Raw genomic sequence first — 1,153,433 nt, forward strand, 5'->3', positions numbered from 1 at the left:
ATGAACCTGCTTATCTTGGTTATATCTGTACCGATAGGTACTTCGTGAATATTTGTAACGAACACACACATAGAAACAGAAAAAAATTCATATCATTATAGTGTGAAATCCAATCATTTAGTCAATACACTCTATTGCGAACTTTACATATCTTTCATATTTTCTTGGAAATACATTTCTAGATGTAGAATTGAGTCAAAAGGTAACCATATTTTAATATTTCAGAATTGTCCCTTGGAAAAATTGTATCAGTGCTTCCCAACAGTGGAGGAGACTTTTTAATCCCTCTATTCTCTCATCAACCTTTGGATATTGTTAATTTTTTTTCTCAATTTGTGCTAATCTGAAAGGTGAAAAATGGAATTTCAATATTGTATAAATTTGCATTTTTTCATTAGCAGTTAATTTGAACATCATTTTGGAATTTAAATGCTGTTAACATTTCTTCTTTTCCAAATTCCGTTACACTATGGTTCCTGTTTTTTCTGTTTCCTTTTCCTATTGATAATGTGAGAGCCCTTATATGTGTTGCAAATAGTTTTAACCATTTAAAATTTTTATTTTACCCTTATTAACATTTTGGTGCTGTACAGAAGTTTTAATTTTTATATAGTGGCATTTATTAAGTTTTCTTTAGTTTCTTTCCTTAATGTTAGGTCTAGAAAGCTTTTCCCAATATTTTAAACATACCTACTAATATTTTGTTCTGTTTCTTTTAAAGCTATAGCTTTTATGTTTAGAATTTTTATTTGCCTGAAATTTATAAGGAAGTGAGATAGAGAACTGGCTTCTTTTTAAAAAAAATTAAATGTAAAGTCATTTTCTTCCCATCATCCTCTACTGACTAATCTTTCTCTGTTACATTTTTCACATTCTATATTCTCATATGCACTTGGATCTATCAGTAGAGTCCCCATTCCAGCCTATTCCATAGAGTGTTCTTTGGAAGATTATTTTAGGACTTCTCCCTAGAAGGATTTCTTGGTCATGTACATGTGGGAAATTTAGGTTATATTGATTTAAACAGGTTTCTCTAGAACAGTACTCCTCAGATTCTTTAATATGCTAAAACGGATTGTAAATCTCCAGAGGTGGATAAAGAAGGTAGTACTCTGATGAGTGCTTGTCCATGCAAACTTTTTTGAGAAGCATTTCAGTGTTAGATATTCTGGGAAACTTGACTTTTTCTTTGTATTGATTTGTCTGTGCATAGGCCAGTGCTACAGACTCTTAATTCATGTTCCTTTACGTTTCATCATTTTTATAAGGCATGTTTTTGCTCATTAGTGTCTTTATTCAGTATATGAGAGATTCCTTAAACAGTTTGCCTACCACGCATAGAGTGGACATACGACTGTCTTCAGTTATGGGGGGAAAATACATCATGAAAATTTTTATGCTTCTATAGGGTAGACCTTGTCTGACGTCTTCCTTCCTTCCTCTCTTTCTTTTCTTCCTCTTTTCCTCTCTCTCTCTTTCTTCCCCTTCCTTCCCTCTTTTCCATTTCCTTCTCTTTGTTTAAGTTTACAAAAAGCAAGATCTTGGAGAACAGTAAGATTTTCCAAAGGCTAACCATGGCTAATCTGAGATTAGACGAGGTAATTCTTACTACGAAGAAATAAAACCCCCGAGAGAGGGAGCAGCTAATCAGTAAGAGCTGAGCAGACTAGGGCAATTTGACAGTCACAGTCCTTAATATTGAGAATGAGCTAGCAGGGTTCAGAATTGGACAATAAGAAATTGTTAATAATAAGTGAGGCATGTGTCACAAATTGTATCTTAACCATTTTTCATTTTCCAAGGTGTTCTAAAATTATCTTTGAAATCATACTAAAGTTTAAATTTTTAAAGACAATTATAATCTTGGTTTAGAAAAAAGGTGGAAAGTTGATACTGAGACTAGAGAGCAGTGCTCTGCCCAGCTGAGTATATCTGATAGCTTAGGGAGACAATGCACCTGTCTTGTAAAATCTTAATTTATGCACTTGTATGACAATGGGAGAATTAAGACGCCTGAGGTCAATTTGCTATGACAGAACAATTCCTGAACTGGAATCAAGAAAACTTGGCATGTCACTAGCTGTATGACTGTGCAAAAGTCACTTAGGTTCTCTGGTCTTTCTATCACTGCGGCCATGGTGTGCTGGAGTCTGCTCTTAATTAAGGCAGAGCTGACTGTGAGCATCAACGCCGACTCCACATTCGGCGATTTTATGGTTATGGCAGCTGGAAATTGGCTATCGTGGGAGTTTGTACAACAAGGAAAGTGATACATGCCACACAGGGGTACTTTTGTTGTTGTTCTTGCTGTTCATGGAGAGGCTGTATGAACACACTGCTGTCTATAATCCATCGAATTTTAAAGATTCATTGGAAAAAATCATAAATATGAAATAGCATTGTTAATTAGTAACCTTACTCAACTGAAGGCATTATGTGTAACTTTATCTCTGAATACTTCTTTGAAAACTAAAAGTAAAAAGTTACAGATTTTTAAAAAGAAAAAAAATTACAGTACACAACTGTTAATCGTTCATTTTTGGCTAATTTTGGAAATGTTTTAAGAATTTTCACAAAGTAGGTATTTTACACATTTGCTTTTATACTGAAATGAAAAAAAAATTGAATTATTTTGTTCAGTGTATTTCTTGAAATTCCCCTAATTGTTGTGGTTTAAGCATAGTAAACTAATATAATAGTAAATCTGATGCTAAGAAAGATCACATAGTGCCTTCCCAAATTTGGTGCCAGTGTATTTGAGATTATTCACTCTAGTTGATTATTAGCTATGATGTTATTTCTATCATCCAGAAGACTTTGAGTCATACTCCCAACTTCTTTCTGTCTTTGACCACTCCAGATATATTGATGGAAAACCAAGTGACAGTTCCAGTCAGAGATGCTAAATATTTTATTATATAATGGAAAGAACATTGAATTCAGTGAGGAGAGCTAGGTTCTAGCCTTTACTATAGCCTGAATAAGAAAATGGGAGGGGAGGTAGCCATGAGGTGAGTTTTATTTCCACCTAAAGCAGAGTCCTGTCTCCAGTAATACTATGCAAAATATTTTTATTCCTTCTTTTCCTACCCCCTTCCAAACCAATTCATTGGCGTGCCAGTTCTCAAGAGTACAGGATGAACCTTGTACAGTATGAGTATTGGAAATGCTGTCTTATAATTAATGATACACTTGGCAGACATGTAAGGAAATCAGAAAAGAAATTTTGAGAGATACTTACAGTGAAAAGGTAGGAGCCACGATGACAGTAGTTGGTTTGGCAGTTGGGTCAAGGTACTGATGATATTGATCAATACAGAACTTGCTTTCAGAAAGTCCTTTCTTCAGTTGTTGCTTTGGGATTTGCTCTAACTTTACTCTTCTTAGATAGCATTTAAAATTCATCTTCTGTTTTTAATTCAACCTCATTCTCTAAAACAGAGAAATTGATAGCTATTGCATAAGAATTTTATGTAAATATGCTTGAAAATATAAGTATTTTCAGTGTGTTAGAGATGAGAAATTTAGCCTGATTGGGTCACCTGCTTAAGAAAAGTCTATTTCATTGCCCTCCAGTGGCATTTGATTGGTTAAGTATTTTCCTTAATGGGTTAGGTGGGCTTTTCAAGAATAGACCTTTTATTTACATTCTGAGATTCTTGAAACCATTGTTAGAATCAAAATCATTAACCACACATAATAAAAGTCAATTTTTTGAGTCTCTTTGGGTAAGTCTTTGCCCATGGTTCCTTTTTTTTTTTTTCTTTAAGAACTTAAATTTTAGCCAGATGAATTCTTTATGTTTTGGTATGAGTAGGAGACACTAGTCAAGGGGCCACTAGACTAATGAATGAGAGAGAAAGGACTCAGAAAGGACAACTGAAAAATGGCTGGAATTCCATAGTCAGCGAAAATGCAAATGCTAGTGATATTGACAAATCTCTAATCAGATGACAGATTGTTATGTAATTTTCAGCCACCTCTTACTTTGATGAAATATCATAGCATTTTAAATATTAAACACAAGTAGAATTTACTTTGATATTACAGTGGATAAAGAGCCAAGTTTTCAATTAAAATACATACTGTGTGAAAATGAAACTCAGTTTAGGAACCCTTATACTTAAAATAATTTTCTGGTTTTACAAAATTCTACCCATTTAAGCTAATTTAATTTGATACTCAAAATCAGTGTTAGTTTACTTTGGTAATTGAAGTCAATGTTAAAATCATATGAAAGATCTAATTACCTCTTTCCTTTGACAGCACTGTTAGAATACTCAGCACACATCCTACCAGGAAGCAGGAAGTACTGGGAATCCAATAGAGGGGCTGGTTTCTCTAAGATTGCAAGTTTTAATATTGTGTGTATCCTGATATTGAAAGAAGACTGGATTTCAGTCTCTCATTTAATGTGCTTTCCACAGAGAAATATTTTAAGTCATATAATGTCATATATAAATAAGTCTATTAATGTCATATGTAAATACATGTATATGACATACATTTATATATAAATAATAGCAGAAGGGGAGGTGTTTTAGTAGGTAAAATGGTAAAATTTCACTTCACATCTTCCCATGTCTACTGACCTTGCTGTTAAATTCCCATTTCAAACATTCCATATTCATTCCCCAGTGAGAACTTTTTGACTTATTGTCGCCTTTATTGGAAGAGTCTTTACTGCTTATCTATATCCTATCCATTTTTCAGAAATTTTCTCAGAGTCCCCTGAGACCTTTCATGACCATTCCAACGCATACTGCAATTTCCTGCCTCTCAATATCTTTAGGAGGTAGAGTCTGTCCCTTTCAGCTTTTCAAGAAATAATCATAAGTTTTTATAGTATTATTAAAATATTTTGCAACATTAACACAAAATGAAAAAATGTATATTCATAGCAAATTTACTATTCTTTTGCTTTAAACTTGTTTTAAAATCTAGTAATTCATTCATTTATTGACCATTTGACATACATTTGTGGATTATTTATCTTATACATCAGTCACTATTGTAGGTACTGAGAATATGGTGGCAAATGGAAGGACTTCTCCAAATTCTTGCTTATATGAAGAGATAAGTAAACAAATGAAAATCATTGCAGCTTATGCCTAGGGCTGTGAAAGGAAGGAGATAAGCAGAATAATCATAATCAGGCAGAGGATTATTTTTCTTTTTCTCCATTGTACAGATACGAACACTGCAGCAGAGGATAACCACGTGTAGGTGGCCCCTGGCCAGCTGGGATTAGCCCAGGGCTATTGGAGTCTGAAGCCCATGCATGCCCTCTATTATATGTTGCCACTAAAGAAAAGTCATTAAATACTTACTCTTGTGGCACTAAAATTGTGATCTGGGGAATTTGGGATAAACTTATTTTTTAACCTTCAAGTTATTATTTAAAAAAAATCAACATGCATGTTTTTAGCTCAGAGAGAGAAAGATGAATCGGTAACACAGAAAGCAGAGCCCAGGAACAAGGATATAATGAAATTTGGGCATATAGCAGAGACACTGTTACAAAGCAATGGCGAAAGGGCTAACTCTTCAGTAAACAGCGCTAGGGTGATTAGTTATCCTTACAGGGAAAAAAGCCTTAACACCTACCTGACATTATACACAGAAATAAATTCCAAAAGGAGTAAAGATTAAAAAAAAATTAGACTCTCTCTTTAATGTTAGGGTAGTAAGGGATTCTTAAGTCACAAAAAGAACAAATAAAATAATAATATGCCTACATCAAAATTTTTTAATAAAAAAATTCAAGCCACTGATTGGAAAAAATACTTGTAAAAAATACAGCTGTACAAAAAGGTAGATCAGGAATTGATAATTTACACAAACAACTAAGAAAAATAGAAACAACTCACTGAAATATGGGCCAAGGATATGAATGGGCAGTTCTGAGAAGAAACAAGAATGACTAGTTATCACACGTAATTACGCTCAGCCTAACCAGTGCTCAGGGAAATGTGCATTAAAACCACAGTGAGGTGTATTTTGACTCATCAGAATAGCAAATAAATAAGACTGACAGTATCAAGACTGGTAAGAACATTAAGAAACAGCAGGTCTACCCTGTATAGTATAGTCTATCCAAGAGAGTGTGAATTCTGCAATAATTTTAAAGAGCAGTTTGATAATTTTTTTGTAACAGTGATCAAGAACTAACAATGACTGAATTCCTATTTTAGGTGCAGACTTAGGAGAAGCTCTTGCATACAGACTGAGAAAGAAAAACCACGTACATGAATGCTTTTTACAGCATTACATGCAATGGTAAAGATTTAAAAACAAAATCCTTCAACAGAGGAATGAATGAATAGACAGTGAGTTATGTAGATCATGGGTAATTAGTTTACATGTATTGACTTAGATTAATTTTAAAACATAACTTTTATAGAAAAAGGCAAAGTACAATACAAAGCTATATATGTAAATAAAAGAACTCTACATGGTTACTAGGTATACACATTTGCAGAAAAATGTAAGATAGGAACAGATACACCTGAACTTGAAAAAGTACTTCCTTCTGGGAATGGGAGAGGGCTCCAAAGGGCATCCAGTTTATATCGGGAAAACTTAGTTTCTTAAAAAATCTAAGGTAAAGATGATAAAATACTAACACTTGTTAAAGCTGCATGGGGAGTAAATAGGAGTTCTATTTCTGTGCTTGTCGGTACATTTGAAATATTTTATAAAAAAATTTTATTCCATATTTCATGATTTCATAGTTTTCCTTAACATTGCAGTCATGAAATTATCCTTTAGCTTTTTATTTCTATACATGCTACTTGTTTTTTTTTCCACTCCATAATATACTGTAATGGTGCTATAAATGGAGTTTCTCACTTAAAAGTAAAATGAAATGTATATAGGTATAGATATATGTACACTAATATACTCAAACAGCTTTTGTTTAGTGAAGAAACACATAGTGCAATCTTTTTAGAGACTGTGGCTGCTCTTGTAGACCAGGGTTGTTTAAGACACAGTTGCAAGGCAACTATAAAAATTGATTATGACCGTGATTATTTTCCCTGCAGAGGCGTGAAAATACTAGATGAAAATCTCCCTTTTCTGTTCTCATGGGCAGTGCTGCCAACATAGAGGTTAAGGCTGCACAGGTCACACTCTGGCTCTGTAGTCACAACTAGTGTTGAGGAGGGTGACAGGTGGCCCGTGGAATCAGCTCCCCTGCCTTTGCCACGCCTCCTCCCCATTTATGGTCAGCCTGTTCCCCACCATGCGCGCCGTTCTTAAGGAACCTGATGCTCTGATACTAACCAAGTGTAAACCCCGTAGATGACTGTCAGGACTCCACCTGAGTTGGCTTTGCCTCATCCTTCATCTTCATCTCCTGCTGCTGCTTAACAGCTCCGCCCCGCACACCGCCCTGCGTTACTCCCCCATGCCTGCACGTGTGGTACTCCCTGTGCTGAGCGCCCCTTCTGCTCGCTGTCTCCTTCCTCCTTTGGCCAGTTCTCACTGTCTTTCAAGACCTGCCCCCAGACATTATCTTCTACATTCATTCTTTTTCTAAAAAAAACTATTTATTTACTTATTTTTGGTTTGTTTTTGTTTTGGGGGGAGGTAATTAGGTTTGTTTGTTTGTTCATTTTAAGGGAGGTACTGGGGATTGAACCCAGGACCTCGTGCATGTTAAGCATGTGCTCTACCACTGAGCTAGACCTTCCCCCTTATGTTCATTCTTAAACTCTGCATTGAGCCTGCTTTCCAGGTTGTTCTCAGGGCAGCAGCAAAACTAGAAGGAGGCACCAACCATGTGTTTTCATATCAGCTGACTAGACGCTACAGAGAAAATTGCACTGAAATCCCTGAGTTGAGGATGATATGGGAGGAACGAATGCATCTCATGCATTGATAAGTAGCAGAGAGAACCACAGAACCTGAAGGTGCTCTGTGGGTGGGAGTGAGAAATGTCTTAAGCAGTATTCACTTAGACAAAAGATAAAGAGGGCCGTGCCCCCTCCTCATTCCACCTCATATGCTGGTACCTCAAAAGCATCCAAGAAACTTGACAGGAGCCCAGAGAAAAGGGGCAAGAGAATCAACATGGAACGATCTCTACATTTGGTGTAATTGGGGCATAATAGAAAATAAGTATTAATAGAGCGGTTTGAAGAGTTTTGTGATAGTCTGCTTCCTCAGCTTCTGTTTGGACGTGGAGATGGAGGTGAGTGGTAACATCCTTGGAGCTGTATGTATGTTTCCTCCTTCACACTCTGCTCCCCACGACCCACGTGGTTCTTCCACCCCGTAATGCGGGAGGTAGCACTAGATTCTCCTGGACTTCTTTTAGTCTTTATTTTAATTTTCAGAGATGTAAGGGATGACTTTAATATTCTCACACAGGGTTCTTTGTCTGTATAACATTTCGTTTCTTCTCAGTTCTGCCTCCTCGTTGTGCACCCGGGCACTCATCTATGCCATAACAGATAGGAACCAGGAACTCCAAAGTGAGTAAATAGTCAACTGTATTTTCCTGGGCAGGCAGAGTTTCACATTATGCTGTCTTGCTCAGAATTCATGTTGTTCATATTATCAGGTAATTCAGACATTCAGTGTTCAAGTGGAACATTGAAACCGTGGAACTCAAGACAGATCCTAACCCCAGAATGAGAGGTCATTCCTTTGCCGCTCCTCACAGAGACCTAATTGGGTAAAACTCACCTCTTTTAAAAGATCCTACCAAGCATTTTGACACATGGCAACATGAATGAACGAATTAGACCAGAAAGCAATACTTTGTCTTCTGAGTGATTTCAAGTTCAAAATGTTAAGTACAAAATAGGAAATCATAAACACCTTTCAAGTGTCCCAGTTATTGACAATCATCCTGTTAGGATCCACTGAGCTCTATATATAGCAGACAAGCAAGAGATGAGAATGAGATTCATTCTCATCACATCACAAGGTACAAGGTGAAGATTGGTTTTTCTTGGATAAAATTGTAAAGAACCTGACTTGACCCCAAGTTATCTTTGAAGTAGTACAGTTCCATGAAAACATTACTGAAGTGTATTTGGGGCAATTTTGGATTTCACATAATATTGGGATTTTAACAGTATTTGAGATAAAAGATTTTTCCATTGCTGGTGAAGAGGTGGGTAAACGGTATGCTTAAAAATCTTTCGCATTTACAGCTCTAGGTCCCAGAGCTGCCTTGTAGCGTAACCCATTTCATTTGGAAATGGTGGTCTGGCAGAACAGTTGTATGTCAAGAACTGTGTAGTACCCCGACATCATCTTTCAAAAGCCAATGGCTCTTCCCGATTGTCCGTACCTGTACCTCTGACCACACCCGCTGCTGTTCAGTCAGGCTGCCTGCCTGCCAACACTTGTGAAAATGAGCGCTTCAGGAACTATTATCATTCAGTTTGCTTCTTTGGAAGAGTCACTTTTAATGACATTTATAAAATCTGGAAATACTTGCTGCCTTATGCTTCAATTTAGTATTTTGTGCTTCTGATCGCTCAGAGAAAACAGGTGTGTTAAATTATCTTCTTCTTATGGTAAGATTATAATAGTGATCTCTACATCTATGAAATTCCTTTTGTTTTCATTCTTTGAGTCTAAGCTAAATTAAAGGTACATGTGGATCTCTTGAGTACCTTTTGTTCAGTTAGGTAGAACTGTTAGTTTTACTGCGTCTGTGACATTGATCAGTACATACAGAATCTGGGTGTTCAGTCAAAATTATTCTGAGTGTCCTCTTTTTCGTTTGTATATCATATAGGGAATCTTTTATGAAGAACTGTTCCAAGGTAACTCTTACAGATTTTTTTAGGTTAAATTTGACACCAGGGATGAAATTACTGGTGTACTTTTTCCAGGAACCCCAGCAGAGTGTGTGCTCCTTTACATGTGCCGTCTTCCTTGTGAGGATGCACGAGGACTTCTGATTTACTCTGGGTTTACTCTGTAATTCATTTACACGTGTAGCTTAGCATTTCCTTGATTATACACGTAGAAAGGGACTATGCTGATTGTCGACGGGAGGAGTCAGAGAAACATATATTGTGTGAAAGGGTCATAGATTAAGTTGTCCAGAACTCCTGAGTGTCTCTGCCCAGTGCCCTAGAGTGCCTGCCTCTTCCCTGACATGGCCCTTAAATGATTAAGAACATAGAATCCTGATTGTCTTCTGCCTCTATTTTAATCAAGGCAGAGAGTCCTACAATTCACTAAGAAAAAGCAGTCTTAGAGCCCTCCCTTGACTGCTGAATTAAAGGGAAATAATATTCGAGCTAAGTATAAATGGCTTTCTTAAAGTTACCATCAAATAGGTTTCTATTTAGGATTTTAAAAAAAAAAAAACCTCACCCGTTCTTTTCTAGGTTGGAAATAGAAGGTGGTTAATGCAGTATTCTGGTTTACTTTTCTGATAAATAGGACAATCCCCAGAACTATTTATAATGGAAGAGACAAAGTATGGCAGTATATTGAAGATTGCTGCCACTTTTCAAGAGGCTATTTTTGTGAATTTAGAGGAGCCTGTCTGTACTTAAAAAGTAATATTCAAAGGAAAAGGCTATTATTCACGATAATACTATACTGCTCTTATGTCCCCGCATATTGGTGGGAAGCACATGTTGGAAAGTGAATGGACATCCAATTATTCAGTAGTGTAGAAAGACTACATCAGAAATGTACTGACTTTGGGAGTCATAGCCACCGGAGGTTAAATGATCATGACTCAGGCTACTTGATACCAGGTTGGAAGAAATCATTTTTGCCACTGAGAGTGGGGGAGAAAGTAAAATGCATTCAGGGTGGGATGTGAAAAAGATTCAATCACCTGAGTTAATATAAACAAACTGAGGGGTTAGAGGAGCTTAGCAGTCTCATGTGGTATCACATTAAAAAGGAATATTTACTGGGGAGTCACTGAATTAAATCCAGTGATGAACTGGGACAAGACTGGGGGAGTCTAGGGAGGGAGAAGCCACACAAGGTTCCCAGGGCCAAAGAAGAGAGAATAAAAATCTAACTCCAGAGTTCAGCACTAAAAGCAATGTCAGGTAGGAGAGGAAGTTTTCAGACTTTGTTTTGCATGAGAATCATCCAGAGCAAATGTTAAAAATTCAGAAGCCAAGAGCCTATATCTGATCCCCTAAATCTAAACCTCTGGGTTGTCATAGGTAACAATTGTAGGTGTTTTTTTTTAAAACCTCTGGATAATTCTGACAAATAGAAGAGCTTGTGAAAAGCTGAACTAGAACATCGAGAGCTCTCAGGTATATTAAGTGCCTTTTAAAGTGTCTCTCTGGAGAAGCAAGCAGTGCCTTTCATACGTATGTCCACAATCTTCCAGGTAATAAAATTTGGCTCGAAGGGTTGCTAGGAGTAGTGTGGATTGTACATTGTGGAGACCAAGCTACAGAGAAAAGAAAGGTAGAGATCAAAATGATTAACTGTCTTGCCTAGGCTTCCATTACTAAGTCCCCCACTGCTCCCAAGGTGTGGAAATACACTGAATTGGACTTAAAGGTCAGAAAATTATTTTGAATATTTTTTCTGCAGTAACTAGTTTGTTTGTGACCTAAGGCAAGTCATTTAAGCATTTAAGCCTCATTTTTGTCTCTTCTATTAGAGGGATAAAAATTCCTACCTTTCTCATTAAGTAGGAGAAATTACTTTGAAAATTCTAAATTTTAATCTAATGAAAGCTTAAGTGGATTAAAAATTTGCAGAAATCTAAAATATTAATGAATTTTATATAACTGACCTTGCCTTTGCCTGGAAGGCTCAAATCTTCCAAAAATAAATAACTTCTTTCAGTTTGATCTGCTTTTCATTCACAAATGTATATTATTATCTCAGGCACTGGATAGTTCAAAACATAGGCACTTTTGCGAAAATTCTTACCTGTCAAATATGTTCCCTTTCTATTTTTTTGTTTCTTTTCTAGGGATGTCTTGAACAAGAGAAGCTTCTGGAGCAGTGAGGACAATAGGCTAGGGGCTTTTCCCCTCTGAGTTATCTTTCATAGTATTGCTAGTTTCTGCCACAGTTGGGAAGATTCATTCCTGTATCTGCTGGTTTGGACAGATTTCTGTATCTGTCAAAGTGTGGCGAGGCACACCTTGTCATTTGGGCCATTATGCTGGCACGGGACACCTGTTGTGATGCACTGGCAAGACTCTCTGAGGCTGTGGACACATCGTCCCTCAGCCTTCTTTACTCTGCTGTGTTCATGCCTTGTTAGAGGCAGCAACACACTGAATACGAAGTGTTTTAAGACAGGGTCTCCAGAAACAGACCTTGAGCCAGGGACTTAAGTGCATATGAATTCTGAAGGAAGTGCTCTCAGAATAAGCTGATAAGCAAGGGAGGAAGCAGGATATGAAAGGGTAAAAAACAAGCAAAAGTCCAAAGTTAGGTAAAGTCCTACTATCAGCCTGATTTGGCAGGGGTTCTGGGGCATAAATGAGACCTGGTGCTTGTTTCATCTTGCACCAAAAAAGCTGGACTTTTTCACTCCTGTGTCAGTTACTCAATCAATTACATTGGCTACAAGGCTAGGGTGGGGAGTGGATGATTGGTCATAAACTCCCTGGTAGTTCCAGCAGTGTTGTTCTCATAACCTGAAGGCAATCCCCTGTAATCGATCATATACGTAAAGTTCTGACGGAACAGCGGAAGCTAAGGGGTGGATTCATGGAGTTGATGGGATCTGAGGGTGTTTGGGCAGGGGACCAGCTGTGTCTGCTACCATTCACCTTGTACTGCTTTACCAGTGAGTTCAAAGCTTTTTCAAAAATCTGTTTGGCTGTGATTTCTAAGGAAAGATTAACAAGATCTCCACTGCTATACTTGGTCTCAAGGCCAAAATTGACTCTCATAATCTCTTTCCTTTAACACCCATTTCAAACTCACTCTTAGCACCTCTGCTGTTTGAGTAGACGGCTTGGTGGGACAAACCAGACCATCATTTGAGGAGCCTGAGCTCGGGTTACCTGCATTTAAGATTGCCCTAATTGTTCAGTCATACTTAAAACTTGTTGGGAGAGTCACTGCCATGTACAGACAGTCGCTGGCTTACGATGATTAGATTTCGAATTTTTCGACTGTATGATGTTGTGAAAGTGATACGCATTCAGTAGAAACTGCAGCTCACGTTTTGACTTGTGGTCTTTTCCCAGCTAGTGATCGGCAGTGCAGTACTCTCTCGTGATGCTGGGCAGCAGCATGGAGCCTCAGCTTCAAGTCTGCTACTCAATCATGAGGGCGAACAACCCATACACCCTCGCTGCTTTTCACTTTCAGTACAGTAGTCAATAAACTGCATGAGATCTTCTAAGCTTTATTATACAACAGGGTTTGTGTTAGATGATTTTGCCAAACTGTAGCCTCATGTGGGTGTCCTGAGCACGTTTCAGGTAGGCTATGATGTTTGGTAGGTTAGCTATATTAAATGCATTTTTGACTTAAAATATCTTCAACTTGTAGGGGGTTTATCAGGATATAACACCATTTGTAAGTTGAGGAAGAGCTGTACTTCCTCTATGACAAGTAAAGCTGACCCTAGGTGACCGTCCCACCGATACCAAGTGTCTACTCTGGACAGAGCATAAAAGAACAAGTACTTGAAGGCATTGAAGGAAATTTGAAAAATGGAAGATTTTGGAGGAGAGTTGGCAGTTGGGTGAAGGGAATAGTATGGATGAAAGGGTTTTCCCATTTTCATACCTTCTAGCCTATGGACAGGCCTCTTTACGTACTGTACGGAGCATGTAAATCTGTCAGAGAGAAAAACTGTATTTTCTCTGGCTTGAAAAACCAGAGGACCAAGTTTGAGGCAATTACAACAGCTGGTGATGTAGGAGGAGTTACAGAAAAGAGGGAACCAGAGAGAGGAAACTCTAAATTCTCTGCAAATTTTGTGCATAAACTCTAAAAACTCTCTGGGTAACTCCTGAATCACGTAAGACTGGAGAAGGACAAGCTGCCATGTTTAGAGAAAAAAAAAATTGAACTAACATTTGAGCTGCAGCCCAGAAGACAATTGTCAGTTTTAGTTCAAGCAAGTTAATTACCTGATAAAACAAATAAGGAGCAAAGATGAACATTCTTTGGAACAGTATAACAGAATTCAGAGTGTCTACAACATAATAATTCAAAAAGTCCGTGATACAATTCAATATAACTTGAAATATGGCAAAAAAAGAAAATGGGTCCCATTTCCATGAGAAAACATAGTCAATGGAGACTGACCTGGGGATGAAACAGATTTTGGAATTAGCAGATAAAGATTTTACAAGAGTTATTATACTAGTGATAGGAAAATATGCCCCTGATGAATTAAAGAACAAGGAATCTCAGCAGACAGTTAGAAACTATAACAAAGAACCAAATGAAAATTATGAAATTAAAATACACAGTATCTAAAATTACATTGGTCATTGGAACACTAAAAGATCTGAGAACCAAATTTGAGCTCTAATGCATAATATTGACACTAAATCTTTATGATCAGCATCAGCTACCCCTGTCCAGGTGGTAATCCCTTCCTTTGCTTACTGGTCTGTTTGTGTGAAGAATCCACGAAACACAATGGCAACCAAAATTTTAGATTTAGTAGGGCTCTTACTGTCTTCCTTGGTGGAATTGTTCTCCTCTGGGAATTGGAACTTTCAGACCCACAGAGCTTAAAAATTCAGAGGTGGGAAGCAGAGATTCTCCAAATATGCTCGTGGGTGTAACAGTAAGGTAGGAAACTCTATCCACCCCTTGGTTCTGGAACCCAAGTATTACCCTGGTTGTGGACCCAGCACCATGTAATGGCTGTTGCTTTAAGGTTTATATTGTCTCTTGAGGGACAGTCCCCTCTCTCCCTTCAGAGGAAGGTCTCTGCTGTGCTTTTCAGAGGTTATTTCAGGTTATTTCCCTGCAAAAGCCAGTTCAACCCCTTCTACCTGTACCCTTTCCCAGCTGACCACAGACGCCTACAGAGTAACAACATAATGATGGCTTTCCACGGCTTATCACCATTCCACATATCATGATGTGATCCTCACTGATGTCTGGCTGACATGTGACCAAACTCCAGATTCCCATCCATAGACTCTGCTTTCTAAGGCCACTTCATGTACCAGCTGTTTTAGATTAGGTTTCTGTGAAGCAAGGATTTGGAATGCCAGTGATGTACTAAAACAAATTGTTCCCTGGAGAGAGCAGTAAGAGAGTGGGAGAAGCAGAAAAGACAGGTTGCCATTTTGGTTGAAGTTGTACGCTCAGCCTCATCCCCTGAGGCATGTGCATTTTACCCTGGAGTTTGTTTCACCTTGAGGCAAGAGAACCGGACTGTGGTACTTCTCCACTGGCTGTCGTCATTGGCTCCTAGCCACCCTGAAGGGATTGCAAACTTTCAGGCACTTCGGGCTCTCCAGTGGGGCAGCTCTCTGAAGCACAAATGGACACTGTCTGCAGCAGAGCTCTGGAGGATAGGTTTAGTGGTATCTGAGAGACTGGTGCACCAAGAATATTTACTGCAGATCCTGTGAAAGGTAGCCCAGGGGAGCAAGGTACCAGGACACAGTATTGTTAGATTTCTCCAAACCAATCTAGATGTTTCTAAGATTTCCCCACCCTTTGATGGTCAACCCTTAGTCTGGAGAGATGCAAGCGTCAGACAACATCATTCACATGAAACCGTTTGCCCTTCGTACTCTTCTCCAGTTCATTCCAGCACCGGAAGGGCTTTTCCATTTCTCTTTGGTAATTGTCCTTGTGTGGTCGCTTTCTCCTCTCTTGTTGTATAACTTACAGAAGAAACTTTATGGTCTTAAATCCCCTATGACCTGACAGCATACTTTCAAAAATCCTATCTCTGTATTTTTAAGAATGATTTTCTCTTCCAATGAAGTCTCTCTCCATTAAAATGAAAAATACTTACTTTGACAAGATGCCTCATATTGGCCTAAAAATTCTCTTTTGAAACTTCAAGCCAAGCCATGACTCTCCTGAACCTGGCTTAGGGTTACTGCCCCTGGAAGCAATGGACGCCACTGATTGAAAAGGTAATGTTGTCAAGGGGGCAGCGGTGCTGGATGAAGCCCTGGTTTCCCAGCTCAATAAAGTCGTCCCTGTCAAACAAATTATTATAATGTTATTGAACATTCACAGTTCTGCACTGTAACATTCTTGTAATTCTGCTTATGCTGTGTAAGTTTTCTTTTCTGTTCAGTCAGGCAAGCAGTATCACCTGTTTCTCTCTGTCCTTTATTTTCCTTTTCGCCTCCGCTCTCCCTCCTGAGTCACGTCACACCCCTTAGTTTATTTCTTCTAATTTGCTTAGTGCTGAGAAGCCAAATACACAAGCATGTTGGGACTGTCTACTTAAGAATTTCAAGTACTTAGATGACAGACGAAGACTTCTTCCATGGCATCATATTAATGGCTTATTTGTGAGTCCTTATGGCAGAAACTCTAGGTACTCAGAGCTGTGTGTGTGTATGCGTGTGCACATGTGCTTGGGTGTATATGTACAGGTACGCATGTACATGTGTGTGTATGTTAATTTCTTCCAGGTATTTTTTTAATGAATGATTGCATTAGAGGTCTAGAAATAACACCTTCCCTAAGTGGGAAGATTCCATTCTTAACAAAATGATTTACTTATTCATCAAGTCTGCTACATCTTTCATAAATTAGAGAAACGTAAACATGGAAAACCCTGAAACTTTTTGGGTCAGTCTTTAATCAGAGACCCAGCTTACTATAGATCCGACACATTTGCTTGCCCTTTGGGATGGAAAAAAATCTGCTTGAGTTGCTTTGGGAGAGGAAGTGTTGGAGTGGAGGAGAAGGGAATTTGCAAAGTTCCAGGAACATCAGTGGGCAAACCAATGTGACAATCAAATTAATAGGCCATGTGTGAGGCTGACTGTAGATGTGGGGTCTATGGCTTTCAATTAACTATACCACACTGAGCCATCTGGTGCTCGGAATGTATCACGTTGTTAAACACTGGTTTCCAAACTGGAGGGCTGTTCTATTTTCTCAAGTTCCTTTTTAAAAAAAACATTTTACCTTATTCGGTGGAAGCACCACTTCCAAGGCTATATCATGAGCTGACGGTTCTTTTCACATTTGCGTAAGTGAAACTGTTGACGTCACGTTGAATTTATTCCACTGATGTTGCATTCCTGATGCACGTATAGGTTCTGAGTGAAACAGAGTAAGTTTGTGTAATTCTGTGACTCTAAGAGCTGTTGTAGTAGGTACTGGTGGAAGGGAGGTCACTTTGAAGGTATGTGGGGAGGCAGGCAGGTGCCTGCTGCTCTGAGTTGGGGCTCATAAGACCTGACGCTACTTGTGCTTTACCGGTGGCAGGAATTATTTCAAGGGTATTCCTGAATGACAGACATCTTCCTCTGCATGAAACTTGCTGACGACGAGTTCCCCAAGTTGCTAATTTCACTCTTGGATGTATTCATCCAGCAGCGAATCATTTCATGTATTGATCATGGCTGTCAGAAGCATCTTTCCACGGTGAGCCTCAGTCACCCCCTTACCTCTCTCTGTCTTTTATTTCTCATCTTGGTTTCCAGTTCTGGGTTGGAGCAGTTGAGTATCAGTGTATTATCACCGTCCTTTGACTATGTAATAATGTCTACAGCGTCCTTGTTAGAGATATGAAAAAATTAAAAGTTCAGGGAGTCTAGCTTAATTTATTCCTTCTTAACTCCTGTAAGTGTGTTGCTCGGTTTTGCAATCTTGTGCTGTACTGAATCAGGGCCAGGGTAACCAGAGGAGAGTTTGTGCCATTGAATGCTGTTCATAAGAACCTACTTGGCTTTTGTCATTGACTTTTGACTTGACACCCCCTTCTCACCTTAATCTTCTTTGCAGATATGGACCCGAGGCCTTAGAAGGTGCAACTGGCCGCAAGCTTCCTCTTTCATTATTTACAGTTGGTTCCCCATACAGCTGAAAGCTACACAGGAAGATGAGAATATTGATGTTCCTAGAAAGTTTTTCACGGCTCAGCTCAGGACCTTGCAAAACAAAATCCGGGGGCTAGATACATTTTAACGGAAAAGCTGAGCATTCATCTAGGGCATATGGTTGAGACTGCTAGTCTGGAATGTTAATATGTGAACATTAGCCAAGGTACTCCTTCTGGTTGTATTTCAGAATGAAGGACTGCTTCGTGGTTATTTATTTAAAGGAGTGCGCAGTTAGGAAATACTTTATTTTCAGTGAAGGATTCATGCAGTGTCAAGTACCTTCCTATCAGATGACTGAGAGGAAGTACAGATGAATGGGATCCTGTTCCTTCATAATTTCTGTTTGTTTTAATGGATCAGAAAGAAAATGTACACGAGTCATGCAGACTACTACAGACACGCTGGGATCTGAAGGCATTAAATGTAGCTAGACAGTATGACATGAGTTTTGGGCGCACTTTTGACATGAAGCTGATTATCATGTCACAGACTTGGACCTGCTGATCATGGGCTGAGCTGGTGAGACTTGAATGGACAAGTGTACATGCTGTTAACGCAGGGACAGTTGGATCCATCTTGTGACTTGACTCGTGTAATGACATGGATGTGAATGCATATGACATTTTGTTCTCTTGAAGAGCCAGCCCTTATTCTGTTTCTTGACAGACTCATGCAGTTTAAAGCTAGTGAACAACTTCAAAGATCCTTAAGGATCACCAGTACAGTGGCTCCTCTTGGAAATAATTTTTCCTACATCTCCCCCCACTATAACCAACATTTTTTTCTGTCCCCTCCCCTCCCTTGTCTTCCCCTCTCCTTTTTTTAAAAATTAGTTTTGAGATTTTCCGTTTGGTAGGTCCTCACTCTTAACTATAGGAAGTCCTCTCTACACGGAGATACTCAGCCTCGTTTGCACAGCTGGTCCTTACAAGTCACAGAAGCCTCAAGATTTCTTCTATTTTTTTTGTCAGAAAAGATGCTTCTATTGGGTAGAAGGTGAAAGAAATTTCAGTTCTTCTAAGTGGAAGCTAATATATGTCCCTGATGAGCCCAGTCACAGGCATGCCTGCAGAGGAAACAAGCACCCAGATATGGATAACGCACACATGTGTAAATGGGATTACCCAGAAAACAAGTGTTTCAAGAGTCAGGACAGGAATTTTCTGTTGAGCTTTTCTCAAGTGCTGTTGAACAAAAGTCCCATTCATTCGTATCCACATTATTGGAAGAGTGAGTCAGGGAGTTTTCTCCAGCACGTGACTTGTCTCCAAATGGAGACAGTTTGTTGGGTGCTGTAGGATCTCCTCTCTGTTACGCAGCCACATGGGAAGACTTCCGTCCTTGCCTTTGGATTGCCTCCTCATTCCTCTGCTGTTAGTTTAGACTTTGTAGCTTCTTCTGAATAGAATGGCCTCCCATGTGCGCTCGGCTCTCTCCTTTGCATTACAGGTGTCTGAATCTCCAGGCTTCTGAGCTCATCTGCGTACATCAATGCTCTTCTTAGCCTGAAGGGAACAGTGCTGGGGCATATTAGAGCCATTTCAACCAGCAAGTAGAGAAAAGTAAGTAGCACGTAAGGAGTAGTATAAAAATTGGCTTTCAGTCTTTTTGGAGCTTTGTGTTGGAGGACAGGGGTTTATTATAGGGGTAATCAGGCATGGGGATGGGCCGTAGGCGGAGAAAGCAGTCAGCGGGCCTAGATGTGCTTACCCGACATCACTCAGAACATGAGGAAAACAAAGGAAGCTTTAAGTGGATGTGCTGATCTCTGGATAACATCTTGTTATTGAAAGAGGGATTTCCAGAATGCCAGCTTGTCGAAAATAACATTGCAGGGACGAGTTGGACCTAGGTTGTGAGTACTTTCTGGTCTTCACATCTGTAATCTGGACAGGTTCTCGCTTTGGCTCAGGAGGCAAAGGCAATGGAATTGAGCCTGCCAAGACAATAAAAGCTTTTTCAAGACCATGATCTGTTAGATAAACAATTTTCCTTCTGCTCCCCAACCCATAAATCCACTGCTGACTCTGACTTATTTTTGTGTGCATCTCAGAATATAAAATCTTTTATTAACCACAAAGTAATGGGACTTATTCATCTAATTGATCACCCCTCCACAGTGCAAATATCTAAAGCAGTGAAGTGATGGGAGGAATGCAGAGCTGAGAAAGATTAGCAGAGCTCTTGCATTTGTTGAAATCAGTCAGTGAATGGATAAGATATTTGCTTTTTAAAGCAATGTACATTTTTAAGTTAAAAAAAAAAACTGGTACAAGAGTTGCTATTACAGGTTTTCTTTAGGACAACTCATTGTTTTGTTGGTTTTTAGTTGTTGTTGACTTGAAGTCTGGATGGTACCATGTTTCTCTCCTCTTCGGACTTCTTGGCACACTTGCCTTTAACTCAGAAAGAACGAGAGAGGGGGAGAGGAGGAAGGAGAGAAAGTGTAAAACAAAGAAGTACAGTGCTTGGCATACAGCAACATGGAACCTTCTCCTTTGAGATTCGCCTTGAATTTGCATAGACATAGTTTATCATAGCTACTGGATAATTACGAGAACTCTGGTAAATAAAATCTTGGCATAAAGAATGTCTTGCACAACTTCTGGCTGGGATGCTCACTTCCCATCTCCCATTTCTTCTCACCCTCCCCAAATCAAGGAATACAATTGAACTACTTTAGTCCGTGAAGCACTTACGCTAGTATTGCTGCAGAAAAATGAATACTGAACACGAAAGAAGTTCACTTTAATCAGGGTCAGTTTGCTGCCTCAAATGAGTCAAAGAGCAAAAGAGGAGTTTAATTAACTTCATTTTAGGTTTCTGAATATCTTTTGTGACTATTTCAAAAATACAGAGCTTGTTTGTTTTGTCATACCTAAAAGATCTTGGGCTTTTTAAAGCTCCCTGTATACTTAAGTAGCATGGCATTCTCAAGGCCGACAGAAAGCCACTTTTAAGATCCCTGAAACCCTAGTCAACTATCAGTTGGTGGGCCATTTACTCATGTAGAGAATGAGTTAAAAGCCAGCTGTAAACAGTCTATCCAAACAGAGTGTACACTTACGAGGTTCATAATTAATCTAAATAAATCTTCATTTCCCTTCTTTTCTTCCAAAGGCATGACATATTTACGTTTTCTTCTTAAGGCCCATGATTTCTACTTTCATGAAAATTAGAGTGCCTCAAGGGAAAGAGAATGAGAATTCCTCCTTTATCAAAATACTAATGTGAGAATAAGACTCGGTTTTATAAGGAAGTGTTAAGGGGGAGAGGGAATACTTAGCTAAAATTTGAATGTATAATCATAGTATTTAAGCACAAGTTGACAAATGCCACAGAAATACTTGGAAAAGGGTTGGTGAAAACTTCTGCTAGAGAATTCTTGCCTACTCGGCACTTTGGATTTTTTCTGTCTTTACAGTCAATACCATTTCTCTAAGTCCTGCTCTTTAAGAATATATTGCTTGTTTCATCTCCTATGCAGTTCAACTCGAATCTCTGTATGCAATAGTTGTCATACTGTCCTCTGACTCCTCAAAGCCCGTTTTCTACATATTGTGCATTGTGTTAAACACCTTCATTAACCAAGTACTTAGTATGTGTTAGGCATTACTTCAGTCTGTCAGGTCCTCAGTCTTGCCTTGCAGAGAGCCAATTTAATTTAGAAAAAGGGGTTTTGGATTGAGGTTAGAGTCATCTCACTCATTTTCTCCCTTAATTCCACAGCCTGTCATCTTGTTCTCTCCTGTCAACCTAAGCGCTGGCCCCCAGTTGGTGCTCATGCTATTTGTATTCCAGAATTAAGCTAGTGACTAACAATTTCTATAAACAAAAAGATCATTTAGCTTGTTTTATCTATCTATCTATCTATCTATCTATCTATCTATCTATCTATCTATCTATCTCAACAGTGAAGAGTAAATCCAAAATTAATTTGGTAAGATACACATGTCCATTATTTATTTTAAGATGACCAGGTGACATTTGGTCCTGTTTTCCCTGTGTTCAATTCATCCCTTTATTATTAAACAGTATTTATTAACCTTACCATGTGCTTGGCACAGTCGTTGAAACAGTGGGACATCCCCTACAAACACACACACACACACACACACACACACACACACACACACACACATGCACACACACAGCATACATTATCCAGGTGCTTTGAGACTCCTTGGGTAAACAGTTACACACACAGAAACTCTTAAGTAATAAAGCAGTGAGATAATAAAAGTAAAAAAGCTTATTATTAAGAATTGCCTCAGTGCTACAGACAGTAAATGATTAGTTTATAACAGCAGGTGAACCTTGAGGTTGAATAGGCAGGAAAAGTTGTGTGAAAGTTCTGGAGCTTGAGGTGGGTCTTAAATGATACGTGGGATTTGGGGACCAATAACACTACCGCCTGTGTATAAAATTCTTTAAAATTTACAGGTGTTTTTGCAGGCAGTGTGTTTTAATTCTCTCCTGTGTGCTGTGAGGGAAGTACTCCCACCTCCACTTTACATATGAGAAAACTCTCACCAGAATGAATGTGACTTGCCCTGGGCCTCAGAGAGCCCTGGACCTGCAACCCCAGACTTCTGGCTGAGACTCTCTCCTCTCCATCAGAATTGCTTCCAGTAGAAGAATGGCATAAAGGAAAGCATAACTGACAAAAGTCTCAGGATTCATTCTCATGAATTCTTATTTAAGTCTAGGTGTGATGTAGAAAATAAGAACATTGCAGTAGACTTTTTGTATGAAAGAATTCTGTGATAAAAGACTCATTTACTCCTTAAAATAAAGATAATCCTTGAGAACACACTAGTACAGAACAAGGGCTTTGGAGGCAGACTGGCTTGGGTTAAAGCCTGGTTCTGCTGCTTAATTGTTAGTTGATTCCCCAAGTTCCATGGGAATGTCTCCTTTAAAAAAAAAAAATCTATCCTCCTTCAGCTTGAGCACAGATTGTCATATTCTGGATTTAATTGATTAATAATATGTATAATATACATACATATATGTGTGTATGTGTGTGTGTGTATATATATATACACACACACACATACATATTTATGGGTCTATATGGGTCTGTACATATATATAACCAAGTCTGTATCTATCCATGTGTATTTTATAGCACTTCCTATGCCAGACATTGTTCTAAGTGCTTTATAAATCATTCATTTAATTCTCCAATAATCTTCTAAGGTAGGTTGTTTTATACCGCTATTTTACTAATGAGGTTACTAAAACTCAGAAAAGGCTAGGTCACCTGCTGAAGATCACTCAGCGAAGTGGTACACAGACTCACATTCAGGTAATGTCATTCGGTACTCTGTTATGTGTTTAAATCACTACGCTGGGCTGCTTTTCAAACCGTCCTTTTATGATTATTTGATTTGGCAGTCCCAATTGTACTATGCACTCTTTTCATATTTGTATGCATAAAATATGGCGTAGTATGCGGAATGTGGAAAGGCTGTGATCACAGGGGTGTTGCGCTGTCTGGAGAAGGAGTTCTGTCCAATACGATCTCAGCAGGGACTTGCAGGGACGGTGGGGTTGGGCTGAGGCGAGGCAAAGGACACTAAGGCGGGGCAGGTAGATTGGTGCTGGGAAGGCTTCTTACCCTCTGGAGGTCTTTCTGTAGGAAGAGAAAATAATTGAAGCTTTTCAGTTGAAAGGTAACATTTTAGAAAAGAAGTTGAGTGTGCTACGATGTGCTTCTGAAAAAAGAAAAAGACTGGAGAGGGGGAATCCATGCGTATGTTCTCACAATATTTCCAGAAGGAGACGATGAGACTTAAAAAATTTGAGTGGAGACAGTGGAGATGGAGAAGAAGCAAAAGAATTGAGAGCCACTTAGGAGGTACAACCAGAAAAAGTTGTTGTGAAGTTGGAAGGAAAGGATTTAGATACCCCAGGGAATAGCTCATTCCTGTGCCCGGGCAGGAAGTATGGCAAGTTGGTAGAAAAGAACACAAGTTCTAATTTAGGCACTGGGTAGAGGCTTTTATATAGCATTAGGTATGGTGCTCTGGCATTTAGGAGAAAGATCTGGACTAAAGGTAAATTTTGAGAGACATAACTTATTAAATGACAAATGAAGTCAGAAATGGTTTAAAAGTGTATCCTTCCAAAACTAGGCCAAAGGACAAAATCCTTTGAAATATCAGATATCAGCATACATAGGGTAGAAGAAGGGGGAGAGACTGGTTGAGGAAGCTCCTGGAAAGAAGTTCATGCTTTTGCCCCCCCCAAAATAAAATAAAATAAAATAACCCTCCCCAAACCCAAACCTACTAACCAATAAAACAAACAAACAAAACCACACATAGAAAAATATCTGTTCTATTATATATTCGAGGCCAGAGGTTAGGAAACTATGGCTAGTGAGCTATATCTGGCCTGCCATCTGTTTTTGTAAGTACAGTTTTATTGGAGCAAGGCCACACCCGCTCATTTCTTTATTGTCTATAGGGCGGGTCTTGCGCTTAAAAAGGAGCGCTGAGGAGCTGAGACAGGGACCGTATGGCTGCAAAGCCAAAAATACTTACCATCTGGCCCTTTACAGAAAAATATGCCCACCTCTGTTCCAGATACAAATAAGAGGGAAACAAATACTAGATACCATGAACCTCCTACTTAAATTTCCAGAATAATTTTCTACAATACTTGTACAGGCAAAGACTTTAATAATTGAAAGACCACCACTTCCTGTGTGGTTGCCATCAACAAACACCACAAAGTATACAACACACATAAGTAATTACATACAATATATACACATACGTAATTATATGTATATATGTACACCTGTGTATATATAAGCGTGGATGTATATATATGCAATTCTGCAGCAGTGCCTCTGAAAATAGAAGGGTAAAGCATTTCCCATTCATCTTACAGGAAAGGTGTCCTGTATAAAGGAGGGTCTCCTGGTTCCTTCCACATTAAAAAGATGAGTTGTATCCATCCATGTCAGATCACTGCAATTTTCCACTGAGTCTTGGCTCCCTCCTTAGGAAGACAGTGCTTCATTCAGATTCATAACTCACGCTGGGAAAACACAGTCAAGAAAAAGGCTTGTGTTATGGGCTCATTCAATTAAATATTCTGCAGGGCATGATTGCTGTAGGCCTGGAAATGGAACAGCATCTCAGTAGAAATTAAAAACATAAAGGAATGTGTTCAGGTAATTGCTTATTAAATTTTCAAACCCCAATGACAATAACAAGTTGAAATTGATTGCTCAATATGTTAAAACTAGAGGATGCTGAACGTACAACCAAGCCACACCAGTGAGGCCTAAAAGTAAACCTTATTGAATAACTAAGTATGGCAGTACCTTTTTAGCCTCTGGGGGTTGGAGAGAATTCAATAAGGCTGGCTGAGATAGTCCAAATTAGTAGCAAGGGCTACTGTTTCTAGTGTATAGTGACCCTTAGCTCAGAAGCTTTCCAGTCAGCTGTAGGTATTAGCAATAGAAAGGCAAAGGCACTCATATTTCTGCCCCTGGAGTATACTTTCAGTGTTATTTATTGTTTTCCCCCAGGAATCTCTCCTGACTCGCCCCTCCTTTCCCTTGCCACTCACCCATATGTTGGAAATATGCAACAGTTTAATTATGGAATGTATTGTCTGGTCTTCCAAATGTCTAATCGGCATATTTGGTTCCTTTAGAAAGGGGTCTTGTTATGTCATTATTAGGAAGAGTTCCATGAATATTCTGATTAGCCTATATTTAGGGAATGCCTGTCTCAACATAATACAAGATAGCCTCACTTAACTGGAACTTTAAAAATTAAGACTCTTCTGAAGTCATATTTTTATTATGGATTTTATATATTCTGTAATTTGTAAATTACAAACAATAGCTATTTAATATCTGAATAGTTTTCTTTACTCTTCCAGGAATCTCATGAAATAAATATATAGTCAGACCATTTCTTACACTATTTTCAGCTCTAGCTGTAGTACCATACAATATTCAGGGAGGTGCTGTAGTGATCTGGAGAACTTTGTTCACATATGGGAACAGTGATTACATTATATTAATTGCAAAATGTAAGCTAAACCATGAACATAAAACAATATGTTTTCAACATAATTTGAAACCAGCGCAGGTCATCTTCATCCATGAGTGAGAAAACTCAGTTACCAAGAGCCTCCCATGCTCCTTGGTTATATTGGGCTGAGTGCTCTGTACTTTTTCTATCTTTGTTTTACAGGTGGGGAGATTGGAAATTCTACTGTGATAAATACAGAAGGCTGCTCTGGGTATAGTCTCTGATGAGAAAGTTTATTGTACACACTTGGAGACTCTTAAAAACTGAAGAGTGAAACATATCAAAGAAGGAAGAGTAAGAGAGTGGCCTGGAGAATAGTTGTTTGGATGAAAGGAAAATAGAAAAGTAACAGTTTCTCTAAATAGAAAAATTGTGATATATACAAAACTTCTAAAAAGAGTTTGAAATCAAAACTGGCCTTGCTGGAATCCAGCACCTGTCTGTGACCACATTTGAGCTGAAAATTCTTAAGGATCAAATTCTCATGGGTTAAAACTTCTTTGTTTTACCACCTTTCTTGCGGGTGGATTCTGCCTATCTTAAATGTAATTGGGGAGGTCTTCTGATTTTGCTTATACATGTGAGTCATCATCATGATCCTCCACAGATACCTGGAGTACTCTGTTACTATTCAAATAGATTTAGTTGTGCTGTGGTAACAAACAACTCCCCAAAAATCTAAGTGATAAAATCACAGAAGCTGGTTTTCTCTCAGACTTAGCCTAAGTCTGCTGGGTATTCTACTCTGTGTGGTCTTTATTTCAGGACCCAGGCTCTTAGCATGGCATTTACCTGGAGCTTCTTTGAAAGTCTCAGCAAAGGAAAAGAAATAACAGTGGTGAAATGCGCTCTTAAAGCATCCACCTGAGAAAAAATGTCACTTCTGCTCATATTTCATCGGCCACAACTAATCATGTGATCATTTCAACATACAAAGGAGTTGTGAGGTACAGTTGTCCTGTGTGCTCAAGGAAACTACAGCGATTTGATGGAGAATACAGTACAAGTAATTATCTCGCTTAATTATTATATATAAGACACTGAGAAGGGGTATCTGCCTTGAAAGGGCTTAGGGCTTGTACAAAGTGGTGGAAGTTATATGCATATCATGCAAAGGCAAGCTGGCCAAATGAGTGAACTAGGGGCATCTCAAAGAAGTCCTTTGGAGGACGTGCTACAATAATGTGATGAGGATTTGAACACTTCATAGCCATATACAAATAGACAAGTGACTTAATCATACAGATGACTCAGTTTCCTCACCCATACAGTGGGATGACTGAGAATGCTTTCCTCATAGGTGTTTTGTGAGAATCATACAAGATAAAGTATATACTGTGCTCAGATAACGTTATTGAGAATGAACAGGAGCAAGAGTCTTGGCTCATATACTTATCTCTGAGGCTCTGGAGTGATAGAGGGGGCTTTGCAGAACAAGATTGGTTAAGCTGATCCTTGAAGTAATGCTGCATTTACTTAGCTAAAAAGAATGAGGAGAAGGTGAGCAAAAAATCAGACCCAGGGTGTGATTGGAGTGTTTCAGGAGAGTAATTAGATCTGGTTGGTTGGATCAAGAAGTTTGAAGGGAATTTCTTTAGTGGCAAATTAGGGTCTCATGGAAAGTTTTTTTTTTAACTTTTTTATTGAAATGTAGTTGATTGACAATGTTAGTTTCAGGTGTACAGTGAAGCGACTCAGTTTATATGTATACATTCCTATGTATACTTATATTTTCAGATTCTTTTCCACTGTAGCTTATTACAAAAAATTGAATACAGTTCCCTGTGCTATACAGTAGGTCCTTGTTGTTTATCTGTTTTATATATAGTAGTGTCTGTCTGTTAATCCCAAACTCCTAATTTATCCCTCCCTCCCTTTTTCCTTTGGTAACCATAGTTTGTTTTCTACGTCCATGAGTCTATTTCTGGTTTATAAATAAAATTTATATCTTTTTTTTTTTAGATTCCACATATAAGTGATATCATATGACATTTGTCTTTTTCTGTCTGACTTACTTCACTTAGTATGGTAAGCACAGGATTTCAAAACAGAGTTTGAGGAAGTTCATTGGACAGAATTGCGTGGGGTAGATGGAGAAGCAACAACACAGGGAAGAAGCTGTTTGCGTAATGAGAAGGAAATGTAGGTAGAAAGGAGAACAGAAGATCTGTAAGATGCTTTGCCTCATAGGAAAACACAGAATCTAGTTAAACATGGTTAACTGACTAAAGGTAATGAGAAAAAAACATAAAGAGATAGTTGCAAGGACCAAAAAGGCTAGTATTTTATGCTTCAGTACCTAAGTACAACAAAGCATGTAAGAGCTGAATGATGGCCCTAACTTAATTTCCTGTCGTGAGGTGATGTGTCACAGCCCTAAATTCCACCCAGATCCTGGTATAGTGATACGATGCAGAAAGTCAAAAGGAGCCCATGAAATGATGTATGTTGACTTGCCGGTTCCCCCGAGAACATGCCAAATATGAGGCTGTCTAAGAAATGTAACAAAACCTTTGAAAGAAATAAACACAAGCACAGCCAAGTGAACCAATCAGCTTGAAGTGAAGATCCAAGGCGAGTTTGGTTGTTACAGCAGCGATAATTCCAAGGCTGTGAACACACCAATGACTGGATTCCTTGGCAGGCACTGTGAGCTATAGCCTGCTGCCAGCTGCTGTCTTTAAGGCTGCTTTAGATTAGAATGCAGATGTACAACATTTAAAGTTTATGGTTGAAACATGGACTCATGGATCACTTTACAGGCAGCCAGCCCAACCTGTAAAGTTATGGAATGGCTAGAGACTAAATTACAGATTAACCTGAGCTAATCAGCCTTGCTTGGGAGGGACTGGAGCCAAAACATCAGCACTTTGCTTCCAGGAAGGTTCTGACAGATTAAACTTGCAAGGGTTAGGGCAGATGTAAAGGAAGAAGATGATATTTTTTCCACATATCCAAAAAAAAAAGACTACAGGTCAGGTGTGAGGGTTATAGTCTAAGCATACCATTTAAAAGAACTCAGTAGATTTCTTCAGAGCAAGAAAAAGATTTACATCTTTTTAGGTACATTACTATACTTTGATAAGGAAGAGTTAGGAAGATCTCTGTTCAGCCTTGTGGCTTCATAGCTGACAGACCTAGGGAACAATTAACTCTTTTATTTTCGCTATGAATTTGCTTATTTTCACTGTGAAGATGCTATACAGATTTCTGGGATTACACATCTCATTCACAGATCCAAACTACTTCATACGTACCTGGTTAGTTTCTCTCCTTACTAGACATTTAGGTTAATTAAAAAAATTTTATGGATGGTTAGTCAGTTTACAATGTTGTGTCAATTTCTGGTGTACAGCAGAATGCTTCAGTCATACATGAACATATATATATTTGTTTTCATATTGTTTTTCACCGTAAGTTACCATAAGATATTGAATGTAGTTCCCTGTGCTATCCAGTATGAACTTGTTGTTTATCTATTTTATTTATATTAGTTAGTATCTGCAAATCTAGAACTCCCAATTTATCCCTTCCCACTCCTTTCCCACCCCAGTAACCATAAGGTTGTTCTCTATGTCAGCTTTGTAACTTCATAGCTGACAGGCCTAGGGAAGAGTTAACTCTTTTTATTAGTTGATATAAACTCACGTTTCTTTGGGAAAGAGGGAAAAAGAATCTACTGTGGAAATGAAAAGATTGAACACTTTTTTATAGGGCAGGAGAATTTAGATATGAATATTCATAATGAATGTGATTTAAAGAATAACTAAGATTGTTTGAAGGCACCAGCTCTTCAACTGTAGAATTGTTGGCACTTCCTTAGGATTTACTTTTTTCTGAAAGCTTTCCTTTCTAGAGTTTCCAGTCTTTTTGCTCATAAATTCAGTTCTGTCTTCTGCATTTAGCATCAGAATTTGCTTTACTTTCTCCTTCTCATACTGTGATGCATTACTCTAAAACAAAAAATCAGTGATGCTCTCTCATCTTACAGACCTCTGTGCCATTATGATGCTCTTTTGTACAAACAGCTCAATTCGTTTTCCCTGACCTACCTCTACCCGAGTTTCACTGTCCCATTGGTACGCATGTCAGAATCAGAGCCATCTTCCTGAACAACTTCCCGCTGCCTTTGGGGGCACGTACCTCATCTTCCATCCTTCTGCCGTAGGCTGTACTTCCTACCTTAAGTCTGTATTTGATGTGCTGAGTCACTGTGATATTTGCAAGCCTATAGGAATCTTACTCAGTCCGTTCTTGTCAAGGCATCAGAGGTAACATGCCTTGGCTACATGGGTACACTCTCTTGTATGCTGTCTTGCTGTTCACTTTTTAACTGCCTGATACCTTTTAAATGGTACGATACGCTCTAAGCCACGAAGACGTAAGCATAGATACCCACAGCACATAAGCATTCACAGGAAAGTGAATGAACAACGTTCCGGAATTGTTTAATGTATAGCAGTTCTGGGCAGGGATGTGAAGGAAGCCCTTATTTCTTTGTTGAAAGAGACAGCTTGTGGGTTCCTGGACACACTTTCATCAGAAGTGATATTGTTGTTATTGTTGAGCTTTGTGAATTGAAATTCCAAGCTCTGAGGCTGAGCACGTTCTCCAAGGGGTGGAACAGCCCTTACCAGCTGGCTTGCTTCACACATGTATGTCGCCTGCCTGTCTTCTAAAGGCATTTTTGTTTGTCCCTTGCTCTATAGGTCTCTGCATTGTTTGGACAGTCAACATTAAGACTGTAATTAAGAAAGTGCATGAGATAATAAGCCAAAAAATATGAACATAGGCATGATCACCAAGGGGAAGACCAGAAGGAGGTTTTCCAAGAGGCTGCACAGAATGACCACTTGGCTTAAATGACTTGGTTCTATCCTTGGAATCTTAGAGTCCCACTCTGTTTCCAGGAAACAGAGAGCAGATAGATCCCTCAGTGTTTTTATAATACTGTTTAGAGTACAGTGCATAACATAAGGCTAAAATGGTTAATATACAATGGGAGATTAAAACTATCAAAAGAACCAGAATAGTTCAGTTACAGGACAGCCCAACCTTTCCTTATAGATATGTGAGGAGCCATATCATAATACAAATGCCAACTTACTGCTTTATAATATGTAGCAACTGGCATGAAAATTGGGAAACCTGAAGTTTATATGGGAGGGTAATCTCTTGTCCTACCAAATTCCCTTCATTACCGCTGCGCCTCCACCACCCATGTGAGTAGGGCATCAGGTGAAAATGTATTCTTATTTAATAATGCAAATAATTATTTATTATTTATTTAATAATTAACTTAAAGTAATTTATTTAATTATCTTATTTAATAATACAAATAATTATTTATTCTTATTTAACAATGCAAACGCATTCTGGCTTAAAGTGAGTGTGTTTGTCCCTCTGAGGAAATCCACATAAAGCTTTGATCTTTCTATCCATTTGTGTGGCAGAGAATATGCATGTTATCTATTACTTTTCTCTTTTTTTTTTTTCTCCCTATGCTAAATCATTTCTTATTTCCCAAGAACACTTTTATCATAATTGGTCCCAATTTATGAGCAAGTTGCACAAACATTTTGATGTCCATCACTTCTCCAAGAGAAATAACTTGGCCAGTGGTAGAAGGTTAAATACAAATTAAAATAAAAATGGTGAACACTGTTACTTTGATATACATTCCTCCCCAAGAGGAGTTTTGTTCATTTATTTTGTTTTGTAGATTCTGCATATAAGTGAAATCATATAGCATTTATCTTTCTCTTTCTTACTTATTTTACTTAGCATAATTACCCTCTAGGACCATACGTGTTGTCACAAATGGCAAGATCTTTATTTTTAATGGCTGAGTAATATTCCTGTGTGTGTGTGTGTGTGTGTGTGTGTGTGTGTGTGTGTGTGTGTGTACACACCATTTCTTTACTCACTCATCAATTGATGAACAGTTCAGTTGCTACCATACCTAGGCTATTGTAAATAATACTGCAGTGAACATAGGGGTGCATTTATCTTTTTGAATTACTGTTTTCATTTTCTTTAGATAAATACCAAGAATGGAATTGCTGGATCATATGGCAGTCCTTTTCATTTTTTGAGGAAACTTTACACTGTTTTCTATGATAAGTTGCACCAGTTTAGGTTCCCACCAATAGTACCCGAGAGTTTCCTTTTCTTTTCATCCTCATCAGCAGTTGTTATTTCTTGTCCTTTTGTTTATAGTTATTCTGACAGGTGTCAGGTAATACTCATTTGGTTTTGGTTTGCATTTCCCTACTGATCAGTGATATTGAGCACCTTTTCATGTGCCTGTTGGCCGTCTGTATGCCTTCTTGGTAAAAATGTCCCTTTGGGTCCTCTGCCCATTTTTTAATTAGATTGTTTGTTTGCTTTTATATTAAGTGGTATGAGTTCCTTACATAGTGTGCATATTAACTCCTTATGAGATATGCGATTTGCAAATATCTACTTCCATTCAGTAGACAGTCTTTTTGTTCTCTTGCTAGTTTCCTTAGCTATGCAGCTTTTTAGGTTGACACACTTCCATTTGTTTATTTTTGCTTTTGTTGCCATTGCCTGAGCACATACATCTCAAAGATTGTCACTAAGACCAATGTCAAAGAGCTGGCTGCCTCTGCTTTCTTCTAGGAGTTTTGACGCTCAGTCTAAAGTTAGTCAGTGAAATCTCCTTCATGTACAGAGGGGATGTTCTGACCGTTGCCTCTGTGCTGAGACTCCAAGTGAGCGAGTTACTGCATGAGCCCTTTTAATAGCCATCCTCGGTTTCCTGTAGCCTGCCGGCCCTCCTGGGTGTAAGCCTTGCCTGCTGGGTTTCAAAGCCAGATGTAGTGAAGGTCACCTTCCCAGTGCAGGCTCCCCAGACTGGGGAGCCTGATGAGGGTCCTGTACTTCGCACTCCTTAGGGAGGACCTCTCCGTTTCTGATATTCCTTTTCACTTGTGGGTGGCCTTGCCAAGGGTGTGTGTCCTGACTAGACCACTTCTCTGCCTCTCCTGTGCATCTCACTGGAGTTTTCTCTTTATATCCATTGTTACGGAAGAGCTTTTGTGCTAGTCTTCAGGTTATTGTCCAGGAGAGTTGTGCTATCTGTGACTGTAGTGTTGGCGTGTCTATGGGAGGAGGTGAGCTCAGGGTCTTCCCACTCCGCCATGTTGAAAATCTCATTTTTTTCCTTATTTATTGTGAACAAAATTGTTCCATTAAAACAGGTATGAATTCTAAGACACGGGTCAAAAATACACAGTGCAAATGTCCTTTGAGTAAGGATCTTTTGTGTACTTGCCTTTTGCTTGCCCCCCTTTCTTTGTGGTAGAACAACAGAAACTTGTTCTCTGTAAAAGGCTGGGTTATTTGTGTTGTACCTAACAGTGCTGAAAGTTTAAGGGGTGGGCGGTGAAGGGACAGGGGGAAGGGAGAAGAAGGGAAGTAGGGTGCAAGTATCCCTGCCTCCAAAAGCCTTACCGACCATGGGTCTGACTGGCCTCTGTACTCTTCTCTCCAATATACTTACACGCGGCCCGATGTCCTTAAGACCCAGCTGCTTTCTTTAATATCTCTGACATGATCATCTCTCGGTCCTGATGGAAAGCCATCTGGGCTGGAGTGAAGGCCTTTTCTCTTGTGCATCTGTGCTCTATCCCGAATACCACCTTAGTCTATTTCTCTTGCCTGGGGATTAAAATACAGCCTTCAGAATTTGCACAGGGGGGTGGTTGGGGCTCCTAATGGGCATGGAAGGAATTTTATTCCTTAGCAGCCCTGGTGGCCTGCAATTTCAAGATGGCAACTTGTGGTTAAATTAGCCTTCACTAGGGTTAAAAACATAACAAGAAAACTTCACGCCAGAAGCCACAAAGATCTCATCTGCCATCGCAGGATCATTCGTCGTGAGTAGCGGCAGGAGGGGCACCACCCGCTGGTCCTTCTGAGAGGAGCCGGCAGTCAGGAGCAAGTGGAGAGAGATGGAAACTGCACCATTGTATGTGAGAGTTGCACAGACTTTTTGTTCCTTTTGAATCTGGACACACTGTTTACAAAGCTCAAAGAATCTGGTTGGTTTTTTTTTTTTTTTTCAAGTATTGCATTAAAAAAACACAAAAAAAACGATTTTCCTCTTAGGTTTACTGGAAAGGCTTCACATTTTAGGCTTCCATCCACAGTAAGCGCAGGGCTGGAAGTACCTGCTTGGTGCCCTATCTCTCCATGCTTGGCGAGCCTGCTGCTGCATTTCTGCTTGTATGCAAGGCTGGTAATCACACAACTGAAGGAGCTGGCGGCAAGAGCTGCAGATGGTGAGACGGCAGAGCGGGCCGTGCGGAGGTCTGCATTTGAGTTATGGGGACACTGCTTGTGTTTCTCTTTTTATTCTGCATGGTTGTTCTTGTCCGAGTCAAGCAAGGAGGAACTATTTCTAAAGTCTATTTAGGGCGGTTAGAATGTGAAATCAGACTCCCCTGAGGAGGACTCAGACATAGCAGACAGTGTGAACTGTAAGCCCTACCACAGGCTTAGACAGAAAAAGATCAAATATCTCTGACATATGGTGGGAGGATTTTCAGGTCCTGATATTAGAAGTGCGAGCAAGGGGGGTGCCCCTTACAGGAAAGGGGAGAAAGCTGTGGAAAATAGCTTTTGGGTGATAGGTAATTTGCCATACATGTTTCTGAGCTTCAGAAGCCTCCTTTGTCAAGCATGTGAGACAGAACACAGTATTTGATTTTGATCCACAGGAAAAGGGAAAAATAAAGTCAGAAGTCATATTAACAATTTTGCTGCACTTTCAAAAAATTCAAGGTAAAGTGCAAGTTAACATAAATGTAAATGAAATAAACATCATTCAGGGTAATGTACGTAATAAATGGCCATAGCTTGTTAAAGCCATGCACCTAAAGTTATTAGGAGATCGGCTGAAATGTCAGTCCTAATGCATAGATTTAAAGGTGCTTTAAAACCACACTATCCTCACATAATCCATTAAAGGACTCATTGGTCCCAATTAGGTGCACCAGAGAGTTGAAACTAATAAAAGTATGGCAGCATTAGGACTGAGAGCCTCCGCTGTTGGTTTATTCTATTAAACCAGCATCGTAGAGTTGTCAGGGAATATCAGCATTGTTTTTCTTAGAGATGTTTTCTAATAACCCAGGCATTTATCTTCACTTAGCTTTGGTTTTTCTTATTTTGTTTCTTGATTATTTACTGGGATGAAATGTACAAAATATAAAGATGTAGGATTTTTTGCAGCTTTTCTTAAAATTCTTGACATATTAGACACACTGAGTTAAAACTAGTAACCTGGAAAATCATTTTTTTAAAATAGATTGAACAAAAAGAAACACCAACCTAAAAAAATATTTAAAGCCTAGTCTTCAGCTTTAATTTATAGGAACTGATTATAGCAGCACACGTGGTGCATTGCAGTTACTTGTTTGTTAAGACAAGGCAAAGCCTTATAATGCTATGTGACTGATAAACTGTCATAATTTTTTTTTTTTAGCTAGGCCTCTGATTTATGTTGAGGACAGTGGAGCAAATGTTTCCTATTCTTTTCAGTTCTGTGGAATCTCTAATCTTTAATTAAATCAAGGTTTTTCCTCTTGTTCAACCTCTGTGTTCATGATGAACTTGCATAATGAATCATTATTTTTCCATTTTGTTAGATTTCCTTTTTATTCCAATTGATGTTTTTTTTTTTTCACCAAATTTGTCTATTATCTTGAGGCCCTGCTGATCTCGTGTTGTCTTTTATCAAAACTCACTTACGTTAGTGATGGAATAGATCACCTTTCAACCTAATGCAACGTCAGGACCACAATTCGACAGTGTTCTAGGTCTTCACCTGTCCAGGGGTCATATCTTGGCATAGTGCTCGAGAATGATATTTAAAAGACTGAATGGCCAATTCCATAAAGGCTCTGAGCAATCAGAAAGGAAGAAAAAAATCAGTGTTGAAGCAGAGTCCTGAAGGTTCCCTAATGTGACAGATATGAACACTTGAGTTGCTGGATTGGTGGTGACCCCCGGGGCTTCATGGGAGAAGGTCTAGGCTAGCTGGGTAGGGGAGCTCAAAGCCATTGCAATTTACCAGTCTGGAAAAAAGACTTCCATTACTTTAACAACTGACAGGGCCACGTAGGTGTGTGCCAGCTGTTGTAACCACTGAGGATGTCTCTCTAGAGGTCCATCCTTTTCCCAGCTGTTTGCGGAAGACCACAGTTCATGAGTTCATGACCACAGCTCCTGGGTGGTTTAGCACTTCTTACTCCAGGAGGTGGTGTGTGGACAGACAGCATCGACAGCATCACCTGGACCTTGTTTGCAAACTAGAACCTCAGGCCCTAGCCCAGAGCCACTGAGTCAGAATCTGCATTTTAACCGTGGATGCACTGAAGTCTGAGAAGCATCGGTTAGCACCTGCATCCTGGCTGGCCAGGAGGTGGGAATGAGATTCAGTATTTCTTAATCCAGACCCCAGATTATAAGCACTTGGGAAAGATTTAAAAACTACGTGTTGCCAAGCCCTATTTAGCGAGATTTAATTTGTCTCGGATGATGCTTGAGCAATGCTAGTATTCTTGGAAATGTCATTTGGTTATTATTTCGTGTAGCCTGGGTTAAGGAAAACTGACATCTCTATCTGATGTGACTCAAGTAGGTTTATTTTGTTTTTATCTCAGTCAGAGTTGGGTCTGACCACACAGATGTTTACTTAAGTTTGCCACTGGGTTTGAAAATCAAAGTTGACTTTATGCCCCTCTAATAAATGTTACATCAGGAAGATTAAGGAACCAGTGTGTGACTGCATTGAACAGAAACTTACTTATAAGAATTGTGGTTTTATGCCCAATTTCTTTATCACAAACAGCCAAGAATCTGCTTATTATTTTAGTTAGTCTGATAAAATCAGGAATTATGATTTCCTGGTACACAATGTATAACTGATCTCCTGTATGAAACTTCCCTCACAGACGCAGAGTTTATTGCTTTATTATTTGTTTTTTAATCTTTCCTTCAGTATATAAAAATGAATCTCCTATGTCATCAGTAGTGTAACTGACATAAGAAGTTGGGCCTCGCACCTGCTATCTACCTCTCTGAGTATGAAATTGTAACCATCTTCTTTCCCCTTCAAGATAGAAAACTAGACTTGGCTAAATAGGGACAAACTGAATTTTTTTCTTTAATTATATAGAGAAATTCTAGTAATATTAAAAGGCAGTTCTTCTTCACTCCCTTACATTTCTCTACCAGCTTCCTGAGTCATGGGTTACCAGACAGAACCAGCCCTCCACGTTGTTGGTCACACTTTACGGCTCAGTGGCTGGAAATGTGGGCTCCTGTTTTCTAGAGGTAGTTAGAAGGGGAAGGTGTTTTTGGCCAAGAAAGAGGCCAACAAAACAACTCACTGGAGATCACCCAGTAATCAGTGAGTTCCAGCCCTAGGCAGAACTTCTTGGACCGTTTATAGCCTGTGGTCCTGAAGCAGTGATCGACTAGGCACTGGTTCCACTGGTGCCCAAATCATTGCATTTCATGCATTTATGCATGTATTCATTCACACCCTTGCACTGAGTGTGGGCTGTCTGGGTTGCACTCTGTTGAGCTTTGAAGAGACCAAATGAAGAAATGCTCTCACATTGTTTCCAGATTGAGGGGTTGCTTGTATTTTAACTTCCATCAGGGGACTCAGGTTTGGGATCCATTCACAGAGAATTGATAGCTGAAGTTACGGGACTAGATGAGCTCACTCTTACTGAATGATTTACTAAGTGTTCACAAGGTAGGTAGGGAGCAGAGTCAGACTCTGTTAAAAACAGAAACAAAAATTCAAATGTATTATATTGCAATTAGCCATTTCCATATCTCTATTTAACCCACCAGGCTGGGAACTCTGTGATGGCAAAGATGATGTCTCATTCATTTGTGTACCTAAAAAGACTTTTAGCACCATTCTTGGTATATACATGCTCATTAAATATGGGAACATAAATTCATGAGTAAATCTTGAAATCCTGGATTCTGAATGATTTAAGAAAACTTAACATCATAGTTGAATACGTTGTTGCAGCCCCATACTTTCTAGACAGTAAAATGTAAGAGAGAGGTGGTAACTCCAGGTATTTATTGTATTTTGATTAATTACTTTCATCAATGACAGGATAGATTGTTGTGCCACCCCCTTCGAGATTAGTAATCACCACAAGTTTAGAAATGATAAAATTGTCTTGAGACTAAGTTGGTACAAAGAATTCTCTGAAATTCTGAAGGCCATTTCTCTTCCACACAGATACGGAAGGCTATGTTGACATTGTGGAGTTGTTTTTTTTTTAAAAAGTCAGACCTACCCGAGATGATCTCTTGATTGCTATGTGCTCTGTTCTGTTTAGAGGTTAATTTGCGGTGATAACATTCTCTTAGGTGGACCGGAGGTTCTGGCTCTGTGTCACCAGTGTAGCACTAATTAATAACACACGATGAAAGGAAGGGCTAATCAGTAACCCCGGTTCCCTCAGAAGTAGCTAGGCCTTTTCTCAGATTCGTACCTGACCCTGAACCCACCCAGATTCCTCTGAAATGACGGGATGGTGTGTTCAGCCTCCCTTTCTTTCTTTGTCCTTCATTCATGTGACACAGTTTTAGATTAATGACTGGTTCCCACAAAAGATACTGGCCTTCATTTTGGCTACCATTTATTGAGACCTCGGTCTTTGTGAGTCACTCAAACAAGTTGTACCTGTACAATCCAATTTAATCCTTAAAATGCCCTTAAAAGATTATGAGTATAGTTGTCATTTTTCAGATTAAAAAAAAAATAAAAAAGACATGACCAAGCTCCCAGTAAGTGGCATACTGGAATTAATGTGGATTTTTTCTGATTCCAGAATCTACTCTGTTCCTTCCTGCCCCTGTGGACATTTACCTTCCTTTCCTATGAAGGAAAGCGTGGGATAGTTCTCATTGAGAAAGCTGCCATTTCAGGGTGTTTACCTTGGAAGTTCTTCCTTTCTGAATTTTGCAGAAGGAAGGCAAGAATTATGATCTGGTGTCTCTCCTTGATAGCAGGAAATGTGGTGAATCTCAGGTAACATACACGTTCACTAAATACAACTCACTGAGTGGAAAGAAATGCCGAGGGTTTGTGGAAGAGAAGCTGATGGAGAAGTCGGCTGGTGATCTTGGAGGCGTTCAGATGGGGATGGATGTCAGCTGTGTGTAACAGGAATGCCCTGGACCAGGGGGTGGGAAATGTTGGCTCTCGTCCCAGTTCTCTAACATTCTAGCTTTGCCATCTAGAAATCAATCATCTGTCTAGCTCTCTTCTGCCTCAGTGAGAATGAAGTAAACAAGGACTAGGAACAGTTTTGTAAATGCTAAAGTACACGACAGATGAGTGTTTTAGGAGTCCTGTGTTCGCAGCAGTGTCTGAGCATAAAGTGTATTGGATTCCTCCTCAAGCACATCAGGCCTCCGTTGTGAGAATGTGGAACCTTGGGGGAGATGGTGGTTACCCTTGCCACCTCCTCCTTGACCCACTACAGCTCCACCACTGAAAGTCTGGTCAACTTGACATTCTAAATGCCTCCATTCACCCAATGCTCTCCATCTCTACATCCTGTCCCTAATTCAGTCCACTAGTACCTTACACCTGGACCCCTGTAATAGCCTCCTAATTAGTATCCTGGCAACTGTTTGTTGTTCTTTCCAACCCATTTTTCTAACTGTGGCCAGCATATACATTTCCTAAGGCAAAACTACTTACAGGACTTTGCTTAGGTCTTCCAAGGCTTTCTTGTCACACTTAAGATATTTAGAGCATACCGACATCACCTGTCAGCCCGGTAGGACCTCACCCCCGCTTTCTCAGTCCCCAGCCATACCACTCTCACCTTGGCCAGTGGCAGTCCCTTGTCCTTGAATCTGCTGTTTCCTCCTGCCACAAGGCCGTTAGCTATATGATTCTTTGGACCTGGAATGTCCTTCTTGCCCATCTTTGCTAGCTAACTCCTTTATCCTTTGGACCCCAGCTTCAAAGCTTCTTTTCTAAAAATTGGAAGTTTTAATTTAAAAAAAAATGACTACAGGTAACATTTATTTAGCATTTACTGAGTCTTGGGCATTTGGCTAGGCACTTTAGAGGTATCATCTTAATTCTTAGGACTAACCTTAGAGGCAGGTACTATTAATTTCCTAGTTTATGCGTGAAGATGGTTTGATGACTTGCTCAAGGTCACACAGCCAGACAGAGATGGGACCATGTTGGGTATTTATTGGTTAGATATGGAAATAGTCACAAAATTGATTGGAAGACTGGGGAAGGAAGCTGGAAGCATAGTTGAGTCATTCTAGGCATCAGAAAAACACAGCCAGGGTCTGGCTGTAGGATAATTGAAGTGCCACCCTTGACTTTGCTGCCCCAGGGCATTGTCTGTCCCCACGGCTGACTCTGTGGCCTTTGCTGTGAGTGATTTCTACATTAGCAGCATACTCTCAAAGTCCTAAGTTCCAAACGAGAGCACTGCATTGGTTGATTCTTATCAAAGGTCTGTGCTGTAGTGGCTAGGAATGAGTAGCAGTCAAGACCCTCCCTCCTGCCAAAACTCCAGAAATGAGTGATTCTCCCAAATCAGAAGGGAGTCTAAAATGGGCAGCTCAAGTCTCACATATAGCCAGTGCTTTAATAAGCCTCCTTGTCTCTTAACTTGTGCCAGGGGACTACAGACACACATACCAGTGCCAATGTGTAGCTGAATAGTACAATGTCCTGAGTGCACCCAACAAGCCACACCTCGCAGGGCTGCTTTTCTAGGGCATCAGAGAGCCGGCTGTAGGGATCTTCAAAGGCCTCTGGCAGTAGCAGAAACTGGGCAACCAAATTAAGAACCACCAGCGCCTGGGGTGAAGTGGCAAAGGCCCGTTCCTCAGCAGTGTGGCACCGTGGGAAAAATAATGACTCGGTGTCAGATGCTTTTAGCACGTTCCTACCTAAAGCTTACACCTGGTCTTCACGCAGCCCTCCCACGTGGAAGGTCACTGCAGGGAAATAGCCTACTGAGCCGGAGTCATCAAGGACGGACTTCATGGCAGAGCGGAGGCTTTGAAATAAGGCAGTGTACAAAAGCAAAGAGGAAGAAACCTAGGGGCAGTTGGGCCCAGGTTGTCTTAAGAGATTGATGCACTGGCCAATTGAGTCCTGGTGAAGGACAGAAATACTTTCCTGTGACGAGGGGTGTAGAGGAGATTGTGCCTCTGAGAACCTTCTGTGTCAGTGTGTTAAATTTTGAAATGAAGCAAGTTGCCTGAAAAATAGTAATCCGTGATGCTCAGAGCAGTACCAGTCTTTGCTAATCCAGACCATCTTGTAAATAAGATTCCCAGCTTGGAGATAAAATGAACTGGTTCTGTGCACAGGCTGTTTGCCCTTGCTTTCTCAGGTGGGAAAGATGGTGGCTTATCCCCCTTGCCCTACTCCCTCCCCGTCAAAGAAACAGCCTCTTGAGATCAAGAAAAAGGCAGGAATTGAAGTGGCTGTGACACACGACTCCCACTGTACTTTAAAAATCTCCTCAATTCCTTGCTTCTCTTTGACGACTTTTGAAGGGAAGGCTTTGGTCACACCGAGGCTGTGCTATCTAGGGGAAGCCTGGCATCTCATGAGCCTGGGCCTATTTGAACATATATGTTCTTCATTCTTACACTTCTGTCTCTTCCTTTCTTTAGCCAGCTCATCACCCTCCCTACTATACCCATGGTAGGTACAGAGTGTAATGTCTGAGAAGACACTAGAAAAAGAATATTTTTGATCTGTAATTATAGTTAAGTAATAATACTTCTTTAACACTTACACTGGTTTTTACCATCACACTAAGAGCCAATGCCACTGTCATATCTAATTTAGGGATGAGGAACTTGAGGAGTGGAGATGTAGGTAACTTGCTTTGTGTCATTTCTTGAAGAGGTTAGACCCGGGTGGTAGGTGTTCAGCATTCTGACAGCATCTCAATGGAAAGTGCGTGCTGTTTCTCTCCCACCAATTTCCCACGGGTTTTGAGCAACTTCTGGTTTAGAAAGAACCAGTGCTTAAATGGAGGACCAGCTATTCCCACTCCCAGCAACTCGCTCTCTCACTTTGCCTGTTAGGGTGTGAGTGACTGTGTGGGGTGAAAGGAGTTAGGAGATCTGGCCCTAGTCCCACCCCTTCTACTCACTATGGATGTGAGCTTCAGCAAATCAGATAATCAGCCTGGTTCACAACTGTCTTATCTTCAAGGAAGGGGTCAGGGAACTAACATTGGTCTGAGTAGTATTAACAACAGCAAACCCCCGGAAGCTGAAGACAAAGATGACGAGATCTAGAAATCAAATAACAAGATTATGGGTTAAAGAAATTAGGAAAGAGAATTTGAAAAGAAACAGGAGGGATACCTTCAAATATTTGAAAGCAGAAGAGGGATTAAAAGTTCTGCACGTTTACGAGGGAAAATGTGTATAATGGGCATAAAATATGCAAAAGCAGATTTCAACTCAGTAAAATAACTTTCCAGATGATTAGGGCTGTTCAGACATGAGATTGAATCCCTCAAAATGCAGACTTTTTTAATCTTTGATATGGCAGAAAGCAGAAAGGATGAATTCCTACAACGGATAAAACATTTAACTAGATCAGTGATTCTTAACCGGGGGTAGTTTTGTCCCATGGGACATTTGGCAGTGCTTAGAAACATTTTTAGATGTCACAACTTTGAAGTTGGGGAGGTTGCTTCTCTGACATTTGTGGGTGGAATCCCTGGGTGCTTCTGCTAAACATCCTCCACAACAAAGAATTCAAAGAATTATCCAGCCCCAAATATAAATACTACCAAGGCTGAGAAACTCTGTATTGGATGAACCCTAAAGTCACTTCCCAAAATTAAACTTGGCAATTTTACATTTTTCACGAGATTTTAATGATGAACATTTTAATATCATAATGTACAATTGTGTAATTGTTGACATAATAAACAATTTTTAAAGGAGCTTCCAACACATATTTTTAACTTTAGCTTATCCTTTGCCTACTGATGTAAGTTGCATCCACATCCAATAGTTTGTTTAAAATGATCCTTGGTAAAATCTTGATCCTTAATTGTATGTGGTATCTTAACGTATGAGTCTTGATCCGTTTGTGATTTCTTACTTAATTCCCATTTAGACTTTTTAATTTTTTAATTTTTATTTTCAACAGTCTATCTCCTTTTTTCCCAGCGTCTTCCATATTGACCGTGCTTATGTTTCCTCCTGGAACCCTTCCCATCACAGTCATTCTTTAATTTCATTATGATGTGGAGATGGTACCAGGCTCAGAGTGAGGAGACCTGGGTCTGTGGCTGACTAGTGTGACTGGTCTGACTCTGGGCAAGTTACCCAATCTTCTCGCCCATTTGTAAAGTAATCTGCATAAATCACTGATATCTCAAGATACTTACGATGCTAACATTTTACAGGGACCAGGAAGAAAAACATTTATTGAACATTGACAACATGCAGAGCACCTCATATGTTTAATCTTTTAATCCTCATAGCAAACCTGGGAGATTGATACTATTGCATCCAATTTTAATTAACGAGAAAGCATGCTCAAAGGGATTTTTGTGAGTTGCCCTATAGCTCAGAGTTAAATAGTGTTGAGCTTTGATCTAAAGAGAGTTCAAGTATTCTCTTCTAGGAAATCTTTCTTGATACCTTAGTCAGCCCCAGATTTCCATCCTGTTGCTGTTTGGGCACTTACCACATTAAACTGAAATTAACTGTATAAATTCCCATAATCCTGCGAGTACGATTTCCAGAGGGGTGGGTACCATGCATTAGTCTCTTTATCTCCAGCACCAAAAGTAGTGACCAGCGTTTAGTAGACATACTAACTTTTTTCAGCTGAACTGAACTCATTATTTTATCCTCCACATAGGCATTGGCAGAGATGAACATCTCAACTCAGTAAGCTGTGATGATCCTGTTAGTATAATATTTTCCACATTTCCTACTCTTGAGTTGATACTTGTCCCTTGCAAAATAGGTGCTTTTAGTTGTTTATCCTTCTCCTGTCTTAAATCAGCCTTTTCTCCACTCACTGCTTGTATTCTCGTCTTCATTTGGAATGTCACTGTCAGATGCCTCTAATTTCCTTTGCATCATTCCTTTTGTATCTGTTCCATGGACAAGCCACCTTGCTCCCCCGGGATGGGAAGGCACAGTTGGCTCACCGAAGCCCCTGCCCTACCAAGTTTTCTCTATCTGTGAGTAACTTTATCGCTGACCCTCTTGTCACCTTTCCTTCCTAGCTTTCTTCTTATGCTTAAAAATTTTCTACAAAAGAAGCAAAATGTGACATCTCAATACTCATTTTAAACCAGGGCTGGGTGGGTCCCCTGGTTAATTGCAGAGGTTGTCACTGTGGGTCAAAGCTTCAGCCCCTTTCCAGGTCTTTGTTCTCCATTTAAAGGCAGAATTTAACATAAAGAGAAGCTGATCTTCAGCCCCAAGAAGGTGACCCAGCTTTTGCCGCACACACAAAAGCCAAAGGATCATATTGCTCTTTTCCTGAGTTTCAGATGATAAAAGCACCGTTCTGGGGATTACCTTTCTAGATGGTATTTTAAGTAGCAGTAACTGAACAAGAAATCAAACTGATCGGCTTTTATAGCGGGGGAAAAAATAAAACCCAGGGCATCTATAATCCAGTCATTGGGAGGGTCTTAAATTCCCAAGACAGCTGCCTGCTAGGAAGTGTCTTTTTCAACCTTTCTAGGTGGTTACAATGATCCCAATTACTTTAAAAAACAAATGCTCCATCTCTGATCAGAAACAAGACAACCTCATAGGGGCTCCTCTCTTTTACTAATCTGAATTTTAATAAAGAAGAACAAGGGTTGTTTGCTTATATTAAAATGGAAGGGGGAAAATACACACCCACATAGGTAATGAATAATCACAGAGAATCTGGAGAACTTCTGACCTCAGGAAAAAGAGAGTAAGGAGATTTTGACACTACACCCTGTGTCTATTTAATTTACAGACAACTTGAGTTATAACTGACTGCTGTAAGGTGGCCTTAGAAGCTACTGAGTTCCCTGTTACTGAAGGCATTCAAAAGAATTCTGTAGTACGGAAGGCTAGGATAACAGAAAATGGAATAAATCTGACAATCTCAGCTAAAGCCAAACCAAACCTGGATGAGTATACAGTTACTTGTGCTGACTGTTACAGTTTCCCCTTGGGGTCCACAGTCTCTGCCTGAGTAACCACAGTAAGACACGGGCTCTCTGCCATTACAGGCAGCAACGTGGCCACTGGGTGTAAGTGAAAACATTCGAGCTGATCACCACGAATACTAAGGTTTGAGCTGTTAAAAAAATGTTGAGTCACCTGAAGTTACAATTGCTTTGGCTCATCTTAATAATTTGAAATACACTTAAAATAATATTCCAGTTTCCTTCATAAGTTACTCTCTTTCTTTTCATCCAAAGACCTTGGTTCTTCTGGAGAAAACAACTAATATTTTATTGTCCAATTTCTAATTCCCATTGATGGTGATAATGATTCCACACAATCATAGAAAATCCTTTCTTCAAAGAAAGTCACCCTAAATCCAACACTTTTTATGATGAGTTCATTTGTTCATTCAACAAGAACTTTTATGGGTGTTGATATGACTTGGGATTTTTTTAAATTACTTGGTTGGGTTGGTTTACTTGTTCAGAAAAGCCAGGAGTTCAGTTCTGCCCTCACCATGAATCATGTGAGCTTTCTTCCAACTTAAAAAAAAAAAATATGAGAGTGAAAAATTTATAGTAATTAATTGATATGTGAGAAATACATATACTTCAGTCCTCATTTGTTTAGCCTTAGTGTCAAACTGATCAAAAATGAAAAACAATGTGGTAAGGTGTATGGACCAGACCACACGTTTGACTGCTCCTGGAGACATGATGTCATTCTGAGGCCTCGTCCAGTTATAACATCCAGTTAGCACTGCCTCTCACCACTGCCCTGAAGCACCCTGGGCAGTGGAACACTACACAGCTGGGCCATTCATATCTGCGGAATCCTCTGTCCTAGAGAACCCACCTGCTGCTGCTCTATTTTAGCTTTCACTACACTATTGTTTTGAAATATTCAGCAACCTGATCACAGGCCATATGTGAAGTAGAGAAGGAATTTATAACTCAGTTTGTCAGTCCCTATATTTAAAGGGTTTATAGCATGTCGGGAATTCTGGCAACAGCCTCTTGTATAATTAGTTGACTCATTCTTCAGAGCTAATGGGCTGAGCTTGAGGCCAGAGTGAAGTTGTTTATGAGAAATACTTCCTCCCCGGTGCTCTGTCCGAATCTGTCCCTCTCATCTGGGTCATTGTCAGGGTAATTTTTGTTTGGTCTTTCAAAAAAAGGAAAAATATTAAGGGCAGTATGGAGGGTCCAGCAGATAGCTTAGGGTGTATTGACACACTCCTCTCATGTTTATTGTGGAGGAGAGGGAGATAGAAAGGAAACAAGTGAGGATGAGAAGAAAAATAGTTTTTTAAATCTAATTTCTTTTAAAATTGTGCAATGAATGGATGGCAGCATTATGATGATTGGGAGTTTTACAGAATTAAACTGAATTAGGACTTCACTAATCCCATCCTGTAAGACAAAATGCTATTTGAACATTCTTGCTTTCTTCCAAATCAGGCTCCTCTCCTTCCTAGAGGCCATTGTTTACAGTAAACGTGAAAGAATTTTAGAAGCTGATGACTTAAAAATTCAACTCAACCTCTTCCTTGGGCCTCTTTTGTGATTTCCCTTTGATAGTAAATATAATCAGAGCTTCAAAGGGTAGCCTAAGGAAGAGAGAAAATTATCTGGGAAAATGTGCAGTGTAAACTAGGGAAGTCATCAGACTTCAGTCAGTTAAATTTGAGATACAAAATTAAGGGTCAAAATTGCTTCCTCCTGTTATTGGTCCTAAACTAAACACACATCCCTCCCTAACCAAGTTACATGATTTGAAAATGCTATCGAAATGTTCATGTTGTGAGTTAAGGGTTTTACTGCCCGAGTTGAGCCTTTGTCCTACCCTTGCATTTTCTGTCTGCACGGGGCCCTGATCACCCGTCATCTTCCTCAGCCCCCACCAGCCCAAGTGCCTGGTATTTGTGGTTTCTTATAAACCTCCTCTGTCTTCCCTCTCTTGAGAGAAAATTCCACTTTCTTTCATAGTAAGTTCCTGGTTTCCTTGAAGCCTCCCCTCCATCTGGCTGTACCTTGGCTCTGGGGGCCGTTCTCACCCTGTCCCTTTGTGCCCTTTTGCCTTGGAATCACCTCCCATGGTGTGGACCACGGTTAGATCTCGTTTGTGAGTATACTGCTGCCTTCTGCTCCAGGGAGGGCACAGACAGGGTCTCGGGGCCCTCTCCATTGGCCCTGGGCTTCCCTGTTGAGCTGTGGCTCTCCTCATGGTAATAGTGCACTTGAAACCGCACCTAACAACCCTACTGACAATGCCTTGTTCTCGATGAAGTTCTTTTTCTGCTGCAAATGTTGACAGGTTTGGTAGAATCTGCCTCTTGGGGTCTTGGGGCCTCTTTGTGTGTGGCTATGTGTGTACCTGCCAGTAGTCATGTGTGTATAAGAGATTCTGTTTGTGTGTGTGCACATCGGTGTGCATCTGTGCCCGAAACAGACACTGAGAATCGCTGTCTTAGTCACCTTTCATCAGAGGGGTTGTGCCCTTCAGGGTTAAACGGCTCTATTTCTCTTTACTTGAGATTTATACTTGATGTCTTCAGGGATCCAAAGACAGGCACTAGCTTATTGCCTGCTGTGTGGAACAGGTGTTGTCCATACGTGGTGTCCTTCCTGATTCATAGGCTTTGTGAATTGCAGCTGCCAACCTAAATCACATGCATTCTGGGTTTTCTCTAGACCATTGCTACGAACAGTATGGTCCATGGACAGATTCGAGTCTGTTAATTGAGACTGCAGTTTACTAATGAGAGGAGGATCTTATACTGTGTAAACCAGTACACTTCTTCCTTCATTAAAAAAGTTTTACTCTGAAAAAGAAGGCTGGTTGAACTGAACAAAATGCTTTAGAAATACCGTTGACTTACATTCCAGCACGAGCTCCTTTGTAGTATCAGGGACTGGTAAGGAGTCCCAGGGCCAGCCCTTTGGGTAGCACTTCTCTAGGAGGAATGGTCTTTCAGCTCAAAATCACTCATCTGTTAAGGGAGGTTGAGCCAGTGCTCAGCCTTCACCTCCCTTCTTTAGTTGGCTTTTCTCAGCCAACAGCAGACCTTCTCAGCTGTCCAGACACACAGGAATTTTGGCCAGATCATAGCCTCTTCATTTTTGGATATCCTTACACGTTCCTCATATCGCCCTGAGGCAAGAACTCTTCTGAACTGGCAACTTAAGTTTTCGTATTTTTGACACCACTAAATCCCTTCAAAGAGTCAAAGGACACGAAAGATTTTATGTCTAGTGGAACAATTGGTTATACTGATAAATTTATATGTTCTCTTTTCTATTCAAAAATCTTACCAAGTAATTACTTCATTAGGAGTATCTTATGATTTCCATTTCTGTTTTATTTTGGTGGGGGTAATTAGGAGGTGGGAGGTAATTAGGTTGATTAATTTATTTTTAGAGGAGGTACTAGGGACTGAACCCAGGACCTCGTGCATGCTAAGCATGCGCTCTACCACTTGACTTTACCCTCCCCCCATTAGGAGTATCTTAAAGCCCAGGGTGGATTTCTTACCTCTGCTGGAGTTTATAAACTACTGAAATATATGACATTTATTATTTTTGTGAGCCTTGTATTATTATGGCAAAAAATAATAACACCAGAGTTAAGACTGTCTGTCATCTAAATTCATTAAAGAGAAAACAGGTTTGGGGACTATGAGTGTATTAAATATAAACTAAAACGTACATGGATATTTACAGTATTTGAAATCCCTGTCTCTGCTCCTTGTCTTTAATATCTTGCCATCTTGAATTTTGTAACAAGATGATAATATGACTAAAATTTATATATGTCCAGGCAGGCATTCAGCCACATAAAATTCATTATTCTGAGCTAGATAAATAAAAATGCAAAGCAAATTATTCTCTGGGCCATTTCTCTGTAAAATATGAAAGCCTGATAGTGTATTAAGCATAAAAACCCATTACTATGGGTTGTTATTAAATTTATCATTTTTAAGTGAGTCCATCTCTTTGTATTCGGGATGTTAGATCAGTGACTCTGCATTTCAATTTGCATCATTCTTTGGGAGAGATGGGAAGGGATTTATCACATGCTTGTTTCTTTCTGCTTAGTCTTTGTTTCTGCCTAGCTACTACAGAGCAAGCACCTTCAGAATAGGGTCCTTGAGACTAATTTGAGTTGCTAGCAGAAGTCGGTTTGTATAACCCTCAAACTATCGAGTTTTTGAACTGGAAACACCATGTCAAGTCTCTCTGACTTCAGGTGGGTGGAAATGATCTACTTTCCCTCACACTGACCTAGCCCAGTGTGTCTAATGCAGGTAATATTGACCATTGTGGCTGAAAGGCCACAGGGCTTCATAACTAGCTTTAAGTGAAAAACTTTCTGGTCCCCTCCATTCATGCTTATTTTCACAGCCTTCACGACTGTCAGGAACCTTGAAATTTCCCAAGCAGAACCCTGAAATATACATTCAAACCAGCAAGAGTACAAAATACAGTAATTTACTTTCTCACAGTACCAGCATTGTCAGAACTTTCCCATCTTTTAGGTATAGCTTACATGTCATTTTCTTGTCTCCAAATATTCCCTGCCTGACTCACCAATCTAGTCGCCCACCTTCTGCCTCCGTTCTCCTCTACCTGTGCTTAGCACAGTGTCTAGTGTAGATTAACTACTCTAATATACTTGAAAATTTGATGAGTACATTCTATATGTGTGAGGTTGTCCCTTTGATTACTTGATATTTTCAGAAACAGTGTCAACATATTTAAGGAGATGGCTGAAGAGGAATTGAAAATCCTGAGTTTGCTGTAATATTGAACTGCAAGTTAGCTTCCGATGTGTCCCTGAATCTTTAAATCCTATATATTTAGTTTTTTGGCATTTGTGAATTGGTCACTCCCTAAAGAGCAGCTGATCATCCAGAAGCTAAAAAGTGACACTCTCTCCACCTCCAATATGTGTAAGTCAGATAGTCCTAAGGCAATGTCTGTTTTCAAAATAGGTTGTTTTTTGTTTTTAGACTTCATAATAAAAAAGCTGAGTTTTTGTTCAGATATGTGGAGCAGTTCATACAGTAAGCTTTTTTATTTGAATTCAGTGAGAATGAACTCTTTTCTTTAAGTAAAATTGAACATTCAGTCAGTTTCACCTTCAGTAGTACAAATTGCAGTCTTCCTTAAAGATCATGCAGGGAAAAGCAATAACAATTAAGATCTCAGACAAGGAGAGCATCATCTTGTCAATTAGACAGTAAAAAATAAAATAGTAAACTTTTTTTTTTTAAGTGAATCTAGTCTCTTAAGGAATATGATCAAGATGCAGTGAACAATTTTGGGGGCGAGCATAGCCTTGGGTCTTTGGTTACTTCAAAATACTACCTGGAAACGTCAGTAATAAGCAGTCTAGGACTAGCCTGTCATTTGTTTTAGACTTGATTCACCTCCTGATACCATTTCCTGAAAAGCAATGCATGAGGGAGGCTATTCAGGGTGAGAAGAGTAGAGATGAAGATGAAATCCAGATTGGATCGAAGTGGCCTTGCAGCGGATACTGCCTGGGGCTTTGTGGTAATGGCATTTCAGGTGACTAACGGTGTTTCAAAAGTCTTTAAGTAAGCATGTTGGTGAAATGTTTATGACACTTTGCGATCTGACCTATACATTGGACACCATTCCAAACACACTCCAACCAGGGTTTTTCATAGAAATTGATGAGCTGATTCTAAAATTATATGAAAACACCAAGGAACTAGCATATGGAAAACAATTTTGACAAAGAAGAATGTAGTTTGAGGACTAATACTACTTTAATTCAAAATTCATCGTAAAGCCATGTTATCAAGAGGATGTGGTACCGACATAAGAAAGGACACAAATTCGAAAGGAATAGAGAGATCAGAAATAGACCAGCACTGATCTGGTCAGCTTGTAATGAAGACACCCCATAAATCTATGCAGAAAGAAAAATCTTCTTAACAAATGATGCTGTAACAACTGATTTGAATATGGAATAAATGAGCCTCAATGTCTACCTATCACTAAACAAAAAGTTAATTGGAGGTGGATCATAGACCTAAACAAAAATGTCAGAAGTATAAAATAGATGAGGAGACTATCTTTATGAATTATGTGTAAGTAAAGTTTATCTCAAACAAAACAAGAAGGCAATAACAATAAAAAGAAAATCTGATGTATTAGAGTTCATCAAAATTTAGAACTTCTCATTAAAATACACAATTGAGAACATGAATTGGCATCCCTCACAGGCTAGAAAAAATATTCATAAAACATACAGTGGTGAAAATGACTAGTGTTCAAAAGATATTAAAAGCACCTACAATTCAACAATAAAAGTGTAAAGGACCCAATTAAAAATGGGCAGATAAGTTGAATAGACACTTTACTACGGGTGTGTACAAATGGTCAATAAGCATGTGAAAAATTTATTTATTACTCTTAGCTAATTTTCAGGGAAATGCAAATTAAATCCATGGTGAACTACTGTTACATACCCACCAGACAGCTAAAATTAAAAAGACTGAGCACAACAAATATTGAAGAGGATGTAAAGCAAGTGGAATCTCTTTATGTGGTTGGTGAGAATGTAAAATGATACAACCACTTTGCCAAATGACCTGGCATTTACCTTAGAAAACTGAATACATGTCTACCTTATCACCTAACAATTCTACCCTTGAGTACTTTTCTAAAGGAGATGAGGGCGTGTACTCACAACACAGTTTCTACAAGAGTGTGGATAGCAGCTTTATTCATCACAGTCAAAATCTCTAAACAGCTCAGAGGTTCATCAGTGGGTGGTACAGTCATAGAATGGAACATGGCTCTGCGATAAAGAAGAGTGAATTAATAGAGAGAAAAACATGGCGTGTCTCAAAAACATTATGCTGAAAGAAAGCCTTACATAAAAGGACATACTGTATGTTCCCATTTATATGAAGTTCTATTATAGGCAAAACTCACCTTGGTGAAAAAAGAATTAGACTTGTGGTTGCCTCTGGTTAAGGGGCCGGGGGGTGAGGTGGGGAGTTACTTGGAAGGGGCCTGATGGAACCTTCTGGGTGATGATAATGTTCTATATCTTGGTAAGAGTTTGGGTTACTTAGGTATACGTACTTGTCAAAATTTATCATATGGTCTCTTTATAACTTATACTACCTGAAACAAACAAAAACTTAAAATGTACACAAGAGTCTAGCTTTCTGTAAAACAGTATATCTTCATCTGGACCCCACAGGAGACTTAGATGACTTTAAGGATCTCTCTAAACCCTTTGAAATTAAATGTAAACTTTGGAAGGGGGATTCAAAGTGTTTTAGAAGTTTTCAAGGGGAACTTTACCATTTGTGACTTCCCCACAAATTTAAAGAAACAGTTATAGAACTGTCTTTCAGATGAATAAAATGTTTATTCAGTTTATTTTGACTATAAAGTACTATTAAATATTGAGTTTATTCAGCAAAATTGTAGTGTCATATTTCAGTTTTATTTTTACATTCAGTATGTAGTGATAATTTACCCATCATTTAACAGATAAACAGTGATTCTGATAGATTCCCCAATATCAGTTCTAAAGGTGGTGCTATGATAGATACTCTCATATTTTGATGTCTGTTCTGCAAATCAGTGAAACAGAAATAATGCATATGTTTATAGTTAATCCTCAATGAATCAGAATTGAGTTGCTCAAGGTCAATATCAAAACAAAAATTAGACCCCCAGGCTAATGTTATTATTTATTGGAATATTTCTATCAGTCTATTATATTGCCCACCCACTGTCATTTTTAATTATCAATTTTATTTTTGAGCTCTGACTCTAATGATAATTGCTAAGTTTCTTTGTACATGGAAAATCAAGTATATGTATGCATTTCATGCATTCTGTGTTTGAGAAGCATCATTAAGGCTGCAGTTAGTATTTAGTAATGATTTCCAGAAATAGTTCCCAACTACTAAAACTTACTGAAAACTATGGTGTTTTATAATTAAGAAAGAATATTGAATTTGTGAGAACTTGTTGCTAACCTCTCTTGCCAATTTGCATCTAATTGTCAGTGGTCTTTTGAGACCTGTTAATATTCTAGTGTAACTACATTTAAAAATACATAGACATGTTATTTGGGTTTTAAAATGCAGGTGCCAAATGTATGCCCTCACATTAGCCAAAAAGAAAAAAGAAAAAAAAAATCACTTGAACAATGAAAGCAAAATAGGCTTAATAACTAATCAATTCATAAATACTTTCTATATTTCATAAACCATACACCATTTATGTATCAAGTGTAGTAAAATTGATCTGCTCGGAGAATGTAAAAAATGATAACTTCCTATTATTTGAAACGATTACTAGTGTGAAATACTTCATTCTAGTAAATTATATTTAATAATAGGATGTAACTGAATATCTTGTCTACAGTTCTGATCAATGTCCAAATGCTGTATTGTTTTTGATAAAGGACAAATTTAGGTAGAATTTCATATTCCATTTCACATCATATTAACACCATGACCATCAATTTCAGCAGAGTGCCATATTTGATCTTAATAGTAACATGATTTTAAAGGTCAGCTTTAACTATGCCCATAAAAATGTTACAGAACAAGGAATGGTTTGACTAAGTTAGAATTTCATTTGCTTTTTTAAAAGTAAAACTTTTAATTATGCAAAAATACATCACTCTGTTCCTCTTTTGTTTTATGCCTAGCTGAGTTTTTGCTCATGAAACTCCAATTGCCTCCAACAACTAGTCTACAGAGAAGTTGTTAAATGAGTAGCATAGGAGTGATTCATTAGTTGTCATCAATTGTGAAATACTGAGCACAGGACCTTTGCAAAATGGTGCAGGTACTGGAGGAAGAGTCTTCAGGAAATGAATCTAATATGGTCACTGATTTTCCGGTGGTGTTAGACTCCTTGATACTGTGTCTTCCCCATTTTCTCCAAAATTATGATTGGTCCATGGAAAAATTGGATTTTGACTGTCCTAATTGAGATTACAACTATCCTTCCTAATTAATCATGTGAGTTCAGCTAACCTGTTTGTCTATGACTTGAAATCTCTTTTTCCAGCATTTAAGGTCCCCCGTGGTATTTGCCATAGTTCTAGTGTCTAGAAATATGTTAAAAAAAATAATCTGCACAGTAGAAAAGCTAAATCCATTAGCCTATGGAGGTGATATGTGTATGGTTTAGACTCAGGCAAAGGAAACCGATGGACAGATTGTCACTGCTGCTTCTAATAGCAATGACAATTTTGATCCATAAAAGTTTAAGCAAGAATCACTCAAACTGATGTCTGTGGAGTGAGCCATCAACATGACTTACCATGAGAAAGACTATATTGTTTGGGTTTTTTTCTTGTATTTTTTAAGATGTATTGAGATGTCATGGCAACAGCTTGAACTGGCAACACAAACTTCTTCAAAATAAGTGGTTTTCAGAAGAAGCCAGTTTATTTCTATCTTTAGTTGTTTATTATATATTTTTAGTAAGGTCACATTAACACATTGTAAAAGTACTCTAGGCAGAAAGGAGACAGCTGGAATTCTTGAAGACTTTTTGTCATTTTTTTAATGTTTCTTTTTGTTTGAGATTAATAGGTATTTTAGGAGTTGATACAGAGCAATTTGAATAGCATCACTGGTATGCATACATTTCAGCAGCTGAGATATGGAAAAGGGAACATTTCCACATAGCATTCTATTGCTATAATAAAACTTAGAACTCCTCTCTAATCCAATTATCAGCCTAAAATTTTTCACTCTCATCGGCAAACTTGTTTCTTTAATTTTTTTCTTGTACCTGAAGATATTTTAATAAAATGGGCCTCTATATCTGCTGTAGTTATAGTAACACTGTGCCCAGATGCTGTCCGGAGAAAATGCCTAATTGTGTCTTACTCCTCCATTCCCGAATATTTTCTTCCTTTAAAGTTAGATTTGGAGTGCGGAGATAGCACAGACAATGTTTGTGTTCCATCTCTTCAAACACTTTGGGTAACTTTGTTGGCATGCGTTATTTCACCATGCTTTAATTTTGTGACGGCTAGACAGAGGTTAGCTCTATAAGGAGGGACAATGTGGTAAGTCAGTTTCAACGTCAGAGTAACTGGTCCATTTCAACTACTATTTGTCATGAGTAGAAAGGTCTGTGATACCAGCAGAGGAAGAAAAGCTTCAGAAAAGATGTTACAATTGAGATGTATTTGTTTTATGTCTTATGTGTGTATGTAATGGTAAAGGTATGGTGTGGCGTGAGTGGGCTACGGTTAGGCAGCTCAGCCTGAAGTTGTTAGCTAATAGCAAGGTCAGGGATGAAGAAGATATTCAGCAGTTGATTGTGGCATGGCTGGAAGTACAAATCATAGCCTTTGTTAATGATTCATATGTCATTATTTCAACCAATTTCTATTGAATATTTATCATGTGTCATCCATGTGCTAGTTATTTGTAATCAAAAGATGAATACATAATCTCTTATCTTTAAGACTTCTAATGGAGAAGGCAAGGATTTGACCTGTTGCATCTTAGGCGTTACATTCTGGTGTTGCTATCATATAAGCATGTATAGCATGCTTTTGGAGCACAAGCAATGTGTACCAGGCTTAAACTGGAGACTCGCATAGATCATTCTAAGAGTTGATTACAGTTGATCTTAAACCCAGAGGTAACGACACGTCGAAAGAGCGCATGTCACATTGATGACTTAGAAGTCATATAGCAGTTTGCAGAGCTGAGTGGTGGAGAGATGAATGAGAGATGGAGCTTGAGAGGAGTTCCGTGCGGGGCTGGATCACACGGGGCCTGGTATGTCCTACTGAGGCCTGATACCCTAAAGTTTAGGGCACTCGCTGAAGGAATTTATATAGCTAGGAACAGATTTGCCTTTTAGAATCATCTCTCTAGCTGAAAGTTGGAGAAAGGATTCGATAGGGATAGAAGTGGAAATTGGGGGCCAGTTAGAAAATTGCTTTCATAGTCTAAGCAAGGATTAAGTGAGCAGGGATGGTGATGGAGGTAACAGGGTTAGTACAAGAGAGAATAATGCAGTAGAATTGATAGTAGTTGCTAATTAATTGAATGTGAAGGGTAAGCTACAGAGGCAAGCAAAGGATAATGCTCAGATTTCTCCCTTGGGTGTGCTGCCAGTTACTGAGATGGGATACAGGAGGTTTGGCATGGGGTTGGGAAGGGACAGAGCTCTACTATAGTGGGACATTTTAGGATTCTCGGGAAACAGATGAACAAAAGCCAGTCAGTCTCTCAAAAATTGAAGTCTAGTTATTTAAAGAGATTCAATGAAGGGGATAAAAAGTTGTTTTGTTTTTTTTTTTTAAATACAAGAAAACATTTTACAAATGGGCCACGAGCTCATGTATATACTCTTTGCTTTCTACCCTTCATCCCTTTCTCTATTTTCATCACCAGGCAGAAATGTAGAAGGACGTAGAAAGGAAAAGATAGAAAGGAGGACAGGACAGGGCATAGATGGAGAATGCCAGCTGTCCAGTGAAGGTGCGATAGCAGTGGTTTGGCTCTCAAGAGAGCAGCCTTCTAATCCAAGTGTTGCTATTTACTTCATGGCTTTGGGGAATTTGACATTCCTGGGTTTGCTTTATCTCTAAGTTAGTGCTGTCCCACTTGAACTCTGTGGATCTTTGTAGTACCATTTTCTTACAATGGGAGGAAAAGTTGGAATAAGTGAAAAAGGCTAATGGAACCAGGGATCAGATGAAGACTCCCTGGGCAAGGCCTATGCTATGTGTTTTCAATAATTTAAAGTGAAAAACAAAATAGAACCACTGTTTAATGATGAATCTACTTCATAAGTGGGTTAAGGAGAAAGAGAATTTGGGGACCAGGGAATGGAGAACAGGGTGATGGTCTGGTGGAGGAAATGAGGATGATGCTAGGTAACAATTGTCAGTTCCATCATTTTGCCTACATAAGATACAGTCAGACAGTGAGGCTTTTGAATCATTAAATCTTTCAGATTGACTGTGCCAACTTTGTAGATGTTGGGAAAATACCTTACAATACATGTCTTAGGTATTTCCCATGATCTAAGATATAAAATTACTACAATTCAGATTTTTCCAAATGACTCATACCACCATAATTTTGTTTTAATGTTTTTTGTTGTTTTTTTTTGTTTGTTTGTTTTGTTTTTTAGGTTCCAAATAGAAAAATCAAAATGGTAGTAGCTTAAATAAGATAGAACGAGCCTGGGTGGCTGAGTACATTGTGGAGTAGAGTCAGTTCTCTGGCCCTGAGCTCTGTTTCTTTCGCACTAAGAGATCGGCAGTTGGGGTGTAATCTAACATCTAATGTTTTGCTCAGCTGTTCATAGGTGGCTTCACTTGCTGCGGCCCTTCTGTCACGGTCCAATTAACAGAATCAAGGGAGACGTGAGAAAATTATGCTTCCTCCCTCTCATGACTACCCAGAAGGTGCACTCAACTGCTTCTATGCTATTACTGCTTCCACCGTATTGGCCGAAACTTGGTCACGTGGCAACCCCAGGCTCCCAAGGAGACTGGACAGTGTGGTCTTCATTGGAGTGGTCTTATGCCTACTGAAGTTTGGGGATTCTGTTATTAAAGGAAAAGAAGAAAATTATATTAGAGACAACTGGTGATCTCTGCCATATGAGTTAAAACACAGTACTCCAAATACTCAGGAAGGGCAACATATCTTTAAGTTGTACTGGAACCAGTTGGTATATATAGCCAGTTAAGCACGAATGTTGGTTAAAGTTCTTTTGAAATTATTTTTCTAAAGTTATCAGTGCAATATGATTTTTAAGTCAAAATAAAGATTAACTTTTAAAGAAAGCAGCAGAGTATTTATTGAATGCAAACAGAAAAAAAAAATCCTATTGTTACCAAGTTTGTTCATCAAGATGTTTTTTAAAGTTTTATGGTATTATAGCTATAGACATAGGAGTTGATGTCAGTTAATTCCTGTATTTGACTCTCAGGTTTTATAAACCTTAAATTCTTTGTGCAAAGAGGGCTCAGGTTGGCCATCTACTTACTGTCAACTAACTCTCTTGTCCATAATAAAATTTTGGTAAAATACTAACTGCTTCTAAATAAAGCTGTTTATTTAATTCCTAGGTAATAATCAATCCTATCTCAATAAGTACACATTTATATCATTTGCACCTCCTACAAATGTTAGTTTTGGTTGTTTTTGCTTAATTTTCCTAACTAATTGTATATATATATATATATATATATATATATATATATATATATATATATGAGACTAAAAGTTGAGATGTAAACTAACACCTATTTCACAGAACAAACTGTTAGAATATGTGTTCAAGGAGAAAGATTTCCTGATTCTTTGTATCATTATAGTGTTGTTTTTAACTTCAATACCAGTTCCTTGACTAGAAAATGAAGATAGAGGATTGGAAGGTGATAAATTTGTCCTTCGTCTCTGAAATAAGTTTATGGCATTAAATTTTACTTGCAAAGAAATTGTTTTGCTTGAAAGGGGTTATTGAGAGGGTCCTGGCATGGATTAACTTTGTGTCTAATTTTTTCATCTGGGTTTTGGCAAGGAAAGTTTTGAGTCCAGCATTTCATGTTTTACAGCATCTGATCTAGCACTAGGTGTAAAACTGCTTAGAAGATATTTATCTTGATTTCCAAAGGTGCTGCCCAGATCCTGGTAAAATAACCTTCAACTGCAAAAAATTAAGAAAGCAGTCAAAGAAAGGACTAATGAGAAAACTAGGAGACATATGCACAAAGGTCCTCAGAAGATTTTCCAAAAATACTCTAGATTTGGAAAGAATATTCCACGACGGTTGTGTTGATGTTGGCTCTTTGTCCTGTTCCTTTTATTGGAAAACTTGATGATGCTCTCGGATGACCAGTCCTCTTTTATCTGAGCTAATACAGAGACTTCATTCTGGAAGATCATTTTCTTTTGATTGCAATCTGATGCCCAAGATTTTCCCAGCATGCTCGCAGTTCTAATCCCATAGCAAAGTGTGCTGCCCTGCTTAGGTCAGTTTATATCACAGATACCGTTACGGTACAATCCTCTCCAATCCGTTAAAGGACTAAGCCAATGTCAGAAAGATGGAACATGTAGCGTAAAAAAAAAAAAAAAAAGTTCATTCCCCAAGCTATTTATAGGCAAAGATAAGTCTAGAAGTAATTCATAGCACCCCTAAAAATGGACAGAAAAAGTGCTAGCAACATGGTCCATGTTGATCTCAGCTCTGATCTCAAATGGATTTACCTGATTCCAGTGAATGGAATGCAAAGAGCAAAACAGGAGTAGGGCCGTGAGCAAAAAATTCTTATCAGTTGTTGTAACTGTTCTAAGCAAGGAAATGCAATTTCCTGATTGCTGAGAAGGAGCCTGTGTAAATCTTGCTGAAGTGTTTTACATCCCTGCTAATGAAATGTGTTTTAGTAATCTAACTGCTGTTATCCTGGTCTTGGCCACAGTGCAGTGCTGGTATGTTTTAGAAGTCGGTGTTTGTTAAGAACATCAATTAGTTTTCAGAAGGGTAAACTTTATTGACTATTGTGTGTGTTCTGTGTTGAAAATATTTAAGTTACTAGGCTCTTCTGAGTGCTATCTTAATGGAGGGGAGTGAGCTGGGAAGGCAAGGGGATTGGCTCAATTGGCCATTGAATTAAGGAACAAAAATAATAAGGATTCAAAAGGAATTCAGTCAGTGTTGAAGTGATCAATCACAGGGCAGTGTAATGTGGTGGTGCCTCGTACCCACCATGGTTTAAAGGTTAGTTTTTCCAGTTTTTAGCTGTGTTACAATGGAAAACTACTCCGTCTCCTCAACCCTCATTTTTTTTCTTTAAATTATTTCTAATAGTAACTATTTTGTAGAATTATTAGGATTAAGTGAGATTGTAAACACGAGGGTCCTTTGTAGTAAGTACTAAGCAAAAGCTGGTTAATGTTCCCAGACACGGTGCGTGGCGTATATCGTGAGTATGAGTGGTGCTACGTGTTTTGTTCCTACAATTTCGTCTTTATAACTGGGATAATAAACTATAACCGAGCATAATTAGTGATTTGACACATAAAGCTAGTTGTTTCCTTTACAATTCTGGAAGAAAGAATGTCAAAGGATTTTTCTGAGAAATTAAGAGAATGTGTTTTCTACTTCTGATCTGATGTACCAAAATTTTTGGATTTAAGATTCCACTATTCTAAGATTCTGGAATCAAAGGAGCCACTGTTCCTCACATAAGGCATCAAAACATCTTTAGGCATTTGAATTAGGTTTGGATCATGGGATTCTGCAAAGCCACTTCATCCTGTATTAAACAGTTTACAATAACAACATAATCCATACATAAAGAAAAATGTTTTTGACTATTTGCCAAAGTAAACATAGTTTGAATTAATAAGACATTTGCTTACTCATAACTTATTATATACATAATAAATAATGTTTCTGTTCTTCTGAGCATGACATTAAATATTTTAGAGAATAATAAAAATATATTTTGTATATATTTCATTTTCTGTCCAATCCTATTGAAACATATTATGAACATTTTCCCCCTCAGTGACATCAAGATGTCTTGAGTTTTAATCAGTTGCAGTTGATTTAATCATAATTCTCAGCTCACTGCACTTCTTTTCATTAAATTTTATTATTTATTTCACCTCCCATCCTCACTTCCATTTCTTCCACATTCTATGTAGCCCTGAGAGACACCATCATGATTTATATATCTGTGTTTAATTTTCTTAAATGATACTGCAGTATAGATTTCATTCTTTTAATTCTTTAGTTAACAATTTTTTTGAAATGTATTCATGTTCATAAACATAACTGTGTCTTTACTTCTTACTGCTCCTTGATACTGTATATTGTACACATCCACGTCCTTTTCCTTGTCCAGTATCAGAGTTGAGTATCTAAACCTAGATTCCCTGCTATCATAGCAACCCTGAAGCAAAAACAATCCTTCGTGACCCCTTATGGAACTGTGAGCATTTCTCTCAGGTGTGCCTTCAGGAGTGGAACTGTTGAACAGAGGCTGTATATAGACACAGTTGACCTACGTTCTCCCACATTGCTCCCCAATGCAGTTCTACCGGTTTATATTCTCAACAGAAGTACATTAAGGTTCCCATTGGAAAGTCTTTTTTCTTTTTCATCTTGAGTAATTGATCATAAAAAGGAAGACCACTTTAATTTTAGAATGGATGTGGTCCTGACGATATTAGTGTAAGCTTTTTGTGGTTTCTGACAATTTATACATTTGATAGTAGCATGTGCTCAAAATAGAAAAACACTGAAACAACAGTGAATCTGAGGCTAAGTATTCAAATAAATACGTTTCCTCAATTTGTCTTTGAAAACCTGCAAGCCCTAATAGTATATCATTATATAATAGTAGTAGTATGTTTTAAGGAGAAATTTTTAAATAACTGACCCAAATGTAAGATGGTGTCTCTCTGCAACTTCTTAAGCAGGCCCAGGAATGGGTGTTGTTTTATAACTGCAACCACACTCTATTATGAATTCCCAAGGTAATTTGGGTCGGGGACAGGGAGGGAATTCACGTCTTCTTGCTCACTTATTTAAAAAATAATTAATGATATTTTGCTTTTGTATGCAGATGCGATTATACTGGTGTCTGAGTAAGACTTTTCTTTTTGATTGATTTTTACTGGAGATTTGGACTCTGAAATACCCTGATAGAATTACAGACAACGTAAGTTAGAGGACACAGCTTGAGTGAGAATATATGATGCCTCTAGCTACTGTTAGATTTTTCCGCCTCTCTCGGATTTCCATGTTGTGTGATTTCTGGGCTTTGCTCTGCTTCTTGGCTAACTTCTTCCTAACCCCCAAAATCGAACTCCCTCCCTAGCATGGTTCAAAAATTGCTTTCCTCAAGACCAAATCATTTTATTGCCAAATATAAAAGCCTTTCTTCAGCCTTCACATTAAAAAAAAAATCTTCTTTTACCTTTGATGTGCTTATACCTTCTTTGATTTTGCAGCTCGTTTCACTTAATTTTTTGATCCTTTACTATTCTGGCTCTTGATATTTTCTCTCCATCATCTTTCCATTTGCTTTGCTTGCTCTGCTCTTTCTGTGTCCTACTTCTCTTGCTGTCTAATGTCAGATGTTTTCAGGGTATAGTTCCTGGCCCTCAGCTCTGTGAAATGCTAGACTGAGGTCCTACAGTATGAATAGAGGGTTAGAGTGGGTTGGTGGGACTGGATTCATTTCCCCTCTGGAGACTGGTCTGAAGGTCTTAGGCATCAAAAATCATGGTGTTTCAAAATGGAAACAGTCCCACTGTACCCTACACTCGTCATAGTGTATCTTCCAATTTATGTTAATTTCTGAGCAACGTAGATTAGTGAACACTGTTAAACCTGGGTACAGCCAGAGAAGAAGACCTGGAAGGACAAAGGGCCTGGAATCTGTTTGGTGAGAGGATTGATTAAAGGAGCTAGGAATATTTACCTGGGGAACGAGATCAAGTATATGCTTGACAGTTCACTTCAGATATTTATACATGACAAGTATGTAGAAAAGAAGAAAGACTTTGGAGGTGCTCTAAGTTTCAGTGGTCATGCAAATGGTGAAGTTGTTAAAAGGGAGTATTTGAATAAGGAAGTACTGAATAAGAATTAAGCCTTTCTAAACCAACTATAAAACATACTACTTTGTCAAAAAATTTTTTTTCATGTCACTAAAGTTAGAAAATCATCTCCTGTGGATGTTGTATTAAATACATCTGTGAGTTAGATTACTTCTAGAATCTGTAGCTACCCCCAAGCTTCTCTTCATTTCCCCTAGTTCTTTCAATGGTATGGCCATTTCTCTATTCCACTAATTTCAAATGTAAGAAACATTTTCAATTAGCCTATTTTTACCTACATCTTAAATTAATTCAAAAATACTTTCTAATTTCCCAAATGGCTTTCACAGATTGCTCTGATACTTCATTTTTCTCAAGTTTGTTTTTCAAGGTTACTGCAGTAGGCTTCTGTTGGTCCACTCTCATCCCAGTCTTCCCTGCATTAATGTGCCTGGCTGTCAAGGCAAGCATCCTTCACCATTCTGCTCAGCATGTGGTCCTAGGTAAAAGCCCTGCAAAAACGTCTGCTTTGCTGCTTTTACCTAACTCAACACTCCCTCTTACTCAGATGCACTGTGATGGTTTTACCATATTTGACCCTTCTTTCCACTTGTTTAAACCCACTCATTGGCTCTCTTTTCCTGCAACAAATACCCCTGAGGTGCTGTTCCACGTGTTTCAGGGGCTCACTGGACCGAATGCTTTGGTGCATCTCGTCTCAAGACCTCAACTTCTGCGTCCAGTAGCCCATGGTGTGAAATACATTGTTCATCTCTCTTTATCCTTTTGGGAGAAAAACTGCAGCAGCAGCACCGCCAACTAGATCTCTGCAGTTCAATATGGTACCTACTCTCTTGCAATCATAAACTAGAATATCTCTTAATTTCTCATGAAGAACCTTTAGCTAAGGAAATAAAGCACAAGTTACTATTCAGTTATTTGCCCCTAACTCAATGCTGACTGGTCATCTGATGCACCAAAATTTCAAGTGAGACAGATACAGTCACATGTCTGCATAAGATGTATACTCTGTCCAGAAGTAACTACACTCAATCCTCATTCTTTGTGGCTTCTGTATTTGTAAAATCCACTTATTTGCTGAAATTTATTTGTAAGCCAAAATCAGTACCCATGCTGCTTGGGTGGTCATTCACGCACATGCATAGAGTGGCAAAAATAAGAATGTGACTCTCAGGTTCCTAGTTGAGGTTGAACAAAGTTTCTCGTTTCAGTTCTTTTACTGTAAAGCAATATCCTTTTCATAATCTATTTAGTGGTACATTTTTCACATTTTAGTGCTTTTTGTTGGTGATTTTGTTGTTTAAAATAGTGTATGCAGAGTACTGAAATGCTGTCTAGCGTTCCAGGAGGCTGTGAGATACCTTAGTGAGGAAACGTGGGTGTGAGATAAGCTTTGTTCGGTACAAAGTTGTAGTGCTGTTGGTCAGGGGTTCAATGCTAATGAATAAACAATAGATTAACACACATAAAACAATTGTGTGTGTTTATCTGATTATGTAGTGATCAGCTGATGAAAATACTGTGACCAGAGTCTTGCAAGAACCTAACTCTCTAATTCCTCTAGGAGCAATGTTTTGGTATGCCCTGATTCATCCTTCACAGTGACTTGATAACTATTGCAAATAAAAAAAAAATTAACTGTATACTCTCTCTTCTAATATGTTAAAATACATGATAATAATGAAAAGAGATACGCTGCATTCTCTGCCCCTTTAATTAGTAAAAAATGTTATTTGGAGCAAGGGAGTAGGAGAATGTAGACATAATTCTTTTGTCAGTCAAATGACAAGTCAAGATATAATTCAGAAAACAGCTGGAGCAACTTACCAAATATGAAGGATTATGTTAGAATCACCAAGAAGATGGAAGCAGAGGAGGAAGGGGTGGAGGAGGAGAAGGAAAAGAAGAAGGCGGAGAAAAAATAGAGCTAAGAAAATTCATTCTGTGTTAGTGCAAAGATACTGAAAGGAGTACAGTTACAACAGTTGTATTTAGAGGGAGGAAATTGTCTTAAATATTTTCAGATTACCATTTCAAGGTTGTGTTAGTTTCTGGTGTATAGCGTAGTGATTCAGCTATACCTATATATATTCTTTTTCATACTCTTTTTCATTATAGGTTATTACAAGGTATTGAATGTAGTTCCTTGTGCTGTACAGTAGGACCTTGTTTATTTTATATGTACTATTTTGTGCCTGCTAATCCCAAACTCTTAATTTGACTTTTACTTTAATCTCTAACATACGCTGACCCTCCCAATAATTGGCTTGAGAAGTGGGAACAAGAGGCAGAAGGAGAGGGGACTTGCTATCGGTGTACAGGGACAGACACACAGGGAGCTGTGTTGTAGCCACACTTTGGAGGGAGAAACCAGGCACAGGGAGAAGGGGCAGAGAAGGCACGTGGGAGACAATGAGGAAGGGACCAAGCAGTTCATGAAACTCCTGTGACAACACCTTCTTGGCATATGAATTCCACCTTTCATGCATTCTTTTCTAAACCTCCCCACCTACCTGGGAATAGAATCTGTAGACCCTTGTGAGCTCTGCTAAGTACAGGATCTGGAGGAAAATTAGAATTTTGTATTTAGTAGCATTTTGATTGTTAGGAACTGAAAAGTCCTGGATATAGCCACTTGCCTTCCTCCCTCCCACTTCTCCCCCACGGACCCTCCCTTTCAATCCAACTTTTGTCCTATTATATAATTTTGACTCTGAAACCATTAGAGTATAAAAGGGGCTGCTGTAAGGGTGGTCTCTGTTCATAACTCCAGAAACGTACCCCTGAGCTAGAATAGTTTCTATTAAATTACACATGTGATGTCTGCACCATCTGAAAGAAAGGGCCATTATAATTGCTCAGATGTGTGAGGCTCTTACTTAAAGAGTGATTGGCATAGTAACTTTTTCATTAATAGTAGAATGAATAGTAGAATGAATGTGGAAAAAGTATTTTATGTTCGGTGTATTTTAATGTAAAACGAAGAATTAAGAGGGAAAGTGCCTTGTGCATTTGCCCTCAAGAGAAGATAGAAAAAGGAGGATGGAGGGACTCATCTAGATTTTTACCTGTTTTAGATGTGATTAAAAAAACTTTTCTGTGGTTTGGAACAGCAGGCATTCAGAAGGTGCAGAGTATAGTGAGACTGAGAAATACCTGCCATCAAAACGAACCTAGAGGTTACAGTTTTAGTTAGGGGGTCAGACCTGGACAGTCTGTGATAGAGAGTTGGATGTTTTACCTGCTTTAACCTTTGCACTTGGGTTGTCTTGCCTTAGTTTGCTTTCCTTCCTGACTTGCTGTATGCCTGAGGCTTTATAGAAAGGGTTTACTCAAGTTCAGAGCCTTCACATGATTGATTGGTTGGTCTTTAAGACTTACTCCCCACCCCCTACCCCAGCCGTGAGACTCCTATGTCTGTCAGTATAGTGAAGTATTTATAAGCTTCTCATAGCTAGTTCCCATTTGGTTGGGATTGCAAATGACAATAGCAGATGTAAAACAAGTTCTTTTGCTCAACAAGCCAATGTTGTGTCACATGAGAAGAATGGACTTGGGCATTGATCATGATTGATTTTGCAATGACATTTAATTAATATGGACATTCATGGACATTAGTGTCTGGAACTCAATGTTGTGATCTCCATCACGTTCTGAAACCTGAGACAAAGATATCTGCTTTATACAGCTCATTTACTTTTGAATTCTCATGAGCCAACTAGTTTCTGTAAAGCAACATCAATACATAGAGTTGAAGGAATTATTTGAACATGTGTATCTGTTTTCCATTTATATCCTTTAGGAGGCAAAGCTATTGTATATGATTTCACTGAAGTAATCAACAGCCCATGAACTAACTGTAGCTAATGATATCACATTGTATATCAAGAACCTTATTGTCATTTTCTTTTCCAGATTTACTGGCTGAAATCATTCCTCACAGAGAAATTTTTCCTCAGTGACTAATTCACTGGGATTTCTCTCAATTTGGAATTCTGTCTTTATGACCAAAAGCTATTTTCCATATGAATCTAGTCGAGATGTCACTTTTTCCAAATTTGCTGCCCTGTCCTGGACAAAGAGTCATTTGATCAGTTCCTAAATATATCCACCAACAAATGGGTTCTATTAGAAGATGCTGTCATGTATTCACCTCATTTACAAATCTCTGTGGTGTCCCTGAAGAGAAAAAAAAGCTTATATTAGTGAAATAATTTCTCAGTGTGAATTCAAATGATATTTTAACTTGGTCCTCCAGTCTCTACCAGGAGTATTCCGGATGAATATAATAAGCATACTTTATTTGATGGTGGGGAACCTGTTACATATTTAATGATGTTGGTTCTGGCTAACACCATATGGCAATCATCATAGTAATAATGACAATGATGATGATGATGGTGATGGTGTTCATCCATCACTTACTGAGCACATGCCCTGCGCAGATTCTGTGCTCAGTTCTCTACATGAGTAATTTTGTTTTATCCTTACATTAGCCATACTAGGTGTTTTTTATTACCCCCATTTTCTAGACAGAAACACAAAGTTCACTGAGGCTATGTATAATATGACACAGTGCCTTAGTGTCAGTGTATGACCGATTTCAAAGCCTACTTTTGACCTTTACACATTTAAAGGGCATCAAAAAATGGTAATTTCTTGGGCCATTCAAGTAAATTAATGTGACTCAGGGTGGGTGTAACACAGTGGAAAACAATACACCCTCTGAGCAACTAGGTCGTTACTTCTCACATCGTAACGTGCACAGAGTTACGTGGGGATCTTGTTAAAATTTCTGATATGGATTCACTAGCTTTGAGATGGTGCCTGGGATTCTGCGTTTTTAACAAGTTCCCAAGTGTGGCCAATCCAATGGGGTAAGGACCACAATTTCAAAACAAAGGACTTGCAAGCACCTTTCCCTGGCCAAACAGAGCAAGTCAGCTTAGCCCTTCTAGGGATAACACTCTATATGAGCAGGCTGTAGGCTGGAGAAACATGCTGTTTTGGTTGCCAAGGGTCTTTGTGACCTCCCTCATTTTTTTAAGATGAAAATCTTCAGGTCTCAGAATTATTATTTGTTATTTACCTAAGTCTACTCACTTCATTAATGACAGAGTTCAGAGTAGAAAACAAGTGTCTAGGCTTTGAATCAAAGGATTTTCAACTATTGCACTTTGCTCCCTGACTTACCCTTAAAGTTGTGACAGTTTTTGGTTGACTTTTGGAATTGATTCAAACCAGGTATGTCTTTATGTCTTTCTCTTTCTGCTCAGATTGCAGAGAGAGAGAGAGAGAGAGAGAGAGAGAGAGAGAGAGAGAGAGAGAGTGAGTGAGTGTCTGTGTGTGTGTGTGAAGTCCTGATTAATTGGGTTTCATGTTACTTTGATTCTGATCTAACCGCTTTCTGTTCTTAGACCAAACTATCTTTCAAAATCTACCTTGACTATTCAGATACTGCAGCCAAGGCCAGTTTAGTAAGTGTTCTCTTTTGCTTCTAGAAATTAATTACAGAATTACTTTGCAGCATTTAGGAACATCTTGCCATTGCCTGTATATTCAGCAAGTCTTTATTGAGCATCTTCTGTATACGTATACCAGGCACTCTGCTAGGTGCTGAGGATAGAGCTTGAAATAAAAGTTTCTCCCCTCAAGATGCTTCTAGGAGGGGAGAAGGCTGTTATTTACGTGTATTTGTTTTCTAGCGCTGTGTAATGAATTACTGCGAACTCAGCAGCTTAAAATAATGTGCATTTATGATCACGTAGTTCTGTAGGTCAGAAGTCCAGGTGAGCTTGACTTCTTAGTGACAGGTAAACAAAAAGCCAGGGTTTCCTGTTTTAATAAATATTCTGGAAAATAATCATAAAATGAAAGCCTTACCACAAGCATCCTTCTCCCTTTTACAAAAGATAGTCTTGGATGCATTCCCGTGCCTCATTCTGTGTAACTTGCTGTAACAGGAATTCCGTTCTTTTTGATGTGAAAAAGATAGCCATGGTATGAAAAGTTCTTATCTACCACCCCTATGCTTTCTAATTTTTTTAAATAAAATAATGTCTTGAATAGAACAAACACTAAAAAAGGTTTATTTTAGATACAGGGTGTAAGATTTCACACCCATTCCCTGCTCCCATTCCTCCCTCTTCCTGTGCTAGTGTTATTTATTAATGCTATCTTTGTGAAGCAGGAGAGCGGGACACAAACGGCTTGTTGAAAAATGCTATTTTTGGTTTGCTAAATTCTATAGGAATATGGCCTGAGGGCACTCCACTAAAGAAAGACATCTGATGCAGCTCCATTTCTTACTTCTGCCTGGGTTCTGGGAAAAGAGGACCCACTAGAGACATCAACAAGGATGCGCTAGTGTTGAGAACACTATTGACCACAAGTGTCTTACCTTCTTCCTTTGTGTCCCTCTACAGGTAAATATAATGGGTGCATAGCAGTCCCATTTTAATTCTCACATCTCACAAATTATAATCCGATAGTCTGTATGGGTATCAAGCCACTCACAGGAAGACCTGAAAAATAACGAAAGATATTAACACATTTCCTTGTAGGGGCCACAGAGGGCAGAGTGTGTCTCAGCAACCTTTGGTTGGTCAACCAGCAATGGAAGAGCAGTCAGTAAGTTCCATTGTTCACGTGGCACTGTTAGAAGAATTACTCAGTTTGTGAAGGAGAACCCACATACAAGAGATTAAACAATACCAAGAAAACCAAGTATAGTGTCTAGCTAACAGCTTCATTGTTTTATGGAAAATAATAGGTTGTATTCAACTTTAACAAAACAGAATTCCAGACTCAAGGCTGGGTAGATAATGACATGCTATCCAGCCATGCATTGTGCAGGTGGTAGAAATTCTAATTCTCTCTTTCCTCTTGAGTATAATCTGCAAAAAACCTCTCATTCGTCTTGATTATCATCTGTGAAAATACAGTCATTTAAAATTAGCTATGCCTTTTCAATATCTTGAATGAAGGATTCATTTGAATTAAATTCTTGCTCAAATCTCAGGGTATTAAAAATATGAAGTCCAAAATTAGAAACTATCCCAAATCAAAAGCATATGTTCTCACATTTCCAGTGATGTCCATATTATCTTAAGTTAAGAGAAAAATCTGGGTAATGATTTTTAATGTGTTCTTATCACTCTCTAAGATATGTTCATAAGTTAAACAAAAAATTAAAAATAGAACATTGGTTGTGGATTCCTTTAAGCAAACACTTGACCTAGTCTAAATGGTTTGAGAGAAGCTTTTTGGATTCATTTATATCAAAACTGTTATATAAGAAGCAACTGTTTTATAAGAAGAAGCAATTATATTAATTCGTACCATCAATTCTGTGAAAGCCATAAATGACTGTGGGTTAGTTTGGACATTTGAGTATTAATATAAACTCTTTTGTATTATTAAAAAATACTAATCAAAACCAAAAAAACTACCAGCAAAATTACAAAAGCATTAGAAAGAGAACATAGTCACTCACAGCACCACCACCATTTTGAAATATTTCGAAACAATTTTTAATTCGTTATCTGTCATCTATTAATATATTTTAAATAGTTGGATTCATAGTGTACCTATATTTTTCTGAGTTTTTTTTTTTTTCATGTAACTTCAAATAATTAACATTGTTCCTTGCTGGCCCACAGGCTTCAGAATTACCATGTAAGTTTTGCATAGCAATCAATTTGCTTGATAGTGCTTCATTTAGTTAATAATTTCCTAATTATTGGGGAGTTCATTTGTTTTTAATAAGAAAATTATTGAAGAGGCCACAGTTAATGTACTTTCTATATTATTTAAAACTATAGTTAATGAATTTTGTTTTAGAATCATACTTTAAAAAATACTTGACTTTTATAAAGATATTAAGCAACTCAAAGTATACCGGAATATTCTTACAAAGTGTAAGAATAAAACAACTACATGCCAGCATTCATAACTTACCATTTTTTATGAGACCTTAATGACAGACATCATCTTGTTTGTATATGTGCATAATATAACTAGAAAGATAGGTAGATATATAAAGATTTTTAAAAACATTACTGGATTGTAACTTGATTATATTATAATCTAATATCTAATTCATAATAAAATCATTACATTATTATTTTTACTTAGTTTAAATATTATAACTAAGAGAACTCAAAGAATTACTCTAATTCCAAGAAGTATTTTACCACGAGATTTTTATTTTCTAAAAGATTGTTATAACTAAAAGAGACTGTGAGGGCAACTTTGAAATTAGAACTCCCATTTTTTCACTCCTGCACTTCGGGTAATTCTAAAGGATTATCTAAAGGATGATTTCTTACTATGCAAATGTAAATATTAGAGTTCCCAAATAGCTCCCCGCTTCATTCTTTCATCTTATTTTATTAGTTTTATTATGATTTTTACATAGTAAGTATTTATACTTTGCTGAGTAAACTGCAATTTATATAATACTTAGTATTTCTATTGCTTTCATATTTTAAATTATTCAAATTTCACCATTAAAACTTTTAATTCTTTTTATCTGAGTCGTTGATTGGATGTAGTTTTCAAATGGTCGTTCCACAAATGATTCAAGGTTACGTATACGTGATGTTTTCTTCATGGTGCTGCTCTACTTGAACAACATACCGTGTGGGTGTAATTATTGTGGGAGACAATTACCACTGTCTTCCGTCATTGATGGCTGCTGTGTAGAAATTTGAGAACTGTCCTAATTATTACCCTTTTTCAACGCTTTATACTCCCTATATTGATGCCTAGAAGTTTATCCCACATTTATACCTCTGTGTATAAGAATGTAAGATGCATTTCTGATTATTAATCATCCTGACTGTGATTGGAAAATGTTGAAAATATCCCAGGTGTTCACTGGTAAGGGCTGGTTAAATAATTAATACACTTGCATATATAATAGAATACTATGTGGCAAGAAAAATAATGAAGCAGTCATACAAGTACTGATGTGAAAAGATTTCTGAAAAAAAGTTTTTAAATGAAAAAAATGCAGAATGGGATGTAGTCTCTGTTTCCTTTTTATAAGGGGGAACTTTTTTAAATGTGTTTTTATCGGCTTATGTTTGAACACAGAAACCCTGAAAGAATTCTTAAAATACTAAGGAAAGAGATTACCTGAGATAGAGATGGTTATTGGGTGAAAATCAGATTTTTTATTATATACTATCTTATAATGTCTTGTTTAAGTCATGAAAACAAAATAATAAAAAATTAAGTTAAAAATACTAACATAACCATATTCATTAGACAGAAATCAGAACTTGATTTGATTCTCAATATTTACTGTTAGTCTTTTTAATTCAAGTATATTTGATTTATAGTGTTAGCTAGAAGTAGACCATATAGTGATTCAGTATTTTTATAGATTATACTCCATTTGAGATTTTATAAGATATTAGCTATATTCCCTGTGTTGTACAATATATCCTTGTAGCTTATTTATTTTATACATAGTAGTTTATACCTCTTAATCCTCAACCCTATCTGCCCATCTCACCTTCCTTCTCCTCTAACCACTAGTTTGTTCTCTATATCTGTGAGTCTGTTTCTGTTTTGTTATGTTTATGACTTTGTTTTCTCTTTCGGTTTCCACATAAAATGGTAACATACAGTATTTGCCTTTCTATATTTGACTTATTTCATTAAGCGTAATATCATACACGTCCATTTATGTTACAAGTTGAAATATTTCATTCTTATGGCAGATTAGTATTCCATTGTATGTATGTATGTGTATATGTATGTGTGTGTGTGTATATAAGACACACATACATGTAAATATCTCACACTTTCTTTATCAGTTCATCTGTTGATGGATATTTTTGTTGCGTCCATGTCATGGCTCTTCTAAATAACGCTGCTATAAACGTTGGGGTGTATGTATCTTTCAAATGAATGTTTCTGTTTTCTTTGGATATATATCCAGGAGAAAAATGGCTCCATCACATGGTAGTTCTCTTTTAGTTTTTTGAAGGATCTCCTCCGTACTGTTTTCCATGGTGGCTGCACCGATTTACCTTCCTACCAACAGTGAATCAGAGTTTGCTTTTATCCACATCCTTGCCGACATTTGTTACTTGTGGCCTTTTTGATGATAGCCATTCTGACATATGATAACTCATATGACAAGTGATAACTCATTGTGGGTTTGATTTGTATTTCTCTGATAATTAGTTAAGTTGAGCATCTTTTCTTATGCTTGTTGGCCATCCGTTTGTGTTCTTTGGAAAAATGTCTATTTAGCTTTTCGGCCCATTTTAAATTGAGCTGTTTGGTTTTTTGCTATTGAGTTGTATGAGCGTGTTATATATATGCCATATCAATCATATCACTTGCAAATATTTTCTTCCATTTTGTAGATTTTCTTTTCATTCTGTTTATGCTTTCCATTGCTGTGTAAATGCTGCCCAGTTTTCCTAGCACGACTGACTGAACTGACTGTCTTTTCTCTATAGTATATTGTTGCCTCCATTGTCATAGAATAATTGACCATAAATGTGCAGGTTTATTTCTTGGGTCCTTGTTCTGTTCCATTTATCTATGTGTCTGTTTTTGTGCCAGTGCAATACTGTTCTGTTAACTGTAGATTTGTAGTGTAGTCTGAAATCAGGGAGGGTGATACTCTGAGCTTTGTTCTTCTTTCTCAAGATTGCTTTGGCAATTTGGGGTCTTTTGTGACTCCACATAAATATTAGGATTATTTGTTTCAGTTCTGTGAAAAGTATAATGGGTATTTTGATAGGAATTGAATTAAATCTGTAGATTGCTTTGGATAGTGTGGATATTTTAACTATATTAATTCTTCCAATCCGTGAGCACAGGATATTATTCCATTTCTCTGTCTCATCTTCAGTTTTCTTCAGGTCTTTTACTTCAGTGGTTGGTTTATTCTTAAGTATTTTATTCTTTACAGTGCTACTTTAATGAGATTTTTTTCTTCCCTTCTCTTTCTGATAATTCATTATTAGTGTATAGAAAAGCAACAGATTTCTGTGTATTAATTTATTTCTTACAACTTCATTGAAATCATTTTTTTAATTAATGAAGTTACATGATTAGATACACAGGTTTATTTTTTGTGTTTTTTATTTTTTATACAATTCTAAAGGCACTTTCAATTGACAGTTATGACAAAATATTGGCTATATCCCCCATATTGTACAATACATCTCTGAGCCAATAGTTTGTGCCTCCCACACCTCCACCTCTATACTGTCCCTCCCCCTTCCCACTGGTAACAACTAGTTTGTTCTCTATATCTGTGAGTCTGCTTCTTTTTTGTTATATTCACTAATTTGTTATATTTTTGGGATTCCATGTATCAGCGATATCATACAGTGTTTGTCTTTCTCTGTCTGATTTATTTCACTTAGCATGATGACCTCCAAGTCCATCCATGTTGCTACCAACAGCAAAATTTTATCCATTTTTATGATTAAGTAGTATTCCATCATGTGTGTGTATGTGTGTGTACCACACTTTCTTCATCCATTCGTCTGTTGATAGACACTTAGGTTGCTTCCTTACTTTGGCAGTTGTAAATAATGCTGCTATAAAAATTGGGGTGCATGTATCTTTTTTAAATTAATGTTTTTGTTTTTGGATGTATACCCAAGAGTGGAATAAATGGTAGTTCTATTTTTAGTTGTTTTGAGAAACCTCCATACTGTTTTCCACAGTGGCTGCACCAATTTACATTCCTACTACCAGAATACTGAGGGTTCCCTTTTCTCCACATCCTTGCCAACATTTGTTATTTGTGGTCTTTTTGATGATAGCCATTCTGACACATGTGAGGTGATACTTCATTGTGGCTTTGTTTTTTCCTGATAGTTAAGGATGTTGAGCACGCCTGTTGGCCATCTGTATTTCCTCTTTGGAAAAATGTCCTTTCAGCTCTTCAGGCCATTTTTTATTGGGTTGTTCGCTTTTTTGATGTTGAGTTGTATGAGCTGTTTATATATGTTGGGTGTTAATCTCATATTGGCCATAATATTTGCAAATAATTTCTCCCATTCAGTAGGTTATCTTTTCATTTGGTCATTGGTTTCCTTTGCTGTGCAATTCATTCATTAGTTCTAATAGTTTCTTGGTGGAGACTTTAAGATTTTCTATATATAGTATCATGTCATCTGCAAATAGTGACAGTTTATTTTTCTTCTCTTCCAACTTAGATGTCTTTTATTTCTTTTATAATTACTGTGGCTTGACTTCCAGCACTACGTTAAATAAAAGTGGTGAGAGTGGGCATCCTTGCCTTGTTCCTTATTTTATCATTTTTTATTGATTTATAATCATTTTACAATGTTGTGTCAAATTCCAGTGTAGAGCAAATTTTTCAATTATACATGAACATATATATATTCATTGTCACATTTATTTCTCTGTGAGCTACCATAAGATCTTGTATATATTTCCCTGTGCTATACAGTATAATCTTGTTTATCTATTCTACAATTATGAAAACCCAGTCTCTCTCTTCCCACCCCCCGCCCCCTTGGCAACCACAAGTTTGTATTCTATGTCTATGAGTCTATTTCTGTTTTGTATTTGTTTTCTTGTTGAGTTTTTTTTTTTTTAGATTCCACATATGAGCGATCTCATATGGTATTTTTCTTTCTCTTTCTGGCTTACTTCACTTAGAATGACATTCTCCAGGAGCATCCATGTTGCTGCAAATGGCGTTATGTTGTCAGTTTTTATGGTTGAATAGTTATTCCATTATGTAAATATACCACAACTTCTTTATCCAGTCATCTGTTGATGGACATTTAGGCTGTTTCCATGTCTTGGCTGTTGTAAATAGTGCTGCTATGAACATTGGGGTGCAGGTGTCTTTTTGAAGTAGGGTCTCTTCTGGATATATGCCAAGGAGCGGGATTCTTGGGTCATACGGTAAGTCTATTCCTAGTCTTTTGAGGAATCTCCACACTGTTTTCCATAGTGGCTGCACCAAACTGCATTCCCACCAGCAGTGTAGGAGGGTTCCCCTTTCTCCACAGCCTCTCCAGCATTTGTCATTTGTAGATTTTTGAATGATGGCCATTCTGACTGGTGTGAGGTGATATATCACTGTAGTTTTGATTCGCATTTCTCTGATAATTAGTGATATTGAGCATTTTTTCATGTGCCTATTGATCATTTGTATATCTTCCTTGGAGAATTGCTTGTTTAGGTCTTCTGCCTATTTTTGGATTGGTTTGTTTATTTTTTTCTTATTAAGTCATATGAGCTGCTTATATATTCTGGAGATCAGGCTTTTGTTGGTTTCCTTTGCAAAAATTTTCTCCCATTCCGTAGGTTGTCTTTGCTGTGCAGGAGCTTGTACGTTTCATTAGGTCCCATTTGTTTATTCTTGCTTTTATTTCTTCTAGGAGAAAATTTTTGAGATGTATGTCAGATAATGTTTTGCCTATATTTTCCTCTAGGAGGTTTATTGTATATTGTCTTATGTTTAAGTCTTTGATCCATTTTGAGTTGATTTTTGTATATGGTGTAAGGGAGTGTTCTAGCTTCATTGCTTTACATGCTGCTGTCCAGTTTTCCCAACACCGTTTTCTGAAGGGACTGTCTTTATTCCATTGTATATTCTTGCCTCTTTGGCGAAGCTTAGTTGACCAAAAGTTTCTGGGTTCATTTCTGGGCTCTCTATTCTGTTCCATTGGTCTATATGTCTGTTTTTGTACCAATACCATGCTGTCTTGATGACTGTAGCTCTACAGTATTGTCTGAAGATTGGGAGAGTTATTCCTCCAGCCTCTTTCTTTCTCTTCAGTAATGGTTTGGCACTTCTAGGTCTTTGATGGTTCCATATAAGTTTTATTATGATTTGTTCTAGTTCTGTGAAATATGTCCTGGGTAATTTGATACGGATTGCGTTAAATCTATAGATTGCCTTGAGCAGTGTGACCATTTTAACAATATTGATTCTTCCAATCCAAGAGCATGGGATATCTTTCCATTTTTTAAAGTCGTCTTTAATTTCCTTCATCAATGGTTTATAGTTTTCTGTGTATAATTCTTTCACCTCCTTGGTTAGATTTATTCCTAGGTGTTTTATTACTTTGGGTGCTATTTTAAAGGAGATTGTTTCTTTACTTTCTTTTTCTGTTGATTCATCATTTGTGTAAAGAAATGCCACTGATTTTTGAACGTTAATCTTGTAACCTGCTACCTTGCTGAATTCTTTGATCAGCTCTAGTAGTTTTTGTGTGGACCTTTTAGGGTTTTCTATATAAAGTAACATGTCATCGGCATATAGTGACACTTTTACCTCTTCTTTTCCAATTTGGATCCCTTTTATGTCTCTCTCTTGCCTGATTGCTGTGGCTAGGACGTCCAAGACTATGTTGAATAGGAGTGGTGAGAGTTGGCATCCTTGTCTTGTCCCAGATTTTAATAGGAAGCTTTTGAGTTTTTCACGATTGAGTACTATGCTGGCTGTAGGTTTGTCATATATAGCTTTTATTATGTTGAGATATGTTCCCTCTATACCCACTTTGGCGAGAGTTTTTATCATAAATGGGTGTTGAATTTTATCAAATGCTTTTTCTGCATCGATTGAGATGATCATGTGGTTTTTGTCCTTTCTCTTGTTGATGTATTACATTGATTGATTTGCATATGTTGAACCACTCTTGTGTCCCTGGGATGAACCCCACTTGGTCATGATGTACAATTTTTTTATGTGTTGTTGGATTGTATTTGCTAATATTTTGGTGAGGATTTTGGTGTCTATGTTCATCAGTGATATTGGCCTATAATTTTCTTTTTTGGTAGTGTCTTTGCCTGGTTTTGGTATCAGGGTGATGGTGGCTTCATAGAATGAGTTTGGGAGTATTCCCTCCTTTTCAATCTTCTGAAAGAGTTTGAGAAGGACTGGTATGAGTTCTTCTTTGTATGTTTGGTAGAATTCCCCAGTGAAGCCGTCCAGTCCTGGACTTTTATTTGTAGGGAGGTTTTCTTATTGCTATTTTGATTTCATTTCTAGTGATTGGTTTGTTCAATTGGTCAGTTTCTTCTTGATTCAGTCTTGGTGGACAGTATGTTTCCAGAAACTTGTCCATCTCCTCTAGGTTATCCAGTTTGGTTCCATATAGTTTTTCATAATATTCTCTTATGATATTCTGTATTTCTATTTTATTTGTTGTAATTTCTCCATTTTCCTTTCTTATTTTGCTAACTTGTGCTCTCTCTTTTTTCTTCTTTGTGAGTTTGGCCAGAGGTTTGTCGATTTTATTTACTTTTTCAAAAAAAAAACAGCTTTTGGTTTGGTTGATTTTTTCTATGGTCTTGTTAATCTGTATTTTATTTATTTCCTCCCTAATCTTTATAATTTCCTTCCTTCTGCTGCCTTTTGGGGTTTTTTGTTCTTTTTCTAGTTCATTCAGCTGGTGGGTTAAATTGTTTATTTGAGATTGTTCTTTTTTGAGGAAGGCCTGTATTGCTGTAAACTTCCCTCTTAGCACTGCCTTTGCTGTGTCCCATAAATTTTGTGTGGTTGTGCTTTCATTCTCATTTGTCTCAAGGAATTTTTTAATTTCAGCTTTGATTTCCTCATTGACCCATTGTTTTTTTTAATAACATATTGTTTAATCTCCATGCTTTCCTTTTTTTCTCCTTTGTTTCTCTGTTGTTGACTTCCAGTTTCATGGCATTGTGGTCAGTAAAGATGCTTGAGATAATTTCTATCTTCTTAAAATTGTTGAGGTTTCTTTTGTGCCCAAGTACATGATCGATCCTGGAAAATGTTCCATGTGCACTTGAAAAATATGTGTATCTATTTTTTTGGGGGGTGTAATGCTCTGAAAATATCCACCAAATCTAATTTTTCTATTGTATTATTTAATTTCTCTGTTGCCTTATTTATTTTCTGTCTGGAAGATCTGGCTAGTGATGTTAATGTAGTGTTAAAATCTCCAACTATGATTGTATTCCCATCAATGTCCCCCTTTATCTCTGTTAGTAATTGTTCTATGTACTTACGTGCTCCTATATTGGGTGCATATATATTAACGAGTGTAATAGCCTCATCTTGTATCACTCCTTTAATCATTATAAAATGTCCTTCTTTAGCTTTATTTATGGCCTTTGTTTGAAATCAGTACTGCAACACCTGCTTTTTTGGCTTTTCCATTTGCATGGAATATCCTTTTCCATCCTTTCACTCTCAATCTATATGTGTCCTTCTCCCTAAAGTGGGTCTCTTGTATGCAGCATATTGAAGGTTCTTGCTTTATTATCCAGTCTGCCACTCTATGTCTTTTGACTGGAGCATTTAGTCCATTAACATTTACAGTAATTAATGATAGATCTGTGTTTATTGCCATTTTGAACTTACCTTTGCAGTTGATTTGGTATTTCTTCTTTGTTCCTTTCTTCTTCCTTTTGAGTTTGGTAATTTTCCTTTGTATTATCATGAATTTTATTTAGTTTTAGTGACTCCCTTGTAAGTTTTTGGCTTATGGTTACCCTTTTTCATAAATCTATTAGCCCGTTACTATAACTGTTTTTATTAAACTGATAGTAACGTGATCTAAAACCTATCCTACTGAGAACAAAAAATTGAAAAAAGAAAGAAAAAAAAACAACTCTATATTTTCTTGTTTCCCTCTCCCACTGTTAATGATTTAGATTTCTTCTTTTACAATTTCATGTTTATTTTATTTAATTCATGAGTTATCACCTTTCCAGTTATGAGTTTCTCATTTCTGTAGCATCCTGCTGCTTTTCTATTTAGAGTAGACCTTTCAATATTTCTTTTAGCATGGGTTTAATGTTGCTAAACTCTTTTAGTTTTTGCTTGTCTGTGAAATTCTTTATCTTTCCTTCTATCCTAAAGGATAGCCTTGTTGGATAAAGTATCCTAGGCTGCATCTTTTTTTCATTCAGGACTTTGAATATATCTTGCCACTTCCTTCTGGCCTGTAGTGTTTGTGTAGAGAAATCAGCTGAGAGCCTTATGGGGGTTCCCGTGTAACTCACTCTTTGCTTTTCTCTTGCTGCCTTTAGAATCATTTCTTTATCCTTGACTCTGGCCGTCTTGATTATGATATATTTTGGTGTGGGTCTGTTTGGGTTCTTCCTTTTTGGGACCCTTTGAAGTTCCTGTATTTGGCTATCTGATTTCTCCTTTAAGTTTGGGAAGTTTTCAATCATGATTTCTTCAAAAACCTTTTCAATCCCCTTTGATCTTTCTTCCCCTTCTGGGACCCCTATAATGCGAAGATTGGCACGCTTTATATTATCCCATAGGTCCCTTATGTTGCTTTCATTTGTTTTTATTTGTTTATCTTGCAGTTGTTCTGATTGGGTGCTTTCTGTTGTCCTATCTTCTAGGTCACTAATTCGTTCCTCTGCATTATCTAGTCAGCTTTGCACAGCCTTTAGATCTGTTCTCATCTCAGCCAATGAGTTTACCAATTCTACTTGGCTCTTCTTTATAGCTTTGATTTCATTTTTGATATATTTTATATCTCTAAACACTATCTCTTTTAGTTCCTTCAATAGTTTGATCACTCTTTTTTGAAATCTTGATCTAGTAGGCTATTGATGTCTGTTTCATTGATCGATCTTTCAGGGGATTTCTCTTGTTCTTTTAATTGGGAATGGTTTCTCTGCTGCTTCTTCTTGCTCATATCTCTCTGGCACTGTGGCTTATGGAGTATCTGTTATCTATTGTGGTCCTTAAAGGAGTTTATTTATCTAATGCCTATGTAGGACTAAAACTTAAAAAATAAAAAAAAGGAAAGAGAGAGAAAGAATTTTAAAAGAAGGGAGAAAAAAAGGTTTGAAAACAGTGCATAATCAATTATAGAAGTGCAATTTGAATCAGACTAGCATTCGAGTTGAGACGTCTTTTTAAAAAACCCTTAAAAAAAAAAAAAGGAAAAAAGATCCAAAAATGATATTTGAAACCTATTTATAATCAATAACAGGAGATCAAAACCAAAAGACCAAAAGAAATGAAAATGAAATCAGGTGGATTTTTTTAAAAAATAATGTAACTACTTTAAAAGAAAAATTTAAAAAGGAATTAAAGCTAAAAGCATACACAATTGTTTAGAAAGTAGAAATTAAAAAGGTAATAAAAAATAGAACAGGTAAAAAAAGATATAAAGAGAGAACTTTGAAAAAGGGGAGGAAAAAAGGTTTGAAAACAATGTATAATGAATTATTGAAGAGTAAGTTGAAGCAGAATAGCAATCGGGTTGAGACATCTCTTAAAAAGGTTTAAAGTAAGAGAAAAGAGGAAAAAATATATTTGAAACCTGTGTATAATCAATAACGGGATATCAAAACCAAGAGAGATGAAAATGACATGATGTGAATTTTTTAAAATAATATTATTTTAAAAGAAAAATTTAAAAGGGATTAAAACTGGGAGGATATATAATTGTTTAAAAGTAAAAATTAAAAAGGTAATAGAAAATACAACAGGTGAAAAAAGATTAAAAAAAAGGTTGGGGGGGGGTGTTCTCCTGGAGACTATGTGCTCTTAATGAGAAGTCTGTCTTTGCCCTGTTTCGCGAGCTCGGCTTGCTGTTTCCAGAGGCCCTCCGTTGGCGCCCTCGTCTGTGCTGCTCCCAGTGCCTGTTGGTGAGCAGATCGTGCCCCCTCCCAGCACAGCGTTCCTGCCAGAAAGGCGGGGGGCCACCCGCCATCTCCCGGCACCGGTCACTCCGCTGCTCTGCCCCAGGTCGGCGCTCCGCAGGCGGGTCCAGGAAGACTGCGGAACAGCCCCGCCCCTGCTCCGTGCCCCGAACTCAGCTCCTTGTTCTGGCGGCGCAGACTTTGCGAGGCACCCGGGCGGAAGGATCCTATCTGACTCGGGCTGCAAACTGTCTGGCCTTTGAGGCTGCCGAGCCCCCAGGCGCGGATTCAGGTTTCCCCCCGCCCCGGCCTGGGTGCCAAGCGTCGCAGGATATGGCCGCTGTGCCTGATCCCCGCCGCTCCTGGTGGAAAACCTTCGTTGGGTTTTCAGAGATGGAGGTATGCAGCCTTCTCCGCAGGGCACATCAGCCGTGTTGTTTCATGGAGGGCCCAGGTTGTTCTGCCCTGTGCACCCGCTCATCCGCGTTGTGTAGCCCCCTGCAGTCCCCCGGGGCTGCCTCAGTGCAGCCGTTCCCGTCTTCCGCCCGGCTCGAGCAGCCTGTCCCGGACCCCAGCTCCCGGCTGGGGTCTTGGGCTGGGTGTCGCAGGGACCCTCTGTGCCCTTTTAACTTAGTTCTATCCGTCAAGGGCTCAGAGGCTCCCCCTCTTTCGCACTGGCCACTCCGTCAGAGAGGGGAGACCCAGCGCTGGTCCTCCTTTGCTGCTCCCTCCCCACAGGACCCGTCCCGCATTGTTTTGCCTTTTCATCTTCCTTATTTTCCTTTCTCCTACCAGATTTTTGGCCTCTTTGTCTTTTGAAGAGGACAGTGTTCTGTTGGAGTTCCACAGGTGCTCTGGTTGGCTGAGTGGGTCCGTGGATGTGAGTCTTGGTGTGTCTGTGGGAGAGGGTGAGCCACGAGCGTCCTACTACTCCGCCATCTTGGCCTCTGTCCCTCACAATTCCTTTATCCAGTCATCTGTTGTTGGACATTTAGGTCGTTTCCATGTCTTGGCTCTTGTATATAGTGCTGCTATGAATATTGGGGTTCATGTATCTTTTTGAATTCATGTTCCCTCTGGATATATGCCCAGGAGTGGGATTGCTGGATCATGTGGTAAATCCATTTTTAGTTTTTTCAGTAATCTCCATACCTTTTCCCATAATGACTACACCGAACTGCATTCTCGCCAGCAGTGCAGTAGGGTTCCCTCAATTCTTTTAACAACTTCTCAAACAAATTTAGAAGAATTTACTTGATGCCACATACTGAACTAAGTGCTAGTAATGTAAAATATTTGAAGACACAATTCCTATTTTTGAACATCTGCTTGTCTGTTAGAGTGATAAGGATATAAGAAAATAATTACTATAAAATTAAAATAACACAAATGTCATAATAGAGAAATGGTAGTGCCATTCCCCCTCATTTTTCTTACAGTTCAGCATTTAGGTGCTAAATAAATGTTAGTAAATATGGAGTAATGTTTGCCATTTTCTCCTTAAGACCAGTGAATGTAGACCTTGCTAGATCTGACCCCCAAGAATGAGTTGATAAGATCTCAACTGTCCTGTATTGGTGAATGGCAAGGACATGGTGTGTCATTAGTGTTCAGATTAATGTGTATTCTTTTCTCCCTTCTGACTTGACGTCAAAAACATTGTTTAAAATCCCAAATCTTCTTCAAGTAAAAATCCATTATTCAAAATAATTCCTTGGTGGATGTACCTACTCTTTCTACAGCTGCAAGCTACCACTACCACTAACTAGGTATGAGTGTTTATCAAGTGTCCTATTCTCCTCTAATGTAAACCTGCTCTTAGAAGGCGCTTACCCCATAGACCTTGCTTGAAATAGGAGCATTTCTACAATCCCTGACTCCATCAGTGTATAAACACTAGAACAGGAGGCAAGGCAGTGCCTTTAACTTTTGCATTATACAGTGATGGTTAATAATATTGACCGTAAAATGATGTAGTCTGCTTGAAATCTAGCCCCTGAATCCTTGGCCTGTTGAAGCCAGCTATAATGGGTGACTGGAAAGCTATGTGAGTCTGTTACTTTTATTTGCTCTGAATTCTGGTTATTAGTTTTTCTGAACGACCTCCTGATGCCTGGGTATAGCAGAATTGAAATGGAAGAGTGCGAAAATTTCACTGCAAAGAATGCTTTTTTCCCTAAATGACAGCTATAAGAGAAGAAAGTATAGAGATTTTTTTTCCCCCTTTGTGGTAGAACTGGATGTGGAGAATGGTTCTTTGGGATGGATCTGCGATTAGGTCAGGGGGTAACTATGCTGCCCCCAGCTTCTTAATTGCTTGTTGCTTTCAGCTTTTAGGACCTGTTAGTGACCAGCAAGCTTCAAGCAGGATCAAGTCCCAGTGCATTAGTGTACTTCATTGATTTCTGGGACACCAGTCAAAGAATATTTGAGCTCTCCAGTGAGATATAGAGGATTTTACAGTTGGGCAGATGATGTGAAAGTCTATTTGAGATTCAACATCCTTCATAGTCTTATCAGAGACCTGAAAAGTAAGAGAGTCACAAGATTTTAGAACATTAAGTTTTAGCAGAAATTGACAGACCCTTTGGGGTTCATAACGCTAACAGAGGATCTGTGAAGCACTTTACTATTTCAAAAAGACTAATGTGAGAGCTGTATCTGAATTAAGAATAAACGTCTCCACACCAAAGTGTCAAGTTGCTTTGGTTTGGGTTAGCCTTGGTGAAGTGGCAGAGTTTCAGGCTTATCAGTGCTCTAATTAGCAGTTATGTTTTGAGTAAGAGTGGTAAACAGGTTTTCACTGAAGGGTGGTTGGCGTCTTCAAAGCATGGGTGAGGGTGCTCTGGGAGAAAATAATTAAGAAACTTTGTTTGATGGCAAAAGTTTTGGGAGCTACTTACTTGAGTTGCATTGACCAATATGATAGCCATGAGGCACATGTAGTCATTAAGTTTAATTAACTAAAATTCATGAGTTACATATTTTGCTCCTTGGTAACACTAGCCACATTTCAAGTCCTCAGTAGCCACATCTGGCTAGTGGTGATGGTATTGGACAGCCATAGAATGCTGAAGAAATTTTGTTGAACAGCACTAGAGATGAACACTTCTGCATAGACTAGAGTTTGTTAAAACATAGGAAATACATAATCTTTTTTCTCTGTCTACTTTGTTAATTATAGAAGTAATTGTAAACGAGATGAAGGAAAGTAAACCAGTACTAACTGGTGCTAAGAAACAAATCCCGTTGCTTCTTTCTTCAGTTGTCTTACCTCATTATTTGTTTGTGACACCTCTGGTGAGGCTTGCTACTTCCACATTCTAAATGAACCACTTGTACGTATTATTTCTTGATTTATGAAATTAGTTAAAGCCTCTCAAACATACCATATGATACATTTTTCTCACTCTTAACACCTTTCCCAAATTACTTCCATCAGATCCATTTTTACATCCTTTCTTCTACTAGTTATCATTGTGAACATATGTAAAATGAATGTTATGGTTATTCTTAGGAGCAGAACATTATATTCTAATGTAATAATAATTTTGATGACTCAAGATTATATCACCTTACTTACTACTGTTTATGTTGAGAAAATGCCTGTTCTCTGTTTCCCTCCACCTCTCTTCCTGTTAGTATCTTGTAAACTTGACATGCCATATTATTATTTTAGGCAATTTACATTTATAATATACACACAATTTAGTCTTCCAAACTTGGCTATATTTTGAAACTAAAATTGAGGCCAAGAATTAATATTTATTAAATTATGGTCATGTAAATATTATTAGATATAGAATCAGTAGTGTGAAGGATTTAAAGTGATAGATAAATATTTCTTTGCCACTGACCTGTTTCTATTAAGGAAAAATGTGATTTATGTAAATTTACAGGAATATCTAGCATCTTAACCATACTATATTTTATTCTATATAGTCTATGTCTTTCCATTCTAAATTGAGATAATATTTACTGGTGTGTTGTACAGCTCACCTTCTGAAGTAACTTTTCTTTTCATTCCTGAGGTGTTGATTTAATGTTTTAAACCCAGTCTTTGTCTTCTTCTTCTTCAGATTTCTTTGTTATTTTGCTTTAAAATATTCTCATGAAATTCTTTCAGAGAGGGTTTTTGAATAGTAAGTTTTCTGAGTCCTTGTATGTCTAATAATTTTTCCCTTATAGTTGATTAAATATTAGTATGAAGAGGAAAATTTAGATCTAAATCATTATTATTAGGATTTAATATGTTTTCTTCTGATATCCAGTCTTCCTGATACCTTGCCCTTCAGTTCTAGAACCCTCATGCATCTCTCTTCTTACAGCTTAGGTGAAGTCCAACTTTCAGTACTGTCTCATTTGACAAAACCTATCATTTGGCAATTAGCATCATTGTTGATGTGATAAGGACAGACCAAAGAGATGCTGTCCTTTTTATGCTCTTCTGGTGAATTATCTTGTTAAGTCAGTAATGGGTCCCAAAAGCAATGCAGGATATGTCAGTCACTTAACTCACTGAGAAACTCAGTTGGCTTCTTATAAGTGATTTGATATCATTGGTCGTTGTTTTGTATTTCCTAGATCCCTGTGCACAGAATTCCATGAAAATACACAGTACATAAAATATTTCAGCTTGTCAAAGAGAGAATACTTCCCCCCCAAATTCCCTACAATGAAAACTTACCTGTAATTGGGGAAGGATGGGCATTGATAAATGAACACTCTGGGAATGAATGTTAACAATAAACCCATCATGGTAATCAGAGTTACGTGATTTATGACATAAGAAATTCATCTGGTTTATTTGTAATGTTATCCCATAGCATTTTAGGAAGCTGTCTTTTGGATATACCTAAGGATTCTAAATGAAAGTCACCAAATGGTTTCTTTTGATAGGTCATTTCTTTTAGCTTAAACATTCTTCTTTTTTATACTTTAGCAGTCAGCATAAGGGAATGAATAATAAAAATCTAGGCAAATGGAACTTTTCCCAATTATATGCATTGAAACATTCACAGTTGGCCAGAGAAAATGAGCATTTAATATTTTTGTTGCTGGGAGTAATTTAAAAAGAGAAAGGCAATTAGATTCATTTTCAGTTGGTATGTGTGTGGGCTACTAAAGGGGAAAAAAAATGTAAGAAATACTGATGGCATTCAGTGAAAAAGAATGAAGTAGGAAGTTAGAAAGCCAAAACAGACTATGTAGAAATAAATGCTGATGGTTAGAATGATAAGCAGACTGTTATAAATTCTATACTCTTCATTCATGGAAGATTGAGAAAAATGAGAAACCCGACAACATTTATATATGACTGTGTACATATGTGGTGGTTATAGCTTATGGTAAAGGAATGGGCAGTAAGAGGTACTGATTAATGAAACGAATTGTTATTAGTACCTTACTTTGGGCCTAAATTTTTCAAGACCTTGTTTTTTTTTCCCTAGAGCAAGCTTGTTACTCCATCAGGGCAAGGTACGATGATGACTTTTAAAAGAGGTTAATTGATTTGCCCAGGGTTAAACAGCTCATTAGTGGAAACCTTGGTGCTAGCAACCGTATTATTTGCTCCCTAAATACTGTTTTATTTTCATTGTTTTTGGTGAATCCCAACCCCACCCTAGTAAAGAAAAAGAGAAAAGTGATGTCATACTCACATGAAATAATAACATGACAATTGTGCTTAACTTTTTGACAATGACAGTAGACTAAGAATTACAGCACTGAATTCTACAGTTGGAGCAAGGTTAGTGGAAATTGGAGATCAGTCCCCTGAGAACCCACTTACTCATCTTTATGAATTCTGAGGATGGAGCAAAGTATACCCCATATCTGAGCTGTTTGCAGAGATTGACTTAGAGGCTTTTTTGGGGGTGGCTTAAACATTTTTTTTCAATATGAAATTTTCAGAATGATGTTCCTCTTTACCAATGGCTGTATTACAGTATATATGTAGTAATACCGCGAAATAGTCAGAGCTACTCAATATATAGGAAGAGAGTTTAAGTGAGACACAGGCAAAGTATATATATCAAAATGAAAACAATTTATAAAATAGACTACATTTTAATTTGAACCTACTGTAAAATCAAGAGACAACATTAAAAGGGAAAAGAAGACTGATTCAAAAATATATTTGATATAGGTATAAATAACACACACATATCTATATATTTATGTGTATAAATTAGTATCATGAATTTCTACAAGTGAGTACAACAACAACCATTATATCAAATGTAGAAAAATGAGCAAAAGATTTAAACACAAATGGCTATAATTATGGTAAAATATGTTTATCCTCACTAATAATTCTGGAAATTAAAACATAAATTATATCATATTGTCATATATCATATTGGTAAAAAGTTACAATACAACATGTTGAAGAGGCCATTGGGAAACAAGAATGCTTAATTACTGGAAATTGTTTAAATCAGTACAGCTACTTAAGGAAACAATATGGATCAATAGACTGAAATTGAAAATACATATACCTCATGACCTAGCACTGTCATTTCTAAGGATATTTTCTAAAGAAATTTCTACATGTTCATACAAGGGGACATCTGCAGAGTTCTATGAGGTAGTAGTATATGTAATAGAAACCATACAAACTGGAAACCATACAAACATCCACTAGCAAACAAAATACTAATTATGATATATTCATTAAGTGAGATTCCACATACAGAGGTTGAAATAAGTGTTCTAGAATAGATCTACAACTGACCTTTGACTCACATGGGGGGCTATGGGCACCTACACTCCATGCAGTTAAAAAATTCAAGTTTAACTTATAGCCAGTTCTCCACATCTGCAGTTCCATATCTGCAATTCCACATCCAACGATTCAACAAACCGCTGACCGTGTACTACTGTAGTATTACTACTGAAAAAAATTCGTGCATAAGTCAACTTGCCCAGTTCAAACCCATGGTGAAGTTCCCCTGTATATTACTCAACCTAGATTTCCAAACCCTAAGTAGAATAAAACGACTCAGGTATATTTTATATACAGTGGGTGTCATTTGTAATTTTATAAAATATATGAAATAAATGTATATAATATTTCTGGATACATATTCAGGTAGTGAAAGTTAAAAATTGTAATAGTTATTTACTTATTTACATTACTTACAATGATGGTTGTCTCTGGAAAGAGAGGAGATCATTGGAGATTTCTGGTTTGTCCTTAATATCTTTTTTTTTTAAATTTTTAAAAATTTTTTATTGAAGTACAGTCAGTTACAATGTGTGAATTTCTGGTGTACAGCACAATGTCCCAGTCATGCATATACATATATATATTCATTTTCATGTTCTTTTTCATCAAAGGTTATTACAAGATACTGAGCATAGTTCCCTGTGCTATACAGAAGAAACTTTAAAAAAATCTATTTTTATATATAGTGGCTAACATTTGTAAATCTCAAATTCCCAAATTTATCCCTTCCTACCCCCTTTCCCTGGTAACCATAAGATTGTTTACTATGTCTGAAAGTCTGTTTCTGTTTTATAGATGAGTTCATAGTGTCATTTCTTTCTTTCTTTCTTTCTTTCTTTCTTTCTTTCTTTCTTTCTTTCTTTCTTTCTTTCTTTCTTTCTTTCTTTCTTTCTTTCTTTCTTTCTTTCTTTCTTTTCTTTTCTTTTCTTTTCTTTTCTTTTCTTCCTTTTCTTTCTTTCTTTTCTTTCTTCCATATATGAGTAATATCATATGATATTTTTCTTTCTCTTTCTGGCTTTCTTCATTTAGAATGATGATCTCCAGGTCCATCCATGTTGCTGCAAATGGCATTATTTTATTATTTATTATTTGTTATGGGAGAGTAGTATTCCATTGTGTAACTTCTTTATCCAGTTACCTGTTGATGGACATTTAGGTTGTTTCCATGTCTTGGTTATTGTAAATAATGCTGCTATAAACATTGGGGTGCATGTATCTTTTCGAATTAGAGTTCTCTCTGGATATACACCCAGTAGTGGGATTGCTGGATCATATGGTAGGTCTATTTTTTGTTTGTTTGTTTTTTGTTTTTTGAGGAATCTTCATACTGTTTTCCATAATGGCTACACTAAACTACATTCCCACCAGCAGTGTAGGAGGGCTCCCTTTTCTCCACACCCTCTCCAGCATTCATCATTCATAGACTTTGGAATGATGGCCATTCTGACTGGTGTGAGGTGATACCTCATCATAGTTTTGATTTACATTTCTCTGATAATTAGTGATATTGAGCATTTTTTCATGTGTCCTTAATATCTTACTCTTCACCTCATCCCCCTGAAAACCCTTCAAACAACTAGTGTTTTGCCTTAGTCTTACTTTGCTTTTGAGTATGAATACCTTAAGTGTTTTTAATTTAAAAAGTAGAGGAAGGGTCATTTTTACATTAGATGGGAGGGCAAGCCTCAGATTATAGGACAGTCAGCCCTCTCTAACCTCACAGAATCCCAGTGGATGATATTCCCTTGAGCAGCATCCAGCGGGCTACCTGGTCCTATTAGAAACGTTGCATGAGGAAAGGTGTATCTCTGAATCTGCGCCCTTGATCACACGTGGGTTGTTCCTAAAAGTACCTGTGCTTTGTAGGGAAACTCTTCTCGATCTTCTTATTTTAAGCCGGAAGCTACCATTCTCCTTCATCACAGTTTAGCACCCTATTAAAACCTACCATTTTCTTTTGTAAGTCCCTGAACTGCATCTAAGGGACTAATCAAGTGTATCAAGATTTACTTTACATTTTTTATCCATAGTCTGTGGTCATTTCTAATGCCAGACTCAAATCTAGGAATTGCTTAGCTTTCTGGGTACATTTGTACACTTAATATTAAAAATGACCCTGAGCTAAACCACCTGTGGTTTACAAAGAGTCAGTATTGCATGGGGATTACTTTGTAGGCTCTGGAGTTAGACTGTTTGGGTCAGTCTCTAACAAACTGTGACACTTGGAGAAAGTTCCTTAATCAGTTTAAACCTCAATTACCTCATCTATAAAATGGGGACCATAATAGTCAGTACCTCAAAGTGTTGTTGTGGGAATTAAATGAGTTGTTAAGCATTTACTGGTGGTTTTGTTCCGTGCCGTGCATTTAAGAGATGCTAATTATTATTTGTTTGAGGGCTTGGGGGACACTCACATGGTATGTGTGGTATTGACTGTATTCATGCTCTCGGTTCTCAGTTATTCGCTCATTCATTGCTACTCAATCACCAGAACACATTCACCCTATGCAACTCTAATACTGACAAACGAACTAGGAATACTTTTACACACTAGAGAGATGAATACCCAGGAATACATGACGTCGTACAATTAAAACAACAAATTCCATGCAAATAAGTTCCTTCACAAAAATTCAAAAGCCTAATCATTTTGATTATTATTTAATAGCAATGTGAAGTTCTGCATTTATCGCCTGATGGAACTCCTGAAATGCATTGTGCAACTCAAAAAGGAGTCCAGGTTTCTGAATAGGACACTATAAACCTGATTTCAACAGACTGAAAACAAGATGTGACAAGCAGTTTGACACCGGCCCTCCGCTAATTTCCGCTATTTATAAAGAGGCACATCTGAATGGAAATAGCTCTGCAGAATGGATTGGTATGGTTGGGGCCATGTCAGTCCACACATAAAACACAGTAGAGGGGAAAATAAGCAGCCATTGATTTCCTGTGAAAGCCCTCCGAGTCCGGGGAAAGTAGCCAGTACGGGGCACCCGCTGCTCTCTGCTGGAAATCCTTTGTGGATTTGAGGAGGGGTGTGAGGAGCGGGAGAAAGCTAGAGAAAGCTGCTGGATATGAAAAGGAAAAGAAAAGCCCACACAGCCGAGCCCAGGATAGAAGAGGTGGGGACAACTGCCTGAGCCACGCTTCTTTCCTCAAACTAAGCATGCTGCTTTTTCCCGCAGAAAATGGAGGGGGTGGGAGGGAAGCTTCAACAAACCCTACCTTTATTTATGCAACACGTTGGGAACGGTTCCAATGGGAGTTTCTCATGCTCTTTGACGTTCCCTGAGTTCTGTTGGTGGTGAGTCCTTGTTTTCTTTAAACTGCTGTGATCTAGTAAGTATTTGCCTCGAAACCGGAACAAATACTCAGTGTGATTGCAAGTCCTCATTTGCATAATTGCATTATGACAACAATCTCAGGCGGATAATAAATAAGGAATATTTTGATGTTTGTTGGCTGTGATGCAAAAAATACTCCCAGATTCCTTTCTGAGGCACCTCCATGGCAATGCTGCTGAGTAAATGTGTATAAAAATTTCTCTTTCAAGATTGGACAGTGGGCAGTCATTCTTTGTTTCCCGTTCAGACATTGCAAGCAGTTTGTCTTACAGTGGAATCAAGTGTTCATAAAAGTGTTTCAAGGAAACACTGAACAGTAAGTTTCAGATGTCCTCCGAAGTTTGCAATATTTGGCAGTGTTCCTCCTTTATGAATGGTAGTGGTGAGTACTGCTGTAGGGATAAATTGGCCGGGATTAAAAAGCATTTTTTTTCAAAGCAGTTTGGTCACCTACCTAGAAAGTCATTAGGAAAACATGGATTATTCCAGAGGTTGGAATCATCCTATGGCATGAATAACAAACCATTAGGGAATAATAGGTTTTTTTAAAACAAACAAAAAAAAGACATCTTACACAAGAATATCTCAGCCCTATTGAATTTTGTTATATTTTTATTTTTAAGAATATGCAAATAACTTAAGTAATTTGCCTACTAAATTTAAGGATGTTATTTACCTGTAGCTTAAACAGGATCTGTCATACACAGGGCTGTCTTCAAAGCAACTTTTAAATTATAGTATAAATTCATTTATGTATATCTCACTGATAATGAATATTATTTGTATTGAAAAAAGGATGGGCAAGAATTAAAAATTTTACTTACAGCATAAAAATAGTTTGGAGGCAACTTGCTAGTATAAACAGATTTACAGGAAAATATGCACTGTTCATTGTTTTTAGGACTTGGGATCAATAGCCATCTACATCTAACATGTTAATGACAAATTATTTTCTTCAAGAGAAGTACCACATATCTATAAGGCAACTTTTCATTACATGTTTGCTAAACAGTAAGGTCCTTTCCCAAGATATTTTGTGATTTAAATGTTTCACTAAATCATTTTGGTTTTTGTACTCATTGATACAAAGGGGTGAAATTTCACTGATGCTCCACATGCTTCTCTCTTTATTTCATGAGACTTCTATCCTCCTTCTGCAACTCCTTCCTTCAACTCTTGTCATCCTTACTACAGACATGCATGCCTGCAGGTGGTCCACAGCCAGGACTTGTCTTCTCTCACTCATCCTGCAGAGACTGAGCTAAGCCAGCTACATCATTGATGATGCAGGGAAAAACATTGATCGGCTTATGTGGTATGAATAAAGACAGCCTGTTCATAGGTCCTGAATCCAGAATGTGGATATTGACCAAAAAAGCAGATTTCAGAGGTCAGCTGGTGACTCTAAATCCTAGAGAACACAGGTTTTGGCATATAACCAGAGACCTCCTAAAACAAATTAGCTCCTGGCCTTTAGATAAAATTAAGTCACTGTTTTTATAGTCTTTGAATCAGCTGAGTAGGAATAGATGCTAATTCTTTTCATTCTCATGTTTCAGTTCTCTTAGTTTGCAATTAAGGATGCTTTTATCCTAGTATTCAAGCTGTTTGGAAGTCCTGATTCCAAGCTGCTCAAGGCCCTCCCATGGGTTGCAGAGAGCTGAACTGTGTGAGGTTTGGTTCCTGCATGCACAGCATGAAATTGAGCAGTTCCCACAGCAGAGTCACATGGACAATCAGGAAAGGTTCAAAGTGTTACAGTGACTAGTGAAGAACCAGCATCCTCCATAATAATCAGAAAAAATGATACACTTACCCTGGAAATGATTACTTATCCTAAAAGTAGTATTTTTCTTTCCACCAAAGAACTCATTTCAGAATCCATCTTTACCATTTTTTATTTCTTAATGCATCTCTAACTTTCCGTTTGTAACTTATTTTCATTCTGCTTGAAAATTATCCCCAAGTTTTCCTTAAATGCATGACTGCTACTCATGAATTCTTTTAAACAATCTCGTCTGAAAATATTGTTACTGCACCTTCATTGTCAAAGGACATTTTCTTGGGTGGAAGGAATTTAGATTAATAGTTATTTTCTTGCAGCAATTTAAGGATATCGTTACAGTGTCTTCTGGCTTCCATTGTTTCTTTTGAGAAATACACTATTTCTTGCCCCATTAAAGGTGTTCTAAAAATGTTTGTTTTTCTACTCTGGATAGTTTGCAGATTTTCTCTGTTAGGTTTTTAGCAGTTATTAAGTGATGAGCTTGGATGTTTGGGGTTCATGGGGCTTGTTAAATGTGTGGAGTGATGTCTAATCTCCAGTTTTGCAAAGTTTAATAAAGTTCACAGCCATTATCTTCTAAAGGAGAACTTTTGCTCTATACTTTATCTCCTGTTTTTCCAGAAGTTACAAATTTTAAACTTTCTCACTGTATTCTTTGTGTCCATTACTTTCTCATGCAGTTGCCATCATTTTAATTCTTCATTCTTCATTCTGAATAGTTTCTTTTGGCCGGTTTTCTAGTGCACCAGTTGTCTCTTCATCTGTGTTTAATCCACTGGTAAACTTATGTACTGAATTCTTAATTTAGGCTACTGCATTTTTCATTTCTAGTATATCTCTTTAAGAGAATTTTTTTGCAAAGAATTTTTAATATTGTCTTTCCTCTTTCTGCATAGAGCAAATAAACTATTTTAAATTCTGTCAGACAGTTCCTGTATCTGCATTCTCCTATAGGATTGTTTATATTGTCTATTTTTGCTGAGTTTTTCTTCCTTCATAGTTTCTCATATCATTTTGCTTCTTCAAATCTTTTTCTGAGCTTTGCATTGTGACCATATACACAAACATACATGGAGATAAAATGTCATGAAACAATATCATTACTCTTACTGTAATATTTAATGTTTTAATATTTTTGATTCAATCCTGTAACATTTTCATAAGATTTTTGTTATATACTAATAATTTGATTTCATATTCCATTAATGGTTCTCCAATCTCAGTTTGAATAACTCTGCACCAGAAAAACTTGTACTGAAAAACACTACATGTATAAAATACTATTAACACCCTTGGCTGGAGTATAAAAATATCCAAAAAATCCAAATGTCAGTCAATAATTGGATATATAAATAAATGATAGATATCTATACAATGGAATATTATAAATCAACCAAAATGATTAACCATTTCGTGATTAAAGCAGAATGCATCTTAAAACATAGTACTTGAGCTAAAAAAGAGTTATGAGAACATATATTTTATGATTCCGTTAACAGTAAGTGCAAAGCCAGACTAAATCAAGTAATGCATGGTACGAGAAACTTCTGTGAGTTCCCTAAAAATCTTTTTTCCTATTTACTTGTGGGTTTAAGATTTCAAAATGTCAAAACATAACTGATCCTGAGGGTGGCTGAATCACAATGCACACTGAATTCACATCCTTGCAGTATCTCTTATTTTAAAGTTAGGGTAGTGTAAGAAGGTGGAATCCAAAAAGTTGGGATGGAGATATTTCAACAGAATTCATGAAGATGAGGTTGTTATTTTAGTAACTTTTGTACCTTAATACTGAGCTAACTGACCCTTTTGGCTACTTCCTATGAAAATGTCATCAATATGAAGTCACTGAGAACATAATCATAATACTAGGACAATGAGAAAAAGACAACATAATCTTATATGGACTAAAATTCCTACAAGATTGCCGTGTCAATGTCATGTCCTTATTAGTCACCCATAAACAATTCAACTCATTTTTAACTTATAAAATAAGCTCCATCAAAACTACCATTAAACCAACCTCTCCATTTATTTGACATGTATTTAAATACCCACAGTGTGCTAGATATTATTCTATCACAAACCTTATATTACTCCAAAATAATTAAAAAGAACTTTTGCATTATAGAAACTACATCTCTTCATTAAATCTGAAATTATATTTCCATGGTTTCCCTCTGATGCATTTACTCACCACTGTGTAGCTAATTTGCTTGCTAATTTTACCATCATTGGCTATCTTCATCTCTCCCACATTATTTATGAATCTTTCAGTCTTCCATTAATTGTTTGCAGACGTCTCATAGCCAAGTTTTTATTACAAGTCATTTCACATCAGTTTTAGAGAGAGGGTATAACAAAATTATAATGGAAATGTTACTTAATGGTCATCATTTGCATCAAATTACTTGCACCTATTTATATAGTAGACTTCTTAACCTCTTTGAAGGTTTTTCTGAAAATTTCATTGAATATCTAAATGAATCATGATTAAAGAAATAAAGACAAAAAGCCCATAAAATATACAGCCTTATTAAGATGAACAAATTTAAGTTCACCTGCGTCTTGGAGAGTACTCACACCAATTCTTGCAGTGCAGAGAGAATGGTCTCAGGTTCAGAAGCAAGCTAATACACTGGAGGTCAGAAAAGAACTAGAAGGACAGGAGTTAGAATGTATGTTGCCCCTTAGACACGTTAAAGCCATTTAAAAGTATTTCAGATTTTTCTTTCTGAAAATAGACTGTTATACATAGCTTAATTGAACCATATCTTTTTTGTGTTTCCATATGAGTGAACATCAAAGTCAAGGTCCAAAGTGGATTAGGTCAGGCCAGATACAAGATGACTGGCTTGCTGTCACAGAAAAGAGTTAACTGGAAATAGCAACCTAAACATTGTTTCAAATAAATGAAATACAAATAAATTGTACATAAATGTCCACAATGCCATGCTCATCTCTGTGCTTCACCTTCACAGTGCAAAGAAAATTGGATATTCTGATTTAGCACTGTAGAAGAAATATATAAAATAATTATCGGGTAGAACAAAAGCCTCAGAGAACCACATAAAAAATTGATTTTTTCTCTCCTTGGTCAGACAGTGCTTTGAAATATGATCCCCTGGTGGAATATTGATGGATAGCTTCTCCAGTCAGGTGGTCCTTGAAGACAGTAATATCAGGAGTCATAAGAACCAAAGAGTAGGTTAAAGTTTGGTGCCTTTTTTTCTCTGCTCACAAATGCATAATAGGTTCCTTCAATTTATTTTTTTTATTATGGAGAATGTCTTCCTCTTCTTATCTTACAATGTCTCTCTGAATAATATATATATAATTTGTATCCTTATTCTTCCTACTCCTGTTTTTTGCTGCCAGATACATCAGCATGTAATTACACATTTGTGGGGACTTTTATTACAGTTATGTTTTCAGTGCCCAGCACAGTGCTTAGCATAAAACAGGTGTTTGATAAATGTCTATTTAATGTAAGGGTTGGGAAACATTTTTTTAAGGCCGGCTTTTTTTTTTTTTTTTTTTTTAAGGCCGGTGACTATTTTAGATTTGGTATAGTCTCTGTCACAACCACTCAACTCTGCCTTTGTAGTGAGAAAGCAGCTAAAGACAATATGTAAATGAATGGGAGTGACTACGTCCTAATAAAATTTTATTTACAGATAAAGGAGGTAGGCTGGATTGATGCATGAGCTATTGTTGCCAACTGCTGGTTTAATGAATAGTTGAATTAATTGTTAGTAGCCAAAAAAGCACCTCCCTAACTTTGAGAAAGAATGAGAGATTGTATTAATATTATTAAAAGGATCATTTACAGATAATTGAGGTTTAATTTAGGAAAACATAAGGCTGAGAGGTGGTCATGAAAAAATGTTTAGAGTTTTCCGGAATGACAGCCTCAAAATTCACTGAGGCAGATTTTGCTTACTTGGAGGTAGTTTGCCTAAGTCAGTGATAACTAGAAACTGAACAGATTCATAACTGAGGGTGGACTTCAATCCGTTTCTCAAGAAGAGAGAGGCTGTGTCCTGTTCAAGATTAAAAAAAAAAAAAAAAAAAAAAAAAAAAAGACACCCTGCTCTAACACTGGCAGAGAATGAACAAAGTGAACAATGAGAGAACAAGAAATTATTCTTAATGTAATTTTTATTGGGTTAATTTGTGGCCCACTCTTTGTAGAATTGCTCATAAAGAAGGTTGCCAAATTATGTCAAACATGCAGCGAAGACTTGCTCCATGACATTCCGGAGCACAGTGTGTAGCATCCATGGTGAATACAATCGTCAGTCATCCCCATACATCACATTCTTGGCAGTAATGACATTTTAACAGGTTCCAAAGGCCACACATTCTCTTCTAAGTTTTTATTGGGCATGAACAGGCCCAGTTTTAAAATGGCTTTAGTCAGATAGCCCACATTTTAGCAAAATATGTGCATACTTTGGAAAAGAACTACAGATGGACCTTTTTGGAAGTGATGGGCTATGCCAACAAAGAAAGTGTATCTTCCTGTCCTGTATCCCATTATTAACAGCAGATTATACACTATATAAGACGTAGTTTGGACGGTAGCACGACAATGCCCTGAGATGTTGTGGAGAGGCTTGTCACATCAGAAAGGTTCTAACCTTGGTACATGCCATAATTAGGACACATTTAGTTTTTCTTCTTTTGCAGGTGGTTGTAAGTAGAGTAGATATCTGGTCACTAGAGCAGAAGGCTGGGGCAGCAGAAGAGCATGCAATCTTTGATTAAATAGTCTTTAAGGGCAGAGTGACGTTTGTGCCACTGGAAGTAAAGAAAGATTACAGAGATTTCTCAGTTCAAAACAAATTGTTTACTTCAGAAATCATTTTTCAGGATAGTCTATACGGGCATCTAAAAATATATGTATGTAAATGAAACAGTTACTTGAGATGCTTCCAGCTTCAAATTAGCTACCATAACTCAAATTAACTACCACTGGGGGCATTTTAAGACAGGGCTTAAGTAGGGCTGTATGTGCTGAAGGACAGGAGAAAAATGGAGATAATCCAGAGGTGAGAGATTGAAAGGCAGATTAAGGGAAGTTGGGGCAGGGATATAAAACTGAATCCCTTTATTGAATGTGTTTAAAGGGCAACAAGGGTGACAACTGCAAAACAGGGGTCTGGGAAGCTTGTGTCCTTCTGCCTGTGCACATGGCGTGTGTGTGTGTATTTGTATGTGTGTACATGGGCTAGGGGAGTCAGATTCTCCGTGTTCTCACCCAGTCTAACTTCCCATTAAAAGTTGCCATTTCTCAACTCCACAGCCAGAAAGAGCTGAGTATCTCAAAAATGTCAACTGCCCAGATTCTGGAAGACAGGATTTTGGTTCTGCAAACTATTTTACATGCTGTAACTCCATCAGTACTTTAAGTAATACAGTATTTTATTTATCATTAGAGTCACAGTATACCTAGTTCATTAACTACTACTTTTATAATTAACATAGGATTAAATTTACAATCGGTGGCGTAGTTAATATACATGCCAACACTTCTTTCTTTTGTATGAAAATGACATTTTAAATAATAATCGTGTGATATTATTTAAAAATCTCTGGATTCACTTTAAATTTTTACAATTGAAATTATAAAAGAATAATAAATAACATGACACATATTTTTCAAATTAAATAAATATTTAATGTGTGAACTAAAATTTGTGCATCTCAGAGAAAAGCATTATGCTTCACTTTTCGTGTTCTAGTTCACTATTTTAAATCTGAAACACAAGTGAAAATTCTCTGTGGTGACAGAGAGAAAATTGACTTTGAAATTTTGTCTCTTTATCCGTATTCTAATCATTTTTATTTAGAATCAACTGTTTGAGCAGAGGAATATGTAATGTCCCCAGGTGAAGATATGAACTGTAGTCAACTCAAGGTTGAGCAATTTTGAGTCATCACAACAATTCTCCCCAGGGCTCGTGTGTACTTGGGTCCACATCTGTCATCCGTCTGAGTTGACAGCGTAAGAAGAGTTGTCCAAAGTCACTCTCATGCAGAACACACATTTCTCTATAGGGCAAGTAATAAAAACGTACCAGTTTGAAGGTTAAATAAATAGCATTAAAACTCAACAATAACCAAAGCAATTGTTTCAAACTTAGACCGATGAAAGATTTTTTTCAGGAAAAGTGTCTTATCACTGATGTTACTGTAAATGTCTGGTGCATGGTGATGATGGAAAGGAGACTGGCTTTTGGTTAAGCTGTAACGTGTGTAAATTCTCCAGACATGGTGCCCACTCTCTTATTTTCCTGCTCAGGTTGATTACCTGGGGAGGTGGTCATTATAAAATCTTATATTCTGTGGGGGTGTCTATTAAGCCAGAATTTATTAGCTCTCCATAGTAGAGTGTCAGATTTAAGTTAAAAAGAAGCATCTTTAGGAGTTGTGGGGTTTGATACCCGTAAACTGGAATTTTATCTCACCAGTTACTAGCTAAGTGATCAATATACCGATGGTTGTTTTAAACAACATTTCCAAGCTCACTTTCTTAAGTAGAGAGAATGTGAATACACATATATGAGTGACAGTTGGGTGACTACAAAAAATATTTGTCCAATGAACACCAAGAGGAAAAGCAAAAGAGCTGAGATGAAGCCCAGACACAGCTTTGGAAGACAAATCAGATGTGCGATATATCTAATCCATATACAGCCAAGAAATGGAAAATTTTGTGTCTTTGTCCAGGGAGAGGGTTCAATTCATAGGAATCTGTTCCTAGCATGCATCTGGTTTAACATGCATTTAATTTTTTCCCCACAAGTGTGTGTACCATAAGAAAGTCTAGCCTATTTCCCTATTTTCTTCTTGAGTGCTATTTAAGTAGCATGTTCATATTTTATGACCCCTCATCAGAAGGGAATTTAAGTTGCTTTGTCTATCCACAGTATTTTGGGACATTTTACACTCAGTGCTATAAATTGAATACTTAAAATATTTTATTGGAAAGGATGTCCTCCTTTGTTTATGAGTGCATTGACAATCATAGAAACAGGCAGCTCATCCCAAAAGGAGTGTGCTGACCAGGATGCAATAATTTGTCTCACATGCCCGGAACAGAGTCAAAACATTTGTAATCTGAATCTGAGTAGGTGGAGTTCTCCAACTGTTTTCCGTAACAGACCCTCAGAGAGAAGTTCTGAATATACTTCTATCAAATTCCATAACAACTTGAATGATGGATGACTCCAAGACCTTATTGCAGAGAATAAAAATTATAAATCTAGAAAGCTTTTAAAGCCAACCCACACATGTTTTCTTCATAAGGTACTGTCACAACAACAGGGCAAAAGTTTTTATTTTCCAGTGTTTTTTCTAGTTATATCAACCTTGATATAATTTGGGTCAAAAATACCCTCATGATTTATACTTGTACATCTCATTCCTCTTTAGATTTGATATTTTTGTCTTGAAAAAATTTTTGAACAATTTGAACCCAATTCTCCCATAGTATAAAAAACACATAAATCCAGGTCCAAGGGCAAAGGTGTTAGAAACATAAACATAAGGACACTTAGACTCCAATTTCCCTGCCCTTATTGAAAATTCAGTTTAAATTCTAAGTTGAATTAAGACAGGATTTACAGTTTAGGTTTGCAGAATGTTTTTCTGTCTGTTAACATTAAGAAGTAAAGCAAAACTAAAATCAACCTTGATTAGAAGGTGTTGATTCAGTGATCATTTCTTTACTCTCTGTGAGCAGGGCGAAACCAAGACCTCTTCATCCAGCAAACAGCCCCACAGTTAACTGGAGTTAGAATGGAGGTTTCCTTACCCTCCCCAAGTGAATTATCAAACTGTTGCTTCTAAACACAAACAGTACCTTTCACAGCTCCCTTTAGAAGTTCCCTGTCTCTCGGTCTGTTCTGGAACTGAGTAACAAACAGTGCCAAGCTTCCTTCAGTTGGAAGCTCTAAAGCATCTTGGGGTTCGCACATTCTGCAGAACTATGATTTTCAATCACGTTTAGAGAAAGGACCCCTCTGAATGTCTGATGAAAGCTATGTACATACACATGCAATGTTACATACCAACTCGGGAGGCGGTCTGTTGACCCCTAAAGTCCTCTGCTCTGGGGAATACATTATGAGTGCCTGGTTCACTCTCGCTGGGCACACAGTATCTCATTGCAATTCTTCTTAGATATTGTGACTGCCCCCAGCCTCATGCAGGTGATTTAATGTGTCCTTTTAAACTGAGAAAGAATATACCTGAGGAGGAGGTAAAAAGCAAAAAATACCATTGTGATTTTGAACATCTATCGGTATAAAATAAAACTCAGTATAAGGAGGCCATTTTTTTTTTCAGTCTTGCATCCTGCTGCTTCTGCAAAAAACAAAATGACTTTTATAAATATGGTGGATTATCAGGACATCACCTCCCTCAGGAGTGCAGTATCTCCCGGGGTCACAAAGCAAACACGCAAACAAGCAAGGGAACCCGCAGTGTGAAAACCAAACAGCCCTTATCTTGTCACTGAAATCTAGGTCATTCCTAGAGCAACTAATATGTTACCATGAATTAGTTATAAGGGAAAAGAATGACCCCAAGTTGAAATATGGGATGATGTTTATCTTTTATCTTTCTAACTGTTACTGGTTTTGTTCTCACATACTCTGAATCAAAAGTTAAAATATGTTTTACAGAGTTGAAGGAGGTCCAATATGTTGAAAATATGATCCATAATTTATCTCTAACATCATTTAAATGTGCATGTCTGTTCCACTTAAAATAATCATTTTGTCCCAAACCTGCAGCCAGCTACAATGAAATTTTTATGCATGAACCCTTGGACTTGTTCATGGTATCTGTTTCATTTATTATAGCTGATACAGTAAAAAAAATGGATATTGTGTATATTTCTAATATAAAATTTTTTATGACCAACATTTAAAAAATGCTGGCTGTCTCCCAGATCCTGTGCTCAGCACCTGCACCAGTTCACTTAATACTGAGAATAGTCCTACGAAGAGGCTTGTATATTTTCCCTGATTTAGGTGGAGAAATGGACATACAGAGAAGCCGAGTTGCTGCAGGCAGTACAGTGAGTCATAGTGGAGCTGGGATGTAAAGCCAGCGTCCCCTGACCCATAACTTGAGCTCTTATTCATCATCCCTTGAGTGATATGCAGTAAATTATTTACCTTGTATTATTGAAACATCCTTCCTCACCCAAGTGTTTTCCCACCTTGCTTTGCGGAGTTGTTAGAGTGAATGATGATAAAGGCAGCCTCTGAAAGATCAAGAATGTAAATTCCCCACAGGTGTTTGCTGTCATAGACCACCAAGTTCAGCATTACAAAATGAGTCTTTTCAAATTCTAAGACAAGTGTCCGGGCTGGTGATTATACTATTTTTATATCCTGCAGAGTTTTTTGTTCTTTGATTTATAAAAGTGACCTCTTAAACCGGACTTTTATGAGGAAGTTCTGTTTTCTCACTTAACTCCTCTCTGTCAATGAGAGGTTACCCGGAGAGACCCCCCCAGAGAACTATCGATTAGTTGGTGATGCCAAAACTTAAGGAGGAAAGTCAATCCAAGGATGAGTTCAGCTCAGGGGCTTGTAAATGAAAATGCTCGTTTATGCTGATGAGTCTGAAGAAGTACAGTAGGAAAAGCTTGTGTGTATGTGTCTGTATCTGTATGTCTGTGTATGTACATATGCGTGTGTTGTTTATTTTACAGTTTGTAAAACAGTTGATGGTAGAAGGCTAATTGTCTCATGCCTTTTTGAGTGGTTGGTCCTTAGCCTTCAGCACATACTTGCTTTGCTAGTGGGATTTTCCCTTCTTATGGCTATTCACTTCTTGTTAGAGCCTTTTCTTTTCCACTTAGAGAAGACTCTTGAGCATTTCTTTTAGGGTTGGTTTAGTATTGATCAACTCTTAAGTTTTTGCTTGTCTGAGAAGTTCTTTATCTCTCTTTCAATTCTAAACAATAGTCTTGCTGGGTAGAGCATCCTAAGTTGCAGCATTTTTTCTTTCATCACTGAATACATCATGCCACTCCCTTCTGATCTGTAAAATTTCTGCAAAAAAAAAAGCAAGTCAGCTGATAGCCTTATGGAGGTTTCCTTGTATGTGAGGTTTTTTTTTTTTTTTTTTTTTTTTTCCTCTTACTGCCTTTGGAATTCTAACTTTCGCTGTTTTAATTATGATACGTCTTGGTGTAGGTCTGCTTGGGTTTATTTTGTTTGGGATCATCTGTGTTTCCTTTACCTGGATATCTGTTTCTTTCTTTATGTTTTGGAGTTTTCAGCCATAATTACATCAAATATATTTTCAACCCCCTTCTCTCTTTTGTCTCCTTCTCGGACCCCTATAACGCAAATGTTTGTACTCTTGATGTTGTCCCAGAAGTCCCTTAAACTATTAACATTTTTAAAAAAATTTGTTCTGTTTGCTCTTGTGATTTGGTGGTTTCTGGTATTCTGCCTTCCAGATCACTAATGAGTTCTTCTGTATCACCTGGTCTGCTCTTTATCCCCTCCAGTGTGTTTTTCATTTCAGGTTTTGTATTCTTCAATTCTGACTTTTAAAAAACTACTTTCTAAAGTAGTTTTCTACTTTAGAAAGTAGTTTAGAAAGTACTACTTTAGAAAGTCTACTTTCTAAAAAACTACTTAGTTTCTTTTTAAAATTCTCACTTTGTTCACCTACTCTTTGCCCTAATTCAGTTAGCATCTTTACTACTAATGCTTTGAACTTTTTATCTGATAAATTATCTTCATTTCATTGTTGCTTTTTCAGGGTCCCCCTCTCCCCTTGTCCTTTTGTTTGTAACAAATTCTTCTGTCTTCCCGTTTTGCTTAACTTTCTCTTGTCTATGAAATTAGGTAAGACAGTTGCCTGTTGCTACCTTGAAGAGTTGTCCTTGGGTGGTAAAATCCCTGTACAGTCTGCATGTGCCCAGTGGCTTTTGTGGGAGAGCTGAGTCTGAGATAAACATAAATCACATCTTTCCCCAGGGTGTGCTGGCAGCTATCACCTTGGTAGGAAATGGGACTGGAAGTGGAGGGACTACAGCTAGAGACAGCTTAGAGCTGGGGCTTCTCCACTGCTCAGTGGCCTTCACCATCCTAAGCTGGTGGGGTTGGGTCCCACGATGCTGGAACAGAAGCCCTGAGGGTTGGATCCAAGCTGGCTCTGATCGCTTTAGATGTGTGCTCTTCGCACACTCAGCGTCAGCAGTGCTGGGGCAAGAGGGCTTGGTAGGGCTCTCGGCATGGGTCTGGGTGTGGGCTGTGGCATCCGGGCTGCAGGCAGAGCCCCCGACTGCACCTGATGCACTGCTTGCATAAGCACCAGTAATAAGTAATAAGCTACACGCCATGCTGTGTAGCTCCGGATCTGAACCACTTCTGTGTTTCACAGCTGAGTTTCCCCCTTGGCCTTGGCAGCCTCACCCCAGTGTGGAACTGTGTTGTGAAGCAAGTGGGGCTGGAGCGGTCACTGGGATCAGGCTGGGGTGAGCATCAGCATGGTCACAGAAATGGGCTGACGACCCATGCAGTTTCAGTCCAATCTCTCCATCCTGTTTGAGGAGTAAGCCAGCTTGCGTGCACCCCTCAGGAGCAGGGTCCAGGCTTCCTACAGCCTTCCTGTTAGTCCCACTGGCCCTCCAACCAGCTAAGGGGACTTGTCTTCCTGATGTCGAACCGCAGGGCTGGGGCTTGAACTGCTCACTCCCCAGGGTGTATCCCCACCAGTGTAATTCCCCTCCTCTTCTGGGTTTCCTTCCAGGGGCACAGATCCCAACCTGATCACTGCATTGCCTTTCTACCAGACTCTGTGTGGGTCTTTCCTAGAGCCTTGACTTGATTGTGCGGCCTGTACTTGCCCTGCGCAGGTTATGCAGGAGACTTGCTGCCGGACTCCAGTTTTCAGCAAGCATCCTTCCACCTGCAGATGTATTTTGGACGTGTTTGGGGGGGGGCGAGTTCCGAGTCCTCCTACTCCACAGTCTGGATCTCTTCCTTGTCTCATGCCTTTTTGAAACTATAAAATACCAGTGTTTTTAGCACAGAAAATTAAAATAAAAATCCCATAATCTTAACATTTGTATCATGCAAATTGGCGTGATACTTATGCGTGTTTTTACGTATATCTCTAAATACCTGTGTTTAGGTAAGCTGTACAGAAGGGCAGTGTGTGAAGAGAGAGCCTCATTTCTCACATCCCAAAGCCCGCTTATCAAACATACCCACTTTTAATCATTCCTTGTGATTACTTCCAGAAAAATATTTTCTTTGTGAATTTGTAAAAGAATTAAACATTTCACTCCTCTGCTCCTGAAAGTTGATAAAATCTCAAATATTTTCCATATTAATACACGGAAAAATACCTCCATCTTTTAACTGTCTGCTTCTTACTCCTTAATTCAGACGGCTCATAATTCAGTGAATTAATAGCATATGGGTGGACATTGAGGTTGTTTGTAGGTTTTTATTTTTTTCTCATCAAAAAATCCCGCAAAGAATATCCTTTCACATACATCTTGAAATAATTTTGTATGTAAATTCTTAGGTATGGCAGTGCTGTGTGCATTTAAAAATCTAATAGGTATCATCAAATCACTTTACAAAAAACAGTGCAATTTATTTTACACCAAGACTATGAGACATTGGCTATTTCCATACAACTTTCTGGTTTTGAACATTGTAACTGAATATGCCATCCTGATAGATGAAAAGACTAGAGTCTTGTCTTAGTTGTCATTAATTTAATGGCGCCACTAAGTTGTAACAGTTTTTTGGTGTATCTTCATTTTGTACCTCTTTGTTCTGTAAAGTGTCTTCTCACATCTTCACCATTTTTTCCTATCATGTTATCCATCTTTTTCTTACTCATTTTTGGGGGCCTTTTATAAATTAAAGAAAAGAAGCCTTTGGTATATATGTTGCTAATATTTTTTCCATTCTGTCATTAGTCTTTTGACTGTATTTTTCATACTACATGGAATATTTTGCTTTTCTAGATGTTAAAAAAAAAAACCTTTACTGAAGTATAATTTATATACTAGAAGACTATAGAACTTGCTGAGTTTAGAGATAGGCATAAACCCCTGAAACCATCACCACAATCAAAGTGATAAACACACTCGTATTCTGTTTAGGGAAAAAAAAAAAAACCTCTACTTGAAAATAGTAAATAAATTCAATTTTTACTAGAACTCCATATTAGTTTCCTGCTATTGTCATAACAAAATACCACAAATTTAGAGGCTTACGACAACAAATTTTTTTCTCTGTCACTTCTGAAGTCTAGACATCTGAAATTACGGAGTTGGCTGGTAGCATTCTTTCTTGCCTTTTTCTAGCTTCTGGTGGTCACCAGACAACCCTTGATGTTCTTTGCTGGTAGAAACACCACTCCAGTCTCTGCCTCCACCCTTCCATGGCACTCTCCCTGTGTCTGTCTGTGTCTTATTTTTCTCTACTTTAAGGGCACTGGTCATTGGATTAGGACCCACTCTAATCCAGTATCATCTTAATTTATCTGACATCAGCAAAGACCCTATTTCCATGTAAGTTCACATTTTGAGGTCTCCGTGGACATGAATTTTGGGGAGACACTTTTCAGTCTGATACAGACTCTTACAATTCTGCTTTTCTTATTTCAATCTTTAAACAATTTGAAAATTATTTAAGGCCATATTTTCCAAACCTTGGCATGCATTAGAATCACCTAGAGGATTTGTTCAAAAACAGGTAGTCAGACCACACTCCCAAATCCAATATTGGTTCAGAAAATTTGGCATTTAAACAGGATCATACTGACTTTCATGGGATTAATAATTCATACATTTTATTGCATTTGGGGCATTTCAGTAAGTCCGTTTATACTTAAATTTTCTGTGCAGTCAGTAAATTCTGTGGCTCTTAAAACCCATGACATAAAATATAGGTTTGAAAAACCATAACACTATCAATACATTAATATTTATATAGCTCTTTTCATGACAAACATTCTACAATGCTCTACAGCAAAATAAAATGAAATAAAGCATGAAGAGATGTGGATGATTACAAGTCAAAAGGTCACTTTAAAATACAAATCAAATGAATCTGCTTGGCAAAAGGATTGACCAGTTTACGCAGGAGATAGCAACTCCTCTTAGGTGACCTCAAGCTTGGGAAACTAGGGAATTAGAAGCAGCCTCTTAACAATGAGGAAAGTCAAATTGAGCAGTCTTTCTACTTACTCATTGCTATTATACTATAAGCCTCTAGGGGCTTCAGCCCATGGGCCATTTTCATAACTCTATTAATATGACTTTGCAGTTCTAAATGTAAATAAGGGTAAAGAAGCTGATAAAATGGAGTCGTAAAGGCATCTTTAATTTATTGTAGGGTATTATTTTCTTCACACATCACAGAAACAAATTATTGATATAAATTATGCTAATTTCTTTCTATGATGGGGTCATCCATGAGTGAAAGATAAATCTTGAGGACAAATACCCTTTAATGCATACCTACTGCTTCTCTAATTGTGTGTTGTCTCCACCTAATTTCCTTTAAAAATGAATGGTTCTACGGAAAGACGTTCTTCAATTTAAAATGTTTCGAGTTCTAATTTGAATAGAATTTTCATCTGATGATAAAAGAAGGGAGGAAATGGGTTGAAATAATACAGGATGCTACAAAATTACACAGTCACAGAGACCCAGGAATGGAGGGGGCTGGAAGATGGTATAATTCTGAAATGTTGCTGAAGAACTAAAATTCTCCCAATTATTATGAAACCTTCTTGGTTCCTAGGATTGTTCTCATCATCCTGCAAAAAAACAAAAACAAAAAAACAAAAAACAAAACAAAACAAAAAAAGCCTTAAATGATTGGTTGCTGATTTTTCCCCCCCTTGATCCAGGAAGCCCTAGAAAAAAGGTGACCAATAACCATTTATTATCTATATGTTCCTTTATCTCTAGAGTAAGGACTAGAATTGAGAACCAACAGTGATCATCATGTTTCATGATTCTGTCTTGCTCCAGTAAGGATGGTTTTTTTTTCTGATACAACTGCACATTTTAGCAATAAAACCTATTGGCTTAATTATCTCCCTCTCTTGGGAGCCAGCATTCCTAGATGAAAAGAGTATTCAAAATAGGTCATACTTCTGTAATTAAAATAGATTTCTAATACATTGTCTTTGCAATGATTCTCTGTTTTATTGGGAATTTTAATATCTGACTCTAAGACTTCAAAGGTTTATAAGCTAAAATACATCATGATATGGTTCCTTTAAGACTTTCCAGCCTCGTGTCTCATCACTCAGTTACTCTCTGTTATGATCCAACAACATAACATACTGATGTAATTCCTTGTATCTTCCATGCTATTCCTACCTCTGTTCATCTGTTCTCTGTCTGGAGTACCTTATGCTGTCTTCTCCAGCCCCTCCCGTCTAACTCCTATTCTGCCTTTAAGACTTAATTGAGGTATCACCTCTTCTAGAGATATTTTATGACATTTCTTTCATTTCTTTGAGCCTGAGATAGTGCCCCTCTGCATAGCTATTCTCACAATGCCTTATGTGTGTCTATAGCATGTTATTGTTATAAACTGAGTTGCAAGAGTGTCAGCTTTTAGAAGCAGGGACTTGAATTGATTCACATTTGCATTCAAAGCATCTACCAGAGTTTGTGACATTTAATAGAAGCTCAGAAATTATCTGAATGAATAAATGGTGTCATCAGTCATAGAGTTTAACTTCATATAATTGCTACACAGGAAAACTCATTGCATCAGAGTTGCCTTTCCAGAGACATCCACATTCTTCTTATAAATAGCCACCTATAGCTAATAGCACTGCCAGATCTTTGTATCTGGCCCCTAAAATTAAAGGAGTTCCAGTTTTTTCCCTGACAGTGTTTATATTAGAACCATGAGATAACCCCAGAGGTTACTTGAGAATTAAATTAAGTGCAAAACAAAACAAAATAAAATATTGGGAACAGTAAATCTATGCAAAAGACTTGAATTTGCCTAAAAGTTCTGATAATGATCTGAAATTTGTGGATCCCAGGCAGCCTTTTTGCTGTGTTATAATACTTGTTTATAAATCCAGAATGTAATTAAGCTTCCTTTTTAGATAGGTATACCCTTTATTTATCCCAAATTACAGACTTACTAGTTTAACATCTATTCCTTCTAAAATGCTTTGTTTGACAAATTTTAAGCCTGAGTTTTCCAGGCAAGTTTTTATAAAAGATTTTTGACACAGCGATAACATTATTGACCTCCATTTTATATTTTGCCTGTTTGAGGAGTAATTGTTAGTGTTAGCATGATCGTTCAAAGCTTTTATTGGCCCCTGTAGTCCTTTGATCATGAATAGAAACTGGGTATGGGCTGAAACCTTGGGTTGATAACGTCCTTGCAGAACCCATATTAACATCTACTGCAGTATTTTTTTAAACAATTGCTGGATCTCTTAAATCCGTATTACCTGGGATGACTGTAAAAAGGTAGGCGTTGGAACCCCACTACAAACTAAATCAATCACAGTTTCTACGTGTAAGCCAAGGAATATACATGTTTATCAATGGATTTTTTTAACCTGTACCATTAATCTAGAAAGGCAGGATCTGCCATGTAATAATAATTATTTTCAGTGGAGTAAATTATGACTGTCTTATTTGGACATACATTTATCATTCAGTAAGTATTTCTGACAATTTTCTATGTACCCACCTGTTTTAGTAGTAGGGAATATGAAGGTGAAAGAGGGAATTAAGAACCTTAGGGTTTGGGGAGTTGCCAGACAACATACAAATAAACAACTGAATACTTATATTGAAAATATTCTGCCACCCACACCCCCGCCCATCCCATACACTTTCCCTAAAAGAATGGAAGCTAAGCATTTTCTTACGTGCAGATAGATGGCAAGGTTTTAATACCAGACTAGAAACAGTCTTCACAGTGGGCGGGATCGCATAACAGCTCTTCTACAACTAAGATGTCATGTCTGTTTCAGCAGAACTCCAGTTCCAGTTCCAAACTGGTGTATAAATAATAATACTGGTCCATGACAGGCCGTCTCGTCTAGCTGATGCCTGGGAATACAGCTTGCAACAATCTCATCTTTCTAGGGCATATTGGAAGTTATATTGCGTGAAGCTCTAGGTTTAATGTGGATGCTTTCTGGAGATTTATAATTAATGGGCAAGGTAGAATGTTTGGGTTTTGTTGCTTTAAAATGTTCACAGACTTAAATTGAGGTTCTGTCTTCTGGTGTTGAATTTGGAACTCTTACCTGCCCTGTTGTTTGCTGTGATAAGTGCTTTCCCAAGGGGACCTTTTGCCCTGCCCATGGGGTCTCCTGTAAGTACCCTTAAAGCATGTGTGGGTCGGCTTTCCCTGCAGGCAATTTCTCCTGTTAAGCACCTCAGCTTTGGTAAAAGAACGGCAATTCTGCTCCTGGCTTGGCAAGTTGATTAAACTTGGCTGATCACTTAACTGGCAGCCTGCAATCTGGGTTCCCACTTGAGCACATCATCTTAAGTGCACTGCCACATCACAGCTATTGAAAACCTGGTTGAAAGACAAAATATTCACAATAATGTACGATCAACTTTTGCATTAAAGCAAGCCTACCACATTTTATCAACATCCCTGTATTACTGATTTTATTATATTGTCCCTTTAGCATGTCACTAGCTTCAGTTGAAGAATGTCATCAGAAATACCACCAGGGGCTCTGTGACATATGTATTTACTGTAAGAATTAAGTTGCTGGTTCACTACATGACAGAGTAGCCTTTTCATAGGGGTTTGGGAGAGAAATTGCTCTGTACTTCTCCAGAGCAATTGATACATCTTTATCTTGTGAACACTGCAAACTACACAACAAGTCACATTTTCCTTTTCCTCCTGACTGAGAGAAAGTGACACGTTTGAGATCTCCCTATACTATGTGCATAGAATTTTAGGGCATAAACATTAACTTACCTCCTGGCATCTTCACATTTATTACCCTTAGTTCTTTGTTATCGCAACTTTCTTCCCAACTGAAAACATATTTTATTTTTGTACTCTATGTGATTCTTCATGAGATGCCCAAAATTATTTCTGGAAAAACACAAAATATACAGTAGGATTTTGTGTGTTTGTTTAAAGAGAGGTCAGTAAAGATGAAATTAAAAGACTTCAAACTATAACAGCAAAGAATCCAGAGAAGTTTAGTAAGATAAGAAGATGGGAGGAATAGAAAATAAAGAGAACTGGGGAAACTTTGATAAAAGCATGGACTTGGGGAAGCACTTAAATTAGAGGCCCAGTTCAATAAGAGAGTCATACAGTCGGCTTTGACCCACCAATACCAGAAGGAAAGAAGACTTGTAGGAAATGGAAGTAGTTGCAGGAAACAGGCCAAGGCTGGGTATTACTGCAGGCATCCGAGATTCTTTTGCCCTGAGAAGTGGGGACAAGGGATATACTTACCACATTTACTTTTGCAGTGTTAGCTGTTCTGGTTTCATCCCAAATGTTGTCCCTACAATTGCAAGTATGAGGCTCAGGCACATAGGAATTTAGCAATCAACTCCAGCGTGTTTAACTTCAGCATGGACTGCTTTAGTTGTGGTGGCCGCTGTGCCTAGAATACGTGATAATGTTACGTTTGACTACTTACACCTTAATTTTAACAGGTCATGTTCATGGGGAGGTCATTTCATACTGCTGTTTGAATCACTGTTGGATATTACAGCTGGAAAATATCTCAGGGAACATCCAGTGTAATCTGTTCAGTAACAATTGCTGAAACTGGGGCGCAGACAAGTTACGTTATTTGCCCAAGGTCACGACCGATTAGCAGAAGAACCAGAAGTAGAATCAAAATCACTTGATTCATGGAACATCAGTAACTCAGAATGTCTGTTATTATAAGTCCCTCCCCCTACCTTAATGTGTCCCACCAGGACATGCTCTTGTCCATGGCCAACTTGATGAGGCTTAACCAAGCCCTTTCCCCACCAAACAAGAGGATGATAGAACCACTATATCAATGTGGATTTGATGACACCACCAAGTTTTTACTTTAAGTTAGTTTGAGCAGAGTGCTTGAAACTTTATAACACAAAACATATTTCAGACAGTTTTTGATGGAGGTTTCTAATTAAACCCTTTTTTGAAAAAAGCCTTTTAAAAAGGGCTTTTACCCTATTCTTTACAGAGACCAAGTCCTGTATTTATTAGATGCTAAAACCAAAGAGAAGCTGCTGGTATTACTGGCTGCTTGGAAATGCCGTTTATAATCTATGCTGTTTCCAGTGCCTGGAAGTGAGGTGGGATAAAAGTGAGATTTGAAAAGAGGGCATTAGGGGCAGTTTAATGATGGAGCTGTACCAGAATGGCCTAGTGACGTGAGGTAGATAATAGAGATAAATACAGGAAGATCTGTGCTTGCTTGTGAAGTGCACATTGAAGTAATTATCTCAGTAATCAAGGTAAAAGGCCATATTTTTGCTAAAATTAAGATGAATGGGATTTTAGGATTTTATTACCTAAGTAATTATCTCATATAAACAATTTTACTTTTGCTAGTGTAGACAAGCAAAGGTTATTACATTTCTGTAAGGTATCACTACAATGTTTTGTGCTTACGAAGCAAATTGTGATTGAGAGCTTAGAAGTTAGGAATGTGTTTGTTGTAAGCAATCTAGAGAGCTCATTTGAGAACGATTTTGTGCCTTCAACACAGGCCTTGTTTTGTTTTAACTAATGGAGTTTTAATCCTTAGATAATTGTCTCAATTGTACTTATTTTATTTCCCTAAGCAGACTGTATTGACATGAAGCCGAGCATAGGAACTGAAGGATTCTTCCTGGCGCTTGACTTGCAGCCTCGGTAAGTCTAGACGAGGTAACATGCAGTGCAAAAACAGTACTACTCCCCTTGCTCACAACCGCGGATAATAATAATGAGCTTTCATTTTCTACTAACATGTCTTTTGAGTCTTACGTCTAGACGAGGTAAGCGAGGCAGGTTCATTCATCTCATTTTACAGGCAGGAAATCTGAGACCCTGAGAAGTGATTTCACGTATCTGAGGTCAGAAAGTGAGTCAGCAGCAGAATATGGACAAGAGCCCAGGTCCCAGCACCTTTATCAATCCCATTGTCACGGCCAAGGTCCTGGATCCCGTGGCCTCTCACGTGAATCAGTTGCAAAGACGTGACCACGTACATCGCTTTTTCTGGTCCCTTCCTCCCAGCTCCATCTCTAACTCATTGTCACATTTCAGTAGAGTAAGCTCACTACAATTGAATTTAATGGTGAAGATAATCGCCTTGGGGCTTTGTTGTTGATACTACCGCAGGAACCTCTTGGGTATGGCCAACCTGAAAGGAAGTTGGGCCTATGAGGAAATAACCCCAGTGATGGAACTACTAGTTGTCTTTAGCAGCACCAGTTACAAAATACATCCTCATATAGGCTCTTTTCCTTTCCCTGCTTCTCTTCTCTTAATCCCTCACTCCTGTACTCTAGAGTAGTGTGCTCGAATAAAATAACATCCTGTGAGCTCTCAGTCTCAGTCTCTGATTTCTAGGGAAGCCAGGCTGAGACACCAGGTCCATCTCTGTCTTATCCTTTGGTTTACAGAGCTCTCCTCTCCCTCCCTCCTGGATCACTGCACTGCTTCTGTCTTTTGATCCAGATCCTACTCTTTGTTGCTCCTTCTTTCAGAATTGTTTTCCATGGTGTCCTTGGCCTCACATAATTTTTTTTTCCTCTCAGAAACCTCCATATTTACATTTAACAAAGAAAACCTACAATATGCCTGTGTCTCCCATGACAAATATTTGTAGATAACTTTGTATAAGCTGGCCTTCTTGGTAATTCATAAGCACCTTTAAGTCCTTGGTTTATTTATCTTGTATCTACAGCACCTGGAGTGATCTCTTTGATTACTGTCCAACTGCACAAAAAATGATCATTTTCCAGCTGCACGTAATACAAGGGAAGAGTGAATTTCTCATTCTGTTCAACTTCATCACCAGTCTAATTGACACAAGGTCGCTTTGGATGTAGCATGTCTGAAGGGGTGTGGCAGTGCTGTTCTGTGTAGTTGGGTTACTTGTTCTGTGTTGATGTGAGAATAATGGAAACTCATAAACTACTTCCTTCTTTTTGACATGTTGGCTTTATATGCACAGTTTTTGCCTAAAGCAAAGACTTTAGAAATCAAAGACAAGGAGAATATTTAAAGGTGCTAATAATGTTTATTCCTCAACCCACTTTAAATATAATTCACCTAAACTTTCATTTTATCGATGAAAAATTAGACACAAAATTATTGGCACAGTCTAAAAGAGACCCCATGGCCTTTGCACATGAGGAGATAAAGCATGGTAGCACAGCAGGCATTCTGGAGAGAAGGCTGTGTGTGAACAAAGCAAGTTTTGCTGTATTGTATTGGGGTGGAATATTTGGGATGGTTCATTTAAACATTAATGCATATACAACAGACTGAGCAGCCTAACACTGGTGTGTGTGTGTGTGTGTGTGTGTGTGTTGTTTTTTAGCTGAGAGTAAAATGATACCAACAGTATGAACATTTAAAAATCCTACACCAGTTCTTTTTATTACCATATAGATAAGGTGGATATCAAAGGATCTCTGCTACTAGAAACATGGCTTAATATTAGAAATTAATGAGCTAAGTTTTTTCAATATTTAAGTCACTTATTACTATTAAATTAAGAGCTTTCCAAGGCAAATAGTTTCAGACTGTTGCATTTCCATTTAGCACACTTTTTTCAGTAGCACATTGGGTGGAGAAAGGTGCTTGCATTGGGGTAGAGAGCTCTTTTCCCCTTGGCTTCCTGCTCTACTCTGGAAGGGGCTCAGGGCAGTAATATAGCTGGCCTTCGAGCCACTGATTTAACTCTCATAAGAAATGATTTATCTGATTGGAGACTCAGGGATAACTTGAACCTATTCTGTGCAGCCTCTCTTCCTCTTCTTTCTTTGGGAGCCAGCTGGTGTTAGGATGCACACATTTATCGCTGAGCCTCCGAGCTGTAGGTTCTAACTGGTTCTGTTTGGACTGATGACAAACCCTGCTCCTGTGACTGGGCCTGTGGACAGTCTGAACACTCAGGGCCTGGGATGGGTGAGTCTTTGCAACTCAAAGGTGAATTGCACTTGCCTCGTCAACCTAAAGAGTAGGAACCAACATCAGTTTAATTAAGAGTGAAGGTGATTTGCAAATTCCCCTCTCTGTGACTCTCATGACTCTCTATACTTGTTCTGAATACAGGCAGGGAAGAGAATAGGTACTTACTTAGACTGTATCAGCCCCCAGCAGAGCTGTCTCTACTTCCTCCGTGGTAGTCATACTCACATACATCAATGCCCAAGAAACCAGAAATGCTCACGGGGTAGAGGAGACCTGCACGGAACATCCCACAGATGATGGAGGACTAGAAGGCTCTCAACAAGAAACTGTAAATAGTAAATAATTGTACAAGTTCATATGCCAGTATGTTAATTCTAAAATTAGTTCTTTATCTGTGTGGGCAGTAGTGATAGATACTAAAAATGTGAAAGCTTCTCTCAAGAGAAACAAAAAATGTGTTCCCTTTCTAACTGGATTCAGCACGGTTATAAGGACAAGGTGGGTTGTACCGGAAAGCCTGATATCTCATGCTGTTAATTCTGTAATTTTATTCTGCAGAGGGATTTGAATCCATTTTTCAGACTAAACATTCGGCATTGCCCTCCCGCTAGCAACTCTGAAGATGAAAGGTATCATTTATAAACTGGTCCTTCTTGCCTTTGAAGGCTCAAATTCCCTCATCCATCCTTTCCCCCAACTCTCCTTGACATCGATTTGAAACGAAAAGATTGTTTGGCTTAAAAACAGGATCTTAGAAATATTAGAAATATTTTCTGGAATGATACACTTTGTCCTACACCATGCAAGTTTTCTTAATCAGTGGGGTTTTAGGAAGTGTTTCCACTCCAGACATTTGTGTTTTTGGAAAGCATTATTTATCAGGCCAAGGTTTTTGGTAAACTCTTTGCTGCAGTCCTTGGAAAAGTCTTTAAGATGTGTACCAGAACTGTATGTACAGTTTTATCAAAAAAAGGCAATGTTATATACTAGGTGCTTCAATTGAGCAAACACTGGGTATTTGCCAAAACAACCTGGAGTCTTAGAGTTTTGCTATTTAGTCAGGAACACGTGACACAGAAATTGTTTTTAATACCCCTTTTCTGCCCACTTCCCAAAACATACTTACACACTCAGGACTGAAAGCTCTTGAAAAGACATCATTTAAATAGCCATTAAATAGGTAGGATAAACTAGTACTGAACTTTTGAGTGTTTTTACCCCAAGTGAATACTATGTGCTTGGTTTTTCCATAAAAAAAAGTATAATTTGCAAATGTGTTAATTACTGACGCCTCTCACCTAAATCATTTTACATTAAAAAAAAAATTGTTGATTTGTATCTCTTGGCAATTTTCGTCTCATCCCTTTCCTCAAACCCCAGGGTTCAACTCTTTGACCTTTGTCTCAGACTTCCCAGAAGAGGAAGGAAGATGCTCTAGCGTCTAGCCATGTTTATGAGATGTCGTTAAAGATCTTGTTTCCTAAGCTATCTTGATTTGTGGGACTTTCAGATCACGGGGCTAGAAACGGGTTCTGCGTTCTCATTTTGAGAATACATTGTTCATGGACTACATCTACAACTTTCGGGTGGGGACAAAAGGAAAATTCACTGAGCTTACGAGTTGGACACATGAAAATGGTCAGGCATGAGTAAGCTTTGGTTGAACTAATCACTCTATCAGATATAAGGCTTTGAGACACGAAGAAAGCCCCACTTCTCTCTAGAAGATTTTCATGTGGTTGTGATGGCTGTGACCCTGTACATTCAGTCATGGATCTGGTGGATGTGAAATTCTTTTGGTAGGTCAGTCTGAAGTGCCTCCAGTGATTATGCTGGAGTTATTGAATGGAGGTCAGAGGCAGGGCAGTTGTGTCTCTCACCTTTTGAAAAAACGAGATGGGAGGAGAGCAAAGTTTCTGAGCAGGATAATTCAACAGAACGGGAAACGAGGAGGGTCTCTGGGTTGGAATATAGATGCTGCCAATCAAAGTGGGAGAGAACAGTTGAGAGAAGGGAGCGCAGGCTGCTCCACGCAGTGCTCTTTACTCAGCTCTCATCACTATTGAAATGCATTCCCAGGCATTTCTCTGTGCAAAGGTGATTTTAGTCCCATGCATTGAAAATATAATGGAATCAATAGAAGAAATACCAGTTATCTTCTTGTAGCTTTACTTGGATTTAGAATTTATTATTTTTAATGTTCGTATGTAAAATTCTCTTCGAAGGAGCCTCCTGCTTTTGGCATAACCTCTTTCTTAAGGAATGTCGCCTGAAGTTCAGTGTAACTGCGATGAAGATACAGCATGAAAACACAGTATAAATTAGAGTGGTTATTTTTCTGTATCACTTTGTGTGTTTCTATAGAAACACTTCCAATTTTTCCTGCCCTTATTGACCAGATATATTTTTAGTGACTGCTTACAGTGGAAGAAAAGATGAAGAAGAAAAAAAATCAGGGCAGGCTATGAGAATTACAGCCACCCTTTGTTCTTTTTCTATCACAAGTTAACTGGCGATAAATGTCCTCATGCCTCAAAATAAGTGTCGTGGATTTTTTCTTTTCTTGCATTAATACCCCGCTAAGGTTCTAGGTCCAGGAAGTCCACAGAAGTGATCAGGCCATATTCTTACCCAAAGTATTTGAATTCTTAAGACAAATGCAGGCCTACGCCCATGTGTGTTTGTCAAATGCAGGCTATATTTACCCAACCTCTGCTTGCAGCAACTGTCTGTCAAGAGAAATGTAAATATTGATGAAGGATGGTTCTCAGGAAAGGATGTTCAGTGAGTTCTCTTTATCTGTCAAAACTGACTCCATCAGTACACACTTTCTGGACAGAGTGAATGTTTATAGAGTTATAAATTGACACTTATCTGACAATTTTTGTATGCCTACCAAATGGCTTTCTTTATTATGCCTAGGCATTTCAGTATAGCATTGGTGAGGCTAAGATGAAATTAAACATCGTTTTTCAAATAAAGATAAGGATGAAGTGGGATATATAGCTGCTGGCCCTTTCAAGGGTTATTTGGATGTGAAATGTAAACCCTGGCTTAAATTAAAGCCTGGCATGGAGTTTCATCCTCGTCTGTGGAGATCTAAAACAATCCTATTATAAAAGGGCTCATTATTAAGTTAATTGTGATACAACATGATATAGATGCATGAATAGACGTGTTATATTAATGCTTGATGGGATTGCTACTTCTCTGCCTTTTCCCCCCTCAAAAAAAAAAAAACATACATATAAACATACCAGAAATACTTTGTTTTCCAAAAAAAGCCCACAGCTATTTTAGAAGCATAAAACTTGCATAATATATGCATACTCAAACACATTCACACACACACACACACACACACACACACACACACACACACACACATTCCAAATTAAATAATTCTCAAGAACAGGAGGAAAGGATATTTTATTGAGGTCTATCACGTGCCTGCTAAATGCCAATAAAAGCATATAACTTTAAGCTTACTACGTTTAGCCTTTCTAAACAAGATTTGTTATTGCCTCCCAACACCAAGCTTATTAAGCAATTTCAGTACACATTTACAATAGACAGGATAGTTCAAATCCTAAAACGTGTCACACAGTTTTTAAATGAATTTAAATATCACTTGGAAAATTTAGCAGCTGAAGCCCCAAAGAGCCAAAAGTGGCAAAGAAAGAGGCTTTGAGGAGACAGAGAAGAGAATGTATTCCTCTCTCTTTTCCAGAAACATCCAGAGGGCCAGGGAGAGCAAAGCCAATAAAAACACTGTGCCCTGAGAGACTATAGTTACGTTAATGGAGACCTTATGCCTGAACTCTCACATTTACTCAATCCCTGTTTGGTGTTGTTAAGACAATCCTGGAAGCAGAAATCAGGACCAGCCTTAGGAGTAGCCGGCTGCCAGCAATAGCCAATGGGGTCCCCACTAACAGTTCCTTTCCCTTTCTTCCAAACACCTCTCTCTTGTCAACATTCACAGTCTTACCAAGTAATTAATACTCTTCATGTATCTGATCACAGGATCAGCCATTTTAGCTTTAATTCTTCTCAAAATGTAATTAATCCAGAAAACTTTGTAATTTAAGTTGGCATGCATGGCACATATCTGAAAGCAAGCTTAACTGAAGGAATTAGATGAAACCTAGATGTCCTGGCTCACCCTTGTGTAACTTCCACACACATTACTCTCAGACTTGGCACATTGTATTTTGGTTTTCTACCTGTTTATCAGTCCATCAGTGGACTTGGACTCAGAAATTACTCAGTGCTCAGAAACATTTTGTGTTTTACTTTTTGTGTGTTTATTTATTTTTAAGGATTAAGTATGTCAGGGGATACCAAAAGGGTCAATCTCTCAGTCAGGGATTGCTTGATTTCCCAAACACAAAATAGAGGAATGTAATAGATATCTCTTACTTTCTTGGCTTCTTCAGTATCTTTTCCATTTAGAGTTTTTCCTTTGCCTGCATGATGAGGCTGCCAATTGCATAGCTCCACTGAAATGCTTGGCAATTCTGCTAGGCTGCCCAGAGAACCCTATCCCTCTGGAATCATTGATTGAGTCAAGAATGGCAAAAGGATTCAAGAAAAGCCAGTCAGAATTCTTTTTGAGGAATTGACATGGATATTGGAATTTAAAGTTCTTTCTCTAGAGATCAAGAAACTTGAAGATTGTTAAGGATTATCACTGTTGCCACTTTGCAGAGAATGCAGTGGAGGGAGTGAGGTCTCTGAGAGGTAAAGAGAGCAAGTGGTAAGATAAACTAGTTAGATTTCCTAAGGACATAATTAAATTTCTGAATCAAGCCATACCTGAAGATATACATTCATAGCAGCTATTCTAGACTTATGTTTCAGGATGCTATTTTTGTTTCTTTTTGTTTGCTTGTTTCAGTTGAGTCTGTGACTTATAACCTTAAAAATCTTGACTATTACATGAGGGCCCACGAAGTTTCCCCAAAATCCAAGCATAGGAAGCAAGATACCGTTGGGTGATAAAGAATAGAAGCCATGTTTACTTCTTCATCCCTGGTGGACTTGGTGGCCTCTTGCTTCTGCTTCTTACTGATAATTTGCTTCAGTTTTCTTCTTCTCTCTGGACCTGCTCTGGATACGTACACAGGACTCTCTCTGTTTCTGTGGCTTAAACCTCCCTGTAACCTAGAGTGAGGACCAGGGTTGTTTCCATTGCTCAGAGGGCTGTGTAGCTTATTGTCTTAGATTTCTCTCTGACTGTCAGTCTGAATAACTGCTGTTTTCTTCCATAATGGTCTAGATATACACCATCATCTTTTAAAATCACTGTTCTAGTTTAAAATTCCCAGAAAAGAGAATGTGGTTGGCTCCCCCAGGCAACGCCCTCTCCCACCCCGTTCCTTTATTAGCCGTTAATTGTGTGGGATCATACGGCACGCTGTCTTTTCTGGGCTCACTCCTAGAGTTGGGAGTGTGATACCTGTGGGATGGAGCATGATGAGAAAGCACTGATGAGCATCTCAGGTATGATGATAATGATGGCCTTCTCCAACAACCAGACGGATCCTAGGCTCTTTCTCAGATTCTCAATGCGTCATCTTTCTTCCTCTCCCACAAAAAATGTTTCTGCCTCAACTGTTGCCTCAAATTACCTGATCACTCCTTACTTGCTCTTTCCAAATGTGGATGAAACCCACACTGCAGGGCCTGAGATCTGATTTCTCAAGTGGCCACAAGTGTGGTCGATGATGTGAACTAAAGCTGGGGGAGGTAATGATTTTAGGGACCACATTTGACCAATGGAAGATAAGAGAGGAACATCCAGAAAAGGCATGCTTTCCATCTTCTCTCTGTTCAAGGTACAGCTTTTCCATACAGCCTATCAGGAGATTTTTGGTGCCTGGGGTTACCTGCCAAAAATCGGCTGTATCTCTGCAGCCTATTATGACGCAGCAGCCAGTGAGGTAATATATCATCTCTCAATCACTCCCCATCCTTTCTGGACTGGGTTTTCTTTCCTTCCTTGTGCCGAAGGGAATGGCTCCTCCCTAAATAAAGCATTAGCACTTAAGTCTTATCCCAGACTCTGTTCTCCAGAGAACACAGGACTTTAATTGATGACCTTGTACCATTAGTACTTGTCTATGTAATTCTCCTAACATCATGAGATATGTGTTAATACACATTTCCAATGAGGTTAAGCAGTTGAGATTCCAGCAGGAGACAGTGGCACTCTCCCACTGGGATAATTCAAAGTGTTTATTTACAAAGGGACCATTTATAATTGTGGAGGTGGGGGACCCACATTTAGTGTAGGAATTGGGATCTGATGACAGGAGAGAAAGTGTTACCTAGTCCAGGGGGTATGAGGGGAGCAGGCAGGTTCCAGAACTTGGAGAGAGGTGTGTCAAGAATGGCACCTTGAAATAGGTAAACAACAAGGTCCTACTGTACAGCACAAGGAACTACATTCAATATCTGGCAATAACATATAATGAACAATAATACATATATATATATATGTATATATATATGACTGAATCATATATATATGTGTTATACAGCAGAAACTATTACAACATTGTAAATCAACTAAACTTAGTTTAAAAAAAGAAGAAAGAGTGGTGCCTTGGGCAGGGCAGCCACCCGTGATGAGTGGACACAGACAGGGAAGTCAGGATCCCAACAGCGCTCTCCTGCTGCCCTCTGCTCTGCTCCCCCAGCTTCCTTTTCTCCCCACCCAGCCAGAGTCTGAAGGCTCTGGAAGGGCTCCTGTTAATGTAACCCACAGGAGTCAGCATTCCATGCCGAGGCAGGACAGCAGAGGTGTAATCCAAAAGTGAATCTGGAGCACAAGACTGCATTTATCTGATAGAATGAAGCAGTGGAAATTCTGGAAGAATGTAGAATTTGCCTAAGGTCATACAGCTAAGAGAAATGTTTTGCTTTTTGGTTTAAAATACTGCCTTGTGCAAGTCCTGTTGGAGAGGGTCTAATTGACATCTGGGAAGCAGTCTGCAGTGTTTGGCCTGATGCCCTCTTTCAGCTGAGAAGGATGCATGTTAGCAGCCAGTTCTCTGTTTAGTTCAAGTCTTGTACTGTAATTGCCACACATCTTTTTTTTTTTTTTAATTGAAGTATAGTTGATTTACAATGTTTCATTAGTTTCTGTTGTATGGCATAGTGATTGAGTTATGCATACCTATTCTTTTTCATTATAGGTTATTATAAACTATTGAATACAGTTCCCTGTGCTGTACATTAGGACCTTGTTGTTTATCTGTTCTGTATATGGTAGTTGTATCTACTAAGGCCATACTCCTAATTCACCCCTCCCCCTCCCTCTCCCCTTTGGTAACCTTAAGTTTGTTTTCTATGTCTGTGAGTCTGTTTCTGTTTTGTAAATATAGTCATTCATGTCATATTTTTTTAAGGTTCCACATATAAGTAATATCATATGATATTTGTCCCCACACCCTTGAATGAAGCCTTATTATGCTCTGGGTCACAAGGGTGGAAATTTCTAAAAACTGGATTATTGCTCACAAAATTTTGTTTTTCCTTCTAAAACTTAAATTCAGTAACTCCTGGAGATTATCAGAATAAAAACTTTAAAAATTAAATTTATTACATTTGTAATTATTGTCCAGAGACAGTGTATTTCAAAATTAATTTTAAAAATGGCAGTTTTATGAATCAGTGTAATTTTACATAATGTATTTTAATATCTATGCTTGCTGGAAATTCACTTCACCCCTTTCCTCTTAGAAAGAGTGCATTAAAATGTACTTGGCCTAATCTTTCACCTTTCAAGAGAATTAATTCTTTGCCACGGGCCGTTACCGCCCACACCATCTTTCCTTATCCCCTCACACAGATTTTGCCTGCAGTTAAATTAATTCCACCTAAGGTATTTTTTCCCCACATCTTCAGTCGTCTTCTACTTCAAGGAATATATTTTCACATTTTAGTTAAATCTCCTATTTCTCTAAAATAATCCCTGAAAGGGTTTTGATGCCTGGAGCAGGCATTAGCACAGCATTGCCCCGTAGCCCTTCACAATCCGGCTTTGAAATATTTGTACTCGGGGTGCCATTGCAATTAAATGACAAACCAGTAGTTTCCCCTAAGGGACTGGTCTGAGGTGGTTTTACGTTATAGAAGTGTTAGACTTTCCTGTAATTGTGCTGAGCTGTTATTTGCATTATTAACAATCTCCTTCAATTCAGAGAAACAGAAGTTTGCAAATGTAGATCATCCATAATCCCTTCACTTTCCAGTTTCAGAAACCAGTATCCAATCAAGTAAGATGACAGTTGAAAGGTCACATAGCTACTGATTGCCCTGTGACCTTTGCTTTTTTAGGGTTTTTGAAAATCAAAGAAAGGGTGTAATAGATGGCACAACATCCTCATATCCCAGACACCTGAGTCACAATGTGCTCAACGACTCAGGCCTGGGTGTCACCACAGAATTCCCTAGAATTCCTGAAGCCAACATTTTCAGGAATCGCTATGCCCAGACTGGATTTTGTTTCCCGCACATTCTTCTTCAAGGGCCCATCTAAAAGAAGTTGATGTATATGTCTTCTGGTAAAGAATAAATTACTAACAACATAGCAAGAATTTTTACTGCCTGCTTTTTTGATGATTCTTCTAATCTGCGTGTCAAAGGCAATCACGTGTAGGATAATTGACCTTGCTTCCATGTTCTTCAACAGCAGCAGCAAAGAAAGGTTTTGTATGAGGAGGGGGCTTATTGCAGGACACATACAAAGCCCCTCAGTGATGTTCTCCTGCAGTGCAATCTGGGCTTCTCCCAAGTCCCACCCCTCTTAGGCTGTAGCAGCAAGAGGTTGGATGGACTTAAACGTCAGACTTACTTCAAGACTTTTGTTATTTCTCTTCTATCTTTTTAGCATGGGATGAGGATTGATCTCTGTTTGGAAATATTGACAACAAATCAAAATATAATACAAATATAAAAGGGGAAAAATGAACGAACAAAACCCTTCAGCCTGACTAGTATTATTCCTTTGACTTCCTCTGTTTTCAAGATTTCATGTATTTTTTTTCCCTTTTCCATTGATTGCCCTCCCTCTTACATGTACCCCAGCCCTTTCAGTTTCAAGGCTCACCGTGTGCATTAAGTTCACCACACTGTATCTTTCTCAGGTTTGCCTTAACAATCTCTTCTTCTCTGGCTCTTTGGATAGGCTGAGTGAGTGGTGTATTTCCAAAGGCCCCCTAGATTTTGCTGCATCTCACTCTCTCTTTTCTCTGAACTAGGATAAGACTCTGTAACAGGCATAGCACTTTTCAAAGTACTACCTGAACACACCTGATGAAGTCTGATTATTTAATTCCCTGAACGTTTGTATTGTGTGCACTCACAGTTGCAATCCTCATGCCATTTACGATTTTTCAGGGGGAGTTTTTGTTTTGTTGTTTTTTTTTTTTTATATCTTCTACCTCATTATAAAAAGCTCAGTGTATGTCACTGATTTTTATACATTTTGTCAGTGATTTGTGTGAAACATACTCAACAGAGTTGTTGAGTTCTATCATGTCATATAATTGGCTCTGTAAGTTAACACAGTGTTGGATCTCCTAAGGAGTGACAAAAAAAAAAATTGTGTTTCTGTCATTCCTTTTGGGGGGGAGGATTTTTAATACTAATTATTTGGGGCAGAATTTGTATTTCTTTATAATTTGAATTTTTATATCTATTACATGTTAGTTCTTATCCTCTTCCAATCTTTAATTTAGTGTTCTCTATTTAGGCAGAGTAAAAAAGTATAGTATGAAAATAAAGAACTCTGGAGTCTATCTCTATGTTTAAATCAGTGTGTGACACTGAGTCAAAAACCCCTATTTTGTCTCTTACTAGTCAAAAAGATATTGAACAGTTTACTGAAATTCTCTAAATCTTAGTTTCTTCATCTGTAATATGGGGATAATATTAAGATTCTCTCAAATATTGAAAATTAAGTGAGGTGAGACATTTAAAATTCTAATTTCTATTAAGTATACAGTAAGCTAAAGTGTGTTATCAGGCAATAAGCAAAGTCTATGGCAACCATTAAGAGCATTGGTGAACTTTCTCTGTAATGGGGCAGATGATAATTTGGACTTTAGTGGCCATATCATTTCTGTTACAACTGCTCAACCCTGCTGTCATAGCATAAAAGTAGCCATAGACTGCAAACACACATATGTAAACTCACAAATATGACTGTGTGCTGCTAAAACTTAATTTTAAAAAATGAAGTGGTTGTCTGAGTTAGGCCTATGGGCTGCAGTTTGAAGACCTTTGATTTAGATTATTGCACCTACATTTTGCTACCACCTACTTCTGTACCTCATTCTTACTATTCCTAAGTAAATTCAGTAACTGCTTCATGAAGATTTTGTTTTTTCTTATTTCTATCTATTTATTTATCTTAACTGAAGTAGAGTTGATATACAATAGTGTATTAGTTTCAGGTATACAATATAGTGATTTAATATTTTTATAGATTATACTCCATTTAAAGTTATTATAAAATATTGGCTATATTTCTTATCTGTACAGTATATCCTCATAGCTTATTTATTTTATACATCCTAGTTTACACCTCTTAATTCTCTACCCCTATCTTACCCTCTCTTCCCTTCTCTCTCCCCATTGAAAAGCACTAGTAGTTTGTTCTCTGTATCTGTGAGGCTTTTTTTTTTGTTATAGTCATTCATTTGTTTTATTGTTTAGTTTCCACACATATGTAATAACATACATTATTTGTCTTTCTCTGTCTGACTTATTTCACTAAGCATGATACCCTCCATATCCATCCATGTTGTTGCAAAAGGCATAAATTCATTCTTTTTCATGGCCAAGTAATATTCCATTGTGTAAATGTATGTGTGTGTGCGTGTGTATACACAGATCCCCACATCTTCTTTATCCGTTCATCCATTGATGGACAGTTAGGTTGCCTTCATACCTTGGCAATTGTAAGTAATGCTGCTTTGAACATTGCAGTGCCTGTATCTTTTTCAATGAGTGTTGTGATTTTGTTTGGATATATATGCAGGAGTAGAACTGCTAGATCATATAGTAGTTCTATTTTTAAAATTTTGAGGAATCTCCATAGTGTTTTCCACAACTGGCTGCATCAATTTACATTCCCACCAATAGTGTAGTAGGGTGCCCTTGGCTCCACATTCTCACCAACACTTATTATTAGTGATCTTTTAGAAGATAGCCATTCTGACAAATACGAAGTGATATCTCATTGTGGTTTTGATTGGTGCTTCTCCGATGATTAGTGATGTTGAGCATCTTTTCATGTGCCTTTTGACATGTTCATGGGGGAATGTGAGCTTTGCGTCCTCCTACTCTACTGTCTTGATTTCCTCTCATAATATTTTTAAATGTGTTAAAATGTATAAGATTTGAAAATATACTCATAATGATGAATCAAACACGTATTAACAACCACTCAGAATAATATAAAATATTACAAACATGGGCTGAAGTGTCCTAAGTATCCTTTCCTAATTCCATTCCACTCCCTACCCTCAAAGAAAAATGGTCTCCTCATCATTCCTTTAGATAACATTATGCTTTTGTCAAATTTTTGTATATATTCTTAATAAATAATTTTGTTTCATTATTGTAAAATTATGTGTGTGTGTAATATCATACATACTACATATATCCTGTCTTTACTTTTTAACTAAATATTGAGTGTTTTAAGATCTATTTGGATGTAGGTAGATTGACTGTTAATTTACACTGCCATATAATATTCCAATAAATGTTTACACCGTAATGTATGTGTGTGTGTATATATATTATATATATATTATATATTAGTCTATAAAGATTTATGTTATTTCTCCCTTTTTTCTATTATAAATTGGCTATGCACATTCTTACCTACATATTGTATATTTGAGGGTTTATCTAGAATATGTACCTAGAATTAAATTGGCAAATCATCTTCTATTTTTTATTACTTTGCTAAATAGCCTTTCAAATTGACTATAACAGTCTGCACTCTACTAGTATCTATGAAAGTTTCAACTCATTGACATGCATTTTTTACTGATAGGTTTTTAAATCTGTTAGGCACCAAATGATACTTTATTGTGGTTTGAATATGTATTTCTTTGATAACTGGTGTACTTTTTAAAATACATCTATTGATTTTTATTCAAGTTAGAGTCTTACTCTGTGGAATGACCATATAAAACATTTGTCAGTTTTCCTGTTGAATTATTTGTCTTTTTCTTACAGATTTTAAAAAGTTCTTTATACATTGTAGGTCATAATCCCTTGGCATTTACTCAGTTTGAAAATAATCTTCCAGTGACTGATTGACATTTAACATTGTTTCAATGCCTTGTGATGCACAGAAGAATTAAAAATTTAATATATTACCTAATTTATCAATATTTTTCTCTGTGCTTATGATATATATGTCATTTTTAGAAATAGCTTCAATATTGATGCCATTGATGCCATTCCTTCTACGAGTTTTAAAGTTTTTCTTTAACTTGTACACTCAGACCTATTATTTATTTGGAATTGATTTTCTTTATTGGTTAAGGATAAAATTTCATTTTTTCTATGAATAAACAGTTTTCCTAGTAGGATTTATTCAATAATTAGTCTTCTCTGCCCATGATTTTCAGTGTTAATTTATATAAATTATATAATATAATTAATTATTATATAATTTATATAAATAATATAATTAATATTATATAATATATTTATATAATATACTTTTATAATATAAAATATGAATTTTCTGTTTCTTTGGTCAATTTCCTTATGTCTGGGCCAGTGCCATGTTGCCTAATTACTTTGGTTTCACAATTGCCTGATGTCTATAGGACGAATAGTTTGCTTCATGCCTATTCTTGGTTTTTGGCTTTTTCATATAAATTTTCTTGACATGTTTCTTGAAAAAATCCCTGGCTCTTTGCTTTTCTATGTACTTTTTTGTAGATTTCTTGAAAAAAAAATCCTGTGAGGATTTTGATTGGAACTGCATCTAATTTTACATTAATTTGGAGCATACTGGTAGTTTTTTGCTTTTGAATCATTTTTATCCAAGAACATTTATATGTTTCTAATGTTTAAATTTACTAAAGTAAGATTTTGTGATTTTTCTATTAATACTATTCACATTGTTTCTGTTTAATCTCATACTTTACACTTTTTTTTGCTATAGAACATGATATCTTTTATTTAATAAGATATTTTTACTTAATAAGATTTTACCACTCTATGTGGCTGCTTATAGGAATGCAGTTGCTCACTGTATTCTGTTTTATATGCAGCAGTCTCGCTAATTAGATTACTTGTAATGATTTCTGTGTAGAGGATGATGGGCTTTATATTCAGACAATTTTATTAAATACGAATAATGACAACTTTGTGTCTTTCTCTCCAATCCTTACAGTTTATACTATAGAGTTGGCATACTAGTTCCATTCATGCCTTTGGCCTTTTATGTGAGGGAGAAATAAATCTTGGACATACTTAATTATTGTCGTTATAGCAATGGAATATAATTCCTAAATTTTTTTAAACACATACACAAAGATTGTTTCTAAGATGGGGATGCTACAAGACCTTGCTTTGATTGGTCAGCCTTTAATTGTCAGACATTTTGGAGAAAGAAAATTTTGCCTTTTTGCTTGGATCGTTAAACTAATAGAATATAAATTTAGAGACGTAGTAACCCATGGCTGCCACTGGCCTAAGCTTGCCTATAAAAGAAGCCAACATAGAGGAAGGCAGAACCCAGAGGAAAGTGAGAGATTCATGTTCAGCTCATGAGCATGACCTTGCCTACACTTTTCACTTACGCAAGCCAATACGTATCTTAAGTCAATTCAAGTTGTATTATTGTCATGTATGCCAGAAGAATCTGCACAAAATCTTTTCCAGGGCTACTCATCTTTCTCAGCAATGTTCTGGCTGTTGCTTAACATTTCTCTCCTCTTTCTGAGCCTTCTAATACTATGTCTCTCTCACCTACCCACTGCACTACCTCCTCTGTGTAGTTCCTCAGTTAGCCTAATCCAACTACAAAATCAACTGCCCTGCTCTATTTTGGGAGGTGAACTCTTAGCCACAACTGCCCCAGAACACATCAGGTAGTCAGCATTACAATATTATCACCATCAGGGTTTATACACCTGTCTTCCAAATGAACACAGTGTCTTATTCAGAATGCCCATGGTAAAATATAAATTTTCATTTGTATGTTCTCCATGAATTTAATAGTTTGTTAATCTGTTTATCTCTTCTACTAAACCAAGAAGTCCTTAAGGTTGTCCATATTAACTTTGTAGTCTAAGGACCTAGTCAGTGCTAGGCACCCCAGTTATAGACAATGGTGACTGAGTTGAAATTACTGACCGTTCAGTATGATCCTATAAATATATCTAATTTTCTTATACAAATTCCACTTTTTAGACAAAAGAAAAAATGAATTTTGGAAGTCCTCTTTATATTGGCAAAAATTGGGCCCTTCCAAGTCAAAATTTTGAATAAATGTACTTGAGAATACATCAGTAATTTCAGTTTCCAAGGGAACATTTTGTCACAGCAGAATTTGGATACAGAATTCTCCTGTGCCTTTATGTATGTTTCTTTTCTAAGTGAGTGAAATAGTGGAGATTTAAACTCTGGCTGGAAATTGGAAGCATTTATTTGTGAACATGTTGTAAACACAAAAGCAAGAATAGAACAGGACTAAAAAGAAACCATATTTCCTTTCTAGTTTTACTTGGAAGATTTTTTTGTTTCCCTCCTGCAGCTTTTAGAGAAATAATAAATTGCTTACCATCCTGTTTCTTTCCTTTACTTCTTTGTGCAGGAAAGCTTGGATGATCAAGGAAGAATGAAAAACAGTGCTGGTGCTTATATCCATGACTGCAACTGCCTTTTAAAGGTAAGCCTTTCTGCAAACCAAAATACATTCAACTAGCAAATCACTGATTAATCAAAACATAACCCTTTTCATTTTGTCTTACACACTAATTTTGCTACTAATTACTCATACATGTGGACTGCGTCAGGTAGCATTTCTGCTAGTACCAAGTCTTCCTGCTGATCTCACATCACTGCACTCTACTGTGCAACATTCAACACATACTGGCGTAAGAAAAGAGAAAAGAAGCAAACAGTGACAACAAGAACAATAACACATGGGCCCCGATGCCTCTGGACTTCCTCATCCTTTTAGGTAGAATGCTAACTTGTCTCTTTGAATGTAGCTTGGTTGGTTGTTTTACAATTTTTGTTCCTTTAAGAGTGTGACAGCTGTGTTCTTTATTGTACATTTTTGGAGGGTTATTTATTTGAATATTTTTGAAGCTATAAATCTTTTAAAGACTTATAGACAGCAGAAATCAGTGAGGCATAAAGAGAAATTTATATTGGATACAAATATAATTTATACATGAATAAAATATAAAAAGCATAGATAAAAATATAATTGGACAACTCAGTATGTTATATTTTGCCATTTACAACATACTCAAGTAAAAAAATAAGTAAACAAAAGCAAGATGAATCCTGAATCCTGTAAGTGAGGAAAACATTGATTAAAGTTAAGGATTCTGGACTTTTTTTTTTTTTTTTTTAAATCAAGCATCATTTTGTTTTCCTTAGAAGGATACACTGTCGAACGTCTCTCCTTCCTCTGCAGTTGAGTAAATCTGTTTAAGAAGTGACTAAAACATCAATAAAATGAGATTTCAGCTGGGTTTTTCATATTTCCCATGGTAATTATTAGAGATATTAGGTGTTGATAAGGAGAAGCTATTGGGCTATTATTAGTGCTCAGCATTCTCTTTGTTTTCCACAAAGGTTCATCAAAATAAGTGACTGTTGTATTAGTCACTGTTACTGGAAGATGCTAGAGTCACTGAACACTTCATTGCCCATGTGTATGTATACAAGGTAAGAAAACATTTTCCTGTATCATAATATTAGTACAATTTTGTGATAATTAATTACTTAAATTTTGCCTTCTCGTTAAGCTGTGAATTCTAAGTGGGCAGGAATTAGTTCATTTTTGTTGCAGTATCATGTAATCTAGTACATATTGAATACCCAGTGAATATTTTTCAGTGAATGAATAAATTAATGAATCAAAGATAAATCATCAGGTAGGTCTGGCCAATAATATTTTTGTAATTCGTAGGAACACTTAGGATTGAGTATGTTTGTGTATAGATAGGCAGTATAAATTACTCTTTTATTTTTTTTTTACTAGGTAAACGTTTCAGGACCCACTACTATAATAGTAGAGTCTATTATGAAGCCTCCTTTATTACCGTAGAATATAAAGTATGCTATATACTTCATATAAAAATGTATAGAGTATGTTTAGGTTTTCTGCCTATTTTTGGATTGGGTTGTTTGTTTTTTTGGTTGTTGAGTTGTATGAGCTGTTTGAATATTCTAGAAATTAAGTCCTTGTCAGAGGCTTCATTTGCAAAAATTTTCTCCCATTCCTTAGGTTGTCTTTTTGTTTTATTTATGGTTTCTTTGCTGTGCAAAAGCTTGTATATTTAATTAGGTCCCATTTGTTTCTTTTTGCTTTTATTTCTGTTGCCTTGATAGACTATCCCGGGAAAACATTGCTTCAGTTTATATCATGGAATGTTTTGCCCATGTTTTCTTCTAGGGGGTTTTCAGTGTCTTGTCTTACATTTAAGTCTTTAAGCCATTTTGAGTTTATTTTTATGTGTGGTGTGAGGATGTGTTCTAACTTCATTGATTTACATGAGGTTGTTCAGCTTTCCCAACACCACTTGTTGAAAAGACTGTCTTTTCTCCATTGTATATTCTTGCCTCCTTTGTTGAAGATTAATTGACCATAGGTATATGGGTTTATTTCTGGGCTCTCTATTCTGTTGCATTGATCCATATGTCTGTTTCTGTGGCAATACCACACTGTCTTGATTTCTGTAGCTTTGTAGTATTGTCTGAATTCTGGTAGGGTTATTCCTCTAGCTCAGAATGGCCATCATTAAAAATCCCACAAACGATAACTGCTAGAGAGGCTGTGGAGAAAAGGGAACCCTCCTACACTGCTGGTGGGAATGCAGTTTGGTGCAGCCACTATGGAAAACAGTATGGAGATTCCTCAAAAAAACTAAAAATAGACATACTATATGATCCAGCAATCCCACTCCTGGACATATATCCAGAGGGAACTCAAATTTGAATAGATACATGCACCCTAGTGGACATAGCAGCACTATTTACAATAGCCAAAATACAGAAAAAACCTAAATACCCATTGACAGATGATTGGATGAAGAAGCTGTGGTATATTTATTGGAATACTACTTAGCCATAAAAAAGAATAAAATAATGCCATTTACAGCAACATGGATGGATCTCAAGATCATCGTTCTGTGAAGTAAGCCAGAAAGAGAAAGAAAAGTACCATATGATATCACTCATATGTGGAATCTTAAAAAAAAAAAAAAAGGAAAACTAAGACACTAATGAACTTATCTACAAAACAGAAACAGACTCACAGACATAGTAAACAAACTTGTGGTTACCAGTGGGGAAAGGGGGTGGGGGAGTGGGAAGGGATAAGTTGGAAATTTGAGATTTACAAATACTAACAACTATATATAAAATGCACAAAAAACAAATTTCTTCTATATAGCACAGGGAACTATATTTAATATCTTGTAGTAACCTATAATGAAAAAGAATATAAAAATGAATATATATATATGTCTGACTGAAACATTATGCTGTACACCAGTAACTGACTATACTTCAATTTAATTAAATATATAAATATAGAAAGAGAGTATAGTATAGCCTACATAGTATAATCTATTCTGTACTCTGTAGAAATATAAAATATTTTTGGATAACTTTTTCTAGAGGAGGTACCTGAGATTCAGAGAGATTATTCAACTTCCTTAATTCCTTGCTAAACCAGAATTGAACTGTACCCCAGAGACTTTTCCTTTTTCGGGAACCCTGTGCTAAATTGGGCAAGCTTTAGATTGGGATGTTACATGTTGTAGATGATATGGGAAAAGGAGCTCTAGTGTCGATGCTTTAGTCTCAAATTTTACAGAACATTCTAGAACCTGGGACTTCAGAGAGAGCACTTTCACTAGGCAGCAAAAACGTTTTCAAAGGCTAGATTTTATACATGTAGCTTTTTTCTTTGTTTTTACCATTAGAGAAAAATGCTCCTTCAGGGCAACCAGCTTTTTACCCATTATTTAAAAATACAATTAACCTCGATGTAAGCTTAATAATACTGTCTTTTTCCTTTTGCCATCTTAGCAATAGAAAACCAACTTTTCTTCAGAATACTTTTCCATATCTTCCAAGGCAGAAATATAGGAAAGAAATGCAAGATGAAATATTAAATTCCAGGCCAGGGATTATTTTTACAATAGATGCATAAAATTCTAAAGATAGATATTTATGATGGAAAACTTGACATATTTTGACTTCACAGACTCACAGAAAGTAGAACTATAATTCTATTCATTCATTTTTCCCCAAACTAATTTTTAGGATCAAATCCCAAAGGAAGATTACTTAGGTTGGAAAGTAGAAAAATGATCCACTGATTACTACATTACTGTAGATGAACAATACATAGTAATGAACAGAGAAGGACCATTTGTGCACCTAAGAGAAAGAACTTGCTGAAGTTGACCAGGTCTCAAGGCAAAACTGAGAGCACTTAATAAAACAAGAACTGCTTATTCGGAACACTTTTGCTTTACATCTCTTGTTCTGTAAAGCTGCGTGCTTAGGAAGGATGATAATGGCTCTATGCTAAATAAATATAAGATAGAACAAACAGTGAATATTCCATTTTGTTCAGAAAAGATCCCCTGCGAAGAGAATGATGGCTGTTAAAAGTGCCTCCTGCAACTTTTAGAGGTAGGAATGACTGCTAATGTATCAATTAGATGCCTTATTCCACTCTCTTTGTGCTACATAGTATTGAGCAATTAACTTGCATCAAACCATATCTGAAATACCTCTGGATAATAAATGGCACTTATCAGAGCCACCATTATTTCTGAAAATGTGGGCTTTTTTTTTTTTTTTTTAATTCCTAGTAAAACTTTTTCAGGATAGATATTTCTAGTGAAATAGGTATGTATAACTAAACAGAAACAAATGTCTATTTCAGAGAACTTTCTTTTCTTCATGCATCACAGTTGGCTTTTTAGAACTACTGGTAGTAAGTGTCCTTAATTTTCAAAACTTTGCTGGAAAATGTAGAAGTTACTTACCTATCTCTGAGACAGGACTTTCAAATATGAGTCTGAATTTAGGATTAAACAAAATCCTAAATGTAATACATATAAATTTAAAAATCTTTAAAAATTTTCTAAAGCTGCTACTATTGAATACAGTCTGATATTTTCCTGAAACATAGCATTGCCGTGTTGAACACAAATATATTTAAATTTTAAAATGATTTAATTCTTGTGATCATTATGCAATCACTTTTTTATTATTAACAATTACTGAAAAGCTCCTATATATAAGATACTGGATAAATAAACTGAGTTGATTCAGTGAGGTTCCCTCTTCACAAAATGCTTTTAGCCCTGCGTGATACAGAAAAAAATAATTAGGTTCATGTCAATTCAAAAATCTTTATAGCTATTCAGAGAAAGGAGAGATTCTTTAAATTTGGGGCGTGGATAAAGAGAATGGAATTAGAAAATGATAGTTGTATTTTTGGTAAAACTATTTCAAAAATGGTTTTCCTAGGTTTTTTCTTCTATATGTATATCACTAATAGGAAGCTTCATTTATTTTCTTTTCTACAAATACTCATCATGAAATCACCACAAAATCGGAAGGTTTTATGTTTCCTTAGAATTTCAAACTTGATGTAGCCCTCAGTAAGATGCAAATATTGTTTTTCTTAGGTTTTGATGAAAAACCATCCTTTCATGCAGATAACTTGGCTTAGGGCGTTTTTTTTTTTTTTTCACCCATGTGCTAAGTAGTCCTGATTGAAAAAATTCACTAAAACCATAACCACTATTGACAAATGGTGGCTTTTGTATTGCCTGAGACAGCAACAGATTCGTTTTATCTATTCAGTAGACATTTTATGAACTCCCATGAGTTTGAAATACTTCCTTCCACCACTTGCCTCCTTTCCTTACTTCTCTTCCCTTGCTCCCTTTCTCTTTAAATGAAATTCTGTACAAATTTTCTGCAGTTTAAATACTGGAAACTACAACATCACATTTCATTAAGGGTGTCAAATGCTGCTTCATTTTAAATTCATTTTGAATTCAGAGATACTGCCAAATATAATCACTAGTTCAATGCACAAGTACTTCCAAGTGTGACTATCTAATCCTTTTGGGGGGAGGGCTTAATCAGATATAGTGTTTGTAGTAAGTGGCTAATTTCTTTGTCCACAAATAATTCACCAAAACAGATATTCACCACGTGGGGATCTCTACTGACAGACTTTTATTATGACAACTAATTATTCAGGGCATTCTGTATATTTGGCTCATTATGGGACAAACATCTGAGAACAGGCAAAACAAAGTGCATACGGGATACATGTCTTAAGCAAACTACTAAAGGAATATGTCACTATATCTTGACTCAAGATTCTGTTTGGGCTCAACTATGCCAACAGAGGAAGATTTGGAGATGATGATTTGCATGATCTGTACATGGTATATCATACAGATTCTCATGAAAACAACTTGAAAGCATGAGCTAATCCAGAAATTAAGCTACTATGTATATTGTTTTATTCTAAAAATATATATATATAACTTCAGTAAGTTTTATTTTTACCAGGTCACTTGATATTAAGGGATCTACAGTGGACTTCATTTGTTTTCCTTGTTAATCCTAACTATTCCATTATGTACTGAAAAACAGTCACCACTACAATGATCTCTCTGCTTTTGTTTCTTTTCAGGCACTAGAGGAAGTTTTGCTTTGAGAAAATTCTCTATTTAAATTGCCTATGACTTTAGGATATCTCTTCGCCATGCAAAAATTTTTTTCCAGGGTGACAGTGTGCTTTCTTTTCTCTGAGTTATGTCCCACTTTTTATAAGATGTCTGATTAAAATTCAGCCTTGCCTCAAACCTGTCCAGGTTAACAATCTCACACCTAGGCCCCTTTGTTCTAGAATTCCTTCAGCACATAGGAATGGAGATCTATGTTTACGATTTCGTTTCTGTTTTTCATTCACATTTAAATTCCAAGATCATCTCTTCTACTATTACTGTATTTTCCCAGGGCACATGTCACACAGAAATGTGGAGATGGTGGACTATCATAAATGTTACCGGATGCACTGATGTAATGAACAGTTCACCATCGTCCCCTCTCTTTTAAGAATCCCCATATGTATGGCATTTTCCTGGACCACTTCTGGCCACAGAGCCACAGAAACGGTTTCGAATGTGATGATTGTTTTGGATTGACTTCTCTCTTCAGTAATTCATCTTGTAGTCATGGTCTCCTACATATGTACTTCCCTTTCTCCTGGGTGGCAGGGGTCAGAGGGCTCAGATCTCACAGAGTGAGAGTACTGTCTTTGTAAGATTCCCATCACTGACTAGAATAGTAAGAGGCTCTGATGCAGGATGTGTGACATCTAGTTAACATGGGATAGAGGATAAAGATGGAATTTCAGTTTAATTACCTCTGTATTTGTTTTCCTGGGCCTAAAGCTGGGTATAAGAGAGAGAGAACAATTGTATTTTTATCCAGATGGTTACTGTTAGTGTCTGATTATTACCCAAAACTCCTTGTCCGTGTTTCAGCAGAGAATAGTTGCTCCCGGTAGGCCAAGAGTTCCTTTCAGGCACTGAAATTCAATTGACTCCCCAACTAAAGCCCCAGTGGGAGCTGCCCAGGAGTGTCTGAGGGCAGGATTTGGACACTTGTGAGTTACAGCCTGTCAGTTTCAGGCCTCACATTTGTTGCTCTTGGTTCCCAAGTGGCACGTATTGCCTCTGTCCTACTGACCGCACTGTCTTATGGATGGAAGACAGATGGTTCCAGGTTCTCTATTAGCCAAGCAAAAACATTTTTAAAGTTCAGTTCTTGTCTGCCCATTTTGAGTATCACAGAACTATACTGACAAAATCTATAAATTCACCCTCTATAGGGCTTTAGTGGTAAGATAAAAATCTCCAGGTGCCAGTTGATTTTTTTTTCCAGCGTCCCATCCCTTTCCTTACCTGACACACACCATCCCTTACTACTCGAGTGCTCACATGATCCTCTATTGAAACATTTCTTAGCTGCAATTTTTATCATAATTCAAAATGTGTAATGATAAAGTTGTGTAACACTGTAATCTTAACTTGCAAGCTGTGAAAATGATCAAATGTAACATCTCCTACACTAAATATTGTCCTAAGTCCTAGTGATATTCATAGTTACTGTAAAGATTCAGGCTCTTGAGTTAGGACCATTTACTCATGGAAATTACACTTTGAGAACACCAGGTTATCTCAGAGCCTTTACAGTTAAATATGAGGAAAGCAATCAAAGGCAAAGTACTCCAAGTCTTCCGTCGCATGGGAGTTTTGACCTTCTTGCTTGCTTGCCTTGAGGTTGCCGCATTTGAGGTTTGACAGGAATCTGGCTCCAATCTCCTCCTACAGATAACATCACTTACTGGTGGAACTGCTACAACACATGCATTATTAGACAGGCAAAGAGCTAAGGACTTGGGATGGGACGCTGCAGCAGATCATAGGCTGGGATGTAATGAATACCTTTATTTTCTGACTCTTAAAATAATGGAAAAGGATCATATGCTACACTTCCCTCTGCAGAAAAGTCATGGTGCAACTTTTCTCAGCGTGAAGTCTGTATCTGTCTGTTGTGCAGAACAAACAGTTGTTGCTGGTTTCTGTCTGCTCTCTCTCTCCTTACCCATGGACATCATTAGGATAGGAGTCTGTATTGAACTTCTGCGGCTACCGTAACAGAGAAACACAGATTGGGTGACTTAAAGAGCAAACATTTATTTCTCACAATTTCAGAGACTCGAAGACTGAAATCAAGGTGTTAGAAGGCTTGATTTCTCCTGAGGCCTCTATCCGTGGCTTGTAGATGGCTGTCTTCTCTTCCTTGTGTCTTCATGGGTTATCTTCTTGGTGTGTCTATGTGCTAATTGCTTCTTCTTATAAGGATACAAGTTTTATCAGATTAGGGCTCACTCTGATGACCTCATTGTAACTGAAATCTTTAAAGCCTTGTCTCCAAGTACAGTCACATTCTGAGGTCCTAAGCATTAGGACTTCAACATACGATTTTGAGGGAATCTATTTTTTAGAACCATTTACAACACAATGACCCTGTTAAGTACTGTCAAAACATGCAATTATATGGATGATGCAGGCAAAACCAAGTATGGATTGTTTTTCTGAAATTCAGTTTTTAAGCTAATCATTAAGTATAAAATTCCTTTATTTTTCTGCTCTGTATCTGATTTAGTTCTTTTTCAAGAGACAGAAAAAGTCAAAGGAAATTTTTTAAATGTTGAGTAAGTTGCAAAAATAATTAATTGCCTATGACCCACACACCCAAATTAAAATGAAAAGGAATCAGTAAATACAGGATATTTTGTAAGTAATATAATTTCTCTAAAAAATGAGTAAATCCAGCTGTGCGAACTATGAATAGGAAAATATTCACACACACCCCAAAGTGGCCTAGATAATTAACAAAATTGTGAGAAAGTGGAAGAAGCACCAAGTCTTCCCCATGAAAAATAGCTTTCATTCACTAATTAAATTCCAGGAACAATGTGGAATTTATTTATTGCTTTTAGAAAAGGGAAATTAAAAAAAAAAAAAAAGCTCCTATATATGAATGTATTGTGTCAGCCATTACATTTGTCTGACAGCTCAAATCTTTATATTTACTCTTTTAAGGTATGTCCCTCATCACTTTTAAGAAAACTTTTTAAAGAAGTCATAGGAAAGTGGAAAAAATTCAACTAATTGGTTGGTAGATTGCTTCTTCCAATATTGAATGCTTTTCAGCTTCCTCCAATATTTAATCCTTTTCTTAAAGAAGGATTACTCATTCTTATGCGAGAAGATTACTCATTCTTACATACTCTTTTCTTCTTTGTTCTGCATTGCTTACTGACCATTTTCTTTTTTTTAATTGAATTACAGTCAGTATACAGTGTTCTGTCAATTACTGGTGTATAGCGTAGTAATTCAGTTATACATATACATACACATATTCCTTTTAATATTCTTTTCCATTATAGGTTACTATAAGATATTGAATATAGTTCCTTGTGCTATACAGTATAAATTTGTTTATCTATTCTGTACATAGTAGTTAGTATCTGCAAATCTTGAACTCCCATTTTATCCTTTTCCACCGCCTTCCTCACCAGTAACCATAAGTTTGTTTTCTGTGTCTGTGAGTCTGTTTCTGTCCTTTACAGCCAGTTAGTCCACTGATACTGTGAACTACTCAGGTGGCATTTCAGGTTTTTGCTAAGTGTCCCTTTTTAACTTGCTGTGTTCTTATCTAAAGTTGCAACATTTTTTTAAATTATAATTTCTCTACTGTTTCCTCTGCTGTGTATGTGTGCATATGTACATGGTTGGAGTGAGGAAACTAACTGCTGGAGAACCCACTGAAGATGTTTTCCTTTTGAAAATACTCAGTAATTTCTGAGACACTCACCTTAATTCATTAAAGAACTATAATTCAAAAGTATTATGTTAATCAGGGAACTACATTCAGTATCTTGTAATACCTATAATGAAAAAAAATATGAAAACAAATATATATATGTATACACATGACTGGGACATTGTGCTGTACACCAGAAATTGACACATTGTAACTGACTGTACTTCAATAATAAAAAGTATTACTTTAATCAGTAACACAGCTAATTAGACTATAAGACTGTCTTTCCTTGTCCCTGTGTGTTCTTGAATAGGGTTGAAAAGAATAATATCCCCTGAGCAGAATATGACAAATATTAGCACAGTCATTCCTTGTGTATGTGCCTGTGATTTGAGGTGAGACAGAAAAAGGAAGTTGAAAGAGAATGAATCAGATAGGAAAGAGGTTAGAATTTTCAGGGAATGGCATAGTTCCTACTTCATTTATTAACAATCTTTTCTTTCTTTTTATCTTTCTTTCTTCCTCATCCTCCTTTCCTTTCTCTATTCATTCATTAAAAAAATATATTTGTACTGTGTTCGCAGTGTGCCGGGCGAACTCTCAGCAGTGACCTTGATCCTTGGCTAAGTTGACTTAAGACCATTATCTTGTTTTTGTTTTCTGTCAAAATTCCAGCTCATCTCAAGTTTTAGTTAGGAATAACACTGCACCGAGGAAGAACCATTGAAGGTACTAGCTGACAAATTTTTTGTCCACTCTAGTAAGATTGTAGACTGCAGCGAAAGCGAGGGACTCGTGAAGACAAGAAATGCCAGCGGAGAGCGGAGGGTGTATTTTCAAAGGCCCACTTGGTAACCTCCTTACCATCAGGGTCACAGCGAAGGCCAGGAGTGTGAAGCAGTGTGGACTTTTGCTCTATTCTGCTTAGACTCTGCATCCCGAAGATCGGCACCTGAGTCGTCTTCTAATTGAACCTTGGTAATCTAAAAGGGGAAAGTAAGCTCCGATGACGAGCTTTCCTTAGAGAGAATCAACGATTTCACAAAACGGGTGTGGAGCAGAGGCTCAGCTGAGCAGGTAATGAGTGGTCTGAGAGGTCTACAGCCCGTAGCCTAGCTGCCCAAGGGGATGGACTTTGAATGTAAAGGTGAATTTTCTTAGATTTGGGGCTGGGGAAACAGATCCTGTGTTCTGAAGAATCTGTGTTATAAACAGCCCTGGAAGGGAATGATGCAAATAGATAACACTGACTGGCAAATGTGTGCGTGTTACCATGATAAGTGTTTCTTCCTCTGCAAATTGTTTCATATTGGCCCCATTTTATAGATGAAATAAATGAACCTTTCAGAGCCTAAGCAAAACATCAGGTCACACGGTGGAATCAGAATTGCAACCTCAGGTAATCTGACCACAGAGCCCAATATTTTAACACATACTCTAAGGAAAAATGCGTAACAAATGCTTGAACATGTGAGCTACGCTTTGATGCAGGGACAGAATGGACCCCATTTCCAAATTTGATTTATACCTGTAATCATCACCATCTTCCCTTACGTTGCTTAAGGATGTAGAATACTGGTGAAAACTACCCTTTAGGAGTTTCAGAGATGCTTTGATGGGGGGAAAAAAAGAGTACAAGTGGGTTGGTGAGGCAGACAGATAATTGAGATTCAGGTATCTTAGGTTTGCATACTGACTTTCTTGTGCACTGAAACCCATGTGACAGCTATGGCAGTGCAACCTGCACATCTCCAACTCCATGGGGCACAGCTGACAAAGGGCCACAGGAGGGCTGGCTCTCTTAACTGCCAGACCTGTTTCAAAATAAAAACATGAGGCCCATTGTTCGAAATGCAGTGTCAGGGAAGGTACTAAAATATAAATCTGTTTTCTTTTGTCTTCAATCTTTCTTTTGATCTTTCATGGTGTTTTTTAAATGTTAATGTGTTATTTCATGTTGTCTCAAGTAAAGAAATACTTAAAATTTTAAATTACTAGCTTGAATTTCACCATCCATCTTTGTTGTGTAATGCCAGTTTCAAATGCAAATATAAGAGCATTTAACTGCGTGCAGGATCACTGAATCATACGATTCGTGTTCTGTGACTTGTACACACGTGTGTAATTTATCTTATTAGAAAAATGGAAGCTACACAAAAGGCACTCAAGTGTTTTTATTTCACTTTTTGATACATACACATCCTACCACCATCCTCTGCCTTTAGCTGACTAATGAGTAAGGAAAGACTGCAAGGAAAAGGAACTATTGGGTTGCTCTATCTTTTCCTTGACTTTCTGTGCCATCATTTTCAGCATAAGTGATTGTTCAGCACAGAATAGTGGCATAAGCGATGATGTGTTCCTATGTTCATTTGTGTTTCTTATAACGTTCTGCCTTCTTTCTAATTTGAAGCAAGTTCTGGTGGCCTGTTGGCCTCTGTCACTCACCGTGGACATAACAAACTTACCTCAAACTAAGTTCAAGTCTGACTTAAACACATCATGGGTCTACCAGCATCCTGTGCTGTGGGACACCATGAGCCCTGTATGTAAATGGGCAGCAAGGTATGGTAGCCATGCATATTTCATGCATTGTCTCTGTTAGTGAACATGCTCCCTGGTCCCTTAAGATGCAGGTTCAAAGATAAAATTATTCAGAGTGTCAAAACAATAGCAGAGAGCTTCAAGAAATGCAGGTCTCTGCGTGACAGTACAAGCTGCATGCCCATGAAGTTGGCCCCAAACTCGGAAGCTGTACTCCAAAATCAATCCCCATGTTCTGACCATGGGTATGTTTCCCATGGGGTGCTCCGAGACGGGGATTGAGTGTGGCAGGGCAGAGAAAGGCCCATTCATGAGATTCAGTGGATTCTACTGATAGTTGACTTTGGCTTAAGGCCTCCTGAATGTTCTTACCAAACTTTCCTTAGACTGCTCAGCAATCTAGGTCTCTTTTACCCAAACCTCTCTCCTCTCCTGTCCTTAGAGTCAAACATCATGGTCTAATGGCTTTCCCCAGCTACCTGGCCACCATCTTTCATATAGATTAATATAAGTGGTACCAAGTGGTCTGAGAAAACAGGTAGTAAGATGGGATATGGAACTGGCTTACCTACCAACTGGCAGGTGAAGAGGATGCCACCCCACTCATTGGATGGGGCATGGGTAGATGGCATAACTCAATTAATAGGGATTTCCCAGTAATGACCTAGGAAAATGTCACACTGGAGGGAGATGCTATGGCAGGTATGTTGATGCATCTGAAAAACTGAAACTTGGAAAAATTGAAGCCGCAGAAGTCTTTTGCATATAAGGCAATAAGCTGCCTCCACCTTCTCTCCTGGTTCTGAAGCTGCTAATTAGGGTTAAATCCTGACATAGCTCAGCTAAGGATCTTCTGAGCTTTATAAGGAAGAAAAGAGTCTTTTCACCTAACAAGCTGCAAGAACTAGTCTGTATATGCCAGCAGGAGCCAGGAGAGCAATACTGGGATTAGATTTTGAGAATGCTTGATCAGGGGGCAGGAATGTAAGTCTGGATGAACAAGAATTACTGATTTAAGGTCACTCTCTGGAGACTTAGTATTTAATGTTCTAGTAAGAGTCCCAGGAATGGAGGTAAACTTAATAATGGGTTAGATCTTAGAGGCCTGGAATAAACAGTGGCTCACTCTGACTAAAATAGAAATGCCTGAGTTGCCCTTGACAAAGGCAGAGGAAGGAATAAAGATGCAGAGGAAAGAGGGCATGTTGGAATGGGTATATTACATAGGTCCAGGAGATCCATGAGAGAATGATGTTCCACAAGGGGACCCTGAGGACATATGATTCACCAAGGCTACTAGGAACGAGTGGTGGGAAGGGCACTAGCATCGCTGAGAAGTTTGATGATGGTCCTCCTCTGTATGCCAAGGCTGATGGTGGAAGATACGGTCACAGAATTTGGGCTTATTATTACTCATGGGTTGTTGTGGCCTTAAAGGAAGGATGGCCAGGTGACAGTGCTAGGAGGCACAGTTAATGTAATGGCTGGTAAGATACAAGGAACATACAAGGAACTTCACTAGCCAGGAGTTGTGAAATGGATGAGAGGTAATAGTATCTCAAGGGGTGTAATGTCTGAGGTGCGGCTCAACAAATGTGTATATATATTAAGGGCATGTATGTAGGCACAAAAGATGGAGAGTGGACACCTCAATAAAATGTTACGCTCAAGTTTTCAGATCTGAAATGATTTTTACACTGAAAACCCTTGAGGAGGAAGGACTTAGCCTTATTATGTCAAGTATATGTGCTAATGATTTCCCCAACTTTTTTCAGAGATCTACAGCCATTTACTCACATGAATACACCGTGGGGAAGGGGGATAAACCCAGACGTTTCTAAGACTGTTGAACACAGGTTGAGTTGGCGTTGACATCTACAGACTCAGTTGTCATCACAGTCCCCCTGTTGGAGCAGGGGCAGACAGGGGCTGGATAATCGATGGAGTTCTGGCTCATATTGAGTACACTGGGCCTACAGACCCATCCTGTGGTCATTTCTCCAATGCTCAAGAACATAATAAAAATTGATATATTGGACAGTTGGATTAACCCTCCTGTCCCTCACCTGTGAAGAAAGAGCTATCATTAGGAAGAAAGTCAGATAGAAACATCTGAAGCTGCCTTCCCTGGATAAGAGAGTCATTAGAAAACAGTATGAAACCCTAGAGAGGATGACAAAGATTAGCGCCTCAGCTGAAGACCTAAGCCGTGTGGAGTAGTGGTCCCTGTCACGTCTGTTTGATTAGCCAGTCTGATACCTTTGGTATCTGATGGACTCTGGAGAATGACTGTAGACCACCACAGACTTGAAACAAGTGTTAGATGCCACCACAGCTGCTGAGTCAAATGTGGTGGTATTTCTTGAACAGATTAATAATACCTTGGGTATATGCTCTGTCACTATTGATTTGGCATATGCTTTCTTTTCCCTTCCAATTAGAAGAGAATCAGAAACAGTTTGTATTCATGTTGAACAAATAGCAATATTCACTGACAGGTTTGCCTCAGAGCTATGTTAACTCTCGGGCTCTCTGTCATAGTCTGAAGAGATTCTAACTCTTGGTGGAATATATTCCACCAAAAATTACCCTAATCGATCATTACATTGATGACATCATTCTGATTGGACAGAATAAGCAAGAGGTTATGAGAAAGCTGGAAACACTGGTAAGACACACCAACGGGTCAAAGATAAATACGATGAAGATTCAGAGGAAGGTCACATCAGTGAAATTTATAGGAGTCCAGTGATCAAAATTATAGTTGGACATCCTCTACAAAGTGGAAGACAAATTGTTGCATCTTGCATCCGCTACCACAAAATTTAGCATCTTTTTTGGATTCTGGAGGCTGACATAACAGGTGATAGAGAAGGCGGGCAGCTTTGTATAGGGCCTGGAGCAGGAAAGAACTACAGTAATTTCCAGTTACAGTACAAGCAGCCCTGCTACTCAGCCTATGTGGTCTGCCAGGCACTACATTATTAGAAGTGTTGTTGGCAGTATAATTGGCAGTATGAACCTCTGTGGCAAGCTTCACTGGAGGAATCACAATGCAGACCTTGAAATTCTGGAATAAGACCATGCCATTCAAGCAAATAATCATATACCCTTCGAGAAACAGCTGTTTGCTTTACTGGTCCATGGTAGAGATGGAATGTTTAACCATGGGCACAGAGTAATCATGCATCCATAATTTTCTATTACGATCTAGGACCTATTGGACTCACTAAGCCACAAAGTTGGATGGGCCGAACGTAGGTCAGTCCATTGTAAGATCAAATTGGGTACATCTAGAATTAAGTCTCTGTAGGATCAGAGGTTATGAGCAGACCCACATGTTACCTCCTAACTGTATTCCTCTCCTTGCTTTTCACCTGTGACTTATGGGAGATTTTGTACAATCAACTGCAACAGGAGAGAAAACTATGAGATTAGTTTATGAATGGGTCAGCTGAGTTCTTGAGTGCTAGCCAAAAATGGATGTTGGCTACATTTCAGCCACATTCAGGGGTGATCCTGAAAGACAGTAAAGGGGAGAAAAAAAATCTTCCCGGTGAATAGTGCTGTGAGCAGTGCACTGGGATATATCCTTTGTGTAAAAGGAGAAGTGTCTTAGTGTGCGACTATTTATGATTCTTGGCAGTGGCCAATCACCTTGCCTTCTGGCAGTGGTCTAGAAGATGAAAAACTGGACGATCAGCAATAAGCAGGGCTGGGATGTGGGTGGACATACAGAAATCTTCATATTCTGTGCCCACTTCTGTATCACACATTATTGGCCACAAGAAAGCATCTACCGCGGTAGATGCATTGAACAGCTCAACCAGTTGACGTTAGCCAGCTTTTGCCATTGGCTACCCCAGAATTGCCAAGATGGGCACATGAGTAACAGACCTGTAGTAGCATAGACAAAAGGTCTATTAAGGCATTTTCTCCCATTTACAAAGGCAGATTTTGCAGTTGCTTTCTTGAAATATTAACTTGCCAATCATAGGGAAAAACACTGAGCCTACAATAAAACACTATTCCTTGAGGAGACCAACAAACTACTTGGTAGAATTGACCACATTGGGTCTCTTCCATCCTAAAAGGGCCAGTAGTTCATCCTTACAGAGGAAGGTATCTATTTTGGGTATGGAATTGCCTTCACTGTCTGCGTAACCTCAGCCAGCATCACTATTTGATAGTTGGTAATGCCTACCCCACACAGGCATGGGATACCACTCAGTGTAGCATCCAGCTCGGGGACCTGCTTAACACCGAGGGAGGGTAGGAATGGGCCATGACCATGGAATCCACTGAAGGCATCACATACTATATTTCCCAGAAGCAGCCAGGCTCACAGAATGCTGGAATGGCTTCATAAAGGTACAGTGGAAGTGCCAGGTCAGAGGAAAGACTGAAAAGATGAGGTAACATCTTTGAGGATGAAGTATACTGCTTAAATCAGGGGCAGCTCTAGTGTTGTATGTCCCCAAAGGAAGGATACTTGGATCCAGTATTCATGGTGAGAGGTAAACTCTAAATAGAATCTAGCCCTCTGTATTCACATGTCAGTCACCTGATTGAAATGCTTCTCCCACGCCTGGGCAGAGCTGCAGAAGGCCTGCATGGGAAATAAAATAAATTCCCAACTGAAAAGGGCCAACACTATCACAAGTAAACAAACTTTTTTTTTTTTTTTTGTCTTTCCTGATAACCCTTTGGCTACAGATTATGTAGGCTTTGTAAAGAAGCAGCTGCTCAAATAATAACCTTTGGCCACAGTGCAACCAGTTAATTACTGTGGCATCCCATAAAAGGCTCCACAGAGCCATGTTTTCTTTTGCATATTAGCTATCTCAAAATTATGGTAATATTCCAAAGAGCCAAACTCAAAGACAAATTGACAAATCACACTCTCTCCCACCTTCCCCCCAAAGGCCAATTATCTGTAAAGCATTTGATCAGTTTGCAGATGAAAGAGGCTGTGAAATTGCCAAACATTATTTGTGATTGTACAGTGTTTTAAAAGAGCACTGTGGTGGTTCACACCCACAGAAAGGATGAAAATATGTGTACAGAAGCACACACGCATATACACAATCTTCACGAAGACCCTTGGTAACTGGCATGATGAGGGCCATCATGTGTTAATACAAATATTTGAAACTTCCAGAATCCACATGGCTGGCCTGAGTTCTGAGAAGGAGATTTTTTACTCTGCAGTTCACACTGAGAACTCGAGTTCAAACTTTGTTCTATCATTGTGATTTTGCTCTTTTATAGGATGCTTTAGTAAGATGATACAATCAGGGTTGCCTATAGCAGGCATTATAGGGAAGACCTTTTCCAATTTTAATGTAAACACAAATCATATTTCCAAGCACAGAATTTTTTTCCAGCAGGTCTAGGGTGGGGCTTGGGATTCTGCATTTCTAGCCAAGCTCCCAAGTGCTGTAGATACTTTGAGAAGTAAGACTGTAAGGTCTACCACGTATCCTACTAATATCTTTTGACCTCTCTTCTTACTAACAGAAACGTTTTCTCTGTATCCATGCCTCCCCCATTTGAATCAAGGATAAGTCCTACTTGGTGGAATTCAGTCATGATAGTTGCATTCTTCTAGCCAGTGATGGGTTAGAGGTCATATCACCAATAAGATGTGAGGGGAGACCTGCTAGATCGGGGAAATAGTTCTCCCATGTAAGAATGAGGCTCCACAAGGGAAGCTCTCTGCTCCTGCATGCTCTTATTTCTGCACATGATGACTGGAATCAGTGCACTATCTTGCAACCAACAGGTGGATGAAGCCAGCACCTGGAGAAGGTCAGATTCCAGATAATGAGAGAAAACCCAAGCAGAAGAGCTATAGTTACTCTGTCTTTGAACTTCTCCTTATTTGAGGTACTTGCCTATTATTTAAGACAATTTAAATAGGGTTTGAAAATTATCTTGACTATGGAAGGAAATGTAGAAAACAATTTAGTTGAATTCTGTATCATATCTCCTAGATATGTGTCTTTAAATATGTTTAGGTTTCCTCATTTTATAAGTTTTATGACAGAGATGATTATAATAGTGACCACCATATAGAATTGTCAGGATTTTTTAAAAGGGTTTTGCTTGTTAACTGTTCATCAAAGCACCTGGCATATATTACATATTCTAAGAAAGTGATAAATGAGTGTCCAAATTCTACCTGTGTACTGCTAGTGCTGGAACTCACTAACTCAAATGATAGCCTGTTCCTTTGTTGAGCAGTCTCCATTGTTCAAAACTGATCTCTTTCTTTGAGCTAAAGATCTATGCCCCTTAATCCTTGCTCTGACCTCTCGTGGCACAGAAAATACATATAACTCCCTTGTTCATGACTGTCCTCAAAGGATTTACAAATCGTTTTCATGAGCCATTGCTGAATCTTCTCTTCCTTGGCTAAACCTCCCCAGGCCTTTCAAACACTTCTATCATGTCATGTTTCTTAGATTCTTTTCTATCCCAACCTCTTTTTCTGGGCCTTCTTGATTTTTGGTAAAGACTATGTGCTTAATGATACTTTTCTTTTTTTTTTAGACTAGAACTGTGGCTCAAAGTTCTGCTTCTAAAAAAACTAAATACACGTGTTGCATATATACAGTTTTATAATTATTGGATTTAAATTGTCCAGTATCCTCTTTTCAGGACCACTGTGTTTATTTCTTGAGTGGTCTGTCTTACACTGGGTATGCACTGAAGATAAAAATCATCTGTGATTAAAATGTACATTCCTGGTATGCCCATGAGAATCCTACTTTCTTCCTGCTGTCTCAGGGTAATTATTAACCTTTCCTTTTACTTTTAAAAATGTCTCTGTTTAGGTAATGAATTACCTGATCACCCTAGTTATAACCTATACCTGGAATTTTAATTCACCAAAAGACTATTCACATTTAATTAAGGACCTAAAAGCTTTCATCCGTGGAGGACATGTCACTGATGGAGCAAATAATGTGGATTGCTAGCTCTAACAGTCTCTAAAAAATATCTTGTGTCATGCTAACCACCGTTTCCAAACATCCTCACAATTTCTTCACCTTTCAACAAGTTCAATTTGACTTTTTCTCTGTTTGTGTCAGTAGTTAGTAAGTGGGATGCCCCCTGATCCTGACCTGTTTCTTTAGTGTACTGTCCTCACAGCACTCGCGACGTGCAGAGATGAATGTGGGAATCTTCATGACTCATTCCATTCACCTAGGGAATGGTTACGGCAGAGTGAAAAAAAAACCATTTGATGACTAATGAAGGATATTAGTCTGAAAGAGAAGTTTCTACTCTGTGTTAATTGCTAAATAAACCAGAAAGCGAGAAGAAAGCCCCATCTATTTCAGTGAAGCATTCCACTTAGTGTAATTGGGAGATTACCCAGGTGGCATTTAGGTCTCTCTTGGAACTCAGAGTTCCAGAAAGTTTTCCAACAGACTGAAACTGTCAATTTCATGGAAGTGAAAAGTGTCAAGTTGAATTCCATTCTGAGCTGTGCAGGAGGCTTAGTGATCAGTTTGAATGGATTAGGTAGCATTGTCCTTAGTCACCTGATTTTTGCTTCTAATGAACAAATCGGGACTATGTTAGAATGAGACCTCCATTCTTGAAAAGAATAAAAAGTTGCAATTTAAGTGGGTACCTGGCCTAAGCAATAAATATCCAGTAAATGGGAAATGATAAATCTTTAAGTTCACCTCAGCAAAAGATAGCACTGTTTTTTTTTTTTTTTTTTTTTTTTTTGGTCTTATTCTTATCCAGTATTCAAAATAGTGTAAGAGAATTGTGTTTTCTCCTTTGAGGCATGTAACAGAATGGAAATGGAGAATTTGAGAACCAAATTCTCATTAGCAACTGCAACACATATTGGATAGTGTTCCATGTAATTAGAGCTACCACACTGATTTCCACTTTGTATGATTAACCAAAAATTGGTAGGAAAACTGTGCTGATTAATTAGTTACTTTATCACAACTAAAATTTGCTTTTAAAAATGTGTTTATAACAGGTTTTATTTTTCTTTTTTGCTTGTTTTTAATAGGTGACCAAAATCCAAAATTTAGGCAGTAAATAGGACGTATTTTACTTTTATGTTTTGCAAAAATGTTTACATTAGATTATAAAACTTTGAGAATTCACCTCAGGGACTGATTTTGGTTTTTATATTACTGCTGTGTTTGCCACTGGGAGAGTTCAGCTGAAACGTATGAACTTTTGTCTGATATTAAGGAGAATTGGAGTGGAAATTAAAATTCTCTCTGACTCTGGGTAAATGCTCTGATCTCTGAAGTTTAGGTAGAATATGATTCAATGAAAGTGGGTTGCCACATCCTCAGATACTGTCAGTGGGCAGAAAAGATGCACAAATAAAAAGGCTGTGTGGTTGTCACCTGGCGTGCCTGGTGGTTCTGTGACGCTCTGGATCCAGCAATTCCAGGATTTGAAGAAAGCATTGCAAATTTTTGGGGGGGGGGAATTGGCTCATGGTACTTTATTATATTCTTTAAAAAATGTTAATGAGAGATAATCTGTTAATTTGCAGAGCATTAGGGTCTGGGAAATGGTCAGTCTGGGCTCCAGGAGGGGCAGGCATGATAGGGGGTTTTCTGTGGGAGGACAACCTCTGGTGACTGCTTACACTAAAAGGTTGGTCCCTAGGCTCCAAGCTATAGCGAGACACACCAACCAGAGCATGAGCATGGCAGTGGAGCTCTAGGGTGGGCAAACCAGGGCCTTAGAACAAGATTTGGGTCACAAGAATGGGTTTGAAATTACAGCCTTAGCTCTATCATCTACCAGGATATCACATTCCATAACATCTCTGAGCCAGAGTTTTCTCATTTAACATAGACCTGATAATATAATCTACTTTGAAAAGTGATTATATGGATTAATTGATTCTTATATGTAAAGCTCTAGGATCTTGCCTAGCTCAGTGCTTAATAAATGGCAATTTTCTTCAGCCCCCAAGGAAGGATGTTGGTGAGGTCATTCCAGATCATCAGATGTGAGTGAATTAATCTAAAAACCCAAGCCATTTGAATCTTTGGCATAGACTATTGCTGTGGCTAACTATATAATTTGTGAGGCTCAGTGCAAAATAAAAATACTGGACCCTTGTTGAATAATTATTTAGAATTTCATGACAGCTATAGCATAATTAAGCCAAGAGCAGTGCCCTTCTAAGTGTGAGGTCTGGTGCAATAGCATAGTTTGTGTGCCATGAAGCTGGCTTTGACTATGCACTTCATTTCTGTTTTCCCTGCATCCATTCTTCTTCCTCAATAATCCTTCCTTCCACAGCAGATGGTGTGAATTTTTCAATTAATTAAGTAGATCCTGTTACAACATGCTTTAGTGTTCAATGGAGAGACAGGAAAACATAGGAAGAAGCTACATAGCCTCGTGGTCAAGTGGGTGGGTTGTGAAGTTAAGATTCTTTGTTTGCTGTTTGCTTCCTGTCTGTCATCTTGGGCATATTACTTAAATTTAGTTGACTGTGTTATCAAATGGGCATGACAATGAATACCTACCATATAGAGTTATTATGAGGATTAAACAAAATCGCTCATGTAAAGCACTTGGAAACTGTTTGTTATATAGAAGCCACTTGATACACATTACTGTTCCGTGAAGTAGATGTATACCTGCAAAATGCCCTTACCGTGGCCCCCCAGCCTCTCCATCATCTGCCTGTGTCTCTCTCCAGGCTCATCTCCTGCAACTTTCCTCTCCTCTCATTACCCACTAGGCACATTTGGTTTTTGTTTGTTTTCCAGCTCTTTGGGTTGATCACAGTTTTTGGGTACTGTGAGGTCTTTGCTGTCCTCTCTACACAGAATGCTTTTGCTCAGGCTCCATCTTGCAGGTCTCAGTTCAAATATTCCTTTCTTACGTAATGCTCCCATAGATTGCAATCCTAATGACCTCCCTTTGTTATTATCCAGTACAATACCAGATTCTTCTAAGTTGTAGCACTTTTTATAATTCGGACTTAATTATTTAATTATATGTTTGTTTAATGTCTACTTTCCCATGAAAGTAGAAGGTTATATGTGATGTGTTTAATACTTTATCCCAAGCACTCAGGAAAGTGCTTGGCACATGGAAATCAGTTAGTAAGTATTTGTTGAATATGTAAATGAATAAAGAATAGCAGCAACTTAGAAAGCGGGATCATTTGAATAAATTAGGATTCTTGGCTGAGTGGTAGTAGTTGGGACTAATAAAATATTAGGAAGCCTAATTAAGAAGACATATTAGGTTGCTTCCATGTCTTGGCTATTGTATATAGTGCTGCTATGGACATTGAGGTGCATGTATTTTTTCAAATTAGAGTTCCTTCTGGATATATGCCCAGGAGTGGGATTGCTGGATCATGTGGCAAGTCTATTTTTAGTTTTTTGCTGTATCTCCATACTATTTCCATAGTGGCTGCACCAAACTACATTTCTACCAATAGCAGAGGAGTGTCCCCTTTTCTCCATATCCTCTCCAGGATTTATTGTTTGTGGACTTCTGAATGATGGCCATTGTGACTGGTGTGAGATGATACCTCATTGTAGTTTTGATTTTCAGTTCTCTGATAACTAGTGATACTGAGCTTTTTTTCATGTGCCTATTGGCCATTTGTATGTCTTCATTGGAGAATTGCTTGTTTAGATCTTCTGTCCATTTTTGAATTGAGTTGTTTGGGGTTTTTTTGTTATTAAATTATATAAGCTATTTATATATTCTGGAAATTAAACCTTTATCAGTCATATCATTTTCAAATATTTCCTCCCATTCCATTGGTGGTTGTTTTGTTTTGCTTACAGTTTCCTTTGCTGGGCAAAAGCTTATAAGTTTAATTAGGTCCTGTTTGTTTCTTTTTGCTCTTACTTCTGTTGCTTTGGTAGACTGCCCAAGGAGAATGTTGCTGAGGTTTTGTCGTAGAATGTTTTGCCTATGTTTTCTTCTAGGAAGTTTATCATGTCTTGTCTTAGATTTAAGTCTTTAAGCCATTTTGAGTTTATTTTTGTGTATGGTGTGAGGGAGTACTCTAAATTAATTGGTTTACATGCTGCTGTCCAGTTTTCCCAACACCACTTGCTGAAGAGACTGTCTTTTCTCCATTGTATATTCTTGCCTCCTTTATTGAAGATTAAATGACCATAGGTCTGCGGATTTATTTCTAGGCTCTCTGTTACGTTCCATTGATCCATATGTCTGTTTTTATGCTGATGCCACACTGTTCTAATTACTGTAGCTCTGTAGTATTGTCTGAAGCCTGGGAGGGTTATTCTTCCAGCCTCGTTCTTTTTCTTCAGTGTTGCTTTGGCAATTCTGGGTCTTTTGTGATTCCATATATATTTTAGAATTATTTCTTCTGATCCTGTGAAAAATGTCCTGGGTAATTTGATAGGGACCACATTAAATCTATAGATTGCCTTGGGTAGCATAGATATTTTAACAATATTGATTTTTCCAATCCAAGAGCGTGGGATATCTTTCAATTTCTTTAAGTCATCTTTAATTTCCTTAATCAATGTTTTATAGTTCTCCATGTATAAGTCTTCCATCTCCTTGATCACTTTTATTCCTAAGTATTTTATTGTTTTTTATGTGAATTTAATAGGGGTTGTTTCTCTATTTTCTTTTCGTGCTAATTCATTGTTAGTTAAAGAAATGCAACTGATTTCTGTATGTTAATCTTGCATCCTGAAACCTAAATGTCCATCGATAGACAACTAGATAAAGAAGTTACAGTATATTTATACAATGGAAAACTACTCAGCCATAAAAAAGAATAAAATAATGCCATTTGTAGCAACATGAATAGACCTAGAGATAATCATTCTAAATGAAGTAAGCCAGAAAGAGAAAGAAAAATACCATATGATATCACTCATATGTGGAATCTAAAAAAAAGGATAAAAGAGGACACTAATGAACTCATCTACAAAATAGAAACAGACTCCTAGACATAGAAAACAATCTTATGGTTACCAGGGGAAAGAAGGTAGGAAGGGATAAATTTGGGAGTTTGAGATTTGCAAATGTTACCCACTATGTATAAAAATAGATCGAACCCCCCAAATTTCTTCTGTGTAGCACAGGGAACTACATTCAATATTTTGTAGTAACCTTTAATGAAAAAAATATGAAAACAAATATATCTATGTATATGCATGACTAGGACATTGTGCTGTACACCGGATATTGACACATTGTAATCAACAAAAAAAGTAATTACACTACATAAAAAAAAAAAAAGCTATATTAATTCTATAAACTGCTTTTAAAGAATTTGCCTTGGTAGAAAATAGTTAAATTTTTGAGTTCTTGCTGTGTGTCAGTTATTCTGTTAAGTATGTCAAACATTGCATTTAAATTTTTTAGAAATCCTAAAAATTAGTTAAAATTACTATCCCCCTTTTGTATGGCTTGGTTGTGGTGGAACTGATGTTTTAACTTGTTTACTTTTGGCAGAAACTGTTCTTGGGAGCTAGTTGTGCACATGTTTGTTACTAGTTTTTTAACCTTATTTTCAGGACTGTCTGGTTTAGTCTATTATCTCCTTGATAGAAATTTACTGAACTTTAAAAATCAGCTTTATTGAAAAGCAGTTTGACACAATAAAATTGACCCAATTTAAGTATACAGCTAGATGATTTCTCATACATGTACAGAATGGTGTCATCATTGCAGTTAAGATATAAACATTTCCATCACCACAAAAATCTCCTTCCTGCCTCTTTGATCCCTCTTCATAACCCTGGTCCCTGGCAATCACTGGGCTGCTTTCTGTCACTCTAGCTTTCCTTTTCCTGAATTTAGTGTGAATGGAGTGATAGTATGCACTCATATGTAGCTGACTTCATTCACTGAGCAGAATGTTTTGGAATTCCTCTGTGTTATAGTGATATCATGGTCCATTCTTTTTACTGTCAAGCAGTATCCATTGCATAGGTACACCACATTTTTGTTATCCATCTAACAGTTGATAGGTATTTCGGTTGAAACTAGCTTTGAGTTAATGTAAATAAAGCTGTGTGAACATTGGTGTTCAGGCCTTTATTTAAACATGCAAATATTGAATTTTAAGTAGTGATGTAAATGTATTTGAAAATTGACACAAACGATGTATTTAATGAGATAATTTAAGGTGGACCTTTAAATAAGAACCATTAGCAGTTAATTTTTCAACCCTATGTGGTATCTCTTTTAAATGGAACTTTTTTGTTTACTGTTACTAAAAAGCATGATTTTAAAGCTATGAAAGTCAATATCAAAAAATCAGTATCTTTAATACCTTGGAAATTCCTTTTCCTTTGTACAAATCTCCTTTGCTCCTTTTTTTTTCACCTAAATAATGATGGTACACAGTAGTCATTTTTTTCATTTCCTTAATATTAGCAGAAAGCTTTATTTTAAATGAAGCTGGTCAGGATTTACAGTTTGACATTATTCCTACCTGTCCCTTCAAGAACAAAGGAATAAAATAATTTACAAGCTGAAGTTGTGTGTCTCATGAGCAGCTGCAAATGGGAATAGGGGAAGTGAGACTGTTACAGACCCAAACTTGGCTGCATTCACCCATGCACAGTGAAGCCAACCTACTGATACTGGACTGTGGTGAAGGAAAGTACAGCGTTTATTTCAAGGCACCAAGCAAGGAGAATGGGCAGCTCATGCTCAAAAGACCCCAACTCCTTGATGGCTTTCAGGAAAGGGGTTTCAAAGGGAGTGTGAGGGAGGGTGTTGCAGGGTGCATGATCAGTTGGCATAAAGTGAAGTTTCAAGCATCATCAATCTTCTAGTTTCAACTGGTCTAGAGTCTGTGTGATTGCAGTCAGCAGTTTTCATCTGCGGGGGGTGGGGATAGTCTGCATCCTATATAAACTATTTTGGAATGTGTGTCAGACCTTTATATCTTACAGGGAACTGGGAGTTCAATGATTCTGCTATGTGGCAGATTTATAGTAGAAATTATTACAAGTTTCCTCGCCCAACAGCTACTCTTTGTTTCTACATCTTCACATTTCCTAATCATTAACTCTTGAGACTTAGGGAAGGCCTGGGAGACTAAAGTAACATCCTTTTACTACAAAGGACTGGGACACAGGGGCTTTTATGTGATTTCAAACCCCCTTTTCTTTGATACTTCTCAGTCTTGAGGGAATCATGTTCAGGAAAAGAAAGAAAGTAAAGTTTAGAGTAGAGAAGGCAATCAAAAACTTGGTAGTGAAACTTGGTTTTAGGGAGACTCAGTTTGGAGATGATAGCTCTTATCCATAATATTCTCCATGGTACACTAGTACCTCCACCACAAAGAGCTTTGTCAAATTATAAAATAAGTAAAAAGGAATATCCAATAGGAAAATGAAAGATGCAGTCTAGTATATTTCAAACATTAATACCTATCAGGTATATTTCACATTCATCCTGTTTTATTCTGAGTCTCTTAGTAAAGAAACATCAATAGAGGTGATTCACCTCCAGATTCCAATGCAAGTTGCATCCTGTGTGACCTATGAAAGCTAAGAATGAACAAAAATGAAAGTTTTTTTTTATTGTCTGCATTTTTGTTTTCCAAAATATAGTACACGCTGTCATTTCTCTCTGGTTAAACAGAAAGGGAATCATTTAGGACTACCTCAGACTGATGGCACCCTGAAACTGACCAGTGCTCTTTGTGCATGCTTCTCCATTCTGGAATTGGGACTGTGAGGGGAAAGGTGCTGTGTTATTATTGAATCGTCACCAGACTCTTTGTGAAAGTAAGATTCTGTGACAAAGTGGGGCTTATCAGGGGATCAACCACAGAAGGGAGTTCAAAACATTAACTCCCAGATATAATGCTTGCTGTAAGACATTCCATAAAATTGCAGTGTAACTTCCAAATCCATGGATGTGTAATTTATATTAGGGAGAAGCTAATACCCAGGGCATTTTGATGCTGTTTAAAAACTACTTAAAGATATATTTAAGAAGATGACCTGGTCAAAAAAAGGTGGGGGGGCGGTGAATGATAAACTTTTTCAAAGTAAATATAGTATGATTAAAAAGATAAATTATGAATTTTTATTAGTGATAATATGATTTAAAGCTCAATCTCTGAGAGAAAATATGCTTTTGAGTAAGCTTTATACTCCTCAAAATTCATTTGTGTAGGTAATTTTTCCCACAAATAAATCAGCGTCATTTTCCATATTAATTGATGTTGTATGTCGTCTTTGCTTTTGACTGGCCAGGGGTTAAAAGCGAGGATTTCTGATGTATCAAATGGTATGCGTGTTGGAGAAGAGTTCTTGGATATTGGCTTCTTCCAGGAGAATAACAAAAGAACAAAAGTCAATTGTTAGTGTGTTTAAAATTAATCTCACAAGTCTATTTTTAAATCCACATGCATAATTATTTCTCTGGATTTTGACTGTAACATTTGAAGCCCTTTTTACACTAAATATATGAAAATACCTTTGTTTCCAAAGTAATCCCAGTTTTAGGTAAATAATATTGAGAGAGGCAGTATTTAAATTTTTCTTTTGTTCTGCTTGTCTAAAATTTTAAAATGGTGAATGTGATGCAGGAAAAAAACAAACAGAAGAAAAATTCACTCCACGCTAAATTTCAAGGCAGTTCCAGTAGGTATTTAATTAGAGAAGCAGAAGTATCAAGCTGTGAAGGAGGACTGCTCTTTTTCCAGCTCTTTTCTTTCTTTCCCTCTCTCAGTTTCTTAAAAGGAAAAAAAAAAAAAAAAAAGATGAATAGGAGACAAGGTCAGGCAAAGGAACAGTTCTTACTAGCAAGCATTTTAGCCAAACCCCATGCGGTCTTTTAGTCAGCAAGTAGGAGTATGTAAAAAAAAAATTGAGATTTACAACCATGTTAGTTGGAACACCCACTTTTAAATTCCTAGGTCAGGTTTTATGGCTTTGCTGGTAAAGAATGTTCTGTCTAGACTACATGAGGTAAAAACAAGTCAGTTTTCCTCTGTCTAGAAAGGGGCTTGAATAGATCACCCATGGTCCGCTCACTTTGCGAAAAAGGACTCAGGTCCAGCTTACCTCGTCAGTCACAGGAGAAGATGAGGAGCCAGAAGAAGGGAAGACAGAGGAACCCAGGTCTCTCACAGCACGCCATTTCTCCATTCGAAGGGCCAAGCAATTTCCTGCCCTTTCATACCCCTAAGACCCATGAAAGGAAATACATATTAAGAGAGAGAGAGAAGGGACATTTGCCACAGTACAGTTTCCTCTGCTCCCACTACATCCCATTCTCTCATTCATCCCAATAAATACTTGCCATTTTGATTGATCTAGAAACATTAGTCTTCCTTCATGCGGTGAAGTGAGGAAGGAGACATGTTTTGAACTGGCTGCACTAAGCCCAGCATATGTAAGTTGAGTTTTCTGAGCCTGCAGTGTAACGCCATCAATTATCTACTGCTGTGGTTATATCACGGGCTTTTTGTTTTGAGATAAATCACAGTTCTAGAAATATTTATTCGTCTGGAAGATACTGGTTCTGTTAATCATCTATAACTTTATTCCAGTGACTTAATAATGAAAAAGATAACTAAATACCATCCTTGGGTATTTACATTGGGGTGTCCATGATCCTGTCTTACCCGCCTGCGGAGGCAGCCTGGCAGAGCATCTAAACAGATTTTACCACTCATAGTTGAGCGTTGTAACACAATTTCAGATGTTAGTGCTCATCAGTAGCCTGAAGAGTAACTTGGATTTCTTTTAGGCAAGACATTTTTGGGTTTGCATTAATTTAGATGGCTGCCTATCAGTTGATGGAATATTCAGTTATTCCTAGCTAATGCATGGTTTCTTGGGTCTTTTGTGGTATTGGGAATCCATTTTAGTTGACATTGGCTTTAAATTTGCATTTAGTAAAATGTGTAGGTCTTTGGTGATGAGAAGAAAAAGGGACGCTAGAAGCAAATAAATAGGTATCGAGAAAGGAACTTCAAATTGTTTTCTTTCTATCAGAACTTCTACACAGCAGTGTGATATAATCAAATAATTATACACATTGAACCTCTTCTTTCTGTAAACATCCATTAAGCCAAAGCCATGAAGCTGATGACAAAGTGATGTTTTGTCTGTTCCTGTGTGTCAGTTGGGCTGCATGTAACTGCATCTCAGTCATTTCACCTTTTTAACTCTCTATAAAGAAAACTTCCGTTTTTTTCTTAATTCAGACTAAATTCTTGCAGTGTACCAAGGCATGTTTCTCCAAATACCTAGCTTTCAAGTACTTTCCAATTAAAGAATTGGGAAATGTTTTCTGGCAGTAATGAGGTTTTTTTTTAATACATGTCATTGAATCCACAGCCTCTCATTTCTGTTGCTGTTTATACAACTTCTTGGAGATTTTACTATTAGGTTTTTGTTTCTTTTTCTGGTCAGGTCTGCATCAAGTAACTTACGAAAATGAAACTTCCTTTTAAGTGATCTAATCCTATATTATTAGAGTAAGCAGAGTGCTGACTAAATTGAATAAATATTCTGCTGCCAGTATAAAAGAGGATGATTTTACAAAGTGCTTGTGAAATGGTGATTTCACAAGCTGTGTAGTAAGAAGAAGTCCTGGTTTCAGAGAAATACTAGAGGGATAATCTTAGGAGTTAAATATTACTTTGTTCAGAGGCACAGAGTGAATTGTTACTCTTCAATTACCAAAATATTTCAGCTTCTTACATTATCTGCTCAATCAAAGCAGTGAAATTCTTGTTAAGGAAATACTTCTTGGGAATCTGTGATTCGCCATCCAAACTTCGGTAGGTTTTCTCTTTTGATAGTTACATAGCTGTTATCCACGGCTTTATTTTCTTTGGTTTCTAGTGTTACTTCTTTCCTTTTCACACTGTGTGTTTTATTATCCTTGTTTTCTTCTGAAATAAGGAGGAATGCTTAGGAAATAATATTTCTGAGTCTTTTCATGGCTGGCAAAGTCCTTACTTCCCTACTTTGCCTTCACACTTAATGATATTTTGGCTGGGTCTAGAATTATAGGTCAGTAATTAGCTTTTTCTTCAGAGCTTTAATGAGTTCCATCATTGTATCTGGAAACCAGAATGGCAGATAAAATCACTGACGTTAAATCTGATTTGTTTTCTTGGTAGGTAACCATATTTCCTCCTTTCTCTGAAATGCTTTATGCCCTTCTCTTAAACTTGTGAATTCTGAAGTGCTGTATTTTAGGTGGTCATCTTTGTTTTTTTTTTCATTCATCCAACTCAGTCTTTTCAATCTGAGGTTGAGCATCTTTGGCTTTGGAAATTTTTTTGTCTATAAATTTTATGATTATTTTCTTACTCATATTTCATCTTTTTGGAGCATTTTTTCTAGACTGTGTAATAAATGAATATCTATAAACCTCTTTAATTGATCCTCAGTCTCTCTTACACTTTTATTTTTCATCTTTGTTTATCTCTCTCTAACATTATCTGTTCTGGCTGTTTAGATTTGTCTTTTTCTTTAAACAGAGTATTTTAATATACATTTTACAAACTTAAAAAATGAAAATGCAATGAATATACAATAAGACACAAAATATAAATATCTTTTCTTTTTGTCTCACACTCAAATACATCTTTTTTTTTTTTTTTTTACCCAAATGGAAGCTTACTATAGTTTCTCTGCCCAATGTATTTTTTTCCTCCCCTCTTAATATATTTTGGACATAATTCCATTATAGTCTAATCTATTACTCATTATACCATTGGATCTAATAAAAGTTGCTTTTATTTTGATGGCTATTTACATAGATTTGGCTTCCATAAACAATGATAAAATTTTTTATTGAACATCTTTGTTTATATAGTCTGTATCTCTATAAAATAAAATTTAGAAATAGAGGTAGTGAATAAAAAGATACTTGCATTTGAGTGTTTTGTTATATGTTTGTTTAATATTTTGTCAAGTTGTTCTCCAGAGTGGATGTACAAATTTATATTTCTATGAGTAATAAATGCATGTTTCCCCATATGTTGCCAATCCTGGGTATTGACTTACTTTTTGATATATGCTGCTCACATTGGTTAAAGAAAAGATGGCCTTTTCTTTTTGTTTTGATCTGTAGTTTTTCAATTGAGGAAATTTGAACATTTTCAAATACTTCAATGCCCTTTATGGTTTTGTTTTTCCTTCATGTTAAATAACTTTATGTCATCTGCCCAGTTTTTTCCCTAAAAATCTGTCATTTTTTTTCTTTAGTGATTTGGAGCCTGTTGATCTTGAGTAGAAATAATTATGAATATCATATGTGTTACTGTTCTTCTTCTGGTCTGTAATATGTTTTAGAATCTTGTTGGTAGCATTTTTTTCAGGTAGAACTTTGATTTTCTACAAAGTCAGGTACATCAATCTTGCCAATTATGGCTTTTGTAGCCTGCCCACATGCTAAGAATACTTAGATATGGATGTATAGATGGGTGTGTATAGAATATATCTATATGTACACATATACATGCAGATAATTATCCTTTTAAAGCTAAAGCTGAAAAGCAATATGGTCATCAATTTTTACTTAAGTTTGAAAGTAAGAAATCCTACTTGAAATTTTTAATGCATTATTTATCAGAAACAAATAGTTTGATAATAAAAAACATTTTTAATTTAAGGCAATTCTCTACAAATTTTGGTACCTATCCTATAATACAAACAGTTTATGTGCTTATAAATTAAGCAAGAGGCACATAATTATGTTTCTTTAAGATGAAGGCCTCCACTCTCTCCTCTCAAGGTTATATGCCTGAGAAACTTCTAAGTTTCTGAAAAACCAAGAGCTATGAACAGCCACGATTTATCCTCCCTAAATGTACCAGATATCGTTAACCGCCGTATGGGTAGTTCTTCTGCCTTATGTTGTTATTCAGAGATAAACACAGAAAGAGTTAGGTCAAACTTCTGTTAAATCTGAGCTACCTATAAGGCACTCTCCTGAGCTCTGGACATGCAGCCTCCTTTCTTATGCTGCACAGCAGCTTGCTTTGGTGGGTACTGTTGTTCACCCCATTTTAAAGGGGAGTAAACCAAGGCTGTGAGGCATTATGTAATTGCTCAACATCACACATCCAGCAGGCAGCGTGAAAAGAAGTGATGCTAAGTTTTTCAGGTGCCATAGCTCTGTGCACTTAATGCGGACCCAGCCTCTAATGTTTGTTACCGTGGCCGTGAACCTCCAAAATGGGGATTCAACAAAGAGGTAGCTGATTTACTGAGGTTAATTCTTTTTATCCTAATTAACTCCATATCTTTTTATATTTTAAAGACATGAAGATAAGGAGATCACTACCAGGTTGTGGTCACCTAGAATGTATGATCTAGTTGGATTTTATATTTAAATTGAGAATTCAAAGTCTAGATTCATGCAGACCTGGATTCAAAGCCTGTGAACTTAATCAGACAAATTAATTAACTTCTAAACCCCGTTATGCTATCTTCTAAGTAATGGGATTAATAATCGCACAGGCTTCAAGAGGTTCAAGGGGTGTTAAATAAAGGTGAGCTTTTCAAGAGCGAGGGTTTTTCGTTTGTTCATCTCCGTATCCCAAGTACCTAAAACTGCCTATACACAGTAACTGCTCAATAAATATTTGTTGAATAAGTATAAAAAGTTCTTAATGCACTGTCACCATGTTTGCGACTTTTAGACAATACAGTTAATAATGGTACACATTTAGAGTTCGCTTTAAAATAGAAGAATGATTTGAGATTCTTAGTTAAATAAAAATTCTTTAGTGAAAATGGGCATAGATAAGATTCTGTAAGATCTGGTTCATTATCAACCGCCAGCCTTTAGCTGCTTGTTTTGTATCTGAGAGTTGTGTACCCTTTCCTCATTGGCAAAAAAAAAAAAAAAGGACAATTAATTGGTGATGAAATTTACTTTAATTTTTAATGTTGTATACTGATACTTCTTTTCTTAAAGTAGTGCTTTGGAAATGCCACGATTTACTGAAGCAGGTTTTAAGGTCATATACCTCAGTATATTTCAAAGAGGTAGACAATGGGAGGGAGACAGTTTCCAAGAACTGAAAAGTGATGTTGGAATGCACTTTCCCATTTTACAAGTCAAATTGGGACTTGGGACTTTTACCATATTAATTCCAGAGGCAGGAGAACTGGTTTCACTGCCAGCCCCTTGAACACCCTTGCAGGCTGTGGGTGGCTGGGGAACTAACATTCAATTCATGCATCATGGTCCCCATGCAAGGACCCACATGGATGAATTCAGCCTGTGTAGGGTGGACAATCGACTGGGGTCAAGGCACTCTGTCTGTCTTGTTTATTACGATTTCTTCAACATTTAGAAGTGAGTTATCCATAAAATTTATTAAGTGAAGGATTGAAGTCAGTGACAGGCAACCTTTATGTTGCTGTTCTTTTTAAACCAATATTTGTAAATTGTACATTTATTTCTCCTTTCAAGGGAGAGACACAAGGAGAGCATAAATATTGTTGGGAATGTTGTAGGAAATAAAATGTTTGTTTATTTAATAAATTGAGAGAGATCAGTAGAACATTCTTGATATACTTAATTTTGAATTGAAGTTAAAAATGATAATTCTATAAGCATAGACACATAATAAATCATTAATACATATTATAAATGAAAATAATTTAAACCTCTGAAGACAAACGCCCTGTCATCTTATGTGATCTACAGCAGAGCTGGAACTCAGGGACTAGTCCTTAAGGTCAGTCTTTTTTCTTGAATGTCAATCAAATTCATTTCAAATAATAGAAAAATAGAAAATTTGTATTTTCTGAGTTACAGTGATTTGGATTTCTGATGATGGGTATTTCTTTCCTGTTATTTACCAATATGGTAATAAAACATAGCACATTCTCCAGCCTTAGAGGATATTTCTGATATATGCATACATGAGCCTTGAGTACGCATGTGTAACTACCTCACTGGGTGCAAGATGAGTTGCATTTGGGATTTAAATCACTGTTTTGTAACCTGTCAAGATGCTTTGACAGACTGTTAAGACTGAAGCTACTGTGAAAACTGTTCTCTCATTTACTTTCCTTTGCTCAATTATTTTGAGCCTTACCCAAAACAGGGATTCATCACCTCCAGAGAAACGTCAGAAGATGTCAAGATGTCGATTTGTCTTTTTTATCCTTTCCTTGCAAATGAGATTCAATTGTCAAAATGACAGAAGATTCTAGCTGGAGAGAAGCCCCCAGTAAAATGTCAGAATTTCATCACACTATGAGTTGCAACTGGCACATTAATAAGTATTCACTCATTTTGGGCTTGACCTCAAGCCAACCATTAGACTTCTGGACAGAAATTGCACAACAGCCAGTCAAACATATGGAACACATACATTATATAGGGATATAATTTAAAAGGTATGCAACAGGTTCGTTGCATCAGCTATTGATTTGTCCTCTTTTGAACTTCAAAGAACTTCTCTAGTGTGTAACTTTGTGACACGGAAGCCAATAAACACAAGAAAGAAGTTTGTTTGTAGTGACCTCATTATGCTCCGTGTTCAGATAATGATCTGGGTCTTGCCGAGAAGACTTTGATCTGGGAAATTGTGCTAGAAATCTTTCTGAGCCAGCTTTCCCTGTGGCATAAAAATCATTTTGTGCTGCTGTGTATACAGCAAAACAAGCTTCATTTGGCTAAGGGGACTCTTTATCAGGCTTTGTTTACTCTGAAGGTAAGAGCTTTTGATTCTTATTATCCAGGAAAGTGTGTGTCCTGGACCTGTGGTTGACTCTGCAGCTTTCAGGCCGGCTCAGACTATTAGTCTGAGTCAGCCGTGGGGCTTTCATTTCCATTGCCGGGAATAGGTTCACTTGGGGCATGTGACTCAATTCTCGCTAATAAGAAATCAGAGATCCAAGTTAAAAGAATCTGCACTCCTACGAAAAAGCCCCAGGTATCTGCTCTACATCTGAACACTGGCGGTGTGAAATGACCCTGGGGACAGCTGCACCTTCCTTGTTACCGGTGTGAGGAAGCCGCTGACAGCATGGTATGGCCTGGAGACAAGAGGGAACCTGGGCCCTTGTTTCCATCACCGAGCAGCTGGATCAATGAATCCCGGAAACCACTGCGCTTGTCTTCTTTCACAGGAGAGAAAACGTGTTCTTACTCCTTAATGGAATTGAAGGTGACATTTCTGTTACCACCAAAAACCTCCTAAAGAGGGTAAAGAGCCCATGCTATGAACTCTATGTTATAATTAGCATGTGGGTGTTCAAATTTAAGATTTTAGGGAAGACAGTACAGCTCAGTGGTAGAGAGTGTGCTTAGGTTGCACAAGGTCCTGGGCTCAATCCCCAGTACCTCTGTATGAATGAATGCGTGAATCTAATTACCCCCACAAATAAAAATTAAACATATTTAAGATTTTCAAAGGATAACAGCTTTAAGAGTAGTTTCTGAAAATAGATCTAAAGGACACTTGTATGCTTTTATATCTAACAAATTTATAAGAAATATTTGCAATCAGTTCATCGTCCCACTAGCCCATGTGGCTAAGGGAGCTATTCTGGTTCCATCTTCATGCCCTGGCAATGTGTCACAGTGACTTGTCCCACCCGACAGGTACTGGGATAGATGCTCCTGGGTTTAGGACGTTGATAAAGATGATGATGATGACACTGTAGCCCAGACTGCACCAATTGGTTTCTATCTAAGGGCTTGCTGTTCTAAGATCTGTCCCATCGTAAGCTTAGTAATAGCTGTGATTCTGCACTTGTAGCCTTCTCTTCTGAGTATACTGTGTCCTCTGTGTCTATATTTGTTGGTTATTTGGTGGCTGCATTTTCTGTATGAGACCAGAAGGGTCACTGGTTATTGAGACACCTGACAGTGAATTTTAATCCCATTTTCACAAGAAAACTTACTTCCTGCTTGAAAAAGGAGCTAAAAATGAACATCACTTTGTACTAAATGTGAAGGCCATATGCTTCCTGCCCTAATCTGGGTTTCTCTAGTGACAGAGTGACAGACAAGGGCTTGCCTCCAAGTGCTGCACTTGTGAGTCAATCCCAGAAAGCAGAAGTAAGAGACTGCAGAGAGTAAAACAGAGGAGGGAAAAATAATTTTTTAAAGGTGCACAGTTGAGTTGCTACCACTGTGAGTGACTGGGCTTGATCTTGTGACCTTCCAGTATACAGAATGAACTTCAGAACTGTCTGCTTAAGAAACAAAGGGAGGTGCATTTATCCATTAACTCTCATGCCTCATAGGTCAAGGGACACCTCTGAGTAGCTCTCTCACTCTTCGAGATTCCATCTATGTGACTGCTGCAAGAGTTTCCACAAGTGTCTCATGGATTGAGCTCACAGAAACCCAGAAAAGGAAGCAAGAGATACAGGATGCTCCAGAAGTGAGGTGCTGGCAGGGTACACATATGTGAGCTTGGCCATTGACCCAGTGATTAGGATGAAAGATGATTTGAGAGGACCCGAGTTGGAGAATAAGAGATGTACAATATACTTTCTTCTCAAAACTACAAAGTAATCTTATCTTCCTTCCACATGAGAGATAAATAGCTCAGAGATATTTCCGTTTCATTATCTTATGATTAATATTTCATGGGCAACACTGATTCTGGAATGCAAATAGCAAAAAGGAAGACTACAAAAAAAATTGGAGAAAGATGCAAAATGAATCTGAAGGCAGAAATGATAAATCATACACACCCGTGAAACACTGGGGAAATACACAGAATGTAAGAGGGCACAGAATGTTTCTCAAAGTTAAGATGCAGAAGGAGTGAGGAGGATTTGGAACCAAGTAAGCAAGGTATTACTGAACAGCCTGGCTAAGTTAAGAGATTGAAGTTTCTGTGGCAATACAATTGTATTCTATCTGAAATACACCACTTAGAGACTGTGGCTGATGCTTGGATGAGGAGATTTGTGGGGTTGTTAGAACATAAAGAAAAGTAGGTCTGAGTAGAAATAAATCTCCATCACTTCTCATGGGTGGCTTCTACATAAAGGAATGAGGATAGACAACAAAAGTCATCTGCATATGGAAGGGCCCAAAGGAAACAAAATTATTTAATTCAATGCCAATGGCTACCAGAATTCTAGAATCCTACTTACGGTGTCCATGTGTGTGTGTGTGTGTGTAAGTTTAAGTAATGCTCACATATAAGTGCTTGTGTTTATCTATATATATTTATCTCAGGCCATCAGTGATATATAAAATTACACCAAACTAACTGCAATTCATATTATATCAGAGGTTCCAGACTGAAGTTAATTGGCGAATCAGGTGTTGGGAAAGTACATTCTATATGACACCAGCCCTATGCATCTAATCCTAAAGCATCTTACATTCTTCTTAAAAAGGGAGTTCTCTGGCAAAGTACATCATAGCAATTATTCTATCTCTCACAGTCACAGTGGACACTAGCATTGTAAAGGGTTTGAAAATTTTTGTAGGACTGAAACCAAGTACATTTTTGTTAAATAATGATGACCAAAGTTTATTCTCAAGTGTAACAGAATTTTGGAAGTGCTGCAGGTAGACAGAATATTTCAGATTTCAGCAAGCTTTCTGACAAAGTCTTTTATGGTATTCTTGTACATAGGATGCTGATATATGGGTTGGGCTTTTGCAAAAATAGGTCAGCTTGTGGCTGGTAGAATTATTTTTCTCAGAGTATTGAGTAATGGGTTATTGCCAACACAAAAGAGAGTTCCCTGGTGGCATGCCACAGAGCTCTGTCCTTGGTACTGCCATGCTTAACTGGTTTATAAACAACTCAGATAATGATCTGAAAGGCATACTTTCCAAACTTTTAGAAAGAGTAATGTTGAGAGGAAGGGTTATTACTCTATCACACTCTGAGGCTCTGTAGTATTAGAGAAGAAAATGTTCTTTGACTCAGGTAGACGTGGATTCAGTCTCTAGCCTTGCTAATCTCCGGGTAGTCATTGTCACAATTTCTAGTCTCGTAGTATCTCTGTTTCCTAACAGATAAATAAGTATGGAGGTAAGTATATTAAAGATAATAAGTGAGGTGTTACAAGTAAAATCCTTTACTATTTGCTGGTTATAGTTTATATCTGTAAAGTTCATTTTTAAGATCAATTATATAGGTATATAAGAAAAGCCTTAGTTTACTGAAATTATATTTTATATGCTAGCCCAAGGAGATAAACTGATTACAAGCTTAATATAAGGCAGAAATACAGATGCAACTTCTCTGAGTTAATGTGGTCTGGGCAGCACTTGTAAAGATACAATGTCCAGACCAAGGCAAACAGTCAGTCTAGTATACTCTGGCTACTACTGTGTCTAAATCATTCTGTCTGGCTGAAGGGCAGCACTGACGATGTCTAGCATGTCTCTGAGAGGGTGACTTGGATAGAAAACATCGGAACATGTTTTATTAAGACATTGATGAAGGCTACAAAAGCGGTATTGAATGGAGTTATGCCAGGGGATACTTGGAGGATGACCTTCTGATATGGGGACTCTGTGCTCTTGCTCTTGTGCTTCCTGCCACAAGGCAGGAAGGTGGGTGAAAGGATTTGGAAACAAATCTGGCTCAATATATTAAGAAAAAAAAAGAATATTCTCAGTTTTAGAAAGTACAAGGAGAAAAAGAAGAAAACACAATCTAGCTCACAAAGGAATGAGTTTTACCATTAATGCAAGTCCAGGAGCATCTATCCAGGGTCCTGCTTTTTGGAAGGAGAAGAGTGGAGATGACTGCCCAAGCATTTTCCAACACGAAAATTCTCAGACGTAAGAAAGTAAATGAGGTGTGGAGGATAGATCAGTGAAGAAAAGAACAATGTCTAGAACTCTGCCCAGCAAATTTGCTTGAAAGGGGCAAGGCTTTGTTCGCCTTTGCTGTTGTTTTATTTTTATTCTTTTTCTCTCCTTCACTTTATCTTTGTCGTGTGTCTATCATTTTTGTGGTCACTCATTTCTATACTCAGCATTTTGCTTCTTAGGCTCTAGTTTTGTGGAAACTGGGAAATAAAAGCAGTCTGGATTTTATCTTGCTGACAGACTTCTACAGACCACCTGTTACTGTGTGAAGTGCTCTGTAGATGCTTACCCAAAGACTCAGTTCTCAAAACTCCTAAGTAGGGAGAGAGGGTATAGCTGGGTCCTGGGTTCAATCCCCAGTATCTGCATTAAAAATAAGTAAATAAAAACAAATCTAATTATGCCTTCCCCCAAGAAAAATCTCCTAAGCAGACTTTTACCTGGACACATAGATAGTGGTGACCTCTCTGTTGTTAACAAAAAGTCAAACACTGTGGCCCATGTTTCTGCTTCACTGAAACCAGCACACAGAGAACAATCTTTTATTATCCGCTTTTAGAAAAATAACTCTGTCTGGATTTTAATTGCTCATATTGTGGGAAAAGTATCTGGATCATGATAGATAATGTAAAAAAAAATAAAGGAGAAAACTAAAATCAATAATAACCCATAATTCTGCTTACATTTGTCATGGGATAGGACTTACTAATCAAGATGTAAATAAAAACCCTTCAGAATAGTAAAAAATAAAATAATAATGGCTAATAATTAATCCTCATTAAAACTTGATGTAACCAATATTATTATACATATTTTGAAAATAAGTAAACTTGAGGCCAAGAGAGTCAAGTAATTTGCACACAGTCACGCAAGCAGAAGTGGCAGAGCCAAGGTCTGACCACGTGAAACCTGACTCCAGAGAGCCCATGCTTAACCATTCATTGAAACAAGTTACTTCTAGAAAGTTGAAGAACAAGGAGTAGAATGGATAGCAGGCAAACACATAGCTCACTCTGTATATTATATGAAAAACATTCATATCTAAAATATATAAAGACCTTTAACAAAATGATAAAATATAGATACCCACTTACTAGAAAAAAGCAAATATGATTAGGTAATTAAAGAAGAAATACAAATATATTCAAGCATATCAATATCCTGATTAATCAGGAAAACATGATTTTTTTAAATGAAGTTTTATTTTGTTTATCAAAATGGCACAATTTAAAAGAAGATTAATAATGACTAGCATTGGCAAGTTTGTGAGATAAACATTCTCATACAACATAAGTGAAATGTTTACAGAGGAAAATTTAGCATTATTAAAACTTTAAAAATAAAATTCATATTTATTTCTAACACTGTTAAGGTACCATCTTACAGAAAAACATACACAAAAGACATATATTAATATCTTTGCAACATTGTTTTTAGTAGGAAAAACTTGGCAAGAATTCAGATGTCAAACACTGGAGTATATTCAAATTTTAATGCTAATAATAATGGTTGTTAATATTTAGGAATGCTTTTTTTGTGTCATACGCTCTACCAATCTTTTTATGGGCATTATTTCATCTAATTTCAATAAATATTAATCATCAGGTATTAATATATTCATTTATATATGTGGAAACTGAGTTATAGAAAAATTAAGTAGTTTGAGATCTCATAGTAAGAAAGGGAGGAGTTAGGATTTGGCTCTAGAGGTTAATGCTTTACGCAGTGTGACAGTCTTCACAGTAACTAAAAAGAACGATGTGGCTCTTGAAATGGAAATGCCTTCAGTAATGAAACTAAGTTGGTCTGTCTACTTTTGATTGTTCATGGTTTTCACTGAAGAACTAAACCTTGATCAGTTTTCCTCTTGGGATTCTTAATTTTCTTATTTGTTAGTATACAAGGGCCTAAACATATTTCACCTGCCTTTCTACTTTACCAATTTTCCCATCTTTTTCTTTGAAATACATGCTATTTGTAAATAATTCAGTTATTTATCTCATGGATCACTTCTGAGAGTATTTTTTTCAATAAATTAAAGATTTGAGTTTTAACACTTACCTGTTAAATGATTCATGTAATTGATCTGAATTCTACTTTCTTATGTTACTTATTTTGTTTTTTGAAGCTTCATTGATTTGATGTTCTTTCTTTGTAATATGAACTTACACTTTTTATGTTGTGTCTGTACATGATTGTCCACATAATTTTGAAAGTTTATTGCATGTTTTAAGTATTCTGGAGCCTCTTTTTCTACTTCAGGAAAAATTTTCACACTTTGTTTTTAATTTACTAACTTTAAATAGCTTCCTTTGACTTGAGTATCAGAAGATCCAGAAATTCGTATATTTTAACCTTCTCAACTTTTGCCTTCTCCCCTAGTTTCAGTCATTTCCTCATTTTTATTAGTTTTATTTTATAGATCTTCCTTACTGTGACACCTACTTCTACCCCACAGATCTACTTTTTTAAGTGTCTTTTCAAATGTTTTGCCCATTACTTGACAGATTTTTTAATTGAAATATAGTTAATGTATAATATTACATCAGTTTCGGTTGTACAATTTAGTGATTCAGTATTTTTATACATTATACTCCACTGAAAGTTATTAAAAACATATTCCCTATGCTATAGAATATATCCTTGTAGTTTAAGTATTTTATACATTGTAGTTTCCACTTTTTAAGCCCCTACCCCTATTTTGCCCCTCCCCTTTACTCTCCCCACTAGTAACCACTAGTTTGTTCTCTGTATTTGTGAGTCTGTTTCTGTATTGTTATGTTTATTAATTAATTTTTTAGATTACATAAGTAATAACATAGAGTATTTATCTTTCTCTGTCTGACTTATTTCACTAAGCATAATATTCTCTAGGTTCATCCATGTTAGTGCAAATGGCAGAATTTCATTCTTTTTTGTGGCTGAGTAATAGTCCGTTGTGTGTGTGTATTTATATACCACATGTTCTTTACTCATATTTCTATTTACAGACACTTAGATTGCTTCCATATCTTGGCTATTGTAAAAATGCTGCTATGAACATTAGGGTTCATGCATCTTTTCAAATTAATGTTTTCATTTTCTTTAGATACATACCCTAGAGTGGAATTGTTGGATCATATGATAGTTTTAGTTTTTAAGGAAAACTCCATATTGTTATTAATTAATGTGGTATAACACTTTGATTTGTGGATAATCAACCATCTTTCCAACTTTGGAATAAATCCCACTTGTTTGTGGTGTATGATCCTTTTTATGTATTATTGAATTTGGTTTACTATTATTATTTTGTTGAACATTTTTCATCAATGTTCATCAGAGATATTGGCCTGTAATATTTTTGGAGATCTTTGTCTGATTTTGATATCCATATAATAGTGGCCTTGTAGAATGGATTTAGGAATACTCCCTCCTCTCTAAATTTCTGAGAGTTTGAGAAGAATGAGATTCTCTTCTTATGTTTGGTGGAATTCTCCTGTGAAGTTGTATGGTCTTGGACTTTTGTTTGGTGGGAGCTTCTTGATTACTTGTTCAATTTAATTTCTAGTGATTTGTCTGTTCAGATTGTCTATGTCTTCCTGACGCAGTCTTGGAAGATTGTGGATTAATGTAAATCTACCCATTTCTTCTAGGTTATCCAGTTTGTTGACATATAACTGTTCGTAGTATTCTCACATGATTTTTTGTGTGTGTATCTTTGAAATATCTGTTATTTCTTCTCTCTCACATCTTATTTTATTTGGTGCTCTTTCTTTTTTTCTTTTATTCTTTTTTCCTTGCTGGGCCTGACTAAAAGCTTATCAGTTTGGTTTATCTTTTCAAAAACCCAGCCTTTGGTTTTATTGATCTTTTCTACTGTTTTTCTTTTTCTTTCCTTTCTTTCTTTTTTTGAACTCTATTTTGTTTATTTCCTGTCTGATCTTCATTATTTTCTTCCTTCTGCTGACTTTGATCTTTGTTTTGCTTTGTCTAACTTCTTTAGATAGCTTAGGTTGTTTATTTGAAATTGTTTTTTATTTCTTGAGGTATGCCTATAACACTATAAATTTTTCTCTTATAACTTTTTCCTGAGTCTCACAGATTTTGGAAAGTTGTGTTTTTATTTTCAGTTGTCTCAAAGTATTTACTGATTTCATCTTTACTCCTTCATTGACTCCTTGGCTTTTTAGAGGCATGCTGCTTATTCTCTATGCGTTTATGCTTTTACCACTTTTCTTTCTGTAGTTGATTTCTTATTTCATACCATTTTGGTCAGAGAAAAACACTTGATATGATTTCTTTTCTCTTAAATTTGAGACTTATTTTGTGGCTGAGCATGTGATCTATCCTGGAGATTACTCTGTGTGCACTTGTAAAGAATGTGTAATACACTGCTCTTGGGTGAATATCCTGAGATAACTGTTAAGCCCAACTGGTCTAATGTGCCATTTAAGACCACTGTTTCCTTATTAATTTTCTGTTTGGATGATCTGTCCATTGATTTAAGTGGGATGTTAAAGTTCCCTACTATTATTTTGTTATTGTCAATTTCTCCTTTTGTATCTGTTAGTATTTGCTTTATCTATTTAGGTGCTCCTACAATAGGTACATGTATGTTAAATACCTTCTTCTTGCATTAATACATTAATCATTATATAATGTCTTTCTTTGTCTTTTGTCATAGACTTTGTTTTAAAGTCTACTTTGTCTGATGTAAGCATAATTACCCCAGCCTTCTTATCATTTTTTCTTGTTCTAGCCTTTTCTTTTCCACTTAGAGAAGACCCTTTAACATTTCTTTACAGGTTGGATTAGTATTGATGAACTCTTTTGGTTTTTGTTTTTCTGAGATTTTTACCTGTCCATCACTTTTTAATGATAATGTTGCTGGGTAGAGTATCCTGGATTGTAGACCTTCCCTTTCAATACTTTAAGTGTACTATTCCACTCCCTTCTGTCCTGCAAAGTTTCTGCAGGAGATTCAGCCGACAGTGTGATGTGGATTCCCTTGTATATGACTCTGTTTTTCTCTTGGTGCCTTTAAAATTCTCTTATTATGGTTAAATTTTGCCATTTCAATTATCATATGTGTTGATGTGAGTCTCTCTGGATTCATCTTGTTTGGGACTCTCTGTACTTCCTGTATCTAGGTATCTGTTTTCTTCTGTGTGTCTGGGAATTTTTCAGCCTTAATTTGATCAAATATGCTTTGACCCTTTTCTCTCTCTCTTCTTCTGAAACCCTTATGATGTGAACATTACAGCTACAATATCTTGGTTATTGTAAATAATGCTGCATTGAATGTTGAAGTGCATATTTTTTTCAAATAAATGTTCTCATTTTCTTCATATAAATACCCAGGAGTGGAATTGCTAGATCATATGATAGTTCTGTTTTTAATTTTTTGAGGAACCTTCACTGTTTTCCATAGTGGTTGCACCAATTTGCATTCCTACCAGCAGTGTACTAATGCTCCCTTTCCTCCACATTCTCACCAACACTTGTTATTTCTTGTCAGACATGTGTGAAGTTGTATCTCACAGTGATTTTGATTCATGTTTCCCTGATGATTGGTAATATTGAGTATCTTTTTATGTTCCTATTGGCCATGTGTACATTATCTTTATATGGAGTTGTAAAATGTCTTTCTATATCTTACATACAAGTCTTTTATCATGTATGTATTTAAGAGATAAGTCATCCAATCTGTGGTTTGCCTTTTCATTTTGTGTCTTTTAATGAGCAAATTTTAAAAATCTTGATGAAGTCTAATATATCCTTTTTTTCCCTTTCATTATTAGTGCTTTTTGTGCCCTATGCAGGAAATCTGTTTATACCAATATTGTGAACATATTTTAAATTTTTCTTCTAGAAAATTTATGTTTTTTCTATTGCAAGTTGGTTTCTTATAATTTTTAAAACTTGGGGATGGATATTGAATTTTCTTCTAATACCTTTCTAAATCCATTCAGTAATGAATAATAATGAATTATTTTTAGAAGAAAGCTCTTCTTCCAAGTTTTGAATGGTATATTTTATGTGTACTGAGGCACTTTTACAGCCTTCTCCCAGTGTCTTTAGTTGTGTTTTCTAGATTTATTTATTCAAATAAATTCCTTGTACATATATTTTAACACAAGTAGATTTTCTATGTGTATAGATGTGTGTGTGTGTTTAATCCTTGTCCACCTGTTTCCTATTTGAACTCTGTCAAATGTTAAGTTGGAATCACTGTGTTGTATACCAGAAACTAACACAACATTTTAAATAGACCATACTTCAATTAAAAAAAAAAGTTAGCTGGAAGTTTTGGCTAGGTACCCATTAGCACATTCAGAAATTTTCCTTCTTTGGCTAGATGGCTTAGTGATTTTATTATAAATAATGCTGAATTTTGTCAAATTACTTTTTCTATACCTATTGAGATTATAAGACAATTTCTCCCCTTTATTCTAAAATGTGATAAATTACATTTATTGATATTTAACTATAAAATCAAGTTTGCCTTCCTGGATACACTCCACTGTCCATGATTTATTATCTTGTTTTTTTTATTTCTGAACTTAATTTGTTTAGACTTAGTAAGGAATTTTTTTCATGAGGAATATTGATTTATATTTTTTTTTCCCCTAAAGTGTCCTTGTCATGCTTTGGTTTTAGGATTATTCCAACTTCATAAAATTAGTTGAATAGTGTTTACATCCATCCTCTATTTTCTAAAGATGTTTGTGTAATACTGGCATTATTTTTAATTTGTATGTTTAACAGTAATCATGGGAAATACTATGCCCATCTGTCCATAATTATTTTTGTAAGACAGCTTTCAGTTCTACCTCTTATATGTTTATTTTATAAATTCTTTTTTCTTAAGGTCAACAAAAATTTCATGTCTTCTACATTGTTAATTTATGCTATGAAAGTATTGCTAATATTTATTTTTCTTTTAATGACTATAGGATCTGTAGTGATGAGCTATTTTTTTTATTCTTGATGTTGGTACTGTATATTTTCTCTCTTTATTTCTTAATAATTTTTGCTAGGTTTATCAATTACATTAAATATTCTAAAGAACTTATTATTGGCTTTTCTGGTTTTCTCAGTTGTCTGTTTCCTACTCTTATATTTACTTCTTTTCTTCTGCTTCCTGAGGGTTTGTTTTGCTCTTTTTTTTTTTTTTCCTAACATCTTTTTGTGGAAGCTTAGATCATGTTCCGCAAACTATAGTCCACAGGACAGATGTCTGTTTTTGTAAATAAACCTTTATTGGAACACAAATTTATGTATTGTTGATGGCTTCTTTTGTGTTACAGTGGTAGAGTTGAGTAGTTTTTATACAGACTATTGTCCATAAGACTCAAGCATTTATTCTCTAGCTCCTAAAGGAAAAAGTTTGCCAATCTCTGGCTTATATCACTATTTTAGATTTTTGTTTTCTAATATAAATCACTATAGCTACATTCTCTAAATTTTATGCTGTGCTTTCATTTTCCTTCACATCAAAGTATTTTCTAGTTTCTTTTGTCCCTTCTGTAACTATCAGAATATGTAGGCAATGTAGACCTAAGTTGCTTAATTTAAAATAAGTAAGGATTTTGTTAATATTTTGTTCTTGATTTCTAATTTTATGTTTTACTTAGATATGTTATGTTCTATGATTCCAATTCTTTGAAATATATTGAGACATTAAATGACATGTGACATGCCATAATGTCTATCTTGATGTTTATGCACTTTAATGTGTGTTCTGTAGCTGCTAAGTATAGTTGCTATACTTATAGTATAACTAGATTAAGTTGGTTGATATTATGATTTATATTTTCTATACGCTTACTTTTTGTCTTATTAGTCTACCAATTACTGAGAGGAGAGTTAAAATATGCAAATATAATTGTGCATTTGTCTTTTTTTCCATTTAGAGCTGTCAATTTTTGCTGTATGTACTTTCAAACTCTATAATTAGATCCATGCAGATTCAATATTTTCATGACTCCTTAGTAAATTTGTACTTTACTATTGTAAGTAGCTCTTTGCTATCTCTGGTAATATTCTCAGGTCTATTTTTTTCTGATGTAAATATAGCCACTTGCTTTCTTTTGATTGATGTTGTCATAATACACCTTATTCCAAACTTTATTTTTAGCTTATCTGTATCTTCCTGCCTATATATTAAGTGTATCTCTTTTAAACACAATGTAGATAGGTCTTTCTAGGTTGCTTGATCTTAATATTTCATTCTGAAAATTCTTGCTTTCTAATTAGAATATTTGACCCATTTACATTTAATGTTAAATATTGGTATAATTTGGTTTAAGTCTACCATCTGGCTCTTTGATTTTTATCTATCCCAGTTACTCTTTGTTCTTGAGATTCTCATTTTCTGCTTTCTTTTGCATTAATTGTGCATTTTTTAGTATTAGATTTTATATGTTTTTTTAGGTTCTATATATTCGTCTTTGTTTTATTTATCTATTTTTTAGTAGTTTGCTCTAGAGATCAGAATATGTATGCTTAAACAAGCATGATCTGTCATTCCACACAATGTAAAAACCTCTCACAGTATGATTTCATTCAGCACCCCATCTTCTTTCTATTTTTGTAATATATTTACAACTACATATACATAATGCTTTTATTACTTTTTAGCCTGGAGAACTTCCTTTATTATCTCATGTAAAGCAGCTCTTGCTCATCCTTTCACATCCTAATTGGATGCAGAACTTTATACTTTATTATCATAGAATAATGTTATCTTAGCTCAGCCTGATTCAGTTGTAGTCAACACTGAGCCCTTAGGGAAGTGATTGAGAAAACTCAGAACACAGAGCTAAAGCTAGAAGGATTTAGCAAGCTATAGTAGTAACTGAAATGACCTAATATCTAAGTTCAGACAGCTGTAGTATATATTTTAGCTATTGTTATTGACTAAGTGGGGTCAGTTGTACTGGTAAGGGCATGCTAGAGCTTATAGTAAGTGATTGTGCTTGGCAGCATAGGAAGGAAAGAACCAATGATTAGAGTATCTGCTATGTATAAATAAGTTGTATATACCTTATCTCACAAAATCTCATTTAGTTCTCCGAAAACCTATGCAGAGCAAGTTTTATCATTGTTATTTCACAAACAGAGGGGTCACTCACCTGGTGCTGAATTTATAATAGCTCATATGATTAGGGAGGACCCCACCTGGCAATTAGGAGTGGAAGAAATGTGATCCAGATCCTATGAGATGGAACAGAGTAGAATATCAAGACCCTCGTCAGGTAGACTAGACTGCAGGCCAATTAAGATATCCGGTGAGTCTCTACCCCACACCATCCCATACACTTGACACACGAACAGTGGGGCTGGAGTAAAGCCATGGCTCAGGAGTCACAGTGGTCCAGGGCTAGACTAGACATTGCAAGTTCATTTCCTTTGTGAGTGAAGATGAGACTCCTGATGTCTTGCTTTATTTTTTCAGATCTGTACTTGAAACTCATTGGCACTAATTGGAGACGTCAGAGCTTGTAACTTGTAGGATTGTGTAAAGCTGGGAATTGCCACAAAACAGATGGCTGAAGCCAAACACAGACCTTTCAGTTATTCTGTATTTTAGAAAAAAAAGTTTGCTGGGTAATTCTTCACTAATGAAACTCAAGTTTATTTTTTAAAGATATCCACCAAGTATTTGCAGAGTGTCCCTTTTTATAGTGCTTCTAATAGTACAAGTAGTTACAAACACTGAAAGCAGGAAGTATGTCTTTCTCTTCCTTACCAAAAGCTACTTTCCAGTTTTAGTTCTGCCTCCACCAGAAATGGAGTTAAAAAATGCTCCTTGTCTTCCTCTGGCCCCTCCTAACACCCTTTATTTAATGAAAAGCAAGTAATTTGCTATCAGTCTTATTGACCACAGTCTAAATAATTTCTATTTTTTCTAAACTTTTAACTGGAGGTTCTGTTTTCTCACCTATTAATAATTTTTAGATTCTCCCACAAGGAATATTTTTCTTTAATTACAAGTCATTCTAACTTATCCTATTGTAATGTACATTTTGACGAGATTTTTACATATTGAAAACAAATGTAAGCCAAAATAAGTATGTGAAATCAAATCACAGACTTTCTGAGGTTCTGTTCAAGGTGGAGGTAAAAGTCATGTCTAAGCATCAAGGCCAAGCTACTTGGGCAAAGAAACAGCACGATGCTGCAGTTGTCTTACCTGTTTATTAGTGTAATGAATCACATTTATGAAGGCATTACAAAGTTATAAACAGTTACAATATAACAGTGCGGAGTGGTCCATCCCAGCTACTCGATACATAACCATTTTATTACTGCAGTGGCCCAACATTACAATTAACTGAGGAAACAGAGTACATACAAGTTATTGAAGAGCAAAAAAAAAAAAAAAAAAAAAAAAAACTACAAAAGGTTAACTTTCTGGCCTAGTTTAAAGGTGCATTCTCATAAGCCACAAATAATTGTGCCACTATCAAAACAGGGTACATAAACTGGTAAAGAAACTCTTTCCACAACACTGTTTAAACCCCATAGAACAAATCTTTAATGGGATGAAGCATTTTGGTTTTAGCAATGCATAGTGAAGAAGCTCAAGTGTCAAAAGTACAAGAATAGTTTTATACATTTGGTAGTATATCTGTCAGAAAGATCTTGCTATTCTGTCCATGAATCATTTAACATCACACCCAAAAATCAGTCTTGGTCAGTTTTGCATGTCTACCCCTGGACTGGTTCTCCCAAGCTCCATTTCCTTCTGCCAGCATAAATCTTCACAGATGGATGGCAGCATGTTACCTTGTATCTTATCTGTTTTGCACATTTAAATGCCTTCTCTTGCCTTTAAGAGGAAAGCTATGATGACAGATTATAAGGCCATGGTATCATTTTGTAATTTAGCATCATTATTCCTAAGACTCTAACACTTGTCTGCACAGTGCTCTTTGAAGAGATTGCTTGCTGTTAGCCTTGACTCAATGATTTCTTCCAAGGAGTGGAGAAAATTCCCAGATTCATTAATTCAAACATATTTCTTAAAAGCTTTGTGTTCAGCAAAATCCAAATTATATTTTGAATCATTTTGTTCTTACCTTTGAAACCTTTTACTGTTTAAGAAAAATATAATCAATAGCTACTTTACCTACTTAAATTTTCAGTCAATAACATGTAATGTGGACAGTTGTACAAGACCCCATGTACTCAGTCCCTGCCCTTCCAGACAGGTGTCCTATGATGGCTAGACACCTCACTTTTCTCCTGAAGAGGTGATGGGGGCAGTACAGTGCTGAATGAAGAGGGGGTGTCTAGCTCAGTTCTCTGGTCCTCAGGCCAACAGAATGCTTAACTACCTGGCCCTCTTCTCTTTACTGATAGCTGCCTTGTTCCTCTAATGATAATTTAATTCTCAACTCTTACCAGTAGTGGAAGCCACTGGAGGTCATGTCTGGAGGTACCATAATTAGGGAATTAAAAATATTACTTAGTTCTCTGATAATAAGGTTCTTCTTTTTTGACATGAGTGTATGTTTCAACTTTCAGACCACTGTATGTATGTTCATAACACAATAGGCACTTGGCTTTTGCCAACTTGATATTCTGCAACCAACTTTTACATTTTATAAAGGCCAGATCAGTGTTTTATACAGTTTATACAGCCTCAAGGTATCTGATGTATTTCTTCCATTTTTTGCTGTGGGACAATGTTTTTTGTTCATTTGTTTGTTTGTTTTGTTTTGCTTCGTGAAAAAAACTCAAATACTAAATAGTTTTTCTATTATTGCTTACATACATATTTAACTTACATTCTTTAAACCTTGAGTGTTTTTTCCTACATTTAGAAGACATTCCTACCATCTGATTTAATAAACTTAGAGGTAAGAAAATCTCTGCATTGCTACAACTCCACTGCTTTATAAATGCAGTAATGGATCCTATCATTGGGTTCTTTAAAGTGATTGTTCTCCCTGTGTGTTTTGAGGAGAATAAAGCAGGGAGTTTTTTTAAACTACTTTTGGACAGGAAGAGCCAGTCCCTTCTTGAGTCCAAGCTGAAATCATTACCTCAAACCATGAAATTTTGAGCCATAACATTATAATACTATAATACTCTTAAATTTCTTTTCATGGCCACCACAGCCCAGTGTAGCCTACTCTCCTTAGCAACCCTGGAAAATATTATCAAACTCTTGTGTATCACAGATTAGGAACCCAAGAGTAGGAGCAGTTAAGGGACCTTTCCAAGGTTAATCAGCTGGTAAGAATTTCTGTGTTTGAGCTCAGAGCTTTTTCCTATAAAACTCTAGCTGATGTTGGTAATAGCAGCATTATGGTTTTGTATATGGAATATGATACTTTGGCTTGTAAGAAATGGAAAAGACCCGATCAAAGACTTACTTAACTAAAGTGCAGTTATCTCATTAGCAAATTTAGTCTCTTTTCTGTAATATAATAGTTATGTAAAAATAAACCAACCACCCAGGGGCAAGACATCTGCTCCTTAATCAGGTGTGTTCTTGTTTAAAAGAGAGAAATCAGTGCAGAGGTGACATAAGGGAGGAAAATAGACTGTTAAAGACTTGAAGCTCTAACAGAAATGGAAAGATAAATTATTCTGGCTAAATTACATAAATTTTATTGCTTAGTTCTTAGTAAAATTCAGAGAGAAATAAGACAAATTCTTTTGTAAAAATGCAAAGCCAACAATTGGAAAAGCTTCTTTTAACATTCCAGATTTCCACAGATGTCTCTTATCTGAGTAAGGCCATTCTATTTTGTTTTTCCACGTTTACACATTTCCTTATTGCTTTTTATATTAGCAGGCAAATGCATAAAGCTCCTAACAAACAAATTTCCCAATATTCAAACATATCAGTTTCTCTTTTTCTTTCCCTCTTTCTTCCTCTTTCTCTCCTCTGCACACGCATATACCTACCTACCCCACCACCACCATTTCGATGACTAATAAAAGAGACTGAACGAATGCAATTTGTGATCTTCTGTGTGCAGTTTGATCTTGACGTCAGGTTCACAGGTGCATACAAAATGCAAATTAAATAGTGCCAACATTGAGCGGAATCTTTGTTTCTAGGTGCCCTTAAATCTGCAGGAGAATCTCAGAAGTGGTCATGATGGTGATGGTGGGAGGGGTTTGGGAGGTTGTAGTCATATATATATGTATTTATATATATGCATACATATAACTTTTAAAGATATATTAAAAATATAATACACTAAAAGTAACATGTCTGTCCAACTTCTTAGTGTTTCAAATCTTGGAATTCTGGAAGAGTAATATTTTTTTTGTTGTTATTTATTATGCTTTGGGACAAAACTGGCATAAAGAATTAATTTTTGCTGCTCTGTAGCTCTGCACATTTCTGCTGACTATCATAGCTTCCTGAAAATTTCCTTGCTTGTTTGCTTCCTTCTTTCTTTCCTTAGTCCCTTCTGTTTTCCTCTCTTCCTCCCTCCATCCCTCCCTTTCCTATCTAATGCAAAGCACTCCTCTAGAGTGACTTATTATAGTCTGTCTGGTATGATTTCAGCTACAGGTAACATTATACGGAGAATTAGGGAGGAAACATTTAGATTTTTAGTTCATGAAAGAATGAAAATTTCCAAGGAGCCAATTCAATTTTGACAGGATTTAACTTTGATATTCCCTCATTTGTAGTGTCATGCTTCTAATCACATTGTATTTTGCTTAGCTGTCTCTAGATAATGGTTTATCAGATGACCCTTTCATCATTTATGTTCGTAGGTACATTTGGGAAAAAGATTAGTTTAAGAATGAATCAAAGCAACATAACAAGGCCCTAAAGGAAATTAAGAATAAGGTTGAGGTTTTAAAAAAATATTTTGGAACCCTGTGGCCATGATACAACATGCATTACAAATGAAAGTGTTCTGATTTTACACTTCTCCATGTTGGTATCAAGGTGAAAGTGTTGGCATAAATATATGTGCAACTGTGTTTACCATCCCCAGGAATCACACATACATATATATGTGAAAAAAATTGACAAAATTGGAGCTATTTTGACTGAATGCAAAGCAACAAACTCATTTTTTTTCCATCAAAATGTGCATAAAGAGCAGTAGAGAACACTTTGGAACCCGTTTTTCCCCATGGACTGTTGGAGTTATTGGATAACATGAAAGTTAAAGTAAAAACATGTCAGTGACTGAGGACAGAATGCCGGTAATATAAAAATAATAATTATAATAATAATAAAACTTGATTGTATTTAATGGCAAGAATGGGATGGTATGTACTCCCAAAGCAATATCAAATAATTTATGATTGTCTAATTTTAATAAGGCAGCCTAGAGTTCAAAATAGATAATGGGGAGTTTTTTTGGAATAATGGATATAACATATAAACAATACAATGTGATTAAGTTTTATGAATGTACAGTCCTCATGGACTTTTCACAAGAAACTCTGATTTCTTAAAGGACTCTTCTTATCATAGAAGTAAAAGTATTAGTTTTACAATCCAGCCTTAGTTTTGAAAATGAGGTTCACTCACTCACTGGGTGAATAATTCTATTCTTGATAAGGAACATCTTCTTTTTAACCTTTCCTTTTCATTGTACCTAAAATACCTATTATATCTAGCTTCATATATTTATGTCTGCTTTTGCTACTTAGGGATATATCTTTTTTATATCATGGTAAATTCTGGATGTGAACAGAAGAGTTTCTGCGGTGGGTAATTCACAACAATGAAACTCTTTGGCCTTATTTCTGTCAAGAGGGAAGACTTTTCATCTACTGCTGGTAACACCAAATTTAAACGTAATAGGGAGAAGTGGTTATGTACCATCCCCTGAGATTACCCTTTTTCCTTTTTTTTTTTTTTTTTTTTTTTTTTTTTTTTGTATAAAAGCAAATGGCTTGAGAACTCTTCAAGGCACATCTCATGACAGCATAACAGGGAAGAAGATTGTTCTTAATCCATGCTGGCTTTTCCTGATTTACTCTTTCTGCCGAGGTGGGAGTTGAGTTACCTGATGTGAATAGAGTTTATTTATTCCCAGGCTTTACCAGACATAGTTTTGGTACTTGTGTTCAGCTGAGGAAACAATTTCTCTCTCTCTCTTTTTTTTTTTTTAGTTATCCCTGTACCTCAAGTAGCTTAACTCAGCTTTTCCCCTTGCGAGTGTCAACAGACAAAATCCATTGACTTAAATCCACCCACATTCAACTCCAGGATGATGTTTCTGGGATTGTATCCATTCTGAGTCTCTATTTGCCCAAGTGAAGTGGAAGGAAAATGCAAGCATGATTTAATCCATTCATTGAAACAGTTGTTAAATAAATACTATGTGTCTCTTAGATTTTGCTGATTCAGAGTGGTAAAATCTGTTTTCAGAGATGTGAGCATGTCTAGTGGGAAAGGCAGGCAGATAAAGAAGATGAATTATATCAGTAAATACTATAGGGAAACTATAATTAAAGTGCTGTGGGAGCATGGCTCTGACTAAAGGAGTTGTGGAAGACTTACTTTGGAGACGATGGCTGTCATGAATTAAATGGAAGTTGTCCTTTATAGTTGAAATTCATAACTTAGTTGTATGTATATTTTCCTGAGGGCCTCATTGTGACTAGGCTCATGATGCCAATCACTTGGGGAGAAAAATCCCACTAATTTAAATAGAGTCTCTATATAAATAGATTGGCGGAAATCTAATTGTAGATTTCTATCTTTCATGTGTGTAAATCCTAAGTATTTCTTACATTATAAATTTCTTGGCAAAAATTACATTGTTTTCCAGTTATATTTTCCTTCTGTGTGCTCTAGGACAGTTAATTTAAGATGTCTCCAGCACTTAATAAAAAGTGTGAATTAACTCAGTGACTTTGAAATTGGGATGAGAGATGGAGAGAAATAATTACTTGGTTGAGAGTAAGAAATCCCATTTTCTGCTAGCAGCTCCAGTAGTTTCTGTGTTGTGATTTGGACAAAATCATGGAGTCCACTGTGCTCACATCTTTCTTTCTTTCTTTCTTTCTTTCTTTCTTTCTTTCTTTCTTTCTTTCTTTCTTTCTTTCTTTCTTTCTTTCTTTCTTTCTTTCCTTCTTTCCTTCTTTCCTTCTTTCCTTCTTTCCTTCCTTCTTTCCTTCCTTCTTTCCTTCCTTCTTTCCTTCTTTCTTTCCTTCTTTCTTTCCTTCTTTCTTTCTCTCTCTCTTTCTCTCTTTCTCTCTCTCTTTCTTTCTCTCTCTCTTTCTTTCTCTCTCTTTCTTTCTCTCTTTTTCTTTCTTTAATTTATTTATTTGTTTATTTATTTATATTTAAAAACTTCTTTTGTGCTCACATCTTTAAAATGTAAAGTTGGGTAGATAATTTAATGATCTCTACCATTTCTATATTTTTACAACTACTAAGGCTTTTTTTTTTTTTTTTTTTGCAACAAAGAGCACGCCCCACCCATGGAGATTCATGATGAGATTATAAACGATTTGAGACAAAAAGACCTTGCTTTTACTGATATTTGTATTCAAACCACAAAGCTAAGAACAGTTTAGTAGGCTCCCTATGAATATTTGAGTAAGGGAAGAAGAATTACATTGAACTAAAAGTAAAAATATATATATATATTCTCTAGACTGGTACACTCCAGAATAATGGAGTAAGGATTCCCCCAGATCCATTCCCCAATAAAAGAAATGATAAGAGTGACAAAGACTGTCAAAATTTACTCTTTTAGAATTCTGGAAAATAATCAAAGACTTGCAACAATCCAAAGAGTATGTATTCAAGAAAAGGAGTGGAATCTCAGTAAGACTATCAAACTTTCTGATGTTTTGATTTTCCCTTTTCCCAATTCCTCTTCTAAGATCTGCATTGATTTTGAAACCAAAAGGATTGCAGGCATGTAGCTGTGAAAACCAGTAGTCTGATAGCCACTGAAGGGGCAGAACAGGTTGGGAGCTTACTTAATGCCTCATCCCCGGAGAACCGTCACTATTTGACCCATCTGGCAGTTCCCTGAAAAGCTCCATTGTCAGGACTTTTCTCTGTTTAGCCTGATTCAGTACTTTCCATGTGTGCAAACAGTCTATTCTTTTTTCAGCCATTCTCATTAGGTGTTTTTCATAAACAATCAGCAGCAGCTAGTTGATATTGCAGTTGCCTACAGAGGTGACACCAGCTGGGATTAACAAGATGCTAACAACAACAACAAAAAACTTACTGGGAAAACTGGCAAAAAATTTTTTCATAGTTTTGGGGAAAGCTCTTCTGACGTATACCTGGGATACTGGAAGGACAATTACATAGGTAGAGCTGTGCTCATGCCCAGGAAAGACTTGGAAAGACACTAATCTTTCACCGCTGGCTCATATTGATGTCCTGTGCAAGCAGAAAGTGAAGGCTAAGGTGGAGTTGCAAACGGTCTGATGGGTGTTGAAGATGTGTTTCAATATGCACATATAAACCCTTTGGCAAAGGCTGAGAGACTTAATAGTTTACAGTACTTAAGGTAATTTTTATCCATTATTTGTTGATCACAAGTAAACATATTATAGCCAAACTGTTGAAATCCAAACACAAAGAGAATAAGTTGAGAACAACAAGAGGATGGGAATTTGTGGTTAGGCAGCAAATGGCATCTTTCAGTTGGATCTAATGACATGTATGCTAGTAATACTCAATGTGCATAGAGGAAACAGATTCTGATTCAACTCCACAAAAGTTATGGCTTGTGACAAAGGCAGTATTACTGATATATTTTGTATTAAATTACTCCTCTGTAAACTGTGCAAAACACTTTTAAATCAGTGAATTGTGACAAACTTATAGGCAGTGTATCCAAGAAGCTTAACAGGTACTTAGAGATTACAAATACCCATAAACTGTCACAAAAAATTCTTGCTCCAAAAGTGACACTTTATAGGAAAATGTTGATTAATCAAACTCATTTTGCTTCAAATTAGGTCATTAATCACAATTATTTTTTTCCAGCTATAATAAATGAGATGTGCAGGAGAGGAGATGCTGAAGAAAATAAACCCTGGTGGGAGAAATGAAAAACTCTGCCCTTTTCCATTTTTGCTAGTAAATTGACATCTATTTAAAAAGCAAAAATCAGTGAGAGTGAGGTCTCCATTAGGCTCTCTAGAAATTAAACATTCATGTACCTCCAAAATTGGTTAAAAAAATCGCTATTCATTCATTTCAAAGCACTGATTTCACTGAGGGTAGACATGAATGGCTTATTATTTAAGATATTCTGAGTTCTTGGTTAGACCTAAAATCATGAAGAAAAATGCATAGTTAACCATTGTTTCCACTCTACTACAAATAATGTGATAACTAGAAATTTATAGGTCATGCAAATAAATTTAACAGAACATTGGTAAAGTAAGTGAAGTTTAACAAAGGAAAAATTCCTTTTCCCTCTTTCTCACTGCATCTAATATTTCTCACTGGTCTCTATATTCCTTTAGAATTGATGAAAAATATCAGGGCTGTAAGTCTAAATTACCAAGAGCAGGATTAGAACAATGAAAATTTGTTGTTTAAAAGACTTCTCTCAAATGGCAAAATATCCTTTCTTATGGGTGAGTTGTTTTCATATACATATACACACATACATATATGCATTCATACTGCATCTTCATTATCTATTTAACTATTGATATGCACTTAGGATGCTTCCATGTCTTGGTAATTGAAAATAGCGTTGCTGCTAATAGCAGGGTGTATGTGTCTTTTTTAATTAATTCTTATTTTGTGGTTGGCTTTATTCCTTTGATAACTATGTAAGTTTAAAAAGCTAAAGCTCTAAACATCCTTAGAAACAGTGAACAGTACATATATGTAAATTTAAAATAGATGGGCAGGTTAAAAAAAAAAAAAAGAAAGAAAAGAAATGAGCTATCAAGCCATGAAAGACATGGAAGAAACTTAAAAGACATATTACCAAATGAGAGAAGCCAGTCTGAAAAGGCTACAAACTCTATGATTCCAACCAAATGACATTCTGGAAAAGGCACAGCTACAAAAACAATAAAAAGATCATGGTTTCCAGGGGTTTAGGGAGAGGGAGGGAGGGAGGAATGACTAGATGGAGCACAAGGGATTTTTAGGGCAATGAAATTATTCTGTATGGTACTATAGTGGTGGCTACATGTCATTATGCATTTGTCAAAACCCATAGAATGTACATCAAGAGTGAACCCTAATGTAAACTGTGGACTTTGGTTGATGAAAAAAAAAAAGTCTTCTCTCAAACTAAATCTAGGTATTAGTGGAAATATATTGGCAGTTAGGTGATAATAGGGATTCATGGATGTTTGTTTTTATTTTTTAAATTTTGTGGATGGGGACAAAAAGCACTGGAGTTTTCAGGACTTTTGAGCTACTTGGATAAAATCAGACTGTACTTTGAAATCTCATACTGTATTGGCATAATTCTGTGTCTTCTAAATTTTTGTTTTTTATCATTGATTTTAGAAAAATCAGAACCTAAATACTGTTTCAGTGAAGGACCTTTGGCCAAAGCTAACACTGAGAAATCTCCCTTACTAGTAAATAGGCTATTAAATTCTGATATAATTAGTAGAAAATATTCTTTTGTCTTTAAAAACTGACACTGTTAAAAATGTAAGTGAAAAATTGGCATTGTACATGAGCAGAAGTGAAAAGAAGCATGTTTTTTAGTATGTTCTGTGTTTTCATGCTAGTTGCAATGTCTATCTCAGTTTAAAAGCATGAAGTTGTGTCTCATGTTACAGATGCAGTTAAGAAAAAAGAAAGGACACTTAGTGGAGTTAATTAACTATCCTAGGTCATAGGTCTGACAAATACTGAAACTTAGAGCTATCTGATCCTCCAGCTCATCTTCTTGCCTCTGTTTTCCACAGTTTATATAGATAATGCAGTTCCAATCATTGTAATGATGAAAATAGGTACCTATATGCCAGCTTTCCTGCATGTGTTATTTCATTTATCTTCGTCACAGCCATATGACATATGTAAGTGCTGAAAAGTTAGATGCCAGCTGTTCTCTCAGTCCAGTGCCTGAACTCTTACTGTAACATCCAGTTTTCATAAAACCCTAAACTATATTGGAGTCTGATATTCTGCTTATCCAAATATTCTTTCCAATGTAATTCTATTAACTAATTATTTTAGAAATCCTTGTAAGCTACATGTGTAAAGCAGCTGCTGTGTGCATAGCACTGCAATGGTGCTCAGTTCTGTTTTTTCTTTCTCTGTCATAGAAGCCATGTAATTGGAATTTTTGTTTGTTTGTTTGTTTTTTGGTGCCTAATGAACTGGCACTATTCAGAGCGTGATAGAAAGAATATCTTACAAAGAAATGTATGCGCTTATAAAAGAAACTGGACATGTACTTACAACTCCTTACTCCTTAGAAAATACTCTCAGAAGATAATCTTTCTTTAGGTTACAGAAAAGGTCACAATTAAAATCTTATAGCACTTATTGGGCAGCTATGTGTCTGCAGCTTGTGGACCAGCAATCTGATAGTTTGACAAATTGACAGTAAAATGATATGTAAGCATAGTGGTCACTCTGTAAATTGCCAGTAGAGCCAAAAGTGGGTTTAGTTGTCACTTAGAGGAGTTACTAATTCAATGTGGGTGAGAGATCAGAGGAGAAGATGCTCTGTGTGCAATGAAAAATTTTCCAAGAGAACAGAGTTGAAGGTTTTCAGATATGGATAAATATCTGTAGTCATGGCTCCATATTGGAGATATATTTCCAGATAATATTCTGGAAATAGAAAGACACTAAGTGGTATGATGTCTGGAAAGAAAGACTGGAAAAGATAGAATGGGGTTTTGGATGTTATGCTATCAAATTTGGAACATGTTCTAGAGCTCTCAAAAAACTCATTATACTTCTGTAGCAGTGGAGTAACTTTATCAAACATGTTTTAAATTAGAGATTAAAGATAGGGAAAGTTGGAGGCAGAGAGGTTAAGTGAGAGGCTGCTATAAGGAGCGTGGGGAGAGAAAATAAAGACTAAAATTATTTGATTGCCTCAGAACAGAGGACATGGACGTTGGCTGTAGAAGGTTTGAGTTTGGGGGAAATGTAGGAATTCTGTTTTTGATGTAGATTTGATCCCCAAATATTGGGGATGGTCTATGAAACATCTGTTGACAACCGTCAGCCAAAGGTTCAAAAATAGAAAAGTAAATGTGGGGCCCATGTTTGTTTTACTAAGTGCGTATGTTCAATAGAGTTGAAACCAGTGATGAATAAGCAAAATCAGGGACAGTTTGTAGAGATGCTAAGAAAGGAAGAGGGTCAAGAAACAGATCAGTATTAGAAAGAAGCTTAAAGAGGTACTTCCACAACAGTTGCAAAAAATTCTTATTCTATAATAAGAATTCCTTAATTACGATCATCTTTGCCTTCATTTCTGTTTTTTAGGACTTTCCTTTAATGGACTTTTTAAAATCTAATTTTATTTTCCTCTCTTGTGTCTTAAAATACTGTTCCATCAAACCCCTTCCTTCATATTATGCCATCTCTGTGTCCCAGCGGACCTATTTGTGTCTTTATTATTCATTAAATTACTGACATCCCACGTCATTGCTCACTGTCTTGTCTTCCTGTAGTAATCTCCAAGCCAGATCAAAATGCACACCTGGAACAATTACATCCTTTACGTGAGATTGAAGGATAATTTTCTGAATGTTACTCAACTTAATCTTTGTTGTTTTACTGTGCAAACAACTGTTTATTGTAAGCATTTTTTATCATTAACCTAAGAATTGGCCATTCTAATTAGGTAGTTTTTACACTCGTTGCTTCCCTTCTTGAGAATGTGCTTTCCTTTTGTTTTTCTTGTTTAAATACACTCCTTCAAGTTTCAGTTCAAGTCCTACATCTTCCATTAGAATATTTCTTACTTCACATTGACCTGTCTCTTAACTCTGTCTAAACTACACAGTTTGCATTTTCCTTATATTGATTTTTCAGTTGTTTGACTACTTAAAATGTGCTTTTATTTCCGTAATATATTTCAAGTATTATCTACTTGATAATACTTTTTTTTTTAACAAGAAGCACCCCACTACTCAGTATTTCAGCACATAGTAGAGACTCATTAAATGATTGTTGAAATCATTTGCATTATAAAGGTGCTGTGACTTTTTTTGAGTTGAATATTTATTAAACTTCTATCAATCACTTTTGCCATACTTTCTAAAGACTGTTCTGTGGCATGATGTACACAGACTGTTCTGATCAGGTCCCTGCTGAGCCTAGAAGTGCAGACTGAAAAGCTCAATCAAGATCATGTGGTCTAAGAACCAAGTACATCTATTGAAAAACTAAGTAGTTGTGAAACATAGTTGTGAAATTACCACATTTCTTTTTTAAGTTTAGTACAAGTAGTTTGTCACCATATTTCTCCTTTTTCAGTGAGATGTGAGCCAGTGGAAATAGGCTTAAAGTCTGGATTTCGGTTGCCTATAGGAAAGTAATATTTCTGTACCAAAAGACATTAAACAGGACAGCTTTGAAGAAAGGGTGTATTTGGAGAACTTGAAAATCAATTTCCATCTGTCAGAGATGGCCTGCCTTTCAGAGCTATTCTGGGATTTCTGAGCTCTCTAAGTCCTTCCAACTCTAGGCTTGATCTCAGGGCCCCGATGTTAACCTTTAGTTCCTTGCCAGGATCTGCGATAATGAATCATAATTATACCATGGAAGGTTAATGACATAGCTGAGTTCAAATACATTTTGGAAGACTTTACTCCAAACTAAATTGGTAAAATGAATAAGCAGCTGACTTCCTTAGTCTGTTTGCCACCCAGAATGCCTTACAAGAATATCTTTTCTAATGGCAGTTTAGAATTTCCTGTTCTGTTCCTGGTGGGAAGTTTTACTGCTCACACCTTTCTGGAATGTTGTAAAGAAAAACTAACCAGTGGTTGTAAAACACTAGGAAATTTTAAAGTACTCTATAAACATCAAGTATTGGACAAGTTAATTGTAGAAATTCCAAAGAAGAAAAGAAATCACCCAAATAGTTTCGTATCTAAAGGAAAGTTTGACTCAAGTTGGTTTTGCTATAAAACATCTGAGTTTTCCTAATACTTCCTTTTTATCCATTATTTAAGTATACAGCATATTTTATGTTTCCAGTCAGCATCAGATAATTGAATAATTGCTAAAACATTCTATAGACAAGGGAAAATGTGATTATTTGCCTTGGAGTTACTCTTCTTGATATATTCATTTTTTTCCCTCTGTTTGGCTGATAAATAATGGTATTTGCCCAGAAATGTGAAGCTATGTTGTGAGAACAAATAAAGTAAATTAAAAAAAAAATATCACTCTAACAAAAACTGATGATGTAACAAATACATCAGACTGCATTAGTTAACATTATTGCGTTACTTCCCCAGTTACTGTATTTTGCACTTTGTTCTAAATAAGCAGAGGAGTGAATTGCTGGCAGACTGAATGACTTGTGATTTCATTTTCTCCCCTGTCAAACTACCTCTGTGCCCTGGGCTGTCTGTCATCAGTTTTATCTCAGTGATTCCTGGCCCTCTGGCAGATCAGAGAGGATGATCCTCTAGAGTTTGTGGAATAACCTGGTGCCCTGATCCCTTTGGCAGTCCCCACACATGCTCAACAAGCCCCATTTCCTCCACGAATCCTTGCTATGAGTGTACCTAGCGCTTGACTTCAACGGCTCCAGGGCTTGCGTCAATTTGAATGTGCCTCTTTCCCCATGGGAGCCCTCTGACTGATGTAATTGCTCAGCTTGCTCTTTGTTTGAGCCTAATTGGGGCATGTGGGCCCGCGATGGAGAGGGTGCCGCACGGCCTTGATTGGGACCCCTGGCCAGAGCTTTCCAGGCAGCTTCTAGCTCAGGATTCGGTCACACCTGCCTTGTTACCCTCTGCCTTATGGAAAACTGCCAGGAGTGCTCCTAGAGTCAAGCCAGGGAAGTTTTTGTTGCCCTCTGGCAACTTCAGTGATGGATTCGTTTTACAGTTGCAATCTCCCAGATGATCAGAAGTTACTGCAGGAGTTGCAGAGCGCCAGCATCTTGGAGCTGGAAACCCAAATCAGTCTCCCCTCTCTGGGCCTGCTCCTCAGTTAGGGGTAGACTTGGGTTGGACAGGTTAGGTTTTGTTATGCAGAGCAGCAGGGCCTGATGTAGATCTAAGAAGGGGACATAGCCAGGTAGACCATGTATAATTTTAATTGCCTCTGAGGGGCAGGGCTTGGCTGTTAGCACGGAGCAGAAATGGGAGCATTTACTACTAAATGGATTCTCAGAGTTCTGCTTTACTGTCCAGGCTGTTGTTCTTTTTACACCTACTGGCTTTTGCATTCTCTAGACATATTTTGCTTCTTGCCAAAGTCTCCCCCTTAGGCAAGAAACTTAGTTTTCTCAGTCTTTTAGGCTCTAAAGCCACTTACATGTAACAAATAAAAGAAATTCCTAAAAATTCGGTCAAGCAGTGCAGTTAATTGATGCCCATCCCTATCTTGAGAGGAGTGCACCGTTTTGCCTGTTGATTGATTCAATGAGATTTTTAATTTTTTTCTATTTTAAGTTTTGGAAAGACCGTGGAACCTAGGTACTCTTTGGTAGGTCCTAAACCAGGTCCTAAACCTTCAGCTCAGGTGGGTGCATTCTGATAATGTCTCCAGCCAGTAGTTGCTGACCATACAGAAAACTTACTGTGGCTTATTTCCCCTTTCTTTGCAGCTAAAACATTTTTTTTTAAAAAATTATGTATCAAATATAAGTGAAAAAAGTATTTTCTAGTTGAAGAATGTAATTCATCAAAAAGGATATGAGTTTGCGCTACTCAAGATCTCAGATACCTGTGAGGGCAGGCAGTAGAAATGAAAGAAGAAAAGTGACTCAGGTGGGAGTTGTTGGGAGATAAAGAGGCCTCTTTATTTGAAAGCTGGCGGAGGCAACTCAGCTGTAGCTGATTTGGCCCTATGACTGGTCGTCTTTTTGTTTTTTCAAAATTTTTTCCACATAAATGTTAATATTATAAAACTATTTTTTTTTTAAAAAGCTGGTGGCATATCAGATGGGTCAGACTTATTCATGAGCTGCCAGTTTATGACCTTTATCCTAAAGGCAGATGGGGAAAACAAGTTAGATTTTGAAATTATTATTTATAACCTAACTTCTAGGGTGAAAAATATGAGTTACTTCAAGTAACTCCTTTAGTATTTCCTCATTTGTTTTTGATATTAAAAAATAAAAAGTACTATGAAATACCCTTTTAGGGGAACTTAACTCTGGACTATAATTTCCTTTTGCCCTTATTAGAGAAAGGGCAGTGTATGTCTGCTGAACCTTCCCAAATGGCAATAAAAACTAAATTTCTTACTCAGCCTTCTCTGCAACATTCTCTTCAATACCATCCCCAGCATGCCTGCTCTGAATGGAGATAAATCTTTCCTTGCTCTAAGCAGCTTGGCAACGAGAAAAGGGTTTGGAGCTATGCAGCATGGATATTCATGGGATATAACCCCGTGCTTCAACCAGAAAAGGCTTCTCATTCAACTCTGCTGATGTCATTTCTACCCCCCCCCCCCTTTCAAGATGCATTTATTTCCTCTCTGAGTTCATTATTAACAGACTTTTCCCTGGACTGAATCCTAGTACGTTAAGCAATTACGATTTTTGGCCTCCTAAAATATTCTAAATACACTTGAACGCAGCTATTTTTGTCACCAAACCAAACTTGGGTCTGCTCACCCACGTGCAGTAAGGCCAGTATACTGACACTGGGTTGTGAAGGAAAGTTCAGTGTGTACGGTAGGGCGCTGTACCAGGAGTGCGGGACAGCTGGTGCTCCAAAAGCCTGAACTGCCAGATCAGTTTCAGGAAAGTGTTTTTAAAGGCCAGGTGAGGGAGACGGTGCACCTGGTAGGTGATCAGCTCGTGCACAGTTCTGTGCTTGGTTAATGGTGAGGTAACAGTGTGGTGTCATAGGAGTTAGGCCTCAGTAGGCCTGAGGGCTACCTGCACGTGGTCATCAAGTAGTTAATGACTTCCATTTGGTGGGGGTTTTAGCACCTTGAAAACAACTCAGGAAACCTGCATCAGATACTTGTTATCTGGGTACCTCAGACAGGAGCTTCAGCAGAGGAGATGGGGGGAGGGATCCATGCCAAGAAGGCCCGGTAACATCCTGTTTGGTTATGCTTTTTGAATTTAGAGGTTTGATTTGGTCCCATTTGCAGATAAGACAGGAGCCGTCAATTCCACTCCTAACTCTTGTTGATACATTTCACATGAGGGTCAGTATTTATCCTGATAAAGTATCCACACCTTTTTAGGGAGGAGTTTTCGTTCCTATGTATGCCTACAAATGTGCATGCTCCTTGCCTTCTTGCTACAAATGCGCATGCTCCTTGCCTTCTTGCTACAAATGCGCATGCTCTTTGCCTTCCTTCTCTTACCTTCATCGTTGTCACTACAGCGGGAGACTGACTGCGTCTTCTGTGGTGAGTTTGCATACTAACCTCTTTTTCCGAGGCTTTCGTATTAAAGGGGGGGTGGACATCACCCACGTGGACAACTTAGAGACTACATTTGTGGAAAAAAAAACATTCAGCCACATATTGACTTCAGTGTTTCTACAGTTCTAGTCACTTCATTTACCTTGATTTGATCGGCGTTTTTAGTTTGTCTTCTCTCAGCCAAGCTTACAGTTTCTATGAGGTGATAGTGTTCATTTTCAAGCCCATTTGAGTTAAATATTCGGTAACATGGGTTGAGGCAATGTATTAAAAACTTCAATCACTAAATCTGTTAGTTGCATTTTCTTCCCTAATTGAGACATTTGGCAACAGAATCAACATTGAGGAAATAAATTCTCCTTTCTCCATTTCCCTCTCTCTCTCTTTTTGCTTGGTTGCTTAGTTGTCTTCCAGGTGTTCCCAAACAAATCTTCCTGTATCTTTCTGATAATATGAATTTCCACAATTTATATCACAGTAATGATAGTGATTGTATCCTGGACTTCCAAATGTTTCTGAAAACTTTTCCTTCCCTTAACCTCCACAGATCAAAATGATCTATACCCAGTGCCAAATTTTGGGCCACATAATTTTACATTTTTTGAGATGGAAAATTCACGCTGGAAACAATTTTGGTTATCAGGACTTGGGCTTAAATTTCTCCGTACTCATAAATAACAACACATAGCATGGAAATCTGTGTGCATATAGCTAATGCAGAACCAAATATAACATATATCCCATATGAATTCAAATTACAGACTACCCCCAAAGTTTCAGTAGAATAAATTATTGTAAGAGCGGCTCATTTGGACGTGGAGATGCCTCCTTTCAAAAGCCCTAATTCAGAATCAGCTAGCGACTGCTGTGTTTCTCTTGAGTCCTTGTCACCAGCATATAGAAGCTTGTCCCATTTTTTCAACATGGTTTACAATTTTACACCTCTTCAACCATTACTAATTTTCACAGGGCTGAAAATTCTAGAAGTGAGATGACATCTGGTGAGGCACAGAAATTCAATTCGGTATGTTTCTATATCCCCTTAGGTTTCTTGCCCGTATTACCATATTTCAGCACTGAAATGCTGTATTTTAACCTTTTCCTTTTTTGAAGCAAGGAAACTTTGAACTTATCTGCTGGGATGCCTAATTTGAAGTGACTTGAAGTGGTAGATGTTAATGACATGTATAAAGTCTTAAGCCAGAATAGTTTTAAACCTCTTTTATTATGCAACTTGAGTCTCAGTTACTTCTGAAAGCCTTCTTTACTGTTTCATAAAGGCTCTGTTTTCCCTCCCAAAATTTCATTTCCCTTATTTAATAAGGAGATTTACATCTGATATGTCATACTGATTTTGAATGCAAAATTGTGTGTGTGTGTGCACACCGTGCATTTATTTGTCATTTCCTAGATAGGTAAATAAGTATAATTATCTTTAAAGAGTGGCTTTGCTAGTGAGGAAAAAGGTAAGATGGAATTTATTTTGCAAACCAGTTTAGACTTTCATCTTATTTGTACTACAAGTCTTAATTTTTTTTTTTTAAAGCAACGCATTACTAATTGTTTACAATGCTTCTGAAGAGACAGAAAGCCTATGCCCAATATGCTATGATGGCTTCACTCATGTGCAGCCCTTGCGCCGTCTCACTTGGTCTTTCAGCCTGGGCTTCTCCTAGCTGCTTGCCATCTACTAGTTTAATTCAATATTAGCTTAGAGGCAGCCTTGCCCTTTTTTTTTTTTTTTTTTTTATCTGTGTGCATTGCTATTCTTTATCTCCGTATCTGTGTGTCAAACAGATAGGAATGCGAGGTATGGTGGCACACATAGATCCCAGATGGTCTGTTACTGAAGGGCATTTTGTTGTTGCTGTTAAAGAAAATGAAATTAGTGTATTTAAAGAATCCAAGTTTGTGTATTTTAAAATGTTTTTGCTAAACTGCTCTTGGTTAGCTTTGAGAGAAATTTAGTCTGTTTTTTGATTTTGTTTACTCTTAATTGCCCGCACCAGCAGTTGAGAAGTGGTGCGTGTTTCCGTATGAAACTTCTTAAAATACTTCATTAGATAAATGTCTACCATATACAAAGCAGACAGAACAGTACAATGAGACGTGGGCATCTGTACCCCATTGCAAGCAGCCTTTAACTTCTGTCAGTCTGGCTTCATCCATAACTTACCTACTTCCCCTCTTTTACTCTTAATCTATAGCAAGTCCCTAACATACATTATCTCATCAATAGATATTTCAGTTTGCATTGCTATAGGAAAATTTTTTTTTTCTTTAATTGAAGTAGTCAGCTACAATGTGTCAATTTCTGGTGTACAGCACAATGTCAGTCAGGCATATACATACATATATTCATTTTCATATTCTTTTTCATTAGAGGTCATTGCAAGATACTGAAGATAGTTCCCTGTGCTATACAAAAGAAACTTTTTAAAATAAAATATTATCCAAAAATGAACATAGTACTTATTAACATTAAATAGCCAATCTATGTTCAAAATTCTAATTGCCTCATACATGTTACTGTTTTAAAATGATCAGAATCAAACTAAAATCCATACATTTTAATTGGCTGATATATTTTTGAATTCCTAAAAAAACTTAATTTTAGAATAGTTTTAGATTTATTGAAAATTGCCAAGATAATTACTGAGAGCTTCTGTGATGGTTAAATTTGTGTGTCAACTTGACTGGCTAAGAGATGCCCAGGTTAAAAGTTATTTCTGTGTGTGTCTGTGAGGGTGTCTAGAGGAGATTAGTGTTTCTATCAGTGGACTCAGTAGCTGACCCTGCCCAGTGAGGGTAGGAACCATCTAGTCCTTTGAGTGCCTTGAATAGAATAAAAAGCAGAGGAAGGAGGATTTCACTTTTTTTTTCCCTTTCTCGCTAGTGAAGCTGGGATATCTCATCTCTTGCCCTTAGACTGGGATTTACACCATCCTCCACTCCCTGCCCCCATCCTTTGGACTCAGACTGAGTTATAACACCAGCTTTCCTGGGTCTCTAGTTTGTAGATGGCAGATAGTGGGACCTCTCAGCCCCCATAATCATGTGAGCCAATTCCTCAGAACAATTTGTTTTCTATTTCTCTGGAAAACTAACACAATGCTCAAATGCTTTATATGCCATTTCCCCATTGATTAACATCTTACTTTAGTATGATAGTTTGTCAAAAATAAATGACCCAATATTGATGACATATTATTAACCAAAGAGTATACTTTATTCAGATTTTCTTAGTTTTATCTATTGTTCTTTTCCTGTTGCAAATCCCTTACAGAATACGACAATGTCATTATTACGTCCAATATTTATTCTGCTCTGTTCTCTCCTTCTTCTTCTGGAATTACAATGATATGCTTGTTATACCTACTGAAATTGCTTCCTGGTTCTTTGATACTGTGTTTTCGTTCATTCTTTGTTTCACGCATTTCAGATTGTGAAATTTCTCTTGGCCTATTTTTTTTTTTTTTCTTTTTTAGTGGAGGTACTGGGCATTGAACCCAGGACCTTAGGCATGCTAGGCATGCACTCTACCACTGAGCTATCTCTTGGCCTATTTCTAAGCTCACTAATTCTTTGCTTGGCCATGTTACATCTACTCATGAGCTTATTGAAGGCATTCCTCATTTTTTTGCTAGTTTTTTTTTCCCCCTAGAATTTCTTGTGCTTTATTCTTAGAGTTTCTTTTTGTGTATATTACTCATTTGATTTTGCATGCTGCCTACATTTTTATTACAGTTGTTAACATATTAATTATGGTTATTTCAAATTCCTTACCTGCTGTCTTTAGCATTTGTGTCATACCTGATTCTGGTTTTGATGCTTGTCGCTAGACTGTATTTCTTGTCCTTTGTCATGCCTTTTAGTTTTTTTGGTCGTCCATACATGATGTTTAGGATAATAGGAACTGAAGCACATAGACCTATAGTGTAAGCATTTATGGTGGCCTAGCTAGGAGTTGTAGCTACAGGTGCCAGAGGTTTCAAGTTCCTCTAGTATTCTTTTTATTTATTTTTTTAATTTATTTATTTTTATTGAAGTATAGTCAGTTTTCAATGTTGTGTCAATTTCTAGTGTACAGCATAATAGTTGTCATACATATACATTCATGTATTTGTTTTCATATTCTTTTTCATTATAGTTACTATAAGGTATTGATAAATATAGTTCCCTAAGCTGTACAGTATAAACTTACTGTTTATTTTATATATAGTAGTTAGTATCTTCAAATCTCAAACTCCCAAATGACCTGGTTCTTGCTTTTATTTCTCTTGACTGTGTTCTTCCCTAAGCATTCCTCCTCTGAGATAATCTGTCTTGAGCTCTTCCAGCTGTGATCCACTGTTACTATTCTGAAGTCTATCAGTGTTATTATACTAGAGTCTGAAGTGTGGGGCAGGGGGAAGTATTCTATGATTTTTGGGGTTCAGTCTCAGTCTGTTAGGGTAGTGGTGTCCCAGCACTGTGGCTTTCCAAAGGGATTTTCCTGTTTTTCTTTTTTCACACCACTTCCTACCTCCTTCCCTGACTGCAGCATTCTCAGTCTACTTTAATCAAACGGGCCCCCATTGGCTATTTTACAACAGAAAGAAAGGTTAGAACAGTATCAGTGTCATGGGAGTTTTGTTTGCTCAGGTGGGATTAGACTCTGGCAAAATCTTTTCCCCTGGAGAGTAGACCCTGTCATTAATCTCCCAGGAAACGATTTGTAGTAATAACCCTTTTCTCCCAGCTAATATGTAAAAGCTTTTTATTCTAATTTTTATGTATTCTTTTCATCCCCCCACCCCTTTTTGATAAATTACCTATATTGTCAGAACACACAGCTGCTACCTGTTATAATACATCTCTAAAAACCATAGTTTCTACAGTCCTACAGGTAAGTATATATTGAATGCTCGCCACCAGGTCTCTTGTTACAGTTCTCCATTTATTTTGTTGTCTAAAGCTCTTTCTCTAGTAATATTTTAATAAAGTGCTACTAGGAACAGAATGTCCTATCTAGTTGGTTGTCATAACAGTTAATCTGAAGACTTTATAGTTGAAAGTTTGGCTGGATCAGCTCCTAAGCTCACCTTTACTTAAGTATTAGGTATGTTACTCTCTTGTCTTCTGACCTAAAGGACTTTTAAAGAAAAGTCCGACAGTCTAATTTCCTTCCCCTTGTGTTGTCATTTTTGTTGAGTGTCTAGAGGACTTTTTGTTTTAATTTCAGTAGTTTTACCAGAGTATGTCTCGCTAATGGCAATTTTTGGTCTGTTTGTCTAGATCTGTGTTCTATTCCTTGAGTTTTTAGTTTCAAGTCTTTTTTTAATTTTTTTTTTAATTTCAGAGTCTTCTTGTATTTTAACTTTTAGTAGTTTTTTGTCTCTAATTTAGATTTCTTTTTCAGAGAATCACATAAGGTAGGTGTTTTGGATCATTTTTGTCCGTGTCCTACATCTGTTACCTTTTTAAAAAATTTTTTGTATGTCCTTTTTTACTTCTCTTTGATTTTTAAACATTTCTTTCTTTTTACCTTCTGTTTTTTAGAACATTATCTGTTGTGCTTATATGCCTATATGTGTTTTTTGTAGTTTTGTCTTCATTTCTAGAACATATTTTCTCATTCTTCCCTCAGTTCTAGTGTATGAATTGTTAATTTCTTTAATTACAGGGTTTTTTGTTTTTCATTTCTGGTTTATTTTGCTCTTTCAAGTAACTTGTTATTTAAAATATTTTTAGCTCATTTTGAAAGATGCAGCTACAGTGATCCTTTGATTTATCCATGTGTCTCAGCCTAGTCTAGATCAATATGAAGGACCTGAAAGAGGCCATTTCTACTGAGAGCCTGAGCCAAAGCAGATACTGAGCGTGTGCTATGGATATTAAACAAAGTACTTCAGTCCACCTACTACCTTCCTTATGATACCTACTTGATGGGTCTTACCAGGAAGTTCTTGGTCCGTCTTACAAGGTTCTGTCCCTACATGCCTGATCTGGTCTGTTCTTGCTTTTGCTATTTTTGGCAGCCCATTTCAGACAAATGACTTTTGAGTCTTAGTGTTCTCCTCAGTTAAATGGGGGTTATACGTATTTTAGAGAATTGTTTTAAAAAGTAAATGAATGTAAATGTCTAACACAGTGTCTCACTCTGTAAGTGATTGTTAACTTTTGTTATTATTTGACAAACTTGATATGAGAATAAATCTCCTCAGTAAAAATGCTCAACCACTGCTTTTCAGTAATGAGGAAATGCCATTTTCTTTTAACTCTGTAATTCCATATTTTCGCTGGTAATTCAGTTTGTATGTCTTTCATTATATATTCATATGTGTTCCTGCTTCTGTAACCCAAATTTATCTTCTCTTCTTATTATTTCCTACAATTTTATTTCTATCACTGTTGTGATTTTTTTCAATAAGGCAAAATTCCTTACATGCTAAACGGTTGCTCCTCTCTGAATTACTGCCAAAAATAAGAGGTATGCTTAAAAGTGTTCTTGAAAAGTACCAGTGCTGTACATGAGGACAAAATAAAGATTAAGACAACATGGGTGGAGGTTGAAAGTTCCACTTTTAGACAGCCTTTGTAAGATAACTGCACTTAATATGGGTCCTCTCCCTACTTTTGTTACTCTTATATTTCTCCCTCATATTTAGTTTTTTGTGTGTGTTTGTAATACATTCTGATTTCAAATGCATTTTCTTTTGTGCTCTTCTGTTGTTTTAGTGGCTCTGACTTGGAGACACAAGCATTTAAATGAGTAAATAGCGGAGAAATGCAGAAGTCTCAAAGGAGAGAAAGGGCTACTATCTGACTCTTCGCTAGAGTCCCACGCGTATCAGACTGAGCTTGAATAGACATATATGCATAAGCCTGCTGAGTTATGTAACCAGGGTCATTCACAGTGTTTACAGAAGTACTGATTTGGGTTCAGGGCCCAGATAATGAGGTGGATTTTTGTTTGGCTTCATTTTTGTTTTTTTAGCTATGTTTATTTTGGTGATGATTCAACTTCCCAAGGTGTTTGCAGGTATGTTTGTGGACACTGTAGGTATAAGGTAGTGATTGCTTATCCTGGTTGTGCATCAGGATATCCTTAAAAAGGTGGGCTCCACTTCCCAACAGTCTGATTCAGGAAACTGAATCGTAAAGTTACAGTTTTTAATATCCAGATTGATTCCTAGCTATGAAAATTGCTAGTTGGGTAGACGGAGGCAAGTTACTCAGTTTCTCTGAGACTTACTTTATTACCATCATTTCATTTTTTAAAATAAATCAAGTATCTGTAATAGTTTTGGAGAGCTACTTAGCAGAGTACTTAACTCAGAGAGTGTGCGTATTAATGGCAAATATTAATATTTCTTAAAGATATTCAGCTGTGAAAGTTGAGTGAACCTAAGTGATGATTTGTGATATTAGAACTAAAAAGACAAGTTTAGAACATATACCTTTTATGTTCCAGTTATTTTGGTCTCACTTGAGAATTCTGAGACAAAAAAATAGTTTAGACTATACTCTGTGGCTTTTAAAGGTAATTTTTCCTCTCCATCTCTCCATAAATATTTGATAGTAGACCAATGGCAAAAAGTTATAGATCTGAAATTAAACCTCAGACATTCTCCAGAAGGGATAATACCAGTACTTACTGTGACACACTGTTGCCCCAGCACGTTTGCTCTCAGTAACAACCAAGCCTCTCCTGAAAGAGGATAACGTCCTGGGTGTCCTCCCTTAAGAGCAGGAATGCTTAGAGTTCATCTGTGCAGGTTTCAGGAGCTAGTGGACTTCATGTACGTATCATCCACGCATCTTTATTCTTACAGCAATAATAAATACTTCATTTTTAAACTATTTCCTTTTTCAATTTCAATTTTACCAGCCAAAAAAAAAAAAAAAAGACTGTTGTAGAGGATATAAAGGCATATAAAACAAAGAAGCATGTAAAGATTCATATTGTTTTCATAACTTTATATACTCAATTATGCACAGAAATTGAATTTGGCCAACTCAAAAGAAGCCAGTTTTATAAGGGTATTCAGTGTTTTACTGTATTAACAATTCAGTAATGTCAAGAAGTAACTCCTTCAGCAGATGTTTGGCTTATCAAAATCATCCTAGCACCAATATATAAGTAGAAACCCCACTGTCATTTTTTGTACCTTACGTTAGATCCAGTTACAATATTTAACTTATTTTATTTAAAAAATTGTATATACATGTTCAATCATTATTGTCATGTTTTTCTCTTTTTGATTATGTCTAAGGTAATGCCAACTATACTCAATGCATTTCACTTTATATCTATTCTGTCTTTCCAGTGTCCACCTACAAATGTTTCCCATTGCTGCTTTTCTCCCTTCCTTTTGGCTTCCTCCTCCTATGTATGTATGTATGTATATATGTATTTATAAGAATGTTTATTGAAATAGAGTTGATTTATAGTATTTCAGGTATACAACATAGTGATTCAAAACTTTTATAGATTATATTCCATTTATAGTTATTACAAAATATTGATGTGTTCTCTATGCTGTACAATATATCCCTGTAGCTTATTTATTTTATGCACAGTAGTTGGTATCTCTTAATTCCACACCTCTTTCCCTTCCCCACTTCCTTCTCCCAACTGTAACCACTAGTTTGTTCTCCATATGTGCAAACCTGTTTCTTTTTTGTTATATTCACTAATTAGTTTTATTTTTTAGATTCCACATACAAGTGATAACATACAATATTTGTTTTTCTCTTTCTGACTTACTTCACTAAGCTTGATACCCTCCAAGTCCATATACGTTATTGCAAATGACAAGATTTCTTATTTTATGTATCTCTTAAAACATTAACTCTCTTGGCTTGCCATTCTATTTTTTCCCAACCCTTACCATTTTCCCTTTTCATTTCAGTAGGCTTGAGCTTTTATTTTGCTTTTTACTTTCAAGAAATGCTTATGTAAGAGTTGATTTCCCTTTTTACTTCTCAATTACCTTTTTTGTCTGTTTCCATTTCTGGTTAATCTCATTATGCTTCTCTGCTCACATTTATATATATATATATATTTTTTTTTTCTTGCATACTGTATCTTCTCTCTCTCTCTCTCTGTCTCCTCTCTTTCTCTGGCTTTAAACTTCCTAATTTAAATTATATAGCCTTTTACTTAATGTCCTTATACATTGATTATTTGTTTGATTTTTCTTATGTGTAATTTACAAATTTGAGTCAGAAAACAATTGGTGACAGAAGAAGAGAGGGTGCTAGAGCTCACTTACCTGACTTTTGACCTAGAACTATTGAGAACATGGGTGGTGGTTTTAGACAGACCTTGGTTTGGGTATGGATGGTCTGCTTACTAGGTGTTAGACTGTGGGCTGTGTAACATCTCTTAGTTTCACTCTTCTCATCTGTAAAAAATGAGGATAAAATATGTGGATCATATGACTGTAGCAAAGTCCTGCATGTTAACTGGCATATAGTAGGTGCCCAATAAATTGTAACCATTATGTTTTGATGGTTTTTCATAGTTGCACTTCACAGATTCAGCATTGAGATAGATATTAACTTGATGAATTAATTGTTAGATTTAGGTCTTAGATTCCCTTTTTATTCTTAAGGAGCGTGTTTAGTTTTGTAAGAAACCACCAAACTGTCTTCCAAAATAGCTGTACCATTTTGCATTGCCACCAGCAATGAATGAAAATTCCTGTTTCAAGTCCTCCTCAAATTTGGTGTCATCAGTGTTCCAGATTGTGGTCATTCCAGTAAGTGTGTAGTGCTGCCTCATTATTGTTTTAATTTCCATTTTCCTGATGACATAAGATGTGGACCATCTTTTCAAAATGCTTATTTGCCATTAGTCTATCTTCTTTGGTGAGATGTCTTTGAAGATCATTTTCCCTCTTTTAATCAGGTTGTTTTATTGTTGCATTTAAAAAGATCTTTGTATATTTTGGATAACAGTTCTTTATCATATCTGCCTTCTGCAAGTATTTTATTTTTTTCCAGTGTGGCTTGTCTTCTCATTCTCTTGATGGTGTCTTCTACAGAGCAGGATTTTTAAATTTTAATGAAGTGTAGATTTTCAGTTATTTTTGTCATGAGTCATGACTTTGGGTGTGCTGTATTTAAGAAGTCATAACTATACTATTGGTCATCTAGGTTTTCGCCTATGTTATCTTCTGTGTTCTATGTTATCTATCTTTGTATGTTTGTGTTTTACGTTTAGGCCAATGATCCATTTTGAGTTAATTGACGTGAAGGGTGTAAGGTCTGTGTCTAATTCATGGTTTTGCATGTAGATGTCCAGTTGTTGCATCACTATTTGTTGAAGGGACTGTCTTTGTTCCGTTGTATGGCCTTTGCTCCTTTGTCAGAGATCAATTGTACTCTTGTAGGTCTATTTCTGGATTCTTTATTTGGAACTATTGATCTATGCATCTGTCCTTTTGCCGGTACCACACTGTACTGATTACTCTAAGTCTGTAGTAATTCTTCTTTTTTTTTTTGCTTTTTTTTTTTTAAATAAGAGTCAATTGCAATGTGTCAATTTCTAGTGTTACAGCACAATGTCCCAGTCTTGCATATACATACATATATTTGTTTTCATATTTTTCCATTAAAGGTTATTACAAGATACTGAGCATAGTTTCCTGTGCTATACAAAAGAAACTTTTTAAAAAAAATCTGTTTTTATGTATAGTGGCTAACATTTGTAAGTATCAAACTCCCAAATTTATTCCCTCCTACCCTCTTTCCCCAGTAATTCTTAAAGTTGAGTAACAGCAGCCTTCTGGCTTCTTATTCTCCTTCAATATTGCATTAGCTATTCTGCATCTTTATCTCTTCATATAAACTTTAGAATCAATATTTCAATGTCCATGAAATAAATTGCAGGAAATTTGTTTGGAATTATTTTGAATCTGTAGATCAAGTTGGGAAGAACTGACATCTTGACAATACTGAGTCTTCCTAAACGTGAACACAGAATACCTGTCCTTGTACTTAGTTTTTTGATTTCATTCATTAGATTTTTGCAGTTCTCCTCGTGTATATCTTATACATTGTGTTAGAATTATACCCAAGTATTTTATTTTTTGATTGTTATTGTAAATGTGGTATCTTTAATTTCAAATTCCACTTGGTCATTGAAGTTACATAGAAAAGGTTTGACCTCTGTATGTTAACCTTGTATCTTTCAAGCTTTCTATAATCACTTATTCATTCTGGGAGTTTTTTGGTTGATTTTTTTGCAGGAGGCTTCTATACAGATGATCATGTCATCTGTGAACAAAGACAGTATTAGTTTTTCCTTCCCAATCTGTGTATTTTTATTTCCCTTTCTTATTGCATTAGCTTATACTTCCAGTAAAATGTTGAAAAGGAGTGGTGAGAAAGGACATCCTTGCCTTTTACCTGATCTTAGGAAATTTTTAGTTCCTCATTATTAATTATGATGTCAGTTTTAAGTTTCTCTAGAGATTCATTATTAAGTTGAGGTGGTTCCGCTCTGTTCCTAGTTTATTGAGAGTTTTTATCATGAATGGGTGTTGGATTTTGTCAAATGATTTTCTTGCATTTATGTTTGAAATCATGTGATTTTGATTTTTCAACCTATTGATATGATGGATTGCATTAATCAATTTTCTGATGTTGTACCAGTCTTGCATAAATTTCACTTGTTTAGGGTGTGTAATTCTTTTTATAATCCCTAATTTTTAATTACATCTTAATGCCTACTTGACCTGATGCTTTTTTGGATCTTTTAGGTTTAGGGTTTTTTTTGCTTTTATATTTGCTTTTACATTATGCAAAATAGAAGTTTGGGCTGCATGATTTTCAAGATTCCATGTGACTGTGAAACTCATTGGAAATCATTTAAATTCGTTTTTTGTCTTTACTATTGTCTTATTTTAATATACTATAGAGCACTGTAACATCTTCATGGTGGGGAAATACACTGTCTTTACTTTACCATTATCGTATATTTTGTATGATAATGCTATGTTTTAAGATCTTCTTGCTCACCCTCAGGAATCCATGAAACTGACTAAACTTTGTAATAGTTACTCATTTTTTCTGATAATCAAGTATGTGATATAAAATGCAAATGGATACATAATGTAAAATATATCTCCCCTTACCTCTAGAATGTGTGCTTCATGAAAGAAGTGATTTTTTTTCTGGTTTTCTTACTTTTCGTCCTAAGCATTTAGACTACTAGCGTATAGTAGATGTTCACTAAACATTTGTTAAGTAGAAAAAAAATTGTATTCAAATATATAATCATCAGTTACAGACTTATAATTTGACTATATATGTTGACTATGATATATCAATTGAAAATTTTCACTGAAATTAGCAATACTGCTATGACTTTCTCCTTTTTCTGCCTAACCTAATAGCATATTATTAAATGCAGAATTTATAGTTTAGTTTTAAAGATAAAAACAATTCATTAAGACTTACTTTAATTTGACTCCTAGCTAACGAGTAGGAAATGTTAACTTGCAAAGAGCTTTCTTAGAGCTTTCTCTACAAAATAATGCATCTTTAAAGTCTGAGACTGTGCCTTCTGAAAAAACATCAACCCCCCAAAATCCAAGTTTTTTTGAATGACTGTGGTTCAAATATCTTTTCACTTATAAAAGGATATTCTATTTGAGAGACTTTTTTTTTTTTTTCAGAAAGCTACTCTCTATTCATTCTTTCAATTCCTAAATTATTTCTATAATGTTACTTGGAATAAGAAGAGGTAGTGGTCAGAGGTAGGCAGAGGAATAGAGCAGAAATCCCTGATGCTCACTTGCTCACAGTAAACTCTTGCACTAGCCCTTTGATTATGATTATGTTGCATCATAAACCCCAGCCCTGCTTTTGCTCAAAATGTTCCATGTTTCTGAGTAAATCCTTCCATCTACTGGCATCACATCTCCTTACTGAAATCCCTGGAAACACTGTGAAGGCAGAATCTGTATCTCTGCTCTGCACATCACTAGTACTCAGTTACCTTAGTAACTCAGGTACTCAGGCCTTGTACTAAGCCTGACATGCGGGACAGGACACTGCTAAATGCCTAAGTGAATAAATGAAAGAATGAAGCCAGAAGCAAATGCAGATTCCTCTGCTCATCTTCCTGCCTTTGGACAGAACTATAAATAGTCATTTCCAAAGAGTGGGCTGGATCCTCTTCATAAGTTGTTAGTCCTTACATTCCTTTGTTAGCAATAGGCAGAAAGCCTCAGTACTTACAGAAGGTTGATGTCCTTCAGCCTAACAGTCACTTTAATGACTGTTTATTTTCTTGTTTTGACGTGTGTTCCACAAATTACAGTGTTCTGGCAATTATTGAGATAACTCAGGTAATAAACCAGCTTTTGCTAAAAGTGTCATTCCAGTGCAAATGGAAAGCTGTTGCTCACCGTTAGATAACATTTTTATAGGCATGACTGAATTCAACATTTAATCATTTAGGGGGGCAGTATGTAAACCCAAATAATTATTTCATTGCTAATAGATACATATCTCTTTTCATTCCATCTTATCATTTCAGCCTCCGGTTCCCTTCTGTAATATTCACAAGTTCCTTGAACATACGGAATCCCACATTAGAATCAGTGTTTTAAATGTTATCATTGTTAGTAAACGATAGTTATGTTTGTAGAGAACTTGAGCAATAATGGTCCGTTCTAAGCAATCCCAACTGTAAAGAAACAAAGAACACCCTCAATAGTACAACACTCCTTGAAGACTGGATGACCTTTCAAAGTTACATCCAGCTTCACCAATTTGCTTTGGTAAATATTTTCAAACTGTAGAGCTAGTAGTATTTTCATAAGAAAAAACCAACGATGATCTGTTTTTACATCCCACGCAGCACCTGCAAGGTTCATTCAGTGGCTGGCTGTGGTGTGAGCAGCTGTGAGGGCGGCCAGGGCTCAGGGAGGTGACGGGACATGCTGTATGGCAAAGCTTCTCCCTGAAGGCTCCCGAGTACTAGTGAGACGGCACAGTAGGTCTACACAGTGCTGACAGAGGCCCAGAAAAGATGAGTTTCAGCCTGAGATTGTCAGGCTTCAAGAAATCAGAAACCAGGGCAGTGCACTAAACTGATGCACACGGAAGCAGATAGTGCGCCTAAGGAGGATTTTGCCTACAGGCAGAGCTCACTCTGCCTTTATCCTGTGATTAGACAGATAGTAACAGTCAGTAATCAGAGTGTTGACAGACTTGTAATACTTTATAAACACAACGAGAAAACGTGGGATTTCAAAGAAATTATTTTCCCCACTCTGCTTTTTAACGTTTTATCAGAGTGAGAGGTGAAATCTTTCAAATCAGAACGATCTAGATGACCTACAGAAACAAGACCACCATCACGGGGTTCTGTCAAAGACCAGTGGCAGACGTGCAGTTGAGGAATTACTATTGCACAACAGACACGCTTTCCTGATGTTTTTCCTCCGCCTGTTTTCACTACTTGAGAGCCCAGTCCCTTTGTCAGCTAACTTCCAAGCTGTTTCTTTTTAAACCCATGAAAAACAGGAAGAGGATAAAAACCCAGACACTATATATAAATTCTCTATACACCAGTTAGCGATTAATGATTTAGGAATGGACTGCAGACTTAGGTCTCAGCTATTAACTCGTTGCTCCTGGCTACCATCTTACTTTCCAAAATATTTTATTCTGGAATATTTCCTGGAGAAAATGTTACCAATTTTTTTTATGAATATCAGTCAGGTCTTAGTAATTATGTGTATAAAACATCTTGAGGGTGTACACCTCAAGAAAAACATGTGGGTTTATTCTATAAAATCTTCTGAAAACTTCAGTGATAGTTAATAGGCATGGAAAATGGGTGCTTTTTATAAGGCTAAACATAGCTTAGTTCACAAAGTTGGAGAACTACTATTTTTCACTTTGAATTAGAATTAATTCCTTCCATTACAATGAATTCTGTGTATAAATTCCTGCGATTGGCATAAGATGCTCATGACAATTTTTTACAGAACTTGCAGCCCAGACATACCACAATGGGATGTCATCTACACTTGCCAAGTCATATTTGATTTAGCTCCAGCTGTGGAAAAAGAATGTAAGTGCCTGTTTTTCCTTGGTGAAGAATTTAACTAAAGTACCCGTCATCTTGGCCAGTCAGGCATACTGTACTCTGATCATGGGACTGCAGTTACTCAGTGTTCCACTTGCAGACAGCATTAAAAATCTTCTTGTCAGGAAACTCACATGGCTGGGAAGGAGGGTCCTGGATGTTGAATGGAAGGAAATTTTTTCTGACACAGTTTGAAAACCAAGTTAGAAATGACTGTGCAACCACAGTCTCAGTAAAAGTGCTGGGTAGGAGCAGTGTATACTTGGCATAGTTGCTCCTTGTTATCCTGAGAAGGAGAAGATGGGAACTGTGACTGAAACTAAAGTACTTTTGAAATCCTGTGCATCATTTCTTCTTTCAAGCTTGTTGGATTTTTAAGAAAATAATACTTTGTTGAGGAAATAGTTCTTCTGCCTCCTGCCACTCACTAAAAAGGGCAGAAGAATCTCCCAGTGTAACCAAAAACAAAACAGAGTGAATGAAAAGCAGAATAGTTAGAACTAAAGAACTTAAAGAGAAACTCTAAGTTATAATATCTGTCCAACACCTTCAGGTGAGGATATGCTACCAGAGAGTTGTGAGGATTTAGGATATTTCATGGGACCATAGTTCCAAAGAAGTAGGACTTTCTCTGTTCTGGAGGAAAGAGTTAATGATCAGAGCCCAAGGAAGATGTTTCTCTTTGTGGATAAGCACTACTTTTTATGAGATGTCCCTAAGGAGTTGTCCATGGAAATTGAGAACTCAGGTAATTAGGTCTAAATGGTTGATGAGTTGGTAATTGATTGAAGGCTTACATTTTAAGAGCTAAGAAAATAGAAGTATCTTTAACAATTATAATTTGATTAAAATTGTGAAAAAAGAAAATACTGGTTTCCATATACGGTATTTCAGGTGTGAAAATGATTTGATCATCGGTAGGTTCGTAAATAGTACATCCAAAGAGTTTGAATTTTCAGCTTGTGCTTATTAATCATGTTTTAAAACAACAATTTTTTGAGTAATATGGAAGTCATTAGTACTATTTAGCAAAAATATTCCCAGTTCTTTGCCTTCTAGGCATGTACTTCTTGGGTCTTTCATGACGGGGAGGGACATGTGGCCAATGAGTTTGTGAGCAGGAATGATATATGTTCCTTCTGGGCCACAATATTTGATGACTGATACAGAGGTTTCTTTTAACTTTCGATTCAGAGTTTCTTTCCTTTCTCACATCATACTTAATCATGACTGAGTCATCTGTTTGACTCTAGAATATGAGTGACGCACAATGGAATCCTCAGCCACCTAAGATAGACATGCAGCAGAAATTGAAAGTAAACCGTATCATTTGGCATCACTGAGATTTTGGAGTTTTTTGACCAATCAAAACCTAGGCTATCCTGAAATGCGTAAAAGAACAGTTTTTGTTGTTTGTTTTTAATTACAGATAAAGACACTGTGGTCCAAAATCAGTAAACTATGTAAGAATTTCAAAGTTGGGTGGAACCTCTGTGTTAAACAGCCCATTTATAAATTTAAGTGTTCTTAATGGAGTTAAGTCCAGAACATTGGCCACTGAGAAAAGAAACATTGACAGGGAACCAATGTTTTGAATAAAAACTGTTAAGTTCATGTTTGGACATGTTCACTCAGAATCACCTCTGAGACATCAAAGAGCAAATACCAAGATACTAATTCCATAGAAAAGTCTGGACTTCAGTGCTGAGGTCTGGATTTGCATATACACTTGTGAATTACCTGTATGTGCGATAATTGAAGTCATGTGCATGAATGAATTGGAGAGAGAAAGAAAGATGGTGGAGGATAGGCTTTAAGGTAAAAAGTTTAAAAATAGTAATGTTTATTGTACAAATAAAATGCTTACAAAGTAGATACTGAAGGAGTAATAGAGAAGACGTATAGAAGTAAAATTAAGGCAGTATTGCATACTAAAAGCCAAGGAAAGAGTCTGAAGATTTGTTCCATAATATTCATGGTGATAAAAGTTTAAGTAAAATGAGGACCATGAGATTTTGGAAAATTGAGATTTCTGTTGATTTCAGTAAGAGCTATTTTGGTAGAGCATAGAACTAGGACATCATTTAAAAGATTAATAATTTAAGTAGATTTTTCCTCTTCATTTCTAAGTAGTTTTTTGTTTTCCAAAAAAAAAAGTACAGAAAATAATCTGATAAAATACGGACAGTTCTTAACTAAAATCATAAAAGCCTTGTAGCAGTAATACAGCATATGTGGGCGAGGCACTTCCATGTGCATTAGTTCACAGGAACCCTGGGATCTTACCTATATGAATGTTTCTAAAATCTATAAACAAACACCTATTTTGTGGCCTTGAAGTAATCATTTACAGAGTAACAGTCTCAATATTTTGCTCAAAAAACAGAACAAATCTGAAGATAGCAGTTTAAATTATTTGTTTACATGTTGACTTTTATTCCAAAAGTTTATCTGATGGTGAAAGATTAAAATACACATACTTGTTGCTAATCAAAAGCTACTTTGGTAGTAATAGATAAATTCTATTGAGATAGTAATTTAAAACTGAGTCAGCGGTTCAGTGGGTCTTGCAGAAGGGCTAAAGCAAGCCCTTCGGGGAGAGATGCACCACCTGTAGCTTCATTTGCAAAGAGGGCAGGCAGGAAGGAGATCTGGCTGAGCTTCGTCTGTTTGGACATGAATTTTCTTAGAAATTCAGCGAGGGCAGTTGTGCATTTCTGCCTCACCAGATTAGACATCTACAATTGAATTCAGCACATGTGCTATTTTTTCACACATCCATTAAAATAGGTCTGGAACTAGAAGATTAAATGAGCAATAGGCTTTGAAGCTACTTTCTCTTCTTTTAATTAACACACATGCCATGCATAAAGTCATTTCATAAAATACTTTAAATCAGTGTATATGGTAATGCATTTATGGCATATGTGAATGAATAAAGAAAAGAATAACAAATGTGATCATTGATTAGTATATGATTTAATGTGATTTAAGTTCCACTATGATAACTTAGATGCTCAAATGAAAGAGCAGTACATACTAGATTGAAAAATGTTCAAAGGTCATCATCCATTCATTCCTCAGTGTATATTAAACATTTTTTTTTATTTGCCAAATATTTGCAGCAGTGAAGTAATCTCATTCATAGCTCCATTTGTTAAATATTATTTTGATTTGCACAAGTTGTCTCTTTCAAATAGTTATTAGCTTATTGCTAATTATTATCAATGAAACAAAAAATTCTGTCCCTCAAATCCAAATCTAATTTTGTTAAAACAAATCATCTTCTTATTTATGTGGGCACATATGCTAATTTTAGTTTTAGAGAGAAATTTTTATCGAACAGGAACTGCACAGGAATTAGCCTTCACATCTTAAAATAAATGTCCTGGAAAACAATTCAATCAGCCCATGTCATTTTTACATCAATACAACAGTCAGAGGATGTTTAATGATAGCAATCCAACAAAGGTTAGAAAACTAATATTTAGGCTGGAGTCAACTGGCTAATTAAAATCACATTAACAGGATCAGATATCTAAACTTCCAAGTATATTGTGGCCTTCTAAAACTCAGAAATCCAATGCGCATAGCCTTTTAAAAATGAAAGAATTCTCAGTATATAGATCAACCAGAGGAATGCATGTATGTAAGAAGTTTCTTTTAAAAAACATGGTTATTAACTTTTGGCATCTGGGCAAGCACATGGCATTCTCATATGGTGTATGATCCTGTGGATTTTCAGACTGAATGAATTTAGTATTTCTTCCAATCCTAGCATATTCTGATTCTGTTATTGCCAAGTAACTCCCCATTTCTACTCCAAGCCCATCAACACTAAATAAGAAAACAATGTACACTTGACTAATTTTAATTCAATTTTGATGTGATAAATAATTTCAAAATTCCATAACCCATTCTTGAAATCGTCAAGGAAAATACTTTTCTTGTCTAATTAATTTCAGTTTATCCTTGGTTTCATAGGCTTCATTGATTATCAAGCCTCAAATGGTTAGTAAAATCATCAGTTTCCATGAACAATGTCTATGATAACTTTATAGACAATTAAACCACAGGATTAAAAACATAGCCCCTTTAGGCAGATATGTCACTGTGATCGACACTGGATGAAAATGGTTGCAAGCAGTTTGCCTATTGTTTTCTAGGGCAATATTAAGTTGATTCTAGTTATATTCGTTTCAGTAAATACAAAGTCACACTAGATAATAGTGAGAAAAGCCCGTGTTGGATAATAGTATAATATTTGTCATTTTTGAATTTTTTTTTTTTTTTACCCAAAATGAATTAGCTTTATTCTGTGCACGGAACTGGGGTAATCCAGCCTTTGTATTTCTTGATACGTGGTTGTTTGGGGGTTCTGAAGGGGCTTCTTTCTGGGCTCACAATGGCTATTGCCCAGACTTCCCCGCCTACTTGTTAAGGCAGGAAGGATGTCACTCATGCTTTCCCTTCCACTGAGCAATTAAAGGACAGTTTGGAGAATTTGAGAGGCCTGCTCATCACTAATGAAATTTGATCAAAATGGGTTTGATGTTGACATCAGTAACTTGACGAAACTAAAATGAAAATTTTCGAAGAAAACTAAAATTATTCACCATTGAAATTAAGTTCTTTAAATAATTTAAGAAATCATTAAATAAAATTTAGCATGAATGGCAAAAAAGAAAGCAAAAAGGCAATGGCAAGTTAAGTATTTTTCTTTTCAAAACATAAAGCAAGAAGAATACTTAATACATTTGAATAAGCATAGTTCTCCAGTCATATCACAAAGTTTCAGTCAGATTCCTTGAGCAGATTTGAGAGGCTGGATAAACATCATAGAGCCTTGCAAGGAACTGTTTTCTGTTCATTGTGCAGAAAGAAAGAAGACCTTCTAAAAGTACATGCAACTTTAACTTTACTCTCTAGACTGGAGGCTTTTTCAAAAAAGTATCTTGAAGTCTTTCTCTTTCTTTAATATTAACAAATAAGCTGAGCCAATGGTTTTAGGTGTCACTTTAAGTACTGTCTTTGCAAGTAAAATGTATCAGTAATTTTATAAAAGTCAAACCACCCTTGATTTTGTATTGTTTTGCCTTTTATTGGTATAAGCCATGCATAATCTAAAATATTAAGGCAGAAGAAAGCTAGTAGTAAGTTTTAGAATAAACTAATACTTTTCAAATCAGCGAAGTGCTTTCCCTCCTTTTTTCTTTCTCCTTTTGCGGTCTAAAGTTTCTTCTTTTTCAATACCGTGCAGTTGAATATGCTAAGAATGAAACATGTATTTCCGGACTAGTGACTAGTGAGAGAAACTCATGGAGAGCTTTCCGATGGGTAAGCCCCAGGTCTTCTTTCCAAACCCTGCCTACTGTCTGTATTTTTCTTTCTTCCTTTGCCACAGACACTCAGTTTGATTTCTGCTTCTTCAGGAATTGCTGTCACTCACAATTGCCTTTCAGGGATTTTTCTGTTAAGTTTTGCCGCAACGACAGACAAAATCTACCCAGAAACCCACCCTCCAGCCCCACCAACATAGCTGCTCCTGAAGACAGTTAATCCAAGATTTTCCTTTAAAGTTTTTCACTGCTGATCATTATGGTAAAAGAAAGGCAAGGTGAAGATGACAGCCAGGGAAAGTTAGAAAATCTTGAGGTTCTTAAACTCCCTGTCTCAGAGTTCATGTTTACTTTTGTAATCCGACATATTTCCAATGGCATTTAATAGAATTTTGCCTGCTGCAAAAGAAGCTACTCTGAAAGGACCAAATAACTTTGCTAGTTATCTCTAGAATTTAACAATAAATATAAATTATTAATTGGCTAAATTATCATAGCAAAATTAATGAGTCCTGAGCAAAGTCTACTACAGAGCTTCCTTATCCAAAAGGAAAAGAGATTATTTATCATAATTGGATACTTTATTAATAGTCAAACACCATCATTTTAATAAGAAAAAATGAATAAATCTTGAAAGTTAACTATAATGGAAAACAAGACAACACATGAACATTTTATTTTATTTTTTTTGAGGGGGGTAGGTAACTAGGTTTATTCACTTACTTATTTTTAGACCTTATTTTTAAACCTCCTACATGCTAATCATGCTCTCTACCACTTGAGCTGTTTCCTCCCCTCACACATGAAAATTTAAAATCCCAGTACAGTTTTTTTTTTTTAAACATCTGAAATTTTGAAAGGTATTTAAAAAAATAATTCAGTGACTTCTGCTTTTGGTTAAGGTGGAATAATAACATTTGACAGTATTTACATGTCTCCCTATAGAGAATTCATGGGGCAGCTTGTTGAATTTTGAAAAAATAAATGATAACAGGAAAATTGGGAAAGAAAACCAGAATTTGAAGTGAGCTTCATCTGGTGGTGAATCTCTTGTTTTCTGTTCTGTTTGCTTTTGTTTTTGTTTTTTTACCATATCTCCCATCCTGGACTCAAAAGCAACCTGAGTCCTGGAACTGTGCACTGAGTACAGACAGAAGGAACTCCAAGAGAAGTCTTACCTTTCCGATCTGGAGATCCAGAGTGGTCTAAGTTGGTGTTATGTTTCATGTACACTTAAAAAGTATTCTGTGGGTGTTGAATATTGCGTTTTGATCTGTTAGATCAAAGTGATTGATGATGTGATTCAAATTGTATATACCCTTATTCCATTACTGAAATTTGCAGTGTGATGGTGATTTGTCTCTCTCTCATTTTAGTATTACCAAATTTTATTTTATGTACACTGAAGCTCTATTATTCAGTGTGTGTACATGAATGATTATGAGCTTCATGATAAATTTACCTTTTGGTCATTCCAAAAATTCACTGTTTATCTCTCGTAATATTGTTTGGTTTGAACCTTAATTTTTCTCTAATGGAAAGTCTCTTCACATGGGATTTCTTTTGTTTAGTGAGTATCTTTCCCTATCATTTTATTTGCTGTGTCTTTAAATTGAAAGTGTATATTTTTTAAAACAAATAGTTAGGTCTCATTCTTATGTCCAGTCTGACAATATCTCTCTTCTATTTGGATTACTTTTTTCCTGTAGTGTTTAATATTGTTATTGACATAGTTTCTGGGGGTCTACTATTTTGAGATTGTTTCATAATTGTCCGTTCTGGTCTTTTTCCTGTGTTGCTTCTTTCCAACCGCCATTTGTTTTGCTTGAATACTTTCTAGTATTTCATTTTAATTCCTCTTAGGATTTTTAGTTATCACTCTACATTTAATGATCCTCTAGGATTAACAGTACACATTAGTATCTTGTAACTCGTTACTTAGAATAAATATTGTTGCATTTCATTTAAAATGTAAGGAAGGTGTGAAAATATAAGGCATTTTCCCCTCATGTTTTCCCTCATGGGATCTTGTAAATCCCAAGCCACACAATAGAATTCTCGTTTTAGAGATTAAGTACTTTACAAAGTAGTTAAGATCATAATATCCACTTATTTACTATTTCTCATATTCTATATTTCCTCTTTTAAATCTTAGTTTTTGTCCAGTTTAATTTATTTTTGGCTTAAAGAATATCCTTTTCTTATAAAACGTTTTCTTTTTACAAATTATATCAGCTTTTATTTGTTTAAGTATGTCTTTATTTTGGTTTCACTTTTGAAAAATGATTTTACCTACCATGGAATTTTGGTAAACACTTTTATTAATTTTTCTTTCAGTATGTTAGAGATACCACTCCATTGCCCTTTGACCTCCATTGTATCAACTCACATTAGTTTAACATAGTTAAAGTAATTAAACTTTTATGGTTTCTAGGTTTTATATCAGATTTAGAAGATTGTCCATTCTCCAATAAGTATTTTTTTAAATTTTTAGTTCATATATAATTTTGTATACATATGAACACCATTTTTAATTTATTTCAGTGTTGGGAATTAAATAGTGGTTTGATGCATTTATTTTCCAAAGTGACAGTTGTCCTTGCAGCTATTGTAAAATGATGTATTGAAAAATCAATTTTTACCATTTATTTGCAAAATTGCTTTTAAATAGATACTACATTCATATACACATGTATATGCATATACACAGATAACCTCTTTTGTACTCTTTTTCTATTATATTCTATCCATGCGTTAGTAAATATTGCTTTAGGTTTTAAATCCAATAAAGTGCTTTCTTCTATTTTTGACATCTAGCTTTTCATATGAATTTAGATCTCTTTTTCTGCATCAAAGATCAAAGTCCTATTAGCATTTTTATTGTGACTTTATTAAGTAAAATGTGGTGTAAGAGTTGGCGTATTTATGATACTGACTGTTCCTTCAAGAATGGCCTATCAAGTGACTTAGCTTGTTCTTTAGTATATATTTTTTTACTTCATCATAATGAAGTTGACTGTTTAACACATACATAATCTGTTGTGTGACAGTTGTACTCCTATTCTTGAGAGCTTTTTGGAGGTTCTAGCAGGGGAGCGTAGCTACTCGTATACTCTTGACCGAGAAGAATGGTACTGCTCTGTCGGGGAAGGTTGTCCTCCTTGACCAAGTGTGCAGGTTTGGGAGGGATGCACATGGAGCGGTGAGGAAGGAAGGAGACACCAGCGTAGCCAGCCAGATCAGCCGAATCAACCCTGGAGATCAGTGGGGTGACAGATGTCGCAGCCAAATCGCCCTCACATCCTTGTACTCCTATTCTTGACCCTTGTGATTTACAATGAACTTCATCTGCCCTTCACTCTGAGCAGATGACCTGTCTCTCTACTTCACAGAGTAAATCAAACCCAATGAAATTTCTTTCAGTGTTCAATAGTATTCATACTTACTTGAATCTTGGCCAGATTTTGCCCCTTTCTTTCAGAAAACAAACAAAAAACAAACAAAAGGTTCTTTTCTCCTGAGGTATACATTATTTGTTATCTGCATCCATCTATTCTTGCTCTTCAGAGTGAACTGTCCATTGCCTTGAATAGCTAAATATTTTCTCTATGTATTTTCAGACATATCCTACACTACCATCATTATTGTATAGAATATTGACATCCTTTGTCCAGGAATATTTGGATCAACTTTCTCACCAATCTGCATGTCTCTTTTTGTGTCAGTTTCCCTAACTCTCCCCAAATCCATTGACCAATTTTCATTTACAGTGTTCTTGTTCAACTGCATATTTGATTGTTACACTGTCTTGCTAAAAATTCTTTGTTTGGTTCCCATTGCTTTTGGAATGAAGGTCAGACTCCTGGCTCTGGCTTACAAGAAGGAGCCTGTGCATTCTGGCTCATCTACCTTGCCAGCCTGATCTGGCTCTAATCCTAGTTACACTTTGTGGGCTCCCAAGGTATCCAGGTCACACACTGTGTGATCTTAGGCAATTTCTTAAGTAATCTGAGTCTCAGTTCCTTACTTAAATGAAAAGAGTGATAGGATCTACTTCTTTATAGAGTTGTGATAATTAAGGAGGTAAAACATACATGAAACTCGTTGGACATTGTCTGGCTGTAAATACATGGTTCATATTAATTTGTCCTCTTAGGTTCAGTCGTGACCCCTTTCTTCAGGCAATTTTCTACAAAACAGTGAGCTCTTCAAAGTAAAAATATGTGTAAATATCACCAAGGTTTATTCAGTATCTATCTAATAAAGAGCATATACCTTTCTTTCTGCATTCAGCACTTACTTGTTGAGAGCCTTTTATAAGCAAGTTACCGTGTGGAATAATGCTAAGATTGCAGTGAATTAAACACATGCAGTACACTACCTTAAAGAGTTTACATTCTGTTAGGGGAGACAGACCTGTCATTCATGTCTGACTCCCTTAAATTCTAAGGGAGGATCCTAGGGTGCTGTGGAACAGTGAAAACTGTACCTTAGACCCTCATGGTTTCAAGGCCCAGAACTAGATTCCTTAGGGAAGTTAAGTTTCAGCTGAGCCTCATAGTATGAATAGTAATTAGCAAGAAGGACTTGGGTGTCTTCAGTGAAAGGAGATTTGACTATCAGGTCTTTAATGCGGCTTACGAATCCTTTCATGATTTTCCCAAGTTGACCTCTCCAGCTCCTTCTATTGTTGCCCTTTCAAAAGCTTTGCTTAGGCCATAAAAATTATCTATATTTTCCCAAAGATACCAGATTCTTTTGACCCATTGCCTTTGCATATATTATTCTCTCCCCTTGGACTAATTTTTCTCATTCTCTTTCTTAGATAACTCCCCCTTTCTTCAGGACCCAGCTTGCATATTTCTTCTTCTGGCAATGCTTCCTAGACCTCCTGAAGTTGAACTAGGTTTTCTTTTGTAGATCTAGGTTTTTTAAATTAGATGTTTTGTTTTTGGTAGATAGTATCTCCCTTTTCATAAGTACATTGAACTATGATGGCCTCCTTAGTTTGTAAAGCTCTACTCTTTGTTTCCTTAGTTCTGAACACAGTCCCTGGTACATTGCAGGTGGTCAGTAAACATTAGTTGAATGGATAAGTGAATTTAAAATATAAAAATAAAATGCAAGTTGCATGTAAGAATCAGAGTGCAATGTTTTCTAGTACATCATTGTTGAGTAACAGAGTGTGTGCCGAGAACTTAGGAAAGACAATCCCACCTCTTCTCAATCTGAATGATAGAGCATCCCTCCTTCTAATAGAACACAATTAGGAAAAAAAAATGGTACAGAAATGACTTCATAGTGTGAACTGTCACTTTTAGTGAATACCACTTTTGGAAAAACTCTACTACTCTTAGAAATGATGGAATTGTTGATTTTTCATATCACAAGGGAATTTACATCATCTCCCACTTAAAATGGTTCTGGTAAGACTGAGAGAACCAGCAAAAACCTATGTCCCATGCACAGACTTAAATGAAAATGTACATAGGTATTTATTCATAATTGCAAAAAAGCTGCTGACAATCAAAATACCCATCAGCTGATGGAACAGGAAAGAAAATGCATCATGTTTACACAGTGGAATATTATTCAGCAGTAATAATGAAAAGACTACGGAGACATGCTATGACACAGATAAATCTAAAAACTGTTACAAAATTATGAAAGAGACCAGACACAAAAGACTACATAGTAGATGATTCCATTTATATGACATTGCTAAAAAAGAAACCAAAAAAAAACCAAAAACAAAAACAAAAAACAAATCTCTAAGAGACAGAAAGCAATGTTTGTCTGAGATTAGGGCTGGGAGCAGGGATTGACTGCAAATGGCCAGAAATGAATCTTTTAGGGTGATAGAAATGCTCTACTATTGTGGTGATGGTTGCACAAATGTATAAATCTACTAAAAGTCATTGAAATATAAATGTCAATGGGTGACTTTTATAGTATATAAATTACACCTCAGTAAAGCTCTTTACAACAAGATTGAAACAAACACATCTATCCGAGTGCATTTTCAATTGGAGTGTAAATTCATACAGGGTTTTGTAGGAAACGTTGGTAGTATGTATCACAGCTGGAAGATTACATTCTGTATGACACATCAATTGCATTTCTGAAATTTTGTCATCAGAAAATAATTAAGAAATTGATACACACAATAATTTAGCAAAATAGTTCCATTTCAGCATAGATTTTTTGGTTGTTGAAAACAAAAAAATTGTTTACTTGTAATCATTTAAAATATCCATTCGTGTTTGCATGTAATTAGTGCTTTAACCAAAGATAGAAATTCTGGTTTTAGGATGAGTATCAATAGTAAAAGAAATTAGGATTCACCTTAATGTTCCAAGGGAATGATGGAAGAGTTTAACACCCTTCCATTGTCAACTGTCGTCTTTTTAATTCAAACGATACGACCCCTTATTCTCCCTCCCGCATACCACTACTTTTAGCTGACTGTGTAGCCACAAAGAGAGAAATTGCTTTTCCTAGCTCACCTCACAGCAAGATGTGCCCATGTGATGAAATCGTGGCCAGTGGTATGTGACTAAAATGGACGTGTTCCATTTTTGGGACTTCGCACTTAAAATGAAATTGCTGGCACTCCACTTCCCTCTTTTCTATCCTGAGAGTGAGAGTGTAGATGTGATATTTGTGAGCCAGTTTAAATCATGTTGATGAGGGCACTGTGCTGTGGGTTATGGCAGAGTAACAAGATAGAAGGAGCCTGGGCCCTGAATGACCTCTTGCAGCCGGGACTGGCCAGACTGTTAGTGTAAAAGAGAAATATATTTAAAGTGTATTTGAACTGTTACAGTCTTGGTCCTCCTTATGGCAGCTTATATTAGCACCTTCTAATATAGAAGAGATCAAATAAAATAATGTTACGTGATACCATTAAGTGATACATATGTATATATGGCAATTGAGTAATATATAACATTAATTACATATTAGACTTGAACGTTTAAGGGTTTAGGGCATGGGGAATTGCATATTCTGTATTTCCAGATGGAAAAAACAGTATTATTCCACAGTTAACAGTATATAATGTCATTTTCTAGCAGTTAACACACCAAGTTGTAACAGGACTAAAAATTGACAATGCGTGGAAATCATTTGCCTAGTGATGATATTTGGGGTTTCTAAGGTACAAATATATTATGTGCAGGGTAATTAAATGATGCTAAGATATTTATTTATGCCCCACATAACATTCTATAGCATGGCAAGGTGGTATGTTCCATTCCCGTTTAATGCTTTGTCTTCAGGAACTCATTAATTCATAGGACTTCAAGTCCCACTACTGTATGTGATAGTCCCAGGTCTGCTTCTCTAAGCCCAACCTTTTCTCTGAGTCTAACACCTAAGGGACATACATGTTGAGGCAAATGTTTTGTCTGTTCATGAGGAAATGGATTAGACTTGGCTTCAAGGAATCTGTTCAGTGCCTATGACCGATAACCATGTGCCACAAAGGCAGATCCCAGATTGATGTTGTATATTGAACAGTGAAGGCTATTTCATTAAGAAGTAAGCTATCTTAGGAGATACTGGAGCCATCCTATTGCAGGCTAGTCGAGCGCTGTAGATAGTGAAGACGATATCAAAGTAATAAAATGTATATTTTGGCCTAAATGACCATTCAGACTCTTGATTCCTTCAGAGGTCACTGCTTTCTTTGTCACCCTGTGTGTCTAGACAATATATCATATCTTGAATGCTTGGTACAAGAAGACTTTTCTGTAAACTGATAATTTACCTCATTTTTGAAAATAATATTGCATATTAAGCCTCCAGGTCTATGCTAGCTATCTTTAGGCATGTCTTCATAATCAAAATTTAAGCTCTGTTTACTGGAAACTCACCAGTGTGGTGTGCTGTTATTGGCATTCGTTTTGTTTCACTGTTAGGGCGTCAAAGACTGACTTGGTGGGAAGATTTTGCAAAACCCACACACATTCCATAAAGAAAGACAAATAAGATAGTTTTTGGCATCTGGAAAGTTGACAGTACATTTCTAGCTTTATAGAGTTGGTCACCATTTATAAGTTTACTTATAATAGCAAGTGTGTTTTATGTTTTTAAAATATACATTTTACATGTCGGTATATAACAAAAGATGCAAAGAATGTTGACTAGAAAAATACACAGAAAAGTCTTTGTAAATTTTGATATTGTCCAAAATAGGTGGCTATTTTAAGTATCTGCTAAAATGATAAAGGTGCTTAACAAGTTATAAAACACTTATGATTAACTTTACCTTTTGAAAATCAAAATTAAGCTACTGATGTTCACCACCTCTTTTGATTTTCTGCCGACTAATTTAGTCATGAGAAAACAAAGGCTGATTTTTACCTTTGAAGAATTTAAGAAAGCCAGGTAGACCTACAGTTTTTGATTCAGAAATCCCACAGCTGAGAAAGCTCAAAAGTCAGAAAGGGCATATTTATTGCCAAGTGAAGACACCATATGGCTGAAGTTGACCCAAGAGCATATTCAAATGCACAGTGAAGATGCTAATCGCATAGGTGCCTTCAGGTATATTTCATCTCCCTAAATGGAGGAGCCCTGGAGAAAATCCTGGGCGTCAGAGGCAGTGGCTTGGATGTGACAGGCAGAAGTGATCTGATTCCATCCCCATATACACCCTCGCTACAAACCATGTAATAAACGTGCATATGCCAGTGCGAAGTGAAAAGATAAGCCATATACTGAAGAAAGATGCATTAGCTTATGGTCTTAACACACAGAAAATTAAAGGTCAGCCCACCATCTTCACTGTGAGGTGTCCTTTCCATTTGGTTACATTTCCTCAAAGATAGCCCTCATTTCTTGCCTTTGAAAGCTCTCCTCGCACTTTGATGGAACCAGTTAAGTAATTACTGGCTCTTTTATCCCCTCAGAATGAAAAAAACATGGTTTAAGTTCCAAAGGTGCTTGCTGCTACATGAATAAGGACAGCAGGCCCTTGTCTCAGCAAAACAAGAGCAGGTGAGACGTGGTGAAATGCATATATTTATAGATGACCCTGCAGAATTTATACTGCGAGTCTGGAGTCTCCAGTGGAGATCTGGCTCTGGGCGACTGCGCCGTTGAGGGCAGTGCAAGGCAGCTGACGGGTTTTCTATATATGGCCTGGGGAACAGCTGTTCAGTTTTGAGACTAGAACATTTAAAACAAGTCTTAGACTTCTTAAAGTCTAGTAATCAGAATAAAAATGGCAGGACTGGGGGTAGAAGATGCCATAGTCCTGACATTAGGGAAATATTTCCCAAATAAATGATTTTGTGTCAAGTTGCTGTTATTAAAATGAAAATATTTAATTATTTTTGTGGTCCGAGTACCAAGTAGAACAAAAAAAAAAATCAATGCAATAAAGTTTATAGTTTTGATTATGTGACTCTCTCATTGAGCAGGGCTTTAGCAGAAAAGCAGATGGGCTCTGATTAGGCTTATAAATATAGAAGTGTATTGATCATCCAAACAAAACTCCTTGAAGTGTTCCCTGCATGAGGTCAGTGCATCTTTCAGAAGAGGGAAAGAAGCTGTAGCCTGTCTTTCTAGGCTCCAGCTAAGTTTGTGGAGCTGACATCTCAATAAATTACAGAGCTGTATTGACATCTTTATGGACTATGCGCAAACAAAAAGGGATTACGTTGAGCAGCATTTAGAAAAATGTACAGAACCCTGTTTCGATTCCAGTATATGGATGTAAATTTTGTTAATGTTAAAGAGTCCAGAGTAGCAGAGGGAACTGTGGAATAGACATAATCTGCATGAAGGAAATGGGTATTTCAGCAAAGTTGTGAATATTTTGGCTGTGGCCAATTCTGGCCCATTAACCCCAGCTCTCCTCCTTTTTGTTTGCACGGTGAATGAGATATGTTTTCACCTCCTGAAATTCTTATCCACTCCTACTCTCCATGCCTCTGAATGATCTCCAAGCACACCCACTAAACCCAAACAAGAAAATGTTCCTGCTGAACATCATTGTGTCACTCTGGCTTCCCCTAGGAATTTTGGAATCTTGATGGAAACTCCCTAATAGGTCCCTGGAAGCTTTCCCTTCTCAGATGTATCCCTTTGGCCCAGTTGCCTCTTTTCCCAGGGCAAATAAGGAACTTTTATCATTCCTCTTGGTAACCAAAAACATACTTGTCATAAAATTATATTTATATGATCCTCATAGAATATAAATATAAAAGAAAACTGAGAACGTCCACATAAAGCAGCTCCTGTGGTCTATAAGGACATCTGTTAGAATATTAATTACGTGAAACATCTCATTTAGTTCTTCATGGCATGAAAATTCTAGAAAAACTTTCGAGACTAAAGTACTCAAAATCCGCTCAATAAGCTTTAAAGCTAAACCTGTCATTTATGTTTCTTAATTCTGTTCCCAAGTCACTCAAGCATTTTTAGGAACAAAGCTCATCCTACTCATCTTAGAGCAGGCATTTATCCTGGCCATTAGAAATCTAACTCAGCCCAAAATAAACCAGGCTAGATCTGAGGGGATTTAGACAGAGACATCTCTATTTTAAAATATGAGTATTGAAATGTTATCAACTCTAGCATCATGTTCCTAGAGACGCATGATACATTTTATACAATTTAGTATTTTATACTTATATGTCGTAGAAATGATTGAGAAACAATTGTGAAAAATAGGGGAAATCAAGACTATAGGATAATCAAACTGAAACATTGGGGATTTAAAAAAACAGAAGTGTCTTCTCAGTTAACGCAAGACAATTTTTTGAGGACTCACCATGTCCTAGGTAAATACCATGCTAAGGGTTTTATAATTATTTCAACCATCTTAAGAATCCTTCAGATTTGAGTCGATTAACCCAACACCAGTTTTGTGAATGAGAAAACTGACACCTAAATAAGTTAGGAAAATAACCCACAGCTTGTAAATGGTAGAACAGGGAGTTAGATCCCACTGTACGTCTGCCTCTTCAACATGATTATACTGCATTTCTACTGAGTGATGGAAAACAAAGAAGTCAATGTTAAAGAGTCAGAGTCACATCCAAGCATGCTAAGGTCACTGATCTGCCTAATGACCAAGCAAGAACTGAGACTAGAATCCCCTAACTCAATCATTGATACATTTTTACTACATGAAAAAAATATTAAATTTATTTGTCTGAATAAGATATGTTATACCATCTTATCACATGAATAGTATATTTGTAGCTCTCACATAGTTGATATCATTATATAGAAACAATAAAAAAATAAAGTTTTATTATTTCAGTGATCTACTTTGTAATTTTGCCCACTGTTGCTGAAAAGGGCACTCATAAACATTTCTCCCACATATTCTACCAAAAATCTATGGCAAGCCCTTGAGAGAATTACTCAGTGATAAATGAGTCATCTGCAACTTAGGATGGTTTATTTTAGCAGGATAATTCAATTATTCTCCTTTTAATATCTAGCTAGGTTTAATTGCGTGGAAAGCATAGAAATGTATCGGCCACTATTAATTGTGGAATCAATTAATTTTTGGATGGTGTAGTGGAGTGACTTAGGAAGAGAAAGACTTGATTTTAATACTCGAGGCAATTTGTATAGAATAAATCTGCATGAGCTTCTGGAAAAAAAAATGTAGGATGATACCCCAAGCTCAAGGAGACGGGGTAAATGCACCATCAGAAACTACAAAACCTTCTAAAAGGAATGGAAAAGACACTGTGTTTTTTTTCAGCTACGTGTTCATTTTTCCAAGGGACCTGGCACTGCATTCCATGTGGTACGAGGGACAGATGGGGAGCATCCCTAATAAATTACAAACCATTGGGACCCTGAGGAATAGTGAATGAGGAACAGAAATTACAACGTTGCCTTTCTCACGCTTTTTTCTCTTCCTGGGACATCCTTCCATCTTACTTCTATCTGTCAAATCCCACTCCCCACAGCCAGCCCTCACCAGAAAAACAGGGTTGTCAGCCTGGCACCAAACTTTCCAAAGGCAACTAATTTGTGGGTTCAAAAATGCAAATACCTTCAGGAAGCAGGCAGGTAACCTGGAAAGTTAAGCAGACAGTATTACTCTATGAAGACTGAAAGGGGGCGCCACTCCAGACACTGAATGTTCAACATCTACTGTAACAACTTGAATTGAGTTTTATTTATTCACAAATGAACTAATTATTATTTTGACTTCTTGAATATGTGTAAGCCCATTTGACTGTCCTCTATGATTGGATTGCTGCATTCTGTTGTTTCTTACTTTGTAGTTGGCTTTATTCCTTTGATAACTATGTAAGTTCAAAAGCTAAAGCTCTTATCTGTTCTTAGAAACAATGATTAGTACATATATATAAACTAAAAAAATGTGTAGTATACTGTTTAGATGTATTTATATGCAATATAATGTGTATATGCAGTCAAACTCTAATAATCTCACATAGTAAAACTGGGGAAAAAATTAAAAATTAATGAATTGATTGATTAATTAAAAAAAGATTTATTCTGAAATGTGCTGCATTCTCCTTTGCCAATTTAACAGTGCTTCTTGAGCATCGTGACTCCCGGTTGCCAAAGGAGAGTCAATTATTATACTGCGCAGCAGTGCTAAAACTGGGAGGGTGCTGGCCAGTTTCTTTGCAATATTAAAAAAACTCCAATGTTAAATGGCAATAACTTTGAGGCTCTTGAGTCTGTAGTGTATAAATTATTTAATTTGTCATTTACCATGTAGATACTGGTTCGTATCAGCCTCTTGGTCACTTTTTCTTCTTTCAGTCTGCTTCTTCTGATTGGTTGTGGCCGAGGACTCTGAATAAATGGTTTTTTTGGAACTTGGCATAACATTTTGCATAAAATCTAAAAATAGATTTAAGCAAGCTAACAGAACTATTTTTAAAGTGCAATGTACATTTTATATTAATGTAATATTTGATCTGTGGTTAAGTAGTATATGCTACATATAGGTAAATTTAAACATTTAATTATAAATATTAACTATAAGCTATCAAGGTTACGAGCTATTAAATACTAGTAAGATTGGTACTATTTGTTCTTTCCCAGTTTCATATTCTGATTTCCTTACCAGAACTACTGCTCTGAATTGTATGCATATCATTCCTTTGTTGTCTTTTTTTAAATACTAGTACTACATATTTAAGAGGTAGACAATATGTTGCTTAGTTTTGTTATTTTTTACATTTATAAAAGTAGCAAACATTATGTTATCCATTATGAACTGAATTTTTCCCTCATTATATTTCTCGGACTCATCCATGTTGTTTTATGTAATTGTAATTTTTCGCATTCTTCCCTAACATTCTGCTGTGACTATTGCAGAAAGTTACGCATACTCTTGTCAGTGCATTGTTTTTAGTTTTTTTGGTACCGTGAACAATACTGTTCTGAACATCTTTCCTGATGTACATAGGCAAGAATTTCTCTAAAATTCAGACTTTTTATTTGAGTCATATTAGAGGATAAATTTTAGATCATGGCTGGTAGATATTTAAAATAAGGAGCCTTCTAAGTCCATGAATATAGTATGTTTCTTCACTTATTTGTCTTTTACATATCTTTTTATAAAATTGATACTTCTCTCCACGGACACCATTAGCCTCATCCAGTCTCTCTATCCTTCCGTCCAGAGTTACAGTTGGAAGACAGACCTTGTCATTTATTCCTTACTTCTATTAATGTTTTTTTCATATTTTCTGTTAGCTGATATCTCTGAACTGTGATGTGGATCCTTCCTTCGGATCTTTCTTCTAATTCTCTAATAACCTTTTGATTATTTTGTTACCTATTCATTAATTGTACATTTTTATTCTAGAATTTTACTTGGTTATTTTCCAGATCAATCTCTTCACTGTGGTAGTTATTATTGATTATTCATTAAAAAAACACATTTTTCTTGAATATTTTACATTATTTTATAGTTTTTCTTATTCCATTATCCACTGTCCTTGGAGATATAAGTTGTTGTCTTTTACTTTCTACTGTCTCTCATGTTACTCTATAGATGTGTTTTTTGTAATTTAAAAAAAAATGGTTGTATTATGTTGAATTTAATTTGTGAGAACGCTGTGGCTCTGATGTAGGGATGTTTTCCTCCAGGGAGGATTTAATTTGCTTCTACTGTGGCCCAGAACCTGCGGTTACCCTGGTGGGGCCAATTAAACCTCCTCAGGGTTTCCATCATAATTCAAACAGTTCAGATCCAATCACATACCATTCAGAGCAATCATACACCCTTCGCAGCTGCCTTCTCTGGTTAAAGTTCATAGCTGTTGTTTTGGCTTAATTTTTAATCTTGATGATTTTCCTTAATTGTCATGAACCCATTAATACCTTTCAAACCATGTTTTGTTCAGGTTTTAGTCATTTTATAATAGGAAGGCTTTTCGAGTAGCTAGTGTACTACCTCCTTCACTGTCAGAAACTGAAGTCCAGGCACATGGTGTTTACCTCATGGCTCCTTCACTTCTGCTGACTGAATAATGCCCTTCCTTAACTAAATAGACAGCATAATCAGCAGACCAGCATTACAGCTGTGTGTGTGTACGTTGGGGAGTGTGTTTGTGTACACGTGTTTGACTTAGACAAATAACTGTGTATGTTACTTTGGAGAACTAAAGTTGATGAACTTCTTTGGGGACTATTCAAGTATTTAAAAAAAGAGCCTGAAATTTTTTATCCACTGGATATAATGTTGTGGGAATGTCAAGACCCAGATGCTAATTTCCACTAGTAAAACATCTCTGATGCTATGAGAAAGAGGTTTTTGTTGCATTGATGTCACAGTAAACTAGCAAGCATTAAAACTACTTTTACTCATATGTATGTATCTACATTAAAATGAGAGGGCAAGTTCTTGTTGGAAATACACAGGTAGCATTTCATTCTTCCAATTAGGTTGCACTTTAAAATTTTTATTTTATTAATAGACTTTAATTTTTGGAGCAGTTTCAGGTTCACCACAAAACTGAGCAGAAAATATAGAGTTCGCACAAGGCCCTCCCCACCCACACATATATACTCCCCTACCCTCGACATCCCTCATCTGTGTGGCATACTTGGTACAATCGATGACAGGTTGCACCTTTTTTTTTTTTTCCCTTTGACAACCACTTGCGAGACATAAAATGTAGCGAGGTAAATGCCAAATTTTTAGATCAAAAGGGATTTAATCGTGTCTGAGAAAAATTGTTTTCTGCTCATTGTTTTATGCCAAGAAAATACTGTAAATTATCCAATTAACCTTAAAATCCTATGGGCTTTCAGTGTTATGTTGTACGTATCACCTTTTGATAGACTATTTTACGCTCTTATAGTTTTGCTTTATTGTCTTGGCAAGTACTGTCAAGCTTCTGCTTGCATTGGAACGACTGAACAGGCATTTAGGGTGTCCCATGAGGTATGGCAGGGAACCTCCAGGATTGAGGAGGAGATAAGGGACACCTCTGAACACACTGCTATCAGGTTACCCCTGAACCCAGCTACAGTTAGGTTGGGAAAGACCACAACATTTTAACAACGATCTCAAAAAATGGTTTCTGTTGGACAGACCAAAGAATTAGGTTGGTGTAGGGAGGTACATAGCCTGTCACGTACAAAAGATAAAATACCTAACAAAATTCATCATAGTATATTGTTGTTGTGATTAGATTTGTGAATGTGAAATTAAAGGACACATTTCAAATGAGTTGTTAGAGTTAGTGACTTTAGAAGGATGAAATGTTGAATCCGATTCTTAGGATTTTACAGTTTGTTTTTCTCTCTTCTCTATTGGATTTTGTCGTTGCTACTCTCAGAAAATAAAACTCCCCAAATTATAGAGCTTGTTATTTTATGTTTGATTAAGTGATTCCCTGTTTGACCTGATACTTTCTGATCTCAGTTATGGATTGCTGCATAACAAACTGAGTGTCTTTAAAACTTAGGGCCTTTTAAAAAAAATAATGCTGGAGTGGAGGAGCGTCCAGCAGTTGTGAGGAGGAGGAGGTGTCCGAGTCACACGTGTGCCTAGAAGGCAGATTTTGAACAATCTATCAGGAATCTCCGCACAGTAAAGCTTGTCTGCCGGCTTGGTTTCTTTTTGTTGAATATGCGCTGGGTGGCTATTCTATGGATTGCTTTTCTTCTGCTTTTTGCAGATTTGGGATTATTGGGGACAAGTTTAGACAAGCAGGTTAAAGAACACATGGGCTTTAACCAAAGCTGAAAGAAACAGAAATGCTTATGCGTGCTAGCCAAATACTTGATTGTTTAATGTCTTCTGCACCTAATCAACTCTAGGGAAAGTAGGACTCTTGTGTTGTCCCAGGGTCAGAGGGAGGGAACTCAGCTCAAGTTATTCTATGATACTTGCTCAGAAATACACTAATATAAAATCAAGCCAAAAAAAGTAAAATTTTATTAAATTTATAATACTTAAAAAGGATAATGTAAGTTAAAAGATACACAAATTACTGAAGGTGCTTTTATTAATAAGACATTATTAGGTATTTGGAAGTAAATAAATTCCTCTCAAGTGCCTGAAAATAGGTTATTGTGTTAACTCCTTATACTCCAGTACTTCAGATTTTGATGATTACTCTTAATATTAATTATTGGAAATAGAATAATCATAAGAGTCTAATTCACACAAAACCATGTAAAACAAAGTTCGTAAAATGAATTAAGCTAGGTTTCTCTGTATTTACTTCATTACGGTGGAATGGAGAGTGCTGAAACTGTCTTCCCTTTTAATCATAAAAGTAGCTGTTGTATAGCATCTTCTCCATAAGCATTCCTAAATATGCCTAAGATTGTATGGCAAATATAAATACTGAAATTACTCTTGTGTTTAATTACAGAAAAGCAGAAGAATTTAATTCTATATTTGTGTTATGCAATGCAAGAAACTGAGCTCAAAATAAATATAGATTAAGCAGCTGGGAGAAAAAGATCATGATTCATTTGATAAACAACTTTGAGAAAGTCACCAAAGAATTGCCATAAATGTAAGGATTGTGGCATGTTGTAGATAATCTAAGTGCTTATGTAACTGTTAATTTTAAAAATTCAGTGTCTTTAGTTTTGCTCGTAGAATAATTTGAGCCTGAAACTCCCAACTGCATATTCAGATATATGTACACTGTACGTGTTAATCCTCCGATTAATCTTTCCAAATGTGACAAAGAAGAGGTTTAGGTTGGAAGTTGAGTGTATGAGTTTTTCAAGATAACTGATTGTTGAAATTCTGAGCAGTTAGGCTGGGTTTTGTTTTGTTATTTTCCCCCTCTGGAAATAAGAATCATGGATCAGAGTATATGTGAAAAATGTTGAAAGAAACTGGAATTTGAAAAGAGATCATTTCTCAGGCAGCAAGACTGAATGGAATAAGAGAGAAGAAATAAAATAATTTGAAGAAGAAGTTAGACTGCTATGAGGTACAATTTATTGCAGAAGGCCGGTTTCAGAAAGCATAATGTAGCTATGGGAAGATGATAAAAACAAAACAAACACAATGATTATGGGCCAAATGGACAGGCAAGTGAAATCAGAATAATCAGAAGTGAAAAAAGTCATTTGTAAAGACACTTGGGTAGCTTGTGAGGCTAAGGTCATGGATGTAACCTGGGACAGAGGCTGATGGTCTTCCATGAGTCTTTTTAATCTCCCTCATAGATAGAAGCACTAAAGACACATTGGTATAGTCCTTTGAGGGGGCAAACTGATCTTATTAAGGCACACTAATTGCATTCATCTTATGACTCAGTAATTCTGTTGCCAGGCATTTATTCCTTTTATGTTCCATAGAAGTTTTCATACACATGTATGAAGGTGATAATTACTGCAGTTTTTATGGTGGTCAGAAATTAGAGGCAATTTAGGGATCATCACTGGTAAAGTAAGTAAATGTGTAACCTGGTGAATCTGTCAGCAATTCAAAATAATGAGTTAGGGGTATATATAGCCACATGGATAAATCTTTGTTTAGTCAAGTTTATTGAGGAATAATTCACATACATTGAATTTTACCTTTTTAAGTATACAATTTGATGAGTTTTGATAAAGCTCTGTGGTCAGGTAAATAAAACCATAATCAAGATACACAAATATCCATCCACCCAAAAGTTTCCTTATGCTCCTTTGCAGTTAATTCCCTCTATCACGCTTATTCCTAAGCAACCAAAGATTTATTTTCTGTCCTTATAGTTTTGCCTACTCTAGAATATTAGGAAAATGGATTCATACTGTATGTAGGGTTTTTTTTTTTTGCCTGAATTCTTTCATTTAACATGTTTTTGAGATTCTTCTGGTATGAAAATAGCAGTTCTTTGTACTGACGAGTAATATTCTCTTATTGGGCTGTAACCCAAATGTGTTTATCCTTTCACAACTGATGGATATTTGGGTTGTTTCCAGGTCTGGGCAATTTTGAATTAGCTGCTATGAACATTTGCATACAGATATTTGTGTGAACATATGTTTTTATTTCTCTTGAGTAAATATCCAGAAATTGAATAGTTGGGTCATATGAAAAATGTATATTTAACTTTATAAGAAATTGCTAAACGGGTTTCCAACTGATCACACCATTTTGCATTCCTACTAGCAGTATATGAGTTCCAGTTCCACATTTACATTGTTTTCTAACATCAAGCTTTTTGGTTTTAGCCATTCTAGTAGATGTTTACTGATATGTTTCATGGATTCAATTTACATTTTCTTGGTAGCTAATGCATTTGAGCATCAGTTTCATGTGCTTTATGAGCCATTTGTTTGTCTGTGTTGAAGTCTCATAACCAGTTTTTTCCCTTTTTGTATTAAGTTGTATTTCTTTTTTTAACTTCTTTATTGAGATATGGTTCCTGTACTATAAACTACACGTTTCAAATGTACAATTTAATGAATTTTGATAGATGTAGACACCAATGAAATCACTACTACGATCAAGATAGCTAACATTTCTGTCACTCCTTGAGAGGTGTGATTTTCGAATTCCCAACTTATTCCTTCCCACTCCCTTTACCTGCTGGTAACCATAAATTTGTTCTCTATGTCTGTGAGTCTATTTCTGTTTTGTAGATATGTTCATTTGTGTCCTTTTTTTTTTTAGATTCCACATATAAGCAATATCATACTGCATTTTTCTTTCTCTTTCTGGCTTAACTTCACTTAGAATGATGGTCTCCAGTTTCCATCCATGTTGCTGCAAATGGCATTATGTTACTCTTTTTATGGCTGAGTAGTATTCCATTGTATATAAATGCCACATCTTTATCCAGTCATCTTTTGATGGGCTTTTGAATAGTTTCCATTTTTGGCTATTGTAAATAGTGCTCTTATGAACATTGGGGTGCATGTGTCTTTTTGAATTATATTTTTCTCTGGGTATAAGCCCAGGAGTAGAATTGCAATTGATTTTTATGTCTTGACTTGTATCCTATGTTTTTGATAAACTCACTTAGTAGTTCAAGTGAATTTTTTCTAGATTTCTTGGGATTTTTCTTTGTAGCAGATATTTTATCGACAAATAAGAACTGTGGTATTTTTCCTTTCCAATGTTTACTGTACATTTATTTTCTTTTCCAGTTGAATTTTCTTTCTTTTTCCTTTTTTAATAATAGGGAATGTTGCTCTAAATTGGTTTTCTTTGGAAATCTAGGCAATTTTAACATAATTAAAATTTAAATAAAATATATATCCATTCAAACCCGTGCAGTTTATTGTGTCTCAATTATACCTTTATAAATATGTTTATATATAAAATATCTTATAATGGCTTTATTAACTTCAGTCACTGTAGCTTGTTTGGCATTTTCTAGAGATTTATATAAATAAAATTGTAGCATATACTATTTTTATCTTTTTTCTTTCATTCGTAATTGTCTTGAGGTGAATTTTTGCTGTTGCATCTATCAATATCCCTTTCAGTTTGGTTGCTAATTAGTATTCCCGTGTATGGATATACCAAATTGTTTATTCATTTACCTGATGATGAACATTTGGGTCATTTCCAGTTTGGGGCTGTTAAAAATAAAGCTGCTATAAACATTCATGTAAAAGTCTTTGAATGGACATGTATTTCTTTTTACTTTAGGTAAACACCTAGGAGTGAAGCGGCGTGATCATATGGAAGGTGAGTACTTAACTTTTTAACCAACCACCAAACTTTTCCTAAGTGGTTGTCCCATTTAACACGGTGTATATGAGAGATTTAGTTGCTTCATGTACACGGCAATACTTGATTATTGTCTGCCTTTTTCATTGTAGTGATTCTATTGGGCGTGTAATGGTATTTCACTGTGTTACTTATTTGCATTTCTTAATGGTTGGAAATCGTTTCACATGCTTATTTGCTGTCTGTATATCCTTTTTGGTAAAACATCTTTTCATGTTTTTTGCCAGTTTTCTAACTGGATTGTTTTTGTTTTGTTTTTTACTGTTGGGTTTCTAGAGTTCTTTTTTTGAAATTGAAATATAATTGATAAAGTACATTAGTTTCAGGTATAAAACATAATGATTTGATATATGTGTACATTGTAAAATGATCACCACAAGGTCTAGTTAAGATGCATCATCGCACAGTTATGGTATTTTTTTCTTGTGATGAGGACTTTTAAGATCACTTTTCATAGAACTTTCAAATACACAATATAGTATTGTTAGCTATAGTCATTGTGCTATGCATTACTTTCCCATGACATTTTTTTGTATAATTGGAAATTTGTACATTTTGGCCACCTTCATCGATTTCCACCCCCTCCTCAAAAGTTTGAATTTTTTAGAGCCTCTGGTACAATTTCACTGAGAAGCAGTAAGATTGAATATCCTTGTCTCCCTCGCTCTGTTTTTTAATGATAAAATTTCCATCTTTCACCAATAAGTAAAATGTTTACTTTTGATGTATTGTTGGTGATCTTTGTTAGTTTGAGGTAGCTCCATATTTGCTGAGAATTTTTATCATGAATAGAATAGAATTTTAATTTTAGTTTTTGCAACTGCTGTTTTCTGCATCTTTTAACATTATCGTGTGATTTTATAGTTTGTTATAGTCTGTAGACGTTGGTTAATCATGCTGATTAATTTTCAGCTGTTGACGAGTTTGCATTCCTGGGTGAAGCCACTAATGTGCTGTTGTTTTATGTATTGTTGGACTTGATTTGATAATGTTTTGTTAAAGGTTTTGAGCCATCATTCATAAGGGATATTGGTCTGTGGTTTTCTTACACTGTCTTTACTTTTCATTATCAGGAATAGTCTGGTCTCTGAAAAAACGTGGTGGAAAGCATTACTTAGTCTTCTGTTTTATAGAAGAGTTTGCATATAATTGATAGTATTTATTCCTCAGTTGTGTCATAGGATTTACCATAAAAGTATCTGAGCTTGGAAGTTTATTTTTGAGAAATAGATATTTTATTTTTTGGCTAGGCGATTCAGGTTATAATTTTTTTAATGAGTTTTGGCAATTTTTATCTTTCAAGGAATTGTCCATTTCGTCTTGTTAACAATTGTATTGTCAAAAAGTTACTTGTATTATTTTCTTATTATTCTCCTAATGCCTGGAGATGTAGTTCTATACACTCTTTCCTTCATAAAATTGGTAAGATACGTTTTTCTTTATCTGTCTGCCTAGTATTTGATCAATTTTGTTAATCTTTAAAAAGTGTTGGTTTCATTGACTTTCTTTAGTTTTATCTTTCCTTTTTTGTTCATTTTTGTTTATCATTTCCTTTCTTCTGATTACTTTCACATTACTTATTTTTCTTTCTGGTTTATTATAGTAAAGCCAGTGTCATTTTTTGAGACCCTTCTTTTATAATTATAAGCATTTACTGCCACAGACTTGATTTTAAACATTGCTTTAGCTGTGTTCCATGAATTTTGACATTGTTTTCATTTCCATTCAATGCAAAATGTTGTCTAATTTGCTTTTGCAGTTTCTTTTAACCATAGGCCACATAGAAATGTGTTTACTTTGTGATTACTTAAAGATTTTCCATACATATTTTTATTTATACATAGAGTTCAATTTTTTATAGTCAGTTTATTTTGTATGATTTCAATTACTTTAAGTTTGTTAGGGTTTGGTCTATAAGATTACAGTCCTTTTTGTTGAATGTTTCATGTCCACTTGAAAATATTGTGCATTTTGCTATTGTTGAGTTGAATATTTTTAAAATGTCAATTAGTTGATTATACTCTCTGGTGAAATTCCTTGTTTTGAAGTATACTTTTTCTCTGATGTTTATATAGCCAGTACAGTTTTCTTTTCATTATTCTTGATGTGTCATTTTCCATTGTTTTACGTTTAAATAGCATGAAACTGGCTTTGTTATCAAAACTGATGATCTCTACCTATTAAGAGTGTTGAGGCAAATTGCATTTAAAGCAGTTACTGGTATGTTGGGATTTATATGTCATGTTGATATTATAGCAAATATTGATATATTTATGTCTATCTTCTTTTTGTTTTCCATTTATCCCACCTATTCTTACTTTCTCTTTTCATGCCTTCTTGGAATTAAATGTTTTCATTTTTCCATTTTATTGCCCTAATAGCTAATAGTTACACTTTAAAATTTAAAAAAAAATTTGTTTCCTGTAATTATTTTTTCCATTAGGTTTTGGACATTACGTGCATAAGAAGGATTTAGACTAAGGTACATAATATTCACTCTTAGAAAGCAGTATGCCCCTACTTCTGGCTGGTTTTGCAGGGAACTGCGACAATATAGTCATTCGTTCCTGTGACCTTGAACCCTAGGGAATACCAAGGGGCTTCATTTTCAGCATTTTTGTCCCTCCCCACCCAACAGTCAAACTGCCTTTATAGATGGGGAGTCTTGCTCAGGGGGTCTTGAACAAAAGCAAGTTTCTTGCTTCTCTTCTGCTGGCAGTAGCACCTTGTTTTGTATTTGTGTAGAATGCTCAAGAGACTCTCTCCCCCGACCAGCAGTAGCCAGCCTTCGCCTGGGACAGGAGGAAGGGTTGTTTCTCTCTTCTTCCCTAGAAGGCACATAGTTCTATCCTGTTTGATCCTTTCTCCAGTGACAGCTCACCTATTTCTGGGAAGGTGTCCTGTCCTATACTTAGAGGAAGAGAGCTTTTGCTTAATATGAGAGAAGAATGCGAGTCACTTGAGGGTTTCATACCTATTCCATTGCAGCAGCTGGTAAATCATCCCCTGCAGACTTTTGTTGCTAAGGAAGGCTTTCTCAGGTATCCTTTCTTGCCTCCTCCCTTTCTCATGGACACAGGTGAGGGCTTGTGGGAAAAACTGGACAACTGGCTGGGGACTACTTCTGTTTGTGGGAATCCCAGGAGTTTTAATGTATCATACCAGTTCATGCTCTGTTTTTGTTAATGTTTTGGTTCTTTTTTCTTACCCGTTTTAATGAGTACTACTTCTCTATCTTGTGCTTTGTCAGGGCAGAGCTGTTTGTATGTTCTACTTGAAATTCAATTTACCTCATTGCCTTGAGACCTCAGCTCATTGATGGACTCAAAAAAAAAAAAACCTTCTTGTTTTGTGTATGTTTTTTAGTTCTTATTGTTGGGTGAGAGCAAGGGTCTCATGTGGTTTTCTGCATTCCAAGCAGAGGCAAAACTCTGGATGGGTCTTTAAGCCTAATTCTTCAATTAAAAAAATGGAAAGTATAATGAGATACATAATATAATGTCATTTAAGTAAATTGAAATATTTGCACATTACACAAATCACATTTTGTAAAAACATATTCAAATAAACAGGAACACATTGAGTACATTAAAACTGTTGCCTGGGGATGAAAGAAGGAGAGTTAGGATACAGTGATATAAGTGAATGAATTAGAGACTGAATGCATAGAGCAAGAAAGGACAATTTCATTAAACAAGGTTGATTATGTGCAATAGACTGAGGAATTTCCTAAACTCAGCCCCATGTAGCTGAGACCCAAAAGGTATTAATAAACATAAAACAAATCAGGTAATTTCTCAGTGTCTTATTCTAGTTCTCTTGTAATAAGGTGCTACAGTGCATGTGTACAAGTGAGAGTATGCTGCCCAGAATGTGCTACTTGTTCATTTAATTTTATTAAATATCTTGTTAAGTGTAAAATTTGATTCATTGAATTACTGAAAAGATTTTTGTAGAATTTCTGAATATATGTATCTCACTGGGAGACAAAGTACAATGTCTAATGAACAAAATAGAACACAAGAATTATATTGGGAGGAAAAGAGTAAAACAATCATCATGGAGGAAATACTGTTTTTGTTGATATAATGATAAATGATTTTCTAGAAACATTTTAGCTGTTTGTCCATTTGCGATAAAGGCAGTAGACAAAGTGATTTCTCTAGGCTATGAACCATCTGGAGTGTGTTGGGTCAGCTGTTTTGCCAATTATGAACCTTAGTTTTTTTCATTAGACTCATGAAGTGATTAGATTTTCAGGTCATTCCTAAATAATACAATATGAAGACCTAGAAGGAGAATGACTGGCTGGATTTGAAGCAGTTTGATTAAGATACTAGAAAAGTACAGCTTAAGACAGGACACTTTGGTAAGGGGAAAAGAAACATCTGTAGACTGAGATTCACTGAGGTGGTTCAAAGAATCCAAAGCAAAGGCTATTAAGAGAATCAGGAGAAACATTCACTGATGGCTTCTACAGATAAAGCTTTGATAGCATTGAATAAAATCTGAATTCCACTCTCTTGTGCCTGGATGTATTCCTCTGTATGACTCTTGTTGATGCTGCAGATTTAGAGAACTGAGATCTACCACAGAATCACAATGAGTATTCTGAATAGGATTTCGATTCCCCTCTAGCTTAGCTTGGATTTCTACTGAAAGTAGAGGCTTAACTATGGATCTGTATTTGGGTGGTTTATTTGGAAAGTGTAGGGAGATGAATCTAGAGAGTATAGTGGATGCACACGTGAGAGTAAACAGGGAAAGATAGAGTCTACTCAGGAACATATGATCAGATTGCTCACTGGGTGTGGCTGTTGAAATTTGATCCCATGGAGACCTTCTGAGGAGTAAACAGAATATTTCTGAAATTGTCCACAAGAGATTTCCAAGAAAAAGTGCTAGTTGCCTCTTTCTTTTTTTGAGAGCTTCCCTGGATGGATGAGTAAGTTGTGTCTCATATTTCTCAGCTGTGCATGTACCCATGCCCCTCTGTCTCTTACCACTGCCCCATGTCGCGGTATTGGAAAAGTTACATGAGGCATGTTAGAGACAAGGCACTGTCAACAAAACCTAAATCAAATCCTGCAGGAACCTATCCACAGAATCAGGTGGCCCTGATAGGATGCAGGGTAGAGACCCAGTAGGTCTGACACACTCTCTGGCCTCCGGAAGCTTTGGCAGTGCAAGTAGGTGGTTGAATTCCCTCCATCTGGGACTTGAGAGACAGACAGCCCTCCTGTGTGATGTGTAGGGGAATTTACATCTTACTTTCTCCTGGCCAGACTCAAAGACTCTGCAGTTGAGTTTCAGACCCATTGGCCAAGTCCTCCTAATCTTTCAGTGTTCAAGGTTCTGTTTGGGGGTGTTGAGATGGGACATTTTTCTAACATATTTCTGTTTCATGGAAGAACTAATATAATTTTAAGTGTGGTGTTTAGCTAGGGCACCAATGATTCTTGGAGGTAAGCACTCTTTGAAATAAGAAACAATATTTTTATTCGTGCCTCCCTGCAATAATGTGAGGAAGAGGCTGCCGGTGAGAAGGAAGCCATCTGTCCTGGTAAACTCATAAAAAGTTGTAATCATCCAGTGAAAGGAGAGGCAAGAATGAGACATGGTGCTTAGAACAGGAAGATTAACTAAAAGCTCCACTGGCAATAATCTATGTAACCATTCTCCCAAAATGACTTGAAAAATGACTTTCCCCTGCTGTTTCCTTTGCTATCCTCAGTTTGTTGGCAGAGGTTTTCTGTGCCTTTGAATAGCTTTCCAAGTGCTGGAGTTGTGTCATTAAAGCTTGATTTCTCAACATTCCAATAAACCCAAAGCCACATTATCCTAATAGTAGAAACTCAGTGTATTGGTTTTCGACTATTCATAATAAAGATTTTTAAATTAGAGTTGAATTGTTTCCACCTCACAACACAAAAGCAAAGCAAAGCAGTAAAAACATTTATTTCCTCTGCAGTAATATCTCTTGTCAATACTATTTTAGTTGTCAAAAATACTTTCCACCTCCAGGTGAAAGGTAAATTGATGCAAGGAAAGAAAAAGACTGAAGTTTCCACCAATGTGCTTCTTAAAATTAATGTTTTATTTATTTTGGTGTGTGTAGAAAAGTGAAACAAGAAAGGTCATTTAGAAAGGATAATACAATGTAATCTTCAACCAAAGAAGGTTTAAGGACAAACTTTTAAGAGAAAAGTAATATCTTTGGCACCAATAAAAGAGATGTCAGTGGGTGATTATGAGGGGATTGGAGGTAAAACAGTGAAAGGAAAAGGTGGAGGAAGCCAGCTGAGAGGTTAGATTAGGGTCATAGAACTCAGAAAAATGGAAGAATCTTGGTGAAAACATCAAGTACATTTTGAATAGTAAAAGAAAAATCATTACAATTCCAAGTTCTGACTCAGGATTTTAAATACTTGAAACTTCTAATTCAGAATATTAAAAAATAGTAAATGCAGTGTCCTTTTAATAGAGTTTTATGTGTCTCATAGCCCTTATATTGCTATAAACATTTTTTCTTTCTTTCATAATTATTTACACAGTTTGCTCTCAATATGAAGTCAAATATCATTTCATTACTTTTTGTTAGACCTTTATGAAAAGATTACGCAATGAACTAATCAACAAAAGGTAAAGCTGACATTTAAATAGCCATGCACCTTTTGGCATAATCTAGTGTGAAATTCAAAGCAATAAAAGATTCAACCAGTGCCTGCCTCTCACTGTCCTTGCCCAGGCTCACAGGATACAAAAAAATCCACCTCAGAGGGTTGACACTTTCATGGTTGAATTCCATGTCCTTAGACTTCTTACACATGTAAGTGTCCAACATCCAAATGATCTTTTCCAACCCAAAGTATTTCTAGGTTACTCCTTTGAAAATCAGGAATGCATTTCCTTACTGGCACAGTATCATGAACTAAAAGAGTCCAAGGTGGACCCATCAAAGTGTATCTGTGTAGGTGTAGCATACACAGAATATTATTTGGAGACTGTCTTACTGAGTTTTGAGTTGGCTTTGGCAATGGCATGTGGAGAGACATGGAGTCCAGCAGAAAACAGAGAAAGAGCAGTTCTCCTTATTAGGGGTTCATTGTTAATCATGGGGAAATGTTGAAGTAAGAAATTTGAAATAAAGATAAAACTCTCATGACTTCTCCACTCCATGCTCATGGTCTGGTTTCCCTCTGTGGCATCTCCTCAGGTCCCACAAGGCCTTCAAATAGTTTTTAAGAAGGAAACCATCTAATTCTGTGTAACTGGTTTTGACTGCTCTGTTACATCTTTAATTTTCTCAAAGGATTAAAAAGGAATACGTATTAGTCCAAAGATCTGTGACTGAGAGAAGTGTAATAACAGAAGTGCAGACGTTCTGTCGGTGAAGGCAGACCCTGCATCAGGCACTGTGCTGATCACCATGTGTGACAGACAGGCCACATCAGTCCCCAGGTCAAATCCAGTTACTTCTTACTTGAGTGATTTTTCTCCCTGATAAACCCTCCTCCTCCTTGAGGGTGAAGTTCAAATGTCATGTCATCTAGCACAACATCACAGCCTCTGAGCACCCTAAGGACTTGGCTGTATTTTGATTAAACCAGAACTCTATATTAAACAGGAGGATGAGGAGAAAGGAAAGGGACGAGGTGGAGGAGAGAAAGGATGAGGAAGGAGAGACAGAGGGGAAAGATGAGAGGAAAAGAAAAGAAAAAGAAAAAAGTTTTCTCCTTTGCTCTCTGGTTTTGCACCCATGAGCACAAATTCATATCTAATAATATTAATATTTGGTGATTACTTATAATGAATTTAGCCTTTTAAAAAAATAACTAGATTTAACATTTAGAGTACAGAGTTTTAAATATTAACTTCAACCTGTGCATATTTTTAGAATTTCTTTTTTGTCAACCTTATTGAGACATAATTTACAAAGAATAAACTGATCTCATTTTAAGTACAAAGTTCAATCAGTTTTGGTGAAAGCATACGCCCCTGTAACCACCACAATCAAGATTTAGAATGTTTCCATCACCCAAAAATGTTCCCTTGTGTCCTTTGCACTCAGTGGCCCCACCCCTCCCAAACTCCTGGCCTCAGGCAACCATGGATCTGCTGTCACTGTAATTAATGCTTTTTTTCTAGAATTTCATAAAAATAGAATCATGTAGTTTGTACTATTTTGTGTCTGGCTTATTCTCTGAGCATAATATTTTAAGATTGATCTACTATGTTGCATTTACATTTGAATCATACCTTTTAATTGGTATGTAGTATTCCACTGTGTGGCTGTACCACAATTTGTTTATCCATCCACTTTTTGATACACATTTGGATTGTTATAGAGGTTTTTTTTTTTTATTAATCAAAGTATAGTCAGTTTACAATGTTGTATCAATTTCTGGTGTACAGCATGTTTCAATCATACATATACATACATATATTCCTTTTCATATTCTCTTTCTTGCTATAGGTTACTACAAGGTATTGAGTATAGTTCCCTGTGGTATACAGTAGAAACTTGTTGTTTACCTATTTTATATATAGTAGTGAGTATCTGCAAATCTCAAACTATCAATTTATCCTTTCCCACCCTCTTTCCTCACTGGTAACTATAAGTTTGTTTTCTATGTGCACTGTTTCTGTTTTGTAAATAAGTTCATTTGTGTCTTCTTTTTTTTTTTTTAGATTCCACATATGAGTGATATATGATATTTTTCTTTCTCTTTCTGGCTTACTTCACTTAGAATGATGATCTCCAGGTCCATCCAAGTTGCAACAAATGGCATTATTTTATTATTTTTTTATGGCTGAGTAGTATTCCATTGTGTATATATACCCCTGCTTCCTTATCCAGTCATCTGTTGATGGACATTTAGGTTGTCTCCTAGGTTGGCTGTTGTATATACTGCTGCTATGAACATTGGGGTGCATGTGTCTTTTGAATTAGCATTCCCTCTGGATGTATGCCCAGGAGTGGGATTGCTAGATCACATGGTAATTCTATTTTTAGTTTTTTAAGGAATATTTATACTGTTTTCAGTAATGGCTGCACCAAACTACATTCCCACCAGTCTATACATATCTTTGATTAGATAAAGAAACAAAACAGTTCCCTAAAAGAAAATCTCAAGGATCCTGTTCCTTTCATACTTTGCATACTATTTACCTCTTTTCTTACAGACAGTATCTGTGGCTTAATTTCTATTTTATGGAAGAAGGGCTAAGAAATAGTCTGGGCTTAACAGGCTTTCCAGAATTCCCATTCCTTGAATTACCCTGAACTATCAGACAGTTGATGAGAACAGGGGACTAGAATTACATTTATCAACATAGTCACATTTTTGACTTTTAAAAAATTTATTTCTTCCCTCTTGTCTGCCATTTTACATTTCCACAGTAATGTCAATGTTACATCAGACATGACACAGGCTGGACAAAGGTCAGTTTCCAGAAAGGTGGACAGAGAGGGTACAGTGATGATAAATCAGGTCTCATGAGTTATATTGTATGTGTGTATGTATACATAATGCATTATCATAAATGCATCTTATTTGATTTGAGCATTCAGCTTACTTTGTATATAGGGCTCACTTATGCCAGAAATGAACATTCTGGCTTACATAATACTGAAACAATGTTTCTTAAAGGAATGCCAGCATACTTGCCCCAAATTAAAAAAAAAATAATCCTTTGCACAAACTACGGTAATTATTTCTTTATCATCTCCCATAGTGGACCATGTATTTCTGGAGGACAGAAATATTTTCTGTTATCCTTGGACTTTGCAGTGCTTAGTGAAATTCTTAATGTAAGACAGATGTTCAATAAATACTGAATGACTGAACGGAAATTGTCCAAATGTTCTGCTTTCTTTAGAGTATTTTCATCCCTTACTTTTGGCTTTGCAGATTCTTGATTAGTGATGATTAAATCATTAATTCAGTTACACAGGAGCTCCCTTGGGGCTACTGGCAGGGGCTACTCTGCAGTGGCGAGGTCAGCAAGAGCCATCGCTTGTGAAGTCACTGTGATGGAACGTTCCTCTGTACCTCTGGACCTCATTTTTTATCTAGCAGACATGTACCTAAATGGATGATCTGTTGTGATTTTTGTGATACTTATCTTAGTCGCTTTAAGGGAGCTCAAAGAATGTTTAACAGATACTCCTTATAAAAAGCAACAAATCATCTCTGCATCCATCACCTGTTGTTTTACAATTTATCTGTGTTGTGGGGTCCTGTTTTTATATCAATTTAACTAGATACACTTACTGCTCAAGTAGTACCTTCATAAAATATTTCCCTACTGTTCTTAAAAGTCTAAATTATAAATATACAAGAATTTAAAGTGGACCTTATTAAACTGAAAGTAAACTTAAATCTTCTTGTTCATTTACCTTATTTTTCCCATCTTCTCGTAAAACGTAGTAGATTCTGTAGGTGAACAGAAAAGAAAGATAACCACGAAAAGGAAGTTTTTCTGGTTTAGGATTCAAGAGAGAAGTATGTTGGTCTTCCAGATTCTGTAGAACCCTCTGGACTGACCACAAGCAGCTCTCTCCCCTCGCTGGAGATGAACCTCACTGCCCCTGGGGCATTTTGATCGGGAAGTGGCATCTCCTCAGGGCCCTCCCCTACCTTCTTCATTGCCTCTAGGTGAATCACCAGTAAAGTATAGCCCGTGGCCTGGAGGAAATAGATTACACACAGAAGGAATCGCAGGAGTTGGTAACCAGACACCAACAGCACCTGAGGGGACGTGTGTAGGAGGGGTGCAATGGAATGTAGATGTATGCAGTGCTTCTCATGACTAGTCGGGGACCAGTAGCATTGGAATCACCTACAAAGTTGTTAGAAGTGAAAGTTACTGGCCCTACCCCAGACCTATGCATCAGAAACTCTGGGAGTGGCACCTCACAATCTGTGTTCTAACAAGCCCTCCAGGTACTTCTGATGCCAGCAAAAACGTGAGAACCACTCTTACTCTGTATCACGTCACATCCTTTTAGCCTCACTGTACCAGTCCCATCCGCAGCTGCTCTGCCTGGACTCGAGCAGGCTTCCCATGACTACATCCTGACAGTGCCTTGCCCTATGCCTGTGTCCTGCAACTCTTGCCTCCTGTCCCAGGGCTAAGGCTAACTTTTGGATCCCAAAGGTGCAAAAGTGTGGAATTCATCTTAGTGATTTTGCATATGCAATCTGAAAGCATGGGGAATTTCCAGCTTCACCAAGGACACATTTTTGACAAATGGGAGATAGATCCTGGGATATATTATTCTCACTTCCTCCCTCTGGATAGACTCTGTGAGATGAAGTTTGTGTGGTGTCTTCGAGACGTGTTCTATGAGATGAAGCAATCAGTAGCCATCAACTTGATAACATGTTCTTGTAAGGTACCCTGCTTCTTTCCTCACTCCCTTGTCCCTCAGGTCAGTGCTCTGGGATTGTGTTTTCCTAAAATAGCTATAGCACGGAAGCCTTTGCTCCAGGCACTAATTTCTGGGGGAACCAGGCTAAGACAGAAGTCACCCAGGACCTGAGACTCACTGTCGTATCATTGCTGCAGGTCTGATGTATACTTGCTATATATAAAATGATATGCAAAGTTAGTGTTTCTATAATAAAGTATTGTAACATTTTTATTACATTAAACATAGTCAAGGATAAAGCAAATGCCTGACAGAAAAATAATATCAAATATATGCACTTAATTTCCTATTTCTTACTGTTAGACTATTCTAGCAAATACTCAATGAGATGTTAACATGTTATTATCTCCTTTGGCTTTTCACCCCCACAAAACTAAACAGGGCTATGAATTCTTTAATAGAATTGTAAGCTTCTGTAGAGCATTCAGGATTAAAGAATATATTTCTTCTGCATTGGATTTACCCTTTTAAGCAGCCTGATTTTTATGCTTTTCTTTTTTCTTTTGGATTTCTTTTGTTAAGAGTTACTCACATTGTAGACAAGGTAATCAGAGTATACATTTCCATTTCCTCTTGGGACTTAGTAAATCTTGATAGAAGTTAAGTTCCATTGTGACCCAGTGCCCCACGAGGCAGAGATGCTCATAGAGAGACGTGTAATAATTATGGAGATCCACCTAAGTAAGGAGCAGGGATGCTCAGTCACTTCTTTGTTGTCTGAAAAAGCCACTGGGCTTCCTTAAGTGCCTGCATCTCTATAAGGGAATGGCCCAGCTCTGAGAAAGTATTTCTGACACCAGGTCATCTTTTGTATTACAACTTGGAAGATGATTTGAAAACGTCTCTGAAGTGACATACATCCTTAACTTGCTTTGCCAAAGTATTAAATTTCCTATTAGAAATTCTTTTTTTTTTAACTTTATAATTTTTAAATAATTTTTTGAGATATAATTGACATACAACATTGTGTAAGTTTAAGGTATATAATATGTTGATTTGATACACTTATGTATTGCAAAATGATTACCACCGTAGGTAACACCTTCAGTCAGGTCACATAATTACCATTTCTTTTCAGTGGTGAGAACATTTATCTTCTCTTAACAACTTTCAAGTAATAATATAGTATTAACTATCATCTCTATGATGTACATTAGATCCCCTAAATTTTTCATCTTAGAGCTGATAGTTTGTGTTCTTTGACCTACATCTTCTCCATCTCCTGGGCCCCAGGGAACCACCATTCTAGGCTCCATTTCCATGAGTTTTGCTTTTTTAGATCACATATAAAAGCGATACCATACAGCCTTGCTCTTTTTCTTCCTGACATACTTTACTTAGATGTCACAAATGCAAGGACTTTTTTCTTTCACATGATTTTATAGTATCCCATCGCATATGTATACACCACAGCATCTTTATTCATTCAGACATTGATAGATACTTAAGCAGATTCCACATCCTGGCTGTTGTGAATAACGCTGCAATAAACATGCTTGTACAGATGTGTCTTTAGATCCTGTTTTTATTTCCATTGGATAACCACCCAAAAGTGTGATTGCAGGATCATATGGAATCTCCATGCTGTTTTCCTTTAGTGGCTGTAACCAATTTTCATTTTCACTAATAGGGCATAAGAATAGTTGCTCCTTTCTTCAACACAAACTTTGGTTTCCTGGAGTATTAAAATTCTCATTATACTTAGGAAGAACAATGCAACTATATTATTATTTTGCTTATAAATTAATAGATACTCAAGACCTAAGGTTAGATAAATCTGGAAAGAGAGGAAGAAGAGAAAAATGTTTTAAATGACTTTCTCTGAATATTCAAAAAGGCTTTTTTTTTTTTTGTCAGTTTTTTCCCATTGAAACCACCCAAAAACTATTTAGCTCAATGTATGTTCTCTGAGGCCTCTATACCTAGGCCAGTATGGTGTATTGGCACGTGCATTGAAGTATTTTTCTTGCTTTCTTAGTCTGTCTCATAATTCAGTGTTCATGGCCTCAACCCCACCCTCTCTCTCCTTTCAGACAACTACCTGTTCTGCAATGAGCATTTCTCTGTTGTCAATTCCAGCTGCATCCTACAACTTATCTCTAGTTAACCCTCCATCTCTGACTTATCAGATCCTCATCAGATCTCTGCACAGATTTATGAAAAAGACTTACTCCAAATGATGATCAGTCAGTAATGATGTCCTCACTAACTCACAGCCATATCCCTAAAGTTCATGCAAACAAAGTGGGTAATTGAGTAACTGATAGAGCTGTGTATGGGAAAGGGGAGTGTGTAGGGAGCAAGTCTTTGGGATTTTATATCTTAGAAATGGGAAGGGATACAAAAGAGAAAAACCCATCAGTTGACTGTGCGAATAGGACAGACTAAAACAATACAAATGCCACATATTCTGTCTTTTTAAGAAATCCTACTGTATTATATACACATTTCCATGAGTTTCCATAGATCACTTTTAATAATAATTTTTAAAGTATTCATGCAATTTACATATACTGTACTTGTTTTAAGTCAGTCTCTATATGTGGCTCTCTTGATTTTCTCCAGTTTCTTAAAGCTAAATCTGGTTCTGCATAAAGTAGTCTTCTTGTAATTATTGTCTAGGATACATAGTCCCGAAGGTAGAATTGCTGAATCAAATTGAATTAACATATTGTCTTAAGCCATGTATTGTTTATTACAAAGCAAACATCTGTGTTCAGTTTTATTTCCTTCACCACAGTCTCACAAGCTTTGAATGGTTTTGTTTAAGCAAAAATTGTTTTCCCCATAGATGAAGAATATAATGATTTCCTGAGAAATGTATATTTTCTACCACTTTCATAACTGACAAAAGTGTACATTTCCCTTGTCTTTATACTTTTTGTTTATATAAATTATTTGTTCATAATTTTTGCCTTATTTAAAACAAAGAACAAGATCCTATTATTTTTAATAAACACATATAAGCACTTTGAAAATCATGTTTGATGCAAATATTTTCCAAAAATACTACTTCTACACTAATTGCTTTCATGTGTACAGAGTTTTTTATTATCTTGTATATATTAACCTACTAATTTTTTGTATCTTTTTCCTTTCCCATTTCTAGACGTTGGCTTACCATGGGATGAATTCTGTGTTCATTGTCTCTTCTCTGTCTATTCTCATTCACAAATGATGTCATTTGCCTCATATTCCTTTGGTTTTAAATAGCATTTACATGTAGGTGATTTCTAAATCTTTTTGCCCTAGTTCAACTCTCTCCCTGAGTTTCATATACATGTTCAACTGGGTTTAATACCCATCCATCCTTCAACTCTTGACCCCTAAAATATGCAGCCAGATGGCAGAGTCAAGCCTTTTCTTGGCATAGGTCAGATTACATGATGCACCTATGTAAAACCTTCCATTGTCTTCTTATCCCGCACAGACTGTAATCCAAACTTCTTGCCCCCACCATCAAGGCTGTAGATGGCTCTGCATTACAGGTCCACGTTTACCTCTTTGTTCATACCACTATAGTTCTCACTGGTTTTTCTGTATTGACATTACACATTATTCTATCCTCAAACAAGCTAAGGTTGTTTTTTCTCCTGCTGGCCTCTGGATGAAATGTTTGCTTGTTTTTTGAGGTACAGTTGATTTACAATATTATGTTAGTTTCAGGAGTACAACATAGTGACTCAGTAGTTTTATAGATTTTAATCAATGTAAGATTATTTCAAAACAATGGCCATAATGGCCATATTTCCACATTCTGCATAATATATCCTTGTTGCTTATCTATTTTTTACATAGTAGTTTGTATCTCTTAATCCCATACCCCTTTCTTGACCCTTGTCCCTTCCCTCTCCCTACTGGTAGCCACTAGTTTGTTCCATCTGTGAGGCTGTTTCAACTTTGCTATATCCATTTGTTTTATTTTTGGATTCCACGTATCAGTGATCATATAGAGTGTTTGTCTTTCTCTGACTTATCACACTAAGCATAATACTCTCTGGGCCTATCTATGTTGTTGCAAATGTCAGAGTTTCATTTTTATGGTGGAGTAATATTCCATTGTATATGTATATACATTTTCTTTATATGTTCATCTTTTGGCGGACACTTAGGCTGCTTCCCTATCCTGGTTATTTTAAATAGTGCTACTGTAAACATTGAGGTGCATTTATCTTTTCAAGTTAGTGTTTTCATTTTCTTCAGATATATACCCGAGAGTAGAATTGTTGCATCATGTAGTAATTCTATTTTTAATTTCTTGAGGAACTTCCATACTATTTTCCAAAGTGGCTGCTCCAATTATATTCCCACCAACAGAGTACAAGGATTCCCTTTTCTCTATGTTCTTGCCAACATTTGTTATTTATAGACTTTCTGATGATAGCCATGCTGACCAGTGGGAGATGATATCTTACTGTGATTTGAACTTGCATTCCCTGATGATTACTGATGGTGAGCATATTTTCATGTACCTATTGGCCATCTGAATGTCTTCTTTGGAAAAATATCTATTCAGGTCTTGTGCTCATTTTTAAATTATTTTTTATACTGAGTTGTATGAGCTGTGTATGTATCTTGAATTTTAACCCATTATTATTCATATCATTTGCAAATATTCTCTCATTCCTTAGGTTGCCTTTTCGTTTTGTGAATGGTTTCCTTTGCTGTGCAAAAGCTTCTAAGTCTAGTTAGACCCATTTGTTTAATTTTGCTTTTGTTTCTTTTGCCACAGGATGCAGATCCAAAAAAAAGATTGCTGTGATTTAAGTCAAAGCTTGTTCTGCCTATGTTCTGTTCTAGGAGCTCAGGTCAAACAACTTAGTTTAGTCTATTTTGAGTTTATATTTCTATATGGTATGAGTAATATTATCTGATTGTATTCCATGTAGCTGCCCAATTTCCTCAGCACAACTTATCGAAGAGATTGACTTTTCTTCACTCTTACATTCTTGCCTCTATTGTCATATATTAATTGATCATAATGTGTGGACTTATTTCTGGGCTCTCTGTTCTGTTCTGTTGATCTATGTGTCTGTTTTTGTGCCAGTATCAAGCTGTTTTGATGACAGTAGCTTTGTAGTATAGCCTGATGTCAGGGAGTGTGATACCTCCAACTTTGTTCTTTGTTTCTCAAGATTGCTTTGGCAATTTGGGGGTCTTCTGTGCTTCCATATAAATTTTAGGACTATTTGTTCTAGTTATGTGAAAAATGTCATGAGTATTTTGATAGGGAATGCATTAAATCTATAGATTGCTTTGGGCAGTATGGATGTTTCAACAATATTAATTCTTCCAGTCTGTAAACCCTGGATATATTTCTATTTTTTGGTCTCATCTTCAACTTCCATCATCAGTTTATTATAGTTTTCAGAGTTTAGATCTTTCACATTCTTGTTTAAGATTATTCCTAGGTATTTTATTATTTTTATGTGATTTTTAAATGGGATTGTTTTCCTGCTTTTATTTCTTGTTACTTCATTATTAGTGTGTAGAAAAGCAACAGATTCTGTATATTAATTTTGTTTCCTGCAACTTTTCTAAATTAATTTCCTAGTTCTAATCGTTTTTTGGTGGTGACTTCCGGCTTTTCTATATACAGTATCCTTTCATCTGCAAATATTGACAGTTTTATGTTGTTACTTCCAATCTGGATCCTTTTTACTTCTTTTTCTTACCTGGTTGCTGTGGCTAGGACTTACAATACTATGTTGTTTTTAGCTTCTTGTGAGTGCTTCTGGAGTTCTTTCAAATAATTACAAGTAAGTATTCTTTTTTTATCTACCTTTTTTAAGATACAAAAGGTGGCATAATATAAATACTGTCTTGACTTGTACTTTCTTCATTTAATCATATATCCTGAAGATGTTCGGGGAGTTCTGATTCTTTCTATAGATGTATCATATTCCCATTGAGTAAATACATTATAATCAGTTTAACCAGTCCTAGTCCCCTATCAGTGGAAACTTGATTTTTTTCCCATTCTTTCACCTTTAATAATGACAATACCATAAGCCGCCTTATCCATACCTCCTTATGCACATAAACAGGTCTCTAGTTCACTACGCAAACTGGAATTGCTGTCAAAAGGTATCTGCCTTTGTACTTTTGATAGCTATTACCAACTTGCTCTCCATCCAAATTACATGCCTATCAGCTATGTATGATAACAACTGTTTTTTCACAGCTTTGCCAACAGAAAGTTTTATCAAGTGTTTGGATTTTTGCCAATTTAATAGATGAAAATGAGATAATTTATCTTATTATGATTAGTGGCTGAACATTTTAAAATATGTGTAAAAGCTATTTTTATTCTCTTTTCTACAAACTATAGTCTTAGCCAAAATTTTTCTATTTAGTTCATGCATTCATTCTGCAGATACTTACTGTGTGACTTGCAGTGTTCCATATGTTTAGGATACAGCAAGTGTATTTATATAGATGATATATATTGCAGAAATACTTAGGTTTTTTGTTTTGACTTATGTTTTATTTCCCTTTTGTCCATGGATAGGTTTTAGTATGTAATTTAATTTTTATTTCTTAACTTTATCAAAGAAATTTCTGTACCAGCTTGCATACAAAGTATATAACTTTTGCACTACTGAATGAGATCCTCTCACCTTCAGGAAGTATTTTTGTTGCCTTCAAAGAACTGCCGCTGTAAGGTCTCTTTTCACTCTCTCCTCTGTTCTTCCTCTTGTGCACCTTCTGCCAAATCTCACCTACTTATGCTGTCAGTACATATGTATTTGTTAAATGTATAGTATATCTCTCGCCTAGTTTCATTGAACATGGAGTGTGTAGGAGAGACCTTTATTGCTTTTATATAATTTCCAGGAGGAATAGGTGTAGGAGTGGGGAGCTGATAGACAGCCACATTCATACCAGAAGTCTCTATACATTTATTTATTTTTATAAGATAGATGTAATTATACACCCCTAAATTGCCATGGTTATAAAAGCCAGAAAAACACAATTTTGGCTGCTCCCACAGAGGCTGGATAAGAGGATTCATGAAGGGAAGATTCATTCTTCAAGGGCACTGATATTGAAAGTGAATTCTCCTGTCATAAAATTACCTAGGGGGGATAAGACACAGAATTGCAAAGTACAAAATGTTAGAGAAATTCTGAGTTCTAAGACAATGTAATTCTATTTAAGATACCTCTCTAGTATCTTCACGAACAAGAGTAAAGATATAAAGATTTTTAAGATGCTTATACCTTCAGTAGAAATGAGAATCACATGAACTTTACAGCATTGATAATGATTAAATATAATATTTAGCTATGGCTTGGAAAAAAGTAAAGTGAAGTTTCTGTTTCTTAATTGATTTTTTTGTTTGAGAACTATTTGGGAGAGGCGTTAGATCTTGACACTCCCTATTTTGTGTAGCATATTTACCTAGGCAGGTTGAGAGAATTAGTGATGAAAATGAAGAGGAAAGGTTTAGATCACTATTCTTCCATCTAACTGAGGGCGCATTCTGACTGGTATTTCCTCCTCATGATGAAATGAATACAGTCAACATTTGACTTTTGAGGGGCATGTCCACCAGTTTACACATAGTGGTGGTTCAAAAACAAAAAGTAAGTAGGATGGTCTCTTTCTCAGCCAGCCTTACTTTAGGGTCTGGCAGTAGCCTTCTAGAGTGGGTCATTGCTCTCCTCTGACTGGAAGGCTGGTGGTCCTCAGTACAGTTGATGAAGACAAGAGGGGAACTGAGTTAGGACTCATATGGTTGATACCTTGAGAGCTTTAGTTTTAACCTACTAAAGTCCACCTAGCTCTACTTTCTATACATTTTTAATACATTTTTGATTTTATAATCCATTTATTCAAACAAAAAGTGAAAGTGAATTTGTTTTCTACCTTTGTAAAATGGGGACCTCATGGATAGAGTTCTGAAATGTGAGATTCCACTTAATCTAGTGCCCTCAGTAATAAGAGAATTAGACAGTGCTATCTTTACTTGATACTAGCAGAGTAAGGCTTGCAAGAAAAAGAAACCCTGTTGGCATTTGCCGGTTTGTCAGGCTGTAGGTTTTCACTGTGAGGTGATGGACATAAAAGTGCACAACTTATCTCTGCTATCTGAGGTCCAGAAATCCTAAATTCAGTAAATGTAAACTGGGTTTGTTTGTTTGTTTGTTTGATTATTCTTTAGAAAAGCCTTTAGTAGAAAATAGTGTAACTAAAATAATACATGACATAGTTTTAAGTTTATGGAACTGACTGTCATCTCTAAACCTAACAATGAGTAATGTCTTTTCAATTGCATATCCTTTTTCTTAATATTAAAGGTATTTTACCAAAGGATAGCATCCTCTGGTCTTCACTACAGTACTAACAGAATTTACTAATGGTCCAAACTCTTTATCTCTATAGCCAAATAAATGTTTTTGAGAATTAAGTTAAATCAGTGGGACACTGACACCCAGGTAATGAAATAACATAAAACATCTTTATGATTCTAATGGGCAAAATTTGATTACCTACTGTGCTCTCTGTCTCTTAAATGTAGGCGTTAGTGTTTTCAATGGTATTACACTCCCCAAAAGTAGATGGTCATGTACTGAATAATGATCAATAAAAAACTTTATTTTGCATGATACTACTGAAAATGATTTTTTCTATATCTGAGAAATATGCACTACATCTAAATTTATTGTACACACAACCTAGGAAATCAATTAATTAAAATAATCATTCTGAAAATTCAGAACAACACACCATCACTGACTAAGAATGAAATTTGAAAACAGAACACTTTGTGCCTAGGATAATAAGTGAGTGTTCCATGCTTTGAAATCAGCAGAGAGTTAGAAAATAAGTGATTTTAATTGTGTACATGTATTCTAATTGAATGTTCTAGACTTAGTGTGCTAATAATCACACTAAAAATTAAGTTATTATGTATATATATAATATAATAATTTTAGTCATATGTTCTTTATCACTTGAGAATTATGCATTTTTCTAGTGTTCCCATATTTTTCACAATAAATACTAGAATATTTTCTATTATACAATACTTAGATAATCAGTGACTTGATATTTACTCTTAAGTATGAATTCATGATATTCTAGGAATTCATCATTCTTTAAGAAGCATTAAAACTGCAATTAAAAGGTGGAAAAATTTAAACTACGCACTCTAAAATTCAGTTCAGGCACCCTGGAATTTCTGTCAAGGTGTGTTTCCTCTCAGATTAGTACCATAGACTTACCCTAAACTGGTCTCTGCTTCCTCTTTAAGTTTGTTGATGTATAATATATTTTAAAACTTTGATGGAATTTAAAAATATTTTTATTAGACTGTTCATATCAATTAGATATGGCTCCAAAAAAAGTTATCATATTTACTTTTAAAGCATATGATTGAAATTTTATCCTAGAAGCAAATACTTCATATCTCTACCCTCATATATAACCCTATATTATTTATTCCTAGTCTTTCATTTGTTCATGTTCTGCATACAAGTATAGCAAATCAGTGATCTCCAATCCTGAGGTTCATTGTTTCCCAAATGCGTAAAATCGAATTACCTCCTAAAATGGGCGATCTTTACTTCTTTTTTCACGTTAAGCATTAGAAGATCATTCACATTATCTCTAACAGTTTTTCACATCACTTTTTAAAAGTTAAAAAGAACACTTGACTACTTGAAAATCAAGGGCTTAAATATCTTTGACTTGTTGAAAACCTTAAATCTCCTATATTTCCTCTGAAAAGCATTGTCACCCAAAGCTGGCTTTAGGTGTGGGGGTATTTATCCAGTAGCAACATGACTGTATACATCTCTCACTGCCCTCCTTGCCAACTCCCTACCCCATTTATTGGTAAGAGTCACGGTTTTGCTATGAAATATTCATGTTTGGAATGTCAGGCTGCTTCATCCTGTCAAGTAGATGACAGTTAGCCCGGAAGGCAGCTGTGCATGTAAATTAACCAACCTTACTTTATCTGCCCAAGAACATCTTCTGTTTCGTTGGGACTGAAAAAAATCCAGCCATTTTCCAGTGCACTGTGCGGTGAATTTAGACCTGGGAGACTTTTGTAGATTTGTCTGTTTTCTCCAGTCTAACAGGACAGTTGATATTATTGTCTTGTTGAGCACTTTGTGGAGCCGTCTATGGATAGAGAAAAGTGCTGTAATTGGCTATTTTTTTACAAAAATTTTGGAAGGGTTTGTTAGATTGTTCAGGAACACACAAATACACAGAGAACTTTGTTGGCTCCCCATTGCCTTGTACTCTTGGTTTTCAAACTCTGATCCTTGAAAAGCTGCAGCAGAATCATCCTCCCAATTAGAATTCTGGGGTTGAGGCCAAGGAAACTATTTGGCGCATCAATTTTCATTGGCAGTTTAAAGTCCAAACACCTTACCTGACATCTTTACAGTCTGGTTCTAACTGATACTCTATTGCTCCTGTTGGATTACTTTACCTTCCAGACTCACTAAACTTTGCACATTCTTTGAAATGCCATCCTCTTTGTTTCCTCCATGCCTATGTGGTTTTCTCTGCCTAGCCTGCTCATCGGCTTCTGTGTTTGAAAAACTCATGTTCATTCTCTAAAACCCATTTCAAATATTCTATTTCTGAGTCTATAAATCTGATCTTCTATGCACCTACAGCTCTTTGTATTTCTAGCATCACATTTTTGTACATTAGGCAGCAATTAGGTATTTGCTAATCTGATTCACTGTTGGGTTTTGAATTCTCGAGGACAAGAATCATTTCTCTTTTTTAAATCCTTCTAATTACTGAATATATTTTTTAATAGCATTTATTCTATTTGTAACAGTCTGCCACACTCAAACTTTGAAAGTACTTCAAATATTATATGAAATATAGATGCTTTCCATAATATGTAATGTGACATTTGCAAATTTACTCCCTTAAATGTATCTTTTAATTTAGAGTACATTTTTAGAGCTTTCCAAAATTCACACTTAGCAAATCATGAGTTCATAAATTTCACCTTTATTCATTAAAGTATGTTGGACAAAAAATATCCCTTTGTAGTCTTGAGATACCTGTCAGTCTGAGATACCTGTCAGTCTCTTGTTATCACTCAGATTCAATTTGCAAATTATTTTGAAGAGATACATAATTTCTTCAAAAGCTGATGTAAGCTGTTGTCTTCTTTTAATGAACCATCAGAGATCAACTTTCATCACCACTTCTCCACGTTGAACCAAAACCATTTACTTTATATAAGCTTGCAAATAAGAAGTCTGTACCCTGAATCATTTCACTGTTGAACAATGCTCACTACCCAGATACCTTTGTATATTTTTAATATAACCGTTTCAGTGTAAGTTGATTTTCTTTGGTCCTATTCTCAGAAAAGATGGAGAACAGGAAGTGACCATTCTCTCCTTAACAATCTCCAGACTTAACAATCTCTGTTTCTTTAGCCTCTGCAATAGCTCCTATATTCCAACTGTTAAACATCTATGTAGCTCATCTCTCAACACTATCCTGACTGCAGTAACTTGTGGATTTCATAATACATTTCTAGGTAATTCAGTACTTCTTTTGGAATGCTTACAAACAAAACTGCATTTTTCTATGGGCAATGTAGTAGCACTTTAGAATCACATATGTTGCAGAACACTTTTCACTAAAAACTCTTCCATGTGCCTCAAAGGTGATTAATGTAAATAATTAAAAGTGAAAGAGGTTGTTTTATTTCCTTTTTTGGTAGTCCCTTGCTAGTGCAGAGAAATGCAACTGTTTTTACATGTAGATTTTTATCCTGCAATTTTACTGAGTTTGTTTATTCTAACTTTTTTTTTTTTTTTGGTATGTGGAATCTTGAGGATTTTGTACTTATGATATGTCATATGCAAACAGAGATAATTTTATTTCTTCCTCTCTGATTTGGATGACTTTTTTCTTTTTCCCATTTATAAAACAATAAAAAAGAGTAAGAGCATAAAATATCTATAGACAGAACTGTAAAACATTGAGGAAGAATTAAGGAAGACACAAATAATGGAAAGGCATTCCATTTTTATAGATTAGAAGACTTAATATTATTTTGAAAAAAACCCATATTATCCAATCTACAGATTCATTGCATTTCTCATCAAAATCCCATTGTCATTTTTTTTACAAAAAGAGTAAAAATAATTCTAAAATTCGTATGGAAATACAAAGGACCTCAAATAGCCAAAGCAATTTTGAGAAATACCATATGGTAAAACAGTATGGTACTGGCCTAAAAAGACAGACAAATGAAACAGAATAAAGAACCCAGAAATAAGCATAGGCATATATATTCAACTAATCTTTGAAAAGGGTGCCAAGAATACACAATAGGGAAAGGATAAATGGTGCTGGGAAAACTGGATATCCACGTCCAAAAGAAAAAAAAAAAGTAATTGAACCCTTTTCTTATATCATAGGCAAAAAATCAACTCAAAATGGAGTAAAGACTTAAATGGAAGATCTGAAACTGTAAAAGTCCTAGAAGAAAACACAGGGGAAAAGTTTTATTGCATTGATTTCAGCAGTGATTTCTTGGATATGATGTTAGAAGCAGAAGCATCAAAAGCAAAAATAGACAAGTGGCACTACACCAAACTAAAAAGCTGCATAGCAAAGGAAGCAACAGTGTGAAAAGGCAACCTGTAGAAAGAGAGGAAATATTAGCAAACTAAATATATGATAAAAAGTTAGTATCTAAAATGTGTGAGGAACTCATGCCCTTCAGTAGCAAAAAATAAAACAAAAACAAAAAAACCCCCTCAAATAACTGATTAAACATGAGCAAAGTGTTTGAATAGATAATTCTCCAAAGAAGCAATACAAATGGCTAACTGGTATGTGAAAAGATGCTCAGTATGACTAATTATTAGGGAAATACAAATCAGAACCACAATGAAATATCACCTCTTACCTGTTAGGATGGTCATTATTTTTTAAAAAAAGGGTACCAAGTGTTGGCAAGTATGTACAGAAATTGGAACCCCTGTATATAGTTGGCAGGAATATAAAATCGTGCAGATGCTATGGAAAACAGTATGAAGTTTCCTCAAAAAATTTAAAGAAGAATTGATGTATGATCTAACAGTCTCCTAGATATTTATCTGAAATAACTAAAATCAGGATGTGAAAGAGCTATTAGTATCCTTATCTTCACTACAGCAGCATTCGTAGTAACCAAGACTGGGAAACAACCTAAATGTCAACTGACAGATAAAGAGATAAATACACACACACATACATACTTAAACACTTACATATAATGAAATACTATTCAGCCTTAAAAAGGAAGGAAATCCTACCATCTGAGCCAACATGGAGGAGACTTGAGGACATCATGCTAAGTGAAATAAGCCAGTCACAGAAAGTAGCTTATATGAGATATCAAAAATAGTCAAGCTCGTAGAAGCAGAGAGTAGAATGGTGGTTTTCAGGGGCTGAAGGTGGGGAAATGAGGAGTTACTATTCAACAGATACAAAATTTTAGTTATGCAGAAGCAAGCTTTAGAGCTCTGATGTATAATGTTGTGCCTGTGGTTAACAATACTGTTTTGAATATGTAAAAATGTGTTAGGTAGATTTATTTCCTGTTAAATTGTCTTACTAAATTACAAAAGTGTATGAGAGCATATCCTATGGATACTTTTGTAATAATTTTGAGGGTGTAAATGTAGTTAATTAATTTTACTTGAAGGAACTTTTTGTAAATGGATCACTGTGCCAACTCCAACAACCGCAAATAATTAAAGTCTAGATCTACTGAGTTTAAATGGAATTTAAACAGTTCAAGTTGGTTCTGTAATCAACTTAAATTTACAAATCCATAGAAACTTGGTGTAAAAAGAGTACAAACTGGCCTTGAATAGATCACTACATTAAGAAAGGTGGTGGAATAATGTGGATACAAACACATTAATCCTGTTTTCTCATCAGCTGTGCCTGGTAACCAGACATCTATAAGCAGACAGCTGTGGCTCCATTGTGATCTTTGGCCACGAAGAGATTGTAACTATCCACATGGAAGGAAGTTTCAGGGCCTCCAATAGGACTGGGGATCATAACCCTTAGAAATCCCCCTTTAGATACAAAAGTGTGATCATTTCAGTTTTAACTTTTTCTTTCTACACACTCTGCTGGAGATCTTCAAAGGCGGATAAGTGGTAGACACTCATCCCAGTTCACTATCACTCAAGAGGTGTTGGAATAACAGTGATGTTTTAGAAATCGCAGTGTTCCCGAGGTGGCAGCTGCTTGGATTTTTTATATTCTTCCTTTATTCTTGACAGAACACTGGTATCCTAAGAAGTAGCTCCTTCTTTAATGGTGTACTCCAAATTGCATGGAAAATAGAAGGCCTCCTTTTCCCACTGTTCACGGCTTCTCCAAGAGCAGTGATAATATGTGCAGAGGTCAAGGGTATGTAGCTAAGGGTGAAAATTTAGATTTATAAGGAGATTTGAATTTGTATGTGTTGGCTTTAAAGTAATGTCTGTTCTTTGGTCTTTTTTTTTTATCAGTATATAGTATATTTTCTCTTATTGTCTCAGAATCTCATTAGCTAGACTTTTGTATTGCTATGAAGGAAACACTTGATGTGAACAGATGTGTTAAGAAACTGGGTAGAGAAGAGAGAGAGAAGCATTTTCTAGACCTCTGAGAAGTGCCTTGTCTGATGAAAAAATTGTCAGTATATCTGTCTATGGAGAAAGAGAGAGAGATGAAAAGGAATGGTTGGTTGTGAGGACTAGTGAAGTCTGAAATCCAGAGGGCAGAAAGTCGGGAGGAGAGAGTTATGAACAGACTTAAACCCTCATGAGCGCTGGATGAAGCCTTTTTCGTAAGTCATCAGGAAAGGAAGACTCTGTAAAGGGAAAACAAATCGTGATACAACAGTTTTGGGGGGAAGCCTGAGCCTTCTTCTAAAGGGCTTCCACTGACTAAGTCTGGTGCACCACTATAGTCTTACAGCCAACGACTGCTTCAAACTATAATCACTTCTGCGTATTCCCCTCACAGCAGTACCCGTGTTAGAGTTTCTTTGAACAACTAGAAGAAAACGTATGTTTTCTATTTTGTATGTTACAAAATGGCTGCTATGCCCCCTTCCATCCTTGTAGTAATCAATTGGACGCATCAAAAAAGCCATCACAGACAGATCTGTGTCTTTCTGGATTTTTCCACCGGACGTCTTCCTCCTTCAGGGTCCTCAGGTTGCTCTGGCTACTGCAGTTGTGAAAACAGAAATCAGAGGTCTGATCGTGACCACTTGCAGGCTAGCCTGTAGATCCAGCTGTGAAAACTAGACTCTTAAAAAGAAATAAAAAAGGATGGTGTAAAATTTGAGCTGAAAAGAATCTTAGATATCACTGTACTTCCTCATACATCATCAGTGAGCTTAAGTGCTTTTTCCATTGTCAAAGTGCTAGCTAGTAGTAAGAGTCATATCTCATGGCCTTATCATATTATATCGTATCATATGTGAGATTTAAGAACACAACTTTATGATATTTACATGTGGAAACCAAGGAAAAGAGAAGTGAAATAAGTTCCTCAGGTTCCCGTTAGTAAGAGAGAGAGAATTCAATGCCGGTGGCCTGATTTCAGATACCACGTTTTTAATCTCTGTGTTCTGCTACCTACCTCAGACTAGAATAGGCATCTTGTGACTAATGGTAAAGTAATGTTTTTTCCAGGAGTCTTGTATTTATCATGGAAAAATCATCCCAAATTACTTTTACCACATGGTAGTTATGGAAATCAATCATCAAATGCTTTGTTTCTTTAGTTCCATTTCTTTTTTTTCCCTTCTAATTCTATTCTTTCTATCCCAAGAAAAATACCTGAAATGTATTGCTGTGTATGATTTGTTCCCATTTATTATCTACCATTTCTTCTCTCTTTCTGTCTGGGACTTCATCAGGTAGGTTTTAGTGACAAGGTTTTTCAAATACTCTGGGATCCTCTCTTTACCTTCACTAGGATTCCTAAATATAAACCAGCAGATTTTCAACCTTACAATTGCTACCCTTTCTAAATACCTGAAGCCTATAATCTTAATTTAATATTCTTTCCTAAATCACACATATTTAAAATCTTTAGACATAAGAGATGCAAAAGAATTGGCATTTAATATGAATTTTATTATTTAAATTTACTATTTTCTAGCATGACATGGAATCCTCAAACTGATATTCCTTATAAAGTTGGAGTTTTTCCTGTAGATATGATTCTATTAAATTTTCCTAATACAAATTAATTTTCATCAACAGTTATTGGAAGGATTATTTCCACATGAAAAATAAAATTGTATTTAAAAAAGTAAGACAAAGTGATAAACACAAAATAAATGTAGTTAAGCAACCTAGGATATGGTTATGCAAATGCAGAAAGAAAAGGACACAGCTTTTTAACAGCTTTGGGATAATAATTTACGTATCATAAAATTTCACCTGTTGAAAGTATATAATTCTTTGGTTTTCAATATATTTAGAGTTATGTAACCATTAACATAATCTAGTTTTATAACATATTCATCACCTCAGAAAGAAATTATGAACCCATTAGCAGCCCTCCCCATTCACCTCTCTGCCTAGCATGAAGTACTCATCTACTTTCTTTGTCTATGTTTGTCCATTCTGGATATTTTACATTAGTAGAGTTAAATAGTGCATGGCCTTTTGTGAGTGGCTTCTTTCAATTAGTGTAGTAGGTTTATCCATGTTCTAGCATATCTCGCACTGCATTCCTTTTAATTGAGGGTAATTTTCCATTTTCTTGATATACTGTATGTTGATATCTGTTCAACGGTTGATAAGCATTTGGTGTATTTCCACTTCAGGGCTACTCTGAATAATGCTTCTCTGAATATTCATGCATACGTTTTTGTGTGAATGTGTCTTTTAATTTTATTTAGCGTATATACCTAGGAGTGGAATTATGGGTCATCTATGTTTGACATGTTGTGAAACCGCAAAACTGTTTCTTGTAAGAAATATGTACTCAAATCCTTTTACATTTTTAAATTGTGTGAATTGCCTTTTTTATTACTGAGTTGTAAGAGTTCCATGTGTGTTCTGAATACAAGTCCTTTATCAGACATGATTTGCACATTTTCTCCCATTTTGTGGGTATTCGTTTTACTTTTTTGATGATGTTCAAAACTAAGGATATATTTCTGATTTTTTAAAAATCCATCAATTTCTTTAAATACTGACATGACTCAAAATTAAATTAAGTAGTTAATTAACTGAGGAAGAAATAGTGATACTAATCCTAGGATTATTTATTGTAAATCAGAAGTGGGTAGAGAACATAGAATTTGACGGCTATGGCTTGGTCAAGGACCATTGAAATGAATGGCTTGGTATTCTAAAATATTCTGAATGAGGTTTGTATCTGCTTTTATGCATTAGGATTTTTGTTTCTTTTCAGCTAATACTCTCAGATAATGTATATAAGGATGTTTATGGTAAGACATCCGAACGTTATCCCAGTTTTAGTTTTTAGATGTAATAAGATTCTGCATACTGAATTTTTTGTTTTTCTAATGAGATTTGGTTAGCCCATTCGCTAGCAAACTAGGACAAATTTTTCTGTAATTAGTATCATAAATATTTATAAACGACTACAGTCGACACAATTTAGTTTTTCTGAATTTTGCATAAATGCTACCTTATTCACTGTGTCAAGCATTTCCCTTGCAAATGAATTTTTTCCTACTAGTGCATTCAGAATCAATAAGTCTCAGGAGATTTCCTACATCTATTAAACTAGAGGTGACAAAATGCTGTCAAAATAAAATACAAGCAGATTCCCAATGTCAACATTTGTCTGCATTTTATATATGTTCCTAGAAAAAGAGAGTCTTATCACAAAACTATCATAAATAATAGTGGTGCAGTCTACTACTTTATTTTATCCTGCTCTGGTTGACTTACTCATTCAATTAACTAAAAATGCCCACAACTTTAAACTTAGATATCTGAAATCATTCATGGTAATCTAGAGTTACTTAAAAGTCATCATTTCATCTGTGCTCTTTGTGTCAAGATGGTGAGGGGTTGCATTCTGCACAAATTTCGCAATGTGTTCAACTTTTTCAGAAGCTATTTACCAGTCAACAAACATTTATTTGAGGATGCAGTTGTAGTCACAATAAATGGACAAAAATTACAGGTTTGCCATTTTTCTTTACTCCATGGAAATTGTGTATGAATTCTCTCAATTTAAATAGTGGAGGTAATGGGAATAAAAAAGAATCAGGCCATTTTTCTACTTGGAAAAAGCAAGGCAAAATACATAACATTTAAATGATCCAGTTGCATACAATTCCTAATTGACCCCTTGAGTTACTTTATCCTTTTCTGTTTAACCAGATTGTCTCCCATGTAATTATTCATTGTGAAATGGATTATAAATTATGGTTTTAAAAATATTGATATACTCATCATGATTTGTTATCCTTCTGGCAACAATATTAAAGTGATTGATACCATTTAAGAGCTACAAAATAAGAAAATAAACTGTGAAAAGTGGAAGTTGTCATAGGTTGTAGCAGATACACCAAGATGAAGTTAGGGATGTCACTGACAAAAGACTTTGTAACAGAGTGATAAAGAAAGAAATTTCAGCCTCATTTAAAGATTATGTCCTTCTCAAGAGAAAGCCTGCTTATTTACATGAAGCCTCTAATTTAACATAATGTGATTTGAATCCTGGTCCACGGAGTGCTTTGTGCATTTCTCTTTTATTGTCCTGGGGCCAGCGCCTGCTGGGACAAGTCACCGTGGGAGATTGAAATTACCTCCTTCACTTCAGATGCAGCTGCCAAGACTCTGCCTCTCAGGCCTGTGTTCACCAAAACAATGATTATCTTGGACACTTATGAAATCATGGAAACCTCATTTGCACCTCAATACAGTCTACATACATGAATAATGATTGCTCATCTTTCGGGTAAAATTATATAAACATACAGAGGAGGCACAATCTTGGACATACTTATGGCAGCTTGACTAAAAGTTTTCAAAAATTATTACATCCAGCGAATTAATCTTTCAAATTTTGCACAAGGAGGTATGTCCATGTTAACCAGTGCCAACCTTTTCTTCTCATCTCCAACTGTTTCACACCTCAAAACAAACTGCCTTGTTCAGCCAAGTTCGTTGACCATTGTCTTAAGAGACAACATTTACTCAGTGTTTGACATGCCTGTGACCCTAGACGGAGGGCTTTACATGCACAAAGAATATTCTGTATAATCGTGGAGAAGTGGTCATGTCATAATAATGAAAAAGAGCATGAGGACTGTACTGTGATGTACCTGAGTTAAAGTCTTGGTTATATCTCTTGCTAGCCTGGACTTAAACTTTGTAAGCTTCGGTTTCTTCATCTTTGAGGTAAGAATGGTAATGATAACATAGAGATTGTAAGTGACTTGTCCAAGGAAACAGCCAGCAACACGATGAGTCAGTTTTCAAACCCAGGGCAGAAGACCATGTTCTTCACCTGTAAGTTTTACTGTTGCCATTATTCCTTGCAGCTTGTCTACTTTTCCAAGAGTGTTGAATCCCTTGCAGGGTATTGAAAAACAGTGTTTTATTCATTTACTGTTGTTTTCAAGAACATTTTCTATTCATCTGTAGTAGGGTTAGGGATAAACTGACATTATCTTGTATTTCTAGACCATTTTTGTCCCATGATGTGTTTTAAGTTTTGAAACTATTCTACAGTGTGTCTCACAGATTGTCCACTCCTATCTCTCCATTTTTTCCCCTTACCTCAGCTCCCCAAAAAAGAATTGTGTGCATTGTTACTCATGGGTGGCAGGGCAGGGTAAAGTGGCATATGCATAGGGAAAGAAGTGAGGATATTGAATATAAGTAGTGGGTTTAAAGAAATGACAAACTTCACTCTTCCCGACTTCAAGTCTTGTCATGGGTGCTCTTTGAATATGAGGACAAAGTGTTGTCAATATTGGTGACTGTCTTTAATGACCTGGAGGCTTTTGGTTCTAACTGTGCTTTTTAATACTAGCACAGAAATGGCAAAAAGCATGGAAATAATGTCTGTACGAAACCAAATGTTTGCTACTATAACTTTTACATCACAAAAATCAAACTGTTTTTTTAAAAACAGTCAACTTGATCCAAACCCACTTCATCAGAATCAATAGCTTCTTTGAAGCCACAGTTAAATATGGTTGAGACTCAAATGCAGAAATTTGGTTGGTTGGAAAGCTAATTAAACTTCCAGCTTGTTCAAATAGAATTAGAAAAAGGCAAAATTGTGTTTTTTACAGAGATACAGTCCACTGTGTTTTTTAATACTAGTACAGAAATGGCAAGAAGAGGTTAAGGAAGGGAATAAAGGAGAGAAGATAAAGGGTGATTTTTGATGTGACTTAAATCTAAGAAATAACTGTGAAGCGTTATCCAAATGAGTATAAATCTACAGGCCTTTAGAATGAACTTGCTTTGTGTTCTGCTTTGTGAAAAACTTAGGGTGAACTTTTGAGCTCATGTTGTATTTTACTTCACCCAAAACCATATGATGGATGAGATTAGAGGAAATACAATAGATATTAAAAATGGTATTTTAACTCTCTTTGCTGGCACTCTGTGTACACATACAGGATGAAACTTTACAGAGCCCCTGCATTGTCCATGAAAACCCGAAGCTGCTGAAGAAACAGATCTTTGGGTCTGATTGGACTGACACTTATTTTTATCCAGCGGAGTGCAGGTCAGAGGCACTCCATAAACTGAATTTGTAGCTCTAGGAAGCACTATTCTGAACCAGAAAACAGGAAAGAGTATTAATCAAAAGTGAAAAGGTTCTGCCGAAAGCCTTGAAAAATGATTTTAAAGATTCACTTGCCATGCACACAATTATTTTGTAGTTGCAGTTCATGCTACGTTTTTAAAGAAAACTGGTGGAAAATTTCATTATTCAAGTATGCCCTATGTTACCAATGTAATCCCTGTCACTCACCAGGGCAAGGCAGAAGTGACATAAAGACAGAATATTTAAAAAATCTAATTGTTTTGTGCTGTACAAAATGAGCTTTCATTGCAAATATTTATTTCCATTATGAGGTCTACAGAGGCATAATATTGTTAAAATGAGAATAATATCTGAACCATGTAGACTTTCATGGATATTTTAAAATATGTCTCTAAAGTGATGAATGACTGGCACTATTACTCATTTTTTTTTTTCTTGTGCTTTACCAGCTCAAGAAGGATCTAACTTAATAGAAATTCCCACTACAGTCTGTAACTTCCTTTCCATTTTCATAGTAGTAACCTGAGACCCTGTTTCAAACATGGTTAAGCCAGTTAAAGGTGTTGAAGACACAGTTTTGTCATTTGAAAAGACATACTCCTTAAAGAAGGGGCAAGGTTGATAGATTTATGAGGAAGTCTAAGATACTCTATCGCATGGAAAAATAAAATCAACCGAAAGAGATTGTTTCTTTCTCTCAAACACTAAACTGGCGAACCAGTTGTGTGACCCAGAGGTTTCTTTCTTTTTTTTTTTTTTTAATTGAGTTATAGTCAGTTTACAATATTGTGTCAATTTCTAGTGTATGACACAATTTTTCAGTCAGACATGAATATAGATATATTAATTTTCATATTCTTTTTCACCGTGAGCTACAAGATCTTGAATATATTTGCCTATGCTACACAGTATAAACTTGTTTATCAATTCTATATATATCTGTCAGCATCTATAAATCTTGACAGAGGTTTCTATATAAGGTCATGAGTATACATCCTGAAATATCTGTCTAATCAAAGAAACAACCAACCTTTTATTAAAAAGATGATAGTAGAATTAAGTGAAAACACTTAATACATTGAATGGATGTTGTTTTGTTGAAATAACTAGGTAAACTAAAATATTTCATCAGTGGATTTTTTTTCATTCTAACTCCAATCATAGATTTGATTCAGCTTGCCTGACAAAACAGGGCTGTTGTGGAGAATTAGAAAAGAAAATAGGTGTAAATCTTCAACGTTTTGTGAAATACACTTTGAAAAATGATGCTGTGGATGAAAGGGGCAGTGACTTTTGAGGCTCACCACTGTTCCAGTATTTGAATGTTGAACTTCGTGTATTCTGGTTTCATAGAACTGTGTTCCCAAAGCTTGTTCTGTGAACAGGAAGTGATTATATCAGTTCTGCAAGGTTTTTTCTTACTCACCCACACTGTCAATCCTTCAGAGGAATCTTTGCAAACTATGCATTAAACATAGTACACTGTACAATAAAGTCAGTACATACCTCGGATGCATTTTTAGCTAAGTGGCAGCCATGGTTACCTGATTATTTCTCTGGAAAATCATTTTCATTTCTGGAGATAATATACATTGTGTGTGTGTGTGTTATATATAAAATGCCCTGATATTAATGCGCAGAGCATTAACATGCATTGAATTCACAACAAAGTTGCTTTTTAATCCTCTTTCCCTGAGCTACTGAATTGCTTGGTACTTCTGTTTTCTACAATATATTCCTTTTTTTTAGATTGCAGTAAGTTGATTTACAGTATTATATTAGTTTTAGGTGTACAAAATAGTGATTCAATATTTTTATAGATCATACTTAATTCTACATTATTACAAAACAGTGGTGGTATCTCCCTATGCTGACAATATACACCTGTTGCTTATCTATTTTATATGTAGTGGTTTGTGTCTCTCAGTTCCATACACCTATTTTACCCCTCCCGTTTCTTCCTCATCAGTGTTTGTTCTCTATATGTGTGAGACTGATTCTGTTTTGTTACATATATTCATTTGTTTTATTATTTAGATATCATATACAAGTGGTACCATACAGTATTTGTCTTTGTCTCATTTCACTAAGCATAATCTCTCCAGGTCCATCCACATTGTTGCAAATGGCAGAATTTCATTCTTCTTTATGGCTGAATAATATTCGTTTGTATATATACACCATATTTTTTATCCATTCATCTGTTGAGGGACATTTAGGTTGCTCCATATCTTGGCTAAATTAAATAATGGTGCTATGAACAGTGAGGTGCATGTATCTTTTCAAATTAGTGTCTTTGTTTTCTTTGGATATATATTTAGTGGAGTAGAATTACTGGATCATATGGCAGTTATATTTTGAGTTCTTGAAGAATCTCCATACTGTTTTCCACAGTGCTTGCACAAATTTACATGTCTTACAGTAGTGTACAAGGATTACCTTTTCTCTGCATTCACTCCAACATTTAATTGTAGACTGTTTAATGATAGCCATTCTGGCTGGTGTGAGGTAATACTTCATTGTGCTTTTCATTTGCATTTCTCTGATGATTAGCAATATTAAGCATCTTTTTATGTGTCTGTTGGCCATCTGTATGTCTTCTTTGGAAAAATGTCTATTCAGGTTTTCTGCCCATTTTTAGTGGGAATTTTTTTTTTGATATTGAGTTACATGAGTTGTTTATATATTTTGGATATTAATTCCTTATCCATCATAGCATTTGCAAATTTTTCCTCCCATTCAGTGTGTTGTCTTTCCATTTTGTCAATGGTTTCCTTCACTGTGCAAAAACTCTCAAGCTTAATTAGGCCCCATTTATTTATTTTTGCTCTTATGTCTTTTACTATAGGAAGTGGATCCCCAAAAACATTGCTGTGATTTATGTCAAAGAATGTTCTGCCTATGTTTTTCTCTAGGAGTTTTATAGTATATGGTCTTACATTTAAGTCTTTAATCCATTTTGAGTTTATTTTTGTATATGGTGTCAGAGAATGTTCTAATTTCATTCTTCTACCTGTATCTGTCCAGTTTTCCCAGCACCACTTAATGAAGAGAGTATCTTTTCTCCATTGTATATTCTTGTCTCCTTTGGCATAGTTTAATTGACCATAGGTGTGTAGGGGTTATTTCTGAGCTCTCTATTCTGTTCTGTTAATATGTCTGTTTTGGGGCCAGTACCATACTGGTTTGATGACTGTAGCTTTGCAGGGTAGTCTGAGGCCAAGAAGTGTAATACCTCTAGCTTTGCTTTCCTTTCTCAAGATTGCTTTGGCAATTTGGAGTATCTTGTGGTTTCATACCTTTTAAGATTATTTGTTCTAATTCTGTGAAAAACTAATATATGAAATCAGTAAAGTTGCAGGATACAACTTAATACACAGATTAATATACAGAAATTTGTTGCTTTTCTATACACTAATAATAAACCATCAAGAAAAAACAGTGAAAGATTCCTATTAAATTGCATCAAAAATAATAAAATACCTAGGAATAAAGTTAACTGAGGTAAAAGACCTATACTCTGAAAATTATAAAAACACTGATGAAGGAAATTGAAAATAATACAAAGAGATGGAAAAATATACTGTGTTCTTGGATTGGAAGAGTTAATATTATAGACATTTCTCGAAAAAAGAAGGTATTGAAATGGCCAATAAGAACATGAAAAAAATTCTCGACTTCATTAATCATTAGGTAAATACAAATCAAAACTACCACGAGATACAACTTCAAACCTTCTGGCATGGCAGTGTTTATCATCATAAGAAAACAAGTACTTGTGAGGATATGGAGAAATTGGAACCCTTATACATTGGCTTGTGGGAGGGAAAATGGTAGACCCACTTGGGAAAACAATGCGGCAGTTCCTCAAAAAACTAAACAGAATTATCATATAACCCCAAATTCTACTACTAGATACATACTCACTAAAAGTGAAGAGCACCTCAGATACTTGTACACCGGTGTTCACTGTTGCATTATTGACAAGAGCCAAAAGATAGAAATAAGTGTTCATAAACAGATGAACAAAATGTAATTTATCCAGACATTGCAATAATATTCAACCATATAAAGAAATGAAGTTATACATACTAAAATATAGATTAATTTTGAAATTATGCTAAGCAAAATAAGACACAAAATGACAAATTTGGTGTGATCTCACTTATATGAAAGTGTCTAGGATAGGCAAATCTATGGAATGTCAAGGTGCATTTGAGGTTAACAGGAACTGGAAGTGGGAGTAAGGAGTTATTGCTTATTAGTTACAGAGTTTCTGTTTGGGGTGATGAAAACATTTTGGAAATAATGGTGATGGTTGACAACATTGTGAATGTAATTGATGGCACTAAATTATACAATAAATGGTTAAAAAATTATGTTATATACATCTTACCACAATACTATATTTAAAAATTTACTATATTTCATTTTAACTTATTTTGTCTATTTGCATAAATATAAGTTTATATGAACACAGATATATTATTTTTCAGGCAGTAATAAAAGACATTTTATTGAGTGCTAAAATGTTCCAGGCCCTGATTTAAGAACTTTATGATTATTAACTCATTTATGACTTGCTAAGAACCCTGTGAAGTAGAACTTACCATGTTAACTATTTTACAGATGAGGAAACTGAGGGGCAGAAAGTTAGGTAATCCATTCAAGGTGCTGTAGACAGTAAGTGGCCAAGATGAACAAGAGCCCCAGGCAGTCTGGTTACAGAGCTTCCGATCCTAACCACTAGGCTTGGCCATTTTGACATTTTGAACTGAATTTGGCTTTGACATTTTAGACTTAAATTACTCATCTTAAAATGAAGTGGAGTGATCAGGCCCAGGCCAGCGAATGCCGTGTACAAGTGAAGTGAATTCTTTTCACTTCTTTTATTTCAAAACAAGCTTATTACGCCGTCTACCTGTTCTCCCTGGAACTGATTTAATTGCTTCTACTACTGGTTATTATTAAAATGTGGCAAGTGGTTATCAGCCCTTTTGTATTCAGACTCTGCATGCCACGTCTCATTTTCAATCTGCCACTCGAAAATTGCTCTTTAGTCTGTTCAGCTGTGAGATGCTGAAAGGAAAGTTAGAATATGGGATGTGTTCCTGAAATCAGCCTTTTCCCACTTTTTTTGGATGAACTTTCTGTCACAGTGGTCTGTCATCTTCATAGTGATAGGAGGAGAGATTAAATTACTTTGTTGAAATGAGAGCCATACTGCATCTACTTCATCTTTGTGTCCCCAGCACAGGGCATCGTGCTTGGCAGATAGTAGGTATTTGTGACACTTTTATTGCATGAGTTGAATGACGGAATGGCACAAACACACCTGAGTAATTTTCTAAAGACTCTTTATAATATCCTCATCTATTGTGTGAGATCGCAGGAAGACAGAACTCAGTCTTGTCCTTTACGTGTGGGAACATGCCCTGCTTGAATGGGGGCGCGGCTGGATCTCTGCAGTGCCCGTGGTACTGCGATGGTATTTTAGATTGTTCTCTCTTTGGAGTTTATGCACCTTGAATGGTTTGATGATAGAAAATAAATAGATCATTGGATGTGAAAAGGAATGAGGAGCTAACCCTTTCCAGCCAGTATGGAAAAAATGGGTTTTTTTGTTTTTGGTTTTTTTTTTTTTTGTGAGCTGCTTCTTGAATGAATCTACACAAGGCTGAAACTCTGCTCAGGGTGAGGGATGGGAGGTGCCCGGGTGCACAGTGTAAGGAGACACTCAGTCTCAGGTTTGTGCAAGGGCAGGGCTGGCACTGACGGTAACGTGAGAGTGAGTGTCCCTAATGTTTGCTCCTTGTTGCCCCTCTTGTCTTGAAAGAAGATATAAACATGACAGCATGGGGGCTAAGAATAAATGAGTCTGAAAGTCTATAAATGGAAATAAAAGGTCGATTTTGAGATGTAAGGGGGGAGTGTGGGTGTGTTTAAAATGGAGAAATTCACGGGGGGACGACATCCTTCAGTGTGTTTTCAGCAGGCCTCTCCCAGGTGCTGGTGTAAATGGGCTGTCAATAAATTTAATTGCTTGGTTGGTAACTGATTTGTTTACCAGTGTGTTCAGGTATCCCATGATTCGTGGTATCCCATGGTTGTAGCTGAGGAAAGAACCTTACTCTTGAGGCAGAGGAAATGGGGACAGAATAATAAAAACTGGAGGGGACTAAGCTAATGTTAACTTTTAAGGAGACCTGCATTCTGAAGCTAGAGGTTTTATGGTTATCTGACCTTTTCAGCTTTGGTTAACTAATGACCATCTTGCTCTGTCTGTGCCAGACAGGTTTTGTGGAATAGAAGACTTAATATTAAATTTTAAATAATTTAAAAGCCTTGGTTATAGATAATTTTTTTTATAAATCAGTGCAAAATAATGTTTGCTTGTTAATGTGTATAGCTGTAATGACTAATACATATTTGCGTTTAGTGAGTACGGTGCACTGAACAGTGGCAGCATGTCCCTCAGATACCTTCAAATCCTTTTTGCTGTGATGTCACCATTGCTCACCACCCATCCCTCTTGCCAGCTTCCATATGCTTTCTGTGTGCTCTTATTTCCAGCAGCTAAGCCCCTGCCTCTCTTTGCAGAGGGTCAACCTTGGCTTCTGGGTTCTGCCATGACCTCCCACGCAGAAAGCTCAGAGGGCCGGGGGGTTTCTGCCCCCTCCTACCTCAAAACCAGGTGGAGTGAAGACCACACTCCTTCACATGCATTACATGGTGGTGATCTGCTTCCTACCTCTCTTGTGAGAAACCATCATCACGCTTGCCTCATAATTCCATCATCCCCACCCTCTCACACCCACTGGTCCCTGCACCTTTGGGTTCTTGTGCTGGAAGTAAGTCTTTTCCTATTCCTACTCCTCAGCTAGCTGTTTATCCTCAAGGTCTCAGCTGAAAATTAATTCCCTTATGGGAACTTTGCCTCATCTCCTAAATCTGGGGTGAAGAGTACCTCTGATGTAATCCCAGAATGCTGTATATTTCTCTGATCCATTTATTTTTTAATTTGCTATTTGTGCATGTTTAACTCATTTTTCCACCAGCTAGCCTATGGACTTTATGAAGGCAGGAGAAAGCTTTGGCTTGACTGGGGTAAGCCCAGGGACAGTGCCTGGCATATCCAAAATCCATAATCCATATACACTGAATATGTGAATAGATAAATTGATTCAATTAGTTATCAGTATACACTTTATAAATATAAATCACTTGACACTGTATCCTATTTTCTTTAGTCGCATGCTTATTTGCTAGGTTCCACACACTAACCCTGTTACTGTGAAGGATGTATGTATTAACATAATGTATTATACACTCCCTTCCCTAAAAGAGTGCAAAAAATCACTTTAGGAATTAGCACTTAAACACATAAACAATGAAAAATGTCAATATAAAATTTCCTATTGATCTTCCAAGAGCTGGGGACTCAAAAGGTAACGAAAACTTCATGTTTGTTCGTTACAGAATATATTTCCTAACTTGGGTCAATACCTGGCTGAAAATGAACATGTTGTCTTTCTACTCTCTCAGCTTCAGTGCACCTGTTTAAACATTTTAGAATTGGGATTGGGTGGGATCTTCTGCCACAAATACTCAATGTTTATTCTTTGTACATAAGATATCTTTCAGACAAAGAGGAATCTTTTGATTTTTTTCTAAAGAAGAATTTGTGAAATGATAGAGTCTTAGAAGCAGTCCTTCCAGAAAGCAGAGGCTAAGACAAAGGTTGTGTGCAGGTGGTTTATTTTGGTATTCTGTCCCGAGGTACAAAAGTGAGATGTGTTCTTGTCCTTTGTCTACCCTTGCGGTTTATTGCAGTCGAACTCTCTGAGGAGCCATGCATATAAGTCTTGGAATTTCAGCCAAGGGCAAGAAATAGGGGAGTGATTATCAACTAGCTTGGGTACCACATTGGTCAGTTTTCCCCACTTTGGTTTCTAATTACTCAGACTTGAGTACTGAGTATCGAGTGATTCCTACAACTGTAAACTGCTGGGGTGGGAGATGGTGGCTCAGAAAAGCCATGGAGAGGAAAGTGAAATCTATTCAGGACTTCTGAAAAAAGTATATTATGTTCCCCACAGTGGAGTTCTTTGCCTCATCCGTGCCTGGAGTGCAAGTGAGCCTAGAAGACATGACTAGGGGGATGCAGTTTTGTTGGATACAAGAGTTATCCAACATAGGTGGCCAGATACTTACACAGATGTCCTTTCTTTGGTTGTCACAAAATCTGATTTTTTAAAATAATTGCCTGTGTTTAAAAATCAGTAGAATTCACATGATCTGCTTCATTTCCAAAAAGTGAGATTAATAACTCTGACAGTTCTATTTTGTTTGGCCATCATGAGCTCTAATTTTTTCCCAACTAAATGCCAGTATTTAAAATTAAGAAGATTTTACATAATAATCCGAACTTTGTTACTTCTAAAAATCTACCTTCTAGCAGCGCTGGGTCTACGTTACCCCAAGGCTGGAAGGAGGTGGGATGGGTGGTGTCTATGCACTTTTAGGTGGGCACTTGCTCACTGGTCCATTATTGACTTGTTGCTCCCTCTTCCCATTTACATATCTCTCTGTCCCCTGTAGATAATTGCATTTGATGCCACTGTTCTGAAGACTGACCCACTTGTCACTTAACGAAGTAGATGGTTAATGTGTTTGCCCACTCAAAAATGTTGTACGCTTATCTCTGAGCAGCAGATCTGCAGAGATGGTATGGGTTTGGCTCCCTTTCCAGTGTAGCTTTGGGTTTGGTGCAGTCACTGGGGGCCTTGGCAAGAGATCAAGGGACAAGAGGAACACCAAGTTGGGGAACATTCTCCTCACTCCCTCCCAGCCTCAGCATCACAGTTCTGAAAGGGGCTGTATCCTGCCTAATCACAGCTCCCCCGAGCCATCACTGGTCCCTAGCAGCGCGATGTTTTCCCCTTGCACCTTTCAGGCTTCCTAACTGAATACCTCAATATTACTTTGGGGGTCCCTTAAATCTGCCCTCATTCCTGTAAGCTGTCCCCTCATTAAATTCTTTCCAGTGAACCCATCTGATCAGGACTCTATTTAATGCCAGGGTCCTGACAAAAATACAGTAAAGCACTCATTGTATCATTATCATCATCATCATCATCATCATCATCATTATAGTTATTGATAATGGAGCTACCCCCTCTCAGGGGTCCTTTGTCAAACCCCATCTCTCCTTCAGAGAAACTGAAGGTCATTCTATTCTGAGCCGCTGATCGTGGTCCACCCTGTTTTCCTACTTAGCTGACCATGTGCACCACTGGGGCCTAATCTGGTGCCTCGCTTTGGTCTGTGCTGTCTGCTTTGACCTGACAGCGGATTGATTGACTACTGGGCCGGGAGGCTCCTTGCTGGGCTCTCGGGTTACCCACTGTACCTGCCAAGGATTCAAGTGGCCATAATGAGTTTCCCATGCGCCAGCTGCAGCCCAGCCTGTCTTGTTTGCAATAAGCAAGGGTAGTCAAGCCTCTTATCTTTCCTGCCTCCTCCAGAGCAGGGTTTTTGATTTTGGATTGTTTACTTTCTTGGTAACAATCTGTGTGAGATGGCCTGTGGAGATCAAGTTTTGATCCTGGCCCAGTAGGGCAGAGCTTCCTGCGGAAGAAAAGACACTGGCAGGTTTATGGAGGCTGTGACTCCAAATTTTGCACAGCTTGGCATGACGGGTAAGCTTTGGTTCATGACTTGGTCCAGCTTGTGAGAGACCAGGGGGCCTTGTTCCCAGGCATGTGCAGAGTCTGAAGACCTTCTCAGCCTGCCCTGCCGCTCTAAGCAAGCTCCAGCAGCCCAGTTTCAGATTCAGTATTTCAGTCGCTCCCAAGTTGCTGCTTTCCCCACTGCATCACAAACTGGAATGAGACAGATGCCTGCTCTGCCAATTTGAACAATTTGCTTAACTCATCTGAACCTATTTTTCCCATCTTTAAAATGAGGAGTAACAGTTTTATGCAGAAGGATGGAAATTGATAAGCTAAGTCAATTGCTGGTCCAGTGTCTACCATATAACGATATTTGACAGATGTTAGTTTCCTTCATGAAATGGAATCCAAGTACTTCATCTCTACTAACTGTAGAATGTTTGCCAAGCATTGGCTTATTTTACTTAGCTCTCAACCACAGGATAGAAGAGTTCTTGGGACTATAATCTGTAAAATCAAAAAGATCTGGGCTAAACTGTGGCTCTACACCTTCCTACTGGGTGACAGTGATCTTCTGTATTATAGTGTTTTGTCTCTGGGATCACACTGCCTGAGTTCAGATTCCATCTTTACACCCTTATCAGCTGTGCAGCCTTTGGCAGTGAACTTTACCTCTCTGTGCCTCAGCTTTCTCATCTGTATTAAATCTTAATACTGGATATCATCTGCCTCTTTAGGTCACTGAAATAATTAAATGGGTTAATTCTTATTGAATGCTTAAAACCGTACCTACTCAACGAAAGTTGGCAAAGACTAGTATCTCCATCTATAAGGTGGGTGTGGTGATATTTATTCATAGCTATTATGAGTAATAAATTGTGCAGAACCAGATGAAATTCCTAGCATCTGTCTATATGGCAATCTAATATTTTAAAATAACACATAAAGCTGTTAGCATAATGGCTGATACATGTTAAGTGCTCAGTAGAGGTTGCTTGTCACTATTCCATCATCATGTCAAGATAAAAAGCCACAAATCACACTGACTTACTTGGATGTAAATGAGCCCATTAAGAGCCCACACCCTCTTCTCAGTAAAAACCCCAGTGCTGCCCAGCCTCAGTTGTTTTGGAAGGTGTAGAATAGTGGGTCTATCTAGTCTAAACTTGTGTAGACAGGAGGAATATGAGCTTTCTTTACTTATCCATTGCATTTCTTGAATCCAACTGCTGACTCAAAGAAAAATGAAAAAACAAAAACAAAAAAGACTCCCTTAATATAGCTTCACAGAGGACTGGCCAAGATCTTGTCTGAAAGACATAGTGGTATTATCCTCCGGCCCCCAAGATTCTGTGAAGCTCTGTCTTGACTGAAATTCCTTCTGGTTTGGGCCATTTCCAGCTGTGGCAGGTCAGGATTCCATGGCTAGTTTCAAGGTTGCAGTTAAAAAACCTTCTCCGTTCACTGGCCCTACTTGGCTCCTGACCAGTCATCCCCCTTGGAGTGATGGTTATTTCAATAAAGAATTTATGGCTTTGGGTTTAAAGCAAGAGAGCAGCTGGCAAAACAAAAACAAAACCCCTCTACAGCTCTTTTACTGAGCTCAGCTAAACATGGACCACTTCAGTCCCACATCGGAAAAATGGGCTAGCACCCTCCCTGGGGAACAAAGCAGCCTTTACCAGGGCCAAAGAGGAAGGTGGTGGGAGGGCAGAGGGAGGCTTTGGCAACAGCTCCAACTGTGGTAGTTTACCTGGATGGCTCTGAAATGTGCTGAAAGGGGCTTTTGATTAGATATTTTATTCGAGCGTTTATATAGATTCACACAAATGGTTAAGTTGTAGAACCATATTCTGAAGAGAACCCTCTCTTCAGGTCTCTCTCCCTGATTTTAGCATAACTGAATGAAAATCCCCACAGAGACTGTTTTAAAACCCATTTGAACAATTGTGGCTAAATTTGGTAATGGCCAGTTTAGTAAAAATGCGCTGGGGAGAGAACGAGGGAAAAATCCTTACCATGAAAATATTTTTATTTAATAATTGGAAAAACAGAATGAAACACCTGCAGTTTATAAATCAAAGTTAGCATATGGCATATAACATTTGCTAATAAATTCTTAAAAGCACAACCCTAGGAATGAAGCCTTTTTTAAAAGTTTTGCTGTTGTTGCAATATTGTTTTTATATTAGTTTACTGCATCTATGGGTTTTTTTTTTCTTCAAACTTTAAGTTAATAGATTGTAAAATTGTGCTTTAAAGTTTATTTTAGATCTGTACTAGTAATAAAGGTACACAGCCGAGCAACTTACTAGACATGAATGGCGATGATAAATTAATGGTTTAAGGCCTTAGAACAATCTTTGGATATCTTTTCCTCAACTTTCTCTTGATGCTCCGTTTACTCTTTGGGGCTGATGGAAGCAGTATTTTGTCAGTGGTAAGTTAGCCACAGCAAGTGTCTTCATTTTCAGACACTACATTGTAGACAGGTTAAGTATCAAATATTGATTTGCTAAAAAAATATTTTTCCCACCTTTCTTCTTTCTCTTGGGAAAGGAAGAGCGGTAACAATGTGGCATCGTGATTACTTCCTAAGCTGCTGTAATTACTCTTATTTTTGACATGTGAAAGACCAGTTTCTTTTTTAAAGACAGATAGCACATCACTGATTCTACATCATAAACACCTTCCTGGACACAGATGGTCATGGACCCAGGCGTCAAGTGTGCTAATCCCTATTTGTTTCCCCAGTATTTCACGCTGATTAATTTTCATGCCCTGACTTAAATACTGACTGCCATGAAGAGATGAAGCCATTAAAAATGTATTATATGCATGCATCTAAGACACATTGTTGCTTCCAGTAGAGTCTAAATAATGCTAATTTCTAAGATTTCTAAATTTGTTTTGAATTGCCATTGGTGTCTTGGTATATGCTTTCGAATATCGCTAACGATTCCAGCTCTTTGCCCTCTGATGGTGGATTTAATATTTTTAATTGTCCAAAGGACTCTCGAAGCCAAGCCCAGTGCAAGAAGAGCATGAACAAACTTTATTAGAAATAGCTGCACTTATAAAATATTAGGTCCATTTTTTCTGTCAGCAAACTCATGAGTCATTTACTGTTAAACAACTGCGTGTACTGACACTGTTTCAAACTAAAGGAAAACCTCTCCAGAGGGATTTGTGAAGCTTGGTGTGTACACACCAGACTTGGTGAAAAAGAATACATTCAAGATGACTGAAAGAGACGCTTCCAATATGCTGGATATCTGGTAGCAATTTTATTTTCTGTGAAAGTCCTACCCTAGAGAAAATATTGATAAAAATCCTTGGTAAAAAGTGAAAATTCAGTGCATAAAAGGCGATTTATATTAAACTATAAAAAAAAAACCTAACATTTCAAGCAAAACTATCCCCTATGCTACAAAACCTTCTCATCTCTAAAAATCACAATTTGACATCAGTTTAAATAAAGCCACATCAGTACACTGTAGTGAGCTGTTATTTTACACACACACCATTTGAATATGCTGCAGATAACTTACTATAAACAAAGTTTGGGTAGAATTAAATTTCTTTTAAAGAAAATATTTTAAAAATTAAAAGATAGGGTTTTACTTTTTTTTATATTGATTTTCTGTATCTTTTTATCTGCCTATTTAGCCAGATTGCACAAAGAATAACTATCAATTCATAATATATTTACTGTTTTAATGAAAATAAATCAGAATTCTACTTGGACTGTTGCTACAGTATATTATAAAGTATCCAATAACATTAAAATCAAAGTTTTTAAAAATATTCTTTGACCTTTCACATACTTACGTTGAAGAAAGTATATTCTTTGCGCTCCAAGCCAATAAGTATAATTGTATATACCTTAATTTTCTCCTAATTTTCTATTTCTCTTAATCTTTTGCTCTGAAGTAGGTTATGTAGAAATTCATGAATTTCTCATTTTTTAAAATTGATACTTATTTTGCATTCAGATAAGAGTAATGGAAACATTATTTAATAGTTTCTTTTTTCATGAAAAACCTCAAAATACTGGAGGCAATTTTCTTTTAACCACTTTTAAAATGTGTATAAGCCCCAAATTTAAAATGTAACTGGGGCTCTGAATGGCCACAGGAAATCATGGAAATTATGTTTGGTGTATTCAACTCCACTGAAGTGAATTTCAGTAGATCTCAGTCTGTTGATACCCTGATTCCAGCAGTGGTAGTTGTCACCTCCAAACCACCATACAATTTTCTGTTTCAAGAAAATGATGGAAAGATTTGAGTAAGTTCACTTTAATCTAAAACAAAATAGACAGACAAAAATACTCTGAATATCCTTGAAAAGTGGAAGAATGCTCTATAATATAAACCTTAAAAAGTAATACATTTTTTTTCTGAAGTACCCTGAGCTACTGTTTGATTCCTAACATATTTTAACTTCTTTTTAAAAATATCATAGAAAGAAATACAAGATTTGCTTTATTTTATTTTTAATGAAGAGAAAAGTTTATATAGAGCATATAAATGAGCTTAGCAAAGGGAAAGATAAATTTCAAAGAAGTAATTGGGTGAACATGTCTTGATGTTAAACCAAATACATAACCACAGTAATGACCCAACATTCTTAAATAAGCAGAATGGACTACCTCAGGTTTTTTTTTTTTTTTTTTAATCTCAGTAGTAAAGATAACATCTGTGTAGAATTATATGTCAAATTGAAGAAGCAAGACATCAATTATTAGACTGACTGCCCATTGAAAAATTTTATAGAAATGATCTTTGAGGGTGGGGGGAAAGCTCTGATTTACTTTTGTCATGATAAAGTAGAGAAGTTGAAAAATTCACTCTTCAGAAAGTGACTACAAAGCTGTACAGAACTCTCAAGAACAACTATTTAAATGCTAGTGAAACAGATAAGATATACACAAAAATCAGAGTGTTTATTCATGAAAACTACTAAACACTGACTAAGCCTAAGGTTTCAGTCCTTTTCAGGCAAGTAGATAACTGATAGCCAGGGAATTTCCAGGGAGTGCCAGAAAGTAAGCTGTAGGGGGCTTGATAAGCTCTCTGCCTACCCCATGTTGACCTAAGGCTGGGCTCAGGCACAAAAGAGACAGAAGTTGGTGGCGGAGAGGGAAGCCACCCATGCATCACTGGCCAAGGGATCTGTGCATACATGCAGAGGAGATATGAGAGGGCATGGCATAGAATAAGAGCCAGGGTAAACTTGAAAATGGTTTAAACTTTTAATATATTCCTTGAACCACACAGAGATCCATCAAAAGAGAGTGGAAGACTAGTAAGTAAGTCTGGGTATGTTTGAGCACAACTTCCAATCAATCTTTCATTTAATACCAAGTTGTGCAGACATAGGAGAAACCACTAGGGATCCAGGCTTAAAAATAGAAAATACAACAATTAAAAACAAAATCAAAAATTCACTTTGCTGAGAAAACAGATTTCAGAGATTTAATTCAGAGAAGTTACTAAGAAAACAAACAAATCAATGCAATTATAACCTTCAGTAAGAAAACACCCAAATCTAGAATGAATAAAATATATTGTAAAATGACCAATATTCTACAAAAATCTTACAAGACAAGCAAAGAAATTTTTAAAATATGATTCATATTCAGAAAAAATCAATAGCAACTGTCATTCATTATCTCATCTTACTGGATTTATTAGACAAAAGCTGCAAATTAGTAGTCATTTATATTTTCAAAGAACAGAAGGCAACTACATTTAAAGAGTTAAAGAAAAAAAGTGTGCTGACAGTGACTCAACAATGAATGAATATCAGCAGAGAGACAGGAATTAAGAACAAGCCAAATGAAAATGCTTACAAAATGTTTAAGAAGCTTAGAATAACCACTGAAATTTTTTCATTGTGAGAATTGAACCGTTTTCAGATGCTCTGGATGCTACAGCCTAAGCCCGTTGCAAAGACTTGTTCTTCTTATTGTGTGTATTGCTATGTATAATATTTTAAAGTACTCTATGTTTATTATGGCTGTAATTGGTACTTTTTTCCTAAGAAAACAAAATCTGGGATTTTCTGGTCTCTTTGTTCTTTGTCCTTCCATTCCACAAATAGTTGCTTAAGAGCAGTAAGAATCCACCTGGCACATTCTACAGGGGAAAAAAAAAACAGTAATAAACCTAACTATAACCACTTTTTATACAATGTAAGTAAAAGCAAAAAGCTAAAATCAGTATATTATGTATTTTTTTGAGGAAAGAAAGACTGAAAATTCATTGATAGATAGAGCTGCATATCAATCTGCTGCTAAAAGAACAGAATCCAACTGAAAATGGTTATTTGAAGATTTCACATGTTGCTGTTACCAGCTCTACCTTCAACAAACTTGTGCTTTAGTCATAAGGCAGAAACACAGTGGATTGGGTTTATTTTTAAGAAATTTTACAACAGAAAGCAATGAAAAATCAAGTTAAAGTAGATAGAATAATATTAAGTGTTAGTAAAGTTCAGAGATGGAAAAGAGCATCTACAGACTTTGTGATCAGAAAAGCTTCACAGAAAAAATGGGGCACATGAGGCTGCCCAATAGCTGCATTCCAGACTGTGAGTTAGCCACGTCTTACACAGTCAATATAGCTGAATTATATGTTTATTTTTGCAGAGAAATGGTAGTTGAAGCCCAGACTAAGAAATCAGGACCTCAAATTATTTTATTCATCTTCTCAAAGACCATCACTGGTTCCTCTTTGCTAAATGCAAAAAGACGGGCCTTGAAAAGTCAATATGGTGGTCTTGGAAAGGTGGATTTGTGAGACAGGATGTTGGAGGCAGGAAGAAGATTTCATAGAAAGGTATTTTCAGGACAGACATTTGGCATCAGAGGAGTCCTGTTGATCACTTCCAGGACCCCAAAGCAAACCAAATGTTAAGCTTCATTTTTGTGAACATGAAAGTCCCAAACTCTGACAAGCTTAACGCATAATTGAAAAGCCTGTGACCCCTGACTCAAACATTCTTCAGTGACTTTGCATTTTTTCTCATATCTTACAAGCTTTATGCATTATGTATTTTCAAGAAATTTTCTTTCATATATGTCTTCTAACAATGTAATTAAGTTGCAGCTCAGCTGTAATATGTATATTTCAAATATTATACACTAACATAAAAATGATATACATAGCACCATCTGTTGGCTAAGGTATCTTTAACTGCTGAAAAATATTTTATGCAAATTAGATTAGAATATCATTAAGAAGTTTGTACAGAGAAAGGGAAAACAGCTTGAATTTAAATTAGAAAAAGATGAACTCTGTATGTGGTCACTGACTAGGAATGAAGCCTGATAATTCAGATTATTTTGATCTCTGCTGATGGTAATAGCATCAATTATGACAAATTGGCCTAGTAATAATTTCTCTTAGTCAGAGATGATATAAATGACCAAAAAAAGATAGCCATACTCCATGTAAGTACACAGATCTTACCTAAAACAAATATGAACGGTGAATGGAGTCAGTTTGAAGATGAAACATAATGTACATTCTTATGAAATAACAACATCATTTAAGATACAGTTAGGTGAAATTAACCAAATAGTGTGTATGTTACATTTTTCTCTTTTCAGCTTGTGGGTATTCAATGATGTAATATATATAGACATGTAGTAAGTTGGGGAAAATTTTAGTTATATTTACTTGCATATTCTTGGGAATTCAGTAATAAAATTCATCTCTGTTCTTTTCTTAGTATTTATCTTTTTGTAGGTTTTTATAGCAAGGATATAGCTTTTTTTTTTCCTTGAGGTTTTTTTCTATTACCGTTAAATACTAAGAATGGAAAAAAAAAAGAAATTAAGTGTACTATTTTCAAATGTTGGGTTTTCACCATCTAATCTATCAACAAATCAACAAGTGTCAATTGGGTTTCATGGCCTAATGCTAGGCAGTCCTTGTCTTTAAGGAGCTTACATTTTAAATTATAAGAAATTCACATAAAGATATTATTGAAAGAAATTTCGTGCAAATTTAATATATAATATTCAAAGCAATAAATGATAATGTTCAAAGGAAAAAGAGTTCTTTTAGATCTAAAGTAGGGTAACACTTAATGCGTTCATCTCTAGCTTGTTTGAAACTTATTCAGTAACCACTTAACTCCAGCCCATGGGCCTAATTGCTTTTTGCTAAATAAGGCTTTCATAGTTGTATGTGTTTGTACAATGTAGCCTCACTTTCTAGAAATGCTCATTCTTTCTTTCTTTGGTAAACTCAGACTCACCCTTCAATAGTCATCTCAACATGGCTTTCCAAGTGCTGTACAATGTAGCCCCTGCTTATTTCCTCACCTTTTCTCATCTACTTCTCAAGTGTATACGCCCCATTTTTCTGAGCTACCTGAAGTTCCTCGAACCTGTTAAATTCTCTTTTCTACATATTTCAACATGTTGTTTGTCTGTCTGCAATACTTTTCTTTTTAGTCCATTTTACCATCACTTTATAATTGCAATTTATCCTTCGGTGTTCAGATTATAAATTGTCATTTTCCAAAGCCTTCCCTGATTTTCCAGTATGAGTTGAGTTCATATCAAGTACTCTGTGTACTTCTGCGTTTTAGTATTTACTGTGACCATAGTGTAAATTCTCTGTTCCTCCCTAGACTGTAATTTCCTTATCTTCTTTAAGACTATATATCAATCTTACCAGCTAGTACAGTTTCTAACATACAGGGTTGGCACAATAAATATTTAGAAGTACATGAATATATGAGTAAGTGATCTCTCATGAAAAGCACAGTTCTTCCTCTTTATGCTTTCAGAGAATTTTTGTTTAACTTTTGTCGTAACATTTACCATATTTGTCTTAAAGAGCTGTTGATTCCTTTTTAGGTGCAAGGGCAGGATCTGTCGCTGCAGTTCCAAACCTTAGCATAGTGAAATACAGGATATGCTTTAAGTAATGTTTATTAATATTGTTAATTGTGACTTTAGAAGGGAATCAAAATTGGTAGAAGATCTAGAAAACTGAGATACTCGTTTGTTTTTTATTCTGCTACAAGTCAACAGTAAACCTAACAAATGTTTCTTACCACACAACCAAAACACAAAACATTATTTCATCACATAATGTTTTACAGTTACTTGAGATATCAGTGAATATACTTGACATATGTGAAAAATTAAGAAAATCTCTTTATTGTGAGATTTGCTATCATTACTCATTATTTCTATGACTTTAAATTCACTGTGGTAATGAACATGAATACAGAGGACATGAACTCTTTGAACTGGTTTTATGCAGTAGAATAAAGATTTGTAGAAGTTTTACCAGAACCTTGAACATACAGATTTTTTTCTTTTACAATCTGGAGTCAGTCTGTACATCCTGGAAAAAAGAGCAAGTACTCTTGGAAGATTGTCTGTCTGTCTGTCCGTCCATCCATCCATCCATCCATCCATCCTGAAGGTGTCCCATTGGGCAGGAAGTAATATAATGGGAAGAAATAGCTTCATTACTGTGTCTTGAGGAATAAGAACTATTCTTTTAAGGAAGCAGCTTGCTGTCTCATGGGATATTGTTTGGACCTTTGTGAAGGAATGCATGACAGAGTGTGTGTGTGTATGTGTGTGTATATATATCAAATCTTTGGTAGATAGCAAATAGTTACTTAGCATCTCCTAGCAGTTTTCAAGATGCTGACACAGAGCAATGGAAAAAAAAAACACATAATGCCCCTGCTCTTAAGGGGTTTATAAAGTTATAAAGACTGTAACAAAAGGAAATGAAAGATAAAGAAAAAAATAAAATAATTGAACAAGATAATTTTACATAACTGTAACTTCCACTGGGAAAAATTAAATTAGACAGTGACAAGGTTAAAAGGAGTAGAACTTTAAATACACTGGCCAGGAAAAGACCTGAGACCTGAACTATGTGATAGAATTGGTGAATGAGCAAAAGAAGGGTGAAAATGCTGCAAAAGAAAAACATGAAAAATTGAGCAACCAAATGATCTGTTCCCTTTCACACAAGTTTGCGTTTTATCGAATGTGTAGCAAAATCACGTGCCTTGGACGCCACTCAAGTTGGGCAGCCTGGTGGGCTGAAGGAAGCGGCAGCAGTACAGCTTCTTTCCACTGGAGGTGGTAGCTCTTGGTAGAGCACGGCACATTGAATAGCTGCGTAGGAGCACCTGCGGGTCTGATCTGGGCATTTACTGGCATGTGTTGCTTTCTCTCTCTTAAAAATAGTTTTAAAATTAAAGACATTGCCTAAAATCAGTGCATGAAAACTATAGAGACCATTATTTATGACCATTTCTAAGCCCAACAAGCTTGAAGGTGTTCCTTTGAGGAGGAGGTAGTACCATGGGAAGAAATAGCTTCATTACTGTGTCTTTTCCTTAGGAATAAGAACCATCCTTTTAATGAAGCAGCCTGCTCTGCCTCATGGAATATCATTTGCGCCTTTGAGAAGAAATGTAGGACTATTGATCTGATTTGAAATGTTTGTTCATGGTCATCTAAATCCCTGAAGAAACTTTTAACTTTCTGGCCAAGGCTGCTGCTATTGAAAACAATAAATATATTTTCAGAAACTTAAAGCAATGGAGAATGAAATAATTCACCTGTCACCTTTTCAAAATTTTAGTTTCCTATGGGGAGACTGAATTTGGTCTTTTGCTTCATTTGACTATCAATTTTGAGTTGCTCCATTAAATGTTTCACTGGGTTAGGGCCAGGTTTCAGGGGAGAGGATAAAGTATAGAAAATTGAAAGGGTGTAGGCTGCTTTTAAGGTATGTTTTTCTCTACACATTCATGCATTTAAGGATTTGGAAAAGGAGTTGTATTACCCACATGGGATAAATTCCGCCATCTAAAACAACATAATTGATTTATAAATTAGTAGTAATGCATACAGAGAACACTTTATTTATATTTTTATTTACCACTATAATTATCAGGGTAAAGGGCTTGTTGGTATAAATGTTTACTTTCACAATCTCAGCTTTGCAAGTTGCACCTTTGCAACATAGCCTAGTTCAATTTTATTCATTCTGTAAAAGAAATTCAATTATGTAAATTTATTGGCAAACATGATCACATATTACATGTGGGAATTAAGACAATTTCAGCCTGCACACTTTACTTCAGGTATTGGCATATCAGTCATGATCCTCATTACATCATCACCATCATCAAGGTTCATATGAGAATATACGTATTCCAAAAACTATTCTGAGTACTTTATATGACTGATCTCATTGACTATTCATAGTAACATTATACCGTGAGTATTTTTATGGATTTATTTTATGGATAAGAAACAAGGAGGTTTAGAATGTTTCCGTAACAAGCCCAATGTAACTCTCCAAATTCCCAAGTTGTACACAAAATAATTTTCAGCACCCATTAAATAACCAATGGACAAATTCAAAGCAAAATGTGCATTAGGAGAATTTGATTTTCTTTTATGAATGCCCTCAATGCCCCCTTCATAATCTCAGTTCTTTTGTGTGAGCAAGAAACCAATTTGATGGTCAAATTAAAGACATATTCTCTAAAAGTACTAAACATTCATAATTCACAACTGCTTTTTTTAAAATTGAAGTATAGTCACAAATTTGTCAATTTCTGGTATATAACATAATGTTTCAGTCATATATGTACATACATATATTTGTTTTCATATTCTCCTTCATTATAGATTACTGTAAGATTGAATATAGTTCCCTGTGCTATACAGAAGAAATTTGTTTTTTACAATTTTTTCTTTTAATTAATAGACAGGTTCATTAGAGGAATCGCAGTTAGTGGGATGTGCACTATGGCACTCTTCCCTGTCAAGAGGTAACTGCAAGTGAGAAGTTCCTCTTTTCTCTTATGCACACAGCAGAATATCAGAGGCACTAAGTGTAGTCAGCAACGTCACTCCTGAAAACTTGTGCACTATAGTCCCAAAGTTAACAGATGGGATCTTTGTCAAGTCTGAAAGAAGACTGAGTCCAAGAGAGTGAAAAATCCCATTGGTTTTTCTGTTTTCCATTCTGAGAAGTACTGGGTTTGCACAGCTGAACTTGTAATTGTAAGACTGCTGGAAGAAGTGAGCCAAGTCATCTTTGTTCCCCTCAGAGAGTCTGTGTAAAGACTGAATCCCACACAGCTCCTTCTGCAAAGAGAATATTAGGGAGCCAGTGTGGCTCAGAGAACAACATTTGAGTCAGGAAGACTGGAGACCTCTGCCTTGACTGAGGCACACAACTTTATTACTTAAAAATGAGGGCTTTGAATCAGTCACTATTTAAGGTCTTCCCTAAATACTTAAAAAGCTATATATGCATTAATTATGTTCTTCACAACTTTCTCAATGGAACTTTCCAATGCAAAGCATTAAGTTTTAGTCACAAGAACCAGCCTCCTGTGGAATTCTGTACACAGTATCCTAGTTCGCCATTTATCTGTCTCTTCAGCATTTAATAGTGCAGATTAATTTGTTATTATAAAAATAAAATTCACAAGTAACATGTTAACTATGTATATCATAGCTAGATACCCTTATTACAAAATTTATAGTACTTTTTGGCAAAGCATACTGGATCATGAACCAACCAGAATTTTAAAGGCAGCTAAAAGTAATATCATTATAATGTAGTGTCTTGTAGTGAGGTGGATTGAAGCCAGGAACACTGATGTATTGTGAAGAAAAATACACAAATGGTTATAAAGAGAGGTCGTGACACAAGCTTATTCACATTTAAACATGCCAGAAATAAAAGAATTAGGTTATTTCTGAAAGTCTTTGTGAGTGAGATTGATTCTTCTAGTCTTAGGAAATCAATACTATGTCATTCCTATAGTACATCTTGATTTGTAATTCATACAGTGTTATGAAATGTTATAAATCTCAAGGAAGAAAAGGGGCTCATAGTTTAAGAGTTCATGCCAGAGAAACTAAAGATAGAGAAAAATGATGACTATCCCAGATACTACACTTGTTTCCTCTCTTTTACCCACTGAGTCTAACTTGATGCTAAAAAGCCGTGATATCTGTCAAAAGATATCATGGGAGGTCAACGCATCTTTGTTTCTCGGTTACTGAAAGTATAATTTCCAAGTCTGTCAATATGTGGAACTGAGAAAAGTTTATATTTTCTAAGACTTAGTTTAATAATGTGAGTAGACATTTTAAAAATTACTAAAATTCTCTAATTCTTTAATATTGTATTTCAGTTTATGACCTATGTGTTGAGCATGTAGGTATCATGAAGAAGACAAGGCTAAGACACAGTAGTTTCATTTAATAGATTAAATCTGATACAGTGTTTTAAACTTAAATGAAAACTACTTGACAAAACTCGTAGGAATGAGATTAGTTTCTGTGCTCTAATATATAAAAGTATTATCTATTTGTACTTTAAGAAGGAAGATACAAAATAGTCTTTTATTTTATTTTTTATTTTTGGCGTCTCAGTCCAAATTCTTGTTTGTACTTGATCGGTTTCTTGTTACCACACATTATGTAATAATTAAGATTCTAAGTTTTTAGAAGAACAGTTTATTATCCTATATGTTTATCCTGTACTGGTTAGAAGAATTTAGGCACATAGTAGGGTCACAGTAAATACATATAAAATAATAGCATAGCACGGCCTACTATAAAATAGAGTAGAATAGACTATTTAACTTCTCACTCAGTGAAATCTGTCTACATATAAGAGTAAAATATGGACCATCTTACATTTATTTTTTTGTAAGCTCCCTCCCCACAAAAAAAAGAAAGAAAGGAAAGGAAACAGGGGAGATATAAGTTCACAATATAGATGGCAGATCCTGATCAGTTTAGCTGCAAACCTAATATCAGACTGCTAAAATCCAGTCTATTGGTCAAATGATAGACATAATCCATTGTTGAGGCCTGTCTTTTGCAGCCTTCCATTTTGTTTTAGCGTACCATAACAGATTTCCTCATCACAATAACAGGAATGCTGCACCCCACAGCATTCCTTGTTACAGAATCAACAAAACCACAGCATACTTTATTACACAAATATGTCTAGCTACCTACTCAATCTGCTATCTGCCAGCCCGGGTTGGAAAAAATCTTGACCTTTAACAGGAGATTGTTGGCTCCACTCTCTGAGCAAATAGGATGTTTTTTTGGTAGTGTGTTGGAGCCAGAGCTCACGAGAGCAAATCTCCTTTCTCTACTGTGTGTTCATGGACATCACATTAATAGCATGAAATTGACCATACTGGGAGTATTTATACCATGGGAAATGGCAAACACAATGAATCAAGCCTTTTTTTTTCCCCCTTTTTTCTGATGGCCAGTTAAAAATTTACTAGCTTACCGCTGGGTTTCCTTTCTCTTTTCTTAAAGACTATTCTTTTTATCCTTGTCTTTCCTTTTAATTCTTAAAAAAAAATTTTTAAACTGGTAGCTTTTAACCACAGTTGATCCTTGAACAACACAGGTTTGAACTATGTGGATCCATTTAAACTTGGATTTTTTTTCAGTAGTAAATATACACTAATACATGATCCAGGTTGGTTGAATTCATGGATATGGAACTGCAGATACTGAGGAAGTAAGTACAAGGAGGAACCTTGAATATGGAGGGCTGACTGTAAGTTATCTGTGGATTTTCAACTGTGTAGATGCCCAGTGCTCCTAACCCCTGAGTTATTCAAGGGTCAGCTGTATATGCTTATTATAACCTAGTAACTACAAATGATCATGGCATCAGGCAAGCCTATCACAGTAGAAATTTATTTTGAAAAAGAAACATCTTAGTTTCCAATCATTTGCAGTAACTGTAAGCAAAAGGAAAATGCTACTTTTTAATATTACAGGTATATATTTTGATACATTGTGTTTCTATACTCAGTGTCTGATGAACCTTAAAAACCTTTGATAATTTAAAATTTAGAAAACATCCTTTCATATCTGGAACCATAATTTTGTGTCACTGGGGACTGAATTTTTCTTCCTTCTATTGCTGATCTGCTAATTTGCACTTTTTGAGTTGTCTTCAGACATTGGTGGGTTGCAAAATATCATTGATTATCTTTTAGGAGGAAAGTGTTACCAAAACCCCAAAATACTGTGAAATTATAATGAGTCTATTTAACCATTTATGCTCATTGCCTCTATTTAAATAGCATTTTTTTCTCTTTTTATGTGGACCTAGAAATTATATAGCATTTTTCTCTCATTTTAAATCTCAGTAGAACTGTAAAATAAGTATGGAATTCACATGGGATGCTTTCCATTTGTTCCATTATGTATGTCAGAGGACATATGATTTATACTTTTTTCCTTAAGTTAAACAACATTAGTTTTCTTTGACCATCTGGCTGGCATCTGGGAGATCTACTCCATGTACTATTAATCAGAATATCATTGTGAAGTTCGGGTAATGACCTATGTGAATAGCATATATTTATATGTAGCAAAGTTCACTTTATTGATTTAATACTACTCTGCATCCTGAAGTGCTTTGGTTTTCAACACAATTTAAATACATTGCCAAGGCTTCATTTATTTAGTAAATTTACACAATATTTTTCTTCCAAAGTGCTATATAGTAACAGCATTAAGGCAAAATTCAAAAGACATTTTGTTTTCCATCTTCAGTTATTTTCACTGAGCACTTTCCTAAGACGTAGCTCCAATATCCAGCAGCTGTCTGGTTTAAGATGCAATGCACTCTCCTCCTTTTTTCCCTTCTAGACTATCCTGTCTATATCTTGACATTTTAACTTGTGTGTTTTACCAGCAGTCTCCCTGCCCGACCCTCTTTCTCTTCATCTATCTCTGTATCTCTCTCTCTCCTTTCATTAGGAATCATTCTAACCTCCAATGAAGAAAAGTGAAACATAAAAAACAAATCACTTTTTAATGTCTTGCTATGTCTTCTCTTCATTTTTCATGCAACTTTCCTTTCTGCCCTATGTGATGTGTTTAGTTTTTTTTTGGTTTTGTTTTTGTATCTCTTCTCTAACCGTTTCCTATTCTCACACTAGTTTAAAGTCCGTATTAGTTTGGGCCATTTAATTTTGTTTAAATGTCAATATCTTACTATCTCAATTTAAGAATGAAGAATAAAATAAGACACAAAAATATTTAAAATGAATAAAAATTAACACAGAGCTAATAGCTTTTGGTGCTTAGAGTTTATTTAGTTTCCTTTAAACCCAAACTCCCAATTTAAAAGAATGAGCTCCATGTTTATCTCTTCTACTTTTGATTTTTATTGCTTTTGTATTTTTTTTTGAATATCCCTCTGTTCCTTAGTAGTTAACCCTCTAAGGGTAGGAACAGAGGGATAAAGAACATTGTGCCAAATAGACATGATGATGTGTAATAAAAATAATAATCAAATGCTAACTAGCTTTACTATTTTTTTCTTTGACTTACGGGGACCAATGCTCAGCACAGTAAGAGGCAAAGGACAGCATGGTCTCTGAAGTTCTTTTATCTTATGACATATCTCTAACAATGGGACATTTATATGTCTATAATTTTGAAATACTGATTCTGAAGCCAGAATTACAACCATGATGGCAGCAGAAGTACCTCTTGAACACATTTCTCTGGACAAATTACCTCCAATAGCCCAGAATCACTAGTGATCACTTCTCTCTTTCCATCGGATCTTCTTTGAGATACCAGAGATCAATTACTGATTCTCAGTTGCCTGGGAAATACGAGGGACACCAGCCCCAGTTTTAGACAGCAGTGCGTACTTCTAATTTCTATTAAAATATGAAATTTGATGTGTCTCTCTAGTTCCTACTCTAATTTCCTAATGACTTTGCTCTGTGATGATTATGTGCTATTAAAGATGAACTGAGGTCCCCCCCAGATGTGGCTGTATGAATCACTGGTTAAGGAATTCCTTTACAGTTGTTTGGAAAGTGTTCTGGGAGTTGGTGTGGTGGAGGGTGCTCACTTACATGCTGCCTCAGTAAATCAGAGACTGCTATTTCAAACACAGGAAGCCTAATAAGCCAATGGTGACTGCAGAAGGAAAGCAAACTGGGTGTTGATCGTCTCACACATAGCTATTAGGAAGAAGGCACACCAGCTGTAGATCACGCTGAGTCAGAGCAACAGAACAACCAATTTCACCATTTCCTACCGTTGTTTTAACATACGAGTTTAGCGCTTAAGAGGTCACAAAGCAGTTCTGTATCTAACAGCTGTCATGTATTTAAGTAATTTAGACGTCTCTCTCCTTTATGGGCAAAAATCAGATGTTTTGTGTAAAGGCACAAAGAAGGGAACCTCTGATTTCCTCTGTACCCTCAGAGCAACACCCTAAGCCCCTTAGTAGCTACTTTCTGGAGCTTATGCAGGTCATTTTGATGGCAGGGGGAGTGATAGGGGTTGGTTGTTTTAATTTCGTATTGTGAGGTGCATTTTCCTTGTACATATGCACTTACAAATACAGACACATACCCTTCTTTAATTATATGGTTGTCCTGGAAATTTCTACTTCTGAGATAAGAATATTAAGAGGAAGCTCTGGAATAGGAAAAGCAACATGAAATTTCAGAATCGAGGGGGAGTTTCTTCTTGCTATAGTCCAATGGTCTGAAACTCCAGTTCCTTTAGGGAAGAAAGGCTCATGCTGATAGAACTGACTAAATTTATAAGCAAATTGGTGAATTAGAGGTAAGAGCAGACCTACACAGGACAGGAGTAGGAAAGACACAGCTCAGCTCCAGTGACAATGCACCATGTGACTTTTTTAGAATTGGAAGAATGATGGAAAAGTGGGGAGAAATACAAATATTTGAGGGGAAATGAAACTATTCTATTAAATAAAACTGCGTTGAGCCCACACATCTGTCTTACAGATGCGCACACATGCATACACACAGACATGTATACCCCACTAGGGACTGTTAGTCACTTTTTTATGCTTTTATCTCAGTATCAAGAATCAAAACCATTGCTCTGAATAGGACCACAATGTCAAAATACTAGAGAAAAGCAGAAATAACTCTTTTGCCAAATTGTGCATTCTTGTTCCAGGTTTACTAGTCCACTTACAAATTCCCCCTAAGAGCCATGGATTTGAAACTCAGTTGGTGCGAGCAAAGGGGTGTACCTTTGCTGACCCATGTTGTTCTGAGCTTGTGGACAGTCATGAACTTTTCATTTTGTGTGATCTCATGGGTGAGAGAACTGCACACCTGCTTGGCTCATACAAAACTACATTTTTTAAAAAGTCTAAATACGTAACAGATGCACCAGAGGATTTCATTTGAGGAGGAATTTACTTAAAAATTCAGACAGAACACATCCCCCGCAGTTATAATCCTCCCCCTGTGCTGTAATTATGATGTAGATTGGGAAAGCTGGCATTGTGTGTTCCTCATGGAAATGAATCCAATATATTTTCCACATACTTGTTAGATATGCTCAATAAAACATACTGCACATACATTTAAAATACGAGGCAGTTTTATGCATTTTATTGGAAATATAACCTAGTTAAACATTTCAAATGACAGCAACAGTGGACAGGTAACATTCTATTTGCAAATCTTTCTAGAACACGTCGGGGTCACCAGATTTGTCTGAACACCTCCAAAACCTACTTCCTCAAGGAAACTTCCTTCAGTTAATTAGGGAGTGATGCTGAAGACGCTGACGTGGAAATTCCCATGATCCTCTGTCCTATCTGCCTCTCTGAATGCATTTGGCTCTACAGAGTCAGCACTTTATTTACACATCCTGGTTTTCCTCGGGGAAGGTATCCTGTGCCATCTCTTATTTAAGACAGTAGATTTCATGATCAGAGTTTCTCAAATTTTACTTATTAGTGTACTTCTAATAAAATGTTTAATATATACAAGTATATACACTACACTTAGATGTGAAATTCTATGAAATTGACTCATTTTTATACTTTCATTTATTTGAAAGGGGGTTTTATATCACTCCTATAGATGTGGAATTACTATTTCATGAATAGAAGATAAATATACAGGTAGATCAGTGAATACAAAGCAATGTAATTGAATTCCAGCTAGAGACAGGTGCCAACAGAAGGGAGTTTCAAGCCTGATTTCTCACTGTCAAAAGAAGAGAGAACCACAGTTTGAGAGATGCTAAGGACCTAAGAGTACCAGATGATGCTTGCCTCTGATGCAAGCAGAGAAAGTAACAAAGAATTAGATATTCTTAGAAAAAAATTAGGATTAAAAAGGAGTAACTTTCTCACCGCTATTTAATGATACATCAGTAGCACTAAAATCATCTTATGTCCCAGCACTGTGTGCATCACACACTTGGGAACACCCCGCCTTGATGTGTAGTATTAGTGATCCGTGAACTGTATAACGTGATGAAGAGTTTTGACATTAACTTTTTATGCATTAAAAACTATAATTCTATATGTGAAGTTCAAACCCCCTCTAAACGATGATGAGGAATCAAATTCCTGTTTACTTTTGTGGGTTTATGCACAAGAGAGGATATGTAAGAGGCTTCTGGGTTTAGTAATATTCTGTATCTCAATCTGAGTGGCAGTCAGTTACACGAGCGTGTTTACTTTGTGAAAATGCATTCAGCTTACACTTCATATATGTGCATGTTTCTGTTGTATGGCATGCTTCAATAAAACATTATTTAATAGAATAATGATAATAAGATGCACTTGCTTACTTAAGAGAGTCCATAGGAGGGGGGCTTCAGAATAACTAGATTCCAGTGTTGTGCTGGGTCTGGCTTGTACTAACTTACGAGAGCCAACAGCTAATTTTCAGGAGTTTCGTGGACTGCCTGTTAAACACAGCCATTGTTAAAGATCAGATTGTGTAAACTAAAACCTAAATGAAGTATATGAAAATAAAAGTGAAAAGTACTCAAAGCACATCACTTCCTAATTGTTTCACTGCTATCTGTCCTCAAGGTTGTTTCCATCTTTTGTATTAATGTGGTGGGTGTGCTCCACAGTGCTGTGTGGCTACAGCTCTTTGTATACTGACATCAGCTTGTTACCTTGAACCGGCCGTGGAGGGAGCATTTACACCGCAGAAGTCAGTAAACACTATAAACTGAGGCTTTCTTTACCCCTGAAGGCCCATTGTTAAACAGTTACAGCACAGAACTGCTAAATCCAGTGTTTCAACAATGACATCAAGGATCAAAGATGCTCATAGTACGTATAGTTGACAAAGGACTAATATCAAAAAATCTAAAGAAGCCCTACAAATCTCTAAGAAAAAGGTAGAAAGTTAAATAGTTAGAAAAACAGGCAGACGATTTGAACATTATAAAAGAGGGTATGTATGAATATATGAAATGGGTTCTCCCTCATGAGTCATCAGCAAATAGAAATTTAAATCATAATGAGTTACAAATACATAAAATATACAAAAATGTATTTGTAACTCATGATTTTAATTTCCATTTTCTAATGGTGGGCTAAAATAAAGTGACGGACAAATCCAAATGTTGGTGAGGATGTAGAGCAACTGGGACTTTGCTAATCTGTTAGTAGAAGCCTATGTTTGTAGAAACATTTTGAAAAACTGTGGCAGTATTTTAATGAAGCTGAACGTACCAATCTCCTGTGTTCTAACAGTTCTCTTCCTAGGTTTATATGCAACAAAAGTACTTACATAGGATCACAGGACGTTCACAGTAGCACTAGTCATAAGAACCTCAAACTGAAAAACAAATCCAGTGTCTGTCAACAGTAGCATTGATAAATAAATATAAGGGCATATTACATAAAAATGAAAAAAGATTGAACCATAGCTACATGCCAATCATGGCTGAATCTTACAAAAATTAAGTTGAGAAAAAGCAACCTCACACATAAGTGTACATAGAGTAGCATTATGCTTACAGGTAAATTAGTCTAAGAAGCTAGGAGACAGGATGGTGGTCACCTTTGGAGGACAGTCACTGGGAGAAGACACACAGGAGACTCCTGGGTGTTGGAAAGATTTTATTTCTTTATCTGGATTATGAGTACATGGGTGTGCTTACTTTGTGAATTACTATTGCCAGCTGAAGGGTCAAAGCTTGAGGGCTATGTTCTCTTTGTTAAAAAGGGAGATTTTATATATAGATATATATATATAAACTGCATCACTTTGCTGTATACCTGAAACTAACCAACATTGTAAATGAACTATACGTGGATTAAAATAAATTTTTAAAAAGGGAGATAAGAAGTGTTGAAAAGATGTTAAGGATATATGAGATTGTCTCCTTGAGACAATTAGAAGGAATGAGAGAAAATTGAAAATAGCTATACATCGAGACATGTGTATACTCCTATATATATACACTATATACATATACTGTACTTCAATAAGAAGTTAACTTTAAAATATAGAGAGAAATACTTGCACACCTAAGTGAAAAGCGTATGGGCTGTATATACGTCAGGATTGGCAGAAACATTAAGGTCAACAATGCCATTAGGGAATCAGCCTATTCTCTCTGATGGACAGAAGACTGGCTTTATCCTGGGGCCAATTCCCCTAGGAGTTGCCTGCATCAATGGGGATATTTTTTCTTTGTTTAAATCTGGCACATGTGAGAGGTTTCTCAATTCTTAATTAAAAAATAGGAAAGGACTTTCCCAGTAATCTACAGGAATTTTAACCTTATGTATCACTGGTTAGAAATTGCCTACATGCTTACTCTTGAATTGGTCACTCTTAAGGAAATGATATTCCCTTAATTCCAGTACAAGGAATAGGACTGACTGGTGTAAATTCTTTTGGCTAGTTCTTCAAACCTTGAGCTATTTGACAGTGCAGGCAACATAGAATAGATCTTGAAGAATCACTCCTAACACCCAAGCCACTCTGGTGCTTACTGATGGATACTTTTTAACTTGTGTTCCACATTTAAGCCAACTTTTTAAACCTGGAAATTTCTGAGCACAGACCATAACTAAATTTACATTGTGATGTAAATATTAAATCTCAACCCCTTACCACCCCATGATCCCTTTAATACCTCAAGTGAAATTCAGAATACTTTAACCCACCTTCCCATATCAGCTTACAGCATCAGTACAATGGCTTAATAATGTAGAGAAAATAATTTATAATAAAAGATGTTCATTATTAAGATATGAAGGATTAACTACACTAGTTGACATAATGATGTAGCCAGATGCTTGCAAATATTTCATAATAAGTAAAGTTGTATTTATGAGAAGGAAAATAATAGACAGTATTTTGACAATTTTTAGTACTTGATATTTTACTGTGAGGACCACATCAGCACATGACTGTGTCAGCAACAACTGCAGACTGATACAGGTCACCTAAGTGGTCTTGATAACTTAAACCATGAGCAGCGATGTCACAAGCGAAGAGATTTTTGAAATGTCATATAGCTCTTGGGAAATCTCCAAACAAATTTTAATCTTCTGCCTGAATTATCCAGAAGCTGCATTTCTGGAAAATTCAATATCTATTAAATTAAAAAGAAATCTTTCTGTTTATATGCAAAGCAGAGTTAGGCTCGAGTCTTGTGAAATTATAAATGGGTTGTTTTTTTCTATGGTAATCTCTAGGGAAACTTTCAAGTCACAGAACACACAAGTCATTTCTTTGTTGTGTAAGATTGTCTTAAAACTGCAGGCTATCTAGACACTGTCCTAGAACATCACTCACAAAATGTCATCAGTGACTTGTGATCCCGAAACATATTGACAACCTACATGCATCCTTACATTTCTAAAACACCTCTAGAAGCATTAGCAATGGGGTTATAAAATCGTCTTAAAATGGAATCAATGTGGATCCTTGAGTTAGAGAGATCTGCTTTTAACTCCTTAGCTTGTTCCTCATTGTGGAGTTGAGAATGCTAATTCAGACCCTTAGTTTTCTCTTCTGCAAAAAAGAAAAATAACATTGCAACCTTGTTTTTAGGATTGATGAAGTTACCAGGCACAAGATCGATGCTCTATAAGTTATTTTCTTTATATTTCCCTTCATTTCTCCTCCTATTTATTTCTCTATTACTCTAGAGTACCCTTTCTAGCCTCTTTATTTGCTAAGAGGCTTTTACCAAGAGAAGAAAGCATAAATCAAACCTAGACTCCAACCCAGTGTAGGGGACATTGGCAACCATATGGAAAAATATGAAAGGATATAACTGATGATATTTTATATCTTAAAAAGGAATAGTTGAAGGAGTCAATTTGGTCACCACTAAGGAGCTATACATAAACTCTTTTAGTTTTTAAAATTTGTATAATAAACTAAAACTTCATCTGTACTAGCTTGAATTTCATACTGTACTTGGATCAAAGGTCCAGACCATGTAAATATCTCCTCTTTTCAAGATGTAGATGGTATCATTACAGAAAAAAATTCAAAATGACAATGCCAAGAAAAATAGCTGAGATAAGTAACCATACAAAACCTGCAATGATTAATTTCAGTTGTTTTAATGTGTGTGTGTGTGTGTGTGTGTGTGAATAATGAATTAGAAAAAGGGCTTTTAAACCAATTTTCTTTTGCTAACAATTCACTGATTTTGAGGGAACAACCCTAAGTATACTAATGACAGTCCTTTTTCTCCATTAGTTGATTAGGAAGTTCTGATCGATTGCCTAAAAATTACTTAAGATTATTCTTTGGAAAAGTTTTTCCCATGTTCTCAAGTGGCAAGAAGGTCTTTTATTTCTCATAGTTGGGTAGATCTTTGACATGAAGGATATGAGTATAATGCACTTACTCAAAGGTCCCCAAAGCCCCCAAACTCCTGCTGCCCTAAATACCATCAGTATCCACATCAGAAATTATACCTCAATTGTTTCCTGCATTGTTTTTAATCAACTTGGACAGGATACTCTGTCAATAAATAACTTTCGGGAAATAAAATATAACAAACATATATAATAATAGTTGTATATAACATAACATATGTATGTGTGTTTTATATCACTCTGTCCTCACAGTGCAGCCATACTTTAGAAGGGATCACATTTCTAGGAACAACAGCATTAGCACTAGTACAATTGTTAAGTACAGTATTCAAACCTTTCTTGATCCTAATGAAGGTACTACAATTGAATACTAGTGTACTATTTCTCAGTAATTCAAATGCTCTCAATTTTGCCTCCATTTTTGGAATAAAATCCTTTTTTGGTTGAGCAGTGGGCAACGCAGTTTTCTTGCGCTTATGGTTTGTTCTGTGTGAAATACACAAATCTTAGCAAAGTAAAATCATGTTAATGAATATAAGGGGTGCTCAAATAATAAAAGGTATTGCAAACTGAGGCTCAGTGAGATACAACAGATTTACAGCTTCTAGAAGTAAATTTTTAAAAGAATTGTAAAAGCTTTATATGCAAAATAAAGATCTTATTGAAAGACATAATATATGTCCTAAATTAAAAAGAAGCGATAGTATTTTCATTGTTGGGAAAACTCACTGTCTTGGAATTATCACTATTCCAGTCAAAGTTCCAGCAAGCATTTATAGAAGTTAACAAATTGCTTATAGAATTTATAAAGAAGTATAAATGTCAAAAAAGCCAAGAAGATATTAAAAAAAACAAGCAAGGGAGAATTGGTATCCAGATATCAACTCTTTCTATAAAGTTAGATCATTAAAACTGTGACATTCTGAAGGAGAAAAAGATGAATGGATCAATGGTACAGAGAATTCAAAAACTTATTCTGTGTATCATGAAATCATGGAATAAAACAATGGTTGACAGTTCTTTTCTTTTGGAACTTGAAAAATGTTGTGCTACATCTTTCCAGCCTCTGTGGTTTCAGATGAGAAATCTGCTGTCATCCAAGTTGTCAACCCCCTATAAAAAAAGCAAGGTCTACTTTTTCTTTTAAGCATTCTAGCAGTTTAAATGAATGAACTAATTAGATCAATTTATCCATTTCAGTAGTTTTCAAAAACTCAGTGTTGACATGAAAAAAAAAGTCAATGGCAGAATAATATACACATTCTAGTAGAAGTTACATAACACTTTTAAACCAAATAATATTGAGCATAATTATTTGTGTGTCCAAAAAATGAAACAGTCTAGAAGTTTTCTTACACAATTTTCATTGCGGCTTCCTCTCAGAGGGTGAGAGAATGGGATAGAAGAAAGGAAGAAAAATAGTGGCTATGTGTGTCATGTTGTATTGTTTCTCTAAAATCAGATTCCATGAAAATCTGATAAAATATGTATTTTATTCTGAGCAGAACACATGGGCGTATTCATTATGTTTTTTAGGTAACTTTTTTAATATCTAAAAAGTAGAAGCTGCCATTTATAAGTACTCTTATTTCAAACTGTTATACCGATGGTGATGTTGATAATATAATACTAAATGTAATGCCACTTATAAAATACGCTGTAGAGAACCTGGTGAGGTTCGGTGGACATATTTGAGAAAGTCACACTGCCAATGATGGAGGAGCAGGAACGTAGACTCAATTATAGGTCACACTCTTGGTTAAAATATGGATATTCTGACTGAGAGCTGTAATTAGGCATAGCTCCCTCTGAACTATAATTCTGTCTTAGGTGTCTCGAGGAGGTATGCCTAGAATCAAATGGGGAAATCTTATATAGTAAGTCATTTATTCTCTTACTATAAATTGTAGACTTGACCTTCAAATCTGTTATTTCTCCACATAAACTATAGTAGGTGGTATTCTTTAAAAATTATATTCTGTGAAGCAGTAAATTATAGGGCTCCTAAAACTACTACCCATCATAATTTTTTAAAACATAAAACTCTCTTCACTAATGCAACTGCACTTACTCAATATATGTTTAGGTGTTGAAAAATTTATGTAAATGCTTCTATGCCAGACTGTAACCTTCATAAACCTATGTTAAAGTGTTGACATTTTGATTTAGGTATGTAAGAATTTCTCTTTATTAGATATTTCTAATAAAGTAAAGGGGAAAAAAATTCAACTTCCTGGAGGAGAAAGTTTCATTTTTGAGGCTTCTAGTTGTTGTAAATCTCAACAACCTTTATCTTGTAAATCTAGTATGCATATGAAATTTCATTTGTCAAATGTAGTAGCTTTAATAACCTCACAGCAAATGTATGATGCTCTGTACACATCAGATGGAAAGTTTGCTTTGTAAAGTGATACTGCCTTGTGACCTGTCAGGGACTTCTAAATTCCCACCTAAGCTTTTGTATGTCTTATTGGGAAGATTAGAGAAACATCTAGCAAGAGGAAGGAGGAGAAGGGGATTGAAGAAACCTTCCTTATGAGGATGACAAGCAACTAATTAACATTTAAAGAAAATATCTTACACACCTGCAGCCCTTAGATGAGGAGACACTATTCTAAGCACTTTAAAATTATTAACTTATTTAATTTTCACAATCATTCTTTGGGATCTGTATTATTAGTATTCCCATTTTACAAATGAGGAGATAGAGTCCCAGAGAAGTGTAGTAACACTCCCAAGATCGCACAGCTAGGAAACAGTGGTGCTGGGATTTGAATGCAGGTCTGTATTCTTGGTTGCTGTACCATATTGCTCCACAAAAATAAATACAAGGCTGCAAAAGGGTGGTGATAAAGAAGAACCACAAGGATGAAGTCTGTTAGCATGTCAATACTGTTTTAGTTAGAAGGGTTTGAAATATATTTTATAACATTATTTTTTCCTCACCAGAATTGTCTCTTTTTCTCATTGTCTATCTCAATAAATGTGACCAGGAGTCATCTGATAACGCAAGCTAGAAATCTTAGACTTCTCCAGGATCTCTACCGCCCTTATACTCCTGTATCTAATCATTGGCCAGATCTTTAATTGGCTTTATACAAAGAGCTTTAATTGGCTATATGCAAACCATGCAAGTTGATATATCTAATTCTACAGACAACGTATGTATTTTTATCCCTACCCGGAATTCATAAAGTTCCATTTGTTTGCTTAAATCACTTTTCTAATAAGTTTCTGAGCTGGGATTAAATCTATTTCCATATTCAAAGCCAAGTTCTTTCAACTATAACATATTAATTCTCAAATATCACTCCAGTATAAACTCTTTTCAACCCCAGTGCCATAACCCTACATCATAATCTTCTTATCTCATCTCCACTTCTATAAAATCTTAACAAGTTTTCCTTCCTTCAATGTTGTAAAAACTTGCCTACTCCCATCCACTCAAATCCTACTGAGAAATTATCATCTAAAAAACACATTTGATTACACCACACCTCGGTGAAAAATAATCCTCATTTTCTACAAGATAAAGTTTCTAAGTTCATAAGGCCCTTCCAAATAGCTGTCTTCTTTGTAAGCATCTTATTTACCCAGACCAGCCCGTCTTCCCCCTGTACACACACACACTCCATTCTCCAGTAGAACTGAGCTATAGGCAAGTCTTTGGAATACATTTAAGTACTTCATGTTGATAGACATTTGTTCATTCAAATCTGCTTTGTTTTAATTACCCTTGCTTTTTTCCCCTTGAACTATAAAGTCAATTCAAGTATTACTGCTTCATGAACTCTTTCACACTTTCTTCTCCCCTAATCTCAGTCTGACTTGTATGTATCTCTTCCCTGTACCTAATTTTATGATAAGACTTTCTTACAATTGTCAGTTTCATTCTTTTGAAATATCGTGGACAACATAGGAACTTTCAGGATAGAGTTTAAAGAAAACCATGACTTTATCAAATTTTTCAAATTTTAATGAAGAACAAATACCTACATTTCTGAAAGGCTTTACTTAAAGTCAGTATGCAAGCAGTAAGAAGGGTCATACTCTCCTAATTCCAATTTCATAGCATGTAGTTAACCTAATAAATATTTCCTAAGTAGGCCTGCAAATGAACACTCCTGTGAAAGAATTGTATAGTATCATTTATTTCCTTTTTAAAATCAACTCTTTTGACCATTTATAATAAACTCTTTTTAACCAATTGAAAATATGCATTAGAAGGCTGAAAAAAGGACAGTGTGGGTAAACAGTCATTTTAGCCCCATATGAAGAAATACTATATGTGGTTCAAAAAGAACACAAATGTATTCATGTACATTAGTCAGAATACCAAACTCATAAGGTTAAATTAGTTTGGTGTTCATGTTGATAGGGAAATTACATTCGGTCATTTTCTCAAATAGCTACTTACTGAATGTCCCAGATGGAGGAGGAGCGAGGACAGCACATTTATGGGCACACTGTGAGGTGTGTGATAAACATGGGATGCTGTACAGATCAGAGAACTGGGAGTACATCGTGGACCAACGTTAGCAGACAACAGGAAGTGTGTGAAACTGAAGGGCCATTGTGCTAACCTCAGGAGACCTGAAGTTATCCTGAAAGTATATATAATGCACTGGAGAGTTTTAAACAAGGAATATCATAAATGGATTGTAATTTTAGGAATATTACCATCATGAAGTTTAGATAGGAGACTAGGGAGGCAGGGATTGCTACAAGGTAAGCTGATGGTAAGAAGATGAGATTAGAGGCTAGTCAAGTACACCTGGAGATGAAGCCCATATAATCAATGACATTGCATGAGGAATGATAAGGAATGAACAGAATGAGGGCTGTGCTCCTTCTGGAGGCTGTAAGGGAGAATCTGTTTCCTGGTCTTTTCCTGTTTCCAGGTCTTCTCCTGCATTCGTCTGCCCACGGCCCCTTCCTCCACCATCAAAGCCAGCAGCATAGCATCTTCCAAACCCTCTCTCTCTGACCTCTGCTTTATGACCCTGCTTCCTCTTTATAAGGCCCGTTTGATCACATTGCACCCACCAGGATAACCCAGAATAATCTTCTCATCTCAAGATTCTTAACTAAATCACATCTTCAAAATCTCTTTTGCTATATAAAGTAACAATGTCACAGGTTCCAGGCATTAGTATATGGGCTTTTTTTGGGAGGCGGGAAGTGAGGGCACTATTTTGTCTACCACAATGATGAGTGACAGGTTGAATTTTAGATGATGTTCACCTGTTTGTCTTGGAAGTGTGGATAATTGGTGGTACTATTCTCTGATACAAAGAATAAAGGGAAAGAAGAAGGCTGAAGGGAGAGCAAAATAGTTTATTTATGAACTCAAATTGTGACTTTGAGCTAATTCAGTGTGGGACATTGTATAGTTAAGCTGTAGAAAGTTAGCCATATATTAAAAGGTTGAAAAAGGGGATTTGGCCAAACATTGATTGCAGAGCCATCAATATTTAAATGAATGGTGGGAATGCTACTTGAGGCCACTAAGGGGTAACTGGTTCTCAGCTACCTCTCCTTCTGTAAACAGCTATAAAACTTGACAAATAGAGAAGGCAGTGGTTTTTAGGCATTGGGCAAATATTGAAAAAGTACTTGAATATCCCCAGTTTAATAAAATGCATTAATTTTGAGATCCAAGAAAGTCATTGAACACTAAGCAAGGTGAACAGAAAGAAAAGCACGTCTAGATACAACTCAGAATATTTTGAAGAAATACTGTTTAAATTTTTGTTATCTATGTTAATTTTATCCTGATAAAAACCATTGGGATTTTGGATCAGAGAAAATACCTATTATTTACTTAGAAAGCATCTTAGTGTAGGTTCTCCACACCCCAACCGCAGAAGAAATGGTGCAGCGAGGGCAGATATCACCTGTATATGTGGAGGTCTCTATAACACAAGATAGGAGCTCAAAAAATACGAATTTGGAGCTTATGTTTGGTGCCACAGCTAACTCTGCTCCTTCTGGAAAGGCAGAATGACATTTGTTAAACAAATCCTGTTTGGTGGGAGGAGGGGACAGTCCCTAGCTTCAATACACTTTGGAATGCAAACAAATGGTTCAAGGGGAGATAAAGCTGTGAATGTCTCTGGAGCTCTCTATCATTCATAGATAGCTACCAAGGATTGTTTACCTTTCATGCATCTTTTAACCCAGGTTGCCAGTAGTTTTTGCTCAGAAAGCTCTGATCATGCCAAAACATGGAAAGAGAACTTGTTTCTCAACAACTTAATTGAAATTGGCAAATTTCTTGAAAACTGCAACTTAACATTTACACATAAAATAGAAATTTGAATAGATCTGTGCTTAAAATTAAATGCATAGTCATAATCATTTCTACAAAGAAAACTGGGATGTTTAAGTGGTGAACTCCAGCAACATTTAAGAAAAATATTATGCCCAACTTATATTAACTCAGAAAATAAAGGAGAGGAAAGAATTTTGGACTTATTTACTGAGACTGGCATAACCTAATACCAGAACCAGATAAAGGCATGATAAAAAGAATTGTAGGTCAGTATCTTTTGTGACTATAGAGGTAAAAATCTTCCTGAAAAATATCAGACAATTTAAACCAGCACCGTATGAAAAAACAGAAAAACTGTTACAGTATAAATGAACGCTTATCCCAAATGCAATTCTAAAATCAATGAAATTTACATTAACAAAAGAAAAATTAGAAATCTTGTTACCTCAATAGATGCAGAAAAAGTCACTCAACATAGTTCATATCTATTCCTGATGAAAGGTCTCAGGGTTAGAAGAAGACTGTTTAAACTTAATAAAAGATACATATGAAAAACTTGCATCTAGCATCATAGTTAATGTTGAAATACCACAAACTTTCTGCTTAAGACTGGGAATCAGACAAGGACATTCACTTTTCCCATTTGGATTTAATATTAGTCTTGCAGTAACATTTCTGTTTCTAAATCTGCATTAGTTCCTTATTGCATCTGAAACAAATTGTCACAAATTTAGTGACTTAAAAACAGTCAGAATTTCTTCTCTTAAGTTTTGAAAGTCTGAAGTCTAAAATCAAAGTGTCAGTGGGGCTACATCTTTTCTAGCTGCTTTTGAGAGGATCTTTTTGTCTTTCTCAGCTTCTAACAGCCACCTGCATTCCCTGGCTTGTGGTTCTTCCCTCCATTTTAAAAGTGCATCAATCCAACCTCTGGCTCTGTCCCCATACATTCATTTTCTGACTATGCACCTTCTGCTTTCCTCTTGTAAATGAGTTTATTACATTGGGCCCACCTGGATAATCCAGGATGATCTCCACATAACAAAATCTTTAATCACATTAGCAAAGTCTCTTTTAACATATAGATAATATATTTACAGGTCATAGGAATTAGGATTTGGTAATCTTTTGGGGTGGAGGAGCTATTATTCATTCAAACACAATAAACAACATATATGAAAAGCCTATATCTAGTATTACACTGTGGTGGAATACTGAACATTTTCCCCTGAGAGTGGGGATGAGATAAGGATGTCAAGTAGGCTGTCCCAAAGTGGTCATACATCTTAGGTGGAAGCTCAGGCTTCCGAATAGAATTCATGAGACTTGTGTGACCCAACAACAGAAGTCACACATCACTTCTTCCACATTCTGTTAGTTATGCCAGCTGAGACTAAAGGGAGAAGAATTTGAGTTTACCTCTCAGTGGGAGGGGTAGTAGAAACTTGGTGGCCATCTTTAATCTATCACACTGTCCTTTCTCAAATTGTTATTGTTACCACAATTTTAATCAGAATCACAGAAAGCTTTTCTTTTTCTTTTGTAGAAATCAAAAGGCTGATTTTAAAACTTAAATTAGAACAAAGGACCTAGAATAGCCCAGAGAATTCTGAAAGATAAGAACACATTTGGAGGATACATACTACTTTATCTTAATATTTATGTGAAAACTACAGTTCGAGGCAATATGTTCTTTCTGTAAAGACAGAAAATCCATATATAAGCTCACACATGTATGGCCAACTGATTTTCAGAAAAGGTGCTACCACGATGAAGGAAAATGGTGGTACTAACAAATAGTGCTTGAACCACTAGATATTTGTATGGAAAAATATGAACCATGAACTCACTTGAAACATGAAACATACCAAAATTTACTATGGACCTAAATGTAAATTCACACGTTTAAAACTTCAAGAAGGAAATGTACAAGGTATCTTTGTGACCTTGAGATGGTCAAAGACCATTGATGAAACACAGAAATCACTAAACATAAAAGAAAAAGTGATGTGTGACTCATCAAAATTTAAAATTTCTACTCTTCAAAAGACAACCGTAAGGAAATGGAATGTAAGCCATATCCAGGGAGATAATATTTGTAAGGAATGCATTTGAAAAATTGTCTATTTCTGGAATAGAACTCAATAATAAGAAAAAGAATACAATCAAAATTAACAGGCAAAATATTAGATTCGACATTCCATCATAAATGACTTATAGCATGGCCAATAAGTACATGAAATTGTTCTCAGCGTGATGTTCAACTGGGCTATACAAATTAAAACTACAGTGAGAACCTACTTCACAGACATTAAAGTGGTAAAAAATTTAAAAGTATCATTGAGTTGATGAGTAATTGCAAATTTCTGACATTGCTAGAGGAGATATAAAATATTGTAAACACTTTGGGAACCCTTGTGGTTGTTTTTTGTAAACATTTACTTACCATTTCACCCAACAATTCCCCTCATAGGAATTTACCCCCGAGAAATGTCAACTTAAATCCACCAGAAGACTTGTATGCAAATGTTCATAAAAGCTTTATTAATAATTACAAAAATTGGAAATAGATGAGATGTCCATCAACATGAGAATAAATAAACTGTAGAATATTCATACAATTGAATAATACTTCTGTAAAGGAAGAACCTGTAGATCCAACATGGATGAGTCTCAAAAAAATGCCCAGTGGAAAAAAATGCCTTACACAAAAGATAATTACTCTGTTATTTCATTTATGCAAAGTGCTAGAATAGGTAAAATGAATTAGATGAGTGTGTGTTTTTGGAAATGAGTAGAGGTGGAGGATGACTATGATAGGGCTTGGGGGAAATTCCTGGGTTTATAGAAATGTTCTGTAGTGTGAAAGCGGTTTTGGTTACATAGGTAACAAAATTGCACATTGCACCTATCACAATTTAGCAAATGAATATGTATCTTTATATACCTCACTGTATGTAAATTTTATTTAAAAACCTCTGTGTAAGTACTCAATGATGTGCATGCTGGAGTATTCAGGGAAAAGTGAACTGATGTCTGCAATATATTTTGATGTCTGCAATTTTCTTTGGATGAAAAAAAGGATGATACATGAATAAATCTGTAACAAAATAAGTATAGTAAAATGTTAAGAGTAGAATGTAGATGGTGTGTGTATGAGAGTTTGCTACCCAGTTCTTTCACCATGGGTGTATGTTTGAGATTTTTCACAATAAAATTGCAGGAAAAAAATAAAGGGTTCTAAATAAATGCACACTATTAACACATCAAAATATTATACATGTGATAGAATCCATTACTTCCTTGCCAAATATTCTATTCCCGTTCCTTACAGTGACCCTCCCTGATAAAAGATGATCTACTCCTGACCTGGTTTATGCATATATGGGTATTTGACTGGTAAATAGAGATAAGTGTCATTTCTAAGTTGATAGGTGGAAACCAGAATGTGGTTTGGTTTTTTGTTGTTGTTACTCTCCTGCTGCTGCAAATTTAGGGACCCTTCAGACAGACATTTCTGTGAGCCTGGCACTCCTGTAAAAATGATATGGGACAGAGTTGTCACTGATTCAAAATGTACATGCATGAGGAAAGATAAAAAGATATTTACTGGAAGCCCTGGGGTGGTATTTGTTGTCACAACATAATCTAATATAGTATATTCTGGTGTTTGAAGAAGAGAAGAGGTTATGAGATAGATGATTAATAGTAAAAATAGGTAGGTAGGTAGGTAAGTAGGTAGGTAGGTAGATAATGGACAGATAGGTACCGTTTGCTTTCACATTAAGTAACCAGCAGATTTGAGGGAAGTGTTTGAGTATCCAGGAAACATTAGCTTTGAAGTTCTCATGCTTCATCAGATAAACAACATTAATAACATGAGATAGCATCTCCTGCTACTCCTGAGTTAGCTAAGGGTAGTAAAAATATCTTCAGTAGTACAATGCAGTTTGACTGAAAAATATGCTTTTTCTTTATCTCTTTATGTCAATCACAAGACATAGCTGCCTGTCTGTGGCAGAATTTCTTTAAGAAGCTGTGTTTGGTTTTTTGATGATTGCATTAGCAGTTGTATTAAAAGATTGGGACTGGAGGTGCTAAATTTCTCTGATACAAAATCAAACCAGAGACAAAACCAGAAACCAATTAGAATAAATGGGACAATGTATCATGCAAGAATGCATTATCCTATGCCAAAAAGTCCTTTCCTAAATCTGCATTGCCTTAACTTTGAAACTTGGATTTCTTGACATTGAATTTTTTGGTAAATTCCATATATCCACCATAAATAGCATACATCTTCATCCAATCCAATAATATTTGTATTTATCAGGTCTTTTAGTGCTACATGTTTGTATCTTCAGATTTGATGACCTTCAGGGTGGAGTAGAGGAAGAAAGAGAAAGAAAAAGAAAGGGAGGGAAGGGAGGAAGGAAGGAAGGAAGGATAAATTTCTAAATCACATAGCACACCTAATTCTAATTCTACGGTTCTAATCCCAGGGTGCACCTAACATTTAAACATATTAAAATGTTCAAATCAATAATACTGCGTTACTAGAACTTTCTTCAACAATGATATTGTTTTCTTCAACAATGATATTGATCCTTTTCACTTTAACAACATAACGGATTCTATATCAGGTACTGAGACTTGTGAAAAGATAAAAATACAGAATGGCAGGATTGAGAAAAGGAAGAAAAAGTGGTCAGAGGGAAAATGAAGAATCACAGGGTGGAAAGAAACAATATATATGTAGATGTGGGGTGATGGAAAGCCTTAAAAATGAAGAAAATACTGACACAAGATAAAGTGCAGAGACACATTTCTTTGAAAGCTAAATTTCATGTGATTTGAGGGACAGTCATAATTATGGCAATACATAAAATAGTAATTAGGTTATTTTATTAACCTTTTCCTAGATCCAATATTTGGGAGATGCCAATTTCATGGTGTTCAAGCAGGGTCAAAATATTGATTCAACTTCAAAGATAATAGATTGCTGTATTGGGGAAAAGAAAGGGTTGTTGTAGTAAATGATTATGACTAGGAAGAGGTAATATAATGAAAAATGGCTTGAGCTCTTAAAATACATAAGAATGTGAGGGTGAGACACACTGTAATTTTCTAGTTGCTTTTCTAGGTTTCCACCTTAGAAAAATGTTTTTAAGGCAAGTATATGATCAGTCTTTGAAAACAGTCTAGATGTGAGACCAGGTAATCTCTGTGCTGTGACAATCTACTGATGTTGGTAGGTAAAAATTGAAGTGTGGTTTTTCTGACTTTAGCTCTTATTATTTAAATTATTATAAGACAAATAGGCAGTTTTTCTCTGTGGGGGCTCTGCCAAGTTTCTCTTTCTTTTGCTCCTCTTGAACTCATCCCTAGTTCTAACACGTAGTGTTTCTGTCTTTATCCTGGTCCACTTTTGGCTTTTTCATCTCTCTTTCTCATTTTTATGAGTTGGCACTAAAACAGAAAACACAACATATCACTTCTTGTGTACTGACTTGTGCATGTATGTGCTTGTGTCTGAGTGTATTTGTGTGGAGGAAACAGGAGGGCGACAAGAAAGGTTAAGGTTAAAAGGGGAAATGGCGTGACAACTCAAATTTTTCACTTGGAGAGAGAGAATAGTTACTGGCAATGAAACAAGAAAAAGAGCAAAGAATCGTAAGAGAAAATGTAATGGTTCTACTTCTTCATAGAAATTTTGGGTCAATACTCATACGAAAATAATACTTCTAGATGTTTGATTATAATTTAGAATAAGAACAGTTATTGCTATACAACACGTGTAGAAGAGACTCTAAGAAATATACTGAAATAAACATAGCAAATTCTGCCAATAGCTTTGCAGTAGAGGTGAGAATAATATGTTGGTAACAGTTGCTGAAGGATGAAGAAAGATGGGTGAACGTAGAAGTAGGATCCATATAAAGTAATGGGAGATTTGAGAAACTATGTTTAATCTTTGCTTCCATTTAAAAAAAAAAAGAGGGAATTCATATACATGGGAAGTTTAATCAAAGTAGGAGTCCTGTCAGAGAAGGAAATGAAAAAAATCTAGGAAACAGAGGAGATTGATTGAGAAAGCTTAGTGGGTGAATCTAGGGAGTATTTATCATCTCTCATTCTGATTGGATTTGAAGATAGGAGGAGAAAATAGGTGAAAAGGTTAGAGCAAATAGTTGATTATTGCCGCACTTTGTGCAGTCACGTAGTAGCCTGGCCTTAGGATGACCGTCCAAGGCTCGGAGAACCCTGAGAGAAGAGTTATACCAGGGGGAGCGGTAACATTAGGAGTTTAAAGCAGGCGTCACTGGCCTAAGGGTCAGCATGAGGGGCAGTTCTAGCGGTTTTCCAGGACTGTCACAGGAGCCCACAGCCTTGGTGATAGAGCGCTGTTCACGGTCCGCAAAAGAGAAGCAGGCACAGGCTCCAGGAATAAAGCAGAATCTGAGATGCGATGACTGACATTTCAGAGACAAACAATAAAGAGGATTTTTTTTTTCCTTTGTTAAACAAGGAAGGAAGATATTATTCTCAGAGTCTTCAGAGAGAGGAAGTCAGTTAAAACAGAACCTGATAGTTCAGGCAGGGAGGTCAGGAGGAAGTTGCAGGTATAAATAAGTGGGCATTGGTTCCTGCAAAGAATTGAGACAGTCATTTTAGATGCACTAAAAGCCGGGTCCACACCCCGCTTTTAGTGGCTTTAGTAACCTGTATATGATCTTAAAGATCTTTTATTCTGAACCGTTCACTTCTTTTGAGTAAACAGCATACTTTTCGAAGAGTATCTGCTTTGCTGAGAGTCATTAGTCCCTAGAAGGGGAAAGGTAAAAGCTGGTGTAGTTGGGAGGTGGCTCCATTGCAGATAAAGAGGAAGGGAAGGGAAACCCCAGCATCTAGTACTGAAGACAGTCATCCAGTGAAGCCCACGGACCCTGAAATAGTCCGTTATGGACAAAGAGAATGTCTGAGTCACATTCTCCTACTGTACATGTTATTCGATGATTGTGATAAATTATTACTATTTTTTTTTTGAAAACTGTAGTCATGAGTAGATGAGGACAAGATCATTTAATGAAACCTCTATAACAGTCTAACCTTCCCCCTAACCCCTAGGGCTTTATTTATGCACTTACGATCTTTTTTTTTTTTTTTTTTTTTCACCTGTGATCTTTTCACAAACACTTACGATTCACTCTTGCTTCATTAACATGAACAGCAATTTTTTGGGAGGCTACTAAATATTCTGTTTTAAACTAACATTATAACATAACACTTTATTCTATTTTGATTTTCTCCTTGTTGAGTAACAACACATTTCCCTCTATTCTTTACAAATTTCCAGACCCAGAAACAAAAAAAGTAAAATCACATCACTGTGTATGTGTATTTCCTGGGGCGAGAGATGAGGCCACACCAAGGAGTTCGGGGAAAAGAGATATGAGTTAAAATTAAAGAGAACAAGATCACCCCTCTATTCCAGCTGCAAAAAGTGAGGAGAGAAGCACCAGAATTCCAGGGCGATAAATTAGCCCTACTGTTCTTTTTTTTAAAAATAAACATTTTAAAATAATGCTTTCTTGATAAAATTGATGTAAAATAACTCTGTTCAAACTACAGATTAGGATGTCCAAGTGCCCAGATTCCCACAAGGTGAGGGTGATGAAATTGTCAAAAAATGCTCTGAGACTTGAGCAGAGTGTCTGGTCACACTGGGAGCAGTCATAAAGTTAGCTTCTCTATTCTGTTGTAGATCATTAGGATCTGAATTTCATATGACCACTGTAATTCTCAAAATTATGCAGTTAGGGTTTGTAATTAATTCAAAGCAGGTATATATACACACTCACCTTTTGCTCTTTCTCCTTTAAAACATTTGTTGTATTTATTTTTCAGCTTTGGGTCATTACATTTTAGAACTTGATAAAATGTACATATAGAAAACATATATGGTGTTCATAAATTCTTGAGATCTTCAAGTAACCTTATTTAAAATCCTCACTTTTAGGGATAGTTATTTTTTTAAGTATTCACCGTTTAAGAGATGCACCATGTATGGATTGGTTGAACTTTGATCACCAGTTCTGCTGCTTTTTAATTTTAATCTGTTAATAATTAAACAGGGTCACCCTGTATATAAAAAGTGGAAGTACAGGAGGAAGAGGAATAAGGGGTAGGAAAGAGGGGAGGAGAGGGGGAGAGATAGCAGAAGGTGTATATAGTTTAGAGTAAGAAATAAACCAGGAAACAAGCAAGAAATGCAAAGTAAGGAATTTTAAATTACCTTTTGGTTCAGAATATTGCGTCTCCGTAACATAATGCACAGAAATCAATTTTTATTCTATTCTGAAACCAGGATGTAACAGGTGGCCGAACCCCACCCTCCACTAAATCTTCAGCTTCAGTTATGGGTCGAGTTCCTGTCATTCTTCATATTTTTGTTTACTTTTCACAAGAACTAAAACAAATCAAGGATGACGTGAGAAGAAGGAATGCGTAGAGAATAGAGAAGAGGAAACACTATATTGACTATAGACGATTTCATACAGATTTCTTATTCCCTTAACAATCCTTGTCCTGCAACCTGACTTCGTATCTTCTTCATAATGCAGTTCCTTTGAGCTAGCTAGCTGAGACTCACACAGGAAGGAAGATGGTTATTCTAAGCTCATCTCTGTAATGTGCTGACTTGTGTATGTTAAGCCCATTTTGAGGCACACTCTGGGGTTCAAAGATCTTTGAGATCATGTAGCAGACTTCAAATATAGGGTGTGCTACATTTTTTGGATACCAACTTCTTTCCTAGATAGAATTATTTCTGGCCCTCAGAACAACTGTCAAGGGGTTAGAGCTTTCTAATGAGGTGGTTACTGGCCCAATGAAAATGCAGTCCCAAGGTAAATATGTCTGTCTCCTTCCAAATGTATAAGATATTGGTGAAAAATTTAGGTGTGCTTTCATTCACAGTGGCTCTTGAAATGCTGAGGTCTGTCAGTTCACCTTTGCCAAGACAGACTAACGATGGAGGTACACGTTTTCTTTTCCTTGGGCAGCAGACTGAAAACTGTGGTGTGAAGTGATGGCAGAGCTGTCCGTCTCTAACTTCATTCAAAAGAGATGCAGGCCTGGCTGAAAGGCAGAAACGCAAGTCCATAGAAGCAAGTCATCCAAACAGATTTAAACACCATAGTTGTCTTTATTTTTTTTTTTTTTAAGCTTGAAAACCTCTTAAAACCACAACTCATATTCAAAAACAGAAGCAGAGCTCAGTTTTCAGATAAGAAGGCAGTGGGGATCTTGTAAAAATTCCTTTGTATTCTTCGCAGTATCACACCTTACAATTTTTGCCTTCAAATTGTGTAGGCAGATAATCAAGCAAATGTAGAGCAGGAAGTGATTTCTTCAAGTCACAGAAAAGCTTAGGGGATTGGTGGTCTCAGTTGGGTGTGGAATTTTATGTGCTTCGGTGACCATTTTCTACTGAACTTTCTTTTAAAACCCTTAGAGAAATTGTTAATGGTGATTCTCTAATCTCCTCAGTGTTTGAACACATTTTGCCTACCATTTTGGCTCAAAATGGAAAAACCTGAATTGTTGAGTCATGTTTACATTGATAGGTAATTATTCTTTGGCCAAGACAGATTTCAATCGACAAGACAGACAACTGAACATTTCTTCAATTTTGGCATTCTTATCATTCCTCACAATTTCAACAGCACTGAGGTTCACAAGGTCAATAAATTTGAAAAGAAAAGTAAACAATTGTTTCCCCTAGTTACTTTTATAAACCTCCTCCTAACTCCTTTCTGAGCTGAGGTCAAGTGAAGGTTATAGATACAGATGGCTACTAGCATTCAAAGTTCCACATGGGAAAGGAACTCTATACAATGAGGTGAGACTTATTATACTGTTAGATTCTATTTCTCAGTAATAATATTAATAATAACATAGCTACAATATCACACAATATGTGTAAGAACGATTCAATTATATCTGACAATAATATTTCCAAATGTGTTACAAAACTTTATACTCAGTAAATAATAGTTAAACAGATGAATAAATTTTAAAATATATTAGTGAGTGATTTTTTATTCTTTTTGTAAACTCTTTAGCAAATATTAATATCCCTGTTTTACAGATGAGGCAAGTGATACCCAGATAATTTATATGATTGACTTAATTGCATATGGCTTAGTAAATGATAGAGGCAAACCAAAATCAGTTCTGTTTTCTTCTGTACTGATTTCTTTGGCCCATGCTGTATGGAAAATTAATTTCCAGTTGCCAGTTATTCCAAATCGAGTCTTCCCTCTGTAGAACTAAGGCCATAACCCCTATTTAGGCTGAGGATGTTACATCATTTTCCTGATACCCTTTATTTGATTGTCCTTCCTTCATATTTAAGCTGACTCTGGGTCCAGCGGAAGTGTCCATCCTTTGTCAGCAAAGATTCTTGTGGGCAGGAAGACAGGTCTACACTTAGGCAGGTCAACACGCAAGGTGGTGAGCATATTCACTTCATCTGTCCATATTTTAAGAAAGAGACCTCAAGGTGAAAGGTCAGATACATCTTCACATTCTAACCATGCTAATGAGATTAACTTCCATTTTTATGTCAGAGACAGTGCTAATAATCTACTAAAAAACAAATGGAGAGTTTCCACCTCCCTCTTAGAGAAATTCATTTGTTTATGTACTCAATGAAGTTTATTGAGTGTCTAGTGTGTGATAAGGGGGAACAGATGTGCCATCACATATTCTTTACATATGGGTTATGGATTATGTGTTTGGATGGGGGGAGAGCTCGGCATGCTTGAAATGACGATACTCTCCAAGCCAGTCGTGCATCATGCATCTCGTAGTAGCTGCCTTACAGTTTTACAGAATCACAGTGCCTTAAGCTTTGATCTTTGCTGGCATACCTCCTCTTGGATGGAATAGGTTACATCTCTTACATGCAAATGGAAGGGAAAAGTTAGTGCTTCGAGTTATTGGGAAAAGGGGGAACTGCAGAAACAAGATCCAACTTCTGTGCTACTGTGGAGCTGGGCATCTTCCCAGATAGAACCTGAGACTCCCTGATCAAGTCAGATCCTTAATGTCTTTTGCTAATAGGCTAATAGTTACAGGTGCAACTGTGATACGAGACTTGTCTGGAGGCCAAGTGCTGAGTGATAGCTTTTTCAGTCGCTTGTATTGGAAATTAAGATTAAAATTCAGAGACTAGAGCAGTCCTTACTTGTAAGTGGTATTCATAAATCTCCAGTTTGAGGAAGAGAAGAAGAGCTGGCACTGGCAAGCCAGCTGGCTTTGATTCTTCAGACATTCTAGGAATACTGGGCTGACTCTTCTGAAACTCACAACTGTCTCCCCTGGAAGAGGTAGGAAACTCCAGCTCTTGCCATGGTTGTTGTGCACGATGACAGTCTCCTAACACCATTACTGCCATCACATACTGTCGCTGAATGAACAGAGAAAATGTTCTGCCTGGGTGAACCAAAGCCTCAAATATATTAAAATGCCCAAGAGGCTGGTTATTACTGAAGATGAACAGATTACAGCTGATTCTATTGCTTTGAACTCCAAGACTTGATGGCTAAAGTCATCTATCTTCTGACCTTACGGTGACTATTGCTCTGTTCCAGTCCTGTGTGATTAACATAAAGTGGAACTTTACTTGCCCTCCTCCTATCCCTCATCAGTACAGAGTGTTCAGATGTTTTTAAGAGTAAGTCCTATGGCTTTTCTGAACTTTGTATGAATAACAGGTCAGTTTTTAAAGTGTATGATCTTTAGACATGTCTTCAGCAGAAGTCTCCTTACCTACTTCATAAGGTAAAGAGTCAATTTGCTGTCACACTAGTGCAAAAATCACTTAAGGATAGTCATCAAAAGGATAATATATTTTGTGGTAGGCTGATAAACTATCTCTGAGGGAAAAAGGCTCTTATATGTCCAACTTGCCAAGTTTTGTAGTGTGAATACTTCTATCGTGTCAGTTTAACAAATGGCTCTCACAATTCCTAGATATTGAATAGTGGGCTCTTGCACAGGCCTTGAAACTGCATATTTCCCACATGGGAAACAGATGGACCTTGATATAACTTAGTATACTTTTGGATCAGTTAAAAATAATTACCAAGAGATCAATTCTCCCTCTCCATGGGGATGGACAATGTGGAAGAATTGGGCCCTTCTGTTTAGGTTGCCAGGTCACTAAGGCATATCCCGAGGATTTGCTTACCCTTAACTGGGATACACTGTGCTGAGGTTACGGACTAGAAAGACATCAGAGTCAAATGCACAGACTGCAAGCCTAAATCAGGTTGCCAAGAAAGGAACCTGAAGAACTGATGATAATATGGGAAGTAAAAGCAAGAGGAAATTGAAAACTATTTTTTAAAAAAACCTAGAATGAGAGAAAGAGTTCATTTTGTATTTATTCATTTATTCAACACTAAGCAATGTTTTGCCCTTATGGACCATATGTTCCTTTAAGGGATGGAGAAATCAATACTCAAGTAAACCAAAAACACATAAAACAGTTAGAGATAACAATGTATGCAATAAAGAAATTCCATGAGCTAATAAAATAGAGTGACCCAGTTGAGGTTTAAGTAAGGAATTCAGAGAAGATCACTCTGAAAAAGCAACATGTGAACCAAGACCTGAGTGATAAGAAGGAGCCAGCAAAGATCCAGGACCAACCACCAGGTAGAAGGGACACAAAGTACAAGGTTCTCTGATGCAGGAAAATGCTCAGGAAGTTCAGGGAACAGTGTTGTGTCTGGAGCCTGTGGAATGAACATGGAGAAGATGGGTAGGAGATGAGGCGCAAGAAATAAGGAGGAGCAGGTCACGTGGGGTCCTGTATGCCATAAAAAGACTTAGTATTTCATTCCGATTTTGATGAGAAGTTTTCGGAGGGTTTAAAGCAATGAGTGGTATCTGATTTTTGTGTTTTATAAGGTCAATCCATTTTCTTACAGGCAGTGGAGGGGGAAGGGGGCAAAGAAATAAAGGAGTAGGTGAGTGTGAGCTAGCTAGGCTGGAAGGATCCACAGCCAGACAACTATGGTTGCTCATCACACAATCCTAGCACAGATTCACAGATGGACAGAGCTTGTAGGAGGCTAAATAGGACATACAGACTTGGCTTTTAAAGGAACCAGCCACTTAGGTATTAAAGGAACATAGAATTGCAAGTTTTTGTTAGCTTAACTGAATGCTACACCCAATGGTACAGCGTTTCCTACATAGCACAGTGCAATTCTAGCCTTTGAAATTAAATGCTTAAATGAAATAGAGCCTACCTCAACTTTTATATTGATGGTTGCTACTACAAGTGATTGGTGTAGTCAGCAAAACACGAGCAGAGAAATGAAACTTGGAAAGTTTCTGACAAATAATAGCTGAGGTACAAAAAATAAAATTTAGTGACTATCTCTTCCACAAAGAAATAAATCAAGAAGGGACAATTCAGTTTTCCATTCAGTTGGATAAAAAATGGACTTTGTGTGATGATTTTAATTGTGCATCCCATGTGTGCAGACAGACATTTCATGGATTCACCATGGATTAAAAGGTCACAGACAACAAAAGCATTTCTTCCATTATGTCTGCTTATGGAGCCTAAGTTTCAGTAATTAACCCAGAAATGGAGCAAACTGTTCTTAATTAACGTAAAGATAGATTTAAGAGGTTCATTTTTCTATAAAAATTTTAAATGAATCTCTATGAATTCATTTGAATTACACAAAAACAAAATTCTAGATTAGTATGTGCCTCAAAATTAATTAATATTCTTTACCATTAAAAGATACACTTGCAAGGTATTTGTGGTGAAATTTCAACCTTGTTATTGTAATTATAATCTAGTGGTGACAAAATACATAGGTACAGGAGTTATCATGTCTTTGAAGTATTTCTCTTTACAAATTTCTTAAACTTGTCTAGAAATTAGATACATGGTAATTTTCTTCGCAAGTAAGTTTATTACATTAAACTCTTTCAGACCTACTATCAAAGACCAAAGACTTGTAAAAAAAAATAATAAATCATTATTAATTCATTTCACTATCTTTATCATTAACATCCAGTAATTTGTTATTGACAGTATGCAAAAGGACATACATGAAACACACACATATACTTTATATGCAGTCAATTTTTCTGAATATTAAACATCCTGCAACAAATCTTGCATGTAAAATTTTGTTTACATCCCCATTTTCTAGATTAAATATTGGTGCAAATAGTAGCCTCAGATTCGTAACACACTAATGCTGATCACTTAAATTAGTGACTGGGGACATGGTAACAGCACTCTGATAAGTTAGAATCAGAAATGCACAGCGAGAGAGAAAGGACAGGGGATCATAAGTATCAGAAGAACTGGAAGAAGAGGGAGAGGAGGGGAAAGGAGTAAAGAAAGAAGCAGCAGGAGAGGAGATAGCAGGGCATTGGGAACTGCCGTCCTTGGTTCATGGGCTGAACCTGGAACGTGACAATCACCTTCCTGCTTCCCCAGTAAGACATCAAGATTGAGTAGTACCTTTCCAGCCATCCTGACAATAACATATCAGAACTTTGTTTAAAATGTTGTGATTTCCCATAATGTCTAACAGGTCATTTTTCACATGCGAGCTACAGAAATAATTATTTGAAGTCAAATAGAATGAGGTGGGGTGGTTTGTATTACTTGGGATTATACAGTGCTCCTTGTGAGGAACAGACCCATGCAAGTTATTCCTGCAATAGAAGGTTTATTATAAGAACACACCAGAGCCAGATGGGTCAGGCCTGTGAGAAACCTGGCAAAAGTCAAATGCCTATGCCTTCAAGAAAAAGCAGGAGCTGCAGGGTAACCATAACTCAAGGTAGGTTCCAAGTATCCTTGGAAGTTTTGCTGAAGGGGTTACTCTGTCAGCTTTTCAGCAGCAAATGTCATTGCTTTTCATCTGTTTCTGTCATGATTAATCTGTCTGTTAACGTTCCCATGTAAAATAAGTCATCCATTTCTTCTGAGTTTTGCATTTCACCACCGTCTTCCCAATTTGGTGTTTCACCATTACACCACAGTGAAGGCCCCTGGCAAACCTATACGTGAATGTCTTTTTGAGCTGTGTGGACCTCCTGTCCAATCAGCTGTGGTCAGGAGACTCGGTCAGTAGTGGCAGCAGAGTGCCTTCCAAGTGAATCATGGGAAGGGCTGCCCTTCTGATGTTTGGCTTTTGTAGTCACTGGATAGTTCAGAGGTGGTTCTGATTATGGCTCTGAAAGCCCCACCTTTTAGAATATTAATGTCTGAGTAATGCATTTAATGGAAATAAAAGGGAAAGGACAAGATCAAAGGGGAACAGTACCTGTATAAAATTCTCATGGAAAGTGAGATGTCTCTTCAAATAATGCAAGTCCTTAAATTTCTGAAAATAGCACATTCATTTAGTCATTCCATTATTTATTTATTTCACAAAGATTGATTTCCAACTATATTTCATGAACTAAACAAATAAGATCCCAGACTCTACTCCCCTATTCTCGGGGCTTTAATGAGTCTTAAATGATTTTAGGTAATGATATACAGTTAAACTGAATAAATGAAAATGGAACTATCAGGAATTTTATGTTTGAAATTAAATGGTGATATTAATTCTCTAAGATTAAGTAAGAGAAACCACATCAGAGAGTTTGAGAAGTTTGAGCTGAGACCCGAAAACGGAGAACGAACCAGCCAAGCGTCATGGCATGCAGCTTCAGTGTGCCATCTGTGGATTGCTGTGCTGTGTGAGGATTTATAGGACAAAGTAGATTTTTAACATCAACTTTTGATCTAGATCATTTAGTTCTTAGGGCAAAAATGGGTCCAATGGCAAAGGTACAGGGGAGCATTTTCTTCACTTTGGTTTTTTTAGTACCACAATGGTAATTTTATAATAAACTCTTCATTGGCTTGCTTGAAATATTACTGTAATTTGGGAATGAGAGAAGAAATTGCCACCTAGAAGAGAATATTTCTCAAGAACGGTAGGACAGCACACACCATGAAATTATAGTTAACAGCAGCCGAACACTGATCCATCTGGAAACTTTAAACAATGCATCTGGCAATTTACAGGTAATAACTTGCCACATTTGACAGAAAGGTCATAAATATTTCATATTATTACCAAACAAGACACCTGTGAGCTCAGAGCCAACGATTATAAATCTAGGGGCCATATTGGCTGGCTGTCCTGAAGTAAACATAAAGTCAGCTAATCTTTCAAACTGGGAACTGCCATCCACATACAAAGAAGTCATCAGGTTGGTGAATGAAAGTAAACTGACGGTAGGGTGTAGTTGGATTTTAAATGCGTGTCTCTGACAGGGTGGCCATAGTTCCCTGTTTTCCTGGGACTCTCCTGGTTTATGCCAGTTGCCCTGTTGAAAGGGGTCTCCATTCACTCTCAAATGTGTCCTTGTCCCAAGTTGAAAGGTTAATTATATCACCTCCTTAGTCTTAACACACCTGTGCTCCAGAGGACAAAAAAGCATAAGTGAGAAAGAACAGAAGAAATTAGACCTCCAACTGTTACAAAAACAGGTAATGAAAAAGATGTTAGCTTTACTTAGTGCATTTCTGCCTTAATGTTTCCTTCCGTGTTACGGTCCACTCTGAAGAGATAGGAATGGCTCTCAGGAAAAGCAGGCTAGCATTCTGATAGAGGATTAATTGATCAATAGATAGATCACACACAATGTGTGTATGATTGGCTAAACTCTATATGCAACTCCTCTAGTGTTCTCTCTGGAAAGTAATGCTGAGTTACTAGCATTTTCTTACTCCCCAATGATGCAACTCTTTTTTGTCAATCAGTAGATATGTTTTATCCATGCTCTAATAACCCAGACAAAGAAAGATATCATTCATAGAAAATTTCAACTCAAGCCTGCTTTTACGAAGATGAAGAATAACTATATTGAGAATAGAAATTCCAACTAACTAAAATAAATTGACTTAATATGATGAATTCAGATAGGATTCTTGTCACTTCATCAATAATTTGAAATATACAGGATTAAAAAAAAACTTTTCAACTAATTCAACTCCATTAATATCTCTTTTGCACAAATGAAATTTTATTGCAATGAGCAAGTTTCTTGTCTCCATTTTAATGGGCCAACTTTCCTAAGTTTTGAACTTCAACTTTTGCCTCAAATAACTTACTCAACAGGAATGACAAGCCTTTCTACATAATGAAAAATCAAGTCATTTAAATCTTAGGAATTAATGAGCACACTAAATGGAATTAAACCAACAAAGAAAAGCAGGTTAGAAATATGCAAATCATACTTTCCCTAAAGCAATCTCTACAAACATCCATGAAATCAGACCCAGGTTTAAACTGTGAAGGAAGCTGAACTACAATGTTTGCAGTTACATAATGTTTTTAAAACAACACCTCAAAGTCATGTTGCCTATAGGTGTATGTATCTTGGCTAAAATCCACCCAGATGTGCAAGAAGGAAAGAGGAATACTATTGCATTAATTATCCTCTTGTCCCAGTTAAAAATACATGTTAATTAAGATGGCCTATTTCATTATCACTCCCAAGACATTCATGTAATACCTGAATTTCACAAGTTCTTTTTTTAAATTTTACTTTCATTTATACCAAATTGAGCAACATATTAAGATGCTAATAATTAAAATATAGGTATAAAGTTTTGTAAGGTTTAAATGGCTATCCTCCAAAAGAGAAATATAAATAAGGACTTGATTAGTGAAATTGAAAACATTATTTTACCTTTAGCAACTAATTGCATCTATAGTTATATCTTTTTAAGACTGTCTTAGTCTCTGTATGTTTGCCTATATAACTATGCTGCTTTTATTGGTGATATGATTAGATACAGTTTCATTCATCCAACCTTACTCTGTAGGGCTGCTTGAAGGGCATCTTGCAGAAGCAGTGAGATAAAGAAACACTCACATGCTCCTGAGTTGATAGGGCTCTTAAAATCTTATCTTGGTTGGTGGCAGGATCAGAGCAGTACCAGTCTGCAATAATTCAAGTAATCTGTCCCTAGGCACCAGGATCCCTTCCGTCCCATGTCCCCAGAAAATGCCAGGTATGGGGATCACACCAGCCTGGTGGACCACTGTTTCAGACATGACCAGTGTAGGCAGGTGATCCCTGAAGGGTCTGACTCACATAAGTGTCTTCTGAAGACAAGTACCTGTCCTTTCTCACCAGGGAGTCTTTTGGCTCATATTGTAGACTTTCAGTGCTATGATCCTTTTCGTTTATTTCCATTTTTCTCCTTTTCTCTTTCTTATTCTCAGGAAAAGTGAAGGCTCCCATTTCCAGGGAGGTCAGGAAAGGGGATTAATGGTGCCAGTGTACCTAAAGATTTTTTGTTAGTTCAGTGAGGAGAATCTTTAATTGGTTCATTCTGACTCCCTGGAGAATATTTTATAATTGTATAATGTGGTGTCCTAAATATCTGTAAACCCTCATTTTTAGACTATATTCCTGCCTTGTACCACTTTTTTTAATCACTTAAAAAATTTGTATGCTGTCTTTTGTTGCCAAGTAATCAATCCTAAAAGTCAGGAGGCATTAGATTAAGAACGTACCCTTTGAGGCACCAGCTAGTATAATTAATTTGAACTGTATTTCAAATTTATTCCTCCCAGGAGAGAAGAGTGGTCCCAGATAAACCAAGCTACTTATGAATTAAAATATCTACTTTGATTGTGTATAATGTTGGTTATTTTATCTCAAAGTGTCAACAGTTAAAAAATTTGAAATCATAGTAACAAATACAATCCCAAGTTAGTACAAATATCCCTTTGTCATCACCTCTTTTCCCCATCACTTCCCCCATCCAAGATCTGGTAGTGCCAGTTCTCACCTTGCCCTTCAACTGATCATCTGTCCAGAATCCTCCTGCAGATCCCAACTGAAATTCCCTTCACAGGCATTCCCACCTGGAGAAAATGTGGATGGTGTGGAAAACACTTGAGTCAGACAGGCTTTAGTATGTCTCTTGTAATTAATGTTTTATACATGTAATCAACAATACTTACCTAGGAAACACTAAATTAAGATGAATTTCACAAATAATTCTCCCAGTATAGAAATTTTGTATTTATATGCATATTTACTCACTTATTTTCATCATTTTTCTGTTTTGTGGCCCCATTTTGATTAACCACAACATCTTCACTTTTATGTAAAAAGTATGGCATCTTTCTAGAGCCAGTTTTTTATTCAGAGTTTCAACTCATTGTGAACACACAAGGTTCTTTCCTGAAGTAATAAATTGCCAATTTAGGGCATGTTTCATTTCCTTGGTATCAGTGTCTGGGTTCAACCCTGTTAGGATATGTTTGACTTATCTCTCTTGATTTATATCACTTTCTTTTTCCTTCCTGCCTTCCAGCCTTTCACATTCATTTGAGGATATGAAGGTGTGATGCAGGTGAATTGGCCTCCCTGAAGACAAGGAGTTTGACACAGATTGCAGAAACTTTCCTATAAAGTTATACATCAGATGAAGAGTTGTTAAAAGAAATAGCTGCCTAGAGCATGTCATTTGACATTACCGGGAGAGGGAGGTTTTGTCGGAAGCCACACACTGAATATGTGAAAATACATTGCCCACCATATCCACCACCAACACGTTACACACATGACTCCCATGAATAACTGAAATTGTTTCCCCCAGAGTTTACATTATTAGCATTCATTTGAGCAACATGATAATAAATTCAGAGGAAGAACTCTCTCTGAATATTTAATAATAATATTTTGCATTTTTATGGTGTGTTATATTTTAGAAAGGAGGTTTAATGAGTTATAATGAACTAGTGAGTTCCACAGGATGTACCTGGGAGGCAAGTCAAGTTTATTATGCCCATTTTGCAGTTTGAAAAAAGGAGGACCTGAGAGATTAAGGGATTTGTTCAATGTATGTCCATGAGTTGTCATTAGAAGGAAATAATGTAAAACTGCAGATCCTTTTATTGAGGTCTGCAGTCAGAAGACATTTTAAAATTAAGATTAAAATGTAATATGTGGTGTTTCTTGATGAAATTTAAATATCCAAATAGCACGGATAATAATTTCTCACTCAAGATGGTAAGTGAAGCAAAAGATGCTGGCTTCTTGATTCTCTAAAACTCTTCAATAATAGAGATGCTTATAAGTAGGTATTAGGCACTTTAAGGGAACTGTAGAGTAATGAAAAAGTTTAGGTGAATTGTCCTCAAGATTCAGTTTATGAGCATTCTTCGAAGTCAAGAAGCAGTTCTGCAAACTAATGTGTGGGCTTGCTGAAATACATGAAATTAAGTATCTTCCTAAGGGCTCTTTTGGTCTGTATGCTAATTTCAAAGCATTTTGTAACTTGACATGAGAAATTCAGTGCCAAGTGGTAAGAAGTAGCCAGACTTTCATGGCAATTAAAAACAATTCCTAATTTCTAGAAAGTAACCAGATGAGTAAGACCATTTCCCAAATATTTCCAGTTTATTACTTGTAGTCACAGAAAAGCATCTCAAAGAAAAGGATTCTGAAGTCATTAAACATAGCACAGTTGACCTTTGAACAAGGGGCTGGGGGTTTGGGGCACCTACTTCCACGCAGTCAAAAATCTGTTTATAACTTTTGACCCCCAAAAACTCAAGTACCAATAGCCTGCTCTTGACTGGAAGCCTTACCAATAACATAAATAGTCAATTAACACATATTTTGTATGTTATATGTATTATATACTATATTCTTACAATAAGCCATTTCTCAAAGAAAATGTTATTAAGAAAATCATAAGGAAGAGAAAATACACTTACACTATCTATAGATATAGTACAGAAATGTAAGTTCATTTCATCTCTTTATAAGATGAACTGTCAGTACCTACATCAATCTTGTTTTATATGATACAAAACACTAGATGTTATATGTATTACTAACACTAGAAATCAAAAAAGAAAAGATACGGTGAAAGAGAAATTTGTATTTATTTGTAGGAATAAAAATTGGTGCATTGATAAAGAAGCTGCAGTATGGTTGCTTTTTGGTAGCCTACTGTAATGGATACAGTTGCTTCATGGTAGCTTAGCCTATACGTGAATGAATCATTATAAAATTTTTACGGCATACAGTATTACAGTCATATTCATAGTATGGTATTGGAAACATTATATTTTTAAACCACTTACCTGTGATCATAGGCTGATAGGCAGTTCCTCCAATTGCAAGAGAGAAAGAGACTTACTGTTTGGTAATATAATCACATGAAAACAAAGTTATAAAACAGAAAACTAACACTAACTTTAAACATCACTCATCTTATACCTATATAAGGACAGACCAATATCTACATACATTCTAGGCATTCATGACATACCTAACTTTTTCATGTGGTTTATCTGTGAATTTTTTCAAGTTGTCACAAATCTCCAAAAATTTGTCCAATATATCAATTGGAAAAAAAAATCCATGAACAGGTGGACCCATGCTATTCAAACCCATGCTGTTTAAGGGTCAACTGTGTGTGTGTGTGTGTACATGTACATACACATGTATTTACTTGGTTTTATTTTTTATCAAAAAGCTATAGTGAAAAATAGTCCTTTGTAAAATGTTCACAATACTACAAAACTATATTTGCATAAATGAATGCAAGTGAAGACATCAAATGCATATATGTATATATAGTTGTATAAATTTTTATTTTAAAGAGCCTCATGAAATTGCAACCCATTCAATGCTAAGTGTACTGTTTAAAATTATCTGACTGTAAGTGGAGATTTAAGGTGCATTGTTTAAAGTCAAAACTCCATCAGTCCTAACTGAATAGAGTGCAGAAATAAGGAGGCTGAAGTTCCCAGTTAACCTTGGCATATTTCAGAACTAGTCCCAGAATTTCTGCAGTCACTTTTGACAAATGTCAGAGTCAAAGCAAGATGTTTTCAGATAATGGACTAAGAATAATGATAGGATTTTGGAAATTGAATATATTATTGTTGAAAGAACCTAGGTCATCTTGTGCTTAATCCACTAATTTACAGAAGTTTATATTGGGGTCCATAGTAATTTTATTTAATGTCCTATAACTGAAGTTATATCTGAGTCCAGATCATTTGACTTTTAGTTGTTTTTGTTCTTTTTACTCTTTCATCTTGCCTTTTGATGGGAAATGGCAGCAAGCTGAGTTACCTTTAAAAAATAGTTTTCATATTTCATAACTAGATGTTACAATGTTAAAATACTCCCTTGCTTAAAATACAAACCTCATAGCAGTGGAAGCTTATTTATGTCACTCTCCATCTGTCCCCTACCCCCTAAATTTTAGTGGTTCTCTATTGACCACAGAATAAAATTCCACCTCTTTGATGTGAAAGACACAACCTTATTTGTCTGTAATTAAATATTTACCTTAATTCTATTACTCTTGATTCTCATGGCCAACCTGTGTTCTGGCCACACTGAATGATTTTTTTGGAGTTTCTTTCGTATTCTTCCTAACTTCCCTGGTCTTTCTCATGGTCCTCTTACTGCATCAGATTCTATTTATTCTCTCTCCTCACAGCCTGAATCTTGTCAACAGCAAAGATAATCTTAAATTCCATATCTTCCATGAAGTCGTCTTTGAACCCCAGAGCTGGGAGTGAGCTCTCTCGTCTCTGAACATCCTGAGGTTTCTATCTAGGGCACATCCATTTTTATCACATCCAGCCTGCCAGGCTGTAAACTCTGCAGGTTAGATTTCTGGCTGATCTTTGTATTGCCAATAGCACTCCCCAAGTAAAATGCTCTTTCTTTGTTCATTCATTTGTTCCCTCATTTACCGTTCCACTAATGTTGCTTTCAGACCCTTTATATGCTAGGTCCTGCTCAACTACCAGTGGGTACTCAATAGCTTTTTTTTTTTTTCTTTTTTCTTTTTGCATAAATTAGAATGAACTAAAAAGGGTCAGTTTGGAAGGACCTTAGGCTGAATAAGACTATCTGACAGCATAAATAAAATAGACTCTCATATATTAAAATTCCATGAAGATTAGTACTGTTGTTAAATAAATCTTATATGTAGTACTGTAATGACAGTCTGTAGCAGATGTAGCAATTGTGCTGGGAAGAAAAAAAATATGTAATGCAGATTTCTTCCTCCCTGTATTTGATACACCATGACTGGCTGAACTAGCTTTTGTGGTTTGAAAGTTAACATTTATCTGAGTTCTGAGGGGCTGATTTCCACTCCCTCCATTTAGTTACTTAACTCTTCTATATGTAAAATGGCTTCCTTTGAAGTTAATAAGAATTTACACGTGGTGGAGAGAAAAATATTAATAATAGTTTCTTAAAGCTCACATCAGACACTTAAGGACTTACGGAAATCTTTCTGCAAGGCTGAAAGAAACAAAAGAATAGCGTCTAAGAATATGTCAGTAAAAAGTCACATATCAAGATTTTTAAGGCTATATTTATAAATACTTATTTAAACTCCATTAATTAATTTCAGTATCTTAAAATATAACACATGGTTGTCTATATGGTAAATGCCCCTATATATGCAATTTTTGGCTTTTTGTAAAAAAAAGATATTTATTACAATTTTCTAAGAAGCATCGTTTCTCATATTAACTTTTTGCTTTGAAGAGATGGAAGTATACCTGAAATATAATATTTGATACCTTACAAAGCTTATTTACAGGTTGCTAAGAATTCTTCATGGTACACATCTTATTAGTAAAATGGAGCCCAAAATATGCAGTGTTAGGAAAAAAAGATAATCTCTTAGTAGGCAATTTATTCTTTACTGGGGAGAAGAACCTAGGGAATTGTACATTGGCAATGGAAATTAAAAAGGAATTAAAATATTATGTTAGTTATACACTTGCTGTCAGCCTAGATGTAAACAAAACCTACTCTGTGAAATAAAGTGTGTTTGTTCTTATCCAGTTCTTTCTGTGAACTGAATCATATTGATAGAAGTTACAGTCTGGCAGATAGAAGCTGGGCTATGGATTGTTTGTCCCCAGAGGGTTGATTGCAAGCTTTGATGATTTGGCTTAAATTGTTCGGCCCACTGGGGAATCGATGTTATCTAACCCTTTTAAAAGTTAAAAAAAAAAAAATATATATATACACACACACACATACATATATATATATATATATATACATATACACATACACACATACATATATATACATACATACACACATACATATATATACATACATACACACACACATATATATATGTACAGCAAATGAAGTCATCATGAATTTTCCTATCTTTAAAATTTTTTCTGTAACAGTAAATTTAACTCTAAATTTTAACTCTCAAAGTCTTTTCTGAAAATGCAGAAAGTTTTTCTGAAAATGTGCTGCTTAAAACTGAGTAAACTTGGTTATATCTTTACTTGGAGATTTCTTTTTATTTTGCATATTATTCTAGCAATAATATCTTGGTCATTTATTTCAGTATTGGTGAGACCAGAGGACCTCAGTAAGTGATTTTTTTAACTTTTTCTTTTCCATCTATTTCTGTATCACCTTCTTAGTCTGCATTCTTCTTTATCTACCAGATTGTGACATTTATTCTGGTATTTCCAAGTCTACTTGTAATCACTGTCAACTAACTGCAGCCTATAACCAGTTATTTAAATGATTCCACTTGTTTCAAATCAGATTATATTTTCTATCTATTCTTACTATTTAATGATTTTTTTCTGTTTGAAGTCAGCAGCAGCCAAACATTGCAAGCCTCATTTATACCACTTGCTAATTACATTCTTTTCTTGATCTATTTCACTATTTAAAAAACTCATGAAGGCAAATTATATTGACTTCTTTAGTGTAAGAGACTGTTGTGTTGTCTAAAATACGCCCCAGGATAAAATGAGACAATTGAGGAAGAAAAATTCTTGCTTGTCTCTTCTTTATCTTATATTCTATAAATGTTTTTAAAATGTCAAGATCCAAACATAGTAAGGAACCCTCAACTACTCATTAGCAGCAGAGCTACAACGGTTCAGTTGCCATTTCAGGAGCAGTGGAATTATGAAAAGAAAGAGAATATAAGTAGTTCTCTACAAAATCTGAGCATAAAAACAATCAAGAAAGAAAGTGGAGCTCTACTGAAAGGAGAAAGAAGAATACACTTCTTGTTGAAATTAAATTATTTAGAATCTCATATAAGTCTGACAAAATATAAAGATAAAAATACAACATAATTATTTATCATGTTAACCAAATTATAATATCCCTATAAAATCACTTAATTTATAAGTTTATATATCAGTAAATATTCACCAAGTGAATGCAACCATTAAACCATCACCCAGGTAAAGAAACAGAGCACCAGTCGTTCCCCGAACCCACGTTTGTATTGCCAGAATATGGTAACCCCACCAAAGTTTACTGTATTGTGATTTTTATCATCATTCAATTAGTTTGGTGGTTTTAAAATTTATGTGATTTTTTAAAATTCAGTATCATGTTTGTGATTCATCCATACTGATGCCTGTAAAAATGGTTAATTGTCATTGACATATAGACATACATATGTATATATTTTAATAGAGTTTATTTTTAGAATAGTTTTTGGTACACAGAAAAATTGAGAGGAAGGGTCAGAGATTTCTTGTACATCTCTGCCTCCACACATGCACAGCCTTCCCTGTTAGCAGCATCTTCCAGCAGAGTGGTACAGTTGTTACAACTGATGAACCTGCACCGATAGATCATAATCATCCAAGGTCCATTGTAGACATTGGGGTTCCCTGTTGGTGGCAGTAATTCTGTGAGTTTGGTGAAGTGGATAGTGGTGTATATCCACAATTATAGCATCATGCTGTATAGTTTCACTGCCCTAAAAATTCCCAGTATTCTACCTATTCATACTTCTGTTAAGCAAAATTTCGGAAATGGAGACCTGATTGAAATAAAAGGTTGTTTATTTGGAGTTTGTTAGGACTACAGCCCAGGAGAGGCAGATTCAAGAAGCACTTGAATTGTGTTCCACTGAATTACAAAATGGAGGCGGCTTACAAAGGCAAAAACATCAAGGTTATAGGTAGTTACATTGTTTTAACTTGAATTTTCCTTATAGAAGAATTATAATTTTAACTTGCAAGAAGCAAGTAAGGATTGTTAAGTAAGGATTGATTGGGGTCTGAAATGGTTGCGTAGTTACAAGGGGAGACTTCGAGACTGTAACGTTGCAGCTGGCACATGTTGTTATGTATAGGACTGGTGTATCCTTGGGTCTTGTCCAGCTCAAAGAAAGTTCAAGTTTTCAATTGCGCTGAGACGAGTTTGAGACCAGATCCTCAGTGGCCATCCAACTGCATTTTTGTATGTCTGAACCATAATTGTTTCATTGTAATTTCAATTTGTCATCACTTCCCTCCTTCCTAACCACTGGCAATCACTTGACTTTTCACTGATTACATATATTTGCCTTTCCAGAATGTCATACAGCTGGAATCATACAGTATGTAGCCTTTCAAGATTGTCTTTTTTTTTTTCATTTAATCATACACATTTAAGTTTCTTCCATGTCTTTACATAGCTTTCTATTTATTGCTGTAAAACACTCAGTTTTCTAGGTGAACTACAGTGTATTTATCCATTCACCTACTAAAAGACATCTTGGTTACTTCCAAGTTTGGGCAATTATGAAAAAAGGCTGCTGTAAATATCCATGTCTACAAGTTTTTGTGTAGACACCAGTTTTGACTCCTCTGGGTAAATACAAGGAGCATGATTGCTGAATTATAATGGTAAGGGTATGTTTTGTTTTGTTTGAAGTCAACAAACTGTCTTCCAAAGGGGCTATATCATTTTGTATTCTCACCAGCAAACAATGGGAGTTCCTGTTATTCTGCATCCTTGTCAGCACTTGGTGTTGTCAGTGTTCTGCTTTGCACCATTCTAATAGTTTTGTAAAGGTACCTCAGTGTTTTAACTCGCATTTTCCTTATGTCATAATGTGGAGTATATTTTTATATGCCTGTTTGCTATATATATTTTATCTTTAGGGAAGTTGTCTGTTAAGGTGTTTGACTCAGTTTTTAATCGTGGTTTGTTTTCTTATTGTTAAACTTTAAGAATTCTTTGTGTATTTTGGGTAACAGTCCTTTATCAGATGTGTATTTTGCAGTTATTTTCTCCTAGTCAATGACTTGCCTTTTAATTCTAACAGTATCTTTCATAGAGCAGAAATGTTTAATTTTTTAAATTGAAGTACAGTCAGTTACAGTGTATCAGTTTATGGTATACAGCACAATGTCCCAGTCATGCATATGCATACATATATTTGTTTTCATGTTATTTTTCATTAAAGGTTACTACAAGGTATTGAATATGTAATTCCCTGTGCTATGCAGAATAAACTTGTTTTTTATCTATTTTTATAGAAATACTTAACTTTAAAGAAGTCCAGTTTATTAATTATTTCTTTAATGGATTGCATTGTATCAAAAAAGTAATCACCAAAAAACAAGTTATCTTATTTTCTTCTAAATTACCTTCTATAAATGTTAGAGTTTTGTATTTTATATTTAGGTCTGTGATCTATTCTGAGTTTATTTTTCTGAAAGATGAAAGAACTATGTATAGGTTGTCTGTGGATGTCTAGTTGTTCCAGCATCATTCTTTGAAAAGACCCTCTTTGCTCCATTTTATTGCATTTTCACTTTTGTCAGAGATCAGTTGTCTCTATTTATGTAGGTGTCTTTCTGGGTTCTCTATTTTGTGCCATTAGTTTATTTATTCTCTTGCCAATACTACACTGTATTGATTACTGTGGCTGTTTAATAATTGTTGAAGTTGGATTGCATTAATTCTCCAACTTGTTCTTCTCTTTCAATATTGTGTTGGCTCTTCTGAGGTTTTTGACTCATATAAACTTTGGAGTCAGTTTATCAATATCTACAAAATAACTTGGGATTTCAATTGAGATTGCATTAAATCTGTAAATCAACTTGGGAAGAACTGACATCTTGACAATATATAGAGTGCTCTTATCCATGAACATGGAATTCCATTTTTTTTAGTACATTTTTGATCCCTTTTATCAGAGAATTGTAGTTTTCCTCATAGATTTTGTACATATTTTGGGGGAATTATACCTATGCATTTCATTTGGAGGGGTGCTATTGTAAGTGATACTGTGTTTTTAACTTCAAATTTTATTTGTTCATTGCTGGTATATGGGAAAATAATTGACCTTTGTGTATATTAACTGCTTCCTGCAATATTGCTGTGCTTGTTTATTAGTTTCAAGAGTTTTGTCAGTTCTTTTAGATTTTCCATATAGACAATCATCTAATCTCTGAACAGATAGTTTTATTTCTTCCTTCTTAAATCATTTTACCTTTTCTTTTCTTTTCTTTTCTTTTCTTTTCTTTTCTTTTCTTTTCTTGCCTTGGTGGATTAACTAGCACTTTGAGTATGATGTTGAAAAGAAATGGTGAGAAGGGGACATCTTTGCTTTGTTCCTGATCTTACAGGAAAAACTTCTAGCTTCTCACCATTAGTTATTATATGACCTATAGATTTTTCTTACATATTTATCAGCTTGAGTAAGTTTCCGTCTAATCCTAGTTTATTGAGAATTTTTATTATGACTGTGTGTTTGATTTTGTCAAACACTATCTGCATCTGTTGATATGATTATATAATATTTGTTATATCGTTGATGTGATGGGTAAATTAATTAGTTTTTCAATGTTGAACCAATCTTGAATTCATGGAATAGTTCCCACTTGGTCATAGTATATAATTATTTTTACATATTGTATTTTATTGAGGATTTTTGCATCTATGTTCATGAGAGAGATTGGTCTGTGGTTTTCTTTTCTTATAATGCATTTGTGTGGTTTTGGTATTAGGATGATGCTGGTCTCATAGAATGAGTTAGAAAATTTACCCTAGTCTATTATGTTACAAAAGAAACTATATTGGTATAGACTTGTCCTTAAATGTTTGGTAGAATTCATCAGTAACCTATTTGGGTCTGGTTTCTTTTTTTTAAAAGGTAATTAATTTTTTATTCAATTTCTTTCATAGATACAGCCCTATTCAGCTTGTGTGTTTCTTCTCTTGTGAGTTTTGGCAAATTGTATCTTTCACAAAATTGAGCCATTTCATCTAAATTATCAAATTTGTGGACATAGAGTTGTTCATCTTATGACTTGACTATCCTTTTAATGTTCATAGGGTCTGTAATGATGTCCCCTCTTTCATGGGATCCATGTGATGTCCCCTCTTTCAGTTCTGATACTAGCAATTTGTATCCTTTCTCACTATTTACTAGTAAGCTTGGTTAGAGGCTTTCAATTTTACTGATCTTTTCAAAGAACCCACTTTTGATTTCATTAATTTCTTTTATTTCTTGTTTTCACTTTACTGATTTCTATTCTAATTATTATCATTTCTTTTCTTCTACTTAATTGGATTTACTTTGCTCTTTTTTGTCTAGTTTCCTAAATTGGAACATTAGATTTTTGAGTTTAGATCTTCTTATGTTCTAGTATATTTTTTCAATGCTGTATTTTTCCATCTAAGCACTGCTTTCCTGTATCCCAGGTATTTGGTTAGTTGTGTTTGACTTTTCATTTAGTTCAAAATAGTTTAAAATTTCTCTTGAGATTTCTTCTTTGACTCATGAGATATTTAGAAACGCATTATTTAATCTCCATGTATTGTGATATTTTCCATCTATCTTTCTGTTATTTATTTTAATTTAATTTATAATCTCAAACCAGATTGTAATCAGAGAGTAGCAATTGTATTATTTCTTTTGTTTGTTACGTTTTATGGCCAGAATGTGTGGTCCGTCTTAGTAAATGTTCCATATGAGCTTGGGATAAATGTGTATTTTGTTGTTGGATGAAGTAGTTTATAGTTGTCTATTATATCCAGTTGATTAGTGGTGGTGTTGAGTTCAACTATGTGTTTATTAATTCTGCCTGCTAGAAATGTTCATTTTTGGTAAAATCATATTGATATCTCTAGTTATAATAGTTGATTGATTAGTTTCTCCTTAAAATTCTGTTAGTTTTTGACTCACAAAGTTTGACCCTCTGTTGTCAGGTGCATACATGTTAAGGATTGATATGTGTTCTTGGAGAAATGCCCTTTTATCATTATGTAATGTCCTTCCTTATCCCTGATAATTCCTTTGTTCTAAAATCTATACTTTGTGAAATTATTAGAGCTTACTCTTGCTCCTTCTTGTTTTTTATTAATGTTGATATTTCCTTATTTACTTTTAATCTATAGGTATCTTTATGTTTAATGTGAATTTCTTGCAGACAATATATAATTGGGTATTGATTTTTGATCTATTCTGACAATGTCTGTGTGTTAGTTGGTATATTTAGACCATTGATGTTCAAAGTGATTATTTACTTGGATTAATATCTATCATATTTGTTATGGTTTTCTATTTGTTGCCCTTGCTCTTTGTTCTATCTTTATCTTGCACTTTTTCTATATTTATGATTCTAATTGAGCATTCTATATGACTTCATTTTCTCTCCTCTCACCATGTAGATTATACTTCTTTTTAAATTCTTTTTAGTGGTTTGCAATATATATTTATAACTAATCCAAATCCACTTTCATTTTACATTGTATCACTTCACAGGTAGTGTTAACTTACAATGACAAAATAATTCTAACTCCTCCCTGTGATGCCTTGTATCATCACTGTCATTCATTTTACTTACATCTATATCTATATCTATATCTATATCTATATCTATATATGCATATGTAAAGGCTTATATAATATATATGACCTTAAATAATCAAATGTATTGTTGCTATTATTTTTATTAAACTGTTATCTGTTAGGTCAATTAAGAATAAGGAAAATTTTTAAATTTCTATTTCATGTTCACATATTCCTTCTTTGATGCCCTTTCTTCTTTATGAAGATCCTAGTTTTCAACTTATTTTATTCTCCTTCTCTCTGGATAACTTTTTAAACACTTCTTGTCACACAGGGCTAGTGGCAGTAACCCTAAAGTTTTCTTTGAGAAGGTCTTTATTTCTCCTTCACTTTTGAAAAAGAATTTTGCAGAGTACAGAACTCTATTTTGTTTGTTGTTTTTCTCTCTCAGCAGTTTAAATATTTCATTTCACTCTCGTGTACATGGTTTTTGAGAAGTTGGATGTAATTCTTATCCTTCTTTTCTATATGTGAATTTCTACCCCATTCCCCAGCTTCTTTCAGAATTTTTTCTTTACCTTTGATTTTCTTGTAGTTTGAATACATACCTAGGTGTAAAGTTTTGACATTCTGCTTGGTGTTTACTGAGATTCCTGGATCTTTGTTTTGGTGTTTGACATTAGTTGGGGGAAAATTCTCAGTCATTATTTTTCCCAGAAGGTTTCCTGTTCTTTTCTCTTATTTATCTCTTTCTGGAATTGCCATTACACATCTGATCTGCATTTTGTGTTTGTCCCACAGTTCTTGGATATTCTGGGTTTTTTTCCCCAGTCTTTTTCCTCTGTGAATTTCAGTTTTTAAGGTTTAGATTGAGATAACCTTAACCCCAGACATTGTACAGCTATGTCTAGTCTACTAATAATAAGCCTATATCAAAGACATTCCTCATTTCTATTACGGTGTTTTTTAGGTCTATTTTTTTTTAAAGAATTTCTGTCTCTGTGCTTACATTGACTGACTGTTCATTCATACTTTCTACTTTATTCTTGAAAATCTTTAGCATGTTTGTCATAGTTGTTTTAAAATTTTTGTCTGGTATTTTCTACATCCCTACCACATCTGAGTCTGGTTCCAGTGTTTCCTCTCTTTCTTCAAATTGTGTTTTTTGCCTTTTAATATAGTTTGCAATTTTTTATTAGTTGCTGGACATTATTAAGCAAAGGGATCTCCATAAATAGTCCTTTAGTAATGTGCTGGCAAGGTAGGTGGGGAGAGAAAGCATCCTACAGTCCTATGATTAGGTCTCAGTATTTTAGTGAACCTGTGTCTCTTGACTGTGAATTTCAGGGCGCTTCTAATTTGCCTTCTCCCCCTCCTAAGTTGGGAAGGTTGGCTAGAGAGAGCTGGAGTGGGGTATTTCCTTTCTTCCATGTGGCTGGCTAGAACTGTCTAGAGTTCAGGTAGGCTTTGACAAAACCCTAGCAGGTTTAGGCTCTGTTTAATTTCCCTTCAGGTGGGACCTTGTTTAAAATAAGGTGCTCTCATGTATTTAAAAATAGTTCTTTGTCTCTTCCTCTTCTGGAAGCATGAGGATTTTTTCTTTGATATTCACTATAAGAACCCAGTCAAGCTCCTGGGGTTAAAACTCAGAAAAATTATAGGTGCCCCTTAAGACTGAGTCCTCTGTGTTTTTTGTTTTTAATCTCTGAGACATATCCATACTGAGCCTCCGGCAGTTCTTCACTTACACTTCAGGTTCTCCTGTCGTGCATTTATTCTTGTGAAATTTTTGCTTTTAGGTTTCTGCTATAAGCTGTGATTCTCTGTATTTGCTTTCTCTCTCATTCTGTGGACAGTGGTTTGCCTGGTGACCTCATTTCTCTTACACGTAAAAGAAAAGTTAATTTTTATGTGGATTTTTCTTTTTTTTTTTTTTTTTTTTTTTTTTTTAGTTTTTTACCTGTTGTTAGGACAAAGTGGCAACATCCAAGCTCCTGAAATGCCAGGTTGGAAACCAGAAATCAACATTTTTTTTCAGTGTATAAATATATCAGAATTATCCATTCTACTGCTAATAGACATTTTGTCATTTTCAGTTTCTGATGATTTCAATTTTTTCTTCAAACATTTTATGTTTTTGATTAAATATATATGTACATCTCTGTTTGATGTATATATATGTAATGTAATATGTATAATATCTAAGACTAGAACTGCAGAAATTACTAAGTATGTCTGTGTTCAGTTTATTTAATTTTTAGTAGAAAAGATGATTCTTTTTGTATTTATCTTAGCCACTTATCCAAAAATCAATTGATTATATAAATCTTGGCTCATTTGTACACTATTCTGTTCCATTAATATACACATCTTTCCTTACACCTATAGCCTGGTATCTTAGTTAGTCTAGTTCTATAAGGAGTCTTTAAATCAAGTAGTGTAAACCCTCCAACAGTGTTTTTTCATTTTTAAAATAATTTTCACAATTCTAAATCTTTTGACTATTGATAAAGATTTTAGAATCAGATTATCATTTGGTAAAGGAAAAAACCTGCTAGGTTGCAAGTGGAATTGCATTAATTCTATAGGGCAATTTGGGGGAGAAATGACATCATAAAAATATTGAGCTATCCAGTTTGTAAGCATGGCATCTCTCTCCACTTTTTTTGAGTCTTTAATTTTTACTAACAAGTTCTGCTCATGAAAGTAAAATCAGATAACCCTGCCAGATTGGTTACTTATTTTTTTGCTTGCTGGTCTCTGAGCATGAAAAGAGCAATGTGCCATGACAGCTGCTACAGCTAATAGTTCAGTAGTTCACTGGGATTCTTCCTATGACTGTCAGCGGTGTGCTCATGTGGGTATCTGAGCTTCTAGCCATGGAACAGCCAGACGTTTGAGAAAGGGAAGCACAGATGTTTTTGAGTGATGGTAAGGAGGACTATCGTGGCTCCTCTGCCTAGGTTCCCAGACCTAAGTATTCTTTATGTTACCATCTAAAAGTCTTCGATTTAATGTATGTTTTTTCATTCTGAAAACAGTGGCCCATCCTCATAGAACATTGTTGCTAAGTAGTGCTCTGACTGTGAAGAGTAGGATTATTCAGTGCTATTTCAGGCTGGCAGCTTTTGGGTGCTACAGTATGTGATATTACTAGCGGATTCCATACTGTGAGCCCATTCCCGCACATTTAAAGTGAAACCCAATTCTTAAGTGAGTTTATGTGATACCACATACTTGTATATTAGTTACTCCATACTTCCTCAGGCGGTGATGCTCACTGGGGAGACTAAGGCAGGAAAGGGAATTCCTTATCCAGAAAATGTATTTTTTGCTTCCTAGAACAAATTTCTGGTCCTTCCAGAAGGGAAAGAGTCTGATGTAATCACTTTGCTGTCAAGTGGCCAGTTGGTACCACAAGGGGTGGTGCCATGTTGAGGGATCAGTATCAGTCTCTGTTGCTTGCACTTGGTATGTTCCATGGTAGCAGTAGCTACACCAGTTTCAGCAAGTGGGAGCCCATGCTGTTGAGCTCATCCATATCATTGCTTATATGGTCATTCTGTTCACATGCCCATCGTGGCAGCATTGGTATACTGTTTCCCGAGGCTGGCTGATGTGAATTGGCTGAATCATTCTGTCTACTTGGTTGATTAATCCTTCTTCTGTGATAAATACTCTTTTGTTGGCATTTAAAGGCGATAGAAAGATCTTTAAATATTTTTCTATATCCATCCACATTGCCTCCACCACAGAACCCTTTCTGTAATCTTGCTACTTCTCCTTTCAGGCCCCTGATACATCTAGAATGGCAACTAAAATGGAACCCATTACTTAAGTGAGTTTGTGGTATTGTCATCTCCACTTGAATATATGTAGCTCAGAATGGTGAGTTAAATAAGATGGGCACCACCAGTACTACCTACTTTTGATCCTCAGGGTGAGTGCAAAACTTTTTCCTTCCACCTCTGAGTACAATAATGTTTTTACCATATTGACCTGGGTGACAGTTTCAGAAGTTTCCCATTCAACTTTGCCAGTAGCATAGCCCTTAACTTACAGGATAAGAACCAACATAGGTTATATCTACCAGTGCTCTTCAAAATTTCTCTGAGAAGCAAAGGACAACCAAAATCTTGGAGTTGTTTCTAATACATATACATATACATATATGTAATATATATATATATATATATGTAATATATATATCTAATACATATATATAATATATATATATATATATATATATAGTTATTTACTCTTAGGAAAAGGAGTCTTGAAGCCAAGTATGACCTCAATGGAGGGCTTATTCCCTCAGCTGCCAGCAAACAGCCTTTAGCTGTCTGAAACACTAGAGTTTATCTCAGTTATAGAGATCTGTTTCACCAAGGTCATGCCCTTCCTGGAACAGTCCACATCCCACAAATGATTGAAGTTGGAGGTCAGAGGGGAAAGTGTAGAAAGACCTGGTTTTTATGGCAGGACAATTCTGATTGGCTGAATACTCTCCCAACGTCCCAGTGGGGTTGACTAAGGCATTGTCAGAATGACATCACAGTTTGATTTCTCCCTCTGCCCATAGCTTCTTCCTTCCTTTCCTTACACAGGTGTTTATTCCAAATAAATATCTTGTACACCAAGCTTCCTCAAACTTGGATAATTGTCATCTGACATTCATTATTTCTGAAAAGATGCCTAATTCAGTATACTATATAATATATATGTGTTCATATATACATATATATATATATGTTTTCCTTTGAAGAGTATCTCTTTTGTTCTAATTGCTTTTAAGATTTCCTCTTATAATTCTGTTAAGATTTTGGGGAAAACTTTTATAAAGATACTTATTTTTAAAGCGTGTACATGTTTGGTATTGACCAGTTTTTCTACATTTGCTGAGATACGGTTCTCTCTGGATTTTCCCTCTTTTATTTTATACACTTTTTAAATATGATTTTTGATTGCTGTCACCGTCTTTTTAAACTCCCAGGCATCATCTTTTTAAATATTGCTTCTTCTCCAGCCTCTCTCTCTGCTCTCACTGAAATTCCAATTATATGATATTAAACTTTACCATTTTCCCTGTCTTTCTCTTCCGTATATTTTGCTCCTGTTTGCCTCTCCGTCCTTCATTTTGAATATTTCCTTTTGACCACTCACTTATTTTTGAAACATATATTTAATGCTTTATAAGCATGTCATTTGTGTTCTTTTTTTTTGAGATACATACATATATATATATATATATATTCTATATTCATATCTATTACTTATACTTGATCCTTCTGTTAACCTCCAAAAAAGAAAAGACCCCAGTCCTTGTCTTACCTGAAGGAAAAGATTACAGATGGGAGACGGACTGTGTTTTGTAGTGAAAGATTTTAGCGGATTTATTTAGGAAAAGAAAAGTACACCTTCAGGAATGGGAGGCAAACTGATCTAAGGGGGAAAAGAGGCAGTCTTTGTTTTGACTTTTCTCTGATACCCTTGCTTAGAGGCTGTCTTTTGATTAACTGCTCTTGCCCCTGGAGTGCCTAGTCATGCTTTTGTCCTTCACGTATGTCCTTACCTATGGTATATACAGAAAAACCCATTGAGGGTGGTGGTCCTGAACCATGATGTTAATTATGGTGAGCAATGGGTCATGTTCTATTAAGTCCTTCTAACCGGTTTCTTGCTGGCACTCATTCAGGAGAAGTAAAGTCCCTTCATGTTGGAGGCGGGCATAAAGCCATCCTGCAGACCATCCTTCCTCTCCTCCATTTATCTGCCTTGTGCCCCCACTGATCTAACTACCTAACACTTCTTCACAGGTTTTTGCTCTATGCCAAAATTCTCAGCCCCTTAGTTATTCTTCTCAGCTACTTTTGTTGCCACTACCATCTCCATCAAAATATTTCCTAGGGCTAAGCTTATAAGGAAACTGGGGTGGGAGGGGGAATAAATAAAAATGAGGATTCCCTTTATTCTCTCTGAGCGTTCTGATTTTTATTTTTTTCTCTATGAGTCAAACTTGAAACTAGTAGATTTCTTTGGGGTTGCTCTCTGTCTGCACTGTAGTGCATATTTCCAGATTTCAGATTGTGCTGATTTCAGACCAGGGAATATCAGAGGGGAAAACATGGTAAAGTCACCAGTGGTTGGATAGGACATAGAATTCTGGTGTTCTTCCTTTATCTGCCTGATCATATTTAATTTTCAGAGCTCTCAAATAGCTCCTATGCATCTGTCCATGTTTCTTTGTGAATTCAGTGGGAGATAGAGAGGTGTGCATTTACTCCATCTTACTCAGAACCAAAAGCCTCCTCCCCAAACTTGTCTTTTATTACCTGGAAAAGAATGACCACACCTATGTCTACATGAATATCCAAGTAATTACATTATCTGTACTTCCTATATTTATATTTATACTGTGGATTGCTTGTCTTGGTTTTAATTGCCTGTATTCTCTTAAGGTATTTTTTTTTATTGTGTCACTGACATTTTAAGAAGAATGTTGTACAAATAAGATGAAAACAAGCTTATCCCAAACATGTCAAAGCAATAGCAATTCTTAATCATCTTAATTTTATTTCAGGAGCTATATCAATCATTTAAAGGTATGATGTGCAATATGTAATCAATTTGCCCTAACTCCCAGAATGTAATTTTCATAATTCCAACCCACTGGCTTCTCCCATCACCAGGCTTTGAGTTCTAATTTTGTCATGCCAGCAAGTGCAAATGAAGTTCTTTTCAGCTTTCGAGACTTCCAGCTTCTCCTCCTGAATATATAATACTCAAATATACACACCTGGAGCCTCCAGAGACTAACCTAAAAATCCTTATGATTTCTTTCTTTTAGATTTTCCTCTTTTGTGGTATTAAGAGACAGTCCTCAGTAAACGCCTGTTAGTGTTGTTGCTTCTTTCTTCAAGTGGTTGTTAGGTCACTTTGGCAAAGGTGGTTGTTTTCTTAATGAAGAGTAATTCCATTGTGTACATTATTGTGTGTCCTACTTTCCAACTCATAGAAATTTAGTCTTTGAGAAAAATCCAAGAAAATATGGGAGGGAGGGACTTCACATGGAATTCATGTCACATTTAAAAGGAGTTGATTCTGAATCCCAACTTAGGAAATGTGACTCTGGATGAAAATATGAGACAAAAAAAATACAAAGTAATTGATTTTATATTGAATGCTCGGTTATACACTAAAGAATCTTCCTAAAATAATTGTTAATCCTGGTGAATCTGGTTTGTTCATGTGGATGACAGACTTTTAATCTCAGTGCAGGTCTCCAGGTCCCTTGTAGAATTATATGGGCTACTGTAAAGGGGCCCACTCATTGATGGGTTTATTAATTCAGTACACATTTATTTAATACATAACATAGGCACTTTGAAAGATATTAAGGATAAAGAATGTATATAATAAACACAGAGTCTTCTCAGAAGGCGCGTGTGGTTTAAGACAACGAACATTATTATGAATTTCAAAAAGTTACCAAGTGACGTATTATATTGCAAAAGTATGTGAGTCATCACATAAACTGCAGTGAAAAGTAAAGCAGGTGATATTTCTGTCTTAGGTATTAAAAAAATCATTAAATTTTTTTACTGTTTGTACACAGTAGACACTCAATAAATGTTTTATTGACTCACTACAATTTTCTATTACTATGATATACAACTCCAAATCTTTAGTTCCTACAAAATTGAAGTAGCCTATAAGTTATAAACATAATCTGATGTTTTTTTCTTTACTTCCAACACTTACATAACATACTGACGTCATTATGGATCTTTATAAATTGATAAATCAATGGCTTTACTGTAATTTTAGATCATAAATTTCTCCAAGAAAAATTTGAATCTCTTCTAAATATATATATATATGTTTAAAATTAGATGTGAGTTGAAATTCTGGGGAAAATACAGTCTTAAACTTCCAAATCCTTTAGGTATGCCTCCATCAACCCTTCACTCCAGGGACTTTCCTGAAAGATTGCCTGGACATTGGAACTGTCAGGAATGTCACTGCTTACTTTGAGCAAAAGTTTAGGTTCTATTGACTTGACACATGTTCCACTCCAGTTAGGTGCAGATCAGTCTAATTGCATCTGAGCCACTGGAGGCCTAATTAAATGATAACACTTGCTAACCTCCTCCCTTCCCATGTTGTACTAAACCAGAGAGGAATGTTGGGAACATTTCTGTGGTCTTTTCTGTCTGAAAAATGGGTTTCATTGGTCGGTAGCAGAGACAGCTGTCCTTTGGCTATGTGTAGTATATAAAGCAAGCAGATATTACTGGTTCTCTACTTTGTAATTAATAAAAAAAGATTATCCCCAATTACTGATGTCCTTTTCCAGCCCACGCCCTGTGATACTCAGTGGCCTGTGCTGTTTGATTCAAAAGGCAGGAAAAAAGAGAAGCAGCAGCTGAGAGCCACTGTCCCTAAGCTAATAATAGGCTAAACTACCTCAAGGTGCTTTTAGACCTCAGCACCTACTGTGATCCAGGCCCTGGGCTGGACCCGGAGAAGCCAAAGCTGAGTAAGGCCTACTTCTACTTTTAGATGCAAACTATCTACCAGTGGCTTTCTTCAAGGAGTTTGCATCTGTTTCTGGCCCAGTTTTTCTTTGAAGATTCAGTGTTTCAGATGTTCAGGATTGTGCTTATATCTTTGAGACTAATTTTTGTTGATTTTGATAGAGTGAGATAGAATATTTTTCCAAGTGTGTGATGCCAAAAGTTTGAGATCTCTGTAGCTGAAGATTTTTTTTTTAAAGAAAGAAAGAAAAAAAAAAAAAACAGAAGAATGACTTCTCATAATAGTCTCTGGAAAACATTTAAAATACAGTTTAAAAATGATGATCTCTGAGGCTAAATCCCCCATAGATAACAAGATTCATTCCTGTCAATCAGGAAGATGCCAAAATAAATCTATGTGCACTTCATCTTAAGTGCCCATTAAGTCAGATGAGCTGGAAAGAGAATTTCCATGCCAAGAGTGGTCTTTATCTTTTATGAATGAAGGAATGCAGGACCCTGGGGGTTTTTTGGTTTGGTTTGGTTTTTTTTTTTTTTTTTTTTTTTTTTAATTTCTTTGTTACAACAAAAGAAATGTATGTTCAAAATTGAAACAACTCAACTGTGTAAAATAAAAGTGAAAAGCCTCTCTTTTTCCTCAATTCAATGTTTCATGCAGTAAAACTATCTCATTAAAAGGACTGAGCAGCTGGTAAGGCAGCCAACATGAAAATGAGAGTTTTGAACTCATCTAGGTTCCTCAGTGTTATTGTCACTGAGGATGTCTCAGGACACCCAGAGAAGAGTAACCAGAAGGTTGAGGAGTTAGGAAAGCATATGGGCCAACCAAAGGGGGGACTGCTGGGGTTTACGAGAAGTGAAAGGAGACTGACAGGGAGAATGGTTTCCTATCTTCAAACTGTTGAAGGTCAGAAAGCAGAAAACAAAGTGGACTTGTACCAGGCCACACAGGACCAGCTTGTGGAAGATAACACTTCTACCCTCTGAGTTTCCTGATGTTCGTGCTGCCCAATTATGAGGTGGACTGCTCCCTGGAGAGGAGGGCTCTCCACACAAGACATACCTAAGAAAGGACCAGGTGATTATCAGCTGAGGGCATCGCAGAAAGACGTAGGTTTAGGGGTCTTTGCATTTCTGCTTCCTCTCCTTGGCTCTGCTCTGACTCTCTCTCTCTCTCTCTCTCTTTTTTTTTATTTCAGTTCAGGCAGATAGACCCCCAATAAAGACATGAAAAATAAGTAGCTGTCTTGTGATAGACGACCAAGAGAATTGTAGGCATTGTTTTCAGCACTTTATAAAAGAAACCTTAGCCCTCTTGTTGTAAGAGCCCTGGGCACTCTGTCTTCCCAGAACAGATGCATCCAAGAGGCACAGATGTGGGACTTTCTCTTTTTGCTTCGTTAAGAGAATTCGCCATCTCTTTAGTACTCAGGGCCTAGTACCAGCCTGCCCAGCTTAAAGCAAACACATTTTATTGGATGTATACCATTTGGGGATGTCTAATTTTCCCAGAAAAATTCATAAGAAACCCTTGAGTGAATACAGACATATCTGAAATGCTATTTATACCTAAAATTGCCTAGGTATTAAAAAATAATCAAAGCATATGAAATTCTGTTATTCTTGTGTTCACTGATTACTTCCTCCTCCTCCATTTCTTATTTCAGCTGAAGAGTTTCAAAAAGAAAAAGAAAAAAAATAGCAGAACAGTATGAGGAGACAGATGGCTCTGCTGATGACAAAATCCATTTGACTTTTACCACACTGGGAGATGGAGAGCTTAATTAATAGTTGGTCAGCCAGTGAGACAGTATGAAAAGAAAAGCTACTTGGCAAACTGTTTCCTAACGAGTAAAAATACCTTATAAATTGCTTGATTTCAAGGTTCTTTGTGGAATCACGATTTTGCATCAGTTCTTTTAAATATGCCTGCTTGAACCAGCTCAAACCATCATAAAGATGTTTCTAGCACTGTCTAGAACGTCAGCCATTATAAACCTGTTTTAACCACATCCACTGGTTAGGTTAACAAATACAGTTGAGAACTTAGTGCCTCTCCCTGCATGGCACCGTAATCTACTGCAGTTACCAAGGGAAAAAGGAATAAAAGAAAGTCTGCCTGTACAGATTATTCTTAGAGTCATAGAACCTCAGAGTTGGAAAGAGCCTGAAACTTCTTGCCAATTGTCTTTTTTTTCTTTTTAACAAGTGAGATTAATGAGGCTCAGAGAAATGAAGTGATTTTGCTGAGACCACACTTTCCCATAAAACTTAGGCTAGAACCTTAGGATCCTGGTCTTCTAATTTGATGTGCACTATCCTTTTCTATGTGTATAGTCAGTATCTCATAAACAATGTGAAGCTCATTGCTTCTTTTATATTTAACGTTGGAGGAGACATTGAAGGTTAAACTCTGTGTGCCTGCATTGTAGATGTATATGAAATTGGAAATAGTATATCTCAAAGTAAATTTGTGTGAATGGCATCATTTAAACGTCATAAAAAGAACATATATCCTTGTAAAAGCTGGGGGATGCATTATGATACGTGTTAATTTTAACTAGATTTATTCTACATATTGGTCTGGCAGGAGAGAGAATTTTCAAGCCAATGATTGACTTGTGACCATTGACTAGATTGTTGGTGACCTTGAGTTTTGTGAACCCAGTTGTAACATTATGGGAACAAAATAGCCAGTAGGGGCAATGACTGTAGAGCAATGTTCCTTTGAGCTAAATGTCTTCAGGAAAAAAAAAAATTACAAGGAAAAAAATTACAGCAATTTTAGTTTCAACTTGAGAATAAATGCTCAAAATGTTATGGCTGCAGTGGTTATTAAACAGTGATTTATTATGTGGATGATTTTCTAGGGAGTCTTCTCTCTCTTTATTACTATTTGGCCGTACTGGAGGATGTATAAAATTTTATACGTGATGCCACTCACATTTCCTTGAGAATATGGCTGTGTACACACACACACACACACACACACACACACACACACACACACACACACACATGCACGTACACACACTGTCTCTGTATATAGCTGTACAATGTCAAGTAGTACCATTTGATACACATGTACTGCAAATCAATATATGTGTCATTTCCTTTTGGTACGTTTTGTACAACTTAGAGCTTCAGGTACTTTGTGTTTCAAGTCATGTCTTCTGTATCATATCAACTGGATAAAGAAAAATGTTGATATAATAAAATTAGCTTTTTTGTAGATTACTTTTGTCGCCACTTAAAAAATGCTTCTTACATTTTGAATTGAAAGTTATTTGTAAGATTGGGTAAACCAAATAGATTCCCAGCTGTCCATTTTAAAGACATTTTTACATTTTCTGTAGTTTTTTGTATATAGGAGACTGTTGATCATCTGTGTGTAGTCTCCAAGCTGTGATAAAATATGCTCAGTAGATATTTTCCTGAGTGTGTACTGAGTGGTTGTGTGAATCAAAAATAGACATATCCCCTAAATTATTGAATGGTACTTTTTAGATTTGTATATTTTATTGCTTATAAAGTTACCTCCCCCCAAAAATCCACATACAATTATTGAACTCTGGTTCATACTTTGCATGCTAAAACATTAGAAGCAAAGCATACACATGTGCCAGCTTGATTTCTGCAAGTTATTTTGAAATGCATCAAATATAGATGTAAATATATATAGTTGCAAAGATGCACATAGCAGGTGATAAAGCAAAATATAGCAAACTTTTAATTGTTGAATCTGTGAGGTCGGTTTATGCTTGTTGACTGCACTATTTCAATATTTCTGTATATTTGGAATCTCTCATAAAATTATTAGGAAAAAACTTAAATATGCTCAAATTGTGGCTGCTACTTGAGATGTTCTTTCCAATATCTCCAATCTCAGAGACACTTTTACAGTTCCAATAAAAACAACTCAAATTTCATTAGAAATGACTCACTCAACCAATTTTTAAAATTAATAATTATGGCCTCAGAAATAAATGACACAGCCCATTAAGTGGAGTCCACTCAGTATGCACCCACCTCTTCTTCCAAGTCTGAAAGGGCAAGTTACAGATACCAAGTCTAATCAGCTTGTCTCATTAGTCAGGGATGTAGCATGAATGCAGCTCATCTGACAGTCTTCGGGGAAACGGGCCGGCCACTATCAGTCCTGGCCACCCTACAAATGCAATGCTGCGGTCTTCCACCTCAGTGAGAACATGTGTCAGATCATTTAACTCTCATGATGGAATGTCACCCCAAACACTTCTGAAGTATGTGAAGACATGTTTTCTGTGCCAAGCCTCATGCTAGTTCCTAAGCACAAAGATAGGTAAAATGCAATGGAGTATCAAGTTGTTAGCTGAGACTTAGTAAAAACTGTTGTTCACTTGGGTTTTGTCTAAAAAAAGACTTTTTAAGGAAGCTACTCTATGAGAATGACATTTTTCTACTGGATTCTTAAGTTTTGATTCAAGTATCAAGTTCGACCATCTGATAGCCACATACCTGTTTATATTGAATTTTAGTATCAAGCTTTTGGGTTTAATTAAGGGAAATTTAAGAATTTAAAAAAATCACTTGTCACTAAAATTGATTTCAAAGGCATGGTATATATATATATTCTCCCTGTAAGGTCAAAATAATCAATTAACTTTATAATTAAATACTAGCAAAATTTTGACTCTGTAGAAAATTTGGTATGCCACTTCTGTCAAACAATGAAAACCGTGTAATCTGGTTTTGACTTCCAAGAAATTAAAAGTGAAATTAAGTGTTCAGCAACTGTAACTGTACTGCTTTCCTATTTCCATTTTAACAATCATAATATATGAGGGTTTTAGAAAATGCAACACGCCAAAATCATTTTTGGAAAAGGATGATCATAAAAATACATAAATTATGAGTCATTTGCATCAAATACATGTATTCTGCCAAATATGTTAAATATTTTAGATGAATTTGTTGAGTTTATTTTAATTTATTGCATTGATAAGAATGTCACCTTATACTTTCTGACTACAGATCACTTTCACGTTGTTTAAAAGCCTAGGCAAAATACATATGAAAAGCAATTAAAGTTTTAAAAGTAAATAATTGAAATCATTTCATAGGGTAGCATATCATCTGTGTAAGCATTCTAAAGTCAAAAGAAGGTCAATTTATATCTATCTATCTATCTATCTATCTATCTATCTATCTATCTATCTACCTACTGGTAGGTAATATAATGCATTTATTTTCTCCTCCCTGTGTATTTTGAAGAAAGTTGAAAAATTAGTTGCATTGCTTCTGACACAGTTCCAGGAAATGAGATTTGAAAAGGACTTGGAAGCATTTTATGTGATAAACACAGAACTCACTAACTCATTTCAGCAGCGTCCTTGCTAATCCATCATCAGGATATTGTAGAGTCTTCTGTATACGAACCAAGAGATGGAGGCCAGAGAAGAAAATGATGGGGAGAAGGAAGGGGGTGGGGGGCAGAGAAAGAGGGAGGGAGGGAGAGATTTTATAAGACTTTTTTCAAATTTATTCAAATTTATCCATCTCTAATTCCAAAAGCTGCTACAATGATTAATGAAACAATGATAATGGTAATATGGAGTCTCTCAGAAAATTTGACGTTACATTAAAATAGGATTATTGGCTAAATAGCAATAATGAGAACAACCTCTGAAAATATACTTACTTAGTTGATTGATAAACAGAAAGCAGTCCCCCCCTCAGATAAGTTTCACACAGCTTTTAGAATTTTTTCATTACAGTGTTGTTATGTCCCATTTCCCCCAAAGATCTTTTCATTCAATATTTCATCATTGAGGCAATCCTTAAGAATCTTGTATCTCACAGAATGAAAGCCAGTATAATGCTCCATTAAGTGTATGTAAATAATAGATCTGTATTATCAATTTGAAATGGCTTACGTTTACCTATGCTTATTTCTCTGGAAAATGTGGGATAGAGTTCACTTGTTTTATTTTGCATTTAATGAATTTCAGAAATTTAATACCTAAATCACTAGCTCTGTATCCACAAGTACCAGATTATTTGCATCAAGACAACCTTAGTAAATAATCTTTGGCTCTGATATTTTAACAGAGGTTCATACTTAGTCTCAACTGAAATGACCGGCCCATCATTTTCACCCGTTTTTTCCTATAGTGGATACTTTTCAATATTTGAAGGACCATCTTCATTTCAAATTGTTCTTTTCAGTGTTTTCAGCAAAGCACAATATCCGGTGGTAAACTGCCAAATATAGCTCTCATAAAAATTTAAATTATTGGATGACTGTTTCATTAGAGAATGTGATACTTTATTCAGGTTAAATGGTGAGATACACAGGAAGGGAGAATATGTTTTTGGCAATAGTAAAGCCCACTAATATCCGTCAGAGTCTATGCTCAATAGAAAGCTGTTCTTTTCAAGGGTTTTATTTTTCTTGCTCTTGGTAAATCAGTGATTCTGTTACTATGGACAACAGGAAGTATTTCTAATGCATGAAGTATGCACTAGGTACCATCAATGCATAGTTCATATATTAACTCATTCATTTCCCACAGCAATCTATTAGGTAGCACTGTTGTTATCTCCGTTTTACACACAAGGAAACTGAGGCACAGAGTCATTAAGTTACTTGGCCAGTGTTATGACTAGTAAGAGGCAGAGCTGAGATCGGAACTGAGGTAATCTCCTCCAACATCCATGCTTGTAAACAACTCTCTTCAAGTCTTACAGGAAAACAATTATGAATAACTTAAACATCCACCATGCTTCACAAAAGCAATTTCATTAATAACTTAACAGCAATACATTTTGATTTAGTTTTTATTGAAGTACAGTTGATTTACAATATTATATTAGTTTCATATGTATAATATATCATTTCAAAATTTTATAAATATTGGCTGTATTCCCTGTGCTGTACAGTGTATCCTTTAGCCTACTTACTTTATACATAGTAGTGTGTATCTCTTATCCCCTACCCTTATCTTGCCCTCCCCACTTCCATCCTCCCAGTGGTAACCATTAGTTTGTTCTTTATATCTTGGAGTCTGCTTCTGTTTTGTTATATTTCTTCTTTGTTTTTTTGTTTTTTAGATTCCACATGTAAGTAATAACATATAGTATTTGTCTTTCTCTGTCTGACTTACTTCACTAAGCATGATGCCCTCCAGGCCCATCTATATTGTTGCATATAGCAAAATTTTATTCTTTTTAATGGCTAATTAGTGTTTCACTGTACATGGAGACCACATCTTCTTTGTCCATTTATCTGTTGATGGACACTTAGGTTGCTTCCATATAATGGCTATTGTAAATAATGCTGCTATGAATATTCAGGTGATTTTGTCTTTTAAAATTAGTGTTTTAATTTTCTTTGTCTATGTGTTGAGGAATAGAATTGTTGACTCATGTGGTAGTTCTATTTTTAGTTTTTGAGGAACCTCAGTATTGTTTTCCATAGTGACTGCACCAATTTACATTTCCACCAACAGTGTGTACAAGGGTTACCTTTTCTCCATAGCCTTGCAAACATTTGTTTTTTGTGGTCTTTTTGATGCTAGCCATTCTGGCAGGTGTAAGATGATAACAAATTGTGGTTTTGATTTGAATTTCCCTGATGACTAGTGACGTTGAACATCTTTTAATATGCCTGTTGGCATCTGCATGTCCTCTTTGGGAAAATACCTGTTCAGATCTTCTGCCTATTTTTCAGTCCCGTTTGGTTTTTGTTTTGATTTTTATGTTGAGTTGTATGAGCTGTTTATATATTTTGGATATTAGTCATACCATTTGCAAATATTTCTCCTACTTAGTATGTTATCTTTTTGTTTGATCAGTGGTTTCTTTACTATGCAAAGTCTTTTAAGCTTAATTAGGTCCCATTTGTTTATTTTTGTTTTTGTTTTCTTTGCCTGAGGAGACCAATCCAAAAAAAAAATGTTGCTGCGATTTATGTCAAAGAGTATTCTACCTGTATTTTCTTCTGGGAATTTTATGGTTTTCAGTCTTAAATTTAGGTCCTTAATCCATTTTGAGTTCATTTTGCATATGGTGTGAGAAAACCTCACTACATTCTTTTACATGTCGTTTCCAGTTTTCCCAGCACCACTTATTAAAGGGATTTTTTTCCCCATTATATATTCTTGCCTCGTTTGTCACAGACTGACCATAAGCACATGTGGTTATTTCAGGGCTCTCTGTTCTGTTTTATCAATTAGCGTGTCTGTTTCTGTGCCAGTCCTATGCTATTTTGATTACTGTAGTTTTGTGGTATAGTCTGCAGTCAGGGACCATGACCCCTTCACCTCTGTTCTTCTTTCTCAAGATTGCTTTGACTATTTGGAGTCTTTTATGTTTCCATACAAATTTTAGAATTATTTGTTCTAGTTCTTTGAAAAAAGCCATTGATATTTTGATAGGAATTGCATTGAATTTCTAGGTTGCTTTAATATTTTTAGTATTGTCATTTTAACAATATTAATACTTCCAATCCATGAATGTGGTATATCTTACTGTCTGTTGGTGTCCTCCTCAGTTTGTTTCATCATTGCCTTATAGTTCATGAATCTTTCACCTCTTGGTTAGATTTATTCCTAGGTATTTTATCCCTTTTATTGTGATGATAAATGGGATTATTTTCTTGATATCCCTTTTTGATAGTTTGCTGTTAGTGTGTAGAAATGCAACAGATTTCTGTATATTAATTTTTTATCCTGTAGGTCCACTACTTTTTTGGTGGTATCTTTAGGAATTTTTTATATAAAGTATCATGTCATCTGCAAACAGTGACAGTTTAACGTCTTCCTTTCCAATTTGTATTTACTTTAATTCTTTTTCTTGTCTATTCTGCGTTAGCTAGGTGTGTTTATTATAGATTCAGTGTCATTACTGGTAATTGGTCTGTTCATATTTTCTATTCTTCCTGGCTCAGTCTTGTAGATTTCTATGAATTTGTTTATTTTTTCTAGGTTTTCCATTTTATTATCATATAATTGTTCACAGTAGTCTCATAATCCTTTGTATTTCTGTGGTATCAGTTGTAACTCCTCCTTTGTAATTTCTGATTTTATTGATTTGGGCCCACTCTTTTTTTTTTCTTGATGAGTTTAATTACAACTTTATCAAATTCTTCATCTTCAAAAAACAACCTCATAGGTTTATTGATCTTTTCTATTTTTTTAAGTCTCTATTTTATTTATTTCTGCTCTGATCCTTATGATTTCTCTCTATCTATTAACTTCAGGTTTTGCTCTTTCTTTTTCTAGTTCTTTAGGTGTGAAATTAGGTTGTTTATTAGTTATTTTTCTTGTTCCTTGAGGTAGGCTTATGTTGTTACAAACTTTCCTCTTAAAACTACTTTTGCTGTGCCCTGTAGATTTTGGATTGCTGTTTCTGTTTTGTCTATTTGTCTCCAAGAATTTTTTTATTTCTTCTTTGATTTCTGTAGTAATCTACTGGTTGTTTAGTAGCATATTACTTAGCCTCCATGTATTTTTATTTTTTGCTTTTTTTTTTCTTTTCATTAGAGTTGATTTTTACTTTCATAGCATTGTGATCAGAAAAGATGATTGGTTCTTACATTTATGGAGGCTTGTTTTGTGCCTAGCATGCAATCTGTCCTGGAGAATGTTCTATGTGCACTTGAAAAGAATTTATATTCTGCAGCTTTGGGATAGAATTCGTATTCTGCAACTTTGGGATGGAATGTATATGTAAAGTGCATTTGGTCTAATGTGTCATTGAAGGCCAATGTTTCTTTATTGATACTGTGTCTGGATAATCTGTCCATTGATATAACTGGAAAGTTAAAAGCACTCTACTATTACTGTGTTACTGTCAGTTTCTCCCTTTATGTCTGTTAAAATTTTCTTCATGTATTTACATGCCCCTACGTTGGGTGCATATATATTTACAATCACTATATCTTCTTGGCTTCATCTGTTGATAATAATGTAATGTCCTTCTTGTTTCTTGTTACAGTCTTTGCTTTAAAGTCAATTTTGTGTGATTTAAGTCTTTTTACCTCAGCTTTCTTTTCATTGATATTGGCATGAAATATCTTTTCTATTCCCTCCTTTTAATCTGTGTCTCTAGATCTGAAATGAGTCTCGTGTGTGTGTGTGTGTGTCTATCTTGATTTTGTATCCATTTAGTCACAATATGTCTTTTGATTGGATCATTTAGTCCATTTACATTCTAAGTAATTATTGATAGGTATGTACTTATTGCCATTTGGTTAATTTTTTTCTGGTTGTTTTTGTGGTTCTTTTCTGTTCCTTTTGATCTCTTCCCTTGTGATTTGATTACTATCTTCAGTGTTTGAATTTCTTTCTCTTTATTGTGTATATATTACATATTTTTGATTTGTCATTACTATGAAGTTTATAAATAGCAATGTTTACAAATACACATGATTAAGTTGCTGACCTCTTATTTTCAAATGTATTTTAACAAATCTGTATTTTTATTCCTCTCCTGCTATGGTTACTGTTTTTGACATATTTTACATCGTTTTGTTTGTATATCTTTTTACTACTTACTACAGGTGAAAATGGTTTTACTATTTTTGTCTTTTAATCTTCCTACTACCTTCGTACTTTGTTGATTTGCTACCTTCACTCTTTATTTGCTTTACCAGTGAAATTTTTTACATTTGTAATTTTTGTGTTTCTAGTTACGGTCTTTTCTTTTTTACTTGGTTAAATGCCTTTAACAATTCTCGGTGTGATCCTCCTTGGTTTAATCCTGTGTGACACTTTCTGTACTTACTTCCTAAATTTGGATATCTACTTCCTTTCCCAGGTTAATGGAATTTTCAGCTATTAAGTCTTCAGATATGTCCCTTTCCCCTTTCCCTCTTGTTCTTTTGGGATCCCTATAATGTAGATGTTAGTACATGTTGATGTTATCACAGAGGTCTCTTAAACTGTCCTCATTTCTTTTTATTCTTTTTTAAATTTTTCTGTTCAGCTTAAATGATTTTCATTACTGTCTTCCCGTTCACTGATCCATTCCTCAGTATCATCAGATCTATTTTTGATTCTTTCTGGTATATATATATATATTTTTTTTTTATTTCAGTTATAATATTCTTCAGCTCTGTTTGGTTCTTCTCTATGTCTTCTACCGCTTTGTTAAATTTCTCACCGTGTTCATCCATTCTTCTCCTGAGTTTTTTGATTATCTTTACAATCATTACCTTAAACTCTTTCTCTGGTAGACTGCCTGTCTCCACTTCACTTAGTTCTTTTTCTGGGATTTTATCCTGTTCTTTCATTTGGAACTCTTTCACCTCATTTTGCCTAATTTGCAGTTTTTATTCCTTTGTATCTGCTAGGTTGGTTACATTTTCCTACCTTTCTGCTGGCTCACTATTGGGTGACGCCACATCCCATGGTTGCTGGCTGCAGGGCCCTGGTGGTTCTGAAGCTGGTGTCAGTCCACTGGTGGGTGGGGCTGGATTCCTGGACTACTGGCTGAGGGGCACAAGGTGTTTTGGAATTGGTGTTGGCCTGCTGGTGGGCAAGGCTGGGGCTCCCCAGTGGAGGATGGAACTGACTTTTAGGTTCTCTGCCTATAGGTGTCCTAGAGCTGGTGTCAGCCTGCTGGTGTGCAGGGCTAGTTCCTGACATAGCTGACTGTGGAGTCTGTGGTGTCCCAAAGCTCATGTTGCCTGACTGGTGGATGGGAGTAGGTCCTCAAATGGCTGGCTGAGGGACCCAAGATGTCTCAAAGCTGGTATTGTCCTGCTGGTGGGTAGGGGTGGGGCCCAGGTGTCCAAGTCCCGGTGATGGCCTGCAGGTGGTTGGGCTGGGTCCTACCACATCAGGCTGTATGGATATGGTGGTCTTGGGGTTCATGTTTTTCTGCTGGTGGGTGGGGCCAAGGTTTATGGGGGTCCTGGCATTCATACCTGCCCACTGGTGTACAAAGCCAGATCTTGAAGTTTCTGGCTATAGAGTCCTGGGGTCCCAGGGATGGTGACAGCAGACTGTTGTTTCAGTCTGGGTCCAAGGCCCTTTAGTGGCCAGAGCCCTGTGACAGGGCAACTATGGGCTCAGGGGTTCTTAAGGCTGCCCACTTGCTAGTGGGTGAGGTTGTATCCCTTAGCCAGTTAGTTGCTTGACTTGAGGCATCCCAGTACTTGTGCCAGCAGGCTGGAGGTTAGGCCTGGCACTAATCAGATAGTGGAAAGATTCCAAAATGGTGCTTTCCCGCACCAAAATATTTGTAGTAGAACTAACTCCCAAATATGGCTGCCATTAGTATCTATGTCTCCAGGGTGAATTCTAGTTGCCTCCTGCCTCTCTAGGAAGCTTGCAAAGATCAGCAGGTTGGTCTGACCCAGGTTGCTTTTAAATTACTCCTTCTGCCATGGGTCCTGGCGCATGTGAGATTTTGTGTGTTCCCTTTAAAAGTAGAGTCTCTATGTTGTACAACCCTTTGGCTTTCCCAAAAGTAAGTTTCACTGGCCTTCAAAGACAAATGTTCTGAGGGCTTGTCTTCCTGTTGCAGAACCCTGTGGCTAAGGATTCCAATAAAGCACTTGGATCTGTTGCTCCTTGGAGAACCTCTGCAATTTTAATTATCCTTCCTTTTTTTTTCTTGTCATCTACCCAGGCATACGGGCCTTAACTACACCATAACTCCACCCCTCCTACCCTTCTCATTGTATTCCCTTCCTTCTATCTTGAGTTGTAGAAGTCTTCACTGCTAGATTCCTGTCTGTCTCATCAGTAGTTGCTCTATAAATAGGTGAAATTTTTATTTGCCCATGAAAAGAGGTGAGCTCAGGGTCTTTCTGCTCTGCCATTTTGACCAAGGTCACAGTGGCAATATATTTTAAGCACAGAAGAATTGACTGTATGCTCTTGAGATACAGCTGAGTTTAAGGGGCCCACCATTTTTAAATCAAAATAACTGAAAAATGAATTGAACTTTTTAAAGAATGTATTTGAATATTTAATGCTTCCCATTCTACAATTTTCCTTATTCATTCTTGTCCACTTATAAAATATTTATACAATAAATTCCTAATTTTTTCTTATCTTATTACTAAGTGAGCTTGCTGTGTTATTTTAATAAATATGGACACAATACTGAAAAAATTTCATGTTCCAATAAATTCAGTTAAGTAAACTTGTATTATATACAAGACAGTGTATCCAGTATTTTTAGTGAGTCAAGAACAACAGAGTTTCTGCTTTCAATGAGCTTGTGCTCTAGAAGGGAAGATAGAAGAAGTGGGGACTCTAGGAGGTAAATATACGTTGGGAAGTCAGAACATAGAAGCAGTTGCTCACAATAATGAATAAAAATCAACAAATTAGCAAGCAAAAGGGTACAATCCCATGTCATGTAAATTGTAAATTTTACCTAATGAAGGAAAACAAATATTTTAGTGCTTCACAGGGTGGTTCCCAGTACACCACCACAGTCAGAAGTGGCACTGAGGGAAGAGTTAAGCTAAACACAGAATTTTCAGTAATATTTACTCATTAGGAGGGAATTACAAAGATAGTGGGTACCAAGGCAGCCCTGGATATCCATTTACCATAGCAGGATTTGAGAAGAGGTGCCATCAGAAGCTGGTTAAGTTGAAGGATCTTAGGCTACATTGGAATGGAGAGCTAAAGGTTCAAGAAAGGATGCACTCTCCTGTCTGGATAGAGTTGTCCCTGGCAACAGTCTGATATCAGAAACATGGTTCAGAACTCCAGCAAGAGCTGACTAGAGCACCAGTCAGGTTCTCTTCTCTGCAACCCATTATTATCATCAGACTATAGGAAAGTTACTAGAATAAATCAAGGCTTGTGGTGCAGGAAAGTAAAGTTTTAAAATGCAGGAAAAGTGCTAAAGAGTGTTTTGTATTGTGTTAGGTATTAAGAAGGTCTGGACATATCTGTCCATAAATTATCAAAGAGATTAAAAAATATAATGTGGCTATCCACCTGAAACTAACATTGTAAATCAGCTACACTTCAATAAAAAATGTTTAAAAAACCACATAATGTGGCAATTGTGCCAAACAAATGATAAGAACAAAAGGAAAGAACACAAGGCAAAAGGAAAAAAAGGAGAAACCTGACGAAAAGAAAATTTAACTTAAGGAATAACAGAAAACTTTGTGTAGCATTCCTGTGTAATTTCCCCTTTAGAATATCTTAATAAGAATATGAATTAAATAAACCAAGAAGTGAAAACTGAGATGATAAAACAGTAGTCTGATATGCTTAGTTTAAAAAAAAAAGAAACTGAAATCCAAAATAGATTCATTATAGGACACAGGGGCAAAAAAAGAAGTCAGGCGGGAGAAGAATAAATACAACTGAATGTCAAATTACTAACATAGTGAAAGACTTCAATAAATCACCTTATAAGCAGAGAAACTGTATCAGAGATTTTTAGGAATAGAGGGAAGATGATAGATATGGAAACAGTCAAAGATGATCCTAAATAAGGAAAATCGTGACCCTCTGAGAAAAAGATAATTCACTGTAATGAAGTAGCAGACAATTTTCCTATAATGAAGGATGGACTAAATATCTGTTTGAAAGGAATGCACTTAATTACAGGAAGACAATGTCACAATGGACGCTGAGATACAGGCTGGTTAAGTTATTGAACTTAAACGATTTAAAAGATGAAATGCTTAGATATGTGAAGAGAGAAGTGTAAGTTACCTTCAGGCTGGCATCCACAGCAAAATCCAGTTTTGCACACAATAAAGCAATGTGTGCAAAGTGCTGAGGGAAAGATAAGCCTAAAGTACCATGCGCAACCAGGTTATCACTCAACTGCGTAAGAACAACAAACATTCTCATAAAACATGAACCTCAGGTGACTGCCATCTTCTTCTTAGTTGTTTTGCTAATGGGAGCCATCAGACCCAAATGACTTAGCTGGGAAGACGCTGCTGTCATTCCCATATGGGAACAGGGGACCCAGAACTAACAGCCCTAGGAATATTCAGAAAACTGTAGTTTTAAATGTGTGTTTCCTTGACAAGCAGAATCAGAATCACCTGGAAAGTTGTTACATAAGCAAAATCTTGAGCACCATCCAGACCATAAACTTTGAGATGGGGCCCAGGAATCTGGCTTTTAATGCATCTTCCAGGTAATTCTGTTGTTCACTAAAGCTTGAGAACCATAGTGGTAGTATATTCTTTGAGTTGGTATTTAATACTCGAGAACCAAAGGTCAGTGGGCAGTCTAGACAGTCGAGGATTAAGATTTCAGTAGCATGTCTCAGGCTAGAGGGCCAAATAAAACATATGTGGACTTTGAGTACAAGGCTATGAGCTCAGTTCTGCATTTATTTCTTCATGTATTGACTGAATTACTGTTTGTGCTATGAAACAGTAAATGCATAGAATGGAATTGGCCATTTGAAAACATTTGTCATGACCAGTTAAGTCCAGTGGCTTACTGGAAAGCAACTGAGGAAACAGATGGCATATGAATTTGGAAATAGAAAACAGGAGTGCGTAGAAGGAATGACAGCAAGTGTCAAACAAGCAGAGAACTGCATGGAGATTGCTGTGTGCACAGTGGTTGCTGCCCTGTCATTCAGAAAGAAGCCCTTGTCACAGCTGCGTGGGGTGTAGGGGCCGGTCTCCAACATCAGGGGTCCTTTCTTGTAGGAGACATGAAAGACAGGTACTGCAGGTGTGGAAAGAAAATGTTACTTTAATTTCTATTTTATCTTTTTTTAACATGTATTGTTTGAATTATAAACTACCAATTAGTATACGGTAGCATAGATAATTAAGTATACGTCGGAAAAATCCTCAAAGGTTAGAAATGTGCGAATATTTCCTGAACACACTTCTTGATCATGGAATCTACCCAACAGTGAAATGAAGAAAAACAGTATTATTGAAATCATGTAAATAAAGAGCTAAGACCAAGTAACTGGGAGAATTATGGCTGCAAAACAGAAAGTGTTATTATCCTTGAGAAAGAAAATATTTAACATACAACCAACACAGACTGGAATGTGGGAAGAATCAGGGTTGCCATATGACCCAACTCCGAGGGGAGCCATTGCTGTAAAAGAAAATGTGAATGGTGTTCCCTGTAGTGAGACAAAGCAGGAACTCGAGGAACGAGGGCTGTGGGAAGAAGTTTGGGAGGACTAAGTCCCTCACCAGGTTTCATATCAGATAGTCAACTGATGATGTTTACAATTGAAACGTTAAATTGAATGTAGGTCATGATCTTACACTCATCAATTTTGTATTCTTCTTTCAAAAACTTAATTTTCACATACTACTATCTCTTTGAGAGAAATAATTGGAGTTTATTTAAATTCCTTTCGTTTTTCATTGTTTCCTTTCTTCTATTGAATTCAAGTAAAAATAAATTAATATTTTACTTAATAATAACATGCATTGTAAAATCCTTCTTTTTACTTATCTGTGAGTAATTTCTTGTGTTCTTTCTCATTTTGCTGGGATTTTTAATAATGAACTTTACCAGAAAAGTCATTCATAGTTGTTTTAAAAAAAAAGAAAAGCAAAGAATGTCCTTTTTAAGCACTGTGACTTGTCCTTCTCATGGCCCCATGTTCCCACTTTCACAGTGAAAGCGATTTAGTTTGATTTTGCCAATCAATGAATACTTTGTTATAAAGCCATGAAGTTAATCTTGTGCTCAGCTGTGAATACTAAGTCTTGTTCTAAATGCTTTCCCTCCATCTTAAATTTACAGAACTTCATATAACAAAAACAAAATGAGCAGTAAAACAATCATTATATTCTTCTTTCTAATGGCCCTTATTGAAGGAAGAGGTTTTACATATATTCCCATATGAAAGTGTTTCCACCAGTCAAAATAATGAAGCAACACACACACACTCTCTCTCAACATTTTTTGACTCTGCTAATATTTTTGGAAAACATTTTGTAGTAGAAATACATGAATACAATGAGTATGAGTATTTACAAGGGAAAAGTGAAATGGTGATTGACTGAGTTTTAATTATCAATTCTTAGTGTGTGTCACACCCCCTTGAGGAAAAGACCCCATCTCAGTGTATACATAGTATATAAACAGGCCTGATTAAAAGCATGTGTACGGATGTGATGACAGGGCCACACTGGAATGGTTTCATAGAAAAGCAAGAAAAACCTCTGAGCATCAGAAGAGAACACGGGGAGCTTCAGCCTGATGTGCCTAGCCGATGCTTATATTGGAATGTTGTAATTAAGTATTTTTCTTCTGATTTAGAAAGTAGTACATATTCATTGTAGAAGTTTTCAAGGAGAGAACAGCCCACTGAAAGAAAAAAAGATTTGATTATTTTATCTTTTGAGTTAAGGGAATTATATGTGAATTATAAATTTAACTGAAGAAGGGAACACTTGAGGAAATTTAATTGTACTAAACATTTAATATGTGACAGAACCTTTTACTTCTTTGATCTGCTTTAATCTTTAAACAACTATGTATATCTTACCTCCCTTTGCAAGTGGAGTAAACTGAGGCTCAGAGAGATGGCAGGATCTCAGGGCTAGTTATGGGTGGAGCTGAAAATCCAGCACTCACTTGGCCTGTTCTGCAGTCCACCTTGAAACCTCTGTACTTGTGGTCCTCAGCCCTGACTGTACATGACAACCTTATGAGGAATTTTTAAGTGTTTCGATACTCATAGCATACACACAGAGATTCTGATCTGATTGGTCTGGAGTGTGGCTCAGCTATTGGTCATTTTTAAAAGTCTTCCAGGATGTCTGATAATCTGTAGCCAAATAAGAAGCAGGTCCTGTGCTGAGCTCCCTCACTCTTCCATGAAGAGTCCAGTGGTTCTCAGGTCCCATCCCTTTGCCTGTGGTCCAGGTTATAAACAGTTTTCCCTTGGTTAGCATTTTCAGTTACAAATAAAGATAGTGGGTGTTTTCATTTCTCATGTCAAACATATTAATTGTCCAGACATATCTTAGTACAAGACGTAGGATCGTAAGAGAACATAATAAATTCAAGCTCATGTATGTCCTGACCTACTCCACATATTTGAGGGTGAGGAGAGGGCACCAAAACAACAGTTACCAGATTTGTATGTTACAGAGATTTTTGTGAAGTTCCAAGTTTAAGCAGTGTATTCATATCAACAAAGACTGGTTTAATTCAGCTGGAAAGGTTTTCACTCACACAAAAATCAGAGGGAGTAAAATGAAGGGAAACATCTGCTAGAGCCTGAAACAGCTTGTGGGTGGGTGATTTTTGCCAGTAGAGTCAAACCTGCGGTTAATCAGCTCTGCCCTCACCAACAGATGTCACTGCAGCCAAGAGGAATTAAGAGGCTAGGTTATCATGCTGTGGGAGGTGCTATCAGATCAAGGAACTGACATTTAGCAACTCAAGAACAAAAATGTTAATGTTTTTCTTCTTCCTAGTACACATACACACATATGTGTGTATGTGTGTGTGTGTATATATATATATATATATCCCAAATTTTACTAATTATCTTTTATTAGCCACTTTCCCCCACTTCCCACTCTCCCCTTGAGCTGTTTCTGAAGAGCCAAGCCTTCCTATAAAAGAATAAAAGAACAGTGGGCTGTAGAATGATGTTGGGGTCATTGAAAACTTGGATGTATTTACCATTGGATTTGTGTTTCTGGTTTTCCTCTTCTATACTGATGATTATTAGTGAAGGAAGCTTTTATAAGTGAATAATTTGTACTTTCTCAAAGCTATTAGCAATGTAACATGTTTCACCCTTGATGTAATTTCTCCTACTTTTGACCTTTCTATTACATATTTGGCAATAGGACATTGTACAATACTGCGTTGAGGTTTTGACGTGTGAGGAATTTGTGAATGTTTTTCATGACATTCATGTAACACGTCCCCCCGCCCCCATGCTATGCTTATTATATGTATTCACGTACCTATTATAGAATAAGACCTATTTCATACCACACTGCTGGTTAGGGTGTTTCAAACATAACATTTACCCTTTGTAGCTTTCTTAACCATATTCAGCAGTAGAGTCTGGAGACAACCAAATTTAATTGAGTTCAAAACACAAGGAAATAAACAAGCATGACTCAGCAGAGCCGAGAAAGTGTCTTTGTGAGTGGATCATTCCGCACTGAATCGGGTTCCTTCTGGGAATAATCTAAACCGTAGCAGATCCAGTCTGCTTCACGCCTAGAAAGTGGACGCACATCTCAAGTGAGGATGAGATAAATTGTTTTGGGAAGTTTAGCACAAAATATTAACATGACCTTTCCTATAGAGAGGGGACTCGTAAAGCTGAAAGACTAATTTTGAAACTTCAAGAAAAGTCAAAATCTGGAATGCAAGATTTGGACAGAGGAAAGGTGGAAAAATGAGAAGAAAGAGTGAAAAAGTGCCAGCTTGACATGGAAACTCACCACTAAATGGGGATGGGGTCTGCGTGGAGACTTGCGAAGCAGGTAGATATCCTTAGTGAGTTTCAGGGAGTCATGAGTGGGGAAAAGGAGAAACAACAGAAGAAAAAAAAAAGAGAGAGAGAACAAAGAATGAGACTTGAAGAAAATAAAAGTAAGAAAAGAAAATGAAAATGAGATTGGTCGGACAGCACAAAGCCAAACCTAGTGCTCACAATCTGGGCTAGCTGGGGCCTGGCAACTGTGAATGAACGGGAAGTATCCCAGGTACTGAAGAGCAGGAGGGGCCACAGCAGCCAGAGACCTGCAGGGTCCACAGAAACGTCAGCCCAGAAGGAGAGGTGATTGTCCAGCTTCCTGCCAGCGCCCAGGCTTACTTTGAGGGTTTAAGCCTGGGAAAACTATGGAGGTCCGCGATTATGAAACATAACTAGAAAATGTTATTTCTTCATGTCTCTAGATGTGAACTCATTGTTTATGAAAAAATGAGTTTCTCGGAATTCAAGCTTTTTGCTTTTACAACTGACGTGAAATAGAAGTATTTCTCAAAGTTTCCAGATCTTACTGGAAGCCAATTAACAATGAACAAACTAACAAACATATCTTTGACCTATCTCCTCCTTATCTACTATTTTTCAGCAAAACCAACAATATCAGCTATCTTGTTGTAATTTTTTGAAGTGTCTGAAGAAAACAATGGTGCACCAGAGCTTTCAAACACTAAACATCCACTAATAAAGTAGAACAGCATTCAAAGATACATTTCTTTTAGAAAAGAAGAGCAGAGTCCTTGTATTCAAAGTATTTATTAATGACTGAATCTACAAATCACAGTGTCCATGCCACCATACACGAGATAGAATCAGGAGATAATTTTTCCATCTCAACAGGGATATTCAACTTTGTTTCCACAAATCTCCTAAGAAAAGGGAACACATCGAAGAACATTCATTTGCCTGTGAAAGACTACTTTGACAGAAAACCTGCAACAGATGACTCTGAAGTAAAGTGCTACATTGATAATTATTGCAAGTCATCATCATTAAAAGGGACGTTACTGGGCTAATTCAGTCTCCAGCTGTAATTTGAATTCAGTGACGATAAGTCATCATTGTTATAAAGTCAGGCATTTTAATACTTACCTTCATGGCATAGTGGTATTTTCTTAACAAGTATGATAATGCTTGCAACTTCAGAGATATACTGAACAATACATTTTGATGCCTTAGAAACATTAGTGTCTACAAATGCAAATGTACAAATATGCATACAGACAGTTGACTAAAGGAATGAGAATTCTAAACTCACAGATAAATTTCAATTCATGTATTACTGCTACTTGGTGCAAATTATTTTCAAGCTGTTCTACTACTTTTAAAGGAGAAAAACATCAGGAAATACACAGAAAATCACTCTTCAGGTACCATGGTGAAGGTCAAGATACTGGGGGGTCAGAGTGAATAAAGTAAAAAGTAGTTATTGATTTACAATGTATTTGTGCAAAACTGGGAGGAATAGCATCATATTTCAATGGGATTAACAAAGAGATTATTGAACTGTATAAATCTCGGTATATTTGGATCCAAGGAAGTTCATTGTATGCAAGAAAAAGTTCGAAGCCCTTAAACAAATGGACTGATGAATGGAATGCCATAGCATCATGTAATAAAACAACGAGTATCAGTCATGCAATAAATATAAATATACACTGAAGCAGGTTAGGCAGTTGTATCCTGTCCCTTTTGTTTCACTTCTTCCTATCCTGTGACTGGTAGTATAGGACATAAGAGACCACTACTTAATTTTGACAGCTTCAGAGAGAGAACTATCAGTAACATAGATATCAAAATTGGGGGGAGAAAAGAACAAAGAAAACAAATACAATGAACTTTGGAGTTTCTAGACCTTGATGTGAGTCCCTAGTCTACTCTTTCCTAATTGTATTAACCTGGAGTCAAGGCACTCATGTTTTCTTTAACATGAAGACAAGAATATTTACTTGACTTTTTACAAGAAATTTTTTACAAGGATAATTGAATTTTTACAAGAAATTAAAATATACATATATATGCATATGTGGGTCTATTTGCTGTGTCAAGTTCCTTGCAAATGGTGCCTGATATTAACAAGAGAAAAAGTACACTTTGTTTACTTTGAAAATGATTTTTAGAGGATAAACTTATTCCCGAAGATGGATTATTGATCTCCTTTAGTCTTTTCTTGTTTTGGAGATCTTCAGCTCTTCTCTTGGCCCCACTGTGCTGAATGAGTCACATAGCTGATTTTTCATGAAGGCAGTAAAGAAATACAGGTTATAGACTTGGACCGCATGTGTTCTCACCCTGGATCTACCTGACTCCAAGCTGTTTGACTGCAGGGATTACTTACCTTCTCTAAGTCTCAATCCCATAAAATAGGGATAATAACCCTTATGGTTATTGTGAAACTTGGATGTCTAATGAGTGCTTGGAACCATGCCCCACATACATATTCAGTAAAAAATTAGTTATTATAAGTAGTAGTGGTTACTTAAGAGTCCCATAAAAACTCACTATGCTCATAGAACCACCAGCTGGATAGCCAGGTTAGCTGTAGAAAGTTCAAGAAGCAGTGAAGTCTCAGCCATAGTGGATGGTTGAGACAGTTCCTTCAACTTCCATCTCATCAAAATCACATTTTTAACTGCTATCATGTGTGGAAATCTTGATAAAAGTATTTTCCCAAAAGTTTATGAGGATGGTATTTAGTTTATAAGAAGCACAATAGGAGTGCAGTTACTTGAGTTCTTTTAAAATTTTCAAAAAAGTTTCACCTCTAGCCCAAGTCCCTCTCCCTTCCACAGTCATTCAACAGATTGTGATAGGAAGTCAGGTTTGAAAACCATTGCCTTATGGTGTGCCTAGAATGTGCAGGTTATGGTATGTGAAAGGTGACACAAATATTGTCAAAATTCAGTCCATTTCCTCAGGGAGCATAGTAGAGAGGAAGGCATAAGAAATAAAATAATAACAATCAGAATAACAGTTCTATTATTAAGAGCTATGCATAAAATTCTGTGAAAACTCAGAGTTAAGATACCACTAATTCATTGTAGAATCAGAAGAGGAAACTTTAAATACATTGTGAATGTTAAATACTAGTTCGAGAACAATTTAGAAAGAAGACTATGGAAAGGGGAGAGTCTTCCAAACACAGGAAATGTATTTGTAAAGTATGGAGACAGATAGTTGATTGACTAATTCAAGCAAGATCAATATTTCTTGATATTGCTTGAATTAGTTATCTACATGTTACTTAAAGAAGTGTGTGTGTGTGTGTGTGTGTGTGTAACAGACATTAATAGTTTATAGACAGATGAGTGACAGTTATGGAGAAAACCGTCTACAGAATGGAGAATGAATCCAGCTGAGGAAAGAATAGAGCAGGAAGCCATTTAAGAAGCTATGAAAATAGCTTAGATAAGATCTGATAAGAAGAATCTGAAAATTTATATAAATATATATATAATTGCTTTGCTGTGCTGAAACTAACATAGCATTGTAAATCCAATATGCTTCAGTAAGAAAAAAATTTAGAAAAGTAACCTAAAATGTTAAGATTCATGAACAGGAACCATGAATCCTATTTAGATATCTCCTCCTGTTTAGCAGATTTCTATTCATATGATAGCACAAAAGTTATTAGATAAAAGAAAGAGCAGGAAATATAGGAAACATGAAAAGAAAGTGATTTTTGACTCATTTAGTGTGAGAGAGAGCTGTCTATGTTGTGTAACTTTACTGCCTAGACTGACATGTAGACTTAGAAAGGAAATTCACAGTGCTTTGCAACCTGCTGTAAGTTGTTGCTGAAACAGCTAAGTTCAATACTTCTTCAATCAGTGGATACATTATGGATGAGTCTTACATTTTCTACAGTGAAGTTGTCACAGTAGTTTTGTATCAATTCTCTATTACTTACTTCCTGCAGCTAATCTATGTTAGCCAATACTGGTTTGATTTAAAGAGAACTGATAAATACCAAACCAAAGAAATGGAACGCAGTAACTTTGTCCTTGACTGATAATTGTTTTGGTTTTTTTTATAAGAAAATAGTAACTTAAATAATTATTATATAACTGTGGATTAGGTTTTTTTTTCTTTGTTCTTTTTCTGAGTTACAACCTTTAAGTAAGGTGGAGAAAATTCACATAGGCACTTTCTCTGCATATAGAAATGATATATTTTTACTTTTGTGCATCCATCTACTTCTCTTTGATTTAATTTGAATATGTCCATGTGATTCCATATGATCAATTCAGATATATTTATTAAGAATTAAATCTTCCTTAGTTAATGCTTATATATGAACCTATTTCTAACAACTTATTTTATAAATTCAATATGAAGTCAATATATTTTTAAATAAAATACTTCCTTTAGAAATCATGGATAATATTTTGAAAAATCAAAAAATATATATTTTATATAAAATATCAAAACATGAATGTCTCAACAAGAATATTAGGAAAGTCATGCTTTGTCTTAGATTTACCATAATTTAAAATGATGTGCAGCTTTGACCACTATTTAAACAGACTAGTCAGACTATTGAAAAAAATCAATAGCCCTTATGAGGATTATTTACCATAATCATAACTAATCATTAACTGTTTTTTCACACCAAATATTTATGGGTATATGAGCAATGCTGATCACTAGATGAAAATTTCCATTTAAGATTTACTAATAGGAAGAGCTGAATACTGAGTCTGAGAATGTGTAGTGGCAAATGTGTAAAAATGTATTTAATGTGGGGTTTTATGGTGAGTCTTCAATAAGAGGGTATTTACCTTTCTGAATTTTGTGCTGCTTCATCTCGAATGTCACAGTATATACTTCATTAATACAGTCACAGACTCAAGCAGGTGTTTAAAAAGGTACAAATAAAATTCATACGTTCAGCAGACAGGGACACACAGATGCATGTGACACGGTCCTTGGACTTAGGCAAGCTTATTGATATTCCAATACTTGGCATATAATTCTGAGTATATTGGATCATCTTTCAGTAGTTGACCCTTAACAATATTTTCCTTTTCCATTTTAATTTGTGGTATGAAAACATAATCATGACTAAACAGACCTAAATCTCGAGAACTCTAATCAGGAAGCTTGGGCTGATAAACTCTGTGGAAATGAGTCACGGTTGGTTATCTAACATAATCGAAAAATACACCTCCAGTGTGAATGCAGTCCTTGAAGAAGTCTACACTTTGTATGCTCAGTAGCCTCACTGTGTATAGAATTAGGATGCATCTGCTCCGTCACAGCTAAAACTTTTCTACCAAATTTGGGGTAGAGATGTTGACAGCAACCTGCTGAAACATTAAGAAAATGACAGAAGATTCGCAGATGTCAAACAAGTGGCAACACTGAAAAATGTTATATACACACTTTCTGGAAATGGAAGCTATAAATTTTGCATAGGAAGAAATAGTGTAGTGAGCATAGGTAGCAACCATCAACATGTCAGCAAGTAATCAGCACAGGTTTGGGCAGCCCTTGTGTATGATGGTGCTGTTGATTCACCATCAGCAGGGCATGTACCGGCGCTGTTTGGGCTGAAGAGGGTGATGGATATGGGCTGGTCTGCCTGGACTTGATTCTAAACAACAGTTTGCAGTTAAGACACAGATTTTTTCCTGTCTTATTGAATCTAACAGACCTGAACTGGCCTGTTCCAAGGACTGACCTTATAAGCCCTGATCTTCATGAGCCTACCTCTGCTCTGATAGGGAGAAATGTGATATAAAGAATGCTCAAAATTTTAGATAGTATATCCTAACTAAATGATAACCTCTGTTGGAGAAACCATTTATTATTCAAAGGCAAAGGGTTCCACTGTATTGATGGAATAGTGCCCATTCAGCTAGCTTGGAAAGTGGTCATCACTCAGCCTCCTGCTCTCCTCACCTCCTCTGGGCTGACCATAGATCTGTGCCCTGGGAACAGTGACCACAGTTTTATCAAAGTGTTTGTGTGGTTAATGTGGTTATGTAAAAACTTCAGCCAATGAAATTGTGTAGACTTAGTTTTGAATCCTAATATCATAATATGCTATCTTGAGCAGATTAGTGAAATCCTCTGACTTGAGATTTATTGTCAATGAAACAAGAATACTAATAAAAAGAGTACCAATAAAACAAAAATACTAGTATTTATCTCACAAGGTTTTTGTGAGAATTAACTGGTAATCTAACTGAGAGTTGGCACTGGGAAGTTTTAGTTCATGAATTCACTCATCTAACGATATTAATTGAATGCCTACTCTTTTCCAAGCCAGGAGCCAGGAGCAGAGTTATTATGGTGAACAGTGCAGATAGTTATTACTATCTCTTGAAGCTTATATTCAAGCTCCCTTTACCCAGTCTTTGTTATTTTTTTTTCTCTCCTCTACCTTTCAGGTTTTTCAAAAAATTTTTTTGACATATAGGTGACTTACAATATATATTAGTTTCAGGTATACAACATTGAGTCAATATTTTTATAGATTCCATTCTATTTAAGGTTATAAAATACTGGCTCTGCTTCCTGTACTGTTCAGTGTAACCTTGTAGCTTGTTTGTTTTGTATGTAGTGGTTTGTACCTCTTAATCCCCTTCGCCCATCTTGCTTCTCCCTGACACCACTTTACCACTGTTAACCACTAATTTGTTCTCTGTATCTTAGAGTCTATTTCTGTTTTGTTATATTCATTTTTTTTAATGTTTAGGTTCCACCTATAAGTGATAACAGAGATTTGTCTTTCTCTGTCTGACTTATTTCACTAAGCATAATACCCTCCAGGTCCATCCATGCTGTACATGGCAGATTTTCATTCTTTTTATGGTTGAGTGATATTCCATTGTATATGTGTGTGTGTAGTGTGTGTGTGTTGTGTGTGTGTGTGTATGTATGTGTGTGTACATACATATACCCCACTCTTTACCCATTCATTTGTTTAAGAATACTTAGGTTGATTCCATGTAATGGCTATTGTCAGTAATGCTACTATGAAAATTGAGGTTCATGTATCTTTCCAAATTTACTATTTTTGTTTTCTTTGGATGTATACCATGGAGTGGAATTGCTGGATCATATGGAGTTCTGCTTTTAGTTTTTGAGGAAAATCTATACTGTTTTCCATAGTGACTGTGCCAGTTTACATTCCTACTGACAATGTACATGTGTTACTTTTTCCACAGTCATCACCAGTACTGGTTATTTGTGATCTTTTTGATGCTAGCTGTTGTGACAGGTGTGAGGTGAGATCTCACTGTGATTTTGATTTGCATTTCCCTGATGATTAGAGATGATGAGCATCTTTCCATGTGCCTCTTGTCCATCTGTATGTATTCTTTTGAAAAAATGTTGATTCAGGACTTCTGCCCAGTTTTTCATTCGGTGGTGGTTGTTTTCTGATACTGATTTTTGTGAGCTCTTTATATATTTTGGATATTAATCTCTTACGGGTCATAACATTGGCAAACATTTTCTCACGTTCCATAGGCTGTCTTTTCATTTTATTGGTTTCCTTTGCTATATGAGAGCTTTTAAGTTTAATGGGATCCCATTTTTTATATTTGTTTTTGCTTCCTTCGCCTGAGGAGAGAGATCAAAAAGAATAATGCTATGATTTATGCCAAAGAGTGTTCTGCCTATTTTCTCCGTTAGGAGTTTTATGGTTTCTGGCCTTACATTTAGGTCTTTAATCCACTTAGAGTTGATGTTTGTCTATAGTGTGAGGAAATGTTCTAATTTTTTTAGTCTTTTACATGTAGCTGTCCAGTTTTCCCAGCACCACTTTCTGAAGAGCATATCTTTCCTCCTTGTGTATTCTTGCTTCCTTTATCATAGATTAAACTTAACTGTGGATTTCTGAGCTCTCTGCTCTGTCCCATTGATCCATGTCTGTCTTTGTGACAGTACCATAGTGTGTTAATTGCTGTTTCTTTGTAGTAGAATCTGAAGACAGGGAGCGTGATACCTCCAGTTTTGTTCTTTTTTGTCAAGATTGCTTTGGTTACTTGCTGTCTTTTGTGGTTTCATATAAATTTTAGGATCATTTGTTGTAATTCTGTGAAAAATGCCATGAGTATTTTGATAAGGATTACATTAAATCTGTAGAATTCCTTGGGTAGCATAGACATTTTAACAAATTTAATTCCAATCCATGAAAGCAGGGTACCTTCCCACTTCTTTGTATCATCCTCAGTTTCCTTCATCAGTGTGTTAGCGTTCAGATTACTGAGTCAATTTCACTAGTAGTGATTGGTCTGTTCAGATTTTCTGTTTCTTCCTGATTCATTCTTAGCAGGCTGTATGTTTCTAGAAATGTATACAGTTCTCCTAAGTTGTCCAATTTGTTGACATATAATTGTTCATAATACTCTCATGATATTTTTGTATTTCTGTGATATTGGTTGTTATTTCTCTTCATTTCTTATTTTATTTACTTAGGTCCTCTCTCTTTTCTTCTTGGTGAGCCTGGCTAAAGGCTTAGCAATTTTGATTATAGTTCCAAAAAACTAGCTTTTGGTTTTATTGATCTTTTCTATTTCTTGTTCCTTCACTTTTTTTTTTTTTTTTTGATCTCTATGTTACTTATTTCTTCTCTGATCTTTATTATTCTCTTCCTTTTTCTGACTTAGGGCTTGTTCTTTTCTTTTTTTCTAATACCTTCATATGACAGATTAGGTTGTTTATTTGAGATTTTTCTTATTTCCTGAGGTAGGCCTGTATTGCTATAAACTTCCCTCTTAGGATTGCTTTCACTGTGTCCAAGATTTTGGAAAGGTATATTTCCATTTTTATTTGTGTCAAAGTATTTGATTTCTTCATTGATGCATTGATTTTTTAGTAGCACGTTGTTTTGTATCCACATTTTTCTGTTTTACCTTTTTTTTCTTTCTGCAGTTGATTTCTAGTTTCGTATCTTTGTGGTTAGGAAAAATGCTTGATATAATTTTTGTCTTCTTAAATTGGTTGAGATTTGTTTGTGATTTAACATATGGTTTATCTTGGAGAACGCACTTTCCCCAGGGGTTTTGGGTAGTAGCCTGCGCTGGAGGGGAGGGAAGTCCATGCACAGAAACATGCAGCTTGCTTGCACACACCAGCGGAGCTCAGGCTGGAGTCCCCTGCACCCTGACCTTCCGTGAGGGAGCCAGATGCTCTTCACAGCTTGACCAGACGGGCGAGCCTTGATAGACTGGGGAAGGACTCTGCTCATGCCACTCCCATCAAGCCTCCAAAGTCTTGGAATAAAAATCACCTGACAGCCTTAAGGGGGCTCCCTTTTATGTGATTTTTGTTCCCTCTTCTTGCCTTTCACATGTTCCCTCTGTCTTTAATTTTTGCCGCTTTAGTTAGGGAATGTCTTGGTGTGGGTCTCTTTAGATTCGTCTTGTCTGGGACTCTCTGCTTCCTTTGACCTTCAGGTTCTAGAAGTTTTGAGTCACCATTTTATAAAATACATTTTCAACTCCTTTCTGTCTTCTCCTTCTGGGATCCCTAAAATGCAAATGTTAGTATGCCTGATGTTGTCTCAGAGGTCCCTTAAACTGTTCTCATTTTTTACATTTGTTTTTGTTTTTGCTGTTCTAATTCGGTGCTATCCATTATCCCACCCTGTGGATTACTTAGCATTCTTCTGTATCCGCTAGTCTTCCGTTAATTCCTTCCAGTGTGGTTTTCATTTCAGTTATTTTACTTTTCAGTGCTGACTGGTTCTTTGTTGTATTTTCTAGTTCTTTGTTAAAATTCTCACATGGACATCTATTCTTTTCCCAAGTCCAGTCAGCAATCTTACTACTAATGCTTTGAGTTCTTTATCTGGTAAACTTTGTTACATGAGGTTCCCCCCCACCCCCCAGGTTTTTCTTGTTCTTTGATTTGAAACAAATTCCTGTATGTTGTCATTTTGGTTGACTCTTCCTGTCTCTGTAGAATTAGGTGAAAGAGCTCCCTGTCCCAGGGCTGAAGGGGCTTCATGTGTGGGAGTGTCCCCGTGCCACCTGTGTGTGTCCAGTATCTTTGCTGGGAGAGCTGCATCTGAAGTGAGCACAAGTCACATCTTCCCCTAGGATGTGCTGGTTGTCCTGGTGGGAGATGTGTCTGGAGATACAAGGCTGGAGCCAGAACCATGTGTAAGCCTGGGCTTTCCTCTGCTCAGCAGCCAGTACCGCTGTACTGGGGTCATGGGCGGGCCTCAGGGTGCTAGAGAGGAAACCCTGAGGTTCTGGTCCAAGCTGGTTTTGTTTCTTCTAAGTGTGTGCTCTGCGCTTTCCCAGCATTGGCACCTTCACTCCAGAGAGGAGCCATGCTGGAGCAAGAAGTGTAGAGTGGCACCCAGAGTAGGCCAGGTCACATGCGGTGGCAGTCCCAGCTCTCCTGTCAGAGTTGCAGACTGCTCCCATCTGCTGCCTCTGCAAGTGCCTGCAGTGACTGCTCTGACCCTGTTTGGGTGTGATGCTGGGTCCAAGCATGTTCCGTCCCCACAACTACATACTCTCCTCCACTGTGGCAGCCTTCCCTTTAGTGGAGAGCTGTGCCACAGAGCAAGCTAGGCCAGGCTGGGGCACATGCTGGGACAGTCAAAGGGAACTGGGTGGAGTCCGGGGCCATCTCAGTTTCTTCCTCTACCTTGTTTGAGCATGTGCGTGCTCTTCACGGGTGGAATTCAAGTTTGTCACAGGACCCCTGCCAGTCCCACTGGTTTTTAGAGCAACCAAGGCGACCTATCCAGTATTGGACTTCAGAGTTGTGCTGCTTAATATGTGGTTTAAACCACCCACTCTCCCAGGAAGGATACTTCAGCCCATGAAACCCCCTCCTCTTGTGTGTCCTCTCCCAGGAGCACAGGTCCTGCCCCAGTTGCTTCTCTTCCCTTCCTACTTGATTCCAAGTGGATCCTCCTTAACAGTCCTGGTTGTGTAAGAGCCTTGCTGCCGGTCTCCAGTTTGTTTACAGTGAGGCTTGCTCCACATGTGGATGTATTTTTGATGCATTCCTGGGGGAGGTGAGCTCAGTGCCCTCCTCATTCCCCATCTTGATCTCCTCTCAGTGTGGGTCATCTAAATGACAGCACAGAAAAATTTCCAGAAATATCTCCTCGAAAATGTAAGTCAAGAAATTGAAAGCAGATGAATAGAGAAAACATTTCCTCTGGGTAATATGTTTTTGATACTAAATTTCTGTCACTTATAACTTAGTGCCTGGATTTATTACTTTTCTCAATATATTTTTTGCTATCTTGCCAACATAGTCTAAGTTAACTTGGCATTTTTGAATTCCATGAGAGACTTTTAGAAGTTAATATAAAATAATTCTTAAAAAAAAAAACAGGAAAAACATTGTGAAATACTAGCTAGCATGTGACACAATGTATTTTTCTCTTTGTCTTGCAAATGTGCTAGTGTATTAAATGTTATTCTCACTCTGGTGATGTAAGAACTGAAGAATCACATGGTAAAAGCTTGGATGTACTTACTGTGTGTCAGACACAGTTCTAGATGCTTTTACATATTCACTCTGGTAATCATCACAGCAACCCAATGAGGTAGACATTGTTCACTGGGCATGTTACAGGTCAGAAAACTGAGACACATAGTTTAGGTCACAGATCTAGTCAGTGAAGAGGCCAGGATACAAATGCAGCCCGTGGGACTTTCAGAGGCCGTGTGCTTCTCTGGTCAGGAAGCTTTAGGAAAAATAGTAATGCAACAACGCAGTCAGCTGTTACATTCCATCATCTATGCACACACCCATACATTTTAACACAATCATACTTAGAAAAGAAATTGGATGAGGGTTCTAATTCATGACTTTAAGTTACCTTGGGAGATTCTACAACATCTAGCCCATTCTCGAGTCTTTGTACATTCTTTTTCAGAAGTCCTGATTTGAGGGTTTTTTTTTTTTTCTTTTTAATATGTCTTTGGGGTATAGTTTTTTCATACTTAGTGTTGCCTTTTATTCCCTGATATATTGGCTTCCTATGGCTGCTGTAACAGATTACCACCAATTTAGTGGCTTAAAACAACACACAATTATTATTGTACGGTACTGAGGGTCAGAAGTCTACAAGGTTCTCACGAAGCCTCGCTGTCGGCAGTGCTGCATCCCTTGTAGAGGCGCTGGGGGAGAGGCCTTTCCTTTTCCTTCCTTTTGCAGCTTCTCAAGGCTGCTGGCATTCCTTGACTCACGGTTTTGTCTTCAAAGCCAACAAGGCAGGATATTCCCATTTTTCTCTCTGACTCTGCCCCTCCTCTCTTCCTCTCTCAATGACCCATGTGATTACATTGGCCCACTTGGATCATCCAGGATAATCTCTCCATTTCAAGTTCCTGAGATCTGCTCCCATCTGAAAAGTCTCTTGGCTGTAAGGTGACTTACCACAGGTTCTGGAGATAAGGAAGATGACATCCTAGGCCCACACTCAGACCCAGTATTCCTGAATTGTTTGATCTGAAATTTGTTTGACCTATAACACGACTGTTATGCACTGATGCAAAGCATATTGAATACAGAGTGAGCTTAAATGACTCCAGTAACCTCTTAATTTCCTGACACTGCTGCTCCAGATTATTCTGCTGCCTGAAGCCTCCTTGGTAATTAGGACCCTTCTGGTTGGAAACCCCAGGAATTATATTAAAATTTTCTTTAACTCTATTGAAGAGAGTGTTCATTATGTAGGCCAAATGTAGAAAACCCTTCTAGTCTCTTTACCAGCTTTGCAAAGAATGATAAATCTAACACATATTCAACTTATTTTTTCGGAGAGTTATATTTTATCGAAGTCATGACATATCCCAATTACAGAATTTGATTTTATACTTTTATGAAACCTAAACTTGGTTCTTTAAAATTGGCATGATATCCTTGTTTCAAATGGAGTAAAAACTAAAGTTGACCCTATGAACTGGACATTTATGTAATATACAAAAATATCTGATTTCATCATCAAAACAGTTATGTGAATAACCTGAATTCCAACATCTCCTGTGACCCTCTTCCTAACCCTTCTCCCTGTTTTGCAGACTGGCACTCTGGCCTCTTCATGAAGCCTCACATCTTCCAGGCATGTTCTCTGTGCAGGGCCTTTGCACTTGATGCCCCCAAGAAGCCATAAGCCATCTTTATTTTATTCACTTCTCAAACACTACCTATTCATGAAGGATTTCTTCACCATTCCATCTATATTAGTCCTCAAAACTCTCTGCCTTTCTCCGTGCTTCTTTTTTCCCCAGGATACTCGTCAGTATGGTCATTATATAGTCCTTTAAAACTTCTTTAGTCTATGTATCCTCCATTGGTATGTGAGTGCATCAGGGATCCAGCAAATCTGTGCAATAGCGTTGTTATCACCAGTTTCTGGAATAGTGCATGGCAGAAAAACATCCAGGAAGTATTTTAGAGACTGAAAAAAAAAAACCCTGAGGTTTAACAAGTTTATGCAACATTCTCAGTGTCAGAATCATTACAAATCCTTGTCCAGCCTCGTCTGTCATAACTGTTTCCAAGATGTGGTTCAGTCCTCTTGCCTCAGTTCACTTTGATGTATGAGTACATCCAAATCAGACACAAACAAAAATGTATACGGACATTTGCTATAAAAAAAAATCTCTCTTGAACTTACTTGCCTTTCTCTGATACATAAAATATAAATGAAGGCCTTGCTGCCCTCAATAGCAATGCCATCCATCCTGCTGCTTTCTGTTGAGGGCTGCTATCTGGCCTCTGCCAAGCCAGGATCCTATTGTCCCCCAATACCAGGGATTCCAGTGCTGTAGCAGCATCTCCTTTGGTCTTCTTGGTACAGAGAGAAATAGTCACTCCTCCCCAGGAGCTTGTTTCTTATTGCTTAATGAAGGGAGTGTTTCTCTGTGGAGCAGTCAGGTGGTGGAGTCTCTGATCTCATGTATTAAATTCAGTTTAATATCTGCATCTTACCTAAGTCTTCTGAACTTTTCATCAGTTCTCTTCCAAGTTCCCGTAGCTTCTCTTCATTTACCTGAGACCACTGAGCAAGTTTCAAGTGTCCTCCCAGCAGTGTATTCATGTGGTAGAAAGACTCTAAGATGGCCCATAGACATCCCTGCCTCCTGGTCCTCTTGTTCTCATGTAAGCCCTTCCACGTGAATATGGGCAGAAACTCTGATTTGTTTCTCCCCGGTAGATTATGGTGATGGGATGTCATTTCTGTTACTATGTTACTTAACATTGTAACTGATGCTGCTAGGAGACTCTCGTTTGCTTAAATGAAGCAAGCAACTGTACTGCAACATCCCCATTGAGAGGTCATATGTCAAGAAACTGACATGAGGAAAACTTCTGGTTAACAGCCAACCAAACAAACTGAGGTCTTCAGTCCAGCAGACTATAAGAGGTGAATTCTGGCCACAATGGCATAAGCTTGGAAGTGAACCCCTCCCCAGTCAAACCTTGAGGTGAAAGTGCAGTCCAAGTCAATACCTGATTGCAGCCTTGTGAGACTCAGACACAGAGGGACCAGTTAAGCCATGGCCAGACTCATGAGCCACAGAAACAAATAAGAAAAGGGTGCTGTTAAAGCTGATAACTTTGTGACAACTTGTTACACAGCAAGAGTTAGCTAATATAATTAAGAATAGTTCCATGCATCCTTGCCAGAACACAACATACTGTGTCCAGAATAGTGCTCATTTGTCAGTGAATTCTCCACTGTCCAGACTTATCTTCCATACTTCCCCAGTCCAACATCTTCAGACCCACTCTACTTGTTTCTGTCAGTACCAGTAAACCAAATCTTAGAATTCTCAATGAATGCAATTTCATCTCAGAGCATAGAATACATTTTGTGCTTGGTTTGTGCTGTAGTTATGGCCCACAAGCTGGGAGGGCATGAAGGAAGGATATTGACAAGATGAAGTTTCATGTTTCATGGCCACTTCCTCAGGTGAGGTGTTCATAGTGTCATTAGACAACAGGAGGCTGCTTGCTTATGAAGATGAAGAGGGAGCTGCTTTTGCCAGTCCAGAGTCTATGGGGAAGTCTGAGGGAGGGGTGTAAGAATATCAGGTTCGTCTATCCAGGTATTAAGATCCCACTATTTTCCTGTGCACTCGGTCTCACATTTTATCTAATTTGAGTTTCTCATACCTTGACACGTAATCTTGAGGTGTTCTCAATTTCACAGCATCCCTTGGGCTGATAGTTGCCTGACTTGAGCATGTCTTTATATTCTTAAGGCTATCAAAGCATTAGGCACAATCTTCTACTTATCCTTGACCTTGTGATACCCAAGCGCCACAGCTGCACACAGGCCAATGCTTCTCTGTTACCCACATTTCAGCCCAACCTGGCTGTTAATAATCATGACTCTACAGAATACCATGGATTAAAGTCTACCCATCTTGCATCAGCAATAGGGTTTTTAGCAATAGCTCACTTCTGAATAATCCAGTCCCAGAATATCATTCTGTTTGTTTGTTTTCTACCTTATTTGATGCTTTGTTGGTATCAAATATCTTAGCCTGAGTTCCCTCTGGAAAGCAGAACTAGAGAAAAGGGGCTTGCAGAAAGCAATTTATTTTGGTCAGCAATCTCAGAAAATGAAGGTCTTGCAGAGGCTAAAACTGAATTAGTCACTGGTGTAGGCAACTGGGGTTGTTTCCTGTGGGACCTCCTATGAAGCTGTTTAGAATGTATTTCAGAATTGTTCACCTGAAGGATAAAAGAGATGACCTTTCCCATCAGCTTCCATCACTGGTCAGTTGAAGGTAAACCCGCAGGGTGTTACTTGCCCACATTTCTGAGTTGCCCACCTAACCTGTGAATGATGAGCAGGCCCATAGGTATTTCACATCATGGAGTTAGAAACCTCTTGGTAAAGGAAGTGAAAAAGGTGCAGATCATGGCTGTGATGAGATGGTTTTAGAATGAGGTCAGGAGTAAGATTCTTGCATCAAACTGTTTCCACCTCAGAGCTTTGCTGGCATTACTCTGTTGCCTTTTGGTATTGATCGTAATTACTGCTGAGGAAGAGGAGTGTAGCCTGGTGTTTCCAACTTTCATGTAACTCATTTTAGTATATAGATAATTCAAGAAGTCTGTCTTTATCTTTGAATTTTAAATTTCATTACCTTTCCTGATCACAGTGGGCCATATTCATTTGCAATTTCTATTCTTCCTTCATTTTAATTTTTTAAAATAAATTTGAGTTGTTTTGATGTCTTCTCTACTCTAGCAAATGAATTACCATGAAATCAAATTATTTTGTCTTCCTTATTTATTACCTACTCTCAAATTGTTTTAATGTCATAGGATCATCTGCATTCATGGTAATCATATCAGACTTTTTCTCTATGTCACTTTAGGATTGATAACCATGCCAATTTTTTAGTTGAATTATTTACTGTTGAGTTTTGAAATCTTTTGTATTCTAGATAATAGTTCTTTGTCAAACATGTAGTTTACAAATATTTTGTCCTCTTTAACTTTTCTTTTTGTCCTTTTAACAGCATCTTTTGTAAAGCAGAACGTTTTTGATGAGATCTGGTTGATGAATGTTTCCTTTTATGAACTATTTTATGTTTACTTTCAATGGGAGGATCTAAAAAAACTGATATGTTTACAGATGAGTTCATAAATGGAAGCTATTGAACGTACAGAAGCAAGAGGAGATTACAGGTGGATGCTTCCTGGGGAGGGAAATGAGTTCAGATCCAGAATATGATTAGAGGGATTGACCACTGGCAGGTGCAGTAGAATGGCACATAGTTACTAATGGCAGGAGTATACAAGTTGAGAGAATTGCAATCTTATGGCCATTACCTCCTTTGAATTAAAACCTTTGGTCTTGCCCTGGGAAAGAAAAGAGTGGGCACTTTGAGGTATGATACTGGCTTACACTAAACACTGAGATAAACATGTGAAAGTCCTACTTGTTGGTAATTGAGAAGCCCAGAAGCTCCCCCTGGGGCTTGGGGTAGGGTTCTCCAAATCTTCAGCAGACCTGTTTCTTAGGCTACTTTAGGGAATAAAAATAATTAATTTAAATATCTTAAACGAGTCTCAAACTTGGCAGTTCTATCCAGACCCTACTTACTTACATCTTGTACTTGAGTTTGAGACCCCTGCTTAAGACCGTGAATGTATTGTTGGCTCCGTTGACTGACAGTAATTGGGGACTTTGACTTTGACTATTCTCTTCTTGACATTACTGTGAACTGAAGTAAGAGTCATCACCTTAGCCTTTTCATAAGGAAAGTGAGGGTTAGGTATCTTGTTCAGACATTGTTAGTTCTGACTGGCTACAAATACTGTGCTCTTTCTAGTATTTCCACCCTACCAGCTGTTGCCCATAGAAAGCATTGCTATTTTACTGGTTATTTTAAGTAGAGTGCATTTGTGTTTAACAATTCAAGCTGTCATGTATATATTTTTGTCACCAAATTTGTTCACTATCAATAGGACATATAGTCTTAATTAGAAAATAGGATACACATATTAACTGCAAGGACAGAGCAAATGTCCACATTCTTTGTTATATCCAAACTGCTGCAAAAATAGCAAAGTGGCAGATGGGGATTTTTATAGACCTTGAGATTGAAGAAAGAATCAGGAAAGCATTTGTCAAAAGCCCATAGTGTTTGATGGGAAGGAGATTAACTGGAAAAAAAAACATATCTACAGTATTACTGAGGAGCTTTGAGGAGTGTACTTTTTTCCAAAGAAGAAGTATAAATCCTAAAGATACCAAAAATATTTCATGATGTTGCTCTTCTGAATTACATTCCCCCACTTTCCTTTTCAGAAGTGGAAGAGGTCATTTATTGTTGTACATGCATCAGATGTGCCCACAAGTTACAGCTAAGCACTGGCTTGGCTATTCAGATAAATAATTTCAAGGCAAGAATCTGAAGCATATTTCCAACTTCCAGTGGACATTCTCAGAAGTTGTGGTACATATGCTGTGAGCCAGTTTAACACTGAGAAATTCTTAAAATTTCAGGATGGTGATTTATATAAAAGGGACCACATGCATTCTAGCTTCAACTTAAAATGTGAATTTAATAGAATTTTACCATTAGTATCATTCCTTACATACTCAACAATTCAGGGTGGTGGTGGTTGTTGTTTTTTAACTACTTAAAAACATACAGTGATGTGTAACTTTTAAGACACACCAGGAAAGTACTTTAAATCTTTACCAAATTTGTAATCCAGACAGCACTTATTATATACTTTTTTTTTAACATTTTTTATTGATTTATAATCATTTTACAATGTTGTGTCAAATTCCAGTGTTCAGCACAATTTTTCAGTTATTCATGGACATATACACACTCATTGTCACATTTTTTTCTCTGTGAGTTATCATAACATTTTGTGTATATTTCCCTGTGCTATACAGTGTAGTCTATTCTACAATTTTGAAATCCCAGTCTATTCCTTCCTACCCTCCACCCGCCTGGTAACCACAAGTCTGTATTCTCTGTCTGTGAGTCTATTTCTGTCCTTTATTTACGCTTTGTTTTTGTTTGTTTGTTTGTTTTTGTTTTTGTTTTTTAGATTCCACATATGAGCGATCTCATATGGTATTTTTCTTTCTCTTTCTGGCTTACTTCACTTAGAATGACATTCTCCAGGAGCATCCATGTTGCTGCAAATGGCATTATGTTGTCGGTTTTTATGGCTGAGTAGTATTCCATTGTATAAATATACCACCTCTTCTTTATCCAGTCACCTGTTGATGGACATTTAGGCTGTTTCCATGTTTTGGCTATTGTAAATAGTGCTGCTATGAACATTGGGGTGCAGGTGTCATCCTGAAGTAGATTTCCTTCTGGATACAAGCCCAGGAGCGGGATTCCTGGGTCATATGGTAAGTCTATTCCTAGTCTTTTGAGGAATCTCCACACTGTTTTCCATAGTGGCTGCACCAAACTGCATTCCCACCAGCAGTGTAGGAGGGTTCCCCTTTCTCCACAGCCTCTCCAGCATTTGTCATTTGTGGATTTTTGAATGACGGCCATTCTGACTGGTGTGAGGTGATACCTCATTGTAGTTTTGATTTGCATTTCTCTGATAATTAGTGATATTGAGCATTTTTTCATGTGCTATTTGATCATTTGTATGTCTTCCTTGGAGAATGGCTTGTTTAGGTCTTCTGCCCATTTTTGGATTGGGTTGTTTATTTTTTTCTTATTGAGTCTTATGAGCTGCTTATATATTCTGGAGATCAAGCCCTTGTCGGTTTCACTTGCAAAAATTTTCTCCCATTCCGTAGGTTTTCTTCTTGTTTTATTTCTGGTTTCCTTTGCTGTGCAGAAGCTTGTAAGTTTCATTAGGTCCCATTTGTTTATTCTTGCTTTTATTTCTTCTAGGAGAAAATTTTTGAAATGTATGTCAGATAATGTTTTGCCTATGTTTTCCTCTAGGAGGTTTATTGTATCTTGTCTTATGTTTAAGTCTTTAATCCATTTTGAGTTGATTTTTGTATATGGTGTAAGGGAGTGTTCTAGCTTCATTGTTTTACATGCTGCTGTCCAGTTTTCCCAACACCATTTGCTGAAGAGACTGTCTTTATTCCAATGTATATTCTTGCCTCCTTTGTCAAAGATGAGTTGACCAAAAGTTTGTGGGTTCATTTCTGGGCTGTCTATTCTGTTCCATTGGTCTATATGTCTGTTTTTGTACCAATACCATGCTGTCTTGATGACTGTAGCTCTATAGTATTGTCTGAAGTCTGGGAGAGTTATTCCTCCAGCCTCTTTCTTCCTCTTCAGTAATGCTTTGGCAATTCTAGGTCTTTGATGGTTCCATATGAATTATTATGATTTGTTCTAGTTCTGTGAAATATGTCCTGGGTAATTGGATAGGGATTGCATTAAATCTGTAGATTGCCTTGGGCAGTGTGACCATTTTAGCAATATTGATTCTTCCAATCCAAGAGCATGGAATATCTTTCCATTTTTTAAAGTCTTCTTTAATTTCCTTCATCAGTGGTTTATAGTTTTCTGTCTATAATTCTTTCACCTCCTTGGTTAGATTTATTCCCAGATATTTTATTACTTTGGGTGCTATTTTAAAGGGGATTGTTTCTTTACTTTCTTCTTCTGTTGATTTATCGTTAGTGTAAGGAAATGCAACTGATTTTTGAACGTTAATTTTGTAACCTGCTACCTTGCTGAATTCTTCAATCAGCTCTCGTAGCTTTTGTGTGGACCTTTTAGGGTTTTCTATATATAGTAACATGTCATCAGCATATAATGACACTTTTACCTCTTCTTTTCCATTTTGGATCCCTTTTATTTCTTTCTCTTGCCTGACTGCTGTGGCTAGGACTTCCAGGACTATGTTGAATAGGAGTGGTGATAGTGGGCATCCTTGTCTTGTCCCAGATTTTAGGGGGAAGCTTTTGAGTTTTTCACCGTTGAGTACTATGCTGGCTGTAGGTTTGTTATATATAGCTTTTATGATGTTGAGATATGTTCCCTCTATACCCACTTTGGCGAGAGTTTTTATCATAAATGGGTGTTGAATTTTATCAAATGCTTTTTCTGCATCGATTGAGATGATCATGTGGTTTTTGTCCTTTCTCTTGTTGATGTGATGTATTACACTGATGGATTTGCGTATGTTGAACCAGCCTTGTGTCCCTGGGATGAACCCCACTTGGTCATGATGTATAATCTTTTTTATGTGTTGTTGGATTCTATTTGCTAAAATTTTGGTGAGGATTTTGGCGTCTATGTTCATCAGTGATATTGGCCTATAATTCTCTTTTTTTGTAGTGTCTTTGCCTGGTTTTGGTATCACGGTGATGGCTTCATAGAATGAGTTTGGGAGTATTCCCTCCTTTTCAATCGTCTGGAAGAGTTTGAGAAGGACTGGTATGAGTTCTTCTTTGTATGTTTGGTAGAATTCCCCGGTGAAGCCGTCCGGTCCTGGACTTTTATTTGTAAGGAGGTTTTTAATTGCTATTTCTATTTCCTTTCTAGTGATCGGATTGTTCAAGTGTTCAGATTCTTCTTGATTCAGTTTTGGTGGACAGTATGTTTCCAGAAACTTGTCCATCTCCTCTAGGTTATCCAGTTTGGTTCCATATAGTTTTTCATAATATTCTCGTATGATATTCTGTATTTCTATTTTGTTTGTTGTCATTTCTCCATTTTCCTTTCTTATTTTGCTAATTTGTGCTCTCTCTTTTTTCTTCTTTGTGAGTTTGGCCAGAGGTTTGTCGATTTTATTTACTTTTTCAAAAAACCAGCTTTTGGTTTGGTTGATTTTTTCTATGGTCTTGTTAATCTCTATTGTATTTATTTCTTCTGTGATCTTTATTATTTCCTTCCTTCTGCTGCTTTTTGGGGCTTTTTGTTCTTCTTTTTCTAATTCATTCAGGTGGTGGGTTAAATTGTTTATTTGAGATTGTTCTTCTTTTTTGAGGAAGGCCTGTATCGCTATAAACTTCCCTCTTAGCACTGCCTTTGCTGTGTCCCATAGGTTTTGAGTGGTTGTGCTTTCATTATCATTTGTCTCAAGGTATTTTTTAATTTCAGCTTTGATTTCCTCATTGATCCATTGTTTTTTCAATAACATATTGTTTAATCTCCATGCTTTCCTTTATTTCTCCTTTGTTTCTCTGTTGTTGATTTCCAGTTTCATGGCATTGTGGTCAGTAAAGATGCTTGAGATAATTTCTATCTTCTTAAAATTGTTGAGGTTTCTTTTGTGCCCAAGTACATGATCGATCCTGGAAAATGTTCCATGTGCACTTGAAAAGAATGTATATCCTATTTTTGGGGGGTGTAATGCTCTGAAGATATCCACCAAATCTAGTATTTCTATTGTAGTATTTAATTTCTCTGTTGCCTTGTTTATTTTCTGTCTGGAAGATCTGTCTAGTGATGTTAATGCAGTGTTAAAATCTCTAACTATGATTGTATTCCCATCAATATCCCCCTTTATCTCTGTTAGTAATTCTTGTATGTACTTAGGTGCTCCTATATTGGGTGCATATATATTAACGAGTGTAATATCCTCATCTTGTATCACTCCTTTAATCATTATAAAATGTCCTTCTTTATCTTTCTTTATGGCCTTTGTTTGAAAGTCTATTTTGTCTGAAATCAGTACTGCAACACCTGCTTTTTTGGCTTTTCCATTTGCATGGAATATCCTTTTCCATCCTTTCACTCTCAATCTATATGTGTCCTCCCTAAAGTGGGTCTCTTGTATGCAGCATATTGAAGGTTCTTGCTTTATTATCCAGTCTGCCACTCTGTGTCTTTTGACTGGAGCATTTAGTCCATTAACATTTACAGTAATTAATGATAGATGTGTGTTTATTGCCATTTTGAACTTATCTTTGCAGTTGAATTGGTATATCCTCTTTGTTCTTTTCTTCTTCCTTTTGTGGTTTGGTAATTTTCCTTTGTATTATCATGGATTTTATTTAATTTTTGTGACTCCTTTGTAAATTTTTGGCTTGTGGTTACCCTTTTTTGTAAATCTATCAACCCATTAGTATAACTGTTTTTATTAAACTGATAGTAACATGATCTCAAACCCATCCTACTGTTAAAAAAAATTTTAAAAAGAAAGAAAAAAATTTTCTGTATTTCCCTGCCTCCCTCTCCCACTCTCAGTGATTTGTATGTCTTCTTTTATAATTTCATGTTTACTTTATTTGTAATTCATGAGTTATCACCTTTCCAGTTGTGTGTTTCTCATTTCTGTAGCATCCTGCTGCTTTTCTATTTAGAATAGCCCTTTCAATATTTCTTTTAGCATGGGTTTAGTGTTGCTAAACTCCTGCAGCTTTTTTTTTTGTCTGTGAAACTCTTAATTTCTCCTTCTATCCTCAAGGATAGCCTTGCTGGATAAAGGATCCTAGGCTGCATGTTTTTTTCATTCAGGGCTTTGAATATATCTTGCCACTCCCTTCTGGCCTGTAGTGTTTGTGTAGAGAAATCAGCTGAGAGCCTTATGGGGGTTCCCTTGTAACTTACTCTTTGCTTTTCTCTTGCTGCCTTTAGAATCATTTCTTTATCCCTGACTCTGGCCATCTTGATTATGATATGTCTTGGTGTGGGTCTATTTGGGTTCTTCCTGTTTGGGACCCTCTGAGCTTCCTGTACTTGGATATCTGATTCCTTCTTTAAGTTTGGGAAGTTTTCAGTCATGATTTCTTCAAAAACCTTTTCAATCCCCTTTGATCTTTCTTCTCCTTCTGGGACCCCTATTATGCGAAGATTGGAACGCTTTATAGTATCCCATAGGTCCCTTATGCTATTTTCATTATTTTTTATTTGCTTCTCTTGTAGTTCTTCTGAATGGGTGCATTCTGTTGTCCTGTCTTCTAGGTCACTAATTCGTTCCTCTGCATTATCTAGTCGGCTTTGCACAGCTATTAGATCATTCCTCATCTCTGTCAATGAGTTTACCCATTCTACGTGGCTCTTCTTTATAGCTTCAATTTCATTTTTGACATATTTTATATCTCTAAACACTATCTCTTTTAATTCCTTCAGCAATTTGATCACTCCTTTTTTGAAATCTTGATCTAGTGGGCTATTGATGTCTATTTCATTGATCTTTCTTTCAGGGGATTTCTCTTGTTCTTTTAATTGGGAAAGGTTTTTCTGCTTCTTCATCTTGCTCATACCTCTTTGGCACTGTGGTTTATGGAGTATCAGTTGTTTATTTTGGTCCTTAAGGATTTTATCTATCTGATGCCTATTTAGGAATAGAACTTAGGAAAAAAAGAAAAAAAAAATAAGAGAGAGAGAGAAAGAATTTTAAAAGAAGGGAGAAAGAGGGTTTGAAAACAGTGTATAATGAATAATAGAAGAGTGAGTTGAGTAGAGTATTAATCGGGTTGAGATGTCCTTTTGAAACCTTTACAAAAAAAGGGGGGGGGGGAGGTGAATAGATGTATTTGAAACCTGTGTCTAATCAATAGCAGGACATCAAAACCCAAGAGAAATAGAAATGAATTAAGAAGTAAAGATTAAGAGAGTAATAGAAAATAGAACAGGTAAAAACAGATTTAAAAAAAAAGGGAGGGGGGTTTGTCGGTGTTCTCCTGGAGTCTGTGTGCTTTTAATGTGAAGTCTTTCTGTCTTCGTCCTGTTTTGGAAGCTCAGCTTGCTGTTTTCAGAGGCCCTCCGTTGGCTCCCTCTTCTGTGCTGCTCTCAGCACCTGTCGGCAAGCAGATCGCGCCTCCTCCTAACACTGGGTCAGGTGCAGCTCTCTGCTGTGGGCGGGCGGGTCTCTGCCCCTCCGGATGCTGCAGTCAGATGTTGCAGACTGGCCAGGTAGGAGGGCGGGTCATGCCCCCTCCCAGCACCTCGGTCAGGGGCTGTATTCCTGCCAGAAAGGCGGGTGGCCGCTCTCGCTCTACCTGCGCCGCCGCCACTGCCGGTGGCTCCGCTGCTCTGTGTGGCTGCGTGCTCCGCCCTGGTCGGCGCTCGCCCTGGTCGGCGCTCCGCGGGTGGGCTCGGGGAAGACTGAGGGACAGCCCTGTCCCTGCTCCGAGCCAAAACCCAGCTCCTTGTTTGTCTTTGTGGAGCAAGTTCTCTGAGGGACCAGGATGGAAGGATCCTATCTGCCCCGGGCTGCAGGCCAGTCTCAGTCTGGCCTTTGAGGCTGCTGAGCCCTTCGGTGCGGATGCAGGTTTAGCCCCCGCCCCCGCCTGAGTGCTCAGCGCGGAGGATATGGCGGCTGTGCCTGAGCCCCGCCTCTCTTCCCTCGAAAACTTTCCGCGGGTTTTCAGAGATGGGGGTGTGCACCCTTCCCCCGAGAGCACATCAACCTTGCTGTTTTATGGAGGGCCCAGGTTGTTCTGCCCTGTGCACCCACAGCCACGGCGCGCAGCCCCTTGCGTTCCCCCGGGGCTGCCTCCGTGCAGCCACTCCCGTCCTCCGCCCGGCTTGTGCAGCCTGGCCCTGCCCGCCGCTGCCGGCCCGCGTCTCAGGCTGGGTGTCGGGGGGACGCTCTGTGCCCCTTTAACTTAGTTCTGTTAGTCAAGGGCTGCGCTGTACAGATCCGAGCCTCGGAGGCTTCCCCTCCGTCCCGCTGGCCTCTCAGTTGGAGAGGGGAGACCCAGCGAGCGAGCGCCAGTCCTCCTTTGCCGCTCCCTCCCCGTGGGACCCGTCCCGCGCTGCTTTGCCTTTTGTTCTTTCTTTTTTCCTTTTCTCCTACCAGGTTTTTGGCGTCTTTATCTTTTGAAGAGGGCGATGTTCTGTCGGAGTTCCACAGGTGCTCTGGTTGGCTGAGTGGGTCTGTAGTTGTGGGTCTTGGTGTATCTGTGGGAGAGGGTGACCTGCGAGCGTCCTTCTACTCCGCCATCTTCTGGAAATCGCTCTATTATATACTTTTATTTTCCATACAGATGTATAAGCAAAGATGTGTACCTGTCAGGAGAAAAGTCCTGACGTTAGTTAGAAAAACTAAAACAACTGTGGTTTTATCTTAAGTGTCAATCAGAGGTTTCTACCCCATTATTAGTAGCCAGGGATGAAAAGAGAAATTGTTTATTGTCTTAGAAAGCAACAATTTTGTTTTTAAATAAAACGTTCTCAACCATATAATGATGAGAGTTCAGCAAATAACCTAAGTTAAGCTGAAGAGTGTAGCAGTAGCAGTAACAGAGCTACAAATGCTTTTGTTTCCTTCTTGTAGAAAGCGTCCTTCCCTCTTTTCTACCAGTCACAGTCTTCCTGCCCACTGACCTCTAATAGACTTGCCATTACAAGTCCCACTCAGTACGGTTGCTACTGCAACTCCCATCACCTTCAAAACTCATCAGCTCCTCTAGGATTATGCAATTTGGTTTTTGGTGAATATTTTCTATTTCTAAAACTAAACTGCAATCTGTTAACACAGAGATCATTTCAGAATAAAAATAGAAGTTTTTCTCAAATAAAAATTCTACTTCTACTAGAAGAGTTTCTCTTCCTTTCAGATTGGACAGGGACCACTGTATATAGTGTATATTTAATCTGTAAATATTTATTCACCATATATTCTCAGATCGGCATAGTTACAGCTCTTTGGGATACTGCAGTCTCCTCAGTACTTAATACATGATCGTGCATGTTTTAGGTTCTTAATAATCATTTAAATAATGACAGTCAATGTTATGAGCTAATTATGATACTAAATTGCTTCCTAAAGGTGAATTATCCAGATAACCCCATGTTTTCTAAGTATACTCAGCATGAAGGCAGATTTCCAAACTAATAATCCAATAGTATAGAAGAAATTAAGAAGAGCACTTGTGTGATTCATGGGAGAATATATTACGTACTAAAAGTACTTTGACAACAGAGAATTTTTTTGAGTATTTGTTTTTGAGTCATAGAATTTTGAGGCGTGTAAGTGGTTTATATTCTGGAAAGCAGGCTATGATTTTGAGGACCCGAGAAAGACGGAAGAGATAGGTACAACAAAAGGTGTATGGGAAAAAAGCAAAATAGGTCGACCTAAGACATGAACAAAGACCCCGCAGGTCCTTCCTGGACTCGTGTGTGCTCATGTGTCTCTGCAACAGGTCCCTTTTTTCCTTATAATAATTGGAATCCAAGAGACCAGCAGATGGTGGAAGGACCAACAGCCAAAATGACCTTATATCCCCCATTATTTCTTAATACTTGAGAAACTGGCTTTGCTGGACATAATAAAAATAAAGTATTGTAACAGAAGTAATCCAGGAATGATTATGAACTGGCAACATTCATTTATGGAAACCATATTTACTTGAAAATATTTATTAATATAAGTTCACATGAACAATTTGTAAATGAGACAATTTTATCTTGACTTGTAATGCCTTACGGGGAAGGAGGTTTAGTATGTGGGTTTTACTTGGAAAAAATGGTTATTAAGTGATCCCTACATTTATTCACTTCCTCCTTTCATGTGGATTTATTAATTCATCGTTTTTTTGAACACTGATGTTGTTGGTCTACAGTCTTGCCTATTATTGTCTCCCTATGCTCTTTCTTTCTTGTTTCATCCATTTATTTACTTTTCAAAAACCTATTCAAACGGTAAAAAAAAAAAAAAAAAAAATCACTTCAGAAATAGTATCATCACCCTCAAAGCTCCTTGGAGCTCATTGTGGAAGCCAAAATCTCAAGAATCGTCCTTGATTCCTCATTGTCTATTACGTCCCATGTGCAGTTTGTGTGCAAGTCATGACATGGAGGCCTGCTAAATACATCTCCCACTTGTCCGTTTCTCTCCATGCACGCTGCCAGCACATGCAGCTAAGCGCATCCCTGGGATGACTTTCTACAATAGTCTCCTCCTCCTACTCTTGCTTCCCTCCAAGCCGTTTTTCCCAAGGCAGGCGGAGTAATCTTAAAAATAATAAATCAGGGGAGAGAGGGGAAGAGCGGGTGGGAAGGGATAAATTGGGAGCTGGGGATTTGCAGATACTAACTACTATATATAAAATAGATACGTAACAAGTTTATACTGTGTAGCACAGGGAGCTATATTCAATATCTTGTCGTAACCTGTGATGGAAAAGAATATGAAAATAGATATATGTGTACAATGTATGACTGAAATGCTATGCTCTACACCAGAAATTGATACAACATTGTAAACTGACTATGCTTCAATTAAAAAAAAATAAAATCAATCAATCAATCAGATCACATTACTACCCTTTAAAAACCCAATGTTTGCTTCCCATTATACTTCAGATAACACGTAGATTCCTGTTCATGGCATTCAAGGGCTTCATGATCCGGTGCCTTTCAGTGTCTTTAACCACATCTTGTTTCATTTTCCCCTACTTCTATGCATCAGTCACACATGTATCTTTTTATTTCCTATAACCTCTAAAGTTTCTAGAGGGAGGAGGCCTTGCCTTGTTTCTGTCTGTATCTCTCACAGGACTGTGGAGGGCATCTAGAACCCTGGAAATACAAAAGTCATGTGTACTGGATGAATGAATGAACGGCTGTCCCTAAGTTAGTGAAAACAGATGTTTGAACCTGGGCCCTCTTTGACTATATTCACAAAACTGAAATGTGTATATGATAAAACAACAACAACAACAAAAACTACTGAGGAGTTATTTTAGAATGTTATTCAAAAAAGTATAGATAGAAAGGATGAGAAATGTGCAGAGATAATAGGATAGATCATGATTTTCTGTATCAGTCTAATAGGAGTTCCAGAAGGAAACTGATCATTTTTAAAAGAAGGCCTTATAGAAATAAAACATAGCAAGCAAACTCAGAGTTGAAGAAAAAGCCTTCACACTGAAAGACTCACCAAAAGTCACGCAGGATGACTGTAAAAGGACTCAAGGCTGGACACACCATCATGACATTTCAGAAACCTGAGGGCAGAGAGAAAACTCCTAAGTGTCACCAGAGAGGAAAAACAAACAAGTAGTCAACATTTAAATCCAGGTTTTGCCAAAAGAAAGAAGCATCGTATTGGCATCAGATTTCTTGATAATACTGATTTCAATAAAATAGTGAAACATTACCTTTGAAGTTCTGATGAAAAATGCTTTGAAACTGAATAAATTTTTCAACCAAATTATATTCTTGTGGAAAGACAGAAAATACTTTCTGACAAGCAGTGGTTCAGCTTTACTCCGATAAATTTCCTCTGAAAAATATTGCTTGAGAATGTGCTTCAGTAAAGAAAAGAAACCAATTCAAGATAGGGAAATGTGATTTAAAAAACTCATGAAAGCTGACTGAAAGAGTGAAACTTCGGTTGACTGCTAATTACTTTTTGATGCATAAAGTAAAAAGCAGAAACAAGAAACAAAAAAGTTTCAGCTGATTTTAATATGAAATGAGCGTTTCTTGCCTTATTTTAGAAATAAAGTTAGAAGATACATTATCTTATAACACAACACAGTTTTTTAAATACTGAACTATGTATTTTGAAGTGCTTTTTATAATCAAGCATTGTGTGAATCTTTTATAATGAGATTGCATTTATAGATAACCTCAGTAATTTCAAAAATTAACATTACAAAAGAATAGAAGGGTGAATTGGGTGTACGCAAAAAGACTGCCTGGTCAGATAACATGGAGACCAGACTCGCAGGTCTGAGCCTTCAACTTTCCTGAATAATTACCAGATGAAATAATGTAAAGGTATCTGAGGTATGAAGCTATATTTTCTTAACCTTTATTTTCATTATATCTGACCTTGAGAGGCAGGAAGTAAAGGAAGGTGTGAGACTCCCCTGGGACTTTAAATGGAGTAGGACAAGATGAATAAAACCATGCTTGACTTTATTTAAAAAAAAAAAAAAAGTTGAATTAAATGCATACAAAAGAAATAATAACTGAAGTCCCAAAGAACTTCATATCACATGTTCACTGCTTGTGCTGGGTGTCCCCAGTCACAGTTTTGAAGTGCATTCAGTAGAACATTATACCATTGTGTTTCGTAAGTCATCCTCTCTAGTTGTGTGGAGCTTTTTTTTTTTTTTAAGATAAGGGAAAGAGCACAACACAGAATCAGCTTAAAGAAATTAGTTTTGCAAAGCTCTGGAGGCCAAAGAGTTGATGGAGGATTTAGTTTTTCATATTAATGGTTTTACTGATCATCATGATATGAACTGATGAAACAAAATCTCTTCCTTTGAAATGTAAATGATGGTAAGAGCTTTAAAGTATATAGCAATATGCTATTATGTCTCAATATGCAGTAAGACAAGTTTGCTTTGGACTTTGGAATATATTGATGAGAGAAGGAACATGAAAACTAGCATGTTTCCGTATGATACTATTTTGGGTGCATCCTGCTTGATTCACAAATATTTTCCAGTACTTTGAGTTTCCTTCAAAACAAGATTTCATAATGACCATTCACTTTTTCATTCAGTCATGTTCCTAGACCGTGTTTTCGTTTTTGGAAATGCTCCCTAAGGACCTACTATGTGAACTATTCTTTGCAGCTGGTGTGAGAAATATAAGGATTGGTAAATGGCCTTCCTCCAAACTTAAAGAGAAAACCAACCAAACAAATAAATAAAACATGCTATTTGAGGCAAAGTGGATACCATAATTTGGCTGCTTCCCTGTAGGATGTATCCATCCCTTCCCAGGCAGATGCACAGGATTAGAAACAGACCCTAGGCAGGCCAGTTCACTATAGTTTTAGTTTAAAACTCACCATTTAGTATTTAGAATAATTATTACGAAAATGCCCACAATCTGATCTTCTATGCTATAGACAAGGAGTATTTTACAAGGATCCAAAATAAGACATGGAGAAATGAAAGACTGAACCAAGAAATCATGAAAGAAGTTTCAAAGAATAATTAGGTGCCCTTGGCTATCTTTTTTAACTAGACAGAACACATTTAGTCAGTGCCTCAAACCCTGGCATTAATTTACCTGATACATGAGCAGGAACTTGATGCTGCGAAGGCCATCACTGCCTGCAGCCCTCTTTTGGATTTTCCTTTATAAATTATCTCCATGCCCTAGTCTACTGTCTCCCACCACCCAGATTCAGGGGATGGGGAATGGGATGTGACCGAAGCCAGACCAGTGAACTATCACGTGGCTCAGGGCATGAGCTCTGCTGAACTTTGGTGACCCCGTACACTCACTGATGACTGGCTGAACGAATCCGATCATATGCTTCTTGGGGACTTTACATGTGAAATATGCAAGGTAGCTGTATTTTGTAACAGCACAGAAGCAGAGGCATGTAGAGAGACAGCAGTAAACACAGGCCATGAGAAAGCAGGTGTCATAATAAAGAGAGGAATGTGAAGTCACGGGGGAGATGGAGGCAAGCACAAAAGAAAGAATCGCTGAGTAAACCTACGCGTTGAAGCTAAGGAATGAAGTGTCAGGTGCTTCTTCTGCAGATTAGGTAGCTCCGATTGAAGTTAGAGGGGTTTTTCTTCTCTGTTCTGTACTCTGTGAGGCCTGCCAGCAAGACTGAGTCTTCCTTACTCCCTATAAATCTTGTTGTAAGTTTCTCCCCCACACACAGCTTTGTAAATGGAGGTAACCTGAAAGTGTCTCTGTCCCTTATGACACAAAGGTCCCCCTGCCAGGTAACAGAAGTGGCCTGGAACAAGATAGAACTGACTCTTTGGGTTTCTCCAGGTAGAGTCACTCCAGGTCTGCTTCCTCTGCCAAACATGCTTATTAAAGGATTTCTAGAGAGTGGCTTGACTGAGGGAATGCTTTTATTATTAGAACCCAAGGTACTACATCGGCCCAGATAGCTCACACATCATTCTGCTAGCAACCCTTCCCCACTGAAGTCACACGGCCAGCGGTGCCCCCAGTCATGGGTGGATGATGGTCATACACAACATATTTCCATTCAAAGCTACTTTCTAGTTTCATAAATGCTGTCTTTGGAAGCAACCTGAATAGTAATGTTAAGGAGCTACCAAGGCAAATGTTTCCCAACTGGAAATAGTTTTCTCCAGAAAAATTTGCCTGAAAAGCCATCCCTCAGGGTTGTTTTACCCTCTGTTTCAAAATGTATGCTCCTAATCTAAGGAGGTGAATTTCCCAGACCAAGTAATTCTGATTTGTTTTAAGTGAACTTAGGTCTTTTCTTATCTTTCATACCCCATAACACATTTTAAAAACCTCTGAGTGTCTTTTCATACCAGGGAAAAACCCCACATGACAGGTGAAACGTCATTCACTTGGGTCATTGCGTTCTGACATGATGCTGATAATCACACCTGAAAGAGACAGAGACACTGCAGGAAATACTGACCTAAAATTATGTAACGACTTGTCAGTTCTCAACAGTATTTCCAAAAAGATTAATAAGGAAATGTATCATCAGCTAGGAGAACATAAAATGAATGTGCTTTTAATGTCCACTTCATAGGACTTCTATCAGATTAGGAAATTTTAAAACATTCTGCGTTACAAAATAGATCAAGGCAGCAAAGTCACTATTATTCTAATGGATGCCAACAATTTTTGATAATCATTGATGATGGTATTTCTAGTAAAAAAATTACAATAAAATTATTTTTAAATGATAAGTTTAAATCATGATAAGCAAGGAAAGCTTTCCCATGCTAGATAATAAAGTATCCTCTGACTATCCTGTGCTAAAATAAAATGTGATATTTGCACAAAAGAGAAAAATAAGAGTGTAAAGATTGCAGAAGTAGATCCAAATGTAGATGTGCTTATATACGACACAGATGCCATTAAAATGGCTTATATAATAATGGCGCTTCCATAATTTGTTATTCATTTGGAAGCATTTAGACTTACATGTTGATTCATTGATAAAAATGAGTTGTAGACAGATTGGATAGAAATGTAAAAATAAATAATAAATGTAAATAAAAAACAATAAAACGTGTGTTGAGGAATGCTTTTTAGGAGACAGAACATTCAGAAGCCATAAAGGATAATGTAGACATTCTTTGTTTAACAAAGATTTATTGAACATGTACTCTTTGACTTGCCCTATTTTAAGACGCTAGTGATTGGCCAATAAATATGGCAGACTCAGCCCCATCTTTTAATGGAGTGCACATCCTAGTGATGAAGGCCAGGCAAAAAGGATGATTTTAGCAAGTGATATATCTATTGAAAAGATGGTAATACTGGGATATGTTACAGGATAAGCAGGGGATGGGCTGCTATCTTAGGTAATATGGCCAGAGAATCCTCTCTGTGGAGATAGCATTTGAGCTGAGACCTAAATAAAAAGAGGAAAACCACAGAAAGGTCTAGAAAAGGGCCTTCCAGAAAGAGAAAATATCAAACCTAAAGTCTGCAAATGCAGTGAGAATGGCATGTTAAAGAATTGAAAGCCATCCAAAATGACGAATGAGAAAATAGTGAGTGAGGAGGAGATTCGTACAAGAAGGAGAGGTAGTCAAGGGTGCCATCATTTAGGTCCTAGGCAGTCTGGTGAAGGGTTTGAGTTTCATTTAAAGTACACTGGGAAGCTATGAGAGAGTTGTTAGCTCCAAATAAATTGTTCTGATCATGATGTTTAAATAGTATGATAGTACCCTTTGTTCTAGCTAATCTACATGGTCGATCCTTAGACTTCACTGTATATTTGCCTTTATTAGTGGAATTTTTCTTTTCCTCTAGTTACTTCTTGTTATAACTTTTATTTTCCCCTTAGAGAAGACCCTTTTAGCTTTGGTTCTTTTAGCGTTGGTTCAGTATTGATGAACTCCTGTAGATTTTGCTTCTCTGAGAAGTTCTTTATTTCTCTTTCAATTCTCAATGACGATCTTGCTGACTAGACTATCTTAAGGTGTGGATTTTTCCCCTTTCAGCACTTGTGAATTTCTGCAGAGAAATAAGCTCATAGCCTAATGGGGGTTCCCTTGTATATGACTCTTTGTTTTTCTTTTGCTTCCTTGATAATTCTCTCTTTAACTTTTGCCATTTTAATTATGGTCTTACTGTGGGTCTGTTTGGTTCTTTTTGTTTGGAACCCCCTGTGCTTCCTGTACCTGGGTATCTATTTCCTTCTTTATGTTTGAGAAATTTTCAGCCATCATTTCATCAAATACACTTTTGACTGTTTTCTCGCTCCTCTTCTTCTTTTAGGATCCCTGTAATGTAAGTGTTGGTGCACCTGTTGTTGTCCAAAAGGTCCCGTAAGCTGTTTTAGTTTTTAAAATTTGTTTTCTTTTATGTTGTTCTGACTGGGTGATTTCCATTATTTTGTCTTCCAGATCAGTTAAGCATTTTTCTGCTAGTCTGCTCGTAATTCCTTCAAGTATTTTTTTTCATTCACTTAATGTGTTTTTCAGTTCTGACTGGTTCTTTTTTATATTTTCTAGGTGCTTGTTAAAATTCTCACTCTGTTCTCCTATTTTTTTATCTAATTCATTGAGCATTTTTATTACTTAAGCTTTGAACATTTTATCTGGTAAATTATTTGTATTTTTTATTATTTATTTTTTCAGAGGTTTTTCTCCTGTTCTTTCAACACAAAGAAATTCCTCTGTCTTCTAATTTTGTATCACTTTCTCTGTGTCTATGAAATTAGGTCAGTTACCTATCTCAGTCTTGAAGGGTTGTCCTTGTTTGGGTACATTCCTAGACCACCTGTGTGTGCCTAGTGGCTTTGGTGGGAGATCAGGATCTGATGTGTGTATGAGTCACGTCTTCCCCCAGAGTGTGCCGGCAGCTGTCACCTTGGTAAGAGATGGAAGGGAAGGGCCAGAGACAGGTTTGAGCTGGGGCTTCTCCTCTGCTCAGTGGCCAGCACTACCCTGCGGGGGTGCAGACGCAGGTTCAGAGTTGCAGGAGAAGAAGCCCTGAGGGTCAGGTCTGAGCTGGCTCCATTCCATTTAAGTGTGTGCTCTCCCCTGCTCAGCACCAGTACCTTTGCCCCAGAGTGGGAGAGATGTTGGGGAAAGAGGGCTGGTCCAGGCCTTCGGCATGCGTCTGGGCAGTGGCTGTGGTGGCCCTGGTGACAGTCAGATTGCCAGACTTCTTCTGATGTGCTGCCTTGAGAAGCACTAGCAATGGCTGCCTCACCCCACTTGGATGCCGCCCCGGGTCTGAGCTACTTTTGTCCTTCACAACTAGGCTCTCCTCTCGGTCACCGGAGCTCTCACCCCAGTGTGGGGCTGCTTCGTGAAGCAAGCAGGGCCACTGCAGGCGCTCAGCTCAGGCGTGCACTGGGGTAGTTGCAGACAGCTGGCCAGTGTCCCGTGCAGTTCCAGTCGGCCCTCTCCATCCTGTTTGAGGAGTAACCAAGTGTGTGTGAGCTGTTGAGGAGCAGTCTGTGTTTCTCACATCCCTCCTTTTTGTCCCACCAGCCCTCCTCCAGACAAGAGGACTCGTCTCCCTGCTGTCGGACCCTGGGGCTGGGACACCTAACATGTGGCTGAAACCACACACTCCCCAGGGAGGACCTCCACTGTTGTGTCCCTTCTTCTGAGTCCCCTCCCAGGGGCACAGATCCTGACCTGACTGCTTCTCTTCCTTCCTACCTGATCCTTTGTGCATCTTTATTACAGCCTTGGCTCTACAAGAGTCCTTCTGCCAGTTAGTTTTCAATAAGAACTTCTCCACATAGAGATGTATTTTTGATGTGTTTGTGCAGGGAGGTGGGTACTGCATCCTCCTACTCCACCATCCTGATCTCCCTTCAAAACGTAGATTCTTTTTAGGAAAAAGGGAAAAATGCATTTTCAGGGTTATTTGATACTCAGCTCATTCTTGAGCACTGTTGTGGTACCAGAGAGAATGCCAGTGAAGAGGGAAATAGAGGCAATTTCAGTCTTTATAAGGACATAATCTTTGCTTACCAGCAAGACAGTTTATCTTTTGTATGCAGATGGGCTCTGTGTGACAACTCTAAGTCTTGAAAACTAGTGTGTTGTTGTACAGCCTGCCCTGAAAGGGCTGTGAAAAAAAAATCTTGTAGTGAATGGGGGCACTTGCTGCATAGACTAACCAATGGACCATCATAATTTTAATAACTGTACAAAGATGTCAGATACCAAGAAAGAGAAGGACAGCTTGTAACTTTAACTTACATAGTTGTCTACCAAAGAATACTTCCCAGCCTTTGAAAGAACAATTCAGCACAAATAGCAGGTTCAGTGCAAATATATTTGACTTTTTGGAAGTTTGGACAACTTATGGAGAAGGAGTGCTCCCATATTAACTGTAATATATGTCAGAATAATAACAAACAAGAGAGATGGCTCCAATGACCAGTGCATAGTCAGAGAAAAGAAAGATTAAAAGGTGTTCTTAATTTTCCATTATACTAGTTGAGTGCCTGTTGAGAGAGCTGTGAAAAGTACAACCATTAAAAATAAAAACCAAATGCATTTCTGAGAAGAGTGGCATAGGTATGTTTGTTGGTACAGCAAGTGTGACTATTCACAGTGATTTTAAAATAGAGAATATAATTATAGAACTGCAGCCACAGCTGTGCTTACCTGTCTGGAAATGTGCCTAGGAGCAGAGAGATGTTTGTCCTCCTTCTATTTGTTAGATCAGTCACTTGTCATTGCTTTGTTTGATACAGAGAATTGTTTACCACTCTCTCCATTGTCTGTAGACTGGGCAGAGGAAGAAAAGTCACACTAAGGGCAATTTGTGAACCACATAACATAATTGTAGTTGATCTGGAAATAAAAGAGTAGCTTATCCAGTAGCAAAAATACAAAATAAAACAAAATATAAAAGATAACAACATGCTCTTTAAAATCAGAGAAGGATTCTAGCGATGATATTTAGTGCTACACACCTTCTTTCCCTCTCATCAAGGGAATCAGGCCACTGTCAGGAACCATCACTGTCAAAATATCACAGGATTAAACAGATTTGATGCATTTGTTATTGTAACAAAAGAGCTACTTTACAGACATTTTCCACGTCAGACTGTCCTGGGTTTGCATTCTGCCTCTGTCACTTCCTAACTGTGCGACCTTGGGCAAATGATTGAATTACTCCTTGTTTTTGTGTCTTTGTCTCCAAAAATGGGTAGTGATGCAAAACCTGATTCTGATGGAAGATGACATACCTGGAATATAAAAACAATAATAATAAGAATAGCTAACAATAACTATGAAGTTATTGGGTATTATTTTAAATCTCTGTAAATCCTTTTATTTCAGAACTGTATGGCATAAGTTCAGTAGTATTACCATCATCTTCTTATAAATGATGCAGTGTTCTCTTAAGTAGAGAACATATGTAGTTACCCAGCTAACATGTAGTGGAGCCAGAATGCCAATCTGAACAATATGGCATCAAAGCTATTCATTTTCACAGTGTCATTAAAAAGATCTCCAGCTCTCTGCATATCATTGATAATATCTATAAATATGTTGGATGAATTAGGGTCAAAAAGATGTACCCATTCAGAGTTTACATGAATTGTCCAGCGTTCATATGTTGTTACTTAAGTACTGTTTCCCTTTCTTCATTCTTCTATAGGCACATGTCTTTTTATCTCCACAAGGAGACAATAGCCTTTTTGAGAGCAGGAGGCATTCCAAACATTTTCTTTGTTGATAATATTATGAGTAATAAAGAGACGGCTCATGTTCTATTTGTACCCCCTCTCTAATCATATATTATAAATAGTCCGTGTGTAGATAAAGAAATGAACTCTGGTTATAAAATAAACAATCACTGCATAGATGTTGACCTGACTCTAAATAGTGGTCCTGCTTTTCCAGTTTGCCCAGTTGATTGGCATGCATTTCAGATAAGGCCAGCTTTCAGTGGTACACGTGTCATTTATAACCCCCCACTGACTCTCTCTTGCCACATAAATTTCGATGGTTCTGCAAATTTTGATGTCTGTTTGCAACAGGAAAACTCGGCTCTTGAGTTGAATGCAGGCAAAGTATTCCTCTTGTTAGAGAGCATAGAGACTCACTGCAGAACCGTTCACATAAGCACTGGGCTTATAAATAATCTTCACCCTGGCATAAATACAATCAGAAGGGATCCAAGGTGAATGGTGTTAAAATTTGGGAAAACAAAGGCAGATGGACAGTTTGCACCAAATGGTCTGCTGGGCACAGACAAACCAAAAAAAAAGCATATAGTTGAAAGAAAGTGTAAGTCTGTTCAAGATGTAGTTTTACAAGCTGATGAAGATCCCAACAGGAGAAAGTATATTGCATTGGGATTTTGAATGTCCAGTTTGGCACCACATAATCATTTTTCTTTGCCTGCTTTTAAAAATCATGTCCATTTGTTACAGATATTCAACCTCTGCATGTCCTTGCTTTTCTGAGTTAAAATCTTTTGTTTTCTGATACAGTAAAGCAGGAGTCTTGCAGTTTAGAGTATTGCAGTCAATTTCTTAGCTAAACTGTCACCTGAATGCAGCCATGCAGGCAACGTGCTGACAGGTCAATTACTTTAAGGAGAGAAACTTCTGGGGAAGGCACTAAACCTGCCTACCAGGAAGCAGATGCCTTAGTCTAATGCATTCCAATGCCTGTCTGCACAGTGGGACTGATGCGAGGCCTGATTATGTGTAATGACTTGACATATTAGTATTCTTAAGTACCCATACCTTAAAAGTGAATCTAGCATATAGGAGTTAGGACCCTTGCTCTTGCAGAAGACCTCTATTCATCTCATGCTCCTGTCCAGTTCCAACCATTGCCTATGATTTACACACTTATTCCTTTATTCACTAAGTATGTATTGAGTGTGAGCCCTGTGCCAGGTATTATGCTAAGAACCAAGGATATAAGGGGAGAGAAAAGCAGTGTCCCTGCTTTCACAGAACTTACATTCAGTTCAATAAAACACAATAAACATGTTAAATACATAAATTTGATAATTTCAGATGATGGTATTTAATATGAAGAATAAAAATCAGTGACTTGAAATAAATTAATTAGTGTTCTTAGGCTACTTACGATTAGGTGTTTAGGAAAATCTCTTCTGAGCAAGTAACTTAGAATTTGAGATCAGAGAGTCAAGAAGAAACCATGTATGTGAAAATCTGCATAAAGGAATGTAGTCTGGATAGAATTAACAGACAGTATAAATATCCCAGTGCCAACCTGAGCAGTATGGCGCTAATGCTATTCATTTTCACACTTGTTCTTCAGCATTTTTAAAACTTTTTAAATGTTTTCACTGAAGTATAATCAGTTTACAATGTTGTATCAATTTCTGGTGTACAGCATAATGTTTCAGGCATATATATATGTAGATAGGTTCATTTTCATATTCCCTTTCATTATAGGTTTTTTTCCAGCATTAATTATTTTATTTTTACATTTGTTCTTATTAAAAAGATCTCAAGCTCTCTGTAGATCATTGCTCATACCTATAAGCATGTTGGATGAATTAGGGTCAAAAAGCAAAATAGTTCAAGTGAAGAAGAGGAGATACCTATTAATAGTTTATTCAAATTGGGCATGCTCAGGGAACAAGAACAAGGCTGGAGTTTGCCATGGGAACTTGGGGCAGGAAGAATGGGGAGACAGTAAAAGATGAACCCCAAGAGGTACGCAGAGCCAGTTCATGCTGTCTGTAGGAAGACATTCAGATTTCTTTCTGTGATGGAAGACCACTAGAGATTTTTGAGCAAATGAATAACAGTGATGTGGCATATGTTTTGAGAAGATCATTTTTATATATTAGATGGGGAATGGAGGCCAGGAGGCAAATACTAAATAAAAGGCATAATGATTTTAGGTGAAAGATGACAATGATTTGAAAAAAAAAAAAAGCAAGGAAGTAACTTGAATATCAATAGATTAATTTAAATTGGAATTCTAATAAAATTATTCAATATCAGAGAAAGGCAGGGTAGAAAGAAAAGAACAACAAACAGGTGACTTGGATAGAAAATAGTAAAATGTCTAAATCAATTCATATCAATAATTTTATCAAATGCAAATGGAGCAAACATTGGTTAAGAAAACAAGATATGAAATATATTAATGGCAAAAGACGGACTTTGATATGAAGACACAGATAGCTTGAAGTAAAGTTACAATTTAAAAAATGTCTTGCAAACAGCATGATAAAGCCATAGTGCTTATATTTTTATGAGATAAAATAGATTTCAAGACACCTATTACAAGAGATAATGACAAAAGGTAATTACAAAAAAAGTTCAGACCTGAAGGAAGACTTAAAGATCACAAATGCACGTGCATCCAATAACAAAGCTTTAAAATGTATGAAACAGAAATTGGCAGAACTAATGGGAGAAAAAAGACAAAATCCACAAAAAGACAGAAGTTGGAGATCTTAACAACCTGAATCAGTATTTGGAAGAAAACTAGACAAAAAGATTAATAAAGATATAAAAGACTTGTTGAAAACATTGCAATCTACCTTGCCATTCTCTAATTGCACTTATGTATCAGTACATACAGCAAAAGTAGGATAAAATATTTCCAAGTAGAGGTGGTCTATTCATCAAAAATGGACTGTAAAATTAGTGATAAAATATAAGTGATTGAATAGCTACAGAAAACAATCTCTGATAGTAAGAGAATTAAATCATAAATCAACAATAATAAGGTATGTTGAAAAGCCCCCAGTATTTGAATATTGAGCATCACACTTCTAAATAACTCATGGATCAAAGAAAAGAAAAACACAAGGGAATTTAGAAAACATTTGAAACTGAATGATAATGAAAATAGATCACAAACGTGCAAGATGCACTTAAAGCAGCATTTATAGGAAACGTAGAGAGTTAAGTGCTTATATTAGAAAAGAAGAACAACCTACTTTTCTGTTTTTTCCTCTCTTTAAACTTGGTGGGGATTGAGGTTGGAGAGGGGGAGCAAAGACCTGTTGCATTCTGCATCTGTGTTTAGGTAAAACATTTCATTAGTCCTGGCTGGCAGAGAAATGTACATGGTGGCAAAAGCTAGACCATGAGATTTCTTCCTAATCCATGATTCTAAGTCTACAGATATTTCCATGAATCTGTTGATACCTGTTTTACTCAGTCTTCGTAGCAAAAATCCTTGAAACTCCCACCCCATTGTGATTTAATCTTCACCAAGGTCCTGAGCCAGTGGTGGTAGGGCTGGTGTGTTTACCAGCTTTATTGCAGTAACCGGTGAAGCTTAGAATTCAGCACTATCATCAAGGAATACAGTTCACATTGGGTCAGGATGTTTCCCTGAGTGTTCAGATAATCTGCAAGCCACTCTGTTCCGTGTTGCCTTATAGCTGGAATGGTCCCAGGATTCTACCTGTCCCACTTTTTTCCCTGGTTAGTATGGGGTTCCTAAATCCAGTCCACTGGCTATAGCTATAGCATTTTTTTCTAGACTGTATTATTTCTTCTTTCAACATAGGGAGGTTGGAGCGAAAAGATGAATTTGTTGTTGGAAATGCTTAGAAAGATTGTGCAAAGACAATGCTTTCTATGGTGTGCCAGGGTATACAAACCTATCGTGTTCTCCCTTTTCCCTTGCAGTTTTTATAAATATCTCTTGGGTGCTTAATCAGTATCCACACATTTACATATGGAAGCCACACAGGAAGATTTCTACCACCTACCAGCTCTTTGACAAATAGAGAAATGTTTCCTTTCTCACCAACCAGAGGAAACTGGAGCCCTTGACTTTCCTTCATCCATTTTTTTTCCCTAAAGGACTCTCTTGATTTTTCAAGACTTTCCATCCACTTTTTGCACAGGCCAGGGAGCCCATGGTAAGAGTACTGGCCTATGAACCTGTAGGGACCCGTCTGTCTCCAGGCTGTAATGCTTACAGGCTTCAGAAGGCTGGCTTCTTAACTCACACTTTCTTACAGATCTTTCCTTTCCTTGAGGAGATCTAGGCTGCATGGCATCTCTTCTGGATTCGGCCGAGATGTAAAAGTGCTCATGTCGTGTCAGCTGTCATGATAGCTGTTAAAGTTTAATCTCATCATTCTCACTTCACAAAATTTCTTCCATCAAAAAACCATCTCTGTGAAGAAATAGAGGTATATTTACCCTCTGCTCGACACACTACGTATTTTAAGTGTCATCAACCACATCATCCCCCAAACCAAGATAAGATACGTGATGATAGCAAAGTCAGAGCTAAAGATTTTCCTTATTAAAAAATGCTGATTGCTTTTCCTTTCAGTGCAAAAATGTGCACCTTGCACACAAAGCCTGGCAATTTGAATGTAATTAAAACACATCCATTACCTCACAAGGATCCAGTGATACACAAAACTAGTTTAAATGGGCAGATAGACTCCCCAAAAGCCTTTCAAACACCAATGGGAAGTAATTTCCTGCAATTATTTGATAGTGATCAGGGCCAAGAAAATTTCATGAAATAGCTTCTATTTCCATGATCAATAGGGTAATCTTCTCTGACACATTAAAAATAGCTGGTAGTAGGTTAAAAACAATCCTTGACAGAGTCTATATTTTGAAAGCATTTGTTGTGTCATTAAAAAGCTTGTTTATTCTATTCAGCTTCAAAAATCTGCTTTCAAGTGTGACACCAATCACTGCATGTCAATCTTAAGACCCTTCTTACACCTAACTTGACACTATAGGCACTGTTGCAATTATGGCTTTATTACCTGTCACTCTCGGTGCCCAGGGCCTTTGGGCTTCAAAGCTCCCTTTACAGCTTGTGGCTTTTCTGTCTATCCAGGAAAGGTGGCTTTGCCATTTTTTATTTCCCTCACTTGGCTATGATTTAAAAAAGACTTGCAGGATGGCCAGATTTATTATGGGGCAGGAGACACAAAGCTGGTGGCTTATGATAAAAACAAACAAACAAACAAACAAACATGTTAAAGTTCCATATTGGGGGTAAAATTAGAGGCAGAAATCTGGTGATCAGAAGAGTCTACAGATTAATGGATGAGTTGATGGCATTTAAATATTAGGAGTGTTTATCTAAAACTATAGTTTTCTGGATTCTCTTAAAAGATCACAAGCTCTTGAAATAATGGACTTGGATCCCAAGGGGTCCTATTCACCTAGGTCTTCCCTTCAGACTGGCTTTTCTCTAGGTGGCCTCTCCACCTCATCTGTTCCACTCATTTATGTTTCCTTCTAGACTGTGCAGGAAGTTGTTTGAGATCCTTGGGTAATGCCTTTGCTCCTTGTCAAAAAATAAAAGCCAAAACAAAACAAACCCCCAAAACCAAACCCACCATCCTTAAGAAGAGGAGCAAAATAGCTGGGTCTTTTCTGCACGAGTGTGTTTAGCAGATTACTTTAGCAATTTTACTTAGTATTAGCTAGTATTAATGCTAACTAGAATGTGTTTCTGGGACTTATGACTTTAAATCTTACAGATCATAAATTACAATGCTTTAAGTTCCTGGACATTGATTTCTTAATAAGAAGGCATTATTTTCATTGAAATAATCAGTTCTCTACCAAGTCTTGCCAAAGGAGTCAGAAATGTCCCTGAATCATCTGGGGGAAATGCTTCACTGGGGCAGATGATAATCCCAGGAAATGAGCCTGGAAATAAAAAAGGTGCCCAAATGCAACTGAGTATTAGTTCAGTAACAAAGCCACTCACCTTCAGATCCCCAGGGACACTTGTCTCTTTTGTCAGTGATCTCTGGCTATTTCTGTATCAACCCATCTCTAACTTCTTAATTGGGATGGCTTTTCTAAGATACTCTGAGAGAGAGAGAGGGAGAGGTTTGAGTCTCCTACAGACTAATTACGCTCTTTTGCCTTACAGTTTACACTGGACTAGTTACACTCCGTGCTACTCTAGCTGACAGTTCCATATTGAAGATTTTTATTGTATCGCAATGCACACATGGGATTCCTAGGTAGAAAAAATATGACTTTTACTCATGGCCCCATCATTTTTTAGCTGCGTGACCTCGGTCAACTTCTCTAAGCTCTCAGAGCCTCACCCATAAAATAGGTATGATATGGCTGTTTCATAGAGTCGGAACGATTACATGAGGTAACATACATGACAGTAACTGACTCAGTGCCTGGCACTCAGTAGTTATTAATAAATACTAGTTTCTTCATTTGCCAACATCTATCAAAAAAAAAAGAAAGAGAGAGAAAAAAAAAAGAGCTGCTTCCATCCTTTGCTTTCCAGCATGTATTTGTCATATTTCTTTATATTGAAAACCAGCATTTCCACTTCTGTTTCTGGGCAGGTGCAGTTGCATTGAGTCTTATGAAGTGTTTATTGATAAATTTCAGTTGTGAGAGAACCCAACTTAAACTTTAAACAATGAAAGGAATTCAGTGACTCAGACAGATGAAAACTTGAGGGGAGGTTTGATCAAGGATTTGAATGACACGACCAATGTCTAGGTTCTCTCTTTGGAGTTTTAGGACTGCTGCCTCATTACTGCCACCTGTCTCCGGCAGGCTTTCCCCTCATAATCCACAAATTGCTGTCATCCTTTACAGAGGCTGTATGTACCCTCATTTATATTCAGTGAAAAAGGGAAACTGTTATTTTCCCCACACTTTATTACTTCCAGAATTGAGTCTCATTGACCTGATTGGCTTGAGTTACATCTGATGCACACTATGGCTGGAAATTGGGGATATGTTTGTTAGCAGTGTCAAATTAGGGTTCACTTCCCTAATTATAGATGAGGGCTTTTCTCATCCAAACATCTAGCTGGGAAATTTAAGTTTCTATTTGGAAGATGAAAGGGAAGAATACTGAGAAGCTAACAATGGCCTCCAAGTCAGAATGTGTTCATCATTCAAGCCCAGCTTAAAAGCAACTTTATGATGCTGTATGTGCTCCAGCTACCTGCTGACCTTTCGTAACATGGATGTTGCCTTTTTAACCAGAGCTCCCAGAGACCTCCTCTCTCTTCTCTGCCTGGTAAATTCCTTCTCATTCTTTAACAGAGGCGGGCCTCATGGAGCCATAACCAGTCAGATTCAGAATCGGGGCATAACTTGTGAAATTAGAATCCTGGGTTCCCTGTGTCTGCTTCCCACGAGGTATAGGATCACTCATTGTTCTAATGCTAGAAGACAGTGCTATCTTTCCCACACTGAGAATAAAACACATTTAACAGTGCACCTGGCATATAGAAAGTGCCTAATAAATTAAATAATGGCTCTTTTTATAATAATGGGACCAATCGTAGAGGATATGTCTGTAAAACATTTCCTTACTTTTCCCAGGCAGAGCCTCTGTCTCAAATCTGCTCCTTTGTCTGTCAGACGAGCACCCAGAGATAAGTGTACACAGTGTAAGAAGTGTCATATGCTTGCCATTTCCCCAGGGTAAAACTGTAAACCCTTGACAGCAAGAAGTTTCCTATTTTTACTTCTCTCTGACCATTTAACATATTAATTTGTATACAAATTTGCCTACTAGCCATTTACTATATCATAAACCCAAGTTTAGGTGTTGTTGGACATTAAGAAAATGACATTATCAAGATGCTCTGGGTGCTTTCCACTTAATAGAAAGACCAGTGAAAATATAGGGACATGCAAAGGAGGAGCGAGTTTGTCAGCACCATAGGGTTTCATCAGGGAGGGGAATCACTGAGACTGAAGCAGAGTAGCTATCTTCACCTCAAGTAAAATTAGATCAGCTCTGAGACGGGCCTGGCTAGAAGCACTGGAAAAATAACTCTTTCCTTTTTTCCCTCTTGCTTTATTAAAGTATAATTGACAAACAAAAATTGTATATATTTAAGGTGCACAGAATATATTTTGATATACATATACATTGTGAAATGGTTACCATAATCAAGCTCATTTACTTATCTGTCACCTCACATTGGTACCGTATTTTTGTGTGTGTAATGAGAACACTAGATAGCTAATCTTCTAGTAAATTGCAAGTATATGATACAGTGTTGGTACCGAGTCCAAACTTGTTCTGCTCACCGCACAACAAGCCAGTAAATCAGGAGATGAGGTGTTGGGGCAAGAAATAACGACTTTATTCAGAAAGCCAACAGACCAAGAGGATGGCAGACTAATGTCTTGGAGAACTATCCTCCTCCAGTCAGAATACAGGCTCCTTTCATACAAAAAAAAAAAAAAAAAAAAATGGGGAGGGGGTGTGGTTGGTTGTTGCAAACTTCTTGCTTCAGGAATTCTTTGTTCTTTCAGCCATCCATGTGGGTCAGGCCATAGTGTCCCTGTAAACCTCCAACAAAACAAAGGTTATTCTCTATTTTGCAACTTGCCATCTCTGCATAAGTGCAGAAGTGCTAACATCCTTAAAGGTCAGAGCCCCGAGAATACGCTTTCCTGTATATTTCAGGCTGAAGTCAACATTGTTTTACAAAATGTGCAGAGCTAGGAAGACTAAGCCTAGAAAACAGGGCACAGTGGTCAAAGCTAAAGGAACAGATCCAATATGGAGTCAGATTCGTTCTTCTCTACTACAGTGTTATTAACTATAGTCACCATGCTTTACATCTCCAGAATTATTCACCCTTCATAATGGAAACTTTGTGACCTCTGACCAACATCTTCCCATTTTCCCCACTCTCCAGCCCCTGGCAACTCCCATTCGCCTCTCTGCTATTATGAGTTTGATTTTTTAAGATTCCCCATATAAGTGAGATCATGCACTTTTTAAAGGAAGCAGCCTGTTTTTAGTGACCAGCAATCTTGCAAATGTGCTGATATCTCTGCCCAGAAAGAAATGAAAAAGGCAAGTGTTTGGAGTCTAGAAATATTATGGCAAAAGGTGACAACCAGAGAAATAAAACATGTATGGAAATTCGGAAGGACCACAGAGCAGGCTACAGAGAATAACAGGTTTTACCTGTTAAAATTATGACCAGTGCTGCCTCTTGTGAGTTTCACTAGCCTTTTAGATATTTTTCTTTCCATTATTTTTCTTTCAACAACATAACCTCAAATCAGTATGATTATTTTTCTTCTTTTACCTCACTACAGACCAGACTTTCCCTTGTGGCATCGTTCCCTGCTGCTGAAAAGTGAAAACACACACACATATACACACAGTCACATTTTTACATTTTTATATGATTTGACAATAACATGGCTTCCAATTTCTCCAGTACTGCTATCAGCATCTGTAAGCATTTGGCATCGTCATCTTCATAAAAAGCACACTTCACATCCTTCTAAATCATGCAGAGGTCATCGAGGTATAACAATGCCACATCTGCTTTGATTCTAATAAATTCCAAACTAAGACTGTTAAATCCGAAATGTCTCTTTTCAGTAGCCCATGCCACGTCTAGAGGAAAAACTCATCGTTTTTGTTTCTCTAAACTACTTCCCAGATCCCCTCACAAGCAAGTGGATTTGAATGAAAAGAGAGGATGAAAGGGAAGTGTTTAGTCATGGAGCAAAGCTGAGATGAGAGGTTGGGTTAGCAAGATACGTAAATACGACATTGGCAGAGAGAATGATGACACATTGAGTTGAACATCTGCAGAGTGTTTCCATGTTATAGAGATGCTTTTTCATGAACCTATGAGTACCTTGCATTTACAGGTACTTAATTAAATATTTACCTCCCTGCAAATGTTTCTAATGAAGAATATTCAATGTTCTCCACTGGTCCACTCCATAAACAATGTACTGCCTTCTCCCTATGGGTACTTAAAGGACTTTTAGATTAGAACATAGTTCTTATAAAACCAAATAATGTGATTTTTTTGTAGGGCTTTGAGCTTTTCATTTATAACATCAGATGTGTTTCTTGTAAGTTTTTTCACTCCATCTTTTCTTGTAACTTTATTTTGGATACCTAACCTTTGAGAGAAGTACCTTAGGGCTAAATAATCCTTAGAAAGAGACCTGAAGCCACCGCAAAACTGAGACTGTAAGTATTTTCTGGCCAGCTTTGCTACATTAACTTACAAGTTATTTCTGGACAAGTCCCATTGCTTTGCTGATTCTCAGTAGCATGGATAAAACAATTGGAATTGAACCAGGTCAAAAATAGTCCTTTTATATTCTTGGCCTAGTAATTGCCACCTATTTGACAAACATTTAATCTCTGAGATAAAATCGTGAGAGGTATATTTTAGCAAATGAAGAAATTGAGGCTGAAACAGGCGGAGCAGTAAGCTTAAATTCACCCAAGACTGAACAGTGGAGAAAGGATTTCAAGCTAGTGGCCTCTGGCTCTGCAAACCATGGCATTTTTACTAGGTGGCAGTTACCAGCCTTTAGATGGTAGAGAAGATAGGAATCCAGCCCTAAGATTCTATCATTATAGTCCAGTAAAGATTCTTGTCTCCCAAAAGAGCAGTTCAAAGACTTTAAAAATAAGCATTTATTGAATGCCTGCTTTATGCCAATTGAAGAAACTGAGGATAAATCATATTTATTTCTCTAAAGAAAGAGAAAAGTTAAGGGAGGGAGGGTATAGCTCAGTGGTAGAGTACGTGGTTAGCATGCACGAGGTCCTGGGTTCAATCTTCAGTACCTTCATTAAAAATTTTTTTTAAATAAATAAAGAAGCCTAATTATCTCCCTCCCCTTCCAAAAAAAATAACAAAGAGATAAGGATAAAAATAGAAAAAAACTTAAAAGATGAGTAAAAATAAAAAAGAGAGAAAATGTAACATTTTATTGCATTTGAGGAACATAAGAGCATCTGTTGAAGAAGACAAAAATAAATGTAAAGATATTTACAATGCAACATGTTGAATAACTGGATATTAGAAAGACCCCTCATCATTTTATCTTATGTTGTGGTAATTGGCATTAAAAGCAATTTGAGAAAAGAGACCTTCTCCTGCTCAAATACTGCATTCTCTATAGAGCCTCGTGTTCGGATGAGCCTTCCCCATGTTGCCAAAGGAAAGTCAAATTATTGAAATTGCTGTCCTGTAACTGACGATGTCAACCACATTACAAAGATATAAAATTATTTAATTTAAAAAAATGTTTGCTCTATATATTAAAAGTGAGCTAAAGGACTAATCTCTGTTGGAAAAGACACACACATGATGTACAAGCTTTGCAGAGCATCAAGACTGGACATTCAAAGCCACGGGGCCACGTTGTTTATTTTACAGTTAGTAAAGGACCAGAGAGTTTCAGAGGAAGTGGAAAAGGGCCTGTGAGAATACTCACTAAGGTAGACAGGACCCAGGTTAAAGGCAATTCAGGCAAAGGTCAAAAGGAAGGATATTTTGATTATAATTAATAAGAATCAATGGACTATTAAGAGGTAGAAGTGGCAGTTGTGAATAATGAAGGTAAGAATTCAGAGCCTATGAGAAATTTGGAAATCATTTTTTGACAGCCAAAAATACTCCCTGCGGAAGGGTACTGGTGTTAAGCTAAGCTGTTTGGCACAATTCACCCTTTGAGTGGAAGGGGATGAGGCTGTCAGGTTTCACTCAGAAGGTGTTTATGTAGGTTATTTATCTAGAAGCAGGTGCTGAGAGTGCTCTGGAAAGAGAACGCTGTTTCTGCAAGGGACAACAGCAGCATTTTAATCAAGTGCTACTCAAACCATATTAAAAGACTATTTTAAAAAATTAATACATCAGAGACCGATATAAAATCCAATAAAAATAGAAAAAATGAAATAAAATGATACATAAAATACAAGTCGAATTTTAAAAAATATGTTCAACAGACATAAAAATTACAGTGTCCAGTTGTTTTTAATCTCCTAGATTCTTTCTCTCAGTTTCTATACTTAAAGTGTCATGGACCAGTAACAGTTTGCAGACTTTGGTAGACCATTCTTTGAGTAGTCTGGGGTTACTATATTAGTCAAGATAACATTACCTGTGGTCACAAATAAATCCCTAAGTACAAAAGGTTTAAACATAAAAGACATTCATTTTTCGCTCACAAGAGTCCAGTGTGGCAATCCTCAGTGCAGTAATTCCACGGACAAGATTCTTCCATCTTGTAACTGTACCAGGCCTAGTGTGCCGAACACGGCATCTTAATCCATCTGTGGAAAGAGAAAGAAAGCATGCGGAGGCACGTGCCTCTTCAAAACCCTTGGTCCCAAAGAAACACATATCCTTGCTACTCATATTGGTGAGACTTAGGTATGTGACCGCATGAAGACACAAGAGAGTCTGGGCAGTAAAACGGCCGAGTGGGCAGCTGCCTCCCATCAGTGACTCTGTTAGAGGCGAGGCAGCATGAGTTTTGGGGGACAGCCAGCTCACTCTGCCATGTCTCATCAAAAACTGATCATTGTCCTGGCTTCAGTCTGCCTTTTGTTGCAAAAGTAATGACAACAGTTATCATAATGACAGGGAAGAAGTCCATATTTATTGAGAACATCCTATACGCCACGCATAAAGCATAGGCTTTCCAGTCGTGATTTTATTTTAAATAAATAAATAATTTGCATTTCAGTTATTAGTAAGAATTTGTGAAAAGCATTCAAGTCCAATGGCCTCTGAGTGAGCTAAGAAAAGGAATTTCTGGGCTTTTATGGCTGAAGGCTAGATTTTAGAAGAAAACCGCTCATGAAGGAGCATGTATATATCCTCCCCTTGTTGTATTGCTTCCTACTGTCAATTTATCAGTAGGGACACAGGATTTTAAACATATGCCAGAGATGGGAGAGGGAGATTCTCTGGCTTGTGTCGTCTCTGGGATTGGTGAGAGAATGAGTTAAAACAGTGCTGTTTTTCTTCCCACTTCAGCTGGGAAATTTATAAGACAATGGGAAGTCTCTTCTCATACGTTTTGGCATAGTTTCTCTATGATTCTTTATCTACATCCCAGGCCGGATGGGATGTAAGGCAAATTTCCATAGTTAACAAGTCCAAAAGTCATTTGCGCTGACGTGGGAAGTAATATCACATGGTTTCCAAGGAGAATTTTATAACATCTTCCCAAACATTGATATTTTCCTTTTCCTTTTTAAAAGAATTATTTTAACTTGGAGTATTCTTAATTTGACATCACCAAACAAAAGAAATGTGTCTGAAATGAAGTGGGAATTGGAAAAGGAGAAACTAAAATGGGAGAACTTACTTTTCACTGTACTTTCTTGTCGTTCTGACCTTAATGTGGAGTGAAAGCCCAGAGCTGTATTTTAGCGGCATTGATGTGTCAACAAAATCATCTGAGGAGGCAGTCTGCTTCTATGTTGCTGTTTCTCTTTTAATAAAAAGAAAAATCCAGAAAATCTACAAAATCATAACTTTTCTTGAGACCATCAGAGAGTTGAGGTCATATGACACTCCACTTCAGGAGCCAGACTAAATAAGGTCACTTCAGGGCACTGCATTGAAGTTAAATATGGCAACAAAAGTCCAAGAAGCTCAGTTTAACTACTGACCAGATGGACTTACTGATTTAATTCCCACACACTCTAACAGCTTGACAGAGGAGGCATGCCCATTTCTAGTTTTAAATACTATTGCCTTTAGTCTCTACTGTCCTTCCAACATACAATAGACAGAGTTTAAATTTTTCTTTAAATTGGCTCATGAAAAAAACCAGAAAAAGTAATCCACTGTTAAATGATAAACTAGTTAACCAAATCAGACTCAAAGAAAACCCCTTGGTTGGAATTATTCAAAAAAGGATTAGAAAACAACCAGTTAGTAAGTTACAAGAAATGGTAGAAAATCTAGAAAACATGAGGGAATAAATCAAGAATTTTGGCATAGAAATGAAAATTATTTAAAAATCAAATGTAAATGCCAGAAGTTAAAGACAGAGAGAGAGATGAAGAATTATTTCAGTTTATTAGCAGACTGAGCACAAAAGGATAAAACAATAGTGATTTAGAAGACCAATTAAAATTATTCAAATGGAAAAGAAGGAAAAATCCAAGAATACAAATATAAAATAGAATGGAGTAACTAACACGTACTGGCAATATTAAACAGTCTAACACAAGAGTAATTGGAGCCCTAAAGGGACAAGAGAGAGAAAATCAGGCAGAATAAATGTTTAAAGAGATAATGGCAGAGAATTTCAATAATTTCTTAAAAATTTAAACAACACTTTCCACAAGATTCTGCATTCTCACACCTAGATATACCTAAGAGAAATCAAAAAGTATTCCCACCCACAGACAAATATTGAATATTTATACCAGCTTTATTTACAACATCCACAAACTAGGAACAACCAAAGTGTCAATTAACTGGTAAATGGATACACAACTTGTGTTATATCCATATAGTGGAATAATAATTCTCAGCAATAAAAAGGAGCAAACTATTGATACATGCCAATGAAATGTCTGAATCTCAAAGGCATTATGCTGAGTGAAAGAAACTAGAAACAAAAAGCCTCCCTGATTCCATTCACAAGACATTCCAGAAAAGGCAATAATGTACTGTTCAGGAAACTGTCAGATCCCTGGTTGCCAGGGGATGAGCGGGAGAAGGGGAAACTGTCTACAAAGAGCTATAAGGAAACTTTTTGGGGTGATGAAAATATTCTGTATCTTCCTTATGGTGGCAGACACATGACTATGTAATTGTCAAATCTCATTGAACTATATATATACTAAAAAAAGGATGTTTTATTATAAGTAAATGATATCTCAGTAAACCTAACTTAAATAATTTAGAAGAAATTAAAGAACACCTGGAAATCCTAGTTGGAAATTTTTTGATAGAATAAGGTGTCCTCAGCACAATTCTTTTCCTAAAATTGTGGGGAAGTCATTCTGCTGTAATTAACAGCATTATGTAATTAACCTAATTAAGGGGAACTTCTTGGATTTATGAGTTCACTAATCCCTTTGAAAATAGACAAAGCAGGATTTTAGCTACAGCTCCAGAGAATACAGTTTTTGAAGAGCTGTCAATGAACTAGAAATAATAAGGTGACAGACTTGTAGGAAGAACCCATACAATGTGATAACACTTCTTACCTGCAGTACTATGTCTTTAAAATGGATCTAAGACCTTTACATTAAAAACAAACAAACAAACAAACAAACAAACAAAAACTGTCCTGTAGGAATCTTTTGAGAGACCTAATCTTTTAAGTTACATGGAGTCGCCTCAATTGATTATGAAGAAAATAGGAAGCTAAAGCTAAGGGGAAAGTTTACCTGTTAAAAACATGTTTTTGGATAAAAGTTCTTAAAAGAAGATTTGTGTCTTTTTACCCAAAATTTCACTTTATAAATCTAAAATAAGGGAAAAATAAAGAATATTAGAAGTGGATGAGAATGTTTATAAGTATTCATTTTAATAGCAACAAGTTTGAAATATCTTAAATTTCTTATAATATGCAAGCATAGGAATTATTACGAAAATTGTGACTAACATCAATCAACTATGTTGCTCTCTTTAAAAAGATCACTAAAAAGTCTGTACATTAACTTGGAAATGCTGAAGACTATAATGTTGATAAAAAAAATCAGAAGAACACAAAGTTAGACATGAAATTTGATTATGTCTAAAACAAATAAAAAATACATTCCGAGAAATAAATTTTTAAATGAAGTGAGAGAGAGAGGGAGAGAGTTAACATCCAAGATGAAAGTCAGAATATTTTATAACCTAATTTGAGAAGTAGCATTGTATCTCTTCTGCCAGATTCTTTGATTTAGCAGTGGATCAGTTAGTCTAGCTCAGTTTTAAGAATCACACACAGAAATCAATACTAGAAGTCCAGAATGATTGGGGGTCATCTTGGAGTCTTAGAGACTGCCTACAACCACTCTCCAATTTTCCACTACCAAGGTTGACCCTGGCCCCATAGGACCTCTTGCCCCTTTCCCACCTGGCTTACACCTATGTGGGGTCACACACACACACACACACGTATGTGAACGTTTCTAATATTGATTAATGACATTAACACATTGATATTTAAAGTCTGATTTCTTCTTGATTGTGTCCAATAGCCCTCTTTTTTAAAATCACATTTTTTCTGAGTGATGAATCATAAATGTCAGTTGTTTGAGGTTCTCTAAGACAAACAAGAATGTCCAACTATATTAGGCAATTGATCTAAAATAGAAGGCAAGGGATACTGAGCTGATTTAAGAGTAGGGTAAATGCAGTCACCATTTATATAACAGATTGAAAAAATGTATCTTGATAACTAAATGCATAAAAATGTAAAGCAAGTTCCTAACTATGATCGAATGTGTAGGCAGTAGATGCTGTAGGTAGCCTTATCATTCCCAGGTATTTCTTGTTGCTAAAATAGAAATTAAGCAACATAAGCTAGAACCCAAGCTTAAACCCTTTGGGATTAAAAAATAACCTAAAGTCCAAATATTTCTATAATAAGAATGACATAGTTATTACTCATATAAGACTCTCTTGGATTATCTGTGTGATCTACCAAAACAGAGCCAGAGTTTGAACTAAGGTCTGTCTGATTCCAAGTCTATATTAAGCATTGAGTGCCAGACTAAGCAGATTCCCTCTGCTCTGTAAATGTAGAGGATGACTACATTGTGTGTGTGTGTGTGTGTGTGTGTGTGTGTGTGTGTGTGTGTGTGTGTGTTTAGAGCAGGACCTACCTTTGTAAAAGCTGTGTTTTTGAAAGATGAATTTTGACAGTGATGTGCAGAAGTTGATTAGAGAAAGGCCAGACATACACTAGGAAGCCATTCAGGAAGCTCAAGCAGTGGTCCTTGCATCTGATGATACTGGGAAATGTTTATGATAAGTAAAATTGCAGGTCTTTGAGTATCAGGAAACTTTTCACTATTTTGTATTCTGTAAAATACAGGGCCAGATCTTGTATGCGTGGTTCACTATTCCCCAGGAGTTGTATTTGATAGGAACTCTGATTGGGAAGGTAAATGTATGAGTTCTTGCCTGGTCAGCCCTTACAGCAGCAAAGTCATCCTTTCCTCAGAGAACACTAAGTAAAAGAGACAGGATCCCCTGGAACAGATTTAGTGATGCTATGCTTCCCAGCTTGGAATCTCATGTAATTGCTGAGTTGATTTACAGTTACCACTTGTCCCTGTCCCCACAGTTGCCTAGAAAAACACTTAGATTTGCAGCCTATATCTCATGACTCCTCATTTTTCCCCCTTGTTTATGTTTTGAAATCATCGAAAGATAAGAATTGATTAATAGATTTTTTATTTAGGAAGATAACACACTTTTACCATCTGTTTGATTTTTCTCTATTTCTCCCAGAAAGGAGTGTTTTTTAACACAAAGACAGAGCAAGGAGAAGTTCAGCTTTGAATCTTTATCCACAAGTTTTTAACATGCCTGAAGAATTGATTGAATTTCAACATACTAGTATAAACATCTAACATATGGTAGGCATTGTGTTAAATTTTAAGAGACACGAGGTCCTCGACCTCCTTGAGCTTTCAGGTTAGCAAGGGACAAATCCAATTTACATGAGATCAATCAATGGGTTAAGACAAAGGGAAGTTTCATGCAATAAATCAAGAATGTGACATTTTATTCCTACCCCATGAATTAAAGCCAACTTAGAGCCTCGGGTATCACTTAGTTCCTTGGAGAAGCCAGTGACAGAAACAGTAGATTTTCTAATTATCATTGAAAGATGGATAGAACCCACACTGTCCCTGCGTGACAGTTCTTCATCTACAATGATGACTTGGCTTCACTCTGGGCCATCTATATATCAGCAGCCCATCAGATCGCCTCCCCAGTTTTGGGGATATTTTTGAAGCCAGGGGCATCAAATGGTAATTTTTCTGTTCTGCAGTTCCAAGGAGGCACACACCAAAGCCAAAATACAACCTCAACTGAATTTTTAAAGGCAGAAGCTGTACCCTAGAAAAGGAAAGGGGAAGAACTCCATGGGGGCTGACATGTTAATTCAAGTACTCAAAGCAACTTGATACTGACTCAACATTTACATTGAAAATATTAATATCTTTGTTGACAGCAGTGAGTTGATGACTGTTATAGTCAAACCTTGTGTATAGATGCAGAAATATTCCTGTTGACACCAAGGATGTGTCTAGAATTTATTTACAGGAGGTATTTAGGGATGGCAATCTGGTTTTGAATGGGATAAAAGGGGGTGTGTTTCAAGAATATTTGTTTAATACTTCATGTAAGTTTTTTTTAATTATTGTTTATATTAAACATGGGAAGACTGGTCTGGAGTTTGGGAGGGTGCTTTGTACCCTAATGGGGCCAATGCTGCAGCCCACCATGCCTTCTTCCTTAGACCACACCTTAGTACTCTGGCTTACCAACATTATTGGCTATTGTACGATGTCCAACAAAGTTTGAGTTTATCGAAGTTTAAAACAACTGATTCCTGCTTTGTAGCTTTATTTTCAGTCAGTTTTCAATGATTTTATGTGTCTGACATCAAGCAAACATTCTCACTGAAATTTTCACAAAAATAACAGAATTGGTCAATTGTGACACTAGAGAAACATCGCCCCAAGCTATATTGCTACATTTAGAAAAAGCAACCATATTAAAACCTAATATGCAATTTAATCATTTGTAAAAATCAAAGGAAGTCATAGCAACTATCGCAGAACTTATCTATAATCCCATTGATGGGAATTGTAAATATAAAATGCAGAAATGGCATTTTATATGTATAAATGAATTTTAGCAAATTAGTTTGGTATGTCTGCAATAAACTCTATACCCTTTGAAAATACTGCTCCCAAAATTATCAAGAAATAAATTGTCATTTAGCAATGAAAATAACAAATTTTACTTAACGCATACTGCAAACAAACTTTTAAAAATAGCTCATGTTTACTGAGTGCTTACCATCTGCCCAGCACCATAGACTAGCACTTCATATATATTGTCATTATCCAATATTTTGACAAGAAAATGGAAATATGAATAGATTAAGCAGTTTGACCAGGCTAATACATAAGAACTGGAGCCATAATTTAAACTTGATCAGTCTGATTCCAGAGTATTTGCTAACAACCCTTATCCTAAATTATCTCTTTGGTAGGACTTACGGAGCAAGAAACAGTGATTCATTCAGGATGATGTGTTAATCAAATTTCATTTAACAAAGACATTCATAATCATGTTTTCATTTTGCTTGTTTTTCCAGCTTTGGCCATTGGTAGCTCTTTCCGTAGGCGCTTGCATGATCAGCCCCATCTTTGACACACTTCCCTTTTTGTGATTTTGTTTTGCTCGCTTCCTTACTTTCTGGCACTCTAAGGTATCCCAGGTTGATCTCCTGCCCCACTCATAGAATCATCCCTTTCTTCTAGGAGCCCTGGTTCTTTTATTGGAAAATGGTATTAGAAGCCAAGATCTAGATAACAGCCATGGCAGGTGTAATTGTCATAGCCCTTCTCAGCAGACAAAGCAAGAAATATTTGTGTATATGCATGTATATAGGCATATCTATATGTATTACTGTAGTTATCTGTCTGTATCTGTACTAAACACAAGTTCATACCGTCTCCAACTCTAATTTGTTACCATATGGAACATTCTAGCCTTCTCTTGTTGTTTGTAACCTCCCACTCCAACAGTGAGAAACCTGTCTTGTTCCATCAGCCACCCATTCACTTAATTGCTTAGTTCCAATATATATGTGTAGTGTTTTGTTATTGCAGTATTTATTCCATCCTAGTGTCCTCTGGCTTCCTAAAGAGTTTTTTTAATTGCACACATTAAGATTCATTTTTTGTGCTGTAAAGTTTTATGGATTTTCACAAATTCATAGCGCTGAGTATCCACCACAGCAGTATTGTGGCAGAAAAGTTTCATCCATAAATTAATGAGAATAAACAAATTTCTCTCACAGAAGAATTTCAAATAAATTGTGTAGATATTATACCCTCAAGGAGATAGAGCATAACTCCCCACTCCTTCAGTGTGGATGGCACCAAGCAATTTCCTTCTCAAGGGTACAGAATGGAAAGGGGGCGGGGAGAGAATAACCTTAGAGTGGATTCACCTGACAAATACTACCGTAGCCAGGTGGTCAACATCAACAGTAAAAATAAATCATGTTGAGTACACATACCCTTGACATGATGTGATGGGGATGGCCTTTATCTCTGTGGCCTTTCTCCCCAAAACCTGTAACCCTAGTCTAATCGTGTGAAAAACATCAGTTAAAACCTAGTTAAGTCATGTGTATATAGACATATATTCGTTTTCATATTCTTTTTCATTAAAAGTTATTACAAGATACTGAATATAGTCCCTTGTGATATACAGAAGAAATTTCTTTTTTAACTGTTTTTATATATAGTGGTTAACATTTGCAAATCTCAAATTCCCAAATTTATATATGCGTTAGTGGGACATTATGCTGTGCACCAGAAATCGACACATTGTAACTGACTATATATCAATTAAAAAACAAACCAACAGCTGAGGTATATTCTGAAAAATACCTGATTAGTAGTTTTCAAAATTGTCAAGGTCACTAAAAACAGGCAAATCTGAGACACTGTCACAGTCTAGATATCCTTAAAGAGACAGGATGACCAAACACAATGTCGCATCCTGGATAGCGTCCTGGAACAGATAAAGGATATTAGGTAAAAATAAGAAAATATAAAGTATGGTGTTTAGTTAAAAATAATGATTTATCATATCAGTATGAACTCATAGATTTTGACCAATGCACTGTACTTACGTAAGATGCTATTTATAGGGGAGATCAGGAGTATTTGAGAACTCTTGACTTTCTTCAACTTTTCTGTAAATATAAAATTATTTACATGTGAAGTTTATTTTAAAAAGAGAAATAAAATATGAAGAAAAACATTTAAAGAGGCACAACTCTAGCACAGATTAACATCTTGTAAACTAAGTAATGATGCACCCAAGTGGTGATGAGAACTTTCATGGAAAGAGTAACTCTTAAGATTCTAAACTAGAATTGGAGGGGAAAAGAAAGAGACGAGCAAACCAGAGATTAGATGTTGCTCCAAACTGGAGGTGAGTTTGGAGAAATGGTTTGGATGAAATTTTTCACATACGCTAAAATACTCAACATACATGAGAAAGACATGGAATGTAATGACCATCTCTATTTTCAGGACTATACAAATATTTGAAGTGTGTAATTGGCAAATAAGATTGAGACAAATCTCAGCTTCACAGGTTTCTGGAGAAAGATAATCGTGTTTTGCAGGGAAAATGTTAATGGATCTGCTGAACTCTGTTGGCACACTATAGTAACTTCCTTGAAAAGGCCAAGCATTGTGAGATTAGCTAAGGTAATTTTTACTTTCCAGAGATATTCCTGAGTTCTAAATAGAAAACTTACTCAAAAGTGTTAGCTTTTACATATCTTTAAAAACAAGGCATTTTACAACAACCCAAAGTTTTTCTTTTCCCTTCCGATAGTCATTGTGTTTCATATTCCTTTCTTTATCAATCAATGGATTCATGGGATATTTTATTTTCCTTCTTCATTAGGCGGAGTTTGAAGTATTCTTCTGTCTGACAATGAGAAATTGGTGGTGCCTCTGAAACTTGGATTTGCATCCTGCTGATAAGCAACTGATCTTGTACATTTCAACTGAGCAATTTCATTAATTGCAGTTTTACTATCAGTTTCCTCAGAGTGAGGCGGGGGAGCATAAGAAGTACTAGGGTGACACATACACGTTTGGGAAAGTTTCTCTCTTCATGACGGTTAAAAAGTCCCAACTTTAAGATAGTTGTGATTCTAAAAGAATCAGCACAAAGTGATAGTAATCCTTTTCATAAAAAAAAAAAAAATAATAAGTGTCTGCTAATTTTTGGAAAAAAGGTCATACAATGGATGAAAAGATTAAATTCCGGCAAGGGGTCATAGCCTACTTCCAGTTGATTATGAGACAAGCAGAGCTCATTCTGGATGGATCTTGGCAACCACAGCAGCCAAATCCTTACAATGGCCACCAAACTCTGATCTCCTGTTGACTAATTTTTTTCACAGATTTTTACTTAAATGTAGCATCATGAATGCACAGCTGCAGAGGATGTGCAACACAGCCAGAATTGTACACAGTGCAATCTGTGAGGGATTTTTTTTCTTTCCTTTTATGTCTGGGGCGTTGTTTCAAACAATCCTGTGGATGCTGTTTTTGTCAACCTGCCATCTCTCTAGCACATTCATAAAACAATTGGAATGGCAGTACCTGGGCGCTGTTCACGGAGAGGCATATGATATGAAACAGCTGCTCTTCTACAGAAATCGTTATCGAGTGGCAGTCTGAGCTAGGAGTGGGCATTGGCTTGAGGACCATCAATGAATAATGACAGACTGTGTTTTCAAAAAAGCGATGTGAGGTTCCTCTTGCCCTTCTGCACAGGAGCTGCCTGTGGGGAGCTCGAGAAGAACCTTACAAGTCAACTGGGGGGATGCTGTCATGTTGACTTTGGCATGAGATAGAACAGCCAAGTCCTTGTTAAGCAGGATATTCTGCAGTGACATTGGAAAGTTTATGGTCCCTGAGGAGTACAGTTTATAGGATGTGTATGATTGGAAACAGAGAAATCAGGATTTCCAAAGATTGATGGACCTGTGAAGTAAATGCTTGCTTTCCTGAAGATAAAAATCATTGACTACATTGCTTGGTAACAGTTTGTATGTGTGCGTGTGACAAATACGGTTTTATCTTCTATCTGTAGCGTATTTAGCAAATATTTTAGTAAACATTCACTACACGCCATCTTTATATATATTAGGCAATGATCTAGAAAAGGAGCTACAAAAAGAATGAACCATGGCCAATGCCTGCCCATATGGAGTTTATTTTTGATGAGTGAGACAGAGTTTCACATAGCAATGTGATGCAGTTATAAGGAGTATGAACCTAGTTTATTCTTCCTTTTAAACTCCCAAAGTAGCCACGTTGCTCAGGAGATAGAAGAATGTAACAGCTTCAGAGAAAATAGCATTTGAGTTGTTTCTTAGAGAATCAGTAGGTCACTGAGTGGAACAGATTTTGAGTAGAAGGAGAAATGTGGTAGGAGACTAGGGGAGAATGCTTCAGAAGCCAATAATATTATCTGCAGAAGGAGGGACAGAACCTCAAAGACGGTTGTTTGAGAACAGCAGTTTTGGAACAAAAAGGTGGGAACGAAGCAGAGAGAAGCTGAGATTTGAGAGGGGATTTGCCAACAGATTTTGTGTGTTTGCACCAAAGAGTTTGACCATTAACTGCTGTAAGCCAGCATTGCCCTATGTGTTCCTGTGTAATAATTATTGTGTAAATATGCTCTCTGAAAAATAAAGTTTCACTGGAGAATGCGTTAGTAAAACTGTGACATATGTCCCCATCTCAGAGATTCACAATGTATATTAGGAGATAAAAGGCCTGGTGGAGACTCAGAATAAATCAAGCAGTTTACTAGGCAAGAGAGAGCCGATCAAAAGATTGAAAGGAAGGAAGTGTGCCAATAAGGCTTACTTTCAGGAGCAAATTCTATGAGCATTGTGGAAAATGAACTAAAGTAAGGAAGCCTGAGAGCAAGGAGCAATATTAACGCCTCCACAGGAAAGTGATGAGACTCTGAGAGAAGAAAGTGACAGTAGGGATGGGAAGAGTCAGCAATGTTTCTCAGGAAATGCAGGATCTGCTCAATGAGAATAATGGCAGATGTAAATACAGTAGCAGGTTTTCCACTGGACCACAGTAAGTTCCTGCCAGATTGATAGTGGTTAAATGAGCTGTCATAAATTGAGTATCTCTCTGTTTCACAATGGGCTAGACATTTTAAAAATCTGATCTCATTTTTCTTCACAACTTCAGAGATTCTCTGATTACAGAATTGGGACCAGGAACACACATTGGAGATGAACCTGTGGCTGGAATGGGCATCTCAGTGCAGATGCTGATGGTGGCAAAGTTATGTTCGGTAAAACACCCCTACCCTGCTTGGGGAGGTCTTGTGGCCATGCTTTAAAGACTAAACAGTTTGCTAATAGCAGTGGGGAAAAAAAAAAAAAAAAAACAGATGTTAGAAAATACAGTTTGTGGTCGAATGTTTGCAGTGTTGCCCTATTTTCAAAAAGGCCATTCGGCTAGTAAACTCAGTTCTTCACAACTTTTCCAAAAATCGGAGTGGAGAATGGAGTTTTCTTAATGGACAAACTCTTGTGTAAGTGTGGTTCTAACTTACTGGACAGTAGTTTGGATTTTCACCAGGGTCCTAATTTCATTCCTTGCAGACCTAATCATTCAGTAAGTTGTAAACTGGTTCCTCAGACGTTGGTGATGAAATGCAGAGTCAGGGATAAGCATGGGGTCCAGCTTCCAGAGCTGACATAGGGAGAGAAGGAAGTAATGTATACAGAGGAACAGGCAGCCTGGGTACACCTAGGAGAAAGGATAACTGTTTCCAGAAGAAAAAAATACTTGAAGGAGAGAGTACATGCCAAGTAGCAAATTTAGGAGGGGCAGAGACAAACAGCATGGCAAGAATGAAGTGTCAAGGGCACTCTCTGATTCATCTATTTATTCCACAAAATGTATTAAGTACCTTGGAGATGCTAAGCTCTGTGCTCAAGTCTGGGCGAATGGAAATACACAAGACATAAAATATGTAGGTGAAAATGCTGATCTGATATTTCCTACCTTGCCCCTGCTCTAAAGACTTAAAAGATGGCCTTTTCCTTCTCACCAAGGCATCCTCTCCAACACCACACTTGAGGGGCAGCCAGAGAGAGGGTGGGGACACCAGTGTACTGCACCTGAGTGTCACCACAGCTGTAGAGCGTGATGGGGGTAGGTTGCCCTTTAGCTTAGGAGATGCTGGAGCCTAGAGTCCTTCCTGTTCCATATTTGCTGTAGCATGCAGGAATTGCTGGTGATTTTTGATAGCAGCACAGACATTTTCTTGAAACACCTGTAAGTCTGGAATCATTATCATTGGAGCAGTATTTCCTGGGGTCCACTTCTTTGTGAGGGAAACTAGGAAAAGCTACAGAAGATGGAAGTGAAGCGAGTCCTTAACCTCCAGAGGTAGTTACAGCCAGGTGAACATGGACAGAGAAGAGTTTCCTAGAGGCTTCCGGGAGAGATTCTCTTACTTCTTAATGATAAATTCGTAAATAAATGACACTAAAGCATATTAGTTAAAGAGAACAGTCTAAAACTATAGTTCACTATACTAAGTTGTTGATAAAAAGACAGCTGCACAGACAGTAAAACTATATTCTGGAAGTTGAATTCAGGACATTGCTTTTGTGCAAGGATTAACACAGAGATGAAAATTCAAGTCATTTACCACAGTGTCTGTTTCTCAGGTCCCAGCAGAACTAGATGGGGAGATGATCTCCTCAATCAAGAATACCCTTCATTTTTACTTTCTTTGATATTAGGCCAATAATCCCAATCTTGGCAGAAATTAAGGTATTTCCAAATGAGGACAAGGGGAAGGAGTCTTTCCATGATCACAGCATAACGAAGAAACTGACTGCAGTTTAAGAGACCACTTACACTGCCTCAGCTGATCATTTTAATGGCCAGGAAGGTTCAAGCCAGCTGTTCCTGTAGATAGTAGAGGCAGAGGGAAGAGAAGGAAAGCGATCAGAGGAGAAGCACCAAAGACAAACTTGCCCTCTTCCTAATACTGCTGAGAGGGTTAGGCTTAATACCATCACAGGAACGTGGTCACAGTGGATGTGGTCACCATGTCTCTACCACATCTCTGTAGTCACCATTAACTGACCTAAACAAACCCGGCTCCAAAAGGGATCAAGTCATTCCGTGCAGGATGAAAAATACTGAAAGAGAAAAACAAACCACAAGCATTTGATTATAGGATCTGAAAGAAAATCAGGGAATAGGTTTTTCACCCAGTATGACTGCTTTCCTTGGGGTTGTTATGGTCCAGTCTTTGAGCTGATTTGATTAATGCTGATCTTTACAGTAATCCTTTTAAAATGTCAAACTAGGACCAAGAGGCTAACTGTCTTATTTGAGAGACTCATTCATAGTAATATTTTATAGTATGAAGGTGAAATAGCTAACAAGTCACTAATTGCAAGCTGTATGTATTTAAAAGACAGGCCAGAACACTAAACGGGATTGTTTTTGTATTGGCAAATCAATATAAGAAAAACTTCCATACCTGGGCTATTTCCTCTGCCTGGAAAAAACCCTCCTGTAGGACCCTGCCAGTGAAATTATGTTCTGTGGCCACGGAGCTGAGTCAGAATTTTGAGTAATTTCAAAACATAAGTTTTTTCCTCTGCTTCCCATTTTCTACTCCATCTATGTGTCCATTTATGTTGATGCTTAAGAAAGATTTTAAATCATTCCCCAAGCCCCTAAATGTCTCCATCTGAATTGACATCAATGAAAGTGAGACATAGCACTGATGTGAATATTGTCCAGCCGGGGATTTTAGCAGGAATCTTGGGTTTCCTACAGTCACACTAGCCAAAGGGAAGTTGGTCCAGGCCCTCCTCTTCCCAACCACTAAAACATAAGGCAGATTCTAATACATTCCTCACCTCCCTTTCTCCTCAACGTAAGTCCTTGGCTCTTTCTTTCAAGGATGAATCCTGAAGGATTTTAGGATCTAATTGTCACAGCATTTACAAGTCTAATCACAATGATAGAGAGGGAGTGCTTGGCCTTTACAGTTTTCTAAAGTGCATATATATTGAAAGCATGAAATATTGTTTCAGGAATGCCGAAGAGTGGATACTAGTTCTTTGTACTTGATTTAAATGAGGTCTTTTGAGATCTAATGCTTATTTTGAAAGATTAATGCAGGCTGTAATCAATATGGTCAAACTTCAGCACTTAATTTCATTTAAAACAAAGTCCAGAAGAGAAAAAGAATAATTGGACATTTAAAAATACAGAGTAGGCAGTAATGCCTTTTGACAGTCATGGTGCTAATCACCAATTTAATTGGCTTGATAAAAATATACCATTTCACTTGAAGTTTCAGATTATTCTCAGTTCCTATAAGCATGAGAGATATTGGTACAAGGGGTACCCGACTTGTAGGCTCCATTGTTGTGTTTATAGTTCCCTATAAAGTATAATCCACTTGCATATCTTATGTTTTTATTGGCATGTTATGCTGTCTCTATGGTAGCCATCGACCTTTCAGACTGCAGTAAAAACAGGCTACAAAAGAGAGGTGAACAGTGATCAGGAAATAGTAACAGCCAAGTTGTAAGTATACCAAACTTCAAACAGCCCACTGACCATACCTGCTGGTCAATGCAGAAATCCCATCTCACCAACATGTTACATAGAAACTGGTCGCAGTAGGTCAGAGAGATCTCCAACCTCATGTCACACCCAAGAAATCTTTAAACACATCTTGAGCTCAGGAAAGTCTTCAAGAAAGTAGGGGCAGCAGTGCAGGTCAGAGGAAAGGCTGGTCTCGGGGATCCAGCATTCCGGTTTTGAATCCTACCATGATCCAGGTAGATAATGTGATCTTGGTCAAGTTACTGTCCTTCACTGAGCATCAGTGTCCACGTCTATAAAATGAGAAAACTAACACCTTACCTTTCCTGACAGCTTGTGAGTATTCAGTGAGGTAAAGGGTAAAAGTTACCCTAATAAATGGTAGTTGATTGAACAATTATAATTTTTCCATGAAAATAGCTTCTAAGTTTTAATGAGAAAAGTCTGTTGTCTCCTTACCCTCATCAGTTCACCTCCCTCTGCCTCTGACCAAAAAAAAAAAAAAAAAAAAAAAAAAAAAAAGTTACACTAGAAGCAAAACTAATTGATCTAGTAGGAATGGGTAGATTTATGCTTACTCCTGTGCTCTGTATTAGAATCTCTTATTTAAGACCCTAGATGGTCATCCTCTACAAAAAGGGAAATTCTCAATGATAAATAGGTAAGTCTAGTCCTCCACTGAGAGCAGAAAATTCCCTGTTTGAAAGATTTCCTTGGCTTCTAACAAAAAAGTACATGCTGCTCTTTTCTTCCTAAAGCATTCCCCTAACCAGGAAATACTTACCATCTTTAAAGTAAAGCTGCAGTAAGCTGTTGTGCCCACCCCACCACTGAGCCATGGAGAACACTCCAAAGCCACATGCAGTTGCGGGTCTACACCACGGGCTTCTCACCAGCATGCTGTGTAAGGCCACAAGCCAAGAGCCAGATTCAATTGATATCAGAAAGTCTAAACAATTCCACACTAGTGTGCCCACTCTTCTTTTTCAATAACCATGTGAGGTTCTTGTCACCTTAGTGATAATGGGGTTCTGTGAAGCTCTCTTCCCCAAATTGTGCTTATTTCACATCTCGTAGGTCATCTAATGACATTCAATCACTGCATATTAATAGGAAAATCACAGAATGCAGTTTAAGTATGTGTTCCTGGACTATTTAGTAGCACTTCTCTCTTACCCAAGCTGCCTGATAAAAGAATAACTTCAGAAAATTCCTCTTTTTCTCTCCAGTTTTTTTTTTTAAGTTAAAACATTTGGGGGCTTATCTCCACTTCTGTGAATGTTCAGTCTTTAAAATGTTTATTGGATAAGCTTTAAAACATTTTGTAAATCACTTATCAGCTCAGTAACCACACATAATCTGAAATGTGATTCTATGTATCACAAGCTTAAGTACAGAATTATTTTTATAGAAAGAAATTGTACATGTTCAGAGTTGGTGGAGGTCTGCTACTCCAATCCAATGAGACCCTTCCAGCTGGAAAGAGTCATTGGGGCTTTGACATGATTGACATAAGCTTCCACTAAGGCATCCTGGAAGGAGTATTAATATTTAAAATAGCCCTGATTTCTGAGTGCAGGGGTTTCCATCTGTGGCACTGAGCTGGGAATGATTTCACATATATTGGCATTAATACCCTGAATTGGTTTTCTCAATCACAGAATGGCTATAAAGGCCAATTTCAACTGGTTTAAAATTTTTCCTATTAATATAAGGATTGAGATTAAAAAATAGTATGACCTATTTGATTTTTAATGTCTTCAGTTGACCATAAAACATTAATAATTTCTAGTGAAAAGTCCTTCAGTGTGTTATATAACCAAGCAAACAAGTAGCACTGGGACTTTGGGAGTTAACTTTAAACCATCATTATGTTTTAAGTAAAATCTACATTTGCTATTGTCTTTAAAATTAAATAATGACTCCTTTACATTAAATAATGACTCCTTTATATTTTATCAAAGGTAAATGTTCTAAAATTATTAATTTTTCCCAACTCACTTTAAAGCACTTAGATCACTATAAAAATCTTAGTGACATCCTAACCATAAAATAAATATTTTTTAAAATGATTTCTTTTTGATAAATTCATAAACCATTAAAAACCTAGTATTCCATCTAGCTTCAACAAATAAATTGGTGAAGCAGGAAAGAGCTACATACTAGAATTTCCAGCACGGAAAACATACATCATTTTCTTCTGACTCAGTAAATGCAGTACTCCGCCACTGACTGAAGAAAAGAATATTTTATCAGAGTTAGTCAGGAAGAGGGCTTGTAATTGTTGAGTTTAGAGTCAGGAGGTTATCCCTCCTGCTCCCAAAATGACTAACATACCTCATTTTAAAAAGCAAGCATGCCTAGTGGTAAGAAATAAATCAATTCAGAAGAAAATGCCAGGAGAGGGGACAAGAGCCTGGCAATTCACAATTTCTTTCGGAACATCTCTGCCAGGTAAACTGTTGCTGTGGTCAGGCTGCCAAGAGTGGCAGCCGTGAGAAGGGAGGGGAGCTTCTTGTGCATTTCATCCTCAGTTGTTCTCAGTTGAAGGCAATAGATAAAATTCAGTGACAGATTGCATTGACTGAATATTGGGATGCATATAAACTTGATCTTTTTGGTTAACTTAATTATGTTAATCATCAAAGCAAGAAATATTAAATGATAATAATGCAAGACTTCTTTTTTAAAAATCCTCAAAAATGAAGCTGTAGTAGAAATCTTACATTCTTTACTCATTCATTTACAAAATGGGGAGGGTACAGCTCAAGTGGTAGAGCACATGGGTTCAATCCACAGTACCTCTTCCAAATGTAAATAAATTAATAAACCTAATTACCTCCCCTTCATAAAAAAAAAAGCAAAAAAAAAAAAAAACCCCACAAAAACCCCAAACAGATATACACAAAATATATATACTGAAATTCAGTAAGGTAGGATTTTCTCATAAAGTTTATTTGGGAAAAAAAAAATCATACATCCCAAACAAAAAATTACAATTCAAAGTGAGTAGGTAAACATTGAAGGTTTTCTCTGTCACAGATTCTCTAGATCAACACCCAGAATTTGGCAGGATACAGCATGTAAACAGTAAGTTATCTATGTCTGAAATCTTAGCCTGAACTTGTTTAAAGGAAAGTAGCTTTTATTGTTTAAATGGCCTATAGAAAGAATGCATCAAAAATAACTGAGTTCTTACCGAAGAAGAACTCAGCAAATTAAAGAATTTCTGTATCTCTCATGGAGTGTACGCTAAATTTTAATAGTTAATATGTTGGGTAAATATTCTCTTTATCATGCTTTTTTTTTGTAAGTTTACCCCACCAACTCCTTTCATGTTACCCACTTGTCAATAACCACAATCCCCCATATTCTCAGCTTTCCATGTCAGAATACAAAATACTGACTACAAAAGTCTGAATATAGATTTACTGAGAGTTAAAATGAAGTTATGCAAAGTGTCAGAGTATTTTCTTCAAAATGATCATAGGTTTGGGAATTTCTGTGGTAACACTGATTTGAAATGCTTATTTCTGTTGTTTTCAAAAGAAAATCAGCAATTATCAGAGTGGATATTGGCTCAGAAAATAAAACAGGGTTTCTGTGATCATTTTTTTAGATCCATGCAGACATGTATATTCATATACAGAGACATATATAGAGGATGTTTGTTCTGATGGAGGATATTTAATTCACTAAGCTTCACATCTGGTATGTGATCAGAATTGTCATTAGTGAAGCTATAGATTGACCTTGGAGCTGTGTTTGCCATCTAGGGATGCAGCAGTTCAGGCAGGAAACTCAGTCTGGATGATGGGAATGTTAACAAAGAGGGGCACTGCAGAGCTGAGGTTCACAACAGCAGTAACACCACCACCAAAAATACAAAATAATCATAGACGCTATCATGACAAATATCTGACTTCAGACCTCCAGGACTCCCTTATTAAGAAAGACCCATTCTGAGTCTCAGTTTCACAAAATTTTCCTTTTTCCTTTTATTTTTTTTAATGGAGGTACTGGGGATTGAGCCCAGGATCTCGTGCATGCTAACTGTATGCTCTACCACTGAGCTATCCCCACCCCCTGAAATTTTTTTATTAACTAATTTAATTTTTTATTAACTAAATTAATTAATTTTAACAGAAATAAAAGTAGTGTTTGATTTATTTTTGTGTAACAAAGGTCACTGCTGATTGAAAAATAGCCATATTGTAGGATGGGTTTGAGTTCCATAGGATGATCTTATGAATGTGTTTGCATCCAGACATCTCTTTCTACTGAGACGACTGGACCAAGATAGTGAGGACTAAATGCTGATCTTCCCTACTGGCTCAATACTCTAGTCATGCTCAAAACCAATACAAGGATGTGAGGGAGACTAGAGGTCATGAAATATTAATGACTGATCAAACTTCGTAAAGTGAAAGAGCCTCAAGCAAAGGAGACCTGACTGTGTGTGGGTACAGATGATGGATGGGTAGACACAGACAGAGTGCCATTTTCACTGAACTTGGACCGTTGATGTCCCCTAAAATTCCATTTCCCAGTTCCCGGCATACCTAACAGAGCTCTGAAACTTAGTTATTGGATTTTTTAATTAAACAGGCAAGTTCTTCATATTACATAAAAACTCCTGCAGTGAATGTCCTTTACAAATTTATTGAAAGATATTCTCTTTTAAAATGCTTAATAATCATGAAATATGTATATGTGTGTGGGTGTGAGTGTTTATATATGTGCATAATAAAATAATGATGTAAACTTCACAACAGTTCTTTAGTTTTGGAGAGAGGCTCTTAAGCGATTGAACTAATTCCACCCTAGTTGTTAAATAGCTGCTGCTCTAGCTCCTGTGAGCATCCTCTCTCCCCAGCCTCCCCAAATCCCTCATCTGTACCTCCTCCTGCCCAGCTGTCTTCAGTACCCAGGCACTGAAGTGTTGTCCCCTTTAGCATAGTGGGGGGCCTCCAAAGCCAACTCCAGATGTCTGGCCAGCATCAGCTCTTTGTCTGTACCTCGATTTCCCTGTTGTTAGGCATTTTGCTCATTATTTGCTAATGTTTTATTTCTTAGTTTGGGGTATGGATTTATGGGTGTTGGAATGAAACATATATCAACTAAAAGGAAGGAAAGGGGTCAGAAAGACAGGAGGACAGTGAATTGAGCATTCGTCTGTGTTTGTGATTGTTTTTCCTGAACTTTGAGGCTTATTGCATAATACACTTTAGTTCCTTTCTCTCTTCTACTTCTAACTGGGGCCCAGCCAGGAAATTTATTCTACATGTTTTCCTGGGAGACGTAATCCTCACTGACATCATCAATACTGGGAGCACTGCCCAGGGAGTGAGACTCAATATTAATTATTATTACTTATCGAGCATTGACTGCATACTTTGTATTACCTAAAACACAGGAGACAAGGTCTCTGGCTCAAGGGTGTGCATAAACCTTCAATTATTGGGAGAGGAGAATCTAAGTTAAGTTCTGTTCCTTCTGCTGGCCGTCTAGCTGTTTCTACTCATATAATGACGAAATAAGAAAAGGCATTATATTAATCCTTGCAAGAGATCTCGCTCAAAGAGTTTTAGTTTCTGTTGTTATTTTTTTACTTTTATCATCTATTCATCTAGCTTTAATGCATTTGTACATCCGTACATATAGGCAGCTTTTTAAGTGATGTTATTTGAGGAATAATAAGTGATCCACTGTTCTGCTGCATCTTCGATAAAAATGTTTGCCAACATTTGTTTCCAGCTATGTTTCTGAGAATACACTGAGTACTTTAATGCATTATTTTATTTAATGTTCACTAATTTATAACAAACAAACTTTGGTATAAGAGTTTATAAGAGTAATAATGTATAAGTGGTTTGAAATGGTAGGGATAGGGAAAAAATTCTTTTTAGGAAGAAACTTCTCATTTTGTTAATAGGCATATTAAGATTTGAAAAGTGAATTTCCTTAGTTTCCCAACTCTGAATTGTCTCCTAAGAGAGTCTTTAAGTAAATGGTTCTGCTTGTGAAAGTAAGCAGTCATTTGGAAGTTTTTAATCCAGAAACTGGAGTATCTAATGACTGAGATACTTTAAATTTGGGAAAAAAAGAGAGAGATGAGGGAAAGAAAAGGGCAGGAGTCCCACAAAAGCACTGGAGGCTGAGGACAAGGCCATTGAGAAATCCCCCAAAGCATGGAACAAGGTCAAAATTTTTCTGGACAGTGATACCTGATACTTTATTTTAATCTGTTCTGTATGTTGACTTATAGTCCTCTCTGCTAACCCAAACTTTGAGTAAATGTATTACATACTCCTGGTGCCCATGGAACTTCTGCAGAATAAATAAAAATATGATAGGTGGAATTTCCAAAATGACCCCCTCAGTGGTGCCCCAGCTTAATCTACAGAATCTGCTGATAGGTTGGGGTAACACCCCGTACTTATGTCTTCTCCTTGCCCTTGAGATGGGGAGATTATCCAGGTAAATCTGATCTAATCACTTGAGTCTAGAAAACAAGAGAGCTTTCTTTGGCAGGTAGCAAAAAAAAAAAAAAAGAGAGAGACATGAAGCCTGAGAAACTGTTGTTTCTTCAAAGATCAATGGGATCAAGTGAAAAGGGATGTGGTGGCCTTAAGAAATTGAGAGGGGCCCCTGGCTGACAGCCAGCAAGGATATTGGGAGGGACCTTAGTCCTACAACCATAAAGAACTGAATTCCGCTGACAGGAATGAGTTTGAAACTGGATTCTTTCTCAGAGACTCTAAATGATAACTTATCCCAGCCAGTACCTTGATTTTAGGCCTGAGTATAGAACCCAGACTAGCTCACCCAAGTCTCCAGATCTGTTGGCTAATAAATGGGTGTTGTTTTAAGCTACTAAAGTTGGTAGTAATTTGTTACATAGAAATAGGAAACTAATATGAATCATAATAATTATGGGCCAAAAAAATAGTGGACATAGAAAAGGAATCATAAGGAGATAAAGGAGGAAGAGGATGGAGCAGAAGATGGACAGAATTGTGTAAGCCCCATCAAGAGGGCTCAAGGCTTCCCACAGTGGAGTGGATGCTTATTCCTTCTATTTAAATATTAACGAGTGTGAACACCTGCCTAATGTTCAGATCTGGGGACTATCTAGTAGAAGAGATATAAAATTATTGACTTCATTTGATGAAAGTATTAGAAAGAAGGGTATTTCAGTGGCTTGGGCATGAGGGAAGGTAGAAATTCCCTAGCCGGGGTGAACACACAAACTGTGTTCTCCCTACCTTGAAGTAATCTTGTTTGTTTGTTTCACTTGGAAACTGTGAAAGTCGAAAGAGTAAAAACCATAAACTATAGTTAGCCATCTCATATTTCAGAGGTAGCAATCAGAGATCAGAGGTCTTCTTCTGTGGCCTTCAAATAGTATTAAGTAAACCTACATGTAAAAGTATGCTCTTGGCTATAATAGTATTACAGTTTCCAATTAAATGGCATTAAGGCCAGAATATCAAACATCAGAATATCAAAATATACCTATGCTTCCTGAAGACTGCCAGTTAAACATGGAAAACGCATCATATTCACTACTAATCCCATCAGAACCTCTACTAAAATGCCAGTTAAAGGATTTTTAAAAAGTGAAACAAAACAAAAACAGCACAACATTGGAAACCAGAAAAAATGATTATTGACTTATAGGTGGTACTACAGACTTGGGAAAACTGTAAACCAGAAAGGGGGGAGGCCAGCTCCAGGCATACCCATGATGTAGCACCCTGGAAAGGCTCAGGACTGAAGGCACCAGGTACAGCTGAGAGTAGGGGAACAAGTGATGCTGAAAACAGGTGAACTGTCTGAATGCCTCCCAGACAGTATTCCACACTCTACAGAGTTGCTTACTCCCCCTTACTCTTCACAGCCAAAGACTGGAAATTTACTTTCTGGGGATTGGTAGACGCACTTTAATCCCAAGAACACTGTCACGGCTGAGGATGGAATATCATATCAAAAACAGGATTTAGTAGAGGACCATATTAAGTGGTGATGTCTCTGGCCCCTTTTTTTCAGTGGATTCAATGTTGGCAATCAAATTTATAGCCCACGGCAGATTAGAACAGAGGTTGGAAACAATGGCTTTTTGCCTGTTTTTATAAAGTCTTATTATAACATAGTCACATCCTTCATTTTGTATCATCTATGTCTGCATTTGTGCTGCCTTGACAGAGTTGAATAGTTATGGCAAAGACTACATAGCTGATAAAGCATAAAATATTTGCTCTCTAGCCTTTTACAGAAAAAGTTTGCTGACCTCTGGACTAGAGACTTTTCAAGGAAATTGACTGGGACAAGAGACAAAATCTATAGATAACAGTAATTAGAGTTTCCAAATGAAATGGTTAAGCAAGTTTATCCTACAATAAAACCACCAGTTGACAAAATCCACCTATGCAAATAGAATTTGTAAACATCTTTGCAGTGCTTTACTTCCCATTAAATAGAAAGAGTTTCCAGATATTTAAACAAAGCTTCTAACATGAAATAATTTTTTTTTAAAAGAAGCAAAAGCAAAAGAAAGAAATGAGAATAAGGAGGGTCAATGAAGACAGTGGAATAAAACTCCAAAACAAAAAGAGAAAAATACTTTATATTCTTAGAAACTAAATTGCATTCATTAAACAGGAATAGGAGCTATACAAAAGGAGTAGATAGGTAAGGAAAGTTTTTTGAAAATGGATACACAAAACAAGAGCAACAGCAAAGAAGATCAGAAGAAATTATGGAAGATAAAATTTTTAAAAATCTAGAAAGTAGAACAACAGAGTTTCCTAAAATAGTAACACTAATATTTCTAGACTGAGAAGAGAAACTGAGTGCTCACCACAATGTGAAAGAAAAAAAAATCCCTATTTTGCCTAAGGCTCTGATACAATAACCAATTAATCAGCAAATCTCAGCTTCCCCAACTGAGCAGAGTTCATATAATACAGAGTTTGGAAGAAGCAGTAGTGTTAGGTCAGCATAACCAGATTTTGTTCTTGTAATCCAGTTGTAGATGTGTTATTTATTGCAAGCTCAGATTCTTTTTCAAAACATAATAGTTGCTTCACAACTACTCCAATGCCTCATCAATCCCCATGACATTCTAGGACACTCAGTCACAGTACTGTCTCTCTGAGGCAGTACAATTGCTTGGTCCCAAGCCTGAAGCTCCCAAAAATGACCCAGAAGAAGCCATTTGACCAAAAAAGTACTTTCATGGGAATTTATCTCAAAAGTGCTGTGACAAAAATGAAGATAAAAAGTGATTTTTTTCCTTCCTCTTCTTTTTGTGCCCCACAGATATGAACTGCAGAGCATAATGTTTAGTTAATTTTTAGGGGTCATCTATGAGTAATCTTATCTGCAGTTATGGAGAACTTTTCAAAACGAAATTGGAAGTGTGGGTTGTTTGCCTAAGAGTTCATTGCCTGGCTTTTAGAAGATAATCAGAATTTTAAAATTCAATTTAACTGGAAAAAATTGAGTTGTATTTATATCTTTAAATTCATTAAGCAATAAAATGAAATACATTATGTGTTCACATTATTTCCACCTCAGTAATGGCTTATAGCTGATTTCAAAATTTCTCCAAACTTTTAAATAGTACCACTTTAACGTAGTTAAAATTAATCCATAAATACCTGCTCATTATCAGTTCATAATCTTTTGTCTTAACATTAATGGCTCTACATCTTCACAGGCAAAAAGACAAGAAATTTTAGAATAATTCTTGGAATGTCCTTTTAAACTTTTTCTTACGTGTATTTGGTTTTCAAGTCCTGTTCCACTGCAGGGTCTCCCATGTCCACTCCTTCCTCTTTATTGCTATAGTTACTGCTTCAGGTCAGGTTCCAGTCATTTCATTGCTAGGCTAGTCCAGTAGGAGGCTGAGAGGTCTTTGTGTCCTGAGCCTCTAATCCAGTAAATCCTGCAAGGCAACTGTATGGAGCCGCTCCTTTGCTAACAACCTTTTGGCAGTTTCTAGGGCTTTCTGAAAACATTTCCAACTTATTATTAGGGTAGCCAATGACCATGTCACCTGCCACCAATATCTAATATTGGCTGTATGTATACCTAAACACATAAACAGGCACACACACACAGTCAGGTGGGACCTTTTAATGTTAATGGACCTTCCCTTGCTCCTCCCTGTATCCCTTTTCCTCCTCCAGAGCTGGCACTTCTCCATTCGGTTACATTCAGCCATTTTACTGAGGTGATGGTACAGTGTCAAGATTGCAAATTAATTGTATGTGGTGCAAATATGGGCTTTAGGTATATTCTCAAAAACTGATTTTGTGTGTGTGTATACAGTTTATATTATAGAATATAATCGGTCTCTATATTATATAGAATTTTGTAAGTTAGATATAAATATATGTTATGTTTATACACACATATATAAAATTTTTCAAAATTTGGAAGGATGGGGAATGCATCTAAAAATCCAGATTTGTGACTTCTCTTGAGAAATCAGAAGCCTTTGCCACACAAGGATTTTAATACATGGTTATAATTAGCTGAAACTAAGGAAAGGTTCTCCCCTTTAAAAATATGCACTCTTTCTTTTTCCTTACTCTCTGCCACCCCCTTTGTCTTACAAATGGCTCATGGACTCTCTGTCACTCTCCTGTCCCCCATAGACCTTTATGTTGGTAAGCCCAGGTTCCTCTGCATTCCTCCTTGAAAATATCTCTGATTATTCCGTTTACTTGAGATCTCTACTTTGTCTGAACTTCTGTAGATTTTAAAAATACTTCTTGCACCCTTTATATTAACAATGAAACAAGGAAATAAATTCAATCTATAACCAAAAGCAACGTTAGAAGTCTTTCTCCACAAGTGCTTTTTAAACTCCTTGAGAGTTGAATGAAGCCTCATTTGATATTTTTACTCCCAAGGAATTGAGCACAAAATACAAGAAATTATTGTTTCCCCAGAATACATTTTCAATAAATTCAATCGTCACTTTCATTAAAATGACAAATATACAGATCTAGCTCAGATGAGACTGACATACACAAGAACGTATGCACTTGGGCATATAATTAATTTTTTGTATTTTACCTTTTACAGCTAAGTAAATTGCAAAATACATCTGGGATCCTTCAAATTCTGTATCTGGTAGTTTCATTTGGACATAAGTAAGTTTTCATATTTTCTGAAAATGTTTTAGAATTATTTTGGATGCTCAGTGATCTAGCTGTATAGAAATAAGCTGTTATTTGACATGACCTTGTATGACCTTCAGTGTCTCAACATACTTTTTTTTTTTTGCATTTTAAAAGAGCAATTATTTTGTTTTATTTTTTAACTTTTTTTTTATTGAGTTATAGTCGTTTTACAGTGTTGTGTCAGAACGGAAAAACTGTGCTCTACACTGGAATTTGAGCCAAAATACTTTTGTATTCAAAGTGCAAAAACCAGTCTTCACTAGTGGTAGAGTGATTTGTTCAAGGACGGAGACTTACTGAATCTCACAGAATCAACCTGTTAAACCCAAATTACTTAGAAGATCGTAAATTCGGAGGCATCGCTCTTCTTTTTAAGTTGGGTAAAATAGAGTTTAGTCTCATGGACTCTTGGTCTCGGATTTGTTTGAGTGGTTTAAGCATCTGGCTCCAGAGAATTAGAAAGAGTATGCGCATCTTCAGTAAAGCTGCTGACTAAAATGTAACTGTTTAAACAGAATAAAAATTGTTGAATGGATTACTTGAGAATTGACAGCATAACTACTAACATTCTTTTTTATCATTTGGTCTAGGAGAAGAGTAACAATCTTTCTACTCCTTCAAGTTGTACCTTCATTTAACCTTCGAAATTCTCTTGCTTTCATTTTGCATTCCTCAGCTCTGGGAAAAAATGAATGATAAGCTCATCCAGAGAACAAAAGTGCGGTTGTTGCATGGGACCCTGATGGAATTGTCAGGTCTCATTAATAATAGGAACGTATCATTTGCAATCAATCAGTTATTCATTGATAGAAACAGCAAGGCTGTCTTCATTTTTTAAAAAAATACCATTTAGTTAGACTGAGATTCTTTCTACGTGTTTTATAATTGTTTTACAAACCATTTTAAAATTACTGTCATTTTTCCTTCCTTGTAAGAGTTCATTTCTGTCATATCTTTGTGACTGCAGCAGAATCAGATTAAATTAAAAGATTTAGTTTGGCTGATTTATTCACCACTAAGTGGTTTCTTCTTTTCCTTGAACCTTGGTAAATCAGACAGTAATGTCATGGTTTGAAGGCAGAGGCATTTTATATTACTCATTACATGTATGTGTGAAGAATTTAAAATGAGCCACTTTGATAACACAAGTAACGCAGGCAAATATGTTAAATTCAGGGGTAAGGGGTTGCTTTCTAACAACCTTTGACTTCTGCAAATTTCTGCTAAACCAGCAAGACTCTGAGGAAACTCTGCTTTCTGCTTCTAGTGACTTCCTAAGAATCTTGAGCCAAGAAAATACCATTTTACTTCAATTTGCTTCCTAAGGATTAGGAAAAACATAAAGGTTTCAAGAATGAGGTGAAAATCAATTTCCTTCAAAATGCTGAAAACTACAAATAGTTCTGACGTCTTTGTGCCTGTTATTTTAAATCTAATTTTTAAAATATTTAGAACTTGCTAGTCATATTCACTAGTTTCTATGGCAAAAAAGGCATGGCCTCAGTGTCATTACGCAAAACATGAATTTTTAAAAAATGTATCAAGTTAGCTTCTTCTGTTTACAGTTAATATGCGTGATTAGTAAACATCTAAATTATATTCTTTTGTTTTCTTGTAGGTAATTTTTTACTGAAGTATAATGGACCAATGGAAAAGAACACAAATCATAATTATCCGTCTTGTGTATAAGTATATGCAAAATGAGCCCATTCGTGTAGCCAGTGCCTGGATCAGGAAGCAGAGTGTTACAAGCAACCCTGGAGTCCCTCGCCTCTCCTCCCAGGCACTGTCCTCTGAAAGGTAACTAATATCCTGAATTCCAACAGGTAATATTTTTCTGTTTCTCAAAGTACAGTGTACACTGTTTCGGCATTGGTTTTTTTTTACCTCTCTGTTACATTTTTAATTGATTTATGTGATTGCCTAAAGCAACAGTTTGTTCATCCTAATGATGTACAGCTTTCCATTTACAGCGTAAAGTATCTGGTTTGGTTCTCTGCAGAGGGTATTGTCAACAGTATTGTCCCAACATGACTAAGCATGTCTTTCTATCGGACATGCACCTAGGACTGGGATCACTAGGTCACATGGTAGGCAAACCTTCATTGTGGCGGATGTCACCACATACTTTTCCAAACGTGTTTCCAGTTTATACTCCCACCAGTAGTGTGTGAGAATTCCAGCAGTCCTGCCATCTTGTCGGCACTTGGTATTGTCGACCTCTTTCACTTCAGCCATTCTTGTAGGGAAGTAGAGATACCATGTTGTGATCTAACTTGTATTTCTCTAATGACTAAGCAAGTTAAGCACCTTCTCATATGTTTATTTGCTTTGATGGTTGGTACTCTAGAAGTTTAGACAAACTCACGTCTCTTCCAGGTGGGTTCTTAACATTAGGGCTCACACTGTCTTGGTTCTGAGAATGAGGCTGTACTGGTGGCTCTGAAGCCTGTATGTCATGGAGCATAAAATTGTTAAATGAAAACATTCCTCCTCCACTCCCAAGTCTCATTGTGCCTCTCCTCAAGCTCCTGTAAAAGTAGATCGATGAGGGTAAGGAAGGGCTGGGTAGATATAAGAGATGTCTAATGGAGCTGAAGGAAAAAGTGTCATGACCTTCATACTTTTCCTATTGGGGAAAATATGTTTAACCTAAAAAATTTTAATCAAACAAACAAAAAAACAAACACTGTTTATGTTATAATACCGATTTTGCTAAAGCAACTCAGATCTAATGTACATATGAGTAACTCAGAACTTCCAAAAATTAGCAAGGGCCCCAAAACAATAAAACACTAACCCCAGAGACCAATAATGGGTAACAGTAGCAAGGGCCATGCAGAAAAGAAAGAGAAACTATTCTCTTGGCCACACTAATTCAGGTGCCTTACCAGCTACTTAACAAAGAGAGAGAGTCTCAAAAACTGTATTATAGCAAAGCTGTATAGGATTTAAAAAATACATGTATACATGAGAGGAATGAATCAGATTTGGGGAAAAGAAAACTTACAGTGATTGTGTTCTTTAGACAAATTATTTTTGAGCGCTTCTTAAATACAGGTAAACTCAAATAGCCTAAGTGAAGACTTGTCCAAGACAGAGTCAATTAAGAATGGACAAACAGGAGGAGAGATAATTGGGCAGGTAATTTGCAAAGTGAAAGAGACAGAATGAATAAGCCAGCATGCATTGAACATGTTTTGTGTTCAGAGCTAGGGAGTGCAGCACCTGCTTGGGAGGAAGTGTACATCCGGGTAAATCAGCTGGACAGCAGAGATTCCGCTCAGCAGTCCTATGCCCAGTACACCAGGGGCACTGGTGATGATACCCTGCAAATTCTGCGGCTGTGTACCCTCTAGTTTATGTTTGTCAACCCAGCATTCTCTGTGAAGTCAACAGAAAGAGGTCTGAAGTGTCTGCATGAAGAATCCTTTCCTCGCCTTCCCTCCCCCTCCCCTTTCCTTTCCTTTATAAATTTTGACTGTCTAACCAAATTCCTTGCCCCTGTCTCTTCTGCATGGATCTCCCTTTCTGGCATTCTGACAGGTACATTTTCCTTTGCCATGTCTGCCTTGCCTGTCTTTTTTTGCCACAGCCTTCTCCATTCCTCTTTTAAAGACATACTTCTCTGCATGTATTTTATAGGGGAATCTGGATTGGGGGGGGCAGGACTCTTTTTCCCATTGGCATGAGGTTGGACGTTTGTGGTCACTGCAGTTGAGACTGTGTGTTGGTTACGGAATTGTATGTCAGTTTCATTTAGTGTGAGTCCCACATAAAACTGTCCACCCAAACATAGACATGTATATATTTTATTTTATTGGTAGGAAATAAGGGTCTTTCAGGTCTAAACCAACAACTGGTAGGTTATGGTTGCTGTCTGCCTACTGCATAGTTTATTGAGAGCATGGTTAAATTAATATGAGCCTTGTCATAACACTTTATCTTTGGAACAGGATTTGTGATTTGGCTAACATTTTTCCCCTTTCCATCATTAAAAGTATTTTTATTCTATGAAGCTTACCCTAGGCTTAACTCAGTAACTTGGACAGGACATCATACCTAATATTTTTTTGATTTAAGAATTCAGGCTTGAGAAATAAACTTGCAAATCTTATGAAACAATGCATGGTGTTAAACATCATAACTCTCTCAACACATTACATAAGAGGAAAAAGGTGCCATGTTCTCTGTATTTGTGAAGAAGTTGGAAAGGAATGGCAGGGCAGTCCTCCTGCCTTTGTGAAATAGTCTATCTCCCATCCCTCCATCCTGCCCCTGTGGACCCTGTAAGCCCCATTTGTTTTATTTTACCTTTAAAGATTAAAAAAAAAAAAAAAAAGTGGAGGGATACTGAAAGGAAACCATTTGGGACCTAGAACAATTTTTTTAAAAAGCACTTCCCAGCTTATTACCTGGATCCCACTGGGTTTCCACGCTAAAGAATCATTATGTTTACTTTGATCCATATAAATCACTTTTCTGTGAATAGCGTGACACCCTAAAAGCATCTGCCCAGAAGATGCTCTCTGGGCTCTTTAAGATGGGCAAGTTTGGTTCCGCCTCTCCTCCTGTCTACTCACTTCTCCCCAAAGAATATAATTAAGTGATAGCTTCTGGGCTGCCGTATCTGTTTAAAGACCTAGAGATCAATGGACAACATCAAGGCAAAAGTCCAGGTTTCATGAATAAATTTCCCCAACCATGAAATTCAAATAGGTTCATCTGAATGCCTCATAGAAAGCTGGAACGTGAAGCCTCCCAGACAGAACTGCAGGGAGCAGCTTCAGCAGGGAAATAATGACCTGGCAGAGATAGCTCTCCATGAGGGGTAAGTGACAGCATCATGAAGCCAGATTCAGGACTCATTACAGGAAATGCTGAGCATTTGTCTCAGACACTACCACCCTGAGACCTTGGGCTTCCTGAGGGAAAGAGTCCAAATGAATACATCTGGGGCTTAATAAGCCAAACCACAGAGATTCTATGCTGAAAAATAGAAAGCAGCAACCCTGGAAGTGAGCCAAGGTTACAGTGAGGCATGAGCATATCACATAATATGGATGTCCAAGATGAAATACGGACGTGCCCGTATGATGAACGGCACATGGCCAAAACTGGAAACACACCTGCCCTTTGACATTAAGTTCCAGGCATCTACACATGGGAGACATTTCTATAAAGGGAAAAGTGCTCAAGAATAGAAAACAAAGCAATTGAGAAGTTGATTTTGATGGAAACATTAAATGAGTGAAATAGGCATAGGTTGCCTATGGTAGACCAAAAGACAGAGTTAAGCAAGTCCGTGAAGAATTTGTTTTCTACATCCCTAATGTGTAGCAGAGTTCCTGCACATACTTGCTGTTCAATCAGTATCCATTAAATGAATGAAAAGTTTTAAAATATGAACATACTGTAAAAAAGGAGTCACTGTTCTTCACAGGAGCATACAATCCCAAGATATTTTAGTAACCTTCTTTAGAGGATTGATAATCTAAAAAGAGCAGACTCAGTCTTCTCTAAGCATGAGACAAAGCTTATGTGCTCTCAGAATATACAAAGGAAAAGTAAACTTCCTCCAGATGCTCCTTACTACATCATCTGAGATGTGGGACACTCCTGGCCTGTGCGCCAGCCCCTAGAGTTGTGGCAACATTCACAGACAGAAGCAGGAGCTTCTTCTAGATTACAGATTATAGATACTCCAGAAAGAATTGCAAATTATAAATTCTTGCACCCTGCCTGCCACCCACAGCCCTAACATACATCCTATTTGGATGTCTAAATGAAATATAATAAATTATACTTTACGTATGAGGTTTTTTGGCTTTGCCTTGACTTTGTCATGCATAACTTCAGCAATGGAATTATACTGTAAATCTTGGCTGCTTTTTAAATAGCCAAAATGTATTCATTGTATGGCTACAAACACTGAATGTGGCATGCATTTGATCACAACTGTAATACACTGCAAGAAAATGTCTATGTTTCCCTTATGGCGAGCTGGAAATGAAAGGGTAATGCTTATGACTCAACAATGCCTTGTTTAAATAGTTGTCCCTGGTAAAAATTAATCGAAAATTCTAGCTCTGTAGAGAAGATCAAAGAGAAAATTGTGAAAACTGTTGGCATCCTTGATAGATTATCTGCAACCAAAATGAAAAATAATAACTTCTATCAAAAGATCAGAAAGTATGAGTCCTGAGGATTATTGGAAGGTCCATTCACGTTTTCTCTGGATAGAGTTTGATTGGTCTCAGAACATACATAATGTCCACAGAGCTTCTGGATATAGTGATGGAGTCAATTTTGTGACCACCCGGCTTTCTCTGGCTAACATTAAGGAGATAGAAAATAAGTGTAAGAAGACAGTCTCTTCAGCAAATGGTGTTGGGAAAACTGGACAGCAGCATGTAAAGCAATGAAACTAGAACACTCCCTTACACCATACACGAAAATAAACTCAAAATGGATTGAAGACTTAAACATAAGACAAGATACGACAAAACTTCTAGAAGAAAATATAGGCAAAACATTATCTGACATACATCTCAAAAATGTTCTCCTAGAAGAGTCTACTCAAGCAATAGAAATAAAAGCAAGAATAAACAAATGGGACCTAATGAAACTTACAAGCTTCTGCACAGCAAAGGAAACCATAAGTAAAACAAAATGGCAACCTACAGAATGGGAGAAAACTTTTGCAAATGAAACCGACAAAGGCTTGATCTCCAGAATATATATAAGCAGTTCATACAACTTAATAAGAAAAAACCAAACAACCCAATCCAAAAATGGGCAGAAGACCTAAACAAGCAATTCTCCAAGGAAGACATACAAATGATCAATAGGCACATGAAAAAATGCTCAGTATCACTAATTATCAGAGAAATGCAAATCAAAACTACAATGAGGTATCACCTCACACCAGTCAGAATGGCCATCATTCAAAAATCCACAAATGACAAATGCTGGATGGGCTTTGGAGAAAGAGGAACCCTCCTACACTGCTGATGGGAATGCAGTTTGGTGCAGCCACTGTGGAAAACAGTGTGGAGATTCCTCAAAAGACTAGGAATAGATTTACCATATGACCCAGGAATCCCACTCCTGGGCTTGTATCCAGAAGGAAATCTACTTCAGGATGACACCTGCACCCCAATGTTCATAGCAGCACTATTTACAATAGCCAAGACATGGAGACAGCCTAAATGTCCATCAACAGATGACTGGATAAAGAAGAAGTGGTATATTTATACAATGGAATACTACTCAGCCATAAAAACAGACAACATAACGCCATTTGCAGCAACATGGATGTTCCTGGAGAATGTCATTCTAAGTGAAGTAAGCCAGAAAGAGAAGGAAAAATATCATATGAGATCGCTCATATGTGGAAACTAAAAAAAAAAAAACAAAACACACACACACACACACACACACACACACAAACAAAGCATAAATACAAAACAGAAATAGACTCATAGACATAGAATACAAACTTGTGGTTGCCAAGGGGGCGGAGGGTGGGAAGGGATAGACTGGGATTTCAAAATGTAGAATAGATAAACAAGATTATACTATATAGCACAGGGAAATATATACAAGATCTTATGGTAGCTCACAGAGAAAAACAATGTGACAATGAATATATATATGTTCATGTATAACTGAAAAATTGTGCTCTACACTGGAATTTGATACAACATTGTAAAATGATTATAAATCAATAAAAAATGTTAAAAAATAATAAAAAAGAAAAAAAGAAAATAAGTGTAAGAAGATGTAAAGTAGATGACTGGGAAAGAACCTTACACCATGTGAATGGGCTGCCACGATACTAAATCTCCTTCTGCTTCTAAGTAGCTGCTTAGAATCCTTCATGGTTACTCTTAGTTTCCTATTGTGGAGCTATCTTTTAATCCAAATCCACGATGAGCCATCAACTGCAGGCCTTCCCACGCTGAATTGCTACTCTGTGCAAGGTAATTTTTTAAGTGTTAGATCATCATCCAATGCAATTATTAACTTACTGAGATAATACGAAGGAAATACAGCCAAGAAGAGTCATGGCGTCAGACCATTTCAAGTTCTCACAATGAAAGGCATATCATGTAGACCCTTTACTGGCTCTTCAGCCCCACCTTCCTGTTCTACACCAGGCAGGGTAGCTTCGAGCCACACCGTGCTCCTCTTGTTCTTCTCTTTCAGAAGTTACCAGTGGCTTCCTCATCATGAATCCTAGGTCTCTCAGGCACACCCTCCTTGCTCTCTCTACAGCATGTATCTAGTTGTTCCCTCTCCTTTTCACTGGATTCTAGGACACTGAAGTATTCCCCCATCTCTGACCCTTCCTTTGCTACCTCCTATTCCTGTTCCTGACGTTTAGAGGAAGTCTCTCCAAAGATTCTGCCTTCAGACCTTGTTTCTCTCCTTTACTCATTCCTTCAGCTCATGAATCCTATGTCAATAGCCATGCCTTTCACTCCTTATTTGCATGGGGCCAAAAGGCCATCTCTCCATAAATGTTCTGTCATCATCTGGAACTTGACATGCATCCACTTTCTCCTTATATATGCTCCCATTTCTCACTATAATCTCTTCTGGCAGAAGCTGCTATTGCAGTCAGATTGGCTCAAAACCTTGGAGTCCTTCCTATAGTAGGTCTGCATTATGGTGCTAAATCTTGTAAGATAGTAAGGAAGTAAATTACTTTATGTATCCTTTTCTTTCTATTACTACTGCTAATTATCTAGTTAAGAATTGGCTTCTCTCTCTTGTAAACAATATCGGTGAGAGGATCTATGTTACTACAGTTCCTTCTTTGCATCCACACTGTGTTCATTGGTAAGAAAAATATTATTAAAGTACACTTCTGGTCAAGCTGTCCCCAATTGCATAACTTTGAGCAGTTGAAAACTCTTCCTGAATAAAGTAAAATGCAAGAAACACAAGGAAGATTAATTCCAAACCAAAAAGGCATTAGGTTAGATGAAAGGGAGACTGGAGGAAGAATGAAAAGTAACAGCAGGTATTTCCCATGAATAAACTTAAGGACTCTGGATATATGCTAAGGTATCACCAAAGGTATCAAGATACCATGATAAGATCTCGTTATAGTATGTAAAAAACCATCATGCCCTTCTCTAGATCAGTACCCTCCTAAACAGCTTCCTTCTCTGCTCCCATAGTATCATTCTATAGACCCACATTTATAAAATGAATATGCTACTCAAATACGTATTATGGAATTCAATCAGTTTTAGGGTTGTAGACTCATGGCTGAGAAAACAAGTGAGGAGCCTGTGGGATGATAAGGCTTAGGGTGTCTCTGAAAGGCTGAGAAGCTTCTCTGCTGGGCCAAGTCATTGGGAATGCTGTTCTGATGCATCTCTAAACATCACCAGGTCTCTTTTGTGGAGATAACTAGGAGCTACCTAGAATGGAGGTAATACTATTAAGGGTTAACAGCCCTTCCCCATCTGTATCAATCAGATTTATTCTGAAGAAAGCCTTTGATGTTCCCAAAGCTCCAGACCAAGAAACTCACTTCTCTCTGAAAGGCCCCACTATACCTAACAATAAAAATCACAAATAATCCTTCAAATCCAGATGGAATTCCATTTTCCATGATGCCTTTCTAAGCCATTAGAAAAGTTTTTCTCCTCCATATTTTATAGCAATTTTTCTGAACCTCATTTGTAGTTAATTACTATGTCACGTGTCAAAGTGACCTATATCTCCTAATGTGTGTTCACTGGTGGCTGGAGTGGAACTTTTGTGTTTGGTTGGGAAGAACATGGGAGACAGAGTCGAAAGACTTGAGCTTGAGAAATACAGTTGGCACACAGAAGTTTTGTGATGGACTGTGAATGAGGTCTATAACCTTTTCAAGACCCACCTTAATTATGTGCAAAATAGCAATAATAATGATCCTTCCTCAAACGAGTGTTTGTGAGAACTTTGCTAATCCATATGAAAGTACTTTTGTAAATATAATGTGCTCCAAAATATTACTTCTTATGCATATCCAACACTGCATCTAATCAGTATCTTTCATATGTGAGCTACTCAATAAATACTTGTACATTCAAATTGAATTTTAACCATTGAAGGTGAAATGGGAAATATTTAATAAAACAAAATTTAGAAAATATGCTTTATATCCTAAGATTTTTCTATAGGTAAATGATTCCCCTATTGAATACCAGCTAATAGGAAATTGCTTTAGCAGTAGCTCAATATTTGGAATGTTCTGGTTTAAACCAAAGTACATCTTCATCACTTTTATTTGAAGTTATCAAGAAAATAGAACATAGTCAGGCCTGATAGTATTGCCTTCAGCTCCAAAAGACAGAAAGAACATGTTTATAAAAGAGAGACAAATAGAAAGTGAATGAGGAAAAGAGAAATTAAATCATTGGGGAGAAAGACAGAGAACATGTATCTTCAGCCTAATGAATTCTATGATTGCACATCCCTGCTTTCACATTAGTGGGGCCAGTGAACATCCAGAATAACAAGGAATACTTGTTTTGCTTTTGAGAGATGCTGATTTTGATAGAAAGCATAAATGCTTTCTGAAATCCCATCAGGCCTACTCACACCTTAGGTATGAGGAGAAGAAATGGGATTGGCTTAGAAACCAGCTACTCCATATTTAATTTTGATGGGAATCATAGAATGCAGGTGCTATTCTCCCCACTTTAGAATTGAGAAACCTGAAACACACAAAAAAAGGATTTTCACTGGTGTTTAAGGGCAAATATTTAAGAAGCCCCCACCGTACATTGCTTTTGTGCCTAGGAGACTGTGTGAATAATACAGAGGTAAGATCCATATTTGGTACAGAAACCAGGGTGTCTCCAATCCATCAATGACATTCACCTCTCGGGGCTGGGAGGCAGCCCCTTGGTCATAGATATCAGTATTGTCAGGGAGGGGCCAACCATGGTCTTCTGGAGGAAACCTAGGAGTCCTAGATGGCTTTTCAGGAAGCAGCCCTTAAAGAGAGAGCCAGAGAAGGTAGGAAAGAAGAGCATAAGCAAAACAGCAATAATAATAATGACTAACATCTTCTGAGTAGTTCTTACATGCCAGGCAGTATTTCAGTTCTTTATGCCTGTTTCCTCACTGAATCCTCACCAAATCCTATGAGGCAGGCACTTTTATTATCTCAATTTTACAGGTCAGAAGTGGAGGCAGAGATTCAATACCTGGTCCATAGTTATAAAAATGATGTCAGTTGGTTCCAAAGATTTTGCTTTTTTTTTTTAGTTGATATATTTTTTAAATTGAAGTATGGTTAATTTACAATGCTGTGTTAGTTTCTGGTGTACAACATAGTGATTCAGTTATACATATGTCTATATAGATATTCTTTTTCATATTCTTTTGTATTACAGGCTATTAAAAGCTATTGAACATAGTTCCCTGTACTATATAGTACAGCCTTGTTGTTTATCTATTTTATATACAGTAGTTTATATCTGCTAATCCCAAACTCCTGATTTATTCCCACCCCCCTTTCCCTTCTAGTAACTGTAAGTTTTCTTTCTATGCTGAAAACTTTGCTTTTAATAACTGAAAACAATTCCTCCATGCTACTCCAGCCTCATGAGGTAACTGAAGCTGCAAACTGTTTATGGACAGGTGTGTAAGGTAATAAACCTGGAAGTGACTGTAAATAACCTGATGATCTTGAGAAGGGAATTGAGGATCTATGTGAATGGATGGGGAGATGAGTCCTCATGGACTTTTCCCTGCTAAAGAAATGCAGTCTTTCATAGGCCTCACTAGTCTGAAAGTGCAAATGGAATTCTGGCCCCCTGCTCATGGGGCTAATGTTCCTCGCAGAAAAACTTAGTCAGTTTCTGGGATCCAGGGATAGAAGGGAAAATATTTCTAGGCTGCTGTTTTATTTTCATTTCCTGTCAGCATCTCATCAGTGCTACTATCATGGTTGTAAGTCTTCTAGCTTAACCTTTGCCTGTTTTGTGTTCCTCCACCATCCTAGGGTAGAAGTATCATGGACAATATGATGATCAAAATAGGTATCAGAGAGGAGGAAGGGCAGGATAAACAAGGAAGATACAGTGTATATTTAACAGCTGTTTACGTATAGTGTTTGGGAGCCTCCTTCCTTAAAAAATGTACACAGTGAAGTTTATGACTATGTCTTTGGATGAACCCAACTTGTCAGAATCTTCTTCTCCACCCATGAATTCTTTCTGCCACCACGTGTGTGAAGTAGCCTCCTAACTGAAAATTGCTTGAAGATCCTTTCTTTGTACTGTGGTGCAAATGAATGATAATGATTTAAAGCAATAGTTCTTTAAGTTTTTTGTGCAGTGAACCACTTCAGCGGTCTAGTGGATGCTTATGGAAGCTGGTTCTAGAATAACGTTTTTAATTACATAAGATACTTTAAAAATAATATCATAAAAGAAATAATTTATATCGGAATTTAATTATTGAAATATTTTTAAACTGTAATATATAATATATATACTTTAATTAGCATACTAAATAAAGTTCTGGCACCCAGTCTAATAATGAATGACTGTAATTTCTAGGTAATGATGAAGGTAAGCAGTATTTTGCCATTTTTGCAACAACCATAACATAATATGAAAATACATGTAATTTCTATTGGTGACAAGTTGCAATTTCTGCTAATATTACTGTACATGTTGCACACATTAATAATTGAAGATAATATTAAGTTTTAGGTGGAGAATAGTGAAAATAAAGATGTAATATTTTTCCACTCTTGTTGTCCATTCATGAGTCTTGTGGATTCTGTGGACTCAAATTTCAGAATGTTGAATTAAGTGGTATCTTTTAAGAGTCTACTTCCAATTTTTAAGCTTATGGATGATGGGCTGTTGAATTTTAAATATCATTTATTAGATGGGAAAGAATTGGAAGAAGCCATTGCCTTCTTCCCACACCTAAAATTATACCCTACACCAGGGCACCTGCTATATATGCAGACATTCCTGAAATTCCCTTTATTCTTAACAGTTGCCATCAAAGAGGTAGTCAAATTTATAATTGCCATTTGGGTAGAGTAATGAAAATAACAATTGTAATTCTTGTTTAAATTAACATCCAATTGGCCATTTGTCATGGACTAAGAAATTAAAGAAGACACAGGGGGGAGTAATTTTGGAGGAGAGGTATCTGTGCATGGAATGATCTGTAAGGAAGGCCTCACAAAGCACATGCATTCTAAGAGCCAGAGGGCAGCTTGATGCCCTGTACACCTAGAATAATAGTGAATGTCACTTAACATGGAGATAGACATATTGGAAAGTGGATAAGCAGGCACTATAAACAAATTACTCCTATGCAAGGATAATCCTATGGGTAACCCTGGAATCAATTCATCTACTTCTAGACATGAAATTGTGAACTCTGTAAGAGCTAAATTTGGTTTAATTCTGTATTCTGTGAAAACCATCCTAAATAAGGACATTACAAATTATTTTAGTAACATATCTAATACACAAATACACTCTCCTTGTAAAATCAACTATTACAGATAAAACTAAAGTGTCTTCTATCACCATTCGCAATCTGTTTCCTTTCCTATATGTGGATGTATCAATGTGAGTATATGTCCATACATTTATATTATGTGTCTATTTTGAGTTTCTTTTTATATCACATAAATTATATCATATATATGTAATTTTCTTTTTTATCCATGATATAATTTTATATCTTTCCATGTTACCACCCACATACCTATTCCTCTTAGCCACTGGATACTGATACACATAATCCATTCCTTTTGTATTGGACACTTGTTTTTTTTTTAATATATTTACCTTTATAAACAATGCAGTAGTAACATATTTTGCAAACTGCTTTGAGATCATGCATTGTATTCCTATAGTATATAAGCTATAAGCAGACTTGCTGGGACTTTGTGTGTGTGTGTGTGTCTGTGCATGCACCTCATGAGACAGTGCCAAGTTGCTTTCCAAAGTATATAGATTCACACCCCCATCAGCAGTGGATAAGAGCCCCAACTTCCCATACCCTTGGTAATATCTGAGTATGATCTAAACGGACACTAGACCTTTATTTCCATAGTTAATCACCACAGGAAGCGTTGCAGAAATAATGTTTAAAGTCATTCCTAGACAGGAATTCCAGGGCCCTCTCTTTCCAGATGGACAGATCCCCTTATGTTCATTAAACAATGATAAGAAAAGGTAAAGATGCTACCAACAACAGCAAATATAAATCGGGAACTCAGATCTAATATTCTAATCTGTAGCTGTCAGTCTGAAAAGAGAGGAAGAAGGTGAGAAATCAAGATGATGACACTGAAAGAGGGAGGGATAGGAATAAATGAGAAGGAAGGGAATTAACATTCTTTAAAGAAGTGCAGTGGTGCACCAGGTTGTGTGGTAGGTGCTCTACTAGGTGGGTAAAGAGTATATAAAAATGAGAAAGGATATTAAAAAAAAAATATGTGTAACTGAATCACTATGCTGTACACCAGAAACAAATACACACTGAAAATAAACCAAACTTCAATTTAAAAAAAGAGTATATAAAAGTTGGTTCCTACCCTAGGGAGAGAGGAAGATGAGTAATAGACATTTATATTGAAGTGATATGTGTTAGTAGAGAGATGCTATGGGAACATGAGAAGATATACCTTACTCCCAACTAGGAATCTCGGCCCCATCCAAAGAGGATGGCAAAGAAGAGGTGCCAGTTGAGAGCTGCCATCCTTGCCAAGGCAGCTACCCCACTGGAATGTGGTGTCTACAGTGAAATCTGGATACAGCATAAAAAAGAGGCTGTTCCCATAACCTATGCATTGAAATAGCCTTATTACTCAGACAACCTGTTAATGAGTTCTTCTGGGACTGGATAGGATTCAACAAGGGCCTGCCTTCGTAAAAAAGTCTTTCATAGAGAAGGTCCTAATATCTTTAAAACACTGAGAAAGGAAAAATGGCTCTTAGATAAAGTACTAAAATGGAAAAAGAGGCAAGTAAGAATATTTGAAATGTGTTTCTTTTTGTTTCCTTCCTCCATTCCTTTCTCCCTCCCTCCTTTTCTTTTCTTTTTTTTTTCTTTCCTTTCTTTCCTTTCTTTCTTTTCTCTTCTTTCTTTCTTTCTTTCTTTCTTTCTTTCTTTCTTTCTTTCTTTCTTTCTTTCTTTCTTTCTTTCTTTCTTTCTTTCTTTCTTTCTTTCTTTTCTCCTTTCTGTTTTTATTTGGAGGGTTAATTCTTAGAAAATGCAAAATATAGTGTGCATGCAAGTGCTGTGGTGATGCTGTATGTGGAAGGGAGTTGAAAAAAAAATCATAGACACAAAGAGATGACAAAAGAGCAACAGGATGGATGTGTACGTGTTCGTGTGTACTCATGTTTATACGGAGCCTTTGCCTACTGCCAGAGCCTCTGGGTATATTTGCATAATTGAAAACAGCAGCATAATCAGCATGCTAGAAAGGCAGCAATAACTAGATAGTGCCCTAAACTTACACTCCTCTGAACATCCTCTAGGAGATACATGTTCCCCTTAAACTCCATGAGTCAACAGGCTGATCAAATTACTGAGACATATCCTATGCCCTGGAGGTCAGTGGTCTCTGACTTTTGAATCAGTTATTTCATAGGGTGAGAGCTTTGGCTGGGAGAATCCTTTCAAGTATTGAACTTTCCCCTAGTGATCTCTAAATTCAGCAGAGCTCTCAGGAAAGTAAGTGGCATCCTTGCTTGGTAGAATAATACAGTACTTCCCAATTGTTCCCCAAAGTACTCAAGAAGTGTGGCTTCTGTTGTGTTCATGAGGCATCCATGGCTGGAAGAATTTTAAAGAACCAGCTGTTGCCATACACAGCTGGAACCAGCCATCTCTCTGCTCGTCCTCTCTCTCTCTCCCTTGCCCTCTCAGTAACTTCACAGGGAGGGCTTAGGAACCCTGGAAGATTCTTTCTCCTGACTCCACCACGAGTACCTATTAAAACTTATTTCCACCTTAAACTCTATGTGCCTTAATAAAAATTAACCATAGCTCCCAGTCATGTTCAAGGTTTTAAATGTCTTGGTTCTTGGTTTATTGCATGGCTCTATTCAAGCAGACATGCTGGTAAAATTAATGAAAGAACTGCTGATGGAGAAGAGGCCAAAAAGACACAGTACCTTCCCACTGGGTCCCACTTACTTATACCTAAGAGAAAGTTTGCACTGCAGCGTAAGCGGGGCTCACGCATTACTTGAGTTGTCAGAGGCAATAATGACCCATTTGCCCTTTGTATGGGAACATGGCTGATCTTGTGTCCACATTTGTTGTGGACACAAACCAGAAAACCTATGTTCTTGCAACAAAAATATATCATGTCACATCCACTTTCTCTAACAGTTGTAAGACAGAGTCTGGAACGTGGCTGAGTCAGAGAACGAGAGTCTCTAGAGGCAAAATAATTAGCCTGTTGAAGTTCCATTTTCGTGAATTATCATGTAAAGGATCAAAATATTTCAACCTTAGTGACAGCAGATTGCTTGTTTTTAATTAAAAACATTGATTGTCCCAGAAATATGATTTGGTATCCAGAGCAATTTTTTCCCAAATGGAGCCCTGCAACTTAGAAACATTTGTTTGCTTTGGGCTTTTGGTTTTCTTTTCTTTTCTTTTTTTTTTTTAACATTTTTTATTGATTTATAATCATTGATTTATAATCATATAATCACAATGATTTATAATCATTGTGTCAAATTCCAGTGTAGAGCACAATTTTTCAGTTATACATGAACATATATATATTCATTGTCACATTTTTTTCTCTGTGAGCTGCCATAAGATCTTGTGTATATTTCCCTGTGCTATACAATATAATCTTGTTTATCTATTCTACAATTTTGAAATCCCGTCTATTCCTTCCCATCGGTTTTCTTTTCTTCTGTTTGTCCCTCTCTGGAGAACGTGATACCTGCTAAGAGACCCTATCATCATTACATCTATGGTGCAATAAGCAGGCTTAGATAAAATTGTAGGTTGAGATAAATGAAAACAAAGTTCAAATAGTGTATGTGGAGATAAAAAGGACACTTCTCTTTGAAAATCGTTCTTTGGGACGTAATTATGATTCTCATTCACTCCAGTTTCAAAGCTTTGTTTTCTACACCACAGCGTAAGACCTTCATGGACTGAAATGGCAGTGCTCAGATATCCAACCTCAAGTCCATTTACTGTCGAGTTCAGCTTCAACGTAGCTCTTGTCCCCCTTCCTGTTTCCTCCTCGACACCGTTTATATATATGCCTCTATCTTCTATTAAATTTTAGAAACCTACACCATATTTTTATATGTCTTTATTTATCTTCCAACTTAGCCCCAACACAGCATTTAGTAGTCAGTAATTGTTCAATAAATGTCGGAGACAGAAATAGATGACAGTGTTTCCCAACGTGAAATACATGATATGATTACAGACTGTAACCAAATTAATCTCTTTATCTGAATAATAATGTAATTATTTATGCTTATTATTAAACATCAGATACCTCAGATCTTTAACTTTAGCAATGCCTTTATGACACGTTAAAAACGAGAATATTCAAAGAAGAAATATTAACACTATTAAATAAGTACTATGATATGATTTATGTGAATGTGACAAAAATTATGACAGTGGTGTGTTTGGAAAGCAATGATCTGAGGAAGCTAAGGGGTCTGTAACTACCCAGGACTTATTATCATCAGTGAGTTTTAGTGGAAAAGAATAAAAACGCTGAAGTCAGTTTCAGAGCAGAGAGTAGAAGAACCCAAGAATCTTAAATAATGCTGGGAGGTTGAGCCTGTAACTGCTCTAAAACTTGACTTTCTCATTCAGAAAAGCACCTGGACTAAACTGGATAGTCTTTTTTTGTGCCTGTAAGTCCAAACATGAGAGCCAAATGAGTGTGTGCAATGGTGTCCAGGTGCACTTTAAAGGGTCATTTCTGATTGCACTGTTGTATTGTCTTTTCTCTAAGTAACTTCTCTTTGCTCACTCAGTTCATACATGGCTCAGCTCCAGTTTGCTGCCAACCACAATATGATCTGTCTCTTTATTACACAGGCCAGAATGTGAGGATAAACTTAATTTTGGCTCCGGCAAGTCAGATCCTCATACGCTGTGGCTCCCCTGGCAGTGATTCAAACAAATTTCAGTGTCCTTCCAGAGACCGGGAATGTGGGTGCATTAAACATGTTTTCCTTCACCTATGGAAACTGTAGTTTTAGATAATACTTTGCTCTTGGTAAATAACACATTCGATATGACTAGTTTATGCTCCTATCTGCTACTCATGATGGTATCTTTCTATTAAGGATTTCTGGAGCACTTAACAGCCCTGCTTCGTCAATAAACACAGATTTATATGGCTTCCATGAGCTCTAAAGAAGTCAATTTTCTCTAAACCAGGATTATGGTAAATATAATTGAATTATAGATTCAAAATACATATTTATAAAGGTACTGTATTACTGGAAGCCCGTGCAAATGCAACCGATGATAACTAATAGAGTATTTCCATTAGATACGGCCTCCCTTGCCTCTGTCTCTGCCTGATCCTCGTGTTGATAATCTCTGCTGTCCTGTATATAAATTTTAGGAAGTGAGACTTTTAAAATTAAACTGCATATATTTTTCTTAAATTTTTATCGTCTTCTCTGACTTTCACTCCCTGAACATGCCACTCTGTGGGATCTGTTAGTGTGGACGATTATAGAAAGATTCCCCTCTGCTATACTTCAGGTCTGTGTAAACTGTAAAATGAGTAGACAGAAATTTTATTTCATTTCTTGCATGAAACTACATGAATTACAACAGTCGACTATGAAATGTAATTGCTCTAGTAATGCATGAAACTGGCTTCTGTGAAATGGTGTTTGAAGATCTCAGTGGGACATTAATTCAGCTGAAATTGTTGTGTCTTTCAGGTCAGCCCCTAACTTCCCACTTTGTCTTTAGTGTTATAGTATGACACCATGGAAGTATGTTCACAATCAAATTTACTCTTCTAAGTAGATGATACAGCAGATCTTGGATTCACCCAGGTCACTTGGCATGAGCTTAGCAAAATGCCTTATTAGATGATATGTTCCCAATTACTCAGTGGATTAATACAAACCTGTTTATCTGAACCCACAGCTGGCAGTATAAACTCTTTTCTGAGTTCATTGCTAATACTCTAAAGAGAAGGTCACATTGCTGAAGGGGAAAAAATAGGAAGAGAATAAGCAGTTCAGTTCTTTCCGACCAGTGGGGCATGCTTTTGTACAAGGCTGGCAAAGCAATCAGCTGGAGACCTAAGTAGCCAATGAGAACTAAGAAAGCAGTAAGAAATATTTCCTTCCTGCCTTAAAACCTATAGACCATCAACTCAGGACCCCCAAACACTCATGTTTCTAATGCATTTAAATGTCTGCCGTCTTCAATTTGATAGCCAAATCCTAATCACAAGGAGGACACACACCAGTGTAGTTCCTACCATGAACCAGCCTTTACATTAGGCATAATCACATGTATTTTCTTATTGAATCTATGTAATTCTGTTATAAATAAATGATTATTATCTGTATTTTCCAAGTTACACAACTGAAACTTAAGAAGATTAAATAATTTCTTCCCAAGGTCATGGAACTAACAGGTAGAGAAACTGGGGTTCTTGAACACAGACAGGCATGGTTGTAAGGCCCCATTCTTCATACTGTATCGAGCTTCTCAAAGTACTAGGTAGGATGCTATACAGTTGCTGGTCCTGTTAGTCAAGAACAGTGGAACACAGACAACCGTGTATGATTCAACCAAAGAAATGTGGAGTTGTTGGACTTTAGATGATGCATATATGACTTCATGGTTTTCATGGCAACAAAAGAGGGGCTCTGAGCTTGAGCCCCTCAGTTAGTAGCTTTGCAGAAATTTTGAGTATGTTTAGTATCATGACCTATATGCTTTTGACCAGAGAATAGACTAATGCGTCCCAAATTTTAGCATATGTACCATCCTCCAGGGATTGTGTTAACTTGCAGAATCTGACTCAGTAGGTCTGGGATAGGAACTGTAATTCTGGATTTCTAACAAGCTTCTAGGTGATGCTAGTGTTGCTGGTCTGAGAACCATACTTTTAAGAGCAAGGGGTTAAAAAACTATTATTGAAAATGAACATCTACTTTATGTAAAGTAGATAGTATCTGCAGATCTCAAACTCCCAATTTATCCCTCCTCACTCCCTTTCCCCGCTGGCAACCATAAGTTTTTTCTGTCTGTGAGTCTGACTCTGTTTTGTAAATAGTTCATTTGTGTCCTTATTTTTTTTTTTTTCAGATTCCACGTATAAGTGATATCATGTGGTATTTTTCTTTCTCTTTCTGGCTTACTTCACTTAGTATGACAGTCTCAGGTCCACCCATATTGCTGCAAATGGCATTATTTTATTCTTTTTTATGACTGAGTAGCATTCCATTGTATATATATACACCACAACTTCTTTATCCAGTTATCTGTTGATGGACATTTAGGTTGTTTCCATATCTTAGCTATTGTAAATAGTGCTGTTATGAAAATTGGGGTGCAGGTATCTTTTTGAAGTAGAGTTTCGTCCAGATTATGCCCAGGAGTGGGATTGCTGGATCAGAGGTTAAGTCTATTTTTAATTTTTGAGGAATCTCTATACTGTTTTCCATAATGGATACAAGAAATTATGTTCCCACCAACAGTTTAGGAGGGTTCCCTTTCTCCACACCCTCTCCAGCATTTATCATTTGTGGACTTTTAATGATAGCCATTGTGACCAGTGTGAGGAGATACCTCACTGTAGTTTTGATTTGCATTTCTCTGATAATTAGTGATATCGAGTGCCTTCTTGAGAATTGCTTGTTTAGGTCTTCAGCCCATTTTTGGATTGGGTTGTTTGTTTCTTTGATATTAAACTGTATGAGCTGTTTGTATATTTTGAAAATTAAGCCCTTGTCAGTCACATCATTTGCAAATATTTTCTCCCATTTTGTAGGTTGTCTTTTCACTTTATTCATGGTTTCCTTTGCTGTGCGAAAGCTTATATAAGTTTAATTAGGCCCCATTTGTTTTTTTTTTCCTCTTCTATTGCCTTTCAGTAGACTGCCCTAGGAGAACACTGCTATAATTTATACCAGAGAATATTTTGCCTATATTCTCTTCTAAAAGGTTATGGTTTCTTAAGTTTAAGTCTTTAAGCCATTTTGAGTTTATTTTTGTGTGTGGTGTGAGGGAGTGTTCTAATTTCATTGATTTATAGGCAGCTGTCCAACATGTAATGGCCTATAATGAAAAAGAATATATATATAAATATATATTTTATATGTATAACTGAATCACTATGTTGTGCACCTGAAATTAACACCACATTGTAAATTAACTATACTTAAATTTTCAAAAAAATTTAAAATGAGCATCTCTACTTCAAGAATTATCTGGCACTTCTAGCAACTGCTTCTAGCCTCTAAAGTCACTAAGAGTAGTTTGTGCTATGCCTTGCTTTCCCAAGTGAGGAAGCGGGAGCTCCATGGGGCTAGGAACAAGGACCACTTGACTCTGATAGAATCACCATAGCATGTGCTCTGGCCTTGCTCTGCACAGAATATCTCTTATAAGTAGGAAAGTTTTAGTGAAATGTGTCTTTCATCCTAGATTGATACCACCAGCTCTGTGACAGATTGTTTAGTTGTGAGCAGTGGAAAAAAAAAGAGAAGTTCAAGAAATTCCACTTATAGTTAAATTAGGCAAGTGACTTAATAAATTAGTAATCTTGGGAAGCTATATTATTAATTCAGTAATAAGGGCACTGTGAAAACTAAGACAAATTATAATTACTTCATAAAGACTATAGATTACCACCTGTCTCACTTATCTTTTGCTGAATAATAAGCCACCCTAAATTTTAGTGGCTTAAAATAGTACATATTTAATACTGATCAGAATTCAGTAGGGTGTGTGGATTGGGTCATCTGGAGCTGAGTAGTTTACAGTGGCCTCACTCTTAGGACTGAGACCTCAGCTAAGACTTCGCTGTCACGGCAGTGGCTGGGCCCTCTCTGTGGTCCCTCATGTTCAAGAGGCTAGATTGGGATTAGTCACACAGGCATACCAGAGTTCCCAACAGCAAAAGAGGGGGAGACTCAGTGTGAAATCCCACTGTGAGCCTTAGCTTGAATCGTCTTTACATATATTCTGTTGTCAACATAAGTCAGAGACAAGTTGAAATTTAAGGAACTGGGGCATAGACTTGACAACTTCCTGGGAGAGGCTGTGAAATACTGTCAGCATTTCTTTCAGAGAGCCCACTTAGCTCTCTGGCTACAGTAAGTCCCAGTCCACCCACAGATGAAATAAGCTTCTATCCACCTCAGTGACCCCTGAAGTCTCATCAAATGATTCAGTAGTTCTACATTGCAGATGAAGCTCCTTGGATGGAGTTCTTGACCCAGAAATGGTGAACTAAAAGGACAAGTTATATACATTACATACATCCAACATCCAGCAAACAGAGTTGACACACAGACAGCCATTCAAAAAGAAGAAAGACAACAGCATAGCAGTCACCGATTTGCAGCAATTCTGAAATCCAGCCAGGCTTCTATCACTAGGTCCCACCATTCTGGGGACAGAAAATGTTTCCTGATTAGGGGCCAAGTCTTGTGTTCAGGAGTGATCACTCAGTACTGCAGTTCTGTCCTGCTTTTGGCTCCACCCTCTGGGATTTTACCCTGCTCTCTGAGAAATTCTTCCTTTTATACGAGAAATGGCCCATTATTTGCAGCTGAGAAATTATCTCACTCTGCTTCTTACAAGTAGAAAAAAATTTTTTAACAATTTTTTTATTGTGGTTAATAAAATGCATAACTTGAAATTTACCATTTTAACCATTTCTAAGTGTACAGTACAGTCGTGTTAATTACATTCCTATTGCTGTGTAACCAATGTCCAGAACTTTTCCATCTTGCAAAACTGAAACTCTGTACCTAGTAAGCAGCAACTCCTCCTCATTCTCTCTTATCCCAGCCCCTGGAGACCATTCTGCTTTGTTTCTGTGAATGCTGATTCTAGACAACTCACATAGGTGGAATCATACAGTGTTTGTCTTTTTGTGACTGACTTATTTCACTTAGCATAATGCTCTCAGCGTTCATCCATGTTGTAGCATGTGCTGGAATTTCTTTCATTTTTAAGGCCACATAAATGTGTCTATAGACCACATTTTGTTTACCCAGTCATACTTCAGTGGACACTTGGCTTGCTTCTACCTCTAAGTCTGTATTTCTTAGGATTCAACATAGTTTGAGTGGCAATGCTGTTCTGTGAATATTTATACAGCAATCTATCCCAAGTCCTCGGCTGTCTTTATGAAACGTCTTTTCCCCGTAGAGCACTTTTCTGGTGCTAAGACAAAGTTTCAACTTGAAATAAGGCAAAAGGATGGCTGCATGTCCTCTCACTGTCTTACTGAGCATTTTCTTTTCTTTTCTTTTTTAATTCTTGAAATTTTTTTAAGGGCCAAAGGGTTTTATTTTTCATTTTGAGTTATGTCTATGGTTTTAGTCCAAGATAGGTTTCTCATGGATCTGATTTAGGCGCGTTCAACGCCCTGAAAGTCACATCTTTCTCTTCAAGACAAGCCTCTTCCTGCTTTGGGCCGGGTGTCAGATGGGCATATTTCAGCAGCCTTAGATTCACTGACCTTTAATCTAGCTAAGTCTTTCAGAGAACTTTAACAACGGAACTTAGAGTGGCATCCTTGATTTTGTCTTTGGCTCTCCATCTTGTCTTCTGTTGAGAATTATTTTTTCCAAGTTAGGGAGACTGATTTGTTTTCCAACCATGCAAACCCTGGCTCCTCTTGTCTAAGTTCTTCTTGGAAACTGAATAGTTCTTTCTTCAGCTCATACACAACCATACACATCCACTGAAACTTTCAACATTCTGTTTGGAGATTTCCTTAGCCAAAATACAAAAGTTGATTAGGTACACTTTCTGTCTTCCAAGTTATTATAGGCAACAGTTTTGCCAATTGTTTTTCTGTTATATAACACGGGTTGCTATTTTTCCAGTCTGTTGTACAAATTTCTGTGCCATTTTTCCAGACTTCACTAAGCATTTCCTACCCTTTGTTCCATCTAGCTTTTACTAACAATTTATTCACAGTTTTTCCAGCTTCTTCCTGCTTCCTGGTCCCATGTCTAATGCCACATGTTTTATATTTTGTTTGGCAACACCCTGTTTCTAGGTATCGATTTCTGTCTTAGTATTTGCTCTATAGCAAATTGCTGCAATACTTAGTAGCTTAAAACAGTACACACTTATATGTGTTCTTTTTCTAACATTCTGTGGACATTCTGGGTAGTTTTCATGATCTGGTTCTCAGCTGGGATGGCTGGGAGTCATGGATATCTGGGAGGTCTTTCCACATGATTTCTCATCTGCAGAAAGCCAGTCTGGACCTCTGCCTATGATGGTTTCCGGGTTTATGATAGCAAGCGTGGACAAGCTACAGGGTGATAGTATTTTTCAAAATATTGCTTGCATAAATTTGGTAATGTCCACTAATCAGTTAAAGTCACATGGCCAAGCAGCAATTCAAAGGGTAGAGGTACAGACTTTACATCCTGGTTATTGAAGCTTTTTGTTCTCAAACTGATACTCTAGTGCCCAAAGATATATCCTCTTAATGTATTATAAAACTATTTGGACAAATAAAAATCCATTTATTTATTTACCTAGAATATGTTAGAATTGGCATTTCATGAAACAGATGCAAATATATGCATATTCACATGCCTATTCACATAAAGGATACTCATATATACATGTAGTCATACATATGTGTAATATATATACATCTATAAAATGTGTCTGTATATTCCTAAATTAGAGGTCTCTTTTCTAAGTAAAAAGCATGGAATTCATCTTTCTTTTATAAATCTTGTTACATTTTTACATTTTTTTCTTCTTCATTTTAGTTTATAATTACAATAGTAGTCTTTATCTGAATTCACTTAATTTGGCTAAGGTCCATTTAAGATGAGAATTTAGTTAGTCAAAATCATACTGTTTATTTACATATGTAATTTAACACCTATATTTTCATGCACCCTATAAACAAAATTTAATTTTTTAATACATGGCCATGTGATTTAGTTTTTTAAAATATTATTTCAAAAATAAAGTTACTATAATTAGTACAATATTTACTTTATGAAGTTAAGTTTAAGCTAGGTCAGATGTTAACAAATGTAGAATTGTTACCTTTAGTTACCAGGGTTTTTCTTCAGTTTTCTAATTTAAATTAAATATTTAAGTCTTTCCAAGTAAAATAAATAATAAATTTTACATAATTAGGATTTTTTCCGCTCAAGAAATTTAGTCAATTACTTCCATATTAAAAATTTAATTCATTTTAGATAGATTAAAGTGTACATGAAATAGTGAAGTTTATCCATTACTCTGTTAGGATGTGGAATACTTGAACATGGAGATCATGTTGACACCATGACAACTCAGAGTATAATTTTTCTTATATACTAATGCCTTAGTTAATCCTGACCTTACTTAGTTAAGTAACTATAGTTATCTTAAGCATAATTTAAAAGTGGGTAACAAAAGAGGACTCTAAAATGATGTGTCATCAGACCCTTCATCAAAGCCCTGAGGCCCTCCAATACATACTTGCTCTTGTTTTACCAAATAATTCAGCAAATCTTTTTTGAACACCAATTTGCACCAGAGAGATGCTCAGGATGGACTTGTGAAGGAGTCAGGCATGAACCCATCTTGGTCTTAGGGACCAGGAGATGATACAGGCAAGGAAAATGACAATCACAAGGCAGAGTGGTTTTGATTAGAAGCGCTGAAAGCAAAGTCTTGCCAGCCCAGTGGAGTAACTGCAAACAGGATGCAGGGACTTGAGAAAGATTTCCCTGAAAAGCAGCTTCTAAACTGAACCTTGGAGGATGGGTCAAAATGCATCAGACTGAGGGAGTGGTTAAGAGGAGCAGGAAGGCTCAGTTCTGCCACTGGGCCAGATGGCAAACAGGCTAAGTCTTCTGTCTGGAATATCTACTCATTCCAAATCATACCAATTTTCAAATTCCCTTTGCTCAGATCACATATAATCTCATTTCTGCCCTAATCCTACATATCACCTTTTCAGAGAATGAGACACTAAGTAGGTTATTTTTCCTAGTTGGATTCCCTCATAGAACTGTTGCCTTTGTAATAGTTATCACAGTTGAATCAGATGGTTAAGTAATGAGCTGTTTAGTGCCTTCTTTTTCTCAGGGATTCAGAGCTCCGCCAAGGCAAGGACTATACCTGTTTTAATAACCTTGGCCTATCTAATACATTTCACAAAGTAAAAAGACACGCTATAACTCTTTTTTTTTAATGAATGCATGGACAAATAATAAAGCACTCAGTGTTGGCTACCATCCTATTGTTATATTTTGCATCTGGAGCTGCACTGAGCAACTGTAGTGCAGGCATGAGTTTATTGACTGTTGGTGTTTTGTAAGGATGCTGTGAGGAAAGGATAATGTTATAAGGAAATTGTATATTACTGGAAAGGGATATGGATCAAGTGATAAATCATAGATTCTAAGCTGAAAAGGAGAATGAATGGAAGGAATTAATACAGAGAGAAGAAGTACAAGGTTAAGGGACTAAAGATCTAAAAATAGGTGTTACAAAGTGAGGAAAAACAAAACAGAAGTGGAATTGTAGACATATTCTTCAGTATAGGTCCTTATTAATATTTCCTAGTAGAATGCCTCCTGATCTTCAATTTAAAAATGTCAAAGAATATATGTATCTCTCACTATAATTTTTTCAACCAGTATGTATAAAGGAAACTTTTCATTTATGCCCTTTTAACTCTGTGACATTTCAAAGGTATTAATCTTTTGTTTGGTTCCCATTTTCATCACCTTCTACATGCAAGTGGTGTAAAAAAAGTCAAATAGTTAAACAAGACTTGTTTTAAAAACAACAATGCACCTTTCATCTCTCATTCCCTATTTTCGGTTCTGGAGCTGTGCATAACATGCTAACAATGCTTTGGGTTTGCAACTTTGAGCATTATCTTTTGATTGCCCACCGTGAATGAGGGTGAAGTGCACCTGTATCTCTTCTTCACCCGCACTATACACATGCCCCTTCTAATACTCCCTAAGATTGTAGTTTAGGTTAGATCAGTGTCCAGGATGTATATTAATTTATATTATTGCTACTACATAGGATCTCCTTTCAGGTTCCTCCTAAGGAAGGGTCCTTTGTCTTTCTCCTGTATCATGCCCTTGTTTCTTTTCTCTCAAATCTTTCTCCTTACCTGGCTTACTACCTAATTATGGAAGATCACAGGGGCTCACAACTTCCCAAGAAAATATACATGGGATCATGGGAGGTTTTCTTACATGGCGATGTTTTATCTAGATAATATTGTTATTAGAAATAATTTCTCTTCAGAATGTTGAAGGCATTGACCCACTATTCTTTAGTTTCTGACTCTGCTGCTGAAAAGATCCAAACCATTCTGATATCCTGCTACCAAGGGACTCCATCCCCCACCAGTATGGAAGCTTGTAAGGTCTTCTGTTCATCCCTGGTCCCCTGAAGCTTTACCATGATGTGTCTCAGTGTGATCCATTTTAATGTATGTCGGTAATCAGTAAGGCCTTTCAACGTGGCAATGAAAGCTCTTTGGTTCTTGGAAATGTTTTTGACTTACTATATAGATTATGTTTTTCCATTTGTTTTTTTCTCTCTTCTTTCTGGGGACTTGTTTTTTTCCTATTTATTTATTTATTTTAAAAATACGGTTGATTTATAATATTAGGTATGAGAAAATGTCCTCATTTCATTCTTTTACATGTAGCTGTCCAGTTTTCCCAGCATTATTTATTGAAGAGACTGTCTTTCCCCCATTGCATATTCTTGCCTCATTTCTAAATAATGCTGCTTTGAACATTGGGGTGCATTTTTTCAAATTAGTGTTTTCATTTTTTTCCAGATATATACAGGAAAGGGACTGCTGGATCATATGGTAGTTCTATTTCTAATTTCTGCATTCCATAGTGGCTGCACCAATTTACAGTACCACCAACAGCGGACTCTAGGTTTTCCTTTCTCCACATCCTCACCAACATTTATTATTTGTAGTCTTTTTGATAATAGCCATTCTGAAAGATGCTAGGTGTTATCTCATTGTGGTTTTAACTTGCATTTCCCTGATGATTAGTGATGGTCAGCATCTTTTCATGTGTTTGTTTGTCATCTGTATTTCTTCTTCGGAAAAATGTCTAATAGGTCATCTGCCCATTTTTTAATCAGGTGTATATTCTTTTCATACTGAGTTGTGAGTTTATATATGTTTATATATGTTGGATATTAACCCCTTATTATTCACATCATTTGCAAATACTTTCTCCCATTCAACAGGTTATCTTTTCATTTTGCCAATGGTTTCCTTTAATGTGCAAAAGCTTTTACATTTAATTAGGTCTCATTTGTTTGTTTTTGCTTTTGTTTCCTTTGCCTGAGGAGACTGATCAAAAAATATTGCTACAATTAATGTCAAATAGTATGATGCCTAAATTTTCTTCTAGCTTTTTTTTCCCCCACTTTTTTTTAACCTTGTTCTCTTCTTTGAAACAAATTCCTTTGCTTTTTCATTTTGTTTAAAGTTGTCTGGCTGTGAAATTAGGTGAAACAGTTACCTGCCTTGGTCCCGTGGTGTCTGTGTGTTATTTCCCTGTGCAGTCTGTGTGTGCCCGTGGCTTTGGCAGGAGAGCTGGATCTGAAGTGAACATCTTCCCCCAGTGTATGTTTGCAGCTATCATGTTAGTGGGAGGTGCGGCTGGACATGGAGGAACTAGAGTCACCGCCACATGTGAGCTGGAGCTTCCCCTGTGCTCAGTGGTCACCACCACACTATTGGGTTGGGGGCAGGTCCCCAGTTGCTGGAGCAGAAACCCTGAAGGTCGAGTCTGAGCTGGTTCCATTCCATCTGTGTGAGCTCTCCTTTCTTCCAGCAACGGCACCTTGGCCTCAGAAGGGAGCAGCACGGGAGCAAAAGGGGCCAGATTAGGCACCCAGTGCAGGCCGGGATGTGTGCTGAGACTCTCCTGGCACCTCAGTCAGAGCTCCGGACAGCTCCGGGTCCAGAGGCGCCGCCGCAGCGGCAGCAGTGGCTGCCCTCACCCCGTCCAGCTGCAGTGCAGGGCTGAGCCAGCTCCTTCCCCCGCAAGTGCGCACCGTGCTCAGCAGTGGCAGGCTTCACCCCAGAGGGCACTGTGCTGGAGCTAGAGGGGCCCGAGTGGGCGCTCGGCACGGGCAAGTGTGCACACTGGGGTGGTCCTGGGAAACCGCTCAGAGCCCCAGGCAGTTTCAGTCTGCTTCCTCTGCCTTGTTCCCCGGAGCAAGCAAGTGTGTGTGCTCTTTACAGGGAGAGTTCTGATTTCTTACAGCCCTCCTATAAGTCACACCGATTTCCAAACCAGCTAAAGGGACCTGCCTTCCCGCTGTCAGACCCCGTGGTTGGGGATCCCAATGTGTGATTCAAAGCCCTCCCTCCCTAGGAAGGACCTCTCAGCCTGTGTAATTCCCCTCCTCTTCCGTGTCCCCTCCTAGGGATGCAGGCCCTGACCTGACGACTTTTTCTCTCCTCATGCCTGACTCTGTGTGGATCTTTCTTACAGCCTTGGTTGTAGAAGAGTCTTTCTGCCAGCCTGCGGTTAGTTCTCAGTGAGAACTGCCCCACATGTGGATGTGGATGTGGATTTGATGTGTTTGTGGGGTGAGGTGTGCTCAGTGTCCTACTATGCCACCTTGTTCCCCTCCTTCGGACTTGTAAATTTTCTTGTGTTTTTCTCACACATTTGCTAACTATGATTTTTGTTGTGTTCTTCGCGGGCTATTTTTCTGACTTAGTTTCCAGCTTTCTGTCAGTTTTACTTTACGCTGTCACTTTAAAAAAAAAAAGTAAGACCTCCTTTTTGGTTCTTTGAGTGTTTCTTTGTAATAGTAACTCATTTCTTGTTTTAAAGAGTCAGTATCTCCTCTCACTTATCTGAAGATATTAATAATAGTTTGAAGTATTTCTCTTGGCATAATTTTCTTCATGTTATTTTGTGTACCTTTGTGTGTGTGTGCATGAACCCATGTGTGTGCTGGTCTTTATAAACTTTATACTAAAGGCTTTTCTCAAACTTAGGTTTTAATTTATTTTGGTCTTGGAATTTTTTTGTACAAAACTGATTTCGGATATTGAGTGACCCATAATTTTCTGCTTATACTTAAGAGTAGAATGCTGTGAAGAGTATTGGACTCTCATAGACTTGCTTACCAGCTTTCACTATGAAGTGCTCTGTCTGAGCACACAGTTTTGTGGCTTACCTTTTGCCAGGGCCAATTCACCAGAGAGGGACGGTTCAACCTTCTGCCAGCATTCCACAAGCCAGTTGCCAAAAGATAGTTCAGGAGCCTCTGGAATTGGTATGCAAGTACCAATACCCTGTGTTCGTACAGTGCTCCTACACACAACTGTGTGTAACTTCTCCTACTCCAGAGACTCTTCTGTACCTTCCCAAGGGAACAAACCTCCAGAGTTCTGCCGAAGGAGAGGAGGGGTGGTTGCTTGGCTAATGGAACAGAGAGTGAGGGCTAGATTAGAGATATGCAGAGCCCACCGGGGACCTTCTTGGCTTCAACTAAACATTGGGGTTCACAGGGCCACCGCAGGCCACGCGAGGACCAGACTGCTCAGAGAGAGACAGGCAGAAATGACCACTCGTCAGGAGGGCAACACCAAGCACTCCTTACAGTCCTTGCAGCAGCCTGTGTGCATTTCATAGAACCACCTAGTAACTGTCTTTGTCTTAGGTCTCAGCTCGATGGCTGGGAGGTGAGTCCACATCAAGAGGTACAAGAGTCACTGTAGCTTAAAAGACTCTTGCCCATAGAAGTTAAGATGTTTTCTATGAATTCTGTATGTTTAGGGTCCAGAGTCTGCACAGAAGACATACCAGTTAGAAGAGCCACCATACTCAGGAAGGACAAAAGCTACGTTCAGTTCAGATGTAGTTTATTTATCACGGGGCATTTTTGTCATAAGCAATATTGTTATATAACATGGTTAACATACCATTTTTTATCAGTTACCAGAGGAACAGAGTTAGCTAAATGAAGTTCAAATTCTCAGGCCCAAAGGAACGGATTTTGTTAAGCCCTTATTCACACAATGTAATTGCTTCTTTCACTTTAAAAAAAAATTATTATTAATGAAGAAGGAAGGAAAGAAACACATGAATAGAAATGTGTAGAAGAAGGCAGGTTAATGTGGCATGTAGGCAAGGGAATTTCAGTCTGTGTCTATATTCTCAAGGATATATGAGGTAAAAGTCCAGTCATGGAGTAAGGATGGGGGTGAGGTGCGGAGCATGAATGGTGGGGGGAGAAGGTGGAAAGTAGGCCATGTTGTGAATGGTGACCCCCGACTCCTTCAAAAATGTTATGTTCAGGATTGTTTTATTGAAAAGCATTGCTGTATTACTTAGGTTAGGCTAAAAGCAGTAACAAATAGGCTCCAAATGTATAATGGCCCAAACTCAACAGAAGTCTATTTCATGTTCGTGTACCAGCATGAAGCTGGATCACAGGGTGGCGGTGTGACCCCCTTCCATGCAGTCCACTGGGACACGTGCAGGCGAAGTCTCTGCCATCTTCAACACTTGGCTTCCAAGGCTGCCAGGTCCTTTTTCTTCCAGTCAGAATGGAATCCATTGCTTCTAAAGCACTCATGTGAAACATCTAATTCCTTACCAGTGTCAGGTCAGTAAAATCATATTTTCAAAATCAGTGGCAGTAATATCAATAGCATTGTATTAAGGATAATCATCATGTCATTACAGTGGTGCTTTACATGTGTACACAAATGTATACTGTTTTATATAAAACATACCCCCTAGACTTTGCCTTCATAGCATTCAACTTTCAAAGAAAAACTTATCTTTTATCTCTATAGCTTATTTTCATAGATATCCTTTTAGTTCAGGTACCAGAGTATTTCACTTATTTCTGCATGACACCAAGTTACTGGGTTGTAGTATACATGACATTTTAAGGGATCACAAAAAGATAAATACAGAAGTGGGAACATCCAATTGATTAAAATGCTTCTGCTACTTTCTGCTTGATACTAGAGTCTCTGCCTTTTGGTTCTCTTGTATTTCTTAACAAAGCATAGAAGCTGCAGAGGAACTGAACAAATACCATCTTCACTTGAAAACCCACTTTATGACACTAAAGTAAAATAATAATCAGAGGATAACTCTTTTCAACTCATACATTAAAACTAAACGTTAAAAATGTATCCTCTGAGTTCATAAATGTGAATTGTTTTTATTTTACCAGTTTTATACATGTAAGAGATGTCTTCTGCTTCACTTAACGGTGGTTTACAGCACATCTTTTTTTTTCTTTTTAATAAAGAGACTTCACAAAAAATAGAAGAAAAACGAGCAAACTCACTGTTTGACAGCATGTTTCCATTCATTCACATCTTTCTGTAACATTATCCTTTTGATCTAAGGGGCTCCAGTGAAAGATGAAAGTTTGTGTGGTGCTTGAGCCAAACGTGCATTGCTGTTTCTAAGTTACACAAGGATGAAAGGGAAATGCTGTTACTACCTTGTGATTCTTTTCGGAAATGTGTAACTTACAAAGTGACTGTAAAAACTGAAACTTTCCATGGGTCTAGTTTGCAAAAAGGCAGCCTCTCATGGCCAATTTAGAAGAATAAACATCCAGATTCTGAACGTCTGAAAAATTACTTCAGGGCTAGTTTTCTGACATTTCAAACATTTAAACTTAACCCCATTGCTTAGTCTTATCTGTTGATGAAGAAATTCACACACGTGGCGTAACTATGTCATAGCCAGGCAGCCGTGGCGTCTTTGGCAACCCTTTTTTCACTCTTGGATTAGGGGAATAATGGTGAACCAAAGTGAATCCCAGTTTCAACACTACTGTTTTACACAATGTATCAGTGTGTCTGTAATCCTTCAGTTTCAGGAATGAGGACATGATTACAAAGGAGAGTAAATCTGGACATGTTGTTCAGACATACTTCCTACACTTAAAAAACGCAGTGTACGTTTGCTTAGACCCTAAAAATCATTAGGAAACATTTTTTACTGGAGGTTACAACAGACAAAATGGTCACATACATAATTTTGTTCGAAAGAAAGAGAAAATTTGTTTTAATGTCAAATTAGCATTCCAAGCCCTACATATACAGGAACTGGTAAAATGCTTCTTCGCCAAATGATGCTTTTCAGAATTTAATGCTAAGATAATTTTATGGAATGAAAAGTGACCCTAAAGACTCTCTTGTAAAAATCACCCCCTTATGCTGATGACTAAAGATAAAGTAATACCATAAACTGAAGGTGATGAAAATCATCGGTTTAATTTAGTACAGCAATCAAGATTACCCAGTGCAAGGTGGCATCTGGTATGCTCTGTCTTACTGTGCTGGGTTTGTAATACGATACCATGAAAAGCATAAAATCTGAAGATTACTTTTCTGAAATCATGAGCAGAGTGCCAAATGATCTAGATTTCTACTCACTTTTTTTTTTTTTTTTTTTTGGTGAAAACTTCATGCTTATATGAGATGATATATCTCCAAAACACTACTTCCTTAAATTTTGGTGTTGTATCAATTTTCCTGATCCTATAAGGACCTTTGGTCTTGATCAAATAAGCATGTCCAAGAAACTCTTGGGGTTCTTTATGATTCTAAGTAATTTAGAAACATGTAAGAAACCACATTGTTTTCAAAAATCTGCAGTATAAACACAAGCGATCCTATTAGCCAACGTAAGTATGAGATAGACGGTGCCGGTGAAGTGCTGCCAGCCACCAGTCACTGCCTCAGAAACCCTCCGTCCCAGCAGCATGTACTCCAGTCACATAAATCTCCTTCCAGACTCTCATGTCAGTTTTTTCTCCTCCACCGCACTACTTTCTCCTTCACACAGATCCTCATAATCCTTCATTTGTTCTCTGTTACCTCCTAACAGTCTTGCTCTATGCCATTGCCAGAAGGGTTTACCTAAAATGCAGACCTGACCACACCATCTTCCATTCCACTTATGTGCACACTTTCAGAGGTTTTACCGCACCGGAAGAATGAAGTTCAGACTCCTTAACAGGGCACACAACGTGGTGTCTTATACCCACCTTCTCCCTACCACTCTGCCCTCATCTCTCGTCACTGCTTAGCTCCCCTGTGTGCCAGAACCCAAGCCACACATCATTTCTTGCCTGATTTCACTGATCCTTTTATTTTGTATGCTAGCCTGTCCCCCTCTCCCTTCATCTGTTTAAAAATCTTTAAAATTAAATTGTTAAATCAACACCTTTAACACATCCCTGGCATACATAACCATCACCTAGATGTAGCCTTGGCTGGGAGGGAGAGGACCTTACCTGAACACTTCCACTATAATTCTGTGATTTCTCTTAAGGTCAAATTTATCATGCATCCTCAAAAAACAATAGAGTTCGAATGAAAATAAATGCCTGGTTTTTGTCAGTGAGCTCCATGTCTCACACGCACTCCTGCTTTTTCATGCATTGAATCATACTGGCTTCTGGAGGAACGGAGCTCCAGTACAACCATCATGCAAATTATGTTTCTAGAGTATATTGGATACTTGAGGGCAGGGGTTGCAATGACTTTTAGGCAACGCTAATGCTTTGGAGCAAATGTAGATCAGATACACTGTTTAGCAATTGACTGATGGTTCCCCTAATATATTCAAGTGACTTGAGAGTTAATGTAAAGGTATACGGCTTCAATACCAAGAAGAAAAAAATGTGCTTGACTGTATCTGAGTCATATATTCTCATTGCTGTTGGAAAGAAGGAGTTGTATTTGGCAGATCTTTTCAGCTACACACTATAAAAGGAGAAAATGTTTTGTTCATCCTGGCAAGAACAATATTTTCCTTTTTAGATGTATTTTTAAAAGAATTTGCTGATTGAAAAGTCACACAGGTAAATCGTTTTCTACAGAAGTAATGACATTCCCAGGCCAGCAGGCTTTAGTTGAAAATATGAAACCAGGCACCATCTGGAATATTCATTTCCAAACTGTATGCCAACGGGATCCAACCCTGGCACGCTCTACCTGTATGTGAATGAGTAACATACTTTTAAAACAGAACTGGCAAATCTAAACCTTTAGAATTCTGACCTTGGCTCAGAGATATAATGACATGCTTAAGGTTGACTTGACTATTTAATATGAAGTGTCAACACCTGGCTGCATATTGATCATGAAAGATGAGATTTAATTGTTAGAAAAACCACAGTGTTGTCCAGAAACAAAGTCTGTGATTTACATGTATGTTAGATGGATGGAAATGTGCAGATCAGTGCTCCTAAGTGAAAACTATACTGTTCACCTCACCTAGACTCTCTGTCACACGAGTGGTTGTTCACTATTTGATGTTGTATTATTTTCCAACTGCATCCTAAGTTCCGTAAGGGTAAGAAAACGATCATCTATTATATTTCTTCTAGAGCCTCCATTCACCCCTCCTTTCATTTAGTTAGTGTTCATTGAGTACCTGCTATTTTCCAAACGGCAACGCTGAGGGATGCAGAGACAAACATCAGTGTTCCCTACTCTTGAGGTTTTCAATCGAATGAGAGTGACAGAAAAACAAATAAGTATACTGTGCTAGAAAAAGTGGTACACTACAGGCATGTAAAGAATACTACGGGGTAAAAAAGGGAACAGCCATATAGGCCCAGGAGTGGTTCTAGAGATCGCTTTGGTCTTGGCTTGAAGAGTGAGCGAGCTATAAATCAGGGGAAAGAGGAGAACGTTTCTGGTAACAGCAAAGGCCCTGTGGGGCAGGGCGTACTCACATGCGTGCTTGCCCCAATTATCTTTGGCTGAAAGAAAACATCTTCCCCAGAAATATTGCTATAATTATATGATGTCTGTAAGTAATAGGTACATAATAGGAACGTAAATTCTGAGCAATACAATACCACAGAAGTGTGTGGTTTAAAGTGAGCAATTTGGAGCCAGACTGCCTGGGTATGGATTCCAACCTGAACACCTAAATGCTGTCTGACTTTTAGCAAGTGATTTAAGTGCTGTAAGCGTCGATGCCCTACCCTAGAAACTAAGGAAGATACTAGCAATTATCTCATAAAAATTACTGTCCAGATGAAACAAAATAATTATTATCTTTCTAAGGAGTGGGTGACGGTGTAGCTCAGTGGTAGAGTGCATGCTTCGTATGCACAAGGTCTTGAGTTCAATCTCAGTACCTCCATTTTTAAAAAAAATACTTTAAAGGATTAAAAAAAATTCAGTATAAAAAAACTTTCTTAGAAAAATGATGGGGAGCTTTCCATAAGTGTTCCATAATACTAGCAACAAATTTTCGAATTATTCACTTGCTTATCAGTATTTTTGACTTATAACTTACATACCATACAATTTACCCATTTAAAGTGTGTAAGTCAGTGATTTTTAGTAATTTCAGAGGGTTACACAATCACCACTTTAATTTAGAATATTTTCCTCCCAGCAAAAAGCTCCCTATTGAATTTCATTCTCTGTTTCTACTTTTCTATTTCCCAGGTCTAAGGAAAAACTAATCTCATTTCTGTCTGTATAGATTTGCCTATTTCTGGACATTTCGTATAAAAGTAATTATAAAAATGTGGTCTTCTGCGTCTAGCTTCCTTCTCTTAGCATAATGTTTTCAGGATTCATCCATGTTGTGGTATTTATCAGTACTTCATTGCTTTTTATGGCTGAACAATATATTCATAAGTTGATGCACATTTTGGATGTTCTGCCTATTGTCTATTGTGAATAATTCCGCTGTGAACATTTATGTACAAGTCTTTGCATGGGTGTCTTTTTCGTCTCTCTTGGCTGTACACACAGAAGGGTACTTAGGGTGTCACATGTTAACCCTATCTAACTAACATTTTGAAAAATTGCCAAACTGTTTCCTGAAGTAGTTGCACAGGTTTCTTTAACATCAGCAATACACATGAAGTCTGAATTTAATCATATCCTTACCACCAATTGTTTTATCTGTTTTTAAGAAAAATGTTCAAATTTTAATAGGGATTGCATTGACTCTGTAGATGGCTCTGGCTTCTGTGGACATTTTACCAGTATTAACTCTTCTGATCCAAAAACGTGGGACGTTTTTCATTTAATTTTGTCCTCTTTAATTTTTTCCACCACCGTCTTAACGGCTGAGTAGGTCTTTCATTCCCTTGGTCAAAGGTGCTCCTCAGCATCTTACTGTGTTTGATGCGACGATGCTTTTTATGTTGATTTTGTGTCATGAAACTTCACTGAATTCATTGATTAGTTTTAAAGTGTTTTGGTGGAGCTGTTAGGACTTTCTGTATAGAAGATCATGTCACTAGGAAACAGACACAAGTTTAGTAATTACCTTCAGCTTTGGATGGCTTTTCTTTCTTTTGCTTACCTGAGTGCTCTGCTTAGGACCTGCAGTACCATGCTGACTAGAGTCGTGAGAGTGGGCATCCTTGTCTTGTTCCTGATCTTCAAGGGAAAGCTTTCAACCTTTCACCATCGAGTATGGTGTTAGCTGTAAGACTGTCATATATGACCTTTATTATGTTGAGGTATGTTCAGTCTGTACCTACTTTATGAAGAGTTTCTATCATGAACGGATGTTGGATTTTCTTGACTACTTTTTCTGCATCTGTTGATGCAGAGGCAAATGATTTTATGATTTTTGTATTTCATTCTGTTAATGTGGTGTACCACATTTATTGATTTGCATTTATTGAACCACCCTTGCATCCCAGGGATATGTCCCATTTAATCATGGTGTATAATCCTTTTAATATGCTAATTAATTTGGTTTGCAAGTTATCCTGTTGAGAATTCTTGCATCTGTATTCATTAGTGCTATTAGCTTGTAGTTTTCTTGTAGTGTCCTTATCTGGCTTTGGCATCAGGCTAATAATGCTGGCCTCCTAAAAAGGGTTTGGGACTTTTCCCTCCTCTTAAAATTTTCAAAAAATTTTGAGAAAGATTGGCATTATTTCTTCTTTAAATATTTGGTAACATTCACCCATGAAGCCAGCTGGACCTGGGCTTTCCTCTTTTGAGAGGGTTTTGGTTACTGTTTCAATCTCCTTACTCATTATGGGGCTGATCAGATTTATTATTTCTTCACGATTAATTCTTGGCAGGTTGGATGTTCCTAGGAATTTATCTATTATCTTCTGGGTTGTACAACTTATTGGCATAGACTTGTTCATAGTAGTCTCTTACAAACCTTTGTATTTCTATGATGTAAGTTGTGATGTACGTTCTTTCATTAATAATTTCATTGATTTGAGTCCTCTTTTTTTCTTGCTAAGTCTAGCTAAAGGTTTGTCAATTTTGTTTCTCTTTTCTAAAAAACCAACTCCTAGTTTCATCAGTCTTCTCTGTGGTTTTTCTGTTTCCTGTGTCACTGATTTCTGCTCTGATCGTTTTTATCTCCTTCCTTCTGACATCTTTGGGTTTCGTTTGTCCTCCTTTTCTAGTTCTAGTAAACTTCTGGCTGTTCTTTCAACTTGCTTGTATCATGGAGCTATCAGCCTCTTCTTACCTGTTCTCCATCAGCATTTTCAATGCTTTTAGGCGTGCGATTCTTTGTGTGCTGTTTCAGATAAATTCAGTTCTCATCAGTTCTATAGCCTGCCTTTATTCTGGATAGAACCCCAGAACTACTGCACTGGAACTGGGGGGAGGTAAGTTTTCCTGAAGTGACATCCTCACTCCATAAGTGGTCATGGGCTGGGGGTGGGAGGTGGGTTGACACCTTCTAGGCTTCTCAGTTTGAGTCCTCCAGCATGGGACTTCCACTCAAAAAGCAATCTTAGACATGGACCACTGGGGCCTCCTTATGCTGCAACAGTTTGAATAGAGCTTCTGCTCCATGGGTAAGGGAGGGATAAGGGACTGGAGACTTAGTCCTTTCAGTCATACTTGGCTGGAATGTAACTTCTGCAACATGGGACAGAAACAGATGAGACACCCCCATGTCCTGCCCTTTCTTGGGTGAAATCATATCCCCAGATTGGATAAGGGGAGAGAGAGGGAGCCCCATCTTTTTAGTCCTCACTTGCTTATTGTAGAACATTCAGAGTAGAACTTCAGTAATGCAAAATTGGCAGAGGTGGAGATGTTCGTGGTGGTTCAGGATCAGATCATGACTCAAACCCCACAGTTATGTTCTTACTGAGATTAGTAGATTTTCTTGAATGAATGTTTCTCCATTTGCTGTTTGTCCTTAGGATAACTTCTGGAGACTTTGAATAATTGTTGGTTTGGTTTTTTTTGTTTAAAATAATTTTCACAAGTTAAATTGTTGTTTTGTTGGGGAGAGGGTCTACCAAGCTTCTTCCTCTGCCATTCAGGATGTCCTGCCTCCTTTAATTATGTATTTTGCCAGCATATTTGTGTGTGTGTGTGTGTGTGTGTGTGTGTGAATCACTTAATCACTTCCAATGCTGTATATTTTGCCATTTATTTTTATAAGAAGCTGAATTTCCTCATTTCTGATAACAGCCTTTATAAGTTAAAAAAAAGTGATGCGATCATATGTTTTGAATCTACCTTCAGGGAGGCCTCTCTTAGATAATCAGATTTCTCATTAGAATATTCAAGAATCTAAGTAATCTTATGCAGAGGAAAGTGGACTCTTTATAAACCACTGTTTCCTGGTAATGTGGCAGTGTTAAGCAAGAACCTAGAGACAGGACAAGAAGAGAACAGAGTGTGTGATCTGGAAACTGGAGGTCATGGTGGAAACACAGAAGCAGGCAACACAGGCTAGGACACAGCCAGGATCACGTGTGGGCATAACGATTTTAGCAGAGATCAGTGGAGGTGTATCTCTGCCATGACGACATGACACCTGTATACCCTACTCCCAGCCGCTGCCAGAACTTCTGTGCCATCCCAAGGGGAAGGAGGGACAGTGAGGATGAAACACTCACCTGATCTTGTGTTTACTGCCCAAGAGACAGGGTTCTAAACTAAAAATGAGTGAATCACCTTGATAATACAAAGTTAAATTTCCCCTCTGACACAGACTGAATGTTTGTATCCCCCCAATATTCTATGTTCAAACTTAATCCCCAATGTGATGCTATTTGGAGGTGAGGCCGCTGGAAGGTAATTATCAGGAAGTCTGAGCTCTCATCAGAATTGGTGCCCTTGTAAAAGAAACCCCAGATTGCTTCCTTGCCTTCCTCTGCCATGTGAGGACATGGGGAGTAGCTGGCAATCTGCAACCCACATGAGGGCCCTCCCTAGAACTACTCAACCAAGCTGGCTCCCTGATCTCAGACCTCTAGACTCCAGAACTGGGAGAAAATTCTCTTGTTTATAAGCCACCTAGTCAATGGTATTTTTTTATGTCAGACATCCTTCAAGCATAGGTGAGTAAACCAGATCAAAGGTCAGTTCAGTTATAGAAATAAAAGGAATTTATGTAAACACTTGAATGTTGTTATTACACATTCATACCTGCTATGTTCTTTCACTATTCCTATGTAGATGTCACTTGAAAAATAATAAGATGAAATACAAGGGGAAAAGAAAAATTCATGACATTAAAATCAATTAAAATTTACCCTCATGTTTTTAAAAAGGCTAAAATATGGTGCTAAAATATTAAACATAATAGATGTCCTTCTATGCCCATGCATGTGTTCATGTGAGCATACACACCTACACACACACACCACAAAGTTTAAATATATTCATAAGAAGTTGGCTTTTAAACTTCTCTTTGTATCCCAGGCTGATGATCACAATGTATTAACTTTAAAGGACTGAAATTGTATATAATAATTCATAAGACTCTATGATATATCATTTATTGTAATTTGGACAGATAAATTGGACCAAAGTTTTCTTCTGAGTAATCTGCGAAGGAAATGTATCTTCTACAAAACAGTATTACATAAGTAGTCCAATGGGGAGATGTCTAAACAACTTGAGTGTGCAAGCACTCTTGAAGCGGCACAAGACAATTTATAAGCTTTTATTTATAAAGGAATTGCTGAAAGTTACTGTAGAAGGCATTCATATCTATTCATTTAAGCAAGCCCCTTGGGACCATTAAAATACAACAGTTAGATGAATTCTACCTACAGAATTCTGAAGGAAAGCGCAGTTGAAACACGCAACATTATGCATGACCCCTCCCTCCCCCAATTCATGGCAAAACAGATTTCTATAAAGACTTGAATTCTGCTTAATTCTCACTGCTGTCTGATGAATTAACACATCTTTCATTTGTATCTGCCTTTAATTATATTCTCATTCTTTTATTTTCAGTTTTTCTCTGCACTTTCTCTTCTCCTCTATATGTTTTATCCCTTATTCCTAAATCACTCTACCCCAACATTTCTCCGAATTGGAACTTTCCAGATGAACAGGACTGGGAAGCAATCCCTCTTCTGGGAATCTTTCTTTACTCTCTTCAGCAGATAGCTTTCTTTCTTACCTGCTCTCTCTGTGCAACAAAATTCTGTGCTTGAAATAAAGGACTTGGGCATGTTTATATTGTGATGCAATATTTTTTAGTAGCCCCAAATACTGCACAGCATGATACCAGAGTATCTGTTAGCTTTTAAAGAGTTGAAGTTAATAAAAGTGACACATGGCTACTTCCCAATGGTATCAACTACAGACTTCTGTATCCTTTCCAGCTGCATCTCCCAACTAGGGTCCTCTCAGGCTGTAAGGGAACTACTCTGCAGGAATTTGTTCAGCCATTCTGACAGGTATTCAGAAAATAAGACCAGTGATAGTCAAATCTACCTGGGTGATAATGTCAACCTCTGCCTTTTCTCCAGAGGCCTGTGGCCATCAGCAGAAGCATTCTGCTTTATGAGCTATCAACAGTGTGTTATGCTCTAAAATGAAATCTCCGGAAGATAGAATCACACCTATTTCTCTTACACAAACTTTACAGCATGTAGCGACACTAAAAATTATTCATACATGTCTACTGTCACATTATTAATACGAGTTTAGGAACCCAGGAGGGGAGAGTTTTGTCATTTAACTTGAAGGTGTTTTCCATTGCTCTGCAAGCATTTTAAGGTTGCTTACTGGGAATTTCTTTCTGGGAATCATTGCATAGTTCTTGCATAATAAATGATACATTTTCTAGATAAAGTAAAGTTTGAAAAATGTTTCTTGCATATATACATTCTTTTCTTTATTAGTGCCAAGTTCTTGTAAACCAACTAGTCTGAAATGTGGATGGCTGTGTATCAAGGGGCTAATGTGATCACCCACATAAACCGTGGCGTCTCCTCGGCATATGGTCCAAACCTCTAGGGAGCTGTATACACTGGGGCTGTGAAGTGCTGTTCGGCTGTTTTCTGTTTCCATACTTGGTGCAGCCTGTCTTGAAATTTTAGGAAGTAAAGTAAGTGATATGAGTCTCCAGGCTTATTCTAATTTCAAATAAAACTCCAGTATAATAAGTCATTTCTTACACTGCAGGCCCTCTAGTAAACCTTTGTATTAATCCAGTGAAAATAAAAAAAAGGACATCTAAGCTTTTATTAAGATACTGTCTATAAAAAATGCCTGGCATTGGTCAGCAGCTGGAATAGTTGACAGCCTTTTCTTTTGCTTGCTGAAGCTCGTGCGGCTCTTCCTACCTCACTAACCAAACACTGAAACTGTTTTTGAGAACGGAAAATGTACCAAGTTTGGAGGCAGTAGTTTCTTCAGAAGATGCAAAAAATATATTATTAAGAGGTAGTATTAGATTTTTTTTAGGTTTTTGCGTAAGTAAAAATAAGGAACCCCGGAATTAGAAGAACAGATTTGTTCTATGATATCAAAATGCATCATATTCTATTGTTCGTATTTCAGCAAATTGCCAGACTTACTTTATAAGACGAAGAGAGATTTTGAACCAGTTGGGGACAATTAGCCATCACCATTCAAGCCTATATTAGTAAGGTCAACATGAAGTTTAAAAAAGTCCTTCTTGAGATTTCTTCAGAAAGAGTTGTTAGGATGCTAGCATCTGTGTGCACACAGTCACACATACGTACATATACCGACATGGGCAAGGGTGCTTCTGCATCATCTAAAGCCAAGACAAGTGCTTAGGAGATTTCTCATGTGACCTCTGAAGTTTTGCGGATGTATAGGTTGATGATGCCTAAATATCTGTTGACATGTAAAGTTAAAAGGCTGAGGATGGTTAGACCAGCCTCAGTTGGGATCTGGGTGTTGGGACATAAAGAGAAAAGACAGGATGCACTGGGAGCCAGCTGACCTTCCACTGACATGAGGGCAGTGTACATGGTCTGGTGGGCAAGATGTCCACCCTGCAAAAGGGAGCTATGATGGCTTTAATCTGTGGACACAATTTTCTTTGGTATTCTCCTCCAATCAAGAGTAGGATATCCCCTCTCTTTGAATTTGAGTGGCTTGTGACTCTTTTGATCAAAAGGGCTTGGCAGATGTGAAGCTATGGGACTTCCTATGACAGGTTATAAGTGCAACACAGCTTCCAGCTTTCTTCTGGGATATTCCATTTTGGAGGGAGCCCTGAACTCCTAACAGTTGCTCAGTTTTCAAGCCACACAGAACAACCATATATAAGACATCCTTTTCAACAGCCACAGCTGAACACACAGCACATAGCCAGCATCAACTGCCAATCAGTCAGTTGAGTGAGCCATCTTGGACATCCATCCATCTAGGTGAGCCTTCAGAGGGCTACAGTCCCAGGCAGAATGTAACCATAATTACATTAAAAAAAATTCAAGTGAAAACTGTGCAGCTGAGTCTTTCCCAAGTTCCTGATGCAAAGCAATAAGCAAGATAAAATAGTTGCTTTAGACAGATCCATTTTGAAGTAACTTGTTACACAGCAATAATAACTGGGGCAGGAACCAACTGCACATTGAATGCTCAAGAGAGAAGTTTTAAGATGGACGATAGTTTGTAGTTTTTATACTATATGCGCTGGAAGAATATTTTTATTATTTCAAAAATAGAAGCATTAATGAATGTATTATTTGAGGATGTCATGAAAAGCAATGAGATTGTCTTAGATTTCATTCCAGGGAGAAAGGTATGCCCCATAAAGCTGATTAAAAGCAGCAGTTGTAAAAAAAATAATCATGTCATTTGCTTTTAGCATCACGCTGAGTCCAGTTTATTTAGTGAATCAGGTTCCAATCTACGTAGAACATCATCAGCTCCATCATCACCATTACGTTTGCAAGAAATTAATGCGTCCTGATTAAACTGTTAAAGGCCGCTATTAAACCATTTATTTTGGCAGGCATAAAGAAGGCATCCTCATAATCCCTCCTTAACCCACTTCTAGTGATTATCTAACTAACATTGGTTTAGTTGTGGATGGTTCAGTGAAAGACATGCTTTTAAAGGAGATGTCAAGTCCCAGAAGCCAGACTCAGTGCCTCAGAAAAGAGTAGAATGGAAGAAGTTAGGAGAGGAAAAGCACAAAACATAATGATTTTGTGTTTTTCTAGTGTCATTTACCTATTGAAATTATCTTATTCTTGAATTATCTTCTGTTCCTTTTTATGTGAGTCGTCTTCTTCCCTGGACTGCAAAAGCAATGCACGCACTTTAGGCCCCCACTGTGACTGACCCCCAGTGGTGGAATCGCACTAGCCATGATTCATTCATTCCCAGTGTTCTCACACAGCATTAGAAAAACTTGAACTTATTTCTAAATTAACTTATAATAATAATGCTCTTTCCTTCCAGTGCCCTACATGTGTGACTCAGCGTAGGTGGTCAGATTCTAAGGTGACCCCAGTGACTCACATTCCTCTATAATCTCTTCCGTCCTGAGTGTGGGTGGGCCTGTAATTATGATGACATGTCACTCCTGTGATAAAGTTTGTGAAAGGGGATCATCCTCCTTGGTCCTGATGTAATCAGGTGAGCACTGAAAGCAACAAACTGCAAGAGGGATTCCACATGAGGGAGATTCTGTTTCTAGCTTTGAAGATTTGATTAAGGCTGGAGGGGGGAAGCAGGTGGCAAGGGATGTGAGCATCCTCTAAGATGTGAAAGCAACGCGCAGCCAACACTTAGCAAGAAAATGGGACCTTGAGCCTACAGCCGTAGGGAGCTGCATCTGCCAACAGCCTCAATGAGATTGGAAGCAGATTCTCCTCCATAGCCCTCGTGACACTTGATTCCCACCTGTAAGACACTGAAGATCAGACCAGCTACCTCAAGCCCAGACCCGTGACCTACAGGGCCGTGAGCTGATAAGCGGATATTATGTTAAACTGCTAAGTTTGCATTACCTTGTTCACAGCAACAGAAAATAATGTAGGCCACAGATCGTAATTTTACTATATATAATGTAGTTCCAGAAATATAAAGTTAATTGTGTCTTACCTTTTTCTTTTTAGCTTTAGGAATCACTTTTGTATCAGGGTTAATGAGTTGAAATAAAGGTCAAATACAACTTGAGAAAATATTATATATCTTTGGCAATTATTAGCATTGAATAAATTTAGCTATTTCAAACTACTTTTCTCCTCCAAGAAATCTCATTATTCTGTTTCACAAACTTCAGCACGTCAGCAGATAGTCCACTTCAAATAATTTAATAACTCTGGCCAAATTAACTAAAATATGCTGGTAATTTTTTCTTTGGAGGAGAACTTTTATTTCAACTCATACTTTAGTGGGGCCTAAGTCTTACCCCTCTCCTCGTTTGTAACAGTTTTCTCCCTAAATGTTGTTTGTTCTTCTGGAAAGGCACATCATGCGCATGCGTATCTTTGTGTCTCCCTTTGGTAACCTGTGAACATTCTGATACTACTGTCCACTTAGACGCTCAACAGTCTCCACGGTGCCGTTGGCTGGGCTTCTAGAGGATCTGGTCCAGGTTCATCAACAGCCCCATTCAGTCAGTGACAAAATAAGGCTCCCAGGGAACTCCTTTAATCTTGGTGAAAACACTTTCCTCTCTTCCCTTTCTCGGTGATTTAGCCTATGTCTCCTAGAAAACAAAGTATGAAGCACATGCTTACAGGCTAACCTTTGAGCAGAGAATGCACTCCAGGAGCATCAGTTGTGAGGGAGAAAGGGGAGTTTGGTAGGGAAAGAGAGAGGGCAAATGCACAAGGATATTTACCAAGCTAGCCACAGCTTCAAGATAAATGCAACTCGTTGATCAGACTCATCAGCAGAAAGGCAAAGGAAGCTGCTACATTTCGTAGTACTTAGAACATCCTGAACCTGAGGAAGGAAAGGAGATACATGCACCTGCTAGATATCCTGTAACCCACTGCCAACTGATCAAAAGCTACCCACAGAGCTTTAATACCTCTGCTGCTGTGGAGTGTGACCATGCCCTCCTGTTAACCACTGAGGAACAAACAGTCTCTACGGATCAGTTTTTGCCAACTCTGTCACCTGCAGCTTCTCTGCCGACAGTGGTGGCAATAAAAATAGCATCCATCTGGCAAATGATCGAAGAATGAAATAAGCCATTTCTAATACTCTTCAGGCCAGGAAGTGAAAAAAGAGACGGGGGCTTCAGGTAGAGGACTTAGGCACAGCAGAGATGATCTGGGGTGTTAGACAAACTGATTCTGGAACATTCCAATGCTCATCACCTTACATGTGAATAACTATAAAAGGCCATCAGGACCTATGCCTCACCTCATTGTTTACACAGTGAACACAAGAAACACAGAACATCCTGTGGTCACTTACCACTGGAATCTTACTTTCCTATGTCTCTCTTATCTTTAAGCCAAATCAGACCTCCATCCCTTCTCAAATTTCTGCTTAGTGACCTCTAGAACTTACGGTCGGAGAGCATCTGATTCTTAGTATTCTTAATCTCCTCCCTGAATAAATCTTAACCTATGCCTTCCAGTGTACCCAGAAATTCACTTGACATTTATCACAGAGCTAAATGTAAAAGGTGCTACTGTAGCATTTTTTTAGAGAAAAAAAAATTATTCTGACTTGAGGTTAGACAAACAATGATTAGACAAAAAAATTAAAAAGTGGATTTCACAAAATTGTAGGTTTGCTCTTTGGAAGACATTGCTAAGTGAAAGGAAAACAAGCCAAACACTAGGAGAGAAGACTTGTATCTCACAGGTGTGACCAAGATGGTATCTGGCACGAAGAACTCTCAAAACTCAACAGTAAGGAAACCACCCAATAAAAACAGGCAAGAGATTTTAACAGATGCTTCACCAAATTCATACAAATGCACACAGAGTATTCAGCATCATTAATCATTTGGGAAATAAAATACATATACACACAATAACCTGTATGGAAATATTTATAGCAGCTTTATTCAGAATTACTTATAACCAGAAAGTCCTTCAGCTAGTGAGCTAGGCAGATTGTGTGGTATATCCATCCTATACAGCAGTGAAAAGAACCAACTCATCATATGCAATAACATGCATACAGCTCAGATACATTATGGTTCATGAAAGGTGCCAGACCCAAAAGGTTGCATACTCTATGATTGAATGTATGCAACATTCAGGAAAAGGCAAACACTTTGTTAATGAGAATTAACTGGCATACAGTATTGTATAAGGTTAAGGTGTACAGCATCATAATTTGATTTACATGCTTACATGTGAAATGATTACCACAATAGGTTTTGTTAACATCCATCATTTCATAAAGATAGAATAGAAAGGAAAAGAGAAAAAAAAAAAACTCCTTGGAATGAGAACTCTTGGGTTCTATACACACAGCAGGGTTACCTTTAGTCATCATGCTATACATCACAGCCCTAATACTTACTTATCTTATAGCTGGAGGTTTAAACTTCTTGCCTTCCTCCAATTCTCCCTCCCCTTCCCACAGCCTCCAGTAACCACAAGTCTAATCTCTTTTTCTACGAGTTTATTGGAATTAAAAAAATTCTTTGGGTTCCACATATAAGTGAGATCATACAGTATTTGTCTTTCTCTGTCTGACTTATTTCACTTAGCATAATGAGAAAAGGCAACATTTTAAGAGAAAAGAATAAGCCAGTGTTCTCTAGACATTAAGGGTGGGAAAGTCGTTGACTAAAAATGGATAGGATGAGGGAGCTTTTGGGCGGTGAGGTAAGAGCTTTGTGTATTGAATGTGCTGTTGGTTTATACAACTGTGCATTTTTCATAATTCATAGAACCGCCTTCCTATCTCACTATGGTGTATTTGTATCAACTCTTTTTAAGATTAGACCATGAATTTACTGTACAGGTTTTTTGTTTACCAAGAGTTTCTCCTTATTTGTTGTTTTCTTCTGATTAAAGAAATTTGTGTTTCTGTACAATGGAATCTACTTTCTTTTTGAACATAAATTTATTTCCTTGAACTTCTGCATGAAAATAATCTTAGGATTTAATTTCTGATCTAGTTTAACTGTTTCTTCTCTTAAGTCTCTTGAAACACTCTTACTTAAATTATCTTTTTCAATTTTGCTGAAGTTGAGAATTGAAAATTGATTCAAAGGAGGTAAATTGTTTAAAAATTACAACTGTTGCCCCTTGCTCTTGTTCAGTGATTTAAGGGTGAAGAGATACAAGTTTATTTCTCCTCAAATGTTGAAGGTACTGCTACATTTTCTTCTGGCATCTTTTGCTAATTAAATATTTTATAAAAGATGTTCTGTCCATTATGAAGTCTTTATATTCTTTGTTCTATATGTTTACCTTTCAGAAGTTTTTAGTATCTTTTTTTCTCCTTATGTTCTATAGTGTCACTGTGATATGTCTTGATATGGATTTTTGTCATTCATTGTGCTAGGCATTCAGTAGATGTCTTCAAGGTTATGAAACTTTTTCAAGGTACAGGAAATGTTTTTATTATTTCTTTGATTTCTTCTCCCAGTCTTACACACACCTTAATTTTCTTTGTTCTATCTTTATGGGAAAGCTATTAGAAGATTAAATTTTTTTTTTATTTCTTAACGTTTCTTGTATTGCTTCATATGTCTTAACTTTTCTTTAGATTTTTCATCATTGAAATTTTGTTCTTTGATATAAAAGATTTGCCCGAGTCTGTTTTCCAGGTCTTCTATTAAACTGTTTCTTTTCAGCAAACACATGTTAGGTTTCCAGGAATTGCTTTTTTATCTTCTGATTATTCTGCTTATGTAATGGCTTCCAACAATTTCAGTACCTTTTCACAAGTATTCATCAAGGTATTAATCAGCATTTTCCAAAACTATTTTTCTCAGCATAAATATATATTTTCCTTCAAGCATCATTTTTCAGTTTGTTTATTTTGATTCAGATCTTCGGAGTAACTGGTTTGTCTCTAATCTCAGGCCATCCTAGTTTTCTACTCTTGTCTATGAAGAGAAAGTATGATCAATCAAGACAAATCCTCTATTACTACTCAGCTTTCTATTTGTGAACAGGAAGTGTTGACTACCACCCCGTACTTTTAAATTAACTTTTGATTCAGACATGTCAAGGTAACAAAACTTGGTAAAAATAAAAATGGTACACAGAACCTACCCATGTATCCTTCACCCAGATGTACCTGTCATGAGCATTTTACCTCAGTATATTTGCTCCATTTTGAAGAATACAGCCTCTCCCTTTGAAAAAAAGTTTCTCATTGTGTGTTTATCTAATAGGTCCTTGTGATTAAATTACAGATATGCATTCTCTGCTGGGAAATACTGCATAGCTGAAGTTGTGTCCTTCTCAGGGCATCACATCTGGAGGCACATGACTACCTGTCCCTTGTTAGTTACATTAATTGTGATCACCTGGCCCACATGGTATTAGACTTCTTCACAGTATAATTACTATTTCCCCCTTAAAACTAGTAAGCAGTCCAAGGGGAGCTACTGATAGACTATATACATAATCTTGATCCTCAGCGAAGTTTTCCTTGGATTTAATATTCATTGATGAACCTTGTTTGATCTAATTTATCTGATGGTTACAAAATAAAGATTCTCCTCTACATTTATCAGCAAACTCTTACATTCCACTGTAAGCAAGAACCCTTCATTCTGCTGTTTATGTGCTTATTCATCTTGTTAATATTGGTATGGGCATGAATTCTTGTTTTTCCATGGTTTAAATTTTTTTTTAACTGTACTTTGTTATTCTGATGTTCAAAGTATTCTAAATTGGCTAGTTGGAGCCCCTTTAAACTGGCTCCTAGTCCTTGTGACATTCCCTGGTTTTTTTTTTTTTTTTTTGGCACTTGCTTTTGTTCTGTTATAGTAAGATGAGCCTTATCATCTTGTACCTACTCTGACCCAGCCGTGAAATAAGTCTTTTATCTGAAGCCATCTTTGCTTTTAGTGAGGAACAGTATTAGACTAAGCCCTCTGCAGTCAGACTGTGCTAACTGCCAGTGGTTGTCTTTACTTCTTGGCCAGTTTGGTGGACATCTCTAAGAAATGCATGCACATGTATATACACAAGATACACACAGCAATACACACATATAAATATACATATGCACATAGAAACATGTATTTTAGGAAATAAGAGTTCATACCAATCCTCCAATTCCAATCCACAGGAGTACCTTCACTGTTCTATATTTGAATCTCCCATTACAGTGAGAACCGTAGTTTGCAGCAAAATCAATACAGTGACTCATCTGTCAATCCAATATTAGATGTGCGGTAGTTCCGAATTGCTTCACCCGTAACACTGCAATAAACACACACACTACAGTTTCAGGATTCCTTACCAATCCTCCCCTTCACCACACCCAACTCTGCCTAAGACTGAGGTTATACAGACCAATTCTGTTTTCATAAATTCGTTGGATCCTGCCTCCCTTCTTCCCTCTCTGTCTCCTTCCCTTCCTTCCGGTTTTCCTTCCCTGCTTCTTTCTCCTTTCTTCCTTCCTTTCTTCCATGCATTCTCTATCCCTTTAGCTTGTTGACAGTTTTCAACTGAAATACTAACAGGATTAACATTTGTATCATTTGTTTTCATTTTTGTTCCCCTGGTCCCATTTTTATTGATTTAATTTCATTTCTTGATTTTCAAGAACAGTAACATATTTTCACGAAAACCTTAAAAAAAGACACAGAGGTGTCATTCTCTCCTTTCAGCACTCTTCCTCCTGACACCTAACATCACCATTTTCTCTTTCTTGAGTTTCCCTTTGAAATGATAAAGAGATACATGTTCTTCCTGTATTTCCTTTTCTTACACAAAGACTAGCACACTGTATAAGCACTTTTAAAGCTTACTTCTTTATTTAATAATATTTCCTGGGAATCATACTCTTTCAGTTCATAGAGACAGTCCTCATTGTGTTGTACAGTTATATAGTGCTCCACTATGTGCATATTCTGTGTGATAGTTTATTCAGTGTTAGGCTTGGGCAATTAGATGGTTTCCAGTATTTTGTAATTAGAAATAATGCTGCAGTCAATAACCCTGTGTACAAATAATTTTGCATCGTTGGTGTGGTATAGCGTCAAGATCAGGTCCGAAGAACAGGGTTACTGTATCAAAAGACAAATGCATATGTGATTTTGTGAGATATCAGCAAATTCCCTTCAGTAGGTGTAGAATCATTTGCACCCTCAGTAACAAGCTAGAAGAGCACCTATTTCCTGAGAGCAACAAGCTCTGTTTTGGTGAGCCTGGACAGTGAGCAGGCAGTGATGCTGGGCACCATCCTTCTCTCTGTCCACCAAAATACGTTTCACTTTGGGCTTTCACATTTTTAAGGAATGACTAGGGTTTGGTTTTGTTTTTCAGGCTGTAGGAAAATTTCACCTATGATAGTTGTTCTATGTTTTGCGAGGTTGGAGGAGAGAGGAAGATGTTTCTTTCACTGTCTTCAAATTATTTCTTCATAACCCAGCCCCAGTTTCTGTAACTGTGCATTTAATGAATGACAGTACTGGAAAATGTTGACTTTGTGGAGTGATACTATTTCGTGAGTCAAAAAGACTTCTGCTCATTGGAGCCTAAAGAATCTTTCAATTGGATTCCATATGAAAATAAAGCAAAACAATAGACATACATTTAGAAGGCAAAAAAGCTTCTCTGAGAAATCGTCCTCTGATGAATAAAGAGATACTAGCTGATATTCATGGTAATAGCAGACTGTGATAAGGTATACTTTTTTTCACATCCTTTGCTCTTTTAGGATTTATTGATAAGTTGACTTAGCTCATTTTATTCTCAAGGGAGGAAGACAACCATTTATTAACGTAGGCTCTTCCTACCACCAGTATGTTTATGTTGGTATATTTTCTATGGATGACAAACAACTATCAAGCGTTCACAAATATATGTTGAGTGAATAAATAACTAAAGCCAAAACATCTCGAAATGTGAGGAAATAATTTTAAATCAAAGTCGAGATAGATAAAGAAATTGGAGAAATTTTTTCAGTCTTATTTATATCTTTTCAGCTAATTAAAAAATTAAATTTTGCCATAGTAATTTACATAAATTATTTATTACATTGCCACATGGCACACTTAATTTCACATTTAAAGTAAAGCACAACAGTGATAATTTGTCCTTCCTTTGAATTTAGTCCTAAATGCAATTTTGTTTTACGGTAACTTATTTAACAAGGTTGGACCCTGGCTGTAATCTTCAAAGTATGTTGGATGATGAACATTTTCAAATTACATGGTCTGCAATTCTTGGTTCCACTACATTTACACTTGCTTTCAAACTCACTGAACTGCATTTGATGAGGCTGCATTTGGTCCAAAATCTTTCTTTGGGTATATAATTGAAACTGTTCTACCAAATCTGTTTCACTTAGGCAGTCTATAGTCACATCAGTGTGTCAGCCTCTGAGAAATACTGATACTGCCACAGACACTTAGCACTTGTGTTGAAATGCCATTCAGTCTCTCTTCTAGGGTGTGGGTGACATTCTTGACAGGCTCCATGATGAAAAACTGAATATTTCAATGGGTGCAATCTCTGGGCATTATGAGTAAGAACAGAGACATGAGGGTGTTGCATAAAAAGGAATATTAAATACTAGTCTCCAATTTCAAAAGCAGGTGTCTATAAAGCTTAAAGTGAAGACTGCTATCTGCCCAGTTAACAGCTCTCAACTGTTTGACTCTCTAAGACTCCAACAGGGACATGATGAAGTTGCAGAGGCTTCAGACAGCTGCATAAACAGATACCAGGTTCAGTTCTCTCAACTACATTTTTAAATACTTTTTACTCACCGACTTAGAAAATGGTTGATGTATTTCTCTAGTCAGGTACAGGGCCTTAATGGCCAGCTTGTCCGTTTGTCTTTATTTTATACCAGAGGCAAATCTCCCTCTAGGCTTTCTTCAGAAGTATGCGTTTATTCAAAATAGAAAAATGAAAAAAAAAAAAAAAGGTACCAGTTCACTAGAGGCATTAATAACAGAGAGGATACGCTAAAGTGTAGGACAGGATGTTTGCTCTGTTGAGGTTGCTGTCAAGGTGCATATGAAGAAAAGTAGCTGATGTTCTTAGAGTGAGTCCCAAGCAAATGAATGAAAAATGGATGGAAGTTGCACAGTCTTTAGAATGTGCCTACTAGTGATGCTAAAGAACTTTTCAGCATCCCCTCTGGTGAAGATGTGACTATAGATGTAAACTATTTTACTTCCTTTTTTTTTTTTTTTCAGATGAAGGACTCTGAGAGGCAGTATTATCTTCTGCCATGATAAAAGCACTGACTCTAAAATTAAAGCCAAGAGAGAATGGCTTCTAAACATGGCACAATAGAATTCCATACTCCTAGCCAGAAAATGTAGGCGAAAGTCCCACTGCCTTATCCTTTCCGTGACCTTAAACTAGTCTCAGAAACTGGGTTGTACATCTTTCTCAAATGCAAAACACGTCAATAGCAATGAATAATCTCTGTGCCACAAACATCTGCAAAATGACCAAGTAAGAATACATTTTGTCAACTAGAAAGCATTTCATACATTGAAGCTGTTACTGAAACAGTGTACTCTATTCAAGGACGACGTCTTTGTTACCTAGAGTGGGTAATTTGCTCTATTCGATATCTTCTCATGATGTATAGTACTTCGCTCTAGCTCAGACACAAAATGATAACATAAGGTGACACGTGTTCTGTCAACTTGAAAACCATAAGCTAATATGGAGGAGGCAGTGCACCTGATTTATTTCTGTATCTCCAGTGCCTAAAATTGTGTGTGTCACCTAATAAGCAGTCCTTAAATTCATGATCATGTTATTGTGTGACCAAGTACAATCAATGTGGAATAAAATGTGAATACATTTATTTATGCAGCATACAACATCAAAATTGTTGGACAGAAAGGTAACCACAGAAATGGCCAGATTAGTCCATCACTTCCCCATTCCAATCAGAACTAGTTCCCTGTGCCATAGAACTATAAAAATACATAATCCATGAAGACCATGGTTTGCCATTACAGACAACACAAGAAGGCCTGCTAATGTAACCTGAAACGGGTTGGCTGAGTATTTGGAGGGAACAGGTTAAGGAAAATCAAACATTGCTTTCTGGGAAGCAAAAGCAAAGTCAAAGAGAAAACAAGGTCATAGCACATGGAAGAAAAATACAGCAATGTAAACTTGGTTCAAGAACAAGAAAAGTGATTCCTTCATTCCATACCTATAAGTCTTCGAATGAGTGAGCAGATGCTTTCAGAATATCCCAATTCCACAGGTGATGTTTTATTCTAAAAAAGGACATGGTTCCCAATATCGTGGCCCGAGAATACATGGATAAGGAAGAGAGCCCCTTAGATTGGTACCTTGGTAACATTTAGTGACTTATAGTCCATGCTGTGTCCCACTAATTAAACTTGAATTCATATAATTTTGTGTAACATGTTAGCAGGAGAAAGCATCGTCACAGTTCCCTGTGGTCTCAGGGATTCACAAGAGAAAGGTGTCAACAAGGCAAATACACTTACCATAAAATTGACAGGAGGATGTACAGATGTGGGTATTATGATTCAAACCTAATTCTTTAATAGCTTATTTTAAATAATACATGATAATGTTTACTGTCTCCCCTAAGACCCTATTATTGTTCTCCCCCCTCTAACACAGACTTATTTGATTGCTCCTTAATTATATTTTATTATTTCTACCACCTTTGAGCTCAGATACAGTATTTTCACCTTTCTGATACTCATAATGTTCCTCTTTTGCTCCTTATCATTTGTTACTTAGGCAATTAAATGCACATGCTCCTTTAATCTTTTCTCATGCATAAATTTCTCCATTCTATGTATCATTATTTTTTTTGACCCATGTCTAGATATTTGGCATTTCTGCTCTTAAGATCTGACTTACCTTTCGGATGGTTAGGTGCTAAGAAACCACTAGAAGACCACCAATTAGGGCTGATGAACTAAGGAGAGTGATGAAAAGAGAAGATTAAATTACTGAGTTTTTACCTTTTTAAAAAAATATATTTTACAGGTGGTCAAGAAAAATACCGTGTACCTTACTGAATGGTTGATTCGTCTTACCCATCTCCTTTTAAACAATTTCTAAGACTCTTGGGAATATCACATACCAGGGAAAGGAACTCTAACATGGGACTCTGAAACCTGAATCTTAGGGTCTCTGCAAAATATGATCTTAAGGCATCATGGAGTAGTTTCTCACTTACTTCTATACATAGGGAAATAGTATGAGCATTTTAATATTTGCCTTCTGTGTAGAGCTGTTGTGAGTTCCAAAAAGATACTAGTGATAAACGTGCCTTGTAAATTACATAATACATTAAAATTATAAAGTAGGATTAATCCTTCATGCTTTGTGCATTGGCTTATAAAAAATGGTAACATTGCTACTTTTTCATGCCATCATTTATAACGAGTTTAACTCAGTGACCATGAATTCATGTAAAACCGTAAGAATCTGATGAGAAAGTATTTCATAGGTGACATCTCAAGCTATTACGAGGAAGAGGGTTGAGAAGGTTACAAAGAGACACATTAAAGTGGAGGAATGACTAAACATTTGAAATGAGAAGGAAGAATGTGATTATTAGAAGAAAGGTAAGAGGTCAGAAAAAAAAAAAAAAAGAAAGAAACAGGACACTCAGAAATGGGAAAAGAAGAGTCACGGAGTCAATTAGGTGCAGAAAGACTGTTCCAGATGGCCAGAGATAGCGTGGGAGAGGAGTCTTCCGGGACAGACTCAGACGATTGCAACAGAGGGTGACTGAGGCTGAGGAGTATGAATCAAAGGCACTGGAAGGCTGGGGGAAAATAACACTCATAGAGACATGACTCTCTACCGCATGTCCCACCCCAATTTTAACTTTTCCTTTGAGAATATGCTTACAAACACTGCCCTAAAATGTAAAGAATCTTATAGTAAAATTTAAAAAATTTTCTCCTTATTTCACTACATCCCCAGAATTTCCCAATAGAATAGGGGGAAAAAATAGAAATGGTTGCAGTCAATACAATTCTAGCTCACATTTAGCAAGAGCGTCTTCCAAATGTGTTGGTGTTTTCAGAGTCCAGTATTCCTGCAAGAAGTCTCAGTATGTTCAGTACCTAGATCCCTCCCCACCCCCAAATCCTATTGGGCTTAATATGTTAAAAATCTTGTAAGAAGTAGAAAAAAAAAAATAGGGTTCTCTGAGTTCCTAGCATTCTCATCATTCACCTAAGACATAGCTTTAAACATTTAGACATTAACAATTCATTTCTACCAGTTCAGCATCCTCTGTCTTTGCTCTTCATCCATGAAGCAGCATTTGAGTTAATGACTGTGTTCTCCTTCTGGGGGGAGGGTGAGCCACCCCAGCAGGCTCCTCCCTATCGTCCTTACAAACAGGCTATGCTTATCTTCCTGGTTCTTCGGAGTATCTTTCTGTAAAAGGCAGTTCTCACATGTTGGTTTCACAACCACTGTACACTCTTAGAGATTACTGAAGACCCCAAAGAATTTTTGTTTATGTGGGTCGTATCTATCAATATTTACTCTACAAGTGGGCCTCACTTTGTATGTTAGCACGTTAACTCAAACCCCAGTATATGAGAGCTTTTTCCTGCGTTCCCCCAAGGCTGTGTAAAAGGCAAAGATACAGTTTCCCTGTGCATAGGTTTCAGTTAGCGTAGTACAGGGGACATTAAGGATTGCTTGTACTAGAAATTAAAACTGAAACACGTATAAAATAGTAATGAATTTATTTTAAAATGACAGTAACAAATTAACCCTATGTTACCATAACTAAAAACTGTTTTCCAAAAGAAAAAGAAATTAGCAAGAACCTCTTGTTTTACTTTTTTGCAAATTTCTTGAATACATATCTTAACAGAAGACAACTGGAATTCTCACATCTAGATCTACATTCAATCTGTTAAGATCTGTTTGATTAAAGTATATGATGAGAATATGGAGTAAACAGCTGTGTAGTTGGAAAAAGATAAGTATTTTGTAGTCTGTTCATATAAATATTATTTGATATTACATCAAAACTCAGCAAGAGGTAGTCTCAAAGTTTAGATGTAATGAAAACAAAAGTGAAACATAGCAGTTAACGTTTCATAATCTTTTCCATTAAATCCATTGATTTACCTTGCATTTTAAAAGATCTTACTCATGCATTATTTTTTAAGCACCATGCAACAGTCATTTGGAAAACATTAAAAGATTGGAGTAATTCAGTGAATTACATGATGACATTTTTCAGTGTTTCATTATAAAATACGACTGAAACAACCTTCACTAATCCCACTGATCGCAAGTATCAGGGAGCCATTAAGCTCTCAGAGGCTTGCAAGTATTAGGGAGCCATTAAGCTCTCAGAGGCAAACGCGAATTTTTCAAAATTTCAATTTTTCTTTGAAAACACAAATGTTATTATTGCAACAAATACTCTGTGTTGTTTTCCCTGAAGTGACAGCATCACTTCTCTCATTGGTGCAGTGTATCTGTCAAATACCCAATTACCATGTATTATCTATTAGTTACTCTTTCAAGTGAAAATTATTTTCCAGCCCATGAAATAGGACAGTATCTTTTGCCAAACGATATATTTGGTAAGAGGTTAATATCCAAAATATATTTTTTAAAAAACTCATACAATTCAATAGCAAAAAAACCCAAAACAATCCAACTGAAGATGGGCAAAAGACTTGAACAGACGTTTTCCCAAAGATATAGATAAGACCAACAAATACATGAAAAGATGTTCAGCATCACTAATAATCAGGGAAAATGGAACACTAAACCACAATGAGATATTACCTCACACCTGTTAGAATGCCTTTATGATTAGATTACCACATTCTGTTGATTCTTATTTTGTAGTTGGCTTTACTCCTTTGATAACTATGTAAGTTAAAAAGCTAAAGCTCTAATTTGTTCTTAGAAACAATAATTAGTACATATGTAAACTAAAAAAAAGTACAGTATATTGTATATATGTATTTACATGCGATATAATGTGTCTGTGCAGTCGAACTGTAATAATTCTACCTAATAAAACAAAAAGGAGAAAAAAATAGAATGCCTATTAAAAAAAGAAAAAGGAAAACAAACAAGAGATAACAAATGCTGCCAAGGTTGTAAAGAAAAGGAACCCCCGATGCACTGTTGGTGGGAATGTTAATTGGTAGAGCCATGATGGGAATTCCTCAAAATATTAAAAATAGAACCACCATGTGATCCAGCAATCCAACTTCTGGGTTTCTATCCAAAGAACATGAAATAAATCACTATCTGAAGAGCTATCTGCATCCCCATACTCACTGCAGCATTATTCGATAGCCAAGACATGCAGACAACCTAACTGTCCACTGATGGAGCGATGAATAAATGGATAAAGAATATGAGGTATATACATTTCATTTGCCATTTGTGGCAACATGGTTGCACTTTAATAGCATTATGCTAAGTCAGATAATTCAGAGAGAGAAAAATACTGCATGATCTCATTTATACTTGGACTCTAAAAACATCAAACTCGTTGAAACAGAACAGTAAATTGTTTGCCTGGGGCTGAGGTGTGGGGGAGATGGGGAGATATTGGTCAAAAGGCATAAACTTTCAGTCATAAACTGTATAAATTCTGGGGATCAAATTACAGCATGGTAGCTATAGTTAACAGCATTGTATCATACACTTACTTGAAAGCTGCTAAGAGAACAGAGCTTTAATGTTCTCAGCATAACAACAACAAAATGGTAATTATGGGAGATGAAAGATTTCTTAACTAACCTTACTGTGGTAATCATTTTGCAATATAAAAGTGTATCAAATCATTTACTTTACTCAAAGTCTACTGATTTAAATGTTAATCTTACCCCAAAACAGCCTTACAGAAACATCCAGGATAATATTGGATCAAATATCTTGGCACTTACACATAAAATGAACCATCACACCCATCCACCCACTCTGATTTTGGGTAGAATCACTCAGTCATTGTACATTTTTAACAGACTGGCAAACTTTAGTTTTTCAGTCTTTTTAGTCTTAAGACCCGTGATTTATGGGACACTAACGTAGGATGCCTCACAGTGAACCATGTAATCACTGAGGGTGTCTTCGAGCAATTACAAGGAAAGGTCAAGGCAGAGCTCCTGTTGAATACTAAAATCATGTCGAATTTAAAGTAAAAGTTGCTTCTTTCTTGGTGAGATTCTTTCTGAATCACTGAAATAGGATTCATTAAGATGGATAACCCAAGTTCTACTAGATTTATAAATCTGGCAGTTAAAACTATTTTGAAATTATCAGCAGCATCCCAGCCTGGGTGGTAGAGAAAATACTGTATGGACACTGTGCCTAAAGGACTTACAGTCTAGGAAGGGGAGAAGAAAAGAAATCAATACAGGGTCACATGCACAAAATACAAACATTGCTGGTAAATGTTATTTTTTTTTAACTCATTCAGAGAATAGGGTTCTCAATACAAAATAGAGAGGACCTTAGCCATGGAATTTATCTTACCTAGAGGAGAGGAAAAATAGAAAGACAGTTTGAGAGGTAAAGATGGATAATATTTGAAAAACTGAAGGATACTGGAAGGGCCAAATAATGTGACAAAAGTAAAAAAGGAAAAGATTTGACAGAGTTTGTCTGGGAGTAAGTAGAAGATGGCTTGAGGGAGAATTAACTTGATATTGATGGGAACCTCAAGTTTCAAAAAATTTATAAATGCCACTGTAGTTCATTTTACCATCTATAACTTTAAAGATATAAATGCTGAAAAACATATCAAAGTTCTTCTGACAGTTAATTGTCTTTAAAACACAAAAGCAAAAGTTTCCAGCCAGACATTATCACTTGTCTGACTTATTTTCTTTCCAATAATTTGCATTACCACCAGTTTCAGTTATTTCTCTTCCCTGAGCCATTCTACACAGTGAAAAAACAACTTATTGGCTCATAGGAACCCCTGTACACTTAATAAAAAACAGACAAAAAGGTCTCTCTGAACTCTAGATTAACCTCAAAGCTAAGTGACTTTCACTCCTGAACATCAGTTTCACAACATGTACAATCAGAATATGTATCACAAAAATGGAAGAAGCCACACATCCCAAACAAGCAATGTCATTTACAGTGTTGTATTTAAGATGAGGGTCCTCAAGACTAAAATTGCCTGTGGAGTGCTTAGAATTTTGTATGAAACAAAATAAATTCAATTAATTTCTAAGTATTAATTCTCTTTACTGTAAGAAAAAAATTTACAGGCCATCTGAGGTAACATCAACTAATTGACAACAATGACAACTAACTAAATAGAGAAAGATTAAGAAGCAAAGGGAGCTTTTGAAAAAAAAATTAAAGATGAGGGTAAAAGATGAAGAAAATAAAATATTTGTAATAGGTTTCTTTTTTTCTTTTCCATCTTAACATGCTTAACATGCTTAACATGCAACTTTGCAGGAGTTAGAACACATCATGAGCTTATTTGGGAGGAAGTTCTAGAAATGTATTTTTCCTAATTCTTTTTTAATCAATTTAAAATAAAAATAGATGATTTCTTTCTGGAAAGCATATTCCTATTCTTTTCCATGAAATGAATTTCTAACCTCACATGTTCATAACACTCAGTTATAACCAGCACACCTATCAAAGAATATAGATGGTTTTCAGGATTTCTGTGTTACTCACTGTGTAGTGATTATAGCTAATCCAAGCTGTTTGTATTTTCAGGGGCGGTGCTGCTCTACAGGACATGATGCAGATTTTCTTCTCTCAGCGATGGTGCCTTCAGTTAGTTTTGTGATGTTGATCCTCCTGAATCCTTTTTATTTTTTTTTTCAGTAGAGATTCAAAACAGTATTTCTTTCGTCCCAATACTCCTCATGAGTTTGAAATAGCATTTTGACTTTGAGTGTTTCATGTGTACATAACAAAGAACCCTGAAAACTTTCTCCATGGTGTTGTGATTGATTTGTATTCTTTGAAGGAAGCTTTAAAAAAAAAAAATCTTTTTTTCTATTACTGGAATTATATTCCTTTTTTGTGTCTAGAATGAAAAGCATCTGTCAGTCCAGTTCCTCAGTAATGCTGCTATTCTGTAGCATTCTATTCAATACTTTAATGACGAAATTTTTATTCAAAACTTATGTATGATGTACATGATTTTAGATACTAATGACTTTCTGAACCAAGGTGAAAATATCTTGCTATTTCTTAATCTTACTCAATATTTTCAACTCCACATATTGTAGGATTTATAGCACTCAAAATGTACAAGCCTGACAGATATGTTCTAGTTACTTTTAGTTTGATAGTCATTTTTCTACTCTGTCTCCAAAGTTTTCGAACAAGTCAAAAAAGGTTGAGACCTGGCTCTGTGTTTCAATAAACAGTCCTAATACATTTTACTAGATGCAGAATAACATTACAAACCTCCCCTGGGCTCCAAGATACTACCAGCTGAACACTCTGACCTATATTACAAAAAAAGGAAATGAAAACATTCAGCACGTTATCTGTAACAGGAAGCCTCTGATGGACTTAGTTGTACAAGGCTGAAGCTGTCAACTGGCGATACCTACTCTGCCTCAGTTTGAATCACCTTTCTCATTTCACTTCTGCAAGGAAGAGCAATCCGAATTACTCAAGACAATAGAGAAGATTTATTCTCAACTAACCAAAAAGGAAAATGGCAACAAGTACTGAGTTTCATTTTAAATCATTTGGTTAGCTGTCCACACTCGGGTAATGTATTCTGAACCTAGAAAACTGCTTAAGTTCATGCTACGAAATGCTGAGAGGTAGAAAATAGATCATCAGTTTGTGTCAGAGAAGTAAGCAAGGATTCCTTCAGTACTTAAGATCGAATGTACTTTAAAATCCCTAGATGGAAATTCTAAATTCTGGAATAGGTTAATTTGAAAAGTTACCATTATTCTACAACCCAAATGCATTCTCAATGTCTAAGAAAACTTCCTGGCAGAAACGCAAGGCCACGTCTTCACTTGGTACATCTCTCATAATTCTAAAAGCGCCCTTTCCAAAATGTTACGTGGTGAATTCCTGAAATTGTAAACCAATGTATTTGATGCTAAATACAGCTAATCACTAAACTGTGTGAACCTGTTCATAAAGAATCTTTTACGTTTTTAAAAGTAAAGTATTTCATACACGTAATCGTATGTGAACTGAGCAAAAAACACTAGGAATGTATCTGCAGATATAATGAAGTGTTACTACCATGCAGTGCCAAGAAGTGTTTTAAGGGAAAAAAAATTACAATGTAAATATAAAAGACAGAGACGATTAAGAGAAGTCTATGAATGGGGGCAATAATGAACCAGAAGTAGCTTTAAAGAATTGAGTTAGCTCTCCGGGAGAACCAGCATACACTGGGAGTACATGAGCTTACAAGGGTGACGTGGGCTCTCAGGCCTGGAAGATGAGGAGGAGGTAGTCCACAAACTGCTGGGTGGGGTGGGGGTGGAGCCTGGCGTGGGCAGGGTTCATATGTGGAAAGGAGAGAGCAGGGTTGTGTTGCAGGGTTGTGTTCCAGGGTCTAAGAGAAATTGGGAGCACAGTGGGAGGGGGGTGCTGGTAAAGTGGAAAGATGAGAAGTAAACAGATGTTAGAACACAGAGGACCTTGTAAACTATACAAAAGGATTTGAACTCTATTCTCAGGGACTCAGTGGTAGACTGTTAGGCAAAAGAGCTTCATAATTAGATTGTATTTTTAGGGAAAGTTCCTTGGCATTAATATGGTAAATGATAGGAGATGAGGGTCTAGAAAATAGGAATACCAAACTATAGCTAGTAGGCATTAATGTGGTATTTGAAGGAGATGTTAATGGCATTAAGTAGTGTCATTAGGAGTAGAGTGACATGAGTGGATTCCAGAGATGTACTCATGTATTAGTGTTAAGAGTAGGAAAGTGAGAATACAGGGCCTGGGGACAGCACCGATGAAGAGCTGACATTTGGATGTACTGAGTAGGACGCGCCTTGCGTCATCCAAGTGAACCTGTGCTGTAGGTAGCTGGATAAACAGATAGATACAAAATCTAGGAGAAGAATCTGCATTTGAATTAGAGATTTGAGATTCATTCTTAAATATAATTGAAAATGTAAATGGGTGAACCCTGAGAGAGAATTATGGGATAAAAGGGAAAGTAATTCCAAAGGCAGGACACTATCACTGACATTTAAAGAGCTGGCTAAGAAAGAAAAGGCCGAAAGAGGACATTGTCAGGAAAGTCAAAGGACACTTACTTTAATTATAACTATTACCATAGTAAAGAGAGATTTTGTATTGCATGAGGCTAATTACATTTTAAGAGTGTTTCTATAATAGATCGGAAAATGAATGAAAACAAACAGAACAGCGGTTGGGGGCAGAAATATCAGGGGAAAGGAAGCTAAGGAATCACGTTCAGTTATTCATTCATTCATTGGGTGCAGTCAGGAGCTTTCTATTAAGGATTCATTGTGAAATGCTGTAAAAGATGTTGCAGCACATGAACATAAATTAAGCACAGAGTCTGGCTTTCAGGAGCTTATGTACTACGGTATGAAATGACACCTGGGCTTTAATAAATAATTTGAGGAACAGGACATGTTTTCTAAAGACAGCATAGAAAAATACTAAGGAAGGTCAGAAAAAGCATTCACAGCACTGTCACAGGGTCAGACACAACATAGATTCTCAACATACATACTGCATCAATTTGTGTCGTCCAGCTGGAGGGTTTAAAAAAAGCTCTCTGTAAGCAGTTGGCATTTGCCATTAAAATAGGAGAGTTCCTAATATTTAAATATAAGAGAAGGGATTTGGATAAATCAGTGGCAGGTACAAGGGCAGCAGCTGGAGCAACTTAATCTGGAGCAAAGACCTGAGAAATGTATCCAATTTAAAAATATTCTGAGCATCTGTCTATATTAACCTCAACTTACAAGCTAACGAAAACACTTCGGTTTCTGTGGCAGTGGCAGTTTCTGATCAAGCGCTAAAAATAATAACTTAGTGTCCAAAACACTTTTAAAGATATTCCAAATTTAATCCTGAAAGACGACTCCGAGAATCAGGACGGTGCTTTCTGCACATGTAAACTAAGACCCGAGTGGGTAAGCATCATAGAATCTCAGCCTCTGCAGTGCCGTATGCCTTATATTCTAGAATGCTATGGCCATTTTCATAATGACATTCTCAATAAATAATTTTAGACTAATTAAAAATGGGTAAGGCCACTAAAAGATTATAATTCTTGGTCATACCAGCTGAGAATAAAAGAGTCGGGAAGAGCGAGTAGAGTATGTGCATGCTGGGGTCTGTGTCTCATACATGGTGAGGGCTTCCAAATGAAATACTGAGATGGTCTAAAGTGAAGGGCTTCAGCAGAGGCTGTGCATATTAAATAGGCAAAACACAGTGAGGAAATTTAAGTGATCTGAGGTTGGAGTGACCATTTGGAAGCCTAGTTTCTGGCCCTGGACTCACAGTTTCATTGTAAGTCAGCTGTTGATTTCTTGAACAATACCAGTCTTCACTCTATGGGGTATTATAATAACGTTTGTAGCCATGTTAGGAAATTGATGGGGAAACAACAGTAAGATCAGAAGACCCTCTTGGGAAGACACTGTCACCAATGAGAAGATCTGTTTGGTGTTTATATACTATCAAGAGTATATGTTTGTTTATGTTTATACTGTGCATATAATTCTGTGATGTGTCATTCAGTTCTAACTAAATGTTCTACAGTTAAGTCTATATTCATGGTAGCATACAATTCCTAAAAATCATAATTCAGCATCCAGGGAGCTACATTTGATTTAAAATAATTCTCCACATGAAGTATGTAAATAATAGCATTTGATATATGAAGACTTGTTAACCTAGATGTCTAAATTTTAACACAGACTAATATACAATTTTTAAAAGATATAGTTCATGCTATATATATGCAAAGGTTATGTACAGTTCAAGCTTCAAATACCTGCCTTCGATATGTTATTTCCATCAAATGTAGTAATGCTAGGAAAAAGCGATGTTTCCTCTTTGGTTATTGGACAAGGAACACAACAAGAAGTGTGTGAGGTGCCTCTTAGACACGCCCTTTTCTAGCTCCCTTGGTTACTAAGTGTGTCCATGAGGGCTCAGAGACAGCTGTGCAGAGGTGTTGGTTGCTGCCAAGCCTCTACTTAACCATTACTGAACTGAAGCCAACTGTAGTTTTCTGCCTTAAGTTTAATGCCTTTGTCTAGCACACAAAAAGTAAAATCACTTCCAGTGATGCAGCTGAAGAGCATCCCTATCCAGTAAGTCACAGGGACACTTTATTTTGACGTTACTGTTACCAAGTCCAAGCCTGTTCTGCTCGCCACATGACAGGCCAATAAATCGGGAGACGAGGTGTCGGGGCAAGGAATAATGACTTTATTCCGAAAGCCAGCAGACTGAGAGGATGGCAGACTAATGTCTTGGGGAACCATCCTACTCAAGTCAGAATTCAGGCTCCTTTTATACTAAAAGGGAAGGGGGTGTGGTTGGTTGGTACAAACTTTTTGGTGTAGGAATTCTTTGTTCTTGGAATCCTTTGCTCTTGCAGCTGTCCGTGTGGATCAGATCATGGTGTCCCTGTAAACTTCCAACAAAAATGTTTATTTTCTATTCTGCAACTTGTTATCTTTATATAAAAGTGTAAAGTGTTAATATCCTTAAAGGTCAGAGCCTTCAGAATAGGCACTTCTGTACATTTCAGGCTAAAGGCAACATTCTTTTACAAAAGGTGCAGAGCTAGCAACGGTAAGGCTAGAAAATAGGGCACAAGGTTAAAGCCAAAGAACCTCTAATATGGAGTCAGATTTATTCTTTATAACATTATGAGTGTGCGGTGGGGATAAGGACGAGTTAACACCGATTCTGACATACAGATCTGAGTTACTCTTGGCTAGAAAGCACTTTTCTCTTCCTCTATTTTTCACATCCCTTTTTCTAAATCATTATTAATGTTTCTGAAAATCTTGAATCTCGCTGGGAATTATACGAGGTTTTAGAAGAAACTAAAGCAAGGTTTGTTTTTTCCTTTCAAGAACAAACACACACCCATAGATTAGATTTACATTCACCTCCATGTGTCTTCTCAATGGCTGGTTACGCTGAGGACTTTGTTTTTAACGTATGTGTGTATCATCTAGGCATGTATATCATATGTATGAAAGTTAACAGTGAGAAAATAGAAGTCATCTATATGAAAGCAACATATGGGAAAATGTACTACCTTGATTTTTCTGAGTATCACTCACTATCTCAATGAACGTAAGAAAGGTTTGCAGGAAGCAAATCTAGGGGCAGAGTCTGTAGCTTCCAAGGGCTAGATCATGGACTCCATCAAAGCAACACTGCCCGCCAATGCCCCCCTGACCTCCTGAGTTTAGAAAGTGAATTTTGCATTTTCTTATCGGCAAAATCATAGATTATAATCGACCTGGGACTTTTAGGGTTCTGTCAATAAGCTGTTGATAACATATCCACCCATATGTAGAAAAGAAGTTCATCACGCTGGAGGTTTCTATGTCCATTGGTTACCCTCAAGTAACAAAAGGGACAAGATCACATCAGAATGTCACAAAATTATTTTTAAACTCAGTTATTTTGACAAGAAAAAAATGTTTTCTTTCATCCATTTTGATTTATTTCCATACTACATCATGGCATTAAATGTCTGCCATAAATAGTACAAATGGATTCTAATGGAAACGTTCTAACAAACCTAAGTGAGCAGGATCTAGGGTAGAGCATATAATTTGATTGGATACATTAGTAGAAAACAGGCCCTATTTTCCTAAATTGGATTGTGGATGTTCTAGGCAGACAGTAAAAGTTTTCTGTGTGTTCATTTGTATATGTTGTGCTGCAGGAAAATAGATTAGGTTCATTTTAGTGACAGTATTCAAAAGTTCAGAAGTCATGCTGCCTGCTGAAAATGAATATTGGGCCTACAACTTTTTAATGTGTCTTTACGGATTTAGGTAAGGATGAAAAATGGGACTCTTCTAGATACTAAAAACCATGCAAGCCAAAGTTACAGTGTCATGAATTTTTGTAGAATAAAAACAGTTTGAGACAACTTGGTTAACCCTCCAAATTCATGCCAGAAAATACGTATTTCCTTTGCAGCATCTTCACTCTTAATTCTTTAATGAACATCTTATTTTATATCATCTTCTATGTCGGACTGGAAACTTATGAGCATGGGAAATGTTTCACTTAGCTAAACCTCTAGGATCTAGAAGGGTATCTGGCCTGTGGGAGGCAGGCTGTTGATAAATACATCCCCCCATCTCAACCTAAAAAGCACACTTGCCCTTTCCTCCTACATCTGAATGTTTGCTGTTCCCTCATTACTGAATGGCCCACTGGAGGTATCAGAACCACACCCACTAGGCACTGCCTAGCAGCAGACGTACTCTTAGCCAAACTTACACCTTTACTTTTCCCCTCCAATGTTTTACCATTGTGACACCAAATTCATGCAAATTCTGCCACTCTAATCTTTTGATTCTAAGTTTCACTTCAAATGAGGAACTTTCATGAAGTGAGTATGAATGGAGAGAAAGGTGCAAATTCAAGTGCTCTTCTTGCACTATAATGCACATTTTCTTTTTTTCTGCAGTGAAGTTTACTCTACTTAGCTGTAAGCATCCCAGTTTAATTCACCCATATGTAACCATACTTTCGTACATGTACAATGTCAGCAGTATTTGTTGAGAGTTGTAGGACTTGCTCTGATTATATAAAAAAAAAAAAAAAAAGGGAAAAATATTTTGTCACCCAAGGAATAACAATACAAATAAAACCTAAGTCAACAAGATGCTCCAAAAAACTCCAAATAGATGTCACTAAGAGCTCTAAGCCCAGGAAGCTTCCTCAGATAGGAAGACAGGCTAATAAGCCTTCATTCACCTTTCTACATACAAGGCTAATTATGTTGAGCTTTCCTGAATATAAAAAATGATACTACTAGTATACTAAGTCCAGAAATTTGCTGCTATCAGTGTAAAGAGATTTCTGCTTTCTGATAGTGGCTGTCTACAGTATTCATATCACCCTTTCCTCAACAGAAATAATTTAAACTAGGGAGAGGAGAGAGAAGATGGCGGAGTAGAAGGACGCTTGTGGCTCACCCTCTCCCACAAGTGCACCAAGACTCACATCCACAGACCCACTCAGCCAACCAGAGCACCTGCGGAACTCCGACAGAACACTGTCGCCTTCAAAAGATAGAGAAGCCAAAAATCTGGTAGGAGAAAAGGAAATAAGAAGAAAAGGCAAAGCAGAGCGGGACAGGTCCCGCGGGGAGGGAGCGGCAAAGGAGGACTGGCGCTCGCTCGCTGGGTCTCCCCTCTCCAAATGAGAGGCCAGCGGGACAGAAGGGGAGCCTCTGAGGCTCGGATCTGTACACAGCAGCCCTTGACTGACAGAACTAAGTTAAACGGGCACAGAAGGTCCCCTCCGACACCCAGCTTGAGATGCGGGCCAGCAGCTGCGGGCAGGGCCAGGCTGCCCGAGCCCGGCAGAGGTCAGGGGCGGCTGCACTGAGGCAGCCCCAGGGGACTGCAAGGGGCTGCGCCCCGTGGCTGTGCGTGCACAGGGCAGAACAACATAGGCCCGCCATAAAACAACATGGTTGATGTGCCCTGGGGGGAAGGGTGCATACCCCCATCTCTGAAAACCCGCGGAAAGTTTTCAGGGGAAGAGAGGCGGGGCTCAGGCATAGCCGCCAAATCCTCCAGCGCTGAGCACCCAGGCGGGGGCGGGGGCGAAACCTGCATGGCACTGAAGGGCTTAGCAGCCTCAAAGGCCAGGCTGAGACTGGCCCGCAGCCCGGGGCAGATAGGATCCTTCCATCCTGGTCCCTCAGAGAACCTGCTCATCCAAGATAAACAAGGAGCTAGGTTTTGGCCTGGAGCAGGGACAAGGCTGTCCCTCTGTCTGCCCTGAGCCTGCCTGCGGAGCGCCGACCCGAGGCGGAGCGCGCAGCCGCACAGGGCAGCGGCGCTACCGGCCCGGGAGAGGGAGAGCGGCTGCCCGCCTTTTCGGCAGGAACACAGGCCCTGACCGTGGTGCTGGGAGGGGGCGCGACCCGCCCTCCTACCCCGCCAGTCTGCAACATCTGACTGCGGCATCGGGAGGGGCAGTGACCCGCCCGCCCACAGCAGAGGAGAGCGGCACCTGACCCAGTGTTGGGAGGAGGCCCGATCGGCTTGCAGACAGGTACTGGGAGCAGCACAGAAGAGGGCGCCAACGGAGGGCCTCTGGAAACAGCAAGCTGAGCTTCCAAAACAGGATGAAGACAGAAAGACTTCACATTAAAGGCACACAGACTCCAGGAGAACACTGACACCCCCCCCCTTTTACTTTTAATCTGTTTTTACCTGTTCTATTTTCTATTACCTTCTTAATTTTTACTTCTTAATTCATTTTTATTTCTCTTGGGTTTTGATGTCCTGTTATTGACTAGACACAGGTTTCAAATACATCTTTTCATCTTTTCCCCTTTTTTAAAAGGTTTTAAAAGGACGTCCGAACCTGATTGCTATTCAGCTTCAACTTGCTCTTCTGTTATTCATTATACACTGTTTTCAAGCCTTTTTTCTCCCTTCTCTTAAAATTCTTTCTCTCTCTCTTTTTTCTTTTTTTCCTAAGTCTTATTCCTACATAGGCATTAGATAGATAAACTCCTTAAGGACCAAATAGATAACTGATACTCCATAAACCACAGTTCCAGAAAGGTATGAGCAAGATGAAGCAGAGAAACCTTTCTCGATTAAAAGAACAAGAGAAATCCCCTGAAAGAATGATCAGTGAAATAGACATCGATAGCCTACTAGATCAAGATTTCAAAAAAGAAGTGATCAAAGTGCTGAAGGAATTGAGATAGTGTTTAGAGATATAAAATATATCAAAAATGAAATTGAAGCTATAAAGAAGAGCCAAGTAGAATGGGTAAACTCATTGACTGAGATGAGGAATGATCTAAAAGCTGTGCAAAGCCGACTAGATAATGCAGAGGAACGAATTAGTGACCTAGAAGACAGGACAACAGAATGCACTCAACCAGAAGAGGTACAAGAGAAGCAAATAAAAAATAATGAAAATAGCATAAGGGACCTATGGGATACTATAAAGCATCCCAATCTTCGCATAATAGGGGTCCCAGAAGGAGAAGAAAGATCAAAGGGGATTGAAAAGGTTTTTGAAGAAATCATGACTGAAAACTTCCCAAACTTAAAGAGGGAATCAGATATCCAAGTACAGGAAGCTCAGAGGGTCCCAAACAGGAAGAACCCAAATAGACCCACACCAAGACATATCGTAATCAAGATGGGCAGAGTCAAGGATAAAGAAATGATTCTAAAGGCAGCAAGAGAAAAGCAAAGAGTAAGTTACAAGGGAACCCCCATAAGGCTCTCAGCTGATTTCTCTATACAAACACTACAGGCCAGAAGGGAGTGGCAAGATATATTCAAAGTCCTGAATGAAAAAAAGATGCAGCCTAGGATCCTTTATCCAGCAAGGCTATCCCTTAGGATAGAAGGAGAGATAAAGAATTTCACAGTCAAGAAAAAGCTGCAGAAGTTTAGCAACACTAAACCCATGCTAAAAGAAATACTGAAAGGTCTATTCTAAATACAAAAGCAGCAGGATGCTACAGAAATGAGAAACTCACAACTGGAAAGGTGATAACTCATGAATTACAAATAAAATAAACACGAAATTATAAAAGAAGACATATAAATCACTGAGAGTGGGAGAGGGAGGCAGGGAAATATAGAATATATTTTTTATTTTCTTTTTAAAATTTTTTTTTCTCAGTAGGATGGGTTTGAGATCATGTTACTATTAGTTTAATAAAAACAGTTATAGTAATGGGCTAATAGATTTATGAAAAAGGATAACCACAAGCCAAAAACTTACAAGGGAGTCACAAAAATTAAATACAATCCATGATAATACAAAGGAAAATTACCAAACCACAAAAGGAAGAAGAAAAGAACAAAGAGGAAATACCAAATCAACTGCAAAGAGAAGTTCAAAATGGCAATAAACACACATCTATCATTAATTACTGTAAATGTTAATGGACTAAATGCTCCAGTCAAAAGACACAGAGTGGCAGACTGGATAATAAAGCAAGAACAATATGCTGCATACAAGAGACCCACTTTAGGGAGAAGGACACATATAGATTGAGAGTGAAAGGATGGAAAAGGATATTCCATGAAAATGGAAAAGCCAAAAAGCAGGTGTTGCAGTACTGATTTCAGACAAAATAGACTTTCAAACAAAGGCCATAAAGAAAGATAAAGAAGGACATTTTATAATGATTAAAGGAGTGATACAAGATGAGGATATTACATTCGTTAATATATATGCACCCAATATAGGAGCACCTAAGTACATAGAACAATTACTAACAGAGATAAAGGGGGATATTGATGGGAATACAATCATAGTTGGAGATTTTAACACTGCATTAACATCACTAGACAGATCTTCCAGACAGAAAATAAACAAGGCAACAGAGAAATTAAATATTACAATAGAAATACTAGATTTGGTGGATATTTTCAGAGCATTACACCCCCCAAAAATAGGATATACATTCTTTTCAAGTGCACATGGAACATTTTCCAGGATCGATCATGTACTTGGGCACAAAAGAAACCTCAACAATTTTAAGAAGATAGAAATTATCTCAAGCATCTTTACTGACCACAATGCCATGAAACTGGAAATCAACAACAGAGAAACAAAGGAGAAAAAAAGGAAAGCATGGAGATTAAACAATACGTTATTGAAAAAACAATGGGTCAATGAGGAAATCAAAGCTGAAATTAAAAAATACCTTGAGATAAATGACAATGAAAGCACAACCACACAAAATCGATGGGACACAGCAAAGGCAGTGCTAAGAGGGAAATTTATAGCGATACAGGCCTTCCTCAAAAAAGAACAATCTCAGATAAACGATTTAACCCACCACCTGAATGAATTAGAACAAGAAGAACAAAAAGCCCCAAAAGGCAGCAGAAGGAAGGAAATTATAAAGATCACGGAAGAAATAAATACAATAGAGATTAACAAGACCTTAGAAAAAATCAACCAAACCAAAAGCTGGTTTTTTTTTTTGAAAAAGTAAATAAAATCGACAAACCTCTGGCCAAACTCACAAAGAAGAAACAAGAGAGAGCACAAATTAGCAAAATAAGAGAGGAAAATGGAGAAATTACAACAAATAAAATAGAAATACAGAATATCATACGTGAATATTATGAAAATCTATATGGAACCAAAATGGATAACCCAGAGGAGATGGACAAGTTTCTGGAAACATACTGTTCACCAAAACTGAATCAAGAAGAATCTGAACACTTGAACAATCCGATCACTAGAAAGGAAATAGAAATAGCAATTAAAAACCTCCCTACAAATAAAAGTCCAGGACCAGACGGCTTCACCGGGGAATTCTACCAAACATACGAAGAAGAACTCATACCAGTCCTTCTCAAACTCTTCCAGAAGACTGAAAAGGAGGGAATACTCTCAAACTCATCGATGAAGCCACCATCACCCTGATACCAATACCAGGCAAAGACACCACCAAAAAGAGAATTATAGGCCAGTATCACTGATGAACATAGACGCCAAAATCCTCACCAAAATATTAGTGAATAGAATCCAACAACACATAAAAACGATTATACATCATGACCAAGTGGAGTTCATCCCAGGGACACAAGGGTGGTTTAACATATGCAAATCAATCAATGTAATACATCACATCAACAAGAGAAAGGACAAAAATCACATGATCATCTCAATCGATGCAGAAAAAGCATTTGATAAAATTCAACACCCATTTACGATAAAAACTCTCACCAAAGTGGTTATAGAGGGAACATATCTCAACATAATAAAATCTAGATATGACAAACCTACAGCCAGCATAGTACTCAACGGTGAAAAACTCAAAAGCTTCCCCCTAAAATCTGGGACAAGACAAGGATGCCCACTATCACCACTCCTATTCAACATAGTCTTGGAAGTCCTAGCCACAGCAATCAGGCAAGAGAGAGAAATAAAAGGGATAAAAATTGGAAAAGAAGAGGTAAAAGTGTCACTATATGCCAATGACATGTTACTATATATAGAAAACCCTAAAAGGTCCACACACAAAATTCTAGAGCTGATTAAAGAATTCAGCAATGTAGCAGGTTACAAGATTAACATTCAAAAATCAGTGGCATTTCTTTACACTAACGATGAATCAACCAGAAAAGAAAGTAAAGAAACAATCCCCTTTAAAATAGCACCCAAAGTAATAAAATATCTGGGAATAAATCTAACCAAGGAGGTGAAAGAATTATACACAGAAAACTATAAACCATTGATGAAGGAAATTAAAGAAGACTTTAAAAAATGGAAAGATATCCCATGCTCTTGGATTGGAAGAATCAATATTGTTAAAATGGTCACACTGCCCAAGGCAATCTACAGATTTAATGCAATCCCTATCCAATTACCCAGGACATATTTCACAGAACTAGAACAAATCATAATAAAATTTATATGGAACCATCAAAGACCTAGAATTGCCAAAGCATTACTGAAGAGGAAGAATGAGGCTGGAGGAATAACTCTCCCAGACTTCAGACAATACTATAGAGCTACAGTCATCAAGACAGCATTGTATTGGTACAAAAACAGACATATAGACCACTGGAACAGAATAGACAGCCCAGAAATGAACCCACAAACTTTGGGTCAACTAATCCTTGACAAAGGAGGCAAGAATATACAATGGAATAAAGACAGTCTCTTCAGCAAATGGTGTTGGGAAAACTGGACAGCAGCATGTAAAACAATGAAGCTAGAACACTCCCTTACACCATACACGAAAATAAACTCAAGATGGATCAGAGACTTAAACATAAGACAAGATATAATAAACCTCCTAGAGGAAAACATAGGCAAAACATTATCTGACATACATCTCAAAAATTTTCTCCTAGAAGAAATAAAAGCAAGAATAAACAAATGTGACCTGATGAAACTTATAAGCTTCTGCACAGCAAAGGAAACCATAAGTAAAACAAAAAGACAATCTACAGAATGGGAGAAAATTTTTGCAAATGAAACCGACAAGGCTTGATCTCCAGAATATATAAGCAGCTCATAAAACTCAATAAGAAAAAAATACACAACCCAATCCAAAAACAGGCAGAAGACCTAAACAAGCAATTCTCCAAGGAAGACATACAAATGATCAAAAGGCACATGAAAAAATGCTCAATATCACTAATTATCAGAGAAATGCGAATCAAAACTACAATGAGGTATCACCTCACACCAGTCAGAATGGCCGTCATTCAAAAATCCACAAATGACAAATGCTGGAGAGGCTGTGGAGAAAGGGGAACCCTCCTACACTGCTGGTGGGAATGCAGTTTGGTGCAGCCACTATGGAAAACAGTATGGAGATTTCTCAAAAGACTAGGAATAGACTTACCGTATGACCCAGGAATCCCATTCCTGGGCTTATATCCAGAAGGAACCCTACTTCAGGATGACACCTGCACCCCAATGTTCATAGCAGCACTATTTACAATAGCCAAGCCATGGAAACAGCCTAAATGTCCATCAACAGATGACTGGATAAAGAAGTGGTATATTTATACAATGGAATACTACTCAGCCATAAAAACCGACAACATAACAGCATTTGCAGCAACATGGATGCTCCTGGAGAATGTCATTCTAAGTGAAGTAAGCCAGAAAGAGAAAGAAAAATACCATATGAGATCGCTCATATGTGGACTCTAAAAAACAAAAACAAAAACAAAAACAAAAAACAAAGCGTAAACACAAAACAGAAATAGACTCACAGACATAGAATACAAACTTGTGGTTGCCAAGGGGGTGGAGGGTGGGAAGGGATAGACGGGATTTCAAAATTGTAGAATAGATAAACAAGATTATACTGTATAGCACAGGGAAATATACACAAGATCTTATGGTAGCTCACAGAGAAAAAAATGTGACAATGAATATATATATGTTCATGTATAACTGAACAATTGTGCTGCACACTGGAATTTGATACAACATTGTAAAATGATTATAAATCAATCAAAAATGTTAAAAAATAATTTAAACTACCCTATGGAATACTTTTTAAGAATTTCTAAAAAAGCAAGGGTAACAGGAAGCGATTAATAAAGACTTACTGACATAAAGCTAGAAGAAAAGTGGGCATACAAGGTGGAAGCAAGTATTAAAATATCTGCTCATCTCAGACCATTTGTACTTTATTTTGAAAGCCTTGTAGTCAAAAGGGATAAAAATCAAATTCCATGCCTCTAACAGTGAAGTCCAATAAAGGAAACAGCACAATAAGCTGGACTCCAAAAGGCTATATCATCATGGTGTGATACTAGCAATAGTCAACATGTAGTCTTAAACCTCAAACTTCAGTTTAGGTGTTTTTGAATCTGTGAGTTTGAGCAGTCATGAACAGGAAGTAAAGAACTTGAACTAATTTTATGGGAGACCCTAGTGTACATCAGGAGTACGTAAGAGTACAGGAGTGACATCGTGTCTAAGGTCTGACCATGAGGAGGACGCAGCCCAGCACAGTTAGTGAGTGCAGGTGGAGCCTGGAGCAGGCAGGGGTCCGCATGTGGAAAGGAGAGAGCAGGGTGTGTGCCAGGAACTAAGTGAAGTGCATTTCTTAAAGCATTTGTTGGGATACATCTTTTGTCAAATGTTTTTACAATTTATTTTCATTTAGGTAAAATTTCCACATTATCAATAATTAGGTGGGATTCAATGAAATGAAATAAATTACTTGGATTTTAATTCAAATCAAAATATGCTTACTGAACACCTACGGACTCTGTCTTCTTAAGTGTCTCAACATATTAAACGTTTAACATGTCTTCTTATTAAAATGAACTTGACTGGACTAGTGTGATTGTTTAGATTTAAAATCATGTGGGTTACGCCAATTATCCACCAAATAAATATCTTCCCAAGGTGAAGAGACTGGCAATAGTTAGACTGAAAGTCATCTTCTAATTAAGAAGCTATGCCTACTACTAAGTGGGACTCCAGCTCATACTGCTAACCCTGACCATGACTTCTTCCTGTGCATAAACAAATACTGTAGACAGTTATTTAAATCCCATACTTCCTGAACAGTGACTGCTAATCCACAAGAATAATTCCTCAATTCTCATGTCTAAAATTAGCTATACTTTGGACTACCCTTTCCCTTTAAGCCTAACTGAACTTTTATTGGCCCTCTTATATATTAAAGTCCCATAATTCGGTTTCTTCTCCTTCCCTAAGTTAGAATGCTCTGAAGGAAACTTTTCATGCCTGGCACTTTTGAGTATAGGATTCTTTTAACAATGCTGTAGTTGAATTTCTTTTACACAGTACAATGGAAAAAGCCAGTCACATGGCCAAACTCAAGTTTAGGGTCATGGAAATACATTTAGTCTCGATGGGAGGAAATGCCAGTTTTCATGAGAAAGGGGATGAACTCAGGGGGTGCTAAGGAATCAGGGATAAGTTCCAGTTTTCTGTACAGAATGTTAGGAATTTAGGATTCACCACTCCATCTTAGCATCAACTAGAAAGCTGAACTCGCTGGAAAATCATGAAGACATCTCTTAGAAGATGTAAAAAATAAATGGTAGAAGTAGATCCAAACATATCTTCTGAACAAAAAATGTAAATGTAGTATATGAGTCTCTTAAAAAGATTATCAGGAATAATAAAAATAATTTTAACCTTAAGCTATTTACAAGACAAAGACCAAAAACAACGCCTAAGCAAAGATGGGTATAAAAAATAACAGAACATACTAGGAAAATACAAAGCAAAATGAAGCTGATGTGGCTATATTAATACCAGGTTAAAGAAACTGTAAGAAAAAATGTGTTACTAATGATAACTGGACTAACTACATTTTGATTAAAAAAAAAAACTTACTGGGAAGGAACTGTATTTCTGAAATTCTGGTACCTAATATGCAGTCTCAAAACGTGAAGCAAAATTAACATTTTAAGTGGAAAAAACCCAATCATCATAATGGAAGATTTAAGATAGTTCTGTAAGTAACGGATGGAATAACAGAGCAAAGTTGATAGGATGTGGACATGGAAGCATTACTACTAACAAGCTTGTAATCAGAGAATATAAACAGGTCACAGAAAAGAAGTGTTGCGGGAGGGTACAGCTCAGTGCTAGAGCGTGTGCTCAGCACTCACGAGGTCCTGGGTTCAATCCCCAGTACTTCCGCTTAAAAAAAAAAAAAAGAAGGAAACACGTGTCACCTTTCTTTTGGTTAGTATTTACCTAGTGTATCGTTTTCTGTCCTTTAGTTTGACCTGTGTCCTTATATTTTATGTCTCTTGTAACCAGCACAAAGGTATTTTTTTTTAAAGAGTATAGTCTTACAATCTCTACCTTTTAATTGGCACATTTAAATTTATTTTGCATAATGCTATTTTAGGCTTTTTTTTTTTTTTTAATTCCTTCTACTTTTCCTGTTTTTGTGTGCTGCTTCTATTTCTCCATTTCTTTTTTATCATTGGCTGGAGGGTTCCATGTTCTTTCTCTCTTTACATTCCTTTCTTTTATTTCCTCACATGTTATATAAAGTTACCATTCTATTTTTATTCTTCTAATTCAAACCTTTGAAATTTTACCATACTTACTAATAAATTATGGAGTTAATCTGTATCTTAAGCTCTTCCAGAAGAAATCAAATTATAGCACTCAAATGTCATCACCCCTCTGGCTTAGATACTCTTTTGTACAACACTCTCTCTGTCTCTGTTTCTGTCTCTCTCTGTGCACACTTAGTTAAATACTCTGTTGGGCTTTTCTTCTCTTTAGTTCCCAGTGGAAGCTTTTCTGAAATGTCTACTGAGTCTTGCCTGCTCGTTCCTACCTAAGAGAGATGCATGAAAAGTTCTGTGTATGTGAGCAGACCTTGGCACTAATGAGCCTCCCCACAGTATGAAAATAAAGCACATGACTTCACACATTTCCCTATCTGCAGGTCTTTTCTCTGAGACCTTTCAGCTGTCAAAGGAAAACTATACTGGATGGAATGAAACAGGCAAGGAAGACTTTAGGACTATTACAATAGGGGGAAGAGAATGGAACTCAACTGCTGTGAAACAAAAGATGAGAGAGTTTTGAGCGTGAGGGCAAGCTGCTGTAAAACTACTAGAGTACATTGGTTGGAGGCTGGTCAGTGTGATTGGGCCACCTGTGTTTCCTAATTGGTACCCATGGAAGTTAGGTTCCTACCCTCCCACAGAGAATGAGAGATTGGGGCACTTGAAGATTACATTTCAAAGGCAGGGCTCCCAGGTCCTTGAGAAAGACATTCCTGGGTTGTTGAAGATTTCCATCTCAAAGGAGCAGGGAAAAAAATTTACAATTATAATGTTTTCTAAAGTAAATGCTATAAAAAAAAAGAGAGAGAGAGAAGTCAGGGTCCTATGCCAGCATATCTCAGAGTCATCGCAGTTTTGATTCCAGATGACTGCAATAAAGTGAATATTGCAGTAAGGCAAGTCACAGAATTTTTTTGGTTTCCTAGTGCATATAAAAGTTACATTTAGACCATACTGCAGTCTATTACGTGTAATAGCATTATGGTTAAAAAACAAAGTATATATCTTAATTTAAAAATACTTTATTGCTAAAATATGCTAACGATCGTCTGAGCCTTCAACTAGTTCTAATCCTTTTTGTTGGTGGGGGGTCTTGCCCCAGTGTTGATGTCTGCAGACTAATCAGGGTGATGGTTGCTGAAGGCAGGGGTGGCTGTGGCAGTTGCTTAAAATAAGATAACAATGAACTATGTTACAGTGACCGACTATTCCTTTTTTGAATGATTTCTCTGTATTATGCAATGCTCTTTGGAGCAATTGTACCCACAGTAGAACTTCTTTCAAACTTGGAGTCAGTCATCTCAAATTCTGCCACTGCTTTATCCACTAAGTTTGTGTAATATTCTAAATTCTTTGTTGTCATTTCAACAATCTTCACAGCATCCTCACCAGGAGTAGAGTCCATCTCAAGAAACCACTGTCTTTGCTCATGCATAAGCAACTCCTCATCTGTAAAATTTTATTGTGCGGTTGTAGCAAGTCAGTCACATCCTTCACTCTCCACTTCTAATTCTAGTTCTCTTGCTGTTTTCCACCACATCTGCAGTTACATCCTCCAATGAAGGTTCAAACCCCTCAAAGTCATCCTGGTTCAGGGTTAGAAGCAACAGCTTCCAAACTCCTGTGAATGCTGCTATTTTGACCTCGTCTCATGAGTCATGAGTGTTCTGAATGGCATCTAGAGTGATAAATCCTCCCCAGGTTTTTCTTTGACTTTCCCAGATCCATCAAAGGAATCATTCTCCCGGGAAGCTATTGCCTTACAAAATGTATTTTTTTTTTTTTAACAAAACGTATTTCTTAAGGAACAAGACTTAAAAGTTGAGATTGTTCCTTGATCCATGGGCTGCAGAATGGATGTTGCATGAAACAGCAACATGAGTCTAATTGTACATCTCCATCAGCACTCTTGGATGACTGGGTGTGTTATCAGTGAGAAGTAATATTTTTAAAGGAATCTATTTTTCTAAGCAGTATGTTTCAACATTGGGTTTAAAATATTCAGTAAACCATGTTGTAAATAGACGTTTGGTCATCCAGGCTTTATTGTTCTATTTCGAGAGTAGTTCTAGCATAATTCTTAACGGCTCTAGGATTTGTGGAATAGTCAGTGAGTGTTGGTTTAAACATGAAGTCACCAGCTGCGTTATCGCCTAGCAAGACAGTCAGCCTGTGTTTTGAAGCTCTGAACCCAGGCGCTGACTTCTTCTATCTGGCTATTAAAGTTGTAGATGGCATCATCTTTCAACATAAGGCTTTTTTTTATGCTTTTCTTCCACAGTTTACTCACCTCTCTCAGCCTTCACAGACATGAAGAGAGTTAGGGCTTTGCTCTGGATTTGGTTTGGTTTAAGGGGATGTTATGGCTGGTTTGATCTTCTATCCAGACCACTCAAACTTTCTCCTTATTAGCAATAAAACCTTTTCACTTTCTTATCATTCATGTGGTCACTGTTTAATTTCCTTCAAGAACTTTTTCTTTGCATTCTCAACTAGGCTAACTTTTTTTTTAAACATTTTTTATTGAGTTATAGTCATTTTACAATGTTGTGTCAAATTCCAGTGTGCAGCACAATTTTTCAGTTATACATGAACATACATATAGTCATTGTCACATTTTTTTCTGCTGTGAGCTACCGTATGATCTTGTATATATTTCCCTGTGCTATACAGTATAATCTTGTTTATCTATTCTACATTTTGAAATCCCAGTCTGTCCCTTCCCACCCCCCATACCCCTTGGCAACCACAAGTTTGTGTTCTATGTCTGTTTCTGTTTTGTATTTATGTTTTGTTTGTTTTAGATTTCACATATAAGCGATCTCATATGGTATTTTTCTTTCTCTTTCTGGCTTACTTCACTTAGAATGACATTCTCCAGGAGCATCCATGTTGCTGCAAGTGCTGTTATGTTGTCGGTTTTTATGGCTGAGTAGTATTCCATTGTATAAATATACCACTTCTTTATCCAGTCATCTGTTGATGGACATTTAGGCTGTTTCCATGGCTTGGCTATTGTAAATAGTGCTGCGATGAACATTGGGGTGCAGGTGTCATTTTGAAGTAGGGTTCCTTCTGGATATATGCTAAGGAGCAGGATTCCTGGGTCATATGGTAAGTCTATTCCTAGTCTTTTGAGGAATCTCCATACTGTTTTCCACAGTGGCTGCATGAAACTGCATTTTCACCAGCCATGTAGGAGGGTTCCCCTTTCTCCACAGCCTCTCCAGCATTTGTCATTTGTGGATTTTTGAATGACGGCCATTCTGACTGGTGTGAGGTGATACCTCATCATAGTTTTGATTCGCATTTCTCTGATAATTAGCACTATTGAAAATTTTTTCATGTGCCTATTGATCATTTGTATGTCTTCCTTGGAGAATTGCTTGTTCAGGTCTTCTCCCCATTTTTGGATTGGGTTGTTTGTTTTTTCTTATTAAGTCATATGAGCTGCTTATGTATATTCTGGAGATCAAGCCTTTGTCGGTTTCATCATTTGCAAAAGTTTTCTCCCATTCCATAGGTTGTCTATTTGTTTTACTTATGGTTTCCTTTGCTGTGCAGAAGCTTGTAAGTTTCATTAGGTCCCATTTGTTTATTCTTGCTTTTATTTCTATTACTTGGGTAGAGTGTTCTAGGAGAACATTTCTGAGATGTATGTGAGATAATGTGTTGCCTATATTTTCTTCTAGGTTTGTGCTCCGTAGGTGAGCTCGGGGAAGACCGAGGAACAGCCCCACCCCTGCTCTGGGCCAAAACCCAGCTCCTTATTTGTCTTGGCAGAGCAAGTTCTCTGAGGGACCAGGATGGAAGGATCCTATCTTCCTCAGGCTGTAGACAAGTGTCTGTCTGGACTTTGAGGCTGCTAAGCCTTTAGGTGCAGCTTCAGGTTTTGACCCCGCCTGGGTGCTAAGCGCCGGAGGATATGGTGACTGTGCCTGAGCCCTGCCTGTCTTCGCCCGAAAACTGTCCACAGGTTTTCAGAGATGTGGGGTATGCACCCTTCCCCACAGGGCATATCAGCCGTGCTGTTTTATGGAGGGCCCAGGTTGTTCTGCCCTGTGCACCCACTCATCCATGGCACACAGCTCCCTGCAGTCCCCCGGGGCTGCCTCAGTGCAGCCGTTCCCATCCTCCGCCTGGCTCGGGCAGCCTGTCCCGGCCCCCAGCAGCCGGCTGGCTCTTGGGCTGGGTGTCACAGGGACACTCTGTGCCCATTTAACTTAGTTCTGTAGGTCAAGGGCTGCTCCGTACAGATCTGAGCCTCGGAGGCTCCCCCTCCATCCTGTTGGCCTCTCCGTTGGAGAGGGGAGACCCAGTGAATGAGCGCTAGTCCTCCTTTGCCGCTCCCTCCCCGCAGGACCGGTCCCACACTGTTTTGCTTCTTCTTCTTTCTTTTTTCCTTTTCTCCTACCAGATTTTTGGCGTCTTTGTCTTTTGAAGAAGGTGATGTTCTGTTGGAATTTGACAGGTGCTCTGATAGGCTGAGTGGGTCCATGGATGTGAGTTGGGTGTATTTGTGGGAGAGGGTGAGCTACAAGCATCCGTCTACTCCACCATCCTGGCCCCTCTCTTGGCTATTTAGTGCAAGAGGACCAGGTTCCAGTCATCTTGGCTTTCAACATTCCTTTCTCAGTAAGGTTAATCATTTCTAGCTTTTGAAAGAGACCTGTGTCTCTTCCTTTCACTTGAAGACTTAGATGCCATTGTGGGGGTTATTAATTGGCCTAATTTCAATATTTCTGTGTCTCAGAGAATAGGGAAGCCCGAGGAAAGTGAGGGAGATGGAGAATGGCTGGTCAGTGGAGCAGTCAGAACACTTGATTTGTCCATTGAGTTTGTCCTGTCTTACATGGGTGCGGTTTGCAGTGCCCCGGAACAGATACAATAGTGACATCAGAGATCAGTGATTGCAGATCACCGCAGCAATTACAACAGTAATGGAAAAGCATAAAATACTGCAAGACTAAAGACAAAGTGAGAAAATACTCTTAGTAAAAATGGTGCCAACAGACTTACTGAATTCAGGGTTGCCACAGAACTTCAATTTGTGAAGAAACACGATGTCTACAAAGCATAACAGAACAGGGTATGTCTGTAGTCAAGAAGAAACCTTTCTAAAGTTTAGGGGCATGGAAAGGGAAACATTATGATTCTCTTGTTCAAAGCCTCAAAGGAAAATCTTATTAACACCCCACTGTCTGCTTTCTGAGAATGAACAGAGGAGGAAGCATAGGGACCTCATGGATTATATGCAGGTTCCCCGCCTTATCCCCTAGAGCCAGCCCTGCCCTTTATTGTACCTTCTTCTGTGACTTATGCTGCACAGTGTAGAAATCCTTTAGTTAAATTGCTCCAGTAAAAAGTCTCTAACCTGCAGGTTTTGAGGGTAGTACTCTGGTTGCATGAGGTTGGGAGAGAGCCTTCTAACATTTCACCATATGTTACTATCCCAAGCCTCATCCTGTCCATCAGTGCTCCTATAAGGCTATCTGGGGCGTCTAATGGGGAGACTTTCTCACCATTATCCCTTTATAGAAGTATTGAGATTTTAGCCTTCTCTGCTATTCTCATGACTACTCTACTGTCTGCCTTATATCTTTCCAAAACTGGTTGGAATCTCTTATCTGCTGTTGTCTCATTTGTCATTCTTCTAGTCCTACTTTTGTATAACTTTTTTTGTATGTATTTTTTTTCTTTCTTCCTTATTTTAATTATTCATGTGAACCTGAGGATAGATACATATAATCAACTTACTGTGATAAACTGTCCCTAAGTGTAAGCACTTAATCTCTAACTTGAACTCAGGTACAACCACTTTCCAAGCTGTAGCATGACTGTAGACGGCCAGAAGTGGGAAGAGTTGCATTGCATCCCCAATGCATGCTTCCCTGCGGAAATGTGGACTCGGAGGGTAAGTGGGCAGGATGAGTACTAATGCTAGCAGAATCTTCCCAAAGGTTATTCTAGCTGGTAGTGGGGACCGTATGAGAGGCCCAAGGACACTCTTTTCACCTTGTCTTTTAGAACACATTCTTCCGAGTGGTATTTCTTCATTATGTTTTATAGAAAAGAGAAAACTGAGCCTATAAAAAGATATTATAAGAGAGGAAATTTTTTTTTTTTTACAAAAGCCCCGAGGGGGCAAAACAACTGAGATACAACTTAAGAATTAAGTTTTTCAATAGAGCCCCCAGCAATTGTGGTAGAAGCAGAATATTTCAGAGAGACGTTCATGGGATGACAAAGAGGACTATTTCCTCAGATCAAATGCATTTCAGGCAAAATTAGTGTAAGGTATCTGCTGGCACAAAATTTGAATTTCCAACATGAATTTTAAAAAGGCAGAGAGGATAAAAAAGTATTATTACCTAAAAATCATGACAAATTAGGCTGGCTTCAAAATTGAGACCTAAAATCTAGACGCAGTAATGGTAAAATGAGGAAACAGGATACAGTAATGATTATGTAATATGATCCCAAATAGATAAGAAAAAAATTGGAAAAATGAGAACCCTGGGAGAAATTATGCCAAAATACTAGTATTGGTTGCCTCTGACTATACATTCTGATATTTTATAATTTTTTGGTACTAGAAAGTGTTCTAGAATGTGTACTATTAATCACGTGTAATATTAATAATTAGGCAAAAACAGTTTAAAAGCAAAGAAAAAACATTTTTCCCATTAACATTCTTCTAGGCTAAGATACGTCAAATAGGGATCATACAATTCTGAAGCCATTTCCCGAATTCATTCCTTCTTAAGCTCTGGCTATTCCTTTCTCTCTCTCTTTTTTTTTTTTTTTTTTTTTTAACTGAAGTACAGTCAGTTACAATGTGTCAATTTCTGGTGTACAGCACAATGTCCCAGTCATGCATATATATATCTCTCTTCGTTTTCATATTCTTTTTCATTAAAGGTTGTTATAAGATATTGAACACAGTTCCCTGTGCTGTACATCAGAAATTTTATTTTAAAATTTGTTTTTATATATAGTGGCTCACATTTGTAAATCTCAGACTCTGAAATTTATCCCTTCCCACCCCCTTTACCCAGTAACCATACAATTGTTTACTATGTCTGTGAGTCTGTTTCTGAAGCTCTGGCTATTCCTTAAAGACTTGAGTAAGCCTGTGACATTTCAATGTAGCATTAGATGAATTTCAGAATCTTCCCATAAGCTTTCTGTAGTCCTCAAACTTTAAAAGAAATCTTTGAAACATTTTAGAGTCATAAAAGCAAACTTTCAATAAAAAAAAAAAACTGCTTATTGAGAATAAAGCTTAAAATTTCTGCATATGCAACCATTTGTTGAAACAAATGCCCTGATACATGTAAATGCTGTTTCTACTTGGGTTAGAGTAGAGATAAAGAACATCTTCCTGGCACTGCTGGATGTGTGGTTTCTGAAGGCTCGTGGAAAAAATTCACAGACATTATTTTTAATATGATCCAATTAACATAGATATTCTAAGAAAGGTAGTCTTCTAAGGTGGAGGTTGCAAAGTTACAGCTAAAAAACAACGTACCATATATACATGCCTTGCGTGGCTTGCCTATTTGTGAAATAAATTAATGGTCAAAATTTAAAAATCAAGAGATTTTTGATCCCGCATGATTATGAGCCCACATAATCCTAGGTTTGAAGTCTTCTTTAGAAAAAAGAAAAAAAACATAGATATGGAAATACTGGGCCACAATGTGCAGGAGGTTACCTTTGCTATTCCTCAGTTCTCCAGGTTTACAAAAACTTACCCTACCTAGCTACATTAACTGATTGGCTGTAGTAGGTATTTTAACTGGTAAACTCTGTTTCTAAAGAATGATGTTAATTCTACTTGACAGCTACAATTATTCAGTTAAAAAAAAAAAAAGGATACTCGTGGAGGCTACCTCTTGTGATGTTTCTATGAAAAAATGTTGCTAGCTTTTGAGTCAGATCTCCTGGGTCGTGTATCGGTGAGGATGACTGGGGATGTAGATCAAATGGCTTCAACAAAGTTAAATGAAAGTCTCCTCAAAGTAAGGAAGCCTGAGTTGAAGTGACTCCAAGGTTGGTCAATTCAGGATCTGATGTAAGAACTTTCTGTTCTGCCATTCTCAGAGAATTGGTCTTATTTGTCATGCTGGCTCCCATCAGTGATAGAAAGTCACTGCCACAGCAGTTATGAGATGCAGAGACAACACACAGCAGACAAAGACAGGAACCTCTCCTTTTAAGGATCCCCACTAGCAGATCTTCCTTAATATCACTTTAACTGGAACTATTACATATGTCTACCACTAAACCAAACTCAGGCAAGGGGAATTGGCAGTGATGACTGATAGGCTTGTAAGATTCAAATTATCCCTGAAGTAGAACTGTGTTCCCTTAGCACATGGTAGGTAGCATGAAGGAGAGTGGCAGCAGAGTAAACCCTAGGTCAACCACTAGAAAGAAACAGTGGGAAAAGGGTAGCTCGTTTTGGATATGAAACTAACAGTGCATGCTACAAATTAAAAGCAATTCTCTAAACTTGTTATGACCTTGAGTATATTACTTAAACTTTTGTAACTGTAACCTTTGTAACAGAACTTTGTAAATTAGGGGTAAGAAAACCGTTTTCACAGGGTTATCACAAATTATAAATGTCACATGTATGCACGTTGTGGGTATTTCATATATGTTGACTTTTTTCAAAATGCTGGACCAATTTAAGAAAATGGAAAATAATAAAAATATAAGAATTTTAAAAATTAAAGCTGACTGAAGAGTTTTAAAAAAACATTTAGAGTCTTATTGTATCTTAACCTCTGCTCAATGTACTCAATGGATGAGAAATGCTATTAAAATATGGAAGTAGATGATTTGGTGTTTATAACGTTTAGTCCTTTCCCCAAAGTAATTTCTATTAAAGAAAAAAGTGGACACACTCAGTACCTTATCACTCGGCTGAAGTTTGACTCAAATCCGTATATACCCTCTGTTCTCCCCTGGCATTTGGATACATGAGAATACTTGACTGTCTGATGTTCTATCAGAAAGGATACTTTGTGGCAATGTACAATATAAAGCAGGTGCTTCAACATGCTCTACTGGGCAGGATGACAAGTGATGGTTTCCCCAGAGTCATAGCAAAAGACAGATTTAGTGAATCTTGCTCTGTGATGGAGCACCCACATACCAGGGCTGCAGATTCAATTCTGTGTGCTGAAGTGAGAGTATTTGCATTTGTGCTCTCAAGAGAGCTTTCATCAGCTGGCAGGAGAGAATAAAACTCTGAAGTCTGCATATAATACAGTCACTACCTGATGGTCCCCATCAAGAGGACTCCAAAATCAAATTAAGACCTTGAAAAACAACAGATGTAAGAATTCAAATCCCTCTGCTTTCTAGGATATTAATATTACTCCCTAGAGAAGAGAAAAGAAATGTACAGACACCCTGCAAGGTGGTCCAAATATGAATCGGGCATTGCAACAAGTGCTAAATGTTCTTGGCATGAAGTGTTTGCAGAATTATGCTCCTTAAGATCATCTATCAAAGGGCATCCCTTGTGGACTGTTGGTCAATTGTGGCCTTAGTGATGTCATATCAGGCCTTAAGAAAAGAATAAAAACACTGACAACGGCTTCAGCCTGTACCTAATTAATTGTGTTTCAACAGATTAAATGAAAGGAAAGATGGTCCTTTGGTTAGAAAACTGGTTCTAATCCTAGTTTCTTCTCCACATAAAAGCAACATGATCATAAGCAAAGTCTTCTAATTTCCATAACTCAGTGTCTTTGTTAAATGAGAATAATAATATCTACATTTCCCATGTATTATTTCCTATTCCAAATAACCTTTGTAAACTTCATTCTTTCTACATTTATTCTATTTTGGTTACTCAGTTTTTGGCATTAGTATCGTTAATTTTTCCTGTGGATTAATATTCCATTAGGGTCATTATTTATTTTTAATGCTTGAATTGAGCTGTACTATACAGTGGAAGATCCATCAAACTTGTTCTTGTGTTATTTTATTTCCCTATTTTTTTTTGCATTGAATCAGTCCTGGAAGCAGTCATCTTCCAGGGAGGGGGAGGAGAGGGAGAAGGAGGAGTGGGGTGATTGTGAGACATTTTAGAAGGTATCTTCCATTACAGTTTTCCCGGAGTTTCTGTATCCTCAGGCTTGAATGACAGTTTGGGAGGACACAGGACCCTGCTCTGTTCGGTCTTTCCTCAGTACCTGGTGGTTCTCAGTCTCCTGTCACCTATGTCTGTTCTTGCTGTTAAAAAAAGTCTGCTCATAGTTTAAATGTAAACCCAACGTGTTAAAAGCCATTAGGGAGCCTTTAAATATAGAGGAAAAAGTACACGGTGTGTCTGCAAGGTAGACTAGTTCAGGTGGAGCAGAATGTCTGCAGACAAGTGTAGTGAGAAAGGTAGACTGGAACAAGTCTGGACATTTCTGAAAAGCAAGTAATGAGTTAACACTCGGAAAGCTTCACTTCTCATGGATGTAGTATTACTTACTATACGCCCAATTTCAGTAGGATGAGATTTCTGTCAAAGTAGTAAACATACAAACAAAAAACATGATTTGACTTTAGCCAGAGTGGCTAGTGTCTGCTGGGCCTGATTTTTATCATTAATGTACCTTGAGCAGTGCAATGAATTTGTCTCAGAGTGATGCGCCACACTTATAAATTAGTGGATTTCCTTGAGCCAATTTTAGTTACACTGAAAAGTGATCTGTGTGAAGAATGTCATTGAAATGAAGTTTTTTTTTTTAAACAGAGTTGAATTAACTATATGAATAGTGATAATCCTTACAGTCATATGGTACATGGCTGAAGATATGAGTTCACAGGCTACAAAATAGTGAATAGTGTTTTGTGTCCATGGGCTGAATTACAACTTCAAAACCTAACAAGTGGTTGTTCCAGCCCTTGTGACATTATGGCAAGGGAAAATGTGGTCAGAATCATGCAATCACCAATATATATATATAAGAAGTGGCCAGAATCATGCTATCACCAATCTATTTCTTCCACCTCTGGTCATTGTGATGAAGCAAAGGATGAGTGAATTCGTTAAGTCTTTTGGGGAAATCAGACTCCCAAGTTAATTTGGAACTTTTGGGAAATTTCATAAGCTATAGGTAGTGACCTAGAAAGGTATGCAGGAGTCGGAATGCATGTATCTAGAGATGGACTTTGATTTTTTTTTGGTTTTTTTTTTTCTTTTTGAGGAACCTGGAACCCAGCATACTACCTGAATTGGAGGAAATAAAGGTGAGTCTTCATTAAGTCAGGTAGCTAGAAAGATGCTGTAGTCAGGGGTAGAGTGTAGGGCTAGCATGCAGGAGGTTGTAGGTTCAATTCTAGGGAGGGAGAATGGGAGAGTAGGAGACGAGTAGGAGAGGAGTTTGTTCCCACAAGTATGTGTTAAGCTCCGAGAAGCAGGACTTTTTATACTATTTTTGTGTCCATTATAGAGCCTAGCAGACTTCTGAGTGCATGATCATTAACTCAAATGAATGTTTACATACTGGTTATATCTGAAGCTTACAGACTGCTTTCTGAATATTAAAAGTGAACTGCCCTTGAAAGACTGTTTAGCAGAGGGTACTGATTAAAGTAGTCTGTTCATTTACACCAAGAGAAGGTTTCCAGCTGATAGATTTTATGGCCTGTTATTTTGACAATCCAAACACTGTAACAGGGAGTATCTTGTAAACAAAATTTGCCTTGTCTGTTGGGCATAACCAGCTTTAAGTGCTACTTACTATCTCCCTACTGAAATGTGAAGTGTTTAGCAGGGATATAGACCAAAAATCAAGTTAGAGCAGAAAATAAGTTGAGTAGAAAACCAAGGAACAGAGAAATCTTGTCTGGTATAGACATTATCTGCCCTGTGTCCCTTCACATTTGTCATTCATTCATGTTTTTGTACCACACATGTTACATGCTCACCCTTTCAATACTCAGAAGTGTAAGTGTAACTTGCTATAAGTGTCTTCAAAGAGAGGTTTATATATTTCCATTTTCCATTGATTTATCTACTCCTAGCTGTTGTCATTTGGACAATCAAAGCCTGCCCACCTCCTTCATTTGTCCTAGCATCCAATGGAATCATACATTGTAATCATAATTTATGGGGTTGAGATTAAACAAAAAAAAAAAAAAAGGCAAGGCAAGAGTGAAAAAGATTCTCAAAGAGGAAAGGTGTCCATAGGTGAACAAGAGAGTTGCAGGTGACCTAAAACCTAAGCTGTATTTTCCTTTTCCAGGTTATTAGAAGTAGTAGTCAAAGATGGGCTGATGGAGGTGAGACTAGACCAGTTGGATATGCTATTCTACACACTGCAAAGGAAGGACTTTGTCAGATACGTCTTGTGAATCAGGTAGAATGTTAGAATTACAGAGTTAGAGCGAAGTTACAAATTCTCTTGTTGAGACCTTTGGACAGTACTGTGTACATTAAGTTATGAAGGTCTAGGTCCTACAGCTGTGAGACGTGGGTTACTGTACTTCCTCTTTCATCTTGCAGATGACTGAGGTGAAATGGGGAGGAGGGAGGAGGAGTAGGAGTGGATGACGATGAGACATTTTAGCAGTCATCTTCCAGTTTTCCCAGAATTTCTGTATCCTCACTCTTGAATGATAGTTCAGGAGGACAAACAACCTGCAGTGTTAGTTCTTTCCTTAGTACCTTGTGGGTCTTCTTGTACTATCTACTTTGTCCCTTCTTGCTGATAAAAAAATCTGCTCATACCCTAAATGTAAAGAGAAAATGTGAAAAGCCATGAGGGAGCCTTTAAATATAAAGTGAAAAGTACATGGTGTGTTTGCAGAGTAGACTGGTTTTGGTGGAGCAGATTGTCTGCAGACAAATGCAGTTGGAAAGGAACAGTGGAGCACTTCTGGAGAGTTTTCAAAAGCTAATAATGAGTTAACACTTGAAAGGTTTCAGTTCTCATGGATGTATTATTATTATATGTTGAATTTAAGGATGACATTGAAATGAAGTGTTTTGTTTTGAAGAGTTGAATTGACTTTATGAATAGAGATAATGCTTACAGTCAAGGGGAAAGAGGTCGAATAGTGTTTTGCCATCTGTCATACCTCTTCCTTCACAGGCTGAATTACAACCTCAAAACCTAAGAAGTGGTTGTTACACCCTTTGGCATTATGGCAAGGCAAAGAGTGGCCAGAAGAAGGCAATTGCCAATCATTGTTCCACCTGAGATCATTGTGATTAAGAAAAGGATGAATGAGCTGCAACACTTGATCCTGAGAGTCAATCAGCATCTATCAGTCAAGTCCTGAGGAGTGTGTTGGGGAAACCAGAGTCCTGATTCAGAACTTTTAAGAAATTTTATCAGCGTATGGAGCAACCTAGAAAGGCACAGAGGACTGTGAGTGCACGTAAGTAAAGATGGAATTTGAATTATTACATTTTGGGAGGGGTGTTACATGGAAGCCAACGTAGTTGCTGAGTTAAGGAAATAAAGGTGAGTCTGGGGAAACTAAGGCAGCTAGAGATAGGCTGTAGGTGAGTGGTAGGGTGTAGGGCTAGCATGCAGGAGGCTGTAGGTTCGATTCCAGGGAGAGTAGGAGAGTAGGAGAGTAGGAGAGTAGGAGAGTAGGAGAGTAGGAGAGTAGGAGAGTAGGAGAGTAGGAGAGTAGGAGAGTAGGAGAGTAGGAGAGTAGGAGAGTAGGAGAGTAGGAGAGTAGGAGAGTAGGAGAGTAGGAGAGTAGGAGAGTAGGAGAGTAGGAGAGTAGGAGAGTAGGAGAGTAGGAGAGTAGGAGAGTAGGAGAGTAGGAGAGTAGGAGAGTAGGAGAGTAGGAGAGTAGGAGAGTAGGAGAGTAGGAGAGTAGGAGAGTAGGAGAGTAGGAGAGTAGGAGAGTAGGAGAGTAGGAGAGTAGGAGAGTAGGAGAGTAGGAGAGTAGGAGAGTAGGAGAGTAGGAGAGTAGGAGAGTAGGAGAGTAGGAGAGTAGGAGAGTAGGAGAGTAGGAGAGTAGGAGAGTAGGAGAGTAGGAGAGTAGGAGAGTAGGAGAGTAGGAGAGTAGGAGAGTAGGAGAGTAGGAGAGTAGGAGAGTAGGAGAGTAGGAGAGTAGGAGAGTAGGAGAGTAGGAGAGTAGGAGAGTAGGAGAGTAGGAGAGTAGGAGAGTAGGAGAGTAGGAGAGTAGGAGAGTAGGAGAGTAGGAGAGTAGGAGAGTAGGAGAGTAGGAGAGTAGGAGAGTAGGAGAGTAGGAGAGTAGGAGAGTAGGAGAGTAGGAGAGTAGGAGAGTAGGAGAGTAGGAGAGTAGGAGAGTAGGAGAGTAGGAGAGTAGGAGAGTAGGAGAGTAGGAGAGTAGGAGAGTAGGAGAGTAGGAGAGTAGGAGAGTAGGAGAGTAGGAGAGTAGGAGAGTAGGAGAGTAGGAGAGTAGGAGAGTAGGAGAGTAGGAGAGTAGGAGAGTAGGAGAGTAGGAGAGTAGGAGAGTAGGAGAGTAGGAGAGTAGGAGAGTAGGAGAGTAGGAGAGTAGGAGAGTAGGAGAGTAGGAGAGTAGGAGAGTAGGAGAGTAGGAGAGTAGGAGAGTAGGAGAGTAGGAGAGTAGGAGAGTAGGAGAGTAGGAGAGTAGGAGAGTAGGAGAGTAGGAGAGTAGGAGAGTAGGAGAGTAGGAGAGTAGGAGAGTAGGAGAGTAGGAGAGTAGGAGAGTAGGAGAGTAGGAGAGTAGGAGAGTAGGAGAGTAGGAGAGTAGGAGAGTAGGAGAGTAGGAGAGTAGGAGAGTAGGAGAGTAGGAGAGTAGGAGAGTAGGAGAGTAGGAGAGTAGGAGAGTAGGAGAGTAGGAGAGTAGGAGAGTAGGAGAGTAGGAGAGTAGGAGAGTAGGAGAGTAGGAGAGTAGGAGAGTAGGAGAGTAGGAGAGTAGGAGAGTAGGAGAGTAGGAGAGTAGGAGAGTAGGAGAGTAGGAGAGTAGGAGAGTAGGAGAGTAGGAGAGTAGGAGAGTAGGAGAGTAGGAGAGTAGGAGAGTAGGAGAGTAGGAGAGTAGGAGAGTAGGAGAGTAGGAGAGTAGGAGAGTAGGAGAGTAGGAGAGTAGGAGAGTAGGAGAGTAGGAGAGTAGGAGAGTAGGAGAGTAGGAGAGTAGGAGAGTAGGAGAGTAGGAGAGTAGGAGAGTAGGAGAGTAGGAGAGTAGGAGAGTAGGAGAGTAGGAGAGTAGGAGAGTAGGAGAGTAGGAGAGTAGGAGAGTAGGAGAGTAGGAGAGTAGGAGAGTAGGAGAGTAGGAGAGTAGGAGAGTAGGAGAGTAGGAGAGTAGGAGAGTAGGAGAGTAGGAGAGTAGGAGAGTAGGAGAGTAGGAGAGTAGGAGAGTAGGAGAGTAGGAGAGTAGGAGAGTAGGAGAGTAGGAGAGTAGGAGAGTAGGAGAGTAGGAGAGTAGGAGAGTAGGAGAGTAGGAGAGTAGGAGAGTAGGAGAGTAGGAGAGTAGGAGAGTAGGAGAGTAGGAGAGTAGGAGAGTAGGAGAGTAGGAGAGTAGGAGAGTAGGAGAGTAGGAGAGTAGGAGAGTAGGAGAGTAGGAGAGTAGGAGAGTAGGAGAGTAGGAGAGTAGGAGAGTAGGAGAGTAGGAGAGTAGGAGAGTAGGAGAGTAGGAGAGTAGGAGAGTAGGAGAGTAGGAGAGTAGGAGAGTAGGAGAGTAGGAGAGTAGGAGAGTAGGAGAGTAGGAGAGTAGGAGAGTAGGAGAGTAGGAGAGTAGGAGAGTAGGAGAGTAGGAGAGTAGGAGAGTAGGAGAGTAGGAGAGTAGGAGAGTAGGAGAGTAGGAGAGTAGGAGAGTAGGAGAGTAGGAGAGTAGGAGAGTAGGAGAGTAGGAGAGTAGGAGAGTAGGAGAGTAGGAGAGTAGGAGAGTAGGAGAGTAGGAGAGTAGGAGAGTAGGAGAGTAGGAGAGTAGGAGAGTAGGAGAGTAGGAGAGTAGGAGAGTAGGAGAGTAGGAGAGTAGGAGAGTAGGAGAGTAGGAGAGTAGGAGAGTAGGAGAGTAGGAGAGTAGGAGAGTAGGAGAGTAGGAGAGTAGGAGAGTAGGAGAGTAGGAGAGTAGGAGAGTAGGAGAGTAGGAGAGTAGGAGAGTAGGAGAGTAGGAGAGTAGGAGAGTAGGAGAGTAGGAGAGTAGGAGAGTAGGAGAGTAGGAGAGTAGGAGAGTAGGAGAGTAGGAGAGTAGGAGAGTAGGAGAGTAGGAGAGTAGGAGAGTAGGAGAGTAGGAGAGTAGGAGAGTAGGAGAGTAGGAGAGTAGGAGAGTAGGAGAGTAGGAGAGTAGGAGAGTAGGAGAGTAGGAGAGTAGGAGAGTAGGAGAGTAGGAGAGTAGGAGAGTAGGAGAGTAGGAGAGTAGGAGAGTAGGAGAGTAGGAGAGTAGGAGAGTAGGAGAGTAGGAGAGTAGGAGAGTAGGAGAGTAGGAGAGTAGGAGAGTAGGAGAGTAGGAGAGTAGGAGAGTAGGAGAGTAGGAGAGTAGGAGAGTAGGAGAGTAGGAGAGTAGGAGAGTAGGAGAGTAGGAGAGTAGGAGAGTAGGAGAGTAGGAGAGTAGGAGAGTAGGAGAGTAGGAGAGTAGGAGAGTAGGAGAGTAGGAGAGTAGGAGAGTAGGAGAGTAGGAGAGTAGGAGAGTAGGAGAGTAGGAGAGTAGGAGAGTAGGAGAGTAGGAGAGTAGGAGAGTAGGAGAGTAGGAGAGTAGGAGAGTAGGAGAGTAGGAGAGTAGGAGAGTAGGAGAGTAGGAGAGTAGGAGAGTAGGAGAGTAGGAGAGTAGGAGAGTAGGAGAGTAGGAGAGTAGGAGAGTAGGAGAGTAGGAGAGTAGGAGAGTAGGAGAGTAGGAGAGTAGGAGAGTAGGAGAGTAGGAGAGTAGGAGAGTAGGAGAGTAGGAGAGTAGGAGAGTAGGAGAGTAGGAGAGTAGGAGAGTAGGAGAGTAGGAGAGTAGGAGAGTAGGAGAGTAGGAGAGTAGGAGAGTAGGAGAGTAGGAGAGTAGGAGAGTAGGAGAGTAGGAGAGTAGGAGAGTAGGAGAGTAGGAGAGTAGGAGAGTAGGAGAGTAGGAGAGTAGGAGAGTAGGAGAGTAGGAGAGTAGGAGAGTAGGAGAGTAGGAGAGTAGGAGAGTAGGAGAGTAGGAGAGTAGGAGAGTAGGAGAGTAGGAGAGTAGGAGAGTAGGAGAGTAGGAGAGTAGGAGAGTAGGAGAGTAGGAGAGTAGGAGAGTAGGAGAGTAGGAGAGTAGGAGAGTAGGAGAGTAGGAGAGTAGGAGAGTAGGAGAGTAGGAGAGTAGGAGAGTAGGAGAGTAGGAGAGTAGGAGAGTAGGAGAGTAGGAGAGTAGGAGAGTAGGAGAGTAGGAGAGTAGGAGAGTAGGAGAGTAGGAGAGTAGGAGAGTAGGAGAGTAGGAGAGTAGGAGAGTAGGAGAGTAGGAGAGTAGGAGAGTAGGAGAGTAGGAGAGTAGGAGAGTAGGAGAGTAGGAGAGTAGGAGAGTAGGAGAGTAGGAGAGTAGGAGAGTAGGAGAGTAGGAGAGTAGGAGAGTAGGAGAGTAGGAGAGTAGGAGAGTAGGAGAGTAGGAGAGTAGGAGAGTAGGAGAGTAGGAGAGTAGGAGAGTAGGAGAGTAGGAGAGTAGGAGAGTAGGAGAGTAGGAGAGTAGGAGAGTAGGAGAGTAGGAGAGTAGGAGAGTAGGAGAGTAGGAGAGTAGGAGAGTAGGAGAGTAGGAGAGTAGGAGAGTAGGAGAGTAGGAGAGTAGGAGAGTAGGAGAGTAGGAGAGTAGGAGAGTAGGAGAGTAGGAGAGTAGGAGAGTAGGAGAGTAGGAGAGTAGGAGAGTAGGAGAGTAGGAGAGTAGGAGAGTAGGAGAGTAGGAGAGTAGGAGAGTAGGAGAGTAGGAGAGTAGGAGAGTAGGAGAGTAGGAGAGTAGGAGAGTAGGAGAGTAGGAGAGTAGGAGAGTAGGAGAGTAGGAGAGTAGGAGAGTAGGAGAGTAGGAGAGTAGGAGAGTAGGAGAGTAGGAGAGTAGGAGAGTAGGAGAGTAGGAGAGTAGGAGAGTAGGAGAGTAGGAGAGTAGGAGAGTAGGAGAGTAGGAGAGTAGGAGAGTAGGAGAGTAGGAGAGTAGGAGAGTAGGAGAGTAGGAGAGTAGGAGAGTAGGAGAGTAGGAGAGTAGGAGAGTAGGAGAGTAGGAGAGTAGGAGAGTAGGAGAGTAGGAGAGTAGGAGAGTAGGAGAGTAGGAGAGTAGGAGAGTAGGAGAGTAGGAGAGTAGGAGAGTAGGAGAGTAGGAGAGTAGGAGAGTAGGAGAGTAGGAGAGTAGGAGAGTAGGAGAGTAGGAGAGTAGGAGAGTAGGAGAGTAGGAGAGTAGGAGAGTAGGAGAGTAGGAGAGTAGGAGAGTAGGAGAGTAGGAGAGTAGGAGAGTAGGAGAGTAGGAGAGTAGGAGAGTAGGAGAGTAGGAGAGTAGGAGAGTAGGAGAGTAGGAGAGTAGGAGAGTAGGAGAGTAGGAGAGTAGGAGAGTAGGAGAGTAGGAGAGTAGGAGAGTAGGAGAGTAGGAGAGTAGGAGAGTAGGAGAGTAGGAGAGTAGGAGAGTAGGAGAGTAGGAGAGTAGGAGAGTAGGAGAGTAGGAGAGTAGGAGAGTAGGAGAGTAGGAGAGTAGGAGAGTAGGAGAGTAGGAGAGTAGGAGAGTAGGAGAGTAGGAGAGTAGGAGAGTAGGAGAGTAGGAGAGTAGGAGAGTAGGAGAGTAGGAGAGTAGGAGAGTAGGAGAGTAGGAGAGTAGGAGAGTAGGAGAGTAGGAGAGTAGGAGAGTAGGAGAGTAGGAGAGTAGGAGAGTAGGAGAGTAGGAGAGTAGGAGAGTAGGAGAGTAGGAGAGTAGGAGAGTAGGAGAGTAGGAGAGTAGGAGAGTAGGAGAGTAGGAGAGTAGGAGAGTAGGAGAGTAGGAGAGTAGGAGAGTAGGAGAGTAGGAGAGTAGGAGAGTAGGAGAGTAGGAGAGTAGGAGAGTAGGAGAGTAGGAGAGTAGGAGAGTAGGAGAGTAGGAGAGTAGGAGAGTAGGAGAGTAGGAGAGTAGGAGAGTAGGAGAGTAGGAGAGTAGGAGAGTAGGAGAGTAGGAGAGTAGGAGAGTAGGAGAGTAGGAGAGTAGGAGAGTAGGAGAGTAGGAGAGTAGGAGAGTAGGAGAGTAGGAGAGTAGGAGAGTAGGAGAGTAGGAGAGTAGGAGAGTAGGAGAGTAGGAGAGTAGGAGAGTAGGAGAGTAGGAGAGTAGGAGAGTAGGAGAGTAGGAGAGTAGGAGAGTAGGAGAGTAGGAGAGTAGGAGAGTAGGAGAGTAGGAGAGTAGGAGAGTAGGAGAGTAGGAGAGTAGGAGAGTAGGAGAGTAGGAGAGTAGGAGAGTAGGAGAGTAGGAGAGTAGGAGAGTAGGAGAGTAGGAGAGTAGGAGAGTAGGAGAGTAGGAGAGTAGGAGAGTAGGAGAGTAGGAGAGTAGGAGAGTAGGAGAGTAGGAGAGTAGGAGAGTAGGAGAGTAGGAGAGTAGGAGAGTAGGAGAGTAGGAGAGTAGGAGAGTAGGAGAGTAGGAGAGTAGGAGAGTAGGAGAGTAGGAGAGTAGGAGAGTAGGACTTTCTCTCTTCTCTCTCTTTCTCTTCTCTCTCTTTCTCCCTTTTGAGAGTAGGAAGAGAGTAGGAGGTCCAACTGAACTAAATAAGTACATTTTACAACTAAACTAAAATAGGATTGAGGTCAATCATTTCTCCAACAACTTCTTCATGGTATGTATATATAGTAGGTCAAGTTCAGCAGACATAACACTGAGTTTTCTGTAAATCCCAATGACTATTTCTGTTAAACAGAGAAAAACATGGGAAGGGTACCAGGGCATCTGTCACACTGCACAAAACTTCTCTTTGTTGAAAGAACCCTGAAAGAAGAACCATGAAGGGTGAGGATGGAGTGAGCCTTGAGTCTGTCTTAGCTGTATAGCTAATGGGAAAGGAAGATGCAGACGAATCAAAGAAACTTTGGTTCGGGTGTTGAACCACACAGGGTTTGAAACTCTGACCCTCTACTAAGCTTGAACAGCGTGCTGCATCTTAGCTTGGATGTACTAATAGTTACTAACACGGGCCTCAGAAAATTGTTCCAGAAGTTACACCAGGTGATTATAGGTAACAGTTCTCAATTCATTTCAGTGACACTGAATGAAAGACACCTAGTCCAATTTTTAAAAGTAGATGGTTCAGAAAGTGACCCTTGTATAAATAAAAAATTAACATATAATAAATAAGGCACAGAACGTCAAGGCAATTGCCAATCTTTGGCCCACTCAGGTGTAGGCAAAGGAATAAGTCACATGGCACAAAGCATGATGACCTGCTGATTTTAAAAGTATCCAGTCGAGCCACCTCATTCACTGAGGTGTCTCAGAGTGGAGCTGCCTATACTGGCTTGTGACTCATTAATTCAACCAAGTCTCTTTTGAGATTCCATCTGACATCTTCTCACTGCTTCTACTGCTCCCACTCCTCCTCCCACTGTTGGCCAGTTGAGTTTCCATAATGGCATCAGACAAGGGGTATATTATTAACACTTCTGCTGAGAGATTGGAGGATGAGATCCCGGAGGATGAGATCCCCACAGCACTGCTCTTATTCTGAACGTCATATGGATGCCTATAAATCCTAAGTACCAAAACATTCCTCTCTGAGACCTGACTGTGAGGCTACTGAGGTTTTTCCTTTCCTGCTGTGTATAATAAGATCCAACATCAGTAACAGATAATATAAATATCATCTAGTTTATGTAACTTGAAGCCACCAAATGCATTAGTGGAGATTTCCCCAAACTTGTTCATTCACAATGAAATACCATTAAACATTCAATATATTTAAATAAAATGAATTTTCATGGCAAGACATCACGATCTTTAAGAAGATCTTTAAGAGAGTTGTGATTTATTTACATCAATATTTAAGTAGAGTCTGGCGTGTCACATGGTTCAACAAAAAGACCACAAGGGAACTTGAAATAGGGAAGGTTAATTCACAGGTCCTGCAGGAAGTAAACGGCATAGCTCAGGGGGTGACACAGGGAGGTCAAAGGAGACTGCACACAGAGAGAAAGACAGGACCTGAGACACATGCCTTTATCAGGGTCCATAGGTAGAGTCCTTTGGGATCTCTGGCCTAAAGCCACGTTGGTCAATGTAAACCAAAAAGACCGATAAACTCCACAAGTGTCTTATCTAAGGGGTGCACAGGAGAAGGTCCTGGAAGGCAGGGGAGACTGTTGCTCCCAGGGGCTGATGTGGAAGCCATACCAGGAGGTTCTATTTGCTTGTGACTCTGTAGGCTGTCACACAGAGCCTGCAATTTCAGAAGGAGCTGGTGTCAGTTCAAGGCCCCTACACGGCCCCTCGTCACACAAAATAGATGCGGAGGCATCAATGCCATGGTGTAGTTTAGCTCAACTCTCAACAGTGGGCTTCCACTAGGTGAACAAAGTGTGCAGTGCACTTCAGTGACTGCAGAGTCCTTCCATGTAACATCCTAGCATTTTAATTTCTGGGATCTCCCATGTCAGCAAGCACAGCACTTGAACACTCCCACTGCGACATTACATACAACAGTGAAGCTAGACACAACAGAGGAGCGCCTACTTTCCTCATTTATTCTCAAAGACGATAATTAAAATACAGTCAGGAAAATCTTCACCTGGGATTAAACAAGAAACTTCCTTTGGGTTTTCCTACTTTGGGTAACTTTGTCTTGTTTGAAAAGGTGTCCTCATTTGCAGTGGTTAAGAGAAACAAGACTCATAAAACAGAAACAGACTCATAGACATAGAATACATACTTGTGGTTGCCGGAAGGGCGGGGGCTGGGAAGGGACAGACTGGAATTTCAAAACGTACGATAGATAAACAAGATTATACTGTATAGCACCGGGAAATATATACAGGATCTTGTGGTAGCTCACAGCGAAAAAAAATGTAACAATGAATATATGTATGTTCATGTATGACTGAAAAATTGTGCTCTACACTGGAATTTGACACAACATTATAAAATGACTATAACTCAATAAAAAATGTTAAAAAAAAAGAATGTCCCTGATAAGTATACCAGAACATTGGGGTGTGTGTGTGTGTGTGTGTCTGTATATATATACACCAATGTGTATACACACACCAATGTACACATATGTACCTCCTCTCTCCTCTCCCCTACACCTATTGTTTACATTGCAATTGTATGGTGCAAAAAAAATTGCTACTGAAGGGTTCTAAAAGAATTTATTTTCTTTTTAAATAGGTAAACACATCTCTTACAATTTTGTTCACTGTAGTCATTTGCTTAGGTACTCTCTCCCTGCTTCTTCAAAAAGAAAAGCTTTTTGAATTATTCTAAGTTAATAAGAATCCTATAAATCCAGGACAGCCTCAGGATATGAAAGCAGCATCAAGAACTGCTGTTAAAAGGGGCAACTTTAAATTACACAATATGTACATGTACTTTCCACTTATACTTGAATACTTTAAAATACAATTGTCATTCATCTTTTGAGGAGCAGGTTTTTTATCCTCCAAGAAACTGATATTTGACTCAGGATAAATGACCTATATCTATAAATGACAATTTTCAGAATGTTCCAGTAGTAAAATTGGGTAGAATCCTCTAAAAATGCCTAAAAAAAGAATTCTTCCATTAAATGGAAACAAACACTGCTACTTCCTTTGAGGATTACATCTCTCCAGTTCTCTAACTTTACCCAGTGTTACAGTCAAGTGAAATATTTATGCACAGATATAGGCTTAGGTACAGAGAACTAACTACCCAGGGGTTAAAAGAACTCCTCAGGTTAGAAGTCTCATCTTAAAAAAGCTAAACACATTTTTAAGAAACTTAAAAGGACTTTCATATTGGTTGGTGAAACATACAGTAAATAAAATTTTACTTCCAGTCAAAACATATTTCTTATAAAGGAAGATGTGGAAAAAAATGCAAAAAGCAAATCTTTTCTCATTTGTGTGCCTTTTCTGTAGGACTAAAAGATATATCTGTTGCTCTAACTTAGCCAGTGACTTTAAAAACCAGAAAACTTGCAAGCATTCTAAGTCTTTATAAAATACTCTTTCTAAAGGATTGATTCATTAAAAAAAATGTTTTAATTCTATGTCCATAATTAAATTACATTGCCAAAAGTTTGTGTTGACTTTGTAATAATAATAAAACAGACAGTGGCTGCAAAGACATAATGCACAAGATACTTAAGGAGATGATTTCATGTAGGTTATCACAATAAAGAGAATGTTACTAAATGAGGAATGTATCAAAGAAAAAGGAGAACAACTGGGTTTTTATAAAGGAGGCAAGTCGTAAGGAAGGGTCGGGGTGGCGATTATTATTTCGGAAAACCAAGGGCAAAGTGGTCCTTGGTGGTTAGCAGTTTCTCAACACACAAAATGGTAGGGATGATTTCAGAGAATAAAGGATAAAGGGACTTCTCAACTGTGCTTGTTTTCTGGGACTATATGGCTCAAGTAAATTTTAACAATGTCACTTATTTATTTACACTTTTAAAACCAGTGCTAGAATATTCATACACCCCCCAACACAGAGACCTTAATATTGCTTAACATAGTATTTATGATCTCCGTATTATAGGTGCAGAGATATAGGTAGTGGGGAGTCATCTGGATGAGTCTTACCAGCCTGTTATGCTGGAAGCCTCAACTTGGGTGTGAAAGAGTGAAAGATTATTTTCTCATCTTCCTCAGTATCCAAAAAACTTCTACCTAAAATGGAGTAGCCATCTTCTAAAATGTATTTTTTTGGTCAGATAATGAGTAAAATAATCTTGCTAATTTTGATTTTTAATTAAGTGGACAAGATTGTCACGAGATGTTTAAGGAGCTTTGGAAAGACACACTGGCCTGACTGGACTGCTACACAAGGGGGAACAGATGAGGGACCGAGGGACAGGACTCTGTCCTGTGAGTGGAAAAGGAGCTTGTCTGGGAGCATAGGGTTCTGGAAAAAATGTGAATCAGGTAAGGAGCCAGAAAAACGATGGGTACAAGTCCAGGTTTTAAAGTGATCTTTCCCTATGAATGTGACTCAGACTTTCTGAAAGGTTTTTAACTTCATGGCAACACGGAAGATGCCATGATGACGCCATGGCCACAAGGCCAGTCTGTCCCAGCCTTCATCTGTCCCAGGAGGAGGGTACTAAGCTCAGGGTGTAGAGAAATCATACATAGGGGAGTGAGACTCACACAGTCCCTGAAACTGGGGACTGGATCAGAACCACCTATACTATGGCCTCCCAGAGGGCTCTCCAGGCAGCCATGCTCTGAGACCCTGTCTGACACCACCAGACTCTTCCCTCTCTCCTTCTAAGCTATTTCAACCAGTATAGTTGTAAGAAACACACTATGTATTCCAGATGATTATGGTGGTAACATCAGGCAGGGGTACCTACCCACCTACCTCCACGTGGGGGTACAACCTTGTTCTCTGTCTTCTTCCATTAGAAGTGAAGCACAGTGACGACAGAGATTCTATTTCCATTTACTGCTGAGTCCCAAACAGAGAAGACTTAATATATATATAGCAGGCACCTAACTATTACTTGAGTGAAATAAATGATATAAATCGAAGAGTAATGCTACTGGGGCAACATGATAATTATGCAAACTCTCCTCTCACCTCAAACACAGACTGTGCTATTTCATCCCTTCTAAGAAAAATGAGTGAAGAAAATGGTGTTTGTTAACAATAAAAACTATATATTCACCAAACAGCACATACTCTAGTAAAAATATCCTAGTTCTTTGATGATTTGTATTGTCATTTTGTATAGTTCAAATTTTTCAGAGAATGTTCTAAGAAACAAACATTCAAAATATCCAGTATCACCTTTTCAAAGACCATTTTTGCTGTAGACTTGAGAATGATCTGGAGAAAATCCTGTAATAGGAAAGAACAAATCTGACTCCATATTAGATCTATTCCTTGGGTTCTAAATCAGTGCTCTGTTTCCTGTGCTCAGTCATACTGATTATGCACCTTTTGTAAAAGAATGTTGCCTAAAGCCACAAACATACAGGATAGCCCATTCTCAAGGCTCTGGCCTTAAAGGGTATAACATGTTTCCACTCATAGAGAGAGAAAAAGTTGCAGAACAGAGAATAACATTTGCCTAGTTGGAGGTTTACAAGAATATCATGACCTGCCCTACGTGGACAGCTGCAAGAACAAAGAATTCTGACATCAAGAGGTTTGCAACTACCAGCCACACCCCGTTCCCCACTTTAGTATAAAAGGAGCCTAAATTCTGAGTTGGGTAAAATGGTTCTCTAGGACATTAGTCCCTCATCTTCTCGGTCTGCTGGCTTTCTAAATTAAGTTGTTATTCCTTGCCCCAACACCTCATCACCCAATTTATTGGCCTGCCCTGTGGCTAGCAGCTTGAGCTTGGACTTGGTAACAGTCTCACATGGAAATATCTCTGAGAAATTATACATTCAAAGTTGACTTCCTCTAAAGAACTAATGAGCTTTTCCTTGTCTGAATGTGATGATTACTTATTTACTTATATAATCCTTCTTGCTCTGGCTTCTGGGGAGCCCAAAGGCAAATCTGAACACTTAACAGTTAAAAATGTTAGTATATTTGGGTTTTTTTAAGTTAATATATGAGTAAGGACTGTCATTTACTACGTATCTTTTGTCATGCATGGTGCTAAGCTTGGCAAAATGGCCTCAATAAATTACTCTGGATCCTGAACGAAAGACTGCATGGTGACTAAAAAGTAAGGTTGTTCTTATTACAGATGAGAAAAGAAAGTTAGATGGCTTTCCCGTGTTCACATAGCAGTAAGTAGGGAAGCTATTATTCAAACGTAGATCTGGATAATTGCCCCTACACTGTATTCAGCCAACACACGCTCTTTCCCTAACCTCTAATCTATCTTCTTTTCTTGCTCATCTCAACTTTATTTATATTTTGTATTTTCTGGTTCTCTTTATATTTTTCTTTAATCACAAGTATATTTTGTATGTTTCTGCTTAAACTGCCTCCAATCTTCTGTAAAATAATGAAAATATGTAAAATGAAAAAATGTAAAATAAATGAAAATATAAAGACTATTAAAATAGCAATAGAAAACTGCCTAATGAGCAGCTAAGAACTTGGTACACTTGGCCTTGCCCTCTGGTATGGGTTGAAAAGTGTCCCCCCAGAATGTTATGTTGCACTCCTAACCCCAGTACCTCAACAGGTGACCTTCTTCAGGAATAAGGTTATTGCAGATGTAATTAAGATGGGTCATGCTGGAGTAGGGCGGGCTTCTAATCCACTATGATGGGCTGTATAGGAAGAGAAGAAACACAGAGACACATGCACAGAGAGAAGACAGGGGAAGGACACAGAGGGAGAATGTGTGTGACAGAAGGGACTGTGTTGATAAAGGCAGAGATTGAGTGATACATCTGCAAGCCAAGGAATGACAAGGATTGCCACCAACACCAGAGGCCACGGGAAAGGCATGGAACAGATTCTTCTCTGGAGCCTTTAGCAAGAGCATGGTCCTGCCAACGCCCTGATTTTGGACTTCAAGACTCCAGAACTGTGAGAGAATAAATATCTACTATTTTAAACCACTCAGTTTGTGATACTTTGTTATGGTGGCTGTAGGAAGCTAATACACCTTCCCTCAATGCTGCTAGAAGGCAGGGCAAATTCCCTGATACCATGAAGAAGACCAGCTAAAGTCAGTCCGGAGGCTTAGGAAAATCAGAGGCAACGTTTATACAGAACTGTTAGATTTTTCTGGCAGACACTTACAGATATTGAATGAGACTGAAAAAAATAATCATGTGGCGTTAAAAAGTGGATAACTACCTCATTAAGCCATGGCTGTTGAGAGAAGCTGAGTGGCGCCAGGATTGGTTATTATACAGATGAGGTGCAGATAACACAGCACAGTGCTCATGAACATCACCTTGGCTCATTACAGAATTCAACTCTTTGCAGTTTACTGAGTTTTAAGGCAAATTTTTGATATCGCTCAATTAACTAACAGTTGAATAGGGCAGTAGAACGGATCACCTCACTTTATCACCTTAAATATATATTGATGGACCCTTATTTTCCCAACATGGCCTGTGAATCACACTGTCTTCTTTTAGTCTTTATCTTCATTCAACCTGCTTCAAGGTACAGTTTCAACCTTACAAAACGGCCTTGTTAATACTCTTTTAAAACATTTAAATGGAATGATTCAAATCAATTGGCAAAATAATGAAACCTCCAAAAGTTAATCATTCTACTCACTAGGTTCTGATGTTACAACACAGGGAATATTCTGTAAACGCAGGAGGCAAAAGAAAACGCTGTACCTAGGCCCTGATCATCAAACAGGAGACAACGGCAACGAACAATAATGAGCTTATTTCCAGCCAAGTGAACCTTTTATTACTTACGCTTAACTTCTGAATATTTCATCAGTGCTTCACTGAGACAGAAATGACACTGTATTTTTTTTTAATAAAGTATCAGTGTGTGCATGGTAATGGTTACTGAGTCAGAAAATGTGCTCTAAGGAGGGTATGAATAAGGGCTACGGTGAGGAAGCTGCAGCACTTCTGTTGCACTGGGCTTGGATTCCAAAGAATCAGACATCTGATAAATGCGCAGTCTTGTTTTAATAAGACTGAAGTTAGCAGTGGAAGTCAGATTGCGTCTCCTCAGAGTGGCTCATTAAATCCTACAGTCGGTGCTTGTTCATTACTGAACAGTCTCCAGGCTTCACAGGAGCAAAAGGGGAAAAAAGTCTTCTAGGCTTCTTGCGGTAAAGATCTTACCACTACCTTTATGCTGTATCTGTAACTTTTCCTACTTGGTCGGAAACAAATGTGTTTCCAAAATTCCCTTTTCAAGACACAGGTAAAATTTACTCAAAATGTCAAATTCACCAAAATGTGCTCAGCTTATATTCTTCATCATTAAGATCCATGGAGAAAGTTACAGAATGGGGTTTGTTTCCATGTTAACATGGAGAAGCATCACATTGCTTTGTATTTGCATTTAATCCATCAGGAGTTCATGCATTGTTGTATCTGACCCCATATGTAGCTGTCAGCTGCCTCCTTTACTAGTATTTAGTATTAGTATTTCTAGATTAAGTGATAAAGTTTTTTTTGGATATTCATTTGTAGCTGCTAGCTTTCTAAACAGATCTTCCTATTTGTCTTCCTAGTTCTCTTTAAGTATTTCTTAGTGACTCAAAGGGGTATTTAAGTCCCAGCCATCCAAGAAGCAAGAGCAAAATAAGCTACTCTTATATTAAAAGGACAAGAATAATATAAAAAAATAAATAAACAACAAGGACCTACTGTATAGCACAGGGAACTCTATGCAATTTCTTCTAATGACATATAATGGAAAGAATCTGAAAAGAAAAAAAAAATTGCTGTACACCTGAAACTAACATTGTAAATCAGCTACATTTCAATGAAAAGTAAAATTTTAAAAAAGGGCAAGAATAAAAGTGACCCCTGTCCCCCTCCTGCCCATCCAGGAAAAAGGAGGAATGCAGAGAAATGCCTACTTTTCAACTCTCTTCTCAAAACTTATTTCCTAAAAGACTTTATGAGGTTGAACGCCGTTAATTCTGATTTATCTAAGCATTTGCCATGGCCAATTACTGTAAAATTATGTAAATAGGATAATGAATGATTATAGCACATTTAGGATTTTCTGTATCTGTTTGTAATTGAATGCAAACTCCTTGAAGACAGGAATAATTTCCACTGTTTATCTGTAGCTTTCTACAAAGTCAACTATTAAATCATAACAAGACACTGATATATATTATCAATATTGTTTTTCCTATAATTATGATACTGTATTTTTCCTAACATATCCAAGGTAATATCAAGGAACGGTGTTAGACGCACACAGCTAAGAGTACACTGATTACCATAACAACTTCCCAAGTCTGTCCCCTATTATTCTACTTTGCAAAGCGCCTGTCCCTAAGATTAGTCAAGGCACCACCTGCCATGTTCACCAGTTAAAACAGCGCTCACACTGGCCCCTTCATCTGGCTTAGTCGAGCCCTTTCTACTAAAATATGGATTTTTAACGTTATTCATCTTTTCTTGCTCAGCTCTACTTGTACTTTCCTGTGAAACAAGCCTTCATTTACTGTCTCCTTAACAATTATACCTCCTCTACAGTGTTGAAGCATTTTAATATCTGCTTTCTTCATTTAATAACTCGGGATTACATGTTATACTTTTTGTAGACTCATCATTTGTAGCTCCAATTGACTGTCAATTTTCTAAAATACTTACTTCATGGTTCTTCCCATAGACCTATAACTATTTTTGGATAGACTAGAGTGATAAAAATATATCTTGAAAATAAATACTGCTCTGATTTGAATAGCATTTTGAAAAATTAATGACCAGAATTCATCTGAATAATCTGTCAGAGTTGGTAGTCCACAGAAATTTATTTTGTGAAAACCCACAAAATACATTTTGCAAATAAAATCTGAATGAATCACTTTCTCTTCATTTAAAAAGTTTGCCTTTTACTGTGTCAATAAAAGCTTCTAACATTTCATATTAGATAGCATTTGTGGAAAAAAAATGATACTATATAAATTACATCACTGTATCATTTTAAAAGTACCAATTTTATAACAATATACATTACCATGAGTATTATTAACTAAAATTTAGTAAAATATGTATAATGATTAGGGATTCAGTTTACATATGAACACAAATGAAAACTGGATTTTTTCTTTTTATGAATCTAATTAACTATAATTGGATCTGCAAAATGGAAGTTTTCAATGCCGAAAATAGTTTTGCATGCACAGAACTAACCCACTTGTGAAAGCTAGATATAAATTAATGAGTTTCTATAAGTCCTAGAGAGAGACTTTCATATTCCAATGATTACAGCGTCAGGATGAAGCTAATAGACAAACTTTGTTCTTAAAAATTAGTTGCTCATCAAAAACTCTTCTCAGTTTTTCAATTCGTAGAATTAGACCTACTGGCATCTATCTTGTTTCACCTAAATTACATAGAACTTTCTCAAACTGTAAGGGGAGAGTTTGAAAACTTGCTCTGAGATTCTCTACAAAGCTCGGGGCAAAGGTGAGCTATTCCCCCTCTGTGTGTATTCTCAGCCAAAATACACTGGATCCCCCCTTGTACCAGGCACTGTGCAAATATTGGGGCCATGAAATAAATGAGACAAGGTACTCTGCCCTGGACCACAATGATTGAGGACAGGAATTTAGCTCCCTTAGAAAGCCAGTGTTTAAAATTGTTCTAGCATACAAATCTTTACCTGAAAAACAAATCCAATTAACTGTGGCTTGGTAGAGACACACACACTATCCTTTTTGCTCATCAGATTTGCTCCAGTGACAATTACTCTTTTCAGATTACTGGGAACAGAAAATGAATATTTTTAAAATTTTTTATGTTTAGGCTGTTTATAATAAACACACTGTCAATATAACTGAGTAGGGGGAGGAGGGAAGACTGCAAGAAGAAAATAGCATTCTTTGTAAGTCAGCTATGTTCCAAGAATTAGATATACTGCATATATTCTTCTGGACAAGTCCTTGGAGTTGGTGGTTATTATCCCATTTTACTGATGAGAAACCTGTAACATCTAGAGATTAAGTATACCAAAGTCATTCAGCCAATGCATAATGACAAAGAAGTGAGGCTTTGGATGCCTGTTTCAAAGTACACCCTTATGCCTCTACGCCATTTTCTCTTCTACAGTTAATTGAAAAATATAAGTAATCAACAAGCCCACTGGTTTTGTCACTAACAGAATACCAAGCAGTTTGGCTTTTTTTCTATTGAAATGATAAATTGATTGCATATAGATTTCTGAAATACAATGTTTACACAATATGGCTTAAACTTTACTGTGGCAATAAATGAAGACCACCTGAATGAGACCAAAAAGGTTATTTTCTCATGGCCTGTTATATATAGCAGGGGAGGCAATCTCCATCTCTTGCATTTGAAGAGACTCCAAGGCAGGAAGTGCTGGAGGTAAGCTTTTATCATTAAAAAAAAAAAAAAAGGAAGGCTTCAGGGACACTCTGGTTAGAAGTTTAATGGCATAGAGCAGCTAGAGGTAGGCTAACTAGAGCAGGGCATCTTCTGTGATTGGTTCAGGAAGCTTATTTGGCTTTCTCTCCTTGATCCTGAGTTAGAAGTGGGGGCAGAATGTAAGGAAACTGCATTCATGACCAAGTCCTGACCATTCTACAGAGGTGGTTGTTTGGCTTCCTGACCAGTGGCTGAAGAAGCTGTGGGTCATATATGATGCAGGATCTAATGTCATATAGTCTGGCTAGTGTCCATTTGTATATTCAGTCTCGGTATTAATGATTTAATAGTATTACTTCTTAGAATTCAAAACAAGGTACTGACTGCTATGATCAGTTGTATACATCCAATAGTATGCACAAAAGATGTACTTCTTGCTGTATTTTCCCTGTCTATTTGTGTTCCCATGCTTACAGCAAACTTTCTAAACTCTCCTCTCTGCAATTTTCCAGCTCCTAGCCCTTTGTCATTATCACTCAATTGCTGACTGAGTCTCCTATTTTTCTGAGGTGCAATTAGAAAAGAACATTCCTGGGTTCCCACTACTTCCTCTCCCCACCTTCCTGCATATGTGCCATGTATTCTACATCCCCTCCTGTTACTCTCAGTGATGTGTCCATGTCATGACTAAGGTCAGTCCTGCTACTCACGCACTGAATTTCATTCCCTCGCACCCACTCCAGGGTATCTCCCCAGCATTTCTCCCCTTTTCTCTCACCATGCATTTCCACCTCCACTGTCTCATTTCCAGCAGCATACTTGTATGTTCTAATTTATTCCATCTTCCGTCTTCTTTACACCTTATGTTACTCTTCAGTAGCTGCACTACCAAGAGACTCATTATAGTAAAATTGCATAAAGAACATTTTTTATATTTCCTGTGTCTCATCACCCACACTTCATGAACCCACATGTTTGATTTTTACTCAGTGCTCATTTTCTGAGGTTACATGGTTAAAAGGCCACTTGTGTCTTTGACATCCTGATCAATGGGATGGTACAGACATTTCTGGTTCTTTCAGAATGTAGGCAGGGAAAAAATAGAAAACCAGATTCATTAAAATATTAGGTTGATTATGAACTTTTTGTCTTTCCATTTAATGCTCATTTTTTATTTATATACTTAGGGCCTAAAACTGTGTATTAGGTAGAAAATGTTGAACAGACTGTACCTTTCTGATATTCTAGAAGAGTTTGGATTTCAATTTTTAAAATGTACTTTCTCTATACTATGAGGAATATTTCCAACAAGATTTTTCGGTAGGAAGCAGTAGAGCATGGAAAAACACCCAAAAGCATACAGAAGGTAACTGTATTGATTTGATTGTATTCCCTGAGGCTTGACATCTTATTCTGATTCATTTTCCATGTAAATGGACTTTAAAAAGATTAAGCTCTGTGTGATAATTGTTATTCATTCAAACATCTTAAGAATTTTGTTCTTTAAATTCCCTAATCATACTGTCCCAAAGAAATTTACTGCTTTTTTATCTTATATTTGAAATGACTCAAACTTTCCACAATTAAAAGTGGATTTGGGGGATAGCTGACAAATAGAACTTTGTACACAAAGGTTAAGAAGGTTGCTTCTGCTTCTGGGCTCTAGATTTAGTACTCTGATAGTCCATCTGAATGGAAAGGATGAGAAGTTGAAGAAAATGTGTTGAGGTTTTCACTAGGAACACATTTTTTTTTTTAATTAATAGACTTTGTTGATTACAGAAATTTTAGGTTTATAGAAAAAATTGATTGGAAAATACATAGAGTTTTTGCACGTTCTCCTCTTGACCCCCATAGAGTTTCCCCTACTATTTACATCCTGTATTTGTGTGATACCTTAGTTATAATTGATGAACTGATATAGATACATTATATTTAACTAACATCCATAGTTTACATTAGGGTTCACTCTCTGCTGTGAAGTTCTTTCTATGGGTTTTAACAAATGTATAATGGGTCCCTCTTTAGTCTATCATACAGAACAGTTTTGCTATCCTAAAAATTCCTGATTCTCTACCTATTCATTGTTCCTCCCTCTCTTCCACGAAATCCTAGAAACCACTTATACTTTTACCAAATTTTTCCAGACTGTCATATCATTGAAATCATACAGTATGTAGCCTTTTCCAGAAATCTCATATCATTAGAACTATATTGTATATGTCATCTTTTCAGACTGGCTTCTTTGATTTACCAATATGCTTTTAAAATACCTCCATGTCCTTTTTTAAATTGAAGTATAGTTGATTTACAGTATTAGTTTCAAGTGTACAGATTAGTGATTCAGTATTTGATTCCACATATAAGTGATATCATACAGTACTTGTCTTTCTCTGTCTCACTTTGCCTCACTTATTTGACATTTTTCACAGAACTAGAACAAATAATCCTAAAAATTACATGGAATCACAAAAGACCAAGAAATGTGAAAGCAATACTGAAGAAAAGAATGAAGCTGGAGGCAAATGACAAATGCTGGAGAGGCTGTGGAGAAAGGGGAACCCTCCTACACTGCTGGTGGGAATGTAGTTTGGTGCAGCCACTGTGGAAAACAGTATGGAGATTCCTCAAAAGACTAGGAATAATAGACTTACAATATGACCCAGGAATCCTGCTCCTGGGCGTATATCCAGAAAGAACCCTACTTCAGGATGACACCTGCACCCCAATGTTCATAGCAGCACTATTTACAATAGCCAAGACAGGAAACAGCCTAAATGTCCATCGACAGATGACTGGATAAAGAAAAAGTGGTATATTTATACAATGGAATACTATTCAGCCATAAAAATCGACAACATAACGCCATTTGCAGCAACATGGATGCTCCTGGAGAATGTCATTCTAAGTGAAGTAAGCCAGAAAGAGAAAGAAAAATACCATATGAGATCGCTCATATGTGGAATCTAAAAAATAAAAACAAAAAAACAAAGCATAAATACAAAACAGAAACAGACTCATAGACATAGAATACAAACTTGTGGTTGCCAAGGGGGCGGAGAGTGGGAAGGGATAGAAGGGATTTCAAAATTGTAGAATAGATAAACAAGATTATACTGTATAGCACAGGAAAATATATACAAGATCTTATGGTAGCTCACAGAGAAAGGAATGTGACAATGAATATATACGTTCATGTATAATTGAAAAATTGTGCTCTACGCTTGAATTTGACAGCATTGTAAAATGATTATATATCAATAAAAAATGTTAAAAATAAATTTAAAAAAAAAGAATGAAGCTGGAGGAATAACCTTCCCGGACTTCAGACAATACTACAGAGCTACAGTAATCAAAACAGCAGCATGGTATTGGCATAAAAACAGACATATGGATCAATGAAATGGAACAGAGAGCCCAGAAATAAACCCACAGACCTATGGTCAATTAATCTTCAACAAAGGAGAAAAGAATATATAATCACTAAAGATAATATTCTCTAGGACCATTTCATGTTGGTGCAAATGGCAGAATTTCATTCTTTTAATGGATGAGTAATATTTCATTATATATGTGCATATATGTATACATATTTATATATGTGTATATATACCATGTCTTTATCCATTTGTCTCTCAAAAGACACTTGAGTTGCTTCCATATTTTTGCTATTATAAATAATGATGCTATAAACACTGGGGAGAATGTATCTTTTTAAATTAGTGTTTTCATTTTCTTCAGATATATACCCAGGAATGGAATGCTGAATCATATGTTAGTTCTATTTTTAGTTTTTGAGAAACCACCATACTGTTTCCATACTGGCTGCACCAATTTACATTTACACCAACAGCATACAAGGGTTTCCTTCTTGGCACCTCCCCAACATTTGTTATTTGTAGACTTTTTGACAATAGTCATCTGACAGGTGTGAGGTGACATCTTACTCTTGATTTGATTTGCATTTCTCTAATAATTAGCAATGTTGAGGATCATTTCATGTGCCTGTTGGCCATCTATATATTTTCTTAATAAAAATATCTGTTTAGGTGTTCTTCACATTTCTGATTGGGTTTTTTGAAAAACTGAATTGTACATAAAGTTCCCCCTTTTCATTGCTTGACATCTGATTTATTTGTATTGCTATGTAATATTCCATTGTCTGGATATATTAGAGTTTATCCATTCCTCTAATAAAGGACATCTCAGTAGCTTCCAAGTTTTGGCAATGGTGAGTAAAGCTGCTTGAGATATTCATGTGCAGCATTCTGTGTAAACATCTCAACTCATTTGGGTAAACACCAATGAGTATGACTGCTGGATTGTAAGCTATAGTTTCATTTGTAAGAAACTGCCAGACTGTCTTCCTAAGTGGCTGTACCATTTTGCATTCACACCAGCATTGAATGAAAGTTCCTACTGTTCTGCATCCTTGCCAGCATTTGGTGTTATTGGTGTTTTGAATTTTAGCCATTCTATTAATGTGTCATGGTAGCTCATCATTATTTTAATTTGCAGTTCCCAAATGACATGATATTGCACATCTTTTCATATTCTTATTTGCCATCTGTATATCTTCTTTGTTGAAGAACACATTTTTAATAAATACTATTTACTAGACACTGAATTATATGCCAGGAACATGTGTTAATACTTCACAAAGGAAAATATATACTGAATTTACTATACAGTTGCTGCTAAAAAAAAAAAAAAAGGCAATTTATTTGCTGCGGAAAATGGCAGTTTACCCAATGGCAAAAATTATCTTATTCATGGGAAATTTCACCATGGAGTCACTGTTCTCTAATTATAAGAATGGTAAAAATGTGCATATGCCACATATTTGTTACAAGGATGGTATATTCAACTTAACACACATACATATGATATAGCAATTTCACTTTTGGAATATACCTAACAAACATGCGTATGTATGTTCATCAAAAGTCATGTAAAATAATGTTCTTAACAGCATTATTAATAGCATTAATAACTTCCAAGTAATGGGAACACCCCAAGTTTCTTACCACAAGATTGAATAATTTGTGATATATGTGTTCATATAGTAAAATACGCAAAAAAAATCAAAGTGAGTGAACACATTATTGCTAAAGCAACAGCCTGAATGACTCTCACAATATAATGTTAAAAAATAGAAGCCAGGCATGAAAGAATACAAACTACATACTTGGATTTATGTGGATTTCAAGAACATAAAGAAGCGAATCATAGTGCTGGAAGTCACAATAGTGGTTGTTCTTGGAATCGGCAGACCTACAGGGGCCTGGGCATGTGACTGGGATGCAGCATGGGAGGGGTTTAGGAGGTGACAGTAATTTTCTGTTTCTTCACTGGGAGCTCTTTACAAGATCATGTTCACTTTGTCAAACCCTTTGAATTGTGCACTTACGATTTGTGCATATTTTCTAAATATTCATATTTAGAAAAAGATTTAGGCAAAAGTCTTTCAGTATTTTAATATTATTGAATTATAAATATATCATTAATAACATTTAAATTATGGTCATGATATTTCAAATATACTGAATATGAAAAACTAAACCTCAATGACATATGTAATTAAATCACATATGTACTAAAAATGGTTCTAACAGTCATCTGTTAGAACCAGAAAGTAGGATATTTTCAAGAATTCTTGTGAATCACTTTAAACTGCAAGCCTGACTTTCTAAATTCACTAAATATGCTAATCTGATGTACAGGTTTTCTTTGTGCATGTATCCACTGTTTTTAAGGCTTTTAGAAATGCATGGTTAGCTCCTCAACCAGCTTCAGTAAGAGATTCCCCAAAGCTTTGCCTATCAGTGGGATATTCCAGATTATCCTTAAAAATAGGCAAGTGAGCATTCATGCTTGTGTGCACACAAACATACACATACTTCTCACTCAGTATATATATGTATTTTTAAAACATGCACGAGTTTGGATGTATGGGACACTTGGAACAGACAATTAATTAGATTTTAAGTGGGAATATCATCATTCTTATTAAACAACGGTATTTTTGATGTTTCAATGAGGCATGATACCCAAATCCTCCTTATCACGTGTTGAAGTTCTTGTAAGCAGTTTCACATGAAGTGTGTGTCATTTCATTTTCTCACAAGTCTAGGAGGTTGCTACTGTTTTACAGGAGAGGGAAATGTGGTAGACCAATGTTAAATACACTCTAAATCACAGAACTGATAAGTAAACCCCTTTCGTACATGCAGGTCATTCAACAAATACTTGTGATTTATTCCTAGGTATTTTATTACTTTGGGTGCTATTTTAAAGGGATTGTTTCTTTACTTTCTTTTCCTGTGGATTCATCGTTAGTGTAAAGAAATGCAACTGATTTTTGTATGTTAATCTTGTAACCTGCTACCTTGCTGAATTCTTCGATTATTTCTAGTAGTTTTTGTGTGGACCTTTTAGGGTTTTTTATATATAGTATCATGTCATTGGCATATAGTGACACTTTTACCTCTTCTTTTCCAATTTGGATCCCTTTTATTTCTCTCTCTTGCCTGACTGCTGTGGCTAGGACTTCCAGGACTATGTTGAATAGGAGTGGTGATAGTGGGCATCTTTGTCTTGTCCCAGATTTTAGGGGGAAGCTTTTGAGTTTTTCACCGTTGAGTACTATGCTGGCTGTAGGTTTGTCATATATAGCTTTTACGATGTTGAGATATGTTCCCTCTATATCCACTTTGGTGAGAGTTTTTATCATAAATGGGTATTGAACATTATCAAATGCTTTTTCTGTTATCTACTGAGATGATCATGTGGTTTTTGTCCTTTCTCTTGTTGATGTGGTATATCACATTGATTGATTTGCGTATGTTGAACCACCTTGTGTCCCTGGGATGAATCCCACTTGATCATGATGTATAATCTTTTTCATGTGCTGTTAGATTCTATTTGCTAATATTTTGGTGAGGATTTTGGCATCTATGTTCATCAGTGATATTGGTCTGTAATTCTCTTTTTTGGTGGTGTCTTTGCCTGGTTTTGGTATCAAGGTGATGGTGGCTTCATAGAATGAGTTTGGGAGTATTCCCTCCTTTTCAATCTTCTGGAAGACTTTGAGAAGGACTGGTATGAGTTCTTCTTTGTATGTTTGGTAGAATTCCCCGGTGAAGCCGTCTGGTCCTGGGCTTTTATTTGTAGGGAGGTTTTTTATTGCTATTTTTATTTCATTTCTAGTGATCAGTTTGTTCAAGTGGTCAGTTTCTTCTTGATTCAGTCTTGGTGGACTGCATGTTTCCAGAAACTTGTCCATCTCCTCTGGGTTATCCATTTTGGTTCCATATTGCTTTTCATAATATTCTCATATGACATTCTATATTTCTATCTTATTAGTTGTATTTTCTCCATTTTCCTTTCTTATTTTGCTTATTTGTGGTCTTTTTTCTATGTGAGTTTGGCCAGAGGTTTGTCGATTTTACTTTTTAAAAAAACCAACTTTTGGTTTGATTAATTTTTTTGGATTTCTTTTAAATCTCCATTTTATTTACTTAATCTAACCAAAGAGGTGAAAGACTTACATACAGAGAACTATAAAACACTGATTAAGGAAATCAAAGAAGACTTTAAAAAATGGAAAGATATCCCATGCTCTTGGATTGGAAGAATCAATATTGTTAAAATGGTCATACTGCCCAAGGCAATCTACAGATTTAATGCAATTCCTATCAAATTACCCAGGACATATTTCACAGAACTAGAACAAATCATAATCAAATTTATATGGAACTACAAAAGACCTAGAGTTGCCAAAGCATTGATGAAGAAGAAGAAAGAGGCTGGAGGAATAACTCCCCCAGACTTCAGACAATACTATAGAGCTACAGTAATCAGCACAGCATGGTATTGGTACCAAAACAGACATACAGACCAATGGAACAGAATAGAGAGCCCAGAAATGAACCCACAGACTTTTGGTCAACTCATCTTCAACAAAGGAGGCAAGAATATACAATGGAATAAAGACAGTCTCTTCAGCAAATGGTGTTGGGAAAACTGGACAGCAGCATGTAAAACAATGAAACTAGAACACTCCCTTACACCATACACAAAAATAAACTCAAAATGGATCAGACTTAAACATAAGACAAGATACAATAAACCTCCTAGAAGAAAATATAGGCAAAACATTATCTGACATACATCTCAAAAGTGTTCTCCTAGGGCAGTCTACCCAAGCAATAGTAATAAAAGCAAGAATAAACAACTGGGACCTAGTTAAACTTACAAGCTTCTGCACAGCAAAGGAAACCATAAGTAAAACAAATAGACAACCTACAGAATGGGAGAAAACTTTTGCAAATGATGAAACCAACAAAGACTTGATCTCCAGAATACATAAGCAGCTCATATGACTTAATAAGAAAAAAACAAACAACCCAATCCAAAAATGGGCAAAAGACCTAAACAAGCAATTCTCCAAGGAAGACATACAAATGATCAATAGGCACATGAAGAAATGCTCAATATCACTAATCATCAGAGAAATGCAAATCAAAACTACAATGAGGTATCACCTCACACCAGTCAGAATGACCATCATTCAAAAGTCCATAAATGACAAATGCTGGAGAGGCTGTGGAGAAAAGGGAACCCTCCTACACTGCTGGTGGAAATGCAGTTTGGTGCAGCCACTGTGGAAAACAGTATGGAGATTCCTCAAAAGACTAGGAAGAGACTTACCATATGACCGAGTCATCCTGCTCCTGGACATATATACAGAAGGAACCCTACTTCAAGATGACACCTGCACCCCAGTGTTCATAGCAGCACTATTTACAATAGCCAAGACATGGAAACAGCCTAAATGTCCATCAACAGATGACTGGATAAAGAAAAAGTGGTATATTTATACAATGGAATACTATTCAGCCATAAAAACCAACAACATAACTCCATCTGCAGCAACATGGATGCTCCTGGAGAATGTCATTCTAAGTGAAGTAAGCCAGAAGGAGAAAGAAAAATACCATATGAGATTGCTCATATGTTGAATCTAAAAAAAAGAACATAAATACAAAACAGAAACAGACTCATAGACATAGAATACAAACTTGTGGTTGCCAAGCGGGAGGGGCTGGGAAGGGACAGACTGGGAGTTCGAAATTTGTAGATACTGACAGGCATATGCAGAATAGATAAACAAGATTATACTGTATAACACAGGGAAATACATACAAAATCTTGTGGCAGCTCACAGCAAAAAAAAATGTGACAATGACTATATGAATGTTCATGAATAACTGAAAAATTGTGCTCTACACTGGAAATTGATACAACATTGTAAAATGACTATAACTCTATAAAAATGTCTGAGAAAATAAAACAAAACAAATACTTGTGAAATAAATGAATAATGGCAAAAAGAGGAGAGAAAGGTAATGAAGTTCGAGGAAGGAAGAAAGGCACATATACACGTGAACCACAAATTTATTACACAGTGTTAAAAGAATAGCTTCCTAATTTCTTTGTATCTACCTAAAGTTCTCAGAGCAAGTCAATGTTCTGTTAAATTCCACTAAAAATGACATTTTGTTTTCTTCTGCTTTAGCTTGATTTTGCTTTATCTCAATGGTGCAAATACTCTGACACATTTTATATTCTGCTTAACTCCTCTAATTGTATGTTTTGGTTAGGCTAGGAATTTAAATACTGAAGAACTTATCATGAAGACCAGCCCTAGAAACTCATTCTGAAAAGGGCACTGGGATAGGGCTGAATACAGTGAATGGGGAATAAGAGAGTCAAATATCCCTATAAGAACATCAGATGGAGTGCTTTTGAATGTTTCAATTGGAATACTCCCAATCTGAAAGTACTGAAAACAGAAAACTACCAGGTTGACTCTATAACCTACTTTATATAAAATCTAATACATCATCCAGTTGAATAAATTAGGCTCAACAATACACTAGAAAATAGACTGCAAGAAATAATTTTGTTCCGACAAGTGAGTAGACTGGATGATACATGAGGTCTGATTTCCTTCCTTCATCTCTAATTTTTATTATTCTATGAGTCATTGTTTCCTTTTACTCTACAGCTCAAGAGAATGAAGACAATAATCATCTGTCCCTTACTTCAGCGGTCTAATTCACAGAAGAAAACTTAACAGCTGTCTAAGGACTTGGAGGGAATCACATGTTCAGTATTACTGAGGAAAGATTATGTGACGTTTATTCTCCTTCAGTCTTCTCTTTCTACCCTTTCACATTTTTTACAAACAATCCAAGGAAAGGACAAAGAAATTCACCCAGATTTGTATTTTGAGTGACTGAATTAATTGGAGGCAATTTAGTTAGTCTGATAAGTGAAATTATACCAAAGGGAGATGGCTTGCTTACAACTTAACTTACACTATTTGTACATTACCATAATAGTATCTTTGAGGCTAGAACAGTGTTTTTCACAGCCGAGCACATAGTGCTAGAAGAACTGTATAAACACAGATTCCTGGGACCCACCCTTAAAGTTTCTGATTGAATGAGGTAAGGTAAGGCCCCAGAATTTGCATTTCCAACAGTTTTCCAGGTGATGCTAATGCTGATGGCCCCATTGAGACTTTGAAAACCACTGAGCTAGTCCTTGAGAGCAGGAAATAGGTCTATATTCTATGGGAAAAAAAAAGGTTTTCTACTGAAAGAGATTTCTTAATGCTGACTGAACAGCTAGGTTCATTTCCAGGAAATGTGAGTAGAATAAAAACATTATCTTTACTCCAGCAATGAACATTATAGTATTGATAAATTTGTACCAAAATAAATATCAAAGTCAACTTCATATGGAAAAATAAAATACACATTCACATTAGTAAGTAAAAAGTAAGAACATTTCTCCCATGTTGGCATGGAGATGATGCTTGGGAAGAGGGAGTAGGTGGTAGTGTGGGATTTAGCAACCATGTGCTAAATCCATATAACAAGGTTCTATTTTTCACTGAATATTTATGAAGAAAGTATATTCTCTTACTACAGAGAAATGTAAAGAGTTAAGGCAAAGGATTCAAAGATAAATTTGATAATCAAAAGAAAAATAAGTGAGACGGTTCCAAGAAGGAAAACTGTGATAATGAGAAAAGATTAAAATATATGAAAACTGCTTGTTGGAATGGAGAATATGTTGGATTATTTAATAGGAGTTGGTCAATAGAATAACAAATGCTTTGGCTGGTTATCTGACCACTGGCATGCCAAACATTCTCAGTAAGAATATAGTTAGATAATTAGGCAATAAACTGTTAAACCTGGCCATGCCCACATATGCTAGATGCCAGAATTCCTGGTCCCATGTGTTTGCTTATTCAGTAAGAAGAGAAGTTGAAGCTAACATACTTGTAAATGTATTCAAGAAAAAGAAGCAAAGGTACATCAATTATGAAACATTATGACATGAAAGATACAAAAAGTCCTTGTACTAAAAAATAAAAAACAAAGGAACAAACAAAATAAAACAGAATAGAGTCATAGATAGAACAAGCTGGTGGTTGCCAGATGAGAGGGTGGTGGGGAAAAGAAAGAAATCACCGAAGGGGATTAAGAGGTTCAATCTTCCAGATGTAAGAAAAATAAGTCACAGAGACGTAATGTACACATCAGGAATATAGTCAATAATGTTGTAACAACTTTGTATGGTGGCAGATGGTAACTAATCTTACTAAGGTGATCATGTCATAACGTATAAAAATACTGAATCACTCTGTTGTACACCTGAAACATAGTGTTGTGTGTTAATTATGACCCAATAAAAATTTCTATAAAATGCACAGAAAATAAATCATCCATATATTTACCAAGTTAAAAAAGAAAAAACAAAAGAAGAAGCAGGGAAACTATCTATATAGCTGGAAAGGTTCTTATGTCTGAGACATGCCAGCAAGAAGAAGAGCTTGAGGTCTGTGTGAGCAAAGACTTAATGGGTCTTCCTTCTCAGTATACTTTCAATTCTGTGTGCAGTGTTTACTACAGAATAGACTCTCAGAAAATACAATATTTCATATGAGAATCTGATGAAATAAAATATTATAATGCTACATCCTCTATGAAACGTCCCTCTTGAAAATATTTAACCTGAACTACTCAATTCTTTAAATCTAATATTTGATGTAGATAAAATGCAGCATGGAGAGAAACAAACAAAAAGGCATTCAGAGATAATAATTGGAGAAATCCAAAAGGTAGAACATTCTCTAAGATAACTGGCTGAGTTTTTTTTTCTTCAAAAGTCAATAAAAGTCATTAAAAGAAACTATTATTTACAATTAAAAGAAACTTAATAAAAATTAAATATATCATGATATCCTTAATTGGGTCTGATCTGAGCCTTAATTTGATCTGTTCAAGATGTTTTTCATGAAACTGAATATGGGGTAACTGTTAAATGATATCAGGGAATCACTGGTAGGTATGACTGGTAGGTATTGAGTGGTATTTACCAAGCAAAGTGTGGGTCTAGCCCTGGGCTTCCTATTCTCTTCCATCAGTGTGTGTACTCCTGTGCCAGTGCTATTCTTTTATTAGACATTGTTTTAAGTATTACAGTTATCAGACTGACAAACATCTTAAAATCCCAAAAGTGGCAAATGCATTAGAAGCTTTTATACAGTGCTAGTAGGGACATAAATCAATACAGTCACTTCAGGGGACAGTATCACTTTAGCATGTATGACATTGTTCCTTTTTATAGCTGAGGAGTATTCTGTAGTATATACACAGTTTGTTAATGGATTTACTTTTGGATATTTATTTGGTTTATTTCCAGTTTTGTTTTTTTTTTGTTTTTTTTTTTTTTTGCTATTATGAGTAAAGCTACTCTGAGAAAATGAATAAATAAATACATGTATTGGGTGGCATTTACCATAAAGTCTTTATTTATTAGTAGTACCACACTGAAGTACATAGGGGTGAATGCCATGATTTCTATTATTTACTATAAAATTACTTCAGCAGAAAATAGATGAAGCAAATATGCTAAATGTTAACAATTGTTAAATCCAGTGATATGTGTATTGGTATTCGTTATGTAATTCTCTTTTTTGAATGTTTGAAAATTTTACAAGAAAAAATAAAATTATAGAAGAAAAAAAGAATTACTAATGGAGGGAGAAAGGTATTTCCTCTAACCACAACCAATTTATGAATTGACATAATGAGTTATCACCTCACACCAGTCAGAATGGCCATCATTCAAAAATCCACAAGTGACAAATGCTGGAGAGGCTGTGGAGAAAAGGGAACCCTCCTACGCTGCTGGTGGGAATGCAATTTGGTGCAGCCACTGTGGAAAACAGTATGGAGATTCCTCAAAAGACTAGGAAGAGACTTACCATATGACCCAGGAATCCCGCTCCTGGGCATATATCCAGAAGGAACCCTACTTCAAAATGACACCTGCACCCCAACGTTCATAGCAGCACTATTTACAATAGCCAAGACATAGAAACAGCCTAAATGTCCGTCAACAGATGACTGGATAAAGAAAAAGTGGTATATTTATACAATGGAATACTATTCAGCCATAAAACCCGACAACATAACACCATTTGCAGCAACATGGATGTTCCTGGAGAATGTCATTCTAAGTGAAGTAAGCCAGAAGGAGAAAGAAAAATACCATATGAGATCACTCATATGTGGAATCTAAAAAAACAAACAAACAAAACAGAAACAGACTCATAGACATAGAATACAAACTTGTGGTTGCCAAGCGGGCGGAGGGTAGGAGGGGACAGACTGGGATTTCAAAATGTAGAATAGATAAACAAGATTATACTATATTGCACAGGGAAATATATACAAGATCTTATGGTAGCTCACAGAGAAACAAGTGTGACAATGAATATATATATATATGTTCATGTGTAACTGAAAAATCATGCTCTACACTGGAATTTGACACAACATTGTAAAATGATTATAAATCAATAAAAAATGTTAAAAAAAAAAAGAAAATGCACATCAAAACCACGATGAGATATCACCTCACACCTATCAGAATAGTGATCATCAAAAAGAACACAAATAACAGACGCTGGCGAAGATAGGAAGAAAAGGGAAACTTCATACACTCTTGGTGGGAATGTAAACTGATGCAGCCACTGTGGAAAACTATGGAGGTTTCTCAAAAAGCTAAAAATAGAACTACCATATGACCTGGCAATTCCACTCCTGGGTATATATCTGAAAAAAACCCAAAAACACTAACTTGAAAAGATACATGCAACCCAACGTTCACAGCAGCATTATTTACAATTGCTAAGATATGGAAGCAACCTAAGTGTCCATCAAGGTACAACTGGATAAAGAAGATGTGGTATACACACACACACACACACACACACACACACACACAATGGAACACTACTCAGCTTTAAAAAAAGAATGAAATCTTGCCATTTGTAGCAACACAGATGGACTTGGAGGGCATTTTGTTAAGTGAAATAAGTCAGATAGAGAAAGACATTGTATGATATCACATGTGGAATCTAAAAAACACAGCAAACTAGTGAATGTAACAGAAAAGCAGCAGACTCACAGATCTAGAGAACAAACTCGTGGTTACCAGCTGGGAGAGGGAAGCGGAGGGGCAATATTAGAGTAAGGAAGTAAGAGGTACAAACTATTAGGTATAAAATAAGTTAAAAGGATGTATTGTACAACATAGGGAATACAGCCAATATTTTATAACTATAAATGGAGTATAATCTTTAAAAATTGTGTATCACTATACTGTACACCTGTAACATATAATATGGTACAGCAATGATACTACAATAAAGGAACTAAAAAAGTAAAAAAAAAATTATGAATTGACATGTATATCTGTCCAGAATTCTCTAAAAGTCTTATCACCTTGATATATTACTTTCATTTTTGATGTATATGATTTATTCTAAGATGATTTTTTATTGTGTGCAATCATTACCCTCCTCCTCAATAACACCTTATAAGAATAAAGAAAGGGAAGAAGGAAGGAAGAGAGAAAGATGAACAGAGGGAAGGATGGAAGGACGAAATTATACTTGATTGTACGTAGCTAAAATTTCCCCCAGTTAAAAATCTCTTCACGGAGAAAGCATTTCCGAATCGCCCACCAGAGAGATGTAAGGGGCAAGTATTTTTCTGTTGGATCTTGTAGTCCCTATTAAATAAGGGTTGCCTGATAAGTTCTTAACTCTCTCACACTTGCAAGTTCATGAATGACTTAGAATAGCAGCCTAGGTCCCTATAGGTGTTGGACACCACGCGGTTTTGGCCATGTGTTAGCCCAGAAGATGTGGGGCAGAAGTCAAGATGGATCCCAGTTCAGTGAGCCTACTCCAACACTGACCTGGGCCTGGAGACTGAGACCGCTGAAGGAACAACAGAAAGGAACTCATAAAGAGAAGAGAGGTACTGAGTCATCTTTCCAGTTGTGCCAAAGAACTGAAGAAAGGGGGATGTATATTAGAGGAAACACATCAAGTAAACCATAAATAAGTTGGACAAACTGTCCTTGGGGAAAGGTGAATACATAGGACCAGGTGAACCCAGGCCATCTTCCTGGAAAGTAGATACAGTAAGCCCTCTCATGGCATCCTCACTACTCTTGTCCTTGGAGGGCCAGCTGTGTTGTTCATCTGCCTCCTAAGAAAGGACTTGCATTTCATTCTCCTACTACTGTAGCAACCAGGCGGCAAGACCTTCATAAAGCAAAGCAGTCCTGTCTGACAATTCCATGAGCAGGTGTTCACAGAGTTTACAACAGCAGGGCTACCAGAGTCACTGGCACAGTGTATTTCCTCTGTGCATTGTCATCTGAAGAGCATGTCATCTCAGTCCCTCTCACTGATGGCTTTCATCGTCCTGTATTCTTTTTATTGGCATCCAAGATTTCAGATCCATTATCCCTCGTCTCGTTTCATAGTGTCAGCCCACAGGCTCCTGCCAATTCTGTCATCTTGCTTGCCCTTCATGGTCTGTGCTGTTACTAAGCCTTTGCTCTTTGGAGCCACATGTCCAGGGTCCCAGCTGCCTGTTATATGAAGATGAATCCCTTGGGACCAGAAATAAGACTCCTGAAAATGTGTTTATATCATTTTGATTCCTGATAGTGACACCCTCTGGTTACAATTTGGAAAGGTTAACAGCCGAGGTGCATTGCCCATTCTAACAGTCTGGGCCTAAAGTCATTCTCAAGAGAAACCTGTCAAAGTGTTTTACTCCCCCATTCACATTCCTAGAAAAAAAATTCTGAATAATCAGAGACAAATCAACCCATCTTGGTTGCTTTTTTCTATCCCTTACCTTCTAATATTTACTTCAATGTTACAAAATGTTTCTATAATTTCGAAAAAAGAGAAAGACAAGAATGTATAGATATAAACTCCCAATTAGTTGCTGATGAAATCATGTTTCCCTCCACCCCATAGGCATTTTATTCAGCAAATAAAAAGTCTGAATTTGTACACTGAGTTCACTGAAGCTGAAACTGGATTTGAGCTTGAAAAGTTCATAGCATTCGGTTTTGCTTATAAATAGTGCCTGACACTTACCAAATTCAATTAGCTTCAATTCTTGCAAAGTCAAACTATAAGCAAAACTTGAGTCTATAAGCCTATTTTAAAATTGCCTAAGTATATTTTGGTGCGTGAGATTTTATTTTTGCTTTACATTTTAAATTGTTACTACATTTCAAGGAACAGATTCATTCATTTTTTATCAGGCAAATAGCATTACTGGAAATTTGGGAGACTGGAGATTTTTGTTTGATCCTTTTCAGTCTTTGTACTCTTTAATAACTTGATTTCAGTGCTGAAATCAGGGAAAATATGATTCAGTTTTTCTTTCCATATGTTAAGCCAAAAAGTTTTGTTCAGTAGGCCTTACTTAGTATCTGGCAAGAAAATTCTGCAGAGAGATTTTCTCAGTGACTTTTTTCTCTTCAAGACTCACAACAGGTGTTTAGAATAAATATAGTAAGCCAATGCCAAGTAAACTAAAAGCCAGGACTAGAGCTATTCAATGTTTCTGAAATGTTATTTTAAAATTTTTTTCCTAAATCAAACTTGGTCTTTATGAGAGATCCTGATTACAAGGAAAATAATTTAAAAGGAGAGCAAAGGGGGAAGTAAAAAAAAAATCTTCTATTTATCTCTTATAATAAGATAGGTTCACAGCAGAACATTTAGAAAAGAGAGATAGGCAGGAAAACAAATAAACAAAAATACTGTATAACTGCAACACCCAAAGACAACTGTCATCACAAGTGTTGTGGGCACCCTTACTTACTCCTTTCCTCTGTATTTCTGAGACTACAAGAATATGAAAATGACTTAAAAAATGCCCAGCAGTGGCAGAAGTTGTCACTGTTGTTATGGCTATATTTAATCCACTCCATATTGAGTTAGTCATTCATAGATTCATTCAACACATATCTCTTCAGTATCTACTATGCTTCAGCAACTATTCTGGGAGATGAAGGAAAAGCAGTAGAAAAAGCAGATGACAATTGCTATCCTTTTGGAGTTAACACTCCAGTGGAAAAAGACACACCAGGGTGCGTGTGTGTGTGTGTGAGATAGACAGATGGTCAGATAGAGCATCATAAAACTGCCCTATGCTGTGCAATCGTAAGTGCTATGAAGAATATAATGCACTGTAGAAGAACAGAGAGGCAACAAGAGACTGTGGGGAGGGGTTGCAATTTAAAATAAGTCTATCAGGGAAGCTACACTATCAAGGGCATGTTAGGAAAGTCTTAAAGAAAGCAAAGGAGAACATCACACAGAAGTTTGGGGGAAGAGCATTTCAGGAAGCAAGTGAATGCCATGAATATTTAGGAAGAAAGCCATTACAGCCAGTGGGACAGGAGCAGAATAGGTGAGGAAGAAAAGAGTAGGAGATTGAGTGGGGTGTGATAATGTTGGGTTTTACAGGCCACTAAAGGATGTGCACTTTGACAAATGAATGGAATGGTTTACCATGACAGACAGTTCAACAGAAGAGTGGTAAGCTATGGTTTATAATGTCCAATGATCATCTTGTATGCTCTGTTGGGAATAGATTGTGTATGTGGGTCATGGGGGAAAAACTTGAGGGAAGAAATAAGGAAATTAGTAAAGAAGCTATTAGAATAACCCAGGTGAGAGAAAATGATGGCTTAAACCAGGGTGATAGCAGTACAGATAGTAGAAATGCATTGGGGCATAGATAAGAGAAAGTATAATCAAGAATGAATCCAATCATTGGAAGGAAGATGTTACCATTTATGTTAACTACATCCAAATGTAGATATTGAGTAGGAAGGTGGGTAAGTTTGGATTTCAGTGGAGCCTTTAGAATAAAGATGTACAATTGCCAATAATTAATTGACAGTCAAGTGGGTGAATACCATAGAAAAAAATAAGAAGAGGGAAAAAAAACAGGTTAGGGGCTGAGCCCAGGCAAACTCCACAATCTGGAGGTTGTGCATGTGAGGAAATACCTGCAAAGGAGACTGAAAAGGATCAGTGGGTGAGTTAAGAGCAAAACCAATATTGTTTGCTGACCTAGAAGTCATAAGTATTCAGTATTTCATACAGAAGGTACTAATGAATGCCACATAAAGGTCAAGGAAGACGAGACTTAAGGCTAGGCATCTGAATTCAGCTAACACACAACCACTGGCAGGAAGACCATGCGTCCAACTTGCCTGAGGCAGTCCTGCCTCATGCCCAGTGTCTCAGTCCTCAGTGTACTAGTCATCCTTGCTCCCTTTCACTCTCAGAGATACCCAGGCTCAGAACCGGGCCGCCAAGCTACTGAGGACCTTATGAGTTGTTTTATGGAACAGTGTGGCAAAAACCTGTTAGAATGGTATCCAGTAATAATGGAAAGCAGGACTTAGAGGAGTGAGGCAGGCTTCCTTTAGAAAGGTTTTGCTGTCAAGTAGAGCAGAGAATCAGGCTGGTAGCTGGAGGGGACTGTGAGATCAGTGGAGGATTCTTTCTTAGGTGGGAAAACGACAGCATTTTTCGCTAGGCTGCTAGGAATAATCTGATAGAGAGGGGGAAAATATGATGCAGAAGAGAAAGGAGAAATGCTGCAGTGAAAACGTGAGAGGGGCCGTATCTGGTGCACAAGTGGAGTGGTTGGCCTCAGATAGGAAAACAGAAAATTAATCCATACTAATAGGAAGAAAAGCAGAATATACAGATGCAGGTAGGTGGTGGGCAAAAGTAGAAGATCTCTTCTGATTCTGCTTTTTTCAGTTTTCTCCTCATGAGCCAGAGGGTGAGAGTGAGGAAGGTGCTGAGAATGTCTGAGAAGACAGAAAATAAATAGGAGTCGTCATCTAGGACAGCAGAGGGACGATGACTAGGGAGAGGTCTCCACACACTAATAAAAGCCCATTTAAGATTAACCATGAATTTAAAATGAAACAATATCAGCATTATTTTGTAGGGTTTGCTCTTCCAGACTGTTGCAGTTGGATTTAACTATAAGTGGACACTTGCTAGACAAATACAATAAAAGAGAAATGAGTAAGAAATTTTACTTTCATACAAGAAAGCAACTATAATGGAGAGTTACAGAATTTAAGCTGTGTAAGGAAAGAACTTGATGGAGAAATTACAGTTGTAATTTGTGTGGTCAACAAATTGATGGAATGGGGAAAAATAAGTGAGCTGGAAAAATGAGAGGTATCAGGCAGAGAGGCAGATTAAAACTAAGAATATCAAAGTGTTACATCAAAAGTTATATATCATCTATATTATGATCATAGGATTGGAGTGGCATTGGAGAGAGCCAGCAGATAAAATCTTCAAAGTCTGAGATGCGTATCACCTAGGGGTTGGTAGGTGATAGAGGTTTATTGGATTGTATGGTCTGGTGAATGATATTCAGAGCTGGTTTTTTGGAAGAAAGGAGGGAGGCAGGATACTCTGGAAATAGTAATGAAGAACAAGGAAGCTATCTGTTCTACTTCGAGTCCAGAAGTATGAGAGATGTGGGAGAAAAAAAAAAAAGAGCCACCACTTGAGAGGGCATCAGCAAAAGAGTTCATTTAGGAAAAGTTGGGTTTTCATTAGAGAAAGAAGAGAAAACACTGAGATTAAGGAGGTGTTCACTAACGACTGACGGTTGCTTTTACAGAATACAGTAAAAGGATAGAAAGAATTAGAGAAAGGAGGGAGATGAGGAGCAGAAAAAAAGGACTATTCACAGCCTTACATAGAGTAGAATCCCGACTATAATGAAATACCTGGAAGTCTTGAGCTTCTTGCAACCACTGACATAACCAGCATCCTGTGGACATAATCAGTGAATCCTGTTGGTCTCAAGGCAGGGAGTGTGCTTGAGAGTTAAGAATTAGATGTAGTAGGTGACCGGATAATTGCTTTTGGTTAGTTCTGTGTCAGAAACTATTTTTAAGTCATCAAATATGCTACGACAACATTGTAATGGATGGATTGTATTTATGGTATAGACACAAAATATTTCGTTAGTTAATTCAGTAAGAATTTATTAAGTGCCTAACAAATGCTAGTCACGATACGTATTAGGGATAGAGCAAAGTCTGATAGTCTTTGCCTTCATTGAATCTAAAATACAAGACAGCAAAACAGGGAAAGGGAAGGGAAATGAGCATTCCTAAGTTACCATGGAAGCTCAGGAGAGACGGGCATGGGATAGACGGTGGTGAGAAGTGAATGAAGTGGAGTTTACTAGGCAAAGAGATAAGAATGTCGGATTGAATGGAAAAAATAAACAGCACCTCAGGGGAAATAAAAGGACATAAAGTCTGACAGGATAGTGGAGAGTAGACAGTGACATAAAGCAGAAGCAATCAACATGTGCGGAACACACGGCCTTGTAAACCTTGGTAAGGGGGGTTTGTCTTTGTTTTCATTTCACAACTATTACACACTTGGGTAGTTGCTACCCCTCCTCCGTTATACATATCATGGCTGTTGTTTATAACAACTGACTGTCTCTTAGACAAACCTTACTGTCAGATACATGATTTTCCCTTGGATACTCTCCCTAGAATTGAAATTGGTAAGACAAACAACAGGAACATTTGAATCTAATTTTGAAATATTGCCAAATTATGCTTAATCAATATTGCCTCTTCTTCCTCCTCACTTTTCCCCAAAATTTGTTTCATCATTTTAAAAAATTCTATATGGTAAATGAAACCGAAGATCTCATTTTATTTCTTTATTTGTGATATTAAACACTTCTTTTCCATTTAGGTTAGCTATTCTTATTTCCTCTTAACAGTCTAGTACATGTCCTTTAACTCTTTTTATCACAATATTTGTCTTTGTTTTTTTGATTTTGAGGGTTTATTTTTTACTAATACAGTTAGATTCTTACTTTTTGCTAGTAATTTCCCTGTTTATCTTTTTCTTGACTTTTGGTGTTTTTGCTATACAAAAATGTATTCATTTCTTTTTAAAAAGTATTACAGTCAAACTTTTATTAGTCTTTTCATTTATAATGAAATATTTTATGTTAGAAAAGATTTTCCCATTATAAGATTTGTGGGTTTTTCTAGTATATCTATTATTTCTTTGTTTTTATTTTTTATTATTATATTGTTTTTACTAATTTTTGTATAGCTAAAATAGGTGAATGGAGTCTGAGCAAGAAATAATTACAGATGTCCCTAGGATTGAAACCTATAGATTAAGAAGCTAAATATGCCATTTCCCAAGAGAAAATACGAAGATGGAGGTGTCGGGGAGTAGCCCACAGTAGAAGGGGCTTTGTTTGTGGGGCTACAAAGTTACTTACCTACCTGAATTCTCAATTTACAACTCCATAGAAAAGGACAAATGAATCAAACTGCCTTATAAGATTGTTGTGACTATGTTTGTAAAGTGCAAAACAAATGTTAACTATTTTTTTCATTATTATTTCAGCAGGAATGAATACATGTCTCTGAAATAATAATAGAAGAAAAACTTAAAAAAGAAAAGAGTAGAGTTATTTTATAATTTTAAATTCTCTATTTCTGTAATTTGGTCTATTAAAAAGTCTTGACAAAAATATATGACTTTGTTAGATTAAAGTCTGATTGACTAAGGAATCAAGATGTCTCAAAAAACAAAACAAAAATCATTTTAAAAAGAGTTCTGCTAAGACACCAGTTACATAAATTCTTTGTACAAATTGCTTCTAGGATTATCCAACCACACTCCTGGTAGAAGTCGGTGTAAATTATAAAGAAAATAATTTCTCCCATGCCCTCCATTAAAAGCAAGCTGGGGATATGCCCCAGAAAATGGCTGTGATACATCATAGCAGGCTGTAATTTAAGTTATATTTAAGGTAAGTGGTTCTGAAAGGAGATAAAATGAAAATTCATAAAGCCTTTCACAAAAGGCATCAAGCTGGTAATTGTAGTTATTAGTTCATATCCAAAATTTTTATGTGGACTTCTGTAGCTCTATTCTAGCTGCATATCTGAAAGTACAATAACCTTCATTTCCATACTGTAGCTCTCATTTCCATATTGTTCCATGTTTACTCGGACTCAAGAAGTGAATACTTTTGGGCAACACATGGACAAGATGCATCCAAATAATAATGGAAAGTCTGCATCTCATCACCATGATCAATACAACCTGGAACCTATGGAAAAAAAAAAAAAGCTGCTGTGCTTGATTAAATATTGGCATTAATATTTTAGTAATAGAAACTCTGAAGTGTCCTTTCTCTCCTTGAGTTCATTAAGCCCCCAGAGAAGCTTTATAGACTCATTATCTTACTCATGTTGGGCTTTTCATCTATGAATCTCAAAGAGCAGAAATGAGATTTAATGACTTTTGAGATCATGGTACTTTTCACACCTATAGTATTACACAAAAGATCTACATCATCTACTTCACTTTGACCTGCAATTTGACCCTGAACTTGCAAAATTTAAATTCCACAGAGTTCTTTTTTATTGAAGTATGGTACAAATACAAAAAAGTGCACAAATCATAAAGAGATAGTTCAATGCATTATCACAAATTGAGCACATCTGTGAAAGCCCACTCAATTCAAGAAACAGAACTTACCAGCACCTCAGAACACCACTTTCTTTTAACATAAAAGTAACAGAATCCTTTCTTCCATTCTCCCTCCCTGCCTCACCTTCTTCCTTCTATTGTTTTCAATCTAAACTACAGTCTTCGTATTCACTGAATCTGGCCACATGCTCATAAACCTCAGGGAAAAGCATCTTGAAATCGTTGAGTTGGGGGAACTGATTATTTACATTTTCTATAAAATTCTAAATTCTGGCTTCAAATATTGCACAACTGAGTTGATTTCTTTTTCAGGAGGTATAAAATTCTCCACTACTGGGATTCATTCAAATAGATGTATCTCATAGATTAAAAAAAACAAACAAGTTTCTGCTGTAAAGCACAGGGAACTATGTTCAGTATCTTGTAGTAACCTTTAATGAAAAAGAATATGAAAACGAATATATGTACATATATGCATGACTGGGACATTGTGCTGTACACCAGAAATTGACACATTGTAACTGACTGTACTTCAATTACAAAAAATAGATGTGTCTCCACATTATTAAGCAGTTGTTCCTTGAGGTTATAACTGTCTATAATAAACAATAAGCAATCCTCATATAATACTTTATAGCAACACAAAAATATTTCATTTGCATTTCAACAGCAGATATTTAAGCATTTGTGTTAAGTCTGAATTTCAAAACCCTAACTCTGAAGTGAGGGACAATCCCTGAGTTCTTTGACAGATCTTGTATGAAGTTTATTTTCTCCTATCTGACTGCTGGGCTGCTTTATTTACCTTCTCAAATGCTTTATAAATCCTTAATCTTACATACAAGGATAATTTATATTACACATTAATTAAGTCCCCAATTACTGAATGACAGTTTTAGTTTAAACTCATCTGTCTTCACCATAGGTAGTCACAGAGGCAAATTTGCGCATTTGATTAATACCTGTATTCGACTTACACAAATACATTTTTAATTATTTTTTAAATTTTAAGAAATTTCTAATTGAAAAATGTTTCAGATGCAGCTATATCTCCATTCCTTATCATTTCTCCCTTTCTGCCAATTGGTACCTACACCCCTAAAGTTGTTCTCTAAAGTGTCAATATATTTTTATATTTTTTTCAATAGATGTTTATAGTAATCAATAAGATATTGGTTATATCATACTATGTGTATTGTTTTACAATTTCATTTTTTGTTTAATATACACACTTGTCAACTATTTTTCTGTAATAAATTCATCTTTATATTTCTATGACAATTCATCAAGTAAACAAACCACAGTTCCTCCATTCTCCTGTTATTAGGAAACAAAGTTATTTCCATTTCTTTGCTAATGTAACAGTGCTATAATGAACCATCTTAATTCCTATTTCCTTGTACACATGAAAGTTTATGCAAGATAGAATTCAAAAGTGTTGTCTTTAACTTTATTCGGAATTTCAAATTATTTTCAGGGTAGTTACATTAATTAGACTTAAAATAGCAATATGCAGTAGTTTTCCTCTCTTAAAACCTTATCAATAGTTGGCATTTTCAAACATCTTATTATCAAACCCGTAACTGGGAAATGTGTATTTCCATAGCACTGAGTAAGAGGTGGTCATGGAACTTGTTGTAGGCCCCCCAAAAAAGAGAAAACTTCTACATGCCTTAAACTTCTAAATTCAAGATTATGATTTAATGTCTTGAAAGGTGTTGTTATTAGGCCAATCACCAACACATAGAAGATTTCCCTTGTGTATTTATAACACAACATGCTACCTAAGTGCTCTGGAAATACTAATAAATATGAATGGATATTTTTCTTTAGGAGTATGAATATGAGTTTGTTTATTTGTAGCATCACAAATTAGTGGGAAGATGGTTTATCTTTTACACAAGACTGCTACTCTTATTTCATAAAGAAAATCACAAATGTCAGAAACATATTCCCCCATATTTTGGCCCCAACCTCAATATTTATTCAAGTCTTTTTCTGTCTTTTATCCCTTCCTTCAGGAACTATGACACAGATATCCAACATCTTATCTGATTCTTTCATCTGTATTCTGCATCCCAATTATTTTCTTCTTTTGCCTCAAGAACGTCATTTCATCCATCACTTGGCCTCTCCCCTGTTCTCTTCTCTTCTCCGCTTCCATGCGTCTTTGCATTGGTATTTCAACTACGCTCAAAACTCTTCTTTATTATCATCCTATGCTTCCCACCATTGCCCTAACATTCCTTTCCTTTACTGCTGAATTTCTTAAAAGAGTAGACTGCCGCCTTAATACTCACTCGCTGCTCACCTATTTACTGACATGTTATGTCTGCCAGAAGACTTCCATGTAAAAGGTATCTCCAGCCTTCTCTTCATTAAGTTCTAGTTGATATATTTCAAACTCTTCCTCACTAAAGTGTATGTAGCATTTGATATTATTGATTTATCATTCTATTGAATACAATACCATCTATTTGGTATATTTCTGAAAATACATTATACAGTTTATTTTAGCATGTTTCATACAGAAAGTTGTCTTTTAATCACCTGTAATACAACCATGCAGAGAGAACTACACTCAGTGTGTGTGTAGTTTGTTTTGTCCTTTCAGTTATATTTACTGTAATTACCTATAATATATTGATGTATACTGCCTTTTCACTCAGTATTTTGAAATTGCCATTAAGTCAACTTTGGAATTTTATTTTAAAAGGTAGTATCATTTAATGTTATATAAGCATGTAAGTTAATTTAGTAACCCTCATTTTTCCAACATAATGATATTACTATTGTAAGTAAAACTGTAATTAATATACATAAAATAAATCCTTGTGAACACCTCTCATTATTAATAGGAAACATCTGATAATAATATCATGAGGCAAAGAATAGAAAGTTTTTAAATCATTAGGTAAAACATTTAATTTTTTAAAATTTCACTATATAAAATTTAGAAAATATAAAAATATGCCTAAAGTTCTTTTTGAATGCACATATCATTTCTAAAGATAGTTAAATTAATACAATTCACACTAATTTCTCAACAAATACTATATGTAAACAATGGAAAAATATTGATCATTTCATAGCACATTAAATATTTTGCGAGCAAAATATTTTTACTTGGCAAGTACTATTCTCTCATGTGTGCACAATTAGACTAGTCTTGCTCCAATCACAGACTGTTTTTAACTAGTATATTTTAAACTCTGGTATTGTATTTCCCATTATAAACTTTTTTTCAAAATGGCACTTATTCTAATAAATGAACTATATAAAGCAATATTGAGCAAAATTAATTTTTTGTTTTTAATTTAACTTACCAAAATGATTTCAAATTTAATGAGGAAGGATTTATAGTATTACAATACTGAGTCTTCAACTTTGACATAAATTTCATTTTCTTTTTTTTTCTTACTAAGTTTTCAGTTTTTGTCATATTTATTTTGGTATAATTTATGTCTGTCTTCTTTGAAATACATATAATTTAGTTTTGCTATTGTGAATGGACTCTTTCTTTTCAATAATTTTCTAGGACGTTATTACTATTTTAACAAAGTCTGAAATATCTGTATAGTGTCTCTACTGCACTAGACACTTCAGTGGTTAATTCTTAATTATATTTAAATACTATTTGAAATCATGTATTTATTCTCATCTTCTACAACCTGTATACCTCTGTTACTGTTTCTTGGCTTACTGCTTTCTGTATAACTTCTAAAACAATGTTAGTTAATAATCTTGATAGCAGATGAACTTGGCTTATTACTGGTACCAATGGAAAGATGAGCTTTGGATCATTGTATATGATGGTGACAGTATTCTGGGATAAATGTCATTTATTATGTTAAAAGATACCCATCATTCCTAAATTATTAAGACTTTAAAAAGAAACAGAAATAGTTCAAGTGCCTTTTAAACATTCATTAATAAAGTCAATGTAGTAACATAACCAAAAACTGATACATATTAAAATATTCTTAAGCCAAGATTGGTTTAATAGACTAAACTTTACATTCTGGATTTCCAGATACTGGAAGGTAACAGTGGCCCTCCTAGATACTCATCTTTCAATAATCCCTTCAAAAAAAAAATCAAGAAAAAAATGCTATACAAAAATAATGTCTTCAACATAACTGAATATAGAAAATACCTAAGCATCAAAATAAATATGAGTAAAAGAGAAAAATCAATACATCCCAGAGCATCATCTTACATATTCCTGCTCTATCTTGTCCCTGTCTTGAGCCTTTATAGCAGGCACAAGCTGATCTTTTGAGATCAAATAAATTAATAAATCCCTAGCCAGATTAACAATGAAAGAATAGAAAAGATCCCTGTTAGTAACATCAGGAGTGAGAGGAGTGACATCACTACAGATTCTAGTTATGGTCTTCAATGTGGAAGAAAGAGAGGAAAATATAAATTATGGAAAGGTAAGGAGAAGTCTACAGGGTTGGATTAAAACTGGAGTTATCAGTATGAAGTCATAGTTACGTTTCTCAGCTCTGTCCTCAACACCCCAGTATCAGTGAGCCCACCTAGCATCCAAATATTCCTTTCAAAATAAGTATTTCAAAGGCTGTTGCAGGATTTACAGTTACTGACAAACAGGTTGCGTAGAAAAAAATAACATAACTGAGACAAGACTGATGAATACAACACATATTTAGGCAAGTTCATTAAGCACAAAAATCAACTCTTAGAGTGTTTAGAATTCTCCCTCTCCAAGCCAGTTTTCAGTACTAGATTCCCAACCATGATGACTGGCCCAATGACTTAGAGTGAAAAAAACACAACAACAACACACACACACACACACACACACAAATGTCCACAGCCAACTCTCATAATCAAATCTCAAAAGCAGAGTTGGAAGTTATAATTCAGTCCCAAGACTGAATAAACACCATACTGTTCCTTAACTTCTGAAGGAGATTCACATTTTTCTTTTATTTTTAAAACAAATGTTCATATCCACTTACTCTGTTCATGGTGATCCATTTATAGATATGTCCATTTGCCCTTGAATTTATCACTATTATCTATTTTAATTTGTCTGTTCCCATGAGTCAAAAGCCATGTTGTTAAATTGATCCATTTACTATTCAGCACCACAGATAATTTAATGAATTTTGCCTTAATGATAATGATGGTTTAAAAACACTACTAAATTGGAAGTTTACAGATTTGCCACCTATTACTTCTGATGGTCATTGCATTGATTGTGATGAACAGATGGTGTGTGGGGAATTGCAAGCTATTTCCTGCAGAGATGATACTCTTTCTCTGCTTACCTCAGCCTCAAATATCACATCACCTTATGGGTTTTTTTTCCTCTAATGATACATCTCGCCAAGCATTCCATTAAATTCTACCAGCTTTTAAAAATCTTATCAACAAAATACAAGAGGGATCAAGAACAAAATGTTGAAAGCATAACTGTCATATAAATTCACAGTGAGCATGTATCAAAGTTTTTGTTTGAGTCATTAACAGTGGAACCACGGAATGACAAAAATGGTTCAAGAGAGAATACAAAAAGACAGACATACAATAAGTGAAAACAAAAATTTGGAGAAACAGTTCAGCTAGATTTTTTAGAAATTATTATAAAATCATAACCTTGGAGATTATCTTCTCTGTAAGACAAAAATCAATAGCATTCCCACTGTACAAAAATAACTTGCACATTATCCATTTTCTTCAAGTTAATCTCTAACTTTATGGAATCTCAGTCCTGATTAATAGTAGACAGTAAGTCAAATAAGTCACATTCCTCTAGAAAGTCAGATGACCTAGTTTGATAGATAGCACCCTAGTATGACATTGAAAGAACATAAAGCCCTTTGTGCCTTATTTCCGGGTTTTCGCTAGGTTTCTATAACAAATTGTTAAGTTTCTTTTTTAGAATTAAATACAACATAAATTAATGAATTGAATAATACACTACAAAATGCTTCTCTAAATTCTCATAAAAAGTAAATTACTTTCTAGTAGTTTGATTTTAAAAACTATATTTCTAACCTTTATACCCATAAGCCCTAGACATCTGAGGCCTAGGGTAAAGAGGCATAATTTTCTAGCTCAAAATATATGCATATAATACATATGTGTATATATATGTATATGTGTGCACACACATGCAAAAATACACAGATATGAATCTAAGTTTTCATTTTTGAGGGACACTATATAATCTTAATCTAGTCAAAAGAAGTGAAACAGTAAAAGTGAACATGAGAATAATGTTATTAATGTCCATTTGGCACTGTAAGATATAATACCTCTTTTATGAGCATTCAGGTACCACTAGGTAGTTCACAATTTCTTATCCTCTGAAGACTCACTGAAAAAAATTAGCATTTATACTTGGTCCACACTTTTAGAAAATACTTCTTGAAACAGTGTTTTTGCACTTCAAATGCACTGTAGCTGAATTAATCTTTTATAGTTATTTTTAATTTTAAGAAAATTAATTTTTCAAATTGCTCTTGATGTTTCTGAAATATTGTCCCCACCCTACTTTTCTAATATTATCGGTAGCTATGTTCTGTTTTCCTAGCCACGTTTGAATGCACATGTTTTTCCTCAATGATGTCAATTCATTTGTTATGATACTAACTTCACGTAAGGGTCACTGGCATGATTTGGTTCATTTATTTCCTTGATGGCTTAGATTTATGTTTGCATTTATTTGAAAAGAGAATACATGATTACAAATGTGTTACAAGGAGGAATATGTTAAAGTTTAGTTTAGGATACTAATTTTGAGTAAGTTCCTTTAAATTACTGTCATAATAAATCACTGCTGCTTTCTGAAACTGATCAGAACTAAACAGCGCAGCTATGGAGCAATTTCAAGCTTCAGACATTTCAGGGCATTTGAAAAGATGTCCTGTTTTTCTGTTTGGTCAGGTGATATGAAAATGCATTAACATCCATAAGATATATTTAATACATGAATAAAGAAATATGTTTCAAGGCTTAAATTATTTTCCCTAGCTCTCAGAAAATTAAGAAGTTTTAAGTCATGTTACTGTTGATTAGACTAACATTTTAGAAAAAACACCTGTCTTTTAGTTATCACTTGTTTTGTTAGCTAGGCACCTTCTGATTCTTTTTTCATGCCCTACCAAAACTATCTATAATAAAACACCCATAAATGCACAATGTCTGTCTAGACTTTCCAACACAGCAGAACTAATCTGCAGTCTCTGAAATCACATCTACTCTGTTTTTAGCAGCTGAGCTATTGTTGACTGACATTACAAGACTATATACAGTGAGCTATATGCATCCAAAAAACATTTAGAAAACTAGAATTTACTTTAGGCTACAAATAAGGCATCCATTATTTAAAAAGTCAGAAATAATACACATCCCTTCTGAATCTACTTATTAGCAAAACCTGACATCAATGATAGATGGAGAAATTTTCTTCTTCAACCACTTGGAAACATAAACGTGTAAAATACGTATAAGCCACTGTTGTGCATGTGAATATTTAAATTTAAATCAATTAAAATTAAATAGCATTACTACATTCAATAGCCAAGACGTGGAAGCAACCTAAATGTCCATCGACAGATGACAGGATAAAGAAGATGTAGTATATTTATATAATGGAATACTACTCAGCCATAAAAGAATAAAATAATGCCATTTGCAGCAACATGGATGGACCTGGATATCATCATACTAAGTGAAGTAAGCCAGAAAGAGAAAGAAAAATACCAATTGATACCACTCATATGTGGAATCTAAGAAAAAAAAAAAAAGACACCATGGACTCATCTACAAAACCAAAACAGACTCACAGACATAGTAAACAATCTTATGGTTACTGGTGAAAGCAGGTGGGAAGGGGTAAATTCGGGAGTTTGAGATCTACAAATGTTGGCCACCATATATAAAAATAGATTTTTAAAAATGTCTTCTGTATAGCACAGGGAACTATGTTCAATATCTTGTAATAACTTTTAATGAAAAAATATGAAAACAAATATATGTATATATACACATGACTGGGACACTGTGCTATACACCAGAAATGGACACATTGTAATTGACTGCACTTCAGTTAAAAAGATAGCACTAAAAACTGAGTTCCTCAGTCACACTAGCCACATTTGAAGTACGCAATAGTCACATATGTCTAGTAACTGCAATACTGTATAGACAGGTGATATGAAATAAACAAATGCAGAGCATTTCATCATTTCTGAATGTTTTGTTAGACAGTGCTGGCTAGAGCTGCCAGTATTCACTTCTCTGTTGGACTGACTTTAATAATGTGTTGACTAACTTTTATTCCAATTTTATCTGTATCAAGTGAATGATTCAACAGAGCCCTAATCAATGATGTTGAGATACATACATTCATTTTATTGATTAAAACCCTTCTAATACCACTTTTTTGCCTATTTTTTTTCCTGGCAAAAACTGAAAGTGATACATAAAAATTTACTACTAACTGGCTTCCTGTTCATTTCCATTTGAATGTTAACAGTCTTTCCTTAAATGTTGTATTACTAATTTATTTACTGCATAGAGGCTGAAAGCTGTAGTAGCTTCTGACTGACTTGTAACTTTCATTAATCAAAAAAGTCAAATCTGCCCTCTCTCTAAAAAGAAATTCCAAAATGGTTATGATGCTCATCCTTGGTTGAGAACCACTGATATGTAGTAAAAGATACTGGAAAACAACGTCTCTTTTATTTCCTACTATGACTTGGAAGTTAGAATCTAGCTTTTAATTTTACTAGTGTATAGGGGGAAAAAATGTGTGCTTAATACTCCAAGCATCCATGCCAGCTTAATTCCTTGCTTCCACACCTGGAATCAGTGTTTAAACTAAACTGTATGATTCACTACTTCCCACTACATATACTGAATTCCCTGCCTATTTTCTTTCTTCAGCCTGTATCCTTTCCAGAATTTCCACCTCACTCTAGTCCACCTTTAAAATTACTCCAGATCTTAGCACTCTTAATATACATTGAGTCATTTTTATTCCTGTCATTTACTTACTTATTCTCCTATCCTGTAAACTTCTTGAACATGTGCTTTTTATAGATTACTGGTCTCTATATAGGTATTTACTAGGTGTTTAATATATATTAGGCAGATTTAATTGACCATTATCAAAGTGTCACTCAACAATGAGACACATTGATCTTTCAAAACAGGAAACTTAAAGAAAAGTAAGATACCAGTAACTTTTTACTTAATAAAAACTTAGAATAATATACAAAAAATACTAGGAATAATATAAGTTTCCGTATCTGGCAATCAAATGCAAATTAAAGAACATTATTCTTTTACCATACTTGCTCCAGATCTTTTCTTTTTAAATAAATCATACATATCCAGTTGGATTACCCTTTAAAACCTTCATCAGTCTTATTTCCCTCATCTTTTCCCCCAAGGAACTACTACCTGAAGTTGGTATGTCTTGTTATTCATGTTTTTCAATTTTCACAGCAGCTTGTTTTTCAGGTGAACTATTCTGCCAAAAACTCTCTTTTAGAGGTACTTTGCCCATGTGTACATACCATCATTCATGTGAATACTTTTCAAGATTCTAGTTCTCAGTGAACTGCTTTGCTTACCATTTAGAACCCTGAAGCATCAGAGAATGTTTCTTAAACAAGTAGATAATTATTTCTCTTATATTTTGTTTCTGAACTCTTTTAAGTTAAGGAGGAAACTTGCATTCCTTTGTGAGAGGTTTTTTTTGTTTGTTTAATTCCCTCTCATTGACTTCACAGATAAATAAACAGTGGCTGCCAATTTCACTTTCAGGATAATTGATCCAAATTACCTAAGCCAAAGCTCTTTGAAAAATGAAAACTGCAGTCAATCCTTAGAAATAGAATTGATTAAAGGTCTAAAAGGTTATGTGTTGATTTTAAAGCTATGTATTTAACTGGACCTGGACTGTGCCCTTTAAAGATACACAGAGTGCTCCTTTAGAAGCCTCATGACTGAATCAGTGTGTTAGGAGGGCATTTATTGAAGGTATTTTAATGGCAGAACACTTTGCCAGGTGTTGGGGATAGAGGAAGACAACTGAAACACTGGTGAACAATGCTTAACCTTGTGTGATTAAACCTAGAAGAGTCTTCTGCAAACTATAAATCCTATTGGATTTGTGAGTTAAAAAAAGATCAATGAGACCTGAAATAATGGCAGAATATGTAATGAGAGAGTGTGGTTTGAAGAGTGAAGAGGATTTACAGATATTAAACCAAGAAGAGCATTCTGGGCAATGGAATGTCCTATCTGAAGTGGTTGCAGAGTACTGGAGAAGAGTGGAAATAAGTTTGGATTGAAACATAAAGGGGGAAGACAGTGGAATCCAATATAAACTCTATTTAATTTCTTTAAATGGGTTGAGTTTGATGATTTCTTTCTTTCTGGTCATGGTCTTGATGAAGTAATAATGATAAGCTCTCAATACCTTTGCATCCTTCTCTTTCACTTTTTAAAAAAGAGGCTTATAAAATTATAGAGATATTTTACTGTCAGGTGATAAAACTAACTTGACTCAAAACCGTAGGTGAAAATAATCTTGAGGGGTGGGTTTCCTTACAACCATTCCACCAGATGTGTTAGAAGAACATTCGCAAATTTATTAGGATGAGAAATGAGGCGTAGAGAAATAAAGCAGTTCAGCCATCAGCAAACAGTGCTTCTGGGACAGAGCGGAAGAGAATTCTAAGGTTGGAAGGAGCGCTCAGAGGTCATCAACTGCCTTTCTCATTTGACTTCTAACTGTGCTGTTCAGTGCCCCCTGGAGGAGAAATTTCTCTGTCCTTTTTCACTAACCTTTCAAAAGTGTACAAGCCTTTGTTAGTTATTTCTCCCTCAAACTACTCCTGCCTGACTTCAGCCCACTTAAACAGAGTGAACATCTCTCCAACAAACATGGTTCCTAGTATTTTCCATTGCTTGTACATAAAGCACAGAACTGCTACTTTTATTCATTTTCAAACAAATTTAACAAATCATCATTGAATGGGTGATTTAATTAATGAATCAACTTCTGAGAGTACAGTGTATCTTCTTGGGAATAATAACGGAGCAACTTTAGGTGTAAAACATATAGTAGCCCAGTATTTTACAACATGCTGGAAATTCACCGCAATGTCGTATAGCTCTGAGGTGAATGTATCTAGGACACTCACCTATTGTTTATTTGATATGCCTCCTGAGTAAATAAATGTCTGCAATGCTGGTGGGAACTAGCAGAAACACCATAAGGTTTTCGGAACCTTCTAAATTTCAGGGCTGTTCTGAATGCTTTCCTTACATATGGAAATGAAAGTAAAGTTTCAAAACTAGAATTCCATTTTAAGGAGGTTCAGTCATTATCATAATGATCCTGCCACATATTAGTTTGCAAGGAGGATAGACTGTAGTGCGATGTTCTTCTCAAAACACAACTGAGTTTTAAAGAAATTCCTGTTGACCTAAATAAGCAAAGACCTTATGCCAACATTAGGGTAAATGCCACTACATCAAGAATCCTAAGTAGCACTTAATCAGCCAGACTCTGTGACTAATGGGATGAGCTGGCCAAGGCCGCTAAGGATCCAGAGCTGCTTGCCAACCTGCTTCCCCTTGTCTAAATTTAGGGTGTGGTTGTCATCACAACAGAAAGTCATTGTGACTACACTGACCTCCTGGAGCAAGGTGGTTCAATTATAATTTTCCCCAAGGAGAAAAAGTAAAGAGAAGAAAACTGAAGAAACACATTTCAGATTCCCAGTTAAATGCTGATCATGCTGGCAGAAAAAATAAACATTTTGCTACTTCTACCTGTTCTTCATGAGAAAAGCACTTAAGCTTGGGGTAGGCACCTGCATAATGAACACAAGATTTTTCTCTCTAGAAATGTACAGGGGAAATATACAACCATGTCGTTAGCAATGAATAAAGCACTAAGAACAATATATTTGAAGAAAAATGTGTATATACAAACTATTATGGTTGGGACAACTTCTTTTCAAGTCTAAAGGAGAACCAAATTAAAAAAAAAAATTCTAACAAATAAGTATTTACTACTGATAAATGTAAAATTTTTATATTTTAAATTTAAAACCATATGGAGAAATATACAGTTTAAGACTCCCAAATTTTAGATTTAAGTACTAACAGTGCATTTGTAATTATATATTCAATTGTGCCTATAACTTTAGGAAAATATTTTAAATTTTAAAAGTTAAAGCCTTCATCTTTGATCAGAACTGTAATCTCCTAAAAGGACTCAATTTTCTAACTATTAAAGTAAAGGTAACTAACTACTATATATAAAATAGATAAATGACAGGGTCCTACTGTATAGCACAGGGAAATATATTCAATGGCTTATAACAGCCTACAATGAAAAAGAGTATCACAAGGACAATATATATGTATATATATATGTACAACTGAATCACTATGCTGTATACCAGAAATTAACACAGCATTGTAAATGGACTATACTTCAAGTTAAAAAAAGAAACAAACCAACAAAAAAGAAAGTAAATACAAGCGGAATTAAAACATGATTGGTTAGAGAAAGGGTTTTTCACTAGATCTTATGTATGATTTTATCAAATTAAGAGCTATTAATAATATTTATAATAGTAAAACAATTCATAGTTAACATTTGTTAAGTGCTATGTTTTAAAACACGCAGTGTTTTAAGATTTTTCCAGATATATTCCCCTTTTATCTTTACTACCCACTCCCCCTCAGGAGTTAGTTACTATGATGATACTCATTTACGGGTAAGGAAACTGGGACTGAAAATTCAAATATTCTAGCCAAGGACACAGAACTAGTAGGTGATGGAGCCAGAATACTGACCCAGGTGGGTCCTCTGACCTCAAAGCCCATGTTTTCAATCCTACGGTGTTAACACGAACGATTAGCTTAGGGAATGAAAGGTTGAAAATCAGAGCTCCAGCAGTAAGTCTGTCTTGACGGTGCCAGGAGAGGCAGTTGTAAATTGTAAAATCCAGGCAATCTTCAGGTCATTTTCTCTCCCCAATGGCAAATAAACGGCTTGACTAGTAGTTTTGACAGAGCACATCACTTGATTTGGCATCAGCAGGCAAAGTCATTGTCTAGCTACCATATACTACACCGAGGTTCTTGGCCAGAGTCCTCGTCAGCATTGTTTCACAGCACTGTTAATCATGTACTCCCAGCAGAGGCTCAAGCCACAACAGAGTACATTGGATGCAGTCTCCACAGCTCAGCGGATTTAAGGAAAATTTAAAGGAGAGTGCTATGCCCTCTACATCATCTTATTGCCCTTTCAATGGATTTCCTCTTTAGGATTCTGGCTACCCAGAGAAATTCTTCAATATCCCAGGAAAGTAAATAGGCTAGTGGTAATAAAGCTTTCCTAAATCAAGTTTACATGCTGGTTGTTACAAATTAGATGGTGTTAGCAAATGTTACAGAACGGTTAGGTAACAAAAAGACTAGCTTTACAAAACTATTATAACTCCCTACCACGCACACACACACTACAGCAAATTTTTTTTTTTAGCCTCTGCATTCTCACATTTAGAGGGTTCACCTTCTCTTTCAGATTTAACTATCAGCTTTATGTGAATGACTCTCAAGTAAATTCTAATCCTGTAAACTTGAGTTGGCCTGAGCAACTCAACCTCTTGAAAGGAGACTACTATGTTGGCATCTTTCAAAAGTCTCTTGGGATATACTTAAATGTAGACATGTGATGTTGAATTTTAATGATATTCAGAAATGAGGTAAATAGCAGGATCATGTGCCCATCTACCCAGATCTCAAAGGTGAGAGATCAAGTATGCTCTCCAGGCTGATCTAATATAGGAATTAACCTGGCTGGAAATAGAAATTTGAGTCAAAGATGACTAGATGGTGATCAAACTCGTCATAGGGATACTGAAGAGGACATGACAGAAGAATCTGGGGAAATAACAATCTAAAGAGAGGAATATAAAGATAGCTGGAACCACAAGGATGCAAATGAACACTTCTATGTGTTTTATGCCTTAAAGGAGTATTAGTTATGTATTCTGTAGCAAATTACCCTGAAAGGTAGCAGCTTACAAGAACATGTATTGATTACGGCATAGTTTCTGTCAGTCAGGAATCAGGGCACAGGGCAGCTGGGGGCCTCTGGCTCAAGGTTCTCATGATGAGGTGGCAGTCAAACTCCCAGCAGGGGCTACCGTCATCTCAAGGCTCACCTAAGGCTGAAGAATCTTGTCCCAGGCCCACCCTCTTGGGCCTCTCCCTTGTCGGCCTCACAGCATGGCAGCTCGCCTCCTGCAGGGTGAGACATCTGAGGGAGAGAGACAGGGAACACACCCAGGCCCGAGCTACTGCCTCTTTGTAAACTAATTTCAGAAGTGAAGTCCCATCACTTTGTCACATCCCATCCAACAGAAGCAAGTCACTAGGTCCAGCTGATAGTGAATGGGAGGAGAATACACAGGGGAGTAAACACCAGGAGGGAAGATCAGCTGGGAACTACTATAGAAGCTGCCAACCCAAAAGGCTAAACAGAAAAGCTACAGCAAGTGTTACCCAGCCAGAAAAAAGCCCAGCGTCATTTAAATTTCATCCAAATAGTGGTCTTCACATTCCACTGTACATTAAAGTCACCTGGAGAGCATGTTAAACCCTTAGCCTTCCAGTCTCACCACCAGAAATCTCAATTCAAGAAGCTAGGGGCACCTGCATTTTTATCATTTCCCCTTGGAGATTAGAACATAAATGACATGGGATGTCAGACCACAATTTGGGAGACCACTGATCTAGATAAACATTATGTTCATGTCCTAAGCGCTGAAATTATGATAGTTCCTGCTCCCAAGACAGACACTCACTGAAATGTTTTTAAAAATAAAAATACTAGACTTTAAAATAAATGTAAAATTAAAACTAACAGAATTCCATTTTTTCCTTACAAATGCAATTTCAAATCTCTTTTTGAAATGTCACTCGAAAATATTCACCCCCTCAGTGTGAATGGAGTCTTGATTTGTTGCTACCTGCAGTCAGAGTTTGTCTATTGAATTGTCTCTAGGGAATTAGACATTGTCACTTAATGGGAAGGGTAGTCTGATGTTTCCAGGGATTGTTTTCTCAGGCTATCCAGTACTAGACAGGTGGACTATTTCAAGTTGCCCAAGTACTGCTTCCTCATTTTAGAGGTCTGGGTAATAATATCCACATCCGTAAGACTATGTTATGAATTTAATGGGTTAGCCAATAGAAGTGGACCGATTAGTACAAAGTAGGTACCCAATTTGCAACATCCAACAATAAATCTTAAACTCCATAAATGGTAACAATTATCATGATCATTGCGGCAGACGCTTTGTGGTTATAGATAATTATACTTCTCTTTTGGTTAATTTTCTGTTCTCATTTTAGTTAGGCAAGATCGTCACTGTTACATTATTGTGTTGCTTTATTTGCTTAATGTTTTATATATATCATTCAGCTTTAAATTTTTCAAAAGCATCCTTTAATCTAAATTTACCTGATTATCAAAGTCAAACTAACTGGTATCTGCTGAATCTCTTTTTTATATAAAACTAACAACTCAGCATGTTCTCACTGCCCTTTGATGACATGTCTGTTTTTTAACTTTTGTTAGTATGAGAGTTGGAGTTTGGGGTATGTGTTTGTGTTATTATTTCCTATTTTTGAAATTATTTTGACACTACTACTTACTGAAATAGCCATGTGTGCAATAATTATTCAGGCAATTCTATGTTTAAATGGCTTCAGTTCTCACCTCCATCCTATTAAGCAAAACATTCATGAGCTTTACCTGAGTATAAATTGTATGTATACATATATATTTTTCAATAACATGTTGCTAATGTGTTTTTAAGGCTTTGTTTCCCCTACAAAATGTTGCATTCAGAAAAACAGTTTGAGTATAAACTTTGTAATTGTAAAACCTTCTCTTGAAACTTTGTAGTTACTTCTCCTTTATTGTCTCATATTTGTTGCTTAAGAGTAAAACTGAATTCATTCTGACCTCTCTTATTTGGTAGGTAAACTGTATTTTTAGTGCAGATGCTTGCAAAAATTTATTCTTGATCTTTGTAATTAATTGTTTTGCCAGAATGTGTCTAGACTCAGTGACCTCTTCAGATATATTCGCATTGTTATAAGCCATTTTAATGGGCTCTTACTGATTCTTTTTCTCTGCTGTAAAGCAGGGGTCATAAACTCCAGTAACTCCAATGTCTAGACAAGTAATGTAAACAGTTCAGTGGATCCTGAGAGAAAACACAGGCCCCACCTAACAGCAGCAGCTGCTCCTGAAACTTAAGAAATAGGTACCATTTGGAAATGGGGTCTAAGTGTGCCAAATAGTCTAATTTTTTCAAGAGAAGTTACAATTCTGAATGTTGTACACATCTAAATAAGTCATACTATCTAAATGTTGGCTTAACTTTTTTTTCTTTAAGTGACCTTGCACGGGCCAAAAAAAAAAAAATATCTGCCAGCCCTATTTGGTTACAGACTATCATTTGACAACATTTGGTTAGTTATCATTTATTAATTTTTCCTTGATTCATCCATTCAGCAAATATTCACTGAGTGACTAGGATGTGCCAGTCATGATCTAGGAACAAGGTACCTAGTCATTTCTCTCCCAGTGAATACTGTTGGTTTGAAATTTTCCCCATTGAAATTCCTCTGAACCTTTCAAGAAAAATCGTGGTTTGGATACCATTATCTACCCTTTGCATTTTCATCTCCTTTCTTAGATATCTTTTATTTCTACTCTTAAGTTTATTTTCCTGTCCTGAATTCATTTTTTGCAATGTCAGATTCCCTTCTTTACCCACCATAAGGACTTTATTTATACCATGGTTTTGTCTCATTGCAATTCTTTATTTTACATGATCCCTTTTCAAAATCTTTGCTTCTACTTAGTAGAAGACATATCATCCTGATTATACTGAAAATCAGTTTTGAAATACTCTTCCTCGGAATATTTAGGGTTCTGTTCCCTATCTCTGTGCTATATTTGTTTGCAGGTTCTATGTTGGTTAGGTTGTTTTTGTTTTTTTCCTTTTTATTTAAATTTTTTTCCATTATTTGAATGAGAAAAACCTTTCTCTTGATCCTATGTTTGCAATATATTTCAAAACAATACTCTGCTAAGTGTTTACAGTTTTAGTGTGTATTTGGTGGCTGTGTTTGATCATGGTTGTCATGATTCTCATCACCATCAACATGAAATCATTTAAACCATGAATGGGTCACTAATAATTTTTTTCAATTAATTAATGTATCTTCACTATAATGGCAATAGGTACTTGGTTCATCTCTACTTAAGGCAGTGATGTGAAATTCCCTCCTTTTCTCCAGGCACACACTGATGAGAAAATGGGGGCTAGAAAGTCCCCTGGAAGGCTGCTAAACTGGATGTTATTTTAAATCCAGAAGTCTGTATATTTATTTGTTCTAAAACACAGGAAAAAAATGGGGAAAATAAAAGAATTCTAGATTAAAAAAGACAAAGCAAAATAAAACAAAATCAGAAATATAAAGAATAATTAAGGGAAAAAATGAGAAAGGCAGTTTGGAGAAAAAGAGCTAAAGACTTGGAAGGACCTTTCGAGAGAGTGAGGGATGGTCCAGCTCAAACATTTTATCCCTCAGGCATTTATCAGCCACATGCTTACTCAGCATTGCATCTAAATGTGCCAAGAACTATACTGGGAATACAAAGATAGAACCCTGTCTTCCAAGGGTTTATAGTGCAGTGGACAAGATTAAACAAAATAAACAATCTTTCTCTTTTTCCATTTCAAAGTAAGCCTTCAGTATCCTGCACAACAGTATCTCAACTGACATATTCAGGAGGACTAAAAGTTCTGCGCCAACATGAACAGAGCAGCCAGATGGGATGAATACAGAAAAAATAAAAGCACAATAGAAAGTCAAAAGTAGAAAAGGAGAACTCTACAATTAATCAGGCAAATAGCATGCTTCCTCATTTCCACCCCCTCCCTAAATCCACTAAGCAATTTACAGTACCATTTGGAAGTAAGTATGAAATATTACAGGAAACAGAGAAGGAAGGAATTAATCATGTTTGAGCGAGGTCTTAAGGGAGTTAGTCAAAGTAAGCTTCAGACAAGAGGTGACACAAGAATTGTCCTCTTTAACTGTAAGATCCACAGATGTATCCAAAGGAAAAGGCTATTCTAAAGACAGAAAAGAAATGCACAGGACTTGCTGCTGTATTCAGGAAGCATAAAATCATCAGTTTTGAATAGAACCTAAAGCCCACAGGGTACAAAGTTTGGGTGGCAGATAACACTGCCAAGAAACTGGCCACTAGGCAGCATCTGCACAGGGGTCTTAACTCAGCTCAGAGGGCAATGGGGAGCTACTGAAGCAAGGAGTGCCAGTAACTAACTCTCTTGCTCAGTTTTCTCATTTATAAAATGAGGTAAAGTACCAGTTTTTACTTGAGTTGACTATGTTCTGGATTCTATTTTTGCTGATAATAAAAGGGGTAATGGTACAAGGCAGGTAAAAACTTAACCTGACCAATGAAGGAAAACTTGGTCTCTTGTGGTTTAAGACAGACTTTTTCAGGTTCATTTTTCAGACCGTTCAAAGCTCAAATTCAAAACTAAGATGACTGCTCCTTCTCAAAACATCTTTCCCCCATCTCCTCTTCCTCAAAATTTTTCATGTACAGAGAGGAGAGCTCATCTCCTCTGACAGAACTAGGATGTGGGCTCCCTGGGTCACAAGCAAGCTATATTTTTAGGGTGTTGATGAATGTATTGTTTCTCAAACATTTTTTTCTCAGGATCCCTTTCACATTAAAAACTGTTAAGAAACAAACAAACAAAAAAAAGGTTTTTATTTATGTTGTTTATACTATTTATATGTTTATATGGGTCATCTTTTGATATTTACCAAATTAGACTTAAAAACAGAAAAAAATGTTAAATGTACATTATTTTTAAAATAAGAGTAAATACTGTTTATAGATTAACACATGTAATATTCTTATAAAAAAATGACTATATTTTCAAAAAAGTATTAGTGATAAGAATGGCATCTCTTTACATTTTGCAAATCTCTTTAATGTCTGGATGTCTGGCTTAATAGAAGATACTGGGATTCCTATAAATCCCTCAATCTGCTGAGATATGTTGTTTTAGTTGAAATATTTGAAGAAAATCCAGCTTCATACACATATTTTGTTGGAAAAGGAAGGAGTATTCCAACAGCCTTTTTGTGTAATTGTGGAAATTCTTTGATTTTGTAACAAAACCCAACTCAAGTGGCAGCATCTTAAAAGAAAGCAGTACCTTAAGTGATCTGAAACCCTATCAATGAATATTTTGTGCTCTTCTTGTATCAAATTTATCTTGCAATTTGAATAGCTCTTCCACTCAATCACAGTTTTGTAACATCTCTTGAAAAATATTGGTTAAATAAATTATGCAGATCTTCCACGTGGTTAACACATTCACTACACAAAGTCAAAAATATTCATTAATACCACCACTGACCTCACGAGAAATATCTGTCAAACTTAAGGTAGCAAATAACTTTTTTCAGATGTGTGTAGTTTTCTATTGTTGTCATAATAAATTATCACCAGTTTATGACCTTACAGTTGTACAGTTTACAAGGCCCCTTGGACTTAGCTGGTTCAAGGTACTGGTCAGCCTGGTCTTTTCTCTGGACTCTTTGGGGAGAATCAGATTCCAGGATCATTCAGGTCAAGCTGTTGGCAGACTTTAGTTCCATGTGACTACAGGCCTGTCATCCCTGGCTCCTTATAGCCTGTCAGCCAGGAAGGCTGTCATCTCCTTAAGGACACCTGCATTGCTAGCCATTCTGCTCTCCCCATCTTCAGACATGCACTGCCTGTCATATACTCATACTTTGAACCCCTCTGACCTCCTCTTCTGCCACATCTCTTTTGCTTCTAGGTAGAAAAATTTCCCTGCATGAAAGGTTTGTGTGATTAGATTGGCCCCACCAGGAAAATCCAGGATAATCTCCCTATCTTAAGGTCGATAACTTTAATTATATTTGTAAAGTCCCTTTTGTCATGTAGCACAAAATATTCATGGAGTTTGGGTTTGGTGCCACAGGCTTGATTCACGCTAATGCACCAGCATTTTTGACCATCTGCACTTTTGCACCACTGATGTAAACATCAAAATGTATCTTAGAATTATATAAAAATAGTTTTGACCTTGTAGATTGCCTAAAAGGATCTCAGGGACTCCCCGTTCCGCAGACCATACTTTGATAACTGCTGAGCTCAAAAACCTACATTTTTTTTTTTTGAGAAAACATGTTTGGCTGTAGGAAAATTAACTCTGAAATCTAAATGGCTTAATATATGAAAGGCTATTTCTCACTCAAAAAAATTCTACTCCTGGTATGGGTGATTCAACAGCAGAGCTCTTCTCTATGTAGTGATGAAGTGTTCTTGGTCTGTCTTTCAATTATCTATTGTATTGTACTGTCTCATATGGCTCTGTGGACTAGCTAGGCTCTGGTGGAGGGTTATCACTTGAGGTTTCTTATACAGAAGCAATCAGAAATCAGCTGAGTTTACAGGTGTCTCTAAGGGATTGACTGGGTTAGACATCCTACCCTACCTGGCTCTCTCACATTACTGGATGAAGGCTCTTCTTGAGTGACAGCTCAGCTAAGCCTGTTGACCTGGGTGACTGGATTACCTTCCCCTTGTGGCTTGGGCTTCTCAAAACATGGAGACTTCCAGAGGGTGTGTCCCAAGAGTAAGCGTTTCAAGAGACAGGAAGAAAAATCTGTCTGCCCCGGAAGGCCTGGGTATGAACACTAGCACAGTGTTATTTCCATCACATTATGTTGGTCAAAGCATTCACAGAATCTGACCTGATTCAAGGGGAGGGTGATATAATCCCCACCTTAGGGTGAAAGGAGTATTAGAAAATTGGGGCCATGTATATTCCATTATAATGCTTGGCTGAATCTTGAGAAGTAGTCATGTCCACCACACTGTTCTATGGATACTCACTGGGAGACAGTCACTCTGACCTGGTCCCTGGATGCCCTACTGCTAAATTTGTCTATCAGGGCATCAAAATTATGCCTGCTTTTGAAGTCCATAGTCCCTTACAGATTCCACTGTTATGATGCTTTGAAGCCCCCTTGTCTCAGACACCAGACCTTTTCTTACTCATCAATTCTTTCAGTACTTTAGCTTCTTGCCTCCAGGACATGAGGGTCCTTGTAAATCTCCTACAAGACTCTCAGCAGCTGCATATGTCAGAAAGGGTATCTCAGGCCATATCTACTGCCACCTTCTGCCTAAGTTGCTCTACAGCATTTTTAGAACTTTTAGGATGACGAGGTACCTCTTGGGATAAATATTTTGGGATAAGGTACCTCTTTAATGAACTGTAATCTTCTTGGACTATTGGGAGACTATAACAACTCTTGTCTTCTGAAATCTTCCCCTCCAAGGCTTTCTAGATGTTTCTGTCACCCCTACCCTTGTGATTCCAGCTGAAATTTAAAAAAAAAAAAAAAAAAAAAAGGAAGAGCACTTTATGTCCAACTCCTTGCATTTGTATTTCTTTCCTTTCCTCTGGCTTCACCTCTCAGCTCCAGAAGGTCTTTCTACTTCCCCTTCTTGTCTTTTAGGAGTATCTCTTAAATCTGTTCTTCTACGCCATAGCTAATAGTAAAAACAATCTGTTTCGCCAGAACCAATTCTCGATAAATGAAATGAAGTATTTATAATTTAGAAGGGGAAAAAAACACTCTTATTTCTCAACTAAGTCTGAGCTGCAGAGGGTATTTTGTCACTGTGATAAAATTCAGCAACACCCTATTCGTTGGAGGTGGCAAACTATGGTGAGCAAGCCAAATCCCGTCTGTGGGCCAACTCGAGTCTAGTTTTGAATGGCCCATGAGCTAAGAATAGATTTTAATTTAAAAGGTGTTGTTAAAAAAAATGCCCACAGAAACCAAAAAACCAAAGAAGAACATGAGAAAGAGACGATATTTGTCTTAAAAAGCTTAATTGGTCCTCTACAGATAAAAGTTTGCCAATCCCTGTTCTACGTGGCATCTTCTCTCCTCCAGAAATGATGAATAACTTCGCTTAAATGCTTGGAAAAGCACAGTGAAGCTTGGTAAATGAGTTTAACATTTTAAAAAATCCCCATTTCAAGTATAAGAAAAAATCTGTTTCAATATCTGACATACGCTGAGTGTTTAATAAATGTTAATTTCCTTTCCAGCTCTCTTCTTCTCAGTGAGGAGGATGAGAAAAGAATAGATGTATGCAATCTAACTATCCAAAAGATTTAAGCATTGATGTTTTAGATGCTTAAAAGGTATTTAATTGTTTAAATGGAATTTAAATGTTTAAAAGGAATTTGGGGGGAAAGGAAAACAAGGTAAATTATTTTACAGACAAACTGAGCTTCTAATGGAGCTAGAGAGTCATTTGGAAACACAGAAGTTAATTTGAAAAAAGATTGTGTGTGGAGTAGATAAACGTGCTTCTCATTTAGGAAAACATGTACCAATTGGAACTACCAGAGTATAAGAGTCAAATTATTAAAAAGGACATCAGAAATAAGGAAGTCAGAAAGCTGAAGACCATGAGCAACTTAAGAGTAGTCAAGAGATAGAAAGGAGAAGCCAGGGAAAGACCAGTCAGAGAGGCAACAATATAACCAAGAACAGGTCTTGCTGGATGCCAAGGGAGTAATTAGTAAGGAAACTCACACCCAAAGAATTTAAGCAACTTCCCCAAGACTCCCCAGCTGGATGATCACAACAGAGTCATTATTCCAAATACCACTACTAAACCCTGACACATCTTCCCCTGACAACTTCAATTAGTCTCCTGTTGCTACTGTAACATATAAAGTGTATTCCCTCATAATTCTAGAGGTCAGAAGTCTGAAAGGGGTCTCCCTGGGCTAAAACCAACATGTCAGCAGGGCTGGTTCACTTCTGGAGGCTTTAGGGTAGAACTTGTTTCTCTGCTATTTGCAGCTTCTAAAAACTGCACACACTTCTTGGCTCATGGCCTCTTTCCATTTTCAAAGCCAGTAACAGCCAGTCATGTCCATCTTACATGGCATCACTGACATGGAAACTGCTTCTCTCTACCACATTATAAGGACACTTGTGAGTACTTTAGGCCGACCAAGATTCTCCAAAAGAAACTCCCTATTTTACAGCCAGCGGATTAGCAACCTAAATTCCACATGCAGCCTTAATTCTCTCTTGCTATATACAGTGACATAGTCAGAGGTTCCAGGACAAGTAAATAGACGACTTTGAAGATAATTATTCTTCCCACCACACTAATCCATTTCAAATACTTCCTATTCTTTAGTCATTCCATCTCAACACTTGGCAGCCACTTTTGTTTGAATTCTACTTTAATCAGTTACTAATGAAAAGGCTTCTTTCATTCATTTACCATTCACAAGTATGAAACAGAGTGACTTCAAGGTTCAAAGCATTATTTGTGATTTTCAAAAAGGAATAAGCTAGAGCACTTGTCTTCAAGGACCCAAAATATGCTTACTCCATTGCTGTGCTTGGGTTTTCCGTCCTCTATCCCTATCTTCATGTCTGAACTAGATCTTTATAAAATAGTACCTTGTTCTTCCTGTTTTCTCCTTTATCACCTTTTCCTTTAACTTTGCACACATCTAGTGGCTCAGTTTATTTGAATGTCCAGCCCACAGTCATGGTTTTACGTACTTGCCCCTTGAATACTTCAACATTTACAGTGTTTCCGACCAAGGGTTTATGCCACATGTGCCTACTATTCAAAAGTTATCTGACCTGAGACAGACCTTATAGCTATGTATGTATGAAGCCTGAAGGAGGGTATAATTCAAGTGATAGAGTGCATGCTTAGCATGCATGAGGTCTTGGGTTCAATCCCCAGCACCTCCTCTAAATAAATAAATAAATACACCTAATTACCTCCCCCCTCAAAACAAACAAACAAATGATCAAATGTGTGTATGAACCCAAATATATCTTCTTTCTCTTACTTTTTCTTGTGTCCAGATACTTCTCCAAGAAACTTCTGCCTAACTTTCAAGTGACCAAGAGAAGCAGAAACACTGCTTAGGAGTACTGCTTCCCCATTCAGAGGTCTGTGAAGAGATTTCTCTTAACACATCGAACTTTTCCAACACCCAATCCTGTACCCCCAGCCCATATTCCATTATCAGGACCTGCTTTGCCTATGACCTCCATGACTCCTGTGGAATCACCTTCTACTGCAGGTAATCCATCTCCACACCTTCCAATCGTATCATGTTCATTCCAACAATCAAGGCTTTTGTTCCTGCTCCTATTCCTGTCTGGAGTAGTTATTTCCTACTTCTCCGCCCTGTCACAACCATCTCTGTATCTGAGGCGCAGGGTTCTTCTGCAAACCCTCCTTCAGTATTTTCAGCCTAATGATGATGTAGTGTTTGCTTTTTGAGCTTCCACAGAATTTTTCTGTCATGATCATCAGCATGTTACATGACACCAACAGTTAGAAAATAAACCATAAATTTTAAAACAGGTGGTCAGTGGTTAGGAACAGGGATGGAAAGGGAGATGTTAGGACATTACACATGTACAACAAATACACACTGCAACATGGTCTCAGAAAATGTGCAAAAATTAGAATCAACAAACATGTTATTTTGATAACTAATACTACTCTCTATTACGTACTCTTCTAATCATTAAGGATATGTAACGTTAGGCATACCAACCATATACACGGTTTTTCCAAAGTAATTCATGTCTCTCACACCTATGCTAAACTTGAAAGTTCATACAAGTTGGGCACATAATTGCCTATCATACAGTCAATTTAGTTGAACAGAATTAAACATTTTATTGATAGTTTTATACCTTTAGTATTTCACGGTAGAACAAAAGTTTTCTAAAATAATGTGAAATTCATACTTGGGCCAATTCACAGCCAAGCCATATTTATATCCAAAAACAATTTTTCTTGGTGAGTCAACTCCCAGCTAAAGCCAATTTACATCCCAACGTACTTTTTACTGATGAGACAGTGAAAAACTGCAACAAAAATCTGCCACCTTAGTAGAACAAAACAAGGCACTAATAAATTCAGAGGAAACAAACCGAATTAACAAAGCCAATGCCTACTTTAATGAACCGACAAGCAAGACAGGCAGAAGGAAGTATCAGCTCCAAGAACTAAATCAGACTATACAGAAGAAGTGGCCCATTCTGTCTTCTTCATGGTTCTGTGACCCAAAAAAGTCAGAATTAAGCAGATACAATGTTTTCACAACACTTCTAATCCTGACATCTTAGACCATTAATGGCCTTCCCAACTTCTGCTCTTAAAGAAAAGTCATTAGCACATTCACCTAAAGAGGAACAGGGGGGCAACAAGAGGTTCCCTGGGGGACGGTGCCTGTGGTCGTCCTTTTCCTCTCCCAAGGACCAACAATGGTAGCATTTCAAAAGCACTTGAGGGCTTGGGATCGAATAACGCAGTCTCTCTCCAGAAAAGCCATCTTATGTTCCAACATGTGAGAAGAATAAAAAAAGTCACAGTACCTCATGCTGCGTAGTACTGCTGAGTCATTGAGGAAGTGACGGTGCATCGCTGCAAGCAACAACAGGTTCCTCAGCCCCAGATCTAAAACAAAACAAGACAAAACAAAACACTGAAAGGGAGCCTTTGTGCATGTAATCATGCTTCCGGTGTTCAGAGGGTGCCTGTGCAGCACACAGGTGAGAGGCACCAACAAGCCTGTCAGCTTTCAAAGGGTAAGACTTCTCTGATTCTCCACATCACGAAAAATTATTGAGCATGTACGTGAATTCTGTGCCAGACAACTAAACCAGGAGCTCGTATATGTACCACGTAAACATAATTACCTTGCAGAATTGTGTTGCATATCATAAATCACACTATTTGAGATGTACCAAAATAAAATGCAAAGAATGGCAATAAAAATGTTTCCATTTTAAGTGCTGTTTAAAATTGCAAGACATGGAAACTATCCTGTGTTGATAAAGCACAAGCTCCTCTGGAAAGACTTCCCTGTTCTGCGTATTACGGAGCATCTCACTGGGAGATGCCAAATTTTCATTACTAGTAGCCAGATTGTTGTGCAGACATTTTCTCTTGAGCACCTTCCCAGAACTCTCCTCTAATTCCTTCCCAAAATAAGAACACTCAAAAGGACTGAGAGAGAAAAAAAATTGAAGGAAGAAAGACGGTCTTTGAGGCTAAGTATTCAAATATAGGTGCTTCATTTAGTTGTAGATTACTGTATTTTGAAATATGACAACCATCTCCAGCCAGCCCACCTTGAAAGTTCTTTGTGTATAAGGCACCGTTTATGTGAGTAGTTTTTAGTTTTTTCAATTCAAGCCTCCTATGCATCCCTAACAAAAATCAAACATCAGTGGAGAATGTGAGGTTTGACACTGACTACTAGAAAATGTAGGAAAGAGGAATGTTACTCTAGAAGTCACCTCAAACAAATACTGTACTGTGCTGATGGACTCCAACAGCGCATTAAGTCAAATGTTTCCATTGTGTGAGAATCATGATAATTTGGAAGTGATAACCCACTTAATCTGAGATCACCTGAAATGATTCTTTCTGGTATCATGTAAGAAAACAATGTTGAAATTTCCACTTTAGTGTTTTTTTGCTGAGATAAACTGTCTTGCTTCCTTCATTCAAGCCACGGGCTCACAGTACCGTATGTGATTGCCCCACCTATATGAATTAGGGCAAAATAGAAGATAAGTATGAAAAAGACGGTCCAAGATCCATACTGTTATTTGGATCACCACTACTGAGCAGACACATATGCATACACACAACCACACACAACATCTATATTCGCAATAAATACATTTTTTATATTCCCTGTATAACCTCTCCATCATTTAGAAAGTTTACCTGATGAAAGGAAGTAAGAATTAAATGATATCAGAGTAAACTACGTTTTTATGTAATTTGTAAAAATTAACAAAAACAGTACAGTGTTCAAAAATACATGTTCCTTAACTTTATAACTTGAGAGACACCAATCAACTCACCACAGATATTTAATTTCTATTGGGTTAGGTCATTTGTGTTAAAAACACTAAGCCACCTCAATAATATAGATTACAAATTCTCTCCCAATAGTTTTGTTATGAAAGCTCCTCTTTCATTAGTCATCTAAGACCAGGGCAACCTAGGTATGCAAGTCATTTCATGTAAACATCACTGAATTGTTGTTTGTTCTGGTGGCATTCTGTCAGGTTAAATCTTTATCACCAAGGGAGAATAAAGCAAATTGGAGAATGTTTTAGAGAAATTGCTGAAAGTTAGCATGGGTAACTCCCATTTGATTCATGGTGTCTATGCTTTTATTAGACATGTTGAAAAAAAGCAAAAAAGAAAACTAAGTATCTTTTCACATGGGAACGTCTTCAGGCTTCATGTTATTTTCATCTTAGAGAGTGATTTAATAATTCATAAATACTAATGAAACTAACCAGAGAGTCTAAGAAGACACCAACAGTTTATTTAAATATTCCATTAGGCACAGAGAAAAGATTCAGACACGTATGTTCAAATGCTGGCTTGAGCACTTACTAGCTGTGGGACCTTCAAACAGTGATTTGACCTCTATGAATTTCAGTTTCTGCATCTACCAATATATCTAGGTTTCACAGCAGTCATGAAAGCGATGTAAGTTTACATATAAAAAACCAAGCATAATTAACATAATATCTAGCATGAGGCAGACAATAAATGAAGCACTTTTCATCCTTATTGCATGAAAAACACTACGTATGATCCCAGTCCACCCTAGTTGAGCTATAATGAGCGTCATTTACACAGCGTCAGTGAGAAATACTGTGAACAGTCACAATAACAGCACGATTCAGAACTTTCAGATAGCTACTGATCAAATAAACCCAATTAAATAACACTGGAAGGAATGTTTAAATGTCTTGAAATTTGCAAGAATATTACCTTTAGTGACATCCTATTTGCCATGTAAAACTTTCACAGCCCCATGCATTCTCACATCCACTTAGATGCTGGCTATAAAATAAATGTTGACTTGGCTTAGTAAGACATAACTGAGGCATGAAAGAGCTATCACAAATTAAAGAATAAGTCATGTCCATAAAAGATATATATATCATATATTGACTTTTTTTGGAATTACTCATAAGTAATATCAACTAAAAGGTTTTAAATGAAACAAATAAATGTTAAATATTAGGTACATACTTATACTATTGTGTAAGAAAGCATAGTATATATTGAGATACTTCATAATGGATCATATATGATAAGAGAAAAAAGAATTTTCTCATTGGATTGAAGATGGAGATGTACATATATTCAGTATACTTCATGGAATCATCACAAATCAGTAGAGAATTTGCTATTAAGAGTCAATAGAGTGAGATTCTCTTTTAACATAATACATTATTTCCAAATGGATAAGACTTATAAACAAAAGCAGCAAAGAAACAAAATAAAACAGAACAAAAATACTGGGATAATATACAAATAAATAATTGTATAAACTTAACCTTTCAATGAACTTGATGGTATAATGATTGAACTTACAAAATAAATGTATTGATCAAACTAGCAAAAGATAATTTGTATAACATGCAATCATTTGTCTTGCATTCATCTATCTGGCTAATATTCTTAATATGTAAAGAGTTTATACAAATCAGTAAGAAAAATATCTTATTATGTCTTATTAGATAACATCAGAAATCATCCCAGCTATCTATTTCCTTCATCTGTAAAATGGGCATTGTAGGAGTAGCACATTATTGTTGTGAAGATCAACTATATCAATACATGTAAAACTTTCAAAAGAGTGTTCAGTAAGTGTTAGAAAAAAAATCTTGTCAATAGGTTCACATAGAATACCCACAAAAAATAAAAGTGCTGGTAAAATGAAACTGTTTAGCCTTATTACTAAAAAAAAATTTTTATTGAAATAATATAAAATGACTTTTCTATGAAATTCACATTTTAAAACAATAAAGTTTAATGTAACAATGGTACTATGCAACATATTCTCAGCAATTTTGCTGGCAGTATGAATTAAATACAGTCAATCTGAGGAGCAATTTGATAATATTTATCAACAACTTTTTAAAAGATATAAATAACACATATCAGACAAGGAAATCACTATTAAAAAGTGCAGGTAAAATGTTTACTCAAGGTATTTCATATTTGCATTTATTTATAATAAGGAATTATTTGGATGCCTAATCATAGAAAAAATGTTGCCTATAGAAAATGATTGTTTATATAATGGACAGTATACTTTTGTTGATGTCGTATTAAGGGACTACTTTAAGACATGAGAAAGTACTATTTTTTTTTACTTATATACATTGCTCCATTTATTCATCAACTATTTATTATACTTATGGAATACATATCATGTGACAGAAACTGTATATAACTAAAAGTCAGCACTAAAAAAGTTAACAGGCCTTACCCTTAACACATAGAGCATGTAAAATTTCAATATTAGTTAATTTTTTTTGGTATTTTCTACTTTCCATAGTGAGGAGAAATGACTTCTAAAACATTTTTTAACACTATAAACTAGCAGAATATCATTATATCAGGCTATTAAAAGCAAAAGTTAAAGCTTAGCGATATCTGAGTCACACTATGGCTCTATGCATTGTTTATAGGATCAGCTACTTAATTTGTAAATCAATAAGTGAAAGCTGAGTTGTTTTGAGCTTTTCCTTGGGCTTTGCTATTGCACTGGAGTGTAACTAGAATTGTTTAAAAACATTGATTTAAAACCCTGAGTTTTAAGAGTAAACAAAAAATCAGTCTTAAAAGATATGTTTTTAGCTTGTCACCACACATTCAACTGCAGCTATACAAATCTGAAAAATATAAACATACAGATTTGCCTTTTAAAGATCAGATTATGTAGCCCCCCTCCAAAATAGTCATCATTTGGTGATTCTCACTGCAAGTAAAAATGAGTCCATACATTCCTACTTGGAGAAGGATAAAGAGAATGGATTGACATCATCCTAGGGTCCTAATGTGTCCTGTCAATGGACAGGTAACCTCCAGAAACAGACCGGCTTTAGTCTGTAAAGAGAAACAAGGCAAAGAAAAGTCTAGTAAAGAGAAACAAGGCAAAGAAAAGTCTAGTGTGGCACACGCTGCTATCATTCAGCAAAATGTAGTCAAGAGCTGCCTCTCAGAGAATAACAGAAGGTTGCAGGTTCAAAAGCGGTATTTAATCAAAATAAATGGCACTCTAAAGTTAGCAGGTAGGACTCTTAAGAGATGTTTTGTCAAAGTTCAAATGATTTTGGTCTCATTTTAAATGTGGTGTAGCTTGAGGTTTGCCCAGCAGGTCACAGAAAAGCAGTCTATGAAAAAAGGTGATCTAGCCCTCTGCCATTTATCACAGCGACTTGAGCTGTGAGCTGGTGTTTTCCAGTGATGATAGAAAAGGAATCTGAATGGCACCTGTGCAACGTCTACAATCCATGAAAAGTGAGCAGGTACAAAAGAGCTCTAGGAAGCAGAAAATGTGAAAGATCCTAAGTCCAAACGTGGCATAGGTGTTATGGAAGATTTTTACAAATGAGGATAGCATGGTCAGATTAGCATTTTAGAAAAAATCATTTTGACTGGAATATAAAGAATAGATTGGAGTGGTCAACAGAAGAGTCAGAGGGATAGGGTAAGAGATATCAAGTTATGACTGCCTAAGCTAGGGTTGTAACAGTGAAATTGGAAATAAGTGGACAGAATTGGGTGAGTATAAAGGAGTGGGGGGAAAAAAAACTCTTGGTGAATGATTGAACTTGGGAGATGTAACAGAGACACAAAAATCAAACTTGATTCCTGGTTATTCTTGGACAAATGAACATGTTGATACTCACTGAGACTGGAAACAAAGGATAGAATAGGTTGGTCGCAAATGGACAAGAGGAAAATGACAGTTTCAATACGAGAAAGGTGGAGATATCTAACAGGAAAGTAAGTAAAAAAGGTTTTGAACTCAACAGGGATTTCTGACACAAAGAGGAATTTTTGCCATTGGTGTGAAAAGGGATTGTCTAGAAAGAAAAAAATAAAAGAATCTGATGTGAATAAAGAGAGGCTTAAGAAGGAGCAATCACAGAGATGGAAGAAAACATGATGATGGTAGTGTCACAGACATCAAGGAAATAATATCTTAAGAAGAGACAAATGGTCATCAATGTTAACTGTTATGCAGAAGATAATACTGGGTTTAAAAAGTCCTTTAAGTTCAGAATATAAAGGGTCATTGGTGACCTCATTGAGAGTTGTATCAGTGAAACAGTGAGTGAAATAAGGTAGGTAGATCAAGAGTAACAATTACTCTTAAAATTTTGGATAAAAATATGAAAAGATGACTATGCTGAGGGATGAAGTAATTTATTTAAAATAAGGTAAAGAATGTAAACATCAGTAGACAGAGAAGTTGGAGAAAAAATAATAATTCAAAGAGAATCTGTAAGAGGTTAAGATCCAGAGGACAGGTGTAGAGATGAGTCCTATTAATTCACTTAGAGTATTATCATTATAATAATGTATGCATGTAACTGTGATTTTTTAAAGTGAGATGTGTTGCATTTTATAGAAACAGTCAAGGTGATATAGTTGATCAATCAAGATGGTGGAATAAGAGGACATGAAGCTCATCTCCCCCCATGAACACATCAAAAATATACCTACATATGGAACAATTCTCACTGAAAACTGGACTCCTTCCAGAAGGACTCCTATACAACCAAGGCTGTAAGAAATACACACATGTAATCAAGCGGATAAGAAGGAAAGAAAACCAATCAGGTTGGGAACTACACCCCTGGCAGGGGAACCACAGGAAAAGGGAGAATACTTGGGCAGACACTCGCCCTGGGGAGTAAGTGGTGAGAGCCATTGTTTGAGTACCACAGCCCTGGGGTCCTATGAGGGGAGACAAGCCCCTTGGCCATTTGGAGGGCTTCCAGGACTAACAGGAGGGCTACAGGATACTTGGAATCTGCCACTGAGGAGATGTACAGGGGTGCTGGCTTACCACCAGGAAGGGCAGAGGGAGGTCTGCTCTAGTGGCTGCCAGGTTTCTAGTAGCTCAAGCCAAGCAAACAATCCAGCTTCACTTACTCCATGTTACAGTGCAGCACTGCTTCTGGGGCACCCATGATCAGCAAGAATACTCAGCTATGGGACACAGATGTGACCTGTTCTGGAGTGGAACCTGGGTAGGGAAGTGGCAGCCAATGTTGATGTTAAAGCAAGCAGCTCATCAGAAGCATCCCAGATCTCTGACAGCAGCTGCACCAGCATAGCTCACCCACCAGTTCATACCAAGAGTCTTTGTGGGTGCCCACAGCCCTGCAGTGTAGCTCCACAATAGGGCAGGGGTAGCAGAGGCTGGGGGCAATGATGGGCTGTGAGGGACAAAAGGAACTTGCACCTGAGGCTGAGTCTGAGCAGAGCAAAGGAAACAACTGCAGTTGCCTACACAGGCAGCATTATCAGAGACAGCTTGGACCTGTGTCTGGAGCCAACACAGGACAATAGCCCACATGGGCCTCACTTGCTCCTGCACCTCCCCCAACCTGAGGCAGGAGTGCCAGTACAGGGAGAGAAAACACACTTGAAGAGAACAGAGCCAGCTAAGGCCATACCCAGCCCTGTTGGGCTTCTCCTCCAACAACTTGGGATCAGGCTCCTGACAGAGTGGTGATGGTCACTGAACAGAGGGGAAACCTCACCTCACACCCAGTTGAAGCTCTAGCCTGTCCATCTCCAGCTACACCCACTACCAAGGTGACAGCTACCAATACACTCTGAGGAAAGACATGACTTGCATCCATGTCCAAATCAAGCTCTCCTACCAAGGGTACTGAGCACAAAGAGTCAGTGTAGGGACATAAAAAAAAATCTTCAAAACCACAATAGGTAAGTGTTTCATCAAGGCAAAAAGAGTTGAGCAAAATGAAAAGGAAGAGAAGCTGGTTTCCATTGAAAAAGCAAGAGAAAGCATCTAATGAATAAATAATAAAACAGAAAAAACAATTTAGTAGATTAAGAATTCAAAGCACTGATAATAAAAATATTGACTGAATTAGCATGAAGAATAGATGTACACAGTGAATATTTAACAAGGAACTGGAAAATATAAAAAGACAAATCAGATATGAAGAATTTATCACTTGAAGTAAAAAATACACAAGAAGAAACGAATAGAAAACTGATACAGAAGAATGCATAAGTGCTCTGGAAGATAGAAAAATAGAAATCACACAATCAGAAGAGCAAAAAGAAAACCAAACTTAAAAAAAAGTAGTATAAGAAATCCACATTACAGAGGTCCCAGAAGGACAAGAGAGAGACAGGGGAATCTAAAATGAATTTCAGGAAATTATGGTTCAAAAATTCCCAAACCTGAAGAAGGAAACAGGTATCTAGGTATAGGAAGCACAGAGGGTTCCAAACAAGATGAAACCAAACAAATCCACACTAAGACACATTATAATTAAAGTGGCAAAAGTTAAAACGACAATTCTAAAAGTAGCAAGAAAACAGAGTCATATACAAGGGAACACCCATAAACTGAATCCTCTGCAGAAAATCTTCAGGCCAGAAGGGAGTGGCATGAAAAATTCAAAGTGCTGAAAGGGAATACCTACAACCTAGAATGCTTTACCCAGCAAGGTTATCTTTTAGAATCAAAGACAGATAAAGAACTTCTCAGAAAACAAAACGAAAAAGAGTCCCTTAATACAAAACCTAGCCTAAAAGAAATGCTAAAGGGTCTTCTATAAGTGGAAGAGAAGTCAGAATCAACAGGAAAGGTAAAATCCCACTAGGGAAGACTGATATATAGTTAAGGGCTCAGGATCAACCATTACAAAAGCCAGTACAAAGATTACAAAAATTTTAAGCAACTATAACTACAATAAATAATTAAAGGATAAACATGAAGATATAAAATACAACATCAGAAACACAAAATATGGGGGAAGAGAGTAAAAATGTAGATTTTTTAAAATGTGTTTGTAATAAATGACTACCAGTTTAAAAGAAAAGATACCATTATATGCCAACATACATGACCTCCATGGTAGCCACAATTCAAAATCTACAATAGATATACAAAAACTAAAAAGAAACATAAGCATACTACTAAAGAAAATCATCAAACGAAGATGGAAGGAACAAAAAAAGAGATAAACAGAGGAAAACTACAAAAACAACCAGAAAATAAACAATAAAATGGCAATAAGCAAACACTTAATACTTATATTTTAAATGTCAGTGAACTAAATATTCCAATGAAAAGATGTAGTGTGGCTAATTGGATTTAAAAAAAAAAAAACAGACATGTAAATGCTGCCTACAAGAGACTCACTCTAGAGCTAAAGACACACAGACTAAAAATGAGGAGATGGAAAAAGAATCCATGTAAATGGAAATGAGGAGAAAGCAGGGACAGCAATATTCATATAAGACAAAAGAGACTTTAAAAGAAAGGCTACAACAAAAGACAAAGATGGACACTATATAATGATAAAACCATAGGAGAGGATGTTACACTCATCAGCATATATGCACCCAATACAGAAGCACCAAAATGGATACAGCAAATACTGGCAAATATGAAGAAAGAAACTGACAACAATACAACTGTAGGGAATTTTAACACCCCTACATCAACGGCCAGATCATAGAGACAGAACATAAATAAGGCAACAGCAGTCTTAAGTGACACAATAGACCAGTTGGAATTAACAGATATCTACAGGGCATTCCATCCAAAAACAGCAAACTACACATTCTTTTCAAGTGTACATGAAACATTCTCCAGGATAGATCACATGCTAGGCTACAAAACAAGCCTCAAGAAATTTAAGGAAACAAAATTATGTCAAGCATTTTTTTTCTGAGGACAGAGGTATGAAACTAGAAATCAACTACAGAAAGAAAAATAGGAAAGAGTAAACATATGGAGACTAAACAACATGCTACTGAAAAAACAATGGGTCAATAAAGAAATCAAAACGGGAATCAGAAAATACCTTGAGTCAAATAAAACTGGAAACACAGCACTCCAAAGTCTATGGAATGCAACAAAAGCAGTTCTAAGAGGAAAGTTTATAGTGGTAAAGGCCTTCCTCAATAAACAAGAAAAATATCAAATAACCAAACCTACCACCTAAACAAATTAGAAAAAGAGGAAACAACACCCAAGTCAGCAGAAGAAAGGAAATAATAAAGATCAGAGAGGAAAGAAATAAAATAGAGATAAAATAGAAATAGAAAGCATCAATGAAACAAAGAATTGTTTTTTTGAAGACATAATAAGAAATGAAGGCGGAGAAAAAACTATTGATACCACAGATATAAAAAATTGTAAGAGAATAATACAACCAGTTGTATGTCTACAAGTTGAATAACCTTGAATAAATGGATACATTTCTAGAAATATACAACCTGCCAAAAGTGAATCCAGAAGAAACAGACAATTTGAGCAAACTGATCACAAGTACTAAATTTAACTTGTAATAATAAAAACAAAACAAAACAAACAAACAAACAAACAAAAATTCCCAGCAAACAAAAGTCTAGGACTGGATGGCTTCACAGGGGAATTCTACCAAACATATAAAGAAGAGCTAATACTGATCCTTCTCAAATTACTCCAGAAAATTAAAAAGGATATAATATTCCTAAATCCACTCTATGAGGCCACCATTGCCCTGGTAACAAAACCAGACAAAGACATTACAAGAAATGAAAATTACAGGCCAGTATCTTTGATGAATAAAGATGAAGGAATTCTCAATAAGATAATAGCAAAACAAATTCAACAATATGTAAAAAGTATCATACAATATGATCAAGTTGGATTTTTTCCAAGGACTCTTGGATGGTTCAATGTTCACAAATCAATGTGATACACCACATTAATAAAAATAAGAATAATATGATTATCTCAATAGACACAGAAAGGCATTTTAAAAAATTAAACATCTATGCATGATAAATACTCTCATCAAAGTGGGTATCATGGAAACATACCTCAACATGATAAAAGGCATTTATGACAAACCCACAGCTAATTTCTTCCTCATTGGTGAAAGACTGAAATCCTTTCCTCTAAATTGAGGAACAAGACAAGGGGCTCACTCTCCTCACTTCTACTTAACATAGTATTGGAAGTCCTAGCCACAACAATCAGGCAAGAAATATAAATAAAAGGCAACCAATTTGGAAGGAAAGAAGTAAAACTGTCACTATTTGCAGATGACATAATATTGTATATAGAAAACCTTAAAGTCTCCACCAAAACACTATTAGAACTAATAAATGAATGCAGCAGAGCTGCAGGATACAAAATGAATATACAGAAATCTCTTGCTTTTCTATACATTAATAATGAACTATCTGAAAGAGAAACAAAGAAAACAATCCCGTCTAAAACTGCATCAAAAAGAGTTACATATCTAGGAATAAATATAACCAAGGAGCTGAAAGTCTTATACTCTGAAAACTGTAAAACACTGATGAAGAAAATTGAAGATGGTACAAAGAATTGGAAAGATATCCCATTCTCTTGGATTAAAAGTATTAATATTGTTACAATGGCTGTAGTACTCAGAGCAATCTACAGATTTAATGCACTCCCTATCAAAATACCCATTACATTTGCAAAGAACTAGAACAATAATCCTAAAATTCATATGGAACCACTGAACACCCCTAATTGCCAAAGCAATCTTGAGGAAAAAAAGAAAAAGCTGGAGGTATAACCCTCCCAGACTTCATACTATACTACAAAGCTACAGTAATCAAAACAGCATGGTACTGTCACAAAAACAGACACGTAGATCAATGGAATAGAATAGAGAGCCCAGAAGTAAACCTACACATGTCTGGTCAGTAATCTACAGCAAAGGAGACAAGAATACACAAAAGAGAAAAGACAGTCTCTTCAACAAGTGGTGTTGGGAAAACTAGACAATGACATATCAAAGAGTGAGATTGGAACATTCCTTCACAACATATATAAAAATAAATTCACAATAATTTAAAGACCGAAACGTAAGACCTAGAAGAGTACTTAGGCAGAACACACTTTGACCTAAATTGTAGCAGAATTTTTTGGAGCTATCTCCTAAGCCAAAGTAAGTTAAAGCAAAAATAAACAAATGGGACCTAATTAAACAAAAACTTTTGCACAGCAAAGGAAGCTATCAACAACATGAAAAGACAACCTATGGAATGGGAGAAAATATTTGCAAATCATGTGCCTGACAAGGGGTTAATAACCAACATAGACAAACAGCTCATACAACTCAACATTAAAAGAAAAAAAAAAAATCAAAAAACGAGCAGAAGACCTGAATAGATATTTGTCCACAGAAGACATACAGATGACCAACAGGCACATGAAAAGATGTTCATCATCACTAATCATCAGAGAAATGCAAATCAAAAATTTCACTGAGATATTACCTCACACCTATCAGAATGGCTATCATCAAAAAGACCACAAATACCAAATGTTTGTAAGGATGTGGAGAAAAGGGAACCCTCATACACTGCTGATGGGAATCTAAATTGGTGCAGTCACTATGGAAAACAATATGGAAGTTACTCAAAAAACTAAAAATAGAACTACTGTACGAACTACTCAAGAAGATCAACAGATGAATGTATAAAGAAGTGGCATGTGTGCGTGTGTGTGTGTGTGTGTGTGTGTGTGTAATATTACTCAGCCATGAAAATGAATGAAAATTCTGCCATTTGCAGCAATGTTGATGCACCTAGAGAATATTATGCTTGTTGAAATAAGTCACACAGAGAAAGACAAATACTGTATAATATCACTCACATATGGGATTTAAAAAATAAAACGAATGTACGTAGCAGAACAGACTCACAGATATGGAAAACAAGCCAGTGGTACCAATGGGGAGAGGGGAAGAAACAGGGGCAACACAGGGGCATGAAATTAAGAGATACTAACTACTAGGTATAAAATACATGAGCAGCAAAGTACAGGGAATTACAACCATCATCTTGTAATAACTTTATAATGGAGTATAATCTGTAGAAATTCTGAATCACTGTGCTGTTCACCTGAAATAATACAACATTGTAAACTGACTATACTTCAGTAAAAAAAGAAAAACACAAAGAAAAATACTAGAATTACTATTAACATATTAAAGTCCTCTATTTCTTGTAAGGAGCCCCTTTTCACCTCCACATTCTTTGTGATCATGAGCTAAGGTACGGCCAGCAGTCTTCTTTACACAGGATTTCAGAAAACCACAGAAAGGGCTATTTATATCTAGAGAGTGAAGAGCAACAGATGAATTAGAGATCTAACAAGTCTGGAATCCAGTTTTACAAATAGAGTCTAAACTATCGATTAGGAACACTGACGTAGAGAAAAGAAGAGCAGCTCAGTACTGTATTGGGGGAAATGGGTTTTCAAATCAAGGAAGACAATAGAAATTGTAAAGTAGAAGAAAATACCAGCTTGTTGGTGTATTTGCTTAGCTATAGATGAGCATTCCAATTATCTAACATCACCTTAGCAAACTGCTCCCAAACCTAGTGGCCTAAAATGACAACATTCAATAATTTGAGTCAAAAATAATGCAAGTTGGGTCAGACGGCAATGGAGACAGTTCATCTCAACTCCACGCAGAACCAGCCAGGGCAGCTGGACTCTGGTAGGAAGACCTGCAAAGGTAACCATTCAGTGCTGGCGGCTAGCTGTAAACTCACCTAGACTTGTGATCTGGAGGCTCCGTTTCATTCCACAGGGGCCTCTGCGCTTCCTGACACCTGGGTTCCAAAAGCCACTGTCCTGAGACACAGAACATGGAAACTTTCTATGTCTGTGGACTAGGTCTGGAAAGGGACACAAAATCACTGGGCAATGTTTTATTGGCCAATGTAGTCACAGAGTCTGCTCATTTTTAAGGGAAAGAAACACAGATCTCCCTTTCTCGATGAGAGAAGAATCAAAGAACTACAACCATCTTTAATCCACCATCATACATATATTTTAAAAATTCTCTACCAGTAGCAGATCGGGAAATTTCCATTCCTTCACATTGCTACCTTTTAGGAAGCTATCATTTTGTCTGACCAATATTTTAGTATATATGTAAATTTAAGATCATCATATGTATGTTTCCCTTTCAAATGGGTGCAGGGGGGTTCTATTTTTAAACAAATCTGCCAAAGGATCATTTAGGAGGTACAGATTTCTGAAGAACTCTACCAGATGTTCAGTCTAATGAATATTTCCCCCAGGAAATCCTGATGGGTCTATAACCCCTCTTGTGTGTACATCTGGCTTCATTTGCAGCTTCTTGGTCCCATCTCCAGCATAACTGTTAATTTTAGTGATGCTGCCCATCGAGCTGATGTCTATTAAGGCCAGCCAATTACATTACTTTGCTAATTGTATTAGAATAGTTAACCAAGCAGAGCCTCTTGCTGTTTTGACAGATAGATTGTACACCATAAATAAAAGTGTTTATTCAAAGTGGAAAATCTGTTTTCCGATTTTCCTAGGAGATGGCAGTTAGCATATGACCCTCCGCTATTTTTTTTAGGATTCACATTCTGCATTTTCTAAACGCTTTCAAAGTTCCAAAGCAGGAAACAATAAATCCTTTGCCAAGAAATTCTTTAGCAGAATCAGCAAATCCGCCTCCTCCCAATGGCAGAAGGATGCAGATCCTGGTCATGTTTTTATTATCCTGCTCTAATGAACCGAGTCCAAATTTCTAAAATGTAAGTCATCTGTTTCAAACTTTGGTCCCTGAGATTTGTAATCCTAAATGGGTGCCAGGGACTGTTTTCCTATCAGCAAAACAAGGGAAACCATATTTGCAAATTCTTCAAGATCTCCCAAGCCAATCTGTTATAAAAATGAAAACTATGATTATGACAGGACTTAGCCCATAATTTATTTGTTGTGCCACAGTAATCTTCTTATTTATTCTGATTGAAGGCAATCACAAGCCTGCTCAACACTCAGAGTGAGTGGAAGTAAGCCAAATCCAGGCTGAACACTGAGAACGGAAAGCACAGGCGCCTGGGTGATTTCAGGGTAAATGCCTGAGTGTGCAAGATGACACAGGATGCTGACCTTGAGTGTACAGACACAGCTGATTCTTGTACTAGAATCCAGAAACTGAAACTTCATCCCACCCCAAAGAAAGGAGTTCAACTTCATCTACTGTAAAGAGTAGAGGTCAGTTAACATGATCAAAAATGTCCTGGGTTACAATGTTAGTTTCAGGTGTACAGCAAAGCAATTCATTTGTAAATGTAAAGGTAAATACACACACACACACACACACACACACACACATTAAGTCAACTCCACTTGAATAAAAAAATTTAACTGTTTATTTTTAAAATATTAAAACATTAATTAAATGTTTCTATACCCTTCATATCTCTTTCTCCCTCACCCCCACTTCATCCCCCAAAACAAGAGAACTCACTGAGCTGTGAATGAAGGTCTTCAACTTCTAGAAAGCTGATAAACAAATGAATGCTTCTTGTTTATGGTTTCCAATGGCATGCTACCTAAACCAGTCAAAAACTCATATTCATATATCTGCTTTGATCTTTTCTTCATTTAATCCAAAGTTCATCCAATTCAACAGCTCAAACTTTGTGATCTATTTCATGTTATTTTAGGACAACCTCTTGAGGACAAATGTACAAATTTGGAGACCAAAATAACTTTAATGGATGGAGGCTACTGAAAACCTGACCTGTTAAAACATTTAAGCTAATTATCACTTGGCATGAAGCCATTGCTCTCCTTCTAGGTTGAGTTTGGGGCAACTAAGGAGCAAACATACCCATCCTCATAGACTGTAATCTCTCTTTTTATAATTTCTACAAATACTCAAGTTTTCTTAGAAAAACCTTTTTTCTAATATGAAAACTTACGCCTTTGGAGGAAGGACGACTCTCAAGAATAAGTACAGTGTTAACATCATTACGCAGGCAGAGCAGTGAGAAGCCAGAAACAGTGAGGGAGACCCCCTCAGATATTTAGGTTGTCAGATGTTGGAGCCATCTTGATTGAGAAACTATTCTGAAGAGTATCTTTGTGCGGCTTTTTCTTTTTATAAGCCTATCTGCTTGAGGGTCACCTGCAATCCTCTTTATAAATGCTTTTAAAAAGGCATCTGATGACATAAACTGCCCATCCTACCCTGACTCTGACACAGACAATAAAAATGTAATAGATGCATATTTCATTCCTTTCTTCCTTCCTTCTGTCTATTTACCTAAAGTATATTTTTAAATTAGAAATGATTAAAATTGAAATTAATAAAATATAAGATGCCAGCTGTCAAAAGATTTATATTGTTCTCAATATTTCTGTTAATGTGGTTTCAGAACTTGGTCACAAAGCTTCAGCCAATTGCAATGGAGATTTTTTTTCTAAAAGAAGCTCTGTACCCAACGCCCTCATTTACTCTCTCATTTCCCGCCTGCAACGTACCTCATTCAAACTAAAATCACTGTTGTCTATCAATCAGCAGCAGCTATTTTAATGGCTGCACCATTAAATCTCAGACCATCATTTGCCTTGTCCCAGTGCTCAGAAGAACCGTGTGTGTCTCCACATTTTAGATCAAGCTCACTCTCCAGGCTGTAACTGAGGGTCAACTCCTTAAATTTGTAACTGAGTACAGACAATCCCAGTGGCTTCTCTCCTGCCTTCTTCAAATCTTGTGGGTCTCCATTGCTTGATACTGCCTTCACTTGACTTAACAAGGAAGATGTCTCTGAGCACACCCCTTGACTCCTGTCTCACTCCCTCCATTCAAATGCCTGAACTTCTGGAGAACCTTCCCACTAACCACTGTCTTTACAGTCCTTGAGAAACTATCTACTTGCTCCTCAGTGTCACCCATAACCTGGAGGGGCAGCAAACATCATAAGAAACAGAACCCAAAGGATTCCGGCCAGTTTACAATGTTGACGGCTAGTTAAGGAAAGCACTAATTAAGGGAATGTGAGGCTGAATTACATAGAACCAGAGCCAAAATGAGAAACTGAAACAGATTCCCTAGGGATATAGAGAATTAAGAACAGGTCCTCAATTTCAAGATAAAAGAAACATAAAATCCTCCAATAGGGCAGGGAAATTAATATCCCAGAGACTGTTAGACCGGCACCAAGACTCTCAGTTGTCAGGACTTGTGTTTTTATAACTGCATTAGGGATAAAAGAGAAAAAAATAAATGCACTTAGTTTCAGTCCCCCCCCCTTCACCTTCTTTGATTATGTAACCAGTTTATTCTTGAATTTCAACTTGTTGAAAGAAAACCTAAAGCAAATTTTTTCAAACTTCTGCCACCTGTATTATATTCAATCTCTCTTCCTATAGGATAGTGATTTTGTTCGTAAGTGTTGAGTTTTTTAATGCTCTCCCTTTTTTGGCTATTCATAATCTCAATCCATTTTTACTGAGACTCAGTTCCATAATTTTTTATACTGTAATGTTACTTTCAATTAAACAACAGAACTTTTTCATATCTTTTTTCATTCTCCATCACTCCTACCCCTACCGAAAATACTCTCATATGGAGAATTCGGAGACTGAAGGGGCAGTTTCCAGGAGGCCAAGGAGAGGAAGGCAAGGTTTCTTTTCACACACACCCTGTCTGCTGTTGGGGCAGGTGTGGGTAGGGGAGGCAGAGCTTTTCTGTGTGAAGACCCAGGGCTGCTATGCAACATACTCTCTGTTAGTTGCTTTTTGTGAGAGTTGCCTTTCTCTGACAATATATAGATGCCTGCTTCTGCTTGAGGTGTGTTGTGTTTGTGGGTTCTTAGAAGAGCACCCCACACACACCCCCGCTGTGAAATCTGGCTTGGGTTTGATCTTCTTCCCCCACATTCAGCCTGGGCCCCTGGCAGTACAACCCATTAGGATCTCACAGCAGCCTTAGGATTCTGGAGTACACAGAGGAGAAACAGGACACTGTGAGGACCCTTTACAGTGTCCACTTGACCTAATTTAAATTTGCCCTGTAAATATGTGCATGGGTAATAATTAATCAAAATGAGAATCTTAGAAATCTGAAGACACATGTGCACGTCAACAGATTTTTTGCTGTCTAACAATTGCTCTTTTAATGCCAACTGCCTCTTCTACTGAAGATGGAGAATTAAATTTCCACTTGTAAGATCTTGATATCTTGTTTAGGAGATAAAGAAAAGCAAACAAAACCATTCTCCAGACCCTCCTTTTATGCACAGAGCAGCACAGATCCTGTTCTGCAGGTGAGTAGCTGAACTGCTCTCCCTGAGAAGGTTGGGAATTGTCATGATTTGGGAAAGTGGATGATTTCTGGTGAAAGATATAAAATTTATGAGATTCCAGGAAATCTGAAGTTTGCCGTTCTCACTAGAGGCTTAGGAGAGTGAAAAATAGAGACACGGGAGATCGTAAACTTTTGATGGAGAGCCACAAAAATCCTGAAATCATGATAACCCCTAACATTTCTCTAGTCATACTTGTATATAAATGCCTTATGATGGCTGTTTATTGAAAGGAAAAAAAAAAAAAGGCTAATGGATTGGAAACAAATATCAACAACAGAAGTTCAAGATACTCACTTTCCCTTGATCAGCCTACACATCGCAGTAAAGAACAAAAACAAACAAACAAAAAGCAGTGCAAAAAATTTTTTCTATTGTCATTTCACTGATGTGGAAACAGAGGGAGATTTCTTTTCTCTTTGTAATAATACAGAGTTTCTAATGGAACCAAGAATAGTTAAACTACCATGTGGTATACATTAGGTTAAATTCTTAAATTTTATTTAAAAAGTGATAATTAAACCTAAAGTGCATATAGTGAACCCTTATGCTATAAAAACATTTTGAAGTCCACTATGAAAGTCTCCAAGTACATTTTCCATCATCTGGTCAGTTACTGTTTCAAAATGTTTTACTGCACACCTTTACAGTCAAGTAATAGACTGGCAAAGGCAGTGTCACAGTGGAAGACAGTAGAATATACAATCTGAACTGCTTTGAATACAACACAAGTTTGTAGACTAAAATGAGACAGTATCAGAAAATTTTTGGTGAACTATCTGAAGCTTTTCAAATATAAAATCTCATTACCTTGTATACTACCCATTTTTCTTTTGCTTGGGATAGTCTTTGATGCACCCAGACATGAGCAGGGACAAGAGAAGAGGAAATTCTAGTTGAAGAAGCTGGTAACACTTGAAACTTGATTTCCAATTGTTGTCAGAGTGGTAAGACCAAATATTTTTAAATGTTCAACTTGTTTTGAAACAAGCCTCCCTCTTACCCTCTGCCATTAGCTTAAAGAAAAATTGTCTTTGAATTAATTGTTTAAGACATGCTATCTATTTCAGAAATTAGCAGAAAGGACCAGCCTGGGAATTCAATTACATGATCTGTTTTAATGCCACAGAAAATAACAGAACTCGGCATTATAGCTCTTCTTAAACATGGAAAGTCTGTGGATAAGACTGTCAGACTTTGCTGTGCTCAGTCCCATGATTAAATCCTTATAACTCTATATGCAAATGCCATGCTTATAAGGGATCTTCATCTGTAATCGAACATTTTCATTTTAAAATGAGCTGGCTAAGGGCTCTCTGAGTTCATTTTTCCTATCTCTTTATTCTCATTCACATTATTATATTAACATTATTCTATTTATGAGAACACCTTTCAGCTAAGGATATTAAAGAGCTTTGACAAGAACAAACAAAATCTCCCCTAAAAACTAGATTGGCACAAAGCTAAGACAGAATGATAGGTGGATAAGACAAAAACAATGTAGACTTTAAGTTCCCCCAATCAAGGTCAATCAATGAAATACTCAGTGTCTACTCTATCCAACAGTTTACCCTTTGCAAATGAAGGCCACAAGTGTTCAAGTGACACTATTCAGACAAATTGCTTGCAAGGCTAAACTCTGAAGTATGAGAAATAGTCTTAAACCGAAGAGTTTCTAAAAAGGCAATGTAACAAGCACAAACCGAACTGCCTCTTAAGTGCAGTCAATGAATGGTCTTCATAAGTGTGTATTTTTAAGATTGTTATTGGCATATATACAGGGCTGAGAATCCTTAAAATGATCACTATGCTCTCTTCAGTTTTGGGAGCCAAGAAACTAGTAAAAAGCCCGTGTAGTCTAAGTTTGACCAATCCACAGGCAAGTTATCGTTCTCATTCTAGTATGTGGTACATCTCTGACATCAAAGAAAGATATATATGAGAGAACAACCTAGTATACGTCAACAATTTCATTCAACTGAATGCAACAAACACATATACCTCAATTATGAAATAAGTATGTTACATCAATGAGTTAGAACTATTTTATGTGTTTCTTTAAGTTTGCAGTAGCAGAATGTCCATTAATAGATGAATGGTTAAATAAGTTTACAGTTTACTGACATTTGGAACGCTCAGAAATATTTAAAAACATTAGGCATATCTAAGTTCATGGACATGAGGATTTCTAATATATACTTTCATATTTTAAATTCTGGAACACCATTATGCCATAATCTTAATTGATTGTAGAATACAACTTATGCTATATGGGAGTACCTGCTTGTATGATAAATAAATATATAAGGATACATGTGCAAGTGTTACCATTGCTTGCTTCTACCAAGGGAAGTGAGATTGGTAAGCAAAGGAGGAGAGTTTCAGCTTTTACTCTCTTTCACAAGCATTGGCTGTATCACAAGAGAGAAACCCTGAGCATAGAGAACTCATGACGTTTATAATGGGCAGTGGTCTGGATGATCTCTGTCCCAGAGGGAGATACTATTTGTATTATACTGAGCAACAAACAAACTACCCTTTGCCCTGGAGTTAGAAATTCTCTTTGTCTCCCAAGATTGCTCCCTATACAAACATTCCTGAAAAGGTAGTCAAGAATAAAGGCAGACAAAGCCTCTGCTCAAAAGACATGCAGAAATACAAAAGACTCAGGGAGAATTTTCTCCCAATGCATTGATGAACTACTGAGAGACAGGCCCACCCTAGAGCCAGTTTATGTCCCGCTGAATAAAGACAAACTGGAAGGGGTGGACAGTCAACCCTGGAAAACCAGAAGCTGCCAAGAGAAGCTATTAGCAAAAAGGAAAGCATAATCTTGTTCACGGGAGTTGGAGCCCAAGAGATCTAGCAAAGGAGGAGTTACAAATTATTTACTGGTCTCCAAAGATAACAGGAAAAAGACAGCATTTAAATTGAGAATGATTTGATCACTCAAGAGTTGGGATTGAAGGTATTCAGTTGGAAGGGAACACAGAGAGTCAAAAATAAGAATCAAGGTATGATTCAGGGAATAGAAAGGAGTCCAATGTTACTGAAAGAAAACTTCAAGAATTTATTTGGTGAACATTATAAATGATCATTTTTCAAAATACTATTCTTGTTCCCCTCTCTGGTTATATACTAACTTGCAAATGGGCAGCAATGCCACTGTCAATTAACGGAACTAATGGTCATTTCATATACAGAGGAGGAGGACTAGAGTCTGCAAAGAACTAAGTTGAATACAATCCACACTACAAAGACATTTACTATTTCCACTGGCTAAAAGAAAAAGTCTTTAATATAAACCTACTTGGAGTTTCAAAAAGTGAACACAAAACTAACAAAGATAAGACATTTGCAAGCAAAGTCCTCATAACAGCTAGGCAAATGTACATTCTCTTTATTATTGCTTTAGGTTCTAGAAAAATCTAATTGTGATTTTTTTTTCAGCTTTCCATCCCTCTTTCATAACTATACAAAATTGCAACTTATTTTCATGAATGATAATAGATTCCAATCTAATACAACATGTCTTGCTCTGACATTTACAAACACACAGCTGTGGGAAAAGATAAATCCGGCACAATGTTTATTTTCTAAGAGTATGAAAGGAAACAGGACACTTCTGCTTAATAAAGCTCATCTAGCATTATAAATCTTAACAATATTATAAAACTGTCCTTGAGATGGAAAAAAGAAGTGACAGCATAATCTGAAACATCCATTACATTATCTAAGATTATGTTGTGCTACTGCCTCATGCAACACAATATACAGCTGCTCAGAATCAGGTAACACTGAATTGCACATATTTGGAAAATGAGAAAAGGATTCCTAATATATGCATAACATTCAAAACTTCTATTAACAATTCAGATGAAGAATGAAATGACTGAACTCTTATCATGTAGTTCAAGAAAGACTTGATTATCATATATGCCTTTAAAATAAGACTAGTGGATCTTTTCAGTGATAAAACACTCCTGAAATACTTTAAAAATCTCCTGAGGATTACATTAAACAGCCAACTACTTTCTCCATTATGCTTTTCATTCTTTCTATACCCAATTTCCATCTTTTCCAATTATACTGTTTCTACTGCACACACAGCTACCTTGACCTAGAGGATGATAAATAAAACTAAGGAACGCATTCATGAGATGAACAGAGGGTATTATTATCCAACAACAACACAAAATAGAATTCTAAAAACATGTTTGTAATTAAAATATAATTCCTCTCTAGACTTATACAGCCCTTCACAGCACATACATTAATATTCCTGGCTATTCCTGAAAGTCCATTACTTATAGAGCAGTTGTTCTTTGTGGAGGATGAGTGTGGAAGGCAATTTTGCTCCCAGGGGACAACTGACAATATCTGGAAACATTTTTCACCACTATGATTTGAGGTGGGGGTTACTACTGGCATCTAGTGTGTATCTACTGGAAGCAAATGCACAATGTAAGAGCTTTGAGTTTCAGTTTTATTCAGGGACTTTACTGAGGGCTATAGTCTGGGGAACAGCCTCTCAGTACCACTCGTGAAATAACTGTTCCAAAGAGATCAGGGAGAAACCAGTATGTGTGTATGTGTGTGTGTGTGTGTACAGAGAGAGAGAGAGTTATAGAGTTATATATTATATATATAATTCAGGGCTAGGGAATAGGTGAGATAAAGCATACATCTTAGTAAAAGATTACTTCTACTCAAAAGGACCACATACCTCAAGCTAATGATTTTAGTGCTTTCTACATATGGGAAAATGCAAGAATCTGGGTTCATTCTTCCTGAGATATACATCTAACTATATAAGGGGTTGTTTCCCAAAGCACAAGAGTGCCTCCTCCTGTTTTCTTGTCCTGAGTTCCCTTCAGGGTACCCTGTTGGTCAGCGACTGCAGTGACTAATGACTTAATCCTTGCAGAAGTGGGTAATGGGCAACATTCTTTGTTCTACATGGATATCGCCCAGGAATAATGCTTAACATCCTGCAATGCACAGGAGAGCCCCACAACAAAAATTCATCCAGCTCAAAATGTCAAAAGCAATGGGGTGGAGAAGGCCTGCCCTAGAAGAGACACCTCACCCCAGATCACTCCTGTCCATCTCTCTCTGTGTCTTTCCTCTGAGCAAACATTTGTTTCCTGTAATAGAACTTTTTTTCTGAAGCACCAGTTGCCTGAGTCAACTAATTTAAATCAGCTCTTCTAACTCCTCTAACCTGTTCTTAAATTTACAAACTATCTTTCTTTACTTACTATCTCCAGTTTAATTTAGTGGAAAAGCACTGAGGGTCTCTTTATTTTCTAATCATACAACCAGAATTTGTGGTCTGTGGAAGCTTAGCTATTTCTGGATTATCCCTTGAGCGACAACAACAAAGTCCTGGGGGAAGTGATGACATCGGTGGCTCCCCATTCTCTGTGCCTAAACCTGCCCTTTGCTCCTGAGGATGCTGTTGAAAATCTCTCAGCATGTTAATTAGTTAACCCAACAGGCAAAATTGGTGATACATCTTTGTGGTCTCAAACCACCCTCATCTCAACCAAAGTGTGCTTGGAGCATTGAAACAGTCAGAAATCCAACAGCGAGATATTTGTGTTCAAGGAGTTTCACTAGCATTTATTTTGGGAAGAAATATAATAGTCAATTTACTTGGATTTCCCCTGAGCCTTTTACAATGCCTGCATCTGTCTGGATGTTTAACCTGGACTGTTACAGCTGTCAGTTACCTGGCAGTGAACACTGTGCTGTGCAGCCCAGATTCCCCTTCAGAAGTCACAGACCTGTTCTCTTGGCTGCTGGGAGAGCTCTCACCTAAGTCTCATCCAGAACTTAAGGAGAGCCACTTTGGCCCAAGGTCGTGCCCCCTCCCCTGAGCATCCTGCATCCAGTGAATGATCAAGGGTGTCCCAAAGTACCTAACCTCAAATCTGGACATCATGGGTTGGCAACCCAAGCATCAGGCTCCTCATGGGGTACATTGAAGCACTGCTGTTACCACATAGGAGCCCAGCTTCTTCCTCAGCATGATCCAGCTTCCTTCCCTTCCTGGGACATCCGCTAGTAAACCTTCTGCATACTAATCTTCGTTTCAAAATCTCTGGCAACTGACCTGCAGCCTCGTATTTGTTAGATCCCCTTGTTCTCATATTGTAAGGGGCGTGTGTTTTGTACAACAACAATACCTATTATATATAAAAATAAGTAATGCTCATGACAAGTGAAGATGAAATTGGGATTTAGACATTCATTGTTAAGTAGAATGTGTTCAACCCAAATGAGTGCCTTCCTTTCCTTCTGTGTGCTAAAGACTTTAATAGAAGGCTATATTTATTCCACTTCCCAACACAGATTGAGTGTACTATGATTATTTGCTTGTGGAGTACAAATGTGGAAGGGTGCAATTTTGCTAACAGTTCTGTCTTTCCCACTTTCCTTTTTTTTTTTTTCCCACTTCTTTATTTTTTTTTCCTTTTTTCTTTCTTTTTTTTTTTTTTTTTTTTTTTTTGACAGAGCCTGGATTGATGGACTAACTAAACTAATTTATAGGTCCCGCAGTGAGAGATAAGCCTTAGTTTGATTATCAGGACTGTCTCAGGTGGAAAACTGAAATCACTGTGTATTCAATTAGTTACTGAAGCTTGACACACCAGGTGCAGGGGTCACGCCACAGAGTGGTTGCTTTTGAGTAAGAAAACACATTCAGAAAGGGGTTTAAAGAAACTTGGCACTGTTGAGCCATTTCATGATAGATTACCTGAAATGGCCCATGTTCAACATCAGAACTGGGCTGCTTTGACAGTAGGTAAGAGGATAAATCAATGCATTTGGCAGTGCTATAAACAAATCAATATAAAAAAAGGAAGAAAAATTGGGCTTTCAAGAAAGTTTCAGAAGTAGTCTTTGGATTTAGATAAAATAGCCTTGATACTGTGAGGCCCTCACATTTAAGGAGAGAATGGGCCAGTTTTAAATAACACAGTCTTTTCCACCCCTGCTTCCCACTCTCCTGCACCAGTGCCTTGCCTTGTCATTTGTGAATTTGAAAGCTTATTAGAAATTAACAGATGAGAGGAAAAAAGTATGCATCAAAAATTCCAACTTTTACATAAACGTTGATTAAGGAAAGGGGCCCACTTGGTCCTCGGTTTATAAGTAGAATGACTTAGCCTTACCAGCCAGCATCCACCCAACGTACTCTGCGGACAAATCCACAAGTCAGGGAAGATGCATTATAAAATTTGCGTCTCTCTAACTTCTTCAGCTGCTTTGTTCCTCTTTCTGCCAGGGAAAAAGGTGGGAGACAGGATGAGGGGAGTCCCCCCTCCCATTCATACCCCCAATTCTGGGAAGACAGGTGAAAATCAGGTAAGTCAGCTGGTGACACCAGTTTCCATTGTGTTCTCTACAAAGAAGCTAGCCACCACTCTGCAGGTCTGGCCGGCTCTTGGAGCTCAATCAACCCCTTGACAGGTTTTGAAGGGCTTGTCCCAGAAGCCTGTCATTATCAAGACCACTCTCCTCGGATCTCACTGTCTTTGTGTACATGCTAAGTCACTGATCTCTTCCCCTTCCTTCCTTCTCCTGCATCAAGGGAGAGTAACTTTATTTGAGACAAGTCATGAATCCCTCCCAGGAAATCTTTAAACCAAATCCACACAGACAGGATTCTCACAAAAACATGGCATTACCCTCCTCAGATTCTTCCCAAGAGCAGGAGTTATCCTTGGCTTTAACTTCCATGGGGGAGAAGAAAGATGTTTCAACATACCATCTCTGACTTATTTCTAACACCTTATCCTACCTCTCAGTGATATAAATGTTTACCCACGTTTGCAGAGTTTCTCCTCTCTAGACCACAGTGCCCAGAAACACCTGTTCCATCCATAATACAGGTTCTGTACCCTGTACAATTGTTGTTGGTTGTTTTTTTTTTTTTTCATTCTCCTTGGACCAAAATCACTGAGTGGATTTGACTCTTTGACTATGAATAGGCCCCTTGGCTATACTTCAGATTTTTAAAAATTTACTTTTAAGGTTAAGGAATTTGAACATTTACTTTCTGAAAAACGCCTACTTTCTGTCTTGTCCCATTTTATTCTGTCAAGTTGCGTTCTCACTCGTCCTGCGACATCAAACGTGGGATATGAGACAGAGAAGCCGAGACAGTTTTCACGCATTAGAGGTATGTCCTTGAAACTTCACACTAAAACACTTATCTCTACAATCACCTGTGCTATATTCTAATTTAGTGTATTATTAAAGTCCAAATCAAGGAAATTAACATAATTGTATGGAAAAAAAAAACTTAGAGGGAAAAAGTCTCAATTTTGATCTTGAAGGAGAGCAGAATTTGTCACCCCAAAATATGCCACTTTGGCATGAGCATTATTTTGAGCTAAAGGCAATCAAAACCCAGCCAATTCAGGAAAAGCTCTTTGCCTCTCTCTCAACTGCCTACATTTACTTTGGAAAAGGCACCTGTATGGTCAGGTCACCCGAGATGGCTATTCTCTTGCTCTCTGTCCATCCCCAGCTTGATCAGGGCCTGCTTCACCCACACCCTACTCAACACCACTGACCTTCCTACATACTTGTCCCACCCTAGCTAGTGACAGTTCTTATCAAAGGGGCTGTGAGGGGCGTGCCCCTCTGCTGGTTTCCCTGGTAACAAATGAGCCAACCTGATGTCAATTCCCCCATAACTTCTAACCTCCCCCTGCCCACCGGGAGTGAAGACTGCCACTGTGACCCACCCACCATCTGCAGCATATGATGGGGTGTCACTCCAGGACCTTGCATCAGACATTTAAACTCCCTCACCCATTAAACCATGGATGTCTCTGTCGCTGACTTCAGGCTCTTTTTTCAGTTTTGAAGCCGGGCAAGTAAAGGCCTTGCAGGCCTACGAGGTGCAGCCCAACAGACCTGTACCAAGAGGAGAACTATTACGGAGACACCTTTTGACCTAAGAAATATATCTGTCTAGCAGTGTAACCTTTGTTTTTTAAGCATCCCCTCTGCCCTCCTGAAATGGCCTTTCTCCTCTTTGTATACCAGACCCCTACCTTTTTCTTAGTTCATGATGTTATATAAGCCTCCATTACCAGGTTGCCTTTTTAGTCATCATATCTTTATGAGGCTCCTGTATGTACATAATTTTGTTTTACTCTCCTGTTAAACTGTCTCATGTCAATTTAATTATTAGACCAGCCAAAGAGCCCACAAAGGTAGCAGAGACAATTTTTCCACCCCTACGATCTCTACTCGCATGACTTAGGTAATACTATGAACAACAACAAAAACAGGGCGAAAGCCTCTCCCATCACCACTTATATCAGGGTAATGTTGCAACGCAGTGAGAGGGCACTCTGAGAGGAGCTCAGGATGAAAAACAGAAGGAGACACTCTGTGCTCTGCTTAAACAGGCCCCTAGATAGATGCACAACTCAGGAAGAATGTCAATGACCCCAGATGCTTGCATCTTCCCATACACAGGCAAGCATTAAAACATTAACTTGAGATGTCTGTTCTTGCTGCTTAGCGATAATCTTGGACCAAGATGTGTGTTTGAACTCACATATTTCCTGGCCAAAACATTCATTACATACTGGCTCCTTCTCCATGTCTTCCCAGCAGTTCCTCAGAGCTGTCCTCCAGGCTGTAGCCCTCAAAAAGATCCTGACTAAAACTTAAACTCACAATTCTTATGCTGCGTGCCTTTCTTTAAGTCAACAACACCCTGCTCCCCCAATTCATATATTTATTCACTTTTATTTTATGTCAGGCAAACCTGGTGAAGTGTCTTGACATTTGATTTCAGATGTAAAGCAAAAAATTTTCATGGTCTGCAACCTCAACTTATTTCCAGACTTTCTGAGATGCTGTTCTCTGTAAACGTTCTTACATGTTAAGTACAAACAGAGTTTTACAGAGTAAATATTACTTCTCCAAGCAGGCTTCTTAAAATTTTTTGTGTGTACCTCATTTACCATGCACAGTTTGTAAGACTTACTAAGTCAAACTTGTAATATGAAACATATGAAGGTAGCTACCACATTTATTAGTATAAGTAAAAAAATTAAATAATGACAAACTGGTGACAGATTGAACTTAGACTGGAAACCAAGATAATACGAATTTTAGATCTAGTTTGGCTTTCAGATAGGATGGCCAATTTTATCAATTTGCTCAGGACTGTCCATATTTTAAAGCTGGGAAATCTCCCATTCTGGGAAGCCCTCAGTTCTGGGAAAACCTCAGTTCTAGACCATTGTTTACCTTATTTCCAGAAGAGCTCACAAAACATCAAAAGCAATTTATAGCAGAGGTTCTTAATCATCTACCTTGAAAGCAACAGAAGAAAAACATCAATATGGATAAAACAGACAAACCATTTGAGGCCTACCATAATAAAATACCTTGTATAGTTTGATTATTCAGAAATGTTTATTGTGTCCAAGGATCTCAGGCTTCAAGTTGGAAATCATTGATTTTGTAACACGTGTTTACGAGTGGATATTGTTTCAATCAGCAGCATGTATATTTATGTCAAGAAAAAGGCAAGAAGAAAGAATTTTTTAAATATACAAATTTAAGCAGCTATGGTTCTAAACAGTTGCATGAACACAAAATGAATATGACATTTGGGGCAACAATAAGACCAACAGTGATTTAAAAATAGAAATAGCATTTAGTTTCAAAAATGAGACCTGTGTAATACACAGGCTAAATGAACAATTTTAATCCTAAATTAAATCTCAGAAATGGAATGCCTTGAACATTTCTGAATTTAACATAACCATGGCCTACCAGCTAAGGTCTGCTAGCATCTCGAGTAAAATTCTTTCTCTGAAGAAAGGATATAACATGTTAACGGTTTCAGGTTAAAGGAAGCAAAATCTACCACCCCCAAATGTATCTCTTTGGCATGTTGATTATTTTGAGTTGGTTATTTTGAAACAGCAGACAGAGGTTAAGCTCTAAAAGCTAAGTAGAAGTTACTCTTTTCAGGAGACATTTACATTTATAAGGGAAATCTCCATTTGTAAGGGTGTCTTCCTCTCTGTACTAGAAAAGAAGGTTGACTATAAATCTGTAGAAACTCTTGGTGATGCAGAAGGCAATGACTTAAATCTACATAATGACCTTACTCTTTTTTACTGTGCTTTTCCTGGTAACCTCCCATGACTGACTCTTCAACCACAACATCTTTTGTCTTTAACTTAAGATGGTATTTAAAGTAGTACCTTGGGCCACTTCAATTTTCCTGGGTATCTCCCATTTACACAAGAACTATACATGTTATTAAACTTCTATCTGTTTTTCTCTTTTCATTACAGGCCAGGTCTCAGCCATGAAATTAAAAGAGTAAAGGGAAAATTATTTTTCCTCCCCGACACAGACAGAGTGGGACATTAAGGATGCATCCAAAGATCTGTATCTAGAAGCAATGGAATATAATTTAGATAGGATTTGAGGGAAGATGTGGCCCAGTTTTCAATAACAGCTGAAACAAGTTCCCCTAAAACTGAGTTCCCCTGCTGAGTTATAATAAACCTCTCTATCTAAAACTTTATTCACTTTCTTACCCTGTCAGTTCCCCTCAGTATTGAGGAGTATCGAAGAAAAGGGGGAACTGAAACTGAGCCAGACCCAGTAGGTCCCTCCCAAGTACAAAAGCCCCTCCGGTTTCCAATTTCTTGTTTGTACAAAAGGTTTTAGTCTTCTCCACCTTCCCTGAGCTCCACAGAGCAGACTCAAGTAAGGGAAAGCTGAAACAAAGGAAAAGCAATCAAGAAACAATAGTTCAGGAATGAAACAAAGTCCTAGTTTCTCCTCAAGGGTTATCTGATACATACTGTTGAGTAGTTCTGCAGAAATTAAGACCCTCACCTAGGTGGAAGAACCTCACCATGCTGAGCACAGCACACAGAACCCAGACTGGTTAAAACCAGAAGGATGATGATTAAGACTCCTGAAACATCATCCTATTACCTCACCACCAAACAATCAGCATAAAGTTCATGACAGCAACCCTCACCCCAAATGCTGCCTTTAAAAACTCTTTCCTAAATGTCATCAGGGAGTTCAAGTCTTTTGAGCAAGAGCTGTCCCTTCTTCCTTGCTTGGTACCCTGCAAACAAATGCTGTACTTTTGTTCGCTGCAAGCCAGTGTTAGTAGATCAGCTTCACTTCACAGCAGGAAAGTGGACCCAAGTTTAGTTCAGTAACACAGTTTGTGGGGAATGTCTGTGGAAACTTACTCATGATTTACTCTGAGCTCACACACATGTCAATTAACAGAGACCTCTAGAAGTGTCTACCAACACTTCTCTGTTTCCAGAGTTTGATCTCCTGGCTATGTCTAAGTGAATATTTCAGATATTTTCCAGTTGCCTCAAATTTCTTACCAATCCCTGACATCCACCTTACAAAATAATTTTGGCTTCATTTTTCCCAGAAAATGCTCATGTATTCTGTAAATTCTCAGCCACCCAATTAACAAAGTTTCCTGCATTCACACTCATTCTCTCTCATTACAGTGAAGTTTACTCCTTTCTAGGACAGAGTGCTCAACAAAATCTGGGGGACCCATCACCTCCCCTCACCCAGGGAACTCACATTACTCAGTTTCCCTCTTGTATCCTGCTGCCTCCTACTATTAGCATTTTACCTTTATTTAATTGTAACTCCTTTTTAAAATTTTCTCGGTCTTGTCAACATTTTTAACTATTTTATAGGTTTTTCTAAAGAGTCAGTTTCTATTCTGCTGCTCTCATTTCATATGTGCTTACTTTCTACCATATTTCATTTTAGCCTTATCTTTATTTCACCTCCTTCTAGTCTCTTTTATTTTCTGTCTTTTTTACTAAATCAAATGTATTCTTTGCTCACTATTCTAATATAAATCTGTGTTTTATTCTATCACAAACTTATCAGATTATATATATTTTTCAAAGTAAATCTTTATCTGCATCTCACAAATTTTCACATGTCATATTTTCCTTAATTCAAAATATTTTCTAATTTTCATTAAGCTTTCTTTTTTTAATGTGTGTGACCATGGCTATTTAGAAGTATGCTTCTAAATGCTCAAATGAATGTTTTCTTTTCCCTTTCTGCTATTGATTTCCAACTTAACCGCTATCAAAGACATATCTAAATTTTTCATATTTATATGGACACTTATTTTAAGGCATTTGCTTTGAAGAAGCAAAAAGGAATGGTAGGCAGGGCTCACTAATGAGAACATATTTAAAATCAAAGGAAATGAGTAGTCTGCGCTCCCTAAATCTAAACATCCTTCATTGATTCATTGTGGAAAGCAAAATAATCCCTCTCCCAAGATGCCCATGTCCTAGTCCCAGAATGTGAGACTATATTACAGTATGTGGCAAGGGAGACTTTACATATGTCATTAAGTTAAGGACAATGAGATGGAGAGAGTAACCTGGATCAATAGTAAACCTGTAATTAGGGCAGTCAGTCTAATCACATGAATTCTTAAAACAGGGAACATTTCCAAGCTGTGGTCAGAAACAGATGTGAGATTTGACAGAGAAAGAAGTGTCAATGAGATGCATTGTTGCTGGCTTTGGAGATGCAAAAAAAGGGCCACAAGCCAAAGAAAGTGGGCAGCTTCTAGAAACTGGAAAGGGCAAAGAGACAGATGTTCCCCTAGAACCTCCTGAAAGAAACACAGCTCTGATGACTCCTTGATCTTAGGTCAGCAAGACCCTTGCCAAACTTCTGATGTTTGGAACTGTAAAAAAAAAAACAAACCAAAATTCTACAGTTTTAAGTCACTAAGTTTGTAGTCATTTGTTACAGCAGTGGTAGGAAGTGAATGTGCTTTTCTGATTTTATTTTTACAGCTTTTGAAGTAATTTATCACTTCTTTCTTGAAATTCTCTCTCCTCATGAATGTCCAATTCCATGCTCCTCTGGTTCCTTTCTTTGTTAGAACTTCTTCATATCCTGTGAAAATGACCTTAATTTGCCTATCCAATAAATGTTGATGTAACTCGAGTAATTTTTCTCCATGCTAGTACATTTTCCATCTAACTCTTAGCCTTTGTTATATTCTCTTTGCCAGTGCTTCTCAATTAGGGGGAGTTTTGCCCTCCAGGGGAAGGTTGACAATGTCGAGACATTTTTGGTTGCCACAACTTGTGGGTTTGTGACACCTAGAGACAAAAAGCCAGGGATGCTACTAACCACCCTATGATGCACTGGACAACCCTACAACAGTGAATCATCCTGTAGAGAATGTCAATTGTGCAGAGGTTGAGAAAACCTGGCATATGCCCACTAATCACATAAGTGAATGACTTCCAAATTCCCCTTTTAAACTCAGATCTTTACTAGAGCTTTGTACAACCATATATAGCCTACTGCTCTATGTCTAATGAAATAATAATCTCCTCCCCAAATGTGCATTTCCTGAAGTTTTCACTGTTAAAATAAATGACAACATCATTTTGCCAGTTTGTCAAGCTGGTATTTTGGGTATCATTTGTGTCTCCTTCAAATTTCATCACTTCTCAAACCCAATTTCTTTTCCTTCCCAGAAACTCTATATAAACTTTTTGACTTTTTGGAGGCTTCTCATTACTGATATGGCAAAATCCAAACTCATTTTTATGGAATAAAATACTTTTCAGGATCTTACTCTAGTTTATCTCTTCAGCCTATTATGTCGTATCATTTCTCCTCTTATAGGCACAGAATAATATTATCACTATCAGCTTAATAATATCCTTGAGAAATCTTAAATCTAACAAGAGATTTAAGATAAACTGACAGCTGCCTAGCATCAAAGACTTACTAAAGTTTAAAAAGATAGCTAGTTTGTAGGGTGTATTAGGATGCTATGAGAGAATTTAGTGAAAATAAGATTGGATGGTAATCTTCCTGTTGTCCTGGAATTGGACCCAATAGGTGCCAGCACTGTCTCCTTCCTGTACCTTGTCCAAGGCCAGCAAACTGGCTCTGCTTGTACAACATGCACCTCTTGCCCTTATGCCTGAGAAGGAGGGAGGAAATGAGAGTGAGGGTGAAAGCTAATCAGCAAAGGGAGGCATAAACTGGGAGTTCGGGATTTGTAGATACTAACTACTATATAAAGCAGATAAACAGCAAGGTCCTACTGTACGGCGCAGGGAACAACATTCAACACCTCATCATAGCCTATAATAAAAAAGAATATAAATATATATATATTCATTTTATATTCTTTTTTATTATAAATATATAATATATATAACTGAATCACTATGCTATGCATCAGAAATTAACACAACATTGTAAACTGACTATAATTCAAAACAAACAAAAAAAAAAACAAGCTAATCAAATGTGGTTTGCCTAGCTGGGCTTTGATGCTAACCATTTCCCATCCTACCAGGAAAGTGGGTTGGACTGGAAAAGGATGTTGGAGTTGAAGTTGGGTCTCATGTACTAGGAAACTGGGTAACAGAGAGTCTTCTGAAGGGCACCTCAAAAAGCTTATACAAGTGCTTCAGGGAATATTTAGGTTCAGCCGCCCCAAAGAAATGCTGCACTTTCATCCCCAGTTTCAGGGAAAAGATTGTTTCTTTTCACTGATGCATCTTCCCTATTCCAACACCAGAAGATGGAGGGAACAGATGTAAAGAACTGTCCATCTCTAGGGCCCTCTAGTCAAGGTCAAGGTGGAGTGGGGAAGATGAGATCAGAGGTTTAAAGTGGACCTACTTGTACTTATAACTAAATGAAACCAATGGGAAAACTGTATAATGGTGTAGGAATGATAAAGGATGATTTGATATGCATAAGTACACGTTATATGAAAGCGAGATGGGAGAAAAATAATTCTATTTCAAGTTTAGTATCACTTAAAGCTCAGATTGTTTAATAGATGGCTTAATTTACATTTCTAATATTTTAAAAATCTAGAAAAAAAAATCACCCTAGAGTATAGTTTGGGGGAAAATGCTTGTAAGAATATCTGTTAATGAAAAATATTTGAAGTAGCCAACTTTTACTTTAATCTTTATATTTTTATTCTGCTATTAAAGAATATTATACAGAGATAAACAGAAAAGAGTCTTAATCCCATCACTCACAAAAGGCCTGCTGACATTAAAATGTATGCTGCATGTAAATGGTAAGAAAATGCATAGTTTTCATATGAAATGCAAATATCCTTTTTTCCAATCCTACATCCATTTTCCTCTGCACATTTCCTCAAAGGTAAGCCATATCACTAAAAACTCATCCTCCTGATCAAGTGTATATACTGGTATATACAGTATTTACTCGTTTTATTTTCACCAAGGATCCCATATTACCATATCAAAGCACATAACTTTTAACTCATTCTGTTTAACTGCTGTTATGTGTAGTTAGAATTTTTTACCCACTTCCCAACTAATGGACATTTAGTATATTCTAGCTTTTTACTATGATAAATTATGCTTCAAAGCATATCCAGTCTGTGTATCTTGGCTTCTTGTGTGAAATATAAAAGAGTTACTATTTCCCCATATCTGTGCCAACATTGACTATCATTAAGATCTGTAAAAGTTGCCAATATGATGGGTTAAAATATTAACTGTTACTTGACGTACACTTATTTAATTATAGGTGAGATTGAGTTTTTAATATATTTGTCAACATTTTCATTTTTTATTCTGTGAAATAATCATGCATGCTCCATATCTATTTTTTTCCTATAAATTTTATCTTTTTTCTCACTAGCTTGAATGGGATCTCTGTAAATCAACTAAAGTTGCATTTCATCTAAAATTTGCACTAATTTTTGGCCATGTATGGTGTATCATTTAATTTTTCCTTGGTTACTTTATCATATAAAAGTAGTAAAACTACCTAATCTTTTTCTTTATAGATTCTTGGTTTCCTGCATTATTCAGAATAGTCTACCTTATTCCAATAAATAAATTCATTCTTATTTTCTTTTAAGAGGTTCATTAATGAAATTTTTACAGATAAAGCTTTACTTTGTCTAAAATTTATTTTGGTCTATTGAGGAAAGATATGTATAAAGTAAAAAGTCTGGTCACTTCTCAATCATATATATAGAATAATCAATGTATTTCCCCACTCATCTGAAATACAACTTGATCATATATGGCATATCCATACTTCTTAAATCAGGAACAAGACAATAGTCCCCAATGTCACCACTATCATTTAGCCCTGCTCTGCCACTCTTATTTGACTCTCTTCTAGAAGAAATAATTGATGTAACTTGACAAGCTGCAGAAATAAGAAATTATAAAGGAGTTGCAAAATCATCACTTTCTCTCAGATAATCTGACTATAAATACTAGAAACTTCCCTCACAAAATCAACTGAAAAACTGTTGAAAATATAAGAATTCAGTAACTGGGCTGGTGATAAAATTAATAATTTTTCAATTGACTCATTCATTATAGTATTGTATTTGTTACTGTTGAGTCATTCATGGCATGAACCTTAACTGGCCATGGTACATTGGCATATTTTACTTCTGTATTGTTTAATTCAATTTGCTAGTACAGACATGCCTTGTTATCTGAGTCAACTCAATTTTGAAAAGGGATTGAATATCAAAGTTTTAAATAACAGAAGCCTTTGTTCTATTATTTTAAATGTGAAAAATATTTTGTTCCCAGCCTATTTCAAAATCCCAATTTTCCCCAAATACCACTTAAACACCTCCATAACTCAATGAGAATTCCTTCACTGTATAATACGTCCAAGACACTCATTACCTAATTATTCAATAATTAAACACATGAAAGGGTATATATGTGGCAGATAAATAAGAATTCTGTTTAGAACACAAAGATAGAACATTTGATACAAATTACGTTTTGAGTTGATAAGGGAACAATAGAGACTTTGAGACCTAGTTTATGTTCACCTGAATTTACTGCTAGGAAAGGCAGGAAAAGTCTAACACAACACAAAGGGGCTAGGTCCTGTGGGATGAAGTTTTCAGAGAAGGAAACGAGTACAGGATTTCCTTAAAGAGACACATCCTAAACAACCTTAAATCATATTAAGCCTAGAATACCAGTTCAGTTGTATGACTGGTTGAATCCAAATGGTCCAGCATGTAAACGGTAAGAAAATGGGCAGTGAGCAGTTAGAGACACAGACTGAATGCCCAGTACTGGGGTCCTCCACTGGGAAGATGAACTCCCTTGACTGGTTGGAGGTCTAACAGGTGGGCTGTGAGAAGCCTGGATTCTGATCCTGAGGAGCACACACATGCTAGATGGCCCCAAGGAAGGGAGGAGAAGGCCGTATGAGGACAGCTCCAGTATCTACTGGGTTTCCCATGTCAGCCTCAGCATGTACCCCAGCCGGAGCCAAGCAAATGCTCCAACTCTCCTTACTCCACATCTCAATGTAGCTCTGGATTTAGGGCTGCCACAATCAGGGAGAACACTCTGCTGTGAAAAGCAGAGGGTACTTGGTCTCTAAGCAGGGCAGCAGTGGCTATTGTTGACTCTTATTCAAGCAGCCCAGAACTCTGACAGTGACCAGTCTACCAGAGCTCACACCCTGACTACAGGCCATGAGTCCATGCAATCTCCACCTATCCTAAGGTGTGGGTCCACAACAGGGCAGGGCCTGAGCAGGCTAGGAGTGATATGCCCTGAGGGAAAAAGGGATTTGAACCTGAGGCTGCATCTGTGTGGAGTGAGGGAAGGAACTGCTGGTGACTGCACAGGCCGCTCATCAGAGACAGCTCAGACCTCTGACTGTGGCCACCACAAGACAAGAGCCCACATGGGCCAGGGCCCACCCTGTTTCAGCATTTCCCCCCACTCTGGGGCAAGGACCTCAGTGCTGGGAAAGGGGAAAACACACTCTTAAAGGAAACAGAACCAGCTTGGGTCCAACCCTCAGGGATTCTGCTCCAGCAACTTGGGATCAAATCCCACCCTCAATAGGGAGGTGACAGCCACTGAGCAGAATGCAAGTCCCATCTCAACCCAACTCCAGCTCTAGCTCCTTGACCTCAGCCCCATCTCCTATCAATGTGATAGCTGCCAGCATATCCTGAGGAAATAAGTGACTTATGTCAACATCAAATACAGATCTCCCATGAAACACCACTGGGCACATGCAATCTGTATAAGGACACTCCCACAAAAGAACACTCCTTCAAGACAGCAATAGGTAACTATTTCATATAAATTCATAGATGAAGAAACAGTTAAGCAAAACGAAAAGGCAAAGGTAGTGGTTTCAATTGAAATAGCAAAAGAAAAATCCTAGTAAATAGATAACAGAACAGAAATAAATAATTCCCTAGATAAAAAATTCAAAGCATTAGTAATAAAAATAACTGAATTAGGGAAAAAGAATCCATGCACCCAGTAAATATTTAACAAGGAACTAGAGAATATAAAAAAGACCCAATCAGAAATGAAGACTTCAAAAGATGAAATAGAAAACACACTACAATGAATGAATAGTAGACTAAGTAATACAGTAGCACACTTATGTGATCTAGAAGATAGAATATTGGAAATACTCAATGAGAACAACAAAAAGAAAAACAAATTTAAGGAATGAAAACAGCTTAAGGGATCTCAGCACAGTACACATTCTTTTTATGTGGACATGGAAGGTTTTCCAGGACAGATCACATGCTAGGCCACAATACAAAGTCTCAAAAATTTAAGAGGATATAAACTATCTCAATAATTTTTTTGACCACAAAGTATGCAACTAAAAATCAACTACAGAAAGGAAAAGAGGAAAAGACCAAATGCATGAAGACTAAATAACATGTTACTAAAAACCCAATTGGTCAATGAAGAAATCAAAAGAAAATCAGAAAAATGTTAAGAAAAATGAAAATGGAAACACATCACTGCAAAATCTATGGGCTGCAGCAAAAGTAGTTCTAAGATTAAAATTTACAGTGGTAAAGGCCTTTTTCAAGAAGAAAATCTCAAATAAATTAACCTACCATCTAAGAGAATTAGAAAAAGAAGAAGAAACAAAGCCCAAAGTCAGCAGAAGGAAGGAAGTAATAAAGATCAGAGAATAAATAGAGACCAAAAAAAAAAAAAAAAAGAGAGAAAAGATGAATGAAACTTTGAGTTGGTTTTTGAGAAGATAAACAAAACTGATAAATCTTTAGAAAGAGATATCTCAACTCATATCACATAGATAGAAAAAAATCAGAGATATGACAAGCAGGTGTATGCTAACAAATTAGAAAGCCAGAAAAAAAATGGACAAATTTCAAGATACATATATCTTGCCAAGACTGAATCAAAAAGAAATAGCCAATCACTAGTCATGAATTTGAATTTGTAATAAAAGAAAACATTCCAGCAAATAAAAGTCCAGGATGAGATGGCTTCACATACAGGGAAGAGTTATTACCTAACCTTCTCAAACTATTTCAAAAAACTGAAGAGGATGGAACAATTCAAAGTTCATTCTATGAGGACACCATTACTGATACCAAAACCAAAGACACTACAGAAAAAGAAAATTACATGCCAATATCTCTGATGAAGATGGATGCAAAAATTCTCAACAAAACATTAGCAAACCAAATTCAACAATATATAAAAAAGATCATACATAGTGATCCAGGGGGATTTATTCTTAGGACCCTTGAATGGTTCAATATTCACAAATCAAACAATGTGACACAACACATTAACAAAAGGAAGAGTAAAAACTCACATGATCTTCTCAAAAAATGCAGAAAAAGTCTGTGACAAAATTCAACATCTATTCATGATAAAATCTCTCATCAAAGTGGGTACAGAGGGAATATATCTCAACATAATAAAGTCCATTTATAATAAACCCACAGCTAACATCATAACTGATGATGAATAACAAAGTCTTTCTTCTAAAATGAAGAACAAGGCAAGAATGTTTAGTCTCACTACTTTAAAATTTCTATTTTAAAACAACAAAGACCTACTGTATAAGTACAGGGAACTATATTCTGTTTCTTGTAATGAGCTGTAATGAAAAAGAATCTGAAAAAATATCTATGTATATATGTATATGCATAACCGAGTCACTTTTCTGTACACCTATAACTAACACAGTAAATTAACTACACTTCAATAAAAAAATAAAAATTAAAAGAAAAAAGAAATTTGGCTCAAAAAAAAGTAGTATTGGAAAATCCTAGCCAAAGAAATCAGACAAGATAAAGAAATAAAAACAATCCAAATTCAAAGGGAAAAAGTAAAGCTGTCACTATTGCAGGTAACATGATATCTTACATAAAAAAAAACAAATACCCCACCAAAAAACTCTTAGACCTAATAAATGAATTCAGTCAGGTTTTAGGATACAAGATTAATATGTCAAAATCTGTTGCTCTTCTATACACTAATAATAAACTATCTGAAAGAAAAAGCAAAAAACAAAACCCATTTAAAATTGCATCAAAAAGAATAAATATCTAGTAATAAATTTAACTCAGGAGGTGAAAGAACTATACTCTGAAAATTACAAAACACTGATGAAGGAAACTGAAGATAATACAAAGAAATGAAAAGATACCCCATGTTCTAGGACTAGAATAATGAATACTGTTAAAATGACAATACCACCCAAAGCAATTTACAGATTTAAGGAAATCACTATCAAAATATGCATGACATTTTCCACAGAGCAAGACAAAATAATCCTAAAATTCACATGGAACTACAAAAAACCACAAATTGCCAAAGCAATATTCAGATAAAAGAACAAGGCTGTACTTACTACTCTCCCTGACTTCATATCATACTACAACTTACAGTAACCAAACAGCAAGATTCTGGTACAAAAACAGACCCATAAATCAATGGGATAGAAAAGGGAGTCCAGAAATAAACTCACATACTTATGTTCAATTAATCTCTGTTAAGGGAGTTGAGACTATACAATGGGAAAAAAAGTCCCTTTGATAATTGGCGATGGACAAAGTAGAAAGTTACATGTGAAAAAAAAAAAGGTTAGAAAATTTCTGCATACCATATACAAATATAAACTCATGATTGATTAAAGACCTTCATATAAGACTTGAAACCATAAAACCCCTAGAAGAGAACATAGGCAGAATACGCTTTGACATAAATTGTAGTGATATTTTTTGGGATCTGTCTCCTAAGGCAAAAGAAATGAAACAAAAATAAACAAATGAGACTTACTGAAAAGATTTTGCACAGCAAAGGAAACCATCAAGAACATGAGAAGACAACTTACGGAATGGGAAGAAATATTTTTAAATGATATGATCAGCAAGGGATTAAAATCTAAAACATATAAAACAGCTCATAAAATTCAATATAAAAAAAAAACCCAAAATGGACAGAAGACCTAAATAGACATTTTTTCAAGTAAGACCTACATATGGCTCATAAGCACATGAAAAAATTTCTTAAATCACTAATCATCAGAGAAATGCAAATCTGAATCACAATGAGATATCACTTCATACTTGGCATAATGACCATGATCAAAAAGAGCACAAATGACAAATGTTGGTGAGGATGTGGAGAAAAGGGAACCCTTTTACACTAGTAGTTGGAATGTAAATTGGTACAGCCATTGTGGAAAACAGTGCAGAGATTCCTCCAAAAAATAGAAAGGAACTATCTTTTAATCTGGCAGTGCCAATCTTGGGTATATTTCTGGAAGAAATAAAAACTCTAATCCAAAAAGATACATACACCTTAATTAACAGAATCACTTTTTCCAATAGTCTAGGTATGAAAGCCACCCAAGTGTCTATCAACAAGCAAATGAATTAAGAAGCAAATTGATATACATATATATATATATATATATATATATATATATATATGAAATAGAATGTTAGCTATAAAGAAGAATGAAATTCTGCCATTTGTGGCCATGTGGACGACTTACTGTATATTAATATATATATAATAGTCTCTAAGTGAAGTAAGGGACAGAGAAAGACAAATAAGGTAAGATATCACTTATTTGTGGACTCTAAAAAATAAAACAAACATTTGTAGTGAAACAGAAACATACTCAGAGATAAAGAAAACAAACTAGTACTTACCAGTGGGGAGAGGAAAGGTGGAAGGGTTGAGATAAGGACATGGGATTAAGATACACAAACTAGTATACATAAAACAGATAAGTAACAGGGATATATTGTACAGTACAGGGAATTATAGCCATTATTTGTTGTGACTTTTAATGGACTATAATCTATAAAAATACTGAATCATAATGCTGTACACCTGAAACTAATATAGTATTGTAAATCAACTATACTATGTTTAAAAATGAATATAAGTAGCACTAATACCGAATGAACACAAGTAACACTTTGTAAAATAAACTTAAAAGGCAAACAAAAAGCAACACACTTTGAAAGTTTGAACGTGAGCTTTACGGATGAGAAAATAAAGATGGAGACTTGGTTGCTACTTGGTGGCAGTGGAAAGTGAGTGAGAATCATTCAGTGAAGGACTGAAAGATTTCTATCCAAGGCTTGGCCAAGTCTAAGTTCTAAGAACTAGTAGACATTTCTCTTTTGGGCACTTGAGACTTCAGAATTATATGGAGACATCTGAGAATAAGACAAATTGGTATTTTTTAAAAATTAAAATCCTCAAAATGAACATCTATTTAAATTTCCTTAGGTTGTGATTGTATGGTTTTTAATAATATGAAATCATACTCAAAACTCTGTGTATATACATTTTTCTACTTTTTGTTGAAGTATACTATACAGAAAAGTTCATAGAACTTGTCACATAAACATATGAAAAGATGGTCCACATAAGATGTGATTAGAGAATTACAAATTAAAACAACTGCACACTGATTAGAATGGTGAAAATCCAAAATGCTAACACCACCAAATGCTGATGAGGATGTGGGGACACAGGAATTCTCATTCACTGCTGGTGGGAATGCAAAGTGGTGCAACCACTTGGGAAGACAGTTTGCTGGTTTCTCGCAAAACTAAACATATCCTCACCATATGATACAGTAACCATGCTTCTTGGCGTTTATTCAAAGGAGCTGAAAATTTATGTCCATACAAAAACGGGCACTTGAATGCTTATAGCAACTTTTTTCATAACTGCCAAAACTTGGAGGCAAAAAGAAATCCTTCAGTAGGCAAAGGAATAAATAAACTGTGGTAAACCAGAGAATGGAATATTCTTCAGCACCAGAAAGAAATGAGCTGCATGTAAATCAATGAAGTTAGAACGCTCCCTTATACCACACACAAAAATAAACTCGAAATGGCTTAAAGACTTAAATATAAGAAGTGACACCATAAAATTCCTAGAAGACAACATAGGCAAAATATTCTCTGACATAAACTGTAGCAGTATTTTCTTAGGTCAGTTTCCCACGGCAACAGAAATAAAAGTAAAAGTAAACAAATGGGACCTAACCAAGCTTATACGTTTTTGCACAGTAAAGGAAAACATAAATGAAATGAAAAGACAACCTACAGGCTTTGAGAAAATATTTGCAAATGACGCAACTGATAGGGCTTAGTTTCCAAAATGTACAAACAACTCATACAACTCAGTAACAAAAAAACAAACAGCCCAATCAAAAAATGGGCAGAAGAGCTAAACAGACATTTCTCTAAAGAAGACATACGGATGGCCAACAGGCACATGGAAAGATGCTCAACTTTGCTAGTTATGAGAGAAATGCAAATCAAACCTACAATGAGGTTATCACCTCACACATGTGAGAATGGCTATCATCAAAAAGTCTGCAAATAATAAATGCTAAAAGAGTGTGAAAAAAAGGCAACTCGTGCACTGTTGATGGGAATGTTAATATGGTGCAGCCACTATGGAAAACACTATGGCGATTCTTTAAAAAACTAAAACTAGAGCTACCAATGATACAACAGTCCCACTCCTTGGCATATATCCAGAAAAGGTGAAGACTCTAGTTAAAAAAGATACAAACACCCAATGTTCATAGCAGCACTATTTACAATATCCAAGGCATGGAAGAAATCTAAGTGTCCACATACAGTTGAATGGATAAAGATGTGATATATATACAATGAAATACTACTCAAGCATAAAAAAGAATGGAATAGTGCCATTTGCAGCAACATGGATGGACTTAGAAATTATTATACTAAGTGAAGTTACTCAAAGAAAAACAAATATTACATGATATCACTTATATGTGGAATCTAATTAAGTAAAAATAAACTTATTTAAAAAACAGAAACTGATGCACAGACATAAAAAAACAAACTTATGATTATCAGAGGGATAAACTGGGAGTATGAGATTAACAGATGCACACTACCATATATAAAACAGATAAACAAGGATTTCCTGTATAGCACAGGGAACTATATTCAATACCTTGTGATGAATTATAATGAAAAAGAACCAAAAGAAATATATGTATACATTTACATGTGTATGACCAAATCACTTTGCTGTACACCTGAAACTAAAACAATATTGTAAATCAATTAGATGTCAATAAAAGAGGAAGAAGCAGAGGAGAAGAAAATGAGCCATTTAGACATAAGAAGACCTGGAAGAAATTTAGATGCATGTTACTAAGTGAAAGAAACGAATATGAAAAGCCATGTACAGCATAAATGAAACTGTATGACAATCTGGAAAAGACAAAACTGGGAAGACATCAAAAAGATCAAAGGTTGCCAGAGGCTAGGGGACAGGATAAACAGATAGACAACAAAGGATTTTAAGGGCGAAGAAACTATTCTGTATGGTACTGCAATAGAGAATGCAATTCATTATATATTTGTCCAAGCCCAGAATGTCATCACCAAGAGTAAACTCTATTGTAAACTATGGACTTTGGGTGACAGTTATGTGTCAATGTAGGTTTGTCAGTTGTCGCAAATGTACCACTCTGCTGTGAAATATTGATAATGAGGGGGTCTGGGAACGGGGTCAAGGCATATAAGGGAATTCTCTATATCTTCCACCCAATTTTGTTATGAATCTAAAACTGCCCTTTAAAAAAAAAGTCTTTTTTTAAGCACATGAAATATAACTGCATAGTTCAATTGATTTTTTCAAACTAAACACATTCAAGAATGGGCATTCAAGCCTAGACACAAATCTTACACACTCCAGATTAAGAGGCAGAACCATCTGTACTCCCTCCCTTCACCCAGAAATACTGTTATTGTCCTCTTCCATAACTAAGGCTACAGGAGCAAGCCTTATTCAGACTTAGTCACTGAAATGAATTCTTCTGCTCATTTTATCATGAATATATGCCAAAGCAATCACTTTTGGCATGGAAATCTAAGGAAAAATAAAACAAGCTAATTACATTAAGATCTTGCATAAGAGCATTTCTGGCAAAGACCAAGCTCCTGAATTGGTTTGGATCAATTGAAAGGGACATAATTTGAAATAATAGAGAGGTAGGCAGGCATCAGGCCATGCCCCACTTTGGAAAGGTTCTGGAATATGTTCTAATTGCACAAATTTTTAATTATAATCTAACTGCAAAAATTCCCTCTCTGGGCTTTATTTTAAGGAGAACTTTTCTTCTGGCTCATTCTATTTTTCTCCACATTGAGTGCAGGGACCAGATACTGAGGAAATTTTTCATGATATGTCCCTGCCCTTTTTTTTTTCCCCTCCAACTTGATCATAGGAAGGGATACATTCTGCATAGGAAGGGAACTGGAGCTGCTTGAGCAATGAAATTATTCAAAACCTTCTCTTTTATTCTTTGACTATGTCTTTTCAAAATATATAACAATGTATTCTCTTTTATCAGTTTTTCTGATTTTTATTTATTTGGGTTTATTACATAGGCTTTAAGGGGCAGAGATAGTGTTCTTATGCATGATATCCCTTTCTTACCTCTGAAGCTCCAAGCTACTTTTTGAATAAAAAGCAAAGAGGTGAACCAAAACCATTTAAATCATTATTGTCTACCTGCGACTTTTTCAACTGGTTAATTTCAAAGTAAGAAATATATCTGAACACATTTTTCTAAATACACATTTTTCTAATACAAGACATGTGAGTTACAGCTAAAATAGCCAAGAAGGGATTTTCCAGCCAATAAAAACAGAAGTATGCCAAAACAGAAGTTGAGGTTAACCAGGTTATTTATTGGGCAAATTTTGTTAAACAAACTGACTTCAGGAGGGGGAAAGCCCTGAGATAAGAAAAATGGATGCTGAGCATTGGCATGAAAACACACAAAGAAACTGCAGGAGAGAAGCAGAAGGTATGTCAAATTCATTTTTATGTTTGTATTTGTTTACATAAATCCAAGGAGAGAAATAGCTCACATTTTTCACTAAAATGTTCAATTCTAGTATCATGTGCAACACTCAAACAGTGTGAAACGTAGCGTGTGTATGTGTTTCTGTATAATGCACTTAAAGGGGGATGTTATGGGAGACAAAAGGATATGAAATTCAAATCTCTGCATTACTCACTGAAGTTAGTAGTTCTCATAAGCCATAGGAGAGAAAGAGTTGGACAGTTCAATTCTTTTGTAATAGCAAAATATAAAAGCACGTGTCTTCATTTTATGAGATACTGTAAATATATGCCTGACCGTACCCCTTCCTTAGGCTTCTCTACCCCAGTAGATGAGCTCTCCTCAGTCTCAGATCATCTTTCCATCTCTTACTCTCATCTAGGCTTAGAGAGACGGTCAGAGATGGGTAAACCCAGATTATGTCACAAGATTTGCATGAAAACATTAAAAAAGCTTTTCCTGTCAGCCAAGATGGCATAACTGGGTCTAGAAGTATCCTCTCAGCTAATACAACTGAAAAAAAAAAAAAAAAAACAGACAAAAATAAGGAACAGCGGTTTTCAGACATGGGAAATCATGCAGCACAGGCAACAAAATGAGCCTCACAACTGGCCCCTGTGTATCACTGGAAGGACTCCCAGCCTACAACACCGGAAGTGGAAACCCAGGAACAGCCTGGGTGTGTCCTTGCATTGAGTAGGTAGAGTTAGACCGGCCGGGAGGCCAAGTCGGCCAGGAATGGCAGGGCAGAGGGCAGAGAAGAGAGGGGTCCACAGACAAAGAGCTTTGGAGATCTACAGAGGTCCTCTCCCGAGTCATCAGCAGGATGAGTGACCAGACTAGCTGGCTTTAAAATACAGGCACTTGAGTTAAGTCCTAGCTCTCCACATAGAAACCAGAGAGACAACGGCCAGTTTCCTTCCTCTGCATTTAAATCTTTTAGTCCTTTTTATTTTCCTATTGAGTTAGCACTATTATGAATCCTCCCTTTTATTAGTTCCTATTTTAAACTTGCTAGTTTTCAGAAGATACCTCCAACAACCAGGTAGCCATCAGTCTCTAGAAATACGAAAATCAGACCTGATCTTTTTATCACTGCGGCACAGAGAACACAATATGCACAGAACATACGGGCAGACTTATCCACACAAAGACTATTGCTTTTCTCATTTGGAAGAACTGTGTCCTCAAATATAAGAATATTAGCATATGTATATCATCACTTTATTAGTGTATTTTTTTAAAAAGCATTTACTCTGTAACATCCACTGTTTAGTAGCTTTTATAAATGAAAAGTAAAAGCAAAAATTGTTTTTTCCCCTTCATTTTTAAGGGCATAGTGAAAATGCCCTTAAATAATGAAACAAACATAGAAAAAAAGATCATAGAAAGAACGATAAACTGAGATTTCTAATAATTGGCTTCCAGTAACAGTTTTGCCAACTTGTATCACCTGGTAAGTCATAATGTTTTAATTTTCTCATTTGTCAAAATAAGCCACTTAGAATAATTTCCAAGAGACTCCAGTTTTATAATCCCATGAGCTTTCAACTCTGAAGCAATTTTGCAGAGATGAATCTAACTGGTATAAACTCTGGATTTTCAATGTTTAAATCACCAAATGGTTTATTCATTTAAATTTTTTTCTTATTATTTTGGTCTTTTCTTTTAGATAATTTATTCGTGTTAGATTAACACAAAACATTGTAACAACAACAACAAAAGAATGCCTACAACTTCAAATTCAGACAGTGAGATTAAGAAAAAACTAAGTTAAAAAGTTTAGGACATTTTACCAACTTTCCACTTATTTTTTTTTTGGCTTTTTCTCAACTTCTGAATTTTCTGATTTTCTGGAAACCACATCAGTCAATTTTGTAAACAGAGAGAATACTGTTATTATGATTAGACAGTCATGCTTTCCCCAGGAGGTAATCTCAAAAGAATCTACTGTTGTGGAATTTTAAGTTCAAAGAGAGCGTGACAATTTTCTGATAAACGTCCTGTATATTTCATGTTTTAATCATGGTGTAGCTTTTATGTTTTAGTAATTATTCAGGCAATTTCTAATGACAGAATCATAGGTTTGCATAATCTAGAGACAAATAAAAGGGTTCCACAGATTAGCCGACTCCCTCCCTCCCTCATCAGGAAAATATTCACATTTGTTCTGCTAGTTGAAAATGTATGCAGGCATCAAAGTTTGCTTCACCAACTCTTCCACCCAATTCAACCCATGAAGCTTCCAGCACAGAGGTTTACAGCACTCCTGAGCGACAAGAGCCCATTGTCATGCAATCATCTGCATGCAGGTAACAAGGTAATCTCTTGGACTCTATCCCATCATATCTGGCTTGTCCTCTTTAAACACCTCAGATCTGAGTCAAAATTAGAAAGCCATGAGATTTTCACTTGTAGTGGAAAAGTCTTCATAAAAAAAATACAAATTTGTCTAACTTTGAGGTATATTTTTAGGAAAGTATTTTGTTTTGCTTTGTTTTAAAATTTGCTGTTCAAAGGATTCCTAGCATATTTTCCTAATTTCCACCCATTTTATTTTCTCATTAGTTAGCCACTTCTTCCTTGAAACTCCTTCCCATTTACAATTTCCTCCCTTAAGAAGGTGCACATGGAGTAGGTAGCTGAGATAATCCACGTCTGGGGCTTCAGACTCTTTTCATCCACCTGGATCTGGATGGCAAACTTCCCTTCAGGGTAAAGGTGCTGACCTCAGGTGGGCATTTACCACACCTTTCTACCCACTTCCACCGGCATGCCTGCTCTTGCCATCACTCTTGGCACAGAGGCCAGCAGGGCTCATTTTTAGGCATGAGGTTGGAAGGAGTCACTGCTAACTTCCAGAAGGGTGGAGCAAATATATTATTGACATTCTGAGGGACACTGATGAAGAAAGCAGTGCTGTACATTGTAATTAGATACTCAGCCTACATACATCCAGCCAGTAGTGTCGTATAAAAGCGAGAACAGAAGGCAGACAGGAGCACCATTTACTGAGGTGTGGCGGGCTGGCTTCCAACAAGGACTCTGCCACTCTCTGGCTTTCTGAATTCTAGAAAGACACTAAACATCTGTAAACCTTGGTTCCTCATTTATAAACTGAGTGTAACAACTGTATTTGCTTAATTGGGCACTTGTGAAGGACAAATGAGGTAATGTACATGTAACATTTGGAATAGTATTTAGCATAAACTCTCAGAAAATGGTGGTGTTGGTTATTATTATTATTATTACTATTATTAACAGGTATGTTGTAAAGTACATGAAGTCAGAGGTCACGTCCCCACTTAGCAAGACACTCGAGCCTGATATATAGTATGTGCTCCTTAAGGATGTATTTAATTGAACTATATTCTAGTGACTATTTCTTAAATTATTATTATGTCAAGTCCATTCCATAGTCCAAACAAACCTACAAACAAGACTTGGTGTCCAATTTATGAATATGTTGTAGACTATCTGTGCTACTCCTACATGTTCTCTCAATATTTTAACAGAATACCAATATTTACTAACTACAGGCCACAAGCACTTTAAATTATGCCTCCTCCTTCCCACACCTGATTCCTGACCCCCCATCCTGTTCAAAGCAAGAGGAAAGCTGAATTCAGACATTTGGCCTCGAGCAAAGCTCTCTTACCTGGAAAACAGGTGCACTCCTGGAATGCCTCCTCTGCTAAGAATCCTAAATCATTTGATGTGTTTATATGGTTTTTCAGTTTAATTGTACACTCCCTAAAAGCAGGATGGCCAGTGCAGGTGTATTTCCCCCCACTGCTTATGACACATGGTACAGTGCCTCCTAGATGGAATTATTGTACACTTTAAACAGTATATATAATGCACTTTGTGACAATAAAAAAGTAATGCAGATATCAGTATATACATTTATCTCATCAATCACAAAGGTTTTCTTACAACTTTGAGTGAGTGGTACAGAGAATATAAATTAGATGCTCCGTTTCAGTAGGATCCAATAGTATTAAAAAATAAGAAACTAAGAAGAGATAAAAAGAAAAACTTCTCTGCATAAAACTGAGTTAACGCATGGAACTAGTTCCCAAAGGAAATTATTGAAGCAAATAGTTTCGTATGATTCCAAAAAGGATTAGGCGTAATGAAGCAAAATTTTGAAATCAGCTTGCAAATTTATGCCTATGGATTTTCAAGGGAAAAATGAAATTTGCCCAAGGAAGTGTGCACTCTGGCATGCAGACAAACCAGAGGCGAAAAATCATGGGTCTCTCTCAAAAACTGGAAGCGGATTCTGTTTTTGTAAATTGGTTTCAATTAGTTAAATATTCTAAATTTGGTATTGAAATTAGACTAAGGCATTTATAGACAGAAATAGAAAACTGTCATCAGGTTGTACTCAAAGAACCAGAAATTTCAAATAACCATAATGCATTCTATTTTGGAAAAATTTTTAAAAATGGCAAGCAAGTAAGTCATGACTATGCATTGCACACAAAGGAATCTTCAAGTCAGGGCAGGGTCAGCCCAGTGTCCAGTGTCTCCTACAGGATGACACTGACGGCTGATGGCTCTGACTGTGGTAGGAATAATGGCATTGGGGGAGAGCACTGTATTGTATACTTTACCTAAATGTTCTTATTAATCTCTACAACCTTTGGAGGTAGCTGTTAGCCCTTCCTTATTTTTGTTTTTTAACCAGATGAAGAAGCTGAAATTTCAAATCAAATTATCTAACCTCACACAGCTGGCAGAGTAAAAGCGAGAATAAAAACGAGTGGTCTGACCACAGATTATTCATTTTTTTGAACTTCAGATCCTATATGAGCAATCATCAAAGGAAGATTATCTTTCAGTATAGTTTCATTGCTAGTTACATCCTTTGACATTATTTCTGAGAGAGTATGAATCATGTTAGGGACTACAAATGAACTAATATGCAAACTTTCTATGTATATGTGATCTCAAAAAATCTCACCATTTATGCACCTAAATATAAGATTATTTTGAAGTAAGCACCTCAGTCACATTGGCACATTGCCCTTTTGTGGTTTTTTTTTTTTTTTTTTTGGCCAACATATCATTTCATGTTACTCAGCACTGACAAAACAGTTGGGATCAAGAAATGACTGAGAATGTGGACTTCATGATTTTTAGCCCGCGGTGATCAACTTCTTTGTTGTTGTCACTAAATTCAAAAGGAAAATAAAATGTTATTTAGCAAGGCTGTCTCCTCTGTCATGTCATTGTGAAGTTTTCACCTACACAATGGAATCAAATGGAAAATTAGTTTAATAACTATAGTCGTACCTGCCTTTCACTATTTACCATGTCTTTTATGTACGGGACCTTAGATCCTCATAATAACTTTAACTACATGTTTTAATATCCTCATTTTGTAAGTATGGAAATATTTCAAGTTAAGTCATTTACCTATATAAGTACAGCCAGAGGTGTATGGGCTGAAAATCGAAGCTGGTCTGTGGGACTTAAAAACCAAATGTCTATCATTATCCCAAACTGCTTCTCATGTACCATTTACACCTGGTTTTCTGACTCTCAATTGACACTGTGTATTCTGGACAGATAGAAAGAACTCTGTTCATTTAAACACAAGCACCAATAGGAACACACTAAGAGCAAGATAAAAACTTCACAAAGCCCAGCCAATGAATGTTATTACCATCATCATTAATGCTTAATGAAATATTAGACATGGATATTATTTATGTAATATTGAACTTAATTTACATATTGCTTCAAAATTGCAAGGTGAGTTCACATTGAGTTTTCCATTAGATTTAGCAATATCCACAGGCAGGTAACAAATACCACAGTCTTACAATGAAGTCCAAAAATAACGAGCAATTCATATATGATCACACCAAGTTAGTTCAGGAACACAGTCCAAACACAAATTTGGGTATTCTGACTTCAAATTCAATGACTGAAATAACCCTAATTATGGAATACTGCTCAGCCATAAAAAAGAATGAAATAATGCCATTTGCAGCTACATGGATAGACCTACAGATTATTATATTAAGTGAGGTAAGTCTGACAGAAAAAGACAAATATCATTTGATAACACTCTTACATGGAATCTAAAAAAAAATGATACAGATTTTTTTACAAACCAAAAACAGAATCACAGAAATAGAAAACAAACTATGGTTACCAAAGAGAAAACAGAGGGGGAGGCATAAATTAGGAATCTGGGATTAACAGATACACATTACTATATATGAAATAGATAAACAAAAAGGATCCACTGTATAACACGGGGAAGTATATTCAATTTCTTGTAATAACATATAATTGAAAAGAATTCAAAAGAATTATATAAATATGTATATGTATAACTGAACTGCTTTGCTGTACACCTGAAACTAACATTGTAAATCAACTACATGTCAAAAAAAGAAAAAAAAAAAAGGTAAAAGATACCTGGAAAAAGAGATAACCTGACTTTATGATTCTTTTATAAAAGAGATTAATGCAACTTGAGGCAACATGAGCAAACACTTAAGTAAGGATAGAGATCCAATCAATCTTGGTTCTAGCTTTGGCTCTGCTATTTGCTAACTGGATGAACATGGGGAAGTCATCTTATCTCTTCAGGACTGTTTCCTTATCTGTGACATGGAAGTTAATAACAACAATGAAATAGAACTGTTTTGAGGACTACTTGGAAGATATCCCCGAATGGTTTTTGGCGATACATCAAGATTTCATTGCAAATTTCTCTGATGCCAAATTTAAAACACATAAACAAAGATTTTCTATATTTTAGGTTAATATTAGGTACAAGATACAAAAACATACTATCCTTTCAATGCACTAATTGTTCCTTAAATCTTAAAAACTTTTCACTGTTTTATTTGTTTTCCGTCTCCCCTCTGGCTTCCATCCATTTTGATTCATTAACAGTTGTTACCACTAGAAACAATGTCTCCTGGCAAAGCCAATGCTCTTTATTCCTAAATTTGACCAAGAGTCAAGCTCCTGTCTGGATTCAGAATACAGCATAACTTTTTTTTCAGATGGTGCTCATAACACAGCTTCTATGGCTACGTATTTACTCTATTGTGCTGACAGAGTGGAAAATAGATTTTAATCATAGAGTTTAATAGATATGACATCAAGGTTACATGGAAAGCAGATTTATATAGTTACAAAGGGTTATTTAGTCTTAGGCTTCTGACACATCATCAAGCAGGAAGACGCCTACAGCCACAGATTATCCTGACTTTCCCTCTTGTATTTTCACTGATCTTTGTCCCAGATTCACCAGTTCATCATGGCGTGGCCAGAAGGCACAATTCTGATATGTCACTTTTTTGTGTGTAAAACCCTTCAAGGTCTCCCCATTTCCGTTAGAAGAAAAACAGTCCAAATTCTTTAGCACAACAAAGTTCCTTATGACCTAGTCCTAAAACACCCTCTTCTCCCAAGGTTATCAATTGTACAATTTATATTGAAGCCAAATGTGAATGTCTATGTGGCCAGAACTTGCCCAGGGTTTGCTCTTTTCAACTTACACTGCTATCTGATAAGTCCCTCCCCGCTTGAATATTAAAACTCTTTTTAATCTTCTAAGCAGAGCTTCCTTCTAGGAGATTCCACTGAAAAAATGAATCCCTTCTCAGAATACGAGCAATACTTGGTTTGCACTAGTTGTCTCATTGTTCCTTGGACTGTAACTATGTGTGAGCAGCATTATACTCTCTTCCAGATTATGAGTTCCTTAGAAACTGAGCTTTGCTTTGTCTATATGTACACCTTCCTCAATGCCAAATACAGTACCTGACCCATGATACTTATTTACTAACTGTCAAATCATCATCCAGTTATCCAGGCTATAGAGAAGAAAACTCCCTAGGATAGGAACATAGCTACAATTACCTTCCCTGCAGAGCAAACACCACCTGCTATTTTAAAGGAACAAGAGAAAACAAGAAGCAGCTTTTGTTCTTTATGGTCTGTAGACTTATTCAGGCACTGGACACAAATGCTTATCCCAGCAGTGGCATGATACATTCCAGAGCCAGAGTGGCATCCGCTGGCTGCAGAGAAGTTACGATTTTTCCTAACCCACTTTTCCCATCATGCCATGCATACATCATTCATGTTCAACAACATTCTTGTAAGCAAAGACTAACAGTGCATGGGCTGCAGAAGGCTGAATTAATACTCATCCATCCTATATATATATATTTTAGTTCTGTATCCTTCTCAAAGAAAGTTCAGCGGCAGAGATATTGCTTATACTTTTGAGGGTAGGAATGCATCGCTATTGTAGCAAAGAGTAGCGTAGCAGCAAATTACTATGATATCACTTTGAAGGAAATCTGGGATTTCTAGCTGACAAAGAGTATGATTTGCCTTTCAGTAATTTTTGTTTGTTTTTACACATCTCTGTTGTAGCTAACTTGGTGAATTTCTCAAAAAACATTTGAAACACGTGGAGTTAAAAGCACTGGTATGTGTACCAGGCAAAAGCACCAGTGTGTACACCAGGAGACTAATGTATGCAGCTTCCCCTGTCACTTAACCAGTATGAATCCTGAGCCTGTAAAACACAGGTCTTTGCTCAGATTACTTCTAAAAGCTTTGATGATGATTTCTATATCCCTATCGCAACATATTTTTCTCCATTAGGGATAAAAATTAAAATGATAGCATTAAGAACTCCTACTATCTATCAGGGATTATTAAAAGGGCTTTTTGTGTATTCACTCATGTAATGCTCACAATAACCTTCTGAGGTAAATTCGTCAAGATCCCATTCCACAGATTAGAAAACTGAAGCACAGTGTTATTCAACCAGGTTCCAATTTGGGCAAGTGTTATGTTGCGTAGTTTGACTCCAAACTAAAAAGTGATCCAAAGCTTTGCCACTCAAAGTGTAGTCCACAAGCCAGCAGTGTCAGCATCTCCTGGAAGCTTGTTAGAATTAAAGATTCTTAGCTTCTGCCCCTGAAGACTTGCTCCGGGAGGATTCATAAGGATATTGAAGTTTGAGATGCACTCATCTAAAGCACCATACTTCATTGCCCTGCCCCCTCTATGCCACACCACCGTCTAACTGAACAATACCCAAAGAGTAGGCACCAAAACTGATGTTTGGTGTTTTAAAGTTACCTTGGAATTATGTGTTCTTCTAAACTCTCCTTTGTGCTACATTAACTAATGAAAACAAATAATGATGAAAGTAATTTTGTCACTCCGGCCAGCGAAATTGCATAGTGGTTTTTTTCAGTTTTGTTTTGATTAGAGTAACCTCAAGAATTCAAATTAAAAATTGAGATTCCAATGAATTCTCTCCATTTGATATAAGCCATTATAATATTTTCTGCATGAATCAGCTCAAAGTGGGCATATACTGTTTTCATAAAATAGAACTGCATTTCAAACCAGGAATAAGAAAAAAAAGGTTTTATCTTCACTTTTCTGTATATGCATTAAAACATTATTTACATCTCTTTTAAAAGAAATATTGAAAATAAAATGCACAGTCAACCTACTGCTTTAAATTACTAAAAGCTATTTTTAGTAAATGATCTCACTTCTTCAAAAATACTGATACTTTTTCAAAAATATGATGGCCTATTTCATTAAATGGAATCATATGAATATATTTCTTCAAACTTATCATCATTTCTTGAGGAGCAGGTTAAGATAAACTTTCCAAGAGTAGACCAGAAATACCTCCATATGTAAGGTGATTCATATAATAGATGTTATTAAAGTTCTTCTGAGAACTTAAAATCAGTTTGTATAGTTGGTATCATTAAAAAGAGAATCATATCAATCAATGGAAGTCTGTGTCTAAAACAGCTGCTTCACAAAGCGTTAGTGAAGCTAAATCTCTCACAAGACATTTCAATTTCTAAATGTATTTTGTAAAGGTTATTTTCTTATTAGGTGACTTGTTTTGAAGTTCTATATTTAAATTCATCTCTGCCAAACACTCTAGAATAATACATCTATTTATATGTCTTTATATGATTCTCAGTATGCATTATATTTACAGTTACATACTTTTTCATTGTCTTGAAAATAGTTTATACTGTTCATGATTTTCCAGAGGAAGTGCGTCTAATGAGCAAATCAGAACAGGCATAATCTTTTATTCCGAAAGTTGCTAATAGCCTTGAATTAACTGCTTTAGCAAACCTGAAAGATGCAGAACTTTATTTTGGAAGAGACAGTTATCTAAGACCAGGATACATAAAAATGATCTATTTATCTCTTCAAAGGTCACAGCCTAAGCGATACCTTTAAATATCTTTGATGTGTTTTGCTAATCTTGTGCATTTCAGTATGAAGCTGCACAGATGGATGGAAAGAATCAAGTTTAAATATCTAACTATAAAGTACTCAAAATGTAAAAAAAAAAAAAATCCTACTGAGCTTTAAAAGGTAAGTAAGTTTTAACTTTATCATTTTTCAATGATGTTCTGCACTGAATGAATGGAGCATTAATTATCTGTGGAAAATGGAAGAATGTTGTCATTACCTTTAGCCATCAGCTTGTGCGACCTTCCCCTCTTTCTTACCAAAGTTCTCTAGCTCTAACTCTCCTTATCTGTAAAACAACACTGATAAAACTTAACTCCATCCCCTAAAGCATCTATGGCTTTTTGAAGGACTCCAGGCTGCTTACATGGATGGTCACTAATACAGATAAATAAGTTAAAATGTAAAAAAAAAAGATAAACAGCCCAGTTTTTTAAATGGGGTAAGGATATAAACAGGCAATATGCAAACACATATCCACAAGTATACACATCCTTACACAAACCTTAAAATAAGCAACACAATTATTTAAAGAAAAGCACATCAAAATTCTGCAATATCAATTTTTATCTCCCAGATAAGAAAAAGAAAGTTTATTGTAGACAGTGTTAAGTACGGGTGTTAAGGAGAAACTTCATACATTTTTGTTGGGAGTATAAAGTTCTCCTGTCTTTTTGTGAAGATATTTTGGTGGCATCTAACAAAATTTTAGATGTATATATTTTTTAAGTCAGCAATTTCATTTTCAAAAATCCATTCTATAGAAGTAACAAACATGTTCAGTGTTATTTATATGTACAAATCACTGATGCTTAATATCAACAGATCGGCATGAATTAGATAAATCTACATGTAGTGATTAATGAAGAACTATCAAAGACATTTCATCAAGTAATAAAAGCAAACAGACTGATGCCATTGTTACTAAAAAGTTATGAGTTGGCTTTACATATTTATGTCTCTGTATATACTTGATTAGGCCTGTAAAAATTCTGGAAACACACCCCAAATTATTTAAAAGTTCTTGAGTCTGAACAGTGGGACTGCTAGGGGTCAGACAGAAGGGGATTTTGTGTCTTACTCAATACATCTGTACTGCTTAACAAGCATCCATTTGGAGCAGAAGAAAACATGATAAAATAATGATAAGTTATTAAAAAATCAGGTCTACCCATAAACTCTATCCCTATCCCCTTCAGTCCTTCAATGACACTGCACAGTCATCAAGATAAATACCTTGGAAATCAGTAGGAAAAGATGACTAATTCAGTAGGAACTAAAGGGAGCAATGGACAGGAATAGACAGCTACTGAAATTAACGTAACATATATAATAAATGCAAACATAGTTACAATCTTTCTCACATTTCAAAAATAAAGTGAAATAAAATACCAGCAGCAGCACTTGGCATGGTCTAAAAGGCACACTTTCACAGCCTCCTGTGCATTGCTTCTGTCACAGATGCATCAAACTTTATTGCAACTAGTTGTCTGTCTTCCTTGCCCTCTCATTGTGGATTCTGCGAGGCCACAGACTATAATTTTGTTTTATTTTTGTTTCTATTTTTTCAGCCTTGGTACCTCCTACAGATATACCTGGCACACAGTAGAATAGTTAACAAATTATTTTGAATCAATGAATGAATGCCACGTTTACAAATTATACAGAACAAACGGGAAAAGGGAAATGCCCACTTCCTTTAGAGAATGTTACTGAGAGGAAAGAGAGCCACAGTTATTTCAAATTCTGTTATACGTCATGTTTTAGGAAGCCAAAGTTATTGACCCTTGATTGGTTTTCTGAGTGTTCTTATATTATAGTTATAGTAATAAAATAACTGTATTATGAGCCCATTTTTTCTCCATTAGTTGTGAGGTCATTAAAGGCTAGACCTTACTCGATTCTATAGCCTACCGCTTAGTAATATCATGACCAAATGATGGGCATTCATTTATATCTGCTAAGTTGAAATGAATGGTACAGAAAGATCTTCTAAATTAAAGGAAAGAGTAAAACTATTAATTAAATATGTATTTAACTTGATGGGTCAAAGGTATATTAACTTCTGATCAATCTTATGACTAGAACAATCATATGTATTACATGTATGTGTATATATAGTATTTGTAAGGTATGGTCCTGAAGGTAACTTAACTGTGTATTTAATCTGTGAAATTTCATTTACTATATATACATCCACATTTCATAAACCAGAGCACAATTCTTACTTTTATAATGACTAGAAGTTTATAGCTACTGGGTCTTTAATAATACACCATACTGATGAAAATTATAATTTACTTGATGACAAATTCTTAAAATCACAAGCTTTTAGTATTGCTCCATGACAGAGCATGTTCTTTTGCCAATTCACTTCATAACTGGGTTTCAAGGAATATGTCAACCCAAAAAGACTGTTAGCGGATCCAGCAATAACAACAAATATTTATATAGCCATGATACGATGCAGGGTCAGATTTTCTTCTACACAATTGACACCTACTGATTACATCCTACCTGTTCTACAACTGTGGCAACTGAGTCACAAAGAGGGTAAATAACCAAAGTTCACAGATCGAGTAACTGGCAGAATCTAACTTTGAATCCAGGAGACTGTATTCTTTACCATAGCACAAAATTTTCTCCTTAAAAAACCTAAATAGCCAAGAGTTCTTATGATGATAGGGGTACATGGGCTTTATATAATGTTCTAAGTTTACTACATTTAGGTGTGTTGTATAGACACACACACTCACACACACACATATATATGTGTGTCTCTGTGTATGTATGTATGTGCATATGTGTATATTACTGGCTAGGACTTCACTACATATACACACACACAGACACACACACTGTGTGTGTATAAGAGAAAGAGAAAGGGGGAGAGGAAGAAGGGAGCTAACTTGTAGTATGCCGTTGAACTTTAGGAGAGGCACTAGTTTTGTTCCGGGGCATCATCATCACAGACAGCCACATACACTGTTTTTTTGGCTACATATTAAAATCAAGACAGTAGGCTAAGTTACGGATGGCAATAAATGTGCCCCACTATTTCCTTGCTGTTTGGTAATGGGCATCACCTGGGAGCTCGTTAGCAATGCAGAATCTCAGGCGCCACTCCAAACTAATTAAACCAGGACTTTTATTCAAACAAGATCCCATCATCAGGATATTTCATATTTCATAGGTATTTCATACTTCATGTCTTCTGAGCAGAGGCACTGACAATTTTGTTGTCAAGGATATTTGTATATCAGTCTCAGAAGACAAAGATGGTATCTCCCTCTAGATCTAAGGGGGTAAATATGTTTACTGTTGAGGTTAATAAAGATAGTATCTTTCTCTGCAGCAAAGATAGAGATGTTTGCACCTCTTCCAAAGATTAAGACTTCCTACATTGGAGGTTCCCCAGCTGCGACACAAACCCACGGTATGTGTCGCCTCCCTATGGGCTACTCTGCATTGCCCCGTGGGTCTTGAGGAGCAACAGAAACCAATGTAAACAGAAACTTCATGCTTCCTGCTGTGCTATGAATAAGTTATGCTGTCTCTGAACCACCAGCCTCATATGTCTTCTGCCAGTACAAATGAAATTCTGGGAGGCTGACTTACTTGCAGGTAAGGTAAAAATCTCTGACTCTCCATGGTTGCTGACACCCAGGTGTTCGTAAGCAGGTTCAAGTTTGACGAGTACTCCACTACTTCATTTCAAATCAGCAGATTAAAAAGCATGGGGGAGACACACAAATGCAAACCTCCATAGGCATCATTTAAAAGAAGAGTTCTGTGTGTTGCTGAGACAAGACTGAGGGGATAACACAGTTGGAGAGCTTGCTCCTCCAAGTCAGTTTTACCAGGGGAAAAAAAAATCACTTTTTTGGGGAAACAAAAGAACAAGAACTTACTTGAACCTTGCCAGCTCAAGCATAAATTCACAATTAAAAAAATAAACGATCCATAATTTCCTGGATTTGAGTTCTTGGCATGTGAGCTGAGGCTGGAATCGTGCATGAAGAGATTGGGTCATGCACTGTATCCACTCCCCATCCACAGGAATAAACAACAATACTGGTTCAAACCTCCCAGTGAAGAAAGATTTTGACACTGAAGGAAACACACGAAAGAAAAGTCGTTTATTTTCAGGCCCAATTACTTAATCTTGCAGAAAAACACTATACTGCCAATGTATGGAGCTGTCTGAGAAAAAAGTCAGGTGTCAAAGTGCAATATGTTTTGGCCAAAGAGCAACAACATGAAGATATATATCCAAGTCTCCAGTTCTCCCTCCTCCACCATCTTTCAGCTTTACAACCACAGGCTCATGTGGTGTTTTACTCTAGTCTCTTGAGTCAACAACTCTTGTAAAAAATGTTTCTTGATTTGGTTCACTTCTCTAGAGTTTAAACACTATAAATAAGAATGAGATTGATTATAACAAAGAATTCAATAAAAATTTTTGCCTTAAATTACATATATAACCCTGTTTACACTAATACAGTGGTTCTCAATTTTGGCTGTATATTAAAAACAACTGTGAAGATTTTTAAAAGTCTAAGGACACTCAGGCCACGCTCCAGACCAATTACATCACAGTATTTTCGGGTGGGAGCCAAACGTCATTTTTTTGTTTTTTGTTTTTTTTTTTAAGTTCCCTCAATGATTTAATGCGCAGCTCATTAAAAACTATTGAAATACGATATATAAGCTTCAGAAAGGTGAGGATTCTTTTTCTAATTTTATTTCACTAATATATTCCAAATTCCTATAATAGTGCTTAGAACTCAATAAATATTTGTGGAAACAAATACTGTATTTAAAGATGGATTTATTCCTTTAGAATCTTTTGAAGATATTTAATTTCAACATCAGGAACTCATATTTTGAGAAAAATTAACCAACATAAATAGAAAATACCTAAGACCTATTTACTGCTACAAAGAAAAGGATTTTATGAAGCTCAGAACTTGGTCAAAGTGTGTGTCCATTTATAGATAAAAGTCTGAACCAAAATTAAGGCAGGAAACTAGAGGACACACCTTTCTTTAAATAAATTTGGTGACTTCAAAGAAAGCAAATTTTCCCTAGGCAACTCTGTGAATAATATCTGATAACCACGACCTTAGTCAGCTTGGGCTTCAGCAACAGGAAAGCATAACTGGATGGCTAGACCAACACATACTTATGTCTCACAGCTCTGGAGGCTGAAGTCTGAGATCAGGGTGTGAGCCTGGTTGGGTTCTGCTGAGAACCCTCCTCCTTGTTGAAAAATGACCATCTTCTTGCTGGGCCCTCACAGGGCAGAAGACAGAGAGGAGCCAAGCTCTCCAGGGTCTCTTCTTGTAAGGACACTTATGTGACTGACAAGGGCCCCACCCTTATGAGTTAATCACCCCCGAAGTCTATACCTCCTAATACTGTCATGTTGAGGGTTAGGATTTCAACATGTGACTCTTTGAGGGACACAAACTTTCAGCCCATAACAAGTACACGTTGTAAGCAGGAAAAAACAACCCTACAGCTATTTGTATTCTCCTCTTTCCTTGTCTCTTTTTTCTGTCAATCATTATTTTAATTCTTTTCTCACTTCTGTTGGTTTGTGCGTGTGTGCTTCTAGGGTATTTTAAATTCCTTTTGGAAAAAGGGAAACTATGAATTAATGAACAGAATTGAAGACTGATAATATGGAAAATTATTTAAATTTGAAGAAAAGGTTTAAGAGAGGCATTATTAACCTTTGGCCTAGATTACATTTAGGACACCCTTTAATGTTACTAAAATGATGGACTTCCCCAATTTCTTCTTTACTAGTTTCAAACTAATGGCTTTTTCCTCCCTGCATCCCTGTAGAGTGTGTCCCCTTAGATTCCGAGGCCACTGCCTAGGGACCTGACAAAGCTGGACCAATGAAAAGGAGACTGGGAGACAGACCTTCCCCCAGGGATGCTCCAGAAGGTGTATGTCTAGGTGGCTGGGATGTTGGAATATTCACTTCTGATGTCTCTTTTGAGTCAAAGATGTTATGTTTCTCCTGAGGCCTTTTTCTTTCCCTAGCTTCTGCATGAAATTGATCCTTAGTAAAACAAAGAAAAAGAAACGATTGTCTGAAGGTCTGTGTATCAAGTGACGGAAGTCAACCTGGCAAGTCTAACACTTTATAGGTGAATACTTCATCTACCTTTTTAAAAAGTGCGAGTAAAAGATGCGTGCCCAAGAAAAGGTGAAATTTAACGCTCCTAAAATTCAAAGGCACAGTCTAAAATATTGTATTTTAATACATTTTATTATATTACATAGTTATTATATTATATGTATATATTGTATTGCATATTGTAAATCATATTTTAATGTTCAAAGTGGTGAGGGTTGTTTTAGAAGTGCAAACCAGGAGGATTCCAGCTATAACCAGTGAGCCCACCTGCCCCCGTGCTGTCCACTTCCCTGCGCTGAGCTGGGCCAAATAATCCTGACACCCTGATCAGCTCTGACTCAGACTCCAGAACGGATTCTGCTCCAGGCAAGGAGAGAAGGGAGGCCAGGAGCTCAGGATACACTATAACAACAGTGCCTCCACCGCCCCACGCTAGTTTTGAGCCCAAGTTCTAGGACTAAGTCTCTCCCTCAAAAGCAAGGTCAAGTAACTCTTTCCTGGCTGGATGTTCTTTGCCTAAACTTCCTGTCCACATCTCCTCTAAGCAGGGGATTCGTGTTTTGTCATTTTTGTCATGTTCCTACAAGGGCTCCCACACCCAGAGTCCTCTCTGTGTGCTGGGGGCCCCCTCTCCAAGCTCGGTCACCCTGACTGACTTGCTTGCCAAGTTCACCACATAAAGTTTTCAAATGTATCTTGTGCAAATCTGTGAATTTTTAAGAAAAGTTTCCAGATGTTCTAAAATTGCCATCTTCCTTTATTTTCCCTTTCCTATTCTGCTGCATCAGAAAATAGTAAGCAACTTTTTGGTGAATTTAGTTGTTAACTATTTAAGCCTCAACAGTCAAGGTTTTTCCCCCCTCACTTCTCTTTAGGGTGGTATTTTAATTCCCGGATCTTACGCACTGACATGGATTGTAGTAGAGAAGGTTGGGGGGGAGGGGGCATGTGTAAATCCTTCTGTAATGTTATTTTAAGGAGTTATTGATAGGATTAAATGAGATGAAGTATGCGAACCATTGGCATCACTAGTCTGATGCACGAGAGATGCTAAAGAGAAACCTTTCTTAACTTCAGTTGTCATTAATTAGTATTTAGAAAGAATCTTTAAAAGATCCTGAGACAATCCCTTTCTATATTCCTGATGCCACATATAAACAGGGATCTCCATCAATACCTTCCACCTCTCTGGAAGCACTCAAAATGAATCTTTTGACATTCCTTCCTGACCCTACTCATTTCTTGTGAGATGAGGGGCTCCCCTGATGAGGATGACTATAAGGAGCCTCAGTTCCATTAGTGTGTGACTGTGGGCCAGGCAGAGCAACTGAGCTGGAGGTGGCTTCTTGGGGAAAGCTCTTCCCTTCTGTCCCCTCTCCTATGTCCTACCTCATGGGTCACAGTCAGGTCACTTCTCTGCTTCCACACCCCTGCTTGTAACCTGGAAGGTTCTCCCTTCTTTGCAGGGTGTTATATCTTTCTGAGAAAGCAAGATCAATTCAAGGTGGAGGATGGTTGAGGCAGCAGCACCCAATCCATCTTTACCAGTAATTATGATATTTTTAAATCCTAGACACTAATGGAGCTCCTTGTTCGGTTCAGTGTGATTTATCATCCCAAATTCTCTACCTTGTTATAAGTTTCTTCTTATTGTTGTTGTTACTAACACTGTATCCTCATGAGAATCCAGGAAGTGAATTAATTTTTAAAAAATTAGAGAGGAAAGCATAAAGAGAATAGAGCACACCTGAGAAGCACTAAAACTTTTTTTTTTCCTGCTGAAAATGCTGAGGGGTGCCTCCTGTGAGAAGATGAAGCACGTTTTCTAATTCGTCGATGTGACAAAGTTCTAAGATAAGTCAGGCTGTTTCTGTCCAAAATTCCTATAAGGGGAATTTATAGCCTGACAAGTTTATCCTGAGGACAGATTTCAGATAAACTCCCAGGCACAGAGACAAAAAAGGAAGAAGAAAATGATGGCTGGGGAAACAGAGGAAAGAGCATCATGGAAAGGAATGGGGCTGTTACACTGACGGTGGGTGGCAGCCACAAGGGCCAGTAAGGCTTGGGAATGAGTGGGGGGCACCCAAGGAGAGAATCATACCCACAGACACCAGGAAGTGGGTGACGTTGGCAATAACTCTTGGGAGAAGAGGAACCAAATGAGAGACTTGGCACTATGGGAAAACAGCGTCCGAGTGCAGGGTGTCAAGAAAAGAAGACAGGTATCTAGAGACTTAAAACTTACATTTACAAGATCCATATGTGGGTAAATCATCGATTTTTTCAGCTTTAAAACATAAGGTGATAGATGTGAGTATTTTTCAGGATTTCTTCCCCAGCTTTGGCATTCAACAATTCCATGAAGAATCCGATACTTTTAAATCTAAGTTGTTACCTTTGACAATAAAGTGAAAGAGAGCCTCTAAATCTAAATAATCTACCAACGTAAAATGAAGTGATAGCAAAAAGTGTAACAATGTGGCTCCTAAAATCCTCTTTTTCCTTGTGACAAACAAGGGCTGTGAACCCAGGTGATCTTTGTGAATCGGGAAGTAGTCAAAAAAGGAGGAAGGTCCAACAGATCCTCCAAGCCAAAAAATAAAAATAAAAAAAGAACAAAGTAGAACCCTAAGACAGGATTTTATTACACAATGCACAGTTTTCTTTAAATGAAAATACTGTCCATAAAAGGGAATCTAGACTTCTATTTAATGAGCAGGAAAAAATGGAGGGGAGGTGCTGGAGGATGGAGGTGCCACATTCATTAACACAACAGCAGTAGTGAACATTCGTCTGAGCTTCTGAAGCACCTATGAATAATGGGAAAATGGTTACTGCTCAGAGGCAGCCAGGCTGTTTCAGAGTTAAAAGTTTAACTCTTTCAGAAGTCTGAGTTTGCAAAAACTTCCACCAGATCAGACTACAGTAACAAAAAATCTTCCATTTTAACTCGTTTCTCCTAAGATAGCTAAGAGATGGAACCCATTTTCACTTTTTCTAAGGTGACAGGATTCTTCAATGAAACTGTCAAGAGATGCTTATTCAGAAGTTCTGCCAGGAATATTTAAGACTGAGCTGTTTGCCCCTTAAAGGGAGAGAGGGAGAGGGGGGTAGGGAGAGAGAGAGAGAAATCCAGAGAGAGAGAGAGAGAGAGAGAGAGAGAGAGAAAGACAGACAGAAAGACAGACTTTCTCTGAACAGCACAGGAAACTTTTGATTTGCCAGGTCTTTGCTTCTTATATACCCTAAGCTTATCTTTAGAATCCAAAGCGATTCTATTCTAAAATTTGAAAGCTCTCGGATTTAGGAGATAGACTTTTGCTCCCAACTATGAAAGGTGAGAGATGACACCTGCACATTATCTCCATGCAGAAATACACATTCTTGTTTGGTTCCACCTCTGGCACATACTATTTAATTTTGCAAAACACACACCCACAGATGAATAAAACCACAAAGCGTTGCGTATCTGCTTCCTTTCTGGGCAAGACTCTCTAAAAGTCTCTAGCTAAAGAGCATTCAATTGTTACTTGCTTATGCATGAATTACAAAGCTACACATTGTAACTGCTCAGTAATTTAGTTACAGGGATAGAAAAAAAATACTTTCAGCCTGGATTAGCTACTCTACTTGGTTGCAGAGATCTGTGTCATCCATACTGGGGACCAAGCAGGGCTCAAAGAGCTATTTCCACCCACTTTTGAATGCATTCCTTGTTCAGAAGTCCCTTTCCTAAAATTGATATAAAAACAGACAGTTATTTAACCTGATTAAGGGTAGAATATTTCTTAGGGTTATTATTTCTGAGCTTATTGCCAACCTTCACAAACAAGCTCATTTACCAGAGATAATTATGTGCGATGTTCTCCTTTAATGAAAGATAAATAATTTGGCAGCCTTGCCTCGCACAGTTTTCTATTTCAATACAATTCATTGTTTGGTGGGATGTTCTTTATTCTTGTACTAGTTAGTGTGCAGAATGAGTTTTCTTTAAATCAATTGTGTTGCTTTTCTGCAAGGCACTGCTATTCATACCAAGTTTATAAAAGACCATTAAAAGTTGATATTACATTATGTTCTGCTCGTAATGATGCAGCTCTTTGTTTATAACTTACATAATTCACTATAGTGGCAAAGCTTCATCAAACTGGGACAAAAGGAATAGAAAGTACACTTCCAGGAATCAAAAGACGATGGACAAGCTTTGACTGTCTCTTAGTTTTCATTATATTTCTTTGAAGTAATGTAGAAGCCATGTTCCCAGGCCTCAATCTGGAAAAACAATGATTTGTTGTTTTATTATACGAGGTGGTATATGCTTGTGTGTATGTTTAATATTTTAAAGGTAACATCTATATAGGAAAAATGCAGGAACTCATGACTCCAATTTATTTGAGAGTCCCTATTAGAAACTCCCAGTTAAATCTGAATCCAGACTAGATTCCCCAGACTAAAGAAACACTTGCATTTTGTCTCACTGTATAGAGACTGAACTAAAAGACAAGAAATAGGTTTAAACTTCCAATCACTTCCTCTCTACACCAGGGCTGTCCAAAAGAACTTCCTGTGATAGAAATATTCTGTGCGTTCCCTGTTCAATAGGGTAGCCACCAGCCTCATGAGGCTATTGAACACATGAAATAAAGTTAGTGGTACCCAACAACTGAATTGTAAATATACCTTATTTTGATTTAAATTAACTTAAATAGCCATATGTGGACAGTGGTGAGTGTACTGGACACATAGCTTTGTATTCACCAGGAGAATAGAAGAAAGTTGACCAGTCCGTTCAATTTCAAGGGACAGGAGCTACCTCGCAGTAGCTCCTGAAGTTGTACCGTCTGCATCCTTACAGTGCTGCTCTGTGGAGCACTTCTATAACTAAATAGAAAGGGTAGGATGTCTCATTTACCTCTTCCAGCAGGACAAAAATTAATTTGGCAGATGGCTAACACTTACGGAAATATTTAAACCTTCACACCCCACTCCACTATGAAACCCAAGTTATGCTTGGAACTCTTCACTATTACTACATCACCTTCTTATATCACCTCCTCCTGTAAGTGTGTGTATTTAAATCACACTTTGACTACAGTTTGGTTACTAAGAGAAGGGTGTGAGGTAAGAGAGCTTCCCCAACAATCTGTTCCATGGCAAAGGCAGACAGAAATTTTAATAATGCCAACGATACTCATACTCAACTTCATAATCAAATCTCTACTTGGATGCTTACTAAGCATGTCAGAATGTCTACTCTGATATGATAAAATGTCCAAAATACAATATGATAGGATACTTAACTCCTCCTCAAACCCCCTCCTCTCTCCATCTTCTCCATCTCAGGATATGCCACCACCATTCACTCAGCTGCATACGCCCTAAACAAGGTTAGCTTTTCCCACCATCACCGGGCCACCTCCATTCAGTATCTAATCCATCAGCAGTCTTGGTGGCTGTACCCACCTAGAATCTGCTCCTCCTCCACAAACCACCATCCTCTCTTGCCTTAACTATTGCAACAGGCTTCTTACTCTTTGCATCTGTCTTTTACATCCTCCCCTGCTCTTCATAATCCCTTAGTCCCATAATCCCTTCATGGTGGGAAGACACTCATAAACACCCCAGGTAAGATCTAAGCCCTGACTATCTTTCTTAATTTATCTCAACCCATATCCCATGACAGTGCCTCTTTCAATAGACTTCCAGCCATTCCTCAAACACACTGCGCTCACACCTTGCTTGAAGCCCTTCGCTTACTCTTCAGACTGAATGCTCTACCCTACGTCGTCCCACAGCTCACCTCCTGACTTCAGTTTTCCTGATTACTGTCACCTGTCACCCTGTAGCCTCTTTACCTCATCTTTCTCAAAGCATATGTTACTACACGCAGTTACATCGTTTCACTATTTGCCTTTCGGGTTTTTTCTCTGGTTTGTTCTGGCTTTTCCTATGAGAATATATGTTCCCATGAAATCAAAGATCTCCTATGTCTTAGACACAGAACTCATCTTGGCACACAGAGCAGTACCCAGAATTAAGGTGGTCAAGTATTTGTTGAATAGGTTAATAAAATTTGATTGTGTCACTCATCCAAACACACAGACACAGTGAAACACAGATACACAGAGGGACACACATGCCACATAAAGACACACACACACTGATGCTCTTTAAAAATTTCGGAGCCTTCTCCTTGTTTTTGTGAAGAATAAGAAAGATCTTTAGCAATGGTAACAAGCTTTTGCACGATATGGTTTCCACCTATCTCTCTAACATCATCTCAAGCCCTGCTGATCCCTCATCCTCTTCACTTTAGCCATGCCACCCTTCTTTCTGTCCCTTCTACTCACCATGGTCCTTCACACTAAAAGACTTCTGATATATCCCCTGCTAGGAAGGCCTCCTTCTTTCCTCTCCTTCAAGTTAATTCTCTCTGATCATTCATATACTAGAACCAGAGTCCTTTCCACATGGAAGCACTTCCTTAATTCCCTAAGTAGGTCAAATCTTCCTACTTAAGCTTGAGACTCCCATGAATGGATAAACGGAGAAATGAATGGCAGTGATGTGACTTATGACTGTTGGGCCTCTGAGTACCTCTGAGTATTGAAACTTTATCTTTACTTGCTGCTGATTGGTATTCAAAGTAATTACCACTCAGCCGTATTTACACATTAGTCACGTTCCCCTAACTGCAAGGGATGTCGGCAGGGAGATGGAACGGACCCGCAGGCTCTGCACGCTTTCCATCACCATAATGGTGACAGAGATAAAGCTGACACTGCAGAAGGTACCAGGGCTTCTATTTACCTACTGATATTTACTGTGTTCCCCCAGGAGAGCCAGTAACATCATTTACTTCAGATAAGGTAGCTTTGACAATGCGCTGAACATTAAAAGGAAAAGTGCCTGGATAAAATGAAAACAGCAGTGTGTTCTGGTGAGGGGAGGAGATGGATGGGCTCTACATAAACTTGAGTTCACAAAACATCAGGCAACAGTGATTACAACAAGGATTGGCCTGGTGTGCACTTTGTCATTTTCATGAGTGTATTTTCTTAATATCATTTAAGAAAAGAATACAATGGAAAAGGTTGTTAGGAAAAACGTTCTCAAAGGCGTGTACTGAAATGTGAGAATTTGGAAGATTTCCTCAAGTACCAATTAGTTAAGCGGGTGCTTATTCGCCTCATTCAAAAAGGAGAAAAGCATGTCTCTATAACTTAAGAATCTGTCAGATCACTGAGCAACTAACTGGCCGGTCACTGAACACAATCCTCCAGGCACCTACGCTGGTTCCACGTCTGAGTGGGATTCGGGGCTCTTGGAGAAGTTCGGGGAGAGAGGATAAAACTCACAATTAAGGTATTCATGGGATTAGTCTGCACTAGGACTCTGTTGTTCACTAATTATACGGGCCCCTGTATATTTATTTAAAGGGAAAATCTGAGTGTCCTCAAGTTAAAAGGGAGCCAATAGCCAGAGTGTCTGTCACACTGTACAGCAGGACCGAGAGCTGCGCTGGACGTCAACTCAGTTTGTGTCTCTCCTCCTGTCCTTAATTAACTACAGTTAAACCCATCTCACGGTCATAAAAGATTCCTCTCTACTTCTGCCAACAGTTTTACTTGTGGATTTTCCTATAGTGACAGTCCTCCTGTCTGCTCACCAGCCAGATGGCTACCCGTCCACTCAGCCACGCCTCTCACTCAAACATGGTTGTGTCCTCATTCCCCAGCTGTGGTGGCTCCTCAGGAAACTGACGCTGACACTGATTCCCTGAGCACCTTCTGAATCAGCTACTCTTGAGCGGCTGAAGAGTGTTCCAACAGAACCAAACAGTGCCACCATAGAAGCTTTCCGGCATGAACCAGCAACATAAGAGTTTTCTATAAAATGTAAAAGGGTAACAGAGATTAGATTTGTTTTCTCCATCAGAAAGCTTACATGTGAATTCGGACACAGTCATTCCAAGCTTAGTTTTGCACGTTCCAGGTTTTATATTTCTATACAAATATGTCAAGGAACGTGAGCTTAATTTTCAGAACAATTAATTTCAACAATTAAGTTCTAGCACAGAAAAAGATGTTAATTTGTTTAATAAATTCATGTTGTACAGGAACATGGGTTTAACAGCGCAGAAGGCAGTCTGTTCTCTACAGTCTTATAGTTCAGTCTTAAGTACGGCAATGTGAATGTACTATCAGGTTGCAAAGTAAAAAGTGCTCTTAGAGACAAATGCAGGGCTTGGGGAAGTAAATTAAAGTCACTGGACAATCATGAAAGGTTTCCTTGAAGAAGTGATGTTTCAGCTGAGATCTGAACTAAACTTTGGAGTGAGGCAGGCCCCAGAGAGGGTAAGGAGAGTAGGTATAAGGAAAGGACCTGGAAAGGGAGAACACTGTCTCACCCTGTATCAGAAGCATCAAAATTGAACAACATTCTGCAATCCTGGGATTTAAAAAAACTAATTAAAAAGATTCAAAATAGTCATTTCCAGCTGGGGAAAGAGAAAAACATACATGACGCCCTTGCATTGTCTTAACTGTCATGAGGGTGACGTTTGGGGTAAGCTGAGGTCAAATTGGACTTATTAGATTCCATTAGACTACATTTAAATTGCCTCCTGAGGTAATGATAACAGAGATAGACAGGGGAATAATAATATAAGATATATTTCATACATAGAAATTGGACCTCAACTCTCCAACAAGGATTTAAAAACACAAACTCCTTATCATCTGCGAGGAAATAATTTTCTCCAGACTCAAATAACTTGGCAAGTGACATAGGATCTACATCAAAGATAATCGAGGCCAATGAAGATACATATGCCAATGTATTACATTCTTTCTTCCTTACTTTTCTAAATACTTATTTCTTAAACCAACATTTATTTCCTGCAATAAACTTGGCTAAGCACAAAGATTTTTAAGTGAGCAAAATGAAGTCATTTTTCCAAAAGAAAGATCGGATGAGAAAGGCAATGATTTTAACACCGTGTGACAATTTTGATGATAAAGGAAGATACGAAGATACAGGGAGTACATGAGAGCAAGGAACAGAGTGGCTGCTTGAGAAAGAGGAATTCCGAAGCTCCCAGCTGAGCCCACGCTGTGACTTTCCAACATAACATAGAACTGGCTGGCGTGCAGGATTGTGGGTACACTTCAGGCTCCGGAAGCTCTGGAGCACACACATCAGAGGCATGAAAGCGGACTGATAGAGGCTGAGACAGTTGGCCATGGCCAGACCAGTTTACACCGAGGGAATGGCAGGGGGTGAGGCTGGCTGAGTAAGGAGCAGAGAGATCAGGAAGAAAGGGGACAGATTATTTGTCATTTTTGGAATTTGGGCTTTATCTTTCAGTCTATCTAACACCATTAAGGGGTTTTTGAAGACACGAAGCAGCACGATCGGAACTGCATTTGTGAGGATCATTTAACTGTGATGGAAGGATCCAAACTGGATCATCCAGAGGGTAAAGAGAAGTAGGGGTTCAGGTTTCCAATTTTATAAGTTGGATTGTTCTAATAGCTCTCTAAGGCAATTGCAGTTGGGTTAGAATGCATGCCACAAATTTGAGAGAGATTTAGAAGATAAAATGAACACAAATTGTTGAAAATGGGCAATGGTTAACGAACTCTCACCCCAAACTCAACTCACTCACGCTCTAAGTATAAATATATTCATAAGGAAAATGGAATAATTTATTTGAAATAATAACTGTGCTGTCAGTGTATATGGATATTGCAAACCAAAAATTACCACTGACTTAAATGGACACTAATTATATGGCATCTTTTTCTCTTTCAAGAACTGAGAGGTGATAAAAGTGCACAGACACACAGAAATTACAGAAAAAGAGGCATGTGTCAGGGTGGGAGGAAAAGTAAATCTTCTAAACTGCTCAGACACTTAAAGGATTTTAGAAACTGCTTTCCCATATACTGTTTGGTGAATTATTTTAAAAATCTCAGTCAAACCAGAAAAACAAAAATCCTGAAAAATGCCAAGAGATCACAGGTAAAGCAAATTGTTTAAAATACGTGAAGGTTTACTGAACAAAATCTGCTTTATAATTTTGGCCGAAGGCTGTAGACAATGTGGAGCAACAGAAGTAGGTACCTTAACATTTCTGCCAGGCAAAGAGAAGCAATTCAGCAAGGCGAAGGGATATGCAGCTAAATAAACAGCCAGCAAGAAACACTGCTGTGCAAGTGCTTTTTATAAAGCTCAACCAAGCTGGGTGGCTTGAGAGCTGGAGAAGGAAGTGCTAAATATGTAACAGCCCGGGGCCTCCCTGGACCCAAATAATAGTTATTTCTGAGTAGGTCAAGCAAGAGTCAATAAAAAAGAAAGCAGGATTGACTGTTGGGTTCATAGCAGGCTAATAATGCCCTTCTGGGATAAACTTGGGTTTCAAGGAGCCAGAACCGAATACCAGTTCTGGAAATGTAAGTTGAAGAGTGAGAAAACTGATGAACCCTGCAAACCAGAGTCATCCTTAACACACATTCTCTAAGCCAGTGTTTTTTCAGTGTGGGTAGAGGAAACGTGTGTGATGGAATCATGGGGAAGCTTATTAAAGGCAGATTCCTGGCACCACTTCAGACTTACCAAATCAGAATCTCAGGGAGAAGCTAGGGAATTAAATTATTTACCAAATTTACCAATGATTATGCCTTCTAAGGTTTGAAAACTATTTTTTGCTGCTTTCTTGCTTTTTGTATTGTTTTCAAATGCCGTAGTTCATGTATAAATGTAGGACGGATGGATAGACAGGCAGAGAGAGATAGGTAGGTAATTAGTTATATAGCCAATTCTAGGCCAATGTTCTTTTCTTTTGCAGCAAGAGCTTAACTTGTTAACTGACAGCATATGAAAAACACAGACTACTTGGAAAGCAGGTTCTTTTGAGACAGAACACATATACATGTAACAATCAGCTAACGTAAGAGGTACTTTATAAACAAATACCAAATTGTGTGGTGCAGAGTATGTTCACCAAGGTGAATCCAAAGATGGACATGTCCAGTACTCTTTCCACTCTCCAGCTTCCCTGCATCCCTTCTAGTAATTAAGGATTCTGTATAATAATCTATTGTAATTTAATAAACTTAAAAAAAATTCCTTCGTAAGACTTCTATTGAAGGATTTCAGGTACTGTCATTTATGAATTTCATTGAAATAGTGAAAATCTCCTTTTTTTTCCTAGTGGGAAAAAAGAAAAAAAAAAACAGTGGCAAACACTTGGTAGATTATACATAAACAAGGTGTTTAAGAGCATATAGTTTCTTCTCTTGCAACTCTATGAATCTCTTTTACACATACATTGGCGGCAAAGTAGAACTCTAAACAGACACTCCACTTTCTGCTTTTCCATTGAGTTATGGATGAAGGGAGAGGGTGAGTGGGGTCAGGTTTATGGGGTGATGGCAGCTGTCAATTAAGCACCATTTCATAAGCCTATGAATACCTGCGTATGTTGCAAATCCTGAAAGCACAAATGCACCTAATTATTGAGAAATCCACCTAAAGACCGTGAACCTATGGTTAAACTGAATCCGAAGGGTGTGGAAAAAAAACTCCAAAATAAGTTTGTAAGGACATATACATAATTTACCAACCTGCTCTAATTTGGATCACCAAACCCTTCCCTCCTGATGGGCATTGCTGAGAGTAAAATGAATGAAACCTGTCTTCCTGTCTGCTATTTTTTCCATACAAAGTCATTATAAGCTGGGGCAGGTAGCTGTGTGACAATCTGCAATGCCATTATCAACAGTGTTTGTTTAGTTAATGCTCCTGGTGGCGTGACAATTTTTGATCCGGATTCTTATGAGACGATTTAGAAATGACAAATTACAAACTTCAAAATCCAAAAATTACCTCAAGAAAAGAATAAATGATCAAACTCATCTCTTAAACATGACAGTGGCTTCTAGATTCCAAACTCCCACCTACCAGGCAATTGCATTCCTGGCAGGAAGACACAGAGGGTGACAAGGACAAGATTCTGCTTGTCACTTACTCTATCCTACTTGGAAATTACCCAGCTTCGGGCCCCACTGACCTTGCCAAATTTCAGCAGTTTCCAACACAGAATCTAGGGTAGACTCATTTATTTTTCTGCAGAGTGGATCAGAAATTGCAGAAAGATCAAAGCAGCTGACCTCAGGATATGACCCTAAGTGGGTATAATACTAAATCAGCAGGGAGTCTCTAGGTTGTGGCCAGAGAATAGCCACAGAAGTCACTTCAGTGTATTGTTATTTCCTTTAAGATTTGTTATGGTGGAAGTTTAATAACCAAGAACTCTAAAAATATCTATGTCTTAGAAAATCATTTGGGTCTTACTGCCTTTACCAATTTTGATATAATTTGAATAAAACAGGAAACAATGTCTATTTATTTATAAGAAAAAAGATGAAGAATTTTCCATGGAGTACTTTTGGTTACCGGTGATAAATCATCTCCGTTAAAGAATTACAAGAAAGAAATGCCAACACTGTGATTCCTGGGCAGACTACTCATCTTTCTTGTCCCTCACTGAGTTTTTTTAAGAAAAACAAAAAAACCTCTGCTTATAGATTAAGTGGGAAGATCTTTAAAAAGAACTTTGGGTGAAGCTTTGTGTCAAAAAGAAATTGCATTCCACATATGTGCCACAATTCTACTGGCAAAGATGATCTGTTTCCTTTTATGTCCTAGAAAGTGACTTGTAGTTTTACCTAAAATTGTCTAAAAAGCAGTATAATTGGCTAGGTACGAATCCCCCTCCCAGGGACACAAAAAGTCCTGACAAGTCAGAAAAAAATCCACATCCAAACTTTGGGTTGGTTCAAGTTCATTTTCATCATGATATAGGCATGTCTATCACAGGACACAGACTTCACATCCCTTCAGGGTTTTATCAGAGGCTGAAATAAACACTGAAAGCTTCTTCTTCTTTTGCCTTTCCTCTCTCTAGCAGACCTCAGTGCATTTGTGGAATGCTTTATAGACCACGGGCATGCTGGGGAAAATGACCTATATGTATTTTTGAGTAACTGAGGCATATGACAGAGAAGCATGTCAAACGTCGGACTCAGATTCCAGAAAAAATTTCAGTTCTACGTGGTTGTGTTTCACTTCCTCTAACCTCGGTATATGTGTTCAGCCAACGGCATGCCTTATACCTCCAAATATTCAAGTATCTCCTTCTAACAACATCCCAAAGGCTGTATTTTTTTTTTTATTATTATTCCAGGATGTAGCACTGTCAACTTGTAAGAATTAGGATGATTAAGTAGTTGTGTTAGCTTTGGTTATTCTCCATATTTGAAAGTGGTCTCTAATGGAATCTGGTAACATTCAAATTGAGCTCTTAATAAGATCACCCCAATTTGAAGCAGATATTAGGCTCACATCTGGCCAAAATGGTGCTTGAAATAGAGATCATTTTATAAATATTTATTGAAGCCATTTCATCGTTTGGTTTAATAACTAAGAAGTTATGGAGCATTTCGAAAAGTTGATTATTTTAATACATGAGTATGAAGAGTGCTATTCCTCCAGAAATTTAAGATAATCGAATATAGGCTTATCTATACCTGTTAGCCACATAGTCTATCAACTTAATTATCAAACGAGCATCATCAAGTACTTTTTTAGGCACTGTGGATATAATCCCTGCCATCAAAGTGCTTGTAGTTCCATGCAGCAGTTTAGCAACTTTTATAGAAGCAGCTTGCTTTTGGCTAATGAAATCATACATAAAATCCTAGTACATATAAAATTAATTTATCTACCACATTATTAGGATAAATCTATTTTATAAATATAAGCATATAAAATTTCATTTATAATACTAAAAAGAACGATGATGCTTTTATTTTTCTAAATTTTGCATTATGGTTACAAGTCCAACTTAGCCTCTACAGTACTTATGTCATGTATTTTACCTACAAAAACTACAAATTAGTTTGTTCAATGAATTTTCACTTTTGTTCATTTTAGTTCCGTAATATACTAAACTTCTATTATTTGATATATTACAATAAGATTTTGCAAAATATTTAATCTACTGTGTAGGAGTCCATAGAAATTCATGTTAATTTCAACATTCTCAGAATAAGAAAACATTGACTGACATGTGTAAGAGGACCAAGCACGAGTTAGTTATTTGTAACAACTTTTCAATATAATGTTCTCTGTGGGGGCACAGTCTTTACCAGCATATTCATTATTATGCTTTAACTTTAAAATTATGCAGAAAATTAAATGAGAATGCTTCCAAAATTTAATTTATTCTTGAATAACTTTATTTGCAAGCCTCAGAAAAGAGGTATTAATAAAGACTATTTTGCAATAAATCTTCATTATTCTCATATGTAAATATCACTGCTTAGTTGCGTCTGTTCATTTAATAGATGGATGAAAATAAATACACTCCATATCTCACACAAAGTAACTGACATATTGATTTCTAGATCCTTATGTGGATATGGCCATTCTATGTCATGCTCTTATAAAACACTTGCTATAAACACCATCACTGTAAGTCTAATGGTCTTACGATGCATTACAAATCAGAGGAGTCACTTGTAAAGAAAGTAAACTATTAGACACATTTTAGATATGATAGACAATTTATTTTCGGTATCTACACAAAGTCTCTGTAGCTTTTCAAACTGTCAAGAAATTGAAACTATTCAAGAACTATAAGCCTGTTGCCTCTGTGTAGTTAATGACACTGGGTCTAAAGCAGGGAATGAAACAGAAGGCCTCAGAGCTGAGGAAGGTACATTGAAAGGTCTCATCTAACACGAGATCTCAGTGGGATTTTAAAGCAGTGCGCGTTGTGGAAGGTCATAGACAAAAACTTCATAGTAACTGTCTGTCTAGAAAACAGACTTCTGCATTAGTATACCCCCAAAATGGCACATCACATAAAAATCACTTCTTGTTAAGTTCATGACTTCAATACGCTACTTGTCTCTAACTGGGCATTCAAATATCTGGTCATGGAAAATAACTACAATATGGGTGATAGCCACAGAAATTCCACGACCTTTATTTAGTGAATTATTTTAATTGTTTATTTTAAAATCTGAACTATCCCTAAAGAATCCAAATTGACAGCTTAAAATGACAATCTTTTTCTTTCCTGAGCTTAACTTCTGCTTAAGTGCTATGATTCATCTAAGAGGAAAGAAAAGGAACAGAAAAAGGCACAGATTTAGAACAATAACCCTTATCTGAAGACAATGAATGTATATATACACGTAGAGGTACGCAATTCTATAATACTACTAAATCACAGTTTCTCCCTAGAGAAAAATAGTGCTAATTAACCCAAACCACAAGAATTCAAAATTCCATTTACATTATTGATCCCAGCACGTCTTTGCTACCTCGAAATAGTAAAGCACTAAAGGTGAGGTGGGTGAAAATATAGTAGTAAAGGTTGAATATAATCACAAAACGATTCTGCATAAAGTAATTTACTGCGTTTAGCTCAATGAAGAGATAGCGGTTTCTTCTTGTGTGTGGCCAATGCCATCTACTGATTTACTCATTAATGTCTTTAAAAATGCTTAGTGAGCTTGTGTCATATGACTAGCAATTATATCATCTGGATTTAACAGCCAACACAAACAAAAAAACATCTTAAATGATTAGACAGGGTCTCTCCATGATACACAGTTTCACCAGTCATCTCCTCCCTCCCCAGGGCTTCCCTGCAGCTGAGAAGTAAGTCATGATTGGGTGTAGGATGAGTAGATGTTTAACAAGAAGGGACAAAAACATACAGAGAGCTATCAAAATCCTTAGTTTAAAACTGCATCCACTGAAACGCATTGTACTACATCATGTATACGTTTCTCCTCTCCTAACTATAGCTTCCTTAATTGTACCCTTTCTGTTTATCATCTGCCATGAACCATTGTTTTATGGATTAAATCAGATAAGCTTGCTTCGCCCACTTGATAGCTTCTTACTCTCATTTCTAACTCCATATAAATAATACCTTGAATATCTACACTTCTCTCAGTATCTGACCTTTACATAAAAACGAGAGCCAAGAAGGTAAACTTACTCTGCAGCGACACTGATACAATTCTCAAGCTAAGTTTTATCTTGATTAACAGTGAGTGCAATAGAACCCATCAGCCAGCTCTGGGCTACAAAGACTGCAAACGAAGGCTGAGACTCTCTTTGCGGAATCCTTGTGTTGTGCAGATAAAATGGAATCCATGCTCACCTTAACAGTATTTTAGCTGTCTCTATGTTTCTGCCCAGACAACATCCTCCATTTCTCCGGGAATAAGGTATGGAAAACGCAGGGTGATCAAGATGAAATTTACATTATACATGTGAAACCACGAATTGCTGCTGCACACTGCACCATGTCGCACTCCAGCTCACAACTGTGAAGCGAAGTATTTTTAAAGTAAAGTCACACAACAAACTCAGGGACATTATTCACCGACATGCTCTTCAAGGGTTGAAAACAACAGAGACAGGCGCCACTGTTCAGTTCCCTCTGAATGGTCTTCCCGGCATTACCTGAGCACTGGTTTTATCCAGATGGGAGGTTCATGCCAGCATGTTGTCTTTATGTGGTGGCGGCAGCAGCAAAATAAACCCAGGCTCACGGTACCACCTGGGAGACTCAGACGCAGTGCTTTGAAAACAGTCATAATAGGCTGACAATGAATCTCCAACCACCTGCCTAACCATCTCTTTTCCTCTAGGTGGTCCCACTTCTCTAACCCTAAACCTCTTATTTCTTTCCAATTTTTGAGGTCACGGTGTATCTTGGCTCTCAGCTTGATCTTAATTAATCCCTAATAACCAAGATGTTAGCCCATAATGGCTTCCACTCCTCCCTCCTGCAGTTACTCACCTATCCAAATGCGGGAAACAGTCTTGACAGTCTAAAAGGCTTGTGATATAAGGCTGACATTCTGGGAAAGACATCATGCCCTTCCATCCTCAATTGTTCCTCCTACGTGATTTCCATTGTCAGTTGTTCCTATCAAGTAATAGAAAGTAAAAACACAAACTGGATGGGGGAGGATACAACTCAGTGGTAGAGCGTGTGCTTAGCATGCACGAGGTCCTGGGTTCAATCCCCAGTATCTCCATTAAAAATAATAATTAATAAGTCTAATTACTCCTGCGCCCCCCCCAAAACCTCACAAACTGGAATATCCTCATGGGCTAGGAAAACAGCTGTCTATTGACGCAAGAGACACAAGGCAGGTGATCCAAACACACGACCAAGCAATGCTACAGGGGAGCTAGAAAAAGTATCAAGACTCCCTTTGCCAGAGTAGAGCTCTGTATTATTCCAGATATGCACCAGCAGCTTATATATACTCAAGTCTAGAATCAGAGTAGGAATTTGCAAAATTTTCTATATCATGTAATCAGATACACTTCATTTTATTTCTCATTATATAAAGAATATTATCAAAGAGATAATGAATATAATTAAATATTTTAATTAGTTTTTTTAAATGTACCTCAATACCACATTGCGACTTAACAACTACAACAAAATAAACAATAACAACAAAAATTCTCCAATGGGATTTTTGGGATTAGAAATACTGCCCAATGTCCAAAGACCCAACATTTGCCAAAATTTTAAAAATGGTAAGTATAAATAGGTAACTTTAAGATTCCAAATGGGACTGGAACATAAGTTAAGCTTAATATTCAAATACTGGGTAGGTTAGAGTTTATCACCTTCAGCATCAGACCTCTAATAAAACTGAGGCGTCTAAGACATGCTTTCAAGAGGTTAATGTAGCAAAATAAGGACTCTTTTCCTATAGATTTGGTCTTGTTTCTAGTGCTGTTCTCTGTAAGTTCTATAACACTGGGCAAACCAAATACCCTTCCTGGTCCTCAGCCTCCTTGGTAAAAAGAAGATGGTGAAACCTACCTGGTAAATTTACTGTGGAAATTACTGGCTCATTCAATGTAAACATAACTGAGTGACTTACGTGCCTTTTCTGAACATTAAATATATGGACTCACTTCAGAAAACATAATAAAGTATAACAACAGAAATCCTACCACTCCTTAAAAACACTTTGGTATCTTCCCCCAATATTTTTTATCACTGCATCATGATCCTAAATCCTGCTTTATTTACTAAACATTATATCATGAGAGGCATATGAATGTTGGAATTGGAACCCCTACAAGTCTGAATCCCAGCTCTTCCATGGAATTGAACAGGTTGGTTAAACTCTATGACTCTCAATTTCTTTACTTAGATAATGGGGATAATATTAGCTACTTCACAGGCTCATTTAAAGAGATAAGGACTGTGAAAAGCCTAGCACAGTGTTTGCTGTACAATTCATCAATAAATGTTAGTTCATTCCTAGCATGCACCAAAAGCTGGGGAGGTCAAGACAAGAGATCTACCAAACAAACCCATCCATCAATCAACTAGGAGCCACACTTAGGACTTGAGCGCTTTGAAAGGTACCAAGAAGGGGCAGGTATGTGTGGTACATGCCATACGTGTGTGTCAGCATGTGCATATTTGCTTATGCACAGGTGCATGCCTTCATGTGCAATTCCTTAAGACCCTGCAATTGGAAGCCTTTTCAGGGGCAGGGACAGAGAAAACATATGGTGAGATGGAAGGCTTCTGAAGGCGCCCCGAGGAAAGCTGACCCAGGCTGCTAATCGCTCTGCAGTCCTACTTGGTATCTCTGTCACCAATCGAAAATGGGTCACCTTTCATGTTAGAATCTGTTGGTCTTTCGCCCCTGTCTGGTATGTAAGCAGCAGTCATCTCAAGCGTGCACCTTAGAACTGCTGTGCCGAGATGGCATGCTGAGATTTTGCAAGCTCTGAACCAAAAAGGTTATTTTTCAGCTAGATGTGGCTCAGAGAATCTAAGGAGAGAGCAAGGTAATAAAATCAAGGCTCTGCCAACAAAATTACCCCCTTATTCCCTGCCATTAAGATAGTTCTGCTTTACTCTGCAGGATATAAAGAGGATTTAGTTGAATAAATCCTATTATTTATTACAGCCGCCATTTACAACAGAAATAGTTTCCACCCGCCTGCTTAGGAAAATGGGCAAATTACTAGATCATCACTTATGGTCATAGAAACGTAAGTCTTTTAGCTGGCAGTGAATTCCAAGCCGCAAATAAAAAGATTCAAGATGATGGAGACTTAGAAGGCGATAGAGCAAGGAACAGCAACTTCTGACTTTCCGGCATTTACCCTCAAAGTCACAGGAATGTGGGAAACTTCTAGAGACAGGAATGTGAACTGAAAACATGGAAGTGCAGGCTTCCAGGTACATCCTTACAGAAATTTAGCCCCGAAGAGAGGCAAAGATTTGAGCACTATCCACTGATAGGTTAAAGTTCTTGCTTTTATATTAAGTTGTTGAAAATAAGAGTGAATACAGTCCTTTAAAATAAATACATTCTGTCTTTCATTCTCATTCAATCAAGCTCAAAATGGAACAAAATGCTTGAATACATTTAAGTTCCTCGAAGGTTAAATGCATTTGCAACATTGTCAGTAAAGGAGAAATTATATATTGTAATACATTAAAGCAAGAGGTACCTCTGTCTCCTGCCATATTTGAAAGTTTATATCTACAATTTTCCCTTTCTGAAGCTGTGATTGTTGCAACCTATTTTGTTAAGTTAAAAATAAAATAATTACTTTTTAAAAATTGCACAAACATTTCGAGCATTTTTTTTGAAGAATAACAACATTTAGTTTGTTTCTAATTTGATAATTTTGCTGCCAACTTTGTCTTCTAGCATAGCTTCTGTTTAATTAAAGGCTGTAAAAACTTAAAGGTACTTTTAGATGATGGTTACTTCCAGGATGTCAATCAAATAGTCAAGCATTCCTGGTCACCTAGGGAGCCAGAAAGGACACACACTTAGACAAGAAACTAGGCTGTTGCCTAAGGAGTTGGAACCTAGCTTCTGGTCTTGCACCTCTGATGAGTATTTGACTTCAAACACGTGACTTAACTCCATAAAACCTAGTGTACACATCTGCTTCCCACGTTAGATTATAGGCCAGGAAGGGTATGTTTTTATAAAAATTAAAAAAGAAAAAAGAAAAAAGCTGGGTTTTTTTGGATTAAAAATATTAGAAGTTTTACAATATTATATATTATAGAAATATATACTACAAAGAATGAAATTTCCATTATCTCATCCTCTAGAGATAATCGCCTTCAATACTTACAATGTTTCTGTACATATCTTCATGTATGTATTGTTACTATTTTTATTGTGGTAGTTTGACTTTTTAAACAAAAATGTGGTCATGTTACACATCCTATTCTGTAGTTCTTGTTTTACTCTGTAAGGCTACCTTCACAGTGTGAAATTACTTCATTACATAGAATATACCACAATGTTCTTGTATCCTGTGTATTTAACAATTGCTCAGCTGAGGGGTATTTGAGTTGATTCTCATTTCTTACTATAAAACATGATGCAATCAAAATTCACCTAGACAATTCTTTACACAAATGCATGTACGTGTGCATGCGTGCACGCACACGCGCGCACACACACACACACACAATTTCCCTCTTAAAGAAATTTCCAGTGGCAATTCAGGATCAAAGACCTATACATTTCAACTCGATCTGTCCAACAGTACTGCAAAAATGTACCGATTTACAGCCTCACCAACAGAATCTGAGAATGCTCATATCTTAAAATTCTTCTCTCCTTGTATTTCCTGCAGAATCTGTTACAGTTCTTGGCATATCATCAGCATGTGATATTTGCATGGATGAAATAAAGGGTGAATAAAAACATCAATGTTGAACAATCAAATCATTTATTTACTCAGTTACCAACATATATAGGCACATGAATGTGTGCATGTATCTTTATAAATGTCATATTATGTTCCTCAGATTCAACAAGCATCCCAAATAGATCTATTTAGAAGATTTGAGGTATGAAATTTTCCATGCTTCAGTAAACTGTGATTGTTTAGTTAAGTATAATTTGTGGCTTCTGAGCAGAGAGGACTGAGTCATGCAATGCTTTTTGGCATTTTCCAGGATACACACTTGCATTTTAAAGTCTTGAGATCAATGTTGCATCTCTATAATAACTTTCTCTAGGAGCACTCATCTACACCAAAAATAGATTTATTATGTCTCTATACTTTGAAATGTAAGCTTTATCCTCAAACTAATGAGCTAGTTTCTCTGAACACAAAGTATTCTCTGAAAGCAAGTTCTGTTTAGAAGCCACTAACTCTCAGAAGGCAACGGGTTATAAATGTTTAAGTTATTACTTGCGGGTAGCAGGAACCTGGGCTCTGAGAGAACTGCACTGACTTGATATTGTAATCAACACAAGTGCCCCTTCACTTTATGTAAGAGATGATCTTGTTCAGCCGACACTAAGAGGAAAAAATAAATGTATCAAATTATATTTTAATTCCCCAGAAGAGACAGAGTACACTACACAGAAAACCTACTTAAGACAATTTAGAACATAGTTTACAGACTAATAGAAGAAATCCTAGTAAATAGCAATTTTATTGCTCTGATTTTTTTGCTCTACAATTCCACTTTAAGAATTCAAAGTTGGCATATATGAACAGTGTCAAATAATTAAATTCAGAACTTAAGGTCAGCAGTCAGTGGAAGCAGCACTGTGGTGTCAAAGCTGTGAGTTCCTCTGGATTACAGGGGCAAGAAGGGGAAAGATGCAGAACCTAACAGGCAAAGTCACACTGAAGCAAGAGACCGAGGCAAAGAAGTGGCTTAAATCAAGTAAATATTCCAGAGGCAGAGGTCATGAAGACTCCGAGAGTCAAGAAAGATAAGAGGCAGAAATAAGGCAGACAGATGAGAAAAGAACCAGCGTGTATTCATTTCTCAAGATACACCCAGCACTATGGCAGCGTCTTTTCAGACAACTCTTATTTCTCTTAATCCTCCCAACTGCCTCTGACAGTCATTTATACTGTTATTTATAGAAAAGGAGAGGACTTAAGTGGCTTTGCAAGGGTTACTCAGCTGATAAGAGTCAAGGTTACAGCGACAAAGAGGGTGTTCTGTGAACTACGCCATGCTGCAGCCCAGTGTGAAGACCCAAGTCAGAACTATCTATTTTATAACAGAGAGAGCACGCGCCTGCCTCAAAGTTCGTTTCTGAAACTCTCTCTACGAGAACAGGTAGTACTAACTGTTTTTCTAATATGAGATTAAGTTTAGTCTAGCAGTTTCTGTAAGTATCGTTCCTGGTCCACATCCTTAAATATTGTCTGGTATCTCTTACAAACGTAAGTTTCTAGGGCCAGTCCATGTCTTTCAAGTCTTTGGGGGTTAGGAGCCTAGGAAACTGAGTTTTAACAAACATCCCACGTGGCCCTGAAACACCGTGATGCTTTCGGAACACCGATTTAAAGGCTCACAGGTTGTGAATGCTTGACACTTAGCACACCCAGACAAACCTGGTATTTAAAATTCAAAGGAAAGCCATCCAATTTTCCACTTTCTGAATATGATTGAAATGATAATGAAATGAAGAAAACAGAATGACTTCCATCTTTAAGTGATAAGTTAGGTAACGGCAGAAGAAAAAGAGATCCATATTGCAAATCAATTTCAACAACTGTCAAATAACAAATAACAAAATTGCTAAACACTAATAACATAAACATCAGTTGAACTAGAGCAAATAAGAGGTATCAACACGCAAACCGCCCGATCTTATACCATTCGTGAGTTTTCAGACCTTTGAGGCAAGATGCGACAGCAGCAGTTAGAAGAGTATTTTCTAAAGCAGCTCTTTACCTGGTGTTCCAGACATACTAGAATAAAGGCTCAGATAATTCAGTTCTACCTTCAATTTAATTATCAGTTAATCTCTCTGCTTGAACCTGGGAGACATCACATTTGAAGGCCAAGGAAGCCAAGGATCAAAAATACCTAAGACTCAGTTGGAAATTTTACATAAAATGTTTCTAACCAGGAGAGGGGGTTATTTCTTAGACCACGTGTAGCAACTAGGACGCGCTCCATTAAGATAAGCAGAAAAGAAATGGTATTAGAAAAGAATCTTCATTTTCTTTCACTCCCCATGCCTTTCATGAACATTGTTTTATTTTTAGTTTGTTTTTCGCATTTCAAATACCAGCTATGCCCACAATAATTTCCTGACTCACTCACTTAGAATAATCACTCACATCTTTCAGGCATAATATTCAAGTGCAAAGAGGATTTTAACCCATGAGTACACGGATAAGTTACACAGTCATCCAGGCAAACAAAGTTAAATTTTGCTATGTTTTACCTATGCTCCCAGTACCACTCAAATTATTTAAGTGATTCATTTACTTTAACTCATAATAATTTTGTGAGATATAATGATTATGATATTCTCATTTTACAAACACGAGAACCAAGGTCCAGAAAGGACAGGGAAGTTGGCCAAGTTATGGAGATATTAAGTGGTAGGTTCAGGATTTAATCCCAGGTAATCTGGCTTTAAAGCCCAAATCTTAACTACCATGCTAGACTAACAGTAATAATAACAACATGCATAAATATCCGGTGTCCAGATCAGCAGAAATGTCTCCTAGAGGGTGCACTTCAATTTTTTTTTTTAATGAATGCCAAGTTTTATAAAAATGCATTTAGTAGATGAGTTCTTTACTTCCAATGTAAAGTACAGATTCCATCTTGAGTCTACCCACCTCACCCACTGGCATCTATACATACAATAAGGATCAACGTTTACACTGACAAAGCTGAATCTCTGGCAAATTCTCAAGTTTGTTTTTAAAAATGAAAAAAAAATAGAAATGGCTTTAGTATAAATACTATGTAACTAATTTTTAGCTATTTTTAAAAAAAATTCTTTGAAAACTTACAATTCACATATGATTTTGTAATACAATAGATTGTGTTCAAATCCAATCTTAGTCATTTGCTGTTAATGTGCTCTTGGCCAAGTAACTTTACTAGGCTAAGCCTCACTCTTCCAACCCTGTAAATTAAGGAGGTGAACTAATTACTATTCAAAATACTAATGAACTAGCTCAATCAGAATCCTTTAGAGTACTGGCTAAAATTACAGATTTTTAGAACTTAGCCCAACATCTGCTAAATCAAAGCCTTTGATGGTGGGGCTCGTCATTCTAATAAGCCCTCCAGATGGACCTGTATGGACAAGCAACTACTGGGCTTAATGCCTTACAAATTTCCGAGGCACAATTTCCCAATTGTTTCAAGATAAATTACAGCTTCTTTCCCCCCCATTTTAAGAAAACAAAGATCAAAGAGCTAATAATTTAATTATATCAAAATATAGTTGACAATGATACTAAAGATCCTATTTATTATCGCAAAATCATAAAGTAAGAAGAGACTCTGCAAAGCTATTTGATCTTTCACTTTTAATTAAGACTAGTTTCATCGGGCCTGACATACCACATTTGGAAGAGGGCTTCTCTCCATCATTGTATTTCTCCAAAAGTGTAATAGATTCCAAAAATGATCATCAGCAGATGCCCAGATAGTTACAATCCCATAAAAATACTAAATCATGCCACTACTAGCTTGAGGGAATATTGCTTGAAAATTACTCTATGTAAAAAAGTAATTTACACTTACATATAATTCATCCACCACAATTAAACAGTAAACTTAAAACACTAGAGCACCATAAGGCTTCCAGGTGGTGCCTTAATCAACTATAAGGATTAAACTCTAAGATTCTCTCTTGCCTCATAAAAGTAATTCCTTCACTATTTTTAACTCTTACAATACGGGAGAAATTACATTATTTGGAAGTATGTTAGAATGAAGTGAATTTCCATATATTATGTCAAAATAAATTCCCTAATAAAAAGTCTCAATATAATGAACACTAAATATACAAATGGTGCTCAATAAATATTTACTGAAATAATTAAGGTATTAGTTAACTAATTTATAATGTTTAAATAGGCCTACAACAGAGTAACAAGAAAACCCAATCCAATTTTTAAAATGAGCAAATGACTACAGTTGATCAAAGAAGATATACAAATGTCCAATAAGCACAAAAAAGATGCTCAACATCACTAATCACTGGCTGAATGCAAATCAAAACCACAACGAAATATCATCTCACATCCACACATCTCACATCATCTCACATGTGTGTTAGTAGAGTGGCTACTAACACACACACACACACACACACACACACACAAACCCAGAGAATAACAAATTTTGCAAGATATGGAGAAATTGAAACCTTTATACGTTATACATTGCTGTTGGGAATGTAAAATGGTGCAGCTGTTAAGGAAAGCAGTATAATAGTTTCTTAACACTTAAAAACAGAATTACCATATGATCTAGCAATTTCACTTCTGGGCATATACTCAAAATAATTGAAAGCAGGGTCTTGAAAAGACAGTTGTATTCCCATATTCCTAGCTGCATTATTTGCAAAAGCCAACATAGAACCAATCCAAGTGCCCATCAACAGAAGGATGGATAAACAAATGCAGTAGATACATATTATTTAATTATTATTTATTTAGCTGAAAAAAGGAAGGAAATCCTGACACATGCTACAACATGAGTGAAGTTTGAGGATATTATGCCAAGTGAAATAAGTCAGTCATAAAAGGACAAATACTGTATGGTTCCACTTATATGAGGTACCTAGAATAGTCAACATCAGAGAGACAGAAAGAAGAATGGTGGTTCCTTGGTGCTGTGGTGAGTGAGCAACAAAGAGTTATTGTTGAATAGGTACAGAGTTTCAAAAAGAGCTCTGTAGACCCACGGTGGTGAGGGTAAGACAGCGTGAATGTGCTCAGTGACACAACTGTACACTTAAAAGTTCTGGACCCTGAAGTCAACATTTCAAACGAACAAGATGCCCTACTCTTTTTTAATTGTTGGAAACTCCCTGAGTATAGGAACTATGTATTACTGTTCTATATCCTCAGCAGTTAAAACAAAACCCAGACTGTATTTTCTTAGGTAAGGGCAATTTAACTGACCTATAAAATAAGCCTCTTTATTGAAAGTTCTTTTTTTTCTCTTTTGCATGGGGAGAAGTGAGGTTTGTGTTATGCCAACTCTATTCATTAAACTTTAACACACAATATTAATAAAATACTAAAGAAAATGGAGTTCATGAGTCAAATGCAGAGAAAACAAGTATATATATATACATATTATATATATTATATATATACATACACATATACATATACATACAGTTATACAGAGACACACACACAGATAGAAAGGAATCTACACTCAGGAAAATCTTCTGCTTCCCAGATAGCTGAACAAATAAGTCTAGAAACATAGGGTAAAATGGTAAGATGTATGTCCAACGAGGACTTAAATTGGAACAGAAAACTGACAACAAGCTTGACATCTGCTCCTCTGATGATTTAAGTAATAATGTAGGAATCAATTTTAATCTGATTAAGAACACTTAGACATGATTGTGCATAAAATTCAAAGTGAGGAACTCAGGGAAAATGGCTTTTCTGAAGATTATAAAGTTTTACAAAATAGTTTTACCATATAAAAGCACAATTTAATCTAAGTTACAAAAATATTATTTGATGTGAGCAGTGTTTTGTAGCATGGAAAAACACTAGGATATAAAATGGTACCTTATGAATGAATGTGAAATTCTAAAACATTCTAATTTGAGTTATATATAAATAATTAAATCTATATTTTATTATAAAACAACAGAATTAAAATAAAGCTTCAAAAACATAAAAATTCTGGTTTTATTTTTTCTGCTTTATAATATCATTGGAGAGTCCTCTGTAGTGTTTAGAAACCCATCTTATATTTAAGTATATGCATCTTATTTATAAATAAGAGGGTATCAGAGTGAAAAAAATAGAACTGACTTTATATTTTAATAACAGCTTTTCATGAATTAAATAAAAGCCAGGAAAAACTTGAAACACACAGGGTTCTACAGACAGAGGGATTAAAGAGGCTGTTGTTATGTTCCCTTTCTGTTCCTCAAAGCGTGCTGTCTTCTGTCTGAAGGATCCTCACACAGAGCTCACGGGAGAAAACAATTCTCTGAAAGCTCAGTCAAGCTGTGAGCTGAAATTCCATCACTTTTTCTTCTGACCCAAAAAGGGAAATTTTTTGAAACCTAAAGTGATTAAACAGTTAAAATCCAGCCCTTTTCTGGCTCACCAAGCTACGGTCAGATAGCAGTGAAGCTAGAGGAGCTGGCCTGCGCATCGCCCCTGTGACCTCAGGTCCACAACACTCGGCCAGCTCTGCTCAGTTGTACCTTGCGTCAGTGACTCCTCCAGGCTGCATTCTCAGGCTTCCCCATCAGGGGGCGACGGACTGGGTTTTATCTAAGGCAAGTCCTGGCAGGAAACTAGGAGCAGGAGGAAGGGAGAAGGGAGTTTCCCCCCTCCCTCTCTGCCTTGGGAAAGATAAGCTACTCTGTTACTCTCTTTTCCCTTACCTGGTTTCATTTTTTTCACGTAGCATTTATGATTACTTGTAATTAAATTATAGGTAACAGGATACTAAATGGGACTTCTGTTGTCTGCAAATTTTCACCAAGGCCAGAGGACGAGGACAAAGCTTGATAAGCAACCAGGCAACCTAAAGAGAGGTATAGAAACATCTGTGCAGGACTTACTAAAGGGCAGCAAAACCGTCCAGTCACCACGGTCCCAACCAAGCCACTTAAGAGAAGACTAGAGATCTGAGACAGAATTCTTTGAAGGGCAATGATAAAAGTAAGGAATAAGTATGCTTTTATTCAACTTATCCCTTCAGGAAAAAACACAGGAGTAGTATTGCCATCCCTGGAGAGAAACACTCCTGGAGGTAGGCTACTTAAAGACAGAGTAGTATTTTCCTCCCAGGCTGGAAGCTCAGGGAGCTAGAGAACTCAAAGGCTCATCCCCAGGTGACCCACCACCTTGTGAGTCACGTGGCAGAGTTCTGAGAAGAACGCTGCTCGCATCACCAAGGTGCTAGAGCTGCGCGCGAACGCAGACACAGAAGCCTGCTTCTCACCTGGAGAAGGCACAGTGCTGGCTGTGCCTTTCTTCTCCTGCACCTCCTTCTGCTGACCTAGTAACCAGCAGGAGTAAGGGGGAGGTAAAGAAAGAGCAAACGAACAAAACATGCCCCTGATCACGCATCTTCTTGTGTGTGTGTGTGGTTGATTTCACATCTTATCTGAAATTAACTTTTGTTTCCCAGGGTTAACAGTAACTAATTGATGATTACATTGTATTCTGAACTTTTTCAGTTAATTGCTGACGGCTTAAGGAAAGGAGGCAAGTCAATTTCAGACACAGTACCCAAGTATGTTTTAACCTGCTAAGAACAATTACTACTTGAAAGCTCACAGGATATTCCAAGACTACTTAAAGCCCTTTCCTTTGGTAAGGCATCTATTAACTAACTGAGAACCAAATTTGTGCAGTAGGACTAAATAGTAACAGCCTTCTCTTACCAGACTACATGCATCTTCAATGTCAGTGATTTAAGAAAAATAAAGCCCACAATGTTTAGACTATCCAATAAACCAGTTAGAGACATATTTTTAAGTTAATGAGTGTGATTCCTTACTAAATGTTAGCAGTAGAGGTCAAGAACTTTGATTGGCTTTTTCACCAGCTATCTTCAGCATTTAAGCCCAGCTTTGCACAAGGCTGAATGTCAGTAAATACCGAAATAAATAAAGGATTAAATGAGCATTAAGGAAGGATCTAAATAAAGTTCCATGCCAATAAGAAAGCAAATTACACATAGAGCTCAGTTTTTATTTAATTTCTACTCATCTCTAATGCTTATTGTTATAAAAAAAATAGTTGATTGAAAGGTGGAAATTTCAGTCAATCATGAGTTTTGTCTAATTATTATAGAAGTTTTATTCCCCATCCCTCACCCCCACCATCACACGTATGCAAGTGTACTGAATTGGCTGCCTTTTTTCTTTCATTTTCCTCTTCTGAATGACTGTTTAAAATGGAATAACTAGATATTTTGGTTGCACATCATCACAGCCAAGTGTGCAGTAATTATAAAGATGATTTCAAATGGAATTTACCTCTAACAACATGCACCAACTTTGCCATATGTTTTCTACCCTTGTCAACTTGTTTATGTGGCATTTTATCTGCAGGCAACAGCTTTGTTCCTCATGGCTGGAGTCAAACACTGTGAAAACAGAATGAAAGGTAGAGGGAAACTGCTCACTAAACTCACCTGTGCATAAGGCAGCATCTCATACTGAGATTCTGGTGAGATAAACCTAGGAAAACTCACAACACAACCAAAGAGACACACTCAGCACAGGGTTTTTCAAAGTTTCCTCTGCTGAATTCTTAGCAAAAGGGCATCCAAACCTGACTGGAAGCCAACTGGGGGGAGCTTCTGGACTGGGTACATGTGCACGTGCATGCCACATATGCATATGATTCTGTTTCCCAGAAAGATCCACCCTTCAAAAAAAAAAAAAAAACATCAAGAGTAGTTGCCTTCAGGGAGAGGGATTGATAAGATGGAGAGTGACATTTTATTCTTTGCTTTGTAACTATCTATAATGATTGTGTTCTTTTTTCTTCTTTTCAAACTCTAAAATTATTTTAAGATTAACAGTAAAATGAAACCAATGTACCGAGGTCTCTTGTATCAGTCTGATGATCATTTCTAGTTCTAAATCTGCAACTAGACTTTCCTAGATGAGTAGGGCTTTATGATGCAGAAAAGGATTCAAAATCCATGAATAAAACACAGACATTACTTCTAGCTGTGTTCTGTCTTCCAGTGTGGGAGAAAGGGACAGCTGTCAATTAAAAAGAAGTTTTCATCACCTCAGTCAGAGTTTTGGTGAGAAAGGATGAGGACACTGATGGGCCCTTGCCCTTGTCCAGCTGGTAGAGAAATTCCCTTTCTGTAGCTGGCTACAGAGAACACAACAGCTTCTGTGTGTCGGCCTTGTTGCCATGGCCTGTCCAAAGAAACAGCCATTCAAAGAACCATTCGACTGTGGCACTACCACTAAGGCTGAACAAGAAAGCACGAAGCCACATAGGGCTCCCCAGGGACAAGCAGCTTGTCCATCATTTCCAAATGTTCAGATAAGCCAATAATCCTCTTATATTTTAAACATAACATTCCAACATATCATGACTTACAACTGAAGTATAAAAACAGGTTACACCAGGCAATTATATTCCTACGGCATAGAAGCTTAGTATCTGGCACCAAAGAAAGAAACTTCCATTGCCAAGTGGCAACTGCTTAGAGAGCCTTGCAGACTAGGAGAATACTGTCCTAGGACATTACAGTCTCAAGACCTTTCTAAATGTGTCTTGGGTTGGTTTCCTGAGGAGAAGACTCTGATATGGGTGTTTGCTTGCAGGAGGTTTGTTGGGGAGTGATGTTGGGCATAACTTGAAGGAAGTGAGGGAAACGGGGCAGAAGGAGAAGTTGAAATGTGATTGGGTTTCCAACAGAGGCCTAGTCAGCTCTGCGGAGGGCTCTGGAACTGGTGTGGGCTTTCAGGACTGTCCCAAACCTAGAAAGCAGTCAGCCTTAAGTACCTCTCCATCAGCTAGTCATCAGATAAGAATCTGACTCTGGGCCAGGCAGCTCTCTGAGGGCCAGCACTGAGGGGAACTCAGCTGTGCATCATCAACAGACAAAGACCATCCCTCACTCACATGCACTGAGGAAATAAGTGCCTCGGTCCCAAAAAAAAGATGAGGGGGCACACCACAGCATCGTCTACACAGGATGCCTTAATTACTGGGAAATGTACCCCATGTGATAAAGATCTCCATCTCTCAGATGCTCTCATCTCTCAATGAAATGATACTGTTTCAAAAACATTTTTAAATGATAGTTAAAATCCCATGAATGCTGTCTCTTTAGAATACCTGGTCCTTTTAAAAGGCCATGTTTTTGAATGATAGGCTGAGTACCCCCAAAATATCAAGAGGAAATAATGAATTGATGAGGAAGAACACATTTCCTACACCGTTCTCAGTGAATTAACTGGTATTAAAAGTTTCATGTTAATTGAATAATGTTGACAGCAATCACATTATTATTTAACAGTAATGAGCATTACAATGAGCTGTGTTATGTAGATCAGGGGACTTGGATAAGCTCTTCTGTCAATCACCAACCCTGCTCCCTTGGGAACTCATCCATTGTCAATAATAATGGTTAGCAGTAGGAATCAGAATCCCGAGGATTCTCAAAGTTTCTGTGTCCACATGCAATATAAACATATAAAATTATGATATTTGGAGTATTATCTATACATCATAAGCTACAATATTTAGTCATTCAAGTACTGCGCTCATGTAGTATATCAGGCAATGCACAGGCATCTAAAGCCAGATCTTATACTAAAATTAATGAGTGAGCTCAAAATTATATATGTGCATATATACATAGATACAGGTATGTGTGTGTGTGTGTATACACATAATTTTCACTAGATTCTGAGTATCTGTGATCCAAAAAAGTTTAAGATCAAGAGTTACAAAGATAGATACCATAAGTCCCTGCCTATGGGTCCTTCATCTCAGTAAATATGTTGCTACTGAGTTTTTCTTGGTGGACACACACCTTGAGAATGGAACGTCATTATATAAAAAGAGGCAAAAGGCTCAGACATTTAAGTATGGAATTTAAAGATACAAACCCTACCTTCCTTGCTTATTGCATGAACAGGGACAACCCCTTAATCTTACTAAGTTTCAGACTCTTCATGAGAAATAGGACTACGAGTGTCTACCTGGTGCGACTGTGGGGAACCTTAACCAGACCCCAGTACGTGCTGGATCTAGGGCAGTGCCTGGCGTGGAGCACAACACACGAGATGTTAGCTAGTGTTAGGAATTATTGCTGTTCTCACGCTCCCCGCCCTGCCTCCGTCAACACTCACTCTAACACGGGGTAAGTTCTCAGGAATAAAAGCAGGGCATAGGGAGGATAAGGGTAAAAGAAAACCACCCAGGTCTCAGAGGGAAAGAGCACAAGATACACACTTGCACACATGCTAGTATTATTTCTCATCCGAAATATAATGCCATGATTCCTTCTTAGTGATGTAAAGAGTAACGTGGACTAAGGCCAGTGCAGTGTCCTGAGGTAACGTGTACTACGCACTACAGTTAGAGCCTCCTGATTGTCGAGGATATCAACTGGTGGTTAAGAATTTTTAAAAACAGCTTCTGGGAGGAAGCTAAGAGGAAAAGAAGATTTTAATACCAGACCAATACTAAAATCAACCAGAAGTCAGATAGCAGACAAAAGTGAGAGTATAATGAACTGATCGTAACAGTGGTCTCCTCTTTGACACAAGCCCTTAAAACAGAGGCATTATCCTTTTAAATGGAGAACAGTCCTAAAGTCTTCCCATCCTCTTATTGCTAAATGGATTCTTTCACTATGTGAAACAGAATCCCTCTAAATATTACATCACTTATAATTTAACAATGTTTATTTTGAAAGCTGCTAAGAGTATAGTATAGCCCATTTGGAATAGTTTACTTCAATTTTTCAGCATCTTAAATTATTCCTGCCCAGAGGGACTAGTGTGGGACAAGAACAGAGAATGACTCTGTATGATGAGGACAAGGAAGCGAAGATACATAAAATTCTTACTGTTTCACGTCCTTAGAGGGTTAATTTCAATCATGCATAGTAGCTTGTCTAGCACTCTTGACTGCAAGCAGCAGGAGCAAAGTGTGACTGATTCAAACAGAATGAAAAATTAAACTACATATAAAATATTTTATATTTAAAATACACATCATTTGGGGGTGACTCACAGATTCACAAAATGGCTAAGGAAACATGAATATGTGCAGCTCAAACCCTATCCAAAATCACACAGAGGGTCAGCGTGGTGAGAATGCCACCGCAGCAACCTGTGAATGGGAGACACAGACCTGGTCCAGCACCGCCCCCTGAAAGGATGCTGCCTGCTGGTGTCCTTCCACCACCGCCCTTGGAAGCTGGAGTTGGTTTCAACGTCTCAGTGCCCCAGAACAAACTGTCTCTTGCCTTTGCCTTTTTTGCATTATTAGCTCCAGACTCGGCTTCCAAGTGTTAGAATCTCCCTCCTCTGCCTAAATGGTGAAGATCTGGGTTTCCCAGCTTACAGATAGGAGGTGGCTCTGCCTCCTAACATGACTTACCTGGCAGAGAGCTTCTCAAATGAAGGAGGCAACTAAAGGACTGAAGAGCTAAAGACTAGAAGGCCCAAGGAAAAGTACCACTTTCCAAAAGCCCTCCCTCCCATGACTTCAAATTTCCCGTATCTCTTCCACTGTTATCTTTCTAAATCTCATGTGCATCATTTTGGTAATTCATATGCTTATGAAATTACCTAGAGATTATAGGTAGTTTTGGTTTTCTTAAATTTAAAATACCTTCTTGAAGGTCACTCACCAAAATGTTAAAAAGAACCAGATACCAGGCACAGATATTGGGTTCCCTGAACTTAATACTAAAGACACTGTATCCCCTTTGTGTTTTCTAAGGAGAACTCTTCACTATTCATTCAGACTGAATTGTTCCGGTGAACCACATGAAAATTATCTTACTTTAGCTACACATAGCAAACTGAAAAGCCGAATGGGACCTCTATTGAGTATTATAAATGGGACAGGTTCCAATAAAGCCCTTATCACTTTATTATGTTCACCAGTAACTCAATTCAAAAATTACCTATCACAGTTCAGCTGTGAGGCAAGGCACTCAAATGAATGACTCAAGCATGACCGGGAACTCTTGTGCCAAAAATAGATTATTTTTCAGTGCCTTTCTGAGTAATTTTCTTTACCTATCACTATGATATAAATGATATCTGATATGAAAACCCCAAAGAGTAGATGAGAAACTAGGCACCTGGTAGATTTGTAGCATCATAGCCACAAGAGGCAGTGGGGTCAAAGGCCACCAGGCTAGAGAAATGGTCTCCTGCTTTTGTAGAGTTTTCTGACAGTTGTTGGCCCTTCTATCAGAAGACATTTTGCTGGTGTGGCAGTTTCATTCCTAAATTTTAGAAAAAACTTTCTTTCTCCTAAATTTCCAAGAGTAGGTTTTATATCCCCTTTATATGAATATACATCTGTCTGTGGAATGTTGGCTGCCTTCTGCAGGCAAAAGAGCTCCTCATGGGGTTCAACCATCTCACCAGGAGATGGCATTGGGGGTTAAGAACAACAGGTCCCTAAAGACTAATGGGGGCCATTTTATACGTGTGTGTGTGTCTGTCTACTTTGTGAACCTGGCGTGTGCATCTAGGGGAGAGAAGCAGTGACAAGACATCATGGAATTAAGCATATCCAGATCCTGAAAGCAGTTGACCTTTAAATCTAGTTTTCTGTGCCACCGAAACTATGACAATGGATCGGAAGACAAAGAAGGCCACTTTCTACTCTGACTTTTTGCTTGATGTTGATCAACTGAAAATTTAACAAGCTACTCGATAAGCAAGCTAATCTAGCAAGACCATATAAATGCTCACAGGTAGCCCTAAAGATACTGATTTCAGGTCTAAAAAATGACTTCCTAACAACAAAAGCCCCTCAACAATGGAGTTGTGAGCCCCGGGCCCCGGAGGCATTCCAGTAGAATTATTCTAGCAGAAGTAGGTTCTACATTCTACAGAAGGAACTCAGTTAATGAATTAATGACGGATAGTAGTCAGTGGCCTGCAAAAATGCCCTCTAACCTCAAGACTTTTTAATGATAAAACCCAGCTGTTAGAAATAGAACGGCAGTCACACCAAATAGCTGCCAGATGAAACAGATAATGAAGACAAACGTCTATGACAGGGTGGAGCCTGAAGAACTAACCCTCGTAATCAATACCTCAGCTACTGAGTGACACCTGGCCAACATACTTCCCAAGGAGCTGCTAACCTCTCCCAGGAGGGTCAACCTCTCTGACTTTTATGTGCGCCTATTTGGCAGCCGTCCTAATGTAACTACTGCCCTACTTCCTTTCTAACTCTTGGATTTAATGTGAATAAAAAAAACAAAAGAAATGCATTGTGTCTGTATAAATTTAGCTCTTTGGCTAAAGAAATTTTACAAAGGAACGCTATATTCTGAATTATCCTTTTAAATACTGGTACTATTTAATGAGACCAATGCAACGCTGCAAGTTTTTAGGGATGGCTTGAGAGTGGACATGTTAGAAAACAGGGTTGCGTTCAGCATCAAAGCCCTCGTAAACAGTATATTGAAATATGTAAGGATCATCTTTTTTGGTAAAAACGTAAAATTCCTGTTAATTCACTTCTTTCTGCTTCCACTGGTTTTGGGTTTTGTGTGTGTGTATATGTGCTTTACCTTTTTTTTTTTTTTTCCTTTACACCTTGGCTTTAGCAGGAAAGAAGGACTAATGGGTACTATGGGTTCAGAGTGAATCTTATTACACCAGGAAGCCAGTATTAAAACTTAATTTTTTTTCCTAGCAAAAATTCCTCTCCCAAGTAATACTCAGAAATGAGACACAACTAATGGGGGGCCATCCATTTTGCCCTTAAATTCTTCCAGAATAGCTTTGATTGCTCCTCCAAAACCATGGGCTTCCTGGGAGTAGGAGTTGCTTTTTACTTGTTTTGATGCAACATTCAAAATCATTCCAAATTTCACATTTGAATCTGCATTTTTAATCTCTGGTTGATGCTTCAAATATTTTTTTCCTATTCATTAGGCAACAATTTTCGAACTACATTTCCCTGTAATTTGTACCTCATTTAACATTATTACTTGAAATTACTCTGGGATGTGGTTAGTTGCAAAAATTTCCCACAAATAATGTTGCATTGCCCTGCTGAGTTAAGGATATAAGTCATCTTAACAAGGGGAATGGGAATTAAAAGCAACATGAACTATGGAATCATGCGTATATGAAAATAAACATTCACAGTACGTAAAAATTCTAACATCAGACTTCCATTGTTAACAAAAATTGTGAAAATATTCTCATTAGCAGATTACAAAGGACAGATGATTCTCTCTGCTTCTTCTCTGAAAGACTACTTTGGTTGCATTTAGTTACTGGAAATCCCATGAACACCTTGCAGGATGTTCATTTAGAGTACCTGCAGTTGCCTCATTCTTTGCCATGTATACCTGCTTGAATTCTATGTTTGAAGTTAAAAGTGCTTTACCAAGGGTTAAGGAAGGAGCCTAGAAGAATTAAGATAGCTTAAGCCATGTCAAGTTAAGGTAATACAATTGGAAGTTAGGCATTAGCCCTGGGATCAGGGAAACCTTATGATTGGAAATAAGTCAGAAATTTGGAATAAGTGAGAGAGAAGAACTTAAGACAGGGCAACTGAATCCTTTTAGCCTGAGATTTTGGCATTTTTGATAAGCGCAAGAGAAACAGATTATGGATTAGGGGAGGGTGGAGTGGAGAAGATGCACTTTGTTGTCATAAAAATGGCCAGTAGGCAGCAGCAGTCAGGGCTCTCTCAGAGAGTGAGCTCTGTTTAGGTGGGGCATCACTTTGCACCTTCCTTGAAGGACCCACAAAGAGGCTTCTGTAGAATGGTGGAATGGTGCACTTACTACCCACCCTCTTTTTTGCAAACGCTCCACGGTCAGTCATGCATGGGCCTTCTCGTTGGCTGCCATACTCGGTGGCATCACAATCAACCTCTTTTTCTGTTCCAACCTTAAATCATTGCCTAATCAGTACCTTTTAATCCTTCTTGGCCTCAGGTTGACATACATTTTTCACAGGATTAAATGAAAAACTGAATGTGAACCAGTGGCCCCACCACCAGGAGCAAGGCACTAGAAAACGCTGGCTTTCATCAGCAGCTCCAGGATGTCTCTCATGCCTCCTCCCTTTACAATATTTTTTGCATTCTATTATGGATAATGTTGATGTCAGTTCCATCCATTGTGTTACATAAATACTAATGTCCAAATAGATTTACCTACCAATAAATTATTTGGGACAATTGAGTCTCATGGGGGAAGTGGGAGGAAGTAGAAAAAGCAAACAGCATACCTTGGAGAAAGTAATATCAAAATATTTTCCGCAAAATTGACTGGAAAGTAAAATTTAGATACACTGTACAGAAAGCAGTGTCATATTATGATAGTAAAGTATCTCCTTTGCAGAAATAGCCTCACTTCTACTTAAAAAAAATTTTTTTTCTATTTGGTTTATTTCTCATACTCTCTTAACAGTCCTAACCAATCACTGGCATCAGCTACTCTCGTTTGCAGAGACTTCAGTACGCGCTAACGGGCTAATTTTTAAGAAAGCAAAAGATAAGTTGGAATTCCAGACAAATACATGTAGGAACTGAAGAAGTTTCCTAGAGCGTTACCAAGTAGATTTTAGACTTAAGATTTTAAGTGTGGCCCTTTCTATCCACTGTCCTTCAAGTTCGTGTTTTAGTGAGCCTCTTGTCACTGCAGCCTTAGTCCTGAGCAAGTCCAGACAAGGTTGTAAATCTGTCGAAGTTTATCTTTGGCACAAGTGTCTTCCAGTTTAACTGCCTCCTCTCTTCCATGGTCACTTCTTCCTCCTAAGTCTAGGAACTCAGTTAAAGTAGTCATCTTTGGCAGCACACACCCGCTTCTCCTTACAGTAGAACTTTACTCCAACAAATTGTTTTTCTGACTATTTCAAATTCAGACTTCTCAAAACACAGAGGTTCTGGTTGGCTTTGACAATGTCTATTATAGGCTGTGGTCATCGTCCAGTCCTCTAACATCAGGCTTCCATAGAGCCACGCGTCAATTCAGTGGTCAGTGCAACAGATGTCCACCTTGGCTCATATGCCCTCTTTGACCCAATAGGCTGTGACCAAGCAGAGTGAAGATCTCAGGGACTATGACTAAAAAACTCCAAAGAAGGCTAAGGATTATATTTCACTTACAAAGATGAAGGAAGGTATTTTGTAGCTGTTTCATTCATGATTGATCATCAAGACTTAGAGGCAATTAGGATGTCCTTCAATAGATGAATGGATAAAAATAAACACAAAACTGTGATACATCCACACAATGGAATTAAAAAGGGATATTCAAGGATTAAAAAGTGAGCCATGAAGCCATAAAAAGTCATGGAGGAAACTTAAATGAATATTGCTAAGTGAAAAAAGCCAATTTGAAAAGGCTACATACTATATAATTCAAACTACATGACATTCTGGAACATTCTGGAAAAACAAGATGATGAAGACAGTAAAAAGATCAATGTTTGCCAGTGGCTCAGAAGGTCAGAGGGAAGGATGAGTGAGTAGAGCACAGTGAATTTTTAGGGCAGGGAAACAATTATCCCATGTAGTTCGACGATGGTGGATTCCAAATTATTATACACTTGTCCAAACCCATAGAATGCACAACATCAAGAGTAATCCTAATGTAAACTGTGGACTTTTGTTAATAATAATCAATAATGAATCAATATTGGTTCATCAGTTGTAATAAATGGACCACACAAGTGCAAGATGTTAATATTGAGAAATCCTGGGAGGGTGAGAAAAGAGGGTATATGAGAGGGTATGTATATGATCAATTTTCTAACTGCTCTGAAAAAATAAATCTATTAATTTTTTTAAATGCAGGAGGGAGACAAAGACACACATATAGTGACCAGGAGGGAAATATAAAAGACAATAAAATCTGTAAAAAATGCCTTTAAAACACTTCTTTTTCTGTAGGTCCAAGTTTCTTAATAAAAAGTACAGAGTTATGCAATCAACTTGAGTTTTAAAAATAATACCGGTAAAGCCAATCACATTTCGTCAGTCACCTGCTAGCAAACAAAAGTCTGAAATAATATCGAAGGATACTGGCAACTTTGGACTGAGAATTCCAGCAATACCCGAATTGCTGAAACACTAAAATATATGAGTTTGCATATATTCAGTTAAAAATAAACAAATTACTTTTCATCTTATCTGAAAATATAGTGGAATTAGTAATCCAGCATACTTTTCTAAAAGGAAAATAACTAAACAGTACATATTAATCCAGGAGAAGATATAAAATATCTTTCATAAATCAGGGTTTGAATAAGGCACTGTTTATGGTAAAGAGGAATAAAAAAAAAATCTGTAATTGAAAGTAAAAAAAGCCACCACCAGACAGTAGCCCCATTCAAACTAAAACGCACTCCCCTGTCTCATAGTTCACAGTTCTTTTCACCACATCGTAAGTGGAAGAAAAGGCTAGAAATATGGTGCAAACCTATGAAAACTAAATAAGAGTAGAAAAGTCTTAATTACACAGAAAACAACATTTTGATCAAAGTTTTTATAAGGCAGGAGAGGTCAGGATAGACTGGAGTGGAGAACAAAAGTCAATCTTGACAAGTACCTACTTGATATTTTCATTAAAAACTTAGAACTTGAAATAAAAGGAGGCCACATAAAAAAGATCTTGAAACAGATAACCAGTATTTTTCACCCATGAAGAGATCTGGGAGCTCATGAAAGACAGGGATCACAATTTGTCTGAAACTTTAAAGAAAATACTCTAGAGCTTATGCAAGAAGTGCCTTTCAAAATGAAGCTGAGTCAAGAAAAGTAATAACTTGCAGGCTATGAGAAGTACTCAAAAGACATATTAAGAAAAACCTTTTGTAACAGAACATTAAAGAGACTTCCTTAGCCAACAGATAGGAGTAATATTTAGAGAGAGAGAAAAAAAAAATGATAGGATCATTTCCCATCATTTTATTACACAATGGATGTAACACCATGTAACTCTAGCCCAGCCAAATGAAAATTGCAGCTCCAAAGAAGGCCTACATAGAAGAGGCTCAGTGTCGACACTCTTCTTGTGGTGGGTGGGGAGGTGGTTATGGTGTGCCTTACGTAGCACAATATAAGATGGAAAAAAAAATGATTGTGCATGTTAAATAATGGTCTTGCCATGATTTTGTGCTAGCCACAAAAAAAACTGAAACTCAAACTGACTGGCTTTATTACTGATTGACCAAAAATTTATGGATAACACTAAACAGAGTTCCAGCTTCCATTTAGAAAGTATAAAAGTATGGGAGTCATTCTACCAAGAATGACTACAAATCTACAAATCAACTTTTCTTGAACCCATCGGAGACCCAAGGTCACAAAGCAACCAAGTAGCCTGAAATCTAAGGAAAAGCAGGCACCGTCAACAGAAGAGGGCTCAGCGCTGGCTCACCCAGGGTAGAGATCTGCAGAAAGACAGGTTGCCGTTCAGGAAGCAGGAAGCTTTCAGCTAAAACGTTTGTGAATTTCTAAAGCCCAAGTGTGAGCCGATGGGAGAGTATAGATCCCTGGGACACAAACACTAGGCAAGTTCACAGCCACTTGCAAGCTATTCTCCTTAGTCCTCACAGATGGTCACAAAGAAGACTGAGGACAGAGCAGAAGCCCCCTGGTGGGACTGCCTGGGGCAGATCAGCAAACATTGCTGTGGAGAAGACATGAAGCCTGGCTTGGAACCTCCTTCTTGTAGGAGCAAAAACCTTTCACAATTATAGGAAGGGCAGCAAAAACTGTCACCCAGAGGATAAGACTCACTGTGGCTGGGGCGAGGGCACAGGAGGAAAAAGCCCCTGTCTCTGGTGAGAGACAAACAACTGTCCTAGACACAGACCTGCCAGCAGGGGCGGGGTTACTAAGAAAGTTCCACTCCCAAGACCAGAACAGGCTGCCGAAGCCTGAGGGTGAGCAGGGCAGCAGAGCACAGCATCCCATCCTCTCCACATCAGGCTCACAAGGCAAAATTTGCCACCCCAAAATGTGTCTCCTTGGCATGACTATTATTTTAGGCTGGTTGTTTTTAGGAAAGAAAGTGCTCAGAAAAAGCTTTAACCTCCGCCCCTTTAACTGCCTAAGGGAACTCAGATGATGGCTTCTCCTAGGAACAGAGCTTCCACCAGAGATGACAGCAAAGTCTGTGAGCTCGGCTTGGTAGACTGGGGAAACTCGGCAAAGTCTGTTGCTTAAAACCCCTCTCCTTGTCCCACTGTTTCTGCCTGGCCCAGGAACCATCTGTTTCGCAACCTTTGCTCATTTTCATCCTTCTGTGAATCACCTTCTTTCCCTTTGAAGTCCCAGACCCCTACTCCCTTCTCCTTAGTTCAGGACTGCATATAAGCCTCAACTGCTTGAATGTCAAGGAATCTCATTCTTCTCATAGGACCTGTAAGTATATAATTAAATTTGATTTTCTCCCGTTAGTCTATCTCAAGCCAATTTAGTTCTTAGACCAGCCAGAAGAATCTAGAAAGAGGAGAGCGAATATTTTCCCTACCCAGAAGAAACATGGAGTAACAAGTATCAGAAGTCTACCACTGGGATAGGGGCAAAAACTTTGAGAGCCTGATGAGAAAAATTAGAAAAGACCAAAATAAATGAGAGCTACATTGTGTTTATGGTTTGGAAGACACAATATTGTTAAGATCTCAATTCTCTCCAAACTTAACTATCAGTTCAATGAAAAGTCAATCAAAATCTAAGTGGGATTTTTTTTTTCTATAGACATGGAAAAACTGATTTAAAATATTATTTGGAAAGGCAAATAACTTAGAATAGCCAAAAAAAGTTTGAAAGACAAGAGTAATATCGGGGAACCTACACTACATTATTTCCAGACTTACTATGAAGCTACCAAAATCAAGAAATGATAATACTGGTGGAAGTACACATGCAGATCCGACTGAACAGAGTCTAGAAGAAAACACAGGCGAAATCATTGTGACCTTTGTTTATGCAACATGTTTTCAGGATACCAAAGACATGATTTACATAAGAAAAAAAGGGTTAACTGGATTTCATAAAAGTTAAAAGTTTCTACTGCTGTTGAGAAAATAAAAAGTATCTGATAAATAGCTTTTATCCAGACTATGCATAGAACTTCCAAAACTCAACAATATGAAAACAACCCAATACTGAAAATATTTGACCAGACATATAACTAAAGAAGACATATGGCTAGCAAACATACATATAAAAAACATGCTCAATAAAATTAGTCATTAGGCAGATGAAAATTAAAATCACAATGAGATGCCCCTTTACAAATACTACAGTGGTTAAAATCAAGAACTGATAATACGATGTGCTTGGGAGGATGAACAGCAATGGAAGATACCATACATACTTTGTCAATGAGACTGAAAAATATTGCAGTTACTGTGGAGAATAGCTTACCAGCTTATTTTAAAGTTGAACATATGTCTGCCATATGATACAGCAATCAGGCCCTAGGTATTGACCCAGATAAAATTAAAAGTTATAAATTGAGAGTTTGGGATTTTTAGATACTAACTACTATATAGAAAATTAGAGAAACAACAAGGTGTTACTGAATACCCCAAGGAATTATATTCAATACCTTGTAGTGGCTTATAATGAAAAAAATATGAAAAGGAATATATATATACATACACACATATATGTGTATATATGTAGCTGAATCACTGTGCTGTACACCAGAAATTAACACTATAAACTGACTATACTTCAATTAAAAAAAAGAAAAAAGGAAAACATATTCTTCATCTGGAGATGAATGGTATAGTAGTTTTATTCATAAATAACAAAACCTGAAAATAACTCTTATGAAACCTGAAAAAAAAAAACTGGTGAATGTATAAACAAAGTATGGTCTATGTGCACAATGAAATCAACTCAACAATGAAAAGGAATTCATTGTTGATACTTTCAACAATGTGGATAAATGCCTCAGATGCCCTTTGCTAAGTGAGAGAAGTGAGACTCAAAGACTACCTATTGTACAAATCTATGTATATGATATTTTGGAAAAATCAAAACTATAAGGACTGAAAACAGGTAAGTTAGTTGCCAAGGACCAGGGCTGGGGGAAGGGGTTGTCTGCAAAGAGGCACAAGGGAATTTTTCATGTGATGAAGCCATTCTATATACTGGTTGTAGTGATAATTTTATAATTGTATGTATTCACCAAAACCCCATAGAACTGTACAAACTGTGGAAACTAAAAGAATGAGTGGGGAGAAGTTGATGTTCCACATGAGCTTGTGTCTGTGGATGTGTCGTGGCTCTAGTCTATTACAGGATTGCCTTAAACAGTTCTGCATTTCAAGTGTAGGCCCACAGAAGGCAAATGTTTGGACGCCCAAAGTTTAGGGATTTCTCCAGGACAAGCACTCAAGACAGTTTAGGTTACTTTCTAGGACATGACTGAAGTGATAGACTATCCAATTTAGCTTCAGTGGAGAAGGAAGGAATGAAGAACGGGGTAAATAAAGGTAAAAGAGTAGAAAGAAAACCCCAAGGAAAATGAAGAACAGCTGTAGAAGCAGTAATTTTGCAAGCAGTCTGAAGTGTTCTCAGGGAAGAGGGGAAAATCTTGCTTTTCTGGGGAATCCAAAAGCCGACAGCAAAGCTTCAGAAGGAAGCAGGATTTCAGGAACTAGCTATGTAGACGGCGCAAGGCAAAGCGGGGAGGAGCTCTGGGTGGAACATGAGCTGACTTGGAGGTGCCGCGTGAGTGCGGCAGTCACAGCCAGAGGCTGCGCGAACCTCAACGATGAACCCACTAGGAAAGACTGAGCGTTGGAAGGCATTTCAAGGTGCAGGCAGCTAACCCAGATCGCTCCTGGTAAGCAATTATGTTGAAATGAAAGTCAAATTTTCTTTTACTCAGTGCTACACAAAAGCTTACAGCTCTTCTTAAAAACCTGTTCTACTCTTTCACTTCTAGTATTAACAGACTCTGTTCTTAGGTCTGATAGACATCTTCTATCCACTATATTTCACCCTGAATAGAAATAGAGAAAAGATAAATACTAATTCTTGCAAAGTATATCTTCACATGCATGAAGCGTGGTGGTTAATTACTCCTTGGCTCATTTTGCCTAGATTAAATCTAAGAAATTGCTGGAAGTGATTTTACTTTCCTTCTACTAAACATCTATAATGTGCTCCTTCAGATTTTCTCCATAGTTCCTCACCTTTATTAATCAGAAACTCAGAGGAAAGTTATCTAACAAGGGAATGACCAACAAGAACATGACCAATATCAAGCATTATGAAAAAACTTTAGCTCCGTTTATACTGCATTAAGACTTATATGGAATAAACACAGGGAACTATATTCCTCATAATAGCCTGTAACAAAAAAGAATATGGAAAGGAATATATATAACTGAATCACTATGTTTACAACAGAAATTAACACAACACTGTAAACTGACTATACTTCAGTAAAAAATAATAAAATAAAATAAAATAAAGAATTAAACATGAAAAAGATTATATAGAATAGCATATATCAACATAACGCTGGTATATAAATATTACACACATGTGTGGCTTCCCGCTTTGATGCAGCTGTCCAGTTGAGGTCTACTGTGAAGATGCCCTTATGAAGTCTGATGCTTTCACAGAAATTTCAGAGTGGGTACACACAGCTAAGTTCTTTATTGATAAAATAAGCCTACCCTGAGAAAATGTTTTCGTTCTAAGGTGATCTTCTATTGGTCACGGTGGACTTAAGAATTTTTTTTGAATTCTTTTCTGATCCCACAGCATATTCTTTTGAATATTTCTGGTTTGTACACACCATTAGTGTTGAAAAGGATTTAATTTTGAAAAACAAACCAATCATTTGAAATTAATAGCTAAGTGAATAGTGAGTGCATTGTCTATTACACTGCTGAACAAAATAAAAGTAAAGTAAAATCAAATAAAACAACCAAATAAAATAAAGTAAAATAAAACAAAATAACAAGGCGGGTCTTCTTACTTAATTATGCATTGAAGCCTACACTGAAAGGAGACGTCTCCAAATATGAGCAAGGACAGCTTAGTGGAATACATGTATAGTGTACCAAATAGACAATTTTCAAAGGCAGCCTCTATCTGGATGCACATGTTGTGCCATTCTCCTTAATGTATATCTAGGCTTCATCCACCACAATTACTGGTGAAGAGTTTGGGGGAGGATTTCGTTAGCTTTGCTGTTAACACAAGAAACCACCCCTGACCAATTCAGCTCGTGATCAGCTGTAACTCCTAGATCCCCTGCACTGCTCTTGCCACTGCCAGTGACTCCCCATTCTGCAATTGTGTACAGCCTCTGCCCAATTACCCACACCAATGGAGGAGAGCAGCTTCACAGATCATCTCAAATAGCAGCTGATGAAAACGCACTTCACTGTTTTGTTTTGTTTTGAAATGCACTGCATGATTAATTTTGCAGAAGGCATACCTACATAACCATAGCTGGTTTTGGTTACGGTCAAACTGTGTGGATGTTCTCATAGCCATTGCCTGAGCAGCACGAAGTCATCCAAGAGCAAGGAGGGCAGTGAGCAGCAGCTGATCCAGTGGACGATACCTGGTCAGTAGCAAAACTGCACTGAGAATAGTTTAAAATGAGAGCAGCCTTATCTAGTTTATGCAATTATTTTGTTTTTGTTTATCTGCCATTGATATACTGCTTGCTTTACATTTTCCTCTATGTACATTATATGCTCCAGCTAAACTGGAGTATGCTTTTTTAAACTGAAGTATAGTCAATTTACAGTGTTGTGTTAATTTCTGGTGTACTGAATAATGATTCATTTACATATATATATATACACACACACACACACACACACACGAACACACACACACACTCCTTTTCATATTCTTTTTCACTATAGGTTATTACAAGGTATTGAATATACTTCCCTGTGCTATACAGTGGGACCTTGCTAATTATCTATTTCATAGATAACAGTTAGTATCTGCAAAAAACTCCCAATTTATCCCTCCTCAACCCCTTCCCCTCAGTAACCATAAGTTTGTTTTCTATATCTGTGAGTCTATCTCTGTTTTATTAATAAGTTCATTTGTGTTCTTTTTTTTTACATATATATATTTTTTGAGATTTCACATATAAGTGATACCATATGGTATTTTTCTTTCTCTTTCTGGTTTACTTAACTTAATTTGACGATCTCCAAGTCCATCCACATTGTTACAAATGGCATTATTTTCTTCTTTTTTACGGCTGAGTAATACTTTGTTGTATACATGTACTACAACTTCTTTATCCAGTCATCTGTTGATGGACATGTAGGTCGCTTCCATATTTTGGCTATTGTATATAGTATTGCTATGAATGTTGGGGTGCATGTATCTTTATGAACTAGAGTTTCCTCCTGATATATGCCCAGGAGTGGGATTGCTGGATCATAGGGTAAGCCTTTTTTCAGTATTTTAAGGAATCTCCATACTATTTTCCATAATGACTGTACCAAACTACATTCCCACCAACCTTGTAAGAGGGACCCCTTTTTAGAGTATACTTTTATTCATTCATGAATTTATTCATGGATTTATTTAATAAAATATATTGAGCATTCTCTGCTTATTATTCTAGACATCAAATAAAGAATAATAAATAAAATACACCTCTTGTCCTGATACATTTTTTTCTAAAATAATTCCCTATGGCTGAAATTCCCTCACCTTCTACTCTGGACACTTTGCGGCAACTCTCTCCCACTTTTAAACACCACTTATTTCCATTTGGGTACCATGTGATTCCAGAGATGTGGTTCCTCCCTGTGGTCTATGAGGAAAGCATTTGATCCTGGTCAGGCCAGCCAGAGTGAACCCCAGGACTTTTGCTAGGAATCCCAAGACACAAGTGTTCCACTCTGCTCTGCATTTTGAGGAATGACAGTCAGGGGTAGAAACAGCTGCAACAACCCTATTATCACGAAAGTGACTCCTTACTTGCAGCCGAAGTCAATCCACAAACAGCAAAATGAAAATGAATAGGCAAGTTTGAGACAGTGGTCAAACATTTGCTTTAAGACTTTTTAATTACATAAGCAAATTATCTTGTTTTAGTGTTCAAATCACTGTGAAATAGGTTTTCTGTCACTTACAAATAAAAACTCCATAACTGAAAAATTCTCACTGCCCTGAGAAATACAACTGATACCTCAAGGGCCATCTTATAAATTTCCCTGATCCTTGTGGAAAACAGTATGGAGATTATGCAGAAGACTAGGAATAGACTTACCATATGACCCAGGAATCCCATTCCTGGGTGTATATCCCAAAGGAACCCTACTTCAAAAAGACACCTGCACCCCAAAGTTCATAGCAGCACTATTTGCAATAACCAAGGCATGGAAACAGCATAAATGTCCATCAACAGGTGACTGGATAAAGAAGATGTGGTATGGTCACCATCAGAAGATGGCAGAGTAAAAGGACGCACGCAGGTCACCCTCTCCCACAAATACACCAAGACCCACATCTACAGACCCACTCAGCCAACAGAGCACCTGTGGAACTCCGACAGAACATCGCCCTCTTCAAAAGATAAAGACACCAAAAATCTGGTAGGAGAAAAGGAAAAAAGAAAGAACAAAAGGCAAAGCAGCGCGGGATGGGTCCCGCGGGGAGGGAGCGGCAAAGGAGGACTGGCGCTCGCTCGCTGGGTCTCCCCTCTCCAACTGAGAGGCCAGCGGGACGGAGGGGGAGCCTCCGAGGCTCGGATCTGTACAGAGCAGCCCTTGACTAACAGAACTAAGTTAAATGGGCACAGAGTGTCCCCCCCCCGACACCCAGCCTGAGACGCGGGCCGGCAGCGGCGGGCAGGGCCAGGCTGCACAAGCCGGGCGGAGGACGGAAGTGGCTGTACGGAGGCAGCCCTGGGGGAACCCAAGGGGCTGCCCGCTGTGGCTGTGGGTGCACAGGGCAGAACAACCTGGGCCCTCCATAAAACAGCAAGGTTGATGTGCTCTCGGGGAAGGGTGCACACCCCCATCTCTGAAAACCCGCGGAAAGTTTTCGGGGGAAGAGAGGCGGGGCTCAGGCGCAGCCGCCATATCCTCCGCGCTGAGCACCCAGGCGGGGGTGGGGGCGAAACCTGCATCCGCACCGAAGGGCTTAGCAGCCTCAAAGGCCAGACTGAGACTGGCCTGCAGCCCGGGGCAGACAGGATCCTTCCATCCTGGTCCCTCAGAGAACTTGCTCCACAAAGACAAACAAGGAGCTGGGTCTTGGCTCAGAGCACGGACAGGGCTGTCCCTCGGTCTTCCCCGAGCCCACCCGAGGAGCGCCTACCAGGGCGGAGCGCGCAGCCGCACAGAGCAGCGGAGCCACCGGCGGCTGCGCAGGTAGAGCGAGAGCGGCCCCCCGCCTTTCGGGCAGGAACACAGCCCCTGACCGAGGTGCTGGGAGGGGACACGACCCGCCCTCCTACCCGGCCAGTCTGCAACATCTGACTGCGGCATCCGGAGGGGCAGAGACCCGCCCGCCCACAGCAGAGAGCTGCACCTGACCCAGTGTTAGGAGGAGGCGCGATCTGCTTGCCGACAGGTGCTGGGAGCAGCACAGAAGAGGGCGCCAATGGAGGGCCTCTGAAAACAGCAAGCTGAGCTTCCAAAATAGGACAAAGACAGAAAAACTTCACATTAAAAGCACACAGATGCCAGTTGAACACCGACAAACCCCCCCCCCCTTTTTTAATCTGTTTTTACCTGTTCTATTTTCTATTACTCTCTTAATCTTTACTTCTTAATTCAGTTCTATTTCTCCTGGGTTTTGATGTCCTGCTATTGATTAGACACAGGTTTCAAATACATCTATTCATCTCCCCCCCCCCTTTTATTGTAAAGGTTTCAAAAGGACGTCTCAACCTGATTAATACTCAGCTTCAACTCACTCTTCTATTATTCATTATACACTGTTTTCAAACCCTCTTTCTCCCTTTTTTTTTAAATTCTTTCTCTCTCTCTCTTATTTTTTTTTCTTTTTTTCCTAAGTTCTATTTCTAAATAGGCATCAGATAGATAAAATCCTTAAGGACCAAAATAAACAACTGATACTCCATAAACCACAGTGCCAAAGAGGTATGAGCAAGATGAAGAAGCAGAAAAACCTTTCCCAATTAAAAGAACAAGAGAAATCCCCTGAAAGAAAGATCAACGAAATAGACATCGATAGCCTACTAGATCAAGATTTCAAAAAAGGAGTGATCAAATTGCTGAAGGAATTAAAAGAGATAGTGTTTAGAGATATAAAATATGTCAAAAATGAAATTGAAGCTATAAAGAAGAGCCACGTAGACTGGGTAAACTCATTGACAGAGATGAGGAACGATCTAAAAGCTGTGCAAAGCCGACTAGATAATGCAGAGGAACGAATTAGTGATCTAGAAGACAGGGCAATAGAATGCACCCATTCAGAAGACCTACAAGAGAAGCAAATAAAAAATAATGAAAATAGCATAAGGGACCTATGGGATACTATAAAGCGTCCCAATCTTCGCATAATAGGGGTCCCAGAAGGAGAAGAAAGATCAAAGGGGATTGAAAAGGTTTTTGAAGAAATCATGACTGAAAACTTCCCAAACTTAAAGAAGGAATCAGATATCCAAGTACAGGAAGCTCAGAGGGTCCCAAACAGGAAGAACCCAAATAGACCCACACCAAGACATATCATAATCAAGATGGCCAGAGTCAAGGATAAAGAAATGATTCTAAAGGCAGCAAGAGAAAAGCAAAGAGTAAGTTACAAGGGAACCCCCATAAGACTCTCAGCTGATTTCTCTAAACAAACACTACAGGCCAGAAGGGAGTGGCAAGATATATTCAAAGCCCTGAATGAAAAAAAGATGCAGCCTAGGATCCTTTATCCAGCAAGGCTATCCTTGAGGATAGAAGGAGAAATAAAGAGTTTCACAGACAAAAAAAAAGCTGCAGGAGTTTAGCAACACTAAACCCATGCTAAAAGAAATATTGAAAGGGCTATTCTAAATAGAAAAGCAGCAGGATGCTACAGAAATGAGAAACACACAACTGGAAAGGTGAGAACTCATGAATTACAAATAAAGTAAACATGAAATTATAAAAGAAGACATACAAATCACTGAGAGTGGGAGAGGGAGGCAGGGAAATATAGAATATCTTTTTCTTTCTTTTTAAAATTTTTTTTAACAGTAGGATGGGTTTGAGATCATGTTACTATCAGTTTAATAAAAACAGTTATAGTAATGGGTTGATAGATTTACAAAAAAGGGTAACCACAAGCCAAAAACTTACATGGGAGTCACAAAAATTAAATAAAATCCATGATAATACAAAGGAAAATTACCAAACCACAAAAGGAAGAAGAAAGGAACAAAGAGGATATACCAATTCAACTGCAAAGATAAGTTCAAAATGGCAATAAACACACATCTATCATTAATTACTGTAAATGTTAATGGACTAAATGCTCCAGTCAAAAGACACAGAGTGGCAGACTGGATAATAAAGCAAGAACCTTCAATATGCTGCATACAAGAGACCCACTTTAGGGAGAAGGACACATATAGATTGAGAGTGAAAGGATGGAAAAGGATATTCCATGCAAATGGAAAAGCCAAAAGAGCAGGTGTTGCAGTACTGATTTCAGACAAAATAGACTTTCAAACAAAGGCCATAAAGAAAGATAAAGAAGGACATTTTATAATGATTAAAGGAGTGATACAAGATGAGGATATTACACTCGTTAATATATATGCACCCAATATAGGAGCACCTAAGTACATACAAGAATTACTAACAGAGATAAAGGGGGATATTGATGGGAATACAATCATAGTTGGAGATTGCAACACTGCATTAACATCACTAGACAGATCTTCCAAACAGAAAATAAACAAGGCAACAGAGAAATTAAATACTACAATAGAAAAACTAGATTTGGTGGATATTTTCAGAGCATTACACCCCCCAAAAATAGGATATACATTCTTTTCAAGTGCACATGGAACATTTTCCAGGATCGATCATGTACTTGGGCACAAAAGAAACCTCAACAATTTTAAGAAGATAGAAATTATCTCAAGCATCTTTACTGACCACAATGCCATGAAACTGGAAATCAACTACAGAGAAACAAAGGAGAAAAAAAGGAAAGCATGGAGATTAAACAATATGTTATTGAAAAAACAATGGGTCAATGAGGAAATCAAAGCTGAAATTAAAAAATACCTTGAGACAAATGATAATGAAAGCACAACCACTCAAAACCTATGGGACACAGCAAAGGCAGTGCTAAGAGGGAAGTTTATAGCGATACAGGCTTTCCTCAAAAAAGAAGAACAATCTCAAATAAACAATTTAACCCACCACCTGAATGAATTAGAAAAAGAAGAACAAAAAGCCCCAAAAAGCAGCAGAAGGACGGAAATAATAAAGATCAGAGAGGAATTAAATACAATAGAGATTAACAAGACCATAGAAAAAATCAACCAAACCAAAAGCTGGTTTTTTGAAAAAGTAAATAATATCGACAAACCTCTGGCCAAACTCACGAAGAAGAAAAAAGAGAGAGCACAAATTAGCAAAATAAGAAAGGAAAATGGAGAAATGACAACAAACAAAATAAAAATACAGAATATCATACGAGAATATTATGAAAAACTATATGGAACCAAACTGGATAACCTAGAGGAGATGGACAAGTTTCTGGAAACATACTGTCCACCAAAACTGAATCAAGAAGAATCTGAACACTTGAACAATCCGATCACTAGAAAGGAAATAGAAATAGCAATTAAAAACCTCCCTACAAATAAAAGTCCAGCACCGGACGGCTTCACCGGGGAATTCTACCAAACATACAAAGAAGAACTCATACCAGTCCTACTCAAACTCTTCCAGACGATTGAAAAGGAGGGAATACTCCCAAACTCATTCTATGAAGCCGCCATCACCCTGATACCAAAACCAGGCAAAGACACTACAAAAAAAGAGAATTATAGGCCAATATCACTGATGAACATAGACGCCAAAATCCTCACCAAAATTTTAGCAAATAGAATCCAACAACACATAAAAACGATTATACATCATGACCAAGTGGGGTTCATCCCAGGGACACAAGGCTGGTTCAACATACGCAAATCAATCAGTGTAATACATCACATCAATAAGAGAAAGGACAAAAACCACATGATCATCTCAATCGATGCAGAAAAAGCATTTGATAAAATTCAACACCCATTTATGATAAAAACTCTCGCCAAAGTGGGTATAGAGGGAACATATCTCAACATCATAAAAGCTATATATGACAAACCTACAGCCAGCATAGTACTCAACGGTGAGAAACTCAAAAGCTTCCCACTAAAATCTGGGACAAGACAAGGATGCCCACTATCACCACTCCTATTCAACATAGTCCTGGAAGTCCTAGCCACAGCAGTCAGGCAAGAGAAAGAAATAAAAGGGATCCAAATTGGAAAAGAAGAGGTAAAAGTGTCATTATATGCTGATGACATGTTACTATATATAGAAAACCCTAAAAGGTCCACACAAAAGCTACTAGAGCTGATTGAAGAGTTCAGCAAGGTAGCAGGTTACAAAATTAATGTTCAAAAATCAGGTGCATTTCTTTACACTAATGATAAAATCAACAGAAGAAGAAAGTAAAGAAACAATCCCCTTTAAAATAGCACCCAAAGTAATAAAATATCTGGGAATCAATCTAACCAAGGAGGTGAAAAAATTATACACAGAAAACTATAAACCATTGATGAAGGAAATTAAAGAAGACTTTAAAAAATGGAAAGATATTCCATGCTCTTGGATTGGAAGAATCAATATTGCTAAAATGGTCACACTGCCCAAGGCAATCGACAGATTTAATGCAATCCCTATCCAATTACCCAGGACATATTTCACAGAACTAGAACAAATCATAATAAAATTCATATGGAACCATCAAAGACCTAGAATTGCCAAAGCATTACTGAAGAGAAAGAAACAGGCTGGAGGAATAACTCTCCCAGACTTCAGACAATACTGTAGAGCTACAGTCATCAAGACAGCATGGTATTGGTACCAAAACAGACATACAGACCAATGGAACAGAACAGAGAGCCCAGAAATGAACCCACAAACTTTTGGTCAACTCATCTTTGACAAAGGAGGCAAGAATATACATTGGAATAAAGACAGTCTCTTCAGCAAATGGTGTTGGGAAAACTGGACAGCAGCATGTAAAACAATGAAGCTAGAACACTCCCTTACACCATATACAAAAATCAACTCAAAATGGATTAAAGACTTAAACATAAGACAAGATACAATAAACCTCCTAGAGGAAAACATAGGCAAAACATTATCTGACATACATCTCAAAAATTTTCTCCTAGAAGAAATAAAAGCAAGAATAAACAAATGGGACCTAATGAAACTTACAAGCTTCTGCACAGCAAAGGAAACCAGAAATAAAACAAGAAGAAAACCTACGGAATGGGAGAAAATTTTTGCAAGTGAAACCGACAAAGGCTTGATCTCCAGAATATATAAGCAGCTCATACGACTCAATAAGAAAGAAATAAACAACCCAATCCAAAAATGGGCAGAAGACCTAAACAAGCAATTCTCCAAGGAAGACATACAAATGATCAAAAAGCACATGAAAAAATGCTCAATATCACTAATTATCAGAGAAATGCAAATCAAAACTACAATGAGGTATCACCTCACACCAGTCAGAATGGCCGTCATTCAAAAAGCCACAAATGACAAATGCTGGAGAGGCTGTGGAGAAAGGGGAACCCTCCTACACTGCTGGTGGGAATGCAGTTTGGTGCAGCCACTATGGAAAACAGTGTGGAGATTCCTCAAAAGACTAGGAATAGACTTACCATATGACCCAGGAATCCCACTCCTGGGCTTGTATCCAGAAGGAAATCTACTTCAGGGGACACCTGCACCTCAATGTTCATAGCAGCACTATTTACAATAGCCAAAACATGGAAACAGCCTAAATGTCCATCAACAGGTGACTGGATACAGAAGGTGTGGTATATTTATACAATGGAATAGTACTCAGCCATAAAAACCGACAACATAATGCCATCTGCAGCAACATGGATGCTCCTGGAGAATGTCATTCTAAGTGAAGTAAGCCAGAAAGAGAAAGAAAAATACCATATGAGATTGCTCATATGTGGAATCTAAAAAACAAAAACAAAAACAAACAAACAAAAACAAAGCGTAAATAAAGGACAGAAATAGACTCACAGACAGAGAATACAGACTTGTGGTTACCAGGGGGGTGGAGGGTGGGAAGGGATAGACTGGGATTTCAAAATTGTAGAATAGACTACAGTGTATAGCACAGGGAAATATACACAAAATGTTATGATAACTCACAGAGAAAAAAATGTGACAATGAGTGTGTATATGTCCATGAATAACTGAAAAATTGTGCTGAACAGTGGAATTTGACACAACATTGTAAAATGATTATAAATCAATAAAAAATGTTAAAAAAAAAGAAGATGTGGTATATTTACACAATGGAATACTATTCAGCCATAAAAATGACAACATAATGCCATTTGAAGCAACATGGATGTCCCTGGAGAATGTCATTCTAAGAGAAGTAAGCCAGAAAGAGAAAGAAAAATACCATATGAGATTGCTCATATGTGGAATCTAAAAAAAAAAAGAAAAAACAAAAAACAAAGAACATAAATACAAAACAGAAACAGATTCATAGACATAGAATACAAACTTGTGGTTGCCAAGGGGGAAGGGGGTGGGAAGCGACAGACTGGGAGTTTAAAATTTGTAGATACTGACAGACATGTGTAGAATAGATAAACAAGATTACACTGTAGTACAGGGAAATAGATACAAGATTTTGTGTAGCTCACAGCAAAAAAAAATGTGACAATGAATATATATATGTTCATATATAACTGAAAAGTTGTACTCCACACTGGAATTTGACACAACATTGTAAAATGACTATGATTCAATAAAAAAAAATGTTTAAGAAAATTTCCCTGATCCTTGAAACAGTACCTTGCATATTCCATGTGAAACGCTCTCATGGCCTCACAAGCTAAAATTGGAATGTGGGTTCCTCCATTAGCACAGTATTTGCTATAGGCTTGACCTGAATCAAGGTGAGATGGAGTTTTCCTCCACTGAACTTTGCTGACACTGTATGAACCTCTCTTATTGCATTCTACTCTGTTTTAAGATTGTTTCTGTGTTTGCATTCTTCTTCTACACGGTAGTCCTTTAATTGAATTGTCCCTGCCGAATTTCATTTGTTTTCTTTTCCAGCTCGCCTCAGTAATTTTAAATTTTAATGTCAATGTCTCTGCCATCAGACTCTCTGCCCAACATAATGTCATTAGAGAACGAGAATAGCTCATTGTCTGTGTCATAATCCAAGATCAATACTTAAATAGAGGGTATAGGAAAACTCTCAGTAAATTACACTGCAGAGTTAGCTATTTAAATATTTCATTTTCACTTTAGGTTTCCTGCAAGTGAATCAAAATGGAGAAACATGATCAGCTGTATTCATATTCCTGAAGTCAGGGAACCTTAGTTCAAGGGCCAAATTCATTACTTACTAGCTATGTGATTTTTAGCAAGACACTTAACTTCTCTGAGCCTCATGTTACCCTTCAAAGAAATGGGGATTTTACCTGAACTACTGAGTTTATTTTCTAAACTGTAAACATCTTCCAACTTTAATGCTTTCACGTTCATATTTGACAATATTTATTGAACACCTAAGTGCCCCACCAATATGAAAACCATCAGGGATACAGAAAATAAATGCTGTCAATGAATCTATTAAGAGAGAAACAGAAATCAAAGGAAAATTAAAATTCAGAGAGAGGCAGATTAGAAAACCTCTGCATTTGGTATTCATACATCTTCTTATGGTACAAAAAGCACACATTCCCAAGCCTCACTTGCAGATGGGTGTGACCATATGACCAGGCAACAAGATATGAGACCATAAGTGGAAACAGCATGTACCATTTCCAGGTCCAGTAAATTAAGAAGTGGATAAATTTGGGAGTTCGAGGTATACAAATATTAACTACTATATATAAAAATAGATTTTAAAATTTCTTATACATAGTATAGGGAACTATACTCAATATCCTGTAATAACTTTAAATGGAAAAGAATATGAAAATGAATATATGTGTATATATGTATGTATGTACATATGTGTATATATGTACAGCCATTGTGCTGTACACTAGAAATCGACACATTGTAACTGACTATATTTCGATCATAAAAAAAGAGGTAGATATACTTCCTCCAACAATATTTCTTCTTCAAACTGCTAAATGCAAATAATAATGAAGCTACAGGGGATGGTGGAACCAGCCATAAGTTAGAGAAGACATGAGTACCTGACTCACTGTATGAAAGACAGGGACTCCTATTCTAGAATATCTGGGTCAAATTGTTAGGTGAGGAAGAAACAACTGTCTGTTGTGTCTAAACTATTAAATATTTGTGTCACTTTATTGTTTAAGACTAACTTGCCTTAATTGCTGCCCCTAGGCACTATAATCTTTTGGGGTCTTTCTACTTGACTGGCAGTTCCTTCTCAGCCCTTTTTTTAGGTTCCTTCAAATATTTAATCCTTACATTTCACAATGTCCCTTGTCTTTGAACATTTCCTATTTTGTATTTATGACTTCTTCCCTAGGTGATTGCAGGATTTTGGCTTTTACTCTGAAGGAGAAAGGAAGCCACTCAACATCATGGATTTAACTACCACCTCTGTGACGACAGTTCTTAAATGCTTGTCTCTAGCAGAGGACTTTCCCTGAGGCCCAGATCAATTATCCAACTGCGTATTTGACATTCCTACTCGGGTAACTCATAGTCATCTCAGACTTAACACGCCCCAAACTGAGCTCCTCATGCTCCTTCCCAAACCTCCCCTTCTGTCTTTCCATCTCAACTGCTCATGCCAAATTCTCGTACTCTTCATCTCAACTCTCAGTTATGCAGAACTTAACTACTACTCATCACCTCCATCACTAGACAAACCACTATCATCTCTTACTGGGTTATTAAAGTAGTCTACTGAGTAATCTCCTAACTTCAGCCTTTGCCCTTTAAGTGTCTGTTCTCAAACTAACAGTCCAAGCCATCCCCTGCTTTCCGTTCAAAACCCTTCCATGGCTTCCTCTTCACACAAAGAAAAAGCCCAAGTCAGATAAGGGTCCCACCTCTTACCACATGTCTAACTTCATTTTATACTATTCTCCCTTCATTAGCTATTCCAGCTTTCTATTTTTTCCTGTAATTCCTCAAGCATTCCAGGTACATTTTTTCCTCAAGGTCACCGCACTTACCTTCCCTTGTGCCTGATCCGCTTTTCCCCCAAGAAGGCCTGCTCCCTTATTTTCTTTAGGTCTTTACTCAAAAGTCACCTCTTTAGGGAGACTTTTAGGTCTACATACAAAAGTCACCTCTTTACTGAGGTCATCCTCACTAAAGATGTTATCATTTTAGGTAACACCAAACTGCTCATCTCTAATTTAGTCTCTGCACTTCTCATGAGCCAACACTTTATGTATTTTCCTTATCTACTGTTTTGCCTACCTCTGCCACAGGAATATCAGTTCTAAGAGGTGGATTTTTTGCTTTCTCTGTTACCTTATGCATCATAATAACATAGTGTAATGTCTGATATGTAAGAACTGTTCAGTGAGTATTTGCTGTGAATAAGTAACTAAATATTGTTACTGGTTTTTGATCTTGAGCTGGTCTAGAAAGCTGAATAGAACCTAGACAGGAAGAGAAGAGAAGATAGATAGGAACTTGATGTAAAATATATAAATAAAAAGGTAGCATTTGGGTAACCTGATCACAGATGATCATGGTCTGATCATAAGGTACTTACATGAAGAGTGATGAGGGAAGGGGCTAAAGACTAAAGCAGAACCTAGATTGTAATTATTTTTTGCCTCTGTCAATAGTAAGGATATTGACTAGACTCCAGAGTCAGTGGGGAGCCACTGAAGGACTTTTAGGTAGTGGAGTAAAATAGCAAGATATACACTCTGCAAAATCACTCTGACATTATGAAGAAGGATGCAGTAGAGGGAAGCAAAGTCAGGTCAGGGTGAGTAATGGAGAAACTGTTGCAGAAGTTTTTGATAAAAATTCTAAGAACATAAAACAAGGTAAGGGGACATATTTGAGATATACTTATGAGGTGGAAATAATGGTATCTGGTAAATAATCTGATGGAGAGATTGAGATATAGCAATAAATTAAGGACAATAGATTGGAATGATACTGACCTTGTGAATTTTCTGTTTTCCTCAATTACCTACTTCTCTCTCTCCCTAGGTTACTGTTCCACCTGAGGAGGCAGCCTGACCTCTTGATTGACCACCAAGAGTTTGGATGATGCAGCCTGAAAGTTAGTTCCTCATGGTATGAATATTAGGCAATGGAAAATGTGAGACCATGGAGAGAATCAGACAGACAAATTCCTCCTCTGTTCCTTCTTCTGTAGATTGCTTCAAGGAACGGTTTCAACATGCAGTACGGTCAGAGAAGTTCTGCATGCTCATAAAATACACTTTATGAAAAACTTACTATTCTTTCTTTATAGTTTACTATAAAGATGGTATCAACATAATAATGTTTTACATCACATAGTGTACATCTTTCCTTGCCTTGGGTTCCTTCTGTCTTCATCTTCACCATCCTGGGCTTGCATATCTCAAATGAAGTATTAACACTTTAGTCCTTGTGTCAGGATCTGCTCTCTATAGCATGTAAATTCTAATGTTTTAAATTGGATATTGGGTGAATGATGGCTCCATTTGGGTTTGGGTAGTAGGTTAATAAATTCCATATTGATAATGTTAAGTATGAAAAGCTAGAAAAACACACAAGCAAGTATTACGTTGTTTGCTATGGAGTTCAAAGAGAAACATCTTTGGAGAGGTCTAGATATAGAAATTGTGAGCATAAAGATCAGATCGAGACCCTTGAGTGTAGAGTGTGCTGTGTTCTGAATGTCTGTGTTCCCCTCAAATTCCTGTGTCAAAGTCCAAATGCCCAATGTGATGGTACTGGGAAGTGGGGTCTTTGGGAGGTGGTTAAGTCATGAGGCTCTGCCCTCATGATGAGATTAGTGTCCTTATAAAAGAAATTCTAGAGAGCTCCCTCGCCCCTCTACCACGTGAAAATACAGTGAGAAGTCTGCAGCCCAAAAGGAAAGAGCTGACCTGCTGGCATCCTGATCTTCCAGCCTCCAAAACTGTGAGAAATAAATCTCTGTTGTTTATAAGCTACCTAGTCCATGGAATTCCGTTATAGTAAACCAAACAGATTAAGACAGGATAAGAAGAGGAAACATCTATGGAGTACAAATCTGTAAGAGCTGGGTAGAAGTTGAGAAGGAATTACTCGAAATTGAAAAGAAAAATGAAAGAATGGTTCAATGGAGGTAAAGGTGGGGAGAAAGTTGCAAGAAGGACAAAGTGTACAAGTGTCAGATATGTCTGAGATGACAAATAGGGAAAGGGCTATAAAGTGACAGATTTTGCAATTAGTCTGTTATGGCTGATAGTGTTGGAAACTCTTCCTGTGGAATGGAAGTGTCAGAAAGCAAACTGCAGTAGGTTAAGTAGTGTCAGGGAGGCTGCAAAGTAGAAAAGATTATACATTCCTCTTTTAAGAGACTTTACTTGGAAGGGAAAGAGGTCACTGGCATTTTCACCCTAGAGAGAAATTTCACTGCCAGCCTGCCTCACTAAATGACATAAAACAGCAGTGGCATTTAAAACTTATGCAAAGCTTATTAGAGATATCATCCTTCTAGAGCTATTGCTAGTATTAAAACCAATGATTTTGTTAGCTGGAAGACACTGGAAATTACAAATAAGCATTACATTGAAGTTACTGGATATGTCAATACTGTTGCAACCAATTTATATGGAATTAATTATTCCTTTTTCCACCAAAAAATAAGACTAATCCTGGAAGACATTCTCCCTAGGATATAATACCAAAAAAAAAAAAAAATCTGTAGAACTACTTCCATTGTCACAGAACAAAAATCAGTCATTTCTGACTGAGCTACAACAAATACTTATAGATAATGACAGAGAAGAGGGAATCTCATTAAATTCCCAAACCATACAAATCTGTTCAGTAAGAAATTTAAGTCCAGCGATAATCATAACAATAAACATACAGTTTATGAAGACTTCGAACTTAATGTCTGATGTATGAAAAATTCATTTAGGGAGATTAAGAATCTTCTACTGTTTCTACTTGATAACACTCTAAATCAAGAAGGTAATAAATCTGATGCTGATTATTAAAAGAAGTACAGTGATGTAGCATCAAGAAAATTAGCTGATGTCCTGATACAGATGAGCAAAAACCAGCACTGAATATATGGAGGACAGACTTTATCTTGAGTTAAATGGGGGAAACAGGAGTGTGCTTTCACCAGTAGGAATTCATATCTAAACCAAATTACTTATATTTTGGTGGCTATGTTAATAAAGATATATCGCCTGTAGGTCTCCAGGCATTTCCCTTTAAGATCTTAATAAAAATAGTGTAAGCTGCCATCTGACTTCACTGGAAATCCCACTTTATTTGATTTCCCGCTCCACATATTTCTAGGAATCCTTATGGAAATTACTAAACATTCCATAAACACAAAAAGGCTGTCCTTTATCTGCTCCACCACCGGTCTCAGTGAAGACATCGATGCAGAGTTCCTGTGTCAATCACGTCTTGCCGCCACCCTCCAGTCATCTCAGCCCGCCGTCACTTAATCCAAATTTAGACATAGGTCTCTCCCTCAAGTTCAATCAGTCTAGATTTCAAGGAAGACTCGACTGAGAAGTTTAACTAAACTTTCCCAAAGCTTCAAGATAAAAGGAGGAAATCGAAACTCAGAAAAGAAAAAGTGTATCATTGGAATTAAGTTAAAACCAGAATCTGCAAGCTCAGACACTTCCCGAGTATCTTACTTCTGAGCCCCCAGTTTGTTAAGTTTTCTAGGAGTCAGTAACATCCGCACCTGGGGCTACGACTCAACGTGGCCCTCCATCCCGGAGTCCAGACCGTCAACCACACTGAGGCCCTCACAGAGGAAAGCCATTTGCTTCCTAAAATTAGAGTGTTTAGAGATACAAGACAAATGCTTCTTTACATCTTCATTTTCTTGAAATTGCCAATCTCCCTACTTTAATTAGCATAATGGAAGGGTCCATTAAGCCGTTTTTCCTAAAATAAAGAAAGTCTGTCTTCAGAGGTGAACTCGACCACATCTCCAGCCTCATTATTCTTTTTTTAAATGGGGGCAAGAAGGCCCAGTCTCAGTAAGAACAAACATTACAGCAGGTACAAAGTTAATTTTTAAAATTTTATCAAACAACAGAACTCAATATAGCAGACATCTGGCAGCGAAGGACAGTGATCCCTGAGAACTGGGAAACAAATGAGAGACAGAGAGCAGAACGACAGCAGATTACTACCTGGAAAAAGCTTCCAGGATGCAACACAAGCAGAGGGAATGCAAGTGGAGTCCACTGGTTTCCCTGAATTAGGAAACATAGCTGAGAGCTTGGGCAATCCCAGGTGCTTAGAGTTCACTAGGCAGAGCACCAGACCTAATGGAGAGCCCTTAGTTTGGCACATCAAGTTCTGGATGATTTGATCCAACCATCTACCCCCCACCCCCAAATTATCTTTCAGGTAAGTCAAACTATTTGCAGTTCTCTGAACATGTCTTTGTCTTCACCTTCCCTTGTGAGAAGTTTTCATACTGCCCACCACTGGATACCCCATTCCCCTAGTGAGTACTTACTCAATGACCAAATCTTCACTCAAGCACTGCAACCTCAAAGAAGTCTTTTCTGATATTCTACATCCCAGCCCCCTGCCACCAAAATCCACCATTTCCTTTCCCTAGACTCCACCACAGCTATGGTGGACTAGGTGATGTCTCCTCCAAAGACATCCAAGCCCGAATCCCCAGAACCTGTGAATATGTCACCTTACATGGTAAAGGGGGAAATGTGACTAAGGATCTGAAAATGGGGAGATTATCCTTGATTAACCAGGTAACCTCAATATAATCACAAGATCTGGATAAGAGGTAAGGATGAGGGTCAGGGGCAGAAAAGGCAATGAGGTGATGGAAGCAGGGAGAGAGGGAGATTGAAGATGCTACGCTGCTGGTTTGGAGACAGAGTGGGGCCACAAGCAAAGGAGTGCAGGCAGCTTCTAGAAGCTAGAAAAGGAAGCTAGGAAATGGGTTCTCCCCTAGACCTCCAGAAGGAACGCAGCCCATCAATATTTTGCTTTTAAGACTTCTGATCTCCAGAACTGTAAGAGAATAAAATTGTATTGTAATAAAATCACTAAGTTTATCTGTTTTACAGCACCAATAGGGAACATACAAAATAGCCTATGGCCATTACTCTCACAATGTCTAAAATACATGAATACATTGATGAGTATCTTTGTTTATATGTATGTCCTTGTTAGTATAAAAGGTAAACTTTGAACTGCCATGATTAGGGTGTACTAATCTCTAAGTACTCGTCAGTTATTGCAGCACCTGGCACAGTAGGCACCTGGTAAATTTTTGTTAAATCAATGGATAAGTGAAGAAATGAATGAATGTTTACTACCATTGCTAATATTTAACCCATTCCCTTCAGCCCCTTAGCTTCATTCCAGTCCCAGTGACTAATTTCCTTGAAGCACTAATGTTCTCCTTTTAACCTGGAAATCAAGTTTATTTCTTCATAAATAAATCTTCATATATTTATCACCAATGTGTTTTTGGACTATCATTCCAGGACAGTCCTGAATGAAGAACTGTCATAGAAAGAATCACAGAAAGAAGCATTTTTTAAATCTGTAGAAAAACAGAGGAGAGGCTGTAAATCTGCACTGATCCCAGCCTGAGCAAGCAGCCGATGCCTGAAGAAGGAAACCTGAGGTTTGGGTTGTGAGTTGGACTGGGCAGCCTCCTACTGTTGTCTATCTTTAGACAGATACTTCTCCCACACATCCTGACTGCCTAATTCCAGCCATCAGCCCCTGTCTGCATGCCACAGACCCTGCCCCGGCTCTGGGAGCTCCCCCCAGTGACCTGTTAGTCATTACTCCCATATCCAGGGCCTTAGCAGGGGTGGTTCTTTTCCAGTCAACCCAATCTAAATCCTTAAGTGCACTTTTCTATGAAAATATTCTAATTTTTACAGTCAGATTTAAGATGTGATAATAAGATTCTATCCATAATGTCTGTTATGGGTTGACTATATCTGAATAGGTTGATCTATGAATTTCACCATCACTTAAAACATTTTGATGGTACACGACTTTGGGTTCCAAACAGACTACTTAAGTATCATATGGCATATAGCTCAAACAGAGTCTAATTCCTAAGTAAATAAACACACATCATGCCAAGTAAACAACTTTCAAAAAGGCATATGTTTTTAATTTTTCAGAGGCTCAAACTTTGAAAATAGAATTTAAATCTGATTTTTATTTACAACTTCAACTTCCCTAGTGATTTTGAAGCTAGAAAAATGTAGGTATCTCCTGTCCTCTTTCCTTGGCAGGGACATCCGAGAGCCACCACTCTCCAAAGTGGACCCTGAAAGGGGAACAGGGTATCCTTTGCCAATGGCGATAAGCACACAGCTCCAGTGCCTTCTCCCTCCCAGCATCTCTTGCTTAGCATCAGCCTTTTTTCTCCTCTCTAATGCCAGACAAATTAAATGATCAGGGCTACTGCCTGTTATTGAACATCCAAAGGGATTACATTTCAAACGTTCAGCAGTAGATTGATATCGCTGGAAGAAATACTGGAAGCCAATAAACTGCTAGATTGAGTTTACGGCTGCATATGTAACATCATCTAAAAAGAACGCGACAGTTTGCAGAACAAGCAGGCTCAAGACAGCATAAGCACTCGGCTCAGGCATTTTAACAAGGATGACAAAACTAGGTTCTTGCCTCGCAATGCCTCCAAGCCTGGGACAATTTTGTCACTCTCTGGGCTTCTCTCCCCTTGCGACCTAGCTGGCAAACTCACAGCAAGGTGACCCAGCTTAGAAGTCAACCCATCCAGCAGCTCTTGGCTCGAGAAAAGCCAAAATGAAATTACATGACATTTGGAGTATACATTATAGATTTACTTAAACAAAATAAATCAGTCTGATATTTCAAGACTCCCAGTAGTTCTAATTCAATGGGAAAAAGAAAACAGCGGGAGCCAGCAGCCTCTGTCTCTCATCAGATTATATATAGGGCGCTGGCATGAGTCAAGGGTTTTCTTTTTTTTAAGACGCTGTTAATCATCAAAAAGAATGAGAGACGTGGTACAATCTTCAGTCCTTTTCTGCAACAATTACCTTTGGGTTTGTAGCTTCAGAAACTAGTTTTGTTCTCTCCATCATACAACTGAATTTTTTTTCCCTTAACTCTGAGAGTTAGTCGCAGGGAACAGCAAAGCATATGTTTTGGAGTCTCTCTCTCTCTCTCTTTTTTTTTTTTTTTTAATTTAACCCACTTATACTATAGCCAAGAGATTTGTCCTAGTTACAGATATATTTTGCAATGATTAAAGCAAACAAAAATATCATTCCACCTGACTGCCACATGGGACTCATGCTAAACTGTTCTAGGCTTTTATGGTCATAGAGGAATCAGTACAGTATGTGAACAGATTGCTAGTCACTGATCACATATTAAATCAATAGTTTCCCAACGTTTTAGTATAGACACAACTTTGGCAGGACAAAAGCCCCTCTCTTCGCCAAGGATACCACCCCACATGGAATACCATACCACTCCTGATTGCCCCATGGGGCCTTTTCTCAGGCGTGGGAAACAGAGTCCTTTGGGCAGGAAATGGCAGAGAGGAGAGCAGATGCAGATTTGGAAACAAATCATCTCCCTTCTTGAGGCTTTATCTGTTTCTTCTTTCCTTTCCTTCACTTAAGTACAAACTGAGAGTGGATAGGATTCCACTGAAAATGTTCTCTGACAAGACTGGGGTTAGTGGTGGTAACATAATTAATTCTACCCAAAGTCCTAAGGCCATACAGTCATTCAGAGAAAAAAGGCAATTGAACTATTTCCTTTCTCAGCTCCGTAAATCAAACTATCTCATCTCTCCTCAGTAGATGAACTCATCTCCTTAGACTGTAAATAACACATGTCAATTTTGGAGTATTTTATACAGCAATGAACTAAACAAAACTAATCTGTCAGCTTTCTTTGGAAGGAGTCTCTCTCCCCATTTAGACAATCTTTTCCTTTTTCCCATTCCCCTTCTTTCTTCCCTCCCTTCCTTCCTACTGTTCACAAACATACCCTGAAGTTAGTTTTACTCTTATCTTCCTGCTTTTAGAATTTAAATTCTTATATTATTGGACTAGATCAAACTAGGAATAGCATATAAATACTTTGTGAATTGGAGGCCTAATTAAATATATGTCAAAGAAAATAATCTTATAAAGAAGGAAAGCACCATATCTGCTAAGGAGCTTTAGCTAGAAAATTGTTTTAGACATGTGTCTGAGACTTTCAGCTCATAAATTGTAGCATACTACCAAAACAAAGGCTGAATTAAATTACTTCTTACTGAAAGAGAGCTGCTCACAGAACAGAAATGAAATCTAGTTAATATTTTTGTTTATAGTAAGGCTTTATATTTTTCCTAATGTTTTATCATTATTTTTTAAAGTTTAGTGCTTATGACATTCTAATCTATAGGCAAATTTGATTTCAATTATTTTTATTATAAACCTATATATTCTTGGAGAAATACATCCTCCCTTCACATCCTCCTACTCTGTGTCATAAATTGCATGGCACCTGTACCAGCCAGCCCTCAGCATTTTCTCAGCCCACTCTGGAGACCAATGGGAGAGATTCTTTTGATACATTTACACTCACATGAACTATACACACCTTATATGTATATTTATATTTACAGGCTGGATAAAGTTTCTAATTCTGCTTCAATTTTTTCTCCCTGAATCTTGATTAGTGGGTATCATACTTGGACCTTGAAAAAAAAAAAAAAAAAAACCCACTGAGTACAACCTAGCAACATCACCTGGATTTTCTACAAAGCAATGGAAAACATCAGAACTCAGTTCTAGTGCTGGGTCTGCTGCCCCTGACCAGCCAGCTTGGCTTTCAGGAAGTCATTTTCCATCCCAAGGCCTGAGTCTCCTGAAACATTAAATAAGAGGATTTTAAAAGCTGGTTTCTGAATCTACGTTCAACACCCACAGATTGCGAACCCTTTTCGTTGTTTCTCTGTGTGCCTTGGTTTAGTTTTCAAATCAACTTTATTAAAGTATACTTTATAGATTTTAAAAAGTACTAATTTTAAAATGTACCCTTCATGAATTTTGACAGAGATATATATACCCATGTAACTTCTCTTTGTTTGAAATGTTAGTTATTTCCAACTCCTCAGTAAGTGCCCTCCGGCCTTCTTCAGTCATTCCTCACCCTTTCACCCGGCTGCAGGCAGTCATTCATCCCTCTGCTTTCTGCCTGTTCTAGATCAAGTCCATGTAGTCATACAGGATGCCTCCTTTTGTCCAACTTAGCTCAGCATGACGTACTTCAGACATATACATGTTCTTACACGTATCAGTAACTTATTTCTTTTAATGGATGGATTATATTCTTCTGAATGTACTCATTTTTGTTTATCCAATCCCCTGTTGATGGACACTTGGGTATTTGAAGTCTTCAGCCATTTGAATTAAGCTGCTCTGAACATTTGTGCACCTGTGTAGAGTCCTTCTGTGAACATACACTTTCGTTTCTCTTGAATAAGTAACTAGAAGTAGAACTTGAGTCACACGTGTAAGTTTAGCATTAAAGCAAACTGCCAGTGTTCCAAAAGGAATGTACCATTTTCACTCCTAGCTGCCATGTCTAAGAGCTCCATTTGCTCCAAATCCTGATGATCTTTTGAATTTTAGCCACTCTAGGGGATGCCCAGTCCCTAGCAGTTGTTTTAATTTGCATTTCCCTGATGACGATTGATATGGAGCATCTTCCTCTATGCATATCGACCACTAGTCAACACACTGGTAGATTTTGTGATGAACGTGCTCAAATCTGTTGCTCATTTTTAAAAATCTGAATCGATTTCTTACTATTGAGTTTTAAGAGTATTTGTACATACCTTAGATATGTATATGGCCCAATATGTATTACGGATAATGGGTATTTTCTCCCAATATGTGTTTTGCCTTTTTCTTTTCTTATCTACGGCTTTTCAAAGGGAGGAGTTTTCAGTTTATTATATTTTCTTCCTTTACAGTTAGTGCTTTTTGTGCCCTAAGACATTTTTGCCTTATGCAGTGTTGCTATGATTTTCTTCTACTTTTTTCAGGGAGTTTCACAGTTTTGGATTTTGTGCTTGTTGTTGGTAAAATGTGGGGCAAAGGTCAAGGCTCACAACTTACTGTCCACTTACCCACCTGTTCCAGCACCACTCACTGAAAATAATATTCCTTCCCCAGTGAATTTCTCAGCACCATTTTTGAAAATCAACTGACTATATATGTATAGGTCTATTTCTGGACTCCATATACCTTATACCTGTGTCCATATGTTAATACTTATACCAGTGTCACAATGTCTTTATTAGTATAACTTTACAGTAATTCCTTTAATTGGCAGTATAAGTTCTCTGCCTCCATTTTTCTTCAAAACCACTTTGGCCACTAAATAGATATTTTTGACTCTATAAATTTTAGAATAATTTTGTCAATTTCTATCAAAAAAGTGATGTTATTATATTTGAGACTGAGCCAAATCTATAAATTAATTTGGGGAGAACCAACATCTCAATATAAGATTGACTCTTCCAATTAGTAAATATGACATAGTCTTCCCTTTTTTAGATCTTCTTAAATTTCTTTCAACAGGATTTTGTGGTTTCTTGACTTTTACACATGTTTTGTTAAATCTATCCCTAAGTGTATGATGCTTTTGGTATACTGTAATTTTTTTTTTTTCATTTATCTGTTGATAGTAGAAATGCTGCCTACTTTTATAGATCTACTTATTCTGGACATTTCATATAAATGGAATTATACATTAAGTGTTTTTTTTTGTGACAGACTTCTTTGACTTAGCATACTTTTCAAGGTTCATCCATATTGTAGCATGTGTCAGTACCTCACTGCTTCTTACTGTCGAATAATAATATTAACTTGCATGGATATGCCACATTTTATTTGTCCATTCACCACCCATTGTATGTTTGGTTTGCTTACACTTTTTGAATACAAATAATGCTACTCTGAACATCTGTATATAAGTTTTGTGTGGACATACGTTTTCATTCCTCTTGGTTATATATCTAGAAACAGAAGTGCTTGGTCACATTATAACTCTGTCTTTAATCTTTTGATGAACTGCTAGACTGCTTTTCAAAGTGGCTCCACAAGTTGACATCCCTAGCAGATTTTATGAGGTTTACAATTGTTCTATCCCCTTGTCAAAATATGTTGTCATCTGTCTTTTTTATTATGGTCAACCCAACGGATGTGCAGTGGTATCTCGTTGTGGTTTTGATTTGCAACTCCCTCATAGCTAATGATGTTGAGAATATATTCATTTCCTGGATATATTCATTCATTCAATGGAAATATTCCATTTTTATATGTTCTTTGAAAAAGCATCTGTTCAGATTATTTGTGAATTTTAATTGCATTATTTCTTTTTTATTATTGACTTACATGAGTTCTTTATATCTTCTGGATGCCACACCCTTTATCAGACATGATTTGCAAAAATGTTCTCCAATTCTGTGATTTGTAATTTTACTTTCTTGATGGTGGCCTTTAAATCACTAGAATTTTTCATCTTGATGATGTCCAATTTATCTATTCTGTCTTTGGTTGCATGGGTTTATGTTGTCATATCTAATAAAACATTACTGCATACAAGGTCATAAACATTTATGCCTAAGTTTTCTTCGAAGACTCTTAGAGAGTTTTAAACTTATGTTTGGGTCTTTGATCCATTTTCAATTCATTTTTGGCAGACGGTGTGTGGTAGGGACCCAATTTCATGCTTTTGCATGTGGATATGCAATTGTCCCAGCACCATTTGCTGAAAATCTCATTATTTATCTGTTGAACTGTCCTGGTAGCCTTGCTAAAAATCAATGGATAATAAATGTGAGGGGTTTTTTTTTTTTGGACTCTCAATTCTATTCCATTCATCTCTATGGCTAGCCTTTTGCTGGTACCACAACTGTCTGGATTGCTGCAGTTTTGTAATAATTTATTAACATTATGTCTTACAAATTTGCTAAACTTTCTTACTAGTTCTAGTGGGTTTGGTAGGCTTTTTCAGATTTTCTATATGTATGATTATGTCATCTGCAAATAAACACTAGTACTTCCTCCTTTCCAAGTTGGATACCTTTTATTGATTTTTCTTGCCTGGCTAGAATCTCCAGCACAATTTCAATTAGAAGTAATGAACTAAATATCCTTGTCTTGTTCTCAAACTTAGGGGGAGAAATAGTCATTCTCTCACCATTAAGTATGATGTCAGCTGTGAGATTCTGTAGATGTCCTTTTATATTTTGGGGATGTTCTCTTCTATTCTTCATTTGATGACGGCTTTTATTATAAACTGGTGTGAAATGCTATCAAAGTAAGTCTATTTGTTTGAAACAAATACAATATTTTGCTTCCAGTGAACCAGACACTGTCTCACATGCCTTACAAACAGTATCTCATTTAATCCTCCTAACAATCCTGTAAACTTGAACTAGTTTTGAACAAATATGAACTACTACTGTCCCCATTCACAGATAAAGGAATAGGCATAGAGAGGCTAAGTGACTTGCCCAATACTGCATGTCCAGTAAGTAGCAAAGGTAGGATTTGAACTAAGAGAGTCTGTTTCCAAAACACGTGGCGGTAACCACTACGCCATGCTGCTGATTTTCCAGGTGCACTTTGCAAAAGGTGCAGTCTAAATAAACACACCCTAGATTAGCTACATTCTGGTAGTGGGAATAAACAATGGTGTAAATGCCATATGGACTGACAACCACTCTGTATATCAAACAAGACAGTACAGGATAGAAATGAAAGAAACAACAGATAAAAATACTGATAAATTTCAAGAAATTAAGTTGACAATCTACTTTGCTCAAACTTAGCATAATTCCAAATAATAAGTCTTTTAATATACTACTTCCTTATTGCTGAAACACACAGGCTGTGTTCCAAAATTTCAGAAAATATTTTCCCAGGGAAACAGTTACTTGAATAAATCATTATGTTCCCAGAAAAACACACACAAAAAAATGCCTCTGTAAGTCACGGTGGTGATACAGTGCAGCATTCAAGATTGGCCTTTGAAATTAACCTGCTTGACATTAAAGTCCATCTCCTCCTCTCGCAAACTGAATAATCTTGGACAAATTGCTTAACTTCTTGTTCTATTAGCTTCCTCGTTTAACAACTGAGATAATGGTATCACCTAAGAGCAGAATTGTAAATGTTTAATGGTAAAGTGCACATGAAGTACTTAACATATGGCCAGTATATTCAGTTAATGCCAGTTATAATTATAATTTCACTCAGGTACCCCTAAAACCGTGTAATAATTGTGCTAATCCAGTGAAACCTACACATAATTTTTTTTTTTACAATGTTTCTATGGGAAAATCAATTCTAAATTCCAAACTGGGATACCAGGACCACATTTAACTTAAACATTAACTTAACTGGCAGATGTTTGGGGTCAATGTAGAAGCTTTGCGTTACCAGTACTGTGTTGATTTTATCATTCTATACATTCACAGGACAATACTTGTTCAGGCATTTGCTTGTCTTCACTGCTCCATCTTTTTGTATGAGTATATCCTAAGTTGACTGTTTATACATCATTTACCATTGAAATTCCTACAATGGGAATGTTAAAAACCTTCATAAGAGGTTCTCATTGAGTTATAATACACAGTGGATTCTTTACTGGTTGTACTCTGCTATCTACATATTCTTACAACTGAGCTCCATCAATTTAACACGATTCATGAAGGTATTCCATGTATGCACCATGAAACCAAGAGGAAAATTACGCCTACACTTGAAAAAGAATCCTTAAAGATCTGGTTGAATTGTGGGGTGTTTTTCTCACTCACATTTTTTTGTTGTTGTTTTATTTATATTTCAGTTTCCAGCAGCTACAAAACTGTATTCAAAATACCCCAAGTGTTAAATCTTCTACAAAGACCAACTGTCTGCCCAACTGCAATTTTTAAAAATTAAGCTTCTTGGATTGGAGGGCAGCAAAGAAAAAGAAAAGAGGGTAGAGGAGGTTGAATAGTACATATGAAGGTGAAATGGTTCGTTTCCGTTATAAGAAAATGGCTAAATAGTTCAAAATACTGCAATATACAAATCTAAAAATGCTTCCACGTGTTATTCTCTAATGAGGGTGACGGACAAAACAGGAATGTCAATAACTTTGTGTATTAGCCCAGCTATACTTTTCCAAGCAAACCCTGAGTCATGTGCTAACAAATACCTTCCCTGCCAGAATAATAAAATTATTTCCATGAAAACATCATGAGGAATAGAGTAAAAATTTTATGTAAGAAAAATCTGAAGTAACCCTAATGGATTTGGGATATGACTGAGTGTCATGAGGTATAGCAAGGGTAAATACTAAATTTCGGCCATCAGTTCCTAATAGAAATATCATTTCAACCTTAATGATATCTATTCTCTTGGTACTAAGACTATAAAAATTCAAGGAAAAAATATTTCAGAATAAGTTGTTATTCATGAAAGGGTTTCAGTCCCTTTGGAATGGACTGCGGTTCAACGTGACTAGCACACTATTTCTTACTAGCACAAGGCTTGCTTGGCTGGGTGAAATGCCCTAGGCTTCATCCCAACTCATCTCCACCTTATTAAGAAAATCTTGAAGCCATTTTTTCCCTTTTGCCTGCTCTTACTACGGTAACTAATAATACTAATGCACTAAAGCGTGACCTCTAAGTGTCCTATGGACTCTGCCTTTAGAAAACTGAAACATTTTAGGAAACACATTTAATAAGGGTGGTTTTGCTTAAAAATAAAGAAGTATAATTGTTTTGGTTCAAAATATGTGTGTCTGTGATAGGTGTGTATATACATATATATACTTACATATATACTATATATATAGTACATATATAAAATAAAGAGAGAGAGAAACAGTTTGTAAACAAACATTCTTGGCACACAACTGCATGTTAAAATGTTCCATGGTCATTTCCAAACAACAAATCCCAAATATGTGGGAGAGAATAACTGGCTGTCACAGACTCAGTGAGGAAGGATTTTTTCAAATATATGTAGAGAGAAGAACAGTATTATCCAGATGTGGCCCTGCCATTATTCATGTCTGCTAAAACAGGCTGACGCATTCCATCACCTGAAAGACCCAAGCTTGTGTCAGGCATGGGCGCTCTCGCAGTCCCTGGGCAGTAGAGATGCCATAGCCTGGGTACGGCCTGTATCACATGAATGCCTGGCAACCTCTCTTATTCCTGTCTCTGTCCTCTGTGTGGCCCAGCTTCCCTACCCCAAGGGTTCTTGCTTTCCTATTACACAGCTCCACACAATCAGGTCAGTAAGTCCTGCTGATGCCACTGACCCAGGGAGGTAAACCAGCAAGTCCCATTTACTCTGGATCTTCAGCTTTTCAGCGGGGAGCACCTCAAACCAAGCAACACATTCTTTTGCAGACTCTCCTTCCCTGACAGAACCAGGGACTGGCCAGGATGGGCGAATGGAAGAGAATTCCCTTTTGCCAAATGGATGAAGATGGAGAGGAATAAAGGAAGTCAACGGTATTCAGAGGACAAGAACTTCCATCCTGCCATACAAACAATCAGCACCTAACTTGCTCACCAGCAATCACTGGAAATGAAGCACCCAGAAGTTGCGCAGAGCAACTTTTTGTGGTAGGAAAGAATGTTTTCTAATAACTTTTTATCTCAATTAAGTATAAGAATATTCTCCAAGCTACCTACCATAATTCTGTTTTCAGTTGGCAATTGTAAATCTAGTATTCCTTGTGGCCTCAGTGGCCAGAATCCCCAAGGCAATTTCCAAAATAAATAAGAGATTGTTAGATACCATCAATTATGTACTTTTCATTAGGATGGGAAATGATTTTAAAAGAAACTGTGCATAAATAGTATACAACACTTTATTTATAAATATACACAATTTATACCTAATTTGAAGACATTTAATTGCATAATAAAAATGACCACCTCTTCAATAATTCACACCTCTTATACTTCATAACATACTCCCTATATCTCTGCATGTCAACATTTTCCTGTATCATAGGGTAAGTATTTTATTTTCTGCATAATTATATTGTCTAACCTTTCTCCTACTGCCTGTGTTAATTAGACATAACCCTCATATGATTGATAAATGTTTTCAGGGTACAGCAGGAGTCACGCACTTCAATATTTCAGGACAACTTCCTACCAAAAGCCATTAAAAGCAGCTTCCATTTAGATGTGCCTTGAGTTTACCTCAACAGTGTTAGTTCTCTCTCATCTGCAACAACTCATGGGAAGAACCTATTTGTCTTTATAACTTTCATATTTTTCTAGGTTTCTAAACAAAAAACATTCTTTTCTAAGCAGAAATAATATTCTCTCTCCACTGCAAGACTTCTTAAATAATAGATAATTAATTTCAATCCTTTCTTTCTCAATGAAGCATAAAAAGCTCTCTAAAGGAAACATTTGCTTGCTAGGTTAACAATACATTTGAACTTAAAAAGTGTTTTGTTTTTCTCTTTAACTTTCAAGATAATATTTGATGCAAAGAAATGTTTGCTGGTTTTGGAAAATGTATTAATAACAGATTCAACCATAGGACTTCATTAAGGGTTTAGATGATGAGAAAATGATGAAATTGGTGGAAGGAAAGATACTGAGATGGTGCTAATAAACTTAAAAATAATATAAATGGACCTAGCAATCAGTGAGTCAGTTTTTAATTAAAAATAAAATTCATGCAAATCTGGGCAAGCATTAAAGTATGGAAAGCTAATATTTGTTCATACAGTCATCTCAATGAAAGCTGAATGCAGAATATTAAACTATTAGACTACTTAGAGCAAATGAGTTCATTTAATTCCTTAATAAATGGAACTAAAAAAATACTCTGAAAGGGAAAAATATGCAGTAAATGCCTTATAAAAGATACACTGGGTATTGAGATACAAGATTAACAAATGCATTTTGTTAGGGTGATTTTCATTAGGGTAACAGGCTTTTTGTTTGTAGATCTTACATTTGTAGAGACATGATTTCTTCTTTACCCATTACATCCCCCCAAACATCAAGTCTAGTGGGTCTTCCTTAATACCTTTAATATATGCCCCCTCCTTTCCATTACGCAGGCACCACCTTAATGTAAACACTGTCATCTCCTACCTGAATTCTGATCGTGGCCCCTTAACTGACATCTGCCTCTTTCTACCTACCACTTCCAGAGTAGTACCTCTTCAGTAATGCACCTTCCCTTTCCTTAAAACCCCCTCATGTTTCTCTGAATCCCACCAAGTAAGTTATGAAGATGTAGCTTGGTGCTAAAGGCCCTCACTGAACTGTTCTCAGTCAACTGTGCCTCCACTGTCCTCCTTCTCCGCCCTGTAGTCCTCTGCCTGTGGGGACTCGCACACACCTTGTGTTCCCAGCCCTCCTGGCTTTGCTCTGTAATTCCCTCAGCACGGTAGCTGCTTTTAATCTCTTTCCCTATCTGAATTCTACTCATATTTTACAGACTTCTCAAATTAGATGTCATCTTTTTCTTATTTCTGCAGTTGAAAATTGTCTCTGTCTTTTAAGCCACAAGCCTCATTCTGGCATAAGTCAAACTTATAAACTAATTGAACAAGAGTTTAGGATTTGCCTAGCTCTGGAACTTTCCATCCTTTTTTATATCTACTGCTTCTAGTGATCAAAGATCAAGGTCAGGGCTGTCAGATAGTAGTAACACACTGAATTATTGTTGAATGAATGAGTTACACAGTAACGCTTAGTGGTAACTTGATAATGAATCAAGCTTTGTACCTGATAATCATAGTTATTGAGCTTACAAAATAATTATCAAAAAGTATAATTGGTACCCTCTACTTGTTACTTACTGAGAAATTTAACAAATTTATACATGTCAAGTGCTTACTATAATGCCTAGTACATGGTAAGTGCTCAAAAATGTGAATGTTGTTATTAGCAATAATTATATTAATAGTATTTGTAGCACTAGTGTTGTGTGTTAAAGCTTATGCCTCTCTTAATCTGTTTTGCATTATGTTCCTACCCAGTGGATTTAAGATGTATTTATATAAAAAAGAATAAAAAGTATTGAGCAAATTAATGGTACAGATTACTGTTAGGACTCCCATAGAACACAGAAATTAGAAGTCCAATTTTCTAGTTTAAAAGGTGGTTCATTTTTCACCATCTTTCTAAAAGTGAGATGTCGTGTCTAGAAATCTGTAGCTACCTAATGGCTAAAAGTAAGAATTCATCAATGCCCTATGAACTCTCCACCACACTTTTCCTTCATTTCCAACTTCTAATTGTCCAGGCTTTGTCCTAGTCTTTATATCTGTAGACTTGCATTCTCTGATCTGGTACTATGAGGTGTAATAGGACTGAAGAATTTCTCGTGTACCAGAAAGAGATGTGGTTCTTGAAAATCTTCTTTCTTTTTCAGATTTACCCAAACTGAGATTAAATTATCATCTTTCTGTGGTAGATAGGCTGGTTGTACCATAAGCTCAAAGATTCCATGATTAAGCATTTTATCATTTCCAAAAAGGGAAAGGTTTTTCTCTGAAAGGTAACTGCTATAAACTATAGAAGCAGCAAGTGAGGGAGGCCAAGATGTCAGTGCTCCAGGAACAGAATAAAATGAGAAGAAAGCAGGTTTGCAGACAATGGTGAACCAGCTTTACTCTCATGGGACCATGAGTGAAGGAAATGCACAGGAACTAGGACAGTGGCAGCTCTCTGGCCCAAGGGTATGATATTTGCTCTTTGAATAGGTCCTTCCTAGAGATTATGCCCCCTATGGAATATTGTGAAATGTTACATTACTTCAATTAGTTTCTGCTTTCTAATATGTTGATCAGCTCACTTTCCAAAGAAGAAATGGATTACCCAATGAAAACTCTGAAATAAAGAATGAAGCCACTTCAGAAGTATGGAATTATTTAAAAATAAGTAAGATCTTTCAGGCAAGGGTGTCTCTAACACAAGGAATTTACATGTACAAATGTCTTCCTAGGACACTAGTTGATGGAGAATGGGTAGTATTTACCCAGATCAACTTTATTTGCTCTTAAATATTTATTTTTCCAGCTCAGATTAATCTGATAGCTTTGAAAAATGACACTGTCTTTGTCAGGTGAGTTGACAGCTAGGTAGGGGGACATTTCTTTCAAAGAATATAGGTAACTATGAGTAATAGCAACCTATGTACCAAAGACCTACCAAAGAATAGTTTCAGTGAAAATATCACCTAGTCCTTTGGGGAAAGATTTTAGCACCATTTGTGTGGCACATTGGAGAAATTCGAAAGCATGTTTAATCATTTAAAGATGCTTAAGTTCCACCATCCCAGGCATTAGAGATCAGCTTCCTGATGCATCATCTGCAAACACTGTGTAATTCATTGCACCGGAGGACAAAGGTGGATGTACCATTGGGATGACTTACCTAATTTAAAATTTTCAGAGCATAACCGTCCAGAGCCAACAGAGATTCACAGTTCTGAAATCCGCCCTCCCTTTCCTGATGAAAGAACCCTTCTGTCTTTGATAAAAGCAGGCTGCTTCATGTAATGAGTTAAGGTTAAATTCTCAATGATAACATTTTAGAAATATCTCTGTAAAGAGTTTCCTCTTTTATTTGAAAAAGGTAATTGTGAAACAATTTCCCAAAGATACAGAAAAGCCAATTTTGTTCTCTTCTGTTTTTATTTTTGTTTAAACCCAGAGGGCTGTCTATACATCTATATACACAACTACCAATCAAAGTATAGGTTATAGACTGAGGAATAGTCAACCATGATCAAGTGGAGTACTGAACAAGTAGAAGGTAAAAGAACAACTGGCCAGGGATTTTGACTTATTCTAGATTCTATGTAGGGCAACTTCACTCTACAATATGTAGTATGAGTAGAAAGTAAAGATGCGCTGGAAAACCAAGATTGAGTCAGCCTTAGTAATTTGTCATGTGATCTTAGAAATTCACGTGACCACTGGATGCTATAGGCAATAAAGCACCAAATTAGGAAGTAGAAGACAATTAAGAAAATTCAAGAACTGTTTTTAGGCACCTATGTGTAAAAGATTGCATTAGGCGTTAATAAGAGATACCTCTGTATTAAACATTTTTTTTCTACCCTTCACGAGTTTACGACCTAATGAGAGGGAAAAACATGTTCAAAACTAATTTTAATACAAATAGGGTAAAAAAGTATATAAAGGAGATATAGAATTTTATTTTAAACATTAAAATTCTATGGAGTTTTAATCATCAGATTGGAAAATTTTTTTAAGTTTGATCACATCAAGAGTTGAAGAAGATGAGAGAAGACATATTCGTGCAACAATAATTATATGAAAAGTAGTTCCTTATAGCCACTCTACAAAGAAAGTTGGCAGCATCTATTAAAATTTTAAAATTACTCACCCTTGTGATTCAGAAATTCCACTTTTTGGTATGTTTTCTAAAGCAATACTTGCTCACAGGCTTAAGGTGATGTGAGTGTCAATGCTCATTGCAGTATTCTAACAGCAGCTTTCTTTTATTTGGGGGAATTACATTTTGCATAATCCTTTGGGCAATGGTTTGGCTCATATCAAGTTAAGCCCTCTTGTTTAAATTCTCTCTTTTGATCTTTGTTTTTTGGCAGAGTGACAAGGACCCAAGAAAAATAAACTGGGGATCAATGATTCTGAAAGTATCCTCTCTGACAAGACTGTCAATTGTTCCTGCTGTCTCAGCTCTCAGAGATGTGCAGATTCTGCTCTTGTTGAGTCTGATTTGGTAAGTTGCCAGTAAGTTACTAGAATAAATTGTCTTTCCTCAAATGCTGCCCAAATATGGTTTGCAATCTTTGATAAAATATTTCTGATATAGATATGGAAAAAAAGCAACAGCTTTTCTGTATCCAAGCAGAATAAAGTTTATAAAGGTCCCATTCTTAAATAAACAAAATTGATTTTTAAAAATTGTCAGGGATTAAACTTGTTAAGTATACGAAAAAAATGAGAAAAGTAAAATTATAAAAATTTAACAAAGGACATAAACTAAGACTTAATTAACCAGAATGGCACTCTGTATTTTTGTATGGACAGGCAAAATATGTTAAAATGCCCATTCTTAAAAAAAAAAAAAAAAAATGCATGATACTTATGTAATCTCAATTAAAGTCTTAATAACTTCATAGGCTAAGCTTAAAGATTTCACAGGGAAAATGTGTGATAAAAGAGAGTTAAAAAACCTTTTTAAAAGGACAATTATAGGGTATGTGAAATTCAAGATATTAATAAATACAAAGTTCATGAAATTTTAAAAATGATTTTGTTGTAAAAATGTGTAAATATATTAATGGAAAAACACAGACTGGTGTATTCATGAAAATTAATTTTTGACACCTATAGCATTGCAAGGTAGTGAAGTAAAGAGTTCCAATCAAGACTTCTGGGGAAATTTGAAGGAAAGAAAATCATATCCCTTTCAAAAACCATGCTTCAAAAGAAACTATAGGTATATCATAGTAATAAAACCAAAATATAAATTTAAAACCATGATAAAAATTTTTAAAATGGACAGCATTTTTATGATTTTGATTGGAAAGCACCTTTGTACATAAGACCAAAAAAGCAATCAAGGAAACAACAAAAACAAAACCCAAAAACCTCAGAAGCCATAAAGGAAGATACAATTTTTTTCTATGTAAAAACTTCAAAATTATTTCAAATAAAATACGCATCATAAGCAAAGTAAAGAAAGGAAAATCTTGAAATATAGGTTAGAAACAGATTGAGGAGGGGATTGACTGCCAAGCTTAGCAGAGTGAATTTTCATCTGCGAGCAACTGGGAACCATAAAAGGGTCTGACAAGAAGAGTAGAATGATCAAAGACACCTTTTAACAAAGGAATTTGTTCAGCCATATAAAGGATGAATTAGAGCCACAGCAGCAGGCCAGGTGGGAGCAGAGTGCTGTGACCACAGCTGTTCTGTTTGGAGTCAAAAAGATCAATTATGAAACAGTCACAAGGCCAGACACAGCCAGGGCCACTGTGATAACTATGGAAAGGTTAGACCCATATCTGAGAATGTGAGAATTGGAAGATAGGTACAAGAAATAATATTTACTGAATGTATGTATTTATTAGAGATTCTAATTTGCCCAAGGGGACACAAAATATGTTGCTAAGTCTGATCTCTCCCATACGAAGCCCATGTTTTTTATCTATGTATTGCAAATTGCCTTATAAATAACCTACCCTTAGGCTGGGTGTGCTCATCCTTGGTCCAGTCAGAAATTATCAAGGCTGAAGGATAAGACAGGAGGCCCTGTGAGTGGGGCAGGTGCAGGTAGGGTTTAATTCAGCAGACTCCGCTCCTCAAACCCAGTACCTTGCAAAGATAGGCTTGTATTCACAACCGGTCCTTTACCAGCTCCTGGGAGATGACCCTAGGTTATTCTGCCTGATAAAAATGTTTCTGTGTGCCTGAGGCCCTGGGCCGTGCAGTACCAGCTGAACTAGACAGTTTATGCTATGCACGTGGTATGATGAGCACCTACTTTTACTCTGAGGGACTGGGGTGTGAGTAGGTGAGGTTAGAAACGTGGGTGTTGCTGCCTGCCTATGTGACTGACTCTCAACAATAACCCTGGACATCAAGGCTTGAATGAACTTCCTAACTGGTAACACTTGGCATGTGTTATCACACATTATTGTCAGGAGAATGAAGCGAGTCCCCATGCAGCTCCACTGGGAAGGAACATTTTGGAAGACTGCGCCTAGTTTCTCCTTGTGCCTTTTTCCTTTGCTGATTTTATACTGTAGTCTTTCTGTGTAATAAACTATAACCATCTATTCTGATTCCTGTGAGTCTTTTCAGCAAACTGTGAAGACTGAGGGTATAGTCTTGGGGACCCCGACACAGGGCAGTTGCCCTAGGAAGAACTACTCTCTGACAGATATTACTTTATTTTTTCTCTAGGATGGCTAGGGAAGGAATCTGAGACAGACAGAAAGAAAAAACAGAAGAGCACACTGCTTTGGAAAACAAGGAAGAGACCAAAGGGAATGTTCAAAGGGGATAAAGAATGAAATCAGGTGCTCGCATGAGGGTATTCGAAAATGGGTGACAAACAGTTTCACTAGAATGAGGAAAACAAACTGTTAAAGCATGTAAGAGTCAGCAGGATATGAGGAAATGGGCCTTAACATGCGCACTACTCACACAACTCAGGGGGATCAAGAGGCCAGAGTTCAACTCAGTCAGAGAGATAAGTTTTATTTGTTTTGAATGGGATGTTAATAAGACATGTAAGTTCAATCACAAGACTTAGATTCAATTTCTACTTTGCCACTTATTGTCTTTGTAATTAACACTTGTCACACAATTTCTCTGGGCCCCAGTATTGCCTCTATAATGAAAGGGGCTAATCCGATTAATATCTGCTTTCCCACAAGGTTACTGTGGAAGACCAAATGATGTTTTTTTGGGAAAAGGTTTTAGAGAAGTTTAAAAGGCTAAACAGTTTTAATGCACTATTTCTGCCTCCATTTTATATGTAAACTTGAAATATAATTAGGCAAAATGATAGAAATAAACTAAAATGCTTATTTCTCTCTGATTTTAGTTAATGGTATTTAAGGAGTATATGTGGTGATGTACCAAAAAATGCATCAGTGTAGGGTACAGCTCTCTCTGCCATTGCTTGTAAGTTTCTAGAGTTACTGAAGAAACATCACATTGCTGAGGTTTTTCATCTTCTTTTATTTTATTAACAAGCAGGAAATGACTACAATTTAGGTTGGAAATGAGCCTCATATATCACCCTCCTGTGTGTGGGGAGCTATTATTTAACCAACTAATAAGGACACTATATACCAGATAAGAAGATTAATTCTAGATCATTATTTTCTAAGAAATTGGAAAGACTGTAATTTGGTTTCTCTCCTTGATCAATGTATTTTTCAGAAAATTTGAACCATGATATTAAAAATAATTGTTTTGTGAAATTTTCAAACACATACCAAAAAGTTTAAGTACCATTTTTTTTTCTGAAAAGAAAGCAGTTGAAACTAGTTTATAGCTGAGTTATTTTTTATGACAATGACTCTTCTCATAGCTCTATGACAGATGTCATTTCTAAAATGCCATGGTTTCATAAACATGAACTTTATCACCTCTTGACCTAAGAGAACACTGGACTCAATAGAACAGAGCTTACTGGAATCAGGAGCCACCAGGTGAACTAAAGCAGGAAGACAGTTTTAACATTCAGAAGTTGGTTACTCAGAAGCAGCTTCATGAAACAAGTTGGCCAATTTCAAACTGGCCTCATTTAAGGACAGCTTCTCTTTAGTTTGAATTATAACAATAAAAAGGCTGTATTCTTGAAATATCTTAAATCCGCCATGTTGTTTCTAATAAGGAAGAAACAGAGAGTGTACCTGCCAAGAGGTGCATGGAAGAAAAACTAGGAAACAAGGTGATGTGCAGAGAAGGAAGCACTACGTTGTCAATCAGGCTGCTGTGCTTCCTTCTCCACACAGTTTGATACAGTCTTAAACTTGAGTAGACCTCCAGAAGACCTGAACAGACATTTCTCCAAGTAAGACGTACAGATGGCTAAAAGGCAGATGAAAAGATGCTCCACATCACTAATCATCATGGAAATGCAAATCAAAACCACAGTAAGATATCACCTCACATCTGCCAGAGTGGCTATCATCAGAAAGGCCACAAGCAACAAATACTGGCAAGGAGAAAAGGGAACCCTTGTACACGGTTGGTGGGAATGTAAATTGGTGCAGCCACTATGGAAAACGGTATGGAGCATGCTCAAAAAACAACTATCATATGATACAGCAGTTCCACTGATAGACCTGAAGAAAACAAAAATACTAATCAAAAAGATACATGCACCCCAATATTCACAGCAGTATTATTTACAATAGTCATGATATGGAAGCAACTTAAATGTCCATCAACAGATACATAAATAAAGATGTGGTATCCATACACAATGGAATATTACTCAGCCATAAAAACAATAAACTTTTGCCATTTTCAAAACATAGGCAGACCTGAAAGGTATTACCTTTAGTGAAATGAGTCAGAGAAAGACTAATAGTGTATGTTATCACTTACATGCAGAATCTAAATAATAAAACAAATAAATGAATGACAAAACAGAAGCAGACTCACAGATACAGAGAACAAACTAGTGGTTCCCAGTGGAGAAAGGGAAGGGAAGAGGAGCAAGATAAGGGTAGGAGATTAAAAGGTACAAACTAGTATGTATAAAACAAGCAAGCTACAAGGATATATTATACAGCACAGGAAATATAGCCAATATTTTATAGTAAGTTTTAAAATATAAAATAGTATCATCTATAAAAATATTGAACCACTAAGTTGTACACTTGAAACACATAATATGGTAAATCATCTATATTTCAAAAAAAGAAAGAAAAAAAGTTGAGTAGCCTTTAACGGGACAAGTATTAAAGAGACAGATCCATAAAAACAGAAAATAATGCTGCCAACATCTCCGGTTTTGAGAACCAGTTACAGCTCTAGAATAAAGGCATGCTCAAAACACATTTTTTTGATTGCCACTCACAGGTTGCCACAAATGGTTTCTCTCTGAGAAAATAATTACTGACAACTTTTTAAAATCTCTTCCTTGATCCTAAAAGGTGTAGTATACAAAACATCTGAATAGGATAGTTGTCTTTTTAAAATATATGGTATTTGCTTATTTAACATTAATGACTGATTGATCAAAACTGGTGTATAGATTAAATTTTGCTAGAGCTTATGTGTCTGGTTCATAGATTTGGCCTTCAGAATCATACAGTGGTTCATTTCAGAAATTGTTTTTTATTCATAAGAAAGACAATCTGGCAGCCAGAAATAATTTTGAATTAAAAAAAAATTCAAGTATATTCCTGATATCTTCCCATAGAAAGACAGAATTACTCAATTCAGGCTGAATGAATCTCAGCCCAATGACCCTAAAGGAGAGAGAAGTCTCAGAAAGACAGACTTAAGTTCTGTTGGAGTTTTGGCATAAACCAACTGCAGACTGTAAATTGAATACACAGCATCTGCCTACAGTTTACTCCTTTTAGAAAACTGCTAGGATGGTGACAAACAATTATTACACTGGTGACAACTAACAAGTGTTTTCTTGCTATTTTAAAACTCATGCATCTAGTTTAGAGCTATCTCTTCCTTCCTGCTTCTGTCCCTTGATCCCTTGTTACCTCTGACCCTTCCTTCCCTCCTCCCTTCCTTTTTTCTTTGCTCCCAAGGGAATGTGGAAATATATCAACTGAGTACATTTTATAATAGGAAGAAAGGGCAAGTTGACAATAAAATTGCTGATACTTGCTAATCTACTGGTATGACTAAGTAACTATTGACAAATTAGGTTTTTCTTGTGTATGTAATATTATGCCAAACAGATTTGGAGGGCCTGTCAATTAAAGGCATATTTGGATTGCCTTTTAAAGATATTAATTTATTTAAACTTTATTTGTAAATAGTCCTCATGATTCCAGTCAACTAGTGATGATTGGTACCTTGATTTAACCATGCTTTCAAAACTTTAGGGCACTTACTTATTTCTGGCAAGATACTCACTAAATCTCTAAATATTGCCTCTCAGTTTATAAATATCTCTATGTTCTTGTCAAAACAAAACCTAAATTACTGTGTGCACAAGGAGGGAAAGAGCAACAGGAGTACACAGAGATGACTGGATTCAGAAATCTGTAATTATTTTCCTGCTGGCCCCCTTTTCACCCACCAGAACCAACAGGCTGAAAAGTATAATGTTTGCTTTTTATTTTCCAATTAAGTTAGACTAGCTTTCTCCTCCTCAGAACCATAGCTTTCTGGAAGATAAGAGAATGGGATACCCCATCATCTTATTCAAGCCCTGGGAAAAGTATTACTGAGGAAGTTGAATGTTAAAAGCCAATGATCACAGTATGTCTTAGACAAATTTATGCCAATCATCACTGACTCCAGGAAACCCTGGCTGTTTTTCTTCCTTAACTGCATTGTCATTAGTGCCTGAAATGACACAATGATAAAACTCATTTGATCACAACTGATACAATAAACTTTTCCAGCAAATGTGTAGAAGATCACTAGACAGTCTCCAAAACCTGCTCTGATTTTCCCCATGCTAATCAAGTTGTTGCCTGGGAGCCACTGGCCAGACAGGGACTATGTTTCCCGGCTGACCTTACAGCTAGGTATAGGCATGTGACTAGTTTTCATCATGGAATCTGTTCATCCCATTTCTAGGCTGAAACATTTAAAAAGTGGCTGTATCTCCATAGCATGTTTTTCCCTCTTTTGTTGCCTGGGAAGTTCATGAGAAGAGTGATCTTGGAAAAAGATTCACTGAAGATGGCAAAGCCACTCTCAGTCTGGGTCCCTGGATGACTGAGGACAGCAGTGCCATCTGCCATATCACAATGGATGCTCACATGTGAGAGAAATAAACTAAGTCACTGAATGTTTCCAGTCTTTTTATTATAGCAATTAACACTAAGACTTCAAGAAAGTGGATTGTTTAAAAGAATCCAACAACACTGACAACACCAAATGCTGGTGAAGGTGTGAAATAACAGAGACTCTCAGTACTGGTGGGGATACAAAATGGTGCCACTTTGGAAGGCAAATCGGCAGTTTAACTCTAAACATTCCCTTATCCAATGAAGCAGCAAGAGCTCTTTTTTCTATTTACCCAAGTGAGTGAAACTTATGTTCACACAAGAACTTGCATGTGAATGGTTTATTCATAAATGCCAAAACTTGGAAGCAACTATGATACCCTCTGAAGATAGCTGAATGAAGAAATAAACTATGGTATATCTATACTATGCAATATTATTCAGTGATAAAAAGCAATGAACTATCATACCACAAAAAGACATAGAAGAACCTTAAATGCCCATTGTTAAGTGAAAGAAACCATCACGAAAGGGCTACATACTGTATGATTCCAACTACATGACATTCTGAAAAAAGCAAAACTATAAAGACAGTAAAAAGATCACTGGTTTCCAGGGGTTACAAGAGAGAGAGGAATGAATTAGGTGGAGCTCAGGGGAAGTTTGGACCGGTGCAACTATTCTGTATAATATGCTAATGTATGCCATTATACATTAGTCAAAAGAGAAAGTAAAATATACAGTACAAACAATGAGCACTGACTTGAAACGTGGACTTCAGTTAACAATAATGTAACACTATTGGCTCATCATTTGTAATAGATGTACTTATTAATACAAGATGTGAATAACAGGGGAAATGGTGGGAGTGGGGAAGGATTAAAGAATATATGGGAACTCTAATTTTTGCTCAATTTTTCCATAAACCTAAAACCTGTCTAAAAAAAGTCTTACTAATTTAAAGAATCTGTGCTTCCTTTTCATCATTAACACATCTATACTCACACACATTTATATACAACAGGACTGCTGAGGAGGTGAGGAGGAGCTTAACAACAGAACTTAAATTGACAGGAAAAAAAAAGTGACGAAAGTGGAACAAGGGAAGCAGGGAAAGAGAGGGGGGGTTAGCATCAGTGAGAGGACAGGGACAGTACCCAACACATTTATGCTTAGGCAGAAAAGAAGATTTAGAGCAAGATATTCATGGCTGCCATCTCATCCTAGCTGTCTGCTGTCTGCTCGTTTGTGAGTGGGAAACTCCATACTGGTACTAGACCTCCAGCATCAGCAGATTTCTCACCATCTCTTCAACTATAATCAGTTAAGCCCTCTACCTGCAGTCTAAACCATGTGCAAAAACAGTTTTACCAAAGCAGTATTTAAATAAAATTATTTGTTTTCACAATGCCACAAGCACTTTGACTTGTTTACATACGTTAATAATTCCTGTTATAAAGATAAGGAACTGTAGCTCAAAGAGTCAAATAACTTACCTAAAATTATACCATGAGTTCAGAGCTCACATTTGAACCCTAGTGACTTCAGCCAGAATCTACAATGTTGTCCAACATAAAGTTTGCCTCCTGGGCTCCAGGCATCTGTGTGTTGTGAACAGTAATAACTTGAGCTTCTGGAGAAGACTCTTGCTCAGCAATTCAGTTCCTACTTTACATAGAACACCCTCTGCCCCCATAACTTCAAGTTTAACCTTACCAACCCCTGTTATTTGTGCATTATTCCTCTTTTACAAGGCTAATCATGTTGGTCCTTTCTCCAAAAGACCATTTGCCTAGACCCACAACAATGAAACATGTGACTTCCTGTATTTGAATGACAACACTATAAAGTAATTAGAGCCTCCAATTCAGCCATACCCGCTCGAGCCAAGCCTTAACTTAGAACTCACAAATAAACCTCCTTGGAAGTCATTTCAATAGCTGGTTCCTGCTCTCCCTCCCACCCACTAGACCGACATCAGATGTTCCACCATTTCTAACAGTCAACACCACGCTAGTTTCTGTACCTGCATGTGGATACCTTGGAATCCACTATAAGATATGAGAGTGAAGGATCGGGAACCATCACTTTCAAACCTAAGGCTTTCTCTGGGGTCAAATTCCATAGCAAAACTTGACCGAGCAACATGGAAGATCTCCTGTAAGGCCCTGAATAACTGAGAGATGCTTCTGGAAGACAAATGAGGTGTATTTACTTCTTAGAATTAACCAACCTAAGAATAAAGTAAACTTTGTTAGCTCTTAACCCAATTTTTAGATGCAAATACAATCTACTGGCTCCATGGGATTGCTTTACCCTTGCTCAAAGCCCCAGGATTGGTTCTGGAAGACTTGTGTGGTCTGCTTTTTGTTTTTAGATTTGTAGTTTTCTGTTTGGTTAGTTTTAAACCTTTACAGATGGATTTTTATTGCTTTTTTAAAAAAAAATTCCCTTCATTTTTTAAGAGATCAGAGTGCATGGAGTGTACAAATTTCTTCCCTGATGTGGGTCAGCAAAAATATTGCTTGGGAAGACTTCAAGACTTTTATAGAATATATATATGTGTGTATGTGCACACACACATATATATATGAATATATATGCTTTTCAGTGTAAGGACTTAAAGAAATAAAAATTATCATGAATTCTCAAAATCATATAAATCTACCATTACATTGCTACAATCTCAGTGTCTCAAAAGAACTTGACAACAGGAAAAAAAAAAGCTACGTAAACATTACTACAACAAAAGGAGTTCAATAAATGTTATCTACTTTAAAGTCAGGAATCTAAGACCTGGGTTATTTTTCAATGGTCCCGGTCACAAAGACAGTTTCATAACACTGGAGACTCACAGGAGTAAATCTTATTGCTCCCTAAGTGTATTGGTAACGTTCACTGATGTTATGAATGCAGCCACTATAAACATTCACTGACCCACCTCAATGAGCTGGAGCCCTGTGACTTCCTGACCAGCAGCATCTACAGAGCATCAGCCCAAAGACAATGTGGGCACAAAATGATGCCCAGTAAGCTGGTGCCTCTGTGGAACCAGATGTCTAGTCCTGGTTTAATGGAATACATAGTGTCTGAAATTTCAACACACCACCACACCTGATGTGAAATTTCCTCCAGAATAAATGCTAAACAGGGGAAATCAACTTCAGTGTCTATTTTGAATGTTCTGAGAGTCAATTTCCAATGTGGGGCTGGGGGTTCCCCCCACACCAACAATCAATTCTCAGAAACCAGTAGAGTGTCAGTTATGACACTGTCTACCTAGAGATGGCATCGGATTCCTCCACAGGTTACGGGTTCAGTCTTGTAAGACTCCCCCACCCAACACTACATCTTTTGACACCAGTTGCAAGCCCAAGCTATTAACCTGTGCTTCTCACCAACTGGCTATAGAATGGAGGTTCCAACAGACCCCCTCCTACTCAGGATGCCAACTTCAGTTCTAGGTTGTTACCTGTACTTCTGACCAACTGGCTATAAACCAGAGGTTATCAAGACCTTCTCCTAGAGTTTGATTAACTTGTTAGAGCAGCTCACAGAACTCAGAGAAGCATGTTACTAACTAGATTACCAGTTTATTATAAAGGATAAAACTCAGGAACAGCTAGATGGAAGAGATGCATAAGGTAAGGCATAGAGAAAGGGCTCAGAGCTTCCAATGCCCTGTTTAGGCATCTCACTTCCCTCAGTAACCACGTGATCACTAACCTAGAAGCCCTCCAAACCAGTCTTTTTGGGGTTTTATGAAGGCTTTATTACAAAGACGCGATTGATTGAATCATTGGTCACTCAGGAGTTATTCAATCTGGGGGGATCTCCCTTCCCCAGTGGTCAGGGGGTGGAACTAAGAGCCCTCTAAACACCTGGTTGGCTCCCTTAGCAAACGGCTTCCACTCTTAGGTGCTTTCCAAAAGTCATCTCATTAACATAACAAAAGATAACTTTTTCACTCTCAACCCTTAGGAAATTACAAGAATTTTGGGAGCTGTGAGTCAGCAACTGTGGATGAAAACCAAATATACACGAGAAATACATTTTGGTCATCTGATGACCAAATAAATATTTCTTACAAATCACAATACTGCAGAAATGATAATATGCATAATATCATTCTACACTGGATCAGGAAAAGGTAATTTGAGCTAACTTTTTAAAAAGCCATTAAGTTGCTGCTTGGAATATATGTTAGTTTGCTTTCAGTCATCTGCTTACTGTGCTCATTACACAAGGAAGTGAATTCTTAGCTTTAGATCCCTGTAGGCCAATTTCTTCCTGATTTCTCAGCACCATCTCTAAAGGATATACAGATTAAAAATCTACCATTGGGAAGCTGGGGCCTTTTGTTTGTTTCATTTGTGGGGACAAGTCATCACATGACTTCATCAATGAGCCAATTAACAGTGCTTACAGAGACCAGCGTTATTAGAGATAACACAGTAGCATGCTACAGAGTTACAGCTAGCTAAAGAGAAACCGAACTGCCATGGGTCAGGCTCGCCTTCTGATACCAAATTACTTCATTTAAGCACTTCAGAACCTATAGGACACTCAGGATTATGGCTCATAAATGAGAGTTTAGGAAACATGTGTGGTCCCTGAAAATGTCTGAAAGAGGCATTTTAAGTAAACTTCCCCACTCAATAAAGGCAACATTTAGTATTTTTTCAGGGAGGAGTACAAACCTATTTCTGTTTTGAAAAATGAAAAATCATTGATTTACATGTAATTTCAAATTAGTTACAAAGTAATAAATGTGAACTCATGATTTTTTTCCCAGAATTTTCAAAAGAAGTGTTTTTTTAACCTATTTTTATGCACATATGCAAATATTGTGCACAATGTATCAACAATGATTGTTTAGTATTTGCTGGTTTTCTGGTTTTGCTTATTAATAGCTATGGTTTCCACTCATAGTTTGAAAAAGCAACACCTTGAAGAATCATAAAAAAGGCATAATTTCTAGTACAGTTCACAGATATTCTAAGAAAGTGGACTAAACATAGATAATTTCTGTGTAAGCTGCAGGAAATGTGTATCTGCAGCACTGCAGATGCGGCAAAGACCCGGGTTGCTGACTCCTTGCTCCGTTGCCTTTAATGTGAGTCATCTACCAAAGTAATGAGGTAGATGACAGAAAACTTAGTATTAATTTCATGAGGCCCATTCAAATCTTCTTTCCTCACAAAAAAGTGCTTTTGCTGTTTTACTTAAACTAACACCACCTCTTCAGAGATATCACTCTTTGGGTTCATGCATGTGAAACTAGGCTACAGTGGTAGAGGAAAAAAAAACCACACTATCCAACACGAACCCTAGCCTAGAGCAAAACAATAAAGCCTCTATTTGGTAAAGCTGAGCTTCTTTTATAAAATGCAGCAGCTGATTTCTTTTTCAACAACTGAGTTTTATTATATTTCATAGTCAAGGACTCTAAGTGAATTTAAAGATGACCTGCAATGTGCATTCTTAGAAAAAAATGGATTCACTTAAAAAGGTGGTTTTGAAACTATTCTGTAAATGTATCTCGCAGTTCAATAGCATCAGTAAAAAGAAACTGCTGTGTATTTTCGGTGTTATCCTAGCAAAAAAAACCCCAAAACTGATAATGACAAAGTGATTTTCATAGCAACATAAATATACTAACTGTAATAGGAAAATATGACTATGGAATTAATTGTGATACTACAACATAGAAAAGGTCCTTCTCTTGTAATCGAGTTTGTGCCCTTGACTCTTCCATTGTTTGCCAACTGCCTCCTGCTCAGGTCACACTTGATTTCCCTCTTTTTTCCCAGGCAGAACTTGTGTGTGAGCAAGAGGAGTAGTTGTTAGACTCCAAAAATATCCCATTTCTTACCCTAATATACCAATTCCACATCCTGTCCGCTGCAGCTTAAGACTGGACAGGACCTTGAATGAATTGCTCCTTTTCTAGACGGCAGCATCTGCTCTGCTGACACTTCAGAAAACAGCTTCTGGTACAGGAGTGAACTCAAAAAGCTTATTTCCAATATGAACGTGACCTATCACCCTGGGGACTTGAGGTCCTTTATGGGACAGTGAGAGGTTGTCCAGGCTTATGCGTAAGCCTGTGCAACCCTTGGGACCGCTCTTACCTGTCACTTGTTATTTTCTGGGAAAAACTGATTGAGAATAAAATTAGTTTAAAAATTCTACTATTAATTTAATAATGTAAAAGTATTATTATTCCTGCCGTCTAATACCACTCAACACAGTGCCATTTCCCAAATTATGGTAGTTCATTAGCTAAATAAAAGCAGTTCTCCTGGCGTAAATTTTTTTAGATAAGTTCACCTTTCTCAAGGAACAAATGAAAAGGGCAAAGCATGACAATTTCTCATTTTATAATGGAAAATTTATTCAAGACTGTTTTCCTCATATATCACTGAAGACACATTACAATTAAATGCCTTCATTTGCATGTAAGTAGCCTACAAACCCTTTTTTAAAACTCCCCAGGTATTCACAGTGTGTTTCTCTCTACCTATTTTATGTTTTACTTTTACTCTCTTCACCTATTAAGCAGTCTGACTTAGAACCTGGAACAACACAAGGGCTGATACAGAAGGACTGTCATTAAGGCTTGCACAGGTAAGCAAGATCCAAATGAGGGAAGAAAACAAGTTAGGAAAGAAAATCTATGTATTTCTACTCTCTGATGATCAACATGCTGATTAACTGAATAACCATTTTTTATAATAACGCTAACAGAAAATAGGAAAGCAAAACTTCAGGAAAAGAAGTTTATTTCTAAATGTTCTATTATGAATTTGGTAGAAAATGACATATTTGTTTTTCTTAAAACTGAAAAATCCTATCACCTCAATAGTTTAGAAGCCCGTGTGCACATGCTCCGTTACATTGTATGCCTTCTACTTTTGTTTACATAGATATGGTTGGGTTTGCTCCTGAAATTAAAAGGAAACTGTCATGATATTTTTCATGAGGTTAATAACTGGTATCTTTAGAGGACTAGAACAGAAATATACTTTATACTTTATAGCATAAATATTCCAATTTTACCACCCAGTTCCCCAAGGTGAATTATGAATTACCAATCATTGTGCAGTACTATAAAGATGTAGGCTGAGAATTTGAAAATGTGGGTTCTAACAAGATTGCTAATAAATTCTCTGGGTTCCCATATTCCGCAAAATTCTATGTAAATATGAGTATTGTTATAACGATAATAATACGTAACAATATATTTATCTATAAGGTGAAGATATATTTATATAGATAGATAAATAAGATATATTTATCTATCTATCTTCCCTCCCTATGGAAGAGTGAGGGGAGATGCACCCCCTGCATCTTTAAGGTACACTGGGAAAGCTCCAGGGGGATGATTTAGTGATCTTGGCCTTGTGTATTCTGAAATACTGAGGGGTACAGAATTAATGTCTGACTATAATTTATCTATAAGGTGAAAGTGTTGAGCTAAATGCTCTCCGAGGTTATTTCTATCTCAGACTATGGCCATTTACTCAAATATAAATAGTACTGTTTTCTATAATTTCAATTAATTTCAAACATGAGCATGCACAAGAGCAATTATCTTATACAAATCACTAAACAGAAAATATATTCCAAATCACAGGGGGATATTCTGAATATTAATATTCAACGTGAGTGCAGAATCTGATTTGAAATTCTTCTTGATTTTAAAAAGATGAAGGTTATTTCCATAGGTCACTTGAAAGGTTATTTTCCTAGATTTTCAATAAGTGCATGAGTTTTACCCACTGTTTGAACTCTAGGTCAACTCTCTAAAGATAATGAGTAGAAAAGTTGATTTGCAGAAAAAAGATCTTTAAATTCTTAATTTTATAAAGTTAAACTCTTCTTGCTGGGTTTTCCCTGTATTTAATTAAATCTATACCACTGACTAGTAGTTGGCAAACTTCTGAAAACTATAAAAGCCTTTCTTTAAACAAACTCAAGTTATGCAAAAGAATGGTAATGAAATGTGTATTAGACAGACCACCACATACCCTAGACAAATCTATGATCGAATGTCCCACTAACTTTTCCAAAGCTCATGAGTATACATGGGGTCAGCAATACTGAAAAAGGAGGTTTTCTGTAGAGAAAGGTCTTCACATAGTGCTGTACGGACATTCTCCCTCCCTATGGAAGAGTGAGGGGAGATGCACCCCCTGCATCTTTAAGGTACACTGGGAAAGCTCCAGGGGGATGATTTAGTGATCTTGGCCTTGTGTATTCTGAAATACTGAGGGGTACAGAATTAATGTCTGACTATAATTTACAAAAACTAAAGCTTCAAGAATTTGCATCTAACTCTCAAACAAGAAAATCTAGAGAACAAGACAGGAGCCAACTAGTGTCCTCAATGACAGAGCTAGGAGTATACGGTCTGTGTTGGGGTCAGTCTGCTGCTGCGTTGGGACCATTTCTGAGTTAGTCCAAGGTAGGTATGTGAGTTCCCAGTGGAAGAGATGAGGCCACAGGGAGAGAAAAACAGCAGAAGACATCAGCAGAGACAGCCTAGACGTCCACCACCAAAGATCAGGAGCTGAGAAGCTAATGCAAAGAGAACACAGGGAACAGAGTGGAATACAGTGTCAGCCCTGCGGCCAAGGGCCCTGTGAAAAACCCTATGAAGAAGCTACAAAAATACCTCCAGAGAGAAAGATTCAGGTTTAATTTTCATCTAGGCCAACTAAGAACTTCAACTTTAACCATCTCTGAAAGCAAAATCAGTGTTTTCATCAGTATCTTAAATTTTACATTCTAAAAACTGAATTGAATCACTGTGCTTGCAACTTAAAGTAGCATCAGGATGTATGTATGTGTTACCTAGAGGAAAGCAGAAAAGTCATGAGATCAACCAGACTTGCCATCTAGGGTCAAGGAAGGAAGACTGTCACACTGAGCCAAGCTTAAAGAGGATGGACAAGAAAAACTGTCTTTGTCCAGGGCCCTGCCACTATCTCAATCCCAATCCTCCCAGTATACTTCCTAAGAAACTCCACCTTAAATCACAAATGATCTGATAAACCATGGTGTGCCTCATCACTGCAGAGTAAGACTTTCCAAATATTCTAAGTTAATCAGATGGAATCTTCTGTAATGACCAAAGATGTAAAATGTCACTGACATAGAATTTTTAAATCAAGGTATAAAATCAATAGTTAAATTTGTGTTTATAGACTTCAACAGAATCTCTAGATATGGTGAGAGTTCAGAGCCAGAAAACTTCCTCATGACTTGGAATTATTGTATATGAGAATACCCCCAAATCACTCCATTTACCCCTAGCAAAATCAGGTAACAGGAAAAACTTCTTGCAAGCCAAAGACATTGACTCCTGGGTAGGACAGAAGGTAAAACTACGGATTTGTGGGGAAAAGATATAGTATACACAAATCAAAGTGCAAAAAGTAAAGACTTGCAAGCCAGAAATAAAACAAAATCAAAATAAGAAAAATTCACAGATGATTTAAGATACAGAATGGTTTGTGGGCTGTAAGTAATGGAATTGTCTTTCTTATTCAACACTGCGATACATTTAACTCCATTTAAGTACCAATAGTAACCATCCAAACCAGCAGTCAAGGATATTTTAAGGAACAAAAAAGAATATATATATGGAACAAAACAGGTTCAGATTTATCTTTGTTCTCCTCAAATATTTTTAAGGACACATTCAGAAAGTACTTGATAGAAATCAATGAGAAATGAAGATTTGTCACATAGTGTTTAGTTGCATATAAATTTTTTTCAATTCATGCCCTGCCAAGCTTCTATTACAAAGATTGTCTCTAACTGTATTCATAATTAGAGAAATTAAACCAATGACACAATGAATGGACACAATTTGATTTCACATTCAAAAAGAGATGACTAATGTATTTTAATTGATTTTAAACAATAAAGAAGTTTGAAGTTTCTTTGTATAAAATGAAGTGTTTTAAATTAAACCAAATTACGGAGACTCATTACCTTTTCTATTTAAATGCAACCTTAATATGATTTCTATATTTTTTTTCCTCCAAAGAAACACTTGGAAGTGAAACAAAGCAAAAGAGACAAAGGGAAAAATATCAAGAGAATCAAACAAAAAAGAAACCTCAATCAAATGATTTTGTGATTTATTTGAAAATAAACGCATTGAAAATATGATTAGCCATTTAGGGCTTTGATTAAACCAAAGACAATTAAGAAGAGATTAAGTTTGCAAAGGCTGCAATGATAGCCCTGGAGGTCAAAGTTATACTAATTACTTTTATGACTTATATCTTATTTCTAAGCTCAATGGGAATGATGTCAAGACCAGCACCTGGTAAAATGTTCATAACTACAGAGATGTTACCAAAAACAATGAAGAAAATTAAGTTAGCTCACTGTAGTAGATACACTGCTGCATGGATCACACACAAAAGCATACACAAACACAAAGATGTGCATGTGCACGCATACACACACAGAGACACAGCCACTGTAGAGAAGTGTCCTGGAACAATGGCTGCACTCACTTCCAGGAGGGGCTTCCCAGGTGCTCAGAGAGCTCAGGTGCAGCAGGAACACTTCACTTCTCCATTTGCTCTTGCCCTGTACTTCTTTTTAATTCCATGTTTTCTGAAGGCAGCAATAATTAGGTAGTTCCGATTCGTTTATGCGGAACTAATCAAAACGTTGCTTTAAATAAGCTTCTAGAGATGCACAAAACTGACAGTTTGCTCTTTTTTTAGTAATTGAAATTATGCCCTGGTATAAGAAGGCCAACTTGAATCTCAAAAGATAGATACACTTGAGTCTAAACTGAGTAGTTCAAACAGAACATCTATTTTCTAGGGCATCACTGCTGTGAAACAATTTATTCTCCGTTAGGTTAACCGAGGACAGTGTGCACTTCCAAAATGCTAGAACCGACTTTGAGACCATAGACTTGATGGCTTATCAAAGACATTACAATCTAGCTGGTAAATAACATGCATTTTAAATTGGTGACATAGCTGGGTATGACACACAGTGCCGGGCTTGCCGGCCCTGTGGACCCACTGCGATCTGTTGTGCCAACACTGACTTGGTATTTGTGAGGGAGCTTTTTTCCCTCTTTTAAAATATGTTAATTTTACAAACCCAAAGAGCCCTGAATCCAAACACTAAGTACATAAAAATAATGATTCTGTTTACAACTCTTAGCCATGAATTTCTAAATACAATTCAAATTCATCTGCTTTCTAAAGGATATAAAGGTGCTTCCATTACTTTATGCTTATTAAGTTGTAACAGCAAGCATCAAATGCTACAAGCAAGTAGCAGTGCTGTCATTGCTAAGCCATTAAGTCATTATTTCTGGTCCAGAATATGTGTAAGACAAATTTTCCTGCCCCAGACTTAATCCATCTTTCAGTGTGTGTGAACTCTGAGGTCACGCACTGGTACCCTGAATACCAAATTCATTCCCAGACATAATTTCTGCGGTCTCCATGGTAATAAAATATTTTACTGCTTGCCAACATTTAAAAATTGGGAGATTTTGACAAAAAGAAGATTTTTAAACTTTTTGAAAAACTGGGGATGTCTGTCAATATGTGGGTTTGCATTCTTTTAGACTAGAAGAGCAGAAACTGAGCAATGGCTCCTCTCTTATAAATTTACACTCCGGTACACCACAGTCACCACCACACCTATTGTCCTGCAGTTATGAAGGTGAATATTAGTTGCTATTTATGACAAATCTCTGGGATTGTCTTTTTTATCTTAAAACCTTCTCACTATATTCACTTATTTTACTGCCTAATCCCTATAAGGGGCATTTAAGACCACTTTTTATCTATTGAGTCTCTTCCCACGAAATCCATACGACCTCCTACATGACCACTTAATGTTTCATTACTCACTCAAAAACTCCTTAACAGTGACTGACCTGCATTATCATAAATCTTATAATACGTATTTCTCTCTCCTCAAATGAACTGTAAGCACTTGGAGAAGAGGAATCACACCTTATCAGGTATTTGATTCCCCAAAGTATGTCCAAAATATATTCTTGGTAAGTGTTTCGATGATACTATTATCGGTGGTGCTGTTAGTGTTGCAGCTCAAATTCTGTTTCAGTCATCCCCTCTGACAACTTCCTCAGAGCCTTGAGGTGATACGAATGGCAATACTACCTAGAAAGAGGGGTACTTCAAAAAAGGGACAAATGGGGGAATAATGCTCATTTGAGAATAGAAAATACACATGCACTATCCAAAGTATTATAGTATTTAAAATACTATTTCAAATGTCCAAAATAAAACTGACATTCTATGGCCTTAGACATTTATACAGAAAACCTGATCATTAGATTTCTACCACGTCATGTTCAGAGTTACTGGCGCTGAACTTGCCATCTGCTCTAAAGAGTAACAGACAATGTACATGAAGCAAACGTCTTAAGACGCTAAACAATAGGCAACAAAAGTCTGCGATACTTGAGAAAAGGAGAAGACACAGCATCTGGTTCTCTGCCCGGGAGCTCTTCCTGCCATACAGCAGGGAGGCAGAGTCCAAACAGATCATCAACTCACTGAGCTGAGCAAGCGGAAAGCAGAGGTCATGGTCTTGGTTTGGGGCAGCTGGTAAACCAACCAGGAGGTCATGGATTGAGAGATCAATAGAAAAGCTGAGATAATAAACTCGCCACACATCTGTCTGACCAATAAACTATACACGAGTGTGGGAAACTTAGGAAACCCAACAAAAAGGAAAGCCAGGGGAGACTTGAGAACTTTCAGCCTTTCGATATATTCCTCACACACAGCCTAGGAGCAGAAAGAAAAACATTACATTCAAATGTCGGAGCATACATAATGTCTGCCCAAGTCAGTGGCTGAGCACTAAACCACACAGAAGCAGGGGATACGTCCAGGAAGGCAGAGAAAGAACTGAGCAGAGATACCAGGGGCTACACACCCAAAGAGGAGATGGACTCTGCCATTTAAGTCAAGGCAAGCTAACAAAACAAACAAACAAAAAAAGCTTTTGGAAAATTTTCAGAAAAGAATCCAGAGTTGCTCCAGCATATTACTGACACTGTTCAGTTTTCAATCAAAAAGTAGTAAGTGTGACGCAGACCCATATTCAGGAAACAAAGCTGTCCACAGAAACTCATCTGTTCCCTGCTTTCTCAGCTCAGTGAAACCACTTTGGATCAGAACACAAAGCAGCTACTCTGACCACATTCAAAGAATGTGGTATCACTGAGTAAACAAATAAGGGTTACCAGCAGAGAAACTGAAACTCCACAAAGAGCAAAACGAAAATTCAGAAGATTAAAAATGAAATAACTGAAGGGAAAGTTTCACTAGATGGGCCCAAGGACAGATTTGAAGAAAAAGGGAACACAAATAAAAATCACTAAAATTATTCACTCCTAGAGCAATGAAAGAATCTTGAAAGCAGCAGGAAGAAAGCACCACACCTCACACACAGGAGAACAGTAGGTTACAGCTGTGAGATGCCCACATAGTCGAAAGCATTCATGGCATTAAGAAAATTTCTATGACTTAAAATGCTTATGTTTGAAAGATTATTGGAAAAGATGGTTGATTTGACTTTAACAACAAACCAAAACTTTGATATTACAGGAATACCACTCACCATTTTCCTAATTGATGCTAAAAGTAAACTGCATAAAATACACTTGAATCAATATAACAAAGTAATAGTGTCTTTAATATGTAAAGAACTCAAAAAATCAATAAGAAAAAAATTAACAACCCCAATAAAAACTAGAACAAAGATGATGCACAATCCCCCAAAGAAAAGAAGTATTTCCTGGCAAATACATGAAAAGATAGTCATTTCAGAGTAATCAAAAATAAAATTAAAACATAGTTGCATGTCACTAAGATAATTAATAGGTTACATATATTATTATCTACATTTTTTTAAGAAGTGCATTTTAATGGGCATTGTGTCTGTCGGAGTTCTGGTGGGAAAAGATAGGATACTGAAACTGAGTAACTGCAGGAAGTTTCATTAAGAGACCATTTACAAAAGATATACACAAAGAGGACAAATAGCAACAAAGAAAAACATCCTTATAACAAAAACAGTGGAAGCCACTGCCACATCTAGGCTGGGAGAAGCCAGAGAAAAGAACAGTTGCTAATATCCCCTGGGATAAGGGAGAACTGTGTGACAGGGGCTATGGCTTTTATTCTACAGCCATTAGCAACACAGCAGGAAGAAAGAAGGGGAAGAAATATATGACCTTACTTCCCTCCTTCCTGCTGACCTCCAGTGGGTGCTTACTTTTGCTTGAACTCAGCTAGAAGCCAGAGAGAACAGAGATTCACACAGGTCAGACTTCCAGGGCACAAAGTCTTGGGGAACAAAGCGGAGAGCAGATACAGGGGAGCAAACATCAGATAATGTGCACAGACACACTCCTGCAAGAGGGGTCGGGGGTTGATGCCACATTCAAAATCTTTCACAAGGGAATTGACCATGCACATTAAGAGCCTTAAAAATATTATTTCTTTGGCTTAGGATTTCTCTTTCTAGGGATTCATCCTGAGGAAAGAATGGGTACAACAATCTGCACAAGTGTGCTTACTGCAGAATTAGACTGCCATGTAACAAGTGAATTCAGTATTTTAATGAAGTCGGTAATTCCACTGAAATCAAAGAAATAGAAAAGAAGGAATCACTTTTGAAGTTATATATATATATATATCCGAAGGGAAATAATGTCTGGCCCCTGGTTCAGGAGTGAAAGATATTTATGTAGTCAGAGTAAATACTGATTGCAAGAAAGATGGTGCTATGATTCCATCAAAGTATTAGAGTGAGAGAAAAGGAGAGAGATACTAGAAGATAAACCCTACTGAATCAACCAGACCAAAAATTTAATACATGATGCCAAAAACAGAGAAATCAATAGTTTCATAGTATTTTTCTTTGTTTTATAAATGTGTAAGCAAATACCAAATGCTGTAAGAAATGAACTACGGGGTACAAATGTTTTAGGGAGTGGAACTAGAGATGTTAAGATGTTTGTTAATATTATTTTAGCTTTATTGGATTTTAAAATTATGCACATGTTTTAATTTGATGAGAATAGGCCAAATCTTATATATAACATGACCTCCACAATGCAAAATTCATAGGAAAAACACTGGGAGAAAATACTCTAAAATATTAACAGTGATTGCTCTTGGGTAGTGTGATTCCACATGACTGTTAACTGTGCCTTTGTATTATTAATTTTTCAAAACTTTCTAAAAATGAGTATCAGCAGAAAAGATGTATCACGGAGATAGCAAGCAAAGGGTTAAGTGAAGTCATTAGATTTATGAGAATGGAAAGCATGAAAGATAAATGAAGAAAAAAAAATGAATGCAGAAGTATCATATTATTAGGCCAGCAATATGTATTAAGTGACTATTCTGAGCCTAGCACTAAAAGGTAATAAACAAAAAAGCAAAAAGTATTGTCCAGTTCCTTGTGGCAATTAAAATTAAATGGAAAAATAAATGGAAGAAATAAAAGTTAGATATTAGATTTTATTTTAATGACAATTTTAAAGCAATCAAGAAACAATTAAAAATCTTAGTTGACAGGACGTTTAAAGATCTGATACTCAGTATCAGCTGAAATGAAAGAATAATTCCTTCTCTTATTCCAGCTCCTACTACCAAAGATGATTAGTTTCAAATACCTCGCCTATAAAATTATGAACATTACTATAAACTCTGTAAGTGTATTATTCAATTTGCAAAATGCAATAATAAGCAAGCGTTTTCCCTAAAGATTCATCCTGTGTACTCTCAGGACGTCTGCTTATCCTAATGATGATCTTTCATTCTTTTATAGTATCTACCACTTGCTTGAATTGGTTTCAAATATCAAGTCAAATATCAAGTCACTTTCATGTCTGCCTTTCATTCAGATACAAATTAACCAACGTGGTAATTAACCTTAAATGTCAGAGCCTCCTCCCCGCGTGGACTCCTTCTAGCAATACGCTCTGTATGTTTTTGCAGGACTTGCAAATGTAGGACACTTTAACCAAAACTAGTTAAGACTGCTGTCTCTTTCCGCTCCAGTTTCCTCTCCAACCCACTTCTCCTCACGTAGGATGATGGCATTTGGAGTGGCTATGAAGTAGGTGAGCTGGAAATAAGTGAGTCTGATTTAGTTAGGTCTACACATGGCAGTTATGTCTATGTATATTTCTGCAATTCCTAGCCACTGTGGCGTAGATAGGACTTCCAGGAAATTCCCACAGACCACTGTATTAACTCCCTCATCCTGGAGACCAAAAGATCCACAGTAGAGTTTTTACAAAGCAATTAACATGTCCTACTGAGGTTGGCACTAAAAGAATGCAGCTAATTGAGGTGGGGGAAAAGTTTGAAATATACAGCATGAGAAGCTACCTGTGGAAAATTCTTCCAATTCTTACATCTCATGAAAAACAAACAAACAAAAAAATACGTTTGGCCCAATGTGTGGCACAGCTCGACCAGGCACAGATCTACTTACTCATCGCAGGGATGGCCCTGGAGAGCAGTAGCTGGGGGTCCACTGAGGGGCATGAGCCAGCCCTTGGCTGCTGCCCCAGGCATCTTGGCCCTGCTCCCCTACTCCTGGGGTCCCACACCTGCGCCTGCCAAGCTCAAGGTCGAGGATGCGCTCAATCACTGCAGGAGCAGAGCCTAGGAGGGAGGAGGCTGAACTGTGTCAAAAAGTCACCCCCTCGAGCTTTTGACACTCGCCAACCCAAAACTGTCTCTGCCATGAGGCCATTGGTAGGGTTACCTAAGAGCAAGACGTGGTAGGTTAGATACTCAGTCTGGTGACTGGATGAGATGTGAATGACAATTCTGGTTTTAGTCTGAATACAGGAAAGTTTATTAAAAAGAAAAAAAAGAAAAACTTTTGATATAACTTTGCCCCTATTTGACAGTAGTATTACAATATTTACCTGACATTACAATAGTGAACGGTAAAGCTGAAAGAAATTTTTTAAATTATTAATAATGTAAAGGAAAAAATGTCAATCAAAAGACTGAATTATCTCTCTAGGCTCCGTAGAAAATATTATTAAATTATATTCATAAGAAATGGCAATCGGTTTGAAGCCAAAAATAAGTAGGAAAGAAATATTATAGAGTTGTATTAGGCAATTAATTAAATAGAATGATTTTCTTCTAGGTTTTGTAATTTTACTGGCAGAGGTCAGCTTTTTAAAATTTGCAGTTTGTTAGAATTTATTTCCTCATCCTAACTAAATGTTCATTTTTATATCTAATTTTGTATTTTATTTATTTTTCTCTAAATTTTCCAAATTTGTGTACAACTGAGGCCTCATAAAACTGGAGACATCCTGGATTTATTATTATTATTTCAAAACACTTATTAAGCAATGTTATAAAATTCCTTTAAAACAAGCTTTATGTAGTTGGTTCTGTCTCGATCACCTTCTCATAACGTTAATGTGCCTATTTTTCCCTTCGACCTCGATGCGCAATAAATCTGGATGTTCAGACAATGCAAAAAATCCAATAAATTCAACAAAAATTGAGGTGAAAAGTCAAAGGAAATAATACAATGAGTGACAAAATATTCTGCACAAAGCCTAAATGGAAACTGCTCACCATTTCAATCCCTTCTCCTACTTCTGCCCACATTAACCTTCAAGAGGTAGCTGGCCCATTCAAAGATGGAAAAGTGTCATTGGTCCCTACATAAGAACAGCTAAACAAATACAGAACAAAATAAAATCATAGGAAAAAGCAAAAAGGAAGAACATACACAAAAAGCAGAGGAATAATCTACAACATAGAGAGAAATATCTTAGAAAATAGAAAATGAATTCAAAGGAATAGTTTTTTTATCATCTCAGCTGAATTTATAGGCGTCTTGATTTCTCTGGGAAAAAGAAATGAGACAAGTATTTAAAGAAGAAATTTCAATTCACAAAAGAAATTAAAAATGGCTGGTAGAATTTAGAAAAGAAATGGAAAAGAAAAACAAACATATGGCACAGGTGTATCCTGTATTATACAGATTAAACAATAGAATAAACATGACTGAAAATGAAGACACATATAGTATATGACCTTGAGGAAATGAGAAACGGAAGGGAAGAACAAAGGCAAGAAAACAAAGAAGGAGAGATGTAAAGGCAATGGGAGAAAGGAGCTAAAGGCCATGACATGGGAACAAATATCCAACAAATATACTTCTTGTCCCTAATTACATAAGAGAAAGACTTACAGTGGCACACCATGTGCCAGGAAAAATTGGCAAAGAATGCATAAGAAAATAACATCCTCAGGAAAGTGTTGAAATTGAGAGATGAATAAAAAATTACATGGGTTCTCCAGCAGAAATAAGAAGTCATACACAATAGGTGAGTCAAGGTGACCTCAGTCATCTTCACAGCCCCACCCAAAGCCAGAGACAAGCGGGAGTAAACAGCTCCCTGCCCAGTGTTGTCATCTCAACGTGCCATTTGGAATTGTGTTCACTATCTTGGGACCAGTAGTAAAGCCAAGATGACAAATCAACCTCCACACAGTGGATAAACTAGTGATGTTTTCAGTCAACTCCAGATCCCTCCACAACATCTGAATGATAAATTTTTCTTCTTACTTAAGCCATTGTGATTTCATTCCTCGGTTACTTGTTGACAGCTTCCTCCTTGATGCAAAGAAGATAAAAATTTTATAAAATTCAATCATGGAAAAACAGTAACTTGAATAACACAAATCAGAATAAGGGTGAAGATGAAGAAGGCTAGACAAAGTTTAACTGTTCTAATTTCCTTATCTTTCACATCTAAAATTCAGTAAACACAATCTAAAGTTGAGACAATATAATAATTCCACTCTCAAAACTGTTTTTTTTTCTTTTTTCTAACATTAGAGGAATCTTTCAAAAACTAACATTTCTTATAGTGAAGAAATTTTATCAAAATGTTATCAATTCTTGTTTCACTTTGTATGCTTCATTCTGTTAATTTCAGGTTAAATATAATAATTTAAAAGAAAATAATACATAGCATATGGCAGTATTTTTAAAATTATTTCTATTTTTCTACCCTTCAGTCTTTATACAGAACTTTCTGAATTTTGGGACACCAAATAATAGTAATAGTTATTCCTGGATAGTAAAAATGGGTGGTAGATTCTACTTTTTTATTTTTCTGCTTTGCCTGAGTAAAGACAATGCACGAAACAATGAAAAGCAAATTAAATAAACAGTGAAACTGATACAAAACAAATTTGCTTTTTACAAAATAATTGTTAATCATAAAAATGAGCACCTATTTTGAATAACTACTCTGCTAGGAATTACATAGTACAGGCAATAAGAAAATGTTTTGCTGCCTGTCCCATAGTTACATAAAACTGTAACAGTAAGGAAAATTTATGTCTACCTAATTTTACAGGGACTGCAGAAAAAAGAATATGAATGGGAGATACTGATATTGGAACGTAGTCATCTAAATCAACATTTAGATTATTGACAGTTTTACCTTCACATTTTCAAACTCACTTTCCAAGGCAAATAATATTTCACATTGGATTACCTTGTGATAGAGGACAAATTTCAGAACACTATTTTAAATGTTTTTAGAAAGAGAGTAAATCATATTTGGATTAAAGGTGAAAAAGTATTCCTAAAAAGGGTACCAGAATGTTCCCTACATGCAACAGTGTTTCATGTGTCTTCCCATCTTCATTACTGTTCATCTGGTTAATATTTATCCTTCAACTCTCACCTCAGTCATCATGTTTTATAAAGGGTCTTCGAAATCCCCATGTTAGTCCAAGAGGCTATGTTACTGTGCTGCCTTGTCTATATCCCTGCAAGATAAATTACCCCCATTATATTTGAAATTATCTGTTAGACTAGGGTTCTCAAAGTGTGGTTCCCAGGTAAGCAGTGTATCACCTGGGAACTTCTCCAAAATGCACATTTGCAGACTTCATCCCAACCACACTCAGGAATTCCAAGAGTGGGGCCCATTCACTCATTTATTACAGGCTCGCCAGGTGATTCTGCTGCACGCCAGCTTGAGAGCACTCACTGGTCTACTGTTTTCCCCATAAAAGGTAAGCTCTCTAAGGACAGGGCCTTTTCTCATTCGTTGCTGAAACCCTGAATCCTAGCATCATGCCTGGCACACAGCACGTGGTCCTTAAATACTCTGTCTAACAAAAACAGAGCTTCCGAGTAATGAAAATAACAGCTAACCCTTACTGTGTCCATACTGTGTTCCAGGCACTGTATTAAGCATGTCACATGTACTTAATCACCTAATTCTCCCCATATTCTGATGCGCCAGATACTATTCAGTGTCCCCATTATTACACATTAAGGAATGTAGCACAGAAAGAGTAGGAAATTTGCCAGGGATGCATAATTAGCAAACAGCAGAGCCAAGATGGGATCTCAGTCTATATTCAAAGCTCCACACCTAATCATGAAATTATACAGAGTCACAATTTGTGGAAATACTCAGAGTAATTGCTTGAGATGATTTTCCCTCTTTGGGTATTTCTATTTATCTGGGTTCCTTTTCTTGTATGTTGGTAAATGCATGACATTTTGGCCCCACAAAGAACGTTTTACATGAACACTTCCACTGATAACAGACAGATCTCTTAAAACTATGTACCACTGAAGTACCCTCAGCAATTAAACCAGCATGGATTTGCTGTCTGAACAATTTCCTAACAATGACTAGGTTCCATTTTCTGACTTACAAAATCCCTTTCTAACCCTTAGGCTCACACCAAAATTCTACAGATGCAGAGAACTTGTTCAAAGATTTTGAACTGGTCATTAATCACTGAGAGATGAAATGGAACTCAGATGGACAATGTGACAAAGCAAATGTGTCCCTCATCAGATCCTTTAACAGTTAAAATCAATAGGGGTGTTTTATAAATTGCATTAATTGAAAGTTAAGCTGTTAGTTTTCATTTTATATCAATATTTAAGAAAAAAAAAGATCACGAATTATCAAAGCTTAAAACGGTCACTTTCGTGCCAGTTCACCTGCATGTGCACACGACTCTAACAGGTAACTGCGGCAGTAAAGTTAGGACAAGGCGTGCTCAGGTTCCTTAGGAGCTACAGTTTGATCATTTCTACTGAATTTTACGTGAGGTCCTGCCTAAGCCTCAGATTCTACACAGACAGTCATTTTTACATGTCAATTTATTTTCGTTTTGAAAAAATTGCCATTACCCTTCCTCATTTCTTAAAATGACAAAATCCCAACAGATTAAACTGTTCACAATAGACTGCTAGAACATCTTACAGCATGACAAAGATTTAGCTGAGTAATTCACATTACCACGTAGCTAATTATCGTTTTCATCTTCATTATGTGAGCTGACTATAGCACTTCTTAATTCCATCACTCCTTGGTGCTCTGGCAAAACAGCTAACCAGCAGGTGTTGTGACTGTGGCTCCTGGAATTCTGCCTGATCTCCACTTTTGCGTGGTAACATTGCGGCCAGGAAACAGATTAGATTATGCTGATGTTGAGTTATGGAAATACTGCTCAGTCCAGTAATCTTATGACAATGCAAAATGCCCACTAACAACAGGCTGGCAGCATTATAATTGAGGGTCAGTTAGAAGCAAGTTGGACTCCATCACATTATGACGTGTTGGCCAGGTAAAGAAATTAGTCATGTGAAGAAGGGGGTAGAAAAATGGGATTAAAGTCATGCAAATTGTCAACAATGTAAGGAAGAAGAAAGTGGTCAAAGGAGACATAGATTGTTATTTTCCTTAAGCTGGTATATCTTTAGCTGAATACTTCAAGAGGATAAAACTCTAAGACCTGTTCACTATCAAAGGAAGGATTGTAGAAATGTGCAAAAAAAAAGAATCTCCAATTGAATTCCATGATAACATATGGCAATACTCTATGCATGAAGAAAAGTCACTCTGTTATGATTTCTTGACAGGTTTACTTTGTGGTTCATGGATCATCCATCGTAGGGGATGGAGATGGAAGCACAGGATGTGCACCGAATCACTCAAAGAATGAGGATAGCAGTCAGAACCTGCTAATTAAATAGTGTGTCTCCTACTGGGCTTCTCATTACTCTGAAGGGAAACCAGCCCTGAGAGAAAGCTCTTTGGAACTGGCTGTGGCTTATAGACAGATAACGGATACACCGAGATGAGGTAGACTGGCTGAAGCTGAAGACAGGCTGACCACATTGAGCTGGTTGCTCTGGGTGAAAATCGTCAAGACATTCAATGAATAAAACTAGGAGAGTTTCAAATTCCAAAGATTGTACCCTTTCTTTATCTAGTAATTTAAGTAGTAGTTTTTCTACTGTGAGGTAATCTAGCTGAGTTGTTTTAAGCTACTAAGATTGTGGTAATTTGTTACACAGGGATAAAAAATTAATATATTTGATGTTCAAAATTGAGCTCTTCACAGAGTGTTTCTTTAATTTGGAACACGTTTCTGTGGATGTGACGTTTCCCAGGCAGTCGACAGTATTCTTCAGTATCATGTTTCTCTGACTGAAGCTGAACTGGATCTTATTTCAGATTCTCACTCACTTCCATCTGTTACAACCCAGATTTCACTATAAAATCCTGACTTTTGAGACAAATTGTGAAATCTCAAGTATTACAAATCCTCTGCTTAATTTTCATTTTTTCAGTCTTCATGTAAAATTCTTCCTACATTCTAAAGAAAACTTGGAAAAGACAGGTGTTTTTCTGTTCAGTTGATTTCAGTCAGGTTTTGTCTTCCTAATGACCGAGGAAAAACAAAAATTTTAAAAACAATAAAAAATTACATCTGTGTTATAACTTATACTTTATATAGTTACCTTATTTTATTTTAGAAAAGTAATTTGAAAAGATAGGCTGGATGTTTAAAGGTAGACAGAGGAGACCCAGATGGCCAATCAACAATTAACCTTGAATCTGAGCATCCTCACCTTCCCCAGCATCTCGCATTGTGCCTCAGGGATAGTATGTACCAAATAAACATTTGCTGACTAAATGCATATAAATAAAAAAACTTTAATGTGCACAAAATGTCAACTGCCATTTATATTTTCAGCGTAATAAATAAATGATGTATTTTGTACTTTGGATTCCACAGCTGTATACTGAGAAACGACACATAAAATTCAGAATGCAATGAATAGCAGAGGGATGGAACAGACATCTCTTTATGATAGAAACACAAATCATAATTTTTAAGGTTTGAATACTCTCCAGGATATATCTAGGTAATCATTCCATAAAAGAAAGGGAGAGCTTCTGATTTGGTTTGAAAATCTTTCTTTGAAAGCCTAAACAAAAGATTGATACATAATTAACGACATGAGCCTTCCCTCATAATGTTTCTATACGGCCATAATTTCACAATGGAAACTGTAACGTGTTAGCAAGTGAGGGAGATAGTAAAGAGACAGGGTTCTCCTCGGAGTCGGGGAAGCTTTCAGAATGTTTTCAAGCTATGTTTTACAAAATCATAAAACTCAAAACACCCCCTTTGACACTAGAGGGTTATGGACTATGGACGCCCTCTCCCACGAGGTGTACTTGTGTAGAGCAATGGCATGGAAAGACCTACACTCGCTCATATTGTACAGAACCAGTTGCTCTAAGATCTCCGGTTTCCCTAGACTTGCACAGCTTCAGACTCCCACACTGCCGCAGAATGAGATCCTCCTGCAGGGCTCTCTTCCTCTTGCCTTGTTCATCCTGCTCAGTGAACTTCCTGAGAATAATGTATCTACATACAGAGCTGTCATGCACACCTAGCTCTCCCTGCAAAGAACTTCTGAAAAGCCACAAGGAAACTGCTCCCTCCTGCTGTTTCTCCACTTAGCAGACTTGGAGATGTCTTGGCATTCATGCTGTGGGAGTGTGGCTGGTCTTTCTAAGATGACTCTCATCTGACTGACATTCATAAGAATCTTTCCAGTGTAGAAAAAGGCTTTCATCAAACCTACCTTGTAGTGAATTGAAAACACCAAATATACGACTTTCAATGTGAACAGAAGTACAAATAATGCAACCTACAACCCATAGTTCCTTTTTAACAACCATAGACTACTTTATGTAGTACATTAAAGACGACACAGAAACACTGAAACAAAATATTGAGCTTCTTTTGTGTGACGTTGATGCCAAGGGTGGTCACTTTGGAAGTAATACCATTTCATGACCCCAGAAAACAAAACAAAGCAAAAAGCTCCCTGCACCTTCATCAGCCATCAGGAGAGAGGGCATGAAGTGCATTCATGGAGAACAGTCATGAGAACTGAAAGCTATGAAGTTCACGTGCCTTCTGCGTCCTGTGAGAGCAAAATTCTTGGGCATGAACCTACAGAAAATCAGTATATTTAACTAAAGGCCAACTGTAGCTGAACAAGACAAATACTGAATCATCTGGGGACTTTTAGAAGAAACAGATTACTTACACCCTGTCCAAGCGTTACTGAAATATACTCTCTGGGGATGGAGTCTAAGAATCTTTATTTTTGGAAAGCTAACTCAATGGATTCTATTATTATCCAGCTTCAGAAGGCAAATCAAGTGGATGCTGTGGTTTGTTGCTCAGATTCTCCCTTCAGGAAAAGTCAACCATCTCACAGCTGTGACCTCCCTGGGTGCAGCCTGCATCCAATGACTGGTTGATATGATAGGACAAAGTCCTCATATGCATACCTTGGTTTGGGCTAACTTTAAAGGAGTAAAAGCTGCAGAGCTTCCCTTGAGCAATGGTATTTTTCCCTCAGTCCCTAACAAGTGTTATTCCCAGGAGCACTCCTCAAAAAAATTCCTGCAAGCAACTTTTGATTTCAGGATAAGTTTCTCCAGAAACTCAATCAAAGAGAGCTAGTGCTTAAGTGATCCTTGAATGCATACTCTCAACTAGGCAGTAGCTGATAGTGAAGCAAAATGAAAAAGGCATATGTATGCATGGGGGGAAAGCACCAGGGATCTCAAGGCATCACGAGTCAGCATGTGAACAAGGCAGGAATTTAATAAGGCATTCAAACAGAGGGTGGCACCAGGGGGAGTCAGAGGCTCCACGGAGTGAGGAAGGCATCAGAGAGGAGGTTGGCCTGTACAGAGTGTCTGGAGTGGGGAGGAATTTTGCTTGGGGCAGTGGGAGGTCAGGCCTGCAAGTGGAGGTGGGGAAGGGTCAGATGGAAATCCCTCCAGGGCTAAAGCAGCACTTCAAGCCCAACCAGTGACTTTAGAAGCCCAGTGAGAAGGACGTTTGTACAAGGGGTGATGCAGCAGCAGCTCAGAGTAAAGCAGCAGCCAGTGCTTCAGGGAGGGTGTCAGCCTGGACCTTGTTGAAAGGAGGCGGGAAGCTGGTTATGTACAGAGGGACTCATCAAACAGGTAAACAGAGTATATGAGTATATACTCCCTCTCTCTATAAATATATCTATAAATAGCATAAACATGTTTATAGTATTATATATACATATATATAAGGTGCGTATATAGTTATATACACAGATTCTCCAGCTTTGTTCAGTGAGAGGGCCTGATAGTTGTGACATACCAATAGCAATGTGTATATTAACACCCACATTTTGGCTTCAAAGTTTCCTTTTCCAGAATTACTTAAAGAAATAACCAATTCCAGGGCTGGGGAAGAGGAAAGATAAGATAAGCCTGGAATATCTTTTTGAGACAAAAATGGAAATGTTCAAGATGATGAGACATATCAAAACAACACTGAAACCAGTGTGACGAAGATCCAGCGGCCAAATCTGAAACGATCTGAGCATCAATGTGGATAGTAATGGTAACGGATTAAAAACCAGTGAATAAAATATGAATTTATGAATATACAACATAAATTAATTAAAAATTGAGAGTTTGATTAAAAGTGGGATACTTATTTAGACTAGCAGCATCTTCCAACAAAATATGTATTAACACCAAAGAGGAAAAGAGTAACTTCATAATGGAGAATCTTTTAAGATACCAAATAGTCAACTAGCAATGGGACAAATCAAGTATGTGTGCTGCTCGGTGTGACGTAATGGGTAGCAGCATCACTTCTCTGACATTCCTGCCCAAGAACAACGTACACAGAGCCCAAATCTAGCACGAAGAAACATCAGACAAACCCAAATTGAGAAACATCCTACAAAATAAACTTCCTGTAATATTCAAAAATACCAGTATCATGAAAGTCAAGGAAAGACTGAAGAACTACTCCAGACTAGAGAAAACTAGAGACGTGACAGTAAAAGGCAATGTGTCATTTGTATTGAATCCCTTTGCTCTAAGAGCCTAATTAATGAGACACTTCATAAAATTTGTCTGAGTTTGAGGATTAAATGGCAGTAATGTTTTGATGCTAATTTCCTGATTTCGATGGTTGTACTGAGGTTAAATATGAGAATGCCCTTGTTTGTAAAATAATATGCAGAATATTTTAGGGTGATTTGGTGGTGACTTGCTCCCAAAAATTCCAAGGAAAAATCTTTTTTTTTTTATTGTTCTTGAATCTTATCTTTGAAAATTTTTGTAAAAAGTAAATTTAAACTAAACATAATGGGATTTTGGAACTCTATTACCTTTCACATTGCACACAATGAGGACCTGATTTACAGTGGTGAGAGAAATATGGACAGCTCCTGGCATGTTGCATTCATGACATTATTAAACTTTCACAGAAGTTGAACTGCAATAGCTTGTCGAAGGGAATGCACTATCTCAGGCACTCAGTAGATTCAGAAATAATAATTACAAGCATATTAGAATTAGATGGGTGTTGTTGAATACTAAGATTGTATTATACAAAAGGGAAGGCTAACTGTGATTAGCAATTTAATTGTAAGTGTGAAAATCAGAAACACTAGGCACCTGGTGACTGCTGTGTTAACTCTCCTATCCTAAGTAACAATATAGTAAAAAGGGATTTGAACAATCAGAATATCACATGGAACATCACATAGGTCTACTATGCAGTAGGCGACATATATACTATTTGAAAAACAATTCTTGCATGATCCTGGGCCCTGACAGAGAATTTAACAGTTGAGCCTAAGATCAGAAGCAGAATTCTATTTCATGCAAGTATAAGGTCAGATGAGCCCACCAGCATGGTGGAGAAGAATGATGGAAGAAAAAGGCCCAACTTAGATCAAGGATGGGTCAGCAGGGTATATATGTGCAAGCCCCAAAATGATTGATGCTAAAATGTAGCTCAACCATGTTGCCTCCAAAGGAAACTGATGAGGAGAAATCTTCCAATGGGCAGTTATAATAATATTAATAAATTTGTATCTGGAGGGAAGTCTAATTAGAAAAGATACATGTACCCCAGTGTTCACAGCAGCACTATTTACAATAGCCAATACATGGAAACAACCTAATTGTCCATCAACAGATGACTGGATAAAGAAGTTGTGGTATAGTTATACAATGGAATAGTACTCAGCCATAAAAAAGAATAAAATAAAGCCATTTGCAGCTATTTGGATGGACCTATAGATTGTCATACTAAGTAAGCCTGAAAGAGAAAGAAAAATACCATATGATATTACTCATATGTGGAATCTTAAAAAAAAAAAGACACAAATGAATTTATTTACAAAAGAGAAGCAGGCTTGCAGACATTGAAAACAATCTTATGGTTACCAACAGGGAAAGGGGTAGGAAAGGATAAATTGAGAGTTTGAGATTTGCAAATTCTAACTACCATATATATAAAATAAACAACAAGTTTCTTCTGTGTAGCACAGTGAACTATGTTCAATATCTTGTAGTAACCTATAATGAAAAATATGAAAATGAATATAAGTATGTATATGTATGACTGAAACATTATGTTGTACACCAGAAATTTACACAACATTGTAAACTGACCATACTTCAATAAAAAAAAAAAAAGAGTAGTAACAAATTTGGACTGATGAGCAGTAGTAAATGGCTTAGTTGGATGGCCAGAGTCCTGAGAAGAAAAGATTAGATTATTAGAGACAAGGATTTCTGGGAAACAGCATGTGGATGTAGCTAAGAGGTAATGCATGAAGGATGAAGATTACTGTGTCACACGTTAATGCCATAAAAGAAGAGAGAATCAACCAGTTGGTATTGGTCAGCCTCTGCCACTGGCCACTACAGTGCTTGCACAATGGTTTGTGAATACTGCAGCCATGGTGGCAGAGTGGAGGCTATGCATGGGCTCAACTGTATGTACTCCTCGTTAAGGCTGATCTAGCTACTACTGCTACTAAATATCAAACCTTTCAGCAGCAGAGACTCACACCGAGTCCAAGATTTAACACCCTTCTTTCAAGAGTACAACTAGGCACCTGGTGGCAGGTGGACTACAGTGGACTCCCTCTACCCCAAGATGGGCATCTATTCATGTTGCTGAAGCTGAGATACATAATGGATACGATTAGCTTAACCAGCAATAAAACTCAAGCTCTTACAGAGCTCTTTATCCATCACCTACATCGTATCTGTAACATTACCTTGCCTTAACCAAAGGGATCTATGTTATAACAATCAATACAGGAGTGGTACTATGATCATGAGATACACTCCTTCCATCAAATAGTGTATCACTCAAAGGTGCCATAACGAAAGAGCAATGGAACAGCAATTTGAAGGCATGTCTGAAGCACCAGCATAGAGAAAACACTGCAAGGATGAGGCAACAATCTACCTAGTGCAATATATCCCTTAAATCTAAGATTATTATTAGGTGTTGCATCTTCAACAGATAGAATACCTATTAGTTTTGGAACCAACGGTTGAAAGTAGCAATGGCCCACTTGCCATAACTCCAAGTAACCCACTAGGATTCCTTGTGGTTCCCATGCTTTCCACATTAGGCTCTGTGGATTTAGAGGTCCTTGTTTCCAGGAGAAAAACTTCAAACAAGGGAAACAATAAGTATTCCATTAAATTTTAAGCTATGACTGTCATCTGTTTCTGTTGCCAGCAGACCAGCAGGGAGGGAAAGGACGGTCACTTTGACAGGGCACTTAACCCTGATCATCAGAAGGACATGAGGTTGCTGTTATCCAATGGGCCAGGTGATCCACAAGGACATCTTAGTAACTGTTGTTTGAATTTGGTAAGTGCACAAGCACAAGAGGTATCAGGCTCTGTGCAGCTCTCCTATTTAAGCCATGTAGTCCAGTGGAGGTACTGCTGATGGGGAGAAATCTGAATGAACAGTAGGGAAGGGAGATGATGAATGTCAGTTTCAGGTCTGAGACTGGCTGCAGCATCAAGGTCACAGTCCATCCTACTGACCTTCCTCTTCTGAGATTCTCCAGGGAAAGGGAATAATCAGAATCCTGGGGGAGCTTTCCCAGATAAGTTGAACTCACTCTGTGAAACAAGAGGCAACAGTGGTACAAGAGGTGAAATATAGTGGGTACTGAGGTGGGCCATCCAGGACCCCCAGACACTCGTTCTCCCAAATTTGCAGAGTGCTGGTGACTGATGGATCACAGATGACTCCCTCTCCAGGGATCTGCCCCTTCACCTGGGCAGCCTATATTTCTTGCTTGGTGAATGCAAAGATATAAAGGCCAGGACACTTTCCTTCAAATTAGGATAAATGTGAAGAACCACCCCAACTTCAGAACTATCCCTGGAATTGGCTTCATCCTCTGTTGCATTGACATGGTAGTTAAAATTCTCCCTCTGCCATTCTTTCCTTCCTCTCTCCCTCGCACGTACTGCTCCTGAGGACACTTTCCAGTACACTCCCTGCACACAAACTCTGATCTCAGTCTGTTTCTTGGGGAAAGTGATCTAAGACACTACAAGATGGAAAGCATCTAATTCATACGTATTGAGAAGGGACTAACTATTTTTGAAACTCTTAGGTTCCATCCAGTATCATGCCTTAGAATCTTGGAAAACAAATCACAAAGAATAACAATGAGATAGAAAGAGTCAGAAGCCAGAAGGACAGTGAATAAAGGACCGGAGCAGCAGCTACGAATGTGGACACCTAACATGGGCCCTACTTTAGAAGCTCTCTACATTTCATTGTATTTCATTCTCGATAGCCACACAAAGAAATGACTATCCCAATTTCACTGTGGCGGAACTAAAAATTAGAGAATTTTAATAACATACATAACTAGCAGTGTCCATATTACCTGAACCCCAACTTGAATTATTTATTCTCCTGAGAACATTTTCCTCCACTTGTAAGAATGAGGGTTAAAGGAGACAGAGTTGGGAAGAGTGGAAAAGCCATACTAGGTTCTAGGCAATCAATAATAAATGGCTCAAGGGTCAGAGTTTAATAGCTAATAAGAATAGCTAAGATTTATTGAATAGCCTCTCAGTGCTAAGCAATACATTAAGCTACTTACATGGATTTTTTTCACTTATGACTACAGCCTGAGTAGAGGTAATATCTTTAACCCCTTTTTATCAGTGAGGATGCTGATTTACCCAAAGGAGTTAAATATTTTATTTAGACTGACACAAATATTGTACTCCAGTAGTTCTCAAACTTTATCATGGGGGAATATCTGGAGAACTTGGTAAATATAGAATATATGGTTCTACTCCAAAAGTTTATATTGAGAAGATTCTAAGTGGGGTCTAAGAATTTGCTTTTCTAGAAATTTGCCATAGGATGCTGAGGGTGTTGGTCCAGAGACCACATTTCAGAATCACTGGAATAGTCAAGGACAAGGTTCAAAATCAACCTCCAGCATCCTAGCTACAGAGCTGACAAAATCCGTGATAAATACACATTTTTATCAGTACTAAAACTTGGTTAGGCATGAGAGCCATTGTACCAACCTGCCCCACTTCACAATGCTAAACAAGGTATTTTGTATTACAATTTCTTTATGAAATAATAACTAAATCTTCTGTCAGACCTATAAAATATTGTAAAACATAACATTTTTCCTAATATAAATGTACAATAGATATAATAATATATGTAATATAAATTATCAAGAGGTGTAACCAAGTAAGGAAACAACTTACAGTACTCATTGGACTGTAAGAGGCCCAGAGACTTAAGCATACTCCAGAGAAAGCAGGTGGTGCTTGCTAATGGCTCTTAAGAACAAAGGTTTGGTATGGTTTGAAAAAATGCTGAATATCACTAATTATCAGAGAAATGCAAATCAAAACTACAATGAGGTTATCACCTCACACCAGTCAGAATGGCCGTCATTCAAAAGTCCACAAATGACAAATGTTGGAGAGGCTGTGGAGAAAGGGGAACCCTCCTACACTGCTGATGGGGATGCAGTTTGGTGCAGCCACTGTGGAAAACAGTATGGAGATTCCTCAAAAGACTAGGAAGAGACTTACCATAGGACCCAGGAATTCCGCTCCTGGGCATATACCAGAAGGAACCCTACTTCAAAGAGACACCTGCACCCCAGTGTTCATAGCAGCACTATTTACAATAGCCAAGACATGGAAACATCCTAAATGTCCATCAACAGGTGACTGGATAAAGAAGAGGTGGTATATTTATACAAAGGAATACTACTCAGCCATAAAAACCGACAACATAACACCATTTGCAGCAACATGGATGCTCCTGGAGAATCTCATTCTAAGTGAAGTAAGCCAGAAAGAGAAAGAAAAATACCATATGAGATCGCTCATATGTGGAATCTAAACAAAAAACAAAAAACAAAAAAACAAACAAAGCATAAATACAGAACAGAAATAGACTCATAGACATAGAATACAGACTTGTGGTTGCCAAGGGGGTGGGGGGTGGGAAGAGACAGACTGGGATTTCAAAATGTAGAATAGATAAACAAGATTATACTGTATAGCAAGGGGAAATATATACAAGATCTTTTGGTAGCTCACAGAGAAAGGAATGTGACAATGAATATATATATTTTCATGTATAATTGAAAAATTGTGCTCTACACTAGAATTTGACACATTGTAAAATGATTATAAATCAATAAAAAATGTTTAAAAAAAAAGGTGTGTGTTTATTAAAAAAAAAAAGAAAGAACAAAGGTATATCAGGCAATTGTAGGGTATCAGGTGGGAAAGAAGAGATGCACCAGGAGGTGGAAGAGATGAGAAAACAGAAGGTGATCAGCACTTTACTTAAGGCTAGCACCCCAAAACAGAAGAAGCTTAGTACTCTCCAGTACCTTGGATAAATTCTGTTCCTATAGCTTAGCAACTTTATTTTTTAAAAATTTTCCTTCAACTTATACTTTTTTAAAAAATTGAATTATAGTTGATTTACAATATTATATTAGTTTCAGGTATACAACATAGTGATTCAATACTTTTATAGATTATACTCCATTTAAAATTATTATAAAATATTGGCTATTATTAATATATTAGGCAGTTGTATACATAAATGACTGAGTTTATTTCAAAAAAGGAGAAGCACTATGCATTTTACAACATAATTCTTCTGAGGAGCTGAGATTGTTTTCAAATACTGGTATCACTTGGAGGAGTGAGACAAATATAATACAAATTACCTCCATCACTTTTAAAGTGAGATGACTTTTGCAAAATACTCACATAATATATTGTCTCTGCTGTTTCAACACCAATTTATTCCCCTTAAAAATAGTATATATATTTTTACTGAGATACAAGTGATGTACAATATTATATAAGTTATAAGTATACAACACAGTGATTCACATTTTTAAAGATTATACTCTACTTATAAACTTTTGGCTATATTCTCTTTATTGTACAATACATCCTTTTAATTTATTTCTTTATACGCGATAGTTTGTACCTCTTAGCCCCCTATTCCTTTATTGCCTCTTCCCCACCCCCTCTCCCCACTGGTAACCACTAGTTTGTTCTCTACATCTGTGTGTCTGTTTGTTTTGTTATATGCAGTAGTTTGTATTAATTTTTAGATTCTACACATAAGTGGTATCATACATTGTTTGTCTTTCTCTGTCTGACTAACTTCACTTAGTGTACTTTCCCACTCCACCATTTAGGGTTAGTTACCTAGTGTATGTTCAGGAAAATAATCAAAACTTGGAAATAAGGTCAAAAGAAGAGTTCAATAATTTTCAAAATGTTATACTAGAGCCTTTTCTGACAAGAATGCCTGAGGGTCATCTTCTCTCATGGGATATAATTTTGATTTACTATGCACAGTTGATTAAGGCTCATGCATCTTATAACTGCAAAGTTAGAGGCTGATTTGTGGGAAATGAACCAAGTGTCATTTTTTTTGTGTGTTTGATAGAGAAGATATCCCCCAAAGGTTACAGCGTATTGCCTTGTAGGATATTAATGAGTTTTGTATCAGACTAAGCAATCTCATTCCAAATTTCTTTTTCCACTGACCTTATAAATCTGAATTTCTCATATCCTCATTAAATCACCTTTCTCATCCCATATTAATGAATTAAATAAAATTTGGAAACGTGCGAACTATTTGTATGAGTATTATTTTTTAACGATTTGAGATCACACATTTTCATGTATAATGGATGAGTTCATGTTCAAATATTTTATCTGGATTTTTTTTCATATCTCATTTTAAACAGGTCTGGGAGGCAACAGTTTGAATAGAAGCTGAAATGAACACAGCAAGGTCAGCAGTCACATCATGAGTATCAAGCAACAAGACTTAACGTTTCTTGCTGCCTTATCCAGGGCTTTGAAAATAATAGGGTATGAATGAATATATTTGTATAAATTATATAAGTTCTATTATATAAAACTGTAAGAAGTATTAGAGCAGGTAAATCAACTCAACTTGCTCCCTGGGAACAGACCTATACTCTGTCTTGCAGACTTGCGAATATTTGTACCGAGGTTCAAAATAACACTCTGATAGTAGAATACAAGAAAGGCATAGTCTGTGCTCTTATAGACCTTACTGCTGAATTCATTCATTGATCTATTTCCTATGTGTTTATGGAGTGCCTCTTAAGTATCCACTCTGGTTTGGTATAAGCAAAAACTTCTTTTTGCCTTTCACTGAGCATATTTTTTCAGACAAGTGGGAATGAGAGACAAAAATAGGTGCATAAAGAAGTTAGGTGGGGATATATGCTATGAAGAAAAACTAAGGGAAATAAGAGAGTTAAGAATGATGGAGGCTGCTATGTTATATGTGGATGGGGCTGTGTATATGGTAGAAGGAGTTTCTCTGAGGAATTCACATTTCAGCCAGGAATGGAATGATGTGAGGGGACAGTGTTATTCTTAATTTATACTGGGCAAAATAAATGACGTTATAAATATTCATTGCTTATTTTTCAAAGACAATATTTAAAATATGTAAACCCCTGCCAAGTGATGAATGAAAGATAATCAACACAAAATAGAATTTCTATTATAACACTGTTCATAAACTGATTCTAAAAGTTAAAAACAAAACGAATTTTTATCTTCTTTAACGATATAAATATAGTTAACTACACAGCAAAAGATAATGGAATTTCTATTTTTCTTGTCAGAATCTCTTTGATCCTTGCATCAAAGTCAAAATACATTACTTGTTCTTATTTTTCTTCAATTCCTCAAAATCATGTCAAAACTTATCTTGCTTATACTGAAAATAGCAGTCCTTAACCCTGACTGCACCTTGGAATTAACCAGGGAATTTCAGATGCATTAAGTTTCTTGGATAACAACTATATTCTGATGTAATGATACTAGGGTGAAGCCTGAGCACGGAATTTTGATAGCTCCCCAGATTGGGATTTTGGTAGCTCTCTAGGTGACCCTAGTGTGCAGCCAAAGTTAAGATGCACCCATATATACCATAACTTTACCAGGCAGTTCCCCTCTCTGTCCACTCTCACTACATCCACCCCCAGAGTTTCTGTCTTTCTTTTTATTTGTTGACAGAAGAACCATAACTTGTTCATCTCATTAATATTTTCTCTTATTAGCCCTTCCTGTTGGCAGATACTATTTCATTCTTTATCTGTGAAGACTTTTTTTCCTTAGAGCTTATAAGTTTCCTCTTTTGACTGAACAAATCACTTTCCAGACCCATTCACTGCTCTCTACCTAGAATTTCTTTTCATCGAACACTTGGTCTAGTTTCCTAATTTCAAGTAAGTCACGCCTTTCTTTGTTTTGCCCTCGTTTTGCTGGACTATGCCTAAGATGACTTCCGTAAGAATGGTGCATGGGTACTCTTTCGGAGTCCTTGTAGATCTGAAAATGTTTTAATTATACCTTCACATGTAATTCACAATCTAACTGGGAACTTTACTTTCAAAACTGCATTCCCTTGAAAATATGAGGATATCGTTCCATTTTATTCTAACACCTAACGTTGCTGAGGAGGAGTATAATGTGTTTCTCTGCTCCTACTAAGTTGGTCCATTTATTCCTAAAACAATTTTATCATATCTTATTTTTATTTTATATTCTATGTGACTTTACTATCATTATCTTTGCTAAAATTGCTATTCAATAATTATAACTTTAAATTTCTACAATATCTTTATTTTTTCTTAATGCTCCTTTTTCTTAATACCCTGTTCATGCTTTGTGGGTACAAGGTCATCTTGAACTACACTATGGATATTTACAGGATTTTCACTTTTTCTGAATTTTCACTTTTTCTTCTGGGATCAGGTCTGTTGGTTTATTTGAATTTTTTTCTTTTTCATATTACCTATTTTCTTCAAGTATCTGGTGATCCATTGTTATTCTTCTAAGGTTAAAAATTAGGGGGCATAGTTTGACTTGGAGGATTTGGTTTGCCTCCAAATGAATGAGTAGTTTTTCACTAAGTTGGGACTTTCGAACTGTCAGAATAAGGAGAGCAGCGCTCTGGAGACCAACCCTCAACCTTACAGCCCCAGTCTTCTTTGATTGGTTAATATAATTCCTTTAGGGAAAAAAGCCTTCCTTTTTTGTAGAGAGGTACTTATTAGGATCCTGATAGGCTGGTAAGGAAGAAGGCGGCAAGAGAGATCTCCAATGCATACGCTCCATAGATAAACTTTCAATTAACCACCTGTTTTTCGCCTCTTCTCCATATTATCGTCTGAACCTAAACCTGGAGATTCTGTGAGTGCTGGGAGCGAGATTATCTGTCTCCCTTCTTGGTTGGTGTCCCATTGATTATTCTGGCCATGATTCTCTCCTTTCCGCTGGATTAGTTAAAACCCTATTACTTGATCTCTGTCTTCCAGAAATTTGTTGAAATACCATCCACTAATAACCCCATTCCACCATAACTTCCTCATTGGCTTGGATGTATTCCTTTTAAAAAATATTTGGGGTGGGGGGAGGTAATTAGGGGTGCTTTTTATTTATTCATTCATTCATTTATTTAATGGAGGTCCTGGGGATAGAGTGGATGTATTCCCTTTTACATTTTTTTCTCTTTAATTATAGTAATTGGGTCTTAGATAAAGGGAGACCCAGAAGCATGTTTACTTCTAGGGTCAGAGAAATTAAAGTTTCACTCTTATGTTTACCCATTATAATATAAATTTGATCTGAAGAATTTTTCTCCAAATAGATTGTTTTGATGTACACTAGAGGATCCATGTACAACTGAGAGATTGAATTATGTCAAGAGTTTCACTCTGTGACAGACTATACCCAATTAATGGCATCAACTCTAGATTTTTTATTTATAAGGCAAATTCTAGGACCAGAAGAAAGCGGTTTATATTGGATATGCTGAGGTCAGCCTCTGAGTCAACATTTGTAGAAAAAGCTGGAGAAGCCCAATTCTTAGAGCTGGTAAGCTCAATTCTCTCAGCAGACAGGAACCACTTGCCTCTTACAGTCTCAGCTTCACTTTCAGTCCCTAGGACCAACTCAACGTGAAACAGGAGGAACTGAACTACTCCAAATCCCAATTCCACAGTTCCTCCCGGTCCAGCTCTGGACTGCTGTTTGATCCAGGCCCTCTACACGGCCTCTGCAATTATCCCTCTCCATGAATCCTTCCTGCTTAGTTGCTAATTCTCTCTGGACCAGAGAGAGGTGGGGCTCGGCTCCACCTGACACCTCCTTCTCATGAGCTGGACACGTGAGCATCTGCTGAGCCATTCTGCCCGATGCTACCTGCCTGCCCTCGAATCAGGTGCCTTGGATGCCACACTCTGCTCCTACTGATGGCAAAGAGCCCCCCCCCCCCCTTCAGTCTCCACATCACCATCCACAGCGATCTGTGGTTGTGTTCTTTACACACTGTACTTGCTCACAAGCCTGAATTCCTTTGTCAGCATCTCCTAATGGTTACTTTCTAGGACTTATCTAGACCCATAAGCATAATGCAAGTCAAATTATACAAGATTTTGAGGTGACAGATTTTGAGGACTGCGAGTTGTGTGAATCGATACCAAAGCCCCATTTCTAACAGTCTTTACTGCCTTCCCCAGTTCTAATCTCCCAGCATCTTACTGCTGCTGTGCTCTCAGTGAGGGATAGTGACAGGACATAAGAGTGTGGGTTTGGACAGAATCAGGACTCAAGTAACTATACATTTTTAAACTATGGCAGGTTATTTGTTTCCCTACCCAAGAAGGGAGAAAATAGCATTGCTACTTCAGATGGTTTCTGAGAATTTATGGAAATTATAATACCGTTAGCACGTAGAATAATCCAGACACTCAATTCGGTGCTCCCTAGTGCCCACCTCTCATGGCTCCTGTACACTTACACTGATCCTACCCAACTCACTGAATCTGCCTGAAAGAATCTGAGTGTGTGGCCTGATCACTAAGCTTGGTATCCTTGATTCTGGAGTTTGTTTCCATCTTAAAAGAAGTATCTAACACCTATATAATTACCTCTTAATACTGTGCCATTTTAATAACTGTAAATTGAGCAATATTTACATCATAATTTAATTTGCAAAGTCTAAGTTCATCATTTTAGGAAAAGACAATTTCTGATTAGTTTCAATAAACAATCGCATATTAACCTATGCAAATACACTGGTGACACTATTTTGGGCTGAGAAACAATAGTAGAGATTTAGAAAACTTTTCATTTAAAATTTGAAAATTTCCTGTATAATGAAAATAATTGTATTTATTTAGAGTCTGACTCCTACCACAGTTTGTCCTGAATAGTTAGATGAAGAAGTTTCCAACATTACAGTGGTAAAGGATACTGCGACAGTTTTTCAGTCAAATTATGTCAGTGCTGAGTAAGTCTTGTTCTATACAAAAAAATAAATAAACAAAGAACAACTTGCATATAAGTTTTAGTGTAAGTATTTCTTATCCCAGTGGCTGCCACGCACGTAGCTGGTCAGTCTTCCGGGAGGAGGTGACACTCCAGTCACTAGTGTTTTTAAAAGCTTCCAGCTGATCCTAATATGTACCCATGTTGAAAGACTACTCTGATACAAATCAGAGAATGTCAACACTTGCATCACATTTGGAAAGAGCAAGTCTAAACTTCAATCCGAAATAGAATACAAGTGAAACATGGCGAACGTTAAAGCAATATTAGTTAGAGTAAGATTTACCAAACTTGCCTCATTACGTGAATCACCTGGGCCAATGTTTGAAAATATCAATTCAGGGGTCCTGCCCTGATTCACATCAGATTTAGTAGGTCTGGGACAGACAAGAACCAGGACTCTGCATTCTAACACAAACCCCAGCTGATTCATATGATCATATACGTGTAGCAAATACGAGGTGCAGGACGCCGAAGAAACACTAACGTCAAAGAAGTCTCAAGTACCGTGTTAAGGTCACAGGCACTTGTCATATTTCTCATGTGTACAGGACACTGGAAGTCTTGATATTGTCTTGGATCATAAAAAAATGTGTAGTGAGATTCTGGAAAAATTCTTACAGGCACAGACTTTTAGATAACAAGATCATGAAACATTTCTCACCAGGTGGGTGGAGAGCTGTCCCTAACAGGCAAAGGAAGGTGCACTAAGTTTACTGCAGAGAACAATGGATCTCAGCTCTCCATCCTGAGTATGGAGAATCACTAGGGTGAACCTCTCCTCACCCTCTAGTTGCTTTATGCCAAACACCGTTTCATCACTTTGTGTTTAGTACTGGGGTGAGTAAGCACCTAAGTATGGGCACAGTGAACTTCTATTTAACTATTGGCACAGTGAACCACTTTCTTCTGGACATGGATGAGAGATGCAAAAACATACTGTAAAGGGTTCTGCACTGGGTCAGCAAACTGTAAGCCATTGCTTGTTTTTGTAAAGAAAATTTTACTGGAACACAGAACACCCGTTTGTTTATCTAATATTTATGGCTGCTTCGGCACTGCAATGTCAGAGCCGTGTAGCTGCAACAGAGGCCATCTGGCCTACAAATCTCAAAGTACTTGCTATGTAGCCCTTCACAGAAACATTTTGCTGGCTCACCAGGAAAGTGCCTGGATTGTGTCACCTCAGCACAAAGCACAGCATGGGACAGTGAGAGGTCGAGCCCTGAACAATGTAGGCATCTGAGGCTATTTCTACTCCTGGGCTTCTCAGTTTGAGACTATAAATTATATTTTTTGTTTTGTTTCTGTTTTGCTTTACTTTGCTTCTACTTAAGCCACTGGACTTAGGTCTTCCTTTACTTACAATAAAAACAGTCCTAACTGACAACAGTTATGACAATTAAAAAGACAAGAAGAGTAGAAAACATAACAGAGCTAAAATCTGTGTAGAAGTATTTAAATATCTAGCCAACTTTGAGTGACGTTGAGAAACTAAGTGATTTTTGCAACAAATAGAAATGCTCCTCCCTAAAAGTGGCAAATGCTCATAGAACCAATTAAAGACCGACTAACAAGATGATGATTCCTATCAAGACCAAGACAGAGGCAACACACTAGCCATTCTGTGATGAGGTCTTCACCAATAGCCTGGAGAGCTGGGTTAAAGGTACATGTATATATCACATATGAGATAAGAGATTTCACATTTTGCATTTTTAAGCTTATATTAGTGGTTAGCTGAAACTGGCATAGCTATACAGTTTAACTCTTTTCATTAGTCTAATTCAGAAATGTCTCATGTTGACTTTTAACTCCTTACTTTCTAGAACAGGATCTGGCTTATGGTAGAGTCTCAATAAAAGGGGAAAATAAGCCAAACTAGCCAACTCAACAATTTCATCCTAGGATGCAGATCAAGTTAGTATGTATCAAGAACTCAAAGAATTAGTCCTCTCAGAGCGTATTCTTGTCTGAAAAAGGCAGCACCAAAACACCTCTACCTTTTTCCAAACGGATAAATCTCACTAAAATATCCTGTCTGTCTTATAAATTCTTAATCATGGTGACCTAAACTGACCACAGCTCTTTACAACCACAGAGTCACTTTGTCCATGAGTCTTGATAATGTTTGTAGTTGACTACTGCTGAATTGTAACCTCAGAGAAATGAAACAGGCATGAGACCTGTGAGGTTGAATTAATTTTCTGTTAGTTAACAGTATCTTCTTTTGGAGGATACGCCCACCTTGGATTTGTTGGGAGGGGTACGCGATGTTGTGTAAAGCAATAATGTTTCCAATGATCTGGTCAAGAATATAATTGTAAGACCTGTCTAAGCAGAGGAAGAATTTTCTGTGTTCCAGGTTTCACTTGTAAAAATTATCTCTGAGTCTAGTGCTTAATCCCTTTATTTCCATTAGGATAAAACTTACTTTAAATAAGCCCTTTTCAAGTCCTTTATTGAGAACAAAATGCTTTGGTTCAGATTTGCCCTAACAGTCTGAGATTCTTCATTTTACTGATAACAAAGGGTGACACAGTACCACTCTGCTTAACATAAATTTCACTTGAAGACTGGAGAATAAGATTGCTAGTTAATCTTCCAAAATTCCAAATAAGACTTGAATTAATTAACTGAAGCACCTACATTTTATTGAAGTTCTTATTAAGCGACTTCTTCATAAACTCACCATGTTTACAAGGCTAACACCTTGCTCTCTACTGAAAGCAATCAAACATAAATCCTTAAGCAAGGACATGATGTCTGTATTAGTTACCTACAGCTGTACAACATATTACTTCAAAATTCAGTGACCTAAAACCACAGTATTCATTATGTCACAGCATGTCAGGAATCTAAGCACAGCTTAGCTAGGTCCTCTGGCTTTGATCCCTCACAAGGCTGCCATCAAGTTGCTGACCAGAGCTGTTGTCATTTTAAGGCTGCACTGACAGAAGATCTATTTCCATGCTTGCTCACCTGGTTGTTCCAAGATTCCATTCCTCATGAGCTAGCTGTTGGACTGAGGTGCTCAGTCTCTCACCAGCTCTTAACCAGAGGCCTCCCACTTCGTTCCTTGCCATGTAGATCTCCTCAGAGGGCAGCTTACAACACGGAAACTCTGATTTCATCAGAGTGAGCAAGTAAACAGGCGAGAGACAGAAAGTGGTAGCAAGGTGGACGTCACAGTCTTTCACAACCTAATCTCAGAAGTGACATTCCATCACTTTCCCAATATTCTATTTATTAGAAGCAAGTCACCAAGTCCAGCCTACACTTAAGCTGAGAGGATTACACAAGGTGTGAGTATCAGTAAGCAGGGATCTCTGAGAGCTATCTTAGAAGTCTGATTACCACATTGTTTTTATGACTGAATCTGCCAAAGGGAAGTGGAATCTTAAGGGAGAAAAGGTTGAGTTGTAGGGGCTTATTTGCTAGACTGACAGGAGTTGTCAAATGTCATAAGCAGGCTTGTCCCACACTTATCAGGGGCAGCTACTCCAAATTTATTCTTCACAGATCTCTCCAACCCATCACCTCCACCTTCATATTCAGCTCCTTACTCACAATGACAATGTTCCTTATAGAGGCACTGGTCCTTATTCCCAGAGAAAATGAGAGCAATCAAGTGAGATTTTCCAAACTGTAGACTGTCCAAAGAAAAACATATGACACTATTTTTGCTTATTCTTTCCTTTCTATTTTGACTTCAAAGAAAGAGTTATTTCTGTCTGAGGGTAATTCCTTGCTGATACATTCTTCCTTTCTAACCAGGGTCTTTAGTTCCCACTTCTTCCCTCTCCCGTATCCTCAACACAAGGCCCTCTGATGGCTTCATTCATGGCATGGCAAGTGCCCAAGTTTTCCCATGTGCTCTCCTTGTCCTGTTTAGATAATACCACGCTGCTCTTCAGTTAGCTACTTACCTCCTTCTCTTACCCCAGTGCACTTGAATGTGGCTAGTCCAAGACACTAGTCCAATTCTTGTCAATGTGGTCTGCTTGCAGCTAAATTCGATTGCCTCTTTTCAGGCCTTAACTTATTCAACTTTCTGTATCATTTAGTATTTTTGCTTGTCCCCACCCTCTAGAAATACTCTTCTCTGTGGTCCATAATTCCATCCTCTTATTTCCACCCTACCTGTCTACTCTTTGTCAATCCTATTCACAGAGGAATCAGTCTGAACCTAGCCTTTTAGTGCTTATTTTTTTAATTCTAGGTCAGGCATTCTTCTCTTTTTATTCTGTAAGTGCTCTTAAGAAGACTTTAGCTACTTCCTGATTTTAATGACCACCTTTATGTAAATAACTCCTAAAGTTTTATCTTCACAATTTCCCTTTCCTAAGCCTCATGTTCTTATTTAACTATGTAAGAAAAATCCATTTGGTAATTTAAGTTCAGTTCCAAACTGAACTCCTAACCCTCCTTAACAGCTCCTAAGCGGTTCTTCCTCTTTATGAGTAGAACTCTCTCCCTTCTGCTGGCCAGGTTAGAATCCTGGATCAATCCCTATACATGGATTCCTCCAGCCAATCAACCATTAAGTTTTAATCAAGAGGAAGAAAAGATTAGATGTTAGAATAATCCTTATCCAGTACTTCACAGCCCACAAGTTCCACATTTAACCTCCAAATTGAATGAAAAGGAAATATATAAAGAAGTAAACTTAAACAAAAATCTAGAGGGTCTATGTGGTAGGCAGAATAACGGCCCCTGCAAAGATGTCCATGTCTTAATTTTCAGAACTTATGAATATGTTAATGTTACATGGCATGGGAGAAATATGATTGCAGATGCTACTGAGATCATCTTAAAATAGGGTGATTTATCTTGGATTATCTAGGTAGCCCCAATGTAATTACAAGGATTCTTAAAAATGGGAGTGGGAGGAAAAAGAAAAGTCAGTGTCAGAGTGCTGCCATAAAAAGACTAAATCAGCTACTGTTGACCTTGAAGATGGAAGGGAGCTGTGAGGCAAGGAATGAGGATGATCTCAGAAGTTGGACAAGGCAAGAAATGAATTCTTCTCGAGAGTCTCTAGAAAAGAACACAGACCTGCCAACACCTGGGTTTTAGCCCAGGGAGATACTTTTCAGATTTCTGAAGCCTAGAACTATAAAATAATACATATGCCTTGTTTACAGTAATCTGTTACGCTGGCTAAAGGAAACTAACACAGCCTATCTTAAGTAATTTTTTAAAAATTCTTCATGTTTGACTAAAGCAGAGATCAGCTGTTACTAAAATCAAGAGATGACAGTGGGGATATCACTCCCAATTCTGCAGAAATAAAAACATTATGAGAACATACCATGAATAATTCTAATCCAACAAAATGAATAACCTAAATGAGACTTAAAAACTCCCAGAAACACAAAACAAAACATACCAAGATTAATCTGAACAGATTCATAACTAATAAGCAGATTGAATGAGGAGTGATCAAAAATCTCCCAACAAATAAAAGCCCCAGACCAGACGGCTTCACTGGTGAATCTGATCAAACATTTAAAGAAGAACACCATACCTTTTAAAACTTTTCCCAAAAAACTGAACAGTAAACACTTCCTAACTCATTACATGAGGTTAGATTACTCCAATACCAAAGCCAGGCAAAGGTACTGTAAGAAAGGAAAACCCTCGGCCACCATGCCTTATGAGCACTTGATGCAAGAATCCCCAGCAAACACAGGCATACCTCATTCTATTGCGCTTCACTTTACTGCACTTCAGAGATGTTGTGTTTTTACAAAGAGAAGGGTTGTGGCAACCCTGCGTGGAATAATTCTATCAACACCATTTTTTCTGACAGCATTTGCTCACTTTGTTTCTGTGTCACATTTTGATAATTCTCACAATATTTCAACCTTTTTCATTATTGTTATGTTTGTTCTGGTATCTGTGATCAGGGATCTTTACTACTGCAAAAGGATTACAACTCCCTTGAAGGCTCAGATGATGGTTAGCATTTTCTCGTAAGAAAATATTTCTAATTAAAGTATATACTTTTTAGACATAATGCTGGTGCACACTTAATAGACAACAGTTCAGTGTAAATATAACTTTTATATGTACTGGGAAACCAAAACTTTCACATGACCCACTTTATTACAATATTTGCTTTATTGCAGTGGCCTGGAACAGAACCTGCAGTATTTCCAAGATATGCCTGTACTCACAACCAGATTCAGCAGCATGTTGAAAGAACCATGTGAAATCTCCCTCAAACCTGTCCTCTCTTATCACTCTTATTTAACATTGTACTGCAAGTCCTAGCTCATAACAAAGACAAAAAAAAAAAAGAAATAAGAGCGAAGGAAGAAATAAAACTGTCTTTGTTTGTAGATGACATTAGTGTCTATGTAGAAAACCCCCCGAAACTGGCCCCCAAGCCCTCCTGAAACCAACAAGCGAGGATAAGTCAATTATTTTTGTGTTATTATATATATCAGCAATGATAAAGAATTTGAAAAATTCTTAAAAACTTATCATCTACAATAGCAACCAAAAAAGAAATATTCAACTATAAGTCAAACAGATATATGTACAGGATCTCTATGCATGAAAATAACAAAACTCTAATAAAATAAATAAAAAATCTAAGTATCACAATACAGGCTGCCTTGGAACCAGGGTCAAGGAATCACATCGACTAAAAGAGAAAGACCTCAGTAGGATCCTGACCATTTCTCAGAGGATCTCAAGGATGCTTGATCTTTCTCTTTATTCCTCTACTGCTTCTTTCAGTCACCAACTTTCTCACAACTTTCTTCAGTTAATATCTTTTCATACTTCTAATAAAACATAATTTGAAATGACTGTTAACTTCAATTTGTGTGTTATCAATATGCATATCAATATAATGTGTGTGTAAACATTTGTTTTTGTTTGCAGAGAATGCTACATACTATAACAGATTTTTTCCTTTTTAGCATCAAACCCACACTGTGCTTATTTTCTTGTTTTTGAATCTACATACCCAGTAACTATCAATGTCATATAAATAATTAAATTATGTAACTCTGCTTCTGTTTTACCTACTTTATCAATGATATTTAACCATAATCAATGCCCTTCAAATATACCATGAGGTAAACAGCTTATTAAATCAATGCCAATGGTATAAAAAAGTGATTCTCTTCTCCTACTCTTCTATAATTGGCTCCGTGCAATTTTCACATGCTATTAAGAAAACAAAAATAGTTAGAAAAATGACCATAATTTGATATAGTATGTGATAGTTATTATACAGAGGCTACACTCACACTGTTTACATGATAAAAGTGATTTCTTACCCACTTAAACAAGAAAAGGAGCTCAGCAAATCTGACTGTGGCACTGCACAAAAATAATGCATGCTGTATACTTCTTCCGATGGTTCATAAGCCAAGTTCAGAAGGGTGTTGCAGACTCAAAGAAAGTAAAACAGCCCAGAGACTTTTAGTGACAGAGACTGGCACAGAATTTCCCTACTATTCCAAAAGAGAAAAGGGCACTAGGAGGAGATGAACCACAAAACTGGATATTTTGAAAAGCATTCATAAGTATTAAATTTGCTCAAATTTAGTAGTATTTTTGTATGAATCACCAGTTTTCAAGGAGCAACAGAAATGCTACTGGCTCGGGTGTCTCCATTAGCTTAGAACTCCAAAATAAAGACCAGGAAAAGAGCGAGCGTGAATTAGAAAAGTAAAAATACTTTTCACGTCTAATCGATTTCCAAATGGCACATATACCCTGCAATCTTGTGGCACTGGCTCACATGCAGAAACGATATACTTGTTAAGGAGTGATCAAAAAATTGCACAAAGTGCTTTATTGGCTTTATGTCATTCTTTGAACAGTGGCAAATAATGAACTCCATTCTTGGTGGAAAGAAGCCACTTGTATTCAAGTGCCAGTTACTCACTTTCCTAATCAACTGTGCCGTTCTTCACATTGCCTCCTCTTAAACAAAATGAGTCCGGGGCTGGAGAAGAGTTAAAGTGATGTTTTCCATGGTCCAAACTGCAAGACAGCATATTTTAGCAGATTAATTACATCCACATGCACTAAAGACATTACCTAATGTGGAATAACAGTAGCATTTACTTGTCAACACTAAAATGTAATTTCAGGTTTCTTTCTGAATCCTGAAACAGTTCGGTATCACGCTACCTCAATCCAGCGCAGGTCTTAACAGTTGGCATTAGTCATGCACATTTCCATATCTCCACAGAGACCAAAGAATAATCACTTCTACATGTAAATACACTTAGTGGAACCACCCTAGAGACCACAGTGGCTGCGGCAGTTATTAATGAAGCTGCACTTAGTTTGATGCTCACTCAAATTACTCTATAGAAAAAATTCAGGGGGCTGAGTATAGTCTGAGCTGAGACTCCATACTTGCTATATTTGATAAACTAGGATAGATCTAGTAACACTGTTTGCACGATAAAACAGTGACTGCTTTTCTGGTTAGGATGTGCAATGGGCAAGTCTTCTACCTCCTCCCAAGGTCAGTCAGTATTTTATTCTGAGTATGTTGCTTGAATCTCCTAATGTCCCTGTCTCGAAAGTCCACAGCTAGTCTTTAATCATAAGGCAGCCAACACCAAGCCCGAATCTACAGTGAAAGCCAAAGTGAGGATGGCAGGCTGCCGCCAGGGCACATACCTGCCCGTGTTGTCATCACTATTCTTTTGTTATTTGAAAAACTTTCACCAATACACGCCTGTTTTCACTGAGTCGTGCACAGCAGTAAACTTGATAATTTGACTGGCTGAGTCTTAGCACAAACGGTCAGTCTGTCAGTGCAGGGCACCCAAGGCACCCCTGGAGAATGGACCGGGACCGTTTGGATTCTCTGAGGAACGGCACCGTACTGCCTTTTATATCACCAACCCCACGAAACTATTCAGTGAGTGTTTACAAGCAATAGAATTTTCATAATTTTGACAGCCCTTCAGCCCAGACCTGGAATTGTTTCCAGAGTCTCTCTTGCCACCTGGATCCCTAACTTTTCTATCCCATTTCCAGAGCCTGATGAATCACTGCCTAATTTCCTCCCTTCATTTGTATTTTCTCCTCTTGTCTTGTCTCTATTTCTAATCTGCCAATAAAGACCTACATTCATTCACTCTGGATCAGTATCTATTTTGGCAAATCATCCCTTTACTTATGAATATCTCCTTAAATCAGAACACCACATCAAACAGGTAGGTTGAAAGAAGCAAATACCGTTCAGTATTGACTTGAGAAACTTTTTGCTTTTCCAAGTCTACCTACTCCAAAATCACGACTTCAGACCACAGCTGAAACAGTTGGAGCTCACAATTTGATTACTAAATTACTTTATTCCCAAAGTGGCTGAATCTTTGGCCCCAAAGAAGAAATATTTCACTAAGAACTACTGAAATGTCCCTGGGTATATTGCTCAAGAGGCTAGCTTAAGGATCTGACTGAGCTGAGTAATAATTAAATTCAAATTCTTGGATGAAAAAAGGAGGAAGTTAGGAGCTTCCCTGGAAGACACTCCTTGAGGAGCAGGGTTGATCACTTTTTAAACCATCTTCTCCTTCTATTTGCCCAAACATGAAAGCTTCATTCTCATTAGGAATTAGGTTCAGGAAAATCCCAAAAGGATGAACCCCGCTCCCGCCCCATAGTAAGGCAGTAAGACGAAGTATCAAATGCAGCTCTAACACTGTTAGCTGGTTGTGTTTTGTGTGTTGGGTGGTGTGACTTCACTCAGTTGGGAGAAGTAGGACTGTATGTCTCTGTATTTAGCATTCTACATTTAAGTTTTTAATCTAATATGGAGTTTTAGTTTGACCATGAATTTATTTCAAGTAAAGAGAACAACGGAGTAAAAATTATTGTAACTCAGGTTAATTACCCATCCACTCATGAATGCTCGGTGACTCCTGCCAGGCCCTACACCAACTTGCAGAAAACATTTACTCACTACATTTTGACAATAAATCCAATCCATCAAGCATGTTGTGATTATAATAGTCTTTTAAATTGTAGAATCGCAGGAGTATTTTAATTCAAATCTTTATTAAATGATTCTGTTTTCTCCTAGATTGATGTCTCTACTTGGCCAGAGATTTTCTTCTATAAACTTTTAACCTACACACAATTTAGCCTCTTGCTTCCACCCATTATACTCCCCTTGGGAACTTAAGTCCCACTCTTGTCACAAAGTGTATTTAAACTCCCCTGCAGTCTCTTCCCCCAACCATATATATCCAAATTCATTACAATGATGTGCAACACAAAAGAACTTGAATTTTAAGACCCATCCTTCTTTGACGACACCTTAGTACTCCCTTTTCATTACTTTCCATGACCTTTGGTTTCTTATCTCAGAATCCAACCTCTGAATACTCACACATTTCAAAATGTATCTTGTCAAAATCCTCCAAGTAACTCTCCTTAAGCATATCCATGAATCAGACTTTCTATCTTTATACACATGAAGTGACAACTGAGTTGGTGTCTTTCAGTCATCTCAGCTGAGAAGGTAGTTTCACCATATTACGCTTGCCCCCTTTCCCTGATAGCAACAGATCTGCTGACTGTTCTCAAGATTTTGTTCTCTTAAGAACTTATTACTGAATTCAGAAGAAAATTCTGCTCTCTGCTTTCACCAATGCATTGTTCACCACTGACTGTCAAAGTCAAATTCTGTCCACCTCCCTTTTATAATTCATCTTCAGTAGGCCTGGAATAGTCCAGAACAAAGCACCAAAACTAGGGAATGGATACAGAGCTTTCCTCACATAGCTTAAATCCTGCTTGTTGTGAGATTTCAGGAAAAAAATCAGCCCTATTTATTAAATCAATCTGTAGCAAGGCCTCATTCTCCAAAATGATACAGATACTGTTGGGGCTTATAGCACAGATGTGGTCTTAGAATTAATTTTTATAACATCTGGGATAGTATCCAAACCTTTCAGCAAAAGAAAAACACATTCTATTGAAATACTATAAATTATTAACTAGTTAAGCATTTAAAATGTCATTTTTGTATGCTGTTCTTCATTAACCAATGTCCTTTGGTCACTTGAAAAAATACAAGTGTCCCTAATTCTCAATTTGGAATTAAATTTGATTACTAAACAACATTATCAACAACTTCTAATTAAAAACAGAGAGTCTGAAAATCCAAGCTAGCCTTTTATTCCCATGTCAGCCAGTAATTAAGAGACTCATGATTTAGCTCAGTTTCTTTTTGTTCTTTATCAAAACATATGCCCCAGTTTATTAAACACGATTTAGAGTGATGCGGCTTTTACAATTTTAAATCATATGATCGCTATCAGTAATAAAATGTACTATAATTCAAACCAGGAGATAACCATGCATCTTTAAAACAATGATCACTGACATTTAATAATATATTATGTGAAGATCATGGCTTAACTCTACTTCCAATATTCCCTATCACATCTCTTCTCCTATGTACTTTCTCTTATAAAATAAACAAGAGAACCATTACTCTATGGGGCTGATGTCTGGCCCAAGAAGACTGGCACTCTAATTGCTAGTCTGCTATTAAAGTCATGATCTAACACTTTACTATAAGAGTCAAGTGATTTCAGTTATCTTTTCCCATTATGTAACTCTCAATGATAAGAAACTTTCTACGTGAGTAAAATGCCTCATGTCATTGGACTCAATCTTTTTTTCTTTCATTTTGCATCATATATTCAAGGCTATGTTAATCACATCCCCCTCCAAGCTGGCCTCACCTCTTGACTTCCTTATTTCTTTAAATATGAGTACTTTTCTCCTAGCTATTCAGGCTTGGCCCCTAAAAGTATTGCTTGACTTCTCTCATTTGTTGACTATATTTAATCATTCTAATGCTTAGGTGTCTTTCATATCCACTTCCTTTTGTTTTCATTTTTGTATTAAAAAATATATTTTATATATATAATACACACACACACACATTTATTTTTACTTCCACTTCCTAACACTTTGATCTAAGTCTTTAGCGCCATTCCAAGTACTTCCTATGTTGTTGCTTTACTTCCAAGCTCTCTGCCCTCCAATTCAAACAACTTACAGATTGTACATTTATTTTCTCATTATAAAGCTCACATCACTCCCCTTTTATTTCTAAGCACTCACTGCTTAAAATTAGAACTCAAATTTATTAATCTAGCACTCTAAGTCCTACACAATCTGAACCCAACTCCTTCATACTGTTCAAGATGCGAGTCATAGTGACCTGTCCTTAAATATGTCCCTACTTTTCCCTTCGGGCATCCTTTGCCAGTCCCTATACATTTAATACTCTCTATGATCTCCTTTTACTATGCATTCTTCAGGTTTTTTTAGATTCTGCTTTCACATACGACCACACACTCTATAAGAGATTGCTCCCTTAAACTTATAAAAATTTAAATGTTTACATTCTATATAAAAACATTATGAATTTTTTCCAAGTCTTTTCATGTTTGATTTATAGCTCCTCAAAGCTACGACATCATCACATTCTTTTCTATCTAACACAGAGCACTGCATATAGGAAATATTTCAATGGAAGCATGTAGATAACATGGATGAAATAATAGCTCACAGTTAAGTCAAGGGTCAGCAAACTATGGCCCACAGGCCAAATATGGTCTCCAGCCAGTTTCTATAAATGAAGTTTTGGGGAGATACAGCCATGTCTAGTTGCTCATGTGCTGTCTCTGGGTGCCTGCTCAGTATAACAGCAGAGAGGAGTAGCTGCAGGAGAAACTGTGGCTCCCAAAGCCTGAATTATTTTGGGCTTTATAGAAAAGGTCTTTTACAGAAAAAGTTTGCTGGCCTCGGATGTAATTCACTGAAGGAAAGCAGGGAAAATGTCACCTTTGTTAGGGTGCCTGAAGCGATTCCACGAGGAGGGTCTACTCTGATCCTGTTTCCGTTCTCTCCCCTTTCCCTCTAGCATGCCCATCAGTTCTGTAAGTAAGACTGTTTCTGGCTTAGCCATCTGAAGCTCGGTTTTTGTAAAGCGTTTCTCAGGAGCACACCTGCTTAAAGGCACTTACACTGGGACCCCTTAGATAAGCTTCTGCAGTCAACATTCAGGATGCTGATCCTCACATGTGGTCCCTGATAAGTGGCAGCTGCCAGTCAGTCAGAACTCACCTGCAGATTTCCCCAGTCCAAAGCAGCCCAAACAGTGATGACAAATGTCCCAATAAACCATCAGAAGTCAATTTAGTAAAAAAAAATTCTTCTCAATATGCCAGAGAATACGTTTAGCTGACTCACTTTGTCAAAACAAAGAGGATTTTGGCAATTTCAGAACTTAAAAAAGTCTTCTTTAAGAATTTAAAATAGTATTTTTTTACACCACTGAAGTAATTATTTTTGTACTTTAGAATTCAGTTTCCCAAGTATATCACAGCGTATTCATATACATATTTATACATCTATCATGTTAAGTATCTTCACTTTAAATCTAAAAATTCATAGGCTTCCATATATTACAATTCAAATTCTGGGTAAAAGTTGCATCAGTTCTTTTGGATTATCCCAGCTACATACAGTTTGCTACTTATGTACGATATTTATGATATTTGTTCAGTGAATATTACTCTGGAGCAATCACGTTCCAGGCATCACAGAAATAGTACACTCTAGCAAAAAGAGCACCAGGCTTCTAAGCTGTCAGCACAGGGGTTCAATCTCACCTCTACAAGCTGAGAGAATATATTTAAGTGATTTAATGTCTTTGAGACAAAGTTAAGTTTTTGTAAAGTGTGGAGTGTGACATACTTTTTGAGAGTTGTTGTAAGAGTTACGTGTAGTAGTGGTGTCAGTCTGCCTTCCCCTGGGAGCTGGCCCTGAGTGCTCAACATAAAGCTGACCACTAGATCTGATCTGGACCTACTACAGTATCCTCAGCCTGCTCGTACGTTCCCAGGATTGGGCATTTGTCCCAAAGTCAGGACAGTTACTGCTGGGACAAATGTCTTTTTGCCTAACAGACCATGAAACTGGAAGAGAATAAATCTGGAGATGCTGATAAAAAATGCCCCACCAAGTAGAAAAAGACTATAGGTTGCAGGAAAGAATAAAGCTAATATAACCGAAGGTTAGAGAGAGACTGAGGTCCCTAAGTTCCAATCCCTTAGTCAGTGGTCCTGGAATCCTCTCAATATAGCCCCTTTCTGATAAAGCTGTATTCTGTATACAATACAGAGATGCCTACCAAAGGACAAAGTAAGTGCACCACAGGTAGCTTACCTTATTCTACCTCGGAGCATCTGGGAATAAGAGGATAAATAGTATCTGGCTCCTGATCTCAAAATGCCTCTGGTTTAGTGTCTTCACTTTTTAGACAGCAGGGACCTTGAGTCTGTAGTTTATTTCCAACACCTACAGCAGTGCTTGACACATAGTAAGCAAACAATAAGTATTTGCTTTATGAATAAATTCTTGGTTAAATAACTATACTACTGACACAATGAATATTATAAATAGATAAATAAAGACATTTAAGAAAATCAAGAGAGACTTACTTAACAAGGTTTTTGCAAGGATTATAGATAAAGTGTATACGAACACATAACAGGAAACTAATGAAATTGGTGTTAACACAGCACGCATCAGATGCCCCACAATACTCAAAGAGCAAGAAATGCCAATCTTCCCCATATTCCCCAAAGTAAAGCAAATTTGGCTCTAACAACCTATTTACTAAGATCATCACAAAGCCAGAAGTCAGGCATTACCTGAGCTCTCTCCCCTCCTCGTCGAATCACATAGAATTTCTGGGTTTAGGATATCGCAGAAAATTAAAAACAGAGGACCCTGGCTTCAGGTCACAGTGTTACCACATGACTTGAGGTCCTACCATGCATCACCTCTCTTGGACTCCTGTCCATCATCATCTCCAGGACACTGTCTCTCTGAGTTGTTGCCACAATGCCCAGCAATCTCTTTCAAGTTATGCCAGGAACACTTTTGGCATGGTGCCTAAGGTCATATTACTTAATTGCCAGGTCTCCCCAGATACTCAGCACACTTAGTGACGCATCATCAAGGTACAGCATTTGGCCAGAGTTCTAATTTGTCCCACATGAACAATCCTACAAACTGTCCTTTCCCCATTCTGATAGAAGCCACCTCCACAGAGGAATACACTTTTTCCATTTAACATGCCATCTTTTTTCTTCCACGTCTTATGTCTTCTATGTCTATGAAGAATGATTTGCCAGATGTAATTTAGTCAGACCCTCATAAATGGCCTGTTATGTCTTCCTAAGACACCAACCCATACCCCTTAAAGGAGGAAGAATTTTTTTTCTTTCTTTTTTCCATTTTGATTGCACTGGTGATCAAACAAGAAACACTTTCTCAGTCAAATTTTTCTGGTACTTTTTTGCTTCTGAAAAATTGCCCGTCTACATTACTGGGATCATAGTTAACACAGTGATGATGATGATGATGATGATGATGATGATGATGATGATGATGATGATGATGATGATGATGATGATGATAATGATGATAAATGAACTCAGAAAAGCTGAACATAAATGCAGATGCAGCCCTTTTTCAGCTATACATTTGGAAGAAAACTCATATTGTGATGCATCTTCCCCAGGAGAAATACTGTTCTAAGGGATTATAATTGTCAGTTTGGATTCAGTACAACAAGAGGATTTATTTCTCTTGCTGCTTCAAAAATTTGAGACAAATGTGTGCATATTCTCTTCAGGCATAGGTAGGCATATAGCCTAAACCTTCCCACATAGAAGGGAAGAAGGCTTGAATTCACCAAAATAAAGGAGGCTGTAGCGGAAAGCATGGTACACAGATGCAGATAATCTGTGTGCTCCTTGTTCGCTCCAAGTCTGACATAGTTGAGGGCTTTTGGGTGTCATCCCAGCTTTAATACTTTTAAGCTGAAAGCTTCTTTACCTGGAGGCTCAACTGCCAACCCACTGTCAGTCCAACTATTTTTCATGTCACCTGGTGATGAGCAATTACTGATATATTAATCGGTATCGCTCCCTCTCAGTCCTGACCCTTCCGGGAGTTTCAGTGCCATGAGATGAGCTAGATGTGCCAGTCCCAGGCGACCGGTGGTAAAACACATACGGAAGGCCGAGAATGCACTGAGAGAGACTACAGCCCCTTGGGTTATAATGTATTAGGATCAAAAGAGGCATTAACAACAACAGATTTAATGCTGACTTCGAGAGAAATGTATTTCAGAGAAAGAGGTTTTTTCCCTCTCTTAGAGCCAGGCAGAGGCATTTCCCCAGAGTAAGGAATACCGGCAGCTGACTCAGTAATTGCAAGTGCAGGTAATTCACTGACAATGGCACAGATTCCCTCTCTTTTTAGAATAGAAAAAAAGAGAAAGTGCTTTTAGAATAGAAAAAAGAGCTCTGTGTCCAGAGCTGTGGAAATTCCCCAAACCAGTCCAGAGATGGATAATCTCCTTTTTCAGTTAAACTTAACTCATTAGCTACTTCGCTAGAGAAATGAAACAAGAATATTTATCTATTCTCAAACTGATGTAACTTTTCTAAGAGTATCGTGGCCTTAAAATATTCACTGGCTAGACATACCATCCGAATGTACTACTTTCTTATATTATTATAGTTGGAAATTCATGATCTACGATTAATCCTAAACTAGTTTCTGCTCTCTTCAACAAGTATCACAAAGTGAGCCACGATATATTTAAGTATGTTATGTAATTTATAAAGGAGAGAACTTGTATTGTTCCTTAAAATATTATGTCATGTGATTGGCTAGTGAGGGGAAAAACAGAATCACTGCCCAATCCTCATATAGAATACATAAAAACTTTAGAAGCTTCTGTATTTCTGTAACTACTCTAGCTATTAAATCTCTCCATCTTGTTATTATTTCAAGAGTGGCAATGAAGCAAAGAAAGCATAGAATTATTCCATCATCCGGACAGGATTTAGAAGAACTGTAAAACTATGTAAAATTGGCTTATTTTGCTAAAACTTATAAGACAACTTTGAAAATTAAAAAAAATACTTATTTGCAAAAATTATCCTTAAATTATCTCACATGCTGGATGATGATCAAAGTAATGTATGTTTAGGGAGTAATTCCTTAAAGACAACAACTGACTATAAAGTCTATGAGCCAAGCAATTGTTACAGTTTTAATCCTATGACATGCAAGAGAAAGTGAGTAATAAATACCCCTGCTACATAACGTACAATTTTATATGTACTCTTTTCATGCAATATGAAAATTTGTCTATAATTCACACAACAACAAAATAAAATAATCACCATCTACTTTAACCAGTCACATACCTGTTTTAGGTTTCAACTAAAGATGTTTATTCCCTGGTACATATACCTTTATGAAAACATTAGTTTGAAGCACTAGCAATAAGATATGTATTTACTTTGGCCAATAATAGCAGAGTATTTGCTTGGCTAACATTTCCACAAACTGTTGCCAGTTGCTAAACCTTGGCTAGCACTTACACAACTGCAGAGAGGACATAAACATTTGCAAAATATTCGCCTTGTCAATATTATTTGCCATGTGCATTTGATTCAAAAGACTATGGATGCACCTGTACATGTTTCAAAAATATTTCACCTGTCGCTGCGAACACAGTCTTTCTTTTTAACTTAATCTTAACTGAATAAGGTGTGTATGTGTCTATCTGTATGCAGTGTGAACATACTTGTAAAATAAATGCTTAGTCACAAAAAATGTTTCACTAGGCTCATTAAAGTAGGTTTTAATTTAATCGAGAGTATGTTTGTTAGGGCATTTTAATATCTTAAATTGTTCTAGCTTCAGATTCAGAATTTAGGTTGCCTAATAACTTTTATATAGAACTGGAATCCACTACTTTACAGATTGATCTGCAACTTTTTTGAAGTACAGTTGATTTATAATATTAGTTTCAGGAGTACAAAATAGTGACTCAATTATTTTTACAGATCATGCTCCATTTAAAGTTATTACAAAATATTGGCTATATTCCCTGTGTTGTGTAATATATCCTTGTAGTTTATTGATTTTATACCTAGCAGTTTGTACTCCTTAATCCCCTACCCCTAGCTTGCCCCTCCCCCCTCCCTTTCCTTTCTCCATTGGTAGCCACTGGTTTGTTCTCTATATCTGAGAGTCTGTTTCTGTTTTGCTATATTCATTCATTTCATTTTTTTAATTCCACATACAAGTTATAACAGTATCTGTCTTTCTCGGTCTACTTCACTAAGCATCATACCCTCCAGATCCACCTATGCTGTTGCAAATGGAAAAATTTCATTCTTTTGTTTAAGGCTGACTAATACAATCTGCAACTTTAAGTTTCCAGGTGGGATACAGAACACACCACCAGACAGAAACAGAAGCAAAAAGAGTCTGCCTCCTTCTAAACCCTCAATCTCCTGTGCTTTCTATGTCAATGAATTTGTGTGAGATTTAGGAGAGTCTTATGAAGAGACAGTGCAGCCTGACTTGGTCCAGTCTCAGTACCCTGGCTGTGAAAGTGGCCGCTGGCTGCTAAGTGGAAACTGGCTGAAGCACAATGGCTAATCCAAATCTCCTGCCTCCGTAGCTATACTTGTGGCCAAGCAGCATTTCTCCCACAGAAGTAGCTATTCTTTAGCTTCAGGGAAAATCAATTTGGCAAACTGACCAGTGCACTCAGGATCAAAGGTCTTAAGATTTCTTCCTTTAGCCATGCTCACAAGTCAAGAGTGCTAGTAGGACCAAGTAGGTTCTTTTAGAATGAGCTGGAGCATAAGATCCATGTACCACATACAGGTAATAAAGCCTCATGAGGGCAATGGTTTGACCTCTTCTGCTCTTTGCTGTAACTTCAGCATATAAAGCAGAAACTGTAAGACAGTAGATAGTCAAAGATTTGGAGGAAGGAAGGGAAGGAGGGAGGAAAAGAGGGAGTGGGAAGGAAGGAAGGAAGGAAGGAAGGAAGGAAGGAAGGAAGGAAGGAAGGAAGGAAGAGGAAGGAAGGGAAGGGAAGGGAAGGGAAGGGAAGGGAAGGGAAGGGAAGGGAAGGGAAGGGAAGGGAAGGGAAGGGAAGGGAAGGGAAGGGAAGGAAGGAAAGAAAGAGGGAAAGAATTTAGCATGTAATACCTCGATGACTGTGCTCTATCCAGTGGGAAATATATCTCTAATGATCAATGTTGCAACAGTGTGTCTCTCTATGAAAGAGGCTTCTGGAATATAATGACTGGGATTAAATACCCTTGTTTCACATATCATGAGGAATGCCAAACTATTACACCCCTACTTACACCTACTTATTTCTCTCATGTCCTCCCAGAGGAGGTGATTTGGGTGATTTCCAGTCCCTACCATTCTAGTCAACTGAGCACACTGATTCCCATTCATCTTGTCCAATTCAATATAAGTCACTCTGCTGGTCTTTATTCTCTTTTCTCTTATCCAAACATTCAGGGACTCTGTTGCGTATAATGCCACTAGGCTATGAACAGGGTAATACAAATGCATCCAGATAAAACTTCCTAACTCTAGACCTCAAGAACAGAGGTGAGCTGTGTGATATCATTCCAGTTTGGTCTGATTTCCACATGCAATATGGCCAAGATCCTCTCGAGACATTTATATGCTAAAAAAAAGAACTGGTTTTCCTAATTGAAATGAAAGCTTCTTTTACAGCTGAAGTCTTAGTTGGCATTCTCACACTTGTAGTACTCGCCTATTGCTGCATAAGAAACTACCCCCAAACTTAGCGGCTTAAAACAACAAACATGTATTGTATCACACTTCATCGCATGAAAGTGGATTTCTTCTGACTGGTAAACTGAGTTTTCAGATGAGACTGCAGCCCAGGCCAATGGCTTGACTTCAGCCTCAACTGGTATTCTCTCATGCTGCTATTGTCAGGTCATGGTCCCGTGCCACGTGAGCCTCTCCACAGAGCAATGCTTCAAAATTTCAGCTGGCTTCCCTCAGGGTGAGCAATCCACAAGAGAACAAAAGAAATACTCAAGATGGAAACCACAATATTTTATGACTTTATCTTAGAAGTGACATCCTATTATAACGACAGTTCAAAGTTCAGAAAAATCATCACCTAAATCAGTTCCATATGTGAAGAGACTCCTTGGGTGGGGTTCCTTGCATATAGCTTCTATCTACCTCCAGACCTGTGCAACTAAAGAGATAAGTTGTCTTCTCTCACACCAATGTGCAACAGAGTGACAGGGATAGGATAACTGCTGTAGACATTCCGGTTCTAAAAGGGAGAACGTGGAAGGTACAAGGGTGCAACTTCTCCACAGACATATTTAAATCCAGCCAGGCAAATGCTGGACGTTCCTTAATTAGATCCCAAGGTCAAGGAATAATTCTCCATAGCTCCATTCAGCCCGCTGGATCTAACTTCCGTCTCCTATGTCATCTTTCTTTTTTCACGAAAGGTATCATGTATTGGCAGCTGACCAGCTTTCCCAGCTTGTTTCTTGCCAGTATAAATCTAGAGTGTTAGGACTGTTCCTCATTCTTAACGTTTTGTCCTCTTCAGTCCCAGTTGGTGAATATTTCTGCAGCATTTCTTAATGAACAGTAAGGGTCTCCTTGGAATTCTCTTGAGCTTCACAATAATAAACAAAAGCCATACATACAAATTTATTTGCGATAAATCCTTCAGGAAATCTGTGTTACTTGAGATATGTGAGGAACACCTTTATTCTCTCAGAGGACATTCTGCCTATATAATACATCACCTTGGATCTCTGTGAAATTTTTGTAAATGATATTTTAAAGTTACACCCTTGGCTGCTTCTTTGGAATCTGCTTTTTGAGCTATGCTCTAGATTTGATCTTTGCTTGGAAGCCATTTCTTAATTTAGCATCATTTGCTATCTGTAGAACCTAAGGATTTTCAAAACATTAATTTCTGACTACTTCTGTTTAACCACTCTTTCCTCAATTTGCCCCTTTTCTCTTGCTTTTTACCAGAAGCATCACGTTGACCACTTTCCTTGGAAATCACCTTTGCTAGATCATTCAGTTCATTATGCACATCTCTACTTTCCAAGTTACTACACATAATAACATTGCTAAATTTCTGCCACTATAAGAAATATCTCCTTTCCTCCAGCTTCCAATAACATTTACCCCATTTTCGTACAAGCCCTCATGAGCAGTCTTATCAAAGACCATGTGACTTGTATTAATACATTCTTTTCATTCACTTTGGACCTTCACTAATATTCTCCTCAAAACCGAATGTCTGTTTCAAAACCACTTCCACATTTCTGGATTTTGTTTTAGTAGCACCTCACTTCCAGGCACCAAAATCTATTTATCTATTTCTGTATAACAAAATTATTTCCAAAATTTTGCAGCTTAAAACAAGAAACATTTATTATCTCACAGGTCTGTGAATCATGAATCTGGATGCAGTTTAGCTGGGTACCTTTGGCTCTGGGCCACTCGTGGTTGCAAGAGGCTGCAATCAACCTGTTGATTCTGGCTGCAGTCTTATCTGAAAGCTCAACTAGGGGACCTCCTTTCTTACACAGCTGTTGGCCGGCCTCTAGGGGGCTTCCTGATGAGTAGCAGGAGCCTTTTCTTAAGGCAAGCAACCCAAGAAAGAGTGCCCAAAACAAGCCCCAATTCTTATAACTTAATCTTAGGAATGACATCTTATCACTTCTGCCATAATGGATTCATCAGAAGCAAGTAAGCCTAGTCCACATATAACAAGAAAAGAGTATAGAGGTGGTGATGCCAGAAATGGAGACCACTGGGGGCCATCTAAGAGGCTGCCTGCCACAAGATGCCAAAGAGCTTCAAAAACAATTTGTTAATTAAAAAAGGAGTTTTATCTTAATTCAGGAAATATCATCAACAAGGAATTTGAAGAGCTTGACAATAAAAAGATTAGTCAAGAAGAAAAGAAGTGTTGTAAAACAGTAAAAATACCATAGAAAAATGAAATGGTCCAACTAAGAAACAGATTATAACTTTGAACAAAATATGGTGTTAAAGGAAAAACATACATTTGATTTTGACAATGAAATATTCTTACTCACGTAGCACAGGTTTAAAATGATTCAAGACTATATTTTTTTCCTACAGGGTCAATCATACCATTTGGTTCTGAAGAATAACACTTAACATGATTATAATATGTTAAACAACTTTACACACCTCCCTCTACAAATTTTAGAATATATACAATGAGAATTGAAGACTCAGTCATATTTATGGACATTTAAAATATTACCAACCTTAAAATGTATAATAGAGGTTATTAATATAAAGTATAATAAAGTTAGAAATAATAAAATATGATAATTTCTTCCATTTTAGTAGTGGTGATCCAAGGAATATCCTGTTCTTTTAATTAAGCATGTAAGGGAGAGTTAAATATATTGTCAAAATTATGAAAACAAAATAAACAAAATAGAAATATAAAATTTGTGTAGAAGATAAATGAAAAAGTATAAAGATAACCAGATTATCCATCTTTGAAGATAGGAGCTTGAGTATATTACCTAATGTGATACATAAAGCAACATAATTATTAATATAGAATTTTGTTTTATGATGATGATGAAGAATGTAACCAAAAATGTTTACACAGGATGTGGAGATGGGATAAGGGAAGCTGGTAGTGTTAAGATTTACATTTCATTCAACACGACTCTAAAATGTTTCTATTGTTTCTATACATATTTATGTATTTTTTTTAATTAAACAGTCTGAAAATAAATAAATACCTGTAACACACAAAAAAGGAAGCTGTTCCTAGGCCAAGTGCCCTGAGAAGTTGCTCTAGCTTTTAACCTGCTGTTGTAAGCAGTCTCCAAAGATGAACTGCCAGTGGGCTTCCTGGTAGTTCCCTCACCACGAATCCGGCTTGGCCCTTGGATTTCCCTATGACTCACAGACTATGCTAGAAGTGATGTCATATGACTTCACTAAGTCATAAAAAGTCTTGCACCTTCTGCCCAGATTTAAGTCAATTCTCTTTCTGGGAACTGAGCAACCATGTAAGACATCTAACTTAAAACTTGAGACTAGCATGGTATGAGGAAGCCCAAGTAAGATCTGCAGAGAAGTCACAAGGAGAAAGAAACGCTCGGCCAGCCTCCCAGGTGAAGTGACAGACGTGTGAATAAAGAAACCACCTTTGACATCTAGTCCAGCTGAGCCTTCCGATGTCTCCAACCCCAGCTACCATGACAGATTCCAAGTGAGCACTTCCCAGCTGTTCCTCATCAACCAATAAAAACAAGAGAATTAATTAGTTGCTGTTTTCAGCCACTAAGTTTTGAAGTAGTGTATGATCCAGCAATAGATAACCAAACCTGATCCAATTTTACTTTGCTCATGTGGAATCAGAACAGTGGAGGCTCACAGTTCTATCGTAGTGGCCCATGGCTTCAGGTTGCGACAATGAATCCACAGTGCTTGGAGTGGACATCCCTGCCACTAGAGCACATGCATCAAGACATTTTGTCAGTGACCCTCCATCTGTGCGTTGCTGGAACAGCAAGTCAGCAGCTGACCTTTGTCGTCATCTGTCTCAGATTACAACTGACCATTCCCCTCCTTGTGGATTTAATTTTTCTTTGGTTGTTAATATTGTCTTTCATTAGAACAGAGGGACACTTCTACTACTGAATCTAGGCCTAGAGAATGCTTGGTCTTTGAAATAACCTAATCTTGTCCTACTAAGTGTCTAATTTCATGTATCCTATGTTAATTGTGCATCTCATCCTCAGAGTTTACGAGCTGTTCAGCTGGGATATCCAGGCAACAACACTAGCAATACTGAAGCAGTCACTTTGTGTTTGCATTTTGGACACATCATTTCCGAAGTTAAAGCAAAGCAAAACTACAGTGAAATATTAACACATTTCCTATTTACATCAGTAGCAGAGAATTTAAGTAAACTGAAAAACTCAAATAAATCAATCCCAAGTACAAATGTGAGAAGAAACAAATTTCTGTTCAGTCAAAAAAATAAAATGTTATTAAAACAGCAAAGCTATTTTTTCTTAGAGGTACTTATGTTATGAATCCCTAGTGTAAATAATTTATTAAAGAATCTATCTTGAAATACTTTTGCTTCAATATTCAGAGCAATGTAGTTTATTTATTTGAAACAAGGGAATTTGGCCATTAAAGTGATGTAAAACATCACATGTTTACAATACACTGTTTATTATCCTTAAATTCAATTGTTGGAGGAGAGATGAATTGGCACTGAAAATATGATTATATATTTCTTCCTGACTTATCCATAATCACTGAAGAACCTCTTCTCATAGCAAAGTAATCATAAAGAACAACCTCCAAAGCACCTAATTCAAGGTTTTATTTTTTGTTTGCTTTGCTTTCCATGTGTGATATGCCGGGTTTGGCTTTTGGTCATATTATGTCATCGGGTAATACCTGAATGAAAATTGACCTGAGGGATCTTCATAGTTCTCAGGTCTCAGGAAAAGCTCTCCCCTATTCACCCGAAGAAAGGATAGTGCCGAGAAGGAACTAGCCTAGAAAATTCCTTATTCATAGACAGTTCTATGGAGGAAAAAAATTAATCTGAGGAAGAAAGCCAGTGCCTGAGAATTCCAGCCATTCAAAGAGTCTAAATCCCTGAGAACTCAGCACAATAGAAAACTTAGAAATGATGTGAGAACGGTGACCAAACACTAAGTATTCAGACCTTTGGGTAGCAGCTGTAAATCCCTGAGAGAGTCACAGGATCCCAAAGTCCCTCCTAGTTGGAAGTTAATGCATTCATTTATTTCTTCACGATTTCAGGAATACTTGTTGAATACCTGCTCTATGTTAGGCACTGATTCAGAAGCTGGGGATTAAAGGCAAACACCGTATGCTGTTCAAACTCTTAAGAGCAAGCAGTTTAGTAAGGGTTATAAGCAAGTGAGCAATTACAACCCAACAAGGGTTAAGGGAGCAGACAGAACACACTTTAGTGGGTAAAGGACAGATTACTGGAGAGATGCCTGAAAGAAGTTGAAGGGATAACATTAAATCATGTATTTTGACATCAGAATGGCTTTAGAAATGATTTAGACAAATTATCATTATTTTCCCAGATGAAGAGATTCATTCATCTCCTGTCCCAAGTAAACATCTTCACACTGTTCATCGCCTTTCCACTTGAAATGTTCTTCAATTCCATCTCTTCTCTGCCTCCCTACTTACAGCCCTCAGAGTCTCTCGTCTGGAACATCCTGACAGCTTCCTTGGCAACTGCCGTGCCTGTACTCCCTCCACACTCCAGGCAGTTCATACTACTGCCAACTGTAATCTGAAAATGCAAGTTTGGTCGCACAATTTTCTTGCTTTAAAAGACTTTCTATCCTCATCTAGCCAAAGAATAAAATTAAAACTAGGAAATTTATACACAATGCCCTTACTTTCATTAAATGCATTCATTTATCCACTCACCCTTCCATCTATCTGTCCACCCATCTGGTCAACTATCCACAGATCTATCTGCCCATCTATTTCAAAAGGATGAACTGAAGTGTCTAGGTTCCCTGATTGGGACTAACAATATAAAGATAATATGAAATTTCCATCTTCAAAGTGTACCTTGGTTTTGTGACCTCACATTGTTTCTTCAGTTTCATCTCCTCCATTCTCCCCAGCTTCCACTTGTGGGAGCCTATGATTGGGTTAACAAATCATAACAGATCCCAGCCACTTATCTTCTTAAAGATGATGTGCTTAGTAACTGCCTTGAGGTTTTAGCAATGACCCAGGCCCCCCACGCTGGGCGTGCCTACTGTTAGTCTTCTATCCCCAAAACAGCCTTGGGCTGGCATGGTAAACAACTTATAGAAAGCTGCAGACTCAGAGGTGAGAAGGCTGGTTAGCCAATGATGGGTAAGATCCCCTGAGGAGGGCAACCTCAGACAGGCACAGCCGCCTGCATCCAAGTTGTTAAGCAGCTGATTCTCACATGTTCCGCCCTGATAAGCTGAAAGGCTCAACACGAACAGGATTCACCAAAACGGGTCTTCTGACCTTGAGTCAAACACCAACAATAAACAAAGCCTTTGTACTCATTGTGATCCCACCCTGTCCTCCCCTAAATTCCTGCATTCCTCCTGTGACTGTACTCAATAAATATGGGAGATTTGAGAGGCTCGGGGAGTTGGCTCCCGACTCCCTCTTGCTCTCTTGACTTTTCCCCAGAGTCCCAAGTAATTCATTCCATCGGTGGGACTTCTGCTGGCCAGAACCCACAACTGGTGACAAACCCACATCCACTGACCTGATTCACACCCAAATACCCACACCTGTATTTCAGCCACACCGACCTCCTTCTCTGTCCCTCAATTCTCCATACTCCTCCATGATTCCACACCTTTTCATATGTGGTTTCATCTCCTGGGATATCCATATCCACTTACAACTCCTAGGGAAAACCTTAAAAATCTAGATTATATATATATAAAACCTCTAAAAACCCGGCACATATATGGCCTCTGTACGAGTTGGATATTGTTGTTTTTAGGAATGTTTTACAGATTAAAAAAAACTGAGACCCACAGATAAAAGACTGGTCCAAAGGTGCACAGCCAATCGACAGCAGACCGATAGTTTGAGCAATTTCTCTGATTTCAGTGCCCCATCTTATATAATCTTTTTTCAACCCAATCTTGACACTCTTAAGTTTGAGTCATTAGTCTGAGGCACCCGAGAATTTCTGTTTTTCCCAAGTCTCAGAGGTGGTCTCTAGATGGGTTCAGCCTATTGGGAACCAAGTTTCAAAGGGATGAACAGTAGGTTCACATGCAAAGACCTGTGTCCTGCTTCCATTTCTGGTAATAACTCTCCACAGAAGTGTGGGGATATTTCCTCTCTGCACCTCTTTCTCCATCTATAAAACGTGCCTAGTGATAACGATGTCATAATTCAGGCAGAGAGAATTACTCGAATTTCTATGTATGTTTCTTGTCACTTCTTGTCCTTTGCTCAAATTATTACCTGTACCCATCATACTGTCTGGTCCAGTGCCCTCTTTCTTTTGACTAAAGCTTTCTTCCCATTCCATCAGAGTCTAGCCCAAGATTCAGCACAAACAACAGTGTCTGTGAAAATACGTCAAATGAAGGAATTAATGGCCTCAAGAGTTTTCATGTGGAGCTTCAACTTTATTCTGTGAATTAAAGTTCAGAAGTGCACCCTCTGACTTTTCCTTCAGATACACTAACTAGTGACGAGAAAAGATGTGGAAAGAGTCCCTTGTGGAAATAAACAGGGAGGAAGGGGAGAAAGGTCTTATCTGTGCAACCCAGAGCTAATAGAAAACCCTAAACTTTAAACGAGATCATCACTTTCTAGATAAATATTTAAACCTAGAAAATTACAAATCTGATTTTATTATAACCGCATTCTGCAGTGTAATGGAAGGTTTTGAATTTGTTATTCAATTTACCTTGTAGAAAACATCAGGAAATGTTCACATATCTATAAACAGAATTCTCTGAGGAGAAAGGGGCTTTAGGGAAGATAAGACTGTATTTTACGAGCCGTCACAAACTGCTTAAGGGAAATTCGTTAAAATTTACTTCCAACTTCTCTAAGAGTTGTTGCTTTGAAAGCAATTAATTTTGTCTCAGAAATCCTTCAGTTATTTTTCTTTCTAATTCCACTTACCATTTCCATCCTGAGTGGGAGCTGTCTAGGGCAATACCATGTACTGGTTCTCTGCAATGATGAAAATGTTTCGTATCTGCATTGTCCGGTTGGTTGTGGCTAGTAAGTCCTTAAACTATCGCTATGTGACTGAGAAACTGTATGTTTAAATTATTTAATGGTAATGAATTGAAAGTATAAATAACCACATGCGATGTGGCTCTCACACGGAACACCACATATCTAGTATACACTCTCTGCATCTCCAAATTTCTGAACCTGCAGCCAGATGCTATCTTTGGGTATGACTTACTAAACTGATTAGGAAAACAGGCGTCCTCCCAGTAAGAAGCATTGTGCTCTGTACTTATCACACTCTAGAGGGCCTTTCATTTTCTTTTACCCCATTTCATTTCAAAAACCATCAGAGATCACTTTATTTAATACATAATTTTCTCTTGTTACATTTAATATAAAGTTGTGACAACCAACTTACCTCCAAGTTGCTTATAAATGCAGAAAAATACTTATATATTGTGTAATGACTTCTCATCTATCTAGCAGAATACTAAGTTTAAAATATATACCAAATTTGCAACAATGCAAAGTGTTATGATGTAATGGTTCAAAATAGCATGGCAACCTATAATAGAGAATTTGACCTGGTCAGGAGAAACAGGAAGGATGAGACAGATTGACATTAATTAGGCAAAGAGGAGAGGTAAAAACATTCCAGGCAGAGGAAACAGCCTGTGAAAATGTCCTGTGATGGGCAGGATCATAACAAGTACAAGGAAAACAGTATGGAGATTCCTCAAAAGACTAGGAATAGACTTACCATATGACCCAGGAATCCCGCTCTTGGGCATCTATCCAGAAGGAACCCTACTTCAAAGAAACCTGCACCCCAATGTTCATAGCAGCACTATTTACAATAGCCAAGACATGGAAACAGCCTACATGTCTATCAACAGATGACTGGATAAAGAGGTGTGGTATATTTATACAATGGAATATTATTCAGCCATAAAAATGACAACATAACGCCACTTGCAGCAACATGGATGTCCCTGGAGAATGTCATTCTAAGTGAAGTAAGCCAGAAAGAGAAAGAAAAATACTATATGAGATAACTCATATGTGGAATCTAAAAAAAAAAAAAAACATAAATACAAAACAGAAAGAGACTCATAGACATAGAATACAAACTTGTGGTTGCCAAGGGGGAGGGGGATGGGAAGGGACAGATTGGGAGTTCAAAATTTGTAGATACTGACAGGCATATGTAGAATAGATAAACAAGATTATACTGTATAGAACAGGGAAATATATACAAGATCTTGTGGTAGTTCACAACGAAAAAGAATGCAACAATGAATATATGTATGTTCATGTATAACTGAAAAATTGTGCTCTACACTAGAAATTGACACAGTATTGTAAAATGACTATAACTCAATTAAAAAAAAAAAAAAAAACAAGGAAATAAAGCAGTTCACTGTAGCTGTTAGGACCCATACAGTCAAGGACCTTGTGGGCCATTTGTAGGAGTCCTCTTTTCTCAACATTGAGAGCACGAGAAAGGCATTGAACAGATTTTGGTGTTGAAAAGATCACTTTGACTTCAGTGTATTGGACAGTTCAGTTTCAGGCCTTCTGTTTGTAGGCCAACCTGTTAGGAGCCTATTTCACAAGTTTAGGACCACGACACTATGCTGTACACCAGAAGTTGACACATTGCAATTGACTATACCTCAATTAAAAAAAAAAAGTTTAGGAAAGTTCTGCTAGGTACCTTGAACTAGAGTGTCAGTGAGAGGCATGAAGAAGAGTGGATTCTGAGAACACTTCAGAGACGGATATAACAAGTGCAGTAAAGGAAAGATAACTGTTAGGATGACTTCTAATTATTTCACCAAGAACCTGAGTGAGAGGTGGCATTGTTTACTAAAGGAGGGCCATGATTTTATGGTCTTTCATTGGAAGATAGGGGTAGAAATAATGATTAAATGGTTGAAGTTCCACCACGGGATTTCTAGGAGATGGAGGAACGTTTCTGTTTTGCTCTCAGAAGAGAGGATGGAATGAGAGACAGTAAACTGTGAATCAATTGTATGTGGGTAGAAGTTAAGGCTGTGGGGATGGATCTACAGAGCTGGAAATGGAGACTGTCTCCAGCCATGCAAACATCTACAGCGAATGCAAGTTAGAAGCTGAGTCTACAGAACATCAAGAAAAGTCATTAGAAATTAAAAGAAAATCCAAGATGCTATTACATCACAGAAGCCAGTGGAGGAAACTGTATACATTTCCTACCTCATAAATAATATTTGAAATGGCTTAAAAGTACATTTTTAAACAAACAGGATAAAGATAAAATAAACTGGGCTAGAAGAACATAAGGGTGGGAATATAAAATAATTCTAGGAAAAGGTAATTTTTCATCTTATAGAATGTTATGTAGTTGTTAGATACAGACAACAAATTTGGTTCCAAGTTCCTTTGTCTCCTTTTGCTTTTTTTTTTTTCATGTGTAAAATAGGAACTCAATGGTACTTATTTCACAGTGTTGCTGTGAGGAATGAGTGAGTTAATGCCATCAGGGGTGCAGAGCCTCAGCAGCAGGGCCAGGTAATCACTGCGGCTGTAACTGGCAGTGCTGGAGCAGTGGTCACGGTGCTAGAAGACACACTGTCTCAGCAACTGCCCTAAAATATTTCTGATCATGTGCCATCTTCCTCTGCGCTTGTCTTCGTATTTTCAAGCACCTGATACACTGCCTGGCACTGAGCAGACTCAGTGATGCTGTTTGATTGATGTTTCCCAAATGCTGCTTTGGATTTGTTTTTCGATAATTTAAAATACACGCTCAGAAATTACAAAAAGAGGCTGGCAGTGATGCCTGAGCTAACGATTTATTTGGGATATGGGTGTGAACGTTTATTCATCAATGAGCGTGCTCTTCTAAATGGCAGTCGGTTGATGACAATGATGCATAGCCTATGATATCCGCATTTCACAATCAGTAATTAGTTCTTCCTCGGGGACCACGTCCAGGGAGGTGAAGTCTTTTTACCAGTGAGAAACCCTGAAAATTACCCTAAGTCATCTCCTGGAGGTAGACAATTAGATAACCATCTGATTAACCTAGAATTGTGTTTTTAATTAATGGTCCAAGCTGAGGTCCGCAAGACCAACTTTTCCAGGTGATCAGGGCTGGGATACTCAGTAGTTTTGCAATCTCTACCACATACTCACTAGTTCCACTTCTGCCAGTTCTTTCTCCCAATGAAAAATGGAGAGCTTTAATCAAAAGAATCCTGTAATCATCATTCACACCTCCCTACCTGGACTATTTGAACTTCAGCAATCTGTATGGGTTACTAACCATCAGAAAGCAAACCCACTAGCTTGTATGCTTTCGTTGGAAAATATGAAAGTAGCCAATGTAGGCTATAAACAGTTGATCAAAGACTACTGATTGAATATTCAGCACAATAATGAGTAGAAACCTAACCTGAAACTATAAACTCAAAATGCACATTAACGTCATCATTAACTATTTACACTATTTTAAGTACTTTAGAAATTTAATTCTAAACAACAAATATAAAAGTTAGATAGTAAAGTGTAAACTATTATCTTGCTAGGAGTTAAACCATAGTAAGTGGTGGAACCAGGATGCACCCCAAGAATTCTGACCCCATGAACCTCACTTTTACCCACTGCCTCCCCAGTGCCTGAGTACCCAACCATGTTTTACCCTCTAAAGTCATGCTGCACCATTTATTAGTTGCTGGGAAACAAGCTGCTGGAAAACAAGCAACTAGAAAACAAGCCACACCTAAATTTCCATGAGCTTAAAATACTACATTCACACTTGCTTAAAATGCACATGATTGCTTTGTTTTAATGTTTTACACAGTAGATGACCTGCAACATGTGTTATGCTAAAGAAATTTTGTGAGGGGCAATCCTGAGTTTGACCATAAGGGCATGAAGGAGGCCAGATATTTCCTTAGGGTAAAACAATGGATGGTCCTGGAAAGCCAGATCATCCATTAACACAACTTTGTTCTGGCATGAAAGCATGTGGTTTAACCCAGGGGAAGTATTTGCTATCTCGGGATGTCCTGGAGGCAGTAACAGGATAGACTTAGAAATTTTGCATACCCTGAGGAGGGCGATTGTTCCTGGAAGGGACAGGCCTGAAATTAATCAGTTACTCAGCAGGCAGAATTTAGTGCTTATCGATTGGAGTATCTAAAGCCCCACCTCTTTGATCGCATTTTTTTCCGAGCTGTACACTCCTAATAAATATGATGTCGACCAGGCTTTCAGGACTCTAGATACGAGATCTTGAGTCCACTGGTCCCATCTTTGCTCTTTACTTTGTCTCTTTGTTTCTTAAGTCTTGCGTCGCCTGTCCTCAGACACGGTTCCCGAGCTGCGCTGGACGCAGCAATTAGTAAACAGTATAAAGTTGTAGGTCAGAACATATTTACAATATTCTGGATAGGCTTTGAAAAATTGTATTATTTCATCTGTCCCTTCTGAGATATATGACACTGAGTATTTTCCAAATCATATCAGACAGGTTTTTTGTTTGTTTCTTTGCTTGCTTGCTTTTTTAAGGTTGCCCGTCTTCAAAATAAGAACAACTTTGTCTCATGTATTTGGCTCTGAATTTGAATTCAAATTACAATAATAATGACAAACATCCCTATCCGCCTGTGGCCCAGAGCTGTACACATGGATTTCCCAGCACTGCTGAAACTGTTGAAAACAAAGCACTCTTTCACCTATTTTAAATTCGGGAATACATTTCTCTGGGCCACCTGAATAAATGCTGTTTGGGGTGTAAAGCTTGCAAGCATCAATCATAACCTGGTTTATTCCATTGGACATCTCATACAGGAACCACAGCATGACTTTACCTGTTATAAAATAGTTAATGGCACTGAAAATTATATATCACTGTATGAATTCTCTTTCAACTATAACATATTTTTACATTAAATTGAATATAAAGAAAGTATATAATCTTTGCAGCAGTATTCTCCCCAGCACTGGAACGATCATCTAATGATGTTTTATAAATGCAAGCGCCAACACGATCTGTGCACTATTTACAACTTACATGTAATCTGAAAAATATTCTGTGCAAGACCAACTTAATTTTAAACTAAAGTCACCCATGTCCTAATGAGACACAATGAACAGAATAGGAAAACTCTTCAGCATTTGTAGACATCTAAAACTAAAAATAACTTCAACTGGAGAATACCACTTGGCCATTTGGAATTTTAAAAGTAACACAGGATTTTCATCTAAATTAATAAATACTCTATGAAGTGTGTATTAGAATCCCATGAGGACTCTGTCTTTTGAGGATAATTATCTTGAGAAACGTGTGATCCAAACCTGAGGCCAAAGAAGATCTTGGTAAAATCCGCTTTATAAGATAAGCACAGATTACCTTTCAATGGAAATTTTTCTAAGAGATCTTAGTTACTCTATAAATATACTTTAAACCTTGAGTCTTCTTGGCATCGTGGATTGGCTTCAAAGAGATTCATGAAAAACTGAAACAGAATAGCATTATGTGTAGGCATATGCAAGCCTAGAAAGAAATACTGTATGTTACTATCATTTTCCTGTTTTGTTGAAGCAGATACTCATCTAAGACTGTTAATATTACCTTATTCCCAACAATGGTAACTTTATATCTGTTACTTTTTATGTTCTCAATATTAAAATTAGGTTTTCTAATAATAGGTAGCTTTAAAGAATAGATACCTTTACTCTATTCATCTGTCTCAGTTACCAGCCAAGGACAAAATGGTCTGCTATACTCTCAGCTAGTACTGACTGATGAAAGCAGTTAATAGTACAAATGAGATCCTCTGACACACTCTTAGACTGTTTTCCAGTGCCACTCCTCATTTTCCTTATTCTCTGTCTGCGAGACCTTTCTTTTACATTCAGTCCCATCATCATGATCCCAGACATCTAGTATCTATTGCTTAAAATATGATCCTTTTTACACAAAAATGTTTGATAACACTGATCATGGAATTTCACATTCCATGCCAGTGCAGATATTTGCACAAAAGGGTATTTCTACAATAGTGTTTATCCCAAGTATAGAATGCATGCTACTAGTGATAAATGATGCTAAGTTTCACAAAAACTAGAATTTTTATAATCAGGATGGCCATCATCAAAAAGTCCACAAATAATAAATGCTGGAGAGGGTGTGGAGAAAAGAGAACCCTCCTACACTGTTCATCAGAATATAGTTCGTTGTAGCCACTATGGAGAACAGTATGGAGGTTCCTTTAAAAACTAAAAACAGAGTTACCATGCGATCCAGCAATCCCACTCCTGCGCATATACCAGGAAAAGACAAAAATTCTATTTCAAAAAGATACATGAACCCCAGTGTTTATAGCAGCAGTTCCTACAACAGCCAAGATATTTAGGAAGCAACCTAAATGTCCATCAACAGATAAATAGATAAAGATGTAATACATATATATGTGTGTGTGTGTGTGTATACACACACACAATGGAATATTACTCAGTCATAAAAAGGAATGAAATGCCATTTGCAGCAACATGGATGGACCTAGAGATTATCATACTAAGTAAATCAAATAGAGAAAGACAAAAATCATATGACACAATTTATATATGGCATGATACAAGTGAACGTATTTACAAAACAAAAATAGACTCACAGACATACAAAACAAACTTATGGTTACCAAAAGGGAAAGGAGGGGATAAATTGGCAATGTTGGAGTAACAGATATACACTATTATATTTAAATAAATAAGCAACAAGGACCTACTGTATAGCACAGAGAACTATATTCAATATCTTCTAATAACCTATAATGGAAAAGAATCTGGAAAGAAATATATATCTATGTATGTATAACTGAATAACTTTGCTACATATGTGAAACACTGTAAACCAACTATACTTCAATAAAAATAAAATATGGAAGTTTTTTGTTAAATGATATCTATGATATGACATGGTTGTGTGTTTGTGTGTATGGGTATGTGTGTATAAACATACAAACTTCTACTCATTAAACTTCATTTATTTAACTAAAAAGGGAGTTAATTTTTAATTAAATAATAGTACAAATGTTCACAATTATGGCAAAGAAGAATAATGGTGGCATGGAACACCTATGTTTGCAAAGAACGACCACAAATGATAACACACTGGATTTAGCCTACTCATATTACAACCTACAGCAGCAATATCTGTAACAAAATATGTTGCTTAATATTTATAAGTGGATATCTAAAATATGACTAAAATTCTCTGAAGAGAATATAAAGGGTAAGAAGAATGAAAATTAATTGTTTCAAGAATAATATTTATGTAATCTCCCATGTTCAGTGTTATAGTATTTATATCTTTGTGCCCCATTTGTTTTTTGTTTCTTTGTTTTGTTATAATGGTCAATGGCTGTATGAATTAAGTGGTATAGTACAATACAAATGCAATCATTCTGTTGGAAGAGAATGACTTAAGATAGATTTGCAAAATCTTGAGACATTGTTTTATCCTTAGCCTGCAAATGACAATCCATTAGTGACTTAGTATTATATTGTTGAATTTATTATGCCACAGTTTCCTCGTATCTTCCATTCATGAAAGAATGTCAGATGATTATTTTTTTGCCCTGTGACTTTTGTGACTATAGCAATGGTTAACTCAATTCTGTGGACTTTATCTCATCATCAAAGTCTTCCATAGCTGTAGTGTTTCAGTGAAGAGAAAAACAGCAATCAATCTATTCAAGTATGATGAGAAAAACAGTAACTTCTGACAACAAAATAGTGTAACAAGTTCAGGGTACTGAAATTTGGAGAAACTTTTTCTTTTTCCTTTAAAAGGAAAAAAAAAAGCATAGAAAACTCAAGATTAATTTAATACACTGAGAAATATATACTGCACAAAACTTTGTATTAATTTCACAGCAGAGATGGATTTTTATTTCAGAAAATGAATGAGTACATATTAAGTAAAATGCAAAGCAAATCGACATGGTGTACTGGAAAGAGCATGGGTTGAAATTTCAAATGTCAAATGATATAATTCCTGAATCGTTGATTCTTTAACCACAATAAAAAGTAGTCATAAATAAACCCTTACATTTATGGTCTATTAAATTGTAACAATGTTGCCAAGAAAATTCTAAGGAATAAAAAGTCTCAAGAAATGGTACTGGGATGACTGGATATGTCCATGCAAAAGCATAAATTGGGACTCCTACCTCACATCATATGCAAAAATAAACTCAAAATGAATCATAAACCTAAATGTAATGTATCTCATATCCAGAATATATAAGAAACACTAACAACTCAATAACAAGAAAATAAGAAATGTAATTTTAAAATTGGCAAAGCTTTGAATAGACACTTCACTAAAGATGTTATTGGAATGACAAATAAGCACATGAAAAGATGCACAACATCAACAGTCAACAGGGAAACACGAATCAAAACCACAATGAGATCCACAATCCACAAGGAATCAACAGCACTTCACATCTATTAAAATGGCCATAGGCACATGGACAGACAATAACAAGTATTGATGAGGACGTAGAAAAGGTGAAACCTTTCTGTATCGTTGGTGGACCTGTAAAACAGTACAGCCACTTTGGAAAAGAACTTGTCAGTTTATGAAAATGTTAAATATAAATTAAACATAAGTTATACAACTCCGTAAATATATCAAACATCCCTGAATCTTACATTTGAAACAGCAAAATTTTATGGTACATAAACTAAATCTTAAAAAATTTGTTAAAAATATTTGGAGAAAAAATTTTAACAGTAAATGGAATCTGCCTAGGAATTGCTGTGGTAATATACATGGTAATATTTTTAGTATTGTTATTCAGTTGTTAGTTTCAGACTGTTTTCTGTGTGTAGTGAGATAAAGAAATTGAGTAATATTTTAGTATAAATTTAAGTCTATCATTCTTTGTGCCCTTGAGAATAGGTATTCTCAGAGTGGAAAAAGATGATAGAAATACAGAAGATTTTAAATAAAAACCTCGTAGCCCTAAGCTTGATTAGAATAATCAATTCATGAAGAATATCACAAGCATAGAGTTGTAGATATACAGATGCAGACATAAAAATACAGGCAGATTTATCATAACTTAATCCAATGAAGAGGCTTAGACATAATGAGCAACTGAACATCAACAGGCATCCCTAGTAACTAGAATGTATTCTTGAAATAGCATTTCACAGTAAAAGGAAATAGGACCTCCTAGAGAATGGCAGGTTACAGAGCTGGGACAGGAGTATACAAGTCCACTGTATAACATCTCAGTCCAGACAGTGAAAACACACTCAAAGACTATTCGGTTATATCAGAAAGACTCAAGAGACAAAAAAAGATGTCTCATAGGACCAAAGACAGAGATTTTGAGCTTCAACATGATAACATCGAATGTTTGATTTATTAATAATAATTTTAAATTGATCACCTTTGGAGGATTATAGAGAATTCATTATCTTGAAAACTGATATTTATCCTGCCTTATACAAATTTCACACTGGATAACCAATTAGTAGATTAGAGAAAGATTTTTTTCGTTAAAGTATTCCTAGCAATAAATTAGAAAATGATCGATTTGCAGTCCCCAATTAGTAGATCTAGGCACTGAATAGCGACAACCATGACAGCACAAAGATACCACCAGATATTAAGTTCCTCCTACTGAAAGAACAGAACATCACCTCCGGTTCTGCTAAAAGAACAGAACCTGAGATGGAAAATGCCTCTGGATCCAGCTGTCCACTTGTGGATCAGAGGACAGACAAATGTGTTGAACTGCATCATTAGTATGCAGTCAACTAAATCTAGACAAGCCACCTCTACAGATCAAAAGTCCTTTGTTCTTCAACCAGGTACACTGAAAGAAAAAAAAAAAAAAAGAATGGAAAAGTAACTTATAGATTAAAAGGGAGTTAAAAAGATAACCGGTTTTTCAAATTGGCAAGACTAAACTCTTCTGTGTAGGGGTACACACTTGAGCGGCAGAACCATACAACAATGCAAGGAAGTTACGACTACAATGGTCAGAAAAACAGCTACTTTAGGTTGGAGGAAGGGTTTATGATCGGCACAGGACACACAGAGGAACATCTGTGGTGGCAAGCAAAATTGTTTCTTCATTTATGCAGTGATTACAGGAGTGTTTACCTGGTATTATCTCATTAAGCTGTTTATTTTGTGTGTGTCTGTTTTTCTATTTTACAATAACCAGGGTAATATAGTTCTTAAAGAGGTAGCATGTGAGCTTCAAACCCAGTGGAGAAAATAAAGGGAAATAAAATAGTCAATATGGAAAAAATAAATTACACATTAGGAAATGAGAACAGAAAGCAGGAGCACAGTGACAGATGAGCCTGTTAGCATGACCACTTTTAAAATCAGTATAATTACTCCAGCCTACCACACTTCACAAACTTCAGAATTGAACTGTCACATTTATTTTTTTTTAATTCCAATAACGATTTATTCATTTTTTTAGTTTAATGTGTTACGTTGTATTTGTATGACTGCACTGTTTTTGTTTTGATGGTTGTTACAGTTTTTTAAGCTCTGTGCAATTTTATGGCTTGGTAGATAAATTCAAACCAATCATAGATACTGCACATCTGATTTTTTTGGGTTGTATTTCTGTCATTATCTTTCTTACACTGTTATTTTTACTTTTTAAAGATTTACAATATTTACATTCTTGTCTATAAATGTAATTTCTCCTGTTATTTTGTTTTAGTTCTATAATTAAATGTATTTAATATACACCACAAGTGCTTATAACAAAGAAACCATAGCCTTTAATTTGTTATTTTGATTCACTACTTGCTTGTCTGGATTTTTATGAGTTGTTTTTTATACTTCAGACCAATTTAAGTGAGATTTATCAACAGATGCAGAAGAGAAATACTTAATGTATGGTTTCAGAAGAAAAACAATTAAGATTGATTCTAAATGAAAACAAAATATCAATAGTCCAGTAACCATGAAATAACACTTAATTTTAAAAAATTATTTGATCCCTAATTGTGTTACCAGTGATAAATTCAATTTTTAAAGAGAAAATCTGAGTTCTAGATCACACAAAAAGAAAGAAACCTATTTTTAAACAGTAGAATTTACACAAGTATGGACAGACAACAGCAATAGACCATATGAAATAGCTTCCAAAATACCTTATTGTATTTCAGAATATGTTTCCATTTCCACCAGAATTCAATAGACATCTTTTGCTTGGTTGGTTTTGTGTATGCATTTTGTAATTTTTCTGATATAAGACTGTGGTGAAGGTTAATATTACGTAAATTCATTTGGACTTGATATAGTTAGTTTTCCCCGCTCTATTTAAGTGCATATTGAGGTAAAGTTACTCATGACTTAGTCTCTGAAAAAAAGTTACTTGCCTTTTATTCTGTATTTAAGTTATGTAAAATGTCTTTAAGTAACTTTCAGAAGTTTGTGCATGTGTGTATTACTTTGGTTTTATCCCTTTGACAAATGGATAGAAAAACTTTGAACAAATATTTTGGATTTTCTGTCCATAGTGGCATCAGAAAACTTGTGTATCCTAAAGCTACAACTTTTTCTCAATTATATTGAGTCAACAGTCTTAAAAATTCTTTTAGAACTGAAATGAATATTTGATTTAAATATCCCAAATGAGATAAAGTCTCCATTAAACAGAAAGCTACTTCACATTGCTAGAGAATTAGATCAAGTAAAATAAACAGTTTACATTTAAACATAAATCTATATTTTTCAGAAAAAAATGTATCTTAAATATGTATTTTAGAAAATACCTTTAGTAAGTTCTATGTCACATGGTCATTGGAAGTGAATTCTATTCCGAGTCCCTACACTGATCAGTTGTGAGAAGTCATTATGGTGCCTTAACTCTCTTATTTGTATGATCATCACATAATCTTCCCTGTTCTTTACTGATGTGGCACAGAATGCTTTCATAAGGATATGCGGACATTCTATTTCTAAAATAAATTATTTTCTCACCAAACATAAGTAAAACTTGGCATCCTTCAAAAATTCTGCTTGCAAATTTCAGCAGTTGAAAATTGCTTTGCTTATGTTATCTGAACTGTTTCAAAAACCACTTTTATGCTTATCACTGACACTTCTCTTCTCTAGCTTAAGCTCAACTTTTTGCTCTTCCCCCTTATAATCCTTAAAACAGGTTTAAATTGGATTTTTTTTTGAAGCACCAATGTCCTCATTCTTTGAAAACTTTTAACTTTCATAACTTCTATTGCCTTTATCGGCTTGGTCGACACTTCTTTCCTAATTCACATCACAACAACTACCAGAGTAATTTTGGATTTTGTATGACCACCTGATTTCCTTTTAGAACACTTTAACTTCCAGATCAAATACAATTTCTTATCTTCTCCCCCTAAACTTTCCCACAAATGACTATGCATTCATGAGGGTTGTATCTCAATTAATTAGTATGAATTTTTCAGGCCATATATTAATTAGTAATTGTACACAACTGTTTAGTAACAGAGTCCTGACTACAGTATCTTTTAATTTGGTGTTTTATTTTCTCACGTAAAACAGAAGCATATGTATTCCAATCTTGGTATGTGAGCTCAACAGTCATTAAGGAATCAAGCTCCTGTTATTTTACTTTTCCACCACCATCTTAAGCCCATGTCCTTTGCTCTCAATGTCATAGGATGGCTGCCAGATTTCCAGCCATCACACCTATTTTCCAAGAAGGTAAGGGGCACAATGAACAGTTCTCTAAGCTGAGTCAGAGCCCTTTAAAGAGTTACTCTGAAAACCCACTCAGTTGCTTTCATTCATAGCTCATTAATAGTGTCTCAAGGCAACTGAGGTGAGAAAATATAATCTTCCAGCTGAACACACTGCTGCTCCAAATGAAATCAGAGATCTATTACTGCATTTAGGAGGGTAGTTTATGGCCAGATGGGCAGTTCCATTTCCAAGTTACCACCTTAGATTTGTACAAATCTGACGTCTACATTTGCAATAGCCAAACTATGTTTAATAACACTGCAATATTTTCCTTAAAACAAAGACATTTGCTTTTATAAATATTTAAAGTTTGTCATTTGAGTGTTTGTCACTTGAACATTTGTTATGTAGTCTCTTTGTTATCAAGACAGTGTAACATGTGAGTTTCAGCAAACTGGATGTGGAAGTTTCCGGTCGCCTACCTGTCCTCATCATCACCACGTGCACATACACACAAAGGCACACTTATACATGCATTCTGTACTACATGCATGAATCTAACTAGTGGGTCTTAATGATGCTTGGGGAGATACAAATAATTTGTAGAGGAAGAGAAGGAAAATTTTAGAAAAACTAATATAAAATTGGTATCTGAGAATGCTATTTTAAATATATCATCAGTTAAACTTGAGTTTTTTTGCAAGAGAATTATTTTCCCCATCTAGAGTGTCCAGGCAATTTCACAGTTCTTTTCCAGAACATGAAGTCTTTACTTGCTTCAAGAAAATGGATCGTAGAAAAGGACACAAAATGAATCTACCTAAAACAGTATCAAAGTTTCATAGCAAATATTTTAAGCTTCTTTGGGATTTTAGATTCAAAGCAAAAATACATTAAACTATATTGTATCAATATTGAACAAAATTAAGGTTATAATTGCGATTATGAGCTTATTCAAAAGAAAAACAAAGAATATTTCAGATATAATGTTCTTCCTCAAATACATTTTTCCGAGAACATTTATGAATGCATGCATGATAAATATCATTCACATAATACTTGAATTTCACAGCAGTTATAAAGAGGTGTACTTTAGCAGCAAGTACATGAAGATTTCATACATTTTAAGGGCTTCTTAAACATTTTTAAGAAGAAAAAAATTGAAAGATTTTTAAGAGGCATGAACCATATCCCAGATTTAACAAATGTTAAAAATTTGCTGTATTTGCTTCAGACATATTTTCAATGAATAAAACATGATAATCAAATCTTCTGTGATTTGTGTACATTTAATATGTATGGATCCACAAAATGTATAACATCATGTTAGTGTTCTTTTTACATCTTTGTATAAATGTTTTATCATTCATATGCTGTAACTTAGTTTACATTCAACGTTATTTTTGAGACCTGTTGTTATTAATACATCAGTTTAGTTCATTTGTTTTGACAATTGTGTAGCATTTCATTACATGAATATTCCACAACTGATTTACTAGTACGTTTTCTGATGCTGAAATAAACATCCTTAACCTAAGTTTCTTTAAGGTACATATTCAGATCTAGTATTGCTAATATATTCATTGTCATAATATATTTACACCTTTGGTTTTGATACTGCCCAGTTTCTAAGATGGCTACGTCAGTTTATACTTCTGCCATGACTGTAAGATGATTTCTGTCTTCAAATACACTCCCCAAGCCTTGGTACTGTAATCAACTTTTAAAAATGTATGCAACTCTGACGGGTTTAAAAATTGTATCTATCTCTTACTGTAATTTGTATATACCCGAACCGTTTACTTCTATGAAATTCTGTATCTTTGCTCAACATTTGCTGCTGCTTTTTTTTCTGTCTTACTGATTTGTAAAAGTCATTATTAATTTAGGATACAATTACTTGCTTATTATAATGTTATCACTAATAATTTATCACAGATCAAAAAATAATAAAATTGAAGGGTAATTAACCATCTCCGTTTTATTCTCTTTTTAAATATACCCATAAAATTATGTGCAGAATATGTTAATTTGTGAAATATAAAAATCTAATAACCACCTGTGAATTCACCATTAGAGTACATCAACACCTGCATCCTATTCCCCTCTCCCATACCCTGTCCTTTCCTCCAAAGCTAACTACTGTCTCAACTTTATGTTTAAGATCTCCTTATTTTCTAAATTTTATTTAATCACATCAGTAAGTATACATAGATTATATTTTTAAATTTTGCTTGCTTCTGTGCTCTTCCATTTGCTTCATATATTTTTCTGGGCTTGCCTTTTTCACTTAACATTATATTTCCAAGATGTATCCATAGGTTGAGGAGTTTGTTTCTGTTGCCTATTATTTCTCATGGTTCTTAAAGGTAGTATATCTCTTTCCTTATGTGCCTGATTAAATTAGACTATGTATTGTACATTGGACTTGAAAACAGTATTTGTAGAAATAATTTAAGATCCAGGACTACAGCATTGTCTTCTTAAGTAAGCTTTTACTTCTTTGTGCCCTGCACTTAGAGGAGCTACTAATTCGGAGCCATACTACTGGTGATAAGGTTCTTGTAGGCATTTGGGGTTCCAGCTCAGAGTTAATGCTGGTCAGTTAGTAACAAGGCAAGTGAGGCATCCAGAGAATAAAACTTAAGAAGGCAGACACTCCTAGAGGGTGCAAATACAGACAACACCCCTAGAAGACTATGGGCGTCAGGAACACTAACCCTGAAAGACTCCAAAGTGTAGTCTTTTTATGAAAATGTATTATTTACTAGTGTATAATCAATTTTCCTATGATTATTTATTGAGGACTTTGCAAGTTTAATAATTTCTAATGCTTTACAACCCTATGTCAAGTTCTGAAAAATGTGTCAATCCATTTTCAATCTCCTTATTCGATTGATTTGGCTTTCATTGTTTAGCTTTTCCTTTGACCCCTGGGAAAATACCATACTTTTTAAACGTATCATAATCTTACACTTCTCTTGTTTTCAAAATTGCCTTCATAATAGTCTTGGCCCTATACCCTTCCATATATTCAAAAAAAACTCTTTAAAATGACTTTTGTGATTTTGGTTGGAATTACATCAAAACTGTAGACCAATTTAATGGGACTTGACATTTTTTCAAAGCAGGGTTCTCCTATTTGTGAATTTGTTATTTCTCTGATTTATTCTATTTTTTACAGTCTTACTGAGGTATAAATAGTGTACATTAAGCTAAATAGATTTCAAGTTTACAAATTGATGAGCCTTAAACATATCTATCTATAAACTCATGAACTGATCATTAAATCTAAAACAATAAACATTTTAATCATCATCAAAATCTTCTTTCTGCCACGTTGTAAAACATCTTTCTCTTCAAACTCATCTACAGGAAAACAGAGATCTGTTTTCCAGCTCCATGTATTAGATTTCATCATCTAAAATTTTATACAAATGAAATCAACTGCCGTTTGCTCCATTTTTTTTTTTTTTTTTTTTTGGTCATGTCTTTCACTCAGCACAATGATATTGAGATTCACCTGTGTAACTGCATTTATCAACAGTTTATGCCTTTATATTGATGAGTAATATTTCACTTTGTGGTTACACTACAATTTTTTATCCATTCATCTGTAGAAAGACATATGGGTTGTTTCCAGTTTGGGGATTACTGAGAATAAAGTTGCTTTCATCATGCGGGTCCAAATCTTTGTTGGGTATTTGCTTTCATTTTTATTGAATAAATAATTATCTAGGAGCAGAATAGCTAGGTTGCATGGTAAGATTCAGTTTACCCTTTATGAAACTGCTGGATTGTTCTCCAAAGATATTTTAAAACTTTATATTCTCATTGGCAGTATATAATGGCTACAAGTTGTCTACATTTTTGCCAGTACTTGGTATACTCAGTTTAATTTTATCCATCTTAGTGAATGTGTACTGGGTTCACTGTGGTCATTTTGAGCATGTTTAACAGTATTTCTCTGGAATTTTATTTGAATTTCTCTGTTGACTAATGATGTTGAGTGTTTTTTAATCTGTTTATCCACTGTCCAGGTATCACTTTAGCAAAGCGCCTTTCAAAATAATTTGGCTTTTTCCCATTGGGTTGTTTATCTTACCAACGAGTTAAGAAAATGACTTTGGTACTCTAGACACAAGCCCTTTGCTGGGTGTGTGTTTTGCCAGTATTTTCTCCCACTTTGTATCTTGCCTTTTCATTTTCTAAATGGTATCTTTAGGAAAACAAATATTTTTAATTTTGATGAAGTCCATTATTATTTTTTTTAATTTCCTAGTTTATGTATTTCGCTTATTATTTAAGAAAACTTTGCCTACCCTACGTCACTGTGATTTTCTCCTGTTTTCTTTGGGAAGCTTGCAAATTTTGCTCGTAACATGTAGGTCTATGATCCATTTTAAAGTGATCTTTGTGTATGTTGTGTGGAAAGGGTCAAGGTGCATATTTGTCATATGGATATTCAATTGTTCCAGCATCACTGAATGAAGATACCACCTTTTCCCATGTTTAATTTTTTGTGGCATTTTCACCTTTCTCAAAAATCAACTGGTTGAGGGGGAGAGTACAGCTCAGTGGTACAGTACACGCTTAGCATGCACAAGGTCCTGGGTTCAATTCCCAGTACCTCCATCAAAAAAGTAAATATAAACCTAATTACCCCTCGAAAGTAAACAAAATAAAAAATACATAGAAAGTTAAAAAAAGAAACAATTGCCAGTAAAAAAAAAAATCAACTGGTTTTACATGTTGCCAATCTCTGTGGTCTATTTCTGTACTATATTATTTGCCACTTATCTGTAAATTTAACTTAATACAAATATTATCTTGTCACAATACCTGCAGCTTCATACTATTAAAATTAGTAGTATACGTCTACCATCTTAATTCATCTTTTTCAAAATGGTTTTGTATATTCTTTGTCCTTCATATTAGCATATAAATTTTGGTATCTCCTTGTCAATTCCTACTAAAAAACAAAAGCAAGTGTTTTAATTGGAACTGAGTCAAATCTAGATTAATTTGGGGAGGATGGTCATCTTAACAACATAAAATCTTGAAATTCATTAACGTAATGTAACCCTCCATTCACAGGGGTCTAAAATAAATTACCTAAATCAAATTTGCAGATTTCAGTAAAAGGAGCTATCACATCTTTTGTTAAATTTATCCATTTCGTATTTTTATGCTGTTGTAAATGGTATTTTAGGTTTCATTTTCTAATTATTTATTGCTAGAATATAGAAACTTTTTTTTCTATCTTAAAATCTCATTAAATTCACTTATTCTTATAGTATTTTTTATCATCTACTTAAAATTTTCTACATAATCAATCATATTGTCTGTAAATAAAAACAATGTAATTTCTTCTTTTCCAATCCATAACTGTTAATTCCTTTCCATACACGACTGCACCAACTAGTACTTTCAGAATCGTGTTCAAGTGGCAACAGCAGATATTCTTGCCTTTTTCCCAATCTTGAAGGGAGAAAGCATTCAGTCTTTCACTACTGAATATTATGTTTGCATATGTTTTTTGTAGACAGCGTTCATTGAGTTGAATGAGATTCCTCTTATTCAAAACAGATGGTAGTTTGTTTTTTTTTTATCATATGTATGTTAAAATTTACCAAATACTTTTTTGGCAACTATTGAGATGATCATGTGGTTGTTTTCAATTAATCTTTACTATTAAGAAATACATTGACCAATTTTCTAATGTTAAATCAACCTTATACCCTAGGACAAATGTCATTTGATAATAATATACTATATTTTTATATATGGTTGAAAATGCAATATACTAATATACTAAATACTAAACTCAAGTTAATAATTTTTGTATCTATTTTCATGGGGGATACTGATTTCTGTTTTTGCTTTCTTGTAATATCATTATCTAGGTTTGGTCTCAGGGTAATCCTAGAACCATGAAATTACTTGGGAAGTATTTGCTTCTCTTCTATTTTCTGAAGGGTTTGTGCAGAATTATTATTTTTTACTTCCATGTGGATAGAATTCACTAGTGAAACTATTTAACCCCTAATTTTTTCTTGATGCAACTTTTACTTCTTATTAAGTTTTGGTAGTTTGTATCTTTTAAGGAACTGGTTCATCACCATTGACTGTTGATTTCATGAACACAGAGTTGTTTATAATATTCTCTTAAGATTCTTTTAATGTCTGGGTAATGTCTTTTATTTCATTCTCTGATGTGGGTAATTTGTATCTTTTGTTTTGCTTGGTTAGTCTGGCTAGAAATTTACCAATTTTATTGACCGTTTCAAAGAAGTAGCTTTTGACTTCACTGGTTATTTTGTTTGCTTTCTGTTTTCAATTTCATTGATTCCTATTTTTATCTTTACTCTTTTCCTCCTTTAGTTTGCATTGTGTTTAATAGGTTCTACTTTCTCCAGTTTTTTAAAGTATGAGATTATTTTACTAATTTGAGATGTATTTGTTCATTTTTGTAAAATTATTTATCAATTATATACTGATTCTCTTTACTTTGATTACTATTTACCAGTCTTATTCTAACAAATCTTCCTGCTTAAATGGCTTGAGTATGACTGAGGAAGTGTTTGAATAGCATTTTTATTGGATTTACCTCCTTTTATTGCAAGATATTCAGTTAACTTTGCAATGGATTTGCATTTAATTTTAAATGTTTAGGACTTAAGTTACATTGACCCAATGGGCTATCAGAAATGCTAGCAGTGTGCCAAGGATTTTTTTTCAGGAGAGTTTGCTTTTTATTATTATTATTTTTGTTTGTTTTACAGTAAAAACAAATAGCTATGCTCTCAGCAAAACAAAACAAATTTAAAAAGGAAAAAAATCATGGAAATTTACTAACAATATTTCAAGATGAGGCTTTTAAAAGATTTACTGAAATAAACTATCTCAACCTAAACATTTCCTCATCACTATTTTCAGTTACTTCTCAACATTCTAAAACCTTTCAGTTATGTCTAATACAGTTAACTTTGCCAGTGATTTTAGATAATACTGGATTCTTCCCAAAAGGACTACCAAAAACTATGCTTTCAAACATAAAAAAAAAAAAAATTAATCCAATAACCACATTTAGATCAATAATTAAATCCCACTTCCCCCACATGCATTTTACGTCTTTTCCAGGAAAAATGTGTATGATAAGCCTGGACTCCACATTAATATGCACGGATATAGCGCAAGCTGAATGTGTTTCTAAGTGGGCAGTGCAGTGGAAATACCCACGACTGATGTCCTAGAAGGTTAACATCTTAAGGCTTCAGAATATATGGAGAGGCCTGATTAAGCCATTTTGAAAGAACTTTTCAGCTCTAAATACATGGCTCTATGAATGTATCTGTAACTTTACACGATTTTTTATTTCACATTTACCTTCAATTGAGGGCAAGGATAAAAAGTGCTCACCGTCAGCTAACTGATTTGCTTCTCTCCTGACCAACCCCTTCCCACGTGTACAGTTGGAAACAGCTCATATTCTTCCTCCCAGGAATTTCACATACACACACACACACTGCATGGCATGGTCTACTATTAAGTCATAATTATTCCATGACTATATAAACAGAAAGCATGTTTAAGACAAGCAATAATGATAATAAAGCAGCATAAGCTGATAGCAGCAAGCACTATATTTAGCACATCACAGTAATTACCTTATTTAACCCTCATAATAAGCTTATGACTAGGTTTGATTTTATTGGCATTGTATAAATGAGAAAATTACACTTAGATTAAGTGACTTGGCAAAACTAGCAAGCAGCAGAACAGGAATTCCTTCGTGCTCTAAGGTGCTTTCTATCTCCTCGGACATTTATAAAATCCTAAGTCACACGCTCACTTTCAGTTTTTCACTGGCAAATGCATAGAAAGAAACTTCTACATTAATCAGGTAGTTTAGGACAGTATCGTGTTAATCCACTGCTTTCTCAATATCAGAGTCTAAAACAATATGTTAAACAGAAGCTGTGCCATGCCCTTGGGTTTTCACATTAAAGGGAATATTCACAGGATATGAGATACTGGAAAAATCTACACATGCTGACCTTAGTGACAAACTTCTTAATCTACTCATGTATTGCTGGTATAAGTGAAATACATGAAAGAAAGAGAAAACAGAACTAGAGCAAAGCAGAGAGGCTAAAAGGAGGCACAGCAGAAGAGAAAAAGGCAGCCAATGGCAGTCCTCATTCAACTTCTATGCTTTTCTTTATTTTTTCACTTTTTTAGCTCTGCACCTTTGGTAACTCTATTATACTATCTTCATTCAAATCACATCATAAATTAAATCCCTCCCTCCCACCTCCCACCAGACGCTTTAGGATTTTCATTTTATCTGAGTACTACTCACGGATAAAGACAACGGGAGGGGAGCAGACCAAAACAAAGAAAAAGAAACAACCTTCACAACTTTAAGACAGGTCCACCATTTTACCTAGTGCTTTGCACTTTCCTTTTGACTGGACAAGCACCGAATATTTCTAGCCAACACCTCACAGCTTGTCAGCACTCTAATACTTCATAATTTATAAAACAGCTTTCTTCCCCCAAAAGCTCAATATGCTTTACAGATAGCTCATTGATGCTCACAATATTCCTTCAGGGAACTTAGGCGACAAGAATTATTATGTGTTTTACTAGTGGGGAGACAGGCTGAAACAACAAGAAACCATTATCGCTAGTGAGTTACAGAGAACCAGAAACTTCAAATCTAATGCTGTTACCTCCCTGGCTGCAACAGCCAGGGAAAGAGATGAAAATGACTCAGTTCTGACACTCAGGAGGTTAGGATTTTACAGGGAAGAAAAGTGAGTTAACAAGCAGGTATCTAATGTCTTTCTAACCTCCTCTCTTGGATGCCCAGTAATCAACTCCAACTGAACATGATGTCCAAAAAAATTATCCTTGATTTTCCCCTAAAACCACTTCCTTTTCCAGTCTTCTTATTTTATTATAAAGCTACAATCCACCTAGTTGATCAAGTAACCAAAGTGGTAGTCACTCATTATTTTTCCTTTTCTCCCACTTTGCTCATCTACAAGTTCTGCAGGCCCTATTTTCAAGACTTTTTCTAAAAAAAAAAAAAAAAAAAGCCTCTTCTGAACAGATGCACTGCTACTCTTCTCTTTGACACCACTCTATCTTTACTGACATTCTAACAGTCTGGTAATCAGACAAAATTATAAACTTTCCAACATCTACTACTGCAATGCCCTTGTGTCACTGGGAACAACGACAATATTCTCCTGCTGAACGTCTCCCATTCTTACAAGTCTCGTCACCACAGTCCACTCCTAACAAAAGAGACAGAATAATAGTCTGAAAATTTTAGTTGTAACTTTTATCAGTTATATATATAAGTGGTTAAAAAAATCAATTAATTCCATCATATTCATTAGAAAAGAAGTCCCCTAGTTCATAGTCATACTCCTCAGAGATAATCACTTTCAATTACTTTGGTATTTATCTCATGTTTGTATGTGTGTGTCTATAAAATATGTTATATTTATGTAACGTACTACTTCTTGATTTTTCATTTGGAAGCAGCATTTATTCACTTCCATCTGTAGAAGATGAGGGTGTGGCTTTTACCAGTCCCTTCCAGAACCACACCTTCACTTCCTATACCTTCATGCATCTGACATATTTTCATTATAATTTTGACTATGTAGCTACACACTATTTACATTATTTTGACTGCATAAATGCTACTTACACCCAAGCCATGCATGTTTAGTTATTCTGATACTTATAATAAATTTAATCCCCATTTCCCCAGCTGTGAGATTTTCCTTAAATACATTCAAACACATTACCTCGTCTCTCAATTTCATCTTCCTTCCTAACAGAAATTTCTACTGCTATCTTCTCATCTATTCAATCTGGACTGGCTGAATTTTAAACCTGATACACAGGTATTAATCTGGCCTCCTCCTAAATCATTATCCTGAATATTCTACTTGCTGCTCTTTAGTCCCCGTGCTCTGTTTCATGGACCCCATGTTTCTTCTGTCTTGATTTACTCCTCATTTTTGTGGAGCACATCCTTTAAGACCTTTCTGAGAAAAAGACTGAGAGGTAAAAATGTTTAACATTTTGCGTATCTGAAAATTTCTTTATCTATTCTTACTCTTAATTGATCATTTAGCAAAGTACAATACACTACATTCTGTAATGGAAAGCATTTCACTCAGGATTTTGAAAGCACTGCTTCATTGTCTTGTAGATTTCAATACTGCTGCTAAAAGGTCTGAAGCCATTGTGATCCTGATAATTTGCATAAAACTTTTTTTCATCCTGGAAGATTTGTCCGAAAAGTTCTGAAATTTTACAGTAATTTTCCTTGATATGTATCTTTCTTATCTATTGTGCTGGTTACATGGTGAATCCTTTAGGTTTGGCTATTCATAAATTTAGTTCTGAGAAATGTATTTCCTTAACAATTTCTACTCCTCCATTTTCTCTTTCTAGAACGTCTATTATTTGGAGGATGGATCTGCTAAAACAGCCCTCTGATCCTCCTGTCTTTTATCTTCTGTTTCCTATGCATCTGACTTTTTGTTCTACCCTCTGGCAACATTCCTCAACTTGATCCTCAGTCATTTCAGTTGGCATTCTATTCAAATATCACAGTTTAAAGTTACAAGATCTCTGTTTTATTTACTTGAGGTGATTATATTTTGGGGTTCTTGGTGCAGTGCCTTCTAGTATCCATCACCTTTAACTTTAAAAGCTGCAGTGATCTTTTTAAAAAGCTTAAATAATGCCCTTTACCTTCCATCCAGTATCATTCTATTGCACTTATGATAAAGCCTCAGTTTCATACCATGGGCCAGTAGGCTGAAAATAATTTGGCCATTGGCTACCTCTCAAAATTCATCTCATTTCAGTATCATAGCTAACAGAAACTCAAATGTCTGTTAAATGACTGTGGCAAGATTCCAATACAAATTTATGTAACCTTGAATCCATGACTTTATATACACCACACTATTTCTTTGCTACTGCAGACTTTCCATTTGTTTCCCACTTGAAAAGCCCCTATCTATCTACCATTGAAGTGTGGCCTAATCATGTACTTTTACCCTAAAAACATTTCGACCTTTTCAGAATAAATTAAAGAAGTGTAAAAGTATCAGTCTAGTAGTCTAGGCTTTCAACCTAACTCTCCAATCTTGTCCATAAAAGTGGCTACTGGTCAAAATGAGTTGAATAATGGCATCTGCTTATTTAGTCAGTGAATGGGACCAGATTACTGTGTTAACTCCATCCAAGAAGACCAAGGAAGATGGTCTTTTATTGAAAAGGTCATTTTCTAGTGGTAAGGTGCAGAGTTCATTCAAAACTTTTAGTGTAGGAGAATACAGGCTTAAAAGAATGGTAGCATCTCCTTGAATAGTAGGAAGATGAGAGCAAGGAAAGGGGAGGGGCTGGCAGTGTACAGAGAGATTTAAACCTGAGTTTGAAAACAAGGCTGTAGGAGGAGACGACAAGGCAGTTGGCCTGGAACTTATGGTAGCAGATGTAACTCGCAAGTAAATGTAGCCCAGGATTAGTAGCTGTTCTAGAGTCCTGTCTTAGTAGCAAACAAGAAGAGCAAGGAAGGAGGGAAGGAGGGCAGGAAGGAAGGAAGGAAGGAAGGAAGGAAGGAAGGAAGGAAGGAAGGAAGGAAGGAAGGAAGACATACAGACTAGACTAGACTAGACTAGACTAGACTTAAGGGCTCAATTCACCTATCCATTGTCTTCCCTTGTCCTAGATAGCTCTTGAATCCACCGTTAACAATCTCCTTCCTTGGCGCCCTCAGCCTTCTTCACAGCACTATTAATCTCTCATAGGGGCTGCAGAAACAGCCTTCTAATTCATCTCTACATATCCAGTCTTGTCTAGCTCTAATTCATTCTTTACACAGCATTTAGAGTGATCTTTAAATCCGCATCTGATCATAACACTCTCCTGCTGAAATCCTTTAACTACCTTCAGCTGCTCATGGGATAGACCCAAAACCTTTACATGGACTGGAAGGGCCTACATCTTCCAGTCCTGGGCTAAGTCCAGACTTTTTTATATTCCCCTTCTCCCAGGTCCTTTCCAGTCTGGTAATTCCAAAGCTAAATTTACCTTTCAAAGAACAACATAAATGTCACTGCCAGAGGGAAGCTTTTCCTGACTTAAAAGATTTCATTAAGGCCTCATCATATTTTCCCAAGGTATCTTATACTTCTTCTTGGTAGCACACATCACTCCGATAATTTTTAATTTAATATCTACCGTTTCCTAGGTTGTAAGATCATGAAATAAGATGTCTCGCTTCATATCTGGTGTACAATATATACTTATTACTATTATTTTAATAATAACAATAGCTGTGTCTTGAATGCCTAATATGTGCCATGTGCTCTGTGCTTTACCAAACTTAATTTATGTACCTTTATTTTAGGTTTGAGAAACCTAGGGGACAGAGTATTTATAGGAAAGCTTCAAAGCTCATGGGGCAGCAAAAAGCAGTGATTCTGGAATCAGATTCCTGGGCTTAAATCCCAGTTCTGGCATCCGCTGGGTAATCTTAGGCAAGTGACAGGTAATAAGGGTACTTACCTCGTAGGATTTTCAGGAGAATTAAGTAAGAAGAATAAACGGAATTATTCATCACTGGAAACATTCAAATTATATTTCTATGGTTGTGGTTCAAATACTTCTATGTACTACCTCTAATTTTCAATTACTGAGAGTTTATACACATCAGTCCTCAGTAACTTGAGTGATACCTACTTGGGAATAGAATGGAAGCACTGTTTCAGATACACATGTTGTAGCCATTAGTTACGGTGCTGGGACATACATGCATCTTACACACAGAATGTAACCGCTGAGCCATTGCGCAGGAACTCTGAGCTCTCCTAAATGAACTGGGTAAGTCACAACATCTGGACTCAATGCACTCAACAGAGCAGAGCTTCCCAGCGCTAAAGTGAGAGGCGATACAACTTGGTACTTGAGCCTCCCATGGGTACAAGGTGTCTCCTTCCTCACAGACTCCCCGTGTTTCAGGGAGTCAGCATTTTCAGTTTTCTTAGGAGCACATCTGCAAAATCATCTTCCTGACTTAGTTTTTCCAAATCATTTCCCTTGGAAGAGGAAACATCCACACATAATTCCATCTTAGTCTGATAAAACTGAGGATGACAGTCAGTCACGCGGCGGCTCTTCTCCCTGTGTGGACGGCCGTGCACACTTGCACGGGCGGCGCCAGCCTGGTTCTAGCCGTGGGACTGCAGCAGCAGGGCTCGCTGTGCCCTTCCGTGTGCCTGACGACCGCACTAGTCCTGAAATACCGGACAGACGGAAAACAGCCCTTCTCTTGTTTATTATCTGCTCCATCAGCATCGGGCTCATTCAAAGTAAAACTACTTTTCGAGGCCTATTAGAGCCACTCTCCAGTTTCTTGTTACACGCAGTGGACTATTATTTTTCTACTTTGAGGAGTGTTCACTCAAGACTTACTACCTTGCTTGTGTGAAAATAGGCAGCTGTACCTGCATGTTCACAGCCAAGTTAGAAGCAGCCACAGACTCCAGCAGAAGCGCATGAGTCTGGGTTAGATTCTGCTTACTGATGAGCTGACTGAACACAGAAATGACTAATTCCAAGGGACCAGCATTAACTCCACAGAGAAGTTTGCAGTGACAAAAGTGACAAACTGTAGGGAAAATAATTTGAGCTCTTTAAAATTTTAAGACAGAGCTGGTAAAGAGGTAGAGCAGAGGATTCTGGGAAAATGGCCATCAAAAGCAGCCCTATTTCTCTCCACTAATGATTCCTATCTCTCCTCCTGGCCTAGGTTTAGTGGCTGCTGGAGTAAAAAGGAAGCCTTGGTACTGTAAAAGTCTACCTCAGGCCAGGTTTGGAGCCCCTGGCATAGAACCTTAAAGCCTGAGCACCGGGGAAAATTATGCATCATGAGAGCTGTGCGTGCCCTGGGAATATCTGAGATCAGTCTTCTATTAATATGTCTTCATATGTCCAAATCCCTCACCTCCAACATACCAAAATGGGGCTGAAAGACTGGTTTTAGACTATTCTTCTGCATGGATTCTACAGTCCACGAAGCTAGACAAGAGTGTAAATACATCTGTAAGTCACAAGAAGAGTTTCACACTTGTCAATATATCACTCACCTATCTAGGAAAAAGGAAAATATCCTGGATATTCAAGAATCTAAGGAAAACAAAGGACTCTAACCAGATAACGAATGAATGAATCGAAGATGGAAAGCTTACCATAGATGAAAATGGAGAAGTCAGAGAATAATAGTAAGCAAAGGCCCTGGAGATACATATATCTCCCTGTCAAGTGTGTTTGTATTTATATATAGTGTATATATAGTATGTAACATAGTGTGTATATAGGGCATATCTTGTATATATTTATATGAATAACATATATAATATACACATACTTATAAATACACACACATCCATCTAAGTTTAAATGTATAATAATATATTGTCTTAAGATATACAACTAAAGTATCAAATAAGAACACAACATTTTTTAAAGTTACACTGAAAGGAGTATCTTCACCAGTTGTGGATATTACACATGTCTTAACTGATCACTAGTCTGTTAACTTTATCTGGGGTTCCTCTTGTTGAAAAGAGGCATGCTATTTTTATACAATAAAATCAACTTTTTTTCCCCACAAATTGCACAGTGTTTAACAAGACGTCCTATTATAATACAAATGTTCACGGAATTGTTCCATAGTATATAACTGCTCATCATTTATACCGCAGCAAGAAATAACTTACTAAGGATTCAAGATGTGTGCTACAGACCCTGGGTGGTAGTGCTCTGTATCAAAATCAACTGTGAAGATTTTCTTCCTCCAAATTACATTCCGCACACACACCGTGAACTTTGACACGCTTATACTTGAATCCAAATTCAGGTACATACCCTACTGAGGTATTATTACAGAGAAAACATTCCTCCTGTTTGTCAAAACAGGAAAACGAAAGTTCAATCTGATTGCTTTGTGAGATGACCCCACAGTCCCCTAAGGGAATTATACATAAGAAAGGCAGACAAATTTGGTTCACCAAGAAAGCAGAGTTTATGGAAAAGGACACTATATGGAGCGGAAGTAGCACGATGGGCATGTGTAAGCCGCATGCTCAGTTCATCAGTTCAATCTGACAGCTCACTGAGCCAGAAGATGAAAGTCAGGAGCAAGGTGTGACTCAAACAGAAGGCAGGAGAAGCAGCACAACACTGAGAACTGACCTTGCTGTTTGTCCTTAAACCAACCCTGGCCGTGAAATCTTAACATTATATGAAGCCCAATCAGAGATGCAAGACATTTAACTTCCTCAATTTTTAAAAAACTGAACTTCCTCTCTAATTGGAGGTCCCATCGCACCTGGAAGAGTGAAATATAACCTAAGGCTGGAACTCGAACTCTTGAGAGTAAACTCAGTTTGTTCACATTTCATTTCCATTTCTCTTCCTCTCCCAGGTAGCATCCGTTTTGAGTGTGCCTGTGGAGAGCAGGGCCTGGAGGAAGAACTATCCCTGGCAGCTGTGAGTGAAGGCCTCCCCTGTCCCGACAGACAACTCCTCCCGACAGACCTTTCTCAGCGTCTCACTCTTCTGTTCCTTTCCATCTTTCCTCTTCCTCCTGAAACCAGAGGCTCTTCATCTCTTCTGAGAGGAAAGGCTGCTCTGCCTGACTGCAGTCTTCTAGTTTTTCTGTCTGTCACCTGGACCACAGCTTTAGACCGTAAAAGTCAAAAATTTGGTATGTTTCTATATATAGTAATAAGTTTCCCTAAAACAAAGGACTTCTCACGTGTAACATTTGAAGTGAGGAAAGGTCAAGGGACAAAAATGGAATGTGAAGGGGGGAACAAAACTCTAGTCATCCATAAAATATTTACCTTATTATTTATCCCCATTCTACCTTCTACTTTAAATCTTCGCATCATGATAAAGAAATTGTACTTTTCAGCAAGATGCCCCCCTCTCCCACTGCATCCCTTCAGAGAGAGTAGCAAATGGGTCCTTCTCCAAATCCCATTGTTTGTGAAAAGCAATTTCCACACACAAACTAATACATAGCAATATGGGTATCAGGACTTCCAGACTGCCCCCATCATGTGAATAAACCTGGATGCTGGGTAAAATGCATGCTTTCCTCTAAACGTGTCATTCCAGGTGATGATACAAATAGCAATGATTTATCCACTGGAAGAGACAAGGATAATAGGTTATGTTGTCATTACAGAAAATGATGCCCTATTTAACATATTCTTCATACTTTTCATTTTAAAAATTCAAATGTATTTTCAACAAAATATGGTGAACTTCTATCATATACTCTCATAAAACACTCATAGTCCTAGCATTAGAAAATGGAAAAATTAAGGCAGGAAAATTAAATTAAGGCAGGAAATTAAATTTAATTAAATTAAATGTCTAGAGAACAATGTTGAAAGCAAAATTCAAAACCAGAGACTAATAATATCTTGGGAGTATCTGTATTAAGTCATCTGACTATTCTTGGGGAAATGAGATGGAGAAACTCCAAAATAACTCCACGTAATGACCATATTCAATGTGAAATAAATGAAAGAAGATAATAATGCTTTTTATCTGTTTTTTTTTTCATTTTCAGCTTGTAAAATGCCTACGATAAAGAAATGTCAGTAATTTGATATGAATAGATACCAGTAGACAGATTTTGAACAAACATCATGAATTCCACAACCTATTATTTCTCCATTATGTTGTCATTTTACTTATTCAGCTGGTGTTAAACCAGGCAACAAAATATTACTTAAATGCATAGTCAGACATGCCATCACGAGTCTTCAAAAAAATTCTCTTAATTTTTTAGAGCCAGTATCTTTATATAACAATATAGTGTCATGTAAATAGAAGCACTTTTTTGGAATAAAGATGACAAACAAAACCAAGCCAGAGCGTAAGGACTTGTGAAGCGGGACTCAACTACCATCTACATAGCCCCATACATTACTTCTTTTATGCTGGACGCTGGGCCTAAAACTACCGAAAGCAAAATTATATGTATCTAATAGTAGGACGAACTCTGGAAAGGAAGTTTCCCCATGTCTTGCAGAGGAGTATTCTAGCAAAGCATAAGTGGTGAAGCCAAGCCCATCAACAACTCTAACTCCATGGAAAGGAGAATGACCGCTGTTTATAGAAAGCCCACGTCATCCGACAGCACTCCGCGTGCTCGTCTATTCTGATCTATGTTAATGACCTTCTGGACTCTGGACTTTCTGCCTCACTTCAACTCACACAGAAGCACACATGATACTCTTTTATCCTGCAAACTTTTCAAGACTCTCCCTCTGATTATATGTTACAAAGGTAGAAGTAGATAGCATCAATAAGGGAGTAAAGCTCTCATCACACAGTAAGTACACAAAAGCTAAACGCACAGTGCAAAACTGAGTTTTCTGGACATAAGTGGGAAACAAAATACTATAATTTTGCATAGAAAGAGATACATAAAGTCACTTTTCTGACTTAAGCTTAAAATTCATTAAACGTAAATAAGCTGATTGAGCTTAAAAATCTGCCTTTTTTGAATAACTGGCTTTGTGAAGCCTATGAAGTAACAGCAATGTGGTGAAGGCAAAACATTCAAGACATGGTCCCTGCCCTCAGAAACAAGATAAAGAGATGCAGAGGCAAAGGAAAATAACTGTCTAGCAAGTTAAAATATGACTTTAAAATACTGGAAGCAATAATAAAGTGCTATGAGGGAAAAAAAAAGGTGCAATTAATGCCACAGCTGGGACAAAACTGAGTTGGGTCTTGAAGGCCAGGTAAGACTTTAACAGGCAAGAACAAGAGTGGCAAATGTGCCTCCATCCTAATGACATCTTCTGAGCAAATGAACAAAGAATGCAAAATGAAGGATATCCTCTGAAACCATCAAGTAGAGTCCAGGGGGTCGGAGCAGGTTTACATTTCTATCTTTTGCCTAAATCTCAAAGAGTTTTCACATGATAGTTAACAGTCAGTTGTGCCAAACTTCAAATTCTAGAAACATTCATATTATTTTGTGGAAGTCCGTGGTCACAGGGCTGCTGGTAATTTTTACCCACGTCATACTTAAAACTCAACAAAATAGAATTTCTTCTCATCTGTTGTCATTTTGTGATTTCTTTTCTGTTTCTTTAGATAGCTCTCATGCTCAAATATAAATTGCTGAAATACCATGGTCATAAATTTTGACTCCTCTGAAACTTTAAAAAGAAAATAAAACCCTTGAAACCAAGCAAACATACGCAGAGTACTCAAGCCAGCACACTCTGGCAACAGATCACCAATGGTCTGAGGTTCCTAGTAACTTATGCCTTGAGCGTAAGCTTTGGAATGTCACGGAAGTTAAATGTTTTATGTCACGAATGATTCTGGAGGTCTGTTGTAACAGTCTCCAGCCCTAAATATCCCTGCTGAGAAAGCATCGTGTCTTATCTGTGTTCTTTAAAATCACTATTTAGATGGAAAACGGTAAACTAACAAGTCATATTAAAAATGCCACACGGATTCAAGAATCATAAATTAAAAGAGTAATAATATTTTGACAGTTTCCATATGTAGTGTAACAAGACTTTAAAAACGGAAATTATACTCTCTAAATTTCAACCAAACCCCTAATAGCCAAGAACAACATGAAAGATGCCAAGTACACCACATTCTCTAGCTGGGATCAGTCCATTTTCTGAAAAGGGCTAAATAGTAAATACTTGAAGCTTCACAGTCTATCACATTTTAATCACCCAGCTGTGCCACTGTGTGGGAAAAGCAGCCTCCATAAAATGTATGGTGATAACATGCAAATGAATGGGCGTGGCTGAATTCCAATGAAATCTTATGGACGTGGAAATTTGCATTTCATACTATTTTTATGTATTGCAAAATATTTTCTTCTTTTGATTTTTCTCTTCAGCTGTTTAAATGTGTAAAAATCATTCTTAGCACAGAAGTCACACAAAAATAGGTAGCAAGCTATCTTTGGCCAGCAAGCTGAAGTTTGCTAATCTCTTTTCTATAATGAAAAGCCCTCCTATATAGACATGCTAAGAGATAATAAAATAAATTTTAACAGCATCTGTGATTTCCCACCTCCAGAACATATCAGAGTTAGAGGTTTGACAGGATAAAAGAAAAAATACATATATAAATACCTACAGTGTCTCCTCTAATTCAGTGGGAATACATTCCAAGACCCCCAGTGGATGACTAAAACCACAGATAACACTGAACCCTGTGTATACTGCTTTTTTCTATACATACATACATGAGATAAAGTTTAATTTATAAATTAAGCACAGTAAGAGATTAAATAATAATAAAATGAAACAATCATAGCAATATACTAATAAAAGTTATGTGAATGCGGCCTCTGTCTCTCTCAAAACATCTCATTGTACAAATTTAATGTGTTTTCCATCTTAACATCTACCACAAACTGTCAGAATTATAACTGACAAATGTCTTAAAATAATACAATTTTCTCCTCAAATTCTTCAGAATTGACAGACTGAAGTTCTTGAAAGCGAGGAAAAAATTATTCAGTTATGTACTTAGTGCTACAGCTGAACTGCACTTTGACTTCATATTGACACTCCAAGTTCCTCCTGAGTGTGGTAGTACACACTGATGACTTCAGAAGCAATTTCAACATTCTCTAAGTAAAAGTGATAAAGGAATCTAATGAGTTTCTAATAAGCAGCCTATTTTTCAAAGGTGACTGCACCATCAAACATTTATTTTTCTGAACTCTACAGGTAGAAATGAATCATTTCTCACTTAGCATTACTTATGGAAGGAAATATGTACATTTTCAAGATCTGCTTTTTACAATGTTTTCAAGCTATTAAATTTGTAGTAAACTATAAATACGGCAATGAGTTGTGATGATACAGCTGTAGTGGCGTTCACATTTTTCTGTACTTAGAGAAGTCACATAAATGCAGGCATTTTACCACTTCTAAGAGAGCAAGGGTTTGTATCAGGGGTCACTTTACAACATGCCCTTTAAGGAAAATGAAGCTAACGGACTACCCAAATTCACAAGTAGGATTTATTTTGTCACTTTCTACCCTATGCCAAATATAATGCACACTTTCTACACCTACACAAGATGAATATAAAAGTCACCTTTTAAACCAAAGTGAAAGGAGGACACTGCCACTTATTACATCTAAGACAACATATTTTAACTGGGGACTTTGCTGGACCAACTGTGCGTATGGTTGCCTTGGCTGTAACTGACAGGCCATGAATAAGTTTCCCAAATGTCTTTTAAGCAACTCAAAATCTGTCAATAAAGTATTCATAACTAAATAATATCAGAGTTTAGCAAAATACATATATTTCTATACATGAATTTCCAAATGACAAAACTGTTGGCTTTATACTTCATCTCGCCACAGGCATAATATGTTGCCTTGACAAACTTTTTGTTTTGTGTTCGTTCTCTTTCTCAACTTTCAAACTCAGATCTCCCAACAGCAAGAACCTCATGATGTGGGTTACTGCTGCTTTTTAATCTCCATAATGGAGGCGGGTAAATATTAAGGAGACGGGAGGGAAAAAATACAACAGGCAAAGGTAGGGGAGCTCTACTGCTTTCGCAGTCTATTCATTCTACTAGATGATTTGGGATTTGGGAAATTCAACATTTCAGAGATTAAAAGGACTTGGGAAAACGATTTAATAATCATTACAATAATTCCCACAACCAACTTCACAGCAAGATGCAGGTCTCATTAAATTCAGCCACAGATGAGTGAACCACAAAGATGTGGCTGAGCACCTAGCGTGAAGGCAACGTGCTCAAGTTACAAGGAAACAGAATAAAAGCACTTTTCATCCGTTCCAAGTGAGCAATGCCATTAAGACAAATTCCTTGCATTGAAATTGTGTCTAATTAGTTAATGGGTATGTTAGAGGTCGATGTTACCAATTTGTTGATATAAATGGTTTTCCCATTTCCTCCTTCATTGAAGGCCGTCTTTAGTATGCACAGTTTCCCAACTGCACTCAAGGTTCAAGACAGCTTCAACTCTGCAGGAAATCACCCTCCCAAACAGACTCCCAGAATTGATCTCCATCTCGTACAGGGAGATTCAGGATTCTGTCAACCGGGTGACTGGGAGCTCCCGGCCTATGCAAGCCAACCATCTGAGCACTTCTCCCCGCAGCTGCTCCTCAACCCCAATGGGCTCCTGAGGGCCTAGTTTTTCTCCTGACCGCCTTCCTGGATTTTCATACTAAACAAGAAAAATGCTGGTACCACTCCTCACCATCCTTTTTAGATGACCCCATTCAGCAATTTCTGCCATTTCTTACCATGGTTGTTCCTACCCTTCATTAATCTCCTCAAGCCTACTGTATCAGAAAACACTCTACTTAAGAAACTGAGGCCCCAGATTCTTTCTCTGGCACTTACACAAGTCCTCATGTCTTCACCCACAAACCTCCTCCTTGCCAGGGGCTTCTGCACTTCAGGATCAATTATTTGGCCTCTGCTCAGACCCACACCCTCTGCAACCTACTCTTGGTCACTTTTTCCATCTCCTGTAACTTCATGCTTTCTCTTTCTGCTGTCTCCTTTCTCTCTCCCACCCCCATGATCTGTAAGCAGGCGCACTGTCCTTTCATCAAAAAAGATTACAAATGAAACACATCAACTAAATAAGCAGAATCTCTCTTAATTGTGTTGACGTTCTAGAAAGTTCTCTTGCTCTCTCTCATAATAATAAAACTACATTTTTGTACCTACTCTTCACACTCCCTGGTGTTATACTTCTGCCTTCACTTCTGAAGTGTCTCTTGTCTAAGCCTCCAATTACTTTCATTCCTTTGTTCATTTACTTGTTGCTCGAGCCACTATCTTCAACGTCAGATACTTTCCTTGACATGTAGGATAGCATTCTGATTAGTTTTAATCTCACTGGCTATTTCTTAGTTTCCCTACAGGTTCCTTTTTCTCTTACTCCTTCAATGCCAGTGTTCCTCAGAATGAAACGTTCTGCCTATATATCCTGGGCATGGCCTCAATTTCTTGCTCTTTTCTGGGAATTCACATACTATACATCCTACTACGAGCTTCTTTCTGAGACTTAATCCTATATATTATGCTTCCTCCTGGGTGCTTCGACCTGGATGTAGTATCAGAATATTTCAAACTCAACATATTGTAACCTAACTCATTCTTTCGCCCCAAACCTATATTCACTATTTCAGCATTGCCTTAACCAGCAGTTGCCTCTGGAGTTAGAGACTTACAAGTTATGCTATATACCCTGCTTTAACTCATTATTCTCTGTCTATTTTGGCAGTGTTTACCTCTAAATATTTCTGATTCCTTTACATTGATCCAGCCCCGCTTAATGCTGCCTCAATCTAGGGTATAATCATTTTTCACTCGGACTCTCTCTTATTCCAGTTTTTCTGATGGAAGAGAAGGAAAAGACAAAGTTCAAGTACCTGACCCTGTAACACCAGCCACCCTGCCTGCTAACAGACATGGCTACTCTGAAACTGTACCCAATCTTATCTACCACTGCTTCTTTGAGTTGAGCGAGGAGTGGGATGGGTCTCTCCTCCTCTTACTACCTTGATGATAAACATGAGAGTGAGCAACCCAGCTTTCGCTGTGTCCTCTGTTAGGATCCAGGTGATCGAGTCTGCATCAGCCTTGGTTGTTCACTCAGGGTGGATGTTCCTTTTACTGGTCAGACGTTCAAGCAGGCTCTGGGCATGACAGCATAACATAACAGTATTCCCTGAGCCGAGTCTCCTACAGAGGATTTTAGAGTCTTCTAGGATTGATTTGAAATTGAGAGGAAGCCTTTGTTTCATTTTCCCATGAATCATTTAGATGACAAGAAGCCAGGAAATGGCAGAAAAGAATACAAATGATCAAAATCACGAGAGAAAGATTCAGGGAAAGCAAGAATATTTGTGGAGGTGGGGAGCATGGAGAATCATTTCAAGAAGGAGATGAAAGTAATACACTTCCTAACACTTTAGAGAAAATTTATCTTAGAAAATTCTCAGAAGAGGCTGCAGGGATGGCATTAGCCCTCTCACCCACTAACTGAATAACTGCTGTGTTGAAAAATCTGTTAGGGGAAATCTGCTGTCACATTAAATCCAGCTATTCTAAACTATTAGGAACAGAGTAGTGAAGAACCAAGAGACAAATAAGAACTTGAAAGAAACCACTGGAAATACAAGAATCTGGTCATGGTGATCCCTTTAAATGTTTCTTAATTCATACTTTTCTGTAGTTGTCAGTGTCTCTAAAATACGACTGGAAAACTAGTTAGGTAAAATTCCGAGAAATTCTTCCTAAGGCCTGGAGGTCACAAACCAGTGTTCATCTTGCTGGAGCAAGTCGGGGAAGTGTAAAAATTAAAAAGCCAATGTCTTCATGGAATGCGACACCATGAAAATATGAGCCTGGAATGAGCGTCAACTGCCAAAGTGAATACCTGTCAGTATTCTGTCCTCAGTCCAGCAGCAGAGGTACTTTAAAATCAGCAAATCAGCACTCAACGTATGTGATCCTGTACCAATGAAGAAAGCTCTTGATTCCTTAGTTTGACTCAAAGGAAACGATACACATGTAAAACAGAAATTAAAATGAGGATTTCAATGCCACAAACTGTGTGATGCTGACTGACACAAACCAGTTGCACCTTCAGTCTCGTCTCAGGTGCACAAAGAAACTGAGTAGAAGAGAATTGAAAGAACTTGAGCAGAATCATAGAGTTGCAAAAACATGGCCATGGATCACTTTGGATAATGCTGAGAGCTATTCATACGACTCCCGAGATACACCACAAAGAAGAAACTTTATGCACAGAGATGCCTGCTAACACTGTGCATTCTAGCATATATGTGAATATCTTCACTGATGAGCATTTCTTGGTTTCTAGAGGAAGAGTTTACATGTTCTAAGCCAAATCCTGCTGACAGATCATTTTTTACCTGAATTTTTAAAATTAAGCTAAAATTTAAATGTTGAGGCATCTTATACAAAATTCCAGAGCATGTGCTTCTCTTGAAAAATCAGCAAGTCTGGAGACTCAGGACTGTTACTTTCAGATGAAACTCATCATTTTGCTAGTAATGCAGCATGAGGCATCCACTTGACCCCCCACCAACCCAGTCTCTGTAGGATTAGAGTTTGTGCCTCTTGCCCATCTTCGAATGTCTGCTATATTAAGCACCTTGTGAATTCTTTTAATTATATTGTGTTGCACCATTTGGGGGGGAGGGGAGACAGGTATTTCTAAGTTTACAGGGGGAAATAGTCATGATAAAATAATATAATAGAACAGAAATAGCCATCTAGTCCTAACTTCCCAGGGGATATTTACTGAGGGAGTCTAACTGGGCAAGAGATGAAGTTGCAAATGCTAGTAAGATCTAACATGAAAATTTCACCTGATTCTACTAGCTGACTGAATGCTAAGACATGCCACAGTACGACTGCAGGCAGAGCTCCCAAGAGTGCTGTCCCTGAATCCCAGGAGAGGATGTGGCACACAAGGGCTTCACCAGCCCTCTGAACCATCAGCACAAAGTCTCTGCTGTTTGAAAGGAGAAAAACCTTTCAGGTTTGATAGCATTCTCAGCACCCCCAGGAAAAATAACCCTCCAGAAACCTGGAGTGAGGAAGGATGTACTCATTTTCCAGTGGAAGGATTCTGAACACAGAATTATGAGCTTCAGTTCTTTGGGGGGCTACAGGAGAAATAACAGAGAAAAACGGTTAGGATAATTTGAGTTTTTGCCTACATGTGTTTTTTGTTTGTTTGTTTACAAAACTGTAGAACTAAAATGGTAAATTAAATTAAGAAATTAGAAAACAGACGTTTAAAGATCATTTTATGGCAAAGGTTTTATTTTATATTCAAGCAGAGGAAAGACATCCTAAGAAATTGACATCTGTTTTATGGTAGCTACAGATACTCTTCAAAAAGTGTTCTATCTTGGAATTTAAATTTTTCTGTTTTGTATCAAATGGATGAATTATTGATATCCACTAGCAACAGCATTTCCCTTTTATCTTGCTTAGCATTTGTCACCACAAAATACCAAACTTAGTTTATCAGCATCACAGAAAGGGAAAATTATTAGAATTTATTCATTAAGGTTGTCCTAATTTGGGGCCAACTATATATATTTGTTTTTCTAAATTGATAATCTGGTTATTTCTCTCAGTAAGAGATCATCTGAATCACACACATACTGATACTTACATTTATATTATTAACATTGGAATCATAGACGTTCAGACTCAACATTACTACACACTGACAATTCCCAATAAGGTGAATGCTAACAAATTATTTGAAGTAACAGACAGTTTTTAAGAGCAGCAATATAAATTAAAATCCTTTTTCTTGAATTAACTAATCTTAGCTTCTAGTTAATAATTTTAGGTATCAAATATCTTTTTACTTAATAAGACACACATGTGCGCATACACACACACCAAGATGACAATCAGAGTTCTGAAGGTGATATTCCAAGTATCACATTACAAGCATTCATGGAACCACCTTGGCTTGATGAGGACAAGGTTTAATCTGTAAGGGAGCAATACTCTTGAACAAGTTGAACCATAGTGCTGTCTTACAAATAGGAAAACTTTAAAATTTCACACATTAGAGAAACTAAAAAGTGGGTCACTTGTCAGTAATGTATTAATTTTTCAACACAAGAATTTAATTCTCTTACGCTCTTTTTTCAGGTTTCCTTTGAAGTTAACAGCAACCAAAATGGAATAAGTCTGAATATAGAATCAGCATATTGCAATTGTTAACGCAGAGGATTTGGAGTACAAAGGAAATTAATGAGTCCTTTAAACTAACACAATTTTATGTTTGGCTTTGAACATGCAGTTGCATTGAAAGGCAACGTTTGTGCTAAACTGGTAAAAACAAGAAAGACAGAGCAAGTAGCAGGGTTTCTGTAGTTCAAAGGAATTCCACAGGGAGTCTGCTTCAAACCACAAAATCCCGACTCCTCATTACCCACATCTAGTAGCACAAACTATTATTTAGGGTAGTGGAGAGCAGGGGTGCACAATGAAGAAGGAAGATAACTTCCTTCTTTTCCCTTGAAAGAGGAGCACAGTCCTGATATATGGACATACATCATATAGCAATGAACTATATACTATTACTGTTACATGCATTTCCACCCTGTATTTCCAAGAGTGGCTGCTTCGCTACTGACAGCCTGGTTGATAAGTATTACATTTGTATTAACTTTCAGTTATATACCAGACCAGCTGCCCGCTGTCAGTATCAGCAGCACATCAATCCCCATGAAATTGTTGCTTCTGAATGAGCCAACATACTCCCATATTATAATTCCCTTGGATTGCTTGGGGGCCAGGCTATATGACAGACTTGATGCACTGAGAGAAGTTGTCCCCGTCAGATCCTGTCTTGTTACACACTAAGAAATGGTTCCAGGGTGATATTTTGAGGTCCATTTTTGAACATCTTTTAGGAGAATTATACCTCCGTATGAAGTATCTTTTCTTGGCCAAACTCACAAAGTAGGCCAATATATTACTAATTCCAATAGTATTAATCTCATTTAGCAGAACATTCTGGTTTATTGTATTACATTCAGCTCATGAAAGCCACCAGCAGGATTCATTTCTACATGTAAATATACCAGGAAGAATGCAAACTGGAAATTCATCCTGCTCACGCTTCCTGCATGTTCATTTCTTGCACTGACCTAAATTCCTTACAAGCTGTTTCTAGATAATTCCACATTAAATCAAACAACTATTTTTTTCTATATTTAGGTATTCAGCTTTGTTTATGGCATATCCAATAACAGTACAGTCAATCTTGACACTATACATTAGAATCCCCTAGAGAAATTCATACTGATGCCTGTGCACCATCCCCAAAGATGCTAGTTTAATTGATATAAAGGAAGACCCTGGCACCAAAATGTTTCCAAAGCACCCAAGTTCCTAGAAGCCACTGTCAATGTTGATATCCACTGTAAAAAGGAAGATACTTGCTTATAGCTTGTGTAGCTCACTAATAATAACTTTTATAATGATAGAAACAGAAATGTTGAAGTGGCTACAATAAACCAGGGTGAATACCTTATTGCCTTTATCACAACAAATGCTCTCACCAACTCTGTTCATCAAGGAGGCAAACGGTCGCTGGAAATCCATTGCCACACACCAGGGAGCACACTGGGTCAAAGCTGAGTAGAAAAGCTACCGAGCTTCAGCTTTGCAGCAGGGAGACTTGATGTCTAGAACATCAAGCAGTAACTAAAATATTCGAGCTAGTGACACAGATATTCCCAGTACTCAAAGATCCCTTTCTGTAAGTCACATTTCTCTTCTTCCCAGTATTTTCTCGCTTTAATGTTCTCTTTTGCCTGAGAGTATAAAGGGAGATGCAAAGATACTTTAGGTTTCCTTCAGTGATTTTCTACAGAGAGCAAATCTACTTTCTTATATTCCAGAAAACTCCACGCAACCATTTCACCTCCATGCAACACTCAAGTACTAAGCACAGGAAGGTCAATGATTCAGGATGTGTTAATGCTGGCATATTCCACCCATATTCCCTCCCCAGTACAGAATGACACTGCAAACAAGCCACCTTAAAGACATGCAGGTTGTCACAGAAAGAATCTAAGGTAGTATACAGTTCAGCAAACCACATGACTGATCCTTACTCAGTCCTCAGCATCTCTTTAAAGCCTCCAGGGACAGGAAACTCACACTATTTTATGGTGAGATAGTCCAGCTTCAGAGAGCTTTAACTCTCAAACAGTTTTGAGAATAAATCCACATGGCTTAATTAGAACCACTGGTCCTCATATTTCCTACTCAGAGCCATCTAGAAGAAATTCTACTTTCAATAACACCTGAAGAAGGTATCACATCCCATTCCTAAGTCTTTACTTCAGGACCTTGAGTAAAGTCTTTTCCAAACGTCCTCAGCAGCTATCTTCAAATGCCTAATCATCTGAGTCACTCTCCTTCGACAGTCCCCACTATGTCATCCTCCCTCCAAAAGTGCAGTGTCTGGAACAAACAGAAACCAGGATGTGGTAGGAGGAGGGAAGAGTCACCTAGGACCCTAGTTTATAGGGGGCATCTATTAAAAAGACTTAACTTTTCTTTTTCCCATCAGCTTCTATTTAAACACGTTTCCCATAATTTATCTAAACAGTGGATTTCCTTTACTTTTTTTTCCCTACTTCCTTCTTTCCATCTTTTTCACCTCCGGCATCCAAGCTCAGAAATATCTCAAGTTAAAATCTGCTTTCAAAGGGCCTATGAAAATTGTTTATGATTTTCTCCCAGCCTAAACTTTTCCTCACTCGGTATTCCTTGACTTGGTGGCAACTGAAGAGAGTTTACAAAAAGCTCAACGGCTTTCACCCATAGCAGCACAGGCAAATCAGTCTCAACGACTTTAAAATGAAGGAAAATCAGATGTCTATTCTGGGAGATACTGTTTTTCTTCAAACTTCAATTACACTTTATTATAAGAATATATCTGCAAACCAAGAGTCTCGTGTTAAAAGACTGCACATACAGATCATAACTTTTTATCATTCTTTCAAATATCACTCACTAGAGATGATACTGTTTAGTGGAAAAATCCGTTTCTGTTGTTTCTAAATTCCCAAATCAATTGTTAGATTTAGAACCACACATATCCTGATTGGGGGAAAAAAGACATTTTTCCACACTTTTGATTGAACACTCTCATCAGAAATGAAATGGGTATTGGTCTCTGAGGAGAAATTTCTGGAATCACACCAGACTGATCTATCTTCCCAGGCACTTAGATTGTAAGGAGCTAGCTGTACCACAGTATTAGAATGAAATGAATTATGCAGAGCCTCTGACATGCAGCATGTGTAATTTCTTCTCGAAAAACTCTTCAAATCATTCTGTTTCATCTTTGATTATGTGCTAGTTATGCTGAAAATAAGTAACCCCTCCAACGTTTTAAAACACACATACATATGGATTGCATAAAATTAATATCTTTACCTTTACAAAAATCATTCCAGGAGCACATTTGCCAGTAAAATACATTTAAGGCCGTTTCAGCACTTCCACTAAACTCTATTTTCAGAGGTTTATAATGTGGTCATAAAAATTCATTCCAGGCTAAAATTCAGCACCAAGGAAAATGCGCTTTCCACTTTGTAGATAACCATCTCCTCTTCTTCCATTTCTCATGACTGATTAAAAAAAAAAGTTTCCACTGAGTGTTTGTCAAAGTTGAGACATTAGCCAAACTGGCAGGAATCAAAATCACAACTGACATGCCAGTCATTTTTTAATTTATTGGAAACTTTTGCCTTCCTACTCCCTCCCCTTCCCACCCTGCTTCCCAAACACACAGGCTGAAGAAGCTTTCACATAAACCTGCATGTTTAAAGAGCATACATCAAAGACTGCACAGCACCATGCTTCAGACAGTAGTCTAGCTGTGGGTAGTCTAGCTCCAATAGGCATTACAAAATGGGCAAAGGTGTTTTGCAAAGACTCAATCTAAGTCTTGTTAACATCCGGTCACACCTCTATACACAGTAAAGAAACACATGAAGGGGGACAGTTAGAAAACCGTAAGTGTTTCTTGTTCAAAGAAGAACAAATCATTTCCTCAGGCCTCTGCGACTGCTGTGTGAAAGCCTGACTAGAACCTTAAAACCCATGAAGTAAAGATGGGTGTCAGATGAAGAGGGAACACCTGCCCAAACCCAGACCATTTCCAGAAAGCAGAGTCTGATGGACCAACTCTTTCTCTGAAAGATCACCCACTTCATCTGACCCTAAAAGTAAAATTCAAGATCTGAATCTGAGCCCTTTGGTGCCTAGACACTGATTCACTTCGTGTCTTGAAGTAATTAAAAAAAAAATTTTTTTTCTCTGCTTTTGTTTATTTTTCAACTGTCAAACCCTTCCCACTCACAATCCTTGGGAGGCACTCTCAGTAAATTTGGGAGCTACTATTATGGCATTTTTACCCTTGGCAATAATGTTGGATCAACCCAATGTGTGATTTTTAAAACCACTTTCACAATATTATCTCATATCATCCTTACAACAACTCTATGAGGGTGATTTTCCCAGGGTGTGCCTGGAATCAGAGAGATAAAGCTTTCAGTGACAGAGGGAGAAGTGTAGCTCTGGTTTCTACTGAGGGAGGAGCACTTACAGTGAGAATAAGGCTGCTCCCCCTCCATTTCATTGAAGGAAGACTGAATGGTCTCTGGCTCCCTGCAACCCCAGTCTCAAAACATCCAGAAATGCACCCATGCTGATTACACGTTCTACCTCAACTGCCAGTGCTAGAATCTGACCCGTGGGAGTCAAAGGCTTGATAAAAATGGATCCAGAGATGGAGCAGGGATGCAGAAAACAAGATCACAGGCTCAGTGTTATTTCTCAGTGTTTATTGTGCCCAGACAAGCCTGATAAATGGAGACCTTGTCTATTCAACATAATACAGATTTGAAATACGTACTGAAAAAAATCTAGATCACATGCTATTTTCACATCAGTAACAGTCAGATTTAATCCATATTTGAAACAGCTGGAGATAGCATGCTTCAGACTACACAGCAAAGCTACACTAATCAAAACAGTATGGTACTGGCACCAAAACAGACGCAAAGATCAATGGACCAGAATAGAGAATCCAGAAATAAGCCTACACACTTATGGTCAATTAATCTACAGCAGAGAAAGTAAGAATATACACTAGAGAAAGGACAGTCTCTTCAATAAGGGTGCTGGGAAAACTGGACAGCTCCATGGAAAAGAATGAAATTAGAACATCTCACATCATACACAAAAATAAACTCAAAATGGATTAAACATATAAGACAGGAAACCTAAAACTCCTAGAGGAAAACATAGGTAGAACACTCTTTGACAAAAAATGTAGCAATATTTTTTTCGATCTGTCTCCTAAGGCAAAGGAAAGAGAAGCAAAAATAAACAAGTGGAACCTAATTAAACTTGAAAGCTTTTGCACAGCAAAGGAAACCACTGACACAATAAAGACAACCTACTGAATGGGATAAAAATACTTGCAAATTATATAACCAATAAGGGGTTCATATCCAAAATTTATAAATAGCCTATACAACTCAATGTCAAAAAACAAACAACCTGATTAAAAAATGAGCAGAAGACCTGAATAGACATTTTTCCAAAGAAGACACACAGATGGCCAACAGGCACATGAAAAGATGCTCAACATCACTATTCATCAGAGAAATGCAATTCAAAACCACAATGAGCTATCACCTCACATCTGTCAGAATGGCTATCATCAAAAAGATCACAAACAAGAAATGTCGATGAGAATGGAGAAAAGGGTCCCTTTGTAAGCTGCTGGTGTAATTGTAAAATGGTACAATCACTATGGAAAATAGTATGAAGGCTCCATATGATCCAGTAATTCCACTCCTGGGAATATATCTGAAGAAAATGAAGACACTAATTCAAAAAGATGCAGGTACCCCAATGTTCTAGCAGCATTATTTACAATAGCTAAGATATAGAAGCAACCCAAGTGCCCATCAAGAGATAAATGGACAGAGAAGACATGGTATTTATAGACAATGGAATATTACTGATCCACAATAGACTGAAATTTTGCCATTTGCTACAAGACAGACGGACCTGGAATGTATTATGCTTAGTAAAACAAGTCAGTCAGAGAAAGATAAATAATATATGTTACCACTTACATGTGGAATCTGAGAAATAAAACTAATGAATTTAACAAACCAGAAGCAGACTCACAGAGAATAAACTTGTGGTTACCAGTGGGGAGAGGGAAGAGGGGAGGAGAAAGATAGAGGTAGGGGATTAAGAGGTACAAACTATTATGTATAAAATAAGCCACAAGGATACATTATACAGCCCAGGGACTATAGCCAATATATCATAATACCTTTAAGTGGGGTATAATCTATAAAAATATCTAGTCATTATATTGCACACCTGAAGCTAATATAGTATTAATATAATAAATTTATTAGTAAATAATAAATTCGTATAATAAATTCTTCTATAAAGAGCAATAGTAAATAAGTAAATAAATAATGGTACAGGTGAATTCCACAAGGCGTATTTGTGTTTATCTTCTCACCACTAATTAAAACCAGACTTCAAACTGCAGACTGCTTAGGCAATCATCTCAGGTTTCTAACTAGTTTGGAAGCCCTGGTAAATTTTTTTCTTATTGTTAGTGTTTCTACATATTCCAAGTTAAAGTCCTGCTCAGGGGGAATAAACACACTAGAAAATTTTCTCTTCTTTGTTGAAATTGGTGGAGAGAAATACTCAAAAGGAAAAATAAAGAACAGATGCATTTCTGTTTTTATTACTGCTTAATGTTTTTCTTCCCTTAAAATGCCCATTTTATGTAAAGAACTTTTTTCTTCAGTTACCTCTACTAGACAAGTATGCTATTAATTTTCAAATGTCCTCCCTTCTTTCCTTAGGCAGCAAACTCCTGGGTGCCACTTTTAGCTACATACCAGATGAGAATATTAATATAAATAATGAGAGGAAATTGATTTTTATAATCTCTGCAGAGGAGCAAACAGAAAGGAACACCTCCACCTCCGCTGCACTGCAGGTTTAAGGGAGTGTGGCAATAATCTGTGCCATTTTACCCCGTCCCTGTGTTACATCTGTTTATTATTGCTGGGTCACTACTGATACACTGAGGGAGTAAAAGGTACAAGGACTATCCTTTTTCCCCGTCCCTTAAAGAATCCATGCATGTTTCCACCTATATGTCTTACTCTTAGAAAAACAAGGATTCTTGCACAGTTTTATTCTATTGAATAATGCTCACTTTAATCATACTGAAATGCTCATTGCCAGGCTTTCCTTGTGGGCACTAATGGTGGTCCCATAGGTCAAAGGTTAATTCCTCAGTAGCTTTTCTGCTGTAATCAGACCGATAATTCTTCCCAATCAGTCCTGTGAATCCTAGAGATTTTGTTCAAATCATCAAGCAAATTTCTAAGAAACAGTTGGTGCATATATTAACAACTATCATTTATCTGTTCTGAATTTCTGTAGAAAATAGTTACTTGATGGCTACTTTCTACAACTTAACTATTGAAGTCATATGCTGAAGTATAAAGCCAACCTCCTTGGCATGGAACATTAGGAGATCCCAGGACCTGACTTTGTCAGCTTGGTCAGCAGTGCAACCTACTGCCAGTCCATTTGAAGGTTAAGTTCCATCCAACCAAAACTATTCAGTGTGTTCAATATTTTATTCTTCTCTGTATTCTTCTATCAGCCCCTGCGACTTAGTTTTTCTAGCTGAAATTCTGCCCTTAGTTCAGTCCACTTGGAAGATTCCTATTTCTCTTTCACAGTCTTAATTCTGCTCCCTAACACCCCCTCTGCTCTTTTGAGCCCTTGCGAGGACCTGGTGAAGTCACTTGTTTGTGTTTCTGTCCACCAGAGGGCTTGTGCCTCCCTCTGGGTATTCCCTGGGACCACCACGATGTTCCTTACACACAGATGGCAGGTACTCAGTAAATGCATGTTGTATGAATATCTAAACACAGCCATGTGCAAGTGGAGTCTCCATTATCCATGATCCTTTGACTAATGTGGACATATGTTACTACAGAATGGGTGTTGGCCCATTTTGAATTTACCAAAACCCTCTGCTGAGGGTTTTTTTAGCTCTATCATAATGACTTCCAAAACAAAATACAACATTCATGGATTACACAGCCATATGGGTAATAAATACAAAAGGCAGCAGCCTGGACATCAGGAGGTAAGTTCTGGTTCCAGACCTGCCACTGACCAGGTGAATTCTGAGCAAGCAGCTTGATTTCCCTGGACTTCATTGTCACCATCCGTTAAACGTGGGAATCTGTACAAGACAGGAACTCTGAAGTCCTGTTGCTCTGACATGAGGCACATCTGCCATGGGAAAGCTTCCATGGATCACAGGCATCGCATCTGCTGTCAGTTCAACATTAACTGAGCAGCTATTACACGCCAGACCTTGTAACAGAGACCAGGTCTACAGACGGAAGGAGCAGCGCTACTGCTGCCTCATTTCTAACCTCACAACCACCCAGCTGAGTAGATGCAACTGTTCTGGTCGCCAGATGAGAAAATGAAATCTTAGAGTAGTTATGTAACTTGTTTAACCTCATATATCTGATAAGTAACAGAGCTGGGACTAAAATTCAGGTCTTTTGAATCCATATGCCCTCCCAATCTACCTAAGCTGCCTCCATTCTGCCATAGATAGTTTTTTTTTTTTAAAAAAGATACCAAGAAACAATGATGCTGTGCACCAGAATTAAGTAGAAATATTCCCATTATATAAAATATATGGGTGAATAAAGTTATTGAACAGGAAATGAAATAAAATTCTACTTTTTTTCATTATGAATCAAGTTTTGTAATGAGTTTTACTTCTGTTTTTCTGCCATAAAAGCACTGTTAATTCAGAATGTTAGAAAAACAAATGAATGAATGTATGCATGAATGAATGGAGGGTGTGGGTTATTCATTTTTTCCATACTGTAATTTTTTCTACATTAATCATCATTTTAACAAATTAGAGCTTAAAGTTCCAATGTGACTGCACCCACATATGCAGAGTGAAAAGCTGAGACAAGTATTAGGTTATAAAACTCAAAAATGTACGTTTGGGGGAAGGAGAGGCACAGTGGCTCGCACTGTTTAATCTAAAACATTCCCTCAACATTCCAACTCATTTTCTGTGCATAAATAACAGCTCCCGTGGTTTAGCCACTGGTATACTCTGGCTAGACACCGGAGATAATGTAAGAAAAAATATTAATAACAAGATTTAGAGAAATGTGTTCTTCCAGCACGTGCAGCCAGGAGTGAGCCACAGAAAGAGACTGGAAAGAAACTGTGCAATTCAAGCTGCAGGAATATAAATGGTCAGGACAGAATTTTGTTTTGCTTTGTAAAAGGCATTCAAACTCTGACCAAAAAAAAAAAAAATGCAACTAGGTTTTTGAAAGCTTTTGCCATGCCAAGGAGAATGCAATATATCACCATAACTGTGAACAGAGAGCAGGAGAAAAGAGAAGAGGTCACAGCTATAGCCTTTAAACAAACACATCTACGTTGCTACAGGTGGTGCAGCACGTACCATTAAGTCACAGGCTCGCTGAAGTGCTGTGCTCACTGCTGAAAGTACAAACTAAAGATTTACGTTTCATTCACTTCTTATCCTGCCACCTACCTAGCTTCAGGTTTTCAGCCTGGGCAAAAGAAAATCACTGTTTTTTAAGCTATGAACAGGGATAATCCTCCCTTTAAAATTTTCTAGAGACTAAAAGATTCTAGTGGGGGTGGAAAAAAACCTTAAGTTCTTTGACCTGTTCAGAATTTGATCACATGGTTCCACCAAAATTATCAGCAGATCTGTATCTATAAATAAAACCATAACAAATTCTATTTGTAGTTATAAGGTTATTCCCAGACTTTCATTGGTTACCACAGCTCAATAGATACATCTGGTATAGATCTTATTAGATAACCTTTATTAGTAATGACAACTACTAGGTAGTAACCAGCTAATTAGAAAATAGAACTTCAGATTTATTGATAAAAATTTTAATATTTCTGTCTGTCCCAGGAAGATGAAATTACAAATAACTATGTTTGCTTCAGGAACTTCAGAAAATCTATTTACCTAAGCTATTCAACTAGGCTCCATCAGGGTAATAATCTCTTTGCAGAACAATAGATTGCTCAGCTGGAATCATCAAACAACTGTTTAATCTTTAAAGTTTATTTTAAAACTCTCCTGGCTGTGCCCACCACTTCTAAACTCTTACATCTGAAAATGTACACAGTCCCCATCAGCGTCTGTCCACTCCATCTCATGTGGAAACACCTGCCTTGAACTACCTGTAAGTATTGTACATGTATCATCCAGGGAGAACTCCTGCAGTGAGGTCATTACTGAGACGTGCCAGGGAATTGCTCTCTCTTGTTTGAGAAACAGGTGATTCTGGTGGCCTGTTTGGGGACCTAACAGAATACAATCTATTAGCTATAAGGGGAAGATGTCTGTTCCACTCTTGTACAGGTTTTAACAGTAAATGAAGACATTGGAATCCTAATTTCAAACTTCTTACATCAAAGGGGTTTTTGTTCCCAACAAAGTTAAATTCCAAGTGACAGTTGGGTTTAGAGGAATCTAGTTTTGCCTTCTAATTGTATGGTTTCCTTTCTCAATACGTGGTGGTTAATTTAAACAACTCATGTATGCGTGATTTAAAACTAGCCAGTTAAATAATCTGGACAAGTTAGTTGATGTCTGTAGAAACAGTCAATAAATTTTCCAGTTAATTTGAATTCACAGCTGTCATTAGGGTAGAATAAATATGACTAAAATAAAATTACTTAAGTGAAGGTTTTAACATGGAATATAGGTAAGGATTTATTTTACTGTCATTTGTTCTTTGTGGAATTTGAAAAATATTTTAAGTGGTTAACTTAAAAGATAACTATTATCATTATATTTGCTTTTTTAAAGTTAGTATGACATCAAATTATCATCCTACAGATTATCCCAATCTGTCTATTCAGAACTGGAAATAGAAGAACTTGTCATTTTTTTAAAATTCCATTTCCCAGAAGCCATGTTCAAAATTCAGTTTTGATTTCATGGGAGAATATCACTGAGTCTTTTATGTTTCACATTTCCAAATGAATTTTCACTAGTTGTTTATTTTTACTAAAGGAAAATCCCAGAAGGGAGTTGACAGATGGCCATTGGAATTAAATGGATTTAAATTTTATACATTGCAAAGGCTGCAATAATTAAACATGCAAAGGAAAAAGATTAATATGATTGATAAAATACTCTTGATTGTTTTAAAATATTATCCCCACAATATTGTGTACTCTTCTACATTATTTTGCCAGAGATTCCAGAAAATGGTCATCCGTGCTATGTAAAGGAGACAAACCATTCTGCTTCATTGTTTTACAATTCAGGTCCCAACAATCAGAGGGATGTAAAAGGAAGAAAAATAAATCACACTGACGACATAATTGTGTACATTATTAAAGAGATAAGAAATTCCTTCCACTGATGTGGAGTATGTAGAGGGTTTTATAGGCACTATCTTTCACTTTCTGCAATCTCTACACAATGATTCTCCACTAGACAGAGTAGCAGAAGTCTTAATATGTCTTTCTATCCTTCACAGAGCCTGGCAAGTAACAAGCAATAACAAATGTTTCCTAAGACATATCTGTTAATTATTATAGAGTTCTGATAGACTTTAGATCTGTTTATGTTCTAAGGAAAACCATGATTTTTACCACTCAGGATGTGGTCTCAGTTCAGGCAGTCTCAGCCCTGAAATGTAGTAACAAAAGACCTAGACTGGAAGCTGGCAAACTAAGGGTTTTGTCAATATTAACCAGTTCCCTTGCGTAAAGCGTACCTCTCTTAGGTGCGCTTTTCTCACTTATCAAGTAACACTGGATGGAAGAGAATCTTCCAGCTCACCCTTTCAACAAAGGAGTTTGGCCTCTAACAACTCTAGTGAAAATTAGGCTGTTTCACGGTAAACTGCTGTCAAAAGTGACAGTGAGGTAGTGGTGTTATTACTGGCATCTCAAGTGATTTTAAGTACTTTTTCAATTAAGTCAGATTCTCAAGACTCTCCTAGTAACTAAACACAATATAAGTGGCTTAGTTTCTATGGGGGAAAAAAATCTATGCTCAAAATTACAATCTAAAATCTATCAACATAAGGTTTTATTCTTTTGAAATTGTATATATTCCCACGTAGCTCTTTGTCAGCAGAATATATAACTAAACAAGTCAAAAATCATAAAATCATTTCCTCAACATCAGTAACCCAGTCAATCAAAATGTTACCCTATTTGCTGGATTCTAACCACCAAATTTACTGTCTTTTTTTAATTGAAGTATTGTTGATTTATAATTGTGTGTTAGTTTCAGGTACACAGCATAGTGAGTCATGATTTTTTTTTTTTTTGCAGATTATATTCCAGTATAGGTATAATTCCCTGTGCTATACAGTAAATCCTTGTTGTTCATCTATTTTATGCATAGTAGTTTGTATCTGTTAATACCACACTCCTAATTTATCCCTCTCCCATCTCTTTCCTTTTGGTTACCATACGTTTTAAACTGCCATCCTTAAATTAACACCTATTTTGGCATCATAGCGATGTAATCCAAGTTAAATTTACAAACAATACATATTTAGTTAGCATTTTGACTATTCGTTAGGAGAAGATAAAAAAAAATCATTGTACTTTTATGAACTTTTTGTTTGATTTAACTAAGAGAGAATCAGTCTTGATGCCAGGACATTTTAATTAATAAGTAAAATGTGCACTTTTATCTAAACTTTGATTCATAAACTTTCCTAGTTATAAACATTTTATGATAAAATGCATTTTTTTATTTTGAATTAATGTATGCATTATAAATAAAAAGTTAATCTCTGGTCAAAGTCTAACAGTTTAAAATAAAAAATACAATACCTATTTTTCTTTTAATAAATAAACTATACTTTCAAAATGGAAATGTGAGGCTAAGATGACTCTTGTGAATCCATGCATTTACTTAATTCAAAAGACACTGAATACCTGTACAGGCTAAGTGCTGATATGATCCAAATCAGAAGAATGTATTTTGCCTGAACTGCTTAGCAACTTATTTTTAAGAAGATATGATATGCACACATCACAATGAGCCTTTGGTCATCATGTTGACTTGGAGTACAGAAGGAAAGACCTAGAAATATGCTAAGCTGATTTTAAAGTTAAAAACTGACCCCAGAAAAGTACATTCTTAAAGATGCAGACTCTATTACCAAGATCTGAGGTACCAGCCTATGAATATAAATAAAATAATCTAAGAGATAAAACCAACTCTTTGTAAAACCAGACTGCCACAAAATTCACAAGACCTGCTTTGGGGGAGGGAGGGATGGAAATTTTTCTGGGGCTTGCATTTTATAAAAGTTTGCCAAGTCCTGAGAAAAGTCCTAGAGCTGAGCTGCACAAACTTGTCATAAGATGGCCGTGAGCAGGCAATAACTATAGGGTGCCAAGGATAAGAGATGCACTTTGAGAAGACAGAACAAAGACACCAGAACTCCAAGCATCCTGGAAAGCCCTGCTGAGCCATAGAAATTGCAATGCTGAGGCTTTGAATATGTGACCCGGTTGTTTTCTATGGTTTCCGGCAGGCCGCCCTGAATGTACAACAGCTTCCATGCCTGACATCAATGCACAGAGAAGGCTGATACTGACCGTACTGATGACCACCAGGGAGCCCTAATGGTTGGCCAGTACTCCTCTCATTCACATGCACCAAACATGCCTTTTTAAATTAAAACATCCCAGGAAAATTTTTGGCAAGCACTGAAGCTTCCGTTCCTCTGGCTTCCGACCACATAGGGCTCATGGTTGTTCCTTCATGTTGAGATGTGTCTCAGTGTTTTCCAGATCAGGAATTCACCCTAAAGTCAAGGGAACTACTTTAAGTTGAAATAAAATTGTTTGTTTCAATCACGCTGTTAAGAAGTCACCCTCAAGTTTTTCTTCTTTTCTCCACTAGTTTTTCTTTAGATGGAATGTGACTTTTATGTTAGAGATAGATTTATAAGATACTGAGATGAATTAAGTAAAAGTATGTTACAAATATGAATTTAATATCCACTAATATGACTGAAATAAGAACATACGGTGAGGTCATTTTGTTTGCTTTCAAATCCTGTTTTGAGAGAGATGAGTAATGTCAAAGTAAGGATGTGACCCTTATTTAGGTTCTTTCAGAAATTATTTTTCTTTTTTTTTTTTAGTTACGATTGTACACATTCGTAATCATTTACCATAAGTTTTAAACCTAGAAGGAATTTACCTTTAGCACATAATTTTCTTCTCATCATTCATCACTTTTCTGTTGCATTATCTAGAAATGTCACAAGTCTGCCTCACATTCTACTGTGTTGAACACAGACTAATATTGTTAAGTCATATAAGGAGTTGAAAAAGATACCTTTGAATATCAGCAGGGACAGGTGCTCTGAGGCAGGAAATTAAAAAAAAAAAAAACTCAGGACATCTAAAATGCTTAAAAAGTGCTCAGGTATCAAGAAATCTATTTATAAAAATAGGTTGGCAAGTTTGACACATTAACAATATTAGGTTAAACTTAATTTTATTGGCTTCTTCTTTAATACTTAGTTGCGCCTGTGTTTGTGAAGCAAGAGATGGCAGGTGTACTGCATTGAAAGGCTGTTAAAGTGGAATTAAAGGGAGAAGATCTCAATCCCCAGAAAAATGCACAAGCAGGGAAGGTAATCAATTTCCACCAGCTGGGGGTTTTCAGATTCAGCCCGTTCACATTTCATTGTCATTTACCTCCAGGTGGCAAAAGAGCATTTAGCTGGCATACTTTTATGCCCACTAGTATGTCTTCAAGGGAAGTTTTATTTACACTCAGAAAAGGTTTACATTTTTTGTAAAAGACAATAGAGTATATTTCTTGAACTAAATCACGACGGAGGTTAGCTATTGCTAAAGTCTGCTGAGTCTGGGGATTACCAGGGATGACAAAGATCATGATCCAACAGGCTTTGTACCTCATCTATGTCAGATAAATATAACTGAAATGACTATTGCAGGGTAGAATTTTGCTCCAAAGCAGAAATTCAATACTAAAAGAGCCGAAGTGTCAGAGTAAGATAGCAGATGAAGGGAGAAAAAAAAAAAAGATAACCTCAAGCTCAATCCACATTACTCAATTAATTTATCATTAGTTCCTCTTAAGAGAGCTGTCCCCGTGATAGAAATCTCTTTCCTGAAAAGGCTCCTCCTCTCTGAGACTTCAATAGATTTCTTGGAATATGTTCATGAAGAAAATACAGAAGATACACGTTTTTTTTCCTCCATGACTGAAGGAAAACAAAGAGGTGTCATGTATAAGCTATACTGGGAAGTTTCCTGTGAAATAAAGACAGTGGACTAAGGACCTGCCATAGGACCCCTCCTAATAGTCCTCATGAAATAGTCATGAATCCAAACAAATAAATAAAAACTGAAAAAAAAATTCCTGGAAATGAAAATCATCTACTTTAGACTATGTTTCAAACTCCCAGGTAGGGCAGGACAGCAGTTCACACTGGATGCACCGTCAATGGGGATAGATTCACAAGTCCATTCTTCATCTAACCCACTAGTCCAGGTTGAAGGGCACTGACCAAACATGCTCCCTAAAACCTGCTAAAGGAGGAAAATATAGCCTTGATAGTTGAGTTCTTGCTTCTTAATGTAAGATCATCAACGCCCAATAAAAGTCTGCTATTTCAAGTCCATGCAATTTATTCTCTCAAATTAGCCAGATTCTGAGCCATTTCTTTCTCCTTGGTCTCACTGACTCTTCTCATCCTGCAGCCATTTAGAGACTACAATAGAATTTGAAGATTGGAACAGCATAGGAGTACGGTGTCCTGAATTCATGAATAAAGAGCTAATTGTTGAGTATTCTGTTGCTTTTTTAGGCCAGTGCTTCTCAATTTACCTTCAGTGAAGAACCAGTTCATTCATTTTTTTAAAATTCCAATCTATTGTTGTTTAATTTTTTAAAAAATTTAAAAATTACAATAAAAATTCTGGAAATTAATCACCAAATCATACAAAATAAGAAGTATTTTTTTAAACTATGAGATTCAACAGACACAAAATCCCTCTAACAATGATTTTTTAAAAAGGTTTTAAAAGCCTTACTTTCAATTTCTTTACTTATCTACTGTGGATCTGTAGCAAACATTTTACATACTTGCACCAGTCTCTGAACCACACTTGGAGCAGAACTAAGTTAGACAATTCAAAACTCAGCACAGAAATGTCTGTATCAGCCCAGTTATTCTTTTTTAATGAAATGCCTGCTAAGCAGGGAATTTAAGAAGAATTTAGCACATCTTCCCTTTCCTTCATGTTTAATCTGAAAGCCTGAAGCTGTTACCACCCAAATGGAAAGGAGCTTAGGATACTCCATCCTGCCAGTCTTTCAGGGAAGCAATAGGAAGAGATAGGTTTCTTTTAGCATCTGTAAGAAATACTAGAGCAAAAAGAAAATAAGACATTCTCCAAAATCTGTGAGGAAGTTCAGTTAAAGAAATATGATTTCAGAAGTCCACCGAAAAAGAGGGAAATAACTCACGTTCAAATCAGGAACAAAGGGACACACACAAAAAAAATCACATGATGAGAAGGCAGAAATTCAACAATTTGACTTAAGGGAAAAAGAATCTAATCTGTAGTAAATTTATAATCTATTAAAATGAGTAGAAAGAATAGACATCGGGAAAAAAATCATTATCAGTTGTGATGAGGATACATATGAATGCTATGCTAGAAGAAATAGATAAAAATTAGAGACAATGAAAAATGTAGAGGACAAGAAATACAGATCCAGTCTAGGATTTTCAGATTTTCCCCAAGGAAACAATAAAACAGAAGGTTATAGATCCAAAAGGCTCACTGAAGTTTCAGGAACCTTTCAGAGAAGTCATCAATAAATATTGGATTACTGGGTAAAAGACGGGCAACAGAAAGACAATGCTCCCAGTGACTCAGTGTAATCAAGTTTAAGTAGTTGTTTACTCACTCTAGAATCTCTCTATAGAATCAAAAGCAAAGAATGTAAACAACATTCTAGAAATGTATGTCATGTACACCCTATTATCTCACCCCAAGTGAGTGGCAGGGGAGCACAGACTGGGCAAAAGAAATACGCAAACACTTGCAGGCTCAACAGGAACGGCCCTCATGACACCAAAGTACAAAGCATCCATTGAACTGCGCAATTTTGCTGTGCTTAACCTTTCTGTTACTTCCACTGGCTGTACCCAGTGCCTGGGTCACTAGAGAAAAGTCCAGAATTTCATTAAGGAGCAGTTTAACAGCAGACATGTGGGCATTTTTAGATTAGTTTGTGATAACCTGTGAAGGAAGGACTAATGGGGATTTTCTGCAGACACATTCTTTACCTCCCCAAGAGCTGTCCTGTGGTACTGCCACTGGAAGAATGACAGAGATGTGGTCTAACACACCTCCATCTGTCCATGTAGGCCACTCTTCCTGCTACTTCCACACTCAGGCTCCGTCTTCTCCCCGCCTTTTACGTGGTTCTTATTTATTACTACAGATTATTTATCTGAACACTCTCCCACTGAATTATACTTTAAAATAAGTGTATTTCTGATGGTTTTCACTCAGTTGGAACATTCCTCTAGGTATTTCTTTTCATAATAAGTACATATTACAAAGAAAGAAAAGTGAAAACAAGGGGAAAAACAAAGGCTTGCTTATAGGGAGTCACTACATGGGCTTTATGGGAATAGCATGTATGTGTGTGTCTCTGTTAGGGGTGGGGGTAATACTGACACCCACAGAATGTGGTCACGCTGCTCCCCTGGGACTACTACCATGCACACCCGAAAAAGTCTGAATAAGGGTAAGTGTCGCCAGACATTGTTGGTATTTCCTGCAGGAAGGTAGCTGGCTCGTGCCTTTAACTTCATCACTACTGTTCTTGGCCACACAGACATTGCACTATGGGTATATTAAAAAGAGAGAGGACAGTGGAGGATCTAAATGGGAAGAGGAGATTCTGTAGGAAGAAAGCATTATTAAATGTACAAAATTAGGACGGTATCAGGCAAAACAAGTAGTCCAACTGGATTTCACTTAGATTACTGGGAGGCCAAACAAAACAAATGATACAAAAAGGTACCGGGAACAGGCACATTGTGCAGGCCATATTCAATGTCAGCCAAGGAGTTTGACACAGAGCCAATCAGTGTTTGTGAGCAAAGAATCAGTGAATTAAAGTGAATTTAACTGAAGAAATTCCTAGAAATGTATTACTTTTTACAGGAGACTGCTTGTGTTAAAAAGGAAAGAAGGGAAATACTCCATAGGATTTTTTAAGTGAGAACAAATAATGCTGAAATGAGATTCCTTAAAAAGAAGGAAGTTTAAGAGCTAGTCACAATCATATTTCCAGGGGTAGAGCTGAGGTGGGGACAAGTTTTAGCAATATCTAGTATCATTCTTTGATAAATAGCCTGAAAATGAGATCTTTGAGAAAAGGTCTAAATAAATTTAGCTATTGAGTTCTAAATGCTAAATGTGACTAAAGGTCAAAGCTAAAATATCTTGTAGAAATGGAATTACAAAAGTCTCAGTGAGAATTAATAAAAACTAGATCAAACTACTCTTGTGGAAATTGGACATTTAAAAAAATACTAAACAAATGAAAATGGCAAGATTAATAATATCAGAAAAAAATGCAAGGCAAAATAAATAAATAAATAAAAGAGCAGCTAAAAGAGAGCCAATACTGATCCATGCAAATGGAAGGATTTGCCCATCTGACAAACAGTGCTGGGAGAAGACAGAATGTTTTAAGTACATGAAAGCAAAATCTTTGTAGTGGTATTTAACTGAAATTAATTAAACCATGCTGGAGTAAAAGCAAGAAGAAATAGTAGATGCATAATATCTAAAGTTTGCTAGTATCTAGAGGAAAAGAACTTTAACGTCATCAGTAAAAATTACGTATTATAATTATTGGAAAAAATTGTGTAAAGCACAAATGAAAGTTTGAACGCATTCATGCTCTGAGATGAAGCTGACTTTAGAGACTTTTCTAAGGTTCCTCCAACTACAAGGGCCATTCATTGTACATCACTGTGGTACGTAAGAAGTCATTCTCTTCTAAAGGCTAGATGATATCCAAGTAGCACCCTATACTCTACCTTAAAAGGGGAAAAGAAGGGGACCCACAGAGATGACAGCATCCAATTCCAAAGAGAACCTCCATATGTAATAGGAAGTCCTTTAGCTGCTACACTGAACAGCAGAAGAAAGTGTCTGAGTCCCCTTCCGGTCCAACTGTATTTTACAGTAAAGATGTTTTTTCTGCTATTTTTGTTTCCTCCCTTAAACATGTTAAATATACAATAGAGCCCAACCAATTAACATATCAGAATGACTGGGAACACAATGTTTGACCAATAAAGTGGAATAAGACCACTTGTGATCTAATCAATCATTTCATGACCATCTTACAAATTAGCAAATCCAAATATTAGTGCTCAGTTCAGAATCTTTCATTAAACTATGAAAACAACTAAATACTATACTGAGAAAAAATGTGAAAGTAAATCATTTGTGTCTTCAGACTGAAATAAATAAACAACAGCCATGTATAAAATTTAGAAAAGGAGATGAGATCAGGGCCAACATTAAATTATCAGGAATTTAATATAAACTAGCCTAGGATTTAAGAGCACCTGAAATGATAGTAAGGTAAGTAAAGAATGAAGACAGTGAGAGGAAGACATTAATAATTATGAATTCACATACAGAAAGAGGAGGTTTTAAAGGATAAGCATGTTAAATAGCTGTGTTTTAGTCATGATCTCTCCTCAACTCTGACCTCTTAATTCAGATACTCTGAGAAAATTAGATGACTTCATGATGAAGCCAGGCGTTAAGATGGCATCTTTAGTAGAAAGCAGATCTCAATGGTTGAAGATTAATCAGAGTGACGTGTAGCTGCAGCAATCAAGAAAATTTTAAAAGCAGTGTTGCTGTCAACAGAAAAACAGTCCATAACTTGCAGGGGAAAGAAGCATAGCAGGAGAAAGCTTAGTTTATAGAAAAGCAGAAGAAATACAATATCAAAAAACAGTAGGCTAGAGGAGAAAAATGAATATAGTGAATGGGGTAGATTCATATTTCAACAGGCAGAGGTCAAAGAGTTAAAAGAAAAGAACAAATACAGCCTCAAATTAATAGCCAAGAAAAGCAAGTATATTTGAAAATTTACAGATATTTAAAAATTGACAAGCATTTTTCTCATCAAGGCCAAGAAGAAGGTTTATAAATCAAAAAGTCAAACTAAAAGCATACAATACATATGAGGGAAAAAAAAGTCCTAATGGATGTTAAAACCAACACCATGTTACCCAGTCTAACAGAGTTTCCTAATGCAGAAATATGAATTGTAAGCCACTGGAGAAAAACCAGATGTCTTCTAATATTTTAATAAATATTTTCATATTGCCCTGTAGATGATGGATTTATGAAAAAGCTAAAATATAACTATGTAAAATTTTATAATAGATAAATAAAAATGAAATTATTGGATGAATACTGACTCTGTAGACCATTAAGTGTAAGACTTAATAAAAGACATTCGTGCTCTGAGCCACAGCTCAAAGAGCATCAGGCTTAGTCTTTTATTTACCTAAATATCAAGAAAAATATGATAATTTTATTTTCTGAGCACATATTTGTAGTCCTAATTAAAGATTTTCTTTTCCTTACCCAAATTAATGAAGACTCCTCAGTTCTTCTCATGAGTTTAATTTTGCAAACTCTTCAGTGAATAATTAGATAAAGCAATGTCTTGAAATTAGAGATTACCCACAATACATACAAAGAAACAACAGTACACTGATCAGGAGACATGACAATCAATATGGCTCAGAATTCACACACACACAAAAAAATGTACGAATTACAGAAAATTCTACAAATCTCTTTGATTTTCTATATTTTGACATATGATTCCACGGAGCCACCAAATTTAACATTTTGATCAAGAATTTTGGCACGCATCTCCCTGGAAGAGAGCAGTTTCTGGTCAAGTCACTTGGGCTTTCTCAACAGCTATGAGTAAATTAGTAAGACAGTCAGTTCATCCAGAGACTAGAGTAAAGCAGTCAAACCAATTCATAGAGAGAAACAGAGGTCAAAAATTAGACTAATAAAATTGTGAGATTAGGATTAAAGGATAAGGGAGAGAAAGAATTCAAAAAAATCTAGGATCCAGAGGAGAGATTCCAGAGACACAATGCTGAATAGATAACTAGCTCAGAGGCAGCCATCTGGGTGCTCTGATTTCCTTACAGCTTTATACACTCCTACTCCTTGGAGCTGGTCCCCTGCGAGCATTTTAACCATGACTAATGCAGCCATCCTGCCTCCTTTGTCAGCATTAATACAGAATCCTGCTGCCCACAGGGATATTTCTTCCTCCCTGTAACAACAATGCATAAGTAATCATGCATCCTTCACGTCTAAACTGAAGTTCAGTACTAGTACATAGCACTCACACTGCCACGCGGTGCAGGTCAAACTGGACCCTCTCAGCTATGAGAAGGCACTGGGATTCTCCAGGGCTCAATTCGCTCCGAAGGACTGAGTTCTAATCAACTCAGGTAATGGGACAGTTGAGCTAGAGCTCAGCTGAGAATCTCAGAAGACGCTAAGAAACACGGCAATTACAGGGTAAGTCCTTTATTAAAATCCCATTTGGATGGGATTCTTAATTCAGACTTTCTGTGGACTATCTTAAAACACCAACACTTCCACCCAATCTATTGCATCTTAGAAAATACCTCTAAAATCTCTACCCATTACCAGGCCGGCCTAACCTCCAGCTCAGATCGTTTTATTTAACAGTGTTCAATAACTACACCATTTTGAGGCCTACTAAAACATTTCTGAGTCTTAGGTGTTTATCACCCACAAATCACAAACAACTTAGTATTTCTATGAAAGCTGTTCTTAAGTCCTGCCTTGCCACTGCACAGACTCGGGAAACTAGTTTCTATGCGCTATGAGTGTATTTGGAACATTTTCCCCTCTAAATAATACTGGAAAATATGCCTTGCGGGTGCCTAGTGTGTCAAGTGGGAAAATATAAGTGGATTCACTACAAGTATCTCCTCTTTGTACCTTTAGCACTTGTTTCAGTGTCTGGGATATAGAAACAGTGTGACATGTACTATGGTGCTTTTTCAGATAATTTCCTGTATCTATGTGCCTGTAAAAAGTTAAAACTACATATATATACATATATATATATGTGTGTGTGTGTCTGTATATACATGCATGTGTATATACATATATATGTTACATTATTGTTTTGAAGCATTCACATGTTATTCTAATGAAAGAGTTTATCATTTCATTCGAGCTATAAACATACAATAGGAAATCACTCCTAAAAAGAACACAATAGGGTAGCTATACCATGTAACTTTCTGTGGTTGTTCAGAAGAATCATGGAATGGTTTAAATCTTTAATGCATACCTTAATTTTTAATATATCAGTTGTTGAGTAATTTTTAATTATAAAACAATGTATCCTCAATACATGAAACTTGGAAATGTATAGAAAAGTACAAAGAGAAGAAATCCCTGCTGATCTCACCATCCAGAGAGAACTACACTACCAGTTAAATGCGTAGTTGGAAGTTTTCATTCTGCAGTTACATTATGTGTATGTTTAGAATGTTATCCATAATGGAAGACAGCACCTTCAACTTCCTTCCTCATTACTCCAAACTTCCTCACTGGTTCAAGGAAGATAGAGAGTCTGAAGATGGTAGAACTTAGTGGATAAAGCAAAGCACAAACTTTGGCATCAGACAGACTGGAGTCACATTCTAGATCTGCCACTCACTAGCTGTATACTCAGCACATCAGTCAAATCTCACTGTCCTCATCTCTAAAACAAAGATGATAGCCCTACATTGTAACATAGCTGTGAGGATTAAGAGAGACAGTGTATGTAAAAGTGCTACAAGCCATGCCAGGCACATAGTAAGTGCTGTAAACGCCTGAGCAGCCAACCTGAATTCCTTCTCCTCTCCTTACAACGGTACAAGTGAAGAGAAGATGGTGAGCCAGAATCAGGCAAAGATCCTTCCACCCCAAAGATTTTATATTGAAGCATGTGTCTAGGAGGCTAGGGACAGATGAGGTAGGTGTGAGGACATGGCATGGCCCAATTTCTTGGTGCCACTGGGGAACCCACTCCTGGTACCTTTTTGCTTGGGAACTCCTCAAAAAACATAGAGCATCATAGTAATAAGTGAATGAAATGCTACAAAATGTTGAGCTGTTAAGTCTGCCCCTCTAGCACCCCATCGGTGCTCACAGAGAGGATAAGTCTTGCTGTACTCTACTCAGCATTCAGTACATGCCGTTGTTAGATTCTATCCCTGAAAAAGCTAACTTTAAAAAAAATTGAAATTAAATGTTGATGTCGGTGCATGCAGTAAAACAAATTCCTCTCTTGCTCTATTGCTTTCCAAAGCTCATCTGGGACTATAGCTCAAGCTGAATTTAAACTTCACACTCAGATTAGGCCTTCAGCCTGAAAGGACAAGGTGAGAACTTGGCTCATTAAACATTATGGAGTAAGTCAAGTAGCCAAGAGTTGCACTCCAAGCATCTCCATAATGTTTTCAGATTTTTGCAACAAAGACCTTTGAGGTTTGATTCCAACTCAGGGCTCTGAGCTGCCTGAGTTCACACTGTCGCATCAGGAAAAGGGTAGGCGAACACCAGTCCATGCAGACAAAACTTCACTGTTTCCTATTAGGGCTCCGTGGCGCCTGTTCTCACATTACAGTGGTTGACCTTGGATTAAAGAAAATTTGGATAATAATGGCATAAACTTTTCACAGTTCACTTAAAACTTTATAAGGGCTGGTTCTTTGTAGAGGAGAGTGCATTAATATATAAAACAAGCATGTTGTTTAGTTTAACTATTTGGCCATGTGTGTTTTCAGGGTCACTATTTCAGGAAAATATAGGCAATTTCAATCTTTTTTTTTTTCCAATAAAGGGAGAGAATGCAAACCTTTATAGTTCAGTTCATACTGTATGACCTACATACCACATATTAAAAACAATTACTGTGCTGTTGCCAGACAGTATGGGGTATATTACCAGGGCTAGCATCATTAGACTCGCCTCAGCATAGCTCTTAAAGAATCCAGATGGTGGTTTTCAACTTTATCTTCATGGTGTCCCCTAGGAAGTATGCATTATAACCCCAGTCTCCATTCTTCAGAGTTTTATACAGCAGACCTAACAGGAGAGGGGGCATCCTGCTGTTACTGGTGGGCTGGAACTGCACTGGCCTTTACCCTCAACAGTCATCGAAAGGACACGTGCCCGAGAACACTCCTGATGCACCAAAGCAGATTTGTAGCCCAAGGGCAAAACGTGGTTCACTGAGGAATTTTTCAGCATAAAGTAGACGTGGTTTTTTTTTTAAATTACATTTTTTTTGTTGCAATTCCAAAGAAAATAAAGGTGAAAAAAATGAATTTATGATTTAACTTTTCATAAAAATGGTTTCCAATCAGGTTTTATTTCAATAGGCAAATACTCAAGTGGGAAAGACTGATAAGATGAACTAAACCCGCTATGGGTCAAACTCGGGTTATCTTCAGGGCTAGAGTTAAGCTGGAAACATTGCCTGTGTATCTAAAAACGGATTCTTATACATCAAGGGCAACTTCCTAAGTGGAATCACAATGGCACAATGGTTTCAGCTTGGAAATCATGGTGGAGCTATTCATTTTGCACTGAAGTTTTGTGATAACTGTTTACATACTTAACTTTGTACTGAGTTAAGACTCTGTGTGTTTGGGCACCGCACAGTTCTAATACTGGCTTCTCTCATAGTTTATTCGGATTCATTTTTCATACATTTGTGTCAACTAAGCCTATAGAATATTTCATTATTTTAAAAATATGACATTATTGAATTAACCGTGTCTGTTACAATTTAAATGCCCACACATCTTTTAACTCCAAAATTCACTTCTTATAATTTATACTATAAATGGCCTTTCACTTGTACATAAAACTATGTTCAAGCCAACTGAAACATTTTTATTCGTAGAAAACAAAACAGAACAAGAAACTATAAACAAGGAACTAGTAAAATGATTAGGGAGTCTACCAATGAGTTAGGTCTGTTTGTGTTAGTATGCTAAGAGCTCCCAGATAAAATAAGTTTTAAATAAATAAGTTATAAACAATGGTGCATATAGCATACACCTCATAATATTTCCTAATTGTTTCATCCGTAAATATGCTCAGATCCATTTTTAGTTATGACTTAATTTTTTATATTTTTATACTTTATTTTCACGGAGTCCAAAGAAAGATAAAAGATGAATACATGTACTCATGTCTGCCATCTTGAGTTGAAATCAGCTCATCTCCACTGTGTTTTCATAATATTAATTTTTTTCAAGTACTTTCATTATTTTCCCATCTGAAGCATGAAAAACAAGATGAGGGTTTTTAATTTTTTAGGTAAACGGGATCTTATTTGCTGGTCAGAAATTACATGGTGACTCAGCATGAATTTATGAAGCAATTGTCAGCACTCTGACCCAGCGGACCAGTGACTGACCTTTTCCATCTTTTCCGGGACAGGGAAATTTAAATTAGGTCTTTTATCACATGTGTATTTTTTAAATTTATTTTTATTTATTAATTGTTTAATATGGTAAAGTGATAATGTTTCTGATTAGAACAATCAGAAGATATAAGTATTAATAAGATTTCAGCATATCCCAGAGATTTTTGTTAATATAATGGGAAGAATTTAAAATATATTACAGAAGGGGGAAATCAAGACAGTTGTGTATAATTTCATTTTAAAAGGTTTATTTTCAATTAATAATTAATTTTATTTAGAGCAATTTTAGGATTACAGAAAAATGAGTATCAATTACATCGAGTTTCTATATAGTCCCCCACCTCCAAAAAACACACACACCAGTTTCCCCTATGTCAACATCTTGAGTACGTGCAGTACATTCGTTAGAATTAATGGGCCAATATTTATATATTAGTATTAACTAAAGGCTATAGTTTACATTATGTTTCACTCCTTGGGTTGTACAGTCTATGGGTTTTGACAAATCTATTATAATGCGTATTCACTATTACCTTTCATCAAGTCTATTCATTTTTTAACTCACTCTAGCTATCCACTTAGGACCGACCTCATAGCAAAAGACTGAAAAGCAGTTAAATATTTTTTTTCTCCCTACTTTCTGCCTCAAGTGCCCAGTGCCCTTTCACAGTCACAGGCTTTGTGGTGATAGATAACGACAATTTTGATTCATGAACGGGAAGAAATTAGCGAATCACAGCATCCTAATTAGTCTCTCTCCTCCAGAGAGTCTGCAGTAGAAACCACTGTCTAGAGAGTTCACCATTTAAGCCCAGAGGCCCTGACTGCTTATGACGGATTTATAGGTACTTGACTTTGAAGGTGGCTTAGGCCCTCGGATGCAGATTTACAAGGCACAGCACGTTATTAACAAGCTCACTATACTCAGTTCTCTCAAGACTCCCATGTATGTATATATCTTAATAAATTTTGTTTGATTTTCTCCTGTTTAAAAAAAAAAAAAAGCTCACTCAAATTGTAAACCATGTATGGCTCAACAGAGATCTATCTGGACTCTAGCTGAATTTTCCTTCAACAATTTCCATTTAAAAAGTTGATCCATTTTTCCCACTCTGTGACCTAGGAAGGCTCATGTTTTCCTTAACCATTCATATCCATTCATATTTGAATTTTGTGTTAAACAGGATAAATCGTAGACTCAAATCATATGACATGGAACCTACTCTACATATGCATTAAGTTTAGCAAACAAATTTGTGGTTAAAAAAAAAAAAAACAGAAAAGAACAAATTCACTTCTTTACCTAAAATGATATATTTACCTAGAATGATAAGAAAGTCACCCCACAATATTACTGGGAAAAAAATCTCATTTCTAAAGTGAATTAGGCTTGGCATTTTTAAAACAAACATAGAACAAAACAAAAATTAAGCTATGACTTGAGTTCTACTCCAATCACCAAATCGAGGCAAAATACAGCACACAGCAGTATACAAACTTAAGACTTGAACAGAAATAAAATTTCAACTCAGAACGTGTAATTTAAATGAAATTACTCTCTATAATTCATAAAGATGTACAAGCTTAAAATGTTGTCAAGATGTGCCACCTTTTGCCATTAACATTTCAATGTGACAGTCTACAAGAGCAAGCTGCACAGGTTTTGGAGGGTGCTACTTCAGAAAAACGGTGAAGTTCTGTTTGGTTACTCAAACAGTGCAAAGTGTTGTAACGGATAATTGGGCTAGCTGGTTCAGCATTATAATTTGACATTTACATAGGTCTTTACATTTTCAAACTGTCCTACAAGCATTTTCCTTAGTTCCATCCATCTTAACTGGAGAATTAAATTAATTTTCCAATTCACATTTTATAAATGAGCACAAAGAAGCAAAGTGAGATTAAGCAAGTCAAATGTAAAGCCAAGATAAGGAAACATTTTGCCCTGACAGGCCTAGGCTACTGCTTTTTGCCCCTCGAGGAAATCTAAATCTTTCTATCTGAAAATTTGCAAAGAGAATTAAGCTTCCAAACACACACTCACAATCAAGGTCCTTCACTTTTCTAGTCCAGGTAATCCAATTATAGATTTAACCTAAAGTAACTTTAGATATAAATTAATGGGGCAAATCATAGTAACTACAGTCTTAACAATCCTTTATTTTAAAACAGTCTTCAAAGATTAAAAATAGCATGCCGTTTCTCATGAGTCAATTTTCTTTCCAACTCTCCCCCCTCATTCTTTTTTCTGCTCTCCCCAGAACAATGCTACCACTGTGCAGGTTCCTTTTGCAACATCCCAGGAAGTTCTCTGGGTCTGCCTCAGTATCACAGAGAAGAAATGAGAACCGTAAAAACAGCACATAAACTTGGGGAATAATAGGGCCATTATCTGACAATTGATAGAATTCACGTATCTTAGCTCAAGTGGCCCTATCTACTTTCATTCTGTTTCTGTCATTTCTTGGCTCCAATCCACCCCATCACCACCACCCTCCACCCCCTGCCCACAATGAACTTACACACAGAGCCACCTTACAGGGTGGCAGCGTTCTCCCCAGCGGTAACACAAGGGCTGAAAGAAGCCACTTCACCTCAGGAGGTAGGATGCCACTGAAAGAACTAAATGTTCATTTTATACCATCCATCTGGATGACAAGTTGAGTTTTTCGACTATGAAAGGATCCTAAAAGAATTCTGATCTTTAAAGTAGAATATTTGAACTTTTTAGGTACTTCAGTTGGGCTAATATAACCTTTTATTAAGACATAACATGTATTGCAATGTATCATTTGATCCATGATTTGGACCAAATCCCAACTCCACAAAATTAACTTGGTCAATTTGAGGATTAGACTAGCTGGCAATAATAGGCATGATGAAGAACTCGAAAAACAAATTAATTAAAAGAACAAACTCAATTTCTTGATCCTGTCATAAATATTGCTATTATCGGTGAATGGCATTTTATGTTAAGAGCTCAAAAAGTCAGCAAGGCCTAACAGTGGCAAGAACAGATAGAACTATTTTAAAAAATGAATTTATCATTCTTAGAAGCACTTATTCCTTCTCGTGTAGGATTAGTATTTTTTGCTTCTAAAAAAGTCTACTTAAAAATATGTTTCATGTTCGTTAAGTGTCACTAACTACAGCAACTGGGTAAGATGTGACTCCGTGTTGGGTAGTGCGTATGTGTGCGTGAATACAGTCCCTTATATTTAGCTCTTAGCAAATGAACAGTAAATTTATTGTTGAAGTTGTACATTGATCCCCAAGTTAGAAGCCTGAAACACAAATAAGCAAACAAAAAGATGTGATTGTGCGCATAATGAGACTTGGAAAAAAAAAACACTTTCTTATTTATTAAGCTTTTATATATTCTGTTTCTAGAAAATACTAATTATTAATATTATATTACAGCTGTTCTAAACATTTGTAAACTCAAGTTTTTTATGCATATGAGATTTACTGACTGTCACTCTAAAAAGAACAGATAGCCATAATTAACTGTGAAATATGGACATTGTTCTGAATCAGAGTCTCAGATGCCAAAACTAGAGTTTCATTCATGCTGTATCTATCCGTTAATTAATACCTAGCAGTCTAGTTTAAGAATTATTTTTTACCATTTTTATTGACAATTCTAAAAATAGAACTCAGAAAGGAGAATACTCACTCTGATGTCTAATTTCTCTGATTTTGTCATTCATATCTTAAGGATCATATAAATTTTGTTATGTAATTCCATTCTCCTTCCATCAAAATAAATAAAAACAATAATACTTTTCAGAACTGTGTGTACATTTCCTTGCTCACAAAATTGACTGACTAGAAACTGTTCTATTCCATCTATCCCTGTCAATTTGACATTAATAAATTGCCCATGACTTGTGTTTGAGTGGTAGAGTTGTGTTCAGAAGTGGAGAGATACTCAGTTCCCCGAATCAGGTAATAAAGCTCGTATTTTATGGAAGAATGACTCTGATTTTTTACTAGCCTTTTCTAAGTACATTAACAGTGTAAGCCGTATTTCTAAAAGCATGTATGAATTATAAAATGGTATAGATGTAAGTGTATGCCTAAGGTTATGTCTAAAAGCCCTAAGGACATACTGGTATACCCCGTCCCTATAAAAAAGCCAAAAGGATGACCTTGGAATTCATTCTAACTCCTTCAAATTGACCTGTACTACAACTTGGGAATGAAAATCAATGGCTATTTATTTTATATGCACAAAGCAGCATGCAATTACAAGGGCAATATAAAATTATTATCAATTTGTCATTTTCTCCCTTTCTTACTTTGTGTCTTTTTTGAGATCACTTACATAATATATCAAAGAAATGAGAGAATAGTAACCATATAAACATTCAGGATTAAATGTTCCTAAATTTTAACAATGACACATAGAAACTGGCCTATTTACAAATGAATTCTACCACAAATTCCACCAGATCTCTTCTCCGGTCCTCTCCTTCACACTCCACCCCCAAGAAGGTGAGCCTAGTTCCAGATCCCATCGGCCACACAAATCTTGTTTTCAGAAGTGAAGGGAATGAAATTTCCCACACTCACTCAATTTCTCCCAGAGTGTTCCTCACTATATCCAGCACTTTCATATGCTCTAGACCACATGGCTGGTATTGCTATGATGCACACTGTTCACTTCGAAAAGTTCTCTTTGCCTCCATTTTTTAAAATGATAATATATAAATGACACTTAAGATGTAAAAGCCCAGAATCATGGAATGAGCACTGAAAGAGACTTTTACGATCACTATGTCTAGCGTGGTGTTTCTCAACCATTTTTCAATGTCACTCCCCAAGGAGACTTTTTAGGCATTGTTTTCCAAGTTGCCTCAAAATTTAATATTATAGTTATACTGTATATCTGTTTATGTATTCTATGTATACCTGTGATTTATATATAAAAAGTGTATAATTTTACCCCTGTGGGCAAATTCACCTTTAAATTGAATATACTTTTCAATTAGGGAGGTATCACCCAAAAAAAGGTAGTAAAAAGACAGTATATCCTGGCACAGTGGTACTAGTCAGTTATAGTGAGGCAAACATTGTGGTGCCTACCTTTGATCATCATTAATGTGATACTGAGACAGTTTGTCTCTGGACGAGAATCTAAGGGAAGAAGTGATACTACTATTAATTATATCTCCCTAGCTAATGTCTTCCCTTGTTTATCCTTCATTGATTAGATGGACACTGTTCCCTTTTGTCATGCTGGTAACATAAAAAAACATGCAACTTCTCTCTGCCTCAAACCATTTATGACTTTTTTTTTTTTTTCATTCAGTGTTTCTCTCTGTCACAATAGCACCTTTTCAGAGTATCTTCCATCAATAACAAATCAGCTTAAAGAGACATGAACAGTCATCATGTGCAAGAACATAGACACTCATGTATAATGCACACACAAACACACGCACACATATCATTCCAAGGTGGAGACAGGCCACACCTGATAACACACATTCTGTACTGCTGAGACCAGAGGCCACTGCACTATGTAACAGCTGTACAGACTGCTCATGATGACATTTACACATTTCAGTTATGCACAACAGTTATCATGACAACTTTCTAACTAATGCTGTTCCGTTCACTGAAGCTTTAGTTGCATATGCAACTAAACCACTTAATCCTGCAATACTTGACAACATAACAGTAAATAGTTCAGAAGCAGAGTCAATAAAAATAGATCCTAGACTGGGGCAAAAGGCAATCGAGCAGATTCAGAAGAAGGGAGCTGACTCAGCTCCTTTCTAATTAATCAAATGAATCATTCAAAACCCTATGTAAATAACAGCTAAGAAGAACCTCAGAAATTCTGACTGGCAGAAGTGTTTTTATGTGATGTATGTTGGTCTTTGTTGTTCACAAAAAGGACAATCTTGGCAGGACTTAAACTGTGTGGTTAAAGTAGTACAGCTTGCATCATAGAGGGTTTTGTTTGTGTGTGTGTGTGGGTTTATGAAAAAAGAATATGGAACAAAAGACAGGATGTGGGTCCTCGCCCTGGCTTCTTCCTTACTAGTTCTCTTTCCCTGGGAAAGTTTCTCAGCCTTTCTGAGTCCCTCTTGTCTTAGGCACAGGCTATTTGTGACACCAAATGAAATCACGATTACGACTTACATGCTAGGCTGCTAGGTGTTACCCCAAATAAGGAAATCCTAATTCTCATCACTAATATCCTATAATCTCTGTTACCCGTTATTTTTTTGTCCAAATGTGTATAATCAAGCAAGATTTTGTTTTGCATTTACTTTCAACAGGACAATATTAAATTATGAACAAAATAGGATTCCAGGAACATGGCCATATCCCTTAAAGTCTCGATGAAAAATGCCAAAAATTACGGGCACTGAAAAGTGAGTTCCATGAAAAGGATTCTTCGGTTGAGTTTCTTTCCTGCTGCTGGGCGTAGTCATCAGGCCTTCCCCTGTGTATCCTGGGCATCTTGCTACCTTCCTACTGAAAAATCACTACATGCGCCACTACGGTTCCAAACACTGAAGAAGGGGAAAGTGGTATTAATGGGGAAATGACCATCCAGGCTTTGAGAGGAGATTGCATATAATGAGATAGACACTCAAAGGTAACTCTTACTTCAAATACATATATAAACAAAAGTGAGAAATAGTTATTACACAGCTTGGCATACACTCATGTTGGCGTACTTGAAAATTCCATGACATGTTAGGGGCTGTCCCTAGTTTTCTACTTCCCCAAAAGTGAAGAACTGAGATGAGCACAACAAATTTGAAGTTCAGGGTAAGAGATGCAGCATATACACCCACTGCCCAGTGAAGCTGACCCTGATACTGTTGCAGCCAGGGCTGGCAAGCGCAGCGGAGAACGGTATCCCTTTTCATCATCCTTGGAGCTCCCACCACATTTCCTCTTGTCTTACAGCTCTTTGTGGGTGTATCCTGTATCTATCACCACAACCACACTAGATCAGAATCTCTCCTTGAGATTAGGGACCATGTTATTAATTTCTTACCTTGAAAATGACAGAAACAACTGCAGTACATCCTAGACATCCAACAAATGTCTAAGTTAAAATGAACACAGAGAAGACATGAATTGAGGCTAAAGTTTTCATGGTTTTTTTTTTTATTGATACCTGGTGATCATTTGACATTCTTTCTACGTTAATGGTATACCTTTAAAATTCCTTTGGGGAAGAGAGAAGATGGTGGAGTAGAAGGACGCTCGCAGCTCACCCTCGCCCACAAATGCACCAAGACTCACATCCACAGACCCACTCAGCCAACCAGAGCACCTGCGGAACTCCGACAGAACACTGTCGCCTTCATAAGATACAGACGCCAGAATCTGGTAGGAGAAAAGGAAAAAAGAAGAAAAGGCAAAGCAGAGCAGGACGGGTCCCGCGGGGAGGGAGCGGCAAAGGAGGACTGGCGCTGGTTCGCTGGGTCTCCCCTCTCCAACTGAGAGGCCAGCAGGACGGAGGGGGAGCCTCCGAGGTTCGGATCTGTACACAGCAGCCCTTGACTAACAGAACTAAGATAACCGGGCACAGAGGATTCCTGCAACACCCAGCCTGAGACGCGGGCCGGCAGCTGCGGGCAGGGCCAGGCTGCCCGAGCCCGGCAGAGGTCAGGGGCGGCTGCACTGAGGCAGCCCCAGGGGACTGCAAGAGGCTGCGCCCCGTAGCTGTGGGTGTACAGGGCAGAACAACCTGGGCCCTCAATAAAACAGCACGGTTGATGTGCCCTGGGGGCAAGGGTGCATACCCCCATCTCTGAAAACCCGTGGAAAGTTTTCAGGGGAAGAGAGGCGGGGCTCAGGCACAGCCGCCATATCCTCCGCGCTGAGCACCCAGGCGGGGGCGGGGGCGAAACCTGCATCCCCACCGAAGGGCTTAGCAGCCTCAAAGGCCAGACTGAGACTTGTCTACAGCCTGAGGCAGATAGGAGCCTTCCGTCCTGGTCCCTCAGAGAACTTGCTCCGCAAAGACAAACAAGGAGCTGGGCTCTGGCCCAGAGCAGGGACAAGGCTGTCCCTTGGTCTGCCCTAAGCCCGCCTTCGGAGCGCCGACCCGAGGCGGAGCGCGCAGCAGCACAGGGCAGCGGAGCTACCGGCGCCGGGAGAGGGAGGGCGCCCCCCCCCAACCACGCCTTTCGGGCAGGAATGCAGCCCCTGACCACCTGGCCAGTCTGCAACATCTGACTGCGGCATCCGGAGGGGCAGAGACCCGCCCGCCCACAGCAGAGGAGAGCTGCACCTAACCCAGTGTTGGGAGGGGGCGCGATCGGCTTGCAGACAGGTACTGGGAGCAGCACAGAAGAGGGCGCCAACGGAGGGCCTCTGGAAACAGCAAGCTGAGCTTCCAAAACAGGACGAAGACAGAAAGACTTCACATTAAAAGTACACAGACTCCAGGAGAACACCGACACCCCCCTTTTCTTTTTAGTCTGTTTTCACTTGTTCTATTTTCTATTACCCTCTTAATTTTTACTTCATAATTCATTTCTATTTCTCTTGGGTTTTGATGTCCTGGTATTGACTAGACACAGGTTTCAAATACATCTTTTCATCTTTTCCCCTTTTTAAAAAGGTTTTAAAAGGACGTCTCAACCCGATTAATACTCTGCTTCAACTCACTCTTCTATTATTCATTATACACTGTTTTCAAACCCTCTTTCTCCCTTCTTTTAAAATTCTTTCTCTCTCTTATTTTTCTTTTTTTCTACAGCCTTATTCCTAAATAGGCATTAGATAGATAAACTCCTTAAGGACCAAATAGATAACTTCCATAAACCACAGTGCCAGAGAGATATGAGCAAGATGAGGAAGCAGAGAAACCCTTCCCAATTAAAAGAACAAGAGAAATCCCCTGAAAGAAAGGTCAATAAAATAGATTATCGATAGCCTACTAGATCAAGATTTCCAAAAAGGAGTGATCAAAGTGCTGAAGGAATTAAAAGAGATAGTGTTTAGAGATATAAAATATGTCAAAAATGAAATTGAAGCTATAAAGAAGAGCCACGTAGAATGGGTAAACTCATTGACAGAGATGAGGAATGATCTAATAGCTGTGCAAAGCCGACTAGGTAATGCAGAGGAACGAATTAGTGACCTAGAAGACAGGACAAAAGAAAGCACCCATTCAGAAGAGCTACAAGATAAACAAATAAAAAATAATGAAAATAGCATAAGGGATAACATAAAGCATCCCAATCTTCGCATAATAGGGGTTCCAGAAGGGGAAGAATGATCAAAGGGGATTGAAAACGTTTTTGAAGAAATCATGGCTGAAAACTTTCCAAACTTAAAGAAGGAATCAGATATCCAAGTACAGGAAGTTCAGAGGGTCCCAAACAGGAAGAACCCAAATAGACCCACACCAAGACATATCATAATCAAGATGGCCAAAGTTAAGGATAAAGAAATGATTCTAAAGGCAGCAAGAGAAAAGCAAAGAGTAAGTTACAAGGGCACCCCCATAAGGCTCTCAGCTGATTTCTCTACACAAACACTACAGGTCAGGAGGGAGTGGCAAGATATATTCAAAGTCCTGAATGAAAAAAAGATGCAGCCTAGGACACTTTATCCAGCAAGGCTATCCTTTAGGATAGAAGGAGAGATAAAGAATTTCACAGGCAAGAAAAAGCTGCAGGAGTTTAGCAACACTAAACCCATGCTAAAAGAAATACTGAAAGGTCTATTCTAAATAGAAAAGCAGCAGGATGCTACAGAAATGAGAAACTCACAACTGGAAAGGTGGTAACTCATGAACTACAAATAAAATAAACACGAAATTATAAAAGAAGACATACAAATCACTGAGAGTGGGAGAGGGAGGCAGGGAAATAGAGAATTATTTTTTCTTTCTTTTTAAAAATTTTTTAATGGTAGGATAGGTTTGAGATCATGTTACTATCAGTGTAATAAAAACAGTTATAGTAATGGGTTGATAGATTTACGAAAAAGGGTAACCACAAGCCAAAAACTTACATGGGAGTCACAAAAATTAAATAAAATCCATGATAATACAAAGGAAAATTACCAAACCACAAAAGGAAGATGAAAGGAACAAAGAAGATACACCAATTCAACTGCAAAGATAAGTTCAAAATGGCAATAAACACACATCTATCATTAATTACTGTAAATGTTAATGGACTAAATGCTCCAGTCAAAAGACACAGAGTGGCAGACTGGATAATAAAGCAAGAACCTTCAATATGCTGCATACAAGAGACCCACTTTAGGGAGAAGGACACATATAGATTGAGAGTGAAAGGATGGAAAAGGATATTCCATGCAACTGGAAAAGCCAAAAGAGCAGGTGTTGCAGTACTGATTTCAGACAAAATAGACTTTCAAACAAAGGCCATAAAGAAAGATAAAGAAGGACATTTTATAATGATTAAAGGAGTGATACAAGATGAGGATATTACACTCGTTAATATATATGCACCCAATATAGGAGCACCTAAGTACATACAAGAATTACTAACAGAGATAAAGGGGGATATTGATGGGAATACAATCATAGTTGGAGATTGCAACACTGCATTAACATCACTAGACAGATCTTCAAGACAGATCTTCCAGACAGAAAATAAACAAGGCAACAGAGAAATTAAATAATACAATATAAAAACTAGATTTGGTGGATATTTTCAGAGCATTACACCCCCCAAAAATAGGATATACATTCTTTTCAAGTGCACATGGAACATTTTCCAGGATCGATCATGTACTTGGGCACAAAAGAAACCTCAACAATTTTAAGAAGATAGAAATTATCTCAAGCATCTTTACTGACCACAATGCCATGAAACTGGAAATCAACTACAGAGAAACAAAGGAGAAAAAAAGGAAAGCATGGAGATTAAACAATATGTTATTGAAAAAACAATGGGTCAATGAGGAAATCAAAGCTGAAATTAAAAAATACCTTAAGACATATGACAAGAAAGCACAACCACTCAAAATCTATGGGACACAGCAAAGGCAGTGCTAATAGGGAAGTTTATAGCGATACAGGCCTTCCTCAAAAAACAACAATCAATCTCAAATAAACAATTTAACCCACCACCTGAATGAATGAGAACAAGAAGAACAAAAAGCCCCAAAAAGCAGCAAAAGGAAGGAAATAATAAAGATCAGAGAGGAAATAAATACAATAGACATTAACAAGACCATAGAAAAAAATCAACCAAACCAAAAGCTGGTTTTTTGAAAAAGTAAGTAAAATCGACAAACCTCTGGCCAAAATCACAAAGAAGAAAAAAGAGAGAGCACAGCTTAGCAAAATAAGAAAGGAAAATGGAGAAATTACAACAAATAAAATAAAAATACAGAATATCATATGTGAATATTATGAAAAACTATATGGAACCAAACTGGATAACCTGGAGGAGGTGGACAAGTTTCTGGAAACATACTGTCCACCAAGACTGAATCAAGAAGAATCTGAACACTTGAACAATCCGATCACTAGAAAGGAAATAGAAATAGCAATTAAAAACCTCCCTACAAATAAAAGTCCAGGACCGGAAGGCTTCACCGGGGAATTCTACCAAACATACAAAGAAGAACTCATACCAGTCCTTCTCAAACTCTTCCAGACGATTGAAAAGGAGGAAATACTCCCAAACTCATTCTATGAAGCCACCATCACCCTGATACCAAAACCAGGCAAAGACACTACAAAAAAAGAGAATTATAGGCCAGTATCACTGATGAACATAGACGCCAAAATCCTCACCAAAATATTAGCAAATAGAATCCAACAACACATAAAAAAGATTATACATCGTGACCAAGTGGGATTCATCCCACGGACACAAGGGTGGTTCAACATACGCAAATCAATCGATGTAATACATCACATCAACAAGAGAAAGGACAAAAACCACATGATCATCTCAATAGATGTAGAAAAAGCATTTGATAAAATTCAACACCCATTTATGATAAAAACTCTCACCAAAGTGGGTATAGAGGGAACATATCTCAACATCATAAAAGCTATATATGACAAACCTACAGCCAGCATAGTACTCAACGGTGAAAAACTCAAAAGCTTCCCACTAAAATCTGGGACAAGACAAGGATGTCCACTATCACCACTCCTATTCAACATAGTCTTGGAAGTCCTAGCCACAGCAATCAGGCAAGAGAGAGAAATAAAAGGGATCCAAATTGGAAAAGAAGAGGTAAACGTGTCACTATATGCCAACGACCTGTTACTATATATAAAAACCCTAAAAGGTCCACACAAAAACTACTAGAGCTGATTGAAGAATTCAGCAAGGTAGCAGGTTACAAGATTAACGTTCAAAAATCAGTTGCATTTCTTTGCACTAATGACGAATCAACAGAAAAAGAAAGTTAAGAAATAATTCCCTTTAAAATAGCACCCCAAGTAATAAAATATCCAGGAATAAATCTAACCAAGGAGGTGAAAGACTTATACACAGAAAACTATAAACCATTGATGAAGGAAATTAAAGAAGACTTAAAAAAATGGAAAGATATCCCATGCTCCTGGATTGGAAGAATCAATATTGTTAAAACGGTCACACTGCCCAAGGCAATCTACAGATTTAATGCAATCCCTATCCAATTACCCAGGACATATTTCACAGAACTAGAACAGATCATAATAAAACTTATATGGAACCATCAAAGACCTAGAATTGCCAAAGCATTACTGAAGAAAAAGAAAAGGCTGGAGGAGTAACTCTCCTAGATTACAGACAATACAGTAATCAAGACAGCATGGTATTGGTACAAAAACAGACATATAGACCAATGGAATAAAGACAGTCTCTTCAGCAAATGGTGTTGGGAAAACTGGACAGCAGCATGTAAAACAATGAAGCTAGAACACCCCCTTACACCATATACAAAAATAAACTCAAAGTGGATCAAAGACTTAAACATAAGACAAGATACAATAAACCTCCTAGAGGAAAACATAGGCAAAGCATTATCTGACATACATTTCAAAAATTTTCTCCTAGTACAAATAAAAGCAAGAATAAACAAATGGGACCTAATGAAACTTACAAGCTTCTGCACAGCAAAGGAAGCCATAAGTAAAACAAGAAGACAACCTACGGAATGGGAGAATATTTTTGCAAATTAAACTGACAAAGGCTTGATCTCCAGAATATATAAGCAGCTCGTATGACTTAATAAGAAAGAAATAAACAACCCAATCCAAAAATGGGCAGAAGACCTAAACAAGCAATTCTCCAAGGAAGACATACAAATGATCAAAAGGCACATGAAAAAATGCTCAATATCACTAATTATCAGAGAAATGCAAATCAAAACTACAATGAGGTATCACCTCACACCAGTCAGAATGGCCGTCATTCAAAAATCCACAAATGACAAATGCTGGAGAGGCTGTGGAGAAAGGGGAACCCTCCTACACTGCTGGTGGGAATGCAGTTTGGTGCAGCCACTAAGGAAAACAGTGTGATTCCTCAAAAGACTAGGAATAGACTTACCATATGACCCAGGAATCCCATTCCTGGGCTTGTATCCAGAAGGAACCCTACTTCAGGATGACACCTGCACCCCAATGTTCATCGCAGCACTATTTACAATAGTCAAAACATGGAAACAGCCTAAAAGTCCATCAGCAGGTGACTGGATAAAGAAGAGGTGGTATATTTATACAATGGAATACTACTAAGCCATAAAAACCGACAACATAATGCCATTTGCAGCAACATGGATGCTCCTGGAGAATGTTATTCTAAGTGAAGTAAGCCAGAAAGAGAAAGAAAAATACCATACGAGATTGCTCATATGTGGAATCTAAACAAACAAAAACAAACAAACAAACAAAAACAAAGCGTAAATACAGGACAGAAATAGACTCATAGACAGAGAATACAGACTTGTGGTTGCCAGGGGGGCGGAGGGTGGGAAGGGATAGACTGGGATTTCAAAACTGTAGGATAGATAAACAAGATTATACTGTATAGCACAGGGAACTATACACAAAATGTTATGGTAGCTCACAGAGAAAAAAATGTGACAATGAGTGTGTATATGTCCATGTATGATTGAAAAATTGTGCTGAACACTGGAATTTGACACAACATTGTAAAATGATTATAAATCAATAAAAAAATGTTAAAAAATTCCTTTATGCACTAGTTTAAAATATAATCTAAATACAAACAAAAAGAAGAAAAGAGAGACAGCCCTATGAAATACAACTCTAACTAAAAGAGGAAGAAAATAGTAAATTTTTAGAAAGTCCCAGTAGAATTTATCATGGTAACTTCGCCTCCTAACCTTTATCTCACCCTTCCATTTATAACACTATTGATCTTCTGAGCAGTTGGTTTTAAAGCATGTTTCTGAAGGTTAAATTAGACTTAACAAGTGAATTTCTCCATTTTGGGATGACAAACTGCAAGTCTGCTCCTGAGGAGAGAGTCAAAAGAGAGCTTCTGATGAAGAGTTCAGCACAATCATTCTTTGGCTTATCTTTCCACAGACCAAGACTCTCTACTTCATCCATACTGTGTGCAATGTAAATTTTGCTTTTAATTGTTCATTTAATTCTTACTTTCTCCGTTGTTCTAATTTCTGAATTACTAGCAGGCAAAAGACATCTGTGTAACTCAGTGTTTTTGACTTTGAGAAGCTAGAGGTGAGAGTACATAAAAGTAACGCGGCTCTTCATGTGCCTTCTCTAGTCACGCGCTTCTGATCAATAGACTTGCGTCCTTGCCAGTGACCTAGAGCAGAACCGGAAGTCGAGGTCCGTCCAGCTGAGAGTGTCCCGCAATAATTCACGTGCTATAAACAGTCTGGGGAGCCGTCCCTCACGTCGGCAGTTCACAGGGAGTGCAGATGATTCCACCAGAGTCGGGCTCGGTTTTTGCTTATGCTTCTGTCATGGCTTGCTGCTACTGACTTTTCAGAAGACACAGAAACTCTGACTGTCCACCGAAGGGACGGTTTAGGTGCATGACTGGACTCTCTGAAGAACTAATCTGATTTGTTGATGCCAATTTTTTAAGTATGGTTTATGTAACCCTAGTGGGACCCAAGATACTTCCACTTGGTAAATGATCAACAATGATTTTGGGTGGTGTTGTTATGCGCTTATTTTAATGTGTACTAGAAGTAGGTAACCATCACATCAGACCTATGATTTCCTGTATGTCATTGTTCAAGACAAGGCCAGTAATAGTATTTAGAAATGGCAAAACTATGTCCGTGATGGAAGCATAATTTTCTGGAAATACTACTTTATACCAGAACTTGATTCCTTAAGGGCAGAAAGCAGAGAAGCCACATAGATTGAGTGGTTTTTATCATTTTACCTGTCTTCACTTTCTGATCTCAAAGCTGAGTATCAGGACATTCAGCTCTTGATCAGAACAAGTACATACAAAATTTGCAGAAAGAAAAGTGTCAAGGTGTTAATCAGCTCAAATGACTTGTGGATTTAGATTCAACAAAGGTCAAATAATTTCTCCTGAAACCTAACTGCATGCAGTAAAAAACACATTGTAACTGACTACACTTCAATTATCAGAAAAAGAGTATGTAACACAGTTAACCCATATACAGTTATAATTTGTTCCCAGGCATCAGCAGCATAAAGTAGTAGTCTGGCTTACCAAAAATATGCATCCATTTCCAGGAGGCATTTTTCTAAATCTGACACAAATAAGTGTATATGTGGCTGACAAAGTAACTATATTTTAACTTAATTTCTGTTGCTTCACAAGGAAATGAGGACAAGGCCTCACTGCCCTATTTCTGTTCGCCTCCTATGGCTTTGCCCTGCCCTTGGATGCAGCAGACCCCACTTGCGTGGAAGCTCACAGATGCTCATCACAGTCTAGCCTCTCCTGTGCTCCAAGCTGAGCCTTTTCCACTTTCCTCTTTGTTCACTATACCCTGGACACCTGAGCTCTCCGCAATTCTGGGGTAAAAAACTCTCTCCCTGGGACCTTTTCATTTACTGTTCCCTCTGCCAAGATCACTCATCCTCCAGCTCTTTGCATATCATTTTCTTCTCATCTTAAGGTGTCAGCTTAAGTTCATCTTCTCAGAGTTTTCTCTGTCAGGCTATCCAAAAGAATTCACTCTGCATCACTTTCTCTCTCTGCTTTTTATTCATGTCCTTCATAAGAAATAGGAATTCGCTATTATTTTCTCTAGTCCCCTTGTGTGCATGTATGTGTGAATTTCACTCTTTCCCTTGAATGGAAGTCGTCAGAACAAGAACTGTTATTGTCTCATTCACCATTTTTCCCCTTAGCAGCCCACCCAGTGTCTGCACACAGTAGGTCTTTATTAAATATTTTTGGATGGCTGAGTGAGAACATATCATACTGGTAATTTCCTTTATTTTGAAAATTTCAATCATTCTATCAATATTATCTGAATAAATTCTGTTTTCAACATAATATGCAAAACATAAAATAGGGCAAATTAGGCTTTGTCCCCTTTAAAATTATTCACACAAAACTAAACTCGAGGCATGACTCTCAACACTCAGGTTTTGCACCTTAGCTTTGCATTGGGAAAGTATGAGGACTTTCTTGCTCGAACACAAACTCACACCAATTTAAGACCCTAGACTTCTGGGTGTCAGAAGCCACCCTCACTCGATAGTCTCACAGTGCAGTTTTCCTACTGCAATGTGTTCTCTGATTAATTATCCAATAACTAACCAGTCCTTCCTTCAGTTTTCTTTGTTGAAATCTATTTTTCTCTTGGATGTTCAGGTTTTTTTCTATTTTCCTTGTGTCATTTTTCCATCTATCTTTTTCACTTTTATTTTCCCCAAAAAATGAGGCACTGGAAAACTATCTTTTACCCCTCATCTTTCAGCAAACATGAAGGAAAATGTGTAATATCTCAACCTGTTTGTTGAATTCTTTTTTTCTCAGTTCCAATTATGTACTCCAAAGTACAAGTTGTGTATTTTTAATATGTTTTCTTTCGTCACAAAGCCACATCACTCGAACCCCTATTGTCTAGATTAATTGTTTAATCAATTCAGCAAAGATTTGTTCAACACCTGCAACACGGCTGACACTGTCCTAGGCTCTGGGGAACAGCCAAGAACAAAATATTAAGTCCATGTTTTCATGGACTTCCAGCTGTGCAGGGACCTTCCAGTTAGAACGTATGTTCATGTACACACACATACACAAACACATCTACACATTTCTGTCCTGCCAAATGCCTGCTGAAACATGGATTCTACACTGGGGGAAAGGAGAGAATGTATACTAAGAAAAAATCAGCAATAACTGCTACAAAATCATTACTGTATTTTATTAAGTAAATCCAGGAAATACACAATATATAAAAATCTCCAAATAAGAATATGCTATATAATCTCTGGGATCCAGAAACATATAATCCAGTTATAAAGAAGCAGCAAAAGGTAATTTAACTATAACAACGTGACCAGATTTCTTATCATGGTATAATCCCCTTGAAAGCAGGATTTCCTCACCTCCCTCTCCAACTTCAATTCCAAACACTATGAGGACTCTATGATCTAGGTATTGACACTTTTCTGAAAAACACATGTCCTTTCACCATGCTATGTCTTTGCAAATGCTGTTCCAACTTTTCAACATTCTATTTCCACCTGCAAAACTTTTCTTCATCCCTCAAGACCAAAGACGAGTGATAACACTTAGCTCAGACCTTGGTTCATAGAGGTTCTCAATAAATGATGTTGAATGAATGAGTGAATATAGGAACAAACATAAGGTTGCTTTGACTGCTGAGTCAATGATACCAATGCCTAAGTTCTCCAGGTTCAAAGTGAGAGCGCGAACGAGCTCAGGGTAAGTATTCAGAAGGAAAAGGGACTATTCTTAAAAACTATAAAAACTTCATATGCCAGAGAGTGAGAAACCATTTTAAAGGAACAACACAAACATGATTCAGAAACATAAAACATATTCATTTTCTTCATTCTTAATATCTGTATTCTGCCTAAGAGCCATGATGAAATAACAATAGCAAGTTTCCCTGTGTACTGAAATGTCACTTACTCTATCTATGATATATATATATTAAGAAAGTAATCTGGTACATAAGGTTTGTGACCTTTGTTTCTTTCCTTTGAGAAAAACATGTGTTCCCTTCACAACTAAGTGAATTTTCCAGATTAAAGTCTCCTGATACATGTCGATAGGTTCAGTTCCAACTCTTAATATTTAACATCCTTCCTGGTTATTTATAAAGTAAAATAAAAAATAAACTTAAATATTTTATTTAACAATGCAGCCCATTTTCAATCTACTTACCTCAACATACTACTAGCCTAAAATGTTGAGGATGCCAATATTTATGTATCACAAAAGCAACTACATGAATAACATATAATAGAAATAAAGTTGCAAAGTTATTTCAATCATCTCGAGGTAAAAGTTCATGAAAGTGGAGGCAACCTGGTGCTTGGATTGGGTCGATGTGTCTGTACAGTTCTCTTATCAGCAGAGTGCATTTTCTGTCTATTTCAAACATTCTCTGCTTCCATTTAAAAAATTCCTGTATTTTCTAATAACATGGAAAACTCCAGTCCAACCAGTGTTCCCTTGCTGTAAAATTGAGACCTAATTTGAGCCTTGGAATTGCCTCCAAGCCTGCAACTCCCCATAGATGACTCTGAGCTTGTTACTGAACTGCTGGGTTTCAACTTCAACCCCAACAATGGGAGGAGACAGATGGAGAGAAGTCATCACCTCTGGGGTCTGCTCATGCAACTCCAGAATTCTGTGATCCTGTCAGTGGTTTTATGAGTTCCTCTAGGCACTTAGGAAAGGATTTTCTTCTCTTTGGAATTTCTCCCAGGCTTGGCCAAGAGTGAAATCTCCAGGCCTTGGATTGGTTACCTTAAATTCCAGGTCAATGTGTTGTTAAGTAATTATTTTCTCAAAAAAGGTAATATCATGACTCATACAAATATAAAATGAACACTCACAAAGATTTTATTTAATTTATTCATTAATGTGGGGTTTAGTACGATGTTACTACTGGTAAAATGTTGACCTCATTTATATGAGTCAATCAAAATTCTAAAACACATTTATAAAAATACACAAGACTGTCTTTCCCATGGGATAATAATCAATTGCATTCCACCAGATGAAACTGACTTATATTTCTATGGACAAGAGTTATCTGCATTGTTACTGGTTGTCTACAAAGATCATTATAAAATCGCTCAACGACAATGAAAGGTGGAGATAACACAGAAAGATGCACAAGAGATGAGAGTGAGTGATCTTTGAGGATATATTGCACAACTTTTCCCTACAGAGATTCCCAGACTTACTTAGAAAACCACAGCCCTTTTCTTGTCCTAAGCTAGTAAATCACCCTGCAAACTTTCAGGCATGTTTCTTATCAAAACAGATATTGTTAGAAAATTCAGATTTGAGAGAAAGGATCTTCATTTCATTTAAAGCATTTCTTTTAGATTGATTTCAGAAACAGAATATATTGTTCAAGCTAAGCGTAAATCACTTAAAAATGGAGCACCCATGGTTAAAGTTGGGGATTTAGAGAGCCAGTATCAGCAGCTCCTCAGACTCTTTGCTCACTCCTGAGGCAATCCCTCATGACTAAAAACCATGTATCTGATAATATCTCAAGTTCAGTCTCACTTTGCTCACTTTATCAATTCAGACTCATTTAAAACTACTTGATTTCTATAAGAACTTCAGCCACCTGTTTAACTGAACCTCTCCTTGAGTGGTTAAAAGGGAATGATAATACTCATCTCACAATGTTCTTATAAGTATCTAAAAATTTTAAAGCATATAAATAGCCAAAAAGTAGAAACAATCCAAATGTCTATCAATAGATGAATGGATAAACAGAATGTGGTATATATATACAATGGAATAGTATTCAGCCATAAAAAGGATTGAAATTCTAACACATGCTCAATTCCAATGAATCTTGAAAATGTTTTAAATAAAACGGCAACAAAAGGACAAATATCACATGACTACTTACATGAGGTATCTAGAATGAGTAAATTCACAGAGGCAGAAAGTAGGCTGGTCACTACTAGGGGCTGAGGGGAGGGGGAAATGGGGAGTTATTACTTAATTTGTAGAGTTTCTCCTTGGGATGATTTTTAAAAAGCTCTGGATATGAATAGTGGTGTTGTTGCACAACAGTGTGAATGTATCAATGTCCCCAAATTATACACTTGAAAAATACTTAAAATGTGAAATTTTATGCATATTTTACTACAATAAAAATTCTAAAAAATTAAATGTGGTTATAATTTTAAATCTTGACTCATAAGAATGATTGTATAAAAGGTATCTTATCATTATTGACAGTTTATTTTACTTACTACTAATAAGCCCAATGAAGTTCACACTGCCAGTTTGTTACAAACTCAGTCTCTTCTTGTATCCAGATTTTCTAGCTCCTTATCTAGTACTCTTTTTTTTTACTCTTTAACATTTTTTATTGAGTTATAATCATTTTACAATGTTGTGTCAAATTCCAGTGTAGAGCACAATTTTTCAGTTATACATGAACATATATATATTCACTGTCACGTTTTCTCTGTGAGCTACCATAAGATCTTGTATATATTTCCCAGTGCTATACAGTATAATCTTATTTATCTATTCTACATTTTGAAGTTCCAATCTGTCCCTTCCCACCTCCCGCCCCCTTGGCAACTACAAGTTTGCATTCTGTGTCTATGAGTCTGTTTCTGTTTTGTATTTGTTTTCTTGTTGGGTTTTTTTTTTTAGATTCCACATATGAGCGATCTCATATGGTATTTTTCTTTCTCTTTCTGGCTTACTTCACTTAGTAAGTAAGTGAAGTGTCACTTACTTCACTGGACATTCTCCAGGTACATCCATGTTGCTGCAAATGGCGTTATGCTGCCAGTTTTTACATCTGAATAGTATTCCACTGTATAAATATAGCACATCGTCTTTATCCAGTCATCTGTTGATGGACATCTAGGCTGTTTCCATGTCTTGGCTATTGTAAATAGTGCTGCTATGAACATTGGGGTGCAGGTGTCTTTTTGAAGTAGGGTTCCTTCTGGATATATGCCCAGGAGTGGGATTCCTGGGTCATATGGTAAGTCTATTCCTAGTCTTTTGAGGAATCTCCATACTGTTTTCCACAGTGGCTGCATCAAACTGCATTCCCACCAGCAGTGTAGGAGGGTTCCCTTTTCTCCACAGCCTCTCTCCAGCATTTGTCATTTGTGGATTTTTGAATGATGGCAATTCTGACTGGTGTGAGGTGATACCTCATTGTAGTTTTGATTTGCATTTCTCTGATAATTATTGATATTGAGCATTTTTTCATGTGCCTATTGATCTTTGGATTTCTTCCTTAGAGAATTGCTTGTTTAGGTCTTCTGCCCATTTTTGGATTGGGTTGTTTGTTTCTTTCTTATTAAGTCATATGAGCTGCTTATATATTCTGGAGATCAAGCTTTTGATGGTTTCATTTGGAAAAATTTTCTCCCATTCTGTAGGTTGCCTTTTTGTTTTACTTATGGCTTCCTTTGCTGTGCAGAAGCTTGTAAGTTTCATTAGGTCCCATTTGTTTATTGCTTTTATTTCTATTGCTTGGGTAGACTGCCCTAGGAGAACATTTTTGAGATGTATGTCAGATAATGTTTTGCCTATATTTTCTTCTAGGAGGTTTATTGTATCTTGTCTTATGTTTAAGTCTTTGATCCATTTTGAGTTTATTTTTGTGTATGGTGTAAGGGAGTTCTCTAGCTTCATTGCTTTACATGCTGCTGTCCAGTTTCCCCAACACCATTTGCTGAAGAGACTGTCTTTATTCCATTGTATATTGTTGTCTCCTTTGTCAAAGATTAGTTGACCGAAAGTTTGTGGGTTCATTTCTGGGCTCTCTGTTCCATTGGTCCATATGTCTGTTTTTGATTACTGTAGCTCTATAGTATTGTCTTAAGTCTGGGAGAGTTATTTCTCCAGCCTCTTTCTTTTTCTTCAGTAATGCTTTGGCAATTCTGGGTCTTTGATGGTTCCATATAAGTTTTATTATGATCTGTTCTAGTTCTGTGAAATATGTCCTGGGTAATTGGATAGGGATTGCATTAAATCTGTAGATTGCCTTGGGCAGTGTGACTGTTTTAACAATATTGATTCTTCCAATCCAGGAGCATGGGATATCTTTCTATTTTTTTAAGTCTTCTTTAATTTCCTTCATCAAGTAGTTTTCTGTGTATAAGTCTTTCACCTCCTTGGTTAGATTTATTCCTGGATATTTTATTACTTTGGGTGCTATTTTAAAGGGGATTGTTTCTTCACTTTCTTTTTCTGTTGATTCATCATCAGTGTAAATAAATGCAACTGATTTTTGAACGTTAATCTTGTAACCTGCTACCTTGCTGAATTCTTCAATCAGCTCTAGTAGTTTTTGTGTGGACCTTTTAGGGTTTTTATATATAGTAACATGCCGTCGGCATATAGTGACACGTTTACCTCTTCTTTTCCAATTTGGATCCCTTTTATTTCTCTCTCTTGCCTGATTGCTGTGGCTAGGACTTCCAAGACTATGTTTAATAGGAGTGGTGATAGTGCGCATCCTTGTCTTGTCCCAGATTTTAGTGGGAAGCTTTTGAGTTTTTCACCGTTGAGTACTATGCTGGCTGTAGGTTTGTCATATATAGCTTTTATGATGTTGAGATATGTTCCTTATATACCCACTTTGGTGAGAGTTTTTATCATAAATGGGTGTTGAATTTTATCAAATGCTTTTTCTACATCTATTGAGATGATCATGTGGTTTTTGTCCTTTCTCTTGTTGATGTGACGTATTACATCGATTGATTTGCGTATGTTGAACCAACCTTGTGTCTCTGTGATGAACCCTACTTGGTCATGATGTATAATCTTTTTTATGTGTTGTTGGATTCTATTGCTAATATTTTGGTGACAATTTTGGCATTTATGTTTATCAGTGATACTGGCCTATAATTCTCTTTTTTGGTAGTGTCTTTGTCTGGTTTTGGTATCTAATCCAGTATTCTTAATGAGATCCTGTATAGATCTTAACATTTTTATTCCAAATCTCAAGGACTTGTAAGACAGTAATAAAAGATTCAACGTATCTACACAATATTAAGGCTTACTGTATAGCTACAGCATTGAAGATAGTGTACTATTGGCACAGGGCTGGACGCAAAGGTCAATGGAACCAGAGAACCAAGAAATAGTCCCACACAAAGGTGTGCAACTCAGGTTTTACAAAATTGGAATAGGCATGTAATAGAGGAGGGATAACGTCTTTTACCAGATCTGCTGGGGCAATTGCACAGCCATAGGTAAAAATATTAACATAGGCCTAAACCTTACACTTTATTCAAAAATTAACTCAAAAGGGGTTACGGACTGAAAATATAAAACATTTAGAAAAGTTACAGAAGAAAATCTTCAAGATCTACAGCTAGGGAAAGAGTTCTTAGACTTGACACCAAAATCAGAATCCATAAGAAGAAAAGTTGATAAATTGGACTTCATCATTTACAGTTTGAAAGCCTAGGTAAAGAGGATAAAATGGTCACTTACAGGCTGGGAGAAAATTCTGCAAACCAACAAAGGAGTATCATTTAGATTATATAAGGAACTCTCAAAACTCTACAGCAAGAAAATGAACAATCCAGTTACAGAGTGGGCAAAAGACACAAAGTGACATTTCGATAAAGAAGATACATAGATTGCAAACAAGCCATGAAAAGAGGTTCCATTTCATAACCAGAAATATACAAAATAAAAACCACAACGTGTCAGCACTACACAACTATTACAGTGGCTGAAGTTTTTTTTGTTTTTTTTTTTAAATGGTGACACCACCAAATTCTGGCAAAATTGAAGAGAAATAGAGCACTCATACATTACTGGTCCAAATAGAAGACAGCAGAGACGAGACACTCTGAGAAACAGTTTGGCAGGTTCTTTTCTAAATAAACAGACAATTACCATATGACCAAGCAATTACACTCTTGGGCAGTTATCCTAGAGAAATGAAAACTTACATTCACATAAAAGGCTGTACAAGAATGTTCATAGCAGCTCTATCTGGAATAGCCAAGAACTGGAACCAGCCCAGGTGAACAGTTAAGCAGATGGTGGCATATCCACGCCATGGAGTTCTATCAAGCAGAAAAACAAGTCAGCTCTTGATACACACAACAACTTGGATGAATCTCAAAGGCATTACACTTAGTGAAAAAAAAATCAGCCTCAAAAAGATACATATTGTATGATTATCTTTTTATAGTATTTTTGAAATGACAAAATTTTAGACAAGAAGGTTGGAGAAGTAGGGGAAGAGACTTAGTTATAAAAGTGCAACACAAGGCATCCTTGTGGGGAAGGAGCCTTCCTGTGGTGGTAAATACACAAACATACATGTGTGAGAAAATCACGTAGAACTAAATCCACACCCACACAAGTACAACCACAACTGGGGAAATCTGAATTTGCTGGGTGGATTACAGCAACTTCAATATCATAATTGTGAAATTATACTATAGTTCAACAAAATACTTCCATTGGAGGGAACTGAGTCCAGTGTGCATGGCAACTCTATTTTTTCTTACTACTGCATGTAAATCTATAATTATCTCAGTGAAAAATTTCAGATGAAACCTAAGAACAGACAGCTACAAAGAAGAACACTCCAAAATAAAGAAAGTATCTAGGAAATTACAAAAGTGATATCAGAAATTAGAACAAAACATCAACAGAAAAGTTGAAGTAAAAAGTGGAGGAAAGAGTCAAAGAATTAACAGTTCTGTCCAGGAGGTCAAACATCAAAATAACTTGGAAGAGTGAAGACAGAAAAATATAGAGAGAAAACTACTAAAGAAATAACGTACAAAAAACATTCCCAGCACTGAAAACCTCAAAATAATTCAAAGCAAATGTGAGGTATAAATGCACACAGCAATGAGTTAAAAACACCGGCAACAAGGCACACTACGCTGATTTTTCAGAAACATTAAGAATACAGTCAGGATTCTACAAGTTTATCGAGAGAAAAATTAGGTCATAGAAGAGACTGGGAATCAAAACATCTTAATTCTCACCCAGAAGTTAAAAGACAAATACTACTACAAAATTCCAAGAGAAAATAATTTGTGGTCCAAATTTTACACCTAGCTAGACTATCAAAATAGAGGTCTGAAAAAGTTTGACCTGTGGTGCAACTTTTTTTTTTTTTTAAGGAAGCTACCAGAGAAATGTGCTCTACTGAAACACAGCAATAAGCAAAGGAAGTCAAAGGAACCAGAAAATAGGACCCATCACCCAAAGGGGAAAAAATGGTGAAGGAAATTCCCAGGATGCTTAGAACCCACCAAAGAAGAAAGATTTCAGTCCAGATTGGAGTAGGAGAATGAAATACTCTGTAAATATCCCTCTAAGAGAAAATTTACACTGAGAGTTCAACTGATGTGTCTGACCCTGTGAGAGCCTCGTCATTCTAACAGAGTTCAGAGGTTAATTAGTGATAACTAGAGATAAGCATGAACCAATGATGACAAGAGTGGTAATATATTCTGGTACACTACAAGACTGAGCTTTGAATAATATGAACATAGACAGTAGACACAGCCATAATAATGTAATCCCTGTATAGTCATTTAACCAAACAAACAGAAGACAACCACACTGGTAGACTGGAGGGAGGGAAAGTGTGAGAAGGTGAGAGAATGCGTGTGGGGTGGATGGAATGGGGAGTGGGAGGGGGGAACTTCATGGTTATAATGCTAAAGCCTCATCTTTCCCATTTAGCAAACAGGAGAAAACAGCTACAACTGAAATTTTTTAAGCAGCAGTATAAATATATTTTCATATTTTAAAAGTGGATATAAATAGAACAAACAGCTGAAAGTGTTGCAAATGAAGGCCTTTGGGTATAGAAATTTGGAAGTCCTTTATCATCATCTTAATTTTTAACCATTTATATGTCTTACTTTAATAACATGATAATTTAAAACTAAACATAATGCAAGTAATTTTAAAGGTTTACAAAACAGAGAAAAATTTAAATCACCACTATAATCCTGCAACCCGGAGGGCACTACAGCTAAAATTGGGGTCTATTTTCTAAAATGATATATAAAGTTAAAAAAAATAGCTGATTCAAATAAACACAAAGCATTCCATTATAAGATCTAAAATTTTCCTTTGGAAAATAGTCTTAATCTTCAAGCACTCTTCCGAAAACACCGACATTATAATTGACATTGCAATTGACACTGGGGAAATCTTGGCAGGAATTGAACTGAGTAGCTTGGAAAGGAATCACCCACAGCTGTCCCTGCTTGGATGTATCCAAATTGACAATTAAACATGAGAAAAACAGAGGACTAACTGAGAATGATAATCAACGATCTACCTTAGGGTCACTTCTGTGGAAGTTAATTCAGTTTGATTAAGCCTCCAAACCATCAGTATTAAGCTTGAAGCAATATTTCACATGCCTACCACTTCTAATAGATTACATTATAACTTAGGCTTTTTAGTCTTTTAAATTCAAAAATGTTTTGTGTACATATACATACACATATCTTATAACTAGGTACTTTTATATCGTATCTATAAAATGTCCCAACTTACTGCAAAAATACTATACCCTAAAATATCCCATCTACACAAATAACAGGTCTTACCATAGAAATTTCAACTTCTTTCACAAGCCATTTATAAAGGCATTGCTGCACCTTTGTTCAGATGACCACGATTTAAAGTGCAGTTAAAATGACCCATTCTTTTCCCTTTAACAGAATTTTGCTCCTTCCCTGCCATTAGTTAAAGAATAACTTACCTGCTAGCCTTGGATTTAAAACATTAATTTTGGCACTTAATATTCCCATCAGTGACACTAAAAACTATTCTACTAATGTAGAAGCCTGTCTACCAATGCACACATTTCCTTTTAAGAAGGGCAACTTTATTGAGGATTTTGGGGCTTTGGGCCCATTTCTAAACATCCCCCATAGTCCTAAGAGCGAAAATGTGGTTGTAACAATACAAACTCAACAAAAAGCCGAAAAATTAGCCTGCCAACATTCCCCTACTTGTTAGATTTGTGTTTGATTGCTTTCCTGGGGATATCATATAAATTTCCACAATTTATGCAAACAATGTTAGACAAATCACACAATGAAAAGCATCATATCAATAATAAAATAAATAATCTTAAGCACTGCTACTTGGCACCAATTATTTTATGACCAGATATATAAATATATAATTAAAGATAAATACATAAGCACACATAGAGTAATATTTGCCACAAGAAGTTATAGCCTTTGATAAAATGATAAGGTACTGATCTGGTGGGACTGAAGATAGAGACAGGGACTGAGAAGGAGACAAATTTATCTCTCTACAAACTAGTTCACCTAGCAAAGACTTGGTTCAAAAATTCCAACTGCAAGGACATTAATCGGAACAGAAGAAATTTATCACCACAAAGGTCCTCTATAGAGAATAGCTTTATGAATTTCTATCATAAGTCATGTTTTGTTCACATTTCATTTTGAACACATGATTTTACCGAATTTGGAGTCTAGATGTAACATTTGAATGTTGTGGGCTGGGAGTATGTTGTACATTTGGGAAGATTTGTAATGTACAGGAGGTCATATAATGACTATATCCTTCTGCACACCCTATGCTATTTTATTTTTTTTACTGCCTACTTAGCCCAGAGAAATATAAATAAAGCTCAGTAGGTTGTTTCCCTGACAAAAATACAGAATGGTACTACAAGCCTGCAGCAAAGGTTTCCATGTGAGAGCTCTTCACAATTAAAAACCCACAGGCAACCAACTTCGCGGAGACTTTCTCGTACACCCTGCAAATACTGTCAGAATTATACCATCAGGTCTTTTCTCTTGCTTTTATTCACTCTCGTGAAAAAAAAATAACTAGCTTAAATTACCACTTTCATACCCATAACTATCTCTCTTCTTGGCTTCAGATCAGCCTAACCAGCTGCTGATACAACACACACCTCAAAATCAACATACCTCTAAAATTTAACTTATGAACTCTTCCACCCCATCCTGGCCCTCTCCCTGTATCCACCGTCTTACTAAGTGAGAGTCTGATGTGGAAGCCTCAAGGTCATAGTGATTTCATTTCCCAAAACACCCACATCCAATTAAATCCATCTACTATGTCAGCTTCTTGTTCATTACCCAAGTCCAGGTCTCACGTGGAAAATCACAATACACTAACTGCCCCTTTTTGCTTGAAAAGCCTTCAATGGCTTCTCATTGTTCCTAAGAAGATATCTACAACACTAATGAAAACTGTTAATGAAAAATCAGTCAATCTAACAAAGAAATGGTAAAAATTTTTTTCGCCCACCTGAGGGTTATAACCTGGGAGGAAAGCTCTGAGGACTGTTCCATCTATGAGCAGTCAAAGAACAGTAATACAAATTTTTGAGACAAAGGGTTATAAACCTCAAAGAAACATGTTGACAGTTTACATAATCCAATGAGGAAAGTAGTGGGTCATCCCGACCCCTTACATGATCGAAAGAGAAATGTTATCTACTAAGGAGTCAATTTGCTGGCTCCAGCCGAAAATTGTTTTGTTTCTATTTTTGGTGAGTAGGCATTCCTGTGTCTTCCGAGGGGATCTGGTTAATGTATGATGCAAATACACAGTGCACACGAAGCGGGAAAGGGTAGTGGCTCAAATGGGCAGAGAAAGAATTTTATATTTAAACATTTTCTTGCCTTGCCTTAAAAAACTTTTGTTTCATCAAAACAAACCACCTTTGTGTGATGTGGCCCTTGCCCACCTCTCCAGCTTTATCTTGTGCCACTCTAACCTTCTCTGTTTCAGATACAGCATCTTCCTTTCTGCTCCTGCACTGTGCTACACCTACCCTTTCCGCACACTGTCTCCTTGTCCCAAATGCTCTGGTGAACCTCTTCTCCTCCCTCCTCTAACATGTACGTCTCACATATTCCTGCGTGTCTGTTAGATCAAATGTCTTTGCCGTGTCCCCTCACACAAGACATACTTCTCATGTTTATGCTCTGAGACCCTCTACTCTTCCCTCTCAGAGACTATTTAGTGGAAGTTTTGTATTTAATTGTTTAAGGTCTTTGTCTTCTGTTATACCTTTTCCATAAAGAACTTGACAGTAAACATTGTATTTTGCTGGGCATACGGTCTTTGTTTCAAATACTCAGCTTTGCCCTGGGAGGGAGAAAGTATCTGGAGCCAATAAGTAAACAAATGGGTGTGGCTGTGTTCTAGCAGCTTCTGGCCATAGTTTGCCCATCCTTTCATTACATGGTATAAACTCCATGAAGGTACTGGGCAAGTTTTGTTTTGTTCACTCTTCTACCTGAGTACCCACTGCGAGAACTGCAGTGGTATTAGAAGGTGTAACTGTTTTCAGTTATGAGGGTGTAACTGTATTTTTAGTTATGTTTTTAATCTATAAGACAAGAAAAAATGCAATTGTTTGACAACGGAGGTTGCTTTTAAACGATGTAGTGATCACTCAGATTTGCTTGTGATATGCCTGATAGTCTTATTAAAATTCAAAGCACAAAAAGTTAATTAGTGAGGGTGCCTGTACATGTCCACAAGGTCCCTTTAACAGAACAGGAACTTAATAGGAAAATGAAAACCAAAGTTAAAAACCATCCAATATTCCATTTTCATCTAGCAGGAAAACTGACAGGGGCAACTAGAGGAATCTTCTTTTTTTAACTACTGGGCTAAACACAGAGACAGTAATTGGAAAAAGAAGAGTTACAACTGAGAATCACAAAGACATTCACTCCAAAGGATGGCCGAAACTTCAGTAGTAACCACTAGGCACATAAGCTTCACTTTAAAAGTTCTGTTTTGTTTTCCCAGAAAATAATAGTTTCTTGAATTTGCAGTCAAGATGATGAACTGAGCACACACAGGTATATCCATCTCTTCTCAATTAAGGCTGTTTGGGGGAAATACACAGCCAAGCTTGAAGGTAAAGGAGGAAACTATCCATGTACCAGACACCCAGCAAGAGCTGAAGCTACGTGAACCACGGAGAAAGGGGACTAGATACACGCCCTGGGGGCTGAGGTTTTAAGCCAATCTTGAAAGACAACAGGAGGTCTCATTACTCCAGCCAGGAAGGTAGCACTTGGCTCCCTACATAAAGCTGGGGCCTAGGAAATGGCTATTATTTAAGTGAATGGTGACCTGAAATTTTCTTTTCAGCAGCCACATTCTAGCAGGTTGAAACATGTGTGGACATGTGTGGAAAAAGAGAATGCCCTCCTCATGCCAAAAAAGAATTGTAAGTACATGCAGCTATCAATGTGGGGTGGGGGTGGGGGTTAAAGTGACCCAACCTTCAATTACTGAACTCTTTAACTGAAAACCAAATCTAAATATTGGTTCAGATCTCATGAAATCTTCAGGACCACCTGCAGAGGGAATGAGGAAATGCTCCAGAGTATACCTATGGAAGAAAATTACACATTAACAACACAAAATAGAGTCCATAGGAGCAATAAACCAGGAAATTTAATATCAAAGAACTAGATTAGAGAACAATCTGAAAGGGATTTTTAAACCGAGTGTTTCAAGAAGGCAAAAATGGAGTCCATAAAAAGAGAAAAAAAGGCAAGCTTATCAAAAATAAAGAAAAAATACACTGAATATACTCACTGAAATAAAACATTCAATAACTAAAACTGTAGAGATGATGAAGAAATTACAACAATGAAATAACAAGTCACAAGTCTCTCAAAGAGTAGCAGAAAGTTATAAAGAGATTAAAAACAAAAGTATGAAAAAGAAGGTAAGAAAAAGAGAATGAGTAGAAATTCCAGAAGGAAGTAATAGAATGGGAGAAAAATGCTTAACAATTAAAAATATAATTCTTCAGACTAAAAGTACTTCTTGAATTGGAAGATGACTTTTTATACATTATACCTAAACACAAAAATTATTAGCAAAAAATTCTTAACACTTTTCACATGGGGAAAAAAAAGCAATACTCAGAAACTTGAGGACCAGACCCAACAGAATGAACAAAGGCTCATTCAAAATAGATAGCAGACTAATCATCAAAAACAGAAATGAGATGACAATAGAATAATAATATTGTCAGGGTGCCAAGGAAATACATTTATCAACCGAAAGTCCCAACAAACAGGCATGAAAATAAAATGAAGACATTTTCAGACATAAGGTATCCCTAAGAACGTCTACATACAAACGTGTACTGAAAGGATTACTAAAAGATACACTTCAGGAAGAGTAAAAATTCCTCCCCAAAGGGAGAATGGAAAAAAAAGAATATAAAAATAAAATCTACCAAACATTCAAGGAAGGAATGATATCAATTCTGTATAATCTCTTTCAGAAACTAGAAGCAGAGACTTCCTAACTCAATCTATGAGGTCAGCATTACCCGAGTTCCAAAAACAAAGATGTGAAAATAAAAAATAAAAACTACAAACAGATATCCCTCATGAAAATAAATGCAAAAGTCCTCAACAAATTATTACCAAATTAAAGGGTAAAAAAGAAAGATTATACACTATGACCACATGCAATTTATCACAGGTATGCAAAGCTAGTTCAGTCTTCAGAAATGAATTAATATAACCCATCACATCAACTGACTAAAGAAGAAAAATCACACAATCATATGAATAGATACATAAAAAGCATTGAACAAAATCCAATATCCATTCATGACAAAAACTACAAAGAAAACTAGGAGCAGAGGGGAACTTCCTCAATTTAATAAAGAACATCTCAACATTCATGTTGAGAAACTAAGTGCTTTTTTCCTAAAATCAGGAATAATACAAGGATATCCCTTCTAACCACTCTTACTCAATATTGTGCTATAACTCAGTGGAGAAAAGATAATCTTTTTAATAAATGAACTTTTTTTAAAAAAAGTAAACAACAAACTTTAAATCTAGAATTTAAATTTAGAATAGACTTTAAGAACTCAGGTAGAAAAGATTCTAGGTAAGATTTTTAAAGCATATACCCTATAGAAAATGATAATAAATTTGATTACATTAAACCAATGCAATTCTAAACATCAAAGCTCACTGTAAGCAAGGTGAAAATACAAGTGATTAATGTAAGACAGTATTACATGTCTCACAGCCAAACAATTAGTATTCAATCCTTTAGTTCAGAGTTAATGCATTTAGATTTTGATGACATTTGCAATCTGATCTGTATCACACACCATTCAAAAGCTACTGGAACAGCAGCTGAGCTAGATTCTTCAGCAAAACTAACAATGCGCAGTACCCTCTAGAGGGTAACACTGACGTTTGTAACTGCTGTGAGACTCACCCCTGGACAAAGCCACATTCCTCCCTAACACTGGCCCAAGGCCACCAGGAGAAAGGAAGCTCTACAAGAGAGGTGGAGGTGGCTATGTCAGCTGGTCCCTTTTTCATCACTGATGTGACTCATGACACCAACAGTGTTGCTGGCCAAATGGAACTAGCTTCATCCCAGGCTGAGAAGGACCCAGAAACTACACTGTTCTTGGCTTTCAGAGCCAACCATAATTATTGCTGCTTTCTGAAAAGAATTACTCTATAGAAGGCTGAAGAAATCTATCTGATACAGTCTCATCACTATTCTAATAAATTGATGTACTTTTTTTTCTTTTAAAGAAAAAAGCTAAACCCCATTCTTGGCAGTAAAGAGCAACTCCTTTTTCTAGTTTCTCAGGCCGAAAACGTTAAGATTTATCCTTAACTCCTCTAGATTGCAGACTTTGTAAAAAACACCTACAAATCAGTAAGAAAAATAGTCAGGTGGAAAAGAGATGAAAAGTGGAAACCAGAACAGCCAATAAATTATGAACAGTCATCCAACCTAATTATTGAAGAAATTAATTATTAATACAACCACATTTCACTTCATTTACTGAAACGGTAAAAAAAAAAAAAACAAAACAAAGTGGTATATCTGATAATGTCAAGCATTGGGAAGATATAGAGGGGAAAATGGTTCTCTCAGACACAGCTAGAAGCAGCACACACGGATCCAGTCATTTAGAGGACAATTTGGCACTCACCGGTGAACTCAAGTAACTTTATGTCACACAGCTCAGTACTGCACATCTTCGTGCGTGCCTAACAGACCTCTTACACACATAGACAAAGAGACATATACAAAGAGGCACTTCTCTTTAACAGAAAAAGCAAAGGAATCACCTCAATGCATAGATAGAAAAATGAATAAAGACACTGGTATGATAGGGCCTAATCTCAGGACGGAACAGTATAAAGCAGAGAGAATATGGCTGCATCTCAAAAGCAAAATGCTGCAAAATGTAAAATGAACTATCAATTTGTGGCAGTATAAAAATATACCAAAAATAATACTCTTGGATTGTTTATGAATGCATTCCTCTATGTGTAAAATGAAATGAAATGATATATACTAAATCTATGATATTGGCTGCTTCTGGGGTTGCTTTTATATTCATTGAGCCTTCACCTGCATTACATATGTATTTCTATGTGTCCTCACTTCCCTACAGATGACAGACGTAAAAACAACGCAAAGTGAATACTGAAGGTGAATGTAAAAGACACAAAAAAGTGGATATTAACATAGGTTCATTTATAATGACTTTCTGGTATGAACCAGGCAGGTGTAAGAGAGAGGGGCAGCAGGTGGAGAGACCTAATGAATGATACTCCTATATATCAGGACATCAAAGGGCGGTTTCTTCTCCCTGATCGTGAAGTTTTCAAGGACAGCAAAATTTTCTCCTTGTACTTCTAGTCTCAGTATCAGAGAAAGTACTGAAGAGCCAGACTCACTAACCACAGGAAACGGTTAGCTGTGCTTCTCTCTCACCCATTCAGGGTCTATTTCTGCACGGAGCACTATTTTGCAGAGATGGGCCCAGAAACCACAGATGGGAGATGACTCAGGAGAGTGGGATGGGCAAGAGCTGCTGCATTTAAACTATACACTCAATCAGATCCCACTGTTCTCCCTGGCTGCAAGAGGAAGCAAGCTTCTCGAGGCACTAGCCTGTATTCCATGAAGTAGGTTATTCTCAGGAAGGTTTTCTACGTCAGCATAAAGGACCAAAAACCAGCTGAAGATCAATCCACCTGGCGGCCCAATCCGACACTGCTGGTTATGCTAACTCTGGCCTCCCTGGGCTTAGCTTTCTTCTCTGAAAGGATAAGCAGATGAGTTGATACTCAGTCTGCAATCTTTTCTCAAAATGATAAGAAGAGGGTTTTCATTTTGCTTTTGTTACTAATATACTATGAGAGGAGGCTATCATTTTATAGATCATTGATGACAGACTGACATATATGTGTGCACATACATATATGTGTGACTAAACTGTGAGTAAATATATGTATACATCTCTTTTGTAAAATGGATATAACCACGCTTATTTTCTATACTAGATTGTTATGACAACAAAATGCTAAGGAACTATATTGAAATAGTCCTTTGGGCTTGATTTTCTACTAAAAAATACAGATTTTGTTTTTATCAGCATCCTCACTTTAATTATTCATTTACATGTACTTCTTACCACTTGAGAACTTGTTTTTCTATTTGATTTCTGCTTTTTCACATGACTACAGAAAGTTTCCTATTTCTCATGGTTCTCCGTATTTCTCTTCCTTCCCTTCCCCTCCCCTCCACCCTAATTTTTCTCTCCTCCTTTTACAATATGCAGGCTCAGCTATAGGATATTGGATACACTTTTCTTCCAGCAGATTTCCTAGAATAAAAATGGCAGTATTTTGGACTCTGGAATTAAGATGCAATATAATTTATGCTTAAAATCCTTTACAAAAACATGAAAAGGTTTATTTTGGACGCCCACCTAGCCTCTGTCTATGTAATTCTGTTTTCTTTCCCTTGCTTTCTACCACAAATCAACTCTCAGGACTGATTGATCTGTCACTAATACTCACCCACAGTAGTAACTGTGAAATGATTCTGAGCTGGTATTCATGCTCCCTGGGATCTTAAATCATGAGCTACAGTAACTTCTTTCATGGACATAGGCTGAAGTCATCCTCTCCTAATTGTGTCTGCATTTTTTCCAGGGAGAAATCAACAGTGCATGGGACCCCTGCTGGCTGACAGAGAAGATATTTGAGAGGAAAGAACTTCCTTAGGTTCTCCTGCTCTTCCTATTTTTTTATTCTGGTTTAGTAGCTACACATATCTTTCCTAAAGTATATTAACTGTCCCTTCATTTTCATAAAATTAAATCACTAATTTAGTAAATACTTCTCCTAGTACTTCTATGTAAAAATATAGATAGAAACCTCATAATTTGTAAGCCCCATATGACTGTCCTCCAAGTAAAGCAGCGGACAGGACTTTAACCATCATTCAGAGTTTTACAGGTTAACACTGGCATTTTTGACGTTTTTGTCTTATAAACAGCTCCAGAAAAATACTGTTTTTTCAGTCTGAGAAATACATGATCTGAATGCTCTTCATCATTCTCAAAATTTTCTGAGCCAACAGAAGGAAGCAAATTTTAAGCAAAAATACTATGACATCACATATGTGATGTGTTCAAGATGCAGCCATATGTCAGGTCACCTAACTGGAAAACCACGAGGTTATAAGGTTTCAAGTAAACGTCCCTGTTCAGTGAGTCTTTCCCTGACCAAACAGCACCTAGGCAACCCTTCGTATCCTTCTCCCTGACACATTTTTCTTTCTCACACATATCACTATCTCCATAAACACTCCGTTACTGAGCGCATTATATTGTATTCACACGTACTAGGAAGTGTCTGTCTACTTCGTGAGAATATAAACTCTGCACGACTACAACTCTTGTGTCTTGCCTGCTCTTGCAGCTACCGCACCTAGGCCATTACTCATCAGAACAGGCTTTTGATACATTTGCATGAAATGACTGAGTCTCATCAACGTAAGATGCTAAGAGCCTGCCTCTGGGCAGAGAAGCCCTAGATCTCTCTATTTCTTTTTCTTTATTCTTATCAGGATTCTGGCAAAGATAAGGTAATAACCCCGGCTGCTTCCTCCAGGAGAAGCCCCAGGCTTTTTTTTTTTTTCTTTCTTCTTGGTCTTTTCTCTCTGGTGGAAGCCGGGCAGCTGGGTCCTAGCTTCTTAGACCTGAGCAGCTGATCAGTTCCAGGGCATATTTGCACCGAATGCTCCCTTCCTGTCTTTCCATTCCTTTCTTTTTCACACTTGCAGATGTGTTATGGACTAGCTTTACGGTCTCTAGTGATGGTTGATATTTAGGTGTTATATTAGGAGGGAAAAAAAAAACCTGGTCAATATATTTTAAATTATTTAAGCCAAACTAAATATGGAAACCGAAGTCTTACCAAAAGTCTAGCACCATTGCTAGAGTTCTCTCTGGAATTTAGGATTAAAGACCAGGCAAGAATAATTTGTAAGTAGTCTTTAAGTAAATTTATAAGTAAAAATAGAGCACAAGAACACCAGAGACAGATTGTTTTGTATAAACTAGGGGCAGGAAAAGCCCTCCAAAATATTATTCAAGTCCATGAATGGAAAGACTGATGGACCAACTAATAAAAAGTGAAAAATTCTGGAAAGTAGGTTTTATAATCAACACATGATTAGAAAAATGGGTAAAATACGTGAATAAGTAAGTCTTCAAAAAGTATACAATGACCAACAGACAATAAAAGTTCATTTAATCTCACTATTGGAATACATTAAATTAAAATAGCAATGAAATATCAGTCTTTTTAATTTTCATACCTCCAGTAAATCATGATAAACTTCAATGTTGATTTTGATACAGAAAAAAAAAGGTACTCTCATGAACTCTATTCTGGTGAGACTGCAACTTAGTGTTTTTTTTAGAGGACAAAATGAAAGTGTTATCCAAATTAAAATGTATATTCTCTGAATTTAACCTAAAAAAGAAATCATAGACAAGAGCAAAAATACAAATTCAAGAATGTTCACTGTAATGCTGTTTACGTGAAAAAATGTGGGCAGCAACTTTCAAACAGCAGCAGTGGGTGGGTTAAAAATTCATTATAGCATGACTGAAACATTATGCTGTACACCAGAAACTGACACAACACTGTCAACTGACTATACTTCAAGAAAAAAAGAAAAAAATTTTTACAGTACTTTTATATAAGAGGTACTTGCAGCCAATATAATGAATAAGAAATGGACACGGGAAGACGCTGTGATGTTGAGGAAACTACGAAGTCATAGTTTAACATATGTAGTGTGTGGTGTATTTACGGATGAATTATATGTCTTGGTAAGATATTTGCAAATACACATATATTAGTAATGGTTGTCTCTGAAGAGTAAAGTTATGAGAATCGGGAGAGAATTTAATTTTCACATACTTTTGGTTTGTCACAACTTTTATATCAGACATTTGTACTTTTATATTTTAAAATCTACCTCCATTTTGAAAATATTATTAGCAGCAGAGGACAAATAGCAGACAACCTAAATGAGAAACCAAATTCAGGAGCATCTGAAAGCTGGCTTGCCCGTGTGTTTCTTAATACTATTCTCATTTCATGCATGTCACCTAAATGTCAGAATCTACTTCTGCTATGTCTTCTCATTAATATCCAGCAATTCTGTTTCCGGAGATTCCTGACTTACTACCCTTTGTTTTGCACTGGATGTTATTCTTCCCCTCTCCCCTCCAGCCAGCAGCTGTACAATAACTCAGACAGGAACAAAGAGGGCTCTCCCCCAGGAGAGCAAGACAAGGGGCAGTTCCCCTATGTCCAGGGAGGGGGGTCGCTACATCCATTGCAGTTTGGAAGTACTTGGCTAGGAAGAATTAATGGGCTTGTCAGTAGTTTTCTGGATTCCTTGGAACAATGTGGTCATACAGTCTGTGGAAGGTAAATCCTAATCATTTCTGAGCACACACGACATATTCCTTCTATTATCCAGTGGATACAAAAATTGGGCTCTAAGTTTTGGTGTTGTCTTTTATTTCATAGGGACTCTTTTTTTTTTTCGTTCATGTATTTCTAACTCTTCTTCCTATACCATATGCTATATAGTTAAGGTTTTTCTTGCAAAAAAATGATAGCCTAAGAGTTGCTTTCAAATCTGTTTCTATTCTTTTAACTTCAGATAAACAACCCTTTGAGAATAAGCAAAAGAACTTCCCACTTCATGTTTTTTGCTTTCCCTGTTCTTTAGCAGAAAAGCTTGACATAAACCCTTCAGTCAGATATGCAGGAACATGATGGGAAATGAGCTTTGAGAAATCTGGTGGCTAATAGATTAGAGAGAGCTACCCGTACAGTCCACTTTCAAAGAGTGGCAAGTAAAAATCTGGGGACAGCAAATAAACATCACAGTGAATGTGTCAGTTAAAAAAACATATACAGGTGTAATTATACACTTGTGGATTGATGAGAACGTGGACAGCATCTGCTCTACTTAAATTTTCAACTTATATATTTTCACAGATACCAACCAAGTTATATTGGTTTTACTCTACAAAAAAAGTGTGTCAGTCTGCCCACTTCCTAGAGATGGCATTAACATTAGTGTCTGGAATTTTAGAATCTTTGTAGATTTGTACTTTGGTCTTTAGCTACAGAATGCTCACCATACTTAGCTTAGTCCTGAGATGTTTTGCAAGCATTATTTGTGCTATCCTTAGTAAGTCTTAGTAAAACAAAACATATTCAGAAGATTTAAAGTTCTACTAAGAGGAGGTTTATAATCTCAATAGAGAAGAAAGAGATCTGGTAAAAAAAAAAAAAATTAACAAATACCTTCCATGTACACGGGCTAAATCATTCAGTAGTGAGAATGACTCAAGGATGGCAAGCAAATCTTGGGACATGTAAGGGGCACCATGATTGTGCAATGAGTAATGGCAATAATGACACAGCCACCCAATCTGTCATCTTCTTCCATTTTTGCCCCTACCCTCCATTCTCATTCTGAACACAACAACAGAGTGATCCTGCTAAAACACAAGAACATCTCACTCCCCAAATCAAAATCTGCCAGTGTCTTCTTTCCTCAAAGATCTAATCATCTGGCCTCCATCCCCAGTTGCTCCATCTGGTACTTCTTGCCCTGCCTAATCCTCTGCCTCCTCCTGCCCAAGCTGCTTTGCCACACTGGCCTCCTTGCTATTCCAAGAACTCATTAGGCACACTTCCACCTCCATGCCTTTGCACTTATTTCCTCTCCTCGGACCGATTTTGTTCCACATACACACATGGTTTGTCCCCTTACCTGCTTTGAATTCTTCCTCTGATAGCATCTTTTCACAAAGACCTTCTTTGACATTCAACTTACACCACAATACTCCCTTCTCCCTCTCAGTGTGTCCTCTCCCCCTTCCTGCTGCAGTCTTTTCCACTGTGCTTACCAGCATATGGCAAACTATATACGTTTACTCATCTATTTAGTTTCTCTCTCCTTCCATCTGAAGTGATTTGCTTGAGGGTGAAATGTGGTCTGATTTGTTTGGTCCTGCATACCTAGCAAAAAGTAAGTAGATACTGTTAAAATATTTGTTAAAGGACCAGGTAAATATTTATTGGATGAAGTAAAGAAGAATGAATGATGACTCAGCAATGAAGGAACATGGTTTGTGAATTGGATTTTATGAGAAAGAACCACTTGAGTGCCTATTGGCTTAACGCTAATTTAAGAGAAGGCTAGGGTTCTAAGGAAGAACAGGCCAGATGGCAAAGATGAAAAAGGGGCAGAGATCATCTGGGGGTGTTTACCAAACTTAACAGACTGTCAGAGCAGATAACACCATCCTATTTTTTATTACATATTTTTAAAGCCTAATAAAATCTATTTACTCAAGAGTAACAATATCTGAAAACACTCACCTTGAAAATACTCAGCTGGAAATTCTCAAACTCTCCTCAGTGCCATTTCTCTAACCTACACTCAGTCAACCAACAAACCCAATCACTTCTTACCAGCCTCACCATTATCTCACTGGTCCAGTCCACTATCACCTCCAGTTGAGGTGGACATTAACCTTCTAAACAGAGGTTTACTTTTCTTGTACTTTTAAATTCCTATACAGCCCACGTGATAACGCTTAGAACACAAACCCACGGCCTCCCACTCCCAGAAGGCCCTACATGATACGGAGCCTGGCTACCCCTCTGATCTCCCTTTATACCCTTTCCCCCTCCCTCACAGCCTTTCAACACACCAAACAAACAGATGCCTCAGGCTGTCTCCACCCGTGGTTAGCTTTCTCTGGAACATTAATCCTCCAGATATACACAGGGTTCACATCCTCACTTTATTCATCACCTCACTCATGTTCCTGTTCAAGTATCACCTCCTCAGAGAAATCTTTCCTGACAACCAAATGTAAAATTACAGCCCCTGTCATCTTTATGTCCCCTCATATTTTATTTTTATTTATAGTCCTTTCTCATTTCCTAACATTATATTAAAGATATATCTACTTCTCTACTTTTATTACTGCATCCCCAATGGCTATAACTGTACCAAGTTCAGAGTAGGTGTTCAAAAAATATTTACTGAAGGCATGAGTACTGGATGTAATGCATGGAGAGACAGCAAGTTGAAGTTCATTTCAGTCACTATTCACAGAAAGAAATGAGCTTTAAAAATGGATTCATAGCTTTTCAGAGCCCAACATGGTTACAATTAGAAGTCTTTTCCACATTTTTAAGTTCACAGTGACTTCCTGTTCTCGGGGAAACCATTCAGAACCACTGTAAAAATTTCTGGAGTTTTTAATTCTGCATTATTCCTGAAGTTTCATAAGGGAACATATCTGACATTTTCCTCAGTCCTAGCTTAGGCTGAGTAAAACTGACTCCATTAACGCAAGCAAACAAGAGAAGGCAAGAAAACCTCAATTTCCAAATTAAACAGTCTTTCTTTTCTCATCTGTATGTAAAAACAACCCCCTTTGTGGCCTTATTTTTGTAAATTTTATCAGCATATATCTAGAAAAATGAGCTTTTACAAAAAGACAAAGAAATAGTAGGAAATCAGGCATTTAAATCCCAAAATCTCCTTATAGGAAGCATTCTCTGATGTTATATAACTTAGAAAATGTTCTTCTAATCTCCTACTGTATTATGATTCCTTAAATTCAAGGTAATAAAAAGGGAATTAAGTTGCAAGTTTTCCATACTAATTTGGGTCTACTTAAAAAAAAGGAGCCAGAGAAACAGAATACTATCCGTATCTAATGTGTGTTCCTTCTTAAATCGCTGTTTTCCTATATTCTAACTTTTATAATAACAAAATAAATCATATATTCTTTCTCCCAAATCTGAATAAAAAGTTCTGCGCAAGTGCTTAAGGAAACTTCTGTGGCCGTAAAATGTCAAGGTCTCATAAAGCATGTTTCTGAAGCAGAGACAGGAATTTCTGAGTATGTTGGAACCAAGGTAGAATTTTAAAAACCCAGATGCCCCACTCCTTATGTAACCTCTCTAGTCAGTGGGTGCTGCTGCTGTATTTCTATCACAAGTAGAATTTCTAACAGATCTTTCCCACTGGGAAAGAAGACCAAGGACACCACTGCGTGTTAGGTAGCTGGTTCCAGCTACACCTGCATGGACTTTAGTTGATAAACGGCTACACTAAATGATCTCCGTGTTCATTCTACATGAAATCACTAATGATGCTTTTATGACTGCTCTTTAATATAAATAGCAATGTATGGCCTGGATATTAAAACATTTCTGCCCCAGTTCTTTTTCTCCTTTTAACCAAACATTTTTAGTATACTGTCAAAACAAGGTCTGTCATCATTTAGTTTTTACAATATCGCTTCTAAAAAACAGGAACGTAAACAACGCAAAATTTGTAAGGCAAATATCCACTCATTTGTCTTGACCATGTCAGGATATTCTTGGAAAATCAGACTTTGAAAGACAACATTTTGACTCTCAACTACAAACTGTTGTGAATTTACAGGTAGGCTGACACTGCCTACACAGGGAGTCTGGAGGCTTCCAGAACATTTGCAAATGTATTTTCCAAACATTCATAGACGCTCACTCCATGCCACACCCAGCTATAGGTATCAAGACTACATTGCTGACTGAAAAGCCGTGGCCTCTGCCCTCAAGGATTTCAGGCCATCACTGCGTGACTTCTCGTTCTAATAACATGTACACACACACATAGAGACACACACACATACACACACCTCTCTCCCCATGCAGGCACTGTTTTTGATCTTTTTCAAGGAAAAGACTTGGGCAGTTTCAAAGTCACTGCTTAGAAAAGCAGAGGTCGTGAATGTTTCGTTGATACATCTCAGATGTTATCCTTTATGAATAAAGGGTTTCTATGCAACTTGATTGTGAAAATTATCTGCCCACAGGAACTCAGAGGAAAAAAGAAAACTATTTTAAGTGGGTGTTTCCTGCATGAAAAAAATGATTATGATGATGTATTGTCAATCTCAAAACTGCAGTTTTTGAAAAAGTCATGACCACAACCCCAGCAAAGAAAATGCCATCAGTAACATACTCTTCCTACACCACGGAACTTGGCCTGAAATTAACTTTTGGCCACATCTACATTTCTGATTAATTTTTTTAATGCAGAAAATGCACAATCATGACATTTCAAGAAATGAACACTGACGCATATGGCCTCAACTCCGAGAAAAGAGTAAGAACAAATTTCATGTTGTTATAACACATGCACAAAACAGGGTCTGTGTGAATGATCCGTTGAAGGGTTTTCAAATGCATTTTATTTTTCCTTGATATGCATTCACAGCTCCTGTTGACATTTATGAGAATTACTCAAGCAAACTGAAAAAGAGGAGGCCTTTTGTGTATACTCAAACACTGAAGCAATAAATCTGCACACTCTTGAAGATTCCCATTTGATTGTTTTAGTGTTAAATTGCATTAAAATCACTGGCACACACTGCATGATGGAGAGAGAGAAATATGGTTCACAAGCAGAAGAAGGTTCCAGGCATTAAGGACCTCAAAATACACTTCCATCAATTGTGTGCTTTCCTTAACCACCCAGGAGAGGAACTGGTTTCTTAATTTTCTCCTTCTTACTAAACAGGAAGTATACTGTCACTGTATGGAGAGAGGGATGACCACAGGATGGCCTCAGTGGCTCTTTCCTCGGTGTCTGGCAAGAAACTGCAGCAGAGGGGACTGCCTACGGCCTAAGTGTCCCCCAAGGTCTCCTGGTGCTAGAAGCACAGACCATCTGCAAGGCCTCTGCCTTGGCTGGCAAGACTATTTTCATGCTTATGAAGACCTCCCCCAACCTTTAAGTCCATCCTGTCAAGAGACAGAGTGTAGCAAGAGCTGGATGCATCTGGCCTATGGGCCCAGTGTTCCTCTCCACAAGACCATGAGCTTCAGGCACCCCCAACCCCTCTACCTGTGACTCGAGGTGGCATGATGTGACACCTGCCAGAGCCCTCTACCAATATTACCTGCCTCAGAATCTTTTCCCAGAGAACAGGGTTTTATCCACCCCAGGAAATCAGAGGTTCTGTCATTTATATGTATTTTTATAACAGGACACAGGCTTCTGGAAGAAGGAACAGTGAGAAGAGAAATGGGGATCAGTGACAGTGAACACAAAGTTCAAAAATTAAATCTTTGGTCTTACATATGATTTGCCTACTTGTGGCCTTTAGCGTTTACGTGACATAAACAGAAACATAAAGATTAAACGCCAGGCAAGGTGCTGGAGAGAGTGTGGGGCAGAGAGCTATTGACAAGTACTTCTGAGATAAATGACACTACTTCAGGTAAACACATCTGGACACTTTAGAAAGAATGTCTCCTGTCTCATATTCAGCATGAAGGTGAAGTACCAGTCAGAATTTTAGGTTTTCTACCTAATTATTCAAAAGCAAAACAGGTAGCTAATCTTCGATGAAGCAGAGTCCAACCAAGCAGGATTTGACATTGATGCTTGGGCCTTGTGTCTGAGCACACCAAAGCCACAGCTCTGAAGAATGTCAGTACACTCGTTTGTTTCACTGTGTCCAGGGGGATGTACGACATGATCCTTCAGCTGCCGTTTTAAATCACAGCACAGTATGGCCGCAGCTTATGTCTCCTGATGGAGTTTTCTACTAGGACTACCGACCACAACTCTGCAGTTCACAAGAAGCGTAGAGGAAAAGTGTTGCTACGTCTGAAGGCAGAGAGAAACTCTGATGGAACTATGTGGAAACTCACCGCTACTTCATGACTCATTATTTTTAAAGCTACAAGATTATCTTAAGAACTCAATGACCACATGAGGTTTTATGCACTTAGATTTTCTCCCTTCCCTGATCCATACTGAAAACGTGACGAAGTCTCTGCTGAAGACCTCTGTGGGTTCAGTTCTTTGTGACTGATGATTGCTGCTTCGGGCTCCAAGTTCTGTGGTCCTATAGCATGATTCCCAGCCCTCTCAGCCTTGTGTGATTCTTCTACTGTCTGCTTTAATTAAGACGTAGGAGAGGAATTACTATGAGGAAGGTATGGGCTAAGGAACCATTATTTTCTTTGTTTTCCAACATCTCAGTAATAATCGAGTTTACTACAGTTGCCAGTTTCCCAAGACCTGAGAAACCTGAAAGACCGTCACATTTGGGGACATGTGAACCATGAAATAGTTACTACGTGGCAAAGTTCAAGAATCTAAGGAGACTGAAACATCTAAGGGACTTCTGCCCACAGACAGGTAATGCCACTGCCGTTTATTTCATCTGGTGCCAACTTCATGTGTTAGAACTAGAAAGACTGTGGGCCACGGAGACTCAGATACAACTGGGGAGACAAACTCTGCTACTCACAGGTTAAACGACCTTGAGATGTAAAGCTTTCTCACCTGTAAAATTTTAGTAAGTATATTTTCTTCATGAAGCTTATTTTAAAAATCATGAGTGATAGAGAGTAAGTGTAATAATTACAGTGAGTGAGTGAAATAATATTATATGCAATAAGTACTCAGTAAATATTAGGAAGCTTATGTAACCTAGTATTAGATTAATTTTAGGAATGAGGAAATTGAGAACCATTGGAGCTAAGTGAGAGATTATTAATGGTGAAACCAGAGCAACATCCCAGCTCCCTGTATGGGGTATACTCTCCTCTGTAGTGTATACAACTACTGCTTCTTGTAGTGTGCGTGTGTGTGCGCGTGTGTAATCCAGATGACCTGGGGCTGGTGCCACTCCATTTGACTCTACTTAACCAAGACAGTCACCTCATCCCCAGCCCCACTCCCTCCTTTCTCTGAATCCTCTGGACTCCCTTTTCTTCATAAGGAAACTTGAGATTCCTTGGCTAGCAACACTGACACTTGATCTGGCTCGGAATCATCTATGTTTTTCCTACTCGGGCATCCCCACACAGGGAAACCCTCCTGGCCTATGGTGTAACTAATCAGCATCACCACAGTGACAGTATTTCTTAGAGCAAAAGGCAGATATAGTCATGTCTAATGATCCAGAGAACTTACTCCTTCATATTTATTAAGAGTGTTAGGTGTCAATAATATAGAAGTGAATAATACATCCAAGGTCTTTACTCACATGACCTCAAATTCCAGAGAGAAAAGAAAATAAAAGCAAGCCATAAACAATTAACCTGGGTAATCTTGGCAAGTCACTTGGCTTCAGTAAACCTCAGTTTCTTCATTCTTAGAACTCCCTGGGATTATTTTTCATAAATTCTCTCATTAGCTGGAAAACTTTAATATTAATGCACTCTATCAAAGTTTTCACTACAGGTGTATCTAAGAACTACATGTTAGAAGAAAAGTTATAAAACTTTGAGAATAAATCTAGGAGAATATTTTATAACCTTATACTTAGGAAGATCTTAAGTACCAGTAGATACTTATGAGCCAAAAAAAGAAAATGTGGAAAATATCTCCATGAAGAAAACATATATAGACATGGCTCAAGACCCCATAAGCAAAGTCTAAACATGAAAGATTAGAAGAAAATACTTTAAAACCCTAAATATCTCAAATAAGCAAGAATGCTCTAAAATGGATAAACTATACACTATACAAATGGACAAATGCCATGAAAAGGTGTCTTACATGTGAGGAAATGCTGAAGAATCACAGTCTCAGTAGTGGTCAGAAAAATATGCAAATTATAAAACCAAGAAAGTATCAAACTTTTGTCCAATAATTTGACACGATCTTGAAAGACTGACAGCATTCAGCACTGATAAAGGCATAGGAAGTATTTCCTCTCAGACCCTGTAGGTGAGATCATAAATTAGGACAGATTTTTGGAAATAATTTGGAAATATTTACTAAACTTTAAAACTGCCTACACCTTGACCCCAAAATCCTACTCTGGGAATGTGTCCAAATGAAATAAAAGTGCCAAGTACTTCAAGATATATAGATAGATTTATAGGAGCATTATAAATGGTAAGAAAAAAACTGGGGACAGCCCAAAGTGCCTGTTTATAAAGAAATATTTTGATCAATTAGGTCATACCTATTCAACAGAATGCTCTCTGAGATCCTAAAAAGGGTAACACAGATTTTATGTATTAACTTAAAAAAGATTACACTATTGTTGAAAAAAAACAAGTTAACAGTATATACTATTTGATCATGATATTATTTCTAGATATATGTACAAATGTACTTTATATTTGTATAAGCAAAGAATATAATAATGGAAGTTTGGGCATTTGTACAAGTCCCTAAAGAATTCCTTCAAGAGGTAGATTTAAAAGAACAAAATGAGAACTTAATCTGCTTATAGCAGGCACTCCTATACTGTTTAGATTTTTATGATTTTTACAAGTATGTAAGACTTTGAAATAATTTTTTTAAACACACACACATTATGCAGTAAGGACTTGAGCAGATGCATGTGCAGAGGGCAAATGGAGCACGAGGAGGGAGCAACTCACCTTTCTGGAGCAGTCAGGTAATTTATCCTAGAGAAGGTAGCCTTTGATTTGATTCTTGGGAAAACCATAGGGACTTAACTTTCACTGGTTTATAATTTTGGAGATAAGGGATCCAGGCCTGATCTTCTCACTGACTTTTTTGATATTTTGATTTTGCCTTCTAAATACCTCTCAAATACATCCCCTTCTGCAATCCAGTAACTTTTAAGCCTATACATATTTGTGTGTGTGCGCACGTGTGTACTCACACTCATAATAAGAAAAATTCAAATTAAAATGATGTATCATACATCCAATTCAGGTTAGAAAGTCTGATCATCAATAACAAAAAGTCTGATGGTAACAGTGTTTGGTTAAGAAATGAGGGGAAAAAAAGGCATTCTCATATCCTGTTGATGGGAACGTGAATTGGTACAAACTCTACGGAGGGGTGCTTGGCAAAATCTGCGGAATGTAGGATTTGACACCACACTCCATTTTTAGGAATGTATCCCACTAATATATTTAGACAGGTACACAAGTACACACGTTCAAGAATATTCATGGCAGAACTCACTGTGTTAGGAGAGGATTAGAAATAAAGTAAATATCTATCAAGGTTAAGAAGTTAAGTAAATTACATCCAAAACAGAATACTATCTAATCTAAATAAAGAAGGCAGATATATATACTTAAATGGAATTACCTACTAGATGTACTACATGAAAAGCAGAGTGTATTAGTCTAATTTTAAAATATACATACCTATACATATATACACATATACTTATAAACATGTCTACATGAACATTATACACATAGACAGTCTCCCTAAAGAGATTCATAATCCATTTACTGCTTAAAGACCTTCAGCAGTTTCTCACTACTTCAGAGGAAAAAAATCTAAACTCTTTACTACATTTTGCATGCTCCCTCATGTCTTGCTAGCTGATAAATATCAAACAAAGCCACTCCTCAACATTCATCTTTAAGGAATTTCAGATATAATCAGTACTTTGGAACATACACACGCTGAGCTCCCCCAGACCTCTGCTGCCGGCACAGACGTGCTCCTTCCGCTGCTGTTCTGTCCTTTACTCATCCACCTTCAACCATGCCTTAGGCTTAAGCAAGATTGGTTTATAAACCGCATATAAAACTGCATCCTCATTAACACCCCACAATCACTATCATAATGTCTAGTTTATTTTCTTACTACTATTTAAAACCATCTGAAATTACATTGCTCATTGTCTTCTTTGGCCACTGGAATGCACGTTGCACAGGGACAAGGAACCGTACCTGGCCTGCTCACTAGTGCATCCCCATTGGTTATCAGAGTGTCCAGCATATAGTAGATGTTCCTGCTGTCTTACTGAATGCATGAAGAACAGACCAAATTTTTAAAGAACTAGATAAACATAATTTGAGAAATGGAAGAAAAAGGAGCAAGAAAAAAAAAACCAAAGCCTAGAATGAGGTTTTTAGAGGGTAATAAAATTAAATTCGTATTTTCTAGCAAGACAAAAAAAATTTAAACAAAAAATTTTTCTTTGCCCATTTGGGTCTTCTCCCTCCCCTTTTGTGTGTATTCCGCATTTTGTGTGTGTCCTTAGGGGGTGATATTCCTTCTTAATCTCATCAAGGATCCCAGTTCCTTAGGAGATAACCTTCCTTCCTAGTCTTGTAAGGGCCCATGATGACCCGTGACCCACTACTCACTTGGCACATGGAGATCTGGATTCTGTAAATTGTCAGTAATATGTCATTTAATGTTCAGCCTTCTGTTTCAAAAAACTTAAATAACTGTGCTCTGACCACTAACAGGCGGAACAGTTCTCGGAGGCTTCTCAGAGGCTGCTCCCAGGTTATAATACTCAATCTGGCTCAAATAAAATTTTCCATTTCTTTCTTAGATCGAGTGATGAACTTTTCAACGACATGGGCAATGTTTTGCCCATCCAGATTCCCTTTACCAGGCCAGTGCACACATCCCTCAGCTCCTGTAAATGTTGGTGGCTAACAGCTCACAGCTGCCTCTTCTCCAGAGATTAACCCGACTAACCCTGACTAAGTGAAGCCACCTCACCCAACAGGCTACTTCACCCACCCGGGGCAGCCCACAACCAGCCCCTGCCCCTTTGCTCCCCAAGGGACCTGGCTAAAGCTAGAATCCAAATGAAACGCCACCTGTGTTTTGCTCCTCGCTGTGCTCTTCCCTAACTTTCCTCACTCTCTCTCTCTTTTGAGGGCTCTGAGAGTTCTAAGAGTAAAGGAACAAGAAATTTAGGAGTTATTTGAGGAGATGCACTTGAGACACACGCTGTAGATTGGCCGCATCCCTGTGATGCTGCAGACATGAACCGTCACCTCCTGTTAGAAGATAAAGCCCTCTCCCCTCAACTCACCCTTGCTTGAAAACTATGTAAATAACCTCACATAAAGCAAGGCTGTTCCTAAGGCAACGCTTGCCAGCCGCAGGATTTGTTCCTCCTCCTCTCCTGGACATCAGATCAGTAAAGAGGGGTCAAGTCACAATATGGCCCAAATCAGAAATGCTGGGCTTACCAAAGAAGAGGAATTCCATGTTGAAAGATCTGTAGGACCAAGCCTGCACCTATCAACAGGAACCAGCGGAGTATCCCCCAGAGAGGATCTTGAGGATGCTAGATCAAGAGTGAAGTAGGATAAAGCCGGATAAGAGAGTTTACCAATTAGGGAGACGTTTCCACGACACTGTATTCAACACCTGGCAAAACTATTCCTATTAACGTATCACCCCCTGCCATTTTCCCATTTTTAGCTACCTGATTCTCCCAAGGGAATTATGCTGAGCAAATGAATAAATGAATCAATAACCTGAGCCCCCTATCAATGGTGGCTCAATGGAGACCACCTGGAGTCATTGAGGAAGGGAAGAATGTTTCCTAGGGAAACTTTGTTTTAGACAGAGAGAGAGCGTAATGCAAATTAAACAGTCCTTGATTAACCTATTTAGAAACAGAATCCTTTTCTACACAGCAGACTCTTCCTCACTGAAGTCTAGGTCAGTTATCACCTTTTTGTGGTCCTTGTTCTCAACCCCTGAAGAATTCATTGTTCTTTCCTTTGAGGTCCCACAGCATTTTATCCTAACCTCTATCACACCACTTAATACACATCATCACAGCTATAGATGATGTCTGATCACCTTTATATCCCCAGTATCTAACACAGTGGTTGGCCCATAGAAAGTGTCATATACCTTCTTATCAAACTGAAGTAATATATATTCTCTTATGTTCTCAACAGTAACAAAATTCACGTGTGTAAAGAATTAATAAGTAGGCTTGGTTTTTGTTTTGTTAACTCTCTCCCCACCCCAAATCTTGTTTTTTGCATTGATACTTTAGAGTTAACTGATTTTTTAATTTGTGACCCTATAATGTATTAACTGGTAGAGCTTAACCAACCATGCTGGTAGCCTTTTCTAAAGCAGGAAAAAAAAATATTTTACCTACTAAATTTTTGGAATTTTGTATTATAAAAATTTTAAGCATTAGCAAATGTAAAGAGAAAATTATCATGACTGTCCTTCAGTAATTACCAACTTATGGCCAGTCTTGTTTCACATATTTCACCCATGAATACTTCTGTATATGCCTCTAAATATTAAAGACTCTTTTAAAAATCTATTAAAAAAACAAAACTCAACTGAGTAAATTTTAAAGGTCTTATTGGTTTTAGTCAAAGACACACAAATCAGACAGCATTCAATCTAGCATTTGGAAAGAAGCTCCAAAGAACTGTACAAAATGAGACATTTATGGGCAGAAGGAGCAAGAACAAGCAAGTTATACTAGGCAAAAAAGTGGACTGGGCACGGTAAGGTTACTTTCCTTTAGGGTATGGGGGGGTCCATCAGGCAGGTTATCTAACTAGTGCTGATCAGGCAGTTCCTGATTTACCACTCTATTTCTGAGGGAGCCAAAACTGTAATTAGGTCTCAGTTTGGTGCTGTAGGATTTAGCACAAGTAACTCCACTTGGAGCCTGCTGTCTTGTGTTTAACTAAACCACAAGACCACTATCACTTCTAAAAGCATACCTCAATAAATTCTTAAAAGCATCAAATATTCAGTCAATGTCCAAATTTCTGGGTACCGTTGAACATTTCAGTCACCTCATGGAGAGAAGGTTAAAGTCCACTCATTTTGCACAAACTACAGTGAGCATGTTCATTGTGGTCAAGGACATAGATCAGTGAGTTGAAATAATTCTGCAGCACAGTTATTCACAATGAAGAGTTAATATAAATGTATCGCTTTCAATATCACATCAGAGAGTGAGAAACAACAGCAGAAGTCAGTGTTCAAGGTCCTTCTCAGCTGGACTTTTCAGAGAATCCCAGAGCGATGCAATTCTAACTTCCCCATCCACTGATCATCACAGTCAAGAGTTGATAATACAAGGATGTGGTAGTTACGTATTTTTGTGCTAAACACCCAATTTCACTTCTTCATTATGTAATTACTGATTGATTACCAGAAACCAATGCTAATAAAGAAGTGCTAAGACTCTCCTCCTCAAAGGAGTACAGTAATAACTCTGAATTATGCAGAATTCTAGAGATGGATTAAAAAGCATCCTATTTGCAATTTAAATACTCTCCAGTCCTCATATTTCTATTTCATGATGGAGTAACAACCATCTGTACAATGACCATACATAAAATAAGAATTAACACAAATGTCTTACCTCCTGAGATCCTTCCTCATGCACCTGCTTTCAAAGTGGGAATGCTGAATCTGTTACCCCTCCACCCAAAATAATATTTTAAGAAAGGTAAAATCATTCAATTAACCATTATGAACCATATGCTTCCCTAGCAACAAACAGGGTTATGTGAATATTTTATTCTTCACTCTTTGGTCTTGGCATCAGATGGACACAGCTTAAAACACAGGTAGGGACAATGGCTTTCCAAGTCAGATAATTAATTAAATGAGTAGAAATAAAAACAATAATTGGTGGTATTGGGAAAAGAGAGCCAGAATTTTCATCTATTCTGCTCTTTGCTGCTTACCGGTTCTGTGATTTAAGCAAGTCTCTTCTTTGGATCTGATTCCTTGCCTGTAAAACAATTGAAGGTAATGGATGAGGTCATTTGTAAGAACTTTTTCAACTAAGAACTTCTATTTAGATTTTGACTCTATTATCCCTAATTCTTTCTCATATTCTTTCTTAATATCAAAAGATACCCCATTAGAAAAACTGTTAGAATCCCACTCCTGGGCATATATCCAGAGGAAACTCTTAACTCAAGAAGATACATGCACCCCAATGTTCGCAGCAGCACTATTTACAATAGCCAAGACATGGAAGCAACCTAAATGTCCATCAACAGCTGCCTGGATAAAAAAGACGTGGTGTGTACATATAGATAGATAGATCTATATATGTATACAGATCAACAATAGAATACTAGTCAGGCATAAAAAAATAAAATAATGCTATCTGCAGCAATGTGGATGGACCTGGAGAATGTCATACTGAGTGAAGTAAGTCAGAAAGAGAAAGAAAAATACCCAGTATCATTTATATGTGGAATCTAAAAAATGACACAAACGAACTTATTTATAAAACAGAAACAGACTCACAGACATAGAAAACAAGTCTGTGGTTATCAGTGGGTAGACGAGAGGTATGGAGGGATAAATTAGGAGTTCAGATTTTGTAGAGACTAAATATTATATATAAAACAAACAAGGTCTTACCGTATAGCACAGGGAACTATATTCAAACCTTCTAATAACCTATAATGAAAAAGTATGAAAAGGAATGTGTGTGCGTGTGTGTGTATAAAAAACTGAATCACTATGCTGTACACCAGAAATTAACACATGTAAACTGACAAAAAAATTTTTTCAAGAAAATCTGTTAGAGCATCGTCTTAAAACATATTTAATGCTAGCCAAAAAAGGAGGATCAAGTTGACTCATCCATTGGACTCGAAACTCCATCTATTCCTCTTATTTGCACATTTAAATAACATTTTTTCATAGAGAATCTTGTTTCTTGTCACTTTTCAAATGATACATAGTGCAAAGAGCTATTGACATAAGTTCCAGATGGACAGCAGAAAAAAATCATTATTAATGCCAACCTTTTTAAACTGATCATTGTACTAGTTCATCTCGGATAGCAAACTGACTTATTTTGGACGCATGGATTCCCAACCATAGAAAACGTTTTTCCAGATCACATTTTTCTTTTGCCAACCAAGCAATGGTTTCACTTTGCTATTTTTGCTTATATATGTCTCATATGGAAAAGACATTTCAATAAGAAAAAAATGCAACCCATCCCCCAAATATGAGTCATTGAATAAAACACAGCCACACTGACTTTGAATTATGATCACAAAACAAATAAAATAGCACATGGGCTTAAAGTAAAGTTTATATCCAACTTGGTGGGAGGAGAGGGAAAGAGCAGCAAAGTAGAAAAATCTTCACAGAAAAGATTATGCTTGAGATCAGTCTTGAAAATGAATGAGAAAGCAAAGACAGCAAGGTATTTCAAGGAAAGGAGTTAGCACAGGAAGAAAAGATGGAAGAGAGACAAGTAGACGCACCATGCTAGATATTTCCAATAGACACTCCTGTTTAATATTCACAGAAATCTGAGCATTATTATTATAATTTTATAGATGTGGAAGCTGAGGTTCAGAAATAGTAATTAACTTGCCCAAGGTTACACACCTAATAAAGAGCAGAGCCAGCCTTCAAACCTAGTTTAAATGACTTCAAAACCACATTATACTAGGATATTCATTTATTCAAATACCATTTATTGAGCACTACTGTATATCAAAGAACGTAGGTAAAACCAGTGAAATAAAGAGGTCTAAGATATAGTCACTGTCTGTAAGGAGCCTCTTGGGCTCCTGGGCTGGGCTGGGCAATAGTGAGCTTCTATGTTGATCTGCAATAATCTTTCCAGCTTCCTACTTCCTGCTTTCCTCAGTACCCATGGGGTACCCTGAGTCCATCCTCACTGGGACCAAGCTGTGGGTCCCTGTTCTCCACTAATCTGCTTTCAAACAAGGACTTTTCTAGTCCAAGTGGGAGCCAGCACACTGCTGCCTGGAGAAAATAGCTAAGAGATGCTTCTACCACGAAGGACTTGTCACTGTCCTTAGACAAAGTCCAGACTCAATTGTCTTGCTCCTCCATTTTACCTGTAGACCCTGAGCACCTTGAATATATAATCAGGAACAGAAAGATCTCAGTCTGCTTTTCTAGAAGGTGTCAAGGGTGCCCAGGAAAAATATGAATCCCCCTCTGTCGCTTGCCTGGTGAAAGTTAAGTAATAGCTCTCCATAGCTTTCTTCTCTTTGATATTCTTTTTGTCCCTAAGAATGCATTTCTCCCCACTCCTTATTTGCATGCTTCTTGATGGGCTAACATATGAAGCAAACTGCCCCTGTTCTCAAGAACTCTGAACTAGGAAAGCCGTTGTGTTTTCTAGTACTGCAAAGCTTACCCATCTCCTCCAGTCTCAATGTACAGTGTGCTGTGCGCCCACTCTCCGCAGGTCTGGTGCCATTTCCCAGAGACGAAGAGAACAAGGTTTGTCTATAGGCTTTGAGCACTGAGTAGAAGGGATGTTCAGATCTCAGGGGCTAGTGATAAAATACGGACGTGCCTCCAGTGCTGGATGGCCATTAGCAGGGATAATTTCTGCAGGACTCTGCCCTGCAGTGCAATTATTAACTGGATAGAAAACCTAATTGTCTCTTATTATCTTTAACTGGGTTTTGGAAAAAGAAATGCCTCAGCCAGAGATGGGAAAAGACAGCAAAAACTGAGTATTTCATAAAAGATATATACACATGCATTTTTAATCCTCCATTCTGGCAAATATCTTACTTTCATGCTTTTATCTTCCATTTTTTAGGGAAATGGGAGAGATATTTAATATTGCTTTTAGGGTACAACTGTGAATGTGAGGAGGGGGTGGGAATGGGGACAGAGACTGCCTACAGCCTAGAACAGGAGTTCATTTAAATTATCCTTTTTATTCCTTACATGAAGAGTAGATTACTTCAAAAATTTTATATATATATATATATACACACACACACATATATATACACACACATACATACACACCTGTTTCTTCCTAATTTACCAATATAAATTGGAAAAGCTTGATACATTTTGGTTGCTAGAGTTGCACTACTACTAACCTACGTAAAATCCAAGTCAACATCCCCTTAGCAACTGCTTAAAAATGTCCCGAAGATTATTAGCTTTAAATGTTGCAAAGCTGTGTTTATTTGGCTTCTAACTTTTAATATATCCCAAGTGACAAATCAAGAGCTATTAAACCCTGACTTCGTCTGAATCTCTCTTGGAAGTCTATCCTTTTATGAAAATAAAATGGGACCCAACAGTTCCAAGACATAAAAGTCTGCTTTATCTCTGACCAACATAGCGAGAATACTAGAAACGAGAAAGAAGTAACATTTTCTGGAAAGGCGTAATATTTTCTTACCAGCCAGCATACTCTCTTGGCAAAACCTTTCAACTGAACAATGGTTCGTATTATCCTCGGCCTTCGGTTTTCCTCCAGATCTTCTTCTGGAGGCATTTCCTAGCTCTCCCAACCCTGCCTGACAGTTCTGTTATTTCAGTCTGATTTTCTGCAATTTTACTCCTCTGCTGTCGGGATGATTTTATTATTTGCCTTATTCTCTCTTTCAGATTGGGGGTTTTATTCCTGTTTTGGCTTGCTGGGGTTTTGGCAGACTACGGCTATAAAACACAAGAGGGTTGGAAGCTATGCAGATGGCAACTGTAGTGCTGTGTGCGCTCATTCACGATGGGCTTCCGTCTTTTTATAACAGGTGGGAGAACTGCCAGCTCTTGTTTCCTGTGCCCACTGCTGACATATTTAAGCAGGACCGCCGTAGTGACTTACAGGGCTGAAGGCCTTTGAGTTAGGCACAGCTCTGGTGGCTGGAATTTAATAGAAAAAATTTCTGCTGATAATCAGCATTAATCTTCCTACATTTGTTTTCTATTTTGGTACATATTCAATGAATCCGATTACCTCTGAAGTTAACATCTCTTTCCTTTTAGAAGAGTTAAATGATTACCTACTATTTTCTTTTCGTTTTTACTGTTTGTTTTTCCCTAAGCCAGTACATATGATAACAATTAAATTTATTTGCAAAAGAACATCTTGCCAAGCATTCCCATTAAAATAGTAAGACCCTCTCTCTCTCAATAGAAGTTTCATGACCTTATTTCCAGAAATGGTACCTCGAAGAGAAGCATTCATTTCAGGAGTTAGAGCCAAAGCATAAACTTAGATAAAATATTCCTTTTCAGAAAAGGGAGAATAATTTTGCCACACCATGGATCAAATATTGAGGACCGTCTAGTAAAGAAAGGGTGCTCAAAGTGCAATCTCATAGCAACAGTGAAATACCATTTGGCATTGTTAAGGGAAGCACGTATTTCCACCGTGTAATGACTGCATTGTGAGAACTGGAAATGATAAAGTCCTGCCAATGTCTCAGTTTCCCTTGATTACGCCTTTTTTTCTTCCCCAGGAAGATGCATTGGGGAAAACCTAACTAGAGTAACTTCTATTCAATCTGAAAGTCCAGCACAAGAAGACAGAAGAATTCAGCATAGGAAAACAGACCTTCACAAACAGAACTTCATATTTTCTGGCATACTACATAGTGTTTATTGATTTATGGGTTCTACTCGAAAAAGGCCCACAACTCTGCTCCTGGTCACACATTAGTAACGTGAGAAATAAGCAACTGGTCTGACTCTAATCATACCCTCCCTCAATAGGAATCCAAATTCAGTGGGAATTCTGAATGAATAATTAATGGAGTCCTAACCACAGAACACAAAAACAAGGAATCCAGATGTCCTGGGAGATTTCCAACACCTCACCCAGAACTTGGGCAATCCAGTTCTCCACCAGGAGGACTCTGTCTTCATAGCAAGACACTTGCTTCCCTAGTCTTGCCTACAAAATGGTGGCAGCGCTCTCCCCGCTGTGTATATGTCAAACAAGAAACACTCCCCTCCACCGCCAGACGCCCACAGATGGCAAGGCATCGTTCCCACTTGAGACCTGATGCACACAAGGCTGCCTTTGAGGTTCTTCTAACCTAGGGCCCCAAAGGGGCAAAGATAGTTCTGTTACATATTAAATAAAGGAGTCCAACCACAAGGTATGCACATGCTTCAGGTAGATTTTTTTCTTTTGTATGAACTGACATTTCGCTTCATTAAATATTCAATTTCTTTAACTTGATGAAAATAATAAAGAGGATCTTGCAAACACAAAGACAAGGCGAAGACAGTGAAAGTAAATAATATTTTTTCCTCAGGTTCTGATGTATTTTAATGAGCAGATAATTCATATCTACTTGTATTTAATTGTACACGTAGCCAAATTGAAATAAGGAGATGGCAATAAAGAGCTAAATTAACCTGACCCTAAGACCACCTTATATGTACATATGCATTTATGACTAGAGGTCTAATTTTACTGTGGGGTAAATATGCTACACAGGATATTCAAATAAAAATATTATCAGCCTCATTTGAAGTTATTTGATCAATAGGATGGACAGAAAAAATCATCATGAAGTAATGAAGGACAGGTTTCTTCAATATTTTTCAATAGAAACTTACTTAACATGGTATGTTTCAATAGAAACCTACCAAACAATGTGAATATTTCAAGTTAGAAAGTGTAGCTCACTTGTCAATATAACTGAGGAAATGTGGCTATAATAACATGTTAAATGCTTTACTTAAAATAATTTGTTTTTGTAAAACATTCCTAAAAAAAAACACAAAAATAGACTTGAAGAAGGAAAACACAGTCCATGTTCTTAGGTAGGAAAAAACATTACAAAGAATAAAATTTTCTCTAAGGTAACTTCATAAATTTAATACAATCTCAATAAAAAATAATACCGTAAGAAATGCTTCTAAACTTACACGAGTTAATTTTAAAATGTGTATGGAAAAACAATCAAACAATAGCCAGAGAAATCCTAAGTAGTGAGGGAGGTTACTTCTTCCAGATATTAAAATATATTATAAAGTTTCTGTAATTAAACTATATAATATCAGCACATGAATGACAAGACTTACTTACTAGTGAAAGAGAACAAAAAATCCAGAAATGAATCTTAGTGCAAAGCAAAGTTTAAAATATAATAAACACAGTATCTCAAATTGGTGCTGATAATATTGTATCATCATATGGAAATAGTATATATTTGGATAATTCCTTACATCAACATCAGGATAAATTTCAAATGCATCAGAAATTAAAATGTAAAAAAATATAAACCATACATGTTCTAGAATAAAATGAGCAAATTTCTTTATAATCCAGCCTAGAGAACACTTTATTATTTATGATCAATGTCTAGAAGCAATATGGAGAAGAGACTATTAAATTTCTATCCTTTAAAAAATAATGTCTGCGTAGCAAATACACACACCTCCCATAAGAATAAAAAGACTACAAACTGAAAAATACAGTATCAATAAGATATCACAGATAAAAGTTTAATGCCCTAGGAAATAAAAAGAACATTCAATACTTAAGAAAAAAAGACCAAAAGCTCCAAAGACATTTTATATTAAAAAAAAGATGGTCATCCTCATTCAAATAAAAAAAAATGCAAATTAAACCTATTCTCAGATGATTTCTCACCAATTCAATTGGCAAACAATCTAAAATTTAACATCATACATGGGGTAGTCCTGCAGGGAATCAGGGACTCTGATATACGACTCGTGGGAATGCAAAATGACACAACCCAAGGGAATTTTATGTCTAGCAAAATTTTATATATAATTACCCTACTCAGCAATCCACTACTAGGAACCTTCTTAAAAATACATTGACAATAGTAGAAAATGTCATACACAAAGATCATTCACTGCAACAATATTTGTACTAAGAAAATATTGGGGGGAAATCAATGTCCATAATTAGGAGACTTCTTGAATAAACACTAATGGAGTACTCTGCAGCTACAAAAAGGAATGAGGACAATCTCGCTCTACTGTTATACACTGATCACCAAGACAAATTGTTAGGTAAAAAAAAAAACATTTCGAACACTTTTTATAGTATGTTACTTTCTGTGTAAAAAAAGGAGATATAAGTATATGTGTGAGTATGTGTGTAGGTATAAAAACACCTACATGTGTGGTTATTGAGTCACATACACACATATATAATTTATATGTATTTATGTATTCATGTGTTTTTTTATATATGTATTACTTTAAAAGACAGAAAGATGTACCAAAAACTGCCCCAAAGTGTTACATATAAGAGGAGCAAGGATAGGGATGAAAGTTGTACTTCTGTTTTGAGTTTTTACTTTGGAGAACTGTAAATGTTTTACATAACTAATTAACAAAAGCAAAGTTAAATAACAACAACAAAAAAAAATGCCTGTAGTTTGAAAAACAAATTGAAGCAAATGAGTTTAACTCTATGTTAAGTTGTGGAACAACCATCTAAAGAAATTGTGTTGAGAGATTAAAAATAAAATGTTTTTATTATATAGTTCTTGTGGGCTATATCCTTAGAACAAAAAGAATGAGGAAGAAATCTTAAATTATAATTAGTGGTCTTATTATTAGTAGAAATGCTGGCATTGTTATTTTCAAACTATTATGGGCACACTGTAGAATAAAAGAACCAAGTAATTATGTTAATGCCACTAGGAACCAAGATTTTCAGACTAAAAGAAAAAGATCTGAATATAAAATCAAAGTTAAATATTCTACTATCTGAATATCTGAAATCTGAATTACCACAATTCCTACCAACTCAAATATTTGTTCTATAAGTAAATGAGCAGGAACTTACTGTAATTGGTGATCATATGGTATTTCTAACTGCATATGGCATTTTAACTGTATAATAGTTTAAATGGCTTTTCTCATGCTTTTGCCGACAAGGGTTGAGCTGAAGAGGAAGGAGTGTTGGATGGTTCACTCAACCCCCTCATGGTGCTGCATATGAGGATCATGCTCAGTACTCTGCCTTTGCTCTCAGTACCCTGCCTTTGCTCCCAACACCTCAAGAATGAAATAATGCCATTTACAGCAACATGGGTAGACCTAGAGATTATCATATTAAGTAAGTCGGAGAAAGACAAATTATCATATGATCTTGCTTACATGTAGAATCTTAAAAAAAAAATACAAATTTTATTTACAAACAAGAAATAGACTCACAGACATAGAAAACAATCTGTGGTTATGGGGGGTAGAAGGGGTGGGCAGGGGAGGGATAGATTAGGAGTTTGGAATGAACAGATAGATCATTATATATAAAATAGATAAACAACAAGGACCTACATTCAATTGTAAATCAACTACACTTCAATAAAAAAAAATAAGAAAAAAAAATGGCAGTGGGTATTTTGTTCATCTTGTTGTTCATAACTAACTCTAACTGTACATGTCTGCAGTTATTTTTAGTCCCTTGTGGTTTCTTGGTATTCTGTTGTTTTAGGTGCAGGTCCCAGGCTGCAGCAAGCAGCCCCAGGCCTCATCCTGCCTAAAATGCTAGAAGCATTTATCAACATGACTTCAAACTGCACAAGTTTTTCTCTAGAGCACTTTTTCACAGACCCCCTTCCTAAGCATCCTTTGTTCTAGGCACAATAATATTAGAAGAGTTCCAAAGACGGAGGTGAACGTCATACCCAGCAAAAGGAAGGGGACCTTCTGCATCTCCAAAAACAAGAACAACTTTGCAACAGTTTGTTACCCTGTATGTGATCTCTATAGAAACTAGCACAGCTTATTGGACTGTTGTTACTATAAACCCCTGCCTTCTCTCCCCAGTAGGCTCACAGTCTTGGAGGCATTAGCCCACTGTGACCTCCTTTGCCTGGCAAAGAAATAAAACCATCTTTTCTACTTCATCCAAAACTCTTTCCTCAAGTCTTGATTTGGTAAGTGGGGTACAGAGGCCTAGTTTTGGCAACATATACAGCAGTCACCCTTTATATGTGGGAGATAGGTTCCAAGTGGACTTCTGAAACCACAGATAGAACTGAACCCTAGATATACAACATTTTTCTGGATACTAATGAATGAGTAGTCTATACAGCATGAGTATGCTGGACAAAGGGATGACTCACATTCCATGTAGGACAGCATAAGATTTCATCATGCTATTTAGAATATCTTGCAACTTAAAACTTATCAATTGTTTACTTCTGTAACTTTCCATTTAATATGTTCAGACCATATTTGACCATGGGTAAATAAAGCCATAAAAAATGAAACTGTGGACAAGGGTGGACTATATTATAAATAACTTTGGATTTCAAATCCTGTCCACTAAACAAGATTAAAATAAATGATCATTTAGAAGCAATGGGTAAATCTGAAATGAATCCTCACTTTCAAATCAAACTGTTATTTCTTACTAAAAAAAACAACGGCTGTTTGATTAAAATGGGTGATTCCAGACCTAAGAATATTAAAAATGAGGCTGGGACATTTTGTGCCCCAAAACAAAAAAGATTTCCAACATTGTTGGAGTCATACAAAATAAAGGTACAAGAGCCAACAAGCTCCTACTGGCCCCAAAATTGGTAATTTGAGCACCAGAAAGAAAGGTGTCTGAAACTGATTAGAGTACACTAAAATTTTTTTAAAATCACTGGTCAACTTTAAAGTTGCTAAAATATTAACTCATTATGCTGCAAATTAATAGCTAAATCTTTATTCTACTATTTATATAAACTGTATTTTAAGTTAACAATATTATGTTAACAATATGAAGGAAAGTAATTCTTTGCAGAGAAATTTCAGCTATAAATGCAGAAGGAATAATAAAATTAAAATCACCATGCTGTAACCTCTAAGGAAAGAAAAGATCTTGGCAATGATTATTAATGGGTACTCATTAGGTGAAAGGCTGATGAGAAACCCTATAATAGACATATGAGGCTGAGAGCACGGAGCTGCTGGAGTGTCTGAGCATCACAAATGGGGCTTCCTCACCATGTGATGCACTAGAAAGTTCACAACATCTCCTAAAGTACCTTTTGAAGTTTTTCTGCTTAAAAAAAGAGGTGGGACAGAGAGAGAGAGAACCTAATCAAATTAATACTTTGGATTGACCCTTTACAGGAAATATGGGGAATGTATGAAAAAGATAAAACAGTAAATGATGCCATGAAGGAACACCCAGGCAAATCCAGAATGTGAAAAATTCTTCCAGATGTAATTTCTTTTTCAACAGATAAATGGCAAGGGGAAAAAAAGGAGAGGAGAAACTGCCGAAGAGAACAAAAAGTTATAAACACTGAGGAAGTGTAATATATGGACTTTGTCCAGATTTTGATTAGAATAGTAAAAGGACATGCTTTAGGTAATTAGGCAAACTGAACATGGACTGCTTATTAGATATTATGTTATGATAATGGCAATGCATTTAAGAAATCATTAATCATTAGTAATAACATTCTGAAGAATTTATCAAATCTGCAATTTGTTTTTTAATAATTTAGAATAAAGTGGGAAGATGGATGAAACAACACTGCAAAACACTGATAACTGTTAAAGCTGGATGATGTACACACAGCATTTTATTGTGCTATTTTCTACCTTGGTTTGAAAATTACCACAATAAACATTTGTAAGTTTAGTGAAGCTGGCAATTTCTATCTTATTTAACTAATAGTCATTGTTCCCCTTGTACAAGTGTTGCAGGAACTGTATTCTCCAGCATGAAACTCATCTTACATCAATTGCTATTGTTTCTTTTTAAAAACTGGTACTTATTCTTGGATAAGACCTGATGAATTTGCAGCCAAAGTTTTCAGTATGTTCTACTTCACATGCTTTCTTAATCCATTAAGTAGCATTATATAGGAATTTTCTCTATTTTCTTTGCAATAAAAAATAAAACAAAATCTGTGAAAGGTCCCCTGCCTTAATCTGACATTTTATCTCAGTGATTTCCAACCTGCAAAATCTGAACATCTGGCAGACCAGACCACAAGATACATTGATGATTGATAAAGTAAAAATTTCAATTAATGAATATTTAAATTATGACTCCTTTTACGTAGATTACAGTTTCTTTTGTTTTTTACATTAAACAATGCCCTAATTCTTAACAGTATTGAGGACCTCTGACCACTTGGTTCTGAGATTACGTAGTGTTTAATTTTCATACATTTTTAAAACAGCAGCGATTTTTTTGTCTTTGAGAATAATCCCCAAAGGATCCTTATTAAAAAGATTTCTTGAACATTCATCCTAAGTGGTCCCTCATTCTCCCTGAGTCTAACTCCTCCCTACAAAATGACAATAGGCTGGGAAACGCTGCTCTAGCCTAAGTAGGATGCAGCATGAACAGAAACCCCCTGGGGTCACACAACATAATCACCAAGCACTGGAACTTTTGTACCTCAGGTTACAAAATGCAAAAATACTATCTTTTTTATATCATATATTGTACAGAATTGTGCCCTCTTATGGCATAAACTAAATTCCTACTGGATTTTACCTAAATCTGACGCCCAGGGTAAGTGCCTACAGGATATGAGAGGATCAAGACTGAGTGAAGGAAATACACTGGAGTCGATGGACTCCACATGCTGGTGATTAGCTGCATATTAATGATTGTTTGGTATTATTTAGACCAGATGAAACCCTGATTAGTTTCTCTAAATGCTTAACTATTTTGTAGATGTCTACAGTGAATTGTTTATACTGTCCTTAAGAATAGGGTAATCCAACTTAAGATTTTTTTTCTTTTGATGGTCTCCTCCAAATGTTTCCCCTTTCTTAAGATGAGCATTATCAAGTGTCATTATGCATATGTGAGGCATAATGCTTTACCAAACAAAATGCTAGATTCTTTTTCTTGGTCCTACATTTTTATGAAATATTAAATCAAACACCATGTGTGGGTTGTGTGTGTATATGAGGAGAGGCTGTAATTCACTGCAGTTTCCTCTCTCCACAGGACAAGATAATGTTGGAGAAGTCCTAGGTCCTAAAACCTCACATGCCAATAGCATCATTGCAATCAGAGTGAAACATAGTTAAGAGTAAGGTAAGAGTAAGAAAGAGAGATAAAATTATCACTATTTCAAAGAACCTGAAATTAGAACATTGGGATTATCGCAGAAACCCATATTAATCCTCTCCCTCATCCTTGGTTCTCTGTTTATACTTATTATACTGTTTTTCTTAAACAACTCTTTTCCTGGTCTCTGTTTATGCTAGGTTTTGTTTGTTTTTGAGATAATCAATTTATTTTCATTTTACTACTAGAAAATATTTCTGTGTATGAAAATCCTTACTTCATCTGTCAAAAGCCAGTTATCCTATCTTTATTTTTTTCTGTAGCCAGAGAAATTTTTCAACATTTAATATTTACAGCTAAATTAATGTAAGATCAGTGATGGAAGAGAAATTTTTATAGAGAAAGAGCAGGTAACAGCCTCATCCATAACCACTGATTTCATTTCTAATGACCACACCTCTAGGTCACATCGATAAATCTGGTAACTATAAATTTGGAGGTAAATGAACTCAAGATTAAGGTGACTACCTAAGAGACTAGTTAGAATAGATGAGTTCCCTTGTAGCAGTCATCAATGACATTTTCAAGAACAAGCAGACCAACATGGAGTAACTTAGAGCAAGAGGCAGCACTACAGCTAGGTTTTATCATGGTTTTGTTTTTGTCTCAGAAGCACAAACGTTTGGCTCATATCCATTTGTGTCATAACTGACTAAACCAATAAATCGGCTTCCTTAGATGCTCATTTTGATTTTTTTCACTTGTAAATTTAAAAAAAAAAAATGAAATGATAGCTCTCCTTGATTATAAAACTAATAAAACTAATTTTTTTGAAAAATAAAACTGGATCTTCGCTGAAGGTACAGTACTGTGGGAAGTCTAAAACAATCAGAAAATAAAAACTAACTCTGATTTGAGAAATAAAACTGTCCCATGGAATCATTACCTTTGTCCTTGGGTCATTCAGAATTTCTGGTTTAATAACATTAAACAATCTAATTTGAATCATTCCTTTTTCTCTCATAAATCAAGGCTAAAACACCCCCCTTCTGATTGGACCATAGAAGTGAGCGTGTAACTAACTGGGCTGGAGAAGAGGAGCTACTGGGTAAACATCTATGAGCTGGTTAATTGAGACAATGAAACTTCCATGGTTTCCACTTCAAACCATGTCCTTCAGTAGTCTCTCTGTCCTGCAATCTACAACGTGTTCTCTGGGCACTTCACTCATCTCAGCTAGGTAGACAGATGTGTGAGCATGCTAACAAATAAAATTCTTCTCCCAGGGTCTTTCAGCCAGTATGGAAAAATCTCATAAAAAGCATGCTGGACTTCAAGCCCCTTCAACCTGTCTTGATGAAACTACACATCCATTAGGTTTAGAGAAGAGCACTGGCAATGCTCAAAGCACATTCATCCGTATTTATGTCACTACAAGTTCTTCTGCCAAGACCAGTCTCGCCTTCTTTAAAATGCATATAACACTGAAGAGTACTCTTTACCCTCAATGAGACTTAAATGAAAAGACACAGACAAGGTAAGCATGAAAGAGTATTTACACCAGGTAAACATAAAAAATGGATATGCCAATTTTGGTCACGATGCGAACAGAGGACCACAGGGATTAAGCAGGTAATAAAGAAGGATAAAACAACGTGACCCAGGTGTAAGGAAAACAGCAGAGCAGGGGCAACAAGAAAAAGACAAATGGCCCTTGACCTCAGCGGGGAAAGAACAGCAGGGAGCGCTGGGAAGGGCATCAGGCCCCCAGAGGTAGGCCCCGCGCACAGGGGCAGCCGGCGGCCACAGCTCTGGCGCTGTGAGGCGCTCTTTCAGGACAAGACAGAAACCTGTATTTAGTTTGAAATCTCTCCAACAGTAACTATTACAACCAATTCAAACAAAGTTTAGGCCATTATGACAGCCAAACAAAACCAGATAGGTATTTTTTATTTTGCTTCAGATCTTTTCAAATGTTTTGCATTTTAGATACTGGTTTCTGAGAAATATGAGGAGTAAGTTATGACTGCTGCATCTTAAGTTAATCATATAATTATGAAAATATTTTTTACCTTAAAAAACACCTAGATTTCAAACATTCTGAAAGAAGCTATTAATGACAGGTAATTCCAACAAATGTCAGGCTATCCAAGTTGCCGTTTGCCTAACATCAGTGTTGCTTTGTTTTGGAGTCCTTCCTACAATAGCTGACATCTATTTTTTCCCCATTTCTTCTACACCCATTTGTTGCTGTGCTTTGTTCATTTAATAAGTGTTTCCTGATGCAAAATGGCTTTTTTATAGGCTCAGGAGTGTGGGAGACTGGCTCAAATCAGAATCTAATATCTTCAAAGGATTAGCTCAAATGTGACCCCTTAAAGAACAGTAACTCTGACACCTGTGATACAAAAATGTCTGTTTTATTTACTCATATAGATGAACAGTCCACTTTCTTTCCATGATTACTTCTTTACCTACCATCCAATCAGTCAAGTATGTCAACATACTTAAAATTTTAGCATCAAATTCAAGTCACTAAATAAAGTCCTATACCATCATTAAAGTCTACAAATAATAAAAGCTGGAGAGAGTGTGGAGAAAAAAGGAACTCTCCTACACTGTTGTTTGGAATGTAAATTGGTGCAGCCACTATGGAGAACAGTATGCAAGGTCCTTAAAAAACTATAAACAGAGTTACCATATGATCCAGCAATCCCACTCCTGGGCATATAACCAGAGAAAACTAAAATTCAAAAAGACATATGCACACCAATGTTCACAGCAGCACTACTTACAATAGCCAAGATGTGTAAGCAGCCTAAATGTCCACTGACAGATGACTGGATAAATAATACATACATACATACATACATACACACACACACACAATGGCATACTACTCAGTCATTAAAAAGAATGAATTAATGCCACTGTAGCAACATGGACGGACCTAGAGATTATCATATTAAGTGAAGTAAGTCAGACAGAGAAAGACAAATATATGATGTCACTCATATGTGGAATCTAAAAAAGTATATAATATTTATTTACAGGCAGAAATACACTCACAAACATAGAAAACAAACTGTGGTTACCATGTGGAAAAGGGGAGGAGAAGGATAGGAGTTTAGGATTAATAGATACACATTACTATATATGAAATAGATAAACAACAATAACCTACTATATAGCACAGGGAATATATTCAATTTCTTGTAATGAGCTTTAACAGAAAAGAATCTGAAAAAAGTATGTGTATGGATATGTATAACTGAACTGCTTTGCTGTACACCAGAAACTAACATTGTAAGTCAACTATACTTCAATAAAAAATAAAATAAATAATATACTTCAAAAAAAATTGAATAAACTATATTGGGCTTGGGGAAAAAAATCAAGGCTTATAAGGCACCCAGAAAATTGATAAGTTCTAAGGAACAGCTGCAAAATTAATATTCTATAAATATTACATCATTGCTGATTATACTGAATATGACTAAGTAGTAGTAGAGAAATCATACAACTTCAGAGAAAATCTTGATATGGTTTTAGTTTATGAAAACCCTCAAGTTGAAATCAAAGCGTACGGTAATCTAGACCAATATGCACAGTAACCATCATGTGAGCGCCTCCCGTGCTCTGGGCACTGTACCACCATTGCAGCACTTCACTACGTAAGGAAGCTACTAGTATCTCAATTACACACATTAGGAAAACTGAGGTTTTCGTGTCAATCAGTGGGTTGCACAACTAACAAATGGTAGGCACATGCTATAGCAGGAATATTCCAGCCGAAAGTCAAATCCAGGCCCAGAAAATTCGAAGGAGATGGAGGGACTTGAGGAGTTAACTGCTCCAATACCCATATTTCACATGTGAAGAAATGGAAGGTCACCAAATCAACTCACTGACCAATTCAAGAAGTAGAAGGCCATTTTTCTTTTAATTCAGGTTAGTGCCTCCCATGTGCACCTGTGCAGGCTTTAGCAACTATTATTTACCGTTTCATTACCTAAGGTGATGAGACCCCAGAGCCATGCCTTTATCACTTGGAAGAGTGGAGTGGGTCAGCCCGTTATTTACAAGTCCTTGAAACTGAACGACCAAGCCTGCACAGAATTTTGAAGGACGTGAAGAACAGTTGTTTTATTTCTGCCCCTGTCATCCGTCAGTCCCTACAGAGCCCACCTCTGCAGACCTCAGACAGAAGCTACCCTCTGATCTCATCCCCCACCTGCTCCCACTCTGGTGCCCTCAGACTTTTCACTCTTCTGCCCGTCTGACTCCTCTTTCCTCAAGACTGCCGTCGTCGGTTGCCATTAAGGCTGGGATTTCACCCAGTGGAACACGCAGGAGTGGGGGCTGTTCCAGTCTCTACAGAGATGTCATTTAGGAGCTATAACATATTAAGTAATGGTGGGGCGGGAGGTGGAGCCTAATAGAAATGTTAAAACTCATTTATAAAACAAGCATTTTATCAACAAACAGGGTTTTCTCATTTGTTTATTGTGGCTTTGGGAGTGGGGGCTGATGGGCATTATGGGGTTAGGATTCCTAAAATGCTCATTTGCCTGCTTTAGGAGCTCCTACCAGAGGTGGGATGGCCCACCATGCAAGTCTCCCCTATAGGAGGAAGAAATAGAAGAAAACAGTCCTTTCAGACCTAAACCCAAAGTGAAGCAACTACTATAGAAACTGATCTTTCTCTTACCAATGGTATTTATCACTTTCAGCAAGACTCTCGTACATCGTGCTAGCAGAATCTGTATTCTTCCTCTCTAGCACAAGTCCCTGTATTATTCTATCTTGAGACGGACCGTGGCCCCAGGAGAGAGGTGGAAAGGCGTCTTATTCCAGGAAGGATGAAGTGGAGAGGAAAACATGTCTCACCACACAGAAACAGCATAGGCAAAACCCTAGTCGACTACCAAACTACACAATACAGGGAAAACGTCATACAGGCCCACTGCTCTCTCGAAGTTTGTCTCTAGTCAAAGGGTAATAGGAGCACATCTGCAAATAAACTGCCAAATTGCTGTGGGCTTATGGAGTCTGGAGGCAGGGTTGGGGGAGAATCAGAAGAACTGTCTCCTGGAAATACTTCTATTGTCCAGAGAGGCAGGATAATAAGTAGCTCCGCTCAGGAAGCTGAGCTCTTCGGAGGATCTTAACAAATTTATACCCCCATCTCTCACCTCCTCCTCTCTGATGTATTTCATAGGTAGCTTTGCTAACTGCTTGCACTACTACAAATAGACTCTGCCACTTTAGAAATAGGGTTGTCCTTTTACAGGCAGATTGATGGACTAGGTGCCAACATTTTAGAACAGTAGCATGACTGGGACAAACACCAGCCCTCATAAATCCAGTATTGACAAATGTCCTACCCAAACCAGATGATTCTGTTTGTCAAACAGCCTTTATAAAGGCATAACTGCAAAGCATAGGACTCAGAAAATCATTAAGAAGTTCTGGGAAATGAGTAATTGAGCCCATCATTTAAGGAGGAAAATGTTAATGAACAACTTAGTATTATAAATTATCTTAAGCATCTCTTAATTGTATCCCTCAATCTCCAAAAATATGCCAATAATTCTTGACTAACATACAGAGATCGACCTGCATCTACAGAGTCTTAAACTTGAGAATTTTTATCTGTATCTTCTGTTTCATTTCTCAATTCAGTGGAGAAAAAGTGAGTGAGTAATGATGAATAAACCGTAAACTCCATAAACATAATCAAAAGCTTGGAACACATCTCCTCGGAATTCAAATTTAAGAATACTTCAAAGAAAATTTTTTGAGAAAATAAATATATATGTCACTATAAAAACATCACTTTGGGGCCCCAAATAAAAAGTAACAGGTTATCTACCCAAAAAAGCATCCCAATCAAATAATACCCAACCAACAATTCTCATCTTATATCCCTAATTCCAATATTGGCACTACACAGCCTTTTCCCTTTTCCACTTGTTGGCCCTCTATCAGTTATTAGTTGTTAACCCTGTTTACTAGTGATTTTCTGCAATATAAAATGACATCAATTTTAAACACACCATTATTTTATATGCTAATGAGAAACAAAACACAATGACAATTATAAGACATATTCCAATTTTGGAGATATTATAAATATAATATCGAAAAAGGCATTTCTCTAAATTGATGAAAAATCTCTCTGGAAGTTAACAGAAGCATTATTAGAAGCAAACAGCTAAGGAGGCACGATGGTGCTCAGCAGCTGTGATTTTCCTGCTATTTCTCACATCAAAGTGCATTCGTACTTTAGAGTTCAGGAAGAGAGATTTATCAGATTTCCACTTTCCATAGAAAAGAATAGGTAATGTACAGCAAGCCCAAGATATCCTATTCCCATCAGGTTGAGATTTTGCTAAATGTTTGAAAAATAAATTCAGAATGAGGGAGAACCATGCAGGCATAAATGCACAAGCTATAAACTAGGACCTAATGAAAATAATCACTGCCCTATTCATGCCGCAGAACACAGAAAACCCCCAACGTAGCACCGTCCATTTTAAATATACTCAGTTTGAACTGCCTTTGAAAATACCACTTGCATTTGGGCAGCTGTCATCTTTCAGAAGTTCATACTCACCTTCCACCCTTGCTGTTCCTGAGGGCAGAGTAAGCTGTGCATGCTTTTAAACAACATTCCCCTTGAACTTCTGTAGGACGGTACTGACTGGTGGCAGGAGCAATGAAACCCTAGAATGTGTGATCCTGTGGCTGAACGTATCCAAAAGAAAAAAGCCTAAGAATGGACTTCTCCTCTCCTGATACCAGGAAGGACATTTTATTAGGAACATAAACATTTTTTTTTCTGAGAAGGAACGCATGAATCCTTAACAAGTCTTTAAATAAAGAGCAGAAAGTTCCTGCTCAGGTTTCTACCACAAAAACAAACTTTGGTCCCAGATTTGTTTATGGAAACATACCTTCACCAAAACCTTTGGCTTGTGTGCAAACATTATATAATTTCCCCTGTCAGTTCCAAACTTCACATAGCTATCTTTCTATTCGACATTTCCTCATGGATGTCTGAAGAGTGGCACTACATCAATACGGTCAAGTCACTGTGTCCTCACATGCTCCCCTGGCCAACCTTCCCTATCATTTACTGTCATATATGACACATTTATTCACCCAGGTGTCCAGACAAGCCCAGAAGTTTGACCTGATTTCTCATTTCATTTCACCTCCCACATCTACGCCAGCAGCAGGTACAAAATATGTACCAAACCCTTTCATTCAGTTTCCTCTTTTGTCAATAATGCCCTAGAATAGTCTACCATCATCTCGTGCCTGAAACCTCTAGTCGGTTTCCCTCCTAAGCCCCTAGTCAATTCTCCACACAGATGCTCCAGTGATGTTTTTAAATGCAAGTCGGATTATGTTACTTTTCTGCTGTAACTCCTCCAGTTGTTTCCCATCGCATTCCAACCACTAGCTACTTTACTCTGTGTGTCAGTTTTCACATCTGTAAAATGAGACTAGTAGTAATATTACCTCGTTCGACATCTGTGAAGATGAAATGACTAAATATACATAAAGTTGTTTCAACAGTGCTCAGCACGTGGAAGATGTCCTATAGAGCAAGAGTGGTTGTTTTGTTTACAATGAAAATGTAAACCCCTCCTCTCCCACCTCATCTCTTACCACTGTCTTGTTTCTCTGGTTGTCTGGTCTCCTTTGCCTCTCTCCAGTTCATTTCCTTCTGAAGGCCTTTGACCTATTTTAAGATTCAACTCCCAACCCTCTCCGAGCTGGTTTCTTTTAATCATCCAAGTCTCAGAGTCCGTGCCATGCCTCAACAAGACTTACCCTGACCACCTGAAGTAAATCAGCACTCCTTCCAGAGATTCCATACCATCACCTTGTTTTATTCCCTTCATAGAACATCTTAATCTCTCAATTTCTTGTTTACATATTTGGAAACTTCTTTATCATCTCCATCTTTGTGTAACTCTACAATAGCAGGGCACATTTTTGTTACTATTTGATTTTAGCCAAGTATTTAACCTCTTTGGCTCACAGTTCCCTCATGTGTAAACTAGGGAAATTAACACGTCCACCTTAGCATTATGAGAGATAAAGTTGTTAGTTCATGTCAAGCACTTACTAACTAAAATATGTTCTATAAAGCCAACCTATTTGTGACGTAAAATCTCAGAAGTGGAGACTGATGGGGCACAGGCCTGATACTCAGAGAAAGATGCTCTGAGGGCACCTTCACGTGTGGGGGAAGGAAGAGCACAGCACTACCTGCCAGAAGTCTGAAGTTTTCCAAGTCTGCATAGCGAGTTATGATTTTTAATGCAGTCACAAAATGTTGGTCTCAGAAGGAAACTGATAGGGCTTCCCTGTCCTTCTCCTTCCTTGAAGTCCAGCCCACTGGAACTCCACGGCCAGAGAAACACAGCAAGACCTCTGGGTGCCAGTACTGACCTCGGTATGAAACTCTCAAAATAAGCTCCCAAAGTCTCCCAAGATTGTTGTATGGGCCTGGAGATGCTGCCTAACAGCTACTGTTAATAACTAAACTGTTTCCTCCACACCCACTTCGATGAGCCTAAATCTACTAAGCTGATTCAGAGGTGGGATTCCCCCTACTGGAGGGCCCTGTGTAGCATATCCAACCTGCTGGCAGGAAAATATTCTTGGCTGAACAACGACTCAGGCGTGAAGTATCTCAATGGGCTCTTAATTCAATCAATCTTACCACGGCTAACACAGTACGTCATTAGTGGTGTGGGATGTTATACACTTGCACAAAGCCCAAGAAACATTTACCACTTTCCTATATAGAGCTTTTGACACAACCAGTAAAACCATCAATCCGTTTATGGCTGAGGTACAGCCAGAACATTACAGAAAACCAATTGCAACACAGGTCACTCACTCTAGCCTAAGCCTGGGATTCCTTTGTGATATCTCATTTTAATTATAGAAGTCATAACTAATAAATTTGTATCCTAGTTACCCTCAATCTGTCCATGTTATAATTTTACCCTTTGACATGTGTCTAAATGATAGAGCAACTTTTGGTAAGAAGCAGCTCCGCTGGATTCGGAGGTAAACACATTCATCTTTCCATTAGTTCTGATGAAATCTATCCACAGGCAGGTTATATGCCAGGACACTGATATATGCCACGAGGATGCACTGTGATGAACTCCATCTCAGCAAAGTCTTCCAGACGAAAATAAATTAGAATGCTTCCTCCAGAGAAAATAAACTAGGAGGAAAGATTTGAGTCTCTTGTTTTAGGAGCTTTGTCAAGAGTTAGTTCCTCTTGGGGAAATTCAGTGAATGTATTCTTAGCAATTCTACGAAGTTTTGAGATCTTTCAAGAAAAACATTATGGTCTTATGTAAATTCAAGTAAACTTTCTTTGGTAATAAAGCCCAGGGAAGTAGATTTGCAAATAAGTTTTAAGAGTTCATTGCAACTTGACTCTTAAAAGAATAATACATGCATGTTTACTCTTGCTTGAGTTTAGATGAAATCTAACTGGAAATACAGAAGATTTGTAAAATAAAGTAAAGAAAAAACTAGAAATTATCTTCAACTTTTAGAAATACAAAAAAAGTAGCTACATCATGCAGGACGTTCCCAGAAGCATAAAGAAGGATGTATTAGAACATTTCTGCTCTCCAAACAGGATCTAGAGGCATGACCCAAATCAGTGGTTAGCCATGAAAAAGGAACCCACAAGACTGTCACTCTAAATGAGTGATTCCTAAATGTATCAATGCTCAATTCAGATGACAGTCTTTTAGCAGAAACATGCCACTGTACCCAGTTTTACATTAGGCTGATAACAAACACTACTTCACACATCCTCTCATGTGCTATCTGACTTGCACAGACTCACATTAGGAGCCCACAAAACAATTACTAAATATCCATTCACCAAGGTAATGAAATACATTAATCCTCACAAATAATTTACCAGTGCCATCTGTATCAATAACATTTTTCATGTTGACTGAAGCATAAATCCAGTGCATAATTAACAACACATAAAGAGATTAAAAATGGCAAAAAAAAAAAAACCCTTTCAATAAGAACATTAAAAGGTAAAAACGGTATAGACGTAATTTTCCATATTTCTATTGCTAAGTATAACTAAAGATCCTGGATATTGTACGTAACACAAACATAAGAAGACTCTGAAAGCTTGAAAAAAACAGGGGAGACTATCTAGGGATCTCAGGGCCCAGAAATCAACACAGTGTTGAATCCCTGGCTTGTTCTGGCCTCATATATCCCAGACTTTGAGCTGAAGAAACCATTAAACCAGAAATGCCACCAAGCACAGGCAAAGAAAAGCCTTGCCCCTCTAGACAAATCATAAGGAAAAGGATAGCTTAGCAAGATAGAAAACTTTAGAGAATAGCCACTTTACTTCAGCTAAACAGCATAGAATTAACTGTGGCCCCACCTCCATGCATGCCAGGGGAGGCTGACTGGGGTACCCAGACTTCCCTCATGGGCAGGCTGTAATGAGGCACCATAATTCCATGCTGGGGTGGTATCAGAGAGCAGTGAGGAAAATCTGGGACTTTCATTATCAAAGGGAGGGAAACAATCCCTGACAGAGTTGCTGTCAGTAGAGATCATATGTGGATGCTGGATATCAACCTCCATCTGGCAATGATGAAGAGCCCCCTACCTTCCAACCCTCAAGTGTCAACAGAAGCCTAATGGGCAACCTGGACTTCTATCATTACTTGATAAGAATAAGATGGCACACTCCCATCTCATAGGTGTAATGTCAGAAGAAGCCAGTTAAAACAGAAGACTTAAATAAAATTTGGGGACTCATAACATTATACTAAACTGTCTAGCTTTTAATCAAAAATCATTCCTCATACCAAGAATCAGGACGATTACAAAATTGACAATAAATGACAATCAAATGACATCAATACCAAAATGTTGACATTGGAATTATCTGATGTTAAAGCAGTCATGAAGGAAAAATAAAAGCTTTAGTGAGCAATTACCACTACACAATTACCAATAAGCAAATAAAAATAAAAAGTAGTCTCAACAAAGAAATAGAAAGTAACAACAAAGAAAAAACTAAATGAAAATTATACAACTGGAAAATATAACTGAAATAAAAAGCTTAGTGGTTGGGCTCAAAAGTAGAGTGTAATGAAAAGAAGCAGTGAATGTGAAGACAGAACAATAGAAAGCATCCAATCTGAACAACAAAGGAAAAATAGACTGAGAAAAAGAAATGAGCAGAGCCTTAGGGACCTGCATGACTTAACAAAAGAACTAATATTCATGTCGTAAGAAAGGAGAGGAGAGAGGAGAGCTAAAAAGTATCCAAAGAAAAAAATACCTGAAAACTTCTCAAACTTAACAAGAGACATAAAAGTACAGATTCAGTAAATTTAGTTAACACCAACAAGATAATTCAAAGAAATCCATTCCACAACACATCATAATTGAACTTAGGAAAATTAAGCAAAGAGAAAGATTTTGAAAGCAGTAGGAGAAAAATGACACTTTACCTAAAGGAACAAAATTAATTTGAATGACAAAAGATTTCTCATGAGAACCATACAGGTCAGAAGGAAGTGGCACAGTATTGGTCAAGTGCTGAAAGATCAAGCCTAGGTATTTCTCCAGGAAAAATATTCTTCAGGAATAAAGGGGTAAAACTGTCACTGTTTGCATATGACCTGATACTACCCCACAGAAAATCCTCAGGATGCCACACACACCAAAAAAACTACTAGAGCTTATCAATGAATTTGGTAAAGTTGCAGGATACAAAATTAATAAACAGAGATTTGTTGCACTTCTATACATTAGCAATGAACTATCAAAAAATGAAATTAAGGAAACAATTTCATATACAATTGCATAAAACAGAATAAAATACCCAGGAATAAACTGACCTAAGGAGGTTAAAGACTTGTACTTTAAAAATTGTAAGACACTGATGAAAGAAATTGAAGACCACAAAAAGAAATGGAAAGATATACATGTCCATGGATTGGAAGAATTAATATTATCAAAATGACTATACTACCCAAAGCAATATACAGATTCAATCTAATACCTATTAAAATACCAATGGCATTTTTCACAGAACAAATAACTTTAAACTTTGTATAGAAACATAAAAAAAAAAACCCAAATAGCCAAAACAATCCTGAGAAAAGAAGAACAGAGCTAGAGGTATCATGCTAGCTGATTTCAGATTATACTACAGAGCTACAGTAATCAAAATACTATGGTACAGTGACAAAAACAAACATGTATCAGTGGAACAGACTAGAGAACCCAGAAATAAACCCACACATTTATGTCCAATTAATCTATGACAAAGGAAGCAGCAATGTACAATGGAGAAAAGACAGTCTCATCACTAACTGGTGCTGGGAAAACTAGACAGTTACATGTAAAAGAGCCAAATTAGAATATTCTCTCACACCATATGCAAAAATAAATACTCAAAATGAATTAAAGAACTAAATTTAAGACTGGAAACCATGAAACTCCTAGAAGAAAACAAAGGCAGAACACTCCTTGACAAAAAAGACTGCAAAGTTTTTTTGAATTTGTCTCCCAGAGTAAAGGAACTTAAAGCAAAAATAAACAAATGAGACCTAATTACATTTAAAAGCTATTGCATAGTATAGGGAATCACATTAAACTGAAGATACCAGCATACCAAAATTTGTGGGACAAAGCCAAAACAGTGCTGAGAGAAAAATTTATGTCACTAAATGCATACAATAGAAAGAGGAAAGTCTCAAATCAATAATCTAGGCTTTTATCTTAAGAACCTAGAAAAAGAAGAGAAAAATAAACCTAAAGCAAGCAAATGGAAGGAAACAATAAATGTAAAAGTAAAAGTTAATGAAATAGAAAACAGAAAAATAGGGAAAGCCAACAAAGAGCTGATTCTTTGAAAAGATTAATAATATTTACAAAAATCTTACAAGACTAAGAAAATAAGCAGATGATCAGAATTATTAATATCAATAGTGAAACAATAGATATCAGTATAGATTCTGCAGACATCAAAAAAATACTAAGGGAACACTGTGAGCAGAGGGCCAGCTCCAAAAGCAGGAAAGTTTGGAAAAACCTCAAGGTCTCTCATCATCCTTCTCTCTGCAAAACTACCTAATTTTTTTTTTCTCTCTGAAGGAGAAATCCATAGGGCCTAAGTTTTCATAACCTCTCTTCCTGCAACCACACATGAGTCTCTTGATCCTAACCGCAAATTCACAAGAGGGAGAATCCCACTCAGTTTGGTTTAGGTGTCTATGTCTGGTCCAATCAACTAAGGCCAGACAGGTTAGCATGTACCACATGCACAGCTGAAAGAGCTCACTTTGGTAGCGGATGAGGGATGGGCGTTATTAGGCCAGGGGGATACGCCAAAACGTGTCTACGAATGAAGCATTTGGAAAGTCCAATACATCCTCACTGCTAAGAGGAGAAAAAAAATTGTGGTGTTAGAACTTTATTGCTTACCTCTTTTGAATAGCTCTTCTTGCCTTTGCAGATTGTACCCATTCTTCAACTCTGCCCATTTCCATCTGGTCAGTGAATTCCCACCTGTATATCCAAGTCCTCACTGATCTCAGCTGCTTAGAATTCTCACAACACTAATGCAATGCACCAGGTCATTGAGGATGTAAGGGTCCATCACCACATATAGCTCACTATTATATCTATTAATGTTGGCTCAGAAATCATGACTATTACTTCTAAATGCCCATGCGAAGTTGGGGCTTTCCTACACACTCATTAGCACAATAGATGCTCAATAAATTCTTATTTAGTGAATGATCATCAGCGCATTTCTGTAGTGTTTCCAAAATGAGATCTGAGAAGCTGCATGTTTTGAAAAGTGATACAAAAATACAGAAATGTTCATCTAGATTAAAAAAAGAGAATATTTAAGAAGTGAATTGGGCATTTTCCTACTGATGTATAAAAGCAAATACACCAGAGTCATTTACCACTGTTATTGAATTATTTCTCACAGAATACATGGATGAAAAAAAGTAACTTACTTGCTTTATTGACAATAAAATTAAGGTACAGCAGAGCTGAGGCAATTACCTGCAGTTGAATGGGAAGTCAGCTATGAAGTTAAGGCTGATTATTATGCATGTATTATTATTCATTTATTCATTCTTTATTGACTATGTGCCATTCTTCTATGAAAAATACCAAGAAAGAAAAGGTCCCACCTTCAAAGAATTCATAAGTCGGTGGAGGAGACAAGACGTACAAATGTGTTAAAAGATACAATATTATCTTGAAGTGCTCCATCTCTGAAATCTTAAATTTCATTACCCTATTCTTAGACAACAAACTCCTATCCTTTTAGATCCCTCGCTGTATTATTTTTAGCATATTTAATATTTTTTATCACTGAAAACTTCTCTCTGTGCCATTGCATTTTCCCCCAGTCTATAAGTTGTCTCCTTTCATTTTTTGTCCTGTCTGTTCCCCACATTAAAAGTTTAGTCACTTAACATTCCCCCAGTTCTCATGCTGTCCTTTCTGTCCTACTCAGCCATTCATTCACTCAGTCAGCAAATACATACTGAGTACCTACTTGATACAGGCACTGTCCTAGGGGCTGCGGGGAGAACCGTGAGACAAATCACATGGAGCTTTTGTGGCTGAGAATCACCCCCTCAACTTCTCTTCTTCATTCTGACTTAAGTCTACAAAGGAAAGAGAAAAAATCACACAGAAGGATGCATGGATGCAATCAGAAATGCACAATCTTCTCTCTCACCCAGACTGATAAGCCCTTTGTGAATTTCCCTCTTTTAACCTAAATGTTTCCCCCTTCTCAAATCATCTACACCCTAATCTCCCACCCTTGGCCAGTGGCCTTGCCTCTTTCTTTGCTAAGAAAAGCAGGCCTATCTTCTTTTTTTTTTTACTTCTCCTTCTTCACTTTTATTAGGTAGAATTATTACAGTTGGACAAGCAGGCCTGCCTCGTGACAACCTCCTCAGCCCCCGTGTCTCTCCCCTGCACTCACCATCCCTCCTGGTGCAACACAAAGCCCGCCGCTGTGCTTCTCATCTTGCCCACTCACGTCTCCCTAAAGACAGTGCCCTATTAAGGAAGGATCACGTCTTCCTTGTGCCTTCAGCCTCTGTGGTAAGTCTTTCTCCTTTGCCTATAAACACGATTAAGTCTCACCTACCTAAAAAAATTACAATCAAATCCCTCTTCTGATGTCTTCCTCTAGTTATCATCCTGTATCTTCCTCTCCCTTAAAAACAGCAAATTGAGTGAACCCACAATGAAGAGAGACTTTTGAAAAGCCAGGATCCCAGGAGGTATTGTGAAAAAAAGGTCATGAGGTCAGAAAAGCTCTTTGTGAAGACGCACTCTGCCCTGGTGTAATATGTATAGATGGCAGTCTGATGATCTTGGTGACTTGTGCACAGTTTTACACAGCAGTTTGTCATGAGAAAATCCTTGGTGCCGTCCCCTTAGTGCTGGTAAACTGGTCTGGGCTCAGTGAAGGCACGAATAGCATTTAAGTACCATTTGCCAAAGCGCAAAAGCCCACCAGGAGGCGTATCTGGTGAGCCTGACAAAGGGCGCCGCTCAGGGAAGCGCAGAAGTTGGGGCAGAAAAGACTCATGTCTCTTGACACCAGGGTGGAGCGTAGGAGAGGCCTCTAGACTGAAATGCTTTACGTCGCTACTGAGCAAGCAGGGCAGGGCTGGCTGCCCCTGCACCCCTCCCTTTCTCCAGAAAGAGTGGCCTCTCTCCAGAGAGAGCATGTTTCTCCCTGAGGGTCTCCTTGCCTTAGGTTCCCAGCAAGCTCTGAACATCTGAATACCACAATTCTCCATCCTTTCAGTGCCAAGACAACACAGAAGGTGGAATTATCTACTGGAGAGACAAGAGAATCCCCTATACACACAAATAAATAAAACAAAAGGAGATAACAAATCAGTATTTGATTTTGACAGTTATCTACAAGATTCAGAGAGGCGATGGGTATAAAAAGCTCTAACCCTTTTTTCCACCAACTGCAATATCATTTCCATTTTTTTCTCCAGGCTCCCATTCTGAATTCAAAGCAATTTATCTGAAGTTCAGACACTGTCACTGTGATTTAGTTTCAGTTTTATGGCAACTGCAGGTCTCTAATAAGTATGCTCCTTTCATTGATTTTGTTCCCCTTCAGCTGCTGCTGTAAATGTAATTGAAATTTTTTTGTTTTTTTCTCCTAACTTTTTTTTTTTAACTGATGAGAGAGCAATCAGGGCAGTGTCCTATGAGTTTCAGATACTCCATTAATAAGAAATAATTTCTTCTGGAAACAGACTTTCCCTAACATTTCCCTCTAACAAATTACACGTTTAAAAAAAAAAAAAAGCCCAAGCACCCCCCCGTCCTCTCCCCACCCGATTACACTTATTTTAGATTATCAGTTCATTTCAGGAGTTAGAGTAGAAGGATTCTTTTAAATATGGGGGTTGTAACATGAAGTACGTGTAGTAAGCTGATTTGGGGGTAAGATTTTTCATTTGTTTAAGTCATTCTTCAGTGCGGAGATTTTTCTCTGTTGATGGACCAATGCATTCACATAAGGCTGGCCTAATTCCCATCCAGGAGTTCATCTGAGACCTCAGAAGAGAAAGGAACTAAATCCAGGGCTCAGGCAAACACCAGCACTTCCCAAGGAGAAAAGTAGTTATCCCTGACACTCGGGGACTGACAGTCTTGTCTGTCATAAGCCAAAACTCAGATATCTCCTGTCTTTCACACATAATCTTTGGAAACATAGACTAAAAGTGACAGATTGAGGATCCAGCCACATTTCACTCCTTTCCTTTTTTTCCTAAACTTTCCACCATGATTTAAAATGCCATTTTCAATATATACTATATTCTCATATGTATTCAGGTATTTTTTGAATACTACTCTATTTTACTTATCTATTTCAGTTTAATTTTGGGCTCTTGGAATATATTTTAGAATCTGGTCAATTTTTCTTCATTTGTCTCATTTAAAAATATTTTGGGTTTGCTTACACATTAATTCCTCCAAAGAGATTTTGTAAAAACATGACAAAATGCCACAAAGCTTACCGTTAGTATTTTAAAAATAAAAAGTGAATTCACCTCTACAAATAACGATGTGTCACTTATTTAAGCATTTCTTTATATAATGTAATAGATTATAATGTAATAGATTAATGTCATATTTCGTCCAATCTGACACATCATCAATAATAAAACACCCTTCAGAATTAAGAAAGAGAAATCACTGCTTAATTATATAACAAATCATGACATCTAGTTTAACTTCAAAGAGGATGTACTTTGAAAATCAGTGCACTGTAAAAATCAATACAATGTGATAACCCTTATCTTCATGGCATTCTACTTTCAAAAGACTCTGATGCCTCAACTTACCGTCAGTAAGTTTGTTACATGTTTAGTGTCTTGTTTTATTTGGGTTGGACTGTTAGTGAACATGAGGAAACACACAGAAACACGCACAAATTCTAACTGCACAGCTTAGTAGTTACCACAAACTCAACACGCCCACATATTAAGCACCCAAACCAAGGACCAGAGAGTAGTAGCAGCACCCAGGAAATCCTCCTGCGCCTCCTGAGGAAATCCACATGCTGACGCGGAACAGCGCGGGTCGGCGTTGCCGTGCTGACCTCTCTATGAATGGAGCTGCCGAGCCTCTACAAGTGCATGCACCATTGGACCCCGGTGTCTGGCTTTGTTTGCTCACCATCCTGTTTGTGAGATTCACTCTTTTTGTTGCAGGCAGATACAGAGCTTCCTTCTGTTGGCTGTGTGGCATTTCACTGCATAAGCATCACATATTTATTCATGCAAGGATTACTGGGTATGTGGGTAATTTCTAGTTTCCTATATTGCATTTTTAAGTATGAGCTTTCCTTGAAAATGATTATCCTAGAAATAAACAAATGGTCACCACATGATATGTCTGGGACATGAAACACGCAAAAATATTTCAGCAGAGATGAACTAATGTCATTCTGAGCTTCCTGGTATGTAGCAATAATGACTTTTTTTTTTAAACATATTTATTCCACGATCAAGAAGAGAATACAAGCAAAGCCATGGATTAGTGTGTGGCTAAAGCCATAAACTGAAGAGGCTTTGTTTCTAAACTATTGCCTGGAATCAGATGGACTTCCTGGTTTAGAAACCAAGCTCTACCACCTTTGATTGTTTTTTCTTTGCTTAGTTTCTCTAAGATTAAAAAGATTAAAAAATCTCTATCCAAAAAGATGCAGTTAGACAGATTAAGAAATAGCAACAATCATATTTTAACACCAACATTCAAGTATATTTACAATTTCATAAGAATGAATAAACCACTGAATAAATGTTTATTCACATGATAAAACTCAAGCAGGATATCAGTTAAGAACTACTTTACTAAATTCTCCAATTATTAGAACTATCTGAGGGTATACGTTACTTTCTGAAAGGTTATTTTTCTTATTAGAGATTCACCAGACAGCGTTTCTAAATAAACAGGAAACGTAAGAGTAGGTGAATTCTTCAAAAGCCATCCTCCAAACATGGTCTCTGTCCTCTGTACTCCACTGCATCCTCAGGGAAGATAACAGGCATCCTGGCCTCAGGCCGTCAGTCACAGATGCTCAGGGGAGCACAGAGGCCACACGGGGCTACGGAGCGAGCAGAGGCTTCCAAGTCCGCACACACCAGCATGGACAAGTGATCTAACTTCCCTAAGGTTCAGTCTTCTCGACCAGAAAATGGGAATAACCATGCCTACATCACAGGACAATGTGAAGAGTAAATGCGATGGTACATGGAAAGCACAGACATGTGCCCGGTTTCCATTCCCTTAGCCAATGATAGGTCAGCTCTTCCTTCTCCCATTAGATCAGTAGATTTGAAACACTTTTTATCAGCATAACCCTTTGAGCAAATGAAACCTGACAAGAACTATAAACAAACTAGTTAAAAGCAGAGGACAGTTTGAAGTTTGTACCTAGACGGTTCTGCCACAGGTCATTGGGAAAAAAACTTGTTTGCCACCATTCAGCAAGATGTTCTTTACCCACAACAGAAAGATGGTGACTCTTCTTTTAAACAAAATTATTTTAAGGAAGAAATCTCGCCGGCTCATTTGTTAGCTGAACTCCAGTATATCTGCTAACCATTTCAGGCAAGAACCGCATGTTAAAGCTGCATCCAAATTACGACTAGTATTGAAAAGCAGCCCCTTCCCTCTCCCTTTGAAGGGAGGGCTGGCTAGTCACTGGCACATGTGTGATACGTACTGCCGTTTGTTATGTTCCCTATCCCCTTCACACTCTCCTCCTGAGACCCAGTCATCAGAGTTCCTTTAGACTGTCTTCAAAGATCAGTGTATTCAATCCTTCATCGTATGTTCATCACTTTTTAGACATTTCAGCTCTCCGTATCTTCCTTCATATTCTATATACTTGGAAGAAACACTCCTCCCCAAACAGAGAAACACTGCCCTAGAAAACAAAGGCCGCCAATCACCCACAACCAATCCTGATTTGGTGTAGGGGTGGAGGAGGGGATGCCACCTAATGAGACAGAGAAAGATGCGATTTAAAATCTGTCCCTCAACACAAACCTTTAATTTGTTAGTCCTGGCAGCCCATTTGTACTATGTCACACCAATAAAGTTATAAAAATTGAAGCTGAAATTAATCTATTTCCTCCTAACTCTGAGTCTGTCCCTTTCTAATCTTGTGTAAATGGTACTTTGATTCAGAACTCCAGTTATTCATATTGTCAGTGTCCTAGAAAACACACTGCTCAGAACAAATACCTTACAAACAGTTCTGCAGGCTCAAGCTGAGCCAACTGCTAAAGATGAGATTAATTAAAGGTGGAAAGACACTGCATATATTGAGTACCTCCTGTGTTTCAGGCCCAGGTTGGACTTGTTTTCTTGTTTCTCTCTCTCTCTCTCTCTCTCTCTCAGACAGACAGAGACAGACACAGAGACAGACAGACACACAGACACACAGACACACAGAGACACACACACACACACACACACGTATCAAGAGGTCAATTTCAAAGATAAGTAAAATAGGCTCAGAGCACTATTGTGTGACGTCTCCTACATCACACAGCTATTAACAGGTTTATCTAAACAAGTAAGTTACAAGTCAGACTGACTCCAAAGTCCATGATTTGGGGGGGGGGGTACCTAAAAGAATGAAACCGTAAGTTATTTAAGAATAACTTGCAAATGCTTTTCTTCCTAGACCTCTCTGAGGATGAACCCAACTCAAACACTGAAGTCCAATATTCCTACAACACCAGGCCCTTTTCGCAGCAGCATGAAGAAATGAGAAGTGTCACATAACATCTAGGACCTCCCCACCCCTACCCCGACCAGCCCTGAAAGCCACAGCACTCCCCTGGCCTGGTGCACAAGGAAGGCCATTTTCAGAACAGAAGTCTCTGACTCGAGTTGATAACTGCTGTCAGCAGGCAAGTGAGAGGTTTGGCAACCACGTGGCACCCGCAGGTGGCCGAGGAAGAGCCACTCCCCGTATTACAAGAGACGAGGTTCCACACACGGCTCCGCTTTGCCCCTCTTGATGGGCCTGATGAATACACCCAAGAGACCCAGTCAGTAGCCAGCACTCACTCCATGTGGCTTCTGTCTTGGTCATCTCATATAATCAGATTTTACATCTACAACACTAATAAACTGCCAAGTATCACAAAGGGGGTGAAGTGAAGTGATGCTCTTTTGAATTCAAGAGCCTTGCTACACATCTGTGCTGTACAATTATTTGTCTAAGACAAATTGACCCATCAGTTAATTTCCTGCACAAACGTAGTACATAAATTAAATTAGAATCTCAATTATTAAGGAGGAATGACATCAGTGTTATAGATGTAACCATTCTATTGACTCAAAACAGGTCTTTTCCTTGGGAAATAGCAGCAGATAAAACTATGACTAAGACACAGATAATGGCAATTAATGCATAAGGTCAGAGATGGAATCACTTTTAGCCCCATTATAAGCATTTCCTGGTTACTAGTTTGATTTTGACCTTGTTAATATAGATGTAAGAGGGCACAAGAGTACACCAAGTCTATCTAAAATATAGCTCCTCATGCCTAAATGGCCCTTCACCAGGAAATACAGAAAAAGCAAGAAACTGTACATTCTGACAACTCCTATTGGTGCTTTTTGCAAGGGAATCTGATAGAGTTTCAAGTTTTTCTTTTTTTAATCAAAGTTGGTATGGTCTGAATATCTATGTTCCCCTTAAATTCATATATTGAAATCTGCACCCCTCATATGATGGTATTACGAGGTGGGGGCTGTGGGAGGTGCTTATACCATGAGGGTGGAGCTCTCATAAATGAGATTAATACCTTTAAGAAACACCATGGAGTTCTCCTCACCTTGGGAGGGTACAAGTCTGCCACCCTGCAGAGGGCCCTCATCTGACCATGCTGGCATCTGGATCTGGGACTGTCAGCCTCCAGGATCTATAAGAAATAAATTTATGTTGCTTATAAGCTACCCAGTCTATGGTGTTCTGCTACAGCAGCCTAAATGGACTAAATGTCATTGATTCAAGCTATCTTAGACTGAGCTAAAACAGGAGGGACACTGTAACATCAAATGTTCAGTAAGCACATGCTTACAGATGGGTAAGATAGTGGCATGGTATGAAGACACCTGAAGAAGCAATTATGACAGTGTTACAAGAGAGAAAAGAAGACGTTAAATTAAACAATGTGTCTTGGACCAAAGAATCCCCAAAAGTAAAGTGTCAACAAGGCCCTGAACAAGGAGAGTATTCAGGCAGCCCAGACAGAGCCGCTGCACACGCACTGGAAATGTGAGGACAGGCGCTCACGACAAAATGGGAACAATTTTCTTCCCAAATGAACTTGACAAACTGACTCAATAATCTCACAAAAAAATCACTAATTATGGGGTGCTTTGCAAGTAAACACACACACAGACAGACATCCCTCCTCACTGTCAACTTAGTATAATTATCATCCCCATTTAACAGATGACGAGACCAATTGCCCAAGGTAGCCTAGTTAGTAAAAACGGGAATTACTGACCTAACCCTGGTCCTCAGATCCCAATTACTCTGTGTTTTCCTTTCCAGCACCTTATTTTTAATTAACAATTCTTTGTGTGGCAGAGTTAAGAGGAAAAAGCACTTGCTTTTTCTGCCTCTCCCCTGCTAAGGGGTAAAGATTCTTCTGCTGATTCAAGATGTTTAAATCCCAGAAATGGGTGGGGGAGGAAACGCTGAGATTCACAGAGGCTAAGTTTATCTACATAATAAAAAGCTGAGGGGGGAGGGTACAGGAGAGGGAGACAGAGGAGTTTCCCCTAAAAGAGAGCTGGGACTGCAAGAATATCTGGAATTAAGAGAACCTCCTTTAGAAATTTTAGGGAACTGTGCTGAGCATTAATGTACTAACCTGACTTGTCACTGCCATTGTTGCGGCTCTAGTTTCAGACAGGTTTGTATATATATTTACATATAAATGTACATACATGAAATACATATGCCATTTTTCCTTACTAGACTGTTGTTACTTTGGCTCCAGGATAAGATTAGACCACGTCAATTCTAAGTTTACATGGGATTTATTTGTGAAATGATTATCATTATATTCTAGTGGTGATGGCAAAATGCAAAAGCCAATTCCAGACAATTTTACATATACATAAAGTTAGAGCTGTGCAGTTATCTAGTGAACCAAGCTTTCCAGTCTTTTCTTCACTAACACACTCTACCGTCAGTCAAAATGGACAACTTTCGTTCCTTGAAAACAGTCTATAGACTTCTTTGGCTTTCTAGCTTTGCCCTTGTACCCTTTTCAGGAAAGGCTTCCTGTGATTTTCCACATAAGATCATGCATCTTATTCTATAGATTTCTTTGAACAAGAACTCCCTCTTTCATTCATTTTATAGGAACTCATTGCTTTGAGGGGGTTGCATAAAGTAAGAGGTAAGGAACTTAGAGAGAGGAAATGGAGGGCAGAAAAAAGCCAAATCTATTTTCAAAGTAACCTACTTTAGAGTAGAAACCCCTTTAGATATGGGAACCTTCTTTTGGTGTTTTGATCACCTCCTCTAAGCACAAGGCAGCTGGGAAGATGATGCAAGGGCTTATCAGCTGACTGTCAAAGCAAAACCATCCCCAGCTTCAGCCATCTGGAAATCAAGCTGGGGAAGTGGGACGATGGCGCAGCAGCCTGCAAGGAGATGTTTCCACGGTGAGACCATGAAACGGAATTTAATATTACAAACCTAATTACAGTCCTCATTTCTGAGTCTTCTCCTGACCCTGGACATTAAAAGAATTGGTCTCGTTTGTGACTTTAGTGAGACAAGGTCCCAGTAATACTCAAGCAATTGAACGACATGTCCTAAGTACTGACTTTCCAGCAGGCCAAGTGTTGAGTTACTCAAGGTAGCAGGTTGAAAAGGTGAGTCTGACAAAGATAAGCATGAACAGTATAATCACCCACCAGCAACAGCACGAAGATGCTCTCCTCCCCCAGTGAGCTCAGCAACTCCTTGCCCAGTGACATGCCATTGTCAGGGCTTCATTTTCTTTGGGTCTAGGACACTAGACTCTGGATTTCTAAGCTACAGACAAGGGTAACAGTCTCCTTGTGATGCTTTGAATATGGAGTCACCTGTTGGATCCCAGAAGGAAGGCAAACTTCCTCTTAGATAATGGGTGAAGTCCATACAAGATGAGATATGCTGGAGTCCTCCTCTAAAAATAAACTGATACACTAGGGATGTGGGTGCAGAATCTGGAAATTTTTAAATAATGAATAAGCACTTTGGTGAAGGAAAACCAAACACTCGACATAAACAACTTGTTCCAGGAACAATATAGTGTAAATATCTTCAACAAATGTGAAGACTATGTTTTTAACATGGTTAAGCATATTTATTTCAATTAAAATGTGGCTGCTATTTTAATGGTCTACTAGGAGTTTTCAGTGATTGTTTAATTTAGAAGGCATAGGTATTATTTATTTTTCCTGTTACCCACCTATTAAACTGTTTAACCAGTGTCTAATATCTGTTCTCCACCGCTCCAGCTCTGGAGTCTTAGCAAAAGCTGATTTTACCTAAAGATCAGTGCCTTCTCTCTCCTCTACCCACCCTCCAAAAAGGCCAAAAGCTAGTCCACTCAAGGGAGGAAAGACAAGCAAAAGGCAAAGAAATACTTAGACTGAATTTTGATCCACAAAGATTTAAGAAAGGATTATAGTTTTCACCAGCAAATACCCTCTGTAACTAGGAATCTAGATACTTGAAAAAGGAGAAAATATGACCACATAAAAATGCCCCCATTTAAATCTTTTATAAGTCATTTGGAATTATTTGGGCCTGTAATTTTTATGCTTCTATGTGCAAGGGGAATGACCAAAAAAGTAATATTTCAAAAAATCAACAGCTTTATTTCTACATGGCAGGGTAATGTGACACGGCTCCATATTTACAAGGGGCATGCATAATTTTAAAATCGGGGGGAAAAGCTACAACACTAAGCCTTTTTTTTTTTTTTTTTAAAGAACATATTGTACTTCCATAAAAGACACAGATTTTGTCTTTTGTGCAATAACTTCAACAAAGTGGAACTAAAATTTGATTCCAAAAAAAGAGTATGCTCATTTTGAATTCAAGAACTAGCATTTATGACAGGATCTACTTGGAGGGGGAAAAAAAAAAAAAGCTCAATTTTGTCTTTGAGAAACAAAGTGGATCTTCTCCACAGACGAAATGAGTGTAACAAAAGTCAAATGTTTTAGCAGATGAGTAACATGCTCATGATAAAAAAAAAATTTTAAAAACAAGAACCCAAAGTCATCTTTTAAGTAATTAGTTTCAGAATCACATGGTGTATGTAACAGACAGCTCAAGAGGTTTCACTCAGGTATAACCTAATGCAGGCAAAGACTCTTTCCCAGTGGAAAGAAACTGCCTAGGATCACAGCTATGACATATTTAACCATTTTCTGAATATTCAGTTACTCAATGATCAACTCTGATCCTTGCAATGATAACACAGGTAAATAGCCAATAAAATGATGCCACAATAGCTTAAATTTCAGAGGGTCATCAAAGCGTTAAATCAAAGCTAACATACTTTGAAGCTGCAACGATTCCAATTAGCCTTGTTACCCACAGGCCTCCAAATTCATCACAAGAAAAACACAACCTCAATAAATTTCAAGAAATATTTACTTTGCTAATTGCCACCATGTTTCAGATTTTCTAACTTGGAGACACAGTGTTTGAAGAACAATCTTGCTGGCCTTAGTTATGCCAAGTGGATTCACATCGATGGTATTGAAGCAGTTATTTCAGGTTCTTACCAGACTTGCAGCACAATGAAAATCCCCTCCGGTTAATACAGACATAATTCTTAAACTGAAATGTTCATATAAAACAAGTCCAGGACAAGAATTCCCCCTAAAGCCATCTCCTTTCTAGATTCCTAATTCCAAAGGTACAAAGCTACATTTACTTAAGGTCTGATTAGGGGAAAAAAAAAAAAAAGCAGCAAGTGAAAAAGCCTACAGTTCCTTCTGTCACACATTGAGCACACTCTCAATGAAAGCTGTAAGACACATGATCAGGTTCCAGAACTATCACGTGTAGGGGGAGGCTGGTAGGGGAAGAAGCCAAGGCACAAAAGTACCAGTAACAGCTCAGAAACCTTAAATATTAGGCACTTTATACGTATTGTCTTATTTAACCTTCCCAACAGCTTTGTGAAAAAATACCATTATTTATCACCCCAGTTCTATGGATGAAGAATCTGAAGCAGAAAAGGACAAGGGATGGGACCAGGTCAGGTGATACAGGTGGGAACCAGAAGAGCCCAATTTAAACCCAAATCTTTCACCAAAGTCAAAGCTCCTAATTTAGCGATTATGCCACCATCTCCCCTTTTGAAATACTTTATAGGGTGCCATCATTTTTCTGTAAAAAAGGACCTCAGAGACTCGGTTCTTTGAGGGCAGCTCTGGCTAAAGTCTGCGTCGACGGCACTGAGTGTTCTATGAAAGCTGAATCTCCCTCTCAGATCGCTGGTCCCTGCCCCAGTGCCCAGCACAACGGAGAAAGGAATTATGGTTTAATGTCCATCAAATTTACACTATCCAGTGCAAGGAGATGGAGAAACAACTCTGTCTATGACCCTAGGGAGCCCCTTGAACTGCTGGATCCATTCTATGATACTCAGCCTCATCATGGACCTCGCACAATCTACCTGTTTTACAGATGAGGAAAGAGGGTCATGCCTCCCTCAGTGTCTCCAGAGTAGTTCATCACATCACCAGGACCAGCACATAGGTCTCCTTCCTCCCAGGCCCCTGTCTCTCCACTACCTGCTTTCACCCGCTTTCCATTCCAAAGTTCAGTAGTGGCCAATGGGTCCTCCACATGTCTGCACTGCACCATCTTTGATCGCAATCTTATAAACACAATGTTTATAAACAATGAGCCAATATTTTTAAAGATACTTCATGTAACAACGTATCTTTCCAGCTTCTCCTGAAAAGGAAGAGGAGGCGGTGGCGATCTGGCCACCTGGTCAAGCCTTTCTGTGTAGCAGCAGTGTGCAGGACAATGGGTGTGACGTCTGTAATTCAGAGCAAGGGTGTTACCTACTGTACCTGAAGTGTTTGATCTTCCCTGTTGGCCCCACAGGAAGCATTTTTATTGGATGTTAACCTACGAACACTGTGGTGGTCATTCATAATCTCCATCACATTTTTCCAGTTTGCTTCCCAAGGACATTGCAGCACTGTATTTGCCTACACCCTTGAGGTTTTATGTGGCCATGGATTCACCATGGCCAAAGGAAATCTGAGCACAGGTGACATGTGGCACTCTTGGGAACAAATTTTAATGCCAGGATGTGACTCACCACTCCTTTTTCCCCTTTGCTACCATGAAGTACTGCTTGTTCTGTGAGCCTGGATCCAGGAATAAGGAGGATGCAAAGCAAAGCTCACAGTGAGCCTCAGTGGATATTTAACATGAGAGAGAAACACATCTGCTGTTTTAAGCTACTGAGATTCGGGAGGTGTTTGTTATCACCTCTACTCTAGCCTGTCTGGAGTGTCACCACCACATTAAGAGCGGCAGATAAAACCGTCTTTGTGAAGATAGCCACCTGCTACCAGCGGAATTTGCTGGGTCATCTTTATGGTCCAGGACTAATGGCCTTGATCTTGAAAGACAAAGGAAGAAGAGGAGGAAGGGGAAAAAAAAGAGGAGAGGAAAAAAGGAGGACGGGAAGGAGGGAGAGGAGGAGGAAGATGGGGAGGGGAGTGAGGAGAAGACAAAAGGCAGTGACTACTAGTGACATAGCAGTTTGCTTACCACAAACTTCTTCCAAATTTTATTTCCAATTGTTAAAGGAATTTTCATGGAGATGATACTATAACACAGCCTAAGCTTACCCACCCCAGTGTAAGCTGTCATCAAGAAGTCTTCGAACATCCGACTAGGAGAAACCATGCAGAGAGCCCACTCTCTTATTTTACAGAGGTAGAAAGTGAGGCCAGAAGGTTTTCAATGCAGTCAAACAGAACTTTCCACAAAGATGTAAATGTTATTCTGCACGGTTAAATATAATAGCCATGAGTTACTGTGACTAATGAGCACTTGTGACTAATCAAACAGAAACTGAATTTTTAATTCAATTTTATTTTAATGATTATAAATTTAAATATTCACATGTGCAAGTGGCTACTATTTTGGACAACAGAAGTTCACATGGTTTTTCAAAAGAATAAAAGTAGTTAGTACCAAGCTCAAGATTCAAAAAGCAGTCCCCTTAGATCTCAGTACAGAGTACTTCCGAAGCCTCTTAAATGTGTGGATCAAATTGGCCCCTGTCCTAATACATGTATGAAAGTCACACCTGTCTTCCTGTTACTACTGCCTCATACATGAACTCTCCTGGAATTGTGCACTACCAACCCAAAGTAATTTAGTATTCTTGACATTTTCTGTGCAGTCATTAAAGCATGTGGTTCCAAGTATGTCTACTCCTAATGAGACGGGATGTGATCTTTAAACAATGACTTTCTTTATCCCACTCACTGTAAGCCTCAGGCATAAACTTGGTGGGTGACTTTGGTCAAGCAGTATGATTTTAGGAATTCTCTAAAATGTCTATTTACCCTTCTTTTGTATCAACACAGGTTCTTTTCATCTTCTCACTGAAACTGACAAACTTCAACAAAATGAGAAATAAAGTACAAAATATAAGAAATACTCTATAGAAAAGCTAATAAAGAGGATTAAATTTATACCCATGTATTAAAGAAGGACAGCTGATTTGTTCTTGTGATTTGACAATGGTAAAAGAGGAGACAGAATGTGATCCTAGAATTACCATTGCAGAATTTACTCATTGCTGAGCACTTACTACGTGCACAAGCTCTTTGCATATATTTACTTGCAATATGCCTAAGTAGATTCTGTTTACATCTCCATTTTATAGATGTCCAAGATCACATATCCAGTAAACGAAAAAAACTACATTCAAAATCAGACAGTGAGTCTATGCTATAATTTCTTGGATAAAAGAGACAATGTAAAAGATTGCAAAAGACTAAGAACCTGAAAACTGAATTTGTCCTGGGTCTGTCATGAATTCACTTCACAAAACTGAACAAGAAACTTAACTCCTCCAGGCTCATTTCTAGTAATTCCTTAAAAGTTGTTCTGTGTGTACTCTAAGCTGATGGAATACTAATAAAGACCACGGATTTCACATTTCCATCCAAGCTGAGGTCTTTAGATCTTGGGCATGTTTCTTAATGTACATCGCTTGGTCTGTAATGTCATCTGTAAAATGGTGCTAATATTGCCGTTTATAGAATTGTTGTGAGGATTAAGTGAAATAGGTAACCGACATGGCACCTACCACTAAAAAAGCCTAGAAATTACAGTTTTCCTTCTCCCTTTCAGCAATAACATCCCAGTATTCTAAGAGAAACTGTCTACATAAACCATTCTCTACCTTTCAGCAAACACTAATTAGCTGGGAACACCATGCGTGATTCATTTACGATCAGGCCATGGTATGCAATGCCTAGTCGCTATCCGTGCTTTTGATTTAACGAAAGTTGTACTACATCAATGCATAAATCTCCAAGTGTATCCATATCTGAGAAGGAAAGAAAGCTGTTAAAGAGCAATGAGGTCTTCATAAACTCGGAGTGTGACATCTGTCAAGTAGAATAGCAATAAAACAAATCAGTCATCAATTAAGTACCTCATCATAAGAAAAATGGACATTATAAATTACACATTTTTTCAAACATTAAAAGATTCGCGGACCATGCTATGTCTAAGAAATGAAGGGAAGTAGGGAGTGACGTTAGACACTCCCTTTGTCTCTCCTCTTCAATCTACAACCAGTAAAACATACATAACTCAAAGATACCTCTGCCCAGCACACAAGGACACCAGGGAGTTCCACACATCTATATGTGCAAAAGTGGGTGGACTGGATCACACAGAGGAGGCAGAACCAGGAAACCACAGAGGCAGTGCAGGCAATCCCAGCCCCCTGGAAGTAACACATTGATTGATTGGCAAATGTTGACCCATCCTTGTGATACTGGAATAAAACCACCTTGATCATGATGTATGACCATTTTTATGTATCATTGGATTTGGTCTGCTACTTTGTCAACAATTTTTACATCAATATACATCAAAGATATTGGCCTATAATTTTCTTTTTTTGTGGTGTCTTTGTCTGGTTTTGTTATCAGGGCAATGGTGGTCTTGCAGAATCAATTTGAGAGTTTTGTCTTCTTTAATTTTTTGGAAAAGTTTGAAAATGATAGGTATTACTCTTCTTTTTATGCTTGGTAGAATTCTTCTATGAAGCTGTCTGGTTTGAGACTTGTGTGTGCTGGGAGTTTTCTTTTTTTTTTTTAATTACAAATTTAATTCCACTTGTGGGGCCTGCAACCCCATTCCTCCAGTCACAGAAGAGTCCCTAAGTGATCCCAGTTCCCTTCCCAACATCTGACGCTCCCCATGGCATGGTGCCCACGACTCAGGCAGCTCCAGATGTAGGTGTCCACCATTTGGGTGCTCCAGGCAGAGACACAAGAGACAGCAGTGACACCTGCAGCAGCCAGTCAGCAACAATCCTGGAGGCACAAGCAGCAAAAGACAAGTGCATACAGGACAACTATGGTTAGAGGCAGTGGACGGTGGAAGGTACAGACTCTCCAACATAGCCAGAGGCAACACAGGTAGGAGAAAGCAAAAGTTTGTGCTATAGTGCCACCTACTGAAAAGCAAAAGAAAGGCCACTAATTACTAACCTGTTGAGCTGCTGGAAAAAAAGGTATCCACTACATCAAATCAACCAGCAGAGGAACAACTCATCAAGCACAGTGAAAAACCATGGGAACACGGTGTCACAAAAAGAAAATAACAACTCTCCAAACACTAAAGTTAAGGTCACGGGATACTGCAATCTGAAAGAGAATTCAAAACAGTCGTCACAAGGAAACTACACAAGCTCCACGGAAACCCAGATGGGCAGGTCACTGAGCTCAGGAATAAAGTTAACGAACAAGAGGAATACCTCACCAAAGAGACTGAAACCCCAAAAAAGAACCAAACATAAATTCAGTAACTGTAGAACTCAATAAATGAGATGAAGAGCTCATTAGAAAGCTCTGGAAGCACAGCAGACCACAAGAAAGGGAGAATTAGTGCACTCAAAGGTAGAAATCTAGACTGGAGACGGGTAGAAGTGGAGAGGAAACATCTGAAAAAAAAAAAAGAAGAAATTTTATGATAACTATCTGACTCTATTAGGGAAGGCACTGTAAGGATAATGGGAATGCCAGAAGAAGAGAGGGAGAAGGGAGCAGAGAGTTTATTTTAAGAAACAATAGTTGAGAACTTCCCAAACTGGGGAAGGAGCTGGATACGCAAGACCATGAAGCGAAGAGAACTCTCATTATCTCAGGAAAGACCTTCACTAAGACACATTATATTAAAACTGTCAAAAGTCAATGACAAAGAGTTTTACAGGGAGACAGGGAGAAAAAAGGACAGTAACCTACAAAAGAGCCCCCATTAGGCTATCAGAAGATTTCTCAGCAGAAACTCAACAAGTCAGGAGAGAGTAGAATGACATGCTCAAAATATTGAAAGATAAAAACTGTCAGGCAAGAATACTCTACCCCACAAAATTATTACTCAGATATGAAGGATGTACAAAGCCTTTGCCAGACCAATAAAACCTGAGGGGGTTCATCACCCCTAGGGCAGTAAGAAAAGAAAGAAATGAGCAAGGTTGACTGCATAAACCTTCTCTTAAAAACTGTAGCCAGCCTGATCAGAATTTGAGAAGCCTTTTTATAAAAGTTGGCAAATTGATTCTAAAATTTATGTAGGAATATAAAAGTACTGAGATAACAAGAGCCTTTTTAAAAGGAACAAGAACACTGAAGGCCTTATTCTGTCTGATGTCAGAACTCAGTAGAAGTCACAGCAATTAAGACAGTCTGGTATTGGCAAAAAGGTAGACCGGGACAGGATACAGAGCCCAGAAGGAGGCCCATATATGCATGGTCAACAGATGTTTTACAAAAGCAAGAAGGCGTATCAATGGGAAATACATAGTCTCTTAGCAAATGATGGTCAATCAACTCTTTCTTAAAAAAAAAAGATAATATTGACCCTTGTCTCCAACTGTATACACTGTATTAACCTGAAATGGAACACAGAACTATGTACACCCACAGTGTTCTGATGTGTATCCCTCCCAGTCTGCACAGACAGACCAGCTCAGTTCCACTGGTCCTCCACGTCTGAGGCATCACAGAATGCCCCAAGCAGGAAGTTAGTCATCAGCACAGAACCTACTCAGAAACTGCAATAAGAAATGAGATTAAGAAGATTCAAAGCGCACCATGAGTGGCACCTGATATTTCATTTGATCCTCACAGCAAACTTCCGAGTTAGATGCTCTCATTACCCCCATTTCCAAGTACATTCCGGAGATGCACCTCACTCCAGCCACATGACAGCAAGATTCAAAGGCAGATCGGTTTGGCTGCACGGTGGTCTTTAGCCAGCACACTGCATTGCCCTTCCTGCATGATTCGGTTCCAAGTGGATAAAAGCAGTGAACTTCATGTGTCAGTTTATGAAAGAGCTTTTCTTAACAGCAAAAACATTTGCCATCCTTTTCCAAAACCAGAAGACACAACTAACCCTACTGTATTCTGACTCACAAGCAGGGTGTCAACTGCTGTGTCCTGCAATCATCCTCTTACCACCGGCCCAACCAGGGGCCACTGGCGGAGCTTCTACAAAAGCTGCTGAACCTCTGAGAAAAGCCATACACCTCTCACTTTTGGTTCTGCCTGAGTTGCACCTGATGAACATTAAAAGGGCATTTGACCTAGAACCTGAAGCATTAATTGCCACTAATGGGCCTGGTAGATCCAATATAAAGAGCAAAACAAACAAGGAATTGTATTCAATTACAATTCTGTTTTTCAAAAAGTATTGGATACAAGTAACTTTGTTACTTTTGGTAAGACTTCTGTAAAATTGATGATTACTATTGATGAATAGACTGCAACCCAGTGGGCATCGCTTCTCATTTCTTTTGCAGACTCAGCAGGAGACCATGCAGTCTCACTGATTTCTCATCACTGAATAATGAAGCAATGAGGATCAGATGCTCAGGATATTCTGAAGCAGCCTCACGGCTGGATGAAATTCTCCTCTAAGTGACACCCTAAAAGGTTTAAGAATTGTCTTCTTTAAATATTTTCTAAAACATGCGGCTAATAAAATGGCACAAAAAAGCCAAAGAAGGTGTCATTGGGTGGCCTTAATATATATCCCCTCTTCCAGAATGGGATGATGTGACTTCTGAGAACCCACCGGATGAGTGAAATCACAGTGCACAAGCATCCTTGTCTGCAGAGATAACGCAACAGAGAAAATGTGACAAAGTGACCAGAGGGGGTCAGCAGCCCCTGAACGTTCTGTGCACTCAAGTGTGCAGCCGCTCTGACCTACCACTAGACCCAGTTCTCCTTTCTTGTCCTGTCTCTGATGTGCACTGAGACTCAGGCCAGCAATACTGCTCGTGCACTAAAGTCATACTGCAATTTCTGGACTGACTGATGCTACATAGAAGGTCACCTGTGGCCTACTCTGGTCCAGAAACCTACAGAAATGAACAAATAGATACCACTGAAATGGTTGCCACTGACCTCGTCTCCCTTAAGAAACTGTACACTTTAAACATTAGGGCTCAACATGAAATTCAAGATAATTGAGGCCAGCACCACCTCCCAAATGTCCTTCCTTCATGATTTTTGCCACATCTGCATCCCCTTGGTACTAGTATTTACTAAATACTTTTTTCTCACTTTTTTCACTTAACATCCATAAAGTTATGTGCTTTACACACTAATTATATTTATTCCAATACACACTGAAATGAATGCATAATAAATATGTTGCACATACCACCTAAGATCACCTTAACTACCAGCACTATATATATATATGCCAACTTTGTAAAAACTAATCTCTTCAAATACCCCTTCTTACGTGAAGAAACTGATAAAATAAGTAGATTTCCCAGTGCCACTGATACAGTGCATGGCATGGCTGGGACAAATTACACTCAATTCTCTTGACGTGCAGGTCAGGCCATTTCCTTTGCATCATGCTGACAGCATGAAGGAAGAGTATGATGAACAGGGCAACTTTAAAAACTTACTGTACTTCTTGGCTCCATGTAGTGATTAGGAGTCTATACAGATGTCTAAACAGAAACAAAGCCACCCCACTGCCCACAACCCCCCCCCAAAAAAAAAACCTCTCCCTCCTCCAAGCTTAATGACTTTAGCAGATATGCTTCTCCTGTCCTGAGGTTTTTATCCTTCATCTTCACCCTCATCAGCGCTGTCACTCACTCTCTCTCTGTCACTGGTAGTGACCTCTGCAAAAGTTGGAGCAAAGGCCAAGATGTTGTACTCGGCCTGCAAATAATCATCACTGTTCCTGGTATTTGTGAAGTGCTTCACAATTTTTTCAAAGCACTTTCCCAAGCTTTATCATTTTTAATCCTCACCATATCCCTGTATGGTACATACTTAAACTACCTGAGGAGTAATTTTCAGGACTGCACACTGTGATCAAAAAAGGCCTCTGCCATATTTGTACTAAAAAGGAGCAAGAGAGAAAAGACTAAAATTTACTAAAGAGTTAACATAAAAACAGCACAACATATCTGGTAATTTATTCCCTCCTTGACCGCACATTTGTATTGCAAACATGAGCAATGTAGTTTATTCATGTTATACTAAGAAATGAATCCTGCTTCAATAAAATGTTCCATTTTATCCATTATCTTAAGTGGTGGGCCTGTGAAAGCTGTCAGTGAAGTCAGTTCAACAGTCTAGCCTCCAATGAACAGAATAAAAAGTGACAACCTCTTGATTAGAATTAATCTCTTTGCTATGGAAGAACACGCAATATCCATCTCCCTAATGGTTCTAAAGTCCTTGGAATAATGGATAAGGCAGTGAAAGTAAATAAACAATGTTCCCAGCAGGGGACAAAATTTTTTTAGCTAATGTCAGAATAGACCGGAGAAAAACAACTCCTAAACATACACCAGACAGACAACGTTGGTGGCCACAGGCACCACCTTCAGTAATCTGATTATTATTAATGCTGCAGCCCAGGATGTGGGCTCCAAAAAGCTAGCAGGTACAGGCCACACACTTACCCCAAGTCCCACTGGGTGGGCTTATTTGAGTAAATTTCTCTTTTAAAAAGACACTTAAAAGATCACCAACTTATAAAGGTTACTAGTAAATTGCAACTGGAGGGTAGCATGTGGAAGCTTCATGACCTTAAGGGTTAATGTACCTCTCTGATTGTCACCTTAATCGCACAGAGGAGTTCACTCACTTTACCTGGCCTATCAATCACCTGTTAATCTGACCACAAATTACTGCTTATGGGGGAAAAAAATCTTAATGTTTCTCAAGCGGTTATGTAAGAATACCCCAGAAAATTCTTTGTCTCCGTTATATGAGTTCAAACACACAAATGTGAACTCTGGCCTCCTGTTACCTCCCTCCACTCTGCTGTTCTTCCATGTCCAGCACATTCCTTGGCTTCCTTTCTTGAATGCTCAGTCACTGTGCCTACCCATTTTAAGACTACCCTAAGTAAATTGCAGAAAACAACACCTGCTGGGAAACGCCCCTTTCCAAACCACAAACTAATATTTGAATACATGACAAAAAGATGTGTTGATATTACTAATATATCAAGAGGTCTCAACATCAATATGAATAAAGCAAGTATCCTGTAGGAAAGACTTGGGCAAATGACAAAAACAGACAGCAGACCAAGTAAGATGTGTAAATTGCTGACAAGAATGTGAAAATCATTCAACATTTTATGTGATCATATGTGAAAATTTAAAAATGAAATAGCATTGGCTGTCTACTAATTGGCTGTTATTTAAAAAAACAAGAATTCTTAGTGTTGACTACAGTATGGTGAAATAAATTCTCAGGATATGTTTGCGAGAAAGAAAATTAGTATGACCTTTATGGAAGGCAACTTGGCAATATATACAAGAATCATGGTACTAAGCTACTCAATTGTTAGAATGCTTTTACTCTTAAAAATCATCCTGGAGAAGTAGTAGAGATTGCACAAAGTTGCCTACTAAGGGTTATTCAGATTACAGCATTATTTGTTATACTCTAAATCTGGAAACAATCTAAATGTCTGTAATTAATGGACTGGTCAAGTAAATCATGTTGTATCAATATAGAATGTAATAAAGCAATTAAAATAGTAGCGAGAAGTATACTCATTCACATCTAAAACATGCAAAAATGGAAGGAAAATTAGTTTTGAATATACAATTCTAATATATATCATATGCATACTTCTGATATGTGTAAGAAATAATTTAAGCTGTAATAGTTTTCACTTTGTGCTGTTCCTACAGATTCCAAATTTCTATAATAAACATACATGGTTTTCATAATAAGATCTAAGGCATATAGAGCATATTACTGGAGCAGCATCAATGCCCTAGATGCACAGGTATGAATCAATTTTATAGTACATTTGCTATTTTTAAAATGTTATTTCACAGGAATGCTAAACCAAATTAGCATTTCATTCCTAAGAACGGTCCACCTAAGCTAACGATCAGTACTGTGATGTAGATGTAAGGAAAGCCCACAAATGCTCGCCTCGCACACCAAAGCTGACTGCCCACCGCTAATGTCCTTTGAAGTGTGCTGGGTATGTTTCCAACAGTGGCAGGGTATGAGAATCATCTCTATTAAGGATTCTGACACTAAAGGATTCTTTCATCTTCATAAGCCCATCAACAGGTCACTAGATGCAGACATCCTTCAGATGCAGAGTGAGTCATTCCACAGATACAACCCATGGCTTAAAGACCCCACTCCAGTCTTAAACTCTTTCACTAGGGACCTCCATAACCCTGTGGCAGTGAGGTAGATGTCATGGCCTTAATGGATGAGTACTGGGAGACTCTGTACTCAATTTTCTCATGCCATTTCTCCATTAAAACCATGCTCTGGGTAGTTTTCTAAAGGGCCCAAGAGAATCGGGCAATTCATTGAATTTGCTCCACTGCATTAAAACAGAAGTCCATTGGGCACCACTTATATTTCATTCCAGAGACCAATCCAATGCAGAAGAAATTCAAAGTCATTTTTCTTTTCCCAAGACGCCGAGGCAGAGGTTGGTTTAAAATCTGACTCCCAAATATACGGAAATCTCTCCAAGGTCACCTAGCCTTTTGTCGTCTTTGGGCACTGATCAAAACTGTGCCACAGACAGAAGGGAAAGGGCTGCTACGGGTCCTGCTGTCTTTTCTGAAAAAGCAAGTACATTTTAGAAGACTGAAATACAAAGAAACTTAGGCTAAGTGTCCTCTTGTTCTTCAAAGCGATTAGGTTTACAGATTTCCACCTGTGATGACTTTCTTTAATAAAAAAGAGTTGGAGATGTAAGTAAAACTCAATAAATGCCTCTGTGTTAGTAGGACCCTTTTTGAGCTTGAAGCTGATTAGGCAACTGAGTGAATTTGTTGGAGGCCAACAGTGTCTATCATTTTATTTGTCCAGAATAGTGGAATGTGGAAGACACTGGACATGCCTAGAACAAGGGATGGCTCCTTCTTAAGTATGGAGGTAAATGGTGGCCACATACACATGCTGAAATCTCAGTGTCTATTTAAAGGAACTTTCTTGATCACTCACTCTCTAAACATGCCTCATCATTCCCCTTCAATATTAGTCTGCTTTGGAAAACAAGATAAAAAGTGAAGCAAAATTGAGGCCTCTAACCAAGGAAACAGCATCTAAAGGCATTAGCTAGCTCTAAACAGTGTACTCTTTCATTTCAGCTAGCTTTGATCCTGGTTTTGACAGAGGTGGGATGCTTTTCAGTGGTGGAGATTTGAGGCATGTATACTTGAGCGGTGACAAAGCCTCAAATACACATACTCTATGCTATCAATTTTATATTTTGCCTTCAGGCAAGCAGCTCTCAACAACCCATCTTGATTTTAGAGGAAATGGCCAAACCCAATTTCACAGGTAAAACAAAGTCAGTTCTCATCACAATTTACCTATTTATAAACAAGATGTCCAACCTTGAAATAGAAAGTGCTTCGTTGTTACACAAAAGGGCAGAGACACGTGGCCTCAATATTGTTTCATGTTCTGTTGGCAATAAAATATTTTCTCTCTTTGAAAACTTAAATGTTGAGTACAAGTTAGGAAAATTGCCAGTCTTGTCCTAGTTAATTGAGCTGAAATTTATTCCTAATATTTGTTCTCTTATAATTTAATAGCAGTCTAACAATATCCAACTTCCTTTTAGCATTTTGTATCTAAGCATAATAAAAAGATATGGTAAAGGGGCTTTTAGCAGGGGATAAAAACTTTATGAGCATGAAGTCTCTAGTTAAATGCTTGTGGATGCTTATTTAGCTGTTTTTCTTCATTAAATATGAATTATAGCTCTTTAAATGCTGATTTGGAAATCAGGAAGGTTTAGTTTTACTCTACTGCTTTATATCCACAGGCAACATAAATCTATTTAAAAGCTGATTTAAGAAAGCAACTTGGGGAAGCGAATTGCTGGTGATTTGATCCCTTGCATTTTGTATGCTGCATAATCAGAATCAGGTTGTACTGTGTACCAGAAATATTTATTTGAATGTGATTGAAAGAGACAATTATTTCTTTAAAGGCACAGAATGGGGAGTGGTGGAGTTCAGGGCGTCCTTGCAAAACTAAACACATGTAAAGTACTTAGAACTCAAACAGTGCCCCATCAAGGACACACAGGGTATGGAGAAAGCCTCATTTGAGACAGTCCACCTGAAGGAGGGTTTTCTAAAACATCCCTATGTTGTCTTCTTTATCGGAAAGCATTCATGACAACCACGTATGCAAAAATTCACTTGAATTACAATGTTAATACTGAAGGAAACCATTTTTTGGTTAACACACCATTAAACTAATGGTTTGAAATAGGACAAGATTCCTTTATCATATACCATATTTAGCAATGTGGTGTCTTTGAGATGAAGGTTAGCCTAACTCACCAAGCCACTATTCTCCAATCTCCCACAGGCCAAAGTAAAAAAATGAGGTACAAACATCACTTTATTTTGAGACCACCCTACAATAACATATTATCGAAAGTGACATTTAGAATTGATGGAATTGAAACGTACTGTGTGGTATTGACAGTGTTGTTTTAATAGTCTTCTCACTCTGAGTGAAGTGACACAAACTGATTTACTTCCCATTTGCCTGCAAAAGAAAAATTGACTTTCCATGCACAATGTACTAACAAGCAATATCTCTTCCCACGCTCTCACTACAAGCTGAAATGAACACATAAAAAAAAAAAGGAAGAAAGATTTTTGTAATCTACTTTTTTAAAACTCTTCACTGCACGATGCTCAGAGAGAGTCTAGTGCTTAAATTCCTTCTTTTGATTTAATGGTCACATGTCCAGTTGCAGATCTTATGAGACCCTGTCAATCTCACCTGTTTAGAACACACACATCCTCTGACCGCAATTTCTGACAGCTTTTCTTTTGGCTTACACATCAATCGCTTTTGCCAACCCACAATAGCATAGGTAGACGTCAGGTACATCTTTTTGGAAATAAGCAAAAGACAAAGGAGGCACATTTTCAGAGCCTTCCATTTTTCACTAGTAAACAAGAGTCAATCATTCACAGCTAAATCCAATTCTATTTTGCTTTAAATTTTTTTTATCTCTTTAAGGGGAAGGAGAAATTATATTACACAGTTGTTCATTCATCAAAGAACTGAACTTTTTAAGAACGGCCAACTGTTCAGAAATCAAGCTGAAAAAACTGCAAGAAAAACATATGCCAACGTATGAACCCAATTTTATAACTGAAAACTGGTAATCTTACAGTGAAATTAATGTTTGTATATAATGTTCTGCTGAATAGGGAGCCATTCCACTGGTAAGGTGTAATGGTTGCAGAAGTTATTTCGGTGAAAAAAAATAAATTTCTCCTTTCTGTTCAATCTGAATTACTCTGCTCATGTCTTAAAAGAAATTCAGACTGATTTGCATGTCAAAATTAGATGCACCATAGTGACTAAATTACTCCTAACTTTAAAGAACAGAGAAACCAAATACGAGGGAATAGAGAAATAGATGTGAGAAGAAATGGCTCTAGGCTACCACTTAATAAGTCACTGAAAAAGAACTAATTAATAATGATCATTATGATAATCACTGAAGACTGAATTATCCTGGTTAACTCAAGAACAGGTTCTCTGACTGAATAAGCCATTCCCCAAATCCTCCCTCAAATGAGTGGTTTTTATGGAGAAGTAAAGATAAAAGAAGCGATTGAGTAGCTTAGCAAAGGTTGTGTCAGTATACCTAAGGATTTCCTTCACAAACTGGAGTAATTTGGTTGACTCGATCAACAGTAGTGAGCTATTTTTCACAAGTCACTCACAGGTAGGACCAATACGTTCCTGAGGAGGAGAAAGGGAAGCAAAACAGAGACAGAATAATCTCAGGCCAGTCATTTTATGCACTTTTCTAAATTATGAAAAAACAAGTTATTTTTCTTTTCAGATAACTGCCCCATCTTCCTTGAGATCAACACAGATGATGTTCTGGACCAGTTCCCATTCTGTCTACTGAATTCTGTCTCTCATTCTGCTTAATCATATTCCTCATTCTTGCTGATACATCTCTACTCATGACACTTTTGATTCCGATTCTTTTAGCCAAATCTTTGATTTTTTTTTCTGTTAAAAAAAAGTATCTATCTAATCTGCATGTCCAGCTTCTATCAAGGCACAGCCCAGAGTTCATTCCATTCGTGTGTTCATTTACACATCTGAGAGCTTCCTCTGACTTACTTATATTCCTGCTTCACTCCACAAGACACTTGAGGTGATTATGAAAGTTTACAATCACCTGGTATTTCCTCAATTTTAAAATCATACAGAGCTTGAAATATGCTTATCACTATACACAGATTATGTATATGTGGTACATAATAAAAGATATCCTATTATTTTCTTGAGAGTTAACCAAGGCCAGAAAAAAGATAAGCAACAGGGTAGAAATCAGTATAGAATGAGGAAATACACACACACACACACACACCCCCCACAGTGAGGACAATGAATCAAGGACAAGGCTGATTTGCACTTTTTTCTCCAGCTTTCTCCATTCCTTCCAAGTGAGCAATGTTGACAAAGGAGTGTTAAGATCAGGTGTGGGACCAGAACATAGTTAAGGACAGGACCTACAGTACAACCAGTAAAGGCTGAGCCAATCCATAGCAGCACTCACATATTTCACAGTTATCTTTGAGACATTTGGTAAGTAAAGGAAACTCACTAGACCTATTATATTTACTTCTTCTTGCCACCTTCCTGGTTATCTTAATGTACTGCACTTTATGAGAGCAAACTGCAAAGAAACAAGTATTTTATAGCAAAGAGTTTTACTTTTCTTATTTCTGGATCTATAGCCTCAATTTTTAAAACTGACTCACGGTGCCCTCAATTTAATTCATCACGTGTCCTGATATCTACAATATACTGTGTAAAGGTAAGCCCCTTGTTGAGAATAGTTTCAACAACGTGAGCTTTTCTTTAATGTAGATAGGATACTACAAAAAAGTAACTTAGACCCAGATCCCATCAAAGATATATAAAGTCTAAAACAGTATGCGTAAGTCAAAAAAATGTTAATCCCTCTATCATGAGAACAGGATAAGTCTGGTAAGTGAGTATTAATAATGATTTGCCATAATTCAGGGAAGGGAATCATTTGATTGGAGGGAAAAGCAAATCTAGATTTCAAAGACTTCTTCAATGGAGACAGTATTTGCAAAAGAAGAAAAGGACAAGCTGATGAGGAGACAGGAGGAAAGAGGCCTTAAAAAACATCCATGGAGGCAGGAGTGCAGGTTGGCCTATGTGCTGTGGGGCAGTCATTAAGGCCACTGACTGAACATTCCAGACCTTTCTTAGGATATGTCACAGGCCTGCATTCAGAAGTTGGGCTTCACCGTACTGACTGTCTCTGACCAGTGAAACGTGCACAGAAGTGGTATCTCTTCTCGGGAGAAGCTTCAGGCACCATTTTAAGATTTACCACATTCTCTTGCCCTTGCCTGGGGGATTTTGAATGTATGTGTTGAGGTGAGTCCCCTGTACGTCAGCTTGTGCTCATGAGTGGCTACAAGAAACAAACTCCAGCCAATCTGTGATGGGCATATAGGATGAATGAGACACAAAATTTTGTTGTTGCAACCAAATAATAAGTCCGTGGAAAAGTAAGCATTTGAAAAGCTTAAGAAGGAAAAAGAAGCCAGTAAGGAAAAGAAAAAAATGAAGGTTTAGAAAGACACAGGAAAACCAGTATGAAAGGCATGAAGGGTGAGTTTCAAAAAGAAGGGACGTTTCCAACATCCCAGAGCTGCTGGTGGAGAGAAATGAGGAAGATGAGGTAGAGGAGGGCTGAGGCTGTGTGGCCTGGGAGTCAGGGTCAGGCCACACAAGTCACGAAGGGGAGATGGATGGTCAGAAAGACCAGCGCATGGAGACTGCTCTACCAAGGAATTTGTGATCAAGGGATACAATAAAAATAGTTTGAGGTAAAGAAAGCATTTTTCATTCATTGTGTTTATAAAACAGAGAAACGTATAAGCACGTTTTGAAGTAGAAGAGAAACTGCTAAGAGAGAAAGAGATTAAAGGTGCAAAATAAGAAGAGAGAAACGTCCCAAAGAACTTAAAGGAGGTAAGTCAAGGAACACGTTGTAGTGTTCGTCTCAGAAGATTTGTAGAGAAAGAGAGACAAGTTTGACGAAGAGGAAAGACTCTGAGGGAGGTCAACTCAGGTGACCTTCCGTTCTCTTTAAAGTAGGAAGTCAGACTGTTCAGATTTAAAAGGCAGGAGAAAATGGGCTTGAATGAGAAGATTTAGAAGAGCCATTTCAGCCAAACCAATAGGGAGTCCATCAGTGGTGGGAAGACCACGTAAATCCATAGTCAGTCCACTGAGTGCTGGTTTTCTAATTGTACCTCATACTGATAATGTGATTCATGACAGTAAATGATCATTTACTCAGTGCTCTACCCGTTCAGCCCCGATGACTGATCTGGTTTAGACGTAAACTGAAGTATCATTCAATACTTGTTCCTGACTTCAAATGATTTCTTAGTTAACTTGCCACTCTCCAGCAAGGATTCTGGGACTCCAGACAGCTCATTAACAATTAACATTTTTTTCCACATTTGTCAAATTTTAACTCTAAAGAAAACACTGAGTTACATGGTATTTAACAGTTGAATAAAGAGTCTGCCTGACTTCATCAAGGTTTCATAGGTAATAAGTCAAACAGCTAAAAATGGAACTCAGTCTATATTCTTCAAGTCCAGAATAAGAAGCAATATTTCTCCTAAGTAAACGCAAGAAATGATGGTGACCATGGGCTATTTACTTAAAATATAAAAAAGGGAATGAGCCCCTTTTGGAAAATTCATATAATAATTCATGATGAAAAATCTTTTCATGCTGAGGATCTGTGCGAGTCAGAATGGCAAAGGGCCAGGGTCTGCCTTAGACCTGAGTAAATCTCTTGGGCCACAGCAGTTCAGACCTCAAATCCTTGGTCTAATGGAAGTGAAATTGACATGACTTGTGTGATGGAGCCGTGGTGTGACGGCACTGGGGAAATGTGAACTTTTCTAACCTCTTCTTAGTTCTCAGTTGATGAATGCAAATGAAACAAAAGTAGAAAGGGTAAAAAAGGAGCAGAAATAAATACAATACCCAATAGAAAAGTCCCACGCTTCCCACCCAACTCTCTTCTAGTCTGTTGTTTGTTTTATTAGGATTATGAAGAAAAATGAAATCTCTTGGAGCCTAATGCAAAATGGTGTGCCAGCCCTGTTTATCCCTCTGTAGCTCTATCAGGCACTGCTTAGAAGATGCAAGCAAAACAGCATTTTGGAGTTTATGAGGAAAATCATTCTCTAATTTTCTCAGAATTCAAATGAAAGCTGTAGTTTGAAGCCACTGAAACAGAATTAAATGTGAAGTTTAGAAGGGATTAATTTCATAAATTTCTTAAGTTGCTGATGGAACCATCTGGCAGTTTGAGAGATAACCATTAAAGTCTATACAAGAAAATGTCTTTCTGTGAGATTATAATGACTGAATATTATAACAGCAGGAGAAGGAAAACTAATGCATATTTTATCAGAGAAAACAAATGCTCTGGACTTTAAAGTCAAGGGGGATGACTGCTCACTTCTAAAGGAAAGCAACTAATGTGATGCATGCCTTCAAAAGCCAAGGAGGTACCCCTTTCTCTGATCTTGGGCTGCAGAGAAATTTCCACCTGCACTTTTCTGAGGAGAAACTGTGACCCAAATAACTTAGGTGATATTCAATGTACTACAAAGTGTAAACTATACACATGAGACTTAAACCAAGATCATTCTTGCTCGAACACTATGTGCCACCAAATCGCACTGTCTCCTTTATCAATCAATGCTATTTATCATCAGGTAGTTGCAGGTGAGGACTGGGGAGTTCACTGTAATTAACTACCCAGGTGTTTCTGGCCATTCTGAGAGTCAGTGATTTTCCAAGTGTCTTCAAAAAAGTTCTCCCATTCGTTTCTCAATCTAGTCCGGCCTAAACTTCATTATCATCACTGTTTTATGTAAAAGAATATTGTCCACATCAAGCAATTTAACTCACAGACAAAAGCAATGGTTTTTAAACTTAAACGTTCATCAGAATCTCCTGAAATGCCAGGAAAACCTGCATATACTAGGCGGAAAAAAAAAAATTCATTGAGATTGGGCCCATGTATCTGTATTCTCATCAAGTCTCCAGCGTTTCTGGTGCCTCTTAAAATCCGAAATCTATGAAAATAGGGTGGTCTCCACATACGACAGTCGTCAGTCTACTCAAACCATAATGCCTGGGACTGAATTCCAGCTCCAGCATGTGTGGGGTGTGGCACACTATACAAGTTATTTAACCTCTCCGTAGATCAATTCTCACCTGCAAAATGGGAGTAGTTAATACCTATGTCATAAGGTTCTTGTGAGGACAAATGAATTCATACACTCTGAGAAGAGCATTTGCTGCATCCGACACGCCCCATAAAAAACAGCAGTTGTTCATCCAATACTTCATTTACAGAGGCACAACTACAAGGCTTTGTGATGCTGCCAGAGGGAGGCAGCCCCTGCAAGTTCTCTGCCTCTCTTCCAAAGCAAAGCTACTTCCCACAGACATCCACCAGGACTTATATCTGTGAGCAGCCACGGAGGAATAAGGTTTTTAATTATGTTAGTTATGCACCAAGGGCCGAATTGTTATCTGCTACTGTGGAGGACCCCAACCATCATTTTTCCTGCACATTCCACTTTGTACCTTCATCTCAGCTTTTCTGCAAGTGCCAACTCTAACATCTCAGCCAATTTCCTGCACAGCTCATTCACAACACAGCTCTAGCAAGCAACGTCAATATTTTCTTTACAGAGCTATCATGAGTGATTTAAAACTGCAGTGTAGTGTATGACTCATATCCTGGGCATTTCTCTAACACCTCTATAAAATGTAATGGTGGCACTGGGAACCAACCAGTCTTAGGCAGTCCTGCCCAAGAAACTAGGGGCTACAGGGGTTAAACAAGTTTACAAAGGTCTCACAGCCGGTGCAGCGTCACCGAGACTCCTGAATCCCGCACTGGAAGGCAAGAAGCGACCATAGGAAGGGACCGCTACTCCAAGTGGCGGCTGTTTTCATAAGCAAGGAAACGTACTTACGAGGCTTGTCTTGGGCGACTGAAAGACCTGTAGACCTCTGAACCTGTTACCAAACAGTTTGCAGCAAAGAGAGGGTTCATTTTCAAGGCAGCCAGGCGATAAGATGGCAGAACAAATCTCAAACCCACCACCCTGAAGGCAAGAGGCGGCGTGAGGTGTGGGGGGCGGCGGTAGCATGATTGGGGAAACGTGCGGAATTGGCTTTCCGCGCAGGCGTAACGAGGCTACACGCCACGCTGCACGCTCTGGGGGCGGAGTTTTCAGCGCTCTGACGTCAGAAGGGCAGGGAGGACCCTCGCGCATGCTCAGTTGAAGGGTTGGGGGTCCTATCTGGCCTTAACCAGCTCAGCTCCAACTAAACACAGGTGACTCCAGTTCTGGTTCCTGAAAACTAACCCTGGCAAACATTGCTGCATGCCACCTCGAGGTCTTTGCTAGTCTTAAGACAACTTTGATTAGTGAAGGCAGGTGAAATGACTTTAACCCACTCACTGGAATCTTTAAAGTCTATATGCAGGCCTTACCTGGGTTCAGTCACATATTCCATCCAGCTGGCCTCAACAACATGTTGCTCTCTCAAGGCGGCATCCTTTAAATGGCCGCTAGTATGGCAATAGTAGGTGGAACATACAGTCCAAACACCGGAGAGGGAGTCCAGCTCTCAGGTCATCTGCCACCACGTCCTCTGGATGACCTCCTCCAACAAACATACATGCTACATTTTGCCCAGTTCAGCACCAATCCCTCACCTACTCAGAGAACTTCTCTGTAATACTCTACCAAGCTTCACCCATGCTCTGTATGTCTCCTCATCCTCACTTCCATCTCTGTTCTGCACAACCCTGCCCTAGCTCCCACAGTTCTGTAGCCTTGGTATGGTTATGAAATTGGATGCCAAGTTTGGGACTGGTTCTAACAGTCCCTCAAATTACTTCCTTTCCATCTTTCCAAACTCATCACCACTCCACAGCCATTCTGAGACCCTAAAATCTCCAAAATGCACCCTTTTGTCTCTCTTCCTGCCTGACCTGCCTGGAGCTGCTCCCTGCATTAACCTTTGATCTGCAGTACTAGCTCCTATTCTTCAAGACATTTCTAAGAACCATTAACAACTGACTATGGAGACAAAAGTCAGGGTCTCTGTAATCCTTAAGGTATTGAATTTTGAACTTATTTTAAGTGAATAAATACATGAAGCAATAAATGAACCATTTATTTTGCTTTTCTGTAAGATTTTCCTCATATAAACCAAGAAATAACTTTGGGCTTTTTCCAAAAAATGATATGGAGGGCATACCAAAGTTGATGACTGGCACAGGGAAAATTCTGCACTACTCACAGAATGTGGATACTAAAGATCACTACATTTATTTATTCATAATTGAGTTAGTCATACATTCAGCAAACATCTATTGAGCACCTTCTGTATGTCAGGCACTGTTCTTGATGCTAGAGCAGCACCCTGAACAAGAGACATACACTCACATGGACTGTATGTTCTTGTGAGAGAAATCTAAAATGAAAGAGGAAGCAAGTAAATAAAAATATAATTGTGTTTTTTAGATAATTATATATATGTATAAATAAAAATATAATTTCTGGGGGAGAGGTAGAGTTCAGTGGTAGAGTGTGTGCTTAGCATGTACAAGATCCTGGGTTCAATCCCCAGTACTTCTATTAAAAATAAATAAATAAATAAATAAGCCTAATTATCTCCCTCCCCCCAAATATAATTCCTGTTACTTGTAAGGGATATGTAGAAAATAAAAATATTACGATAGTGAACAAGAGTAGATCAGGAAGGCATATCTAAGAAAGAAGTGCTTGAGCTGGGGCTTGAAATAATTCTTCACAGGAAGAACCACCAAAGCAATTTTTTTTTTTTCTTTGGTCAGGGTTAGGAGAGAGAGATTACTTCAGGGACAGGAAAATCAAGTGCGAGGTAGAAGCCAGTTTGAATTCTTCGAGAAAGAGATAGAAGGCCAGGTTAGTACATGATAATAAGCAGGGTTCAGAGTTGCCTAAAATGAAGTCAGAGACATCAGAAGGAGGTAGACCCTTCCGGGCCTTCGAGGCTAGGAAAACAATGTAAAATTCTGCAGACTTTAAAGTGACAGTGATCAGAGAGATTTTTAAAAAAGAAACAGAATGTTAGGTCTACTGTGTATGTGGGGAGAAAATCACAGAGATGAGAGCAGAAGCAGAGAGGAGGCTACTAGAGTAGTTTGTGAGAGGAGAGCAATAATCCTGAACAAAGTACATTTTCTCCACAGGACCAATTAACAAAACAAAACAAAACAAAAACAGGAGCAGGGCTTTGCAGAAGTAGATGCTGCTCTGGCCTCCACTTGTTTTGCCCATTACTTGAATGCTAGGACCCTCTTACAAGAACTCTCGAAAAGCCAGCATCCTTTTCCACCAATTTTTCTGAGCCTATACAAGGAGAAACGATTAGACTGGCTCAACCAGTGTGCACTCATAAGTGGCATCAGTTCCCCACGTGCAAACCAGCCCACGCTGGAACTTGGGACGCTCCTTACATTTTCTTATTTCCTTGGCCTCAGTATCCTCTGCTCCACTGTTTCCATAAAGTACTTATTTCCAGGAGGGAAGAGTCGTTACAGTGTGTTCTCTGTGCTGGCAACACTGTGAGTGACATCTGAGAAATGGAATAATGAGAAAAGCCTCTTGTGAGGGCTGAGGCTTCCCAGCTGTGCCCATTCAGTAATAGCTTGGAGGGAAAACTGTTTCTTAGTGAACTTTGAAAAAAATTCCCTCTCTCCTGTCAGCAATGACCTATTTCTGAGCTGTCATCAATTTATCAACATTTTAGCTAAACGCAAGTACAAACTTCTGAGTATTATTAATGCCTCCATGTAGGGTAAATATATCAAGTTAATAACTTTCTGTGATAAATAATGAGGACTAATAATATGCAGGCTAAAGTGATGTTATGTAAAGTTTAGGGTTCTCTTTCACCTACTCATTATTCCTTCCTACTTACTGCTACTTACTAGGCAAGGAAAGGATACAATTAGCATTGTTTTATTTACAGAATTCCAGAACTGGACAACATGATATGAAAATCCAGCTACAGTAAGTGCCAGTTTGAAACCTGCAATGCAGTATTGCTGATACTACAGATTCTAAAGAAGAAAATAAAGAACTGATGCATAAATTAAAGAGAAGTCCAAATACATAAATGCATGCTATGGGAATGACTTGAACTCTGACTCTACTGTTATATGAGATAGAATTTGAGAACAAATATTTAGTTATTTTGTTTCCAATACTGAACTAATAATATATGATTCCTATATTATAACTTTCACAGAATCCATTTGGAAATGCCACTCTTGGTTTATGACATGCATTTATTTCCAGTGAAACTCCTCCATGCAAAAGAAGCAATTAAAGAAGAGGTGAGCATACAAGTATTACAATAAAAGAATTGCTCCTTTTAAAACAGCCACTCTCAATTTCTGGAAGGCACTATATTTTTCTTCTCTTCATTTCGCATGGAGTAAGTTACCCATGATTTTTCCCTAAAGGTAACTTTGTACATTTCTTTGCTGTGTTTCTAATCTTTTTTTCTTTTCTTTTCTTTTCTTTTTTTTTTTTTTTTGCCTGCACAGTTGTTAATAGAAGTTTCGATAACTTTTTTTCTTCGTCGCACACTGAGACAAGATCACAGGAGAATGGTCCCATCACATAAACACGCCTCATGGTGTCTAATCTGGTTGCCGATTCTCATAGTTACTGAGACCAGAGCCTTAGCTCCACATAATCCGGCTCTAGCTCACATTATACCCACCTGTGGAGTAAAAGCAGCTTATCTCCCCAGGGGGGTATCTGACTCAGATTAATGGGGTAATGTTCATGTGATGCCAATGTGTTATCAGAATTATCTTATCATTGGACCTAAAAAACATTTTAACACATTATATTTCAGAATGTTACGATCTTCATGTCAGATAGGTAGATCGACAAATGAGACTTTCTCGCATTCTAGAATTGCAATTCAATCCTTTTGAAGTTTTTATGTTGGCTTCTTTTTCTCTTCCCTTCTAGACAATCCCTTATGCCCATATGTGTTTACGGCACAAATCTATTTGTGTGTAATGTCTCCCTCTGCTCCACTATAAAACTGCATATGTTAGACAACAATGCCTGTGTGCAGGAGAGAGCTTTGTGAACTGGACCAGAACTGAAATGAGCATTCACGCTGAGTCCATGATGGAAAAAGATCCTCACTGTTTAAAAAGGAACAATTATCTCTAGATTGCATTTTATCTTTCTTAACCTAAAAAATCTTAACAAAACTGAAAACAGTGTTTCGGTCCTGGAGTCTGTTAAAAGGGAAAACCAAGGAATTTTTTTTGTGAGTTCTTTTTTAACCATAGATGTTATCCAGTTCGCACCTGTTGCTGGGACTAAACATTACCTAAGATAAATAAAATCAAAACATTATGAAGTAAACTAAGGTTTAATAGATCAAATTGGCCTCTTTTTCAACTTAAGGGAAGATGGGTCTTTCATGACAAGGCTGAGAGTGGGGAGTGGGGAGCTTGGGGAGTGCATTTAGCTAAACAAGCACCGTGATGAACCCTCACACACTGTTATTACACTGCTGATCAGGCTCGAAGCTAATTTCAAGTGTAAAATGTAGGTTTGGGATTTATGCCTTGTATAAAACATAATCAACTTTCATTATTTCCGTGAGTCATAGCATTTTAATCTTTTCTAATTAGATGTAATTACTATTCTTTCTCACAGCAGGATAGCATAAGAGCAGAAAAAATATGAGGTATCTCATATATAAAGGGAAAAAACCATGAAAAGGAAAAATACATGCATCGTGAGTACATAAGAGAGTTGGTGACACTGGTCATTGCCTTGGTGGGAAAAATGGACACTGTGACAAAGTATGTAGGTAATTATTATCTTTTTATAATATTCTTTTTGTAACAAGTGGATGAAGTTCCAAGGACAGAAATAATTTCCATGTGAATAACAAAATTTTGATGTCAAAGTTCGTGCATTTTAATTAGGGACATTTAGCTGATCAGAATAAATTGTCTTTTAAATATTATGAATCACGTCCTTTGCTACCTCATAGTATTCTATTCCTCCTATTTTTACCCTCTGGTAAGTGAAAACCAGACTTTTATGTAGAAACCAACTAAGGTATTTTTCCAAAGCTGAAATGATAAAAGATGCATGGTTCCGATGGCAATGTTGAGAGCTGTTCCCAAAAAGAGTCACCAGAGATGCAAAAGTATGCCTGGAAGATTCCAGATGCCCTATTCTCCATTTCGAAAAAAATTAATCAAAATTATTTATTCATATAGAGAAATTATTTACACTTTTTTTGCATGTAAGCTCTTCAGGGAGCACTTGTTTCCCACACCAATTCTGCAAAACTTGTTGTTAAAAAGATAACTGGTGAAATTAGTTTCAAACAACACAAATTTAACAAGTTATTTTACAGTTATACCGTCTATTCGTCATACCAATCATTCAGTTCTTTGGGGGAAAACGATCTGTTTTTGAGACCTGGAATAACTGCTTAAACTGTCGACATTGATCAAATCAACTGGTTAAGTATTACTTTTAATTCTCCTCTTCACCTTACATTGTGCAGAGAGGAAAAAAAGTCAATAAACCAAAATAAAGAGTTTTACTAATTAAAATTATAAAGATTCACCTTATAAATGCCGAGTTTTATGTTGCTTCAATCTGCAACACATGAAATTGAAAATGTTACACAAACATATTGGACGACATGAGGGAATAGCCCCAGGTCATTACTCTATTTCCAAATTTATGGCTGCCAAACTCAGATAAATCCTGGACAAGCAACACAGATTACCCAGATTATCAGAGTTTTCCTTATTGGCAATTCATAACTTCCAGCTGCTCTGAACAAAACCTATCACCCATTGAAATGTTGACATTTTTCTGCCTCATTAAAATCTCCTGCAATATTCTGTGTGAATATATTGTTCAATTAGCCATTATTTCCGAAGATACACAAGGAGGTGATAAATGATTAGGACACCAAATGTAATTTATGGCATCAAAGCAATCCTGTTCTTACCTGCACATTTAGACAATTCTTGACTCAGTATCATGCTGGACAGGAAGAGAGTTTTATCCCAAGGAGCCCATTACATTTTGTAACTTAAAATGTAACTGTGTTAAAATAGACTCACAGACATAGAAAACAAACTATGGTTACCAAAGGGGAAAGGCAGGGAGGGATAAATTAGGAGTTTGGAATTAATAGATACACATTACTATATATAAAATAGATAAACAAGGACCTACTACTGTACAGCACAGGTAACTATATTCAATAATATGCCATAACGGAAAAGAATGTGAAAATGTGTGAGTGTATAAAACTGAATTGCTCTGCTGTACACCTGAAAGTAACATTGTAAATCAACTACACTTCAAAAAAAAAATCAAATTAAAAAAAATGTAATCGTGTTATGGTCTCAGTGTTTCTGTGAATTCATTATTATTCTTTCTAATATATTTTCATAATTACTAATGTATTTTAAGGATTTTCTGTAAACAAAGGTAAGAAAACTTCTTACAAATCCCTTGATAAAATTTCTGTGAGTTAAAGATAACTGGTCAAAATTTTTATAATGATGATCCATGGTTATAACTTTCGTGCATCCACTATGTGGATCTCAGCTCTATAGACTCATTGCACAGATCTGTGCAGAAGATATGGATCCCTAATAAGTAATTTCCGGATTTTTGGTTTATGCCATAAAATGTAACCTAGCTTTTTTTTTTTTAAAAGGAATTACAATCAATGAGAGTCTTACTCATACAACTCCAATCTGTTTCCCTCTATTCAAAACAAATATTTCATCACATACCAAGATGAATAAAATCAACATTAATGAACTGCATTTTGTACAGAGGTGTCTGCTCTAAGTTGCCATAACCCCACAGCCCACAGCATGACACATATGGTACAAAGGTGAAATATGTCCAAAATATTTAAGGTTTGTACATTTTTTTTTCTGATGAGTGAAATAATGCAACTGCTGTAATGTCCTAGAACAAATTGAACCATAACATATTCCATACTCACATAGCATGCTTAGGGCAGTTATAAACATTCCTCGCTGCCTTAGAGAATGTTCTACACTTTTTCATTTCTATGCTTATATTTTTAATGGCAATAATAACCACAGTAATTTTTTTATAGTCACATGTGATTTGTCACATTTATTTTTTTCCACCATGTTTTTGGGGGTCCTTTAACCAATCCCCTTTGGGACGAGTTAATGGAAAATTCTAAAGACTCTGAAGACAAGGAACATAGACAAAAATACAACAAACAGTATTTGTCAGGTTCTCTCCTTAAGGTTTAGCTCTACTAATAAAGTCAAATAATCTATAAAGACTTACCTCTCCCCTCAGCATCTTTTTCAAGGTATGTACAGGGACATTATGTCTTAGACCAGTGCAATACAGAGATTGTAACATTAACAATGAAAAATCAATTTTTGTCGAAACTTTTAGATAAATCTATTTCAAACAGAGTATTTGTACTTTACTCCACCTTAAAGATAACCAGCATATTGTAACTGTGTATGGGCATATTTGGATATTTAAGATGAGATAAAATTTTATATACGGCTCTAGAAAACCATTCTTCATGATTTTTAGTCCCAGATCACTTCGCTCACATTTTTATTATCTATGTTTAAAATCTAAGGTCATAATGATCAAAGCTAGTGCCTGGTAGCTGTATTGTGCTACCTTGCTGTTTAACCTACAAATAATCTGCCTTTCCTCCTTCCTGTGACCTATATTGCAATGCAGTGGGGTGTAGACTTATTAAACCAAACAGGACAATAGATTGCTCCAAAAAGCCAAGCCCTGAGGACTCCGTATACAGAAGCTCTCTCTCTAGGCATCTCTTTGCTATAAACCTGGAAATCCCAACCCACAGTGGAGGCTAACCAGCTTCCAGAGAGTTATCCTCTGGATTCACATAGCCATATCTGGGAGGCCCACCCCACTTGACAAACATCTCATCTGGAACCTTCAAAAAATGTACAGCTTTATTGAAGTATAACTGACATATTTAAAGAGTGCACATATTTAAAGACTCCAATTTGATTAGTTTTGACATATGTATACATTCATGAGAGCATCACCACAATTAAGATGATGAACGTGTCTATTTCCTCCACAATTTCTTTGTTTCCCTTTGTGATGCCTCTCTCCCACCCCTCCATGACTTCCTCTCCTCCCAGGCAACCACGGATCTGTTTTATGTTATATAGATTAATTTTCTAAAATTCTATATAAATGGAATCAGAGAATATGTTCTCATTTTTGTCAGGGGGCAACTGGCTTCTTTCATGCAGCATAATTATTTTGAAACTCATCCATACTGTTGTGAATATTAAAAGTTCATTCTTTTTTATGATTGATCAGGTTTCCACTATATGGATATACCACAAAGCATTTATGCATTTCTTGATGGATATTTGAGTCACTTCCAATTTTTTCACTATTACAAATAAAGCTGCTATGAACATTTATGTAAGTCTTTATGCAGACAAAAGCTTTCATTTCTCTTGGATAAATGCTTAGGAGTGAAATGCCTAGGTCATATGGTAGATCTATTTTTCATTTTTGGAAAAACTGGCAAACTGATTTCCAAAATGGTTTATCATTTTCCCTTCCTACTGGAGTGTATGAGAGTCCCAGTTCTTCCAAGTCCTTGGCCACCCACCCTTGAAGTAATTAATTAGTATTTTAGTATTACTGATACTAGAGGCTATTTGTGAGTAGTCCTTTGTGGTTTTAATTTACATTTCATGAAAGATTACTGATATTAAGCAACATAAAATGTTAATATGACATCCATGTGTCTTCTTCAGTAGACTGTCTATCAAATCTATTGGCCATTTTTAAATTGGGTTGTTTGTCTTATTAATGTTGAATTGTATAATACTGAGTTCTTCATAGTCTAAATACAAGTCCCTTGTCAACTACATATTTTGAAAATATTTCTCCAGTCATTGACTTCTCTTTCCATTTCCATAACAGTGTCTTTTAAAGAGCAAACATTTTAATTTCATGAAGTACTATTTAATCATTTTTTTTTCCTGTAAAGTACTATTTAATCATTTTAAGTTCATGAATTTGGTGCTCAATTTAATATATCTGGGCCAAACCCAACCTCTAGCTTTCTGTAGATTAAAGTTTGCATAGCATATATTATTTTATCCTTTTACTTTTAAACTATTTGTGCCTTATATTTAAAATGTGTTTCTAGTAGAAACTTGCTTTTTATTTTATTTTTTTTAATTGAAGTATACTCAGGTTGTGTCAATTTCTGGTGTTACAGCACATTGTTTCAGTCATACATGAATATACATGTATTCATTTTCATATTCTGTTTCACCATAAGCTACTACAGTATATCAAATATAGTTCCCTGTGCTATACAGTATAAACTTGTTTATCTATTTTATATATACCAGTTAGTATCTGCAAATCTCGGACTCCCAATTTATCCCTTCCCATCCCCTTCCTCCCTGGTAACCGTAGGTTTGTTTTCTATGTCTGTGAGTCTGTTTCTGTTTTATATATAAGTTCATTTGTCTTTTTTTTTTTAGATTCCACATACGAGTGATATCATAAATGCCCATTGACAGATGACTGGATAAAGAAGTTGTGGTATATTTATACAATGGGATACTACTCAGCCATAAAAAATAATGAAATAATGCCATTTGCAGCAACATGGATGGCCCTGGAGAATGTCATTCTAAGTGAAGTAAGCCAGAGGGAACTTGCTTTTTAAATCTAACATACGACTCTCTGCCTTTTAATGGGAGTGTTAGGCCATATACACATGAAACAGTTTATATGGCTGTGTTTAACTTTAGCATCTTGCTTTTTATTTTCTACTTGACTCACTTATTTTTTTTCCATTTCTCTCTCGTTTTCAACTTTCTTTTGGATGAAGTATTTTTATGATTCCATTTTATCTCCTTCATTGATCTACAAGCTACTCCCCTTTTTGGACTGGTTTCTGTTGCTTAGTTTCTTGCTTTGTGGTTGCATTGGAGATTTTAGTATACCTCTTTAACTTACCACAGTCTATCTTCAACTAATGTTAACCTACTTCACATGCAGTAGGAGAACCTTAGCACCTTATACTTACATATCTCCTCTCCCAGCCTTTGTTCTATTTTGATCATTCATTTTAATTCTACATACATTATAAATTCCACAATTCAGCCTTGTTAATTTTAAACACTCAATTATATTTTAAAGCAATTTTTTAAGATAAAATAAGAACAGGATTTTACATTATTTCATCATTTCCAGTTCTCTTCCTTTCTTTGTTTTTACTGTGATTTGTATCTGGTAACACTTTCTCTTCTATTCAAAGGACTTCCTTTACTATTTCTTTCAGTCTAATTCTTTCAGCTTTTGTATATCTGAAGGCTGTTTTATTTTATCATCCTTTTAAAAGATATTTTTGTAGGACATAGAATTTGAAGCTGCAAGTTTTTGTTTCTTTCAATACTTTAAAGAAGTTGCTCCACTTCTTTCTGACTTCCACTTCTTCTGAGAAAAAGTCTACTCTCACTCTTACCTTTGTGCCTCTCTCTATAATTTATAATCCTTTTTTTTTTTTTTACTGCTTTTAAGATTTTCTCTTTATCACAGATTATAAATAACTTGATTAGGATTTCTGTGGTGCAGTTTTTTCTTTTTTGTATTTAGATCTTATTGAATTTGGTGGACCTCTGTGTTTATCATTACTATCAATTTGGAAATCTAGCCATTATTTTTTAATTTACAAACTTTATTTTTTGGAGAAGTTTTAAGTTCATGACAAAATTCTCCAAAAAGTACCAAGTACTCCCTGTCCCTGTACACACACACCAACTGCCCACTACTGACATCCCCACTGCAGTGGTACATTTGTTACAATCAGTGAATCTACACTGACGCATTATCATCCAAAGTCCATAATAAACATCAGCATTCAGTCTGGGGGGTTTATTTTCTGTGGGTTTTGATGAATATAAAATGACCTGGATCCACCATTGCAGTATCATACAGAATAGTTTAACTTCCCTAAAGATCCTGGGCTCCATTTATTCAACACCCTGTCCCCTCTAACCATGGGCAACCACTCATCTTTTTACTGACTTCATAGTAACGCATTTTTCAGAATGTCATATCGTTGGAATCATCCAGTATGTACCTTTTCAGATTGGCTTCTTTCACTTAGTAATATGCATTTAATTTTCCTCAAAGTTTTTTCATGACTTGATAGCTCATTGGTTTTTAGTGCTGAATAATATTTCATAGTTTGGATATACCACAGTTTATTTATCCATTCACCTATTGAAGGACATCTTGGTTGCTTCCAGTTTTTATCAATTATAAATAAAATTGCTATAAACATCCATGCACAGGTTCTTGTGTGGAAATAAATTTTCAATTCATTTGGGTAAATATTACCGTGCTGCTGGGTTGCACGGTAAAATTACATTTAGTCTTGAAAGAAACCACCAAACTGTCTCTTAAAGTGGCTGTACCATGTTTCATTCCCACCAGCACTGAATTTGGATTTGTTATTCCACATCCTCCACATCCACAGCATTTGGTGTTGCCATTATTTTGGACTTTTGTCATTCTAATAGGTAGGTGGTCTCTCATTGTAGTTTTAATTTGCAATTCCCCACTGACGTAATGTCAAACATTTTTTCATATGCTTCCCTGCCATCTGTAAATCTTCTTTGATGAGGTGTCTGTTCAGATCTTTTGCCATGTTTTAATCAGATTGTTTATTTTCTTACCATTGAGTTTTAAGAATTTAAAACTAATTAATTTAAAATTAATATTTTGGATTAAAGTCCTTAGGTTCATCTTTTACAAATATTTTCTCCTAGTTTGTGGCTTGTCTCCTCATTCTTTGGAACCAGTGTTTTTTTGAGGGTGGGTTTATTTTTTTATTGAGGTATACTTGATGTACAATATTATGTAAGTTGCAGGTATACAACTATATAGTGTATAGTGATTCACAGTTTTAAAAGTTATGTTCCATTTACAGTTATTATAAAATATGAGCCATTATTTTGTAAGCAGGTTCTCTGTACTGACCTCCCTTCTTTTGGGGACTCCATATTATGCATATATTAGAACACTTAAAGTAATCCCAGACATGTATTTTTTTTGTTTTATTTTCTCTATGTTTAAGTTTAGTTACTTTGTATTATTATGTCCTCTTATTCACTAATCTTTTATTCTGCAATGTTTAATCTGCAGTTAATCTGCTATTAATTTCATGTAGCATACTTTTATCACAGACATTGTATTTTTTTCTCTAAAAGTTTGAGCAGGATCTTTTTCATATCTTCTATCTAGTTCCTTGATATGTTCATTCTTTTTTCTACCTTCTTGAACATATGAAAATCTATTTATAGTAACTCTTAATTTCCCCTTCTATTAATTCTACCACCTGTGTCATTTCCGTTTCTTTCTATTGATTAATTTTCTCCTCATTATAGGTCATATTCTTTGGCTTCTTTGCATGACTAATAATTAGATGAGATGCCAGACTTAGCAAATTTTACCTTGAGTGTTGCATATATTTATATTCCTTTAAATATTCTTGAGCTTTGTTCTCAGGTGCAGTTACGTTACTGGGTAACAGTCTAACCCTTTCAAGGCTCTGAGGTGGGAAGCCTCATAAAAAAACAGGCAGGACCCCCAGGCAGGGCCACTACTCTCCTGCCAGCACAATCTGGTTTCCCTGGCCCAGCGGCTTTATCTCACTTTTTCCCTCTGAAATAGCTAACTTTTAGGAAAGTGGAGCTCACTCCTGACTGGTCCATTTCCCTCACTCCTGATTGGTTATTTCTCTCCCCCCTGATTGGTCCATTTCTACAAAGCCTGTTCCTAATTAGTCAACGTTTGTTATACCTTATTTGCATATAATGTTGCAAAGTGTAAACTGACAGCCTATAAAAGCCTGTGTAAACCTACAGATGGGGTCCAGAGCTTGGAGTGTTAACTCCTATGGGCCCACTGGTGTTATAAACCTGAGTTCTCCAACTCTCCGAGTGCTGCTTGGTCTCTCACCCGGATCCAGGTTGCTGTCACAATTGAGCTATAGAACATTTTTTCTGCAAAGCTCTATTACAGGCTTTGTTCAGTGGAACTAGAGCAGTTTTTAGTCTAGGTTCAGCTTGGCCCCGCTACCAAGCACCCTTCTGGGTACTCCATCTAATGTCATGCATTTTAGTCTTCTCTACGCTGTCAGGAAGAACATGAACTCTTCCTGGCTCTGTGCAGGCTATGTGGATTGCTTTGTCTGCCCTTACCAGCTGTTCTTTCCCAACCTCAAACAGTTTCCTCGGATGCATGGACTGAGCAGTATCATTTGAAGACTCAAGGGAAGCCGTGAGCAGATCTTCAGAGCTCTCTCCTTGCATCTCTCTTTTTTTGTGCAGCAATCATCTCTGCAGTATTCTGTCCTGCAAATTGCAGACTCCTTGGCTTAAAGACATTTTGAAGTTTGCCACTCCAACTCAAGGAGACTACTAGACTCCACCTGTCTTCCCTGTCCTGTGCTGTGCCATGGAAATTCACTCCAGGCAGTAAGGTGGGACAATCCTTGGTACTTCTCTTGTTTGTTTCCCCTCTCTCTGGGATCAGCATCCTGGACTGCCCTGCATCCTATCTCCACAATCCATTGTTTGCATTTTGTCTGGATTTGGTCATTTAAGGTGGGTGGGCAAATCTAGCCTCTGTTGCTCCATTAGTTACAGAAGCAGAATTCTCACACTTTTATTTAATGTGAAAAATCCATATTACTTATTTGCCCCTCATAAGACAGGTTGATAGGGAGGTTGAAGGACAAAAGAGAAGCTCCTTGGACTTAGAGGGTTTTGGGATGGTCAGAAGGGCCAGAGTCTACAGCTGCCCCAATACAAAAGATCATGACTTAGTCACTTGGGAGTAACTCTCATCAAAATGCAATTTCCCAATCAGCCTGGAAACCATTCAGTTAATAATAGCTAACTTCTTGGTGCTCTTAGTCTTCCTGTAGGAAATAAAGATATAGGAAGTTCCTGAAACTGGGGTTAGTACCGGCAATGCCTTGGGTGTACAGAGAATGCTATCTTCCAGGCTAGTGCATCTGTCAAGATAGCCTCCTGCACCCTAACTTCTTCTGCGAGTGGCTTTGCATGCCCTGAAAGAAGCTTCAGCATCAATCCTGCTTTTCTAGCTTTAGGAGGCATTAGTCATCCTTTCCTTCTCCCATCAGTGAACAGAAACAGTGAGTCTTGCTTGCCAAGGCCATGTTGCTGTAGTACATCTCATAGCTGGGGGGAAGCAGGACTGGAAGCCTGTCTGCCTCTTTATCTGTCAGCAAACCAAAGGCTGATGTTGTCATGGCACACGTAGATTTATTTATTTCATTACCAACACATCTGCCTATCAAATACTTTTAAACTAATACATGTTAATTGTCCAAAATTCAATGAAATATAAAGATGAATATTAAACAGCATCCTCAGCAACACAGAAAGGTATCATTTTATAAACTTCCTGTCTTATACTGGAATATGTAGGGTTTTATAAATATATGTGTGTGTTTGTGTATCTGTGTGTGTACACACATTTATACACACATATATTATTGAATTTTTTTTCACTTAACCCTGTTTTGTGACTATTTAAATAATTACACACCATTTATTGATGAACCTAACAAAATACATTTAAACATTCCTCAACAGTGAACTATTTCAATTGTCAAAAATTTTTGAGTATCATTGGATTATGCCAAATTAAAATTTAAATGTCAAATTAAATTGGATAAAATCTTCTACACATTTTTTGTTTCACTATTTGAATTCATATCTTTTCACTGCTATGCTTTGAATCAGTCAGTCCACAAGTGTGTTTATGGTTATATGCCCTGCAGAGGTGAGAGAGGTTTGGCGGGTGTGTGTGGGGGTGTACATGCACACACCACGTGTGACACAATGGCCAGTTCACTGGTAAATGAATCAAAGGGCACCCCAAGCGCTTTAGGGAGCCATCTCTCCTCAGCTGCTGTAAGTTGTAGTTATAAAAGGCCTCACTCACCAAAATATCTCCTCTTGATTTGTCTGTCATAAATTTCTAATTTTCCTGTCACTCCTTAAAGACCTTCTAAAGGTGCTGTGCATTTTAACTAGCCTAAAATTGACTTTCACTTGAGAAGAGTAACATTATCAGAGCCTTGTCTATCAAATTATTCCATTAGCACCCATCATCATTTAAAAAATGCACAGTCCTAAGGCAATGGGACTTTAGGTAGACAAGCTTTCATTGCCTGTAGAAAGGCTGAAACATGGTGATAATGACGAAGCGTTAGATGCAGCTCTATGGTGGGGTGGTGGTGGGTTTCAGCTTGAGCATCAGTGAGAAGCTTCAAGGACAAATACCAAAGTAGCCACATCGTGTCCACAGTCATGTCAAAGGGCTGTCCAAAGGCCATGTGCCAAATGTGTCTACAGCCGTATAGACATTAAAGAGACACTGAAAGTGATCTGGCTGGGAGAGGAGTTGGAATAGATAGGACCAAGGATCTCACCTTTTTCTTTTCTGTGGCTTCCTACAGTGCATACATCCTGGCACTAAAAATTAAACTGTTGAGACTTTTCTCAGCAGTCATAGAGCCAAGCAGTGTCAGACATACCAGAAAACACTTGACTAGGTGTGAAGGGAAAATCTTCATCTTAAACTCAGAGAGGGAAGATACAGTCATTGCTTGTGTGTTACAACATGAGCTCTATTGTTACATAAGCAAAGAACAGTAACAATTGGTAATACAATCTCAGAGCAACTTACTCTCATAAATGATTATCAGATATTTTTATAATCCTGAATGCACACTGAAATGGCCCAACACATGAATAGTTTCTTTTACATGTAGAGAAGAAAAAAATGAAGAAGAGATCAAACACTGATACAATCACAGTCACAAAACCTCTTCATCCCATCAGTAATTTATCACAGCAGCCCATCACAGAAAGAGCACCCTCTTTATCACCAAGGATTCTTCTCTTTCCTCCTAAGTTCTTCTACCAAACTATTCAACAGTTCTTGGTTGGCTGTTAAACTGCCAATTGCACACACAAAACTACCAGACTGGTGAATTACATTTAATTCTGAACAGAGAGAGCAAATCACCTAGCTATTGTGACATGTTACAGGTATGACTATGTTATGTTAACTCTACTATTCCATTTCTCATTAGGGATTAAAGATTGACAAAAGCCAGAAGGAAAATAGAAATGGGGATGAAACAGAATGATCCTTCCGCCTGCCATCTCAAGACTTATTAACTCTATGAGTAAAAACAAGGTTTAAACTCTTGGCTAGAATTAATTTTGTTGAATTAATTAATACTTGTAGCATAGAGGGTAAGCAAACACGTTATGGAATCAGAATGGTGAAATTCACTGGTTTCACCCCTCACTAGCTGTGCAAACTTACCAGTCACTTAACATCTCTGTGCCTCAGTTTTCTGATCAGTAAAATGGGATGATGGTAGTATCTCCCTCACAAGATTGCTCTGATATTAAACATACATAAAAGCTAACAGAAATACATCAGACTTATGGAAAGAGCTTTATGAATGTTAGCTACTGCTATTATTATTTTATCATGATTATCGTTGTTGTTGTTATTATTATGTACTTATAAAGTGCTTCAACTGTGAGAATGGGAGCATCATAATACATGGTCTCTATTCCCAAGGAACCTTCAGTCTTATAAGGAATAAACACCCCACTGAGGAAATAGTGAGACGGCAAAGGTGCTATGGGGCCCCCTCTGCTTTAATAGAATGCTCAGAAAAACACACATACAATGCAGGCCTTGAAGAATTAGTAGGATTTCAAAAGTTGTTTTAGGGTCGCCCTTGGACATGTGGTCCACAGATGTATTTTGTTTGGCTTATACATTATTTTTATAACATTTTAATTAGTTGCCAACATGTAGAATTAGATCATCATCCACCCTGCTTCACCCATTTAATTACCTACCGGGTTCCTGACATTATTTGAGTTTGCAACCCCTAATCTCTGGACTTAACTCCCATTCACATTGACACTGGTAACTATAAGCTTTGGTAAACATATAAGCATGATTTATTTTCTTCATATCGTGTCACAAGTTCTGCTCCCTGCATGCTAAGAAGGGTTCATAAAAAGTAGGTTTTTAAAGAATAGTGTTTCTTCTTAGAAACTGACTTCTAACCTCACCAGTTTGGACTGGATTCAAGTCCACTAATTATAAAAAGCATTATGGTATCTTCTGCCATGATGTCTCTGTTGTTCCCTTTTTATTGGACTATTGCATTAGAACTTGATGAACTATCTTTTATAGGTAGAGAAAGAATAAGACATCACAGTGCATTGGGAGAATGCCACACAAATCAATGCAAAAACCGGCAACAAAACAAAAACTTACTAAGAGCTAACTCCTGATTTGACCTTGGTTTAAAGTGGAGAGGGCTGCTGGCAGGCATTTGGCAGAAGCTCAGGGAAGCACCAGAGTTTAAGTCTACAGGCTGTTCTCATCACCCCCACTTACCCTGTTGGTGCAGGAGGGATCTCAGGCCGTAAAGGATGTGACATGGCCAAATGCAGGACACCTGACACTAGACGGACGACATCGGCACTCTGTCCCACACTCACAGCCAGGAGGGGGAGGATGCTGCCTGCAGTGCCATCTCACATGGGGCCACAGAGTGAACCAGCAGGGCCTGTGGGAGGCAGGCTTTGTAGTGGCAAGAGGGTGAGGTGATCTTTGGTTTCCATGAGGATGGGTTTGGCTCGTCTGAGTAACTTCACTGGCTGGCAGGGAAAGGAAGGGCGGTCTACTGGGTCGAGGTCCAGGTGGGGTGCAGCTGGCCCAGCTGACAGGAGACCTAGCTGAGTGGGAGCCTTTCTCACTAGGTGGGGACAGTTATCACGAGAGCAGGGAACTCACAGCTAGGCTTCGGGGGCCTGGGAGGCTCAAAGATGTCAAGGTATTACAGGAAATTTCAGGCCTTCCAATGCACATGAGAACACTTTTTTATTGTTTATCCTGACACTGACAAACAGTATGGAACAGTGTAAGCTTCTAATGAATGGTTTTCATGTATGGACTATATCTCTTTTAAAATTAAGGTGTTGGATATTTAAATACACTTTTTTTTTATAAACTACTACAATGTACAGTTCTTTTCCCATTTATAATACTGTAGTACAAATGTACCCTTTCTGTTATTCTGTATCAAGTCAACTCAGACCGTATCTCTCCTCACCACCTATTTTATTTTGCAATAAATTCCCAAAGGCCATCCTTGATAAATTCAAAGGTACAGGTTCTGTAGCCCAAAACTCAATTCTTTTTATTGTTTTATGGTTCCTTATATTATTTCCTTCAATATCACCTTAGTTTCACTAGCTCAAAATTGCCTTTTACAGGAGTTGATTCACAGTCACACTGTGGCTGTCTGAGAGTTGGCACCCTCCACAGAGAGGTAGTCAGGTGTCCACAATGCCAGCCCAAAGGGAACGTGTAAAGGATACAGCATCAAGATGGGTGGACGATCAAATGGCCTTCTTGACCTTATAAACTACTTCCCGAAGCCCTGGGAACCTGAGGATGCTTCCTGGGTGGATTTGAATGTCGGTCCTTTTTAAGGTGAATCACATAATTGAGATCTCTTAAAAATGACTTAAGAACACATTTTCTGGAAAAGGCACTTCAGAAAAGCAAGGATAATATTGTTCAAAAGAACAAATTTGATTTCAGGAAAATCCTATACGATTGAAAAGTGAATAATTTACGGTTGTGTTTTTATGTTTTCTTAATGTCCCACTTGATGTCAGAATTTCTTCTGTATTGTATTTGCCACCACTTGATTATTTCAAATATACAAATGCATGGTACAGTATATATTTCTGCTAAATGGATTCTTATTCTAGATATAAAAAGTAAGACTGATTTCTCAAGAACTTTTTTTTAATACGTTTTCATGGGATGTTTTTACTGGCCCTTTGAAACTATTACTTGTTTTCACACTTCATACAAAATAAACAGTGACACATACTTGTTGACTTTTTAAGTGGCACAAAGAGTATTAAGCATTACAATATTAATAACAATAACTGCGCCTTCTGATCTACAACAGTTTAGATATCTTATTCATTCATATGTAATCTTTGCCTAAATGTTATCTTTTGGAACACATTTTCTTAGAAGTTCTGATTGTCACAAATAATGAAAACACTGATCCTTTAAGAAAAATTCTCCCTCAGATAACTGTCTCATTTCTCCACAGAAACCACAGTGCATTCACTGCGGGGTCAGTGAAGAAGCCGTTCATTAAATGACTCTCTTAAAGATTCTAAATACACATTTAACACCAAGAAAAGGATTTCTGACTTTCCTAATAGAGCTCTTCAACTGATTGCAAATAAGAGACTAAAGGCAGACAAATAACCTAATGGAGGATTTTTTTCTTTTAACCATGATGTAAGCTTGGCTACACATCCATCATACTTCTTCCTGAGACCCTTTTTTGATCAATTAACGCAACCTCAAAAATGTTTAATTCTCCTGACTTAAAGATTTTTGTGAAGGAAGATGCTATGCTGTGCTCTAATATATCTGAGAAAGATTATTATTGTCAGAATTTCCAGGCTGAATAAAAAGAATGTATCTTCTTGAATCACATAATCTCTGATAGATCTTATAATTAACCTCCTGTGAAAAATCAGTCAATGGATTTTTTATAATTATCTGTTAGGCGTTCTTTAACAGTCTTTTATTTTTTTGACCATTACAAAACAAATAGGTTCTCTAAATGGTACATCAGATTTTCTGAAAACAATCAAGAATCCAGGAACTGTATTCCACTGTCAAACTTAAAACTAGATAGCAAAAGTCTTCTTTATTAGTACTTGTAATTGCATAAATAATTTATCTAAAATCATTCACCTAACACACACTTTTTTTCTACTTTCATATATCCACATAGTGGGGAAGTTACAGATCTTATTTCTTCATGTTTTGTTTCAGGATGCCCAGAACAAACGAGTGGAGTGTATACATTTATAAATGCGTGTGCTTCACTATGTGCCTCCAGTCTGCCTTGGGCCAACAACATTTATAGCAATAAGCTGATAATATACCCTAAATTACAGGCATTGACAAGTGTTACTGATGTTTTCATTCTCTGTAAACATACACAAGCCAACGGGCATTATATCATATTATAATTATGAAATAAATAGGTTCCTATCATTTCTAAATAATAAACGGAGTTTAGCCTTAAGGAGATTAAAATATGCTGTAAAAGTGCAACAATTAAGTTAGTGGTACACTAATGCAAGTGTAGACCATTATATCAAGGGAAGAAATTAAGAAAAAACATAAAATTAAGGAGATATCACAAGTTGATAGAATACTGGAAGATAATTTTAACATAATATTCTGGTAAGATTTTAGGGCTATTGGGGAAAAAAATCCCTTTCTTTTCTCTGGACACTCTTTATGCCAAAGAATACAGGTGGATTAAAGATGTAGTATAAAAAATGTAACAAATTAGAAGAAAATGTGAATCAGTGTCTGAACACAAGGTGGGATAACCTTTCTAAGCACATGTGGAGAGGCAGAAGTCTCAAAGAAAAAGTTAAATAAAAATTCAAAAAGTTGCCACAAATCTAGGAGATAACTCCCTAAATAGTATATTTTAAAATGTAGCCTTCCTTTTCCATTGTAATGGGATCCATTATTTGTATCAACTTTTCTCCTAAAGTTCATTAAATAATACATTCAAAAATATACTTTAAGGTCTTTGAAGAGCTGCCCAGATAGCAAAGAACTGTCAGGCCAAATTCTGGGAGGAAACATAAACCCAAAGGGGTAGGCAGAATTCTAAGAGAACCAAAGCTGCTTTTGCCCTGAAGGCATTTGCATAAATCTGCCAAATTATGCTGAAGTTAGGCAGTAGCATCAAGTTACAAGGGCAGAAACAATGACTGGACTGACTACAGTCAGCCCAAGGTGGTAAGTGTCAGGACATCCACCATGCCTTAATCTGGGAACTGCAAAGGGCTGAACACAGGGTAATACGGTCCTTGTATTTTCCAGGAGGAGGATAAAGGTATAGCTTAACCTTAGGTTTTAATAAGTTAAGAATACATGTTGTAAATTTAGGACAACTGCTAAAATAATAAAAACTGAGTAGATAAGACCTGAACTACTGCAGAATAAAAAATGAGTAAGTAATCCATCTACAAGCAGGAAAACAATGAGAGAAAAAATGTGTGTGTGTGTGTGTATACATATATACATGCACATATGTATACACAATTGAAGACGACAAAATAGCTAGATTAAACTCCTAATGTATCAGTAATTATGGTCAATAAAAATGGCCTAAAAATTCCAGTTAAATAGAAAAGATTAATAAACTAGATAAAAAGTAAGTGTGCCTGTGCCTGTATTAATAATTATAAAAGGTTCAATTCACCAGGAAGATATAACTATTATATATGTGCTTATTCTTTGTGACAGTCTCAAAATATAAAAAGTTAAACTGATAGACCAACAAATAAGTAGAAAAATCCATAATCATAGTAAAGATTTTAACTCATAATTCTCAGTAACTCATACGAAAGAGAGGAGGAGAAAAAAGGATATAATAGGAACAAAAAAAACCAAACATACATGACCTACTGGATATATATACAAACTCGCAGAATAAGCACATGTGAAAAAGTTTTTTAAAAATGATAATTGATAATATTCAGTTAGAAGGCAAATTTAGCAAATTCCAAAGCACTGAAATTACACAAGTAGCTAGAAAATCTCTACATATTTGGAAATTAAGAAAACTATTCATAAGTAAGCCATAAGTAAAAAATATATTAAAGCTGTAAACAGAAAATAATCTGAGCTGAATTTGGAAAAGAAACAAAGAAAGTTTGAAAATTAATGAGTTAACATAAATAAAAGAACAGCAAAATAACTTCAAGGAACATAGAATAAAAGAAATGCTTACTATAATGAAAGAGAATAACAAATATACGACAGAAGGGAAGAGCAAAGAACAAAGTGGTTAATTAGAATAACTATAATATAAATAAACACTGAGGGGTGAGATCAGGAAAAAAGAAGACATAAGTAAACCAATATTAGGAATGAAAAAGGGATGATCACTCCTGATACTATAGATATTCAAATGCTGTGGGGTATTTTAAAACTTTATGATAATAAATTTGGAATTTTAAGTGAAATGGACAATTTTCTTTAAAAAGACAGTTTACCAAAATATGAGACACAGAGAAAAGGAAACAGAGAGAGATATCCTGAATTATCCTGTAACCATTAAAGAAATAGAATCTGTAATCTTTTAAAGTAAACTCTTTACAAATAAATCTTTAGTCTCACATGGCTTCACTGAAAATTCTTCCAAAAGCTAATGAATAAACAATTTTCTGTCCTGCATAATCCATAAGAAAATTTAAAAATGAGGTAATACTCCCAACTCATTTAACAAGACCATCATAACCTTGAAATCAAAATCCAACAAAGAAAAAAATGAGAAAGTAAAAGTATCCACCGTTTTCATTTATGAACATACATGTAAAAAAAATCTTAAAAACAAAAAGTAGCAAGTGAAATTCAACAATACAGAAAAAGCATAATATATCATAACCAAATTAATTATGTGGCAAGAGATAACATATTTAAATGTTAGAAAATTAATTAATAATTATTTGATTAAAGAGAAAATTGTTATCTCAATAGTTGTGATTAAAAGTGGTAAAATTCAAAATTATAATCAATATGCTATTAAAAGAAAAAATAACCCCTTATCAAACTAAAATTAGAGAGTCTGCAACACGCCTGCCATGTGTGCCTGCTGCCACCGCAGCCACTTGCCCAGACGTGGCTGCAGCTGCCACCCAGCACCGCACCAAGTGCCTGGGACGCAGTGGCTTTGCCCCCGCTCAGCTCTAGCTGTTCTCACAGCCAACAGAACAATGTAGTTCGCCTCTCCTCTTGACTACTACCACAAAACCACAACTGACTGCTAAAGAACCACTGGGGGAAAAGACTAGAACCTAGCAAAAAAGATCTTCTTCATCTGGAAACATAAAAAGGGAACCACAGTGGGACGGTAGGAGGGGCGTGCTTGCGATATAATCAGGCCCCATTCCCCCCAGGTGGGCAACCCACAAGCTGAAGAATAATTAAGTCACTGAGGCCCTCCCATAGGAGTGAGAGTTCTAAGCCCCACGTCAGGCTCCCCAGCCTGAGATTCTGGCATTGGGAGGAGACTCCAAGACATTTGGTTCTGAAGGCCAGCGGGGCTTAACTCCAGGAGCCCCACAGGACTGGGGGAAACGGAGATTCCATTCACTTGGGAAGCGCACAAGGAAACTCACGTGCACGAGGTCCAAGAGCAGAGGCAGTGATTTCATAGGAACCTGGGCAAGACCTGCCTGCTGGATTTGGAGGGTCCTGTGGGGAAGTGGGGGACGGCTGTGGTTCACCCAGGGGACATAAAAGCTGGTGGCCAACTTTCCGGGAGTGTTCATATACATGAGCTTTCCTGGAGGATGGTATCTTGATTGGATCATTAGCACCAAGATCTAGCCCCACTCAACAGCCTGTAGAGAAGCCTCAGGCCAAACCACATGCTGGGTGGGAACACAGCCCTACCCATCAGCAGACTTCCTGAGCCACAAAGGCCTCTAGACACAGCCCTACCCACCAGAGGTCCAGGACCAAATTTCACCCAGCAGTGGGCAGGCACCGGCTCCTCCTGCCAGGAAACCTGCATAAACCTCTACTCCAGCCTCATGCACCAGAGGGCAGATACCAGAAATAAGAAAACAACAATCCCAAAGCCTGTGGAAGGAATCCACAAACACAGACCACACTCTACACTGGGACTGGCTAGACGCTGGCCCTTGGGTGACAAGAGAGGAGTGTACTGCTGGGACACATAGGACATCTCCCACAGAGGCCACTTCTCCACGGTTGAGAACCATAACTAACCTACCTAAAAATAGAAAGATAGACAATATGAGGCAGCAGAGGAATATCTCCCAGGCCAAGGCACAAGATAAAATCTCAGAAGAAGAAATAAGTGATGAGGAGATAGGCAATTTAAACAAGAAAGAGTTTAGAGTAACGATGGTGAAGATGTTCAGAGAACTCGAGAGGAGTATAAATGCACACAGCGAAGTTTTTAGTAAAGAGCTGGAAAATATAAAGAATACCCAAACTGAGCTGAAGAATAAAATCACTGAAATGAACAATGCACTAGAAGGAAATAAGAACAGACTAAATGAGGCAGAAGAACAGATCAGTGAGCTAAAAGATAGATTAGTGGAAATCACTACTGCAGAACAGAAAAAAGAAAAAAGGATGAAAAGAATGAGGATGGTTTAAGAGAACTCTGGGACAACATGAAGCACACTAATACTCACATTATAGGGGCCCCAGAAAGAGAAGGGAGTGAGAAAGGACCTGAGAAAATTTTTGAAGAGACAATAACTGAAAACTTCCCTAACTTGGGAAAGGACACTCACCCAAGTCCAGGAAGAGCAGAGAGTTCCCACACAAGATCAACCCAAAGAGGAGCACACCAAGGCACATAATAATCAAACTGACAAAAATTAAAGATAAGGAGAAAATATTAAAATCAGCAAGACATACATAACATACAAGGGAATTCCCATAAAGTTATCAGCTGATTTTTCAGCAGCAACTCTACAGGCCAGAAGGGAGTGGCACGATATATTTAAAGTAATGAAAGGGAAAAACTTAAAACCAAGAATACTCTACCCAACAAGGCTCTTGTTCAGATTTGATGGAAAAATCAAAAGCTTCACAGATAAACTAAAATTAGAGCCAGTTCCTTCATCTGATAAAAGTTAACTGTTTTTAAACTATATATCATACTTAATGATTAAATACTAAAAATATTTCCCTTGAATATACAAGATCTCATGCTCGAGGTCCTACCCAGTTTGTTAATAGAATAAAAGGAAATAAAAAGTATAAGGATTAGATAAGAAGGAACAACGGCCTCATTATTTTTGGATGATGTGATTGTATATGTAGGACTTCCAAAGTATACAAATAAATTTTTTACTTAATAAGAGAGTTTACTGAGACTGCTAGATTCAAAGTAAGTTTACAAAAATAAATTTTATTTCTATATACAAGTAATAAAAAAATAAACGTCAAGAGATACCATTTATAATGGTATAAAATATATTACATCTAGTAATAATACAACAAAACATATATAAAACCTCTGCAAGGAAACTTATAAAAGTTTACTGAAAAACATTAAAGAAGACCTTAATAAATTGTGAGAGGTACCATATTTACAGATTGAAAGACTCACTGAAGATTTCAGTTCTTTCTAAATCAGTTTATAGTTTGAATTTACTCCTAACCAAAGCCCAGTCAATTTTTATTGTTATTGTTGTAGTTGCTATTCTTGAAGAGTTAGTTTTAAAATGTACATAAAAGCATAATGTCTTCTAGATATCCTTGAGAAAAAGAACAAGGTGGGAATTTTTGCAATACCAAATATCAAGATTTATTTTAAAGTCAAAATGTTTAAGACGGTGTGTCATTGACACAAGAATAGACAAATAGAGAAGTAGAACGGATTGAGTCCAGAAACAGACCCACATGTATATGGGCTTAATATATAACAGAGGAAGCCCTGCAGATCAGTGAGAAAGAATAGACTTTGCAATAAAGTTCTGAGTCTTTATCATGGTCTACAGCGTCTTGCACTCAGCTACTCCTCTGAAGTAATTTCCTGTTGTAAACCATGTTCTTCACTCCCCACCCACCGTGCTGTCCTCACAATTGCCCAGATACACCAGACCTATCCCTGCCTCAAAGCCATTGTCCAGCTGGTCCTCTGAGAGGCATGCTTTGCCCCCAGAAATTCCCATGGCTTGTTCATTCACTGTGTTTATGTATTGTTCAAATATCATCTTTTCAGAGTGGTTTTCCTTGACCTGTCTTTCAAAAATAGGCATCTCCATTATATATTATCTCAGTACCCTGCTTGGTTTCCTTTGTCATCTACACTTTAGATGAGACAAAGGACTTCTTGGTTTTTGGTTTTTTTTTTTTTCCCCCTCTGTGTCCCTAATTCCTTGTTCATTCCCTAAGACACAGTATTTCCTCATAAATACATGCTGGATACATGAATAAAATATATGAAAAGGAAACTTTTACTGGTATTCAAAGAAAACACTTCAAGGAAGATACCATTTTTCTTGTTTCAAATAACAGACTTTACAATTTAAATCCTCAACATCATAAAGCAAGGAAAGAGACAGGCCCTCCTGTAAACAGCTGGCATGAAAACTGTCAGACAAATCAAGAGCCTTTACAATAAAAGTCTTACTTAATATTCTGTATCTAGAAATCACACCCAGGAAAATAAGTTTAAAGTGTCCTTGTTACATGAGCAGTGGATTTATCACGGCATTAATGACAAAAGCATAGCCAGAAATAAAAACAGTGTAAACGTCAATAAGCAGAATAATAGCTGAGTACATTTTATACATTCATATGATGCAAAATCTTCAAAATAATGTTTACCAATAATTTAAATAATATAGGAAAAGCATATGACATAATATTAAGTGAGAAGGGTGGGATATAAAATTATTTGCATAGTAGAATATCAAGAAAAGAACTCAGGTATACCGAGGAAAACAGGAAGTAAATATATCAAGATGTTAATAATAATTATATACAATGTGAGTGATTTAATTTTAAAATAATTTTCTGTATTATCTTGGGAAGAAAAAATTTAAGAAAGGCCTTGTTCAGAGCATTTTCTTCAACATGAGATCTCTTGAGGTTCTTCCAGTATTTTTTTATAAATGGGTCACGCACACGTCAGCTGTCTTATTAGTGTCCGATGCTCTCTGTTAGTGGTATTATGCCGGTCATATCTCTTCGTCAGACCATCTAACAGTCTTTAAGCAATTCATTATATCAAAGAATCCCTTTCCTATCCTATTTTGCTTTGATGTACTTCAACTTGGGTATCTTTCCTTCACGTTTTCTTCTCTAAAGCAATTTTGAGTCCAAGGATATGTCTCTGACTGAGTTTTCACTGTCAGGTATGGTCTCATCCCTTCTTCTCTGCCTCCTTTCTACCCACCTCATCAGTTACCTGTCCTGCTGGCCCTGCTGTCAGCTTGTCCGGCATCTCTGAGTGCAGCAGCTTCTGTTTCTGAGAGGCTGCCTTCACTGTTCTTGGAGGAGACTGCATATGTGTTCAGCTTATGCTCTCTGGAGGTGGGGAGACCAGAGCTGGACCAGACTCCAGGGCATCCAGGCAAAGTCCTGCTTCACAGCCGGGCCTTCAGGAGAACCCAACAGAAGACTCAGCATATGCATGTTTGCTCCAACAACTCTAGAGTCCACTTCCATAGACTCAAAGGAGCCTGTGTACTCTGAAAATTCCAGAACCACTTTTACATCACCTTTGGATTTCTACAGAGGAATCCAGAAGCAAAAGCTATGCCCATCGTCCAAGTCGGCATGAGAAAGCAGAGAGACCCTACAGGTTGGACTCGCCAACAACGGGCAATCAAATTTTGGTAAAGAAAGAAATAGCCTATTTGCTATTTCACAACTCAAGGTGGTCACATTTTCCAGTGTGTGACTTTACACCCTTAGATACCTTCTTTTTGCAGAATACCATGATATGCTTTATCCGTGCCACCTGGTATGAGTCACTCTGGAGGACTGGATGAAGCAGTACAGCATAGCAATTTTGTATTTTTAATCTCATCTTCTACATTGCTCTTTTGCTTTGCCCATCAGTTTATTTTCCTGTTGAGCAGCTGAGAGCATAAGCAAACTCCTTAGCAAACTGTGCTAAGGAAGCACAAACTATGTCTGCCCCACTTTTACCAACACGATGCCCTATCACGAATGCTCCGTGGGAGTTCTCTGCTCGCTATTAATATCTACATGGTGCACACAACATCCAACCAACATGGGGTAATTTCTCTATTGTTGCCTATCAGTGCCTTTGCTTTCCCAATAACTAATAACCATGGAATGTACTATAATTAGATATTGTAACCTAGCTTTAACCTAACCCTGCCACATTCTACCGCTAAATGTATCTCAAGATCATCTACCCAGAGGAGAGATTAATGTTTCAACCAGATGAGTTGTGTACCTAAAGACAAGTTTTTGCCAATATAATTGTAACACAACCATACCATAAATATTTTCCGAGCTGAAAATACTTCTATTTTCCTTCCTACCTCAGTACCCTAGTGATCTAAGACAGTGAGCCAGAGAAAGTCAAATATGTCCGGTACAAAAACTATTCATCATATTTTCAAGTTGTCTGGAAAATTTTAATTGTCGATGGTCTTTTTCCTGTCCTAACCAATCCGATTTACTTTAACTCATGTGATATTTTTTCAAAGCACTGATAATCCAGATGTGGTTTCATTGAAAATTGAACATCAGAGTAAACGTCAGGAGTTCATCTCCTGATTCCTTTATCTCTCCCTTCTCAACAGTCTTTCTAAAGAAGTTTCATGCCTATAAATCAAGAATAACTATTAGCACACTTAGTCACTCCAGTCACATTATCAAATAAGTTTATTTCTAAGCTGATTACAACATACTCTAATATAGTCTTTACTGCTTTTCAGTAAGTGGTAACATATAACGCAGTTTTCACACGTTCATGAAAGTTGCACAGTTCAATTTGAGAGCAAGAGTTTAACACTGGGAGAGAAAAGTCTTTTAGAGTAAAGGATAAGGATTTTACGTGCTAAAAATGACCTTTCATTTCACAGTAGGACTAAGACAAAGACTCTGCAGATCACGTTTGAGGAGTGAAGGCAGACCAAAGGACTGAGGGCAGTGACTTCATTCATGCATGGTTTGAAAGACCCAAAGACTAAGACTAAGAGTCCAAATATAAACCTCATGAAGACTCGAGAAAAACAACAGGAGTACAAAGTAGAGAAGCAGGTGGTGACACAATTACCCAAGGCCCTACTTTCAGTTTCCTCAGCAGCCTGCTGGGATGTTGAAGGCCACTGAGGAGTGACACAGGAATCCCCCCACTGGAAGTGGTCCAGGTTTGTAGGAGATGCTACCACAGGGAGGACCAGGATCCAAGAGGAAGAAACAAAGTACTCTGACAGCACTAGAGGCCTTTCCCAAGACCTAGTAGGAGGCCCGAAGGAAATAAGAAAACACCGCTCTGTAGCCCACTCTCCACTCACCTCCCCGCATTTTCTGCAGGAGAGTGACAGCCCTTCAGCCTAAGATTTCTCTGATCGCCTGTCACACTTCCTGTCTAAAAGGTAAAAGTGACATTTCCAACTGCTTTTCCCATTTTTTGAAATCATTACTCTTTTATGGAATTGCACTGTTTCCTTTTGAGGCAAAGTCACTTCTAAACGGAACTAGACAAACCATACTTGACTTAAACATACGTTTTCCAAGCAGTTTTATTCCATTATATAAGAATTTAGCACTGCTCCGCAGTCCTAAGTGACATCAGAATACACTTTGACTATAGAACTGTCAAAATATAATACAGCCTGCAATAAACCCTGATAGGTACATAAAGTAACAAAACCAACTTCCTTTTCAAAGGGGTAGTGCAGTAATATTGTAACATGTTCTTCTGATACAGGATACTAACACCTTACTAAATACATTTGTTTGTAGTTTATATGTCTTGTTCCCAGGCCAGTATATTATTTGGGTTTAGGTAGTTTTTAACATTATCATCAAACTCATAAATAAAAGCAGAAATCTGGCCAGTTATGTAGAATTGTATGCACAGCAGATCACAGTGATTTCTCTGGACTCTACTAAAATATTGCCAAAGACTTGTGGATTCCAGCAAGTAGACTGTGATCAATTTCTCTGTATTGTGGGGGTGAATTTCAAGATGAGGATTTTTCTTTTTTTGTTTTCTACTGTAAATGTATATCTTTTTCTCTTACTCCCTCTTTCTTGACCCAGCTTCTGAAACAGCATAATCAACAATTTATTTTTCCTTGGGTTGCTTTCTGTTCACAAATCTTTCAACTCAGTGTATTTCTTGAGGTGACTGTATGTGCCTTGCTTTGTTCAAGGCACACAACTGCATTCACTTCATACACAAAGTAAACAAACAAAACAAGGGATGGAGTCTGTTTTCTTCTACATGGTGACATTATATGTCGGTTCAATAAAATAAAAGTAATTCTCTTTTTAAAGAATAATTTCTCTCTGTATGTTAGTTTGGAGACAGGCATACAAATAATAAGAAGAAAAAAGAAAATATAGCAATGAAAATGTGAACCTCTAGAACACTGTGAAATGCTGATGGAAGCCTTGTCATTTTTTCCCATATATTTACCCACATATGACAGTCACCGAACTCACAGGGCTACTCTTAGAAGACATCAGTGGGGAAATTACACAGCCTCCATGTAGCTAAAGCGGTACCTGCCAAGATCCAGAAGAATTCATACTCAACTTGCTATCCTCATGCTTGTTCCATTGCAAAGATACTCTTCAGAATGTCTGAGTTGACAGCTATTGCTTAGATAATTTTTTAATCACTTTGATAGTCACAGTTTCTGTCATTAGTAGGGCAGACTGACAAATTATCAATGACATATTTACACTAGCAACGGCATCCCCTGGCAGCCAAGATGCTGGAAAACATACTTGAGTAGCAACATGTATAGAAAGTACGAGCTCACCATCTGGTTGTTTGGGTTGAAAGCTGGAGACAGTCTTCCATTTAAACAAGGCAGGGCTGAGACCGTGACGGGTTCAGTGAAATTCATGAAATGACATTTGCTGTTGCATGTGAGCGTAATCTTTTCCCCACAGAAGGTAGGTTTCTTTCCAACAAGAAGCAAGTGAATCCTGTTTATGTGGCAATTCTCATTCTTCCTGGGGAAGAACAAGCCTAAGCCACCAGGAAAATTACGTGTACTTTCCCAAGCGTCCATTCCCTGAAAGCGATGAATGTCTCTAAAAATGTCAGCCAAGCACACGAACCACATCGTCTTTGCATTTTGATACATGTGTATTCTTTCCTTTATGTCATTTGTCAGCGGTAATAACTTTATTAATATTCAGACAAGTTGTATATCAAGTAAAATGACTTGCACGTACTACTGAATTGCTTCATGTACAGGCCTTTAGCTCTTCTCATATAAAGTCTGATGTATCACATCAGAACAGTATGGAACATGTCGTCCACTTGTGGTGGAAGTACGGGTGGTGGCTATCAGCATAGGCAGTGGTCAGAATTTCTGGATCTGAAACTCAGCTTAGACAGTATCTGTGTGTCCTTGGACAAGTTACTTAATCCCTGTGCCCTAGTTTTATTATCTGTAAAATGATTCTATTAATAGTTTCCCTGGCAGGCTTGTTTTCAGAATTAACTGAGAATACATACATAAAGCATTTGGAACAAGTTTCTGGCATTTTTATAAGTAATGGGATATGTACACGTTAGATATTATTACTATTGTTATTATTATCATTACAAATAAAGAAAGTTTGTCCATATGTCACTTGGCAGTTTTGCACAGAGCTTTTTCACATCGATGACACTGTTCATACGATCCCTTTCCCCTGTTCTCGATTGGGAGCTCCTTGAGGATTAAGGTCCATGTCTTTTTCCCTTCTTAAACTCAACACCGATCACACGTGTTAATCGTGGGCCCTGCCATACCCACCACTTCTTCTAAGGGAAATCGCCCTGTCTACCCGGGTCCCACAAGTTTTGCTCTACAGGCTGTAAAGCCAAATACAGACCTCTCCTAGGAATGCAAATCTTACGATATGCAGAGAGTCAGTGGGGCTGCAGTCACTGAAGGTTTGTATCAAAGGAGGATACAGCCAGAACAGGGCCATGACGGAGCAGAGCAGGAACTTCTATAAAAATGTGAGAAGGAAGAAACACAAGTAGGAAAGAGAAAATCTGGAGGGGAGGGTGAGGCAGTCCCCGAGAAGTGGGAAGAAGTGAGCAGAGAGAGAAGGGGGCAGAGAGAGCAAGAGAATGACAATGTGAGAATGGCTCTCAATAAGCCTCCAGTCCCAGCTCCTCAGCCCTCCTGTCAGCAAGGCCTGACACTGTGGTTTTATTTACGGTTTCCTATGCCAAGAATCCGCAGTTCTAATCCCCTCCAAATAAGCACCTCTGTATATGGGGTTATTTAAGAGGGATCTTGAACAAAGGAAGGCTGACTACATTTTCTCCTTTTCTGTATTTTTGATGCTCTGATATCTGTAGCATCAATGACCCAGGAGGGGCTGCCCTTCCCAGAACTAGCTAATTCCAACAAGTAGTAAAACAACTTGCCTGGGAGCACACCAGCCCCTACAACCCAAGCCCACGGAAACCATTCAAACTACCCCAAAAACTGCACCTGCATACCCTGCTTCACCTCTTTCTTCTGTGGAAACCACAGGAAGGGTTCAGCCCGCTACATCCTCTCTCTCTGCTTCCCCACATGACCTTGCACGGTGTGCTATGCCTGTTTCCAGGGAACTGTGAGTGTAATAAACACTTCTTTCTTCGTGACCATCACTGCTGTGTCTGTGTGTCTTATCATATCTGAATAAAACAAACCCGGCTACCATCAAAAGAGATGGCCAGACTCTCATGTGAGTAAGAGTAACACATACTTTAGAATGGTCAGTGCCTCAAGAGGACCGATTCAAGAGGCCAGGGACACCAGAGTGCGAATAAGGGATTTCAGATTATGAGAAGCAGAAAATTCTTAGAAGCAGCAGCATTTGAGACATATGCTGAATAACAGGCAGAATTTGGGCATGAATGATGGGGCAGGGAGAAAGACCTGCACAGGGCCTGGCCTGAGCAGGTGGAGATGGGGAGACTGTAGGGTAGAAAGGAAGCCTGATGAGCTGAAGAGACCCGAGGAGGCCAGGCCTGAAGGAAGGAGTGGAGACAAATTCACAATTATATTTCCGGGAAATAACAGCCTTCCATCACGGCTGTAATAGTTAGAGTCACTGCTATAAACTGAATTGTGCCCCTCCCACAAACAGATTCAGATGTTGAAGCCCTAACCCCTAATGTGACAGTATTAGAGATGGGCCTTTGGGGGATCATTATGTTTAGATGAGGCCCTCCTGACGGGATTAGTGCCCTAATGAGAAAAGACCCCAGAGTGTTTGCACTCTCTCTTTCTTGCCTCCATGTGAGGACACAGCAAGAAGGCGAGTATCTTCAAAGCAGGAAGATAGTCTTCATCACAGAATCAGATTAGCTATTACCTTGATCTCAGACTTCCCAGCCACCAAAATTATAAGAAATAAATTCCTGCTTTTTAAGCCAGCCAGTCTGAGGTATTTTGTTACTGCAGCCCGAGTTGACTAATACAGTAGGGGAGGGCTCGGGCAAAATGCCAGCTCCCAAAATGAACTTTCAAAAACCTCATTTTGTGGCTGCCTTGTTGTGTACTTGCTGACTTGATGAAAGCTGCTGTCTGGCAGGAGAGGATGTACATACACATCAGGTAATGATGTTGACGCAGCTTCTGAGCCTCCCTGCCTTGATGGCCTTCACACCATTTCCAGGGGTAACTGTTTCCGTCACAGTGTGACAAATGTAATAGGCTTTGGAAGGTGCATTTGCAAAAATTAATAGTACACATGCTGTGTGAAAACATTATGTTCAGATGCATGTTTTCACAAGTTTCTAATAGAATACCTTAAAGAAATCATCCTAAAATGAAGTCATAAAGTTTCACAATGTGTGATTCTACTAATAGTGCATGGGAAATAGATTTATAACTGAAAGGTAAGAGAAGGTAACAAAAAACTGGGGTATAGTCAGTGTTTCTGTTCCATTAATTTTTTAAAATTACTTTAATTCTATGCTTTTCCCAGAGTACAATGGGGAATCAGCTAGCAGGTGTTTATGAAGGATTGAGGGGGGAAAAACACTCAAACAATGTAAGTAATAAACCAGAGGGAAAAAGTGAGCTTCTATTCCTACCAAGTCTCATTCAGAAAACCCAGTGAAACACAATCTACTTCTACAGGCTGAATTCAAGGGGAAATTTAACAAAAACAGGGTAACAATTCAAGGTTGATCTTTCCCTGAATTCACTGACCTAATGGAAATTTATTTGATTATTATAATTTAGATTATTGTAATTTTTAATGATAGCCGCTTGACTTTGATTTGGCTGCTAGCATAATCTTTCAAATGCTGGTGCCTGATTTCTTCATACTCAAAGGGGGAAAGTGGAAAAACCAAATAATTTACTCCTTAGCTGAGCTATGTTTTTAGTGTACATACAGACAATAAAGAACTGAGAGGGTTAGATACCCATTAAACATGGACTGTGAGACGATCATACTCCCAAATACATGCAAACAAATGCACTTTGTTTCATCCCTAAGAGGCTTAACACGTGGGACACACGTGGAAAGGAATGCATCCCCGGGACAAAGAAGACAGGAGCTGAGCACTTGCAGATTCTGTGATCATCAAAGCCAGGATTCTTCTTTATGCTTTCATTCAATGGCAATCAGCTTCCTCAACTAGAATAAAGTATTTTGTAGTTTACTGAGTTACAAGTCTAGATAGCTTCTGCAGTTTCAATTACTCAGGAAATGTTACTATGGGATAGTCTTCAATTTACCATAATCTGTCATTTGTTATCTATGTCAAATGGGTACTCAGATATACTTCAACTGACAAGTGAACTGATCCAAAGGACTCCCCAGAGCTCCCCACTGGAGGTCAGGTGGGCTGGATTAAGCAGTATTTACCAAGCACATCCTGTGTCCCAAGCATAGAGTAAAATGCTAGAGAGACAAAAAAGAACATGACATGGCCCCCTTCCTCAAAGAAATCACAGGACAGTATACAGCCAGCAACACCTTGCCTTAAACATTAACTGCCAAATGTGTGGTTCAGAAAATCAGTACATAGGCAATCCCACATGAAGACCAGGAGATTACATAAAGAAATTTTACTTAATCTTGAGGCAGGTACCAGAGAATCCAAAGACACAACCAAGGAGTTCCCCAGCCTATGAGGGGTGTTGAAGTTTGGGGGTGAGAAAAGTATGCATCCCTGAAGAGGTACATAATAATCCAACAGGAGCAAGAAAAGTGTAGTGTGTTTGAAGCATTCATTCACCTCACAGAGGCTGCTTATAAACTACTAGGATCAGCAGTTGTTTTTCTGGTCATTTGTTTGTTTCTAATCTCTAGAAAGGTCAAGAAAGAGAACTAGGTACAAATACCTGGAGCCAAATGTGAATGTGCCGTCTTTCACATCTAAAGATGAAGCCATAAATAGACAAGATACCTAGAGTTTTTCCCAGTGGTGACAAATGCTCCTGATGCATTTAAATGTTTTATTCTTACCCATGCCTCCTTGTGACCAGCTAAATATTTGAGAAGTAACCACTGGTTAAGAGCACAAGCTTTAGAGTGAGACAGCTCTGATCTTACTTTCTCGAGGGGTTACTTACTAGGTATGGGACCTTGGCTGAGTCACTTGCCCTCCATGAGTCCAGGTGAAGGAAATGTGAAGGGTAAACAGCTCAAAGGGAAATTGTGAGGATTTGATTAGAGACAGCAGGTAAAGCACCTGGTATCTTGTAGGTACCAACAAAACGACCAAAAAAGCCACTGTTCTTGCAAATAAGCCTGACAGTTGGGTCCAGCCATGGAAACACATTGCCAATGAGCCTCCTATGGCCTCCAGGACTGTCCAACAGCCTCATTACCACCAGCTATGCTAACTGGCCCAAAAGCATGGAAAATGGGAAACACTGAAGACAAAATGCTACATGATTTAAGAAACATCAAAAAAGATAGAAGACATGGGAAATTGGCTAGAAGAGGTCAGATCTGTCATGGAGAAAACAGAGCCCCCACTCTAAGGCCATGTGGAGACTGAACTGTAACTGACTTTGCCTAAGATGTTCATTCATAAGCAAATGCCTACATGCCATTTTCCTTCTCCACATTTTAGTCCCTCATCCACTCACAGCCTCACTTCTGTTTTTCAGCATTGCAACACTTCCAATACCCTCCTTCCTCATTAAGGAGGACACATTGAACAGGCCACATGGAGAGATTTACACTGCCACGGTTGTCAGGAAGAATTCCAGCACAGTGATTTAATTCAGTGTCAAATTCAGAACTAGGCCTAGAAATCCTTCATTATCATTTAATAGGAATCTATTTCATTAACTAATTTAAAGTCATGCATAATTCATCACATGAACTGTTCATTTATAGTTTAGCATGTATTTCCCTGGATGTGGTCTCTATATTAGCTTTGTCTCATTATTTTTCTTGCATAAAATAATTGAGATATACAACATTTCCTTATCAATGGAAATAAGGTGGGTCTTTATTCTTTGTCAAATTGGGTCACACATTTCTCTATGCAACATGTTTCCCAATCCATATTTTTAAAACCCTTTCCTATACACTCTCATTTTCTCCTTTTCATAATCATGTTTTTAGCAGCCTGATTGTGTTATTTTATTTATTTATTTTAAAAGCAAGGAATCTGTGACATCAAGAGGCTGAGAAAATTGCTCAAGTAAAATGTCATAGTTTTAATCTAGAATTCAAATCTGCTGGCTTCTAAGTCCTCCAATTTTCTAAGTAAAAATTCAAAATGTGTTTTTTCTATCTTGGTAAATTATCTGTATGAAAATATTAGTGAATAAGCATTAGCTACAGGGTTAATGAATCAGTTGAAGTTCTCTCTATTAACATCGTCATCATCATCAAAAAAATACTGTCTTAAAATGTAGATTTTATATTATTCATGACGAGGCCAACAGATCAAGAAATGATGGCTGTTGAAAAGATAGTTTGTTATTTATAGTTTCCAAAAGGAAGGGGCATGCCACTGCCACACAGAGGCCACACAGGAAAGCATCAGAGACAGTCAGGAGGCAGAAGGAACAAGGGGAAAACGTGGGCAGGAGGCTTTACTGTGGCTTCCATGGGAAGGAATGGGTGAGGCAGGGAAAGCAGGTTAGGATTGGAAGCTTGAAAAATTTCAGTGGACTCTAGGACAAAAGGATTGTCCCTCATTGTCTATATATGGCCCTGCGATGATTAAGGCAGGGGAGTAGTGGCTTTGAATGTAAGAACCCAAGAGAGGAGGTGGTGGGCGTGTGGGTTTTAGATTGCTGAGTTTGCATATATGAAAGGCACCCTTGCAAGTGAGTCATTTACTATATCTAAGAATTGGCTAGCCCTGGGAGGAGCAATCTCTCCAGGAACAGCAAAGCCCCTGATGTTAAAGCATCAGAAACACAGGGTTAATACAAATAACTCATCATTTATAGGTGCCAGACATAGTGCTAAGTTCTCAGCACACATCATCTTCCAAATACTTCCAAAGAACCCTACAAAGTAAATACTATCATCATCATCATCATCAACATCATCATCATCATCTCTATCTCTGTTTTAAAGATGGGGAACCTGAGATTTAGAGACAATAGGAATTTGGCGTGAGTCACATAGCTAGTAAGTTGGGGTATAGGGACTTGACCCCCTCTAGCCTAGCTATAGGACTCATGCTTTTAACCACTGCACTACAGAATCCATTCAGAAACTTCAGGAAGTATCATTGATGACTTTAATTTTTCCCATTAGCTCCCAAATCATATCCAGGTTATCATACACCTAAATCAGTCAATTAGATCAGTTTGTGTTCAGGTAACATAGTTGAGAATCTGCTATGTGATTGGAAGTGGAGACAGGAGTTAAGAATACAGTGAAAAATCTGAGAAAAGTCTCTGGAGTTAGGAACTTTCGCAGTCAAATTTCAAGATAAGTCTTCTGACATTTATTCTTTCATTATCAATTCTATCTCTTTTCAAACTTATCTTGAATTTTGTCTCCAACTCAGCCTGCCTAGAAATGTCACTGAATCCCCAAATCTCAAAGATGAGGTCTGAGCTCACAAGGGCATTGGAAGGATAAGTCAGCTCAAAATATTATGGTGTAGAGCTTCGAAAAACAATGGGTGTTAACATACTTGTTGTTTATAATCTGAGCAAGGCCAAGTAGAGAGTCACCTTCAAAGGGAACATTCAAATTTCTTGGTTGAATTCAGGGATCTACCAGGAGGCAAAAAGCTTCTGAAGATGCCTCTTCTGCCACAATAACCAGTTTAGGCATTTTCCACTGTCACCAAGTCTGGCTGCCAAAGCCTTTGGGTTTCCTGGCTACCACAGTTGTTAACTGTGCCAACGCCACTATGAAAGAAAAATCAATGACTGTATATTACCAGTAAGAGCACCCACCTCTACATCCACCCTTCCGTCCCCCCACCCACCCACATACACACATGGCCATAGCCCTTTGCAGTCATCGGAGACACCTTTTGAAGATAAGGACCTGCTCTAATCGCAAGATCTTATTAGATGCACTGAACTCAGGAAGAGGGTTCCCAGCTGTAAGGAGTAAGTCTTCTCTTCCTCATCCCAATTTAGTTCCCGATTCCCTCTCGATTCACAGGTCTCCAATGTTGTTCTAACATTCATGATAAGTAGAGGGCTTTTCTGGGTAGAGGGACCACATACTTTATTATCTAAACTGAGACAGTTGTGCCGGTGCAAGAAGTCACTATTAATATTTACTTAGGGATAACGAGTAAAACTGAGTTCTATTCCAGATAGACAGAAATGCATGAGGACCTGAGCTGTTGGAAAGAGAGGACGCAGCTCTGCATGACAATCACAGTGGCTGTGGAGATGCCTGTCCTCACATAGCATCCATAAACCCTCACACACCAGAGTCAGCATCTGAAAGCTATTTCATGTTTAGGTTATTCTATGAGGCCTCTCCCAGACACTCTAGGCAAAGTGAGTTTCAAGGTTTACGCAGTCTTCAGTGAGAAATGATGGCAATATTAAAGAATGGTAGACTTCACCATCTAAATGTACCCCAATCCTAAAAGGAATCTACAAAATGTTCTAAGGTAACCAAGAACTCAAGATATCACTGAGAAGATGGAATGCTATAGAGGCATGAAAAGGCACTATCTGTAAGAGCAAAATTAAGAGAAAATCGCTTGCCCTAATGTCACTTGAGTGTTTAGCTCAAATGTGATTGAAGGACAATTTAGGAGGTTCTACTACAACCACTGGCTATAAAAGGGCTTAACATCTGAGAGTAAAAAGGGGACCAAGAGTCAATATCCCTAAGCCAAGGTACAGGGACATTTCTGATTTAATTATATGAGCAATACTACTTCAGAAAATGTTAATTATCTACATGTCCCCACAAAGCAGAAAATCTAGTAGAGAACAATGACAGATACACATACACATGTAAGAAGAACTTGGTTGAGTACCTCAAAAGAGACAACAATAAACAGCTAAGAGATCTCTAGGGAAGAAAATGTCAGGGCTGGTACAAGGTGATCATAACACTGAAGGAGCAAGAAAGTGTCCTGGAGGAGGCAGAATTTGAAACTAGCGCTAAAAGGTGGAAAAGACTTTGACGACTGAAGGGAGATAAGAGGCATTCTGGGCACGGCTGTACGCAAAGGAAGACAGTGAAACAAATACTCCTCTTTGCTGGAGTGCAAGACTGGAAGGGTGGTCCAGGGGACAGGATGTGAGAGGATCATCAAGTTAAGTGGCTTCTAATACAGGCTTTCTTCACAGCAATTGCAGGAGAATGATCCAGTTATAATCTCTGAAAATTTGCCATGATTGTAGTGATTATTCATGAGAATTAGCATGCCTTTGGGAAATAGAATATTGATGGATGTGTTAGTACTCTCAGATCCAAAGATAAAGTCCCCCAAGTCAGTCCCAGCTGTGGGTAACCTAGATAAAAAATGAAACTGTAATTTTCTTTTTTTTCATCTAAAAGCAAAAATAGCAAAAATGAGGTTGCAAACTAGCAAAGGCTCACTTTTCTGCACATTAAAGCCTTACATAATAAGGTATGGCTATTTCTGAATATCATAAAACTTCAAAGACACTTTAAAATGCTTTTGAATTTCATGAAATTGAGAGATGGCCTTTCTTCAGAACAACGTGGTAGAATAATTAGGACATTAACTCCTGATTCCTATAGAATCTGTCTTACAGACTCTTTGCCAGTAATAGTATCTAACACTTAAACAGTGCTTCTTATGTGCCCAGTACTGTTTTAAACACCGCACGTATTTATGGAAACTACCCTTTGTTTCAAATGAAGTGTTAGGCCCAGTCTAAATAATAATAAGACAAAAAATAAGGAGCCCTGAGGATCTGCTGGACTCTGAGGGAACACAGCTGTTAAACCACGGTGGCAGACCTTCCACAGAGGTGGACCCCCGATGGGTGTGCCAGGGACTGCTTGCTTGGCTCCTGCTTTGAGAACTATGGGAATATTGAAAGAATAATGGCAGGCATGTTTATGTGCCCTACACAAAATTGTTTTAAAAATTGTTATTGGTTCCCAACATTTTAAAAATAGGAGATTTCACATTAAAGTGTGGATGTCTGGCTTCTAGAAAATCTGAGGATCTGGCAACCACGGTCCCAGCACCTTACATGACAGCTGTATTACACAGGGCAGGACCCTGGGCGCACCCTTTAGATGGTCTGCACACTCTGCTCTTGAGCTCACCGCTGCCCCCACGCAGGCTTTTTCCTGGCCTATCAGTGTTGGGTGTGAAAATCTTGGCTTAGGTTATAAATTTCAAATGCTGACTACAGACTACCTGGAGGTCTGGCTGGGATATAGTCACTAGATCACAAAGACGTTCATGTGGAATTTTTCAACTCAGCCAGGATAAAGTGGGGGTTCAGAGCATGTGGCCAACCAGCTAGTTTTCTGACGACTTTCCTGACCATTGTCATAGAATCCTTCCATGACAGACTGAGACATGCTCTGGTCCAACACCCTCCTTTTATACATATGGACACTTGAGACGAGTTGGCCGGGGAATCAACACTAGGGCTCCAGTTGTAGGGTTTCTTCATATATTACTGGCTCTCAATACCATCAAACTTCTGACAGGCTATTCAGGGTTGCTCCTGTCCTGAAAAGAGTGTTCTTTTGGTCCATTCTTAAACATTTTAATTTATTGTTATTGGAGTTTATATTTTTATATATGCCTATATATTGTGTGTACGAATTTTATAATTATTATCATATATTAATATCTATCTAAATATATCATTTATGTATTACATATGTATTTATATATTATATATGCATGTATATATATCATATATGTGTATATATATAGTGTATACATACACTTGTGTGTGTGTTTAAGTGGAAAGAAAATAAATGTGGTTTAACCTTAAATTAAGTGAAAGCATTGGGAAGACAAATAAATGGTTCCAATCATTAAATGCACATTACGGAAACTAGCCAACTTTCTGTTTTAAAGAGCAGCCTGGTCCATCCTTCAAGCATGACATCGAGTCGATTTCTTTTCTACTGTAGGTAATAACAGCAGGGACTGGGCATGGCCCCGAACTCAAAGAACACTGAGCAGGCCCATTAAATTTTACAATCCTACTCCTAGAGCAAAAGGAAACCTCCAGAGGTCTTTCTTGGCTTGGCCTCAAATTCTAATTATATCTCATAAAAGGATTTCTTAATCCAAAAATAGCTTCTTTGAAGTTAAAGGGCAAAGAATAAAATGATAAGAACTAAGCCTCCATGTGTGAGTGTCCCAGAGGGTCACAGGCAGGGCTAGGAAGGGAAAATCTCAGGCACGAAGCCCTTCCCTGCACAGCACTGGCCATGTGACCAGCTGTCGTTCACTAGGGCTGCTGGCTTGGAGAACAGAAATTTACTTTCTCACATTTCTGGAAGCTGGAAGACAGATCAAGGTGTTGACGGTGTGGCTTCCCCTGAGGCCTCTCTCCTTGGCTTGCAGATGGCCATCTTCCTGTGTCCTCACACGGCCTTTTCTCTGTGAACACGTTCCCTCTTCTAATAAGGACACCGGTCACATTGGATTAGGGCCACCTCCATGGCTTCATTTAATCCTAATTACTTCTTTAAAGGCCCTCTGTCCAAAAACAGGCACATTCTGATGTACTGAAGGTTAGTATTTCCACACACAAATTTGGGGAGAACACAATTTAGTCCATAGCATCAGCACACGTCAAGAGAGAAGGAAAAATCAGAGGGACCAGAATAGAGGTCTGGATCTAGTCACTGTTTGCCAATATATAGGATCCCTCTCCTGAATCTACAGGATTCTTACTTCGCTGACACATGGGTCAGACTGCTCTAGAATTGCAGCAACAGTGTGCTCTCCTCCTCCAACCACATTCTAATATGTCTGTCCGCCTCCGACACACATCCCTGGGAAAAGGCATGGAGAGCCCAGGCTGGGAGGCACTTGGAGAGCTCTGAGAGTGAACGCCCCTCAAATGCTGCACCCTGGGCCGCTCTCTTGCTTCATCCCAGTCTTGGTCCTCAGGACATCCAGTTATCAGGACAACAGCACCAGAAAGAGCTGCAGCTGAGAAGTTACACGGCTTTCTGAATCAAATTTGAGATCAGTATCATGTTCACATCTGAAGAAAGGGATGTGTGCAACCACCAGAATAATTTCCTATTTTAAGATTAAGATAGCAATCAGAAGAGGAAGTAAAAAAGATAGTGAAAGTGAATTGAAGGACATAAAGTTATTTAGAACATATATTTTATCTAAGATATCTAGAAAATATGTTAAAATCTATCTGTTATTTTAAAGGTAACCAATGGTTAGTTTTTTCAAAGTGTAGAACAATTATGGCCAAAGAGATATTGTAGCCTCCTCTTTTCAATGATTTCATTCTCCACAGTTTCAGCTACCTGTGGTCAACTTCAATCTGAAAGTATTCAATGGAAAAATTCCAGAAATAAACAATTCGTAAGTTTAAAATTTCAAGCTGTTCTGAGTAGCGTGATGAAATCACATGCTGACGGCTCCATCTCCCCAGGACATGAATCATCCCTTTGTGCAGGGGATCCTGCCCATTAGGCACTCTCAGTTATCAAATGGACTGTCGCAGGATCGCAGTTCTTACGTTCAACAACTCTTATTTTACTTAATAATGGCCCTCTTTAAAGCCCAAGAGCAGTGATGCTGGCAATTCAGGTACACCAGGGGAGCTGTAGAATACTTCCCTTAAGGTGAAAGTTCTTGACTTAATAAAAAAAGAAGAAAAAATTGTACACTGAGGTTGCTAAGATCTACAGTAAGAACAGATCTTCAATTCATGAAACTGAAGAAGGAAAAAGAAATGTGTGCTAGTTTAGCTGTCACACCTCAAACTGCAAAAGTTATGGCCACAGCACATGAGAAGTGCTTAGTTAAGATGGAAAAGGCATAAATTTGTACAATAAGATATTATGAGAGAGCAAGACCACATTCACATAACTCTTATTATAGTCTATTGTTATAACTGTTCTATTTTATTATGAGTTATTATTGTTAATCTCTTACAGTGCCTAATTTATAAATTAAGCTTTATCATAGGTATATAGGTACAGAAAAAACATAGTATATATATGGTATTATCCGTGGTTTCAGGCATCCACTGGGGGACTTGGAATGTATCCCCCACCAAGAATAAGGAGGGACAACTGTACCGCTGGCAAATACAGACCTTGACGCATGGCAAGGTGGCAAGGTCATACAGGAACTGGACCACCATCCTCACTCCTAACCCCCACAGAGGACAGAGACGTGGGATATTATCTTGAAATCACTTAGCCTGGTAATCCTTTCACTTTCACTGAGCAGACTTCAGATTTGAACTTGTGTGATTTGAAAGCTGATTTTCTAGGATACTATTGCAAAAACCCTGAGTACCCTGTACTTGGGATTTTTTTTTTTTTTTTTTTTTGTAATCAACGAGACACAATTCAGACCTGCTTTGAGTGGTTCGCTCAAGTGTCGAGCCCCACCGAGAGTCAACAGAGGTGATTGTGTTTTTGTTTGTTTGGTTGTTTACTCCAGGTCTCTGCCAGATGGAAGTTTACAGCACAGAATAACACATAATTGGAAAACTCTTTAGCTTTACAAGGCCACTAACCATAGTTCTCCTCACCAGACAACTGATTGGAGGATATTTCAGCAATGTGATTAAACTCTTCTAAGGCAATCTTTAGTTTAATTATGATATAAAGGCTGACATAATTAGATAACTTAGCCTGAAGAAGAAAAAGCCTGAAAAGTGACTTAGTAACTGTCTTGACTATATAAAGGATTTTTTATTAACACTATTAACTAAATGAAGGAGTATTACAAGGAATCAACTATTCTGTAGATGCAATGATGGGGGAGAAGGCAAAAATGGATTTTAGGGGAGGAATTAAGGTTAGTTTGTAGGAGAATCTTCTGAAATCTTACGACGTTAAATACTAGACTACATTTAGGAAATGTTAACAAGGGCAGTTGTCTTACAGAACCATGATCTCTTAAAGGTCTTTAAAACTTCATGGACCCCTGTCTGAAACAGTACTTTACCTCAAGCCTTTTAAGTTTCTCTCTAGCAAAGCTAATCATTTTGGCCATATAAAAATGTCCTAGAGTGGGAGGGTATAACACAGTGGCAGGGTGCCTGCCTAGCATGCACGAGGTCCTGGGTTCAGCCCCCAGTACCTCCATTATAATAAATAAGTAATAAATAAACCTAATTACCTCCCCCTAAATAAATACATAAATAAATAAATAAATAAATAAATAAATTTTATTGCCTTTCCCAATAAAAATAAAAATAATTTTTTAAAGTTTTAAAAAATTTCCTGGGCTGAAGCTCCACTAGGCCACACCACAGGATGTTATATACAGCTTAGACTCTGTGAATGTTTACTGAATGACAATGAGTGAACAGAATAAGGAGTAGTTCAGCAGCCAAAATTCAGAAGCTTCTTTCACTGAATTCACACTACTGTGGAGCAGAAGTAACCAGATCCAGTTTTTTAGTTAAAAGTATACTAAAAAGCATTTACTTCAGTAATAGACCATGTGTTAATGAATGAGAATAAAAGCACTGCTACCATCAGGGACATTATAAGGTCCTACAAACACATCTGCTTGAACACATCTTCACCAGCACACAAACATTACCGAAGCAACACCTGACTCCACAAAGTGGACCTTCCTGGCAGTGAGAGATCAATACTCCTCAACCTTGAGGCTTCATGCAGCTCTGTCTGTATTTGGTGTCTCACAGATTCAACGAAAGTATTTTGCCTCAGAAAAATGAAGAATTAGGGCCCTTCGGCAAACACAGATAGGAGAATTTAATGACTGCTTCTTCGGGGCTCAACAGCTGGGAAAACCATTGCCTGGCTGATATTGCTACTCCAGATTCAAATTCCCGGACAGCAAATGTCATGTGTCCAGGCCATGCAGGGAAGGACAGATCTTCAATGTGAAACCTGGGTTCTTTGCAAGAAGAAGAGGAATGAATGCTACACAGACAAAAAACGAAAAACAAGAAACAAAAACCCCGGGACCACTTTAATACCCTCTACTTTATAGAGAGAAAATGAGCATCTCAACACATGTAACAAAGTGTGTCCGACTTAGGAAAATTTGTGATATTGACATTAACATTACAGGATGTATGTGGAGCAGTCAGACCTAGAATCACTGGAAATGAGTACTCACTTTCAGTTACCAGATTCATACCGTGACTGATTTCTAACAGCTCCCTAATTTCTTTCCTCTACTTCCTCCACATCTGTTTCCACCAATGGCAGACAGTACGGCAGGACAATGGAAGAATAACTTCAGGATGCTCAGAACACAGAGATAAATTCAAGGACGTGTAGAAAACAGTGGATACTTCTTATCAGTTACTACAACAGACATTTTTTAAACTCCTAAATTAATTTTTCATTACCCCTGTTCTTTCTATTTATAAGTCAAGCTTGTATCTATTTGACTGCATTCTTTAGAGATTTCTAGTCCTGGTTTACTAACTCTGCAATTTCGAATGTAGGTCAAGAGCAAGGTACAAAGTTCTTTAATTAATTATGCTCTTCACAGCTTTAGAATTCTCCTTCCAGTGACAGCTCATAACTTACTGCCTCATTTTATTTTCTTTTTCCCCCCAGCTTTGCCAAGGTGTAACTGACAGTTTAAAATGTTATATATTGAAGGTGTACAACTTGATGATTTAACATACGTATGCACTGTGAAATAATCACCACAATCAAGCTAATTGACATATCCATGACCTCATACATTTACCATCTTCTTTTTGTTGTGGAGGTGCTGAAAATATGTAATATCTACCCGAGTATATTAACAACTTTCAAGTATACGATACAGTGTTGTTACTGTAGTCACAATGTTGTGTAATAGATCTTCAGAATTTATTTATTTTTAATGCAATCTCTATCAAAATCCCAATTTTTTACAGAAATTGAAAAAAAAATCCTAAAATCCATATAAAACCGCAAAAGACTCCAAAGAGCCAAAGAAATCTTGTGTAAGAACAGCAAAACTGGAGGCACAACACTACCTGATTTCAAAATATATTACAAAGATACAGTAATCAAAAGAATATGAAACAAGCATAAAAACAGACATAAATACCAATGGAACAGAATAGAGAACTCAGAAATAAACCCACACACCTACCATCAAATGATCTTTGACAAAGGTGCCAAGAACACACAGTGGAGAAAGGACAGTCTCTTCAATAAATGGTTTTGGGGAACTGGATATCCACATCCTGAAAAATGAGATTGAACTTTTCTTATTTCAAACCATACATAAAAGTCAATCCAAAATGAATTAAAGACATAAACATATGAGCTGAAACTGTAAAACTACTTGTATGAAACACAGGGGAAAAGCTTCTCGATATTGGTTTAGACAACAATTTTTTAATGTGACACTAAAAGCACATGCAACAAAAGCAAAAATAGAAAAGTGGGATTTCATCAAACTAAAAGGCTGCACAGTAAAGAAAACCACCACCAAAGTGAAAAGGCAACCTAAGTGGGATAAAATGGTAAAGAGATAAAATGTTTGCAAACCATATATCTGATATGGGGTTAACTCCAAAATATATAGGGAATTAACATAACTTGAGAGTAAACAAACAAACAAACAACTTCATTTTTTTAAAAGAGGCAAAAGACGTAAATAGACGTTTCTCAAAAGAAGATATACAAATGGCCAATGAGTATATGAAAAGATGCTCAGTATCACTAATTATCAGGGAAATGCAAAACAAAACCACAGTGAGATATCACCTCACATCTGTTAGAATGGCTATCTCCAAAAAGACAGAAGACAAGTGTTTGGGAGGATGTGGAGAAAAGGGAACACTTGTGTGCTGTTGGTGAGGATGCAACTGTTACAGCCACTATGGAAAACAGTATGAAGTTTCCTCAAAAAATTAAAAATAAAACTACCATATGATTCAGCAACCCTGCTTCTGGCTATTTATCCAAGAGTATTGAAATCGTGATCCCAAAGAGATAGTAACACTCCTGTGTTCACTGCAGCATTTTTCACAATACTCAAGATGAAGAAACAAATGTTCATTGACAGATGAATGGATAAAGAAAATGTGAAATAAATAAATGATAGGTAGACAGACACATAGATACATAAATACATACATAGAGACTGATACAGATATATATATATATAAAATAAAATATCTTTCAACTTAAAGAAAGAAACCCTGCCAATGCAACAGCATAGATGAACCTGGAGGACATTATGTTAAGTGAAATAAGCAGAACACAGAAAAATAAATACTGCATGATTGCACTTATATATAGACTTATCTAAAACAGTCAAGCCCATAGAAACAGAGAACAGAACGGGTGGTTGCCAGGGGCTGGGGACAGAGTGAAATGGGGAGGTATCTATCAAAGGGTATAACGTTTCAGTTATGCCGGATGAATAAGTCCTAGGGATCTAATATACAGCACTGTCACTTTGTTTCTACAAGCCAGCCTGAACAATTGTTTGCATTGTTTTATCTCTCCCTAATTTCTCAATAATCACTCCCGAATCCTCTGTGTCAAGCTTAAACATTATTGTAGGAATTATAATATAAAAGTGACAAGGAAATATTAACTCAGAGAACTGAGTGAAAATAGTTACTAGAATTATTAGTTATTACCACAAACCTGTAAAGCCAGTTGAAATCTTGGGGACTTTTTAAAAATGTTTTTGAATGTCTTTTTTCCCTTCCAGTGTTATTGAGATGTAATTGGCATATAGCATCATATAGGTTCAGGTGTAAAGCATAATGATTTGACTTACATATAGCATGAAATGACTGTCACAGTAAGTTTAGTAAACATTCATCATCCTATATAGAAAGATACAAAATAAAATAGAATATGTTTTCTTTGTGGTAAGAACTCTCAGGATTTACTCTCCTAATAACTTTCAGATATAAATATATAAATATATATATATATATATATATATATATATATAAAAACATACAGCAGTGTTAATTATATTTATCATCTTGTACATTACATCCACAGTATTTATTTACTTACAACTGGAAGTTTGTTCCTTTTGACCACCTTCATCCAGTTCTCCCTTCCCCTACTCGCACCTCTGGGAAGCATATATCTGGTCTCTTTTGCTATGAGTTTGTTTAGTTTTGAAGCGTAATTGACCTACAACACCATGTGAGTTCCTGGTACATAACACAGTGATTCAGTATTTCTACACATTTCAAAATAATGACCATGGTAAGTCTAGCTACTATCTTTTACCATACGAAGGTATTACATAATTATTGACTAGATACCCCACACTGTACATTTCATACCCCTGACTCACTTATTTTGTAAACTGAAGTTTATATCTCTTAAACTCTCTTACCTATTCCTCTCCTCCCCACTTTCTCCCCTCTGGCAACCACCTGTTTGTTCTCTGTATCTATGATTCTGTTTCTGTTTTTGTTCTATTTGTTTAGTTTTGTAGGTCCCACATATAAGTGAAATCATACAGTACTTGTCTTTCTCTGATTTATTTCACTTATCACAATATCCTCCAGGTCCATTCATGCTGTGCAAATTACAAGATTTCATTCCTTTTAAGGCTTTATAATATTTTATTGTCTGTGTGTGTATGTGAATCTTATCTTCTGTGTACATTTACCTATGGGCACTTAGGCGTAATTTGGCTATTGTAAATAATGCTATAATGAACGTAGGGGTGTATATATCTTTTTGAATTCGTGTTTTCATTTTCTTTAGGTAGCTATCCAGAAGTGGAAATGCTGGATTATATGGTAGTTCTATGTTCAGTTTTTCAGTTTTTTTGAGGAATCTCCATTCTGCTGTCCATAAAGACTGCACCAATTTACATTCCCACCACCAGGGCACGCGATGTACATCTAAGTCCACATCTTTACCAACACTTGTTACTTCTGTTCTTTTTGATAATAGCCATTCAGACAGGTGTGAACTGACATCTCACTGTGGTTTTGATTTGCATTTCCCTGATGATTAGTGATGTTGAGCATCTTTTTCTTGTGCCTACTGGTCATTTGGGTGTCTTTTTTGGCAAAATGTCTATTCAGGTCTTCTTCCCATTTTTTCATCAGATTTTTGTTTTGATGTTTAGCTATTTGAGTACTTTGTATATTTCAGATATTAACCCCTTTTCAGGTATATTGTTTGCAAATATCCTCTCCCACTCAGTAAATGGCCTTTTCATTTTGTTGATAGTTTCCTTTGCTATGCAAAAGCTTTTTAGTTTGATATGGTCCCATCTGTTTATTTTTGTTTTTGTTTCCCTACCTTTACTGCATATTTGCTTTTACCAATTTCTTTTTCCTAGTTGTGACTTTTTCTATTTCCAATTATATACAAATTACTGAGGTAGCAAAGCTAAATCATAATACTTAAAGGCTAAAATCAAATTAAAGGACAATGTTATCATATCTCATTTAAACTTCTCTGGGGCTATTTGAAATTTTATTTTCACCAAATACTGTAAATATACTTTTATTTCCCCAGATATTTATTGAGGACCTATTGTGCTATGCTAAGCACTGGGTATAAAGAAAGAAAGAAATTCTTCCTAACTTCCACTAGAATGTATAGAAATCAAGCAAAAAAAAAAAAAAATGAACTAGACCATTATACATAATGATAAACAGAGATAATTGTTTTGAATGAAAAATAAATAGGATATTGAGTCCCTACTACCATTCTCGGTCTTCATGAGTTACTAAAAGAACTCACAGGACTCAGAAAAGCAGTTATATTCATAGTTACAGTTTATTACAGAGAAAGAACACAGATTAAAATCAGCAAAGGGAATAGGCAGATGAGGTACAATCTAAGAGGAACCAGGTGGAAGCTTCCAGGAGTTCCTTCCCAGTGGAGTTGAATGGGGAACGTGCTTAATTCTGCCAGCAATGGTGTGGGACAACACATCTGAAGCACTGCCAACCAGGGAAGCTCCCTGAGCTTTGATGTCTCAGGTTTTAACTGAGAGCTAGTCACATAGATATGTAACTCCTGCATGACTGACCTCAGCCACTCAGATTTCAGCCCCCTTGGCAAAAGCAGTCATTCATCATCAATCATATCATTAGGATAAAATATCTAATCAAAATGGCACTGTGTATGTCTAAGGCCTCAAGCATACAAAAATCTCCTATCATATTCCAAAAGGCTCAGTATTTATCTTCTAAGAAAGAGTCCTACAACAGCCTTTCTTTGGAATGTGCAGAGTTTTTGCACACTGGCTTGCTGAATTTACCCTTCACAGCACACTATGAAAGACAATAACAGGGTATATCTAGTTTAAACAAGTCTTCCAGGAATCCCCTCAGTGAGGAAGCAGCATTCAACCTGAGACTTGAAGGATAAGTAGGCAAAAAGTAATGAAAGAAATGTTTCAACCAGAGAGAGCAAAAAGTGTGAGGGTTCTCAGATGGGAAAGAGACTTGCCCCTTCAGAGAACGAAATGGAGGCTAGAGTATTTGAAAGAAGGCAATGAATCAAAGGGGAGAATGGCTCAAGTTAGACACAGAACAGCAGACAGGGACCAGATTGCACAGAGCCCAGGAAGTTGTGGTAAGGATATTCTAATTTATGTTTATCTCAAATACAATAGAGAATCATTGGGGCACTTTAAGCTTTTTTATTGTTTAAAAAGAAAACTATCCTGGCTGCTTCATGACAAGTGAATTGGAAGGAATTAAGAGCAAGATGGAGGGACCATTTACAAGGCTACTGAAATAGTCTTAGTAAAAGTGAATGTAGCTTCAATCAGGGGTACAATGAAGATGAAGAGAATGGATAGATACAAAATGTAGATTGGGGCTGGGAGAGTCCGGGATCACTCCCATGTTTCTGGCTTGGGCAACTGGGTCAATAGGAGTTTTATTTATTCTAGCAAGGAAGCCTGGAGGAGAATCAGATTTATAGGGGAAATATCAACAATTAAATAAGCACTAAATAATTTTATGACACATTCCCCACAAAAATAGCAAAAGGACAACAAGGAAAGATAGCAATTTCACCCAAGACAATCACTGCTTCATTAACTGCTTATTAAACAGTGTAATTTTTTCCCCTTTATGTTCCCCACTCAGCAATCTTGGTAGAAGGGAGTCACTAACCACTTTCTTTAACTATGTTAATAGGAAAAACTAGCATCCAAGCCCTGGTTATGCTTTCTTTCTCCCTCCACTGAGAAAAATTGACTATTTGAAAAAAAAAAAAAAAAGGAAAGCAAAAAACTCATTTCCTTTAAGAATTCAAAATAAATTGACTGTAAGTCTAAGATTCTTGGTGTGTAGACTTCTAGGTTGTGGTCCACCACCTGTATAAACATACAAGAACAAACTAGAGGGTCAAGCCAATTAAGTGTGTAATAAATTGCTTGAAGAAAGCTGTCACGAAGACCTGTAGGTTTAAAACCAGCATCAGAGCAATAAACCATAAAGGAACAATAGCAGATAACAGATAAGGGGTCTCAATGAGGTTTCCAGTCTTCCATTATTTTATCATTTCTAATACCTTTATTTTTATCCTTTTTTGACTGATTTTTTAACTTTCATGAATTCCTGGGGTAACTAAAATACAATAAGATATATTTTCCTTCAATTCTAACAAAGATGAGAATAGCCTGGATAAGGCTAGCAAATTTAAGCATAACTTTAAAAAAGAGAAGTCTCCAACAGTTAATTTGTGTCCTGCTATTAAAGTTGTCAATACATAGCCAGTGCCTGAGAAATGCAGGTACTCTTTTGACCACCTTAGCAGTAAAGTTTATTTCTAAGTAAGCAATTTTAAGATGAAGTGTTATATATGATGCTGTCATGCACTCAACTTGTAGTTAAGCTGCCTCTCACCTGTATTGTACTACTTTATCAATGCAGCTAATCCTTACACCTTATCATCTAGAACTCATCATCATTAATATTCCCCAATGTACTGTCCCTTAAGTCTATGACTTAGAAATAGCATTTAGCCTATTGCTTTATTGCTACAGACCCTTCCTAGTTGTAGAATGTAACGAGATTCTATGTCTTATACTGCTTTTTCCAAACTAAAATTAAAATGAAAATTGCATAATTTAATAAATCAATAAGTATGGAACATTTTCAAGTCGTATGGAAAGTTGTATCAGTGAATAATCTCAAGGGAAGCCAACGACAGAACTTCAAGCAATAAAGCACGCTGGAGTCATAGAAAGTAACTTCGTTTTGCTATTAAAATCGGTTGCTCCACTTGTTTAAATAGAAGAGGCTTTAATGCCTTGTTTACTCACGGCTGACATCACTTGAATGCTTCTCTTCAGGCACAAGAGATGTTATTCCATCCCAAAGCTCTTTTACCAAAGGGCAAGTCTGTTCCAATAACTTTTTAGATGGCCGATACACAGCTTTTCCCTGAGAACTCTGGGTCATTTGTGTGATATGCACTGATTTGTGTCGACATGTAAATGGGGGCCAGCCACTTAGAAAAGTATACCTTTGTGAATTTTAAAGAATAATTGAAATAAACAATGGATTGGTTAGCTGTTGAACTACTCTGGCAGGTGCAAATATTGATTTTCAAAAAGGAGTTTAAAAATAAACAGGCAAGGGAAGAAGGGCCTGCCTCTGGACTCTGAGGCTGCACACCAGTGACCCAGAGTCACAGCTGCTTCTCTGGCATCACAGATGGCTTAACTCTGTGTTCCCAGCAAGTTCAGGGTTAGGTTATGCTGCAGAAGCCAGGACATTCATACGCTTATCAGGGATGATGGAAGAAATTTGGAAAAGAAGATGAGCAGTTAGTAATTAACATTCTGGACCAGCAGGCATTTCAAAGCCTTCTTTGTTCTTAATTTTTCAATCAAATTGTCTTCAAGCTGTTAATAAAGCAATATTCAAACATGTGAATTGAAGTTGAGATGAAAGTGTGTTTTGTACTGTATGTGAGTGACTATATTTAAAAATTCAACCTATTACAAATCTCAGTAAATTTGAGGCTGTCAAGAGTCTGACTTTTCAATAATGAAGTGTTATAGTAACTCAATTATTATTTTGGTAACTAGCATGATGCTATATACACTAAACAAACAACTAAAATTAATCAGCAGTGTCAAAAGTTCAAAAATACCTGAATATTAAAACTCATATAATAAAAACTCCAAAAATGATTAAATTCCTTGGAAATTGTGTAGCTAACAAAAATGAAATAACTCATGTTTTTTATTCTGTTCAAATTGTCCTGTAGTGAAGTCACTAAAAATATTGACTAAACACGTTTCCTAACACATATTCAAAAGTGTTTATTTGCATTAATGCATCATTCATCAACTTGACCTTTTAAAGCTTTCACCAACTACTCAATTCAACATAGTTACTTAAACTGAAAATCAGTGGTCTTTGTCTGAGCACTCAAACTAGAATCTAGAGCTAATCCAGGATCCTTTTGAACATTATCTCACATACATCCCAGCAATATTCTCCTAGGGCAGTCTACCTAAGCAATAGAAATAAAAGCAAAAATAAACAAATGGGACCTAATTAAACTTACAAGCTTTTGCACAGCAAAGGAAACCATAAGCAAAACAAAATGACAACCTACAGAATGGGAGAAAATATTTGCAAAAGATGAGACTGACAAGGGCTTAATTTTCAGAATATATAAATATCTTATATGACTTAATAAGAAAAAAACAAACAACCCAATCCAAAAATTGGCAGAAGACCTAAAAATGCAATTCTCCAATGAAGACATACGAAATGACTAATAGGCACATGAGAAAATGCTCAATATCACTAAATAACAGAGAAATGCAAATCAGTACTACAATGAGGTATCACCTCACACCAGTCAGAATGGCCATCATTGAAAAGTCCACAAATGATAAATGCTGAAGAGGGTGTGGAGAAAAGGGAACCTTCCTACACCGTTGGTGGGAATGCAGTTTGGTGCAGTCATTGTGGAAAACTGTGGGGATTTCTCAAAAGACTGAAAATAGACTTACCAAATGACCCAGTAATCCCACTCCTAGGTATATATCCAGAGGGAACCCTAATTCAATAAGACACTTGCACCCCAATGTTCATAGCAGCACTATCTACCATAGCCAAGACATGGAAATAACATAAATGTCCACCGACAGATGACTGGATAAAGAAGATGTGGTCTATTTATGCAATGGAATACTACTCAGCCATAAAATATGATTAAAATGCCATTTGCAGTAACATGGATGGCCCTGGAGAATGTCATTCTAAATGAAGTAAGCCAAAAAGAGAAATACCATATGATATCTCTCATATGTGGAATCTAAAAAAATATATATATATATAAAACAGAAACAGACTCACAGACATAGAATACAGATTTGTGGTTGCCAGCGGGGAGTTGGGTGGGAAAGGATAAACTGCGAGTTTGAGATTTGCAGATACTGACTGGTACATACAAAACAGATAAACAAGTTTACACTTTATAGCACAGGGAAACATATTCAATATCTTGTAGTAGCTTATGGTGAAAAAGAATATGAAAATGAATATATGTATAATCATGTATGACTGAAGAATTGTGCCGTAACACCAGAAACTGACACAACATTGTAAACTGACTATACTGCAAATAAAAAAAAAAATTTTTATTAAAATAGATGTCTAAATTTTGTCTCCCTCTTAATCTTGTCAGGTACATTTCTAGACTTCTAGAAATCTCTTTTTTGGCTCTAATTTCTTCTGTTAAATACTTCTTGGGATTTTCTTTCCTATGATTTATATTATATTCTCAATTAAACTTTATGTGTTTAGTTTATCTGTCGTGTATATAATCCCACAGACGGCACAAGGTTTCCCGGTCCTTAGGCAGTGTGAATGTTTTAAATAAGCCAAATGGTAACTTCAAAGGAAAAAAAATCAAAAGAGCTGTTGTGATGGAAGTCAGCAAGAAAACGTCTGCAATTTTAGGCCATGCAAGAAGGAAAGGAAAACGATGGTTCAAAAGGTTAGGAATTGAGGATCTACCAGTAACCGATAATCACATTTTATTAATGTTTCCTGTATAGTCCATTGCTTCTTTATGTGATCAATGTATTCTCATGATTTTACAAAGATGTCTGTGTGCCCATTGTTTGTCATAACCAAATCTGTCCTTCTCCAATGATAAACCCCATTAGGTCAGGAATATGTCTCTTTCATTATCTATAAACAACTCCCAGAACAGTCCAATGCCAAAAGCAGGCTGGCCGCTTGTTGATGGCAATGATTCTTTTGTTACACATCTTGCTTCTTCAGAAAATTCTTTCACTTCAAATATAGTCCTACAATCTTTGCAAAATTGCATTCAGATCCTGCAGGGATCTCATTCTAACTCCTCTCTAAGGTCCCCTGATTTGGGTTTCAAAGAAACACACTGGAGACCAAAAGACAAAGAGCCTGTTTGAATCAACTTGAAGGGCGCTTTGCATGTGTTGAGCTCACATATGGTTACTGAACGGAGGGAGAAACGTACCCTGCTTGTTTCTGAAGTGTTTGGGTAATTTTGTTTGTACTGCCATATGGTACCACACCCCCTGCCCATATTTCAAATCTTTTTTTTTTTCTTTAGGCCAGACATAGTTATAAAAAGAAGAGAAGAAATTAGAGTTTGGAGGTTTAATTATCATCATATGTTGAGGACCCAAGACATCCATACCCCTCTTTGCCATATTTTATCACATGGCCTCACTTGGGGCACCTCTTTTTATTGCTGCATCACATCATTGCTGGTGATGCTCATACTGAGAATACTACCTCCTCCAGACAGGAAGTGTGTAATCTTGGGGCGATTCCCAGATGTGGGGATTCAAACTGGCAGCTAAACACATGCTATGATTCATTTAAAATAGCATCTTACATTTAAAAAGCAGGAAGAGACCTGTGCAATACTAGAGATGTAACTTTTAAGCTTTTAAGGTATTGCCTGGTAATTTTGATAATGGAACTTAATGGGGTGAAAATCAAAGCCTTGAGAATTTAATGAAATGTATCTGTTTAGGACTCAAAGTGATACAAACATTTTAAACCGCACATAAAAACATTATCTTCCAAACACTAGGACAGTCACACTATTAAACGAATAAATACAACCTTCAAAATGTTGTTTTCTTCCTCATTAAATGTCAATTGCTTCAAGAAAAAAAGAAGAATGTGCGGAGTTAAAAGACTATCCTGTCCCCGATGGGAAAGTTTTTCGGGCATAAAATTCTTAATCTCCACCATCAGCCATCCCCAAATAAAGAAAAACTTCTGGTCTAAGTAATGGTTTTCAAAACAAGCCAGACCCTCTACCCCAGCTAGCTGGAAACAGACAGGTGTCCCTTTGGCTATCTCCTTGCTTTCAAGAGCCCCTCCAGAGGCTAGACAGCTTCTGTCTTCCCTCACCCCTTGCCAAGGGGTTTAAGCTGACCCGTGAGGGAACCAGAACCCGAGACCAGGCAACTTCAGCACTTCAAAAACTGACTGAAGGCCAAGCTCATGCTACCACAAAAGCAACACTTGGAAGTAACAAATTCTTCCCTTTGAGAGTTTTTCTGCCAAACCTGGGCTTTTCCAATGTTAGATTGGCTAGAGTGTCTCAAGCTAGGAATCTTGGACAACTTGTGTGTATAGAAGCAAAGTTGTCAACTTCTATTTACCTTTTAGTATCTCTGCGAGGAAGATATAGGCTGGCAATTTTCAATCTGGAGAGCAGTGAATGATAATGACACAATTAATATTAATAGAGCCATTATATCTCCATAAATCATTTGCATATTTAAATGAACTCTCCTTCTCTTCCCTTCTCTGGGCTATTTTTGCTTTGATATTATTATAACCTTTAGATCTCTATTTTAACTTCTGAAAGCAATTTACCTCATCAGTTTAATATCAAAGACAAAACTGGAAAACTTCATTTAAATATAATTTTCATCTTTTCTTTCTTTCAACATTTCCAACTTTTCCTTTTAACAAGCACAAAACTGCTGCATCACTCAGCTTTTGAGCAATTGCTCACATACTACCCCATCTACATATACCCCAGACTACATAGGACTCTCAGGAAATTTAGAGGTTTCTTTATAAGAAATAAGGCAGAATAAGAAAGTCAGATGATGGACCAGAAGACAAGAAGGACAATGTCAGCTCAAGACAACGTATTTCACACACTTCACTTGGAATCCACTAAGCAAAGAGAGGTTGCATGTATTTGTCAGATGCAATACTAGAGAGCATTTCAGAATGAAACTACAGTGAAGGAAAAGGATGCATGCTCATTACTGAAACAAAGCTCTGAATCTGGGCTGAATCCAGACTACATGATGATTCCTTCCATGGGTTGAAACACTTGCATACCATTTATGATTCCTAAGGAGAGACACAGTCTAAAAACAGAGGACAATTTGATCTATAAAATTTGGGAGGTCACTGAATAGTACAGTTGACCATTAACTTTAAAGTGAGGAACAAAAGGAAAAAAATAAGTTCATAATATATATGTGACTCTTTAGATTTCCCACTTATTTGCATTAAAGGTCATTCTTCTTTCATGTCTAATTTAAAGGAATGCCATTTTCACTAAAGAATTCGGAACACTTGTAACATAGGAAGAAATTGCCCCAACCTTAAGTAAACTCTCTTTTGAAACGTAAGTAAGAATTTTGCGATTTGAATGGATTGTTTAAATGATTCAGTTTAGAATTATTTCAGACTTCTTTTGAGATTTTTAATATGTGCTATTACCAGAGAACACAACAACGAATTCTCTGATCAAGAAGGGAAGAGAATCAAAGAACAAATTGCCAGAACTTTCTTGTCTAAGATTTGCAATTGGCTCTAAATATCTGAATAGCCTTTTAGACTCTTTCAGATAATCACATAGTTGCCTTTGTGCTAAATAACTGCGTTTGTAAGACAGGGTACAGGATTTGAAATTGCAATCTGATGTCATAGAGTCAAGGGACTAAACTACAAAGAATTTGAGCTTTTAAAATAAACAAGATCCAGGTTTGAATTTAGGCTTCACTGCTTATTATCTGTTTGACTTTGTAGAGGCTACTTCACATTTTGAGGTTCAGATTCTTACTTTACAAACAGTCATAACTTGAGGTTCTCCTGAGGTAATGTACAAACATAAAATACCTTAAGCAATGACCAGCGCATAATAGATAACTGATTGATAAATTTCGTTTAGGCCCTCATGGGTGACCAGTTCAAAGAGAAATAGTCTTTACCCTCATTTCTTGGGCATTTTACCACAACTACATAAATTCTTGACCTAGTGTTAATATTGTTCTCTGTAACAGGATCTGGGACTAAATAAGATAATATATCTAAACAGCTCTGAGATCTCTCTTCATGCACTCTTCAGTATGAGCTCAATAAAGTAGTCATCTAAGGGCCTAAAAATGATAGAAAGAACTTTCCTGAATAGACATTTGAGACCACAGAAATAAGACTAACACAACTTACATTCTGCTAAGCACTTCATTAAATTAAACGCTTTAAATCCTCTCAGCAACCCTAAAAGCTAAGTATTATTATCCCCATTTTTCAGATGAGGAAATGAAAATACAGATCAAATGAGTGATGTGCTCTAGACAGGGGTTCTCTTACTGCAGTATCACCACTGTACACACTCCTATCTGATAGGAATTGAAGTATCAAGGGGGATGCTTGCTTCTAAGTAAACCCCAAGTTTGTCAAACTCCAGAGCCTAATAAAATTAATTTCACCAGAAAAAGACAAAACAAAACAAAAAATCCTCTGTTTCCATGGGAAGAAACTCCTCAACACCCCAACATGTTAAAAAATTACATAATTTCAATTCAAACAACTTCATTTCTGATGATAGGGGAGGTAAGGGAGGATTCTATATCTGTGTGTCTGTTTCATATTTTGCTTCTGTAGCTTGTTGACCTACTACTTACTCACATCATTCAATTTGTATTGAAAATGTGAAGGCTGTGGTGGAAATTGCCTGCCAGGAATTCAAGGATTCCATTTGTCTTCAAACTGCCTTAGATCTACTAAATATGATTTTTAAAACCAAGCCAGCCTTCTTTCTATCATGATGTCTATTTAGAAAAATTTAGATATTATCCAGAAAACACACAACCAATAGTGCATCCGAACCCTGTCATTTTCTCTCCATTATCTGTGTCACTGAGCTGTGCTTGTTTTGTATTTAATATCATGATAGCATATGGTTAGACCTGACTGAAACTGAACTATCACTGGCCAGGCTTCATGAGGTGATCTCTTCAGTTTTAAAATATGTCATGGCTTCCGTTTATATTTTCAGATAATTTTTAACTTCTGAAAGCATCTTCATTAAATCCAGAACACCATATTCCCATGTGATTAAACTGAGCCAGTATATCTTCATTGTTAACTTGAAATCAGATTTTTGTAGTATCCTGATCAAAAACAGAAGATGATTGTATTTCTTCCAGAAAGATTGATTACCCAGCAGGATTTGGGGGAAAAAATAATCATCATCCCAATTACAGCTGCATAAATATACTTCGCATGCTGTCTTGTATGTTTAGCAATTCAAGATAAATGGTAAAACATGGCCTGGAAGAAATACTCTATGTTGATAACATTTAGCCAGGATCTGCACTTGCATGCTATTATGAATATGCCATCTCTCCTGCTGTGTCTCTAAACAACTGAGGGGGAGAAAAAAGACTTGTACTGTACAGGATAAAGACTTGTACTGTACATTAGGAATCTGATAATTTTTCACTTTTAAGCACACAATAGACAAGGTGTGCTAGGATCAGAGTTAGAGTTTAATAAAAAGCCCATGACTCATGTGAATGATCACGTGAATGTGTTCTCAGAATGACACAATATTTACTAAGTCAACTGTCCAGCCATCTTTACTGTTCTGACTGAACCTGCAGATGATCCATTCAAAATCCGCTACTAGCTGATTGAACTAATAACTTAACTGTCAAGACAGATTGGTTGATATTTGCACATCTCAAACTCCCAATTTATCCCTTCCCAATACTAAGCACTATACGTAAAATAGATTAAAAAAACAAATTTCTTCTGTATAGCACAGGGAATTATATTCAATATTTTGTAGTAATCTACAATGAAAAAGAATATGAAAGCAAACATATGTATGTATATAACGACTGAAACATTATCCTATGCACCATAAATTGACAAATAGTAACTGACGATACTTCAATTTAAAAAAAAAAAAAGACAGACTGGTCGATACAGAAGAACCAAAGGATTGTAAGTTAAAAGGTCACAAATTCTGAAATGAGCATTAGGGAAATTCAAGAAGGAACAAGGACACTGGAAGTAAGGAAGGGCATCACTTTTGATCATTTTTACACAGCTCCAAAACTCTGAAACTAGGTATCTCCCAGGCCTGCTCTCCAGTTTGATTTTTAGGGCCTGCCACTTAGGCTAGTCACTAAGCTTTATTAGATTTCTTATGCTAAATGAACACATGTGAAGTGTAAAAACTGGAACAGAGATGATGTAAAAGTTGCATTTGACTTTCTGTGTCATCAAACAGGCACCAGTTTGTCAATCATCAAGTGTGTACTGAACATCCACATGTCAGTAAATGTTCAATTAAAATGTGATTGGAGTCATTGTCAGGGTGACCCATTATACTGTTGAAACAACTGTATAGGGAGCACCAGTGATTAAACTCCAACTGCACCCATCCTTTCTGTGTGATCATGCACAAGGATTACGGGTGATCAAGTGTGTGGCTTATAATAAGCACTAAACCAACTTTCAGTATTGTAAAAGGATGGGAGAGATAATCCTAAAAGGGTGAATGGCTCAAAGAGGGTTAAAAAGTGAGACATCAAGATAAAAAAAAAAAATTGGAGGCTGGTAAAAATCAAAATACTATTTCAATATAGTTTAAAACTTTATAAGCTTTCCTTAATATGCTTACTCAGGAAATATATTTTCTCCACCCAAAAAGATGTCAATAGTGTGTAAAACCTTTTAGACAGCTATAGAATTCTGATACAGAAGAAGAGATTTCCTAGAGATTGAAATAAAGTAACTAGTGTCCTCACTTAGTGAAGTTAGACATTTCCTTGTCAATAAATTTATGTATTTGTTTTCTATTACTAGCAGCTTCATTATTGTTACTTCACTATATATGTGTATATGTCTCACTTCTTCTCTGTAGAATGTTAGCCCATGAAGGCACAGGTATATATTTTAATATCATTGTTTTTCACTCTTGCAACAGAGCCTTGCCCACAGGATACATGCAACAAATATTTTTATAAGAATATTATAGTTTTCTTTTCCAATATTCCAATATTTTCAATAATATTACTGAGTATGAGTTCCCTTCAGATATTATTTCTTTGGCAGTATTTCTCTTTATAAGTTTTCAAATATACAGTTAAAAGTTAATAAGCAATAAAAGGTGAACATACATAAAGGCACATATCTGAAATGTATGCACTCATCCTGATGTAATATTTTCTAATACCAAAAAACAAAGAAAACAGCCAATTACAATTAAAAGCTTTCAAATTATAAGGAAACAAATTCTAAAGTGATAGCTTGCAGTAATTCTATAGTACTGTTTTTTTCATAAACATAGAAATAAAAATTTCATAGTTCATCTGTTTCACATCCTGCTATCAATATATAACAAAAAAGAGAAAAACTGAACATTCCAAACCAAAAGATAATTCAGCCTTATGTTTCTATTACTCTATTTCTCTACTGCTACCTGATATATATTAAGGAATTAGATTATAGAAAACACATTTTCACAGATCTAGTGAAAGACTGAAAATGAAGAAGCTAGGTGTCAGGCAAGTTAAAAATGCCAGTTACCACTGGATGCACTGAGCAGCTTGCCAGGACACAGACTATTCAGTCCTGGGCAAATAGGGCTGGTTAGTGAGGAACATCTGCACCAAAAATGCCTAAATAAAATATTAAATAGGATGAATTCCGCAACAATCGAGGTTCAATGGACAATCGATTCTTTTGATTTGAAAACTAGTAAACCAGTCCTAACAAAGTGCCATGCTTTTTGACTCCAGGCTGATTGCTGGTCTAGAACATGTATTTCTGCTGACCCAAAATGGAAATGGCATCTGTCCTTCTGAGACTGTTTACCTGACGACATGCCAATTCAGCCTCATGTGTACTCAGAGAAACTCACCAAAGGGAGAAATGAACAGAACGCAAGTGACTCAGAAGACAAATGGCCATCTGGACTCTCAGTTTTCTTTCTTTACTGGACCTCCTCTTCCTTAGAGAAGTGAAAATAATGTGGATGAGTCTTCTTCTAATCAGACTGGAGAAAGATGCCAAATACACACAAACTGAAGTAAGACAACAGTATCAAAAATGAGTATGAGGGCACTTGGACTTTATTGGAGATAGAAACGTATTTCATCCCCCAAATTATTTCCATCCAGAAAATCAGAATCCATCTTATCTGCAGGACAGGAATATAGTAATGGACTGAGCACAGCCACATTTCTCTCCCTCTCATCAAATTCTCTAGAAATGACATTAAATGATACATAAATTAAATCTATAACAATCCCCAAATCAAGAAGTGTCAAAGGGACCTCAAAATGTTGAGGAATCCCTGAAAACTAGAAGACATAACATCATAACATATGAAACAGGAAAACACAACTCAAAGTGTGTGCAGGTCCTGCTGCTTGAAAAGATGGGGATGTCTCTGAAGGGGATCACAGATACTTGCTGTGGGGTATCTGGGAGCAAGAGAAGGCCCTGGGTACCTACACTCTGGCCAGTTAGATGCACATGGCTCTCAACCTACCCACTCCACCCTCAGTACACGACACAAGAAGAGTGATTGGGACACTTGCATTTCAAAGGCTGAGCAGTATCCCAGGGAGCTGGTGATGATCAGTAAGTCTAGGAAACCACCTGGTAGAAAACCAAAGCCCCTTCCCGTCACCCCACAGAATGCATCACCCTTCCCTCACAGAAATGCACTGTTGTTAGAAATTTTTTTTTTCATTTCACATTAGGAACTCCAACTGATTCTTTACAGAAAAAAAAAAATCACATCATCTTGATTCACTTAGTACAACAGGAGATAGATAAAAATTAAAATAAAAAATGGTACTGTATGTGGTTATAGAATATTCAATGAGAATTCATGTGAATACAGAAAAAATGATGCAACAAACAGGTCTGTCAGCTTTGGTGGAAGAATTTGCCTTAAATTCAGTATTAAAAATCATAGAACTATAAGAAAGTCTTTAAAAATAAATGAAAATACCTATGATCAAGGTTAAAATGCTCTATCTGAATGAAACCTACACTCTCTGCTCCTAAGATTTCAAGTGGGTCCAAAAGTCCTTCTACATGTAAGAATAAGAAAACCACACTATAACAGAGTTTCACGTCTATTCCACACCCTGGAATTAGATCCTTCTGAATGCCTCCAGCATCTCCCTAATCCCCGTCATATGGTATCTGTTGGCCTGTGGTACTCGCACCCTCATAGGGAAGCAGCAGGGACTCAGCAGTCATATCCTAAAACAACCACGAAGAGCACCTTCATCCTTTCACTGGCTCTGGAGGGGGTGTTGGGAGGCTTCCGATGGGAGGAGGAACTGGCCCGGCTCTCTCAGTTGTCCACACCCTCTGCAAACCCAGACCCCAACCTCAGCTCCTACTAAGCCAAGTTTCTTCCATCTTTCCAACGTGATACACTTTCACACGCATTGGCTCCGTTATCTAAATAGATCCTGACTCCTTGCTTACTAATTCATCACAGTTTTCTCCATTTCCAGAACAATGTTTTCTTGGACACCTCTATTTTCTTCCAATAAAGATTCACTAACTTCTGAGGCTTTTCTCTAGGGTTCTCCTCATCCTCTTCCAATCTCAGCATCTCCTAAAATTGGAAATATTCAGAATAGGTGGTGTTCAGCTTTGCTATCAGATGTTTCTCATGGGTACTCTGTCTTCTGTTTTTGCACAGTAAATGGAGTTTGGATGGTTTGGCTAGGTTCCCCATCTGACAGTTGTGCCTGAAGTCTCTGGACTGGAAGATGTAAAGAGATCGTGTGCAAGAGGAGGGGAGGGGGCTCTTCTCAGGTTTACAAAAGAGATTTTTGATGAACGTGGGCCTACAGACAGAAGCCATGCATTTAGAATGTGTCAGCTCTTCCTGGAAACTTAATCTAGGAAATTAATTGGTTGAACGCAAGAAAACTAGTTTCAGTGACTAAGGGGCTATCTTTACAGAAAAATCTTATAGATTGTTTTCATAGTGCATAGATCTCTTTGTGTAAACCCTGATCACACAGCCTCAATCTCTCTAGTATACATTACATTCTTCCTGGAAACAGGCAGGTAGTTAGATATACATTTAAGCTCTTTACCTCTTCTTTTAATTTTTTACTGAAGTATAGTTGATTTATAATGTATTAGTTTCTGGTGTACAGCACAGTGATTCAGTTATATATGTGTGTGTGTGTGTGTGTGTATTCTTTTTTATATAGGTTATTACAAGATACTGAATGCTGTTCCCTGTGTTATACATTAGGACCTTGTTGTTTATCCATTTTTATAGTAGTTTGTATCTGCTAATCTCAAACTCCTAATTTATCTCTCCCCACTTTTCCCCTTTGGTAATCATAAATTTGTTTTCTATGTCTGTGGTCTCTTTCTGTTTTGTAAATAAGTTCATTTGTATCATTTTTTTTTTAGATTCCACCTATAAGTGATATCATATGATATTTGTCTTTCTCTGACTTCCTTCACTTACTATGATAATCTCTAAGTCCATCCATATTACTGCAAATGGCATTATTTCATTCTTTTTATGGCTGAGTAATATTCTATCATACACACACACACACACACACGCACACACACACACACGCACACACACACACCATAACTTCTTTATCCAGTCATCTGTTGATGGACATTAAGGTTGCATCCATGTCTTGGCTACTGTAAATAGTGCTGCTATGAACATTGGGGTGCGTGTATCTTTTTCAATTAGAGTCTCCTCTAGGTATATGCCCAGGAGTGGGATTGCTGGATCATATGGTAACTCTATTTTCAGTTTTTTAGTGAACTACCATACTGTTTTCCACAGTGGCTGCACCAAATTATATTCCCACCAATATAGGAAGGTTCCCTTTTTCTTCACACCCTCGCCAGCATTTATTGTTTGTGGAACTTTTGAATGTTGGCCATTCTGACCGTTGTGAGGTGGTACCTCATTGTATCTTTGATTTGCATTTCTCTGATAATTAGCAATAATGAGTATTTTTCATGTGCCTATTGGCCATCTGTATGTCTTCTTTGTAGAAGTGTCTTCTGCTTATTTTTTAATTAGGTTGTTTTTACTTTTCTTATTGAATTGTGTGAGCTGTTGGTATATTCTGGAAATTAAGCCCTTGTCAGTCACATCATTTGCAAATATTTTCTCCCAGTCCATAGTTGTCTTTTTGTTTTGTTTATGGTTTCCTTTGCTGTGCAAAAGTTTGTAAGTTTATTGGGTCCCATTTGTTTATTTTTATTTTTATATCTGTTGTCTTGGGAGATTGACCTTAAGCTCTTTCCCTCTTAATTTTATTTTCACCAATCTACCACTATACACACACACACACACACACACACACACACACACACACACACATACACACACACACACACATATACAGCATGTTTCTCAAAAGAGTCATTTTAGTGTAAATATATATAGAGAGATAGATAGATGTGGAATTATATATAAAACTGAATTACTATGCTGTAAACCACAAACTAATACAACATGATAAATCAATTTTACGTCAATAAAAATGGGGAGGAAAACAGCAAACTGTAGGATAACCCCTGCTGTAGTCCATATCCATTGGCCTCAAAATATAGGCAGCCTTTCTTCTGAATTCACACACACCACCTACCTGCTAATTGTGCTGAGGGAGAATATAAGATGCTTAATGACATTAAAATTCTTATTCCTGTATGGTAAATATTCCTAAATTAACAAATTTGAAATTTGAAGTCTGAATCTTATGGGGTATTAACTCCGTTCTCTACGTTTACGTCATTTAAAAAGGCAGGAATAGCTGGACTTATTTATCACTAAATTTTCTATTACCAGGGCAAAGACTGACACATGGCATATTCTCAATAAATATTTTCTGACTGAAAGAATTTTAAGAATGTGCAATCCAAACACCTTCAGCATAACCTAGTCTCTGTGGCAGTCATACTTGTTTAATAAACAGACATAATAGCAAATCCAGTTTAAAATATCAGTTGTGAGATAAGGTGATAAAATGAGTTCACTCTAGAGAGAAGTGTCTCAAAGGGCAGAAAAAAATCATGTTTTAGGATCCACAGGGTTGAGTACCCAATAATGAAAAATGAAAAATGAAAAATACAACAAAGTAATGGATGCCAACCCCTAAATATTATCATAATACTGAAAAATCCCATATCAGATTTTCCAAATGCGTTACAGAACTTGTGGACAACACTGGCCTGAGAGGGACTGAATCTAAACCAAACCAGTGGTTTTGAGTAACCACAAATATTTCTCCAAATGGGGTGAGAGTACATAGGGATTCCTATCTTCAAATTGTCCCCTCTCTAGCATTTGAAATAAAGACTAGTGATTTTAAAAATTATGGGGAAATAAATTTCAAATTTTAACCTTAAAAAAAAGTTACATTAAACTTTAACACACACACACCCAAAAAAAAAAAAAGAAAAAATAAGGCCTTTTGTAATTTTCATCCAAGTGCCTCATATAAAGCAAAACACAAAATATACCGGTTATAATTGCAGTTCCACTTAACTATGGCATAAATGACTTCAGGGAACCAGCTACACAAGAGGATACAAACTACAGTCGAAAAAAGCTGTAGAATAAACACCAACTCTAAAAAATAGGGTTCCAGTTCTGGTAAGATGTAAATCCAGCAAAATGGTTGGATCCCTTAGTCAAGATCAACCCTGAAAGAACTAAAGATTGAAAATGCAAAAAACTGAAATCTCGAGAATAGTAAAGCTATTTTGAACTGTTCGTGTGTGTGTGTGTGTATGTTTGTGTGTGTATGTGTGTGTGTAGAAGAGGGGAGGCAGAGAGGTGAGGAGTGGCATTGATCTGGGTCAAGAGGTGGGAAATCCATTGATAAGGAAGGTCTTATGTTCCTGTCTTATTCAGAGAGGTTTAAATATCAACTCAAATCATAAAAGTAACAAAGAGTAAGAAACAGAAAAGGAAATAAACTTAAATGATAAACTGGTAAAATAGGTCAAAATAGGCCCAAATATATCCATTATTACAATCTACATAAATACACTAAATTGGAAAATTAAGGTTAAAGATGGAAAGATACATGCCACTTGTAAGGAACACGCCAAAAGTGAAAGGACATACAAATATTGGGGGGGGGGGCAGTAGAAAATGACCTATCAGGGAAATATACACCAGTATAAAACTTGACTAGTTTTGTTAATATCAGGTAAAGTTAAACTTAAAATACATGGGTCAACCAAGATGGTGACATGGGTAAGCTCCCCTCCTCCCACAGACACACCAATGTACAGTTACACATGGAGCAATTTCTTCTGAAAGAAATCCAGAAACTAACTGAAAGGCTCCTACACATCTGGCAGATGAGAAAATACCCACATGGAAACAGTAAAGGCTGAGACACACTTTTGCCATAAACCCCACTCCTGACACAGCATCATATATTTGGGACGTAATTCTCAACTCCTCCCTGAGGAGTTGGAGGGTTTGATCTCACATTTAGCATCCTAACTTTTAAGACTCCCACCCAAGGGACAAATCTCTTAAACAGTTCTGAAAGCCAGTGAGGCTTGTGTCCACAGTCCCACAAGATCAGACTACAGCAGAGAAGCCCTTGTTCACAGGTATGCAAGCACTCACCATGGCTGTTTAGTCAGGGCTCAGCTCAGAGGGAACGGGGAAAAGTGCCCATCTCCTGGTCATACCACAGAGATATGTAACTAGAAACCAATTACAAGAAGAAAACTGGAAAGTTCACAAATATGTGGAAATGCAACATGCTACCAAACAACCAAAGAACAATGGGTCAAGGGATAAATCAAAAGAAAAAAAAATATCTTCAGACAAATTAAAATGGAAACACAACATACTAAAACTTATGGGATGCAACAAAAGTAGTTCTGAGAGTCAATTCTATAGCAATAAATGCCTACATCAAGAAAATAGAAAGAGTTCAAATACACAACCTAAATTTACACCTCAAGGAACTGGAAAACAGCAAACAAATGAAGCCCAAAGTTAGTAGAAAGAAGGAAATAAAGATCAAAATGGAAATAAGTTAAATAGAAACTAAAAAGACAATAGAAAAAATGGAGCTAAGAGCATTTTTTGAAAAGATAATCAAAATATACAAATTTTTATCTAGACTTAAACTAAGAAAAGAGAGGATGCAAATAAAATTATAAATGAAAGAGAAGACATTATAACTAATACCACAAAAATACAGACAACTATGAACAATTGTATACCAAAAATTGTACAACCTAGAGGAAATGAATAAATGTTTAGGAACATACAAACTCCCTAGACTGAATCATAAAGAAACCAAAAATCTGAACAGGCTAATTACTAGGAAAGAGATTGAATTAGTCATTAAAAACCTCCCAAAAGCAAAGCTCAGGACCAGATGGCTTCACTGGTGAATTCTACCAAACATTTTAAAGAACTAATGCCAACCCTTCTCAAATTCCTCCCCAAAAATGAAAAGTAAAAGGGAGTGCTTCCAAACTCATTTTAAGATGAAAGAATTACCCTGACACCAAAGCCCAACAAAGACACTATAAGAAAAGAAAACTACAGGCCAATATCCACGATGAATATAGATGCAGAAAACCTCAACAAAATACTAGGAAACCGAACTCAACAGCATATTAAAGGAATATTACACCATGACCAAGTGGGATTATCCTGAGATGCAAGATTGGCTCAGTAAATGAAAACCAGTCGACAGTATACATCACATTCACAGAATAAAGGATAAAAATCACATATCATCTCAATAGAGGCAGAAAAAGTATTTGGCTAATTTAACACTCTTTCAAGATAAAAGCTCTCAACAAACTAGAAATAGAAGGAGAGTATCTCAACATATTAAAGGCTATATATGAAAAGGTCACAACTAACGTCATAGTCAACAGTGAAAAACTGAAAGCTTTTCCTCTAAGATCAGGAATAAAGTGAGGATGCTCACTCTCACCACTTCCATTCAATATAGTACTGGATGTCCTAGCCAGAAAAAAAATTAGGCAAGAAAAAGAAATAAAGATGTCCAAATGAGAAAGGAAAAGTAATATTGTCCTATTTGCAGATAACATGATCATATATATAGAAAACAAGAAAGATTCCATTAAAGACTGTTATAAATAATAAGCAAATTTAGTAAAGCTGCAGGATACAAAATCAATAAAACAAAAATGAGTTGCATTTCTATACACTAACAATGAACAATCTGAAAAGGAAATTAGAGAAACAATCCCATTTACACCATAGCACCAAAAAGAATAAAACACTAATGAGTAAATTTAACTAAAGAAGTGAAAGACTTACACACTGAAAACTACAAAACATGAATGAAAGAGATTAAAGATGAAAACAAATTTAAAAATCCCATGTCAATGGATTGGAAGACATACTGTTGTTAAAATGCCCATATGGCCCAAAGTGATCTACAGGTCCAACGTGATCTCCATCAAAATCCCATTGGCATTTTTTACAGAAATAGAAAAATCAATTCTAAAATTCATAGGGAACCACAGAGGACTCTGAGTAGCCTAATCAACCTTGAGCAGGAAGAACAAAGTTGAAGGAATCATAATTCCTGATTTCAAAACATATCACAAAACTATAGTAATCAAAACAGTATTGGCATAAAAATAGTAACATAAATTAACAGAAAAGAATAGAGAGCCCAGAAATAAATCCATGCATATATGATCAATTAATTTTCAGCAAAGGAGCCAAGAATATACGATGGAGAAAAGTAGTTTCTTCAATAAATGATGTTGGGAAAACTCAACAACCACATGAAAAAGAATGAAACTGGACCCCTATCTTACACCATGCAGAAAGTGGATTTAAAAACTTAAAATGTATTAAAATCTTAAAACGAAGACCTGAAACTATAAAACTTGCAGAAGAGAACATGGGGGAAATCTTGTTCCACAGGGACATTGGTCTTGGTAGTGATTTCATGGATATGATACTAAAAGCATAAGCAACAAAAGCAAAAACAGAAAAGTGGGACTATATCAAAGTAGAAAGCTTCTGCCCAGCAAAGGAAATAATCAACAATGAAAAGTCAACCTACAAAATGGAAGAAAATATTTGCAAACCATGTATCTGAGAGGGAGTTCATTTCCAAAATATATAAAGAATTCTGACAACTCAGTAACAAAAAAACTAAAAACCAATTTAAGACTGGGCTGAAGATTTAAACAGACATTTCTCAAAAAAAAAAAAAAGTCACACAAATGGCCAACAGGTATATGTAAAGATGCTCAATATCATTAATCATTAGGGGAGTACAAATTAAAACTACAATGAGATTTCACATCACACCTATCAAGATGGCTACTATGAAAAAAAACCCCAAAAACAAAAAAAAACACAGACAGCAAGCGTTGGGGAGGATATGGAGAAATTGGAACCCTTGTACTGTTGGTGAGAGTACAAAATTATCCAGCTGCTACAGGAACAGCATGAGAAATGGGCAGTTGTTCATCAATGAGCATAAAGTTTCAGTTATGAAACATGAAAAAGTTGTAGATATCTGCTATACAGCATTGTGCCCACAATTAACAATACTGCATTGCACACTTAGAAATTTCTTATGAGGGTAAATCTCAGGTTAAGTGTTCTTACCACAATAAAATAAAAATGTAAAAATAATAATATAGGCAGGAACAGTACAGGAGTGCCATTACTGCTATTTCTATTCAATAATGAGTTACAGGCCCTAACTAGCATAATGGAGATCAGAAATGTACAGATCACAATTAAGAAAATAAAGCTGCTATTATTTGCAAATGAAATAATCAATTACATTTGAAAAACCCAGAGTTATGGAACCTATGGACAAGTCATCTGGGTATATGAACGTCAGCTGCATGTCTACACAAGAGCAGGAAACAACCAGAAAACTTTATTAAAAGTAAATGATATTTTACAATTGCATCAAAGAATACAGAGTACTAAAGAGTAGATATACCAAAAAGTATTCTGGATCACCACAGGAAAATTGTAGAACTTTATTGAAATGAATAAAGTTTTATCTGACTTGGGCTAACTCTTCTGTAATCTCCAGAACACTCTGCTCCATGATGAACTAGAACTTCTGTTTTTAAAGATGACAGAGTCATTTCTGGCCATATAATGGCTAATAATCCTTTGCATCAAGCCGAAACCTGACATTCCCTTGGCACCCTCAGAATGGCACTCTACTTCCCCTAGTTATCCATGGGTTTCCAGGGTTATTCCCTTAGAAGATTATGTTCTCAGAAACTCAGCTCAATCAAATTAGACCAAACACTCTCAACATTTCCTCTTGCTGCGTTCAGTTCAGTTTTTCATTTATCTCTATCTAATTTTCCCTTACTTCAATGCACACTTCCTGCTCATTAGCAAAGTTGGTCCTAGCTTGTATGTTCTTCTATTATATGTACTCAACACTAATTATCAGCCCTTAACAAAATACGAATTTCAAAAATACCCGTTTGCATTGCATGTTTGTAAATGTGTGTATATGTTTGTGTGTATATCTTCTACAGTATAATGGCATAAATCTATTACATGACTAATTATAGGGCCTATTCAGAAGATTTGTACACAAACCCCTCATTATTCATACTAATGTGGGAGACAGAGGCAGGTTTTAAAATAATGAAATTTAAAAATAGTCAAGTACACTTTCTCAACAACTCTTTTAAAAAGCCATTTAAAAAATTATGCTAGTAATTGTTTTATCTCTGGCTTCTCTTTCTCTAATAGCATATATACTCAGAAATAGTTAAAATTAAATGTATGTATGTGTGTAGAATATGCAAAAAATTTTAGATAAATTAGGAAACTACTTAATTTGATATATCAAAGTCTTCAAAGCCCACAAGAGTCTGCTCTCGGAATTAAAAAAAAATCTCAAAGTAATCAAATAGTTACTATGTTTTCTGCTACAACACACTTTTTCCTTGGATAAAACCTATGATTTAATTTCAAGGGTTCAACTTTTCTTCTCTGAGTGGTCTGGGGAAAGCAGGTAAATGCACCCTTGATACAGAATGCCTGGTAAGTCATTATACTTATTGACCCTCAGCCTCATTAACTTGTAACACATCTAATGAACCTTCACCCACTTGTCACCTTAGAGGTCGTCTTCCTGTCTCACGTTCATTTTCACACAGCCTAACTGCCATCTCGGCACACCGCACCAAAGGCACTCCGGTTGCCTCACAGGTTTTCACCACATATGACACCCAGCACTGGAAATCACCATCTCGTTTACCATTCCTACTGGTTTTATGCCACCCTTTCAAAGTCCCCACAAACCAGACACTGAGAGTCTCTTCCCATCCAACAAGCACACTTCTAATTGTAACTGAATGACCTAACTTTTTGTTTTTTTCTGGGGGGCTTAAGATGTTTTCACAGCACATAAAACCAAAATCAAATTCACAAATTTAGCTTCATAGTTAAAGCAAGCTTTCAAAATTCATCTCCAGTTCAAAAGTATCCAAAGGACCCCTGTTTCTAATATGATGGAAAACCCTTCCCAACTTCGCCCCCAGCTCCCTGTCCAGACCTGTCTCCAATCCTTACACACATTAACTCTTCATGTAAACCACACCAAAGTTATGACAGCCACTTGGTCCGTGTCATTCTCTCTGCTGGTGAAGCCCTTCTCCCTCTTTTTTCTTACTGGGCAAACCTGTACTCATTTTGAGACCCAGCTCAAAATTCACCCCCAATCTGCAGCTTTGGCCAGATCTCCATCCAACTTCTAGCCAGAAAAAAAAAATGCTTCCTCGGGTGTTCCCCCACTGATCTTTATGCACATGCCTAATATAGCACTCAGAATGCAGAACTATGATTCTGGTTTTATGTATTGGTCTTCCTTGAATCTTCACATTGAACTGATTTTAATGGACACTTGTCATTTTGGGGCTGCTCAGCATCCAGACACATTTCCTATTTGGAGTAGGGTTGTTAGAATTAGCAAAAACAAATACAGGACACTCAATTAAGTTTGAACACACTTATGCTAAAAAATTAACAGTTATTTTCTAAAATTCTAATATAACTATTTATCCTGTATTTTATCTGGCATCCGCAATTTGGGGGAAAACACAAGATTGGTGGGGGACAGAGACACACTTGCACCAGAAATGGTGAAAGGGAGCAGACAATCTCTCTGCAAAGCTCAAGTATGGATATAAGACCTACACTCTGACTCTGGAGTGAGGTCCACAAGCTGGGTCAAGGGACAGAAGCTGATGCTCAGAGTCCCAGTGCTCAGTTCCCAGGGCAGAGTTAGAAACATCTTTCCCAGACTGTTTTGGCTGTGGCCAACTGCTAAGCGTTCCTTGTTCATGTTATTCTAAGCCTAATTCATGTACTTCTCATCAATTCCAATGTCCAAAGCCTGCTTTATTTTTCTTTACATCAATTTTCAATGTTCAAAATATTACATATTTGTTTGTATAGTGTCCGTCTTCCCTAGTAGAAATAGAAACTTCCTGAGAATAGGACTCTGCTCTGTCCCCTAAGCCCAGGATGGGGCTTAGCCTATGGTAGCTGCTCAGCGTATATTTGTTGAAGAAGCGACATAACAAATTAATTCTTTTGAACAAATACCTTTTCCATTTAAATTTAACCAGAACTGATTTCTGTCTTGAAACCAAAATACTTGTTTGGTACGCTTCATTTTTTAAGGAAATACACACACAGATAATTCAATGCAGTATCATAACCACCATATCAAAAATAAATTGTACAAATCTTGGGTAAAACATCAAAACAACTCTGGTCTATAAATGCTGATGCCATATAGAGTAGGCTGAGGAATTAAGCACCCAAAAAACAATCTTCCAATTTGTACCTCTAACATCTAAATGACACCACTTCTATGGTATAAAGTTTATGTTTCAAAAAGACTTGATTAGGAAGCCAAGATTTTTTTTACAAAAAGAGAAACTTTCTGATGAATTAGAATGGTCCTTCTCCCGCAGTTTCTTTCTTTTGTAATATTAGTTTTATTTTCAAAATATGATATAATATTAAATAAATCGTTATTCACATAGATAGTAAAATGGTCAAAAGGGAAGGTTTTTCTTTGACTATTTTCACATAATATTTTTTGTGTAAATGGGCTTTTAAAAATTATTTTTCTAAAGATAAACAACTTTATGAAATCAGACCCCAGTGTAGCTGTTCATAATTTTAGAATAAAATCAAATGCCTTCTTCATCAAATCATAAAGTATAGTATTTACCTATGACAAAACACTATTTTCAATGCTCCTTCAGAATATAAATTTGCAACTGCACCACATGAAAATGTTTAATTTGGAAGACTGTAGCAAATAGAATTATTTCCATTTGCTACATTGTATTTGGCCCCAGAAAGTAATTTTGTGGTAGCATTCTGATATTGATGTAAAATGTACTCTTGTTATATTATCAATATTTCTCTCTGGTAAGTGAAGAAAATCATCAGTGGGTAAGAATTATCTCATGGTTTGAGCCATTTGCTTCATAATTTAGTCTTATTTGAAATCTTTATACTTTAAAAAATAAAAGCATGTTACTTGTTTTTAAGCAGTTTAGACTTTAAGATTCAAATGCATCACTAACATTCATCATTTGAATAAGTCATTGAAATTACTGGCATAATAAGCATCAACAAGGAATATTTTGTTTGCATCATCTTCACTTCAAAAATGGGTGAGAGTCCCTGTTTCGCATTTACTGCCAGAATACTGCAGGGAAAAACCAGTCCTGTGGAATCTGTCCATTTCTTCTCAAACACACTAAAAAGAAGTACAAGCCCTGACAATAATGTCACTGGATTCATAATTTTCACTATTTCACTTCATTGAATGAAGAGAAAGAAACTGTGTCCAATCAGATATTGACTGTGAATAAAGCTGCTTGTTCCGCAGTGTTCAAGGCAATCTTTTATCCACCCAGGAACGCTGTTCTTCCTATACAAATGGCTCATATTCTGACATACCAATCTGAGACTACCTTTTCTACTCTGCAGCCCAGCTCACATACGATCACTTATAATTAAAAAAAAAAATCTTTCCATGGTATTATATTTATGATGACCAAAACAGAGACACTTAGTACATTTCATTCATAAATTCACTATGTACTTACTGAGAGTGTATTCAGTTCAGCATATCACTGGTGTTGTCTCACTGAAATTGCTTAGTATTTAGTAACCACATGATAATAATGCCTTTCTAAATCATAGATTCTTGATATTAGGCAGCATCCAACACTGTTATTAGATTTTTAAATTATAACTTGCAAAATTTTATATTTCATTCTCAGTGTTAATTATACCAGTTTATAATCTTTTTGACAATAACAGGACTCTTTTTTTTTTTTTTGAGGAATGTAGAATCAAGAAATCCCACAGTAGAAGTTCCTTAAAAAACTGAGAACTACCAAATGATTCAGAAATTCTACTCCTGGGTATATATCCAGAAAAAAAACAAAAACAGTAATTTGGAAAGATATATGCATCCCAGTGTTCACAGCAGCACTATTTATAATAGCCAAGACATGGAAGCAACCCAAGTGGCCATCAACAGATAACTGGATTAAGAAGATGTTTTATTTATATATATATAGTGTGTATATATATAGTGTGTGTGTATATATATAGTGTATATATATATACATACACACACATACACATGCACACACAATGGAATATTACTTAGTCATAAAAAGAAATGAAATACTGCCATTTGCAGCAACATGGATGAACCCAGAAAATATGCTTAGTGAAATGTCAGACAGAGAAAGACAAATACTAAGACTATATGATATCACCTATATGTGGAAACTAAAAACTAATACAAATGAATGTGTATACAAAACAGAAACAGACTCACAGATACAGAAAAACAACCTGTGGTTACCAAAGAGGAGAGGGAAGAGGGGTGGGGCAAAATACGAGTATGGGATTAACAGATACAAACTACTATATATAAAATAGATAAGCAACAAGGATTTACTGTATAACACAGGGCATTATACCCACTATCATGTAATAGCCTATAATGGAATATAATCTGCAAAAATACTCAATCACTTTGTTGTACACCTAAAACTAACACAGTATTGTAAAGCAGCTATACTTCAATTTTTTAAATCTCACAGTAAATTTACTATCTTCTTTTATTTAATGACAAGATTTAATAATGTCTTGTATAAATTTTTTAAGCTCCCAAGGATTTGGAGTTTCTCTAGCTTCCCAGTTTCACCAAATGCCTTTCGCTTCCTTTTCTTGTCCCTGAAGCTTATAACCACTGTGCTCTGACAACTGGGAGATCTCAGCAAGTCTCTGAATAAGCATAATTTTATTTTCATTCTTGTTCTAGAAGAGTCTGTTTGATTTGACTGATTTACCAGTACTTTGAAAAAAGCATCACAATAAATACACTTTTTTCTATATTTGAGAGAATTCTAGAAATAAATAGACTGTAGATCCTATAAAAACATTTTCACATATCCATCTGAATATTCATTGTATCGCTTACCTGCAGTTTTCTCTTGGGATGCTTGTATGAACTTATTACACTTGATTTATTGGGGTTTTTTGATAACATACAGATACATGTTCTATACACAAATGATTTTGAGATGATGCATTTATTTTACAATTTTTATCATGGCTCTTACGCTTTTATAAAACATCTTAATCAACTTTTCATGAATTGGAGCTAAAATGCAAAACAATTGTAAAAATAAAACGTGAACTCAACTTAACCATTAAGCAAATTATGTACAAATACTTTAACTAAAACAAACTATTACCAGATAACTGAAATTCAAGCCAAGATGAACTGACCAGTTTAGTACATGTAGCACATATAAGACTGTTAAAAAAAAATAAAAATAAAAACTACTGGAATTTCTAAAAAGCTAATAATTAATCTATTTCAAAGTAGTGAAATATATGTAAACAGAAGTATTTCTTTCCTTTTTTTCTTTGTAAATATCAAATCACTTGACAGGCCAATGGGTATCACCAAGTATTCAAGAACCAGATGTTGAAAAACTTTGTTCCATACACTAATACATATGTTACTGGAAAAGTATTGCATGGCCAAATAGCTTTAAAAAATTCTGGGCTAAACAAAGTCTACCAGATTGCTTTCCTAAAACTGTCCAAGAGCAAAGATTCAGCATGTGATATTGCCTAAGCTTATTTCAGCACAGAGCCTTTCTTTCCCTCTTACTGAAATTTCCTTTGGAACATGGTTTGGAAACAAATGTTTTGTTTGTTCATTCAATCCCAGCTGGAGTTAATTGATTAGTGGGTATAATGAGTCAAAGCAGGTCTCATTTATAGCTTAGACTTATGCCCCCAGAAAACAGCTCAGTTCCTGGATAGGCATGTCAATTTACTTTTTTCTGGAACCCTCATTTGAAAGATACTAACCATCAGTAATTCGTAAGAGTTATAGATGTATTTATCCTTCCTACCAATGCCCATGTGCTTCTTGCATCATAAGGATCTCATCTAGTCTACTGCTCTGTATCTTCCAGCAAAGGTACAGCTTAATTTTCTAGGCTCTCAGATCTTTACATAGCTCCCAAAGGAGTCGATGTACTTTCCTTCTCTTACTCTGCTCTGTCATGTTCATCCACTTACCAATTTCTTCATTCTGGCACTGATACTCATTCATCTTCATAGAATTTTTTTCTTCCTGTCTCCCTTCTTGGACTATTTCTTCCACCCTGGCTGAACATACTCAACACCTTTCAGAGCAAATCATAATATGAAAGAAAAAGAAACTGGTGCTTTAAAATCAAGGTGGATTTCTTCACCATCGTTAATTCTGGCTCTGAGGAGACACTGTGACATATTGGAAAGGTGAGATCATTCTGGGTTCAAATCCTGACAATTATCAGCCAGTTTCTTATCCTTACTGAACCTCAATTTTCTCATCTGTGAAATAGATATAACAATACCTAAATGTAGCTTTGTGATATAGAATATACTGAAAAATAACAAGTACATGATAATTGTTAATTACCGTCACCTGGTTCCTTGGGGCAATAAGTATTTGTGGAACTCAGACAAATGACTTTAATCTTGTTCACCTCATCCACCGAACAAGAAGGTTAAGCCAGATGATATTAAAGGCCCTCAAATTTCTAGCACTCTGATTGTTTGTGAACTTAAGGAATGTTCTTTTGACCTCCTCCTACAGGATCCAGTCACTACAGGATGCCACTGCACGTAACTGGGAGCTACAGAAAGGTAAACACAGCACCTTGGAGGTCACCAGAGCAATTTCCTGGGTGTCCCTACTTGGAGTCTCATGATGAATTACAGCCTTCCATGGGCTTCTCTAAAAACTCCCCTTATAAATAATCAGAGAAATAATTTACTTGTATTTATCCTTATTTCTCCTAGGCCATATATGCTTTTCTGAAATCTATGGACTTCCAGAAGTTTTATTAAGAATTCACATTTTCCAACAATGAATTGTGGTCACAGTTTCTGTGAACACAGGTCACAGATATTCAAGTCATGAGCCTTATAAATGAGTGGCTCTTCTGTTTCCCACCAAGGGAGTTTCAACAGTCTTTAGTGGAAAGACAGTCTCGACCACTCTATCTTCATTATAGCATTAAGAATGAAAGTTATATATGTAAATCACTGAAATAAAACTGCCTTCATTAGGGTTGTGGATGTATATTTTCTTTTCTTTTGAATCTCCTCCAATGGAATGGATAGATATAAATCTAACAGTGCATTTATTACTATATTTTTCTCTAAAACCATTGCCCAAAATGACAACTCTTCAATGTAAAGTAACTGCAATGCTCTCTAATATCCCATATGATAGCTGTTGGCTGTTCAATGCTGCCTTGAAAATTACATGGAAAATTAAACCAAACCAACTAGCTAAGATGTATGAATGTAACCATTAAATGTCTGACAAACTCACTCAAGCTAAAAATAATTAGCATTAAATCAATAAATTCAAGCTATTTACATAATTGTCCCAATCTTTTAGAAGTCTGCTTTGCCACTCCCTGTTCACTCTTTTTTCCTCTACACATATCATAGCTAATAAGTTTTTAATTAACTTGCAAGCAGGCAATGTTTCTAGAAAGGGTTGGAAACTGCTTATTACCAACGATATCTAACATTTTCATACACCTTCCATGTTTATACACACTTGCACCATCTCATTAGGATCCTTTGATAACCATTCCTAATCAAAGAAGGTAATGTTCAAAGAGACTGGACGACTTGCCCAAGGTCCTCCAGTTAATAAAAGGTAAAACTGAGATAAAAGCCCAGGCCACCTGACTGCAATGTCTATGTTTAGACACTCTCTCTCAATTTACTACATCATAGCCATAAAAACTAGCATTGAAAATATTTTCATTTACTTTTAATCATTCAGGTCTCCTCATGGTGTCCAAATGCTTCTTAAAGTTCTAAAAGAAATATGTACCAAAAAAGGACTTTAAGGAATACAATCCTATATTCTTAAGACATGTTTTATTTATCCTGTCTTTTTTTAATCTCCATCCATCTTTGATCATCTAAGTACCATCATTCCTTCAAAGAGAGAACGTAACTACATTAATGATAGTATTTGAAAGGACAACCCCCCAGCCCCAGAATGTGTTCTCCACTATTACATCTTTATGTGACATACAAGCTTGTGTAACACAGCCACCCTAAGAAATGGGTCACATATCTAACTATTATCAGGTGACATTTTAGAAAAGGGAGGTATGGAGATTAGCTGGTGAGATCTCCAAGTACAAACAGAAATAGGGGTTGGGATCCATCTTACTGTGTTTTCATACGTTTGTGGATGGCAGGCAGAGATGCAGAGTGTGATGTGGAGGTTGCAGGAAGCAAAAAAGACAGCTGTGAGGTACTAAAATAGAATTCTCAGTATAAAAGCCCTGATTCCATGATACACCTGGAGACTAGCTGCTCTAAACAGAGTTAATTTTACAGAGCATTAATGCTATTAGGTGACCAGGAGAAATCTTGAGGCTGCTCCATGCCACCTCTAACCTCCACACCACCATATGCACCAATTCAACATCCTTAGCCTCTTTTTTGAAAATTTTATTTCATTTTTTTTTAACATTTATTTATTTACCTAATGGAGGTACTGGGTATTGAACCCAGGACTTCATGCATGCTAAGCACACACTCTACCACTGAGCTATACACACCCACTCTATTTTTGACCCCTGTCTTTCTGTGAAAAGTGTAGGTCCTCCTATGGCCAGAGGCACAGTGTATTAGTGCAAATCTTTGTAACAGGGGAAAACCTTTCTATGATTTTGACATGCTTGCAGATTTCTGAGATCAAAGCAATCTCCCTATTGCAATAGTCTTTCTTCTTTTTTTCTTTTTTCTTTTATTTTAGCAGAGCGGAGGTAATTAGGTTTATTATTTATTTGGTTTTTCAGTGGAGGTACTGGGGATTGAACCCAGAACCTCATGCATGCTAAGCATGCACTTTACCACTTGAGCTATACCCTCCCCCTGCAATAGTCTTTCTAATCAAAGTCTCTCCTTCTCTATGTCTTACAAAGATTGTGAAAACACAGGCACTTTTAAGACCACAATGTCAGGAAAGAGGGAGACCATCTCTAAAGCTGACTCTCACACAGAATTGTTCCTAGGCTTCCAGAGTGGACCCAGGCCAACTCCTGATAAAGAGAAGAGCCCGGGTCTTTGCATGTGCTCTTTGACTGCCTACCACACATCGCAACTTCAGCTAAGTTTAAAGTTTGGAGTATTGCACAAATTTAAGGATTTTCTCCTTTTTTTAACTACCAACATGTGACAAATGATGACATTTTCAGCATGAAATCTGCTATTGAGGCTTCCATCTTTCTTTATTATTTGTTATCAGACTTTGCTATCCTTCAAGCCATAAATAAAAATGCAACTTTCATCTACATTTCAAACTGAGGTGAAAGTATAAAAATTAAACATTTTCTTTTTTTTTTTTTTTCCTGAGTATCAGTCACTCTCTGTGTGCTCCCAAACTAGCAAGACATACTTCCCACTGCCTCTCCTCCAGAATGATTTCTTGGAAAAGCCATAAGAAAAGAATAACTTGTTATTAGCATATCTACAACACGTATGATTTATAACTCTACCTACCTGTTCAGCACTGAAATGCAGTTCCCATGCAACTTGAAAAAACAGGACAAAAGGGTTTTCTAACTGTGTCAGCTACAAACCAACAAGTAAAATAAAATACACCTGCTCATCCTCAACATATAAAGACAACAAGCTCTTTAATTTGACTAGAATCCGGAGGGTTCCCTTATTGAAAAATAAAGGTTCAGTAAGAACAAAGTCATAGAAGTATCTATTTAATATATCATAGGTCATCCAATGGAAAAATGGACCAAAGTAAGACAAACTGTTAAAAATTAATTAAAACCCAACCAACTTCCATGTAAGAAAACACTTCTTGCCTAGTCTGGAGGTCACTTCTATACTGGGTATATATATTTGTGTGATGTGTGCTTGTGTATGTGGATGGGGTTGTCTGTTTGCTCTTCCTAAAATTAAATTGCAAAGAAGAAAATCTATCAGATCCTGCTGGGTAGCAAAATGAATCAACCTATCTAAACCATTTTTTTAAAACAAGAACTCTATCTACATTGTAGCATCTTGAAACTATTGCAAACACACATATCAAAACAATTAAATTAATCCCCAGTGGACTATAAAGGCTGCTTTTAATAATGCTTATCTGAACTCAAGGCTTCAAATGTTGCACGTCTGTTAAAGAAAGGAGACAGACTTTGAGGAGGGAAAGCGAGGAAAAGCTAAAAAAATGAGTGCCCTTTCAGCTTCCACAGGTATACAAACTGCAGATGGGAAATACACTGTTAGCAAAATAAATTATTTCCTGCCCTCCTGTAATTTTTCACAATCTGTGTGGCAAAGATCTCACTGCTGACACCGTGAACATATTCTCAGCATCTGTAGTCATTTACTGTGACCTAGTGGGCAAAGCGGCCTTCTCCAAATACCCAAACACCAGATTCTGCAAAATGCAAAACGCCTTCTCCTTCCCCAAGTGTACAATGGAATTACAAAAGTGAAATTGGTCCAAATGCTGCATTTAACAAGGTGGTTATAGAGAGAGCAAGTGTTTATGAAGTCTCTTCTTATTTTCGAATTTCTGGCTCAATTTACACCAAAACAAATTCAAAACTGCTCCTCCAGGAAAACATCTCGCAAATGATATTCCTCCTTGAAGCTCCCCCAGCGCACACAAACACACCCACACACATCCTCATCCTGCTCTCAGCCTCCTCCTTTCCTTTACAAATGAAGCACTCTAATCAATTTGTTATTGTTGTTCTTATTCAAAGTAGAGACAAAGAGAGTAAGGCCATTTTCTAGAGAAAAAACAGAGGCAATGTATGAACACTCGAGAGCAGCCTGAAACCACAGGCAGGCTTTGCCTATTAAAAAAAAAAAAAAAAAAGGAGTCTATGTTTTGAACACTGACTAGTGATGACTGAGCCATTCTGAGTAATGTTACCCTTTGGAGCTGGAGAGAGTGCCACAAATATGCCTGGAAGATAGTGTCTCTAGACTCAAACTGAAAAATGGCTTTTGTGAGTACATCTGAAAGAGAATGTTGTGCAGACACAGCACAATCCCTGCAGAACAAGGCGAAAACAAAATCAGATACAAAGATGCATGACTGAAACATTGTGCTGTACACCAGAAATTGACACATTGTAACTGACTATACTTAAATTAAAAGAAAAAAAATCAGATACAAAGAAATAACACAACACAAGGGCCTAAAGTGAAGGTCACTTCACTCTCATGATCATGAAAAGCGCTTTGACTAAAAACGTCACCTAACCTCACTAAACTGTTGATTTGGAGGACTTTTTAAGGAACATTCAGTCGGCCCCTCTTGTCTGCTAATGAGGAGGAAATTCAGAGTTAAGTTTCTTCCAGAATAAGTCAGAAATATTTGGCAGTACCAAAACACGAAGCCCAGCCCCAAGGTGGGAAGGTCCTGTCCTTTACTGCACTGTAACTCAGAATCCCAAGGCAGCTCGCTGGTTAGCTTGAGGGTGGGCTTCCTAAGGAGGGTGCCAGTAAAAACTGGAAAAGTCAATATAGCACTAACACTGTGTTTTGCACACACAAAAATTACTCAAATAAATATCTTGATAAGGATGATGATTCTAGGCAAAAAGATTCATACACTTTACTAAAGAAGAAAAGGATCCAAAATCACTTGAATGGTGGTACCCTTCTGCCCAAAAGTGAAGTCGGGAGAAAACAGGCCATGGTAACAGCTCTTGCTTTCAGCTACTCAAACCTACTTCCCTCGCTGCTGTATGAGGAAGAAGACCTCTGAGAGCTGTGACAGGTGAGGAAATGAGGTGGAAGTGCTACTCACCCAGGTGTCCAGCACAAGGTAACCTTGTGAGGAGGGAGAATTTGAGAGTAACTAAAATCAGTGAAGACCCTGCTTGTAGTGACCTCAGCGGATGTGAACGCGTGTGTTGGCGAGAATTGTCTGGTCCCCGGGGAGTGACCGGATATACCTTTCTCACTATTAACTGAACCAGTCACATACGAGAGCCTTAGAAAAACAATGACATTCCCCTCTGCCACACTACATCAAGCAGCCACATGTTGTCCCACCGTAGACGGACTGTCACTTTCAGTGCAGAAGCTGTCACAGGATGGAAAAAGTTCTCCGAGTGTCTGACAGCCAGACAGCCCGTTTGGGGGAAGGGCGCAGGGTCAAAGCCCTTGCCTAGAGTTCAAATATTCTTCTGTTAGAATAACAATCCTGACTGAACTGTCAGTGTTCTGGATATATTTTCCTTAGTGCATTTTCTCAGTAGTGGTTAGCCATTTCTGGAACCAGAAAAGAGATCCAGTTTTTTAAGAAGTTTCTTCTTTTTCTTCTTCGTTATAGGTGGTTCTAATATCTGGACCAATGACATTCTTGATGATAAGTATTTAAGGCAGGACGGAAAAGGCTTGCCTGCTACCCAACTCCCTAGATGTAATTAACAATACCGAGGTTTGAATGCACGTGTCTGGATCCAAGTTCAGACAAACAACACTTTGTTTTAACCACAGAAAGATGCACACTTTATGAATCACAAAAAAAGTGGGTGGAGTGAGATCCACCAAATGAAATTATGCTTTTTTAATATCAAAATTACTTTTAGTTTATTTTTTCAACAGATTAAGTCAAAACTGGAGAAACTGAAAGACAAAGCTTGGAAAATGTGTAAAAGTATCCTATGTAAACAAACAAACAAAACAGAGAAGGTTAAATTAAAGGGACTTCACCTTATTTCCAACCCCTGATGAAGGCACTTTCAGTCTTATTAATTGGTATTTAAGAGGGAAAAGGTGTATTCATCATGGTTTTAATAATACTATAATTTACATAAATTAGCATGGGATTAGCTTGGCAATTTAGGGTTCAGAAAAAAGACCCACTCCCATGGTAGAGGTCAATGCTATCACAGCAAATAGCATTATGGACCCAGTCAACAACATTTTTCAAATAGGATTTTCTCAAATAGAAATATGTTTTTTAATATAACATCCCAAAGAGAATCTAAACACTTTTTCGGCCTTTGCTGTGATAGGATTATAGCATTTTTATCTGTGCAACATTTTTTTTTAATATATACAAGGCCCAAAACATTGTGCTAAGTGCTGGGGTGGAGTATATAAGCACACGGTCCCTCAACAGCACGTGATGGCAGAGTCTACCTGTACCGGGCAAGGACGGACAAAAGGCAGGCCAGGGAGAAAGCAGGGGAACCAAGGAAGTGCACTGGATGCAGAATTTTCTCACAGCAATAATGGTGTCTGAGCTGCTTTCACACTCTGTGTGACACTGCTGTCAGTAAAGAAGGCTGGCCCAGTCTGCGAGCTGCACAGCTGACTGGAACAAGAGACCCCGTGGGCTCCCCACCTGGCCTGCAGCGGGTCTCCAGGACAGACTGGGCCGGTGGGCTGATTTTACCGTTCTTCCTTCTGGGCCTTAAGTGGACAAAAATGAATTAATAACAATCTTTGCATGGCCCTGTTTCATGTATTTACCTACTTATTTTCACAATGGGTTTAAATCCCATTCTGGGGTTGGTTTGACTTTTAGAAAAGATAAAAATCTTAGCTATAAATAGAAGGCCTGAGGAAAAGCAGTGTCCAATAAGAAGCAACAGTACCACTAACCAGAACTAGGACAGGGTTGCCAGATTTGGCAAATGACAACATGTGATGCCCTGCTATATGACAAACATTTGTTAAGTATGAACATGTCCCATGTGATATTTGGTACACATTTATATATTAAAATTTATTCACTGTTTACCTGAAATTCAAATGTAACTCGATGCCTTTATTTATTTCCCAACCCCAGTGGACGTCTTCAGAAAGTCTATGACACATTATCTACCTGTCACTGTTTCCCACTGATTCTACACATAAAATGTGAAAGAACTGCCTTCTATTGTATACACCAATCTAGTTATGTCAACCATAGCATAATTCAGGAGTATCCAGAGCATAAAGACAATTAGAAAATTACAGTGAACACTTTCCATTCTTAAACATTTTTCCTGCATAACTGAAAGTATGATTATTACAACATTCAGAAGCAGCACTGAAAAAATAGCTTACCATGCTCTTAATCACACCTGTAGGATTTTGCTTTGAGACTCAAAATCTGCTCAGATTTAGACTGAGAAATTCTTGGAACTATTTGCTATATTTGAAATAGACACACACATATACAAATAACTTCAGGGTCTATAAGGCAAAGATTATTCAAGAGGTGATGTGATCTCATCATCCAAAAAGTCACATCAAATCATTAGTTCTGAGACTCGTACCCCCAAAATCACCTTAGGGAAATACTGGAGATCAGTAAACAGATACTTTTGCTATTGCGTCAGAAGAGCTAAGGCCCCAACAGCTCAACTAAACCCCTTGCCATTTGTAAGAAGAAAGGAGAAGGCAACCAAAAAACTCTATGAAAAGAAAAATATTCCTATATGAGGTAAAATGTTCTGGGGGGAAGAAAAAAGCCAAATCTTATATGTACAACATGCCGACACCAAGAGACTCTTATTATGAATAACATCTCATCTCCAAGCAAGGGAGCCCCACACCGCGCCTGATTTACTACCTAAAACAAGGCTAAGATGGGGCAAACAGCACAGTCTGGATCTCCAAATGTCAGGATGACAAATGTTATTTCTCTATTTCAAAGGACAAATCATTGATGCAGAGAATAACAAAATTTCAAAAGCACTCTGGCATAGGATTCTGAAAGGAAAATAAAGTAGAACAGTAAATCCTGTCTTGAAGTAAAAGCCTGTATCTCAGCACCAACCTGACATACAAAGTGAAGCCAGTGAGACACTCCAGCGGAAAATGAAGAGGATTTTTCTTCATAGCAGCTGAATCTCAGATGTGGAGTTCATGCCAGATGAGTGAAGGGTAAGTTAGAGAGGTGGTGTTTCAGCCAAGGTGTGGACCTTTCTACAAGGAAGCCATTATTTTCCAACTATAAGACACCACTTCCCAGTCATGTGATTCTCACCTCTGACGAGCTATTGGACTTCCCTTTGCCTCAGTACCTTAATCTATAAGTGAGGATGATAATAATAGTACTTATTTCATAATAAAGTTGATATAAGGATTAAATAAATTAATATTTATAAGGCATTTAGAATTGTGTCTGGCACATAGAACACACTAAAAACTGTTCACCATTTCAAAGTCTTAGACATAATGAATCCCAAGAAGCCAGGAGGCCAAGTTATTTACAATTAAAAAAAAGAAAGAAAGAGGACAATAATGAACTCATCTATAAAACAGAAACAGACTCACACACACAGTAAATAATCTTATGGTTACCAGGGGAAAGGGGGTGGGAAAGGATAAATTTGAGAGCTGAGATTTTCAAATGTTAGACACTATATATAAAAATAGATTTAAAAAAATTTCTCCTGTATATCACAGGGAACTACATTCAATATCTTGTAATAACCTTTAATGAAAAAGAATATGAAGATGAATATATGTATATGTGTGACTGGGACATTGTGCTGTGCACCAGAAATCGACACATTGTAACTGACTATACTTCAATTAAATACAAAAAAAAGACCCATCTTCATAAGACCTGTGTTGTCTAACATTTAACAGAGTATTTCACATTTATTACCTCATTTAATCCTTCCTGCCCTGTATTGCTGATCTCATTTTATTAAGTAAAGAGGTCTTCCTACAATCTTTTTCTTTTTTACAGTTTATGAATATATTTTTTAATTTAGAAAAACATACACTCTGAACCAAAAGAATAGACATCTACATAGGATTAAGGCAATTAAGTACCAAGTATTACACCGTTTTGGTGTCAAAAAATATAAGGATTAAAATTGTAATATCATAGGTTTAGAATAATAAAAAAAAAAACTTTAAAAAATAAGATCAAGACATATGAGCTGTTGTCATAAAATGTTCCGAGTGGCCAATGCATGTCACCTATGAATAATAGCACCTATGAATAATAGCAGCAGGTGAGTGGTTTGGTTTTGTTTTATGTTTTTAAGTTTTACTAGGTCTTTAAATTCACTCTTAATGTGGTGGCTTATCAAGGTTCCACACTCTTGCTTGACCTGCTCTTTTCTCTTTTCTTCTCAAAGGCAATGCAAGAAGCAGGCAGGATAAGGAAAAAAGAGACAAAATATAAATTCAAACATGCCAAGTTTTTGCATCTGACTTTGGCAGAGTCACAAGACCATAACCGAACTGTTTGGGCACTTTTCTAAATTACTTTAAGCAACATGAATAGTTCCATCTTCCTCTCTGTCAGTCATCTTTCTCCTTCAGCAGAATTACAAGGTTTTCTCCTATGCATTTCACTTTTTAAAATAACTTATGCAACTGTGTACAGCTCAACTATGAGTTTAAATGAAAATTTTTATAAATGCAAGTAATTGACGTAAATTTACATATTCCCCAATGATTATCTTTGGTTTAGAGTAAACAGTCTGAGGTTCTCAGCTGCATCTGAATTAAAGATGACAGCGCCTACATGGAACTGGTTAAAAGGTCAGATCGGGACAAAGACAGTCTAAGTAAAGCCTAAGCAAAGTGTCAGCAAAGGCCCCAGCAATCCCAAGAATTCCATCATGATGATCAAATGAGCAAAACGTCTGGGCAACTTATGTTCATTAAAATGTGGTAAGATGCTATTATTTATTTATTTATAAATATTAATGAGTTCTGAATACGTGCCAGGCACTGTACTAAGCACTGTAGACTCTGGGGAGAAAATAAAGACCAGGCCCTGCTCCACGGGAGTGTATAGCCACAGCATTAGATTTAGTCTGGGGAGGCCGGGGAAGTGTCTCTGTCCAAGGGAACACTGTGCTGAACTGTGAAATGACATTATGCAAAAAATGGAAGGAGTAATAGTCACAGAACTTGTGGGAAAAGGGTGGAAAACGGCTGGAGGAGAAGGAGTGAGTGGAAGCATAAGGCTAGATGAGGCTGGAGAGCAGCAGGGTAAGAGCAGTCATATGGGGGTGGACAGAAGGACCAAGAGAGCACCTAGAAAATGGCCAAAAGCAACGTATCCTGGATAAAATTTCCATCAGATTAGATATTTTATAACATCTAAGGAGAAATATCCTTTGATGCTTTCTAGAATAGTTCCATTAAGGGGAGAAAAATACCTTAAACTTATAGACCATTTCCATATGCTTTTCATATTGGTGGAGAGTAAAAAAGAATGAGAATAATTATTTTAAAAGTGTATCCATGGATATGTCCAACACTCCAAATACAGGGGGAAATCGAGTGATTTGGAGTTGGGAGATCACAGCGCCTGTGGATACATTTATTTGATAAAGTACTCTTTGTACCACACCCTATGGTACATCCTACCTCCCATTAAAACACATTTAAAAAAATTTATTTGTATCTTTAAAGCAATTGCTGTACATGACTGCTTTTCGTGGGAGCAGAGGAAATGACACCAGAACAGATATTTGAGTAAATGAAGGAGAAACAGACACCATCACTTCCTGCCTTTTTCCCTCTTTAGAGATTGAATGAATGGATTGATGGGTGGATGATTGGATCAGTAGAAGAACAGATGGATCTATGGAAAGAGTTTCTGAATTTGTACTAGAACTTGATATCTTTATCTGCAATTAGCAAATGGTAAGAAGCATTGCACAGAAAGTAATTCAACCTTCCAAGATGCCTAATGGCACGGGAGCCACCCACTCCACTCTGCGTAGGGACTAAGTGTACCAGAGTCTTTCCCAATGGGGCAGTCGTTGACCTATCACACACTTCATTTACTTACCTATGGGTGGATGCTCTGATTTCTCTGATTGCTGCTCCTATGCTCACCTGTTGATAGTAAAATTAGGGTTTAATTTTAGGAATAAGAAAAAAATGTTCTCAAAACCTTCAGAAGAAGTCTTCTCTTACAGCCTGGTTTAACAAAGAATCCTGCATTGGGAGATTGAACATGCGGACCCAGAGGGTGTTTCCTTTTGTAATTATCCATTATGGGTCTATCTTCATCAGGACCTCCTGAAGACAAGTAGCTTTGCCAAGGCAGGATTTGGGCACTGCTAAATCCCTTGGGCTAATACCAGTGTCTTTCAGTTTATCACATAAAAACCAAGCATTTGCTAAGATTTTAAGTTAGAGTTTTAAATATTTTAATGATAAAAAGAGAGGTGAAATATATCCAAGCCCTAGAAATTGAGTGTCAGCAGAATAAGGGAACGGACCTAGAATTATTGTCTCCTTCAATGAATTAGTTCCAAGGAAAGAAGTCGTAAACTAAAAGTTCCTTGATCAATGAAAAATGTAACTGCTATATAATAGACCTCAAAACTTACTGCTCTATCTCTTGCCCTTTGAACTAATTGCAAGAAAATCAAGGGCAGCAGGTCTGGGGTTGATTCTGAAGTCATTTTGCGATAATTTAAAGTAATTGGGATTTTTTTTTTAACGACAATTGCTATAAAGAAGAATATATAGCTTTGCTATTCCTTGTGACAGTTCTTTGAATTACACCTCCAGAATATGAAGTATGAGACATGGCTGTTAATTTATAGCAATACACCCATTCCACCACCATGGGCTGGCATTACAAATGAGCAAAAGGAAAAAACAGGCTCTGGGTAAAACGAGCAGTGCCTGTGAGTGATCTTACCAGTCCAGCCTCATTGCTACCCAAGTGCATAACCACATGATTCTAATGCAGCCCTCTGAAGTCAATCTGCATCCTTGAGCCAAATGGCAACTCATCTGGAATCCTGAGTGCTAAGTGAAATGCTTAAAACATGCAAAAATCTTAATTAGTAAAGGATCAGGGAGGAAAAATCAGTGTTCTATTAATAATGAGGCAAAATCGAAGCCTGATGACAAATGCTCTGACTGCCTGTCTCTGAGATGATTGGCTGGGGGTAAGCTTGTCAGTCACTCCCTCCTTCACATAAATTGCATTTGATCTCAGGAAGGACTCTTCAGAGCAAAAGAGTATAAAGATGTTTTCAGTATCTCCTCTTCCCTTCAGCGGCCCTGCTGTGTGGGCCCGCCATAATTAGTCGCTGGCTTTTCATGGGATGCTTTGAGTGTTCAATTAGGTCTCCTTTCTTCTTTGCAGTCCTGCTTTAATATGAATGAACACAAAACCAATTCTCTTTCAGAAGTATGCTTTGGAGTTGCACTGACAGTCTTCCTACATGTTTTGACAACTATCACCATGAGACAATGCCCTTAATTCAGATGTAGGGGAGGGGAAGAAACCAAGGGCCTAAATTTCTGTTGGAATCCAGCAAAAATCACGATGGCTCTTCCCCTCTAAATACAGTGACCAGCCAAAGGCTTACTCTTCAAAGTGTGCTCCACAGGCCAGCAGCAGCATTACCTGGGAGCTCATTAAAACTGTAGAATCTGAGGCCCCACCTGAACCAAAATCTGCACTTGAACAAGATGCTGGGTAATCTGGATGCACATTAAAGCTTGACAAATGCTGATCTAAAGCCATCAAAATGTTTGTGGTCATATACAACATTTAGGGGGAAAAAACTATTTCTAGTTAAGAAGAGAAATCAAGAAAAAAAAAGACAGGGGGAAAAAAGCTAGTGTCCTCATTTTGTCTCTTCACCAATATGGTGAACACAAAGTACAGTTTTAGCAATAGTCCAAGAAATGATTTCAGAATATAACTGGTGTGAGAGACATCTGTGAGGCCCACCAGGACTTTCAATTCTCTCTCATTCTGAGGATGTGGAGGAATTGTGTATCATTGCCCCCTTAAACTTGGGCCTGGCTGGGTAACTTGCTTTGGCCAATGAAACATGGGTGGAAAAGGGCCCACGTCACTTTCATGTGGAAGCACTGAGGAGGTGGTGCACATTTTCCATGCTCTCTCTTCCTGCTGCTGAAGTGTTCATGGAAACACATATTGATGTAGAGGTGCTAAAAGATAAAAGAAAAAAAAAAAAGAAAGATACAGAAGGGGGAACACAGTGTCATTTTTTTTTTCTCTCCTCACAAAAATAGTGAACATGAAATATAGAGTTTTCACAACATTCAAAGAAATAACTCCGAACATAACTCCACCGACACACAGAGGACAGCTACCCCCAGAGAGATGCCTTGACCCTCAACAGATTTTATATGAGTAAGAAATATGCCTCTGAGATGTTGGGGTTTTATTATTGTAGCATAACTTCATCTCTCCTGATATAACTGGCAACATGGAAAAGAAATGAGGTGGAGAAAAGTAATCACTGCCCACTGGCAATGCAGAGCTAAACATCTTAGAGGTAGAGTCCAGCCCACTCAAAGCCATCCACGCCACTGTAATACCCAGTGTAACTGGGAAATGTCTTGTGACCTTCAAATCTGGCACTGCACAGCTGCATAATGCAATATAATATCTTGAGTTACAGCCTGTAGAAGTAACACAATAGTCCATTCTTGGTTTAGAGAAGAAAGAGACTCTAATTCTGAACCTCTTCTTTTTCTTAAAAAGACCCAAATTACACAGCTTTGTATTCATTGCAAGCTTTACCCATCTGTTTCTGAGATGCTTAAAAGCACCTACACGTTTTGTATAAAGTAAGGATATCACTGGTGATGATTCCTTTCTGAAAGAACATGAATATTCCTTTCCAGCAGGAGTACAGCTATCCTGGTCTCACTGATCACTCTCTATTAATCGTTCATTGACTTTTAACAGAGACAGAAGTGGACCTGCAGCATACCCTTCTTTTTCAAAGCACTAAATGGCACTGTTACCATGGTTAATGACACTGAAATGTTTCTGATGGTGTCACTGAAATCTCACTGGGATCAGACAATCTAATCTAGAGAATCCGTGGTGTCAAACACAGGAACACCACTCTAGGTACCTTGGCCAAAAGTCTACTGGCATTATGTGTGGAAATTTTTAAGTGCTGAACAAAATGCTATATTTGTACTCATTTCTAATTATTTCTAGCTGGAGGACACCATAGTCCAATTAAGACACCTATGCAGTAATAGAAAAGGACCCCTCAGGTATCTGCTCCATCAGGCAATGCCATCTGAAGAAGAAATGGTAACATAAGTAAAAGAAATGCTGTTGTAAGAAGAAGATAAAGTAATTATTAATAAAACTCTGTCATCAACTTGAATAGGTTTGAACATAAGATGTATCAGACTCATTTGTGATGAACTAATGAGAAATTTAAGGCAAAGAACATGATTATTGAATCCAAGTCTTGAGTTCAAAGTTTCCCTCATCAATGCAACAGAAAGATATTAAACAGAAATCAAGAAAATTTGTTTTAAGTGTGAGAACGATACTGCAACTATATTTTTAAAGAAAAGACTTTATCTTTTAAGGATATGCTGAGACATTTCAGAATGTGTAGTTATGGAGGCTAGGCTTTGCTTCACCGTAATCTGGGTGGAGGTGGGACGAGGTGAGTGTATAGATGAAACAAGAGGGCCAGTTCCAGTCACTGCTGAGGCTGGGTGGTGGGTCCATCAGATTCATTACTTCTTGCTTTCTACTTCCGTGAATGTTTGAAAATGTCCATAATAAAGAGTTAAAAAAAATATTTCACCAACAAGCCGAGGCCCATGAATTAACAGTTTGCCAAGCCCTTGACTTACAAATACCAGTGGGACAGCAAAGGAAAAGGTGTGTACAAGCAAGCCCGGTCTCCTCATTACTCTACCTGTCCACCCTGTACACAGAGTTGTTGCTTATTAAATTTAATCAACTACACTGATTTGCATTTAATAGCTGGACATTTCTGGGATGTTTCAAAGGAATGCCCACCGTTGGGGAACAAAGGAAAAGTTTTTCCTAATGAGCACTGAAAGCTTGTTGCCCTGGGCTGCCTTAACCCGTGTGCTCCTCTCTTGTGCCTCAACAGCCAGATTGGCTCTCAATTTGGGCATGTCTTTTATTTTTTTTTAATTTCAGGTAAGTCATCCTCTCCTTCTTTAAATTTAATTGGCATGTATTACAAGTCTAATTTTCTAAACTTTCTCATACTTCTCCAAATTTCCTAGGGCTTCTGAAGTGAATTAGACATACTTCAAATTCCAGCTTAATCATGCTTCTTTTTTTAAAAAATAGAAAAAAAAATTTCATGGCTCTGTGGAAGATTTGTTTTTCTCTCTCTCTCTCGGGAATTTATAAAATAGCTAATTGTTACTGAGTCCAAATTCATTCTGCTTGCCATGTGACAGGACAATAAATTGGGAGATGAGGTGTGGGGACAAGGAATAACAACTTAATTTGGAAAGCCAGCAGACTGAGAAGATGGAAGACTAATATCCTGGAGAATCATCTTCCCCAAGTCAGAATTCAGGCTCCTTTTCTACTGAAAAAGGGAGGAGGTGTGGTTGGAAGTTTCAAACTTCTTGGTGTCAGAATCCTTTGCTCCTGCAGCTGTCCACGTATGTGAGATCATGGTGTCCCTGTAAACCTCCAACAAAACAAATGTTGTTCTCTATTTTGCAACTTTTTAATCTGTATATGAATGGAAAAGTGTTATACCCTTAAGGTCAGAGCCTTGAGAATGGGCTGTCCTGTCTATTTCAGGCTGTAGGCAACATTCTTTCACAAAAGGTACAGAAGCAGCATGACTAAGCACAGGAAACAGAACACAGTGTTAGAGCCAAAGGAAGAGATCCAATATGGAGTCAGATTTGTTCTTTCTTATTACATAATGATGGTGGTGGGATGGGGGATGTAATTCTTTAAAACATCATAAACCTGCAATAACCAGAAGATTCCAAAATAGTTTAAAGACTAGAATTTGACCAATTTTGATCTCAGAAATCTACAGCAATGGATAGTTACAACATGATGCTTTGCCTTCTTCTAGTAATATTTTCTAAAAAAATAGAGTGGAGAAATGATTTGGACACAGAAATCATTCATAATTAAGTTAAATAAATTAATGTAGAAATTGTTTAATAAGAACAAATAAAGTTGGTGTCTTCCATTAGGTAAAATTTATACTTAAGTGCCATTTATAGTCATGAATTTATAGAGAGAGAATCATCAAGAAAGGAATTTCTTCACTTACCAAGGAAGTCTGCAACATTTCCTAACCCTCTAAAGATCATTTGCATGGACTCATACGTTGGTAAAAGAACTTCAGAATACTCTTTGGCAATAGCCACTGGAAGCTGAAAAGATGGCTATCTTAATTCAAACAATTTTACTCCTAAGTATATATCCAACAGAAATGAATACAATTATTCACACAACCTCAAGAGCAGAACCCTCTGGGTGTAAATCATCAATCTTACTGTTATCAATCTCGCTGTTTTCAGTAAACAATGCTAACAAGCTGGTACAAATCTCAAATACTGACTTATGATTACAAAGCAATGCCTTCAGTGTTTCATGCCTTTACCAGGGAGTCGTTGTTGAGGTATATTTTTTTTTTAATTCAGGACAGAAGGCTATTTCTAGGTCTGCTGGAATTAACCCTCAAAGCACAGCAAGTTAGCCCATTTTAAGCTCATCCAATTTTGCCTCCTGAAATGAATACCACTGGAGATAATCTTAGGGTTAATTATCACTTTCTGGAAATCCCTGGTAATTTACAAATCTGTAAACTACAAACAGCAATATATTAAATCATCGACAATCCTGAAGAATTTCACAATATTTGTTCCCAATGATCAAGGAGAAAAGATCCTGGAGCAATGGGATAAGGGATTTGATGAGGAACTAGGGAAAGTTCTGGACATGATAGGAGGCAGCTGTCCATTCTATGTACTGGAGAGAATGATCATAGATACAGAGTGTGCATTCAGGAGCCCTGCAGGATGCAAAAGCTGCACATGGACTCTCTACTCCTGGTTTCTATTTAGCTCCCTATAACTTTGTTCTGCATATCTGTTCTTTACCCAAGATAATTTTTCACAGTATCACCTATCCTCTTAAATAGATGTGTATGCAATATATGTATATATACTTAATTACAGGCATGTTATAAACTCATATATCATGTCAGTCCCTACTATTGTTGCTGTGCAGGACACTCATAACTATGGCAATCATCTCATGGACCAACTTAACTACTCCAAAGGGAATCTGGAGAAATTTCTTATTTTCTCAACTACTTGTGCAGATATTAGAAAGACATACGAAGATATTTGGTTCCTTTTAATTTGTTATCCCAACACTTATTTTGTCATTTTGGGGTCAAAATGAACATGGCTTTAGTATTTTTAGGATCATTCAAGTAAGGTATGTTAATTCTTAAACACACACAGACTCACAGACTACATAAAATTTTTTTAAAGTTATTCTAGTTGAAGAGGGCCAAATTCCTTCATTGAAATTTGGTTTCTCTCACAACTCCACTGAACCAGAGTGAAAAGGAATTCTTAAAGACAAACTCCTAAGGAGAAGGTGAGGAGGAGAGGACAATAAAACACTGGATGCTGCAAAGGAGGTGAGTGTGTAGCAACTGATTTAATAGATGGAAGAAAGCTAAATTCCCTGCTAACAGATGAGCAAATTGTGAAAGAACCTTATTTATGCTACAGAATTCTTAGAAGCTCAGGATTTCACAGCATTTGACATCTCTAGAACTGAGGAAGAATTGGGGAAGGAGGGTCTATAATTTTTAAACCTGCTGGGAAGGTAAGAAGCAGTAGATCAGTCATTAGATCCTCTAATCTATACTGCTGGGAAATTTCCCTTCCTTCATCTCAGCAAATGCTTGTAGATTTAATCTCTGAAGCTCTCTGGCTGGTAGATGCCAGGCACAGTTGAAAGTATTTGAGTTTAACCTGGATGTCAATATTCATTGCCAATTCTGAGAGCAAAGACTGCAACTTCACTTCTAGAATTACAGCAACCAGATTGTTATATTGTGAGTGGGAAATTGTAAACTTCTTCCGTAGAAAGTCTGTCCAGCCCAAGGAGAAACACCTAAAAATATTGTCATTCAAAGTTGCCACAAAGAACCCACTCAAGTCACCCAGTGATAAGGCACATTATCAACAAGCCCCACACGTGGTGAGGAGAGGAGGGGGATCTTCCAGCATTAGAGACAGTCCAGGGTGACCAGAAAAAACTCTAACCTAGAAGGCAGAGGACAAACAACTTTGCATATAAAGAACAACTTTGACACTATGACAGTAGAAGAAAATCTTAATCATTGTCATTAGCATTCTCTAAGAGGTGAAAGAAGATACTACAATACAAACTGGACACTTTAAAAAAAAAAGAATGTCTAGAGAATAAAAAAGAGCTCATGAAGATTAAAGGACATGATGACAGAATTGAAAACCCAGTAGAAGCACTAATAGGTCAAGAAGAGGAAACTTTTCCAGAAAGTAGAGCAAAAGATCAAAAGACAGAAAATAGCTATGAAAAGATAAGAGAATCAGGAAGAACAGATGCAGCCAAATAATATGTTTCCCAAAAAGAGAGAATGGAGAACATGGAAAGGGGAAGAAATTACCATGAATTGCTCAATTAAAACAACCCACTGAGTGCCTCAACATAGTGAATCAAAAAAAACAAACAAAAAAACACTTCTACCAAGGCATAACTTGGTTTTTCAGAACACTGGTGACAAAGAGAAAATTCCACATATTTCAGCAGAGTGATATAGTGGGGAAGAACACATTGCATAGACAGCTTGAGGAATCAGATGGCTCTGGACTTCCCCACAGCAGCCCGGAAAGCAAGAAGACAGTGAAGAAATAAAATCAAAATTCAGAAGGATATTGGTTTCCAAAATAGAATTCCATACCTTGCTAAATTATCAATCAATATGGAGGTAAGACAAGAACACTTTCAGACTTGGAATGTCATTTAAAAAATGTATATTCTTTCCACCCTTTCTCAAAAATCTACTAGGGAATGTGTGTGAACAAAACAAGAAACAGTGAACAAACAAACCAAAGGGCATCTGTATCAGGAAACCAGGAGAGAGGCAGAAAGGCCAAAGAATCCTCAAGACAGGGAAGAGAGATCCCAGGATGACATCCGTGCCACAGAGATATGTGGTCACCAGTCCAGGTTGGAGGAGTTTCGCTCCAGAGACAGACATTCAAGGGTTCTGCTCATATAGTTCCATTTACCTGATGACGATCTGTGTGCCTTGTTCATCTTGATTATGCATTGGGGAAGCTCCTGCTCTCCTCCAAATGCTCTGTACCCTGAAGCAAGTAAGTTCAGTCATTTCATCTGACAGAACTGTTCTGTCTTTGGATAGATCTGAAACTCGTAAAGTAGTCCATGGTGACCTTAAAGGAAGAAAACAGAAAGCCGTCTACTCTCTCTGACTATGTATTGGGTATTCAGTATTAGTCCTGCCAGATACCCTTTTGTGTATGTGAGCCCCCTTTTCCCAGGACTCAATCAGAAGCTTGTATACTGACTTTTCTGAGAAAAAAACTCTTGGAAACTATAAAGTTGCCTGAAGCCAATGAATCAGAGACTGCTGATTTTTTCTCCCAAGAGTCTTCTTCTAAAGGTAATAGATTTGTGTGGGCTACTCAGTTTTTCCAAACCAAGCAATATATCGTTTAGATAAAATACATAGAAAGTAAATCATTTCTTAAAGCAAGGGAATGAGTCAGGTAAGAGACAGATAGTGTTACCTGGAAAATAGGAGGCAGGATGAGAGTAGATGATTTGGAGACAGACAAACTGTAGCCTGGGTCAGTAAACAGTCTTTTTGTAATTTTACACATGTAAAAAAAGTGTATATACGTAATTGTGTATATATGTATTATACATTTATGTCTAAATTTTACAATAAAAATTAAAACATGAAGTAAAAATAATTCATAATCCAATCTCATAGAAATAATCCCTTTCATCACAACAGTATTTCCATGTATGCTTGTGTGTCTTTCATATGACATTTTCAACTGTTTTGGTTTGATGTTGCTATTTTTTTCACTCAACAACATATTGCAGATTTCTTCCCAAGTCAAAATACATCCATCTCCTTTAAAGCAGTATCTGAATGTTCCATAATTTATTCTACAATTCTCAGTAGGAAACTTTCCATCTTGAAGTTTTTCTCCTCCTGAAATGGAAACATGTATATCTTTCCTTTTCCCTCTGCTTAGAAATACAGTAACAACCAGAAAGATAAGAATATGAAGCACTGAGGACTTACTGGAAAGTAAGCTCTCTGGAGATGGCTCTGTTGCATTCACTAAGAGAGTTGACTATCTGTTTTTTTTTTTTTAATTGTGATTTTATGTCCATACATTTCAGTATTTCACTGTTTTTTCCGGGGAGGGCATTAAAAATGTTATATTTATTATTGGGATTATATACCCTCAATAATTAATGTTCTTGGAAGAAAAATCTGCTATTATATTTAGTTCATTTTTAATTCATTTATTTTGGTATCTAAACAATACAAAATGTATAAATAAAAAAGTTTAAGATCTCTCTGTCACCATCACCACCATGACACTACCACCCACTCACAAGGTAATTAGTGATAACAGTTTGATATTATCCTTCCACGGGCTTTTCAATGGAATTTTCTCTTCTAAACAAGAACTGCTTGCAGTACAGATTGTTCCACACAGCCTCTCTGGAGCCTTCTTAGCATCAGGGATAATAAGAAACCCGATGTCAGCTGACACATCAGCAGAAACAAAGGAACTGTATGATAATCTTGTTCTCAGAAGTACTTGGGATTCTTTGCACTTTCCTATATATATCTATCTACTCAAATCACTATGCAACCATGCAGTTTTCTGTTAACAGATCCCCAGGGCCCAATTCCTTTGACAAAGACCATTTGAATTCATTCAGGAAATCTTTTACAGGCAACCCTCTTATACCAACTCAAACTCCACGATCCTGGGAATCAAGTTTCTTCCCAGTCTAAACAGAAAAGGCGGCAATAGCCATCAACTCCCATGCCTAGGCTGGCTTCATATCAAACAGTCTCTTCAGAAGCCCAGATACCTTTAGCTGACCACCAGGGCCTATTACAAAGCACAGCATTCACAAGAAGACATCAATCCGCGCTTTCTGCCAAAGCAGCACAATGTCTTTCTTGAGTGCTTGTTAAATAGGGACTTGAAGCCCAGAATTGGGTCCATAACCCCAGTTTAAATCTCTCCTACACCCCATGCCCTCTCCTGTTCCCACCATCCTCCTCCCCTGATCCTTTCCATAGTTTAATAAAAGGGGTATAATGGCTTACAAGAAATAGTCAAAGATAGTTATACCTGAAAAATCTTGCCAAATGATGAGAGAATTAAGCTGGACCTAAGATTCCCAAACATCAATCAGGATCACACATGCAGTGGTCAGAATAAATTTATAAATGTACCGTGATTATAGACCAAGTGGAAAGCTTGAAAGAAAGATCACCCAGCTGATGTGAGTGAGGGCCAGACATGCTAAGGTTACTTTCTAAATCTTAACTCATTCAATGTCTGGAAACTTTGCATAGTAAACAGAATTAGTCACAAAGCATCACTTCTCTGGAATTTGGTAAACAAAACCTAAACATTCCTAGCCAAGAACATAAAATTTTATAAATACATTTTCCTAAAACTAAGTGCAATTAACCATTTTAAAGAGATTCACCCATTTAGCTCAAAATTGGATGAACAAAGGCATATATCATTTCTCATTCATTTGTTACTGTTTTCATACTGTGCCATTTTATTTTGTATTAGTACCATAATGAGATTATGTTTTCCTACTATTTTACCATTTCTATGAACAGATTACTAATTATTTCTGTCTTAGATTTATTGAATGTCACCACACTAATATCCTCTGGTACCCAGTGAAATATGAAGCTGTTAACAAATAAACATGTAAGAAAGGAGTTTAAATTCTTTCCTTTCTGTAGGATTCCCTCTATTTCAGGGTGTCATTTCCAATGATCAATAGAACACAGCTTTTCCATCATGCAATGAAAGTGAACACACTATACTGTTTATTGGGAGTTGGCTATCTTAATTTTGTTTTCAAATTGGGAATTTGAAGTTTCTATTTCATTTATTTGAAAAATACAGGTCTTCTGTAGAAAAAAAAATGTTTCTCCAAACCATTATTATCAGATCTATTTGAATTATATTACAGATCTCTGAAGAAAGATCAAAGAAGCTTTTCCTTCTACAACTATAAGCTCTCTGAGAACAAGGATTATGTTTTAGTCACTATCAGTACTTAGCATAGTTCTTGCAGTATAGTATGCAGCTAATAACTGTGTAACAGACCAATAAAATTAGATAAATGTATTACTTAACATTAAAGATAATACTAGAACTAACAATATAATCATTATAAAGCCAGAAATAAATAGGTTTCTAATAGGATGTGGGTATTCAAGTCAATGTAATATTTTATGCATCTCTAAAGCATTTATTTATTCATTTAATCATTCATTACTTTATTACAAAGAGAATAAATGTTTTCTCCAATCAGACTGTAGCTTTCATTGCCTTCTATATAGCATAAAATAATTTATATCCGTTGGAAAATTTCTCTATATTTTCCTTTTTCATTGACTGAAAGAGAGAACCCAGGCAACCCTGGTAACCTGCCCCAGCAGCAGAGAGGAATAATAAAGCCAAGGTTAGCCCCTCTCTGCCACAGCGTCTCAGAGACTAGGGAGAACAGAAAGCTCCCAATGTATCTGGTGGACAAAACCAGGTTCACTGTAGTTTCAAAGACATTTTAGCTGATAACCAACCATGACATAAATTTACCCAGTCTGATGAGCAGTGGGTCAGGCAATTAAAAGAACGATCAGGTAGCATTATGCAGTGAGTTTGTGGAAGGGCATAGAAGCTCCTAGCCCAGAAGTTTGGGGAATTAGGATTAGGGAGGTCTGACCAGAAACACTGGTACTGAGTTGGGCCCAGAAGCACAAAAGTAAAGTGAAAGTCAACGGCAGAGTTTAAGGTGGAAGAGGACTTATTAAAGGCACAGAGAAACCCTGGCATATTCCGGCTATTGTGAGTTCCTCAGTAGACTTGACAAGAGAGGGCATAGTGACCAGAACCAGACACAGAGGGCCTTGAACACCACATCAGTGGGCACAGACTACCCTATAGGTGAAAACGGATCGATGAGGGATTCTACATTAGAGCACGTTATGAGTAATTTGTGTCTGAAGACAAAAACTATGTGAAGAGTATATTGATGAAGGCCAGACGGTGGGAAGAGTAACTAGTTTAGGATGTTACTACTACTAACTAAATTATTAAGTATATAGGCAACAAATTCTAAGGACCTTCACAAATGTCCACTGCTAACATATAGTTAATCCTAAAACGTCCTCTATTCTCTCCCTTGCTTTGGAGGGTTCATTCAGGTATTTGGCCAAGTATATTTACCCCACCACGGGACTCCCACTTTGGGGGACAGCTACACACCTAAAAATGCTTTGCCAGTTCTCCATTAACTGGGATATAGATGTACAGAATCACCTGTCAAAACTAAGTAAAGTCTCGACTTCAAAAAAGGCCTGTTTACTACTCTGATGTTCATTTTTTTTAAAAGGACAATCCCATTATTATCCATTCCAAACTATTTCAGGGCAGAAACAATCCACAGAGAGCACTGTGCACTATTTGATGGGAAAATATGAAATGATAAGTTGGTTTAGCTCTTTCTAGCAGTATATTGATTTTGTAATTTTTCCAAATGACTAACTGAAATAAAATAATTTATGCATGGTCAGAAAAAAAATAAATTTAATTTTGGTAATAACTGTTTAATCATTTACTTGATTCCTGAACAAACCTAGATACTAAATTATACCGTAGGTCATACAATAAGATTATCTGCCTGTCATTGCTATAGGCATTGCTTGCTATTATAAGAAGAGGTTTTACACATGTCAAACAAAATAATAAAAAGCCAAATAGTGAACATCAGAAGACACCTGTCTTATTTAGTATACAAATTTCTCTACATAAAACAAAATACTGTAATTACACTGAACAACCAGTAAGTATTACAGATTAATGTTCAAAAGTCCGTTCCATTTCTTTACACTAATGATGAATCAACAGAAAAAGAAAGTAAAGAAACAATCCCTTTTAAAATAGCACCCAAAGTAATAAAATACCTAGGAGTAAATCTAACCAAGGAGGTGAAAGGATTATACACGGAAAACTATAAAACACTATTTAAAGACGACTTTAAAAAATGGAAAGATATCCCATGCTCCTGGATTGGAAGAATCAATATTGTTAAAATGGTCACACTGCCCAAGGCAATCTACAGATTTAATGCAATCCCTATCAAATTACCCAGGACATATTTCACAGAACTAGAACAAATCATAATCAAATTTACATGGAACTACAAAAGATCTAGAATTGCCAAAGCAATACTGAAGAAAAAGAAAGAGGCTGGAAGAATAACTCTCCCAGACTTCAGACAATACTACAGAGCTACAGTCATCAAGACAGCATGGTATTGGTACAGAAACAGACATACAGACCAATGGAACAGAATAGAGAGCCCAGAAATGAACCCACAAACTTTTGGTCAACTAATTTTCGACAAAGGAGGCAAGAATATACAATGGAACAAAGACAGTCTCTTCAGCAAATGGTGTTGGGAAAACTGGACAGCAGCATGTAAAGCAATGAAGCTAGAGCACTCCCTTACACAAAAATAGAGCATGTAAAGCAATGAAGCTAGAGCACTCCCATACACAAAAATAAACTCAAAATGGATCAAAGATTTAAACATAAGACAAGATACAATAAACCTCCTAGAAGAAAATATAGGCAAAAAAAAAAAAATAGGCAGAACATCAAAAATTTTCTCCTAGAACAGTCTACCCAAGTAATAGAAATAAAAGCAAGAATAAACAAATGGGACCTAATGAAAATTACAAGCTTCTGCACAGCAAAGGAAACCATAAGTAAAACAAAACGACAACCTACAGAATGGGAGAAAATTTTTGCAAATGAAACTGACAAAGGCTTGATCTCCAGAATATATAAGCAGCCCACACGATTTAATAAGAAAAAAACAAACAACCCAATCCAAAAATGGGCAGAAGACCTAAACAAGCAATTCTCCAAGGAAGACATACAAATGATCAATAGGCACATGAAAAAATGCTCAATATCACTAATTATCAGAGAAATGCAAATCAAAACTATGATGAGGTATCACCTCACACCAGTCAGAATTGCCGTCATTCAAAAGTCCACAAATGACAAATGCTGGAGAGGCTGTGGAGAAAAGGGAACTCTCCTACACTGCTGGTGGGAATGCAGTTTGGTGCAGCCACTGTGGAAAACAGTATGGAGATTCCTCAAAAGACGAGGAATAGACTTACCATAGGACCCAGGAATCCCGCTCCTGGGTGTATATCTCGAAGGAATCCTACTTCAAGATGACACCTGCACCCAATGTTCATAGCAGCACTATTTACAATAGCCAAGACATGGAAACAGCCTAAATGTCCATCAACAGATGACTGGATAAAGAAGAAGTGGTATATTTATACAATGGAATACTATTCAGCCATAAAAACTGACAACATAACGCCATTTGCAGCAACATGGGTGTTCCTGGAGAAAATCAGTCTAAGTGAAGTAAGCCAGAAAGAGAAAGAAAAATACCGTATGAGATCGCTCATATGCGGAATCTAAAAAAAACCAAAACCAAAACCAAAAACAAAAAACAAAAATACAAAACAGAAACAGACTCATAGACATAGAATACAAACTTGTGGTTGCCTGGGGACGGGGGGTGGGAAGGGACTGGGATTTCAAAATGTAGAATAGATAAACAAGATTGTATTGTGTAGCACAGGGAAATATATACAGGTTCTTGTGGTGGTTCACAGCAAAAGAGAATGTGACAATGAATGTATGTATGTTCATGTATAACTGAAATATCGTGCTCTACACTAGAATTTGACACAACATTGTAAAATGACTATAACTCAATAAAAAAATAAAACAGTAAGTATTACAACCACAGAGGCCCTACCAGAGCCTAGTTCTTTGTGACCACTCTGATAATTGCTATACAATACCCAGAAAACCTGTAGCAAAAACTTCTATTGAAAACTGATTTCTAAAATGTTTGTGTTATGCTTTTTATTTAGGCGGTTGTTTTAGTCTTTTTTAAACAATTTTACTTAAAAAAAAAAAAAGATTTCTTTGCCTTCTGTCCAAAGAGAGAGAAAGGGAGAGACTCCATTTTACTGTCTGGTAGAGTCTCAGTGAAAACTGGAGGTTTATCCTCAAATAGCATGTAGGTTAGCTGCATTTTCAGTCAAGAAATAAAAAATAATAACTACTTGAATTATTCAACAAGTTAATAGAGGTCAAACTGAACAATGATCACTATGCCTGGAAGCAGAAATAATAACTGCCTTTATGAAATAGAAAGTCCCTGGCTATTGTTTTTCTTCTCTCTGAAGGAAGTTTATAATGATCTTGATATTATTCTGTTTATAAAATATGAAATAGAGAGTAGAGAGCAATACAGAAAGAGCTAGCAAGTGACCGACTATTTGCAGTGATGCTACCTGAGACAAAACTCATTAACACTTTAGATGTCCCGAACAGAACAATGGTTATAAAGTGAAAATTTTCTAAGATAATCAATGCCGAAAGAGGAAAGTAATTTAGAACTTCCTTAAGTTCTACATGAAGTAAAAAAGAGAAGGGTGGGGGAGAGGGTAAAAAAATCAGAAAACATAAAGAGAAAAAAAAAATGACGGGTGGGAGGAGATGAAAGCAAGGAAGACTGGAAAGAAAACAGCATATTTATGTAAAAAGGGGGGAAAATAAATGAAAGGCATTAAATACAGTTTTAAGAATCACTTCTTCCCACAAGCTCAACATGTTCTAAATAGAAATGTTTGCTACTGTTTTTCTTTTCTAAGACACAAGAGACCACTGTATAAAATAAAAAACATTTTGCCTTACCTGCATTCTCATAAATTTTTTAAAATAGCAAAACATATAAAAAGTTATTTGGAAAAAATTAGAAACTATTAAAAATAAGATGAAAAATATATTAAAACATGCCTCTACACTTAAATTACACATAGCACATATGTGTTACATGACAGAAACATGTCTTGCTGAAGCACTGCCATAATTCATCCTTCATATTAAAGTTCAATGTTTTCAAGAATATGTAATTAGATATCTGACAACACAAAAATAAATGTTGGCAATTATTTCAAGCATAGAATAAATTTTTATGAATTATTTGAGGAGCACTTTACCCTTTAACATAAAATAATAAATAATAATTCAAAAACTATACTGAAGTGTTCTGAACTGGAATACATCCCAACAAGTTGGCAATAGTCTGCTTTTGCAGTCTGCTTTTCATCTCTCTAAAAAAATAAATTGCTCCTGCATAAACAATATTTCAGGAACTGACAGAGCTGGCAGCTAGGCTGAAGACAGCACAGATATTAGCAACCATGACTGATAGCAAAATTGGGGGTTGCAGAGAGAGGAAAAAGTATACATTCAAATTTAAGGAACAGCAGTTGTATTTCAGATTCTTTTAAAAAATGTGAGATGACATATTGAGGTCACCACTGATTCAAAAGATACATCTACAAGGGAGGATTTCACCATCCTGAAAATCTCCAGAGAAACCATCCGGAGATGTGCTGTTCTATCCCTTTCTGTGGTGGGCACACCATGGGTCCCTACGGCTAAACTCCCCTAAACTGGGTTCGCCCACTGGATGGTGTGGCTAACCAGTGAAGGGAGCTGAAGATACCATCCTGCTGGATGTGAGGCCAGTATGAAACCTCCAATCCACCAGAGCAGAGCTGCAAGAGGAAGTCGTTAATACCTTGATATAAAACCCCTGGTTTAATTTTAAGCTTTCCTCCAAACGGTATTTCCTGGGACAGCCTTTTGAATATCATCTTTCTGTTAATTCGTAGCAAAACCTATTCTGAAAAGACAAAAGCCTATCACTTTTCCTGGGTTGCTTTCTCAAAACACTTTTCTCAAGAACGTTTCTTATGTATCTTGTCTTGAAAAAGAAATGGTTAAATGCAAGAGTGAAAAATAATCATTCCCCAGTCTCCCAAAGGAAAGCACTCCTTCCTACAAGTCTGTAGAAATTTTAGTTATCTGCTATCTGACTTAAAAGGGAGTGCTCAAATTCAGTCTGTGTAGCAGAGACTATTTATGTCCCTCAATACCTAGTCTCCCCTCCTTCCTCTGCTAATAACCCCTGAATTTCACCAGGAATATGGAACCCAGGTACATGTTCTGAGAATCCATCACAGTTAAGACCACCTTTGTGACTACATTCTGTCTTTTGATGTAGTGAAAGTGATGAGTACCACTTCCAGGAGGCTGTCATCTTCTTATTGGCCCTCCCTACTTTTCATCCCCTTAAAAAGAGCAGCGAACTCAAACATGGTGACCATATACACGACCTGGTTTCCCAGGACACTCAGATTTGCTCCTACTATTCCAGGGTCTTCTGGTCACCCTCATCTGAGACTATTAGATGGAAACTGTATTGAGGGTGGCTGAGTCACAAAAAAAGAAAAAGTTTCTGCTATCTGGTCTTTGTTAGAGCTGCTAAAAGAGAAAACAATATAAAATCAATAGAGAAAAATCGGAAATCCCTGTTAAATTTCAGAATTAGACACAGTTATTTCCTTCAAGGTGTCTAAAATCTAGTGAAGAATTTTAATGAAGGCATGATTTTTTTTAATGTTTGGAATCAGAAAGAAAGAAAGAAAAAGAAAGAAAGGAAGAAAGGAAGAAAAGAAAGAAAGGAAGAAAGGAAGAAAGGAAGGAAGGAAGGAAGGAAGGAAGGAAGGAAGGAAGGAAGGAAGAAAGAAAGAAAGAAAGAAAGAAAGAAAGAAAGAAAGAAAGAAAGAAAGAAAGAAAGAAAAAGCAAGCCAGCCAGCCAGCCAGCCAGCCAGCCAGCCAGTGGGAGAAGTTGGTCCCAAAAGAGTATTTTTGCCTGAAGAAACCTAAGAAGGCTTCTTGGATGGGGTAGGACCTAACCTGTGCCTTGATTAACAAATATGAATAGTCTTTTAAAAGGGCAGCAGAAAGACTTGAGGTAGAGAGATTAGCATGAGCAAAGGTAGAAAGGGAGCAACGTGAATGACATGTTCAAGAAATCCAACAGTAGAGTATCAGGTGGGTAGGACGTGGGAAAAGCTGAAATGTGTTGTAACTGGGATTCAACTTTGGAGAAATAGGAACGCTATTCTGAGAAGTTTGGAGTTCATCCTGCAGGGAGTGCGAAGCAGACAAAGGTTTCCCTAAACCTTCCCTGTAAAGGACAAAATGTAGTCAAAATATATCATAGTGTTCCTATCCACAGGACATGTGGCTGACCAGATATGGTTAATGAGGGAAAATAATAAATGATACATGGCAGGATATCTTCCAAATAACCAGTGCTGGTCTCCATCCCCATCTTCTGTTACTTCTCTGCCCTTTCTTATTCCCATCCCCACTTTTCAGATTTATTCTAGTTTTTAGATTATTCTTTACTTCTAATTTTCAAAAGCCAATGCCTTGGGAAATTCAAACCTTGAGGAAGAAAAATAAATACATTTGGAAGAAATCAGGAAGAGTAAAGAGTCAGACTACAGCCTTCCCATGCCACATTTACAAGCACACCAAGATGCCCTTACGAGTGAGAGAAGAAAAAGAAGACTGCTCTTCAGAACCAAGACGCTGGCTGTCCCTGAGAGATGGGCTCTGCACTGGCTCAAACCTAGAACTCCCAGGAAATTCTGTGGGAGCTGGGAGTAGAAGCGACAGTCACCCCTTTCCTTAGTAGAATGCGGGAAATCCTCAGATACAAAATAGCAAACAGAAAAACAAAAGACCAAAAAAAAAAGTTGTCCACATTCTCTGTCTCCATGTTAGCTTATGCTGCCCCAGTCAGCAGTCAGCAAGAGGAAAATGAAAAACCCCACACAAACAGTTACAACTGTTGGGCCCCTCAGGACCTGCAAGAGGTAGGAGTGGAAACACAGACTCTAACAGATCAATACGTAGAGTGCAGTCCTCGGGGATTTTACAAGGGTTTTGCCACCTTTGGGGGCAAGTATGCCTTGTTACTGCCTCTCTTTTAGTAACCTAGGGAACACTCTACCCGTGCCCACCAAAACAATCCACGTAAGGATGATAGTGAAAACTGTCTTCATCACTGAAAATGTAATGTTTTAAACCCTGAGTGCTTGAAGAACCAGAATTAAAAGCAAAATTCATAGCATTCAAGTGCTTTATATTTGTTGGCCCTCAACAAAAACAATACTATGCAATTAAACGATTTTTCCCCCCAGAGGGCTAAAGAATTTTAAGTACCTACTCTCAGTAATTATAATAGAAAGCAAGCATACTTACATCAAAATTAAAATCCGATTTTCAGTTATTTTATTTTGAAATCATAACACCTTTTCCCTCTTAATAGGCCATACGATTTACTTTTAGGGAACTTATGAACATATTTTTAAATAAAGTAAGAGGTATTGCCACAAGCAGGCAGTAAAATATTTACTCTGTTTTAATCAGGGCTATTTGGCACTGTAGTCAGTTTATTTTACTAATGATTCCTATACATACAATCAAAGATAGATATTTTACTATTGTTATGAGGGTTCGTCATGCAATTGCATCATGAATTTTTGGGAAGAAAACATATTAAGATATGCTTCAAAATAGAAGGATTAAAAAAAAAAACCACAGCTGATTCATTTGCAAGGAAGTATTCAATGTGAATGGCTGTCCCTAGAAACTTTAAAAAAGAAATGCATTTTCAAGTTTCTTTTTTTCCAGTCAGAAAATTTACGAGAAAGAAAAGGAGATATTTATGAGAGAACAACTTTATGTAAAATTTGTGAACACTTGGGGTGCCAAGATAGTAGGATTAGTGTGAACCATATGAGAGTGCCAGTATTCGACCATTTTAAACCCACACAGATGGAGATTTGTAAGACTCACCTAATAATTAACTTCTGAAACACAAAAGCCAAAAAAAAAAACCTATTTATTTTAAAAATTTTTTTTTCAGTTTTCCCTAATAATCACACTAACTTAAAGGGTCTCTCCCTGAATTACCAAGGCAGGATTGATGAGTACGAAAAGGAGATTCACATCTTCCCACCAAACCATCCAGATCTTTAAATTAAGCTACTAGAGGAAAGAAACTGAGTATTTAAGAAATAAACTTAAAAGATAATCTCTGTGTAATCATGTCTTTTTTAGGGAATTCAACATTTTCCTTAAGGAAAAGATGTCAGAATTCCTCCAAATCATAATGTATGATTCTCCCCAAAAATGTGGCTCTGGCCTCTTGGGCTAAACAAGGAGAGAAGAAAGAAGTTCATTGGATGTATCTTGATAAAAGGAAAAAGCTTCCTAGGAGAAAAGGAAATGATTCTGGGAAGGAAAAAAAAAAAAAAATAGAAAATGCAAACCAGTCCATCCTGACCTTCCCTTCCCAGAACCTTATAGAATCAGTCTTTTCTCATTTATCTTTAAAAGCGAAGATTAGGAGAGGATGACATTAAAAGAGGAGAGACTGTAACATTATACAGTTAATATCCCATAAATTCTCATGCTTTTCTATCTTTTCAAAAATTCCAGCAAAATTTGGAGAATTCCATCAAGCATCAAGGCCTGTCTCCCCAGCTTTTTAGCATTGGACAGCAGAAGGGAAGTACGAGAACTTCCCTAAATTTCCAAGCATTAGGATTTACGGATGTTTATGCTAAGATTTCTTCAGATGACTGATTTGTTTGTCAGTCTTGGGCTAAGTATGCAAAAGCTCAGAGTGTTCTCCTCTCGGAACATTGAAACAATTATCACAACTGCTCTAAAACCTTAAGGAATAAATTCTTCTGAATCTATTCTGAATTAGCAAATGCTCCTAGAGCTGGGAGATATACCTCCTCTTCATATTAGCATTTTGATGGGCCTCTTTTAAAAATGTATTCTGTACTTTCTTGCCTTCTTAAATTATTAAACCATGCTGTAGCTGGTGAGGGATTTAGAAGGCACTGTGGATGGTAGATGAGCGAGCCTGAACTGGAATCAGATCGCACTAGCTGTGTAATTATGGGACGTTACTTAGTATCTCAGAGTCTCAGGTTTTTATCTCTAAGCATCTACCTCTGTATTGAGAAGCAAAAATGTGGTAATGTATCCAAAATGAAAATCAGTACCAAGAACCTAAGTTCCCAATAAATGTTAGTTACTTTCATTCCTTCTCCTCCCCTAAAAAAACCCAAATACTATATATGCCCACCCCTCCACCACCCCATCACAACTGTGAAGCTTACCTTACAGGGCAAGCCCACTTGAGATACAAGGGGCCTTTTGCACCCACTCCCACTTTACCCCTTCCCCAGACTATCCTCTGTTACTTCTGGCCTTTTAATTCATTGTCTCAGTGTCTCTAGAAGGGATGACAGTTACTGGGCTTCAGCCTCCTACTCTCTCTGGCCCGTTTATGCCAGATAAGGGACGTGGGCTGAAAAACAAAACATAATGAAAAACAGAAATCCTGCCTCCAATTGGCTGTAACAATTGGGAAGTGTGTTGTCTCACATCACAATAAATCCAGCAGTAAAGGAGACTTCAGAGCTGGTTGGTCTACCCAGACACAGTCTCTCTCCCTCTTCAGCCACATATAGGATCTGCTTCATCTCAGGACTGTGTCTTACCTTCTTCACAAGAAGGCCATCAGAAGCAGTGGGGTACCAGGCTTCCTTGGCACATTCAAAAGGAGAGAGGAAAGAAACTCTTTCCCAGCCCTGAAATAAAGGGACTTCAGTTGAGCCTCATTATGTTAAGTTAGGTCATGTGGACACTCTTTGAAAGTTGTAGCAGAAAAGAACAAATCTGACTCCATATTAGATGTTTCTTTGGCTTTAACCCTGTGCCCTGTTTTCTAGGCTTAGTCTTGCGAGCTCTGCACCTTTTGTAAAAGAATGTTGCCCTTAGCCTGAAATGTACAGGAGAGCCTCTTCTCAAGGCTCTGACCCTTAAGGATATTAACACTTTTGCACTTATATAAAGATAACAAATTGCAGAATAGAAAATAACATTTGTTTTGTTAGAGGTTTTACAGGGACACCATGACCTGGCCCAAATGGACAGCTATAAGAACAAAGAACTCCTACAGCAAGAAGTTTGCAACAACCAATCACATCCCTTTCTCTTTCAGTATAAAAGGAGCCTAAATTCTGACTTGAGCAAAATGGTTCTCCAAGACATAAATTAGTCTGCCATCTTCTTGGTCTGCTGGCTTTCCAAATAAAGTCGCTATTCCTTGCCCCAACACGTCTCCCAATTTACTGCCCTGTCATGCAGCGAGCAGAACAAGTTTGGATTTGGTAACAAAATCACCTGGGGAAATGCACCGATGGCTTAAGGGTAGATTACTGAAAAGATGCCACAACTAGAGTAGAATTACCATGATTGAATAAAAGTAATTCATATCTATACTTGGAGTGTGAGACGGGGGTAGGAGTAGTCTCAGTTTCCTCTTGAGGAACAAGAGCTAACTGGAAAAGGGCAGATGCGTGAACACCGGCAGGTTCTACTAAACAGTAGTGTAAGTTAGATAAGCACCAAAAGCCCCCTGCTGTCGGCTGTGCCAATAACTCGACGTGCGATCAGGCCCGGCACTCAGCCAGTTAGCCTGACTTAGCCCCAAAACCTTCTCCACACAGTCTAATAGGAATAATACTGTTAAGACATTAAACTGGTAATGTCTTCATTATGATAATTGTTTTGTTTCATGTAAATCATTTTGCCCCACTCCCTATGGCTAACTACACATTGACTCTAGGGCTTGAGTCTTCCACAGAAAGACCTGAACCCAGTCTAGACCTTAGAAATCATCACTCAGCTTTGTGTTTCCACTTAGACTATTTCTGATAACATAGCTAGTGTTTGTTGAGAAAGAAAAGGGTCCTCGATCTCACCAAAGTTTCATTTCATGCGTCAAAAGCAAGGAGGTCTAGACGCAAAGCTTCCCTGGAAGCCACAGAGCAGAGAGGCAGGGGGTAGGAAAACATGTGCAATACCTTCACATGTGAGTAAAATGTCCTTTTAGGACTTGGCGGGGGAGAAGAGAGCAAGAGAGCAGGTAAAGGTCAAATGATTTGCCTGGCTTCCCACATCCCAGGTTGAAAATCAAGAACGGTAATGTCAAAAACAATTAGAAAATTCTGGCCCAAGCAGAGAGGGCTTGGCTTCTGTCTTACTTCCTAAAGGGTAACTTAAAAAAAAATATCAAGTGTCTTAAGAAAGACTCACAAAAGAATGGCAACAGCAAAGTAGAAAGTACAGTGTGATGTAGTTAAGCAGAGACATATTCCTGCACACTTCAAGGAGGATGCAGAGGATAGCTGAGGGTCCCGGCTGTGAGCTCATCAATGGACTGGCAGCAGGGAGTGGAGGCGGGGAGAACAGTCACCCAGTGAAGGATAAAGTGGCCCTGCAGCCGAAGACCACAGGCAGATTGCCCAAGCCAGTGATAAAATGAGAGCCTCAGCTGGGCTTCAGAGAAACAGCTGTGTTCCCTTTCTCAGCCCCCACCACTGCCCAAGGTGGGAGCTAATCCAGGCCAGCAGAGGGGGAGCATCAGCAGTGGATGTGGCAGACCTGAGAGCTAGAAGCAGAGTTCATATGTGCAGTGCAGGTTCATATGTCATGAAAGCTAAGCGGTTAACCAGAAATGGCAAGGAATTAATCTCCTCAGTGTTTACCCTGCTGCTGTGTTCTAGAAATCACGACATGGTCAAGCATCTGCAACTCCACCCCATCCACTCTTCCCCATGGTCACCAAGCTCCACCACACTGGTCTCCCTTCTTTTTCTTGACTTAACCACTGGATGAAATGCTCTTCCCCTGCCTCTTTCTGTGACTGGCTTCTCCCATCATTCAGATCTCAGTTTGTCATGGTGGTGGTTTGTTCTGGCTTTTTGTAAAGATGGATTTCAAACCAAGCCATCATGCTTTCTGGTGAAATCTTTGAAGCATTCTCATTAACCTTTAGCAAACAGAAATCAAAGGCATGCACTGTTATCATTATTATTTCACTTTTTCTAAATACACTAGCCAAGAGAAATAAAATATAAATATTGGAAAGATTTAGGCATGGCAATGATATGCACTTGATATAGTCATATATTCAGAATACCCAAGAATATTGAAAAACTGTTAGAAGTGATAAAATTAAGTAAAGTCATTGGCATACAGAACAGAAGCTTTCATACGTGCAAACATTAAATATGTAGAAAATATCATAGGAATTCTTTTAACATTTTTTATTGATTTATAATCATTTTACAATGTTGTGTCAAATTCCAGTGTTCAGCACAATTTTTCAGTCATTCGTGGACATATACACACTCATTGTCACATTTTTTTCTCTGTGAGTTAGCATAACATTTTGTGTATATTTCCCTGTGCTATACAGTGTAATCTATTCTACAATTTTGAAATCCCAGTCTATCCCTTCCCACCCTCCACCCCCCTGGTAACCACAAGTCTGTATTCTCTCTCTGTGAGTCTATTTCTGTCCTTTATTTACGCTTTGTTTTTGTTTGTTTGTTTGTTTTTGTTTGTTTGTTTGTTTTTGTTTTTGTTTTTTAGATTCCACATATGAGCGATCTCATATGGTATTTTTCTTTCTCTTTCTGGCTTACTTCACTTAGAATGACATTCTCCAGGAGCATCCATGTTGCTGCAAATGGCATTATGTTGTCGGTTTTTATGGCTGAGTAGTATTCCATTGTATAAATATACCACCTCTTCTTTATCCAGTCACCTGTTGATGGACATTTAGGCTGTTTCCATGTTTTGGCTATTGTAAATAGTGCTGCTATGAACATTGGGGTGCAGGTGTCATCCTGAAGTAGATTTCCTTCTGGATACAAGCCCAGGAGTGGGATTCCTGGGTCATATGGTAAGTCTCTTCCTAGTCTTTTGAGGAATCTCCACACTGTTTTCCATAGTGGCTGCATTTCTTTAGGAGAGAGAGCCACTGGTTTGCATTTATTAACAATATTGTCAATGCTTCCTCTTCAAAGACAAATGAGAGATGCCCTCATTTAGCTTTTTAGTTCACTTCACAATTGATTCATCCATTGGGGTCTACTGGTCCTTCACATATATTATCTAAGGAAACTGGAAAGCCAAGTGGAAAGGTGGTTTTGTCTTAAGATCTGCACCAAAATCAGTTACAGAAACAGGGCAAGCCTCCAGGGCCAAAAAAGCCGTGAGCGAGGCCAGTTATTTAATTATCCAAGGGAATCGAGAGAAAGTCCTCTGAAAGAAGAGGTTTTCAGCATAAACAACGGTAAGTGAGCTGCCTTCAAGCTCAAAGAGAATGTGTAATTTTAAAAATAGCCTAAAGGGTTATTTTCCATCTACAGAACAAAACACAAATCTAGTGAACATTCTGCAGAATGGTAAGTGGAATAAAGTTAAACACTCAACTTAAGAGTAGGGCAACACTACACAGCTTCTGCTGTAAAAAGACAGGCAGTGAAGGAAGTAATGCTAACTGGCTCCTACAATAGCTGCCTGGTCTTTCCACTGCTAGCTCTTCCTAAAAAATAGAATTTCAGGCACACGTAGGACATGAAATTTTCTCCAAATCACTCCTGTGCTTACCTACAAGCAAGATTCACAAATAAAGAGCATTTTTTAAATACAATTAAACATATAAATCAATTTCCATTAATCACAAGTAAAGTTTCTCTTGAAGCAACAACTGATACTAAGTTTATTTTAAAAAGTGAAAAACGGGGCTACTCATGTTTTTTGGCAGTTATTTACTAATTAATCTTATAGTGGTTGAGTCTCCAGTGCAGGTCTGCTGTCTTATTGGTTATAGCCGATGTTCACAATGTTTATGGTAGCTCAGTTTCTTTAATCTAAATGCATTCCCATATACATGAAGATATGCATTCACATCTTTGTGGCAATGAAAATATGGTAACAGTGGGAAAATGAGAATCAGCCTTTGACCTGACAAGCCCAGGGAAATAAAAAGCACAAAAACTCCTAAAAGAGTTAACAGGCTGTGTCAGGGGCACCTGGGAGCAAATGTAAAAGACAAAGCAGAGGCAAAATGTCTTCAGGGAGTAATGCAGCAAGGACCTGGAGACTGGGTTTGGAAGGTGAAGGCTGGAGGACGGTGCACAAATGTGCAGGTACACTTGCACGAGTAATCTCCACTTTCACTTCTTGGACTTCATAGTAGGGTTTGAAATTGAGGATGGACAGTGTGGCATTGGGAGAGGTAGAACACTCAAGAGCAAGGCTCTGAAAACCAACAGCCAGGGTTTAAAGTCAGTCTCAACCACTTAGTAGCCGTGTGACACTGAGTCAGTCTAAATTTCCTAATCCCTTAAATGGGACTAGTGATAGATGTTACACCATAGAACTGTTACCATTACTAAATAAGCACATGGCATATATAAAATGCAAATAAGAGTGGTTGGTAATATTAACACTATTGTTCAAGCCATGTTTATTGAGTACATTCTACTTGCCAGGCACTGTTCTAGGTGTGAAGGATACAGCAGTGAAAAAAATAAATCTATGATATGCTACTCAGGAAGTGTTAAATGCTATGAAAGAAAAACAAAGGAGGTTAGAGTGATCGAGGGAGCCAGTGGTAGCGGTAGGAGAAACAGTAGATGAGATGAAAAAGGAGAACAGGGGCTAAATCATGAGAAACCTCAGGAGCCATGATAAAGACTTTGGACAATACTCTAGTCATTGGAAGATTGGTAATCAGGGAATAATATCCAATTAAACAGCTGAAAAAAAAAGATTTTGGCTGCTGGGGAAATAACTGTGGATATGGTCAGAGTGATTGGATTCAGGATATCCTTTTTTTTCCCCAGGATATATTTTGATAGTAGACCTGGGAAGTTTTGTTGGTAGACTGAAAGTGAAGTATAACAGAATGGGAAGAACCAAGGATGACTCTATACAAATAACGAAGGGGCTGACTGAGAAAGGAAAAGGATTGCCAGATATCAAGAGCTCTGTGTGGGGCATAATAATTTGTGATGCTTAGCAGAGATCTAAATGGAACGTCAAATAGGCAGCTAGATGAATGAATTTAGGGTTCAGGGTAGAGGTAAGGGCAGGAGACAAAAATTCAGGAGTCATCAGCACTTGGATGACAGAGAAAGCCATGGAATGAGTGAAATCACCTAAGGAGTAGTGAGTCCAGCTGGAGAGAATGGAAGGCTGCACCGCACTCTGGGGCACTTCAATACTGAGACGTTGGGAAGAGGGAGGCAGTGAGAGGAGTGGCAGTGGGGTGGCGTGCTTCTCAGGCACGTGGTAGAACTGCAAATGCGTTCCCAGAACGTGTGTTTCCCGGAAGTGGAGAAAGTATTTCCAAAAGAAGGAAGTGAACCAGTGTATCAAAAGTTGCCAAGAGGACAGGTAAGATAAGGACTAAGACTGGCTGGTGGATTTGGCAAGGCAGAGGGGGTGAGGACCTTACAAGAGCTGCTTAGGTAGGGTCCTGTCATGAAAATCTAGTTGGAGTGATGGCGGAGACTGGTGGAGTCTAGCTCTTTCGTGGAGTTTTGTTCTAACAGGAAGCAGCAAAACGAGCAAATACCTTTAGAGGGATATGAAGACAGGTGAGAACTTTCCGAAAAATGGATATATTATAGCATATTATATGCTTATGGAAATGATCCTAGAGATGGAAGGAGATGGTGCTGGGAGGAGGGGAATGGCAGGAGCAGAGGGCACAGCTAAACAGGTTGGCCTTCAGTGGTGGTACAAACAGTTCACCCACTGTTCCAGGAGAGGCAGCAAAGTATATGAGTACAGTTATGGGCATGTTGGTGGATTAAAAGGTTCCATTCTGTTTTCTTCTTTTTTATCAATGAATAAGAAACAAGAGCATTAGGTGGCCATTTAGATTGTGAGGGAAGTATAGGAGGTTTGAAGAAAGGGGAAGATGTTAAAGAGGTATTTCAGAAAGTGGAAGAGTAAATCAATAAGGGAAACATATACATAACAGGGTGGCTGAGCAGTATTGAGAGGCCATTTGAGGTTTGTGGTCATAAATTACAAGTGAGACCAGTCAGCATTTCGGTGTGTTTTTTCCAGCCATGTTCAGAGGCTCGGGTCCAGGTGCAGCACCAATGAAGAGTCAGATTTAGCCAGGGTCATGGGGCTGGACAATGCATTTCACTAAGGGAAGGAGGTCAAGTATGTTGACGGCATGTGCAAGAGAGTGATTATAATGAGAATCTTGAAATCCATGCCAAACACAGAGGGAAGTGAAGCGGTGGGGTCAATGGATAGGAGGTCCCATAAGGAGAGCAGAATGACTAGAGTAGAAATTTTAGAGAAAGAGAACTCTTGAAATAGGAGATGGAAATCAGAGAGCAGAATGCCTAAAATTATGACTATTTTTAACAATAACATAGGGATGTTTTCAATTGCCTCTGCAGCATCCATTTATCCCTTCTAAAACCAAAGACGCTTTGATAAGTTTGAATTCATCCAGTAATGGGTTGAATTATGGCCACACATAAACACACACACCCACACAAAAAGTTATGTTGAAGTCCTAACCTTCACAGGTACCTGTGAATGTGACCTTATTTGGAAATAGTCTTTGCAGATATCATCAAGTAAGATGAGATCACTAGGGTAAGCCCTAATCTAACTGGTATCTTTAATAAAAGGGGGAAATTTGGACACAGGCACGTGAAGAAAAATTACACGTAGCAGCAGAGACAGAGATTGGAATTACACAGCTGCAAACCAAAGAATACCAAGGACAGTTGGCAACACCAGAAGCCAAGAGAAAGGCATGCCACAAATTCTCCCCTAAAGCCTTCAAGAAAGCATAGTCTTACCAACACCCTGATTTTGAATTACCAGCCTACAATACTGTGAGAGAATCAGTTTCCATTATTTGAAGCCACACACTTCGTGGTACTTCGTTATGGCAGCCCAAGCAAACTGATGGAATCTACCCCTACCTCAAGGTCAGCAAAGTCCATCTCCCTGGCCATGCGATCACTTTGTGCATAAACGTGTGATTCAACAAGAGCCCAACAGGACACAAGGAGATTTTTGTTGGGCTTCTGGGAAAGAAAAACTCCTTCCCTTTCTTGAGTTGCTACTAAAACGCTCTTTCTTTTGGATGTGGAGAAGAATGCTTTAGCCCTGAAAACTGCTGGCAGCCAACTGGGAACTCTAAGGGGAGAACTCCAATCACGCTGGTGTCAGGATCAGAGATACTAAGGAGTAATACAGAGAAAAAGAAACCATTACTAAACCAGACTTGGGTCCACTCACCCTTGCACAGTGAAGCTTATCTACTGACAGTGGGTTGTGGTGAAGGAAAGTACAGTGTTTACTGCAGGACACCAAGCAAGGACTCTAGGCAGCTGGTGCTTAAATATCTGAACTCCCTAATGGCTTTCGGGGAAAGGTTTTTAAAGACAAGGTGAGGGAGTGTTGCAGGGTGCATGATCAGTTAGTTGGTCATGGACACTCTTCTGAGTGGCTAATGTGAGGTAGTGGGGAGTCAACATCATCAACCTTCTGGTTCCAACCTGACTGAGGTCTATATGCTTGGGGAAGCATACAGTTAACTTCTTGCATCTAGTGGGGGTTTCAATATTTGCAAAACAGTTCAAAGGACATGGCTCAGGATATTACCTATAGCCCTTGAAGAGGAACTAAAAGGTCCTTGAGTTTGTATAATGGTAAACTCTTACTCTTTTGTCTAGCTTGACTGTCTGCCTTTGCTTCTGCATTTTCTGACTTCTCTGGTTAAATTTATTCTTTGGAACTTAGGGAAGACCTAGGAGGCTAGTTTTTCTACAAACAAGAGGCAAGTGGAAGACCTGGGGGGATCTGTCTCAGGAAGGCGCCATAGGGTCCTGCTCATTTACAAAACTTTTTCTGCCCTGGACCAAACCAAACTTTACCTGGAAGTTTCAGTTACATGAACCAATACATTCTCTTTATGCTTTAAGTCAGTGAGTTGACTTTCAGGAGGCAACCATTTTTATATCTTTACCTGATCTGACTGGTCTCTTAAACACAATCAGACAGCTAACCTGTAGACCAAGATGGACTTAACATTCCCCTCAGTTTTACTAAACTTTAGAGGGGCTTCTTCCTCACTAGAGGTCTCTGACCTCCCTTTACTTAGAGCATTTACTTCAGAAAACTTTGTAGTTAAAGTCTTTCCCTACCCCTTTGAGTAAATCTTTCTAAAAAATTCTTGGCAACTCACAGACATAGAAAACAAATTTATGGTTACCAGTAGGGGAAGGGAGTGTCAGGGGATAAATTGGGAGTTCCAGATTTGCAGATATTAACTACTATGTATAAAAGAGATAAACAACAAGGTCCTACTATATAGCACAGGAAACTATATTCAGTATCTTGTAGCAACTTATAATGAAAAAGAGTATGAAAACGAATATATGTATGTATATGTATGACTGAGCTATTATGCTGTACACCAGAAACTGACACAACATTGTAAATTCTCCATACTTCAATTTAAAAAAAAAAAAAGCCTCTTGCCAGTATTACAAGCCAGGAATGTCTTTCTCAAGGACCTGGGAGCCTTCCCTTTGAAACATAATCCTGGTCTCTGTGGAAGTATAGGAGCTTAACTTCAATAAGCACCAATTAGCAAACACAGGTGGCCTAAGCACATTGACCAGCCTCCTCCCAGACGTCTTCCAGGAATTATCACTAGTTCATCTCAGCACTTAAAGCACTCCTTCCTTTCATTCCAGGGGACCTGAGTTCAATCTATCCTAGTGCAATATTCTTGAATAAAGTCTCTCTTGCCTGTTTAACTACACCTAGTGCATTTTTTCTCAGATAGCTCTGGATCTCCTCTACTTTATATCCTGCTTTAGGTACTACCCAAAATATTCAAAACACTCATAATAAAGTGTCTTGCTAGTGCACCCTGAGTCTGATGTTTTCCTGAGAAGCACCCAATACCAGCTTGTTTTGATGAGACAAGGACCTTCTGTCCTTCACCTGCCAAAGGTGCCCAGTGTTCCCAGAACGAGTAATGCCAGCAGTACTTTCCCACTGCATCTTGTTTGGATCTTTTCCAGTTCATTTTATGATCTAAATTTCCTTCCTCTGGCTTCCTCCACGCCTTTTTCTCTTAGCCCCAAAGCTTCCTCTCTCTCCCACAGCCAGGTTCTCCTTCCAAGTCAGACCACCTGAAGGTCTTTTCCTTGTTTATAGGAAGATAATCAGCTACATCCTCTCCCACTGAAGGGGCAGACTGCTTCAAACAGGAAATGTCTTTGAAATGGCTGGCGAAGGCAGCTGGTTTAATTTTTAGGAAAGCACGCCAGGAGGCCAAACGCTCTGGTCTATTTCATTCTGAAATAGTTCTCTTGAGTGGACACAAGGCTCTAGGTGAAATTCTCAACTGAAAAATCTTTTTTTCTTTTTGTTTGAGTTTTATATGCTAACATTTAAACAGTAAATAGTAGCAATTAAATGGTGAAAATGAGACCTTAGTCTTTCATTTGAAGTTTTCCACTGGTAAGCTCTATCATTGAGCATGAAGATTGCAAAGAGATGATACAATTAGCCTTTAACCTTCTTGTTTCTCCAGGCCACGTCTCCCCACTTGACTGATTATCTGACTCCTCTGTTTCTATTTAGACTCCCCTTAATTATTCCAAGCTCACATCAGAGTTTTTGAATTAAGAATCATCAGGAAGAAAAGAATACAGGACAGAGCCCCCTCCTCAGATTTTAGGAGCCTCATGGTGGGGTTGTGGGCAGAGTCCGATGCTTTCCCTACTTCTCTTCTTGCAGGAGTCCTGCAGTAGCTCAGCTCCCAGTGTCTTTCATCTCAAGATCCCAGTATTAGGAGAGCTCAGCCACACTCCTGGCATTCATGATGGAGCCATTAATGAGTTTTATGAATGACGATATGATCAATTTGTTGGTAACAAATATTTTGGCTGTATTGTAGAGACTGTCTAAGAGGGGGCAGGAGGAGACTAGGAAAATCAATCACTGGGGTGAGTTCCATCCAGATATGGGCTGAAGGTTGTCATAATGGCAACAGCGATGCATAAGCAGATTTTAGAAATCATTAGTCAGAAAAATCACTAGGATTTAGGGACTGGTTGGATGCAAATGGAAGGGGGCTAGGGAGCTGGCGATTACAGGAATGACACCCAGGTTTCAGGTTGGAGCATAGAGGTAGAGAATTCTAGCTGACATTCATTGGTATTTTCTATTTGTCTGGCAGTATTCTCAGCCTTCGACATATAGCCTCATTAATACGACTAAATTCTGAGGTATGTACAGCTGTTATTATTCACATTATACAGATTAGGAAACTACAGCATAGAAGATAAGTAGTTTGCTCTAAATCACACAGCCAGTAAGTGCTGGAGCCAAGATTTGAGCTGGCCACACTGTTTCAGAGTCCATGCTTCTAATTTCTATGATGCTCACTGAGGACAGTGTCTAAAAGATGTTTAGTTGAGTTCTGAACAGGCTGAGTTTCAAATGCTGTGGAGACATCCTAGGAACAATGTTGCATAAATCACTGACATACATGGGACTCAAACTCAAGAGTAAGGGTCAGGTGGAAAGGAGAGATGTGAGTCATTAGCATGCAGACAGTCAATGAAGTCAAGGGGTAGATGTGATTGACTGTAGAAACAGAGTGCAGAAACAGAGGAGCAAACTCCAAGACTGAGTCCTGAGGAACAACAATATTTAAGGGGAAGTGAGAAGAGGAGAAATTGACAACGAGGGTAAAAGAAGCTTTCCAAGAGGTAAGAGGAAAATTAGGAGACTGTGGTATCATAAAAACAAGAAAAAAAACTAGCCAACAGTGGCAAATACTACTGGAAGAAAGGTGAGAATTTCTAAGTGTCTATTGTTTTGATGTGACAGAACTAAACCTGTGCAATGGATGGTTAAGACTGAAAGCAACACAAAAGGATGGATAAAGATAAAAAAGAGAGGAAGTGAGCAGAGGACCAGGCCCAGGACAGTAGGTGCAGGGGCTGGTTCAGAGCACAGGCGAGGAAGAGCCTAGGTAGAAAGCAGGACATCTCATGCCCTATAAATGAGGGAAGGGAGATTGAACAGGAAAGTTGTATGGAGATGTCTGGATTTGGTAGCAAGTATTTTGGCCTAATAATTTTTGTATTTCCTACAAAGGAGGAAAGGTTATCAGTATCATCTCATGCCAAAGCCCCCTAGATTTTCTACATCAGTGGTTCTCCAATGTTTTTGTTATTGAGGATCCCAAACAGCTTTTATTAATGTGGGTTATATCCATCTGTATTTACTATATAGAAGATTAAAACTGAGATATTAAAAATGTTCATTTATTGTTCTATTTAAAATAACAGTAATAAAATTGCTATATATTAACATAAAACATATTTTATGAAAAAATGTATAATTTCCAAACAAAAAATAATTTAGTGACAAGAATGACATGCTTTACATTTTCTTTGCAAATGTCTTAGAATTGGGGTTTAATACAAGATAGCTCATATCTGCTTCTGCATTCATTCTGCTGTAATATGCTGTGTGTCAAAGCTAGTAAACATTTTACTAGCCTTGTCAGAAAATTGTTTGGATATTATTATTTGATATAACCCAAAGTGGACAAGTGGTAGTTTCTCAAAGGTCAGTTGCAACAAGGAATCTGAAATCATATTAGCACACTTTTCGTATTCTGTTATGTTAAAATCCATTGATCTATCTTGCATCCAGTCCTATTAGATTATGTAAGGACAGGAATAAATTTAACTAAGTGGTTATACTTGGATCAACAATGTCCAATTCAGTTATGAAATAGAAGACATTGGCAAAGGGATGCAAACAAGATATCCACCAATCACAGAGCACAAATTAGATATTTTAGAATAAAGTAAATGGTTTGGGATGAGGGTGAGAAGAAGAGGGTAAGAGAGAACCTCATTACAAGAGGTAGGGAGGGAGGGTATAGCTCAGTGGTAGAGTGCGTGCTTAGCACGCACAGGGTCCTGGGTTAAATCCCCAGTACCTCCATTATTTTTTTTTTAATTAAAAACAAAACAAGAGGTGGGAAATAAGCTAGGACAGTGTTACCAGTTGAACTGTGTGCCTCCAAAAGATACGGTGATGTCTTAAACCTGGTACCTGTGATGTAACCTTATTTGGAAATAAGTTCTTTACAGATGGAATCAAGTTAAAATGTATGAAGATGAGTACAGTGGACCCCTAACCAAATCTAACTTGTGTCCTTATAAAAAGGTAAATGCCATATGAACAGAATGACACACAAGGAGAGTGCCATGTGACAACAGGCAGAGAATGGAGTGGTGTAGCTGCAAGCCAAGGAATGCAAGGCTGAACAGCTATCACTAGAAGCCAGGAAGAGGCAAGGAAGGATTTGACCTAGAGTCTCAGAGGGATCATGACCCAGCTAACACGTTAAGTGCTGACTTCTGGTCTCCAGAACTATAAGAGAATAAATTTTTGTTGTGTTAAGCCACCCAGTTTGTGCTACTTTGTTACGGCAGCTCCCTGAAAGTAATACAGATGGAGTAGTACAGTGTGTTATGTTCCTAATCACTCACTCCCCCTTTCCGTAAGAGGACTTCTACATCACCACCTATTGCCATGTGACTTTAAGTACCTATTAAGGGAACAAATATACCTCATTGCTCCACTGCGGCTGACCTTGATCATAGGACTTGCGCTGGCCAGCGGCATGTGAATGGAAGTGATGTCTGCCATGCTGGAGCACAAGACATAATCATCACTAGGCATTTCTGTTGGCTCTATTGCTCCTTTTCTTCCCCCACCATTGGGAGACCATTCCTTTAGCCTGGGGCTGTTTCTTTAGCCTCTGTTTCAGAGATATAACCAATCCGCATGACACATAATATTGTTGAAACCACTATGTATTAAAATAGATAAAAATACAAATTTCTTCTGTATACCATAGGGAACTATATTCAATATCTTGTAATAACCTTTAATGAAAAAGAATATGAAAATGAATATATGTATATATATATGCATGCCTGAGACATTATGCTGTACATCACAAATTGACACGTTGTAATTTACTGTACTTCAATTAAAAAATAATAGATGAATGAATGAATGAATGAATGTTGTTAAAAACCTACAGAGATTTGAAGTCATTTGTCACTGCAACAGTATTTTAAAATATCTAAGGTCTCAAAAAATTCAGACAAATGAATTCCTCTTCATCAGGCCTAGTGTATTTAATATCAGATGGCCATAAAAATCATTACATAATTCTATCTACGAAGGCTACTGTGGACATTAGCGCATAAAGTCTCTTCCACAATGCTCTAGTAAGGTACTGATTACTGCAAGCAAATTACCTCAGTGTCTTCACTGTAAAACTTTCAATACTATAAACCTAGCTTACAGTTTTAATAAACCTATCCATTACCTAGAGATAGATGTTACATTCTGATTCTATTTCTCATGCAAATGGAGTCATGACATTTTACCTCCCTTAGCCATGGGCTGGGCATGTTGCACATGGAGGTGAGGGCTGAAGATATGAGGCCCCAGCCAGCTCCCTCACCTTTGCTGCCATATGTGGTTATAGCAAAAAGATGGCCATCTGTGGGCCGGGACACAGTCTCTCACCAGACACCAAATCTGCTGGCACCTGGATCTTTGGACTTGCAGCCTCCAGAGCTGTGAGAAATAAATTCCTGTTGTTAAAGCCGCCAGTCTTTGGTATTTCTGTCATAGCAGCCTGAATGGACTGAGACAGAAATAAACCTTAAGTACTCATGAGACGAAAGATCATAGGATACTATATGTGACTTTCATTCATTCAGCAAATATTTATTGATAACATACTATGTGCCAAGCATTCTTTGAGGTGCTGGAGATACAGCTGTTATCAAAGCAAACACAGTCCCACTCTGGTGACGCTCATATTCCTAAACCATATGTTATTTCTATGTTTATTTTGTCATGTGGTCTTGGATATGGGTTTTAGTTGTTAATTGATATGGCTACTTTTTAAAAAGTACATATATACTGTCTCCTCTAATGTAATTCTAAGGCTCCCATATTGCCTAATTTTTCAACAGTATAATAACCATAACTGGTATCAATATCCATTTAGAATCACATTAGCAGCACTAATTTTACATTCCCTGAATGGATATAATCAACAAAGGAAAAATGTTTACTAAACATTAGTTAGTCTGGAGACGTAGATGATACTTTACCATTCATATAATGAACAGACTTTACTTACAGATAATTTGAAAGAGATGTCACTCTCTTTATTCAAATGGTACCACAGTGCAATTAAAACAAGACATTTGTCTTCGAATGTGCCTTCTCTATCACTACTAATGCACTGGGTCATTAGTTCCAACACTGTGAACAGGTTCTCACTACCTCATTCAATTTAATTAGTGTACCAGATAATATATAAGTGCACACTCTGTACTACAGCATTATTAGTAGATGATGGTTCTTAGAAAGAGAGAGCAATTGCCTTATACTTTGGTGGTTACACAGAAGAAAAAACATATATATATGTATGTGTGTGTGTGTGTGTGTATACATTATATAAAGATACAATCCGTATTTATGTATTTATATATTATATATTCATTTGAAGTCATTGAAAGATGTCAAAACACAGCTCTCGTACAAGAAAGCAAAGGTCATAATCATCTCTCTAGAAATTAAGGATAACCTCAGATTAGGATAAATCATTGCCATACATAAAAAGCAAATATGTCAAAAGGAATTTTATCCTTTTTTTTTGGTTCAATCATAATAAACAGAGCATGGCATTAGCTGGCCCAGTGATCATTTCATCTTCTTGATAGAGTGTTCAAATCCAAATACTTAAGCAATATACTATAATATTTTCTTGTAATATTGTAGGCTGATATTCTGTCAAGTTATTCTTAAATATGAATTGAGATCATATTCTTAACAGAAAAGGAAAGTTGTGTTTCTCACTGTGGTGTTCATTTTATACATTAAAGAATTTAAGCTAACACTTCTGCTGAACTCGCTACCTCCTTCAATCTGTTGTCAGTCTGTATCTATAGGCAGTTATTATAGAAATCACCAGGATATACTGGCAACAGAGAATTTTCACATTCAGTAAACCTCAACTACATACCAGCCACGTGTCAGACAGAGTGCTAGGTTCCAGCACTAAGACTCCACTCAGGCCTCAAGTTGCTGATAATTTTAGTAGGAAAAGATGAGGGGAATTGAAAAGGTCTGGAAAATAGTTTGGCTATCCCAGAATTTGGCTTAGAAATCAATACGGGGCCACATATTTGAACAATTTCCTGCAGTACCACATGAATACTGAATCTACAGGTAACGGACCCAATCAGAAATACACAAAATCCTCTTACAATAGTAGCAAGTCTCCTAGGCTAAAATTGTTTAATTGATTTAAGGTATTGTGAAAGAATCAAAATCTTAAATTAATGCCTGGAATTAGACTGTTAACATTAAATTAATGGCTCTGTTAAAAGAATGTCTCAAACATCTCAGGGAGAGATTGATTTTGAGCGCACCACCATCTACCATCCCAGAACAGGTTTTCAGAGGGCCGCCTTCAATGTAGATTTAGGGATTGACATATGTAAAGCCACAATGTCTAGGGCAGAAGAACAAACAATGGTTCTGCCCCTGGTAAGAGACAAAGATGGTGAAAAATCAGAGGCAAAAGCTTTCTATCTTTTACTTTGAGGAACCAGGAGATCGCAGAGTTTAGGGCTCTGTCTCTTAGTCCAAAATGCAACATGGTTATTTTGGAAAAGAGCTCAAAGAGGTAGAATGGTGCTGGCAAGGACTGATGTTTATTTACGTCGAAAGGTGCAATAGAGAACTTTCACATTCAATAAATCTCTGCTAAGTACTAACCTATTGAATCAAAAGTAGAGCCAACTTCCATTTGGCCAATTATGTGAGGAGTCACGTGTGCAAATCCAAAACTGTTCAGACCACTTTGTACGCTGGTACTCTGGCTAGTTGCCTAGCTAATCTGTCCATGGTTCAGCTCTGTCTACAGGGAGAAAAAACAAATTTCCCAGGCAGCCACAAATATCTGATTTGCATGATAGCTAAATTTCTCATTTTAAATAAACAAATTGCTATTCTGGCTTTTAGATTAGTCTTATGAGTTTCTCAGCATGAAGTTGCAACATCCCCACATCTATCTATTCTGGGACCCTGATAAAACAAAGGTCCTGGTCCTGAAAAGCCAACTCTAGCCTAGGATACAATTCCCAACAAAATGTAGCCTGCTAAGAACCTGCTTTGAACAACACAACCCCTCCCACTCTGACTTTACTTAACTGGACCAAGGATTAGCATCCAAATCATAGTAGGCTATAGAAAGCCTTGGCACAAGAAGTGGGTGATAAGATATAGAGTCAGATTTTTCTTAGGAAATTCTGAAATAACTTCAAGGGGTCAACAGACATCAGGACTGATAACAGTGGAGAGAGACACAGAGATTGCAGTAGACAGAAGCCTACAGGAAAAAGATAATATGGCAGCAGAAGTAGTAAGTGAGTAGAACCCATAGGTTAGGAGGAGAGCCAAGAGACGTTGTTGGTAGTGATTGGCAGAGACAAAGTTGCAAAGGCACCTGTATGGTCCGGCCACTCAAGATGGCAGTTCTCTTGCTCTCTGTCCATCCCCTGTGGGACCAGTCCCTGCTTCACCTATACCCTACTCACCTGGCTAACCTTCCTACATACGTGCCCCGCCCCAGCTAGTGATTGTTATAGCTTTAGATCAGAACTAGTATAGCTCATCAAAGGGGCCCTCTGCTGGTTTCCCTGGTAACCAATGAGCCAACTTGACGGCAATTCCCCCATAACTAGTAACCTCCCGTCCCCGCTGGAGTGAAGACTCCTGCCCTGTCCTGCCCACAATCTGCTGCCCATGGTGAGTGACGTGTGACTCCAGGACCTTGTTTCAGGTGTATGAGAGCCCCTACCCACTAAACCACTGACGTTTCTGTCGCTGACTCTAGGCTCTTTCTTCGGTCTTGAAGCTGGGCGAGTACAGGCCTTGCAGGCCTGTGGGGTGCAGCCCAACAGCACCCTAACAGTGGACGGGATGACTATCGCTGCTGTGGACTGTGCAGTGCCCTGGACCTCCTTGGGGCCTACTTGTAGTTGTGGAAACAGTTCCTTGCCTCATTGACTTCCGTATTTATCCTTCCCAGAAATACTAAGATAGCTGATAATGTTTTATTCCTTGCAACATGGAAGAGCCTAACATAATTTTTAAAGAAGTATTAAAATAGAGACCTCGGCATTCAAACAGCTTTTTGATTTCCACAAGGCGATTTTTAAAAGATGGTAAAATGTTCCTATGTTTGTGTGCTAATTATTATCAAAAGAAACCCTTTCTTGAATAAAAACTTCGATATTTTTTCAACTGAACCAATAAACATATTTGTTTACAAATGTATGACCAAATGAAAAAGTTCAGAATTATCGCACATGAACAGAAAATTATTACTTATCAGACGTTCTGAAAACAAAGCAAAATAAGCCAACTGAATCATTTTCTAATCTATGACACAGGATACACGATATATATTGTTGCTGTTCATTTAATACAGTTTATATCTTTTTTTCCTGAGGTTTAGTAATTTGATATAAGTACAATCATTTAGCTTAATTTATTCCTGTCCTTACATAAAACTGTTCTGTTCTTATTTCTGTCACCAACTGAATCTCTTGTCGCCAGCTGAAAAAAAATATTTTCCTTGAAACATTAAATCAAATGTAATCTGCATTTACTGTACTAACCACTAGTCTCAACCCAAAATATAGAAAGAGAAGTCTTTCCAGTTAAAATTAATAATTAAAAAAAAAAAGCTTGACAACCAGCTGCTAAGAAGATAGACATAATGGATACTGACTTACGAGACTACACTAGATAGTATGTAGACCTTATAAGAAAGTGTTATTTCAAGTTGGAAGAGCTCTGTGGCAATGCTGGTTATTTAGGATGAAACAGAAAACTAGTGTCAGGAGGAAATCACTGTGGACTAGGGTTCGACTGGAAAAACTTCTTGGTGAATATGTGTTGAGTTGGGCTTTGCTTGACAGGTGAGATTCAAATGGCAGAGAGAGAGGAGACCATCCCAGGCCATGGGCCATGGAGTCAAGAAGAGCTGTTATCCAGGTGCACGGATCAGGGTGGAGGGAGTACGGAAACAAAACAAGCTAGGAGGTGGCATTCATTGGGGAGAGATCTAGAACACAAGGCACAACTGCTTGAACCCATAAGAACTGTGGCTCTTAAGCAGGCAGTGGTCCAGATAAAAATGGTTTCAGGAAGAGAGAGATCACCAGGAGCAGAACCTGCGGGGTGACCACTGGAATAGTCTGAGTGCAACATGACAGTTATGAGTAGAATCAGGCGGAATATGGCAAAGAGCAAATTAGACATAATAAGTGAGTTGTTGTAAATTAATGGACTAAGGGATAGATGAGAAAAGAAGATAAGATTACCTCACCTCTCACACCTATGTCATCAGAGTTTGAAAGTGAGGGTGGAAAGTGACAGAAATGATGTGTTGGGGTGAGGATATTGTAATTCTGAAATCATCGGAGATGATGAACTGTACACAAGAGGGGAGAACGTTGTGTCCTTTGTCCTCCCTACCTGGTAGGTGATGACATGAATTTAGAACCAGACTGATATGCTCACTGACTGGCCACATACAAGTAAGTACCTGCAAGGTTTGGTATAGCTGGGCACAGGCTCTCATCCATGCGACCAAATAGCAGCGTACATAGCACAGGTCAAGAAGGTGGGAAAGAGGGCTTGTGCCAAAGCATCAAAAGGAGACTTAATAATCAGAAAAGTGTAGACACATGCATCCCATACATGAGGCTCAAATAACGATACTAAAAACACTAGAACCTTTTGCTCAAAACTAGATCCCTGAACTCTCCCTTAAGAAACTCTGAGTAGCATTTACTGTTATTTTGGGCAGTTAGTCCCCCTGAGCCAAACATCCCAATCAATCTACTGTGCTCTTCCCAATTTCTCTTTGAAACCAGGACCACTGTGCTCACCTGTATGTGTGATCTTTTCCCAGACTCTGAATCTCACGCTATCTTAAAAGCAGGGAGAATTTAAAGAGCTCTAGGCTAATTGTGTTGTGGCTCAGCGCTACGTCTCAGCTGCACTGCCCACATTGTTTTGACTTCACATGCAGAGGATACGTAAGTAAGAGGACATTTCCCTGCTTCTGTGGGACCAGTCACCCAAGTCATATCACTGGTCTGAGGTTTTATCTTCCCCTTCCCTGTTGAAATTCTTCAGAGCTCTAAGTTCTACTCTGATCATAAATCCTTATACCTGGGTCCCCAGTTATTTGTGTTGTATTCTGGTAAACTGGCAACTCCCAGATATGTATGCCATACAGATGGATGGAATAGCTTCCTTTGCGAAGGCACTGCAAAGGATTGTCCTCTTCTCACTTCCAGGTTAGCATCTAAATTAAATTTTATTTAATCTAGAATCGAAACTCCTTAAGTTAGAAAACAGTATGACTTTTCTTTTAATAAAAAGAAATCTATACTCACATCATGGAAGGACAATATAAGTTAATAACTGTATTTCAGAAGAATTGAAAACATAAACATGAGCCTTCAAATATCTGGAGAACTGGTTTCTTTTTTTATAGTTCACTATATCACTTAAGTTTGACTAATCGTAAGAAATCTTCTTTTGATTAAGTAAAGGAAACCAGGAATGTTTTCATCATGAAAAAGATCGTTCTATAAAATCTGTTTACAAGAACTTTGGCGCCTTGGATATTATGATCACTTTCCTTAAGGGAAGATTTTTTTTTTTTTTTGATCAGTAAAAACAATATCCAGCAAAGAAAACCTACTGATCAAAAGTAAATACATCAGGCTCAATGTTTTGTTTCAACTCCTATATCAAAGCCAGAGTAGAGACATTATTTATGTATTTGGGCAATTTGTATACAAACGCTGAGTTACAATTTAGGGAAGTTTGATCTTAGGGCTAGCTTCAATTTTGTTTTGTTTTATTTGTAAGTTTGTTGGTTTGGTTTTGTGGGGAAGGGAGGTTATTTAATATTACTGAGGTGGTTCTGGGCTCCCCCTTGCTCTGCCAAGGAGCCTGAGAAGATCAGGGGAACGGGCTTTCCTGGAGATGCCTCCTTGCCTGGAGACCTTTCTAACCGACAGTCCTCATTGCTTGGCAGGCTGAGGGGAGCTCTCAAGCCTTTCTCATCCAGGGCCCAACCAGCTGATGTGTCCATGTCCTTCTCCAGGACCCACCTCCCCAGTGAAGCCACCCTGATGTGCAGGTATGAGCAGTTCTTTCACTGACATATCAGACAAGCATCCCAAAGCAAATCAGAGGAAGAAGATTGGGAACTGGGGCTCTGTTCCTAGCCCTTTTCTTCAGGGTAACTCAAGGAAGATCCAAGAGGTGAGAATGTAGGCCTTGGAGGTTGCCTCATATGGAGGCTTCCTCCCTTACTGATTCTCAAGTCTTCCCAACTCTCCCACATTGTCTTCCCTCAGCCTATATGTAAGCAGCTGTCTCCTGGCCAGTGTTCCGCCTCCTCCGTCCAAAAATCCCACCCTCCGCCACTTGAGCAATGCTCGCTCCTTATTTCTAACCATTTCTGAAAATTCTTATGGCTTCTTATTTCAGTTGGAAGTTCATATAGGTTTTATCCTGCCTACAGCTCCTGTTGGCTTCTAAAGGATGGATGAGCTCTGGTGCTACAATTGTGTGAAAGGAAACAGTACACAGCCTGATTTTGTTTGACTGTCCACAAGTGAAATGAGAGACTGAATATACAAACAGACAATGGCCAGGCCAGATATAAACACCAAACTCTGACCCATCATCTGCAGCAACCACCAACCCATGACAGTAACCAGCCCAGGAAACTAGCCTGCTATGTCCGACTTGCAGGGCACCAATCCAGGAAACCAAGCAATAACCCCTGTAACAATCAGCCCAGACAATCAGAATCTGATTGATAACTGATAGTTTCCTTAATTTTTTTCCCCCTTCCAACTTAAGACCAACCAGAAAAAGCCAAATATGGACCTCTAACCAATCACATAAGAAGCTTCCAGTCAGCCCACCTATGGCTTCCCCGTGCCAACAGCCTGCACTCAGGACATATTCAAAGCCTTCCTTTTTCCACTATAAAGTTTTCCCATTCCTCTACCTGCCTTTGAGCCTCTGCCCAAACAAACGAGATGGTAACTGACTCCTTGTAAGATCTAAAAAAAAAAATTGCCTTGCCTTGTTCTCATTTGGTTGGTCTTCATTTATTTCCACAGAAGCCTGGTGCTAAGTTCCTCTCTGACTAACGGCAAGCACATCTCATCACAGTAGGAATTCATTAATTATTTGTTAGTTAATTAATTAATTATCCTAGGGAGGCACAGTCTATTATCCTCACATGAAGGAAATAGACTCCTCATGTTAAGATGATTTTAAAGCTGCTTCTTGAGAACCTGGAGAAATAACTAACATCATTTCACTAAAGGATCATTTGACTCCTACTTGTTCCTGCTTTTATCACCAGGAGCCCACACATTAGCTGAGAATGGTTCTGTCTGAGTCAACCAGGATGGATATGCAGTCTCCCAATAGATTATTTATGATCCTAATTAGGGCAGGAGGGTCATTTCATTCTATCTCACTACATTTAATTTACTTTTCCCCAATTCAAAAGCAAAAGATTTTTTTTTTGGAAAGTCATACAAATCAATGTAATAAAGGAGACAGAATATAAGATACCATCTTTAAAAAGAGCAGGAGGAGCAAAAAAAAAAAAAAAAAACCTGAAAGACAAGTCTTGACCTAAAACAATCTCACACAAGGAGATTGTTTAATCAATTATTCCCATTATCATGAAATGAGCAGAGTGAGGACAGAATTCAAACATTTTAAAGGTTTTTTAATCTGTTTTAACCGTTTGGCAAACCATGAAATAAGAGACCAAAAGATTTACAAGGAATTGCTTGCTTAAACAGAAAAGCGTAAATCTGTAATTTATTTAAATTAAAAGTGGAGGTAGGAGCCCCAGATTAAGTATAAATTTTACAACCACTATGATACAGTGTCTGGAAAACTGGTTGGAAGAGCCTGCAAATTATGCATTTGAATGAGGAATTAAAGAACCTCCCAACGACCAAACACACAAAACTATCCCCAAAGAGGAAATACAGGATACAGCCTTGGCTAAAGAGCAATGCCCCAGGCACCAAAAGAGGAGCAATCAGGTTAGATTTGCTGTGCTCTATCATAGCCCATAATGCAACTGAGTGGCAAGTTAATATTAAATAAGCTCTTTACCCTCAAAAGTCCCCGAGAGACTCTATGAAGTATGACTACTATACCAGGATGACAGAAACCTGCTTGCCACTTCCTCATGGCCCAGTGTGAAGAGGGTCCTACACCTCTAAGTGCAGCCAGGGCAGGACAGGAGGTATCCAGAAGGCACAGCCCTCTGGCAGCAGTAGCACAACTGAGACAGGAGTGAAAGGGGCAGGGCATAATCATTAAAAGAATGACACAGTAGTTGAAGATAGGATATAAACTGGTTAGAACCAACTAGGCTCAAGATGGCTGAAGACCCAACTTCTAGTACACCTTGAGTCTCATTATATGCTCACTATAATACATTAGCATGCTAAATGAAACACCCACAGGTGTCATGATAGTTCCCAGGCCAACCACAAAAGGCCAAAAAGTGGGTGGGGGCCCAATTTCTGGAAATCCCCACCCCTTCCTCGTAGAGTTGGACTAACCCTCCTACTTGTTAACATATGAAATTGCCTAGCCCATAATAACTAACAACCCCAGATCCTGAGGCTGTCTCTCTTGCCTTCTGAGACTGCCCCACACTCTCTATGGAGTGTATATCTATCTCCTAGGGCCGCTCTCACTTTCCTAGATGGCCTCATGCTCTGGGGCCACTGTCCCTTCTGAGACAGACCACAGTCTGTCTCTGGAATATGTATCCCTCTAAATAAACTTCCTTTAGTTCTACTACAGCTCACTCTTGAATTCTTTCCCACACAAGAACCTACTCTCTGGCAACACAACCACAGCTGTCAGGTTCCCCAAGGACCCTGCACCTAGCATTTCCAAAGCAGCGGAGGGCACTCTGTTTGCTGGAACATGGAGATAGCATGCTTGGCTAAGCATCACCACCTCCATCATCAACTGTTGGACACTCATGGAAGGGATGCACAGGGCTTATCAGACAGCAGAGGCCACGGAGGGGGACTGGTCAGATATTCACACTGCTTGGAGAAATATGTGAGAAAGAATCATAGAAATAAATGCAGAAAACTTTGAGTGGGACTGGAGTCCCCAAATAAAAGATAAAGATGAGAATCAGAACAATAGTTGTTACCATTTATATGATCCCTATATTTCTTCAAGGATGATATGTGGTTTGAGGAAACACCAGTCACAGGTATATCATTTTATTTTCAGGGATGCTATCTTGAAATTTTTTAAATGATGTGTTTTCTATTTTCTTCCCTCCGTTCACCACCCACCATCTTGAATCATGATGTCTGGCAACGACTCTGCTGTCATAACCCTAGGAAAATTCCTGCAAGACCAGAAGGGGAAATAAAGGAAAACATCTATAGCAGAAGAAAAGTGGAGGAGGGGATGGTAAGGAGGAAGAGGCAGCCAGACATCTATGTCCTACTGCCAGCTCTAGGTAAAAGTCCTAGAAGACAGTGGTGATGGTGAGATGTGGGGAACTCAGGGTCATCCAGGCAGTGGTTGGCTTCCTCGGGGGTAGCCTGGGAAAACCTGAAGGATTCTAGGAGTAGCCTGGCATGTGACTCAGTGCCACATCCTGAATGCACAGGAGTGAAGTAGCCCTGGCAGTTGGAGAGGGCAAAGCAGATGAGCCTGAGATTCTGCTCCTGCCTTTCCTCTGCCTTTGCATGGCTTCAGGAGCCCACAGAGTCCTGCGTGCCTAGTGGAGTGCGGGCAGAGATGCGGAGGCACTAAGAGAACTGCTGGATGGTCAGAGGTGTGGAGTCCGGACATGCTGCAACATGTGGGGATTTCTTAATCAAAATAAAATGGCCAGAGTCACAGACTTCAGCAGGGACACCACACATTTCTAAGAGTCCAGAGATCAGATGCACCCCAATGCACACCTGGCCAATCAGAACAGAGAAGAGCCAGAAGATGCCTGGCAGAAAGTGATGCTCCCTGCCCTGACACCACCAGATGACATTAACTCCTCCTCCTACAGAAGGCAAGATGCCACCTCAGAAAGGAGCGAGGGAGGAAGAAAACTGAGCATTTACTTGAAAGAGAATGCCATAGAAAGGAGATCATTAAGGAGTCAGAGAATTATTTTGCAACTGCAGAATTCTCCTTTCCTACCACTCCCAACCCTACCCTGTACATAAACCTCAGGAGACAAGCCTCGCAAGGAAATTACAGCAACTGCAGAAAGGACAAAGTTCCATTTTATTTTCACATCCAAGTTGACCCCATATATGTCTAGGCTAAGAGTCCTTCAAACTACTTCAATATTTTAAAACATGACTTAGATACTAGAGTTTATGAAAGAAAATATAATTGACATTGAGGGAAAGAAAGAAAATTCATAAGACAAATAGGTGAAGACTGGTTTGGAAATTCCCCGTGTGGTCTGAGGACGGGTAAGTGGACTTGGTAGGAAGTTGAAAGTGAAAGCATACAAAACACTGAAGGGACTGTCACATGAAGGTGGGTGAAGACATTCCAGGGTGTCAAAGATGGGACTAATGGTGTGAGTAAAGAATCCAGCGGTACAGCAGGAGCCATCAGCATTAATGATGACAAATCTCACTGATGGAGATATTGGCATTTTCAAAATATGTTTCCAATGTTTGATGAATCTACACCTCTATTGTAAAATGACAGCAAGAAAAATGATGAGGCATTTTTTCCATACACTGCATGCTAAGCTTTAAAATTCAGTATTATTTCAGAATCATATGTTATTGATTCCTGTGGAGTTTGAGGTACATGAGTTGTCTAAAAAACAGAAGCATGACAGAAAGATCATTCTGATTCTAACTTATTACAAGTGCTGTATGGAGTTATTTACAATAAAGAAGGTGCCTCTTTCCAGTAAGTGCCTATGATTTTGTTAATGCAATTTTTCACAAGACTACACTGGCTTCGATGAAGGACAGAGTAGAATTGACAAAGAGTTTATCTTTGGAGGGACATCACAGAGATCTGGAAGCACTCCCCAAAATACCTCCTTAAAAACATGCCTAAGTCTCAAAGGTCACACTATTGTCAACATTTTTCTTAAATACTGATGTCCTTGAATTTTCTAGATTAAATCTATGCTGGGTCCATTCTGTGCTGAGCAGCAATTCTGAGCACCCCCAGTAAAGCAGGAAACAGGCCCATGGAATGGTATTTGCATGCAGAGTCCCCAGAGAGAGAGGGAGTGCAAATACCACTGGATAGAAGACAGTCATGGCAGAGGACTGAAGAGTCTGAAGACATATCGGGGGTCACTGGGTTTGTCCTTCACCCCAAGAAGGGAAGAAGTTGAAATAAATGTTAAAGATCTATCTTGCTAAAGACTGTTATATAAGAAATCATTAGAAACCATCTAATTCAAATAACAGTTACACAAAAGAAAGACATGCATTCTCCCTGACACAGTACCTGGAATCACTGGAAATCTGGAGAAGATGGAGCATGCCTGGCCCCTCAAGGGCTCCAATGCTTCATCAGAAGAAGACCACGGCCCCAGCAGAGGTGGCAATGCTGTGCATGCTGGGCTTCAGTGCCTGGCAGAGGAGGCAGCACTCAGGGAACAAGAGATAACCATCTGTGTCCAGCAAAGGCATTAGGACCCAGAGGGTCCTATCTGGCCTTGTTCATGAGCACAACCGAAACATCTCAAGGACTTGTAGATATAATTACTTGGGGAGAGAAAAGAACTTTGCAGGAGATGGAGCTCTTAAATTAGTAGATTGACACAAAAGGCTCACAGCACAGGTTATAACTGTTAACATCTCACCGTATGTAAGACTAGGTAAATGTGGCTGGGGAACACAAATGACACAGATGTCCAAGGTGAGTCTCCAGGATCATCCTCAGAGTTATGGGAATTCATAAACTGGGGTCAGGACCCCAAAGCAATCCAGAGAAATATTTAGGAAATACTTTCACATTCTTATAAATAAATTCACAAGTTTGCAAAATTCTATGTACATAGCTTTATGGATTTTTTTTCTGGGGAAAATTTTTATCTGATTCTCAAAGGGCTATGTGACTCCGCTAAATTTAAGAACCTAAAATCTTACTTGCTGCATCTCAAATACACCTCATTTCTCAGGACCCAATAAAGATGGGAAAGGTCTCTTTTCTACCCACTCTGAGAACTTTGCAGTTGCTTTCAAAGCTCTACAGTCAAGAATCTCTTTGATCTTCAGAATCTTTGCCCCTGCAATGTCAGAAACTCCCATCCAAGTGATGGGGTCATGTTTTCTCTCCTCCATCCTGCAGACTTGTAGCATACAACTCTGAACTGTGTTTACTCAAAAAAAATCTCAACAGATCCCAGATGACAATGAATGCAAGTTGCAAAAATATAGTGCATTTGCACATCATTTATAAACCTTTCATAAGAATTTTTCCCCTACTGAAAATGGTGCAAACCAGAGTTGGCTGTAAACAGAGAAGACTGTAAAATTGGGCTCTGTGTATTTAGCAACAAGCACTGTCTGGATGGAGCGATAAGATACTGGACCTGCTCGGCTGGGCATTCTTTATGGGCAGGGAGACAAAATGTAATTTTTTAGTTTTATGGTCACAGCAACTTCAACTGATAGTAGAGAAGAATCCTATTTCCTTGTTGAGATCTGCAGGCATTTTATAAATGTCTTGGAACTAAAAAGAAAAGGAAAAAGGCAAAAGAGCATGGTTAAACATCAGATGATTAACAGACTTTTTCTCCCTCTTTTTAGTGACTGCATTCCAGCTCTTTTCAGCACTGCTAAGCTGGGGTGTTTTAATGCTAAAGCCAATCAAATACGCAAGAGTTACCCGTATGTAACCTTAGTCCAGCACCATTGACCTTGTAGATAGTTCAGTTCCGCTGAGATAATTGCCAGGAGAACAAATTATAAATATAGGCCGTTACTACTGTAAGCAAAATCCACTGCAAAAGCAGTTAGTTCTGAGATAAATTGCCTATGGAATCCACCAGATCCCCAAGGTCATTCCATTGTGTTCTCCAGTCAGGATTCTAACATGAGCACTAAATCAAAAATTCTAGTTTCCAGGGACTTCTTGCCTAAGAACTTTAAACAGTGTCTTAAAAATGCATTCACACACACAAAAAAAATGCATTTCACTATGAACATTAAAACCTAAAATAGAATTGGTCACTTCAAAAATTATTACCCTGTGATCAATGGTGCTGGTGTAATTTTGGTGACACACAAGGACATATTTATACCAAAAGGGGGATTTTCAAAGGACAATTCTTCCAATAAATTTGTTTTTTAGTGACAGTAATTACTTATTCCGAAGACACTTAACCACTAATGATGGAATAATCTCAAGATACAACTGCACATTTTTAGAAATTTAAGCCAAAATTAATCAATCTATCTAATTTCAACTAAGGGAAGGAGAAATATTCTCTGAAGACCACACTTTCTTTCAAGGCTATAAGTTTAAGGTGGCAGGATAATTGGAAAGAAATTTATTAAAGGGCTGGAAATTATCCTCAAATTAAAACATTTACAGCCCAAAGCTGTAATTAGGGCAAAGGTAAAGGCAAAAGATTCACAAAGAGATCTTGGCTGCTTCTGACTGCTCCTTGGATGCCATCTTTGCCAATCCATTATCTTGTTTTCATTGTTAATTTTGAGGGCTCCCCAAGGTTTGATAATGATTTTTCTGTTTCTTTTCATTTTCATCTATTTTATTTGTTAACTTATATGATTAGAAGAATTCACATAGAGATTGAGTTGACACTGATTGATGCCCCTGAATGTTAAGCCCTGCACTAGGCACTTTGAGAGCTCACTGCAAACCTATGTGAAATGCCTAATTCCTCTGATTACTCCTTTCCACCAAACAGTTCCATGTGAGTTTCTTAGCTCCATCAGTAGGAAGACAAGTGGGAGTCAAGGGGCAGGGACCTATCATTGACGATACATGACCCTGAGCAAGTCATTAGATCTCCCCGAGTCTCAGTAAAGATGGCAAACTAGATCAAAAGTTGTACAACTGGTACTCCATTGGGCAAACCCAGCCTTCAGACCTATTTGCTTGGTCTGCCCGATTATTTTTAAATCTGGATGGTTATATAAAAGTCTGTATTTCCATCTTCTCTAGAAAAACAGAAGATCTAAGCCTGATTTCTTTGATGGCAATAATTGGCTGCAGCCAAGCAGAAGCTGCCCCTTTTGATTATTCCCTACAATTCCTAACACTCCCTATTGTGTTACAACTGTTGCCCTTCACTCACTCATTTTATATGACTTGGCTCTCAACCAGATGGCCAACCTCTACACTAAGATGCACTGGTTTTACTTCTAAGTACAACTCATTGTTTAGTTCAGGTTTTCTCCCGACCCTAGGCTTGTACCACAAGCATATATTTGAAATGTACTTCAAATTTTTCTGTGTTAAATTCATATCTTTTATTGTGGGCTACTCACCCCTTTCTAACTTCTGTTTCACCATTTTTGTCATATCTAAACCCCCAAGACTTTAAAATGTTATTTTTATCTCTTTCCATACTTCACTCATAATCCAGTGCTATAAACCCCTTCTCAGAATTCCTAAATTCTCAGAATTTACAATTCTTTCCTAAATTCTCAGAAATTACAATTTCCATCCTCTTATACTCAGATCATTATACTCGATGCCAATATTCTCAGTAAGGATCTCCCTTGCCAACTCATACATTGAAAATAAGAACAACCATATTCCATATAAATCTATAAAGCTTCTAATAACTTAGTACATCTTCTAAAAAGCAGCCTTAGGTTTCAAGGACTTTTGTATCAGTGTACAAGTTGCTCTCTAAGAGCACTTCACTCCTTCTTGGTTACAAAATCAGATTTTACTTCGGGTGGCAATTCAACCAGTTAAAAGATTACATTTCCCAGACACTCTTGCAGCTGGGTATGGCCATGTGACTAAGCTCTGGCCAATGAGATAAGCAGAAGTCTTGCATGGAAATTCTGGGAAAACTGCTTAAAAGAAACCAAGTTGACTGGAAGAAGGCCTCTTTTCCCCTTTTGGCTCTTTTCCTTCATCCTGATTATAAAATAGATTTGATGACTAGAGCTTCAGAAGCCATTTTGGACCAATGGGTAATACTTTTGAAAACAAAAGCCATGACCTCAGAAGACAAGAGAAGAATGATAGGAGCCTGGGTGCCTGATGACCACAAGCACCATGCTAGCGTTTGATGTGTTACATTATTAGGCTAACATACTAGTGTTCCATAAACTTTTTTTTAAAAATATTTTTAAGTCTAGTCTTTCTTATTAGCAACTGAATCTAATTCTAACTAACAAAGGTGGACTATCTTCTCTAGCTAGCCCACTCTCCTAGTAATCTCTTACATTTTCTCTACTTAAATCATGATGACAGTTCTTTTTTCAAAACTTTTCAAATTTGAGCTCATCTATGAAGACTTTCCAAATTAAGAGCATCAGAGCCCTTGTCACTCCTCTTAACCCAGGAACCTCCCTGCCCCCCACATTGCAAGCTTCTTTCCTAGCTACGTTCTTAGCACTAAAGCTGAAATGTATTACATAATGGATCAGAATCAAAAAACAGGGGGAGAACCTCTGTAGAAGGGAAGAGAAGGAGAGGTGGAAGCAGTCAAGGAAAGAGAGGGCCAAGAAGGGAGAAATTTTCGGTTGTTTCTCAATTTGCCAAGGAGCAGTCATGTTTGGTTTGGTTTGTTTGTGACCCATGAGGCACCTGTATCCCCTCAGCACCGAATGAGCCATAAAAAAGAGAACAGTTTGAGGAAAGTTTCAATAAAAAGTGAATAACTAGGTTAAAAGAGGTACTGAGTACCACAAGGAGTAGAATGCGAACATCCCCACAGGGCGCTTTCGGGTTTGCTAAGAGGCTTAAGTTTGGCCCTGAGTCTGAAACACAGGTTGGGCTTCAACACAACACCCTGAACCAACCTCCATTCTCACACAGTCCATGGTCCATAGCAGAAGATCCCTAGGCCTGCCTTTTCATTGTATAACTGAAGTTTTAAGAGTTTACTATCTCAAAATCCATTGTTTTAACCCCTCTTCTCAGGTCATCTTTAATTTCGCAGAAAAACCACAAGATGCACAGTAGTGAGAACCATAAGGCTGCTCGGCCTCTAACTACTCCTTTGCTTTCCCTGCCATTCTGATCCCATTATAGTAAAATCTATTACAGAAATCTCTTTCATCATCTCTTCCCTTTATGAGAAGTTATCTTGTTACCTGCCAGCCAAGGAGAATGTCACAAAGGTCACTCTCAGAGAGAGTAAAACGATATAACAATATCCACGATAGAAAAAGAAAACCTAATGAGCCACTGACATTAATATGTTTGTATACCCAGGGGTCAGTTATGTGAAATTCCTTGAAGCCTCCCCACTTTGAGCTATTGAAGAGATCATTTATTTGTCGAGTCATTAAGCTTTCCTAAAATATTCAAGAGGGAAAACACAGTTGTTACGTCTCAGAATGTCATCCAGACTATAAAGGAGCATTGGGACTGAACATGATGTATCAGGATGTCCCAACAGGGCGTAAACCCAGCACAGACAGCATGAAGGTGGGTGAAGACAAAGACCCAGGGCCTGGGAGACACCAGGAAGGCTGTCAGCAAGTAAGCAAGCCCAAGCATTAGATTGAAAACCTCAGTTATTTTTTTTCCATTCAAGCTACAGAAAATCCAACACAAACTTGTTAAAGCAAAGTAGAATAAAGTGACTCAGAGATGGGTTAAAACATAAATTCTTGGAAGGATTCAAATGATGTCACAAGAAGGTCTGCGTCTGTCACCTCTACCTGGCTCTGCTCTCCTCTGCACACTAGCTTCATGCTTTAACACAGTCACCCTTGACGGCCCATAAATGGTTGCTGCAGCTCCATGCCATACAGCTTCTTAGACCTTGGCTTATGAAAATGAAAGCCTGTGTTTCTTGATAGAGTCTACAAAAGAGCTCTCGTTCTCACTCTGCTAGAACCTGCCTGAGTCCCAGTCCTAGCCTTGAACCCATGACGAGGGTCAGTGAAACACGAGTAACTTAAAACTAGATCATGTATTCTATCCCTGCAATTGTGAAAAGCATGGCCCCTGAAGAACTTTAGGATGTGGTTCCCAAAGAAGGCATAATGGATCAGGGATAGCCATAAATATGCACTCACTACACAAGCATACTGGACCCTGATTCTGGAAGTATGACATATTGATATGTATAGACATACAGACATAACATATAGACATATAGACAGGAAATGAAGATGGGGCACCAAGAAAAGCAGGAGAGAAATCATCTTATCAAAATTGTTAACAAATCTGAATCCTAGTTATCAGAATAGGACAGAGTAACAGCAAGAAGAGATATGGGTAAAAGTCTGGAACTCTCACATGCTAAGGTCAAGATTTGTCTTAGTTCCTTGTCAGGGTATGGTCATGTCACACCATCTATGGCAAGAGATGCATCTCAGAGGCATGGCCTGATGTTGTTCTGCTGAAGAATGAAGGAGGCTTGAGCTGGGTCCAGGGTAAGAAAACTTAGCTTCATCGAGGTTATTTAAACCCGTGGTCTTTTCATCTCTTTGGCACTGATGAGTATGAGAAGAAAGTGCCCAGCTGTCCAGCCTTCGTGACCCATGGAATAGTCCTTCTGAAGAAATCAATGGTTGCATCTAAGGTCTTGAAATTGTCAAAACTATGCAAACTCGGCCCAAACTGCGAAACAGTGACCAAACAAATTAGGCCAAAGTGGCTAGGAGAGCAAGTTAATGGCCTGATTTGGATGCCAACCTTGTTTCTTATCTCAACTCCTATCAAAAGATGCAATTCAGAAGCTGGAGAGAGAAGGGCACACAGTGAAAGGCCTTGTGTGTCAGCCAGGGGGCTGCCTAATTGATGATGACAGCCTGATGCCTCTCCTGGAGAGTGTCACGACAGGTCTGGGTACTTGAAGTCATCAGCTGCCAGAGGCGAGGTTCCAAGCAGCTCTTGCCAGGCATGGACAAAACAGAGACTCATGTGAGCAGGCAGCATGCTAACCCCCAAGAGCAGCGACTGAATGGGCAGGGAGAGCGGGCGTTGTGTTCTGGTCCTGATTCCCACACAAACCTCACGTCTAGTGGAAGGAAGCACGTGCCGACTACCCATGCAGCTTTACAGGGAACTGTCAGGGAGTCTTTTTTTCTAGGGCTCTTCCTAACTGCACTTCTGTCCTTGCTAGACCAGAGTCCCCGACTCTGCCTCCATCAAGGAAGGTCCTCGTTCCTAGAGGTCACGCCAAACAGCACGCCTCCCACAGTTCAACGTGGAAGGCCTGAGTTTCATTCTAAAGAATTTATTTCTAATTTAATATTCTCATTCGAACTAGATTTGGTTTCATATCCCTAGACTGGTTTGAAAACTACAGTAGTCTTATTCTAAATCCGAACATATGCCATAGTAGAATGAACCAGTACTCCTAGTACTAGTAATTTCCTGTCAAGCTTAAACTTGGGATTCTGTTAACAAAATTCCTTTGCAAATTCAAATTATTTAGTACATATGTTGATTAAAACACTCACGCTTGTATTGACATTTAAGTTGAATATATTTATGTGTTACGCCACCAAATAGGTGGTATATTCATTCAAGACAGAAACAGAAAATTAAATAATTTTCGCACCTGTGTGACAGTTGGAGCAGTGCCTAACTTTCCTCGCTCCTTACCTGAGGCTATATGACCGCTGTCTGTATTTTCTTCCTGATTCTGAGCTCTGGAATCAGCCCCCTTCTTGGACAAAGTAATTGTTGAGTCTCTCAGGTCAGTACCAAGGGATCAGCATCAAATCACGCTTGCTGTTAGCTCCACCCTAACCCCATTCATGCTTCTGAGAACCATAAACAGGCTAAACCCTGGATCCCTGGTGTGTTCCCACATCCTGAGTCCCTGGTTGGTGACACACTCTATGCCTCGAGTCCTCTAAACTAGAAGTCTTGCCAGGCACATCCTGTAGCTCCCACTTGGTTTTCCTACCTGCAACCAGACATTCTTGATGCTTTCCAAATGCTTCCTTCTGGACATTTCATTATTTTCTTCCACCTGCCTATCAATATATTCTTTTTACCTCTTCTAGACCAGCCCAAGGCCTGTGACTTGCTAAGAAACCACCTGTTTCCACTTACCGGTTTCAGTATGTTATGAAACATTATATTCCATCCACCTGGCTAGACCTTTCTTGCTCCTCTGAAGCTTGGCCAAGGCTGGCCTTACCGATGGCCATGAATGCTGCCTGTCCTGACCACTTCACTACATACAGTTCTGTCTCGTATACAGCATGTACTCAGTAGTGGTAGTTAGTCATTCTGTGTTTATATCCTCAAATAATTGAAAATGGGAAAATGGTCATGTTACTGTAGGCCTGGATCTGTGCAGTATTTCTAAATACCCGAAGGCTAGGATTATTGTCCCTTCCAGACCATAAAAGAACATATTTATTTATTTCTTGCCCAAACACTAATTTCCCCATCATGAAGATCAGCATTCTCAAGCTTTGCCACTGAAAAAGCTCTTACTTCAGAGAATAAATTCATACCTCATGGGTAAGACTGGGTCCCTTATAAGTTGTAATATCTTTGACCTCTAATGTTTTATCTCAGAAATAAATACATGATTTGCAAATATTAACTACTATATATAAAAATGAATTTATTCTGTATAGCACAGGGAACTATATTCAATATCTTGTAATAACTCTTAAGGGAAAAGAACATGAAAACAAATATATGTATGTATATGTATGACATTATGCTGTACACCAGAAACTGACAAATTGTAACTGACTATAGTTCAATTAAAAATAAATAAGTGAATAAATAAATAAATAAAATTTAGCTTGTCTCATTATATAAATAATATACTGCATATGTTATATATTTCACATATATTCATACTCTACTTTCATATACATCCACATTCCACCAGCATGTTCCCAGACTCAGGCCCTAGTCTGAAAATGCATACAGACCAAGATTAATATGTTTTTCAGAAGAAAATGGTATGATCTATTGGATTGAGTATAAATATGACTGAAAAAGTCTACCTCCTTTAGCCTCCTTAAAAATCTACCTTTTTCCTCTTTCTCCGTGTCCCTTATGAAATAGGACAGCTGTTCCCCTAAGAACGTTGTAAAGTTAAAAAGCTTCTATTTTTCCTTTCAGAAGGAAAATAGAAAATTCCTAGCTGCCTCAGATAAGATGAAATACATGAGATGATTTTTACTCCTAACTCTACTGAAAATACATTAAATCCAAGTACTAACTCTGCCTATACGGTCATATCTGGAATTAGTAATATCCATACACGCTTTTTTTAATCTTTTTTTTTTGTTTTTTTACTATTTCATCACCTTTCAGAGGAAGAAAAATTATAAGCATAACATACTTGAAATAAAAGTCAACTTTATTGATCTAAATTAAGACACTTGTGTGTGTCATTAATTAAGAGAATTTTATGTCAATTAAGATCTTCAAATAGATGCTATAGTCCAAAAATGTTATTTTCATGAGAGTTTGATGGACCTTTAAACAGAAGACTTAAAACAAAACAAATGTCAATTAACCTGGGAGCATAGTCCTTTAAAAATGAAAAGGCAGGTTTTACGGTTCCATAAAGGTGCACCAAAGAACAGTATTTGTTACAATGTAGTAGAATGGGGAGAAAGGAGGACTGGGATCAGAATGGCAGATTGCATAATTCAGAGGATCACGGTCCTGGAGGAGTCCTCAGGTCCTTGTTAGCCTCACCATGTCCTCAAGTATGGGACACAACTCCCTGTGCAGAAACAGGAGACAGGAATAAGGGCTGCTTTGAAAAGCAGTAATGCAGGGGTCCCTGGAGGATTACTGAGCCCTTGAAACAATCTTCATGGCAACAGCTTGACTCTGCTTCCTGCTTCAGTGAAGGCTGCTGGAATATGAATTAGGGGTAAAACACTGGGGCTCTTTGCAAATTCATGTTAAAATTTGATTTTCCAAACTCAGGAATACAATCGATTCTGAATTAAATCAAAAGAGTGCTTTAAAGGTGCCCTACAAAGGACCTCAGTGCATTAAATAAGCACCAACTAGCTTTGCTCTTACAAGTGGTCACATGGGAAGAAACTTCGAGAAGATTCCATCATTCTCATGTTAAAGACCCAGAAATGTTTGCAGAGTACGATATCTCACCAATGGTCATAATATCCCGCAATGTCATCAAAAGTTATGTATGGAAACTACTTCTCAGATCAGTATTCGGTCATCCATATTATACCACTTCACATTTATTTTTTAATTTTAATAAATCTAGTTAATGCTTTCTTGACTATAAGAACATACCTCACCCATCCCAAATCAATGCATGTTTTTCTTCCATAAAAATACATACTCTAATAACAAATAAACCAACAAGCCTGAAAAACAGACTGTAGGAGGGGAAATGTATAAAATAGGAACCTTGTATGAAATATGTAAATAGGTACTTGCTACCTGTATCTGTCTTAGGACACTTCTGATGTATGGATCTGTGTTCTATTTCCTCAATTATCAGTTTCCATTGATTGTAATGTTAACGCTTTTAGGGGACCAAATACTACTTAGTAACCCCTTTATCCTTCAGTATGAAAATCAGTTTGATTTTCTTATGCAGCAACTTTAAGATGGATGGTATAAGTTCAAGTGTTTAATCTGCACTTCCCATTTAATTAAATTTGCTGGGTTATTGACATTCTTATTGAATTAGTGACTCAGAGTTAAATAGCTTCTCTGGCACGTCACCTGGAAGCTGGTGATAGGGGGATATACTCAGTGATAGTCCTTCATGACATGAATTGTTCCTACTAGCTTGGGGGGTAAAAAAGGAAGCTTTATTCCAAGGAATGGTAATTTCCACTATGTAATTATACTACCTAAGATTTGACAATCATCGGCATTCACGATCTCATTCAATGCTGCACAGTGATAAGACATTTTCAAAGGCATTTACATGACATACGATGCTACCAATACTCATAATGTAACTGAGCAACCGTAGGATGAACTGATACCTTCTATGCACAGGTAAGTTACTATATACACATGAAACACTACCCAGTTTTTGGTCCTCTTATTGTTGGTCACCTGGTTTCTTTTGCTATTAATCAAATAGAACGTCTCATTTTCAGAAACTATGCTCTAAAATAGACACAAGGGGAACTCACTGGGCCTTGTGAAACCCTGCACAGAGAACCCAGCTGTACCCACAAAGATTTCTAATCTACAGAACTGTGCCTGTGGTTGTAAGCCAGTAAATTCATGTTTGACTGTTACGGTGGCAATAGGAAACTCGCACAGGCAGACTCCATATGGAGCAGTGGGAGACAGCCTAGAAGAAACAGATGAATTCTAAGAGAGGTACAATTTCCCAAGACTGAACCAGGAAGAAACAGAAAATATAAACAGACCAACTACCAATAATTGAGTTGTCATTTAAAACTCCCAACAAACAAAGGTCCAGGATCAGATGCCTTCACAGATGAATTCTACCAAACACTTAGAGAAGAATTAACATCCATCCTTCTCAAACTATTGCAGAGGAAGGAACACTTGATTGATTCTATGAGGCCAGCATCACCCTGATACTAAGACTAGACAAAGGTACCATAAAAAGAGAAAAAAAAATTACAGGCCAATATCACTGATGAACATAAATGCAAAACTCCTCAACAAAATACTAACAAGCCGACTCCAACAATACATTAAAAGGATCATACACCATGACCAAGTGGGATTATCCCGGAACACAAGGATTCTTTCAATATCCCAAATCAATTAATGTGATACATCACATTAACAAATTGAAGAATGAAAACCATATGATCATCTCAATAGATGCAGAAAAAGCTTTTATGAAGTTCAACATCCGTTTATGTTAAAAAAAAAAAAAAGACTCTCCAGAAATTGGGCATAGAGGGCATACCTCAAAATAATAAAAACCATTTATGACAAACCCATAGCTAACATCATACTCAACGGTGAAAAGCTAGAAGCATATCTTCTAAGATCGAGAAGATGGAGCGTCTTGTCCAGTCAGTCTGAAGAGGCAGAGGAGTCCAGGTGATCATGGGTTGGGTGACCCGTGTCCCGGCTAGTTCAACCCCACCTGCTAGAGGCAGAGATAACAATATATCCACTCAAGCTGTGGATGCAGGCCTTCTGGGTTTAGCTATCTGTATATATGATTAAGATTCTGTAGAGTTTCACTTTTTAGAAAAGAAGTACCTCAAGACTTGTTCTTCTAAATCTGACTTTTTAAGTGGATATTATTGTTTAAAAAAATTATTACTGGTTCAGAGCCTAAGAAGTCAAAAAGCCTCAAGATCACATCCGGACGGCTCTTTCAGACACCCTGGAGCCTGCAGAGGCCTGATGGGGACAGGACTTTCAAACCCACAAATGCGTCTGGAAGGCTGCGGTCCAAGGCCATTTTTGGTGGTTATAGGCAGGGTCTCTGGAACCAGAGGGAACACACAGCTCTTCTTAAAACTGAAGGTGTTTGCACTCAAGATGAAACTGAATTCTATCTAGGCAAGAGTATGTGTACAAAGCAAAGGATGACACAGTAACTCCTGGTGGAAAACCAAACAAAAGCAGAGTAATCTGGGAAAACGTAACTCGCACTCGTGGAAACAGTGGTGGTTTTGTGCCAAATTCCAAAGCAACCTTCCTCTAAGGCCACTGGACACAGAATCCAAGCGATGCTGTACCCTTGAAAGATTTAAACCTACTGAAAAATAAATGAATGAAAGTGTACATTTGTTCGCTTGCTAAAAAAAAAACTCAAATGGTTTTTGATAAGGTGATGTTTTTGATGCAACTGGCATACACAAAAATTAACACATCGTATGTCATGCAAGGAGTTTTCCTACTTTCTCAATGATTTCTATCAATTTAGTTTATTAGTATCTCCTTCTTTCACCCAGTCTCACCCCAAAACAATTATTCCCTGTATGAGGACAGACATTTGTCCTTATTCACCCAGCACAGACTAAATGATACCTGTTAAGTGCCAAGACATTTTATTAGGAACTGAAGGTGAACAAAGATGAACAAGATATAACTCCTTTTTAAAAGGAGATTCAAGAGATGAAGCAGAAAGGACCCAAAACAAGAAAACATTCACTTACTGAGCTGTCACAGATCTTGAGAAGAAACCGAGAAATTGGAAACTGGAAGATAAATAGCTTCCTGAGGTAAAAGTGTCGCAGCACACAGAGAGAATGAAAAACTCTGCCAGAGCCCACGTAAGACATACTATGTATTTAATTTTTTTAGTTCACCTTTAAAGCAGACCTCTAGGTAGAGGAATGGTAGAGAAGTGTGATGAATAAGTTTAATAAGTGAAGAACATAGGTAAGAAAAATACCAAGTGTTACAATTTCACCTGCACACATCTTAGTCTAATCCAGAGGAAAAATCAATCAGAAGGCATATGTGTTTTCTTTTTTTAACATATTTAAGTATAGTTTGTTTATAATGTTAATTTCTGGTATACTTCTGCTATACAGCACAGTGATTCAGAGAGAGAGAGAGAGAGAGAGAGAGAGAGAGAGATAGAGAGAGAGATAGATAGATAGATAGATAGATAGATAGATAGATAGATAGATAGATATTCCTTTTCATATTCTTTTTCATCATAGGCTCTTACAGGGTACCGAATACAGTTCCCTGTGCTGTACAGTAGGGCCTTGCTGTTTATCTACTTTATATATAGTACTTAGTATCTCCAAATCCCAAATTCCTAATTTATCCCTCCACCCCACCCAGTTGCCCCCTGACCTGAGTTTTCTTGATCCTGTTAGTTCCATAGCTAACCCAGCATCCTAGGAGCTGAGATTTGCCTTTCTTACTTGTGTTATTAACTTACTAGTGTAAATTTACACCAGCCACCACAGGTTTACAGCAGTGGAACTACCTACCACAAATATTATAGGCTTCAAGGACACACAGTTAAAAACTTGAAACACTTAAACTGCTTTAACACTTGCTAATATAATTCAGTTTCACTTATATGAGAATATAAATAGCCAGAGTCCTGCTAGAAAAATTATTTTGGCTTTCTTAAAAAGCCTGGCTAGCTTTCTTCCTGGCTTTTCTTAAAAACTCTAAAGTTATGTTCATCTGTGAATCACTGCTTCCAATACCAACTAATGATGATGGCAATTTTGCCCACACGGGGATAGTGCAGAAAGGGGGCTGAGTTTCACTCCCCATCTTGGAGTAGTTCACATGCTAAAGGACCCACGTGCTTTGCAATCATCTCCACTTGAATTCTGTTCATTATTTTTACAGCAAGTGCAGCGTTTAGTATCATGGACATAAGAAATAAGGAATTCACGTTTGGGATTGTGCTGTATAGGCCAACAGAATATGAGATGTCACCTGCCCACAAGAACCATCCTAGGTAGCCCACAGGAGAAAACTAGACGACTCATGTCTCCAAGACTACCTTCCACCCACACGGCTCCTCACTAATCCAGGCCCTCAGCATCTTCTGCCTGGGTAACTACAAGTCTCCTAACTGCCCTCCCATCTGCTATTCAAATAACTTTCAAAGAACTCCCCTACCACATGCAGCCTTAAATGTTTTGTTTTGCATTACATTGCACCTCTACTTAAAATCTTTCAACGGCATAAGAAACAATGAATACAATTCACTCAGTAAGTATTCAAGAAACCTATGTCCTGGCCTCTGCCCACCCCTCCCTCCAGCCTCTTCTCTGGGTATGACTCTCAGGCCCTGCCCTCTTAATGCATGAGCCAACCATCCTGAGCTGTTGACCATTATGCAGCACACCTGGCTGTGTTTCCTACCCCAGTGCCTTCCTGTTGTTCTGAATGTTTTCCCTTTTGAGACTCTTCTTAGTCCCCTCTTCCCTGATCCAGGTTTTCCTGGTTCCTGACAAATACCTGCTCATCTGCAGAACTAAAGTATCATCTCTACAAAATTTTTTCTGCTCCCATTGACCCCTACCCTAACTTCCACAGGTAGGAGAGACCATCACCTCCTTTGTGTCACCTCAGTACCCTCTGACTTCCACCAGCCTACCTGGAGTGAGTTAGGAGACATCTTTATCATGTCTGTAACTGTGCCAAACCACCATGAGGTGGAGGCCACACCTTCTTTGTGTTGCCAGTAACTGCCTTCAAAGGCATTAAACCTTTGCTGGGAGCAGAAAACCCACGCATGAAACAATTACAGACACCAAGCAAGGCAGTGCTAAGGAATGTGGATTTTGCTTTAAGCACCTTGCAAGTTCTAAGAAGTCACACAGCATGGTGGGAGTGTTTGACTAGCTGAATTCAATGACTATCTGAATGAAGTGTGTGACAGATCTGAATTTACAGCCTGACTCTCCCACGTCCTAGCTGTGTGACCGTAGATATGTCAGTTCATTTCCCTGTTTTAAACCAGGACCTACTTCACAGAGTACTTGTGGGAAGATGAGATGAGCTAGGTGACCATCCAACACAGGAGTTGCTAAGAAAATATCCCTTCTTGTCCCTTTTCTCTGAGAAGGGAGAGGGATTAAATGTGCTACCTCGACTCAAGTGCAACTTCTTACAGGAGGTGAGATTTCAGCTCAATCTTTAGGCAGGAAGGATTTGAACAAGTAGATTTTGATAGAAAGTGCTGTTTGTACAGGGGAACAGGTTGAGCAAAGGTGGTTGACCTGTTAAACCCTTCCCAGATGTAGGTAAGATCAGCCTTCGGATGCTCTAATATGCCCACAATTTGGCCCCGAAGAGCAATGTGAGAGTCATTATACATGAACATAATCCAGATTCAAAACCCAAGAATACTGTAAACTAGAGAGAAGACATTAAAATAGTTATAACGTATTTAGGAGAGACTCGTTCTTTAGCGGCGGAATGTTTCCAAAAAATGATGTTACAGGGTATTGGGCTGTTCATTTACACAGAAGTAAGCATTATACTAACAAACAACAGAGCGGGCACAACATCACCCGACATTTAAACAAACACAGGGAAGGTAATAATTTCCATGTGTGGATGGCTCCAGTGCTAGTGGAGCAGTCGAAAGCAATCTCATTTACTTTTATGGTTAAGTGCTCAGGAAGCATTTTTTTTTTTTAACATCTGAATGTTTTCATGGCTGAAGGGACGCCAGTAGGGCCTGGAAAACAATTTACAATGATGTGTAAAGTAGTTACATTTTCCAACAAGTCTGGTTGCTCAATTATTCCAGCCATATTAATAGCTCTTAGTGGCATCTGATGTATAATAGTCTCATCGCAATCACCCATTTCAGTGGGAACACAGCGAGTGCTATCCAAACAGAAAAGTCCAAGTCCGAAGTTGACGACAAGCTCAGGCCTGTGTCCTGACCGTTTCCTGCATGAGCTCGCTGTCCCTGAGAGCGGGTCCTGTCGGCAGGCTGGCCTGCTGTCACTCTCACACCAGTTCATTTGGTTTCTGATCTGCAGCTAGGTTTGTGTTATCAAAAAGCCAAAGCAATTGATTTCTTTCTACCTCTGTTGAGATAAGTGGAACAACCTGTAATTTGGTTTAGAGGAAAAACATCTAGATCATAGGAAAAGGTTTCAAGAAAGGGAAAAAGATACAAATGGCAATTTTCACAGTACCGTGAACATAGGAAGAATTTAATCAATTGAAAGAGAATTACAAAGAGCTGAAATTTAAAAATCCAAAGATAAGAACAGAAAGTGAAAGACTGGAATGTTGAAGTGTTTGTTTTTGATGCCATTCATGATGGGTTTTCTCATGTGTGGCTGAATGCAACAGACTCTGAACTGGGCTCCTGGCCCACTAAAATCTAAAGGACACACAACATCTACCATGGTTCTTTTTAAATGTTAAGTCAGATACTCTCAGTTCTCTGCTCAAAATTCTCTAATGGCTTCTAACCTCACTCAGAGCAAAATCTAAAGCCTTCACCAAGGCCCCCAAGCCTCTCCTGGAATTTCCAGCTTCATGCCTACTCTACCACCCTCCTGGTCTTCCTCCAGCCTAGATGCACTTTGAACTCACAAAACAAGAAGGCAGCTCCCACCTTGGGTCTTGCACATGCTGGTCCCTTCTCCACCCCACCCCCTTGCAAGCTTTCTCTTCATTCAGGTCTCTGCTCAGATGTCACCAACTCAGATGTCACCCACTCCATCGTCACCTTCCCTGACCACTTCATCTAACAAGCTCTATTGCTCTTTACCTCTTGCCCTAATCTATCGTTCTTCTTAGCAGTTATCATTATTGCACATGAAATTACTTGTCCAGCTGTTAATCAATTTATCTGTCTTGTCCATTAAACTGGTAGCTGCAAGCTAGGGGATACTGTAGCCCATAGCCTGGAATACTGGGTACCACCTAATATATAATAAATATTGCAGGAGTGGGGAGGATGAGAGGAAGGATCCCTTGTCTTCCTCACATGTTTGTGTCTTTGCTCCCCAAATAACCGGACATGGGGCTGTTTGAACAGCAACTTCTTGTCACCCTTGATCTATCTTCTAGAGACATTAACACCAAGAAAAGAGCACGGGCTTTGGGAGCAAAGAGACCAGAATTTAAATCTCATCTTCATCATCAAGTAGGTTTTTGACTTTGGACAAGTTTCCTGTAAACCCTCTATGGAATTTGATAGTTGATAAAACTTTAAACATCCATAAGCATTGGGCAAGGCACTTGGGGTACCTCAGAGAAATTATATTAGTTAACTTCCATTAAAACTAACTCGGCAAAAAAATGCATAATCGATAAGTATTGGCTGTCTGTCCCCTCCATCCTCCACCCCATCCTCTCAGCAACCTTTCATGGTACTATGCCCAACAAATGCACCTAAGATAAGCTTTTGCTTTTGCTGCTGTGAGTCTAGGAAAAGCGGTGAGCAAACAGAATACGTCAGGTGAAAGTATGTGGAAAACGGTGGCACGGTATACAAATAAACTGTGGGAATTATCATTACCGTTGTAAAAATTTATTTCAGACCAGTCTTCTGTGTCTGGAATTTCTAATCAAGTGAGTTAGCTTGAGGACAGCCCAAGTAAAGAGGACCTGAGGAAAAGAAGCCACGTGAAGATGAAACCAGGAAAAGAAGAGGAGTTTCAAGGGGAACGGCTGCAAATGTGGAAGCCCTGGGAACATCAGAGTCTGAATGCCGGAGTCTGGCCGGCCAGGGGCTTCAGTAAGTGCTCCATCAGATTCACTGTGACCAGAGTTTCCATCTTTGTAGAAGGAGAAACGGAAGCAGGCAACACTACACACAGGCACGAGGCTCCTCTGTGGCCATCTGTCCTGCTGCGGTGAAGAACGTGGGAAAGAGTCAAGCATGGGGAAGAAGGGGATGCATGATTCAGTGCAAATCATCTCACCTGCTGACAGAGGTGAGTAGAATACAAGCAGCAGGAGAACTCGGCTCACACTCATCACCAGCCCATGCGGACGCTCCCTGAATCACCTCCCCTACGCATGCAGGGCTGCAGGGAAAGGAGGTAACATTTCTCCGAATTCCAGCAACATGTTGGGTCTTCTGCTGGACACCATCACATATCTCATCTCATTTTAGACTCACAGTAATTAAAGAAAGCTTTAGGGTCCCCATTTTCTAAAGGAAAAACTGAGATTGAGGTAGCGCTTAAAATACTGGAAGTAGAAAATAGCATGGAGTTCTGTGAAAAAAGAACCAAGTCATCCCTCGCATTTGTGAAACAGCACTTTATAATTTACAACATGTTTTCATGAGCAAATGCACGACCTTCACACACAGCTTGAGAGGCAAGTAACACACTAAATAATGAAAGAAGTTGAGGCTTGAGTAACTGAGTGATTTGCCTAAAATTGCATGGGCAGTAAGTGGCAGAACTAGACATGGACCCATTTTCCTAATTCTAAGACTGGTGCTCTTTGCACTAAGAAATGGTTCTCTACTTTTCAGAAGAGGCCTACGTTTGTTGAAGAAACCATATGTATTTAAAATCTGAGCTGAGGAAGAACATGGTCCTTGTCCAGAGCAGCCTAAGTAGTAGGCCAAGCTCCATGAATTACCTGTGGTGACAAAAGCTGTTAAGACCTCAAAATCTCAGGGGTGAACACCATAAGAGCTCATTTTTCACTCAGGCAAACATCCAAAGCAGGTAGTCCTGGCACGTGGTAATTCAGGGACCAAGGCTCCATTCATCCCCTCCTTGGCCCTAGAATCCTCTCCAGCCACGCCAAAGGGGAAGATACAGACACACAGCCTTGCAGTAACTTTCCACTGGGAGAGCTAGTCACGGGCCACTTCCGGACCCGAGTGGGCCAGGGAGTCCGTAGCTGGGCAGCCACCGCCGGGGAACAACTCTGCGTCACACAGAGGGGAGAGCACACATTGTCAGTGAATAACTATTTGTCTTCACCACACCCTACTAACCCAACCAACACTGGAATGATAAGTGGCTGTGAGAAAATGCCCTAAGTCAGAAGTCAGCTTAGAGAGTCTGACATCCCCTCAAGCAAGGATCACATTTTTACTTTGCTGTTGCTGCTGCTGTACGTTCTTTTGAAGCATACAAATAATAACAAATAAATGTACACTTACCCCCTAGGATCATGGATTCTTATCCACCAGGGAGTTGGAGATTACCTGGAAAGCATGCTTTAAAAAAAAAATGTAGATTCCCAGGACCCAGACCCAGAAATATTTTTATGAGTGATTCTGATGCATCAGGCCCAGAGACCACACTTTGTGAGCTACACGCACAGACCACAGTTATTTCATGACTGGTGATTATACAATGGCTGCTTAATGCTAGGTTGGAGACAGACCCTCACAAAATGCCAGCAGAGGTCAGCTCCAGGAAGGAGCAGGGAATGGACGTGGTTTCAGATTTTCCACATTCAAGCAACACCCACTCCCACGAAGAATTTGTTTTGCTACCCAGGTTCTATTTTCCTGTCTCCTTGACAATGCGGAAACAACTTGGCATCTCACAGAGACTCGGCTTACTTCAAATGGCAGAAGCTGCCTCGCAAGGACAAAGGAGACAGAGATGGATTGGGCGGATCTAAGACCTAGAAAAAATAATGTCTATATCTAATAACTTCTATTTTACCTACAACACTGCAGCTCTCTCTGGAGCAGGGAGAAACTAGGGTATGCGGCGTGGGCCTCGCTCAAGCCATGAAACAGTTGTTGCTCATTAACCTTGTATAACATGACATCTGATTCTTCCTTAACACGGGTAGCAAATCACTTCTCAGATCAGGTAGTTGCCCCAGAAGCCTTCAAACTATTTTAAGCCTAGCGCTGTGTCCCAGAAATCATTCAGAATCTTATCAACGGTGATCCTGAGGAATTCAAGAACAGCCAGCCAAAGAAAGTAATTCAAAATACTTTCCACTATGAGTGTCCTGAAAAGACCTTTCTATTGGGGAAACAGAGAAGTAAGTTAAGATTCAGAATGCTTGGCTTCATCCTGATTATCAGATTTTACAATTGTTTATTTAACTAGACAGGATAAAAGAAAGAGGTAGTTGAGCTCCTGAATGCGAGCAAGGGGGTTTAGGGGACAGAAGTGAAACCAAAGAAATTGATTAGACCTGCAGCAGGGCCCTGCAACTGTGGGGAAGCTGGGAGTCGTGGGCTGGCCACACGAGGATCCCCCCACCTACCTGGAGCTCTCCTTGGGCATAACACTTTAGATAATGTGTCTTGAGAGCACTGGAGGGTAATCCAGCAAGACACGCACACCGCCGTCAGGACCCTGGGAAGACTCCCATTTCTCCAGTAAGGTGCATCAAAATTACTGGCCGTAAGCTTCAAAGCACCCACCAAGCTCCTGGCCTCTCCAGCACTCACAGCCATTATCTTTCCAGCTGCCTTGCAGCTCCAAGCAGTCAACCCTCCAACCATGTTGCTTTTCTGCTGCTCTGTCTACATACCAGGTCTGCTCCGGTCACCAATCTTCCCTCTTCTTTTACAAGTTATCTGCAGGCCTTCGTCTACTAGGCAGGAGTGGTTACCTGCCTGTTATGATCACTACCACCCTCCAGATCACTGACTCCAGAGTCCACCTTGCCTCCTTCATCTCCCTTGCACCCCTTCATGCATTGCGTAGCTGGGCAATATCTCCCACCACTCCACTTCCATTTTCCCAGCTACCCCAAATTCAAGCATTGCTGTTGCTCCCCTGGACACATTCCTGTCCATGCTCCCTGCCTCCACTTTCTCTCCACTCCAGTCTACCCTTCAAACTATGCCCAGACTATTGGCCAAATAGTTAATCCTTAACATTCCAATTGTGTGTATAATATGTGGTGTTACTAATTGTATTAATGGCCCCAACTTCTTCCTCTCTCTTTGAATCCATGTGCTGTGCCATGCAAATAAGTAGTTTCCCTCCACACGACTCTGGGCTTGGTCATGAGACTTGTTTGGCCAAAAAGATGCTTGATTAGAAAGCACCTGCACAATTGGTCTTGACTGCTCTCTCTTCTACAATTGCCATGAGAATAAGCACAGGCTGGCCTAATGGATGGTAGACATGGGAACTGCTGAGCGGCCCCGCTCATCCCAACAGGAGCAATCTCAGATCAGGCAAAAGCCCAACACCAGACATAGGAGTGAGCCTAGCTGAGACCAGAACAACTCAGCCAAGTCCAGCCTATCTCACCAACCCACAGACTAAATAAATGCTTATTGTTTTAAACCCCTGACATATGGGGTAGTTTGTTATAAGGCATTATTGTGGCAATAGATAACCAATACACAACACAACAACCGATAACAGAGGCTATCTAGCCCCATCTTGGTCAGAATTGAAGCTGGCCCTTCACGTCACCATCATCTCTCCACCCTCCCACCCTGGAGTTTGCACACCCCTGGGCTAGCAGATAGAATAGGTCAGATCTGGACAGACCTTCTCATACAGACAACTGTGGCTCCACACTGGATGAGAAAAGAGGACTCCTGGTGACTGGTGATACTCAAGGGTTAACAATGAAACCGGTAAGGCACTGGTGACTAAGTTTCCTCAGACCTGTCTGCACCTGATGAGAGAGGGTGTTTGCATCAGTAGCAGCTGAGGTTTTATAGTCTAGACTTTCAGATCAAGGAAAATGAACGCTAAAATGTGTGTTAGAATCTTTGCCTTACACTAACTAGCTGCTTCCTAATTAAATGGTGTAGTTTCTTCAGGATTTGTTTCTGGTTTGTTTTATGCCTCTATGTGTATGGGTTGCAGTGGGCAGAGGTTTCCAGGGGAGAGAGTAGGCAATGGATAATCAATACACAACACAGGAGAAGTCTTTGGGGGCACGTTGAAAGGATTTTGTGAGAGAAGGGAAGAAACCAACTGGTACTTTGAAACATTATCCCATAATATTTGCATTTTCTCTCTCCGACTTGCATATGAATTCTTTGAAAACAGGTTCCCAATCCAACACCGTTTTGAGGTGGCAGCAGAAGCAACAGAAATCAAACTAGATTTAAAATCATGAACTCTGCGATTCAGGAAAGTGACTTAATCTCTATTTTCTGATATTCAATAGGAGTCATCAAGCTGTCTTCCGTAATCAAGGAAGACAGACAGGGCAGATGGATGACAGAGTAGCCAGACCACCTAAGCATTACCTCCTCACTCTGAGAACTCAGGCCCTGCGTCACCTCAGCCTATTACTCTCTGTCACGTTACTACTTTTTATTTTCTTCATAGCTCTTCATCATTCTCTAAAATCATCTTATACATTTATTTACATGTTTACTTCTGTTCCCCCTAACTCAAACGTAGGGTCCACAGAGGGAAGGTCTCCATGATGGAGGCCCCCACGAGGGCATACTACTTTACTCCTGCATCTCCAGGTTTTAGAAATATGTTATACGGTAGCTACTCAATAAATAATAATCATAGGGAAGAAAGGAAGGAAGGAAGGAAGGCAAGCAGGAAGGAAGGAAGGAAGGGAGGGAGGAAGGAAGGGGAGTAAATACATGGAATACTTTATTTTTAAGGTTATCTGACTCCTTGTTAATAACATCCAGTCTGTCAAAGAAATTGTATTTCTTTGGGCACACTTGGGCTTATAGAAATAACATCAATTCATAAAAAGAAAGGTAATATTTTCTATGCATTATAGAAAATTACTTGGTATTCATAGACATATTTCAGTCCAAAGATTTCTGTGTTCTCTGATACTTAATTCATTCTCTAAATAATTATGAGCTTGGTAATTCTGCATATAGATGCACACCCAGACCCAGACCATAAAATAAGCCAGTTAACCCTTCTGAGCATATTTCCTTGTCTGCATAACAAAAGAGTTGAATATCATGATTTTTATGGTTGCTTTTTAAATTCTATGAATTAACGATAATTGGAAAAACTACCATTTCTGGCTGCAAATTCTCCTCTAAGAAACCATAATCTCTACAGGCATAGTCTCAAAATTAAGTAGCACAGAAAAGCACCAAGTAAGGTTGGGTCAGCTGTCATCGAAAAATCCTGATTTAAAAATACCCCTCTGCCAACATTAATTTTGAATGTGAGAGTCAGATGCTTTTGGCCAGAGCCTAAAGAAGCCTTCTATAGCCAGGGGCCTCAACCCTCGCCAGGCAGGCCCTACCAAGAGCTCCAGCTATAGTGTGAAAGTATGAAATGCTCCCTGGCCTACAGAATAATCACATTGCTCTGAATCTTTCTCTGGGCCTCCGTGGAATAAAGCACAAGGAAGACCCAAAATGACATGAATGGAAACTCCTTCCCATCCTCTTGATTCATCTTCACCCTGGTAGGTGTTTCAGTCAAGGCCCTTTTGTCTGCAAGTAACAGAAAACCCTCAGCAAGGTTAAGGAAAACAATTAAGAGGACATTTTTATAATAGCACAATGTTATCTTGTGGAATCTGGGGCAGGGGTAAAAGTGTTGACTAAGAGCCGGCAGAGCAGGAACATGGCTGTGACCTTCTTGGTCTTTCTCTCAGACCCTCGTTTCTGCTCTGCTCTGTCCATCAGCCTCAGGCTCCTATCCCTATATATCTAATTTCTACCATCTTCATGCCTGTGGCCAGCACTCAGCCCCCAAGTTTCCACCATCTCAGTTCAAGCCATACGCAGAGGCTGAGACTAACTTCTCCCTCAACCTAATCCAAACTCCTGGGAGAGAGACTCTGATTGGCCCACATTGGGCCAAGCAATCTCTTCAAATTAACTGTGACCAAGTGGACAACCCTATGGTGCAAACAAGACTGTGAGTGGTCCATTAGTGAGTCAAAAGGGGGCAGGCCAGAGAAAAATGAAGTCAATTTTAAGACACTCCAAAGGGAGGCTAACATAGCATATCTTCAAAAGGACTCTATTAAGAGGGAGGGTCTTACCATAAAGGCTAAGAAATTAAGACTATTCCCAATAGGAATCATGAGAACAAAGGAAGCTATATCACTACTACATACACAAACTTACTATTACCATACAATTCTGTAGATCAAAAGTCCAACATGGGTCTTAGTGGGCTAAAATCAAGGGTCAGCAGGGTTGTGTTCCTTTCTGGAGAACACATTTCCTTGCCTTTTCCATCTTCTAGGGATTATCCACATGCTTTAGCTCATAGCTCCTTCTCCCATCTTCAGCGCCATCAATGTGGCATCTCTCTGATCACTGTCTACCATCACATCTCTTTCTATGACCACAGTCTGAAAGATTCTCTGATTTTTTCAGGACCCATGTGATTAGATTGTACCACTCAGACAGTCCAGGGTAATTTCCCATCTGAAAGGCTTTAACTTAATCCCATCTGCAAAGTTGCTTTTAGCATGTAAGATAACATATTGACAGAGTCCAGGGATTATGATGTGGACACATTTGGGGAGTCATTATTCTGTCTACCACAGATGAGTCCTTGAAATTAAAAGACAGTTACAGTGTTTTCTTTCAAGCATTTTTTTCTCATTTGCCTAAATCTCATAATTATTTTCCAACTTTTCATTCTGTGATCGTTTTATAATGGAGGTATATAATCCAAGTGCATATGAAACTACAAAGTTTTCAGCCTCATCTATAAAGTCCATAACAATATCTGATTTGATTATTATCAAATACCTGCAGTCACCAATTATCAGTTCCATTAAAAAAAAAAGTAACACATTTGAACCTCAGCTAACTCTTAAGCATCTTCCTAGGCACTTTAAATCTCTCATTTCACTTACTTCACTATGACCCTGCAAAGTGGATGGTATTATTCCCATTTTACAAGTGAATAGAACAACAGTAAATAAATTGTCCAAAGTCAAATGAATAGTAAGAAGCCAAGATTCAAATTCAAAGTCCTCTCCAACTCCAGAGACTTCCTCTTCTTTCCTTTACATCACACAACCACTAAAGGATAAAACCCTACCCTTAGGTGGCATTATAATGTCTGTTCTCCCATAATCAGAAATAATAACCACTCCACTAGGCATATCAATCATTCCATTAATAAGCAAATACTCTAACAACGTGGGACATGGAGATGCGAGGTTCACTCTTGAGCAGAGCCTCAATGAGTAGGGGTGAGGAGATTCTGAGTATGATCAGGACCTTGCAAATGGCTGCTTTTTATTACTTGATTATCATGCTTTAGGTTTTCTTTCTAATCCTTCCTAAGTACTTAGACAGAAATAGACATGGAAATGGGGAAGAAAAAGAAAGAGAAGTGTGCCTCAGTAGCTTCATCCATAAAATGCACATAACCGAAGACATTTAACTAACCCCAAATTATTGTTGGGAGATTAAATTAGTTAATATATGTAAAGCACTTAGAATAGCACCCAGCATACAGGAAGCAGCAGCATCCTTACCACCACCACCACCATCATCAATGTCATACTTATCATCATCTTCTTCTTCATCAAGATTTCAGTCTTAAGGTACTAATAAGTCAAAATATAAGGGCAAAAAGGTCTCTAGATATCAGAAAGAACTCCAGAGTATGAGCTAGATAAATTACCTTCTTGTATTTCTGGTCTTCTTTGGTTTCAAATACAGGTATTGGTTAAACAATGAACATTCTTACTGAATTTCAATTGCTTTGTTACAATTACAGGATTTTACTCCTTAATGCTATTTCTTTCCTCTAGTAATCCAAGAAAATCTAATTCCCAGCATACCCTTTTTAAAAAAATTTAATATATGTACAATTTTTCTTTTAATAAAATGGTATCTTAGGCTTCACTTTTGGGAACATCTTAGTTACAATATGGCCTTCTTTGTAAGCAGGTAAAATCAAAACATGTCATGCCACTTAAACTCTCATCCAAACTATTTTCTTTTAACGAAAATTACTACTATTTTCATTCAAAATGTATTTCAATCTCCATTTTCCCTACCTCTTTCAGATGCTCTTTACTGCTTTAACCTCTATCCCAAATGTTCTCTTTGAACTTTTTGTTTGTGCTTTTATTTTATTCCCTTCATCATCTCCCACTGTCTCCAATTTTTCCTTTCTTTTTTTGGACACTTAGGGCCAACTGTTCCCTGGCTTCTTGGCTTGAGTTCCCCATCTCTCTCCCCAGTAGAGCTCACCCTGCTGTGTCCATAGACTTCCCAGATTTCTCCCCTCCATCTCGCAGCTTTCTCTCCCCTCTCACACTGAGTCCCTCTGCTCCTTCTTGTTCCATTTGCCACCCCCCTCACTTCTCCTTGAGCTGTAGATAGTAAGAGACTGGCTAGAAATGCTCATCAACCTTCTTCTCGTCAGCACACAGTTGTTTGCCTCAATAGAGTTGAAGCAATTTCAACCCTCTTTCTCCACCAGAGTCTCATGATTTTTATCCTGCTGTGTCACTTACCACTTCCTCCCCTGCCAGGCTCCAGCCTCAGCAGACTGTCTCACCTGCTCTCCATTTCCATTTCTTCATCTTTATTCCTTCTCCAGGAGCTCCCAATGTCTCTCCCTACCTAAAGTCTGCAACAAAATCCTGTCTGCCAGGCTTGTGTAATTCATCTGCTCATGGCTTGCAACATGAGCCCCATGTGCTAAGTAGAATGTGTACAATCTAAGAACAAAGGCCTGAAGCCAAGGTTTGACTACACAAACAGGCAAGGCTGACATCAAGAACTAGGAGGGTCCACGATGTAATAAACAGTGCACAGAGCTTCAGGCCCGGAACCCTGTGCTTAAGAATGAGTCTACCACTAAGTCCTTTTATAAATAAAATGATTTATTTGCACTCTCTGGACCTATGTAATCTCCAAAATATGACAGTCAAATTGGAATCCCTTGTTCCAATTATCTTTGCTGCATAACAAACTACCCTAAATTCAGCAGCATGAAACAACAACCATTCTCTGTGCTTATGGGTTCTGTGGGTCAGGGGTTTGGAAAGAACGTAGTGGGACAGCTCTTCTTTACCCCATGATGTCTAGAGCTTCTATGAAGAGACCTAAATAACTGGGGCTAGAACAGTGGGGTCTTGAAGATCTACTTGCAAAGTGGCCTCTTCATTTCCATGTCTGGTTGCCTTTCCATGTGGCTTGGACTTCCTCACAGCATGGCGGCCTCAGTAAAGTTGAATTTCTTACAGAAGACTGGGAACTCCAAAATGTGATGGTCCTGCTCAACCAGAGAGAAGCTGCATGGCATTGTCTGACCTAATCTTGGACATCACATAGTGTCTCTTTCCCTGTATTCTACTAGTTGAAGTAGTTACACGCTTGCTTAGATTCAAAGGGGAAGAACTAGACTTCACCTCTTTGAAGAGGGGAACTGCAAGTCCACACTGTAGAAGAGTATAAAGGATGAGAGTGCTGTGGTGACCGTCCTGGAAAATACAACATGACCCATCCTTATATTCCCTTCAAGCTCTAAAAATCTGATTCTGAGCTTTATTTAGACCCTCAGTAAATGCTCAATTAAAATTTACCTTCTCTCCAGAGGCAACCTGAAAAACACGGGGTGAGGATTTTTTATACAAACAACGTAAGTGGACAATGCAAAATCATTCTTATTCAAGCATCAAGGTGTGTGTCACAGACTGAAGTCTCGTAAATGTAACAAGAATTCTAACAAGGGAGGTGATGTTGAAAGGCAGAATAGTCAAAGAGTCCACCTTCAAGTAGACTGAAATTTACTGACCATTAATTGCTCACATTATCTCATTTAATCCTCATAATAATCCTGAGCAGTAAATATCACACTTCACCTTTTACAGATCATGAAGATGAACCCCAGAGAGGTTAAAGAAACTGACCACTGCAGTTATGCCAGTCTCAATGCCACTAGAGGATGTAGCACTAGACTGACCTGGGTTTGAAGGCGGGGTCTCTGTGTAGGGTTTGCTATGACTGCGTGCAACAAAGAGTCAATTTTAGCTTAGGGACAACATCAATAAAGACAACAAGTAGGAATGATCAGGATAAATAAGAAGGGCAGTGGCAGAGGCTGGAGGTCAGGGAGCATTGCCTGGACTACTCAGAGAGGAGAGCTGCTACTGGGCTGCAGCAAATCATAAGTTCTATCCAGGGGAATAATGTCCATGTGTAACAACATACAATCTGAGGTGACTTTACTTCATCAGAGAAAAAGGACATTTGCCAGTCTCTATAAAGCCTCCCAAACACAGACTATCTTCTTGTTAACCACTTATGGCAGTGGGGTATAAAGACCTGGTTCCTGCATTACCATGCAAAATTACTATTACGGTTTAACATTTCATGTTTATAAAATATTTGCCAGTAATATAGTGGTACTACTCTCCATCCAAAAAGAGAAATGGGTGACAATCAGTATGATTTTCATTTGCCAAATGAAGACATTGGGTATTAAAGTAAAGATGGGTATTAGAGTTATAATTTCAAGTTTTTCATTAAACCCCTGGAGCCACAAAAACTCCCCCACCACTTCATCTTTTTAAAATCATTTTAAAATGTTGAGCACTCATGC

The 1,153,433-nt window shown here is 37.3% G+C and overlaps 3 long non-coding RNA genes across 6 annotated transcripts; 1 reads left to right on the forward strand and 2 right to left on the reverse strand.

Moving 5' to 3' along the window:
- Positions 1-165,378: 165,378 nt before the first annotated feature.
- Positions 165,379-505,489, forward strand: LOC123613269 (uncharacterized). Its single transcript, XR_006720626.2, has 4 exons — positions 165,379-165,498; positions 236,582-236,620; positions 444,390-444,597; positions 504,044-505,489. It is a non-coding gene; the product is annotated as an uncharacterized LOC123613269 (long non-coding RNA).
- On the reverse strand, positions 406,440-788,290 carry LOC123613267 (uncharacterized). 4 transcript variants are annotated; one of them, XR_012505599.1, is made up of 9 exons: positions 788,135-788,290; positions 600,721-600,802; positions 425,057-425,119; positions 424,812-424,935; positions 417,518-422,801; positions 416,370-416,474; positions 410,130-413,510; positions 409,171-409,349; positions 406,440-408,557 (listed from the first exon to the last, which is right to left on the reverse strand). It is a non-coding gene; the product is annotated as an uncharacterized LOC123613267 (long non-coding RNA). The 4 variants fall into 4 exon arrangements; XR_012505600.1 differs by adding an exon at positions 707,552-707,676 and having other exon boundaries at positions 410,130-416,474; XR_006720624.2 differs by having other exon boundaries at positions 410,130-416,474; positions 417,518-417,643.
- On the reverse strand, positions 473,881-495,024 carry LOC141577071 (uncharacterized). The gene is made up of 2 exons (XR_012505601.1): positions 493,425-495,024; positions 473,881-475,462 (listed from the first exon to the last, which is right to left on the reverse strand). It is a non-coding gene; the product is annotated as an uncharacterized LOC141577071 (long non-coding RNA).
- Positions 788,291-1,153,433: the final 365,143 nt, after the last annotated feature.

The sequence above is a fragment of the Camelus bactrianus genome, chromosome 3, assembly GCF_048773025.1.
Source record: "Camelus bactrianus isolate YW-2024 breed Bactrian camel chromosome 3, ASM4877302v1, whole genome shotgun sequence".
Taxonomy (NCBI): Eukaryota; Metazoa; Chordata; class Mammalia; order Artiodactyla; family Camelidae; genus Camelus; species Camelus bactrianus.